Source organism: Strix uralensis, chromosome 4 (assembly GCF_047716275.1).
Source record: "Strix uralensis isolate ZFMK-TIS-50842 chromosome 4, bStrUra1, whole genome shotgun sequence".
NCBI lineage: Eukaryota > Metazoa > Chordata > Aves > Strigiformes > Strigidae > Strix > Strix uralensis.
Window position 1 is genome coordinate 52,533,997 of NC_133975.1, and position 1,151,039 is coordinate 53,685,035.

Consider the following 1,151,039-nt stretch of genomic DNA (forward strand, 5'->3'; position numbering starts at 1 on the left):
AGCAACACCAGCTAGATACAGGTTCTACTTTAAATTACTTCAGTTATTTTAATCGCTCTCTCCTTTCTTTCTTTCCCTCTTTTCTTTCTTTTTTTTTTTTTTTTAATTTTCTTTTATATTTTGTTACAAATTTTACCTGTAAGATGTTATGATGCCTTTAAGACACTGAGAACTTTAAGAACTGAGTTTCACCTATGCCTGATTTAATTACCAGGTCATGAGATAAGTGCCAGGCCTTAAAAGATGAGGGTGGCAAAGGCAGTTGTTATTCTTGTCATTGGTCAAGTAACAATCAGAAGAGTCTAGAGAAAGTGTATTTTGTGAGGAGACAACACAAAGAAGTGGGAACAGCATAGTCTGAATTACATATTACCTTGGGGTTTTTTTAGACTATAATAGTGTGGGCTCATTAGTTGATTCAAGTGTACAAATTCAAGACTTGATTGCACAAAGGGTGGAAATGTTGCAACTAGCAAAAGAACGCTACAATAAACCACGTGAAAGAATGCTTTGGTAAGTCATTATGGTCCTACACTTAAACACTGTGAACTTTTTAGTACTGGAAGATGGTTATGCTGTGGGTTCCAGTACTTTTGTACCTATTAAATAAAACCGGGTTGATTTTTTTGTTTTGTTTTCAATCCCTTAGTTCATTATGCTTATTGACCAGTTATTCTTACTGGCCTATCATTACTTGTCTGTTGCCTTTTTCCTTCTATTAAACTGATTTTTGTTTTGAAATGTGACTAATGCCTAATAAAGTCAATGGGATATTTCTGTTACTTAGCAGAGCTTAGAACTCTGACTACAAATTAAGACTGTGAATTTGTGTTCCTAATTCTGTTAATAACTAGGTGTGTAATCCTGGGGTAGTTAGTCTGTGTTGCTGGTCTCAGTTTTGACCTCTCTCTTTTTCAGACTATATAATAGCTTCAGAATGGAAATTCTTGATCTCTAAGAGCCAAGCATGAAAAATGTCCAAATCCGTGGTCTGCTCTAACACCCACGGGCATGCGCATGCGCATAGATACAAAATATAATTTAAAATTTCATAGGTGAACCCCTGTGGACCTGCAGTTCCTATACCTTCTTGAAGCCTTTCTGCTTTCTTGTGATAAAGATACAATTCCTCAGAGGTCCATTTAAATCTAAAAAGAGGTTTTGAACAAACCAAACTAGACGAGAAGAAAAAGACTGCAATAAGATCTTGGAGAGGGAGGAAAAGAAGCTAAAACTAGTGCTTTTGAGTATACAGAAAAGCATTGGCTCCAACAGAGAAACCTAACTCTGTGGAATTCCCTATGCCCTGCACTTAAGTCCATTTAATAGGAGGAGCTAAGGCATCTTGGTGCCTTAGCTGCACCAAAGCTTAAAGAAGTATTTACCAGAGAAACATCAAATAAGGTGTGTATAAGTAATTTTTTTATTAGTTTCTATGGTAACACACCACTACATAAAGCCAAGAAAGAAGTACATCCAGAAAACGCAGTGTTAGTTCAACCACGTGCACACTGTTGCTGTTTGTCTGATACATAACTGTAAAATTAAGAGCTTGAATCTTGGAATCATAACACTAAATTGTATTGCTGTGTCAATGCAATTTGTATGGATTGGGAGATGACAGTGCTAGACATTGACCCACACGGTTTCGCAAAAAGATGATACTCTGTTACGGAAGTAATGAAAACAAAATAAAAAACTTCTTTTGCTGTGAAAGACCTTTCAACTCATGACTGATGGAAAAACTGGTAGAATGGTAAAGGCAACAAATCATGTAAAGTAACTCGGGTCCTTTTGTAAAGGTTTTTACACATCCAAATTAATTCCACTGGGACTTTGGCAGTTCTGACTTTGCTATAATGTTGCTGACTCGAAAGGCAGACTCCAAGGATAAAATTCCTAACTAGTGTTTAGTGTATCTGTTTGAAACAACCTGAAAAACCCTCCCAGGTTATGCCTTGAAAAAGAACTTCCCCTTGTGGTTCTCAAAAGGCAGCACTGGCTCAGTGACCAAGTGACTCCTGACACTTTTCTTCTGAGGCTGAATGGCCTGCTCAGAGACTCCTTGTCCTTCTTTCTAGTAGTGATACAGATTTTTATATAGAGATTTAGTTTCCTTAAATTGCTGTTACCCTACCTTTATTTCTTAGCAGTTACATCATATTCATCTTGATACCTCAAGACCTTGGTAATTTATTTTCATGCCAGTTTTGTCAAATTGCTTCACTGTTTCATTGAACCCCAGATCTCTTTCCCCATCCCACACTCCACTTTGACCATCTGCCTTGTTTGCTTCTTGTTCCCTCTGAATGATATTTTTTTCATGTTAATCATTATGGAAACCTTATTTGGCTGTTGATTAGATGCTTGGGGGAGCCAGACTTACCAGTACTGTCTCTACACTTGTTTTGTTCAAATTTCTTGGGAAAATCTAGAAAGGCAGAGCTCTGAATGCCTTCAAAGAGTAATATATTGTTTGGTTCATATAGACTGTGGACATAGAGGGGCATGCACACAGTGAGTGTATATACAGGTGTTACACTCTCACTTTGACTTTCTACCAAGGCTTCCCTCCCACGCCCTTGTTTGCTTTTTGATAGTTTGGGTTTTTTTTGTTTGTCTGGGTTTTTTTCACTCAAGTGTTCTCTGGATATATAGTAATGAAAAAAGATCTAATCTATCTTCAGCAATTTGTGAGCCTCTAAGTAACTGGGGAATAGATATGGTCTGTTATCCTACAGTCAGAGTACTGTTACGAATCTTGGATCTTACTGTATCCTCACTGGCCATGAGGTATTGTGATAGTAAGGATGTAGACAATTAATGTTTGTTACATTCAAGCTACAATTTAGGGACTTGAAACTCAAATAAAATAAAACATGAGCACCCATGAAATGTGTAACTATTCTGCACAACTCTTTAAAGCTTTCAGTTCTCATTTCAGACCAAAATTCATTGTGGTATAAGAAATTCCTGTGAATCTTGATTTTTTTTTTTTTTCCAGTTATTTCTGGTTTAACAACTGTTGAAGATCTCACAATCAGAACAGCATTCTTCCAACTTCTGACATCTGAGTTTCCTAGGATAAAATGGATTGCCCTTTGGGTGCTCATGCTAATATGTTGAGGCTTGATATAGAAAGCCTTACATGCTTCTCCCAAAAGTCAAGCTTGCATATTTCACTCTCACTCAAGTAGAAACTTATGGCATAGTTATATCTGGCTTTGCTTCAAATCCTAGCTGAAGTAGTGAGTGTGTTGTGTTGTAATATGAATTATAATACCATATGACATGAATCTTAATATAAAACCACAGGCCAAATTCTGCGTTTTAAAAAAATCAAAACAGTTCTAACAATAATCTAATTTCTTCACTACTGTCAAGCTTGGAGTTATTACGATCTAGAAGCTTTGTCTGGGAGTTTCTGCACAGTAGACACTTTCACAGTACAAGTACTTTGAAAATGGGTAGGAATGGGTACAACTAGGAAAGAAAGGACTGACTGTATTATTAGTACTTCTTGCTTTTATTTAAGAAGTCAGATTAGAGAGGAAGTTGGAATGGCAGGGTACTTAAAAAATGAAAAATTATAGTAATACCAGCTTGGGTTTTGGGTAGTACTTCTTCCTTTCTTCATACCTGCTCTGGCAATTGTTTTTTGCAGCAAAATATTTTGAGGCACTAAAATAGACTGAGGTATCAAAATATCTTTTGTCCAAAAGTTCTCACCCATATTCTGAAAAAACCAGAACCCACACTCAGCAGACTCCAACAGACTGGAAGGACCATTTAAGGATGGGTACCTGCCCACAAAAAAAGAGCTTTTAGAACAAGATGCTAGTATCAGAACATGGAAATTTGAGGCCTGTATTAATAGAAATTCTAAACAAGTAGTTTTTATTTTTTCTCAGGCTAGGTGGATATGTAGAAATAATAATCCTTTCCTGCAATGTTGAGCAGTACAAATAAACTTTAAGTAAAACTGGTTTGGGCGTGAGTCTGTTGCCTAGGCAGATATGTAATGCCATTGCAGACAGTCTAAAGTACCAAGTGTCTGACTGGTGCTAACAGCTCTGCCCCTGGTTGTATACAAGATAAAAAAATGAAAAAATAAAAATAAAAACCACAAGTTATGCTCCTCCAGAGTAACAGCTAGAAGCTGGACATGGTATCTAGGACATCTAAACTAACCGTGGATAGATTTGTTTGAGCAACTGATTATTATACTCTATTTCAAAAGTGGCTATAAATGAATTTATAAATTACTATAAATTAATTTCCTTATCCTACCCCTTCAAATGTAATTAATCTTCTAATTCTATTAGAATGTGGAAATGTGAGGCTGATATTAATAGGCATTTGTATACATTCAGAAAAAGAAAATCCCAGACATAACAACCTGCTGAGATTTTTTTTTTTTCCTTTGGAAATGCTTGGGAGTATTTCCTGGTGAATGTTATTTCTGTTCAGACTACAGGAACAGAAGAAACTCTGGGAGGAGGAAAGGGTTGTTACACCAACCCAGATGCTCACAGATCAGTTCTTCGGCATCCTTCTTTGTGAAACTGCCTTCCTTGACCTGTTAAAAAGTTTTAGCCAAAGTCTACTACCAGCACGGACTCTTACTAAGGAATTGGAAAGAAAAATGTATTGGACGGCCTAGCCATCTGATAGATAAATAATTGGGGAATCGTCTCTCCTGTCAGCAACCTTTGCTGTGAAGGATACTTCAAAAGAACTTCCCGGTGGTCTGTGCATGTGACAAACAGTAAAGACTTCAGATAACACAGTTGTTTGCAGTGTGCATCAGAAGTAGCTAGAAAGCTAGTGACTTCAGGACATTAATATGAGAGAGAAAAAAAGCACCTAAACAATAAGTATCCTTTTCTCCCCTGAATCCTGCATTCTGACATTTAGGTGTGATTATATAAATTTGTAGAGTTGGTAAGGTAAACGCTGAAATGAAGCTGTTGCCTGCGGCGGTTCTTGGGGAGATGCAGCAAGTACTCAGATTGTCTAAGTTACCCTGGTAGCAATAGTATATATATAAAACAGTCTGGTTTAATCCCCCGCTTTTTTACACATGCTGTTTGCTGGCAACAGCTAACTTATTTTTATTGGCTTGTTAATAAGTTCATCTATTCTAAACAACAGGGTTATAATCTATAAGAAAATAGACATGCCATAGTAGCAGCTAGCTGCCATCATGGTTCAGATAACCCAGTGATAAATAGGAAACAAAAAAATCTGAAGAACTTTTGTTACCCCCCTGTTCAGCAACTGGCAGCTTCTGGAGCTGCTATTGACCACAGATCAGATTCACCTGGGTATAAGTGGAGTCTCCTGGAGGAGCTGTTTTGAGTTTGTCCCCTGGAGTAGCATGCTGTGGTTGAGAACTTTTCCCTTGGTTTGGGATGCTACCTAAGGAAGCTCCTTGAGGTGACTTGCATTGGGATTCTGCCGTTAGAAGTTCCTCATGGCTGAGAGCCCTCACTTGCTAGGTGAGTGATAGAGCATTTTGGGTTGTCGTTAAACCCTAGAAAGTGGTGCTTTGTTCTGTGTTTTGGGTTGTTGTTAAACTCAAGGAAGTTGTTTTGTTCTCCTCTTGTGGACATTTGAACATGTAATTGAATAGTTGTGGAGGGCTAGTTAATTGTATTGGCAACAAATTTTTAATTTTTAGTGGTTGTTTTTTATTTGAGAACCTGCTTAACATGTGGGGAGGAGCTACATATGTTAGCACTTGTCAAAGAAATGTCTCCCTCTGTGTTAACTGCTTCCAATGTTTCAACGTCTTGCTTCCTTACACTCTGCAGTTATTATTCTAAACATAAAAGTAACTTGTATTCCTCATATAAAATTCTTCAAAGGACTGTTTCTATGCTCTGCTATCTAGAAATTACTTTGCTAAAGACCCTTGTCATGTATCTCACTTCTGCTGCTTCTGAGGTAACCTGTTAGGGCCAGACCTGGGTGTAGCTGGATTGCTTTCTGTGGTGGTTTAGTCCCTGCTGGGGTCTGAGACCACGGGGCTGCTACCCCTCCCCCACAAAGGGAGTGAAATACAAAGCCCTGGGGCTGAGATAAGGAGAGGTTTAATACAACAGCGCAACAGCAACAAAACAAACAATAACAGTAATAACAATGAACAGAGGAAGATATGTACCGATATAGCAGTGAGAGCAGAGAGATCACATAACACACGCGTTCACCGATTCTCCCACGCTTGGGTGCCCGGATGTGACGTCAGCATGGTGTTGAATAACCTGGCTAGAGCTTCCCTCCACTGCTGGGGAAACTTAACCCTATCCTAGCTAAATTGGACAGTGGAGTCTTACAAACATGAGACCTGAGAGTTGCCTTTCTGCCATGGATGTTTCCTCTCTTCCCCGTGTCATGTTGGGACATCCCCTCTCTGTCTTGCATTTCCCAATTCTCCAAGCTTAAATTTCTTCGTGCCTCACAAGGGTAGGCCTGGAAGTTCAGGCACAGAGGCAAGAGGTGTTCTTCAGTACTTCTTATAGAAGTAAAATGCTCTGTCTTTGTGGGGCTGAGCTAAGTCTTCTATAATATACCCTTTCCCAGATCAAAAATAGTTTTGGGTTTTTTTAAAGATCTCAAGTACCACATGCTCTGTACAAAGTACCAGAAAGAACACTCAAATTGCTGTACGCTTACGGCAACAGATGCATACAGAATCATATTGTCTTTATCTATACTTTAGATGTAAATTGTTTATGGGGACATAATCAGCTAGGACTAATGCTAGAACACCTCAGTGAAGAAGGTTCTTCATTTCTTAAGAAATCAAAAATGCAGTGTTGTACAGCAGGCTACTTGAGGACATACCTGTGATTTACTTAGTTCATACTTCAACTACGTTTTGTTGTGAATCTAAAGCCTTTCAAGAAGTTGCCTCCATACAAACAGACTGTGCTGTAGACTAGATGCAAAACCATCCCAGGCTTAAAAATTGCCCTCCCCTCTAAGGTTTTCTTTTTTTTTTTTTTTAATAGATGTCATCTCGGTCTAATAAAATGCTGTAGAAGCATTACTAAATAAGTAGTAAAACTACAGGAACACATAGGGAACATATGCCTTGACCCATATGGAATTCTTTCTCTGACCTTGGTGCTACAGTATTGGGTAATTTCAAATTCTGCCTTCTGAAATAGCTGCAGCTTGTTCCACAGCAGCACAGGTATGTGGCCACTGGGTCACATCATATTATTCAGAACTGCTATACAGGTGTTTATTTTATCCAGGTGGCTTTAGCCTTCTGTCTTCTGACATAACACAAGATCATTGCAGACTTTGTGAAGTTCCCAAACTCCACTTCTACATGTAGCATAACTTCACAGATGCCAAGCCTTTAGCTCATAAAAGGCTAAACTCACTTTATGCTGTATCACTGAAACTGTGATATGTTTCCCAGCGTAAAACCTTCTGGTGGTAAATATATTGCTGCGTGGGCTTTACATATGTGTAATTAAAATATAGCACATAGGAAGTGACTGTAGCTCTTGTTTTCCTATTTGGAGGTCATGTCATAAAGGATGCTGATTACTTATTTTACTTTCTGTGGTCATTACAGCCAACTGAGAAAGTGAATTACTTAAGGTATTTATAAAGCAGCAAAATATTCATAGAAGTTGCTTAAACTACTTGAAATATTTATAGAAATAATGAACATTTCCATCTGTCACCCTAGAAATTGTACTGATGATTGCTCAAGATCTGTAATACTTGAAACTGTCTGGTAGCATCAGAAAGGTGAGGCAGGGAGAAAAGCCATTTCTTTCTCTCCTATGTAGATTATGAAAATTGTGTATACAATCATACATATGTAATAAACCCAGACAGTGATGTCTATGATGCATTAGGAAAGCAAGTTGTGATCTTTAAATAACAAAAAAAGCAAACCCCACCTTAAACTAAGTCTTTCTAACACATCCCTTGTATTTTGATAAGTTAGAGTCAAAATAACGAATTTGCAAGGCAACCTGGGTGAATCTAATAATGCTTAATCTTCTGGGGAAGAGGTGTGTGGTGTGCATACAGAGATGGCTGCAGAAGTATTGTTTCTATTTCCTGTCTGAAACATTACCCTACAGCATAAAGCTACTGTTAGAGAATTGCTTAATCATCACCACTTCCTGTTGCACACAACGAGTCAACATTCCCATTATCAGCTGTATTGGATGGTGTGGGACAGACTGGGACTCTCTAAGTGGTTTCTTATGTATCCGAGAAGCAGAGGACTTCAGCAATCCCTAGATGAGATGCCCTGAGGATTGCCATTAAAACCATTCTTTCAGCAGCTCTGTTACTGCACTGTAAATGCATACCGAAGGACTGGCAGCTGCATCCGTGCCTGGATTTAGTCTAGGTATGTAATTGTGCTGCTTTTCAGTACTAATAGCCAAAAATGGTATCATCCTTCAGAACAAGTACCTGGCAATCACTTGTGTAAGGTCTGAAGATACCTGAGGCTCTTTGGCCCTGCACTTGTCTTCTAACAAAAAGTGTAGTTTCCTTGATAAATTAGTACCATCCAAGTGGATTCTATAGTCTTAAGGCTGTGGCCATTGCTCTTCTAATACACTGCATCTGCACTTTTAGGAAAGATGGTTGCTGTTCAGGGCAGTCTAGAGACCTTTCTTAGTGTGATGGTAGATTTAAGAATTTAACACTTATGGCATGTGGAGGACTATTAATTTATTAATTGAAATACAAGCTTTTTGAAGAAACTTCTCCCACTTATAGAACTTGACTCAGGGGGAAAAAAAGATGTTTAACATCCTGCAACAGTGTTTATAGCACATTACAATGAGCTTTTGGATACATCCTAGCCTAGCCAAACTGTTGATACTTAATCATAGGAATGAAGCTTTTGATTAAAACCATGTCCATCCTCTGCTAAAATAAGGTGGGGGGGGAGGGAGAAAAGTTATGTTTACTTATTGAAAAACAAGCTATCTGCATGCTAAACAAAGGAAACACTGTAAATATAACACTGTATTCACCATGTATTTATACTTTATTGCAAAAATGTTGTAAATGCCTGATGTGGCACTTGGGTCATCTCTCTTTCATCAACCTCTTTCCCAAGTTTTGTCTAGACTTCAGAGCTGGCCAGAAAACAGGCTGGATAAACTGGGTGAAAAAAGTTACAACAAGGGACTGGGGGAAAACTATAAAGTCTATTTTAAGGACAGGTTGATCAAAGCTGCATTAGTTGGCCCTGTTTGTCAAGGGGAACCACACCCCTACCTACTGACCATCAAGGTAATTTTTTTTTCACATGTAACCCAGGCAGAGGTTCTTGTGGTGATGTTTTTATCTATATATATTTTTTTTATCCTCTTGCCCTGCTCTCTTGTGAAGAACTGGGATACACTATTTATCATAGTCCAGGGGAACACCACCACTGTTTCTGAAGGCTTGGAAGTGGAAAAACATGCCTTCCTCTTATTAAATTTTCCCTGTCAGGGATGTTCTACCAACTCAGAATAGGAATGCCTGTGTCTTGGTGGCTTTGCTCAGGTTCAAAGAATAAGAGTGAAGAAGAAAATAATAAAGAGATTATCAATAAAAACATGGTTGTGAGAATCCACCTTTACAAGTTCAACGTGAACTTAACCAGTTTCTTCTTTAAGAAATAAGCATCATGGAAAAAATAAAATACTCCTTCCTTTAAAATTTTATATCCAACTGAAAATGTCAAATAACTTTCATTAAGTGTTTTAATGCACTAGCAAAAGCAAAGCTCTTCATCTCCTCATCCTGTAGTGTTTTGAAGGTAGTTAACAACACTTGGCCTCACAGTATCAGTGCTCAGAGTGAGGAGGGATAAAGAAGGACCCAAAATCAATTACCTTGGTGCCCTGGCACAGCCAGCTTAAGTGTGGTTTACTGGAAGAAGTTTTAACTTTAAAACAAGCAAAGGGAAAACCCAGGCAATGCTCTGTCTCCTTGGTGTTCTTAGAAAAACTTTCCCTTTCTCTGGTTTTGTTAGCTGTTAATCATTGGAGTAGAAGATTGGGTGGGTCACAGTTATGTCTTTGGCTGTGCTTTTTGTAATTGAATAATTATCATCTGTGGATAAAAGAAGAGCAATTGACATCATCTACCTGAACTTGTGCAAAGCATTTGACACTGTCCCTCATAACATCCTTGTCTCTTAAATTGGAGAGAAGTTGATTTGATGGATGGACCACTGGGTGGATAAGGAATTGGCTGGATGGTCACACTCAAAGAGTTGCCATCAATGGCTTGATGTCCCAGTGGAGAGCAGTGATGAGTGGTGTTCCTCAGGGGTTGGTATTGGAACCAGCACTGTTTAACATCTTTGTCAGCAACATGCACAGTGGGATGGAGTGCACCCTCAGCAAGTCTGCTGATGACACCAAGCTGTGTGATGTAGTCAACATGCTGGAGAGAAGGGATGCCATCCAGAGGGACCTTGACAGGCCTGTGCAAATCCCATTAAGTTCTAGTGCAAGGTCCCTAATAGGGATCAAGGCAATCCCAAGCACAAATACAGGCTGGATGATGAGTGGATTGAGAGCAGCCCTGTGGAGAGGGACCTGGAGGTAGTAGTGATTAAAAACTTACTGAGCCAGCAATATGCACTCGCACCTCAAAAAGCCAACCATATCCTGGGCTGCATCAAGAAAAGTGTGGCCAGCAGGTCGAGGGAGGGGATTCTCCCCCTCTACTCAGCTCTTGTGAGACCCCACCTGCAGTGCTGTGTCCAGCTCTGAGGCCCCCAGTATAAGAAAAACATAGACCTGCTTGAGCAGGTCCAGAGGAGGGTCACAAAGGTGATCAGGAAGCTGGCTCACCTCCTCTGTGAGGACAGGCTGAGAGAGTTGGGGTTTTTCAGCCTGGAGAAGAGAAGACTCTAGGGAGACCTTATAGCAGCCTTCCAGTACTTAAAAGGAGCCTACAAGAAAGATGTGGAGGGACTCTTTCTCAGGGAGTGTAATGATAAGATGAGGGGTAAAGGTTTTAAACTGAAAGAGGGTAGATTTAGAACAGATATAAGGAAGTAATCCTTTACTCTGAGAGTGATGAAACACTGGAACAGGTTGCCCAGAGAAGCTGTGGCTGCCCCCTCCCTGGAAGTGTTCAAGGCCAGGTTGGACGGGGCTTTGAGCAACCTGATCTAGTGGAAAGTATTCCTGCCCATGGCAGGGGGCTTGGGACAAGATGATCTTTAAGGTCCCTTTCAACCCAAACCATTCTATGATTCATCAAAAAAACAACTGCGTAAAGTCATGTGCTTATTTAAGCAGAAATAATGTGACAAGTTTTCTCAACTTCAGCTTTAAAAAGGCTGACTGCAGTATGGCTTGTACCAAATATCTCTATAAGGGAAGGGTCACTTCCTTGTGCATTATGTATGTAAAACTGTCACTTTCTTGACTAAATTTGGTTAGTAAATTATTACTGGCTACACACATATTACCATAGCAGCTATTGTCACAACTTAACCTTGCACTTCATTAAGCTCATAAAAAATAATTCTAGCAAATGGCTCAAACAGTGTAACACAAACATCAGTTATTTTTCCTTGAGCCAATTTAAGGGCAAGTGGGTATCACTATAACCTGGAAAGAAACCTTGACTTATGTCTTAAATATAGTTCTACCAAATAAATATTTTAAGATTTACTTCTGCCCCACCCTTGTATTCTCATAAACAACACAGCAATAAGGTTAATTCCTGTTTTTAGTAGAATGCGCCTAACTTACATGAATAGTTTTATACAATTAATGTCAAGAAGGACTCATGTATTCTGGTGAAGCCTATTGGATGCTAATTTGCATTTTGAAAAACAGAATTTATAACCCAGCCTGAACAGATTTTTCTGAGGTTACCCAGTGGCTGTAGCATAAACCAGGATTTGAAACTGTATATCTTAAATCCAAGTGCTATGGTTCTAAAAGCACCTTCTCTCAATTTTCTTGTCTAACATCTGCACTTTAAGTGGTGAAGGTGACTACTACACAAAGTGTCTGGGCAGAAGCTATAAGCTGGAAATTCCTCTATTTTATTCATAGTAACCCAAAGGATCTGTCTAAATTCTTACATATTTATTTCCAAGATAAATCTTTGTCATAATCTTTGCTGTCTCGTGTGTGTGAACATAAGGTTTTTTAAGAGCCTGAGGTGGCTGGAGAGAGAGATTTGCTGAAACTGATTTAAAAAAAAAAAAAAATTCAACAGTGGAAATCAAGAAATGTAACTTGAATGGAAGTACAGAGCTTTGACAGTAAACATGAACAAAATTTATTTTAACATGCTTTTTGGAATGAAGTAAAGAATGTGTGATAAAATCATGCTTTCAGATTGGAAAACCTTGGGAGTTGGGTTTGATATTTTTTTGTTTGTTTCCAAACTGAGATACTTTGACTACTAAGTAGTATGGGTGGGAAACCTGAAAACAGGTGGTTTTCTGTGGGGGCAAAAAGAAGGGCACAGTACCTCCATGCTTGCAATCATCTGCACTCCCAATTTAGCATGATGTCTGGATCCCTGGTCACTATTTCTGTGACAACAGTCACTCTTTAGCTAAACACAATTTATTCTTTTTGGACACAGAAATTCCATATTGGTACAGTCTGGTATCCTATAGGCAATGGATTCATGTGACTATAGAAACTATATTCTGTGACAAACTACAGTGGGGGACAAGAAATAATATTGATAAATGTGATTACAGAAATGAAGATGACACTTAAAATATTGGCTTTTCCCAACTGAATATAATAAAAGTATAGCCATACCAGAGTTACTGTAAAATGTGATCAATATCTAATGGCAGAGTTGGGCTTGTAATTTACAAATATTAGTCTGGAGCAATTCTTGATCCTGCTTTGTCAGTTTTAATCTTTGATAGTGAAGAACTTTTCAGAGTGTGTCTCTAATGGAAATAATGGTGACTGCATAAAAATAAAAGCAGGTTGCTAGATCAGGAGGGGAAAGAATGGTTGTACTTGTCCTTATCTCTTGTTCTTTGCTGTTTGGAATTACAATGATGTTGCCTGCCAATAATCTGGCTGACAGTCACCTTTTCAAGGTTATTGCTATCCAGCTGGCAGAAAGCCCAAACAGGAAGGAGAAATATATGCTTTCTTCTTGATTTGCAAGGACATCTACTGAATTTCTAGCTTGAGAGAAGAAAATTGAGAAAAAGAGTGGATGGGCACAAGGGCAAAGTACTAGGTGTCAAAATACTGAGTAGGGCTTCCAGAAACAATGATGGATACTTTAAAAAGCTGAGAAGATAAGGTATCTTTGAAGGTTGACCCTTCCTTAGCCATTGGTAGTGTTGACAAGTGCTTTGTCTTTGTCAGGAGCATATTGTGCTTTTCCTTTCATCTTTCTAGGTACTGATAGATCCCCTTAAAATACTCTCTTCTCTGTGCCAGTATATATATGTGATTATAGTGACATCATGTCAGCCTGCACTGTGGGACAAGGAGTAATACATATAATTTTATTTTCTCCAGTCTATTACTATCAAAACCCCATAACCTATTCTGTGTACCTTCACAGCATAGAGCCATGTTACCTCTTCCAAACCGAATGTTTTGAGCTAAGATGGTGTATGTTCTTGGTGTCATATTCCATGCAAGGGCCATCTGGAAGGGTTATCCCCCTCCAAGCATGTGATTAATGGCATTGTAATAGCATATCCTTCTGCTTCAGGTAACAAAGCTATGTTATGTAGGAAAAAGATGAGTTTCAAACTTTCAGATGCATCATAAGTGATTCATCATAGTTTGGATACTGAGAGCTGTGTAAGCAATGATATAAGCTCAATACAGGCTAATCTCACAAATATTTGGAGACATTTTTTTTCTGACTTGATCCTGAACCAGTTCATAGCAAGTTTTTGTAATCATTACAGTCCATATAATGACTGAAATTTGGATGTGCCATGTGAGTTTAGAGTATTCCAGGTGGTAGGTGAGGGTTCTGACTTGATCCTTGTAAAATTATTTTTCTCATGAGTTATAAGTCAAATATAGTTCTACTCAGGTTAATGGGAGCATGTTTCTGATTTGAATGACCAAAACTGAGAGCGAATTTTAATACTGTGGCTTGCATCAACTATGGAAGAAAGTACATAACCATGCAGTACTGAAGTGTGATTTAAGTGATCACCTTTCAGTGTCTGGGGAGTCAGACTACAATTCTTGTACTTCATCTTAAAAAAAAAAAAAAAAAAAAAAAAATTAGACTTTAAGGTTTCTTTTCCTCTCTTCAGTTCAGAACAAAACTATAACTGAATAAAAATTTATTAAAAGTTCAGTACAAATGAAGAGTGACTAGGAAACCACTCCCCCTACATAAAAAGCTTTAACAGGTTTAGAGACAGCCTTCCAATAAAGTATTAATCCTTACATACAGACATATTACATGTCTGCCCCCAAATCTCCAACCCACATAACAAAGCAAAGCAAAAGAGAATCCAAAGATAAAGATCTTGCTATTGCATGCTACCTTTCAATAGACACATATAAAGGTACAGACATGTATTAACTGCTTTTATTAATTAAACCATTGTTGTAATAATATTTAATGCTATCATGAAGCATTCTTTTCCTTGGTGGTGTTTTGAATGCTAATGTACTGCAATCAGAGTTCTAAGTTTATAATAAAGAACAAATAGTTTATCTACTGCAGTGGAAGAATCTGAGAGGCTCTTGGATGGGGGGACTGGAATTTGCTATATGAAGTTTTATTTCTCCCTTTACCCACTAACAGGTTTAAGTCAAAAGTCTTGCTGAATGGTTTCTGTGACTTGTGTATCTTGATGTTAAAAAAATTTAGTTTGCAGTGGTTCTGTCCAGCTGCTCTGCCTACTCATTCTGGGACACTGGCAGTGGGATTTGTTTCTGTTCACTGTTAAGTGAACCTCTGTAAAATGGTAAATGCTGAGCTCTGAGAGTTTTTTTAATAACTGTGGATCAGATTTCCTCATTTCTCATTCCAAGAATACCTGTGACATTTTTAGCATGTTTGTGTGTTAATGTTAGTTTTTTTCATGCACACATTTGCACTCAAATACCTGCAAAATTATTCAAATTAGAACACCTTAAAATGTCTAAGCCTGCAGGGTTTTTCCTTGTATTTAAGAAAATCTGCACCTGTTATCAAATATGTATTTCATTTCTGACCCAGTTTTGTCTTGGTTTTCTTTGCTGTTAGAAATGAAGGAAGAAAAACCTAGAATGTCTTCAGAAAAGCTATCAAAGATAAGAGATTTATTTTTGTCAGTAAGACAACCAAGGAAAATATACATTTCCATGATAGAGGGCTTGGGAGTTTTTTGGAAGGACTTTAAACTATGAAGTCACATGCCTATTGAGCAGGAATTCAGTTAACTACTTGCTAACTTGGAAAGAAGTCATATGATCCTATAACAGTTTAAATTTTATACAGGACATCAACAATGGTCCTAGTCCAAGTGGTATGTCCTTTACCCTTTATAAACATACTATGGCCAAAGTGCTCTCATAATGGGGATCTCTTTCTGCAGGGTTGATTGTGCAGGCTGTTTAAGGGTTGAGGTTTCTTCTTTGCTTGGCTAAACTGAGTACAGCTGCTTGATTTCAATACATGTCCCAGTTCATTAGATAAGGTCTATTGTTTCTCTTTCTGGCTACCTAGTAATCAAGAAAGGCAAGCACATCCTTCCTTAACCTTTTTTACAAATGATAGTTTTGCAAACCAAGAAGAAAAGTGAACAAGAAAACTGGTTTACAGAACCTGACTTAGACTTGAATCGGGATGAAAGAAAAATTTGCTTTTTGGTTCACTTTTATTTTTCTAGACTGTTGTAGGAATTAGCTTTTTTATGAATGATTGTTCTTGAGTGGTTCTAGGAGGATAAATTCAACATGTATTTTAGATGTTTGTCATTTCCAGCTACTTGTTCTCAGATAAGGTAAACACCCCTATTGCCAAGTCAGCAGAATTTGCTTACAGATTTCCCAGCAGACTCAATACATGCAGGGTAGTAGAACTGATTTGCAGAAACACAGCTGAATGCTGAACACCTGCCTGTTTTTACATTACTAGTTGTCTTATTCCACTGGGAGCTTGACATGAGTTTGCCTCATGATAGCTGTGGTTCCCAGAGGGCATGTACTCACACCTCTCCTATTTGCTAAGGAAAAGAACTGTTCTTTACAGTTACTAAAGTCATGGTTCCTTTGGGACAAACTTTTTTTGTGCTTTGACTTTCAACAAAGAGGAGCAAGGACCTAAACTGGATTCAGCCAATTTGCCACTCTCATAATTTAAGACAAATTGTAGCTGGATTCATTTAGTAATTGCTTTGAACTTTAATCCCTTGCTTTGATCCTGGAGTTCAATGTGAGTCCTGAAAAAGCCTGCCACCTATCTTGCTCTGCAGGGCAGCCTGGCAATCCTGGTTCTCACCTGTAAATTCTCCTGGCCCCTAATACTTCCCTGCAGGACTGCACTGAAATGACAGTCTTATCTGCAAAGTGTTGACTTTAAGGAAAAGCACCCGTATGACAAGAGCTAACAGCTCACCTGACTGTGAGTATTTGTTTCTTTTCCATAATGACTAAGAGTAGTAAAGCAACTCAAGACCACTATGGAGGAAAAAATTATCTTTATCGAGTATCTGTAAACCACTATAATGTACTTCAGATTCCTAATACAAGGAATCCATGGCATTGAAAAAATGATCCATACCTCATGGGTTAACATCAGTTATGTTGATGTACCATGAGTGGTAATACTAATTTGAAAAGTTATTTGATCAGAATTTTTCTTCTATAGCTCAAAATGTATCAGGATTGAGTGAAAACATTTTCCAGGAATGAAGGACATGAGACTTTGTTCTTTAGTTGTTTTTCCTTTTCAAACAGGCTTGCTAAAACCTATAAATAGATGCAAATTGGGATTAGACTGATTAGTGGAAAAAAGGTGTCTCAACCATTAAGCCATACTTACAAAGTCTGTAAAACAGTGAATGATGTCACTGGGGTTGGTATGTAATATAAACAGTCAGGGCTACAATCTTACTGGCACCATGGAGACGTGGTAGGATGGCTCCTATGACTGGAGTGTTGGACTGGAAAGATACAGGCTCTTTAGGAAGAACAGGCAAGGGACATGAGGGGGGGGGGGTCACACTCTATTTCAGTGATGAGCTGGAGTGCATGGAGCTCTGCCTAGGAATGGATGAGAACTCACTGAGAGCTTATGGGTCAGGATTAAAGCCTGGGCAGGGACAGGAGATGTTATAGTGGGGGGTTGTTACAGGTTACCCAAGCAGGAAGACCAAGCAGATGAGGCCCTCTATAGACAGATGGGAGCAGCCTCACATTCACAAGCCCTGGTCCTTGCGGGGGACTTCAGTCACCCCGATATCTGTTGGAGGGACAACACAGCAGGGCATAAGCAATCCAGGAGGTTTCTGCAATGCATTTGATGATAACTTCCTTCTCCAAGTGATAGAGGAGAGGTACTATGCTGGACCTTGTTCTCACCAACAAGGAGGGGCTGGTGGGGAGTGTGAAGCTCAAGGGCAGCCTTTACTGCAGTGACCATGAAATGGTGGAGCTCAAGATCCTTAAGGCAATGAGGAGGGCACACAGCAAGCTCGCTACCCTGGACTTCAGGAGAGCAGACTTTGGCCTCTTCAGAGATCTGCTTGGTAGAGCAACATGGGATAAAGCCCTGGAGAGAAGAGGGGCCCAAGAAAGTTGGTTAACATTCAAGGATGACCTCCTCCAAGCTCAGGAGTGATGCATCCCGACAAAGAGGAAGTCAGGCAAACACATGAGGAGGCCTGAATGGGTGAACAAGGAGCTCCTGGACAAGCTCAGTCACAAAGAGGAAGTCTACAGAGGGTGGAAGCAAGAACAGATAGGCTGGGAGGAATACAGAGAAACTGTCTGAGCAGCCAGGGTTTGGGTTAGGAAGGCCAAAGGCAAAATTTGGCCAGGGACATCAAGGGCAACAAGAAAAGCTTCTCTAGGTACATCACTGATAAAATGAAGACTAGGGAAAATGTAGGTCATCTCTGGAAGGAAACGGGAGACCTGTTTACCTGGGATACGGAGAAGGTTGAGGTAGTCAATGACTTCTTTGCCTCAGTCTTTACCAGCAAGTGCTCCAGCCAAACTGCACAAGATGCAGAAGGCAAAGGCAGGGACTGAGAGAATGAAGAACCACCCACAGTAGGAGAAGACCAGGTCTGAGACCATCTAAGGAACCTGAAGGTGCACAAGTCAATGGGACCTGATGAGATGCATCCGTGGGTCCTGAGGGAACTGGCAGATGAAGTGACTAAGCCACTATCCATCATATTTGAGAAGTGGAAGTCCAGTGAAGTTCCTGCTGACTGGAAAGGGAGAAACATAACCCCTATTTTTAAAAAGGGAAAAAAGGAAGACCTGGGGAACTACGGGCCAGTCAGTCTCACCTCTGTGCCTGCCAACATCATGGAGCAGATCCTCCTGGAAAATATGCTAGGACATGTGGATAATAAGGAGGTGATTGGTGACAGCCCACATGGCTTCACTAAGGGGAAATCGTGCCTGACAAATTTGGTGACCTTCTCCAATGGGGTTACAGTGTTGGTGGATAAGGGAAGAGCAACTGATGTCATCTACCTGGACTTGTGCAAAGCATTTGACACTGTCCTGCACAACATCATTGTCTCTAAATTGGAGACGTGGATTTGATGGATGGACCTCTTGGTGTATAAGGAATTGGCTGGATGGTCTCACTCAAAGAGTTGCTGTCAAGGGCTCGGTGTCCAAGTGGAGAACAGTGACAAGTGGTGTTCATCAAGTGTTAATGTTGGCACCAGCGCTGTTTAACATCTTTGTCAGCAACATGCAGAGTGGGATTGCGTGCACCCTCATCAAGTTTGCCAATGACTGTCATGTCCTGAGACAAGTCTTAAATTCCAAACATTTATTAACTACCCACAATGTACTAATTGGACACATGGTAATTGGCTAAGTATATAATGAGTCATGGCAAGCAATACAGTGTGCCTTGCATTTCTTAACGGTAGTGATGTAAAAAGGGAAAAAGGAAAGGAGGAAGATAGAGGGAACAGGGAAATAGAGATCACCAGTCTGAGTTTCTGTGTTGATCCTGCCAGTGAGGGTTCCAGGAGGTATCCATCTTCTTCGCTTCACTGCACTCTCTGCCAACCCCTAAGGCCCCTTTCCTCCCCCTTGCTTTATACACACTTTCCTTGGGTCCGTCCTCTAGGTTGACCCACATATCTATATATCGCATGTATGGGGAGGGGTAAGGTGTTTCATGAGATGATGTAATTAGCATGATCATGTTAGTCTTAATAAGCATATTGAGGGGTGTTAAGTTTAATATACATTTCGTAGATAATGAAGCAAAGGTCATCCACTGGACAGGTGGCCCTTGAAATTTGACCGGGTGCACCAGAGCAGAGCTGTCCTGTCTCCACAGGGCTCCCTCCTCCAACTGTATCCTGTGTTATTCAGGCACCCTTATCAGCTTTGACCTCGACACCATCCATCCCGTTGACTATAGGTTTGTCTTGTGAGTGTTTGAGGTATTCCTTAGCTCAGAGGGCCTCAACTTTTATCTCTTTCTCAGGCTGTTTTTCTCAGCCTGTGTTTCTCACAGGCCTGATTTTTTTCATCTCTCACAATGACAACACGCCGTGTGGTGAGGTCGACATGCTGGAGGGAAGGGATGCCATTCAGAGAGACCTGGACAGGCTTGAGAGATGGGCCTGTACAAACCTCATGAAGTTCAACAAGGCCAAGTGCAAGGTCCTGCACATGGGTCAGGGCAATCCCAAGCACAAACACAGGCTGGATGATGAGTGGATTCAGAGCAGCCCTGCAGAGAAGGGACTTGGGAGTAATAGTGGATGGAAAACTGACTATGAGCCAGCAATGTGCACTCACACCTCAGAAAGCCAACCTTATCCTGGGCTACATCAAGAGAATTATGGCCATCGGGTCGAGGGAGGGGATTCTCCCCCTCTACTCAGCTCTTGTGAGACCACCCTGCAGTGCTGTGTCCAGCTCTGAGGCCCCCAGTATAAGAAAAACATAGACCTGCTTGAGCAGGTCCAGAGGAGGGTCACAAAGGTGATCAGGAAGCTGGCTCACCTCCTCTGTGAGGACAGGCTGAGAGAGTTGGGGTTTTTCAGCCTGGAGAAGAGAAGACTCTAGGGAGACCTTGTAGTGGCCTACAGAAAAGATGTGGAGGGACTCTTTCTCAGGGAGTATAGTGATAGGATGAGGGGTAACAGTTTTAAACTGAAAGAGGGTAGATTAAGAATAGGTATAAGGAAGAAATTCTTTACTCTGAGGGTAGTGAGACACTGGAACAGGTTGCCCAGAAAATCTGTGGATGCCCCCTCCCTGGAAGTGTTCAAGGCCAGGTTGGACGGGGCTTTGAGCAACTTGGTCTAGTGGAAGGTGTCCCTGTCCATGGCAGGGGGCTTGGAATGAGATGATCTTTAAGGTCCCTTCCAACCTAAACCATTCTATGATCCTATGACATTAATTTGGTGAATCTCCTACTATTTCCCATAAATCACCTTCTGGGTATTGCTAGAGATGGTATAACCTAAATTTAATATTGCTGCATATGCACTAGGATTTCAACCTGTTGCTTTTCTTTCTTCTTCATTCCCATATCTTCAGACACGCCTCAACACACACCTTGAACAGAGTTTGTATTTGGGAAGGTGTTTAGTCTTTACACTCCTTGATGGGATCAGAAAGTCTAAGAATGACTACTGCAGCATGTTTTGCCCTTCTTGTACCAAAACTTTTACTCTCACAGTAAACACATATATTTGTGCAATTATTCAATTTAGTTTACAAGAAGCTTCTAAAGAGTGCTTGGGTTAGATGTGTTTTGAAAGGCTTATAGTAGGGCGAGCAGGTTCTCTAAAGTTCAAATAGTAGAGAACAGAGTTGGAGATGATCCAAAATCTGTTTGGATTAGTGACTATACTAAGAATTTCTGATTAGCATTATGTTGGTGAGGAAGTCATAGACACTTAGTGCTAGTTTGATATTAACCATCTTGCTAAACAAGCAGCAGACTGGAGTTGCTAGTACAAGGCGTGAGGAATTTACACGCTTTTCTGTAAAAATAACCAAAAGCTAGAACATTGAGCCTTCTCACCTCTGACCAAAATGAGGAACCTAAACTTTTTGGTGACAGTATCAAGAATTATTCAGTCTTCTCTTTCTTCCAGTAATCTTTCTGAAACTTGTCTCTACTGTTAGATTAACGTAACATAAATTAATGAGCATTTGATCTACCTATTGGATTACAAGAGTTGCAGAACACAGTACAAGGAGAATCCAATAGCAAAAAAAGATGAAAGAGTAGGGAGTCAGGAATGTGAGTGCATTCTGATGTGAAAAAAAAAAAAAAATACATACTGGTTGAAATTGAATTTATTTTGACCAAACTCCATTTTCTAATCTCAGATGACAGTTAGATTAGTTCAGGCACAACAGAGGAAAACAAACAGTGAAGTTGGAAAGACACATTCTCATGTCTTGTCTTTAGCTGTTTTTATTAAAAAATAATTGCTAAAGTCATAAAATGAGACAGGGAGGAGAGGATTGAGCACCAATGGGCAGTTGAAAAGATAAATAACAATGGGTATGGATTACAAAGAAGCCTGAACTGCAAAACATGTACTTCAGGGATGATAGTCTCCAAACTGTTAATCTGTCCAGGTTACAATAACAAGGAGAGAGTAGGAGATCCACACATTTGATTTAAAATAACTTAGTTACTTAAATCAAACATATGAGGAGAATAAATGCACTGCTATGACAAACAATCTAATACATTCCCATGTCTCATGTCCAGGAAGGAAATTCTTCTGGTTTAGAGTAATTTAACTTGAACGCAAGCTTAACACCTCGTGGCGAAGAAACTGTGCCTACGTTATTAGTATTTAAGGTTTTTTATAGGTACCCATTGTTGACTACAAGCCTTCAAGAGCTGAGTTACACTTTCAAAAAGGACTGAACTTTTTGGATAACCTTGTTTAAAAAAAAAAAAAAGGAAATATGGGTATGGAATATGAAACATTGATTGTCCTGTGACAAAAGCAAGCTGTTAACAGGGGCATAGAAAGCTTAAATTACATGAGAAAACTCACTGAATTCTTAACGATATAGATGTAAATGACACATTTCATGACATGCTCAGATCATCACAGGAGAAGGTACCCAACTATGTATTAAAACCTCAGTTCTGTTCTCTCCATGGACGTACAAAGTAATATGCTGAATTTCAAAGAAAGTGTAATATCGGAAAGGAGTCAAAGAAATCCCTGAATGTAAGAGAGTATCTTCAGTAGGACAGTTATGAGCACATAGTTGTGGATGGAAGTTAAGGTCACCTTAAGGTCACCCCAAAACAAACTCCAAACTCAACTTCCAACATGCAAACTGAGCATAAAGCTGGCCATCTGGGAAATAGGAAGTACTCCAACAGGGTGATGGCACCACAAAAGGATTTGGAGAACAAACTGCTTTCTGAATAACTCCCATGCCTCCAGGGTTTATTTTATTTTGTCTCTGGTGAGGACAAAGACTCAGAGCCAGACCCTGGAAGAAACTAACTGTCTCCTGACTTCAACGAAGGCTCTACACTTCACACAGTGTTTTAGGACTAGTCATATTTAATGGGCTCCTTCAATAAGAGTAGTGTTTTGGGGACATCCAAGAGATATTCTACAGACAAAGGGTTAGCTCCTAAGCAAGATAATAATTGAAATAGACCTTTTTAAAGGCTTTTATATGAGTAGAGATAGAAGTAGTTGCATTGTTGTTAATGAAATGTTAAATGTAAATTTTCAACACTAGAAGCTACTTTTACAAGAGATCAGAAGTGTGTCAAGTGCATGAGCCTAGAGGGAACCTCTAATTACATGTGGCATGGTTTCAGTTACCCATGACATCCTTTGAGAACTAGGATGCCAAGGTTGGGGCTATAGATCTGTGGCCCTAAATGTTTAAGTGTTGTTACTAACTTTAACTTTTCAATCAATGACAGGAAATCTTAGCAGCATCAAGGGTCCAGCAGGGTGCTGCTTCTACTGTGCTGAAAAGCTGTGTTAGCAAAACCAATGCTATTTAGTCTATCACTGTAAAGTTTAGCTTGTTACCAATGTGAGCCTCAGAAGGGAAAGTCAGAGGACAAATCATGTTCACTCTATTAAAAATACCTGTAAATAAGTTAAATCAACAATATCTGTAAACTACCTGCAAGTACTCTATGAACACAGATTTTTCAGGAGGTTTACAAATGTTACACCTGTTTTCAAACAAAAAAGATAAATAGTTGAAGTACTTTATTTTTTTTATTATATTATAGTGAACGGAGAGTTTGCTTCTGGTTGCTGCAGATGACTGCTTCCTTCATCTACCTAGTGTCATTTCAGGCAGTATTTTGGAAGCACATCATTAGTGCCATTTCCATGGCTTTTTCTTATAGTCAGGTGATAAGACACTGCAAAAGTAACAATGGCAGCATGTGATATCATCACTGCACATGAATTGACACTGATGTGCTCCTTATTCGCCAAACATTCAAGTAGAACTAATTTAGGAAGGAAGATGTTGAAATCTCAGCTTGAACAATTTATGCCAATTAAAATTCATTAAAATATGAGCAAATTCTACTGCTTAATCGATTCTGTGCTAAGTTTATTCCAAACCTGTCCTCTTGGAGGCCTGTTTTCAACTGATGTGCTCTTGTGAGTGTGTGTATTCCAAGCAGAGGCTTTTTTACACAGAGAAATTTCTGTGAACTTGAAGTCCACTGAAAGAACTGATATATATTCCTACTATGTATGTACTAGGTGGCACTAAGGCTGTTTGCGAAACACTGGTTTTAGCAAGCTCAGTTGTGTAGTTTTTATTCATACAATTTCCATGTTCTCCTAACACGAAATTGTATTGAACTTTTGTTCTTCATTTAACAAAAGAACTGTTGTCTATAAAAAGATTGTAGACACCTCTATGGGAAAAGATAACTAGACAATTATGTGTTGCCCCAAGGAGGCAAAGATTTTTGTTCTACATTTCCTATTTCCCTAAAACCACTATGTTCACCAATACAGTAGTTCTGGTAGGAATGGAGGAAGTTATCACCATGAAGTACTCTGTGGATTGTCTAAGAATGCTAGTAATAGTTTTGATTCTGTTTCATCACGCAAGAATGAACCTACGTGCAGCAGTGATTGTCAGTAACTATTGCTTTGCCAAGTACTTAAGATTCCTTTTGCCAATAATATTAATTGGAGGTGCTCATGCTTGTGAAAATTGCTTATAAGCCTGGTAAACATGTTTCTACCACATTCACCACATAACATTTACTAGTGCTTGCAATGTATATTGGAGCATACAACAAAAAGCAGAAAGTATGATGTTCCATCAAGTAGTCTCTCTTGTCTTCTCATTGTAGAAAGAAGCTGCAATACAGAGGCAACAAACTTCATTGGGAAAGTAAGCCACAACTGAATTCTATAAAATGTGTCTACTTTGGTATTTTTAGGCTATTTTAGTGTGAGTTGTTAATCTCCTGTTACTCCAGTGTTCACTTACCATAATTTAAGATTTCAATGAAGTTTCAATAATGAACAGAGTAATCCCACTTAGATATTAGTATCAAGTATGTTTGTTCACGTATAGATTTACTTGGGGTTCAGTAGGTGGAGTTGCTTCACTCTAAATTGAACTGTATTCTCAGGGTGACTCGTCACTTAAAAGCCAGAAGGGGGAAATTGTTGATTAGACAGCCAAGTATGTGAGATAACATCTGTTTGAAGAAGTAGCATCCACACCTCCAAAGCAGTGAGACAATTTGAAGGATTCTTATAAAGTAAAGGTAAATAATTTTCAGATGAGGAGGGATGACGACAGTCAGCAAGTCAACTTATATCCCCTGGAGGTATTCAGAAATGAAAAAAAAACTCTGAAATATGATGTGCTAGTAGGTGGTTTTATCTAACAGATGCAACCAAAGAACAGGTTCTCATTATCAGAAAGGCAGAAACCCTCAGAGAACGAGTGTCAGAAATGTATTAATAGCAGGTCAGCTGCCTAAAGGGAGGGAGCATGCCTTCAGATAGAATCCAGAGATGTTTGAGATAGCTGAGCCTAACTCAGTGCTGCCACAAAGGGATGATCTAAGTATTCCAACCTGTACTCTTAAGATAGGAGGTTCCAAACGTTAGTGCTTGACTGACCTCTTGATCACCCAGTTCTGCTCAGTAAACCTGCAGAAAACATGAACTATTTGTCTCTTCTGAAACACTTTTCTGACACTTTAATAAGCCAGACTGGTTCACTGAAGAATGTGCCAGACATAGACCACTGAAGCACTGTGAGGGCACAACTTAATGGAAGGCAAAAATGGTGGAATCAAATTCTTCTTTTCCTTCTATTGACAGTGGTGAGCCTTTAATTTTGCACAACTGTTTTATAATCACATTTGTAGTAAGCAGTTTCTAATTTTATTTTACTGTTCTGGAGCTTCTTGTAATGGTTTGTTTCCCTTCTGGCTATAGCATTCTTGATCTTGAAGAGGGAGAGAAAGGGATGACAAAAGATTTATCAGTATCACTCCTCTCTTTCTTTTCCTGCACCATAGCAGGTCTTCTAAAAAAGATGTGTTTTAAAAAACATGCTAATATTTACCTTTCAGTTTGCCAGGAGGCTTAAAGCCAAACACCAGGGAGCACTGTACAATCTTCTAAACTAAAAATCTGAACAACAAAAAAAAAATCTTTATTCCAACTATCCTCCAGCTTTAAGGCTAAATTTTTAGTGTCACACAGGGAGGCTGGTACCTGACTTACCACTAATAGCTTTTTGTGGTCTATGCCCACATGCTGCCATAATGGATGGATATATTTCTCATTTGTAATCTGCAGCTAGAGACAATCATCATTTCCAGAGAGGTTGTCTCTGGAAATCTAAAATTCTGGAGGGCTTGGAAAGGTGTTTTTTTGGTGAGAATTTGTAGCTACATATTGGACGTATAGGACAAATATCTGTTTGCCCAAAACAGAAAAGTTTATGTATAATGTACTCCTCTGCATGAAGTCTTTACCATTGTGATGCACACAAGTGTAGTAGGGGAGGAAATTAGCATAGATGGAGAGATAGTATTACAGAAAGAATGAAAGGAAAGAGATGATACACGATCTTAAAAATATTTAAAGATTTGTGATGCCCCACATCTTAGTCACACCCATTACAGTAAAGATAATCTGGAGATTGAACATGACTATCAAGTTCACTTATGCTACAAAAATATCTTGTGACTAGCAGCATTATGAAATAACATTAAGTTCTAGATTCTGATATACGTAACAGTTAATAGAGAAAATAGTGCATAACTGATTTCATAAAACAATGCATAGAGATAGCAGAGGTTCCAACATATAGTCCATAATGCTTCCAAGATATAGTCTGAAGTAATAATAAAAAGTATAGAATAATATTAATTAAGGTGAAGATAATAGAAGTCTGACACTTGAGGTCAATTTATTTGGATTCAGATTTTAGTTCAGATACTTTGTCTGGTTGTTGTTTTCTTCTCCTTTCCACCCCACTTTATGTCCCTCAGTATTTATCAAAAATATAAACTCCAATTCCTATGTCATGCAGAGAAACATACATATTTTGGTTTTTCAATATTTTTCTTCTTTATGGCTGATATTTGAAGGAGGACTGATATTAATCACAGTTAAGTGTTACTTTACTACTACTCATCTTTATTTTCATCATATTTCCCTCCCCTAGTGGTGATTTACCTTCAGTGGGGATCTGTCATTGATGCAAAAGGGTGTAGTAATTTCACTCTATCCTGTTTTTTGTTTGGTTGGGGTTTTTATTGTAGGACAAGACTTCTGAAAACACAAGGTGAGCACGTGATCCTGTTCTCTTCATGTGGACTGTAGTTGCACTTGTATCTCACTATTTGAGATTAGTCTCTGTTCATGATCATATTTAAATTTGCCATGACATAAAGCGTTAGCTTTTTAAGAACTAATACAGAAGTATCATTTACTGACTTAATTCTCTGTTTTCATTTTCTTGCCCCATAGGTTCATAAGTATTGACCTTTCATTATGTGTCCAGTTATTCCCTTGGTTTCTTGCACAGACAAGAACAATTGTGAATTTTTGCACTTAGTCTTCCCAAACAGAAGAGTTTGCACTATTGCGTGTTGCTCTGCAAGTCTTAACCACAAAATATAAAAATGTTGAACTCTCACATCAATTCTGTAGCCTTTTTTTGAATTGGTTAGCTCTTAATAATGGCCTCTTCCCTTCTGGTGTGCTCTCCTTAAGGAATGGTACTTGTTTTTCTCACAGGTTTCAGTCACTTGCTGGCTGAGATTCAATGCCAGGGTCTCCACTGCTCAGTCCTCCCACTCATTTTAATTACTGTGGGACATCTCATTCTCTGCTCCTAGACAAAGCTGTTAAACAAACCTGGCTTAGCTCATCCTTCATCAGCTATAAAATCTGTTTGCTAAATCAGTGCTCCCTCTCCAGTCATTCACCACAAAAATACAAAACGTGCACTGTTTCTGGAACCTACCTTCTATAATTCTTGTGTTTGCTATCTTCCGACTACACTTTCTTCTGTGTGTTGTTTCTAACCGTCCTCTTAGTCACTCACCTCAATCTGCCTACTTTTGCTCTCATTCCCACTCTGATCAAACTCTCTGCTAGGATTCATATTACTTCTTGATTTGCTGTACTGCTGTTGCTCTGAATGCTGAAGTCTCTGAAGACAGACCTGAAAAGACAATGCAGAAAAGGAGAGAAAAAAACAAAACAAAACAAAAAAAACCCTAAACAATGACATAAACCAGGCAAGGCAAAGTCCTTACTATTTATTATCTATGCTCTAAAAATATGTATTTACAACCTAGTCCTTTTTTAATCTTCTTACAGATATTTTTAATTTTATGCCAGATCTCAAATGTATAAAGTTGCTGTAGGTCACGGATTTTAAAAAAAGCTTTATTCTTTTTTTAATGAAGGAACATAATTCTGTAGGAAGTTTATGAATGGTGAAGAATAAGGTTTTTTCATTCTTAAGTATTATAATATGTTATCTGAAAGTAGTAGTACAGGAAAGGAACACAAATCCAGAACCTGTTCTCAGCTACAACCCTATCAATATAGAGTAATTCCATAGAACAGAGTGAAATTATAGAGATACTTATTCCCGCTCAATTCCACAAACATACAGATTACCTATTCCCACCCCACGTTTCTTAGAACATGTAATAAGACAAAAACAGGGTATATAGAATTTATAACTTTTTTCAGATGACTAAAAGGAATAAAGTACCATGTTACTACAAACAGCATTTCTTGGAGGTGAAAATAATCCGTGGATTTCCACTTATTTTCTCTAGAAAATGTACTATTTATTCTCATGTAGCCTCTAAGCGTCTTCAAATCCATTAATGTTTCACATAAAACCTTCTTTGACCATACATTCACTTCTAATTATCTTCCCTTTCTATGCAGTGCCACTCAATAAAATAGCTTTTCAGACCCTCCAGATTCATATAAACTTTAAGCTAACAATGGCATGAACGTCTGAAAGATATTTTTATCTTATGCTTCCGAAATGCAATCTCTCTTTGTTACTACATACTGACTCCATGGACCTCAAGACAGAATATGGCATTTCTCTTCTACCCATTAATATTATTCTTGCTGATTCCCTCCAATACTTATATTCAAACTTTTCCAAAATATCAAAAGAGTTAAAAAAACAAAAATGAAAAATTCCAAGCCTCCAAATATCTTTTTATTTCCCCCTCAGATTATTTTTGGACTCATCTGCTTTGTAAACAACATTCTGAATGAGTATGTGAAGAACACTTCCTTTAAACTTTAAAAGATTTGAAATATAGTGAAAGGACAGTATTTTCTAATAATATGAAGTTGACCACCAGCTAAAAGTAGGATTGTTATTTTTATTGCCATATCTTTTCTATCAGCAGAGCAGAAAAATGGGATTAATACTTAGTAACAACAGCAAAAAGAAATCCTATCTATATTATAAATTCTTTGAGGTAAGGAGCACTTCCATGGATGTTTTTTAAAAAACAAAACGTACCTTCTAACATATTATATCACATAATAAACTCTGACCCCTGACTGAAACCCCAAGGTACTCTAAGATATTTCAATACAGAATAAAACAGTTTGTTTAGTTGCAAGACAGGACATTTGGGATTTGTAGTGGAGTGGTTTTGGCGGTTTTATTTTGTGCTGGTTTTTTGTTTGGTGTTTTTTTTTTTTTTACCCCCAGGGCAGTATATACTTATGGAACTGTGGAAAGTGAAATTGCAAGATAGAGGTTTTGTCTGTGGAAACAAGCACTGTTATTTGACAGAATGGGTTAAAAGAAGCTGCTTCATCAATGTAAAAAAATGCACTTAAAATAATCATGAAGTTTTAAAGGATTTTGAAATGACAAAGGACACTTGAAAAACATGGTAGGCGAGCTAGCTTGTGCCTAGTGATAGTGAAGCGAAACAGCATATTGGGAGTACATCAAAAAAGTAGGAGAAAACTTACTTATATGCCCATGCAGAGACTTTAAGTGATCAAAATGATCCTGGGTTCATAATTTTGGGGGGGACTTTTTCTGGCAAACTGAAAATGCATTCTTGACCATATATGCAGATTTGCTCTTTTGCATTCTACAATTCCCGAAATGGGTTAATCCTGAGAAGGACTGCCAGGGTCTGCAAGTACCTAGACAGTACATGAACTCTTCAGTTTTATCAAGATTCTTTTAGCTCTTGTAAGCTTGTTATCAGAAAATTATTTGCCAAAAAAAAAAATTTGAAAGTTTCTGATTTGTAGCACATTTTGTAGAACTTTACATTGGTCAAGATGAAATTTCAGAACAGGGTAGCATCATACACTGTTCTACTTGGTTTTAAATGAAAATTTTTAACGTGTTAGTGAAAATCTGAACATTTGACAAATGTACAGAACCAGTGAGCTGACATTTATTAGCATAGCCCATGTACCATGTATGACAAGAAAGTAGGTAAATATCTTTAAGATTTTTTAAAGTAAATGAAAGTTACAAATTTCACTATACCAGGGCTTTGTCATTTGAAGTAATTCATACATTAGTTATGTTGAAATAAATGTGACAGTGGTTACAATGATACTTTTAACTCATTCACACTCCAGTTGCTGTGTAGGTGTATGTGGAATCATGTGCTGTGGCTCATAAGCTAGAGTTTCATGAACTGAGGATCCACTTCCTACAGAGCAGCAGAATAAAAGTGTGGCATCATTCTATGCAATTCATCAGTGTCTGGCACTTAAAAAAAAATTGCAATATGAAATGCGTCATCAACAAACCTTCTAATGCATCTCACTATGTTTTTCTATAAAAGACTATTTTCAGTGACTTGCATTTCTGAAAACAATACTAGAAATTTGATTTGCTCTAGTACCTCTATGAAAAATGTTGAGAATATGTTAGTGGGTCTGTAGGAAACTCAGGCATCCTAACATGGAAAGACAAGTTTCACTGTTTACAACTACAGCATTGTACATAGATGCATCTTAATAGTTCATAATACGTAAACCTATACTCTGCTAGATCAAAATTAATCACTGGTTCTAGGGAAGTAAATCTGCAGTAGGTCTGGCACTTACTGTATAAGTGCCCAGTTTCTGACACTGAGAATTCAGGGAACGTTTGCTCCTACCTCTGTTGCTGTTCTTGGGTAACAGGACTCTGTTCAGAATAATTTGCTTCAGATGAGTGCTTTGAATTGTTTTACTAAGTATCTGAAGTATTTTTCCTTTTTGTGAGGATAATAGAGAGGTACTGGGTCATTGATATTTGCTGTGTCTTGCCTATTTGAGTGTGTTCTCTGTATTTAAGTAGTCTTCAAAGCATTCCTTGATCTTGCAGTAGGTTAGTTTTGCTTGTACTGACAAACATCACTGATGCTTTTTTTGAGGAAACTGTATGATTTTGTTATTAGCAGCTCGAAGTTTTGCATCATGTTAAACATCTTTTTGAGAATTTTTAGGGTGACTTTCTTTCCTATCTTTGTTTCATATCTTTAGCATTAAGACAGAACCCATCAAAGGAATGTGTGAAGTTCTAAGAAGTGAAAAGGACAAGTATCAATGTGGCATGTACACTCACTGTGCCTGCCGAGTTCTTTCTTTGGTATAGCTTTACATTTATTTGTATCACCACACAGACAAAAAGAAATGCTGAAGAAATTATAATATGCAAAGAATTGAACTTCATTAAAAAAATAACCTGAGTGAAGAGGAAGAATGATGGAATCGAAAAACCATATCACCTATTCTGACAAGCCTAAAGTAAGCCTCAAGTGCCTAAAGTAACTGTTAAATAACGTACAACTTAACAAGTCCCTATGACTTGCTCATTCTTTGTTCAAAGCAGTAAGCTTTTAATGCTAAGGAAGCATACAAAAGAAAAAGAGTATGGAAGAACAATGAAGAAACTAGTAGAGTAGTTTGGGGCAGAAAAAGAGGTCTATTGAAGAAAGGGACAAGTGGACAGAGGGGAAAAATAAACAGAGAAAGTCTGAGAACAAACTCAAACCAAAGCATAAGGAAAGAGAAGACAGTTCAGAGGGAGAGAAGGTTCCTGGATGTGTTTGTGGAGTTTTGAGTTGCAATTTGAGGCAGATTGATTTCAGGAACCCTAGGGGTCTTAAAGTAATCACTTGCTTTATTTCATCTTTTGTGTTTAAAATATATAATTTTGTTCCTTGTAATGTGTATTCTGGAGGAGTACTATTACTTCTCTGATTAAGTTGCTGGTATTGTTTGTGTTTGGTTTTCTAGGCACAAAGGAGACTTTTTATGCAGTAATAGTTCTATATTTCATGCTAATCTTTGAAGAGGACTTCCCTGTTTGTGGGGCTAGAATGAATCAATTCTTAGTAGATACTTGATTATTGAGTTAAATCACACAATATTTGTAAATAAATATTTATTGGTGTATTTTGCCAACTAGTATAGCACAATTTAAATTACCAGTACAGTTTGTTTAACTAACAGTAATTTGCCATAATTATAAACTTGCTCAATTATTTCTAGAAATATAAATTATTTACTAGGAAGCTTAAGAGAATATGTTCAAAGGACGAGTTGAATGTTCATAAATAGCAGACATGGAAATACAAAAAAATAAACCTTGTCTCTTTTTTTTTTCTTGTGGGAAGGAAGGATGAGGATAGAAGAAAGTCTCAGAATATGACTACATCAGGACACCAGGTTTTAGATACCTCTGTAATCATAAATGAATTGTTTTACTTAACTAATGCACAATAACTTCACCTCAAATTTGCACAGAATTGAAAATTGACTAAATGCCATTTAAATAATGTCATCTCTGTATTGTGCATATAAATCGCACATAAATCATTTAAAAACTCATGCATGTATTAGAAAGGATGTTGATCTGCTTCAAAAGCAGGTGAGCCTGTCAATCCTGTCGGAGAGCAACAGTGACAAAACCCGTGTGTGCTGTGATCAGCTGGATGACCTGCTCAGCCAGGTGGCAGAACTCAAAGAAGGGGTTGAAAAATTAAGAAATATTAGGGAGTGTGAAAGGGAAATGGATTGGTAGAGTAACACCTTAGCACCCCTGAAGTGACAGGAGCAAATGGAGGCTCCAAAAGAGGCAGGTGACCCTCATCCTCTTGCTACCAGGCAGAAGGAGGGGACCTAAGATATGGGGGAGACTGCAAAGAGGTCCCTGCTCAGGGAGGCAGGAAAATCCTCTCCCAACATCTCTCAGCTTCCATGGTACCCTTTCACAATAGATACGGGGCCCTGGAACTTTGGAATGAAGTAGAGAAGGATGAAGAAAATGAGTCAAACAAGGAGGAAGATCAAGGTCCACCAAGGCTGGGTCATTCTAGACCAGGTATTAAAACCAGTTATAAAAAGAACCCCAGAAGAGTTATTGTAGTGGGGGACTCCATTCTGAGGGGTGTTGAAGGCCCAATATGCAGACCAGACCCACTTCATAAGGAAGTCTGCTGCCTCCCTGGGGCCCATGTTAAGGACCTCACGGCAAAACTCCCCGCTCCAGTGAGACCCAAGGACTACTACATTCTCTTGTTTTTTTAGGTAGATAGGAAAATGGTTAAGGGGTTGGGGGCACAAATAGTGTTCTTCTCCATCCTTTCAGTTGTGGGGATGGATGAAGAAGAATACTGGAGAAGTCAACAGATGAACTTGTGGCTTCAAGACTGGTGTTAACGGCAGGGCTTCGGATTTTTCAGTCATGGGTTAGTATACAGGATGTCAGAACTTTTGGCATCAGGTAGGATGCAGCTGTCCCAGAGGGGGAAAAGGGTCTTGGGGCAAGAGTTAGCTGGGCTCACTGAGAGAGCTTTAAACTAGATTTGAAGGGAAAAGGGGACAAAACATCAGCCCATCTGAAATGCATCTATACCAATGCACTCAGCGAGGGTAACAAACAGGAGGAGCTTGAAGCCATGATGCAACAGGAAAATTATGATGTAGTGGTTATCACAGAAACATGGTGGGATGCCTCCCATGACTGGAGTATGCCAACTGATGGCTACAAGCTCTTTAGAAGGGATAGACAAGGAAGGAGAGGTGGTGGGGAGACACTGTCTGTTAGGGACTGTTATGATTGCTTCGAGCACAAGTGTAGTGAAGACAGGGTAGAGTGTCTTTGTGTTAGAATCAGAGGGAAGGCCAACAGGGCAGATGTTGTAGTAGGAGTCTACTATGGGCCACCCGACCAGGACAGAGAGGTGGATGAAATATTCTATAGTCACTTAGGAGAAATCTCATGATCGCTTGCCCTTGTTCTTGTGGAAGAATTCAACTTCCCAGACATCTGCTGGAAATACAACACAGCAGAGTGGGACCAGTCCCGGAGATTCCTGGAATGTGAGGGAGACAACTTCCTGACACAGCTGGTGAGTGAACTGACCAGAAAAGGTGCCCTGCTGGACCTCCTCATTGTGAACAGAGAAGGACTGGTGGATGATGTGGCGGTTAGAGGCCAACTAGGGCACAGCGATCATGAAATAAGAGCTCTCCATTCTTAGAGAGTCCAGGAGAGGGGGCAGCAGAACTGCCATTCTGGACTTCCAAAGGGCTGACATTGTCTTGTTTAGGCACGTGCTGGACAGGATCCCTTTGGGGACAATCCTGAAGGGTATAGGGGTCCAGGAAGGCTGGACACTCTTTAAGAAGAAAGTCTTAATGGCACAGGAGCAAGCTGTGCCCAGGTGCTGTAAGAGAAGCTGGTGGCAGAGAAGACCACCCTGGCTGAACAGGGAGCTTTGTCTGCAACTCAGGGAGAAAAGGAGAGTTTACAGCTTTTAGAAGAAGGGACTAGCGACTCACAATGATTACAAAGATGCTGTGAGGCTATGCAGGGCGGAAATCAGGAGGTCTAAAGCCCAGCTAGAGATTAATCTGGCTTCAGCAGTCAAAGATAACAAGAAATGTTTCTATAAGTATGTGAGCAGCAAAAGAAAGACCAGGAAGAGCCTCCATCCCCTGCTAGATGCAGGAGGAAACATGGCAACCAGTGATGAAGAAAAGGCTGAGGTGCTTAATGCCTTCTTTGCCTCAGTCTTTATTAACAAGACTAGTTGTACTGAGGGAATCCAGCCTCCTCACCCAGAAGAGGACTGGGAGAACGACCCCCCCACAACCCAGGGGGAGACAGTCAGTGACCTACTGCATCACATAGACATACACAAGTCCATGGGACCAGATGGGAGACACTCGTGGGTGCTGAAGGAGTTGGCTGGGGTGCTTGCCAAGCCACTTTCCATTGTTTACCAGCAGTCCTGGCTGACCAGGCAGGTCCTGACAGATTGGAAATTGGCCAATGTGACGCCTATACATAAGAAGGGTTGGCAGGATGATCCAGGAAATTACAGACTTTCAGCTTGACTTTGGTGCCTGGGAAGCTGATGGAGCAGCTCATCCTGAGTACCATCATACAACACATGCGGGACAACCAGATGATCAGGCCCAGTCAGCGTGGGTTTATGAAAGGCAGGTCCTGCCTGACAAACCTGATCTCCTTCTACGACAGGGCGACCTCCTTACTGGTTGAGGGAAAGGCTGTGGATGTTGTTTACCTTGACTTCAGTAAGGCCTTTGACACAGTTTCCCACAACATACTCTTGGCAAAACTGGCTGCTTGTGCTTGGATGGGCACACGCTTCACTGGGTAAAACCTTGCTGGATGGCCGGGCCCAAAGAGTTGTGGTGAACAGAGTTAAATCCAGTTGGTGGCCGGTCACGAGTGGTGTTCACCAGGGCTCGGTTTTGGGGCCGCTCCTGTTTAACATCTTTATTGATGATCTAGATGAAGGGATTGAGTGCACCCTCAGTAAGTTTGCAGATGACACCAAGTTGAGTGGGAGTGTTGATCTGCTCGAGGGTAGGGAGGCTCTGCAGAGAGATCTGGACAGGCTGGAGCGATGGGCTAAGGCCAACTGTATGAGCTTCAATAAGGCCAAATGCTGGGTTCTGCACTTCAGCCACAACAACCCCCAGCAGTGCTACAGGCTTGGGGAGGAGTGGCTGGAGAGCTGCCAGTCAGAGAGGGACTTGGGGGTGTTGATTGGCAGCCGGCTGAACATGAGCCAGCAGTGTGCCCAGGTGGCCAAGAAGGCCAATGGTATCCTGGCTTGCATCAGAAATAGCGTGGCCAGCAGGGACAGGGAAGTGATCTTACCCCTGTACTCGGCACTGGTGAGGCCGCACCTCGATTCCTGTGTTCAGTTTTGGGCCCCTCACTACAAAAAGGACGTTGAATTACTCGAGCGTGTCCAGAGAAGGGCAACGAAGCTGGTGAAGGGTCTGGAGCACATGTCGTACGAGGAGCGGCTGAGGGAACTGGGGTTGTTTAGTCTGGAGAAGAGGAGGCTGAGGGGAGACCTCATCGCCCTCTACAACTACCTGAAAGGAGGTTGCAGAGAGCTGGGGATGAGTCTCTTCATCCAAGTAACAAGTGATAGGACAAGAGGTAATGGCCTCAATGTGCACCAGGGAAGGTTTAAACTGGGAACTGGATATTATGAAGTATTTCTTTACTTGTTGTTAGGTGTTGGAATGGGCTGCCCAGGGCAGTGGTGGAGTCCCCATCCCTGGAGGTGTTTAAGAGTCGGGTCGACATAGCGCTGAGGGATATGGTGTGGTTGGGAACTGTCAGTGTTAGGTTAATGGTTGGCCTAGATGATCTTCAAGGTCTTTTCCAACCTAGATGATTCTGTGATTCCCTGAATAAATGGAATTGGAGATGTCATTACTTTTTGGCACCCACTCCTGAGATCATAGTCTCTTGACCGCAAAGTGATATCACATGCATTAAAATGTCCAGGTTTCCTGTAAAAGGAGTAAGTGCTAAATGATGTGGGATGTGGGAAAAGAGAAAGAAACTAGGTGTTGCAAGTTATGTGAAAGAGACAGAATTAAGCCAACATAGAGTTTCTCCCAGAGTTTGGAAATGAGAAAAGTTCAAATAACAATGGAGAGAAAGAATTGAAGAAAATTTTTATTTTCTAGGGCTATTTCTGGCCTCTTCAGCTAACCATTTCTTCATTTCTATAACCAACTGGCTTTTTAAGATGACATCTAGGGCATCTACTGTAACTGGTATGCTTGTGTCCCAATCCAATATTGAGGGAGTCTTAGATATGATCCGAAGAGTGAGATTAAGACACAAACGAGGTCAAATGTCGTATGCCCAAAACAGGCTTTTATTATTAAAAAGGGAAGAGGGGTAGCGATAGGACAGAATGGAAGGAAAAGACAGAAGTAAAGCAAGGATGTGGGATAAGGCTGCAAGAATAGTCACCATCATGGGATCCAGTGGCGTCCCGTTGGTCCTCAGTCTTCAGTTCTTCGGTGGTGGGTGCACACGGATCTGGCTTCGATGGTGGATGCACACTGAGCAAAATTTTCTGCTGTCTTTTTAAGCTCATTGTATCTGCTGATTAGCATATCTGCACACCTTTCCTTTTTTTCTCTGGTCCCACAGGTTTTGTTGCATCTGGCTTCAGGGCAGGAACGTTTGCCTCTTATCAGTTCATTAGCAATGCATGTATGGGGTCTGGCCTACACAATGGGGCCACAAATGGCTACGATAGGGCCAGCTCAGTACAGGTCTGCCCCTTTGAGGCTTGTCTAAAGAGTCCGACAATGCAACCGCAAGGAAGTGGCGGGGGGTGCATCCTTCAATACACTCCCACTTCTCTGGGCGACATCCCCCAGACCAATTCACAGGCTGCAGCATCTTCTCTTGGAAGTTTGCACAGACACAAGCAAGCTTTGAGACAGTCATATGACATTTCAGTCTCTCACAGCTTGGCAAATGATTTTTATTTTTTCCTCTATATCTCTTTCGCTATATTCTATGAGTCCTAGGAACTTTTTCATTTCTATTTAGCCACTGCAGATGCACCTGCTTTTAAATTTCTCCTCTCAGTCCTGGACCATGGAAAAAGACTTGATGGCTAAGGGGATTGCAAAAGTGTTTGTTCTTGCATGTCACGCAGGGCTGCTGGCTCTTTACTACTGGTGGAGATGTGCGAGAAGAAAATTATCCAAGTTTCAGGACCAGGAATTAGTGGTCACGTGTCCAGCTAACGAATAAGCAGAGGAAACAATCTAATACCTACCATAATGCTTCAGAAGTTAAGTGTACTGTGAAAGGCATCAAGATACAATAAAAGTAGAAATCACGCCACATACCTTGGCACAACGTCACTTTAACTGATGCTTATGTGGATAAATCTATCTTGATTCTCATGTCTGTTCCAAAAAAAAAAACCTAATAAGGCTTTTAAATGGTGTTTTTCCAGGCTGAACCTGACACTTGCATCCTAATATTGAGTTTTAATTTTCTGCTTTAACACCCTGTTTTTGATCTGAGACAGTTTTATTACAGTTATTTGGACTATTACACTCAGTTTATTCACCTAGATATATATTTCTGTTGATTACTGTGGAGAATACAACATCTAAGGTATCTTACAGCATTAAAAGTGCTTTATTCTATCATGTGATTTGTATAAGAAAGAGCAAGTCAATTTAAATGAACTGTACCAAAGGTTTTCAATAAATTCAGTACATAGTTCAATTAATAACACATTTCTGAAGGTGTTTTTAGATATGGAACATCAGCTAGTTTTACTTACTGTCATTTATAAAATAGTGTTTGATGTTTTGTACCGAAGAACAGAAAGCCCAGAAGTTGTCAAGTGTGAATATGCTGAGGATGAATAAGCTCCAACTGCCTGATTGTTTTAGTCTGAATGAAACATGTTGTGGATTCTCTCAGTCATCATGCATTAGATAGTCCACATTTCATATCAGTATATCCATATCTAAAATGCACAATCCTTTTTGATTATTAAATATTAATACATTTTCTGAGGTGATTAAACTGCAGTCTGTATCCCTTCACAGAAATGGATGTGCATGTAGTAAAATTCATCTTCTGTTTTTTACTGCAATAACTCTTTAAAAAATCTCAGATAAACATATTTCATATTCTGTGCTTTGACCTCTCACCCACCCTAACTTACCTCACTCAAAATGGCATGGGGTGGTCAGATAGACTTTTAACTGCAATGAAACCTAGTAACAAAGAAGGCACAGTACTTTGGGGGGAGGGGATTGACTCTTACTGTGCCACTGGTTGATTGTACATCTACCAGTCAAAAGGACAAGATACAGGAACTCAAAGAAGAAACATCATAAAACTGAGTGTGTTTGAACAGGAAGATTGAATGAAGTAGTGGCTCACTGATTTAAGTAATTTCTTTGAAATGAAAGAGTCCTGCCTGATGATTAAGGGCCTAATCTTCTGATGTATATCTATCTTGCAAGAAAATGTACTTCACAGGATGAACTTTTACTTTCCAACATGACACTGTGGAGAACTGTGTCCAAATAAATAAACAGATTTTTGCTGTGTATGAATAGATAGCTCCTAGCTTCTGTGGACAACTACAGCAGTGACAAATTTTCTTGTCTGTTACAGGGATGATGAGGACAATAAATGATAAGGCATTTTCTAAATTTTTTTTTCTTTTTAATGCTATAAGCCAAACCCAGACTGAAATGCTCCAGCTCTATTGCAGTGTACCCTCACTAATGCAGGAAACATTGACAGTAGCACCTGTATTGCTCCTTCCTCAAGTCTTTTTTAAAGAAGTGCTGACTGAAATTATCTAATATAGCAGTCTGAATTCTTCTGGCCCCGAATACTTCTCTTCCCAATATGCTTTGCAATTTACACCTAGACTGTGTTTCACTTCTATTCCCAGCGCAGAACGCCTTCAGGTATCTCATTCTTTTGTCCCTTCTGCAAGGAGAGGTGAAACCACCATTCAGGAAATACTTTCTTTTTGGAATGTTTTTGCTCTGTTATGCTACATCTGGGAAAAAAGATGTAATTTTTTAACACTGAGCATACAATGAAGCCCTGTTTGTTAAATCTGAGAACAAAAAACAAACTAAAAGAAACCCCAAAGAGTTAATAATCACTTCTTTTTAACTCCAGTGGCAGCTTGCCATTTCACATTTTTATTAGCAGACTGATGAACGTCAGAGATATGTTTTAGTACAGCAGATGCATGTTGCTGTTTGGAATGCAACTATGACAATAATAGCATTTTGACCTAGCAAGTATTTAAAGACATGAATCTTTTTAACATGTTTACCTTAATCAGTGCAGAACAGCTGCTTGAAATTTGATTTTGAAGATGCTTTAATGGTGAATTCTGGGTGATGGATTTAGTTACTTGAACTATAAGACATTAAATGCTTTTAAACAGCTAGCACCTTTTAAAACAAAGCCTTTAATATTTTTATTCAATCTAAATTTCCCATCAGATGCTTAGAGAATGAGATCTAAGTTCCACATGTAATGAGCAGTTACTAATGAGAATAAATATATCAAAATAACATTATTTAATCTGATTGCAGTTTTGAAAATATTAGGAAATACCAACTGTTTGTTCAAGACAACACTTAAAACTACTATATTTCATGCTTTTTTACTTTGAAAATAACTTTGTAGATGTCCCCTGAGATCCAATAGGTGAAAAGGTTTTGAAACTTACAGTATAGGGACAATGCTGTTGATACACTGTAAGATGAAAACTATAAGCTCGTGGTTTATTTAAAAGCATATAGATGACCTGCCGAATGCATTACAGTATTCAAACTGAGATAAGGAAAGATAGGTTTGCATTCATATCTTTCATGTGTTATTTAATCTTCTTTATGTAGTTTCCAATTTCACTACTAATAATACCATATTCTGTTCTGAAATTTTTCATTTGTTGAGTGAAGTTTCTATCGCTTCTTTGTTATTAGCATGTATCTTTTGCTTCTTTGCTGGTTAACTTTTATTTACCTGTTTATGCCACTTTCTTTCATCTAGAATGGAAATATTTCTTCTACACTGCATTCACAATTACCATTTTCATCTTTAATCCTGAGAACAGCATTATTAATGGATTCATTATCATCTTCATCACTTCAAAACAAGTTCATTATCTGATGAGATGCAATTTTCTTCATATACATTTTGACACCCTTGATTTTCTTTCTTTATAATCTTTGTAGACAACTCTTCCTCATGATCATCAAAGATGACAACTTATGAATAGACTTAAGATTCTCCATATTCCTTGTGATACTGTTCCCTGTTTCTTCTCTGTCTATATGTGTTTGTTGGAAAAAAAATCCTCACATTTTTCATTTTTTTTTTTTAAATTAGAATAGTTAATTGCTTAGGTTCGTTTTGTTGAGCTGGATTTTTCTAACAGTCTTTGAGATCAACAAAAGAAATGTTCTACCAAAAAAAAATATTTATTTTACAATAAGCACTTGCTTTCATCATCTCATAAACACACACTCATACATAATTCACACATTTTAAGGTATCCTTAGAGGCGTCTTATATAAAATTTGAATTTTTACCTATATTGTATATTACTTCAAGTAACTTACACCAGGGGAACTGACCAGACTGTTTGAGTGCATGTGCACTTGGTTTAGTACTTATACATAGACCTGTTATGGGTTCTTCAATAGAAAAATAATTTCAGCTTTATGCTCTGGTCCTCATTCTGTGTTTGAATACAACTGTGGATGGAGATGCATACATATGCACTAATACACAAACTAGAAAAACCCAAGCAAACAACAAAGCAACTACAGTTGCCTATAGTCTAACATATCTCTTAGAGAAAATATTCTTGTTTCTTCTGGACCAAATCAGATAACTGACTCTTAAAAAAATATGGATTTTAATTATGCTGTATAAAATCAAAAAGACAGGTGTTGCATAGTGTAAGTTGTCTACTAACTTAACTGAAAAAAAGATTGGTTCCTAACTAAAGATGTAAGTCCAGACAATGATTTCATTAATAAGGTACTGCCTAAAAGCATCCTTATTCAACCCCAAACCCTAGTAAATTTGTGACTTACAAGCATGTAAATTTTTAAAAGACATTCTAATGTTTTATAGGAATGTATGATTTAAAGTATTTTAAATTTATTAGTACAGCATAATCACTAAGAAAATACTCTAAGGTCCATAAAGTATTGAATCTAGTCAAATAAAATAACTTTTTATTGCAAAGAATTACTGGAAATGTGAGCCTCTGTTCTACTAGAACTTGAAATATTCAAAGCCTGTCTGTCAGCCTAACACAAATATGATTTCATTAATTGACTATCTTTATATATTTGGTAGGATATCTGGCTAGAAAATCATTCTAGATGATTTGTATAAAATGAGATTTATCCTAAATTAAATCCTCATTAATCAGTCATTCTCATAAAAGTATATGCTTGGCTTTTAATATTTGGAAGGAGCAGTCATGTGGTATTCTGATATGCTTTAATTTTACTTAAGATGAAACATTTTATTTCTAACTTACTTCATTTAAAAAGACATATTGCAGAAAACTAATTTGTCAATCAATCCAAACCCTGAAATGTGACAAATTAGATACTTTTCTGCTCTGATTAGCATGTAATAGTCATGAAGAGTTCAAGAGAAGACTTACTTGTTACTTTGTCTTGGTTTGGATTTTTTGGTGGCTTGTTAGCATGACAGTTAGAAGAAATCTGACCAAAAAAGGCTCCAAAGGGAGAAAATAAAACTTCATTGTTGAATATATGACATAGCATCCAAGGTAAATCAATCTATTAAAGAAATTTTCAAACAGATAAGATTACTCCTTTACCCCTTTTCCCATCTTTTTTTTCCCCTCTGTTGGAAACTAAATAAGATGGTACTAATGGCCCTCAATGTGTTGGTAACAGCCATTGGCTGTAAAACACCAGTAATTTTCCATGAGGCTATCACATGGAGTCCTATAAGAAATCTGCAGTTTTAAGAAATTAAATTGCTTTTCCCCAACCCCCCACCCAGTTTAAGAAAAATAACCACAAAAGCTTAGGTTTAGAGAACAGAAGCAAACACAAGACCAGTTACTTAGTTCTGGCTTCTTACTCATTTGCTGATTGGCAACCTCTTCCTCTGTTGGCAGCTAACAGAGTAAGAAGGCACATCAGATCTGTGCAAAGATGAGCACCTAACCATTTTTTCCCATTTTCTGGACAGGATTTTTCCCTCCTGCTGACGAATATATTTTTTTGTCTCTGCTCTTCCACCCTGCCATTTTGAGGCAACAGTCTCTACTGGAAAGGAATTGGTGCTCCTCAGTAGGTTCTTCATGTCTGATCAAGTCCATTTTTCTTGCTTTGATTCTTTGCTCAACAAATGTTAGGAAGAGTGGATAATCCTTATGGGTTGCTTATCAACAGTGGTCTAGCAGCAAGGGCTAGGTGAGAAGAGTAGTAACAATGATTATACAACTTACATTGGTTTTATGTTAGAAAGACGTACTGCCGAGCTCTTGAACCTGTGTAAGGGCCTTACTGATAGGAACTATAGGACACCAACAATGCAGAACAGCAACAACAGGGATGAGGAATAAGAGACTCTCATCTAACTGTTTTTCTTCTAGATTATTTAGTACCCCTTCTTCAGCCACAGTCCCTGTAGTCATAGTCACTGATCTCAAAAAGTAAGCTTGACATTTTTTGCCCTCCCCTGCATACTTTTTTGAGTTTTTCTATGTTAAATTTTAGCTTATGATGTTTCATATACTATCCCTGTATCTGAAATCTGATTGTTCCAAATAAGAATTTCTCCAAGTAGCTGGGTTAAATTCAGATCAAAATAATGTGACATACTGTGGGAAGAAGATTGTTTCTCTTTCCTCTCAGTGCAGTGAACAATTTTTGCTTACAGGGCAAATTCCTGAACTGCACACACATTGACACCAGAAGCAGACATACAATAAAATCTGATCTGGCCTACGCTACGTTTGGCAAAAATCCTAGGTCAATCACCTCTTTTTATGTGACTTCACCCCTCCACACACCCCCGAATATATACATGAAAATTTTTGTATGTGGATTTCAACATCACCACCACTGCTGATTCTTCAATATTGCTTCTGCTTTATTCTTAATGCAGCATTTATCTTAGATTCTAACTAGACTGCTTTTCTTCCTCCTTTTATTCCTTTCTTATCACAACTTTTAAGTTATTCAGGAAATTGTTGAGTGTTATCCCTAATTTTTTTGTTTTTATTAGCTCACACTTATTTTTTTCAGCTGGGGCTATATGATTCAAAGTTCACCTTCTGCATCAGAATGCTGCAGGTATACATTTTTACACACATGCTCATTCACTCTTAAAATTTGGAGGTGGAAAATGCTTTATCACTGTCCTATTCACGTAGAAAAATAATGGCTCCCATCAGCAACACAGGAGGACTGTTACCTACTGAAACCCTAGCATATGTTGTGTCTTCAGAGATGAAAAGGTAATATTATACAGCAGGTTTTTTGTAACTGAAATTCCTTGATAGCGTTTTTCTCTTGGGGATTCATATAAGAAGTGAAATCAGTTTATTCAAAACATAGTCGTGGAACATGAGACCAAAATATATCTGTTTCTTTTTACTGTAAACTCCCTTTCATTGTACTGTTAGGTCCTTGCCTAGATTACTATTCTCTATCAGCAGTTAATTATGTCCTTAATATGAGCTTCAGAATAGACCAGAGCCTGTATCTACTTAACTCAATCAGGAAAAAGATGTAGTGACTTCAGGGAACATCATACCTGAGGCAGAATTTATTTTACACTTATTTTGAATTGTTTGAATTCATGAGACAAATGCAAAATAAATTCTAAAGTGGAAGACTGATAAAAGGAAATCTACACAAAAAATAAGGGATGCAATGTGGGAAGTTGTTATCAAATTCAAGTCTCAAATGTAGGAAATTCTACTGAAGATGGATATGTAGGATATGCAGGGGAAGCTGCAGTTGAAGAAGGTGAGAAAGAAGAAAGCCAAAGTTGTGCAATTTACCTTTCTATTTCTTTGGGTCATGGTTTTGTGGACCATTAAGTCAGCAGCACTTCATAGCTGATTTTTGAACTATTTGTAGTTGTTATAGTGGTACTTTGAACTGGTTTTAGATCATGATTTTTTAATTTTATCTAGATTGGTTTTAATCTACATCATTGCCTGGTGTGATTTGCAGTTTAGTTGTACAAATACTTGGACCATGGTGAGAATGAAAGTGTACTGGAAGTGAGCAGAACAGTGTTAGTACATGTGCCCTTTTGACCAACAGTATTATCCAACATGTGAATCCCCTGCTGACACGAGTTATGCCAGTTTTAGTCCCTGAATATGCTGTGCAGACTGGCATAGATTGTACTGCCTAAGTAGGACAGAGAAACACTTTAATACATCCACTGTACTGTATTCCCAATCGAAATTTTCCATAGTGCCCCTTCACAACAGATATGGGGCCCTGGAACTTGTGAATGAAGCAGAGAAGAATAAAGGAAATGAGCCAAATAAGGAGGAAGATGAAGGTCCACCAAGGCTTTGTCGCCCTAGACCACGTATTAAAACCAGTTCTAAAAACAACTCCAGAAGAGTCATTGTAGTGGGTGACTCCATTCTGAGGGATGTCGAAGGACCAATGTGCAGACTGGACTCACTTCATAGGGAAGTCTGCTGCCTCCCTGGGGCATGGTAAAGGATCTCATGGTAAAACTCCCCGCTCTAGCGAGACCCAAGGACTACTACCCTCTCGTGGTTTTTCAGGTGGGTAGCGAAGGTATTACGAGGAAAAGACCAAAATCAATGAGGAGAGATTTCAGCGCCTTGGGGAAACTGGTTAACTGGTCAGGGGCACACATTGTGTTCACTTCCATCCCTTCAGTTGCAGGGATGGATGAGGAAGACTGCATGCGAAGTCAACAGATGAACTTGTGGCTCCAAGACTGGTGTTACTGGCAGGGCTTTGGATTTTTCAGTCATGGGTTAGTATATACAGGATACCAGACCTTTTAGCATCAGATGGGATGCAGCTGTCCCAGAGGGGGGAAAGGATCTTGGGGCAGGACTTAGCTGGGCTCATTGAGAGAGCTTTAAATTAGATTTGAAGAGGGAAGGGGACAAAACTGGAAGTCCCAGATATAAGCCCCAGGGTAGATTACCAGAGTTTGTGGGCTGTTGTGCCAGTGACAACCCTCACCCTGCCATCTCAGTGGAGGCAAGGGATGGAGACATGCAGCACAACAAAGATGCAAGGGATATTGATGGATCAGTAACTGCGGTAAGACCTGTGAAAGGTCAGGCTGGACTTAAGACCTCTAAATGCAAAAAGGTGCTGGGGATGTCAGCCCATCTGAAGTGCATCTATACTAACGCACTCAGCAAGGGTAACAAACAGGAGGAGCTTGAAGCCATGATGCAACAGGAAAATTATGATGTAGTGGTTATCACAGAAACATGGTGGGATGCCTCCCATGACTGGAGTGTGCCAACTGATGGCTACAAGCTCTTTAGAAGGGATAGACAAGGAAGGAGAGGTGGTGGGGAGACACTGTCTGTTAGGGACTGTTATGATTGCTTCGAGCACAAGTGTAGTGAAGACAGGGTGGAGTGTCTTTGCGTTAGAATCAGAGGGAAGGCCAACAGAGCAGATGTTGTAGTAGGAGTCTACTATGGGCCACCTGACCAGGACAGAGAGGTGGATGAAATATTCTATAGTCACTTAGGAGAAATCTCATGATCGCTTGCCCTTGTTCTTGTGGAAGAATTCAACTTCCCAGACATCTGCTGGAAATACAACACAGCAGAGTGGGACCAGTCCTGGAGATTCCTGGAATGTGAGGGAGGCAACTTCCTGACACAGCTGATGAGTGAACTGACCAGAAAAGGTGCCCTGCTGGACCTCCTCATTGTGAACAGAGAAGGACTGGTGGATGATGTGGCGGTTAGAGGCCAACTAGGGCACAGCGATCATGAAATAAGAGTTCTCCATTCTTAGAGAGTCCAGGAGAGGGGGCAGCAGAACTGCCATTCTGGACTTCCAAAGGGCTGACATTGTCTTGTTTAGGCACGTGCTGGACAGGATCCCTTTGGGGACAATCCTGAAGGGTATAGGGGTCCAGGAAGGCTGGACACTCTTTAAGAAGAAAGTCTTAATGGCACAGGAGCAAGCTGTGCCCAGGTGCTGTAAGAGAAGCTGGTGGCAGAGAAGACCACCCTGGCTGAACAGGGAGCTTTGTCTGCAACTCAGGGAGAAAAGGAGAGTTTACAGCTTTTAGAAGAAGGGACTAGCGACTCACAATGATTACAAAGATGCTGTGAGGCTATGCAGGGCGGAAATCAGGAGGTCTAAAGCCCAGCTAGAGATTAATCTGGCTTCAGCAGTCAAAGATAACAAGAAATGTTTCTATAAGTATGTGAGCAGCAAAAGAAAGACCAGGAAGAGCTTCCATCCCCTGCTAGATGCAGGAGGAAACATAGCAACCAGTGATGAGGAAAAGGCTGAGGTGCTTAATGCCTTCTTTGCCTCAGTCTTTATTAACAAGACTAGTTGTACTGAGGGAATCCAGCCTCCTCACCCAGAAGAGGACTGGGAGAACAACCGCCCCACAATCCAGGAGGAGACACTCAGTGACCTACTGCATCACATAGACATACACAAGTCCATGGGACCAGATGGGAGACACTCGTGGGTGCTGAAGGAGTTGGCTGGGGTGCTTGCCAAGCCACTTTCCATTGTTTACCAGCAGTCCTGGCTGACCAGGCAGGTCCTGACAGATTGGAAATTGGCCAATGTGACGCCTATACATAAGAAGGGTTGGCAGGATGATCCAGGAAATTACAGACTTTCAGCTTTGACTTTGGTGCCTGGGAAGCTGATGGAGCAGCTCATCCTGAGTACCATCATACAACACATGCGGGACACCCAGATGATCAGGCCCAGTCAGCATGGGTTTATGAAAGGCAGGTCCTGCTTGACAAACCTGATCTCCTTCTACGACAGGGTGACCTCCTTACTGGTTGAGGGAAAGGCTGTGGATGTTGTTTACCTTGACTTCAGTAAGGCCTTTGACACCATTTCCCACAACATACTCTTGGCAAAACTGGCTGCTTGTGGCTTGGATGGGCACACGCTTCACTGGGTAAAACCTTGCTGGATGGCCGGGCCCAAAGAGTTGTGGTGAACAGAGTTAAATCCAGTTGGCGGCCGGTCACGAGTGGTGTCCCCCAGGGCTCGGTTTTGGGGCCACCCCTGTTTAACATCTTTATTGATGATCTAGACGAGGGGATCGAGTGCACCCTCAGTAAGTTTGCAGATGACACCAAGTTGGGTGGGAGTGTTGATCTGCTCGAGGGTAGGTTGGCTCTGCAGAGAGATCTGGACAGGCTGGAGCGATGGGCTAAGGCCACCTGTATGAGCTTCAATAAGGCCAAATGCCAGGTGCCGCACTTGGGCCACAACAACCCCCAGCAGTGCTACAGGCTTGGGGAGGAGTAGCTGGAGAGCTGCCAGTCAGAGAGGGACTTGGGGGTGTTGATTGGCAGCCGGCTGAACATGAGCCAGCAGTGTGCCCAGGTGGCCAAGAAGGCCAATGGTATCCTGGCTTGCATCAGAAATAGCGTGGCCAGCAGGGACAGGGAAGTGATCTTACCCCTGTACTCGGCACTGGTGAGGCCGCACCTCGATGACTGTGTTCAGTTTTGGGCCCCTCACTACAAAAAGGACGTTGAATTACTCGAGCGTGTCCAGAGAAGGGCAACGAAGCTGGTGAAGGGTCTGGAGCACATGTCGTACGAGGAGCAGCTGAGGGAACTGGGGTTGTTTAGTCTGGAGAAGAGGAGGCTGAGGGAAGACCGCATTGCCCTCTACAACTACCTGCAAGGAGGTTGCAGAGAGCTGGGGATGAGTCTCTTCATCCAAGTAACAAGTGATAGGACAAGAGGTAATGGCCTCAATGTGCACCAGGGAAGGTTTAAACTGGGAACTGGATATTATGAAGTATTTCTTTACTTGTTGTTAGGTGTTGGAATGGGCTGCCCAGGGCAGTGGTGGAGTCCCCATCCCTGGAGGTGTTTAAGAGTCGGGTCGACATAGCGCTGAGGGATATGGTGTGGTTGGGAACTGTCAGTGTTAGGTTAATGGTTGGCCTAGATGATCTTCAAGGTCTCTTCCAACCTAGATGATTTTGTAAATAGAATGAAATAATCCCTGTTACTACACAGGACAGTAGAATCTTGTTGAGGTTTTTCATTGGCAGTGGATACATTGTGGGACAAGACTTATTTGTTTTTGCAAGGCTAAGAAGTAGATTTATATATATAACTTACATATCCTCTAATGGTGTGAACTACCCACTGACTTTGGTAATACTATAACAGTTTGTATGGACTAACCATGAACCATGAGATATTAAGAAAGGAGGGAAGGGGATCAAATATGAATTTTGTAAAGTCAAGACTTCGGTCTAAATAGTCAAAACCTTTTCCAGAGTAATCTTAAATAGAAGCACAAATAGTGACAGGAAAATATACTCAAAATAAAATTATGAGTGAAAAATCATGCAAAACAAGGCTATGCAAAGTATTGCGCTCAGGTGATTGATATACACATACATTTTATGGTCAGGAATTCAATATCAGCTTTGCATAGCAGATAACTTCACATGGCAAAAGACATTTCTATTCTCAACAAAACTGTGCTATAAAATTCAGACATGTCCTGTTAACAAGAGAAATTAATTAAAATATAGATGAAAAATATAAATTAATAAAGTGTCCTGGGATGTGTAATTTCCAAAATAAATTACAACAATTCTTTAGAGACATATTGGAGAACTGTGATGGAACAAATAAAGATCATGGCCTTAATGATTCAAAGTAGAAATCAATTTCTAATCATGATACAGCTGCAGTTAATTTAATTAATCAAGAACAATATTCTAAAACTAACAGCAAAAATAGCAAAAAAACCCCCCAACCTATTCTAATAGAAAAAGTGCTATTGTAAGGTATAAATCTTAGCACCACTCATCTACAGGTTTGGGAACGGAACTAACTGCAGTCTCTGCCTGACTTTCAAACCTTCCTATATTGACACTGCTTTGCTGGTAAGAATATTTCTATCTATATATGCAAAAGCATCAAGTGAGTTTGACTTCTGACATGGATGTCAAGGCACACCTGGTAATCACACCAAAAAGCGAAACACATTTCAAACTGGATTCTTCTAAACACCCTAAATTACGTCAACAGACATGCACTCTTAAGTCAGCTATGTGCCTTTGCAGACCTACCTTGAGAAACCTTTCTGTCAAATCTTACTGAGAAAGTATTTGGCACCACTGAATACTTTTAGCAGTTTAGGACTTTCCTCTCCCACCTTTTTCTGACGCTAGATTTCCCTTCTTTCTTGTTACTTAGATTTGTATGCCTCTTCTCCACCATACTTAATCATGAAGACAGTGTTGAGAGAGAATTACTGAAATGATGTTTTGTATGTACTTGTGGGTGAGGTAGAGCATCCATACACATGATGGATGCCTCTAATCAGAAGGCAGGAAAATGATAGGATTCAGTAAAATCATACTTATTGCCCATAGGTATGATCACTTCACTATTGAAAATGCGTTTAAAAATTAGAAAAATCAGTAGATCATCTTATGTACGTACACTGGAGAGCTGCAGGAATAAAATTATCTGAAAAGGCTGACAAATATAGTCTGGAAACAAAGTAATAGGACCACAATAATGAACAACCAAAATGTTAAAGGTGTCATTGTAAGAACAGAAATTAGCTTAACAAGGGAAAGTTTAGAAGTATGATCAATTGCCTTCTGAATCTATAGGTAGATGAAAGTGATTCTCAGCTGAATATTAGAGAAATGTCATGACACTGAAAACTACTATTCTTCCAAAACTACCTTAATTGTTTTCTCTGGGTTTTGGGGGTGGGTTTGTTGATTGGTTTTGTTATTGCCAGAATGGAGGGAAAGAGCTGCTATGCCTGGTCAAGATTCTCTCTAATCTTTTACAATATCCTTTCTCTGCCATGGAAGTTCACCTGGAAGCTTGTATGGCTTTGAAGACAGGGAGACACCTGGTAGTTGTAACAAGCTGTGAAAATGCAGTGACAACAGTAAGTAACCTTCCCCTAAGCTCAGTCAGCTTCTGGGCCCCAGCTGTAGGGACAGCATTTATTTCAGAAAGTAAAACTTCTTAAAGTCTTAAAGAGCATTCTTCTTCCATTTGCTACCTCAGTTTTTGCTATGTTAGGCTCAGACAATTATTTCTCTTATTTTCTGACTACTCTAGAAAACTCTTACTTTTTTGATCTTTTGTTTAAGAGCACAACCAAATAAATCCAACATCCTATACAATCTTTTGTGCTATTACTGTCCACAGTAGAGGTAAGCAATAGCATAACCTCTTGTTATTCCATGTACTAGGATTTCCTTCTTTATTCTGTTTTTCAGAATGGTATTTTATCCAGGTATTTTATAGCTCCCAGGAAACAAACTCTCTAACAGCTGAAGTCCACAGAAGTCAAAGCCTACTGGAATTTTCCTGTATTAGAGTCAGTTCATCAGTTAACTGACAATAAACACAGAATTCAGTCAGTAGTTCATTTGACACCCATTTGCAGCTTTAACACTTTCTCACAGCCTCATAAAGGGTTGCTTTGGCATTATGAAATATGGATGTGCAAACTGGTAAATGTCCTTATGCAGTATATAAGGAACTTTCAGTGCATCTTTCACTTGTAAGTTAATTAACCAATTTTTGATAGATACCTGACTGGAGAGAATAATTAGAAGGAAAATCTGGGCTACAAATTATATCAACCAGATAAACTTTGTAGAAGGGGAAGCTGGGGTTTGAGGTTTTTTGGACCTGTTTTATACTTCTTGTTGTTTGTGTTGCGTGAATAAAGGAAATCAGTGTGCCCAACCTGACTTTCTATAGCTTGTAATAAAAGTAACTGAATGGGTGTTGAGGGCAGGGGTGAGGGGTGGGGAAGGAAGGAAGAAAGAAAAAGCCTCCGCAGCAATTAATGTAGGTTAATGGTATGAGGCATAACCAATGTAGTTAAGAATAGGTTCTTGAAACAGAATTACAGAATTAGTGACCATTGGAGAGGCTGCTCTGGACACAAGTAGCAACAAACATCAACTAACTATGCTGTTTTAAAGTATGTCAAACGTAGATTACTGTAGTAAGTGAGAAAGTTTTTCTTCTGCCATTCATCTCCTCCACAACTTTTAAAGGAAACTATATCTTCTGCACTGTAATTTCTAGCATGTAATTACAATGAAGAGACTAATGTTCTAAAAGTGGGAAGGATTGGTTGAATTTTACATTGGAATTAAGGTGGCAACACATTTCTCCTAGTGAGCATTCATTGCCTCGAAGGGTCACAGGACTGAGTAGTGTAATGCCAAGCCATGCTTTCAAATTGAAAAAAAATTGCAAGAATTTCTTAATGGACAACCACTGTCCTGTACATGTGACTTCATCTGTCCTTTGTCAGCTTGTAGTTTTAGCATCCCAACATGAGAAAAAAATGTGATGTATTAAGCATTATACCACAGTGTTACAGCCAAACTCAAAACAGAAAGTTCATATTTGTGCTAGCAACTTGCCTTTGTGGGGACCTACTAGTTGTCCCATAAGCTATTTCATTGTTTGGGGAAAAAAATTACATGAGAGTTTTAGCTGTCATCTTCTCAAAACTATCTCTGGTTAACTTGTGAAAGATGGTACAACACTTATGCAACAGCTCCTTAGAAGCATGCTCCTGTGTTGGAGAGTGGGATTTTTAGATCCCTGTTTCACAGCAGGAATTCCTGACCTGTTGTAAAGGAACTGGTTTTGCTATCTGAGGATAACCAAAAGCTTCTCACTGATGTCAGTTCCCCTCTGACATACGTCCTTGCTGAAATCTCTCCTATGTGCACTAACCTAGAGCTCCTTTGGGGTATGTAACCTTCAAACAGGCAAATACAGATCTACTGAGATCCAAATTGCTCTCATTGTGTGTGAACAAAATGGGTCATTTTGCTTCTCTTCAAGTGCAATGTATCATCCTAATGTGCTTTAGTCTCTCCTCTCATGAGAATAAAGTTTCACAAGTCTACTTGGCTTCTAGTGTGCCACTGTTTTTGCTGCTTCACCCATATGCTTGTCCATAATAGCAATGAAAAGCTAACCTGATCCGTTCCATTAGTAGCAACAGTCTCACAGACAATATAAATACTTTTTGTTATACAATGTAAATTTGATAGTGACAAAAATACATTCAACAGTGAGGTTTTGAAAATAGTTAAATCTCCATTTATAAATTGTGATATAAATCTCTCTGAATTTCAAGTATAGAAAAGACATGATAGGCCTCATTAAATGATCCAAAAACTGCAAAGCATATTACTCTCAAAACATCCAGATTGCTGTCTTGATTCATTATAAAAGCAGTTGCTGTTCACACTACTAAAACAGAGATTCATTTCTATTGTGGTAGCATTTCTCTTCTAAATCACATTGCTCAGAGGTTTATGGCTTAATCACTTAGAGATGGCCTTCAGCCAAAAAATGTCTTATAGAGGTTGTTTACCTTTGTAGAGGTACAGACATAGGCTTATGTTTTCTGCTTTTCCAGTTATAAAGGGAGATGGCAAGAGTATGGGGATGTGTTCAGAAGCAGTGTAACAATAGCTCTACATAAGTGGTGTCAGTAGTAAAAATATCTGAGGCTTTGTTATTTGAGGAAAAACTGCAATAAACTGTTGTGGGATTGGAAATAAAATGCTCTTCAGTAGGGTGTTCTTCATGCCACCATTAGGAATGCCTTGTTTGCTTCTTTTTGCATCAGGGTTAACTAAGCCAACCTTCCTGCAGAACATATTGTTATAGGTCAAGGACTGGATTCTCAGGGAAAAAGGAAGGAGGGTAAATGGCACTGAGGAGATGACGTGCAAAAGGGACATGGAAAAGATGTTGTGTTATATGATTCTGAACCTGTTGGGTATTGGCATACTTAAAAAAACCTGGATCTTTCTTCCCTCTCTTGCTCAGTTTCAGAGTGTTCATTTCTGCTTATGTGTTTGTCTTTTATCCCTTTAAGGTGAAAAATATCTTTGCAGTGTGTCTAGGAAACATCAAATGCAATGACGCTCTATTCTCTCATTCAACCTGAGTTGATATGGTGATGTAGTTATTGAAAAAAAACAACCACCGAACAGCACGTGTTGCTCTGGTTATGTTGCTTAGAACAGAAATATACTGACAGCATAAAATAGAAACCATTAGCCCTAAGCTTCTCGGAGATCCCCTTGTACGTAAGTGTCACAGGTTGAGACAGTTTTTGGGCAGGCAGGACAAAGGCGTTCTTTTCTCTTTTTTGTATTTTCACATAGGTGATTGTAGCAGCCAAAATAATGAGTGAGAGTGTTCTTTCTTTCTGCAGGGCAGGGGCCATCTTTTTTCTTTATTCTCCTCTTCTACTTACAATAGTACATACTTATGCTCTCGTTAAAGCTCTTACTTCATAATTACCAAACCAGCAAATAGACAGCTATCGACCTTTTCTCCTATCAGCATAAGACCACTCTAACACGAGCTGTGCAGACCAATCACCCTCTCATTCACACGCTGTTCACACAGCGGTAACTTTTCCCAGTTCAGTGTTGCAGCTGTCCATTGTTTTTCCCTGTCACCTTGGCACAACTTGGCAGTTTCTTATCTTTCTCCCAAGGCCTGTTTCTCATCAAAGCCTAGCTGCTTCTCAGGGGCTGCACAGAACTCACAGGCCAATGTTGACTTTTCTGTCTCCCACAGGTGATGAACATGTGCTGTGTATAATCTGAAGCATTTCACATCACTAGGTCATCTGACAGATTGCATAGTTTATTGTCAGCAACTCACATTCACTGGTCAGGAGTAAAAGTTGGGGAGGAATTATCATGCCTGTAATAGTCAACCAGACTTCTGGTGTGCTTGTATAAAAGTTTGCTTTGGTGTAACAACATGCTCCTTTCTTGGAAGAATGTGTTGTGATACCTCTAGCTACCAGGACAAAGATCCTCCCAAACTTTGATTGATGTCATACTCACAAGAGAAAGAAGACTTATTTTTTCAGTTCAAGGTAAAGTTCCCCTTAATATGTCTGTACATTTTCTACTCCTTTTCTGCACTTGACCTTTTTCAAATTTTGGACAAATCTATTTTCCATCCTGTTCTTTTGTTTCTTGTTGCTGCTGGTGATCTGTCATATCAGATCCCAAATGACCAATTTTGTTCCATTGCCTTGTTTGGAATTGTGCCTTCTATTTTAACAACTTCTTAATAGGCAAAGTAGGACTTTTCAAAAAGCACAATAGAAAACAGACAACTTCTTATTCTCTGGTGAATCAAACAGCTGGCTGGTGTTTGTGCATTTGAAATCTCCCTTTATTCAAATTGTTTAACAGGGAATGAGGGATTGATTACACATTGTATTTTGTCAGAGATTCCATACAGAAAACACGATTGAATTTTTTTTCCAGTCTACAAAAGGTGTCTCAGAACCACTCAGTAGAAGCCTACTAAACAATATTTTCTTTCTGAAAGCCTTTTCTTTTCTAGCTGAATCCCAATATTACTATTAACGGACTACTAAGTGCTGTGTGAAATGAAATATAAGTCATTGTAGACTATTTATGTCAGTATGATATAATACTCTGGTCAGCTCATGTTACAGTTTAATAAAAAAGTCACCTAGATGTTTATATGGAACTGATTTTAATAAATATGGCATAGTGTAACATATATTTTATCTTATTAGTCTCAAGCTGAGATGAGACTCTATTGGCAGCACAATTTAGCATTTATAATATGCTTTTATTAAGACACACTCAGTAATGGAACTTTCTGAAATTAATCACTTTTGTATGTTTTTAAACATCTTTGGGGGAGTTGATACCATTCATCACTCTGAAATACTGAAGCCTGTATTGTGTCATTCTGCTGGGCACTATTCAACCATGCTGTACATGGCTTGCCTTTTAAATGATTATCTTCTGATCTTAGAGACAGAATACTACAAAATAAGACAACCATTTCCCAAATAAAATTTTCCCATGATTCTTTGTTATTCCAGAACACAATGCTGGAGTTATGACAGGGTGCATATGTAAATACCTGATATTGAAAGCTCTATGGCTGAGTTAGCTATTTTGCTGTGCTGTCACTGCCCAGGTCAGCAGAGCTTCCAAACTGAGCTTTCCTCCTGTCCCATAGAGAGAGGGATGCTGGCAGGATCATCTTTGCCATCTGCAGTAGTGTGAATTTGTTGATCTTAAGTGTGTATCCACAAGTCTTCCTCTGGAATGCAAGTAGTGAGGTGTCCACTGGTGCTGGGGAGAAAGGTATCAGTCATATAATTCCTAGCAGGCTTGTCAAGGAAAAATACTGTGGTTTATTTCTATGATTGTCCTGGTTTAGCCAGGATAGGGTTAAGTTTCCCCAGCAGTGGGGGGGAAGCTCTAGCCGGGTTATTCATATATCATGCTGATGTCACATCCTGGCGCAAGCGTGGGAAGAATTGGTGATCGCGTGGGTTGGCGCAGCTGGTTCTCTCTTTGCTGTATTGGTATATACTTTGCTCTGTTCATTGTTATCACTGTTATTCTTATTGTTATTGTTTGTTGTGTTGCTGTTACACCGCTGTATTAAACCTTTCCTTATCTCAGTCTCGGGGCTTTGTATTTCACTCCCTTTGTGGGGAAGGGGCAACAGCCGCGTGGTCTCAGACCCTGGCAGGGGCTAAACCATCACAATGATACAAGTTTGATTCACAACAAATAGATCAAGCTCAGGAGAATTCTGTTTGCAGGAGCAATGCAGCTTTCCCTCTCTAGTTTCCTTTACTCTTATGTAACACCAGAGAATTATAAGGATTATACAATTACAGTTAATGGTATCTTCTTAGTAGCTTTTGTCTTGTTTCAGAAGCCTACCACAGTAGTGACAGAGAGAATGGCTTTGCTTGTTTTCCATTTACTGGAAATCACTCACTCCAGCATGTCCAAATGGTTTCTTCAAAGAATCTGTGCTTAAGAGCATGAAAGACAAAGTTATTTCTGATTCTACAGAAATTGCTATGTATGGACCCTCAGTAATACTGCTATAGCTGAATGCAAGCTTCTGGCTTCACAAAGCAAAACTGTTGCTAGAAACATTTGAAAGTAAGCAACAATTTACTGCTAACAGGAAATAAGTAGGGTTTGGAATATAAGAGCATAGAAGGATTTTCTTGGATTTAATGATCTTGGGTAAAATTTCCAGACTCAGACAGCACCAGTGAGAGATGTATGCCCATTAAGTACCAGAGTCTTCATGCCAGATTTGTTCTGTGTGCTCTGAATAAAAGTTGCATGCGGCAGCAGCAGTGCTGTACAGGAATGTGAGGGTGGGAGCAGTAATAATATTATTGTGCAAAAATTAGAAGTGAACTGAAACTGTAAAGGTCCAGTGTGTGGGTCTTGGCTTTGTCCCTCTTAAACAAAAAATTACCCATCCAGAAGACAGATTCTGCTTCTCCTGAAGTCAGTACCAGTGAATTCACTGGCAAGAAAACAGAGTAAGAAAACACCAAAGGAAACTATGGTTAACTTAGTGTAAACTTGAGATTGTCATGAGGTGGATGACAGATCTGTGCTGCAGTCTTGATCAAATTGTTTGCTTTGTAATTAATATAAGCATCAGATTTTCTTTTTTCCACAACTTTAGAATAAAGTTTTAAAGCACAAAAAAGAAATTGTTCTTAGTAAAGTGCTTTACTAATAGAAATTGTGAAACATGTCTACAGAGTATTTTCCCTGCTAGTCAAGCCTTGACAGAAGACCAGTCATATTCAATTATATGGTGAGATTTTGGCATGTCATGATTTTTTAAAAGTCAGAAATATGTTCACTCAAGACTTAGACCCAAGTCTTTAATCATAAAGGGCAAATTAAAAAATCCTGGATATAGATGTCTAGGCATTCCAAATCTGCGTATTGAGATTTGATCACTGAGGCTAGAGGCTGAATCAGTTGTGAGTAATCTTAGTTCTTTTGAAATATCATAGACCTAACAGTTGGCATGGTAGACAGTGTATATTCAAAATCTGGAAGACATCTGACAGCACATCACGTAAACTATAACAGCTAAACTGAGAACAGTTTACAGTGTACCCATGTAAAATGAGACTATACCATTCTGAGACTGTGAATAAGACAGATATTTTTAAATATTAAGATACCACTAACCAATAAAACAAAACCAGATTTAAGCACAGTGTTGCTGGTTTTGCCTAAAAAGGCAGGCCAAAAAGTGATGATAATGGCCGTAGTAAAGATTGTATCCATGAACTTATATCAAACTCTTGTCCTTTCAAGGAGCTATTCTTGCTTATACTTTGTTCTGGTCTGGCTAGCACAAGCTAAAGACTTGTCACTTCAACTGAATTTTTTTTTTCTTTACCTTTTCTCCTCTTAGAAGACTTGACAGAGTCTTTGTTCTCTTTCTTGACCCATTTTATTATCTCAGGTATTAAAACAGTTATTCACAATTGCCATCTGTATCACAGATCTCTAAATGTGCTGGATACAATTCACTTATTACCTAGGAACTACCTAAAGTAGAAAAAAACTTGTGGAAGAAAATTTGGCTTAAGCAGAATCTCTGCAAGGTTTCTTATTGCTCAGAGTCAGTGAAAACAGAAAAATGTAATATACAGGGCTCATTAAGTAACCTTTGGAGGTCAGGCTGAGGTAAGAATCCTGAAGCATTATGTCATTTGTGCCAAAATCAACATTTTAACTACTGATGCTACTCCTTAGTGGAGGAGGAAGTTAAGAGGAGACAAAAGTTAGTGTGTTTCCTCTGAGATTGGTAAAAAGAAAGCTCTATAAGGAAATACATACAGAAAACTGCTATGCAGCTGCATTATTGATGATTCTTTGATCTATGATCATTTTTTATAGCATACTGTTGACCTGCACTACCCTATTTCATGTTGTGTGCAATAATTGAGGGCTACAGTATCTGAGAAAGCCCTTACCCTTGGTTATTCCCTGCCCTTTCTTTTCTTATGTTGGACCTGTTCTCTTTGTTAGGTTTTTCTTAAAAGCTTGCTTTTTCTGTGAGAATCACAGAATTATTCGGGTTGGAAAAGACCCTTGGGATCATCAAGTCCAACCATCAGCCCTGCTCTGCAAAGTTCTCCCCTACACCATATCCCCCAACATCTCATCTAAACCACCCTTAAAAAACATCCAGGGATGGTGACTCCACCACCTCCCTGGGCAGCCTATTCCACTGTCTGACCACTCTTTCTGGGAAAAATTTTTTCCTAATGTCCAGTCTGAACCTCACTTGTTGCAGTTTAAAGCTATTCCCTCTTGTTCTGTCACTAATTACCTGTGAGAAGAGACCAGCACCAACCCCTCTACAATGTCCTTTCAGGTAGTTGTAGAGAGTGATGAGGTCTCCCCTCAGCCTTCTCCTCCTCAAACTGAACAGTCCCAGCTCTTTCACTCGCTCCTCATAGGATCTGTTCTCCAGGTCCTTCACCAGCTTCGTTGCCCTCCTCTGCACTTGTTCCAGCACCTCGATATCTCTCTCGTATTGAGGTGCCCAAAACTGGGCACAATACTCAAGGTGTGGCCTCACCAGTGCAGAGTACAGGGGGACTATCACCTCCCTACTTCTGCTGGTCACACTATTTCTAATACAAGCCAGGATGCCGTTGGCTATCTTGGCCACCTGGGCACACTGCCGGCTCATGTTCAGCTGCTTGTCAATTAGAACCCCCAGATCCTTCTCTTCCAGACAGCTCTCCAGCCACACCTCCCCAAGCCTGTAGCGATGCATGGGGTTGTTGTGGCCCAAGTGCAGGACCTGGCACTTGGCCTTGTTGAAGTTCATCCCATTGACGTTGGCCCACTGATCCGATCTATCCAAGTCTCTCTGTAGATCCTCCATATCCTCATGCAGATCGACACTCCCACTTAACTTTGTGTCATCTGTGAACTTACTGATGACACTCTATATGTCCTTATCAAGATCATCAATAAAGATGTTAAACAGAAATGGTCCCAACACCAAGCCCTGAGGAACACCACTTGTGACTGGCCGCCAGCTGGATTTAACTCCATTGACCACCACTCTCTGGGACTGTCCATCCAGCCAGTGCTTGATCCAGCAGACTGAACACTCATCCAGGCCATAACCTGTCAGTTTTTCAATGAGAATTCTATGGGGAACTGTGTCAAATGCTTTTCGAAAATCCAGGTAGACAATACCCACAGCTTTTCCCTCGTCCAATAGTCAGGTTATTTTGTCATAGAAGGAGATCAGGTTTGTCAGGCAGGACCTGCCTTTCATAAACCCATGCTGACTAGGTCTGATCCCCTGGTTGTCCATTATATGACTTCTAATGGCACTCGAGATGACCTGCTCCATGACCTTCCCTGGCACCCAGGTCAGACTGACAGGTCTATAGTTTCCTGGATCCTTCTTTCTGCCTCTCTTGTAGATGGGTGTCACATTAGCCACCCTCCAGTCCAATGGGACCTCCCCAGTTAGCCATGATTTCAGATAAATCATGGAAAATGGCTTGGCGAGCACATCTGCCAAATCTTTCAGCACCCTTGGGTGTAACCCATCTGGTCTCACAGACTTGTGTGCATCCAAGTGGTGTAGCAGGTCTCTGACCACTTCCTCTTTAATTGTGATGACCTCATTCAGCTTCCTCTCCCTGTCTCCTAGCTCATGAGGCTGGGTGTCCAGGGAACAGCTAGTTCCACTGCTAAAGACTGAGGCAAAGTAGGCATTGAGCACCTCAGCCTTTTTCTCATCCTTAGTTACCATGTTTCCCTCTGCATCCAATAAAGGAGTGAGATTTTTCCTTAATGCTCCTTTTGTTGTTAATGAATTTATATAAACATTTCTTATTGTCTTTAACAGCTGCAGCCAAGTTGAGCTCTAGCTGCGCTTTGGCTCTCCTAATGTTCTCCCTGCATAACTTCACTACATCTTTATAGTCTTCATGAGAGACCTGGCCCCTCTTCCAAAAGTCATAGATTCTCCTTTTGTTCTTGAGATCCAGCCAAAAGTCCCTGTTTAGCCAGGCCAGTTTCCTTCCCCTCCTGCTTTTTTTTCGGCACGTGGGAACAGCCTGCTCCTGTGCCTTTAAGACTTCTCTCTTGAAGTATGTCCAGCCTTCCTGGACTCCCATATCCTTCAGGGCCACCTCCCAAGGGATTTTGTCAATCAGACTTTTGAACAGGTCAAAGTTTTCCCTTTGCAGAGCTCTGTATTGGTTATTTCTAATATTTTAAGTCAGATTATAAATGAATGATTAACACCAAAAGAGTACAAGTTTGAATTAGAGTAGAGCCAGGAAGCTCTGCAGCAGGACTTATTTTTATTCAACAGGTTGCGGAGGGAATTAAAAAAAACCCAAATTTATATTATATTCTCTTTCTTTCTATTTCTAGTTTTGTTTGGGTTTTTTGGTTTTGTTTTGTTTTTTCTCCAGCCTCCCATTTAAATAAATGTATTAGTTTAAGCCTCAAAGAAAAGAAAAGGAGCAGGAAATACAACAACTTAAATTTCTTTGTGTCCCCCTTAGTATTGGGGACTGTAGAAGGAAAAGAATGTAACCTGTCTATGTTTCAGTGGTATATGGTCTAAGAGCCACATTTAGCCCCTTCTTCCATTTTAAAAACAAGGTCTGTATCACCTTCCTTTGCATATTTCTCCACATGTGCATGCAGGCTGAAATCTGAGAGCAAATTACATGTTCCCTAGGAAATAATACAATAAGAATGTATTTGATTCTGCAGACCTAATAACTAAAGAAAAAGGGTTGCCTGAATTAGAAATGCAGAAATTGGAGAATTTGCAGATATATTCTTATTAAGATTCTAAATAGATGAAACAAAATTCTAAGCAGAAAATCAATTTCACTTCTACTATTGAAATGCTTATTACAGCTTCTTGAAAGTTATTTGCAGTGTGATATCCAGAAGTAGTCCTGGTATACATATGTGAATCTAGAGAGAAACATATACATGAGTTGTCATAATTTGAATTATTAGGTTAGCTTTTAGGCTGAGAAATGTAGCAGGTACTTATTCTTGATTGTTTGAACACAGAATTGAATGGTTGATGAGTGGATAAGTGGCGTACACCTACCTAAACTAGCAGCAGCATAGGAAAACTGAAGATAATACCTCTTCCAAAGTCCACTGTCTCCCATATTTACTTGTGCCACTTCAGTGAATCTTCATCTTTAAAAAGTCCAAATAAAGCTTTCTCAGTTCAGTTAGGTGTACATAAATATTTGTTTGATTGAGTGCCTAAATTACAGGGAGAACTAAAGAAAGATCAATTTTCTTGGAATGATTGTTTTATCTTCCTGTTTCTCTCATGTTTTTTGCATTTTGTACAAACAGCAACTGTTCAATAACTGAAATAACTAAAGCTCTATTTCCCTCTTTAGTGGAAGGAAAGAACTACTCTATTTTGTAACATAAATAAGCTGGAAATCGTGATTATGCCTTGGTCTCATAAGTGCAATCACACTCAAATATTCCTTTTCAATATCCAGTAGTATCAAAAGAACCACATAATTTTTTCATCACTATAATTTATTCCTTTATATTTTATATTTTTTTAAATTGTACCTAATTCCCTTTTTTTCCTAAAAAGATAATCAAACTTGGATCTCAAAATGTGTAATTTATCCAATATATTCTCCACATACTGCTACTGCATTCATCACAGCTCTATATGAATTAAAAAACCCTATAAACCTGAATTTCTATTTTTCCATCTTGGCTGCATTTTGCATGTAGATAAAATAATTCCAGTAAGTGCAAGCATAGCAACATTATTGGCGAACTAGTTTTGTCTTCCATTTCAGGTGGTATTGCTCTTCAAGGCTTCCTTGTATATCAGTGTGCTGCTTCTTAGAGGAATGGATTCTACCATCTATTACTCATTCTTTCATCAAAGGCACACCAAGGCTTTGTAACACTCAGACAAATATTAAATAAAATTTGACCAAGTTTTAGATCTACTTTTTTAAAAAGAAGTAACTCTACCGATGTTAAGAGGGCTGTAGAAAACTGAAACCACATGCCACAAGCGAGAGCTCTTTGAAGACCATTATTTGTAGGGTTGACTAATTTGAGAACAACAGAACAATAAAAGGACAAACTCAGATCTGTAATACTGTTGTTATCCTTGACTGTAACTACATGTCTAATAATTCTTTGCAGTCACAGGCTCTTCAGTGATGCTAGGTGAAATAGTGTTGAAAATACACATAACATTTCAACATCCAAAGTCCTCAAGTATCCTTAAAAATCTAAACACAAAAACGCATTGCTGATTTTAATATCTATATAAATACTTCTGACTATTTCTTCAAACATGCAATGAGAATTGTATAAAGCATATTTTCCATGAGTTCTCAGAAACAAACTTTAGAGAGAAAATTGATTCATGTTTTTTTTACATGCAGGCATAGTAAAAAGGGAGCAACATACTTGCTTCTCAGGTGAAAACATCGATATTACTTTGTTTACATTTAACCTTTGTAAATGCATATTTCTTGTAATAAAAGGACATCTTACTGTGCCTTGAGAATAGTGATCTCTCTACTAAAGCTGCCTAGACATTATTCTGTCACTTTCTAGATTTGACTAACTGCCAGGATATTTTCTTCTTTTTCTTTTTTCCCCCAGCTGGGATCTGCTATTTGTTGGTTATAGGGGAAAACAGAGAAGTTGCTAGCATTGTTTCCATCTGGATATTTCAATTAACCAACTTGTGTTGGGAAAATGATACTTTTGCTTTTGAGAGTTAGGAAGAAATGAACTTTAAACTTTACATCTGGTAACAGAAGTTTGGGACCCTATTCATCATATTTGTCCTCAGGACAACAGCAGTCTGACACAACAGTTTGCAGGAAGACTAATAGATTGTATGGAAGTGTAGCCCCAGGCAAGAATGGATGGATAGGAACTCATCTCCCATGCATTTCTTTCTGCTAGTCTCATTAGTAACCAGCATTATCTTCTGCGGTTCTTCTGGGAAGACAGCAGAATTATCAATAATACATTAACGTAATTCCCCAAAGAATCATGGGCTGGAGGGACAGAACTGCCCATCCATTGATTAGTTGTTATGCTTTGTGTTCAACTACTGTACGGATATTTAGGGTCTGTAAGTTCTGAAGATTTCATTCATATCTGCCCTTAACCCACAATCCTTTTGATTCATCAATCACTTCTTAAAATGCTGTAAGCTGTTAATCTTTTAAATCTATTTATCTCACTATTTCTAACTGTTACTTTTCTCTTTAGCAGGAGATGCACTGTTCCGTGAAGTTTTGAAAAAATAAGTACTTTCCTGAAAGTTGCACCACAACCACATTTTCATTACTTTCTATAAAAATGGGGATATAGTAGTATAAAGCCGACACTTCAACAATGATCAGATGACACCAAGTTGGGTGGGAGTGTTGATCTGCTCGAGGGTAGGGAAGCTCTGCAGAGAGATCTGGACAGGCTGGAGCGATGGGCTAAGGCCACCTGTATGAGGTTCAATAAGGCCAAATGCCAGGTGCCGCACTTGGGCCAAAACAACCCCCAGCAGCGCTACAGGCTTGGGGAGGAGTGGCTGGAGAGCTGCCAGTCAGAGAGGGACCTGGGGGTGTTGACTGACAGCTGGCTGAACATGAGCCAGCAGTGTGCCCAGGTGGCCAAGAAGGCCAATGGCATCCTGGCTTGTATCAGCAATAGCGTGGCCAGCAGGGACAGGGAAGTGATCTTACCCCTGTACTCGGCACTGGTGAGGCCGCACCTCGATGACTGTGTTCAGTTTTGGGCCCCTCACTACAAAAAGGACATTGAATTACTCGAGTGTGTCCAGAGAAGGGCAATGAAACTGGTGAAGGGTCTGGAGCACATGTCGTACGAGGAGCGGCTGAGGGAACTGGGGCTGTTTAGTCTGGAGAAGAGGAGGCTGAGGGGAGACCTCATCGCCCTCTACAACTACCTGTAAGGAGGTTGCAGAGAGCTGGGGATGAGTCTCTTCATCCAAGTAACAAGCGATAGGACAAGAGGTAATGGCCTCAATTTGCACCAGGGAAGGTTTAGACTAGATATTAGTATTTCTTTACAGAACAGGTTGTTAGGCGTTGGAATGGGCTGCCCAGGGAGGTGGTGAAGTCCCCATCCCTGGAGGTGTTTATCCCCCCATCCTGGGTCGACATAGCACTTAGGGATATGGTGTAGTTAGGAACTGTCAGTGCTAGGTTAACGGTTGGACTAGATGATCTTCAAGGTCTTTTCCAACCTAGATGATTCTGTGATTCTGTGATCCTTTGGACTATGATGTTAGATGTAAAAGCCATAATTTTTTCCAGGTCTTAATGCATATATATACACACATATTTATACACATGTATATATGAATATATATATATTTATGCACACCTCTCCGTGCACTGTATCCCCATGGCTCTTCAGCTGGAAAAGTTTGTTTCCTGTCAAAATACTTGAAAACATTCATTATTTACTTTCCAAAGATTACTGTGGTTTGACCTTGGCCTATCAGTTCTTAGGCAGATTTGACTGCAAAGCTCAGAAAATAAATATCTCTGCCAAGACCATGTTCTAAAATGTAACTGACAGCTGCTTTCTCTCCAAACCTTGTCCATTAAAAAACTCTTGAAAAAAAACCAAGCAAATTTAAACCTAAAACATGAGAGAAATTAATTTATCTTGGCAGAAATTTAGAGATTATTAATAAACCGTAAGTGAAGAGATTGACTCTATGCTGCAGGGACACTAAGAATAGTGATTTCTCTTGAAAAGCGTTACTACTAAAAGGGATTGTTGACTTGAAAAGTTTCTCTTAATTTTTTACATACATGGTGTTAACAACTGACTTCATTATCTCATCTGACTTCAGAGTAGTGGTCCAACTGCAATGAGTCCTTGTCCTGGTAGAGGTAAGCTAGCTGTGTTTTTCTAGTCTAGCTAGTTTTGAATGACAATATTTAAAAGGAGTTTTCTGGTCATATGGTATAGCTAAATGTTGCATAACATGGGTTTTTTTTTCATTTCATTAAGGCAAGGTTCTTGTTGTTCCTTGGTTCCTATACCATGCTAAAGAAGTCTGCAAGTCTCAGGACTGTCTACCAAATGTCCCAAACTTTGCCCTGCAAAAAGAATAAATGGCCTGAAATCACCTTCCCCACTCCCAACATCTTCACACTTACATAAGAAGAATCAACTTTTTTTCTTACTCGGCCAATTTCAATTTTCTCCAGAGTCCTTTCCCATCCAGAACCAGGGATTACTATGTAGATAAGCATAGGAAAAATCCCCAGAGTAGTCAGGGAAAATAGCCTTCTGACATCATCACTGAGTATAACTGCAGAAACATGACCTTGTTTACTTCCACCCATTCTTGCTTCCCCTCCATTTTTTGAGACAGACATATTTTTACCCACTGGTTAAATGATTTTGGTTTACCTGGTGCTTCATAATGGATGTAGGGGCTCACTAATTACATTGATTTTAAAAATGAGATCAGAGACATCTATTCTGCTTGGAGATTACCGAGTCTAGCACCAACCATACTGCTTCTAGGTCTAAGCAGCAGTGTGGGTGCAGGGAGAGTGATTCCAGGTCATGAGTTGATATTTTGTCCAGACACAGTATGATGGACATATATCCACAGTATGATGTGACTATAACAGTTGGATAAGTGGATAGGTAGAGGTTTTCAAACAGTAGTCCCTTGCACAGCACAGCTGTGGTATAGGACTTATTTTGAAAGCAGTAGTATAGTAATTAAATGTTCTTCTCTCCCAGTCCTGTCCACCTCCCTGCCCCAGTGACTAAGCACGCATTCATCAGTAGAATAAAGCTATATGCTCTTTGAAAGTAGGATTTAAATTCTCACTTCTACTGATTTGTTGATGTCCTGGTTTAACCAGGATAGGGTTAAGTTTCCCCAGCAGTAGGGGGGAAGCTCTAGCCGGGTTATTCAGATACCCTGCCGATGTCACATCCTGGCGCCGAAGTGGGACAAGGGGTTACTGCGTGTACTGTGGGATTTGCTCTATTCTCACTGCTGTATTGGTAGATATTTTGCTCTGTTCATTGTTCTTACTGTTATTGTTATTGTTGCTGTTTGTTGTGTTGCTGTTGCACTGTTGTATTAAACCTTTCCTTATCTCAGCCCCGGGGCTTTGTATTTCACTTCCTCTGTGGGGGAGGGGCAGCGGCTGCGTGGTCTCAGACCCCTGCAGGGGCTAAACCACGACAGTTGAGGATATTATCTAGGACTGAGGTAACAAACTTTAGAATCGAAGCTTGATACAAACACTAATCTCTAAAAGTTTGGAAGACCTCTGGACCAAGACTTGGGTGCTATAGTCAGTAATTTAAAGCACATCACATATTTCAAACCCATTAAAGCCAGAAATAACAGAAAAAAAAACCAATGTAAATTGCAACCCTAAACATTTTTGAACAGCTCCAGCCTCACTCTTCTAATACTGTCATACTTTTTTATCTTATTTTTCGACAAGCTCATAGAAGGCTGCTTCTGTTCATGCCTAAAAAGGCTTCAGTTTTGATAGGATTGAGTATTCTAGTTCACGCTAAAAGAGTTGCTATCCAGAAAAAAGTTATTTTCTTCCCTTGCAACTTTCTGCCTCATGGATCTTAACACAGTAGTCATTACTAGAGGATACAGGTCATTTAAGAGAGAAAGAGGAATACTCCTCACTGCTTTCTCTGCTCATACAGTAGCTATGCTTAATATCTTTGTGCATGACTGTAAGAGACACAGTTCAGCTTCATTCTTTACCTGAGGCAATTCTTATGTCCCTGTGGGTGGATTGTAGTAATTTTTGTGTAAGATGTTTTCTGTAATTTCTTTGATATTAAGAGAAAAGGGATAAACTAGGAATAGATAAAAGGGAGATTATGATATCGTAGTCTCAAGCACATAACTGGGCAGGAGAAGCTTATCTTCCATTTACTACTCCAAGGCTTATTCAGAAATTTTACTCTAAAAAATTAATTTAATTTGCAACTCTCTCTTTGCATTAATTTGAGCTCTTTTATCTGTTTTCCTCTACCTATAAAGCTTTTAATCACAACATACATCATGTGAGCTCTGCTTTCATACAGCCAGGGTAAGAGATTCGTTATCATGACCAGTTCCCTCTTTTTCTCCCCCCGCCCCCCACCTTCCACTTTTTAATGGGTCTTTAGCCCCCTTATAAAACATATGGTCTTGCTCTGTTTTGTGCTAATGACTTATGGATTTTCTTTTGATATTTTTATCAGTGTTGCTAGCAAATTTTTGACATATATCCTTTAGTCCAACTTGAAATTAATGAGCAGTTCCAGAGCAGAAATCCATTTACTCTGTGCTGAAGCAGTCTACCCATTTCAGGAGGAATTCTAAGAAAACAGATGTTTTCCTCCTCTATCTGAAGAGGAACACCACTGGTGTATATGTATTCAAGTAAAGGGTAGTTCTTTCATATCTTTCCAAGCACCAAATAGCATCGCCACCAGAGCAGTGTATTTAGGATTGTAGGTTTTGGGTTTTTTTCAATTTTGGTTTATTTTTTAAGACCACCAGCAGGATTTAGATGGCTGTTCCAGTGCTTTTTGCAGTCCCATTTCTCACTAGAACCACTCCTAGCTGATTCAGGATCAACAGCAAAGCTCAAAGGGTAAGGCAATGCCGTGGGTCTGACAACAGATGCAGCTGAGGCTGAATGGTCAACTGGTCTCAGCTGTGCATCAAATGCCACCACCACCCTGAAGTGAGAGCTGGTAATGTCTCTTTCGGCAGTATTTACTGGGAAAGGAAACTGTAACTTGTTGCTTTATGTTTAAGGGAAAAGGACAGTTTGTATCTTCTGGGTAAACAACAGCATTTCTCCAAATACAGGACTTTTATGAGCAATGTTTTCTGTGACTAGAAAGAACCCAAAGCACTTCTTCTTGGGTTGAGAAGGGTCAACAATATAACTGTAGGCTGTGACAAGGTAATTAGTTATTTAAAAAAAAAAAAAGTGATCCATCTGACAGAAAATGTAAGAGACTAGCAGTGTTATAAAGGTAAGCAATTCAGGTTTAATGATCTGAGCTGAGGCATTTTGATAATGAGATACACCATGTTTTGCAGCTTGTGTAGTTTGGGTAGGTGTCTGTGGAAATTTTGAAATCTGTGGAATTGGTCATAACTAAGTTTCCTTGATTTTTAGATGTCCTTAACATACCAACTTTGATTGTACAAATCTTTTAAAGGATATCATAGGAGGCAGAAAAGTTGTTTTCATTTCAGTCCCTGATACTCTTCTCACAGAGGCCACCCCTGCAGTCCCCACACTCCCCTTCCCATGCCCCCCAAAAAACAAACAAACACTTTGCTGTGTATAGATAATTCAAGGATTTTGGTTTTCCTTGGTGCTTGAGTAACTTGTAATGGCTTTTTCTTGCAGTAGCAATCACTAGGGATCTGAAGGAGAAGGGCACATCAGAGACAGTGTTTTGAGAGCAGGCACTGCTTGAATTTCAGGAGCATTCTGAATACCACCACTGCTTCAGGGTGGTGGTAGGATAGCATGCAGCCATGATCTGTTTTACCATATAGAAACATGCTAATAATTAAATATTTACATTTTGTGAAGAATCTACTTTGGACAGCAGTAATACTGATGTTCCTGCAGTAACAATTGTCATTCTCTCAATAAAAGAGCTAAAAAGGAGATGAACTGGAGGGATAAAATGTATTCAAATGTTATTGTCACCTCTTTGCACCTCTATACTGAGTTGAGTTAAAGTAATGGAAAGGAAAGGTAATAAAAGTTGAGCCTTGCAAAGCTGAGATGAGATTCTTCAGACTATAGTAGCAGATGGTTCTTTAGTCCTTGCTTCTTCACTGAGACTCAGGGTTCAACAGCATCTTAGCTAACTTAGTCTGAGGATTTGGGGCAGGAAAATGGCCATATTATGTAAATACTGCACTGCTGAAAGAAATTTTTCTGGTTACTTTTCTAGTCTGGCAAGGGAGAGTTGATGGAGGGAGGAGACCAGATTCTAGTCCAGTAACTTTTAGGCATTGTTTTTCAGCTGAAAGGGTGTAAATAGAAGATATCTTTCTCCCATGAATGCTGGGCCCTGCTCCTGCCATTACATGTTCCTTTCAGTGTTTACAGTAGTATTTAAGAGTTGCTGCAATTTACCATCATCTGTTTAACTTTTTCATTCATGTTGGGATGGTAAACAGATTCACAAGCCTATCTGGTGGATCAGTTAATTTCTAAACATCCCTGATGAACTCTCTTTAGAATTCCGTTTAACAGAGCCATAATTACTCAGCTTCTGTGTGCACCTACAGCACCTCTCAGGCTGCTCAAGTTCTGACATAAGCCAAGGACATAGAAGAGCCTAGGAGGCCTTAATTCCTCTTGAAGTATTATTATGAAGTTTTCCAGTGAGGTAATTGTTGAACAGAAAAAAATTATAATAGTAGCCATGGCTTACTGCTTTAAAAAAGGAATATGGCATGTAGCTTAAAGGAAAGCAAGGCCTCTGTTACTTGAATAGAAAATGAAATAAATGGAATACTTGCCTTGCTTTATTACTATTCTGTGGCAAAACTCTCATCTGGAAGACAGGAATAACAATACTTCCCTTCCATAAAGATGTTTTGAGAGCTATAAATAAGCAACCCGAATGTAGACTCTTTGGTAACATCTTCCTATGAGTACATGTGCTTTTTGCTACAGCTCTTGGTCACAACACATGAGAAAATGATCTTTTAATTGATCATCACCAAGGCCTCTGGAAGGGGAAGTCATAATCAGTTGGGACATTTTCATGTAGGAAGCTCTCCTTCAAGAGTTTGAATGCTGTTAATAGAGCATAGTCATCCAGAATGCAAGTCAGTTCTGTTGCTGGTGGTGATACTAGATCTTGGGAAAGAAGCTGTCATTTCATGTGATCATGAGACAAGAACGTACTTTCAGAAACACACTCAAGCATCTGATTATATTTTACACGATTACATACTTTTAAGAATAATATTAATAAATCCTACCTGAACCTGTACAAGTTAGATCATCACAATGTCTTAAAATGGAGGCTGCTTTAAACTTTCATATTTTATTTTTATTTTTATTTAGACAAACACAAAGAAACTACAAAGATTCTCCTGGAAGGACCACACAACCAGTTTTATTTCTTGCAATCAGTAACTAACCTAAAATCAGTAACTAAAATCTTGTAACAGTAACTAAAGGAATAACCACAGAAAAACCCCAAGGAGTCCATTATAGCACCACCCCCCCACCCCCCCACACACACCCTCCCGCAAGGTTTAAATAGATCAACTTCTGGCTCATTGACTTAATGGATCTGATTCACTTTTGCACTAATTCTACTTAAGAAAGCAGGAATTGTGTGAAGAAGTCTTAGTGTAAATGGCAATCATATTTTAAAAGAGTGAGCACCTGAGTTTAGTCTTGTTTGTGGAAGGAGAAATTTAAAGAATCCTTGTGACATTGAATATGCCTTATTTACTGTTATGTTAAGGCCCCATCAGGGACATTTTCTCAGCTTCCACAGCAGTTTCATTGCAATTGATTGCTGTCAGAATGGATAGATTTGTAAGAAGGAGAATGTAAACATAGGAAAGCACGGAATTCTTGTGTCTTCTGCTACATGATCACAAAATATTTTACTAAACAAAAATGTGATTATTAGAAGCAACTATATTATGTTACAAAATAGATTAAACCAAGGCATTAAACTGCACTATAACAGCATATTTAGAATGCAAATGTAAACAATAAGTCAGTAATGTATAAATTTAAACTGAAATCTTATAACTGAAGACATGCAAAATATATTTGACAATTTGAAAAGAACCAGAAAATTTTTTTTCTTTGAAATGGTTATAAAAATTTTTTACTTGTAAAATTTCTTATTTTGAATATAATTTTTAATGCAATGCATCATAGTGTGGACTGTGTTACGTTTATAATTCTTTTGGTTTTGTCTGTGCTGCCTTTGTGCATAAAAGGGTCTGGAAAGGGGAAGTAAGGATGCAGGGAAATTGTTGTCTGGAGACAAAAATGAACCACAAACCAAAAAAATCATTCACAATATCTTCGCTGCAAGAAAAAGGTGGGAGGGAGTTATTTCAATAATTTTGACTAGCTCACACTCTTACAAAGCAGTCCATAAACTATACTTTTATGCACATGCTTTGTTGTTACATATTCTGTTATGAACATGTTATCATTCCTTCCCCTAACATGAAAAATGGAAAGCCAAAATGGAAAGTGTACTTATATGCTGAATTATGAAGTATTACCTTGATTCTCACTTCTACTTTTACAATGGGAATACAACCTTACGAGGAATCTTCATTTACACAGAAGATCCTCTTGTGCTTATATTAGGGAATAAATTTCTTGTAAACTATGGAGAACTGTGTCTTCCTCTTGAGAAACACTTCCACACATAAAACTGCATGTCAGAATAACAATTTGAAGGTGCAGTTCCGTAATATCTCCTTAACTGGTAGTATCTCAGTGGACAGTTTTGGTCTAATTCAACAGCTTTCCCAAAACAGTAGAAGATCATTTTTTCTTTAAGTCTAAGAAGACTAAATGACATAAAATACTCCACTGTATAAAGAGGCAAGAATAAAAATGACATTCACTCTGTTTCATCTTTATTTGACTTTTGTTTCTTTAAATTTTTAGTCAGCAACTTCATTATTAATAGACTAACTCAGAGTTTCACACCTAATCAATGTCTGATTAAACACCATTTAAAATGTGATTTTTGTTTTTTTGAAAGGCAGTTTGAAGGCCACAGTTCCATGTACATATAAATTGGCATAAACTGTCCCTCTGTCTAAAAGAAGCAGTTTCTCTTTGGAGGTTAGGTCTGCATAAATAACTGTATAAATAAATCTGCCTGGTTTAGCTTTGAGCACAGATAATTTCTCTTCCCCATTTCATTGGGTAGGTGCAGCAGTATTAATGTCAGTATTAATGTGCAGAGGAGACCAGGGTTGCTTCTGTAGGAGATGTCATGGGCAACACATCTCAGGGAAGTTGGGGAATTTTACTTGAACTGTCACCAATCAAAATAAATTTCTGATCACTGATTGCAATACTGCTGAAAAGGACACAAACTCTTACACAAACCACTTCAGTGAAGACCTATCCTCCCCAGGCTCAACTTGCCATATTTTTGCTACTGAAAAGTCAGAACTACGATATTTTTTGCCTCCCGCACATGTGTGTTGTCCTGCCCTAGCCTCCACATTGAGCAGCATAATTAGCTGAGTAGATGAATGGAGGGTAATAGTGACCTGCCACTTATTTTTCTTTTGCTTGGATTTTCATAGGGATTGCAAAAGGCACATTCTTGTCACCCAGACATTTCACATCCTGGTTTCAAGCCTTCACTTCAAAGCATGAAAGCTTTCCAGCATAGTGTAAAGCACTGTATTTTTGTCCCTTAAAAATAGGTTGAACTACTTAAATGAAATTTGAAGGAAAAAGAAATCAGCCTGAGGTAGACGTGCAACATAGGAAATTTCAGTCTGAGCAGCTTTATGGAAAATTAATTTTGGGGGAAAACACACAGACTTTTATAAACTTTTTATGTTCCAACATATACTGAATTTAATTTACTGATATGAAATTCTTACTGTGGGAAGTTTCCAGCAACATTAGCTAGGGGTGTTGCTCTAGGTAGATTCTATAATGATCGGACAAAGTGTAATCTCAGTTTATAATGCATGCAATTTTGTTGTTTGATAGCTGGAGGAGTCAGGGTTTCAAGTACTTTGAAGACACCGCTGAAGTCAAACTTTCAGCAAAACTCAAGTCAGGTGCTGAAAGGTTTTAAAATCTGGTAGCAATTATCAAAATACAGGTTGATAATACATTTGACATTTTTAATTTCACATTTTATTTAATCCTGATTTCCTATGTTTATGTAAGGGCAGAAAACCTTTTTTTTCTTACTATGAAAAGTTTTTATTCACCAGCAGTGGTACAGCATTCACATCAGCATCTTCATTATGTGGAATTAGAAAGGAATATGACCTGTAAAATTACTATTAATTCCTTACAGGTATATTAAAAAGTGCAAAACAATTATCAAAAAATCAAAAAAATGTTCTTTATATCACAAAATCTAAAAAAATCAAATTGAAAAAAAAAAAAAAGGAAATGCTTTAGCCAAAGTAACAGAAGGAAATTTAGTGTTAAGTATTCAGCATCAAATACGTAAAGGGACTACTTAACATTATCATATTGTGCAATGTTTAATCAAAGTTACATTTCCCACAGCAATTTTAATTACTTTTTTGTTGTGTACAGGTAACATTTCTGAACTACTGTACTTGTCATTGTTATGTCTGCATAAGACCAAGCAAGACAGTATTGAGGACTACTTGAAGATCAGTATGAAATGGAGGACCGAACTAAGGGGCCAGAACTAACATTATCTATTTATGCAATTATTACCATACAACTGGTAATACTAAATTGGCAGCTCCAGAAGTCACATGAGTCTATGATAATCTCACCTTTTTTCCCCTCGTTACTTGTATTTGCATGGTGTTGCATTTAATCAAGATGTTGTATATTATGAACTATATACTTTATACAATTGTTTAGGATCTATGTAAATACTGAGTAAAAAAAACCCCATCCCAGAAGACAAGCATTAATCAAAGGAGCAGTCAGAATCCTTATCCTACTGTGCTTGTTTTCCCTAGAGCTGGTTCCAGTTTCATGAAAGACACTTTGATTCTTCTGGTTTTTCAGCCATTTCAACCTGATAGCTAGTTAAAGGAGAAGAAACTCATTAAATAAAGTTCTGGACCTCAGGGTTGTAAATAAAACTTGGAAGTTTGAATCTTGAAAGCTCATGAAACCATAGATACATGATAGGCAAGTAGTACTTATACATGGATATATAAATATAGAGAGAGATAATTAAAATTGTGCATAAATACATTTTCTCTTATTTGAATGTTTGTGGTACTGCAGAGTGATTAACAACCATTGGATTCTGCATAATGCGTAACAGGTGTAGAAAATGAATAATGAAAATGAGAACTAATATTCTCTTCAGATTCCACTTCTCTGGTAATTGGCAATTATTTTGTTCTCACTGACTTCCTCATGATTTACTTCTTAACAGCTTAATTGTTTAATTTGAAATCAATGCTCTTTTAAAGACTATCTTAAAAATAATTTTGTGCACTATGTTCCTAAAAATGTGTTAAAAAGAAAAAAAATCTTCTGCATGCAAGGCTCTGACTCCCTTTTTCACTTGGTGTTTTGTGGCTTTCCATAAAACTCACTGTTGGCCCCTCCTCCCTACTAAAATACAGTTTTTAACTTATTTTTAAAGCATCAAGAAGGGCAGGTATTGAAAATTTGCTAGTTTCTGGCTACAGTCTTAGGGAAGGTGGACTTTACTGAGGCATCATTGCAATACGTAGATATTCCTAGCAGACCTGATCAAAAAGAGTCTTATTTCAAAATGTTTTGATGGGAACTAGAGGAAAAGAATTCATAAGATCTTCCCCTATCCTGATAAAAGGTTTATTTTACAGCAATTTTCTGATTTTTCCAGTCTCCAGCTGACAGGATATATGGATTACAGAGTTGGCCAATACATAACAGATGACTTGCAGCTTATTAGTGTCCCTAAGGTCACAAAGGGATAAGCTGTCCTGCTGAAGTGCTCTTTCTAAGGAAAGAGGAGCAGGAATTAACACATTCAGGGTAGAAAAAGGTACTTCTACATTTTTTCCTGTTTGTTGTCAATAAGTAGTTGGCAGCTATGTTGTGGTGAGTTTCTCCTGTCAATACTTCTGAGGAAGTACCTTTATCTCATGTTCACCGTAAGGCAAGCTGCAGTTATTCCATTGTAGATTGCTTTGGAAAGCTGCTAACTTTAACTGCTTATTTTTAGAGATAACATAAGAGGTTTCCTGTTCATTAAACTGTGGAACAGTTAATAGTTGTAGTTACCTCTGCTGAAGTCATTATGTAAAATTCCATGACAGGGATGCAATTTACTGATTATGAAAACTGATATTGTCCTAAGACTTGCTAAAAACTCTTTTTACTGTAAAAAGTGCACTAAATCTGTAAGAAGCAATTTCCAATCGCCTACTGGAATAGCAATACTTGCAAATTGGTTTTATTGTAACTTAACTGTGTATGTTACTTAAAGAGCTAAATAACTACTGGTAAGTAAGGAAAATCTAAGATGTGGAGCTAGGCAAAGTGCAGTTGATGTGAGATTAAGACACTGAGTTTTTCTGTTATAAATAATAATAAAGTTAATATAAGAGTATTAAGGTTTGCTCTCTTGCTATTACTCTGGAGATAGACAGAGATCAGGGGATTATTTTATCCTTAAGGTATCTGGTTTGGACCTTAAAAGATTATTTTTCATATGACATTAACTGGAGCAAAAGCTGAGCCCTCATCAGCAGGGGCTATGCAGGAATCATCTAAAGCAGGAGTCACTTCATCTCTGCTGTGAATCTCCTGATTCAGGAAAATAATTCAGTCCTTAACTCATACTTTGGTATGCCCTAAGTAGTGCTTTGACTCCATTTATATCCTTTTCTGTTCCTATCCACAAACATTTTCAAACCTACCCAGGTAGTGTTCATCTTTATTACCTATTCAACAGTGCTTCTTGTAGTCCATACGCATCAAACTCTCTACCTCTTGGCTTGAAAAGAACCGAGTGGCTTTGTAACACCATGATAATGGGTGGTGGATGTGGAAAACTGGCGTGACTTCTCAGCAACACTGCCCAGTGGAACTCTTAGTTGGTAGTAGCTGAAATTTCAGGATGCTTTTAGGATCACAGTATTTGCCCTGAACACTGTTAGAGAGTGCAGTGGGGTTGTTGCTGGCTTTACTGTCAGTAAGCTCACTGTGGTGAGGGAGAAGCAAACCAGATTTATGTGTCTCTGTCTTTTTTTAGGTGCCATGCTTATGTCTAAATTTTGGAAGTAGGAAATCATGTGTCCTCCCTCTCTTTGAATTTCCTTGTTTTTCAGCTTGATGCCAAATGTGTGCTACTGTTGCATGCACCTCCTTTCCTCTATGTCTTTGATCTTTTTATATTTTTGTTCTATTAAAGTTATCTTTAGATTTGTTTGTATTTGATGCAGACATCAGTCAGCAGCATTGCCTTTGATGGCTGGATCAGTCTGACATTTGTCTGTGAAAATACAGTAATGTTTCCACAGGGAGGCACCAGTCTTCTGATTTGCTTTTCTAAATTATACAGCCCCTTGCTGGGTGACATTACAGAGGATGTGCAGCAATCTCTGGCTGCAGTACTGGTTTCTGGCCTTATGGAAGAACAGAATCCACACTGATTTGGAAACTGTGGACTTGTTGGAAAGATGTATCCAAATATCATTAGATGATTTTTCTTCCTCCTGATTATCTTGAAAGGTTAACCCTTACTATGTTAGTAGCTAAGATGTAATGACTTCTGACAAATATTTCTTGCAGATTTAGCATAGCTATTCTGAGTGAATGTTATGCACTGTCTCCAAGGCAGTGAGTTACTGAAGACTAAACAAATAATTTGAATATTCTTCTATGCAAAATGGAAAGGAACTTGATGGCTTTCTAGTGTCCATGTGTGTCCACTTGCATAGAGATAACCCATAGATGTGTCAAAAAGACATATTAGGTTTGGAAACAAAATTAACAGAAAACATTTCCTAGATACTTTTTGAAAAATAATTGTATCTCAGCAACAGTCTTTGTATTTGTGCTTCACTAACAAAGTGATGTACACAACAATCTTACCTACTTAAAATCATAAGAACATTAAAAAGACTGTCCTATTGTAGTGTAACAATATCCCATCACTGTTCAATTTTTGAAAAATCCTCTGCATTTTTGTTATATGCAGATAAGTATTTTAAAGTGTCAAAAAAGTCTTCAATATCTTCTGCTATTTTAGCCCTCTCTTTAGAGTCCAGGAAAAAAAAGGGGAGGTTGGAGAGGGATACAATCAACTTTGGAGAATAACATGATGTCTTCTTGCTAGGTTTCAGGAACACATAATATCTCATTTACAAATCTATGCTTCAGGCATATTCAATAAAACATATAATGCTATTGTGGCCTTGTGAAATTCTGTAGTAGAGAAACTGGATATAATTTTATTGAACCTGTCTTTTAGAAATTTATTGAGTAAGAAGCAAGAGGTTCTGTGACATCTTCAGAGCAGTGTTGCAGTTTTATAATAGTAACATCCAATTGTAATACTCTCTTTAAGACTGTTGAGACATTTGTGCTATATCCCCTCTATTCAGAAGCTTTGTTACTAAGTCAAGCGGAAATCTGAAGTTTGTGATAAAATAGGCTTTAAAAAGATCTCTGATCATGAACAAATGTTGATGTATTATGAAAATGACAGATTATCCATCTTTCTCCCCTCTCTTCTAATTTTAGCTTTTTAATTCATCCATCAATTTATATACACCTTGGGTTTGTGTCTTCATGCATTAGTCTATGTCATTTACTTTTTGTTCCCAACAGTTAAGGCACCATTTGAAATTTTCTCCATCTTCTCGAGTATTTTTGATTTTTAGGGTTGTGGGGGTTTGGAGGCTTTTTTTTTTGCTATCCATGCTGAATTACCAGTGAATAGACAGTAATAGGTACCGAGAGAGAAGAGACAAGTAAGACCAGAAATTTTTACGTTTCTGAAGAATATTCCTTAGGGATCTGAAGTTGGAATTGCGGCAACAGGAGGGCAGTTTCTTCTGCTGACATTTTTTTTTTTTGGAGATGAGAAATGTTTGCTCCTGGAAATTCATGCCACTGATAATAACTGATTTATTTTAATCAGATTTATTCTGAAGAACATATCCAAAGTGTGTTGTTAAGTTGTTCTGTTTTTTTTTTCTTCTGTAAAATCCTTTTTTTCATTCTGGTAGACAGAAAGCTTGACACATGTTGTAAAAATGCTGCAAAATACTTTAAAATAAGACCAGTATTCCTTTGGGTATATTTACATCTTGGAAAAAAAGAAAAGCACTATAAAAACATTCATAACAAGTCTACTTGTAAGAAAATTATACTCCTGGAAAGTATTTGCAAAAGAAAAAATAAAAGCCAGAGATTTTGTTTTTCCGAGTTTAGAAATAGCATGCAGGAACGTATGACCAGGAGTTGAGAAAGAAATAAAACAAGAACACAGAGAAAGGGATATTCCTGTACTTTTAATATGGAATAATTTTATATTTTTGAATTCAAAAGTGATTTGATTTTTGATTCATGGCAAATTCTTTTTCTTAAGACAAACATTATGCCAATATTAGTCCTAGAAACTTATTTAAAAATATCAACTTTTTTAGTTACAATTCTGTTAATTTAATACACATTTAGTGGACAACAGTAGGTTATTTAAAGGCAATATTTTAAGCTGTTGCTACTTCTCTCATACTTCCTTAAAAGGCAATATTGCTATTGCTTTTTCTCAAAATCTCCATGCAGTGATTGGTGCCTCAGGTATTTCAGTGCAAGCTGACATTTTGCTGTTATGTTTTAAGATGAAGTCTCCTTCTGGGAAGAACATTAAGGTAAAAGAAATACAGTCTGACAGTGAAAATAAATGGTTATATAAAGATATTCCATAAAGCTGTGAAGAAAACCTGTCATATACTTGGCTAGTCTAATGGCATAGCTATTAGAAAATAACTAGTCTAAATCATGTGCATTGGCCAGTTATCCTGTCTAGAGGCATCCTTATATACAAAGCAGTTCCAGATGAACATAGCTATGATCACTCTGCTGAAAAAAATCCTTGAACCAGTTCTCTTGTCCAGCTGGAGAGGAATTTGTAATTTGCCCACATAAGTAGGCACACATGTTGATTTTGGAAATCTGCCTCTAATTAGCAGGTGTTTAATATTCCAAATGTATTTGTTCAGGTATCCACAAGCAAGCAATCTTCCACTGCTATTCTATATGCAAGGAAGTTCTCATCCATAGGTTAGTAATGGAAAATGAATTGAATTACAAAGAGATGCTGAAAGAGCAGCTAATGTCCTGAGAAGAAAGTCTTGTTGCTATTTCACAGGTTTATTAATTAAAAAAAAAAAAATAGTAAAGAAATAAAAATGCAGAATAAATCGGGTCTTCTCCTAGGACAGAGTAAAACACAGAAAATTACGGAACCCAGTCCCTGATGATACCACCTGAGAGCTACTCTTACCTGTGCAGACTACTAGTGGAACAAAAGGAGAACAGTGAAACTGTGGATTAGTATTACATAGGCTGAGCTTTTTATTACTGTGCCTCTTCCCATGGTGGCGTAGTGTGTCATATCAAAGGCATTCTAAATTTACGGTACTAGATAGCCTGCCAGCAGTAGGGATAGGTATGCATGCTCTTAATCCATATCCCATCAGAGGATTAATGCAAAGTATTTTAAAGAATATAATCTATGCTTTATGAATCATGCTACAGTAGTTAAAAGCAAGGTTATATAGGTACCAAAAGGAAAAAAAAAAAAAAAAAAAAATGTACCAAACCAGCAGATGTATTGTTACACGTGCTGTAGCATAGCATATTACTTCACTACTTCATCATAATTCTCCAGTTTAGAGGTATCACTGTACCACTGTGCAAAACACTTCTGAAAAAAAGGGGAGAACACAACCTTAAACTGACAATATTTTGAGCACAAATCAGTAATTGCTAATCACTGTATTTGCATTAATACTTTGGAAGAGAGTTACAATCCATCCTTTGCATACAGAAATTATTTTAAATAACATTACTCCTGAGAAAAATCTCAGAAAGGACTTTCAACTAAATTAACTACAGGCAAAACCTCCTGGGTTTGGTGACTTGTTTGATGGTGTCTTGAGTGTTCAGTGGCTCATTTAATTGTAGTTTTTTAGGATTTTACCTGATATTACAGGTCCAAATGATTGATCAGACATGCTTAACATCTATTACCAAAACCCACATCAAGCTTAGTTTTGAGTGTTCCATACGATTTTATATAATTACCAGGCACAAGTTAATTATGGGCGTAAATTAATGAAGAGAGAGGAGTAGATTATTATAACAGATAAAAATTCAGCGGTAAGCAAGAGAAACCTGGAAAATACGTATTTGCTCTTATTTCTGTCACAAATAAAAGATGTCTTCTGCACGCAGGCTTGATTGTGTGTCCTTTTGCTTGAGATATGATCCTACACATATCTGAAATATCTGAAATTCAGTTCATGTTAATAATGTTAGTTGAGATTTGTTAAAATTTGAATTTTGTGAAAAGTGGTCAAACCTCATAGGTGAACCACCACCGCCAAGCAGAGATTTCAACAGAAAAGGCTCTATTTGTCTACTTCCATTCCAAACCTTCTCAAGTAACTGTGTTAGTAATCTTGTCTTTAAATGAAAGTCAACCATGTGTAAAATCCTCCGTAATATTGACACCTATGACTTACAGCTAAATAAATAAATGTAGTATTGCACATCTTCTCTATGTTGCTAATGTACCAGAGATCTTCTGCAATATACAAAGAGGTTATTATCATGCAAATGATCTTCTGCTCATCTTGAAGCAGATGGATCCTGTCTTATTAAAATTGCCGCACTTTCTGCAATTGACAGAGCCCTCATGTTTCCACATGTTGGATTGCTCCCGAAGGAGGAAGGCAAACAGATTCTGATGCTGCTGATGCTGGCACTGTTTCCATTCCATTTTGCATGGAACATAATAGCAGATATGTTATACTCGGTAGTATCGTGATCCTTCCCACATACACACCCCTCGCCCCCCCCCTTTAAAATGATGTGGTGTTTAGAGGAGAGTAACAGGTTTCAAATAATAACAATTCAGATTTAGAAAGCTGAAAGTGCTGGGTTTGCTTTATTCATATGAGATATGAATAATGTTGATAGGGAAACAGAAAATCTTCCAGCACATCAAAACTGTTATCAGGAATTTGTATCATTTATGCACATGGGACAAGACATAACAATCTTAATCCGTAGGTTCAGCTTGATTCACTGGAAAAGATTTTGGAAGGCCTCCAGTTCTTTACTTTTCTCCATCACCATACTGCTCTGTTAATTTGGACAAGTAATTTTTAATGTTATTTTTTCCTGAGTGGCACATAAACAGAAACCCAGCTGTAATCTCAGTCAGATGTGTGGTTTCAAAAGAACAGTCTATTTCTCTACAGTCATTAGGTGACTGTTCACTACCCAAATGCCTCTTGAGATGGTCGTACTAATAATTTTATTTTTTAAAAATCAAGTGACTGTCATCTTTGCTAGACAAGTATCTGGTTTGTTTAGGAAAGTTCATTTTTCATAAAAGTCAGTGGTAAATTGCCCTTTGATTTTAATGCTGTTGGGCAGCTTTTTTCAGTTTGTTTTCGATCTTCTGAAACGAACTGGGCCTTAACTCAGAAGAGTTTTCTTGGCCCTGGTGTTGTAGGTCTATGATTTACTGATGCAAGTTTGAAGCAGAAAAGTAGCTTTGAATCTAATGCTATTTTTAAAGTAAAGACAGAAACAAGTGTCTAGTTTATGAATCTTCAGGACAGTATCTTTTTTTTTTTTCCAATTAAAATATTTTTTCCATAACTCCACAGGTGTGATAACATTCAGGATATCTGACATTTATTTCATTATATCATAGCAAAGTGATTATTTTCAGATAGTTAGCTCCAACCTTTGTTTCAAAAGATGAGTGCAACTCTGCTGGGAAATAACCAGGCCCTTCATCATCATTTAGTTTGATTTTGCTCATTTGGCATGAATCTTGCATATTTTGGGGGAATAATGGATTTTCTTTTAATTATTGTATTGAAAAACTCATCCCTTCACCTAGGCCTCCCTTTCATAGTTTTGGGGGTTTTTTAGTTTTAATTTCATTCACATTCCTGATGAAGATCTGCAGATGTTAGGTCCACAACACAGCAACTTGTGTTGAAAAGTGCTCCTATACTTATAATTGTAACAGCCAACATAGCATAATATGAAGTGTCCTAGGAGACTTTGCCTCTGTCCAAGCTCTGCTCAGCAGAAAAGCACTGCTGAAGTTAAGTATTTTTAAGCCACCTGTATCTTTTCTAGATTTCAGGCCATTTGTAAGCAGCCTGTAAGGAATGATTTCAGCAAACAGGGATTAGACTCTCCCAGCTGTCTTGCAGCAGTGTGCAAGAGGAATGATAATGCAAGAGATGATACAAAGGCCACTGTAATTAGAATATTCAGGAGTAATCCATGTCAGGCTTCTTAGTCAGGTTTATTGATGCTTATAGAGAGGAAATTAAAGCTGCACCAAAACCTTATAGAATACAGTATAGTCAGCAAGTGAAGAGTTCATGTCAGATGATGAAAATAAGTTGTGGTACCTGGATTTCTTTCTTGAAACATACCAAATGGCCAAGCTTAGCAATAAAACCTGAATTTCTTTACCTCCCCCATGGCTGCTGTTTTCATTTTTACAGTATCCTTTGTGTGGCTGATACTTTGCAAACAAATAAGGGAACATAGGGAACTGTCTCTTGCTGCAGAGGCAGTGTATATTAATAGTTAAAAGCCATACAAACACATATAAAAATGTCGGGTTTATTTCCACTTTCTGTGTAAAGGCAATGCATGTCCTGGTACATCACATCATTATATTCTCAAACTAAAACCATCCACATTGTGTTATCTTTTTCTATGCCTGCAATAGTTATCTTTTGGGATTATGATGTGTACTTTGATATTCCATTCTTTCCCCCCATTTTGGTAATCATTAAATTCCTAATAAGCATTTTTATCACTGAGCTGAGACTCCCAAAGGCATAATTTCTCTGGTGTTGTGACAAGAGATAATAAAGCCAAAGGCTCAGTCTTATATTTATTTTTATTGTTTCAGAAATGGTGCTACTCTAGAATATGCAAGATTTAAAATGGTATTATTGAGGTGAAAGGTTGAATATAATCTAACTGCTCATTGCTTTCTCTTTATGTATCTCACCATCTGCTTGTAATTGCTTATTTTTTCCCCTTCCCTTAATACTTGCTATTCTGACTCTGAAAAGCATTTGAAGATTGTACTCCTGTCTTCCTTCGTTAACATGTCAGACAGTGCAACTGCCAGGACTAAACAGACATTGTGTATGGTTCAATGGAAATTAATGAGAATATAGGCACCCCGTAGTCCCAACTTGCCTTTTGCAGTCTGTCGCTTTGGGTGCCATCTCATGGCAGAACAGGCTTGTGATGGTTGAAGGTTTGGCTCTACCTTGGCATGATGGGTACCCTTGGAAGAAATGTTTTCCTAGCTCAATCATTTATAGAGGGGTATGAAAACCATGGATTTTGGAGGGCCTTGTTACTCCTGTTCTTTGTAGATATATTTTATATAATGTTTGTACCCAAAGGCTACTATAGTAATAATGATAATGCTTTCTCTTTTGGGGTGTTGATAGCTTGTCAGTGTTTTATCTAAAGCAAATATTCTCACCCCATGGCTTTTTGTTAAAGATGGATAGATTATGACAATGAAAAGTTCCTTCCCTCTCCTTGTCCATTTTCTGTATTCCTAGACTTTTTCAATAGTAGCCTTTCAGAAAGTTGTTTTGAGCTTCTTTCTTAAACTTTTTTCATTACACTTTAGATTCATTTTCACCAGGTGCCAAGAAGTACCTAGGGCTGGTTAAAAACAGAAAATCTGCGTTGTGTTTTTTGGTTGCTTGTTTTTGTTGGTTTGGGGTTTTTTTAAAAAAGCAAAAGATGCCAACTTTGAAACTTTGTGGTAAAATGGTCAGAATCTTAATGCTCTTTCCCTTATACATACTTTGTGACCCGCTGAATTTTAGCTGTTTTGATCCTTTGTTTTTATACTTCATCACCATTGACATTTTATCTCTCTGTGAGGCTTCACTGACACTTTAAGACTGAGTCATACTTGGACTCCCTGACTTCTCTGTGTGCTCTGGAGCCCTGTTTGAGTCATACAGTAAAGACTTTGTTGCACTACTAATACAGCTCTAGCAATACAGAGTGTTGCTGGACTTCAATTCCTTTGAGGAGAAAGCTTCTGTGGTTTTGCTCTTGGTTGTCTCATAGTAAAAGCAAAGTTTGTATAAAACTATGTGCTTTGGCAGAAGAAATAATTTCCATTATTTTCTTATCAGTCAGAAATGTTTTTGGAGATGTGAAATAAGTACATATATCATTCAGGAGAAAAATTGGTCTTAACAAAAAGGTCTGCTGCATACTGTAATGCCAACAAAGATTTTCAAGGCTATTAGATATGACATAGAGACATGACAGACAACTAATACAAGGTTGTGCTATAAAGCATATTGTTTCAAATAAACTTTCAGAACCTTTCATTGGCATGTGAAAACAGAACCTGAGAAGAACAGATATTTTAGATGCTTATTTCCTATTGAGTTTTCTAGATTTTTGAATACGTAAATTTGCAAATATTAGGTCATCCAGATACCTGAGGGAATATCAAGCTTGGTTTCAGTTTATTGTATCTATCAATACACATAAGCTGGAATAACTTGTCCAATAGTCATTCCATTTCTTACATGTAGGGTGGCTAATTGTGGAAAAGATCTTACAGAAATGCATTTCTGGGAACATGATTGAAACTGCTGCCACGTACATGTGTTTTCAGAAAAGACATACTATTTAGTGCTGTATGTAACTCCTACATGTCTAATTAAACTGTTAATAAATTTTTAGCCTGGCTATCTTTATTATTTTAAGATCACATGAATGCACCTTTATTTAGCTGAAGGAGTTTTCAGACCAGGTATATATTCCTATGGACATAAAGATGTACATTGGATTCTCTTCTTATGTTGCCAAAAAATCGGTTTTGTTTGAAGTTACCAATTCTTTTGCCAGTTTACAAAATTCGTTTACCAGCAGAAAAGTTCTCAAGCTAAGACAGAAGTGTCATTCTTTTCTTCTGAATAATAGTAAAAATAGATCTATAGTCATAGATACAGTTTAAAATCTTTTTGGTTTTATAGCATATAAATAAACTAACATGCAGAAGAACCTAGTTTCTCAAATAAATTGTCATCAATAATTCAGAAGGATGCATCAATAAATTATGCCTAATTATCATCACATTTATGGTTATTAAGCATGTTTCTTAACATTAAACATTAGTACTAAGTCATTTTAAATAACCATCTGTTTTCATACATTAAATCACAGTATTCTTTCTGTAACTAATATTATTCTGTTAGTCTTCCAGGCAAGATAATAAAGCAAAAAAATGAAGATGTCTATATACGAATGCATTACCAAAGAAAAACAAAATGCAAACGAGTATCAAGGAAATAGGTAATTAATGAACATTGTGAGTGAGCAATATGGTATTCAGCCTCTGAAAGGCTGAACAAACAAAAGAGTGAGAATATACAAACATTAACCTAACTTTGCTCCTGTTGGTACGTAACCTTCCATGTCTGAGTTATGCCAAATGTTTGCTATGTGGCGTTTTAATAACATGTAAATGACATTCAGTTCCCAGTCAGGTAGTAAATTATCCAGAATATGATATATCACATCAGACTTCTAAATATCAACTGTTGGTGGTCTATCTCAAAAGGGTCCATTTCATTGCCTGTGTGGTGGAACGTATGCTGTTGAGGATATGACTATGAAGCCTGTAGATTGTCAATGTATCAAGGATGCCTGGTTTGCCATATGCAGTACAAAAATCTTGTGATGATTGGTTTTGGCTCCTAAGGACCACCTGAGTAACATTGCTACCAAATGCTTCAGAGTTTCTCTCCCACTTCTGCGAACAGATGGAATTGATGGTATTGAACAGGAATTGTTTCTTGTTAGGGCAGTAATTTGTCTGACTTGTAGTTGGAGGGGAATTTATTCAAGGTTGCTAGTCCAGTTAAAAGATTTCAGTGATTAAACTATCCATAGAAAGATACTTGTCTTGCATTACACCTTTAGGTAAGTCATTTGCATACATTATGTATTTTTGTATCAATGAAGACATCACAAATAATTTCTTCCAACTTCAGACTTTGACTGCTATGTACCCTTTATGTCAGCCTTTTACTGATTCAGGATACAGTGAAATGGTCACTCCTGAGCTTTACTGTTTTGATCATATTTATCTTTCATTGTTTTCTTTGCAGTTCTATGTAGTTTAACTTGATTAGTTAATGACGTTTTGAACAGGCTAGGTTATAGTCAAGATCTTCTCTTTAATCAAAATAGCCATGCACAGCCTTTTGGTGCAGAGAATGCATTGGCAGTAGAAACCTAAACTGAGATGATCTCGTTCCCCACATGCCTGCTCTTCCCTCAAAATCCAGCTAATTTTACCTCAGTACAACCAGCATTAAGCAACATGTAAAGGAAAACCTGCAATGGATATAAATAACCCCTGCTTTTCTTATTAAAACATGAAAAACACTTTTCCAGCTTAGATATAACATAATTGATGTTCATCTGAACAAGGCTGTTCAGTAGAATTGCTAAAGCTGTGTTGAAGGCGTACACCTCACCTATAAAAACAAACAATAAAAAAACCCAAACACCTTAAGGTTTTTGAAAAGGAACAGAAGACCAAACCTCTTGACATCTTTGCTGTGAACTCATGGCTCTATCGGAGGGGAGTTTTATTTCACAGTGGACTTCAGCAAGCAGAATTTTATCCCATACATTTTCTTTCCCAAGCAAAAGAAGGAGGAGCTATTTTAGTCAGAAAATAACAAGTTTAGAATTGGAAACTGGTATAATAATTAGCTTAAAGGATTGCAACAACAAAATCCTTTTGTGACTCTAGCTTATCACACCTTAAAGACTGGTGATTTTTTTAATGCATTTGATATTCAACAACATTCTCAGGCTGGGAAAGTCATTGGATTTCTCTCCATTGCCTATTGATAGACCCACAAGATAACAAGGTAAAAGCTGAAAAGACTGTCAGTTCATGTCGTCCATCTCTCTGCTCATTCAGTGCTCCTCCTTACTGTGCATTTTTAGCACTTGGCAAAGACCAGGTTTTGGTGTCTCACCAAGTTCTATTGAAAAAATATTGCAGTCATACATATAATCAGTTGTATGGCTGCAGAGCATAGTGACAAATGCCTGATTCTGGCCTGTCTCTAGTTTAACAATGAATCCCTTGCTTTGAATTATTTTTATCAATGTTCATGAGAGGAGAGTCAGAACAATTCAAATGTATCACATTTTTTAATAATATTGAATTATATTTAATTCAATAATACTGTTGTATATATTCGTTCTCAAAGATTGTTTGAATGTGGCATCCTTAGGCAAATACTTCTTAGTACGATTAACTCTTCTGTTTATCTCGTCTGTTGCTTTTTTTTGAGGAATAAGGATTTACAGGAAAAAATCAGTTGCAATTTTATTGATTGCATAACTAGAGAGATCCTGTGAGGACTAACAGCTCATTTTTACTTATAAATCAGGTTTAAGGACATGTTTTCCTCATTATTCTGAGTAGCTCAAATCAGCAAGCATTGTCACTTTGTCATCATTATCATTATTATTTCACAGCAAAGATCACATTGAACAGCATAAAAAAGGTCAACTACTTTATTTCCTCTACAGTGAGACTCAAAGTGCTTCCATAATTTTCCTTCAAAACAAAGTGGGTGTTAGTTTAAAACCTCCATGCTCTGCAGGTCATTCTGTATAAACATTAATCCTTACATTTCAGAAGAAAATACTGTTTATGTCTGTGATGCTTTGATGGTAAGTTTAAATGGATAAACATTGTACAATGCCTTTACATTGCCTGTATCTTCAATAAAAAGTCAGCTCTCATAGGAGATGACCCCACATGAATACACAGATGGTTAAAGAAACTGGCTTCATGAAAACAAAACAAGGCAATGGATTCTCTCCTGCTAGGATATTGACTAAATAACAGGTTGAAGGCATGGATTTTTAAAACACAAAATACTTTCTGACTAGTCTGAGAGTAAAATATGAGGTTAAATAAAGTTATTCTAGCAGAGTTCTTCAGAGAAGTAAGATGGTCACAGAGCCTAAAGTATCCAGCAAGATTAAAGAAAAAAAGGTTTGAATACTGCCAGTCTGTCAGCCTTGAAATCTGCCTGAGACAGTTTGAGAGACACAAGTAGCCTTTCTGCGTTTGGATTTGCTTTAGCAGGGAAGCCAAGAAGGTGAGCTCTTCTTGCTCTGTCCACTCGGGACCACTAGAGGATCCTACTGACAACAGATAATTCTTGTGAGAAATTTATTGCACTCCAAGCCTTGCCTCTGATGTTGCACTGAAAGTGGGATTGGTTGTAGTTCAGCATGCTATTCTGCACACATTGCTGCTTCATCTTGATTCCTCTGCAACCTCCTGTTTCCTCCTTGCTTTTTAATGTCAACAGTAAAAATAAAACTCAATAATATCTGTTTGTAACAAAAGCAAGTGTGTTCCTTACAGACTCTGCAATGCTGCAAATAATACAGCTAACCAGGGAAATTGCTATCCTTGACACTCCTGTCCCCTTTTTGAAGATGCAGTGTTTAAAAGGCCAATAGAAGAATAAAAATGCAGTAAGATTTTTAAATTTCTGTTTACTTTTTCCCCCTCTAGATGCTATCCCTGGTAGGTCTATAAAGGTCATACAGCTCATTTCACAGCAGGGTGAAGCAGGGGGAGTCATTTTCTTGAGTCTGCTTGGACTAGTGTAGCACAGAAAAGAAAATTAAGATGAATAAGATATTTGTGGTGGGTGGTGGGTGCCATAGGTTGCTCTGGTTTTGACCTTAACATTATTTCACTGATAGCTTTAGTTAAATTCAGACTATGGCATGTCAAGCTATAGGTAAATATTAAACCAAAGAGGTCTAGAAAATTATATTTGAGGTAAAGACTTACACAAAAGAAGTTGGGGTTCAGTTGCGAAGTAGGTGCTGTAGTAGACATTATTTTTATTTCACAGTTTATAAATACCTTCATAAAAACCTCAAAGTCTCCAAAAGGTATAAGCAACATTTTCATTTGTGATAAACTTTGAAAGTGTCAGAGTTTCAATACAAGTCAAGGACAGAACATTTATATTTCAAGTCAGTCCTTTTACAGAATACTCAGTATAACCACCTTGCAGCAATCGACCTTTGTGAAAGAACTGAGACTTTCCCACACAACACTTGCCCACTTTTCAGAAACAAAATCTTCTAGAAGACTTGCACTGTACCAGGGCAAGTCAACAAGTCCTGATTTCAAGCTGTTTTGCTTGTAATTATTAAAATTCAGGCTTTTTGTGTAGTTTGGGTAATTGAAAAAATTATGCAATCTATTATATATATAGGATTTCTCTCCTTGCTTTTCCTTCACCATTCCAATTATGTGTTATAAATGTTATTTGTTATACACAACCTGATATCCCTGGAAAAAAAAATTGAAATCTTCAGCTAGAGATAAGTAAGCAGTTTTTAACCTTGGAGTCCTTTTACAAGTCACAGAATGTAAAATGAAAAAAAAAAATTAGGCCTGAACTTTAGTACAATCTTTCCCTTGTGTTTTAGATTTATACAAAAAGACCTATTTCTTTTGTTCTCTACTCCTCAAATTGTGTTTGTCCTGCACACATGTGTTAGACACAGTCATACACACAGGTTTAATGCTTAGACTGCAGTTTCCAAATGTTGTCATTATGTAGCTGGGGGCAAGACCCACAGAGGTATTAAAAATCAGTTTGAATTATACAAAAATGCATTTAAGGATCTGTGTCAAGGTGCCTTGAAATACTGAGACCTAAACACCATCTGGTTCTATCAAAAGCTAAGGTGTTAGACGAGTCAAGCAGTTCTGAAAAATCAGGCCACTTAGAGCTTCAATATGTAACATGCTGAGCAACTCCTGCCCTTCAGGATCAAGCTGCTGTTTAAAAACTTAAGATTGAAATGTTGGACATAATTAATTTTCTGCTACAATTAGTTTGAGGCCAAACAATAGAATACACTCACAGATCCAGGCTTTAACTGGATGCTAAGGACATCCTTGCTTTGAAATGTAATATGCCTGAAGAGAGAGTTAGTAGCACACTCTCTGTTCCTTATGAGAATTTAAATATTTTATGTGGGAGAATGTAGAATTACATTTTAAGTCTATGTACTGAATATAGCTAGCTAAGAAACTTTTATTACATATTTCTTTGTTAAATTCGTTCTTCAGAAATCCTTTTGATGATTTATTTCCCATGTCAACAGCCATTACAGGGAACATTACTGAAACATTTCATGTTATTGTTAATTTTTCATTAGGTTTTATTATTTTAAATTGGTACACTGTTGCTAAAAAAACCCACACACTTTATTAACCAAAACTCCTAATGTAGTAAAACCACATGGTATAATTTCTGCTGCGCTTTTTGTTTGTCAGTGTTTTGTTTATGTTTTTCCTTATCCAAGGTCATAAATAATGAATGTTTCTCTCAGTAGGCCTTTGCAGCCTAGTCCTGAAATCCCTGAGGTTTGTGGTGAAAGACTGTTGAGATCCTAAACTTGATATCACCCAGCCTACTATTTCCTTTGAAAGACTTTGTTTATACCGTGTACATCTTCAGCATCACTGTTTGTGACTTTCGCTGGTCCACAAGACTTATGTCTGTATATACTGTTTAAAAGAAAGAGGGAAATGGAAGCGGTGCTCTGCTGGCAGTCGCCTATTCCTTCATCTCACACGTAACATTTCTGTGTTACGCTCATGTTTGTTCCTCATCTAAAAAAAAGAGATTTCTTGATATGAATCCAAACAGAAAAAGGATGATGATTTTTGGCTGTGCTAATACTTGTTTGTATGGCTTGGAAAACAGTTCTTGTGAGGACATTCATAGCTTTGGTATATTTACCTGTTTGTCAGAAATGGCTGTTTCCCACAGCTCTGTTGGGGGCCATGCAAATACCCCAGAAACTTTTCAAACCGTAATTCATTAAAGCACTCCTAAAAGCTTAAAAAAGTGGGAGAAAGAAAAGAATTAACCACACACACACATGACCACCACCCACCCCTGCGTCTGCCAGGTATAGCCAAAAGCGTGTTTACTATTGTGAGTATTTCCTTGTTCATAGTTAAGTGTTCCTAATGCATAAAACTAATGAAACAGGTTCCCTTTTTCTGACCAAATAAGCTCTGTTTGAGCTGCTCAAGACCTACTCCAAATGCATTCATCCCTGCCGTGTTCAGCCAGGCTTGAATAGCTGCACAGATCAATTATTGTAATTTCTCACTGTTCAGGAAGAGTGTTAACTCCAGCTAGCCCAGGTTCAGATACAGAAGAGCAGTAAGAACTGACAAGTGATATCCATAATGATCATCAACAGTGTTGCTATTAATGTGAGTACTAAATAGTAAAGATTTTCAAGGATTTAATTCACCTTTTTTCCCATGTGTGTTATTTGTTTTTGCATTTCACTTGGGTAAGATGATAACATTGATAAATTGCAGTTTTCTAATGCATTCTTTCCTTATAACACTTGATTCAAAATTGCCAGGAAAAAAATTGAATAAAAAGTAGAATTGAAATGTGGACATGATCTCTATTTGTTTCAAGTATATTCCAAGTCCTTGTGATGTCTGAAACTGATGACATCATCTTAGTTACCAATGGGATGAAAAATCTAACTACCAAACTGTTTTTAAAACAAATTGTTCCATCAGAGTGACATACTTGTTGAAGTACCTTACACATTAATATCATTCACTCTAGCTGCCCACGAAAAATTAAAAAGGAAAGAGACTCTCCTCAAAATAAATTTCTGAAAGGTCTCCACTGAATAAGCTAGGATTTCACCACAAAATTTGCAATAGCTGAACAAGATAGAACTTATAGCCTGACTTATCTTCCTCTAAGATTTTTCTCCCATGCTTTCACTAAGTCAGCTGCAGTCTCACACCATTGGGTGATACTACTACAAAGAAGCTATCCCAAGGACTGTGCCAGGATCCAGCATTCATTGTGCCTGCTACAACTGGAACTCATCACCATTAATTAATACTACTGGAGCAATGATCTGGCCCAGCCTTCAGAGGTTAAACAAGCAGTACTCTCATCCTAGCAACAGCAGGTCAGCTCTGCAAGTATCAGGTGGTGGTCATTTTCTCTTAGGGTCAGGATGCATATAACATAAGTAGAAAAGAAAGGGTAAGTAAAGTATCACAGATTATATTATAGCTGATGAGAAAAGCATCCCTTTTTCTCTAGTGCTGGATTTGAAAATATCCACTTTCTAAACACTGAGATGCTTGAAAAATGTAGTGATTATTAGAGCGTAATTTCTAATTGTGACATAGTTGACTGAAACATGTTTTAGATTCCAGGAGCAGCAAGAAAACCTAACACATGAAAACTAAAATAAGGAAGGCCTTGGAATTTCTGCTCAGACATACAGGTGAATAAACTTATCACTAGCTCTGTCACAGCGCAGTTACGCAGAAACACTGCGGCTGTTGCTGTGTACTGATCCCAAGCGGTATGTTGAAAGTGAAACACAGATGAAAAGGAGTGTGGGGTGGATGGAGAAGAAAAAGAGAGACAAATACCAAAGAACTTAGCTTGGAGGGACAGGAGGGCTTGACTAGAATTTTTCTGTAGATATCTTGTTTACCGAATGTAAATGCTTAAAGTTGTTCAAAGGAGCTAAGCAAACTTCCCTCCCTTCCAAAGGATTTTAATGTATCTCACATGGTGCTTTTAAAAAAATTTTGAACATAGTTTGTTTTCCCTGTGTGCTTTAGGAAGCAATTGATGCTGCTTACAGAACTTCATTAACCTCTTTCCAGTTTCTGTGCATGTTTTTTTCAGTTTTGTTATAAATGTTTGGACTTTAAGCAACCTGCTCCAGGTTATTTTGAAATGTTGCTCCATGCCAACAGCACCTTCATTCTGTTGCCTCTAAGCAGGTTCATTAAAATCTCTGTGGAGTAGCATGAATTTTATTTGGCATTAATTCTAGCACAGCTCCTGAAACAGCAGTTTCTGATTGATCTTGAAAACTACTTTGGTTTTGGCTTTACTGCAAACCCCTCTGGTGCACCTTGTGCCTTCTAACAGTGTTCACTACAGCCAGCTTTTCAAACAATTCAAACCGTTGGAAAGCTATTGCTACTTTAAGCTTTAGTGAGGTTTGGGATTTTTTTTTTCTTTAAAATTTCTGAGTAGTATGGTATAAAATGCTAGTAAGCAGTCATTTTTCCCTCTGCAAGTCACCTCCTTTCACCAGAATATCTTTCACATTCTTCTAGATGTAATACCTTTTTCCCCACACGTTGACATGAATTGGCATTTGTTTTCATTTAAGCTATGTCAGTTTGCATAACTTCTTTAACTTTCCATGTTAACGGCCAATATGTTACATGGTTATAAATTAGGAAAAAAAAAAATCAGTTTACACTTTTTAAACCAAGTACAGTTGCAGTTACTTTATTGCCCACCCCTTCCCCCAACTTGGAAATTTGTTAAAACAACTGCAAGTAATATCTCTAAATCTTGAGTATTTTCTTACATTTGCAGACAAAAGAGTATTCGTATTTCTGTCTGGCCTAAGTCAGTCTTAAATTATAGCTATTTTCTAGCGATGAGATGCTTCATCTCTTTTGCGGCTTGTCTCAAGGACTGTATTAGTATGTGAAGTACTGCATGGTTCCATATTATTTCTTCTTATAAAGTGAAAATTATTCAGAAAACCCAATTATTGCTTGGCTAATGTCTTCTCCGAGTGATATGGCTTTATTGGAGAACAGTTTCTTTGTTCTGGCCACTCATTCTTGCTATTAATTATGGTCATATCTAAAATTGTTATTCTGGGGTAAGACTGAATTGTACTAGGTTTGTAGAAGTTTTTGCAAAACAGGGAATTCCTGCCCAAATGGCTCCTGATCTAAACATTAAGCAGAGGACAACAGAGGAATATTTGTAGAGTCAAAAGGAGACAATATTGACTGGTTTGGCAGAAAGAGACCTCAGTACAGTGGAGCTTACAGAGTTTCAATCTTCTAAAGATCTTAAAGCTTATAAAGTGTTCTTGAGGGATAACAAGAGGGTGAGAGTGTTTTTAAGAAGGGAATTCAGTTCAGGCTGACCATCCTTCTCCTCCAGTAGGATATGGCAGTGACTGGAACTTTCAGACAGATAAAAATCTTAAACTAAATCTATGGCTACACTTTACCAGACCATCAGTCTGAAGCTACAAAGACTTTTCATGTGAATGTGCATTTGTCTCTACATGGAAGGGCACCAAAAGTTAGACTTCACTGCTTATAATATGTTTGATATGATAGATTTTTATGTTAGGGAATCTACTCTGTCTATGTTTTTCCACCTGGTAGATGTCCATTTAAAAAAAATATTTTCACTCTGACTTGTCTCAATGATTTCCACAGACAAATACAAGTTGTAGGGAAATATTTTCTGCTGCCCAGGATTATTCTGTGTTCACTTACACTTCATGACTTTTAATATAAGATAGCCTCAAACCAACCTTCATAATAACATTACCCTCCTTTTTTTCCTTTGATGTCACACTAAGACATTCACCATATTTTTGAGTAGAAATATGGTATAATATCAGGTTTTTAAAATGTTTGATGTTGTATTTGCAGTGCCTCCTTTTCTGCCACTTGGGAATGGCACTCAGCTTTCAGCGACAAGGGAATTAATTCCCATCTCTCAGTTCCCAATACCCATCTTTAAATTCTTCAGACTGACATGTGTGTCAGTGCTCTATTTGGCTTTTGAGTTCTGTACTCTTAAGTTTTTAAGCTGTGAAATGCAATAATAATGTTCTCAAAGATCATCTCAATGTCTGCCTCTTTCCCCTTTTCTGTTTCCTTTGCATCTTTCCATTTGACTTGGTTATTTTTGGGCCTCTTTCTCTATGAACCTGGGCTCATACTGAAAAGTATTTTGAGCCCTGAATAACCCCGGAGAAGTCACTAAGGATCTTGCAGAGCAGATTGCCAAGCATGGTGTCCCAAAACTGACTGAGCTCAACCCCTGTTCTCCATGGTTATAAAGCAGTTATGTACTTTAATTTTACCAGGCTTCTGACTGCATTAAGGATTACTGATATTCTCTGAAACTGTGTCCTCACTTAACACTCCTTGCAGTTTCTTCCCCTTCTCCTTCTTGCCTTAAAGCCCTTCCCTTTTAGATTTCCTTACATGCTCTGCTATTAGCTGCAAACTGACTGCTATTTCCTGGTACTGTGCAGCCCACCTCTGAAGACATCTCGCTACCTACAGGGCACGTAGGTGAGAATATTGGTGTATAAGCATAAGCATGCTCGTGCATGTGGAAGAAAGGTTGATGGATTGATTTATATGTCTTCCTTTTTGGATGATGTTTGGTCCCACATTAGGTCAATCTACTTCCATATTTCTTGACTTTTTTTGGGATGTTGCTTTTGGCATTAGATAAAAATAAAGCTTTCCTAAGTCCTGAAATAGTGGAAATGTTACAACACTGAGGAAGCTAAGATAACATAATTAATCCTTCTCCATAGTTAAACAAGGCATGTTCAAAGGCTGTCCCTATCAATGCTGCATAATGCCTTTTGTGTGTTATATTTTACCCTTTTATAACAAACTTAGGGCTTTACATACTGTATATATACACATGCTATACATAGTAATATAAACACATATCATGATACTTAAAAAATGACACATCTATCAAAGGCTGAAAATCCAACCAAGATAACCCTGCAGCTCACAAAAGAAGAGGGGAGCTTGTATCCAAACTCTTTACAGGTTCTTCAAAATGTAATAGAATTTTAAGTGAAGAAACATATTTTTAATCAATAACTTGACAAAGACCAGCAATTGCAGCAGAAATGATGGAATAAATTCTCTTCCCTCCAATTGCTTGAATTGTTTCTGATGATAAAAAGACAAAAAATACATATTCACAAAATTACCTTAGTTAACAAGAAGACTATAACACATTCAGGCACAACAGGCAGAATAAGGAAAATGCAATAAAGTGGAAGGAAAATTAAGAAATCTTCATTTATTCTTTTTTTGTGACACAACATACCCCCTTTCTGAAAAAGGAGATGTATTCTGATGTCTTTACTGTGATACTCTATCTTCAGGGGCTACAAGTGCTGACAATGCAATTTCTGAATGAGCATAGCAACGGAAGAAAACTGGAAGGAAGGCTAAACTCCTCCCGGTTTGGTCTTGGTATAACATAGGCTTCCTTGGCAAAATATCTGATAAACATGAAAGAAAGCAAAATACCATATAATCTTTTCAAATATGTTTCATTGGCTACAATATACATCCAGCTACAGTATCCATTTTTGAGCAGACATTCCAAAAGCTCATCACTGCTTCTGAATGTCAGCACATTTATCCATTCTAATATACATGTGCACTATGAAAACAGAGATGAAGATGGTTATGGATTTTTATAGCGTGCTATGACTTTTTGGCAGCAGCAAGACCATTTGCACATACTATTGAAATTAGAAAATTAGATTTTAACCTCTAATGTCTATTTAAACATAGCTAGCACATAAGTAAACAGCTGTGCTTATTATAGATCCAGAATGTAATAATAATAAAAAAATAATCTAATTTTAAGCTCACCCTTCCGAAGCATTCCTCTGAGATGAATTCTCTTAGCTCCCAGCAAAGGGAGTGGGAGTCAGAGCTCATTTTCCCGAATCAGGCCCTATGAGAACAGTATGTTTGTTTTTTAACATTGTTCAGTAATATTTAATACCCAGAAAATGCAGATTGCCAGCTGTTACACATCATCTCACAGCAATAACACACTGTGATATTTAAATCTTATAGTTATTTTTGTATGAGTGTTACTCAGGAAATTTGAAAGTTGTCAGTAAATAAATATTTGAGTGTTTGGCTTAACTTGTTTATTGGTACATCTGCTTGGAAAATTGATAATAGTGATCGATATTTCAGAAAATTAAGCTAGCAAAGATGATTAGAAAGGAGTTTCTTGTATGTTTGTGCAACTACATATGCATGGTCTACTCTGTTCTGCTTGAATGGTAATAGCAAATTATGAGGCATCCTTAACATGGGAAGCAAGTTGGTGGAGCTGGCTGAACCTGGGGGTTGTACGATGCCTTGCAGTCTTGCCTGCACTGTAAAAGGCTGACCTGGGATGAACGGTTGTTTCGCCACTCCTGATTTTATCCTTTTTATTCTTCCTGTTTGTCTAGTTTGCTTGTGTTTGCGTGTGTGTGTGTGCATTTAGGGTTTGGGGTTTTTTTTCCTAGTTTTGTCCTGAGTGGAAATAAGGTGGCAAGAAAGACTATTCCAGCCCGCAGTGCATAGGCATGAACCAGTGGAGTTTCCATCTCTTTTTTTTCCTCCTCCACACCTGCCAGAGAGACAAAAACCCAGAGCAGTTACAAATGCAATTGTCTATCCCCATAAATGCAACGAGCTCCTAACGTGACAACTGCTGAATGGCTCGGGCGCAGGAATTGCCTGACAGCCGGGCTTTCCTCAGGCAGCACTCATGGCTTCAGCGAGGCTGAATCAAGCACTTCGCAGACTCACAGGATGCCATTTGGAGAGTACGTTTTCAACTGATGTTGTTATACAGTATTTAAAGGGAAACAGTAAGATTCCCATGCAGGATGGGACTCCATCTGGACTATGAAAAGTGCATTGCTTAGCAACTAGCGTTTGTAGTTCTCAATTATTTTTTTTGTTGCAAGTGTATCTCCAAGCAAGTCTGTCTGGATTATTTTTTTTTTTTTACTCATTTAAAATACAAACAAACAAAAGAGAAAGATTCCAAAACCCAGAGCTGCCTTGTAACAGAATGCATGGCAATTCCTATGGGTCTATGGCCAAAATCAAGTCTACAACCCTGCATACACCACTACTTATTACCATATAAAAAGACAGACTTTTCTGTAAGGCCCAGCTATACGTGCCTAAGTGAATACTCCCTTCTTATATTTGTTCACTGATTGTGATTTTATGTCTCTTAAAATAAGTGACGTATTTGAGTTAAGAGCTTCCTTCAATTCATATAAAAACTAAGTATTTTTCTTTTCTTTAGTTTACAGTATTTGAACTTATGAAACATAAAGCATGAATGCACACAAATGTAAGTATACATATACCCATGTATATTTCTGAAAATCCCCCTTTATCTAAGAAGAGACCACTTTCAGAATATTTCTTCACTTCCTTCTCTTGTTGGATAACCTAGAATCAGCATTTATATAGGTGGTAAGGTGTCCACCAAAAGATTGAGCAAATTCTTAAAACCATCTAGTAACAGAGGGTAACCCACTTGTGAATTCTGACTTCAAAACAGTTCTTTCCCCCCCTGGCAGCAGTTATTTTTGCGGAGCTGCCTTGTAGGAAACTGTTGGCTCTTATACTGTGAATAGGGTTTTTTTTTCTGGAAAGGCTATTATGGGGAGATAAATTGACGTAAAATCATAATAGTATAAAAAAGTCTTCCAGAAGCTGTAGGTTATTTTCTTCATTTTCAAAGAGTTTATAAATCCTGTTTACAATGGAAATGTTCGCAGATTATTGGAAGCATTTTTCACTTCCCTTGATAGAGTACAGGGTTAGGATCCACTGTGCATGAAGCACCTGCATCACACACGGCATTCTTCTGAAACAACCCTCATACTTCAGCTGTTATGAAAATATTTCTTATCTTTAACATGCATTTCAGAAGATGCCTAATTAACATTTGAACTACGCTCACTGGAACCGGACCTGGCTTTTCACTCAGTGTTTGTAGAGCACAAGTGGAATAAGAGTCTGATTCCACGACCAATTCTGCTATTCATTAAAAAAGAAAATAAGATCATTATGATATGAGGGTTTTTTTTTTTTTTGTGGTGGATTTTTTTTTTTAATATTATGGTTTCCTCATGTATTTATGTGTTTTGGAAACTATTTATTTTCTGTATGCCTCAGGATACAGGGTGACTCTAGTTATGCTTCGTCATTTGAAATAAAGTAAGATTTATTAGTGTGAAAAGGCAGTATGCATACTAGACCCACAGCTGAATTATTGTGGGTTAATGAGCTACTGCCCATCAGCTGAGGTTCATTGAATGATCATGGTATCTTCTCAGTCTGCAGTAAATAGAAAGTAAAATATATTAACATAAGGCTCTGTGAAAAGAACCTAACTTTTTTGAAATGAATAAAAGAAATATGAATGTTTATTTTATGTGCACCATAATTTTGCCTCTCACATTGTTTTTGACAAAGCTGAATTATTTTTATTCTCTTCTTAATATTTTTTCATGACGAAATAAATTTCTGGGATATAATATTTTTTTATTTGGATGGGGTTTTTGATTTTTTTTTTCCCTGGCATCTGAGGTTATACGGTACTTCCCTTCTTACCATTGTAGTCTTTTTATTTTTAACATGCAAGACAGCTATTCCAGCACAGATATAAAATTAGTTTTGCTCAATGGATTTCTTGTCATGCATGTGCAAAAAGCTTCATTTGCCTCCAATTTAAATTTTTGTTTTCCTCTGGTGACTCATTTTGCTGCATCTGTGTTTATTCTATAACCTGTGGATAAGGCATGTTTTTCTAGCTGGGAGCTGGCTGGGCTTTTGCTGATGACTGCCATGTGTTAGTTTAGTCTTGCATGCAATTCTGTCTTGATTTCTCTAAAGCTCTCACTGTCAGCATTTCCCCAAGGTGCTCCACACAGCTCTTCTGGGAAGCCCTTCAGGTAGAGTTCCTCTTCAGACTTATGGAAGACATCGCAGATGCTTTGTCCTTTGTAACAAAGTTACTTCCCTCCAACAAATATGTATACTTCACTGGTCTCAATGATAGATGATTTATTATTATAGTTCATCTGTTACTTTATAGATTTTATTTTGGTCACAGTGACTTGATCTGTTTGGGTTTTTTTGTATTTTACAGTTCGTTCTTGGTATCATTCTATTCTGAATCCTTTCAATGAGCTTCAGTCTGCATCAGTCTGGTTTCTGACTGATAGGAAGAGGGTCATACACTAGAAAGACTAATCACAAGAAAGAGATTGAGCAATTGTTTTCTCAGATAATTTTCTAGGCAGTCATTAGTGTAAGTTTGAGAACAGTTTTTTATCTATGAAAGACTAAACTTTGTTCAAGTATTCTTGTACATATTGATGTTGGACTTCTACTTACACTATAAATATTTTCTGTATATTTTATTTGTTCTTAATATTTCTGTAGAAAAGGTAATGTAGGTTGCTTTAGTTTAGCCTTTCTGTCGTACCTTCCTCACCCTTCCCTAAATCACCCCTTATCTATGCTAGTATTCAGGTGCTTGCATACATAGCTATCAGATGTGTGCAAGACTTGCTGCTTTTCAGAAGGCATCCCACTGGCAAAGCTTCTAGTGGCTTTATTTATAAAGGTCTGTAAAGGTTTACAACGTTCATAAAATGCAGGAAAATTTTTTGAGGTTACTGAACATCTGCGTAATATAGCTTCACTCTGACAGCTATGGATACCTCTTTGGTAGAAAGAAGCCTGTATCCTGAGGAAACAGGTGAAGAGCATTAGGTGATAGGAACCTAATGCAGAGGACACTGAAGGGAGGGAGCTGTTGACATTTTGTTATAAGCAACTCCAGTGGATGAAACCCAATGCATGAAATAGAAACACCTGAAAGGTGAGAGAGAAGACTAGATCGGATTCCTAAGACAGGTAAGCTTGCTGTGCTCTGACTGGTGCACCCATGAATCAAATCTCGATGAAGCACAGCTGATCAGTATTTCTGAGACATTCTTAACCTATAAGTTAAACAGAAGAGCTCACTCATTTTTTGGTCCAAGAGCTGATGGCAGTAGGAAAAGAAAGAAATCTTGCTGTTGGCCAAAATGAGTTTGGTTTTAAGTGCTCTGGTCTGTTTTTTTGCTCATGTTTTTTCTAGTGTTCACCAATCTTCTTTTCTCTCTCAACTGTTTCTCAACAAATCATATCTGGAGTTGAACTATGTAAAAGAATTTCTCCTTTACGTCTTGTCAATACTGAAGGCACTTATTTCTGGTCATGACAAAGCTGACTCCTTTTCTGTATGTTTTCCTGGGCAAGTGGAGGGCCTGATGTTTCCTGAGGAGGTGAAACCATCTTAGAAATTAATAGTGGCTTTACCCAAACAAAGACTGTAAAATTGACCCCATGTCTTGCAGTTGGTTATATCAAGTTGTAAAGAAGTAGGTCAGGCTTCATCTTGTTGATACCTAGACCTGTGGTTTTTCACTACTGAGTGGCTGTTGGGTGATGCTTAGTAGAGTGCAACCCATGTTGTGTTAGGAAGTCTGTTTGTGTTTAAGATAAAACAGTTCTTGTATCAAGCGCCAAATGACTTTTGGGATGTAAAAATCTTTATCCTTTAACATTTGGTTAGGAACAGTTAATATATTTCTGTCCTTTTAGAATACTGCAATGGCAGAATTATCCTGAAAATTATTGTAATATAGTTCATAAAAATAAATGTAATCATTAGAGGAAATATTAGAGGAAGTCTTCTCTTCCCCCCCCCCTTTATGTGGCTGTTTGGGTCATTCAGAGGCTGCTTCTGTGCAGCAGGACCTCCATATTTAAGTTGAAAAAGCAGGTGTTTTGTTAACTTTTTGATTCATGGTGTTACAGACTTAATCTCCTGGTAGACTGGCTTACATCTTATTTAATACTTGCTACTTTATTAGAGGCTCTTGTGGCTTTGTCTCCTCCTTCGTTACTAACGTTCCTCAGTGTGAAGTGTTTGTGTGTATAAATAAAAAGTCACTCCATGTTCTTATGACTCAATGGGATGATAGATTTCTTGCTGAAATGAAAAATGAGTTTTATTTGCAGCCTTCCCCCCAAAAGGTTCTGATGAAGATACTTGAGTACAAATCCATTCCTTTAGAGTCTTTATGTTCCTCTGTTTAAAACTGACTTGTCCATGCTGTGTGCAAAAAGAGCCTGTGTCAGTGCTGTTGCAAATGTTTGGTTTAATGGACTCCATACATGCATGGACTCCATAAGCACACACAGATCACTTAAGTTTGTGGAACAAGAGGAATGCTCTATATATCCTTTTCACTGCGGTGTGTATATGAAAAATGATTCAGGAATGCAACGCAGAAAGGCACGATGCAGCTCTGGCTCTCCATGGCTGCAGCAGACTAATTGTAAGCAACTGTGACTGTGGATGCAATGCTGCCAGATAGTTCTATATGGGCTTACGAATGTGCATATCGGCCCTCTCACATGACTAATGTGTACAGATCCCATTATTGCTGTATGTTGGCTACCTCTAATAACTGAATGAGCTCTTAAATGATAGCAACTACTTTAAAATGCCTGCTCTTTAAAATGCCTCCTACCAAATAGCTTGTCAGCCAGTGTAAAAAAAAAAAAAAAAAAAAAACCACAAAACCCACAGTTATTTTGGGTACTACCAAACCTGTTCCACACAGAAAGACTGCTTCTCTCCCATTCTGCACGTCTTTGCAGTGCACAGACCCAGTCAGCCAGGCTAATTCTAAAAATTAGAGGAAAAAGGTAATAGTGATGACTTCTCTTTGCCTTTTCCCCTTCAGTCTTCCTCATAGGTTTTTAGGTCTGGAAATATATAGAATTAAGCGGAGTCTACTGCATACGGCATCAATTCTCAATGTTGTGGATAGGCATATATTCTAGGAAAGGAACTGGTCAGCTAGCGCTCCTTAAGGGGTGCAAGACTGAACACTGTCTGGAGTGTAGTCTTGGCAACTGAGTCTACTGAAGAGAAATATCTGTGTTTGAAGCAGGCATAGCACCTAAAGGTTTCATGGTGAATCTTTTTTCTTTTGGTAATAGAAGCTTGAGGACATGGTTGAACTTTGCTATATGGCAGGACATTTTATGTTGGGCAGAGGGTCTAAGCAAGTGGTATCAAACCCAATCCAATTCTCCGAGTCTTCTGTAGTTTTTTCACTGTCAATTCTGCTCTATTGTCAAATATCAATTTTTGTCAAAGACCTTGCTAAGTAACTGGTCAAAAAAGATCATCTGTGGACCCCGAGTCTGTTCTTGAGGTGGTAGGGAGGTGCAGTAAAATGCAAAGTATTCATATGCTTAGCATCTAAATCCAAGTTGTGTTCACTGCCAAAGGTATAGCTACAGCTGCTGGCTTAGCTTGGTAAGCAGATACTGCTCAAGGGTAAAGAATGAGACAAGAAAAAAGGAAAGAGACGGTGCCAAATAGTTCTCTAGCTCACAAAATAATTTGCTTTGTAACAGTCTTAATATTTTAGCATTTTTATGGCAAGGGTTTGAGAGCAATTCTGAACAATTATCTATTATATTTATCTATTATATATAAAAGTGCCTGTACAGGCACTTTCCAGTAGATGTTATAACATTGGGTCAGACTGGTATATACTGTATTTCCCCTATGAAGTAGAAAGCGTTGAGCAGTACAAAAAAAAAAAACCAACACCAAACCCATAAGATTGAGCCCTAGGGAATTCTCATACTGTTGTCTACAGGCCATATCCTGGGCTTGTCATAATCCATAACACAAAGCCTTTCAGAGCTGTACAGCTTGGCCACAGCAGGCAGTTCATAACCTGAAAGGGGAGAATATTCCCAGTTGTGTAGCTGTGCTGTGAAACTCTCTAGAGTTTATAGAGATGCACTTATGTGTAGTCATATTTAAACTCTTAAATTTTGCTACAGTTCCCGGGATAAATAGAATGGTTTTGCAGAGACTGTGCATTCGGAGATTATCCCTTACTTGCAGGGAAAGCAAGCTAGGTTCATATATAGCAGAATCCCCAAAGAATGCCCCAAAAAAGGCATGTAAAATGCTGCTGGTATGAAAATTGAGGATTTAAACCATTTGGGAAGGGTAAACCTGCTGGGTTTTTTCCTCTCAACCTTACCTGGAATATGAAGATGATCTGTTGAGAGACTCTTTTTCGTACTCTGATCTGTGAAGACCCTACAGATAGATGCTTGGAAGTAGAAAAAATCTGACATTTGCAATGTGACAGCACCTAGCAAAAGAAACTTTTACATGTAAAGCCAGAGAGTGGAAAATACTTGTACAAAGAAGTCTCTTTTTTCAATATGAGAAATACTAGGTGCAGTTGTGAGCAGTTGTAAACTCTATGAGCTTGGAAAGCAGTTAATTCTCAGTAACTCTTTTGGGCACAGGATTGCTTAGTATAGTGAAAAAAGTTCGGGTGCACTTTCTTGCAGCTTTAAACAGCCTGAACAACATTTAAAATTTTTTCCTTTTTTTTTTTTTTTTTAAAAACAGTTGTCTTCTGACTAGTAGCATATGAAGAAAAGTTAAGGGAAGTGGAAAAAAAAGTCCAAGTCTTTCAGTTTTGCTGACATCATGGACTCATTCAGTGCCACAGATTTGCACTTTGCAACAGCTGGCTTTAAATAGCCTTACCAGCAGCTGGAATTCATTAAACCTTGATTTCTGGACCAATACTCCCCAATCCACATTAAAGTTATAATATTACTATTTGGCTGTATGAACTCTAGCACTGAAGGCACAGTGGTTTAAACTTTAGTAAGGCAAAATCTCTAGGATTTGTAGGTATAGGAAATAGCAAGCTTTGATAAATAAGCACTGACTGGGGACCTTTTTGAGCTCTTTTACAGGGTTGCAAGCTCAACTCTGGAGCTGTAATTCTGAATCTCCTTTGCAGGTGAGTGCCTATGTCCTCTTTCAGAATAGGGCAAACTCATGGAGTGTGATATATATCTCTGAAGCTCTCAGACAGCAAAGTTGTTTGGCTGGAGCTGCTCCACAAGCTGCAGGACTTTCACAGACACTTGCTTTAAAATAAGCAAGGTCAGATTTGGGTAGAACTAAGCTGAATGCTGATCAGACTGCTGATAATTGTGCAAAGGGAGAATAAGGCACCCAACAGTGGAAAGGGGATGGAGAACGGGATGGACTGTCTGTGTTCCCTTCACCTTTATTTTCTGTGCCTTGTGACAGTAAGCTGCCTTAACATTACTGGGTATGTTTCATTAATTTTAGCTTTGCTTTTAGGATGCCAAAACTTTTTTTTTTTTCTCCTTTCCCGATGAAAAGCCTTTCAAGGATCTCATAACTAGATGCTGAGTAATTAGGTCATAGGCATTTGTGTGTATGCCTAGAAAACAAATCGTGATGTTGAAGTGAGTAGTGGAAGCATTGATCCTTGGCAGGACTGGGGTAGTTCTGAGCTTTACTTGCTTAACTTCAAAAGGTTAGGCTGAGTTAATTTTGGCTTTTTGCAGTGCTGCTGGGGAAACAACAGTGATCCCCACTGAGGTATTATACTGCTGTCAAGATTAGAATTCATAGTCTGTATTTACTTGTCAGCAACTGATATCCTTACAGAGGTGAGTTTTGTTTGTAAGCTGTTGTGTTGTTCTGACATAATGTCAATTTTATATACATATAAATATTTAAAAAAACCCTCCAACACACCCAAAAACAACAACTCACAAAACATCAGGAAAGTAGGCAAGCAAGTTTTTGATGTTGCTTTATGACTCTGAGGTAAGTTGGATTATCAGGAGTGGATGATAATTATAAATGAAACTGTATTTGTCTTTGCCCCCTCTACACCACATTAATATAATTTTCATAAAATGATCTCATGTACTATCAATAACACCTGAAATTTAGAGGGATGAGACTAAGTTTTAGCAAGACACAGTGTAATTTTTCTATCTCAATATCAAGAAAAAAGCTAGAGGAAAAAGAAAAACACTTGCCTTTGCATTTAGAGTTTATAGCAAGCAGGTGATAGTATAATAATTTAAGGGCAATCTACAGTATGGACTATGGAAGGTTTAGTACCATGTGGTTCTAGTGGAAACCACTGGACACATTCCTATCATCAGGAATAGTAAAAGGAGTAGGCTTTTTACAGTACAGTTTTTCAGTCTTATGAGTTCATTTATTGGTGCAGGCTGTAAATATCATAAAATACAGTTTAATAGAACATGCTATCTGGTTTTGGTCACAAAGCTGCTTTTCTTAGTTTTGTTCATGTGATTTACAAGATATTTGCAGAAAGAAATTAGTATGCTGATCTTAACACAAGAATATGGATGCCAAATGTCTGTTCAGACTCTTTTCCATAGATCTTTAGTCATCTGGGAACTAGAAACAGGGTAGAGGTTTGCAAAGAAGCTGAAGACCCAAAAGTAACACTAAGAAACTGCTGCTGGTAGCTTTATTTCCCAATGGCATACATATATCTACCCTCTCTGTCTTTCTTCCCTTCTTGGCCCCTCTACAGCTTATGAATAAAATTGAGGCTCATGGTTCCTAGATAAAAGATGTGCTAAAGGTTTAGCAGAAAGCAGATGCCTCCATTTAAGATAGTCTCCTTACCGTACAGTAACTCTTCTCTAAGCCTAAGAAACCAAAGTGCCCTTTAGCTGTTTCAGTTCTTTCCAGGGATGCTGATTGGATGCTGATTTGTTTGTGGTGGCTCTGGCCATGTATGTTTCTACTTTAGAAATAAACTAGCTGCAAATCTTTAATACTTTTGCTGTAGCAATATTCTGTTCTTCTCAAAATGTTCAAAGAGCATTTCAGCAAGGAAAGGATATTTATTGGAAATGGGTTTAATATGGTATTTGGATGCTGCAAAGTGAGTTGTTTTCTTGCCTTTTAACAATTTGCCCAGTTAAAAGAATAGTTTTAAAAATCTGGTAACTTCTAGTTAATGATCTATCAACATGCAGTATGATGAGGAAGCTTGAAGAGAAATGGTTTCCAGGTTGTTATGTGTTGTCATGCAGTAGAGATGGGAATCATGGATTAGGCAATATTATTGTCCTATTTTTTAATTTGTCCTTTTTTTTAAAAAAGGGATAATTAAAGTTACTAAATGCAGCTAGCTCATTTGGCCAAATAACATGAAATAACACTCTATAAGTATTTCCTAGTATGATGAACTATCTATTTTAATTAGCAGCTGATGTTCTAGGTGGGATGAGACTTTAGCTCAAGCAGATCTAAATCAAGCAGTGCCTGTGATGATGACCCCTGGCCTGTCTAAACTCTCTCTCTCTGCTGTTGTATGTCAAAGTACTGTGACAATATCAAATTGGGCAAATTGCTTGCCATGGATTGCTGAAGAGCTGTTAATTGTTTTATATCTAAAGCTTTATATCTTTTAAAATCAGATTACTTAGTATGTGGTGAAATAAATACTTGAGCAGGTATATTATCCAGAATATCTATTATTATGAAGCAGAATTTAAAATCAAGGAGGGGTGAGGGACCTTCCAAAAGCCTGAAGGCATAAGACAACACAAAAACATGCATCTTTTCTACCCGGTTCATTTTAAAACCATGGGAAATCAATATCAGGGCAGAGCATCACAAAATGTTTCTAAATGCAGCAGATAATAGAAGCATTACATTCAGAAACGAAGTTTCTAAGAAGAAAATACTTTCCACTGCCCTCTGCTGACTGCAGGCTATGTAGTGATCTGTTTCTGCTCAGCTGTGTGTAGCTGCATGTGCTTTTCTCAGAGCCGTGCACTTGACAAGTAGGTGCTAGCTACGTTATGAATGGAACTGTGAAGGTGAGTCATACTTTGAGGATAACTTCTTGCTGCAGGTGTTGTTATAATATCTAAAAGCTTTTCTTTATACTCACCTGCAATGAGCCATGATATATTGGCAGATGTAAAAAGCTTTTTCAACTTTGACTGCCAGGTTATATCTGCTACTTCACTTTGGTGTGCTGTCTTTGTAATTCTGCTGCTGGAGCCATGTGAATTTTGGGCTGCTAGAAAAGTATGAAACGCTGTTCTGGCCTATTTGTGTTGCACAGTGTCAGTTTTATCCCAGTCACTGAAGGAAAAAGAAAAACAAAACAAAAAAAACCCAAACCTAACAAACTGTAGAAGAGAAGTTTGCCCTGCCTTTTCCAGAACAGCATGATAAAACTTTAGAGAGCAGAGGGCGAAGTAGGGTTTAGCATTACAGCAACTTCATGCCCTCTCAGCCCTAGGCTGTTTTGGGTACCTTAGCATGAAGGCACTATAACTTTCATTTATGGCTGATGCTATCACTAACCAGGCTTAAGATACAATGTGAGGGTAACACAGCTCCTGCTTGCTTACTATGCTGTGGATTGCTGGGGAGCCTTGATTTATTCATCTAAAGATTAAATCGGTCCCCTGTAACTGTTTGTATTCTAGATCCTAGTACCAGGTTAGGAGAGACAGTGTTAGTGAAGCAGAGGTTGGGGCTAACTCCAGTACTACAAATCAGAGAAAGAAAATAAGGTAACTATCAGTATTATAAGAATTTTGGCCCTATATAGTATTTCTGTACATTGATTATAATCTTTCTAACATTATTCTAGTATCTTTCTCTCCCTACCTCTGTAGTGTCTCTATGCTTTAATTTAAACCAGAAATGTCAACATCCTGTAGTAGTTTCTCTGAAGCAATTTAACTGCATGTGATGTGCAGGTATTGGTGTGGTCAAGCACCAGACACCTTCTTTATTTTCTAATCATAAAGGCAGGCAGCACCTCAAAGCTAGGCTAATATTACAGGCCAAGTAATGACTCTGGGTCAGTAGACGTATTTCAGTAACTATCACTTGGTTTGGTAAGGTCCCAGAAGTAGATTAGTAAGAGCAAGATGCTTCCCAGGTAAGTCTTTTGTCTCCTACTGAGCTCTGTGCAATGTGGCTGAATGTCACCTTGTAGGTCAGGTTAGCTGCAGTCAAGGTATACAGATGAATTCATCGTATGTGGCTATTGGCAGGTCTGAGGGTCATGTAGATGTGTTAGACATGCTTATTATACTGAGGAAAGCAAAATGCAAGGTACAGTCTCAATTTTGCGATTAAGTGTTTTCCTCAAGTTACTGTTTTTCGTGATTGCGCTTCCATTCATAGTGCTGGCAGGCAGCAGTCTCCTTCTGTTTCATGTTCAGTATCACAAGTGGTCTTCAGGGTTTCTTGGATGCTGCGGCAGTGCAACCTGTCTCATTGGCTGCCAGAGCTGCTTCTGAATCCTGCATCTTCCTCTCCTGTAGATTTGAATTACTCTTGGCACTTCAGCATGAACACGTAGGACCTGCTGTAAGAAAGCACGTGCCCCTGATCTGCTGAGTTCAGAGGCCTTTACATCAGAGAGACAATTTGGAAGGTTATGGCTACATAGCGTGAATGCACCTGAGGGTCAGGACATGGATGGATAATGTAGGTACCCAGCTTATCACACCTGTGGTGTCCAGCATGTTCAGTTTACTGGCTGAAGGCATAATTCTGTATGAAATGGTTGTCTAGCCTCTGCATCCTTAAATCAGGTCAATGATCACAGTTAAATGTAGCTTGGAGGAAGGCAACATACGAAAGTCTGTCTTTCTTTAGCAGGAAACTTGGTAGCAAAAGCTGCGCGAAATTAAAGCCTGTACAGTTCTGAATGCTTCTATAGATGGAGCACTTGCAAAATTGTAATTATCACTAATTATAAAAGGTGACCTTTTAAAGGAAGAAAAATCCTAAGAATGCACCTGTAAAATAATGTTTTGCTGGCCTGTTCTACCTGGGGGGTGGGGGTGGGGAACCTCAGGATGGTTATGTTCTGTATGTTCAAAATATTCCTGTTCAATCAGTTCCAGCATGTTGTCTAAATGAAATAAATCAACTGTTGCTTTTTCTTGCAAGAAAAACCCTTCAGAGGAAGGTTCATGGGATTTTAACAGTTTTAACTTTGGCTGCTGCTTGTTTCTTCTGTCTGTTGCACCTGTTGCAAAATTTTTCAGAAATCTTGTGATTTACAGAATGACCCTCAAACTGTGACGTATGATTGCCTATATATTATTGACTACTCCTTTGTTTTACTCTGATACCTTTAATTCCTGCTGGAATTGGGACTGTGCAGTACCTTTCAGGATCAATGGTTACAGAATTGCATTTTAAGGCTGTTTTTTCATTCACGGACTAAATATTGACAATGGTAGTAAAGGGGAGTTTTATTTTGAAAGCAGACTTAAAATATCATTGTCATTGGCTTCTTTGATAGAAAGTAGCTATTCTAGATACATCTGTTTATTGACTGAGTTAATTAGCTATTAGCTGACTTAATTATCAACTATGTCTATTTCTATTAAATAAGTACAGTTAAATTAGAAATTATTCATCTTGGAAACGAACTGCCAGCTCTGTAAACAGCTATGGGTACAATTATGATTATGTCTTTCTAGCATCCATTTGATCACTGGAAATGGAGTTCTGCAAGCTAATTTAAACCCACTTCACAATACATTTGCAAAGTGTAATTGATTAGTATTTAGTGACTGTTCTGTCAGTTGGGTATAGAAATAGCATGCAGATGATTCAGTCTATCCCAGTCCTGTAGGACAAAGAAGAGTAAAATGTATTATCTTTCATTTGACCTGAAGTCAGATGATGTGAGACTGGCTGCTTGTGAAGAGAGTTGAAAGTTGTCATTTTCACATTGTCATTTTTCTGAAGAGAACTGCAAATTAACAGATCTTTTCAAAGGAAAATTCTTTTCCTAGTAGACTGCTATAAAGTTTTTAAGGTGTATTCTTAATCAAATTTGAACTATTAGTTTGGGTTTGGACTAAATACACTACTCCTCAGTAAGAATTAATATATCTTCCTTCTAGTTCTGATAACAAGTCAAGGTCATGTGTTACCTTTGCAGACAGAGAATAACTCCACAGTGATCACTATTAGAAAAATCACATTTTGTCAAGCACCACAAATTAATATTTTCCATTTCTGATTCATGACTTACAGGGTAAGAAGGTCTGTGATTTTGTTTTGTTTTTAGTATTCAATCATCTTATTTCTGAAAAATTACTACAGAGATGAGTCTCCAAAGAATATTACCAGGAGCTTTCAAATGACCTAGCCCCAAAGACTTGTTTTGAGAAGAGTATCCTCTCCCTCTCATGAAAGATTGATGAGGAAACACCTTGAAATTGGATGTTTTTTCTCACCCTTTTGATAAACTTTTCTGTCCAAATAGCTGCAAGGTGGTTCTTCCATGCTGTGATAGTTAGAGCCTTTTTGTCAATCAGAGGTTTCCTCAACTTTCCTCAGAACCTGTGAAAAGTGTTTGAGGGGATCCACATTTATTTCAATGTCTCCCAATTGCATTTCCACTCAGAAGCACCCAGGGTCTTGAGGGAACATGTCACTATATGTATTTCTCTAGCCCTTCTCCTCAGTTCTGCAGGGCTCTAACTCTGCTCAAGTTCAGTGGACAAACTTCAAATGAAGCATCATGAAAAAAAATATTTCAAAGATTTAAGACTTTAGAAAGTGATCTGTTGAATCCCAACCACTTCCATTCAGAAAATCAGAGACCACTGCTATTGTCCTGTTTTCCTACCTGAGAACGAAGCCCCAAATCTTCTTAAAAATAGCCTGAAATTTATTGACTCTAGTGGACACTTTGGGAATGTGTTTTTTGCTTGTTTGTTTTAATTTTATTTCTGTTATGACCTAGTTGTAGGGTTGTTACATGCCCCAAGTCCCTAGATAACTGTTTGAGGCTCACAAACTAATGCACTCAGGCAGGACAAGGAAAGCTGCAGTTAACAGAAGAAAAAGATAGTTACTCTTTTTTTTTTTTAATTTGATAACTATTTTGGGAACTTGCTGTCCTTTTCTATATTTACATATGTTCCTACTTGCTGCCAAAGCTGTTTGTTTTCTAGTTTGTCATTATTATCAATGTCTTTACTACAGTCTGCTTGCAGATATTTGGTATACAGAAATAAAGACAGTAACATGTATTGAAACAAAAATGTATGGGCAAGTTGTTGGTTTAGATCTCTTTCTTGGTCATAAAAAAAAAAAAAATTGAGGGATAGTGAAGTCACAGAATTGGAAATAGTATTTTAATACTGAATAAATGTATAATATTTCTCCTGGTGATTACAGCACCCTCTGGAAGGTACAGCCATAGAGACCAGTAAGTGAAAAATACTTTCTTCGTTAGCTAGATACAAAAACATCTTAAATGCTTCCTAACAGGGAAAAAGTTGTACAGCTAATATGGAACTGTACAGTATGGCATCTATTGCACAGCTGCATGCTAAGCCCTCCAGGAAGAAGAAATAAGTTTTGTGCAGTTGTGGTGGTTTTTGCTGGGATAGAGCTGGTATAGGGCTAAGTTTTGGATCTGTGCTGAAAATAGTGTTGATAATACAGGAATGTTTTTGTTATTGCTGAGCAGTGCTCACACAGAGTCAAGGCCTTTCTGCTCCTCACACCACCCCACCAGTGAGTAGATGGGGTGCACAAGAAATTGGGAGGGGACACAGCTGGGACAGCTGACCCCAGCTGACCAAAGGGATATTCCTGACCATATGGCATCATGCTCAGCATATAAAGCTGGGGGAAGAAGGAAGGGAGGGACATTTGGAGTGATAGTGTTTGTCTTCCCAAGAAACTGTTATGCTGTTTTTACTCTTTGCCAAACATTCGGTGTTCACAATATATATATTGTGTGTATATAGAGAGCTATGGATGTGTGTGTGTATATATATATATATAAAAAAGTATTTTGGAAAGAGAAAAGAATGCTCCCCGTCCTCCAAGCTAAGCATGCTACTTGGTATGACAGAGCATCAATAGCATCATGGTCTTTCTGGGTCTAGAAGAGAAACTGAACTTGGTCTCCAATTTCACAAATTGAGGGTACTAACTCATCTTTAACATAACACTGTTGGCATTACCAGAACCAGCGCCCAGTTGAGAGGAAAAAATTATCGGTTGCTTCTGAACAGTTCTGCCACTTGACTCCTGGGGAGGATTTGGGGCTGGAGCAGCTCAGAGTCAGGCATGGTGTGAGCCCAGTTCAGGGTTTGGTGGCCCAGGAAAGGGGAGCAGTTCACAGACACTGTTAGCATAACATTTTACGTTGACTACTTTGAAGTCCTTGTCACATTTTGTACAGATTTTTGAGGTGCCCAGCTGTTCCCCAAACATAATGTGCAAAACCTTGGCCCTTAACACTGGGTTTGATTCCACTTGAGAAGGCCAGACCCCTGGAAACTCAGACATTTCTGTATCTAACCTGTACTAACACAGGGCTCCTCCCAACACTTTTAATAAACAAGAGCAGTTATTCAGCAGGTGCTATTCATTTTGTAAATGACTTCACCTTCAGCACTCTGTGTCAGGAAAATTAAAGCCAGATCCATTACAACAAACCATGTTCCAACTATTAGATCATATCATCAGGCTTTTCTTCCCTTGTGGGTAAATAATGATACTCTAGTGCTGTCCCTAGTGCAGGGTTATAATTAAAGTCTTCTGTAGGCAGGTGTACCATTTATCTATTGTTTAGAGCCATGCCAATACACCGTGGTGAATCTGCTCTATGGCAGGAGTCCCAATTAGAGGGGCGTGACATTTATCAGAATGCTAATTAGTGAATGCTATTGTATATGTGAAGAATGTAGTAATACAGAGTGCAGATATCCCTATTTTTGTACCAGTGCCCTGTTACCGCTATTAGTGCTAAATCTGAAGTGTGGTGTCCTGGGCTCCCCCCACCCCACCAGGATTTTCAGAGCTGTTGGCATCCTCCCATTTCAGACCAAAATTTTCTGTGCTTCCTTCTTGCTTAAAAACGATCAGTCCTCTTTTCCTCCTCTTAAGAGACTGGATTACACTGGCTGTCATTTTATTTGACCACTACTGATGGTGGTAGTGGGAATAAATTCTTTTTCGCCAGAAATTCTTTCAAGTTTTAAGCTTGCATAACAAATTTGAAGGACAACAATCAGTTTAAAAATTCGGCTTTATGATCAGGGTTTTGACTCCTGTTAGCCTGTGAACACTTCCTATAGGATATCAACAGTAGATTTCAACACAAGCACCCAAACTATTCAAAGTTGTTACTTGTATGTTTAAGCATATGAATACCAACTTCATAATTCCCCAGTAACTATCTGGTTTTCTTATTTTTCAGGTAAAATATTTAGTTTTTCCAAATATAAAAGTCATACTTTTGGAAAGAAAAATAAAGTATTTTTAAGGTTAAAATAAGGACATTATGACACCTTCTTTCTCCTGTGCTGTTCTAACAAACACTGTTACAGGATGCTTGATATCCAGTATGTATACACTTCTACAAATTACTTTTACTTCTGATTGAATCCTGTTATAAAACTCAGAAGAGCTTGGAAAGTATGATCCCTTAGTGGAAATCAGCTCTACTTTGTCATCACATGAGGAGATGTGAGGTTTTTCTTCTCTTCAGTGACAAAGCTATATACCTATACAACCATTTCCCTGAGATCTTCAGGAAGTCAGTGTTGTCCATGGAGAAATAATAACTACTTCAGGTCAGGTCTCACAGTCCTTCTTTTGGCTAGAATTTTTGGTAGTTGAACTCTGCTAGCATTGTTTTCACCATGTACAGGAGCCTTGGGAATGCCAGACAAGAAGGGTGGTAGGGTAGTGCCTTCTGTAATTCCCTAACTTAAAAAAAAAACCTTTTTTTTTAATGGAACCTGCAGGTAAATGTGGATTCTTGGCATTATCCACAGCCTGTTCATGTCTGATTGCTGTGCACCAGCCCATGAGGTGGACTGTGGCATTCATTTAAATGTAGTCCAAAATTAAACATCTGAATTATTTATATGAATTAATTATATATGTTTAGAATGGAGATGAACCCTTTTCTTTGTAAGGTCATACGCAGAAGAAGCATGTAAAACATTTTCCTTGTAAACTCACACCTGGAATTTATTATGATGTGTTTAAAAAGATCCACAGATCACCACTGTTTGATTTTTTTCAGGCTTACGTATATTTTTGAGGGCTTTTTGCATTTGTAGCTACCATAATGAAGATGGCCTTCTGCAGATACACTGCTGTCAGAAAACAAATTCTGTACCTAGATAAGTAACTAACTTTCAGGTACTGCCTTTAGGGGGAGAAAAAAATCCAAACTTCTTAAAGGTCATTGTGTAAACCAATAGTTTGTGTCAAATGCTTCTGCAGCCCTGGACACTCTCTAGTGGTCACCTATAATTGAACATAGTAAGAAAATGTCATATCTTGTCTTTTTGTCACTTGTTCTTTACCTCTCTGAGGGGCTGACTTCCCTCCTCTCTACTCCCCACTTGCTTTTGTATTTAAGTAGTTCCATTTCAGTGTATCTTGTTAAACAGTGTTGCAGATGGCCATATAGGTATTTTCTTCTCCACAGCAGAGAAATTTATCAAAATTATTTCTTTCCCCAGTAAGAAAATTTTAGAAAATAATAGTGTTACATTTCTATCTTCTTTTTAAAAAAAAAAAAAAAAAATCAAGTTTCACATTTCATTCCTTTTTCTTTTCTTTAAAAAAAAAAAAAAAGGAATGAAACATGAAACTCGCTTCTGAAAAATGTTCCTTTCTATGTTAATCTATCGTATAAGAACAGTGCCAAATTACCTCTACATTTGTGCTCATTTCCCTGGTTTGTACTATGCTTAGCATAAAAAAAGGAAGTGTTTGGTGTATTTCAAGGAGAGTTGAAGATACGTGTTTTTTTCTTGATGCCAGAAGAACACAGATCAACAATAGAGACACCTTTGGTGCTATTTCTCCCACTCTGTGCCAGCATCTTCCAGCCTTTCCACCTGCTTCCTTGGCAGCTGGATGGCATGCCATATCCCCTCGTTCAGTCTCTTCCTTGCAGGCAATGCTAGACTGCAGTTGTTATTTCTATGACCCTGGGTTTCAGGATGACTTCTACTGTGCCAAACTTCAGAGTGACACACTCATGACATGTAATCTGGTAGCCAGCCTGAGGCATGCCCACTAGTTGTTACCTGGAGGACAGTGAGAGAAATAACTGCTGGGCAGCCAGTGGTTGGGATGCAGAGCCCTGGAGTGGCCCGTGCTGCTGCTCAAGGATCTCTGCTTGCATGAGACTCTCTGCCTGCCTTGCTCTAGGCAGCAGACAGTGTGGGACCTAAGCCGTTGGTGACTGCAGGGCACATAGAGAGACGGACAATCCTTCCACCTTCTTGTAGCACGTTTCTGCAAGAAATAGAAGGGAAGGCAGACTGTTATCACCAGAAATACAAAGTTGATGACATTAAAGTTTCCTGTAGCCATTCTTAGTACGTGAAACTTTGTTTCAGTGTTCATCTTAAATGATGATTATCATGAGACAATACTATTATTGCTAGTGATAAGCTGGTCTGTCTGGAACTTCTTTTTTCATGATATTTTAATATTTTAAATGCTTAGTTTTGCTTTTATTAGCTGTCTGTCTTTAGCATATCTGTGAGGAAATTCAGATATGGTTAAGCCAAAAGCTTTTAGTAAAATTTTGAGAGAATATTTAACTACCTGTAGAAATTATTTTTATGAGAATTCTGATGTAAAGTTCACTAAACAGTACATCTGTACTTACCTGAAGTCTAATAAGCTTTACCGGCACAACATGCTCTGCAAATACTACACTTCACTGTATCCTGGAAATTTAAAATAAGGATGGCCTTAAATTCTTGTACCATGTAGATATAGTATATCTCATGGTAATGCACAAGACAAGATGTATGTACAAGATGTAAATCATGTTATTGGATATGTGCACATATGGTGCCCATTGCTGACTGCCTCTCTAGCAGCTGGGTTGATATTGTTAGTTGTGTTGATTTTGTTGGACAAATCAGTAAAGAAAATAATCAGTGTGCAGGGTACATGCTTTACAAAAACATCCACTTTTAGCTGTGGTAGCCAATGAGAGTTATAAATAACATTTTGAGCCATTGCATCCAAACTGGGAGCTAGTGCCATCTTGCCTTCAGCCTTTCAAGTGCTCACTCGATCACTCTCATCTAACTGCTTAGCATATAACTGTATTTTGTACTTGGCCCAGATGTGGTATGACTGGAGCTTCATCATCTACAACAGTAGAAAATAAGTGGGGACCCTGAAAGAATGATAGGCAAATGAATCTTGCTGATGGTAGCATCAATTAACTTAGTAATGTATTACAATTGCCACCAGTAAAGAATATAAGCCTGAGTGATCTTGAGCATATCAGAGCTCCACAGGATTCTGGCCTTGCATGCCTTGCCAGTGCAGCACTGCTAAAGGGTAAAAACATCCAAGTAATCCTTGCAGAATTAATTAGTAGTATTTCAAGTTATAGTGGTGGGTCCACTTCAGCATGCCTGCTCCTCCCTCTCCTCATGCATGTGCAGTACCATGGTTACTCCCTTGCCCTGTGCATGTTCTAGGGTTCACAGAGGGAGGGAAACAAGCATCATCATCTAGAATATCTCTTTGCAGACTTTGACAGACAAGTTACGCCTCCAGAGCATGTTTAACACACTTGCCACATCTTTCTGCAGCTAAAGCAAGTGGCAGAGAACCAAAGGATAGAAGCAGCACACTGAAGCCATGGTGTGCTAACAGGCTGCTCTGGAAGTCCACAGAGCCCTAATTAATCAGCATGCTTCCAGCACCATCTTGCTGGTGATACACATTTGTGGTGTTACTCAAAGCTCTTTACTATTCAATTACAAGTATGTAGAGCATGCTCTGGTGGAGGGTGGTCTCACATGCACATGCACTTTTGCCATGTGACTGGCACGGTACCTCTGTTTGCAGGACTTAGTTGCAACTTCATAGTGAAATAACCCCCATGAAGAACTAGTTTAGTTTTCACCTACCCAAAGATGATCTGGTAAAGAGCCTTCTTTGGTAACTCTTTATACCAGTCTTTGGTTTGCTAAATACGGGATTTCTTGAGGGAAAGTAACTCTCTAAAGCTGATGTTACCAATTCTAAGCTCTAAATTAAAGTGAGCCCTTGATGGATTTCCTGGTTGAAAAACTTCATGTCCTGCATTGTCTTCAAAAAATATATGAAAAGTCAAGTGTTTGAAAGTAAGAAAATGCAAGAGTACTAACTGCAAGAATACTAATTCTACAAGTTGACTTTTTTTTTTTCCACATTTCTCTGTGCATCCCAAAGGTAGGACAGCTTTCGTAAGGAAGAGAAAAAGAGGACGAGACTGACTAATGAGTGTCTGCACCATAATACCTACTTTAAAAGGGTAAGATTAAGATGGAATTTATTGTAGTGTTTGATTTTAATTTAATGTCCTCTTGTTACAATTTCTATAGTTTCCATTTTTTTTTTTTTTTTTGAAAGATGATAGTAAAGATCAGTACTTTCTTCAACTCTTAAAATAGAAATATATGTATTCTGCATGTTGGCAATTTCAGTTTTTTCTTTTGCCTCCATTTTCTGAATGCAATGAGAATATGCAATGTGAGGGTATTATTTTATGTTTTTCCTTTCAACTTCTAAAAAAAAATTTTGTAAATGATAGCTTCCCCAGAGTTATAAATTTTAAAATTTTCATTGGTATAATGCAAAACGTAATTTTTCAGCTTTGTTTCTTGAGGGTGGCGAGGCACTCTAAAGGTTTTTCTGTTTACTGTTTAGTTAGTTGCATAAAACTGGAGGATTTTAAACTTTACCAGCATAATCAGAAAGAATCCTAGACTTGCTGATAGTTTTAAACATATGGGACTTGACATATGGATGATAACCTATTTTGAAAATAGTAACTTGCAAGAAACAATGTACTTACAACCTATAACTTCCTGAATGATTATTAGAACTTGATTGTTTTCTGTTTTGACATAGCTGACTACCCTTTTTTGATATTTTTCTTTTTTTATGATAATGACACTTTACGTTCACAGATGTGGCTGTCTCAATTCCCATGAAAATAATGCATACTCTTCAACAGAAGTCTGAAGAATCATTGCAGGGCACAGCTAATGCTATGATATTTCATTACATCCTTATCAAGGAATGTGCTATGTAGTGCAATTATAAGTGATTTTTTTTTTTTTTTCAATTAAGGTGGACTAGTTTCCAGTTATAACTCTCTTCCTAGATAGTATTTCTTCACCCTCATTAAGGTGTGTTATGCAAGTAACCATTGAGAACTATCATTTAGTTCTTCTGCAAGTAATAAAAGCAAAGAACTGAGGAAGGAGACCCAGCTAGTTTGACAGTTCAACCTTACATAAACAATTTTAACCAGAGTTTGAAAAATAAATCATACCATTTAAACTTCATTCAACCTCCCACATCAAACCTGTTCCTGCTGCCCTTATTGCAGAGAAAATGCTGTTTCACCTCTGGTGATAACTTTACATCCAGGCTTACAGGACACAGCTCTTTTCAGGACTTGGTCTTGTAGGAAACAAATATCTGTAATTTCTCAGAAATAAAGGCTCAACAAATTTTGTTAGAGCTCAGTGCAAATGCAACAATCCTGTTCATGTTGAATTGCTGCTATCTATCTAACAAAGGTATAAGGAACACTATTGCCATTTTATTGTATTAGCATTCCTAAAAATAATTACACCATGTAACTTTCTTTTTTTAAAATTTGGATTTTATTAGAATTCATATCTGAATCAGGCCATTCTTTCTGCTGTTGGGTAGTAATTTTCTCTGCAAATAGTAACTCAGGCTACTGGCAAAGCAAAGTGTTGTTCAACATGATTAAGGGTATTGGAATCACCATAAATTGTTAATCTTGTGCAAATACTACCGTATTTGAAGTTCTTGCTTTCTAGAAATGCGGAAAATTGATCTCTTAAGATGAGTTAGAAATGTAATATTAATAAATTGCGATTTCTACCCTGAAACACCTTCAGTGTAATTTCTTTTGTCCAGAGTATAAGGGACACTTTTTCTCTGTATCTCAACAGAAATTCATAGTCAAATAGATGTGCAAAAGATGTAAAATAGTTTGAACTTCCCCTCCTGTGACATATAGCAATCAAGGTGTAGACATTTTCTCTGAGTTACTACACTAAAACATAAGCAATAATACTTTGTAGGAGTCTGGGCCGCGCTGGGAGAAAGTTAGTGCAGACAGAAGAATGCAAGGACGAAGACAAGGCCAGCAAAATAAGGCTAGCAAAAACACACAAGATAGCAGATAAGTGAGAAACACCTGTGGTCAGCAAAAGCACACAAGTCTGAGCAAAACAGGGTATGAGATAAGGGAGTTTTGGCAAGTTTGGGGCTTTACGTGCTAATTGCAATTAACCAATGCAAATGCTTGTAGAGGCGTGTGAACAGCGCGTGTAGATGACCTGTAGCCTATTAGAAGATAGATGAGTACATGTATGGAACTTAGTAGAATATAAATGTAACCAGAAAAAGGAATTAAGAAAGATGGACAACCTGATCATCACATTGGTGTTGCGTCGTTTCTGTTCCCGCAGGGAGAAATAAGGACCCCGGCTAATGGTGACCCCAATAATACTTTAGTTTAAAGACCTCATGGTTGGATTGTCAGGTACAATATGTTTGTCTAGTTCTTATTGGGATGGTTAGCTAGAACATCCACAGTGGGAGGGAATGACAGCTTGGGGTCCATCCCCATCCCCAATTCCTTATAGTTCAGAATGGGCCCAATTAGCTTCACATTTATATTTAGGCTGATTAGAAATCAAGGTTTGTATATGTATGCAAAGTAGAGGCTGACAGCAATTCCTGCCCTGGGCATCTATAGTTGTCTCCATGAATTGGTGGTGAGGGTGGTTACCTGCTCTTAGTAACAACAGTGAGCTTCTGGGCATAACAAGGTTGAAGTAGACAAAAATCCTAAAATGTCAGAGAATCAGCAATGACAGGACCCAGGTGGGTGAAGGGAAAGAGTGACTTTGCTGTTGAACTTAAAAAGCAATTCTCTTTTTCCTCTCCACCTTAAACTTAAGGAAGAGAAAAAGAACATAATGGTGGAGCAGTGAATGACAGTTTCAGACACTCTATTCAAACTATGAGGAAAGACATTTTGAGGCAAAATAGTAGTTTTTGTGACACAGGTTTGACAATTATATATGGGGATGGCTTAACCGTGTGCAGTAGTGCACCAGTTTCATGGCCACAACTACATCAGCTGATAAAGTTGCCTTCTTCTTTAGGCTTCCCTTCACTTCTGGGAGGATAGGGACTTATCATGTATATAGGCACTTCAGGGAAGCTAGATACTCATGAAAGGTTGCCTGATACTTAGAATTCCTAAATGGACTTTTGCCCTTTCCCACATCTATTAAGCCATTGAATGTCCATTGTGATTGCAGAGCAGAAGCATCACTTGTGCCACGTAAACAAGCTGTAACTACATTAATGTGAAGACAGGATTGTAATCCTGAACTAATGTGATGTCCTTATGTCTAGTTCCTTATACTGTGTTTAGATGAAAGTGGAGGCAGTGACAGGTTATAACTAAGGAACACGATGGGAAAGAATAGATGATAGTCTTGAGACTTGCAAATGCTTACTGAACAAAATATTAAGGGATCACAACTCTAGAGCAGAAGGGCAATCCATAGGAGCTCATGCTGTCAAAGACAAGGCAAAAGAAGAGACTGGCTAGAGGAGAAAACAATATAGTTGTCAAAGAAGCTTCCTGCAATGAGGAACAAAGAGAAGTAAAGGTTTCACAAAAGATCTCACAAAATAGAATTTCATTAATACCAGAAAAACAGAGTTGGAGAGGAGTTAGACAAAGACTCAGGACAATAGATGAAGAGAGGGGAGGAGTGAAAGGGTTGAGGAAAGACCAACAAAAATGCATGGAGAAGATAGAAGATTGAGACCAGTATGAAGATGAGGTGTCATAAATAACTTTGAAGCATGAAGAGGCTTGTCACCAGAGCACAAGGAGGTGGTGTACTGTCTGCTGAGAATGAGGACTGATACAAACATGAAAACTTTGCCATCAGACAAATGAGGTTTTTAGAACAGCTGCCAAGTATGTGTGGTAAAGATCAAATCTGAGCTGACTTTGAAATTAAACTTGTTTAGTATCTGAAAATACATTACTTGACATGGCTGTCTGACCAAAACCATTCCTTTTGCTGGTGATGGTACCTAAAAGGAATGGTTTTGATGTGTATTTAGCACATGTGTGTGAAAAGGTCTCGGACAAAGATGGGATTCCATGGTTGGTTTTTTTGGTTTTTTTTTTTTTTTAATTAGATCATATGAGTTAGCTTACTTCATAAATGTCACAGAACCTCAGTAGCACACACACCTATAGGAAAAACAGTTGTTTACAAGGAATCCATTGCAGCTCACATGCTGTGATAGGAGATGAATGGAGGCTTTCTGACACTCAAATTAAGGGAACAAAATGGAAATTAAGCATGAAAAATGCTTAACAGTGCAACAAAAGATAGGATTGCTAAAGGAAATAAATCTATTTTGTTACAAAATTGTAGCTTAGAATTGTAAGGTTTTAAAATGGTCACAGCTCTCTAATTATACTCCATTGTCCCTAATGCATGAATGAAAATGAAAAGAATGGGTATAATGTTCTGATCTGAAACAGTTGTTTTAAAGTAGTGCTCAGATGAAGGAAAGAAATTATAATATGCAGTTATTCCTTATTTCATCATTTTAATTCATTATTTACATAGTCTATTATAAATTTATACACTCTACAGAGGATATCAGGATAATTACATGATTTCTTTCTTAATATAACAGTTGGTAATAAAAATAGAGTTCAAAAACAATAAGCAGTCTTTGCTGGGAAAAAAAAAATTAGTTAGTGTTTGTGTTAGTGTTAGTGTTTGTTTTGTATCTTGGTTAGTTTTGCTGAGGGTTACTGAGCGTTTTGTTTTGTTTCAAGCCACAACAGTGATTTTTAAAATTTTTTTTTAGTCTCTGAATTTTTAACTGAAACAAACCCAAATTTTAAAGAGGCTCAGTCAATAGTGTTTAATCTATCTGTATAATAGTACATTTTAAAATAAGAATTCTTCACATCTTCATTGAAAAATTCATAAACAGATCAGAGCAAAAGGAGATGAAATAGAGAAAATTGGCTATGCAGCACTCGATCTTACTTTCTTATATGAAATGTTTGACCTTAAGATTTGTGTGATCTGTACTTACTTTTTCACTCTATCTTATTGTACTATTTTTCCAGACATGCATCGTACTACTAGAAACCTCCATGGCTACTTCTTGAAGACAACAGACAACATCATATTCAGGTCAACAAATTTATTTTTTTTTGTGTATAAGTGTTACTATTTAGCAGAAGGTATAAAATGCTTTCTAGAAGGATATTTTATATTGGGTCCTGTACAGTACCAGCACATAGTGAAATCTTTTACTTTTCCAAAATGGAAGCTGCAGACTGAATTCCAGGTGGATAAAAGCTCAAAATCACAAGAAAAAAAATTACAAAAGGACTTCTTATTTCCACTTTAACAGATCAAAAAAAACATAAAATCATAGAATCATTTAGGTTGGAATAGACCTATAAGATCACCAAGTCCAACTGTTAACCTAGCACTGCCAAGTCTGCTACTAAAGCATGTCCCTAAGCACCACATCTATACATCATTTAAATACCTCCAGGGATGGTGACTCAACCACTTCCCCAGACAGCCTGCTTTGATGCTTGACAACTCTTTCAGTGAAGAAATTTTTCCTAATATCTAATCTAAACCTCCCCTAGTACCATTTGAGGCCATTTCCTCTCATCCTATCACTTGTTGCTTCGGAGAAGAGATCAACACCCACCTCGCTACAACCTCTTTTCAGGTAGTTGTAGAGTGATAAGGTCTTCCCTGAGCCTTCTTTTCTCCAGGTTAAGCAACCTCAGTTCCCTTAGCTGCTCCCCATAGGACTTGTTCTCTAGACGACCCTTCACCAGCTTCATTGCCCTTCTTTGGACATGTCAAACCATAGCATTATCAAAAAGAGCAAAGTCCCTTCAGACTTCCAGTACATATTCCTGCTTTACAGACAGCACGTAGCTTTTCCTGTACACTATATTCAGAATGATGTGAAGAAGACAGGTCAGTATGGGTAAGAGTATGACTTAGGATGCTTAGAAATACCTTTTAGGATGAGGGATCTGTTTAATAGAAAACAAGTGAGAGGTGATGGTAGGTTGATATGAAGTGTTTTCATTTATACTCAGGATAGCAGTATCAATTAACCCTAGGACAAAGGGCTACCATAGTAATAGTTTCCCCCGAGTAGTTAGACCAACAGCTTTCTCTGCCTTCTGTTTTAAGTTTATTAATGTAGGCCCCCCAAATAATTACTTCTCCATTTTTATTCAGCATTATATTAAGGATTCTGTTGCTGTACAGAGGTAAATGGAAGGGAACAGTGACTATCAGAAGCAAGGCTATATATCTGGTAAGCTTTGAGTTGCCTAAGTGATTAGGAACCACTTATTTGATAGTTTGGTTTTGGTTTGGTTTTTTTTTTTTTTTTATGCTGCATAGTTTTAAGTCATCATTCTGAAGCAAAAGAGAGATCGATGCATATTGAGCAGAAAAATCATGGGTGGGTGAGGATGAGACAACAGATGTGAATGTAAGATGACATTTTCGGCCAAGCTGGTGAATTTCCTACATATGACTGACTTGCATGAGTACAATATCTGCACCATGACTACCACAAAACTGAAAATCTGGGTAAAGCAGGTGTCAATTTCCTCATGTGTTTTTCCCTTTATTTTTGAAGACACTTAACATGAGGGAAAAAAAGGAAGAGAAAAAAGAATCCTGAAACAGATGCCAAATCTTGAAAAGCACAGTGGATATAGCCCAAACATACTGAGATGATATTAATGTGTTATTTTATAGTACAGATTGGAAGACTATTGGAAAACAGAGGGAGAAAAGGACTTAGGGGTGTCCTTCCATGCAGGGAGACTTAAGGATAAGAAGGAGGATAATGATGATGATTAGAGTATGATCCTAGAGCAGAATGCAGAGGTTAGGAGTCATATACAGTATCTGCTAGTAAATTATTATTATATTTCTTTTCTGTGATGGAAAAGCACTGACATAAAGATTGATTAGGTCAGCTCTGGGAACATAAGTGAATAGATTTCCTTTTGAACAGATACTGTTGACTTGCCTGACTTGGACCGATTATGTCAAGTAAAACTGTCCGATACCACATGTGTTTTATCCCAGTTATTTCTGTGACCTAGAAATACTTTGCTCACACGGAAATTTGACTTTGAAGAATATAACTTATAATATGAGAAGAGGAAGTGCAATGTAGAGCAAGTCACAGATCCATTGAGACTGAAACCTCAATAACTGAGAGAAGAGAAAAAGTACTTTGATACTCATATGATGCCCTGTAATTGAAACATTGGCTCACTTGAGTTACTGCTTCTATAAATTCAAGTGCACAATATGAAGTGACAGTTTCCTCATGGGAAAGAGGCAAGACCTTGGCCCTTTAACAAGGTATATTCAAAATAATGAGGTGCTGTTCTATGTGTTAGCTTCAGAAATATTTGTAATTTAAGATGAACCAATTAATAAATCACAAATGTCTTAATTTGCTGGTCTCAGTGTGAGATACTATCTTATTAAGTCATCAGACTGACATTAAAAGTAATAAATCACATGTACCAAGTTTATTTTTCATAACTGAGCAAAAAGGTAATTATCAAGGCTGTAAAAATAACGGTTTGGACAGATTAGTTATTTATCTATTTCACGAGAGTGGTATGGTGTTTGTTCTTTTAAAATCTTGATGTCCGGAATGCAGGATTTCACCCGTCTCTGCAAATGAGCTCTAGTCCTGCACTACAGATGTTCCTTAGCTATCCTTGCAGACATGTCATCCTCTATGTGGGCAACCTTAATCACAAATTGCTATGATTGTATATAACATACCATGCTACACTATAAGCAATTCTAGAGTAAGGCCCTCACTAACAGGGACTTACTCCATTTTGTAGAGCTCTTTCTCCAGCAAATGGAATTCTGTCTCCCCCCTCCCCCTCCAAAGGATCTCTCTAAACACTAGAGAATAGAAAACAATTAGAAACTATAGGAAAATGTATCTGTCAATGGATGTTAAAATAATTAAATTATTAGAACAAAAATACTCTGCTGTTCTATCTAATAGAGATTTTATTCTAGTAATTTTCATGCTATAGGAACTTTCGAGCTTAGATAAATTAAAACATGCAATCGAGCTCCTGTGTGTTGTGAAACTAAGAGGTTTATAATAATAATCTGGTCACTATCTGCTGTAGAAGAAATATGAGAGTTTTTTCAACTAAACAGGCAATTATTTCAAGCACTACAGGGTACCCAGCATTGGAACTGTCTAAAAAAGAGAAATTATTTAAATTACTGTTTTAAGTAACTTAATCTCAGAACTGAAAAAATTTTTTTCTTGAGTATTCATGAGTAACTTTTTTCATCAACATGATCTCCCGTTACTGAATGTAAGACCATTTTAAGCACTGTAACTTAAGGCAACGTAGCTTACAAGAACACACCATTTGGCTTTCTGTGTTTAGCAGTAAGCAATGACCTGCATGAAATTTCTTAATATTACTATTTGTAATCAGCAGCATGTAAATGTCTCAGCTACCAGTGATGAGCTTGAAACTGCTTCTATAAAATAATAATCTATTTGGCCAAATGGAGGAGGAAACAGTGTTCTCCTGACAGGTTTTGGATTGCCCTCAGTTATATGGGTGCTCTTAGACAAAGCTGTGGCTTGAACACAGTCAAGTGGAGGTAACCACAGCAGTGCCCTTCTTCCCAGCAGCTGGAGTTAAAGCAGTCAAAATAGTGGAAGCTTGTAAAGTTCAGCTGATGCAATTCAGAACTGTAGGAATGAAACTAGGTGTTGGTCTAGCTAGTTAATTTATGACTTTAGAGGCATGCACTGGGATCCTAAAACTGATCTTCTCTACCTGACTGCTCTGAAGCATTTCATAGTGCTGCAAAGGTAAATTGGATTTTCAATGGTCTGCTTTTTTATCTTCAGGCAATAGACAGACTGTGATGTTATAAGGATCAGCTGTAATGCCATCATGTCTTCACTGTTCAGCTGGTGAAAGTTGTGGGTTTTTTTGTTCTATCTCATATACTACACAATATTAAAATGACTGGAACGTGTACTTCATTCATATTATTTAAGGCTTTATCTGCTTCTCTTATCTTCTGTGTTTCTCATTCTTAATGGTTATGTAAGAGTTGCATTAATTCTCTAAAGCTAGTTTTCCTCACTGATAAAATACTTAACAACAAAAAAAGAGTTTTTCCATCTCTCATATAGATCAGTTTTGGGGTTTTTTCTCCTTCTTTGTATTCATTATGAATTTTCACAATACTTACTTCTGTTGAAATCTCAAAACCATAGACTTCCAAATGACTGCATTAGCACCCTAGTCTAAATTGAATTCATGTGTGTTATTAAAGCCCCAGGATGAAAAAGGACTGCCAAGAACCTGCAGTTTTGTTTTATTAATGTAATATTGCAAAAGTAGTCCAATGACTGCAATGGGGAAAATAATTCCAAACCAAAAAATGTTACATTTAAAAAACTTTTATAATTTTTCTATAACTTGCTCTCTAAGTGTGCTTGTTGGCAATCTACTATACTAAAATATTCCTTCTACCAGACCCCAAAACATGAGAATGTTATGATTATGAGAATTGTTTGCATTTAAAGCATCAATTCCCCATTTAAAAGGTTTGACTACCTTATTGATGTTGCAAATAAAGAAAGTTCTAGCTGTCTAGCACTTATGGTTTTATAAAAAATAAAAACAAATTATTTTTTTAGCATTGCTTTAGCTATGATTTGCACAGACCACTTTGCTACCAGGCAAAAGGCTACAGAAAGTCTTGTCATCACTGATTTTTTGGAGGGTTTGCCTCAATGTGATGTTGAGAGTTAGCAATTGTTGCTAGCAGAAATTCTTGTTTATAATACTCTGCCCCCAAAATCATGAGCATTTCCTTTTGTTTTGTAACATGGATTTCTCTATCTGAACGGAAAAGTACTTATTCAGTACAAACTTGATTATAAAGCATCACCATGCAGAGGAAAATTGAACTACTTGTGTCTTCTGAAGTGGAAAATGGAATATAAATATATATTTTATATACTTTTATATACTTTTTATATCTGGGTATTTACTTTTTCTCCCATAACACATATTGCATTCTATTTGAAGTGACTTTGTGGCATCTTTCCTTCATGATAGCAGGAATGTAAGCCAATAAATCAGAGACTAATAGAGATGTAGTATTCATTAGCAATATTACAGCATTGGAGGATCTTTCTGTAAACCAAAATCAAATACGCTAGTGGTGTAAATGTGTTTCTGTGAGAAAGAACTGCTATACCAGATCACAGTTTCTAAGACAATTATTGGTTCATAATTAGACAGTTGATATGTGTAGTTTTTAGATGTTGAACATGGTTCAAAGTTTGTGTTTCTTGTATGTTAAAATAACCATGTACATATGTTGTTGTGTACTAGGGTACATTTGGCAGCAGGAGATAGGCTACTAAGAAGATTTCTTCGTTTTAAGTGCTAACTTTTCCAGTATTCAGAATAACAACTTGTTTTTAAATATCTGGACATTTGTGACTTAGATTTTGCTGAAAGAATAAACCCCACAATAACCACTGACCTGCTAAAGCAGTCGTATGTGAGGCTTTTACCTGCATCATTGTGCTCTGAGCATTTAATGTGACCTCTGTACAATTGACTATATGAAATTTCTAAGTGGATGATATTGTCTCTTTGCTTGCAGCTACAGTACTTCAGTTTTATTAAGTTTTCTGTATTTATAGCTTAGCATCATGGAAACTGTAGATAGCTACAGAGGCTTCTTAGGCTTATCAACAAGAGATATCTGAAAGGTGATGGAATTAGATGACCCAGGAAAGAGAATAGACCTTTCTGCAGAAAATAGCTGTAATTTATAGTGCAAAATAAAGAAAGCTTACTTTTTTCATTCACTGTAAGTTTACAGAGCATGTTTTTATGTCATATTCCTTCAAAGATATTTAAAGGCATGGATCTGTGAGCAAAAAAAGGGTTTGCTGCACTCTTTAAGAACGAACTCAAACAGAAACCTAGTCTTGATTGGACTTTGGAACTATTAGTACAAGGCTGTGTCTTTTTCTGTTTTGATGGGGGTTTTTTTCCTTCATTAGTTAGGAAGGAACAAACCCAGAACTCAGACAGACTTAAAAAATCAAAGGCAAAACATAAAATGGGCAAAATGGTATTGAATGTGACATTTTAGTTAATAAAAACTAAGTAAAACCTATTTTCACTGCTTGGATGTGTCAATTGACTTCAATGAAGGGATAGATCCTAAAGCCAGCTTAGACTTTGATTTGCATAGTATCTTAGTCAATGTTCACACACTTTTACTCTAAATTTTAACCACATAAGCACAAGATTAATGCATTCATGTCAAGACCAATTATTAAGGCTTGGTTAGCATAACTAGGTGTCACTAGAAGGTGAAACTTCATGTGTGTATCAAACCCTCTGAGCTGTGCTTTGCTCCTTCAAACATCACTAAGTGCTATTTAAATACTATAGACATCTAAAGAGGACTGAATTTAACAGTCTTGAAGCTGAAAATTTGAACTGAAGTTGGAAAGAAGTCCGAAAACTGAGATGGATTGAACTGTTGGTAAACATGTTCAAATAGTATTAAATATCTGTTTTGTGTATCCATTCCAGCAAGAATTTGAAGATTAAATTGTAGCAACTGAACTACAACAAGGTGTAAGACACCTCTGTACTGCGTACTCTACTGAAAATGCTAATATAGTTGCTCTCTTGATGAGACAAAAGGACACATCAGAAGGATGACATAGATAAATCACACAAACAGGGCAAGGCCTACAAAACATAGGGTTTGGCAGAAAAATGGAATAATGGATTCCATTTAAATAAAGTGTTTTATTTAGCTAGTGTCAGACAGGAATGATTTCTATCACCAGTAGGTTGTGGTCAATAGAAGTAAATTAAAAGACCCAATAGACAGGATAGAGAAACACTGAAGGCAGTCAAAGCCAAACTGTCCATTCTGGTGCTGTACCACAGTACTCTAGAGATGCTTAGTTCAGCTTCCTTTTGGTCAGCAGCCTTTTCCTCCCGGGCAGAACTGCAGGTGTAACTTGACTTTTCTGTCATTAGTGAGAGTAGTATTTCACTCTGAGGGCCTGATCCAGTTTCTGTTATTGATTGACATGAACTCCACTGGGAGTAAGAGTGAGCTGCGCTAGAGCCGTGTTTCTTGACAACTGTGGGAGTCTGGTAGATGTACTCTTTAGGTACATACTGTGAAAACCTGTCAGGCCTTCATATTCACAGATAAGTAATCTCTAAGAAAATTTAGTAATATAATTAAAATTTACTAATGGTTTGTGAAACCTGGTTCAAGAAAGTACACTGCACTTGCAGATCAAAGTCAAGACAAGATTTAGTAGGGGGGTTGTTTTCATTTAAAGTGGGCAAATGAAGGGGTATGCAGAAAGATTAATGAGCAAAATTCAGGTTAAAACATTGGAAGTCAATGGTTTAGCTTAAGGACAAAGGAAGGTAATATGAAAAGGTTGTACTGGGACAGCCTGAACATTTATCTAGCCTGCTATCTTGTCTCTGATAGTGGCTGGGGGGGGAAAGCAAATGCTTGAGGGAGAACATAAGACTTCTGAGGCAAGTGGTAGTAATATTTCATTACTTTCCCAGCCTCAAACCATTTATAATTTGGGAAGTTACTGAGCTAGAAGGGCTTTCTATGTGTTTTTTAACCCTCAAAGGATTTCTCTTCCATGAAGATATCCAGGCTCTCCTTGAACTTGTAGTAACTTGCAGCATCCTGTGGCCAGGAATCCCACACAGCTTCATTACAAGCTATGTGATGAACCGCCTACTTTTGGATATTTTTAAATTGTCACCTAGTAATTTTTATTTGCAATAACTTACCTCTTGTATCAGAAGAGGTGGTGATCATTCTCTACTTTTTCCCTCCACGCCATTCATGATTTAGTAGATGGTGGGTGCATATCCTTCTCTTTATCCAGACTAATAAACCTGTACCTATTCATTCATAAAATAATTTGGGTTGGAAGGATTTCAGGAGGTCTTCAAGTTTAACCACATTTCTTTATACAGAATCCATCTAATCCTTTCATCTTCCTTTTTTGAGGACTTTCCAGTTTTACCAGAGCCTTTGTAGATAGAGGATCCTGCTGCACAGTCCTTGAGATGCAAGTTCGCTATGAGTTTATAGAGTGTTACGATAATGTTTTCTTCTTTGTTCATTCCTTTCCTAGAGATTTGTACCTATCTGTCTTTTTAACTAGACTCTTTAAATTGCAGGACATGTAAGAAAGATTTTATATGTGATAGTTGTGTTTGTGAAGAAAAGTCATGGGTGCAAAGTTTTTCCAGTTAAAGTACAGGTACTCGTTGAAAATCTGAACATAGAAAAAATGTTACACTTCAGCTGAGAGCTCATTATACCAACAGAGTTTTATAAGAAAAGTAGTAACTGTCTTTCTACTATTAATATTCATAATAATGACATAAGATTAAAAGACAAGACCTTGTACTTAACATGATATTAAAGATAGAAGATGGAGGAAACATATCACACAAAAACTCTCCCTCGATTACTTTTGAAGCTAAGACAAAGGGTAAAATTACAGCATTTTGCAGTGAATAGCACGGCATATGTTTAAATTGTGGAATTCATTATCCATACAAGACTTCTGTTATATGTATTGTAAATGGCAAATCTATAACCAGGCTTTAGAAAATCTGAAATTTTACCCTAGAAAACTGTAATTTTATATCTCTAATATAGACCTGTTACAGTGGAATTTTGATAATGTTGCATTTCATTTGGATGTGCTTCTGATGACTTAGGTCATAAGCTTTCATAGGTATGCCACTTTTGATCGTAGCGGTAGTAATATAAAGATGGCGCAGACATGGACAAGGACCCAAATCTAATGCTATCAAAGGGAATAAACTACAGACAGGCACATTCTTCATCAGAGAACATGTAAATCTAGAGGTAGTCCATCACACAAAGACTAAGGTCATATCAGACTAAGCTTTCCCCTTGTTTAGGGCAAATAAATCTTTCATGCCGGTTGAGATGTGACAGTAGCGGTTATAGAGCCCATTACCTTTCACATCTGCCATCACTTCTTCAACAAATGTAAAAAATATCTTTTCACCAATCTGTAAATCTGTGCCTGAACAGAGTCTTCATGCTGGTTGTGGGTATTGCTGAATGTTGTCTTTTATATAAACCTTATTTAAATATGCACCACATTTGAGCTTATCTTTAATGTCATACATGCAACCTTCTGAGGAATAACATGGTATTATTGTGCTTAAAGGTAATCAGACTACACAGATGCTGATCATCAGCAAAATGAGGAAACAAGACCTGCCTACTGCTTTATCAGTAGGGGTAAAACCTTAGCTTTATTGTTTCTAGCTTTTTACACCATACTTCATGGACTTTGTGACTAAGGGAATAAAATCTAGAAAATTTCACTGACAAAATGATAGGAAGCTGAGGAAACTGTAGGGTTTGGGGAAGTCTTGAAGGCAGTGGATTCTGGGATATAAAGAAGACAGCAGAGGTAAGGTGATAATTTTCAAGTGTATAGGAATTAGCTGCAGTGACAGATTGAATTAAGTATTTTCCATGTTCTCCTATGCATCAAACACAACACGATGGGTATAAAATAAAGATTTTTTTTTTTTTTCTCATATGCTAGGAGAAGTTTTGAAGCAGCTGGAAGGAAGGCTTGAGGAATCTATATCACTACAGGTTTTAGAAAGGTTGAGAAAATACAGAAATACTAGCTACTGCCTTGCCATCAGGAGATGGTCTCTTGCAGATATTTTCTGTATGATTTTTATGCTAGATTTGCAGTAAAGAAATCTTTACCTCTATTATTCTGTAATGAAAGTATGGTGAGACTGATTCTGTTGCACTGCACAATCTGATGTTGGTATTTAATGGAACAACCACCTGAAGAAAATGTGGAAATAAGCCACAGAAAATGATTGACAGGCTTGAGAAAATGTATTAATGGGCAATTTTAATCTAATAGAACAATCATGACAAGAACTAATGACTGGAAGCAGAAGATGCATAAACTCAGATTAGAAATAAGACACAGATTTTTATGCTGAGAGTCATTAACCTTTGAAACAAACATCTGTGGGGAAATGTGGATTGTGTAGTTCCTGAAGATTTCAAATTAATACCAAATGTTCTTTCTGCCAGTTAGGCTCCAGTTAGGCTTGGTAACAGTCCACAAATAGTCTAATCTGTTTTAGAAGTGGAATTGATATTTGTCTTGGTTTGGATTTTGGAAGTTGGTTTGTTTTGGTTTATTTTCATTAACAGTATTGTAGTCAATTTTGGTTTCTTCCACTCACCTTGCTACAACCACAGTATCACCTACTGACCTTCCTTTGGATTCTAGTTGGTATCAGCCCCTCATTTAAGTAGAAGATACAATCAGTGGGTCATAGGAAGCAGTAGTACTAGTTCAGAGTTTGTATGTGGGAGGGCCAAATAAGCATAGACTATAATTTATTTCTTATCTTGTTGACTGTAGTTAAGTCTTGCTTATTGGCATGCTACAGGAAAAATGAGCAAAAATTTAATTGGTAAAATACTGGAAATCAGATTAGATGATGTAATGATGACTTAAAAGACTATGAATATATTGATTCATATCCAGCTACTACTAGAAGATGGCAACAGTGTGATTACATCTGTTTAGGAATTTGCACCTTGCCTGACTTAATGCTATTATCTGTCAATTTATTAAGTAATAAAACGTAATAAAGCATGTATATATTTTTTCCTTTTATGATATCTTGGTTTTGGTCTTTAAAGTTCACCTGTAAATTGTACTATAAATTTACGTGCAATGTCATTGTTCAGTATTAAATCTAATGTTCTGTGCAGTACTAAATTCAGCTCTAATCCTGACTATAAGATACAGACAATTGTAATCAGCCTGATGGGATCATACATAGCCAGGCTTCTGTAAACCATTTGATTGTCATCAAGACTGTAGTTATGATAACAAAGGTATTTTTTCAGTTGTCCTGTCTTTTTGTATGTATAAGAATGTAGTAGCAGTTTTCAAGTGTAAAAGTCTAGCAGAAGTAAGAAAACAAAAACTTTGGGGGAGAAAAAAAAAAAAAAATCCATCTTTCCTTACTTGACATTTTGTCATTAGGAGAACTCAGCAAGAAATATTAAATTCATGATTCTTTGCTTGGTTAGACCTCTTATTTACTACCTAGTTAATATTTGTATATTCAGTAGTGCCTAACAGCACAATCAAAGCTTGTTCTGCACGCAATAAAAGCTAGTCCCTGGCTCTGGAGTTACATAGTTTAAGTGTCAGCTTGTAATACCCTTGCTCATTTTGTAAAGATATATACTTTGCAAATAGTCATTTTGGATTAAACAATGTACTACTCGGAAGGAAGAAAGGATGCGAAATGTGGCCCTAAGGATAAGATTCATCTCCCTTAAATTAGCTATTCAAAGTGCAGTTACACATTTCCTACTTGATCCCTTTTAATATTGATTCAGCTCCCTGGCCCAGGCAGACACTTCCCTTGTATATCTGATGTACTGTGAACAGTTAGGAGCTTGACACATGCAGTGCACTTCTGAGCTCTTAGACTCCTGCTATGGTTCTTAGAACTCCCAGCCTTTCCCTGCACTGGTTTCTTCATAGATGTCCACTGTTTGCTGTACCTGTTCCAACTCCTTTTTATAGAATCATCATTTAGGTTGGAAAAGACCTTTAAGATCATCAGGTCTGACCGTTAACACTGCCAAGTCCACCACTAAACCATGTCCCTGACTGCCACACCTACACGTCTTTTAAATACCTTCAGGGATGGTGACTCAACCACTTCCCTGGGCAGCCTGTTCCTTTCTGATTCTTGCAGAAAGACATTTAAGGTATATAAGATGAAGCCCGGGGGAGAAAGAGAGTTGCAGGGGAGACAGAGTGGCCAAGCTGAAAACCATGATAGTGCTTATGTCTGACAGTGTTGTGTATCAGGATCATCTGGATGCAACAGATGATTTATCTTGTGTCCATCTCATTGTTTCAGATGTGGTACCTGAAGTAGAGGCTGTTTGCAACTTGGTGCAGAGTAGAGGTCTGAGGCAGCAGGTCAGCTATTCCAGATAATTGGAGGGTTTGACACTGGGATGCCATCAGTAAGATATGGTGGAGCAACAGGAAAAGCTCTTTATCATGCAATGTTATGTGGGGAAGGAGGAAAGGGAATGTGCCAGAGAAGACTGCTCCACAGAGTCGTGCTTCTCTGTTCTTTATGAGAAGACTTCAGGGGAAGAAGATGAACTTCAGAAACCCTTTCAGAAGCCTTCAACACTTCAGAACAAAAGGTGTGTGTAGTTGTTCCCCCCAACTTGCAGATGGGGAGAAATGCTGGATTTATGTAGATGTGCTCTGTAAGCATCTAATAACTTAAAAGATGCTTACAGACATTTGATGCGATGGGCTAAGCGTGGGTCTGATCATTGCTCCTGCTCCCACCTCTGTGTGAGCCAGTTGTGTAATCTTGAACAAGGGTCTCTTGCTCTGTCTTGGTGTTGGTTTCTCTATGCATAATATGAAGATGATAATATCTAGCCAATTAGTTTCTGGATTTCAGTGCATGGATGTCACTAAATTTTGTCCACTATACTAAAGAACTAAAATTATCTAGAGGATGAGCTGATCAGAACTGCTTACTAGCACTCGTCTACTCGTGAAGTGCTCAGGTGTTATGGCAACTACTGCATGTTTGGAATCATTATGCTAGAGTGGGCCCACATCTCTCTCTACAAAGATAGATTAAGCAATATCTAGGTTATTCTCTCTCTCAGGCCTTGGCTAACAATCTGTGACACTTATAAATCTGGGATTGTTATAAATCTCTACTGTAATTTCTATTATACCTGTCTGGGAATTAAGTTTTTCTCTTGTGTACTTATGGTAATGAATTGCAGGTTACCAAAATTACCACTTATCCACCAAATGCAAGCCACTAACTGACAAAATTACCAATTACTATAATGCATGTAACTGTTTTCCTTGAGATTTTAACTCTTCTTTTATGGGATTCTTAATTTCTTTAGATGTTGTTGGTATCCATCCATCTAGCCAGCAAAACAAATAGATCTGCTGCTGCTTACCCACTTTTAATGATTTTTTAAAATAAGTGTTTCTTATTCATCTTGGGTTCTTCTGTGTTTTCTGAGAAAGTTTAAATGGAGTTTTCCACCTTGGAATAAATTTATCTATAGAGTAAGTATCTATTTTCTGGAGGGTTTTTAGTGAAAAGATTGTCTATGCAGAAGAAGTTATGAAAAAAAAAAAAAAAAAAGGTGGGGGGAGGATGGAAACAAGTACTGTATAAATCTTTTATATCAAAACATTATTATGTCTAGATAAAATCTGATATTTTTGCCTGTCCTTTTAACTATATTCCTGCAGAAATGTTACTCCCTGCTTCCCAGATAACTTTTAGCAAGCTATTTAAGTATTTGACTAAATTTTTTTGGTGTGGGGTGAATAATGTAGACAGAAATCTCTCCCTCACAGATATGTGCTTAGGGATAATTAGCTGGAGAGACTAATACTGCATTTCTTATCCATAGCATAAAAGGTCGAAAGGCACCTGTGCCCTCCCAGTCATACTGGCACTTGTATTTGAACCATCATTTGGAGAGGAGAGCCAGCTCTGTCTACCAGTGGAGGAGGAGAGAAGGCACTCGCTCTCTTCTTGAATTTCCATGTACTTTGAGATATCCACACAGAATACAATTTCAGGAAAGTAGTAGGGAGACAAAGCCTCCCTACTTATGTTATAGAGAAAGGTTCAGTGACATGTATTCAGAGCAATTCTGTTTCAAGTTTTGCAAGTGGTGATAGGAAACTCTCTTGCAGCAACTCAATTTAAAGTTTGCGGAAGGTTTCTTTTAAAGCACTTCACTTGGCCCACAGTATCCCATCCCTCTGTTTAAATAGGCGTTTTGGTGGTACAGGCCTGGCATCTGTCCTGTGTCTGACTTGCAAACTGAAGTTCTCCAGAGATGTCACTGCCAACATTCCTACTGGGATAGTGGAGAGAAGCAACACTTTCTGGAGATCCATAATGCAAACTCTTAAATATGTTTGTAAGAACCCTAATGAAGTCAGATTATATTGTTTCTCAAGAGGTAAAAGCAACCTTTGTCTACAGTGAAGCAAATTGTTTTCCCACTTATCTGTAAATGCCAGGTGGCAGATTTTATTTGCTCATGCTGCCTTTGAGGAATGTATAGACAAGTTGGTTTTTCTTGCAAAATCTGATAAAAAGCTTGTCTCTTCTTTTGCCCTAGAATTTTAATCAAATAAACTATTTGATAGGGTTTACCGGAGGGGAAGCCTCCTGCTGTTCACTTGTGCAGTATGGACCCATACTTAATCTGTTGGGATGAGAGACGATTGAAGGATTACAGGGCAGTGAAATTGTCAGCAGGACCCCCTCCCTGTTCACTTCCAGGTTTTATTACTTTTACGTGATCTTTCCTTTTTCTTGTATAGGTAAAAAAGTTTCTAAATGAGAAACTGCTGCTGGTGTAGTAGAGTAGGTATATTCTCCCAAGTTTAAATCCTGCTTAATAAAAACAGGTTGACAAACATTTAGACATAATAACCATGTCCTGACCATAACAAGTAAGAAAATAAAAGCTAAGCTCTCCCAATTTCCAATTCCAAATGGAAATAAACTCTACTAATTTTTAAGGTTCCTCTATGTTTCTGATGTCTCTCTTCAAAGGAATACTTTCTCATGCTGTACCACACATTGCCTTTTATTCCCATCTTTCTCCAGCGTATCCTAAATCCACAATTACATGAATCTATGATTGTCTGTTACATTCCAGTTCAGGCTTACAAACCTTGTCTAGATACAGTTCTTTACTAACTTAGACAAGGCAGCTGAATCTTTAGTCAAATGTCAAGGGTTAAATTTATGCTGTTGATTTAAATTTGTCACCTGTCTTCCTGCACTTATATCTACACTACTTTATGTAGTTTCATAAAATGTTTAACAGTTGCTAGAAAATAAAAGTTGGTTCAGAAAAAATAAAGGTCACTCAAATAAAGGCACAAAAAAACCAAATACAGCTAGAAAAGACTTAACCATTTAAAAGGTCAGATTAAGTAAGACACACTGTGAGGTAATTTGACCCCCAGTTGCTTAACTTTTATGAAAGTTGATGAAAGGTCAGAGGTGAAGGAGCTGTGTTTTTAGAAACAGTTTCTGAAGCAAAATTTAATCAAGATAGATGTCTCTTCTGTGAGTTGCCCTTCAAAGATACCTATCCACTTAATGGGTGAGTATCTTTGTGTGATGATCACAAAGCAGTTGTATTGGCTCTCAGGTCTTATAAAACAAATACTCTCAGATAGACTTATAAAGGGACAAAGATAGAAGAAAGTTTAAAAACTGCCTTGGTCTTCGGCATCTGCCCTAGAATTTTTGTGTGATGTCTCTGAGTGTTGACAGATTGAAAGCTGTATTATGTGCTGCATGTTTGCAACTGATAATTTGTTTTTATTAAGTGCTTCAATTTTTTTTTATTCTCCTTTGAGAAAAGTAATGTATTTCTGTTATTTGTAGTGAATGCTTTAGGAAGGTCATGTTGTTAAAGAGCTTCCCTGTGTGCCTGTGGAAAATTATTTGTTTTACATCCATCTTTCCCCTTTTATGTTATAGAGAAAGGTTCAGTGACATGTATTCAGAGCAATTCTGTTTCAAATATAATACTTACCAGTTTTAGGACAACTCTTTGGGGGTGGTTCAGAAACTGGTAGGTAATATTCTACTTGCAATGAAAAGAGATGTTATGTTTGTGTGAATACATGCGTAAGGTACTGTCTTATATAAGCTGATCATGGAGTTAACCCATCAGTGAAAGGAAGGAGGAGGAGATAACACTGGTTATCAAAAGTAACTTTTGGAAAAGTTGGGAAAGACTTTGGGAAAATCATTTTCTGTCATAAGAAATTTCTTACATTTGGTTAGCTGGTGTTGTTCCCAGTTTTCTTCAGTGTTTTTCTAGAATGATGGAAGGGTTAATGAGGAATTGTAGAACATAGTAGGATAGCCACATGCCTTATTTTGATTATTGTTTAGTTACCATTAAGGAGTGTCTTCTGTTGCAGTTGATGCTTTTGTGTCTACAGTGATTGTTACTCACAAGAAAGGGGGTTTAAGGTGTGGTGTCTGGTTGCGTGTGTGTTTTGTGAAGGATTGTTTGTTTAATTTTTTACTTTTCTAACTTTCATCCAGCTTCCATCTGGAGAGTGCTGTTTCAGACCATATGTTAACCACTCTGGTGATCCTGAATCTGCATTGAGTAGGCATTGAACTACAAGCAGAATTTTCTAAGAATTTACAGACCCTTAAATGCTATTGAATTTCTTTCTTCCAGAGGTTGATTTTTTTGCAAGTCATTGTGTCAATAGCAGTTAATAAAAACCTGAGACTGCTGCCCCCTTCGTTTGAAGGCTAGAAAGTCTGGCCATGTGCTTCTGGTGGAGATAGTTCTCACAGTTCTCTCGTTGGTACAAGGATTTAATCTGCGGGACACAAGAAAAAGCCTCTTTTCTCTGGTTTCAGGAATTACTGAAAACAGATAAATAGAAAATATTGTTCCACAGTATGAAGCTTGTGTCTCATATAAGCAACCGAATTTTGAGGGTCTTGTTTATTGGTCATATTTTAGGCAGAGAGTGTCTGACTGCCTTTTATTCTACAATAGTTTTATTATACTCTATGTAAAGCAAAAGCCCTGAGAACTTAGCTCCACACCTTCTCATGTGTCATGTCAACATTAAATAAGAAGTGTATTTACTCACTTGGATACCTTTGCTACCTGAAATATTTTTAGCAGTCTTTGACTCTTTTTATTTTATAAAAATAGCAGTTAACTTGAAATACTCTGGTAAAGATGACTGGTTTTTTTCCACAGTTCTGTCTCATATTTGTTCTTAGGGGTTCAGTTTGCTCCATCAGCTTTGACATTTAATCGTTGCCAAATTTGCTTTCTGGTTTTCTGGACAAAACAAATTGCCGCTACCCATTAAGTTTGATGCGACTTCAAACTTTGTGTTAAATCAGGCACTGATGGTTGTCGTGGAAGGAATGTTCCAGCTGAAATGTTATATGTATTTTATTACAGTATATGCTTTCTCTGACATAATCAAACACCCCACTGCCAAAGAAAATTTGGTGCAGGAGAACTCTATAGTTCCTATGGAATTTACCAGTGTTGGGGGCCTATACTTGGAGGCTAAAGTACATGTTAATTAATAGGACCTTTAGCATACATTTTAATGGGATTGGTAAATCTCTCATTTGGGTTCTTTCTTCCATGCTACTCAGGGTGGTCCTTTTAAAACTTCTGAGATGAGAGGGATAACTATATGTTCATAAATATATACTATATAGAGGATGCCTTGGAATGTGGAAAAAACCCTAAACCAGCATACATCAGTGGGACTCTCCCAGATCTTCCTCATGCTAATGTGGTATGTACTTCCATTTTTTTCTCATGAAGTTGGACTAAACTTCAGAGATACATATAATTTACAGTGCTCAATTATTCTTGGATTGACGTTCTTGCTTTCAAATTTACATTTTTAGCTATAGGATAAACCATGTTATACTGTACTTGGTGGCAATCTTGAAAAACATTTTTGCATGCTTTTCAGCCTTCTCCAGAAAGCACAAAGAATACACAATGTATTGTTGGAGACTATGTAGGAGATGTGTAGGTGTAGGAGACCATGCAATACAAGCAGTAAATACTTGATGCAATAGCTCCAATAGTTTCTTTGTATATATAATTGCTTTATAATTCCAAAAATAGATGGTTTTGTTCCTGTAACACTACACTAACACTTCACCACAGTAGCATTCTAGTTGTATTTACTTTATTAAGTGTTTTTCTTTGTCTCAAACTATTTGGGTATAGTTCTGCGAATCATGTAAGTATTTTTAGAAAACAATGGGCTGTGCACTCTTGTGCAAATCTAGGTTCCTACACCTTCTTTGATAAAACCAAGCAAAGCAGAGTAGTTCTGTTTAATGCCTGTACATATATATATATATATATATAAAATCCTAAAACAAATCTGCCGCTAAAGATGCATTTTTCTGACCCTGTGCTATGGGATAAAATTCCCCAAATGACATGCAACTTTCTGATACTGACTTTCTACTGTGAGGTAGTCTTGAGGTATTCACAGTTTCTAAAAGTAGAAGGAATTAAGAATTTGTCATCAAAACGCTCTAGTCATGGGAGATTTCAGGCATCCTTTTTAGAGTCTTACAACTTCTTTTATGGCTTCAGTTGGATGCGCTGTTCATTATCACTACATCTCAATGTAAATGAGCTGTATGCTGGGTGAGCAATTACACTTTCCTGGTGACTAAAACCATTTCTGCACATGGCAGCATGTAAAAATTCAGAAAGAAAAACTGTCTAAATGGATAAACAACATGAGTTTATAACATTTCTACTGAGCCTTGCCAAACAAACTTCTGTATTTTACATTCAGTAATTAGTTCATCATGCAGATAAGAGAAGGTAGAAGATGCAGTAAGTGTGGATTACATTAGAGTGTTTTTAATCTTTGCCAAAATAACATTTATTTGTTGGTTTGCTGTCTCTTTTTTTTTTTTTTTACAGTTGTATTGCTCACTGAAACATGTTCATTGCTATACAGTGGTTAAAGCTTGTTACATTATATTACACTTGAATCCCATTGTACATGCCATTAGATAATGTCACTGTGATATGATACTGCATTGTTACCCTATAATGCTCTCATGGTCCAATCTAAACCAAACTCAATTCTCAGTATCTACTGCTCCTGGTTTAAAGTAAAATCACAAATAAACATACGCACAAGTCAATTATTAGATTCTTTTGGCATGACCTACTACGTTTTCAACAAACCCACTCTGTTTATTGGTTTTCACATGCTTACTCCCACATGTTCACATACTGTCTTCTTTACTATATTCCTGATTACTCTTGCTAAAACATAGGGCTGTGTGTCCTGCTTTCATGTTTCAATCACCTATTAGCACATCTTCTTTTTGTCAGTCCTCCATTACTTCTCCCCTTGTCTGATTTCCTGAAGACCATTTTTATGCCAGTGGGACTTATCTGCGTTACTTGTTTAAGGAGTAGTAGGCCCCCACTTGAAGAAAGGAGCTCATCTCACAGACTTGAGCTGTGCAAACTCCTGAACCAGCACAGCGGAGGAGGCAGTGCTCAGTGGTGACAGGTTGAATGGACCGACTGGAAGCCTGAGTAGAATGGGAAAAACTGGAATTGTAGATACTGATAACAGAATAGCAACATAATGCATTTCGAGTCATAATCTACAACCAAGTTTTAGCTCTCATTACAAGCCACTTCCTCATTTTCCCTGGTTACAACTGCTCAACACTCAATTATTTATTTATTTTTTTAAATTTGAATCACGCCTAACTTACAGAAAGGCATCCAGTTTCATTCAGAAAACTCAAACACTTCTCTTTCTTGTCATTGTACAGGAGTTGTGAATTCCTTTGAAACCTAAAAAACCCCTGTATCTGATTTACAGCTTCATCTTGCTTGAGTCTAAAAATCACCAGGCACAATAATCCTGACTCAGCATTTGAAGTCACTAATGACCAATACAAACTCTAGTACAGCTGAAATAGTCTTAGTGGCTGATTAAAAATTTGAATCAGGCTTTCAGCTGAATGAGCAGCACTGAACTGCATTTTTAGCTGGAATGTGAGAAATGGCAAAGGAAAAAACCCTGATTTTTGGATGTTTGAATCTCTTCCAAATGTTTTGTTTCCTGTCCTTGCATTATGGCCATTTGCTTTTTACTAATTTTAGTGAGGATAATATTTTGCCAGGGAGACTGCTTCTAAAATGTGAAAATTGAGGCTGTGGGTAGAATACTTTTAATGGTTAAGGACAGACTATCTCTGTTCCATTCGGAGGTAGAGTATGGAGGAGTAGGCACTTGCCTTATCCCAGCCACCTCTGTGACTCCAGCCAAATTGTAGAAAGTCTCTTCTAATTTTCCAGCTTCCTGACTGAGACTAAATAGGTTGAGGGGGGGAATGGAAAGCAGAAGAAAATCTGACTTCAGTCCATGCTCACAGCAGGAGGTAGGCAGGTCTTTCCATGAATGAGAAGAAATTATTTCTGCTCTGTCCCTCTTGGGCACACATGGAGTTGGAGAAACTAAGGCATTCTAATTTTTCTCTATTAGCAGAGCAGTTTGCATTAAAACAGTAGTCCCAGACCCTTGTATGAAGTTAGGTCAGCCTCTCAAAATACAGAAATAGTGTATGATAAAATGACACATTCACTAGGCTAATAATAGATCCCAAATAGTTGGAGAGCAAACAAACAAGCAAATAAATTACCAGTTCTTACTGAACAATTGGATAGAATTGTTATTTTTATAGAAATTTTTTGCTTGTGTATTTGGAAATAACAAAAAACTGTATATCACAGTCTTTTCATAGCTCATTTAGGTATAGAAAATACGTTAATTTCACCAAATAGAAGAAAAATTCATAGTAACAATTAACTTCAGTTAGTTCTGAACCTTTAAGACACTTGTTCTCATCAAGATACATTTTAAGAGTGAAAGTCCTGAATATAAATTAGAGATAGATTTTTGAGAAAAGGATCTGCATAAATGAGTGAACACAATGAATGTATATAAAGAAACTCTTGACCTTTTTGAAAGGCAATAATAGAAAAAAAAACGTCGCTAGATTAGGACAGCATGTGGTACTGTTCTAGCCAAAGTGCAAAAGAATAGGTTTTTGTCACTTTCAGTGCAATGTATAACAAATACATATATTCATATAAATACATGTTCTTCTCATGTACCAGACAGTGAAAGATAAGATATTTATATTCCAAGTCCTGATCCTAAAAAGTTTTAGGATTGACCTCTGGTGACAGATATAATTCTTACTTTTTAAGACTCTTCTCATTTATTATACCTGTCAAGCTAATACTCCTGTTTGTTGTTTATTCTCTATCTTTCTTTATAGTAATCATTGAAACAAGAGCCTACTTGTGATAATGGGTTTGTATGTGGATCTGTGGTGTCATCGTGAAAGGGTGACATTGACGTTAAAAGAAACTACTAAAGAGGGACTCAGGGGAAGTTAAGTTAATTAGTCAAGTTAAAAAGGGATAATTCATTGCAGCCTTTGTCTTAGAAATATATTTCAAAGTTTCATTTCCATTTCAAAGTTGCAGACTGTAACTTGTAGAATTATCATGATGCATGTAGCTGGAGAATAACAATCTGGTTCTTTCTGACTGGTAGCTGAACAATATTCTTAATGGCATATAAATCCCATGTCATCATCATTTAAAAAAATTTAGGCCACATTTCAGGGTGATCCCTGCCGGTTACTTTGAAGGTGTTTTCCCTCTTTGCTTTTTCCCTTTTTCTTACAAAGCTTAAAAAATAATATGCACATACATATAAAAATAAAAATCTATGCCTTTGAAAAACTTGGTAGTTGAAGTTCTGCACAGGGTGCAGCAGTAGGTTAGTTGTCTCAATGTTACAGAATATAGAAGGTACATGAGCAAGCAAAATGCCTTCCTGTTACCTTTACCAAAGAGTGAGCTGGTCAGAGCTGTGGCAATCAGTATAACTGAGGTTTTGTTTTAATTCTCTCTACTCAGAACTGAAAACTTTCTGAACAGTTTCACTCTGAGTTGATAACTTTTGATCAGCTCTTTCAAGCAGAGTTGCTTTAGAATACAAGAAAACTAATGAAATATTACTTCTCTACTTCAAAACAGAAGAAAATACTTTAAAACTTTTCCAGCAATTATAGCTCTGAAACAATGTAATTTATTATGAGCAGTAGTTTATAATCTGTCAAGTGAATGCTCCAGTGAACATACATTTAATTGGAATGTGCCAAAAAATCTTGTTTCCAAAACACAAATAATGCTAATTTTATGCTGTTGTCTTAAGCTAAAAATTATATGGTTAAAGAAAGTATCTAGACGACAGGAAATGATCGAGTTAATATTCTGTGCTCTGCATTAACTTTACCTATTGCATGTGTATATCAGGACACATAGGTTTTTTCAAATTATGTTTATAGTACCATACAGCTATTTCTAATATAGACACTCATCTTGTGTGATTAACTAGTTTATGATAACAGAGTACCTTCATATTGTTTATAGTATAAAAACCCAACAAGCAATTCCTATTCAGCAAACCAAAAGTTAATTAGAACAATGTAAAATAAGAGAGAACCTTCTGACATGATACCTGGATCTCCATTTGAGCTAGATATACAACTTAAAGGGTATTTGGGAATACACATATTTTGAAATCTCTGAAGAGAACAGGTATACCAGTGATTGCTGACTCAATTGGAAGATATACTCTAGCCAGAAGATAGCTTACTGTATTTGTCTATCCATAAAGGCCTACTAAAGAATTACGAGGAAGCACCTAAAGCAGAAAAGAATTAAAATAATAGCCAAAATACTATGGAGGATACTTAATCATGTAACTTAAGTATTATTATTACTGACAGAGAACAAAAGATAAAATAAGATTTATCCCCTTGCAAGTGTACAGAATAAAATAATTTCTCGAGAAAGGAAGCACTGAAAAATACAGTAACTTAATATAGAATATATAATTTAATACTTGTAACCTACATAAGATAATTTACTAGTGTTTTGTATAAAATGACAATATTAATACATAATATAATTAAATTATTGTAGTATGAGGAGGAGACATGACCCTTCTGTTTAAAGACCTGATTCCACAAATAGATGAGCAGCCACAAATCTTACTGAACTTGACACACTGTAGCCTTAAAACACAATGGATTTGAGTGTGTCTGACACTTGCAATTCTAATTCTAAGTAATGTGGTCTGGAAAAAATCCTCCAATGGAAGTGAATCCTGTAGAAGAAAGACATAGTGCAATTTCTGTAGCAGTCAGGTATTCAGAAACTTGAAGAGGGTCTAGATGGAAATGCACATTTTGATTTGGCAGGTAGAACTACTTCATTAGTGAGGCTTCAGCAGTTAACAATGCGGGCCTTTGATATACAGAATTTTCTTGAAAACATGAATAATCTTTCAGTTTGATGTTTTGATGCTCTGTTACATTAAAGTAAACAGAGATATTGTTTATTCAAGTAGGAGGCCAGTATACCCAACAATTTCTTACTACTTTTTTTTAACAATACTGAGTGAGAGAAATAATTCGGAATAATTTTGTTTGTGAAGCACATAAATTGATAACATCTGCCAGTAACCTGGTGCAAAATGCAACAGTAACAAATTTCCCTGTATGATATGGGGTTTGCTGTCCCCTCCCCTTTGCACTTTAGAGCAGCACTTACTCATTTTTCTTACAAAGGGACCACGTTAGTTTAGGATTTCTTTATTTTAAGCTTTCAGCTTACTGAAAGCTTACTTTCAGCTCACACTGATGTGAGACATGGTGGCTCCTGACCTTTTGAAGTCATTTTGCTTTGGCCATTACTCACTTGCAAGCTCATTTGAAGAGCACCTCAGCATCATCCTTAAGGCAAGAACTTCATCTAAATAATTATTTTACTGTACAAAAGGGAAAAAAATCTCTAGTTGGTAGTAGATTCTGATAGTTTAGATGTGTTTTTTCACCTCATTCCAGTGGAATACTAATTATGCAATTATGTCAGCCAGTCTTTTATGTCAGCAGACAGTCTTTTTCTCAAAAGACTATTTATTCTATTATGTAAGTCTGTGAAGTAATCTTTGTTCCACTACAACCAACAAAACTCCATGGCATTGTGACTTCATTTTTGTTTAATTCCCTTGTTAGAAAAATTCCCTCTGCAGAAGTCCTGCAGAAAGCAGCTCTTAGCTTTGCTCACTGCCTATGTAGAATACCAGAGCCACCAGTGATGGAACAGATTTGCATGGTGTATTTTGTCCTCCCTTCACCTTTTTATGTCTAGGTGTTCATGTGTGTGGTGTGTATTTCTTGGTTATTTTGTTGTTGCTTTTAAAATAGTGGAAGGTAGTATGTAAAATGGTGTACTGTTGAGTGGGTAGCTAGTTGTGTCTTTTAAATTACATCAGTTCTCTGTCTGAAATGTATTTAAAATAAAGTAGTTGAACTGAAGCCTACTGTAGTCAAAAGGAAGATTCTCATTTACTTTCATGTGCAAGTCAAAGGGCTCAGACCTGCCAAAGGATAAGCGGTACTCTATCTGCCTGAATAGACAGTGCCATTCCTCCAATTAATAGGTCAACAAACTGGAAACTTGAGATATAAGGTGTTGGTAAATGTTGTTTTCTAATAAAATGATAATTTAAAAACTCTTTTAATACTAAAACTACCAAAATTCTTTCCACAGTTACCCTACTTTTTCTCCATCATTTACAAAAGCAATGAGCCACAGAGAGACTTGCTAAGAATATTTATCAAACTGCAGAGAAACGTGTACCTTTTTGTAAATAATGGGTCATTCAGCCCCATCAGCTGAGGATGAAACTTCTAATTAACTAGGCCATCATCATAGTTTGAGCAGACATGAGCTATTTAAGACACCATCATATCTCAGACACAAGACCCCATTTTCCTACATGGTGAAGATAAATACAGATATTCCACTGTTTCAAGAAGCATAAGATGAAGCAGATTTTGGTTTCTTCTCTTTGAATGACAGAAGAAATAGAGGGAGATTGAGATGAAAACATATTGGACTTCAAACGAAAAATAGAATCTCCATTCCACAGGAAGATGGTTACAAGTAGAGGCCATCTTTCTTCTGTGTAGAGACCACCTTACTTTCACATTGGCCTGTATCCATTCCCATATGTAAAGCAGGACATAAGGATTGCTTTTGATTTCGATGGGAGTAAAGATAAATGTGTATTTCTATGAAATAGAAATGCTACGTCTCTATGGTCTGTTGTTCCAGTTCAGTAGAACATTTCGTCTATGAATACCAATAAAATGAGAGATGTGTTTCTTAAGAAAAGGCAGGTTTCTGAGACTGCCTTCTACTCTTCACTCACTTAAAGCCTAAGTAACACTTAAAATATATCGAAACTAGGCTAATGGCTTATTATTTCTAGAGCCAGGTTGAAGCAGATGACCTCCAGAGGTCCTTTCCAACCTAAACTACTCTGATTAGTCGCTGCAAGAGACAAAACGAGCAACAGCATAAGTACAGTCTTTATATTGAAGTGAGACAGTATATTATCAGAAAACACAATTTCTTTGGCTTTTTTTTTTTTTCCTTTCTATTTTAGGTTGAACTCTAGTAAATCTTTACTGGATTTTCAGTTTAGAGTTCATCAGCTAAATTATTCAGATTATGACCTCTTTAGGCTTCTAGCAGATCCCAGAAATCATCAGACTCTTCATAAATCATCTCTACAGAGTAGCTGAAAATTATCTGTTCAAGAAACATAAAGCATTTTCCTGCAGCTGTTGTAACTGCACAAGTCTGGGTGCTGTATCTGAGAACACAAACACTTTTTCTCTTGTGATTGCAGAACTGGGATATTAGCTGCATTTCTCTATTTTTCTGTTGGAAGAGGCATTGTACAACTGATTCTCATCCTTTTTCTCCACTTTACTCAAGATTTCAGACTTCTAAATATTTAGTTTGGGGTTTTTTTGACAGCTCTTGAGTGCTGCTCTCTACAAGACGCAGGCTACTGTTCACACTATCTCATGGTTTCCACGGAGCATGTTCGGAGGTGGGAATGGCTGATCCAGAGGTTTTGGGCTAGAAGACTACAGATTTGTTCATTTAAACCAGATATCACTATGTGAAGCTTACAAAACATTTGTTCAGGGTGTAGAGCAAATTTTTGATTGTTTACATCACCTGTTTGAACATGATTATACTCAGCTCCATCTTGAATCTGTCAGTTTGTGTGATTCTTTCTATTCTCCTGATAGTAGTTTAAATGTTATGAATGTGGTGAAATTTTTAGACTGGGTCAGCGCTCTCCTGCAAAGAGACCTATGTTTTGTTCCGACTTTCTGCCTGGCTTCATTACTATAAATACTGTGGGGCAGGGTATGCAGAATGCTGCAGTCTATCTCGCATTCCAAAATTACAGGCAAAAATTTAATTGATCAAAATAACAGTGACAATATGTTTTGCTGGGAGTATCACAGCACTTACAGCATTGAGGGATCTCACAGATGCAGATCAAAAGAGCTACATGACAAACAGGGTTGGTCTGGGCACAGGAAGGTCATACTCAGTGACATCTCCTTGTCTGAGGATCTTCTCTGTGTTAATATACGCATCATCTTTGTATCTGAGGAAAAAAAGGGTTGGGGGATTTTTAAGCCCAAAGTCAGTCTTAGATATTCCAAGTACTGTTTCGTCCTTTTACATGATTAACATTATTATGGTGCTAAGGATGTCAGAAAGGTATTTGCCAGCTCTTCTTGACTCATGGCTGTGCAGTTAACTTGGGAACAAGCATAATGTGCCCCAGCTGCAGGCTGCTGTCCAGGTCTAGGGAGTACTTACAGAGGCACAAGACCCTAGCTGTTAAAAAATAAATGGAGTTTTTGACTGTGATTATCTATGAGAAGCGAAGTGCCTATGTTGAAAAACATCATGAATGTGAAAGCTGGAAGTGCAGATGTGCTATGAACTAAACTGTAATGTAAACCAGCACCAGTAGTTCATGCCTGTTGTCTAAAATCCAGGAGGGCTGGACTGTATTATCTATGATGTGGAATGTATTCAGGAGACTAGGATGCATATCCTGAACAACATTTTTGCCATGGAGTTATTACTGGATGGTCCTTAGGATGAAGAAGAGGCAGGAGGGAAAACTGAACAAGAAAATGAGTTTAAAGGGGACACGACAGATCTTGTGGACTTTATTCAGTTGTTTATGGGTATAAAGTTTTGGGGCTACAATTTCCTGGCATATAATGCCAAAGGCTATGATGGCTGCTCTCATAGAATCATAGAATAATTTGGGCTGGAAGAGGCCTTTAAAGGTCATCTAGTCCAACACCCCTGCAATGAGCAGGGACATCTTCAACTAGATTGGGTTGCTCAGAGCCCACATGCTTTGTTGTTAGTCAGCTTCTGAAGAAAAAATTGGTTGTGCAAATAATCACACAAGGTCGTGAATTCATGTGCATAGAAGTACCCAACCTGCATATATGTTTCATAGACTCCTCAAAATTTTTACCTATGAAACTAAGTAGTCTCCCTCATGCTTTGGGCATTGAGGGCTGCAAAGGTTATTTCCCCCAATTCTTTCAGCACTGATGACTTGCAAAAAAACCCTGAGTTACAACTGCCAACAAGATGTTAAAATTTTGAGGGAGACCTCCAAACCATACAGGAATGGATTATGGTGATAACCCAGCACACATCCTGTGAGAAAGAGGGCAGTGAAAAGGTGAAGGCTTATTATTGCAGTATAGATCCCTTTCAGGATACTACTCTGGCCTCTGCTTGCATGTCCATGTACTTTTTAATGTTCCTTAAGCCTAACGTGGTTGCGCTCCTTCTTCTACTTCAGATGGTTATCACTGGAGGAAAAAGGGGAATATTCAGCCCCCTCCATTCAATGGTTTATGTATGTGGCCAAAAAGCAAAACATTCAAATCTGTCATGAGTTACAAGGTGATGAATATCAAGTAGGATCCTACTCCTTGGATGGCTATGCAGTCATTGATTGGGTGCTACAGCTTTTGAATTTAATAGGGGCTTTTCCCACAGTGCTATTGAATGCTATTATGAAAATGACTGGAATTCCCTAGCAGGTGCCACCTTTGGATATCTGGATTGCACAACACAGTGAAAGGTGGACCACTTCAGAGATGTGCTTTTTAGCAGCAGGACAAATGCCATCGCTCTAATTGCAGGGATCCTATTTTATATAAATACTTACACATTTATTGAGATCTAGGTTTTTGTCTCTGGCTTTGACACCTCAGCTGAATACCTCAAATGCAAATAATCTAACAAAAACCACTGAAAGCAGTATCAGCTTAAAAATTTTGTGGGCCACAATATTTTTCTCATATATATACACAAGGAAAAAAAAGCCCTGTGTTGATTCAGGAACACTGAAGTGTCTTTTTTCCAAGGTCTGCCCTAACTGTCAGATGATGTCTCTCTTTATGTAGCTCTGTTCACGGGGTTTTCTGTACAGCTGAGGAAAAATAGAGTAATGCCAAGAAGGGATTTGCTGCACAAGATTACTAGCAGATCTTGTAAGGTTGACACAAAATCAATCATGAGAGCCACCAAGAAATTGAAGTCATGTGCTTTCCTGAGGTTTTGAAATTCGATATTGATGAATCGTGCACGTCTTGTGGTAAGAGACTCCTTCAGCTTTGGAGTAAAGCAATGGGTTGATAGTCTGTTGTTTACTTTTAGGGGTTTTTTTTGTTGGTGTGGGTTTTTTTTTTTTTAATACTTTGAGGCATAGAATTCACCTGCAAGGGTTAATTACAGGGTTTTTGGTTTACGGTTGTTGGTGTTTGGGTTTTTTTTTTTTGTCCCACTGATTTAGGAGCATGAATCCCAGTGAAAATCCTTATCTCTGTTACCAGTACAGAATGATGTGTATGAAAATATCGGTAGCTTGAATAAAGAGTAGAGCTCGGATTATTTTTTTTTTCACATGGTTTCCCAGTAAGCTGATATTAAGCAGAATTTGTTACTGAAATGCACAGAGCAAAATAATCTTCAAATATCTCTTCACAAACCATGAAAATAAATAAAAGCCTTTGGACTTAGTGACCTATCATTTTATTGTTGAAAGTTATAACTGTTGGATGAACTTGCATAGTCTTCAGCTCACTGTAAATAAAATCCTACAGGCATTTTAATGTTAGATTTATACAGTGAGGTCTTGCCAGGAGATGAGAGATATCAGAAGTATGCCTTTTTAAATTGTCACTCCAGGTAAAATATGAGCTATTCGTATACTTGTTTTGTAGGATTCTGTGTTCATTATCTCTCACTTGTTTTGTTTATTCTCCCTCTTTAATGTATACTCATTTGTAGCATGAAATCTGTCTTGCAGCCCTGTAAGCATAGCTTAGATTTAACAGTCAAACTGACTTTTTTCCTTTTCATGTATTGTCTGTAGTCAGAGAAAGCCCACAGGCCTGTCTCTTTCCCTGACTTTTCCTGTGCAACCCAAATCTTTTTAGATTATTCCCCTGGGCTGCTGATCCAAACCCATTTAAGACTAATAGGTATGTACACATGTAACTGCGTGAATGAGCTGAGGTAAGAGAGGGTTTTGCAGATGTAGCTATGGGTTTGCAGTCCCTCTCTTACTTAGGTTAATGTGTTCTATAGGAAGCTCATAGAAAGAAGCATCTGATCCCAAGGAGCTCATAGTGCTAATGTTTTTATAGATAATAAATATTTTATAAAGAAATCAGTGAAAAAATCCTGATCGTGGAATTCCCAGTGCTGTTTCCACAAAGATGTTTTCTCAAGAACCACACATAACATCAGACTCTGATGCTATTCCTGGAAGATCTGTGACAAATAGATTGGCAAGATCTGAAATTTTCTAATTTCCATGTAAATTGATGTTCCTGCCATAGGAAGTGAAACCAAGAATAATTAAAGAAAAAAAAAATCTAAAATTTCTGTGTCCTAGTCATTACAGCAAAGCCTTGCTAGATACTCTGTTGATTGAAGCATTAATCAAATAATTTAATACAGCATCAGTGGACCTAACTGTTCATGGCTCCCATGAACATGGATCATACTGTTATCTGTTTAGAGATAGCTAAGTACTAGGCTGAAAAACTACTTTGTAACACAAAGTAAATATACCAGAGAGCTGAGATCCAAGGTACTAGGATGCATCTGTTTATAAATGCAAGCCTTACTGCTTTAATGTGAGTTGCAGAACTGATTGTGCTTGTATTGCCTTTAGCTAGTTATGCAGTTAATCACTGTGGTAGGGGGTCACCCTTCCATGGGCTGTTCTTGTATAGCCTGGTCTAAAGTGGACAAACTGAAGCAAATTCTTTGGAGTACTTATTTTTCCTATTTTTATGAATCTGGACAGATTAGTTTCAGTGTCTGCTTCTTTCTGTCTTTTTCCCTGGGAAGTTTTATAGTTTCATAGGAACAGTGGTTTTGGTTGGGGTATATTTTTTTGTTTGTTTCTAATGTGAAATTAATAAACACAGAGTGCTGAAAATACTTTGCAAACATTTTGGTCACATTCTCTAACTTAGATTGAATCTGTACAAGTTGATAAAGGATGTGTTATTTCCAAAACCATCAACCATGGGTAACGATCCCTTGAAAAGTGATATATATCTTGAACTGCTGGTAATGGTCACTGTTCACAGTTAAAGTTCAACAGTGTGTATATACATATACAGTGTGGGGAAGGAGAGAAGCTATTCATATTTTGGAGAAAAAATAATTCGAAGACTGACATTTTAAGAAAGGAAAATGTGTAGAATTTTCATGTATTTATTCCTTAACTTGTAAAATGTGCTTTGTTTGACTTCTTTGTCATATGAAAGTGTAGGTGATTAGAAGAGTTCTCAGCTTTCAGGTATATGTGAGAAGAGAGTGTATAGTTCAGAGTTCTACCCTGGTGTCACAGCAATCTAAAATGTGACATGCTGCACAATTAAAAGTGCTCAATCTTGCTCTGACAGTAGATGACAAAAAATTGACTGTAGATAAAGAGGCAAAATTGAGAAATCGGTGGAGTTCATGAGAAACAAACAACTGTTTGTGCCTGGCCAAAGAAGTGAGACCTGTAAAATTCGCTTATAGTAAATTTTGACTAAGCAAATCTTTCTATCTAGAAAATTATTAAAAATGCAGTATTGTTTTACATAATGGAGTGCAAATTACAAAGACTAGCTGAATTTATTGCATAAAAGTTGGAAAAACTGCTAAACCCAAACTTTATTTCAAACTTTTTTTAACTGAATGGTTGTACAAGGAAGCAAGGAAAGGCATAGGAAATTTCTGGAGCTTAGATTTTTGGAAGTTCAGAGACTATCGCGAAAATATTGGTTGCCTCATTTCTTGTATTTTCTACTACTTGGACTATTTAGGGAAAGTGGATATTTGCTTTTGGCCACAGTTAAGAGAGGATAGTGGTTAGAAACCAGTCTGACCAGTTTTATATTCTTACTTACACTGTATACTAAAAGTGTACTGATTTACCAGGTTTTATACTGTTGTTGTTTTCCATGTTGATTGAGTGTATAGCATCAGTGCAAGTGAAATCCCGATCCATGATGTGAGCTCACTGCTGCAATGAAAATGATACTGCATGATATACATGGGCTCATTGAGATGATCCTGTGTTGAGTTCAGAGTCAGTAGTTTTAACAGATCTTTCCCAGAAATCTCCAGTTAATCTCAGAAAGGCCAACACAAAACATAATTTTGTAATACATTTTCAAATAGGCTCTTCAAAGCCTTTTATGTAATATAAGAAATTGGAGGTAGAAGTTCAATTTCACACATTTAGTCCACAAGTACAGTTTGCCCTAGGTAATAGAAGTTGTATCTTCAGATATGCTAAACCCAGTAGTCTCATAATTTTCAAAGCATTTAAGAAATAGTTAAGTGTATGTGTAGTCAGAGACAGGCATAAAAACACAAGACAGAAAAAGAAACCAGTTACCATTTTTTATCTAAAAGAATAGTGGGGAGCAATTAAAAAAATCACATAACTACATAGAAGGGCCAATATGGGTATCTGAGGTCTAATCTGAGGATTAGAAAAAGGAAACTATAACTGAGAGGGATGGGAAGTAGTAAGAGAAGCCGGTGAAGGTATCTGACCTCTTGTGAATGCTGTTCGGCTTTCTGAACCATCTGTGGGACATTTAGGAGAGACTCCACAAAGAAACACTTTGGACAAAAATTAAGATGAACTTGGCCCCTATGTACAGAAATGAAAACTGCTTGAGGAAGCTTGGGATGTCTTAGAGAAATACTGTCTTTTTAAAGCAAAACTCTTGCTCTACTTCCCTAGCAGGAGTTTCATAGCCCTCAGTTCTATCAGACAACATCGTGAACCTACAATAAGTGACTCTGTATGTTAACATCTTAAGTTATTCAGATCTGTCTATAAAATCAGGTGTTTTCCAAACTATGTAGGAATGAGGCAGTTAAGGAGGAAATTCCTTTGCTGGTGAATCTATTGAAAATGTTGACTGAGTGTGGCAACTTGAGAAGTTTTAATTAGTCGTGGCATTAATATTTGGAGAAAGCACAAAGTTTAGACGTACACCTTTCTGAGACTAAGTGAATGCCAGGTGAGAAGGAGTAAGTTTTCAAAGTGTGTTTAAAAATGGAATATAAAAATACATGATCCAATTACTAAAGAAATTTTTGCACTCAAGGAACACCACAGATTGACAGCTTTGAGTGAACTGAATACATCAGCTGAAAGAAATCAGAAAGTCTGAAAGTGAACAAATGATGTGGAAACAGTCTGATGCATCTAAGTAAGTTGTTAAAATGTCGGCAGAGTATTACATTAGCAAAATATGGATCCTCATAATTGTCAGTGTTTCACACCCACTTGTAAGTATTCTTGGTGATCAAAGTAGCATTGCCAGACATAAAACAAATCTAAAGAATATATAAAAATAAATCTGTTAGATCTCATTGGGCAGATTTTATTTATGATAAGGGATGATCTATATGTACCTATCATCATTAAATGTGCAAGGAAAAAATAAATTGGTACATAACATTCTTTTTGATTGTTTTAATCAAATTAGGTTGTTCTTTTCCCCAACTCTCTCTTAAAAGTGATCTCAAAGATCTGTAGACCTATGATTCATCTATATTCTTGATGCTCATTTGCTGTTGACCAGAATATATTTGTGTTTCAGCCAAAATTATGAGTACAAGCAATGAAGTAAGTATAAGATGAAGTCAGCAAATTTTAATCTAATGAGAGGAAAAGCCTTCAGGAAAATTTCTAGGCTGAGAAAAAGAGACCAGGAGTGGAAGTCATACTTCTTCTAAATGCTGTTTGATTGATGTTGTACTTTTATTATCACCATGATCATTAACTTCCATGATATGGAAGAACAGCTGAGATAAGACATTTCTTTTAGAGAAATTAAATGCTTCGGGGGTATCCAATCACCTTTCAGTACATACTATACACCCTTCCAGGATACAGAGATCAAGTTCTGGATTTTTAGCTACCATCATTCTGTTTCTGATTAATGAAAATAATTTGTTGATGCTCTGAAGAGGAGTACTTTAAGTCCACAGCTCAGATAAAAATCCTGATGTTTCTAGGACTTCATGAATGTTTAAAGTAAAACTTTGAATCTTGCCTTTCATGGCAGATCACATTAAGACAAGTTTCATATAGTGAAAAGAAACCAGACTTTGAAGAAAATGTGTTTGGTTGCTGAAATATGTGTGCTTATATATATTATATGTGTATATATATATATATAAAATGTATATTTGTGTGTGTGTATATATGTAAAGTTAAAATTTTAAAATTGTTTATTGACTTGAGAAACATTAATGCTCTCAGCTGTATCTGGGATTTTTCTTTACTTTGTTTCTTTACTATTTTGGGGGGTATGTAAGATATGCAATAAACCTAATATTTATATGCCTTATTGAAAGTAAAGGGAAGTTATTGAAATGTTGAGAAGGAAGACTTTACTGCCAGTATAACAGGCTGTAGCTTTGCTCTTCTGTCTTTCTGATGCGTCTTTAGTTCAAAATTATATAAGCACATATTGGACTTTTAGAAGTTCTGTTTCAGATGTTTTGATGGAGTCTTAAAAATATTGTGTCTTTCAAGGAAGTTGCAGGTTTTGCCCTGTAAAGGAAATGGGCTTAGCTCAGTTCCATAGTCAGACAGTATAACATTTTGTCATATAAATATCCAAGGCATCAAGCATAGAAAGAAAACAAGTATTAACAGAACTTTTAGCAAGAACTGAAAGCTACCCAGGTAAATTCAAAGCCAGTAAAAAATTGTGTTTATATTATACACTGCATATGAAAAACATGCAGGTAAAGTTATCCTAACTTCAGAAGTTTTCTGAAAGTGGTTTTGCTAGTACTCTAAACTGGAATAGCTTTGTACTTAGGGAATAGGTTTTCTTTTTAGATCTCCTCTCAAAAGTGCAGCATCAGTATACATGTAAATTTAAATTCAAAGTACACAGAAATACTGTTTTGGAGGTAAATATATGTGGATATTTACTTGCCTATCAACTGTAGGCACCTTTTCGCCTCCTTTTTAACTCTGCTCCACAATCAACTTATGAAACATAACATACTTGGAAAGCAAATTATCTGAATGTATGTGAATATATTTGAAGTTTTCTAATCACACAGACAAAACCCAACGAAGTAACTTACCTTGTCTTTTACATCACTGTGTTGTCTGTTATGTACTGTTATGATAAAAGCATAGCTTACTGTGCTGAGCAGGCACTGTTAAAAATAGCATGGAAACTTATTTGACACAGATAGTTTTCACATACATTATATGTTAGTAACATCGAGGCGATGTGGACTAGAACTGCCCATTAGAAATCATCAAGCAGAGGGTTTCCTTGAAAACTGGAGAGCTAAAGGTCTCCTGTGTGATAGTCTAAGTTGTATCATAAAGTCACTAACCACATGAAATGTTTTGGAGGGATTTCCCCCCACCCACCCCTTATTTGAGGCTAAGATGCATGTGGGGAGGTTCAGTTGCATGAAGATGCATATGCAAAAATTTATGTTGGTTAAAAATCAAACAACTGAAAGTTGCCTGACGACTATTGTGTATCACAAACACTTAACCTTTGCTAATAGTTTTTAACTTTTTTCCATAGCACAGCATTAGCTCTGCTCATGGCACCATTTTTTAGCTTTTTCTCTCTAAAGATTTTTCCAACTGACTTCTACCAAGGGGTGGAAATTGTACAAACCAGCCAAGAGCAATGGGGAGTGTTACTTGTTGCTTAACACTGACCCTGTTTCTCTGTCTCCCTGGCAATTTGTCTCTCATAAAGCATTCTTGTCCCTCCTCTAGATGTGCTAAAAAGAGCTGAAACAAAGGGTAGTCACTTTGATATTAGGCTGGAGTTCAGGAAAAAGTCTGTTTGTTATATACTGGCTTTCCTTTGAATGGCTATGACCTGCTGAGGATCCATCAAGTTGGGGATGGGCTCTTCTACTTGAACTGACTTTTACTGCAAACTCTTACAAAGACCAGCTGAATACACCTTTGATGCTTTCATCTCAGTCTTTCCTTTCCTCTTTTTTTATTTCTTTTTCAAACAAAGATGGGTGTACATCTTTGCCTTTTGCCTTATGTCCCTCAGCACTTTTAAAAACAAAGTTGAAAACAAAAAATTGTTTCAGTGCCACTGGCTTACTCTGCTATGGCATCTTTGGTGTAAAGCCTTCCAAAAAAATTGTGGAACCATTTATGATATACATGAATTTGGTATGTAGTACAAGCAATCTATTTCACAGATGTTTTCAAAGTTTTTTAATCTCCGTCATTCTTGTAATTAATCTTAAATCTTACCAAGTGCATGCTCAACAGAAAAAGAAAGGAAAAAACAAAAGACAAAAAAGAAAAAGACACCTCAGAATAACTGCTACTTCTATGGACCGGGCCATTCACTGCAAAAGTAGAAGATCCAAATTATATCATATGCGAGAATGGCCTAAGCAGAGAGTCAATCTCCCTTAGATAGAGCATTATTTATAGAAATTGGGACAGCTCTGTCAGGAGAAGCTCAGGTGTATTGTTTAAATTGCTGTACCAAGGAGTACTTCTGAGCTCCTAGCACTGCATTTTCACCCTCACTGTGCCAGGCTCTAGTCCTAGGTGTGTACGAGAGCCTGTGTTGCACCAGTGATTTGGTTACCTAGGGAAGGCAAATGTTCTGTTCTGGACAGGCCAGGTCCCCTCTGAGGGAACCATGACCTGAGAGCTTTGAGCACCATTCAGCCAGCCCTTATTTATAGGCTAATAATTCAGGGACTGACTGATGTACAGAGATTCACGTTCCAGCCACCGTGCTGCCTTAGAGCTTAGTCTGATGATACTGCTTCTTCTGGGTTTTTATTTTTGAATAGCAAAGTATCATGCAAAGTTTTTGTTTCAACTTGCAGGTTTTGCTTTTTTTAACTTTTTTTTTTTTTTTAAGAAAACTCCAACTGATGGCAAAACTCCAACCATCTATTCAAATGTACACCGTTCTTGGATGAGTCCCCTTGTGTTGCTTTGTATACTACAGGAAACTGCCTTTGTGATTCAAAATTCAGATCCATCAGTTGGTTCAGTATTATTTCCCGTAGGGTTTATAAGAGTCCCCTCTGCTTCAGTCCTTATCCACAGCCCTGTGTTTTCCACAGGGGTCTGGATAACAAAAGGTCATCAAGAAAGAAGGAGGACATGTTGTGTGTGGTTTTTTTTCCCCCTTAGTCAAAAACGCTGGAAAAATATTGTATTGCCACATAAGAAACTAGTTTCACTTCCTCTGAATGCTTTTATGTTAAGTCCCCCAGAGACTCCTTCCTTCCTTCCTTCCTTCCTTCCTTCCTTCCTTCCTTCCTTCCTTCCTTCCTTCCTTCCTTCCTTCCTTCCTTCCTTCCTTCCTTCCTTCCTTCCTTCCTTCCTTCCTTCCTTCCTTCCTTCCTTCCTTCCTTCCTTCCTTCCTTCCTTCCTTCCTTCCTTCCTATGAAGTAGGGGAGGTCATTCCCTTATTTCTGCTCCCCAGAGTAGACCCAGAAATTCAGTTCTGACTTCATTCTACTAAAAGCCTCATTTTTATATTGAAATAATTCTCATTTTAAATCTAGCTTGATAGAAAACAGAGCTAATTAGTCTAAAGTGCTTAATTCATGACTTGATTTTTTAAATTCAGTTTTGTCTGCTGGACTTCCATCTGTGTAACCCTTTTAATGACTATATTTAAGTTCAAGTCCAATTTTGATAGCCTCTTGCAAAATCACCTTATTTTACAAATGAGCAGCTGTTTGCTTTCTACTTGTAGTGAGATTGAAATTGGACTTCACATTGTGCCTGGTAGTTTCACCCAAAGTTGGGGCTAGAAGAATGTCTCTGACAATGTGTTTATTAAAATTGCTTATGCTCTGTCATCTACTAAAGTACATTTTTTTTTTTTTTTTGCATTTAACTTTGACAGCCAAAAAGGAGACACAGCAGTTCCTCATGGATTATTGATTTTTATGCTTCATTTTGTCAAGAACAGCAGTAAAAAAATGCTATGGAGAACAGATAGACAAATTGTATGCCATTAAACTTCAGTCCTTCAAACTTGTATTTGTGCGCTCATCTTTCTGTATATGGGAAAAGCCTCTGATTTCAGTGAAACTCTTTGAAGCAGAGAGCTGAGCAGAGTGTTTAGCCTTGATCTAGTTGAGACTTTAACTGATTTTAAGGGGAGTCAGGTAACCAAGTCTTGATGCTAACAGAAGTTTCTGGATACTTACAGAGTTTTAAACCCCTGAGGTGTTCCTGCTTTCCACTTTGTGCCAAGATTCACCTGTCAAAAGTATTTCAAGTGTGATTTAATGCAGTTATTGTTTCCCCCTCATTGGGTGTTTCCTGTGTCAGTATGAAATTCCCTTTATGAGAGCAGCAGTTTAAAATCTCGAACAGTAGCTTGTCAATTAACTTGGAAAAGTCAAGGGCCACAATCTAATGTGCATACCACTATCAGCTGTCCTTTGCTCCTTAAACAATTCCACTACGTTTCCCTGCAACTACTTGAGGAGTAATGTATATTAAAGGACCAAAACTATGTATTTGCATAAATGTGTCACCATGTCTGTATATGTGAAAAAGAGTAAAACTGTGAAATAATTACACAATATTTACAGCAGCCTTCAGTGAAACAGCACTTACTGAACCTGAATAACTTTTTGATACCCAAGAGAAGTATGCAGTCAGGCCACAGATATTCAGGCTAAATGGTTTACAGCTTTTCAAATACGTAGCTCACGTGTCAGTAGAAGTCCATTCAGATTTGTGCATGTAAGGAGGGTCATAAAACATATAATTGCTTATTTATAAGAATAATTTATAATATAGAATAATTTATAATATAGAATAAGAATGTGTTTGCAGTGTTACACTACTTGGAGAATTGTCGAAGTAATTAAAAGGTGGGTTTTTTTTAAGGTACATAAAGTGCTCAGCTTTATCTTTTAGACCTTGCTATGCATTCAAATTATGTTGTTATAGTATAACATAGGCAAGCGTTCTGTTTATTGAACACCCCCGCCTTTTTTCCACAGTCAACCGACCAATAGAAGTACTGAATGTTATTGAGTCATTCACTACATTACTGTCAATATCTTCTTTTCTGAAGACTAAAATGAGGCTTTATGGAGTAACTTTGGGGGGGTGGGGGTTATGGTTACGCTCTTAATTACTGTGATGTAGAAAGTATTCAGTGCTAAAGAGCTAAATTACTGTTACCACTTGACTTTTCAGAGTAGACCACAAACTTGAAAGGCAAAGGACAACAAAATGGGCCATTTTGTCATCATTCCCAGTGGTGAAATTGTTCACAGCATTTCACCTAACAGGTAGGTACTCAGAAATATCTTATACTTCACTGGTCACCTAAATGTATACTGACCATCAGCCTAGTTTTTGTGACTTAAGCTGATGAAAAAGAGACAGACCAGAAAAGTAAATATTCAAGAGGAAAAGAGATTAAAGAGCATGGAAATCAGTAATGGTTGGAAAGCTTGTACTAGATAGTGTAGAATTTTTTTGTGTGTGTGATGGGGATGATGCAGGAACATCCAATATCTGGAGTAATCCAAAACGTATTTTACAGTCATGCTAATAGGAATTGCTTCAATTTATCAGTATGACTTCACTAATGTGAAGAAAATGTTTAACCTAGTCAAAATAGGAAATGCAGCTTTTTTCTTTTCAGAATTCACTTGTTAGTAATTCTAAGCAAATGAAGTAGACATCAACAAAAAGTAGGTCATAACAGGAAGATAATTTTACTTTGTGTTTCCTTTTTTCCATCTATTGTAGGGTTTTATTAGAATTGTATGTTTTTAAGAGGCTCTTTGAAATGAAGTCTTTCTGACTGGCTTTCATTGAAATAGTAGCACTTCAGAGTTGTGTCACCTTTCCAGTCCTGTTGGAACGGTTATACAGGGTAAATATTATGTGAAAAAGTACTTGCAGAAGCCAGGTCAAACTGAGAAAAATAGGTTGTTTATTTTAATTTTAGGTACTGTACAGACAAAATTGAATTATCTTAAAAATTACCACAAATAATTTATCATGTTAGTTAGGTACTTTCTTCCTTGCCATGTCATCGGATCTAATGGTTCTTTCTTAATTTATGACAGAAATACTGTGGAATAAGGTAAATGTCAACTATAATGATGCTGTTTGTTATGATGAAAACAGAGAGAAGGAAATTATGTTTAATGCATCAAAGCAAGAAATTTCAAATAGGTTTATTCCAGCTACCTTGATTTAGTATTACTTTTGGGGAGAAAGGAATGAAGGAAAGGTGTGAGAAATTCTGACTGAAAATAACTGTGAAAATGTGCATCATAAAGAATTGTTAAAGACTCTTAGATATGGAGACATTTCTCTCATAAATGAAGGGCATATGAACTTTTTCAGAGACTACTAAACATACTAATATTCAACTATGTAATGACCAATTAGTGCCTTCTGGCATGGAGAATTGTTTGACTCTTCACACAAAGAATGAAGTTCTCAAATACAGTTCCCAAATTTAGCAGTTATCTTTCTCTACCTGGGTCTTCATTTGGTTCAGTTAACTTCTTGTTTGTTGGAAAAACCTAGCATCAATAATTGTATTGGACAGCAAATCTTAGGCAAAACATGGGATTTATTTTGTACTGAGAATTTTTTTTAAAAAGCCAGCTTGCAGAAAGTAGCACACACCGTAGTTCAAATCTTGTGTTACAACTTTATCAAATGTTTCTGGGATCCTGATACTAAAAACGTGCACGTTCACAGGTAAAGAGAATTTTTCTTGTGTTGCTGCCTCTGCTTGGAAGAGACCAGATCATGTTCAAATGTCCCCAGGAAAGAGAGTGGATGCTTCTGGCAGGGAGTTTCCTGTACTGCAACTTGGGAAATCCAAACTATGCTTTGGATTTTATGACATATGACCTTGGGAATACACTTGACTTTCTTGTTTTCCTTCCTGACTCATGTTTTTCTTGTGTAATCAGAGTGTATTTTATTTGTGGTGAGGACTATTTCGCTATGCATTTTATGCTGTATCTGAAATCTAGTCTTGCTAGAAGTTCCAATGTAATGCTAATGATTTTACTACTAAATAAAGATGCAATAGAAAAATATATATACAGCTTTGTAGGTGCCAGCTTCACTGCAGTGTTAAATAACTAGCAATGCTTGCAGTATTTGTCTTTCACAAACAACTGAGTTATATTTTTGTTAAACCACAAAGTCAACAGGCTTCCTGCTAACTTTTCCAAATGAGTAAAAGAATCTAATGTGCTGGGTTTTCCGCTGCTTGAACCATGGGCTCACAGAGCAACAATAATTCTGTTTTCCCATACTAAGCTTTTCTGACTATCTCTTCCACCACCTGCAGTAGTAAAGACTGAACTGATTCTGGTCTTGTATGATATGAAGCAAACAGACAGCATGTGGCATTTCTGGTTCAGTGATGACTTCTGACTGGCCTTTCTTTTACTGTCACAGTTGAAACTCCCTCCTCTTTTCTCAGCAGCAGTGAAGATGTAGAATGAGATCAGTTAAAATGGTTTGCTCTTCGTTGGCTCTTTCACTCCATGTACTATCCAGAATAGTCTGAGTCCTTCAGCTACATGAAGAGCTACTTGGATCTGAACTGTGACTTCACTGTGCTCTTCCACCGCTCTGCTGTCTTTCTTTCAGCAAAGCTTTTCTGCAGATTCCTATAACCACTATAACACATCATGTTCTCAAAGTCAGTTTTCCAGCCTTCCTGACTTCTCCTCTATGCATGCCTTCCCCAGTGACTCGTGTATTTGGCTTGGCGGCTTCTGCACAGAACTTAATCAGCCCTTGTTCTAGCTTTATTATAGCCTGAACCTGTGGCTAGAACAAGTGAAAAATCATTAGCGGGTATCAGGAGAGGAGCTATAAGGGAGATGGACTGACATCAGACAGAAACACACACGTGTCCTTCTCCAATTGCTAGGAGTGCATTTGCCATTCATACTGTACCCAAGCTCTTAGCTGATCAGGCACTTGCTGAAGTGACTTCTCTTCTGCTGCCAATAGAAGATCCATAGGTAGAAACTGTAGCTGTGGCTGCAAGTGTCAGCGTATTCCCTGCTTCTCTTGCTTCCCCTACTGGCTTTCTCCACCATTTGTGACTTGCTTTTCACCTGGCATAATTGTGAGGTGGCTTTGGCAGAAAGTACCTTGCATCTCTCTCACTGTTCTATAGCTTTTGAAAGGAAAGAAGGGATAAGGGAAGACAGTGGCAAGGACAATAATTGTGAAATGTGGTGAATAATAGGAGGAGGAATATTAGAAAGACACAAAGTGCCGGCAAGAGAAGAGTGAAACTGTATATAGATACAGTGTTCAGGTATGGTAAGTCATCTTCAGAAGGAACCAGGAAAGTCCTGGAGGAGGAAACAACTCTGTGAAGTGGTGAATAAGAGGGAGTTTGAGCAAGTTTCTCAGAGATGAAGGAGGGCAACTAGCTGGGTACTTACAGAGTCAGCAGGATTTGGCATTAGAATTTGTCTTGATACTTAGTACTCACTGGGCAGATGAAGCAAGAGAAGGGAGAATTTATTCTCTGGTTTCCTTTTAGCCTAGATGAGATTGAAAAGATGTTACATATATAGATATTTTAGAGCATGGCATTCTCTCCTGTGCCAATGAAATGAATGACTTGACACCATTTTTCCTTCTGTTTTGTTTTCTCAAGATTTTTTTCTGTTCAGATCATGCCCAAGAAGTCTTACTGCTATTAAGGACTGTGTCCTTCCTCCAGTAGCATAACAGTTTCTAAGCTAGATGCACAACAGGATGGCTCAGGCAACGCAGATCTACAACAAGAGTTTAAAGGGAAGCAAATCTACCTCAGCAGCAGTCCCTGCTAATTCACTCTGATAACACTGGTTGCTCTAAGGGTTGAGTTTACTTCATAACCACTTTCTGAATTTTGTGTAGTGAGGCTAAAGGATAAGACACAAGCTCTCAACTAAACTCAATAATAGTGTAGTTTTAAAAAAGCGAAACGCTTTGAAATCCTTGCTATGTACTGCACAAGATTTTTTTGATTTTTTCTGCCCAGCAGAGTAACGCTTGATTCTAGTTTGGTATTTGTTCCTTTATGATAAGATATGCATGGCCACAACATGCACTGCCTGTTGAAATGCAGTAAATATTTAATGTTCTGTTTATTTGTATAATGGTCAAATGAAATTTCTTTCTATCTATTTATCTATCTGCATGTGCACACACACACACTCTTGCAGATATACACATATTCACATGTTTAAGCTATAGAGAAACAGAACAAAGGAAATTGGAAAAAGGATATAACACTTTGCGTTTGAAAAAATGAACTAATTTAGTCCTCAAACTATTCCATTAAGTAAAGGCAAGATTATCCCCATTATTCAGAAGTGGTGACAGAGACCCAAGAGTGCATGTTTCACTCAGTGTGACAGGACAGATGGAGTCAATGTCTGGGCCACTACTTAGAATTCAAATGGTCCTATTAACCTGGACCTCTTTCATAATACAGAGAACAACCTTAAAGTTGGCAGTAGGCTAAAGCTTTCATTTAAAGGTTATTTGGTGGTCACTGAAGCAAGTCTATTTCCTAATGGACAGATGTCCTCTTAACTAAAGCCCTCCCAGATGACTTTTCTGAAGTTATGCCAGGTAAAGCAAAGACTGAGTAGACATGTCAACTGAAGTAACCTCTCGGAGCTAGCAGCTTTCCCTGAGAGTCTGGGCGTCGGTTCAATGGCAGAGGAACATTTGCTTGTGGCACATGGTCTCTTGGTAGGTCTGTCAGTCAGTTGCTTTATGTCAGCACTTTAAGACTGCATTTATTTAAAAAAAATACAGCAATGCAAGGTGAGGGATATTTGTCAGTTTGTGTTTTTAAAACAGGGGAAACTCAGTGTTATTTAGATTGAAATAGCATTGTCAAGTGGAACATGTTGTCCTACATAAATTAGGGGGTCGAGGCCCGTGGCTGATTGTCTTCGTATCATGACACATTTATCTGGCCAGCCTTGAGTACACCAAGTTTTAAAATTAGGCAGATCTTCTTGCAGCCTACATCATCATAATAATGAGTAACAAGATCAATATTGATAATTAATTAATAATTGATAAATAATCAGTAATCAATATTAATGATAACTTTTTTTCCCTCATTACATGTAAATTGGGATATGATCTGGGAATGGCACCCTTACGGGGAGATCCATGCCCATGAAATGTCTCTCTGAAGGGAGCTGCCTGTGCTGATCCGGTTGCCAAATCTGCTTGTTATATTTCAAGAGTTGTAGTACTGAGGGTGTTACAGGGTTCTGTGTTTCATCTATAATGTTACTCTTTGGTGACAAATCAGAACTTCCAAATATCACCTGAAGAGGGAAAAAAAGGACATGCTTCTCTAGAGCCATCAAAGAAATATGAAGATTCACAGAATTACTGTTAATTTTCCCATCAGGAACATTCATTTAAAAAATGATCCACAAAGACTTGAAGAAGAAGCTGCAGTGAAAATGAAACAAATTATATTAAAAGTCCAGAAATAGAAACCAATCTTAGCAATAGTAGGTGGGCCTTCCTGGCCTTTCTCCCATGTTCAGATGGCATCAATAACAATTTGGGTATGACTGTTACATATTTGTGATTGATGGTTCTCTCTGTAACAGATGATCAGTTCTTTTTAATCCCACCTCTTAATGCAATAATATTGAATTATATTATGAAAGAGAGTGGAGTAAATTAGAACTAAGTAAAAGAAATGTTACTCTTCACAGCCAGTTGGCACTACTGGAATTCACCGTTACAGAAGGTCACCAAGTTTAATGCTGCTGGGTTTTTTTTCCTTTTTTATTTATTTTATTTTTAGGATAACTCTGACTTTTAACAAGATCTATAACTATGCAAGCTTAGATGAAAAGGTTAATTGAATATCAAACTTGAAGACAGGAAGTGATGGCTTAGTAGGGTCGGGAGGAATTTCTCCTATCTCCCTTTCCCACTGTGCACAGCACAGAACAGTGGGACAGGTGCACACTTTTTTCTTCCTCTGAAGCAATAACTTACGGGCCTTCATAAAAAAGGTGTTGGAGCAGACAGACTGGTGCACTAACCTAGGGTGTAACCTGATTTCACCTCATCTAAACTTTTTGTAAGTTTAAGCATTATACTTGAATATAAAAGATTGAATTCTAATGTGCAAAAGGGGTGTTTAATACTCATGTGTGGGAATGGTAAATACTTGCTATGTAATTTAGGACTGTCATTGTCAGGCTTAGCTATTCTGTTTATGTCTCATCACTGAAGGTTCTAAGCGAGACTGGTTTATCACTATCTTAATTTCTTCAAATACTCGAAGGATCTCCTGGGACTTAGAATTAAACAAATAAAAAGTTGACCTCTGCATGGTCAGCTTTGTTTGTATGGCCAACCAGATGGGAAAAGGGGCATGGCACTGTCAAAATTAAGGCTTTAGATGAGTGAAAGGCATGTGAGACTTCTGTATTTAGGTATCTTTCCTCTGTAGATAAAAGCTCAGGTCCCAAGCAGGCTTGGTTAAGGTAGCAGTGTGTTATGTGTGGGTGTGAGAAAAACACGTTAGATGGATACTTTTTTCCCCGTTGCATCTGTTTTTCAAGAACATCCTTTGCTGCTGCTTCTCTAGGAGTTGCATTAATGTGCAACAGGGTAATAGCTGATCAGTGCAAACATAAGGTACACCACTCGTTTACCACATTTTAGTTAGACTGCTAGAAAAAAGACAGCTACACCCTGTTGTTAGAAACATTAGTTGGTCAATGGTGGTGCTTCTCCCATGGATGCTCATGGTGGAGCTGAAGTGATGTTGACGTAATTGAGGGCATTTGGGAAGGGAAATTGTAGTGAAGGAAGATCGGTATAGCTGAAACCTGCGGGACTTAAGTTTCCAAAGTGCCTGAGGCGGCAATTGTTGAAATCCTGAGAATGGTGCTCATGGCTTCTAATAAGCCCAGGTCTGATTAGTAGTATTTCCTTTTTTTATAATATTTTCACAGTATCAGTAAATCCTGGGATTCTATTCTTTCCCCCTTTCCCCAACTTTAACGTTCTGCAAATGCTTAGCATATATTGAATAGAAGAGACCATTTTTCACTGTTTTTCTCTGACACCTTGAACTAACCACACAGCATTTTTTTCAGTCTATTTAAATGGATGACACCGGTTTTTGTTTTTAATGAATAAGAGTTGAAGAGAATGACAGTGAGGAAGCGCAAACGATTTTACCCCTGGTGGATGTATATGAAGTCAATAATGTGCTCATTATTTAAAGGAAGTTTATTTTAATTTACTTTTTAAATTTACTTTAGTCTGGTTCCTCTCAAATTTTCAGGTAGTGTTCTTTACTACTAGAATTATTATGCAGAGCTAAACTCCAAAAGCATTTTTTATTAGTCAGAGGGTGTTTGTGAGCTACAAACTCTTGGCTGTGCCTCCTGCCCTGTTATGAATGTCTACAGACTTTAGCTAAAATTTCCATTTAGTGTGGCCAGTTCAGGGTACTGGATGCTTTAAAGAGTCAGTAAGTACAGCTGGTTTCTAGATAAGGCCTCAAAATTCTCAGCATTATTTAAACTGAGTATTAAAAAGTTGTAATTTTCCAAGGGTTTCCATTACACTTCCTATTCTGCCTACTGTGCATTGTACATTATTAAAGAGTACTGCTCTGACATGCCCCCCAAAGAAGCAAATTAACATTTCTTGTGAACTCTGTTCTTTTGTGGAGAAGTAATAATGACTCAAGCAGCTCCAAAAGTTTCTCAGATGAATCAGAATTTATTACTTGTAAATGCCCATTACACTTGCTGATACCGTGCATAAACTGCCATTTATATGAAAAAAGCCTTTTTAATTGTTTGCTGTTATTGATAACAGATTTGTGACTTGCAGAGAGGATATGGACAAATGCAGCATGTGAGTGACATAATTTGGGAGACTTTTGCTTCACACTGCTCATCATCTTTTGTTCTCTTTACGTACCTTTTCTTTTGTATCAATTTTAGTTGTGATTTGTTACAGATCTTAAAAGATAAAGAAAGCCCATTCTAGACAGTGAAAAGATGAGCCCTGCCTTGTGTTTTGGATCTGGCTTAAAGCCTTTTGATGTTACCATTTTTAAGAAAGTATTCACCTGCTGCTGGCGGTTTTTTTTTAGAGACGCAATAATCTTGCTCCTTAACACTGATTTAGTTTGTCTTTTCTTTAAAATCTTATTTCTTCCTCTAGAACTAAATCCTTAAATTCTGTAGGTATAAAAATGTGCTTGCTAACTAGTCCCCTGCCTGAAAGAAGACATACACGAGTCAGGAGAACTATGCAAATCAGATATGATGAACTTAAATTAAGAGCTACAACTAAGGAGGTGTCTTCAAAATAGGTTCTTTCTGAAGAAAAGGGGTTGATCAACCTCTATTTAGACTTCTAATAGGACTATTAGGTCTTATCAATGGCTTATGTGAGTTTAGGATATAACCACTATGTTGGAGCAGTTATTTGACTCTGCATCCTGTCTCTAGTGTGACTAGAAAAATAAAAGTCAGAAGAAAGTATAAGAAGATGTAAAGTGGGGATTTAGACTCGTTTATAGGAACATACTTAACCTCTCTGAGCAATTCTCCGTCTGTGTAATGGGGATAACTGTTAACTGCAGCATGAGAAGTTTGAGGATTAATCGGTTAATGAATTCATAGTACCCCGAGCATGAAAAGTGCACTCTAAATGTTTTCCCTTAGAAATTTCTTCACTACCTAAAGAGAGACGAAGAAAAAAGCCAATTCATTGCTTTAAAGAACTGTGAGAATTTCATCAAGAACACAGATAATTAAAGTCATATTAATAGATTTTGAGGTCTTCATTTTCCCCTTGAGGCCAGGTGTCCCTGATTTTTTTTTTTTTTTCCTTTTCCCCTTCAAGCAATGTCCCTGACTCCGTTGTCAAAGACTGAGAAGCAAAAGTGCCCATCTAGCTTTGAACTTGATACCTGCAGTGGAGTTGCAAGGTTAAATAAATGGGGTGGTTTGGTTTTTTTTTTTTTTTTAAGCTGAGCATAACACTTCAAAAAGATCTCCCCCCCACACACCCCTTTCCCTCCCCCTAATGTATTTTTAGGCTGTATGCACTCCTGTCTCTGACTCTTCCTTAGTCCCAGCTGAAGATTTCAAGGGAGACGAGAGCTCAATTTTGTTTCTCCCTGGTATTGCAGATAGGGGGAGGAGGTGGTTATTAGAGAGAAGCGCTCTCACTCGCTCGCTCTCTCTGTTTCTCCCTCTCTGGCTGATAGCACTTATCTCTCGCTCTCTCTCCTTCTCCTAGGTGATCCATTTCTAGGCAACGTGCTGGCTGGTGCTGGAGCTGCCAGCTCTCCCTGCATCCCACCAGCAAAGCAAGCTCCAAAAGCAACCTGCAGACCATCATCTGCCTTCCTCTGCCTTGCTCCGGGTACTCCTCCTCTCGCTCCTGCCCTGTCCAACCACTACCTTGCGCGACAGAGACAGCACGCTCGGCTTGATTTGCAGATTTTTTTTTTTTTTTCTTCCAGTTGTGGGAAGCAATTTTTTTAAGCGAAGGGTGGGGGGAAATCTCTGCATTACTATCTGCATTACCTTGAAGTTCACTTTGTTTTTTGGCCTCCGGGGGGGCTTTTCCTGCAGGAATCTGGTTGCTGGAAGCGTGAACGCCTGCTCTCCCGGTTGCCCGCTCCTCCCCCCTCGCTGAAGGCGAGCTGTTTGCTGCGGGCTCCCGGGGCTCCTCTGGCCAAGAGGGTTTGTGTGTGTGTGCGCGCTTGTGTGTGCGTGTCCGTGTGTGTCTGTGCGTGTGTGTGTGTGTGAGCGTGGTGTGGGTTGGAAGTTGCTGTGCAGCAGCCGGGACCGAGCGGATCCCTGGACCCGGCGGAAGGATGGGGATTGTCTGACCAGCAGAGGCGTCTGCTGCCCGCGGCGGCGCCCGGGCTGGATGGATTTGCTGCCGGCGCTCCCAGCAACTCTGGTGCTGCCCAGGAGCCCCCCGAAGTGACGCGGGGTTTCGCCGAGGAGAGAGGCGCCCGGAGCCGCGGGCTCGCTCCCTGCCCAGCCGCGGCTGTGCGCCAGCCACCGGGATTTACACGCTCCTCCGGCGGCACCTCAAACTCTTGGGTTTCCTGCGCTGCGCTGTCCTCCGCGGTGGCACCGTTTGGCGAAGAGATCTGTTGTTACAAAGCCTGGACCTCCGGAGGAGATGGAAGTTTTCTCCCTCATCCTGGTCGTGTCCGTCTGTTGGACTCGAACCTGGAAAGCAGCGATTGCAGATTCAATCATTCATATCGGTAAGGGGGTGCTGCGTCTGCCGATGCTGCTGGACACTTTTCCAGATCTCCTTTACAACCTTCCCTCTCTTGGCAGGCTTCCCCCCCGCCTCCCCCCGCAGCCCCCGCACTCTTTTATCCCTTGCTGGCTTGCTTTTTTGTTTGTTCCCCTCTTATAATCGCTTTCCACCAGGATCTTAGGCGTCCTCTTCTTCCCCTACCGCTCTGTGTTAAGGTTTCTTGTCGGCGGGGTTTGTGGGTGCTTTAGACCTTGAGGTTTTGCGCGGCTGATGATGGGGGGGGGGGGGGGGGGGGCAGGGCTCAGGCACTTCCCCAGTCCCCCTCCGCAGCCCCTCAGCTCCAGCTTGCCTTTCTCCTGCCCCGGCTCGCCCTCGGGCGGGGGGAGACCCCAAGCCTCCCGTATTTCCCACACCACCGTGACAGCCACGCAAAGCCTCCCCCTTTTCCTTTCTTCACCGCCTCCCCCCCCATCCCGCCTTCCTCTCCCGCGGCGGAACAGGTGGTTTGGCAACGTGAGCGCTTCCCCTCCCGCGGGCGGCTGCAGGGGCGGGGGGCCACGGCCGCCTCGCACCCCCTTTCCCGGGCCGCCACCCCGCCGGCCGAGTGGGCGCCTCCCGGGGCCGCGGCGCCCGGGAAGGGGAGCGGCCTCCCCCGCCGCCGGCGGGTGCAAGGGGGCAGCGGGCCCCCCCTCCCGGCGGCGGCGGGGCAGCTCGTGTGATGCCCATGGGCACGGCGCTGCCCGCCCTCCCTGCCGGGGAGAGGGCGCCCGGGCTTCCTCCCGTTATCCGGGGCCATCCCCGGGCCCGGCAGCCCTCCTTCCCGGCCGGCGCATCCCTGGGAAGCGCCGAGCCCCGCTGCCCAGCAGTATTGTGTTACCGCGACCGGCGAGAGCGGGTCGCCCCCCTGCGCCGGCCGGCGGTGCGCGGAGCGGGGCGGAGCGGAGCGGAGCGGAGCGGGGCGGCGGGCGCTTCCCCCGCGGCCGCTCGCCCATCTGCAGGCACCTCACGCAGGCGGAGCGGGAGCCGGGAAACGCGGGGGAGGGCGGGCGGGGGGAGCCGCGCTGCCCCGGGGAAGGGGCGTTTGGGGGCAGGGTCCCGCCGGGGCTTTGGGGAGGTGCCCGGGGCGGTGCCGGCCCCAGCCGGGGGGCAGCTGACGCTCTCCCTGGGGTTGGTTTTATAAATATGTCTGCCGGTGCCTGTCGTGGGGATCCGTAGCGGGTGTCTGTGAAAGGGGGAGCGGGCAGAGCGGTTGCGAAGCCCGGTCGTCAGGAGGTTCCCTGCAGGACACCGATCGCCAGCCCTTCGTGTAGGCCCCCCCCACCCCCGAGCCCATAGGCTACCGCTCCCCTTAGGTACCGCAACTTTATAGGGGTCAGTCCTTATAGCTGTGTGCGAGTGGAGCATCAAATATTGCCCAGGGGAGGCAGCGCTTTATGCCCTCCTTTTAAAGGGAGAAGGACTTTTTTTTTTTTTTTTTTTTTTTTTATTCTTCCCAGTTGTAGACTGTTAAAGCAACACTAGGAGATGGTTATGTCTTACGATTTCTCTCGTAGGAACCTGTAACAAACCGATCAAATCTTAGGATTTGGGGGGAAATTTTGACTGTGTAGCAGATGAGGAGTTTCTTTGCAATCCCCTGTCTCCCATCCTCCTGGCTGAAGGAGCATCGCTGGGCGAGCTGTATGCCTTTGCACTAGCATCAAGGGAGACGATAGCTTTTCTCTCGGTGTGTTAATGACAATTTTGTTTGTTTCACTTGTTTATATATGATGGATGCAACACATTTTACCGCTAATGTTTTTTATAATGCTGCTAGTGATTAGATGGATCAACACAGTAAATCCTTATTGAAAGCAAAAGACCCCCACCAAAGTAGTTGTTTCTCACACGATTAATTTGTCTTGAGAGACAATTAGTACAGTTGACAAGGGGATTACCTCTTTTTATAGACTGGTTTATATTGCCATGAAAATGGCAAACCGATAATTGTTACACAGAGCTTTAAGTCTACTAAAATGAATACACTCAAAATAAATGACCTGAAATTAGAGCTATTTTAACACTAAATGGGTAGACAGCTAAATATTCCAATTTGTACAGCTCGCAGATGAAAATCTGGCCCCTAGTAACACCACTGTGTTTTGTGACCTGGGTGTTCTGACCCCCTTTTGTTTTCTTCCACTTGTACTGAGTAAACTTATGTATAAAATATTTAGACATAAATAATAACCTGCATTTATTTTTATGAGTTAGCAAAAGCAGTAGCAGGGTACTCCATGAACAAATTAACTACATAAAGCCAAAGAAAAAACCAAAATGCTCCGTTCAGGGGAAAAGAAATACTACCAGAGGTAGTACTGAATGCCTTAGGCAACAAACATTATCTCTGTAATGCATTATCTTTTTCTCACTCTACAGTGTTAAGATATTCAAGTGGAAAATATTTTCCTATGTTTGGGAGGGGCTGATGGTTGTAAGAAATACGATATTACCTGTGCGGACCTTTTTTTTTTTTTTGATAGCACGTACTTTTTCAGTATAATGCAGTAACTGTCTTGCTTGCCTATGTATTATTTGGTATGTTTCCTCTAAAGGGACGTTTTCTGTATCAAAGTATGTTATCAGCCATCTCTTAGACAATGACAAAAAATGTTACAATTCAGTGAGTAGAGATTAACGACTTGGTAAGGGCAGTGGGAGGGGTATGGTGACTGGTGTTTATGATACATTTTTTCATATTTCTGTCTTCTGAATGGCTACAGCTGCAGCTTTTGATCATTAGAGCAGGTCTGTGTGTATGTAAATGTGTACATTTAAAAATAAACGCTTTCCTAGATCATATTTTAAACACTGGTAGGACTGCTTATAGTCTGTATGTTTCTGCTGCCCTGCTATTATAAATAGGAACTGGCAGTTCAGAAAGACTACATTAAGCACTTCTGTGAAAATGTTGAAATGAATCGGCTCCACTGTAATTTTCCTTACCCCTATATAAAAAAGAAAGGGGAAGGGTTACCATGTCAAAACGGTGCAATTCTGTATTATGCTGCTTCTCTCAGCCCATGCATTGATTGAGTAATTTCATCAGCCCCACATTACTTGATTGCTTAGAAGTTTCCTAATGATCTGTATGCTGTAGGAAGAATCTGGAAGTCGTGAGTAGAATGGCAATGGTTTTGTGTTTTATGAGGCTATTCAAAAAGTCGCTCTGATTTATGTAGCTCAAAAGCTCCAAAGTCTTTGAGATTAGCCACGCTGCCTGATATTTTCTTCATACATCAGTTGTCCCACACTCCTCACTCCCTAAACAGTTTAGAACAGTGCTTTAATTAAGCAGGGATTAGGTGGCATTCCCTGTCAACTGCACAATTTGTGTATGTTTTGTATCTTCTGTAGCTGATGGTCTCATGCTTTTATATTTTGTACTTTTTTTTTCCCTTGACACGTACATAGTAATACATCTGTATGTGCATATGGATTTCTTATTGTGCCTGTAGAAACATATATGCAAATATGTGTGTATTAGGTACAGCAAAATCACCTAGGGCAGCAGTCACATAGTATGGTACAAGAATTTTTGCTGAAAAAATACACTGAAGTATTTTTAAAGGCTAGTTCATTGCAGCGGTGTGCAGCAATAGTTCAGGCACCCTAATTACTTCAAGTTGGTTTTTTATGTTTATCAGTGGCTTCAGTCATATGCAGTCAGTTGCGTACTGTCCTTACCTTTTTTAATTTTCAATGGCAAGTTCAGAAATATATATATGATATATAGTTATATATATGTGCTTTTACATATATTTATACATATGCTTTTAATATATATTTTTTTATATATACTGTGGTTTATTTTTTTCTGAGAGAGAAAATTGGATCTGTTCTTCCCTTACTCCTCTCAGCTTTTAGACTTTGCAGGCCAGGACTGCTGCATTCCTTGTGTTAGACAAGTTCCCAGCATTGCTGAGTCCTGAGTTTTGGTTCATACTTTTAAGCTCTTCTGCGCCGTGGATAATAATTTCAGGGCAATTCCAACATGGGGTCTATTGCTTACTACTTCTGTTGATATTGGTAATGCCCTTAAAATGTGAAAATATTTTGTAAGGGAAAGGGAGTCTTCTAGCTTAGTGGTATGCACGTCCACATTTCCTGTAAGCTGGTGCACTACAATGCAGCTTGGCTTGTACAGTGGTGTGCATTGGTAATAAGAATGTAATTTACTGTGCTATTGGTAAAGCCTCATTAGAAGGTGTGTAGCGTATGTCACTAACTGTTCATTACAGTATTCTCACATACATTTTCTAAAGCACAGGACAAGCAAGCAAAACAGATTTATTAAAAACAAATAAATCTCTATGTGCCTATAGTGTCTACAGATGAGCATTCGGGTCTGTTTTCCCTGCTCTGGAATGCGCCAAGTTTACTTGCTTATTTTAAACGTACATACGAATGAAGACCTGGAATACAATGCACTGTGGTTTAGCAGCCATTAGGTTTTATTAGTAACTATGTTCTATTTCAGTGCACAGCATGCGTGACATACTCTGTGTTTCTATGTGTGCTATTTCTTAAGTTCTCTGCCAGGTGCTTAGATTTGCGGTAGTGTTTCAGTCCCTGTAATGTGTTTTAGCGCTAGTTACTCTGCAGCCAAAGGGATAGTTTTGCACGCCACAGATTACAGTTTGCTATCCTCCAAAGGCACGCCTGCCATTAGGTGTCACTGCCTTCTGGAGTGTTTCTTAGTGATCAGCAGAGCCTGATCCAGTCTGTCATAATCCAGGTGAGTCGCTTAGTTGGCTTCATAAGATTTTAAACTGGGCTCGTGGATTGCTGACTACAGCAAGTGGCTCCTTTTCATGTTCTTAAATAATTCTTAGTGTTATTTCAAGTTCTTTGCCCTTGATAAAGACAGGAAAAAACCCAGCCATCCATTTTCAAGTAGTGTCCTAACAAATGCCTGATACGGCAATCACTGCTGCTGCTGTGTGCTTTCAGATGACTACTTACGGATGCACAGAGTCTTTATTCTCACAGTGCCATCTTTGAAAAAACACACTGGAGAAAAATCTTTTAAGACTGTGACTACATAAACCTACCAACTAAGGTTCATTTAACTTAATGAACAAAGGCATTAAGTATGGTTCTCTTCCACTCACTGGCCCTGTAAAGCAAGTGGTATTGGCAGGAGATGACTTTTGTAAGCCATTAGGTTACTCCCTAGATATAGACTTGAACTTACATCATTTTCTTCCATTTGATATATAGCTATCTATAATCTGCCATGACAGACTGTTTTTTGCCGAATTTTATTGGAGGCTTTTGCCTTTTGAGGTTTGTATTTTTACTATTTGTCACTGCTACTCCATTGCATGATTATTTTTTTTCAGCACACTAACAATGGTTTTAAAAATAGTTTTTGTGAAAAAGTAGTTTTATTTGGCTATCAGTTTCTAGTTAATTTTCCTAATTACCTGAATTATATATGACAACATGGTAAAACTCTTTTAATCTTCCCACTCCCCAAACAGAGTTTGTGTTTTGTGTCTTCAGTGTTTAAAAAAAACTTAGACATAGTCAATTACTGTTGCTGTTTGGACTTAGGAGTGACCAATAGGAAAACAGTATTCATAAAATTATCTATATTTTGAGCAAATATGAGAAAATACCTAAACTCTGAAAACATGTTATGTGAGTATATTATGATACATGATAGCTCGGTACGTGCAAAATGTTGATTCAGGTGATACACTGGTAATGAGGCAAACTAGGATACCTTTCTGATTCTGCAAACCCAGATGTCACTTTTTTTTTTTTTTTTTTTTTTTTAAATTAGATTTGAATTCCAGAAGGAATAAGTTATTTTTCTAAACTGGTGAAATTGGAAGAAAACTTTGTCTTCAGAGGCAGGCTTGGCATGTCTGTCAAAGCCTGGATGACGCCACACCTGTGCATCCTATAGGCCTTACAGTCCAGTTCATGGCTCTAGTCATGCTGACACCCATCTCTGAGAGCCCCAGACATACGCATTTGTTTGTGCTGTCTAGAAGTGCCAAGAGGCAAGTATGACAGTCACAGCCCAACAGTAAAGCATAACATGTAGTTTGCTGGCAAATTGTCATAGTGGCTGCGAACTGGGCATGAAAGCTTATGTTTCTCTGGGGCATTTTTTACCCTAGACTGACTGGCTGTCTAGCAACTGGCTTCCTACTGGTTTCTTGGATACAGATGCAATTTATTTCCTTCTGTGATGATATTTTATCTTCCTGCACCATCTACTATGTCCATTAGCAAGTAAGAGTTGACCTGTTGCTTGCAGTAGTTACCAAAATTAGCTTTTTTCAGAGTAATGTTGACCATGGCTTTGTTGCTCCTCTAGGCTAGTAGACTGTATTGGAGAAGGTGCAATACTCAGCTGGTGCAATGTGGTACTTGGCACGGAATATGTGCTAAATACTAAATGCTAAATAAACGTGGTGCTGTGCTAGTTAAACCCTCCTCAACATCAGGTAAAGAAGTCAAAACCTTCTGGGCACTATTCTTAGCTGGCTTGTGCATTTGAAGCAACATGCAGAGAAGAGCAAGTGCTGCTGTCTCCCACTACAAAGTTAACCGTGTATTCTTGAGGTAGTAATTTAAACAGAGAGACTAAAATGGAAGTATTTAGAGGAAGAGTGGGTGAGGAAAAGGTGTCTGTCTTGATGTACCTTTCTGTACTTCAGCCTCTTCCTGTAAGCACCCGCAGGGCATTTTCCTCTGCTGCTAGTCATTGTAGGAGTCAGGCGTTGGTTTCTGGTTATTGTTAGCCAAGTGGCTGTGAGAGATAATGGAGTAAGAGAAAGATTCTCTTGTGTCTGCAACCACTATAATTAATAATGCTTTATGTGTCTTGGAGAGTTATAACTGATCTGTGTAACAGGGAGGACACAGGCTGAAATTGAAGGTTAGCGGATGAAATGTACTGGTGTTTGGATGACAGTTATGAAACTTGGCAAGGGAACAGGCTTGAAATTGTGCAGTGCTGTAATTTTGTGAGGTTCAAAATTTATATCCTAGTTTCAGTGATCATATTCTTAATTCAGAAAAGGAGGTATTTCGTATGCTGTATCGTACTACAGAGTGCACTTCAGCTGGAGAGTCTTGTTCCTGCTTTGGTCTGGGGTAACTACATCAGTTCAAGGAAGAGATATCCTGTGAGCTCTAAGTGTTGCATTAAAAAAACCAACCCACGTAAAAAGTGACACTTCCTTAACGAGAAAGGATAGTACAGTAACTACAGCATTTCTGTGTAGCATTATAGTGGAAGAAGTGATACAAATACTGCAGTTTTAGTGAACTGTAAACTGATGGATTTTTAAGTGCAGGGTTAGATTTAAAGTAGATTTCCATTACACACAGTAGTTCTGAGTAGGGTGGAAAAAAAGGTGAAAGGTAAAAAGTTTCCTGAAAGTTATGCTGAGCTTATCTGACAAGCTATGCTCAAGAGGAAATTGAAAAAGAAGATGAGTAAAAATGCAAAGAGGGGAGGAAAATAAGGTATCAAAGGCAAAAGCCATTAGTTGTCTCTGTTTCTGTTTCTTTGGGAGCTCTATAATGTTCCTGTAAGTGCCATGCTAAATGGAAACGTTCTGAACCAGAAAGGGGAAAATGTGAAAATACAGAATTTAAATGAAGAATTATATGTGTATTTTAACCTATTAGATAACACTCTGTGCTGAAATGCTAATTATTCCTAATTGTTTTATTTGCTTTACCCATGAATAAAATATCACGTATCTAATAAAATATGCAGTGAAAATCACTGTAAAATTCCTCTTGGAGTCTTTCATGCAGATTTAAAGGATTTAATCTCTTATTTCTTCATTGCTTTTTAAATCATTAACTTTCTATAATCAGTTGGATTGCGAAGGCCAATATCCAATGAACCTAACAATAATTGCTTGTTTTGCAGAACAATTTTTTGTTAGTCCAACCATATCTTTCTCAGAGGCCTTAATCGAGTTGGTGATTTCATTATAATAGTTCACTTGTGATAAATCAAAATCAAATAGCACCACTCCGGTGCTGTGGAAGTTAGCTCTGGAGACAGCAGAGGATGGTGTAGCAGCAGACCTGAATGTCAGTCCTGGATTTGCTGTGCCTGATTTTAATGTATACAGATACAACAGTGACCACTCTCGCGAATCCATTTTAAATAGAGAAATGAAAATGTGCACAGGGCAGGCTCCTCTGCCTTGGGACTCCCACTCAAAACCTGTGTTCGGGACCCAGACCTGATGACAGACAGTCACTTGATTTGTTTTTAAAGCACGCAGAAGCTCAAGTCTGACTGACTGCCAGTCAAGCTTAGGCTTCTGAGCTATTGAGATGTTTTGAAGATGTCACTTGTCTTTCTCAGGTGCCAAGAGACTATTGCAGAGTTACCTTACTGATTGCAACCAGTATTAAAAGTTGTCTGGCAGTACATCATGGGCTGGAAGCATACAGCAGGGACATCTCCGGACCAAACACTATTAAGCAAGGGTATTTGTTGGTGTATACCCTTTGCCTTCTTGCAGTCTTTATAGTGTTCAGCTTAAACATTTGAGAATGTTTTTAAACCGTTTCATGTACTGGAGAGTTGTTAAAGGGAAAAAGTAGAAAAGATCTGGTTCTTGCTCAGTGAAGCCACCGTGGAGTACTGACAGTGTACAGCCAGTGTACGGTACGGAGTGTGTTAAACGGCAAGTGAAAGGTGATAGCCACTGTTGGTCATACTGAAATACACATACTTCTCCCTTTCACTATCTTTATTCATTTCTTTCTCTCTCGTATTCCAAGTTCATGGCAAGCAGTTATGATGGTTGCTATGTTCTGTACTCTTAAATATATGTTTTATTCTGTCCAGGAAGAAAAAATTTAAACACATCGTAACACAAATATCTGTTACTTGGACAGATAAAGTTGCTTTTTATTTCTCTGGAATTCCGCTTATTTGACCTTTTTTTGAGACAAATATACCTCAAAATGTTGGTTATCATGCTTAAGGCTAGTCTTTCTTCAGCTCTCCACTTTGTGAATGTACAGACCCAAGCAGTATTGCAGTATATCCACTAATATATTTGCTACAAATATCTTTAAAAATGTAGTACTCAGGTACCACTCAAATTTCCAGCTCCATGCTACGGGTTAATAACAAGCAATGGGGTATGTGTTAAAGTATGCATGTACAATGTATAAACACACACTTTTTCAGTAATCAGAGGTGTTCTTTTTGAAAATATTTGACTGGGTTTTTTCTTTAATTTGGGATGACATTGGTTTCCATCTTAAGTAACAACACAGAGATTTGCAGGGAGGAAGTCATAATGTGAATACAAATCGTGAAATGGCACCCCACTGTGCTAGAAGCTGTACAAATATGAAACAAAAAGTTGGCTGTCAGAAGATTTGAAAATTAAGTAAAAGAGAGGGCTTGGATCTCTCTGCAACTCAGACATCAGGAGACAAAGTTGCAAATCTTTTGGAATCTTTTGCAAGACAAATTCATTCATTCATATCAGTGAATGAGCGCTCTGGGTACGAACGAATGAAAGCCCATGGGATGCGCATATCTACAGGGATGTAATGACAGGGCAGATGCCCCATGGCTGCTGTCAGTACTTCCTGGTTTGGGGCATGTGATAACAAAAGTTACAGTGCTGTGAGGTAAGAGGGTTGACAAGGAAATAGCAATGTGTGTATAATCATTACCTACAATGCTTTATTGCCAATAACATTGGTTAAATTAGCAAAATAAAACCAGTCATTATCTCCTCAGCTGGCAACATATGACTCTCTGGCTTTACCTACTACAGGAACTAATGCATCAGGATGCACTTGTGTGCTCTCCCTCTGTCTCTTTTGTTTGGACAAATATTTCATAGTATAGTTTTGGAAGATGTCTAGGTACAAAGAAAAGAGCCCTTTTTGGGAAGGTGGAACAATATATATATTGCAAAATGCCCAACTTTGTATAAATGAGATTTTTAAACATAATTAGTGATTCTAAAAGCATGTGCAGCCATGTTAGCTAGCCTCGTGGAGTTTCTAGAATATTACTGACATATTATTGAAACAATCTAGAGAACTTATTTTCTAACTCCTTGGAGTAGGCCTCCTGTTATGGAATTGGATTGCATCCTGGAGCTACATGAGACATACCCATCTACTTGAAAAAGTTCTTTCATTTTTGCCAGTGCTGCAAAGAGTATAGGGACTACATCAAATAAAATGGCTGAGGGGAGTGGGCAGGTGAAAAGTGTGTCCCGTATATAATGTAAATGCTGGGCAGGGAATGATCAGCAAGCGCTTGGTGTCACCATTATGGAGGGTGATGTCTTAGGGACATCATCGATGCTGTATCTAGTTGCAAGGAGAGGAGGAGTTTGCAGGTAAAGGACAGCGTTGAGTCGGCAGGAAACAAAGCGTTATCGAGGGTTTCTCTGTAGCAGAAAGGCTCTGGGAGCAGGAGTACTGTGGAGAAGGTTCTGGTGGTGCCTCCTCCGTAGGAGTTTCGGCAGGGGATGAAGAGTTGTGGTTAGCAGTGGTGGGAGTTGGTTGGGTGGTGAATAGGACAGGTTGTATTGGACAGGCCGTATAGAAGATGTGTGTGAGTATGCATATGAGGAAAGTTGGGAAATCCAAAGGAGTGAGGCACTGTAATGGCCCAAATATTACTGAAAAGAATAATAATATAATGCAAATGATGCTTTGAGAACAATGTTTTAAAGAAACTAAATTATAGCTTAGAATATGGGATTGTTTCTCCCTGTCCAGACTCTATAGTTTTGCTTTAAAGCATTTGAATTGTGTGGTAGATCTTATTTATTTTTTTTTCTTTAGCTGATAATTGTACCTGGTTACTTTGCAGAAAAGCAAGATCCATCTTATCTTTGTATCACATAGTACCATTGTACACATGTACAAACAGTGAGTACTGAAGTGTCATCTTCCACCCCTCTGCTCCCAGGATAACTCTGAGCATATAGTACCTTCCTGTGCCTTAGCATTATCCCTCTGATTAAATAGTGTCCCTTTACTTCCTCTGTGCAGCATTTATTGCTGGTTTGTACCATGCCTCCTTGTAAGCTCAGCTTCTGTGGCTGGTGAGTGGGAGGAAGGGATGCACACAGCCACAGCTTCTGCTCCGTTGACTTTTGACCTAATTTAGGAGGGAAGGAAAGGGAAAATAATGCAGCGTGCTTCTGGATTCAAAGCCTGCTGTGTCTTTTGTGGAGTGGGAGGAAGAGCTCTAGCTTTCTCCTCATCACTGCATAGTTTGCATTAAAAGTTAGACCTCTCTTCAGTGAAGCTCTAGACTGGTGAGTGGATCTGCTTTCACGCTTATTTTGTGGCATATGTCCTCATTTGGGCTGTTGAGGCTAAAGTCTGGTTTTCTGTCAGCTTTGTCCAACTCCCATTCAAAGCAGCAAAGGGACAGATATAAATACACTGACTTGTATTTCCTCTAAATGAAACACAATAAAAGTTGAGGATAATAGGTTTTTAAATATTTTTCTGTTTGAGATCAATAATCTTTAATAACAGGGCTGAATGATGTATGGGAGGAGGAGGTAAATACTTCCTCAGGGGAAGGTAGATAATGATAGCATTTGGAAACTGCTATTGCTGAAAATGATCTTCTGCAGGATTTAGGAGTAAAAAAAAAAAAAGAAAAAAAAAAGGCAGCTCATTAAGGTACTGTGGGGTTTTTTAGCATTTTTTTAAAGGGATGCATTTTTTCCCTTATTTTTTTGTAAGACTGCCAAATGTCCCTGAGGCTAGAATTAATTGGCTCTTTGTGTTGTGTCAAGTAAGGAGTACAACTGTTTTCAGAAAATACTAGGTTTATAGACTCCCATCCAGAACGTGAAAGGGAGAGAGAGGCTAACTTTATATAAACAAGGTCCTTGCGTCATTTTGTGCCACTAGCTTGGAGTTACAAATAGAATATTGAAATTGTCGGTGTTGGTGCTTTGGAAGCACTTAAAATTGTCCCTGTAACCCCCATCCCTTCATTCTGCCTAATCCTCTCTTTAGAACAAGCATGTGCCATTTTCCTTCCCTCTCACCTCCAGGCATCTGCAATGAATAATCAAATGTCTGCTACTTAAGAATAACCAGCGTTCAGGTTTTCTGAGGCAGCTTCAGGAGTAAGTGCTGTGGAGATATATTTTGTTGTTAGCCTTGCTTTAGCAATACAACAGAGGTTACCAGCTGCGGTTTGTTTCACAAATTCCCCCTGATTATTTTGGATTTGAAGGTGTTTTATTTTTTAATACTGCTGTTTCAATGGCCACTTCTCATGATGGTTTGAAGTCAGTGGACAGCAGCAGATGTCGATATAAGCTCTGAAATGGCTCTTTTATGGAGGGGTTTGAGGAGTATGTCTTGAAGCCGTTGCATTAAAATTCCAAAGTGTTAAGTTAAATGTAATAATGCTCTGACAAAGTGCTACTACCATCTGCTAGTGAGGATTAGTACTATTTAAAAATCTCCATAATTCCCAGAAAGAGCAGAGGAGTCATGGCGTGAAGAAAAGTCTAACTCTAAATTAGTATTTTAGTTCAAGGAGTTGCAAACTCTTTGTGGGGACCACTGCCTACTGGAGATTTTGTGTCACACTCAGCTCACATAAAGGAGTAAATATTTGTGGTAGATGACTAGTGATGCCTGTTTCTAACAGTTTCCAGCTTGGCCCCCAGTTTTGCTACAGAATCCTTTCTATTTACAACCGCTTCTCATTCACGTAACAGTAACAATTCAGTGGTAACTACAAATATAGTTTGTATGGCAAAAATAACAGAGGAATGTGCTCACCATGGGTATTTAGAAAGCTTCATTCCTTATCATTTAGCTCTTGAGGACTGAGAAACAGCTCTTTGCTTACTGTTCCTATGGGGTTTTGAACACCACCTAAACACTCAGCCCCTTCTGTACGTGAAAGTCGGTCTACACTTAGAGGATGATCTGCTGCTGGAAGTGTTCTCAATAGCAGAACATCTCTACTGCCAGACCTCTCTCAGCTGAACATGCAGAAATAATTCAGTGTCTAGTAAGAAGAGGGTCAGCCCAGTTTTAAACCTATTCCAAAAGCCAGCATAATTCACTGGTATCTGCTACGAAATGCTTTATGTGACAGTATTAAGGCTGCTTTACTCCTATTAACAAACTGCTAAATCTTGCATGGTATTTAAAGAAGGGAGCAAGAAGAGAAATCTGGTAATGACAGATGAAATGTAGCTGTTGATCACCTACTTTAGGAAGGATTTTGGAGATCTGTATATAGAAGATGCATTTTATAAAAATTCCATTTGAGAAAAAAAGGGAAAATGTGGTCAACCAGAAACATTTTTGGTGTCTTTCTCTTCCCTCTCCTAAAAAAGGATTCACTGAGTTTTATTTATTCACAATCTTACATGGACTATAACTAATGCTCTTAAGTAGCTCTGCAGAGAAGTAAATCATATCTCTCATATGCCTTTAGCTGAAATAATGTTCATTGATATTTCTTGCTGGGGTACAGGTACTGTGTGTGTACATATGCCTGTTGGTCTCTGTGGTCCATGTAGCTAAGACATACTAAGACCAACTCTCCTGAATGATATACCACTTCTACCATTTATTATTATTTTTTATTATTTTTCCATGCTGGAAGTACAACTGGAACTGATTGCTTGTTTGAAGAGTCGGGTCTATTTCATTTGTTACTTTAGGTGTAAATATTTTCACCTCTTCCAAACTGCCCTTCAGGAACCCATGCTGCTTTCCTTGTCTTTCATGTAGATGGGTTGATCACCCATGAAGTTACTTGCTTGAGACTAGTCACTGCAGAGCCAGGGTAAATGAAAGATTTCTTGGCTATCTTGCTCAGTCCAAGCAACTATCTTGTCTTGTGCTATCACTGAGACATTTTTTGGTTTATCCGATGTGAGAGAGGGAGTACAAAGAGTCACCTTCTATTGTGTTAGCAAACATCTGTCTAAGACATGGGGAACAGAGACTGTACTATGAGAATAAGGTCTTATCTTAAGGGTATTCTTGTCATGCTCTTGCTTTTTGCTTAGACAGGCTTTTGTTTCATTTCATATCTGGTGTATACAGAGAAGTAAGAACAGATGGATTTTCCACACATGTACAGTGAATAATACGCTGATGAAATAAAATTGGCCAGTCCACAGTTGCCTGTCAGTAAACCTGCCTCTTTGAGGGATCTCCATTTATCATGACTGGGTGCTGAGTAATCTCTGCCAGGTCTACTGCATGGTGACCCTGTGTGAGAACCAAGTCAGACGTACTCCCACATCATTTTCCCTGCTGTCTCATCATACTTAAATGTTTATCTTTCCTCTTAAAAACTGTTTTAGTACTGACAGATTCAAAGCATGTATGAGCAGGAGCTGAACTTTATGAAGAGGCAACTTGTGATAGGGCTAGGGAGGGCAAATTCCATCTCATGAATCCCTTATTTTTTTGGAAGGACTCACAGCTATTTCTAGCAGCTACCTTTTTACTGATCCCTTTCACTACTAGCACCTTGACAAAGAATGGGATGGATTTCACCAGGAGCAAAGGTAGGATGTGCTTGTTCTAGTACCACCAAAGAGTAAGGTGCAAGGGAAGGGAGGAGATGGTTTGGTTGCAGGTCGTCATGGAGTTCTTGCCTCCATGATGGAGTATAAAAATGGTGAAATGCTATACAGGGCACATGTTCGTTATCTGTTTCTTTCTTTAGAATCATTTGGTCTAAACATTTTTTAAAAACTGCAGAAGGGTGCTTTGTGAGTTTAAAAAAAATTTTTTTAGAAGTCAGAAACAGTCCTTACAGTGAATCTTCCTCAGTACCTACCTCTATTTATAGATAAGAAAGTGTCTTTTAAAAAGCGTGTTTGCCAAACAGTAGAGCAGCCTGGCTGAAAGTGTTGAAGGCCTTAAATGAGACAAAACTGAGAGTGAGTTAGCCCAGGAATATCCTGGTACAGTTTGCTGAGAAGCCACTCATGGTAACTAAGCTGGCTCATAGTTTTGTGTTAGATTGCATGTAATATAGGGCAGGTGTAATGTTGCCCTCCTTTCATTACCTTCTCACCAAATAAACTAGGACAAGCTTCTGGCCACCCCTGACCATCCTGCTTTGTGTGTGCTACTACCTACCTTTCTCATTCACGACAAGCTTCTTTTATCTCATACCATCCCAGATTTGCCCTTATCCTCCTACCAGAGAAGCCACTTCCAGAGGAGAGTTAAGGCTTTATCTGCATGCCAGCAGTTTCTTGTGGTCATGAAATGCCAAGGGGTGAAGCAGAGGAAGTAGAGAGTTTTCTGCCACTTGGCAAGTACTTACCGCAAGCAGTTGTCTGTCTCTCTCATGGTGTCTTGGGCCAGCCCCTCCAGAATGAATTTGATACCTGCAATGGCGTTTATCATCACAGTACCTATGTGGCAAACAATACCTATGGTTTATGGAGATCCAGACCTTTAAGATAATGTAACTATATGTTTGGAGTGTCTTTTAAGTATATTTATGTTGGGACCTTGCATAATGGTAGGAAGGAAATGGTGAAGTTTTTGGGGCAACAGTTTTTTAGGCAAGAGCTGTCACTGCAATTTGTAACTAAATGGCAAGAGAAACATGCCTTGTGTTCCCTGATGCTATTCATCTTAATAGCATGGCTTTGTATCCATGTTGTGGTATAGTACCTGAGATCACGGACCAGTTTTACGTGCTGTCTGTGTACATAGTAAAAAGCAGTTCTTGGTGAAGTTTCTGTAGTCTTGTTGTCTTGTTGTTTCATGTCAGCTTCATTTACTTGGTCTCATGCCCTAGGACAATGCTGTTGTATTCATGTTTCCAGAAAGGCAAGGGAAAACTTCAATAATAGTTTTACCCTGAAACTATTTGGGAAACGTTTCTGCTTCTATTACCTCTTATTTTTCTCCATCTGTGCCGACAGATTATATTTATTAGCACAACATAATTTTTGGAGCCAAAATACTTAATAAAATCCTCTTTAAATTGCTTATTTATTGGTCTGCTCGTTGGAAAATAGGGGTTTTAGGTTCTTGCTGGTGTAATTTCCGTAGCATACTACAATGCCTTTAAATGGTGCTGGTTTGGGTCCTAGGGCTAACTTGCCTGGGCACAGTACCAAACTCTCTTTTTCTTGATCTTACGTTCAGTGTACAGTCCATATTCAACTGCTTTTATACACAATCAAAAGTGAAGAGCAGATAGAGAAGTTCTGTTTTTTTCTAACCGATAATCATAAATTGTGCAGCCAAGAAGTTTATGCAGTGGCACAACACAGGATTTTGCATGCATTTGTTTTTGTCATACAAAACAATATTTTTGCCTTCAGCTGCTGACCACTGAGGCTGCTTACTGAATGCAGCCTTGAAATATTCTCAGACTTCTAAGTTTTTCCTATTCTGTAAAGATCTCAAAGAACTTGTGATTGTCTCATCTCACCTGCTGAGCAACCCAGACTATAGTGTGTATTTGAACATGTTGCTGGATTGAGATGGAACTTTTTTCCTGTATTATTTCTTTTCCAGGTAATAGGTCCTACTGGAACAGTCATCAGGATAAAGACTGCTGGCCATGCTCCTTCTTCTTATTTCTAACTGGAATATGATGAAGGGCTAACAGGATTTTCAAAGTAGACGCTGACTGCCACTTTTTCAATCAGGGCATGTAATTCATACCTCATGTTATATTCATAATCCATACGAACTGTGGTTGTGTGGCCACTAACACAGTGACGGATATGAGTGTGTGTGGGTAGTATATTTTTTAGCAGATATGATGGGGAAAAAAAGAAAAGATTTCCCATATCATACATTAGAAAAAGCTGCCAGAACCATTTATAAGGAAACAAAATGGGCTATAACTCTCTTCTTACAGATGATTATTTTAGAGTAAACATCATGTCCTCTGTTGTAGAACATTTGGAGAAATAACATGTCTACCATTAGGCCTGAAATCTGTTCTCTGCCTTTTCAGACTCTGTCTTGCATGGCTTCTGAAGTCAGTATGAATCATTCCATTGGCTTTATTGGACTTTGGATCATATCTTCTGTGTTTATGTGATTCCTTCTTGTCCTTTTATCCTTCCCTTCTCCCTCCCATCAACTATTTCCTTGCCTTTTTTAATCCAAAGTCCTAGCTGCCAATACTCATAAGGAGCCTTTCAGTAATGCATGTGGAGTATTCATGCATGTGTGAATTGAAGGAGACTGATTAGGGAAATCTTCACATTTCCAGATTTAAACATAGGTGGAAATCCCAGTGACACATTATCCCTGCTATTGTTATAATCTTTTGTATTGCTTTAAGTATTTTTGTCTAAAGAGGCAAAAATCTTACTCAGAAGCTAGTTAATTTTAGTGGGCTTAATGCCCTTCTGAAGCACCAATTGCTGTCATACTAAAGACAGGACAAGATGGACCATTGGTCTACACTGATGTTGGTCCAGGGCAGTCCCTGTATATCTCCTACTCCATGCTTTGTTCTTATTTTCACTAATAAGAAAGGAGACAAAAAGCACTTTTATAGTTAAGGAATAAGATTAGAATTTGTGAAAGGTGGATTCAATTTTGGACTCTTTTTCGGACCTTGAGGAGGACATACGTGATTGAAGCATATGAACTGTCAAAATGAAACCATGAGGCCTCCTTATAAGCTAGTGTTGCCATTGTCTTGACATGTTGAACCTTTGTTTTCCATGTGGATAGTCATATCCCATTACTTGAACACCTTTTGTTTTGTCTGCTGTGTTTGCAGTCTTCAGGGAGAGCTCTGTCTCATGCTGTGTTGTATCTGCATGGCCAATCACAGTGATCTCATTTCAGCTAAGAGCTTTGAATTTTACTGTACAACTGTTAGTTGTAAAAATGTATTTTTTTGCATCAGTGACTAGAACAAGCTATTCTGTTTCAGGAATGCAAAATCTGGATGAAAGCAATGAGCTTATTTTGTGATATGCTTCCAAAATGACTGTTCGTGAGTGATGGAGCTGGACTGTTTGCTCAGTTATACTGTAGGGTGGAAAGTGCTGATGTGGATTGCTACTGTTATGGCCAGAAACTAGGGCTTTAGGTGCAAGTTTCAAATATATATGTGTATTTATGAAAGCAGTCAAGCTCTAGCTTGTGTAAAGGTAGCTATGACTGTTTCAAATGGCACTGTAAATGCATCTCCACAGGTATAGGAAACTGCCTGTTTCTTTTTTACATATTCTTATCTGCTGTTGCAGAAAAACTTGTGTTATCTGAAGGACTTGCTCTATTTTGGATTTGCTGCAATATTTTCAATTAGAAATACCCAGTTTGAAAACCTAAAACTGAAAATTGTACATGATTTCCTGAATTACCAGAGGGTTGTTTGTTGCCTTTTTTTTTCTCTGACATACACTACTCCAGCATTGTAAATCCACCAAATAGCAGACTAATTAAAACCCTGTCATATATTCTACAATGCAAAGGAAGTGTTAATGTGGAGAAGTGCACATCTGTTTTTGAACTTGTGATTATATTTCAGGTGGGCTTTACAAGCTTCTTTTGTTTGACACCTTTCTTTCTTGTTACCAGAGCACTGTCTTTAAATGCAAAAGTATTTTTGAGAACTACATTCCCATCGGAAGTATTAAGAGAAGACGCTGTAATAATTAACAGGAATAGCTTGTTACAAACATCATGTGTTTTTGAAAGGAAGGCACCACCAGATTGATGTGCACCCTGCAAAATGTATACACAACATGTAAAGCAGTCTTAGTGATCAGTTGACTTCTGTGAACTGATAAAAATCATCTGTAGGGTCATTGCTTATGTTCATTTGTCAGAGTTTGCTTTAGGGAGTTCAAAGTTGGAGTAGGTATCAAAAAAAAGAGCCATGTTCTTTGAGCAGAGAAGAAAATATTATTATTATTACGTATTATTCCACTGAACAGGGCGCATATCCTTACTTGTGTGCTGTCATTTGATCAGCTTCACCTTTTCTTTGATTCACATAGTGGCCATTGTTATGTTTGAAGGATGTCCTACTGTCGTGTTTTTTGCCCGTAGTTTCTAGAATTTGGGATTCATCCTCCTCATCTGCTTGTCCTAGAGTACATGTGTCACTATCTCTAGCTGTCTCTTAAGGACAGAAAACTCCCCTTAACTTTCTTTCCCTGCTCCATCTGTACTTGCCTTGTACAGGTAGCCGAGGTGTACAGGTATAAAGAATATCATATAGGTATTCCCTTATTTGTGACCTCATGGGATTATCTGTACACTGAAGTCCATGGGTTTGTAGCACTGTATACTTAAAATATTTGAAGAAATTAAGTTTGAATAAGCTTTCAAAAGTTCATGTACTTAACAGCTTATTTTAAAGTAATTCAGAGTCTTCATCTGGAAGTCTCATTAAAATAATGAATGTTTTTATAGTATTTCATGTCAGGCCAAGCAGTGTAAAAGTAGGCTTTTTTAAAGTTACCCAACAATTGTAAGTCTTAAATGCTAAGCATGAATTCACATTTTAGGAAGATCTGGATTGTTTATTATGCTGGCTGGATTAGTCAAATCCTATTTAAAATACTCATAGGAAGAAATGTTAGCACTCACTGTAGTACATTAGCTTTAGGAATATCTTCTGAGCAAACAAGGTCAGATTAGTAGCATACTTTAGAAGTAAGCACAGTTCTATGGTTAAAGCACTTGACTTGTACTTGGGAGATTCCCATGTTTTTTTTTGACATTTCCACAGATTCTTGGGTGACATTGGGAAAGTCACTTGTCTTTTTTTACTGTGTGAATAACAGTGAGTAGCGCTGGCTCTGTCTTTGTCTTCAGAATATTATTTTGCAATTATTAGGATTTATAAGGGAACATGGAAAAGTTGAGGCATCCTGAACAGATAAGCAGTATCTGGAGCTTCAAAACAAAACCCATGCCTTGAGCTTTTCCATATCACTTTGAAGCATGCTCAGAATGTTCTGTTCCCTCTGAATGATATGATCTGTAATATGTAACTAACATATTGCCAGATCTTGACAAGGTGATGACAGCATATATATAAAATGTTTTAGTGTGGCAGTGGGAATACTTCCTAAATGGTTCACACACGTATTTACTTACATAGTCACATGCAACTGTGTACTTCTACTATTTTGTTCCCTCAACAATATTCAGAGAGATGGTTTACTTGCACCATTACTGAAAATGGAATATTGGTTCTACTTCAACAACTGATTGAAAACAATTATTTGAAGAATTTCCCCATTTCTGACTGAAGGTCTGTTATAGAACCATGAATGACCTACATACTAATATCAAAAGTGAGGGGAGTTGTATGTAAAGAAAAAAATCCCATACCTTAGTATTTTCTTTTTATTAAAGACAAATTACTTTGGTAGACATTGGTTATTTTTATAGCTTAATGAAAACTTCCTTGTAAGATATCTATTTTATATATATATATATTTTTTTTTTTTTTTCTTAATGCTGTGGTGCTTAAAAATGATGCCTCAACCCAGGCTGAGACTTGAGTACTTTGGCTATATGAATATCTGCTATCCAAATTGGTCATGTTAAGACTATTATTGTAGAGGCTAAACAATTCTTTCTGGTTACTAATGTTTATTTTTCCTGCATACCAAGTATTTTTCCTTCTGTTCCAATATGCATATGTAGCTCTTCTTCTATGAGTAATTCTGTATTTGTTTGTATAATCCTACAGTGTTTTCTGATAGATTAAGGAATTAATTTGTCTTCTAATTTTTCTCTTCCTTATTCATCGTTTGTAACTATGTAGAACAATAATTAAGACAAGAGGGAAGAAATGTAGTGAACTGGTTGTTCTTTAAATCCATAGCTGCCTATTAAAAGGGACAGTCAGCTATAAAGTCTTTATCAGTTAAACAGTGTTTATTTTTAGAGAGCTGTGTGTATGTAACATTAGCAGATAACTCGGACTTCTGTATGTAAATATTGCTATTTTTGTGTACCCAGTGGCTTTAGCAATTTGTGTTTATGTTCCGGAACTACCTAATGCAATATCCAGTTCTGTAGGAAGCAAGCAGTTTGGTTTCTGGACCACAACAGTTCTCAAAACTTCCTACAAGACTCTATGCCAGCTTTGCCCTTTGACTTACTCTGAATGGAAAAAAGATGTATTTTTTGATATGTATAAAGGTAGGAGAATTTAATTCCCTGAACCCTGAAGAGGAAGCAAATGAGTGTCCTAGATGAGATTAGCCTATATATTTTAACATTTTAAACCATTCTGGAATTACACTGTGAGTTGTTAGATTGGCTGGTCAGAGTTGTGCTGGAGGATGATAAATCTTAGCCATTAGCAATGTGAAAAAGAGAAAGAAACACACTTCTATTAACAGGGCTGATGGACCATTCAAAGTAGCTGGAAACTCATTAGGTGATGTATTTCCATCAACATGTAAGTCTGTAGCAATTGAAAAACACTTAAGGAGTTGGAGACTTCAGATTATGATTCAGACACTTGCCTTCAGTAGGACATTTGTTTTTGTGCTAGCTGTTGTGCTCAGAAACGTTTTTAAAATGCTACAGAGAACTACTCTGCGGTTTGCTAATCCCCATACCATTGTGCAGCTATCTGATGTCTGCAAAAGGCAGAAGAATTGAAGGTTATGAAGAGCAAAAGACAAACATAGTTGGCAGAACTGTTTGCTTTATTTATGTGTTTTACCATACATGAGATCGGTGTGGAAAATGAACGATGAATACATGACAATATATTTATCCAATCTGTACTTTCAAAATATGAATATAATTGCATTGTAGTACTCATTTGCAGCAGTGTTTGCTGCCTGTGATAGCTTCTGGACTGCTTGCAGTGAAATGTGAGCAAAATCTGGCTTTTACAGCATCTATTTCAGACTCCGTGGCCCCTTGACTTCTAGCTGCTGGTTTGAACAACTTCTGCCCTAAGTAATTTGGGTATTTTTGTTTTCTAGTAGGAAAACTATTTTTTTTTTTTTTTTCTGTCTGGCAAGTGATGACATTCAAAAGATTTCTCTGCAGCAGAAACAAAGAAAAGCCATAAGGGCTCTAGTTCTCTCCCTCATATGTACAGCCCTCTGTAAAATATCCCATTCTTTTTAATCACAGGTGCTAGGCCACTGCTGCCTTTTCACTCTGTTGTGATGTTTTCCGAGGAGAATTGTTGCTCTTGGAGTAAATGGTACCTGAGGACAGAGGGTGCAGGTTCTCTCAATGGGTTCTTAGACTAAAGAAAGTCTGTAGTTTCTTCAGAATTGTTTCTTGGCTCAGTTAGTTCCTCTGAGGCTTTGAGGTAACTTGCTAGAAAATCAGTAGAATCTTGGACAGAGTAACTTGAAATTGAGACAAAACACGTTGTTAACCAATGAGGGACAAAGTGATAAGAAACTAACCAATGGTCGTTACATTAAACGTGTATTTGTGTAGTTTGTAGTGTATAAATACACTAAAGTTCTTTTGTGTGGTGTACTAGCTTTGTGGAATTGCCACCTAGCACCCCTCTTTGCACACACGTGGAAAAAATAAGTATTTCAGCTCTGTGTGTAAGATTGGTTTATTGTACACCAGGTACCGAACCCTGTTTGAGGGACAACACCTGTAGCAGTCTTTAGATAAAAAGTAATATACCTCCATCCTGGAGGGAACAAAAAAATCTTTATTCCACTTCTTCAAACCTCTCCTAACAGTATTCTCTCATCATTACTGAAGTTCTTTAGAAAGGTCTCCTGCCACTAATGCAGCTAAGTTAGACAAACAAAAATCACTACAGCATAGGAAATATGCAGATCATCCTGTATTTGGCTTTTGACACTAGGTTTTATCAGAAGGTCTCGAAAAGGCCATGGATTGTCTCTTCTTGACCAGTCCCTTTCTGTGTAATTTTTATCAGTTTAAAAATTATGATCTCCTTTTTCTCTCAACTTAATGTTCAGCTACATTGATTTTAGAACAGACTGGGGCATGCATACCTGGGGCTTTCAGAGGACTTCAAAGATTTTCAATTTGCAGACATGCAAATTAAATTTATTATGGTTATAAACACAAAACCAAATTAAATAACTTTTCTATAATGATGTATATATTTTTTTTTAAAAAAAGGCAAGCTTTATATGCATCATAGAATCATAGAATCATTTAGGTTGGAAAAGACTGACCTTTAAGATCATCAGTCCAACCATAAACGTAACAATGCCAAGTCTACCACTCAACCATGTCCCTAAGCACCACATCTACATGTCTTTTAAATACCTCCAGGGATGGTGACTTAACCACTTCCCAAACACTTCATGTTACTTTTGTTTTTCAACTGCAGACTAGTTTTAGGTGCACTGCAAGTGTCATGAATTGATGAACTGTTTGAGAAGAAAGCAAACATCCTGCTGAATTAAACAGGAAATTAAATGTACTATGTATAAAAAGCATAAAGTATTTGAAGACGATTGATTTGCAGTCAGCAAGGCTGTGTTTTGCTTTGTTTCTGTACAGTGCTGTTTGTTTCCATGAGGGAAATACACCCCATCTGAGAGGAGGAAAAGTAGCATGCAGCTGTTTTATCTTTTTGTGCCACATTTGCTGATACAGAGTAAAAACAAAATAATCCCAGCAAGCTAAAATTCGTGGCAGAGGAAAGTGTTAGGTGTGGGGAAATGGTATGGAAAAAGACAACTTTAAATTGCTTTTTCAGAACTTTTCTGGTCAAGGATTGCTTAGGAACTTCTCACATATCTGAAATGAATAGACTACAGTCTGTGAATTTCAGTAAGCAGTTGGTGTAAATGAAGCTTCAGAGAAACAGTGACAGTAAGGTTTGCAATTGTCACACTGGTAGCTTACCCCCACAAACATGACCACTTTCCAGAGGATGATCCCATGCCGTGGGTGGAACTAGCTCTCCAGAGACTTGAAACTGTCTGAACCCTACAAAGGCACTTAGAAAGCATGCTGAATCTCACCAGTGCTGCTTAGTGTAAGAATGACAAGGCTCTAAGCGACTTGTCACACCACCTTGAATGATTTGTGACTTGAGTTCATGGGTTTCCCGGTGAAAGGACCAGATGTCACTCACACATGCTCACTTGGGATTAACAATAACCTGTAATCAGCAAGTAAGAACTGTTTCATACCAAGTAGTAACTTGATCACTGCCCTCTCAATGCAGCAGAAAGAAGTAGGTGTTTACAGCAACAGGAGGTGACCCTGCCTGTTGGGGTAATGGAGTGCCTCCGGCACAGCCCTCAGCAGCCTTTTCCCAGCCCGAAGGGTTAGCAAAGCAATCTATAGCTGGATTCTCAGCCGGCAGTGCAGGTCATACTATGAGCGGCAGTTCTTTGTCTATTGAGTGGCAATTTCTTACGGGATTCAGTGTTTCAGCTTGTCCTGTTCAAGGAGAAGAGCTTTCAGGGTTGCTGAGTTTGCGCAGCATTCAAGGTCAGGAGCACACGCTCGAGTTTTGACAAGATTCAAGGCCAGGGATGAATGCACAGTCACACTTGTGTAATTTTAATTTTGCCTTGTTATTTTTCTTGTATTGTATGTATTTCTCTGTGTGACAGCTTGCAGCAAGTGTGGTTAAAGCTTAAATGTTTTGCTGAGCATCCTGTCTCTTTATACAGGGTTTTGCTGTCCCCACTGGAACACCATAGTAAATCGCTACTTAGGATTCTTGGTGAGAACGAAGAGCTGGTGGAGGGCTGGTTACATGTAATCAATTGATAGCTAAGGAAATCAAAAGTTATTATAACATTTATTTGATGCTGCTTAAAACAAGACTCTATAGATTAGGAAGTATAAAGCATATAACTTTCCTCCATGACATATTGATTTATATCAAACCAGAGTAATGCATATTGATTCATATATGCAATTCTGTTGGTGTGTGACATCCCTACAACAGCATCTGGTTTGGTTGGATTTTCTTGTAACGATATTAAACGGCCCACAGTAAATCCACCTTAACAGGTCTCCAAAGCCTAGCAGCATTGCCCCAGGACTCGGCTATAGGGCAGTGTGGAAAACAACAGGGTAATGACGTTTTACTGTGTTATGTTTTGCCCTCTGAGTTGGCGAGGGACTCTTAGGGTAAGCACACAGTTGCAGATATTTCTAGTATTAGGAATATTGAGAAGTATTCATGTAAATATGCAGTTTTACTGTTTCTGTTGAATAGGAATAGAGTAGTCTGTATTTGAACTTCAAAATCAGGAGCCATGTGGGCTTGTGCAGAAATTGTATCAGTTACACATTATGAGAGTCAGAATCTTCTGCTTTCTGGTGGGTACTCATGTAGCATCTGCTTAAAAACATATAATCCGGCTTTATTTTAGAGCTCTAATTTTTTCTTTAATTAGAAGTGACTTGCATGGGAGTGGACAGTATAATGGATAAAGTCTTTACTAAAGGTATTTATAAGATCTAGGCATGTCCTCTAGTTTCATCTTAACAAGCCTTTTCACTTATAAACCTTATATGGACACTTTTCTGTTCTTTTCATCTAATTTGTTTATGTGGCTATCTTCCCTATGCCAAAATTCCTTCCTTTTGAATACCACACCTTTGACCTTTAAACTGGAGTTTCACAGATACATGCACAACTTAACATAAATCTTAACTCCTATTCCCCTTTTGATTCTTGCTTGCTGATTCATACTGTAATGAAAACAAAATTCTTTTTACTTCCTCTTTTACAATCGTTAAGTTAAATGGAAGCTGCCCAGATGAAATCCGTTTGACCTTGTTGAATTTGTTTGACCCCCTTCTGGACAAACACTAACTGCCTGGTTTTTGTAACACATATCAGAGAACTGGTATCTCTCCTTTGTTCCATTAACACTTCTACAGAGTAATTTCTTAATGAGATCAGGGACTGGGTAATTTATAATCTTACAGCTGAGGAGGTTACAGTTTATTGCATTAATAGAGTAAGTGTTTGCTGCTAAACCACTGAGATCCGCTTAATAAAATACATGACCTCATGAGGGAAGGAACTTTTCCAACCATTTGGAGAATATATTCAAAATACTGATTGTGGGCGGGAACCTAGGGATAGGATGCAATCCAAATCAATCCAAACACCTTTTTTTGAGTTTAAAGGAGTAGACAAAGATGAGTTTATGGGTTTGAATTGAAACCAGGGAGGCTTCTACATTGAGAACAGTGTTGTCTAATGCCACCAGAGCTTTATAACCCTTTATAATTTTTCTGAGCATTATTTTCCTCCTTTGTTAACTGTGGATGGTGCACATGCTAGCACTAAATCTGGCACCTCAAACCATCATCAGCCGTCAGTGAGGCTTTCCCTGGCTGTTCCCACAGTCTCAAAAACTGGCATGCCACAACTCAACTAGAGCATAAAATGTCATGCAGTGGGGTAGGTTACAAGGCCCCAGCAGCCTGGCTGCCATGTGGTTTCATTTCTGGGGTGAGTGGTGGTGATTTATAATCCAAGTGTGTGTTTCAACTCTCCTTTTTATGATGAATCTGAATGGGGTAGGTTTTTTTTTTAGATCCTTCCTGGCAAAAAACCATTAGAGTCACTACTGATGTAAACCTTATATTTACAGACGTTTATATTTGCAACACAAGACTAAATAATTTAGGAAAGCATGTAATGTACTTGCTGTCAGTCTTCCTTATTTTTAAATGAGGCAAAATTTTAGCATTCATAGAATTTAATTACAAGTAAGAAACCTATGATGATTGTAGGAATGATAAAAACTTTCAGACAACTGCATAGAGGAGGAATACTCCAAGATGGATCTTTCAAAGAAACAGATTTAGTGTGGTTTTTTAGTATTACATGTACATGTTTGTGTGAAATCTCAGACCTATTGCTGTCTTGACAGATGGATTTTGGGTTTTATGTTGAAATAATTTTATGGATATTCAAAGTCAGTCTTTGAAATAGTCTTTGAGCTTATCATCCGTACAGCAACAGTTCTTTACTGTCTTGATTTTTGGACAGAAAAGATAGTATTATGAGAGGGCATCTGCCAGTTAAGAAGAAAACCAAGGAATATAAATCATACATTAAAAAGAAGTTAAGAAGAATTAAGAATATAAATCACAGATTTAAAAAAGCAAGATTATGGACTCTCTAATAAGAAAGAATTGGGGTCTAGCGTAAACAAGCACCCTTATAAATTGATAGAGTTTTAGGGATCTGAGGATAAAAATAAGTGCACTGTGTTGATTAGTTACAAAGTCCTTCTTCAATAAAAATCTTAATCAGTAAATATGTTTTGTCCTTAAGATCTTACCTCTCCATTGAAAACTGAAGTAATGACTATTGATGTTTCCGGGGACTTCTGAAAGTACAAACTGCCTTTAATATGCTAGTGTGATCATAGCTGTTGTTTTATTTTGCCTCTAATAAAAATGTGGATGTACATTATATTTTTAGTATTCTTAAATACTTTAAGTACTGTGCTTATGAGTGACTGTATGCATTATGAAATACTCCAGCAAAAGTTACTGAGAGACAAAATTAGTGTTTCTGTTGATACAGGGAAATGTTTCTGCGCATCACTGTATGCTCACACTTTATAACGTCATCTCCAGAATGCTCCTAGGCTTCTGAATTCAGAGAGTATGACCATGGCACCTTAAGCCTATCCTAGTTAGCTGTTCTTCTGTTTAGCCAGTACATGTAACCTTCTCCAGCAGCAACAGCTAGCTATTAAAGGTATCAAGGAAGTACTTTGAACTAATTTGTACAAGCTGTAGTCACTGAAACTTGAGACAGTTGAGAGTTTTCAGCTAGACTTACTAGTATCTCCTCATGTTTTGTTCTGCTTTTGACAGATGTTGCTTTTGACAGATGTGGAGTGAGCTTAAAGTTGCTTTCTATAGTTTACGCTAACACTGTGCTCACACTTAGATGAAGTTTGTTCTTAAATCACGATACTCACATACAGACAGTGGAACCTAAACTGTAGCTGAGTAGACTTGCATGGGACCCAGACTTGGTCAGACAGTATGGGTATTGGGCTTGTTAGGTGTCAACTCAGTTTCCAACCTGGTTCCTAAGAGGAGGAACAAGTCTGGGTATGACAGGCTTTCAGCAGACGAAGTCTGGTTTATGCACAGGCAGGGTGTTTAGGTCTGCTCTCAGGCATTCAGAGGTCTCCTGACTGGTCTCTTTCTAACCCAAGTCATTGTCTTGTCCCAAGCGGTGAGTTACGAAGAGGGTGAATCTTTTGAATTCCTGGAGAGGCTGCTTGCCGGTGGAAGAGCTGATCTCTGCTCGGCAGAGCCACAGGGTGGGCTGAGTTACCACAATGATTCCGAGGAACAGTTGTGCTGGTGACCTTATTAACTGACCACTTTAGTGAGTGAATGGAGACAATTTGGTAACCTTCTGGAGACCGAATAAAGGCACTTTGGCTATGAGACTCTTTTCCTAATAACCCGTCAATGATCAACCCATCGCAATTCAACTCCTACAAAACATATACCCGTGAATATATGTAGGAAAGAGAGACAGAGCAGAAAGAGAAAAGAGAGGAGGAGGGGATAGGAAAAGGGGCAATCACCACCCTCTGACTGAAATTAGTAATTAAACACTTCTTCAGTTAAAAGGTGAAGTGGTAAGAGAGCTGGAGGATTTATGTTTTCATATTCTATTCTAAATGCTGTTTGGATATTTCTGTTACTACTAGCTTTGCCATTCTTAGTTGTATATTACAAATAAGAATAACATTCACATTCTATAGACGAGAACTCGAAAATATTTATTTCTTTCTAGTCACAAGTCTTTGTCAAAGTGTGAGGTGATTATATTGTTTATAATATAACAGGCGATTTTTTTAATCATAATTTGAAAAGTTCATTTCTGTTCACTTGTTTGAGGTAAATCTGGCTAGAAGTTAATCTATGAATGATGTTTTTCTGAATCATGGAACCATTTTATAGTACATTCACCGTAGCCCAGACAACAGGATTTAACTATTGTATTTATATATGTTATAAATGCAGAAGCAGAGCCGAAAATAACTTTTATAAATTTATTGCAATAAGAACAAGTAAAACAAAAGGGCTCGGTACGCCGGGGAGCAGGGGGGCTTTCTGCTCTGCACTGACGGACACGAGGTGGAGCTGTGCCACCCCCCTTATAGTCTACCCTCATGCATATTCACAAAATGGGCTTAATTCTTCCCAAAAAGTTTCCACCTCCTAGCTGCGCAAGCGCAATAGAGTTTCTCAAACCTTCCCCAGTCCGCACATGCACAGTAGAGTCTCTCGAACTTTCCCGGGTCTTTCTGGTGTTGTTAGGGTCTTCTGACAGGGTCCCTCCAGTACTTTTCCATTGCACAATAGCAGTCCATAGGAGTCTGTGTTTACAGAAAAAGAACTCCGAACCATTTTAACAACAAAACCACAGTAAATCTCCTTTAACTTACGTACCTGGCAAAATACCAGCAGCATACCTGCTCCTCATATTAAAGTCACTATATTTTTAACATGAATCACCACTATATTCTTCACATATATAATATACCTGATTATTTACTCTTGCAGTGTTAGAAATCTGGACTGAGTCTATAGAATGTTACTAAACCAGTGAACAATTGTAGGTACTCGAATTAGTAGTACTGCAGCACTTGGAGACTGGTCTTTACCAGGGTTTCTAAAGTGATAAAGAACAAAGATAACTTGGAGTTCTAAAGCACCTACAGTGTGAATACAAGATGAGACAACAGCTGGATGTAGGCAGTTACATCCAGACAGATACTGTGGGACTGGATTAGTCAGCTTTGTAGGCAGTTCCAGAGCCATTACTGTAAGAAGGGTGAGGAGAAACAGGTACAGACTTTCTCTCTGAAAGAAAATGCGGGTACGTATTTCACTCCAAATGACCTTATGATGCTTTATAATGACTGATTGTTAATATCAGGTAAGCACCACTGATGTGGGCATTCCTTCTTCCTGCTGTTATCTGGATTGTCAGAGGTGAAAGAAAGGCAGTTTTGCAGTGTACCCTGAACTGACATTGGTGTGAACTGAGATGTTCACACATGGAGGACCGGATGCTTGCTCTGAGAGATGCTGTCTTCCCAAAAGTTCATTTTATCCATTAAAAGTCTCAAAAGTAATTTTAAACCATACATCAGTGCTCCCCAAATGACACTGAAGCAGTTTTATAATGGTGCTGAGCCTCAGACTCCTCTCAAATTCGTTGCTGTGGAAGTTTATTGTGCTCTTTGGGTTTTGTCAGATATGCCCACCCACCCAAATCTGTCTCCCAAGTGTGTGTACATGTGTGTGTGTGTGTTTGCCTTTTTTTCTCAAGTAATGTTTTCCAGAATGTCAGCATCAAATAATAAAGAGAGAGATTATTTTGACAGAAGCTTGGGGATACTGTAACTGGAAGGAGCATGTCCTCCGCAGTCATATCATGGAAACTTTACCTTAAACCAGTGTTCTCCTGGAGGCAGGCCAAGAAGAGTGCACTGCTTTACAAGCCAGTATGACAAAGGAATAAAACAGTGGGGAAGAAGGGATTTAGAAAATAGAGGTTGTGGGACTGTCGAGATGTGATTTTATTTTTCATTTTTTTTTAAATCTGATTTTGCTATTTTAGTTTCTAAACCATTAGCCACTGAAAAGCAGGAAGTAATTATGGTTAACAATGTTCTGGGTTGTTTTTTGTTTTAATTTGATAAACCTGGGCTAGCTGGAGAGACTGATTTTAAGCAATTTTTTAAGCTTCAATGAGTCTGTTTACTGCATCACTTTCTGGGAAAAAAGGATGCTAATACTGCTGTCTGTCAATAACCTTCCTTTCCATCCAGCCTCTGAGTTCAAATGAAACACAAGCATGGATAATGGAGGGTGGGTTTAACACTGCGTGATGACTTTTTCGTGTAGAAAGAAGGAAGGGACAAACACAGGAACTTCAAGTGGTGGAGTATTGTATTTTTTTCATTGTTCGTTAGTTTGACAGTCCTTGTGGAGTCTGTCAAAAGTACTGAAGCATTCATTTGGATATTTGGTCCAACTGCCCTTCACCAAAGTTGCCTACAAGTCCTGAGCAAAACAAAAAGCCATTATAGTAGGATCCTGGAACACAGTTGCTTATGTCCAGCAAACTGAAACACCTTTTCCTAATTTGATGCCCGTGACATTTCCATAGGCATCTAGTCCTCTGCAGTGCCAGAATTTCTACCATTTGTCACGGGCAAATCTGCCTTGGCTGGCATAGTCCCACGAGGCTGATAAGCCTTTCAGACCTACTCAGACGGAGACCCCGGAGTCTGTAAAGTCCTCAAACTGAGTTTTCCTTTCCAGTGGCATGTGGTATCGTATTGGTTTTTTTTTATTGTCAGCTAGTAACCTAACTCTACTCTACAAGGCAGGATGAAGAAGTTACTGGCCTCGAAAGAGTTCAGAAGTCTAAAGATGAGTAAAGCTTTACTCATACCTGTTTTAAAGGTCTGGACTGTGGTGCTCAGCTCAGTGGACTTGGCAGGTGGGAATTCACACTCTTTGTTTAGGCATATTCCTGCTGATATGTATTATGCATGTTCTGGTCCCTCAGAATGAATTTTTTCTTGCCACCAAGGAACTTCACTACTGTTTGGATCTGTGATATGCAAGAAAGGTTTGAGTTCCTTTTTTAAATTTTTTTTTTTTAATTAAAAATTCAGACCTTGATGTACTGTGGAACTGATTGACTGTGGAACTCCGAGATACCGGTTTTGTTTTTGTACTTCAATTATAGCCAGCTGTTATCTGTAGTTTTATCCTTCATAAGCTTCTTGGAGAAAAGGTCTTTGTTACATATTTGCACTGTAAGTAGTACAATTGGCTAACAAAGCACTGACATAAAGATGTTATTCAAGTAACACTTGAATAGCTGTGAAAGGAATCAAATTTTAATCTTTTGAAATTTTTCTTATTGCTTAATTAAAGCACTAGGGTTGGGGAAAAAAGAAAGAAGCTATCTCTGTTATGAATTCACTACTTTGTCTCTATTTGAAGGCATGAAACAGCATTTTGGTCACATCTCTGAAATATCCAGCAAATTAAATAAAACCAGATCATAAAGATTTGTGTAATCAGGAAAATCTAAGTCTCTAATTAAACAAAACCACTTGCTGTTTTAGAATAAATCAGTGTCTCAGGCTGCCTTTGCGGGCAGTAAAACAAAAATGTAAGTCATCGATCTGTTTCTTCTTCTTTGCTATTAACTATAATTTTCCTCCCTTCATTCCAGTTGTCTTCCTCCCCACAAGCTCCTAATGCAGGTGCAGTCAGGCGATGATTTCTATTAGAAATGTTATTCAGCACTGCTCTGCTTCTTTTTGGAACAAACAAAAGGCTCCACTTGGTCTCAGATGTTTAACTCTGATCCTGTCATAGCAGTGTTCTCAACTGCTGCAGCGAGGTTAGCATCTAAAAGACAATATTACTAACTTCAAAGCAAATGATACCAAAGTACTTTCAATCAGAGCTGATGTAAGAGGTAGACACTGACACTAGAGGGTTCTGGCTTAAACACCGAAGCAGCAAGAATTACACATAGCTCCCTAATTGAAAGTATTGTACAAGGAAGAGAGCACACGCTATTCTGGTAGTTTTCTAGGCTCAGTGCTGATATATTTTATCCAGCTAAAACTAAGAGTCTGAGTAAGCTGGCCATCTGAACAGGATGACTAGACCTATGCCTGGGATTTTTTTTCTGACTTGTTTCCTCTCATTCACTCTAAAGGAAAATACTAATGGGTAGTTTTCAGGTTTTATGACCATGGGACTCTTTCTGAGGGCTACTTGGAAGAGACAGGGTACACCATACAAAGCTGGGAAAAAACATCTCTGCCAGAAGAGTGACCAACCTGCTAAGGAGCGCCTTCAACTAGGGGCATGGTCCTGGAGAGCTAGCACTACATGGTCCTGCTTGAGCAGTGGGGTTGGACCAAACACTCTCCACAGGTATCTCCCAACCCCAGCCATTCTGTAATCTTAATGAACCTGTATATTCAAGTTGCTTCTATTAAAAATGAGCAACGTTTTTTAAAAACAGTCATGCCTGAGATGATTATTTTCTGTAGAACAACAGAAAACTGTGGTAATTGTGTGGGGTTTTAGGAGTGTGGTGCGTACACAAACGAAATATTTCCATTCCGCAGAATATATGTAATGGTCTGAACACAGGGTTGGAAACTGGTGCTGATCTAGGTGTGATTGCTGGTTCTCTGGACTGCTGCAGGTCTTCTTAACAATCTTCTTTGGGCTTTTGGGTTTTTTTGGGGGGGTGAAGGTTTTTGGGGTGGGGTTTTTTCAGTGTACTGCGCGCTTTTTTTTAAAAAAAACCCTCTGTTTTATGTCTAACTTGAGGGTAATGCTTCAGTACTGGAAAGAAGATGAGATTAAGTAGAAAACCTCAGAAAACAATTTTGGTTTTAGTGAATAACTGCCTATGTATGTGATAAGCGAAACTTTCTGAGAGGGAATTTAAAGAAGGTATGGTAAACCTCTGTATTTTGATTAATTCAGAATTTGAGAGAAAAGCAAAAGTGAGAGGAAGAATCAGAGACTGAACAAACTGGTTTAGCATGGGGAAAAAACAAATAGGAAAACACAGTTGTACAGGCAAGCAGGGAAGCATACAAAGAAATTTAATCTCTGCTGTACAAAGGACAGACAGTGGAGGGGGCAGATAAGAGCCATGGTGACATCAGCAGAATTAAGAAGGTGGTTTCTGTCAGTGCAAGAGTTTGTGTGGAGGCAAATAATTACACACACAATAATCATGTTTTCTTCTTAATAAAGTTAACAGGAACTTTCTAAAGGCAGCATGTTGGAAGTAGTTGGGTTTTTGTTTTTAAACTTGTCTGTATAACCTGTGCCATCAACCCCTTTTCCTTCAAGCAGTAGATCTGCCTTTCCTGAAGGAGCAGAAGTATTTGAACCTAAATCAGTCAAATACAGATAGACCCATTAGTCATTGATTTTGTGTGGTGACTCACTAGGTGACCCAGTCTTACCTTTTCATGCTCATCTTGCACAACAACTAAAAACTGAGTCTGTTAACCCAGAAGCAAAGTGAGACTGAAAGCTACTGACAGGCTTTCCTTTCAATTAAGCCTTGAAGTTTATCAGTTGACTTCGGTCCTGGCTTTTTGAAGATGCAAATCTGGATTGTTTCGCCTTCTGATAGCTGCAAACCAGAGCTATAGTGAGTTTTCTGATTAAAAAAACCAAGAAAAAACCCAAAGTTTTTTCACGTACCTGTTGAAATGCTCTATAGTTCTGCTATAGAAATGTTTGAATTACTGTGCACCACACTTCACTTGCTCATAGCAAACTTAATGAGAATAGCCAGAGTACTAGGATAGTCTCTCTAAGGGTAACTTAATGATATGGAGCTGCAATGACTGCTGCTTGATCAGGGTAGAATTAGTCTATGTTCTGCTCAGTGGCACAGCAGCTCCCCGGTGCTGTGCTACTAAATGTTGTTTAACCAGGTGACAAATAAGTGTGAAATTTTGAATCCCGATCCCTTTTAATGCAGCAGATTAAAATGGGAAGCAAATAAATTGTGGTAAATCTTGTTGGTTTTACATTTTCATTTAAGTTTTGTCTTGCTTTTCAGTCAGGGACTCCTTCCTCCACCAGGAGCTAAAATATATTAATTTATTTATTTTAAATTTTATAAATGTTTTCTACTCTGTCATATTCCTTTTGCGATTTGAGGGGTGATCTTAGACCTTTTCGTTTCAAACATTTCTTCATTGTTTGCTTCCATTTTGAATTTCCTGTGGAGATTTAAGAAAATCTTTGGGGACATGGTTAGCCATAACATGAGAGAATGTATTTTGTACTTTAGCTGTTCTTTCCAGATCTCAACAGATGGGGTAAAGCTGCAGATCAGATGCAAATAGCATGATATTGCTGTTTAAATCTGCTAAATATCTTCAGAACAGTGGCCCTTTTACCCATTTCATCTTGTCCGTTCTTATCGGTGATTTAAACAAGGAGAAAAACCCAAACACTTTAGAGAATTGGACTACAGTCTCAAAAAGGAGAACACCTATGATGTATGTGTGTCACAGATGACAGGGAACTGATGGGCAAGGGTGTTGCCCATGGCTGCCAAGGCTACTGACCTCTGTTTATCTGTGTGTACATTTAAGACAGGGATTGATAGATGACACCTGTGTTAAACACCAAGATTAGTATATATTTTATTAAATGAAATTTAAATGTTCTGAAGTAATATTGATGTTAATTTGGGTCTTGGTCCACATCAGGAGTCACTGGGTGCTACCGCAATGCTAATAGGAGTGTTGTTAGGGAGAACCAGGAAGGACTGAAAAAATGGAATTTCAAAAAGCTTTCAGCTGGAGTTTCTTTCACATTTTATTTGAACTTGCTCACACATCCAGAGTGAAAATTACTGTGTAGAGCATTTCCATGAGAGCCTTCATCTTTGTTCTACTTAAAGAAAAAAACCCAAACCATGAAGTATGGATGTAATGACTGCTTTGTTAGGAAACAGCACACTTTAAAGGTCTTATCTGGTAGCAGGAAATCTTGCTTCTTGGAAGTAGCAGGAAGATACTTCTCTTGTAGGTCTGTGTTTGTTCATATGCAGATGTTACATAAGCATTTAGGAAAATTGCACTTATTCAGTGTCATTGATAAACACAGGAATTCAAATTGTTTTCTAAGGTGTCCCCAATGTGTAAGTACGAAATTCCAATGCTGTACAAATAGCATAGGACTTATTGCTTTTACAGGAATAGTTGATGTAAGCAGTCTTGTCAAACAGATAAAAAATTATCCAATAATGTGAAAAACTAATAGGCCTTGACTGTAGCTTGAAAAAATGCTGATCCTGATAAGGATCTAAATCGTTCATGCTTCAGTTGGATCAGCAGTGAATGATTTTGTGCATCTTTGGCTCCATTCCAAACCAAAGGGTTGGATTTTGAAAGTGAAGGAATTGGATTTACATGCGATTTACATTCCAGTTTATTTTGTATTTGAGCAATCAGATGGAGATTTTTCCTAAGCTGGTAAATGTTTGGGTTGCCCAACTCAATACAGCCTGCTTTTTGGGAGTGCTAGCCATCTGCCTTCTGGGTTTGGGCAGAATCATTAGTGCCTTCCAGAAATGTTGACTTAAATCTTTTACTTAGTTCTTACGTCAGCTAAATTTTTATTTACTGGCAAACTGTCATGTAACAGTAATTGTACTAGTATTTGAAAACCAGAATGGTAAACTGACTGTAATACAAGAAGAAAATAAATTTAGCAGTGAAGAAGGTCAAAATTTAAACTGACCTGAGCCCCAATCTAACAAAGAAATATGGGAGAAACTATGAATTCGAGTAGCCTCAGGAAGTGTGGGTATGATGCTGGCCTTGTCAGTTAGCCAAATTGAGAACACTGAAAAGAGGAATTGCGTAGTACTAAGTGGAATAAAACCTCTCTGTTTAACACTGTTAAAACTATCACTTCATTATTTTAGGATGCTATCATAATTGTTTATTTCATTTCTGTTAATGTGTGTTAGGTTATAATGGGCCAGTAAGCATTATCTTTTCCAGGGTATTTATAAATTTGAGAAACTTTAACTGGAAGTAATCATGGTATTGAAGTCATGTTGATGGAAGGCATTGCCAAACTGCCCATTGACTTTAGTGTGTATGACCCATACTAATAAGTCTGCAAGACAGGAACTGCATTTTAGATGTGTCTTGTATGTTGAGGTCATACCAGTTACTTGTCTATGCAACTGGAGTATGTAGATAACATTCACACAAATACCACCAATCAGCTAATATAGGTTCAAAAGTCAAGCATTCATGATGCTAGACAAATATTCTCTTTGTGTACCTACATTAATAGTCTTATGTTATTCTATTTTTTGCTCTGTACAGCTTTTACTTCACAGTGCATTGGACAGACTGCATGGATTCCCTCTGTGAGCAACTTTAATACTTTGCTTTTACCTTCATGTTCCATGTGTATCCCTATATCTTATTTACTGCACTCCATTTAAGTTCTTTCTGAAGTCAGAATTACTCATTTCTCATGAGCTTTTCCATGGCACGCATTGCCATACTATCTGAGCGCATCACAAACATTAATGAATTTATTTTCACAACAGTGACTTCCGTTGACTTCACTCACTGTTGTAAGTGCTGAGCACTTCTGCAAATCAGACCCTAGGGTCTCCAGGCAGGCAACCAGAAAATGAGAGTACGCAATTGCTGACTATCTGTGAAAGCCCACTATATGTGGGTTTTTCTCAGATGGGATTCATAGATGCTTGCTGACAGCAGAGTGTTGGTGAGACTGGGGATTCTTTGGTTTCATTCCAGGTTCTGGTGTGGAGTATACTCCATTTACTCCAAATTATCCCATGTTTGATTCCACTTTTCTTCTTTCCTTGTTCTGGGCTCTTTCTCTTTACTTACTGAGACCTTGTTTTCACTATTTAGGCTTGTTGCCAGCGAGTCTCTCTCTCCCCCTCCTGCCATTGTATGAGTCAGTCTTTTTCCACTTTTTTTTCCCTTCTCTTTTCTCAGTTCTCATTATGAGATTCCTGTCCTATTCTCCCTGTCCTTTGGATCCCTATCTAGGCTTCATTGTCTCCTTACTGTTCCATTGTCCCATTCCACCACCACTCTGTCTGACAGTCCTAGGTTTAGTTCAGATTTGTTTTCATCCTTTATATCAGTTCCATTTCTTCCTCTTAGCTCCTCCTTCTCAGGTTTCTTGCAAAGCAAATCCAGACACCCACTCTCCAAATCATCTCCATTTTCTCATATCCCACAGCTCTTATTCCTGTGTGCCCCATTCCTCACCCAAAGTGTTATCTTATTCCTGCTTCCTCTGCTTCTGAAGAAGTCCCGGTTTTCCTCCATGGACATTCTGGTTGCTTTTCCCAAGCATCTTTTCCTTGAATTGTAGACCCCCATGACCATTTCCCTTCAACATCCCACTGCCAGTTTCCTCCTTTAGTCACTTTTCTTGCCTACATATGACTATCACTCAAAGCTTTGGTTTTCTCCATTTTTCACTTATTCCCTCATAACCGTCCTGATGTCTTTCTTGTCCCCCTTTTGTATTCTTGTCATGAAGGTTCCTTCACCATGCTCTGTCCTCTTCCAATAAATTGTGGAAAAGTACTGGTGAAACGGCTGCCTGTTTTCTGCTCCAATTCCTGGGCCTGATTTGCCTGAAGTCTACTTGAGCTGCAGCTTCAGGGACAGTCTTGATCAATCTTGGGCTGGAGCTCACCAGTGTGGAGTAGGTAGTGAATTCAGATCAGAAGAAATCTTGTGAATCAGATGTCAGTGTACATTTGAACCCTCTTATGTCAGAGGTCCATGAGGGTGGTTGCAGCATGCATTTCAAATGAAATCTGGGGAGACTGGGAAAGGATGCTGAGACAGCAACATGAGGAACACTCTTCTACAATACCGGTTTAATTGCCTGTGTTTAAAAAAGATAAATCAGACTTGGACAGATACTCACTAAAGGAAATAAAAAGTGCTTAGGTGGTTATAACAATGATAAGGAATTTATAATTGTTACATTGGAATACATTTGTCTGAGTGAAAAATTTACACTATTACATACAGATTCCCCCTTGGCACACCCACCCCCCCCCCCCTTTTTTTTTTTTTTTAATTCAGCAGCCAAGGGTAGATGAGGCATGTTCACATCAGGTAATCAACTTTTTGATGAATGATATTGTGTCACTGCACTTTGACTTAGCATGTCATCAGTTTGTATTTGGATACTGTCATCAGTATGTCATGCAGTTACCTGACAAGTCTGTGGGACCAGATGGGCTACACCCAAGGGTGCTGAAAGCGTTGGCAGATGTGCTCGCCAAGCCGTTTTCCATAATTTACCTGAAGTCATGGCTAACTGGGGAAGTCCCATTGGACTGAAGGGTGGCAAATGTGACACCCATCTACAAGAGAGACAGAAAGGAGGATCCAGGAAACTATAGACCTGTCAGTCTGACCTCGGTGCCAGGGAAGGTCATGGCGCAGGTCAACTCGAGTGCCATTAAAAGTCATATAATGGACAACCAGGGGATAGGCCTAGTCAGCATGGGTTTATGAAAGGCAGGTTCTGCATGACAAACCTGATCTCCTTCTATGTCAAGATGACCCGACTATTGGATGAGGGAAAAGCTGTGGGTATTGTCTACCTGGATTTTTGAAAAGCATTTGACACAGTTCCCCATAGAATTCTCATTGAAAAACTGGCTGCCCATGGGCTGGATGAGTGAACGGTCTGCTGGATCAAGCACTGGCTGGATGGACGGTCCCAGAGAGTGGTGGTCAGTGGAGTTAAATCCAGCTGGTGGCCGGTCACAAGTGGTGTTCCTCAGGGCTCAGTGTTGGAACCATTTCTGTTCAACATCTTTATTGATGATCTTGATAAGGACATAGAGTGTATCATCAGTAAATTCGCAGATGACACCAAGTTAAGCGGGAGTGTCGGTCTGCATGAGGATAGGGAGGCTCTACAGAGAGACTTGGATAGATTGGATTGGCGGGCCAACGTCAACGGGATGAGCTTCAACAAGGCCAAGTGCCAGGTCCTGCACTTGGGCCACAACAACCCCATGCATCGCTACAGGCTTGGGGAGGTGTGGCTGGAGAGCTGTCTGGAAGAGAAGGATCTGGGGGTTCTAACTGACAAGCAACTGAACATGAGCCAGCAGCGTGACCAGGTGGCCAAGAAAGCCAACGGCATCCTGGTTTGTATTAGAACTAGTGTGACCAGCAGAAGTAGAGAGGTGATAGTCCCCCTGTACTCTGCACTGGTGAGGCCACACCTTGAGTATTGTGTCCAGTTTTGGGCACCTCAATACGAGAGAGATATCGAGGTGCTGGAGCGAGTGCAGAGGAGGGCAACGAAGCTGGTGAAGGACCTGGAGAACAAATCCTATGAGGAGCGATTGAAGGAGCTGGGACTGTTCAGTTTGAGGAAGAGAAGGCTGAGGGGAGAGCTCATCACTCTCTACAACTACCTGAAAGGACATTGTAGAGAGGTTGGTGCTGGTCTCTTCTCACAGGTAATTAGTGACAGATCAAGAGGGAATGGCTTTAAACTGCAACAGGGGAGGTTCAGACTGGACATTAGGAAAAAATTTTTCCCAGAAAGAGTGGTCAGACAGTGGAATAGGCTGCCCAGGGAGGTGGTGGAGTCACCATCCCTGGATGTGTTTAAGGGTGGTTTAGATGAGATGTTGGGGGATATGGTGTAGGGGAGAACTTTGTAGAGCAGGGCTGATGGTTGCACTTGATGATCCCAAGGGTCTTTTCCAACCTGAATGATTCTGTGATTCTGACTTCTCTGTGCACAGACAACTACTCCATTTGTTGGTGCATATAAAAGTGGAAGCAGTTCCTAGTTTTTCGGTATTTCAGTTGATATGGACTAGTTCATATTTTCCTTTTCTGTTGAATAGTCATAGCTACTGGGAAAGGTGAATTCTGTTAAATATACTCTCCTTACAGAGAGACTTCTAGGGAAATAGTTTAGATTTTGGTATGTTGTTACAGAGCATAAAGAAAAGTGGAAAACTAGGACTGGAATGGGCCTCAAGAGGTAATCTTCTTTCCCCAAGTCATTTTATGTGCATCGTTCCTAGCAGATATCTGTCTTGCCTGTTCTAATTACAGACTTTCCACATCCTCACCAGGCAATTTGTCACAGTCTGTTACTCTTTTCATTGTTTGAAAGTTTCCATTATGTTTATTATGCATTGTTCTTGCTGCAAGTTGAATCCGTTAATGAACATGGAAACCAGGCTATTCCCATCCTCTTTGTAGCAGCCTTTTATGTACCTATGGATGATCATCCTGCAGCTCCTCTAGTTTATCTGTAGACTGTCCTCAATGTTGCTGCACATTATTTTGCTAATCGTTGAGATCTCAGATGAGAGAATTTTATCCCAGCTTCTTAAGTACTCTTTGTTGGCACTTAACTGAAATTCAGAAAAGGCAGATACTGTATCCAGGCAGGCAGATGGGTAGATTTAAAGAACTGAAAAAAGCCCTTGTTTACATGGAAGAAAATTTGTCTACTACATTTCTTTCAGATCTGCGTGGACTCTTTTCATACCCAATTTGTTGTCTCTAACAACTTTTTTCCACTGTCTGTTGCAAGTTTTTCGGTGACTTTTTTTCTGCCTTAAATTCAGACTGTCAAGGTGCTTCTGCTTCTGTAACTGCATAATGCATTCAAAGCATTTTAGAAATAACTGACAAGTAAATTAAATGAAAAACTTTTTGCTTAGGCAAAACTTCTACATCTTTCTCTGAAAAAAAAATTAAAAAAACCTGAAAACAATTGTTAATAACTGTTTATATGTGTGAAATTTAGAGAAATTTGTTACGATTTGGCAAACAAATGACAGAAGATATAACCTGTTTGTCTCCTTTACGTTTTTCAAGCAATGTGGGGGAACACAAAGAACATAGTTAAATTTTAACATGTGGTTTTGGTGTCTAAGAACAACTGCCTATTCAATCACTTTGCCCAGAAGCATGGACCTGCTGCACTTGTTTTGAGTGCTCCCCATCCTGTGGGCTGAGCTAAACATTTTGTTGCCCTGTTTGCATGGCAAGAAGATTGTTCATTCCTCACCTTCATTTTCTCAGGTTCCCTGTCTTGGTTTTCAGCAGTTGGCAGTCTTAGACTTCACCCCCACTGTTGAAGCACTGTAAAGAAAGTTGAGCTTGGGTGTAAGCAGGTGTAGACAGGGGAGGATGACAGGAATAAGCTTGGGGTGCAGTGGGAGAGCAGTTGAATTTGTATGCATTACTCACCAGGGTCTGGGCTTGAAGTCATTCACAGATGGCAGTGAGGATTGGTGAGACCTGATGGTAGGGTAGACATCTCATGTTCTTCTACAGACTGTCTACACAGAGCATCATAGTGTGCTTGTTAACAATTATTTCATAAGATTATTGTATCAATCTAATTATATGATCAGGTATTTTTTGATTTGGTTTGGTGGGATTTTTTTTAAAGGCTATATACATGACAGCCTGTGCTACAGGAATGAAACAAATTTGCATAGCTTGTCCTTTGTTTTCTTTCTTTAATGCAAGCACGTGGAAGAAGAGGCAATGGAATAGAAAGCAAAATAGTTTGGAAAACTTTGCTATAGAGAACCAGCATTTGCTGAATATGCAGTGAGTCACAAAAACTTAAACTTTCATGTTTGTTCTTTTCTGGCTCTCCCACTTGATATACATAATACTTCACTTGAGGAAGTTCTGAGTGGTTATAGCATTAATCGTATCACTGAAAATGTGTTTCATAGAGATACATAGTGGGTTCTAAGATATTGTTTTCTAATTAGCCAGCTACAGTTAATTGACTCATGGACAAATTTTACCTTTAATTGCCGCCCCTCTGTTCCTTGTGTATAATATGGACCACCTTGTTTTACAGGAGAGTTACGAAGCTAGATTAATTACGTTTGTTTAAAAGAGGAGCACACTAAGATAATACAATAAGAGAACCATAGAAAGCCCATGAGGACAGTAATAATTCTGTATTCAGCGTAGGGTTTGGATTGTGCCCAGTAAATACACTGTGGGATTACACTATGGGTAGTGAATGTGAAAAGATGAATAACTGTCAATTGAGTACTATCCGTACCCTGCTTTGAACAAAACAGATGTCCTCTAGAAATATAGTATTTGAATGTAAATACAGAATATGCCATATGCATACAAGGATGTCAGGAATAGTTTGTTTAGACAGGCTTATTTCTGGAATTTTCCAATGTCTCAGGTATTGAAATTGCCACTGCTGTATTCTTTTAACGCTAAGAGGTTGGGGGGCGGAGGTGGTGTTGTAAAATTCATGATACCTGCATTTTATAGGATGCCTAGCTTTAATTTAGTCTTTTGCTGTAAAAAGCATACTGGGAATTTTCTGGAAGGAAAACAAATACTGGGATAATAAGGTAATATATGAACGAGTAGATCATGCACATGGAGAAATAGTGTTATGTAGTAAATGGAATGCAAGCTTATATCAGATAAACAAATTAACTATGTCAGGGAGTAATTAAGAATCCCTATTAAATTTCCAGGCCTAAATTTAGTATAAGTAATACGACTATGTTAAGTGCTTGATCAGTAGAGACAATGAATGTGGCATACCAGGAGATGTCAGAGACACTTGTCAAGAAACACAAGAGAAATGTGTTATTTCAGCTCACCATGATTGCTTCCTCCTCATGTCAATTGCGTAGTAGCTGTCAAGTCACTTCAGACTAAACTTTTAGACACCATAAATTACTTTTCATTGAGGAAGCTAATCAGAGAATCAATAAAGGGGCAGTTTATTGATGTGATGTTATTGCCGAAGTACATTCTGTAACAATATGCTTAAATTCCTTTCAGGAACAAGAGGAGTCAGAAGAACCAATAAAGCAGTACTCAATTCCACAAATGGCAGTTTTAAACAAATCATAGAATCATAGAATGGTTTGGGTTGGAAGGGACCTTAAAGACCATCTAGTTCCAACCCCCCTGCCATGGGCAGGGACACCTTCCACTAGACCAGGTTGCTCAAAGCCCCGTCCAACCTGGCCTTGAACACTTCCTGGGAGGGGGCAGCCACAGCTTCTCTGGGCAACCTGTTCCAGTGCCTCACCACCCTCACAGTAAAGAATTCCTTCGTTATATCTAATTGAAATCTACTCTGTTTCAGTTTAAAACCATTATCCCTCATCCTATCTCTACAATCCCTGACAAAGGGTCCCTCCCCATCTTCCCTGTAGGCCCCCTTTAAGTACTGGGAGGCCGCTATAATGTCTTCTCAGAGCCTTCTCTTCTCCAGGCTGAACAACCCCAACTCTCTCAGCCTGTCCTCACAGGGGAGGTGCTCCAGCCCCCTGATCATCTTCGTGGCCTCCTCTGGACCTGCTTGACGAGGTCCATGTCATTCTTATGTTGCGGCTCCCAGAGCTGGACACAGTATTGCAGGTGGGGTCTCACAAGAGGTGGGGTTTCATGAGAATCCCTTCCCTCAACCTGCTGGCCACACTTCTCTTGATGCAGCCCAGGATAAGGTTGGATTTCTGAGGTGTGAGCGCACATTGCTGGTTCATAGTCGGACTTCCATCCACTGATACCCCAAATTCTTCTCTGCAGGGCTGCTCTCAGCCTACTCTTCACCCAGCCTATATTTGTGCTTGGAATTGCCTTGACCCATGTGCATGAGGATGTTTGTTAAAAAGAAACTGAGAGGCAGCTAAAAAATCATCTTTCCAATGACATGGATATTGTTTCAAGCCACTATATTGGAAGCTAAAAAAATAATGCATTAAAGCATTTTAGAAAGACCAAATTAAGAAAGTATCATTGTTAAACACCAAGATTAGAGAGATTACTAAATACACAAATGTTCTTCACAAAATTGAATCCCCATTCAACTATCAAAAATAAAAACAATGTAAAATCTGTTAGGTTAAACGTAAAAAATGCAGTAAGGCAGAGCAGGCCAGATTGAGGAAGAACTTCCAAAGACTTTTCTCTAATTTATCAGGTGTGGGGTGCCTGTCAGGCAGTTTGTAAGGCTAGTGGATGATCAGAGTATAAGAAGTTGAAGCACAGCATGCACACTCACAAAAAGTATTTGTCCCATTAACAGCAAATGCAAAATAAATTGGCAGATTCACACCTGGTGACATTTTGGGTTTTTTTCAGGGTTTGATTAGAGAATGTAATTCAGTAGAAGAGGCAGCAGAGCAAACTGTCAAAATAAGCAGCAAATATTGGTTAAAAATATCTGAACGTGGTGGCATTTGCCCAAGAGTTCTAGACGACCTTTAAGGGTGAAATAGTTAAATTGAACTGTATTTACTGTGTTGCCTCTTGTCTAACACTTCCTTGGTACCAAAGAGTTGGAGTAAGATCCAATGTCAAGCTATAAAATGATTTCTTGAGAGCATCCAGGGAACTACTAACCAGTAAGCCTGCGTTTAGCAAATTGATAGACACTATAACAAGGAATAGTTATTGGACATAGAAATAAATATGGTATGTTGGGGAAGACTCAACATGTCTTATTTAGACATTGCTCACTGTTAGAATTCACTTTGAGGACTAGAGTAGTCCTGTTGATATGATCCACTTAGGTTTCCAGAAAGTAATTGAAAAAGTTTCTCACCAAAAAGACTATTGAAAAACCTAACTAGCCATGAGAGAAAATGAGAGGTACTCAGCATGGAGAAATATCTTTAAAAAACCCCAAAACAACAGGGTGGGAATTTCTGTCAGTTTTCTTGATGGAGAGGATGTCATAGGATTTTGCACTGGGGTCTGCATGTTCTGGAGAAGTGGCCTTTTAGTGACTAATAATGAAAGTCTCGTGAGATTGCCAAACTAGTCAGGATAATGAAGAGAAGGAGCAACTTTTGAGAGCAGCAAAAAAGCAGATGAAATTCAGTCTAAGTAGATGTGAGGAGGTGCAAAGGGAGGTAGAAAAAATCCCAAATGCAATCATAGGCAATGATGGGTAACCAATTAATTACTGCTTTTTAAGAATTAAGATGTAGGTGCTGCAATGAATAATTCTAGGCCATTAGAAATTATTGGGAAAAGAGAGGAAAAAAGCCAGAAACATTTTTTGTGGCTTTGTATACATTCACAGTATGCCCATGTCTTGAAGACTATCTTAGACAGATATGTTAGAACTTGTAAAGGTAAGAGGAATGATAGTTTATTAAGAAATGACTTCCTCCTAAGTAGGAATTGAATAATCAAGGACTCTTCAGACTAGGAAAAGATGCGACTAAAGGGTATAGGACAGGAATCCAGAAATCATTGTTAGGATGAGGGCAGATGAACAGAGAACTATTATTTCCAGTTTCTTTCTCTACAAGAACAAAAGGGCACCAGATGAAGTTAGCAGAAGGCAGTCTCAAAATGAGAAAGAGAAGATGCTCCTTGGAAGACATTAAGCTGTGCAAAACTGTGGTGTTGGGTGTTAGGAATGGTGAGTTGTTCTTACAGATCTGAAAAAACAAGTGCACAAAAGCACAGAAAGAGATTTCAGAGAGCTGTCAAATATAAACATACCACCACTGATTGAGAAAGTTCTTAATCAGCAAATCGCTGGAGGTAAGGATCTTTAGAATGATGGCACAAGTATGGGAAAGGAGAGACAAGGTGTGGATTTATGATGAAAGGAAGCAAATAATAGCAGTAGTGAAGAATGGGAAGGTGTGAATGTGCTATATGAGAAAGGCTGGAGACAGGGAAGAAGAGGAGTGAAAAGAGTTGGTAGAAACTGCAGGTGGCTGAAGAAGCAAGAATGGGAATTTGGCACCAATGCTGAGTAGCACTGATGCCATTTAGAAAGGAGTTGCATGAAAACCACAAGAGAATGGCAAAGGAAGAGAGTTGAAAATGCATGTATTTTGTGTGTATAGCAGTATTTCTTTCTTAGATTAAGTGTTAGAAAGCCTACTGATCCTAATCTAATAGTACGCTGTAGGTTACTTGATTTGAAATGTTAGATTGATTGAATATTTTTAAAGTACAAGAACTATATTTAAGATATGTTTGTAGACTACTACGTTTAAAGAAAGTAACAAAGTTCTAGAATCAGAACTGTGTTGAGATGTAAATTCAAGTACAGTGAAAGTTTCTTTTGTATGTGTTTTTTCACATGTATGATAATGAAATAGGGATTATAAACTAGTTTAGTAGATTTGCAGAGCCCATACTGTAATTTCATTCCTGGTCTTGTCACAGGCCTCTCTTTTATCAGTAGTATATATATGACTTTGTTTTTACGTTGTTTTGTTCTCTTATTCATTAGTTCTTTTTTTTGTCAGAGCACAGTCAGTTTAGCTTGTTAGCATAGTGAGGATCAACAGAAACATAAAAATCTTCCAGGTATCCAAACAAAAGAAAATAGAAATGAATTTCTGTGAACTCCACTGCTGCATGTTCTTCATAAAAATATTCCCCAGTGAATGAAATGATATTATAAGCTTTATAAAGAGTTGATTACAGAGAGGCTCAGGAAAGGCCACTGAGTATGAGGTAAGTGACTGTGTTTTTACATTAGGCTGAGACATAAAATTAAGGCTGATAAACACAGTGCTTTCAAAGGCATGCTAAAGTTAAGCTCAAAGTCATAGCTAATAGAAGAAGCAGGGAAGAGGACATTTTGCTTACCGAGTAACTTTTTTGCTCAACTCACTGGTTAATCTTTAATATAGTTATTTTCAGTGTCTAGTTAATTCAGACATGCAAAATACTTCCCAATAACATTTCATATAAATCAGAAATTATCCAGTAAAACATCAGTTCCAGGAATGCTGCTAAATCACGTTGATTGCTTTCTAACATCTGCTAGTGAAAGACAAAGATTTTATGGGGTACAGTTTTGCTTAATTTCTTTGTCTCTTTTAGATTTAAGAGAGGATTAGTTTCCCTTTGAAAGCTGATTCCTTTGATTACTAGCATGCATGGTTTTATTTCCAACCTAATATTCTATGCAGAATGCATTGCACATGACTCCTAAGTAGTTCTGTTATTTATTTGTCCCACTGCAGTGGGAGCTGGTTCAGAATGAAAATCCTGTATTATGTGTTGGACAGGTATTAAAGGCGAAGTGTGAAACCGCAGAAACCACAGGTTTTACCTGATGAATGTTTTTTTACCGCAATTACCTTAGTCTCAATGTTACTAATTGGATTACATGTGAAAATGTAAGTAACCCTGGGGTTTCAAGGTTTGGATGAGGAATAACCATTTTGCCATAGTTTTTCACGCTGAAGTGAGTTCTCACAGAGGCTTAGGTCTTAACTGTCATTCAGATGGGCTGTGATTGTGATTTTGGGCCAGCCTGACAAAGTAGCCTGGTAGCTGGTAGTTATCTGCCTATACAAATGCCTGCAGCTATTCTAGGACCTAGGGAGGTTCAGTGAGCTTGAATTTTCCTTGAGAGATGCAAAAACATCTCTTCTTTCACTGGTTATCTGAAGATTGTTTCTTGTTTCAGATTTGGCATTGTGATAAGAAGATAATCTCTTCCTTTTTCTAGAGATAAGAATCCTCCCATTGACTTTAAGATGTCTCTGAGGTTGTCAGTAAAAGCTGATGCCATGTCATTTGCTTTGCAGGTAACCAATTTCTCTGTCATACAGAACCTTTCACAAGACCATTTGGTGACTGTTACTTCCTCAGACAGGCCTTCATAACAGTCCCAGTTTTTAAGTCTGATTTTGTGACCAAATATGGTGAGTTATTTGATTTGACTCTGGTATACTTACAGAGAACTTAGGTCTTGCTTGACTGGGCTTTCTTACATTGCGTTTTTAAATTCATTCTGATTCAAAGCAGTATGCTGGTTTTCTACAGCAAAAGATGGAGCCTTTGCTGTCTGTCATATTTATGTATATTGTTCACATTTTCTGTGTAAAGTAAAGGCAATACTCTACCTCTCATTGTGTTTAGAGGTTTTTCACTGGGCTTGTGGTGTTGCTTCTGTTATCATTAATTTCTAGAAACCTTTTTATTTGTAGTTCTGTGAAATGCTCAAACTGCTTATCTGCATCAGTTTTATCTGTCTGGCATAGTCTGTCTGTCTAGGAGTACTTATCAGTGGTGAAAGAACATTGCCTAACAGTTATCAGTGATAAAAGGACTTCTGCAGAAAAGAAGGGGAAGGGATATTTTACAACGAGTTGCAGAGATATTCAGGAGTATGGTTTGTATTTGTGATTCCGGGGGCCTGATGCAATTTTTATTGAAATAGTGAGTTCAGATGAATAGTGTTTGGTTTCAGGCATAAAGGGTTTGTCAGGAAATAGCGAACTGAGTTGCATTTTAGGTAGGAATTGTAAGATTCCTTAAAGACTGATCTGCCGTTTCTAGTACATGCTAGACTGCCATTTAAGTCACTCTGAGTCTGGGATGCCTGAAGAATAAATAATCACATTGTTTGATCCACTTTAGATTTTTTTTTTCTTTATTTTAAGCAATTTGTTGTGGTGAACTGCTACTGGGTGAAGGTAGAGGTACACTTTAGGTCCCCACACCTGTTTGAAGAATCTATAGCATCTGCCCAGTATTGCTGAGAATTGACTAATCTAGTGTTTTATTGCTCTGAATCACTGACAGGGAATGCTAGTATACATACTCTCATGCTGTTGTCCTTCATTTGATGAATTCTAACAAAACATAAAAAAGTGCTGATATAATAAAATGGAACAATGTATAGGCCTCTTGATTGATAGTTTCACTTACACTATTTTGTCACAATACTGTTTAAACCATATTTCTTAATCCTTTCATTATGTAACTGTACAGGGTTCCCTCCCCCTGCCCTGGCCCCATTGATCTCAGATGCACTTGAGTCATCAGGAGAAAGCTCAGTGAGGTCATCCAAACACAAGTGTGCGGAGGGGAATATTGTTTCCAGGAATAATTTGAAATGATGTGGCTGGAGACGTTCCTGTTACCAGGTAACCTGAATATTTAATTTGAAGCCCTTTAAGTGTGTTTTGAGTGACCTCATGGCAATCTTTGTTGCCAGTACGAGACAAATGCACTTCAAGACTTGTTAAGACAAATAATAACCATGTGAATGATACTGTTTGAAATTACTATACAGAAAGCGCTGCCAGTGCTCTTTTATACTTCTACCACTAGACAAGCAACTGCTAACCTGGGGTGGGCACGATGAGAGCTTTGTGGTGTTTATGTAGTTCTGTATTTTGCAAATGAATTCATTGGTGGTTTTTTTTTTCCATCTTTATAGGTCCTATGATTCTTTTTCTTTCAGCTGTAAGTGACATGGAAATAATTTCTTTCACATCATTTGACGGATCTTTCTTCAACCACTTCTGAAATGTAGAGGGTTCCACTTTCATTTCAGTCCATTTCATTTTTTTCCATTTCATAAACACAATATACATACACCCATACATATTAAAGAGGTTTTTGTGCATGCATATTCTGATATCAGGTGACAGTTTCATGAAGACTTCTGTGAATGTTATTAGACTAAAGATAAGTACCTAAGCATACTTATCTTTATACATGTAAAATGTTAGACTAATCATAGATTTAGGTATCTTTATTTACATAAGGACAGACACAGTTTCAACAGAGAAAAAGAGTATTTTTATTTTGGGATATTACAGTATGGCAAGTAACAATAAACACTTCACTGATATTTCCAGTGGAAATCTTAAAACCTTTGGAGATCATAGACACTGTGCTAAAAAAGACTGACAAAACCTAATTACAGTTGCTTCATAGTTGAACTTAAACTTTCAGCTGTGCACTGAATAATAAAAGCATTTTTTCTATATTTTATTCATCATCCTTTCGTACTGAAGACCTAAACTTGAAAGATTCATTAATGTTTTCTATAATTATATGTGCTTTCAATAAAAATTTGTTTTTACTTGATATAATTACCATTTGCATGTAGTAATTGAAATAAATTTGCTTATGTAAATCAGAATACTTCTTAGCATATAAGCTACTTTTAATAGCCATGTAATTTTATGAAGTTCTTTATTCCTTTAAACCCAATCTTGTTTTCTAATTTGCATATGCCTAAGATGCAAATTGCTCTTGTTCCCCATATCTCACTAATGTTTTACTTAGTTTTAATTGCTAAACTTTTTTTCAAGTACTTTGGGAGAGTTACACAGTCTTTCACACTTCTGGCAAATAGGATTTTATTTTATGAGCCTCTACATAATAAAGAGACTTCCACTGAATCCTGATTTGAAAAGCAGATTAAATAGCAAACCCCATGCTACTCCTCTTCTTTCCTTCTAACAGAGTCCATGCAGTAGCAGTGACAAAGAATTCCAGCATAATCCAGGCACCTTCTCACTTCAGTGGTCCTTCTAATTACACAAAAGAAGATTTTAAAAAATAATAATAATAAAAAAGTTGCTTCTCCTTTCCTATGTCTACCACGGCCACATGGCTGTGTGCCTGGCAGTGCACTAAAACTGATGCAGTCAACTTCGTGTTGCTTTGCTTTCTTTTTACTTGTGAGTACCAACATAGTTGTTTGTAGATGAAATTTGTTGCTTACGGGTGCTGTAGGAAGTGAAACTGGGAGACCTTTGCTGAAGAGGAACTTTGAATATTTCATCATTACCAGTCCCTTGCTAATTCTTTCTTACTCAATTCTATTTTTTATGGTCTTGTTTGACGTTTTTGGCAGCTCTGTTAATTAAGCAGAAGTTATCCCTGATTAATGTACTGTAAGCTGCTTCTGAAGTGCTATAAATAATGTGGTGATTAATTGCTGAATCCAAACGCAGTCATCCCTTAGCATACTTTACAGATGGATTGTTTTGGTGAAATGATGTCCCATTCTCATACATATTAGAGACACTGATTGCAGAAAAACTTATCACTCATTTTTTCTGTTTTCTTCCAAATAATTTATGTTTTTTGATCATTTAGACATTTTGGAAATACAAATCCTGCGGATTCTGTACAAGACCATGCATTGCAATGGAAAGAGAATAACATAAAATGTCTGAGCTCTGGAATTTTCAGCTTTCTTCAGCTCTTAAAAGAAAGTTTACTAACCATGCACAAAGAAAATACACTCCTTGGAAGATAAGGAAAAGATTTTACTATCAGCTAGCAAAACAACTGTGGTTTTAATGTTTTTTCCTGCAAGTAAAGCACAAAATATGCAGACAGAAGTGTGATTATTTTTTTTTAAAGTTGGTGATGTCCGATTTGTGTCAGAGAAAAGGCTGAGTATAGTGAACCAAAATCTTACACTAATATTTCTGAATAAATCATCTTTATTTGAGATTCTGATTTTAAATATATTAACTGAAAGGAGTCTACTAGTCCTAAAATTGGCAAAACTTTTCAGAATTTGTCCCCTTCAGAAAAGGGATTCTCTGTACCACAACAGCAGAACTTTTCTACTTGCTTTTTAGATCTGCTTAGCTATCTTGCTTCTGCTAACATTGACAGAAAGCCAATAATCTCTTCCCACACCTGTGAATGGAGTATTTTAAATTGTGTGTGTATACATGCACGAAAAAATCTGTGGGAAAGAGGTAGCACTTGGCAATATAGACAAAGCCCTGGCTTGAAATCAAAGATCTAACAGGATAGTTGGGCGTTTTCATGCAGATACCAATTAGAGTAACCTGCTACAATGGCTTTTGTACAGGGCTGGACACTTCATTGGTCATGGTTCTGTATTGGCCGTGAAGGCCTGCCTATTTGCTTCATAGTCCACTGGATCAGATGCTGGCTTTGTTTCAAGGACTGCAGCAGTGAAACAATGTGGTTCAGAAATTTTGGACTGTTACTCTGTGTGAGAAAAGGTGTTTGTCCAGATGGGATCTCATTGAAGGACAAGTCTATGGGTTTATTATAGAGGAGGCAGCAGGGATGACTGCTATTTATAGGAAATTTCTAGTCTCAAAAGCTTTGAATATCACCTTGCAATTGATCTTACTTTCCACTTCTCAGCTAGGACTGAGTTGTTATCAGTTTGTATATTACTACATATAAATATAAATAAATATAAATAAAATCAAGCCTGCATTATGACCCCACTCTATAAATCTTTTGTTTAGTTTGTTTAGGAATAATTTAGGATTATTATATTAGTTATATATTGTATAAACATTAGGATTATCACATCATTTTAGAGAAGAAGTTTTTGAAAATTCTTAGTCTCCTAACCTCGTTTTCCCCCTCAGTTTTTTGTAGAAACCCAGATGGTGAATCTAAGTGCCATCTCTGTTAAGATCCTTGCTTATTCAGCAAGAAATAAATTCATCCCTCATACAGACTGTGGGCTTCTTTGTTTGGTCTTAATGGTCTTAATGATGACGGCAGGATTTTCTGATGATATGAAGGAATGGCTGACAGTCTCAGCCTGTTTAAACATGTTTTAAGAACTATGGTTTGTTTTAGCCCATTAATAAAGTTGTCTTGATTATAACATAAAACCACTATTGAACTCTTTATCTTGCTCTCAAAAATTTTTTTTTAAAAGTACTAACCTCTCTTTATGACTCAATAGCAACAATCTTAAAGATGGTTCTCTCAATTTCGAGGCTGTAAAATTGTACCATAATCTTCTTTTCCAGTAAGAGAGGAGAAATGTATTTCTGTAATGTCCTGGGTAATTGAAGGAGCAGAGAAAAATGAACTGCTGGTGTGTCCTTTTCTATAAGTGGTGATGTTTCTTTACCATCTTTGTATTGTGTTTGTATTGATGTACAAAATGCATTACTTGAAAAAGGAGAAGTTAAATCTTCCTGCATTTGCAAGCACAAAAACCAGGGAGAAGAGGTAACATGGAAAGCTAGGGAATTCAATTTAATGATTTGTGGGAAAATTTAGGTGTTGTAGCATTTGAAATAGCCCCAATGATTATTGATGCTTCTGGCTGATCTGTTGTTATCTTTAGTCTAATTATGTAACATGCTTTTTGTTAGACAATATATGCTGAAGGATAAAGTAATTCCCACTGAAGTCAGTAGGAGCTGGAAAAGATCCCAGTCCTGCAAAGACTCACACATCAGGCTTATGTTCAAGTATGTAAGAAACTCAGGTGTCTACAGAGAAATCTGCACATATGTATAGATGATGTATGTAAGTCTTTACAGAGTGGGAAATTAGGACACTTAGATATTCTTGACGGAGTCTGTGTGCTGATCTCAAATTTTCACTTCTTTCTGTACATTTAAGAAAGTAGGCTAGTACTGCTCCAAAAGTTTTTCCCTCCATTTGAATAGACTTTACAACAGATACAGTAAATAAATAATTATATAGAGAAAGAAGATAAAAATAAAATATTCCATCAAGTATTTCCTGAATGGATACCACCAACGTAGAGCTCTTTGTACATTTTAGAATCTGCCCTACATTTGAAAGTACTCTCATACAATATTTATTGTAAATGTTTATAATGGACTAACGTATTTCTGTTCATGAAGTGCAAACAGATAACCCTGAGAGCACTATGAACAAAATATTTAAGAAAAAGAATGTGTATATTATAGCATATTTATTTAAATGCTTTTGTAAGCCTCAGGAATATCTTCCATGCTTTTCCCATGCACCATTTAGATCAGTAATTTATGAAAACATCAAGTATAGCATACATTCAAGCTGCAAACACAGCTGCTAATAGCAGGGAAGGGAAGTATATTTGCAAGCAGGCATTACGCTCAACCAGAAAATCTTCCTGTCTTCACAGGTGCCCTGCTTTTTCTATTAGGAACTAAAAAGCAGCTTAATAGGAGGAGTTCAACTGGCAGGTATTTTTCACCAGTTGTCTGTTGCTGTTGAGCATTTTTCCAATTAGTGCTTTCCTTGTGACCATAGGACAAAATGCTGTTGCTTTGTCAGCCTATACATAAGAAAGCAGAGAAAAATCCTAATTCTGAAGGAGAGTGGTTCTCTTCCCTTTCCCAAAAGAGATACGTTGTCTGATATACCCTAGAAGTGAGCCATAGAAATTGAAGTCTAAAATCACTTCAGTCATTTCGCAAGCTCTGGTTCTCACAAATGATGTCATGTGCTATCAAAAGTTTGAGAGAACTGAAATGTGAAAAACTTACTGAGAAGATGTCTTTCAGCTGAGGACAAAGCCATGAGAGCAATTACTAAACTAAGGGTATAGTGTCATGTGTAGTGGATAGGGAGATAACAGATTAACTATGAAGAATGACTTAGTGATTTGTAAGACTGTATCAAGGAGAAAAGGACATGCAGGGACTTGCGATACATTATATGTAATTTCTGTACTGAAATGTACAAAAAGAAATTATGTGAATGCAGCTGATAGCTGCGAACTGCGAGATAACATAGGTAAGGCTGAATGTCTGAGTAGAGAAAAACACTTCAGAGTGCAAATCTGGTGATCCTTGAAGAAAAGGTGTTGGCCCAAAATGCAAGTAACATTAAGAAATAAACACTGTTACACCACTGCAGGAGGCAGGCTATACTGTAAAAACAACTTGTCTTGTGGTGAATTACACCTTAGCAAGAGATACTGTTTCACTGCACCTATATAGGGCCTTAGGGGGAAATAAGGAATGTGATATTTTTAAGATGTTCACTTAGAGTTGCCAGTTGATCTCGGTCTCAAGAGATATGTGCTATAAGAAATATAAGAAGCTGGTTTTCTTTTAGGTTTGTTTGGTTTTTGTTTGTTGTTGTTTTTTATTATTTTTAGTCTAAACTAGTATTTGATGATTTTAACTTTATTACTCTATGTTGATGTGTACCTTATATCCTTCCTTGCAAGATTGGGGTTAAACTCCTCCTGTTGAAGGGATTCAGATCCTTCCCCTTATTGACAAAATTATATAAAATAATTGCTTTGTGTTCTGCCATCTAGGGAAGCAAGAAATACAAGTCTATTAAGTTTTTTAATAACTGTTAAAAAAAGTTTGTTGTTTTTTTTTTTAAGTGAACTGATGTAGTACACTCCAACCTATAGCACATACTTTCCTAAAAGCTAGGGTGGAACACATCTTTCTCTGCCAAGTGTCCTAATTCGTGGTCTAAAATGCAGCAGGATATACTGTTAAATATCTGTATATTTTTTAAAATGGTCATCCAGAAAGAAGTCTTATATACTCACCTTTCTGAAATTTAGAATTCAAGGTCAAATTAATTTTAAAATATAGCATGGAAGTAAAGTTTTATTGAAACAGCTTTTATAAAGGTGACACCTTTTACAGTGACCTTTTTAAATTGAAATAATGTAAATTACACATTTCTGAGGGCATAAAAGTTATGGCCAAACTGCATTTCCTGGAATAAGGACACTTAGTTTCTCCTGCAGATGGGCATTTATATTTTGCAGTACACTGTCAGACAGTTGGTAAAACTCAGTTTCAAGTCATATTTAACACTTTTGTACAGTTTTTTCTACCTAATGGGCAGGTTAGTAGAGCCTATAGAAAAGCTAAAATCCAATGACACTTGGTAGGATGCATGTAGAATCATTCTGTTGTGGTGGAAGAAATTTACTTTCCATAGTCAGCAAAGAAAATAGACCTAAAACTGGAATAAAACCTGTGTTTTTAAATATCTGGTTAAAACAGTTACATTCTATATCTTATTTTTACTTTTGGGTAAACTGCTTTCCAAACATTCCCCAGGTATCTCTTAAGAAATGAAGAATCAAATCATAATCATCTGTCTTACTTTAAATTTTGAGTAGCTAACCTGAATCGTTAAGTTGTTCTTTTGAAGTAAGTAGGATTATGTGCTTAAAATTAATCATGTGGTTATGCACTTTGTAATAGAGTGATCTTCATTTGCAAGAACACTAAAGTCTTCTGATTTTTAAAGGCAAAGTTCATATCGATTACGTGTGTCTGTCACATAAGTATGAAAAAATTTACCATAGCTGCAATGTTTGGTAACATTTTGAAATTTACACAGGAAATCTGTAGTCTGATTTTCAGTTTGTATGTGTATGGTGCTCACACTGAGGAAAAAAAGGTATCAGCAGTTCTGTGAAGAGAAATGTTCTCCTGACTCAGAGTATTGCAGTCAATGAGAATTTGCCTTTCTGTATGTGCAGCATACAGCTTTCATGTTCCCCTTCTGTCTGTGGTGGGTTGGACATCTGCCAGATGCCCACCTAACCAGTTTCACTACCCTTCCTCAACAGGACAGGGGGAGAAAACAAGGTGAGAAAGCTTGTGGGTCAAGATAAAAACAGGGAGATTGCTTACCTATTGTCACGGGCAAAACAGAGATGACTTGGGGAAAACTAACAATGTTCTGCCAAGTAAAAATAGAGTAGGATGGTGAGAAACAAAAACTAAAACACCTTTTCTCTCCCGCCCTGCTTCTTCCTCGGCTCAACTTCACTCCTTCATTCCCAGCTCCTGTATCTTGAGTGGTGCCAGGAGGATGGGGAGTGGGGCTTGCAGTCAGTCCATAACAGCTCCTCACACTTTCCCCCTGCTCCAGTGTGGGTTCTCCATTGGCTGCAGTCCTTCAGGATACACCTGCTCCAGTGTGGGCTCTCTGTGGACCTCAGCATGGATATCTGCTCAGGAACCTGGAGCACCTCCTCCCCCTCCCTCTTCACTGACCTTAGTGTTCGCAAGGCTGTTTCTCACACTTTTTTTTTCTAACTCTACCAACTGCTACACAGGTTTTTTTATCCTTTCTTAAATACACTTTCATGGAGGCACCACCATCTCAGCTGAGGGGCTCAGTGGGGCCCCGCGGTGGGGCAGTTGGAACTGTCTGTGTCCGGCCTGGGGCAGCCCCGGCCTCTCCTCACAGAGGCCGCTCTGCAGCCTCCTGCACTGCCAGCGCCTGGGCGCCTGCCCCCAGTACAGTGTCCAACCCCTTCTGCCATCTGATCGTAGTTTATTTTCTTTCATAGGTTTTGTTATGGAGTTTTTCATAAAGTGTTCCTCATTTTAAGCATTCATGTACAGTGGGGAACAAAATCAAATCTTTCTTTCAGAGCATGATTTGACAACAGCAAAAGCAAGTTGATAGTGTGTAAAAAACCGTAAATACACTCTGTATTTATTTGTTTTTGCATAATCACATATTGACAAAGGTGGGGAAAAAAAGCATTTTTTTAGGTCTTTTAGACACTGAGAAGGCAACCAGAGAATATTTTTGGGAGAGGATGGAAAGGTGTTCCTCATTTTTGGAAGGGAAAGAACAGTATTAAGTTGTGTCTTTTGGGTGTCACTGGCTCATTGGAGTAATGGAAGCTACAGTATTGGAGAAAGCATCACCAGTGAATTGACCAAAGCAGTAATAATCACACATGTATATTTGAGGTAATTATTAAGATTTCTGTATTCAGCAAATGAAATACTGTTGTGAAGCTCTACTTTTATCTTAGGGTGATGCAAAAACTTGTGAAGCTTTTCTCCAAGTCTTCTTGCCAGTTTAGTGCTTTGCCCAGGAAAGACTGAGATGAGATATTACGTTGATATTTATTTACAGAAAAAATCAGGGCCACCACTACAAGGACTGCTTTATGACTAGCAGGATTAATAGCTGCAGACAGATGTTGTCAGTGAGACAGAGTCAAAGTTTGAAGCTGAATGCCTAAATGCCAGAGGTCATGCTGCTTTTGAGCCCCTGCCGGGCCTCAGCAGGGGTGTGGCAATATTGGCTATTTCTCTAGAAGAAAAGGATATTGGGGGTTTTATGTGAAAAAAACCCCAACAAACCACTTTTGTATTTTGCAATGAGTTATGAATTCAGCAAAATTGTTATTTCCCGAACTAACCCAATTCCTAAGTAAACAGCAGTAAGTGAAGTATTGTTAGCTCTAGCAATGGACTTTTTTTCCCTCCACTGAAAGCACTGACAGAAACAGTAAGATTCAAAAAGTGTTACTGTAAAATAACTGCAGTTATCAAAATAATATTATTTCTAGTATCCCAAATGCTATACAAAATTAGGAGTTCTAGTCTATCATTTCTTCTTTGAGTAGTTCTTAATAGAGATTTATTATGGGAGGCAGTGAAATTTCTTTCCCCAGCTTTGGAGAGTTGGACCTATAATGGACAGAAGTTTCTGTACTCAGAGTACAGTAAGCTACAGGTCAGGGTAGTGCTTGATATCCCAGTCTTAGGTGGGAAGGGCTGAAGGATAATGAAAACAAAACGATGCATTTGGCCAGATGCACAGGGTGCAATGGAATATGAAAATGGAAACTTCAGTCATGCATTTCTAGATGTATTTGCACAGAAGTGATTTATAACATTGTAGGGGAGGTGACAATTTTGAGAGAAAAAAGATATCTGGAGAAGTATGGTTATTTGCTTATTGTTATCAGGACATGTAATTAACACAAAGCATTGGTGTTTATTTTTCCATTAGTAACAGAAAAAATAGGTTAGATTTCAAAAGATTTCAAAACATATAAGACAGTTTTTAAAAGTTTGTTGATAAATCACAAAGACCACTTTGTGATAGGTCCATGATGTGGGGCTGCTTTCATGGTTAAGACTTTATCTGACATGTTGTATGCTGTGTTAGAATTACTTTTTTTCCTATTCTAATGAAAATATAAAGTTCATGACTGAAACTTCAAATTCTTCCATTAGTAACAGCTTTCTACTCTTCTTTTTTTTTTTTTTTTTTTTTTTTTTTCCTGAACTGGAAGCCTTTCCCCACAATCTGGAGGGAGAAAATAGGTGAAACTCAACAGAGCAATTTTTGAAAGGTTGTTCGTCTGTTGAGGCAAACGTTTAACCAGAATTTCTAGTACTTGTGACACTACTGCCAAGTAGCATTGACTGATAAGTATAGGGTCTATTTAAGTGATTGAGGCTGTGGGATGTCTTTGGCTATGGGATCTCTCCTATATCAGCAAAAATCTCAAAAAAGTTAACATTTCCCAAAGACAGTATTTCTTTACCTACATTCAGCTGTAGCTTATCATTTGCATCACTTGGATAGAGCCACTGAATATGTGTAATATCCATGATGCTATGTAGGGTCACCCAACTTACTTTAACATTTTTTGTGTGGTTTTAATTGAGAATAGGAAATGCTTCTCTGTAGCTTCTTGTCCCTATCTTCTTCTCATTCGGTTGATCTATTTGTATATTTTTTGTTTATGAACTCTTTTAAAAGGCATTGTTAGCATAATAAGGTAGATGTTATGCACTGATAGTAGAATATTCTTTGATTCCCTCCCCCAGTAGTAGTGTTAGGGAAAGTTTTTTTCACCTGGACCAAGACAGCATCTCACCATAAATTTAACCATAATTTACAATGCCTAAACAACAATTTCAGAGGCAGAATTACCTCAGATATTATTACAGTATAATTTGATTTAGGAAACTGGTCATCTGGTTAGAAAAAAATGTTATGACTTGGGAAGGACAGAATGTACTGAAGATGTTGAAATCCTCATAAATAAGCTGTTTCTTTCATGATGCTAGAAGATAACAGAAGATAAGAGCTGTGTGGAAGAGAAGGATCTGGGGGTTCTAATTGACAAGCAACTGAACATGAGCCAGCAGTGTGACCAGGTGGCCAAGAAAGCCAAGAGCATCCTGGCTTGTATTAGAAATAGTGTGACCAGCAGAAGTAGAGAGGTGATAGTCCCCCTGTACTCTGCACTGGTGAGGCCACACCTTGAGTATTGTGCCCAGTTTTGGGCACCTCAATATGAGAGAGATATCGAGGTGCTGGAGCGAGTGCAGAGGAGGGCAACGAAGCTAGTGAAGGACCTGGAGAACAAATCCTATGAGGAGCGATTGAAGGAGCTGGGACTGTTTAATTTGAGGAAGAGAAGGCTGAGGGGAGACCTCATCACTCTCTACAACTACCTGAAAGGACATTGTAGAGAGGTTGGTGCTGGTCTCTTCTCACAGGTGATTAGTGACAGAACAGGGGGGGAACGGCTTTAAACTGCAACAGGGGAGGTTCAGACTGGACATTAGGAAAAAAATTTTCCCAGAAAGAGTGGTTAGACAGTGGAATAGGCTGCCCAGGGAGGTGGTGGAGTCACCATCCCTGGATGTGTTTAAGGGTCATTTGGATGAGATGTTGGGGGATATGGTGTAGGGGAGAACTTTGTAGAGCAGGGCTGAGGGTTGGACTTGATGATCCCAAGGGTCTTTTCCAACCTGAATGATTCTGTGATTCTATAACAGATACAGAAGATAACAGAATGAGATCTGTGATGATCATGTATTAATAATGAAGAGTAAACAGATGTTCTGCAAAATGGATTTCATGTGAAATGTTGGTTTTGTTTAAGGAAAGAAAACAGTTAGATCCTCATCTAATATAAATCATTATAGCTTTATGGAGAACAGTAATATAGATGCTGAAAAATAATTCTGTATCTATGGAGGTATTTTTAGCATACAGTGGAATAGCAGTAACATTAGATGATCAAAATATAACATTATTTAATACAACCAGTCTTATTTTTACATAATGAAATTGGGAAGTATTTAGTTATGTGCCTTTTTATTATTTGCTGTGCAGTTGTCTTTTTAATTAATTTCTTTTGGCATGGGTGGGACGTTAATTCTGAAGTCAAGACTACTTGTTACTTCAAGGTAATTGTTCAGCATTTGGTACTGGCTTGTTTTCACTTATTTATTCCCTTTTAGATATTTGCTTGAGTGGTGCATCTAAAGCTCACATAGTGGGACCCTTATATATTGTGCTGAGCAATCCTTTCCTTTCTGGTAGTAAGAGACAACTTGAAAGTCTTTGGTTTGGCCCTAGTTAATGAAAGGTTGAATTTGTTAATGGTACATTTAGACTGAAAGTTTGTATTTCCACCACTCTTAAGTGCTCTTCTTACTTGTATCTGGAAATGTTTTTAACCTACATAGCTTGGCATCATTGCCACTGTATTTCTCCTCTAGCTGTATCAGCTACTATTTATTATTTTTTGGAAACAAATGTGATTCCTGTAATAACTGAATAAAGAAAGCCCTACAGCTACTTTCAGCCCATCTCAGTATAACAATTTTGGCTACAATACAAGATAAATTAGTGCTGATTGAATTTAATTATGACTGTACAAGACCCAATCTGCAAGGGCAGAATGGCTGTGCAAAGGAGCATAGTACCACCAATGCTGTGGCTGGCTTTATGGGGATATTTTATGTATGGTGCATAAAGCTGCAAGTATACTTGCATTAAGGGAGCTGGGCATGACCTAAAATATACTTCGATTTATTATGTTAGATGAGAAAGAGCAAATTTTGGTCAAAGTGCCCTAATCAGTCAAAACACTGCTTAATTGTTTGCCTGGTGGAATTCTACGGACACAGAAATTGGTATTTTTGCTGTGTCCCTGCTCTTCAACTCTATTGGATATGCGTGAAATATACAGCATTTACCTGCTTAGAATGTTAAGAAGATTACTTCCTTTGTATAAAGAACAAAAAATATTGCTTTCTCTTGATAAAGTGTGATAAGTTCTGTGCTTAGGAAGAGAAATCGTATCATTTCTACACAAATGATGTCAGTACAGCTTATGAACTTAGAGCCTTTAAACATAGGCATTTAATCATGTTAGTATTACAGAGGACTTTGAATGTAGCCTCCTTAAACTTGAGGGCTGAGGAGCACATAATGCATGTATTGGAGTGCAGTGTGTATCACTGTCTGCTCTTTTCACACACCCTTGAATTTAGGAGTGGGATGACATTATGGCATTATGCTCTGGTTAATTGTAAACATCCCAGGAGCAGAAGCAAAACAGCAGGTTGCTGTGGCTTTATTATGAAGTACTGTATAATTTAAAATATTATTTAAATAAAGATACTTTAGATACAGTGTGGTGTCCCTGAGGTGCAGATATCCAGAGAGGCTACCTTCAGTACAAGCACAGACTTGGAAGTGGAGGAGAAGTAAAGCAGGAGGGGTGTGGGAGAGAGGGAAAAAAGGGAGAGAGAAATCAACAGATGTAACAATGAAAAAAAATTCTCCAGAGATATCTAACAGTTTTAAATGTAGCCTTTGTCTAGATGTGCTGGAGACCTTCTGTATGGTTTTGGAAAGAATTCTCAGGCTAAACAAGCTGAAGGGTATGGAGTGCCTCTGCTAGTCTTTCTTTTCTGCCTTTCTGTTTGTACCTCAAGTCAGGTAATATATTTCATTTTCAGCTAACACACACAAATCTCCATCTTGCATCCACGTGCAGCAGGTTCATTTTTAGTTAACTTCTCTCTCACCTGCTCTTTATCTTGGCTAGTATGCATTAAACTTTCCACCTATATGTAACTGTAGATTAAATCAAACCTTGCAACTCTTTATCTTATTTTAAAGTTGGGATTTTTTTCCTAATGTTTTTGGTAAATAAAATTTAATCAATGTCTTGGTTCCTATCTGTACAAAAAGCCCCCACTGTTACGAAACATGCATGGTAAATAAGTGTACTTCTGCTAGGTCTATTACTGTTAGACTGAGATTCATATATTCGTGGTTGCTTGCTGTGATCAGGTTGCAGTTGTTTAGAGCCCCATTGGTTGCAGGATTAGAGAGTAAGTTTAAATGCCAGTTCAAATAAGCAGTTGTTCATCATCCGTTAGTTTATGTGTGTCATCTTTTTATTTTCTTTTGAAGGACAGAAGCAATTTTATATAAACAGCACATTAAAATATTGGTGAAAATATAACTTAGGTTCTGGTGGACCAAATCATTTAAAACGTAGAAATCGGCAACAGGGCAGTGGGAATTTATGCCAGTTGCAGAGTCTTGTCAGAGGAATCTGACTAGGCAAAGACTTAGCATATGTTCACTTGCAAGTAGATGCAAAAATCTTTACAGAACCTGTGTCTTCATAACTACTCTCTGCTAATAATACTATTTGTCTTCCTGAAACACCAGAATAGTACTGATCTTATGGTATATATGACATATTGAGGTAAAGAAGAAGTTTTGCCTGGGTTGAATTCTGTGATCAGTCAGACAAGATGATAGTTTCAGTTTTCTTCCTCGTGTTGTACTTCTCCCCCAAAATAAACATATGCATTAGCTCAAATGAAAGAGATTGTCATTCACAGCCATGCCTAAAGTGCACAGAGGGAATATATTTTAAGCGATTCTCCGTATTTTCAGGGCAAGGCTGCTCTCTACCAGCTCTGTATTAAAAGGCAGTTGTGGCCGTTTGTGCTGTTTATGACTCATGTGCCCCAGCGTATAGATCATGAGCTACTGCTAGTGAAGTGCATCCTCACTCTCAGACATGTAATAATGTTTACCTTTCCTGATGGGTGCTTGAGCTCTGGCTCCCCATCCATAGAAGACCTGTTGTAAGTGTTCTCTCCCATTATATACACTTAACACACTGTGTTAAACCCTTTGGCTCCGTAACAGAGAATGCCAATGTCTACAGTCTCTTAGCAGAGTCAGTGCTAAATAAACCATGCTGTCTTTATCTTCAAAATATTGTGAATTGGCTTGTATCACTAGTAACTGCATTGTGCATCCAAACATGCATTGAGTTCTTTGAGGGTATTGTAATTGGATTAGCAAAATTCAGGGTTGATTAATTTGTCATTGTAGTCAGGTTACTAACCAATTCATGATGCTCTTGATGACTCTGAAGGAATGATAAATGGCTTTTTGTTGAGGATTAAAGAACAGCTGACCCTGCTTTGGGCAGGAGGTTGGACCAGATGACCTGCTGAGGTCCCTTTGAACCTGAATTATTCTATGATCCTGTGAGAAACTATTAACATACATTTCCAAATGCCGTGGGCAGATCTTCAGCTGGCATCATTCAGAAGACTTCCTTCAGAAACAATAAGCCCAGGTCACTTCACATTTACCCTGAATTTTTATGTCACTAATGACTTTTATTTAACTGGCAAATTTTAGTTGTCAAACTATGTCCTGATGAATATGCCTTTCACCTAGGGCCTTAAATTATGCTATTAATATTAGTTGTGCCTCAGGATTCATTGCGATATTATGAAGTGCCATAGACTCCAGTTGTAAAATAATCAGTGGCACAGCTAGGAAAAGAATCCAGAGGTCCTAAACCTTAGTTTTCAGCTATAATCAGTTAACTGCACTTTCTCAACACCAACCATCATGCTGGTTTGATGTCTCAGGATATGTATGCTGCTCACAGCATTCCATGTAAATAACCATCTTGATTCAAAATCTGCATTAGAGGTATACTGATTAAAAAGAAAAGACTTCATACCACAGGCACAGCAACTTTTCTAAGTGTGAGAATTACATAACTCTGTTGTGCACTATGACATTCAGTATAGTACTTCATGATATGCAACATTGGCATATGTGAAAGCTCTGGGAAAAAATATGCAGGAGAAGGGCAAAGACATACTTCTTATATTCTGCTTGTGCTAGTTTTTTATTTTCTGTCTCAAAATTGTCATTGCACACCTAGAAAGAACCTTTAAGACACAGAATGTGTCACAAGAGCAGCTTGAGAAAGGAGATGCAAAGGCAAAGTAAGAAGGATCATTCTGTATTTGCCCTTTGCATTCATCAGCAATCTTTGTCTTGTTCCGTCTGCCAGCAAAAGTTATGGGTAAAATAGTGTCAAGATGAAACAAACCTTTTGTGAGTCCAGGTGTCATCCAAATGCAGTATCATCTCCTCCAAATTACTATGGGTTTTAGATAACCTATCTATTGGAATACCTTGTTAGGAGCAGCTGAGTGATCCAGGTGGCTTTTATGTCGCCTTATAACTACTCACAGTTCAGCCTCAATTTTGCCCCTTTGAGTCTAAAAAGTTAAGGTTTACTAACAGTGGGAAATGGGGTAGGGATTTTCTAGTTTGCTAGTAATTTGGTACCTTGGTTCTTAATGAAATGCACTTTCAGCTATTACTGTCATCTTTGACTAAGTCCACACTATGGCTGACTTCCAAAACAGATGCAAAGTTGCTTTTGTCCTCATCAGTCCTACAGTGAAGTGAACACTATAGAGTGCTTGTCCTTGGTAATCTCTACATCCTTTTACTGTAAAAATTATTTCTGATCTCTTTGGGGTGGGATTTTTTGTTTAGTTTTGGTACAGGCTAACTAAAATAATGAGAAGTCTGTGTTGCTGTCTGCTAAAGTTGTATTTTTGAAGCAAGGGAACAAGGGTAGGAGATACATGCCATGGGGATTTGGTATAAGAATAAATGAGAGGTATTTGAAGGCACAGTGCTCACTGGGAAAGTGTTGGAAAAATGTTTCAGGTGTGCATGGGGGGTCAAATGAGGTGTAATCTTGTCCACACTGCATATGGGAATTAGTAACTGGAGCAAAATTGTCTCAGAGTGAGCTGGTTGACTTGCTTGTAAAGACTGTTTGTAAGTGTGGAAAATAGAGCACCAGGACTCAGGAGCTCAGTTCCATGGTAACATAGTCACGATTGATAATGTAAGCTTGATAATAGACTGAAAACCCAATGAGTTTTCCAAGCTCTGTTGTATGCATCTTGAAAATTTAAATGGGGTAAACGTGTAGGATGGAAATAGATGGCCTCTTCCACCCAATGTGAAGAGGCTCCTAAAAAGTAAGGCTCTTTTCTGAAGACATTAGAGAAGAGAAAGGAATAGGACCTTTTCTTAACTGCATTTGTCAATATGGTATGTTACAGAGTAGGAGAAGAAAATTAGGGAAGAGGAAGAAAAACTGACAGTACATTTTTCTTCCTATATAAAGCATGAACAGTATTCTTCTGTCGCACCTTATTACATAAAAGGTTAAAACTGACCCTTTTTTCTGGTTTGTCCTTAAAAAATGTACACTGCAAACAATGAGATTTGCTTCTATTATGGGAAACTTAGCCCTTAATAGCTTGCTTAAAACGTTGTATTATTCTTCAGATACCTATTTGCTATTTAAAAGAAAATCCTGTGTCACTAGTTTGCTAACAGCAAGTGTTGCCTTCTGTTTTTCTCACAGCATCTCTAAAAACACTGCTGCTTTAATTAATTCCATTTCCACTAACTTCTTTATAGTACATTGTTGGGTCTTGTTGCTTAGAAATTTTGGGAAAAAATAGTAAAAATAATGGATTTTAATATTTTTCTCACCTCTTGCTTACTAAACCTAAAAGGCATGTGAGAATATATGGCATACCTGGAAGATCCTATTTTGTTGGTTTTGCTTTTCTGTTTTGTTCTGGGTTTTAGTAGTTAGTAAAGGCTAACTGTTTAGTAGTAATAGAATGTGGTCTCACTTTAATGACATATACTCTATTTCAACAATAGTTACAGACTGTTGCCTATAATAACATTCTTCTTAGTTCTGAATATTGTTTCATATCTCATATCTGCTGTTGTTGAAGTCTTGGAAAGTTAACTTTTATATTTATTTCCACTGTTAAAATGTTATAAATCTTGCAAATGTTTTCTGTTCTGTGAAAGGATGGAAAGAGGTAGAAATTTGAAAAACATCATTTGCGTTGTTACGTAGAAGTATGCATTTTTAAAAATGTTTATTTTTCCTTCCTAGGGAATTAATTATGTCTGTTCCATTGAGAACACTTGTCAACTTAAAGCTCTTAAAGTTTTACAGTTAAGTAATTAACGAGAGACTTGGATACTGTCATTTATGTTAACAGTTTTATGATGAATGTTACTTAGTGTAAAATTACCTTGCACCACTTCTATCCGCATCGCTGCTGCAGGAATTTATCCACTTTATAATCAAAGAAAGTAAGTATGGCTTAATCCTTGTAGAACAGAACTGTATTTGTAGTAATGTGCAAATTTTCCATAACTGTTAAAATCACAGCAGCTGAGCTTCATCATCTACCTGATGGATAGCATGTGGTAGAAAGGCCTCTCTGAGGATACCTCCCTGCTATAACTTAATTCCAACTCTTTATTCAGAAAGTAAGAGATCATCTAGAAGTGGGTGCTGTTGCATGAAGAGGGAATGTGATGGAAACATGCTGGTCAAATGGTACACACCAGTTTTTCATTAAGTTCCTCTAAATCAATTTCTGGTTTGTAGAAATAGTGGAGGAGGATCCTTTGGGGTAAGGCTTAGGGGTTTTTTGTGGTGACTTTTCTGTAAGGACACAGTTTCTGCTGGTGTAGAAGGGAGGAAGGTGTAATGTGAATACATTTCTGAGTCAGCTCATTTATATGAGCATTGTCACAACTTATTTATGGTAAGTGAGTTTCATTCCCAGATGCTATTTATTTCAATGAGAGATAAGTCCTTTAGTGAAGGCAGCAGAAGGACACAAGTCCTGGGAAAAAAACCAGTCAGGTATCTCTGAACTACAGTTCAGTATGTGAAACGCCTTTTTTTCTAGTAAAAGCCCTTATACTACTTATGTTGTGTATGTATGAATAAAAATGAAAGTTAGCACTTCCAAAAGTGCTATTATGTTAGCAGGTATCAAGCAGATGCTTGAGTCCATTGTACATGTTTAGATGTATTTGGGTCTGAGTCCAAACTGTTTCTTGAAATGAATTAATTGACATCTAGCTTACTGACCTCTTTGCTGCAGAATGTGAACTTCGTTATTATAAAATTTCATCTCTAGTTGTACCATCATTTGTGAAGGCAAAATAAGACTTGGTGGGACAGTGACTTATGACTTTATGCTAAGTACATGTAAAGCACTTCAGCCATCACTCCATAATCTGCATGACCAAAATACTGTATCATTGAATCTGAGCACTTTGGTAAATGGCACAACTGGTGTTTAAATTAATAGGAGTAGGGAGGCACTTTCACAAAAGATGTATTTGGCCTTGGCACATTGGAATGATATAAGCGCCAAGCTTATTAGCTTTTTCCTGCTACTACTTCCCATGCCTTCCCTGCCTGTGCCAGAAACATTGTTCAGGTGCCAAATTTACCATTTGTGCCCATCATCTGACACCTTTACCTCAGCTGTATAATTGACATCACTACCTAGATTACAGCTGAATTAAGTTTAAGTTCTTAAAGGAGTTTAAATCACTTAAGGCTATTTTGAATCAGTTTGGGTTTTTGCCTTTTTAAGTGACCTCAAAAAGAACCTCTCCTGTTTTAGTCCAGGCATTCAAATTTAGTCTACACGCTTGAACTGCATTTTTTTTTTTTCCCAAGATTTTTTTTTTTTTTCTTAAGGAAAGAAAGTCTTCTCTATTCTTCTTTATGTAAGCCATAGTCACCCAGACAAGTCAGTTTAGTACTGCTTTCAATCCCTGGTCCTATGTTTCAAGTTTCTGAGTTAGTTGTCTTATCTGGACCTGGTCTTAAATCTTGCATGGGCAGATAGTGCAATGCTAGGAACATGCTTTGGAGTTCAATCCAACACCCTTTCTGCCTAGCTCTTCTGATTCACCATGTAGCGATTACAGTTCCCTAAAGACATGGGGAAGAAAACCTAGTCCCCTTCTAATGGTATTTTTAAGTAGTATGATATGCTTCTTCATTTTTTGAAAAAAAGGTATATAAAAAACAAAGTAGACGGTATTTGCTATCACAGAATCATCTAGGTTGGAAAGGACCTTGAAGATCATCTAGTCCAACCGTTAACCTAGCACTGACAGATCAAATACCTGTTGCTAGAGCTGTTGGGTTAGTGTACTACTTCAGCTTAATGAACCATTTTGTTTAGGAGAAATGTTGACCACAAATTCAGTTCTGCTCTGCTACAACCTATTCTCAGAAACCTCTTCCTCCGCCTTCAGTTTTATACATGAAATTTGCAAAATAAAGAACTTTGCCAGCAGAGTTCCAGTTGGTTTGAGAACAGACTTAAGCTAAATTAAGTGAGATTTTATATCCTGTCATTGTTGATCTTAATATAGAGAGGTTAATTTTACTTGGTGGTACCTTGAACGTAACACCATCTTCTGAGAATGAAAAACGTGATCTGATCTGACTGGGACTTTCAAATGTCACTTTCCGTACTAAATTGTAGCTTTGTCTGTATTTCCCCCAGTTACCAGATCTTTCCCCTTGGTTACCAGATCTTCTGTGTCTTTTTTTTTTTTTTTTTGTTTTTCCACTGCTTTGTACAGAAGAAAGAAGTCACAATTACGTGTATATCATGTTATTATTAGAATGATTTTTCTGTTTAATCAATACAATTTTATTATTGGTGGCAATGGTGGGCTTTGGATTGCTTTTTTGATAAAGCTTACTGGATATCAGTTTTCTTCATTACCTGCCCAGCAGAAGTGTGGGAAATATTTGCTGTGTAGAAAAAGGTGGCTCTCATAGTCGCTGAAAGAGATCTTTGGGGAAACTTTTCTCTGAATAGCACCCCAGCCTAGAAAATAAGTGGGCCTAACAAATATATAATGAAGTGCCTTGCCCTAGAGTGGAAGTGAGTTTTTTGTTGTCACTTTTACTTCTTTTTGTGTCTAATTCAGCACTGTTTAAGCAACTACCTAATTTTAAGTGCATGAACAACTCAATTGATGTCACGTGCTGAAGTATCTTAAACTCTAGGGCAATGTGCTTGGCCTTTTTCCTTTTGAGAAAAGGAACATTGGTGTTTGGGGAAGCAAAAGACTTCTCTCTCTCTTCTAAGGAATTGGGGAGCATTACTTCCAGGAGCATATTCATAAGAATTACATTTGTTGCCTTGAAGTGAGAGTTGTTACCAGCAAGTAGTTTTTGATGGTAGAAATGGTAATATTTTATGGAAGTAGTCAAAAAATGATTGTTTATATCTTTCTCTTTTTTAAATTTTCCATTTCACCAAGCACGCATGATGATATTGTGACATCTTTTAGCTACTGCACTTCAGTCTCCTTATAGTGAAAAGTTTCTGCCAGGTAAATGCTGTCTTTTGATTTCTGATGGGAATTTTGTTTGTCAGGTGTCAGAAAAGATGTTTTTGGGGTTTAGGTTCATTTTGTTTTGTTTTTTTTCTGGGATAAGACAGTCCATTGAATGATTCCTTGAAAAATGTGAGACTTTCAGAAAGGTAGGAATAAGGAGGATATTTGAGGTTGACTATTACAGTATGTAAAATCAGCACCTTTGTGTGTTGGCAAAGGGGCATGTTCTGCATTTTGCTTCAAGGAAGTCAGTGTCAGGACGAGGCATTCATTTATACTTCTGTGAATCTTATTGGTTTTTTTTAAGTGATAAATTACTGGTTGCATATAGTATATTTTTTTCTTTGTTTGTCATTGCATAAATTAATGTGTATCATATATAACTAAACTTAAAGCACTGAAAAAACCCAAGTGATGTGATATATTTCAGAAATAACTCATGTCAGTGCTAATTAAAGATTGAGAACAACCTTAGTACTTTTGCATTTGAATAATGGGGGGTATATTATCTTCCTACAGAATATCCACATACAAGGTCTGGGGAATTCTGTGAATATAGCATTGAGTTGTGCAGTACTGGAAGCAGCTCTAGAAAAATCACTGTTGTAGCAGTTGTAGCTAAATATTAGAAAGAGGTGAAAACTAGTTTTAGTTAAAATGAACATTTCAAAATTTACTTCTTGTATTTTCATTCCTATGTTTTCCTTCCTGCATCCCACAAGAAAAAAAGTCATAGTCTGGGGTGAAATAAGAGTACATAAAATTTTTTTTCTTTAGCTTACTTGTTGTTTTTACTGGCCTTTCAGGTAAGGAGATGTATCTGTGTATCAGACTGTTTTTTTCCTGAGAGTGACCAAGCTACGTAGCATGTGAGAGTTAGCAGGGAATTTAACCTGCTGCTTGTATTTGCTGGTGATTCAGATGTTTCCGTTCTTCATACAACATTAATGCTGCTTTTTGCTAAATTGCCTCTCCAAACTAAATAATGCTAGAGAAATGAGCAACTTCCTTCTCCCATTTTGATGGTAGCATAGTCAAATACATTAGTCCTCAAATCAGTTGTTCAGACATTTGAAAAGACAGCTTCATTAACAATACAAGGGTTATATAAATAATCACACAGAAAGGATTTTGTTGCTGTGCTTTCTGAGGAGTTTTTTGTATCTCTTTGGTTTCGTGATGTAGAATTGGAGAACCTCTCAGGTCTGAAGAGCTCTCAAGGAGGTCCCTAGTCCAAGGTCCTGCTCAAAACAGAGTCAGCATTAAATTCAGACCGTGTTGCCCAGGGCTGTAAAGTCTCTGAGGATAGACCTTCCACAACCTCTCTGATTTCTGATGCTTCATTATCCTCATGGTGAAACCCTTTTTTATTCCCCCCTTTGTCCAGTGGGAACCACCCATTTATGGCTGTTGTTTCTCAGTCTTCCACTGTGCACTGCCATGAATAACCTGGCTCTATTTTCTCAGTAACCTCCCTGTAGGAACTGGGGCTGTGCCATTAAGCCCTCTGGAGCCTTTTCACTTCAAGGCTGAACGAATCTTTTTTTCTCCAGTCCCTGACCATCTTGTTGGCCCTCCAGGAGATTCGCTTAAGTTTACCATAATCTTTCTTGTTATAGTCCAGTAGGCTATCAGTCTTCTTTATTCCAGAGTCCAGTGCTGACTCATCTTTAGCCAAAGATCCACAAGGACCCTGGATTTTTATCAACAAAGCTTCTACCAGGCTCTTAGGCCCAGCAATACCAGTAGAAGGGGTCAATCTATCCCAGATGCAGGACTTTGCTTTGCCCTTTGTTGAATTTAATGAGGTTCCTCATGCAATATTTATTTATATAACAGTAGTGTATTGTTTAATTTGTACATTGTTGTACAGTGTGTTTTACAATATATTTTCACAAAAAAATATTGAAAGGTAGATCAGGAAAAGTCTCAGGAAGTTTCCCAATTCTTTCTGTCTGCTTGGAGCAGGATTATGAGGCTGTTGTATGGTGATGCTGAGACATACACCACATCTGGTTTTTTTTAAATTTCATATGTTAGTATGCATTAATTGTAAAAGTGTTTCTATTTTTTACAATACTGTGATTTTTGCAATTAAGTATTATCACTATAAGGGGAGAGAAACAATGTTTCGGTCGATAAGACATTCACTTGAAATTTAAGAGACTAGTACCTTGTCATGGGTCTGTTATGTCTTTAACAAAGATTCTGCTTGTATTTCTTGCTTTTTTTTTTTTTCCATCAAGTTGTCGGGGGCATGACATTCCACCTGCCACCTCTAGTGAACAATTAGAACTATGGCATCTTCTTTCTTTAAAACTTAGTATCGAACCTTGATTCTAAATTTAATGTTCATGTTCTTCAGTGGCTTACAAGTTGGGGTGTGGGGTAACACAGAAAAGTAAATAAGGCTTTAATTGGCGTGAAAGAACACACCTTTATGCACGTCATGGTTATATTGACATATAGAAGACCAGCAGAAAAATTAGCAATTTCTTTTTCTAGTTGGTGCTGTGGGACACTCTCAGGCAGCATTTGGAAACAGTGGTTGCCACTGTGAATAAAAACTTAATTTCTTGTAGAGCCTATGCTTTTTAGGTCATACATACCAAGTACCATTTTTCTACAAATGACAGTTTTTCTCAACTTTCCACTTGACCTTGGCAGTCATTAGCATAATTATTTGGATTTTGTTTTTCTCTGACTTTTTTTTTCCACTTCAAAGAATGTCAGAGGCACTATATCATCCCTATAGTGGTATTCCTTGAAATGCTAGAATTTTACAGAAATATGTGACCAGGTTTCCCTGCACACTTGGAAATCTTAGTACTACTATGTGTAACTACTCGTTTGTCCTCTGTCTCTTCTGTCTTTATTGGACACTATACAGACATGGTACAATGTACTTCTGACAGATTCTGTCCTACTGTAAGACTTAGAGTTACTGATCTGCCTTGCAAAACATAGTCAGTTGAGTCACCTGTTAGTTTATAGTGGTGGCAAACGTTATAAAAGGTTATAAAAATATAGGTTAATAAAACGTTATAAAAATACCCCTTCAGGAATAGGTGAGTTGATGCAGAAATTAGAGTGTTAGCCTTGCTTTAAGTCTGAGTATGACCTATTCAGCCAGAAGTTCCTCTGATGGACAGGAGGAGGATGTTTTGAAAGGGAGGTGTTTGACTGAATATGTTTGCTGTCTTTGAAAAGGAGAGGGGGAGTGAGTGAGGAAAATTGGACTGAGTGGATATTTGGTAGACTAGGAGGATCTAATGTCTTCCACATAAGTGGGCATACCATCCTGGGGCCACCAGTGTTCACAGAACTACTCACTGCTAACATGTAGGACTCTGAAGATGGAACAGGGTTGCTTAATCAGGAAATGAGTGCTACTCTTTTTGAAAGATAAAATCCTACCTGTAATGACTGTAATGCTTGGTTTTCTTACTGTATCCTGATTTCTGATTATTTGTTCCTACTTGATCTTAAAGTTGATTCTTTTTTTACCATTTTATAGGGCACTTTTAAACCCACTCCAGAGGAGGGGAGGTGCTTTCAGATGGACTCATAAAGGATTATTGTTTGAATCAATTTTGCGGTCCGGAGTTAATTCAGAAGCCTTAGACACAGTTTACAATAGTGATCACCTGTAAGCCAGTATGTCTAAATTGACTTTCTTTGGTTTGCAGGGCAGTGTTTTTCTGAGAGCTTTAAAATGTTGAGTAAGTGAGGAGGATGTGTTGTTCACTCTACCAACGCTGTATTGACTCAGCAGTATTGCTCTATTTACACAGTGGGCAATTTCGGTTCATTATCCATAACAAGCTTGTGTTTATGCTCTTCTTCCTAGTTAGATATTTTTGTACATATTAGCATTTATGAATTAAAAGGTCTATTTTTGACAGATTGGAATATGTATGTAATTTTGTCCCCTACTCTTTCTCCTCTGACTCTGCAGATTTTTTTTTTTTTTTAAAGCAAGTAGTCCTCTGTTGTGTTGAAAAGGGAAACAAAGAGCAATATGCATTACAGCAATTGATCACTAAAAAAAAATATAGTTGATTTCAGTATGTGGAAGCTCAGGAATGGAGAAATGCTGTCTGTCTATTCTATTCCAGCAGGTGGGAATTCCATTTCTGGGAGTGTAAAGCTAGAAAAAAATGATGCTGGGTATGCTTTCTTTCATATTGCATAATTCCACTGCCCCCCCTCCCATTCCAGGGATTGTCCTGCTTATAAGACATCTAAGTGATTGGTTATATCTCTGTATACATGTTGTATTTAATTAACCTTGTGCTTTGAACCAGTTTCTGGCTTGTAGAAGAATCAGCTGAGTTCCAAGACAAAATGGTCAGTGTCACTGCTGACAGTAAAAAAGGCCAAGAGCAGCCAAATGACTCAAAGCCAGGCTTGCCTTTTAAAGTCCAACAAAATACTTTGTGTCAAAGGTAAAACGAGCTGATGCACTCTCTTCTGTTAGCACTCACTGTTTTGTCTTTAGATGGAAACACGAGTGATTGATTAACATTCCCTACTGAGGCAAGAAAGGGATTGACAACTTAGCTCTGTGAACACAGACCTGAAAATGATGGTGTTCAGTAGTTTCGATGCATGTGAAAGTATGGGGGAGTTTTACAAGGTATCCCAAGAAAATGAAGAGCATGCAAAAATATGCAAGCAAGGTTTGTAGACTATTGATCCTGTAGGCTTTGATTTTTAAAATTACTCTTCTAAGGCCGGGTCCAGAAAAGTGAAAATACAAGGTTGTAAAGCATGCCATCTGAAGTCCCTAAAATTTTTTTATTGATTTCAAAGTATCACACAGAGAGCCAAAGAACAGTTGGGGTTAGAAGGTGTGACTGGAGGTCATCTAGTCCAATCCTCTGCTCAGAGCGGGGTCAGCTAGAGCTGATTGCTCAGGACCATGTCCAGTTGGGTTTTGAACATTGCCAAGGATGGATACTCTACTACCTCTCTGGGCACCCTCATCTTCAACCACCTTTGCAGTAAGTGTTTTCTTATGTTTAAATGAGGTTTCCTGTATTTCAATTTGTTCATGTTGCCTTCGATTCTTTCTCTGGATACCACTGAGAAGAGTCTGGCTCCATCCTTTTACTGCCCAACATCAGGTATTTATACACATCCAGAAGATCCCTCTGAGCCTTCTCTTGAGGTTCTTTGCCAGACTCTCTCCAGTATGCCTATATCTGTGTTGTACTGGGGAGTGCGGAACTGGACCAAGCACTCCAGGTGTGGCTTCACCAGTGCTGAGCAGAGGGAAAGGCTCTTCCCTCCCTTGACCTGCCAGCAATGTCCTACCTAATGCAGCCCAGGATTCTTTGCTGCAAAGGCACATTGCTGGCTCATGTTGATCTTCTTGTTCACCAGGAATCCCAAGTGTTTCTCCATGGATTGTTACGCATTTCATATGCTGATGATACTGGTCTTGTGCAGCCATGTTTTTCTGAATCAGGCAGAGAGCAGCATTGCAGTTAAGAGGCCCAAATCCAAACAGGAACTGGGGGTACTCAGCCCTGCAGGATGTACTTGACAATTAGCATGACTGAGTCCTTAGTAAAGGACTCTGGCCTACCAAACAAAAATGCCTCAATAGGCTACTGCTGGCAGTTGCTGCCTGATTTTCTTTTTACTCTCTGCTCTGGATTCTTTGTTGAGAAAATTTCTCTGTTTATACTTAAGCTATGCTAGAGGTTGTGCTTATGGCAATAGAGAGGTTAAGGGCAGACTGGGGATTTTTTTTTTTTTTTCCAAGCAGTCTTTAACAGAGAAGTGATAATAGGAAAGATGCTTCAATTTTTTTTTTAAACAGTTTTTTTTTGAACTGAAAGATGATCAGCTTTAGGTTAATTGAATCTTTAAAAAAATCTTCAAAACGTATTCCTGTCAAATATGTATATGTAGTTTACAAAGTATTGTACTTGTATTTGACATGTATTTCCACTTTGTCATGGTTCTAAATTGGCTGTCGTTATTACAAATGATGAACTTGGGAAAAGTTAATATAGAGGTTTGCCTGATTTACCTCTATTTTGCGCAAATGTGAAAAACTCTAGTTTTATTTGCATAGATCTTGATTTATGATCTTGATTTATGTTTACAGTTTGCTACACAAAACAGGAAAGTTTGGTTTTTGACATGGATTGTGAGGGATGTGAATTAAGAGGGCTTGTGAAGGAAGACTCTGTGGGAAACCAAAATACTCTAGAACAAGGAGTCAATTAACATTGAAATGAAGAAATAATTATAGAACTTCCTGTCATAAAAGTCACAATATTTTTCACTGCTCTTTATTTTACCTTGGAAGTACCTCTTTTTGCTTGAGTGTATGTCATGTATACTCTTTCCTCTACAGAAAAATTGAGTTTATTCGCTCGGAAGGAAAGTATAAGGAAAATGTGATATTTTGTTTGTTCTGGTTTACTGTTGGAACATGGTTCAAAAATGGAGAAAATGGTCTTCTGTTTTTCCCCTGATTTTATTTAATCAATTTAATTTAAAAAAATTTAATATTTGATTTTTTAAAACTATTTTTGCATAATCCTTGTTTCAATACTTTGTGTAACTTCCATAAATGTTTCTGAATTCAATCTACAAAATGCTTATAAATTTCAGACTAACAGTAGGCCCTATATATACTAACCTGAAGATTTTACAGGAAGTGCAGTGAGATGGTAAAGCTTTCTAGCACCAGTAAGAGTTTGGGGCAGTTGCTGTTTTGCAGAACACATTTTTTCTCACAATTACAGTTTTGAAATAACAATTAACCCAAATGATTTCTTCTGCACTTTTCCCCTTTTCTCAAACTATCTTATGCAGATTTTGGTCTAGTTAACACTGGGACTAAGTTATGGTTCATGTAATGTGAATTTACAGTAATTTTTATTCAAGCGTAGTAAGTTCTTTTTAAGTCAGGTTGGATTTTGCTCTGGGTTACTCAAGCACTTCATGACAAGGTATCAGGGTATCACGAGGTATCATGACGCTGTTGCAATTGTGCTGGCTGTGCAATTGTCCCCATTCTTCCCCTGTGCAGAGACCGTGTTAAGTTCTGTGAGGAAGGCTGAGTAAGAAGACACTGTTTTCTCAAAGTCTAATACTTTCTGTGTTCAAGCTATATTTCATTTAGAAGATTGCTTGTGTTTTAGTTCTGGAATCCTGGGGATAACATGTTCAGTGTCTGAGTCCAGTGAAAAGCCAGACAGAAGTCTCCTTTTCTGCCTTACTGTAAATAAACCTTCCTTCATCTTTTACTGGCTTAGTGTTATTTCCATGCAAGAGAACAGCTTTGACATTTAACCATCATTTTCTATGGCGTTCAGTCATCTGACCTCCATGCTTTTAGGACAGCATGGGTATATTGAAACACAATGATTATAACTTCTGGAAGTCAAAAATTATTGGGAACTGGGCAATCAAATTGAATATTCTGAAACTAAAATTTGGATAAAGCTTCACACACTATACTGCTTTACATTCTTTAGTGTTCTCTCATTGTAGCTGGCAAGAGGAAAGAAAGGAAAATGATAAATGTGTTCTCATGGCATTAATTGAAATTCAAGCATATGGTGTCAAAAAGGTAACATCTTGCTGAAAGTTCAGGTTTACTTACTAATGTAAATGAAAATACTGGTGTGAAAAGTGGCTGTAAAACTAGAACTTTGTAAATGATCTCATTATACATAGTGTATCCAAAGAAATGGCACAGATAAAAGGTTGCTTCTGACATTACATTTTACAACTCTGTATTCTGAAGCTGGATGGTATATTTAAATTGTTTTGGTAAATTACATTTCCATTAGTATAGTACTGATAACACTGAAAGTACATCTCACTATTTTGATCATAAATCAAGAAAACAGTATTATTAAATGCAAGTGCTTAAAAATTGCAGTGGAACTATTTACTTATTGAGTATTTTATGGTTCATATTTGACTGGCTATTAGATTATATTACAGCAATTGTAAATATGAAGCGGTTGGAGGATATCTGTTTGCATAAATGTACAGCTTTCATTAAAGGAAGGAAATGGTTGTGTTTTAATACAGGGCTACTGCTTTCTAGGGCTAGCCATATATTTTTTTTAAATATCTGTGATTCTTTGTTTATTTCCACTTAATTATTATTAGCTGTATGGATATAATTGGATATCTTACACACTGAGATTGTGCAACTTGATGAATTTTTCCATTTCCCATCTCACTCCATGTTTATATTCCTATTATGCTAGTCTGTCAAATCAGTCTTCCTCCTAAACAGCCAGCATATAGCTTTAACTTGGTCCATAAATATGTGGCCCTGCTCTGCAGATTTTAGTCTAAGCCTTCATAAAGCATGATCACCACTGCAGGAGGAGGAAAGAGTTGAAATACATAGATGGGGCTGGGGGAGTGAAAAAGATATAGGTGAGATTGGAAAGAGGAACTGATGGGTGGAAAGTGGAGTATTTGATGATTTAGCTGCTTATCTCTTTTCTGCCTTTAATTGATATCTTGGAGGCATGCTGACTATATAGTAAATCAATGCTTTTTTGTAGGAAGCAGGTATTCTACCTGTGTGTAATTTTATGACTTTGTATAGCCTGTGGATTTAACAGACTGTTAAGTCTGCAGATAAGGAAGACACTGTAGGCAAATGAGACACAGATGCAAAATGAGCGTTTTCTCAAATATGCTGATGATCATAATATGATCATGAAAATAAAGGGAAGTGACCATGACTTGAACAGTTAAATGACAAACATACTAAACCATGTCATTTTCAATATCACCTGTTCATATTTTGCTTGTATACATTATTATGCATTTTAGTTTGCTGTCTTAGCTACAGGATATTCCCTCAAAGAACTCCTTCTATGGGTCATGACAGACTGAAAGAGATGAATGAGACAGATGGAGAATGAAAGGTTGAGGTGACAATAAAGCAATGAATGTGGATCTCAGTTCAGCATCATGTTCATGCAGATGCTTATTTAGAAAGCAAATAAGGCTTTAAAATAATTGCGGGTGATTAATTTTTGGTAATATATGGTGCTTGTCAAATGGTCTTTGAGCTATTTCAATAATAGATTTTTTCCGTAATTCAATAAAGCATTAGATGATGATTTTAACACTGAGTGCCAAAATACAAAAGCAAACTACAGTAGTTCTAAGTTAAGAGAATCTTTGCCATATTTATTTAAATTTATCTCATCTAATAACGTGAACAACAGAATACATGAAGCATCAGTCATGCCTATATTATTATAGCATATCTGAATGTGAAGTTCTGGGTACTCAGTTGTTTGAATGTATCATTAGATAGTAATAGAACCTGCAGCTTCTAAAATGCAACTGGTATGTTCTTCCTGACTAAAAGGCTAACAGAGTATGTAATGATTCAAATAGGAATGGGTAAACCTACACTTTAATATGCAAAAAATTCTAATTTAGAAGAGCTTGCACAAGTTGTCAAAACCCCCACAATGAAGAGTTAACAGTTCCTACTCATCTGCAGTGAAGTCTATTCTAAAGACTTCGTTAAGGAAGGAAACTACAGATGGCAAATTATGGTAACTGTGAAATAAGTTTCCTCAGGGGCACTTGGAAACCTTGTAGTTTTCATTTTTTATCAAGGAAAGTGATGGTCAGTGTCAACAAAATGCAATTTGGTATTTTTTGCTTTTCTCTACAATTTCTTAGGCTTTGTTGTGGGATTTTTTTGGGTGTGGGGTGGGTTGTTTTGTTTTTGTTTAACTGGTATGTCCTATAAAATTGGATCCCTTCCCCGATAAAATTATTAACATTTTACAATTGTTGATATTTCAAAGAAAAATTATTTTCTAAATGGTTTACTGAAGCTCATCAGGAGAGGGGAAAAAAGAGATCTAAAGCAAAAGAAAAGATAAAAGGTCATGTACCAAAGCACTATATTTTTATTAGATGAGAAGGCAAAGTTTTGTCATTTATTCTTTATGGAGTTTGAGTAGTTTATTTCACAATAATTCCTTATATTAGTCTGGAATTTTACCTGTACAGAAACTGTGGTATGCCAAATTACTTCCTAGTGTAGTAGCTAGTCAACAGGACTGTGTATAGGAGTAGGGTGTTCATTTCCATTACTGAGACCTTAATATATGAATCACACTGTCTTTGTATATGATGCCATGAGGCTTTTAAGATGGATTATTACCAGTTTAACGTGAAAGGGGTTGCTGGCTTGCAGACCTGCGACTCTAGAACAGGTTTTTCTGCTGCTGTGGAGGGACCATCGAGGTGTGCACAGGCAGCTGTAGAAACTCATGGGATTCTGGTTGGGGATGCCAGTGGGTCTTAGGTACAGCCTTCCATATTCATAGTTTAGAATATTTGACTGAATTTGTTATTCATACTGCTTCTCTAATTTGCCCAGTTCTCTGAGTCCTTTTGAGGGCATTATGCTACATACTGAAAGAATTTGAGAAGGGAGAAGTAGAGACCTTTGGGTTGGAAGGGACCTTAAAGATCATCTAGTTCCGACCCCCCAGTCCACTAGGACTGACTGGTCCTTCTGTGCTTGATGAAGTATGGTACCTTTTCTTCTGTTGCAGGGCCTGAAGGTGACAGGACAATCTCACAGTGTTCATGCAAAATATTTCTCTCGGGGGACAAAAGAATTTTGAAGTGAAATAATACTTTAAGATATTTTAATTAAAGATGATTTTTTTTTCTCTTTAATTATCATTTGCTGCTGAAGGATTTCCTAATGTAGATTTAAAAAGGGAAACTTGAGGAGTGTGTTTGAAACATGGATGTAGAAGAAAGCAGAGCAGAAGTAGGAAAGCAAAGGTTGTGAGAACACCAATACACAGAGAGGAACTCTTGTATGTTGGGGGTGTGATGTGACCTGTGGTGACTAACACAGATAGCTCAAAGTCAGCAGGGCTGCATTAGAAACACTGTGCTTAAATGAAGTCTTTTAACTCATAAAAGGCTGAACTCAGTGTTGTATCAGAAAGGAAGAGATTCATCTTGTGCATTAAAGATGTGAGGTATTTTACCCTGTTATTAATGCAGACAGGCAACTTGTAAGTATGGGGAGAATAATAATAACTTGAAAGAGAAAAGTGGCATTCAGATTATACTTGTATAGACCATTTTGTAATGGAGAAGAAATGAAATAACTGGAAGGAGTGAAATCAAATAGTATGAGTCCACATAAGTAAAACTGACAATTTAAAAAATTGTCTTCAGTACTCATTTGTCCTTCATTTAATACTTATTTGCAAGTATGTTGCCACAATATTTTTGTCACCGCTTACAACTGAAACAAGCAAAAATTTGAAGAGGGACTAGAAGCTATTACACACTTCCAAATTTTTTGTTGAGTACTGTAATATTAGTTGTAATGGAAATGATAACTGACAGGTTGCTGTAGGTTGTTTGGATCTACAATCTGTTATTGTCTTCAAAAGTCTTAAATTGTGGAAAATATCTATAAATTCCAGTTATCATTCATTAAGTATTAGCCATCTTATTTCAGTTTTTCCTGGCAATAGATTAACTGTCTATAGCTTTTTCTTAAATCACTGTGTGGTCATGGCATCACTTTAAAATGCTCACAATTTTTGGGCAGCGAGAAATTTATGTCAGATGGTCAGTTACTGAGGGAAAGATTCTTGCTGTTTTTCTAGATGGGTTGTCAGAAGAAGGAGCCAAACATGTGGCGCTGGCTCTTCATGCAATTCCCAGAGCAGCCATGGAGTCTACATTTAAAACCCGACAACCTTGTCCACCCCAGTTCTGTGAGGCATTTTCCATGGGTGAAACTAGGTTTAAGATTTCAGTTTAGTTCATTAATACTAGTTAATGTTTGCACATTTAGCATTGTAGTATAAACTTAAAAAAGAGCAAGTCTCCAGTCTGAATGATACTGAAGTCTTGAGTTGAGGCAATGCTTTCCTAAGAGTTGCTTTAGATTAACATGTCTGGTACACTTTCAGTATTTCAGAGATAAGCACTACAAACATTGCCAAGAATACAAATTACTTTTATTTGCATGTACAAGGTACATTTATACCTGATTTTGGTATTTTCTAACCTCTTTACTTTTCAAACAAAGCCTGTTAATGCTGCTTATTCATATAGAAAGCTTTCCATGTTTACATATAAATATAATTTTCATATTTTAAAAAAGTTTCTACGTAGATATGTGTGCAAAATGTGCAAATGCATGCAGTACATGCATGTATGTTAAAAGAAAATACCATACAAGGGAGTGCGTAAGGGTGTTGCATGGTACAGTTGCATTAACAAAACTCATACCTTTTCATTCTTATTGTCACTGTACAGATCTCTATTTAACAGCAAGTAAGCAATCATAGTAGTTCAGTCATGAAAATTATATAGGAGTAATCTGGGAGTTTAGTGATTCAGAGGAATGACCTTGCTTCTTTCCATTGTTGTGTTTTTAATATAAATGTTATTGGCACAATAAAAGCTGTGATGGATATTCTTTCCTAAAAGAGGAATCTCTTAGTAGTGAGTATCCCTTAAGTCATTCTTACAACCTCTTCAGCCATCTGTCTTTAGAGCTTAGCACACAGCTTGAGATGCTGTTGTTGACCCTGTGGTGGGAATTTCTCAGTGTTCACAGTTTGTTTTGGGGTTTTTTTGATATTTTTTTGTTTGTTTGGGTTTTTTTGTGGGGTGGTTTTGTTGATTTTTGTTTTCAATAATAATAATAATTTTTTTTAAAGTGCTCTGATCAGGAATGAACAGTGTTCTGTGACGTGGTTATTATCAGGTGACTGCTTTTCCCATTCTGTCAGTAGAAAATCAAAGAAAGCTACTGGATTCATTGTTTAGCCTTGGTTAGCTCAACATAGTTATTTCATTGAGCAGACCTCAGTATTACTGATGTTTATATAAAACTAGCATTTTACTGATATGTTAAATGTGTCTAGAAACAGTAGCTTGTAATAGTTTTCAGCTTATTCTTCAAGAAGCGGGGTGGAATAGAGCAAATTAAAATTATTTGAAATTTTTCACATGTGATTTCATAAAGGTAGGCTGACTTTCAAATTGCAGCTGAATAAGAATCTCAGTATTTCTCCATTAACACTATGAATATTTTTTGATAATAAATTAATTAAATTAAAATATTATCTTTTCAGTTATATCTAGCTATCTTAGTCAAAATCTTTTTTCTTCCCTTCAAGCTATAAATGGCACTGAATAGAGACCTGACCACTTGTGAATGTTTTAAGTATATCAGAAAATTTTGCTTTTCTTTTAGCCAACAGCTCTAATTCATCTTTTTGCTTTGGTCGATCACCTTTGGGGTGGAGCACTGGAAATTTTCCTGGGGATGACGCATCCCAAAATTCCATTTGAAAACCTCCAAAGAATCTCACATTCTTTTGCTCTTAGGATATTTGAACTTCTGCAGCTGTGAAAAATAATAAAACTAACCTATAAAGGAAGCTGATTGAATGAACCAAAAGGGAACAATACAGGTCTCTTTCCACTTATTCTGTGTGTAGGCTGAGACTGGAGTTAAACATACAGTCCCATTTACCAGTCTGTTCTGCTGTTTGTGTTCTGCCACCTCATTACTTTGTGGTTGGAAGTTACAAATTAGTACATCCTGTATAAGGGCAAAGATGTTCTTTCCCCGTAACACAAAAAGATATTATATTGTTGAGACATAAATTTATGATCACAGCTTAAATACAGGTCCTTCTTTCACTTTAGAAGTGCAGCTTGCGAGGCCGTTAGTATACTTGCTTCACTCTGTCAGAAAATGAAGTTGAGTAGAAATATGTAGATTTTTTTTTTTTTTAATGAAGTGCTTTAAATCCTTACTTAAAAAACTTAAATGCATCATACTTTATTTAAAGACCTTAAGCTTCTGTTCCTGTCTGAAGAGTCAGCACTTCTGTAAATTACTTGGAGAATTTATTAAGTTTGAGATGCCTCTAGTGTAGGGTTTTTAGGCATGTGTTTGTTGCCCTTTTTTTATATTGTTTTTCCCCTCTAGTTACTTTTGATCTGAACCCATGCACTCTTCATCTGCTAGGTGGCTTCTTCTCTCCTGTGAAGGCCATTGTTATGCTTGGAAGTCTACAGGGTGATGCTGCTGTTCTAATCTTTGGCACTGGGTGGGTGTAGCAACGGCAGGGTAAAACTTTTGATGTTGGCACCTGACACCTAGAACTGATTCAGACTTTCAAACAGAACAGTTCCTTTTCAGAGATACTTCATCTAAAAAATTGCATGATTTGCATGAATGTAACTTTGACAATTTTCAACAGCAGAAAAAATACAAATGAGTTGAGGTGTATTCAGAGAAAAAAGGATAGTTTCCTTTGATAAAACATTTAATATTTTAATGCCAGTAAATGTAGAATATCCAGACTAAAATGAAATGAAGATATTCTAGTAAAAATGTTAGAATTAAATGAATTGTAAATATACAGAAGGACAGCAGTTTTGCTTACTGAAATTTAACATTTTAATCTGAATTGAATGATTCAACAATACTAAGTTTACATTCAGTAAGTAAAAAAATACAAATGTTTTCAAAATATAATTTCATGGGAAATTTTTACTTTTGTTGGAATCAAAGCAAAAAAAAAAAACCCTGAAACGTTGGGATATTCTATGACAGGCAGCTTTCTAATGAAGCTGCTGTTGGATTCTTGTTTTAGTCTTTCCACTGATGGGTATGAATGGGAGTTCGCCCTAAAATAAATAAGAGGGACCAGTCTGGCACTGTGATTATTGGCCTATGCTTATTTTAAAAGTTTTGCAGATGATTTTATGGTAACACCTATGGTTTTCTGGATGCATATATGGCTGCGAAACTAATATACACCACCTTTCCAAATGTGCAGTCTGACTTTTTTAATTTGAATTTTTTTTTTAACCCATCAGAATGATCTTTTGGTTTATGATTCTCTCAAATGTAAATTGGGGTGTGAATAAGAAGCTTGGCTTCCTTTAACTTCCATCTTTCCAAAAAAGAAAACATATAGAAATCCCCCAGCCCCAGATCATAAAGAAATTAAACACCATCAAGAAGAAATAGAATTATCTGCTATTGGTAAATTGAAAACACGGCAGCAGCATTCAACTTCTACTAGGCAGATACCTGCCTGCAAGAGGGAAGACCTGTTCATTCACACATATGCTATCACAACTCTTGAAGAATGCCGGTCCTCTTAGCAAATGTAGATATGCAGTCTGTTCTTCTTTTGAAACAGCCTTAAAGTAGTGGCTATATACCATTCAAGATACCATTTTGATGAGTTTTTAATGGTATGACCTGTTTACCCATTCCCTCTTTGCATCCAGTGAAAACAGGATGATTCATTCCTTTTAAAAAAAGACAAAGAAGATGAAAAAATATATGTACTTTCACTCTCTGCAGAGTGTCAACACTATAAATCTATGTCAAGTTTATGTAAGGAAAATGTATCAAGGAAATTCCTACTGCAGTATATGGAATTTCTTGTTCTTCTGCATTAAGAATACTTTTCGTTCCAATGCCAAATCAGATTTTAAGTAATATCTCAAGGGTAAAGCTTCTTTAAAATAGAAGGATTAAACCATCAAAAGTTCTTCCAAATTATCTAAGTCTCTATGACACTTTGGTTAACTGGAGAAAATTCATGTCTGCCTTTCTGTCCCTCATTCTTTGTATATATTAAGATCACAGAGTCATACTATGGAAGCAGTAGGACTGTATCTTATTCATAAATAACAGAAAGGATGAACACAACATGAAAATTATTCGTCTTGGCTATAGACTTCATTTATTCAAGGCTTTGAAGTTGTGTTTGGACTGTAGGTTGGAGCGGGGTAACGGAAGAGAGTCAAGATTATTATGAATGTATTTTTAAAAAGAAAGAAAAATCCAGGCCTTCAAGTTTTGATTTTTTTTTTTTTAATTAAAAAAGTAACTTTAGTAAGGTTTGATTGTTACTTATTGCTCAGTATTCTGTGGCTACATTAAGACATACAGCATTCTGGTGTGATGAGTTTATTGTAAAATGTTGTTAAACTAAATGGTGTATAAAGCTGGTATATCACTGTTTATTTACAAAATAATGAGCAAGGATGTCTTTTTTAAATGATGGACTTCTCAGTCTCACTTGGGGACATATAGGCTCATATTTTGTTTCTTATGAAAATTATTTGAATGCTATGTGTACATGATAATTGCTCAGGTTTTGAAATAGTTCTGAATGTGAGAATACTGAGACGTAGAAGTCTCCTTCCTTTTTGATAATAAAATCTTTGATTTAGTTTTTACAAAAGTGTTTGATTTGCACTTTTCACATCACAATTTTATAACTAGTTAAAGTTAAGTAAAATATCACAGAATATTTTTTTTGGTGAAAACTTGAGTTATCTAAAATTAATGTTATGTGAATGTGGAGAAAGCTGATGGCCTCAAGCTGTCGTCTGTCCAACTACTTTTGAGGGTACTGCTAACAAACAAAAAAAAAAATTGAAAAAGCAGCTGGTGAAATACTGCATGAAAATTTAGAGTGCTGGCTAGTCTTGGCTTTGAACACTGATGTTTGCTTTGTCACAGAATAAGGTAACGTTAAGGGTGATGTTGTGAACCAGTGGGCAGCTTAAAGTGCCATGCGGGTCCTTGTGGTCTGCCTGCTGATTTCTGCATAATTTTTGCCAAGAGAAGTGCAATACCATGTTCTCCTGCATTGAAATAGAGCTTCTTACTCTGCTTTACTACTGATGTAGTCAGTGGCAGCTGCAGAACAAGCTTTTCCAATCATAGGTTTCTGGAACCCAAGATAACTAGGAATGCATGTGATAGTATACATATTATTAAAATAATTCAGCAATTTTGAAAATGCATTTTTCCAGCTGTGATTCCAGGGATAGTGGCTTATATATGTGTGTGTAAGGCCTTTCATCTGAGGATGTCAGTGATGTTTATCATATACTTGCAGCATCAGTAGGAGGCAGTTTGATGTTGCATGTTGTCTACGTTTTAAAAATGGCTGAAGTAGCTAGAAGTGATATGATTCTCATTATCATTGCTGAAGATACATTTCAGGAAATATATATATAAATATATATATATATAGAGAGAGAGTAAGGTTCAATGACAAGTGCTAGTCCTTTTTCTCAGTAGAAAGAACAGTTTGGAAGACAACAGCAGCGTGATGGAAATCTGGTGGTTTGTCAAAATGCCAGTCCAGGATGGAAAAGTAGTTTGGAACTTATATTCCATGGAGATATCTATGACATATATATAGGGATGTAAATGGATTATGGATGACTAGGAATCAGAATTTGGCAATATTGAGAAAGAATAAGAAAGATTGACTTTCTCTGCATTGTCTCTTGAATTATCTAATATCTGTCCAGATTTGCAACCTTTTGAGGTTTAGAAGACCTCAACAGACTTGAAAGAAACTATGGGGGATGGGGTGGTGGGAGAGATAGCATGGTTTTTGTAGGATGAATTTTATATCTAAATGTATAAAAGAACTGGTATTTATGATCCTGTCTGTATTAATAAGTGGACCATAATAAAATGCTATTTAAATAAGACTAATCTTATTAAAAGCTCTCATATTGCATGTTTAAGTTGTTGGCTGCTTCATTTATATGTGGATAGAGAGACTTCCTCTTTCTTTAGCTGAAAGTAACAATGTCCAAGACTTTTTTTTTTTTTTACTATCCTTCAAAAATTGTGGGCTTTTTGGTTTAAAGTTTTCACTTAGGTCAGCAAAACCTGCATAAATACGTTACTGGGAATGGCTTCTAAAATTATCTTTGTTTAACCTTGCAGGAGAGCAGTTTGCTTTTGCATGCAAACCATATTCCTCTTCTTCTGTCTGCAATTCTTGCCTCTTTCATGACCCAAAAACTGTGGTGACTGACAACAGTTCCTCAATGGAGGATGCAGTAGTTTTCTGCTTTTCAATAGGAATTTAGATACAAACTTTAAAAGACTCCTCTGTTTCTTACTCTCTGTTATTTCTGTCATCTTAAAAAGTATCTCAAAGTATGAATGTAACCAATGAAATAATGAATTGTGATCCATGTGAAATTAAAATACGTTGTTGCTGTTGAATTTACTCAGCTGCACAGCAAAACAGTGTAGGGTTCTGCGAGAAAGTGTTGTGGCAGGGGATCTTTTCATGCTGAAAAGACAAACAATGTGATAAAGAGCCAGGTAGAAGATAAAAAGATGAGATGTCAAGATCTGAAATAGAAAGGTGATAATTTTAATGGCGTTTGGACAGAACTTGAAATTTGTAAAATGTGTGGAGATTATGGGGACTTAACAAGCAAGATGAGCTAGAATAAAATAGATAGAAAAATCCTTGCAGAATACAAAGTGTTCTTGAGGGTTATGAAGTTACCGTTGTCTTTGTAAATGAAAAAATTCAGCCTCATACCAAGTGTCATTTCAGAAAGAAACATCTATATGTATTAGATTAAAGGTGTGTCATGGAAGTCACGGCTCTACTATTTTAAGGGAAAACCAAGTGCATGGAGACATTTTTGCTTCCTAAAGTGACAAGGTCTTGTTCTTTTTTTTCCTCAAGGAAATAGTACTGGGGCTACTTACAGAAAAATATATGTAAATTAAATATTGAAGAGAAAAACACAAGCAAGATAGGTGTAAAACATTGGGATTTTGGTAATTATTTTTTAAGATCGATAGTAAAAAATGGTTGCTTTTGACTAGAGTTGAAAACTGGAGACAGAGAAACAATTTGAGGCAATAGTGTGTCTTGTATTTTCTACTGGAACTTTGAATTTTGGGTGAATCCCATAAATAAGGACCTGAAAGTAAGAGACATATGAAATGTTTGCATGCAGAGGCAAGCAAACATTTCCTCCCCACCCTCAAATGTGCATGTATTTTCTTGTGTTCTTTTTTTCTGAAAGATACTTAGAGCCTAAACTTGCCTGGATAAAATTCACACATGGGTAATAACAAGTGCACATTCACACACGTACCTGCACGTACTCTGCCTGGTGAGACATCGATTGTAAACACGTGGGCATGTGTGTGGATTTTTTTTTTTCTTCCTTTTTTTTTTTCTTTAATCTCAGTCTATTTGAGGAAGATTTAACACCTTCATTTGAAATATGGAAACTTTGGTGGAAACTGCAGTCACTTCTAAAACCCCTCTTTATAGCTCTGTGGGACCAAAGAAAGTGATGGGCCAAATGAACATGCGAATTCATGCGCTGCTGCCCACTACACCACCAGAATTATGTGGTCACCTCTGTCCGAATCTCCTCTTTCCATTTTAGGGTCAGTTTTTCTAGTCTTGCCTCTGACAACAATGTTTATGGTGTCACTGGCTTTTTCAGTAAAACTATATCCCACTGAAAGGGAAGGAAAATAAAAAAGGTATGCTTGATCATGCATGAGTGCATGTTCATTGTGTCTTAGGTTTGCATCAGTCCTGAGAGCAGTCCTCAGACTGCAATTATAAAAGTGGATTTAGCTAACAAGCTGATGGGGTGTAGTTCCTTCCAGCTGAGTTTCCTGAGGTAAGATTAAGCTGTTTTTTTGGGTAAAAGCTATCCAGCAAAAATCATGTCATGTATATGGTATTGTTTTATATTACACAGTAAATCCTAAAAACACATTGTCATGCCATCTGTCAGAAGCTCTTCACAATATTGGGCTGAAAGAATAAGCTTTTTCTGTAGATAACCGAAATTCAATTTCTTCTAGAACTGGAAATATAAGCAAACATAACTTGAAGAATAACTGGAAAATTCTGCTTCCAGTACCAGACATCATGGCTATACAAATTGAAGCTTTCTTTATTTCACTGTGTTACAGTTCTGAGAGAAGGCAACTGAACTTCTGGGGTGTCTGAAACAGTCTTAGAGTGTAAAGATGTCATTTTATTACAAAGGACACCTTTAAGATGCTATTTTTTACATGGATAAAAATGGCCCATTCTAGAACATAGGAGTTTCCCTATCTCCTCTGATTCCTTATTTCTAGTACCTAAGCAAGAATGAGGGCCTCAGCATAAATGCAGCCTAGCAAAGGGAGACTGTATCCCCTCACTTTCTATGTACATTAAAAAAAAGAAAGCCTGGTCACATTATCTGTGGATTGCTTCAGTGAGGAGAAATTGTTGATGAAAGCAGGTATCTCTGCAATCCTTGTTTAAGTACAAAGGATGTATTAAGTCCAATCTCTCCATGCATTAGTGAAATCAAACAAGCGGGAGCTTCTTTGCTAACAACAGCCAGCATTTTTCAGGAAGGATTTGTCTTAAAGTATGCCAAGAGTCTGTTCCTAGACTTTTACCTAGTTTTTTCTGTTGCTGCTTCATTTTGTCCTCTTCTGAGATTCCTTTCTCTCTCACTTGCTTTCACATGTACTTCATGCTTTAGGTCTTTGCGCAGTTTCACATTTGCCTTAGTTTGTGGTACCAATAGCTGTCTAGCTATACATGGTCTTAGAGTTGTTAGAGTCTTAATAGTTGTTAGAGCTTGGCATAGCCTCAGGCATCTCCTTCCATAGTGGGTCTTACTGCGGTTTTAAATTATGTTGAAAATTATTCTTCTGTTATGGTACACAATATTAGGCTTTTGGTTCTTTGAACTTTTTTGAGCCCTTTATTTGTGCTGGGTATCCTTCCTAGTACGCTGCTTGGGTTATGTCATAGTGCAAGTGCAGATTTATAACTTCAAGGAAGGAATTAGAAATAGTTAAGATAATAGGGAACAGCGTCTTCCCTGCATGTTTTTTTTCTCTCTTTTTTTTTTTTTCTTTCATTTCTTTTAGTCCTGTGGGTTTTATCTTGTTTATCTTGTCAATTCAGGGTCATACAACTTGTTCTGTTTGCAGTTCTGCTATGCTCTATGTTTAACCATAAAGAATATATATATAATCTGTCCAGGTCCCCCTGTATAAATAGGATCAGTCCTAATCATATTGTACAAGATGGCTGTTTAGGACAGAAACAAACCTCAGAATAACAATATAGGGATTGATTCTAGCTAGTGTCTGACACCTAGGTAATGATCTCACGGAAATCTATTGAACTACTAATATAGTAGTACTACTCGGAAGTAAAATGTGACAAATGTAGTGTCCTATAGAAATACACTCTTTAAAAAAAAGAGTATTTTCGAGTTTTGCAGAGACATTGCCATTGATTTCTAGTTTCTAGTAGTGCCTAAAATGTGCTAGATTCAAATCTGTTCACACAAAAGACAACAGTCTATAGCAGGAAGAATTCAAATCTTAGAAGGGTACAAAAAAAAAAAAAACACAGAGAACAGCTGTGCTGTAAAGATAGGTTACATGCTGATAGTGGGGCCTCGTAAATATATAAAGGTTTTACTCTCACATGTTTCACCATGCTACCCCTTGCATTATTAGTTTACCTGGGGTTTGTGGCTGGGTTGGGTTTTTTTTGAGGTAGACTGGTTATTATGATTAAGTTAACTACTGTTAATGGGAATCCTTCCTGTGAAGGACAGGGAGTCATTATAACTAGCGGCATGAATAGTCTTCCTCCTTTACCGGTTACCTGTATCGCTTATGATTCACTGACTTAAATTCTACTCTAGTTGAAAAGGATGCGTGATGTTAACATACAAAGCTTGAACAGCAATGGGTTACTCCATCCGTACAATGTGCACTTTAGTATGAATAGAAGTGAGTCACTCATACAAATACGTAATTGTCCCAATTAGGTGGCTTCATATGGTCATGCTTGCCTGCTTGCCTCCCGTTAAATGATGGATTTCCTGAACAAAAAGGCATTTTGTTAGTTTGATGATACACTTGCAAACCAACTGTTGTCAGCTTTTTATTGAGCTGTTTTCAGTGAAGGATAAGGTATTGTGCTTACTGGTTTGTCAAGTACTTAAAAGAATGATGGCCGCATGCAGTGAGGTATGTAAAGGATGCATGTTAGCAGCAAAACAGAGAGTGAAGAGTTTCATGTTAGTTCTTTCTACATAACATTAATTCTGAAAGTGAGCATCTACTCAGGATTCCCTGCAGCTGCAGTGCTCTCTGAGGGATAAATAAAAGCAGCATGTGAATAATTTTGTTTTCCTCCTCCCCACCTGGCTATTCTGTGTGTTGGTTTTGCTGCAGAAACAATGACTGCATATGACTTCCATTTTTTACTTCTCAGAAAAGCCTAGCAGAGACTGAAATTGATTGGGATTTTAAACTTCTCAGCTTTCTCTGAGTTTTGGTTATGTTTTGGTTGTCCTGGTTTTTGACCCTAGTCTGTGGCAGGAACTGTTACCGCTTATGTTAGTACAGTTCACCCTTGATACTAACTTGTTCTAAATGGCACTATAAAATAAATGTAAAACCAGAATTCTGATTCCCACCCCGCCCCTGCTACCAACCATTTCTCTTTCAAAGGGTAAATTGAAATTGAAATTCTGGTCTATGCTTTTTTGTTTTGTTTTTTTTTTTTTTTTTAAATATAGCTGTTTTCCAGAGCATCATCAGTTTATCCGTTTAAGAATCCGTACTTATCATTATTCCTGTATAAGGATAGTCACAGAACAGTCCTATGGGAGGGGATCCTGTTTTACTGAAGTGTCCTTATAAAATACACAAGATATGTACAGGGTAGAATCTGAAAACATATGATGATACATGTTTTAAGATAGAACTGTGGAAATAGAAGAATAGTTATGATATTGAAGCCTCTTTTAGTTATCTTCATTCATTTACAACTGGTCTGTGCCATAGAAATAAAACAAAAAAAAAAAGAATGGGGGTGAGAGTGAGCTGCAGCCAATTGGGGGAGTACCTCAGAACAGATGCATCTGTTATTAGAGAGGCTGCATCCCTTGTATTCCTTTTCCATTTGATTCTTGTTCACTTTTTCATGGTGTGGGCCTTGTGCAGTCAATTCTCTATTAGAGACACCCCCCGCCCCCCAGTAAAGACCTGGTTCTAAGAGCACTTCATGTGATGTTGTGTTTTGTTAAGTACTATGGGTATGGTAGTAAACTTTGTAAAAATTACCAATAATAATATATATTTTCTATTGGGGAAAAAAATAATCAAGGATAAGTAAGAGTAGTTTTGCTCTGACAGGAAATCAACTCATTTTCCATCCCAAACTGGTCAGAATTATATCATTATGAGTTATAGACTGTCATTTATGAGGCCTGCTGAGATCCTGCTGCATGAAGGTTCTGAATTTTTTTGTTATTTATATGTGCTGTAGGTCACCTAAAATTACCTTGCTTTGATAAAGAAAATCAATTCTAATAGTGACTTTATCTGTCTCTCTGCTCCTGAATTTTGTAGAACACTTTCAGAAAGAGTTAAACTGTCCTAAAATCTTTTTACCATTGTGGTTCATCCAGACACCTTTATTGCCAAGGTAAAAATACTAAGCACAGTTTTTTAATCTGTGCCTTATGTAACTATTGGCTCCTCTTGGACATCTTTCATCAAAGCACAACAATCTCAAAGCAGTTTTCAAGTCAGTGTAATTCCTCCAACACTCTCAACTTTATCACTGTTATCAGCTGGCAGGGCACATGGCCAAACTGGGAAAAGAACTTGCTAGCATCCCATCCTCTGACAATTATTATAAATAATACTAATAGACAGGAAGGCACGTTTACTAGACTTATTTTTATGCTGCTGGGCTCTTTAGCAGTAGTAGCCATGTAGCATAAATGACACATGGAAGTGCTGGTAAGAAGCTTAATTTTTGTTCTTGGCTTCATACTTCAGACAAGGGTAAGGAACTGGAAGGATAGGTCCCTACCATTTTACATTAATGTTTCTCTCCTTTGATGGAAATGTTGCTGGTGGGATAATTCCTATATAATTTATGGATATTGCTATTATTCGCTACTTACGGATTCTGGGCAGGGCTAATAGAAATGCATTGCAGTGAAAGCTGAGATCTTGAGAAAGGAAGTATGAAAGTCCTTTGTAGGGAAAAACCCAGAAGCAGCTTGGTCTTGGAGATATGGCTAAGGAAGCAGTAGTGGTTCAGAAAGGACTCAGGGGCTGATTTTCTCCTATGGCATATATGTACAAAGGGACTACAGATCATTACACGTGAGGACAGAGGACTTCACAAGTTAGATTCTGTATATTCAGCTCTCCTTGGAGTTATTTGGAATCTCAGAAAGGTACTGGTATACTTTTTGGTGTAAAATTGACTGTGTAATGACTATGTTTTGTAATGGTAATTCAAAGTAGGAAGCTTTGATTGGATTTCCTTGGCATATCACCCACCTGGGAGAGGAACATTCATTATAAATGTGGTTGAGCAGGAGAGTTCTGGCAGCCAGCTGAAAGAGCATCTTTTGTGTTTAAGCCTAAGGGAACTTAAATCTCAGTCTTCCTGTTGATGATCTAGAAGAGCAACAGCAGCAAAACAGCTTGCTGTCTTGGCAATGAGAGAACCTGACACATGAGTTGAAAAGCTCCTACTGTAGGAAGAACAGTTTAAAGGTTCTTAGACATCAATATTGTACTTGACTCAATCCTTTTGGGTTTTTTTAGTGATAATTGGTTGTGTCATTTGCATGTAAAGGATTCCTAGTGTGGGAGTCAGTAGCTTTCTCAGTGCTTAGAGCCAGAGGAGAAAGCTGGTTTTCCTTAAGTCTCATTATATTTACCATGAGTGTATCCAAAGGTATGGTTTTAGTCACATTTATTGAGGCCGTTTCATAGAAGATTCTTTTAAGCTAACTGTAAGTAGCCTACGTGTCCCAGGCCACCTACTGGAAGTGGATGAAAGTGTTATAACTGCTTTCAGATCTCAGGCCAGGCTCTACAGTCATGGTGGGAAGTCAAATGGAAGTTGTCTGTCTAAGCGTGCATATGGGCTGCCATTGGCTCTCATGCCTTGGTTTGTTCATTCGGGTTTCTGAGGTGGAAGAACAATTGAAATACTGTTTCTAACAGGTGTCTTCTGACCTGGCATGTATTTGAAAGGAGTTACCTCTCTGATGTCAAAGCAACTGGAAGAGGCAAAAAGGGAAGTAAAACAAAGTGAGTTGAAGACTGGCTGCCCAGGCACTTTTTAGTAAGAAGAAATTGCAGCTTTGTGACACAGTTGGGCAAGCATCAATACTGGACAACTGCTAAATCTTACTAAATGCTTTAATGGTCTCCAGACCTCCTGAAGCTGTGAAAGCAATCTGGGAATGTAACGATGAATCCTTTTTAGTAGATATCCAGTACAATTTTCTTCTTATCAGGCTTCTACTGTGGGAAGTGTCAGCTTTTCTTAGTGTTTCATTTAGCCTTGTCTAGAACAGAGTCACAAAACTGTAAAAATAAAGATTATCCATATTTTTATTAACCTAATTTGACTATAGAACCTCAAGATTGAGTTAAATTCAAGTATCCAGTATAATAATGGATCCAGAAAGTTTCTCCTTACCTTAATCTCAGCACAGAAAAAAGCAGTAAGCCATGTCATGCTTGGCAGTTTATTTTCAGTTGAAATAAACTTAGCAGTTTTTTTTCCTGCCATCTTGAGACAATCCTAAGTAGATGAGTTAAAGGCACTTGCCTGCCTATAGAAATTGGAAAGAAGTGACCGCATAGTTGATGCACGTTAAATGAATGTATGCTGATTCTGCACACTGGATGTAGAGATGGCTCTGCCTCATTGCACACACTTAGCTTTCTTTAGTGGCCAGCTTTTAGTTTACTTGCTGACCTAATTCTCTATTTCTCAAAAAAAAAAAAAAAAGGAAGGAAAATAACCTCACAAATTTCAAAGTAGATGTTTTGGTGCAGCGCTTGTACCTGTCGCCAAAGCTTTTACACAAGTAGACTCATTTGGTTTTTGTTATTGCTGTGGATTTTGCTTTTCCCATTAGATGAAACATAAGTGTTACACCTTGCTTAGATCTCATTAGTTTGCAGTGGCAATGTTCAAGAATGTTGCCAAGAACAGTTTATTTCCTCAACCTATTATTTCCTTCTTATTTTTAAAAAAGGCAAGTTAGATGGTAAATTAGTGATGAATAGTTCTCTGAATGAGCACTGAAGACCTGTCAACATATTGAATATAATTGAGTCTGCAAATACAGATACAAGATAGGTGCACTTCATAGCCTGTTTGTGGTACTGTAGTGACAACTAAAAAGCAGAGACAATATCCTGGAATATATATATTGCACTTCTTGCAGTGTAGGTCTGCAGTTCATTGACGCATGCTGTAGACTCCTAATTTCAGTAATCTCAGAGCTGATTCTAGACATCTGCCTGAATGTAATTCTGTTGTGTTTTCTTTTTTTATTTTTCCTTGGTGCCTCTGCTCTGTGAAAAAACCTCCTATATTCTATGATAAGAATACATTAGGTTAAGTGTCAGTGGAAATGGTGTGACTTTTTTCCCAAGAATGAATTAAAAAACCTAAGAACAAAGCAAAGAGAGGACTTAATAAAATTGCATATTTACTTGTAGCTTTAGCCTTGCTTTCTAAGCACATTTTCTACTTTGTGGCTAAAGGATTATGTGTGTGTGGGCATGTGCACTTCTGTGTATGTGTATACAGGTCTGTATAAATCAAATATATGTATAGATAAAACAAAATCTTTCTGTTGATTGAAATACGCCTTTAGCCAAGTCATGCTGGCTAAGGAATAGATAAAAATGTAATGTGAGTATATGATGTGTGCTACTCAGAAGAGCTCAAAAGGGCTAAGTGTATGTGCTTTAGGATACCTGTTTAGGAAATAATTAGTCCCTTTATCAGATAATATATTAGATTCTTATCTTTCTCTTCAGCGAAGCAAGATAAAATTGTGCTTCATCTCTATCAGTGCATTCTGGCATCCAGACCCCAAATTCCATGGAAAAACAATGAGGCAAGTAATATCTATCTCAAGTACATATATAGATAATTGGTTAATTCAATTGATTGAAAGAAGGGTTAAAAGGTAGTATTCCCCCATTATTATTAAGAAAGTAGCAGGCAATATAGCTAATGTGAAATATGTAGGGGCTTTTGAGCTATGTACATCAGAGACACTTCTGAACAGTCTAATAAAACACAATGTCATTGCTATTCCTCTCACAATATTTGGATTCTCCTTTCAGTATGAAGATCATTAGGAAACTGTGAAGCAATCAAGTAATATAAGCCCAATGAAATGACTCATTTAATTCCTGGGCTTATAGGGGATAGTGGATGGGTGAAAGTCTGGCTGCTAAGTACAGCCTGTCGTCATGTGAAGACTACAGAGTACTGAAATTAGAGATGCCAGCTGACCATGGAAGAACAAGTGCAACCGCATTTAGCTTTGCATTTTTTTCATGCAAATGCAATCACAAAACAATCTGTAGCTTTAGGACTGGATGTCACTGTGTGGAAAGAGACCAAAAGAGCAAAGAAATTTAGAAATATAGTCATCCATCGTTAATAAGGCTGCCCTCTGCCTTCTACCTTTTTTATTAGAGCTGTGTCTACTTGTTCCTCCTCTACCTTGTAGACCTTTCCTGTCTGCACCTGAATATTGAATTCAGTATTAATCTGTGTGCATTGAGAATGCTATGCTCCATGCTAAAAGGAGAAAGGGATGCTGAAAGGAGTGACTACTAACTCAGGTCTTCAGATAAGAAGAGTGATTTTTGCGTTGTGAATAGGAAACAATGTTTCCAAGAATGGCAGGGTTATGATGGAGATAGATTGGTTTAGTTTAGGGGAGTGGAAGTGTTGTGCAGTTAAGGTTCCTGAGACCAAGAACTAATTTAAGCATAAGAGAAGGAAATGTATCTTCCTGATGTCTGTGTAGGTGAAAATGTGACAACAGAGCTAAAAATGAAGTAGCCATCTCAAAGACCTGACTAAAAATGTGAATTCTGGAAGTTAAGCGTTGTCCAAGGGAAGGCAAGAATTTTACTGTCTTATCCATGATCAACTCACCGTGGAAGAGGTAGAGTGAAATAGATCATCTCTGAAAACAAATTTCTCCAGAACAGCTTTTCTGGCATGATGAAATTCCGAACAATTCTTTGAAACCACTTCATTTTTTTTTAATCCAAAGAAGGGACTAACAGTGGCAGTTATCAGCTTGTTTTCTTTGATTGTATTGAGTTTTATATTTCTCTCTAAAGGATTAAAAAGAAATCTGTGAAACATTAACAACTCCACCTAATTTTCCAAACAATGTCTCACCTCCCCTAACTTCAGTTATTAAAACCCACCAAATTATATGAAGGAGTTATGAAGTTGTAAGGCAAAAGATGACTTTAGCATGTATTTAGTTCAGCAGGAGGCTAAGATTGTCAGAGATGAGGCACATGCCAGACAGTTTTAGCAACTTCTCAATAGTTTCTTGTAACATTGGACACACTTTCAGCACCAGCTTGCTTATTGTTGAGGTAATTTTTGACTTAGATTTACTGGAGTGCTGAACAGCCTTAGAAAATTATTACTGGAGCAGTGTCTCATGCCAATGCCTGTCCTTCTTTTTTGCTCATTCAAAGCATGTTCTTTTTATTCTCTTGAGGATAGTACTATACACCAAAAGTCAGGCCTGTTTTTTTAATTCCAATTCTTGCACTTAAACAGGGACATATTTGCTTAGTGGTATAAGTGGTCATTAAGTGTAGCTGCTTATCTTTGAGGACTCTGTTTCACCATTTATCCTTCTTGCTGTGGCTTCTTGCAGTTTTAACCAGTCACTTTGGTGTCATGACCATCCCTGGAGCTGTATTTTTGACATGATGCTGAACTGCTAATAAGATAACTTTTATTCATACACAAGTGGTGAGCACTCTCAAATGAACAAGGTATGCGTGAAATACAGTAGTAGCAGCAGAGTCATTGCTTCACTGACAACAGAAAATCATTGATATGAAGTTGGTTCCTAGGTATTCAGTGGTGCTTGGATGGATGTCCTGTTTGTTTTAGGTAGTGAAGAGGCATTAAGATTCTGAGTGGAAGTTGCTAATCAAACAAATGTGTCTGCAGAGCAAGCAAGGAAACTCCATAACTATGTCTTAGTATTTCTTGCAGAGGGGCTGCTATGGTCAGATTTTTCCTGAAATGTATGTTATGTAAAATTGAAATAACATGATATTAAGCCAAGTACTGTAATGACTTCTTAGAAGCAAACAATGCCTACTACAGGCTCCTATACAGAATTACTGTTTAGCTTTTAAAAATATTTCCCTAGAGTGTTTGAGATCCACGATACAGGAATGTCCAGCTGCTTGAGAACCTGAAAATAAAATTAATGGATAAATTGATCAATCTATTTTTATCATTTGTGAACTTTAAAAAAGCAAGGTAGAATGTAGAAAATCTGATTGATCTGATTTTCTGTTTTCTAAGCGTTTTGTGAATTCTTACTAATCTACTTATGAATCACTTTTAGGCAAATGGGAGGGTGGTAGGAGTCAATTTTGTAGATTCATCACATGGATTTTAGGCTGGGGTCAAATACAGGTTTGTAACTTGCATTGATATTTTATGTCTGGGTTAGTCACTTTCCATACCTCCTCCCTACAAACTTCTTCAGTTGCAGTATATATTTAAAAACAAAATCTCACTTCCTCACTACTGGATACAACCATTCTTTTTTATGAGGAAAGCTAATCTGGGATTGGGGAATGGGCAAAGTCAGGGCTCAGAGCCATTTAGAAAAAGCTCAACGGGTGTGTAAAATGTGATGTGTAGATATCACTGAAACATCAGTGGAGAGACTAAGGCACCCATTTACTGAAAGGGGCGGTAGGGTGACTCAGGCTTTTCTGTAGTTTTGAAGACAGAATTGGAAATTACTGAAGAGTCTAGTCTGTAAAAGAGGTTGTAGCGATTGCTTTGATTAAACGAGAAGCTGGAGAATACTCCATGCACAACTTTCATATAGTTAAATGGAAATTATATTATTCATCAATGGTGGTGTTACAGTTAAACCACAAGGGTATTTTCTGTAGTTCTTTTCTCATCATTAGTAATTAGAATGATATTTGCCTGTCAATATAAGTCATCTCCTCACTAATTAGCACACTACTCCAGTGCGATTTGTTCACTGAAGCTGAAGAAGTAGAACTGCATGTGTGACTCATCCAAAAAATGCAGTGCAGCTCAGAAAGCAGGAGGTCTACACCATAGTTTAATCTGTTAGCGGAAGAAACAGGTTAGTTCAGAAAGACAAAGTTTTTAGTGACTAAGACTCCAATAGTTCGGTCTAGTCTAATGGAAATCAAAGGAGAGGCTTTACTGATTTCACTGTCATTGGGTAATCAGTTTGAAAATCAGTTGAGTGGTTAAAAAACTTAACTTCAGGCATTGGGATTTTTTTTCTTTTTACCAATAATTGACTGTAGTAATGACTTCCCAGTAGGACCAGCTATTTTAAGTGTGCATTATGTTAATATGTATATTCATATTCATGGAATATTATAGGAAGCAGAAAGGGGACTGCTCTGTTTGCTCTTCTGGTTTGAAACTTCCTTGAGATACGGAAATTTCATTGTCATACCTCTTCAATTCAGTTTTATGACAAACTTATACTGCTTCCTCTAATGAAAACTATTTGTAATCCAATTCTTTCCATGCTTTGAACTTCCTTCAGTGTAAACAGTCTTTGAGTGGAGTAAACTGTTTTTAAGAAATGAATTTTTGTCCTGTACTTACTGCTTTTTCTTCGTATTTTAACTTTTTTTCTCCCTGGAAGGCTGCTTCTCTGAGTTGAGATGCACATTATTTGTTACATTGGTGCATGTGCTACTACATTGTATGTTGCTATGTTCTTTGGTGAAAAGGCTGAGAGTGCACAGACTTGGTAATGAACCCTTGAAGATGGCAGGAGGAATGACAGTGGAGATGAAGAAATGTCAAAAATTGTACTTAAACTATAAATTTTTCACCTTAATTGTTGTGATCTTAGTCTCTTACCCTTTGGGAGTAAGTGCTTTCACTTGTTATCCAATTGTCACAAAAATCTTCTGGCTACTGATGTAGCGTCTGAGCATTCAGCAAAGCCTGTGAGACCCAGGTGCCAGACTAAAAGAAAAAGCAAGGGAGGGAGCCAAGTCTTTTTGATTGTCTGGCTGTGGGGTCTCATTCTGTATCTCACACCATGATCTGTGCCCGTGATACTATGTTCCTGCTTCTGTGGAAGAGAAATGTAACTTAAAAATTTGTGAGGAATAAGTTTTTAGAAACTAAAAAGCTTCTTAGCAGCAACAATTAGTCTTTTTCTGTGAAAAATCTGGGGGAAGAGAGGGTGAGAGGAACCAGCGATGTGTCTGTACGCATTTTGTGGGTGTGTTAACTTCAGTTTCTATCGAACCTTTCTCTTTTTTAATATCTGTAAATGAAATGAAGTAACTGAAATCTCAAGTTCTGCATAATTAGAGAAGTTCTGTCTTGGCCATTGGGTCAGAAGGCTACTGTCCAGAAAGGAAATGAGTAGTTGATGTTATCTGTGGCATTAAGGAGGGCTCCCAAGAAAAGAGGTCTAACGGAATGTTGACTTGAACATAGCAAGAATGATTAATTTTACCTATCCTGTAGAAATCTCTAAGCCTTGTTTCTGTTCTTCCAATTAAAGCAAGAGGGGAAGAATTTTTTCAATGCAAATAGAAGAGGTAGTGCATCATTTTGGGCAAAAATGAGTATTTTCCTTGAACTGTGGCCAAATTGCTCTGAGTGTCCTAATGGAACTGGGTAAAAAGCCCCAAATTACTTGGACTGAAAAAATGCAGGGGGTTTCCTTTAAGCAAAACAGAAAATTAATTCCTGTTAAATTGATTCAGTAAATTGTTCACCCCAAATGTTTTTTTCCCCTTTCATACTTTTTGTTTATGACAGAGCTACATGATTTCCAAATTCCATTATTTTACTTTAAAAAATTTCTTTACAGTTTCTGAAAGCAAAACAGACCTGATTAGCATAAGACAATTGTTTCTGAGCTGTCAAAATGGTCATCTTTAGCCCAGTGCTAAATGATTTCTATTTACTCAACTCTTCAAAATTGCTAATGAACTCCAAAATTATTGTGCATGCACTTTTAATAGACCAGTTGTGTTCTGAAACCTGGAAATTCAAGATAAGGAAAGTAAGAGATGTTGGTTAGTGATGAAGTTGTTTATGGTGTCTGTAGGAATTAAGTATCATTTACTTGTCTTTGGGATTATTGTGTTGAATGCTGCCTTCATTTGGAGGGAGAAGGAAGAAATATTCCAAGCATGGAGTAGGAAATCGAATAGTTAAAAATATAACATCCTGATGTGCTTCTTTGCTTTCTTAATTTTCCTCTTTAAGGTGGAAAGGGTAGTAAAGATTATAATACAAAAGTTAATATTCACAGAAAGATATCTAAAGCTAAAACAGAACAATTTTTTTATACAGCGTGTGAAACTATATCAGTTGCTAGTAGCAACTACTGTAAAATACTTTCCCTTGTAACTCCCACTTTTCACACATCTAGAATTTTCCTTAACATTCCCTCTCTAAAATAAAATGTTCTGAGGATTTTTCTTTCAATCATTATCCCATCAAAAGAAAATATAAGAAATATTGTCTAGTTTATTTTTTCTACCAAGTTTTCTTTTAGCAGACATGAGAAAATTATTTGTCATTTGAACTAGATGTATTGCTAACTGAAGGTATTTGATTTTTCCAATATAAATCATAGATGTGGTAATTGCAAGCTTTGAATGTTCATATGAAAATTTAAGATGAGTTATTTTGTTCTGAAATATTTTCATGGTATTGAGACGATTATTGTATGACTATTGTGGAAGGTTTTTCATCTTTATTCAGATCAAATGTTAGTCTTAGGTATTGTAAGAGATCTCCCAAGCTTTTGCAAGTATGCTGTCAGTATTTGGATTGTGTGAATAAATTAATTTCTGATGGTTTTTCCTGGGGGTGATTTCAGGGTAAGGGAGGCAGGCTATGAGGCATGCTGTTTCTGGAGCACAGTGTGGTTATTGTCAGTCTTAGGGTCCTGGACCATTCTGTCAATGCCCAGCAAATTCATGTTTCATGATTGCTCTGTATCCTCCCCCCAAAGCAGATTTTACTTTGTAAAATCATAATTAATAGGATTGGAAAGGACCCAAAGAGGTCAGGCACTCATCCCTTCTGAATCCTAACACAAAACTTGTTACATTTTTATGTTAGATAGATAAAGCAAGTTGAAAATAAACAAATAAAAAATAGAGTGAGGGGAATTCTATATGAATTTTCTTAAAACCCAATGAAAAGCCATTACTGTTCTCTCTTCAGAAGTCAGGGAAGCCAGCACTGTTTTCCTTCACACATAATAGCTATTATTTCTTCTCCAGGATTATTATCCATGTCGGAGAATCTGGGTACTTCAAGTGTGTAACCACACAAGTACTAATTCGGACAGGTCAGACAGAAGCTTTATTCACTATGGTCACAGTGAGAGAACATCTCCCCCTCTGCATTCCTGTGCTCTGCGAAGTGGTTGCAGACACCCAACCTATAGACTGCTTCAGAAAAAAAGAAACAGGTGAGGAAAAACAATCATTTCAATGTTAACAAAGCCAGGCACCATCCCTGGGAGGGATGGACTCCTCAAGCATCTTGCTAACCACCACAGTTCTCAGAAGGCCTCAAACAGTAAATACCATAACAATGTGGGGAGGGGGCTCTTAGTGGAGCCCATAGAACTGGCACAACCAGTATTGGGTATTACCTTAACTCAGAAGTGGGGGGAAACAATCACAGACTCTTACTTTAAGTTAAACGGAATGTTGTTTTAGTAAAGATAACTTCTTAGCCAGACCTCTCAAAACTTAAATACTAAGGTCTCATTGTCCTCACTGATGTACTGTTTTTGTGGTTTGTGTGTTTCGTTTTTTTTCTGGAGGACCATCTTATGGTCCATCACCATACTTACATTTTTGTTTAAGTGATGCGTGCAAAGTGGAAGCACTCCTGCAGCTTCATTGAGAACACTGCAGAGAGTGAAAGAATTAACTGATGTCTTTTTTAGGCTAAACACCACTTTGTACATCTGGGTGTGATGTTTATCTTTCCCTGTTAAAACATAAGTGTTTACTTATGTTGAGTTTGTGAGCCATTATAATATGTAAATTGTGTTGTGCAAAAAAATTACCTAACTTGTCATTTTTCATCTTCTATTATAGAAAATATGCTGCACCCAATGGGGCAATAGTCTTTTAAGAATTTGTATGTTTATAATTATGCTAAACAATTAAGAGCTCGTATGACACTTCTACTTTCAAGATTAGAGGTTTGCTTTCTGTGCACTTCCTTCTTCTTTCATCATAGGAAATTATGTTGTGTTTCTGTAGTGGCTCCCAGCCCAGACCTCAACACGTTTTACAAGCATTAACTAGGAAACCTCCGCACTGAATTTTTTCGTAGAGATTCTAGGTCCTTAAGGGAAATGGTTTCTTTATTATGAGTGCAAACAGGTCAAACAATTTCCTGTATGTTGTCTAGCGTTAGTCAGTGATCTATAAAGTTTAGCATCATTATTATTCCCAGTGAGGCTAACAAGATTAGTCATAGAAAACAATCTTTCTCAGTTAAAAGCATCACACCTCTGTAAGGGCTTGTCTAGCAGTTGAAATCCAACTACAGAATCTTGTGTGATTATTATTTCAGTACTGTTAATCACATCAATCATTAGTAGTGTCTGGTTTTCAAAATCCACCTTCTGAACATCTTGGATTAGCAAAGAAAATATGAGATTAACAAATAAAAAACCCAACCCTCTCAAAAACTGTCCTGAGTGGGTCAATTTTTTTTCTTTTTTTCCTGAGAACTGTGGAGGGGTTTTTGTTTCTGTTGGGTTTTTTTTGTTTGTTTTTTTCCTAAAGGTTCTTTTTGTTTCAAACCATGAAGGGCCACCATAATGTCACAGCTAATGTGCCAAATAGTTTACATTGAGTGGGCTTCATCTAGGAAAACCAAAATGATGTTATTCTGTCAGAGATATAAAATTTCTTGTAATCTTTTTCCATCCTTATTAACTATAATGTCTCCCTCTACCACAAAAATGTTGTGGAATTTATAGCACTTCTGTTGTGTGCTTATCTGGCATATGTGTCATCAGACTTTCTTCACCAATGATAGAAGTTTCAACTGCTTGAGTAGTGCAAAAGGCAATAAATACTGAACCTGCATTAAGTTTTACTTATTTTGTTGTCATTGTGCATTGCTTCTAGCCAAAGAAGATGCCGAAGACTTGACATGTTGCAAAGGTCTAGCTGTAGGCTCTTCTGTAGTCAGTTGAGAACAGTCTATTTGATATCAAGAGTGAAATGTTCTAGATGTCATCTTGGGAGTCATCACCGCATTTCTTCAAATGCATTCTGTTATCCACATAAGAGGGCTTCATGCAATGAAAGGAACGTTGAATTGAAACAATAGATTACATTTTAATAATACTTGACCCGGAATGCACCAGAGATGTTTCTTGCTCAGTGAAGTATGACACTCTGATCCTAGTCTTTTTTCTAATTTAGAAAGCTGTGGCACTGACATAGCAGGGCTGTAATTTAAACTCTTAGAATGCAAGTTCTGGTGATATAAATCAGCAAAATATAAGTGGTAGAAAAAGCATGACTGTTCAGACTGCATCTGCTCACTTCTATCAAGTTTTCTGATGAGGTCTATTTTAACTTCCTCAGTTTTCTTTATGTAATGTGTAATTCAGGCCTTAATCTTTGTTAATATTGAGTATTTATTTTTATTATTATTTTATGTCATAAATCCTGCATGTAGACTGCATTTTTGTTACAGTAGACCCTGTTCAAGTAGCTAGAGAGGGTGCTGTCCTGCGCTATTTGCAGTCTAGGCAAATTTAGAAAAAAAAAATATTCAAGACTTGTCTGGAAAGAATATGTTGTTCTCTGGTGCCTCAGTCCAAAATATTTCTCATAGTTGCTCATTATTATCCAGTTGCAAGGAGACTAATCTATTGTTTGCTCTAACATTATCAGTTGAGCAGTGAAATGCTTAGTGATATTTGAAAAAGTAAATATTATACGTTTGAACTTTGATAATGCACTTTTACTTGCAGCTGATAATGCACAGATTAATTCTGAAAGATACTACTCTGTCTACAGTGTAATAAGAAAAAAATATGTTTGTTTCTAGATAATTGCCTTTTTCATATACTACATGCTGTGACAAAATTACTCAAACAAGAGGTCGTTGTTAAATCCCAAATACCAAGTAACAGAATATTTTTGTCTTTGGAAATTCTTTGGAAAGTTGCCAGAAGAGTTTCCAGATTTCAGGAGGTGCTTCACTTTATTGGCCTTCAATGTAAGGCAGTGTTGAAGTAAAGTATAGTGAGGTCGGTTGCCTTTGTGCACTTGCAGTTGGGGCTTTACAACATTTTTTCAGCTAATACCAAAAAAATGCCAGACAAAAATACAAAATTTTTGTATGCTAGTAGAGAGTTCCCATTTCCTCTTCAGGGATGATGCAAACTGTAATGATAAAGATATACTTCCTGGTTGAACATTGTTTATTTTCCAGTATTCTGAAATACTTTTTAATGCTATGCTGCTTAAAAATATGAGCATTTTCTCTAATATATACATAAGTTTGTGATTTTAAAAAAGCACTGAAGGCAAAGTTAGAACAGAGACTTCATTACAGATTCTTTGGTCTTCAACTGTTATCCGCATGTCATCATTCCAACTTAAAAAAACCCCCAAACATCAAAACCAAAAAACAAACAACGGAGAGATTTCATGTAGTTGCATATAGTAGTTATCAAATGCTTGATTTTGCATTTTTTTTCAGTGAACATGTCACCTAATCTGCTACATCCACTTGTTTTTACCTCCTCTTCCCCAGTGAACTCTTCATGATGTAAGAATCTTTCTTTTTTCAGTTCTAGGATAGGCTTCTTGAGACACGGTGATCACATCTGCATAAAGTATTCATTAAGTGGCTACACCAAGGATTTGCAGAATATGAAAGTAATTTGTTTTATTCTTTCTTCCTGTCTGAAGAATTTATTGCACTGATGTATTCATAGAACTTGCCACAATATTGTGTTTTGGGATGTTTCACACACAGTTTTTAGTAAGAAGTTATACAGCTTTCTCCCAAACATTTTTCTCTGATTTCCTTAAATAGGTGGAACTTAATATATCAATTCCTACCCGAAAGGCAGGAGCAGAAAAAATGCATTCAGTGTGTAAACATATTTGCAGAAGTGTACTAAATACCGTGAAGGCAGAGTTTCACTCTAAAGCTGGCGCCACATCACACGGTTTTAGTGATTGATTTCAAAAATGAAGACATAATGAAATAATAAGTGGAAACTTATCATAATAGATTTGTACATGGGGGGGATCAAAGTACCTGATTTGCTAAAAGAATCAGTGTTTGCTGAAACACCTTGAAATAAATTTCATTTTCTCCATATTTTCAGCAAACAAAGGTGACCTGCTAAGGTGGAGAAAATGACCAAGGGAGCAACTATTTCAGATTTAATTCTAACAAATAGCGAGCATAGAGCTCATAGTCTGAAAGCAGAAGGCCATTAGGATGAAAGTGTTCTGAAAACACCTTAGAAACATAATACTTCAAAGGACCACTTGGACCACTGAGTACCATCTCTCTGACTATGAGAAAAAGAAGGAATGATAGCAGAAAATCAGCGGCAATGAGCATTGAAAGTTAGACTTCAGCCAACTTAAAAAATAATTAGATAGAAGTCATTTAAAGGTCTTCAGAAAAGTTCCTTAAAGAGGCAATACCTAAAGCACAACACAAAATGATTTTGATGTAAAACACTGGTAGGAAGTATATTAAGAGAAAAATATAGTTTAATCAGAACTTTCTAAAATCAGAAAGAACTATGCTGTAAGTGGTAATAGCACCATCTTGCTAATGGTACATATAAAAGCGTGACACAAACATTTAGGGACAAAATTAAAAAGATGTGGAAAGTTCCAGTGAATAAAAGACATTAAAAGGCCATTATAGTGTTCGGTTCACCATCTTAGGTGTTAAAACAAAGGAAAACCATAAATCCATTGCTTAAGTGGGAGGAAGAGAAAATAATGGATAGCTCAAATGAAGCTAAAATGCTCCCTTTTCTTCTGTGTTTCAGGCCTTTTAAAAAAAAGTTACTTATAACAATTTAACATAATTAAGATCAACAGTAAGATAAGAATGTAGGCCAGAACAGGAAAAACACAAGTCAAAGAATATTTATCCCAGCTTGGTGTATTTAAGTCAGCTAGGTCTGATGAGGTTTACCTACAATCCCTCAGGAACTAACGGAATCAATGGCTCAGAAACCAGCAGTGTTTATCTTTGAGAGCTCATAGAGGATGCTTGGCCCCAGAGGGTTGAAGAAGGGCAAACACAATAATTAATCTTTCAAAAGAGGAAAAGCAAGCGTGACTGATCTAGCAGTCTTTTTTTTTCCTGACTTCAAGAAAAGAGGCTAGAGCAAATTAACAAACAACCAATTCTTAAGAACGTAGAGAACAAGAATAAGCTGATATGATTTTACAAAGAAAAAATAACATCAAACCAATGTGACTTCCTTCTGTGTAGGGAAGTTTGGCTAGCACATGCAATACAGTGAGTTCTTTGGTAGTCTCACACGTGACTTTCAAAAAAAAAAATTGTAAATAATGCAAATGCAAGGTGATTCCAAGATAATTTCGGATTATTGCTAACCATGTTTACAGTTATCATCCCTAGTTCTCTGTCATTTCATTAAGAAATAGGAATCACAGTCCCAAAGGATGTAAAATTATATTGTTATAAATTTTCATAGATTATCTGAGATCAATAAGATGAAATTAAATAAAAGCAAATGTAAAAGGTTTATTTATATTCCTACTTAGGAATAAAAAAAAAGGCTTCAAGACTGGAAAATGGAATAGCGGGGTTGGAAAACAGTATGATAGAAAATCATCTGGGACCTGTTGAAAAGGAAATAATGGAGCAGAAACTACATGACAAGAGGGTAATGACACCCCCCACCCCACTCCAAAAAATTAATTAAGGAATGCAGTATCCAGTGTAAAGCTGCAAACATTTATGTTACTTTCTTCATCAGCAGTGGGAAATCCTATGTAGAGTTTTCTGTTTCATTCTGCCCTCTGGACTTCAAGAAGTGGGACAAAGTGTATAAGACGACAATCAAAGTAGGAATGCTAGAAAACTTGGGGTTTTATGGATTGTTGGAATATGCATTTGAAGAGTTTGAAATAAAAATGTTGGGATGAGTTGTGATTGTCTTACATGTAAAAACACTTTACAAAAATGGAAGTATTCAAATTTGTCTGAGGAATCAACTGCCTTAGCCAAAATGAGATTTAGTGAAGGCATATGAAGGAAGACTTCTAGTTTGGAGAAATTGGACATAAAGAGGAGACTTTCTTGGTGCAAGAATGGCTAAGTACCGGACTAGGCTGTGAATTCTCTGTGCTAGGAGGGGATGTTAGAACAGGTAAAACAGACGCAGGACTGTCTTGACTTTTTTGGTGAAGGAGATGAGTGAGTTACTTGAGGTACTTCCTAGCAGCATATTTCTGTGTCTTTTTTTTCTAACATAAAAACAGTGTAGAAAATACAATTTAGTAATATCTCATTCTAAGGGTAATGCATTTTTCTGAATTTTTATTCCTACTCCCTGATGATGTGGGTTGATCACTGTAGCTGGAATTGTCACAGGGGCAAGAACATGCTGTGGCTGAGAGCCTTTGCCATGAGTTTTCCAGGTGGATTTTTTTTCCTTTTTTAAAATTTGTAAACAGCTGATGGTCAGAACTCCCTGTTTTAATAGCACTCTCTGAGTACATGTAGGCAGAGCTGATGGAGATCTTAGCTTTCACTTGTTCTCTTCTGTAAAGGCACCTCCATAGCTTTCGGCTGTGTTGTACCTCAGAAGGATCACTGTGAAGGTGCAGCAGAAGAAAACCATATGCAATCTGCTTTAAGTTCAGTTAAAGCATGTTTTTTTGTGTTAAAATAACTTCCTGTTGTAATGACAATTCTTTTAGCCCCTGCAGCAATCATGGAGGCAGAATCTGAGTGCCTTCCCAAGGAAGAGAAACCTGCTTTTTTCCTGTAATTTGTGGAAGAGTGTTTTTTTCTAACTGTAGCTTATGTTTTAGGTTTTTCTGCATTCTTGTTTTGACATTATACTTCAGTTTCTTTCTCTTCACAATGTGTCAGTGGGAAGTAGCAAGGATCATTGTATGTGAGGTTAGAAAGCAACATTTTGCTGGTAGTTTTTGAGGACCCGCATAGCTCCCCCTGCCCTCCCCAGCCCCCAACAGCCAAGGGGCTGGATCTGAGCAAGAGCAGAAGGGAGCTACACACACTGAATATTTATGGATGTGAGAAAAATTAAAAAGGAGAGATCTTTTTCTGGAGATGGAAAGAATATACCACAAACCAACAAATCAGGAAGCCAAAGTCTGACCAAGACCACTGCTACTCACAGTCCAGTTTAGATGCCACTACTAGTCACAGACCAATTTAACTGCAACCTCTCTGTTCTTGTTTTATGAAAGTGGATGATGACATTTATCTCATCTCTCAGGGGAGGTGTAAAGATTAATATGCTAAAGGGGGCAGTCTAACTAAGAAGCTCCACTAAAAGGAGTCTTTGCTAGATAATGGGAGCTAGATAATGGGAGTATCTGGTCTAAAGAGTAAAATTACGAAATGCAAACCATGGAAATTACTTTGGTTTCTTTTCATACGACTTCAGAAATTTGTTTACTACAATCAAATCTGTATGTGTATACACAAACATACACATGCAGGTGTGCAGATGTATACATATGTGTGTATATATACACACACATTTTTTTTGTGTATATATATCTACACACACACAGAGGGTGAGAAAGAAAAAGTGAAAATACATCATCATGGTGCTTCAACAGCAGTTTCCTGCAGGCAAAAATAAAGCATCCAGAAAGAGCTTAAGTCTTCAGTAAAGGACTAGATCGGAAAAGTAGTAAATGTTACACAAAATGCAAATAAATCCAAGAAGTGACAGAATTATTGCAAAAAAAAAAAAAAAAAAAAATCAGAGGAGTTGTTAATTTTAATGACCAAAGTGTAATAGCAGAATTTATGGACCACATGGGTAACATAGGGGTACTGTAGTTTCCTGAGCTCCCCACTCAGTGTTGGAAAGTAGGGAAGTCAGGAAGCAACCAAGTTAGAATACTACAAATTACAGCACAGAGTCTGGTCCCCCAAAATACCAAGACAGCAGAATCACGACATTATTTTGAATAAAATTTGAAAGAGATGTTATAGTGACTGTTCCCTAAGTAAGGATCATTGAATCAAAAGCAATGAAGAAATTGACATAATCCTTTATACTAATCTACATGATTGGCACAGTAGGCAAACAAAAATAATGAATAACTGATTGTATAAGGGTCCAGGGCATATACATACTTTGACACTGCTGAAAAAACACTGTCTTACCCAGAACATTGTAAATGTGGAAAAGTGGGAAGAAAGTGCTTCTTACTTTTGCCTTTTTCTAATTGACTTGAGACAAATGTCTTAATACCAGAAGATATACTGCTGTAAATCATTTGTATAGCTTTATGTGAACCTTTCTAAAAAGAAAAAAAAATTCCTTATATTCTTTTGTTTAAAGTGGTTTGTAAGGATCTGATTCTATTAAGTCAAGTAGAGCTACTATGGAGACTTTTTGGAAAAGTTGTGAAGAACAAGGAAGTTCTGTCACCTGGTAGCATTTAAGTATGATACACATTTACACTACAGAAATAACGTATCCTTTGGTAAATTGATTTGTTTTAGTTTGGCATTTGTCCCCAGTACTCAGTTTCTGAAAGGGTTATTTGAAACATGGCACTTTGTTTTAACAGCAACCTTCATTCAGGTGGTCATTCAAGCAACCCTTTTCTCCTGTTCTCTCTCAAGGACTTATGTTTTGTCCTACAGTTAAATACTTCACCTTCTGGATACTTCAAATCTTGTAATAAGTTTTGACTGTGTTTAAGGCTGCGGTAACCTTTTGCTGTAGTTAGCCATAGACCAACGCTAGATGGTTGTGCTATCATTCATATAGTGGATTTCTGGTAAGTTCTTTAAATTGTTGCAGTAAAGATAACTGATTTTTATTTTGTGCTTATGGTTTTGAGTGTTGCAAAAGAAATATTTTCCACTTGGTAGACCATTTCTCAAACAGTACTATAGGTTTGACAGTTCCAAAGAAGATTGGTACTGAGATTGGCAGTCACTGTGCAACAAAGACTGACCTCAGGAGGCTGAAAACCCTATACCTATGTTTAAAGTTTTCAGAAGCTCCTTTTGCACTAAGAAATGTCTGCCTGAATGTTTGTTTAAGTGGATTTTCCAGTAGGAATAAACCTTTAAAGCTTTTAAATGACCGTGAGGGCTTTCTCCTTTGGAAGACAGAATTCAAGATAGCTTCTGCTCACAAAACCATTTTGAAGATTAGAATTTTTCATTTGAAAAGTCAAAATAAGGCTCTTAAAATTTAAATGACCATAGGGAATTTATTCTTCCTGTGCTTTTGCTCTCAGCCAAGATAGCACCTAGAAGAACTATTGTGTAAGTGAGTAGGGGATCTGGATTATTAGTATTTCACATCTGTGACTAGCTGTTTTGGTTTTTTTTTATTTTATTTTGATTTTTACTTTAGGACTTATTGCTAGGTAACTCAACCAACATGATTTAAAAAAAAGAATCAAGTGTCTTCCTGCTCCTCTCCCATAGCTGGTAACTGTAGTACCAATTACTCAGTCACTAGAGGATGAGGTGGAAAGGTGTGATTTCAGATCCTGACTCCATTGACATCAGTGGGAGTCTTGCCATGGATTAGGGTGGGATGAAATTTCCTTTGTGAAGAGAGGAACAAAACATTTTTTGCCTTCTAAAAAATAATAATGCTGGTGTTCTGAAAGCATTGTCGATAGCTTTGTGAACTAGAGCAGGGAAAATAAAAAGCGGAGTAGAACCTTGTCCAGGATCCGAATGACTCTTTTAGATGTTGGGAGCGTTGGACAAGTTTTTTGAGCTGGTCATACTTGATTTCTCTTGGTTCTCTATTTACATATAAAAGCCTATTTCTTTGGCTCAGGGAAAATGATAATCATAGCTATTGCATGAGGTCTGCATTCCAACAAGCATCTGAGGCTTTAGTTGCTTGCATATGCATCTTTCATAGCCAAGCATACTCAGTTTTGTTATACTCTGTATATTTATCACTTAAAGAAAGTTCACAGACTTCTGAATGGCTAAGCAGCCATGCTTCTGGATAACCCTGTCTCTTATTACTGACACATATCTAGCACGTATACTTTGTTTGCCCTGCATTTTCTATTCTGCTGTCTTCCACAACTGAAGAACCCTTATTGCTTTGTCAGGAACTATGATTCAGTTTCTAGTGCCACAGTTACAACCTTTGCCTCTGGATACTTTGATTGGTCACCTTCAGTTCCTGTCAAGCATTTTTCACTGTATTTTGGTTTCATATGCTCAACTTGAAGAAAAGAAAAAAAAAAAAAAAAAAAAAAAGAATTAATAATGACTCTTCAGCTCTTTTCATTCCAGAGGGAGGACATATTTATACAGACAGATCATTTTTGCTTCATTCCTGAGGGGTTGGGTCAGTCATTTAATGACATCTGAGACTGGCACTTGTACATTGTTTTATATTTTTAATTGTAGATGATCTTACATAGCTTCTGATACTGTCCAATCAATCAGCTTGAAGCAAATAAATATATTTATAATTATCCCACTTTTTATTTCTGTAGAAAATAACACAATATGTTGTATTTTGCAGGGCTTAGAGTGAACTTTCCCAGCTCTATTTTGAATATTGTGATGCTCCCTTCCGTGAAATTAATTACACCATCATCTCTTGTTTTATATCACTGCAACTTTTTAAAACAAAAGGAATCTTCAGAAAGTGGGGAAATAAATACAGGTGTGCATAATTTATTTAGCGAGCCAGACACTCTTATTAAGCTACCTTGAAGGATTCAGAAGTAGAAACTGATAACTTGAAAGACCAAGAAGGTATGGAGAGCAGTAAAATATTAAAAGAATTAACACTGAAGTAAAGTAACTCACAGCCTGAGTTACACTATTACTTCCTTCTTTGTAGCCTTTGGTTACCTTGGTCCTTGAATTCAAAGTGACACTGATGATGCCAGCTTGATGCTACTTGAGTTCTGCTTCGCTCTGTGGAAGAGGTGTCTCTACTGTATAAATTTAGCATGCTTCACTAAGAAACAAGCTGCCAAGCTTTACTTAATTTACTTTGGTTCTTCTTCAGAGAGTTCATATTCTTTGCATTTTAAGTTTCCTTGATAATAGGATGCTTCCGGCTTAAAGTTGTGTGGCACCTTTCCATATCATTTTGTGCCAGCACAATTCTGTATTCTTAGCTGCTCAGTCAAGGTTGCAGCATCTGACATTTCTGTCAGAAAAAACCTGGACCAGACAACTTTGTTCTTATATAATGCAAGTGCTTTACCTGCAGTTGATCTTACCTGCAGCTAATGATAATCTGCCATTGCAGATCATTTGAATTTAAATCTGCATTAGATTGCGGTGTATGCATACATTTTTTTCTTTTGTTGTTGTTGACAAAGTGAACTATGTATGTATGTGTAGCATATGCTCAGTATTAGGGACAAACTGTGCTGGCTCTTGAAGAAAGCAAATAATCCAATACTCAAATTATATATTTCTCTTTTTTTGTGCACTACACACTCCCTTGTGAACACATACCCAGAAGATACTGTTGACTCATGGTTTTAGAATGACATTTGGAGCTCCTTAAATCTCTTCCCCACTGAGCCACTTATGTGTTTTATGACCTTTGCCAAATCATATAATTTCTCTCTCTCTCTTCTTTTTTTAATTTATCTCCTGTGATGGAAAGAGAGGTTTAGCAGTGATGTCCAGGCAAGTGTAATGTATTTCAGCCTCAGGATGGTGCCATCTGATTTTTTTCAAGCCAGTATTTGCAGCTAACCAATTTCTTTTTGTTTTCTGGTGATTCTTTAAGTCACAACTGCATCGCATGTGCATAAAATTAACTGATTTGTAATTTCAGTGCAATGGGCAGTGTGCTCAACTCTGTGCTGTCATGCTTAGGGCTAAGTCTGCATTTCCAAGACACAAAACTAAAAAGTCTGAGACAAGACCAATATAAAGAAGGGGAAAAAAAATCAAATAATGATTGCTGATCCATATTCTGTCATCCAAACCTAATGGATATTTTCAGTCTCATGAATATATTCTTTGTAACTCTTAAATAGTACTAAATCAGTCATGAAGATTATAAATTGTGAAAATGAAATGCACTAATGTAGTGTTTTAAATTTTCATAGCAGTTTGAGTACATTTGTGACCTTTACAAGATAAAATAAGCTTTCTAGGTTTAGTATGCACAATTCAAAACGCAGGTCAACTTCTAGGTCTAATGAGAGAGGGAGAAAGAAAAACCTGTGTGTTTATTGGATGCAGTTAACTAGTAACTTGGCATTTGTGTGCCACCTTATGAATTCAGGTATTGATATGTGAACTCTGTAGATACATAGTCATATCTACCACTGAGTTTCGAACAGAGCACCTTGGGTTTTTTTCTCAGATAAAATGGTTATGACTCAGAGGAGACTTTATAGGTGGAGACTATTTTGATATTGCCCTGAACTTTCCTGTACTCACTTAATATGAAGGAAAAAACCTGTGGTTTCAAATCAAGGGAATTGACCTATAGTTCACTTGATGAAGCTGTGCTGATGGAAAAGAGGTTTCAATTTTAACATGAACCAGGTGGTCTAGGTAATGAACCAGTATCTGTGAATTGTGCAAGTACTTAATATCTATGGCTAAATTTATGATCTTGTTGGGACTGTGGAAACTTCTAGAAACAGCAACGTGACAGGTTAACAGTCATTGTAACTTTCATAAGAAGTTTGTCAAACTAATAGGACAGTGTCTGCAAAATTAGTCACAGTATTTACTTACCCTTACATATTGTGAGATGTTATTGGGCTTCATTAGGTCTTTACTGCTTACATACTCTCAATTTTACTTGTTTTCATAACATTCACTATCTTTTTGCATAGCATTAAGCCTCCTAATAATTAAAATTCTGTCAAGATTTTGAGATAGGTTTTCTTATGAACACATGTGTTTCATTAATTGTTTCTGTTTCTCAGTTAAGATCATAACTTAATAACATATACATAAAGTAATCATGTCCAGTTTTTCTAGCTGTGCACACAGAGTGATAACCATAAGCATCTCAGTTTATCTGGCATGCATGCATTTATAACTATGTTAGTTGTATTCTCTTCACATTTTATGTCCATTTACATGTTAGAATTTAAATGTGATTAAAAATCCAAACAACAGTGGACATTCCTAGTGTTGTGACAAAAAAAAAAAAAAAAAAAAAAAGTGGAGTATATCTTTGTTTTGTATCACCCAAATTTGGATGAATTTAGATATGGACCAGTGCAAATGTCAGAGTATCGTAGAAAGTTAAAATCTGCTGATGACAAATGCAGCCTGTTTTGCGGTATTATTGAACTCTTGAGAGAATGAAGTGCTGCTTAAGTATCTCTAATGTCTAAGGCTTCTGTTTTGATGAAAAGTGCAGTGTGCTTTGAGGCATGGATAGCCTAATATTTGCCATTCTGGATGATGTTTTATGGAGAGAGCTCTAGCAATGCTGCATAACAACATCTTGCTTGCTGCTTAGGCACCGTATACTCAGCTGTGTGTTTACCTACTGCTTTTTCAGCTTCAGGTTTTCAGCACCAGAAGATTTGGGGATTCTAGGCCTGTATTTTATTAAAATGATGCACAGATGTAAGTATCTTCATGACTTTATCCACAGAATAATATTTCTTTCTCAGTGCAGACCACTCTAAAAAGAGGAACAAAGTCAGAATTTTGGTCCAAAATCTGGTTTAGTTGAGCCATACAAGATGTTGTCAACAAACCCTGAACCATTAAATTTACTTCAAGGTTTCAGGGCAGCACAACGAATAAATCGAAGGACTATAAATAATCTACAAATACTTTACAGTTCACCACAGGGTTTTCCCAATTCTTCTTAATACTATAGTCCTTCCAGAGCAAACATACTTTAGTATGCGAGTGATTTCCATTTAGTATTAATTGCTCAGAGGATAGTCATCTTCCTGATACTGTGCTTTGCCTTTTTGTCATTAACATCCGGAAAAGCTTCTGGTTACTAGATACTTGCTAAATAAACACATATATTGGTGTTTTCTGGTGGTTTGTTGTTTTTTTGAGGATGATGGGGTTTTTTTTAGCTAGTGAAGTAGCTGGTCTACCGAGCTTACGGGTTTCAATTAAGATTTTTTGGTATGTTATATTCTGGCCCTGGAGTCAGCCAGTTGCAAAGGGAAGGGAGCCGTGTGTAGAGAAAAGAAACAAACTTTTGCAGACTGTTCTTTGAACAAGCATTATAAAACTGTTAGGGGAACCATTTTACAGAGAAATCTGTCAGAATTAAGATACAGCTTTATAGGAGAAGAATGTTGTCTTAAACTTGAGAGCTATTTTCAATCCCCAGGCAAATCAGCTTCTCTTATTTTATTTTATATTTTAATGGTACCCCTTGGGTTGCATTTCTTAGTAGCACATTCTCTGCAGAGTTGGTTTTTAATGCCAGTGCAAATGCAATGATAAAAAATAGGATGAGGCTCTTTAATGTAGCAACAATATATAAAATATATTAGTTATTCTTATCCCTTTTTTCATTCTCTATGTAAGTTTTCTTTAGATATTGTTTCTGATTTCTTTCTAGGTGTTCTGAAGCACCCAGAGGCCTGAGAAATACTGTTTTGGACTAAAGTTGAAAAATGGTCCTAATTATTGCAAAGTTATGTGATAATTTCCTAACATTGGCAGAAACTACAATTAAAAATATAAAAGTGAAATAAATTAGTAAATATGGATTTTTATAAGGTCATCCTGAGAGAGAAACAAGAAATTAGAAACAGCCCTTTCATGCAGTCATGTACTAAATCTGAGGATCTGTAAAGAGGTATTTTCATTTGGGCAAACAACACTGGAGCAAAAGCTCAGTATTTGTACAATTCTATCTAGTGTAGCTCACAGTAAATATTTTATTGTACTTTTAAAACATGGAATAAAATGTACCTATTTAAAATCTACAGAGGAAATAATTGTAGCTAAGATAAGGATCCATGTTTATTGCTATATTGTTTATTAATGTTGAACTTGTTCAAATTAAATGTTGCTGACAGTCTTCTCAGATGATATCCCTAAAGTTTCATATGAAAGTATCTATAACATTTTAATACACTTTTAAGGGAAGAAGTGTGTATAAATATTAGTGTAAATTTGTAGAACTGTTGAAAAACTGTTGTCTAAAGGAGTTGAGTCACAGACCCTTCTTGTTTCTCAGATACAATTGAATCCGTTTCTTCCCTCAGAATTTGTGGGGTTTTTTTTTCTTTTCTACCTATCAAAATCCCATGTCCTCTCCTTTCACTCCTTGTTGGCCAGGCGTTAGGGATGGCTGGGTTCTCATTTGTAGCATGGAAGACTCATTAGTGATTGAAAAGTTTGTGTTATCTACTCTGTTTCTCTGTCTCCAGCCTCATTCTCAGGCATTGCTTCAGTCCCTTCAAATATTTGGGAGGTGAATTAATTAATGGTGTATCAATTTTTCATAGAGTGACCAGGAGTTTAAGCATCTCAGATTATATGTCATTACATAATTTGGTGCAAATTAGCTGACAACTGCTCAGTTTAATGTCATTTTAGTTCATAGCTGCTTTGGACTGAGTGTTGAGACAACAGAGAGATGTCTGAGCTAAAAGTACAGCGGAAGGTCTGCTTGCTTCAGAGCCTTCAAGCATATCCAGGCCTGAAACCCTCAAAGCACGTGCAGTGTCTTCTTGATCCTGTGATTTTGTATATTGCATTGTGAACAAAATCTCTCAGTCAAGTCTGCTCCATTGGTTAAAGTCTGTTGGAATAGTTGACCGCTTGGCTCTGTTTCCCCTCTCACATAACCAGGCTCCATCTTTGCACTCACATGCAGATTTTACTTATCATTATATCCACATATATATATATATATGCTGTGGTAATTACAGTTTATGGGAAGAGGTTCTTTAAATTTTAAAAATAACATGAATGCTCGTCTAGAACATGGGGCATTGGTCCAGTAATTTAAAAAAAAAAAAGAAATCCAGACAAATGACTGATGTGTTTGCTGTCTGCTTCGGCCCTGAAAACCAGACCAAGTCAAAGATGAACTTTTCAACATACTAATATAGGCAACATGACATCTGGAATAGATTTTCAAATCCCCTTTCTGAAATATGCACTGGTCACAGTTTCTCCTAGCTGTAAGTAGCTAACTGCTCTGAGATCTTTTCCTCTAATTTAAGTGCAATAAAGAAGAAATTATGGTAAACAAATACATTGAGAAGCATGTAAAGGAGAGGGAAAAAAAGTTGAGAAAGAACATGATGAGCTTGATCTATAACTTTCAAAATTTCTCCAGAAAGAACTATTTTCTTTCTCAAGTATTAGTGGATTTGAGTTTCTCAAGGATATCTTGGTTTCCCTCAAGCAATCAGATTGTAGTGCACTCTTTTAGTTTTGTTATTGCCTATAGCCATTCTGTTTTAATGAGCAGTTTGAAATCTTGAGGATGAGTTGAACAGTTAGCTCTTAGAAGCCTATCAAATCTACAGCTCAGCTGTCAAAGAGTTTTAAAGACCGCTGTAGAAGGTGAGATACAACTGGGGGAGTGAACAGTTAAAAGCAGTTCCCTGCTGCTATTAGAGTTATTTGGTTTTGGTTTGGTTTTGTTTTGTTTTTTATTAATATAAGTAACTGAGAATTAAGTTGAACAGGAGAGAGTCATGAGGTTTTGCTAAATGTAATTCAACTAAGTTGCTGTAGCATCCTCTTCAAGGTCTGAAATACAGCTGGGTTGAAGAGTTCAGGTTCACATTTACATACAGGGTGTGTTTGACTGTTGACTCTGAATTTAATTTTTGACAGCCCTAAATGCCTTAATAGAATACAGACATTAAAGCAGAGACAACTTCTAACAGCTCATCCTGTGAGGCACACAACCCTTGAGCGATGCATGTAGAAAAACACTCAAAGGCTGAGCCAGTTTTGTTTCCTGCCATTCTTTTCAAGGAAAAAGTGTGTTGCCATGTGCTGCTGTGTCCTTAGGGCTGCACCGTTCTGTGATGGCATTAAGCGTGATCTGAATCCAAAGACTGGTGATAAAAATGGTAAAAAAAAAAAAATAAATTAGATGGTCGGACTGAAAGAGCTGAGAAGAACTTGAAACAAAACGAGGGGAATGTAGAGTTTCTGTGCTGTAATTTTTTTTTTTTTTTTTTTGATTCTGCTTCTTTATGATGTAGGCCTCGAAGGTTTAAGTTCTTTTGTAAATTTTTTTCTCTTACCAGTTTCATCAGTTCTTTTGCTGGAGATCTTCCCAGTGCTCATAGCTCCTTTGGCCCTTAATCACAAGGATTTCCTTCCAACTGCTTTGCCAGATGTCCAAGTTAAATATGTTCACGAAAACGAGATATTTAAGAAACCTGAACAAAAGTCACTTTCTTGCTTAAGTCAAATATCACTTCTTCATGGTTCTGAAGACATAATTCTTACAAGATTACCAATGCATATTCATCTCAGGGAAAAAAAAAATCCTCCAGAATAATTTTTTTGAGAGGCCTTTCTATGTCTTTCCGGAGACACTCATTATTAACTCACTTGATTTATATCTTTCTGTATTTTCATTTACTACTTCCTACTTTGTATCACTCAGATATCCATGTAAAAAATGGGGAGATCTTTGCCAAGGGATTTTCTCAGCTTGAAAGTTACCATGAAGGTTAAACTTGCATTAAGCAGACTTGGCCCCCAGAGATCTTAGAGATAGGGTGGACAAGAACCAGGCATTTTAATTCATTAAAAACTTTCTTATTTTAGTATTTCTTTTCAGTCCAAATTGGAAGAAAATAATGAATGAAAGGAAAAAGCATTTTGACGTAACCAGTGGGGGAATATCATGTTTACTTGAGATGTGAAGGATCCAGCTCCAAATCAGGACTGAGTGTTGAGCTCTGTCTCAACCAGAATTTTCATCCTGGGCTTCAGAAGCTTTCTTGACTGATCACTGTCCAAACAAAGGCATTAAATCTGAAGGACTGGCACTGTTTGGGGGAAACATGTTCTTGAAAAACTTTGAGACACAGCAGGCAAGTCCAATAGATACAACTAAGCTAATCAGGCAGGTGATTGTATGTCATTGCTGCTCAAGACAAGTATTAAATCCAGGGGACTGTTGCTTTCAGGTGCTGCATTTAACAGATTAAATCTGGCTGGTATTTCAAAGCATTTGTTGGATTTCCAGGTTAGAGTGCAGCCTGGGTTGCTAAAAATCATTGAGCACTTGCATGTTAGCTTGCAGCAAGGCAGGGTGCTTCACTGTCAGACTCTGGATGCTATGCCAGCTCCCTCTTGGCCTCTTGTCATGAAAGAGAGCATCCGGGGCATTGAGGTGGGCACATTGCTAGCATAAAATTTTGGCAGAAGCCAGGCCTCTCTCAGTAGTGTCAGTGGAACTGCTAGAAGAGGTGTTAATGCTGTTCGGGTTTGGATCCAGACAAACTAAAGTTTGTCTCCTGCGTGAGGAAGCTACAGGTACCAGTCGCCCTGTATGCCCACCTTCTGTGGCACTCTGCTGGCTGCACGAGCTTCACATCAGCCCTGGGATTGTTACGCGCTTTCTAGTCTGGTGCTCAAAAGTTACCTGAACACCAGCTTCGTGAAGGTTGCAAATATTCTTTGTGGTCTTCCAAATTGTGTCCTTCCCTGTCCATCCTTACAAGGAAATGCCAGATGATCTCTCAGGCCTGCTGGGGTAGGGAAGAAATGAGCTTCAAGACACAGCTCTATGAAGTCACTATTTTATTTATTCTGCTGGTATTTTTTGAAAGCTCTCAAAAACATTCTCACTGTTTTTCTCAACCTAAAATTTAGCCTGTCAGTGTGGCTGTACTGAAAATGAATAGAAAAAAACCTTGCAAAACCAAGCCAAAACAAAAGAGAACAAAAAACCTATACATTAGAAAGGCAATGAGCATTTGTATAGAAAACATGAGAGTCCTGTTCGTTTCACACTGGTACTTTGAACTACTCTTTGAAGAAAGGTTTAGCAACTGTCACTGTTGTTTGAGTCAGTTTGCTGACATTTTGCTGGAGGAGCTAAGAAAATAGATCTCAGTTATAACTCTGACTCTTATTTCCTTCTGTGGTAGTAGAAGCAGTATCATCAAGGTCTCTGGTATTTAAGGTTTCTGGCCCCCACCAACAGCACCTTTTTTCCTGCTTGAAAACTTGGATGTGAATTTTTCATTTGTTTTTATAATATACTGGTGCCCAGCCACGCTAATGATTCTTCAGAAATAAGCAAGTTACCTCAACTGCAGAGTCCAGTTCACAATAAGTTTCTGGGGTTTTTTCCCCTAACAGTTTTCCTTATCCCTATGAAACACTGTTGACATCAGAAGGCCAGCTAAATAGAAAATATACTTTTGGCTTTACAGCTCAAATTATGACAGGGGCAAGCATCATCTTGTCTGGATTGAGAAGCAAGTACAAGGGCCACTGCTTACCACGGAACAGTAGAGAAAAGCATTTTTCTATTCGTAGTCCCCATGGACAGCTTTACTCTTTTGCACTCCCATGCTGCACAGAGTTCCAGCTATCCGTATTTTGCCCTCTTGTTTTTTTTGCACAAGGTCAACCCCCAGAAGACAGCCACAGGGAAAGTTTTTACAATATTCATGCAGAACTAATGAATATTCTATAGAAGAATTTCTATGCAAAGGAGAGCCCAGTTCAAATTTTTTATTTTTATTTTTTATTTTTGGATCATTTATTTCTACTTAGAAAGTAATGTTCAGGCATCAAGACCAAATTTTGCTTACCATTCAGGCATCAATTGTTTTTCTTGGTGCCTAAGACTGTGAGTTATAGTTTTGAGCTTTGCAGGTGAGAATTCATTATAATAATATTTACTACCAGTTAGACATGTTAATTACAAAACTATGTAAATTTAGATAGAGTACAGGCACCTCTGCTTTATGATGCATAGCCTCACACCAAATGAGTTTTCTTTGATTTATGTTAATATAGTTAATAAGATAGAAATTAAATACATGCAGACTATTGTTTCTATGTTGTTAAGTATTGTTTGGTGTTACAGAATCTCCTGTAATTTAAAGTCTATATTACTCTTTATTATTTCTTTTCTTGTTTGTCTACATTTCAGGCTTCTCAGACAAAAATCATTAGCTAATTCTCAAACTGAGTTGCTCCAATTTCCCTCTCTAATTGATGCATGCAAACCACTCTTTCAACAAATTTCTTTGTGACCCATCCACCCACCTGGGTGTTAACCTGAACAGATGTCCAGAATTTTGCCTGTTATAGCAGACAGCTATCATCTTTAATCACTTACTGATGTAATTGATGAGCCATTTTTGTTGAAGTAGAGAGAAAAGGGAAGAAGAAATTGGTCTGCTGTTTGTTAGGCTGACTTTAAGCTTTCCTAAAATGAGATTTCTGTTCCCACATGAAGACAGTTTTGACAGACAAGCATTCTTAACTTTAAGGAGGTATGTGGTAATACATACCTACAATACAACGGTTTTCTCTCAATGCCACATCAATTCTGCTGGTTGGCAAAAATGCAGAGAAAAAGAATCAGAGAGATGAGTGGCTTAGGGTCAAGCTGACCATGGCTGTACATTACCAGAAGCTGTACATGCCCCAGACATAAGTACTCTTATATTCAGTGCAGTTGTAAGGTCTTCTTGTTCTAACACCCCATGGCAGGCAATTAGAAGAGGGAGCTGACAGCAGGTCTGCTTGCGCATGCAATGAAGTAGCTCTTTTTATTCTAAAAAAGGCATGTCTGCCCTCCAGGCCTATCTCTAGAGGTCAGTGTTGTTGTCTGTCAGCTGTAATATTAAATGCAGTGCCCATGCAGGGTTGCATTCTTGATCTGTTCTTGGACCAACTTAGTGACAAAAGCATTCAAGAAATATAACACTGCGAATAAACATTTTCTTAGACTATTAGCAGTCATGGCAGTGCTCAGGTAAGCTGAGTACCCAAGTTCTTTCTGGCTTATGACTGACAGTTTTTTGGTTTGGGTTTTTTTTTTTTTTTTGAATATGATGAGAGATCAGAATTCTGACATTGGCTTGCTAGTGAAGTGGATGTAGGACTATTGCTAGGGAGAAGACTATTCATGATCTGGATAACCCAACTATTGCCACTCTTAAATTGTTTTTATGTTATGGTGAGTATTTACACATTCATCGAGGCTGTAGGGTGAGAGAAAATATATCCTCATGGCACTCTGAGCTGAATTCAATAAACGTTTTACTATGAGATTCTTCTATAAAACCTTTTTCTTTTTATTAATATACACCCTTTGAAGAGCTAATTATATCAGAGTGAATCCTGCAGTTTTTCCCTCCTAGGGTTTGCACGCATTCTGCAATGCAGAAAGGGATATTAGCTGAGTTTTATGCTGGTTATTTTGTGTTTGGCAGGTAGCAGGTGTTTGCTTTACTCTTGTCTGAATTATATTTTAATGGGAAAGACACATGCCGCAACAGCACAGTTATCTGGAAAATAAAGGTCTTTTTACTTCATTAATAAAGCATATGAAAGAAAACTGAAGCACTACATATTTTTTTCATGCTGTAACCTGTTGGCAAACCTCTTCTTTATCAGTGGGTGAACTGCCCTGAAATGCTACGTGTTGGTTAACATCCGGATGAGAAGTGCATGTCTTCTGGCTGCGCTTTTCCTTTTTTTTAGGGTTATTTTATTCTTTCAAATAGAAGCTGAAATCCTGTACAGTTACATATCATAAATGGGGTGCTCAGTTTATTGTAAGTGAATGAAGATAACTGGATATTTTAGAAACATTCTGCAGGAAAAGGTAGCCATAAATTTTCTGTAGTTGAAGAACAGCAAAATCGGATTGTGTATTATTTTCAGTTTATTATACAGAATCAGTATAAGCGACTGAATTCAAAGGACAGATCTTTAGCTATTCTTCCCTGTTTGTGATAATAAAAAAAAAATGCCACCAGGACTTCATGTTAAGTCCCTCAAAATTTGACCACGATCAGGCCTGAATAATTGACATCAATCTGTGTGTTTCATTTTTATTTGGATTGAAGTGAACCATCAACAATATATCCTGGGTGATCGCACAAGTTATAATTTAAGCTCCTCAAGTATTTAGATAGCTAGTAGTAGACTAATTATATCTGACTATATTTTAATTTTTTATATTATTAAAACAGCAATTGAGGATTATATAATCTGGTAAAATGATCTTCTCTGAAACTTGTGAAAAACCACATTCTACTGTGTGGCCAAGCTTGTACTGTCTCAGACATAAATTATGCAGTTTGCTTGTCCAATGAAAGTAGCAATTTTTTTTGTTATTGGGGCTGGCTAACATTGAATGTATGATTACTTGTGCTCTTGTTTTGGTTTTTCTTTCTTTCAACTTTGATTCCCCTTTTAACCTTATCGTGTCATTAATTTACAATGTAATTTTTTCTTTGTGCCTTTATAACAGGTGTTTATAAACATTGGTGGAAAATAGTATTTTGAAGGGATGTTGACAATTCAAAATCCTGTCATTTTCAAAAAGACCAATTTCACAGTGATTTCAGAAACTGCATCTGATTCTGGGTCACCCTGCCAATTTTGTTGTGTTCTTATAAATGCAATTTCATGTGTTTTATCTCCCTTGCTGTGTTGTTTAAAATAGTAATATAGCAATGAAAATGAAAGCTGACTTTCTGACTATAAAAAGAGGTGAGACAGTTACTGTATAAGGAACTATACGTGTACTTCATAAAGTTAATGTAAGGAATAAAAGGCAAACCGATTTTTTTTTCACCCCATCAGTATTTTTAGATACAGTTAATGTGACACGGATAAAGTGACACCTCTTCAAATGAGCATCAACCTTTTTTAACTGAAGAAAATCCATTCAATACAGTGTGTTTGTAAATGAGGAACTGTGATTAAAGGTTAATACATCCTCAAACTGTAATAATGTTCCTTGGACTGGTCATCTGAAAAGCGAGAACTGTTGGCCTCTTTGTCTGGAAACATAAGCCTTTATTTCTTGAGCTAGAAGGCAAGCCTGGTAATTTAGACTGCAGTTTCAGAATTGTAAAATGTCTCTTGAATTTACTGAATAGAGAATGGTGTGCTGTGTCAGTTGAAGTTGTACTTGTTCACCTTAATGCCGAAGCCTTGCAAGTCTCAATCTGATTCTGTTCTGTACAAAGGGAAAATAGTTTTGCAATGCAGGCAGAAAGATATTTCTAATGTGGAGCAATTCACAGTCCAAATTATTTGAGGCTTGGTAAACTACAGTCAGCATCAGGTTGACTTTTGTTTAGAGTAAAAAAAAAAAAAAAACCAAAACATAATCAGAGTTAGTATTTTCTACAGAAACCAGTTAATTGCAAAATGTTTCCATTTTGATAAGAAAATGATAGTGATGAAAACCATATAGAAGCCAGGCAGCTTTCCAACCGAAACCTTCCTATTGGAAAGGAGGTACCATCAGAAACTTGCCTAGTTTCTTGCTAAATCTTTCTCTGCATGTTTGGCAACTGGCCTGAATGATTTCAGGGTTTATTCTTTGTCACCACCCAAATCTACTCCTGGTCAGTCTCCTTCACCTATATGTTCTTCTAATCTATGAGCCGTTTTCTGGAACTGGCAGATGTCTGCTTTTCATTGCCTTGACCCCTCATTCTTCTGAGTGGAAAAACCTTGTTTTCAGTTCCTTGCAACCCCTCCATGTCCTACTGATGCAGAGCACAGATCTTGCAGTTATTAGGCTCATTTTTCTCAGACAAGAAAAAAGTTTCCCAGAGGTGCCAGAGCTCTCTGTAGTCTTTATGTTCAGAAACGTTTTTACCCAAGGTCTTCCCATCTGAAGACCTTCCAGTTTGTTTCAGACCTTCTGCATTTCCTCTGTAAGAAAACGCAAATTTTTAAGAGGTGCATGAGGTGGTCTTAGTACTGTCACACCTACTCTGAACAATGATGTAAGAAGAATAAAAATAAAAACCCCAAATCACTGTGGAGGTATTCCCCAGAATCTGTCTTTGAAGACTTGACTTAGGGGAATCAAAGCATCAGTGAGCTAACTCTGCTGTGGAACAGAAATACATCTCTTGTAGCTACTCAGTCTTGGCTGGAAACAGAGTTAAGGTGAATCAAAATAAGAGAGTGAAAAATGAGCCTAAATGGAATGAAAAACATTAAATTTCTGTAATTCGGTCCTTACTGGAAGATAGCTGCGTAGAAGAAAGTTTCTAAAAAGTATACTCTGCAAGAAATCTTTCACACTAGAATTACTTATGTTGCTTTTAACTTCCTTGAGCGTGCCAGCACAGAGGAGCCTTTGACAAAGAAACTGTTAAGCACACAGTATTGATCTGATGGTTAGAGGTGCTGAGTACCCAGAATCGCACACAGAAAAGGTGAATGGAGCACATCTCAAATGCCTTCTAAAAACACTGCTAGCATACAAGTGTATGCCTTACTTAAAATCAGAGCAATACTGAATTTACTGAGACCATGACGTGAAATTAAGTACATTTTATCCTTCCTCATTAGGGAACTTTCATTCCTGAGTCTTATTTATGCTGAGTCTGTGTTCACACCTGTCAGACATGGGGCAGAGCAAGGGAAGTGTTTCAGGTTCCGAGTACGAGGGATTTAAGAGAACAGCAACAAAAACATTTGCAGATGAGAGTGTTTTATATGTGCGGGAGTGTCAGCTCTGTGCAGCTGTGGGAGATTCAATATGTTAAGAGTCAAATCATGTGTTACTGGTAAATGATTAAGAGGCAAGTCGGCATTGGCCTGTCAGCCCTGCACAGCTGTGGGAGATTCAATACTTAAGAGCCAAATCCACAGTGGCAGGGTGGGTCAGCTTAGCCAGAGAGCTCAGTTTTGGGAGGTCAGTGAAGGTGGAGAGCTCTGCTTGGTGAACCAGCCAGGAGCTCTGTTCCGTGCTGGATTGGAGAAGCACCAGCTCTGCTCTGTGCTGGCCTGGAGAAGCAGCAGGGCTTGAAGGAGAAGCAGGCCTTGGAAGAGAGATAAGAGACTGCGAGGCAGTGCTAAGGTGGATAGAACTGTTTGTAGAAGAGAGGGTTGATGACTGTCTAGTAGTTGATTTGTTTATCATGAAGTAAGAGCTAAGGTAGCGAGAGCATAATTATGTATCATTGTAATAATAAACGATTTTCCTTCTCCACTTCAATGGAGAGTCTGTGCCTCAGTTGCCACATATATGGAAAAATGCTGAGAGTATCCAGACAGCATGGTGCAGTGCTCCAGAGAATTTTGGGTATCTAAAAGAGGTAAATTGAGTACTAGAAGCTTTACACCCATTTTAATATTTCATTAGGGTTTATGTGGCTAGGGAAGTATATATTCTGAGTTGGTACCCTGTACTGAGGCTATAGGCTGACTGACTTGCTGTTACTTTCCACCTGTGTTAGTATGTTATCAGTAGACCAGAAGACTCTAGATTCTTGATTGCAAAGGTTAATATTACTAGGCTTTCAATAAAGTTAGTAGCTATTGAGTTAGAGAGAAATCTAAAATCTTGTCTTCAAAGGCATGTTCACTTCTGTAAGGTTAATGATACTTGGGTTTTTTTATGTGTGTATACATATATCTCTCTTTCAACAGAATCATTTGTTTCCAAATGAGTGGAGGTGAAATTCATGCAATGCAGGGTGTCCAAGCTGATGACATAAATTCTATTAGAGCAGTATGCCTTCAGGAGGAAAGAAATATGTGAATTTTTAATCTCTTCTGTCTGCTGGAGGGGTGAGTTGGGAAGTGGTAAAGATCTATCCTGTTGTTACTTTGATTTTGTAGACAGCAGAGAATGAAACGTTTCACAAACAGGGGCTGAAAAATTCCCATTTAGAATCAATGTTTGTAAACCAGTTCCAGAATATTGCCTCTTGGTAACCAGCAATAACAGTGAGTACTAACCTTTAATGGATTGAGAAAAGTCACTGAGTAAGTTTTTAATGACAGCAGTAGAATATTGTCTGAAAGCTTTTTGGAATGTCATGAAATTGTGCCTGATAGGCAGGCTTCAGTGGTAGGTGAGCGCTTTGGGCGATTTTGTCATCAGCTGTTTGCTGTGTGCTGTTCTTTCCCATGTTAACTTCATTAATGTCTGACACATGGAGGAGAATTACATTGACTGATCTTCAGTAATGGCCTGATTCAATGCCCAGTGAAGCCAATGGATGTCTTTACACAGGCATAAATTGATTTTTAGATTCCAGATTCTCTTCATTGCATATTGTAATTAGCACCGTTGTTCTCAGAAAAGAGAAATGACATCTCTGAAATAATGTCATATCTGCAAAATGATAGAAATTTTTGCTGTTGCACTGGGTCTGTTTGATTTTGGTCTTAATGTATGATTTCTATTCAAATTAAATAAAGCCAGATTAAATCTAATGATGTAAAATGTTATTTTGAAGTCCTCCTAGAATAAGTAAAAATGTATACTCCAACTTTACTAAGTCTTTATATAAAAAACCTTTACAACTTATTTTATTAATACCTGATGCTGGAATCATTGAGCTAACCTGTAACATCAGATTAGCAATGCTGCAGGATGTCGTAACAGTAACTATTACCGGTAAAAATCTTCTCCTAATAAAACGGCAATTATGCAATCACTGGAAGTTCATATATGGGACAAGTTCTAGCCTAGTGCACTTCTAAAAACGAAAGCTGATAACTATGCTAAAGTTTTTCTGATTTTAGCTATTGGATGATGTGGTGGTTAGGCCCTGCCGGGACCTGAGACCACGATGCCGCTGCCCCTCCCCCACCCTTGGACCGGACAGGGCAGGGAGTGAAATACAAACCCCGGGGTTGAGATAAGGAGAGTTTTAATACAACAGCGTAACAGCAACAAACTGAACAACAACAATAAGAGTAATAACGATGAACAGAGCAAGAGATACACCGTATAGGTACAGCAGTGAGGGAAAGCCACCGCACAAAAAGGCGCCTACCAATCTTCCCACGCTTGGGCGCCAGGAGGTGATGTCAGCATGGTATCGAATAACCCGGCTAGAGCTCCCTCCCCACTGCTGGGGAAACTTAACCCTATCCTAGCTGAACCAGGACAGATGATAAGAGCAAGCAAATGCTTCAGAGACGAATCCAGGCTAAGGTTTCCTGACTTTCTGAATTCTCACTTTGATAGATTAATTTGCATTTCCTTTAGAATATGGATACTTACTGGTTTTCTTTGAGTCACTAGACAAAACTAAGGTCAAGACAAATTCCACCTTAGCACTTCAATGGTGGTGGATGATACTTAGCCCAAACTACTGTAGTATCACTCGATTGCACAGTTCTTCATGTACTTATCTTCATACAATTTCTGTGGGATTGGAAAGTGACTATTATCAGAAGCCTTTGGAAGAATGTTATTTTTCTTTCAAAAAATAGGGCCAAAATATAAATGATGACCTATTTTGCTCTTATTTCCATTTGCAAGCAGCCAGTGGTAATTTATGTTGATTTAAATCTGATGTAGGCTCCTGAATTGAGTTGATTTATAAAATTGAGTTGATTTATAAAAAGTTTTCTCTTAACACTTGCGCTCCTTTCATGTAACCTCCATTTTTTGCTCAGTAATCCCTTAAAAATACATGGAGTTTTTGTTGTTTGTTGGTTGGTTTTTTTTTAATCATTTGTGGTGGGTTATGATCAATACAGAACACACTGTCCAGTCTTTTAATACCACTCAAAATATTTGTCAAAGAACTCCACCTTGGCAAGCCATTTCATTTTTCCCTATCATAAATTTGTGGAGTTTGAAGTAAAATGGGACTACTCAATAATCTAACAAATCTTTCAGTGATGTCATCAGAAGGTTGTGGTGTCAGCAGAAGGTTGATGAACAGGAGTAATGTTTAAAAATCTCTTGATGTGTAACCTGCTGATCAGGGCTAGCCTGTTAAATCCTGTAACCTTAAATGAACATCTCCTTCCCTCCCTCTTTCTAGGAGGAGCTATGCTGTTTATTCAACTTCTGGATGTCACTTTTAGGATATCTTGCAGCTTAGAAAATATTGTCCTTTTTTTGCAGGTGCCCAAGCTTTCCTGAAACAGATTGATAAGCCTCTTGTTTTTTTGATCCTACTCTCCCTAACATCATTTATTTCTTGTTTGGTTGCCTGTCATTGCAATAACCTAGGGGTCCTTAGAAGCCTGTCTTCTCTTTCCTGAAGCTTGAGGGTTAAAAAGAGTAATGCCATGCAGTCTGTGTGATTGATAAAGAATAGATATCGCAGCCTTTCCTATTTTGTCTAGCAGGGTGATTTTCTGCCATCCATCGCTTTGACAGCCTCTCCCTGTAGGTTGTAATTTCAGTCCCGTTCAAATGCGTGTTGGCCAGAACCCTAGCAACTTATCTTTATATCATCTTTTGATTTCATTCGTAGTGGCTGCATTATAAGCATCTCTTTAGGCTGTTCCTTTACTTGGCCACAGGAAAGGCAAAAGATGGCATTCCCTGTGCTGACAAATGTGTTGCTCTCCCTAAGGGAAAACCCGAAAGGAACCAGTTTGCGGTACGCGTTCATTTTATTGTTGTTCTTTAAGCTCAAGGCTAGTTGCCAGTTTAATCTATTTTGAAAATGAAACAAAACCAAAGCTGCCTTCTGGCTTGTCATTGACTTTTAAGGTCTTGCAAGTCACTGTCCTTGCTCCAGAAGTTCTGAGCTTGAATCTACATTAGGTCTCCTGCTTTTTGAGGGGTTCAGCCATGTGTTAATTTACTGGTAAAAAAAAAAAAAAAAAAAAGCATCTGAACAAAGACCAGACATTACTGAAGTCATGGACAGTGTTTTTTCAGGAAATGTGTCCATCTGTGACACTGCGGGTAAAATATTTTCCTAGAGGTTAACATAATTTTTTTCTTGCTTTCACTTCATCATTTATAAATCTCTTTACAAGATAAACCAGTTTTCATTAGCATTTGCTAAGATTAATTTCATTTTTTAACATTTTATTTTGGCTTCAATTATTTCTTTACCTGCATGTGAAAAAAATGTGGAAAAGCAGCAGTTTCTAATTAAAAGTGGTAGAATAGGAATAGTCTCAAATACCTATAGTGCGTTCAGACTTTGCCCATGTTTGAATCCCAACTTGCGTGCACATGTTGAGGTTTCTAACTCAACAAGAGCTCTTTCTGCCCACAAACACAGAGCTGGCTTAGGCTGAGCTCTTGATCAAATGTCTGGTCAGGCTGCCTATCTTGAAAAAGAGCATGATTAAATTTTGAGAGACTACTCCCTTCAGAACCTAGTCGTTGTAAAGCAATAACAATAGATGCACACATGCATGTATGTGTACAGCAGCACACATGCGTGCACTGGAGAGGTGTGTCCCCCCAGCCAGTGCCTTGTTTTAAAACTCTCTTGTCCTTGTAGTGAGGAGGGAATACAGTGAATTTCTCCAAGAGATTGGTTTAGTTTCCAAAACGGGAAAAACACTTCCTGTTTCCCAAGGGTTATTTTTGGAGTCCTTTAGAAAAAAAAAATTAAATGTGCATGTGTTTCTTTAAAAGAACGCTCTGGCAGATGCAGCAGGGTTCACAGCATATTCTTCTTGAATCCAATGGGATGAGTATAAGTTGCCAACAACAGCAACAAAAGATGGTGGTGGGGGGAGGCAGAGGGAGAAACAGAAAATGTGTTGACAGTGAATCTGACCGACACAGCCCAAAACAATAGGATGCATGTTTAGCATGACTGGCTCTATTCATTCTCCTGTCAGCACTTGGCGTGCCTGCCTCTCAAAGGCAGCAAAGCTGCAGGAAGTGTCTCTTCCTCACACAATATATAGAGAAATTTCCTTGACACTATATTCTTCAGCTGCAAATGGATGGTCCTGGTGGGTTTTTGATTAGCGAGCAGCTTTAAAAGATCTTGTAACTTAATAGTAATGATGCTAAAAAATAATATGCATGTATGAAAAAGGCTTATTATATAAATCTGCTTAGTGAATGTTGACTGGATAAGCTTTTCTCTTGTCCTGCACAGCACAGTATTTGAGCCTGCTGAAATGTGTAGGAAAAACACTGCACCCTATAAATGCTGTTTCTCGGGTTCAGGTTACCTCAACTACTTTGAGTCCTAGGGTGGCAGATGATCAGCTGCTCTTCAAGAATGTGTTTACTGAGCAGCCCATGCCACATTTTGCTTTAAGTACAACTTCAGGCCACTATTTAATCACCTGTCAAGCCCTTTAATTTGGCAAGAGAGATGCTTGAAAATGACATGTAAAAAGTGAACCTCTAGTTACTCTATATTTGCAGTACTTCAGCACAGTACTTCACTTGTACAATAGCATTCTGTTGCAAACCAACTGCAGCCACTTCAGGTTGCCTGCATAATGCCTCCAACCCCTCTGCACATCCATGGGAAGTAATGCAAAGCTAGAAACTCTTTTTTAGTAACTTGTTTGCCATTTCTGCCTTTTTTTTTTTTTCAATCTCATCTGCAGCTTCCAGAGCTGCTCTTTTCACACTGACTGCTGTTTGTAGGATTTGCAATTAAAAAAGCATATATATTCAATATATATTCAAATATATATATATAAAAATATGTATTCAAATATATTCAGTTCGTTTATAGTGTAACTTAAAATGATGGCTGTATGAGGATTCCTGATGAAGGGTTCCAGTCTGTATCTTCTGGTGAATTGTTGCTTCCTGGAGTAAGAGCATTGGTTTCCTATGGTTGATAAAAACCTTTCTGTCTGTTTAATTTCCATGTCCTACCAGCACTGAGTCTCCAGCACTTGGTGAGAATCTGTTTTTGAATGGTTTTGTTTTAAAGATGATGATATGTGTTTGAGCTGTGGGGAGGTATCGAGTAGGTCTGTATGCACTGGTAATTACTAAAGAATGTGGGCCAAGTGTCAAGCTCTTCCTGAAACCCACAGAGTTTTTCAGGTTTTTCAGGAAATGTGTCACAAATAATCTTTCTGAAAATTAGTTCTAGTTTCTCAAAGAAGCACTTGATTACATCCCTACCAAGGCTGTTTCAGTACATGAACAGTGTAAGTAGGTGAAAGGCGGGTTAGCCTCTCTGCAGTGATTATCCTGATTATTTTCCTGCTTGCTGCTTAAAAAAACTATTTTACAGGCTCTCTTTTTGTTGAAATGGTAATATTTTTTTTTTTTTTAAACACAGATACTATTTCCAGTATCTGAGGGTAACTTGGTACTTGCGTGCTTTGCAGTAGAGCCAGCACACACTTGCTGAAACTTGGTTGTACTCCTCTTTGCTTTCAGAAAACGATACCAAGATTTTGATATGGTTGCGAAAAATGGAGTATAGTATTTGATAGTGAAAAGGCTGCAAAAAGCAGCCCAGGACATACTGAAAGATATTTTCAAAAGCAGATTTCTTTATTACTTGAATGAGAGTAGAATTGCAGATCGCAATTGATTCTTCAAATGTTTGTGGAAACACGGGCTACAAAAGATACTGCTGATGATAGGTGCATGGATAGCTGTTTACTGCTGGTTTCTTAGAAAATATCTCCTTATGGGAGTTTATTAGAAAATATTTTCCCTCTTGCATTTAAGTAGTGATTGTGGCTGTTCAATCACTCTTAATCATTATTTGATGATCTTTTTGTACATAAATTTTCCCATCTCTTAATGTGAATTCAGCTATTATTTTTGTTTCTGGAATTCTCTCTAACTCTTCTGCATATTTCTGAGAATATAGTGACTTCATATAAAAAGAACAAGTGCAAAAAAGGCAGGTAATATGCAAATCTATATTTGTGGTATGGTAAACAGACTCTAGAAATATGGAAGAGGAATTTGGAAGATTTTGTCTGTGGAAATTTAGGTGAAAATTGTAAGATTTGTAATGACAGCATAACTGTTTACTTAAAGGAGCAGAACAGACCACTCAAGCTTTTTTTTTTTTTCCAGAGTTGCTGCTTTGTTACTTATGAGTCCTTATTCTTTGGGGTTATAATCATCTCTGAAAAATGAAGCTTGAGACGTGGACTCTATCTGTAATGGACTATATATGTTAACACTGAAGAATTGTAATGAAATAGTCTCTGTTGGCTTTGTTGTTCTTACATGTTTCATGTTAGAGCTTATAAACCCCAAATGACTTCTACCTGACCAATTTTTATTACACTTTTAGAAGGCTCTGCCTCGACTTTGAAAATGGGATGTGCCATTTTTCTTTGGGGAAGCATGTTCTTCGCTTTTTAGAGAGTGTGTATGCATGAGTATGGACAGATGATAATTCTATACAGTGTACCCTTTCTGTGAGCTTGTATATGCGTTTTCATTTTTTAATCAAAGTTCCCATGAATTTCGTATTTCAGGGTGGCTTACTGCAGACTTCAAATATAACAGTGTGACCTTTTAGAGTGATGTTTTTATTTATATACCCTGCATAGCTAGGAAAGGGAACTTCCTTGGCACCTTATATAAAGAAGTATTGAGGGATTTTTTTTTAAATAGAGAAGCAAAATATGGTAAGTCATTCATCTTCAAGCCTGAGTAATAGTTTACTTCCTAATTTTCTGCACATACATATTCAGACACAGAGAAATAAGATAAGCAGAAATAGAGACTAAAATAGAGACTACCTATTCTGAGGATAGGTAGTTATTCCAAAACCAGCTTATATGAGGTGGAATAGCCAGCTTTATGTATTCAACAGGGTAGGAAGTTACCCAGGCATCAAACTTATATCAGCTGCTGGGACTTAGATCAGAAGAAACACTCATGGTCTTCATGTGTGTATTGTGGTTATGTTTGTTCTGAGATGACCAAAGAGGAAAGCTGAAACTTCAGCCAGAATACATCTTGGTTTCTGTAAACATAGCTGATGATGGTGTGCTTTCAAACCTGTCTCTTTCCAGAGTTGTGAGAAGCAGGGAAGTATAGTATGAAAGCCCTTTGGGATTTACAGCCTTGAATCTCTATAGAAGTTGGATGCATGAACTCCCTTTCCTATGAAACACAGTGGAATGCGGGGAGGGGGTCCTGCAATTTCCTCTTGTATGCTAGGACATTGTTGAGGAACTTGTAAAAAACACTCAAGGTATCTGCTCAGTTTTATTCTGTCTCAGGAGTTTAAATGATGTCCCATGAAAATGTCGAGCCACCATCACAGCGTTCTGGTACTCTGCAGCAAACGTATTTACAGCACTGGTGAAGATATTCTACTGTCCAGAAAATGACTGAAAGTGTATTGATGCAAAGCCCATGAAAGTGAAGGAGGGATGGAAAGAGAAACGTGGGAAGATTCTGTAGGGTAATGACACACCTGGCAGGGCCCTGTGTTTTTGTCCTTTCTTCAGTGCCTGGTGTAAATTTTACCTTATGCTTCAGAGAGTCTTGTTTTGACGTTCTTTTTCTAAGACCAAAGAGGAAAATTGTTATCTGTATGTGGGGAAAAAAAGAAGAAAAAAGATAAAAGTGGAAATGCTTGTGTATGAATGGTGTGTAAGATGCTTTGCAAGGCTTATTTTTCTTCAACCTGTAAAAGGAACCATCAGGACACGTTTCACTGGGATAACTAAAGGCTGGAAGGGTAATACTGAAAGAAAATCCTCTACAATCCAAGAATCAGGGAAATACTTTTTGCTTGCCCTGTCAATCCAATGAATTTTTTTTTTCTCTAGAGTATTAGCTGGTTTTGAGTTCTGATATTTTAAAATTTTTTTCAAGGGAAAGGAAGCTGAATTTGCCTCATGACACTGTGGATAGCAACCTACAATTTTATTTTAGAGCTGCATATCTGAGTACAGATTCCCATTGCATTGTATCTGGATCTCGGGATATGAAAGAGATCTGGATGTCAATACTTGCTGGAGTCCTATTCTTCAGTAAATATTCCTCTTCATTAAGGGGCCAGTTTAGTATACACACTCTGTTTTTATGCAGCATATACACAGCTCTCAAATCCTGGGCAGTATAGTTTTCCTCTTCTTCAGGAATTTTATCTTACAGTAAACCACTTTGTTACAAACAGTAAATGAATGTGCAGTGATGATCTAGCATTGGAAATCATGACTTCAGTAAAGAAATACCCCCTTTTAAAAACAAGGGATTTGGAGTCATGCCTGCAGCTGTGATCTAATTCCTAGAAATGCCTTTTCCTTCACTATTAAATATAGAGTGTTTAGGTATCCTCTTTTTGCTTGGAAACAGGACAGTGAGAGAAATATATATTAAAAAAACCCTTTAAGAAACCAGTTGTGCTTGAAACAATCTGCTGGGGAATCCCTGGAGCAGTGCTTAATTTTGCAGGGTTTTTACTAACCTCTAGTGAGGAAATTAAGTACCAGGAGTCATGGGTACAAGAAGCATTTATCTTAGGTAGAATTCTGGCATAGTCTTGTGGAATAATTTGACAAATTAATTCAACATTCTCCCAGATAAAATGTGCCACAATATACTCAAGATATTCTGTAATAATTGATAATAATACAGTAATAGTTAGAATGATGCAGTAATAATTAAGTTATAGAGTAATAACGAGATTCAAAACCTGTAGACAAATTTTTAAACTTTATGTCTAATCATGTGACAGGCCTGCAGGCAAGTCAGTGTAAGCTAAGTTTACTCATCTTTTCCAAAACCATAAAGGGACTTGATTAAGGCAGAAGTAACTGGAAAATGGAGCTGAGCGTATCCACTGAAGTGTTTAAGTGCAAAGGGGGGCAGAATTTGACTTCTAGTGTTGAACGGAACATGTGTTCTTCTCCTTTGTAAAATAACTTCTGTATTTCCCTTAATGTTCATATTTCCCATGTACAGTGATTACTGAGGTTGTTTTCTCAAAGTTACAGAAGTAGTTTATAAGAAATGTCTTCTCTTAAACTAGTGAGCTGGGAGAGTTGCTAATACTAAAAGTGACTACAAGAATACTATGAAAGTTATGCTTCTTGTACGGGTTTCCTGTGTATTTATCACTTGGGTACTTATCAAATGTGACAGAAAATAAAATGCACATTGTTTACAGGTACTGTTTTGCTGACTCAAAGAAAACAAACCCTTGATCTCTTCCTAGGATGTTGGTAACAGGAACTATTTTAGGTTATAGTAGCTCTTTGCTAAAAAGCAAATTTATTTTTTATGATAGTGAGGGTTTTGCTTGTTCTTTTTTATCACTGTTGTACATTAATAAGAACACTTTCTCAAAATGATCCGCTGGCTACAACTGGCTGCTGCCAAAGTGCTTCTCACTTTGGTTGGCTCCTCACAAACTTGAACTGATCCATAGAGATCATGCAATAATAACAATTTTTATCCTTCTACAAGTATCACTTCTGGAATTTTTTTTAATTCATTTTCCAGTCTCTACACTGCATGTATAAATTTGAATATGCTTAATGACACAACATTTTTTCTTGCTTTTCCTGTATAATTTTAACTTTTATTTTCTTCAGCTACTTTCCAGCTTGCAATTTACTTTTTTTTTTTTTTCTAATTTCACTAAGATGTTAAAACTTAAAAGAAGTCTTTGCCTAAGTTCCTGGATATCAAATCTATTCAAGTTAGAATGATTTTCAAGGTAATGCACACAAGATTTTTTTGTTATCAGTTTACAACCACTTCAGTTAAAAAAACCAAAACCCTAACTAAACAAAAGAAAAACCCCAAGAAAACAAACCAAAACCCACAGCCTCCCCTCCTAAACCTCTTCAAAAAACCCCCTCAAACCTCTTTTCCTATGAAATTTTCACATAAAGTGGGATCTATAATAATAGCATACTTACTGTTATTTTAATATCAGTGTTCCAAGATTATATGTGTTAAGTGATAGAAATAAAGACAGGCACTTTGAATAATCAATTTTTTATTAGATTCTTCTAATTTTGACAGGCGACTAATTACTGAGTGTCTGAGCAAGTCACTGCACATCTGCTTAATATTCCTTAATCTCTAAAATGGGAATATAATTATTCACTTGCATATGGCTTTTTATAAGTGATTCTTGACAGGAGATAACTTAAACCAAATGCATGGTTCTAGGTTTCATGAAAAAAAATCAAAGGTCAGGCTAGTTTCTCAAAAATATTTGTGAACTTGGGGTGATTTAAGTTTATAGCATCTGTGGACCTGGAGCTGGAGGTTGACATTATGCTTCATTTATTTCTTCTATGGTTATTTCTTTACATGGTAGGCAATAGGTTCTCAGCCTCAGGTTTGTAATTAGCCTATGGTATAGCACTATCTTAGGAAGTCTTCTACAAATGTGGGAAAGAGGAAAGGAATATTTGGATTGAAAGAGGTATCTGACACATCCACCATTTATGGAAATAGCTCAGCTGCTACCTCACTCTTACCTTTTAATTTTGCCTTCTAAGAGCACAAAAATAATAGAAGCCAATGGAAGAAACATCTGTTCTTCATTCCTCACACAGTTTCTGTCTTAAAATGAGAAATTATGGCTTGATTTAAAAAAAAAAAAAAATTACAGACATATATTGCACCCTGGAAACTACTCTTTAGCAGAACTTGACTACATTTAATTGACTTGCAGTGAGGCTTTGGGAAATGTAAATTCACAGGCATTTCATATGACAGCGTTATAATTTTTAAAGAGCTTTATATTGCTGAAGAACTGTAGGGTTATTAAAAACAAAGCGTGAAGTCAAACTGCAGCAGAGAATTGAAGGAATTTAAAGCAGGCCTTTTTGGTCATAGTCGGTGTGTCTCATGTAGAATGACATTAAGCTTTCCTTATTCTTCACTTCTTCTTTTGCCCTTTCCAAAATAGAAGCATTATTATCAGCATTTATTGAGTGAAATTTTTAAAATAAGTTTAACTCAACTTATCAGTCGGTTATATTCTGAGAGTCTATTTTTTTTATACACACATGTAAATGATGAGTTGTGAAAGTAGAAATTATTCTCTTTAACATGAGTAAGAACTAAGAAGATGATATGGCACTATCTTCTATAAAAAAATTGCAAGGAATTTAAGTATTCAGCATCTGTGAACATGAAGTCACTTTGAGCCCATAGCCCTGAATATATGGAAAGCAAATTTTAGAACAGCATGGGTTGTCCTTTTCCCAAAATGATAAAATACAAAGTTTATAATTAAGGGGAAAAACATTAGTTTGGCAAAAAGTGTACTGAGAAGTAAATAAGAAACCACTTAGTAGAAACTGGGTGATATGTACCCTTTTTGGAAAGTGTCTATTTTTTAAACATTTATGTATGTATTTTTTGTTGCAATTGGAAACTGATTGCTTCCAGATTTGTTACTCTGTATAACATAAGAGTCAAAGAGGTTACATATGTTAATTTTCAACTGGAATGTAAGTTGCACTCTACAGGACAGTCCTGCCTTGGCAAGAATATGGACTAGATGACTATGAGACTAATTTACCATTCAAAGTGCATGTTTGTGTGTAGATTTGCTGAATGCCTCTCCTCCAGCAGAATAAAAACCTGCTCTAAAGAATAGAAAAGCTGTTTAAGAAAAGGATTAATTTCAGAGTCAGCTGTTGCATTTTGTCAGGCACATAAAACAGTTTTTCACTGCTGCTTTCCTCCCTGTTATTATTTAATTCTTGACCGTGGCATTCATAACATTACACATGGTATGAGAGAGATTTTTAAAAGCAATGTATTTAACAAGAATCTGTCTGTACGTTTCTATGATACCCAGAGAGGTTGTGGATGCCTCATCCCTGGAAATATTCAAGGCCAGGTTGGACAGGGCTTTGAGCAACCTGGTCTAGTGGAAGGTGTCCCTGCCCATGGCAGGGGGGTTGGAACTAGATGATCTCTTCTAACCCAAACCATTGTGAGTCTGTGATACGCTGACTCAGCATCTTATTTTTTACAATGACTAGGAGGCTGAATTTATGTATTGTGTGGTACTCAAGAAATATCTTATTCCTGTAATATCCTTCCAATAGCAATCAATAAGGTCAACACCTGTATTTCAGTGTTGTAAACTAGGCTTCTCTACTGCATGAAATGATTTAACTATTTGCAGCAAAAAGCTTGTATAAGTTTTAGAGTGAAATAGGAAGGAAAAAGCAGAAAAATGCCCTCTAGAAAAATCTCACACTGTAATCTTTGCACTTCTACATCTGTGCATGTGTACGTAGGCATATGTTTGTGTATCAACAACATTTCTAGCATATTGGTAATCTCATTCTCCGCAAAGTTCAGTGGCTAGTGGAGTAAGGTGCTGCAACTGCTTCACTTGGTAAAGAAATGGTTTGGCAGCACTGTTCCCTCCATCTCTACCTAGCAATCAACATAATTTGATTAATTAAATAGTTAGTTTGTCTTTTAAAAATTACAAAGCCGAACTGCATGTAGAGGCAGAGCGGTGAGTGTAAGAGTGGAAGACAATAAAGCAATGACAGATGCTTAACAATGATTTAGGGGTTTTTTTAGGATGCAGTCATCCTTGTTGACATTGCTTTGTGAGGTGTTCTTGCATTCACAAGTAGGGGCTAATAAAAATGAAGAAATAGTTTATCGAATCAGTGTTTGCTCTGGTTCTAAAACATATAAGCAAGGTCCGAATGTACATCATAAGGTCTCTTTTTAATAGCTTTTCAAGAATGCAGATACTATTAAGCAAATTTATAATCATCACAGTAACTTTCCGTATGGGATATTAATAATGTGGCAATAATATCTACCAAACCAGATGCTTTTCACAGCTAGACTTCAACTTGATAGTTATGGATATGATAGAAAACATGAAAAGCTTCTCATTATTATCAGCTCATTTGTTGCATAATGAATGTGAAGATACTATCACTGTAGTTAATCACCACATCAAGTTTATAGTGGAACAGTGCACGGAAGATATCTTAATTCTTATCGTGTGAAAGGTACATTGTGTATAAAATGTATGTATGATGATAATATTGTGCCCTGCTGCATCTGCAGAAGTAGATAGCAGTCTCCAATGCCACAACAGGTGTTTGTGCAGTATTTTTGAATTTGCAGGAACAAATTCTTTGTGGCTCTGCAATTTGTGCAATCAGTTAGCTATAAAAAATGCAAGAGATATGTCAATTGTTATTCCTTTGATATAGTAGTTTTTACACTTTTTCTACTGAAGGACCACTTCAGTTAATAAGAATGTAGAGCAATTGAGAAGGGACTTTATTTACAAGGAGATTTTCTACAATTGCCTTTTTAAGATGCCTTTGATTACATGTTGCATAGAAAAAAAATGGATCTTAATAAATGCATCTTTTAGTAGGAACCCAATATTTTGCTTTCCGCTCCCACTTTCCTCTTTCTCCTTGTACTCTGTAGCCAACAATAACCCTTCAGAAAAAGGGACTGGCAAATGACAGTTCTTTTTTTTTTAATGAGATTAATGAGACTCAGCAGATGATTTTGACAAATTGTACCATTTATTATATTAAATATAAGTGTAAAATGGTGGTTTAGAACTTGAGAACAATTAGAAATGTCTGTCAGGATGAACTTAAAATAAATCAGTGGTGACTGGAAAATGTTCATGCTTGTGCATATGTGCCCAATGGACACTGTAAATAAGGAGGATAAGGTCTTAGAGTCTTTTCTTTCCAAATGTGAACATAATTCTCAATGACACTGATGTGTATCCACAATGTTGCAATAGAATTAAACAGAAAAAAAAAAATCCGATGTGCATACTAGTACTGCAAACTGTCAGAGCAGTAGTTCTCAATTTCCTAAGAGTTCCACAGATCTTCAGCATCTGTTGTGGCCAAATGAATTGACCCCAGACTATGTCTAAACATATTAAAATTAAATTTTATAAAAACAACACAAAGACAATTGATTTCATACCTTCAGGCTTGTGTTACAGCTTTCCTAGAAATTTTATATTACTTTATGATTAATAGGTTTGAGATTCAATACCTGAAGCATTGACTCTCACTGTATGTAAATCTGTTCAGAAAAGCTCATAAAAAGCCGAGTCTTTATTTTCTTTGACAACCTGTCAAGCCACCTTAATACTTCCAAAACTGGGTAGTATGCTCTAGAGAGAAAAAAAAAGAAAATTTTAAAAAAAGAAAAGGTGTAATACAGTGGAATACCCTCTTGTAGTCAATTTAAAACAATTAACAGACTTCAGAAACAGAGCTATATTTGTTGTTTTACTGTGAGACTGGGACATCAAAAACCAACTGTGCTTCATCAGAAGAATGGAGAGACTTTTCTGTGTTTAGATTATAACTGCACTTTTCTTACTTTCGTTGTATTTGAAACAGACTTTGCCTTAGTTTACCAGATTGAAAAACTTGTAAAAGTCCTCATTCATCTCTTTGTTTCAAGTATTTAAAGTTAGAAAACAAAAAGCAACAAAGGGAAGGAATTGTTTTGGTTTGGTTTGTTTTTTTCCCACATGGTGTTCCGATCATATAGCTGCACTGCGAACAGGGGGTTAATAATTTTAAAAAGGAACAGAAATGGTCTGTGTATTTTTATGGTGTAGCTCCCAGAGTGAGCAGAGGTACCTTCTGCAGTGGTTAGAATAAACGGTGCCATACGAAGTTGGCAGCGCTGTACTAAGCTCAGCAAAGAGTCTCATTTTAAGGTGTGACGTGAGGGAGATTATCGTATGCCTGAAGTTAGGCTTGTGCATACAAAGCATTTGCTGAACTTGGGTGTGAAAGGGGAAACACGGTGGAAAACTCTTTTATTCTCCAATCCAGCTCTTTAATCTTTGATTTAATTGTTGTGTCCAACTAAAAGGGTAGCTTCTGTAATTCCTTAAATATCAGTAACTACAATTCGTTTGTATGTGTCCACCAGAATGCAGAGCAAGATGTCAAGATTTACAGGGAGGGTGGCTTCCCTGGAAAATAATGTCGGGTTTTTTTGGTTTGATGTGGGCTTTTTTTCAGGTTTTCTGATTAGCTGGGGACTGTGTATTTACTGATTTTGTGGGTTTTTTTCATTACATTAAAAATTGATGCAATTATGGTTGATTAAAGAATGTGTTTTGAAGATAGCAGCAGCCTGTATGCAGGCATATTTAATGTATGTTCAACCACTGTCAGTGATCTTGGGGAAACTGGCATTGCTTATGGCATTGCTTGGAAAAACATCAACCCTTCTCTATCAGAAGCAGACTTTTTATTCAATGGACTTCTGTAAAATGACAGTAGGCCTGATGCTTCTTTTGCTTGAGCAGTCTGGCATCAGTGGTAATCCAGAAACTGCAGTTAAGTTTCTCTGGTCTCACCTGTGCCACTTAGTCACAAGTGGACCCTCCATACATGTGTGTAGATTTAGTGTTGCAAATACATTCAGTTAGGATGATTATTTTAATTTTCTTTTCTCTGTCTGATGATAAATAGTGAAAGATACGTGCTGACGTGTTGTTCAATTTCTTGAGCTGTATTTGTAAAAATATAAGACATATAAAGTAAAAAGAGGAATCTTACCTTTACAGTTTGGTGGGCATGGGGACACTACTTTCTCCGCAGAACGAGCTGGCGCAGGTGCTCCTCAGCCTACTGTGCTGTCTTTTTCACCATCATCATGGAAGCTGTGAAAGTCTTGAAAAAATAAAATGAACAAACCGTGTTTTCAAAAAATTCACCTTGGCCTAGATGCACTCTGGTGCCAAGATCCCCATGGTGCAGGGTAGGGGGCCTCTGAGGAGCAAACGCATGAGGCTGATGGCTTCAGATGCAAGGGACTGGTTCTGCCCTGAACTAGAGCCCCACAGTGGCCCCACAGAAGCCAGTCGTGGTGCCTGTGGGCTTGGGGGCTCAACAGTTAAGCCCTGTGCCACGCCTGGCATCTGCAGTGTGACATGTGAGGTAGCTGAGGACATGTCTGCTGCAGACTCCCTCATGATACCAGGACAATGGAGGATTTCCACTCGGTGCTGCAGCAACAAAATCAAGCTTACTGTGCCCTTTCTAAAGTGTTTCTAAACCCTTTCTAGAGAGTTTCTAAAACTTAGTCAACTTAAAAGAGAAAGGCAAAGCATGCTGATGTTTTCCTTTCATTGACAACATCAAGATGTGATTGCACATACTTGACTGCCTATCAGTCAATAGAGAAATTTAACGGCAGCTCTAAATGTGTCACAAGTGAAATTTAGGGTCCAGTTGTATTAGTGCATGCTGAATACCATGATAATGGGAGCTGCATATGCAAGGGAAGGTCTCTGTATGTGACCTTCTAAATTTCTATATGAGTGCAGCCAGACTCTCAAATATATCAAGTCCCTCCTGTTCTTGTTGACAGAAATTCCATTATAATGTAATTGGCCTTCTAAAGCTGTATGTATATATTCATTCAATCTGACATGATAGTACACAGTATAGCCAGGCATTTGCCATTATAGTTAAAAATGGATTATATAAAAAATTTCCCAACCAGCCACTCATGGCCTAGAAATTACATGGGATTTTATTCTACAATGTTTCTCAGGATCTCAAATATCAGTCTCATTGATTTAAGCCCCCAGAAATTAATGTCTCCTAACCTTATTTTGTACTGGGAAACTAGACCTGTGGTGATGCACTTATAGCCCTGAAGGACATCTTGGATGAAGTTTGCCATGAGGACTCAAAACCCTGAGCTTCTGTTTCTGAGTGTTAACAGCACGGCCATCCTTCTCCCAGCAGCTGTGTTAAGTTTCTTATTCATAGTAATAATGCAGTAGCAGCAGTTGAGAAAATACAGTGGAATTGGATTCAGACACTGGAACAGGCTGGCAATATCAGTGGGAGAAAGAATTTCATAGAATCAGCAGCTGCTGAGAACATCAGATAGTGGCTCAAAAAGTTACAGTGTTTTACACTTTCCCATTTTCTTCCTTTTCTCTCCAAACATTCCCGGATTTGTGAACTAGTAAATTATTGGGCAAAGTGTATATTGCTTCTCTTGGTGAGGGGTGTGTGTGTGTAATGTTATAAAGTGAAAATCAAATTTATGTGCTGAAATTGAACTGTGACCTCAATTCACAATGGCATTTAATCCATGTACTCCCCCTCCTCTTTGAAACAAGGTACTTAATTTTCTGAAACTAATACGGGGCAGTGAGGTCCAGAAATGGCCTATATTCATAGATAATAAAATCATAATAGTTGAAAACACTTCAAGCAGTGGACTTTGTCCTTTCTTAGTCAATAGAAAGATGAACATTGGTTTAAATCTCTTCACACTTCATCCTTGCAGTCATGATGCATTTATCTCTCATTTTTATGTTTTCTGGGCTGATTCCAGTAGACTGTACAAATTGCTCTAGAGATAGCTGATAATATCTAATTTGGATTATATTTTTATATGTATGGGTCAGTAGGACAAGTGATCTTTGAAAAGCCTTTCTAATTATGTCATTGGGACTTGGAGAACTTATTGAGCATTTGTATGATTTGGTCTATATTCATTGAAATTGACAGATTTCTGGTGACATGTTTGAGTGTGAATGAGATAGTTAAACACAAATAATTCTCTGCAAAGTTACAGGACATTATTGATGTGCTGAGAGTTTTTAAAAAGCCAGTAGAGAATTACATTTGTGCTGTCCTCATCCAGATTCTGAAATAAAGCTGAAAGTAATGACATGCTAATAAAACAGGAGGGGGAAACTGGTGCAGAGGAGTTGCTGTGTCAGCTCCTGATGCAATCATGGGAATACTCCTTGAGTATAGTTGGAAATGACATGTTTAGTGTGAGGCCTCTTTCAGCTGAGGAGAGCAGTGGGGGTGGAAGAGAAATGAACAGCATCTACTTTTGTATAATTTTGAAGACTTTTTCCCTTTGTAAATAGTTTTGTTGTACCATTTTCTAGAGAGTGAGTGTCTTACATTATCTGTAGGAATAATTTGCTTTTTCTCCTCAGCTGTTCATTACTTTCTGTAACGATTTTTCTTGTAGCCAAAAGGATTCATTTTGGACACGTACTCCAAATAAGTTTGCAGTCATTCCAGTTCTCTCATTTTGCAGCTGTACATAAGGAAATGAGAGAGTATGTCGCTCTCACTACAGAAGTAATTTTAAAGTGTGATACTCTTTATTTGTTCATTTGGGTGGGTGGTTTGTTTGTGTTGGTTAAAAGACTATGTTTGAAAGAATAAGCACCAAAACTTCAGTACAGTTTCAGGCCTCAGCAAGGAAAGAAAATCATACCTCATACAAAAATAGTTAAAGGCTGCATTTCAATCTAGCTGTAAAAATTTTGATAAACCTGTTTCACATCAGAAAATTCACTCCTGTCAACCAGAGGATGATTCCTGGAATCACAGGAAAGAAAAATATTCCATCAATATTAGCACAATCCAAACACTGTCTTTTACCTCTTAATTGAAATGGCTTTTCGTTTAGAAAACCAACAAAAATAATTCCCCCCCCCCCCACCTGTGTAGTGTAGAGAGATGTATAGACACATGGAATATAGTTGAAATAAAACACAGGGACCTAAAAATTGTTTATATGAGAGTAGGAACTATATTGAAATGATTCAGGGTTTTTGTGGTTTTTCGTTGTTTTTAGTTTTCCAATTTCATTTAACAACTGAAATTAAACTTTGAGAATCAATTATAAAATAAAATTTCTCTTATCACTGTCTGAAGCGTAATGCATGTGCTGCTGTGCACTGCCCTCTCCTGAAAGAAACAGTGTCGTCTTTATTATATCTTAAAAGGCTTTTTGTGTAGCTAAGTTAGATACTGTAATGAATAAGGCCTTAGTTTCTGAAGGAAGACAACGTAATTCCTGCTAGGATGCTCAGGCAGGAGCTATGGTTACAACTTTTTTTTGCAATTCACCTATGTATTTGTTTTACCTATGGAGATAGTCCTACACCTGAGCATGGGTAGTGTCTCATTTCTGTGAGGTAGCTTGTTTAAAATGCCAGATGTAGTATTGGTTAGAGGAGAAATTCAGAAATTTGCATCTGATACATGGGAGCTGTAAATTAAATAAACAATAGTCAGAGCAAACATGGAGCAATTGTACTACAGTGAGAAAGAGCATCGTTTGTGAAGGCTGCATGGAATTTCATCTAATCCTCTTCCTTATATGTCCAGATGCTGTGAGAGGTAGGATTTGTGTCAGGCTGAGAAATGGGAGAAAAAGCATAGAAGTTTATTTGGGATATCTATGTGTGAAAGAAACAAGAAAGATTCTCCAGAAGGTTCATCTGTCGAGAAAATTGATGCTGGACTGGTGAATGCACTGTCTTGGGATCAGTTCTCTCCTGCCTGGTGGAAGGGCTTTGGGGCTGAAGGGGATTTTTGTGATGACACGTGCAAAAGAAACAGTAGATACCTTGGACTTTCCTGTATCCTCTACTCAATAAATGACCTGGATTGTGCTGGGGACAAAGCCAGGCTTAAGATGACAATTTTCCAGCTGTAGAGTAAGAAGCTGTACTCTGCAGTGTTGGCTGGAAGATCTTTGTTTTGCCATGCTGTTCTGCAATACAGTCAACAGCTGCCCTATGTGTGTGCATGAAACCTGTTTGTGTTCACTTCCTTCCAGTGTGGCATTTGTTACAGAATTACTCTACAGGGATAGAATTTGACTAATTACTATCATTATTTTCCAAATTTTTTTCCTTCTTAATTTTAACCTTGTTACTTACTAGCCATGTAAAATTGTTCCTTCAAAGATTTATTAACAATGTTTGCTGGGCTACGTCATCATCTTCATCAATATAGGTGTATCCCCAAAATGAAGCATGTGTGTATCTGATTTGAACTGTTCCATGAGGTTAGAAACAAACATGTTTTAAGGTATATTACTGGACAGTCTTTTCTACCCTTAAATGCTACCTGGATACATAAATAGCCACCTTTGTGGAGAAGGCATGGTTTGCAGCATCTTGCATACCAAGCATATTCTCAGCCATGTGCAGCTTTGCTTTGTGGAGCAAAATAAAGCAAGGGAAGTAGAAATGGGGGCAAGAGAGAAAATTAATGTTTTCAGCTGAGATTTGCACAGAGATGACAGGTGAATGAGGTGGAGAGGTAAAGAACAGCTGTTCCAGATGGCAGCAGCTTCAGGAGGGAAAATGCTGGAGTCGAAGCAGTCAGATCGTAGGAAGAGATGACGCTCATGTAGGATGAGTGGTGCTGGCAGGGAGATGAGTGTTGGAGGTCAGTGGGAAAAACACGATAAACACTGTGTATGAAATTTGTTTCTCTTAAAGTAGCCATTTCCTGTAAATGAATCTTTTTCAGTTCTTTTCAGCACTGATTACAGGTATTTACCTGAAATCATCAGTGATCAGCATTTTCTATTATCTTTGGCTGCCTCGCTGCATAAGCTTTGTATTGACAGCAGACACTCAAGAATAAATAAACCCGAAAACTGAAGAAATTTCATAATGATTAAATACAGTTTTCAAAAATCTGTTTTTGAAGCATCCCTTCTGTCTCTTTAATCTACTGCCTGGAATTGAAAGCTTTAAAGGTGCTTGAAAATCTAACAACAGCCCTGATTTGAAGGTTTTAAACAATATAGCGTTCTTCATAGGACTATAACAGTGTAATTTGAGCCATCTCTGCATAAATAGTTCATACAAAAAGCAAATGTAAGATAATAGGAAATTACTGATGCTAAAAGTGACACTACAGTTCACAGAAAGCAAAAAAAGCTAAAACCTCTGCATTAGCCTTGGAGTTCTTTTTCAATAAACCTGAAGAATTGGCTGTGCAAGAGTTGGACACCCTGACTCTGCCAACTCCTCCTGAGTTTAATGGTTTCCTGTTTACGATGCTCTGCTTGAATGTTTTTGGGAAAAAGGCAGAGCAGTCACTTTCTGTCAAATTTATAAAGGCAGAAATTATTTTAATTAACTGCTTAAACTTAATTTACTGACTTCAAGAGTCAGACAGCTGGAGTGGTTGTTTAACAAATCCTGTAAGAATTAGACCTGAAACAGTTTATATCAGCTGCTGATCTGTCTATTGATCATGATTGTCAATTCTAACTCATTTTCCCAGTGCTGCTACCATTTTAGGCTTATTCTCACCTCATTTGAACTTTATATTTTTTTAATTGTCACTAGACATGATGTTAAATGTATATCCTAGCCCACTGCAGTTGTTCAATGTATTAAATGGCACCTTTGGAAAGGTAATTAGTTCTCATTTCTTGGCCATGTTCCTATACAGATAATTTGTTTTGTGCCTAACTAGATTTCCTCAATATTTCTATCTGTAACCAATGCTTCTCTTCAATTTATGTCTTAAATTATGTCAAAATGTAGAAGGTCTTTATATTGTGAAGTAGCTTCTGGACTCCATGTTGAGAGAACTGCTCTTCAGGAGTGAGTAAAGGGATGATGTTAATTGCATAAAATGTCTTAAGTACTTATGATTAATGCTTTGGGATACTGCAGGTAAAGGTTAAAGGTGCAATGTGATTTTTGTTCCTTTTTTTTTTTTTTTTTTTTTACCCAGGGGCAATTTTTGATGAATCTGCCAAAAAAGATGAGGAAGTTTTTCGAATGGCAGTTGCTGATCTCAACCAGAATGATGAAATCTTACAAACGGAGAAAATCACGTGTTCAGTGACATTTGTGGATGGCAACAATCCGTTTCAGGCGGTTCAAGAAGGTAGGACATTTAAACAGATTTCCTGCTATTGTTTCTGCAGAGATATGCAAAATACTACGCTCATAGCTTCCTAGCTTTATGAAAAATTTGTAGGTTTGGTTGGCTTCTTTTTACATAGAATATCAAATATTGCATTTAATTTTGGATTTAGCTGCTATGGTTTGTGTTGGTCTAGTGACTTCAAGCTGTAAGGTTAGCTTTTATCCATTTTGTAAGTAAAGGCTCTTGAAAAATGGTAGAGAAGTGAGACACAGTTTGCTGAAATCTTGCCTCTTTTGCAGGCTGTATTGAAGTTATTGTCAAACCAATAGTCCTTACTTTATGACTGCTTAATACTATTTTTTGGTTTAATTTCATGCAACTAACAGCACTTAGTTGGAAAACATATGTTGTTGTGTGGATAACCTTTTTAGCACATACATCTGAAAAAGTCACCTATTTTATAGGAGGGATTAGAGATAATCTGATGACTCAGAAAGTCACCTCTGTCCAATATGATTTTGTACTTAGTCCATCCTTTGTCATTGCCCAATTATTGGACAAGAGATGAGGATGTTGCTTTGGGCTTCTGTGATAGCAGTAGGATGATAACAGGACTCAGTATTTGAAATCCCTCTGAACTGGATTAGTAAATCGCTGGTGTGACTGAGCAGTTGTCTGGAAAGACAGCTATATGAAGTCTTTAGAAATATGAATTCAAATTTGTTTCCTAAGCATTTGTTATTTCTTTGCTGTTCTGGCATACTAACTTCTGTCTCAGGTGCTGAAGATGTTTATTATAGGTATATTATTATTTCTGAAAAAGAAAACAAAATTTTGATAGCATTCTATGTTCTTATTGGCTCTGCATTGACACTTTAGGTAGAATTTGAGATTTGAGCAGCAAACTTGCACAGTTCCTCTGATACTTATGAAGTCAAAAGTCAATACCTGTTTGGCTTCAATGGACTATTGACAAAGCAATATTAATGGAAAGGTGTTTAACATTTATATGACAATTTTTTTATCAGTGACTTAATTTTTGACAATTAAGGAAAAATTTTTGTTAAATTTTACAAGTGGATAGACATGTATAATGAGAAGCATTCCAGTCTGGGCTTGATAAGGTCAGGGCAGAAAAAGAAGTGATTTTGAAAGTATTCCAATCAGAATAATTTCAATCTATTTCACTCTGAAAAAGCCAACATAAAAACTGAAGCTATTGGATGCTTTTAGAATCCAGAGGGGGGAAAATGGGTAAGTGAGGTCAATCTTTTTTTAGATATTTAACCTTTTTTCTAATTTGTCCAGTATAGATAACGTTAGCTGATGCTCTGTAATTAACATTGATTAACACTGAAACAGCAAGTAATTTCCTTTATCATTGTGTTAGAGCAGTTGCAAATAATTTCACAGAACAATGTTTTAAGCAACTTATTTATTTAATTCTAACTTAGGGAAACTAGGAGTGTCTAGTAAAGTAGAACATTATAAAGGAATTAATGACCTGATATTTCAGTATTCAATTATTTTTTGCAAAAGTTAGATTTGTCATTTTAAAAAATATCTTGGTATAGTCAATATTTGAAAAGTTAATGGAGTAGGTTTGACGAATTTTATTACCATGTGTTGGGGGGGGAAAGTATGTTGTGATATTGATGAGTTCAAGCAAAGTATTTGCCACTAAAAACTGTTTATTGTAAATTTATGGTCAAATAGAGTTACATGGCTAGGAAAGCCTCATATTCGCCATCCTTTAAGTGCCCTGTGTTTTGTTTGGCATAATTTGAGTGAAGAACAAAGGTTGCATCTTTTGTATGCATATGCAAAACTTTGACATATTGCATATGTCAAACTGTTTTACCACAGTTAATCTGTTTTACTTTGTTTTAACTGAATACAGGCATAAGTTGCACTGCAATGTTTCAATTAAGTTGCACTAGTTTCATCCCCCTTTCCCTTCCTCTACATCTTTATATCACTTTTCACCCCATTCTTAATTGGATTTCTTACAACCATTAGTAGCAGTGAAAGGGGACCTCTGTAACTGTTGCACATATTTAATGGTCTATCCCTTGGAAAAACACTTAGCCAAAATGTACAATACTAAACACCAGAAAAAGATCATTTAAACACTCAGGCCATTTCTGTATTCCATTTTTAAAATAAATACTACAATGAGGTTAAATCTCATGTTTTCAAATGTACTGTGTGGCATTAAATATGCCCAAACTTGCCGTTTTTATGTCAGCGTGACCCTTTCCTTGGAAGCATAACAACACTAATATGAGTCTGAGGTACCATGGCCTTTCCTGTCACGTAGAGCCTAATGTACAAAAATTATTTATTATTCTACTATTTATTTATTTTTAATATAAAGTGCTTGAAGTCTGCTTTGTTTTAGTTCACAATACCTTTTTTTATGATTTAGGCTTTTTTTTTCTTCTTGTCTAAACTACAGAGTAGCCTTTAAAACAAGAACTTTTAATGTTTGGTACAACGTTAATTTAAAACATTAGATCCGTAATAATAACTTACAATTAGCCTAAATTTGTCTAAAATATGCCACTTGTAGTGAATATAGAAGGTTCTTAAAAACTTGCGTAGGATTTTGAATTTCAAAAACCAAGAAGTCACGAGCAAAGAGCTGATAAGACATTAGTTATAGAGGAGATATTAACAAATTTATTTTTCATAATGGTCCACTAATGGACACTATGTATTATTTCTGACTTTTATTTCATTTCATTAGCTAAATTAGCAAGTAACTTCCAAACAGTGTAAACAGGAACACTCAGATACTTGATATCCATTTTGGGATGTAAAGATAATTAGTTTGAGAGAATCAGCTGCTGGGAGGTACTTACTGTTCTTCCTTCTGAATCTGTTTGTATAAATTATTATGGTGCCCTGAAATGTCTTCCACTTGGACCTTAGAGCATCTCATTAACAGTTCTGATTGGAGCAGTAAGACTGTATTGCAAAACTGAGTGGTTTTATCCTAGAAGAGCTGTGAATGACATGCCCCATAATATCACTGGAAGTGCCCTCAGGGACAATTTATAAGCATGTTCTAGTGCATGGAAATAGGAGGTGAAATTGAGTTTCTTTAAGTTAGGGAAATTTTTTTCCCTTTTGGTATATGCCCTGTCAGAGGGGGCCAACAGCGAGTGTGATGTGTGTGGTTTACTGTGCAACTCATGTTTTCATGTCAGTATCATGGGGTGGCACAGGCACCCATAAGGATGGAATGAGATTGAGGTTGCTCTGTGAGGCGGGAGGGAAGTCCAGGGCAAGCCCAGCTGGCAGGTTGGGGTGAGGACAAGCTAGGTGCATGGCCAGGTGTGCATAGCTCCAGCCTGATGGGCACAGGGGAGAACTTGCAGAGGAGGGTGGCTGAGGCCTCACCACCTGTAGATGGTGCATCCCAGGCTCTCACAACAGCTGCAGCCCGGTTGCTGAGATGAGTCACAGTGACACACACCTGTGGACATGTCCAGCATGGCATGTTCCTTCCTCTCTTCCTTTCTTTCTTCAATACAAAATACTTCACAATATTTATAATACTCTTCTATGTCTTGTCTCAAAATATTTGTGAGCTTTTGTGATTGAGAGAGGAAGAATGTTGTGGCTGGCTTGTTTATGCTGTGGCCATGTTGGGTGCTACAAAGGCAAATCAGGAATTTAAGTTTTGTTTGTATAAACAATGAAGGAAGTAGGGATAGTCAGTTTTTGCATGGTAGCAAGTTGGTATTTTACAACTACAAAGCAAGGAATTATGATGCCAGATCCATACTAGTGGCAATAATGATTATATATTAATGTAAACTCCTTTCCTTGTGAGATTTCAGTTTACAGCAGTATTTAAATAGGGATGGGATAAGCCTTCAAAAGGCTTTGAGTTCTGCAATATACTTAAACTGTAACTATTTTTGAAGAAAGTCATGTTTCTATATTTCTTTTTAATAGACTGGTTTTTTTCTTTCAGTGGGAAATTTGGTTGAAATACATTGTTTCTTGTTTGTCAGAAAATCATTGTATTCTGTTATCTTTCACTTTTATTATTCTTGTGCTCACTTCAATACACTAATAATTAAAACCTAAATTTTATGGTTCAAAGCCTGCTATTTCCTCCAATCCTTAATTTCTCATTAATAGTATGATCACATGGTTGCTGAATGGCTAATGTGAAATATGCAGTAGCCTGTGGATTTTTGTGGGATTGTCTGCTGAGATACCTTGGTAGTCATACTACTAAATATCTGTTTCAATCTAAACCCTCCTTGTCTTCTAAACATTTTCCACAGTCACATTCTTGCAATACTGATTTACCTATATTTGGGGGGAAGTGTTTTCCATTGATGCAGGTATTATTGCCTGTCATAATTCCTATCTCAAAGCAAGTGGAGCGAGGGGGGGCATTGGTAACTTGAAGCATGATGATCTGCCTCCTCAGGCAGCACACTTTCTACAGCCCCCCTGCTGCCATTTCCACTTGCACACCAAGAGTTACGTATGGAGAAAACTCTGCAGGTGTTTGTAGTGCTTGGGGCATCTACAGCATCTGGAGGGTTGTCAGAGCTCAGCAGGACCCTCGTCCAAAGATGTGTAGGGTCCTTGGATATCTATTGCCAACATTTTAAACCTCATGGCAAACATATTCTTTTTATTTGGTGCTGATATTTTTTTATTCTGCTCATTTCTCCCACCTCCTTTTTTGACAACATCACATTTCACCTATCTTAAATAATATCTCTCTAGTAATCCAATATGTTTTTCTATAGGCTACCTATAACACATGACAAATAGATTTAACTGATGCTGTTTGATATCCGCTTTGTTTGACAAGTTCTCCTATTGCAATCATATATATGTAGGGTTTATTTTTATTTTTTTTAAACCAACCTTTTTGTCATTCAGGTTAGTCACCAGACACCAACTCAAGCCTTCGTAATGGCTTTTGAAAGCTTATTGTGATCAGTGAAGTAAATAAGGCAGTGAGTCATAACTAAATGGGATTCAGCTGTAGAGTAACAGAGGTTTGTAGGGCAGCAATATGTATGAAGGTCACATGCAGGATTTTATTCAAGCAAAGTTTTATGGTCAGAAATTACAGCCTGATGGATACATCTGCTTTGGCCTTTGGGACTAGATGAATGTAATAAGACTGTCCTTTCCTGTTTCTCTGATTGCTGTAGAAACCTGTTTAAATCCACAGATTTCATGGACTGCTGATCTTTCTTTCACTTTGTGTCACTTATTTCTTCAAATTTCTCAGCCTTCCTTGAGCTGTTTATTAACCAGTATGTGTTCGGTTTGAGATTAAACTTTTACAGGGTTGCACTTCTTCACTACCCTTCCATTTCATTCCAGGTTTGCTTTCTTATTTCCCAATAAAATGGATTTTGATGTGAAATGATATTACTAATACTGAGGAGGAAAAAAAAAATTTTTTCAACTAGGATTTGAACTATAAAAAGTTAAGGAAGGAGTGGAAGCATTTCAATAGTGATATAAAATTCCATTGTAAAATCAGAAACTGTTGGAAGTGTTAGCAATTGCAAATTGCTTGTATCATCAGTACTTCAGAAAATATGGCAAAAAATCCTTTGAACTACCTATCCTCTGCGCATCCACATAATGTACCAGCAGTGGTGGAATTATGCCCTGTTTTCAAAGTGCTGGGTGAGAAGCCTGGTACTCTTACATAGGCTTTGTTCTCATTTTAGTCCTGCCAACCCCACAAAATCAATCAGATCTCCAATTTGCATGAATGCACCACAGGAGTCCAAGTGTTGGCAGCTTAAGAAAAAAGATTTTACAACACTGGTGATAACATCATGACAGTTGGGAGGACAGTGGTTACATGGGAGAAGATCAGGGGGAAGGGAATAGTGAGCACTGACTGAACTAGAAAAGAGACATGTAATAGAGGCTTAGTTTGGGAGGAGCAGGATGCATATTTAACATATTTTCACAACAGTTTCAAAGCTATTGTGACCTTCCTTTGCCTGGAAGTAATGTATCCAGTGCATACTGCAAACTGTAAAAGGGGATCAGATTTATTTTGAATAAGGCTTCATACTGTTAGAGCAGTTAACAGTAATTGTAAGTCTTCCACCTCTCTCTAGTATTTGAATTTTGGCCTCAAATGTTTTCTAGATCCTGATTCTTTCTGCAGTAATGTTTTCTCCAATTGGAAGAAAACTTCCAGTATCGTTTCCTGGCAGCTGTAAGCTGCACTAGACTTTCAGATACTTGAAGAAAAAAAAAATCCTTCAGCTCAAAAAAATCCCCCCCCAATCCAAATAAATTCAGGAAAAGTAAAAGAAAAAAAAAAAAAAAATCAGTCCATCAAGAATAGATTTAGATTTCTCCAGGGTAGTTTAAGCAATATGAGAAACATGGTTTGAGGAAAAGAGGTGCAAACCTCAGCAGTCCTTAATATTTGCAGATGGCAAATCTAAAAAATTTGAACTACAGATCTTAGTGTGGTTGAAGAGCCTTTTCTGAAGTATGCTTTCCAAATTGCTGAGCCAAAGGGGGGAAAAAAGAGGCTTTCTAGAGTGCAGGCTCATGCAAGATCCTGCCATCTTTTAGTTACTGTTAACCACATTGTCTCACAGTGTATCTAAAACCCACTGAACATATGCTTTATGACTGCTGCATATCTTTGTTGTGGTTTAAGGAAAGAATATTAGTATTTCTATGGAAACCAGTTTTCTTCGGGTCGCCAGAAAACCCAGTAACATCCCACTGTTATACTTGGCTGCACCACAGCATTCAGATGCAACGATACAGCTAGAGGTATTTACGTAGGACCACACATCAAACAAAGGACTAGCATTTCAGAGTTTGTATTACCTATCCCACTACCTTTCTGCAGTCTTTTTTTCTTCTGCTTTCTCATGACTAAAACAGCAAGAGTGATTTTCCTAACACTGATGCCATTTGCCATTGCCAGTTGCCAAAGTTTGGCTCAACATTAATTTTTATGGCAGATTTTGACTTTTCTATCAGACTGTCCACTTTCAAATAACAGACAGGAATTCTAATAGGCTTGAAAGAATTTCCTTCCCAGGTTTTTGCTTAAAAACATGTGACTGTGAGGCAGGCTATTAACCTCTTTACCTCTTTTAAAAAGGTGAATCAAATAAATGAATCAATAACTGGACAAGCGTGATGCCCTTTGGTGGAGTGCAGAGTGACTTTTATCACATTAATAAGGGAGTAACTAGAAAGGATGATATTCTGCAGTACTTACACTTTAAATCCAGATTAGATAATTTCTGATTTTGCAATGTGCGTGTTTCCACTGGCAGTTCACAGGTGCCCAATATGTGTTTTCATACATTATATATGGTGCTTCAGTCTGCTGTGTTAATGTACTCTGACACACTGTTAGTGGTTTACTTTTAAGAGAGCTATACAAATTGTGATGTCATTAAATAATATCAATAGTATGTTTAGATGTTTAAAGCCACTGTGCCTGAAGGCTTTTGGGGTATTTTAACAAACAGAAGTATAGAGACAAAGCAAATGAGATGTTTCATCTTCCTAGCTGCCAGTTATTTAGCTAGCACCCTAGGCTATCAGTCCCCCAAAGTAATCTCCTTAAGTAATGGACACCCTATCTGGATATCCACTCCTTCTTTTTGTGAAACAATGTCCTCTGAAATCACTACAGCAGTCAATCATCACTGTCCAACCAGAAATGTATACTCCCAGACATGCCTCACAGCCTGCAAGCTTGCAGCAGGTTATCACAAATACCAAGCAATAAACTGTTGCATTTGGTTGTTTCCTGCTATATGGAGTCCTCTCAAGTCCTCTTGCAAAATAGTGTTAATTTGAGATTTTGCCTTTGCTTTTCCTGACTAAATTCTCTGAATTAAGCAAAAGTCACTAAGTTGTTTCACCTGACAGTTTAGGTACAAATATGTATCGAGCTGCGTACAGACCCATATTTGCTGTATGCATCTGTAGCTGTGTTTGTCTAAAAATCAGTGTAATTAATTTAAATTAATTTTAATTAATTGCTTGATTAATTTAATTCTCCCCTTGAGCCTTCCTTACTCTTCTTCCTTCCCTTCTCAAATATCTTTTGTTTCATTTACAAGCTTTTTTTTGTTGCAATCTGTTAGCTCTTTGGGCACAGGCTGTATTCTTAGAAAGTACACTGATCTGTATTTGAGGCAATTGGGTATTTGTGATGCAAATAATTTTAAACATAGTCTTCTCTCTGTATATAATCAAAGACGAAGTGTACTTTATGGAGGACAGTAGTGTTTTAAAATCTAATTCTGATAATGAGGAAATGAGCCATGACACTCTGGAGGTGAAGCCTGAAGTGAATTATGAAGGTCATTCTCTTAGATGGGGAAATTAATTATATTTTAGCCTGGTTCCTTGTTACTTAGACCCTTTATATTGTACGCTACCAAGTAATTTTGGCTAAATATCAATTTATAAAAAATTATCTGAGCAAAAGAGAACAGTTACAAGGACAGATTTTGAAACTAGGCAATGTTTTATTAAAATAATAATCATATCAGAAAACCATAACCTTTCATGTTATCTTTTTGAAAGCATGTCTGCTGTGAGATTTTAATGCTCATTCTATTCAACTGTCAATGTGTCTTTAGCTTCTGTGATTGCTGCCCCTTCTGAAACTTCTTTTCTTCTTAAAATATAATCTTTTCCCATTCTTCACTGTGTAGTCTGAAAGAGTATTGAGGTGAGCCCAGCGACTTTGAAGGATGCGGCTATTAAGCAGAGCACTCGCAGGGAGACATGCAACAGGTAGTGTTGATGGTAATCAGAAAACATTTACTCTGAGCCTGGTGTAGACATGGGAGCCTTGCAGAGTCTCTCATGTGCTGTTGACACACAAGAGGGAGTTTGGGTTTGGGGTCTTTATGTAAGCGTATAGAACACTAACACATGGGACTTAGCTTCATGAGGAAATTAAGCACGTGTTTAAAGGCTTTTCTGAGCAGGGATATACTTAAGCAGTCCCAAATCAGTGACTTAATTTTCTTTGGCAGCTGGTATTCATTATTTTGTTTACTTTAAGGGCGTATTGTCTCCAGAAACTTGTAGGTCTTAGCAGCGTTTCACATCCTGCACTTTTGGTTGCCTGAATGACTGTGGCCAGTGGCTGTAGTTCTTCTGCTATTGCTGGAAGCAGAAAATGTGGCTGCAGGTCATGGCCATGCCTGTGGAAAAGTTTGAAATCACAACGAATCTTCCAGAGTGCCAGACCACAAAACACAGTTAAATAAGTAAAAGCCTACAGAGGCTTTGCTTCTGACACTATGTTTTATGAGAGGAGGGTTATGATGTACTGGGCTCGGTCATCACAAAGTGCCTGAGAGCTGTACTCAGAAATTGCAGTTTCATGTTACAGGTAAACAATTTATGTTCATCCCATCCCTTCGTGACCTGGTGCAGGAAGCCAGCAAGAAGCTACTTTCTTTTTCAAAAATGTTACATTATGTCTTTTTAGTACCAAATTCTGGCTCAGTGGCAAGCCTTGTGATAGCCAGTCCTTGCAAAGGACAGAGGAAGGGAAAGTGATCCGTGCTTCCGGGTGCAGCTAGATGTTTAACCAGCTTTGCCATAATGTTGAGCTCCAGAAGCTGAAAACAGTCATTAACTGGTCAAATACAGAAGCAGCCAGCTGTCCTAAGAAAAGAGACTCTTGCATTTCTGAGATGTCATTTCAGTGGAATGGGTGCCAAAACTTTGTTTCCTGAGCAGACGTGTGAAATGTTTGGAGAAGATGAAATTCGTTCAGACTACCAGAAGGAGTTTTTAAAATAAATATTACCTAGGTTATAACAACTAACATGCTCTCTAATGGGTGCAATCTGACGTGTGAGGTGATGCAAAGAGACAGACTTGTCAAGACACTTGTAAAAAGGCTCGGTAGTTCTACTTGAAACAGGAAATTTGAGTTTCTTTCTGAAGTCTTCGCTAATCCTAATTCTCTGATAGAAGAAAGGAAAAGGGAGTAAATGGGTATACGTGAAGGAAGAAGACAACTTTCACCTGATTCTCCTACCTTTCCAATATTTTCTATCTTTTTAATGTTTTTTGTTTCATCTTAATTTGGCACTGGTGGATGAAATGCTGAGGCAAAATCACGCTCTTCTGTGTGCTTGGCTTGTTGAGTTCCACACATCATGGGGTAGAAATTACTTCCTCTGAGAGGGGGAGTCTAGAGATACATGTGCAGCATAGGAGCAAGTAGTACCTTGCTTAACTTGATTGTGTTAGACACAGTGACTGTGATTTCGAATAGTAGTAACTGAGTGTAAAACAAACCTCTGAAAACACTATCTTAAGAAAACATTTTTAAGAAATTTTCTTTCCTGTGCTATTTCAACTGTGGCATTAAAGGATGTACTGTTCTACCTTATCTTCATCTTGAAAAACAAAAAAATTGTAACTATTCAGAAATGCATCTTTTTGTATTCCAGGAAGCAAGACTTTTCCTTCCTAATAGACAAACTGTATCTTTCAGTACCAGGTAACAGCATTATATTGATAGTTCACAGGAATTCTGTATTTTTTCATTGACTTTCATTATTTGGAGGAGTAACCTTTTAAAATAAGAAGGGTAGCATCCAGGGAAACCCCAGGCCCCATGAGTCTCATCCAATTCACAGGTTTTTAAGCATAAAACATACTACTTTACAATATTTGTCTACTTTTTTTTGGAGAGCCTTGGAGGAAATCAACGTTTTGTTGTTTATACTGCAATATACCATGAAGAGTTTCTGTAACATTGTTTATTTCTCTCTGCGTAGGATCCCTTGACCCTCATAAATTCATGCCTGAAAATATATTATTAAAATTTATTGTGAAGGGTTTTTTTGTGTCAGAAGGGAGGATAAGCAGTCATAATTGATGTAAAGTGCTCCTTAAACCTCCTGCCAGCTGAGCCTTTAGGTCAGTAAGTCTTGCTTGAGGTAGATTCTGCTGATTCTTTGCAGAAAAAATGCCATCAAAAATAATTTGACAGATTACAATGTGTTACGTAGCATCAAAACTCTTTAAGAACTGGTTTGCACGTATAAAAAGCATGTGGATGTAACAAATGGGGCTGGGTATAGCTAGTCTCCATTCCTCCTTCTTTCAGTAAACTTAACAAGAAAGGCAATGTGTTAAGATTGTTTTTAGCAGGTGCTGTAATCCTAAAATTCCTTGGAATTTGAGCAGAACTAGTTCCAAAGCTGAAATCACTTTTTAAAATGAAATGTACCTGCTAAATGTGTTTGATCATGCCCAGATCACATATTGGGAATTTCTAACTCTAACTTTTGTGTCAAGTCCCTAAACTATGTTGGTACATGTAACACATTTACCAGTTCACATACATTTCTCCTCTCTTTTTGGGTGATTTTTTGCTCTTCAGACGTTCATTTCATGTGCAGTCTAACTTTATGGGAAAGTTAGAAGCTGTTATGAATCAGTAGATACTGTTTTCTTATCTGAAACCGAAGTAACTTATTTTACAACATTAAAAAAAAAGTGAGTTCAAAACTGACTGTGGATAAGTGATTTTGCATTTGCTTTGATAATGAAAAGCAGAGCTTTTAGTAGTTTTTCTTCATGTGAATGCTTCTTGTATTGCTAAACTACAGTATCCTCCTCCACAAGCAAATTCTAGAGAACTGCTTGAGCTTTTCTTTAAGGGATGACCATAAACTATTCACTCTTCTCCCCGAGCTCAGTTTATTCCTGTTGGATATTTCTGGCTGATCATTGGTCATTTCTGATAGTGATTGTTTTTATCTGGCCAATTTTTATGACATGGATACAAGAAAGTAGAACAAAAGTACTCAGCTTTAGCTGTAATTAGGAAAGAATAAAAATTCCAGAGTCTAAATTACCTCTGAAAATCAGCATGGTTACTCATGCTTATAAGCACGAGGCTCAGCAAATCTTTCTGATAAGTTCAGTGAGATCAGTTGTACTATAGCAAGTTTGAAAATATTACATGTAAAAAACGCATGAACTCAGCGATGTGTCTGTTGTAGCTATTTTATTCGAAGTTAAGGCTGAAAATAATAGAAACAAAATGGAATCAACGGAAGTTATAATCTGACTGTAGTATTTTGTGTGTTTTGAAAAGTTTTCTTGATGCATGAGATCTTGGTGGGTACCATTCCAGTAGAATTTATTTCAGAGTTCAATTTCACAACGCAAAGGGGTGTTCAATTTTAGTAAAAGTAGCTGAAATAGAGGAAATTTAAGAAACAGAAACTATGTAGCAAATGAGACTGCCATCATATTTTTTCAGAGATTTCTTTCTCACAAATTGACAACCTGAACTGTGGCACTGATGTGTAGGAAAATAGTGAGGGAAGGTACAAAGTGAAAAATGTGAAAGTAATGTTTAAAGATTTGTTAGTGCCTTTCCAAACATGCTTAATATCATGCATGTTAAAATGCAGTGGTGTTAATGGTAGAGATTTTGATAAACTATCCAAAGGCCAAGTGAAAAATGTTCATGGTGTTTAATGCTTTCTAGAAGCTACAGAAGTGAACAACAAAAATGTAGGTGTTTATTGGCTGTAGCACAATAAAAATGGCTTGAAGTCTTCCTTCCCTGCATCCTCCTCAAATTTTGAACATTACTGGTGATATGGAGCCACTTGGGAAGCAGTGCAGGATTCATTGCAAGACTCATATTATTTATGAGGGCTTGTACATTTTTGAGAAATGAACATCCCAACTGGAAGCAAGAGATTTTGAATGCAGTTTTTGGTGAGATCTTTGCATCACAGGAGATCTATACTTGCTACTTGCTGCAGGGTTACAAAGTGAATGAAGGCTCTCTTATCTAGGTAACTATCACTTTCTTCAACTTTTCAAATTGCTCTGTTTCTTGAGGTGAATTAGGCTGGCCATTTTGATTTCAAAAGATAAGTGTAAGTCTTTACACACATACTACTATTCAGACTTTGCAGAGTTGGAGAGCTTTTGAAGTATTGGGGTGTCTGTATCTCTTTTCTGTAGAGAGCTGTATTCTATAAAGACCACGGAAAAGCTGGAAAAACTCATGCGTGCAGAAATATCTGTGCTGATTCTTTGTGGAACCTGAAGGAGAAAGGGTTGCAGCCTCTGAGGGTCTCAGTTGTGACGCACAGAAGAATTTACACAAAATTAACCAAACTTATTTTAACTAAATATTTATCAAGCAAGACTAAATCATATCATTCCAAGGTCTAAAATGCATTTGTGTATATGGTCCTTTTGAAATGGGAAATGAAAGAAACCTTAAGAAAAATATGAAATGCACCTACTTGTCATGGGTGGAATCATTTAAGTCTACTGTGGCTGACTAACCCAGGATCTCTTTTTTTTTTTTTTCTCTCTACTTCTGATGAGGAGTTTCAAATTCTGTTAATAGAGTTGAAAAGTTATCTCCTATGGGGTTGGGTTATATCTTTGTAATTGGTGTGTAGATCACAGTTATGAAGGGTTTAAGCCTAATTCTCTAGCTCTCGCTTTCAAAATAGGAATTGAGGAGAAACCCATACCTGTAGCCTCTGTTGGACTCTGCAGAAAGCCTGAACAGTGTCATTGCATGAAAGTTTTCCATTTTTCAGCTAATATAAGCAATCTGAGGATATTTCTTCAAATCAGTCATCTGTATGAATTCTTGGTATTTGTACCTGGCAACATATTAATGGCAAAGAAAGTACTGCCATTAGAAAAAACCCTAAAAGAATAGTTTTGGGTAGAGATGTGTGTGGGTACATACAGGATACTAACTTGTGATGAAGTTCTTAGTTACTGAGGCTACAAGAACGTACATGATGTCATCTTCAAATGCATCAATAATCTTTCCTGTTAAACCTATCATTGTAGCAGCAACTTGAGCATTTGAAATAGACATTTCCTAAAGCTTTACCTCACATAAAAAGTTAGTTGGCAGAAGTATCTGTCATGCAGAGTCGTTACATCTGGCAGCTGGAATATATATCTAGATAAAATAGATTGCAGTTTTGGGAAATATCAGACTTTGGGAAAGATAGAATATGATTCCCAGGTTGTATGTTACACTTGGATGATAGTGAACTTTGAAGTGTTTACCTGCTTTTAACAGCTTGTCTGTCAACTCTTCTAGAGCTCACTCAAAGTCTGCAGTCTGATTATTTCTGAAATTGTCTTTATCTCCAGACTCATATAAGTTAAAATTAATAAAAAGATTTCATATCTTGACTGTTGCTATAGAATTATGTAGAGCATAAGTATACAAGTGTAAACTTAAACGGTCTGTTTTATGAGGTTTACCTTTGCTGTTTCCAGGCTGCCTCTTGAAACAGTTGAACCAACTTATGTCTTTCTGTATACTGTGCTCTGGACTTCACTAAATTTGAAAGAAGTGCATGCTCCTTGGCTGGGTTCCCTATGGCAGACCTCCTCGTTACAGATCTGCAGGGCGTGGTCATATGGACTAGTAACAAGAGATCCGCAGTGGGCCAAAGTGGGATGAAGGTTACTTTGTACGCAGATAAATTTATTTGTGTTAAGCTAGGATATGAATTAAAAGGGGAATAACTATTTCTTATCGAATTTTTTTGTGGTCTCTTCTAGTCTGCAGAGATTATCGGCCATGAATGTCCACAAAGATATTTACTTAAGAACAGCTGTTATGGAACAATTTTCCATGCAGGTAGACTCTAAGGTATTAAAATTTCAACCTACCTGAGACAAAGAATCACCCTGATGTGTAGGGGAAAAAACCCAACCAAACAAACAATCCTTTACTGTTTGGGACACTTTGGTTTTCTTGTTGCTTAATATTCTCGTGTGTGTAAAAACTTATCTGGTTTGGAGAAGAGGGTCAGGAGGGAGCAGAAGAAAACTTAGTGCTCCTGGAGGTGGAATTCTCCTATCTTTTGTTTTAGTATTTTATTTGACGCTCAACCTATACAACATGAGGTTTGGATAGGATTTAGTTTTCTGCAGAATAAGTAACTTATATAAGATTTCATTACAGACAAACTGTCTTATGATCTTACTAGGAGATGATCTAGAAACAGTTGTCATTTCACGCAGTTTTGCCTCTCCAGGTTTATAGCAGTTTATACAAAGCCTAATTTTGGAATCTTCTAAAATATGTTATAAAATATTTATCTTCTTATGAGCATACCTGCACTGTATCTCAGCCTTATACAGTTATCAGACTGATTGGTACCAATTATTACCTGTCCTCTAATTCTTTATCACCTCTATAATTTTTCATTATTCTGTTTGTAATGGTTGATACCACAGTGAGAGGCCTATAATTGTTGGGTCGCCCTCCTTTATTGGGTCACCCTCCTTCAGTATTGCAATAGTAACATTTTTAGTGTTGCAGAAAATCTCCACTATTTCAAGTTTTATTTTTAAATTTAGTACCAGTATATTAGCAATGATTTTCTCAGATAACTCTTAGGATTCTTGGATTATAGACATTTAGCTTTACTCATTTGGAAGCATTTCTCCTTGATGAATGAGATTGTTCCCAGAAAAAGGTAAACAGATACTGAAAATGCATCCTCTTATGAATGTTAGCGCCATTTTTCCATACTGTCTCTCTTTGCAGTAGCTCACAGCCAGCAGCCCAGCCTTCCTGTCTGATTACAGCATTGGTACTTGGGCTGTTCTGAAGGGCTGATCGCAATGTGTGATGATGATCTGTCAGAAAAAACAAGGCTATGATAATGTAATGCAGATGTCCAAGCAGAAGAGAGAAATGTTCCTCAGACTGAGCAAACACCATTTGCCATTCACAAGTTTTGGAGGCTCCCGAGAGTGATATTTAGCATAATGCATGTTGTTGGAGGCTGAGAAATGCAGGGATGGGGTAGAGGAGATGTTTCAGATGATGATAATTGCTATCACTTGAAAGGCTCTGTACCTAAGCAGCAAGCATTTGACATCCCTGAGCATCATGAATCTGTTCCATTCCCTTCACCCACTTCTGTGGCATCACGTTCTGGTTGTTTTCAATAGCTGTACAAACAAATTAAATCTGTTTATTCCAACTAAAACTCTGAATACAGGATAGATAAGCCCAGGTTTATTGCCTGATTCACTTTTTGCTCCTTGCTCTGCATTATTGTAAGAGGGCAAGAGAGCTTCATGTTTTATTCAGTTAATATAATGTATATTTAATTTGCATTTTTAATGTTTTCGAAGGTGAAGAATTACAACTTCAGCAGTGCTGAACATGGTAATTTAATTGGTTGTAGGGTGATCCGAAGATTCTCAGAAATGGCTTAATTGGGAAGTCTTGCAGAGCCTTAAACAAGCGTAGCAGTCAAAATCTCACCTGTATTAAACTGTCACCCTCACCCTATGGAGTAGCAGGGAGTTACAACTGTGCAGCTGTCTTAGTGTTGCCTGTTCATTTAATTTCAAATGTTTGCAGGAGGAGAAACAAAATCTAAAGGGATGAATAGAGGCTACCAAGGCATGCTAAACACTGCTGAATGCTTCCTTTAATTTCTCCATCCCTGGAAATGGTTGAGGTTATCATTTTGAAGTTATTATGTACCTGAGAAATGGAGGAACAAAAAATGGCCCATATTAAAAGGGAGTATATAAAGCTTGTTGATAGGGAAATTTGTCTCCTAATCTAGCATCTGCCTGCAGGATCTGGGCTTCTAAGACAGCATTTTTTACCTGTGTGGATTGTGTGTTATGAAAGATACCACAAATAAGATGAGACAAATACACCACGGGACGTCTGATGGCCAGCGTATGCCCTTTGCTACGTTGTTCTTGATTTAAAGAGATGGGGACAATTCTATCAAGCAAAAGGATCTGCATTCTCCAAATTAGATGCTGAGGTGAGGATATTTTCAACCAACTAATAAATGTTCTGAAGTGTGAAGTCGGATAGAAAAATGTCTTTTAATCAAATTAATTAAAGTTGGTCCAAAGAGGCTATTATCTACAGTGTGTAATTGTACTGCTCACGTTTTATCAAGTTGTGATTACCAAAATAGAGATCACTTAAAAAAGAAATTATGTACTGTTTTAACAGTATTTCTTCAATATGGCTGAATGCCTGCTTTTTTGTGCTACTTATAACCTTGGTGGTAGATATAAGCCTCTGTTTAAAAAGATGTATGTCAGCAAAGTTGGTGCCCTAGTACTGAACTACATACATATAGAGGCACTAGATATACTTTTCTCTTCCAAGCCTACTTCTACATCTTCATTCCAATTTATAGTTCTATACTAACGCATAATACACAACGTCTACTGTTTTCTTATTCTCTCTAAATCTTCTTTTGAAGGGTTCCTGAAACGTAAGATCTTTTTAGTGTGAAGTTGATAGTTACAACATGGATATGAAAATAGCCGAAATGTGTAAAACAGTTTTTGACCTGAAGTGGGTGAATCTTCCCAAGATTCCTCTCCTGCCTGTTCCTACAGTGATAGATCTTATTATTTTTGTCCTTCTGGTGTGTTTTTATGATTTGGAAACCAGAATCATGAATATACTCATTATTACTTATCTGAAGTTGACAAAGATGTTCTGTACAATGTGCAGGAGCTTGGCATTTTGTCCATTAACTTTCTCTTCATTAGGCAGATTTTTTAGGCTGCTTAACTCTGTAACGTATTTGACATAAGAATCACCAAGAAAAAGGATGGGTATATTATGATTCACTGGATCAAATATCTTTGCACCTCCTACCACCCCCTTGTAAGCCAAAATATACACATAGAATGGGTCAGGGGATGATTTCATTGAAAAAAATTATTTTAAATTAGGTCACAATAATTTCAGCAGCATCAAGCCATAGTGTTTGTAAAGCAGTTTAATCCTGTATGAGTTATTGTTTAGATAAAGGTTATTAATTACCAGCTGCTGTTTGGTTAATGGCACCATGCCAAGAAAGCACTCGGAGGCGTCCCTGTTCACTCATCTCTCCATTGTAGGGAGTTGGAGTCAACTTGAATATTTGGCTTTAGAGCAGAAAACTTCAAAGAAATTTGTCTGCTAGGCTTTTAATTATTTCAATTATTCTTTCTGTTAATAAAATAAAGATGTGCAGCGTAATTTTTAATTTCCAGATTTAGGTAGAGAGGGAGGAGAAAAAAATTGACTGGGAATTGTATTAGTACTGTTGTGTCATCCTGCCTACTAGCAATTGTTAAAATTATGATTACAGGTACATTAGTAATAAACTCCAGTCAAAGCTGTCTCCAGTTGTGGCTGTTTTCCAAAATCACTGGACTCTTTAAAAGTTACTTATTTTTTATTGCTTATTCAGTTATAATTTCTTCTACCCATCATTCTTTCCTTTTCTTTCCCCCAAGAATATTTCTCTTTGCAAGACATTACCACACAGTGTAATATATTTTTCTCTCCTAACAAGTTACCAAGACCCATTGGAAATTGTATTATTACAGCATATACAGTGCAATAACCTTTTCAAAAATATGAAGAGAAAATCAAGGGAGAGCAAATTTATTTTCATTACACTTATGCTATTTGACACTTGTAATTTTTTATGTGATGAACTAGTGCTTTCAGATGAAGAGTAGTCAGAGAGTGTGTAATTCATTTGTGTATACTGCAGTGCAGGATTGTGAAGGAAAAGCAGGACCCTTCACCAAGTAACTCCACAACACAAGTGATAACTTTCTCCAGCCAACTCCTGCATAGCACTGGGAGCCCTGGGAAGAGCATCTGCTGGCTAAATGAGGACATGATCCCCAAAGAAGCAATTGTGGGAATTAGACTCTAGGGTTGACAGACACAGTGTTGCTTTAAATGTGCCTTTTATTTTTAACTTTACTGTACAACAAGAGGCCTGAAGGACACCATGCAGAAATGGTTAAACACTTGTGCAAAGGGGTTTCTGTATTTATAGTGAAAGAATAATTCCATGTCTGAAAAGCTGGTTTAAAAAATAGCATTAGTGAATGCCACCGTCCTGTTTAAAACAAGGAGCAGAGTTCTACATGGTATTTTGGCAAAAGGCAGCCAGTGTTAGGCTCTTTCATTTGTGATACAGGTTTTTTTCCACTGACATTGCCCTGCTCAGTTATGACCAAAGAGCACTCTGATAAATTGTCCAGGTGCAAATACAGTTTTACAGATTTTATCATTTAGAAACATTTCTACAACAAAATGTTGTAAGGCCTCAAGCAGAAGCTCTTACAGCAAGAAGCTTTAACATTATGTCTTATTAAAAAGCTATAACATGTAGAGAGAACCATGTAAAGAGTGGGTATAAGAATTGTCCCTGAATCTGTCAAAATAATCTTGGCACCAAATAATTTATTGTCTTTTTGTTGCATGTTTTATTTCTGTGGTTTTGTTAAAGATAAGAGCATATATTATACACTGTGATGTATATAAATAAAATGTGAGATTGCAGCAAACAGGAGGCTTGGCAACCTTCTGTAATGCTTGGTACATGTATTAAGATGTCACATCTATTTGTCCTACCTCAGTGGTGCTTCAATCCTTTTTTCCAGCTGAGATTTTTTTGCTTTGACTATGTTAATAGGCCAGGTCAGCAAATGAGAAAGCGTGATGGGATAAGGAGGAGAGGAACTGATTATGTGGCTTGTTGGTTTTGATGCAGAGCATGAGACAATGGGTTGGTTCCAAGCAGAGGGAGACCTACTGTTCATAGTCTTTTCTTCCCGTGGTGGTAGGTTTTGCCCCAATGATGCTTGCAGATCATAATGGTGCCATTCAGGAGGTTGTGGTTTCATACCTGGAGAGTTACAGGAGTGCCCCACACTGTTATTTGCTTAAGTACCTTCAAAACTAATTTGTGCAAGTTCAACATAGAGTAAGGAATTTATTTATTTTCATAAGGAACTGTAGGGTGAGCGATGAGAACTTCTCATACAAGGAATAGTTCTGCCTATGCTTTCACTGTAGATCCACATACTGAATAAGCCCCACACACCTGGGAAAGAACTGAACCCAAAGCTGGAGATGTATAACAACTTTCTGTGAATGACTGACATTCAGGATATCATTAAATATAACCACAGGCAATTTTCTGTTATCTTACTCTTCCAATGCAACAGTTTTAGACTAGAGGAACATATTTTATGACACCTTCTCACCTCATGATACTCCTACACTGAAGGAGCTGCTGTTTCCTTTCATCTCATCACTTCATTCATTGCTCTATGTGGTTGTAGGAAAACTTTACATTCAACTTGGTACACATATACCTGGCAGCACAGGGCAAACATATGACAATACAAAGAGCTGATGGAAACTGAAAAGGTCCCTAATACTCTCCCTGTAGGGAGAGAGAAGGGGAGAAAAGAGCTATGATGTACACATTTTTGCAGACAAGTGTAAGGAATGGGGTAAGAAGTACTGGCAATCAAATGTCTTGATTCCAACAATGGAAGGAAAAGGAGGTATAAAATGGTGATTGATGAGAAACTGTTAAGAATACTTATTGTATGTCCACTTTCAAAATCCACAAGTAATGTCTTTCTTCCCTCCACTAAGGTACAAATATTCGATGTCCTGACATAGGTACATGCCATGCTGCTGGAATCGGCATTACTGGGAAGGTGGTAATTTTTTCATGCCATCAAACCAACATGGTGCTAAATCAAGAACTTTTTCCAAAGCGCTGTAGAGATAGATGTCTCAGCTCTACATACAGATGTGCACACATGAAAAGTGCTGGGCAACACCTGTATTTGCTGCACATGGCTTCCTGTGCTTGCTTCCTAAGATCCTTCTTGTGGTTGTTGAGCAGAGCTTTTAGTGCCAAGTCCCCACAAATTGTTGTCCTGCTCCATGTCTTTTTCCTTCAATCTCTGGTTCTTCTCGAATCCTCTGGACTTTTCATGTTTGTTGCCTCAGTTAACTCTATTTGTCCACCTTTTCTGTCTACCTATAACTCTCTCTGGAATTAAAGAACAAACCCCAATTTTGTTGAAGGGATAAACTGAGATTATTTTATCTAACTCCATATGTTATTAGCTAGAATAAGAATTATGCTTCCTGAAGTCTGTAAAGCATTACTGTATATTATCAAATAGTGTCTTTGTTCTCATCCACAGGTAGATGGATATTGACTTAGATAAACTGATTCCTGAACAGTAATTTTTCTGTAACATATGAGGTTTAGGTTGTATTTGAAGCCCCTATTTGATGAGACAAGCTATGCAGAGAGAAGCAGATCATGTGGGCTTTAGTGATGTGTAAAAACTGGTTTCTTCCTTTTCTGCTTCCAGTATAGTAGTCAGAGGGAATTTGTTAAGGGTTCCAGGAGAATGATATTGCTGGGATGAGAAGTAGAAGATATTTTTTTTGTCTGACAAAATGGCCAACTTTCATGCTTGGTCCACTAATGTCCTGTTCCATTAATACCTATTGGGGAATTCAACAAATATTTTATTAGGAGGATAATAAAATTCTACTCAGCCAGCCTAGCCCATCAAACTTGTTTGATGTGATGTTAATGTGCAAGTGCTTATCCTCATTGTGTGGTTTGTGAAGATGATCATCTTCTTCTCTCATAATTGTTATAAGTGGAAACAATGAGTCTTTGCATCTGCTCTGATAAGTTTTCATGGTGATTTTATAAGTCTAATTTAAGCAACCATCTATTTTGGAGTGTAGGGATTTCTTAATTAAACACAGTTAGGCTTGAGCTTCTGTTTTATATTTCTTGTCAGAGACAGCATCAAGCACTGTTACAGGCATGTAGAACAATTGAGGCTTAATTGTGGAATGAGATAAACAGGCATAAAATCCAATTCCTATTGTTATTGATCTCCCATATATTTCAATGAGATAATTTATGCCTACATGCAGATGAGTTGGTCAATTGGAGAGCACTTTACACCTTCTTCTGAGGATCAGATCTTGGTGAAGGAGCTGACAGACTCAGTCATCAACCATTCCACCTTTTAGCTTGGTAATGAGAAAACCTTCATTAATGGACTTACTGGCTTTGTTCTTTATTGGGTCTTGCCATCAGTCTGGAAGCGTGAATTCAGATAATGCATGATGCCAGACTTCATTTAAGCAAGCTAACAGTAGTACTTAAAATAAGAGTGGGAAGACTTATTCACTCCCAGTTTGGTGTGTGACTTGAAATCCCTTTGTGAAATATGTCTATTTTGTATATGTAGGGGGTTTTTTTGTTAGTTTGCCTATTGAAGAGTGGCTGTGTTTCTAAAATGTAATGAGCTCTCACAGCACTGCTTAAATAACATTCTGGCAGTGTTATATTTGGAGCAGAAAAACCTAGGGCACAGTGCTGTGATGGGTATGGATTTCACAGTTACGGGGATTCTGAAGGCAAGAGCTTTCATTTTTATTCTGCTCTTATACTTGGCAGCTTTTAGCGTTATGCCTATTAACTTTTATAGATGTCATACATTTTTATGTTAATGGTGCAGCTTTGAGTATAGTGAGAAGCTGAACTTCTGCTCATCAAACTAGTGTACAAGCAAAATTATGACACTTCTTCAAAATGGTTAAAAAGCTGCTTTTATTGTTTAATGTCAATTTATTGCTTGTGTGTTTTTATGGTAAAGAGGGATTTTTTTGGAGCGTATCAGGACTAGCAGAACTTCACACCTGTTTAGTAGAAGGATTTATACTTAATTTTATTTCTGTAGGTGTCTGTAGCAGCAATTTCAATTTTGCTGAGGCTTGTGCCAGATTTCACAGTGAGGTAGTGGAACAGCACCTGTGTTTTTGTGGAGGTTCTTTTCATCACTGGGTAATGAGTATTCTGGCAGGTGTGTGTGCCTTTGCAAAGTCCCACACCCAAAGAGTATAAAGCCTTGTTTTCTTTCCTTCGCTACAGCTAGAGGCAAGTGTCTGATTTCGTACAAAATCTTGCGTGGTTCTTGCAAGGGAAACACCAGTTACCGTGTATGCTGATGTATCCCAGAAATAATTGAGAGCCAATCTATTAGAAATCTTCCAACAGCATGAAGTAGCCAGTGAAGCACGCAGAGAAAGAAAAATTAGTCCACCTCTGTTCTGTTGGGAGAGCTCCTGGCGTGAAGGAACATACACTGGCAGAAGGATGCTTCTGTAAGTCATTTGTCTTTTTGTATGTGACTACCTTGGCAGAAGTTTCTTCTACTGACCTATACTGTTTCCTCACTTAGCAGCTCTGTTTCTCCCATTGTTCTTCTGGTACAGAAGGGCTATAGATGTTGTGCTTTCGTTTTGAGGATTAGATTTAGGGTTTGTTGGATTTTATTTATATTTTGTTTTCCAGAGAGAGAGAGGAAACCTATGTGAAAAGATGCCAAGAAGAAATGGTGTTTGCTTCCTTCTCTTCTTCTGTTTGATAAGTTCTATATCCAGCCTTATTGCCAGTAAAATGTCCTTATCTACAGATGTCCATCAGATCCAGGAAAGTACAGAGTGGAATGCAGTGCATTGCCAAATTTGGCTGTAAAAGTATTGTAGTAGTATTTTGCTTTCAGTTTAATACTTTGCAAGTACTAATTTACACACACGCTCACAAAGTCAGTGTTCATTATGGGCTACTTTCTGTTTTACCTTGCCTGTTTGACTTCAGATAGAGGCAAAACAGGGAGGATGTAGCCCACCTCTATTCCTTGTGTGACCTTGGTCAAATCACTTAAACATAGTTTCCTTGAGATAGAGAAAGTAAAATGGTGTAGAAATAGTTCCTAGGTTTTTTACAAACTTTTGGTAATGATTGAATATGATGATATTAATAATCAGAAGCTTCTTTTCCTCATGAATTATATGGTGACCTAATCTACCATAGACCGTAGCCAACTCACCTTTTTTTTTTTTTTTTTAAGGTGCATTATGTGAATCTGGACTTAGTATAAATGCATGAGAAAATTCACTATTATTTCCCATGTTAGCTTCTCTTTGATCATATACTGTTCCTTTCTTGGAAGGCTGGTGAAAGATTTTGTTTTTAAAGTGTTCTCCTCTTTGCCCACAAACCAGTGAAACAATTGCTATTTCTCCATGGTCCTTTTCATCAACTTGAATATTTTTTGGTTTACAAATCATAATTTACTGTCACTCATATGGACCTTTCGTACCAATGTGGGAATTTTTTCATTATACAAATTCTAACCAAATATACAATACATAGCAGCATTGTCTGCATCCCAGCTAGAGATGGCTGTATTCCAAGACAAGGGATTTTGTTCATTTGAGCAGTAAGCAAGTTTGGAAGTTCAGATTTGTATAGCTGATCTATATAACCCAAACCCCAACTAAAAATCTTATAAATGCCAATTAATGTACTTAAAGTTTGGTTTGTGATTGAAAAGAAATATGATGTCTGTGGCTTGTTTAGCCATTTATGCCCTTAACTTTACCATATGTATGGCTGTGATTGTCCACTGACTTACATTAACTATATGCATCTCCACATAATAAAACAAGGGAATGTTAGAATTATTTACATGAGATAACTGAGGCATAACAGATAAAAAAGAAATCAGTGCCTCTCTGAAACCTTTCAAAATTAATTATTTGCAAAATCTGGATGGAAAACATTACCAGATTAAAATGACAGTGTTTTTCAATCCAGTTGGCATAATTTGTGAAGGGCCATACACAGGTGCTAATTAGGAGAAAATCAGCCCCTGTCAGCCAAGGTGGAAATATTAAAATTGAGCAGCATATCCAGTGGAAAAATGTCTAATATATCTACCAAGTAGGATTTAATTTTTATCTGATGTCATTTCTGTCTGTGACTTCCAAAAGGAGAACAATGATGTTGTTATGAACACTTTGAACACTTATGAGGCATGCGAAAGACAGGATAAGTACTGCTGAACCCAGTGGCTAGGTCAAAATAATTCAGTAAATTCAGTTTACCTTTGGTAATACATTCAATAAACATAAGTGCATTTAGAGCAAAAGCAAACCAGAAATTATATATAAAGATGACAACAGGAATGAACAGTGTTTGACAGAGGTAGACATGACCCCATACCATAGATATAAGAGGCCCGAGATTTTAAAAGATTCTCTTTCTTGAGAGTGTATCTGATCGGTATGGTGTATATTAGTCAGTGAGTTTCTCTTAGTTTTGAAGCAGGGCCATGTAATTTATTCATGGAGTTACTGCAGTTAATACTACTCTCAATTAGTACTCATCTCTCTCCCTTGGGATGTAATGCAAAAAGTGAAATTTTCAAGAGGGTACTTTTAAATGTTAATTATTTTTACATTGTTTTTGCTCTTATTGTTTCTTTCTTGCACATTTTTCTTAAGAAATATAAATTATAAAGGAAAATTATTCCTTTATTATAACAAACAGAAGAAGCCTTAGCAGATCTCAGCCAAATTAAGTAAAATGTGTAAAATTTGCATCATGATTCAGATAACTTTGTTGTACTGTAGAATATTGTACTATAACAAATGAGTGTTAGATATTTGCCAAGCTTAATGATAAAGGCTCAGATCCAGTAAGGTATTTAGGTTCCTAATTTCTGCTAATATTCTTTGAGGATATTGGAATGAGAGGCCTTGGAAAATCAGTGACATAGCTTCTTATGAGATAGTTATGTGTAAATTATGTCTACTGTATATTGAGTAGAGTCTTTTTAATGTAATATCCAGACAGATCAAGAAGATATAGTTCATGTATCATTTTAAAAAGTGGAGAATTTCACAATTTTTTTTTTCTTCCTGTGGTGTCCATCTCCCTTATTTTTGTTATATTATTGACTTATTGACTAAGTTGCTTAGGCTGGGAAAATAAGAAAGGTATTAGATTAAAAAAAGTTTAATTTAGAACAGCACAAATACTGTGTAGACTGTAAGATGTATTGCTAAACAAGTTATCCACAGTGAAAGAAATTACTGAATGGGAAAAGCAAAGGCTCATTAAATCTAGTTAAGTGGTGATTTTGCCTCCTTCCTTCTCACTCAAAATAAAATCACGGTTTCTTCAAAAGGAAAAAAAAGTAATCTGGTATGAAAACCAGCAAGGTAAAGCACTGTCTTTGTCTACTACGTGTCTCGTAAATTCTCATTAGCCATTCCATTTGGCAGTCTGCACATAGACTGCAGATTAGTTTGCTTTTCAACCCACAAGGCACCAAAGACAGGAGCATTTTGCTATCAAATAAATTAGTAAGGTGACTTATTTATCTATGCTATCTATTAACCAGGAATCAGAATGTTTCTATCATTAGAAAGATGCAAGAAGCAATTAGACGCTGCTGTAATAGCATATATATCCTATATATATGTAAATTAACCACATTTATTTTGGATTTTATATTCGCTCTACCTGAAGAAGCTTTCTGATGTGAGCTGTCATAAGCAGCTGGGCAACTTGACCTGTCCAGAGTCATCCCCATCAAGTGTAGGATGGGTGAAGATCTCAGTTCTAGATTTCTGATCAGAAGACAACTGGCACTGACGGTTTCTTTCTTCTGTGGTTTCCAGCTCCTGCAGCTGTATATATAGTGAATCTAGTACTGAGGGGTGAATTTCTAGTAGACTTTTCCTCCCAGCTCCAAACAGCAAAATACCTTTGTTTATAAGTGAAGAAGGAAGAAGATATACCCTATAAATCTGTACTTCTCATGGATGTGTTTTTTGTATAGTGTAATGACCATGCTGGTCCAAAGGTGCAGGATACTCTGTCCATGACTAAAACTGTAAAGACAGAAAGGTACAACTTGAAGCTAGAGAGTAGCTAAGAAATTTTGAATTTGGCGGCTGACAAATAATCGACATTAGTTCAGGGTTCTTTAGGCATCCTTGTGCTGATCACTTGGAAATCCTACAGTACCTTTATTTTCTTGCGAAAACAAACTTGACAATCACAACCATCTGTAAGGAAAACACTTCAAGCATTCTTTCCAGCTGATGAGACTTGCAGTGGGATGGGAGTTTGGTTTGGTTTGGTTTGGTGGTGGTGTTTGGTTTTGGTTTGTTTTTTTTTTTTTTAGAAAATTGATTCTATATTCCAGTGATTGAATGCACTTTCCAAATCATTGGAAATGTTTGTGTGTTACTGCAGTGTTTAATATTCTGTTTATCTCTGCACACACAGACTTTCTAGCTTCTCTCATACTGCCTAGCTAAGCGTTCCTCGCAACATGAATTGAAGCCCTGTTAGGTCTAGCACAAATACCTGTGTTTGCAGGAGATTTGTAAATAATGTTAATATTTGCTACCTCTGGCATGAGGAGCAAGCAGTCAAGTGTGAGCTGGTATTCTTGCATTTATAGGTATTGCAAAGTTCACCCAGATTTTTGGACAGGGTATGATGCAGCTCTGGTGCACCCAGTGTTTCTCTTAGTGCTTTGCCCAGATTGCAATTTTGTGCACCACACAGGCCCTTTCCAGAGTGTGGACTTTTTTCCACTGCCTTGGCACAGCAACCTGCTTTATGTTCTGTCACTCTGTATCCGTTGCACGTTCAGGTGACAGAAGCTGTTGCATTTTTCTTCCTTCTTCCCCCCCAGTGAAAGTTTATTACCCCACTACCCACAGAGCCTGCCGATACTGAAGATTGCATGAAGGTGAAGCTCAGCAGAATCTGAGAGCTGCCCGGTACTGAGTTAATATAGCTCACTGAGCTTCATGCCATCACAGTTATTTGGATTTTAAAGCTAACTGTTCCATTGTAGACAGATCTCAGAGGTTCGGTTTCCTAATACCTGCATGCCAGCATAAAGGCCTTTGACCAATATCTGATTAAAAAGACTTGAAGTAGCTTCTTTGATGAGATAGATTCAGAATGGAGACAAATGTAACCTTTGGAAAGACCTAAAGACTTGCACTTCAAGCAGAGGGTAGTGTTGGGATACTTGTGGATAAGCTCTGCAATTATGGCTTAAGATATGATGATAAGTTAAGTAAGCTATGAGGAGTCAGAAAAAATTCTCCCAGGTGCTGGGAGTGCTGTAAGTTGTGCTAACATACAGGAGACATCAGTCAACAGATATAGAGCTTGGCAGAAATTTCCTATCTCAGGTCAGGTCAACAGGATACTTCAGAAATAATTTTGGGATGGAATTATCTTTCCCCTGTTACAATTTGTGCAGTTAGCCAGCTCAGCATCAAGGAGGTAAACTGAGGTGAAAGTAATATTTCTACAAACTAAACCAGATTATGCCCCCATTCTTCCCAGTTCTGCATAATTTGTGTGTACTCTATGGTGTCTAGTTGAAAAATTATCTGCTCTTTGGGCAAATACTGATTGCATCTGTCAGCAATATGGAAGCAGTGACATAAGGAGAAATGATACAGATCCGAAGTGCTCACCAGGATGGCTACCCCAGCATCCAGGCAAGTGAGTGCGAGGGGTCTCTCAGCATACTTTTGTGTGTCTGGTCAGCTTTTGTTCCTGGATGTGTTAACCTCCTTCACCACTTCTTGCATTTTTCACACTTGCATTAACATGATGTTTAGGAAAGTGTTTAATTGCATATGGGACCCATGTTGAAATGAGAACAAGAAGCATGGACGGAACTCATAGACCCATATTTATAAAATAATTTCACTAAATCTGGGTTGCTACTGTGTTATTACTGGCGGGAAAGGGATAGGCAGTTGTTTATCCAATTTTAAGCAGGAGTGAAAGCAGTTAATGGTGGATAATCAATTTGAATGTCCTTTGATTTTTTCCAGCTCCCTTAAATAAGCTATTCCTGGGACTGTTATCCCAACATAGCTAATAATATTATTTCACAGATGGGAAGAATCAAAATTGTCTTGCTGTTTAGAAAAGGAGATATATTTTTATTCACTTTCTAGGTGGCCTTATGGAAAGCTCACTAAATCCAGTAGGTGAAATGGGGGGAATACAATCCAGATATTATGCTATTATGTTGCCATGACTTGTGTGAGCAATTCTGCTTTCAAAATTGGCTCTGTGGTGACAAGATTGTGTCAGGGAGATAGGCAAGTCACTTTTTGGAATATAGTCTGAAAATTCTGAAAATTTCAGAGCAGTTGCTTTCTAGATGTGATGTGCCTGAAAATTAAGATGGGGTGTTTTTCTGAAAGCTTGAAGCAGGCACCTCCTTTTTATTGCAATATCTTTTGATTCTTCTAGGGTCAACATGAAGCCAATAGCACTCTGTAAACAGGATTGTAATCTTAGAAATTTTATTTTACTGTACTTTGTAGTTAATGGTTAATTTCAGTGAACCACAATTCTTAAAACAATTTGGGTAGCAGACTCAACAGGAGCATTTCATTTCAGTATCACTAATTATTTCTGGTGACAGATTTTAAGCATTCCAAAAGAGGATGGAAGTAGGAATTGAGATTATGGTGAAAGAGGGGAGTAAATCTGTGCTTGTCCCCTTCCCAAATCAAGGCCAGTCGATTAACACAGCAGTGCTGAAACCTTTTTGGACAAATGTCAGCAAATCAGGCTACAGGGCTTGTTCTGCCTGTAGTCTAAATGGGTAATAACTCCCAAGTGCCTTGAAGCCAGACAGCTTTTCAATCCCCAATCTGAATTACTGCTGCAATTTTAACCTGGTTACGTGAATAAATCATTCTAAAAAAATAAAAGTAAGAGGATATTGAACAGCCTAAGTATTTATGGCCTCTGGTTACACTGGTGCTGGACACAGGGCAAGAAAACCAATTTCCAGGGGTGGCCTACTTCATACATCACTAGTCAAGTATGCTAAAGTGCTGATGGCTAGGAACACCTAACTATGCATGATTAGACCACGGTGGCAGCACATATTTTTTTCCTTTTATGTTCCTTATCTTAAAATTTAGAGGACACATCACTCTTCATCTTAAAAGATCAGAGGTCAAGAAGTTTCGCTCATCCTTCTCACATTGCAACCTTCATTTCATTTTTCTGCCCCAAACACTATCTAGGTCCATGATTAGATGCCGTGGTGAGAGGCACTAAAATATCTGTCTCTTTTGCCTGTCATCTGTCTGTCTCAGTAAACTAAATACAAACTATGAACTAAATGTGAGAAATGGCTAAATAGGCCAGGTCATTGCAAGTATATCCCTCTTTTCTCTGTTGGATGTAAAGCAGACTAGGAATAAAGGGAATGACTCAGTAGACTATACAGGTGTTTGCATTCTTGCACAGGTGTGATGGTGGCACAGACTAGGAAGTCTTTGAAACATGAAAAACTTGAAAAAATTACAAAGATGACATTACAGGCCTATGTCTTAGGCCAGTGGCTGTGAAATTGAATCTGTGTTGCAATCCAACACTGTAATGGCATCCTCCCAGACATTTTGCTGATTGGAAGTTTCATCATTGGGCTTTAAGCAATTGAGTAAACTCCCCACAGAAAAAAGTTTTGCCAAGACTCAGAATGGGTTCTTTAATCATGGTGGTTGCTTATCGACTTGTAGGTAAGAATTTTTAAATATCTGAAACTGAGCAGAATGCTTATATTGATTGATTGCTGTTGGGTTTTTTTTGTCCTTTTCCAGTGCCTAAGAAGGAATCAGTGACAGTTTGATTATCAGCCAAGTCACCTAGGTCAGGATCTCAGTTTCCATATTTCTACTATTCAAGCTTTGCAACTTTGTCATACAATCCATCAGTTGACTTGTTAAAAATATATGTTTAATATTCTCTGCCAGAACAGACTAGAGCAGTGCGTTACACGCTTGTACCATCATTAAAATTGTGAAGAATGGATATAAAATACCCCTAAACTTGGTGGCAGTCCCTTTGTGCAAGCATAAATGAATTACCCGACAAACTGCGAGGTAATAAATAAGCAGATCTTGCAGTCTTCATTCCTCAGAGATTTTTTAGGAGGTGATTATTACCTGAGAAGGTGGTTCTGTGTTATCTCAGTCTGGCCTGGGAGTTCTGGGACAAATTATGACATTTAATGCGCAAGTGAGGTTGCATGATCTAACAACTTTCCCCCTTCCTCCCCTCCTGGCCACGTGCTTTTTCTACCCCCTGAATTATCTCCACTGGTCACTTATTCCCTTGGCAAATCAACTCAGTTTACCAATCTAGGAGAGAACAAACCCAGCCAAAAAGAAGTGAGTCTCCTGTTCAGTGGAAATACGGCTGTGAGTAGGAGACCAGGAGACTGGGATTTTATAACTACCTATTTTAATAAACAGCTGCTTGTTGGATCAGCTCTCTGGTGAAGCGTCATGCTCATAGTAGTTTCAGGAGTCACTGCTTCAGCACTCCCTGGCTAGGGTGCCTAGCAGAGATCTTCCTCCTGGCAGTGAAGTGCAGTCCAGGTTTATATATAAGTAATTTTTATCAGTTCTTGCTTAGTTTTTTAAAAAAATAAGAAAATTTCCACATTACTAAGCTCTGGATATCACTGCAGTCCCGTGAAATGTTTCTGACATTGTGTACGTTAATTCAATTGGTATGGGGTCTGTACTTCTTGGAAGTTAAGAGGTTTTTTGTTTATGTGCATAGGGAAGATCTACAGTGCTGTTGACTCTTAAAACTGCCTTGGACTTTCAGTCTTCATATTTGAAAGAATTGGTGTAAAATGGTGTACAATACGATGTGTTAAGGAGTTTTTGCTTTCTTCTGAACTATCTGTTAAAGGTCTGGTGAAGAAAGAAGTTGTCATCATCCATTTAGTACAGTTTCCTTTGTTCTCCTGTGCTTTGCAGCACTGAAGGTAGGCAAAACAGAATCAGCCTGTAATACAAGGACTTCTTATTATGTTCAATAACAATTGTAGTTCTGAAAACTAAGAAAAATGAAACAAAACCTATCTTTCAAGATGAATAATAAATACTAGAAGAAAGCAACAATTGTCCAAAGCAGTTGGGTAAATGCTACATGGTCAAGCTCCCCGAAGCCTCTGTCACTGGCTTATTGATTTGAAAGACTCCAGCAATGCAGTTTCTGTGTGGTTTTTTTAAGATTCACTTATGGAAAAACATATTTGAATGCATTTTTGTGTAATTGTAAATTAGTCATTTTAGCAAATTTGCAATCTCCTTTTCTCTGCATGACAGTCACCTTTCTTTTCCCTTCATACACACAGCTGAATTGTCCTTTTCTTCTCCCTCATCTGTCTCCAGTTTTTATTACTGAAAACGTAGCAGGCATATTGGTGCCTTGTCACTGCCCTCAGAGACCCAGAGTTTATAATGGAAGACAAGGTCATGCTACAAATATATGAATTCCATTTTAATTTAATATATGTATAAATAATATGAATTATTTGAAATTGGATCAAGTTCTTAAAGAGGAGAGTAGAACACAATTTGTACCAAGCAGAAGATGAATCAAAATCCTGAAATAGTTTTTTGCACTTTTTTTCAATAATCCCAGACTAAATAGTGATGGAGAAGTACAGAAAGTTGGCCACAGGTGGCACTTGATTTTTGTTTTTAATATTTCCACATATAAAGCTGAGCAAGCAATTCACATATTTGTGGGGATAAATGAACTTTGCCGAACTTCAAACTCTATCCTCTTTTTCTTATTCACTAGTTCACTAGCATGAGACTTTGCTAGCATATTAGTATGTTTCTAATGACAGTAATGATGTGTGAAGAATGCAACTTTAAATTGCTACACTTAATTATAGCTATTTTTCCCTCTCTACTTTCTTGCAAAATTGTTTCTTATTTAATAGCTACTGATCAAATGATTTAATGAAATGATCTGTGGAGAGTTTCTACCGGAAGCAGATTTGCCACCTCTGATAATTCAAGAGGTTTTGGATCATTTCTTAGGAGAAATGGCTTTAAAGAGTTCTGCCTATAATTTAACTTTTGGACCTGTTTTTAAGAATTCGGTCTCTTCAAAATTGCATTCTTTGCTATTTAAAGCCTAGTATTCAAATGGTCTAATGAAATTATCTCTGGAGGTCTACAGCGGTCTAAAGTAATCTCTTGTGATAGACTTCAGCTACCGTTAGATTGAGCTATAAAATGTTACATTAGTAAGTTTCAGGAAGCACTGTCTCCATCCAAGAGATTTTATTAAAATCTATGGACCCTTTTAGCACCTTGATTAGCTGCCAATGCTCCGAGTAAATATATTTGAAAGAAAAAGAAGGCTAATGTCTTTTCTCTAAATTCCTCTTGGTTATCATCTCAGGTGTCACCAAATTGGTTATAGAAATTTGAGGTAGAAATGTGCCTTCTTTCCTGCAAGTGAATGTTTCTTTTGCCTGCAGGGCACAATGTGAAACCTACTGTCTTCTGCTCAGGGGACGTGTTGCATGATGGTACAGAAGCGGGATGTTATTTGTATTCTTTTAAATTCTAGCTTTAAAACATTTTTAAACTTTAACTCCAGACAAGGGTGGGAAGGAGAGGCACATGGGATGGCAGGGGAATCAGAATTGCTGTGAGTGGGTTAGAATAAGGCAGCTGAAATGGAATTAAAAATTGATATATTAACATGCGTCCTGTTGCCATGTTATGATAGAAATGTTATGCAGAAGATAAAAGTTCATGTTGAACTTATTGTAGCAGACAACAGCATCTTTCTAGTGCATATATGAGCATGTGAACTAGCAGAATACCTCTCCGAGGGCAGAGATATTAGCAAAAGAAGTAGTGTAAGATGCTCTCTTTATCCTTTCCACTCCATTAGTGCAACAATGTAATGAAGTTTAAGTGAGGTAGTTTGGTATGATGGAAGCTCTGCCTTGGTGCTAACCCATAGTGTAGAGGAGGTCATGCATTGCAGTGTCAAAGAAAATCAGTGCTAATGGAGTAACTTAATTAAAATTAATTGGGTATGATTCTGTCTCCTCAATGTGAGATTGATGTAGGTTATTTTCAGCTGTTTCTTTGGTTAAGGTTAAACTCAGTTTGCTTAAGATATCCTATGTTCTTTTCTTCTCTTACTGACATACAAATTGAAGTACAGTGAAATGGTTCAAAGATTTGGAGGATTCAGAGTTGGGAAAGACATACCAGGCCATCTAAGTCTGTTATTCTGTTAGGCCTCATTAGCATCTCTTCATTCTCTCATTCCTCAGCATGTATGTTAATTGATGTCACAGTAAGGACTGTGTTTATGAGAGCAAAAAAGAATTACATGTGACAGGACATGCTGTGTGTTACGTATTATCTAAACATACAATCTGGCCTTTTCTCATTTAGTGACATTTTCAGCACTACCTCAACTTTGATGATAGCTGCAGACTATGGCCTATAAAAATGTATTTTCCATATCATTCCATGCAGCTGGCAAATACATGTTGATGGAAGATGAAAAACAGGTATGCTGTTATGTCTTTTGTAGATTAATAATTTTGGTGCTTACCTGAGTTTTGCATTGCCTTTGAGTAAAGCCTACAGAACATGTGTTTTCTTATGTCTGAGGTGCTATTTATTTACTATTTTGGATGTACCAGAAGGTATCATTTAAAAGTGTAAATATTTGTGGATGGAGAGGGAAAAAGGAAAGGTAACAAATGACTATATGCTTGTTGTTGAAAATGGAATATAGTGTTTATTCATGTTATCATCCCATTTTTGTTGTAATGCATTCCAGGGAAGATCAAATTGCTTTTATTCATGTCACTGTCACCACAACTCTAGAACAGTACCTGTACGTACCACAGACTGTATAATCTGCCACAAAATATTATCTAGTTTTACTGTACAGTTGACGCTTTCTGAAGAAGAAAAATAAAAAACACACGGCAAAATCATGGCAGCCCACAGTGCATCTCTTGCTTATTCTTGTGCAAAGACCTTGTGCCAGAAAGAGCTGTAAATTAGATTGCAGAAAATTGTTTGGGTTGCAACTGAGGTTAAATGGCTTCAATTATTAAAAAGCATACCACTACAATCAGATGTGCATTGCCCCAGAGAAAAAGAACTAGAAAACCCCAAACCTTCCTTCAGATGGAAAACACAATGCTTAATGTTGCTTCCCTCCAGAATTTAAGTAAACACTGCGACAAAAACTGAACCTCCAAGTTTCTATTTTCCTGCTGCCCACGTTCTTTTAGCTGATTTCTAGTATGATTATGACTTTGGTTGCTATGTTGAGACTGAGGGAATTGAGTGTGTTCTCAATTTTTTTAGAGAGCTCAGTCATTAAAGCATCTACTTTTCTTTGTGTGTGTGGCCACAATGATGTGTGCTATGAATATACTTATTCTTCAGTATGGTATTACCCTTGTAAGATGGAATACTTTGCTAGCATTTTGCTAGTCTGAGCTAGTGCTAATACATTTTTTTCTTAGACAACTCCTGTAAGCTGCTAGAGATATCCCTCAGTTTTCTACTGAAAGACCAATGAATCATTAGCACCACAGGAGAAAGTTGTAATGAATTCTGATTAATTTCTAATACACCGCCACTCCAATATTCTTTGTTAATGGAATTTTTGATTAGATTAATATTTGAATTATAAGGGTTTTCATCACTTCCTTCCGTAAAAGCTGTACATGCAAGTGGTATTACCGTTTGGGGGTATTTAGTTGGCAGAAACTACAGCTGAGCAGTCCCATCTTGACGTCTCAGTCCAGAGTCTGCAGGAATCTGTTAGTTCTTGTAATGGTTTTCTTCATCTTCTCTTACAAACACATATAGTGACCAGTCACTATTGCCAAGATGTTTTCCCTACCTACTCTTTTTACAGACTGATGCCTGCATTTTATTCCTTTCTAGCAGATATTTTCAAGTCCTTAGCAGACTGACTGAAAGAGGATTAGGTGGGCATTGAGTTTCTGTACTGAGTTTTGGTGGTGTAGTACATAACCTACTGTGTCAGAGGCTGAATCTGAAAGTGAGGCAGTACCCCTGATGTACTCAGACAGTTCCCCTTGTAGGATTAACTGTCCTGAACAGGTTTTATAGTCTGTGCCCTGTTTAAAATTTTGTATCTGATTCATGTTTCATCCAAATTTTCTTAGTCTTCAATGAGGCAGAATCTCACAATATTAGTTTCTGTATGTATCTCCACCTCTTGAACCACTGAGAAGACTGTGCTCCAAATCCTTGGATGATTTTTATGAAACCTGGAAAAATAAAGGTTCTTTTAGTTCTGCAGGAAACTATCAGGGAAACTATGATGGGAGCTTTTAGGTGACAGTAAACAGCCTTAGTTTTTGAAAGTTTTCACGCTGCAGGAACTCTGTAAGCATAACAGCAAACCTCCTGGAAGGCAGGGAAAGGTAAAAGGCCAAAGATTCCTCAAAAAATGCCATGGATCTGTCTGGAAGATGAATGGATTTGGCAGCATTTAGATAATATGCTAATCTAATTTTTCTGAGAGATTATAAAATAGATCATGTATAAGGTAGTTCCACATCTGTATATACGTCTCCTCTCCTCTCCTTTTATTGAAAAACGCTTGTTATTTAGCAGACTCAACTGTACTTACCAAAAAACCATTTGATGTATTTTGTGTTTTGGTGTGTTTACCAAATAGTGAAGAATATTTACCAAATATGAAGGGTATATTTTTTCGGACTGAATTTCTTGAAGCACAAATAAAGTTCTAGAGAACACCTTACTATAAGGCATGTAAATGTGTATTTCATCAAAGTGCTTGATAAACTAGAACAGTTTTTTAATTATGCAAAATAAGCCGGTACTACTGCTGAAATTCTGAGACACATCAAGTGTTACCTGCAGGAAAGCTCCAGGGACTTCTACTTAACAACAATAAGTCATGAAGGAGACTGGCACTGAGCAGAATAGGACAAATGTCTTTGGAAATTAAAACTTACTGTACACAAACCCATTTTTAGAAAGCTACCTCTCCAATAAGCATACATAATAAATTTTAAAAATGACTGCAGTTCCTACATGAAAGAACCATGAATTTAGGAGGCTTCCTAGCAGAGTTGTGGTATCTATGGGAGAGGGGGTACAAGCAGAAGTTCAGGTTTGTGTGTAGGTAATAAAGCTTCTCAGTCTTCAGGTGAGAGCTCATGAGATCATATTTTGTGTGATAGGAAAGTCTTATAAATATTTGGCATTTTGTAGGTGTGATGAGACTGAGTCAGCTACATCTTCTAGGTGGATTTGCCTAAACTCTTCTCTGTAGCAAGTGTCCCCAGAAGACAAAAATAACTTTAAATCAAAAAGCCAGACTTACTTTGAGTGTAAATTATAGCAATTAATATTTTAAAGCAGAAAGAAAACCTCAAAATAGCTGCGTAAACTGAAAATGATGTTAAAAGTTTACAAATTTTACTCTGCCCAACTTGCAGTTTTCTCTTCCTTCCCTGGTAGCATCTTCCAAGCCTGGAACCTTTTTTCCAGGCTTGGTTTCACCTCAGCAATTCTGTGGCTAGAGAGCAACGTTTATGTGGTCTCCTCTGGGTCTCCAGATAAAGGCTTTTAGCTGTTACCTCCGAGGCCTGACTGTGTGTCTGCCTCTCTTCTGTCAGCCATTTCTGCTGTCCAGGCTCATGTCCCTTTTGTAAGCTCCCATTCCCAGCCCTCCTTCTTCCTTCCCTCTCTTAACTCACCTTGCATCTCAGCCCCCCAAAAATACTTGCTGTCCCCAGAGGTTTCATCAAGACCCAATATGTAGCAGCTGGACAAAGGAAACAACAGCTTTCTCCCTAATGTGCACCCCCAGTGTGCTATGTTATAACTACCTTATACAATATACACGTACAATAGATAGTAAACAGCAAATTTAAAAACAACACAGATGGTGGTCATCACAGCAAGACATTGCGTGTTTTCCGGAGAATGTAAATACATTAGAAAATCAGTAAAAGTTTAGAAGTGTTGGATGTGCTGTGAGCACTGATATACAGAGAATGAAAAGGTACACAGCTTTTATTCACTAATGGCAAATTCATGTTAATACTAAGGTCAACAGCAAAGCTTTCTCTCATTTCATTAGAACTGGATTTGGCCTTAGTTATTTTTACTTAAAACACCCTGAGGAATAAAAAGAATAATCAGAGTTGCAGTGAAAAGGATAGTGCAGTGGATACAAAAGAGAAAATATCTGTAAGGTGGAAATGTATTTGGCATTATGACATATGGCCTTGTTAACCTCAGGCTTGAAATACTATGCATGGTTTGGGCTGTCTAATATAACGACCTGTTATATTAGCGAGTAGAAAAGCAAGACCATATATGAGCAGTGATCAGATCAATGCAGGTAACAAAAATGTATTTTGTGAAAAAACAGTGCAAAGATAAAATTTTAGATGAGGGATAAGAGTCTGAGAGATGACCTCATTTTTTTTTCTCCTCTACACACATTAAGTAATACACACTGTAAAAGAATATGAAATATGACTCGTTCTTTTCTACTTGCAGTGAAGACCTGTAATTGTAATTCAGAGTCACAGCTGGAGGCAGTAGCAGTTTGGGTGAGGTATAGGATGAGTTTTCTTTTCTCACAGTTCTTAAACTGCAGAACAGTTTGTTATATAATGCTCAGGCATTCACATGTGACTGGCAAAGAATGATTTTTTTAAGGACTATATCTTCCCTCTATATTATTGATAAAATACAAATAAAGGTATTCTCTCTTCCTTCTGCTGTATTTTGCCTACCTTTATATCACAGCTGTTCTTTTGTATGACTGTAGTTTTTCTTGACAGTCTTAAGTGTATTATGATGTTTTAGAGCTGATGTTTGAGGCTTCGAACCATGTTCAAATGTAATTTAGCAATGCTAAAAGAAACCAAAACAATTTAGAGAATTCATTAAGTATAACAACTTGACTGTCCCATGAGGTCATTTGCTGGCAGTAGTAGTGGAAAGTATTTAGCAAAAGAATAGAAAAGTACTTTGTTTGGTCTGTCCTCTCACCTTCCTGCTACAGCTGCTTCTTTGTGCTTTGAAGGCCTGGGTGGGCTTCCATGAAATTGGTTAACTGTTTTTGAATGCACATATGCCTGCATATGTAGCCTGTAAACAAACACCTCAAAAAAAAAAAAGCAAAATATGCGTTTTTATTATATACTTCATTTCCAATAATTCCTCTCCTATCTCAGTTTCCCTGCCATGAATTTCTAAGATAGCAAAACTTAGTGTCTATTAGATGGAAGTATCAAACAACCTCTCCCCACCTAAAATAGCATCCACAAAAAATATGTGAGTATACTTCACAGTTACATGAAGCAAGAAGGATCAGAAATTCTGCTTTAAGTTCTTTAGGGATCAATTTGAAAATCTACACGCACGTATTTTGTAGTTGAAAGTGAGGTTTTAGAACATACAGGTGTACCAATTATGGGCTAAGCAGACTGATGATGTTCCAAAGACGTGAATGTACCAAGTGGATCTTTGGTCTTGTATAGACAGTTCTGTTTTCATTTTTCCCTATTTTCTCTCTCATAAAACACAATTATGAAAGTGAAGTGTTAGTGATACTGTAGATAGCAGTGCTCATTTTCAGTTAATTAAATGCAATTCTAGGATGCTGCCTGGCTTTAAGAAAAGCATAGTTCATGAAAGTAATTTTCTTTCATGTATTGTGATAATTCTTAATTTAGTCTGTTATAAGTTTACATGCTTTTAACTTTCAACTGCAGGTTTATTTTGATCATTTAATCTTCTTTCAGTAGCATGGGAAGGGCCATTCATCTTCACACTACTTTATTAAAACAACAAAATAATGAAACTTCTTACATGGGTAGCACTGGCAATCAGATCCAATAAAAAAAGCACAGAGAAGAACTAATGGCTGGGCTAGAAACATAATTGATTCTTTCCTCTGGACTTTTAATTAGAAATGTATAAATTTCCAGAGATTCAATTTACTTCCTAGAAATGAATCATCTCTCTCAAGTTCACTTTCATACATTTTTTTCTCCTCTAATAGGTTGTATCTTACTTATGTTCCATAATGCAGTCTAGTTTTCCATACTTTTTTTTTTTTCACACAGTACTGTGTCTGCAAGGCTGTTGTCCACATTTTATGTATTTTTGTTTGTTTCCAAAACCCTATATGGAACTTTTTCAAGTAGAAATACTTAGACATGAAGCTTTGGACTGCATGGACATAACTTTCCACTCACTACTTTGGTGCTGGTTACCACTGTTACCAAATGCCAACAGAGTGAACATTTCCTTTTTGCCAATTCAGGAGACTAGTTTGCTCAGGAGAGAAATTGTGTTTTGCTGTTTATTGTTTGCAAGGCAGATATAGGCAACTACCTTACCAAAGCTGAAGACCTATTTGCCATAATTAAAATGGACTAGTTTCTGCGTTTTGTCATTTACCTGAGATATGGGATGCTTTGGATGTGACATCTGGACAGTTGCTAACAATCATGGACCTATGGCTATGTCTGACATGCAGAGACAGTGCTTTCTTTGGTGTTTTGCCTTCAAGTTGTCTATTAGGTGTAGGTATCTTGTAGGTTTGTTTTGTCTTTGTTTCTCACCATCCTAGTCTATTTTTAATTAGCACTAAATTAAATTAATCTTCCCAAGTCAAGTCTTTTCTACCTATGATGGTAACTGGTAAGCAGTCACCCTGTCTTCATCTCAACCCACAGGCTTTCTAATCTCACTGTCTCCCCCTGTCCTGTTGAAGAGGGGAAGTGAGAACGTGGCTGGGTGGGCATCTGGCAGCCAGACAAGGTAAAATCTGCCACAGGTTGTAACATTAGTTATTTTTAGAATGGCGGAGTTTACTCTTTGAGTGAGTAGAGAAGTACAAGGTGCTGGGAAAATATGCAGGGATCATAGAGGAATGCACCTTCCCGATCCAACCTGGGGACCTGATCTTTGGGAACTGCAACAGATACGTTGCAGACATACATGACAAATGTGTTCAGGTCTGAATTTGCTTTATGATACAAGGGGACTCAGTGAATCTTCATTTTCTAACGAAGTAATGTGGAAACTCCATACTGTTTCTCTGAATATCAGCTGCAGAAACTGTAATTACAACTATAATGAACTTCTAAAGTTTCTGCTTGTCTGAGGATAGAGTAACAAAAGAAACTTCAGTGGAAAATCTTCAGGGAACTACTTTTAATCTGTAGTCTCTTAAGAAACAACTGTAGTTTGAGGGAGTTCAAAGAACATCTGGATACAGATGAATCTGCATAGCAATATTGGGCATTATCCTATTCACCTGTTCTTGAATTCCTACGAGATTTTTCTTATTTTCCAATCCAACTGGAACAGGCTAGTGTTAAAGAGATATTACTATAAGTCATTTTGTCAGTCATGCTTTTCTTCTGAAGTAAAAGAGGAAAGGGGGAGAGAGGAAAAACAGAAGTTCTCTGACAACTATATAGCTCCAGGTTTGTGCTTTTATTCATTAGATGAATAATCAGTAAAAGCAGAAACATTTGCTGTTCAGCACTACTGATATTCCTCTTGGAGCAAGAAAACTAGAGCTAGTGAATGCCCTAGGATTCTGATGCAAATATTCACTCTCTGCCCTAAACACTAATTTTGTACTTTTTTCTTTTCTTCCCCTGAATGTAATGGTCTGGGTTAAACCTTGTCTTCCAGCCCATAGAAGTACACTTGAAATGGCTGTAGTTCTGTATGTTAAATGTCTTTCATTTTATTTCTGGCTTGCTCAAGCTTGTCACAAGTTAGAATAATACCTATCCTCCTTTTTCTGTATTGTATTTCCTTTTCTTCTGCTTTTTTTTAGAAACGGAGTTGCTCATGAAGGTATGTTTTTCAAATACCTTTCTGCATTTTACTTTCTAATTACATGACAAAGATGGAGTTATTAATGCTGTAATAAACTATGTGACTGAGTTAGCTGGAGGGAATTCCATTTTTGCTTAACTTCCAACATTTATCAAATCCTAAACTGCTAAAAATTAAATTAGGCCCTTAGAGATAACACTTCCTTACCAGTGTTGTGTTGAATCTGACATCAACATCCAGGGGTTATATTCAGTATTGCTTGATTGGCATAAGTAAAAATCAAACTAAAAATTACATCACATTTCTAAAACATGGGATTTTATCTTTGCTTATAGGCATTGCTTTCGCCTCTCATTATAAATTAAAATTTTAGCTAGATGCATCAGTATTCTGTACAAATGATGCTTAATATTATCAACTGTCAGGTCTAACAGATATCAAAGGCAATTCTTGGCCCATGTTGCCTTGACAACACATCTTGGTTTTGGCCTTCTTTGTCAATTCAAATTCTTGAGTTCATAGAATTTAATTAAGCTGCCTTTTTTTTTTTTTTTTTTTTTTCCCCTGAATAGGAACCATTCAGGGATGCCACTGAATTTAAAATACATTCAAATAAAACAATTAAGAAGTGGATGCTATAACAATTTGTTTATGTTATCTGCTAGAAACTGAACTTATGTTTTTATCATCTGTTCTCCTACGAGGTTTCAGTGTGCGGGACTGTTACCTAATTGAGACCCATTCACTGCAGCTGTTTCTCCCCCCCACTGCTTCCCACCATTTTTTTTTAGATTCAGTGCTGGAGGTTGTGAGGGGTCGTTATTGCTGTTTAACCAGAGACCTTTCTTCTAGGAGCCATCACTGAACTATAGAACTGTGCTTTTTGGAAAGCACTGAGCTTAATGTTAATGTTTCTAATGCTTCAGAGCTGATGTCAACCCATGATAAGGTGCTTCAGTGGTTCATTACTTCCAGCATTAAAAATATCCTCCTTATTTTTAGACTGTATTAATCTTGCTTCAGGTTTTGGCCATTCATTTGTGATTTTTCCATTATCAAATTTTTCTGCTCCATGTAGTTCTTAAAGACTGTAATCAAGTCACTCCTTCACGTTCCTTTAGATCAGTGAAACAGATTACCACTCCTTTTTATGGCATACTTTCCTGATTCTTTAGGCTCAGGGCTTGAGATTACCTTTTGCGTCTTCATCAGTCTTCAACAATTTTTCTGAAGTATGAACAGCCAGGCAGGACCCAGCAATCCAGTAACACTTTGATTCAGTGACAGATGCAAAGGTACGAGGACCCTCCTGAGCTTACTCAGCATTTTCCTACCTACACACGTCCAAGCTCATTTTTTGACCTACACCACGCAGGGTGTTACTCAGGTTCATCTGACTAGGTATTGTGACCTCTAAAACTTCATCTTCAGACACTGTTCCCTAGGAGAATGTCACCGTTCAGTAAATCTAGTCTTTGCTGTTGACTCCTAGGAGAATGAGAGTATAATAGTCTACATGGAAAAGTACGAAAAGTAAGGGGAAAAAAGAAAAAAGCAGATGGTCTAGTTCAAAGCTGTCATTGCAAAATTAAATTACATCCCAATTTTGTATGAGCAGAGAAGAAAAATCAGACTTTGGTATTTGTTTTGACTCCTATCTGTACAGATTATTTTCCTCTAAATTACTTGAAATTCTGGGTTTACTGTCACTCAAAGTCAGTATCTATTTATTGGTCTGCTGCTCAGTAAAAGGGTAGCAAAAGTGACAAATCATCAATCAAGCTGGAGTATAAGTAATCCTTTAACATAGTTTTGTTTTCAAAATGGATAACTATTGAATGACAAACCAAATTACTCCTCTACGCAAAATCTTCATTATTGTCTTTTTCTAGCAATTTCCTTTCTAGTGGAGATTCAAACTTTCATCTCTTTGCATCTCAGCACACTTGCTACTATTGAATGACAAAACCATATTTGTTACTGCATTTGTGCTTCTAAATTGCTTACTTTAATAAATACCTGGTAGACCATGTTCCAGTTTCTGGATAACCTTTCAAAATTTAATTTTGCTATTTTCATGGATATATATTTCAGGTGAAGATTTTATCAAGAAGGCATTTTGTACTGCATTTCTTCAGTTCTATTCAAAGAGCAAATGGACAAGTACCTTTGTGGTGGCATATTTAATTATTGCCATTTAGAACGTGAATACATGTTCATTTTTGGCTTCAGGAAGCTGAAAGAACAAAATGGTGAAAAAAATGACAATTTGTTTACCTACATTCATCTGTGTTTGAAGAAATACATCAGCTGTGTTATTCACATAACTCCAACAGCTTGTAGGTTTCCTGTAACCATTTTGATCTGGAAGGAGCCATGGGTTTTTTCTCTTTATTTTTTAAATTTTTTTTTTCTTTTATGCTGGTAGTGATTTATGGGTTTGTGATCGCACCAAAGGACCCCAGTTAGAAATGAGCTATCATTATCTGTTCTGTGCTTTAGGTGTCTTTGCCTATGAATGGGCCATCTAGTCTTTTAGTCCCATTAAAAAGAAAATGCAGCAATTAGAACTAAAAAATAGGAGAAGGGAGGAATGACAGAGTTCAGCATAACAAAATATGACCATGATTTAAGATAGCTTTATAGTTTTAGAGTGTTGCTTTACATGTGTCAATAAATAAATTCTACTGGATTTTTGCAAGTGCCACTCAGTCTGGCATAATTTCTTAACTAATAGCTTTTATGAATCATAGGCAAGAAATAATCCTGAAGAGAGATTTATTGAAGAAAAAAGGCAGAGTGTATAGAAGAGCAAAGTACCCAAATAAAAAAAAAAAAAAACAACCACCAACCAACAAACCAACTGTGTATTACAAAACTGCCTTAGAAAGAATTATTTATCTTTTTTTTTTTTTACTTTCAGACTGCATCCTTTACTCACTATGCCAGATTATTTTGGACTACAAGGGTGAGACATCTGCCACTGTTAACTCTGTCTCAGCACAGGGAAATCTGCCCTTGGCACAGTGGCCTGTGGGGATTCTGCAGGATAGGGGACAGTTTGTTGCATTCACGTGCAAAGGACTGTCTATATTCAAGGCTTCTTGTTTTACTCCCAAACTTCTCTCTTGAAATTTTAAAAAGCAAATATTTGCTTATGCTGTAAGTATCGTTTTTTAAAAAAAATGCACGTATTTTTAAAAAGCTTTATGCTTATACTTTACAAATACAGCTGTTCCACAGAATTAAGCTTCTTCCTGACACATGTATGATTTTTATCCCTAGCTTGGAAAGTATTGTGACAGACTTGAAAGCGTGTTTAAGATACATTTGTGGAGCACAGCTCATGTCTGAACTGTGAAAGATTCAGAGCAATTTTGGATTGCAAGGAATAGTTATAAGAAGGCTCTGTTGAGAAACTGGAAAGTGGTTCAGTTAGCCTAGTGTAGATTTAGTGGGTTTGAGCTTTGAAACTATTACTGGTAATTCACTTTTCCAAACTGGGAGTAAGTCTCAAAATGATTCTAGATGTTACTCATTATTGTACCATAGGAAAATCTGTGCCTCAGGTGTTATTAGCTTAGAAGTCCTGGGATAGACCCATGATTTATGAAGAGATTCCTGCTGGATTCAGTTAGAGCCTGTTTGAATATCATGATATCTCAAGAGGTTTTAGGTTGAAATAAATGTTAATAAAGTCTGTCTCACTTTCTCCTCTCATCCCTCTCCAAAGGTACTATTTGACTTTGCAGCAAAGGGCCCTAGTTCAGGACATGGAGCTCAGCCTGTGGGTGATAACTTTTTGTTATGAGTGATGAAGAGCAATAGCCAGGTGGCAAAGGGCTAAAGAAACCTTCCCAGAGTGGCTTGCCAGTGGTGGTCCTCCTCTACCCCCCAGCAGGTATTGCACATTTTTTTTGATAAGGCATTGGCCAGTGAATTTAAAATAATGGAGAAAAGTGGACCCATTCTTTTTCCTTAAAATTAGGCTAAACATGTCGTGCTGGTATTTTTAATATTTGTTTTTGTAGCTGTGAACATTTTTCTTTGGTACTCAGATACTGAGAAAATATTCTGTATCTCAGAAAGTGAGGCCTTCAGTCTGCATAAAAAGGTGAAGATCTGCACCCTGCTGCAAAACTGGGATTGTGCCAAAAGCAGGCTAAATATCCCTATGGGAACTAACAAGAAACTGATAGCACCATCACTGAAAAATGTTAGGAGTAGTCAGTTACAGACTTTTAATCATCAATGAGCATTTCTGCACATGGTTCTGCATATGCCTTTTCACTGTGTGCAGCTCAAGTAATAAATATTCATGTTTATGCAACTTCGCGAAGCATCACATGAAACTTTCAGCCAAAAAAATACACAAAACTGCAGCAAAGAGGCAGTCTCAAACTGCCAGCATACAAAAGGAGCAGAATACATGTTAGTGTAAGTTTGTAAAGGAGTGCAATGAGTGTTATGTGAGAAACTAAAACACTATGACACTGCACTCTGTATTCACACATGCTAAAGGCAAACTGTGCCTGGTCACGCAGTTCTTCACCCAAAGACTCCCAGCTTGGCCATCAACCTCAGCAACAGTTCCAGAGTCAATTTACAGCCATGTAACAGCTTGGAAAATCCTCAGGGACTCAAGTACAGGCCGATGAAAAATAATACTGTACAGTGGCAATGCATGTGGGGTTTTTTTTCAGTGGCTTTTCTCTTTCTGCATAAGGCAAAAACATCCTTTCAGGGTTAGGTTTAGTGGTGTTGTGGTTTAAACCCAGCTGGCAGCCAGACACCACGTAGCTGCTCGCTCACCCTCGCCCACCCCTGGGGAATGGGGGAGAGAGTTGGAGGGGTAAGGCTAAGGAGACTCATAGCTTGACAAAAACATTTAATAGTTGAAATAAAGTAAAAATAATAATAATAGTTATAAAAGAAAATACAAACGAGTAATGCCCAATGTGATTGCTCACCACCCACTGACTGATGCCCAGCCCATTCCCAGCTAGTTACCCCAGTGAAGACAAAATCCTGAAATCACAATCCTGGAAGCCAGCATGAGCTTCCCAGTCAACGCTTATCTATATACTGGGCATGACGTTGTATGATACAGACTACTCCATTGGCCAGTTTGGGTCCATTGCTCTGGCTGTGCTCCCTCCCAGCTTCTTGTATACCTGCACACCAGCAGGACATGACAAGTTGTAAAGTTCTCAATTTCTTAGCAACAACAAAAAGCATCAGTACATTATTAACATTCTTCTCATATCAAATCCCATACTGAATCCAAAACACAGCACTATTCTAGCTACTCAGAAGGAAGGAAAAAAAAAATTAGCTCTATCCCAGCTGAAACCAGGACAAGTGGAGAGCCCAATACTTTTTGGCCATTTTATATAAGTTTATTAACTACATTATGAAAATAAACTAAATAAATGGAAACATGAATACTCTACTTACCTACATGTTAGATAAACATGACAGACACTGTTTTTGTAATGAAACAAGAAGTCTTTAATATTGACATTGCCACTAGGAAACTTGGCAAAAATCACAAGTTATTGTTGTGTTGTTCAGCTTCAATGTAAAACCTGTTTTCCTAATTATTTTGTGCTATGTTGCAGAACATTTTGTAACATCAAAAACTCTTCCTATATTTTCTGAGAACTGAATTTCCCTCCCCGTATTAAGAAAAAAACCTTGCTCAGCAACTGTTTTAGCACATCATTGATATGTTCTTTCTCCTGGTTGCATCAGATTGCCATGCAAAGTTTATCTAACAGTTTCCCCCATACATACGTTGTACGGACTGTATGTCCTGAAGGTATCAGATTTTGACACAATTTTTTTAGCAGGGCAACAGTAACCTACCAAAATCTTGGATTTATATGAAACAAAGTTTTGAATAATAAGTTGCATAAACAGAGACAGAACAGATCTTTGATAGCATTCATGGGTCCTCTAGGAAACAACAGTGAATGTCCCGTCATGTTGTTTGATTATTTCTTTGAAATGTTCTGTATATTCTGTGCTGCCAATGCAATATAATTTAGAAAGTTGCCATTTAAATCCACATATCTTACTGTGATATTAAGTGTATTTAAACCCCATAAAATGCCTGCTAATTTATTTTTCATTTAGTCCATTTAATAAAATAGCAATAATGTTCTTTCAAGTGAAGGTTATAGAAGGAAAATTGTTCCTACTTTTAAAATACACTCCTCAATTTGCTGTACCATTTATTGCACTGCAGAAAGTCATTTACCCTCTGGAACATTCACTTGGAATAAAATTATTGCTTAATTTCTTTAAAAAACACTGGAGATTGGTCATGTTCTTCATAACTTTAAATGAAATTTTGTACATTGTTAATGCTTCACGGTTATGCCTAGCAATAAATTTGAAATTTAATTTATCCTTGGTATTGTTTTTGATTTTTGCCTTCTGGAAGCTTTGTCTTCATCTGCAGTCTTTGGAGAGGTATTAAAGAATGACAAAAACTGTTATACTGATGATGTTTAAGTTGTCTTAAAGTGTTTTATTATCCACTGCTGTTACTTTCAGGTTTCTTCTTGTTACAGAAGAAACCAGTTTTAATATAGCCTGTACTGGCTTTCAAGATGTATGTGCATCAAGACACACTTGGTTCACCAGCACTGCTGAGTAGACATGCATTTCTGATGTACCCACATGCTTGGAAGACATCTAGGAAGAAATGTTACATTAGCTTTAAGCCTTTCGAGTATGGTCAAATTCCAAGCACCGTTTCTGCATTAGGAACTTTCTGTTCTCTTCTTGCATCCCTGCATGCAACCCTTTCCTTCAATCACTACTGTATTTAGAGGGTGAAAGTCAAAGACTGAGAGGTGGATCTGTAACCATGACATTTTAGAATTTAATTTCTGTATTTCAGTGATTTTTGTATAAAGTATTCTTAATTTACAGGTAACAATATGTGTTTTCTAATCTGCCAGCCCTACATAGTACCTCAGGGAGCTGTAAATCAGGCTGTGCTGCAACTTTAATGATGTTGCTGTGCTTAAATTATATTTTTCATTGTATAATTGCCCTCCACTTACACCTGTGCAGTCCTGTTATTTTCAGTCAATATGAGTAATTCTAACTGTGTGGAACTGCTGGTTTGGTACTTAAGAGCAGAGCTAAAATGCCTTGGTTGTCCTGCAAACTATGGCCTTGGTTTATGCATCCTCGTGGAGCACTTTTATTGCTGTCTAGTTAAGCATTACACTTGCCACGGTATTTTATGGATAAAAAAACCAAACAGCCCTCCCCCGACCCTTTACAAAGATACTTCATCCTGGACAAAGGTACTTCTGAGATTAGTTCAGTTTAGATATGTGAGGGAAGATAAAAATTACCCCTTTTGGAATTTTAGCTTGGGTTTAAAATTTTAGTCTCAGGCCACTTGCTATTGTCTTTGATCAGTTCTTTTCTTGAATCTCTGAGAATTATGTCTTAGGCTCTTAATTCTTTCAGATATATCTGCTTAGTCCCGAAGTCTTACATCTTGGTCCAGGAAAGTTCAAGAGTGTGGAGCTTGAACAACTTCACTCTTAGGAAATTTGGGACTCTTACAGCTTTCATCGCAGCTAAGAACTGTCTGCCTTCGTTTCCAAACCAAAGAATTAATCCATTTGTCACACTTTTTCCAATCAGAAAAAATGTGGGGTTTTTTTCTAAGGTATTAAATGCCAGTGATAATAATCATAATTTCCCTATTTACTTATGAGAATTGATGTTACTAAGTGAGTTTCACTTAGGAAAGTTACTGGCCTTCTTTACGGTTGTCCTATTATTTTTTTATCTTGCATCTAAATTCTTTCCCATTCATTGAGTTGCCCCTAAATATCTTTTCTCAATATAATATCCTGCCAGACGTTAGACCAAATAAAACTTGGAAGATACAGATAGCTGGCCTAATAGTGGAAATCACAGTGGCCTTAACAAAGTAATTGTGTCGAAATAGAAAGCTGTAAATAATCACACGTGCTGTCTGGCATAAAGACAGTGTGATTTTTTTTTTTCTGTACATAGCCAGGTGTGTTGGTAGAAGTGAGTACGTGAGAAAGTGTGAGCAGTCACACAGTAGTCAAATGTAACCACAGAATGGTTTTGGTCAACCTGGCTAAACAGATAGATTGGATTACTTTGTTATGAAAAGCCTTTGTTAAGAAGGAGCAAATATGACATAAGGAACAGAAAAATACTGGATCATGCATGAAGTGATAACAAGGAAACATAGTAGCTGGTAGCAAAAACATACATGTGAAGGAAATAGTCTAGGCTCTCATGTGGTACTTGTGGTTGACCTTAAATCTCTACCCGAGTAATGAATATTTGAAATGCAGAGCCTTTCTTCCTATTCGTACTCTGATGAAATATTTTATTAAAGAAATAAAGTTTTTCAGAACCCACCCAAGATTTTCAAATTGTTTCCAAAGAACTGAGCACATTGCGAAAATCACTGCTTTAGCCCCACAGTGCAAAAAAGCACCTTTGAAAATGTCTTACAGTGGTGATGAAAAAGAGGAGGATCCTTTCTCTTTGTGTGGGAAGATAATGCAGAAGTGTTGTAGCAAGTGTATCTATAATTACTTCTGATGGCAAGACAAATGCCTAGATTCAAGTCTTTAGAATATCTTGTTGTACTTATATACAGACAGAAACACCTACAAATCTAGTTTCAGGATGGCAGTGTGGATTGTGCTGTGGTTAGTTAAGAACATAATGTTTTAAATATTTCTTCCAGTTTCAAGATTAATGTTATTGCATTTTGGCAATACTTAAGACAGCTTGTTCTGTTGTTCCTAAATTATTAATGAACTTTCTCTAATACTTTTTACTTTGTTTTTGGTGCTATTGCAAGCTCTGCAAATGGGCTCAGATTTAATTTAATGAGAATTTCCTGTATGTACGGAACAGTGTGGGTGTGTGTTTAGAGATGCACAAAATTGTGTGGGTTTTAAAAGCATGATGATTTGTTCTTTTGGTGTTTGAAAATTAATGTTTAACTCCCAAGCTCTTAATGTTTTTTACTAGGCACATACGAGTGCTTTCGGTGGAATCTGCACGAACGTTTGGTTTCGTATGGCTTGTGAACAGAGGTTTCTTTTAAACTCTCAAAAAGGGGAATTAGACATTATCTGGAGTCAGAACTATAGATAGACAGATAAGACTAGACTGGCACTTGCTCACTTCCCCTTGTGAATGTATTAATCCCACTTGTCTATCATTTGTCCATCTTATCCCTCTCCCTTTTCAGGCCATTCTTACACACAGTGCAGTCTCCACATATTTCTCAAAATGAGAGTTTGGTTAAGCTAACATTTCCTTTACTGAACTGAAAGGCATCATAGGAAGTGTCTCCTTTTCTCATTCTCTTTTTTTTTTTTTTTTTTAGTGTTTTGTATAAATGAAGCTGAAGTACTCACAAAGTGTAAGAAAAACAGTCTGTGGGGGATGCCATTTGTTTAATTTACTCAGCTCTTAAAATCTGTTATCTAGCTGCCTCAAGTCTCCTGTTTTTTATGAGGTATTTACGATTGTTTGTTTGACAAATTACATTTATGCTGTTCTCAAGTTTACTTGGATTCCTGGAATTCATGCTGTCTTTTCCTAAGGAGTGGAGTCGTGTGGTGCTTTTGGAGATTGTGATTGTGGTCCTGAGAATAACTTCTTGTCGCACAGAAGTAGTCGGTGCTCTTGAGCCTTTTGAAAGCATGATAAAGGTGCTGCACCCTGCTCTCTTAAGCTTGAGAAAGATTTAGCTTGGATGTTGTGGTGTTTTGAAGAACATGAAGGCACTGTATCTGAGTTAAAGTAGGGGTGGATAGGAGCTGCTTTGCATACCCCCGGTCCCTATAAAAGGTATTGCAAGAGGAAGCTCATCCTCCTTCGTCAAATAATGGTCCAGCTAGTGGCTGAGGTATCAGTAGCATCTATAACAGCTTCTTTCTTTGAAAGATATTTTTCTGAGAAATAATTAACATTGATAGCAGTGTTGTTTCTTTCTTTGTGTCCTTTTAAACAGTGCTGTTGTCTTCTGGAAATGTTTCATTTTCACCTGGCGTTGGTTGTCATTTCAAAGGGGCTAAAGCAGAGCTCTTTATCTCCTCTCCATTAGCGCAGGGTACATCCTTCCCAGTAGCTGTAAGCAATATCATCTCTTGTCTGTTGTTTGGCCTAAAACCTTGATCTCATGCTCAGTTTTTATTACCTTTTATATCCCAGCATCTGTTTTCTTCTTACATGATTTTCTTTTTACATGACAGCTCTAACACAGAGCTTTTGTGAGTGTCCTGGCTTCAGCTGGGATAGAGTTAATTTTCACAAGAAGCTGGGAGGGGACATAGCCAGGATAGCTGACCCGAACTAGCCAAGGGGATACTCAATACCGTATGATATCATGCTCAGTATATAAACTGCAGGAGCTGGCAGGGGTAGGAGGGATTGCGGTTTAGGAACGGTCTGGACATCTCAACCCACAAGCTTTTACCCTTTCATACTGGTTCTCTTCCCCATCCCGTGTTGGGGTGGAGGGAGAGGAGTGAGCAAGCAACCACGTGGTATTTAGTTGCCAGCTGGGCCCAAACCATTACAATTAGCCATGCGGAAATATAAAAGTCATAATATTTCATATCCCAATAATGCAATATTATGTTTTTTGGTCTTGGTAGATGCCATATTTTCTGATCTACATCTATTCAGAGCTGCTGCCAAAATATTTTTCTTAACCTGTGACATAGAACATTTTGCCTGCTCTTATCTAACCTTTCTTATGGCCCTCTCTTTCTCTGTCACGTCAGAATAAGATGCTTGTTTTTTCTGTTAATGATGCTGAAGAACTTTACCAGTTTATGTATTGTTTGTGTGATACCATGCTGTTGCATCTTGTTTCAGATAGCCCATGTCACCCACATGTTAGCATTGTAGTATGCTCTCTCATTTTAGCCTGGGAAACACTTGCATTGACACAGATACGGGCTGGGCGAATAGTGGATTGAGAGCAGTCCTGTGGAGAAGGACCTGGGAATAGCAGTAGATGGAAAACTATGAGCTAGCAATGTGCACTCTCAGCCCAGAAGGCCAACCATATCCTGGGCTGCATCAAGAGAAATGTGGCCAGCGGGTCGAGGGAGGGGATTTTCCCCCTCTACTCAGCTCTCGTGAGACCCCACCTGGCGTACTGTGTCCAGCTCTGGGGGTCCCAACATAAGAAGGACAAGGACTTGCTGGAGCAGGTCCAGAGAAGGGCCACAAAGATGATCAGGGGGCTGGAGCACCTCCCCTGTGAGGACAGACTGAGAGAGTTGGGGTTGTTCAGCCTGGAGAAGAGAAGGCTCCAGGGAGACCTTAGAGAGGCCTTCCAGTACTTAAAGGGGGCTACAGGAAAGATGAGGAGGGACTCTTTGTCAGGGATTGTAGTGATAGGATGAGGGATAATGGTTTTAAACTGAAATAGAATAGATTTCAATTAGATATAAGGAAGAAATTCTTCACTGTGAGAGTGGTGAGACACTGGAACAGGTTGCCCTGTGGCTGTGGCTGCCCCCTCCCTGGAAGTGTTCAAGACCAAGTTGGACGGGGCTTTGAGCAACCTGATCTAGTGGAAGGTGTCCCTGCCCATGGCAGGGGGGTTGGAACTAGATGATCGTCAAGGTCCCTTCCAACCGAAACCACTCTATGATTCTTTGATGACACACAAAAACATTCACCACCTTGTTTCTCCCTTATATCTTTCCTTAATGCACCCTTTGTCTCTAGAAAAAGCTTGGCAACAGTCAGGTGACTGGTGTGCCTGTCATGCTGACAACCAATATCTTGTTTTCATGTTCTCCCTGCCTTCTCTCCGTCAGTTGTCTTGTACCTTGTATTTGGACTAGCAGGTCTTTAGGGCAGAGACTGTCCTTTTTGTTCTGTGTTTGAAGTTTGACAGGGACTCATGAAAGGGTTCCGTAGTAAGAGAGGATAAAGAAATGTTAAAATTACAGGAATTATGTATATTGGAATCAACCAATGTACAAGTCAGTAGTTATATAATGGCTACTTCTAGTAGAAGAGCCATGCCTCTGAAATCTGTTACTTTTCAGGAATGGACAGTTTTCCTCTTTGTATTTTCTCCTTTTCACATGTTACCATTGCTTTGATTTTTTTTTTTTTTTTTTGGTCTAGATCTACTAAGAGGATGGTTTATTTGCCTTATTTAAATATATATTGACAGGCTGAACTTTTTCTGTAGGAAGAGGAAGAATTAAAAAAACCCCACTTGTTCATAGTTTTCTAAAATTTCAGGTCAGCCCAAGGAAGTGAATTCTGAAAGTGAAGAAAAAAAACTTGCAAAGCTTAGAAATTGCTATAAAGGGAGTTCCACATAATTTTGCCTTGAACTATGAAAATATGTCTCAAACTTACAGCTTTGTATCAAATATAACTTAAGAGAAGCAGGTGTCTGTTGAAAACTTGTTTGGTTACACACTTGGGAAATATTTGCATAAAGCTCACTATTCTGACTCATCTGATAAAATGTAATCTGATAATTGTAGTGATATCCACTTAGAATAGAAGAAACCAGGGGTATAATTCAGGCAAATTAAATTTGTCTTCCAAAATATCAATGCAACTGAGCTTTTTCAGTTTTTTACTTTCCAGCCTTTCTAAGTGTGACCTCTCCTTGGCATCCTGGAGCCTTAGGAGCCAGGCACTGATGATACAGTTCTCCACCTTGTGGGGTTTACTGTTGAGCATCATCTTTGAGCCAGATCCCAAGACTGTTTTTTAACCTCACTGAGTCTTTCTCTTTTGCAGTGCCATTTTTTCTCATCCTTCCCCCTTTTCAAGTTCCAATGATTTGCTGCAGCATTGCTGCTTTCATTTCTTCTTAGAAACAGAACTACAATGATATTTCCAACCTATCAAGTACAACATCACTTGGTTTTTGGTTCCCAGGGTTTTCTTTTATGCTCTTTTTGCTCTTCACCACCACTGGAGTAGCTATGGAACTTGCTCTAGAAGATAAAGCAACTGGCCTGTTGAGGCCATGATCCTGCTTGCATGAATAGCTAATGTGTGATGTGTCGGAGGTAAACATGGCAGGAAAACATACATCATGTGTTGCTGAAGATCTGAAGCTATTTCTAGAGGAAGTGTTTGTTTGTGATCTCTGTAGTGAAGTCCTAACATCCAAAAGTGTGACATTGCCTCTTCACTCCAGCTTTCTTGCTTTAAATTAATAAAACTGTTTTCTATTTTTATACATGTTACCAATTACAAATTCATAATATATTTTCTGCAGAAAACAAATCAAAAGGGAAGTAAATCTTATCTCAGTGTACTTGTAAAATAACCTATTGTATTTTATCTTAGTGATTTATCTTTACATTTCCTATACCAGTGAAACAGACAGCTTCAAGTTATTAAAATGATTGCGCTACTGTGCTTGCAGTATTATTTTTGGTAATATGAAGTTGCATTTCTATTTCAGGCCTAGCTGTAGCAGTAGATCATATGAAAATCTGGCTGTTATATTTGTCATCATTGTAGTAAACAGGTATGGATTTGTAATTATACCCATGTATAGTACTTAAGCTTCTCTTTCACACATACAATAAAAAACATTCCAATATATAATATTTCCATTTGAAATATGGCTGACAAAAGCATGGGAAAATTATTTATTCCAATGCATTATCTAAATTATTAAGTGTTTTTATCCCCATTCATTCATTCCATTATAATGGTAATGATAACAGTTTAAAAATTACTTTAATAGGACTTGTTTGTGCTAATTGCTGGCATCTACTCTTTAATGCAGCATGTCCATAGCCATGCTTCAGCTGAGGAGTGAGGGACTGCTGTATATTGAAAGCAAAACTGTGCTCACCTTGTGCAATGTAATGACAGGTGGCTTGCAGTTTTTTCCCCAAACACTGGGGCTTAAATGACCTGTGATTTCAGGCTGAACAGCAGTATGGACTTTGCTAGATCAACTGTGTTGGTGAGACCTAGTTGCTGCCACATCACCCACATCCCCTTTTCCCATCTTCCTTCCATCTTCCTGAAATACTACTTTAAGTCCATATTTTGCTATTAGAACAGTAAAGCTGAATCTTAAATGGTGTGAAAGATATGGCTTGTCATATGTGAAATTATCTGAGCTTTGTATTAGTGACAGCTCATGTGTATATGTGCATGAAGCTCACTTTCTTGGAAATTTACTTTTCTATATGTTTCAGTGTTGAGTAGCTAAATTTGAAGCAGTGAATTTGGTTCAGAGTATTTCAGAGTCCCTCAGGATGCATTTAAGAAATAGGAGATAAGTAATAATTTCCAGATGTTTTCAGATAGCACAAATGAGGATTTGGTTCAAAGCAGTACTGACAATCACAGATCCCGAACTAGAAACAAAGGTGTACTCACATACGTATTTACTGATTTGTTGCATCAATAAAATTTCAGTCTTTTTTTCCAGACAAAATACTGTTCCAAGTATTTCCATAAACATCAGTCACTTTGGCCAAAGAGAGCTAGGAGACACTAGGACATGATTCATTTAGGTGTATGATGTTTGGGAAAGCTTATTTGAATTTCTTGCGCATCTCATTCACAAAGTATCCTTTAGGAAAAGAACGCAGGGACTGTGCTGTTCATCTTTGCGAATAAACGCTTTAGTCATGAACAGCCTTCATTTGTGAGATGCACTTCTCAGATTCTCAGTTCTGGGGGCGCCCCTAGCATGGTTCATCCCTCCCCTTCTCTTTAATCACTGTTTGTCCTAGGCAGTACTTACTGTATTTGTAGCACAAAAGCTTTCCTATATTTGGAACAGAATGGAGGGTTAAGCACGGGAAGTTGGATTTTCAGTAGTGTACAAGTAATTTGGAAGCAGTTTCTTGGAAAAAGTCAATGGTAGTTGTGCTCCCATGTCATGTAGGTATTTTTTAAAAGCCCAGTGAAACATCGAAGGCTTTGTAAAAAGTATACAGTCTTAGAGTCAATTAATTTTAAGGAAGGTGGAAAAAGAGATACTCTCTCCAAGTATGTAGTTTGCTTCTTCCTGCATGCAAGCAATTCTCTTCAATATACTTCCATGACCAAATTCACCCATTGCTGCGATCATGCACTGTTTGATTCTATAATGCATGCTGCAGTAGTTAGTTTTATCAAAATAAAAGAATGATAAACACAGAATATTCTTGAGTCCTTAAGACTTGGTTAGTGTTTTAGTCTTCTGCTATTTTGTAAACTAATTTATTTGTTCTGAGAACCATATTTAAATCTTACCTCACTAACACTGGAAAGTTCATTGGAAAGATCATAATTCTTCCCCATTTAGAACTTTCTGGGGATGAAGTAACAGTAAGGAGGAGGGGAAAAAAAGAAAGATTTTAAAACTGCTTTAAAATCTTGCTGTTAATGCCTTCATACTTAATTTTCTTTGTATTTGAAAAGGGACTCATTATCACTGCAAAATAAGTTTCATATTTTTTTCCTTTTTTTCCTGTGCTTTTGGGGAATTGGCAAAGGATGGAGAAAGCTGCATGATTTTTAAAAATTGCAATGCAAAGCTTGACCCAAATTTTCCAGTCAGTGGATGGTTTGAGCAAAATCATGTTGAAGGAGAGACAGTGTGAATTTGAAAGAACAGTATTGATGGAAAGAGCAAGCATTGGTAGGAAGAGAAGAGATGAGATCGTGGACTTCATTGCTTAAGAGAACTGTTATACTTGCACGTCCTTTATTCCCACTACTTCCCCTGATATCGCTGCTCTCTCTGCTCCCTCCCCATCCACACACATCCTAAAACTTAGTTTGAAAGAGAACCCTGTAGAAGTTGTCCTCGGTTTCTTTTCCTTCTTTCTACTCCTCTCTTCTTCCTGTGTCATTAGATTAAAAAACAACAAAAAACCCCGAAAAAAAAGCAGAGAGAGTTTAGAGGGATGAGTCATGAAGTCAGAAGATTATAAATTAAGTGAAGCCCTGATAATGAATAATATAAGTTGAGCTGTGTAAGAGTAAGGAAATAATTTTCCTTTTAAATAACAATAAAAAATTCTAAGGTTTGATTTTAAATTTCTCTCTGGATTTGACAGTGACTAAGAGTTTCCTTGTAGGACCAGTTCTGCTCCCATTCTCACTAGTTACTCTGCTTCTGACAGGCTCCTAGCATCAGTATTTGCTGTAGCTATTGGAAACCAGCTGTCAAAATGAGCTAGCACATGTAACAATCTTTCTGCAGTGTCCTGGCATTTAATTTGGGGATTTGTTAAATAAATTTAAAAAAAAATATAAAAAAAATTAAAAAGGGAGGGGGGAACTTTTTATTTTTAAGAAAAATTAACTAGTCCTACTGTAGGAATCTTGCTGGCAGTTGTGAGAAACCAAATATTGTGGAGTTTACAGGTAGAAGTGTAATTAGATTCCTTATGGGAAGAATAATTTAATTATTTTCAAGACTAACGGATGTGAGTTTCCATTTAATTGAACATAATACCTCCAGTTCAAAGATTATCTCTGGGGTCTGGCTATAATATGTTAATGACAAAAAATCATCCAGACCTAAATAATTTTAGAGATTGTATTTTCTGAGCTGCAGTACACTCTGCTAGTGTTAAGTAATAAAAACATGAATCAGCTGCATTTTTTCCTCCTGCGTGCATTTGTGCACAGCACGTCCATATTTTGACAGACAGTACCTGATAGATCAGAAAAGACCTCAAAACACTTTTAAACCTCAATGGAAATCTGATCTGTGCTACATTCATAGTTTGCCATTATTTTGAATGAAATAAAATTAGGCCATGTCATGAACATCATATTCAAAGTAAAGATCAATACATACATTTGTTTTGTGACATGCTGATTTTAATTTGGGGAAAACCAGTTTTCTTTAGCTGCTGCATGTCAAGTTTTAGGGACACGTATGTGGTTTTGGTGCATCACACCAAGTAGCTGCTTATGCTCCCTAGAAGGAGGTGAAAAACAGAAACATTGGTGGATTGCAAACAATAATGGAGTCCTACTGTGTGATATGTCTTACAGGCTGAAATCTGGATATAGCTGTCAGTTGTGTATTTTCCACATTTTTCCAAACAGCAGGAAGATGCTTACTCTCTTTATAAGGAGTTCTGGGCGCAAGAACTGCATCTTTTATTTGTGATGTATCCAGGGTAGGCTTACACACACCTCTCCTTCATCAGTTAGCAGGCTATCCTGAACAGCCAGGCCAGATCCAACAGCTTCAGGCAGAATGTGCTTGTTCATTGTTTTTTTAAATTTAGGATCTGCATGTATTTCAGGGCTGGAACTGATGGCAGCTGGCAGCCCCAGCCCAAACCACCTGTCTGTTCACATAAACAGTGGACATGCTAGGAGGATTATGAGATTAATGTTTTTTACCATGTGCTCTCTAATTCTTTAGTATTTATTTAAAACATGCTAAGCAGTGTTTATTTTACAGTTGAACAGTTCTAGCAGTTCATCGGAAGTTGCATCTGTTGGCTATTTAACCCCAGCCATCATGGGAAGTAGAGTGTGTTGTACCTTTACAAAAGTACAACAGCAAACACGGGACTGAGCACCAAATCTTTGTTATTATCAGTACACTCTGCAGAGTCAGTGTCAGAGGCCTTGATTAACACAGGGCTAGAGATAAGCTCTTGTGAATTGATGCTAGCAAAGTGCTGGGGAATTCAGAGTAGCACATTCTCCAGGTATTACTTATTTCATTACACCGCACTGCTTGCCTATCGTGTTTTTACATTACCCATTTCCCAATGATTGATTTTTAAAGTGACAGAACGTATTCCTTTCATATCATAAAGAGCTTAAATGTGTGCACAGAGATTATGCAATGAAAAGAAGCAGACTCTCCTACAAAACCAGCTGAATGCTGTAAATGGGTTTTCTTTGATTTGGAATCAGTTTTTGAGGAATCAGTTATATGCATTGTACAATTCAAAGGTAGATCCTCTCTCTGCACAGGGAAGCTACTGTGTATCAAATGGGAGGACAAGTAGTGTTTATATGATACAGCACAAGAGCCATACCACTACCTTCTATGTACTAGACTTGATGTGGTTTCCAAAACCTTAAATACAGACCCTTATGTTGGCACCATGTATGTGTTCTTTTATCTTCATATTTTATGTTCCATTAGATACCAGGTTGATACTTGTGAGATCTGGTTGTCAACTGCTGACCAAGCTGCTGTTCCTGCCAGTCAGGAGCACCCCCTCCTCCTATGTACTTCTCAGATCTTTTGCATTCTTCAGAAAGGTGCCATTTCTCTGGTCTCCAGACTAGACCTGCTCTATTGCTTGTGTGATCTGGGCATGGGACTTGTTTTGTGTTCATTTGAGATTAGAGATCCCTCCCAGTTTAATTTGTTTTCTGTTTAAATTATTTAGGGTGCAATGGTAGTTATTTCTGTCAGACAACCCAAAAAAGTAATTCTTGCAGTTTAAATTCCCAGTGATGTTTGGAGTAAGTTGGGGAAAAGAAAAATTGTTGCTTCTGCTTCTAAGATCAGTCAAGTTTGTCAAACCAAAACTTTCTGCAGGAATACTTCTGTCAGTCTTGGCAGTGTTAAGACTTCTCATCAAAAGTAAAGGCCCAAAAATACCGATACAGAAAGCCAGGATGCAAATTCCCACCCTGCCTAATTCAAACCCTGGTCTCGAATATACCACATTCCTACTTCATGTTCTTTGAAAACCTCTCATTTGTAAGTGTGGCACGTTGTATTAGTAATTAACTACTCATTAGATCCGGAGTTTGAGCCTTGCTGTCCTGTACTGTAGGTGAGTGACATTATTTAATGTTTAATTATTTATAATAACGCCAGGCAGAGGAAAAAGTCCATCACTGCAGCAATGCAGCAGCTAGGACACTGTCCTTTGTCAAAGGAGATGTAGGTTCAAGTGCAGCCTAAATTGGTCTGTTCAGGACCTTGGCTTGGGATCTCCCAGGTGAGTGTGGGATGATTGGCAGGTCTGCTTAGCAGTATGACTTTGCTCTTTTTGTTTTATTCAAGGAAAAAAAAAAAAACATACTTCATGCATGTATGAGAACTTCCATAGCCTTTTAGCTTTTGTGCTGAACAGCGGAGATTCTCACAGCACAGGCGTAGTGGGGCTCAGCTCATCATGCCAGACTGTTAAACCTCATTTATGAGCAAAGAGTCTTTACTCTGAAAACTTGCTAATGTCAAAATAACTCCATACAAATAGTAATGGTCTCAAAGGCTAAGATCTTTCCAACAAATAATTCTAAGAAACAAAAAAACCCTATATGATGTATTAGATATATAAATTGATTTTTTTAAAAAAAAATATATATAAAACAGGGGTCTAAAGAAACAATTTGGAACACCTCTGAAGCTGAATAGAGAATAACACCCTGTGTAGCTTGCTTAAACCTTCCCACAGTGCTCAGTGAAAGGGATATAATTCCCTTTCAGACTTTGTAAGAAATTTCAGCTGCATAGCAAGCTGAGGGCTTATTTATGAAAATCTTTAATTATGTGAACAGTTCCTTATAGCTCTCCTTTATCTCTCTAGTTTTATTATTAACAGAAACTGCAAAACACAATTCTCTGCTTTTAAAGGAGATAAACTTGAAACATTATGTACAATTTCTAGATGCTTGGAAACCTTCCTTTTGTAGAGATCAGATTTTCTAAAGGATTGGTGCTCCATTTCAGCCCCTTTTTCACTTGCACTATGTATATGTCTTGTTAGCAATCCTATTTAAAAAAAAACAGCCATCGCTTGGATCTAGCTAAATACTGATAACTCTGGGAGTGCTAGTCTAGGTGGTTACAGTCAGAGGTATCCTGAATGGCACATCCCTTACCGTGAGCAAGACTGCTACTAAAAATACTAGTAATAATACTTGGTAGTCACTGAAATAATCTCAGCATTTTTTTTGGTTTTTAATTTTTATTTGGGTGGGCTGGGCTTTCTCCCTTGCATAAATCGCACAGGAGAACATGTCACATATGAAAGTGTCCCTGAGGTGAAATGTAAAGAAGCAACTGCTGGGTGCCAGAAAGCTGCCCATCTCTCATTAAGCAAATTTGTATTTTCAACTTTGTGTACTGAAACAAAAGATCTTTGCAAGTTTCTGAAATGAAAAATGTTCACTTCTTGAGTGCCTCACTGAAGTACAAGTATGTAGTTCAAACTGATTAGAAAGGTTGGAAACAAAGAGAAGTAAGTGTATGGCACAGCATGTATTAACAGAGAAGACAAAACAAAACAAAGGGGAAAGTAGGTAATGAAAATAAAGCAAGTTCTATTTTTGTAATGTCACTGGACTACGTATACATGCCAGATTTCTCCGACATTTCACTTTTTATAAGTTGTGTTCCTATATATTGCTTTATTTTAATTTTATTTTAATGTTCCACATTAAAAATCTTGCACATTCAGGAAGGTGTCATACTCACTTGCCATATTGAGAATGAAGACTGAGTGACCCAGTATAAAATGCTCATGTTGCTACAAAAGACTGAAATTAAGGGCCAGTGTGGTTTGATTTGGTTTGCACAAGGACACATTGGATCACTGGAATCGAAGGACAAATTTTTCATGTTTCACTCTTGCAGGAGAGAGTAAATAATTCACGGCTTGTATTCTTCCATTCATAAAGACCTATCAGAAATCAAGTCAAGTTTGGATGTCAGCTACTTAAAATATAAAAAGGGAAGGAATTATGAAATGTAAATAGCGTAATGAAGTGAAAATTGGAGGATGCATGGCTTTCGAATCAATAAAATCAAAAATTTTGAGGATTATTCTTTATGCACCATGTTAAGCTTTTAAATCATATGTATTTGACTGACTTAGCTTTGCTCAAAGATATACTAGTCCCAGTAAAAAATAACCTGCCTCTTGTTATTGTATTTGAATACACTTCTATATCATTAGAAACCCTTTGTACATGAGATTCCCCAGAAGAAAAATAAATGATTTTAGTATTTGAATCACTAATTAAAAGAAAGATGATAAGCAGAATTTCTCTGAGCAACTTGGATTGAAAGATTCCTGTAGGTATACAATATAACTTTAAGTCTTTGTGGCTGTGGAATTTCAGTACTAAAAGTATTAGGCAACATTTAAAGTTCTTATAGTAAAGAAAAAGTTAAATATTTAATGGGAAAATTCTCATTGTAGTAGTTGTTCTTTCAGTTTTTAAAAATAGAGATAATTCTCTATAGCATGACATGCCTAAAAATAAGGCATATCTTAAGGTCATACTCTGTTGACTCGAGAAATTTAGAAACTCATGGTAGAAAAACAAAGGATGTGCATGGTGGTTTGCTGGTGGAGCCTTAGGTAACCAGTTCCTTTTCTCTTGGCCTTCTTCGTTTCACACTCTGACCTGTGCATTGCTCCCTTGTTTTGCTCAGTTCTTCCTATGACACCTCTTTATCTGTGTCTGTGCTAGCACAGCTTTGGGTGAGTTCCAGATGCGAGTTCCCTCAGTCTGTGCTCTGAGCTACCTGCAGGCTGTGTGAATGTGGTAAGCACAGTCCTGAACCCAGGGTAGAATACCCCGTCTCTTTGAACAGATTATTTCCTCGGGCTCAGGCTTTGCTAATGGCAGTCTTGCTTGTTTGTTCAACTGTGAGTGCACACAGGGCAAGCATGTGCCTAACTGAAAAATACCATCTACATTTTTCTGTGACTGTGTCACATGGTGGGTCACTCTGAATTTGCTCCCTTGTCTTTAGTTTTATACTGAGTGATTCTGGGTTCTTTGAGTCTGCATGCACACCATAAACTCTTGCTTGGATTGTTTACAACTGTAATTAAGTATGTGTATATGGTTGTTGGAATATATCTTTGTATTTGAAGACCTTTGCTATTCCTGACTCTTGTAACTGCTGGGCTTTTTAATTCTTTCAACTGTATTGTTGAAAAATCATCTTATTTCTTGAGACACATTTCTGCGTGTTGCTGGCAGTTAAATTTTTGTACTAGCAGAATACATTCAAGTATTGAGAGATATTTTAGCTCTAGTCTGAAAAAATACTGTTACAAGGATCCCAGTTCTAACTGGGATCTGTGTATAAGCTTATTTCTTCTTCTGCAGTATGTGTGTCTGGTATTTCAGTTATGCTTAATTGGTGAGCTAACAAATTAACATTGAGAAATACATTCCCTTGGTTATGATGTGCTTGCAGATAAGCGCAGTAGTCTTTTTTAGCATTATTTTTTAACCATCATAAGAAACATTTCATCTTTCAATCAGCCATAAGAGCTATTGTCTGCATCTTCATCTGAATCCTACTGTTGGAAAGATTACTTCAATTCTAAAATGCAAAGTGAGCATATCATTGTGGTTATTTACAACAGAGTTATGGTGTAAATGTTTAAGATCATAGAGTCATAGAACGGTTTGGATTGGAATGGACCTTAAAGATCATCTAGTTCCAACCCCCCTGCCATGGGCAGGGACACCTTCCACTAGACCAGGTTGCTCAAAGCCCCGTCCAACCTGGCCTTGAACACTTCCAGGGAGGGGGCAGCCACAGCTCCTCTGGGCAACCTGTTCCAGTGCCTCACCACCCTCACAGTAAAGAATTTCTTCCTTATATCTAATTGAAATCTATTCTATTTCAGTTTAAAACCATTATCCCTCATCCTATCACTACACTCTCTGATAAAAGAGTCCCTCCCCATCTTTCCTGTAGCCCCCTTTAAGTACTGGAAGGCCTCTCTAAGGTCTCCCTGGAGCCTTCTCTTCTCCAGGCTGAACAACCCCAACTCTCTCAGTCTGTCCTCACAGGGGAGGTGCTCCAGCCCCCTGATCATCTTTGTGGCCCTTCTCTGGACCTGCTCCAGCAAGTCCTTGTCCTCCTTATGTTGGGGGCCCCAGAGCTGGACACAGCACTGCAGGTGGGGTCTCACGAGAGCTGAGTAGAGGGGGAGAATCCCCTCCCTCGACCTGCTGGCCACACTTCTCTTGATGCAGCCCAGGATATGGTTGGTTTTCTCAATGGCGAGCACACATTGCTGACTCATAGTCAGTTTTCCATCCACTAACGTCCTCAACTCTTTCCCCATAGGGCTTCTCTCAATCCATGTGTTGTCCAGCCTGTATTTGTGCTTGGGATTGCCCTGACCCATGTGCAGGACCTTGCACTTGCCCTTGTTGAACATCATGAGGTTTGCAAGGCCCCACCTCTCAGGCCTGTCCAGGTCCCTCTGGATGCCATCCCTTCCCTCCAGCATGTCGACCACATCACACAGCTTGATGTTGCTGAGGGTGCCCTTGATCCCACTGTCCATATCGCCAACAAAGATGTTAAACAGTGCCGGTCCCAACAGCGACCCCTGGGGAATGCCGCTTGTCACTGCCCTACACTGGGACATCGAGCCATTGGCCACAACTCTTTGAGTGCAACCATCCAGCCAATTCCTTATCCATTGAGTGGTCCATCCAATCAAATCCATGTCCCTCCAATTTAGTGACAAGGGCAGAACACAATATTAAGCTTTTTGTACATAGCATTAGACAGTTTACCTAAGTGATCTACAAAAGGTATTTTCAGAATAAAGTTTTGAAATAAGATAGTAACTAGGTACAGCATTTGGTTACTAAGTAGTAATTCTGTAATATCTTACAAATCTATGATCGAATACTGAAGAGGTTATAGGAGCTGCAGTTTTCAAGGAATTGTGTGATGTCAGTGGGGAAGTTTAAAAGGTCAGGTGAACATCAGGCAATGTTCATCTTGCTATGTAAGTATCCTAATAGGGAATCAAACTGTTACAGTGAGCCAGTGAAGATTTATTGCCTGCTAACATGATGACATTGTTAAAACACCTTTGACTCTGTGAAGTCCCAGCTCACTCCTTGTGACTACCTGCACTTTTCCTGTGGGTTTTAAAAGAAGATGACAGAGGGACATTTTTTATTCCACATATTCTATTTCACCTATTCTTTTTGGGAAATGTAGATGGTTTAGGATAGGATCTTTAAAAAAAATTGCGTGGTCGTCTTAATTTATAGTTAGAGGCCAAAATCAGTGGCCAGTGTTTCTAGCACTGGTGGGGGTAGAGGGGCCAGCAAGATGTCTATAACAGGAACCCTGAGGTGGTAAATACTTTTGAACATCTGGACAAATCTGTGATTGTTTGAAATTTCTAAGTGTTAGATCATTAACACTGAGATTATTAATATGATCTCTGCCACCCTAGCATCTGGATGTCTCCCAAATGCTAATGAATGCATCCATGCAGCATGGTAATAAAAAAAAAAAAATTATCTCCAGTTTGCAGACAGAGAATAAATATTGAGTATTGCTACATTTCCAAATCTGCCAGAGACAGTAGAGAAATTGTGGTTTGCCTAAAGTGAAAGAAATAGAAAATAAGTGACAAGGCTGGGAATTGAACCCACAACATTTGGGTTCTGGGGAGGACGTTACCTCACTCTTCCTCAGTAAGTTTTGAAAATTATAAAAGCATCCTGTCATCCCACAGAAGACTCAACACTTTTCATCTAGAGGTATCAGAGGGTATTTAACATTGCTAATGTGAATTCTAATTCATGTAAATTATTTCACAAGTGTGGCACATTTCTACCCAAACAGTTTTTATTTCACCAAGTACTTAGCATTTAGTTCAGCTGTGGAGGATGATGCATGCTAAAACATACCTGAGATAATATGAAAACAGCAATATTTTGTGGAAGTAATACAGGAATAATATGTAGATAATAGTGCTCTGTTGACAGTGATACATAACAGCCACTTGCTTTTCTTCTAGTGAAGTGAATACAAGCTAACCATGCTCATTTTATGCTACTAAAAACTCAAAAGACCCCATGATTATTTTAGTCCTTCCTTTCTCCTTATTTTCTGTATACTTCTAGTTGGTAAATGGTATGTTAACCTCATTCAGAGGATTCCCCAGCTCCTATCCAAAAGAGGAAGCAAGGATTTAATCAGCCCTGTCCTCATTAAAATCTTTCTAATGTAATCTGTTGTTCTCAAAAAGCTTAGCCTCAGATCTACCAAATGTATTTTAATTATGTTTTAGATGGATTGTGTCTGGAACCACGCGGTTGCTGAAGCAAATTAATGCATTACATCAGCCAGTTTGTATTCTGTGTCTGTATGAAAATATTTATGAAAGATTCACAGAGTAGCTAAAGACACTCAATACAACTTTTGGAACTGTGGTTTCTTATATTTCATGTTTGTGTCCTCCACCTATGCATGGAATCTATTTAAAAAGCAAAAACAAAACCAAAGAAAAACGTATGCTTCAGTGGTGTGTATTTTTAGCTCAAAGTAGTAGGTATTAGGAATGATACTTAACACAGGTGCACTCAGCAGTGAAGCTATATTAATTTATCTAATTCCATGTAAAATCTGTAAAACCCATAATAGAATTTCTACAATTAGGAATTTACTACTGAAAGCATGCAATAAGCAGTAGAAGCATTAGATGATGTTAAACAGAAAAAGAAATTTTCAGTTAAAGTGTGCTATCCTGGAAAAAGTTCATTTTGCATGGCAAGTGATCACTTCCTGTTTAATAAACAAGCTCTAAACAACCAGGGAAGTCAGTGTGTTGACAGATTCATCAATAATTTTAAAAATCTTGCTAAATACAGTTTATTGTCTTCAAAGTACCACTAATGACTTCAATTACCTTTGAAGTGTATCCTTTTTCTCTCTGATGGTGCCTGCAATTTTGAACCCAGGAGGGCTCTCTAGTCTTCAGACGCATTCGTTCCTCATTCCAAGATAAAATCCAGACCCGAGCTGCCTCTAACTGCTTGTATCCATGAAAGAAATCTGAGTCAGGATCACAACTTTTCCTTCTGCTCCCACATGGAGTCCTTGGGTGAATGGGAATCTGGAAATCCAGTGGACCTGTTGGTGATTGGTCAATAAACAAGTATGGTTGTGGTCTTTATCCTGGGGGTGTTTGTGAGGAATGATGGTAAGCACATAGTTAGACTGAGATTTTAAAAGAAAAAATATTTAAGTAAATAAACTGACGTTGAAAAGAGTTGAACGTTCAACAGCTCATGGCTTAAGTCATTCTATACTTGAAAGTCAGACCTATTCTTTTGGCAGCTAAGTATGTATTTAGGAGCTCATCTACAGAGTATCTACTCTCTGGAAATCAGAATATTAGATTCCCAAGGAAGCTGAAATACTGATTCCATTATCTGCTCTCAATCTATTATCATCTTCAAGTCTTGGAATAGAAAGGTTGTCTAAGAAAAAGCAAAGGAAAAGAGGATAAAAGGGAGAGTCATACTTAGAGAAGTGGTGAAAGGACAAAATATTTCACATTTTTATTATTTTTGCTCATGCTTTTCTATATCTCTCCTCATTCTTTCTTGCCAATTTATGGGATGGGATATTTTCAAACAACAGGGATGCTGTAGGAATCCCAGCATGAAGCTGTTAAAACGTATCTCAGAGGAGCATCCACCTACTCTGGGTGTGCTCAAAGTAGACAGATCCCTTTTCCTTATTAGTTAGTCAGGGAGTGGTGATGGAAGAGAGTATTTTCCCTGGGTGCAGCTTGGTTAGGAGCCCTGGGTCCCTGCAAACAGGATTGAAAGCTCAGCAGAATTTGGTGTTTAAATGCACTTTGGCCTGTGCTTAGTGCAGCTTAGTGCAGTGACACGGTACAGGCAGAAAGCTCAGCTGCAGTTTTGCTTTTGGTTTTTCCAGTGTCACCCAAGGTCCTTTATATGGGCTGATGACTGACTGATCATTTGTTTTCTATAGCTTTCATATTCCTGTGGCTTGCATAGTTAGACCTTCATGTTTTAGCTCAGACCTTGCTCTTGGAGTCTGTGCTTGTGAGAGTTACCAGTAATGTCATGTGAGGCGAATGGTTTCTTGCACAACTGGCATCCTCAGCTGGTGATCTTAACACTTAATCAAACATAGATCTCAATAAATTCCATATTGTCTGCTCTTTTTTTTTTTTTTCTTCTTTTTTTCTTCACTGTTCGTTTCCTTTGTGGTAAAGAAAAACCATGTGTTTGACAGGATGAATGACTCCAGGTCATTTTTCATTGAGACCATTCTTTCCTATCTGTAAAATACTTGGGAGTCAAAATTGCTGGTTATTTCCCTGGTAATCTGTGGGTAACATTTTTAAAGTGGGCTTAAGTCTACTGGAGAGACAGAATTGGAAGTATCTCACAGCCATACCTCCAAGCATCTGCCCATGCCTGAAGTGATCTATAGTAGGGGCATTTCAGTTCTAGTTATTAACAATTTTTATGTTAACAGCTTTGCTGTGCTGTCATTTAATGAGAAAAATTACAGCTATGACTTGGAAGAAACAGTGTATGAGATACACAAGCTCCATTGCAAGGTGTTTTTATATTTCCAAACTCTTGTATGGACATATTGCTTTAATCTTACTATTGCTTTGTTATCGAGTGGGGAAAGGAATGAATATATAAATTATACCAGTTAATAAAATTGTATACACTCTTACAAATGTTGCTCAAATTTCATCCTTAAGGTTAATGTTTAACTTGTATTCATTTATTGAATTGATGCTTTCAAACCAACTTAGTTTTGCTTTGACATTCACATTTGAAAAATGAACCCCATTTAAAACTACAAAATCTTACAAGATTTGGCATTAAAGGCAAATGTTATTTCATATCGGTTATGTTGTGTACAACCTTTAGATTGCTAAATTAAGGATGAGTTTGAGGTTTGTGACGAAGACATGAAATTGATGATTTTCAAATTGTTAATTCTCTCTTAGGTACACCTTTCTTGATATCTGAAGCTTACAGGCTTTTTCTATGTCATATATATCTTTGCTAGGCTTTATATGTCTTTGCTCTGTTTTAAAGGGAAAATGTTTTCTGATGAACTTTAGCATTGTCCACAGTGAGGTTGTCTTATATTGCAAGACAGCAATTTGTTCCAGTAAATAGAAATTAATTGGAAGTTAGTGAAATTGAGCATAAGTTTTCCTTAGCATTCCTAATATCCTTTCAGCTATCCATTTCTGTGAAAAATGCTGGGGAAGGCTCATAGGGACCATGTATAGTGTTTGTCTATATATTATCAAACTTTATTTTTGTTTTATTCAAAATGTTTTGCCTGCAGGCTGCTGAATATGTTTGTTGACCTGTTTTCTCAGCTGATGGTTGCACCCTCAATCATAGGAGAATTGATCTAATATGTTCTAAAAACTGAGAAGATAAAAAACGACAGTTAAATATTTTAAAATTCAGAAAAAACATTCAATATAGGCACCAAATAAAGGTTTACTTATCTACTGTGAAAACATTTTTCTAGTGAGGTCTTCAGACTGAACTGATATCTACAAATTCAGTAGGCACTTTTAACTATACTCAAGTCCTGATAAACAATTTTTTTCTTCTTAAACAGAAATATGTCCTATTTTCATGAATATGTTTGAGAAAGTGAACCCTTCCACCCCCAGCTCAAGGGAAAGCAACTTACTGTGATTACAGCTTCTTTGAACCAGGCCTGAATAGCAAGCTTCCCTCTAATGCTGCCAGTATTGAAACCAGTTACTGATTTAATTCTTGGACTATGATTACAATTTGCTTGTCATTACTTTGATTAAGGGAAAAAAATTAAATATATTACCTTTAAGACCAAAACAATGTACAAAACAGAAGCCTTCCTCTTGTTTTCAGAGACAAGTGCATTGCAGGTGATATTTCTTGACTACAATCAATATGGCTTCTGATGTCCTATGTTTTAAGTCTCTGACTTAGGAAATTTGTTCAGTCAGTGTATTCAGGAGCTGAGTAAAACTTAGAGAGATATTGGATGTTGAATACTAGTACAATTCTTTAATGGCACAGCAAAGGAGAAGGGTGCAGCATGATGCAGTTTTTGTTTTGGTTTTTTTTTTAATAAATGGAGCAGGTATTTTTCCTGAGTAATTGTTTTGCTGATTAAGGATACCAGTTAAACTCAGACACCAGAGTGAAAAGAGTAGGCATATTTTGCTGGTGATAACTAAATAATGTAACAGAGTAATGCAGAAAACAGGCAGTAAGAAAAGACAGAATAAGGCACTTAAAGCAAACAAATAGGAAAATGCAGGGTAATGCATCAAATCATTACTACATGAGAGAGAGAATAGTGATTAAGAAAGATACATCACCACTTGCATACGTTACCGTCATCCAGATCCGCAGATGCTGGGGAGCCCCAGTTCCAGCGAGGATTTGGAGAGCCTTTCCCGTCAAGTGGGAAGTCCTACACGATGCATCCATCCATAAGTGAGGCATCCAAAGTCGCTATAAGCGGGTCCAGCCTTATATACCAAAAATCAGCAAGCCAGAATAACTGGCACCTTTGTTTTGAGCAGAAAATACCTGGTTTCATTCTCCTGTTGGATTCCACCCAAAGCCTGGCCAGGGCTCAGGGGGGAGAACCAAGGGGGTTTCTAACAAGGCGAAATACTTGAACGAGGCTGAGAAAGGAAAGTTGGATTCATTCTCTCAGCATTTTATCCTCGACTACTAATTATATTCTGTTTAAGCTGCATCTTTCACTACTGAGCATGCATACTTTGTTAATGATTACATGCTGAGTTAGCAGCTTCGTCTCGGGGCCTGTTGTTCAGGCTTCAGTACTTCAACACTTTAGCACTTTTTACATAGGCATAGGTGGTTTGTTATAACTTAGTACAATACCTACTAGCACAATGGTTATCAGTTATAAAATATACAAAAAATATCGGTCAGCTCTGGCTTGGGCCTGTTGTCCAAGCCTTAGCACTTCAGTAATAGCTTTCAAAACAAGGTTGATTATATTTTTTTCTTTTGCATTTTTTTGCAGAGTTTCTGCCTGCTTTTCTAAAGGAAAGTGTGAATGCTTTTGTTAAGTCTGAGAGGCAAATGAAAAAAGAAAAGGGTGGTAGGCTGAAAGGCATTCAACCCCATAAGACTTGTTGAAAAAGGAGCACCTTATAGAATTGCTATTTTAAAACTAATTTCACATTTTAGTACACAAAGGTGTGATACACTTAAAATACATGTATAGACTTGTAGAGAAGCTAATGCTTAGTCTAAATTTATTTTGAAGAAGATGAAACAGTTCTGCAGTTAAATATTTTGAGAACTGCTGACATAATTGCTGTATATATTTTATGCAACACTTTCCTTTAAAAGAGTGCATTGAGTCATTTTTTATTTCTGTCATTTTGATATAACCACAGAACAAGTCAATTTTTTTCTTAACTGAGATCAGTAATTAGGCATAAAGTTCACTATTTAAAATAAAGTTATTCCCAGCAACTTTCCCAGCTGAACGGCCCCCAACTTTCTCAACCATGCATGATTCTCACCCTAAGAAATTTATGTTCATTGGAAAGATTCCTTGGTATGACCTGGATCAGAGCACTGATAAATCTCTGAGGGTAAACTCTCATTTCAAATCTGGAAAAATATTCTGTGGAATTCCCCTGGATTGTAGAATGTTCTTGGGTTCTTCAGAATCTCTTTAAAAAAAAAAAAAAAAAGAAAGAAAAAGGTAATATAATGTATTAATTGCATCGTAATTTCTCTGTTGTGTTACTGATTCACACCTGTGCTGATATATTGTCTTGTGTTAAAGTTAAATGTAAGATAGATTACTAAAATACTGTGAGTGGCAATAATGTTTTTGGGTAACTATTAGCATCAAAAACTATACTGGATGATGCATTAATGTATGTGTTCTCTCTTTTCATCTTTCTAGATGTTGAAGCACTAGCAATAATATTTGCAATATTTCTTTTAAATTTTTTCTATTAAGTTTACAAAGCTAGATGTAAGCATTGAAGGTTCTCAATGGAATTAAATATTAAAGCGCCCTGAAGCTACTTTTAGTGCTGCAAAATGAGAAAATGGAGATAAGAAAGAAAAAACATGCTCAGCATGTAAATTTACGTTTCCAAGTAATAGGATTTGGCTGGGAACCAGTTCACTGCAAATTTTTAATACTTTTTTTTACCTCATTTGTAGTGTTTAAAGCAGTAAGAGTGTGCCAAGGAGTATTAGATTTTTACAGTGGTGCTATAGCACTGGAAACAGGAAAATGTCTAACTCAGCAGGCTATCATTGACTACTGTGTGCTAGATTTCTGGAGATTTCCTGAATGGGATTCATGTGGCTAACAACAGTTAGTCAAACTGCATTTGTTTGGAACAGACTGTATCTGCTGCGTTCTCGCTACTGTCCTCCAGTTACATGCATGGAGCCAGATTCAGTGGGAATTTTGGCCTGCTTTTTCTATATAATCTGGACAAGGTATGTGTGATCTTCCTGCCTCTGGTCTCCTACTGAGTCTATGGTTTGGTTGCTGGACTTGAAAAGCATTTGATCACAAGCCCAGTTATCTCAATAACTGAAGAATCTTCAGAGTATCTGAATAACCCTGAAGAAGCATTTCTTCTCCAGATGCCATGCTCCTGACTTACACCATGCAACATGAAAGAATTATATTCACTCTGATTCTCTGATAGTATTAACAAGCATCGCTACTGCCCTTCCTATATCTCTGCCTTCTATGAAATTTTTAACATCTAAGAATCATGTGAAAACTCTGGACAAATTTCAACTAACCTCTGCTACATTTGTATATTAATAACCATTATAATTAGCTTTCTTCTAGCTGCTTCTTCTGTTTGTGATTCATACATATTCTTGCTGGAATTCGGATGATAAATTTCAAAACAGAAATTAAGTTTTATTTTTGATATTGTAACTCACTATTAAAAGTGCTGTGATTATACAACGGGGTAGTGCAATAATGAGAATTCAGTGTCAATATTCAGTGTCAGTACTACAAGCTGAATTTTCTGTTGGTTAAATACAATTGTGAACCATGTTTTTAAGAGAAAATAATTTAAGAATAACTAACAGAGTGGAAAGAAATTGAGTTTTGTGTGGAACTACTAATACAGTTTAAATCTATTAATTCATTTTCAAAGCAACGAGATAAGTTCTGGTCTCACTTATGGTTTAATCATTCCAGGCACTAATTTCTGAGATTGGTATTGCAGGTAAACATTTTGAGTGTAGAATTTTGTCTGCACATTTCTAGAACTTGTAGCTCTTCATTTCTTGTGCATTAGTTGTTGCCCTTGTTAATATTCTTAGAGATTGAAATTAAATCAAGATAAGTAAACTGAAAGACAAATATCCAACTGGATACAGCGACAAAGAATGCTGTTATAAATTTTAATTACTGCTTTTCTTTTGCATTTGTCTTCAAAATCAACAAACTATTCAAACAGACAGAAATAGGATCCACTAGTACACCCAAGTCCTTCGCTGCAGGGCTGCTCTCAATCCACTCATCACCCAGCCTGTATTTGTGCTTGGGATTGCCCCAACCCATGTTCAGGACCTTGCACTTGGCCTTGTTGAACTTCATGAGGTTTGCACAGGCCCACTTCTTGAGCCTGTCAGGGTCCCTCTGGATGGCATCCCTTCCCTCCAGCGTGTTGACCGCACCACACAGCTTGGTGTCGTTGTTGAGTTTGCTTCAATTTTAGCAGTAAAACTACTCTTTTATTCTATCCTTCAAAAGACAGCCTTGTGTTTCTTCTCAATATGCATCATTTCCATCAGGCAGAATCTGAGCTAAAATCCTCAATTTCTTTGTCTTGTTCAGTAAGAGTAAGAATTGGATGCTTAACATCTTAGGTGATGAATACAATACCCATCCTAAAAGCAAGAGTGTCTGGAGTTCTCTTACAGGCTACCCAGGCAAAAACACTTCCCTTCCCTTCCCCACCCTTTTTCTTCTTGATCTTTGAAAAAGATGTCTGCAAATATCTGGTTAAGAGTCTTGTCTGGAGTGTAATGAGGAGCAGAGAATAAAGAGAGAAAAGTGATTTCAGACATATTCAGTGCACCTGAACCCCAAAATGCTGTTCTCTCTGCATGAATGTAAGTTTCAAACTTCACTGGCTGAGTGATAATTGGAAACAGTCTCTTGTAAGGAGTTTCAGAAAGGTAATTTTGTCTTTAATTTCCAGCAGTAACAAAAAGAGCAAAAGGCGTATTATAAGAAAACAGTTTTCATGGCAATACAATGTAACAATACTCTGATGAAATAGCTGATCTCCATTTGTGCTTGGTATTGCAAAGTCCAATGAATGTTATGCGTTCATTTTAAGATTCATAAATGTGAAAGATTATAGAAAATCTACCCTTCCTAATTAATTATTTGACGGGATCATAAAGCTGTTTTGATACTATTACTTTGTAGTAAGATATAGGTGTATATGGTATATTGCCCTTAAAAAGAGTACAGCTGTTCTGCATTCCTGAATATAATTTTAAAACTTCTAAATAATGACCTAACTTATAATTGAATATTGTTCCTGTTTTATGCTCTTCCCCTCGTGCTCTGTGATGGTGGACACTGAATAAACCATAAGGAAATTGATGTCTTTCTAAGCAGAGAAATAGAGATTTCATATGTGAACTCTCAGAACCGTGTGCTCTAGTGTAAGTAATATGTGGACCTGCAAACCTGACCTGACATCTCCTTACCCACTCAGCTATTAATGTTAAGCAGAAGTTAACATCACTCAATCCTTCAGCAATAACTACATGCTATGATATGATGCCTTCTGACGCTTTAGCTTCCAGGTAACCTGGATAGGGGAAGGTATTAAAAATGTAGGCACCTTTTCTCTCATCATAGTTCACTTGCCTATGATGTGTACTTTTAGGACAACACATTAAGGTACATCCTGAATATTTTGTTGCTGACTGCACTTTTCTTGTCCCTGTTACTACAGGGCCTCTGTAACTGTGGTGGGTTGACCTTTGTCAGTTACCAGATGCCCACCCAGCCACTGTCTCACTGCCTCTTCTTGACAGGATAGTGGGAGAAAATAAGATGGAAAAGCTTGTGGGTTGAGGTAAAGACAAGGAGATTGCCTATCAGTTACTGTCAGGGGAAAAAAGACTCAACCTGGGGAAAATTGATTTAATTTATTGCCAGCTAAAATAGATCTGGTTACTGATAAACAAAAACAAAAATTAAAACACCCAAGGTCCCGGGGTTAAAATTCCAGCCCTTCATCCCTGACTCAAAGAATCACAGAATCATTCAGGTTGGAAAAGACCCTTGGGATCATCCAACCATCAGCCCTACTCCACAAAGTTCTCCTCTACACCATATCCCCCAATATCTCATCTAAACCACCCTTAAACACATCCAGGGATGGTGACTCCGCCACCTCCCTGGGCAGCCTATTCCACTGTCTGACCACTCTTTCTGGGAAAAATTTTTTCGTAATGTCCAGTCTAAACCTCCCCTGATGCAGTTTAAATCCATTCCCTCTTGTTCTATCGCTAATTACCTGTGAGAAGAGACCAGCACCAACCCCTCTACAATGTCCTTTCAGGTAGTTGTAGAGAGTGATGAGGTCTCCCCTCAGCCTTCTCTTCCTCAAACTGAACAGTCCCAGCTCCCTCAATCTCTCCTCATAGGATTTATTCTCCAGGCCCTTCACCAGCTTCGTTCCCTCCTCTGCACTCATTCCACCACCTCGATATCTCTCTCGTATTGAGGTGCCCAAAACTGGGCACAATACTCAAGGTGTGGCCTCACCAGTGCAGAGTACAGGGGGACTATCACCTCCCTACTTCTGCTGGTCACACTATTTCTAATACAAGCCAGGATGCCGTTGGCTTTCTTGGCCACCTGGGCACACTGCTGGCTCATGTTCAGCTGCTGGTCAATTAGAACCCCCAGATCCTTCTCTTCCAGACAGCTCTCCAGCCACACCTCCCCAAGCCTGTAGCGATGCATGGGGTTGTTGTGGCCCAAGTGCAGGACCTGGCAATTGGCCTTGTTGAAGCTCATCCCGTTAACGTTGGCCCACCGATCCAATCTATCCAAGTCTCTCTATCCAGACTCCTCTATCTCCTTCCCCACCCTGAGTGGTGCAGGAGGGTAAGGTTTGGGGGAGTATCTTGCAGTACCTTCCTCTTTATTTACTACAAAAAATTATTTCCTTATGGAAATCATTTTGCTTCTGAAATGTCTTTTGAAGCCTATTAGGTCTTGGAAATCCCCTTCAAAATCTGACTTGACAGAGTGTGGAAGCTGTGATGAACTGTAGTGGTTTGGCATTTGAAATTGAAATGGATGAGTTTGAGCATCATGTTGTTTAATAGAGCAAATCTTTTTTCTAAAGGTGTTTTATCATTCCTTACCTCCTGTTTCTGCTTTTGCCTTCCACATTCCCTCCTGAAGGAAATGCTTGTGAATTGATCAGAGTTCCTCTCTTTCTCTGACAGCTGTCCTTTTCTTTGACTATGTCCTTTATCTCCAAATCAGAATGGCATGAACTAGTTTATATAAAGTCAACTTTGTAGTCTTGATTTTAAAAAAAAGTCCCAAAGAAAGGCTGCCTCTTTTTTTTTTTTTTTTTTTTTTTTCATTTGCTGTTGCAATTCAACTAGTTGAAGTGTTCAGGTAGCTTTTTCAAAGGATTTTTTTTACTTTTATCCAAGAAAACAGTTTCTGACATAACTTGAATGCTATTTACTACTAACATTCTCTGCTCTTTTTAAATTTTTTTTGTTCATCTGTTGCTAGTATTAAATGAGATGAGTATTTCAAGAAGTAGTGATTTGAAAGTTAGAATTAATCCAGAGCTCTGTATCTGAATTCAGAATTTCATGATAGTTCAGTTTCAAAGAGATAATGAGGTAATCCTTATATGTCTTTAGTCTAACATATCTTCTGCAAGTCAGTGTGTGAAGAAAGTAAATGGTCATTTTGGCTTCAGCAGAAAGATATGAATGAATACAGTTTTTCATGATCCCACTATAGGTTGTCAGGTTCTCATGGTGAGAAGATACCGTATTTTTCCTTTGAGTTCCTTCCACAGGCTTCAGTTCAGAATTGTCATCCTTACCCTCTCTGTCTTAAGTGAGTAAGCTTTTATTCCCATGCATCAAATGCTTCTTACGCTGTCAACTGTAGACACTATGTCAACAGCCTTGGTTTGGTTTCTCCACGGATAACCCATTGATTTGTTTTTCATGATGCATCATAGGCCTGAAAAGGACTATATCATCTTATGTGCCATGTAAGCTTGCTTGACTTGAAATCCATCCTACAAACTTGTTACTTTTGATTGGCTTTCCAGCTCTGGTCTATGTTTCTACCCCACTAGTACACTCTAGCTTCTTAAACCATTGAAGTTTCAGTGTTAATGTTTAATAGCTGTGATCTCAGAATTGATTAAATTCAGTTGACTTCACCTTATTTTGTATGGGAGCAGATTTTAAGCTTGTGTAAAAAAAACAGGACTTGATTTTTCTTTTTCTGTAACACTATTGTGATAGATAGCAATTGGTTCCATAAAAAGGAAAATCTAGATGTATTAAGTCACACATATTGTTATTTTGCATTTAGTAGGGCATAATGGCTAATTCTTCATTTTGAAACAAAGCACAAAGTGGAAAACCAACCTCTTTATTTTCCTGTAGTAGTAGGTAGCATGCAAGGTTGTACAGACCAATTGTTTCACTGTCCTCCCTACACAGCTGGTGCAACCTCCTGCCCTACCCCAAAAAACCCAAACAAGCAAACAAAAAAACACCAACCAAACATTATAAAATATGCAAAGCCAGTGTTGATTTCTTCTGTATTCTAAGTAATTAAATCCAGGGGTCACCTCAGTTTTGTGAGAGATGTCAGATGTTTGACGGTATTTTGAAAATCATAGATTCGGCATTGCCATGTCAATTGAAATTTCCTTTCTTTCAGCTGTACCACTTGAAAGATCAGAAGTCTTGTGCTAATATAGTAGAAAATTATTTTTAATTCACTCTATTTTCTTTTTTTTCTCCTGTGTCCATGCAATGCAAGACATATGCAGCCTTATGACTGTCAGTATATAAAATAACGCAGTCTGTAGTAAGGTAAGTTATATGTTTACTATATGCTGACATGTGCTGATAGGATTTGGCTCAGGAGCAGGTGGTCCCCAGGTGCTGTAAGAGAATCCGGCAGCAGAGAAGACCACCCTGGATAAACAGGGAGCTTTGGCTGCAACTCAGGGAGAAAAGGAGAGTTTACAGCCTTTGGAAGAAGGGCCTAACCACTCACAATGATTACAAAGATGCTGTGAGGCTATGCAGGGTGGAAATCAGGAGGTCTAAAGCCCAGCTGGAAATTAATCTGGCTTCAGCAATCAAGGACAACAAGAAATGTTTCTATAAGTATGTAAGCAGCAAAGGAAGACCAGGGAGAGCCTCCATCCCCTGGTAGATGCAGGAGGAAACATGGTAACAAGTGATGAGGAAAAGGCTGAGGTGCTTAATGCCTTCTTTGCCTCAGTCTTTAATAACAAGACTAGTTGTACTGAGCGAATCCAGCCTCCTCAGCCAGAAGACAGAGACTGGGAGAATGACCCCCGCGCATTCCAGGAGGAGATAGTCAGTGACCTACTGCATCACATAGACATACAGAAGTCTATGGTACCAGATGGGATACACTCGAGGGTGCTGAAGGAGCTGGCTGGGGTGCTCGCCAAGCCGCTTTCCATCATTTACCAGCAGTCCTGGCTGACTGGGGAGGTCCCAACAGATTGGAAATCAGCCAATGTGACACCCATGTATAAGAAGGGTCAGAAGGACGATCCGGGAAATTACAGGCCTGTCAGCTTGACTTTGGTGCCCAGGAAGCTGATGGAGCAGCTCATCCTGAGTACCATCATACAACACATGTGGGACACCCAGATGATCAGGCCCAGGCAGCATGGGTTTATGAAAGGCAGGTCCTGCTTGACAGACCTGATCTCCTTCTACCACAGGGCGACCTGCTTATTGGATGAGGGAAAGGCTGTGGATGTTGTCTACCTTGACTTTAGTAAGGCCTTTGACACCATTTCCCACAACATTCTCCTGGCAAAACTGGCTGCTCGTGGCTTGGATGGGCACACGCTTTGCTGGGTAAAAAACTGGCTGGATGGCCGGGCCCAAAGTGTTGTGGTGAATGGAGTTAAATCCGGTTTGCGGCCGTTCACGAGTGGTGTCCCCCAGGGCTCCGTTTTGGGGCCACTCCTGTTTAACATCTTCATTGATGATCTAGACGAGGGGATCAAGTGCACCCTCAGTAAGTTTGCAGATGACACCAAGTTGGGTGGAAGTGTTGATCTGGACCGATGGGCTAAGGCCAACTGTATGAGGTTCAATAAGGCCAAATGCCGGGTGCTGCACTTGGGCCACAACAACCCCCAGCAGCGCTACAGGCTTGGGGAAGAGTGGCTGGAGAGCTGCCAGTCAGAGAGGGACCTGGGGGTGTTGATTGACAGCTGGCTGAACATGAGCCAGCAGTGTGCCCAGGTGGCCAAGAAGACCAATGGCATCCTGGCTTGTATCAGCAATAGCGTGGCCAGCAGGGACAGGGAAGTGATCTTACCCCTGTACTCGGCACTGGTGAGGCCGCACCTCGATGACTGTGTTCAGTTTTGGGTCTCTCACTACAAAAAGGACATTGAATTACTCGAGCGTGTCCAAAGAAGGGCAACGAAGCTGGTGCAGGGTCTGGAGCACATGTCATACGAGGAGCGGCTGAGGGAACTGGGGTTGTTTAGTCTGGAGAAGAGGAGGCTGAGGGGAGACCTCATCGCCCTCTACAACTACCTGAGAGGAGGTTGCAGAGAGCTGGGGATGAGTCTCTTTAACCAAGTAACAAGCGATAGGACAAGAGGGAATGGCCTCAAGTTGCACCAGGGAAGTTTTAGACTGGATATTAGGAAGCATTTCTTTACAGAACGGGTTGTTAGGTGTTGGAATGGGCTGCCCAGGGAGGTGGTGGAGTCCCCATCCCTGGAGGTGTTTAAGAGTCGGGTCGACATAGCGCTGAGAGATATGGTGTAGATGGGAACTGGCAGTGTTAGGTTAATGGTTGGACTGGATGATCTTCAAGGTCTTTTCCAACCTAGACGATTCTGTGATTCTGTGATTTTAATCTGTAATTTTCTCCAACATAAACAATATATAAAAGTTTGTTTTATTTTTGTTGAATTCTGAGAAAGATAAGAAACTGTTTCTAGAGAGCTTTAGAAATAAATGGGGTTAAAAGGGTTGTTAATTTTAATCTCCAAGAGGAAAGACAAAGGTTTCTATTGAAATGCTAATGAATAGTAACATTCAAATGGTTTTAAAATACGTATTATCATTTTCTAAGCACCTATTGTGTGTTGTATATGAACACCCATTTCTGGCCCTATGTACATTTGTTTTTTTTCCTTAAAAAGAAAAAAAAAGATAATTGCTGTAAATCTCCCTGTGATATTAAAGCCCCACTTGGCTCACACTGATTACTATAAATTAAATATAATGGCAATCAGCCTCAGCATTTAGCATGTGATATGTAAATCTGTGATTTCCATTGATTGCAGTGAAATTATACATATGCTATTTACGCAATATGCGAATAATGCAAAAATACTCTTTACCACTGGTATTAGTGTATTTTGCAATTAAGCTGTAGTTTTAATCCTAGGAAGGTACAGAACAGCTCACAAATTATGACTCTAGTATAGCAACTGTGATTAACATGCTTAACTTGAAGCACTGAAATAGTTTCAGTGAAGTCAATGTAACTACAACTGAAAAATTGCAGTGGATTTGGATAGGTCAGTAGCAGTGGTACGCAGCCAGTACAGGTATCTGTGTGTACCAGCAATCTTGCTGACACCCAGCTGCCATCAGGGGATTTGTATGTTCTAGTACTTGTGGTTCTTTGCAAACTATTTGAAGATGCTCTCCTTAAAAACTTCCGTTTCTGAGAATGAGGATGTTTCAGCAATAGTTGTATTTGCTCTTTCATCAGTTGTGTTTCCTCTTGTTAAACCGAAGAATTGGCTTCATGGCTGGCTTCACCAAGATCTTCCCAACAGTTAATTTACATTTACAAAGTATGTCTTTTGTTAAATGAATATGAAAAACTGAGGGGAAATTGTGTCTTTTCATGTCTACTAAAATGATGAAGTATGTGGACTTCAGGTTGCTACAGTATTACTCATTCCTAGAGGAATTACATTCCTTTACAGCAAGTTAAGTAATTGTGACACACTGATGCTCTCATAAGTGTCATTTTTAAGTGACATTTTAGTTTAGTTGCAAAGCTGTCACTGTAATTCAGTAAGTTATTTATTACTGATATAAAAGCTTCTACTCTAATGCATGTGTTTTACTTCTTTCAAAATACATTTTCCTCTTACAGGTAATAATAACTGTTAACTCAGCAGGTAGACCACTCTAAGGTCTAAAACAAGTGTATCTTTAAATAAGGCTAACAAAATTCTAAAAGCAACAAAGGGAGTGAAGCTTATCATTAGCCGTAGGAAAACGTAAAGGAATGTCACAATACCCAGTTGCTGCAACCACTTAGAAAATCCTCTAGATGGCTGAAGGATTAGGGAAGTGCGTACAAATAGGGGCAAAGCAGAAAAATAAGATATTAAAACCACAAAAGAACCCTTGTCAAGAATAAATTTTACAGAATGTGATAATACAACTTAAATAGGCAGCCCCCCGGTTCTGAAGTGCATTGCAACCTAATGATGACACTGCTAAAAACACATCTCTACATGAAAAGTGGCAGCTTTCTAAGAGACGGTTAGATATGAGACAAATAGTTTTTGAATAAAACTGATAATTGGACAAAATATCTGACCATTTCCCGTATGTGAACTCCAGACATCCAAACAATCTGAGTTTGGAGATAAACATACTGCTGAAGGATTTTTCTACTCAAATATTACTTCATCATAAAAGCATAAAGTGATTAAATATATTCTGTTTCTTTAGTACTATTGTGACATGTAAGCTTGAAATCAAACTGTAAAAATGAGGTATTGGAATTTAACTGAACATTTTTCTTCCTTGAACTAGTGTTAATTCATTTGACTTTGATAGAAACTTCATTTCCGGTTTTGAATGTTAATGACATGTAATAAAAAAGTTAAATAAAGGCATGTATCTTATAGGAAAAAAATCAGGAACAAAAGAAAAATCATTTAACTAATCAAAATTATGTGGAAATTTGAAGCAGGTTTAATCCTGGTTTTATACTTTTCTTTTAATGCTTTTGTTAGTGACATCTCTCACCTTTTTGCACATTGTACCTGTCATTGATATATTTTAAAAAATCAACAGGACAGAGATAGGCCCTTCTGCAAAGGACTGCTGTTTCTTTTGATGCTTGTATTGGTGAAGTTATGGGTCATTAAACTATGCTTAAATTTAGGATTGGATACTGGACAGGTCTATTTATTGAAGAGTCTTGCAAACCTACTAGGATTAAGATGGTCGTTAGCATCTGAAGGATGCTTTGGTTCAAGTGTTCACGTGCATCATTAGACTAATTAAAACAACGGTTAGGGCCTCTTTGAGAAAGGAGCTACTGAAGACCTCTGGTTATTAGTTTTCTTTAGATTTACAGAACTAAAATTATTTTTGATATCAGGTGGAACACTACTGATGAAATGGTTAGTTTGTCAATGTGTGCTTTTGTAAAGTTAAGATCCTTTCAGCTATAATAAAAACTTGGGTTAGGGCTGCAGTTAGGAGTAAGATTCCAGCAATCAGGAGTAGAAGCACTGTATTTCTTTTTGTGCTGTGCCAGTGCCCCAGATTTGGCTGAGTGCTTGGTATGAGGAAAATCAATAGCTGACTCCTGCTTTCACTATGTAAGAAAGTATGAGGCAATGCTCTGGTTCAAATTTCCATTTAAAGTAAGGGGTTTGGAAAGTAAGAACTTAAAGATACTGTCAACTATGTAATAAAGGAAGACCTACAGGAATCTACCTGCTGTTAGTTGTGTTGACTGGTTAAAGCTAGAGGTCAGATTAGGTTTTGAGAATAAAGGATTGAAAAACTCAGTTTATTGCAGGTTTTTGCAGGGTCTCAGGAAATAACACAAATGACAGAAGGAACAACTCTCTTAATTTTGGTGGCGTTTTGGTTCTTTGCCATTTTGTTAAGCTTGAATTAGGGTTATGGGAAGAAAAGATTTAAAATAGTCATGTAGTAGCCACGTAGGATGAAGATGGATATGAAAGTAGATTGCATAACTTTAGTTTGGTGCAGAAGTGTGGCCAATGGACTACAATTAAATACGGAATTATGGTTAGTATCAGAGCACAGGAAATGAGTGACTGAAGTGCCCTCTTTACTGTAGGACTATCCAAAGTGTTGGGTCCTAGTCCTTGTATTGGAGGAACACTTATCTTCTGTATCAGGGTTGGAGACTGGGAAGTTAAAAATCTAGGAGGTCAGTTTATTGAGCAAAGCCTGGAGGAATGTAAGCACATTGTGGTGAAGATGTGGGCTGCAGAACTTTAGTTAAAGCCAAAGTTACGGTTAAGGCTCAGAAAAACAAGTGTTTATGGACTCAGTGAGTATTTCAGAAAGAGTAATGTCCAGCTAAGCTAATGTGGAATAAAAAACATGTCCTCATTAATTTTTTCTTCTAGAAGCCAGCATCTCCACAATGGGAGGTAAATGTTTTAATTCTAATGATTATTCAATGGAAGGTTCAATAGTACCTAAAGACTGATTAAAAGCTGGATAACTGATAACTAGGTAGTTTAGTCTGGTGGTTGAACTGAAAATGTGTGTGATTCTACCATAAGAGAAATATGATTATAAGCCTAGCACTGGGATACAGCCCTGAAAAAGCTTAGAGACAAGTGGTGTTTCAATTCATCCATGAACAAGAATATTGTGCACAGGCTCCAGGTACACCTTAAAACGATGTATTTGATGTCTTGCAGCTGTATGACTCTTACTTTGACTGTACATATGGTAGCATTCACCATGAAGTGAATGCCAGAAAAAAAAATGAGTGGAGAAAGGTTTGACACTCTCTGTATATGTAATTAGCAAAGGTGACAGAATCAAAAGTGAAAGTGTAAGCTGAGAGTTTGTGCTTTTAGGCCAGTATACTTGGAAGAAGACCTCAGTGTATGAAGTTGTTTGCAGTGCCTTAGTAGCAAATGTGGTGGGACTTTTTTTTCCCATTCAGAAATTAAACGTGTTGCTGTAGTTGCCAGAGCTTTGATCACTCTTCACTGTGATAATTTCTGGGCTCATGGAGCTCCTACACAGATGGTAAAATAGGCTGATGTAGTATGTCTCTGAAATGACATTTCTCATGCTAGAAAGAAGCACGGTGTGCTTCTGTGAGGGATACCTGTGTTGCTATCACTAGCGTTAGCTTAGAGGTAATGTTTTGAACCTTTTTTTAATTCTTTGGGAGTTGGTGTGTGCATAGGAAGGGAAAACAAATACTAGCATTATATGAAGGGATATGATTTAAATAGAGACGTTGTAAGTTACAAACATGACATCTGCCTTTCTTGGCAAGAGAACTGAGAACCTGGAATGAGACTGTTTTGGAACTATGGGGATTCATTTCAGAACAAGGTCAGAAACATAAAAGCAAATTACATGGGCCAGTCTGAACATTATTTTTCATTATGCATCAGTGTCCAAGCTTACTGTTAGATGCATTATTATGACCATATGTTAGGACTAAAGAAAAACAAAATGCATTTGGAAGATGTCATTGATCTTTAATGAGTGTGCTGCCTGTGACTTAATGAAGCATACAGCTTGTCCAGTTCATGAAGTGGAAGGGATTTTCACTGGGGACATGTTGACATGGCAAATGCTTGGTACATTTTAGCCTTCACATTGTTATTTTTACAGTATGGTTTGCTGCAGCTTTGAAGATGCTTCGACCTTCATAATGCAGCAAAATGACAGCTGGAAGTTAAAAAGATTTTCAAGTGAAAGGAAGATTTGATTCACTATGGCAGAATTACTGGTTTTGATAATTCATTTTAAACTGAATTTAATTCTTGTTATGGGAGAATGAGATGTGAGAATGAGGTATCACTGCTAATCTGTATAACAAAATGGCATTATCTCTTCATGATATAAGCTTTTTTAAAATCGTTTCTTCTAGAATGAGGCGTGCTAAAATGCATATGCAGTCTGGAAGTCACTATTTCAGGTTTATCAAGTTTCTGGAGGTTTATCAAGTTTTTGAATAATTTAATTCCACTGAATTCATGAAATTAAATTTCCAGAATTTCTGGAATTCCAAAAATTCACACAGATTTCACTGTGAATGATCGAACACATGGAACATGTCTAAAGAAGAAAAAAGTCCAGTTGCTTACCCAACTGTTTACATTGCAAAATCAGTAGAAGGTTGTCTTGATGGCCAGCTTGGTAGCTCCTGTTCTTTGTTCCTCACAGGCAAAGGTGGGAGAAGTCTTGATAGGAATGAACATCAGGGTAAGAAAACACTTAAATAATGGTCAAAAATAAAATCAGGGAGAATTTTATACCTTATGTTTGGGGGCTCACCAGCCTGTCACTGATGGCAGCTGAGGTGGTGGATCGTGCAGGACTCTCTTTCTGCCCTACACAGGCATCTCATGCCTGCTGAAGGGCCCCATGGTCATGGTGAAGCAGTGCCTCAATTGCTGAGTATGAGCCCATTATCATTTTCATCTCTGACTCTTTGGAAGGCTCAGGTCAAGAGCTGTCCTTCTCAAAGGCGAAAAACTTGTGTATTTTGTTACCTGAAAATGCAAGAGATTGAAGGGTTTTCTCACAGTGTTAGCCACTTTTTATGGCATTATTTTTTGCAAAAGCAATCAATTCCTCATGTCTTAAGCAAGTTAAATGAGGTGTTGACCACTACTAATATATAGTTTGGAGCTAGAATTCAAGTGAAATCTGATGTGCTCCAGAATACTGGGGGCATCACAAGAACTCATTGCGATAAAGAAATATTCAAATAAACGCTGCAATCTGGCCCTTTGTCCTTTGTCTATGACGTGAAATTTTTTAACTCTCTAGGCATAGAACATGACTTGCATGATGTTTGCTTTTGATATCTCTAAATCTTTGATTTCCAGAAGCTAAGGGATGTGTATCAGTTTTCTGGTATATTGCATCTTTGCACATCACAGTCAGCACACTGAGTAAATGGACCTCTGGCCTAAGCCATTATGGGTCTTTCTAAATTTTTGCATTATCACATGTATTTCATCTGTAAACATAATCCACTGTAAAAGTGCCCTAGAGAACTGAAATTGCATTCAAGTACACATAATTGTTAAACTTCTTTTCTTTGCTGGGCACAGAAGTGCCTGAGACATCCTAGTTCTTTGCCAGTATGTTTTCAACAGCTTAAGATTTTTATATATATATATATATATGCATTTCTATTTCCCCCCTTCCTAATTTAAATCACCTGCTTCTTGAATATTAAATTTTGGAACTTGTACAGGGTGTTTAATTTAATTGTCATATTAATCATGAACCTGCGTACACAGCCTCGTCTGTCAGACAACCCACAAGTTTTTCCTAACCGAATGTCCAAAGCCTGAAAATTATGAACAGAGATGACAAAAAAGTGGAACTAATTTTTAAGCAACATACAACTGTCATTGATTTTAGGTGTTATTTATTGCAGCAGGCAGTCCCTTTCCAAAGAGATCCTGTATTAAGAATTCATTCCTTTAGATTAGTAGATAAGAAAAATGACTAGAAGGTACTGTACAATATATATTCAGTTAGTATAAAAAACTAAGCACTGAAATGACAACCAAGGCTAAGTTCCGTTTTCAAAACCATGAAGTCTTATATGTGTGTAAGACAAACTTGAAAATGAAATTTAAACCCCTAAGCCACTGAAAACTGTTCTTAGCCTTACAATAAACTCAAGCAAAGGGACTGTTCATGTGTGTCAAGTTAGGCATATGCATAATTCTTTTACAGAATCAAGGCCTAAATTTGTCACTTTAAATAGCAGTGGCCTATTTTACATGCACAGATTAAACTGACTCTTTGTTCAAATCTCCTCACAGCAGGAGCTCTGAGCAGCTCCTTGCAGTCCAGGTGCATAAGTGGTCTCAAAGTAGTTTCCTCTCTAAAGGAGGAGAATAAAATTGATGAGAGAGGGGGAAGAAGAGAACTGTAAAAGGGAGTTAAAAAATTAAACAAAATGACTGTGTTTGAAAAAAGCCTTCTAGATTTTAAAACATTATTAAATCTTTCAAAAAGAAATGCCAATAATTTGAAAATTAAAGGCTTGACTTGCGGTTGCAGAGAATCTCCAGCTCCCATTGACATTTGCCTCTCTCCTCACTGTTATCAAAAAGAAACCCATACTCAAATCATTATGTGCTCTTATAAATTGTACATGCAGATATTAACAAGTCCTTTTAATGCTTTTACTTTCAAAAGAAAGGAAAAATTAATTGGGTCCTATTTTTCTTGTTTTAAACACTGGCACATCGTGTTAATCTTCTATTTGTTCAGCTGTCACCCAAGTACAAGTTGTGTTATCTCACTTCAGAATAACATCACACCTGACAATTTAAGGATCGAATGGCTAATCTGTGAGGATGTGCATTATGTCCCTTCAGCTATTAATAACTGCAAGTATTCAGAAAAATTGTTTGTAGCCCAAGAAACCATTAATAATATTCAAATACAGTGGTTTTGGAGGAGGGCAAGATTGTAATGCCATTCTGTTAGGGGAGGAGAACTGTTGAATACAATTGGTGGATCCTGGCAAAACTCCTGCTGCAGAGGCCAAGGGTTCTCCACTGCCTTCTAGTATTTACATCAGAAGTTGTGGGGGTACAGTGCTGAGGCTAGCTCAGTTTTATGACACGGTTTTCGAACACTCAGCTTTGAAGTAAGCAGATCTGTACGTCTGGCTATAAAGGTGCTTTTTAGTGCTTCCAACTTTAAAATAGCTTGAGCCTGCTGCAAAACTCTTTCAGAAATACATGTGTAGTGGAAACTTCTATTTGCATATTGAATGCAGTGTGGCCACTTCACTCTGTTACCTTTTTTATGGAGTGATCCAGGCGCAGAGCGCCCCAATTTGCCTTGTTTTCATCCACTTCTTACCAGGTGCAGTGTTGTGGGGGGCTGCTTTCCTTTTCTGCAGACTCCAGCAGTGTCTGAGAGAGTGCAGGAAGAGCTTGCCTCCTGTAGAGAAGAGGCTGCACTCTGTGTACATTGTCTGCATAGCTTCTAATGCATAAGTCATAATCCCACATTCAGGTTCACTGTTCATGTGTTACACTGTTGTTACGTTACCGTGGATTCTCTAAATTGATGAAAGCCAGAGAGAGGAACACCAGGATTTGATTGGATCCCCATTCTCTGTATGTGTGTGTACGTGTCTCTCTGTTGATGGATTCCTTATGGTGCTGGGCTATTTTCAGACATATTCCATATATAGCTATCATCCTTATATAAACCAATGCTGACTTTTAGTTTCTGACTCTATGTTGCCCTGCTGCTAAGAACTACTAAACAGAATAATGATGACATTTCAAAATTTACCATTATTTTTAATACATTTTGAGAGTAAAAAGAGAAAGGTGCTTGAGAGCACCTAGTGATGCTATGGCTGTGTGTAAGATTTTCATATCACAAAAGTTATCTCACTGTTGAGAATTAAAAATATTTAAATTTACATAATATTTCATAGACGTATTGAAATAACTGTCAAGCAGTATCTGGGCATATTAAACTGCTCAGTGGTAATGTGTAATTTTGGTGGTGATCCTGGTTATCAGTAAACATTAGAAGTCACTTAAAGTTGCAGTTACCAGTTCTGCGCAACTGTTCATCATTGCTCTATTCCACTCCCAAGCCTCAGACCAGTCCTATGACTAGAAATTTGCACAGTCCTGATTTTGTAGCATGATGAATAACTGAACCTCATTTCATCCAGCTACATATCAAACAGCTACAGTTGTATTTTTTAATATGTATTGAACCTTTGGAACACCTGAAGCTTTAAAAATAAAATTATGAACAAGACCACAGTTCACTGGCTCACTGTAACAGACCATGATGAATAGATAATATTGTGTTTTCTTAATGTAGTGTTATCACTGTGCTTAGTTTTTACGCAAATAATAAAGTGAGTCCTGCTCCAAGGAGCTTGTAATCTTATTTATTAGCTGTACTAAATCTTAGTAACAGAATGGTAGGAGGTCCATTTGGCAATTAAAAACTAACTTGAGAAATATAGCTATAAGTGCATTTGCCAAACTTTATAGAGCCAGTCACGCAAAGAAAGTGAAATTACATATAATATAATTAATTATTCCACACAATGCCTACCCTGAAGCTCTTTTTTCTTGTTACTGTTTTTTTTAGGTCATACTGTGGCTTGAAGGATCATGATGTAAGCTAGTATAGTTTTCTGCAGAATAATTTAAACAATTTAAATTTGATCAATGCAATTGTGAATTATGGGGCATTTAATACCTTTCTCTCCCTGTATTGTATCTGGAACTGGATAATGCAATTGAAAAGGATGTTTTGACTTTATCAGTGTTGTTCCCACATTGAAAACTGTTTTGATTGTCTTGCAAGGGAGAGAGAAAAGCTTGATAGTGTACAACACTTTCCGTTCCATAGAGAAAAACTCACCGAAACCAAATACAATAAATTATCGGGCAAAGATTGTCTGTTTTTGAATCATACACAAACTGTCTTGCTATCTCCAGAAAAGAGCAAACTGACAATTTTGCAGTAATTACAGTGAAAGTTTTGCCAATAAAGCTTATCACTATTCTGTAGTATGATGGAGACGTTAGATTCCTGTCTCATCATAACGATACCAGAAAGTGACTATTTTAATCTGACATATCATTCTGAGAATGAATTAACATTTTTTTTTAGACTGCATTGTGACTGTTTTGCCAAGAAATAACATTTTGTTTTATTTTGGATACAACCCATTTGTCTCCTGTTTGCTCTGAATTAATATCACCAACCAGCAGAGTCAACCTGAATTTTACATACACAGTTAAAAAACCCCAAACCCTATACATTTCTTTTGAAGAGAAGCCTGCAAAATTTCTCTCATTTTGGCATATCTTCATCTCTCTTGTTTAAGAAACAAAACATTTATGATGTACTTTTTGTGGTGCTGTTTATCTGTTGTTTATTCCTTGGATTTTCTTTTTCTATTTTTTTTTTTATGTCTGCTGATCTTATGCTTTTTTGTCACCACTATTCTTTAGCAGAGCCATTTTTTGATATTTTTATGCTCAGGAAAAATAAAACCACGTTTAAAGTTGTGTAAAAATGTAATTATTCTTATATGCAATAGAAAAACAGAATTATAATTTTAAACAAAAGTTAAATTTAGAAATAATTTTGCTCTGCTGTTGGTTGGGCCAGTGGAGCATGTGTACAGCCAAGAAATCATATGCTCCATCCCCTCAAGGGAAATATCGAAAAAGGCAGCTGTTTCAGACGTACGTGAGAATATTGCCCTTTCTTACCATGGGCTGCTGCTAGCCAAATTGCTCTTTGAAGCTGGAGGATGGCAGTGCCTGAAGATGTTGCTTGATTCTTGCTGATGAAACAACAGCAAATGTGGTGCACTCCACATTAGAATCATATTAAAGTGTATACTTAAAACCAGCTCACGGTAGTACAACAAAGCCCCTAATCAACCAAAATGTCAGTGTAAGATGCAGAACTAATTTTGTCTTGGGAACCAAAAGGTCATCCCCAATAAAACCTACTTAATCTCTGTGGCACTTGAAACAGGTACAGAGAATTATTGCTATTGTGTGGGTGGAGAGTGTGCGGCAGGGAGGAGCGCGTGTAATTTACCTGGCATCTCACAGCAGCCAGCATCTCAGCTGCAGATATGTTGAGGAGTCATGCTTACCGCTTTCCCACGCAGTAAACAGCAACTCTGACTTTGAAGGAAATGGGAGGAGCCTGCTATTGCCAAAAATCATGATCTCAGAGAAAATGCGAGTGGGAAAATGGGTATACTGTATGCTGTAGCACATGACTTACTCAAGTTTAAAAGAAACATGATAGAAATCAAATAAGAAAAACTAGTCAAGCATATTTTCTTTCCTAGCATAGGTTGTTAGTAAAGTGAGTTTGGAAGGTCACTGCTAAAGTAGCATCTTTTCACAATCTAAACAGAAAGTGCCCTCTGTCAGCTTTTATTAGAAGTTCACCTTAAGAAATTTCTGCTGTTTAATGTCCTTCACGGATCATAATATAGTCAGTGAAAATCAGGCTCTTGTCCCCTTTTTGATAGCTAGAGGGTCACATGTGGTTGTTTGAGTAGAATGTGGCAAGTTAATCTGAGACCTAAGACAGACAAGCAAAAGAGAACGTCTGTGTTGCTGGCAGCATCCCATAAAAGTGGTAGCCATGAGCATTTTAGTTATGGGTTTCTCCCATATAAGTCATGCATAATGTATAGTAGCTCTCACTAAAGCCAATGAAAGCATGAAGACACTGCTGGAAAAGATTAAGTAATATGCTGCAAGGAATGGAGCTTCTCAATAAGAAGCAAATATCTAGAGTAGATAATTATAATCTATTTGCGTTCTTCAGGATACATTTTAATCTTCAAAGATTAGTTTATAACCTACAGTCTGGTCCACAGTGACCCTTTCAGCCTTATTTTTCTCTCCCCCCTGTGCATTTTGAGTTGCTTTTTCGTTTCTTCCTTGGTACTGCTAAGTTGGTAGAGATCCGTGTTTACTACGTTCATTTTAAGCAGGATATTCCAAATGTCTTCAAGGGCTGCAACATTTTAAAGGCTGGGGAGGAAAAACATATTAAAGACTGTATGCTTCTCATTTTGCTCATTCTCTATCCTTTTATGCGGGAAATTACACAGCTCCTTCAAAAGCAGCCTATTCTCAGCACCAGATCAAATTAAAAGTGTCAACACAGTTTGAATGCTTTCAGTTTACATTTTTGATCTGCCCAGCCTTGCACTGTAGGTTCATGGCTACAGGCCAAGAGATCCACAATTCCAAATTCCAGCATTTCTTGATGGATTTTTTTCACTCTTTTTTACTGTGGAGTGAAAGTATTCTTCATAAAGAGGACAAAAAAAAAAAAAAATACTTCCTACCATTTAATGGTATAAGGGGAACTTTAGTGGCCCATAGGTATAGTTCTGGCACTTTGCAGAGTTGAAGCATATGTACTGCAAACCAGATGCTGATAATTTTTGCAGATGCACCTTTACCTGAAATGTATAACAGCAGCCGAGGGGGACTGTTTCCCTTCACCAGCTGACACAAAGGTTTTTATGTTAAATTCAGTGTATAAGATAGTTGTCTAAGCCCTTCTAAAATAAATGGAAAGGTAGATAACTTCCAAGGGTAATTAATCCTCTTTTAAGAGAGATAAACTCAAGAACCTTTTGGAGCTTCCTCTTTCCTTGTATTGACTAAAAAGAGTATCAGTGTGAGTGGCATAGATTTAAACAACCGACTCTTAGGCATCTAAGTTGTTTAAATCTGATTAAGATTTGTGCACTGAAGTGTGGCTTTGGTCCCCCCTCCTCCTTCTTAAAGGCTGCCTTTGACATGATGCCCCTGTCCTAGCATTTGTATTGCACCTGCCACGTCAGCCCTTTCAAGGAGACAAATGGTATACAAGCATAATTTTTGTGTGGTTTTATTCTTAATTGACTTTGGACTGTATAGCATTAAACTTCATTCTTTATCCCTCTCCTCTTAAAAAACAGGTAACCTTTATATGTATAACAACAATGCTTTTGGCACTTAATAACATACTAAGGGATTTTTTTAATCTCCGATTTTATCCTTCTGAGACTTTTGATTCTTGGAAAAATGATCAGAATTCTCCTGGGAAAAAGCTTTCTGCTAGCTCCTTAAAATCACAAATGGAGCAGAAAAATGCTGAGGTTTATGATAGTGTTTATAATTTTCTCCAAATTTTAATTTGCTTGGGAAAAAAATCTCTAAAGCTGAACTTTTTGTATTTCAGAAAATGGGTAATTGATGGCCTGTGATGTTCCTCATTTTAGGTAAACCAGTCTCTCCATCTCTTATATGCAATCACATCTCAAGTTTTGCATTTTCAACTTTTGCTACAGGTTCATTAAAAATGATAGAATTAGTGCATTTTCTTCTCTAATTCTTTGTGTATTATTTCAGAGCTAGAGGCCAGTCAGCTCTCTCTTTTAATGTCATCATATCTGGTTTATCAGCTGAATTGCTGAATGTATACACTGTTTAATTCAAGGCCAGCTAACCATTGTACTTCGTGTATAGACCTTTTAGTCCTCAGAGTAGGTTTATATTTAAAACCCTAGCAGTTTATGACTTTGATCAAATGAGTTACTGTGTTCTCATCTGGTTGTTTATTTTACCTCCATAGGTATCAGAAAGTAAACAAGGATACTGTAATTGTATTTGTGCTGTATTACTGTGCAGTAACGCATTACTGTACAGTCCAAATGCCTGACAATTTAGCTAAGAGAGAGGTTATTGTTTAGCTAAAGAAAGAACACAATTCTGTTGATGTGTAGATCTATAGTATCCATAAAATGCAGTGATGATGGGATATCAGTTACTTCACTTATTTTCATGCTTTTTTCCTGCTCTTCCCAGTCAACCTCACATATCTGTACTGTCTTCACAAGTACTTATAAATTGTTTTGGTCTATAATATAGTTGTCAGATTAATTCTGTTAAGCAAGTATATATTTCTGGGATACTTGCTTGAAAGAAAGGGAAATTGGCAAACCTTCATACTATGTATTTCAGAGTTTTTCGCAAATTATTTCACACTGATCTGAGTCCAGATGTGCATCCAGCAGTGTCCTGATTCTGCAATGTGCACAAGCCTCCTGCCCCTGTTGCTGTTGCACACTGGTTGCTTTTCACAGAAAACCTAAGGTTGTGGCCCAAGCGTCACTTTGCATGGATGCCATCCCAGGTGATTGGAGATCCATGTTGTACATCATATAAGAATGCAAAAGCAGCCCAAGAGATGATATAGGTGTTATCACCATCATGACTGAATTAGGTGGTAATGCTAATACTAGAACAGCCTTTCAATATTGACTAGTCCAGGTATTTTCACTGTGACCATATATATGGCCAGGAAGAGCTGTAGTAGTTTTGCAGACTAAGTGCTCACTGGTGATCAGTTAATGGCTTACACTGTTTTAGATAATGTATAAACAACAAGCTTATTAATTTAAGGAGCTCAACAAAGCGTTATCAATGGATGTATTTTATGCTGCGGGTTTAGCAGATGTTTTACTAGCAGAAGTGTGATAAGGCTAAGAAGGATAAGATTACCATTCCTGCTCTGCTATAAGCACAAAAAGAATGTGCTTTCTGTGGGTTTTATTCTTTTTAAGAGGAAAGATTTGACCTAACAAGAAATAGTTCACAAAAATATGTATTTGGTGCACTAATTTAGTACAAATAAATTAAGCCTCAGTCTCTCAGTGCTCTGTCCAACCCAAAATAATATCCCACTGATGTTCTCAGTTATCTAGTACTATTTGATTATAGTAAAATAATTTTTAGTTCTGAGAGTAGTACTGATAGTATCTCAGAGCTGATGCTTCTTATACTTTTTCAGGACAGTAATAGTCTAATGCTGGGTGGATTTCCCTGTAGGACAGGTTTTACAGACGTATAAATACAATGAAGTTTGCACTAGAAAAACTGTATTCCATTCAGTGGACAGATTTGTCTTTCCCGTAACTTCAGTCTGTCCTTGCTGAAGGATTTGTTAGGGAGACTTACTTTTCTCTTGGAACAGGAAAAATTTATCCACACAAATGCATGGCCATACATCCTATAGACTAACATGTGTACCTTGAAGGGTGGTGCAGAATACTGGTTGTTAGAGAGGTTTTGCAATCAGGGTATCTCACTTTCTCAGGTTTGACCTTTTTCTATACATATGCAGAGACAAAATACTCTACCTCCTAGGCTGCAGTGATCCATGATCCTCAGTGAAGCTCACTGATGTCACTACTAAATAGTTCAAATCAGACTTATTCATTGAGTTTCTTCAAGAATAATTCCTTACCTCAATTCTTAAAGAGCTTAAGGACAAAGCAAGAAATAAGGTCCTATTCAGAAGGGCATTCAGCCATCAGCAAACTCAACCCAAAAATCTAAATATACTAAGATGGGGTTTAGCTAAACAGCCAGGAAGTCTGAGACTGAATGCTTTTTGCAGTAACTGATTATCACAAGGTTTATGCATTCAGCTCACCTTAATTTAAATAGGGCCATGAAGTTTTTACTGTTTCTACATCACTGCTTGAAGGTCAATAAAAAGATCAGATAAAAGATGACTTTTACTTACCTTTATCTTCAGACAGATTATGTAAATCTGACATTAAGATGTGCCTTCTCAAAGAATGTCCAAATATTCAACTGTATTTCTTAATATTCTTTATGTGGGAAGCTTTCTGGTTTCTTCAATTTCAGATTTCTTTTGTATGGTGTTCAGTCCAACAGCAGACTGAAAAACAGAAGCACTTCTGAGGCAAAATGTTCTTACTTCAGCAGCAACAATGAAAAAGCTCCATTGAAAAGACTGTGTTAGCAAATCATATTATAGAAAAGTATTTAGCTGCAAGCTATATATTATATATCAGATTTTAGAAAAAGAAATGTTTCAGAAGACAAAGAACAAAATGTTATAATTGAAAATCACTGAAATGATAAATATACATGTATATATAACAGACTGAGCAGCTAGGAAGGGAGAAATTGGTAGCTCGTTCAATCTTGCAGATTTACTAGAGTGAAATGAATTGATCATATTAGAGGCAGAAAAGCATTTACATTAACACCACTGGGTCCAAAATTTAACTTGTGTGTGGTTTCCCTGGACCCTTTCATCCTGCTGAGATTTTGCTCTGTCCCATGGTAGGTACTTTAAGGGATGTGATATAGGTATATGTAAGAGAAAATAAGTATGTTCGTAGATTATTAGTGGTGTTTGCAGTTATTTCTTAGCAGGCACTTTCACTGGCAAAGCATAGGAACCCTGCTTTGGCTATTACTGACATGAGGTTAAACTGTTGTGTACTCTTCGGTTGACGAATACCAGATTAATGTATCTCAGCCAGATAGAATTTGACATGAATTGCAGAGTTCCTTTCCTGCTTTTCTTTATAGCAATCTGAAATAAAAATCCACTTAGATTTCTAAGTCAGTTTATTTTAAAAGTCTTCTAACATAACTAATACTCTCCAACTTCCACTTTCCCAGATGGCCCTGCTGCACCTGGATGCAGTCCAAGGATGCCTGTCACTTATCAGGCAGTTTGTACCACATTTAAACCCTTTCTTTTAAAACAGGGACTTCTCCTAAATTAGATAACTAAGGACAAATATCTTAGTAAAACCAGTATAAATACAGACATGCAGGTTCTGCACAGGTATTTTTTGGATTTCATAGTTCATTGTATATCATAAAAAGCAGTTAGCCAGTGCCTGTAGTGTTACTTAGTTGTTTTTCTTATTTGGCAGAAACGTTTTAAAGCAGATATAGCACTTAAAACTATACTTTAACTCATTTTAAGGATGACATAGATTAACTTTTTTTTTTTAATACTTGCAAAAAGCATCTATACCAAATTTTGTATACATTCTATATATAAAGTATTAAAATACCATATAAAATACTACAGATTCTGCACAAAAGTCCTGCAGCTAACAGGAGGATACCTACCTTGTTTGCTGTTCATTCTTACTATTAGTCTTCCACAGTGACGCTTCGATGTGATTGTCTTAGAGTATTGATGCCAGTTTGACAGAATTCATTGTAATTGTTAAAGTCAATCTGTGTACATTCTTACTTTAGAATGTGTGAAGCGGTCTGAATCCTGAATAGCTTGTACCAATAGAGAGAAAGAGTTGCATGAAATGGAAGGCAGAGCACCAGAAAACAGATGGACATATGAACTCAGGCATCTAATTACAGTACATACCATATTACTAAAAATGAGCTGTAGGGAGAGGCATCAGTGAATTGTAATACAGTGTGCAGTCAAAGTGAGACATGTTAGCCACTACGCTGAATCTACATGGAAAGCTTTTGGAATGATATTTAATTGGAACATTTTTATCTCTTGATAACTGAATGGTTGTGTACTTATTCAACTTCTGAGAGCTGAAAAAGAAATTTTAAACAGCTCTCAAAAATGTTATGATAGTTATATGTCTGGAAAAACTTCTTGAAAAAGTCTTTTTTCATTGAGGCTGTATCTTGAATACTGGTAAATGGACAGAAATGTTGGTTAAGATCTATAATGCTTGGAAATTAGCTTGTTTTACTTATTTACTTTAAGTAGCTCCAAAATAATCCTGCAAAACTGGTGCATTAAGAAGCCCTAACTGAAAGTGGCTAGTCAGGGACGTCCTGCATTCCTCAGAAGTTAGACATCATTGTCACTACTCTAGTAAAAACATCTGCTTTAGTGTTCAGGGACCATAAAAATGTTAGGCTGCGTTAAGAAAGGAATAGAGACAAATGCTGAAAATGTTATACGGCTATCAGGTACATCACTGGCGCAATATTTTGCAAAACATGATGTTCACTTTTTCTGCCCCCTTTCAGACAAACCTATATCAAATAGGGTAAGCATATAAGTGCAAGGATTATAAGTGGTGGAAATCTACTAAATGCTCTTATTTTTCTCTTAGCAAACATCGCAGCTTATTAAAAGAGATTATTAAGGCTTTCTGCCTTTGACTGCAAACTTTGAGAGAGGCTGAATGCATTAATATTTAGCATCAAAATCCCAGTTTCCAAGGAGAAAGCCTTGCAATGACATATCATTTGGATTCCAGAAAACATGGACCTTACAAAATTGACAGAATCAATGCTGAACATTAGCTATGTAAACTCTCGCTATAACTTGATGTCATTCACTTCAGGTACCGTATCACTTTCAAGTTGGCTGAACACTTAAGATGTGAATTTGGGCAGCTTTTTGCCCTGTCAGCATCATGTAGTCTCCCTTAATTTTAACAGTATTAATGCTACTTTTTATTTGTACTCATGTCTATCCTCACTTCTATTAAGAAACTTTTAGCACCACAATAAAGACGAAGCAGCTGTATTTCAGTCTGTACATTGTTATAGTTAAATATATTAACTAGAGGCTTGTTAGAGCCCAAAGCAGTGACATATTTATTGGAGTAACAAGTGCTATTTTCTTCCAGAGCAACAAATACCCATTTCAAAAGTTTCAGAATTGTAAACCCTGAACTATAGCAGCCATTGGTTTGCAATTCAGGAAATCATAAACACTAAGACAGTCCTATATATTCTGTAAGTCTACCCTTGGGGTAAATTACCGTGACTTCCACATAGCCACCTTAGTAATTAATTTGACCCATAATATTCAGAGCACTAAAAAGATTTAACCTCTGTTTACTATCTACTAGCTTTGGGAAATGTCCTGTGTTCTGAGATCCCATGTTGCATTTAATTTTACCAGTACCTGAGGGAACTGGCTTTTTAATTACACTTCTGCCTAAGAGGACATGGACAGGATGGAACTAGATGAATGATATTTCCTGGAAAATCAATGGGCTATTTATACAGAAAAAGCAAAGCTCCATTTAACTTTTGCTTGAAAGTCAAACATACTGCCCTTATAAGATAGGACTCTTGCTTATATACATGGTTGCTTCATTTATGAATGACATTAATCAAGATGCTAGAAGACATGGCAACAGGATAAAAAGGTCAGGGACAGAAGACATCCCAATTCTGATTTTTAGATCAGCCATGGGTTCAGTCATGGCTCTTACTTGAATCCTTTGTGTTTTCTGGACGAGTCAAAATTTATTCCTAATTTTACAGAAGAATTTTAGAATATTCAGAAAGGTAAATAATCTTTTGTGCCACAGTGTAGAAAGCTTTATTTTTTTTTTTCCTTTTACATCCATTAAAAAAAAAGCATGGATTCTTCCTTTCTTGTCAGTTGATTTCATTTTAGAAGAAACATCTCTCTGATTTTAGTCCTTCTTTGGATAAAATCTCCCATTTGTGTGAGTTTCTTCTGACCAAGTGTCAGTACTGATTATGTATAAAGTGAAGATCATCCCCCTTTTAGTAAGACCTAGTTCATGTGATTAATGAGGCTAGTGTTACTGAGTATTAAATGTATTATTATTTGAAGTTTCACAGTACAGCTCATAATGATTTCTGTAACTGTTCACTAGTTTGCATAGCTTCAATAGCTCTTCAGTTTCCTGTTTGAAAACTTACCACTCAGTTAATCCAAACAGTGCGTGCAAAATTGCTGCATCTTGAGATTTTAAGGAATTTTTTTTTTTAGCTGAATTGATATAAATAAACGGAAATAGAACATGGCGAAATTCCCATATCAAATGCCTGAATCAAACATATTTGAACCTTCAGAAGCATCTTATTTCCACTTCTAATTTTATTTGTAATGATAGGTTCTCAGCTTTCTGACTGTTATGTTCCAGCCAAGCTGTTGTTCAGGTCGTTGTGGCTATGCAGGTATGACAAGTGTAAATTAGGTAGCAGAAGTTTCCATATTGTGCTCTGGCCTCATGTACTCCACCCCTGCAAAGCCTAACTGGCAGCCCTTAGGTTATGATGCTCTTACAACTCTCCTAATCAGAGAACATTATCCTTAATGCGTGATGTATCCTATACCTTTGTCAATTCTGTTAGTGAATTGGGACCCTCTAACTCAGAATTAGTTCTGGCACTACGTGCCTTCCGTTTGTAGTCTAGTTTTGCATAGCCTCCTTCTGTATGCCCATTACATTATAAGAACACTGGTGCTCAGCAGAATGTATAGGAGGGAAGCAATCAGTGAATTTGCAAAAAGTTGGGAAGTCTTGTCACCAAAATGGGATAAAAGAATTTATCAACACCAATTTGGTGTAGATAAGCAGACGCTCCTTTATTAACAGCCAGGTGCGTAGGGGAGTCGTCTCACCAACAACACACACCTAACTCATGTAGAATGCTGATTATATAGGATACAGTAATACATATAAATCAAGTTCTCATACATATACATGTTAATTCCTGTAACTCATTTTCTTATTCCCACCTCTTTGGTGATGCGCACTTGAGTCCTGAAATGAGTCAGGGGGTTGATTTTGTGACCACCACGGACTACTGACCTAAAAGAAAGACCCTTCAGTGCCCTTAACCCAAGGAGTTTTGGCTCACATTGCGATTTTGATGTGCTTTGAGGCCCTTTCACAATGTAACTTTTAGAACACCTGGTCTACGGGGCAATAAATCGTCCTTCCTGAGCAGTCTAACAATGGCACCTCATCATGAGTCTTATTCTTTGTATAGAAATCTGGTTAGTGATCATCATCAGCCTACGTGACTTTGTCCTGAGACTTTACAAGGACTTTGTATCAGCATAACTGGCTGTATGGTTACTCTAAATCATTCCTTATTTAAATCCAAATCACCAAAAATCATTAAAATCAGCTCAAATTAATAACAAATCAGTAACAATCAGTAACAGTCTGAGGCATCAGCAGCTCAAATCAGCACATCAAATCTTTTTTTTCTCTTTCAGGAGCTATGGACAGACCCTACCTTCTCTGAGTTTCATTTTTTCCATCCTTAAGCTTGTTATTGTGATCCTTTGCATCAGGCAGAGGAACGTTGTTAAGTTTAATTAAATTTAATGAACAGCTTTGTAATCCTCCTATGACATTCACTACAGGAACATCTTGTATCATTATTTATTTTCCAAATGTTTTTACCTGGTTAATGGTGGAGAGGGTAAACAAATAACATGTACAGAAGAAAAAAAAATGATGGTCGGTAGATGGGGGAAATTACATAAGAGTAAGAAAGAAGTAAATGAGATTTTTTTAAAAAAGGAAATAGAGAGAATAGCTTACAAAAAAAAAGTAAAGATGAGGAGAAAATCTGTATCCTGAGTATTCTTTTATGCATCATATGCACTTTGTTTGGCAATATTTGTTAATATATGCCTAGTATACATATTCTGTTATATTAGAAATACAGATTAATTATGAGCACAACTGCATTATTTACATTATCTATTATTTGCATTTCTGAAGCTCTTTAACAGTAAATGGATTTTTTTTTTTTTTTTTGGTCTCAAAGTTTACTTTCCTATTTCTGTTACTCCTCCTTGTTTGGAATCACTTCATTTGTTATTCATTTCAGAAATCCAGTAACATTTTTGTTATTCTTTGTATTTTGTGTTGATAACTTGCATAATTCATGCTTAAATTCTTTGAGTGAAGCTGACTCCCTGATAATTATTCTTTCTTTTTTTTAGAAGATTTGTATGATATGATATGGCTTATAAATTGTCGCTTTCAACTTCTTAAGAGCACAGATGTTAGGAGAGTTGACTTGGATTAGGTTTTTTTGTATAAATCTGTCTTCTAATGTCTCCTGAAAGACTTCTTCCATCTTTGATGTCTAAGGCTATGATTCTAACAATAAACAGTTTGAAAAGTCAGAAATTCACCACATACTTGTTTCCTAATCCAGTAGGAAGGTTAGTCATACTTTGGTATCTGAATGCTTTTTGAGAATTCGTTAATAAGTGTGCAGAGGTGTGAAGATCCACAGCTGCTGTTACCCAAAGCGCTAGTGTTATTGCTGTTCATTTTCAGGTCAGTGGATGGAGTAAGTTTTGAGTTTTTGACCATGAGAACCAACTTATTTGACTCTATACTTATGGAGGAAAATGCTCCACTGTTTTTGCAGCTGGTTATTTACTGATGATATCACATTTGCTATTCTTGAAATGTCTGAAGTACTAAACTCCTAAATTCTAGGTTGGGGTTGTAGACAGGAGAGTTTATAAGAAGTGTGATGAAAATGTGTGTGTTTCTCAGTGAACATTTAGACTGAAATTCTTCAATGCTTGGGATTTGCTGGTCATCCAGAATGCACTACTCAAGTCCCTGTGTGGTTGTGAGTGCAGACTGGATCAGAAAGGGTACTTCAGATTTTAAAACATGTTCAAAGAGCTTTTTCTAGTCATCAAAATATCTTACATATTGCTCAAGAGAATATGTGCATATTATTGTTTCCTTTTTCTAAAAGAAAATCAACTCAGAGATGGATGGAACCTGAAAGTGGATGCCAGAGTTGCCTGGGATAAACTAGGTATCGAACATGCTAGCTGTGTTGACATTTCTTCATAAGGTGAGAAGATGATCTGTGAAGGTCTGCAGAGCTGTATGGAGCAGTAGATGGAAAGATAAAGGCAAGTTCAGAAATATTACATGTAAGAGGTTTGGTGGTAGGAAAGACACTGCTTAACTGGTAAATGGCAAGTGAAGGGAGCGCTGGACAGGTGGTGGTGACTAGTTGCAGGCTACTAAGTCTGTCACAGTGACAGCACACTCAGGGTTCATAAAGTCCTCTCACAGATAACTTCATCTGTCTTTTTCAAATTTGCTCCCTTTCAGTGTTAGTTCAGTGTCAGGACAGAGAGGTGGATGAAATATTCTATAGGCACTTAGGAGAAATCTCACGATCGCTTGCCCTTGTTCTTGTGGGAGACATTAACTTCCCAGACATCTGCTGGGAACACAACACAGCAAAGTGGGACCAGTCCCGGACATTCCTGTGGAGTGTGTGGAAGATAACTTCCTGACACAGCTGGTGAGTGACCCGACCAGAAACGGTGCCCTGCTGGATCTCCTCTTTGTGAACAGAGAAGGACTGGTGGATGATGTGGCAGTTGGAGGCCAACTAGGACCCAGCGATCACGAAATAATAGAGTTTTCTATTCTTAGGCAAGGAGAGGGGGCAGCAGAACTGACATCCTGGACTTCCAAAGGACTGACTTTGTCTTGTTTAGGCACGTGCTTGACAGGATCCCTTGGCAGACGGTCCTGAAGGGTATAGGGGTCCAGGAAGGCTGGGCGCTCTTTAAGAAGGAAGTCTTAATGGCTCAGGAGCAGGCCGTCCCCAGGTGCTGTAAGAGAATCCGGCAGCAGAGAAGACCACCCTGGCTAAACAGGGAGCTTTGGCTGCAACTCAGGGAGAAAAGGAGAGTTTACAGCCTTTGGAAGAAGGGCCTAACCACTCACAATGATTACAAAGATGCTGTGAGGCTATGCAGGGTGGAAATCAGGAGGTCTAAAGCCCAGCTGGAAATTAATCTGGCTTCAGCAATCAAGGACAACAAGAAATGTTTCTATAAGTATGTAAGCAGCAAAAGAAAGACCAGGGAGAGCCTCCATCCCCTACTACACGCAGGAGGAAACATGGCAACCAGTGATGAGGAAAAGGCTGAGGTGCTTAATGCCTTCTTTGCCTCAGTCTTTAATAACAAGACTAGTTGTACTGAGGGAATCCAGCCTCCTCAGCCAGAAGACAGAGACTGGGAGAATGACCCCCACGCATTCCAGGAGGAGATAGTCAGTGACCTACTGCATCACATAGACATACAGAAGTCTATGGGACCGGATGGGATACACCTGAGGATGCTGAAGGAGCTGGCTGGGGTGCTCGCCAAGCCGCTTTCCATCATTTACCAGCAGTCCTGGCTGACTGGGGAGGTCCCAACAGATTGGAAATCAGCCAATGTAATGCCCATCTATAAGAAGGGTCGGAAGGATGATCCGGGAAATTACAGGCCTGTCAGCTTGACTTCAGTGCCCGGGAAGCTGATGGAGCAGCTCATCCTGAGTACCATCATACGACACATGTGGGACACCCAGATGATCAGGCCCAGGCAGCATGGGTTTATGAAAGGCAGGTCCTGCTTGTCAAACCTGATCTCCTTCTGTGACAGGGCGACCTGCTTATTGGATGAGGGAAAGGCTGTGAATGTTGTCTACCTTGACTTTAGTAAGGGCTTTGACACCGTTACCCACAGCATTCTCCTGGCAAAAATGGCTGCTCGTGGCTTGGATGGGCACACGCTTTGCTGGGTAAAAAACTGGCTGGATGGCCGGGCCCAAAGTGTTGTGGTGAATGGAGTTAAATCCAGTTGGCGGCTGGTCACGAGTGGTGTCCCCCAGGGCTCCATTTTGGGGCCACCCCTGTTTAACATCTTTATTGATGATCTAGACGAGGGGATCGCGTGCACCCTCAGTAAGTTTGCAGATGACACCAAGTTGAGTGGGAGTGTTGATCTGCTCGAGGGTAGGGAGGCTCTGCAGAGAGACCTGGACAGGCTGGAGCGATGGGCTAAGGCCAACTGTATGAGGTTCAATAAGGCCAAATGCCGGGTGCTGCACTTGGGCCACAACAACCCCCAGCAGCGCTACAGGCTTGGGGAGGAGTGGCTGGAGAGCTGCCAGTCAGAGAGGGACCTGGGGGTGTTGGTTGACAGCCGGCTGAACATGAGCCAGCAGTGTGCCCAGGTGGCCAAGAAGGCCAATGGCATCCTGGCTTGTATCAGCAATAGCGTGGCCAGCAGGGACAGGGAAGTGATCTTACCCCTGTACTCGGCACTGGTGAGGCCGCACCTCGATGACTGTGTTGAGTTTTGGGCCCCTCACTACAAAAAGGACATTGAATTACTCGAGCGTGTCCAGAGAAGGGCAACGAAGCTGGTGCAGGGTCTGGAGCACATGTCATACGAGGAGCGGCTGAGGGAACTGGGGTTGTTTAGTCTGGAGAAGAGGAGGCTGAGGGGAGACCTCATCGCCCTCTACAACTACCTGAGAGGAGGTTGCAGAGAGCTGGGGATGAGTCTCTTTAACCAAGTAACAAGCGATAGGACAAGAGGGAATGGCCTCAAGTTGTGCCAGGGAAGGTTTAGACTAGCTATTAGGAAGCATTTCTTTACAGAACGGGTTGTTAGGTGTTGGAATGGGCTGCCCAGGGAGGTAGTGGAGTCCCCATCCCTGGAGGTGTTTAAGAGTTGGGTCAACATAGTGCTTAGGGACATGGTGTAGTTGGGAACTGTCAGAGTTAGGTTAATGGTTGGACTAGGTAATCTTCAAGGTCTTTTCCAACCTAGATGATTCTGTGATTCTGTGAGAAATAAGACTCAGAAGTGGAAGATAGAAGGCAAATCTTGTTACATCCCTTTTAGGTATCCTCTTACTGTACCATTGGGCCTGCCTGTTAAGTTTCAACTGTTTCTTACTGCTTAGAGTTTCTGGATTTTTTTATATTAAATATTGAATTTCTGTTCTGATAAACTTAAAAGCTAGGAATGAAAGGTGTTTTGAAGAGCTTTTTTCACATTGCTATCTTGAAATTAGCTTGTTTTACTAGTTTAGAGAGGTTTCAGTGCACTGTTTCAGCTATTGTTGCAATGATTAGGTAATGTGACCTAGTAAATCACCAAGTTATTTACTCTTTGTTTAAGACATAGCTGGTGAAATATGTGTACCACATATTTCTCAGAAGTATGACTTTACTCATATCTACAATGCAGATAATTGACTTCAGTGTCAGAATTACAGTGTACATCCCAGCATGTTTTCAACATTAGAACTAAATACTTAAGTCTTTTAGCACTTCATAATGTCTAGTGAGTCAGATTTGGTCTCTGTGTCATTCTGAATGGAGGGTGTGTGTTTGTTTCTTAGACTTTTTATTTTGGAACACACTTAAAAGGGTGATTTTTCTGGGACATGCATCATTTCTTTTAGTGATTTAAAAGAATCCCATGGTGAGACTTTCCAGATGTCCTAAAGAGTAGTGTTCTTCAGTTTGCTTCTTGCTTCTAGAAAGGTGTTGTAAGATTTCAGAGAGTTAGGTAAGGTCCATCTTTTTGTATAGCCTTTGAAAAAGCATTGAAATACAGCTGCATACTAAAACTTCTCAAAATTTGCTCATGCAGTATATAAGTCAAGGTTCCCTGGAGCATCAGTATTTATAAAAGATGCAAACTGGGATGAGAGCACTGAGATTATAATAACATATCATATACATAATCTAGATAACCTCATAGACAGATTTCTGTCTTGGATGAATTAAGAGGCTGCCAACGGAGATATTTAATTGGGAGTGGGAAAGTATTTGAGACAGTTGGTCCAGGCCTACGCTTTAGGTTTTGAACCTGACACAGATGAAAGTGTGTCGTTAGTTCTTGAACCTTTTTCCATTTTTTTCTGCAGCATGATGGAGATCACAAGGTATATTTCAGACAGCAGCATGAATATTTCTTCTGCTTTCTGTAGCAGACTGAAAAGGGAGGGGGGGGGGGGGGGGGCGACAGCTATAGTGAAAGCAAAAATTTAGCAGTGAAATGAAGGTAGAGTATCAAAACCTAAGAGTTCTTGCTCCAAGAGTGAGGCTGTCAGAGTGATGGTGAGAGACTTGAGAGACTTATGTTTTTCGATTAAATCCTAATTGAAGTACTGTTTTGTCAAAGGGAAAATAAGTTGACAGGAGAAACCAGAAAGGTTCTTAGGAACCAAAAACAATATTAGTGGAATATGAACCATGAAGTTGTATTTGCAAAGAGGACAGGGCATGCAGTATTAGCAGCTACTCTGAAATCTTCACTCTGACCCTTTTAACTGGCATCAGGGGACATTTAAAGAGTGTCTGCACTTTGAAGGTCACACAGTCATGACAGGCATGTCAAAATATTTGAGAAATGGTGTATAACATGATAAACAACTTTCTGTAGTGTTTTTTTTCACTGATCATGGGGGAGAGAACAACAGTGGCGTTAATTGTAGTTACTAAGATTAATACTTAATGCAATAGAGGATGCATATACACCCATATAAATACATACCATACAAATTGTTGGCAAGTTATCTGTGCTTTTGGCACTTATATGAAAAAAGGCCCTACTTTAATAGATGTGCAATGAGACTTATGGTTGCCATGGGAACTGCTATTCTACGTGTTGTGAGAATGTGCTTCTTATTAATGTTGCACACATATTGAGATTTTAACATAGGCTTTTTTATTCTAATTGGGCTGGTTGTGTGTAGTCCTGCCCAGCTCAAAAGCAGCTCAGAACAAATGAGTGTTTTCATTATTAGATGTTTATCAGATTCAGAAACATGAAGAAAATTGCTTTCCGTCAAGGCAAGGCAAGAGAGGACAGCCACTGAGCCTTTGTCTCATTAATTTTACAAGAAGGGAAGAGTAGTTTGCAGTTAGCACATGAAGATAGCATCTGTTTACTTTGGTAAACCTTACTGGAAACTTGATAGGTTAAATTTTAATACAATGCTTCTGTAGGCTGTTATGAGAAAAAACAGCAGTATGATTTTATTAGAGAGCTTACATAGTATTTATTTTTTCAATCTTATTTTCACAAGCTTTTGGACAGACCTGAAACAGAAAAATCTGTTTCAAGTAAATGGATTATAATGTTGAATTTTCAGGAAAACCTTGGAAATTTAAGAGGAGAATGATCAAGAGACTGGCAATTTTATATTAGCGGGATGACATAATGACAGTTATGAATGGGTTATTCTAAAGGGACAATAATCTTTTGTAGAAACTGTTCTGGGAAGTGTCCAAAATGTAATTTGTTTGGCTTACTGGGAGATCTCTAAAAATTAATCGTTGTTTGTCAGAATGTATTCCTTAAATTGATACAGTCAAGTTTTTAAGAAAACTTTTATTGTTTATAAATAATTAAAATCTTCTCTCTGCTTTCTCAAAGGTGCATCTTCCTAACTATTTCACGTGTTTGTGTATTTTAGACTAATTTAGTTGTGTACAAGTGCTTCAACCTTTTTAGCTGACATGCAAGTTGTAGACCAGGACTGTTAATAACTTTTGATATAGAGACAGACACATACATATGTGTGTGTATGTTTATAAGTAACTGAAACAATTTTGAAATTCACTAAGAATTTTTATTAATATTTCTGAAGGTTTAAGTAAGGACATTTTTGGGACTTTCTCTAGTACATTTTCATTATACTTTGTTCATGTGGTACTTTATTTTGGATTTCTTTTCTTTATCAGTGGTTTACACTCAAATAAATTAATTCCTAATAGCAGAACTGGAGGCCATTAATTACTCAGAATGTAATGTTTTCCAGCAGTGAGGTGGTTCAGCTGTAGATCCAAATTTCCTACAATAACTTGTTTCAATAGCACAGACCTTCTTAAGTAAGAAGAAAGTAATAAAAGTAATGAGCTCTTAATGAATCTGTTAAAGGAGCTGAGATGAATGAGAGTTACTCCAGCTTCTTGGAAAGCAGACTTTTGATAGTTTCTTTGACAATATAGGGCACCAACAAGTCACAGCTGTGCTTGGAAGTAGTCTGTTGGGCAGCTGTGACTGAATGCCTTCTAATAATAAATGGAAGATAAGGTGTCATTTCATTTCTGATAACTAGAGATCAAGAGAATTGTCCCCCTTGAAGTTGATTATGATAGATTTAGATTCTATTTATCTTTACTTCTTTCTGTGCTGATTGCTCAGTGGCTTACTAGTCAAGGTTTTAATAAGGAGATCTGGTAGGCATTACTACAAGGAATGTTTTGTGCCTTTTCAAAACAACGTCCCATAGAGGTGAGATTCTGCGTGAATGACTCCTGAGCTTGTCTGCCTGAAGAGGGGAAAGGTAAATTTGTAAGGGGATGTGGTGGTTGACTTTTCAAAGTTGACATTTGTTTTCCGTATCTTTTTAAGGTGCTACTTCAGTCTTGAAAAACCTAGGAACCCTGTTATCAGTGGAAATGATGCTGAGCAGTGATTAAAGTATTAAGGATATACAGATCACAAACTAAAATGACACATGTAAGATGTGAGACTAGCAAAATGAGATCGTAATTATTTTCTGTGAGAGGTTATCTTATTTAGAAAAATAAGTCTGTCTAATCTGAACCTCAAACACACAAGATGTCAATAGAATTGCACACCTGGCTGAGCCCAGTGCACTTTGCCATTCCAAGGCTTAGTAAATTTTCTTTAAGAAATATTGCTGTGATATTATGAAGTGATAAAAAATCAATGAGGCAATGATTTCCCAGTCAGATGGAGTGCTTTGTTGTTAAATTAATTCTTTCATCTGGGGCTGCAAGGGCTAAAAAAAGTTAGAAAGCATTGCTGAGTGACTTGATGGAGATTTACTTGCTGCGTTGTTCCAGAGAAGGCTAAAATGAATCTGCAAATGATGTTTTTGACTACAGTAGGGCACCTGCAATTATTCACTTCACCACTCATGGAAGACATCATTGATTAAATTCCAAAGCCTATTGACTGTAGTGGTGTGGCTGAATCTCATCTTGAGCTTCTGCATTTACAGGGTGCACTTAAATTAAAGTTGTTTGGTTGGTTGTGTTTTTTAAACTAATAGTAGAGATATGGAATATGTTCACTATTAAGAGAGCTTCACTCTGACTTATTGGCTTTTTGTTTCTGGCAAGATAAAATACAAGATGCAGGTTTAAGAACTAAAGAAAGAGGTAGGTGTATTTACAATGGAAGACTTGTTATTTCTCATAGCTTCTGGTTAGATGTTTAAAACTGAGCTGATAGAAAAATGAGAAATTCTTGTCTATGTCATTTGTGTGATTTTCTGCCAGTTATGACACTCATAAAATTATGAAAATGTCATTAAAATGCTGCAGTGAAAGTTTCAGAAGTGGAACAATCTGAATAGCATTGGCTTTTACAAAATGAGAGAAAATTAAGAGTATTAAAGGCTTTGTCATAAAAATGAATTGGAAGTCATGTATAAATAAAGCATTTCGATGTCATCCCAGAAACAAAGGAGAAACTGTTTAAGTCTGAGTGACTGTAAAATTAAAAAGGAAAATTAGTTTGTTTTCAGTTATGTTATCAGTAGAAAACAGAGAAAATCTTTAAAGTCTTGCTCACCAGTAAGTAACTGCTGTGAAAAGTCTGGTATGTCAACAATTTAATCTCAACCAAAAAATGTCTTTGAGAACGAAGTGGTCTCTTTAGGTAAGTTAAAACTGACACAACCATCACACATGAATCTATATCGACAGACATTGAGCCATTTTATGTGTGTCTGTTTTGATATCTACCTGTATGTTGGCCATTACCTCTTCAATTTAACACACAAAACCAGTGCAGGATGCATACCCCAGGATATTTACAGATAAGGTAAAGACAGTGACAAAGTCTGGATGACCATGGCCATGTCAAATGGCCTATGAACCCTGCAGTTCCTTTTTGAAGAGTTGGTAATTTTAAAGGTTTAAGTCTCTAGTGATGTATTCCTGAGAATGATGGAAGACTAAAAGCTTGAGGAGGAAAACTTGATCTTGGTGCCTCATGTTTGGTATGAGTCCTCTTACTACTGAGTTATTAGATATTTTAAAGGAAAAAGAGTGACATTCTTTTCTTTGTTAGGTAGAAAGTAGTTTAAGCACCAGACTGGCAGAAAGTTATGGGCTTTCTGAACATGAAATTCTCTGCCTCTTTCCCCATTCTGGTAGTAGAGTTCAGATTCTACTGATGATTTAACTTGTCTTGAGATAAGTATAATCATGTTTAAATCTCTACATTTCTTTATGAACGTGGCCTTATTTTCCTCAGTTTATTTTTGGCTGCCATAGGCAATGTCCTGATTACACTTTGGCTATAGCTGATCCTGTTTTGGAGTCACCTGTCTTCCCAGAACCTAGGTAGGAGATGAGCATGGGTGATACCTTCACAAATTCAAATTCCCTTCATTGGTCTAGCTCTGTTTTCAGTGCTCATTAACATTTCCAGCTGTGTGAGCCTCAGGAATCTATAGAAGTGGAGTGATCTGTGTTTATTGAGATAGGCCTGTTAATGGGGAACAAAATTCTTTTCTGGCTTCTGCTACTTTCTCCAAATAGAAAACAGTGACTTTGGGAAAAGTTAAAGGTTAAAGGGGAAAAAATCCCGACAGAACTTTGAGGAAGTTATGTTTAAAACCAACCCCAAAACTGTGTGATAATAGCTTTTCCTGTCTGACAAATGCTTGTGAATTACTGCACTAAGCTACAAGACAGGAACAAATTTTCTTCACAAACCTACCTGGTTTTGTCCTGTAAAAGTGACTGAGGTACAATATGCACACTTTTTGTTTTAACCCAATGTTGGTTAAATGTGTAATGAGATAGCAGAGTCTTCTTGCAGTAATGTCATGGTTTTAACCCCAGCTGGCAACTGAGCACCTCACAGCCTCTCACTCACTCCCCCCTTCTCCCAGAGGGATGGGGAGGAGAATCAGAAAAAAAATTAAAACTTGTGGGTTGAGATAAGAATAGTTTAATGACTGAAATAAAATATAATAATAATAACTTTAATGAGAATTAATATAGGAAAAGAGAGAGAGAGAAAGGTAACCTAAGAAGAGACAAGTGATGCACAATGCAATTGCTCACCACCTGCTGACCAATGCCCAGTCCCTGAGCAGCAGTCAGCCCCTCCCAGCCAGCTCCCCCCCAGTATATAAACATGAGACCATTCTCTCCTCCTTTGTGTCCATAAACCATACTGAAGTAAGATCCAGACAGCCCCTACTATCTGAGAAACTATGTGCCCAAAATGAATTGGCAGTTTACTTCGACGTGTCATTTAGGGATCTTTGTTACAGAGTAACAGTGAGGGGAGCTGGAAATTTCCATCTTTCTGTAGCTATGATAATAAAACTGAGTTCTGAAAACCTCTCTAGACTGTTTTAAAAACTTGAAATACTAATTGTAGGTTTGCAAGTATAGCTGTGATATATAATTTTAATTTACTCATGCAGTGGTCTGAAAGAGAATCAGAACAAAGCCACAAGCATTTCTGGTAATAATTACGTATATTTCTTAAATGTTTGTTCTGAAAGGGCTGCTCATACAATAACAAATTAAATCCCTCATGCTATTGAACAAATAATATGACAGAGGTTAAAATAAATAAATTGCTGCTGAGATTTAGTAAAACTCATGAGCACATGTTGAACATAAAAATGACAATCTCACTGGTTATGTATTAAAGTGCACAGACAGGGTACCTTCAGAAAAGTTACGTTGCTATTCTGAATCTTTGAAGTGTTTCTGTCCCTTTTGGCAATGTAACTTGTGTATCTGTCAATTGGTCTTACAGAAAAATTACTTCTTCTTGGTAAAGGCTTTTAACCTCTGAAGTTCAAGTTGAAAATAAAGGGAAGGTAGTAATTTCTGGCTGGAAAGCAAATTTTTTTGACTCTTGTTATATTTACATCCTTTCTTAACTGATTATTGATTCTGGAAGAATGCTGAGATGTATCTTGGTATTTTAGGCTGCATAAATGCCTGGGGCTGAGTTGAAGAAAGCATCATTTGTTATAAATTTTATTTCAGCTGATCCCTCTTCTTTTGAAAGCCAGATACTTAATGGAAAAAGAGAGCCTCATAGGCAAATCTGTTACCTGTCTTCAGCATTTAAAGAGTTGTTTTTTCAGGCAAAAAGGCACATTTCAGTATCCATGTGGGTGTTGGTATGAGGAAACATGGTAGATTGAGATCTCAGATATGGTCTTTTCTTTGTAATTTCTTAGGATGGCCAGAAGTACATATGTACTTGGATTTTAGTTTGGCTGCCTTTGAATAGATTATACATCTCAAGTTGGGTATTTTTGCATTAGAGTATCTGTGCGTGCAATGAAGAAAATTAAAAGTTTGTTTTCATGATGCAAAAGGTTATTCCTGCTTTCTGTAAAAATTCCAAGAAGCTGTTGAAGAGCTGATAAATGTTAGTTAAACTTCCCAAACATAAGGATATATTAATGCACGGAATTAGACTTATTCTGTCTCAGTAAGAGTACCAAAGTACCCTGTGTACATATCAAGAAATGGGATTTATGGCACAGCATGGGAGGGTACCCCAAGAGATTTAGTGTGCAATGGTGTGTTTACAGGGCAGAAGGGCAATGGAATACTAAAGATAAAGATTAAACTACAAAAGAGGGAGAAATATGTTTTCAAACAAATCCAAACAGATGCTCTAAACATTTAACCAATTTTCAACAGAGTGTGGGGTCATAAGGAAGGTCAAAAATGCTCTTCTAAAGTACTTATATTTAACTTTTTCATTAACATTTGGGTTTAGTAAGTTAACTGCTAGAAAACATTTCTGAGATGAATTTTTCAGTGATAAGCAATCAAGGCAAGGTGACAAACAACATTATAAGCTTTGATATTTTACTGAAATTGCTGAAGGGCAAAAGTCTTTCAGTGCTGGTGAGAAGAGTATCAGTGCTTTGTGGCAAATTGTTTTAGCAAGAAAGTTCCATAACTTCTAAACGCTGAAGTTTAAAGAGCAAGTGTTGCAATACATATGAGCCTAGGCCATGTTCAGATATTCTGTTGGGGTTTTTTTGTTGTTTGTTTTTTTGGGGTGTTTTTGCCCAATGCAACGCTCAAAGTATTTTTATTTCTGGCTTAGACTGCATCTAGACATTTGTATCAAAATGAGAATTTTACTCCTGTGGTATTGATTTCTCTCTACAGCGTAAACCCCTCTGCCTGCATCTACCCTGTAACTTCTTCCTGAACTACCCAGTTCAGCTGTGTATCTTTCAGGGATCCAAGGTCTTGCTCCAACACAGCCCAGCTACATAACCTGGGCTCAGATGTTTGAGAAAATTGCAAAGTTATGAGAAAGCCTGTAAAAAAAATAATTAAAAAAAAAAGGGGCAGGCAGAGGCAGAACTGTAAAGATGAGTATTGTTAGCATCTCAAAGAATCAAGAGGAAAAGAGCTGATGTGGGAAAGTATAAAAAACTAAAGAAAATGGAGAGGCTGGTTGGAGGTCAGCAGATTTTTGAGCCAGTTGAGTCCTTGATGCTAGCAGAGGTGTTGAAGGGTGGCAGCTTGTCCGCACAGGGTATCTGCTCCAGGGAGCTCCAGAGGCCGACCCCTCCCCTCTGGGCTTGGGTCTACCTGGTCAGCAGAAACCCGTTGAGTCTTTTATCAGGGTAGTGAGTAGCCTAGCAACTCTTAAACTTGCTGTCTTGTGTGTGTGCTCATCAATAAATAATTGCTTTATACTCTTAAGCTGTGTGTGTACTGCTGGTGCAGCCTCTTTGCATATGCCCAAATAAACTAACACAAAAGAGGGCTGGCAACACACACACCCACCCACCCATTCAATCAACAAGGTGATTCCATCAAGGTGTCTAGGTATTAAATGAAAAAACAAGTAAACAACCAAACAAAACCAAATAACCAAAATGCTTTTTCAGCACAGGTTATCCTGTGCTTGCTTTTCTTTCCTTCCTCAGTGATATACAGGTAGGGCAACCTTAAAAGGGAAAAAAGTGATTCAGGGCTGTTAAAATCCAGTTGTGTTCTCACATTTTGTCTACCTGTTAATAGATGTTAAAGATGTGGTTCCAAACACAAAGCGTACCATTACTGATGATTCTCGAAGTATTTTGTGTTCTTTACAATTTTTCTTGCTGTTGTTTCAATAGCAGTTGTAGATAGAGTACAGTTAATCAGTATTTCCCCAGCAATTCAGGGTTGCATAAGGTGTGTGGGAGATGTATTTTGATATTTCAGATTATATGTGTTGTATAATTTCTCAGTTTAAAATTATTTCAAGTTTTAATATCTGTTAATCCAACTTGATTGGTATCCTGACTTTCAGTATGAAAAGCTTAAATCCACTGTTTCAGCAGCTGTTCAGAAGAGTTGACATTCTGTTGGGTTTATTTTCTTGTCTCATTTAATTTTGTTTTGCATTTTGATTTGGGGTTTTTTTTTGGCTGAAAATTCAGCTTAGCTAAGAAGTGACTTAAAAATATGTATCACTGGAAATCATATTTTCTGCTTTGAAATTTATGTGCCTAGTATGTGAGTTCAATCCACCCTCATTATGTCTTTTGCATAATAGATTCTTTCATGTCCTTCTTCACCCAGCCCCTTCTCCTTTCTTTCTCTCTCTCTCTAATGTAATGTTCTTGTGGAAATTAAACCCTATGCAGTAATAATCCTTTTCAAGACATCATTGCTAAAATGTACATGACATTTTAAAATATTAGATTTATTGAGAAGAATTAATCCAGTCAAAACAGGGAGATAATGATATTTTTTTAAAGACCACAGTCAATTTATATGGAAACCAATATTTTATTTACAGCTAAAATACTTTGGTGGGCAACACAAGGTGAATGCTCTGGGCCCAAATGTTTTTTTAAAAGTCTGAAATTAGTTTACCCCATTAATTTAACTAATATAAAGAATGGTATTGTTTGAAACTGGCAGATGGTTGGAGAACTTCTGTGACACTAACAGAAATATTTTGTTTGCTCTATAAATTCAAGATTTTCTTAAAAGTACTGCTACTTGGTGCAGCTCAGAAAAAGCCAGGTAGGAACTAGGCAACTCCACATGATATCTTTGTAGAACTGGAAGCAAAAACAGAGAAGAATGCATAAAATAGAGAAATATCGCTGGGCATTCATGGAAAATATGCCAGCTCCAAGAGCAGAAGTGTTTGTGGGATTTTTAAAAAAAAAAAAAAAAAGAATTAGTGAATTAGAAGCTGAATTTTCAAGTTCCTCTAATGTGTTTTGGAACAGAATCATGATGAAACAGTAGCACTGTTGGCCATAAAAGAATGCAAAAGCCATATTATAGTGGGATTGAAAAGACTGGAGCCAAGAAAAGGGGCGAGGGAAGGTTAAAGGAGAAAAATGAGGAAAGAAAAACATAGGATAAATATTTCAAATGGATGTAGTTATAATGCTACTGGCAAGTGATTGTGGCAGAGCTGCTGGTGAAGAGAAGAGTGTTGAACAAATGTGATAAATGCCATAGGGCAGCAGTACTCTTTCTCTTAAGTCCTATATCGAAGCTTCTTGGACTTTTGTAATTCTAAGATAGTGTTGTGTTCATTGCAGGCGTAGGACATCTTTAAAGCAGGATTTATGCTTGTGTTAGCAGAATTAACTCAGTGGCTGGATGCAAATCTATTCTACGCTGGACTTTAAAAATTACAGTTTGTTGAAGGGGTTGCAGATGAATATATAAAACTAGAAAGAACAATGAACAAAGAAAAATATCACATCCAAAGATGAAGAAGAAAATGAAAGATGAAGGGCTTTTTGTTGAGTTGAGTTAAAGGCAGGGGACAGTGTTATTAAGAGGAAACATATCCAGAGCAAAGATAAGCAGTAATCAACCTGAAAGACCGAAGGATACACAACAAAAACCAAACAAACCCTGCTGGAAGGGTTGCACTTTCAAGTAGCCCTACCTTGTTTTACAATTCTGTCAGAAGCCAAGCTTCATTTATGTACAGTGTAGAAGTTTTAAAGGTGAGGTTTTCAGTAAGGGGTCTGAAGAGTTAATGCTTAAGACCTACTTTTTCAGTAAGACATTATTGATCCTGTTTCACTTTTGTGGGTTATTTTTAATGAAGCACTACTGCCAGAAGCAATATATATGTCTCTAAGCTTTTCTGCTTCTCTTTTTAGAACATGATCATTTAGAAGTGGTTGGCAGACTCTGGTCCATATATTTTCTTCCTGCTTGCTTACTTCTTTCACATAACATCCATCTGCGAAGCTTTCAAGAGACTCCTGAGCACTGTGAGCCTATAGGAATAGGAAAATGCTTAGCAGATAAATTGAGTCCTCATGCTAGAACTGATAAGCAACTTGAAATAAAATGACTGAAAGAAATTCATATAAAGATTTATGACTGTTTGCAGCTTACAAGCAACTCTTCATCTGTGTGTAAAGTATTAGTAACTACAACAATGAAGCTTAAAATGGTCGCAGACAGATTTGATAATTTGATAGACAAATTGGAACAACATAAACCTTTGCGCTGCTGTGATTTAGAAGGACGCAAAAAAAGGACTTTAGACAATTACGTTCGGAATTGTTCTACTTTCAACTTCTACTGGTCTCTACATTTTTATTCAATTGAGCAAGTGTCAGCTAAGCATTCTGTCAATGGGCTTACAACAGTGATTCATACAGTCTCCTTCACCAGAAGAAATTAAGTGATTTTTGAATGATGAAGTGGTTAAAGTGATTTTTCCAGAGGACTGTAGTTAATGTGTATGGTGTGTTTATCTGGATGGTTACAGCCAGATTTGGTAGTGTGATAGAGGGCCTTCTAGGTAATTAACTTGCTGCAGATTTCCTGTAAGTATACAAGCAGGTGATGGGAGATTCCCGCAAACATTTCTAAGAGGGTTTTACAAGATGAAGTTAAGTGTGTGTGAAAGAGAGAAATTGAGATTCTCAATGTTAATTTAGGGAACAAATAAAATTGAGACTTCCTGATTGCAACAACCATGGTTTCATTGGTACACACAGAGTAGGATGACATAGACACATGTATTAAGGTTGTAGCTTTATTTTTACAATGTAATTAACATAATTGTGATTGAACATAGTTTGCATTTAGCATAATGCATGTAAGGTGACCACCTAAGATGGTGAGGATTTTAAAAAAATCCTTCAGGGGGAAAAAAAATGAGGAGATAAATTCAGCTGAATTTGAAGTGTTTTTCTGCTGTTTTCCAAGGTTATGGTCTGCCAACCTGGGTTCTGTAATGGGTTTTCTGAGTCCTGGTTTAAGAGCCATCAGATTGTTTCTGAATCTGCTAATTGCAGAGGCTAATAACTAAAGCTCAGCTGCTGGGTCTTTTGACAGTTTGCTAACTTTGTGACACAGCAGAGGAACACCTGCTCTGGGCAGCTTTTGGTTTTTCCTGGTGCTGTGGAGGGATATGTGGTCAGTCCTTGTCCATCAGGAAGGAACAGTCTTGCTGGTCTCTGCTGTATTACAGGGCCATGTGCTTGTAACGCAGATGACTCTGCTTCGGCTGTAGCCTGATAAGACTGAACAAAGGAGCTGCTATTTACTTTTGGCAATTTGCTAGGTCAGGTGAGTTCAGATGTAGGTATTCTTGTGTGCCTAGGATATAATCTTTCTTACTGGGGCTCTGATGAGGGTTGCCATTAGTGAGTCATCTTCCTGCCCAGACAAATCTTTCACTAATAGGAAATTTTCTTTTAAGAGTAGAAGTTTCCAGGCAGAATCTGGGCTGGGCCCTGAAACTGTTATTATTACATGCAGCTATTTGAGACCAGGCACGTAATTGCTGAAAGCATCACGGAAAGTACCACTTCTGCTGAGTGATCATTAACAGCAGAGTCTGGACTGAATTCAGCACTTCCCAGCTGGCTATAGTCAAGAAATGGAATTACTAGAATAACTATCATAAGCAAAATTATCAGGATTTCTGCGTTTGCATTTTGTATATATATAAAATATTGCATGAAAACATTGGTTGTAGCTAGAAACGCAAGCTTTATTCTTAACTATGTAGTAGCTAAGCCTGTATTTTGTATTAAAAGGTAAAGTAAGCTTCAGTAGGAAGCCGTATACTCATGATCAAGAATAGATTTTTACTGAAATGCTTAACTGCATCCCCTGTGCCAGCACTTGAAATTATTTGAGTTTGGATTACAGCATAATATAATTTGACTTGGTAGCTCTGTAGAAATTTCAAATATGTAAATGCATATGCATGAAAACCTGCTCAAGTGATTTTCTATTCACTACAATGTGGTTTGGATGATCAATCATTAATAATAGTAATAATAAAAACCCAAGAGGTTATGCCCTTCTTTAATTTTGGGGGATTGCAATAGCACCTGTGGAATTTTATCATGCCCGTCTGAAATGAGTAGGAAAACTGCTGTTTACTTTGGAGACGACCCTGTTTGTATTTACAGCATGCTTGCTGCTGCTGGGCCTCACAAATGGTACCTGTATTGGGCCTGTAAGGATCTTCTTTGACTTCAGTTGGCCTTGGACAATGTCCCACCTTTGAAACTGTTGGTTAATCCCAGTGGCTGGAGGTTACAAAAAGGGGAAAAGGTGGATTTGAACTCTAGGCTTATGCCCCTGAAATTGCTTCCTAACAGAACCTGCGTGCTTATATGGTGGACTTGAAAGCTGAGCCGGACGTGGAAGACCACCAGTTCTACATTTATATAGCTATTATTTGTATTTGGAGTGCTGTCTAGAGGGTCCGTAAATCTTTGGCAGAGAGCATCTGTACTTGTTTACATCTTTTACATTACTGAGCTTTCAGATTCTCTGATACATGCTCCTCCTTCCCCAATGTTTTAAAGATACAAAGGCATAGTGTGACTCAGAATAGAGTCCTGCAGAGCCCACATTGTATTTCACTGTATGCTATAGTCTCTACAGGGATTGTTAGAAGTATTGGATGAAAAATCAGTCAAAATAAAGTGGAACGAAAAGCAATCAGTGCTAATGAATATGGGAGGAAGAAAATTATATAAACTATGAATTGTATAAAGTTAATTGAGATTAAGTACTTGCAGCAGTATTCATGCATGCACCTTCTTTCTTGTATGGGAAGACATTCAATTTTCAATATATTGCATGTGACAATTCATGGCAGGTATGTTATTTTGTACAGCAGGATAATATGATTCATCGAGCTATTTGCAAAGGATGGGATAAAATAATAGGAAATAATGGGTGATTACTTGTCAGATCAAATTCAGCCTCAGATCTTGATGTAATTTTCTGATTTGGATACATGGATATTTTGAAACTTGCCCATTTTCCTAGGGTCATAAAAGCAGCATTGCAACTGGGGCTTTTGCATCTTTCTTCTTGTACTTTGCTGCAAGACAAAATTTGACTACTTATACTACTTTGACATTTGTAAGTCAGAACAGCTTGTTGTACAGCTATTTTCCTTCCAATCAGGATTTAATCAAAGCCCTGGAAACTCATCCCCTCAGTGCAGTGTCAGCTAAATTGATTGGTCACCATTGTGTTTGCATGCAGCCGCTTCTAACATGTACATGTAATGCAGGTTCCTTCCCCCAGTAGCCATCTCAGTTTGCAGGTAATTTATGACAAGTGGGAAAGATTGCACATCTGGAGATTGAATCGAATGGCTGCATGGGCACATCTGTATTTACTGCAGATGTGCAGACATTTTCCTTTTCCCTCATTTTTTTCAAGTGCGTGGCTGTTGTTAAGATGTTCTAACATGGCTTGCAGCCTCTGTTAGGAAACAGTTTCTCTTCAGGATTTGGTTTGTGAGGAGCGGTAAGATGCATAATGGTTTGAAAATCTAGGCCTGGAAAGAGCCAGAGGCTGTGAGTGGCTCCTGTTGTAGTACACAAGTTGCTGCAAAGAGGGTAAGTTGCAGAGGCAATGTTAGTTTAATTTGCAAATGGGCTGAGAAGGAAATGTAATATTGAGTATGATTAAATTAAATCAGTGTACAAAGAAATCCTACAAGCAAAAACAACAACACACACACACACACACACACACCCGCCCCCCCATGCCCTAACGCCTTAGATTGTCTATTTAGAGATATTTTAAGTGCATTGTACTGGTGAAGCACTGAAGATGCAATTTCACATCAGGACTGTACAGATAGGTACTACTGAACTTGATAGGAGAGCAGCAAATCTATCATGGGAGGCCTCTTCATCATCTTTACATCAGTACAGTGTAATGAAAACTAAACATGTGGGCTTAGAATGCCCAAGTCCTAGGAGGCAATTATTAACCTTTTTCTCACCTCTGGGAAAGCAGCGCTCTCTTCCCTGGGTGTTTGGCCTCATTCTGAAAATTTTGCATTGCTCAGTTTGATTCCCTGTCACTTAGAAAAAAACCCTCTCCGCTTTTTCTCGTCTTTCTCATCTTTCCCTGACATTGCTTAGATCATGAAGTATTTCTGAAGATCCAATTCCTGTTAAACTGAGAGCTTTTGAAGTAAGCATATGTATATTTAGAATTTACTGATGCTTCTTTGAAGAACTGTTCTTGCACTCTTTGAATAGCTCTAATGAGTTTCCTTAGTTTGATTTAGAAACATAACACAGCTCAATGTTATTGTAAAGACTCCAGGTATGTTTCATAATACATTTTATGGAAATGTTTGATGCTGCAAAAGAAAAAAAAGAGAAAGTCTGGGTTTGGGGTTTTATTTTGTTAGTGAACTGACAGACAAAGAACAAACTAAGAACAAAAACTGAAGCTATACCCTACCACTTGACACGATAATATTCTTTAAAGATGTCTGACACCAACCAGATGCACTGCGGATAATGGGCTTAGTATAGGAAATCGGTTTTGATTTTACATGAGAATGACTCAGCACTTGATTAAAAAATGGGATCTATTGCTCAGTTAATGCAATGAATTAAATAAAATCACTTTCAGAAGTTACCTCAGGGAGGCAGAATCTTGTCCCTGATGCTTTTTTTTTTCTTCTTAGATGTAAGTGAAGGGCTTAGAATTGAGCACAAAGGCATGGACACAATAAAGGAAACCTGTCTTTCATCAATAGTTCTTAGGTAAATATGTTAGGAAGTCTCTGGTGTGTTGTCCTTATCTTCTCACTCCACTGTGCCTTAGATCTCCAGGTAGTGTAAAAGTCCTTAAAACATACCAGCAGCAACAAGGGCTGCATGTCAGAACTGGGTACTGCGGTGCAAATCAAAAAACATTCTGTTAACATGGCTGGATTTATTTTGGGATTACGTTTAAAGAGGAGTGTTTTCTCCTGGAAAAAAGTAACCAAATCAATGTACTTCTCAGGTAATGCCTTTTAGGAACTTGGCATCATTTAGTGAAGTTCCTAGTTTGGTATTTGCACGTGACTAGACGTACTTCAGAAGTAATAGAAGAACTGGATGAGACGAGAAAATTGAGCTGTTGTTGTTGCTAGTGAATTCAGTTGCAAAATGCGGTACGTAACACATTTTGAATAAGAGGATTTTTGCTTTTGGTATGGCCTTGGTTCTTATCCTGTTTTCGACAACCTCTCATCCATCTTCATCCAAATACTGCAGTAGCAGAAAATACTGACTCTAGTTACAGAAATACTTCTGACGGACAGTGACCACAAAAATATTAATCAGTTTTCTTCCAAATCACACAGAACATCTGCTAACTATGAACTTTGGTTTTCAGAAGTACCATCCCTGAAACTCTCCATAGTCTGAGAATTTATATTCAGCCCTGTGATAATTTTTTCTTTTGGAAATGGAAGTGTGGTAGATTTTTCCTGTGTTGTGGGATGGTGGGATTTAGATAAGTTCTGGTTCTTTTTTTCTTCTCTCTCTAGCTGGGAGAGAATAGTTACAGCCAGGCAAATTAGGAGTAAATTTGTAGTTCACTAGGTAATCTGTGGTTGTGCTCAGTGTAGATACTCTTGGTTCTTTACTCCGTGGCAGAGAGATACTTTCTAATTACAGCAGGAATCCTTAGAAGAAAAAAGGCAGTTATGAGGAAATAGTGTGATATGTACTAATGTCCTTGCATACTTATATGCAAACTTATCCGATGTAGAGAAGCCCCAAAAGTATTACCTACAACATATATTCATGGGTTTTTCACCTGAGGAGTAATACATGAGAATCAAATAACTTAAAATTTGCGTTATCAGTGATTTGTCCAGTTCTTTCTTAGTGTTTTCTGCGTTCATTTTGTTTCTTTGCTTGATTATTGAACTTGTTTTGTTGTTCTGGAGAAATTATTCAGGGGGACTATAAGACGTGTTGATGCCATCTGTTTAATATTGAATTTTTACCTTCAGAGGTAATAGATTGGGAGAACTAAAAACCATTTTGGAATATAAAAAAATTTAAAATTGTAAATATCTCTTCCTTCAGGTGGCTTTGGAGGCATTTGCCTTTATTACTTTCACTACTATGCTTACAGGAGACTTTCCGCCTGCCTGCCCCCCACCTGGAAAAGTGCTCAGCATCTGCAACTCAGAGATGAGGAGTGATGAGTACACTTACACATTGAATCAGAGGAGTGATCTGATAATGCTGGGGTCTGACCCTTACAAGTTTTCTGTACTGAAAAAACATTCACTAGGAATGCGAAAGCTGTCTCATAGTGCCTAAATAAGATATGTATTTTTGCATGGTTACCTCTATGCTTGTATGCATTCTCAGACCTATTTGTGAGTAACAGTGATTGCTTTAAGGCAAGGAAAATGCTTTTGTGCTCTGTGTGTGGAAGACATCGAGTGTGTAAGTGTGTTCCCAGTTAAGCATGCAATTGCCAGTTCTAGCTGGGAAATCAGGTGCATAACGTCTGGAAAATTGCTGTTTATTCACTGTCTGTGTCAAATCACCAGTTATGCACCTGTAAAAATATCTCACTTCTAGCTTTGTTGAGTAAGTTTCCTATGATTGTTCCCCAAACATGTACCAAAGTGGAGTTGCTTCTTTTCCTGAGGATAGGCTCTTGGTAGTTTTTATTGCTTTTTTTAAAAAAATTTTAAAATTTTTTTAAACTTTATCATGTATTTAATGTGTACTTCTAGTAAACAAAAGCCAAAATTGCCTTGTGCTTTTGAGCCAGTTAAGTGTTTGCGACAGTAAGAGAAACTCCCATTTAGGAGCAGGGACATTTAGGAATTCCTGATTTTGTTTTCTGTCTCAAAGTTCTTTGTTGGATGATGGAGGAGGAAAAAAGCCACACACACAGAAAAACATTAAAGGACAAAACAAGAGGGTTGCAGTAAAGCAGATAAAGCTGCTTAGCTTATATTAACCACATGCCATAGGGAGTGGCTGCTAGTGAACTGTACAATTTATTCAACTATAAATACTCTGAAGGGGTTTGTCTTGAGTGTTTTGTTCATCTGGAGAAATATGTTCCAGGAAAAAAGAATCCCAAAATTCAGAAACCTGCACCAGTGTCTGTGGGTTCATGTTTGCATATAGCTAACTTGTAACCAAGAACAAAGATACATGCAAGTAAATTGTGTGTTTTACAGTGCAAGAGTTATGGATGAAAAAGATCTGAAGAGTTAGTCATTAGCTAACACTGAGAGATGTTGCAAACCTAGATACAGATTTTTAAAGAGATAATAATTTCCTTACGTTTTATCAATGCAAGGAGAAGGCAAGAGCGAGGGAAAGTGGAGGAGGTGAAGGATAGAGAGATGGAGGTCTGAGGGGAGAGAAGCATCCAGTCAAGGCAGGAGTGAAAGGATAGGGGCCTGATGGAAAGGGAAAACCTGCTCCTGTAGGGTTGGTTATGTAGCAGTGGTGGTGGTGGTGAGAAACAAGAGGATGACACTGATGGGGAGGAGGGAAAAGAAGCCACAAAGGTGACTTTAAGATGTTAATCATAGAATTATTTAGGTTGGAATAGACCCTTAAGATCAAGTCCAACCATAAACCTGCCAAGTCCAACATTAAGCCATGTCCCGAAGCACCACATCTACACGTCTTTTAAATACCTCCAAAGATGGTGACTCAACCACTTCCCTGGGCAGCCTGTTCCAGTGCTTGACAACCCTTTCAGTGAAGAAATTTTTCCTAACATCCAGTCTAAGCCTCCCCTGGCACAACTTGAGGCTTTCTCCTCTTGTCATATCTCTTGTTACTTGGGAGAAGACACCAATGCCCACCTTGCTACAACCTCCTTTCAGGTAGTTGTAGAGTGATGTCTCCCCTCAACCTCCCTCACCATTAGTATTTAATATGTGTCTAAACTATCTTTGGGAGGATATTTTGCTTTCTATTTTAACATCATTATTATTGAAATTTCTGAAGCGTGGGGCAGGGGAAGTGAGGAGAGATGACAGTAAAAATCAGCCTGTTTAGATCCAAAGCATGGCTGACATGCTGACCTCAGGGTTCTGCACAGCAGGACCCAGCAGGCACTGTGTAAAGGGGCAAATTGTCTTTTCACTTCCAGGCAGAGGATGTGCCAGGGGGAGCGTTATCTACACAGCATCTCTTGCCCCTCAGAGAAAGGGCACAACTTGCTCTGCTGGTACGGTGTCTGGATAGGACTCTAAGCAGTTTTGATCATAACAGGGGGAGGCATGTCAGGGTTTTCTTCATATTATGGTTGGAGCAGATTGCCCTGAACTATTCCACCCTGATAATGTGCATCTTGCCTTCAGACGCATATCCAGGCTTGCATCACTCCTCCCTGACCCTGTCCCCTTAGTATCTAAACCTAGACTAGCAGCTCTCCAATGCAGCTAGTCTTTATCTGTCAAATGTGGTCATGCCCCAGAAACTCAGTCTTTCTGCTGCATGCTAGCATCCAAGGGTAGGTATTCTCTAATTTTGGTGTCTGTTGGTCTACTTGGAAAAATTCAGGGTAATAGACTCATCATTATTTCAGGTGTATGGAGCTTCTTTCCTGACTGCAGTTTGCAATGAATTGCAGTGCAGTATTTTGGATACAATTCTCGGCTGTCTTCTTAATTTCTGAGGCTCTGCCTGGCCATTGATAGAAGCTGTGGCCAGCTTGACACCAAACCATAGGCCAGCCTTTTCTCATGGCTTTGACACCAGTCAAGTTCTGTAGGACCTGAGCATGGCCACATGTGCTAGGGTCTGTGAAACTGCAGGTTATTTCTCTTGATATTGAGTTATCATGTTACAGAATTACTGCAAGGTGACATGGCTCCTCAGATGCTTTGACTGATGTTGGTGCTCTGGGACAAAGAATTAATGAGAAGTGTAAAAGGTAAAGTAATAGTCATTAACCATGCAGTGATAGTTTGAGAAATGTTAACACCTGTGGGACTGAACATTTCTAGATCTTTTCAACCATGAGCCTTTTCATTTGTGAACCAATTTGTAAGTCAGAATTTTAGATCCTGAAGCACATGCAGACATTTTGAAAGAGCTTTTCTGAAAAGGATTAAACATGTCTGCCCTGTCTGTCTTAGACAAGTGAGCTTTTATCCCATTGAAGACCAACCCCTGCCCACCACAGGTGCTGTACTAGTTCAGTTGACCTTGACTCTAAATAGAAAGTGCGGTGATTGGATCTTGATTTGTGGCCAGGTACAAAAATTAACAAAAGTTTGTACAGGAAATCACTTATGACTCTGCTTTTCTCACTTTAACTGCCAGTGGATTAATTCCCCTGCCTTGCCTTTCTGGAATAAATGAAAACAGTCCTAAGCAAAACTCTTGTCAGGTTAACATCAATAAATCAAATTTCCTCCTTCCCCATCAAGAACACCAACAATGTTCTTCTGTCTGCAGAATGACTCTGAAGACAGAAAGGGAATTTTCATCCTTCTCCTGTCTATGAAAAAGAGAGGTCAGGGAAACCCAGATATTCTGCAGTAGCTGCAGAAGCTGGACATCAATTATATTTCTCTAGGTAACCATCAGAGAACAAATTTATCCTTAAATGGAGGCCCATATGCTTATTGATTGTAGCCTTACTATACAGGCTGCTGTTTTTCATGTGCTGTGTTGGGGGGTAAAGAAGGCTGGAGGAAATAAATGTGTCTGGCAATGTTAAACCTTTTATTGTAGGAGCAGAAAAGCATTTGTCATCACTGAAACTGTCAGGGTTTACTGCAACAAACTGAAACATTCAGGCAGAATGATCTGCGACCTAACGATTGTATAGATCTCTTATCAACTAATACAGATGCTCTTTGCAGGTTTAGGGTTAGCACATATTTAGATATTGCTGTATTAGGATGCTGCTGACTCACGTAGAGGCATTATTTTCTTCCTTGTTAAACCTGCTGGGCAGTGACGGCTTGAAATTATATGTGAAAGCTGAAGGACAAGGCTTAGATAAATACATATCCTGGAAATAGCATGCATGTTTCAAATATTTTTAAATAATGTGAAAAATTTCTTTGCTATGTGGACTGGTGTACTTGTAAGAAAATATACTGAATCTTCACTTTGTAAAGTGCTGCATGTTATTCAGAGATACTGGGTGTTCTTTGAAAAATAAGTAGTTCTAGAAAAGCAAAGTAATATAGATTTTGAGGAAAAGAGAAACTCGGGAAGTACTTCAAGATGTAGAGAAACATGTGGTGGACTTGTGACTCTAAGTGCTACTCAGAATTGCCTCTCATTAAAGCTGTTCACATGTGAGGATTACAGAAGGCTGAATAATATTAGGAAAATTTAAACACATTTTTGCAAAACTTAAGATTTCTGGAATGGCACAAAATGTTTTGAAGTTTACTTGCTCATTAATCTGTCATAACAAATGTAACTGTTACTTGCCTGTATTTGTGCGAGAATGAAGAGAATTTTGCAATACGTTTTTAATCAATTATTTTTCTTTTCCATATGTCAATAACATCTGCACGTTCATAATTTATGCTAATTCACATGTCTCAGGACAAAGCTGATCTTTGTAGTTATAAACATCTTGGGATGTATTAACTGACGTGACTGTCATAAAGCACCATTTGACTGGAATTTATTAAACTATTAACAAATGTTTAATACCTCAGAGGGCACTGTCAAAGGTGAATGCTATTATCTAACTATGTCTAGACTACTTGTCAAGCTAGCAAAAGAATTGGCAAGTCTGCTGTTTTTAGTAAGGATTAAAATAAGTGACTTGAACTAGAAAGTGACGTTTGTGATATCAGGTAATCGGCATATGTTTTATCTTTGATTATGATCTCTTTTTTATTATACTTAAAACATATAGGAGTTGTATGAGTTTAATACTCACAGTACTTTAATAAGAGGTGCTGTGAGAATGATAGTGTATAACCACTGAGCAGTACTGAGTATTTCAACTATTTGTATGTATTTATTGTTAGTTCTTTGAACCTATTCTTGATTTTAGATTGGCAATAACATAAGAAAATAGTAAAATTTCTGAAATGTCCTTTTCTGAGTGACTATGATCAAGTCCCAAAGTTTGCCAAAGTCATTATGAGTGTCTTCTTTGATCCCTGTGACCTTTGGATCAGATTGTAAGTATTTCATGTTTTCCTGTAATTTCTCTCTTCTTTCTTTGACATAGTGACATACTTGGGATGTATCCTAAAGTGCTCTGGGAACTGAATTGTTTTGCTTCTGAAAAATTTATCTTTGCTGGAGATGTTCTTGCACTCTCATTCTTTGCTTTCAAAAAGTATTTAAGCATCAGGGCATTACCCAGCTCCAACAGACATGAGTTACTAAGGTAGTTGTTCTCAGTGAGGTTTTTGGTGTAAACATTTGCTATCTGTATGAAAACTATCATTTTTTCATTATGTTGACCAAAACAAACAAACAAAAAATTAAACTATTAAAACTGGCTGGCTGATGATTTCTTACACTGAAGTGTTACACAGTGTTCAAAATTCAATTACAAAAAAGGAAAAAGTCCTGTTTCCCCAAATACTTTCTTTGTGCAAATAGCAGTATTACTCATAATTAATATTCACTCCAGGTTTACTGCTTTGAAGATCAGGAAAAGTTGAATACATCTCTGTACCCTGCAAAAGGCATCATGTTTACTGAAACTCTGTGCTGTTTAGCACACAACCTACAGTAGAGAGATTGCGTGTTCACTGCATATTTTTCTACCAGAAAGTATGTTTCTGTCACAGTTGGACCCCATTGAATTCTACTCTTTTCTAGGACTTCAGGGAATGCTGGATGGGATTGTTTGAATCATGTGTAGTTTAGACTTGTATTTTGTCTTTAGATCTGTACATCGGGTTTCCACTGAGGTTTTTATGTGTCCACTGATAATAATAAAAGATCCCTACACGACACTACGGCTGCAAGTGGATTAGGATGTGGTTACCTAAGAGACTGCTGCTTTTGCACAGCCATGTTTCTGCAGCTCTTAACAGCAAACTCACCCAAGGTTGTGTATGGGAAATAGGAGTCAGAAGTGCATCAGCTCCCTTCAGCTTCTGCCTTCCCACTTGGTTAGCAATACCAGGATTTGCTGGTGCCTGCCTTCTTATCATCTATGTATGTAACTCTTATACTTTCTTCTTATGGCATACAGATTTGGGTTGGCATCTGGAGTGGCTGATCTAGTCTCTAATTAAAATAAAAATCAATACAAACTGCTAAGACTGCTCTGCAGCCCATTTCTCCCTTCAACTTTGAAGAATTTAGTACATTTTCTGTTTTCTTGTTTTTAAGAGGAGTGTGTCTGTCAGTTCCTCTGTGCAGTCAAGGAATAATCTTCAAAAACTCTGAAGGAAAATACGCAGTTATTAAAATGTAAATAAGAAGTTAGTATCTACCAAGTTTTGGTAGCATCTACCAAGTTCTGCTTAACGTCCTTTAATACTTTGAGGCATGTGTAAATACTGTATTATTCATTGTCATTGTACACCTTCCTACTGCAGCAGTGATGAATTTGTCCCCATGCATTTGTCTGCTGTATTGATTGAATTCAGACACTGCGTTCAGATAAGAGGTGTGCTTAGGAGCTGCAAAACATGGGCTTTGGCTGCTTGTTTCCAGCAGTGGCATCTGGGTGATTGGCTCTGTCGTCCTCTCCAACCTCTTGTCCAGCTCCACTTCTCAGAACTGTAGCAGCTGTGAAACTGTCCATAGGGGCTATCAAAGGGTTAGGCGGCTGCTGGGTAATTATGCAGATGCGACTGTCAGGAATTTAGCTCCCTGTTTGATGTCTGGTAACATACAGCAAAACTGCATTCTGAATTTTTTTCACAGTCTCTCTGCAGACCACACACTTTCAATGGTTTTAAAAGACTGCCTATAGATGTTTTCTTGGAACGTAAAAATAAGCCTCATACTCTGGCCCCTGAGCCAGTATGTCTTGGTACTGCTATTACACTTTATATTTGTGGGTCAGTGACATATGGGGGAGTTATACTTCAGAACTATTGTATGCTTTTTTGTCAGTTAAACAAAGAAGGCTTTGGTTTTCCTCCAGATAAAAGTATTATATTTATTTTCTTATTCCTGTGACAGTGACAAATTATTCCAAGCCAGTAAGATGGTATTTCACATTATTAACAGAACTGGGGCTGCACCAAACCTCAGAGTGTAGAGGTAGTCCATAACCAGATGGGACTTGTGCTTGTCTCTTTATCACTTTTATAGCAGGGTTTGTAACCCCTAACCAACTGTCACCAGGGCCCGCACATCAAGATTTGATTCCTTTCTGCTCTGGTACTGGCAGGTGCCAAGTACTTGTTCTCTGCTGGTCTCTGCAGCTCATGCTCTTCTCCCATTGAGATCTGGAGTCTTCTGTGCAAGGAGAAGAGGTTTTCAAGATAAAAATCCTGCAGAGGTTATAGGTGCAGCAGAGGCTGAAGTCCCTCAATGGTACAGACCCCACCATGTGGGATTTTAAGTCCAGAAATGTTATAGGATGAATCGAGGTGTTCCTTATTGAAATATTTGAGAAGCCTCGGGCAAAACTTTGGTCACATAACAGATTTGAGATCAGGATAACTTTGGTGGCGTGGTGTTTTGTAATGACTGCTCTATCCAGTGCTAACAGCCAGCTCTAGTATTTATCCCTCATGCCTCGGTGCTAGTTTACTTTGGTGGCATGTGACATTAAAGAATGAGTATTTCTTGATGTCAGATGCACCCTTGTGATGAGTTCCTTACAAATAACTTAAGCAAGCTATCGATACCCCTACAATGAGTTACACCTCACTTACAGTTAGACCCACTGCTGTGTATTTATACTGTAAATTACAGGGTGAAGGCCGAGCTGTTTGAGCTGACACAAAAGCAGTTATCTTGAGTACCAGTAGTAGCGTAGCTGTATTGGCTCTGGAACCTGCTACAGCCTGAAATGCTACCGAGTGTAGGCGTAGAGGTATCAAAAACCTGCTGTGTGTGGGAGAGACACTGCAGGAAGGAGCCCACAGGAAAACTTCCTCTGTGTTTATTGAGGCATGTGAATGTTCACACAGAAGTGGTGAGTGTGCTGCTCCTCCTCAAAAAGTTTCTGTTTAAAAGTAAAACAGCAATAAAATTTGGCATGCTGTCAGAACCTGATTTTATGATGGCAATATTATAATAATGTTGACTTTTAATTAAATGAAGTTGACATATTTTAAGTCTGCAGATTAACCATCTGTTGCTGCATTAATGAATATCCTTCATGGCATTGGATCAGGACCCATGTTTTGTTATGTTTTGCTTTTTTTTTTTAATTTCCCCAGATAGCTTTCTGAAACATATATTTGTTGATTAAAGCATGAAATATTGTCCAGAATCAATTTGGATTAGGCATTTACCCACTGCTGGGGAACAGACTTTGTGCACAGGATTGTATTTTCTCTATCTTTGCACTCCTTTTAGTTTAAAATGTTTCTGAGCAAGAATTTTTTTGTAGTCTTCTTTACTACTTCTCCGTGCCAAATACCTTCCTTTGAACAACACCTCCTGATTTATGGTTTGTGAGAAATCCCTGTTAATGTACATATAATTTGCATAGACAATTAAACTTGGAAGTTCTTCTGGTTTTACGAAGGTGGGATGTTTCAAATGTCTGTTAACCTAACCAAAATATCTTCATGTATATGTTTTGTATATTGAATTTTTATCCTCAGCACCAGATGTATTGTGCATAAAACAAATATTGTTTTGTAAAAATTACTCCTGCAACCAGCAGCTAAACAATATGCTTAGTTCCATAATGACAAAGAAAGTAGCTGTAAAGATGTTATGCCATAATTTGCAGCTCCATCTTGCTTGACTTTAGGTATTTATACTGCTCATTACTGATATTTTCTGTTTACAAAATTAATTCATTTTACTATAACTTAATCTACATGACCATTATTTGCTGTCTATTGTCTTTCTGTAGGGAGTTCTTTGGATATCGAATGTGCTTCCTGCCTTACTTTCAGAGTGTCATTTTTTTGTAGATTGTTACTGTTTTCATTTACTGACATCCTTTTGTGAACACCAATTAAGATATCTTCATTTCTTTGCCAGAGATCTAACATTCAGTTTTGTTTCTCTTGAGAGAGATCTTAAAATAATGGCAATGGTCAAGCTGGTTTTCATGGAGCACTTGAGTCTTACTGGTGACCATGAAGATGGGGAGGGACAAGTCTTCTGTGAACAGTAGGTAAAGCACAAGTGGCCCCCTAGATCATACTCCTAATGTTGGTCCCATGCAGAAAGCAGACCATGTTAAGCACAGCTGGAAAGAACAGGTCTGGTACTTGATTTTTGCAGTGTATTTTTTCCAGCCCTGTGTTACAGATCTTAGTCCTTGTGTTATCCTCAAAACATGGTTTGGTTAATGAAAATTGGGGGTTTTTTCTTTCTTTTTTTTTTTTTTTTTCCCCCCTAACTTAAGGAAGTATGGTAGCTGACAGAAGCATGTGAATAGCTTAATATGCACATCATGAATTCTTTTTTTTTTTTTTCACAGAGGGTGTGTAGGTTCTTTTGGGATCCCAACAAGAAAGGCACAGACACTTGAGGTTGATGAACAACTTTATTGCATAAGGAATGAAAGTAGTAGAAAAGGTGATAGCAATCTTATGTCCCTTCTTATGTTAAGAGAAGTAGTGGGAAGAGTGGTAGTAAGGTTAAGTGCCTTCTGATGCTGGGAACTTTGCCTATCTCAACAAGCCCCTTCAAGTTGATCATGCTACGCAGATCCTGTCTGTTATGAAGTTTGTTGGCATTGTGGTCTTTTAAGGTTTCATAGGACTTTCTTAAAAGTAAACAAACGTATTCAGCATTTCTGCTGTCAGCTAAAGGAATGTTACGTATAGGTATGCTGCTTAATCTAAAGGTAAGACAAGGTATGTAGATTGTGTCATGCAGCTGGACTAGGTGGGAACCACATACAGGCTCCTCCATTACAAATTCATCAGCTAAGCTTGTCTAGCAGCCACCAAGATCTACTGAGAGTAGCGTGTTCCTATGTGTATCCATAGGAACAAGTTAAAGGCAATCATTGTATATGCTCAGATTATATTGTTGTTACTCATGCTAACATATGGGTCTCTACAAGCAAGGTCTGTGGCACCCTAGGTTCTGCCTGAAATCACTGTCTACTCATTACATCTTCTGCAGCAGCCTGCTACAAATTCTTAACTGGTTTGCGAAATGGCCAGATTTAGCTGAAGTGCCCTGGAGCAGCCATTTACATGGCATGGTGTTTGCCGTTGAAAACCTCGTGGTGTTGTCCAGGTGTTCTCCTTGCTGCATGAAGAAGTTGAGTGATAAGCAGCTTTGATAGATGCCCTGTTTCACTGAAGCCACCTTCTCTGCAACAAGGGTCATAGTCCAACTCCTAGGATGAGGGACAGAGAGAGGAAGAGTTCTGTGCCTGAACTCCACAGGGAGAAGGCCTGATGTGCTGATCATGTAAAAACCTTAAAAGTCAGATAGTGTCTGAGTCAAGATAGATATCTGGCAAAATAATGGGGAAGTAAAGGCAAACCTCTCTAGGGCTTTAAAGTCAACAATGCCATTTTAATGTTAATTTTTCATTTTAAAAAGCAGCCTTTGAAAACATCTTCTTCTATATATCTGCAGGGATACGGCAGGGTATCTCCCGTTAATTTGATTAATTCCAGTTTTAATAATGTTCTACTGCAAATAGAACTCACCAGTTAACTGCTGGATTTATTCTAACATTTTTTAAGAAAAAAAACCCCTCTTGAGTGCATAAGAAAACTATTAGAGGATTTTTTTTTTAAGAAGGGGAAAAAGCTTTGCACTTTTGTTAATATAAGCATTGTTAGGCTTTGATATACACATTTTTCATGCCTAATAACTGATTGATATCATTCATCAGTATAATTTGAATCATTGTTATCCTGAAGGGAATTGCCTGATTAAAAATATTTATCTCTCAAGAAGATGAAAGAATGCCAACATATAATAGATTAGCAAGTCAAATTTTCTAAATTCAATGCAAAACCCAAAAGTAAACGGTTTTCTTTTCCTCTTGCAGCAGCAGAGTGTGAGGAGCTAGCCTCCCCCTCGCTGTATTTTCCCTGCGTTGGAAGGAAGAAGCTTAAGCTACTTGGTGAGCACTTCTAGTTCTTGAGATCTTCCTGGTAAACAAGCTGTCAATGCTGATCAATCCAAATGCCAGTTCAGCTGTGAAAGGGCTTGTGCCTCAGCTACTATTAACTGCTTGTCATAGAAATCAAGTTCATATTCTTATAGGTTTTCCTTCTCATTGTTACCACGTGCTCAGACACATTGCGCCAGTTCCTCTGGAAGCCAAGACTTCACCCTGTGTCTGTCTGTCACTCTCTCAAATTCCCTCCCTTCAGCTCTTGAATATCAGTTCATTTAAATAGAGTGCCAGCTGTACAAGAGAGAGCTGGCCTGTAGCTGTAGCTGCTGTCTCTTTGGAGACAGTTTAACCTGGCCTGGTGCTGTGTGGTTTGACAACCTGAAGCTGTGGGAAACATCTGTGAAAAATAATTGGGCTTCCACCAAGAAGGCAAGGTCAGGCTTCAGAGCCCCAGTCCTTTGGTGACAGGCTCTACAGCCAGCTGAAGGTCAGTGGCTGTTGTGAGTAGCGGCACAAGCGCAGCTCTGTCCAAGCTGTATAGGTTGCGCTGTGTCGCAGGTGTCACAGTGACGGTAGACTAAAGCCACCTGTGGAGACAAAGCAATGGAGGTTGCCAGGGAAACCTGATTTCTTGAATCCAAATGAACACAGAATATGAAATATCGACATAAATACTGTTATGCTTCATTTCCTGAGGATGCAAACTCAAAATAAATAAAAAAAGTTGTCAAGTTTTATTGTTTCTATCTGCTCTGGAAATTCTGTTCATTTTAGTGTGATGAGATCTTCTTGTCAACAGAGCTTCTGTGTGCAGAGCCTAGAGAGCAGAGCACACGGGTTTATGGTTAAAAATCGTAGAATCATTTAGGTTGGAAAAGACCTTTAACATCATCAAGTCCAACCATAAACCTAACACTGCCAAGTTCACCACTAAACCACATCCCTAAGCACCACATCTACATGTCTTTTAAATACCTCCAGGGATGGTGACTCAACCAGTTCCCTGGGAAGCCCGTTCCAATGCTTGAAAACCATTTCAGTGAAGAAATTTTTCCTAATATCCAGTCTGAACTTCCCCTGGCACAACTTGAGGTTGTTGCCTCTTGTCCTGTCACTTGTTACTTGGGAAAAGAGACGGACACCCACCTTGCTGCAACCTCCTTTCAGGTAGTTGTAGAGAGCGATAAGGTATCCCCTGAGTGTCCTTTTCTCCAGACTAAACAACCCCAGTTCCCTCAGCTGCTCCTCATTAAGGCTTGTGCTCTAGACCCTTCACCAGCTTTGTTGCTCTTCTTTGGATGCTCTTCTTTGGATACTCTCCTGCACCTCAATGTCTTCGTTGTAGTGAGGGGCCCAAAACTGAACACAGTATTTGAGGTGCAGTCTCACCAGTGCCAGGTACAGGGGGACGATCACTTCCCTAGTCCTGCTGGCCACGCTATTTCTGATACAAGCCAGGATGTTCTTGGCCTTCTTGGCCACCTGGGCACACTGCTGGCTCATATTCATCCAGCTGTCAACCAACACTCCCAAGTCCTTTTCCACCGGGCAGCTTTCCAGCCACTCTTCCCCAAGCCTGTAGCATTGCATGGAGTTGTTGTGACCCCAGTGCAGAATCCAACACTTAGCCTTGCTGAACCTCATACAATTGGTCTTGGCCCATCGATCCAGCCTGTCCAGATCCCTCTGTCGAGCCTTTCTACCCTCAAGCAGATCAACACTCCCACCCAGAATTGTGTGAGGACTCCAAAATGGCTGTGATAAGACTCCACATACAGCCCATTTTTTGGTTACTTTATCTTGTGCTGATTAGTAATCAGTTAGAGATTTATGGTTTATCGGAAAGAGCATGTTGGAAGGTGATATTTTGTAGTGAAAATTCACAGGCTGGAAATAATGTTTTGATGAATAAACATTACCATGAAAGTTGATCCAGAAAGGTACACTAAAATATGTCTAAGAAGTATCTAGCACTATGGAGGTGTGTGGTTTGGCATTATATTGCATTTAAAGTATACAACATTGGTGCATCCTTGTGATCCTTAAATAATTTGTTCTTGTGTGTGACTTCAGTTTTTTAAGTGTGGGGTTCTGTTTTTTTTTAACAAAAAACTTCATGATTGAATGGCAGACTTCTAGTCTTCTGGTCAGAAAGCAAAACACGTTATGGGGAAAATAATATGAAGTGCTGCAGTATCTGAGGAACATAGCTGGATGCAAACTCTGCTCATACACTCATATTCTCTACTTGTCTGAGCTTGTTTTGCCTAGCAGCTCTCTTTTCCAGTGACTGGAGCAAGAGAAAAAAGTGGTAGGAGTGTGCTAGCATGGTGTGAAGGCTCAGCGAATAACCCTTGCCCTGAGAAGGGCGGTTTTCATCTGGGAAAGCTGTGACTTAAATAATAGTACATGCAAAGAAATTATTTGATTGCATACATGTCTAGCCTCAACTTTTTGTATGCCCCATTTATCTTCGTGCGACAGAAGCTCAGCATAAAAGTAAATAATGTCATGGGAAGTTGCCGCTGTAAGATTTTGACAGCCAAAAGGAATTTAGATACAACCTTCATTTAGTTGGGCAGAAATGCTTAAAGGTGATACAGAACTACATTTCTAAACAGGGAAAGCTATGAGGAAAGTTCAGGCTCTTATTTTAAAATGTGGGTTTGTAATAAAATTTGAAATTCTAAGTAAATTCTAAGACAAGCTAGCACTAGAGGAGATATAGCTGTAGCAACACTCTACTACACTAAATCTAATGTATGTGGATGTACTGACTCAGGTAGTTTTACCCTGTTCTTACTGATGCAATATTTACATGCATGTAGTGGATCAAAGTCTACTGTCACAAACATTCAGCTAAAGCTAAGTCTATTTAATGTTAATAAATAAATAAAATTTAGGACTAAACTATGGTAAATAAAGGAGATCAGGCGCTGTATTATGAAAGCTTATGGTGCAGGCTACTAGGGTTGATAGATGAGCATAGCATTTCCATGGGTCTTTCTCTGTAAGGAGCATAAACAAGAGTTTGAAATGCTGCAGATGGAATCATGAAGCTGGGGTTCTGTTGCCACTTTCACTGTTAAGCGTGTGTAAATCTGAGGAGGACTTGTTGCCAGTACATCCATCATTCCATTTTCCTCTAGAGATAATTGTCTTAAAATAGCTGATACTACAGTACAGTCCTTGGTTTTTATTTTCTTTATCATTATTATGCACTTTGAATGAGAAATGAATCAAAGCGTGCAGGTCTTGCCCTTTAATAAAAAAGACTATCTCTAAAGCCAGCCTTGGTCTTCTATGTGGCTTTTGGTCTCTATGTGTGTAGAGAGTTAGACAGATCAAATGCAAACTCAGAATAGCATGCAGCATGTGTGGTTTGCCTCTTACTGAAGTTTTTCCTTTCAGAATGAAATACATCTATCTGCCTGATGGGTTTTTTTCAGCATTGCCACTGGCAAATGTGGACCTCTATGGCCAGAATGGCAATGTATCAAAGTTTCTCAGTGCATGATTTCAGCTGAGCACAACTTTGTCAAAAGGTGGAAGGGCATAATGAGAAGTACTTCAAGCCATGGCAAAGAAATCACATGGAAGTGATTTGGATTGAAGTTTAAATATGCATAAGTTGTATCTTAATAGCATTGCTCAGTGTTTCTTAGCCACGTGGGTTTCCCTTTCACAGTGTGTCCACGTTACAAGGATTTCCCTTTCCACATGATGTACCACATGCTAAAACTCTTTTTCCACTTCTAACTCTGAACTTGAAAAGCAATCACCGTTTCTGACAATGGCAGCTATTTGGTTAGTAGCTGAGCTTAATTAGAACTGAGCTTGATTGATTGTCTTTGTATTAAGTGTGTTGGAATCATGCTTTGGTTAATATAACTAATATTTATGAAATTTTGTTCTAGTTTGCTGTAGTTTACACTTTATTGTTCCAAATGCACCCTTCTAATGCAAAACTCATATGAAAACTGACAGTTCTTCACACAGTGCTTCTTCAGCTTGGTGAATACCATTATCAGCAGAAACTTAGGTTGTTGAGTTTTTAGTAGAAGTTTCCTGATATTATTTAAAATAGCCTGCAAATGTTATTTAGACATAAACAGCATGTAAATAACCATGGTTCTCTTTCTATAGGAGGAAAGCTCTTTACAGAAACATTCAAAAAACACCTTAGACATAGGAACTGTTGATGCTATTTCCTGCTGCTGGTGACAGATTGACAACTGTTTAACCAGCTCTTGCAAATCTGTGGTCTTTATCTGCTAATAATTACCCGTTGACTTGTGTGCTCTAAATCCCTAAACCTCAGCCTATGGCAGACAAAGGGAGGGGAACACAAAACTCTTTTTCTCAACCTGAAAGCTATGGTTTTAAAAACATTAATCTGAAACATCCTGAAAAATGTAGAATGGGAATTATGGCTTTGTTTAAAAAGATATCATGGCCTAGATCTTCTGTCTTCTTCCATGCTGCTTTGTGCTGTTCTGGCAGATAGGAGCAGCAGGGCAGCTGGCACGGTTTACTGCCCAGGGACTGTGCTGGAGGGAAGAAAATCCCTGTGGCACTGTGCCAGCTGAGCTGTCTTATTTCACTCCTCTTTACAGCCTGCAGTATGAAATATGTGCCAGAGGACACCTTGGGGAGCAGGGTGAGGGGAAAAAAAAAAAAAAAAAAAATGGCTAGAGTAAATCCCAGAGCCTGGATTTGAGCACTTGAGCACAATTTAGAGCAGACTTGAGGTGGCTCCAATTTGTGATTTGAAGATAAAAAGGAAAAGGGAAAGGCCAAGACATAGCCACCAGTGTATCAACAGGATCAGGATAAGCACTACTGTGAAACATTCATCTTGAATTTATTGAACATCGGTGTAGAAAGACAGCATGCACAAACTGTAAAGACAGAAATAATAGAGTTCAGTTGGAAAGTTTGAAAAATAGAGGTAAAACTTCCATACCTGTTCCTCAGTGTGAATTGGGGGTACGGCTTATTTCAGAAATAATTCTTCAAGCAGACTAGATGAGAACAGGAAACCTGTGTGACTTCTGCAATCAGCCAGCCTGATTTATGAAGCATACAACAACAATGGATAGAAATTGCCCATAATCTCATAGGAACCCTACTGCTGCACTCTGTGGTGTATTTTCATTTTCAGAGCAAAAGGATATTGAGGAGTATTGAAAAGCTAAATTTCAACACAACTTCAGAAAGAAAGGGTCAAGATTGCAGCCAGCTGATCTGTTTAAATTTAGTTGCCAAGGCAACAGTCACAAACTGTTTTGAAATTTGACAGATATTTTTCTATAATGTATATGTATTCATGTAAGTACAAATTGTGTCAGAAAATATGAATGTTAGGATTGCAAAAATCAAATATCTGAAAGATAGGAGATTTCAGAATTAAAATTACCTTCTATCAGTATCCATTACCTTTTTGTATATAGTTATATTGTAAAACAGTTTTTCCTGTGGGGTCATGCATTATTTTCTCAGAAATCTTACATAGTGAGGAAATTGTCAGTTGTTCAGTGCATGTACTTGTACTTTTAATCCTTCCCAATGTATATCTGAATGTTGTATTTAGTGCACTTCATTGCAATTTCTCACTAAATACTCTACATCATCACTATCATTGTTGTAGTGGGAATTTGGTATTAGAGGGCCATGGTCTTGATGTGCTGCAAAAACTTTAATGAATTTATCCTAACCATACCCAAAAGGAAGTTATTGCCTTATCTCTATTTTACAAATACATGTTCGACTCTTCAGGAGATTAACCAAAATTCTCAAGCAAACATTTGTTGGAGGAGGCATGATCTGAATTTTCGGAAGTATCAAGTTTTTACGGCAGTGTTTCCATTCAGAAAACTGCTTTATTCAAATACAGTTGCAGTTTGAATGCTTAGCACTTCTGTAAATCTGGCCTCAGGTGTCACCCACTGTGCATGCAGGAAATGAGAAAGACACAATTAGTAGCCATCTGTGAAATGTTTGCCCAGCATCACACCGGAACTCAATGGCAGAGATGGGGATGGAATCCAATTCTCCAGAGTAGCATTCAGTTGTCTTCACCATCAAACCCTCATTTCTCTTCCGTCTGTCTCCAACTCCATTTATTAACTCCTTGCAGCATTGGCAACAAATGAGGCATGGACAGCAACCTTCACTGCTCAACCCTGATTCATTCATGTCATATGGTCCCACACTACACACTGGATGAAGCACTCTTCTCACAGGAGGGGAATAAGAAGTACCTTTGTGAAATTAAAAACTGATAATGTAGAGAGAACTGAATAGAGGCATTTTGCCTAGGTTTTGAGTACTTGGCATTACAGTCTTAATATTCTTCCAGTGTGGGACTTCTGAGTATGAAATATTTTATATATATAGATGTGTGTGCATTTGTGTGTGTGTGCACTTAAATAATTTCTGCAATAATGGCAACTGTTTTTAAAATCATATGCAACCTAGACATACTTTTGAAATATTAGGTACTATAAGGCTTATAGTTGAGGAGTTTGGGAAGAAGTTGACATTAGTAGTAGTAGTATTTTAAGCTTTGACTTGAGAGTAGAAATGAACAGTTCCTAATCTGGAAAATGCAGACCAAAAAGAGAAATGGAATCAATACGCCTTGGGAGTTAATTCAAAACAGAATGTCAAAATGATAGTACCAAGGAAAAATGTTTCAAGAACAGAGCTGAATAGTGAATGCTTCTGCTAAATACCTGGAAGGTAACTTAAATATAGAAAGTCAGTACTTTCATGTTGTTTATTTTATGAAGCATGCCTTGGTTTCACATATTTACTCTTCAACATTGAAACAATTTGCTCCATTGCAGTGCCCATCAAGGAGCATTAAGGTCTGGAGATGAAAGACAAAGATGTGGGGTTTCTGGTCTCCTTCCTGTTTCCCCGAGGACATGGTAATAATAGATTCTGTGTCAAGAAAATGTCGGGAAAACAGCTTGAATCTCAGAGACTCAGATCACTGCTTAGTCTAAATCAGTTTGCCAAATGCATTTTCATCAAGATTTAGAGCTTGAAAACAACCCTGTAGTTTTTCCAGTCAATACGATGTTCAGAACTATTAGACTGGCTATCACTTAAGACTTTCAGATAAGTTAACTGCTTAGATAAACTAGGAAATAAACTCCAAACCTAGCTGTCTATGTGTGACATGATACCCACAGGACATGGCTGGTGAGGTCTGTTGAGGCTTCAAGGGCAGCAGCACGTGGAGGTGGTGTGCAAGGAGTACAGCTGAGTTCAGAATATGGGGGTCAGGGATAGGTGGGTCAAAGAGTCAAGAGCCAGAGTGAAGCCATCTGGGTTGCTGCGTACAAAAAAGCTCGCAAGTACTGTGCTCTGCAGAGTCTGCTTTCTGTCTTTAGGGCCCTTCTGCACTCAGGGTTTTCTGCCACTGAAACCAGTCAAATACAGCTCTTGATGTTCTCCAACATCTGTGTAAACAACATCACTTGTTGATGACTTGTCACTTGCTGGTCTCCTATGGGTCACTACAGTCTTGGTGTGTAAATGGTAAACACAAGTGTGTTCCAGCTGGGTTTGTAGCTGAACCAAAGTCCTGTGACCACAGTTATCTACTGAGACCTGCTATGTACTTATTGTTGCACTAACAAAGTAATGATATTTGTTTTTATTATTGTTTTTAGTTACCCAGAGCCAGGGTAGCAGGAGTAGATCTAGGATATTTTCTGTAGACACTTTTTATTAAATGGAGTCCAGCAAAACACCAGTTGCAACAACAGTTATTGTTGCTTATGGCTGCTTAATGCCAAGATGTAAGTAGCAAAAGGATGACAGCACATGATGATCTGTGTTTTATTACCAATACAGGATAGAGCTGTGGGACTGCAATATTATTTAAAAAAAAAAAAAAAAAAAAAAAAAAGGAGATTTGAATTAGTGATGGAAGTGATCCAAGTCAGAACTTGACACAACAGTTTTTTTGCACTCTTTTATCTACTTAATGTAGTGAACCGAAATGAACTTTTTTTTATGTGGAACTTCAGTCACTGTGTATAATATTTCTGGAGGCCTACTTGTTAATATAATAATTATATTTCTGCATAGGAACTTTAGACAAGGATACTGATTACAAGACTTGGTAGCAAATCTGTGATGTTGATAAATGTGTAGAAAATACATGTGTGTATATGATTCATATGGATATATTGCATGTAAATGTTACTGTACGCCTCCTCAATCCAAATGAGAGATAATTAAATGCTTCATAGCAGGTAACAGGCAGTGTTTTAATTAGGGATAAAATGCAAGAGACCTAACTCAAGACTTCTTGTTCTAACTGCTGTTCCCGTAGTAACTTTCTTCCTGAAACAACATAGTCATTTCTACAGATGTTGTGTTTATAGAGACTATGTAATAATAACAAAAGGCACCATTAGGAGAATCCGTGGGTGAGTAGGATGAACACAGCATTGTTATATTTAGCTTGCACATCTTGGGATCAGTAATGTTATATGCCTTATGGGAAAGTTCTCCATATTGTAAATTTTATAGTTGGATTGTGAATATTTGAGCTTAAAAGACTAGTTTTGACTCATGTTTTTCATCGTCTGTATCTTGTGTTTAGCTGGAAAAAATGGAGGAGGAAAACCCTAGACGTGAGAGATTTCATATGTGCTGAAGTATGAATTACTGTTCCATGTAGTATGAATTGTCTATTGAACTGAAGTGACTTACCTTTTTGTCTCATAATTCCTGAGGGTAATCGCTATATCAAGTAGTAGACAAGTAGAGTAACAGTATAAAACTCTCTGGGGAAAAAAATAATATTGGTTTGCTCTTGTTTGCGATTAATATAATGTTTTTTCTTTTTATGTGAAAGTCTGTAGTTAATGAATTAAATTCTCTGTACATATCTGGACATTCAGTTGTTGGTGACCTAGAGACACCTGGTAGCTGATACCAGAGAGTAAAACCAGTAAAAGAACTGCAGCTTCAATGTTAAATCTCTAATACCACTTTAAACCTTAGAGGGAAACCATGTACAACCAATAAAATGACCTGAAATTTTGATGTTATCAAACATGAATTAATCTAACTAAATTAAAGTGCTTCTGGGTAGTTTGGTATACAGAATAACTGTATTTACTACTACTAGTCTGTGTAATGCTTCTATGGGATTTCATAAGCTTAACAAGGTTTAGCTGTGACTTCTGATATCAACATAGACACTGATGGAAATAATGTGAGCTATCCTGTTCCTTTCTATTTTATACTGCAGTGGCACTTAAAAGTACTATGGTATTTGTGCTCTTGTGCTTATGGTGAGAGATCAAGGTAAAGAACTGAGCAGACCGTTTTAAATCCCTTAGTACTTTTGCAAGAAAATGTATGTTAAATTTAACATCTTTACCAAATTCCACTATGAGTAATTTAAACCCTTTTCCTGAAATTCTGGTATGACTTGTACAACACACCCGTGTTCAGGGATTTCTTTTAACTTAATTTTGAATGAATCTAAGAGTCTTGATGATGTCATAAAACTATTTTGACAAATCTCAAGAAAAACTGAACTGAATTAATGTTTTATTTTGAAGTGAAATAAAAGTAATTTCTCTCATGAGAGCTCAGGATGTTTTTGAGTTTAGAAGAATTAAAACTGATAAATCAGTTTCAATAAATCCATGCAGTGTTTGAATAGATCAGTTTCTTCTGTAGTTCCCATTACATATTGTGCTGTATGAACACTACTATTTTGTTACAGAAGGGAACTTCCTTAATTTATCCCAGAAGTGATTAATTCATTGTGTTAGCAAGCCACTAGAAAATTGATTATTTTTTTTTCTGTACATAAGCACTAGATATCAGAGTTACTTGTTTGTCATCTGTAGATGCATAGTGTATCATGATTTTTGCTGTATTTTCTATTAAAGGTATATAGACTAACTGAAATTTTAAAGGACATATAGGAGCATGAATAATGTTCCTTTTCAATCTTAACTGCTACTTTTCCAGCTTAGAACATTTATTGACTAAAGCCTTTGAATACTGAAGAATCATTTAAAAAAATAGCATGTATAGCTGGTGAACCTCTGTCATTATTGGACATCAGAGTCTGTGCCATGGTCATAATCACCACCTTGGGAAAACACCCAAGAAAAAGCACTTCAGCTATTTCTGCTGTGCAGTTATTCTACTAGGAAATGCTGTAAAACCAGCTATGGATTCCTATCAGTCATCACCATCCACCAATCTTGAAAGCGTGTCTGCTATGGCTTCAGGTGTTCATGGGCGTGTCTGTACTGCGCTGATAGGCTTCCCCAGGGGTTCAGTTTCCCTGGCTAGTGCCTAGTGGTGCCGTTAGCGTGCCCCATGCCCCATCTGGTACATGTGGGTGAAACCTCAGGAGCACCCACTCTCCAAAGTGTATGCACAGTTTGAATGACTCACACCTCACAGGGACCCACTTGGAATGACCCAGTTCTGCCAACATATCTCTCTAAAGGACATATAGCATGCCCCACACCATCCATCCATCCATCCATCCATCCATCCATCCATCATCTCCCACTGCTGCCAGGATGCTTCCATGAATGGTGTGCTTCTTTGGACAGTTGCTCTGCCCAAAGCTCAGGGAGAAAATCTATGCCTTCCTTTCAATATAGAGTGTGTACATGCAAAACAGTTTTAAGAGAGCTATCCAGAAAGCCACATGGAAGGTCAAGGAGGTCTATTGTGAAGTAATAACAACTGTTCATGGAGGTAATCCTCTTGCAGAGGAGATCCAGAAGGGCTTTGACAAAGTGGCTGCAATCTGAAATGTGAAATAAGCACATCTTTGGGAAGAGAAGAGAGAGGCACAGGAATCACACCTGACTTCTGGAACAGAGGTATGTCTTGTAAGAGAAGTGGTCAAACATCTTGCACATGTGCAGAATTGCAAGCTTCCCTTAACCAGGTCCTTAGACAGCCTTAGAAATGTCATATGGCTGGTGGAAAGCCTCTTTCTGGGGAGACTGTGCCTCAAGCTATCTGTGGAGCAGCAGCTGCCAAAATATCTTCAACAGCTCTTCTCTAGAGCTGTAAGGTACCCAGGAGGAATCCACAGTGAGCTACAAGGGTTCATCTGGACCATACCTTTTTTTTCACCCTGAACGAAGAGGCAAGTCCTGCGTCAATAGCTTCTGTTAGGGAACCCACACCAGCCCCTTAAGGAGTAGGAGCAGCATGTCAGTGAATCCATTTCTGCATCACCTTATATTATGAATGAGTTGAAACTAGGTAAGGGATCCTGAAAGAGGGCTGCAGGATAGAGTTAAGAGGCAGTGCCAATGCAAGGGTTGTTCCCTGACCCAAACCTCACAGAAGTGCTCATCTTCCAGACTGGCATACTGTTTAAAAAAGATAAAAATTGAAAAGCTGAGGAATGCTGGTGACCTGTTTAAGGAGTGACAGCCTTTTTCACCTTTTTTTCTTTCCAAAATATTGAGAACAAGGGTTTATGCTGACATTGTCATCTCTTTTCACTGTAGTGCAGGATGAGACTGCAGAAGAAGCAGTGTCTCCTTATTGTGCACTCTTTGCTTGTGATTCAGGGTGGACTTTAAGAGGTGGAGAGCTACATTCCATATTACAAATGCTTCAGAGAATGTCTCAGACTGCCTAGGGTACAAAGGGAGGCAATAACATAGGACCGACAAGACAGTCATGCCCTTCTAGAGTTGTAGCTGGAAGTTGGGATCCCTCAGCTTCTAAACTGGCAGTGGAACCTAATACCATGTGTCTCTGGCTACCAGTGGTCAAGGACTGGGAGATTAGCCTTCATCTCCTCTTCCACCACAATGGTACTTGCTCGTAGACTATGTCCTGCACTCTCTGGACTGCTGGATCTGAGTTCAGCTGTGTGATCATGGCTTGTCATGATGCCACGTGCATCTAAGCAGGGATGAATAATCTGATAATGTGTTCTGAGTGCATGGCTCATATTTTGTAATGTAACATCTAATGGCTCATAATTTTCATGCAGGGACTGAAAAAGACAAAGAGGGGAGCCTAGTAACTTAAATTTTCTTTGGCATAGTTAGATGGTCATTCAGACTATCGGTCTTTCCAAGGAGTGCTTTATTTTTCAACTTCCTATAAGGGTCAAAACAGACATAGTTTGTATTTATGTTCCTTTTCTGAGTTATCTGCCTTTCCATGGAAAGAGCCTCTAGTATAGAAGTAAATCTGAAAAGATCTTGAGGGATCTTTCTCTGTGACAAAGTGCTCTCTTTTAGAATAGTACCAGTTTGTATTGGCCACAGTAAATAAAGGTGGTCTGTATGAAAGTGTTTCATAGCCATGCTTTGAATATTGTGTACTTGTCCAGTAAGAAGAACAAAAAATAATTTTATTTATGTAATCTGACTGTGCTCTGAGTAAAATATTCCAGTGTCACTGCAAAGGGACTTACCTTTTTATAAATGTTCTCTTTTGTATTTGTTTTCGTGTTTGTTCTCTCAGTGGATAGGTAAATCCATGCAGTGCCACTGAATGTAGAACCTCTTTCAAGGTTAAGTAGTCCCTTTGCAAGGCCAGTACAGTTTGCTTGCACTTAACAAGATATGTTTTTATACTTGATAACAAAGTGTTTCTATGGTTTATAACATGTTTTCTGGATTTGCCTCCCTCCGTGCAAGTGTGTTGGCCCCCAATGGGACTTTGCAACTGCAGGAGTTTCAATCAGGGACTTGGTCTGGCTGCTAGGGGACTGTGAAAGATTTAGAACCAGGAGCTGCCAGCAGGATTTGTCTTGCCACTTGTTAAGCTGAAGCTGCAAAACACTGTGGCCTTCAAGTACCCCAACTTTCCAAGTGCTTTTGGTCCAGCAGCTGAACAGCTGGGATTGTGTGTTTGCCTGTCTCTGAGTGTTTCCACAGAATTTTGTACATCTCTGCTTGAGTAGTAGATCACCTACTCTCCATAAAATTAAGCTGAATGGAGGTCATATCTGACAAGTTACAACTTTGGGTAGAAGGAGCAGAGAAAACAGAGACGGGTAACATGCAGAAGAGAAAATGAAGAACGAATGCTGGGGAGGGACAATAGCACCTGAGTCCAGACTATGTGGTGGCACCATGGGTAGGGAAATATTTGGGCAGCATATAGGTGCCCAAATAGGTAACACTGTACACAGACCCTGTGGTGAATGATTATGTGGGCAGGCTGCTTGCTATGCCCCTGCTCTCCCATTCCTCCTCCAGCACCTTCGTTGTGGCCCTGGGCTGCAAACGTGATGAGTGGGAGAAGGCTGGGGAATGTGTGTGCTTGAGGCGGGGACTTGTTAGGAAGTCCACTGAGCGACTCCTGTGTTAGAAAAGAGTATTCATTCTGACGCAAGCTCACATGGGCTAGGGCACTGCAGGGTGTCCTATGTTTTTAGGAGAAATTATTTTTGTCTGTGTGTTGGGAAGGATATAAGGGGGAAGGGTACAAGCAGGCCTCTTCGTTACAGACAGGTTAAAAATTAGTTCAGAAGAGAAGTGCTCTTCATGTGTTGTATTTATGATGTAAGAGAAGGAAGGGTCTTCTAATAGATCAGGCAGGACAGTCCAGCAAGGGCTGGTGGTGGAGTCAGGAAGTGCTGGGGAGTTCCTCAGTATCTGTTGATGTACTCCTTAAGCACCCGGCAGGAAATGCACTCTTGGCTAAGGTTTCCTTGGGTACTCTGGCCATGAGGAGAGGCCTGAAAATAATGTGACAGTAGGAATAGGTACCCTGATGTACCTACCTATGTCATGGTGTGTCCTGCGAGTAACATGTGAAGTTCTGAGGCATGACAGTTATGTAAATAATTTGCCTGCCTGATATTGTTGTGCATGAATCACATAGACACACACAAGTCTATGGGACCGGATGGGATACACTCGAGGGTGCTGAAGGAGCTGGCTGGGGTGCTCGCCAAGCCGCTTTCCATCATTTACCAGCAGTCCTGGCTGACCGGGGAGGTCCCAACAGATTGGAAATCAGCCAGTGTGACACCCATGTATAAGAAGGGTTGGAAGGATGATCTGGGAAATTACAGGCCTGTCAGCTTGACTTTGGTGCCCAGGAAGCTGATGGAGCAGCTCATCCTGAGTACCATCATACAACACATGTGGGACACCCAGATGATCAGGCCCAGTCAGCATGGGTTTATGAAAGGCAGGTCCTGCTTGTCAAACCTGATCTCCTTCTATGACAGGGCGACCTGCTTATTGGATGAGGGAAAGGCTGTGGATGTTGTCTACCTTGACTTCAGTAAGGCCTTTGACACCGTTTCCCACAGCATTCTCCTGGCAAAACTGGCTGCTTGTGGCTTGGATGGGCACACGCATCGCTTGGTAAAAAACTGTCTGGATGGCCGGGCCCAAAGAGTTGTGGTGAATGGAGTTAAATCCAGTTGGCGGCCGGTCACGAGTGGTGTCCCCCAGGGCTCGGTTTTGGGGCCACTCCTGTTTAACATCTTTATTGATGATCTAGACGAGGGGATCGAGTGCACCCTCAGTAAGTTTGCAGATGACACCAAGTTGGGTGGGAGTGTTGATCTGCTTGAAGGTAGGGAGGCTCTGCAGAGAGACCTGGACAGGCTGGAGCGATGGGCTAAGGCCAACTGTATGAGGTTCAATAAGGCCAAATGCTGGGTGCTGCACTTCAGCCACAACAACCCCCAGCAGTGCTACAGGCTTGGGGAGGAGTGGCTGGAGAGCTGCCAGTCAGAGAGGGACCTGGGGGTGTTGATTGACAGCCGGCTGAACATGAGCCAGCAGTGTGCCCAGGTGGCCAAGAAGGCCAATGGCATCCTGGCTTTTGTCAGAAATAGCGTGGCCAGCAGGGACAGGGAAGTGATCTTACCCCTGTACTCGGCACTGGTGAGGCCGCACCTCGATGACTGTGTTCAGTTTTGGGCCCCTCACTACAAAAAGGACACTGAATTACTTGAGCATGTCCAGAGAAGGGCAACGAAGCTGGTGAAGGGTCTGGAGCACATGTCGTACGAGGAGCGGCTGAGGGAACTGGGGTTGTTTAGTCTGGAGAAGAGGAGGCTGAGGGGAGACCTCATCGCCCTCTACAACTACCTGAGAGGAGGTGGCAGAGAGCTGGGGATGAGTCTCTTTAACCAAGTAACAAGCGATAGGACAAGAGGGAATGGCCTTGAGATGCGCCAGGGAAGGTTTAGACTAGCTATTAGGAAGCATTTCTTTACAGAACGGGTTGTTAGGTGTTGGAATGGGCTGCCCAGGGAGGTGGTGGAGTCCCCATCCCTGGAGGTGTTTAAGAGTCGGGTCGACATAGTGCTTAGAGAGACGGTGTAGTTGGGAACTGTCAGTGTTAGGTTAATGGTTGGACTAGATGATCTTCAAGGTCTTTTCCAACCTAGATGATTCTGTGAATCCTCCTGACACCTGGGGAGGGTCTGAAGATCAAAATGTGTGGAAGTGTCTTCTCTTAATGGCTACAGTCCACAGACCATATTACCTTTACTGTGGTCCTAGAGAGAAACCTGGCCACTTGAATTTGCGTATGAAATAAAAATCTGTTCCCAGCTGTTCTTTACTGCACAACAGAAATGTGCTTTGATGAAGTTATTATGTTTTTGTAGTCTTGTGTTCCACACCTCCACAGGCTACTTTTCAAATCTATTTATTTACAAAAAATAAAAAATGCAAACCTACATCTGCTTCATTGTTTTGTGGCTCCAGCAAGTGGATATAACATGTTTAATATTTACTTAGATTGGAGATATTAGTTTCCAACTGTTGGTAGGTGGGATTCAGTGAAAACTTGCATCCTTTGGTGGTCATAGTTTTAACAGTAGGCAGGGTACAAAATGTTTCCAGGATCTTGCAGGTGGGATAGTATATAGGACAGTGTAACCCATTGCCACTGTAATACCTCCCCTATACAGCCAAAGTAGATGTATTAACTTTGTCAAGACTTGTATAACTTCTCATGCCAACAGAGTTATTAAAAATTGAATTATAAATGGGGAAATAATACAGATTTCTTTCAAAAGGGTAACTTCACACAGCGTTTGTAAGTCTCGGGTTTTAGGTTGCAAAATCATTAGATATTTAGCAATCTCTCTTCCCATTGCTTGCCTTTTAGCCTGGAGAAGGAAAAAAACTAAAATAAACCCCTCAAGCACTGGCAGGTGTTGCAGGTTGCCTCTCTGTTTTTATGTAGGGCATTTTGAGATTGTAGAAGGGTTAGGAAAAGATTTCTGAACCATTGACCTGCTCTGTTGCAGACAGCAAGACATCTCTAATTCAGAAAACTTCTGCTGGCTATACAATTTATTCATTCACCCTAGCAGAATCAATGTGTTATATACACACATGTGTATATGTTGAGTGTGGGTGTCTCAGTGACTCTGCTTTGTAGCAACTGTCTGAAAGCAAATATAAGCCCTCCCATTACTGAGTGATGGAGATAAAGGTAAAAGCTGTCCCACAGAGACCAATGTGTTGGAGAGGAAGTTTTATGAAGTCTCTTTTCTATGTCAGATCTATGCTACATGGCCAAATGTGGTGATCTCCCTGTGGTATCTCTCCTGTGACATGTTAGTTATGTTTCTGTTCCTGCATGTCCTGATCCTCCTGAAATGTTTTTGATTACACTTTCCAAAGTCATCCTCCTCTTGATCCCGATTAAGTAATAATTATATTTAATTAACAATTCAGTGTTATTATTTAGAACACAATGTAATTTTATATACTTATATCTTTTACATGTGGTGCACTTTCAATCAGCTATGTTTACTAAGGAAGTATGAAATGAAACAAAGACTTCTGGGCTTTATTAAGAGATGGGAGGATTTGTTTATCAGGCCTTTAAATATATATAACTGCACTTTTTATTGTAGTATTTTACAAGCAGTGTGAGGTATAGCATATGAAGAAAGGCATGTGGAAGCTCTCAGGCAGATTTACTTGAGCATTATTAGTGGACCAGTGAGTGATCTGGAGTTCTTTCAGTTTAAGGGGTTTTCCTATTACTGTAAAGCAGGTTTATGTGGGGTGTCAGAAAAGGGCAGACTAACAAGTCACAGTCTTGCAGTTGTGCTTTTTCACAGCTTGTGTTGTATAATGAGAATTGATGGACCTCTGATCATTTGTATCTCAGAGTTGTAATGACATGATAATGTTTCATTTACAATTTTTTAATCTTAGCCAGTTTCTCCCATGGAAGAGAGAGTTAAGACTACTTCTTTGGGAATTTATTACCATATACCATTATCTATCATTTTAATAGTACTTAAGATGATGAATGATATGTTTATTACATTTATATTACTTATTATATATTATTTATTTATATTTTAAGTCTTTCTCAAATTATTGATTTTTCATAAGGGAAATATAATGTATACATGAGTACAGTTGTTTTCCATATAAAGAGTTGTAGGACATATCCACACTGTGTACTGGAGCAGAGGTTAGGGCTTCTAGATCAAGCAGAGACCTGTACCAGAAGAGTAAGCACTGAAGTGAATACACCTACTTGGGTCAAGAAGCACTAAAGCCACATTAAGCAAGTAAATTGACAGCCAGGAAATCCTAGTTGTGCCCCACCACACTGAGAATGTAGCTCTGCTACTTCTGAATCTGTGTGGGCTTATACATTTGCCATGCAATTGTGCTCCTTCATGCTGCTGGTCTGTAAGTTCCTGGCTTTTAAAGATCATTGTTTGTTTTCCACTGTTTCCCCATTTCTCCATGAGAGTGCTTCTGTCAGTTCTTTAAGTGTCTAGCAAAAGTGTCTTTACCTTAGCTGGATCAGATGGACTGGAAACTTTTCTGCATATCCCCTTACATGCTCTTTTCTTTCTCTGTTGTCCATGATATCTGACTTACACATTTGAAGCTGATGTTACTTAATTCCTTCTAGTGGTTTGTTTTTTATTTATTAACCTTGATATCTCTTTCTACTTTCATCTGATTTTGTGCCTCAGATTTCTGGCTTGTACACTGGTCTCATACTACTTTTTTATGCTTTAGTAATTGCAGTCTAGTTTCTGGTTTTTGTTATGCTTCTTTCTCATGCTTAAGGTTAACAGAAAACTCATGATGTAGCTACGGTGATATCAATTGCTATACCCCAAATTAATGTCTCCCTTATCCCTCAGACTCTTGAGAATATCAGTCTTCTGATCCTACACTAAGTTAAAAACTCTTTCTACTTCAGGGCAAGCTGAGTCCCTTACCCATACTAGAGTGTGTAAACTTTACACTGTGATCTGGCTTGGTTGCAGACAGCTGTGACCGGTTTCTCTACATCTGCCTCTCCAGCATCCCCAGCACCAGCTAGCAGCAGCAGCACCACCACTGCCCTGGGGGCAGTAGGCTGGCAGCAGGTACCTCCTCACTGGTAGCTCCTCACTGCAGTGGGAAGGGATGGATCTCCTTGGGAAGTCCCGAGTGTGGAGCCCACAGCTACTGCCTGCAGCAGAATGCATCTCCTTGCCTACCTGGAGCTGAGCTGAGCATGTTTGACTGGGAGCAGGAATGGAATTAGTATTCATTTGGAAATGTGAAATCTGTTATAAGTTAGCTATTGTTACTTTTTTCTTTTCTTTTTTTACAGTGGTAAGGATATTCAGAAAATAACAGGTTTTTGAGTGATAACTATGTTGTCCAGAATGCAAATTTTAGTAGGTCTTTTTTTTTTTTTTTTTTTTCCCTTCTGTGCTCATCTTGCTGTATCTTGGTGCACTACAGTAGCTTCCTCTACCCAAGATGGTATAAGCACTTTGCAAGCTCATGACTTGCTATGCTAAAAGGGAATGAACAAACATAAATCATACTTATTGGGTTAGTCCCTTTCTTATATAGAACATCAAAACCAGTTAGTTGGCTGATAGGATTTATGGTCTATTCTAAATGAGCTGTTGGTTCTCTTTTTAGTAATGTGCTATTTCTCTTTGATAGACTGTATCTAACATTTGGATAAAAGAAGGAGAAAGGAGAAACTTTATTTAAAACTTTTTAGGAGAAAAAAGTTTTAAATAATGAGCAGGTGTTCTCCTTATTATTCCACAGTGGATTCTGGTAGTAATCATTACTATTTTTATTAATTATTTTTAAATTAATTTAGAAGAATTGTTAGAAAGTTCTTGCCATATATTCAAAGAAATGGGTTGGACGTGTTGGTCTTATTCTATCTAACAGGCAGAAAAAAAAAAAAAAGTCAAAATCACTGTTTGACTAATGCAGTAATGGAAGTCCCAGGTCCTGAGCTGATTTGGGTTTTTTGTTTGTTTTCTACATATCTATTGCTGTGATATCAAAATAAAATGTTAATTAGTATACATATTTTAGACAAGGGGAAAAATTACTTTTTAATTGTATTAAAATGTTACAGCAGTGTGCTTTAAATTTTAGAATCTGACGTATTAACAGCATTAGATTAATACCTGGTTACAGTAATTGGATATCGGTAACAGTGTTGTTAGCAGAGAGATCCTATTAACGTGTTTACAGAGCTGCCTTACATGGCTAATCCAATTTGGAGCTTAGCATTAATTATAGCAACACGGAGATGAATGGATAATGGGTGCAGCACCTTTCTGCAGGGAGGATAGTTCTGATGGGATAGTGCTAGTTAAGTTGCACAGATAACTGAGAAATGTCTGAGTCTGATAAGAACACACCCAGAGAAAGCTAATCTGTGCAATCATCGTGCCTGGAGATGAGGATTGTGTGTACTTCTGGAAAGGAGCAGGCTCCACATGCGTGTCCTTGTTCATTGCCATAAGGTGAAAGAGGAGCTGGTTATAATTTACATCTATGAGAATGCGATGCAAAGGTTCGTTTACACACTTTTATCCTGTGTTTGCATATAGTGTCCTCTAGGTGTTTAGTTATCTATATGAGCAGAAGTGTGCGCTGGCTCACAAAACATCTTGCTATTGGGATGTGTGAATATAATAGTTTGGCTGAATTTGAGGACAGAAGGAAGGAAGCGAGCCCCTTAGCCTGTCATACGTGATACTTGCATACAGAATTTGGTTGATCTTGTGCTAAAGTTGCTAAACTGGTTGACCTAAGGGCAAAACTAGGTAACTCACTTTGCAGTCCACCTAAATGTAAATGATTTGTGTGGATAAATGTGGGGTTAGCTTGCTTTTCATTCTTCTAGATGAATCTATAGTCTGCATGTTAATGAGTATGTCTACAGGAGTATTATTTCGCTTTTACCGCTGTCAAACCAAAATAGATGGGAGACTCTGGTTCAAATACTATAAAGTGAAAGAATGGCTTAAACTCTGGTGTTGCACATCTGAGTTGAGTACTTTTGGTTTTTTGGATGAAAGTATGGTTGCATTTTTTGCTTAGTGAATTTTTGCTCATGTGGGGTTTTTTTCAGAGCCTCTTTCTAAGTGAGAATTTACAGCAGCATGATTATGCATTGAAAAGATTTGCTTATCATATTTTGAGGTAAAATGCAAAAAAAATTATTAAAATATTGTTTCCCTGGAAAAGTATAGAATGAACAGAAAGGTGGCAGTAATTAAAGATGCTTTTCTACATTCTGTGTGGCTTTCAGTGATGTAAAGGATTTTAACAAAAACTCACATTTAAAGATTTTTGTAGCAGAATTTACCAGCTCATGAAATGATATAGCTCTTCACATGTATTGTGCTTACAATGCATACATAAAGTTGATAGTAGAGTAAATTGGTGATGTTACAGTCTTTCTATTTTCTCCCCTATTTCTTTTATAGACTCCCCAAATTTGGCCTCTCACTCAAGTCCTCCACACAGACCTGTTTCCATCTAAATGGAGTGCTCCATTTTTCTCCTGTACTTTTCCTGCATTATCCCTTTACACTTAGTATTTCAGAGCTGACAGAATTGGGTATTCATGGAAAACATATGCAAGATTCACCAGGCAAGGATTTTAAATTTCACAAGGTGAAATTATAACACTTTTGAAGTCAGTGACAAAACTCCCTTCAACTATAGCAAGACCTAGATTTTATCCTCAACTTTTAGGCCCGAATAAGCGCTTCAGACATGAGATTACCCGTTTCGGAGTTCACAGGGAAAAAACCTGACAAACAGAGAAACAGTGGCTGTTCCAGAAAAAAGAGTCAGCAATTAGATAATGATGAATTAAAAACCGTTGTGTATTCTTACCTGCTTACCAAGGTCATATTATGTTTTCAGCTTTAGGTTGGTACTGCAGACCCATGCAATGGTATGTAACCTATTTTACATTGCAAAATGCAAAAGAAAGGGAAAAATGATGTCATCATGTCCTCTCTATATAGTGCTAATGTGGAGTGACCAGGTTATTGGAATTAAAATCAGTTTCTGTCCTTTTATAATCAGATAAGCAAGTTTAATGATTTTATGTAAATGTTGAGTGAAGCAGAAATGCAGGTTTTAGTCAAAGTGACTTGGAGTACCTGCTTTCTTTCTCTCTTTTTTTTTCCTCCCTCCAAGGCTTTTAAGCAAATGGAACAGACTATCAAGTAAGCACACACATTTCAACTACCCATGACAAGCTCTCAAAGTGTGAAAACATAGGCATGGTTTAATTAAATTTATCCAAGAAATCCCCAGACTAAAAAAATAAATAAATATACACACTAATGAGACTGTTCTTCTCTCCATTAATATCAGTGGATATTAATTATGTGTTTATGGACATTGGAAGATACCCCACCACCGCTGTATATGATGATCAGTTGTATTCAGGACTCAAAAAGATGTTTCATCTGACTAATCTCTTCAAATGTTCTTTTTGGAGAGCTGAAATATTTGTCGGAAGTCTTAAAAGTCTGAATTACTCATTTACAATATTGATAAAACTTCTGTTTATTAAATAATTGAACCTGTCAGAAGTACTTAGTTGATGCTCTCCTGTTTTCCCTTTTAGACTTGCTCTTGAACAGGGGAAGTAACATGGGTTGATTGTGATGTATGATGTAGTGGTAATAGTTACCTCATTTCAGCAGAACAGGGGAGCTCATTTCTGTCCAGGACAGAGGCAGCAAATAGCAATGTTTCCCTGCAGGCTCCCTCTCTGGTAACTAGGGAAGCTTGTTTGATGCCCAACTTTCCGTGAAGTGCTAACCATGACTCAGAGTGGATGTCCTTTCATGCTGATGTCCTGCTCAGGCAGGAGCTAAACACATGAGGTCTCCTTCTGTGAGTTAGGTGATACAGCCTCTCATGAGCTGTTCACAGTGACCTACACAAGCACCATCAACAGCAATGATTCAAACGTCCACAAGATTAGGCAACAAAGGAGCTTCATCCTAGCCTTTTTGTTTACTACTGCAGATTTACATACATAACACATCTGTATGGGATCACAGTACCTTGGTGCTCAATCACCTTGGCAAGCAGTCTTTGCAATGCAGTTGGCATGCATAGAATAGATGGGGAAAGACTTCTGAGGTGCAACATATGGGGGAAACCCATCTTGCTTGAAGACATTTCTTGAAGTAGACATACGTTCTGTAATCTGTGTTACACAGGTGGTGTTGCTCAAAACTGATAGAGTCAGCACACAAATAGTGTCACAGGAACATTAAAAAAGAAAAAGCTACAAAACTTTTTAAAGAAATAAAAGTTAATTTCAAGAACGTAATTTTAGAGCTGCTATATAAGAAATAAAGCTTGCTAGACCACCTGTATAACCTTCTTGAGCTTGGGATGTACTGCTCTAGGTGAGAGGGAGTGTAATAGGTCATCTGTTATAAATCCACTTGAAAATCTGTCACTACGTGCTCACCAGAACATTGTGCTGGGTGTCATGTGGCTGTGCGTATGTGTTTACAATCACCCTTCATCAGGGAAGGCTGCAGCCCTTGTTTTTCTCTTTTAAGGCATGCTGTGACTCACAAGTCTTTTATTGGTTTGGATGCTACTTGCCTAGGTCTCAAAGATCTCTATTTCTCATTCCTTCCAACTATATCCCAATTGCAGATTTTGTGAAAGTTCTGAAATCAATCATTCTTCATTTTAAATAACATGAGAAGTGCATACATCTAAACAAGTCAGTCATTTGAATACTTTCCTTCACTCTGAGGCATTTTAATGAAGACATTTAGGCATTCTTTCAGAGACAGTGGCTGGTCCTATGATTAATGATTACAGTAATCCCATTTTCACAGAAAAACTTGACAAAACTGAGTTGCCAGTTCAAACTTTTCAGTATGCCCCCTGTTGTGCCAGAGAAAAGATGTTTGTCCTGTGTGTAGGTGAAAGGAGGGACAGGGAAGAAGTTAATGCTTTAGGGGTTTTTTTGTCTTTAAAAAATAAATAAATTCAGGAAGTCAGTGATGCAAAAATTTCATAATAATGAAAGGAACTTATACTAGTACATGGATTCCCAAATTTCCTTGCAATTCAGTTGAGTTCCAGTTGACTTAAGGACTGCATTCTACGTGCATTCCTATGCTGGACCTGCTGATAGGAAAATGAGGTTGTTAACCATAAACTTGTCAACTGGTACTGTTCAATGCTTGTGAATAAACTGACTGCTTTTCCAAAGGAAGGTTTACAGGCTTCCAAAACACAAACTATGATCTCATTGTCCTTTAGCTTGAAATAGTGGAAGAACAAATCTTCTTTAAGGCTCAGAAAAAATCTTTAAAAAACCAAAAAACTCAAAACAAATCAAGAGATCTTTCATAAGAGGAAGAGCTAGTATAGTGCACCTTGTCTCTGTAAAGATAAATCTCTACTGTTTTAATAGGACAATTATTTAAAAATAGAACTTGTTGCAGAAATCTTCGGTGGTTTTGAGAAATTCTTTCTCCCTGAATACAGGGAGGCAAATAGCTTACGATTTACCTAATCAGGAGTCTGGCACAAACTTTCCACCCCTCCCTTTTTTTGTTCAGGTGTAATGATGGAGTCTCTGTTATGCCAATGGGCTTCACTACATTAGGGGTCAGTCTCAAATTGTGTTATAGGAGTTGCATGGACTTTGGCTACAGTTTCTCTTTAGTTTTGATGATAATCACATAGATAAACCATAAGAGCAAATTTTACTATTACGTTAGATTACATTTTAAACCTAATGGAGATAATGTGCTAAAGTCACAGTTTCGACACATTGTAAACGTAATTACAGTCTGCAGGAGTGGTTCTGCAGAAGAGCTGTTCAGCTTTTGATTTGAAAAATTTATCACAGGTTTGTATAACAAACATTGAGACTGTGGAAAATGTTTGGTATTGGAGGGTCTAATTTAAGTTTATATCTTGGTTTCAATTTCTGGGAGAGGGAACAAGCACATTCCTTTGTTGGTGTTTTAGTCAAATCACATTCATCCTTTCAGGATTCAGGTGCTTCTAAAGAGTTTTTGCATACAAATGTGGTTACTGTGCTTTTTCTGTGTGATGGAAGTTGCAGTAAAATTTGTGCTATTTCAGAAGGCTTCCTAAAGACCCTTCTCAACTTCAAATGTCTTTCTGTGTACTAGGAAGAGACATGAAAAAGATGCAAATGATTATTTAAAAGGAAACAATAGAAAGGGAGACGATACACCATTCTCATCTGTATTATGCTACTGGGGTTTTTTATTGTTTGGCGTTTTTAATAACGTCTGTTCTTTTGTTTAGATATCTGGTTTTTTAGGAAAGAGACAGCCTTTTTATTTTGCCAACACACACTGGTTTAGCATTGCTGTGGTCTTGCTGCAGAACTGTGGATTGTGGTATAATAGTGGCAACAAATAATAATGATGCTGAGACTTGGTCCAGATGTTTATCCTGAGGTTAAAATCATATCAGCAATGCAACCGGACATGATTTGGTTTGTCTTCTTCCTCCTAATGCAATGACATATTATGACAAATCAGGATGGTGAGCGAAGGATGTTCTTAGCTGCTCTCTTAACCCATTCAACCCTTTTGCTCATTCCTATAGCTTCATCTTACAAACTGGGGTCACACAAAAGAAATTTGGAAAGCCTTTATTTCATAGAGCATTTCATGAATCTGAAATAAAAACTTTTTCTAGTAAGTCTTCATATCTGAATTCATGAGATATAGCAGGTTAATTTTTTTTTCCTTAATTACATTTGAGATATTGGTAGCATTCATTAGGAATCCTGTTGCAGAGTTCTGTAGCTGACCTTATATAGAAATTTTGGGGTTTTACAAGAAGAAGGGAAAAAATCCCCCCAAACCGTCATTGTCCATTTACAAAACATGACTGAATTGAAATGTTTGTCCAGAGGGAACATGGCTGACAGCTGCATGAGGCTTAATTACTTTTCCCACAATTGACTGGCTGCTTCTGTTTTGCAAATAAGATGCTGTTTCTCTTTGCATAAACCATCAGGAGAGCAGAATGCAGTAGTAATGTTGCTTTCCTTCTCCACTCTTCCCACTGCCCCTGGAAAGTGGATGCTACACAGAAAATCGTCACCTTGCTACTTGCATGAAGATCCCACTCCCTAAAGGTGCTGATGCCCTCCTGAATGGTGGTGAGTGCTAGCAATGTCCATGTGACATCAGTGAGGATTGCTGGCACAATGCAGTTCTTGAGAGGCACTTGATGTCATCTCCTTCAGGATTGGTCTAAGATGTGTGAAGATGAAATCCTTTCTCACTAATTGTAGCGATGGCATTTTTTTTCTCATGTTTCTATTTTGTAGGCTGTAGGTTATGAGACTGAAAACAAGTAGAATGTTTAAAGGCGCACCTAGCTGTCAGAACAGTATCTTCCCTACCAAAATATCCTTGGTTTACTCTCATATGTAAATGACAGATTTAATTATAATTTACCCTTAAAATGAGGAGGGGGAAAAAGAAAGGGGGGGAAGGGGGGGCAGGGGGGGGAAGGTAGGTCTTCTCACCTGCTGAAAAAAGCAGTTTCAAAATCAAAGTGAATAAAACTGGTAGTCTATTAAAATATCTATGGAGCTTTTCTTTCTTTTGCCCATTATGTCTTCTTATTAAATAGTTAGAATGACCTGAAACGTATTTAAGCAGACAAGAAACAACCACTCCTGCCATGTTTTGAGAAATTCAGGTACTGTAAGTTGGTACACAGGAAGTACATTAGACACTATACATAGAGACCATTTAAAAACTGCAAACCCACATGTATCGTGCTCTGTTTTTTCTGAGTTATACTTTGTCTTGCATTAGTAAAATCGGTCCTGAATCAGGAAACACTTAAATGTATGTTTTTCCTCTTCATTAAGGGGAAAATAAGGAAGAAAAAAAATTGGTAAATCATTAATGCTGTACGATACTGACTATAAAACTTTCCAGAATTATTCCTGTATAGGTTGAAATAACTTAGGTTTGCAAAAACATAGCTTCCCATCCAGATTTAAAGAAAAGCACAAACCCCCCACCTCTGGGAAGTTATGGGTATTATTATGTAGTTACCAATGTAATTGTAGAAAGTGTTTCCAGGCATGTTTTTTAGGTCTGGGCTTTCAGACCATTCCTCTTTACTGCATTACTGAAGTCTTTGGATATAAATTGCATTAAAACATGAAGCCTAATTTGACAATGTTTCTTTAAATAAATAACATATCAAAGGTCTTTTTAATGTTCAAAAATAGTACAAAAACGCTAAGATTTGGGTTTTAAGGAATAAAAAAAATCAATAAAATAAACATAGACATGTATTAGTATCATCTCCAGCATGAGTAAGACTGGATTATTCATGCAAATTGAATGTATCTGTACCTAGGAATGACAGTGAGTTAAGCTAGTTTAACGATTCAAGCAAGCTTGGAACAAAGTGGATCAAGAGCAAAACTGATGCAAAGTTCACTGAGCTTTTAAAACTTCTTCATCTCTAATAAACTGTAGCATTGTTATTTTAAGGGTTTTCTCTAGAAAGTTAATGATACTGAGCTTCCAGTTGGGTTTTAAGAGAATACAGTTCAGTTACAGATTCCAGGACTCAGGGAGGGAACTTGCTGTGTTTTGGGGAGCTATAACACTGATATAGACTGGGAAATAAACACTTTTACAACTGCTTTTGACCTCAAAGGACAGTCTGGTTTACAAGAGATAAATAAGAGGGAGACGTGTTAGATGGGTGATAGCTGAATTAATCTGTTGTTAAGACTCAGTAGTGGAAATAAGAAATCTTCAAGTCTTGTGAAATGGATAGGTTTTGCAGGGCTAGGGTCTTTGTAAACCCATGCTATTTCCTTTCTACTTGTTGAATTTTCTTTGCTGTTTGGGATTCTTTGTGTTAGCTTGAAAATAAATGGTTTTGGGGCCTGAACTAAAGTATCTGCCCCTGGGGAGTATGCAGTTCCTTAAAAGCACAAAGTCTAGTTGCCACATGCTGTTATTTCAGCTACTGTCACCATCGCTTGAAGTGTTGTGGCCAGCAACTGGTTGGTGATCGTCAGTTTGGGGTTTAAGGTCCAGTCCATTCACCTTTCAGAAGAATTTTTGGGCAATTGTTTCCTTAAGAAATATTGCCCTGGGTTCTCTTTTTGGTTTAACATGTCCCCTGTAGGAAGAGGGGAAAAGATGTCAGTACAGAATAGACAAGTGAGTTTCAGATAGTGTTTCACACCTTGCTTGCATGGGCTGTTGTGGGAGCCTTTGCAGTGGTGGGTGCAGATCACAGCACCCTCAGAGCCATCCTGGCTCTGACTCAGGAGGACTGTTCTCCCCTGGAAGCTGCAGCAGCAATGGGTCATGGTGGGCAGCTGACCTGCAGCCCTCAAACAGCCACATGCCTTTTGCCCTTGCACAGCCCGGCATCCTGATGGGACCACAAAGCTTGTATAGTGCAGAGTTGCTTCATCAGCTTGGTATCCCATGCAGAAACACCTTCACCAAGGCTAAATTCTGTCTACCTTCTGTTCCTGGGCAGGAACAGATACAGGGATAGCAGTGGATGTAGGGCAATACACAGTCTTAGAAAGGGCTCCAAACTAGTGGAAAACAAGCTCCAGTACTAGAAGTGGTAGAACGGTGCTTTTTTGTTTCATCTGCCTAGGCTCTTATAGTAAACAATGATCATTATGGCCTGAGTAAATATCCAGCACAATTATTGTTCAATGATGATGAACAGAGATGCGTGGAAATAATTCCCAATATATATTCTCTGTAAGGTTTTGTTATTTTAAAAATTCTCAATCAGTCCTAAGTGTCTCATTTCTGAGCCCAGTCCACAGCCACTCATGACAATCTGAATATTACCTCTGACACACTGAAACCTACTGGTTTATCTGTTTCTAAGAAAATAATATAATATATGTGTGTGATGGTATTTAGGAGCAAAATTCACCATGCTCTCTTACTCCCTGTCACCTTGGTGTTTGATTAGTGCAGTTGAAGCTTGACCTTTTGGCCCTGGCATGACCTTCTTAAAGAGGTTCACAATTAATGTGCTGCTTCAGAAGAGGACTTTTATATTATTATTATTATTATTACACATAAACTCAGGGTGGAATCCAGCTGAAATTTTTGAAGCATTTTAATCAAAGTTATAAAGAGCCACACAGACTACATGCCCCAGCTTGGGTACAGAGGAAATGGCCAGTAAAATATTTTGGGGAGCATCCTTGCATTCCTGTGATTAGGCCGACTTGCATAGCTACAAAATCCTTCAATTTGGTTTTACCCGTTTTGTAACTAAACAGCTTGACTTTTCTGGCTTATGTGACTGTTGCACATCTCAGCCGTATTTTTGGTTTTTTTCATCCACTCTTGGAAATCTATACTTTCTGCAGTTTTTTCCAGGAGAAAATCAATGTGATAAGGGGGTGACTCCTTTGGCTTATCTTCAGCTCCTTTTGCTTATCCATGTATTTATTTACTATTCTCAGAAGAAATTGAAAGTATCCAGCTAGAATAGTGGAACTGATTTCCAGATTAGTTTTAGTCCACACCATAACATCTACAACCCTGGAGCTGAAGGCCCCTGTGTCACCAATTCTCCTTTTTTCACAGCTGACCATATGCAACAGGAAGGTTTGTAAGTAGGTGTTTATCGTAGCTGACTTGGTTCCCCGATACAGAAAGCACGTCAGAAAAAACATATCCGAAGGTTATCAAAGCACATGACGGGGTCAGTTCATTTGCACACCAGTGGCTAGCCCTAAGAAGGAAATTGTGGGGTAAGCACAGGTGGGTTTTGCCCTATGGTAGGAGGCTCTTTGCTCAGTGATCCTCCCAGCTCCCTGGTCAGCACAGCCCCTGAAGGTGGTGTCTGACAGCTGGATCTTTAGCTTTAGTTCTGACAGACTGCAAACTAGAGTGAAGGTGGCAGAAATATTTTAAAATATATTATTTATTTACAAAATAGTTTTCAATTTATTTTTTTAAAAAACAATAACATCTGATCTTTAATGAATTTTTTTTTGCAAAGTCAAATTTATTAGTAGTTCTAATAACTGAAACGTAGTATTTTTGAATTTCAGGTGAGAAGAACAATTTATTTTTCCTTTTTTTGCCTTTTTCCTCCCACTACAACAGTAGAGAAAAAAAGAACTCCAGATTGACCTAAAGTCACACACACAAAATTGTTTAAGTGTTTTTCACTTATACTATCAAAAGAAATAAATACATTTGTTCCTCTCTAGCTAATCTCATGTTTCACAATGAGTCCTTGGGTACCTTTGCATAACCCTTGACTTTTATGTTTCAGTGTTCCCACTGAGAAGAAGCAGAACAGTTTGTTGCTTAGCAGATGGGGTGGTTTGGAGTCAGTTATGCTTGAAGAATATTTTGAAGACAACACCTGTGCAGACCACCACACTAGTGAAGGGAAGACTTTGAGAATATGCTGACATCTCCCCTCCCCTTTGCTAAAGCTGTCCATTCCCCTTTATGTCAAAGGGATATTTCTTTTAACGTTGAGAACAAACGTAAAGTTCAGTTTAATTTTTTTTTTTTTAAATAGAGATATATTTTAAAATTGTTCTGCAAAGCTGTAGTTGTGTAGAGCAGGGGGCAAGAGGAGATGAGAGTGTTGTAGCATTTGTTCTCTCTCCTCCTTAGACTTCCTTTGTAACCCGTGGCAAATTGCTTAATCTCAACACCTTAAGATTCTGTTTTTTAAAATGAGGATAATGTTCTCACACTTCATGGGTGGTAAGAAATAGAATTTATTCATATCTGCAGAGTATTTTGAAATTCCTATAAATTAGGTGTTATAAAAATGCAAAGTATTCTTTCTTGATAGCAATTTAAATATGAGAGCAGCATTAAAATTTAGCTCTCTAACTTTTTCCTTTGCAAAGAGGAGCCTTCCCTGCAGACATTGATACTGGAGAAAGAGTTACCTGACTTGGGTGGGATGGCACATGGCTTGGAACTCAGGTGCTGCTTCACTTCGAGTAGAGACAGTTTAAGTGCATTGCAACTTCTTATAATTTTTCATGTATTTCTCCCTTTCTATTTTGTGTTTCAAAAGTCAGCACATCACTTTGTCAAAGAGACGCCAACTGTTGTACAGACAAACAGGTTAAGGCTTTGTCGTGGTTTAACCCCAGCCAGCAATTAATCACGACACAGCCACTCACTCACTCACCCCCTTCCCCACAGTGGGATGGAGGAGACAATCAGGAAAAAAAAGTAAAACTCATGGCTTGAGATAAAGACAGTTTAATAGGACAGAAAAGGAAGGGAAAATAATAACAGAATATACAAAACAAGTGATGCACAATACAATTGCTCACCACCCGCTGACCAATGCCCAGCCCAAGCCCCAAGCCTTGGTGCCCCCCCACTAACTCCCCCAGTTTAGATACTGGGCATGACATCATACGGTATGGAATACCCCTTTGGCTTGTTTGGTTCAGCTATCGTTGCTGTGTCCCCTCCCAGCTTCTTGTGCACTCCCAGTCTCCGCTGGCGGGGCAGTATGAGAAGCTGAAAAGTCCTTGACTTAGTATAAACACTGCTTAGCAACAACTAAAACATCAGTGCGTTATCAACGTTATTCTTATCCTAAATCCAAAACACAGCACTATACCAGCTACCAGCTAGAATATTAACTTTATTTCAGACGAAACCAGGACAGGCTTCTAATGTTTAGTTTTACTTTTATTCTTCCAGCTTGAAGAAATGGTTGGTAAGGAAATAGATAACCTGATAAAAATTTGTTGCGTAAGTTTATGATTTTTTATTCACTTATAAAGTGATCTTGGGACATACAGGGGTTATTCTGGCATAATGTAGCACTTAAGATAAAGCTTTACTCAGTCATCTGTGATTAGGTCCTTATAAGCGATAGTCTTGCTACAGAGTAGTGTTTTTGCTTCATTTCATCATTATTTACAAAATATGAATAGCATGCCTTTCAGTAGAGACAGGAGTAGCTGTGAAAATGCATGACTGTAGACCAATAGAGAAAGCCCTGTCCCCAGGAAGAGGCCAACAGGTCTGTTGTTGCTTCTGCCATTCACACAGATGGGATGAATGGCGTACACCTTCGATTCTTCCTTTTCTTCATGTACCAAATCACCTCTTTCTGTCCCTTTCAATTCTGCAGTGTTTCTCAGGCACTTGTTCCATTTCAAGAGAAAATGCACCTAGGGACCCAGTTTAGACTTTTGTATTGACCAACAGTCAATGAAAAGAAGGGTTGAACTGCTTCTGGTAGGGAAAAGCTTCACCTGCTACCAGTAGGTTGTTATTGCAAAGATGCGTATTTTTTTTTTTTCCTACTGTGTTTCTGCTGCTCTACTTTGCACTTAATTGGGTGTTGTGAGCTTGTGTCAGGTGTGTGCTGAGCTAATGACAGGATGTAGGTGCAGTGGCACATAGTTTATGAATCCTAACTGGCTTTATGCAGTGGAAGCACCATGGTGTTCAAGTTGGCTAATATTGCAGTGCTCACAGTCATGTGCAATAACAAAATGTTTTGTAATGCAGCATGATTTTCATAATAGTTTTAGGCACTTTTAGATGCTTTGGCATATAGGTGTCTGGGCAGGAGGTTTCTTAACCTTGTGTGTAAGACTTACCAAGACAGTTAAAATCTGAGTGGATCTTCTGTACAGAGGTCTTCAGTCATTCTGCATGAGGAAATCGTATCTGTGTATGTTCACACAAACTGCAGGTGCAAACTGAGAAAGCAGTATCACATACACTTTTGCATGTAACCACTAGGTTTCTGGCTCTTGAAGTCAGCTGCTGAGTCTCAAAGGTAGTTAGCATGAAGAACTTGACCCTCATGAGGTACATCACCAATCTACCACCCTCACATACAGGGTGGCAGTCAAAATGTTGGAGCAGCAAGGTGGGGTTTGCTTTAAGGGTTGTGGATTGATGAATGCTCATTTACAGCTCATCAAGTGTTTTGTGTGATCTGTACTAGGCTTTGATTACGAGCTAAGCACTGAATATGATACAGACAAAAAAGCTATTATCCAAACTTAGCCAGGTGTGCTTCATGCAAATTTTCACTGAAATCTATTGCATTTTAAACCATATGGTAATTCACATTAATCTTAAAACACATAATTGTAGAAAAGCTGGAGATGAAAGATTTTTTAAAAAAACATAATTGGAAAATATCACAGTAAAATGTATTAAAACTAAAGATAATCTTCCTATAACTTACAGGCTATGACAAAGAGGAAATACTGTGTACTATTGAAATCAACTGTTCCATTAAAAATGCTAAAGTGTACTTCATACCATGTCATAAAACATCTCAAACTTCAAACTCAGTAGTATATCTGCTTGAAGTAAAAACAGTTTTATCTACTGAAAAAACATGGCAGATATTGTGGAGTAGGGCTAGATTTTTATGCTGTCTTATGCTGGGCAACTTGTGAATCTGGGAGGTCTGTTTTCCAAGTAGTAAAATCCTTTCCTAGCCAGTATTTTTGATGATCTTTTAAGACCTGAGGGCCTTTGAGTCTTGGTAGCTCACTATGACTGAAGCAAGCATGAATGTTTCATAGCCTATGTAAGCATTTGGTGCACCCTCAATCTACTTGGAAACAAATGTTGCAGGGCATTGCTTTTTGAGCGGTGCATCTTCATTTGAGCTGTGCATTTGAGGAGTCAGTGATGGCAAGCTTTCTTTTTTCTGAATCTCAGTCTATCAAAGGAAATAGAAGTGGAAGAGTTTCACTGTGGGAAGGAGATTTCCTGCTGATATCACCTAACAATGCACTTTCTGATTTCTGTAGCTTCAATGAGAAACAGCTACAATAATGCTGGCAACTGTGGGAGTGGTAAATGTACTTGCTCTTGAACATTAGCTAGAGTCTGAAGAAAGTTTCAGTAAGATCTTAAAAATGCTGTAGCTCACACTTCTCCACTGTTTGCGCTTTCTTATTTTTTAAAGGCATTCTAATAATTGTTTTCATTAAATGTCTTTAGCACACCTAGTGTTAATTCTGACTCTAAATCACTTGCCAGTAGGAAACCTTCATCTCTAAAATTATCAACAAATGCTGTACAGCAAAAGTACGGGATCCAACATAGAGCTTTCCCTTTTATTTTATAAAAAGCATGTATGCTGTTGTAGGCATATGTGATCAGTGAGAATTTTGACTTGATTCTATGCAAATTTAATTACCGATCCTTTCGGGTGTGATAGATTAATTTCGGTATGGCTCGAGTTGGTTTTATAGTCTTCATTCCCAGTATATAGTATTCTTGTCCACACAGGCAGGCAGTATAGGTTGTAATGGGATTAATAAGGACTTTCTGTTGTAAAATAATTGTCAATTCTCTGTATGGGTGCATCAAAGCAGAAGAGAAACCCAGGTGAGTTAAGCCAACGCACTCGCATATCAAACCCTATGGTTTCACCTGTCTAACTTTTTCTAGTGTTCATTTCCATAATTATGTCAAAGCAAAAACTGACTTTCACTTGCAATCAATTTGAACATTAATTGTTTATGAATGCAATCTTTTAATTATTTCTTTTGTGACTGGAGTGATTAGCTGGTAAGGCGTAAATGAACAGTGATTAGAAAATTGAGCAAAATGGGGGGTTTGCCAGTGGAGGGAAAGTATGGAAACAGGTATTCTCTTGCCAAGTGTCACTCTTCTTTGGTTCATGAGGTTAATGACTATATGCTAGAGATTTGCTTCGGGTTACCAAAATTGCATGCAAAAGTCTCACGTGAAAAAAGGGTCAGAAAGGGAATCCTCTTCAAGCAAACTGCTCTTTTATTTCAATCAATGCTAGAGGAGACATCTTTGCTCAGTGGCTGGAATATATTATCGTTTTCAAAAGGCCAGTTGAAAGAGATTCAATAGATAAGCTAATTTTAAGTCAAAAGCTGCGTGCTAATACATTAATCTCCCCTCACCTGGCACTATCCACCCAGGAAAAAGGAAAATACACAGTCTTGGGCTGACCCAACATAAGGAATTTGACCTACCTGCACAAGTTGCAAGGAGGGAGAACACCAGTGTGTGCCTAAGGGCAAGACTGTTAGTGGAAGCTGTGAAAAAAATGAAGCCCTGAGCTGCTGTAAAGTCCCAAAAAGCAGTAACAAATGTATTTCAAACAAAGTTGCAGTTAAAAGAAGCACCATGAGGGTGCATGCCTTTATATGTCAAATCAGCCTTCCCAGGCAGGGCTTTCCTTACTGATTGAAATTAATTTCTTCGTGTCTACTTACTTTCTTCAGGTCCTCAGTAAGGGAAATGACATGTACTGTGTGAGGTGTTCACAACCATCCACATTGTATGGTTGGCAATTGCTCTGGAAGGTGAGTTAATTATTGTTTCTCTCTTTTCAGGTGGTTCTTAGTGAAACACAAATTTCCAAGGTTTGCAGACCACAACATACCCTGTTTGCCATCTCTGGACATAACCTGTACTGTGCATGTCTCAAATAGAACTGGAGCTCTGTACCTGCCAGTTGAATAAATTACACTACATAAAGGCAATTTGTCTCTCAAAACTGATCAACCCAATTGGTTTAAAAGTAAAGAAGCCAAATGAAAATCATGCAGGTCTGCTGAAGTTGCACCTGCGGTACAGTGATGTGTCTCACTGGCTTCACTTGAATCAACAACCCACAGAAGTGTCTCAGCTTCGTGAGAGTGCCTTACTCTGATTGATGGCCAAAGGGATCTGAAAGCTGCATTATTTTAAACATATAATTTTCCCTTCTTGCTTCCTGCAAAATAAATTAGATTTTTCTCCTGAATTTGGTCAGATTATCCATATGATGAAAGCACTTGTATTTTTTGATCTTGCCTTTCTAGCATCCAGACTGAGAGGTGGGAAGGGTATCTATGAAGATGAGGTTGGTGCGGTGCTGTTTCTGTGAAGGGAGGATCAGGGACATGGTTTAGGAAGTTGGAGGCAGATAAATTACAGAATTCTACTTCTGACTGGTTTTGTTAAGCTACAATTTATATGTGGCATTGGTCACATTGTTTTTCATTCCTTGTCAGTTATTCCTAACATGGGAATGGAGGTAGCAGGAACCCCTTCCCGGGAGGTGTAGCAGGTAAATAGGAAATCTCTTTTTAAACATCTCTTTCTATGTTCTTTAAAAAATGACAGCTGTCTCTTGTTTTCTACCTGTTTTTGATGAGTATCTCTGCAGCTCAAGATCAGCCACCTATGTAAAGCAGAATAATAATTCCAAATTTAATGCAGGCATTACAAAACATACGGTGTGTTTGTGACTCAGTAGCATTATGTCTCAGAGCTCCAATGCAGCTTTTCTCATAAGGCCCTGACTTGCTTTTGTATGAAAGATGAAACAACGAAGCTGTTACAGAAACAGCTATGAAGCTATGAAACAGTTTCCAGCAAACAACATCTAAGAAAATTTGCAAGCACAAGCAGTACTTAATTCAATCAACTGAATTGTTTTAAATTCTGAAAACATATTCTCTCTTACTAATGCCTTAAGCTCACTGGATATTGTTTGTGCATTTGTTTCCATACTATAAAAATAAGAAACCCTTTCTTCCAAAAAACAGTTATTAGACTTTTTGCTCATTGTCTTAATTTGAGTGATAATTAGTAGTCATATTCAAATGTTTAACTAAGACATATACCCAGCTCCTTAATGTCAGCTGCCAAGAACTATGATGAAATCCTGTCCAAGATGATATACTTTTCTAAAGATATATAGCATGTAAAATGCAGTGCTAGTATATAGCATTAATCAAGATGTCACCGCTTCCAAAATGAGCTCCTGTCAGGGAGCATATATCGGTGCTCTGGCTGATAATGGCCTTGCTAATTTACGACAGACTACCATGTCTGTAATAATAAAAAATCTCCTCCTTGTGCTCTTTTGATATTTTCCCATTGATGCATGTCATTTTTTGAACAGGATAAAGCAGCTCTGTCATAACATATAATGTCTCTCTTCCGTAAATGCAGAATATGCTATTATATAGAAGGAAAATGTTACACTGTGCTGTGTAGGCAAGATAATATAAATAGCTTTGTATTGTGTTTGTTCTTGGGTAACAGAATCATTTACCCAGTCAACTCTTCGCCTCCTCTGTTTTGAAAGAGGCTTTTTAGAGAAACATATAAAAGGCTTAGTTCATTTAAAAATTAGTTACTGACTTCAAGAGTCCAGAAGGTTTTGTTTCAAGTCGGTAAATTGATCTATTGGTAAAAGCATCATTTTACAAATCACAAATAACAGATTATAGCAATGGCTTGTTGCTAGTGAATTTCACTTGGAAAGAATTCTTTATTTGAATCCTTAAGCTACCTTGTTCTTAGTTTAGACTTATCAATTTTATGAGTGAGGTCTTTTTTATCAGTGAAACAATTACAGGAAGCCCTTTGAATGGTCTGTTTCTGAAAGTATAATTCATTATGCTTAAGTAGAAGGTACTTAATATAGTTTATTCCTAGTATGCTCTACTGCTTGTAATTTGAGTGCTAGTTTTTTGGGTAGATTTTAAGAAACAAAGTTTGCTAGTTTTGCAAAGTCAATAGCTGGGTATTGCACAATATATGGAAATTCACGTTTATATGCTCATAGTGTATATATTTGCAGTGTGCAAGAAGAAAATTGTCATCCAAGTTGAACACTACAAGATGGTTAGAAGAGACTAAAATATAAACTATTCATGTATCTCATCTATTTTTAATAGAAATCAAAGGGTAATCCCTGAGAATTCTTGCCCAAAAAACTGTGTTGCTTTTGAAGGCTATTTCAGCACTGGAGGGAATGCAGTTGGATGGGCCGGTGTTGCTTCCTGTGAAAATGTAGAGCAGCTCTGAAATTTGAGCATGCTCAAATACTTTGCTTTCAGCCCTCAGGTTAAAAAAAGTCCCTGAAGTACACCAGCTAGTTCATGCTAGCTTCTGCTCTCAGTTTAGGAGATAGGAAATACTCGTCTTAATACTGAAAGATGATAGCAAAGAGTATTTACATGTTGAATACTCCTGAATTTTCACAGATGTGTAGTGCCTTACTACCTACGTATATAACATTACAATATGTGTGAAGATAATGGTACAGGATAGTCATAAGAAGTTGTTACAGCCATAAGCTACTGGTGGAATCTCAAATTTCCTGATCTTGCTGGCCCACTCCATTGTAGCATTACTCTTTGTCAAAGGTTTGGCAAATGTCCTGCCCACTGGAATATGGGTGCATGCCTGGAGATTCAAATGCTTTTCTTCACATCTTCCTTTCCTCCTTCTTTGTGGTCAAAATGCAATTAGCAGTTCTTTAACCTGTTGGAGAAGTCTCTGGGGACTACTTCCAGCACCCTGCCACAAAGATATTTCTTGTGTCCCTTCCCCATACAACTGATAAGCACAGTGCTGAAGGGCTGGGTGTTCATGCTGAAGGTGGTGCCCTCTGCAACATGTCCTCATGGTGCACTCCACGTGTTCTGGAAAGCCTCAGAAATCTCTACTGAGTATTCTGATGTGTCACTAGCATGGACTCCCCAGGGAACTGGATGAAGGGAAAATAAGCTCTTTCCAGCAGAAGTATGGAGACAGTGAGTGAAAAGATTCAAGGATTCATAAGTAATTTTGAATAAATTGCTGTCTGAAATACATTTTTCTGTACGCCTACCTCTCTGTGACGTTTCCCATCAGAATGGTATTATGAAGCTATTTGAAAGTCATCAGAAATTTTAGGATGTCATCTAATGAACCAGTCTAAAGAAGTCAGTTTCCTAAAGTTTTCCTTCTGTTCAGAGCTCTTTAAAATAGTACTGAATAGCTTTGGGAAATGGACCCTTTGAAATACCAGATACCGATATTTCTTGTGTACCAGGTTGGGCATCTGACTCTTATTTTGAATTATTACATTGAATCCTTGGAAACTATCATTTTCCAGTCTACTGATGACCTCATCTTTAATTCCAAAAATGAGATCCAAAAAAAGGTTGAAATAATCAGAGAAATATTTTTGGCAATAAAATAAATATCACCAGAGCTTAATTTCTTTTTTTAAGAAAATAGAGAGGTAAGTATAGAAATACAAAGCATAAACACCTTCTCAAGAAGGAAAATACATTTTTCTAATCAAAAGAGGAAAGCATAACAAAAAGTAAGGGTGAAGAGTTAAAGGTGGGTGAATTCAGAAGATTTACTGATGATGATGTGTCAATTCATCAGTAACATAAGCCGCTAGACAAAATAGGGAAATCTTCAGTGTCTTGACGTCTTCACACAGGACTAGATGCCATTTCAAAATGTGTAGCATTAGTAGTCAGTTATTCATTGCATGTCTAAGTATGCTACTCATGGTGGTACTTAGAGTGACAGAGGGCTTATACCAAACCTCTTGCTATTTTCTCCTTCTCCCTCCCTGTCACACACTATGACAGTTGTGAACAAGAAAATCATTCCCTTTCTTTTGACTTGAGTTCCAGGCAGCAGAAATGAGCAGGAAACAATTTTTATGTATCATTGAACCACACTGGCATTGGGGATTAACCCCAGTAGCCTGCTAAGCACCACACAGCTGCTCGTTCACTTCCCCACACAGGGAAGAGGAAAGGAAGAGTAAACACAAGAAAACTTGTGAGTTGAGATAAAATATGTGTAATAAGGGAAAGAGAAGTGGAAGAAGAGAAATAGAAAACAAAATAAAACAAGTGCTGCAAAGGCACTCACTCACTACCTCCCATGAGGAAACCAATGCGCAGCTAGTTCTTGAGCAAAAGATGGCTAATTCCACTAAACCCCCTCCTCTCCTCTTTTTATTGTGTTTTTTTATATTTTTATTATCTTTTTATTATATTTCATTATATGACATGGGATATCTCTTTGGTTAGTTTGTCATCTGCCTGGTTTTGTCCCCTCTCAATCTCTTGCACACTCTCCAATCTGCTCACTGGGGGAGCAGTGAGAAGCAGAGAAAGCCTTAATGCTGTGAAAGCACTGTTCAGCAACAGTTAAAACATTAGTGTGTCACAGCATTGTTTTGGTCACAAATCTAAACCAGCACCATAGGAGCTGCTATGAAGAAAAGTAACTCCATCCCAGCCAGACCCAATACAGCTAGACTAAAAAAAATGTCATGTGAAAAGTAGTTGATTTTGGGTTTTCTTTCCAGAAAAGTATCACAGGTGAAAATTGGAATGGCTGTTATCATAGCAGTCCAATAAATCCAAGGCCCTGCAGGAAGCTTAGGCTAGCTGCAGTAGGTGGAAGTCAGTAGAGTACAGCGGTCACATAGCCTGGAATGTCCATTAGTTTATTGACCTTAATGGGGCAGAGCTGAATTCAAGAGTCATTTGGAAACTCTTCAAACCCTGGTGGTACTGCATTACTTGCTTTTGTGCGATCAAAATTCTCTTCTGAGACTGAAAAAATTCTCCTGTAGAAAAAATGTCCAGTGAAACTGGTATATTCCTGATGGGGAGGGTGGTGCTAGTGGTTGTTTGTTGAGCCTTTTCTGATGTAAAATGACATAGTCAGATGTTAAACTTCACTTGTTGCAGTAAAGGTTCTGCTAGATGACCTATGTTAGCATCAAAGTGCTTGCAATGCTGCGTGCACCTTTTTATTCCAAAAGTAGCTTTTATAGAGTCTTCATTATTTTTTTTTAAAATCTTTATACATCATTTTTTTTCATCTTTATATATAAGGGACAGACACCTATGCTTATACATCCTCTATATCATATGTTGGCCTATGGTCAGCAAGAAATACTGGTTTTTTGAGTCCCTGAAGGTGTCAGCATGAGCAACAAAATTTATTATTATACAGCTAGTACAGAAGATAGCTTATGCCACTGTTTCTAGTAATACACACAGACACACACACATATTTATATGTAATCATAACTTGAATGAAATTTGACCATAATGACCGTAGGAAATGTAATGCTGGAAACATTATTCACAAGGGTGCAGCAGAAAAGGAGCCTCCTGAAGCTGGGTGATTCAAGAGACTACTGAGTGTTCTCTCTGATGTAAAACTTCCTAACCTTCTTTTACCAGTAGAAGAACTGTCCTCCTCAGCATTTTTGGTACATACCAACTTTCTATATGAAAACTTAACAATTTCCTGTATGAGTTATATGGACAAAAAATGTCTATGCATTTGTGGAGTGTTCATATTTTTCAACATGAAAATTCTCATATAATAATGCTATAGAAGTGGAAGGCTGTTATCACTCATAAAGATAAGAGTTAAGAAGGTTTGAGTATAAAAACCAGCAGATTACTTTTAAAGTTGCTTTAATTACCAAGTATAAAGCATACTGCGTAATAAAAGGAGTTTGCTGGAAATGCTGTAGACTTCAAAGCCATAATATTTTTTTCCACTAAGCTATTTGTAAAATTTATTTAATAATTCCATTAAACTTTTACTGGGAAAAATGGATATTAACTAGTGTCATTATTAAGAGGCTCCTGGATAGTAAGCATGGAATTGACCTCACTCAGATCAGTGGAGAAGAGGCTTGAAGGGATATAGTGAGACTGCGGGGTGGTATGGTACTGCAGGGAAAGGAGATTTGACATACTGACTAGTGCTTGATTTTTAGCACCTAGGAGGCCTGACTGCTATTCTGGCTTTGCTTTAGACTTTCCAGATAATCAGTTGTTGGATGATGCATGTGGGCATTCCAAGGAAAAGGGATTAGGGTGATTTCTTTAATGTGAGTTCTCAAGTATGAAGTTGCACTCCTTCTGCTTTGTAAACCTTGATTTATTTTCACTGGACTGCACCTACTAGCTCCTTATTCAGCATGCTGCATAGGGCATTTTTCCCTTGGTAGGTTAAGCTCCCCTCTAGCAGAGGAACAAGAATGAACTAAGAGCTGTCCTCTCCTCACTGTGAATTCCCAACAATAGATTACTGCTTATGCAAGGGGAGGAAGAACAGCATCATCGCCTCTTTCACTCTTTAGTGTGTTTCACTATGAAACTGTAAGAATGAACAAATATAGCCCTTGGCAAGTAGGGAATAGGTAGGCGCCTTACAAGGAGACTGCTGTGACTGGTAGATTATGTCATTTCAAGGTGCCTCACGTTATGGAAGCTGTAACACCACAAGGATTGACACCATTTTTTGCATACTTCTGCTGGTGAACTTTTGGCAGTTGTATGATCAATCTGCAGATGTTGGGCTGTTTCTTGCTCGGTTTGTAGTGTCAGTGGAATCATGAAATCTGCCAGTTTCCAGGGTAGGGTACCCTGAATGCTGTTTGTGCTTTGTGACGCAGTCATTGGAAAGTTAGATTAAAGATTTCTAAGTCCTTTATTGGATTTGATCCCTTGTTCCCGAAGCAAGCAGTGCGTTTTTCTTGTTTTGCTCTCTTTGCTATATCCCACAGCTACTGATGAACATTCAGCTCATTGCTGGTTAAAAGAATGTGAAGGAAAATGCCTTAAAGCAAAATGTATTGATTCACAGTACAAGAATAAAATACACAATAAGAAAGCACTGAAACTTTTTTCTCTTCAAGTAAGGATTATGCACAGAGGGAAGGATTCAGATCAGTGATTAGAAAAAGGAATTCATGGTAAACAAAACCAAGTTATAGTAAAGCTCTTCAGAAATGGCTACACAGAGATTTCAGACTATGAGTGGGTTGCAGTGTTTTGTCTCTGGGTGAACAGGATGCCCAAAGACAAATGCAGAGGTCAAATCCATAGTCACTTTAAAAGGAATGGAAGATGAATGGCAGACTAGCGGTCCTTTTTGTTTAAAATATTTAAGCCTATTTTTTTAAAGAACAGTGTCAGTGGGAGAAACTGGGAACACTTTACCCAAGACTGAAATAGTCATATGGTTACAGTGGGAGATACAGCTTCAACTCCCTTCAATCAAAAGGGAAGAACCTGAGTTTCATATTCTGTGCAAGCCCCCTAACTATTGGCAGTGGGAAATAGCACCAACCAACATCACCTGTGACAGTTTTGCAATCAAACCTCAAATGTTAAAATCTGGTTTCAAACTATCATGTAAATATGGCTTCAGTTATCAATTTTTCAGAAGTGAAAAAATTTTCTACAAGCAACCTAATTGATGAAAAGCACTTGTGTTTCACTAGGTTCCATAATCCTCAGTGAAGGAGAGTAGATGTTCCTAGCTAATGCCATGCATCCTCTTGTCTGGACTCTTAGAGAGGCTGGGTATGAAGCTGGAAGCTAATCAAACTAATTTTCTGTGGTGTCTGAATAATGGGCATCCCTTGATAAGGAGCCTGCAAGAGATCTGTGTACTTCAGTATTCTTTAAATTTGATTTTGAGGACTTCATCGGGACTTACATTATACATGCAGAGTTGCAGCTCTGCCTGCTTTTTTTAAAGAATCAGACCTCCTCTGTCCACCCAATTTGAACGGCCTTGACACGACTTGTGTGGAGTGGATAAGTTACTCAAATGTTGAGATCTCAGAAACTTATGTGGGGCGACAAGGTTCTTCAAAGGTCTGAAACAGTCTCTTTTTGTAACTGACATTTTGAGGGTAATTTTTTTGCCTCTTCCTAGCTCTCAGCTAAACAGTAGTGATGCAATTCTAGATGTGTTGTATAAGTAGCTTTCTACAAGCAAAAAGAAGTATTGTGAAACCTTGGAAGAATAGAAGATTAATTATTTTTTCCTCAGCTGTAGTGCCTTGTGTTGGATTGTTTTGAACATTGTTTTGTTCTTAGTAGATCAGTCCAAGACAATAGAGTGCCTTCGTGCCAATAAAAATCAGCTGGTTTTGTCTTTTCTGCTTAAGACATATGGAGCCTGAAAGGAGCTCTATACTGGGATCAATAGTGGACCATTAAGAGGATGAAAATACGGTCTAGGAGTGGCAGCAATGGATTGGGACTTGAAAATCTCTTTTCTACTCCTGGCTCTGCCCATGGCTGGACAATTTACTTACTGTCTCTCTGCCTTACTTCCATCACATGTAAAATGACTATATTAGTGCTTTTGCAACAAGAATTGTTATTAAGGTTATTCCTAAGGCTGTGCAGTGCATAGAGAAATAGTGTCTTGTTTCATACCCGGCATTAGAGCAGCCCAGGCAGTACAGCTTCTTGTCTGCAGCGAAGCTGGGCTGGATACCACATCCGCGACCAAGGGCTGGCATTTTCTGTGTAGAAATTGCTGACCTGCCCAGGGTAGGCTGGTATATGTCCGTGTGGCACTATATTGCATGGGAAACATTGGACAGGATGTCCAGGCTATTAATAAGTGTATAAATACCTTCCTCTCTCTTGCAGATCAGTGTATATGATATTTCATTTCCAGTGAGAGAGACTCGTATTTTGAGTGGACGTCAATAGGTAAAACTCAGTGAAGCTCAGGTGATTTACAAACACTGAATATTTGGCCCCATATTTTCTTCTGCCTAATCTTAAATAAATGTAAAACAGTGGTTTGATTCTGTTTCCTCACTGAACGCTGACTGATGCTGCAGTACCTTATCTCTGGTTTTATTGCTACTGGCCTTTTCTGCCAGCAACTATTTTCCAGATAAATGTGGGGAATTTTTATTGACAGCTTATTTTAACAGATCTGATGATGAAGGATGTTTCTGTTGCAGAGGTAGAGAGCAGCTGTGAGATGAGTTTTACTGGCTATGATCCAATTTATTTCAGTTGTCTGTCTTGCTGTGACTCATCAAGTACTATAAAAAGTAGATGTGAAATGGGCAGGGAAAAAAAAAAAAAAAAAAAACAACAAACCCACCTCAGAGTAAAAAGGCACTTTATATCACAGTGTCATGTATTAAAGCAGGCCAAGAGTAGCAGACTCATGCTGCCCCTATTGCTTCTCTTTTAGGTAAAGCTGTGTGTGGTGAAGTTCCTCTCTAAAACAGCAGATGAATTACCACATTGAGTTCAGGTGTGGATCTTGAAAAAGGATTCCAGTTATAAAACCAAAGACAGACAGCATTCAGGGCACTTGCCCTATCTAGGTAATAGTTAGTTTACATATGTACTGTATCTTCCTGCCTAGAAGATGTCACAACGCAAGTTTGGGCCAGTTGCTTCATTTTACATAGAGTCTTAGCATGAAGAGACTGACTCACCGGCTGTATCTGATGGCAGGAGTCAGTGCTTTGCTTTCCCACCCTTTGCCTTCTCCTTGGCTGCATGAAGGTAAGGGAGGAGGTTATTTAAAGCTACCTATAAAAGAGTCATGGATTTGCATTTGCAATTGATACAGGATGGAAAAGAGAGGAACAGAAATAGGAAACTACATTTTGGAAACTACATTTTGGAAAAAAACATTTTAGAAACTACAGCCATTGTAAATATGCGTGTATTGAAGCTGTTGTGGTGTTACAGGCAAGAGTAAACAGTGGAGAAAAAATGGTTGGGGAGTAACAGTTTGACAGATGTATTTTGCTAGCTGAGTTCAAAGTAAATAATACTTTCAGCTGCAGAGCCTTCTTAAGAAACAGTAAGTATATGATAGTACATGAAGTGTGTGTATACATTTTTATAGATACATACAGGTGCGTATATAAAATGCTATATAAATTCTATATTAAAGTATTACTGTTATATTAAACCTGTTTAATTTCTTAAGGGTTTTTGTATGCCATATGGGTGGATGCTGCCAATGTTTATGTGTGCGTATTACCCAATGACTCATTTCTGAGTGAGTTGAAATCCTATGATTTAACATTTTCAGAGGAACCAACCCAAGGCCTATTGGCATCATGAGAAAACATGAATTTATATGGGCTTCATCTCAATCTCTAAACAATTAAACTGGGTCTGCTTTCTAGCTGGAGGAGGTTTTTCTAGTGAAGAAAGAAAAGCAGATGAATGGTGTTTCAATGAACGGCATTTGCAATAGAATGGATAACTTCAACTCATTACTAATACCTGCTATTTTCTTTATCCTTTAAAAATTAAGAGTTCCTCTTCTTGTTATTTGACCTAATATTGTTTTCTTCATTTCAATTTTGCGTTACTGGCAAACATGATAGGAATTGGGAAAGACAATAGGCTTTTGATGAATTTCCAAAATTTAAAAATACCCATCTTTTTCAGGTGTTATGTTAATTACATCCTAAGCGCTCATTTTAGGTGCTAATTAAAAGCCTATTCATTTTACTCTAATTAGTTTCAGGTAAGTCTTTAGTGACTGTGGTTATGAAAAATATTTATCAAATATCTTAAAATTTCTCTTATTATTTTTAAAAAATGCAGTATGAGCAGCTTAAAAATTCCTTCCATTTCTTTCATCTTTGACCCAAAAGCTATTCCCTTCCCACAGCAGTATCAGATATCCCAATGTAAAGTGAAAACTGAAAAAATTATCAAGCTTTAAAAAAAAGATGCACACAAACCCCAGTAATCAGAACAGTAATTTTTTTTGGATTAAATTTAAAAACTGTATCTTCTGGAGTGTGATAGCTCAGTATATATGATTTGGAAGTTAACATTGATGGTTAACATCTGTGCCGGTTTTATTGTTCGAATTTTAGTAGCCTTTGGAAAGAAACAAGAAATTGAATTATTTCTGGTAGAAATAGGAATAAAATAATGTTTAAGTCCTGAGGTTCTTATTAATTTCTAGAGACTTCTATTCACATCATGCTCTTGGGGTTTTGGGGTTTTTTTTTCTACAAACTGTTAAATACTACCAAAACATAAAAGGTAGGTCAAGTTTCAGTTGTTTCTTAAATTTCTCAGGAATTCATCTTTCATTATTTTAGTCACGGTGGGATTTTTTTGTCTTCTTGATTGCCTTATTAAAGAGGACTGTCTCACATAGTGATACTTTTCTAGGGTAGTTAAACTAAGATAAGCCTTTTCTATAAATACTTACAATTTTATTTATTTTTTTAAATTTATAGAGACTGTTCACCTGGAAACAGTACACTGTTTATAGGTGCTTTGCCACACTTGATACTTTTTAGTTCGTCACGCGTAAGCTAAAGTGTGTAATGGTAAACGTACTTAATTTTATGAAGCTATAGTAATGGCTTCTGATTAGTAACGTGCAAGAAGCAACCTACTGAGGACAGAGAGTGGTGATAACAGCCACTGTTTTATTTGTTGCTTGAATGGTATGAAGCGATTTCATCTGTGGAGATGAAAGCTCCTCATGAGTTGATAGCTGGGACCTGGCTTAGTGTCCTTGAGAGATTTATAAACTGGGGAAGAAAGTAATTGTCCTTTTTAAATATTTGGAGAGATGACCCTTGAATTTGCAAGGTTTGTGAAGAAATTGCTTAAGCATTGCTGTATGACAGATTAATCTCCCAATTAATAACATGTATACTGAAATGACGTCTTATAGTAGTGGCATCAAATGACCTTGACATATTTATTCATAAAACAACTTAATATATAAAGTGATGATATTACGCAGATTTTGAAATTTGCAATTAAATAGCTTAAAGAGGCTTGTACCCTTATTGACTGTTTAAGCGTCAAAGATATTCTACAGCTTACTTTCCTGCTTTCAGCAGTTATCCTTGAATTTACATCTTCAGACTGCTTGTAACACAGAGTAGGCTTTAATTAAAGTACTCCTAGAATTCTCTGAGTTAGACATTAAATAAAGTTTCCATAAGGAAAAAAAGAGGCTCCTGGTTTATTTTTGTGGTCTTGAAAAATCATGAATGATATATTGATTTCTGTAATCATCACTGAGACAAATGTTTCTTGTGGAAGCTTTCTGTACCTACTTTCTGACTGTATGGAAACACAATTTTTTGAATTAGCCTGAACACATACTTCATGGAAGAAAAATGTGCAATAAAAATAGAAGTCCTTTCAAGTGTATTTTGAAATTTGGTAAGGTACAGACAAGTTTTTAAATCTAATACTGCAAAGCATTCATTGTAAGAACAGTTTAGTTGTCCTGTTTCTGTTGATGCTGATGTTTGTACCCTACGTGACAAAATGTAAAATGTAGGTATTAGCAGCAGAATCTGGACCTAAGCAAGTGGAAAACATTGAGAGAATAAAAAACCTTACAAAATGGCACTTAGTGGAGGGATAAATTGACAGTACTTTTTTTCTTTAGTACTTGAATTTCAGTAGAAAGAAAAGTGTTGATAATGTAGCTAAGTATTTCACAAATTGTAACATGTCAACCTGAAAGCTTTTTTTGTTGTCATTTGGAATGGGGTTTTTTAATCTCACAGTATTCCACTGACTTCATTCCATTGACTGTGAAATACTGCAGTTCTTCAAAATCAGATCCACAGTTCATACTGGCCCCTGGAAAGAGGGCTACACTGGCTATTAAATTAGACTTCAACTCAGGTAAGTTATCCACGTGGTTACAGGTTCTGTTTAGTTGCCCTCAGAGGATTCAAATCATAAGCTCAGTTTGCTCAACTGGGATAAGAGAGCTCTGTCATTTTGCTGATGAAATCATAGCGGTTTTTAACCCACTGAGGGGTTGTTTTAGCTTTGAGTTTTATTTTGAATGAAATTTTAAAGGTGGTGAAGAAGGGAGAAATGACCAGAGAAATGTCAAACTTCCTTTTCTTCATACATCCCTTCAGTATCTGAAACGAGTTGCTTACAGTCATCTTCCATTCAGACAGTATATTGTGCACTGTGTTCTATCAAACATGTTCAGAGTTACTCTCCTAACTCCAAGATTTTTTTAAATACACTTCTATACCACAAAGTACGCATTCTGCTATTAAGTGAACTTTCAGGGAGTGAACAGATTTCTTTCGGGTAATTAGGGGATTATGAACTCGCCAGAAGTAGATGTTATTTGTTTGCCTGGTTGTTTATTTATAGGAGCCTAAGACTGTTCAGATAAGCTGTAGTTCCAGCCTTGACCCATGTCAACTTTTTAATTATTCCTTTGTTAAGTAAATTCTTTCTTAATCCCCTTTCGCTGTTCTGTATTTTTCATGTATTCTTTCATAGCTCTAGGAATCTTGCCATTTTTTCCTCTGCATAGTCTGTTTTTCATCTTTCTCAGAATATCTTAAAATTTCATTGGATCTTAATGAACAGTTTGGACTAGTTTCTTAAAAGTGATAAATAATGCATGGATCATTAATAAAGGGCTTTTCAATCTTTCTCTCCCTCCTCATCTTGGGTATAATCCATACTTATTTTTGGTCAATTAAATGATCTGCCCATCCATTCATGGTAAACTTAGAAGGGTGTATGGACAGAATGGAAGGGGTGACCAACACCACGGATAAAGTCTATAGGAATAAATGCAAGTGACAGATAATTCTTTAAAAGAAACCAAGCCCAACCAACTATATCAGAAGGCTGTTAAAAGCAAGCAAACCTTTCCTTCCCTGTGAAGTCTCAAAATACAAGATAAGAGAAAAAAATGCATGGTATTTGTTAATACACACCTGATTGGGAGACTTAAAAACAGATGAGTTGGGGTCCTGGGTGTCTCTGACTTCGAAAGCACAGTTCTCTTCCCCTATTTCTCATGTGAAATTGTGAAGGAAAATATGTTTATTGTTAATATTAAATATTGCTTATTAAAGTACTCCTAGAATTAAGTAATATTTGTGAATTATTTTCACAATAAACCCCACTATTTTAGGATCAAATATTATTGGTATTTCATATTATCTTGTGATTCTTATTGTTTTCCATACTTTCACACCTCTGAGAATACAAAAACACAACTTGCACATACTGAAATTTTAGTCTCTGTATATCTGCTGACAGCATTGCAAGAGGAGAGAAAACATTATTTTTAGTACAGGTTGCCATTGTCAGAGGAAGAAGCATAGTTAATATTCACTTGAGTAACATCAGGATCTTAAGTTATTTTGCTAGTATTCAAATGCCTGCTTATTTTATATTTTAATGTTTGACTGTGGCAAATATGTCACTATGTTGTTAAGTTCCTTGTGTTAACAGAAGTGGGTGCATGCACAGCACACACATCTTCTCAGCATCTGGCAGTCTCAGGAGGGTTTGCTGTCACACATTCACACAGAGCTCTTACTGCTGAGCCCCTACAAGCCATGCGCAAGCGAGGAGTGAAGACAGAGGGAATACGGTAAAATATGCGTTTATTGTTTTCTTAGTTTTTCTTCTTTTCTGACTTCTTCAACAAGTCAAATATCTTCTGGGAGTAAGTCCCAGATTTGTTATAAATCTTTAGCACATGGTAAGATGTTTGGAACAATCCTAAAGATTGACATACTGGGGTGAATATCCAAATCTGTGTGTGCCAGTTACCCATCCGCTGTGCTGGTCTGCTTTGAATTATATTCAGGCTTCTTTCACCCAGATTGTCAGGAGCTACTGTAGGCCAACATAACAAGGGTTTCTTCTCTCCAAGGAGACACTGATTTGTGAAACCAGTGACACACATGCTTCTCCACAAGGGTTTTGTCTGTTTTGTCTTGAATCGCAGCTGCTGATGCTTCACAGGTTGTTTTTCCACATAATTTTTGTTTTCACTTCTGTTTGGTCACTGACATGATCCTTGCTCACAGAACAAGGAGGATACAGTGTCTTTTCTGTAAATAAGCAGTTCACATCCTCCCCTCTCACTCTGGGAGGAAAATTCTATCTCCCTGTGCACCTTCCAGTCAGGTTTCTTCTTAAATACCCACTCTTGTCCCTTGTTGGGTGGAGATAGACATGACTGTGGGCTGAGTTTTTGTCCCTTTCATGTCCTCAGGGACTAGGTCATAAAAGACTTCTAAAACCCGCAGAGTGACTCTGGGACTGAGGAGTCGATTCCCTGGTATGTGATCATTGTGATTAGCTTCAAGCAGAGGAAAGATCAGTGTTGTGATTTTTCTCCCAATTCAGTTTTCCATTCTTGAGTGAATGTGGATATTGTTTTGTTTTGCTTCTTTTTCTCTCAGAAAGGATTTTTCAATACAAAATCATGCATCATCTCCCTCCAAAGCCTTGAAGGGCAGTTTAGGTCCCCTTAGCCCCTGTGATTTTAGCAGCTACTGAGAGGCATAGTGGTTAATTGGAGGTGATTGGAGGCAATTCCCCTCAGTGTGACATGTTGTTTTGCTGTGCACTGGTAGGAAAGGCAAGGTTTGATAGGAATGTCAACAAAATGGAGATAGAAAAGTGCAAACAGGTTAAATATAACATCATTTTTACCAAATATTGTCCACTAGTGTCACGGTCCACTCGGTGGACTCATGATGGTTCGTTTGCTACGATCTCGAAAGTGCAAAATTAAGGTGACCAACACCAAAGGGGATAGCAGTAATCAAACAGTGAAACTTTATTGGGTTGCCTGTGAAGAGGCACGCGATAGAGATGGGTGAAAGAAAGGAGAAAAGTAAAGTTAAGTTTAGAGAGAAGAGGGAGAGAGGTTATAGCTACCACCGCTGATCTCACGACGTCCTAACGGTCCCGGGTCCAGCTGATGCTGCGTCGTCGATCGTCGTGGTCCTTGGTGGGGAAGCTTCCCATTTTCGTTGTCCAGAAGTCATCTTTTATGCTTAGTAACACACCTTGCTGCACCTCTGCCTCGGGGGTCTCCGCCCTTCTCAGAATTCAATTATCATATCTCCACCCCTCTCGAGCAAGGCCATTGCGCGTGCGTGGGGGGGGTGTCCGAGGTGTGGTCAGTCTCGGAGGCGGGTAACCTTCAACCAGGAGGTGTGTTTTGGTATTATAATGAAGCAAAGTTCATCTGAGGTTCATGATTTCTTCATCGGTGTTATGGCAACAGTTGCGATCCATCTTTTTGACAATGGCTATGCAATTATCACTAACCGCTCTGGCTCGGCCCAGGTACCGAACAATAGCACAACACTCTTTGTACTGCACGGCTCAGGCACCAAAGAACAGCACTGCACTGCCTGCACCACACGGTTCAGTACTCAGGAGAACAGCACAGCACTGGCTGTGCCACACAGTTCTGCATTCAGGAGCCTTTGCACCACATTCCGTTCCAGGGGTCGGCAACTGCGCTCCAAACAGGCCGTTGTCAGGTATCTCACTGTCCATGTCCCTGATGACAATGTTGAGACAATGCTGATCTTCTGACCGACTCTTACAACTAGTTTTAGGGACAATTGTTTTGCCATTGGGATGTATAAGAATGCATTATGTATGCAGAGTGGTGGGTGGGACAACTGGGATTGCACAGAACAGAGATCCTCTTCTGTGAAGCATCTTATTTATTAGTATCAGATACTTTAATGTGAGGGCTTCCAGAGGTTGCTTTAGCCATAATGAAACGAGGAAAAAGAAAAGGCTTCTCTGTGTTGACAGTTTGATTCTTCTGTTGTCTTTGGCCCCTGTTCTGAAAAATATAAAATGCTTGGCGTATTTTCATTTTCCATTAAGATGGCATGTACCTAAGGTTAAGTATGCAGTTAGGTCTCCTCTAATAAATGTGGCCTTTGTCAACACATCCTTTTACTCTCTGGAATCTAATATAAGCATGTATTTTCCAAAAAAATTGCAATAAATGACCTTTAACAGTTCAATAGATCAAATGATGCTGCCTCTTCCACTGTGTTCAAAGGCAGTTAAACACAATGTATTCAGTCAGCAAATGACCGGCTACATAGCCATTTAGACCCTCAAAAGCATAACCTGTTACTAGAGATTCTGTGTTGTTCATGCTTTTTCTGCGAGATAAATGTACAAAGGAGGTAATGGGCTGGATCTCCTGCCTTCAGGAGGGCCAGGAGTCAGATTTCCAGCTTGGGTGAAATACTGGCAACTGCACAAGCAGTGGAGCCAGCTCCAGCCCTCTGTGTTACAGTTTCTCTCCGTCTCAAACCTATTTGTAATGCGGCTTTTACTGTAGTTTCCAGGTCTTGAACTCAAAATCCAGCTTAATTTTAAATCTTTGTGTCTCTGATATTGTTAAATTGTCTTCTATGATGGTGTACTCCTGGATATTTTATGTGTAATTTGCTAGGGGGGTTGTGGTTTGTGACTCGATCTGCTTGTTTGCTCTGATTTGCAACTGAATGGGACGCCGTATAATGACACCAGTATTTGCATTCAGTGTGTGCTGTGTGAAATCCCTGACACCTGATACATGTCGTATGGAACACTTGATGTTCCTGTGGTTTACTCCCTGCTAAAGACCAGGTATCACTTTTTTCCCTCTGATTTAATTTGTTGTCTAATGCCTGTGTGCTTTAGCCACAGCATTTGCAGCTTGTTATTTGTTAGGAGTGTTGAATGTATCATTTAATACAGTGACATGCTCCAAGGTACTGTGTCTGAAACTGTCTACTTAGTTACACATTCCAAAGTTAATTACTCAGATCTTTCCAGTTTTTTTCCTTGAAAAACCTGTGGAATAGTCTTACTAAAAGTTAGCGAAGTACTCTTCTCTTAAGCAATGATGAGCAAAAATAAGATGAAAAGATATTACAATGATTCTTTTGAAATCAGTGTGAAAGTCCATCCTTTTGCTACCTCTGATTTAAAACAGAAGTGTGTATTGCTGAAACACAGCATTCTGGTTTGTGTATTTCTTTACCTGTTAGCAGAGAAAAAAAAGAAAAAAAATCAGGCCTTTATGGACTTATGTTGTTGTACAGTAAGTACAGAATTGTTGACTCTAAAATGGTGTAAGCATCCTTGTATTCCAAAAGTGCATGTTCTCCCTAGAAGCAGGCTACATTTAAAACAATAGTGAGATTCAAGTTTCCACATCCTACTTGTTGGTATTTCTTTTTGAAGTTTTAGCTTTTATTTTGTTCATTTTAGTTTGGTACTAGAGAAAGTAAAATGTAAATGTGCATTTCTGGGATCATAGGCAGAGATGTGAATTGGTCTTAAACAGAATATGTATATACATATAAATTCAACTGCTTTTAATGCTGATACTAAGGGTTAATATCTAGGTTAGGCACTAGGCAGAACACTTCCATGAAATAAACTGTGAGAGAGACAAGTACAGCTTAGTTGTCTTGTCAAAAGAAGAAAGTCCTTGGGTGAAAGCATCTAAGATTGATGTAGTTGATATAACTCGTGAACGGTAATTATAGATAATTAGTCCCTTGAATATTTAGCATTGAGTTAGTTAATGAAAAGGTCCTAGTGTTTTGCAATGCAGGTAAAGAGTCTGGAAGAAATCTGGTGTATCCTCATAGACTGTGTCTCTGAGTGCAGTAAAAAGGTCGTGTTGTGGTTGCTAATCCAAACTGCATTTCTTGCAGGCCAAGGGACTAGACTCTGAGTTGGTTCTTTTGAGGAAATTAATCTTCTGAGCTGATGCCACACAACTGCAGATAGTAAAGCACTAGATCTTAAAGATGGATAAGACCATGCCATGCTCTTGCATGAGGTTATGATTCCCTAGCTGTACTTCTTTCATTATAGCTTGGAGAAAGGGAAGGCAGTGTGACAGAGCATGGCATCTTTCTAAACAACTACATCAGTAGAAACCCCCTGCAGAATTTTAAGTCATTCATGATCTTTCCACCCTCATCCTTCCTCACTGTGCTGATAAAATACTTTGCATCCATTATTAAAACACATCTTTCTGTATTAGAATGGCCCTGCAGCCAAAGCTGTTCTCTGCTTCGTTATGTGAGGCCAAACTATACAAACTTCTAATTTAATGTGTTTTCTGACAGTCTGGCATTGTCAGAGTGCTTTTGGCAACTAACTTCCTTTTTTCCATTGTTCTGGTGAATCAAAAAGTCTGCAAGCTAAAATGAGGTGACATATTTGTGGTTTGCATAAAATTGAACGGAAAGACTTAGCACAAATTTTGTTAAAAGGAAACACAAGACTGTAATAATAGGTGCCCAAAGAAAACCACCCAGTGTTAATTCTAACCCAATGTGAGTTATAGACTTGGTAAAAATGTTGCCTGTGCCCTGCCATGTTATATCTGGTATACAACATCACCCTGAATATGTCTTACCTTTGTTCAGTCTTAAGATTGGGTGCTATTTAAAGTGAGTACGATGCACAAGATTTATTTAGTTTTTGTGTGAATCTAAACAGAGTGGGCTGTAATGTGTGACCATCTGTCTAAAGGAAGAAGGAAAATTGCATTAGAGGTGTCATATGTATTTTAAAGTCTTATTGGAAGCTTCTGATGGTATGAGATGTCATATTAGATTAGTATATAAAGGAATAAATTGAGAAGGAGAGTATGAATGAGGTCCTCAAGGACTGACCCAGTACTTTCTCATATAAAAGACTTGTTTACATGTCTGGTTTTCTTGTATCTGGAAACAGCAGAGGCAAGACAAAAACATAAATATCTGAATATTGCTGAATTCTTCCCTGGAATTTTTTTTGCTTGTGACAATAGGGGTTGTCATACCCTGTTGCAGTGGTAGTCTTTGAGCATACACAGTCATTACAGGAATGACTTTGGGTTCTGCTTTGGCATGTTTCATACACCCTAGCTTTCAAAATCTTCCTTTAGTGGGACTGGCTAAAGGCTCATAACAACCTGCCATGAGCACAGTCAACCTGAACTTTCCATAAACCTGATGTTTGCACTGGTATCATGGCTATGCTTCACTGAGGTAAGGTGACTCCATCAGTCCTGTTTTCTATTAAGCTTCAGGAAATCTCTCCCTGTAACAGCTGGAAGCCCTGAGAATTAACATGGTGCAAATAAGTTTGTATATACCCATTTACAAATGTTTTCTTTTATACTCAGAAGGAGGGAGCAAGAGAGATCTAGTAGTATAGATGCTTTTCAAAGGAGGTCTTGAGGGGGGGGGAAAAAATTACTTAGTTGAAGTTTTGCAAGACAAATACCACAGCCTTTTGGGTGTTTGAGTACAAAAGGATTAAAAACAACTTGCTATTTCATTTGAAGGAAAGAGCCAATAAAAGACAACAAGCCTACCTACCAGTAAATTTTTCAGTGCTTTTTCAGTAACAAATTTCCAATTCCTTTGTTGCCCGCTATCACAAGGGTCTATCCTGCTGCCATAAGTGTGTGGGCAATTCATAGAGCTAATTCCCATAACACTAGGAGGAATTTTGCATGTAAATCTTTCACAAGGAGATTTTATATGTATTTGAATAAGACATTGCATTTTATCTTACCAGCAATCTACAGACTTGAATTTTCCTTAGTATTCTCTGACAGACCATGACAAAACACTTAATAGTGACACAATGGCTCGTTCACAGCTGTTAGTCTATTGTGCAGTGTGGCATAACTGGGGAATGTTTTAATCCGTTGATGCTCCACTCTGAGTAACATGGATTATTGACATGCTACACCATGGCAGCACTTGCTACAAACTAACAGTCACGCATCTCCAAATGTTGACAAGCTGCAACTCTGTGTTGCACATATGCTATAGAAGTTGTATTATAGCAGCTACTGGTAGACAGTAGACAAAAATCTTCACTGGAATTGCCCCATGGGTGCTCTTACACACCAGTAATCTCAAAGGGTCAGCCTATAAAGCTCTGTGTTTTGTCATGGGGGACTGCTGAAGAGACACACTCCCCTGAGTTTGCAGCACTTTGTAGAAACAAACATCAGTTTTATTTGGATGCTGAAGATCTTCAAATGTGTTATGCCATGGAAATATGCCTTTCCCCTCGGTGATGATTTCAGGCCTATTTGATCTAAAGTCAAACATCTGTGGTTTTGTGAATTGGAAGTAATCTTCAGGGAATTATAGTTATCTTTACATATGAAGGTATGTAAAGATTGTCTAGCCTAAAATGAACTGGGGTCATCCTTGAGATCTGCCATTTGTTCAGGGAAACATCAGGTTCCACCACCTGTATAATTGACTCTAGATACAGAACAAGATCTAACTAGTGGAAACCACTGATACTTCCAGCTTATCATTTCTAGCTTTCAATTTGTCATTTAAATATGCAATCTCCTCATACAGAAAGAAAAGAATTAAGAATGCTATGAAAAAAAGAGCAGTGCTGAGTGGCATGGAGCCCTGTGTAACAAGAGTAAACAAAGGATCCTATTACTTCAGGTAATGTGACACTATGGTAGAAGGAAGATGAGAAACCCACACAGAGCCCTTGGACACTGTTTTTCCCTGGCCTATGGTGTACAAAATAGTTGATAAATTATGGGAGGAATATTAAACAGAGACCTGGGACTCTTATCATGTGTTGGGCATCTTAGAGTGTGTTAGTGTTGGGAGAGGGTTCCAAAAGTCTCTGGAACAGGTGCAGGTGCTCAGGTTCTCGAAGGGAGTTTTCTGGGAAGGTGGAATTTGGAAAATGGCTTAGGGGTAAATAATTTAATATATACAAGTTGTGTGACCATCTAGTTGGTGGCATCATTAACTTCCAGCATCAAATGTCTTTGGTAAATGATTAAACAGCAAAGGAAAGAGGCAAGTGTATTTTACTAGTGTATATCTCCAGATTTGAATATTTCGATAATCTTGATATGAAAAATAAAAATACACAGTTTGTATGTCTCTCACAGGTTTGGAACCTCTGATGTGCAGCAGCTTTCAAAGAAGCATGTTAGAAATTGAGAAGCTTATTCAAAGCTTAGGCTGCCAACTGAATCTGCAGTAGGCAGGAATTTCACAGGGACAGCTTGTTTGCAAAGTATCCTGCTGCTGCTTTGTTTTCTGGGATGGAAATAACCAAGACTAGATTACACACACACACACACCCCCACACACCCCTATTTCTGAGCTTTGGATGGAAACAGAAAATGTGAAGGAGTACAGAATTATGTATTCTCTTAGGGTAATAGGACTTATATACATAGTAAGAAAGAATATGCACATGGTACATGTAAACAAATTCTGTTATATGTGAGCGTACAACATCAGGGCTTTTTCCTAGCACCCAGAAATGAATTGTCACAAGCACTCAAAAGTGGCTTGTGTTCAAAGGCAACTGTGTATAGATATATGTACTTCATGCTGCACAGTACATATAGAATCATATAATCATTTAGGTGGAAAAGACCTTTAAGATCATTGAGTCCAACTGTAGGTATATTGAATATATAAGGTACATAAATAGAAACACTCTCCAGCTCTGTGGAGTTCAGTTTGGGCATTTCCCAGCTCTGAAACCTCTGCTCTGTCACGCTTAGCCAACTCTCAGCAGGTGTCTTTGCTAAGAGTTCCCCTTCTCCCTGCCAGAGCCATGCCCTTCTGTAAACACAACCTTTCGCTCTTCAATGAGCACACATGAGCCCAAAGGACAATAATAGATTCATCAGCCTGTCCTCCCCTGAAAGATCACAGATAACCTGATTCAGCACAAATATTTACTAAGTTAATTAGACTTCTTATTTAATCTTAGCAATGTGAAGTAAGGTTTGGGTTGATTCCTGTAATATTTAAAAGGAAGTACGGGTTCTTGCTTTTTTCTTAGATTTTGTAGCTTTGTCATTGTGGAGTCATCTGGTAAAAACCTGACTTTTCAGCCAATTATTCACTTATTTTATATGATCCTCTTAACAAATTTATGTATAGACTGTGCTATATTTCTGGAATGACTAAGTAGCTTTGTCTACCTGAGCCCATGTAAGGTGAAACCCATGGAGCATCTCTGTAGTAGAGAAATGGTTGTTGGAAATGGTTCATAAATCTTTCACAGTTTCTGTTTCATTTTGGCAGCATCTTCACCGAGCTGATCAATAACAGTCTGTGATTTCTCTTGTGCTTCCTGACCTCTTTAGGAAGATACGATGTTGTCAAAATCACAAAAGAACATACTTCATCAACTTACATCACCCCCAGTGTAGCATCACCCCAGTTGTAGTGAGGGGCCCAAAACTGAACACAGTCATCGAGGTGCGGCCTCACCAGTGCCGAGTCCAGGGGTAAGATCACTTCCCTGTCCCTGCTGGCCACGCTATTTCTGACAAAAGCCAGGATGCCGTTGGCCTTCTTGGCCACCTGGGCACACTGCTGGCTCATGTTCAGCTGGCTGTCAATCAACACCCCCAGGTCCCTCTCTGACTGGCAGCTCTCCAGCCACTCCTCCCCAAGCCTGTAGCGCTGCTGGGGGTTGTTGTGGCCCAAGTGCAGCACCCGGCATTTGGCCTTATTGAAGCTCATACAGTTGGCCTTAGCCCATCGCTCCAGCCTTTATAGATCTCTCTGCAGAGCCTCCCTACCCTCGAGCAGATCAACACTCCCACCCAACTTGGTGTCATCTGCAAACTTACTGAGGGTGCACTCGATCCCCTCATCTAGATCATCAATAAAGATGTTAAACAGGAGTGGCCCCAAAACCGAGCCCTGGGGGACACCACTCGTGACCAGCCACCAACTGGATTTAACTCCATTCACCACAACTCTTTGGGCCCGGCCATCCAGCCAGGTTTTTACCCAGCAAAGCGTGTGCCCATCCAAGCCACGAGCAGCCAGTTTCGCCAGGAGAATGCTGTGGGAAACAGTGTCAAAGGCCTTACTAAAGTCAAGGTAAACAACATCCACAGCCTTTCCCTCATCCAATAAGCAGGTGGCCCTGTCATAGAAGGAGAACAGGTTTGTCAGGCAGTACCTGCCTTTCATAAACCCATGCTGACTAGGCCTGATCCCCTGGTTGTCCATTATATGACTTTTAATGGCACTCGAGATGACCTGCTCCATGACCTTCCCTGGCACCCAGGTCAGACTGACAGGTCTATAGTTTCCTGGATCTTCCTTTCTGCCTCTGTTGTAGATGGGTGTCACATTTGCCACCCTCCAGTCCAATGGGACCTCCCCAGTTAGCCATGATTTCAGGTAAATCATGGAAAGCGGCTTGGCGAGCACATCTGCCAACTCTTTCAGCACTCTTGGGTGTAACCTCTTTTCTTGGAGTAACTCTTTTCTTGGAGTTTACACTTTCCAACATTTTTATATCTGTGCGATTGAAAGTGGAACGTGTTTTTTCCTGTCTCCTTGAAGACCATGAAGTTGAGATGGTATATATTTTAACCTGTAATATAATCAAACTTAAAAAAAATCAAAATCTGTCCCTGCTTTGCTGTTGGCTCATAAGCCTACTCTAGGAATCAGTTGTGCAATAGTTTCCTGCGGTGGGCAGTTCTTCATTCTCCCAGTTCCTGATTTTGCCTTCTGCGTCTTGAGCAGTGTGGCTGGAGCATTTGCTGGTGAAGACTGAGGCAAAAAAGTCATTGAGTACCTCAGCCTTCTCCATGTCCCAGGTAACCAGGTCTCCTGTATCCTTCTGGAGTGGACCACATTTTCCCTAGTCTTCCTTTTATCACCAACATACCTATACCATCAGTAAGATTGTCAAGGAAGACTTGGAATTTATGACTTAGTACTGAATACATTGGCTTATTTCTTAAACAGAAACAGCAATAATATAAACAATATGCTGCATAGTCTACCATCTGAGATATATATATATACACACACATATTTCATATATATTAAAAATATTTTTCTTGGCAAATGATAGGTGCTATATGTCTCCCTTTACCAGTATATTCAGGCCAATGAATATTTGTTTTCCCACTTGAGAAAATATATCCAGAAATTTTAGACGTTTGTAATCATAACCAAGAGAGAAAGATTGAAGGCCATACTGGAAACACTATAATTTTCACTTCTTATTTTAGAAGTAGAAACACTTGATGTGGGCAATTTTTGAAGTGCTGAGAGGAATGTCATATCTCATCATTTAACAGAATTTGCTGATGAACTATATCTCACAGTTCTCTTTTGAAAATCCACCTCGTTGTGCTGTACAAGTAGAATTATACACAGTGGCCTGTATCAGTGCAAAAGTGATTGATTCCAGTCTGTACTTGTTGATTATTTAACCTGTATAAAAATAACCAGAATGCATCTGTTTCTTGTTCTACAATATTCTCAGATTGCGACATGAATAATATTGTATTTGGATAATTGTAGAGCTGGGAATCGGCTTCCATTGCAACCTCTGGCAGATCAGCTCACCAGCAGTAGTGTGAATGTGATCACTTTGCCATCCTCTCTTTCTGGCAATCCATGCAGGACACTGAGGAACTTGCTTTTTAAAAGTCTATTATTTTTGCAAGATTCTTGGCAAAGTATTATTGGACACTAAAAATTCACTTTTGGAATAAAAGTCAAAAATTTTTTAATGATATCACTGTATTACTTAAAATAAGTTACTATATGGTAGAAATAGAGTGAAAGTAGTTTTGATCCATAAAAATTAATTATTATTTGTGATTTTTATTCTTTCCAAACCAATTATGCAGATTGAAGAGCTAGGTTTGAATCAACTGTTAGATCTGTCCCCTGTAAAATATGGGCAAATCTGCTGAAATTACCAGACTTACATCAGTTAAGTATAAATTATATAAATATTCATTCTGCTTTTAACAGTCATTTGCTATTTATAAAGGAAAGTAATATTTTCAGGGAAGATTGCTATATGTAGTGTTTGTGATAATCATCACTGTACACTTTTGTTATTAACAGGATTTCTAATGTAGTAATATGGAACCCTGAGTTCTGAATTTTGCTTTCCTCTTCATAAATTCCTACTTGATTGTGGGTCTTGATTTGAAAAGGCAAATGAGTAAAAGTAATCTACAGACTTTGGCAGCTTATTATGGTCTTCAGTCAAGTCGATCTTCAAGCTGCAGCTTGTCAGTTAGAGTTATCTTCTAATATGAATATGGAAATTGTCTAGCATAAACTGACACCAATATATTAGTGTTTTCCTGCAAAATATGATGTCATTGTTTACCTAAGCATGTCTAGAGTCTGCTGTAAATAGCTAAGATTGTGATGAGGAGCTGGGGATGAAGGAGTGAAGTTGAGCCTGGAAAGAAGGTCAAAGTGGGGGAAGATGCTTTAGTTTTTGTCTTTTTCTCATCCCTATCTATTTTTTCAATTGACAATACATTAAATTACCTTTCCCCACATTCTGTATGTTTTGGCTGTGATGGTAATTGGTAAATTATCTTCCCATCCTTATCTCAACCCACAAGCTTTTTCATCTTATTTCTCCCTCTACCCTGTTGAGGAGAGGGAGCGAGAGAGTGGCTGGGTGGGCAACTGGCCAAGATCAACCCATCACATACAAAGAAAATGAAGACCTAACATCAAGTTTGAAACAAAATTAACTCCATAGTAAGCCCAGCAAACAGACCTTTCTACAGAAGGTGAAAATATTTGATCTCAAAACAATTGTTCCACTAGTATATTCGCTGAAGTTCCTCATAGGAGATGAAGGAACAGGAGTCAGTGTTCAGACTGCCCGAGCTTGTCTTTCTCAGTTCTTCACATTCTGTCACTAAATTGACAAGGATAAATGTTCTTTCAAAGTGTGAAGTCCATTTAATCTGTAGACTGCATTAAGGTAATACTTCTGGTAGTTACATTGGTTCAGCAGTTTACCAAAATGAAAACATGTTCCCTTAATTCATCCACACTTTATCATGACTGTAGCTAGTAACAAATTGTTTACTTGCCCATCAAAACATTTTTCATTGTTGACAGCATTACATGTATGTGATGTTTTTCCTGTACAGTAGCTCGTATTGTTCCATGTTTCTAGATATTGTATCAATTTGAGCTGAAATGGAAGATACTGGAAATATTAATTTTTATCTCTAAGCAGTTAAGAGTTTTGAGAGATTGTTCACCTGTAAATGCATGTGGCATGGGAATACTGAACCTAATTCTCCATGTGTATAAGCATTTTTTGGTTTTGTAAGTCTGATGAAATAAAAGCTACCATCTTTAATACTAATCAGCATGTTCAAGCAATTAAAATTTAGGAGTGAGAAATACTACTTCAAAACAATAATTAAACTGAAGTTTTCTGTCTCAATTGGTAGCAGTTTATGGATTTATTCTGCTCTTGAAACAGGTTAGTTGACGTTAGCTTTATCAAATGCTGAGACATAGACATGCTCTTTTTTCCTCATATTCAGGACAATAAACAGCTTGCTTGCAATTTACCTTTTAACTGCCAACTTCTGAATAGTGTTCTTCTTTTTTCTTTTTTTTTTTTTTTTTTTTAAAAAAAAAGCGCCTTTTTTAGTTCTACATGTACTTGAAACATTTTTTTCCTGTCTCTATGGGTTTACAGGATTGACCTCTGGTTGGAGATTTTCCCTTCGACTCTTTGTGATCCTAGCATGCCTATGGACTGGATTCCTAAAGTGAAAATAAGTTCAATCCTTCGTGCTTTATAAAAGCAGTTGAGTTGCATACAGTCCACTTACTAGTTTCATGTATTTTGTTAGCCACCACAAATTTCTGGTACAAATAGTCTTGCTAGCTATATTTGTCTTCACCTGAACTTGATGTCAGTTATTATGTTTCAGTTTCCAGTTGGTGTATTTTAGGCAGGGTAAAGATACTCTTGGTTATTATTCCATCTGCATGGCTAGGTCTATGTAAATAAACAGTAACAACACTAACAGTGTAGAATCCCTAAGAAGTTCATGATCTTTCTGGATAAGCTAGCAAGTAATGTTTGCTTACAACTACCGTGAGCAGGCTGTAAGTGCATACAAAAGCAAACTATATCTGGGGTGCCTGAGACCTTTTTCTCCTTTCTGAAGCTGATTAAATAATGTAAATGCATGCATACATACATAATAAGCATCTGTGTGGTCGGACTGCCAGAAACAAACACATTTATCACCTTTGCTAGGGACTTGTTGCGTTGTGCAAATGTGTCATCTAAGTCTGATACAGTGGCAGCCCTGTGACAGATTAGATGACCTCCAAAAAAAGCTTTGCAAAGCATTACAGATAATGCTATGCAAATTGACAAGCAGCACAGACAAAAAGCTTAATAATTACTCCTTCTCCCTTTTAAAACATTTTTCTCTTTTGGAGGTCAAGACAGGTTAATTTATAGAGTCTGAAAGTGTCTGTTACACACACTGTGGTCATTTTTTAGAAAATGAAGGAAAACCCCCAAACAATTTAAATTAGGAATAGTGATCAGTGCAGATTATGTTAACAGGTCTTCTCTGAGCCTCAAAGGTCAGGGAATTTCAGTTTACAATTGGACAAGCTCCAACAGAACCGGCACTCAGAGTTAATGTGACCCTGCTGGGTTAGAAAATTATTTAAAGGGAACAAAAAATCCCCAACAAACCATTGAAAAGTAATTACTCCAGCAGTGATACACTCCTGCGTTGAAGGATTTCTTCTGTATAAACTCAATGACATGTAATTTATGGGTCATAGTTCCTGTAGCCCTGTCTCACAAATGCTTTCCAGCAGCACAACTTTTCTCATCATAGCACTTCATCCTATTGAGGTGCTTGCAGAGTTGTACTCATTGGGTTGAACTTGGATCAAATATTCAAACTTTACTGAAAAATCTAACCCTTCTCCTTGGTCCTACAGACAATGAAGTGACTAACTTTGGGTGTTTTTAGTAGTCCTGCCAGCTTCAGATAATTAGTTATATGCAAGTTTAAACACTTTTTAGGGAACTGCCTTTAATCATCCGCCATAATCTTTAGAGGATACATGCTACAGCAACTACTGCTTGTGTAGATGAACTTGAGCTTGTCTGGTAATTGGTTATACTTCACAAGATCAGTGTGAATTGTAAATCCACTGCAGACTATGGAAATCTGAAGTGTTTTGTTTTTTTTTTAAAGGACAGACATGATTGCATTGTGCAGTGAAGGAGACTGGAACCATGCACTGTTGAATTCTCAATTTGGATGGGGATTTCGATTTCAAATCCCATCTTCTAATCATCCCCACCCACCTCCTAGAGTAAACTTGGACCACCCTGACTAGATTTCTTTTGAGTGAGTTTCAACTGGCAGATTAGCCCACTGACTGCAGGGCATTCAGTCCACAGGCCCAGCACAGCTCCAAGTTAACCCCTGCCTGAAACATGGGAAGTGTGGACACTGTCAACTGTGTCACTCCCTGCGTTTGCACTTGCAGGGCCTTGCTGCTAGCTAATGTGAGCTGTTCTCCGAGATACCTTGGGAGCTGGAAACTGTGCTGTGGAAGAGGTGCCTGTGTGGCTAAGATGCCCTTCTTAGCAAGGATTTATTAGTGTTACTCCATCGGTCATCTGTGAGGCTTTCCAGGGTCAGCCATATGTAGTACTGACCGCACTGTGAGCTTTCTAGACCGTAACTAAATACGTAGGGCAGGTGAACACATAAATGTCTAAGGCAGAAGATTTCTCACCAGCCTGAAAGACAGTCAATAGCCAGCTCAGATTTAACTTTAGTAGTGCTTTGGGACAAAATTCTCCTGTGACGTTTTGAGAACTTCTTTTGAAGTCTCCTTTGAAAATGAGACACTGATCTCTTAGTCATTGGGGCAGTTTTGAGAAATGCTTGCACGAAAGTCAAATGAGCAATAGAGATGTTGATAAATAAAAAGATCGCTACTGGTGCACTTCGTGTAAGACACTGGATGAAGATTTGTGGAAGGCAAAAAAGTACTTGTAATATCATGTAGGTGAATGACTAGTTTAAATTATTAAACTCTGTTAAACCTTCATATAATGTTTGACACAGCTCTGAAATCCATTTTTCAGGGTTTTCATTAAAGATTAACAGCCCTGGGTCAGAACTCCTTTCCCAACTTCACCACAGTAATAAAAGGTGAAAAAAAAAAAACAAACAAACAAACAAAAAAGCCACGGTCCTTCTGGAAAAGTGAAGAATTTGGTCAAAGGTCCCCTAAAGAAGTAGTGTGGCCTGACATCAGTATGGACCTGACTCGGGGTTCTGATTGTAGGGCAAAAAGAGAACCTAATATTACGCAAGAGGTAGCTCTCATGGGCTTTTTCAGGTTAGCGCAGCTTGAGAAATAACTGGTTTTAATTCAAATCAAACCTCAGCTCCAACACTGATATTATCCTATTATTAATCACAGCCAGACTTTGGAGTCACTAGCAAACAATGATGAATGAGTAAAGGGTCAACAGAAGGTAGCAGAGCCCTAGCTGGTACCAGAACATCATTGCTCTGGGCGGACATCACACAAACACGTTGCAGGAACATGTAGCTTAAGCAGAGAATGGGAGAAGGCAAACGAGCAAGGGGAAGTGTGGTGTTTCATGTCATGAAAAAGATGGTGTTAAATTAAAATAGAGCCTCCTCATCTTTTCACTCGAAGGCTACAACCCTAGCCACTTGGCTTTTTTTCTTAATTGCTGTTGGGTTTTATTTGTATGCTTTGGTTGTTTATTAATGTAAGATCTAAACAATAAACAAGGGTAAGTAAGGAAAAGTGGTCTGTAAACCACTATGGAGGCTTCAGTGTCACGCTGTTCAGCATGCTCTAACATCATCCATTGTATCGTTTGGAGATCTAGGGATAAGGAACTGTCTACAAGTCAGTGTAGAAGTTTCAGCATTCGGTGTGTTTCAGTATTAATAACAACACCCAGAAATCCAATCAATTTGTTGGATGGGTCTCCAGTATAATAGCTCAGACTTCTACCACCTAAACACATGTAATTCATTGAACAGGTGGCCTCAGCCGTGTCTTCAGTTTTGCCTTTTTCTCTTCCTGTTGGCGCACCATGGATGTTTAAAGAATTTTTGCTTCAGTCAAAGTGATTATCTTGGTAGGGTAAAAAAAAATTAGTCTTAGACAACAAATCAAAACATTTCTGCTCACAGAAGCTTTATAAATGCTGAGAAATTGTTTTTCGAGGCAAATGATGGATTATGGAACAATAGAAGAAAAACGTGTAAGATGAGAACAATCACAAGACCATCAGGCTAAGATAACCAAGAAAGCCTTTAAAAGTGGTATTCTTTTCTCTATTCAAGGTGGTATATTGCTGTGTTAATTTGTTGCCTTGTTAATTATGGATTATGATTTTAATTTTTCTGTGTTGGGTTGTTCTTGTATGTGCTGGGTTTGTGTGGTGGGGTTTTTGGTAGCAGAGGAGGGGGCTACAGCAGTGGCCCCTATGAGAAGCTTCTCGAAGCTTCTCTGGCTCCAAGTCAGACCCGCCTCTGGCCAAGGCCGAGTCAATTAGTGATGGTGGCCGCTCCTCTGTGATAATGTATTTAAGAAGGGGAACCTGAGAGGGGGGCTGGGGTGTGAGAAGGCATTACAGGAAGGACACCCATGTGAACACCGAGGTCAGTGGAAAGAAGGAGGAGGAAGCAGGGGAGATATGCCGGAGCAGTATCTGTATCCCATGTATTCCATGATGAGGCAGCAGGGCTGCCCCCACTGCTCCCATGGAGGTCACAGGTTGAGCAGAGATTCACCTGTGGCTCAAACCTTATGTTATAGAAGAATGCATCCTGTAAGTGGGTTCTAGGCCACCGCCTCCAAGATGTGTATATTGTTGTTTGTGTGAAAGTAAGAATAAACAAATTGCACAATAGAAAAAATAAGAAAGTAAGAATAATCAAACAAACAGAAAGTATAAGCTGATTGATGCAAGAATCATTTTTTTTAAAAAAAGCAACAATCCTTCTCTATGTACGACACTGCATGGGTGACTAAACGCATTGTGTTTTTATTTCCTGTGTTATAAAACATTAGCTATTGGTCACTGCCAGAGGCAACCTTTTGCATTACAATCTTTTGTCACAAATCCTCTGTTTCTTTGAGATCAATAGAATGGCAGGACTGGCTTCTGTTTCTGAGTTTTTTATGTACTGTAACAGAATGACTCATTTATAAATGTACATTTTATTTATTTTAACGAAACTGATAATTTAAAAATTGGTCTTTACCTCACCTGTGCAAATGTAAGAAGAAAACACCATCTGATAGAATTTAGGGCTAAAATTCAAATAATCTTCTGATGTCTGAAATTTCAGTGCTCTCAAAAATGAAAATACTTTTCAGTTCATGAACCCTCGCAAACTTTGCAACTGTTTACTTCTCCCTATCCTCTTCTAGTCCCTTGATTAGATATCAGTTTATAGGAATTTCAACAAAATACCCACGGGAAATTAGTCTGTAAAGTCCATTTGAACACTAGAGTTCAAATACCCTCTCTACTGAGCAAACAAAAAGAGGAGTAATGAATGTTAAACAAGTCTGTCCTCATTACAGCATAACACCTGAGAGTGTGTAGCTATAATTCACAAGACATCGGCTTTGTAGATCTGTGGTTTTTTCTAATATGAAAGGGTCAGGTCCTCCAGCACATGTGAATTATCATTACTATATATTGACTCTTGAAGATTTGTTTTCATACGATTTTTCTTTCACATATAATAGCCATCATTTCAAACAAAAGATCCTCCTCCGTCTTAGTTTTGAAAATTTGCTGTTACCACACAATTCAGGTCCAGGTATTAACTATAGTCTCCTGGTAGTTGTAGTTTATAATAAGATATTCTTCAGAATAGAATTAACGGAAATTATCTCAAGTATCTGTTATTTGGCCCAGATGCCTGTTCAGAATAAATAATAGCCAAGAACTTAACATGCACACAAGTACCTTTTGTACACAAAATGTCATTACGCCTTTGCACAACAAATATTTATGTTGTGCATCTTCTTGCCAAATGATGTAGATACTTAAAGTTTATATAGGTCTGAAAAAAGTCCAAAGCAATTAGACAAATTCGAGGACAAAACAATCCCTGGAGGACCATTATCTGGGGGACATGAACTGTGGTTTTAGCCAACAGTAGTTGAAGGTTGGACAAATATGGTAGCTGGGTATTTACTTTCTAATTATCCTGTGTCCTGGGCTTTGTCTGGATCTCATTTCTGGGTGATAGTGTTAGAGTACGTTTCAAGACAGGCAAGGGGTGCCCCAGTTTATATCAAAAAAATCCATTTAAAAAATCTGTTTCAGTATGTTATCATGCATTATCTAAAACACCAGACACTTGGATATAATTTCTGATTGCCTTATATGCTCATGAAATAAGTTTCTATTTGTACTTTGAAGGAAAAATTATTTCAGATTCAGTTGATAAGTTTAATGTAAATATTGATAAGTAACTCCTGTGATACTGTCATTTTCTTAAATAAAAACCCCAAAGATTCTACAGTTCATCCTCTGTCTTCACAATTAACACTGGTATTCCAAATTCGTAAAAAGTGTATTTTATGTATTGTTTCAGACATCAAACTTTTGTTTGTTACTGCTTTTAGGAATGTAGAGTTCAGTAGTGAAAGGTGAACAAAGCTCTTGAGCATAGTGGCAGCATTTCTGGAGAATATTGCTGATAAATTAATTAAGAGCAGCATAAAGACGTGAAGCATCAACATTAATGATTGATAGTACAGCATAAGTCTTCAGTTAGATTTGATTCACTGTAACTGGGAAGCAGATCATTACAGGATATAGCTTTTCTGGCATTGGTTTTTTTTTTTTTTTCCTTGTGAATCCTGATTAGTGTCACGTAAAATTACACAATGAATTCTGCCTACATATTTACAGACTGTAAGGTTTGTCATGATTGACACACACTTAAGTGCACGCTGGCAATTGTTTGTCAGAGTTGCTTTGAAAAGTAAGCCCTGTCTGATAGTATTCTCCAAGTGCTGAAGACCATGTAAGAAAACATTTATCTCAGACCCAGATTTTGTTATATTTTGTATGTCAGTGGTGTACAAATACAGAGGGAAAAAAAACCCAAACAAAACAGAAAACAGCCAAAATTCCCCAGGCTTTTGTAGTTTGATGCATAAACTGATCTATAGTGAAGTTGAGGGCAGGTGTACACTTCAGTTGTTAGCATATGGCCAGCTAGACCCTTTGACTTTATTGTGCACATTAAAAAATCATGTTCATGAGTTAATTTCAAACAGATGTGTTTATAGCATAAAGTGTACATGACTTGGAAAATATGGCCATAAAAGTCTGAAATGCCTGTTTCCAAGGCTGCAATGAAATGGTTTGTATTAGTAACTGTTGGAAGGAGGCTGTTCTCAACATAAATTCATTGAAATGTTTTGGAGAGTTTGCAGTCAGAAGATAATTTTGCATTTTTACTGGCTTCATTAAACTTCATGTTCAACTGGGAATCATAAATATTTTCCAGATTGATAGTTCTACGTTCTTTGCAACACAGACTCTCTCTGTTTGGTGTTACGTCCTTACAATTTTGAATAAGAAACTTGCCTTAACACTGGTGAATACCTTTTAGGAAACATTTTTAGTTTGGAAGCTGATTAGACTGGTTTATAGAGGTATTATTTTGACACATTAAATTATGATAGGTACTTGGACTGTGCTCTTTTGATTGTGATCTTTTTTTTTCCTGTGGCTGTTTAAGTCCTCATCTTTCTGTTTCCTTGCATCTTCAGCAGTTGTTTGCCTTTGCAAAACCTCATCACTCAGATGTTTGTGCTCATCTGCTACATTTCTCCATGCACAGAGGAGAAAGAAGTGGAATGCGAGCCACATATTTTCAGCCTATTAGTGGTCTAGAAAGATGTAAAACCACAAGAAATTTTAGACAGGTTTTGCACATACAGGTCATATTAGGGTCCTCTCTGGGTGATTCTGGATATCCAGCTCACTTCATTGTTTAAAGGTATCCTCTGCAGTGATCTTCATTGCAGTCTTTACCTTTTTGTATTCTTTTTCTTCATTTTCCCTTTCCTTACTTTCTGCCATGCAATTTTTATATAATTGCTTTTTCTAGTTGGAGTGGAGTTGTACGGATAAGGCAGTATTTTGCAGCTGTGTTTAATCTTTTGACAAGTCCATCACTTACACAGAGACTGGAGCTTGCATTTTGTATCAAACTCTCCCCTGCGCCCAAGCCTTGTGTGCTGCTGGGGAATGCAAGCAAACAGGTAGGCAGCTAATGATCACATCAGGTGCTGCATCTTGTCCTTGTTTCCCTCATAGTAAAGAACGCCTGTTGTTGCACCAGAACTTAAACTGGCAGCACCCCAACAAAATCTTCAGCAAGCCTTTTCGCTGTACAGTAATCTCTGACCAACTGGGACCGGAGAGCCTGAGGAATTGAGTTATTCCCAGGCTGAAATTTCTAAAGAGTGTGACTACAATTCAGTTTCTGGCAGTGGTACATTTTAAAATACCCATGTGATAGCTCTGGGGTCTGGCCATGTGTCTCAGTGTGTAAGTAAAACTTGAATCCTCCTTCTTAGATTTAGGTGATAAATCTTTCTGTTCACTGATAAAAATTCAAATCTCTATTTTAGTGACAAACCAAGCACTTTGAATCTAATTCATGGCTTTCTCACTGAGTACTCCATGAACTTATTTTAAATAAAACAGCCATAATTGTTAATAATAAGAGCTGGAAAAAAAAATATTTTGCATAAGCTGGAAATTGTGATTTATTCTGGCAGTCACGTGCTGAATTTGAGTAATGCAGACAAGATGGAGGAATATCTCTGGTCCCTGATCTCTTCTGTTTGCCTGACATTGGCAGTCCATATATCCTTGTGTAGGTCAGACCAAACTATTATGTTAGTAATAGAGCATATAAACATAATATAAATATGTAATATAAAACAGAAAAGCCCAGGAATTTATTTTGCGTGGCCACTGAAGCTGTGTCCCAGGTGTAATGCGGGCAGTATATTAAAATCTGCTCACAACTGAAATGAGCAGAGATGATGTGCAACCTGGTTGTTCTCTAGGGAGACAGAAATGAAAAACCTTAGCTTATTTTCTGTGCTCTTCTAAAATGAAATCTTAGGTACCCTTAATATCTGTGGTTAAAAAAACATTTGTGGCTTGTGTAGGTATTGAGAACAATAGATGCATCTGAAAGTTGAAATTGTTTTTGTTTGAGAGAAAATTCAGCAGCTTTTACTGACATCACTGAAAGATAAATGGCACCTGAAAATAATTTTGTCTTGCTTTTGACATCTTAGGCATTAAAAGCCTTGTTATTACTTAATAATACAAAGGTAACCATACTATCAGTATTTAATCTTGTTTAGCCAGTGTTTAGCTAGTGGGGATGAAGAAGGGAGTGCTGCAAGAATTTATAAGGCAAATACTGCTCTTCCTGTAACTGTAGTAAATCTAATCCCCATAATGTCTGATCTATTTGTCTACAGGAGATACCATATTTCAGGATGAAAAAGATGATGCAAGGGCTGTGTCCTTTTGGACAATTAACAGTTTCCATGACTAGTTGTACCCTGATTTGACTATCTAAATGCCTCTATTCTAATAAGTGAATTTGGTAGTTTTGAAAACAGTTTTTTAGTGTTGGATTGTCATTCAGTATTTTTCATTGGAAGAAGAATGAAAGAAAGGATTTCTCTGTTAGTAAAAATTGGGATTCTTGGTTTTTTCCTTTTCAACTGCTGACAACCTCCTCTACTTGACAACTGGCACAATCTACACATGCAATGCTGTGTTTCTCAGGAATTTTCCTTATTGTAGGCAGAGGTGTTGGAAGAGGAATATTTATCTCAGTGATGATTTTCACTGATCATGACTAGCCTGATAGCCTCATTTCTAGGTTTGGGGTTTTTTTTAAGCTGGTTGCATCTAATTATTCACGATTCAATACATATACAACTATGTGTAACAGTCAATGTAGCTGGGAGGCTTGCAAAGAAAACAATAAATCACACCTGGTTATCACTAATTTTGGAGACTAGAGTGAAGAGCTAAGGTTACATGACTGTCCATATTAATTCATTTCTTCATTTTCAGAAGTCTGTATTTATTGAGAGATAGTTTTACAAGATGCAGTAATGACTGGATAACCGTAACTGCCTGAATGAAGTTTTGCTTTTGACACTATCTCATTTACTCTATTTACTTATTTACCTTCTGGGAGAAAATTCCTTCATATCGTACAGGTTATAATATCAACTGGGATATATAGATCAAATATTTAGTCTAATCCCAACTGGAAACTTCCAATAGCTGGCCATACCCAATATGAGCCAGCAGTGTTCAGACATATAAGTATATTGCAAGCCATTTCTTTGTGAAACTTGTAGTACTGCTACTGAACAGCAGAAACTTCTAAATCTAATGCAGGTTTCATCTAAAGTAGCAGCTTTGGTTTGATACACCTTTACCCACCTGTTCATAATAGTTTTAGAAGGGTAGAGTTTTGGAGGGATTAGTCTGCTAAGATATTTTTCTATTCCTGCAGTTTTCTCTTGTTTCTTCTGCATCTTTCTGTTGCACTTCTGTCCATCTTAAGGAAAAGCTCAAAACCTGACTCAGACATTTCAACCAGGCTTCAAAGGGGCTTCAACAAATCCTAACCATCTCATGACAAATTTTAGTATTTCTAAGACTACTAGCATAATCTTAATATTCAAAATGGCTCTTAGAAGGGGGAAGGATCACTACTTTGCCAAGAGCTCTTGCCAGAAACTGATGTTTTCTCTGTAGATTTGTACACTACATGTCTAGTGGGGAAGAAGAATCATGGTAGCATAATTAAGCTGCAGAAATTAAATCAGGAATATTTAAAATCTGGGCCCGAGGAGACCTGAAAGTTGAGGAGAAAAAATAAGGCCTCATTTTCAGGTTCTAAAAGGATAAAGATTGTAGTACTTTACAAGCGAGATTTCACTGTGTTTGTGCATCTGAATATAGCTTCTGTTACAAAGAAAATTTATAATGATTAGACTGTTGTGGGCTGCATTCATTAAAGGGATTAGCTTGTGTTTGGGCATATGTGTTTATGTGTGATATGTGTATATAAACCTATTCCCACACAGAAGACTTTGTTAGCTTTAACTTCAGGTTGGTAGACAACATAGCCCACCAACACAACCAGTAAGAAGGCGGGGGGGAGAGGGGGGAAAGCTGTTCTTTCCTGTATTCCTTACTCTACATTGTATTCATTAATTACATCTTTTAATTACTAATTACTCTCTCCATGCCTTATGCAGAAACTTTGAATCTCACTTCATTCCAGATGATAGGGAAGCAGTTCAAACTTTGACCCAATTTCCTGAATATACGGTCATGATTTTTTCTGGTGATAGCTGAACCTGTTATCAAAGACATGATATGTTCTCCCACATGTTATTTTTCACAGCTTGTAAACTTACAGACTTTGTAACTTGCATACTTTTATGTGAGATAGGACTGCACATAAAATTTGTGAAAGAAAGCCATCTTGAGTTGCAGTGTTTTGGAAATGTCAGTGTATCATGTTGGTCTTCTTTAGTTCTCAGTTTGCCTGTATTTACACAAAATTCCACTCTGCTTTTAATACAGTCTGAGGGTATGTAATCACTATTTGTGATAACGGTGACATATGGATGGTTTATTTAACATCAGTCAACGAACTGTGGGACAGCTGAGCTTGGTTGGGTAGTGCCAGTGCTTCACCAGGATAAATGCTGTGGGCACCTCTTAATGTGGTGGTGCCTCAGGAGTCATTCAGTCCAAATATGACACCACTTTAGGAGTTCTCCCTTCTTATTCTTCCATTTTTACTTTGCTTTGCAGAACATATCCTCCTAACTTGTGGTTTACATTCTCAGAAGCTTATCTTTGCCAGAAGAATGTGGTCGTGGCCATCTATTGAAGGATTGCTCCCTAGTGGCTTATCCAATAAAATGTTTTTTCTGGAAATGTCACATATAAATAAAGGTCAAAGATCATTCGGCATCTCGGCTAGACCCCCTTCATCATGCTACGCTTAGTGTCACAAGACATTTCATTTCATAAGAGAGCAGCTGTACCAAGTATTCCTAACGAAAAATGAGTACCAGTCAAAACTGCTTTGTCTTTGACTGCAAAGCCTGCAATTTGGGTGAGGATCATAAAAAATTTGCAAATATGTATCAGAAGTCAGCAGCTGCTATTGCTCCCATGCTGTCTGTGGAGTGGGTGGGCTTTCCTTCAGGTTACCAGTACTCTACTTAATGTTACTGTCCTTGGATTTGCCAGGGGTCCTGCCTGGTGGTTTCCTCTGCTATTGGAAATCAGCATAAGGACTTCTACTATGGCCCCAGACTCCTTTCCTGAAACAGGGGAAGGCTGGGAGGCTGCTACCTGTGGGACACAGGGTTTTCTTTAAGGAATGGAACAATTAAGGTTATGGGGGTTTATGGAATTATGGAACATGGCATCTTGATTTATCTTTTTATTTAAACCATGATGGGGGAATTTATTATGTTGCTCAAATCTAGTCAGTTTGCTTATATATTCTGTGACGCATGGAAGTACATGTTATATGGGCTGAGGTAGGTAGGTGTGTCAGTTTGGGTCCTTTTTTTTACCCTCCTGCTTATAGGCATACTACATGTCAAGATGGCAGATGAATAATGTGTTCTTTAGTCTAAGTGTATATTTGCTCTACCTAATTTCTCTTGCTCTTTCCAGGTCTTGAGTTCCTTTCTCCCCTTGATTAGTAACCATGGTGCTTGTAATGTGCAGCAATTATAGATTGGAACGTACCAGCATAGAGTAATTTATGCAAAAGTAATTACTTAAATGACTCTTCATTATATTGCAATCAAGTTCTAGAGGCTCTGGTATAGATGTTACATATCCGATCTCAGCATGCTACTTAAAGTCTTGAGTCCAATTCTGAGATGATGTAAATAAGTGCAGCTCATCTACACAGCTCCAGTGCTTTGAGAAGGGCTGCACAGGGTAGTGCAAACTGATTTACAGCTATAAAAGAAAAGAAATTGAACTTAAAAACTAATGCAAAAGGGTGGATCTGAGTGAGGCTAAAGTATTTGGAGAACAATAGTCTCAACAGCTGAACAACAATAGTGATCGTATTCTTTCTTCTCTGAAAGTCCTTTGAGATAATTTTCTGCATTGTTACTTTAGCCACTGAGTTAGCCACAAAGTGGTGAGTGATGCTTATGTCAATTTAAACTGTAGCTGGGTTTTTTTTTGTTGTTTGGCGGGGGAGAAGGGGTTGCTGGCTGGCTGAAGACCTTAGCAGTGTGGTAGTCCCTGTTTGTCTTTTGATCTTGTTTAAGCTTTGTAATAGCAAAGCTGCCTTTGACTGTTCTCTTGGCCATTTTAGGCAAATCTGACAGTAACTCATTTGGAGAACTGCATTGTGAGATGTGTAACTAAGGCTTCAAAATGTCCTAATGAAATTAACATGTCTGCGTCATGTTGCAGGGTAGTGATGAGCATTTGTAGAGATAGTTGCTTTAATTTGAAGTATTGTAATTGATTGCACTCCGAGTAATGTGGAAACTCACCCTCATTTCCCCTGTAATTCAGAGTGAAATCTTAAAACACCCGAATGCTCTGATGATGCACAGAAAGGTTATTATCCACCATGAAGTCTTTGTGCAAGGGCTATTTCTGCATTTTAGGCTACATAGCTATGTTTGCTGTGGTTTGAGCGAGTGCAAGGAAAACCCTTTTTGCTGATTCCATTTTTAATTACATTCAGAGATTTGCATAGAGCACATTTAGTTCAATCAAGTCTTATGGAAAGGAATTCCAGGAAAGACTAAAAATCTCTCACCTATGCTACTTAACATGGTCAGCAGGAAGTGCCAGTGAGAATCCATCTATCTTTCTGGTTCAACTGCTTTGTCATTAGATAAACAGCATGGGATCTGTGTTTCGCCAAAGTATTTCTTCCAGCAAGAAACTGTTTCCTCCTTTGTATGGAACAATTCAGTGCTAAATGTCTTTATTTCTTTGCAATCCCACCTCATGCTCTCCTTTCTATTTCTTATGAGACAATGGCAAACTGATCTCAATTTGCGTGTGAAGAGGTGATGCCACATGTGAAACATTTTCATGTATATCCTTGGCTAAGTTTGTTGATACTAAAACTGTTACTACTTTGGTTTCATGGTTTTATTAATCAGCTAGTCTGTGGAAGATTACTGAAGCTTTATTTACACGTGAACTTCACTTCTAAATTTCAGCTGCGTCTTACTGTATGTCTAAATAATAAAATTAAACCAGGTGCTGACTGAAATATACTGTTCATACAAGTTTACTTTCCTTTCATACTTTGAGACGACCAAAACAGAGATAAAAATGAGAGGCTTGAAGAGACATTTGGCTTATTTCCATTACCCCTCTACTTTCAGGATGTTTTATATGTCATATATCTTGTTTACATACAGAAGAGCAGTGTACAGTTTCCAATTATTGAGTCATAGAGGAATTTTTTTATAATATCAAAGGATTGGTTTGGTCAACAAGCTTTTGTTCTATGAAAATACTTTGATTGCTAGAAGATGACCTAGTGACTTTCTGTTCATCACAGCAAGGACCTGTAGTCAGAACATGTTGTGTTCTGAAAGACATTGTATAAAAATGGCATTGCACAGTGTCATGAATCTTGAACAAAACTTCGGCAGCAAATTTAATGCTGACCGGACAGCTGCACTAGTGTAGTGCTACAGTTGGGATAATAACCCCAGACATATATTTCATTGCAAAAACATAGCTTTATATGAAGCAAAGACCCTTGCTATTATTTTGCTGTTATAAGTAGTTTTAGACTATCTAGTCTGCAGAGATTTATTGAGGCTTTACTTAAATTTGGATGCAAAGGTCCGAAAGATAGGTTACTCAGAACTGGTGAATGTAATGACTAGCTTGAATTGTAAAAATCACAGATTTTGATTCCTCAAGAAGAAAGGAAAGGATGTGCATCATGTACATGACATTTGAAAAGTGTTTCCTTTTTTTACAATACACAATCATACAATTTCAGACTCTATGGGGTTCTTTTAGATAAAGGATCATCCATTTGTCGCTAGTTCTGGACACATTTAGCTCATTTTACAACATTTGGAAAGACTGTATATCTGAGGCAAAGATGTCCATTTCTCCTGCAGTTTCTTCAATTGGAAGGATGTGTCTAGCTAGTAAATGAATATACAATTATCCCAAGTGGGACTATATGGTCATTTTTTTAACCTGCCAAGGGATCAGGATCACTGACAAAGCACAGATTTCGGTAGCATCTAGCCTGAAGTACCCGGCAGGTTGATGGATGCAGTGAAGGCCACACCTCTGGCTTTGCTGTTGTCCTTGTGCTAGCTAAACAAAAGCTAATATGGAGTTGTCTTCATGGCTAAAATCTTACCTTTATGTAGTACATTGGTCAACGTAGATTGCCATGCACTAGAAGACATTTAAAAAGACATCTCTACAACAGATGTATGTTCCTGAACAAATGTAGTTGGTAAGAAGTGATGATTCAGGAAAGCAGACTGCAGTGACACGGTGGTTGCTCTCAGACATTTCTTTCCTAAATATACATCATCAAGACCAGAGTGTTCTTTTCCCTTTCTCTTTTTCTTTTCTTTTCTTTCTGGATTACCAATTTTGCTAAAAGGAACAAATTCATTTGAAAAATAAAAACAACTTTAAAGAGGGTATATTATTTAGGTTATTTTGAAACTTGAAACTGAATTAGAAATACATAAAACATGAAAATTAGTGATTTGAAATGTGTGCCTGTGGTCAAACTTGTGGGTATTGAAAAAGCATATATTCAGCTTTAATTGGGTCCCAGCTGAACCCAGTGGTGGAGGGGTGGAATGGGGGCAGAAAGCAGTGTGCTTTTGTTAAAGATGATATAAAAATACAGCAACTTCATGGTCTTCATTTTGGATATGGGCCCTCTGGTTTTTTGATGGTCCAATGCTTCATTTTTCTGTGATGCTCCAGTCTAGTAAATAGGTCAGATTTCTGTAAATTCTTAATGAAATTAGTGAAGGAATTTACCTTAGTCTTATTTGTATTCTTTTATGTCTCTTTCCAAATACTCGAGGGACTGTATGGATTGGTGTTTAAGATCTGCTGTGTCACCATTAGTCCTGTTTACTTCATGGGCATGACAAAGGTATTTAAGTCTATAATAATGCTATATATTTAGAACTGGTGACTTTTTATTGATGGCAAAATGCACAAGTAAAACGACCTTCTATCCTTATGAGGAAAATCTGAGCTGAAGATCTGTTTGTGAAGTTTGTGATTTTGGTTTTTTGTCTCTAGTTTATAATTGTTCTCTTTCTGGACTCTTTGTTTTTAATCTTGGCAAGGAACACATCATTTCTTCTTGAGTAAGTATATATTTGTATCTTGTACTGGAGCGTTCAGGAGTCTCATTTATTTACTTATGGAAAGTGTCTGTCTCATTAATTTACTGAAGATCACCCTTGGCTAACAAAGAGAGAGATAGTGGATGTTTCATTGTGGAAAGCCCAAGAGTCTGTGTGGAGGATGAGAAAGAAAAACCAGCATGAGCTCTCCTCTGTACTGTATTGTGTCAGTTGAGTGACTACTTTCAGAAGTCACCATACTGAATTGGAAAGAGCAATGAATTTCCATTCTTTTTTAGAAATTAAAAGGATAAGGAAAGAAAGTCTTTGATGTTATTATGAGCTGTCATTACCTAGGATAAATTTTATGTTAAGGAACATGACGCACATGGTTTGGGTGCTTTCAACATTGGTGAGAAAGATTATCTGAAATCTGTAACTTTATTAAAACTGCATAATTTAATAATTAGATTTAATTAAGGAAAATTGTATCTAGTTTTGATAACCTGCAAAACAAAGTTCTCACAAATTACCATTTTTGTGTTTCTTTGTTTCAGTTCACAAATTGGCAAATTGATTACAGAAATACTTTGCATTGACATTAGAAACCAATTAAACACTACCAGTAATTTCACATTAAACAAAATATATTTGATAAACTGCCAAATTATAACAGTTAGGCCAAGTTTTACATGGATCCATTGATTTTGACAAAGTAAGTACCTAAATTATTTTTTTCATCTGTCTCATACTTCTTTGCTTTGAAAGTTGCACAGAAATAGTTTTTATTTTTATTTCTTACTTATTAAATAGCTTCTGTTAAAGTGCTGGGGTCTTGAAATGGTCCCCTGAGATCAGGTTTTGTGTCATATTTCATAAATGCTAAATTAATCTTGAGTGTTAGGATTTCAGATATTAGTACAGTAATATATCCTTGTCCTGGAGGACCCATGGTTGTTATGTTATAATGATCCACTTCTAGGTATCTTTCATAATCTTTGTTTTCTACAGATTATAGTGTCTGCTTAGCCTTCTACTATAGCAATGTGAAATCCACAGAGACAGCAAAAATGAAAAAATATTTGAATGTATTTATCAACATTGACACTAATAATGCAATTCACCAAGTTATTCTCTGTAGCCTTCAGTTTCACCAGGATTACTAAGATCCGCCTTCTTTCTGTTTTTCGAATGCATGACAAATGCACAAATCTCTTGAGGATTTGGAGTTACTCCATGGGTAACAATTTTTTTCTTGAAAATGCAATTCTGCTTATTTCACTTTTAAATGCTTTGTTTCATGACTGCAGAAAGTATTACTCTAATGTGCTTCATGAAGCTGTGTGTCCTATCTTCCAAGGTATCAATCAGAAGAAGATCTGGTGTTTCAAAGCTGTTCTGTTCTTAAATAATATCAGACTTTGCAAAAAACACTTCTTTCAGTAGAAGTCTCAAACCGTAGTTTTTTCTATTTTGCTTATAAACACATTTTCTGGGGCTGGGACTAAGCTAGGCAGAATGTGGCAAGGCTGTTAGTAGGTCTAAAAGAGCCAAATAACAGTCATCTTGGCATAAGAAATAAACTATCGAAGGGAGAGTAAAAAGGCTGGGGCTCTTTGGAGAAGAAAATGCTGTGGTGAGGATATGACTGAGATTAATAAAATCATAAAGTAGAACAGGGCTGCATGTGCCAAAAATATGGGAAATCCATTTACAAGGTAGAAGAGAAAGTACTTTGTTTGTTTGTTTTCGTTAACAGTGGTATTGAACTTCTGGACTTTGTTGCCTGAGCAGAAAATGCAGACAGACAAGAGTGGGAGGTTCACAGAGGATTAGTCAAACCTGTGGGGCAGCGGGTTCATAGTAGACATTGCAGAGAAGAGGTAGGGAAGCCTTTTCCATCCAGCATTCCTGGGTGAGTGACTAGAGTTGCCTGGGAAGGGGAAGTGGGAATGGTTGGACTGCAGATATCTGCTCCAAAATAGCTTTTCCTACTGCCACAGTCAGAGAGACAGGGTAGGTTGGCATACTCAGTTTCATGTGGGGTAGAGCAATCACTGATCAAAAGAGCAGGCCCAGTAAGATATTTTCTACACTCTTAAGTAAATCTGCATTTAAAAAAAAAAAAAATATCCACAAAGTTTAGTAGGAGTTACTGAATTTGAAACATAATTTGTTTGGGCTGTTTGCCTTCTCACAGTTTTCTTTTGCCATTATCACTTCTAGCATGTTCTCTCTTCTCATACATACAGCAAGAGTAAAATCTCCAGAGGGCTTCATTCATTCTCTCACTTTCCCCCCACTGTTCCCCCGTGTAAGTTTACCCAGTTTTAGTCCTGTGACATGAAGGCATATTTATTGCATATACACACATTTGAGTCTTGTACAATTCTGAATCACTTCATAATTTTGTGGTAAAATCTGTGTAGTGTTATTCCAGACAAACCATAAACTCAAGAAGTGCTGCCTGCTGCTGGCCCAACTGCAGAGCACTGTAACAGCTTGTAACTTGTCCATCTAGCTGTGAAATATGTTGTCTAGCTATGAATATTTTCCTACAAAGCTGGACCATAGCTTTGGAGGAAAACCAAACCATTCCCATTTAATGATGCTTTCCCTTATTATTGCTGTTACTGGCTTCTGATGTGAAATGTAGTCTTCAGTTATAAATGCAAGTGAATATTAGCTATGATTCTCTGGTGGTGTGATTATGGAAATAAAACTAACAAAACCTACTCTACTCCTACACTCCCCTTCAGTAACCACATCCTGGGAACACAGTGCAATTAGTGGGCTTTGGCTAGCTGGAAGTCTCTGCACAGTTTTCCTCTAACTGCAGGAGAGTTCAAATGAACCAAATGCACAGCTTTGGTAGATAAGTAATAAGATAAAGAATTTGGATTCTTTGTAGGTGCTCTGAGATTTGGGGGATGGTGAGTCAAGAAGCATTTTGCATTAACCAGTGCTTGCAGAGTATTGATGATCTGTCATACATACATCCAAAATGATTATTGGTGAGAGCAGAACTTTAGGATGAAAGGATTAAAAAATATCCTGCTACAGAATGAAATGTGACACTGTCCTGGTTTTGGCTGGCACAGAGTTAATTTTCTTCCTAGTAGATGGTACAGTGTTGTGTTTTGTATTCAGTGTGAGAGTAATGTCACTAGCACACTGATGTTTTTGTGGTTGCTACGTAGTGCTTATCCCAAGTTAAGGATTTTTCAGTTTCCCATGCTCTGCCAGAGAGCAGGTGCACAAGAAGCTGGGAGGGAGCATGGCCAGGACAACTGACCTGAACTGGACAAAGGGATATTCCATACCATAGAACATCCTGCTCAGTATATGAGCTGGGGGGAGTTGGCTGGGAGGGGCTGATCGCTGCTCAGGCATCGGTTGGTGGGTGGTGAGCAATTGCATTGTGCATCACTTGTCTTTTCTTGGATTTTATTCCTCTCCTTTTTTGTTCTATTCCTTTTCATTATAATTATTATATTATTGTTATATTTTATTTTAGTTATTAAACTGTTCTTATGTCAACCCACAAGTTTTACTTTTTTTCGATTCTCCTCCCTGTCCCACTGAGAGGGGGAAGGAGTGAGCAAGCAGCTGCGTGGTGCTTAGTTTCTGGCTGGGGTTAAACCATGGCAGACACACTCACAAGGGAGATAAAATCAACGTCAACACCTGTTGGTAATTCTGAGATCTAGAGTGGAATTCCATGTATAGGAGAATAACAAAGAATAAGCAAATAGCTTAAAAGTTAAATTACAGGAAGGTTTCTTGAATCTTTAAGAAACAAAATGTAGTTAGTAGAATACATGATCTTACAAATTATTTTGGATAAATGACCAGTTTATGGCTTTGCATTGAATAGTCAAGACAGCATTTGTTTATATATTTTGGTGCTGCCATTACTCCCATCTCTGTACATTTGTCAAGAAGGCATGGAGAGAAAAATTGTTTTACTGAGTTGTTAAGCAAGTGCTTGCTGAAGCTTTCTGCTTCGGAATTAATGTAAGTGAGAAGCAAGTGTTGTAGTATATCCTTTGTGGCGGTGGATGAATACAGTGTATGTGTTCCCAGGATGCTAGCATAGACTGCTGTTTACATAGTCTAGAATGCTAAACTTCTTCCTTCAAAGATTATATGGAGATAGAAGTACCCTTTATGTACTGCAGGCACATCCAAAGATTTTGCCAGGAACCTGAAAACATCACCAAATTCATAAATGAGCATGGTATTAGTATTCCTCTGTCCGCTCTAACCAGGATACTTCATGCATACTGATAATCTGTGTAAGAAACTGTTACTCACAGTACAGAGAAAGGCAAAAATCAGTAAGTATATGATTTTTTTTTTTCCATGTGTGATATTGCTGAAGGAGCAGGACCCCAAATTTCTATCTGTGAGCTGTAATGCTGTCACCCTGGAAATGACATAGTCTCACCATTGCTTCAATATTTTTGCCTCTTTGATCCCCAAATCTCCATCAAGTAAAGAATACCTTGAATATAAAGATTGCACACTGTCAGTATAACATAGTGATTTAAGTACAACTTACATAGGTTTTCTGGTTGACTTGGTATAGAAATTTTTTGAAACACCCTAATCCACTTCATCCCCAAGCCTCTCTAGAGAGATTAAAATATTCCATTACCTTTACATGCTCCCTTTCGTTAGGATTAGTCGCGTTCCTCCAATGGGAAAGAATGGTGTCATGTCATTCGTGTTGACATGAGCAACAATGTGATACCCAAATAAACCAAGCAGCAAATACTCAGTGCTCTGTAAATGAGCTCTGTATAGAAGTTTCTTTCTAAGCGAGTAAAATCCTACTTAAAATGCATTTAGAGGAAATTAAAATAGGATCTAATCCAGAGCCCGGTAAAATTAATAGAAGAGTTTGTGCTTACTGCAGTTCTGTGTGGTAATGAATACATTCAGAGAAACTCTGATCTGCTTACAAATACTTTGCTAAAGAGATGAATGTGCATTTGCTTTGAGTTATTCACTCTGACCCCAGTCTGGGTGATTGTCATGAAGCTGAGTATAAAAATTATTGGTAGATTCTAAAGGCAGATTTTACCAACAGCTTTCTGAAGAGTTTTTTTGAATTCATAAATCTTCCTCTAGATCAGCTCTTGCATACCTTCACTGACAAGCTAGAAAGCTTTGACAATAGTCAGAACTTATTAAGGGCATAATTGCTGATGAATGGCAAGACATTTCACTTCTAATTCAAAGTATGCTTCGTACATCAACCTGAATATTTTAACTGTTATGTAGAATTTAATAGATAATTAAATCCCTCCTGTCAGATCCTAGACAATCATAAAAAGAATCTGTAGAAAGTTTATCACAATTTAATCATTCAGTTCTGTTATCTGCAAAACCTTTTTTGCCTCTCCACAGAGCCTTGCTGTTATATTCATGTTTATAGGACTATTTCATGTGGTATTCAGCAGCTAAATTTCAAGTAAATGTTTATTACTAGAATACAAAATGGACTGCTATAAAAAAGTGAAATCAAGCTATACAAATCGGAACATTTCAAGTGCTTTAAAATGTGAGGTTTGTTTGTTATTTCTTTTAATGTGCAAATGCTGGTAAATTTTGGCTGAATTTTTGGACAGCATCAATCATTTTTAGAAATGATTATGTTTGCCTCATATCTAAATGACCTTGGAGAAAGACATACTACAAAAAGATTCTGCCACTGGCAAAACCAAACTTTGACTGATGCTGATAACTCAGACTTTGTGTTGTGTCCTTAATTACAGTATGTCTCTAATCCATTAAAATAATCCAGCGCTGTTTTCTATGCCGGTAGAAAACAGCGCTGGATTATTTTAATGGATTAGAGACATAAACATTTAAAGATCAATGAAACTGAGACCCCAAAGTAATAATACACACCCTGCAACATGAAATGGGAGAGAAATGCAGACTTTAACTGAAGAAAATTATTTGCAGCTAATACAGTCTGCATAGAATACTACATAGCAGCAGAAAAAAGAGACAGGTCTTGATATGGGGTTGTAAATAGACAATTATGCTTATAATTAATTTAAAATTATTTTGGCACAAACTGAAGAAATAATAAAATTGCATTTGGAGTAATTTGTGCACTTCCAGTGACCTTATAATAAGAAGGACATTGCTGAGATTAGGTTGCAGCAGAGACCTCTAATTTACAGTCTGCAAGATGTGAAATATTAGCCAAATTTGATCTGTGAAGCTCTAGGGGGACTAGAATGAGAGGGGTATCATCAAGGTGTATGAAACCCTGGGAGAGAGGGAACAGGATTCATGCTAATATGCTATTATTAGAGATAAGTAATTTAAACCACTAAAATATCTAAGAATTTGTGGAGTGAGAAGAAATTAATTCATAAGAAATTGAATCACTTTCTCTATGCAGAGAGTAGGTGAAAAACAGACCCAATGTTCTGAGTCACCATTTAGTAAACTGGGTCCAGAAGGAAGTTGAGCAAGATTTTGAAAAAGCTAGCTTATGGACAAATTTGGTTTTGTACAGCCGTGTTTGCTACTTATCAAGGTTTCTTAAAACTAGAGCTCATGTCCAACTTTCACCTTTGCACAACTGACAGAAACAACAACTTGTCTTTACTCTTACCTGGGGATGAGGGGCATATACCCACTTACCTAAATGCCTTTTCTTTCCCAGCTGAGACAATACAATTTTTGCCGTTTCACCAATGGTGATGGAGACGGAATGCCCACATGTCTGAATGGGTTTCAGTGGTCATTATTCTATTTACTGTTCCCAGCTATGTCTGCTGAAGACATCTTTCTGTCAGTGGAAAATAGTGGATCAAAACATCCCCAAACAAATTGTTTTCTTCTATTGGAAAATATGTGAAGCAGAGACTCTGCCATATCTTCTTAAAGATCACAGTACCATAAACAGCAGCCACTCACAGAGTATTCAACATTTTCATGTGCCATTCCAAACTGTTAAAAAATGTAGATGCGTAAAGGCAATGAATTCTCTAGGTACTGTTAGCAGGTAATAAAACTGGCAGTAATGCTGTTACTGTAGGTGTTGCTTTGTCAGAAGGAGCTGTTCTGTCACAAGGAGCTGCACTAGACTGTTCTGTAGATCCTGTGGGTGATGCATCTCTAATTTGGTTGGCAAAATAGTGATCGACATGGTAGAGAACGCATCAAGGACTCACCTGCTCTCCTAGACAACTACAGAGAGATAATAATGAACTGTCGTTGGCTTAGGCATCATTACACTTATCTTTGAGATCCCTTTCAGCGTTTATCAATTTTATGGCAGCTGCAGTCTTTTTTCTGCTTTATGTCAGGCCTCATTCATTTGTATTATTTTTTCTCATTGGAGTGCTGTGTAATTTTTCTCAAAGCAGAACTATGTGTCTTCTAGCACTAATAAAATTCTTGTCTCTTTTCATTGCAACTCGCCTCCAGAGCAGGGCCTTCTGGCATACTCTGCAGCACAGGAGATAAAATAATCAATAAGCCCGGATCTGAAAATGAAATGCAACATTTGTTTTGTTACTGAGCTCTACATGGCCTGAAACAGATGGCTTTGTGATGATGCTTTTAGTGTGCTCATAAGGATTTTTGATTCGTGTATGATTTTATTTTGAAAATATAAATTGAATGAATGGCTACTAGCACAATGACTTGACATCTATTATCCCCTTTCACAGATCGAGAACTATAAGTGATGTACAATTAGAGCAATGCTTAATAGAACTCTTGAAATTAAATGGAACTGTAGTGTATTGAGTGCATAAAGCTCTCTTGCTATTTTATGTTGAAAAATATTTTAGTCTTTGTCATTGCTTGTATGGCTGTTTGCATATGTTGGTCTGTGCTCAGCTTATATGGTGGCAGATAGTAAATGTATACACATCAATATGATTAGTAAACATTATTTATCTGATGGTGGAAGGTGTGAGACAAAATGTGGGGATTATGTATTATCCTTTCTATAGTTCTCCGATTAATTTTTCACACCAGAATATATTAGAATTCAGTTTCTGTCAGATACAGTGTGGTAGTTTTAAAATAAGAAGAGTGAGCACCTTTGTACTGCTGTATAACCAAAGAGGTGGTGTTTGACTACATAAGAGATATCCATTATCTGGGTTGAGATTTGCTCCATTGTTCCTGGGCATTCAGGGAGAGCAATGTTGTTATGGCAGTCTTCCAGATAATGTCATTTCTAAGGTGGATAAAAGGGATAGCCAGAACACTTTAGTGAGTGGGTGCTGTTTGATATTCTCAATTGGTAAGAAATTGTATCTGCCAAGAGCATCCCCTCCTACATCCATGTACAACTGCAGTTGGGTCCCAATGTCTCTTATTCAGTTGTAGAGCAGCACTTAGCTGTGATGCTGTTAGCACAGACAGATGGCCATTGCCCACTTATTAGGACAGTGACAAAGACAGCTGACAGAAATGTAGTAACTGATACACATGGACTTAGACAGGCCAAGCAGATCTGAAGCTCTTCTATTGCCTGAGAGTTGTCTCAAAAAATCTTGCAATATCCCCAGCACACCTCAGGAAGCAGTAATAGCTTAAAAGGACGTGACGAATTCATGCCTGCTTTGAAATCAACGTGCCCTTGTCGCAGTTATTATGGCCAAATTAAAAAAAAATTGCTATCAGTAATCTTTAAAATAATTACTATACATAGGATGCAAAGTATTTCAATGAGTCAGCTAGTGAACTTGCTGCATTAATAAATGTCAAGGATTCAAAACAAAGCTGCTGTTCAAGATTTTTGTAAACTTTGAGAGAGGCAGAGAAACTTTCAAGTTTGCCATATACTTAGGATTAATATAACTTCATTTTTGTTGAATATAAGTGAAACAGTTGGTGAAGAAGACTTCCTAAAAAGAACAATCTTGTGAAGATAAAAGATATTTTGTAAAGCCATGGGTTGACTGATCAGTCAGTTACCTTCAGGAAGCTATGGAAGTGCTTCAGTTCCATCCATTGCCAAGGGTTTAGTTTCCCCAAGAGGAAAAAGATGCTCTAATTGCAAGCTGTGGGAGATAATGAGTGTGCTAGCATTTGGCCAGAAACCAAAAGTGCTACTGATTCGGGATGCACATTCCTTCTAGAGGCACCCAAAAGAGGCAAAAAGTGCATTGAATGAATGAATGAATGAATGAATACCCATTTAAAAGTCCAGTACCCTCAAGAGTGGTCAGTCAGATCATGTCAGGACTTGGAAGAAGAATAAGGGGATTTGCATCAGGCTAATAACATTTCAATATTTATGGATATCTTTTTGATTTTTTTAACTTCACCTCAACCCAAACATCAAAACTTGAGTGTAGGCTGACAGTGCAGATGGTATGCCTTAGAGGTTTAAATGGAAATAAAACTCAAATGGGACTGAGAGAATTTGCAGTGAAAGATATGTGTGTTATTCCCAATTTGAAAAAAAAAAAGTCAAGTTTTTTGTGTCCTGAAGAAGCAGTTCTTAATATTGCCTACTGTGCCACTAAAATGAGCAATCTCAGGGAATTACAGTGAAAGTAATTAATTTATGGCAGGAATGTGAAGTAAACACTGAGAAAAAGGCATCTCCTTGAAACTTTTTATATTTGTTTTAAGAGTTCATATGAACATTAAGAGGCTTTTATTATTACTGTTTGATTGTGAAATTTAATTTGCATGCTCAGTGCACTAAAATATCTTTGAAAGAGGGATTTTGTTTCAAGTTTTGCTGCTGAAACATTTCCTCAATATTAATTTTTTGTCAGGTTGCTCTTTCATCTCACTGATGTAGAGATGTTGCCTGCTGATAGTAATTAATCTTTTACATGCTTCATAGGTCGCTAGCATTCATGTTTCTTACCAATAAAGAATGCATATAGTCCTAGAAGTAGTATGTGTATCTATGGTAAAAGTGTTTTCTGTTCAGAATTGTGATTCCTGACTTTATGAATCAATGGACTGTGATTGGTTCTCAGACATAATATTCAAACCACTGTAAACGGTTATCAGAGTTGCATTTGAAAATACTTTAATGGTTCTGCCATTTACTATAACCTCACAAGATCATGCATGTCTTGGAAATCATAGAAAAACTGGGAGTTAGACTGTTTAATAGAATAAACACAATAAAACAAATTGTAGGTTCCACTGACATCCACTGGAGCAATGTTGGAAATGCACATCCTTTCTGGATGCAGCAGAGGCAGTTGAGCCTTGGGGATTCACCTGTGCAAGATGATGAGTAATATTCATAGTTCTGCTCACTCTAAAGGCTTTATTAGAAAGAAAAAAACTAAAATTTACAAATAATAGAGATTTCAGCAGTACTCTGGATGGGTTACCCTGACCATACTCATTTCTCTATCCAGCAGAGGCTGTGGAGACTTTCACTGGCTGTACAAACACAAGATTTAAATCTTTACTTTCTTTCTAGTAAAAATTTAGTAAAGCATGGGCCTAGATGTAGAATAGGTTCATTATATTTGGTTTTAAGATTTAGAAAAACAGAAAATTTATTTCCATTGTTAAAAGAACAGCTCTTTGATTACTTAGTGGAACTCTGTAATTATGAATGCTAGATCTCTGCTGATAAAAATTATAGTCTTAATTTAAAAGAGCTAAAACGTCAGACACTGAGCACCTTTAAAGTGTTTTCCAACCTTTAGAATATGAGAGCTGTCCTCTTCTGTTATCACCTTTGAGGCAAAACCCAAAGGAAAGGTCACCTCTTTGGAACTGGGAGGAAACAGTGATTTGCAGATCAAATGGCTCTGCAACTGATTGCTGACCAAGTCATTGAGATTTTCATGCTGTCAGTCATCTTTCTTTTCATACCACCACAACTCTTAGTGCTTACCTGACTTGCTGACTATCAAACAGCATTCCTCAGCATGCACATTTTTTTAATCATATGTGTGTACTAAGCCAATTCAAGTATCGTTGGAAGTGATTTCTGGTTTTGACTGTATCATTGTTGATCTGCTTTTACAACAGAGGACAGAACCTTCACAGTAATACACAATGTCTCTGCTAATCTTTAAACATCTTAGCTAGTCTTTACAAGGCCATACAATTAAGTTCTCCAAGTGCATCACTTCAAGGAATATTTGGTGAGTCTCCAGAAAGGCTAATCACAGTCCTTAAGTATGGTGATGACCATTCTTCACTGGCATCTCCATCTGGTAGAAATCTTCAGGAGTTATTGACAAAGATAAGAAGTTATCTAGAAGGATTTACAGCTTCTTTGTCTGCCTTGGCTGTCAGATGTAGTGAGTTAGCAAAGTGCACCTCTAAGAGAATGCCTTTGGCATTCTTGTCGGTAATCTCATGCCACTAAGAGAAAGGATATTTCTTCAGTTATCCATCAAGAAATCAGTGGACAGCCACAGTCTGGCCAGTGTGGATCCACGTTTTGTACTAACTGTTAGTTCCAACCCTGGGAACTACCTTACGGATGTCACATCATTATGGAGCTCTTTTATCAATAACACCTCTTCCGAGGGATATTAAGTCATTATGTTAAAACCAAAAAAGTTGCTGAAAAAAAATAATTGAGGGCCTGATAGAAGTCCATTTACAGTGCCTTTTTTTTTTTTTTTCCCTTTTTTTTTTCACAGTTTAATTGCCTAAACACTTGATTATTGACTGTGCTGGATAATCTGTCCTTTGCAATCCTCCTCCTCTCCCAAATCCATTTCTGGTTTCATGTATTAACATATAAGAAAATGTTTTTCTAGGATCAGTAACTGTGCGTATAGCTTCTGGTCTAATCATACTTTTGAAGAGAGAGAGAATAATAACCTCCTCCTGGTTATCATTTATGATGGAGTTGTGGTAGATGGTCTGAAAAACTCTGCAGTCACAGGAGAACACATCCGTTCCTGTCTTCAGCTCATCAAGGCTGATGTTATAAAAAATGTGTCCCAAGAGTCTAGCTTATGGAATGTCAACAGGATCTTTGGATAAATGAAGATGAAACTACCTTACCTTATCTAACTTCTACTTCAGGCAGAACAAAGGCAGTGAAGAATGTACAACTGAGCACCATGCTTAAGTTATCTTCTTATTTATGCTGCTGATGCTGCAAAATAGGGCTAATGCTGCTGTCTTGACACTTTATCTTCCATTGCAGAGGCCGTAGAGTTAAAAACAAAGCAAAACAAGCTAGGGATATTGTTCTTTGCAACAATTTAGTCCAAACTGCCTTCCTGACTCTGTTACCAGAATCTGAATTTTCCTACATAATGACAGACAATTTTTCTGAACCAAATCCGCTCAGACTTTTATTCTCAGCAAATATCTTGGAAGAGATCCTAAAGCATATCTAATTAATTACTCTTAATTAAATGATTTTGAAAAGTTGAAAATCATTATTTCATAAACACTTACTTGTAAACTATGGGCAAAAGCAAATGTACTATAACTGTAAAGAAATAGACTAGCTTGGTGCAGAATTTTACAAATGAACATAAATCTGCAGAGGCATATCAAAATAAACAGACAGCTCTCCCTTGGGACAGATTCTGCATGGGAGACATAGCCTGACTGCTATTGTTTTCAGTCTGTCAACACAGGTGGTGATTTTCTCAGTTTCTGCATCAGGACTTGGGCTGCAAGTTGTATGTTATGTAGGAGGTACAATTTCTTTTAGTTTTTTCCAAACTTTCTTAACATTTAGTTTCAGATGAAATTCTGATGGAATACCATTTTGATTTTTCATTCCTCTTGCCATAAGCTAATCAAATACATAAACATTCAAAACAGAACAAAACCAAACACACAAAAGCTTATAACTACCTCAACAACTGTCTGAAAAACAACAAAAATAATTATTTTTTTTTAAGATTATCTTATAACCTTAAAAAGGCAGTGCATGTGTGTAAAATTAGAGACTTACTACAATGTGTTATTGATTTCACAGTTGCTTCTTAATTTTATCCAGAATACTATTTTGGGGGAGCAGTGGGGAATGAATGAATAAAAAAGAAACAATGGATATGTAGGCTTTTCCTCACAGACATGCAGCTGCTTCTTGGCTGAAGCACAAAAAGCTGTCTGTTAATAGCATATAGCAACAATGTAAGGTTAGAAATAAAGAATAATATCATGCCTAATGAAAACTGCCAATGCAATTTATGCAGGTAGGATGCAATTACCCAAATTGGAATATAGCCAGACATGAAAGCATTACATTTTCTGTTTCAGAAAATACAATGGCTACTTATGATATAACAAGGAGGAATTTTTTTCAAGACGTGCACATCCAAACCCTAGTAGTTTACATGCAAATGTAAGGGATTTGTATATTGCTGCCTCAACCATTGATGCATTTTTATGCTTTTAACATACTTAAGCAGAAGATCTAGGCAGCTCATCCCCTGAATCTTCAAAAAAACCCCAAACCACTTCCTGTGATATACTGTTCTAGATGTTTTGTTGCTCAAAGTCTTAGAAGGATTTATATAGCTCGGGCACATTTTAAATACATGACTTACCAGACGTGCTTGTTAAAAGGCATTGCTGTGGGAGTATGTTCAGATTAAAAAGAGAATGTTTGTTTCATACCTCAGTCTTGTTGCAGATTTTTTCTGAAAAACCTAAACAGTATATAAACATTGAGTAAATTATTCTAAGACAGTATTTTTCTGAAAGTTGCTGTATTTTATATAGAAGACTATGATAATACGGTAGTCATTTGAGACTGAATTTAGAATTGATATGGAAAGTGATGTAGTTCAAAACTTGGATTCCAATGTTACAATGACTTCCACTTGTCAAAATGTCATTTATATGCCCTTGAACCATGAAAAAAGAAATCCTAAAGTTATGGTAGAAGGCAGTTCTCCATTATTCTCATGTGTGCTTTATCTACAGGTTTTAGTAATTTCTGCTGATTGGATTTTTTTGTGAGTTTCTTCTGTGGTTCACCCTGTACTGCTTCCCATACCATATACCAGCCTGGACAAGGGGATTAGATGACCAGCATCATTAACAAGTCAATGTGAACCTGAAGCTAAAATTGATTTCATGTATGACTGAGAGCTGGAAAAACACATCAACTGTACCTTTTCAGATTCATTATGTGGGCTTATTTAGGCTTGCTTAGATGCACTTCTGAATATTACACCGTAAACAACTGCTAATCCTGATTCATAAAATCAAAATATCTTCTGTAATCTTAGGCTTTCTTTGAAGTTTAATTGAAACCAGTGGTACATATACATGTAAAGTATGAAAGTGCATTCCTAACATTGTGTTTCTACACCTACACAGATTCCATAGTACAGTTTCAGTTAGTTTGTATGTTCTTTCAGGCATATAACTAGTATGCCAAGAGGAAAGAGACTGAACTTCTTTCGGTGTTTAGTAGAGATTTCTTTTCAGTTGATTTGACTGAACTTAAGAGGTCAATGGTGAAATAGCACTGTGGAGAAATGCCATATAAGAATAAATCATTATGAAATAAGCTTAAATTGTCCTTAACCGTGGCTCTTTAATCCCATTACAGAACACTAATTAGTGTTAATGTGTATTTTGGAACTTTTCAAATGGTAGTTTTTCCCTACTCATCATATATTTAAAGGTTCACATTCAACTGACATCATTTTTATGTAACTGAAAGATAATATGGCAAATGTACATTTTAAATTTTTTTGTATGACATCCATTCATGATATCATTCAGGTGTTGGCTCTGACACTAATCAGGGTAATTTCATTAGCAGTACTCACTTCTGGAAGAAAAAAAAAAAAATTATCTTAAGTTGACATGTGAGCCTTTCTGCAGTCCTCAGATGTTTGTTGTCTGTCCTTATGAAGGGTTGGTTCCAAACAGCAGACAAAACAGGCAGTAGCACTAAAGACAGCAGCAGACTGACTGTGTTGCTGAAGCGAAAGGGGACAAGTTTTGGATGTTTCAAGTAAATGACTAACCTGAATGTTGTCTTTGGCTAACCCTTTGCACCTGCCAATGTCCTGTTCAGCAACAGAGGGGAGCTTTTCTGAGGAAGCCATAGTCATCTCTTTGCCAGTGTCAGCAGGAAGAGAAAGCCCTGTTCATCTCACCTCTGGTACTTCTGAGTCCTCCTCTTTTCACTCTTCTTCAATTTACCTGACCTGCCTGTCCTACTATGGCCCAGTTGCAGACCTTTCCGTTTCCCTTCCACATGCTAGAAAGACATAGATGTGTAAAAGCTGACTTAATGGGAGAAATAAGAAGCAGGGCAAGCAGAAATAGTGTCAACATAGACAAAGATGTAAAGGACACTGACACTGTGTCCCCAGGCACTGAATTAACTGACATGAATAGCCATGTGTATTCCAGTGAGTTCACTTTGTTTCAAAAAATCAGGGCACTGAATAAAACCACCCATTGGGAATGGCCCCTGGAAGTTTTTAACCTCTGCACAAGGACTGGGAATCACTACCAGCTGGCATAGGGGGACCATATCACATCCTAGTGTGGGTGTAACCTAGGGGAGGAAGAGTAACACAAAGGTGATTGGGGAAAGAGAGAAAGGGAAAGACATCTCAGGTAAAGGCAGATTTAGAAGGGAAGACTTTCACAGGTAGTGGAGTAGTGCCATTTTTCATTATCCAGACCCTTTCTGGACCAGTCTCCAAGACATTTGGCATCAATGATCATTTGAGTAATCCACTGAATTCAGTAAACAACCTGACCAGCTGAAAATTTCCTCCTATATAGTTCTGACAACATTTTGTTTGCTTGATTGTAGTTATGTAAGGTATATTTTAAACATTTAAATAATATTTTCCTGAAAAAGATGACAATTTCTTTTTTTCATATTCAAGCACATTTTATTGTTTAACTGCCTAGTTCTCATTTAAATCAAAGGGAATTAGTCATTTAAACACCTTTGAAGATTTGAAGTTACATCTAGAAACTTTATTAAAAATGTAGGGCTCTGAGGTGCCTCAGTATAGTAGATCACAGAAATCAGAGAAGATGTTTCTAAAAAAAAGAGGGATGCTATGTTGGTATATGCTTACTTGGTTGCAAAAAGGGTGTGAGTTTTTGGTGCGTGCTTTAAAATATATTTTTACTTCATTGTAAATGTATTTTCCAAATACTGAAAATTTATAGGCTGGGTAATTAATTCGCATCAGATGAACATTCTCAGAAATTAGTATTTGGCCAATAAATGTCTATTTTCAAATATATATTAAAAATCTTTTCTTTTGCTGAACATGCCACTGAATTTGCTGTAGATTAGATAATTATCTTTCATTGTCCTTACATTAAAATCAGCTGAGCTTCATTCAGCTTTTTGACTTCTAAATCTTGTAACTAACTTTTTTATAAAATATGAATAGAAGACAGAAAACCTAGGAGTTTCTTAGCTCCAGGACTTGGAGAGTGACAAATTAACAGAAAGAGCTGAAGAGGTTGAAAACTCTACCCACATCCTTAGTATTACTGATGGAAGTATCATGGGGGAATTGAGGTCATGACACTGCTAGACCTCCACATGTATAGAAAGACTGACAGGTCTAAAGACTTTCATTCTCTCTCTGATATCCTTATGTTCTTTGAAATACAATAAGCATATAATACAATGAAATTTCCCTCTCTAAAATTGGTATCTAGAATAAATTTCTAATTAGTTTCCTTTTATTCTTTTTTGAGAATAAAATGTTTACCATGGAACACTAATGCTCACAAAAAGAATATGTAAGGGTTGGAGGGAATTTGTGAGATAATATTCCAGTTCTCTGAAGAAAGCAATCTAAATAAAAAGTAGAGTTGGATAGAAGTAAAAAGCACAGAAATAATTTGTCCAGGGGTTCAGGCAAAGCTGTTATTTTCAAAGCTAACTTCCTTTTTTCCAGTCTTTCTTATACACAGACCTTTTTATATATTCTGATCATTTTACTTATAAAGATATTCATGATTAGTGTGTAGAAAAGACAGAGGCTTTCATTTATGAATTAAAGCTTGTAGTAAAGGCAATTACATAGCAAACCTGTATAAGCCTGTGTCAATATACTGGACTTCAGGAACACTCTTTACTTCTCATTGTCTAAAAACTTCTGGACCTTGGTGTTGCCTTACTTTTGTGCTTGGAAGCCATTACTAAGAAATCTTCAAACCATTCCAGCCACAGATAGCTCCTCCAAAAAATTGATGATGTATTACTGGGTACTGTTCAATCTTTATGTTTTCAGAAATCTAAGAAAAAGGGATACACCAGTAGGATCCAGGTTATGCACATACTTACCTGTTGTGACAAACCAGATCCTTCGGGGAAGCAGTAATACAGTTTGTACAGCGTGTTTTGGGTTCACAGTGTGCAAGGCACAAGTTTTAGTCCTAAAAAAAAAAAAAAAAAAAAAGGCAGATCTTCTTTATTACTCTGTAATCTTTCTGTGCAGAAGAATTCTTCTGCCAGGGATTGTTCATCCATAAAGGTAAATCATTGTAACTGCTTGAAAATATGGCCAGTGGACACTCTAGATGCCACTGTATTTTATCTTAATGCTTGTGCTATAGTTGCATCAATGACATTTCTTTCAGACATTCAGTTCAAAATACTTTAATAGTCCTTTGGAGTGGAGGCAAAAGAGGGTTCACAACTGTTTTCTAAATTCTAGAGTTCCCTTCTCTTCTTTCGCTTTGTAAAGCAGTAGTCAGACATTGAAAGAGCTGGCAAGTGTTTCTAGCTAAGGCTGATAGAATCAAGGTAGCTCCAGCTAATGAGGAAAAGGTTAGAAATATGTTTCCATAAAGTAGGAATCTATAGTTGTGCTTCAGGTATTGGCAAAGACACAGGAAAAAATCAATAGTGGAAGTTATCCATAACTGACCTAATGTGTGAATGTAAGGAACCTCACCAAAAAGACGTTAATGTAGCACTAGCAATTACTTAGAGACAGGGGAATTCTGGAGATGTTTAGAAAAAATTCTTTTAGAAAAACTTCTAAAGAGTAATTCCTGAATTGGTTCACAAATTCGTTTGCATACCTGCCTCAAATTACTGATGCACATCAAAGTGCTAAGCATGTGGAGAATCACAAGATTTCCTTTTCCAAGTGTCTTCCTCACTCTATACGGCTCTTTCTCTCTAGTTAATACATACTGCATGTCAGAGTGTGATATGTGGCAGTGGCAAAATGGACAAGTTCTGTTACTTCCCTGGTCTGTGAATGTAGTTTAGGAAATCAGCAATCACTTTTTGTGCAGCTGCCACATTGTACAGCAGAAACTATGCATGTCTAATAGTATCTCACTTGTATCTCACACAAGTGCACAGTAGCCATTTTAGTATAAACCAAAAGGCATATGCCCTAACTGAGGATAAGCCTGTGGACATCTAAAATACTAATCTTGAGGAGTGTAAAATTCTTCTATAAGTAGTAGTAAGGTGTTAATTACAGAAGTCAGTGTCAGCACCAGGGCATACTGAGAAAATCATGAAAGAAAGAAAACAGAAATCTATGAAGTACAGACAAGACATAGTGGATGGGATAGATGCCTAATATTAAGGGACAGTGAAGACTAGCAACCTCCTGACATGTACATTTCTATTTCATTTCTCCTCCTCTTCCTTGTGGCATTTTCCAAATTTGAACAAACCTCTTGCCTCACATGTAGTAAGTCCTGTTGATGTAGCCTGTGACTCCCACTTTATAAAGCAGCAGTGACTGCTGTTAACTTTTAAACTTAGCTTTTTATGGTAACTGTCTTTAATGCTAATGATTTTTTTTCTTTTGTCCTTCAGACACTTCTTGCTAGGAAAAATAATCCTATGCATAACCTTCACGTTCTCCTTCATTTCTTACACAGATGTTGAGGATTATCTGGCTGGGCTGGTCTCTGGCATCTCATCACTAATCTCTTTTGTCAGCTTGTCCATTCTTCAGATGTTATCTATTCTTTTGAAGTTCCTCACTTCTGTCCCTCATATTCACTGAAAGAACAATGACATGAGATCCAGTGAAAATAGCAGCATAATTTACATATTTCAGCTCCTTGTCTTTAGACTGATGCTAAATGTATAACATTATGGCCCTTCTTGTCTCTTCTACTCATTGTTTCATACCTAGGATTTATTAAGATGGTGTTGATCAATAAGAGATAAAAATTATAGCTTGTTGGACTTGTCTGTAGTTGAAAATATTAATATTTGACTCTCAGTCATGATGGAGGACTCTGTTCCTTTTATATCTTTTCCTCATTGTTAACTCTCCCACACCAGCTGTCTTCAATACAAAGGCAGGCAGATGTCTGCTGACAGCTGTATTTAGAAATCAAAGTGCTTTCCAGATTTGAATCCAAGATCTAAAATTTTAAGATCAATGCACAGGTACTCTGGAGGTGAGAACTGGTTTTTTTCAACTGGGTTTCATCTGAGTACTACATTGATCTATCGTTCCAATCAGTGTTTCATCATGTTCCTATCCTAGAAAAATATCAGCAGACAAAATTGCACTGGTTCACAGAAGCTCAGCAAGCTGATATTTATTTTTGAGAAGATGCCATATTTTCAAGAAGTACAATACAACTATATCAGACTGATGATGTAGTAATCCTTATCTCTGAGGAAGTCCACCCAGGAGGAATGTTAAACTGGCTTCATATGTTTTCAGCATTAGTTAGCATTCCAGAGAGATTACTGGGAGTCTGAGCCCATAGGTTGCACCAACACAGTATCATATTTCAGAGCTGCGTAAGCACAGTTAAATTTCTAATCATGTGTTTTGTTCCTCTACCTCTGGCTCTTGTAGTCAAATATCCGTCAAACAAGTCAGTCAGAAAAGTTAAACATATTTACAAAGGCCTAAAGCTATTTTCCCAAGTGGAACCATGCACCTTGTGGTGTAGATTTTCGGAACAGAGAAAAGCTTTTATATTATTATTATCAACCTGTTGCAGTATTTGCACTGTAGCATCTGGGTATAAGAGAGGCTCCTGCATTTCTCACTGTGATTGGGGGGGGGGGGGGGGGGGGGGGGGAGAATAACTTGTTCCTGATTGTAATTTCAAGCTATATTTTGAGAAATAAAAAATTGTTCCTCAGGTGGGTTGACCCCAGCCAGCAGCCAAGCACTTACCCAGCTGCTCATTTACTCCCCTCTCCCAAAAGATAGGGAGTAAAAAGAAGGAAGGTGAGAAGACTTGAGGGATCGAGATCAAGATGGTTTAGTAAGTGAAACAAAAGCTGTGTGTGAGAGCAAAGCAAAATAAGGAATTTATTCACTCCTTCCCATTGGCAGAGAGCTGTCCAGCCACTTCCTGGAAAGCCGGACCTAAGCATGAGTTGCATGAGTTGCTTGGGAAAACTAAAGTTATACCAACAAAGATCCTGAATGCCTCCACCTTTCCTTGAGCTTTTATTGCTGACTACATCATACAGTACAGGTGTGGTGGTTTGACATTGGCTAAATGCCAGGTACCCACCAAGTCGCTCTGTCACTTCCCCCCGCTTCCCCTTTTTTTCTCACCAAGGCAAAGAGGGGAAAGAAAATAAGATAGGGGAAAAAAAAAAAAAAAACAAACAAACAACAACAAAACCAACCCTTGTGGGTAAAACAAAAGCAGTTTTAATGTAAGCAAAGTGAAGCAAAGGTCTGCGCACAGAAGCAAAAAAGAAAACAGATTTATTCTCTACTTCCCATGAACAGGCGATGCTGGGCCTTCTCAGGAAGCAGGGCTCCAACACGTGTAGTGGTTGTCTCGGAGGAGCAAGGGTGACCCCACGCCCTTCCTCCTTTTTCCCAGCTTTATACTCGAGCAGACGTCATATGGTATGGAATATCCCTTTGGTCAGTTCGGGTCAGCTGTCCTGGTTGTGTCCCCTCCCAAGATCTTGCCCAACCCATCCCACTGGAGGGGGAAATGTCAGAAAGAGCCTTGGTGCTGTGTAAGCACTACTCAGCAGTAGCCACAACACCAGTGTGCTATCAACACCCTGCCAGCTCCCAACATAAAATACAGCACCATGAGGGCTGCTACAGGGGAAAACCAATTCCGGCTCAGCCAGACCCAGTACAACGGGATATCTTTTTGGTCAATTTGGGTCAACTGAATCCCCTCCCAACTCCTTGCCCACCCCCAGCCTACTAACCAGGGTAACAAAGTGGAAAAAAGAGAAAGCCTCAAAGCTGTGCAAGAACTACTTGGCAATAACCAAAACACTGGTGTGTTCTCAGTGCTGTTTTAGCCACAAATTCAGAGCACAGCACCATACAGGCTACTACGAAAAATGTTAATTCCATCCCAGCCAGATGCAGTCCACTTCCCAATCTCCTAAGGAAGAGCTGTTGCTACTTTCTTTTGGAGTCCAGCAGCAGTAGGCAGTGTTATTCTTCATTTAAACCATCACAAAAGTGTTCATGATCCTGGCAGCAAAAGCTTAAACTTGGTGAGCATCACTTTAGGTCGACCACTGCCAGTGGCCACTGCCTGACCTCCAAACAGTGCACGCCACCTTCCTTTCACCCACGCCTACTCAGAGCTCTCCTTGATGTGGTGACACGGCTCAAATCTGGGCTTTGCCTTAAAATTCACTGCTCAACTTGAGTGTATTAGTGTTGTACCTTGTGTTATAGCTCATTGAACCACATAATAATTCTGCATGTACACCACTTCCTCCCATAGTAAAAGTGCTTGGCATCCGGAGATGGCATTATGGTAAAGGTGGAGTGCGTGCTTCAGGAGCAAACGTCTCTTAAGGCTAAGAAATAGATTAGTAAAAGCTACAAAAGCAGCTGACACATTATATACATTATACAATACTTTTGTGATGTATTTGAGATTCTTGTGGGAAAATGAACCCCTAAACTCATCATAAGTCCATTTTTTAAAACATTTTGGTTCAGATAGATAATATATTTTAAATTCTATTTAAACAGTTTATGAGATGCCTGTAAGATAAAACAGCTTTATTCATTGGAGAATTTTCTTCTCTCAAACCTATTAAAATTTCAAGTATCAAACATTCCAAGTCCCTGAGCCAAAATTCATAAAGCTTTTGATACATTATTTTACATAAACAAACAGCCATTGTGCCTGATGAATTGATGTTGAATGTGTTATATTAAATTCTTAGATCCCCTGGTTGCTCGGGTAGGATTCTTCACTTTGCAGGATTGTCTGGGTTTACTTCTTGTGTGATGCAGTAAATGATTAATATACTAATTGCTCCTAGAATATTGTATCTGCTGTTCTTCAGCTTCAAAACTGATCCTGCTCTGAAGAACTTCCCCCCACTCCTCCTCCAGTTACTGAAAGTAATAAATCCATGCCTTTGCTTTTCAAAAGTAATTGAACCACTTTAAATGTGAAAGTCAGATTGTCTCTGCACTTTCTCTTCAATTCTCCCACGCTACTTCTTCCCCCTCCTAGCACTTCCCAATAGCTTCATTGCCTTTTATTTTCAGTGTAACAGCCTCTGTTTCTTCTTAATTTTAGCTTGTCTGAATGCCAACTCTTTTTCTTATTCTTTCTTCCTGATGTTGCTTTGGCTGCTAGGTTTTCAATTACCATGCATTCACATGATCTACTCTTCTTCAATCTATACCCTATATATCTTTTTTCTTCATTGTTTTACAGTACTGTCTCCTCCTATTGCTATTCAAAGTATGCGTATCTCTTTTTGTCCCATTTCTTTCCTAAATTCACTTTCACATCTGTTTCAACCCCACGTTCCTGACAACTTTTTCCAACTGTTCATCCTCTTCATGATGTCTTTTTTTTCCCGCATCTCTTCCTCCCTTATGACTTCAGAACATTTTGGTTGGACCTAAAAGAGGATGCTGGCCAAGAGGAAGGTTTGCTGCACCCACTTCCAATCCCTATGTGCAAAATGAAGGAGTTGGATTTTTTAATTTCTTTTCCTTCCTCTAAACAAAACCAGGGCTTGCTCCACATTAGAGTCTGGTCATCAACCAAAGATTTTTAAATACATTTCTCAATTTTGCAGGGGCTAAGAAGCATGTCATTTTTTTTTCTTGCTGCTAATTTATCATTTTATGGCAAATTGTATGGAAAAATACTTAAAAACAAAATAGGAAAACATCAGATAAGAAATATCTTGAATCTGATTACAGCAAGCAAGGAATTTTCCTCAAGGAAAAATAATGACATTAATAACAGATGTTTTGAGCAAATGAGGGCAACATTTGCTTCTGTTTATATTTGATGCACTCATTAAATATAGATTTAGGTTGCATGAGCTGTTCAGAAAACATAAAATATTTAGCTGCTACTCCAATGTTAATTTGTGGTCACAGGCCCCACATGTGTAGTGGGATGTGGGAATTTGTTCTGAAGACCACATAGAAGATGTGATGATACACACTTCTCATGCTCTGAAATTCTACCTAAAAATGGCACTGGAATTCCAGCCATAGCCTGTGACATTTCTACATGGGCAAAAGTCTGCCTGCATGGAAAAACATACAAACAAAACCAAGCATAACAAATTCATGACTGATTAATTACACCAAAATCTTTATTACACTCAACAAATGATAATGACAGCTACCTACCACAGTGGCTGAACTTCATCTGTTGTTATTATGATTCTTTGTAAGGTTGTATGTAGAAAACCAATTTCAGCAGCATTTCCCCAAAAAATACAGGTTTTTCCTGTAGCTGTAAAAACCCTCTCAGCCTAAGGACAGAAAGCTTTAGTCAAGTGGTGTATATGGCTGTTGTGCAGATTTCAGTTTTACCTTGGCTTGTTTGAAGAAAACAGAAAGCTTAATTTGCCTTCTCTGGGCACCATAATCCAGCCAAATGATTGTGTAAGCAGTTGGCCAAAACTAGAAGACGCTGGCTTGGCTGAAAGGGTGGAAGCAGTAGCCCAAATGGTAAGGAGCCTGGAGACAAGGAAATGAGGCAGCATTCTTAGGCAAGATTAGGCACTTTCTGTTGTTAGGAAGGGAAGACCTGTAGTGAGCTTGGCTAGTGATGGCCAGATGGATTAAAGTATCCAAAAATAGGTGCTGAAGTTCAGAGCTTTTGCACTGTAGAAAGGTTTTGAAATTCACAGTTAGGTTTCATTTGAACAGGCAGAGCAACACAGATGATAGAGAAGGCCCTGGTGGGAGGAATTACAATAACCTCAACTTATACTGATGAAGGCATAAACAGGAATTTTAGCTTTACAGAAAGCAGGAGAAAAGGTGGGTTCACGGAGGATACTTAGTAGAAGCATGCAATACTGGCTGTTTCTTCTACTGAGTACTCTCCTTGAAACCACCTTTTCTTCTGCTTTCTGTATAACTAAAATACTAATCCAACTAATCCTCAGTGGAAAGAGACCTAAAACAAGAAGAGGCTTTGGGAAAGAAGAAGGTCCTTTCCTAAAATGACAGGAAATCTTTTGCTACAGCAAAATACATTTTGAACTCAATACATTGAGTTCAAACTCATGGTGTGTCTTCCAGGAAGGAGCATCAGAGAGATGGACTCAGTATCGTCAACCCTGCACATTCAAATGTAGTTGTAGGATGGGAACAAGGAGTATTTTTTATTTTCTCCCTCTCCATTGACATTTAGACTTTTGTTTTACCCATTTCCAATGTATATTTTCTAGATCCTATTTGCAGTTATTATTTTGAATACTCTTTCACTTTAAAAAAATTTATGCTGAGATCTGCGTATGATCCCAGCCTTATAGAACCACACAGTGTTGAAAAGTTTGTGGTAAATATATCTGGTTGTAAATTTCTATACACCTTGGATTCTACAGCAAGAACAAAGTTGAAATTTAAGTGTAATTATGTAACTAACTAAGAGCATACTTAGAACACCCACATATCTGTTGATTTGTCCAAACAATTTGGCGATGTATTTAGATACATCCTGAGCTGTGTTATCTTTTCTAATAGAACTGAATAGCTTTAAATGCAGACTAGTCTACTGAGGCTGCTGGTTAATGTGCCTCTGTCATGTTCAACATTTCAAGGATCATATTTCAAAGAGAGTTTATTTTTAAATTGCATTTTAGTCTGCAGTTTAGAAAAAAATCAGCAAATGGGGCTAAGTAAATGTGATCACTTCTATCCTGTCAGTATTAATTTTCCACACAGTGTTTGGAATGATTTCATATTCTGTTTAAATTAAATACTTTCAGTTCTCTCAGTGAAAAGATAGCACAGCTTTTGAATATATGTATTGCCTGCTTTGCCTCTGCGTACTGCCAGTGCTTGCTTGCTTCACAAAGTCGCATCTGAGCATAAAGCTGACTCTGTGTGTGAGCAGATTTTTGCTTTTAGTTCCTCCACAGTGAGGGCTGGAGAGGCAATAATAGCTGCGAGTACTGCAACTCATTCCTACAGTAACTTTAATTTTGAAAGCGGAAATGGAAAGTACAGTCATCTCTTTGTTACATGCAAGACAGATTAATATAGGTGCGTGTTCAATAAAATAATTGAATGAATTACATAAATTTCAGTGGCTTGAATTCCTTGGAAAAATAAAAGGAATTAGATTATGCATACTATAATTTCCATAGCTAAAGCTGGCCTAATTGTTGTCTCAATTCAGGAAACTATCTTTCTATTATGATGTTTATACAGTTTTGATAGTCTGCATCACGGTGGTAGCTGTCATGATTGGAGATTGTTTTATATTCTTCTACTGAAAGAAGAAAGCAATGAAGCTTCACTTCTTTTTTTGTGGTACAAAAAATGAGGCTGTAGAAAGAAAGAAGAGCAGACAGATTTTGCTTCTGTATTTAATCAATCAATAAGTGTAAGGAAGCTATTTTAACAGAAAAGCACACTCCAATTGTAGGGTTGTGCTTCTTGTGGAGTCAGCAATCTATTGAGTGGTGCTATGGTGCAACTCCCAAAGGCGCAGTCGTGGGGAAGCTTCTCAGGCATTTCTTAGATCTAGCAGCAAGGGCAGCTCTTTCACCCAGCATCTCAGGCTTGTCCAAATCACATTTAGTGTAAAATGGAGTGCATGTCTAACAGGGAAGGAGATCTTGTTTTGAAAGTAAGATGGATGTAAGTAAGACTCGTTTGCTGTATCTGTAGAAAAGAAACAATTCAGACATGATGTTAGGGCACTATAAAATAAATGGCATTGCCATCCTCTGCAGGCTGGCTACAGGCAAGGACGCTGTTTACATGGGAATATTTATGTATTACGTTTTCTTTTGCTGCTGGTAGCATTTTCTGATGAGAAAATTTTTCTCTTTCTCCTTTTGCCTTTATATAACTTAGATGGTTTTAAGAGATGGAGTTCTGTTTTCCCACAGACATTACGTCCTATTTTATATTGAGGAACATCTTTCCTTATATCCTCCTTAGGAGGGAGGTCAAACCCTGGAAGAGGGGTTCAGAGAGGCTATGGGATTTCCATCCCTGGAGGTTTGCCAAACTCAGCAGGGCGATGCCCTGAGCAACCAGATCCAATTTTGAAGTTAGCCCTGCTTTGAACAGGGGTTTGGACTAGGTGACCTTAAAAAGTCTCTTCCAACATACTTTTTTTCTGCTTTTCTGTGGCTGTTAGAACTGAGTTGTGTTTTTTCAGGATAATTATAAAGGTGATATTAGGTAGCCTTGAGACTGGTCTATTTTGGCACAGAAGTGAGCGCTGGGAGAACATAATTAGTTTCTAAAACAATGTTTTATTACCATTCTTAAATACAAAATCAAGGAATTAGACTTACAGACAAATAGGGGGGGTGGAATGGTTTAGGGCTAAAACAGCACAACTGTAGGTTATGAAGGAGGAGTAGCAGCTGTCTCTGGTGACTGGAATCTCTGCCACCTGTCATTTGTTTCATTTTTGCCAACCCAGAGAAACTGGGAATGATAACAATTGTTTGGTTTGTTTTGTTTACAACTCTGACATGTTAATATATTTTTAGATCACTTCTAATGTGCAAGTATGCAGTATTCCTATAATTAATAGCTTTCAGATAACTGTTTATCAACCTACTTAAAGAACAGTGTGTGAGCCAGCACAGGCAAGACACAGGAACAACCACGAAACCACAGCTGAAATGCAAAGAGTAAAATTATTCTCGTTACCTCGCAACCCAGGGGATCTCCCCAGCAGCACCCAGGCAGAGGCATGCAGGCGCTGTGGAGCTCTGTCCTTGCTAACCTGAAAGAGGGGAAAGGAAAAAAGATCTTGAACCTGCTGCTTTCGCCTGTACATCAGGGATTTTCACAGGCGTAGTTTTCCACTGTGCTGTGATCTTTCCCACAGCAGGACAGGAATCTCAAGCACATTTGATAAGGTGCCTCTGAGTCTATCACAGGCCTACATTATCTAAACACAGATGTTCTACCCATCAAGCACACAAAACTAAACAACAATTAGTATGATTTTTTTCAACACCCCAGCTGCAAGTCACTTGAGTGTGTTTACAGTGTTTCTAGCCAGTCTTCCACTATATTCCCAAACAGTTAATGAATTACCCTATCTAAGCTTTCATAATGTCTTTAATAGGTGGTTTACAAAGAGGTTAGGGATATTGTATTGCAGTTTTATAGAGCTGTCTCAAGGATGTGAGTTGCTATTTTTGTTGACTAGCAAAAGAGGTGGAAGAAAGGAACTTTTAGTTAACACCAAAGAAATGTATCTGCTGTTGCGAAGAAGAATGTATACACCATTCACAGTTCCCTTCCTTTAATCAACCTGAAATGTTCTGTAGCTTGTTACCGACTAGTAAGTGGAGAGGGCATTCAAGAGATCAGTAATATAGTAAAGTTTATGTTTTAGAGCCTTTTGTTGAAGATAGCATTTCTAAGCAGTTAAGAAGATTCCTTGTTTTAGGAGTTTGTGGTATTCACACCTCTAAGTTAAGAGTTACACCTCCAACACTTTAAAGCATAGAGCTAGTCCTCCAGACGAGGCACCCCTTTGCCACTGTTGATCTCTCGCTTGCACAGAAGTTGTAAGACTGCTCCAGGGTGGACTTCTATAATTCACTGTAAGAGAGAAGTAGAGCCTGTATTTCACAAAAGCCTCAGGAACTGCATTTTATAGCAAGGGCACCACATTCAGTGAAGCACATGGGTGGCTTTTGCACAATTTTTCCTTCTTTTCTTCTTTGACTAGTACAACCCTTTTTCAAGGTTTTAGTAGGAGAAGTGAAAAGAAGGTACAAACTAGCAACAAGTTTACTTAAGTATATTGTTCCTGGTTTTCTGGTCCTAGTCCAGAAATGAAGCTCAGTTAGTGGTCTAGTAAATTGTGTGGCTGAATTAATTGCTTTTGCGTTAAGTTTGAAGATTCCTTTGTTGTGTTCTGCCATAAACTGAACTACTATATAGGGGATGAAGAAGAGAGGAACAAAAAGGGTTGTCCATATTAGAAATATGAATATATTTGGGAAGGTGAAAGAATTGAGTTTATGTAAGTTTAAAAACTGAAGACAGTAACACTGTTTAGTGATGTAAAAAACAACTGGAAGAGTGCAGGAACAAAGGATTTTCCAAATGTACTTAGGGCAAGAAATAATGGAAGTAGCTTGCAGCAAGAGAGTGTGAAGTTAAATATTGAGAAACACTTCTAAACTAAAGATTGTGAAGCATTGAAATAGATTGCCTGGAGAGACTGCAGTATTTTCATCTTTTGGAGGCTTTTAAGAATAGATTAGGCAAATATCTGACAGGAATAGTTTATATATATCCCGCTGTGGGGACTTAAATGACCTCTTAAGATCCATTCCAGCTCTCTTTTTCTGATTCTTTGTAAATAGCATGAATTGTGCAGATTTCTCAAGATGCTTTCTGAAAATCAAATTTTCTATATTATCTTTGTTGCCACAATCAAAAAATGCTTTGTGTTCAAAAATGCAATGGATTATGTATTACCTTTGGTCATATGTTTGGTCATTATGTTTGGTGTTGAACAGATAACACGAATTATTGCTAAAAGCTAACAGTAAAGAAGTTTGATGTAGTGAAAACACGATTTAATGTGTCCTAATAATAGAAGGGAATAGACTATTTTTATTTTTGTCAAAAGAGATTTTCAGTGGGAAAAGTTATGGGGAAAAAAACATATTACATGGTGCAGATTTTGATTAAAATTCTCTCAGAAGAATATACTGGGAAATTTATGACATTTCAGTTCAAGCAGAGTTTCATTTTCATTCCAAGCCTTGCTTTTCATTTGTATGCTCTTTCATGACATAAGTCAAAGCACCAAATACAATGGTTTTTAACATGCCACAATGTGATTGTTATGTCAAAATATGACACAATTGATTTTTTTTTTTTTTTTAAGTTGTCTTTTTTCCTAGTGGAGATTAGGGCATTTTCTTTTCCTGGTCAGATTGTCTCTTGATTGTTTTATAGTGAAATACTTGGATTCAGTGCAATGACATAAACTTGTTTTAATGTAATATTATATACATGTTACTGAAAGAGTTGTTTGCCGAGTTAGGACACTGACTGTTAAGGATGTTCTTCCCAAATCAGTGAGTCCTTTGCATTTCAATTTCAATGAATTGTGTTTCAGTTTTACCTTTAATGCTGTCACTTTCAAACAAGTTGGTCTCTTTAGCCTCCTTCAAAAGTGTCACAGAATAACTAGTGTTGATGCTACAGGTGGAATAATTGACAAATTAATAGTGTAAGCTAGTGAATGTGAACAAACAGAATTTTAACAGTTAAATTGTTTATTTTATGAGCTTTCATGTATTTGCCACATTTATTAAGAAAACATTTGATTAAACATTAAATGTTGCAAGTAGATTGTGAGGGAATTTCTTATGGGTTCATTTAAGTGTTACTCCGCTGTGATTTTTTTTTTTTTTCTGTAGATCATTAGTGTTGCTACACCTCTACACCTGACTTTATAGGTTATCACCTGGGTTTATCAGGTTCTGGGTTGTATCAGGAAATGAAGCAATAGATAAATTGATTCTTTGTAAGTTGCTTTCCCTTTGAAACTTTGAACTAAGGAACTGATAGGAGGTGGTAGACTTTCCAGTTTCTGATGCATCCATATATGAAAAATTTCCTGGAAGGTGAGTGTGAGTATTATTAATATTACAATAATTGATCTTTACAGTGAGTTTTCTGCTGTACAGAATTATGAAGTAGTAATGTAATGGCTTTAATAAAATCCAGAAAGATTTGAGTGTGGGTAAATTAATCTCTTTTTATATTTTTAATAAGAACATATTAGCGTGAAGCTTGTAATGCACAGGCATGGTAAAGAGTTATAATCTGTTAGAGTAATCAAAAGCAAAATATACATTTCATTGGAAATAATATTTTAAAATAGATTCAAAGTATTAATGTCTTCTGTTTGCTGGAATTACTGGAGAGTGAGTTTTATTCTGTGGGGGAAAAAACAATGGATAACAAAATACTTTAGAGAAGGTTGGTGTAGATGAAAAATTACAGGAACGATTAGATAAAAACATCTTAGATATTTGTATCTGAGATGAGAAAATAGCTTTTAATAAATGTTGAGAAAATAAATAAATTATGGTCTGTTATGTCTTGCCATGACCAGAATCAACCAATTCATTTGGGCTGCATAAAGCCGTTGGATATTTGGGAAAGAAGAAAAGTACTGTCTTAGTGTGCAAAATATGGTGTTGGAGTAGCAAACAAGGCGGTGGTCTAGGCTGTTACTGGTTTTGTAATGCATAGAGCTGGCCATTGGGCATTTCCTGTGTTTTCTGAAGTCTTCTCCTAACATAAGACAGCTGCAGGTTCATAAACCTGGGTAAGAGCAGAGCAGGAATGTTGGAGGAGAGTCTTTCTGTTGCAGTTCTGTCCTCCAGGCCAGGAAACTGAAGAGGTCAGCAGCAAGAGTACAGTTACCTGAGAAGCAGGTGCTATGTATTCAAGTGTTTAAATCACTGTACTAATGTCTGGTCATATAATGTGCAAAAGTATGTTTTGTTAAATTTATACTGCGATGGTGGTGCTACGTGTGCAGCTGCAACGCCTGCCTCTGCAGTGTGAAGAACATAAAAGAGAATTTTCTTCTTTTTTTATTTGGTTTTGTTTTTTAAAAGTACTGTGTGAAGTTGTTGTAATACCTCAGCTGGACATCTCTCTCGCCACTGTTAAACTGTTTCACAGAGTCTAGTGTAGGTACAATGATTCCCTCATGTGCTCTCTAATCAGCTGGTGGGTGGCTGGACATTAATTAATGCTATTGTAACTAGTAGAGGAGGCAAAAAAGATCAAAGGGGATAACGGAATATAAAAATACACTGTTTATCAGTAGGCATGTACTTTACTTTTTTTAAGTTGTTCTGTTTTAAAACTGAGTGTAATTAGAAGAATAACTCAGAGGGGAATGAAGAAATGTGTTCTTGCTTTTGCTGATAAAGGTTTGCTGTGCTCAATATTTTTCTTAGAGTTGGGATCCTAGTATGAGGGGGAAAAGAACACTGTTTTCATTTATATTGGTTTTGTAATGAAATACCTGTGGGAGTCCCAGATAATAACAAGACTTATACAAGCCCATGCTTCAGTGATAGCACAGGTGTGAAGCTCACTGAATGGTTAAGAGGTAAAACTTAACTAGTGTTTTTCATTGCTTCACTTGGAGTAAGGAGCACATGAAATTCCTGAGAGCTGTGTTTTCAGAAGTGGAGTACCTGGCACTTTCTGAAGCCAAAGCTTCCTTATGAAATCTCATGTTGGGCAAATAAAAATGTTAGATATATTGGATAAAAATATTCTAAAGTCAGCAGTAGGCAAAGAGCAGCTTCACTTGATTTTTGAGAAATATATATATAAAATACCTCGCTTGGTTAAAATAGCTCCTCTGTTTTGTTAATGAGCACAAATACAACTTTGAGAGTGTATATAATTTTTGTAATAGTTTGAGGACCAGGAAAATTCACAATTATAGTCTGACAGTATTTTGAGACTTTTTCCCTTATGAAATGAGGATTTGACCCTTTAGTCTGCAAGTGTTGTCTTATATAAATCCTTTTTAATACAGCATTTATTGACGTGATAAGGAAGACTGACTCTTCTGAAATGCTTCATAATAGCTTGTTTTAGATACTTGACCTTGGTGAAAACCTTATTGAATCAGAACCTTTAGAATTATAAAGTATTGGGAGAAGGGGAAAAAAGTATTAGATCATAAAATCTGGTTTTCTGCTGTCTCTCAGACAGAGAGGGTATATCTGATATTAAACTGTTGCTCAACTTAATCTTAGCCAAAGGGTTGGGGTGATTTAAGCTTTGTAATAACTCACCTTTTGGAGTTTTCAGTGGGGTATGAACACATCATTGTGGCCATCTGTAATAATTTCATTACAGGTAGCTTTCTGAATCACAGATAAGTGTCTTCCAACAGTTTTTATTTTTAAGAAAATTCTGGGATAATATTATTGTATTGTACATGAAAACGAAAAGGCTGTTTGAGAAGATAGATGCCTTTTTTCAGGCTTGATTTTGTTGCCCACATTAAAAGTAACGTTTATTCAAAGAAATATTGAGACAAAAGCACAATGACATTGTGGTAATGAGAAAAATGGAGGGAAAAGTGTGATTTATGGAATGATGTGCAATAAGATCTTATACAGCACCCATTTGCTAACTGAGGAAACGTGTGGATTCTAGTCAGTTGCAAATACTATTTTTTTTCTGCTTTGTTAAATTATGCAGTTAAAACATATGAATTGCAATATTGAGGCCTGTTGGGTGATACCTTCTGCTTATGTCTTTACATCCCTTGAGAGGAAGGAGGCTCTGCTATAGCTGAGAAAGTCATTCATGTTGTAATAAAATGTAGCAGTGCATGTGTAACCTCGTATCCTAAGATGAAAAGCATGTGCTTATCTCATTTTCCTATTGCTATGTACAGCACTTTTTGTATGTAATTTCAAGTTGGCTGAGATCCGGGCCTAATGTATAGTCAGTCACCACTGAGAAGCTGATGTTGAACTATTGGGATCAACCACAGGAGGTATTCTGAGAGTTTGGGTGCTATTGGAGAAAGAAAAGAGAAGAAAAGAAAGGAGAAGGTACACGGGGATATTGTCAATGTTGTAATATGGACATTTAAATAAAATGTAACATTTGGCTGATTGCCAAGCAATGCATTGGGCAGATGCAGGATTATTTTAGGCCTGTGGTTATGCCAGGTTTTATTGCTTTTTTATACTACATTTAATTATCGAACAGGAACATTTGTGAGAACTTTACTAAATTAACTTTGGGAGAGAACATGGATTTTTAGGATAGTTTGCAGGTTCTGATCATTTTTACTCTGCAGTGTGTATAGTTCTGCAGTGTAACTACTGTGTAGTGTTTCTAAAAAAATAAAATCACTCTATGAATATAGCTGTAAAAAATCCTTTTAAAAAATGTAAATGGGGATTTTGTGAGCCTGTGTATCTGTGTGGGCCTACAGTAACACATCTCTCACTGACCTTCCCAAAAAAAGCAGAGTTCTGCCACAAGCTGTGCCTGAGCTTGTATACAGCCTCATGGTCTTCTATGGTAAAAAGGCACAATTGTTTCTGATGCAGAGTGGGAGAATCTCGCCACTAGAAATGAAACTAGTATCATCTCCTCTTCTCTTGCTGAGATAGTCTGTTTGACATTGATCTTTACGCTTTAGCTGCAGCAGACAAATGGCAAAGGCTGCAGCAAGAGGAAATGTCCCTAGGTGGCTTGGAGCATACCTGGACCTATGCCTTGGGTGTAAGAGTTGAGTTCAGAACTGAGGTGCTCTGTTTCACCCCCCACCAAGGATGTGGTGACTGAGTGCTTTGTTGAACTATAAATGTTCTTCTAAAACCTGTAGGGGAGGGAGAAGCACCAGAAGCTCTATCAGTGCTAAGTCAAATAAAGTGGTCTGGCTTTCTGTGCTCAGTATTGTGTAGAACATAGGGCCAGTTCTCTCTGGTTAAAATTATTTGTGGGAGTCTAGTGGTGCGTTTCAGATTGCCTGGTAATTATAGGAAGGCTGAAAATAAGTAATTCTATAGGGCTTTTACTTTCCTTCTGTCAACACCGCTCCACCTCCAGTCTCTCAGCCACAATAGCCAGAGGTCTTACCAAACCAAGCTGTCAGAATAGCTTTCTTTGAATTTCAGTGGAGTGCATAAGATGGAAGAGCTTTAGTTCATTTCTGAAGGCAGGAAGCAGCAAAGACCTGCTTTAGCACCATATTTTCCTGGTTCTTATCTCACCTTTTCGTTATCCTTTCCAAAACATGCATCATGCACTTGGCCACTTGGAAGATCTGGGAAATATGATGGATGGGATGTCAGTGGCATAGAGGCTGTTTCAGGTATGAAGGAGATGGAGATTTGAAGGGGATCCATATTGAGACCTAACAAGGTCAGGGGAAAACCCCATAACTCCAATGCTGTTATAAAGGACTGGCAAGCTGGGTGTTCCAGAATACTTTGGCATGTGGATGATAATGAGGTTTGGGGTTTGGATTTTTTTTTCCAAAGATAATTTGCATATGTTTTTTAATACATAATACAAAAAAAGTGAGAGCAGATCAGAAATTAATAGTTGTATTTAAATGTGTTTGAAGGTCAGTGTCAGTGGTCTAATCTGAACTGGAGGGCACAAAAATCTCTTGAGCCATTCTGGTGGCTTTCAGCTCAAATGTCAGTTAATCTATGCAGTGAACTGGTTCCATGAGACTTTTGTTACTTTAAATTCTGTCTGATTTCAAACGCTGTTACTCATTTCTCATAAGGCTTCATAAGATCCAAACCAGAGAAGATGTATTTGGAGCCAGGAATGAAAATGTAATGCCTTCTCTTTGAAAAATGGAGCAGGAGTAAGTGTGATAACTCTTATTTTAGTCTGGCTCTTGAGGATATTATGTTTCCTGAGCACTTTGAGTGAAGGGTATTTTCTAAAACTAATTTTCAGTCACTTTTAGCAGCTATATCTTTAATACCAATAAGAAATGACTTGGAAAACTGCTGTGAAAACTGAAAACAGGGGCTTTGGGCATTTAGTCTGCTTCAGTGAACTATAGATTGTTTTCTACAGCTCATGCCACCTGAATGCTGCAGGTAGAGAAATATGGCAAAAAGAATCAGCAGTAAGTATGAGAGAGGAGTTTGGTAAAAAGATCTGACTCATCTTTGTCCTCAGTAACATAAACCTTAGCTCACTCCTATTAGTTTTCCTGTCTGCCTTCCAGTCTTTTTACTCAGTATGTATATTCATATTTAACCTCACACTATTTTAGTTTATTAACCACTTCCGGTTAGCTAAATTCATGCCTATTCTTCACTATTTGAATAAAATTACCAATACATTTTGTTCCCATCACTCTTAGTGATGGTAATGGGATGTTGCTATCACGTTCACCATTCTACCTTATATGTTTATTTTGGAGTGTATTTCTGTTGTGAAACAGTGAAGGGACAGGACTGAATATACCAACTTCTTGCTACTAGCTTAAGGTTCACTGTGATTAAATGGGAAAAGACTTTTTATAGACATTTCAATGGAATGTAAAATCCATAGTGGCAGTATACAAATGCAGTCGGGTTCAGCTGAGGTTTTGTGGCTTACTTTTCAAACACAGCACTATTAAAAAGATGGTCAGCTGAAATTCAGGTTAGCTGAACTCAGCAATTTTTAGGCACAGAGAGTTTAAACAGAATAGGGTTTTTGAGGAGAATACAATCGTGTGGTATACACAAGATGAAGAATTACTCATTTATTCACTCACTGTTTCTCACAGTACTTCAATGGAGGTTGTACAGTGGGGAAGAGTCAGCATAATCACCTCAGAGAGTGTCTAAAACAAAAGAATGGTCGGTCTATAGGCAGGGGGACTAATTTCTCCAGGACCTTTTGCAGGCAACAAGAAGTGAGTTCAGAACATGGGGTTTTTTACAGTCATCTTGGTATACTTCCCACTGTCTGGGAGGGAAGGAGCACAGGGAAAATGCAGATAAATCTGCCTGTTAGGTAGTGAAGTGAGGAGCAAGTTAATGCTTTTATCCAGTTGATATGCCATAACCACATCCAAACGGTCTAGCATATAAATAATAAGAAGGCAGGGTTAAGAAAGAAACCTGAGACAGAAAGAAGACATAAATTAAGGCACCAGTAGGGTGGGTGCTCTTTACAAAACAGAGCTGTTTTGAAAGCATGCACAGAGAACACAGAAAATGGTCCACAGCTGTCAAGAGCTGCTGGTTTGGAGTGTTCGTCTTAGGTGCCTGAGTGGAGCCTAGTTCCCAGCTGAGTTTGATGGGAGAGACTGAAACCCTAGGGAAGTTACAGGAGAGATCAGTGGCCTTGTACAACAAGGTCAGGGTCAGTCGCACTGGGAACTGATGGGCATAAATCCAATTTAAGTGGGCTTTAAACACTTTAAAACCTCTCTCAGAGGTCTCCTAGGGCTTGCTTATTTCAACTGAAATTACACGCTGATTTGCACCTGTGGCATTGGGATAACAGATCATCATTAATATCTCCCTATATATTTAGAGTAAACCACTAACTGAAAATTTCTGAAGCATTCCATAGTTACCATTGCTATCAAAGATGATACACTTCTGCATATAACTCTGCAAGTGTACTGTGCATTTGATCATTTTGGTGAGTGGCATGGAGGTGGGCTTTTCAAACGAAGTATAGACTGAACACCTTTTTAAATCTATTTGCAAAGGTATCTCTGTTCAGACCAAAATGAAAAATCCCACACATTCCAAAAAGACAACATGGACTTTCAGAATCTTAAAATACATAATTGAAAATTATTTTTAATCTTTAAAAAATAAAATAATCTCTCCTGTAAAACTAAATAGATAAATCTTTCTACCAGAATAGGGCAAAGAAAAAGCATGGTTTAATTATGTAGCAAGCTGCTATTTTAAACTGATGCAAATAAAACTACATGTGAACTAACAGCTGCTCTCAAACAGATTGCTGCATCTCCCAATCTGCTAAGGGAGCACAGCTGGAGAAATCTGCAGAACATTTTTATCTGTAAATCAAACATAAACTAGGAAAGCATTAAGTACTGTACATATAATAGTATCAGTGTTCACAAAGGGTTTCCCCATGCTGTACGTAGGGGAAATTACTTCTGGGTTTAGGCCGTTTTCTACAAAATATCCATCCAACCCCTAATTTCTAAGGTTGCGTTCCTACCTCAAGCACTTCGCTGTCTGTTGATACCATGCAGATGTTTTACTGGGCTTATGCAGGCTTACGTTTGTCTGACAATATGACTGTGAATACCGTTCGGACTTGAATTGTGTTGTGTTCTTCCTTTAAGATGTTGATCTAGGACAGCCAACAAGTACTGAAAGAAATCTTCATATAAAACCTAAGAGAAGGTATTTCTGACTCAGAGTAGCAGTCAAATATGTTTTGTTGTTTGAGAAGGCAAACTTTTCTTCTTTCCTTTAGTGCATAGTTCAGACCCTTGAGGAATACCATGGAGGCTGGATCTGTTTCGAAAAGGGTGAGGAAGAGTTACACTTTATGCATTAGTGAAGTTAGAGGTGAAGTTAGAAGTGACAGATTTTACCTTAACTAACCAAATAAATAAAACCTGAAAATCTTTGTCATAAATTGGGAAATACAAACCTGTAGTACCTCTTCTAGTATTTTCTCACCTCCCAAAAACTTGCTTGTCACCAGAGAGGTAAAATTGTCACTCGTCACCCTTGACAACAGCTCTATGTAAGCATGACCGTTCTGACTGGCAGATGCTAGTTGGTAAGCTGAGCCAAGAGTCAGCGTGGGAAATGATGAAAAGAGAACCATCTGAGGTGGTTTGTTCAAAGTGTGAACTTCTCAGGAATTTAGACTAGTAGGTAAAAGTGAAATCGGTGTATTAAGCCTTTGTACTCTGGAGACTTAATGAATTTTTTGGAATTTACTGGTTATGAAGTTATATATTCTGGAACGTAGCTTTTAGGGAATGGAGATATGTCAAGAAATTTTGCAAATGAAGGAAAACTTACTAATGGGATGAGAGTTAAAATGTCTCTTCCTGTGGTGAAGGAGAGTGTGTTTTTTCTGTGTGTCTTTGATTTGTCATTAAGATCTTTGTTATTTTCCAAATTCTTTAGTTTGTAATGAAAATTTTATTTTTATTGCTTAAATACTGCTTTAATTTCTGGTTAAAACAGAGTATAGCTGTAATGAAGCATCATCTGCAAAGAGTGATTTTGAGTTAGAAATTCCGTTTTTTTGGAAGCACTACAACTTATTTTTTATTTTATTGTGCTATGCTTTTATCTACATTAAAAACAACCTGATCCGTAATATTTCATATTCAGGCATTGCTTCCTGAATAAGAGAGTAACTTTGTTATTAAAGAGGACAGCTGAAGCATATAAATAAGAAACCTAGAAATGCAACCACAATAGAAAAATATTAGCAGTTTCTATAGGCACATTAAACAAGATGCAAATAAATTGTTTTGTTTTCCCCCCACATAGATTAGAGCTTTCACTTCTGAGGGTATGCAAACACAAGATGAAACAAACTAGCAATAATTGTGGAGTATATAAAAGCCATTTAAATGCCCAAAACTTGTCTTATGATACTGATGTGTCCCTAAACTCTACTTTTTTATGAAATAAATCCACTCAACTCTGACTTACAAAAGTTACTAGAAAAATTGTAATTTAAATGAACTAGACTTGTTAAACTAGAATTACTTAAGCTACTTACATTGCAATTGGCTGTACTTATTGTAGCTCTGAACTCCCAGAAACAGCAATGAAACCCCGTAGTGCTTTACTAAGAGTTCTAACATTGTTATGGCTTATGTTGATTATCATCTGTTTTAGTTACCAAGAGCGCAATAGATTTTCATCCTATTCAATTCTGCGGAAGGAGAAGAGGGAAATGATGTCTGATATAGAAGTGGCTTTCAGCCATAAGAGAGAAATGAAAGGTGCAATTTTTTGTGAATCAGTCAGATAAGTAGTTGCCAAATGCAGATCTGAAGTTCAGGTTTTGGAGTGTGGGTTGTTTTGTTGTTTGCTTTTTTTAATTTGACCTTGCAATCAGGTTTATGCTGTTTGAAGTCATATTGCAGTTATTTAACTAAAGCATTTCAGTACCTTACACAGTATTCTTTTGCACTGGCAAATTGACTGCTGTACCATCCTCCTTTACATTTCACAGACAGAACAATAGATACATTTTTAAAACAATCCATTTAATGCGGATTACTCCTGGAGGATGAAGATAATTTCATGTTGAAATTGCAGAGACATACTTGATCAGAAAGGAAAAATAGAACAAAATAATTTTTTGTCAAACTAGCTTTTGCTTTTAAAGTGACATTTTATTACAAGAGAAAAATTGTAGGTTATTAGATTAGCAGAGTAACTAGCTTATTTTGGTACTGACAGGGCAAGCAAAACTGTCTCAGAATTTAAAATTGAAGATACATAACAATTAATGGTGAGGTGACTCTTGACATCTTATTCAGGCAAATGTGTACTGAAATGCATTTGCTGTAATTACTATTACATTCTGACTTCATTTTGAAGGGTTTTTTTTCTTCAAAGCCTGCCTCAGATTCTGATGCAAGATGGAGAATTTACAGATTTTACAGGGGAAAATAAAGGGTTCTTTTAAGAAAATTAAATGGGAATAAATAAACATATATGTGAGACTTAAATGAGCTGAAGCTACCAAAGAAGGCACAATACAGCTAAGCCTAAAATAAATTTAAAATAATAATAATAATAATTTTTCTCTATTCACCTTGTAACCATCCCCATACACAGAAAACAAATCATTAATATACATTTTGTATATGTGCATTACTTACAGCAATGTTAAATAGTTTTGAGGTATTTCTAGGGGAAACATGACGTAATGCAGCCCTAGTAGAATCTAAAAGCAGCCCCAAATACTGATTTTAAGCTTTCAGAATGCAAGAAAATATTCCATAGAAGTGAACCATGTATCTTTCACATCTGTCTTATGCAAGTAAATAACAAACAAAAGGGAAATTATTCTACAGACAGAACTTTAAACTTTAAAAAGTTTAGCTCCTCCATCAGTAGCTAAATGACGTGTGAGTTAGTCTTCTTGAAGAACACCAGGTAAAGTCTTGGGACTTCACTGCTTCAAATGAAAACAGTAGTGTTTTCACCTCCTTTTTTCAGACCATGAAACAACTCAGGAGCTTGTCTGTGCCTCAAACCAATGGGATTGGGATGAAAAGCGCTGCAAGGGATTCCATTTCTAGGTATTGTGTACAAAGGGAATGAGTAAATCACTAGTCATTATCATCCAATTGAAGCTTCAGGTGATTTCCAGAAGGTGGTGTGGGATGGGATTCTCTACAGATTTCTTATAGTATAGGTAACTTCTCTGTGCTCCCACAAGGCTGGTTATAGAGAATGTGCAGCAACAGAATGGTAAAAGACACTGTGAGAGCTGGGTGTGCACTACATGTCATGTTCACAAGCTCATAAAATGTACGGTGCTAACAGAGGCTTGCAACGAACTGCAAGAGAACCTGATTTAAAATTTGATACCTAGGAAAGAGACATGAGTATCTTATTTTGTCTTTGAAAGAATCTATAAAGCAGGAGTGAGAGTAAAAAAAGCAAGAGCTACAATAGCAACCTTTGAATAAAATATATTAGTGTAATTAAAGGACATGAATTATAAATGCACAAGACAGTACACAGTAAAAGAGGAAAAGAACTCATGGGCCCTCCAGAGGCAGTGTTGGCATAACTGAGGTACAGACATCATGTTTTATCATGGTTAAGAATCGTAGGCTGCAAGAGAAGGGCAGAGTGCCGCCATTCATTTTGTGATTACTAGCTGTTCTGAGATAGATGGATTATTATTTCTGTAGATGTTAAAAGAGTTTTGACTTCCCAGTTTAGCCCTGCCTCAACAAATCAAATATGTATAGAGAGGTTGGTGCATTACTGTTTTGGGTTTTTTTTTAATAAAAACTGGAAGATAAAATGTATTTTCAAGATATCTCGCCTTTTCCCCCGTCTTCACCACTCTGCCAGAAAACAGGAAACCTGACCACATCAAGCAGTCCTTTATACAAATGATATTCTGTGTTTCCTTCACTGGAAAATCATATCCAATCAGAGAAATTAAGAATGAAGTTATGCACTCTATATAATTCCCATTTACTCATTTTTTACTCTTTACTATTAGTAGTCGTTCCCTTTATTTTCTTTATTTTTTAAATATCAGTCTGTATTAGTCAAGACAATGGCTGTCCATAAGAAATTGCAATGTTAGATGAATCTTCTAGATTATATTATGGTTTGTTACTCTTATTTACATCAAGTCTTATACCAACGCATGATACTTTTACTTGGAGTAAGCATCTGGCATAAAACCAGAAAGACATGGTGTCAATACAGGTGTCATTCTAATAGGGTGTGTGAGCAATTTCTTCTCAGGTTGCTTTTCTTTCTCTTGGTTTTTATCTTTCATTTATCTCCTATTTTGATACTGGTGTTTTAGTGATGGTTTCTCAGTTCCCTTCTTTGCTGGAAATAAGATAAACATTCAAGATAAACTCAAAGACTTTGTGCCTCAGTGGATGTTTCAAAAAGCAAACTGAATTTACAATTACCAGCAAAAAATACTGTCTATAATAACAACATAGACCTCATACTATGCTTCATGGACAGTATTTAGCCAATGTTTAACAAGCACTTTGAATGTCGAGCTTTGCTTATACTTAAGGGCCTCCAAGTTTCTTAATATGACACAGTTAATTATATGAAGTGTTAGAAAGCACACAGTTCTGTTCAAGGACTCGCCTTTTTGTCTTCCTTGAAAGTATGCTCTGTGCTGTACTCAGCTCTGAAATGATTAAAAGAGGAATAAAGAAATAGAAAAGTAGTTGTGTACAGTTAATTGTCAGATCTCAGTTTTAAAAGGAGCAGCAACCTGGTTCTCTCTGTTCCCAGAGATATAATTGGGAATGTCTCAGAATGAAATTCACTTGGCAGGGGAACATGGTGTATTTCAGTTTTGCCTTCTCCCAAATGTGTGTGGTGGCATCCTGTGTGATTTACTTTTGTTTCATTAGAACAGACTTATTAGAGTTGGGACATCAGTGGGACATCTCTGAGACTCATTTGGCATAATGAGAGTGAATGGAGATGGCTGTGGCCTAACTGGGACATTTTGACTAAGAATTCCACTTAATGAAGATGCATTCAACAAGTGCCAAGGGGTAAAAGTGCAATTAACCAAGTGTTAAATAAGCATGAAATTCTAGACTTTGGCCATTTAATGTAGTTTCCAGATAAAGGTTAAAGGAATAAATTATTATTTTCATATTTATTGTTTTGTTTTCATTTACTTTATTGAATGTGTGTATAGGTGTATATGTATGTGTGTATGTGTATATATGTATGTGCTTCAGTTGTCTCAGGACAAAGGCTGTCCCCTGAGGATTCTGTCTGAGTTTGTAACATTACAGAGTTTCTTATATATTTATTGAAGAGTTTAATTAGTGCTGAATGACTCAAACATATTTACAATTTATTGAGTCCCAGTGCACTTAACGAAAAACAACAGAAGAGTCCGTCCTTTATCAAATGCTGAGCAAAAGCTCCAACTGTGGTAAAGCATGTAGAAATAAGATAAAACTGGCCATCACTATCAGATACTTCCAATTCTTCAGATCTTCTGTAGTTTTAGTTCTGTGGTTTGTAGATCTTAACCAGCCCTGTTTGGAGATTTTATAGAAACAATCCAATGTAATTTTTTCCCCAATTTTTGGAAACAGTGGGATAAGCTGTTTACACTAACAGAGTATTCTAAGTATCAAAGTATGGCAAGAACCTCAGTAAAGCAGTGAGCAGATGGAGGTGCTGAATGTTAGAACAACAGTCCTGAAAATTATATAAATAGTTAATATAATGTATATTTTTTTGAATATGTTACTTTTCCAGTAGTGTGCCAGCACCACTGAGGGCTGTGGTGCTCATTAGTAAGAAAGAGCCACTATGCAGAAGATCTAGGTGTTGAGATGTATTGGATTTGTGTGGCAAGGTTAGGTAGCGGGGGTGCTACAGGGGTGGTTTCTGTGAGAAGCTGCCAGAATCTTACCTTGTGTGCAACAGAGCCAATGCCAGCCGGCTCCAAGATGGATCCACTGCTGGCCAAGGCCGAGCACATCAGCGACAGTTGTAGCACCTCTGTGGTAACATATTTAAGAAGGTAAAAAAGACAACTGTGCAACAGCAATAGCAGTGGGAGAGAGGAGTGAGAATGTGTGAGAGAAACAACTCTGCAGACACCAAGGGCAGTGAAGAAGGAGGGGGAGGAGATGCTCCAGGTGCCAGAGCAGAGATTCCCATTCAGCCTGTGGTGCAGACCATGGTGAGGCAGCCTGTACCCCTGCAGCCCGTGGAGGTCCACGGTGGAGCAGATGCCCACCAGCAGCCCATAGAGGACTCTGCGCCGGTGCAGGGGGATGTGCCTGAAGGAGGCTGTGACCCCATGGAAAGCCCATGCTGGGGCAGGCTCCTGGCAGGAGCTGTGGTCCTGTGGAGAGAGGAGCCCACACTGGAGCAGGTTTGCTGGCAGGACTTGTGACCCCATGGGGGACCCACACTGGAGCAGTCTGTTCCTGAAGGACTGCACCCCATGGAAGGGACCCACACTGGAGCAGTTTGCGAAGAACTGCAGCCCGTGGGAAGGACTCACAGTGGAGAAATTTGTGGAGGGCTCTCTCCTGTGGAAGGGACCTCATGCTGGAGCAGGGGAAGAGCATAGGAGTGCTCACCCTGAGGAGGAAGGAGCAGCAGAGATGTGCGATGAACTGACCGCAACCCCTATTCCCCATCCCCCTGCACCACTTGGAAGGAGGAGGTAGAGAATCAGGAGTAAAGTTAAGCCTGGGAAGAAGGGAAGGGTAGGGGGAATGTGTTTCTAAGGTTTGCTTTTATTTCTCATTATCCTACTCTGATAGTAAATTAAACTAATTTCCTCAAGTCTGTTTTGCCCATGACACTAATTGGTGAGTGATCTCTCCCTGTTCTTATCTTGACCCATGAGTCTTTCATTATATTTTCTTACCCCTGTCCAGATGAGGAGGGAAGTGATAGAGCAGCTTTGGTGGGCACCTGGAATCCAGCCAGGGTTAACCCACCTCATGAGGACACCATCAGACTTGGGGGCGAACAGCTCTATGGCCTTGTCTGTGCGGTTTTGTTATGCTTTGGTCCTCTTTTTCCGTAGAGTAACACCAAGATAAAGGTAGTTGGGAGCATTGAGATGTTGCAGCAACATCTGTTCTAGTTTCATCTCCTGTTAATAATTGGACTAAAATCTAGTGCTCTGTAACTTTGGCGTGTTAGTTGCTAGCTGCACCTAGAATGTGATGGGCACTGTTGATGTAGTTGAAATACTTTGACAAATAAACTCAGATAGAACAGAAGTCATGAGTTCATGTGAATTTTCCTATTCACATCTGAAAACCTGAAATCTGTCTTGGAACCTTGAAGTTTAACAGGTCATTTAGACCTTTCTAGAGACATTTAATAGGAAGGCAATAATGTAATTTCACTAGAGTTTGAAGTGAAAAAGATGTAGCGCTTCTGATGGAGGAAGTGTTGTTTGTAGAGATACACAATCTGAGTGAGTGGTTACCTCTGGGCAGCCAGAACCCTCACTCCATACCCATGAACCCTAGGATGCTGCTCGATGTAGAGGACCAGCACATAAGCCACTGCTGGTGATTGATTTTGTATGTAAAGGACCTTCATGTTGGTGATCATTTGTCATTAGATCAGTGGCAAATACTTGTTGTCAGATATCACATGTTCCAGGGAAGCAGGTGTGGTTTGAAATTGAAGGGGGTGAGGGATGGGGGGGGGGGAAAGGTAGGTGTGATTCTTCCTCTGGTCAAGGACTGACTTGACTGTTTCCATGGCAACAGAGCTTAGTATGCTCCTTAGGCAGCTGCTGATTACACTTTGAATTTTATTTGCATTCATGATTAAGGAGGAGTATAAAAGGACTGAGGTAAAGAATTTAAAAAGCAATAAGAGGATAAAAGACATTTCAATCAGTGCTTCTCAGAAGCTTTAATTAAAAAAGTAGGAGGAAGAGGGAAAGAAACAGACATGGAAAATGGTGGTAAAATTTTAGAAATTTTTAGTTAATGGGTGAATTACTGTTTCCAGAGGTATTGGAAGTATCACTAGCATCACCATAAATGTCTTGTATTTCATAGCTTTATACCATGTAAAAAGTAGAAGATTTCTTCATTAAAGGACTACTGTAGGACTACTGTGCTTCAGTATAGAAAATTGAATCTAAAACTGTATTTAAGTGAAGGATTTACATTACATTAATACATCTTGGGTTTTTCAGACATTACTTTTCATGAGACTGCTCTGGTAACGCATGTCGTGCTGGCTTTTTAGTCTGTTTTATTGTGTCTTGCAATACTTTTATCAATCATCAGAGACTTCTATATAATAAATGTCAAGTGTATACTATGTGTTTGTGTGTGTATAGTACATGTGCATTTATTACACCCATGCAAAGAGGGAGAGGCTAACACCAAAATTCAGAAACAATGGCAGTTTACAAAAGTCTCCTCTTCTACCCTTAATAATTGATGAGCAACTGTCAAATTTCTGATGTCATTGAAACGAAAAGCAGAATTTGACATTTCAGATATAGTTTGGAGTAGGTGATTGTGAACTTTTTTACATTTCTTCTAATAAAATACAGCTTTATGAGAGTCTGACAATAAGCAAGCAGTCCCCTGCTTTCCAAGAAGAAGGAGATTGTTGGTAGGAATAGGATTTCTGAAGGAGCAGAATTTAGCCATTGACTTCACTAGAACTGTTTTCTCTATGGATTTTCATCATCTTCATCTTCTTCCAAGTGCTGCAGCCAAGCATTTTTCATGACAATTTCTATGTTTGAATGATACTATTAATAACACCCAAGTTAAACAATTGTAAACCATCGCAGTAGTATATAATAATACAGCTAGTTAATACATTTATTATTACTGAACTGCTATGGAATTTGTCGTGTCCAAATACAGAAACCTGACTCTAAACAGCTTTGTTTGATTTCTGTTTCTATCTGCTTTTGTCTATCAAGCCTCTCTCTAGCCAATACTTTTTAGATTGAAGGTATTGTCATGGACTGAACTGAAGTGACACCAGGGAAGCAGGACATTTCTCTTTCTGAATCAAATATATATGGAGAATTAGGCAGTCAGGCAGTGAGGCAGCCTGCAAGTATTCACAGAAAAGAAGGGAAATTTGGGCCTTTGTACCCATATTTTGCCCCAAGTTGAGAGGAATTTGACCATGGATCAGTTTACAGTCTTGTTTGTATTTCTAGCTTGCTCTGTATTTGGTGAGCACCATCTATTAAAAGGAGCTGGTTTTAGATAGCAAGTTTCATCTGCGCGAAGAGAGTTTTGGCTGTTTGGTTAAGATTATGGTTAACAGGTATTCATCGTGTCTGGTACATTGCAGCAAATTTTTAAGCTTATTTGCCAGCTGGTGGAAATAATCTTTGGAATGACTTATGGCAAAGGAGACTTAGGCTAACAGAAATAAACATATGCAAGTATCTAACCTCTAGGTAAATATACACAAAATTAGTTCTACAGAGTTTTGAAAACTTTGAAGTTGCTATCATGTTTCAAAATTAGAAGTGATGCATTTCGATATTAGCTGTTAGAATGAGAGGTGTATAAATGTGAAAAGCAGCTTCCTAATATTAAATCCTCATACCTGAAAAGAGGTTCATATAAGGGATGAACAAAGCAAAACGAAATAAATAGCTTTCTATTGGGTTATATTTATGCCTTTTAACAGTTCTACAGTAAAACGGTTCACCTCTAGAAATACTTTCTTTTATAAATTGTTTAAGGCTTGAATCAGCCTGTCTTCAACAACAAACTAACAATCTGAGCTTTTCAGATAAGGTATATTGATTTGGCATAGACATCCCACCTATTGAATGCCTCTTTCCCTCCTCCAGTAGTATTTGGAGTTTTGATCCTGCAAGATTTAATATTTTTTTTATTGAACCACTAGCCCTGTCTATTATGTCAAAGGATGGTTCAAACTTTTAAAGGGTACTCAGCAGGGAATACTGAAGAAAATGGGTATTGAGAAAATGAGTGAGAAAAAAACTCAGAGGGTATCATTTGTCACTGCTGAAACTCATTACTGATGTGGAAGAGATCTGTGAAGAGATGAGCATTTCTACTAGAAAATGTTAGAATCATGTTTAAGTGAGATTTGTAACAATACATGTGATGAAAATGAATGTTTACTGCTACTGTGCTGTGGTAAATCTGATGCTACAAGGAAGCAGGCTACAAATATACCAAGAGCAGTGACCATTGTCTCCCCAGTCTGATCCCTTCAGGTATCAGATGTTCATCTTATGTGAATGCACAGGCTGCAGTCCCTCAGGAACATCCCCTCTGCCATGGAGCACCTTCTCCTCCTGCTCCTCCAACCTTCATCTTCTCTGCTATGTACATCACACCTTCCCCCCTCCATGTTCCCCCACTCCTCTCTCCCATGTTTTCTGCCCTTTCGTAAATACGTTTTTCCCAAGGTGTCACCATTGTGGCTGTAGGGCTGAGCAGGGCCCTGCTCTGGATTGTTTGGAGCTGGCTGGAACCATCTGTGTCAGGCCTGGGGCAGCCCCGGCCTCTCCTCACAGAGTCTGCCCTGCAGCCTCCCACACTGCCAGCGCCTTGTGACACACACCCATTAGCAAATGTAATTTTGTTATTTTATTTGTTGTTGTCTTTTTTTTTTTTTTTTTTAAAGAGTATGCCAAGAATATTAAAGCTGTTACGTTATTGGAAAACTGTTCCAACACAACCTTGCTATTCTAAAGAAGTAGAAAATAACTCCTCAGGAGAATCACAGATTTGACAAAAGGTGGGAGAGGTAGTTGCGTGTGTGTACCCACATGCAGACACAGAAATGCAAGACGAAATATTGGTATAGCTGATGGAGATAGCATGCTGTTGGAGAATTATAACAGATCACCCTGAAAATACAGGTTTTTGCACTTACAATTATGGTATTAGTTGTTCTTCAAATTCATCAGAGAATATTGACAAACAAGCAAGTGTCCAGGACTGTATTTGCTGCACTGTAGGTGCTAAATTAAATAACGGGACTAGTTATGTATATTTATATACAGTTCCTCACCCCTGTGCAACATAAATCATGCAGTGTGGTAGATCCTGGCAATATAACTTTCATCAATGCAAAAAAAAAAAATAGTGATGAGAAGTTCTCTGGTGTTAAAAAGCCAATAAATATCTTTCTGGTGCTCTCTTTTCAGTTCACTGTCATTTTTCAGTCTAGGAAGTATACTGGGAAACTGCCATGTCAAGAAATCAAGTTCAGTTCAGATGTAGACGTTTCTATGGAGTATGAAAAAGTCTCATGAAAACCATCTGAGTTTTTCCCTGTGTTTCCTCCTAAATCAAACTTGTATAGGAAAATGACCCTACATTAGTAATGTCAATGAAGTGTTTTGATTGTAGAAAGCAGCTTTCACATATTAAACTAATGTGACTGCCAGTTAAGCTAAAGAATAAACACAAATTGCCTTGAAAATAAGACATTTAAAGAAATGTTTCCCATTCCTGAATAAGGAATCTTAGATGTATTAATTTCTGAAGCGATCATAGAGGTTTTCTATGCTTTAAATGATTTGAAATTGATGTGGTCTGAATGATTTGAGATGTACACTTGCATGCATGAATGTGATAAAAATAACGAAATAGAGCACATAAATGCTTGAGTAATGCATGTTGTAATTGTAATGCCTAGCTTTAGCACTAGCAAAATGATTGCAATGTACATGAACGGAAGGACATATTTTTAAATTTGCAGCCAAAATGGACTGCTGTCAAATTTGAGCTAGCTAAAGCATTTGGAAGAAGTTCAGGTAGTTGGCAAGCTGTAAGCTGGCTGTTAATGAATGCAGCATATACTGCCATCTTCTTCTGGGCATGTGGATGTTTCTTTCCGTACTTTGATTTTAGTGAAATTTTTGGATAATGTATATGTTTACTTGGTTATATTCCACTCAATTTCCCTCCCCCATCCCCAGGTTATGTTTTTAAAAGAAAAATATTTGTCTGTCATTCTGGCAAGGAGTCTATTACATATTTCACATCATGGTGGGTGTGGTGTGCTGTTCGAAAATTGCATTCTGATGAGAGTTAGTACGTGTTGGCTTGGCAACAGTTTTTTTTAATTCAATTTCTTCCATCCTAGATGTTATGAGAATATATAATCTAGATGCCCCTACTCCTAGAAATTGCTTATTCTGAAAAGTGAGCATTTCTCATGTGCTGTAAATATGGGACATTTTGATAAATCATTGCATCTGATGAACAAGGCTCACTCTGACATCTGCGCGTCATTGGCGAGCCCCAGTCCTAGAGGTCTCTGGTTCCAACATATCTTTTTTTTCCCCTCCCCTTAAACTGGCAAATGCAATATAGTAGGGAACTAATGCCTCTATCGGAGCAGCTTGCTCTTAAATTATAATGGATTGATTTGCCTGCACTCAGGCCAACAGTTATTCTCACAAGTTGCATTCATAACTAATATGCATTTACATGGATTTTTTTCATTTTTTTCTCCCTCTTTCTTTTAAATAAGATAAAAATCAGTGAAGCTTTCTGATTTCTTTTTGAAGGGATGCAATATCTCTGCTGTTTGCTTTCTCTATGATAATGCTACCATAGTGCTTGTAGTCAAACATCAGTTACTGTTTCCCACAGAGAAGATTTTGCTCCCGAAGTTGGACTTGGCACATCATGGCCAATCACCCCACAGCCAGTGAGCTAGCAAGAGTAGTTACCATCTCTGTTTGCTCTGCAGGGGGCTGTTATCTAGTGAGATCACCTTTGCACATCGCTTCTCTGTAGCACCAAAAATAGTTTATAACCAGAAGACCTGTTTCTGTGTTCACTTTGGGCTAGGAACAGTACAGTATCCTGTGTACGTGTGTTGGGGTTTTTTTGACAGCTGCTTAGCACTTTTCAGCTGATGACTCACACAGTTCCCCATTTCCAGGCTATGTAGTCAATGTGATGGCTCTCAGGTAGGTGCTGATGTGGGCTGTCATTGTGATCTGATACTTCCTTGGTGGAGCTAACAGGAAGTCTGCTTCTGTAAAGGCCATGAAATCTGGGGCCCCCTGCTTGCTTTTCTTATAAATCTGAGCATATTGATTCTTCCATAGCCTCTCTACAAATACCAAAGGGAGTGGAAAAAAATAAACATTATCTTCCCCTCTCCGCTTTTTTCTTATCTATGTTTCTCTCTATCTGCTGAAGTTGTTTAGATGCATGGGTCTCTGACAATGTTCTCTTTACAAGTCCTTGAGAGAGATACTGTGAATCAATAAGTGTGGCAGTATCTTGCAGTCCTTTAAGGAATCATTATTAAAAAAAAAAAAAAAATCAAGATTAATTTGCTGCTTCTTTTTGTAAGTGTTTTTTTTTTATATAAGTACATTCATGATAGGGACATGCCTGAGTGTTGTGGTTTAATGCCAGCCAGCAACTAAGCACCACACAGCTGCTCACTCACTGCCCCCTGCGGTGGCATAGGGGAGAGAATTGGAAGGGGAAAAGTGAGAAAACTCATGGGTTGAGATAAAGACAGTTTAATAGGTAAAGCAAAAGCTGTGCTTGCAAGCAAAAAAAACCAAGGAATTCATTCACTACTTCCTATCAGCAGGCAGGTGCTGAGCCATCTCCAGGAAATCAGGGCTCCATGACACATAACGGTTTCTTGAGAAGACAAACACCATCACTCCAAACATCCCCCCCCATTCCTTCTTCTTCCCCCAGCTTTTATAATGCTGAGCATGACATCATATGATCACAGATATCCCTTTGGTCAGCTGGAGTTGGCTGTCCCAGCTGTGTCCCCTCTCAAGTTCTGCACCCCCAGCCTACTTACTGGTGGGGCAGTGTGAAAAGCAGAAAAGGCCTTGACTCTGTGTGAGCACTGCTCAGCAATAACTAAAACATCCCTGAATTATCAACACTGTTTTCAGCACAAATCCAAAATATAGCCCCATACTAGCTACTATGAAAAAAAAATTAACTCTATCCAGCCAAAACCAGCACACTGAGCCACTTAGAAACATAAATATCCCTCGTGCCAGGGTTAGTTTTGGCAGCAGCAAAGAAAGATGCCCTTCTGAGCTTCAATGTCCAGACTTGCATTTGATGAAAGAAGGATGACAAAGAAGGGAGCAAGAAGGTTTTAATTAAATGTGATGTTTTAAGGATGATCTGATGGCTTAGATCTTATCCAATGACTCAGCAACCTGAAATGTTCTGTGTATAGTACGTGAGGAGGAAAACATTCTTGGTGTTGTTATCCCCTGCTTCCTGAGGGATAACCAGGAGTGATGAAGCCTCTCTGTTAGGATTAGAAGCAGTGTTACCTCCAGCAATCTAATACAATTCTTGTGATGTTACACAGTGCTTTTCCTAACCTCAGAGTGCTGAACAGTACATCCCAATTGATACAGAGCAGTAGTGTCAGGTAGGTTTAGTAGTTCTCTTATCTTTCTAGGAAGTGTTATGGGATAAGGCAACTTTCCCCTAGGGAAAATGGTACCAAAGAAAACAAGGGTAAATGGAAGCATAGTGGATTTTTTTTTTTTAAACAATTCCATGACAGCGTGGAGTTCCATTTGCTTATACCAGCTTTGAATTTGACCCAGTTTTCCCACCCAGAACAAATTAATTATTGCTAATGGGAATTACACTGACACTTTTTTCCATTATATGTAAAAATGGAGCTATTGTGCATGCTCCAGCAGAACTTATTTGGAAATACTTATGCAGGTCCACAATAGAATTTTTTTGTCCCAAAGTAACCAGACAGGTTGACGCGGTGACAGGATGTAGAACATTTGCCTTCCTATTTCTATTTTCAGTGATTTTTGGATCAGTATCTTGAACTTCTGGTTTCCCCTTATCCCGGATGAGAGCCATGAACACTATTTCTAGCTTATTGTGGGACAACCCTGGTTTAGTCTCTACTGTTGCAGCATTTTCAGTCTATAAAAATAAATACTTACCAATCCTTTTAATTTTTCTTTCACCTGCACACTTTCACTAAATGTAGACAAGGTTTGAATGTTGGTCATTGTAATTTTTATGGTTTTAATTTTTTTGACAGCACAGCTTTTAGATGTATTGGTTTTGTTCAGATGCAACGCAATAGAGATTACTGAAATCTCAATGTATGTGGGTGAGGTAAATTGTCTCCCATGTAACTCTAAGTTCAATATCTGTTATCACTGTCTCATGAATAAAGCTGTGTGTGCTTATCTGTGGTCCCTGCTTAAAAGCATACCTGTCTCATAAACTAGGATAGCCAACAAATTTCAGTTCAGGAAAGAATAAAAGCAAAGCAGAGTTAGAGGAAATACAAGGTGGATTCCTGTAAGTGCCTAAAATGAGGCTTTTCATATTTATATTTTTGTTTTTACTGTGTCAAGAAGTGTCCTTAGTTTCCGTAAGAGAATATTTGGGATGGGAGCAAAAGGTTTGAAGGGTTTGATTTTAAGATATAATCCTTGAAGCATGATATGTTTATAGTTTCTTCTTTGATGTTCAGACATTTTTCTACATGGTTTGCATTTCCTGTTTGCCTGCCAGGTTTTTAGTTGGGTTGAGTTTTTGGTTTGGGGTTTTTTTTTTAATTTGAACAACAGAAAGAAGTGAGCCCTCTAGGCAATTCCTCATAAGTATTAGTCTCCCCAGCAATCTAAACAACGGTAAAATATTGGTTAAAAATCAAATCCTATTATTTACTTATTTTGATTTTATATTATAATTTACATAGATTTTGAAAGACAAATGTGTATTATTTGATTTAATTGAGGGTAAAGTATCAACACAGGATTCTTTATATTGCTGGATTTGAAGATTCTATATCAGGGTTTTTTGTGCATGGATTTCAGAGGGAGATTTCATTTACATTTGAAAAGAAGATTACGAGACTGTGGCATAGCGAATGTGCTATTGGGTACTACGATAGAGTGTAAATTTTGATTTGTCAAATGCTCTGTGACCATCTGCAGTAAAGAGGATAAGTTACCTTACTGTTTTCACAGGTCACAACAGGGTAAGATTAAATACATGAATTACAATGGTAGTGATGTGCATTTACCCTATCTCACTTGAGTGCCATATCATTTGTCCTTAGGAGGAGTGAGGCAATTGTAATTCCTTTCCTTTAAGATGCTTGCTGGAAATATGTTCCACATACCTTCTCAGCAGTCTACTAAAGACAGCTTGGATGATGTGGGATTTCATGCCTGTGTGCAATTAGACTTCTTGGTTTGGTTGCTGAAAAGAAGAGATTAAAAGAATAAAACAAGAAAAAAACCCCAACTTTATTCTAGTAGACAAAAAGTATCTGCTCTACCTGAAGCAGAATCATTTGTCTGAAGTTTTTGTAAGAAGCAGCAGGGGAGGTGAGAGTCTAGATTCACAGAATTCCTAAGGGAGGAGATTTTTTTCTTTTACATGATAGCTGAGTGGTTCATGCACGCAGACAGGATATAGGAGGCACAAATTTTTTTCTGCCACAAAAGATTTTAACTTACATCTCTCACAATCACTGTACTATAAGGACAGAGTATCTGATGCGAGAGTAGCAGGCTGCTGGACCCCTGGGTTACAGTCCTTGTTCCATTACATACTTGACAGCCTATGCAAAGTGAAATACTCAGAGAGGCAGTCTGGGGCTTTACCACCCAGTATATTCCTGTCTGAGTAGTAACAGGCTCCCTTGGACTGGGGCACATGAGTTGGTGGTGTTAAGTAAAGAAGAAAATCGGGTCTAAATCTTCCACATCCTGAATGATCACTTTGTGTTGATTATCTGTGTAGCCATTACTCACAAGTGGTAAGTCTCTTCAGTTAAGCAGGGCCACAAAAATTGTGTTTTACAGCAAATTTATAATTAATGAAAAAGTTTTCCCAGTACTGCAGGCCCTCAGCAAATATCTGCATTTGGATTGCAAGGGCTGTATCACATAACGGAAAAGTAATTTAGCACTGTGGCGGAGAAAGTGGGTAAAGAGAAGGGTTTATGAGCCCAGATTCAGGTGAACCAATTTAATTGGTTCCTCAGGGGTCAGTACTGGGAACAGCACTAACATCTTTGTTGGCGACATGGACAGTGGGATTGAGTGCACCCTCAGCAAATTGCTGATGACACCAAGCTGTGTGGTGTGGTCAATGTGCTGGAGGGAAGGGATGCCATCCAGAGGGACCTGGACAGGCTTGAGAGGTGGGCCCATGAGAACATCATGAAGGTCAACAAGGGCAAGTGCAAGGTCCTGCACATGGGTCGGAGCAGTCCCAAGCACAAATATGGGCAATGATTGGATTGAGAGCAGCCCTGTGGGGAAGGACTTAGGGGTATTGATGGATGGAAAACTGACTATGAGCCAGCAACATGCGCTTGCTGCCCAGAAAGCCAACCATATCCTGGACTATATCAAGAGAAGTGTGGCCAGCAGGTCAAGGGAGGGGATTCTACCCCTCTACTCTGCTCTTGTGAGACCCCACCTGCAGTGCTGTGTTCAGCTCCGGGGCCCCCAAAATAAGAAGGACATGGACTGGCAGGTCCAGAGAAGGGCCACAAAGATGATCAGGGGGCTGGAGCGCCTCCCTTATGAGGACAGGCTGAGAGAGTTGGAGTTGTTCAGCCTGGAGAAGGCTGTGGGGAGACCTTATAGCAGCCTTCCAGTACTTAAAGGGGGCTACAGGAAAGGTGGGGAGGGACTCTTTATCAGGGAGTGTAGTGATAGGACAAGGGGTAACAGTTTTAAACTGAAAGAGGGTAGATTTAGATTAGAGATAAGGAAGAAATTCTTTACTGTGAGGGTCGTGAGGCACTGGAATAGGTTGCCCAGAGAGGTTGTGGCTGCCCCCTCCCTGGAAGTGTTCAAAGCCAGGTTGGACGGGGCTTTGAGCAACCTGGTCTGGTGGAAGGTGTCCCTGCCCATGGCAGGGGGGTTGGAACTAGATGATCTTTAAGATCTCTTCCAACCCAAACCATTCAATGATTCTATGAATTCTGGAATTTGAAGGCATTAGCAGCCTTCTGGATGAAAATCTGGTGACCTTTGCTTGCAGAGACAACTGCTGGTAAGAATTATGCAGAGGTCCTGTCTTAAGTCTTCTAAAACACTGTGTCTGTAACATGATAGCTAAAATCCTACAGTAGTCTGTGTGTGCTGGGGGGTTTACCCATCCTGCCTGGAACAACTGTGGTGGTAGTGATAGATTTCCCGAAAATATGAGGTCAAGGTTTTATTTTCAATTCCACTTTCTGTCATACAGCCTTAAATACATCTCTGATTGACCTGAATTGGTAAACTTCATAATGCAATTGTTATTAATTATAATGGTCCTTCTTTTAATGTTATATTACAGAATAAATGCATGGCATACAAAGTAAACATAATACTACAGTGTGCTTACATTGGACTAGTTGGAATTTTTTTCCCTGTACCTTAGATATCTTTGGGTGTGTGATAGCTTAGTTCAATTTGTAAGACCTGGTCTTTAGCTTGTTTAAATTGCCATAATTTATAGTATATCTGGCAGTGACCCCTTCCTGTTCATACCAGCTTGTAAAATCAAGTAGTATTGTAGATGGAAGTTATGGGGTGAAAACAATAAAATCTAGAAAGGTGGAGTGCTCTTTGGCTGGTGTTTTAAATGAATGTGGAAAGAAGCATGGCTGTCTGTAACTAATGGCAAAGTCAGACAAAAAGTGATCTTTGTCAGCCAGCATTTCCTCCTTCTCTCTCATAGATGTCTGCCTCCCCAGTGCCAGGCTGTCTGTCTTCATTTAAAGGCTTCCCTGGTTTAGTTTGTCCAGGCTTACTTAACATCATAAGGGCGTGCTATTTAAAAATCCCCTCACGTGAAGTGGTCAGGTTTCTGATTCACAGAACTGCTAATCCTCTTAATGTCAGCTGCAGGAAAGTGGTCATAGCCTGTATTTTAAAACAGTTGCTCAACTAATTTATCATTCTTCACGTGAGCAGCTTTCTCTATAAAGTGTATTGTTTTGTCTAATTTATTTTTCATAACAGTACTGTTAACAATCCCCTTTGCAATTGTATCTATTAAAAATAAAACAATGGTATCAGTCTGCTGAAACAGTATTATGTGGTATAGTCTTCCTTTGTGAAAGGAGAAAACACTTTACAAATTGTAGGAGTCTGGGCCGCGCTGGGGTGAAGTTAGTGCAGGCAGAAGAATGCAAGGACAAAGACAAGGCCAGCAAAATAAGGCTGGCAAAAACACACAAGATAGCAGATAAGTGAGAAACACCTGTGGTCAGCAAAAGCACACAAGTCTGAGCAAAACAGGGTATGAGATAAGGGAGTTTTGGCAAGTTTTGGGCTTTACGTGCTAATTGCAATTAACCAATGCAAATGCTTGTAGAGGCACATGAACAGCGCGGGTAGATAACCTGTAGCCTATTAGAAGATAGATGAGTGCATATACAGAACTTAGTAGGATATAAATGTAACCAGGATGGGAAAATAAGGATGGATGATCTGATCATCACATTGGTGTTGTCGTTCCTGTTCCCACGTGGAGAAATAAGGACCCCGGCTAATGGTGACCCCGACAACAAATAACGGTAGTCCCTAGCTCTGCAGCAGGATGTGCTAGTGTGAATCCCTGAGCCTGTGCCAGCTGCTATTAACAGCAAAACAACAATAATGGAAGGCAATGGGCAGTTTACATATTCTGCAGTCAGAGGAATTTCTATTTCTGTTAGACTCCCAGGTATAAAAAATTAGCATGTGAAGAAAGCTGTCCTTTAGCTGATGGAAACATGTGGTACAGTAACATCTCAGTATACGTGTGATTACAAGGCAGTAGGTTATGGTCGACTGGGGAACTAACCATAGCCCGAACAGCGCATTTGTCCTTTTTAAGAAACAACTGAGTCGGATTCTAGAAAAGGTGATGTATGGGGATGGCTTGAGGGCTGCAGGTCTCTGAAACTTCCTTCCACCTCATAAGAGCTTTTATGGTACACTTCATGGTTGTTCTCCAGTGAAATCTGCAAAACTGGCTTTAGGTGGTAGACTTGGAGACCTTCCCAAGAATCTGTAGATGGAAATACAAGGGAACTGAGCTCCCAGGCTCCTCTGTGGAAGGTCACATAGAGGACTTCACTGCAAATCACGGTGTAGATAGAGGAATAGCTGTCTAACTAACTGTCTTTATGGCAGACTTCAATGCTGAGGTTAACATGGAAGTTCCATGATGAAACTGTGACTGCAGTTCATTCCACTGGGAAGAATAGATACCTATTTTGTCAAAAATGGGTACTAGGCTGAAGCACTTCATATAGGTCTCTTCAAGATTCTATACTTGCATGTCCTTTGAAGAGAAAGGAAGTCTTGGGGAAATAAGGCCTCTCAAGATGGAACTGGGAAAAGGCATGTTGGTGATGACAAACCTGGGAGGCATTCCCAAGGCATTTAGTGGAATTGTAGTCACAATTTTAGATTGCCACCAAAACCTGAGAATCTTGGGATATCTTAACTGCTGATTGGCACCAAGCAGTCCAAAAAATAAGACGTGACAGGAAAAAAAAAAAGTTTCTTACTGCAAGAAACTGTTAAGAGTTTTACATTAGTGGGAAAATTGCTTTAAGCAGGGCTTTTTACTGCATTTCCAGGACCATGTCCTTATTTTTCAAATCGATAAAGATTGAGAACAGGGCTGGGTGGCTGGTGGTTGTTGTTGTTTTAAATACTCTACCAGTTACTGTTTGCAAATCGTAGAGATGCGTGGAGATACTAGGCTTACTCTTTGCCATTCTTTATTTAACATCCCTCAATTTTAACACTTTGGGTTTGGCTCTAGAAATGTCAGTGATACTGAGAGTAAGAGGATTATTTTTTTTTATTTTTCCTCCCTGCTCTGTCTACCCTTTTATTTCTTACTTTGGGAAGTATGGTAGTTTGACATACGTGTTTCAAACTTCTGCGCAAATCATCTTATTCTGTGGTATTTGACACTGCTCATCTGCCTTCATACAAAATAACAAGGAATTAAAGCTGCCTTAATCAAAACATCAATTTCAGACTAGAAAAGGCTTTCGTTTTCTCTTGTGGGGACAAAATTACTGGATTTGGGGTCATCTTTTGCGCTAATACTAAATATGCACCTGTGTTAATTGAAGCTTTAGTAAATACTGACCTTAGACTTTTTCTGTGGTTGGATGACTTAGAAATGCAGGCAGCTTCCATAAATGATGGCGAATATGTTCTTAAAGTTGAAGCCTGTCTTTTTGTCTTGGTTTTGCATTTGACCCGTGCAGCTTGTCCCAGAGTATTACTGTGCACAGGAGAAGTTGGAGACAGTCATGTGATATTTTCTTGTGATGGGTGCTGCAGACGTACCAAATAAGAAAACATTTGCATCTAATTTGTAAAAAAAATTTCTGATGTATCAACTACATTCCTATTAAAAATAAGCTGGTATCAAAAGCAACAAGGAGGGGAGAGAATGAGAGAAAAATGTAGGCTAGTAGTGCCTTAGCAGCCTGAAATTCCCCTGATAACAAAGGAAAATAATTGGTTGTATGGAACTTGAGAAATGGCAAAGTGTACTTGGCTCTCTCCTCGCTAATTCATAGGCAAAGATCAGGCATAACTCTTGGAAAAGTCAGGATACTTCACACCTTTCAAAACTGGTGAAATGAGATCAGGGCTATTTGCTAAGCTTAAGCCTTCTGGTTTATGCTGGTTCTTCAGAAACGGACTTGTAGGTAATGAAATAATGTACTAGAATTTTGCAAACAACTCATGCGTTACAATGCATTTTTAAATTATTTACTCTTGGTAGCTAGTCACCTGTAATTAATTTTCTGAAAACTGACCACCTTTGTTTTTTCTGTGGTACACCTTTTGCAGCACACTAACGAGATGCAGTGGGAAAGGTAGGCAGTGTCTCTTCTTCGATCAGACCAGCCCAATGGCAGAAAGACCATGTAGGCAATGCCCTTGGCAGTGCTCACGTTACTAAGAAAATTGTGCTTTACTCAGTCCTAAAGAAACAGTTTCGGAACTTCAGCCTTTTTTCTATTGTGCATGCAGGATTCAAACAGAAGACTTAGGCATTTAGACTGCCACTTACATATATATGGACCAGCCTTTTACTGCTTACCTAAGTGCTGGGCAGAAAAACAGACTTGGGTTTTTTATCACCAGCTTTTCAGATGTGTTGTTTAATCTGTTATATACTCCAGATATTGTGGTAAAATGGGCATAACTATATTTCCTTGTTTTCCTAAAGTATTGGACATGCCTGAATGAAAAGAATACACTTTATGTCAGTTCTCTTTTCTGCCTCTTTGCTTTCCTACAGCATGATATCTGTAGTACTGCAGATCAGATGGTGGTATTTAGTACCGTGGTTTAGTGCCAGCTTCAGGGCATCCTTGCAAGCTATGCAAGGTAAATGATGGTGGATCCTTTTTTCCACGTGGGCGTAGAGCTCAGTACTGGAGCTAAACACACAGGTGATGCCCGAGAGGCATTTGACAACTGAAGAAAACATCTCTGAGTTTTGTACTTCCCCTGTGATGTTGTGTAGAAAAAGCAAGCTGAAGGGAATGACGCTATTTGCCATCCAAAACCAGGAGCTCTCAATTTACCCAACAAGCCTGGTTCCCCTCTCGTTCGCATGTGGTAGTGACAGATCAACTCATTTGAAACTCGTGAGGTGATACCAATGCAAAATGAATAAATGTGTCAAGAAAGCAGAATCCTGTAGTGGAGTCAATACTCTTGTTGTATGGAATTATTGTGGCAGTGTGTTTCATGAAAGGGGAGAAAATCACATCAGTCACTACATGAAATGCTGCACCCACAGGATTGTAGATTGCAGTGAAGGAATAAAGTTGCTGCTATCTGAAGTAACGCAGTGAGCACTGGTGCTTCGATCTAATAGCAATTAAAAGTTTTTGAGAGCTAGGAAGAAAATGATAACTTCCATTCGACGGAAAAGCGAGGAAGTAGACTCAGCAGTTCAACTGCTTCACTCCACGTGGTGTTCCTGCACATGGCACTGCTGCCTTGCACTATACAGGCTGTGGAAAACTACTGCTCCAGTTTTGGAAGCTGAGACTGCTTCTTTTTTCCTCACCACATGGTTTTGTGTTTGTCAGGGAGAGATACAGTTCTGAAATGCTATTTACAGGCAAAGGGAAGCTTTGCCTCTGATTCCAAATAGGATTTGTGCCAATTGATTTCTGATAGTTGGTTGGATATGTCTTTTGTTGGACATCTATCTCTTCATTTAAATCTCCTGGCAATCCTGTTTTACCACGGTGTGCATGGTTTAGAACTGCTACTTCCAATTAAGGTTAATTGTTTAGTGTTACCCAAATGATCCTTATTAAAAATGTGTATTTTCCATTTCAGAGTGATGCGAATTTCTTTTTCTGTGACATTGGAAAAAGTCAAGGGAAAAGAAAAGCTGCATTACCTTCTTTTCCTGGCATCTTTTGCAACTATTAAAGTCAAAGCAATCTCAGTAAAAGGTTGCAACTGGCACCAAAGGAACACTGCACCATTATTATTCCTGGAGTAAGAGCAAAAAATAGACTCTCAGACTTAGGCACATTTTGTCTTTTCTCTCTTTCTCTTCACACACTGAAGTTGTTGCCAAGTCCTGCTGCTGCTTTGTCTATAACATGCACCAAGTTGATTTTTCCTCAGTACCCTTTTAACTGACACATTTGTCAATGCATTGGCTATCTACAACTTCAGCTGTTACAGTGTCAATGTCACTGGCCTCCTTGCTGTAAATTCCATTCTCTTCCACTACTCCCACATTGCAGCAACCTGCATCCTCCTCCTTGATGTCTGAATGGATTACTTCCCAACTGCAAACCTCACTGCCTCATCACTTACCGGCTAACATTTAACATCCTTCTCTATGACCTCAAAGCCATGATTACATCCCTTTACTCTTCATATTCCTTTAATGTTGTTCCTTACAAAAACGAGTTCTCTTTTTTTGCTATCCCCATGCCTTCCACTAGTACTGTTTTAACATTTCTGAATTCATATATTCAGTATGTAAGCATTGCACCCTCAACCCTTTTTAAATGTCATATTCTCGGTTTCACCATTTTATGCGGTTGTTAGTGAATATGTAGTTGGGGTTGTTAGGACCAGTCACACTACATGTCTGATATGAAACCATGTTGAGGATGTTTGTAAGTAATACAAGCTAAGATGCTGAATTCCTCTGTTGCTGGTACAAGATACCCAATCTCATAGAAGTATATGCCTTTCTCCAAAAAGCCTGATCATGGGTGTTTATTTTCCAGGAGTTGAATTTTCCATCCATGGTTTTCTTCTTCTTACCTCAATACCTTACAATTTCCCCTCAGCTGAACATTGTATCTGCAATTTTTCTTGTGAAATTATTACTCCTTTATTGAATACTTCTACTTATAATACGTTCCTCACGTCTGCTGGCATTTTGCGTTATCCACCAAGACTTCCCAACTCCCACCTACAGCTTTGCTTTTATTCACCTCATTCACTCCCCTTTATGTACATGCCTGTGTTTCAATATTCTGTCACATACTCTCATCCCTCATAATCAACAGTGGTCTTGCTCTGGGGTCCCTATGCATCTGGAACTCTTTGTCACTTAATCCCATTGTTGCAGGTCACATCGCCTTGCCTTTCAAATCTTTCCTTTTCATAGAGCTTAGTTACATTGGGCTCAGAACATAAAACACTTTCAATGGAACATTAATGTGCAAAACAAACAATGAAAAGCTGCAACAAAAGATTTTGTTTTCAGTCTTTGTGTATGTTTTAGCTTGGCATGGAAAACAATTTCCTTGCTTTGCTTTCTGACCTTGGGCAAGTAATTCCCTATGGCACATCCGTTTTTTTTTTTATTTCTGTGAAAGAGATGAAGATGTTGAGCTTCTTTTCAAAGCATTTTCAGAGCTACAAATAAAAAAGTGTTCTATAAAAGGTAGTTGATATTTTTATTCTTATCATGATTGTTATTCTGTGTGTCAGTGAAATAAGCACAATGTCTATTCTTAGCAAATAATAATGGTGATAGTTGTTTTGACTCATCTAAGGTTTTCTTGAGTGGCTAAGCTGCTAATGGAACTGATATTCTGAACTCCTACAGTCTTCTCAGTTCTTTCACACCCATTTATTTTTTGCAACTGATGTACTGTCTTCCTTGCTTTCTTTTTATTCTCATACAAAGCTCTTTTATCTTGACGTAGAGTCTGTTTCCCTCTTTCATGACAAATGCAAGATCTGGCCTTAGTATTGTTTGCTCTTCAAATTGCTCTGTTCAATTCACTTGTCTAGTAGAATTGCCTCTTTTTTTCCTTTTTTTACAAAAAAAAAAAAAAAGGTGTGCCTTTCTTCGGCTTATGAAAATACTTTTCTCTCTCTACAATGCCACATTAAAAAAAAAAAAAAAGTTGCTCCACTGTCCCATTAGCAGAACATTCCCTGAATGTTTGCTGTTTGCACTGTAGGAAAGAAAGCTCTCCCAGATTGCTGTTCACAGATTTCTTTTCCTTTGGGGGATGGTCTTATTTTGAGCAGTATTGTTCAGTAATATCTATGCTTGGGAGAATGCCAAGCTCATCCAGGGCAGCACAGGCAGCTCTTCCCATTGTAGGGCTTCCAATTAAACTAACGCTACCAGCTGTGTGTTCTTTTGTCTGCCCTGGACTAGGTTGTGGTATTGTGCTTCACACTGCATCTCTCCAGCAGAGCCGGTTGTCTCCATACTAATAGTTTGGGCAAGAAAGGGGAGCTATGAAACATTCAGAAAAGAGAGGGGATATAAAGGAACTTCTGGCAATATGAATTATGCTAAGAAATGGACCTTCTAACCTTGGAAAAAATGGTTAGAGGGGAACACAAATGTAATGCTTTGTATTTAGATCATGCAAAAGTTTTTTATGAAGGTATCAAAGTATCATAATCACCAAAGTGTAAGAGAAATCACATTAGTCACGCAACGAAGTCATGGCAGAAGTGGGACAGGGATATGAGCCTTCAGATTTGCAGTCCAGTGCCAAGTCCTTTAGATCTTGTTGTTTCTTGACATTGGAGGAGATGGGGTGAAGTAGGTGGGGAAAAAAATTTAAAAAAATAAGAGAGAGAGGAGGAAACATGAAGAGAGAGAGAAGTTACTTTGCCCAGCTGGAGCAAATCCTAAGGAGAGAGGGAGAACAGGCAATGGGACGATGAAAGCCAATGTTCTGCAATGCTCAGGGGAAGAAAAAGCAGATAGGAAGGTAAAGTTAGATCCGAGATAGAAAGACTGGAAGGGAAAATTGTCTGACAGTCTGACTGATAGGTGGCAAGGAAAGTGTAATTTTTGTCAAACGGCATCAAGTTCAGTGTTTTATTCTCCTAACAAGAATGTTGCCCTGGCTTGTTTTGAGCAAGTCCATAAAATGAGAACTGTTGATGCTCAAGATTTAAACAGATTTTGCTGTTGATGTTTTTTCCCCAACACTTCTACACAGATTTTCAGAGAACACAGAACTAGAGCAAGTCCCTGTGATTTTATCAGGATGCTATCTTTTGATAAAATTGTCTTTAATTTTATATTAAGCTGCTTTAAGACTCAGCCTTTTTGTTTCCATTTAATTGCTGCTATGCAGCAATTGTCTGCTCTGCAGCAGGCAACCTAGCTATTAAAAAGGGTATCAGACACTATGTGCTGCTTAATAACTTCTCAAACGGTGCTGGTTAGGGAAATTAAAGGTTCAGCAACAGTGCAAGGGCAAAGATGAACAAAGTAAGGGATGGAGGAAGTTGCACGGTGGACTAAAGTAGTATATGGTTCATTAATAAATAGGTAATCAAGTGTAATCTATCAGTGGTTGCACATGAAACGAAGTTTTCATTTTGCTGAATGGATGAATGGAAATTGCTCATGTAACACTTTGAGCAAGGATGCTGGCAGGATTTAGCTTGTGTTGGTGAGGCATGAGCACAAAAAAGGGAGGATTTTGGAGTCATTCTTGGAATCTAGGCCTGGATTTCCTTGCATTCCTTATTTTCCAATGGGCTACATTATCTTTGCAGATGGACATCCCGGTTGAGAAGCCAGGATCCTAGAGGTCATTTTTGTGATGTGCCTTTAGACCTTTCTCCAATGAATGTCACTGCCTGACTTTAATTGATTTAACCTCCTTCTTTCCCTGTCCATCTTCACCCATTAGAACTTGTATTTAAACTTTCTACAACAGTGCTGGCTGTCACAGTCTCATCTTTCCAGGTCTGTCAGTGCTACAGTCACAGCTTTTACCTCTCAACCATATGCACCCTGAAAAGCTGTGGCACTTTTTTGGGGAGTATACTCATGTTCACGTGCTAGGGGAGATGGCAGCTGAAGATATGTGGCTGTGTAACTTCTTTAAAATGTTGGGGGATTTAAAATGTTTTTCAAAGCAGTTCAGGATTTTGAAGGGATAGAGCCATCACTCCTTTGCAAGAAAGCCTGGGTGCAATTGTTGAATACCAAGTGAAACCAGATTTGAAAAATGTGAGTTGTACTGCTGTTTATTTGCCTGGTGTTGTAATCTGGCAAGACACATGCCCTCTGTATGCCTCTGTAGAATTGAACAGAAGAGCTGCAGGTTGGCTTGCAGGAAAAGAGGAAGAAATCTGGACTTCTGTCCAAAAAGAGAACTTGTGGAGCATTCAATTTAGTAGCCTTTGCAAGCTGTGCTTCTTTCAAGCTCTCCTATTGCATCCTGTAAGAGATGGTGTCAAAATACCTTGTGTATGAATCTTGCTTCCCTCCAAACTTGTGAGACTTCTAGTGTATTTTTTCAAGGCTCAGATGAGATATTAAATTTTAATGTGATAGATTTAAAGTTACCATAATCAGCAAAGCCTGTATGCAGGAAGAATCTCACCCGGAAAAGACTCTGACAAAAAGCTTTTCAAAAACAACATCCAAAAGTGGTTGTAGTGTTTCGTGCAAAGGAAATGCAAGTGCACTCTCTGGTAATATATTTTACTCTTAGATATCAGAAGCTTGGATTATTTTTCCCAAACAAAGAAATCCCAAGGCTTAAGAAGCACAGCTGTTAAGACTCAAACACAAGTTTGTTTTACAGTCAGGACAAACTAAAATCCCTTAAAGGTTAATTAAAAGTGAATTTAAAATACTGTTAGCAGTCTGAGTTGTGTATAATGTAGTGGAGGGGAGGGGGAGATCGGCTAATGTTTAGAGAGATGTAAATGAAGTGGCTTTCTATAACCTTATCAAGAAAAGGAACAGGATAGAGTCTGTTATTTGCACTGCAGAGAAGATTCTTTAAAATCCAGTCAATAATATTCCCCCCCCCCCCCCCCGACATCTTACCCTTACTTCCTTCTGAATAGTTTTCAGGATATATTAAAAATGTGCTGTCACTCACCTCGAAATAATTCAGTTCTGAGTCTGGGATGAACTACTGCGTTATGAAGGAAAAATAATTTGCAAGAAAAGAATTGCTGTCCAAAAGTACTAAAAAGACTTATTGAAAATTTGAGGCCAGGCTCACTTGATCATGGGTCTCATAATCACATTTTTATCCTTACTTCTTGCATCTGAGATTATGAACACCAAACAAAAAGACCTGTAGCTGATCTGTTTAAACTTCTAAGTGTCCATGGCTTTTTTCGTGTGAATACATTCTCTTTCTGCAATGAATTAATGAATGTTTTGGGACTGTTGTTTAAAGGTGACAAAGACCAAAAAATTTGCATTGAGGTTGACATGGCTACTTGAGGAAGAGGAAGCAGAACACCTCAGTGAAAGAAAACCAGACTTTAACCTTATTCCTTACTCTTTGCAAAAGGGAATTTGCATGCTATGGTCTCTCAGTTTTCATTAGCATCCTGAAACTAAGAAAAGATTTGAAGAGCAGCCAGCAGCATATTGTTCTCAAAGTAAACAAGAAATAATAGCTTATGTTTTCAAAGCTACATAGAAGTTCTGATTGCCTAATATCCATATATAGGTTCTCAAGTTGCCTAATGTTGTATTTTTCCCCTTGAATCAGCTGTTTATCCTGATTTGGATGTGGATTAATACAAATAGGGTGATGGAAGGAATGATGAATTTCCAGAATGCAATAAATCTGTAAATACTCTCTTCATGGCTAATGTATGGTGAAAACCTGAGGTTATTATGGCCTAGATTTTTCTCCCCAACCTCTGACCAGATTGTAGGTTCCTGTCTATTTAGTTGGAATGGGGAATGAATCTGAATAGCCTTCCAGGGAACCTGTGATCCATCTGGTGGTGGATCATACTGGCCCCAAAAGCAAGTAAGATAAATGTTTCTGTGGAAAGGCTGTACTCACCTTCTACAGAAATCAAAGGAAAGGTAATTTGGCCCAATTGTATGAAGCCCTCCTGGTTTCAGAGTCCTTGGAACACTTCCAAAACACAAAGTAGATGCACAGGGGGAAAAAAAAAAAAAAAACAAACAAAAAAAACAGTTTAAAAACCCTCACTCTCCATCCCCAAACAGAGATATTGGTGAAGAGAGGGTTTTTTTTCCACAGCTTCATATTCAGCTACGTAGTCTGAGGCATTACTCTATGTGGGTAGTATGTGGAAAACATTCAGGAGCAGTGAGATTGAAATGATGCCAGCTTTGAAAGGAACATCCAGGGTAATAACATTGGGGTGTCCAATTTGGGCTCATGGGACCAGGACTCTGGGAACAGGGTTTAGGTCTAATTTCTGTTCACTCAATGTATGCTCAGTCAAACAACACTACAGTTCTTGAAGAAGCCTGATAGTTTCTAAATTATAGAAGATGAAGAGGACCCTAGAATACATCTCTTACTATTTAAAGGGATACTACCCACTCCTTATGGACAGTATTTAACACTTTCAAAAAAGTAATGTTAAGAGTTGGTCGGAATTTGTTTAACTAGCAATTTAAATGGGAGCAAAATTAGGCTGTTATTGAAGTCTCCAGAGATCTTAAACTAATATTTTTCAGTTTGACTCGTCAGTTTGTGGTGTATGAGGGTGATCTTTATTTTTCTTTTTTTTTATGATTTAGTATCAGGAAGAAAAAGGGAGAAATAAGTAAGAAAATGCTCACCCTTGTAGCAGTAGTCCTTTTTTTGGTGCTTCTTATTTATTCCTGCATCTGTTTTTAAACTTGCTCGTATTTTTTTTTTTTAATCACTTACAACAACTGGTAGTAGTAAAGACCTACCATTGTTTCCATTTTAGAGAGAACACATTTTAAGGATGCATTTGTAACAATAGCCATTTAAATTCTGCTTTGTTGGAAGGACTTATACAAGCTGATAGCCTAGATGTAAATTATTTATTTCAAATTTCACTGGCCATGAACTTTAATTTAAAAAATAGCATACTGAACACAAAATTAGGGTTTTTTTATTTTCTTTAGATGCCGTGCCAAACTAACTTAGATGATATTTTACTCTAGGAGATCACTTTTTTGTTACTGGTGATCAGCCTACCAGTGTTAGAAATTCAGTAACTTTGCATTTTGAGAAAGACAAAATAAGCTGAAGAGTTAAATGTAACACTGGGTGCATGCCAGTGTGTGCTATACATGCTGTGTGCTATATATATCTACAATGGAGAAACATTTTAAAATTTTTTATAGACATTCTGGATATTTTCTCCACACAATGTGTGAAATTCTGTGATCAGTTTTATTGCTGGTGAAGATCCATTTTTAATAGTATCTTCTATCGGGTGGTTATAATGGCAAATTAGTCTCTCAACAACTTATGTATAAACATAACTTATGGTATGGAACAATAGTGTTTTATAAACACTACTACTAATTTTCTGTTCCTTCTTTGTTAAATTTGCAATGGAGCATGTACAAGTCTATTTTAATTTGACATTTCTACTGTCCTGACTGAGGACTTAAGACACAGCAATATTTTTCTTTCTCTAGTTGATGGAAAACTAGTATTCCTTGATCATATTGGCAGTAGAGTAAATACCCGCTTGGAAATACAATCTCTAAGGAGGTCATAGTAAATTAAATTGCAACAGAGTTTTGAATGCCATTTTAAGTACTTACATATATGTGTGTGTGTGTGAGTGTGTGGATTTTTTAAATGCAGCTAGGACGAAATGCAACTTGGATATTTCGGGTTCGGGAAGGGAATACAACCAGGATTTCAAGTGTGTTTGAACTAGAGCTTTTAGTCAATTGATAAGATAGAGTTGAAAGATTTGGATCACTAGGAAAAGGATTTAATAGAGCTTTTGTTTGTGAGGGGGAAGAAGAGTTAAGAAAACATGTTGATGTCAGTCTTATGCTTTTTACCACCTAAACTACCATACCTACCATACTTTAGCAAAGTTCTGCTTGGCTAAGGAATATACAAATATCATACATGATAGTTTGACATATCGTATAGGCTTTACTTTGTATGTATATATATTGTAGAAATTATATTATATTTCTGTTCAAAGAATAATCCAGTCAGACTGACTCAAAGGCAAGCTCTGCAACTCATGTACTCATTTTCTGGAAAAACCTGCCTGAGATAACAGCCCTTTCTCCAGCAGCTAACTCTCTGTCTACTAGATAGTCTCTAAGTGTACAGGAATAAGGCCTATTTGCAAGCATAATTAAGTGCATATTGCCCCAACCCAGCACATACGATTTTCATAAGCATATCATGGATGAAAGAGACACGGGGGCAACTTAAGTCCTGAGGCTATTGTAACAAACGTGATGCAGTGTCAAGAGAGAAGATTTTAATCCTTTATTCAGTTTGTTTGTCAGTACTGGCATTCGGCCCTGTGGAGCTAAATGTTCCGTGCTGTTTTCTTCCCCTTCATGTTCCAATAACAATTTTCACAAAAAGCATGTTTCCCACTTCAGAGCATTACAGGGAGTATAGTGGTTATTCTCAGTCTGAAAGTGTGCCTGGAAATTTAGACATTTTCAAACTATTTTTGTAATGCTGTTCAACTCTGATTTTTTTTTTTTTTTAAAGTCATGTTTGAGAGACTGAAGGGTCACACTACATATTTTATTTGAACAGGTGGTGTCAGGACCATGTCAACATAAATTTTTGTTGAATTAAAAGCAGACTTCTGCAAAATCCAACATCAGTATTACTCGTCTATTGATATCTAGCTATAAAGATATCTATTGACATATACATAGCTACAGGTATTTATTAATGGATAGATCAATATATCAATCAAAATAGTTTGTTTCTCAAGCAGTAGCATTCTTACTGGGATATGCAACCTAGATATTGCAGTACTTGGTGCAGGAGAACCAGATCAAGAAAGAGATTCAGCATCTCCCTAAAAAGATAACTTGACAAGCCTTTTAACTTTGTTGAAAGTGATGATGAAGAATGTAACAAGTGACATAAAAGATTAATAACTAATAAGATTGTTTTGAAATGTTCTGAATATTAGAAACTTGTGAGATTGATATTTTTTTTGTACTATTGCTAATAATATTTGGTACTTTTCTGAAAAAGGATGCTTGTAGTTATTGAAAATGTATTTATTATCTTTAATCTGAAGTCCAGAAGCTGGCTGAAAAGTTGAGCTGTGTTCAGAGCATATACAGAGGGAACACTTTATCCTAAGCCAAAGCACTTTGAAACCTCTCTGTGGGAACACTTGCATCCCATATTTATCTGCGTGAAGGAATTCAGAAGTGTTCCCATCGGACAGAGCCTCGGTGCCATCAGTATGCCCTGGGAATCTACTCTGGCAAGTTCCAGATCTCTCTATCTTAACAAGAATAATGCACTGGCTTTAGGAGAATGTAGTTCTCTGCATTCATGACCTGCAGTGCTGTCCTTTGCCTACAAAGTCAATCTCCACGTGGGCCTGACTGTGAAACTCCATTACTTACAGTGTAAATATTCCCACTGAGATCAATAAGTGTTTGTGGAGTAAAACATTACTCACTGTGAGTAAGAGCCATACGATATGAGATAACAGGTCTGGCGCTAAAATATGTTTTTGTATTTTTAGGGGAATATGTTCTCACATGTTGGTTTCTTGTTTTTGCTTGCACCTGTTATGTGCACAGAATATTTCTGCAAAATAAGTAATTGCACAGTGTAGTATTGGATATTCATATGTAAATATATATTAGTCTTTCTCGTTCCATTACCTAATTTACCTGTGTAAATGCAGGTTAACTGCATGTGTAGTTTTGCCAGTGGCAAATAGAGTATTTAAAAATTTAGCCTTGGGTGTGCTCTGGGGAATTATGCTGTAAACCCCTGTTGTTTCTTCATTCAAGCTCTCAAGTCTGTTAGAAACCCAGTATAAATACTTGACTCTGCTTTATTTCATAGGATAATCCTTCAAAATTATTCAAAGACCTAATCATTATTAATCCTTTTGCTCTTTATTGATTGCATTAACATTAATCATGATAAACACCTTTAGTATTAATGTGGATGTCATTGGTATTTTACTTCAGACTGTCTGCTGTAACTCAGCCCTCATTAACAGGACCATTAGTTACAAGATGTTAATATTTTTTGTGTAAACAACTCCATGCCTTTCTTACGGAAGAGAGGAGAGTAAATGTATATAAACTGTTCACTAAATTGCTATTTACAAGACTAGGTTTTTGTTTTGGTTTTTTTTTTAAAAAAAAAAAAAAGTTACACAAGGCTATTGCATATATCTCTTAAAACCTAACTCAGTTTTTGCTTGGACAAGTTAGTGTACATAATCATATTCTGTTGTCTTCAAAAGTTGTCAACAAGCCTGAGCTGTTATTTCTTCAACTTTTCTCTGTTTAATGCAAAGATCCAATTCATGGAGCTGTTGCGCTAGACTTTGTGGAGTGCTTATCTCCTTGGGTGGTCATGTTAATTCAGTAGCTGGAATCAGTTGTGAATGTTCGTCACAAGGCCCAGGGGTGGGTCTCGTTTTCGAGGGATAATTCATTTCTGGGCAAGGTGGACAGGTCATTCTTCCAGCTTTCACCACAAGACAGATCAAAGTGAATAGAGAAAGCTCATGATTCTAATGAATTTTAGGTCTGAATTACTCAATGTGCAAAACTTTATCCTTATTTCACTTGATTGAACCTTTGTGATTCAATTCCCAGTGTCTGTGTTTCAACAGTAAAATAGGCCCTATGCATTGAACTGCTCTCACCTTGAATATCTCTGTGTTTTCTTACAGCCTGTGACTTGATGAACCAAGGCATCCTGGCCCTTGTTAGCTCCATCGGCTGCACGTCAGCAGGATCCCTGCAGTCGCTGGCAGATGCCATGCACATCCCTCACCTCTTCATCCAGCGCTCAACAGCAGGAACACCAAGAAGCGGCTGCGGGCTCACCAGGAGCAACCGCAATGATGACTACACGCTCTCCGTCCGCCCCCCTGTCTACTTAAATGATGTCATCTTGAGGGTGGTCACAGAATATGCCTGGCAGAAATTCATTATTTTTTATGATAATGACTATGGTAAGTATTTACTTAGCAGGGTGATTTTTATCAAATCCATAATTCTGTCGAAAGCAGTCACATTACATCTTTATAGTCTTCCAATAGATTATATTTTGCTTGTGAACATTTATGGTTCTGTCAGCATTTCATAGAACCTCAGAGAAATCTATTTCTAAAATCCCTCAATGTTTACATGTTTATTTGATAATTTCTTTGTTGGAGTTAGCTGATCAATGGAGAACTTACCTGGCTTTCTGTTCTGCCAGTGTCTGAAGCATGAAAGTTTTTAGCAAGCTCTCTTGTTTTTTGGACTGCAGAAATATATAAGATGACAATTCAAGAGGCAACGTGTAAGATTTTACATTCTGTAGAATTGTTTATTGTGTGGTGAATCTCTCCTGTTTGTTGACATATATTTGATGGCCAGAAGCTGAAGAAGTGGTGAATGTAGGCCAGAGGCCTCTGCAAGAATGAGCTGCTATGCGTAAATGGGAAACTTGTAGAGAGAACTTCTGTAGAGCAAAGAACTTGAGGAGGGGGCCTGGAGAAGACAATGTTCCTTCATTTTGAGGTCGTTCAGTTCCCAAAAGGTGCTGAGCTGATGGTGGTTGTGTGATAGAGTAAGTGCTACACAGATGGCAGCATCACAAGACTGCACCATCCAGCTTGGTGACTCAGCTGAATTTGGTAGAGATATTTTATGCAGCTGAGAGGAGAGCTGGACAGATTTCTCTAGTATAGGTGCATTATCTAGCTAATTTTATGATATTTTTTCTATGGAAAATTGCTTTGAAACTAGACCTGTTTTCTTCAGATATATCCATTATTCATAAGCAATCATGACTGGTTTGGATGAACATTTTAAAACTTGTTTTCAAAGTTAAATCTTTAAGTTATGGAAAAATGCTCACTTCAGCAATTTGCTGTGCATAATATCTGGTTCATCCAGGTCAGGTGTTATTGATTTTTGTTCCCTGGCTACATAATAAATTCTTAAATTAGAATGATAGAAAGTGATGAATAGGAGGATGCCTATTTATAACAAAGCAACACCTAAAAGTACTAGCCATAGGATGAGGAACACGCACCTAAAAAAGGCATCCAAAGTGCTTGCAGCAAAGAGTATGTTTGTTCATGTTTTATAAGTTTGTGCATTTAAGTACCAGTGTACCTATGAAGAAGGCCATAATCTTGCCAGCTAAAAGATATCTTTTTGCATGTACTTCTGAGTTTAAAAACTTCAAACAAATTTTATAATTAACATTTTTGAATAATTATATTTGTAAATACTAGTTTTAAATTATTCAAGTTTCAATATTTAATTTGAGAATGCAGTTCAGACACTATGTCATTTTGTCCTTGATTTCTGGGTAAGAATATCGTTGTGGTGTGACTTACATAACACAGATGCTTGCCTGCAAGGAATAAGTTTCATACCAGTAGCTTACTCAGTGACACATCATCCCCAGATGTGACATGTGACAGATACTAAGTTTTTCTACCAGCCTCTATGGCATTTGGACTTCGGTAGTCTACAAGGAATGCCATACTGGCCAGGACAGATTGGTAATCTGATCAGTGATCACTATGACATACATCACAAAAAGGTGCAAAAAAATTCTGCATTTAGTATAGACTGAACAGTCTGTCCTCTTTCCTAACCATTTCTGTGGTTTGGGTGTTTTGGATGGGTTTTTTGTGGGTTTTTCCGGGTTTTGTCTTGTCTTTTTCTGTTTGTTTGTGTGTGTGCATAGTTTGGAACTAATACCATGAATAGAAAGATCTTAAATGCAACCTGAGTTTTAACTTAAACTGCAACTCTGAATAGGGCTGTTATCTGTGCAAATGTATGTTTCCTGAAATTTGCTAATTCCTTGATTTCAACAGCCATCCTAGGGCAGCAGGCAGTTTATATTATCTTTTTGCTTCCCACAGTTTCTTTATAAAATTTTATGTTGCTGATTTCATTGACTATCTCCTCCTCCACTTTCAACAAGGAACAAGAGAGCAGAAGTTTCAGATCACCATCTCTGACACAAGGCCTCTCTTGTTTATTTCCGTTACCATGAGAGTTGTTCTCTGTCTTTCCAATCCCTCTTCTTGCTTGTACTGGAATGCCTCTCTAATTTCTCACTACCCTGATTCAGGTGAAATCAATAGCCTTGATACAGTATTTTGCCTGTTCTTAATTTTCTTAGCCACTCTTTGATCTATAGCAGTAGTTTTCCTTGTACCCGTGACAACATTATTTTCTTAGCAGTCCCTAGAGATCAATCTTCCCAGGAGTTTATTATAAATCTTACCAAATTATGTTGCTTTTTTTCCCTTTTCCTGCTATTTTATTGATATATTCAAAGAATTTCCAGTATGTTAGCAGTGCACACTTTTTTTCCTAGGTTCTGTATTGACTGAAGAGGGGCTTGCACAGAGGGAGGGGTGGAGAAATTCAGGGTGTGAATTAATATTAATTCAATATATGGAACATAGAGTAGAGAAGTTTGAATTCAGTATCCATCATGCTTTGAGCAGGAGCTTGGACTATGTGATTTTATGAAGTCACATCCAGCTCTAATTATCCTATGATTCTGTGATGTTTGAGAAAGCCACTTATTCAGATGGGTCTATAGATGTGAAATAATACTAAAAAAAAAAAAAAAATCCCAGCACCAGTTTACGTATTATAAAAGAGAGTTGGCCCGAGAAATCCAGAAGAGCTTGAGGAAGAGAATATTACCATTAGCTTCTGTGCCTCTTTTAGAAAGAAATCAGGACTGGGCATGCAGAAGTGGGGTGGAAGTCCAGGGGTAAGCCATCCTGTTGGTCATTGTCAGTGCAGCTGAGGGTGGTTACAATTCCCTCTGGAACATCCTAGTCCCATTCCTTAGTTTACTTGAGAGGATCTGCCACAGTATGAGATTTGTTTCTTTTCTCAGCTCATACAGACCTAAAATCAAATTCTGGTTGGAAGCCTTGCTCAGTTTAACTGCTTGCAACAGTTAATATTAGACATTTTAATGTAACATTTAGTTATTAAACATTAAAGTTGGTGGAAGATCAACACTTGCATTAGAATTAAAATCATATTAGGAAGAGATTATTGATACGTTCTGCACAATCCTCTGTAGAACTGACACTTGTGCAAACAGAGCGATTTCTTGCCCTGGTGGTGTTTTTGTATGTGGTGGTCTTTACTTCTCAAGGTGTGTATTATAACATTAAGTGATGTCTCCACAGCAGTAAATGGCCCTTGAGAAGTAATGGGAGTATGGGTTCTGATATGTGTTAATCCATTATCTTTTCCCATTGTTGCCATCTTTTTGTAAGTTAGAAACAACTAAAATGCTGTTAGATTGACTGGTTCCAGCAACCAGCAGAATTCCAGTACTTTCCTTTCTGATAAATTATTTTGTATAGTGATTTAATCTAACAATTTATAACAAAATACTTTATCTGTACCACTGAAGTTATGTCCAGTAATAATCTTGCTCTGTGAAAGAAAATGTACCTTTCATATTTAAAATAAATTTTCTACAGTAAAATTGGGCCTATATCCAAAGTAAATACTGTGCTAAACCAGATCCCTTGCACCTTTAAAAGAGGCTGCAACCACTTATGTGTCAATTTATCAATATCATAGGCTTTTAATCCAATGAATTGAATTGCTTTTGATTTTTATCTTGCAGTCTATCATAGATTCGTTTTCATTATCAGAGAATTAGAGAATTGTTTATAACTGGAAATGTATCCTTCTGCAGGGCCAAGAGTTATTTCCCCAATGTTAACCTTTTTAAAAGCTGCCAAATTCTTTTTTGAATGTAAGTAGACGAGTATGTTAGTTGTAACATTTTAACACTTCTATATAAATGCTGGAAGATTCAACTCTAAAGGTTCTTTACCAACAAAGTAAATTAGTCTTTGAAGGAAGCAATTCTTTCATTAAGTCATAACCAGCTCGGTGTTGAAGAATTGATGTAGAAATGCATTTCTGAAATAATTGACATCTAAGTTTTTAACTGATGGGTTTTTTGCAAGTAAAATTGTAGGTAGGCAGACTATTCTAACACAAAACAAAAACCACCTTGATAGTAATCACAGTATTTTACTACTGTTGACTTAGTTAAGCTGAGTAACTAGTGAAGGATTTTAGTAAAGCATGTAGTCTTTTGTCAGTGGTAGAGCCTTGCCAGTAACAAATGTGAGGCTAACACATAGTAACAGGAGTTGAGAAAAGAGAACATTTTAACTTGAGTAGACTTAGGTGATGTTAGTTTGTATTTCATTTACTACAACTGTATCTTTACCTTTAGTGTATAAACTCAGATGAATTTATGAAAATCAGAGTGAGATGAGTGTTCTTTTCTCCCATCCTTGCTCTCTGTTGGGATGATTTAGATCAAACTCCTGGTGAAAATAGCACAGTCAGTCCCCTTGTATTCAGTGTGTTTTGTTCCTCGAGGTAACACAAGATAAAGGCCAGCCCAGGACGTGAAATCTGATTTTTGTTTAAGAAAATTTCATATGAGGATAATGAAAGTGTTCAAGGACAATTCTGCACTTCTTCAAATGCCATTAAGGACAGTTGTCTTGCAGAATTAAAGAGTAGGCGGCATGAAATGCAGCAAAATTAAGCTGTAGATTGACGCCTTTCTCAACCTGCTATTAAAATTACTATCCACACAGTATGTACAAGCCAAATTTACCTCATTTAAGCAGCCAGATTGACTCCTACTCTTTTCATTCTTGACTGTTCAGCTCAAGCTGTAGGATCACTGTGCTGCAGAGGGTAGCTGTGCATCTCCTTCTTACAAGCAGGTGTAGAGACTAGGCAGTTCCTCCACTAAGACTCTGAACTCTTCCTTAGGACCATCAACACCCTTTTCAGTGAAGGCATTTTCAGACTGGGCACTATAAATGTATAACTTACATCTTCGGAAATTGCAAAGTTTAAATTTGTAAAAAGAGCCACTGACATCTGTAATCATTTTAAGCAAGCTTTGCCAACTTATTACATCTTTATGGTTTCAAGTTCAAAGCAAACAAAATGCAGTTTGAAACAACAAACCTGCGTCACCCACAGACTGGCATCTGACAATGGCCGGTCCCCAAAGAGTAACATGAAAAAGACTCTTACACATTCAATCGCGGGGGAAAACAAATGAAATTGTCATTTGAGATCTGAGTGTGTGAGCCCAGGCTATATAAACAGAGTAACTGATCTAGAATCGCAGCATATTGTTGGTTTTTATCTCTGTGGTGTATCAACAAGGGGCAAGCTTTTGTAATTCATGTCTTATTTTTCAGGCAGTTTATAGTTCACTGTATTTTTCAGGCATACATAGATACTTTTCTGTAGTAGTAAATTCTTTCTGCACAATGCAGTCAATCATTGCAAAAATGTAATTGTGAATTTTGTGCAATTTACAGTGTAGGTATCTCTGCATTTCTAAGATGAAAAGGAGGAAGTCTAGCTGTTTGACAACATTTATTTTTAATGTTTTGTTGGTGCCAAAGCACATAGAAAGATTCTGCACTTTGCCTGGAAAGTTTGGGGGAATAAGCTTGTTTCTTGGAGAATGAATTTTTTTCTTATTTCCTATTCTCTTTTAAAATGATGGCAGTAATGTTTTAAAACCCTTCTGTATTTTATATTTAAAAAAAAAAAAAAAGTTCAGAAACCCCACTTCTCTGTACAAATTTCTGGCCTAACCTTGTGTTTTTCAACCCAGTGTGCCTTTGGTACGTAACCATCACTACTGATTTATGTGATATTTACAGATTCCATGACTAAGATATATTTGCTTACAGTTTTTTGACCTTCCTACTAAAACTACATATATTTGGCAATGAATATTTGCTGTTCCCTTAAGTGATAATTTAACTTTTGTAAAGAAAAGAAACAAAACATGCATTAAGATTATGAAGGGGATTTGCTCTGTGAGGCTAAAGGAGGCATTCCAATAGCAAATGGAGGTTGAAGAAGTAATTGAGGGCTTCTCTGAAAAGGAAGGAATGAGGTTAGCAGTTGGAAAGAGTTTAGAAGGCATGTCTTGCAGAAACTTCCTCATGGATCTCTTCTCTTTCTCCCCAGCATACACAGGGGTTTCAGATTATTTTTTCACCAGGAAAGGATGAAGGGAGTGGTGCGAGGTGCCTGGTCACATCACTAAAAAGATGTCTCAAGCTCAATCTGAGGGAGGATTTCAGAGAAAGACACAAAATAAAATACAGCCCCAAGGAGGAAAGCAGTGATATCTGTATTGCTGAGGATTCTAGCCTACATAGAGATCTGAGAAACTATGAAGATAAGAGAGCATTGTCCCTATCCCTGCCTCAGGAAGGTGGTTGTTTTCAAGTGAATTGAGTGTAATGCTATAGGATTGGAGTACTGTTCTTTAAAGAGCCTGGAAAAGAAGGCATTATACATGAAACTTGAAAGGCTGAGCTGCTTGCAGAGAGGCTACCTCTTATGTTGTAAGAGGGGTGATATTCTGAGATGATGCCCATCTGTACATATAGACCCTGGATTCCTAGTATCGTCTCTACAAACCATATTGAGTAATTCCATTGACACTTGCCTGCACACACATTTTCCAGAAATATATGATGATGACTGACAAAGATGTGCTGGAAACCATAACATTTTCAAATCATTTAAAGTTTTAATGCAAGTTTAATAAAGATTCGTAAAAGAATCATGCTCTTTTTAATCGATTGCAAATGCTTATAATTACCCTGAGGCTGTTTTCAGCTGCCTGATGACTATAATATTCTCAAGTCTGTCTCCAGACAGTCTTAAAACTGTTTATTACTCATCTGGCTCTTTGCCAACTTCCCCTACTCATTTAGTTCACTGTGCCTCAATAAACACATAATTAATTCAACCTTATTATTGAAAATTTTTTCTATTAGTATTTATTATGTCATCCAGATAAGGAAAGGAACACGTATTTTTCATCTGCATAACTTTATTTTGTCACTTCATTACATTGCAAGTTAGTGGCTGTTTGTGAAAACTTTGGTAACAACTTGCTTTTGCTGGATGACATTACCACTGGAAATTAAATATATATTTTCGTTGACCCTAAAATTATTCGACTTTGGAGATAACTATTCTATAAAATTTCTCTAGTGGAACAATGGCCATGCTTCTTTTTTATAGTGTCTAAAATTTCAGTTCTGAGGTCAAAATAAAAGTGTAGATGTTCGCCTAATATCTGTGTAATGGGTACTTGATGTAAATGAGGTGCTATCTCAAGGTTTAGCAGAAGTATGAGATTTTTTCATATATGCAGTCTACAAGTGTCAGAAGAAAAGTGACTTTAGGAATATTTGAATACTTGAACCTTGTACTGATCTACTTGCTAAGTACTTTTCAACTCTCAGCACATTGTTTTCATATCTTCTCAGAAGTATTAAAATGGACTTTGTAAACTGATATTTTGGCAGCTAAATAAATGAACAGTTATCAAATGAGGAAACGATTGAACAAAGTACTTTCCATGTTGGGTGGAAGAAATTATACCTCCACTGGAGAAAAGGCATGAGTTAGACAGAATAACATTGCAAATGTCAGGTAGTATCAAAAATTGAAAAGAAAACTTCTCTCTGAGAATTTAACCAGACAAGAAAAAGAGGAAGCAGAGAGACAGGAAAAAGCTAGAAAATATTTATTACAGTATTTCTAAATCTTAGTTTATCAGCATTGCTTTTGTAGCTTATGTTCTTCATAGCACCAGTCCACTCATAAAAAATTCCTGTTTGTCGTGTAAACTTCTAATCAACTGAAGAAATTATTGAGGAGCAGGTTGATGCACAGAGAACAATTTGTATTAAGTAACATTATAGCAAACACAGTCACACATGGTTTATTACCAGGAAGTTTGCAAGGACAGTTACTTTGCTGTTCCTCACCTTCTCCTTGGAAGGGGATAAGTGGTTCCTCATGCCTATGAAAAGCAACAGGGAGCAGCAGTGACCTATGGGGAGAGTTGCTGTACCATACAGGCAGAAGTATACATTACTTGCTATTAAATAAAAGCATATATCTAGGCAGAGGTATAGAGCTCTGCTGTACAGTTGTATAGGATTTAAGAATAATTCTTTGAGTTTGGCATGATCTTTAACAGGAGAGTAAATGCTGAAGATAAACAGCACTAGGCTGTAAGCCATTATCATCTTTGGAGGCACTAGGCAGGGAAAATTTATTTCTTTGCAAGAGGTAGTTTTACTCAAAGGCAAGTCCTAGAAGCCTTTTGGAAATCTCTAATGCAAACTGTAGTCAAAAAGAAATTGAGTGAAGAGGTAGAGAGCAGGTTACACAGTCAAAAGTACAGGATTATGGAATACATTGCCTTGTCAGCCTCCATGAGTGAGGGGCGATCACAATCTGACTCTCTTTCTGTTTTTGAGAAGCTAAGGTAGCACCTGATACTCTTAAAGGATTATTTCTAGCTTCAATTTTATTTATCTTTTTTATCCTTTCCTTTTTTTCCTTCTCCTTTCCAGTTAAAAAACTGAGAAACTCAAAGGAAAAATCTTGTGTCAATCACCAGTAAGGTTGGAAACTTAAGTCTTGAAAGATTTGAAAAATGCAAAAGTTAATATCTCTCCCCCAACATTGATTCAGCTACTTGAGACTATGTGTATTGATTTTTCTTATGTAAAGGATAATCCCTAATAATTGATATATGGCATGAAACAAAAAGTAGCTAATGTAAATGACATTTGGATGATCCTTTAAAGAAAGGATTACGTAGACATTTCAGTAATGCCACAATAGTTCGTATCACCAGCAACATTGAAGTTACTTGTTTTTCTTATGGTTTGAAACGAACACCTTCAGAAAGAAACAAAAAACAATATATTTTTATTTTCTCAAATGGATGATATTAAGAAATCTGAGAAAATTTTTTGTCTTTTTTTTGGATGTGTGAAATTTCAGAAAATTGCAAGCAAGGGAGGAAAAGGCAGTCATTCTTACCATTTACAAATTTTCAGTTTCCCCAAGAAATATAATCTCCACTTGTTAGGTTCCAGAAATTTTGATAATATAAATGAGATTTCGTATGTAATGAAACAGTTGAGCTTGAATTTACTTGTAGTGACTTTGAACTACTGTTACATTCTCTGAAGCTAGATCATCCAGCTGAAATAGTTCAGGTAACTGCTCCCTCAGTTCCCAAATGCTACTATGAAAGAGCTTGTGTAGATTTCTTTTTTTAATTTGTTTGGAGGTTCACTGAATTACATATTAACTGACTAATGAGAGGGAATCCCACTGCTGTGAAAGTAAGATGAAGGACTGTTATTGAATCATCATGCTAAATTGTTGTTTTCCTCAGTTTAGATCTTAACCACATTAATAAATATCCACACATGCACAGGAATGTGAACACTTTGCTCAAGGCTTTAAGTAGAGCAGTGGCACCACCAGAGTCTGGTTGGGGCTGCACATCTCCCTTGTGTATAGTGAATTTCCATAATTAATAGTTGCTGTCATGTTAGCCATCATTGTGTAAGTAAGAATCACTGTGCTAGACTTATAAAGCTTTCTTGATAAGAATTTGAACACTGTCATTTGTTATGCAGTGGCTTTTCTCATCAACTGTACAAATAAAATGGTCTTCTGTGTAAATCAGCCTGTGAATATTTATGACAGGTGCATTCACCTTTACTGCCACAGCTGAATCAGTTAGTATTTATCATCTGGATACTGTGAGGAAAATGTTCTCAGATCTAAAATGGTATCAGAGGGAGGATGAGCTAATGACTGTAAACCAGGTTTGAGATAACTGAAGGGCTGAGTGAGTGCCTTGTAATTTAGATGGACTACAATGATAGAGGTGGATGGATTAATTTATTGCTGTTGGTGAATAGTGCCATCTTTCTCTTCTGGTCATAGAGTGATCTCAAATTTTTAGGAACTTTACATCTACTTCTAACTTGTAGATTTCTCAATTCTAATAAGGATACAAGAGGTACTTGGCATGTGAGCTGTTTGTTTAATATTTGCTGTTCGTTTTGTACAACTTATAAAATCTTCACTGCATATACATACTGGTTTTCCTATATGAGATGCCTGAACCCTGGCATATTTTGTTCTAGGATGTCCTGATCATTTGACTTTCCCCAAAAATGGGTTAGGGGACTTGCTCCCTCTGCATAGAAATAGAGATCATAGAGTCATAGAACAGTTTGGATTGGAATGGACCTTAAAGATCATCTAGTTCCAACCCCACTGCCATGGGCAGGGACACCTTCCACTAGATCAGGTTGCTCAAAGCCCCGTCCAACCTGGCCTTGAACACTGCCAGGGAGGGGGCAGCCACAGCTCCTCTGGGCAACCTGTTCCAGTGTCTCACCACCCTCACAGTAAAGAATTTCTTCCTTATCTCTAATCTAAATCTACCCTCTTTCAGTTTAAAACTGTTACCCCTTGTCCTATCACTACACTCCCTGATAAAGAGTCCCTCCCCACCTTTCCTGTAGCCCCCTTTAAGTACTGGAAGGCTGCTATAAGGTCTCCCCAGAGACTTCTCTTCTCCAGGCTGAACAACCCCAACTCTCTCAGCCTGCCCTCATAAGGGAGGCGCTCCAGCCCCCTGATCATCTTTGTGGCCCTTCTCTGGACCTGCCAGTCCATGCCCTTCTTATGTTGGGGGCCCCGGAGCTGAACACAGCACTGCAGGTGGGGTCTCACAAGAGCAGAGTAGAGGGGTAGAATCCCCTCCCTTGATCTGCTGGCCACACTTCTCTTGATGCAGCCCAGGATATGGTTGGCTTTCTCGGCAGCAAGCGCACATTACTGACTCATAGTCAGTTTTCCAGCCACTAATGTCCTCAACTCTTTCCCCATAGGGCTTCTCTCAATCCATGCATTGTCCAGCCTGTATTTGTGCTTGAGATATCCCTGAACCATGTGCACAGGACCTTGCACTTGCCCTTGTTGAGCTTCATGAGGTTTGCACAGGCCCACCTCTCAAGCCTGTCCAGGTCCCTTTGGATGGCACATCCCTCCAGCATGTCGTCTGCACCACACAGCTTGATGTTCCTGAGGGTGGCCTTGATCCCACTGTCCATATCGCCAACAAGGAAGTTAAACAGTGCCAGTCCCAACACCGACCCCTGAGGAACACCACTCGTCACTGCTCTATGTGGGGACATTGAGACATTCATGGCAACTCTGAGTGCAACCATCCAGCCAATTCCTTATCCATTGAGTGGTCCATCCATCAAATCCATGTCTCTCCAATTTAGAGACAAGGATGTCATGTGGGACAGCATCAAAAGCTTTGCACAAGTCCAGGTATATGATGTCAGTGTCTCTCCCCTTATCCACCAATGCTATAAACCCATCATAGAAGGCCACCAAATTTGTCAGGCATGATTTGCCCTTAGTGAAGCCATGTTCACTGTCACCAATCACCTCCTTATTTTCCATGTGCCCTAGCATAGCTTCTAGGAGGATCCACTCCATGATGTTGGCAGGCACAGAGATGAGACTGACTGACCTGTAGTTCCCTGTGTCTTCCTTTTTTCCCTTTTTAAAAATGGGGGTTATGTTTTCCATTTTCCAGTCAGTGTGAACTTCACTGGACTGCCGTGGATTCTCAAATATGATGGAAGGAATAGATGGCAAGGGAAGGTTACATAGGGCCAGAGAGAACAAAGAAGTGAGAGGAACATCTGATCCAGTGATAAAGAAAAACTTGGGGAAGGACCACATTTTATTTTTCCATATTAAGATCAGGTCATGGAAGTCAGTAATCTTCTTGTTCCAGGTTTATCACATACACAGACCTTAATGAAAAGAGAGCACAGACACAACTTCTGGTGTCGTGGAAAACTGTGGATGTTAAATCCTTCCAATCTCTTTGCTGGATAAAAAACTGGCTGGCTGGCTGGGCCGAAAGAGTTGTGGTAAACGGAGTTAAATCCGGTTGGCGGCCAGTCACGAGTGGTGTCCCCCAGGGCTCGGTTTTGGGGCCACTCCTGTTTAACATCTTTATTGATGATCTAGATGAGGGGATCGAGTGCACCCTCAGTAAGATTGCAGATGACACCGAGTTGGGTGGGAGTGTTGATCTGCTCGAGGGTAGGGAGGCTCTACAGAGAGACCTGGACAGGCTGGAGCGATGGGCTAAGGCCAACTGTATGAGGTTCAATAAGGCCAAATGCCAGGTTCTGCACTTTGGCCACAACAACCCCCAGCAGCGCTACAGGCTTGGGGAGGAGTGGCTGGAGAGCTGCCAGTCAGAGAGGGACCTGGGGGTGTTGATTGACAGCCGGCTGAACATGAACCAGCAGTGTGCCCAGGTGGCCAAGAAGGCCAATGGCATCCTGGCTTTTGTCAGAAATAGCGTGGCCAGCAGGGACAGGGAAGTGATCTTACCCCTTGTACTCGGCACTGGTGAGGCCGCACCTCGATGACTGTGTTCAGTTTTGGGCCCCTCACTACAAAAAGGACATTGAATTACTCGAGCGTGTCCAGAGAAGGGCAACGAAGCTGGTGAAGGGTCTGGAGCACATGTCGTACGAGGAGCGGCTGAGGGAACTGGGGTTGTTTAGTCTGGAGAAGAGGAGGCTGAGGGGGGACCTCATTGCCCTCTACAACTACCTGAGAGGAGGTTGCAGAGAGCTGGGCATGAGTCTCTTTAACCAAGTAACAAGCGATAGGACAAGAGGGAATGGCCTCAAGTTGCACCAGGGAAGGTTTAGACTGGATATTAGGAAGCATTTCTTTACAGAAGGGGTTGTTAGGTGTTGGAATGGGCTGCCCAGGGAGGTGGTGGAGTCCCCATCCCTGAAGATGTTTAAGAGTTGGGTTGACATGGCACTTAGGGATATGGTGTACTTTAGAATGGTCAGTGTTAGGTTAATGGTTGGACTAGATGATCTTCAAGGTCTTTTCCAACCTAGATCATTCTGTGATTCTTGAAAATACTAGCTCCTTTTCCCTATTACCTGGCTGTACAAGTTTTCTGCCATGCAGCTGCTGAGCTTTCCGTTAAATGATAGCTATTGTTTTGTTAGGAGAGATCTGAGTGTTCCTACTGGGTTGGTCATTTTAAGGACATTTGGATACAGAATCCATAGTCTGTGAAGGATGCTTAGCTCTGCTCTGAGCATCCTCTGCAACAGCTTTTACGATACCTGTTTCTTGTTGGTTCTCCAGTATCAAAAAGATTGTTCAAGGAAAAGACACTGTGAGTTTAGATGTTTGAAGTCAATTTGACTTGTGCTTATTTTCCTAAGTTCTTTCTTAGGTCAGGTCCACAATAACTGAGAAGCCTGTGGTAAAGCTGGCACCTGAATTCAGATCTCATGTTGAGTGGTGTTATGCTAGGTACCTGTATTTGAATGTATCAGTCAGGTCTTCAGAGCTTAGGAGACCACGGGCCTTGCACTAACCCACACAGGATGCTCTGCACATGCACCTCAGCTCTGGCTGCAGCCAGTCTGGTGTGTCCAGTGTTGGACCTTCTGTGCATCAGTGGTGCTGAGCATAAGACCTTTCTATAGATCTCTGTCTTGTCATGGCATGGTTACATATGGGTAGTCAAGGAATGTAATTTCCAACAGAGTCCTTGATCAATTTTGCTTGCCTTGCTCTTTGTTTATTACACTTTACAAGCCAACTTCACAGCCTCTTAAATCAGCCACAGTTTTGGTTAAAAAGAGAATGTTTGGTAATGTTTCTTCTAAATTTCCATCCTGGTTTAACCCTGTAGCTGATGCTGAGTATGTGACTACAGAATAGTACTATGTTCTTGTGCACACATGTGTAGAGTGGAAGTGATGGCTGTACAGTTTAAAAACAGAAAGCGTAATACTGGTGGTGACACTGAGTTGGGAGAGGAGATAGCAGCTTTGGTTCTAGCGTTGGTCTGTATGTGGTAACTTTGGCTTTCATCAGTAAGGAAGGTAATTAATACTGGTGATAATGGGCAGCTCTTCAGCATTTCTGGAAATGACTGTGACTCATCTGATTTAAATAGAAAATAGAAATGCATCTTCTGGCTGGGCAACAGGTTGGCTAGCAAATTTGGGGCAAGAAACACCTGTGTTCCAGACATGAACAGTCCTGTGTCTCTGTAGCAGAGCCATCTGTGCCACAGGTTGCTTGCCAGGTTTTTCTGCAGAAGGAGTTTATCCATTAGAAAGATGATTCCACAGTGCAGTGTGGATATCTGCCACTTTCAGACAATCCACGCAGGAAAGATAATGCTGCCCATTCAGTGGCAGCATCTGTTCTTTGGCATACGCTTTGAATATAATCATTGCTAGTGACTTGCTGCTGAAATACTGGAAGCACCATCATGTTGTAAATAGCATTTCAATAGCAGGGTGCTTTAATGTTCTCTCTGTTGTTTCATAGCAGCAGGTGAACATCACCGATACCTCTATTCTTTTACTGGGTAAGATGAGGTATAAGTAAAGTCTGTATTTATTTCCTGCCTACAGCTTTGTGTTGTACTAATGCCAAAGGCAGAAATAGTAAGGAAGTTTTATGAATCCTGGTTTGGTATCTTTTTCATTAGAATGGTACTGTTTTCCTAAAAGCGTATCACACGGATACCGTAATGCTGGCATGATTTAATAAATGTAGAACTGTAGAATAATACTGGATCTCTGTCCCTTTTGTCCCTTTGGTGAAGATTCAATATAATTGTTTCTTTGTTTATATTTGCACATATTCATGGCAAACAAAGCCATTTGATCCCATAATCTGACTTCTGGGACAATACAGATTATACAGAATATTGGCCAATAACTCCAGTGTGTTTATAAATTCAGGTCAAGTGAAATTATGTTCTTATTTTGAAAGGACAAATAAAACTTTGGTGGTTCCTGCTTACCCTGTTTTGGTGTTGGAGAAGAATATATGGATTTATGCTATAGAACTTAAGTTTTTGAAAAGACTTGCATAGCCTAAGTAACTTTCCCCCTGATATTTTGATATTGTATCTAGACCCCAACTACATGTGTTCCTTGTACTTCAATAATTTTTACTCCAACCGGTCAGTTTTATCCAGTTTTTATTCCATTTGTTTGGATGTTGAGTATCTATGAGAGTGGGTGAGCTTCAGGAACTTTAGAATGAAGGGGTTAAAGTGGAAAGACATTATTTTATCATTTGCATAAAACTAGGCATATTTCTAGCAGTTCAAATAATCTTGTTGGTTCTTAAATTGGTATTTAAAGTGCCAAAAAAATTTCTAACGTCTCTGATTAGATTGAATTTAATTTTCCTGATTTAGATATTAAATAGAAGCTGTAATTAGTATCTGATTCTCTTATGGAACTTTATTTTTAGGGTAAGCATGTATTTTATTCGTGTTTAAACTATTCTTCAAGTGTTTAGTAATACTGGTATTTCAGCAGTGTCTGAAGAATGGGATTGCAGTGCTGAATGCCTAAAATAACCTAAAAGTCTAAAATACTCCTTCTTTCCAATTCATGGTGTTTTAGAACTCTAGACAAGAGACAAAACTTGCTGATTGTGACAGTCTGACTTCCAAGACTAACCCTGTTGAATTTTTTTTGTGGACTGTTTGATTATAAGATATTACATGGCTATTACTTTATCATTTGAAGTATCTTGGTAATTAGGTGCTGGAGGAGGATGACTATCTGTAATACTCTCTAGTTAGTATGTCTCTTCTGGGGAGACAGAGCATTTTCTCTACTGTTGAGTCTGAACTTTGTTTTCTTTATGCTACTGTTTGTGGCTGAAAATAAGTAGATCAAGGTGTGAATGTCTAAGCCTCAGATCTTGATAGGGCTGCTGGACTTTTGTGAAACTCAGAACTTCTCAGATACCTTATTTTGCCATAACCTGAAGTCAGATGCCAAAATCCCCTGTGCTTGTCAGAACCTTTAAACTTCAGAGTGTGTTTGACCCCCTAGATCCTCAATCATATAGCTCAGTAAAAAGATTATTCACTTGGAAAAGAGGAAAGCCTGAATTTAGTTGTGGTACAGTTTTTCCAGCAAAGACGGTATAAACATTTCTAGCTCAGGTATTTCCAGCTTTTCCATGAAGGCCCGTCAGGTCTGGATGCTGGGGTATTCATCTGGGCTCCCTTTGGGCTGCATAGCGTTCATCTGCTGTGGTTACTAGCTACACATTAGTTGCATTGATCTTATACTTCCACCATCATAGTTCCCATATTAAATCCACAAGACATCTCCATAATCTTCTCAAGGTGTATCACACAGGTTTCTCCATCATGTTGCTGATGCTTTGCTTGGGGTGGCAAGGGGGGGGGGGGGGGAAGTCACATAATTCTCCCCCCTGCAGCCTGGACCTCCAGCTGCATTTGCCTAATGTTTGCAGGACTGACCACAGCTGAGTGCTGGTAGCACTGCTCTCTAAGTGGCTAATGGAGAGTGTCAGGGTCTAGGCAGTTTTGGGGGAAAATTTTAGAAGACTTCCTCACAATATTTTCCTCAAAGGAAGTGATTTTCGTTATTTTCTATGATCTTAAAATGAACTTCAATTTCTCTAAAAGCTGTCACATGTCAGCATACCCCTATGAGAATGTAGCTACTGCAATCCTGATAAACAACAGTTACATGCTCCACTATTCTCTGTGGTTTGTCTTGGGGTTACCTGAGCTGTTACCGCAACGTACCAGTGTGGTGTCATTTGTATCACCTGCAGAACAGACCACCCTAAGGGCCAGCCAGGAGCCCTTCTCTGGGACAGCTTATGTCTGTTTGTGTAACATCTCTTCTAGGGCTTAGAGTCTATCAGTCTCAGTCATCTCTCCCGTCTGTTTTCTGTCTGGTTTTCCAGCCTTTTGCTGGCCTCTCACATCACAGGTGAACTGCATCTAAGGTGTTTCCAGTAATACAAAGGCTTTTGAGATCCTTCATCCCCTATTTATTCATCCCATGCTAGGATTAAATAGAGCCCACCCCCCCACCCCCAACTTATAAGAAGGGCAGGGAGTAGGGGAAGATGATACGTGAGGATGAAAGATCTCAGAGTAGCCAAGCAGTTGTGAAAATCTAATGGGAAGCTTTCTCAAATATAAGATGTTTCATGAAGACAGACACGTGATCAGCTTGTGGCCTCAGGTCTGACCAGTCCCCTGGAAAATGAGCTGTCAAGACAAGGAACTGATAGAGCACCAGCCATGGAGGAGGGAAGCAGAGCAGGAACTGCAATCCTCCAGGGATGGGATTGAACACCATGCACCTAGGAGAGACTACATTTGGTATTCTAATGGGAGAAATATTTTTTGGTGGGTTTTAACCACAAATGCATTCCTAAACCTGAGGAACCTTTCTTTTCAAAGAAATCTTTCTTCGGAAATTCCTTTTGATGTTGGGTTACTGTTTTCTTTTTCCTTTTTTTTTTTTTTCTTTTTTTATCCCTGAAACTAGTGTCTGTATCAGACAGTGTCTGTTCTGTTGGCACTAAGGCTGTGTCTTGTTCCCCTAAATGAGATCAGATGGGTGTGCAGGAAGCTGGCATGCCAGCAGAGAAGGAAGGATGTCTTGCTGAATGTCCTCTGGGAGAGCAGGTCTGAGCGACTGCTGGGGAGAAGAGTCACATCAGGGAACTGGTGACTTAGCTCCAGAAAAAAGATTGAGAAGCTGCAGCGGTGAGTAGGGGTCAGACAGTGAGGGCTCACTGGGGCTAGAGGGATTCTTCTGAGGTCCAGGAGACCCTGCTGTGAGTGATGAAGTCATTGCATGATTTTAAATTTTAAGCTTAAAGTTTGAGGTTTTAGATAAAGCCATTCAAAAGAGCAGGAAAAATCACAAACAAGCACTTTGCTCACTCCTGTGTAATTCACTACTGGAGAAGGCCTTTCAAAGGCTTCAACCAGCTTGAGGTGTGAGTACCCAGCCATTTCAGTTTGGGACACATTGAAGACATTACAAGCTAGGTGGTGAACACAGTTAGCATTCTGCTGATGAATTCTTTCATTCCAAGTCATTTTTTAAAGAAGTCTTTACTCGGAGTGAGCCAGAAAGCTCTACTAGAGCATTTTGTTATGGAAAAACTTGTTAAATTCAGCCAGCAGTGGTGGTAATCAGACAAGAGCAGGCAGTACTGTTGCAACTGTATGTCTGGCTTTTGTTTTGTTTTTGAAGAAAATAAATAGCTGTGCAATTTAGGACAACATTAAGACTTTTTGATGAGTGAATAGCCCAAGCTTCACTTTTAAACTACATTAAACTTAAGCTACATAGTGTTATAAACTTAAGATACATTTAAGCTACATAGTGTTGCAGTGGATAACTTCATTTTGAGTGCCTCAAAACAATCTGCACCCTGCATTTTTCCCCCTCAGTTGCCCTCTGACAATCCTCACTCGAAGGAAGCACTGTGTCTTACAGTCATCATAGCTTCACTGCTCTTTATGGATTTTAGTGTGCAAGCCCTGTAAGAAAAATAAGGAACAAGTGTGATGATTGAATGACCAAATTAGGAAAGTTGCTAGAAATATTTGTAGGTTGGTTTTCTAGTGGTTCTTTTGGACAGTAGCTGATGTGTGGCCATTCTTTCTCCTGTTTTAGTATTTTAAGAAATGCCATGAGTGTTGCTTAGGAAGAGCTCCAATGAATATTGAGTGAAAGACCACAGGAGTCTACCTGACTGAACAAAATGCTTCTGTGAAATGAGTTGAACGGTTATTTGTGTACCACTTACCAATTAACATCTTTTTTGGCTTTTGATTTTCCTAGATATCCGTGGAATACAAGAGTTCTTGGACAAAGTATCTCAACAGGGAATGGATGTAGCACTGCAGAAAGTAGAAAATAACATCAATAAAATGATCACAGGGCTCTTTGCCACTATGCGAATAGAAGAACTGAACCGCTATCGGGATACTCTGAGACGGGCTATTCTTATAATGAACCCCTCGACAGCCAGATCATTCATAACAGAGGTATGTGTTTATCACTGGTAACTGCTTGTTTTGTTGACCAAGAATGCACCTGTTTGTCAAAAGATTCAGTTTATTTGACTTCATAAAACCAATCAAACAAACAAAAAATTAAGATATTCTCTCTTCAAAGATCATTGTGCAAGGGTATTTTTTCATGCACGTAAATGTGCGTAGAGAACAGCATAACTACATTCTGCATGAGCAAAAGCATTTAGGAAACATGCAGAAGAATTAGCCCTCAGACTTCTGTTTGAAGCTTGTGGATATTTTATTGTTATTTCCTTGCTCATTGTGTCCCTCACTAAAAAATCTTTACAACTGACAATTTTATTATTATTTTGATATAATATGTATTTGTGGATAAAATGTGTTTACCTGCTTGGCATTTATTTTTGATATAAAATAATTTTCAATAATGATCTGTTATGTAGCACTGAGTAGTAATAAGGTAATGGAACTTATGAAGGATTGCATCTGAATGAAGAATTTAAGACAATAGGCTATAAAGTTGTGCTTAGGTATTTAAACAAAAACTGCAAGCACTATGGACAGAATTTTCAAAAAGCTCTTCAGGATTTAGGGACAAAAGACTTACATATCACATTTGACCATGACTTGTGTAATTTCTTTGAGTGTCATGGGTTTTTTTACACAGCACTGTGCTGTGATGTGGGTTTTTTGCATGCGTTTATACTCTTCATCACCAACTAATGGCTAAAAATATATTTGTTTTCTGTTCCACAGAAATACACTTTCTCTCTGCAATGCTTCTCTTTGTATGTAGTTGTAACTTGCCTTACTTTTATACTTTCTTATTGCTTAGGTCTTCAGAAACTGAAGCTTAAAAGCTAACTCCACATATGTAGTCTCAAGTGAGTGCCTGTTAGGAACATCAGTTAGAAGAGGACTTTTTGTTTCTTAGATTTTTTTTTTTTTGCTCTTTTTTTTGGCTAGGCATTCTCGTTCCTCATTACACACTGAAGCTTGCTAGTTCTGAGTAATGAGGGTTTGCTGCTCTATTCAAATGTCTGCAGTGCCTTATAAAATGTAAACAATTTATGGGCATGTTTTAGATTGTTCTGCACTGTTTTCATCACCCAAGTCACAAATGTTTTATTTTTCAGTAAGTGGCATTGTAAGGTATTTTACATTTCAGCCTGAAAGCAACAGAGTTCAGGGCTCTAACTACGATAACTCAGTGAAACAAAACTCCTGTATTGTTCCTAAAGAGAAACACTCTTTCTAAAAAAAAATACACTTTCTTTATCATTTATTTTTCAGACCGGAGCATAGTAACAAAGTCATTGTCATCTTTTGAAGTTGCAATGTATGTGTTGTCAAGAATGTAAACAGTTTATTTTAGAGTTCTCACTTTTTGGCCTCTCAAAATTCCCCCAAAACCAAAAATCAACAAAGAAACCAACTAAACCAAACCTGACATTCCCTTTCCCCCCAAAAAAAATCCAAAACCAACCAAAAAAACCCCAAACCAACAACAGAAATCTCCCAATGTTTCTCTTTTCCTGGAGACTGTAACACTACCAGGAAAGGTCATTAACTTCTTTTGTGATTGGGGTTCAAAGAGAGTGTCTCACATCAGGTGCTACCTTACAGGTTTTGGCAGCATAACAGCATTTATTTGGAGTAATATGTGTGACTGGAAAAACTGACAGCAGGAGCCTCTTAATAGGAAAAGTTACTCAAATAGAAGTATGATTACTTCTGTACTTTATTTCTGTTGGTGGCAGGGAATGAACTACACAACTGCGCTCCAAACTTCAGTGTCAGTGAAAGGAGAAATTTGCTGGGATAGCTTTGACAGTGGATGTTAAAAACTTATTTTGCAGTTGAACCACAGCTGTACTGTATGGACAAACATGTTATAAAGCCTATGATTTGCCAATGGGTTAAGATATTCCTAAAAAATTCAAGTGTGGACATGCTTATTCCAAAGACTGTGCCTTGTGCATGATCACTTCAACTTTGAAATTCAGTTTAACCTAGTCGATTTAGCACGTAAAATTTACAAAATTCGTAAGAAACAATTGCATATGTAGACAAGGCCTTGGGGTTTCTATGGCTTTCCTGCCCAGGAGATGCTTTTGGCTGCCTAGCTGGATTCAGCTGTAAGCCTCTCTCCCCAGATCTCACATAGTATCTGCTGCTTGGTCCCTCCTTGGATGATAGATTTGGCTGAACCCCCTCATTGTTTAGCTGAGAAGAGGCTTTATTCACTCTGCAGCAGCTGTAGTAAGCATCGGCTTGATTACTATGCAAGTAACAACTTTTCCAGGGTAAATAGTTAGACACTGGCCTGTGTAAATAGGCAGTCTGTAAAATGAAGATTCCATGTGGTAGAATTTATCTTTGTTCTGACTCTTAAATTCTCATTTTTAAGTAAGAAAGTTCTGGGTTTGAATTTTCTTCTTTTTTTTTGTTCTTAAAGCAGCCTTGCCTTTTCATGTTAGATTCCTTCTTTCTCTCCAGCTTTTGTATCTCTAGAGCTTCAAGAAATGAGAGCTATACCTATATACTCAAGAAAATGGAGATTAAGATGTAAATACACTCTTCTGGCTATGGAGATAAAACCCCACCTTCTTTTTAACCATTAAGTATTAATTTGCCCTCTGCAGGACATGGAAAGCCAGGAAGACTTGGGAGCAGATATCACAGCATGTCTCCTTACTAGTTAATGATTAATGTAAAATGAGAGGGAGGGGCCAGTCAAATTCTCTAATGTCCTTCACAGAATCATATAGGTTGGAAAAGACCTTGAAGATCATCCAGTCCAACCATTAACCTAACACTGACAGTTCCCAACTACACCATGTCCCTAAGTGCTATGTTGACCCGACTCTTAAACACCTCCAGGGATGGGGACTCCACCACCTCCCTGGGCAGCCCATTCCAACACCTAACAACCCGTTCTGTAAATAAATGCTCCCTAATATCCAGTCTAAACCTTCCCTGGTGCAACTTGAGGCCATTCCCTCTTGTCCTATCGCTTGTTACTTGGTTAAAGAGACTCATCCCCAGCTCTCTGCAACCTCCTTTCAGGTAGTTGTAGAGGGCAATGAGGTCTCCCCTCAGCCTCCTCTTCTCCAGACTAAACAGCCCCAGTTCCCTCAGCCGCTCCTCGTATGACATGTGCTCCAGACCCTTCACCAGCTTCGTTGCCCTTCTCTGGACACGCTCGAGTAATTCAATGTCCTTTTTGTAGTGAGGGGCCCAAAACTGAACACAGACATCAAGGTGCAGCCTCACCAGTGCCGAGTACAGGGGTAAGATCACTTCCCTGTCCCTGCTGGCCACGCTATTTCTGACAAAAGCCAGGATGCCATTGGCCTTCTTGGCCACCTGGGCACACTGCTGGCTCATGTTCAGCCGGCTGTCAATCAACACCCCCAGGTCCCTCTCTGACTGGCAGCTCTCCAGCCACTCCTCCCCAAGCCTGTAGCGCTGCTGGGGGTTGTTGTGACCCAAGTGCAGCACCCGGCATTTGGCCTTATTGAACCTCATACAGTTGGCCTTAGCCCATCGCTCCAGCCTGTCCAGGTCTCTCTGCAGAGCCTCCCTACCCTCGAGCAGATCAACACTCCCACCCAACTCGGTGTCATCTGCAAACTTACTGAGGGTGCACTCGATCCCCTCGTCTAGATCATCAATAAAGATGTTAAACAGGAGTGGCCCCAAAACCGAGCCCTGGGGGACACCACTCGTGACTGGCCACCAACCGGATTTAACTCCGTTCACCACAACTCTTTGGGCCCGGCCACCCAGACAGTTTTTTACCCAGCAAAGCGTGTGCCCATCCAAGCCACGAGCAGCCAGTATCATCAGGAGAATGCTGTGGGAAACGGTGTCAAAGGCCTTACTAAAGTCAAGGTAAACAACATCCACAGCCTTTCCCTCATCCAATAGCAGGTCGCCCTGTCGTAGAAGGAGATCAGGTTTGTCAGGCAGGACCTGCCTTTCATAAACCCATGCTGCCTGGGCCTGATCATCTGGTTGGCCCACATGTGTTGTATGATGGTACTCAGGATGAGCTGCTCCATCAGCTTCCCGGTCACTGAAGTCAAGCTGACAGGTCTGTAATTTCCCGGATCATCCTTCCGACCCTTCTTATAGATGGGTGTCACATTGGCCAGTTTCCAATCTGTTGGGACCTCCTCAGTCAGCCAGGACTGCTGGTAAATGATGGAAAGCGGCTTGGCGAGCACCCCAGCCAGCTCCTTCAGCACCCTCTGGTGTATCCCATCCGGTCCCATAGACTTGTGTGTGTCTGTGTGATGCAGTAGGTCACTGACTGTCTCCTCCTGGACTGTGGGGGGGTTGTTCTCCCAGTCTCTCTCTTCTGGCTGAGGAGGCTGGATTATTCTGCTTTGACCTGGGGATGGAGGGGCAGAAGAGAAAAAATTCTGCTGAAATAGTGACATTCAGTGGGGCTAAGTACTGTGGAGGTATGCATCTATCAGAGATTGGGACCTCTCCCCAGATCAGTTTGTAGCAGCATCTGGGAGAATCTTTTGCCCGGGATACACTGGTGACTTGTTCAGTTTTCTTCAGTAGGGTGAGGTCTTTCTGTACCCTCAAATAATCAAGGTCCCACAAGTGAATCAAAATACTCCCACTGAAACTTTTGTGGTTACTGAAAAGCACCTTAGAATCTACCATCTTGCACAGAAATTGCTATGCTGTCTGACGGCACTGGTGACTGATGTGAACTGTGTGCCACTTGTTTGCTTTTTATTTTGGGTGAGGTTTTTTTGCACATGTTCTTCTGATCTGTGATGAACTTGCAGGATATGAAAAGCCATACAGGGGAAAATGGAAAGGAAGTCCTTGCTGGCTCAGTATGAGCAAAAATCCAGCATCAAGTGGCAGAAAATGAGAAAAAGGAGAAGAAAAACCACCTGGTGCTTTAGCAAAGAGTAGCGACTCTTTGGGCTAAGAAGTTCTCTATCACCAAGTCAGCCTTGGCAGGAAGGCATCTGAAAACAAGAGTAGGAAAGTTTTAGGAAAGGGAAGAGAGAAACCACCCCTGTTCTGAGTCCACCTTGCAAATCAAGGACTTCTAAAGCCAAGTGTTAGAAGTCTGGGTAGAAGGAGGAAAAGGCCAGGAAACTCAGGTTCCAGTGAAGGTTCTGGAGATAACAAAGGAACTTTGGGAAGCAAGACTTTAGAAAGCAAATCAGGTATCCTCAATGGGGCCAAAATGTTGTCAGTATGTCTCTGCTTACAACTTTATTTGTAGAAATATGAATGTGGTGTTCTGTGCAAAGACTCCAGGAGCTGATAAGAAGACTACAAGGGAGAGATGATGCAGCTGATTTAGGTTTTTAGATACAGAGGAAAACTATGTTGACTAGCAGAAGACTTTACACACTGAAAATCCAGTAAGCTATGGGTGAAAGAGCCCTAGCATCAGCCAGGGATTTTGCTGGAGTTTTGACAGGCAAGCTCTGAAGACCTTGGTCTAGGAGCTGAAGACATTCCTCCTCCAGCTGTCAGTTCTTCCCTCCGTGGAGGGATTACTACCACAGCAGCAAACTCGGCAGATGTGACTGTATACCTTTCTGCCCCTTGCTAGGTCCTTTCTCTTGGTTCTGTTGCAGGAGTAGTGACCTCTTACAGAAAGAAGTGAGAACACTTTAGCTGCAACAGCAAGATTCAGCTGTTTATTTAGCAAAAATTTCAGACCTTTGGCAATGTGTATCAGCCAACAAAGCTGCTGTGAGGGCTTGACAATTTCAAGCCATCGATGCAGTGAGCATTGTCATTTCTCAGATTGGAGAGAGTACTGCTCTTCACCTCACTGTACATGTACACTATATGTTTTCTGTACTTAACAATTATTAACTTTTTTCATTCCAAAGACTCTGTTCTGCAATAAACTTGAAGCTACTGAGCCCCATAATGTCAGGACTTCAAACATGCAGATGATTATGCTAGAGGATTGGAAATGTTTACTGTTAAATATCTATTTAATGTTAAGGTCACATGCACACAGAGCTGGGTTATAATTATTTAAAGTGTATATTCAACAAAACTAGCAGCTGCCAAATCTGAGAGTTGTAGCAATAAGTCCTGTATGTATGCAGACATGCAGACCAATCTCTATAGGTGCTGTGCTATTTGTCTCTGTTAATTTTCAAAGAAAATTAAAATTATGTAGCTCTTAGGCATTAGTGACATCTACAAGACATGATTTTTGCAAATTAAAATTTTGTATTTCTACCCCAAGCTGATGTGGGACAATACTGACATAAGGTTACCTTGGATGAAGAGAAACTACACTACTACTTTCATGAATAAAAGAACTCTTTATAAATTAAATGTTAAAATAGACAGGGAAAAAAAAAATAAAGCATATAAATGAAGAACTGAAGAGTTCTTGCCATGTAATGGGCAAGCAAAAAAGGAGAAAAGTGAATGTTTAAGGAGAAAATGTAATTTAAAAATGCCTTATGTTATTGAACCCTCACAGTGTTTTTTCGGTGAGTACAATGAGAAGTAACATTTAGTCTCTGAAATGAGAGTATTCCTGGTGGTAAGTGTCCTGGGTTTTATTATATTTGATTATTATTCCTCTATTGAAAATAATAGGTCATTTTAAACTTAAGTATTTTTAAAAAATACAGTTTTTTCATATAGTGACATAATCCCTGTTTTACCAGGTTTCAGCTTTAGATCTGATCATGCAGCAAATCACAGATCATTTAGATCTGAAGACAGAGATTTGCTTTAGTGTTACATAGCACTCTAAACAGGCTTATTTCTTTAAACAACTTATTTGCTGTGAATTAGGAAAGTTTATTCTCCACAAGGCTTATTCAGCCTTTGTGTGTTCAAAGTTCATGAAAGCTCAGTCTTTTTCTTTTTTTTTTTAACCTTATTCTGTGATGCTGTGCTCATTGGGTTTTACATGTATCCTAAGGAATGTTACAAGGGCATTTAGCTGTTTTATTCTTCTCTTTCTTCTTATTAATAACATTATGCTGTATTTTCTCAAAAGCATGATATACAGACATGAGGTGAAGTGAATGCAGCTAAAAATAGGATGTAAGGATCTGATGCACCTGATGCTACTTCTGCAGAAACCTGTGGCAAAAATTCTGTAGTTTACAGTGGGAGCAGATAAAAGTGATTTTTGTTCAGGTGTGGACAGATAACATACATAGCAGGGAGAGGTGGAAGACTCCAGATAGAGATCAAGTCCACATAATTAGCTCTGGAGAAAACACTATCCTCTAATGCATCCCTTAACTGCATGTGCTAGGTGGTACTTTGCCTCTACTTGTGGCACAGCTGCATTTGTAGCTCAGCTAATAGCTAATGCTTGCCACAGATGCCTCTTTAAAATGTTGTAAATCTGAGCTTTTGATCTTCTGCCATTTAAAATCTGCTGGTTTGCCTTTTACATGTGTGCCATAGGCTGTCAGTCCCAGGTACGTTCAGGAATGAGAATCAAACTGGGATTTAGGAAAGCTGGATTCTCTTCTTCTGCCACACATGTGCTATGTGACTTTGAAGGTGTTACTGAACTATACTTCATTACTTCTTCCCTTGATAAGAATAATGCCTGCATAGCTGTGTATAGTGCATAAGAGCTAAATAGTAACATTATTTTGTGTACATCCATATGTTTTCTGTAAAAGCATATTCATCTACCATCTGAAACCCAACCTGAGTTTTATGTTTTTAAATTAACTCTACTGCCTGAAGAGTTTCTTCTTGTAAAGGCAACATGTAAATTGGAAGAGAAAGAATTTGTTAGTTGAATTCAGAAGTGATGAACTGATCCAGTGATGGGCTGAAAAAGCATCCACAGGTCTCATGGGAAGCCTGTTGGATTTCCCATTAGGCTGAGGGGTGACTTGATGGTTTATCACATTTGTATGTACATCATAATTTTCTGGGCACTGCTGAATGTAGTAGTAGCTAGTGTCTGGTAGTTAGTTGACACTAACAGTAATGAAAAAGGTAATTTTTCCATCATGCAGATATGAAAGATCATTTCCTTCAGAGATTTTCAGCATTTTCTTAATGAAAGTTTATTCATGATCTCTGGGAATTTTTAAACAATCCTATTTACATAAAATACAAGACTGAAGCCTCTAAGGTTGTTCAAGCAGTTCTCTTTAAGTGGCAGTGATGAAGGTGAAGGATCAGCAGCAGCCATATGAACTTGCCTACTGCTATTTTCATCTCTTTCTCTTGTTATTTTGTCATAAATGCATATGTCAATTATACTGGACTTTATGTAGGACAGATAGTCTTCAGAGGCTAAAATCAGATCTTGCACTGTCAGTGACTGTTAGCTCCTCTGTCTTTCTTATAAGTAAGCTGAATGATCTAATCTTTAAGGTAATCTTTCTCACCAATTTTTTTGAAGAGTGTTTGAGCTTTTTAGACCTGCACTGTCCTGTACAGCATACTTGCCTTTTTTGAGTCCATTCTCTACATCATAGCTTGTGGTGGAATAAATCCTATTCAGCATGCTCCACTGTAATTTGTTGTTGTTAATGACAATGTAACGAAATATATCTTTTTTTTTTTTTGTCTTTCTCCAGCATTAAACAGAATTTATAGCTGCAAACTGAGCTTAAAGGATTTTTTACTTCATAGGATCTTCCAAATCTCTAGTAAAGGGACGTTCAGAATGCTGAACAAGTTGAAACTTTCATCTTTTAAATGCAGCAGAAGAGTCTTTTTGCTGACATTTTTTAACATGCAAGAAGGGAAGCAGGGGTCTTGGAGAATTCTAGATATTACCTTTCAGTAAAAATCTGAGAAAGTTCTTGGATTTACCTTTTAGTCCTATTCCTTGACTTTTTATTCTCTTTCAACCTTGAGTATAGTCCATCCAGCTGATAGCTGAATGATTGGATGTGAAAATTCCTGTTGTTTTCCTACACTTGATGAATGGCGTGATGTTAGTATAGATTGTATATATCCACTTGCTTACCATAGGTTACAAATTCAAAGATAAAACATTTTAGTTACAGAAAAAAGAAAGAAGAAAGTCCACTGTTGAAGAAAGACAGCTTTAGAGGGATTTGTATCATATGCGTCGTTACCATGACTGTAACTTAAAGCAATGCTTTCTGTTTAGGTAGTTTCAGGAAGGTATCAGGAGGAGAATGAAATTCACGTTCACAATGTAGTGTTGGAATTTCTGGGGCAGAATGAAGTGCTTGCAGTAGCTAACTAAGGTGGTTTCTTTTAGTGTCTAAAAGGGAAACCTATCCCAACATGGAGGGCTAGATCTAGAAGAACAGGAGTCGGCAGCCACCTGCAGGTCCTTTGCACTGACACGAATTTTAGAACTAAGGCTGTACCTTGCTGTTCCTGAAACATAAGGTTGCTTATCAGTAGACTGGAGCTCAGCTGGCACATTTGTGTTGGCTGCACATTGGTTTTGTTTTTTAATTAAGTTTGCTAATAACAGCAGCTGGGGAGAAGCAGGATATGGGCATGCTCATCTTGCAGTCAGCCATGCCTCATATGCTTGTGATGTGAAAAGTGAGACAAAAGCCTACTTGATGTTACAAGTCTGGTGATACCAATACACCCTGTGAATCGTAGCATGGTGGACTGTGCTTTTACATCTTTTAATCTGTGGTGTTGGTGGTATAAGGAGACCCTCACTGAAATTTGTGTCCAAAGCGAATATGAACTGGAACATTTGTGTGTTTTACAACATAAGAAAATTGCAGCATATCTCTGCATTTTTCTTCTTCCTGGATTTTCTTCATTTTGGCCTTATGGTATTTAGTGATGTGCCATTTATTATAGATGGATATTCAAATGATGCTGGTTTCTAGCCTATGCCAGAGGGTAGTTCAATTGTGAGATGTGAACCAGGTCTACCTCTCTGGTATAAACAGCTGTCATGGTTTGAACTCAGCTGGTAGCTGAGGGACAAAAAAAAAGAAATTCGTAGGTTGAATAAAAAAAAAAATAGAAATAGTAACAAAACAACAGTAACAATAGTAAGTCCAAACGGGTACTATACAGTAGTTGCTCACCAACTGGTGACCAGTACGCAGCCCGCCCCCAGCAGCGATCCTGACAGCACCAGAAATCCCACCGCTGACCAAAACCAAAACGGGAAATGAGAGAGCATGCATCCCCTTATATACTGAGTATGATGTCACATGATATGGAATACTCCAATGATCGATCTGGGCCCAGCCATCTAGCTTTCAGCCCAAGGAAAGTTAACTCTGTGCTGGCCAAAATCAGGACAGTCTCCACCCCTTATTCCATACCATTTATGTTATGATCAGGTTCCAAATACATCCTAAGGAATCACCACCTTTTTTTCCTGGGTCTCACAGGTATCAACTTAGTCCATGGGCCATCCTTCCAAAATGTCTACTGAGTTCATTTAGTCCATAATTTCGGGTTCCGTCTGTCATAACAGTCTTTAAGGATGGAGGAATGAGGTGGAGTTTGCTCAGTCAGTGGAGCAGGAGACTTTGGATGTGGCAGGAGGATGTTGCGGGGCACCAATTGCAATAACAGGGTTATTTGAGAGTTTGATTCATTGGCTATTTTCACCTAAAATCAAATCTCCTTGAGGCACACATCGGACTTCTCCGTCCTTCTGCATTACCCACCAGGTGCAAGAGTAATCCCACGCATGGGTTTACCTTTACCCAGTTCAGGAATAACCCAGACTGTCTTCCCCAACATATTCCTAATGCGCACTGCGGGGGCTTTATCCCCATCCACGGTATGTAGAAGGTTTGGTTGAGCAGGGCCAGCCTTCTTGGCAGATCCTCTGGTATTGACTAACCAGGTGGCTTTTGCTAAATGCATATCCCAGTGTTTGAAAGTTCCACCACCCATTGGTCTCAGTGTAGTTTTTAGCAACCCATTTTATCGCTCAATTTTCTCAGAGGCTGGTGCATGGTAGGGAATGTGATATATCCACTCAATGCCATGTTCTTTGGCCTAAGCGTCTATGAGGTTGTTTTGGAAATGTGTCCCGTTATCTGACTCAATCCTTTCTGGCGTGCCATGTTGCCATAAGACTTTCTTCTCAAGGCCTAAAATGGTGTTCCGGGCAGTGGCATGGGGCATGGCATAAGTTTCCAACCATGCGGTGACTGCTTCCACCATTGTAAGCACATAGTGGTTGTGTTGCTGAGTTTGTGGGAGCGTGATATAATCAATCTGCCAGGCCTCCCCATATTAACAGGAAAGTTAACTCTATCCTGGCCAAAACCAGGACAACAGCCAAACAGAATAAATACATTAAAAAAAAAAAAAAAAAAAAGGCAAGATCTGAGAAAACTATTTCTAATCCAATTCTTTCTCCAAAGTCATGTTGGCTTTCAGTCATTCTGATTGGCAGAAAAGTTCTGCCTCCTTCCTTCCCACCAGTAAATACAGGTATAGCCAGTGCATTAGCTTACCTAGGTTTCCCTAAAATGTAACTGATTTCCTAGCTACCATGGAAATTCAGTGTTTAATGTTTCTAACCCTGAAGCACATTTGACTCATAGTAGTTAATATCTAAATCATTTTGACCATCTGTTAGACTGAAATGAAAAGAACTAATAGTTATTATTTCTTCTATTTTAAAAATGTTCCCTGTGGTACTGATGAAGTTATCTCATTAGTTTGCTCTAAAGTAAAGGTAGAAGTTTATACCCTATCACCCCTTTCATGGAGTTTGCTTATGAAATTTAGCTGCAGGGTCTCCCATGTTTTTCTCCTTTTTTCACTATGCGTGTGGTAGTTTTATTCTGGCTGTAATGTTTTTGCCACATATGTTCCAGTAATCTTCATGTCAATTTAAATTCTTTCTTTTAAAATTTGGTCAACCAAATTGGATAATTAAATGCAAACAGATTAACAGCACATTAATAAAAATGCTTAGTTCACCATTAGAAACCATTGCTATAACAATGGGTACCTCAAGATTCAGCTTGCTTTTGTGGATGCTTCATAATCAGCAGTGATACTTTTGAAGACTGTTGTAAGATAATTTATTCTATTTTGGAAGTACTTAGCAGACAGTAGCTGACTTTGTGGTCTCCACAGAGCATGAGGAGTTGTGGACTGCTGATATCAAGAGCTGATTTTAGCTTTAGGCAATATTAGTTTCTCACCTCTCCACAGAATTTTTCCCTAGTTAGGACTAGTACTATTTAACCTATTTATAAATAGTTTCAAAAGATTTGGATTTTTGTCCTGGATGCTCTCATTGCAAATGAAAAATTAATTAATGGTGGTGATTAATTTCAGAATTTCCATAAATGAAAACAACAGCTGCTTCTGCTGACTGTGAGAATAGATGTAAAAACTATCACTTTGATTTTGTAAAAACGTATTATCTACTGGTTTCCAATGTCATCCACACTAAGGACGCTATCTTTTAATATGAGCCCTATGCTCCCTTGGAGGGTTCACTCATTTTATCTCTACTTACAAGTGACTAGGCAGTTAGCGCTACTAAAGCTGTCAATAAACACAAATTCTGCAATGAAAAAACATATATCTTTCTAATTATTGCTCATAAAAAAAGCTAATGACACAAGTACTGAAGTGTGTGTTGTTAGGCTAACCAGCTTTTGGCATGCTGGTAACATTAAGCCTTCTGAGAACAGATTCTTGTTTGTCCTCTGGTGAATGCAAAAAAAACATGGTAATATGAAAAAGTAACTAGTGCATCATGTGGTGTTACTTTTTCAGGATCTTGTAGGACAGAACTTGCCACAGAGTCACTGAATGCCCTTCTTTGGGATTTGGACTGCATCCTTCTTGCTCCTGGCATGTTCAGTGGTGACCCATCATTTAGGTCTGTCACTAGTTGTGATGGTAACATGGTAACCAATGAACCTGAACGTTGAAGAGGTTGTTAGTGGGCGGTTGGACTACATGATCATTAAAGGTCCCTTCCAACCCAAACCATTCTATGAATCTATAATTTTCTGAATCAAAGACTGAAAAGTGATACCATACTGTTAGGCTTCCTTGAAACATAATCTTGAGATCCATGTCAAGTTTTCTGGGGAAGGGAATCCATGTTTATCTTAAAATAGATAAATATTTTTGTCTTACAGAAGTTTCTCTATTTCAGAACAAATAAAGAACAAGAAGCAGTAGGAGTTTATGCTGTCAACACAAATTAATTTAAGAAGTAGTTGCTGGACATGAAAACACAAGGAGAAAGAAAAAGAAGAAAAGGAAATTTGCAAGATGATACTGTTGGCCTGCTGTGTTAAAGAAGGGAATAAATCTGTTTTGGTCTTTGTGCTTTATCTGAGTTCTGAGCCAGCATTAATGAGGAGTTAGATGGACACAAATTCAAAAGAGATTAAATGAAGAGAGAGATTATTGTTTGGTAAACGAAGTAGCCTTAAAAAGTGGTTCATGTAAGACATTCATTTAGTTATAAAGGCAGCAGAGCAGGGGCTCCTTTTAACTCCTCCTCAGGTAGTTGGAGACCAGGCCACAAGAAGGCCTTCAGGCAGTGCCAGCTTGCCTTAGTTTAGGGAAGTACACTGGTTCTCATCATGTGACTGGGCATTTCTCTGTGGGATTATAGTGGGAAAAAATCCCACAGGTTATTACATATGTTATTTACCATTTTTGCATTGAACAAGAAGTGAGATGTGCTGAGGGGAAAGTAGGGGAAGGAAAAGGGAAGGGAAAGTGTATGATTCAAGCTTTCTCCAGTTTCGATCAACCAATGATGAAAGCAGCTTCCCACAAGCTCTGGTGTAAACAGAGACTTTCAAAAATACCATACTTGACATTTTGAGACACTTTGAGGAATGAAAGCTTTTCATGTGTGATCTCCTTAAAACAGAGTTCATGTTTGAATTGCCTGGATATGTATGAACAAAGAGATTATGCATCCTGATAGCCTTTGCAGCTTTCAGAGACAGGTATGTTTCTCATAAATAAACACTGTAGTACTGAAATTTTTCTCTCTCAAGAGAGAGGGGCTGTTGGGTCTACAAAATTCCAGTTTCATGGAGAACCCTGCAACTGGGGCCCATGGCATCTTCAGCATCCGCAGGTGATAACATGATAGAGATGTACCTCGTGGAAGCCTCAGGGTACTTTAGGTAGAACTTTTCCAGGTGCTTTGATGTTCTGTCAAGGGCAAAATATAACTTTCTGTCTCTTTAGCTGCTCAAATTGATGTGAGCTCTTCAAACCTGAGCTGTACAGTAGCTCCTAGTCCCTTTCAGAGTGTGATTCAGTGTGTCAGTCTGGCTATAAACCATTCTATGGTTTATAAAATATGTGAGTCATTTTTGCCTTCTCAGTGAAGACCTGTTTCTCTGAATGCTCTGGTGGTTTGGTCTCACATGAAGTTAGATAGTAGTCTGGAGGGTAGGTGGTGTATGCTCAGCTCTTCATCAACGTGGTTTTCTGTCAGACTCTAAATTGGGCAACTTTGAAGAACTGGTGTGTGATAACCATCAGCCAGGTTTGAACTGTGCACCTTAGAGCTAAAGGCATTAGCTACTGTTGGAAAAGCTGTATTCTACAGATCAGCACAGAGAAGAGTCTGCAAACTACTCACACCAGCTGGTTAAATGTATGCTTAAAATGTGTAAATTACACCACACTTATTAACATATTCCCTGATAATTCTTTGGCGGATCGTCATGGTAGCAATGTAAATGTGGATCTGATTTGTGCTTCTCTGATTATTTTTTTTTAATTTTTTTGAAACAGTTTGCCTTAATTTTAGGAAGTGGAAATTAATAATTATAAAATAAAAACATGTTTTATTTATATACTGTTTCATATATATCGTCTAACACATACATAAGCCAAAAAGTGTGCTTGTAGTGCAGTAAATGCCAGCAGTACACTGCTGTTGAAATCAATATTTAAGGAATAAAGCCTGTGGTTTCTGTTCTGTAAATTAGTTAAATGCTGGAAAAACTTCGTTGAGTTTAAGAGCTCAGATACTGACTGAAGACAGCTAAGAGTTTTTTTTCCTGTCAAAAAAATGCAAGTTTCCTATGGTCTGTCATTCCAAGACAGTTGGGCAGCCTACCTGAAAGCCTGGACTCTGAAATCTTTTTCATAGAATTTCAAAACTCTTGGGTTTCCTTCCAAGCTGGAATAAAATCAGATTTTCAAATATCTATATTCTCTGCAGAGTTATGTGACCTTTTTTCATGTTGCTCTTCTCCTGACTAGCTTTTAAATTTACTTCCAAGCCGAGAGAGCTTTATATTTCAGCCTGGTGTATTACAGTCATTGGTCTTTCATTACAGAGAGAACATTACTGTCTTTGCTGTTAAGGCATCCATATTAGCGCATGTAAGTATCCGTGTTGCCAACTTCTAAGTTTGGGCTGAAAGTACTTTTTCATTGTTCATTTCATCAATCTTCGTTTTAATCTTGTTTAGATAGTGGCTGCCAGCCTGCCATTACTGAGGATCCTAATTAGGCTTGCAAGAGTGAATCCAAGCAGACTGTCAAACCAATGTTCAAATAGGATGCAGAAAGCTAAGTGCTGTCTTCAAACTAGTTGATAGACTTATACAAGCTAAAGTGCAGCTGAATCTGCCACATGCACACTGAACAAGAGTGGAGGCAGAATGGGGTGAGAAATCGTAAAGTCATACATAGAATGGTTTGGCTTGAAAGGGACCTTAAAGATCATCTAGTTCCAACCCCCTGCCACAGGGAGGGACACCTTCCACTAGACCAGGTTGCTCAAAGACCCGCCCAACCTGGCCTTGGACTCTTCCAGGGGTGAAGCATGTACTGAAGTGTGAGACAAACCCCTCAGATTGTATTCCCTACCTTTGCCATGGAAATGAACCATGGAAAACTTGGTGAACCACATCAAAGACTGCTGACAGATACAAAAATCAGTGCCATCATCTGACTTCTGTCCATTTTCAGAGGGAAACGATCAATGAAGAAAGAAATATGAAAGCACCTGTTTAGGCCTAAGATCTAAAAGTAAACTGATAGGTAGAAGGAAGGACATTAATATCTGATTTATAACAGCTATTTTGCCACAAGCAAACTTAAATATATGTAGGCACGTGTACTATTAGTACAGAAGTTCAGCAAAAGAACTAATAATAAAATACAGAGTCAATTCTGATAATTTACAGATGCTTTTGTTTGTGCTAAATATTTTTTCTAGTCTGGAGATCTGAGAGAGGTGAGTTGAAAGTTAGTTTTCAGAAAACAGTGTTAAGAATATATGAAATTAACTGAATTTTTATTTGAATCCAAAATTAATCTTAATCTCATATTGCCTTTTCTGTTCACTAATCCTTGTTACATCAAGCAGCCAAATTGGAGGCTTTACAGTATATTGGCTGTCTGTCTATCAGCGCAGTGATGTCCCCTGAGATATAACTGTTAGTGTTTGCTTTAGGAATTTTTTTATGTTTGTACAATACTAAAAAGATACATGATACATATACTCAAGGTTTTTGATACTTCTAATGTATGTTACAAAAAATAGGGAAAAGAAGTATGTCTCAGTTGCATAATGCTTTCCCTTGGGAGAAGAGGAATAGTGGCGTAAAATTCCCCTGGGAGATATTGTTGGAGCTTCTTTCAGTTTTGACAAATACTTTGTTTGAATTTTAAAACAAATTCAACAGGATCAAATTGTTGAGTTCATATATACACATATGTAGTAAGAGTGTGAAATACAATTTTAAGCCTGGTGCAAATGTGCATCCCCAGACAGGACTGGGAAGTAATATTGCTTGATGTGAAAAGCTACTTTTCTGATTAAGGTACTCTGTTGCAGAAAGACTTGAGAAAGTGGAAAGAGTCGACGAAGGGCAAGGAAAGTTAATGAATGTTGAGGATCAATTTAAGTGAATAGATTAGAAATAAACGTATTTCCATAGTTTGCTTGTATTCTGGACACTTTAGTTTATACTTCAATGCAATTCATACAGTTTCCACTTAAGAGCATTTTGTTATTTTGACTGCTCTTTTGTATATATCTACCTCTTCTTTTTAATGTAAGTCTTACTGTAGTTAATTTTCCCTGTACCACAATATATTATGAAATTCCTTTAATGTTTAGCCTGGTAAATCTTCCATTGAGCAAGATTTTCAAGATGCCCTGTACATGAATTGTTACTTAAAATCAGGTATTTCACTTCATCCTTCTTGCCTTGTTGACTTTCTAAGGTTTGCATGAAAGCATACATATAATACGACTATGGTCTCATTCCTTTTGTATACCAGTTTTAAAGGAGATTTTTGCCACCTTCTTAGGAAAACAGAGTTTGTCTGTCTTCATCTCTAACTGTGGAATTATTTGCAGCCTCTCAGTCTTAAATGATTACTGCTTGATTCCCTGTTGCTTTGGATAGATCCCTTTCTGCACATTGCTGCCTCTCTCCCTTTGTCACTTGTGCCCATATAGACCACAGCCAACAGCTCATTCTCTTTGTGGGGCCTCCTGCATATTATCAGAGGGAAAATCAGGATGCAACACCCATTTATTTTGTATTTGACAATAAAATGTTACATACCTTGACCCTTCTGATCAGATGATATCCTGTTTTTCATGGGGTAACTGAGTCAGATCCTCCTTTGTGTTGATCTGGTGGTGTTCACAAAAAGTCCCATTTGTGGGTTGTTTGTTGTTTTTTTTACCTCACCAGCAGTTAATGCCCTTGAGATGCCCTTCCTCCTTAGTAGCACACAGCCTTCTAGGAGATATGACTGCTTTATAATGTCCTTGAAAACTTTATCAATATTCTACTTTGCCTTCTTTAATTTATTCAGTTCAGTCAATCTGAGCACAAGACAGAGTGCTTGAGATTTGAAAATTATGAGCTGTCTGCCTTCTGCACACAATTCTTGCTTGCCTGAGTCAATCACAACCACTGCACTCAGTAGGACTAAACTGGGACTTTTAGCTTCCTGTTGCTTGGTTTTCTTTGTTTAATCCACCTATTACGTTTGATGCTTGTTTTCATATTCCTCAAAAGTCAGTGTGGAGATTCAGGTAACCTCCTCAGAGTTCATAGTTCAACTTCCGTTGAAGTCTGCTTCTTTACCATGTTGACTTGAGTTCATTCTGTAGTTTGCTTAGTCCTGCACCTCTACTTGCTCGAGGATTTCACTTCTTGTCCTGATGGGTTTTGCTATTTTTGTTTAATATTATGTGATATACAAAAATACCAGATTTTCAGCAAGGAAAATTTTATCACTTTTGCCAGAAAATGCAGCACTTAGTGGTGAAAGTTTTTTCTGAGACAAAAACAGTTCATGAATTTAAGACAAATAGAGCACTAGATGTTTTTCACAAGAGCTTATTTTGTACCAAAGCATATCTGTGCAAATAAATAACATTTTTCTACTTTTCCACAATTAATGTGTTTCTCTGAAAAAATTTTCTGATTCCTTTTGTGTGACTTTTAACCAATTTTCCTGGTGGCGCTTAGTTTTTCATTGAGCTTATATCTCGCATGATAGCTGTACAGTGGATTTGTTTGACACAACCCATTGCTGTAATAATGTCTTTTGTTCAATGTGTAGAATTTGATTCTTCTGTCACATTTCTGTACATTCTGCACAAGGATGTTTTATTTTTTCTACATTAGTGATATGTATTATATTTTTCTATCCTGGTAATTCCCTATGATATGAAGTTCTCTGTTTATTAACAATAGCAAAAGTATAAATATAAATTCATATCATCCCCATCACATGATAATTTTAAAATATGAAAAATCACATTTAGGATGGAAAGGAAGGTTCTTTTCTCATCAAGATTTTGATGGTAACAGTTATTAGTCAACAAAATTTATCAGCATCAGTAAGTCCCTTGTCTCTCAAATGTTACTACGGTGAATTTTATCAATCAAGTAGTTCTTAGTAACCCAAGCTTTCACCCTATGGATGACTCTTGCAGTATGGATTCTGGTGATTTGCAATTGGGCATAATTTTTTCCTACCATTTTCTCTATGTACATAATGTATGGAAAATTTTGTTTGTGAACATAAGTTCAGAATCTTCTATGTGCTGATGACTCACAGACTTTCCCTCTCTCTGGATCTTTGTCCAACTTAAATGAGTTCCCTGTCTTTCACACATCTGTTCAATGTCTAATCACCTAAACTTAAGCAAGTTTTAATCTTTATTTGTTTACTTTAAGAATTCTGGGCAAGCCGCTACATTCTCATCCATCCTTTATTGCTGAATTTTGCCCTTTCTAAGGATCTTCACATCTGTCCAATTTTTAAATGTAGCTAATTCTGTCCAGAAAGTAACTTTGAGGTGCAGACTTTCTCAGTAAAAGGCACACAGATACAATGTGTTCCTTGCAACTGCAAAATCTCTTTCTCTGGTCTTGATAAATACAATCTCACCCAGTTTGAAGCTATTCAAAATACTGATGAAAGGTTATTTTTTTGTAGCTTCTTGCTATAATCATCTATCTGATCTTGGGTTTGCCTTCTTAGTGGTGTAGAACACAAAGCTTTGGCTTTTTCTCAGAGCCTTTTTTGAAGTATTGAATGTTGCCTTTTATAAAGTGACTGGTGTTCAGATGTCAGCTCTTTTTTGCTTTGTCCATCTATTATTATTCATTGCTTGCTTTCTCAGTGATCTTGTTTCTGCCGTGACTTTCCTTTGCATGTGGAAAGAGCAGGCTACTAACTCACACTAAACCAATTCGTTATCCTGCTTCAGACCTTTCCTTAGAACTTCTATGTCACGTTGCCTGTGATTAACTTGAGAGTGTACAGGCAGCTGTTACACTGAGACAACTGCCTACTGTGGTGAATAATATTCACAGAATCACAGAATCATATAGGTTGGAAAAGACCTTGAAGATCATCCAGTCCAACCATTAACCTAACACTGACCGTTCTCAACTACACCATATCCCTAAGCGTTACGTTGACCCTACTCTTAAACACCTCCAGGGATGGGGACTCCACCACCTCCCTGGGCAGCCCATTCCAACACCTAACAACCCCTTCTGTAAAGAAATGCTCCCTAATATCCAGTCTAAACTTTCCATGGAGCAACTTGAGGCCATTACCTCTTGTCCTATCGCTTGTTACTTGGTTAAAGAGACTCATCCCCAGCTCTCTGCAACCTCCTTTCAGGTAGTTGTAGAGGGCGATGAGGTCCCCCCTCAGCCTCCTCTTCTCCAGACTAAACAACCCCAGTTCCCTCAGCCGCTCCTCGTACGACATGTGCTCCAGACCCTTCACCAGCTTCGTTGCCCTTCTCTGGACACGCTCGAGTAATTCAATGTCCTTTTTGTAGTGAGGGGCCTAAAACTCAACACAGACATCAAGGTGCAGCCTCACCAGTGCCGAGTCCAGGGGTAAGATCACTTCCCTGTCCCTGCTGGCCACGCTATTTCTGACAAAAGCCAGGATGCCATTGGCCTTCTTGGCCACCTGGGCACACTGCTGGCTCATGTTCAGCCGGCTGTCAATCAACACCCCCAGGTCCCTCTCTGACTGGCAGCTCTCCAGCCACTCCTCCCCAAGCCTGTAGCGCTGCTGGGGGTTGTTGTGACCCAAGTGCAGCACCCGGCATTTGGCCTTATTGAACCTCATACAGTTGGCCTTAGCCCATCGCTCCAGCCTGTCCAGGTCTCTCTGCAGAGCCTCCCTACCCTCGAGCAGATCAACACTCCCACCCAACTCGGTGTCATCTGCAAACTTACTGAGAGTGCACTCGATCCCCTCATCTAGATCATCAATAAAGATGTTAAACAGGAGTGGCCCCAAAACCGAGCCCTGGGGGACACCACTCGTGACCGGCTGCCAACCAGATTTTACTCCATTCACCACAACTCTTTGGGCCCGGCCATCCAGCCAGTTTTTTACCCAGCAAAGCATGTGCCCATCCGAGTCACGAGCAGCCAGTTTTGCCAGGAGAATGCTGTGGGAAACGGTGTCAAAGGCCTTACTAAAGTCAAGGTAAACAACATCCACAGCCTTTCCCTCATCCAATAGCAGGTCGCCCTGTCGTAGAAGGAGATCGGGTTTGTCAGGCAGGACCTGCCTTTCATAAACCCATGCTGCCTGGGCCTGATCATCTGGGTGTCCCGCATGTGTTGTATGATGGTACTCAGGATGAGCTGCTCCATCAGCTTCCCGGGCACCGAAGTCAAGCTGACAGGTCTGTAATTTCCCGGATCGTCCTTTCGACCCTCCTTATATATGGGTGTCACATTGGTCGATTTCCAATCTGTTGGGACCTCCCCGGTCAGCCAGGACTGCTGGTAAATGATGGAAAGCGGCTTGGCGAGCACCCCAGCCAGCTCCTTCAGCACCCTCAGGTGTATCCCATCCGGTCCCATAGACTTGTGTGTGTCTGTGTGATGCAGTAGGTCACTGACTATCTCCTCCTGGATTGTGGGGCGGTCGTTCTCCCAGACTCTGTCTTCTGACTGAGGAGGCTGGATTCCCTCAGTACAACTAGTCTTGCTATTGAAGACTGAGTCAAAGAAGGCATTAAGCACCTCAGCCTTTTCCTCATCACTTGTTACCATGTTTCCTCCTGTGTCTAGCAGGGGATGGAGGCTCTCCCTGGTCTTTCTTTTGCTGCTCACGTACTTATAGAAACATTTCTTGTTGTCCTTGATTACTGAAGCCAGATTAATTTCCAGCTGGGCTTTAGACCTCCTGATTTCCACCCTGCATAGCCTCACAGCCTCTTTGTAATCATTGTGAGTCACTAGTCCCTTCTTCCAAAAGCTGTAAACTCTCCTTTTCTCCCTGAGTTGCAGCCAAATCTCCCTGTTCAGCCAGGGTGGTCTTCTCTGCCACCAGCTTCTCTTACAGCACCTGGGCACAGCCTGCTCCTGAGCCATTAAGACTATTCTCTTGCTTCTTTGTACTCCCCATCCACCTGTCTACCTGTCTCTCTGTCTGCCTACATAACCTATCTATCTTGGTTTTATACTTCAGATGCTAACATTCAGAAGGAAAATTCTCTCATCTTTATGCATGTGTCCAGATGGATTTTGACCTATAGGACTTCCCTGTGCAATGTTCAATGCTATTAATAATTTACCTGTGCTGAGGCCCCACACTAGCTGAATTTCCTGACTGCTGTGGTCCCACCCTTCTCTGTCCCTAATTGCATGTTGCAGTTCCTTTGTGCCAACGCTTTCACTTGTTAAACTGTTTGTTTATTTATTCCAATGTGCTATGATGCTATGATTCTAACCTAGCAGATAATTATCCATTTTTCATGTAATATGGCTACAATGTACTTTTCTATTAAGAGTCTTCAAACAGATGAAATGTCTTTTTTTACAGCATCTTTATCACCAATTGAAACTTGAAATGTGAAGTGTGTTTCTTGATGTTGTCATAAAGCCATAAAATAATATTTAATGTAGCTCTGAGTTGGTTGGTACAAAGAAATATTAAAATGTGTGTAGAACTCACAAACTAATTTATTACTGAAAACCTTGGAAATGAAATAATCAAAAACCATCCAAGGTAACACAAAATATGGCAAAACCCCTTATAGTTAAAAGTGAAAGGAAATTCCAATAAAACTAAAAGATTAAGTTCTTGTACCCGTGTGAAAAAAGAATGAGGCTTTCATTACAGTAGTTAATGTATTCAAATATCTTGTAACACAAAAAATAATATTTAAAAGAGCTGAGTAACACTGAGTGCATAAGTATGTTCAGTTGTAATGACTGCACCATGCAACTTACGTCTTTTCCAATTTACTAAGATTTTGTTCATTGACACTTGTCTCTCTGGTACCTGACCTGCTCGTAACTTCTCATCTTCTAAGAGCATACTCTGTCAACTCTGATTCCTCTGGGAGGAATTTGAGCTACAGAAGACACTATGTGTTACAATTTCATATGTAATATTTGTAGACTATCCTGCTGAGTGCCTACTGGTATTAGGTACTGTGAAAGCATAGGATGGATAAAATACCTCTGCTCTAAGAGTTAGTTCAGTACTTCAATCTAAATCATTCTTTGCCTTATTTGTATACATCAGAACATTATATCTGGATATAAACTGTTATTCAGTGTGCATATCCTAATTTAATTTCTTGGGCTGTTTTACAGCCATAGCCACTGAGGTGCAAAATTATTGTCTACATCTTCCTTCTATCCATTATGATTACTGAAAGGAAAAAAAAGCCACAAACATTTGTTCAGATTAAATCCTAGGTGTTCTTCATAAACCAAGCTATCATAGAGAATTTCTTAAGTCATTGGTAAAAGTAACAAAATTTAATTTTCTGCAGTTTGAACACATTGATTACATGTGGGTTTCTCTCTATTGTTAGTCTCCTGTAGATAGTTGCATACATTTTGATTTATCTAGTGCAACATTATCTCCACAGCTGGCCTGCATACACACATTCTCTGGAAAGCGAAATTAGCCTTTTGTGCTCCTACCTTTAACGTTTTCCAAAACAAGTACCTTCTTCAATATTTGTATGTTCTTATAAAGAGACAGTAATGCATCTCTGTCTCTAAGGTTGCCTTTCCTTCCCTTTTGCATCCCAGAAGAATAATCTTTGACATTTCCCGTTCTGGTGATGATGGTGATTCATTTTTAAAGATCAAATTGTCCATAGCAATTAGTTCCTCATGTAATCTCAGAAACACTGTTTTGTGTGACAGGTGTGTAAATATTTTCCCTTGTTAACCAACAACAAATGTTTCTGGTAATGTGGAATGTTGGGGCACCATTTAATTACAGTCTTTGAATCAAACTCTTTCAAGGCATACGTTTATTTCATCTTTGATAGGCTTTCTGTACTGTTTCCATCTCACAAACAAGGTGGAACTGGCATAGTAAGACTGTAAGGGAAATTTTCAAAAGTGGTAAGGTGTTAAAAGACCTTAAGTCTCACGTGCAATGTGACAGGCATTTATGCTTGTAAACTTCAGCAACGCTGAAGGAGACTTACCATCTCAAAATACCAAAGTCTCACTACAAGGGAGAGGTTAATTGGAGGTGGAAGTCAGTATCACAGACTACCTGAGTCTACATGACATGCCAAAGCAGAGGATCATCTTCTCTCACACTGCAGTTGCTTGTGCAGTGGAGTATCTTTCATTTGTATGAACAAATTATTTGCCTATATGCATATAATCCCCAAGCAGTTTATGAAATTATTTTCAAGGAATGTACCTTTGTTTCTATTAACATTGAAGTGTTTTCAAGTTACCTCAGTTTTGATAATGTTAAAGCAGTCTCTTTATTTCAGTAGGATTGTACATTGTGAAATTAACATACCAATCAAGAATTACTTGCCAGTATAAGAAAGAGAATGGAAGATGGCCTAAAACATAAATCTTTATTGCCTAAATTGAAAATAACAGAAAATTCAAAAGTGGTAAATAAGAGGTCATTTACTTCTATGTTTGTGTGGCATTAGTGATGCTGAGTCATACATAGAAAAACCACTGCAAACAATATGTGAGCAGAGTTCATTCAGGTAGCATGTGTGGCCTCAAAATAGGCTGCCTCTTCACCAAAAAAATAATTCTTTCAAGGACATGGTGTTGAATGGCTTTCCTAAAGATGCTCACCATAATGTTCAGTGACAAGAAAGCACACACTTCTTTTGCTGTTGAGAACTTGAAGCTCTGTTAACCTATGCCCATTCACACTCAAGAGGCGACTGCTATTTCTGGCACTAGTTTGTGCCAGGTAGCATCTGACAGAGACAGGGAGCCCTTATGCTGAGGAGGTTATTCAGACAGTGTCCATCTCTGTCCTATGACACTGGAACTGGTTTTCTTACCCGTGCAGCTCTCAACACAGGCTTGAGAAAGGTTTTCATTTTACACAGTGATTTCACAACGTCTGTCTTTTTTGAAACAATTAGATGCACAACAAGAAAATACTCTGTATTAATAACAGTACCAATATCCATTCACCTTTTATTATTTTTAGTAAAATTACTTTACATATCCATGGCTTTTTATATTTTCAAAGTACTTCACCAGTGTTAATAGTTGAACTAAGAAATCCAGTGTTTTGTTTTGCTGTTGTAGCAGCTTTCTTGCTGTATAATAGAAACTGATTTCGGAGGCGTTAGGAAAAAAGACAGTAAAAAGAGGGCAACAACAAGTGACACAGCTACTTAGAAAATGTGAAGTTCGTTATAAAAGCAGCAAACATGAGATTCCCATTGTTTCAAATATGGTGGTTCAGAATTGTATCAAATTACCCTCTCTCAGTCACTGAACCAGTGAAAGACCTCACGATTACAACAGTAAATTGTGCCCATCATCTTGTATTAGACGCATATAATCTCTAGGCTGGAGCTGAGACTTTGAAGGTTTTTTGGAGACTGCAGAGTGGATTCGGAGAACTATTAAATGAAAAATTCATTTCAGTTTTTCAGAGCTTTTTTTATGAGTATGGAATAGTGTTGAAAAGAGATTTGTTCATAAGTCTGTTTGAAATAGTTATGGAGATGATTACTCTGATGACAGCTCTCAGGCTGTATGTGATATTTCATGTATACTTTCCTGCACTTTTCTTTGCTGAAGCTCATTGCTTGTCACTAAGTTGCTGGATCTTTTGTTTCTTTTTTATGCTTCAACATAACATAAAACATATACAATCTATGTAGTGAGCAAATGTAAAATGGTCTTTGTTTTGGTGAATATAGATTAGGACTGTCCTTAACTTTCTTTATTGTAATTCTAATAATTGTGCTTTGCCCTTCATATAATTGAAGAGCAATAACGATTACAACTCACTAAGTGTCAAACATGACACTTAAAGAAGTACCGAAGATCATCCCTGAGTTGAGGTCTACTGTCTTGAGTAGCATCATGTGGCAGAAAGTCAGAAATATTCCGATTGGTTCTAGTTGTAGCAGAAAAAATATGGTGACTCAAACTGAAATTTGACATAAGATTTAGAGAACCTAGGAGAATTAGGCATGAAATTACCATTAAAATTGGGAGTTTAACAATCAGCTCTTGGGGTTCCTAGAAGAATCTGTCCTTCACAGTCAGAAATGATCAGGACCTCTGTCACGTGTCTCATTCATACGACTTTACGTACATTATTTGAAATTAGATTAGAAAAGATTTAGGGCTATAAGCAAAGACTTACTGAAAAATGTCAGGCACAATTAATTCAACAAGCTTTCAGATTACAATCGGAAAATCGAGACAGGTCATGCTTTTAACTTCATAACTAAAAAAGGCCAAGATATATTCCTGCATTTGACTCTGAGAGCCATGAGGTTTTCAGTATCAGTATTATCAATCCTTAAGGTAACTGCTGCTCTACAATGCAGACAAGGAAGTAAGCTTTGAATCTAAAATTAGATACCTATAGTAGGCTCCTGATGTTATGAAATGGCAATACTCCATCAAACTATTCATATAGATTGGGCTAAATAATCTAGTTTCAAAATCTGAAGGCAGAATTACTTGAGATGCATGCCAACATTCAGTTCAAATTCTTTAATATATTAAACATTTAAAATGTTGCTATTAAATCCATATTGATATCTGAAAATCAGTCTCTGACATGTAGGGAGGTTAAACATTTAACCTGATTTTTACCCACAGTGTTCCTCAGTGGAAACCTATACGATGTAGCCCTTTTTGAATCCCAGCAGGTGGGTTAGTGTTCAAGTGTGCACTTAGGTATTGCTTTGGCTATACTCTTTAAAAAGTGTTGGCTTTATGGTATAATATTTTGATGCCCATAAAGTATCACACGTGCCTTAGGTACCTCTTAGAGTTGAATATGCTCCTGTGTTTTATTTGGTGTATCTAATTATTTTTTTATTAATAATGTATCTGTGTTACATTTAAATAAAATCACTATTGACAATTCATGTAATGTAGATGTGAAATCCTTTGGGTTACAAATCTCAAGTCATAAGGACATACGTTCAAACTTCTACTGTTGTATTGGCGTCCTGATCAAGCAACAGCACAATATGTGTGCAGATGGCGGAGACTCAAGAGACAAAAGATGCTTCTCAAATAATAATAAGCAAGTTCAACTATATGCATTATAAATACTCATTAGGAATACCTGAAAGAGAATTCCATTACATGTTTAAGTGTATATAAAGAAGAGAATATTTTCAACTTGAGCTGTAAAGGGACTTGATCAGAAGAGATAATTTTTGAGACCTCTAAACTTTAATGAGCTGCAATGAAAAGCCAGTATTTGAAAGTTTGTAAAGTTAAGAATATAAACCCTTTTGAAGCATTTTCTTTTCATGATGCTAAAATATAACTAAAAGTATAAATACGATACCATATTAATAATAATAAATATACAGGCATAAAAGCATAAATCCATAACAACAACAATATCAAGATGTTTGGATGTGGATGAAATGAGGAAGTCAAATTAAATTGTTCTGATATTTCACTAGAGATAACATATTACAACTACCATATTCTCATAAACTTCTGAGTTCACATACACATAGGAGTTTTTGTAATGCAGGTAATTGCCTTTGTGTTTGGGGCAGGAGGTTGGTAACAGATGAATTTCTGATGGGTTGTGCCTATGGAATATATTTTAGGCAGACATGAGCTTTCTTTGTCCCCAGTTAGAGCAGGTAGGAAGCTAACTGTGTTCAGATGGTATAATGCTGAGTATCACTTAATTATCTCTGCTGACAGGAAGGGTATATTAATATGGAGTGTGTGCTTCTCCTGACTTTCATTCAGGTCAGAGCATGAGTGGAGCAAACGCAAATTTGTTCCTAATATATTGTGCAGATGCAAAAGCTGAAATTAATGAAAATACCATTTGGCAATACTGTTAGAGTACACATGGCTTTGGGTTCCTGAGGTTATGGATTTTTGAGTATTATTATTTTAGAGAGAGCTAAAACTTGATCACACTTCCTTCAGGTTTTTAAATCTCTTTTCTGGGTACAACCAGTGTATTTATAATGGAAATTTCAGTGGCATTTTTCAGGAATAGAACACTTTGCAAGTCTTGGTTCTTGTAATACAATTTCATTCATATTTACAGAAGTGGTTATAGTCTTGGGAGGTAATGTGTTATAATAGAAAGGAGAGCTTGGAAATCCAATTCAGTAATTAGAAGGTTTTATACTTCATGGACAGTTTCATTTAAGGTATTTATTTTCTGTTGCCTAATAAGTAACATTATTTGCCCCCACTCTCCAGATCACTTCTCTATCTTGAAGTGATGATGTAAGCCCAAAGTGGGCAATTACATAATGTAGAGAGAAGCAAAGGAAGCCTCTTTTTGAGTATATTTGCTCATTGGGTGGGTTTTTTATTTTTGTTTTAAAGCTGTTCCCAGGAGTCTTATTTTCTCATCTTAGGACCATGGTCTACTGTCCTCATCTCTTTGTCAGACATACATGCTTTTTTTTTCCTTGAATTCTGAGTATTATTGTTTTAAAGAGAGGCATTTAGAGGAGAGGAAGAAGGTCACAAACTATTCGACAAAGCTTAGGAAAACACCAAATCAGTTTCAAGGCTACAGAGAACACAAACCATGCACTGTAGTTTAAGCCTTTAAAATTATGAAGTAGGTAAATTGGATTTTTATGGAAATTTCACATAAAGGCTTGTATTTCCAAACACCAGTATAATATCTGAATTGAGGTGAAATCCGCATGAGATTTGTGGACTTTAAATTTCAGCACTTTCATTTTATGCCATTGAGCAAAAAACTAATTTATTTTTTTATTCATATTGCATAAATAACAAAATGAAATTTTACCCTCTGTTGACTGGCAATACCTTGCATTAGCCAAGATGAAGTCGTTAGAGAAGCATTATAGCTTTGCTGCATTTCAGGGTCTGCTGATGTTTCCATTTACAAGCCCTGGCTTTCAGGGTTATGTAAAACCAGAAGTTAAAATTTATTTCCAAGGCAAATTGAAAACTTCTGTCATTATGGAAGCAGGGTTTTTTATAATAAAATAGAGAAAAGAAACCATGAAGATATATGATGACCTCTTGCATTAATTGTAGGGGTTGGTAATCTAAAGTCCTATGCTTGCTAATGACTTGCTTTGTAAAGGTGGAAAAGTCCCTTCACTTCTTGGTGGCTGCCACACCTTTGTCTTTTTTAAATTCAAGTACTTGGGAAAGGATCCTTTTGCTATGGATTTTAGCCACTTGGCTTAGTTTACCCTAGGTAAAATGACCTAAATAACAAAGCTGTTCAGTGCTGTGAAATACAGGAGCATGATTATATTTTCAAGAGTAATTGAAGGTGTGGAAGGTAGGTTGATCTTAAATGACATTTGCTTGAGTCATTTCAAATTGGACTTATTGCACACCCATCAAAGGCCAGACCCTCAGCTGGATCTCCCACCGAATAAGCTACATTGTCATAGGTGACTTATGGATCTCGGTCCCAACTTTTGTCATGCAGAAGAAACTAGACCAAGATTAAAGCAAAACCTGTTTTGCATTCTAGCAAAGTTTCCTTGTCTTACATTTCACTTTCAGGTGTTTGAATAATACAAATGTGAAATATAATTTGTCTTGTGATAACTTATCTGAGACCTTTTTCTCATGCAGTTTTCAAGATTTGTGCTTCAAATGAGGCAAATTAGTGATATATTATCTTTATCACTTCAGATTCGTAAACAGAATTTGGAACAGTCAGGAAAAAACCTGTTTAAACTTTATAGTCAGAACTTGTTTATATAGAACTTGTTTAGTCCAAATGCACCAGTAAATGCTTCTTCTAGCTAGAAGACTTAGTGCAATCATTTGCTATTTGGAAAGTTACTGAATAGCTGCTTTAACAAGCTTAAGTCAACACTGTAATTCAGGAACTTTTCTAGTATCTTAACAAACTTATAGAGGAATGTCTCATTAGCTTAGTGTGTGAAAAGTGTCATTTTTCTAAAGTGTAAAAAGCATTTGAAATATTTACTTGGAGATTCAGGCTAGAATGCTGCAGAAAGGAAAAGTATTTTGCTAGGTCTCTCATGTTTCCAGTGGCTACAGAATGAGGAACGAAGTCCAGCACTTCTATGGAAAGGTCCCTTCTATTTCTTTTCCTTCCTTTCCTTTTGAGTAGTCTGGCTTCTACACTATAGTGCAAGCAAAAAAGTAGAAAAAATAAGGGATTCTTAGGGCCCTGTTCTGGCATTTCTGTTGTGTTTCTATTTCTGGTTTTCTGCAGCAAGAACACAAGGCTCATGTTCCTGTAAGCAATTAAAAGGTCCTCTCAGAAACTAAGTAGAAGATTGATAGCTGCCTTTTTGGTCAAGGCTTAGTATTTTAGAGGAAAAGAATATTTGGCGTTCAAACCTGAGTGCCTAGTAGAGACAGTGCTAGCAGCTTAACTGTTTTTCTGTATAGTGCTCTTTCCATCTTGAGAAAATGCTGGGCTGCAATAGTGGAAGGTCCAGGTGAATGAAAGCCCTGCTGTGCCTTTATCTGAAAGGTGGCTGCTTACAGTGGAGAGAAGAGCTAAGCAAGAAGGGCAAGAAGGTCTTCTGGGTCTTCCCTCTCTTTTAACCTGATTGTAGCTAGCATAGTGAGCTACAAGAAACAGTCATGACCTACTCAGACACTATGGGAGAAGAAACACAAGTATGATCCTGTGATGGGTAGAGGAGTCCCTGCTGTCCTTGCCTAAACACTAAGACATTCCGAGCAAGTTATAATCACCTTTGAAGGGTTTTCTTTGTTGTTTGTTGTGTTGGGGGTTGTTTTGGGGAGGGGAGGAACTAGAAACTGGTTGGACTAGAAACTAGAAACAGCACTTGTTTCTTACTGAGTACTGCATATAATCTATTACAATTTCCTCCTGTCCTTTATATTATCAAAGGAAAGGTCATGTTAATCCACCTTTTCCCATTAAAGGTAGAGAAGAAAGAAGCAGTGCAGAGGTCCTCCTTTCTTCTTTTATCTTATCTTGCCTGTGTTCAAGGAACAGAGGGCTGTGAACTGAAACAGTCCCTTCAGAATGAGTCCTTTGCTCCTCATTTCTTCTGAATGTCTTCTATTTTCCATCCTTAACATCAGTGGATTGTCTAATCTGGCTGTTCACATTAGGTAATAAAAAACTATTTTTCTTAGTAATTTGAGCAGTCATTAACTGGTTTTGGTTCCTTCTAGCACATGTAGTTGTGCAAAAGTAAAATGCTAAGTAGTTATGCAGTTTGTTTCTGGATATAATCTAAATTTTGCCCAATATGGTTATTATGTGCATATTAAATATCCTGACCAAATCCTGTAAAGTGGTAATGAATGTCATGTAAAGAAGCTTTCATTAAATGGTACCTTGAAGAAAACAGAATAGAACGTACAAATCCAGAGCATGAAATTACTCCCTTTAGCAGTACTCGTGTAAGAAGCTTTTGCAAGCTGAAAGCTACAGAGATATTATTATTGATAAGCGTTTTTAAAAGCAACGCTCCTATATTTTTATAGTATAGATTATATCTTACACCAGAAATCATCGTATAGTAAGTATTCTAAAAAAGGTACTACACTATATAGAATCTGTACTATTAAGCTGTCAAAATATTACCAACCAAAGAAATAGCTTTGCATGGAATATTGGTGCACATACATTGCTACTTTTCCTCACAAACACAGCAGATGAATTTAGGAGAAGTCAGACATGTAAGTGACTTGCTGTGTGGAGACTACCAGTCAACCATATATTGCAATTACAGAAAACACTGTATTTATACAGAAATAAATCTGAAAAAAAAAAAAAAAAATACAAAAGCAACATGTTCTGCCCTTGGGAAAAGTTTTCAGCTTGGCTTTATTATGATTTACAATTTAAGCTCGGTGTGTTATTGGCGGAGCTGGGCAGTGGAGAGGAAAGAACTGATCCAGCAATCGGGCGCCCTGAGGAGACTGACACTACCTCTTACTTTTTCACATTCCACTCAAATAATTTTGGTGACTAAGATGTAAAGATAGCAATGTAGATGCAAATGACCATTCAAAAAGTTGGGATTTCTGTTGTTCTTTGAATTAATCCTGTCCTTAGGCATTTCAGAAAGATTTTATCTGCAGAAATGTTCCACATGTGAAGCAGAAAAATAATCTTTTGCATAGATTTGGACATAATGGATTTTTACTCAGATCAGAACATCAGGTTCATCTAATTGTCTTTTTTAACTGTCGGTAAGCTGGGAATGATTATATTATTATGGTATAAATCCAAGGGCCTTAGGAATTAAGTAACGGGTTTTCATGAGGTTTCTTTATTTCAGGAAGGGGCAATTCAGGCGATGCAAACAGCTTGTTGCATTTGCCAAACAGAAAAAATACTCTCCCTATCTGGTAAGCCAAGTGTTTCTGAATATCATTTGAAAAATATTTCGTTGTCAGATTCTCAGGAGAGGAATGCCAAAATGAATGCATCTTACTCTGAGATCTCCTGGCTTCACTTGCAGCATCCCAGCTAAGCAATGGCTAAAATTATTACCCAGAAATTGGCAATATTTTACAAGAAAATATCAGCAGAAATTAAAATATATATAATAAACACCTCATGAGAGAGTAGGAGTGAATCACTTTGAAATATTAGACCAGTGGTATTAGTGTAATGAAAAGTACCTAGACTACAGAATGAATTGTTGCATGAAACAATTTGAAATAGTTGGATGCAAAACATTTACAGCCTAATTAGAAAATGTGGCCACCCCCTTAAATACTGACGCAAATGATTATTACTTTTAGAAAATTAGCACTCTGACTTTATCATCATCCTCAGGCTACCATCCTAGTCATACATAGTTTACTTCTTACTGTCCCCTTGTAAATTCTGTATTACAATCAGGATGGAGAGAACAGGGTTTGGGCATTTTGGGGTGGTTTTTTGTTTGGTTTGGTTTTTAGAAAAATCCAGGTTACAGCTTTGAAAAAAGAAATGCATAAGCAAGAGATCTACCCCAGAGGTAGTCAAGTGCCTACGAGCTGTAATACGATATTGTGCCTGACATATCTATGATATTGTCCTGGGATATTGTTTAGGATGCCTCCCGCCCTGCTATCTCCCCCTCTCTCGTTGGACATCAGTTTAAGTAAAGTGAACGCAAGAGCCTTCTCTTGTTAACTGAAATGCCCTTTTAACCATACTGGATTTCTGTCTGAATAACAAAGGAATTTGCCAGGTTTTGACAAGACCCTACAGAAATTACACCTCTTTCTTGTCTTCTCTTTTTTCCCCCCAGCTTTCTTATCTAATTGTGTAGCTATAGTTAAAGCTGAGAAATACTTTTAGGAGGCAAGATCTGTGTTTCTACCTCCTTTCATTTACATCTGAAGCCACTCTGCTTAGTTTTACTTTCATATTACATTTCTTTTACTCAGTTGTGACTGAAAATGTAAGAAGGAGAAGGTAATGTAGTAGTTTGTATGAGGGAAGAGTACAGATTTTTCAATCTATACGGTTCTTCCAGAAAAGCTATTCTAGAAAGACTTCTCTACAATCCACTTTTCCACTTGGAATAGAATGTTTTATTCTATTACCAATTCTTTCTGAAAGCAAAAATTTCTCATGAAACTAAAGATGAAGACGCAGGTATCTTGAGATTAACTCTTGGAGTCATGCTGAAGCATAGTATCTGTTGTGCTTTTTAAAAAGCATTGAATCCAGTTTTAGTTGAATTTCAGGTATAAATACCTGAAAAGTTTTATTTTCCTGGACTTCACATCGTTGTCTATTTCATTCCATTGAGCTGGGTCAAGTTATCCTAAAATGAAAGGAAATTTAATTTTGGGTCCATTTAGGACTTTGGTTATGGAAACATAATTTGAGTCTTAGAACATACGTAATGCCTGTACATGAGACAACTTGATCAGTGTAAATACACATGAAGTTATCTCCTCCCATATGAAAATTTGATGTTCTTTTCAAACTTTTCTTATAATTTCCTTAATATTTCTTTTCTAAATAACTGTCTTCCTCTTTTTATCATTTATAGATTTACTAGCAAATATTTGTGCTGTTGAACTGCTTCTTTCATTCTGATATTCATATGGAGCATTATAGAGGCTCATACTGGTCTCCTTTTTGAAATCCAGTAGTTCTTTCCATTCAGTTTTCTAAGCATTTTAGAAGAGTGCTTCCCAACTAGGTGTTGCAGTAAAGGAAAGGAATTAGTGAATTTAAGTTCTTGGGAATATGGGAATAGACTTTCACAATTGCTTTAAATTGGCCAGGCAGCAGGGCTTCTGAGATGCCCTGTCCTTAAAGTTTAAACAACCAGTGCATGATGAAATGGGAGAATAAACACTTCGAAAGTTTTGTTTCCTATTACTTTCTTCAATAATGCTAATAGCTTATGACTTCTAATAGTAGAAGATCTGATCCTACAAATCTTCATAAATTCAAACTGCAGACAGTAGGAATTGTTTGCATATAGGCTTCATGGCACCTCATTTGCTGGTGTTACAGCAGCTCTGCAATTGCTTATTTTAAACTATCTCCTCTTAGACACTCTACTGGACATAGTCTATAGGCATTCAGAAGAAAATATTTGGTAATTAATGAGCCAGGGAAGTGAAGGAAATCACTGCTGCTACAGAGAATTCCTCCTTATTTCTCAGGATAGTAATTTTGTTGCTTGCTGGCATTTATGATGCAAACAGTGTACTAAGAAGGAGGTGGGAGGGAATGGGAATTGAGGTCAATTTTCATAGACATACATGAGAGGCAGAAGTTTTGGTGGTCCCTTGAAGTAACATGGCCTATTTTTATCTCCAGCTTGCAGTTCTGTTTGTTTTCCTGGTATCCTAAAAGAATTTAGTTTTAATATGGATTGCATCAGCAGCCTTATTAGGAACGTGCCAGCTGAGAGAATGAGGCTCCAAGATGTATATGATCTCTAAAGACCATAAGAGAAAATAGAAAGAAGTGTTGTTTTAAAACAAATGTGCAGGGTGGTTTTTTTTATCAGAAAAGGTTATTATTATGATGAGGTTTTTGACAACAGGTAGTTGTTGACATCCCACCCCTGTCCTTGTCTTGTACTTAATTTACTGCCAGCTTTAGCTTCTATACAGGATGCAAAGAATGACATAGTCCCTGACTGTGACAGCCTTTTAACCTTAAAAATCCAGGTAATGTGTAAAGCAAGAGACTTAAATCAGTCACCAAGGAGGCCACACTCTGCAGTGGCATATGTGTCTGATGCTATTAACTCAGTGAAGAGAAAGGAGCAGCTCAGCTGTCATTTTGTGCAACAAATTTGATGCAGCATTTGATTCTTGGAAAATACAAACAGTGCTGAGAGAAGACAATCAAGTCTGCAGGCTCTTGCTGCCCTGGGAGCCCTCCCGAGGGAGGGCCACATTTCCAAGTGAGTGTCACAGAGGCAGTGGGACCCTGCCGCCCGCAGAGGGACAGAGCCATGCACAGGGAATTTTGCATTGTAGGACCAGCAATAGTTCCTTTTTTACAGGTAAAGCAAAAGAAATCATGGGTTTGAAAGGCGAGGTCGATCACCAGTGCATTTCGTTCTTTTTCCCCATTACAGTGCTGCTGGTGAGACCTCCAAGAGCAGCATTTCTGGGCACTGATATTTATGGGGGAGGGGTTTGTGGTGGTGTCAATTCACACTGTTTACAGGAATTGCAAGTAGGTAGCCTGGCACAGAACAGTGCTTCAATCTCAACACTGCAAGCCTGTCTTAAAATAAAAAATGAAATTCTTCAGCTATAGGTTTAATCCTGATTTATTTATTTATTTGTTTTAATAAGGTATGACAGATCTGGTACTATGGCTCTTTGCCCTGCTCTGCCAGGTGGCGCTTATGCTGTCATTTTCAAAGGGTGAAGGGACTCGCCCTCTGTCTACAATTTGTAAAGCAAGCCAGAAAAATATTATCGCTGTTTCTCATTAACAGTTTGTCCCTGTTTTCTGCTGTTTGGGTGTTTTGTCTTTGTTCCCATAAGGCAGCAGAGATGCTTCACTGACAATGGTACATCCGTGTCTTTTCAAGTAGAATTGTACTGAGCGAGGCAACCTGTTTGGGAGGGGATTCAGAGAAGTATTCATTGCTTTAGAAGATAGAAGAAAAACTATACCTGAAATTACCGATGTCTGGACAGCCGACTAAAGATCAAGAAAATTGGCTGTATATTGTCTCTTGTTTCAGCTCTGAAAGCTGCGGCATAGAGGAGTATTTGAAGCAGCTCTCACTCCAGATGGACAGACATATCTGTTGCTGGGTTCCTGCTTTTGAGATACTCCACTTCTAATGGTGCTATGCATTCATGATACAATAGAAGTTAGTGGGACTTCGTATATGTATATATATTTTATATATATACTGAACTGGCCTTGTCTGCTCTTCCATTTACTCTTGACCAATGCAGTCTCTGCCTGCTGACCTGCAAGCACCTGTTGTGTAGGGAAAAGATGTAAAAAAAGTCAACCACAACAAGAAGGAATTATTGCTTAGAAATTGCACACAAAGCATTCTGTGATCATTTTAAACCTGAATTAGTTCTTCTGCCTGTTCACCAAGCAAAGTAGGATGGCAGAGGAGGCACTTCAAGAGGGGGCTTTCTCTCAGGTGAAGAGAGTGGATTCATGGGCAAGTGTCATTGCTGCAACAGAGCAGCCAGATGGGATCTTCCCCATTTCATAATTGTCAATTAGCAGTATCACAGAAAGATTGGGGCTGTATTTGGAGGTTTAATGAATTTCAGTCAGCAGGATGTCTGTGTGTAAGGAGTGAGAGAACACTTCCCACTGACCACCAGAAGTGTGCCTTTTTCCTGCAGAAAAAAAAGACTTGTTAGAGGCTTTCATCAAATTGTGTTGAGTGTCTGAGGCAAAGCACAAGAAATCAGTTTTCATAACTCTGTCTATTCTAGCAAATAAACTTACAGATCCTTAAGCATTTGAGTTTTACCTGCTATTATTTATATAAGATTTAAGGTTCTTGAGTAACCTCGTAGTTGCCATACTGTTATTTCCCTATTTTTCCACTGAATACCAACTATATGTTTTACATATAATTGGTAATGTCAATTGTATGTTAATATGGACTGTGAGCTCTCCAGAACGCACTACAGAACATGGAGCATAATTGATTCCTACTCTGAACTGGAACTATTAATTACCTAAAATAATAAAGCCATAATAACACCTTCAGTGTGTATATATTTTGCAGGGGGGAAAAGGAAGGAGACAGATAAAGATATGGTTATTGCCTTGACCTTTTAGTAATGGGATTTTATGCTGAGCTGGAGTTCAGGAAAAGCACAGCAAGCGAAACTAATAGAAAATGGGAAGGAAAAGAGCAAAGGTTGGAAGGTGGAAGGGGGAGCTTTGAGGTGCCATATAATTGTGCTCATCTCTGAGCTTCCTCTGCTTGCCTGTCTGTTTCTGACAACATCAGCTCTGAGGTGGGGGGAGAACATCAGTGCAGTGGCTAAAGGCATCTAGCAGTTAGTGAGCATCGCTATAAATACAGAAGTCTATATTTTCATATGTGTCACTGTGGATTATCCAACAGCATCTTTTTTAATAACGAACCTGTGGGAATTACTACATGTGAGTAGATAATATAAGGGGAAGCTGGTCCTTCTCCCTCTTAGTTGGTTAGTATCACAGATGCCCCATATCTTGCTTTCTTATCAGTTGTTGCTTCCTTTGCTCTTTCCTGTGTTTTCATATTTGATTTTGTTTAGGCCAGCTGAGAGGGCAGAGGACTTGGTCATTTTGAGGATGTATTGGCCATACACCTAGTGTTTTCTGATTGCTTTATTTACTGAAAGTTTAGATGTTTTGTATGCGCTTGTTCTTTCATGCAGTTGTGGAACTATCTAAGTATGTATGAAATACTTGTTCATTTCTCATTTTGAAGGTAGTTTGATTTAAAATGCCCTTTGAAAGCTTATATGTGAAGATCTCAGCATTGCTATCATTGATTCAAGCTGTGGGGGAATCATTCACTTAGGTGTTATGGAACCTTCGTTTTGGATATATATATATAATTTGACATGAAAGTACAGCATGCTGGTTGGGGCTTAGCAACAGGTAGCTTTGTAATTATAAGACAGCAAGTGGGCCAAGGCAAAAGTCATTATACGTAATTAATAGGATTTTGTTTCAGGCTTAGGGCCAAGAGGAGTGTCTCTTTGTTGTCTTCTTTCCTTGTTTTAAATTGTAAGGTTGAACTCCCCAGATAATATTTTTGTATGTGCAGATTAATCAACTGCTATGAGAATTCAGTGGGGCTACAGAGGATGTATAGGAATTTATGTATAACTCATTTGGCTCAAGACAGCAGAGAGAATTCTGAGTAGAAGGATATATGGATGCATGTGAGATTTTTGCTTTTTGTGATTCATTCAAATAGTTCTTCATTCAATTACTTTTTTTTATTCTTCTGACTTTTCTTCCTTTTTGCTGCAACTATACGACAGAAAATAGATTGTTTAGCATGTAATACATGTACATAGTATGTATACATATATGCAGAGCTCCTTTTTCCCCTGTAGCTGAAAGGTCTTCTTCAAAGCATACAGCTATAAAATTAAGATAAATAATATGTACTGGTAAAACCTCAGTTTCTCAGTGTTACCTAAAAACATAATACTTCAGTTTGTATATCAAAACACTTCTTCAAACATAGTTTTGCAGGACGTGTAAATATTGCCTATAAGCAAAAGAAGCAGCTTTTGACAACATATTCACATGCTTGTACTAGCAAATATAATTAGCATTAGTATGTTTGCATTTAGTTGGCATAACTTAGGTACTTCTCTGTAACCTGACTTTTTTGGAGTGTTGATAATCCACTGGTCCTCATAAGTGCTCAGAGTCTCTAACATTGAACCCATTGTTCTGTGTTTAGCAGTATGCCCCTGTTGATTCTCCTGCTGGAGCACTCTGAGAAGCAGTAATCATGATGAGAGAAAAACCTAGAAATAAAGGTCTGTTTTCTCTGATTATTCAGAGTGGTTTTCAGTATGTGGTAGTATGAATGGATAAACCACAAACAGTCCCAAAATTTGGTGAAAATAAGCATCGGGGACATGTCCAGCTAACTAAACAGTTTTCAGTCTGGAAAACACCTAAAAATCAGTTTTCAAAAACTGTTGTAATATTCCTAGGTTCTCACAAGATCACAAATACTATAAAAATAATTGTGTTTTCTGAGGGTGTATTTTAAAACTTCAGTCAAATGCTGGGATCTGAAAATCAACTACTGATGAAGAAAACTCTTTTCAAAACTTTGTGGAATAATTTGAATTTAGTTCCATTCACTCTTTGATTCAATCAGACTGCCAATTTGTTACATGAAAGCATCTTGCTTGCTGTAATTACTTCTTTTTTTTTTTTTTATGAATAATGAGCACTACAGATTTTGAAGGCAATGAATTTGTGAAAAGAATCATAACGAAACATTTTATTAGAGCTGTTAATTGTCTGTTTATTGGAATCACTAGTGTGTTGTGTGAAAGTAGAAACTAAGCACGAAGTAAATAAAAAAATTCTATTGTCCAAAAAGTTAATGGTTTCATCAGGAGGACTACGTACAGTGGTTTAGTCTTGGTTAAATTTGTGTCTGTAACTCATTTTGTACTGAAAATGAAAACTTTCCCAATATGTTTATTCATAGCTAGGTTGTCAATCCAGTGGCAAAATTTCATGCTTTCTCTAAATTAAAAGGAAAAGCTATCTTAACAATAGGATTGAAATGAGGCTAGCTGCTATGGTTGATGTGCTAATATGCTGTTTAAAAAAAAAAAAAAAAAAATAGAGAGAGAGAGAATTAATTTGTTGCTATGATAAATTGTTAATTTGAAAGCAAGACAGATTAGACCAGTTCCATAATTAACTGTAAATGCTTCACCCTAAGGACTTCGTTTAGCACAGTAACGGATTGAATAACTTCAAGTAACTCAACAGGTCTTAAACAGCTTGTGTTCAAACTTCTGTTCTCCCCATGTCTCCCAAGCATTGCCATGGTATATCAGTAATTAGAGTCCTCAGAAGAAGGGGTACTCTTTATTCTGTAAGATCTAAACTGGTATATTGATACTGTTCTGGGCTCTGACATGCAACTTCCTGCAATCCATGAGCTAAAGAGTTTGCTTATTGAATTCAAAGTTCAATTCAAAGTTCACATCCAGCTTCAAATCTCATCCAGAAATGGTTGACAGGGAATATTGTATTCTAACTGGGGGCTTAACTTCAGGATGATTGTGGTCACTGTAAGAATGCTGCCTTTTTCACTATAGCACTTTTAGGTGATCTGGTTTAAATATAACAGTAAGTTTCCATGATTTATGGGGTAGGTGGTGTTGTACCAGTGTCTGTCTCAATGCATTGCACTACAGGAATTTGGTGCATTCAAGATGAAATTGGATAAACTGTGAGAAACCACAAACCTAACAAAATGAGACATGGCCACATGGGGATGTGTATGCCTGGGACTGATCTTTATTTATTTATTTAAAATAAGCTTGGTAGATGTTAACTTTTCTTTGTCAGTATTTATTGCATGCTTTACCTGTTTAATTACAGACCTAGAGACAATTTAAGAAATTAACTCATGGTAGTCCCCTCCATCCTTAGTCATTTGTATTGCTATTTGTGTATGAAGAAAAAACACAGTAACAGCGTGGGAAAATACCACTATCACAAAAGCAAGTGCAGATAAGAGCCCTTCACACTGAAACTCTGTTTTTCAAAATTATTTGGAAAAATCTTTTTACGTATCTGTACATGATTATTTTCAAAGACACTTTCTCTTCATTCCCATGAGCAAGTTGTGCTTCTGCCATAATAAATCCCTAATAACATCATTATTCTGAGAATGAAGTGATAGCACTGGGAAATAACAGAAACTGGCTAAAAACAGTCATCTCCCACTGCATGAAGCAGGGTCAAAGGTTCTGAGGCTGTAGATAAAGGTTTGTTCCTACCTTTAAGATTGAGGCAGCAAATAGACCTTTAGGGGAAGTATCTCCTTGCACCTACTTTCCACAATATAAAATAGATATAGATATATTAAATATAAAATCTTATCTCATTTTAACTATGCACATTAAAATCTAGGTGTCTAAGCTCAGCAAGTATAAATTGGTAGAGGTCTGCTGACTTAGCTCTCTTTTTGGGGACCAGAAGCTCAGATGGTAAAACATTAACTTACTGGACGTATTTTACAGCACAGTACTGTGGTAGAGAAGTCACTTGTTTAAATGAACATTACACAGCAGTTTTCCTGCTTATGTAAGGACAAAGGCTGAATCAATTTATATTGGCTTCGTTATCTCACTAGCTGACATAGATCCTTCACTTCTAAATTTTGGACAATGTCATATATAATTCACATAAAATAATATAAGCTCCTTTTACTAGGTTTTTCTGTGCTGTCATGGAAACAACATCATTTGCTTTAGTATGAGTAAAAGCTTCTTAAAATTATCTTTGTAAGGGATATAATTTGAGAACAAATTTAATATGGCCACATATCCTTTTTCTATTCATTTAATATTGTCATTTTGAGCAAAGAAGGTGGTAGATGGTTGAAAAAGAAGGGTGCAGACTTTGAAAGATCTGTGTTCCCTTCCTGAGATTGAAACACAATGAGAAATAAGCCAAGTAGGTGTAAGCTGCAAATGATTCTTCTCTGTCTGAGGTTTTTTGTCTGACGCTCAGTGCTTTGCGATTCAATATCCCCAGAAATTCCCTGACATTTCCTTCCCTTTAGGAGGGTGTCATTTTTGCTTTATTTCATAGGTCACATTTTTAAAATCAGATATAGTTTTTTGGATGTATTCTTTCATATCTGTAGTTAGTGGCACTTACTATAGATACTGAGAAATAATATTTCAATAGTGCTTATACAGAACAGCTATCAGGGGTTTATTAGTGTGTACGTTTAATCCAGAGGCAGTGTGATGATTCTGTGTTCATTTTCATCCTCATTCTTATGGCTTCCTTCAGGGTTCCTCCATGCTTACACAGCAGAGATGGTAAAACTCCAGATACTTAATGTGCTTGAGATTATAAAGGAAGCTTTCCAGTCTAAAATATAGAAAAATACATTACAATTGCATCAATGTTGGTCACTTTATTATCTGATTTAGTACCTTTGTAGGTTCATTCATACTAGCACCAACACATGCTCTAACGTATACAGGCCTCAGGCAGTGTTCAGTCAGCATTAATAAGGTTTGAAAGCTGTTTAAGTGCTCACTTTCATGCACCAGCTCAGCTGCAACAGTATTGGGAAACTGGATATTACCTTCGCTAGTGTGAATATAGCTGAGAATGCTCCTGCTTTGCTCATGTAGCTGGTAGGCAATACCTTCTTGCTTGCTTTACAAGGCAGGAGACTGGTTTCAGAAAATTCAGGGTTTTTTTTTTTACCTCACCATTAATATAATTTATTTGTAGTAATGTGTTTTCCAATGGAGTCTAGGACCAGAACACCATTGAGGACAAAATTCTATTAAAAATTAATAAAAAACATTCCCTGTTACATTATGTTCCATGTAACTGTTGTAGCACATTTCACAATTTTTCCTTTCAATATTACCTACCCCTGCAAAGGAATGTAGAACCATATATCCTCTGTCTTCATTCCCATTTATATGTGCCCTGACCAGTAAGGGGATAATGTGACAGAATCTGAAGTGAGCAGAGGGAAACTAGCACCCCTACTTAGAGCCCTTTTGAGTGTCTCAGTAATGAATTGTGACAGCTTTAACTGGTGTAAAGCCCTGGCTCCATGCCCCAGTGCAGAAGAGCACCCATAGCTAATATACAGGAGCTCTGGTGCATGTTCACCATGCCTGTGTATCTGCAAAGCACTGTCCTGCCTCAAGCTCAACAGATGGGAATTTATTGCACATGAAATATGGGCTCACTCATCATGTGAGAGCATGGTGTGACACCTTCCTGTGTTTTCCACTTGTCCCTAGGACCAGAGGAAGAGCAGAAAAAAAAAAAATGTGGTCACAATATTTTTACTTGTAGGCACTTTAATTTAAAGGTCTGATTAACCTAGGATAATGTTTTCAGTGCCTCCATCTCCCTGAATATGTATGCACTTGCAAAAAAGGGTCAACAGCGCTGAGGGATCTGGTGTAGTTGGGAACTGTCAGTGCTAGGTAAACGATTGGACTAGATGATCTTCAAGGTCCTTTCCAACCTAGATGATTCTGTGAAAAACAACATAGGGTTTCAAGAAGATCCAAAACTGAACAAAGCCTAGGAGACCTCCAAAGGAGGCAGTCCATGCACTTTCTTTCAACTAGGTGATGTCAAGTACATTTGTACTTTAAATGCCCTTTAAACAAGTGAAACAGCTGTGGGTGGCTGTGGGGAGCCTTGGCGCATGTATAAGTGTATACTACAAATGGGAGTGGGTCCTGGAATATAATGAAAAGCCTGCTGCCTCCAAAAAGAGGTTTTGTGCTTACAGTATGAAATACTCCAACACTTCAACCCTTATTTTATCTGCATTAGATGAAGGAGTGTGATTTTTTTCATTCCATTCCATGTATACTTCCTCATACTGAACTAAAGCAGGAGTTCTTGTCATTTTACCTCTAATCCTAGCTACTCTAAGATCAAATTTGATTTTGGGGTTGGGAAATATGGTACTGCATATTTAATTTCAAGTTTTTCGTTGCTTTTGTTTTCAAAGTAAAGGCAAAAATTATACTTCTTTCTTTAAAATGTCAAAGTATAATCATAAGAACAGTGATAACTTCTTGCTAGGGAAGGTATCTCATTTGTTTCAGTTATTGCTCAGTCACATGCTAGGATACCATTTTTAGGCATCATACAAGCGCAGAACAATAGTGATAAAAATATCTTTTATTGCCATAAATATAAAAAACCCAAGTCATCTCTTGGCTTTGAAACATACATTCAGGAAGATTCATATTTTGACAGAAATACGGTACTGCTCTGCCTTTATCTTCTTTTGCCCAGGGGAGAGTGAAATAGACACACAATAAGCAATTTTGATGGCCTCTCTTCCATTTTGGAGACATCTTATGGTGTGCAGAGGGTCATGGATCAAAGTTTGAATCTTTTTCAGTAGAAGAAATTTTCTATGATGTTTATGAGGAAAATTTTCTGTGTTCCAGGATCCTGGAAAATGCCTGGTTTGGGAACTGAATTTAGGGGTTGGATTGTAACTCATGTAAAGGACATTTTCACATGTACAAAAATACATTTCTGATCCCTCAGAAAAAACTGACAGCATATAGGACAAGACTTGGTAGCTGAAACATAGGAATAAATGTGTGGTGCATGCATATATGAATACATGAACTGTGTGTTGTAGGACAAGAGGAAAATAAGCTTTTGTTTAGTCAGCACAGTGCTATTTTTCAGTTGGTTGTATTTTGTAGCCTATGTTGCAAGCATCAGAAATTGCAGTAATCATAGATTCATAGAATGGTTTGGGTTGGAAGGGACCTTAAAGATCATCTCGTCCCAAGCCCCCTGCCATGGGCAGGGACACCTTCCCCTAGACCAGGTTGCTCAAAGCCCCGTCCAACCTGGCCTTGAACAATTCCAGGGAGGGAGAAGCCACAGCTTCTCTGGGCAAACTGTTCCAGTGTCTCACCACCCTCACTGTGAAGAATTTCTTCTGTATATCTAATCTAAATCTACCCTCTTTCAGTTTAAAGCCATTACCCCTCATCCTATCCCTACACTCTCTGATAAAAGAGTCCCTCCCCATCTTTCCCATAGACCCCTTTAAGTACTGGGAGGCCGCTATAAGGTCTCCCCAGAGCCTTCTCTTCTCCAGGCTGAACAACCCCAACTCTCTCAGCCTGTCCTCACAGGTGAAATGCTCCAGCCGTCTGATCATCTTCATGGCCTCCTTGTGACCCACTCCACAGTTCCATATCCTTCCTATGTTGGGGGCCCCAGAGCTGAAAACAGTACTCCAGGTAGTGTCTCATGAGAGTAGAGTAGAGGGGGAGAATCACCTCCTTGACCTGTTCACTCTTCTTTTGATGTAGCCCAGGATACGGCTGGCTTTCTGGGCTGCAAGCGCACGTTGCTGGATCATGTTGAGCTTCTCATCAACCAACACCTCTAAGTCTTTCTCCTCAGGACTGCTCTCAATCCATTCTCTGTCCAGCCTGTATTTGTACTTGGGATTGCCCTGACCCATGTGCACTGGACCTTGAACTTGGCCAGGCTGCCAGCACAGAGAATTATCTAAACTTGAATTTCTCATGATTCCATAGACCTTTTGTCTCTCTCACTGAGCTTTAATCCATATCTGTTTCTCATGAACTTTAATACATATCTATAGAAAGTCTCTCCCTTTCCCTTCTCCAAGTTTCTGGTTGATTGCAGAAGCGATTTTACTTTTAATTTTTTCTCTTCTATATTTCTTTAATAATTCTTTTGACACCTCTAGACAAAATGCTTAGTGTGCACATAGGAAAAAGTACCATAAAGAGCTGTGGTATGAAGGCACTCTCTACCCAAGTGGCAAGAAGCAGGAGCAGATGTGTCACAGTTTCACTGGCTGCTCTTACTGTGACAGCCAGGGAGAAGGCCTCTTGCTGAATAGGGGACCAGCAGCCAAAAAGGCTGAAAAAACAGAGCAGGGGAATACCCAGAAAAAGCAATAAAATACCCAACAAAGGCTCTGCTGTTGCAATTTTCCTCTGCCTCTGAAATCTTTCTTTTCATCCTGATGGTGCTTCAGTAATGGAGATCAAATGTGACATTGGCAGATGAGAAGGCATGGTGACTCCAGGCAGAGGTCTGGGGCTGGCAGGGACATATCAGAGTAGGCAGTGGCATATGTAAAGCAGGTAGAGGGTATACTGCGTGCCCCTAAAAGCAGCTGTAGAGATGTGTTCAGTTGCAGTTATTTAGCAGTGTCTGAGCAGTTATGTTTAATTGCACAGCAGTGTGCAGTGATCACGGTCCGTTCTTGCTGGTAGGTGAGGTTCCTTTCCAGGGAAGGGATGAGGGACATGGGAAGAGTTTTCACCAATCCTGACCCTGACTTAGCTTTGGTGAAGGGCTCAGGAAGTCACCTGACATTTGACACAGCTCTACTGGGCTCTGCCACCAGGTCTGCCTCGGGTAAGTTGGGATTTAACTGGACTTGAGGTGAGCCATAACTGTGCTCACACATTCAGATTTTTGCTTAGGTGAACAGCAGATTTTACTGTAATTTACTTCTTCATGACAGATGTGTATTTCTCCTACTTACTGCGTAATAGACCAAATAATGACCTTCCTAGATCATTGTGATTTTTTTCTTTCTGCTTTTCTCCCTTGTTCTTTATTTTTATTCTTCTGACTGGCTCAGCTTTGCACTCTGTATACTTGGAGGCCCACAGAGGACTTCTGATATACTTGCTCCCAGCTGAAGATACAACCTTATAACCAACTTGTTTTTCCTATCAATCAGTCTGGAGAGAATAGTGCTCTATCTTGTTGATCATTCTTGTGTAAAGCTCATGTATCACCTCAAGGATTGTCTGGCTATTGGTTCTGTCAGTTTGCTTCTATCACTGTCCAAAAGCAAAGACCATGTGCCCATAATATTAATAGTCTCAATAGGAAAGATATATCACTGTTCTGGTTCAGGTTAGTCAAAAAGGTTGATTGAAGGAACGCCACGAAAATGCAGTGCTTAAAGGTAAAAAAATGTTTGATGGTACCTGTGGGAAAAGGAAATGTGATTCTAGAAAAATTATGACATTCTGTAATGTGCCTTTCATAATTTACATCAAGGTACCTGTGCCGGTAATCTCATACATATGAATTATTTTCCTCACATGAGTAATTTCATCAACTGAGTAATTACACTGACTTCAGAGGGATTGTTACTATGAGTCAAGTTACTGATGTTTATCAATCTAAACTGAAAAAAAAAGCTATTAAAAGTGATGGGTTTAGCTTTTTTTCCATGAAAAAATACAGTTGGAATTCAGGCTTAGACTGGAATGGTCTTCAGTACTTCTTTCTGCAAAAGTTAAAAAGGTCTTAATTTTTCTTTATAGCTCATTTTGCTAAGGCTATCATTGCTTTCACAAACTTAAAATGCAGAACTAATTGTATTTTTAACAAAGTGCATCCTGTTTTTCCTTTTCTGGAATGCTCAAATCTTCTTGAAGTTCTCCCATTCTTTTCACTTTTGTCCATCAAAGCTTTCCAATTTATTTTTAACAGATGATAGCAAGGATCTAATTTAAGCCTCTTTGTTCAGTAAGCCAGAAGAAACACGCAACTGTTCCACAATGAAAAATTGAGAAACAATTCTTAGCAGCTTAATCCCTATAAATTATTAAAGAATGTACAGAATGGCTGAAATTACGCTGTGTATGTTAAATGCTGATAATTTTCTGGTTTTATTATGATTTCAACCTTTGCCTCTCCTATAATAACTCTGCATTTTGGTTTTAATACCTTAAAACAGAAGTGTTTTAGAATATCTACCCGTACTTGATGGCTAGAAAGTTTCATCTTCTGTAAATAAACACACATTGGCCAGTTGTACTATTCCTTCACTGATAAAGTTCTTTCCAATCTGTTAAGATCTGTCCCATATTAGAACTGAGCTGATGTCCCAGCCACAGATGTGTTTCAGGTGTGCCTGAGCCTGCAATTCTGGCATGTTTGTATCCCCAGTGTCTGTCCTTCAGAAAAATAGATGCTGCTTGGATACTTTGGATCCAGATGCAATTACTGTGTAGAACCAGCTTTGAAACCAACATCCAACAACGATGAAAAAAATGTACATGTTTTTCTTTCTTTTTAGTGCTGGAATATAATTTAACCTGTATCAGTTTCTGAGTTGTCGCACTTCTATTAGCTTAAACATTAGCAGCTATAGGAACATGGTAATACACAGAGTACTTTGTATTAATCTTGAACTTTATTTTGTTAATAACTTTCAACGATATATATGAAGGATTTCAGATTTAAGGTATGCAAAACAGACTTCTGGCTAGCAGTATTCTGGGGAGAAGCTGAATCTGAACTGTGTTGCATGGCTGATTTTAAGACAGACATTGCTTATCTTAAATATGTTATGGTAATATTAAAAATCTTTACATTATGGCTTAGATTCATGTAGTTGACTTGCTGAAAGTAGGGTAACAGCAGAATTTCCCAAAATATAGAGGTACTTTATTAGGAAAATTTAGAACCCTTATGATAAAAGGCTGCTGTTTCAATCCACGCCCTCTGCAAGACTTGATGAGTCCTTGTGCAGGTCTTCTGGGCTTGCACTGCCTTTGGACCTTTAGTAAGAGTGAGCCATTTTATTGATCTGTTGTGAAGCACAGAAATGAAAATGGCCAGCGGGCTTCACATTTGATATTGCAATTTGGTGGTCAGAATATTTTCAATATGTTTAGAATAGATTTTGTCTTGGTATGTGTGCTTTTGAGAGGATTTTTTTAATAGCTTCAAGCCTGCAGCCAGTTAGAACTCTATTAAACTGCTCTTGATACTTGAACTCGTATTATCAAAAATAAAGTGCTTTCAGCCTGCGTACTTGGAGAGGAGCTGACTTCTAAGTTTACGTGCAAGTCAGAAATGCAGGCTATCTCGCTTGAACCTCTGCCACTGTTGTTCTCTACAGGTATGTGAAATGACAGGAGAGGCACCACCATAAAGCTGAAGAGCAAAAAGAGCAGATGGCTTTAGTGATATTTAGTCACTTGAACAGTGACCTTAGTTAATAATGCCTGTGATAGGAAAATGAAATACTTTCTGTTTCAGTAATGTCAATCTGATGCTTGGCAACAAATGCTTTTAAGGCTGATGGTGAAGAAGAAAAAAGAGCAGCACCGTTATATTCTGTAGTGTATGAAGTTTAACATTTTCCCTGCTACGCAGTCAGACTAGATCTTGAGTTTGCTAACAGATGCAAAAGGAGTTGAAACCACATTTCCTTATCACTAATAAAATACACAACATGCTGCCAGCATAATCAGGGCTGGATTTTCAAGGCACAAAACTTACACTTAAAAACCTGAATGGAATAGGCAAGTTTTCAAAAGCACTCAGCACCCTGTAGCCCCTGTTGACGAAAATCTGGCTAACTTAGGGATGCTGAGCAATTCAGAGGGTCTAGCCCTAAAATATTCTCTTGATACTCTTGGGAAAAAAAGGTGAACTAAACCTGGTATTTTCAGTTCGAAGATACAAATTCAATCTATATATTTAACAGTTCTTATACTTAAATTCTATCAAAGCTTTAAAAACAGCACCCACAAATGGACACAAATCAGCCAAATCTACTATTTTAAATTTAATCTGTATTCTTATTTTTTTAATTATTTTAGGTTGCTAGTACCTCGGGTGGACAAGAAGTTTTTATGGAAATTGCCTGCTATTAACAAAACTGGTATTTTGTCTTGGGGGTTTTTGTTTGCTTGCTTTTAAACAGCAGCAATCTAAAAGTATTTGTTCACACTACCAAATAGCTTTCTGAATCAGTCACCCTGCTTCTTGTATTGCCGTTCTCCACTTCCTTCTTTCAAGTTCTTCCTCAAGCCCCATGTTTTTCACCTCTTTCTGACAGTGGTTTCCATCCTAATTAACTATTCTTCTTCTCATTTAAACTGGTATAAAGCCAGAGTAACTGCACTACAATCTGTAGAATTACCCAGGTATAAAATCTGATAAGGATGAGAAAGGCACATAATTCCTTTTCAAGTTTTATTTGAATCTGTCCTTTTGCTGAGTGCAGTCAACCCATACTAATGCACACTGGGAAGGAGTCTTGTGCCTCACAAATGTATTTTTCTTTAGTCTTAACTGTTCACTGCCTTACTAAAGTGATATGGTTAATCATGATTCTCAACTAGAAACACTATGTATATGTTTCCATATTGTCAGCAGGTTTAAAGAGATAGTAAATATGAATTCGCATATTTTTATATGAGCTACCAAAAGAGCATATGTTGATATTATGACAGATACCTTTTTATAATCTGTATTTTTTCCTGCAGCCTCCAAAGTTCTCTTTACTAGCAGCCTAATTACCTAAAGCATACATTAAAAATGATCCATTGTCAAAATGACATTCCTTTCGACTCTACAAATTAAAACTTGGCTGTTTGTCTGAGCTTCTCATGTCATGTTAACAGGTTGAAAGGTTTCCTCATACTAGTAAGGTTTGGCATAAACCTGCTGCTACCTATAAAGTCTGTAAAGGGTCAAAAGTAGGAATGGAACTTTTCATTCTGCTTAGAAAAATAACTTATGTGTATGGATAGAATAAATTTAAATCTATGAAAAAACTTCATTAATCCCCAGCTTTCCCTGTTGTGGAGAAATTCTGGCCTTTGTGAAGTTGGTTATAAAGGTGTCAAAATCAGCAAGGCAATTATTTCCTGTCTATTGGAGGACTTGTCAACAGCCTTCAATCTAGAGCAAGTTCACTCAAAGGGTAGCTCCTGAATGTGTTCGAGTGTGGGAGATGGTGAGGTGTTTAAAACAAACAATACAGCTGGGAGAAATCTCTGATTCCAGCTCTTAATCCATACAGAGGAGGAAATTTTGAGACTTCAGCATACATTTAGGCTTCTTATGTTTGATTCTTCACCTTCAAAGGTGATGATAACCAGTTTGATTCAAAGCCCATGTTCAACCCAAATACCCAAGATTTCTGCTTACATTTCAGACTTCCAAAACACCAACAAAAAACCCCAAACAGATAAAGAACAAAAAATCTGCAGGCATCAATTTAGTGCTATCACTATGAACAATATATAGTTATGTATAAAAGAGATTATAAGAAATTCTTAACAAGAAAGGAAGGTATAGGCAATTGTACAACAGTACCAAATCTGAATTTCTGAATTAGTATGGGGATTTGAATTAATTTGTTACTTTGAAATAAGCAGTTCCTAAGTGGGAGGTACATTACTGTTCATAGAGAAAACTATTCTTCTGCTTTCTAGCAATTGTGTTCCAATGCAGTTAGCATAATGCATTTGTGGTTCTGAGTTAAAGCCAAGGAATTTTAGAACAGATCTGTGGTGTTTTGGGGGTTGGTTTTTTTTTTTTTTCAGAGTGGATACTTTTGATGAGGATAATCAGAATATAAATCAAAACATAAATTTGGAAATAGAAAAAATGACTGTAAGAATAAAATAATCCTTAAAATGAAAGATGCTTAAATTACTTATAAGAGTTGTTTTAAACCTGTAGTCTACAGGCTGACCTCAGGGGGAGGATGCATGGTTTTAGATTCCTATAAAATAAATACATTATTAGCTTTTCTCAGTAATGAAGGAAATGAAAAATTTAAAATGACCATTTTTACCAGACAGAACGCATTTTTATTTTGTGTTCTCAATACAAGACGATGGTCATAGTCACTGAAGTATTAATGCTGTGTTTATTTACTTCTATTGAACATTTAGCCGTTGACTTGTTTTCTTTAGCATGGGACTGATTTATCTACTGAACTGCCTCCATCTCCTAAAATCTTAGGGCAAGGGAGATGAAATCTTCCCTGGAGCTTGACTTATTTCAAATATAATTAGGATCGCAAGCCAAGTCAATATAAAACTAATTATTTATTGGACTAACCCAATTCTTTTAGTTTAAAAGTATCATCTTTTGAAATAAATCTGAAAAAAAGGGAGAAAACTGATCAAGTACTTCAACAACTACTTTCTTTTTCAAAGAAACATGCTCTCCTGAGACAAGAAAATGAAGCCATGTCAGCCATCTCACCTGTCCTTAGAAGGAGACTAGAAGACATCTTCCCCGCTCCCCAAGTGGTGTGGAAGCTTCCTTTTTAATCCTTGGTAACTAGTGGGCTAGGGATTTCTCTATCAGGTTTCACCCAATGTATGCTTTTTTTGCTTAGAAGGAACTTGACGGAAAGGAATCCCAGAAAGAGATGGTGCTCCACAAGAATAAAAATCAGTATTTCCATGTGAGGGTTTTTTCCCCTCTCAAGAGTGGAAATGGGTAGAGATTAAAATTAGATTCCAAAAATATTGCCTTCAGTGAAGAGAGATTTTTACAAGCTTTACTTTCTGGTGTGCAAGAATGAGCTTTATAAATCAGCGACTGATTTCCCTACTGAAAAGCTCAAAGGCTAAGAGTGGAGACACAGCAAAGGTCTTAGTGTGACACCAGCAGGAAGAAATGGTACAGATAGCCTGATAAAATGGTATTGGTTTAATGAACTAGCAACTAGAAGAAAAAAAAGAAAAAAAACCAGCAACTTGGATACAAGCTCAGGATTTCCATGCACAGGTCCTGCAGTTTAACATAGTACAACATACTAAATAGTACAACTCCATGCATTTACCTTTCCAAACAGTTAAGTTAGTCTTCTTAAGTTAGTCAGTTAAGGCAGTCTTCAGTTTATCACCTAACTTTCTTAGTACTACCTGTATATTAACTGTTTAATAGTCTTCAACTTTCATGTTTCAGTTTTCATACCACTGCTTGAGAAGCCATCTGTACTACAGGAGACTGCTCTAGGTGCCCAAACTAATCAAATCGTATCTCTTCAGTTAAAGAAAATGTTAAGAAATGGCCTCTGACTTTTTCTATTTGTTTGGTGGTGGTTTTTTGAGTTTGTTTTTTTTTTTTTCTTTTTGGGGGCTGGGAGTGGGATTTCTGTCTCATGTGTACAGGAAGCCTGTTTTTTACTGTATCTTAGCGATCAGTAAATTGCTATGTCCCTGGGAGAGAAAATTAGGTCGAGGCATATATTTATGTATAAAACAGCAGTGGTGACTCCACTCCATGAAAAGACACGGGCAACAAATCTAGTGGTATTGGACAAAAGCAATTTACCAGTCTTCCAGCTGGAAGAGTACAGTTCAGATTACAAGACCACATAAATGGGACATATTTTAGACAGAGGATGTCTGGAAGATGGTTAGCAGGGAGTTTGTGTCCTGGTCAACTCTTGGGAAACCTAACTTTCTAAATCACTTTCTAAATTATTTCAATACCAACTATTTCCAAAACAAGAGATTATGCAATGCTGTCTGTTGGCTTTGGTGAAAAATCAAATGGAAAACGTGGTTTGCTCAGTGGTGGTCCAGCGGAAAGAGATTCACAGTCACTACCACAGTTCCTGGTGGAGCAGAAAATTAACAGGAAGGCTAGCTCTGGTTGCAGACACTTTTCATCAGCATTTTGAGAAATGAGTCATGGCATCTGGGTGGCTTGTTGTAGAGCAGTTTCAACTGTAGCGAAGGTAAAACTGGAGCCCAGGAGCTCTCCCCTAGGTTTCAAACAGACGATACATGAGATGGTCAGATTCTGTATGGATCTTTTCATACATGCAATATTACTGCTCATTAGGTGTTTGCAAGACTTGTCCAACTTGTTGCATATGTGTGGAGGTGAATTTTGATGATCCAGAACAGTTTTCCTGGGTTTCCTTTGTAAGGGTTCTGATCTGTATCTTGCAGTTTTGGCCGACACCTGTGGGCCTGTAATTATAAGGAAGAAAAGATGTAGAGAACCTTTTATGTCATTTTCCATTAAATAGCATGCCTTTTTTGTTGGGAGGCAATTTTGCTTTCTTGCTTATTATTACACATTTGAAAACCTTGCATGGTGGCACTACTACTGCTTTATTTGCTTTCGAGTGCTTTGTATTTAGCCCATGTGAAGGTTTGAGCATGAACAATAGAAATAGTTGTGATAAATTGTCAGGCTCTTCCAAAGATTCAGAAGTTGTGGAGTTACTGCCAATGACAGATGGTTTGTCCTTGCTCATCACTTGTCTTCTTGACAGCATTTTTCTGCTCTCTGCAAAATCTCCCTTGGTGTGTAGCTGAATTCTTTAGAAAAAGAAAATTATTTTCTGCTTCATCCATGTTCTTGCTCACTGGTTCAATAGCATCCGTGTTTGACTAAGTGGAACACCTTCCTCATGAAGCAGAAGTTTGATTTATTTTAATAGGGTGTTAGGAGAATGGCTAGAGTTTGACATGAATGTATTTCTAAAGTTACAAAGATGTTAAGAATGATCTTTTATATCTATTGCTGTGAATTTCTATGACTGTGTGTGAATGGCACTGCGTACTCAATGGGCTGTATCCTTTGCTGCAGGATTTGTGCAACTAATGAACACAATGTTTTCAAATACTTCAGTATGAACTTCTCAGTCTGAGCAGTGGTTGAGTAGGTAGAGAGTGAATTTCTTTTTCAGTTTTTCCACAATTTCATGAGATCTATTTCAGAACTGGCCTGCTAACTTGCTGCTTTGATTCTCAGTACTGGAGAATTATGTGATATGGCATAAAAAATAACTGAATACTAAGAGCCTATAGATGAAAAAATGCTGAATTCAGGAAAATAATTTTCTGAAGTTGTTGGCTATATTGGCTGCCCTCTGCTTGATCTCTGACACCGATTTAGTTGGGTACAACAGGAAGGTGTGAGTTGCTATGGGCATTAGACTGCAAGGATGCAGCTCCCCAGTTCATATGGGAGTTCATCTGCTTATCTATGTTCCTGCAGAGTGGAGGTACTCAGTGGCACAGCAGAAATGCCATCTCAACAGCACAACATGCTTTTTTAGTATTGTTTCAAATATATACCCTTTCAGTAAATAAGAACAGTCTGAACTGCACAACAGTTGATACAGAATTAATGTTTCTGCTTCTTTTAGCTACTGCAGATATGATTCATCACACTTAAGAAAGCAAAATATATTTGGAAGCAAAAAAGCAGCCATCTTGGGTTATACCAAAGACTGTTTCAGTGTCTTACCTCCAAAGGTGGTTGTAAGCAAATGCCTGAGGAAGCAGTACGAACAGGGTAGGCATGTATGATACTGTCTCCTAATATTCTCCCAGATAGCAGCTATGTTTAACTTTAGAGAGCTTTCTGCATTCAGTATAGCTTTGTGTGTTTAGTAACCCACAGCTGAATTCTAGTACAATTTCCCCTAGAGGAAGTGTGAAAAGGGAATTCGTCAAATCATGTGCATGGTTTTCTTTGTTTTGGAAAGGGTCAGCTCTCTTCCATTTAATATCTGTGTAGGATTTTGGTGTTCAGCCCTCATTATGAATGCACACTCTAGTTTTTCTCGGTTTTAGCTTAAGAGGTGAGCTGCATAAACAATATGTTCACCTGCCTTCTGTCTTGTATGGAAATTTCCAATCTGTCCCTTGCCTTTCAGGAATGCACAGCGCTGCTTCCTGTCACAGAGCCAGCAGAACCGGCAGATGAATCCAAAACTTGCATTGTATTCAAATGCTTTGGGTCTTGAAGCTCCTGCCTCCTACACACCCCCATCAAATTGTTTTATTGCGTCTAATATACAGGATATCAGATTTCTTTTTCATTACAGCCCTTATGCCTTTGCAAGCATTATTTTGTACATTCATTATTCCCTGGCACAGAACACAAGTTCACGCTAGCTCATTTGATATGCATGCAGATGTGCGTTTCAACCAGTAAAAGATCATCACTCAGGTAACAAATGCGTGTTTTAACTTTCTGAACATATTAGTCATAGAAGCCTTCTACACAACTGCATTATATGCTTCTATTGAAGCTGTGTTATATGCGCTTTTAGCTTACGATCAATTTTAAGCAGAACCAACCATGTTCTTTTGGTTTCTTTTAATCTTATTTGTTATCACCCCTTCCAAGTGAAAATGCAGTGGCTTTTTTAAGTTAACAAACCAGCAAACTTAGTAGATAGACAAGGGCGTTGTGTAATGTGTCATGACTGCAAAGGCTCACTGTGTCCAAATAATGACTGTTTTACTGACAGATAATTGGATGTAGGTTGTGTTGCTGCTGGCTTTAGTTTGTTTGGGGGTTTTTTGGGCTGATTTAATATAATCTTGAATTTGTAAACTCGTGCTTAGTAACTGTTGATCAAGAGAATCTTCTGACTGTGAGATTATGCATACGATTACTGTTAGTGTTTGAAGAAAACTGGGGTTGAACAAGTTGTTTCCTTCAAACATCAAAACTGAAGGTTTATGTAGTATTGTATTTATCTGTTTTCTGTAAAACTGAACATGCCTGTGCATTCTTCTACACTAGAAAACATAAGAACAATATTTGGAAAATATCGGAAGGTTATTAGTGATGATGATAATAGTATAGTGCCCTTTAATTCATACAGACATAGTTAGAGTGTGCACTGCTCAACTGTAGTGGTTTAGTCCCTGCTGGGGTCTGAGACCACGCGGCCACTGCCCCTCCCCCACAAAGGGAGTGAAATACAAAGCCCCGGGGCTGAGATAAGGAGAGGTTTAATACAACAGTGCAACAACAACACAACAAACAACAACAATAACAATAACAGTAACAGTAATAACAATGAACAGAGCAAGGTATATACCGATACAGCAGTGAGAGGACCGGCTGCGCCAACCCACACTCACCGATTCTTCCTGGGCTGGCACCAGGATGTGACGTCAGCACGATATATGAATAACCCGGCTAGAGCTTCCCCCCCACTGCTGGGGAAACTTAACCCTATCCTGGCTAAACCAGGACACCAACTTTAAAGTCAATTAAATGGATGATATAGGCCATACTGAGAGAAGAGAGGTTCAGAGGTGAGGGACTCAGATGCAGCATCCCAATCCTGCTGGAATGGCCAGCTCTTTTGTAAGTGATATCAGTGGGACTAGGATTTCATCACGTAAAACTGAATGACCCAAGGATGAAAAGATGGCCTTGAAATCCCAGTCTAATGCTGAGTCCCAGTTTAGATGTAAACCTGTATTTCATGAAATGAAATAAAATGTTGAAAAAAAAAAATCTAGCAACTTAGGGCATCATCAGTCATCTGTTTAAGCAACCACTGTCAATACTAAAACAAGCTTTGGGTGGATAGGCTAAGGAAAATGCCAAAGCACAGTTCCTGGCAGACTAAAAGGGAAAGTGAATTCTTAAATCAGGGCTATTCATAGCCCACCTAAAGTTAGAATATATTAGTTTGAGTGTCTCTGAGTACAAGTTCATCTCAATTTGATATAAGCTTTTTGAAAATGGCTTTAATAATAACTAGATTCATGAATGCATAAACTTTAATGGATAAAACATGCTCTTTCTGCTGAGGAGTTTCAACTGTTACTAAAAATTGGATATATTTCACTTTATTTACAAGTTGTGAATAAATCTATCGCAGGTAGCCTGAGCTGTTTGAAATCATAAGAGTGACTTGTGAGACCAGTAAGCCTCTTCCAGAGTCTGGCTTAAGTGGTCTGTGAGCTGTACATAATAAAAATAGTGACACTTAGAACCATAGTCTGTTGAAAAGGCCTTGACTAATTGAAATTTGAGACCCTGGGCAAAAGTAAATGCACAGAACCAAGTATTTATAAAAGAACTAAATTATCTGAAACCAAAGTTTTAACAGAAGATAAAGTGCATTAAAACCTGATCAGCCAAAGATTCAGGTGCAAAGAAGTGATCAACCCCACTTCTACTGTGTTGTTAAAAACTGAACAGAAAAATGTGAATTTTCATTTTGTGGATTCCTTCATTCTGAAACTTCAGTTGACTGCTGTTTTGAAGCAGAGAAAGAGCTTAGGAGCCCTTTGTGGAACATAATTATCATTGGCATTCCTCTAACACCACTGGGAGCTTTGACTCTGAGGGCATCCCTCTGACAGGCTGCCTTGGAGCCCCAGGAACCTCAGGAGACCCCATCTTGAGCAAAGTAGTTAGGGCAGGGCAGAGATTCCTGGTGGAACATCCTGGAGCCAGAATTTAGGAGTGACAGTGTTGCCAGGAACATGACAAAAACCCAGAAAGTATGTCAGAATATGTCAGATGTGTTGCTTTTTTTTTTTTTTTTTTTTTTAATGTTAAATTCTACTTGCTTTCAGCAAAAATGTATGTATATCAACGAGCAGAATTGTTTCTGCTTCAGTAAGGTGTTGTTTGGTCTTATGGAAAATTTAAATGGTATTGCTTATGTTGTAAATGGCATAAACTTTCCATGATTGGTAACTTTATATAAAGGAACAAATGCTCCCTTGAGAACTTTGTTACTGCTCTGTCCATTTTTAACCTTTCTCTGTTCCTGGATGTGTTTGTCTTCCAACTGGTTTGATATGAGAGATCTGATTAGAACAGTCATACTCCAGTTCAAGCACCATGTCTGACCCTGTTGTGATGCCTCCCATCACTTAGTTATTCAGTTTCTATCCTGTTCCTTGATACGTGCCGTGTGGATACCTACTGTGGAGAATGCAAGAAAATGTCAAAGCAACACGACAAAATATATTGTTGTCACCACAGAGAAAGAGTAGTGAGTCTAATTTCCACATAAAATGAAGACTCTGATTCCTCCTGTTCGTAATATGGAAATTTTCCAGAGGCACATTAGCAGCTATAGCTTTTATTTCCCCTCATTTCTTATTGGTGCTGTGAGATTTTCAAATAAGAAGTTAGTTCATATACTGCTGCTCTTGCTGCTTTCTTTTTTCCCACTCTCCAGATCAGAATTTCCAATATTGCCTATCATTCTAGTGAATAAGCAGTGACCCCAATTCTAATGGCCTTTGAATTAATAATGAAGGTTATCAGTATGGGGTCTTTTGCTGCTCTTAAGATTTGTGGCCAGTTAAGTTGTTCTCCTTTGGGCATGGCACAGCATAAATTGCAATTATCCTTGGCAACCACTATTTGTGTTGGTGATCATTAAAAGCCAATGGTCCAAGTAATAACAGCCCAGCACTAGTCATCTACTTGAACGTTAAAACACTGTAAGTTCCAAGCCTTGTTTAAATTTTTGTCTTTTTTTTTTTTTTTTTTTTTTTTCTGGGATTCAAGACACTTTTAAGTCTCCAGTAGTTTTGAATTGTGAATCAAGATGGGCATGGTGATTATACAAATAAAATGGGATTGATTTGGTTTTAAAACTATTTCAGCATCAATGCTAATTCAATTTCATTTAGAAAAAAAGTAAAGGTGTCCATCCTTTTCTATAGTTTGTTTCTGGCCTCCCTCCCTGTCAATAATTTCTTTCCTAGCTCATGAAAGCAGACCAAATTATTTTTTTCCCTCTTTGTTTCCACTGCAAAGGTGGATCAAACATGACTGACCACAAAAGTGTAGTGGATTCAAGAAGGGAAAGAATAAGGCTGAGTGAAAGATGAGTTAGGAAGTACATTTTAAGTCCAGCATAGAGGCAGCACCTGTAATAATTTTCAGCAAAAGAAAGGAGAAGATGCATAGGAGGAGGATTAGAGGCCCTCTGTGCATGGTGCCTGGGACAGGCCGTCATTTATCATGCCTGTGACAGCCCTCTTTCTCAAGAGAACACACTTTCCTCCCCACTCTTTGCATTTCTGTGAACTCCAGCATTTGTGGTGTGGGCTTTTTTGGTTTGGATTTGTTTGGTTTTGGTTTTTTTAATTCACAGACTTCCAGGGTAGGTGTACACTGGAAAGGTCTTAAGAGTCAGGAACTATAGAAATCTGACAAGAGTTACTTGATATTCATTTTCTGCCTTCCTCTTTTGTTGCTCCTTCTCAACCACACTGTTAAGGCAAAAATGATTTAATTTTCTCCTCAGTCAACTGAAACATATTCTTTTCTGTGATGCCGGCAATGAAATGTATTTTCCAAGTTTAATTAGCAAGACAAACAATAACACAAATGCTTCTGCAGAATTTTGCTAAAGGTTCTCTATCCTCAGTTGAATAACAAAGGTCTTCGAGAGCGTGTGCTTTGGTTTTTGTCATTTGCAGAGAGCATCCATTTAATTTTTTTTCTGGCTTACACAAGCAAGCTGACTGATAGCTGCTTTGTTCTCTATTTCAGGTCGTGGAGACTAATTTGGTTGCATTTGACTGTCACTGGATCATTATAAATGAGGTAACTGTCAAGTGAACATTGTTGTGAACCATGAATCCTGTTTTCAGGCTTACTGACAATATTCATGCTGATCTTGATTTTGCCAACAGGAAGCAGTAGCTACGACAAAGTTCAGGCATGCTGGGGGAGTGGATGTTGCTTAATAAAAATAGAATGACAAGTTCTTGGACTTCACTGTTTTGTCTTGCCTATTTTAAACAGAAGTCCTGGAATGAATAAATGGAAAATAAAAAAACCCTTTCATTGAGATTTCACATTTGACTTGAGCTGACTGTTTTCAGAGGACCTTTTTAAGGTCTTTTCTTATGTAGTCTTTCACAGTGGAGTGCTTGTGTTTCATTTATATTTTAATGATTTTTATTAATAATAACATAACAATAATAGAATCCCATCTTTCCCTTTCCCTTAAGAATTCAGTCACGATTGATACTCAAACCTATTGATATTAGTGGGAGGCTTTTTTGGTGGACTTTGGGATCAGGACATATATGAATGTCCATGAAAGGAAAAAATAAAGAAAGTAAAACTGAGATCCTGTTTTTAAACTGTGAAATAGGTTCTTCCATGAATGCTTGAGAGCTAAAATATGACAAGTCAATATGTGAAGTAGCTTTGCATATAAAACATTGAACAATGTGGTGGTTCTTAGATTTGACAACATTCCAATTTTTCTTTTGTTTTATGAAAAGCAGTTTAGGTCCAGAATGGCTGAATTCCCTGGGGAGGTAACTCTCCCCTAACATGTAGATCGTGTGAGTGCTGTATATTCTCAGGATGAAAGTTTGATTGGAGAAGTTGTGTGTAAATTCGAGGTCTACTCTCTGGATTTACTGTGAACTTCTGTTTTCATATTTAATTACTAGATTTTTCATTAGTACAGTGTGCTAATAGATAATTTAATCCAAAGCATTTTTTAACAAGGTTATAGTAAGATATAATGTTGTTGCAGTGAGATTGTACTTTGGCCTACTCGTTTAAACCAGTGGATTTTTAGCCAGTTTTCCCTGGAGAAAATTATGTCTCTGAAAGTGCTTTGAAGACAACCCAGGTCCAGCAGAAATTATTGATTTGGGCTCTATATTGTTCCTGACCAGTAATGTGTGTGTTTTCCAGCACTGAATGAGGCCTCACTGGTTGAAAACCCTGCTTTAAGCTACAGATGGTCATGTGAACAACATATATGTTTTCTTTTTCCTGTCAGATTAAACTAGAATTCACTTGTAGTGAGTGGAATCTTGAAGTAGACTGTTCATCTCTACTCTTCAACATTAACACTTATTATTTTAAAAAGAGCATTAACTAAATCTGAAGTAGTATATCTGTACTAATGACAAAAGTAATATCTGTATCAATAGATTAGACAATAGTTTCTTAGACAAAGCTCATATATTGGCTTGCTGTTCAGGTTGGACACTACCACTGGTTTTTCATTTTGAATGTTATTTTTAATTAGAAAGTTCAAAAGAAGGTGCTTGCTTTTAGCTGTGTCAGCTCCTCCACTCTCAAAAAACAAAATAAAACTGTGGATCCAGTCCTAGTGTACATGCTTTCTCTTTGCCTTTTATTTAGAAATGAGTGTTTCTGTGGAAAAAATTATGCTTTCTGAGTATTGTTATTTGCACATTGCAACAGATTAAATGACAGAGCAATTGAAGTGGTTATCACTCAACTGCCTTCTCCACTCCGAAACTCTTTCTCTGGGCTGTGGTCCCAACAGCTAGGAGAGCTGAATGATGTACGCAGAGAAACGTACGTCATCCCTTCTTAGCTTCATAGTCTTGTATATGAAATGGATGAAAGCCACGATTAAGTTTATTCTGACAAACTGTGCTGTAAACCATAGTCATTAAAATCTCTGTATCTCATTCAGTCATTCCTGCTGTTGGTTTTAAAGAAGGTGAACATGTCTAATGCCATCTCAGCTTAATCTGCTCCTGGACCTAAATCCATATTCCCACTTAAGTAATTTACTTTGAAGCTCTGTTTGTTTCAAAATGCTAATAATCTCAATATTTTTTGGACACAAAAATCAGATTAGCAATAAATAAGACTTGTAGATAATGATATGGAAGGAATCGTATTTTGCCCTGTTTTTCCTTATCACTATGTTCAAATTACAACAGAAATTTAACTATTTCCTGAATAATGAATGTTGCATACCATTTCTTGTTTATTGCAACATTTTACCAGTTCAGTAATGAGATCACAATGCCTCTACTTCGGCAGTGCAAGATTTGGAAATGCAGTGATTTACGGGCCCCTTACTGTGTGGTATATAAAACAGCTATCTTCATATCCAAGTCCATTTTATATGGTTGTCCAGTAGCTGTTGATGACCACAGTACTACCATATGACTGTGAAAAGATCTCAGAGCTCTACCCATTTTGTTGCTTACATGAATCTTTTGTGACATCTTAGACATCTGTGTTTGTGTGCCTGTATTGGCTAAATCAGACTCTTAACCAAGTAACTGTAACACTGCTTTTCTGGACTCCTAATTTAAAATTCTAAGATGATCTATTAGAGTGAAAATGCATTGTTTTGGAAAATCTACATATTATTCAAATAGTTCCCTTCATTGAGATACCAAAATAAGCTGGAATTGTCTTTTCTTTTCCATCATTGTGCTAAGGGGATACAACACATTTACTGAGTATAGTAATACAAAAGGAAATACCACCTTCAGTTTTGTGATCAGGCTTTTACTTAGGCTTTTTGAGGTAACATCTGTTATTTTAATTGCTCGCTTTAAATGCTATAATGCCTGGAAAGAGTTCCTTAATTTTTATTGTCCCATTAGTTGCTATTTAATGTAATACAGCAGATTTGCTTGAAGACTGTGTATCATAATGGAAATGCATGTGTGGGAGGAGGGGGGTGTTCCCATAAAACGAAAAGATTCATAATTTGCTAAAGCATAATACATATTAGTCCTTTGCAAATAATACAAATCTCTTCTGATCAGTGCAGTCAGCTGAGGAAACATTCTCCAAATAAATGTTCCTATTTCTTCAGGGCCTTAAAGCAGATGGTGCAATTCTTTATTTAAAATTTGCAGGAGTCATAGTTTTGAATGTAGTCGTGATCAAATATGCCTTAACAAAATGTGAGAATGGATTTCTCACACTCTCTCTCCCTCTGTCTGTCTGTCTCTCCTTGCTTCTTTTCCTCTGTAAAATAGTAAATATAACCCCAAAAATCCCAGGATAGTAAAATTATATTTCTTCTATGACTCTTAAATCACAAGTGTACAGTAAGCTTAGATTTTATTTAGTGGAACTGAAGAAGGGGCATTTGTATGATTTTTCATCACTTTTCTTTCTTTTGCTCTTCTTAAATGAAATAAATGTCCTTTTGTAATTTTAAATCCATGTCTGTCTCAACCATTTTCCTTTGTTAAAACATTGAGGGTCATCTTTACTATGCCCAAGGCTGCCACCAGCTCTCTATTACTATTTTTTTCTCAAGGACAGCCCAAAACACTTTCCACTGCCTACAGTTACCATACAGGAGGTGAAAATATTAATGCTACTGAACAAAGGATTGGTTGGATTTCATCTGCAGTAATGTGCACAGTTGTGACCAGCTCTATTAAAATTAGAACGGAAAGGCTGCACAGAAAAGCTGATTTGTGTGAGAAGAGATTGAAAAGGTTGGCTTGATTAGCCTATAAAAACAAATACTGAAAGAGGATACGCTCTCTGTTTATAAACATATACAGAGTGTGAATAAATGCATCATTGTCAAGGGCTAGAGGACAAGGTTGGCACAAGAACAAATGAGTTCAAATCATCCATTAATAAACTGAGGACAAAAGTTAGTGGAAGGTTTTTAATTACCAGAGACATCAGAGTCTGGAAAAACTCCTTCTTTGAGGAAAGAATGAAAAAATCCCCAAACTCTTTTAAAGAACAGTTTATGGAAATAGATCCAACGGCTTTGCCCATCATAGCACAAGAGAGGACTGTGGCACCCACAAGGTTGTATTTAAAGGCCACTTTCGGATGAACACCTGTTCTTCCTAGGAGAGGGCCAGTCCTTGGCCAACGCATTCAACTTGTTCCATTGTGTTTCAGCCCAATGCACTCCACCATGAAGAAGAGCATAGAGCATAACTATGTTTTAAGCTCAAGCAGCTAGATCAGGTACTAAAATCACAACTCAGTTCCAGGATTTCACATAATTCTACATTTTAATAGGGATAACTGATTAATAGTAATGTTAGAAGTTCACTTGAACCCTTATATTTTCTGGTGGTGGCGGTAGTTCAGGTGTGAAATACCACCCTCTTTGGTACAGGTTGGCAACCAAGCTGCCAGCTCTTTTTTTCAAACAGGTGAGAGCCAATGGACAGGTTGACTTAGCCCTGCTTTCTCCAAACTCTTGGATTTTTTTCTCTGTGAAAGCTAAAAATTGACTTCTTGTCCTATCAATTTTCTCTTTTTCATCATTCTCCCCAGAACATAAGAAACCTAAGGGAGATATAATGGAGCAAATTATTATGCAGTTCAAGATGTCATTTTACTTGCCTTGGAGCTTCATCTAGTTATGCCTTCGTCTCAGCTACTCCTCTTTGGAAAGTGCTGAGAAATTCAGCACTTCACACGTGTGCTACGTCATGGACAGTGGCAGCCCACAGGTCTCAAGGGAGTGTGTAGTGGCCACCCTTTCCTGCTCTGCCCCCTGCTCACTGCTGCTGGCTTTTGGAGGAGGAAGACACACTTTCCTCTCTGAGTGTCATGAAGGATGTGATGAAGACATAGCATGCACTGGAAAATAGGGCATGTTCAGTATAGGATAAATACATCTTGGCCCAAAGTTAAGATGTTTCCATAAGAAGAGGTATTGCTGCTTTTGTTTGGTTCTTCTAACAGGAGCGTGTGAATAAATTCTTTCCTTCCCTGTCTCTCGCGGCTGGTGCAGTCTGTCTGTGGTGAATAGTAAGCCTGTGCCGAGGTTGCTTATCTTAAAATAATGAGACAAAGTGAACGGCAGTGTATTTTAGGTATCTAGTATATAGTCTGGCTTCCCACTGGAGTCTCTGCCTGGTATGTTGAGGTGATCCTCTTCAGTTCCCTTTTCCTAATTCATCTGTAAAGAGCTATTCATTTTAACTATAATTTCTTTCCTTATTTATTTGCCTACTCAGAGGAAATGTACATCTAATTTTGTCCCTGTTCCATTCGAAATAGGACAGCCTCCCCTTTATTCCTAGTTCAGACCAACGAAAGAAAGGTTTGGAACTACATATTGAACTTCTGATTTTTCAAGGAAAAAGCCCCACATAACCTAGCCAAAATTTATACAGGTGCCAACTCAGTTCAACTTGGCCACCTTCTTCATAATTTTTTTTGACATTTGGTGCTTGTATAACAGATCATCTGCCATTCTTATATCATTATACTGTATCCTCCTTTGAAGTGCAAATGAAAATTGTTTCCTCTCATACAATAGTTGCTTTATATAGTTTTCTTAAGTCAGATCCAAAATTCAAGAATGAGGGATGATATTAGAGAGTCATTATGTAAAAGGCTCATCACTCAGTCAATGCCAAGTATTTAAAAAATGACAAAGAAATATATAGCAAATGGCTAAAGTTGAATTTGGGTTTGCATGGCATTGCTTTATTGTTAACCTAAAATCTGAATTTGTGATATAATCAGTGGAATTCACAGCATTTAAAATAATAGCTATCATCAATGTATTGATGTATATACCTCCTTGGCAACCATACAAAAATCTCTTTGGTGTTCAGATTCTGCTATTAGTTCCCAGGTGATGTATAAAAGTATGAGGTAGTAACGTAAAGGTTAAAATGAGAACAGTCTAATGAAAATCCACCAAAAAATGCCAAATACAGAAAAAATGAATACATTTTTGAGGCGGAAAAGAGAATTGTTTGAGCAGCTGAAAGTAGAAATCTCTTCTAAAGTACTATTTAGCAATATAATATGGCCATGCAGGTATCAGTTTTTACATTATTAGAATAAGTCTAACAGTCTTGCTATTACATTTTGGGCATGGTGTATAATGAAACCAGGCAAACATTTTTAAATACTCTTGAGAAAGAATATAGTTGAAAATCAAGATAAGAAGTTTCTTGAGCTCTCCTTTCCAATTATATTGAAAGCATTATAAAAAAATGACATACATTTTGCTAAAACATTTTATTTTATTTTTTATCTTGCAGCTAGTGAGATGATACAGACTAAATGAAAAGACAGCATCTTAAACTGAGAGAAACCATTATCTGTGGTACATTAAGAATTAATTGACCAGAAATGCAAGATATTACACTGGACACAGCTGATGCCATGTGTTATTTTTGTTTGCAGAAAGATCTATATTTCATAAAGAACATTAATAACAGATGAATTCAGAAACTATGACAATCTGTGAAAAAGAATAAAATACTTTTACTGTAGTCAAGAGAGTAGAAGTTAAAATTTACATCTTGCATACTTTTTTTCCAAAATTTAGAGGAAATAAACAAATAGCAGTATGTCCAAAGAAGTGGCTTCAAAATAATTGATTTAAAGAATGTTAACTGAAGCTCAAAATTACTAGGAAAATTGTCTTAAGATTTAAAGAGCTGCTTTTTCAAAAAGCTTGGCTTCCTTTTCACAAGGAAGATTCTGTAATTTGAGTTCAAGTCTATCTCCTGGTGTCTCCTAAGTTCTTGATTATAGGTATAGATCAGGAAGCTAGTGGCAAAAATTATGATGTTACAGGTATAACAGTGCAGATGTGCTGTATCCTTTAAAAAATGAAAAGCTATAAATACACAAATGACAATCAGAAATATTCAATAAACTGTGGCTGTATGCAAAGCTGCTAATAGGAGCTCTTCAAGCACCTCCCTTACTGGGGGTGTATCCACAAATTTAAACATCTAGAAAGTTTGGGGCATCAGTCTCTGTAATTAAGGCAGATTATGGACCAACAGTTCAGCATGATGAAAAACAGAGTCTAGGTAAAAAATTGAACAATTTTGTAGATTATTTCTCCTGCTTTACAGAAAAATACAGACACAGAATTGCCTTGAAAGTTACCAGCTAATCCTATTTGAGTCATCAGAAAAAGCCTACATTTAACTAAAGTTCGAGTTCTTATATGAAGGTTGGAGTCAGTTGCTGTTGCTTGTGAGCCCATGCTCTTCTCACTCCATGTTCCCCAAGGGCCTCATCATTCAGTGGTGTAAAACACCGTGTTCCCAAACTGCAAGAATTTATACCATGTAAAGAACTGTTTTGCTGATTTCCCTAACCTTCCTTAAAGTTAATATTTAACTTAATATTTCACATATTGATGTATTTACTAGTTATTTTTCCTGTAAAGTGTGTGTCTGTAGAGTTGAGTGTTCAGCTGTAAGCTTTAATAGGTACCCTATGGAGTAAAATGTTGGTTTTAAATTAGGTCTTGCTATAAATAAGCACATACACACCTAGAATGCTCTAATGCATATTCCTTGCCCTTTTGGTAAATGATGTCTGCTAACTTGCACGTTGTTTATAGGTTCTTGATATTCTGTTTCCAGGAAATGAACACTTAAGGCCTGAATAATTGTCTGTACCTTCACAGCTCCTAAGTAATGCTACACTTAGAAATACATCATGGTATGACTTCCTACTGATTTTCACATTATCTGCCAACGATACTATGAAACACTTTTAAGTAAAAGATCAAAGGTAAAAGGAGAGGGAGAGAAAAGCCAAAATGAAACTACTAAGCCCAGTTCCATCTACAAAGATTCGGTGAGGTTTGGGCACAGTACATTTTAAACTTCTGCAATTATTGTAAGGGTGGTATTTCTATTGTTTTAATGAGCATGCATATGTTCTTTTTGAGGCTGTGGCAGAGCTCGACAATAGCCATGTAGCAATCACACACCTCTTGGCCCTCTCAGTTTATTTTTAGTTAATAATCTGGTGGTAACATTTCTGTATTTTAACTTTTAAGCATATTCTCTCCCTTGCCTTATCTTCCAGGAAATAAATGATGTGGATGTGCAGGAGCTGGTGAGAAGGTCAATTGGAAGATTAACAATTATTCGACAGACGTTTCCAGTCCCCCAAAACATAAGTCAGCGCTGTTTCCGTGGCAACCACAGAATATCTTCATCACTGTGTGATCCAAAGGACCCTTTCTCCCAAAGCATGGAGGTAGTTCATATACCAGTCTATTTCCACCTGGGAACTGTCTTTTTAGATAAGTTCAAGGTTTTTCCCCAGGGACTTAGTGTAATTTAATGTTTATTTTTCATGTTCTCTCTGACATGTAGTTTAATGGCTCATAGCGTGACAAGAAAATACTTGGGCAAGGGGTGAGTGTGACTGATGGACAAGAACAACTCACCCACTCCACAGCAATTGAGAAAAAAGTCCAAAAAAGCCACCTGATCTCCAGGCAGTGGGGTAGTTGTTGCCCTGCTAAATTTGATTTTTTTGTCAAGTCATCGAGAAGAATTTCCTCCCCATAGCCAATGTCTCCTCAGTTGCCATGCTTCTCTAAGCCTCAGATGTGCTGTCAGTAGCAAAGCCTTCCTGGGGAGCACCTGTGTCATCTGTTTGAAGTGTCTTGGTGTACACACCTAAATCTATGCCTATGTTCCAAAGAGGCCTTATTTTCGGGGCTGTTAATTACAAATCATGATTCACTATAAGACCCTTCCTACCATATGAAGTCAGTGACAGGATCATGGTCACTGTCCTCCTGACTTCACATAATTTTTCCAAGAGCAAGTCCTCTATCTCTCTCGTATATCCGATTAGGCTTCATCACGACAAAGCTATGGTAAATCAGGAGTGTGAAATTGGCTTAAGATGTCAATTTTACTTTTGGGGTTTTTTGCATGGTCATTTACAAATTTGTGGAAATGTGACTGCATTGGCAACAGTGCAGGAGGAGCATATCTGACTTAGCAGCAAAGAGCAGTCATCTTGTGATGCTGAAAGAAAGGAGGGAAAACAATGGGAGAGAAATAGTGAGATGTTGAAGAGCGTCCTTGCTTAAAATGGAAATATATAAGGGGAAAAGGAGGAGTGTGTCTGGTCTTGTCCTGTTTCGGGTTAGCTGTAAGAGCCTTTGCCTCACTGATTGTTCACAAAGCAGCCAGTAAGCAACTATTGATGACGTGAAAAACTATGACCATAGCACACTGCACAGTGATCCTGTCAGAGCTCTTAAGATAATCAGAGCTGTGTAAGGTCAAGTTTCATAGGATATCTCTAGAGGCTGTTTAGGAACTGTGAAAATTCTCTAGGTTGCACTGTTCTGACAGCATGGTCCTAGGGGGAGCTTTGGTAGTCTATGGATAATGCATAAAACTGAGGGTGTGATTACGTGCAGCCGATAGAGATTGCAGAGAACAGTTTTCTTGAACAAAATTATTAACTACACCAAGGCAGAAAACAATAATCATGTATTGATGGGAGGCTTCATGTTTTGATATATTTTTCTTTTCAACTTCACTTTCACTTCATTTTCACTTCAACAGTGAACTGACTCTAGGAAAGAAAAGTTCTAGAAATCAAAGTTTATTCTCTACAAATTGGCAAATTCCATTTAATGTGTTAGATTGGACCTTATACCTTAACCTGTGCTTCTTGATTGACCTATAGCTTGGAGAGCTGTAATATTCCTATTGAAAACTTTCATAAGGTTTTAGTTCAAAGGAATGATGGAAGCTTGACTAGTTTAACTGTTCTGCATAGTTGAGCTGCTTTTTTCATGCTTTCCCTGCGATGGATGCACTTCATTAGTAGCTGAGTGAGACAACACTAAAATCTGAAAGGAAGAAAAACTCTGACACAGTTTCCCCTGGTGTCTTCATACGATGCACAGACCTTCGAGTAGCTGCGGGGTTTGTTCACTGTTTCTTTGTTCTCCCCAACAATATTATAAATTAACTTCTATTCCAGTGGGGAATCGGAACAGTTTATAAATTGAAATTTCTAATGCTTTTTTTTATGCCATCGAAGTGTGACTAATCAGAAACATTCTCTGGAAATTATAAGGGTGGATTTCTTGATTTATTTTTTCTGAATTACTCCCCCTAAAGTCTGTGTGAATAATTAATTTTTTTCAACATCTTTATTAAAACACCAAAAAATATTTTGGTGAAGGTCTCTCATTGTGTCTCTAGGAATGTCCTAGTCAAAGCAACAATTTCTATAAATCCGTATCATTTTGGAGTCAAGAAGTTAAAACTGGATTCACAGTAGTATTTAGTACCATAATCCTTTTGTCCAAAATCTATGTGCAATAGTCTAGGTATATGTAAAATAAATACTGCTAATCCAGATTAATCACTCATACTTAATCTGATTGCTAAATACCTTTATTCTACATTCTTAAACAAAAAATCACATCTGAATTGTGAATTGCATCAACAGGAGGTTATGCAGTTAGATACTGTTTGGTAATGCAAGTGTCCAGCCATTAATCTAAGAGACTTGGAATAAATAAAGGATCAGTAATGGGTGCCAGGCAATGCGTTAAATGTCCCAGTAAATTTACATGGGAAATGAATAAAAGTGTGAAGAGACTTCAAATTACAGCCCCACTCTGTGCTTTGGGACAGTTACTAATGAAGCGTACTTCTGGTAGTGACAGGGAAGGGTGATTTTGAGAAGCAGAAATTAATCGCTGTGTCTATATCTTTGCATTATCAGTGATAGATTGCTGTAAATGTTAAACTGAACTATTAGTGAAGGAATAGCAATGCTTAATAATTGCTGAGCTCTGTACTTGTGAGTCCTGTTAATACTTGATGAAGGCCCAGCTATATTACTCTTAGATTAGTGAGTGCATCCTTCCTCATGACCTGTGACAATAGTCTTCTATTCCCATGATATTAGGTTACAGAAGCTACCTTGAAAGCAATGTCATTTTGTTGGGAAATGATGTCTTGGCATCTGTAGCTCTTCATGTAGCAGTTTAGTCTCATTAGTGACCTTATTGTCTCTGCTCTCTAGAGGGTTTTTTTTTCCTTTGGCGAAGGCTTATGTAAAATAAACTTGCCTGACAGCATAGTAATAATTCCTTCTCTCCGCCTCAAACTAATGTCCCTGTGGTGCTGACTTCTTTGGGGAAATATGGTTTTAGCTGAAATGCTTTGAATTCTTTGTAGGTTTACAATACACAGACAAATAATCCAATTTATTTTAAAAATGCTTGATTAATCTGAACCCAGATCCTCAATCCGTGCTTTTAATCCTGTCATGCACAGTGATGCCTGGCCTGTGCATCCGTGGAAAGTAAATTAGTTCCTGGGTGAATACTGAAACGGAAATATTCACAGCCACTGGAGTCATGGGAAAAGCTTTGGTGAGAATAAAGAAGTGCCTTCCAGAAAGAGGGAGTGTGAAGGATTATTGCCATTTAAAGAAAAAGGGAAATAAGGATTAGAAGTTCTGTGTGTTTGTGGAACTAACAATGTAGAGTTGCAAAGGCAATAGAGGATCCCAGGAGTTTATCAGGAGGGAAAGCAGCAGACCATTAGATCTCCTTCAATAAAATGTGGAAGGCAAAATGCCCCAGGGAATTCTGGCAAGGTAAGGAGAAAGACAACCTCTTTCCTGGATGCTAGGCAGGGAAGAAGTCTGTCACAAAACCTTTCTGTGAGAACTGTACAGAGCAGATTGCAGATGACACAGGGAAAGCCAGCATAAAGATGGAATTTACATAGAAAATAAAAACATAAAAAATAGGTTATATGGAAAGGAGTAATTAGACAGAAAGAGGGGCTATTCTTTTTTCTTTCTTCTTCTTTTTTTTTTTTTTTTTTTTTTTTTTTATAAGATGATATGTGGATTTGCCAATCAGTGTCTCAGATGTTGAGCATTATTGTGGTTCCTTGGCATATACCTCCTCCCAATAGCTGCAGGACTTTCCCAGTCTTTGGATATTTTTAAGAGGCAGAATAAGGGCATTCTTCACAAAGTTGGCATGCTTTCCTGTTGTAAGCTTACTTCTTTTTTTAAGGTTTTGAGCAGACCATCTGTATGGAGAAACCTTTACACAGAGCAGTCAACATATTCCACAAATCTAGGAAATGTCTTTTGGCTTGTCTGTGACTGTTGGAGAAAAAAAACCAGCTACCTTGCCTCAGTTAGCAAATTGCTGCTGGCTAATTTGTTTTCAGGCACTGGGAATGCTCTACAGCCCTCTTCATAGTGCAGCTGAGGAAACTTGAGTTTCACTTAGTAACTTCAGGTCCCATGGCTTCAAATGACAAATAGGTTATCTAAAAATAATATTCCCAAAGGTCCTTCTCATTTCTGAACATCATTTCTCTTCCCGAGAATCTCTGTTCAGGAGAGCTGAGGTTCCTCTTTATGATACTGTTAGTAACTTAAATGTTCCTGCCATTTGAGGACAGAAATGACTGAAATAAAGCTACATTGTAAATCACTCGTTTCATAAGTGTTCAGGAATTTCGAGCTTCTGTTCTTTTACATTGAATTGTATCTTTCACATCTGACTTTGTACTGTGTGCATTTGAAATATCTAGAAATCATACATGGGTAAGTGGAACTGGCACCCAAGTAATTTCTTTTCTTGAGTTCAACTGTTCTCTCTTTGATGCCAAACTGGAACTTCCTCACACCGTATGCATGTAACTGTGCTCACCGTGAAACATATACACATTTACTCAGTAAGAGTTTCATCCTGCAAGGAATTAACAGCCATTGCCAAGTACTCTGACAGGAAACACTATACATTGCAGAATAGACATGCAACTGCACATTGATAAAGAGTTCATCAGGTGATATTTAATTCCAGAAATTGCCTCAGTCAGAATTGACTGCAAAAATCATGAACAAAAAACACAGTGAAATGATTTACTTTAAATTTTCAGAGTTTCTGTTTTTCAAAAGAACAAAACAATCTTGAAGAGAATTTGATGGTGTCCAAATATCTGGAGACTGAAAAATTGAAAGTTGCAGGCAACTGGTTAAAAATAAAAGAAAGTCTGTTTACGTTGACAAGTTGAGCTTTAAATCCTGCAAGTGGAGCTGTGCCAGTGATTGTGTTGCCTGTACTTCACGTGTGTAGTTTGATGCTACAAATAACTTGTAGTGTGACAGTCCCTAGCTGCAGTTTTTACCAGAGCCAAAGATATGAATTTTTGACTGTTACAGGTTTCTTCTTAATAACAAATAAATTGTTAAATTACCAGAGGATTATGGGTGAGGCAAAATAAATGATAAATTCTGGCTGCTGGCATGAGACCACAACTAATGATGCTAATACTCCCCTTTTAATGTCTTTGCAGATTTCAAACCTGTATATATATGACACTGTCCTCCTATTGGCAAATGCCTTTCATAAGAAGCTGGAGGACAGGAAGTGGCACAGCATGGCCAGCCTCACCTGCATCAGGAAAAACTCTAAACCCTGGCAAGGAGGACGATCTATGTTGGAAACCATCAAGAAGGTACCTTTTCCCTGTATTTCCTCATCTTTGGTTTCTGTAATGTTTACATTAGGCGGTATTTCCTTCAGAGGTGTGTACTATTCTTGCCAGTACCAGAAGTGTCTTTTCAAAGCAATAGTTTTGATATATGTACAGTTTTTGAATGAAAATAGTCTTTAACTGGTTTGGGGTTTTTTCCATGTCATAATGAGCATATTTGTAATTAAGTCAATGAGTTTGTTTACCAAATTGTTTACCAAAGTAGAATTGTCAAGTATGAATTACATCCTATTGAAAAAGTGTCACAGGTTAGGAGGTAAAGCAGATGAATTTACTATTTGATTTGTAAAAGAAAAAAAAAAATGTTGCAGAATTACACTTGGGTAGTGTTCTGTGGAATTTGCTGTCGCGGTGCTATTGACATTAATATAGTGAAATAATAGAAATGAGAGGGAGGAAAACTCATCTAGTCTATATCCTGCCATTGCAGAACTGTTCCCTATAATAGTCTCTACAGTGCTTTATCCAATGTTAAGCTCTCGCTGCTTCCCTGTGATTATTATTTCATACCTTAACCATTCTCATGCCCAAGATGCTTTTCCTATTCTTCAGTCTTTAAAGATATTTTTTCTTAGTTATTCCATTTCTTCATGATGTTTGCAGCTTCCACACACTTAGAGACAATTATCACAACCTTCTGGGTCAGTATTTAGTCAAAATATGCATAGGTTGGTAGTTTACCCTTCCCTGTAAGTTATTCAGTTCAGTCTCCTTATGTTATTGATGTCTTTCATAAAACTGTCTTCTCATTTGTCTGCACGTACTTCCTGGTAATGTATACTTACATTTAAAGTGCTGGCAGTGTCTACATTGTAAATACAAAAAAACCCAGGCCAGTTAAAAAAAAAAAATAGTACTTTATTTATGACTTTCATTAAAAGGACATAAAAAATAATTTAAAATATAATGTTGTTTCAAGAAATTGCTGTTCTGCATTAGGTATTTACCTACACCAGAAACAATGATGATGCAGGCAAAATGTAAGGCTCCTTTGAACACTGCTTATTTTTTCCCCAGTCCCAGGTCAATCTGCATTAGCTCCAAAATATAACAGCTCAAGGCTTTTTTTGGTGGCTGTCCCCAGTTGCCACTCTAATAGTTTGAAGTCATGAAATGGCAAGGATAATCCAGGACACATTTCTTATTTCAGGAGCAGGATATGGCTTTAAGGGACTCTAAACTGTATTGCTGTTAACCTATCAGAGCAATTTCAAAATCACATTTGGCAGGCCTATGTATTTTAAGCTATGTTTCAGGCAAGGCTGGTTCTGGAACTTTTCTTCTCAACTTGCATTTTGTAAATACTATTGCACACTTTTTCATTAATACACTAACAGCTATTTCTATTTACTCAAATCCAAATAGGATGCCTGAGACAGAAAAGTCGAAATACCCATTTCCACTTTAGAATTAGAATTTACTATCTGAGCTGGAGTTTCAGGCAAAGTCTGGTAGCCCTACTAACATCTCTAAATTTAGTACTTCACCATGGAAAGGGCTGCTGACTTTTTGCATTATTACCATTTGCTTGCTTGTGTTGTTTGTGAATGGGAGACTGATCCTGTTCTACATAAACATCTTTTATGCTGTTTCTTACTACCATCTCATCTCTTTGCATCTCAAGCAGAGTTTATTCCATTCTTTGCCACATCACCCTAGCTACCCAGTGTACCTTTTTTCAATTCTCACCTCCTAAAATAATGTGATTAATAAAAGAAACTCCTGTGACCTTTCAGATAAGAGCTGCACTGTGTTGAAGATAAGTTTATGTGGCTCTTAACCCCGAAACATGAAGAGAAATGGCCTGGAGAAATACAAAAGCATTCAAGAAGGCAGGAGCAAGTGGAAATTCCAGGGTTGTGGTTAGCTTGCTAAAAAATGAATCAAATGCCAAGGAAATTTCTGACATGTGCAGCTAACCAGGCTTGCATCCTGTTGCTTTTGGGTTTCTCTGCTGTTTTAATGAGATGGCTTTGATAAGAAATAATTTTATTGGTGTAAATTGAATAATCCAAATACTCCTTGTACTGCATTGTGCTGACAGAGATTAATTTCTAGAAGTAACATGTTAAAATTGAAAGTCAAAATTTAATCCAAAATGATATACAAAAATTTCCTGTTTGTGTGTATGTCTGTACCATTTCAGTCCCTAGGCAGAGGAAAGCTAAAGATTGCAGCTGAAAGATGGGATTGCACAAGAAAGAGGAATTCTGCCTTAGTTTTATGATTTACTTTCCCTTTTGTTTCACTAAAGCATTTGTGTAGAACTCCAGGATCACAACTGTGTACTTTTGAAATTAAAAAGTTGACATTGATGAATATCTGATGAGGTATCAGCAAACAATCAAATTAAAAAGTAGTGAAAGGAAAAATAAAAACCACTTCATCTCTCTTTCTGAGAATGTTTCCATTTCCATCTTGGTTTTTTTCTTTAAACACATTTTCTCTCCTGTCATCTTGGAACATCCTCTAAAACCAACTCAAATAAAAAGTTTTTCTCAAAAACATACAGGTTTTCCTTAATTTTGAAACAAAACATGAAGAAGTTACCATGTGGTATTTAAATAGTTTCTGAATAAAAGGTTCTGCATTTTGATTTTGAAATCAGCACTGTTCCAAAGACATAGTGTATAATGGAATATCATAAGAAGATTTCGTTGTAGTTCAGGGTGAAGATACATTCTGTGACTTCTTAAATGCTCCTGGAAAAAGAACTTCTATCTTCTGCACAACTTTAACTCTACCTTCATAACAACCTGTATCACAGAGCCGGAACCACCATCTTGTCCCAGTTTGTCCCTCACCTCAATGTAGTTTCAATGGGTGTTGCATTGTAGCCGAGTATGGTGGTGGTGGGGAAAGAGTTAAGGAAGAGATGTCTAATTCCAGCCTGCTTGCCTTAGAAAAGGACTAGCAAGGGAAGTAGCTGTTCTCCTGGCAACAGCACAGGGGAAGTGATGTTGCACAACTGAGCTCTTGCTGCTAAAAAAGCAGGAAAAAACAGTTCTAGAGGAAGCTTTTTTAGAAGAATAGCTTCTAGAATCAGAGATCCAGAAACAGGGATATCTGGCAGTGTTTTAGCTGCAGAGAGAATCTCTCTTTGATTTCTGGAGGGGAAAATAAGAAGAAAGATGGGAAATCTCTATAAAGATACACACTGAAGAAGGTAAGAGAAAGGGATGCTGATGTTCCACCTGCAGCAGCACTTGTTAAAAATATGAGAACTATGACAGCAAATAAACTAATTTCTTTATGATTAATGAGCTAATAGGGAAGAGTAGAGGACAAGGGGGAATTAGTTTTAAACGTTTCTTGAAATGGCAAAATAGCTGTCTGAATCATTCCCTATATTCGTTACTTTTCACTGATGAACATTTGATTCCTGCATCGCTATTTCTACAAACAACTCCAGATGATTGGGCAAAGCCTAAAAAAACATTTTAAGCTCACTACAATTATTAAAATCTAATATCTGTTTCTACCCATTCTGGAACTGAATAGTTAAATTAATCAGGAAACACAATCTTTTTAATGAATTTGGCCAGCTCTAGCAATTAGTTCCAAATTCACTTCTGTAATAGGAACTGTCCCCAAACCACATGCTCACTTGTTTATTTCTCAGTAAAGCTATTTCACAGTGAGAGAAATAACTATTGCTAGAAAATAATTCTACTGTTGGAAAAATTAATCTTCCTGAATAGCCTGAGAATAAATCTAAGTAGGATTATATGGAGGATCAACCCAGAAAAATGACATCAAGTTATTGCATATATCTTTTCTCAGCTTACCTGATCTCTTCCCAGTCACATTTGTTTAGCTTACTGACAAAGAACAAATTTTTCGTGCTAGCAGCAACATAGAGCCTATTCCTTTGTGGAAAATGAGCTGTACCTCATGCTGTTTCATGAATCGTAGGTGGAAATGTCAACTAGTTCTGGTCTCAGAAACGTCAGTGATGTTCTGTGGTGATGTGCGAAAAAGATGCCAAGTTGTTTTTCAGGTAGTAGATTAGACTGTCTTCACTAGCAGCTAAAAATGTGTGTCAAGTTAAAAACTCAACAAATTTTCAATATCCTATTTTTTTAAGAATAAAATGTGAAACTCATATTTAATGCTTATAGCATTTTTTTCTGCCTGTAGCCACAGTTTTTTCTTTGATTACAAAATAGCTACTGTCTGAGCATAATCATATTTTGAAAAAAGAGGAAGTTTGAACAGGAACTGTGAGAGCAAGTACAATATTTTATAACTGATGATTGGCAAACTGACATTCCCAAGTGAGGTCCTGACTGCTAGGTAAATAGTGCTTTCTTCAGGGACTTACAGTATAGTAGTGCCTAAGTATATATAAACTGTAGTTTATCTTGCCAGTCTAGACAGGACCCAAGTAGGCTTTAACTATATTGCCAAGCTTTATAACAGCTCTGCAAAGCCCAGAGCAGTGATCAGAAACGTAAGTAAAACATTTTTGTCCTAACAACTGACATTTCACTCTTCAGTTTTAAATGTGTCAGGAAATTGCATGGTTGGAGCTCAACCATAGAGGAATTTGAGAGACTAGATAATAAATGTGTCTTCGTTTTTCCCCAGATAGCATTGTTTCTGTAAGTTAAATGAAATGAAAAATTTCTTTGCCTCTTAGCCATTATCATTATTAACGCTAAAATAACTTGGAAAAATCTTATCAGGAAGTTACTGGATCAGTAGCTATCATACAGATGGCCATTTCCTCTGTGATCTCCTTCCACTATGCATTAGCAGAGGGATAAAACACGTGCCATAAATCAAGTAACTGTTTTAAAGGGATCCACATTGTGAAAAACTATGCAGAAAAATTGGAGCAGTGTCCAGAGACTCTTCCTAGGCAGTATGCTGTCCCACTCCATCAGCCCTAAGCAATAAAACAGGCTCATGTAAGCCTTGTAAAAAGGCTGTGTGGGACAATAAGGACTAGTAGAGAGCAATAACATGATTGCCTGGCCTGCAGGTCCAGCAAGGTAGGTCCCAGGTAGGGAGGAAGCATCAGGACCTCCAAGAAGTTTCCTATCAGATTTAGTATTGTTGTTGGTATTACATGGGCGGTTCTTCACTGTTTTGTTTTTCTGCCTCTGCCCTTTCCAACCCAGGAGCATTCCCATCTAATCAGAGCTCTTATTACACTGTTTGCAGATGTACACAGTCTAGGAAAGAAAGCTCTAATCAAAGGCACTCTTACATGAGGAAATTTCAAAGCATGATAAAATTGTCAAAATAGATGAATGACAAAAATTGTTGTTATGGTTACTGCTGGATTTGAGACAAACAAAAATAACTAACAGACTTATAGTTTGTATCTTGCCCCAACAGTTGCAGCCATTTAAAAATCAAGATAAATAAGCTTACACAATGGTTTTGGGTAGAGATTCAATGCCAAAATATGTTAGGTAAGTCTGTTAACCTGTGCTATATATTAGGGGCCATGTATTTCCAAAGAATCCTGTGTTTTCTTAAAAAGTAGATTTCATTACTTCAAATGTAATGGAGGTGAAATACTTCTTCAAATTATATTTTTTTTTGTATCATATTTGATCAAATAGGAGTAAGGTTATAAAAAACAATGGAATAAAATAAAATAAAACAGTGGAATAAAATTTTAAAATTTTAAATTGCTGTCTCAAGTCTCAAGAAATCATTTGCACTTTAGACATGATTCTATCTTCATTTCCTGTAAATTATTTGGAGCACTCAATCTGGATAACAAAGTCACTTTCATTTTCTGTATTGAAAGTTCCCAATTTAAAACTACTTTGTCACAAAATGAGAAAAAAGGAAAACACTTTCTGCTGTACAAAGCATCTGTGTCCACAGATTTTAATATTTTTTGTTGACTATTTCCTTTCTTTCATCATTTTGTTCCAGAGTTTTCCCTTCCTTTTTCCAGACCTTGCTTGTGGCTCACTTGAAATCATGGTGCAGCTCAGGAGGTCTTTAACAGTTTAATTAATTTTCATACTTAACCTACCTCACACTCACAGGGCTAATTCACATTGGGGGGGAGTTTTAGGAAGTAATACAGGAATGTAATATAACAGGAGTATAATATAATAAAATATGGTAAGGGGTCAGAGTGGTGCAGAACTAGAAACAGCTGTATGCAGTCAGGGAGGGCAAGTCGGCCAGATGGACGCTTTTGGGGATCAGATGGGGATCCCAAGCCTTGCAGATCTGTGCTGCTTTGCAGGCATTTCTACATCACATGTACCATGAAATTCTAGCATGATTAATCAAAAAGCCAGATGAGACCATATAAGAAAAAAGGTATGTGGAACAGGTTTTTATTTCTGGTTCGTGAATAGGTTGTAGTCAAATATAAGTTAGCAGAAGAGGTTCATATTTGTGAATCTCAGTTATTTACCGAAGGATATGTTCAAATGATTTTTCAGGTAAACACAAGCTCACTCTGTCTTTACTCTGAACCAGCCAGAGGTGTGCTAACCCCAATCTAAAAGCCATGATAGTGTGATTATTACAGGATTGTACTCAAGCTAATAAGTAACCTCAGTGTCATGCTAACCATAGCAACATGCATCAAAATTGCTTGGCTGGCTCTCACCGATGGCGAAATGACCTGGAATCTTCCTGCAAAAGACTCTGCAGATGTACCCTTAATCAGGCCATTGTTTTTTCCTTTTTTAAAAATATTTATTCTAGTATCTCATCCAAAAAGTAAATATTGTAGAAAAGAGTTTAAAAATATTAAATATATATACACACACAAAGATTGTCTTGTTTTTAACTGAAAATGGAACTTCATAAAATATTTATGTGACAATAGTAGTCTCTATTAAGTTTTAAATGTATTATCGCAATGGTCAACTTCCTTATTTTTATTATAATCATATTCATGTTTTATAAAAGGATGACAACATTTTCTTAGTTCATACTAATCTGCAATGGAGATGCAAATTTTGTACTCCTTCCTGGATTTTCTCCAAACTGAAGATGTGAGAATAGAACTTCTAAAATCATGATTCAGCAAGGCTTATGTGCTTAGCTAGGTAGTTTATATTGCAAGAGTTTATTTTCCTTTTTTTTCAGTTCAAATAATAAAGCTCTTAACTGAAAGAAGAATCACAACTGCAAAGCTTTTGCATTATGTATTGAAGAAAAGCTATGCATTTCATGTGGTTTTACACCAGAGTCAGATTTTTTTCTTATACATACTTAAAATATTGTTAAAGTTTTTTTCAGGGAGTGGGTTAAACATCTAATTTTCTCTGAATTTGAAAACTGAAGAAATTTTTTAAGGCTAAAGGTTTTCACTGTAGGCATTTCACGTGGCTCTGTTGCTTTTACAGTTCAGGTTGTCACAGTTCTTACACAAAGATGAAATGTGTGTCGTGTTGAATTAGCCCTGGAATTTATTTTGAGTATTGCTGTGGCATGTATTGCCTTTTCAACTCTGATTCTTTATCGTAAATATTCACTGTTTCATCTTTGGTATTTTAACCCCTTTTGACAAAATGTAAAAAGTAAAAGCAAGTTTGAAAATATGCTGCACTGTTGCTCATCTCATGCATTCTTAGTAGTAGAGTTGTGGAGGAAAACAGGAAAATGACTATATTCAGCTAGACTAGCCCCTCACCATTTGTGCATATCACTTATGTTGGGCCAATAAACACCCAACTTTATCCAAAACTCAACCTGATCTTATGTGGGAATCTCTTTTGGGTGAAACATTTAGGGGCAGAAAGCAAAAATAAACAAACACAACTAATTTTTGTGCAGTTTTGTTTATATATTTTTCTTTAGTTTTGCTTCCACTAAAATTAGTCACAAAACTTTTTTTTTTTTAATAAGGCTAGAATGTCTATACATATACACTGATGGGTCAAATTGGAGTGCAAATACACTAAGAGTAAGACTACTGCTTGTATTGCATCTGCTTAGCATTGCTGAGTTTGATTCTTCTGTGAAGAACAACTTAGGCTTCAGAATTTTTAGGGAAAGGCGGTCTTTGGAAAACTGTCTGAATTCTTGTAGTTGTGTCTGTATTGTGCATAGTTAATGTACAAATCCCTTGGAGAAACTAAAGGTTGTTATTATTGTCTACTTCTGAGTTTTCACTTCATTATTCTTTTTTTCCAATAGGGTGGAGTGAATGGCTTGACTGGAGAACTGGAATTTGCAGAAAATGGGGGGAATCCCAATGTGCATTTTGAAATTTTGGGAACAAATTATGGAGAAGATCTTGGCAGAGGGATTCGCAAGGTGAGGCTACATATATTCAAACAAGAGATTTTTTTTACTGATTTTTTAAAAACCTTTCTTGTATTCCATGTTAATAGAAAAGTGTTTGATGGCAGCTAACATGCTGGAATGGGGGAAAACTCTTGAACTTCTAGATACCCATCTATTTTATTATTGCAAAGAGGCCTTGCAGTAGTTTGTGTTGATAACGGTGGTGTTTGTAATACAGAATGTGTTAAGCTGCTGGTCAGCTCTCCCAAAAGACCAGTGAAAGCAGTTGTTTTGAAACTCTTGCAAACCCTTTCCAAAATAGCAAACTTTACATTGAATAACGCTTAGAGCACCGAGATTGGCATTTGATACTTGTGGTCGAAGTGGGATGCTGCAACTGTTAGATGATTAAAATTCATAAGTACAGAAAGAGAAAATCTGTTGTAACATAGACAAAATTTCTTGTCTTCATGAAATAAGTACTCAATGTTTTAGTAGAAATTAACTTTTACAGAATAAGCATAATGTTAGGTATTCAGCTGCCCCACGCAGTCCAAATACTTGGACTTCAGTTGTTTGAGGAAAAGGCGTAGATCTCCAGCAAAATTACTTTTTCTTCGTATTTCAGTTTTGCTAATCTGTAAAAATAAATCTAAGTCCTGTATAAGGAATGTTGGAAGCAGGTGTCTATTTGCAATGCATATCCTTAAATTTGCACAACTGCCCATCAGGATGGCAAAAGTAGCAAAAATCATATGGTACCTCTTGGGAAAATAAAAGACTAATAGGCTTTTCCAGGAGCAATTCTCCTTCAGAGACAGACCTCCTGAAAGATAATACCAAGATCTCTTTATTTAGTGTATCACATCACGGTGGTTTTTATATGTGAGGAACCTGAAGTGATTGAAAGCAAATGACAGAGAAAGTTATCTTAATATATGTAAACTGGTTCCATGTATCAGTGTCACTATATGATGAAGTACATCATTTGCATACCTTCTGCAGTAACAGATAAGTACTCTGAAAGAAGGGAGAGATAAATAAGAAGTTAAAAGCGTCTCTAAATTCCTGAAATTTCTCCTCCACTGTTCATTGGAATTGTTATTCCATTCCTGCTGTTTCATCTTTGTCTGTACCTTAATGTACACACATGCCTATAGTTACTTCACCTTGAGCAGAGTTCCTGATAGATGCTTTGGAAACTAAAAGGAATTTGATCTTGTTGATATTTGGAGGTGCACTTCGCAAAGTCTTTAGATGACCAGAATGTTGGATGAGTCCTTATTTCCTCACCTACAAATTCAGTCTGTTTCAACATATTTTGACTTATTTTTCATGATGTGCACCAAGGAGCTATTCGTTATTTAGAGCAACCAGGTAGTCCTTCCTAAGACAAATCTGTATGTCTTCATTTAATTTAATTGGTTGACTTTGGTTGTTTTACAACTTCAGGCCTGTCTGGGTGAATGCTTGAGTGAAACATTAAATTGTGCTCTTCCATTTCACAAAAACATGGAAGAGAAAGAGAGACCCACAGAAAGGTCTTGCAAATATAGAAGTACAAAAAGACTTTCTAACCTTTCCAACTTTTCCAATGGTATAATTTAGTTTTATAGTTCAAATTTAAACTATAGTACAGTTGTGCAAAGCAATGAGATAGTACCAACAGGCTTTTTGAACCTTTCTTGTTGCTCTTTATCATATTTCAAGGCAGAGACATTCATTGTCTTTGAAAGGAAATAGATGTGAAGTTTGTCAAAGAGAACAGTTTTGCACAGAATATAATTAGACCATGAAACCTTGTCACAAGAGCTGTATTTTTTAATGTTTGCCAAGATGAACATTTAAAATTAAATATAGAGATTATAAGAAAATTTTCCATTGAAGGTTGCACTATAAATGTCTATTGTTAAAGTTTTGTGATGCATTTCAGCTGGTTAAAAAGAAGGAATTGTCCAGAGCAGAACAGATCTAATCTGTTCCAATTTTTTTTCTAAACAGCATTCAGTGATCCAGAGAAAGCTTTAGAAAGAGTCCTGGTGTAGAGAAAGGCATTTTCTTTAGAAGGAAATTTCTGTATTTATTGTGAGAATGTGATAGTTGTTTGTGGAAATGTCTTTAAAAAACCAAAAAAATTCTTATGAAATATTGTAATTTTTTTACACCAAATTGAATAGTAAAAGGATTTAAAATAAATATGGTATTTATAATCAATGTCACAAAGTTAAAAAACAAGCTGGGGATCCTAAAACATTTACATCAAAGAAATTTTTTAAGGGGAAAATGCCACATGTTGGTTTTACTCTTTTCACAAAAGTTCACATATTTTATCTTTGATTCAGTTTTACTTTAGAGTGTATGAGCCACTAATGTTGGAAGCAAATCACAATAATTACAGGAGTCAGATATATTCTTGTTAGCTACACTAATTAAAGTGCACTTCAGATTTTCATGTATTTAGTGGTCTGACTACAGAACTACGTCACCATTTTTATTTCTCAGCTCTAGTGGAAGCAGCTGCAATTAGCAGACTGACTGAAATTTCTAAACAAATGCATCTTCCCTACTTAACGTGTTTCTAAGTACTTTTATAGGAGATAATGAAGGGTGAAATAATGACAAAAGGCCCATTGAAGTCGTTGGGACCAGAAGTTGACACCAAGTCAAGTGTGTAAAGAATTTCTTTTGTTTTTTCCAAGGAACAATCAATTGGTTTTAATTAAAGCAAGTGAAATTTTAAAATGCACTCGAATTCCTCAAGAGTCCAAATTCTGCTTGAAGTCAGTTCTGTTTGGGTTCCAGAGTCATTTGGTTACTTCTGAAAAGTTCATAGGTTAATATTCCTAGTGCTCGAAGAGGCAAACAGTTTAGCAAACACTGAGAATTCATGTTTATGTTTGTTTTGATTGGTCAAATTAAGCCATGTATCTAGCAGAAACTAGAAACTGTTTGCAAGTCCTCTCCTTCAGCTTTCATGGGCTACTGTCATACCTGGAAAGCAGTGGGAGCATTCATGTGGAAGTTCATTGTGTTGGGGTCCTTCACCTAGAGATGACTTAGCGAACTGAGGAGTGGGATTTGCCTGAAATACAAATTTTGTACCCTTATGTCTGTAAATGCTATCCATCACCTTGCAGACTGTGGATTGCTTAGGCTATATGTATTGCCAGAGTCAGGTACTTGGACTAATACAATCAGATTGTTGCCAGATACTGATTTTATTGACACCAGTGTTGTTACCATCCCAAAGGAACTGCAGAAAAACTTGCTTTTACACAACATGCTATGGCTTGCGTTTGTGCAGATATAGTTGTATTCAGTGGGAGACACGGGTGTATTTCTGACATTTCTCTGTTGGCATTTGTCTGTTGGTATTTGACATTTGAGTATGTATTCTTTGACATTTAAATTTCAGTGCAATACTTTTATCTATACTGTTGAAATAAAAGCTGCCATTCCTGTGAATAACCATCCAACAAACAAATGAACAAAAGGGAGTTGATAGCTCAGAGGAGTACTGTCTTATATCTTAGTGGTGTAGAAAACAGCACTGCAGAAATAGTGATTTTCATGTTTTTTCCTTGTGCTCCTTGTAATTCAGAATGGGCTCATCCTCAAAGGCTCTGTTCTACAGCTTTTGAAGTTCAGAGGACTTTCTTCCTGTTCTCACACTGGTTTTCTTACCACGTGTGGACATTTGGAGATCATGGTGCATTTTGCTCTGTATCCATATCCCTGTTAGCGTACACCCACCTCCTGTGTGTTTCTGTTCTCTTCTGAAGATGGTTTCTGTTGTTTCCTCCCTGTGGGAGAATGAGATGACATGCACCGGGATGTCCATGTCAAGACTTTATTTGCATTCAGGGCACCTAGACATGCCTCAGAGCAAGGATAGAGCTGTGGGCATGCAGGAAAACAGATAACTTGAGTGGGGCACCTGGGTAACCCAGGATGCTTCGAGCCCTCCACATTTGCCTGGTAGGATTGTATGACTCTGTCCTAAATTATTTTAATTTGATGACCTTGAGGAGGAAATGTTAGCTTTTTTTAATCCAAGGGATATCTGTAGTGCATTTCATATGAATGTGATTGAAGGCCTTTGGCCATAATGTCCAACAGCTGTGTTGTTCCTCGTTCCTCTCTTTCTGCCAGTGCGAATGTCAGGACCTTCCCTGTGGAGTCAATACATGCAGGTTTTTATTTCACAGGTTATTAAGGGTTATGTAGAACATTCTGTAGTTGTGTTATTTGTTCAGAGATGGGAAAATTGTATTTCAATTTTTGTTTACATTCTAGTGAAAATAATTTCTACTTCCACTTCATCTGAGAACGGTTGTTGATTACTGTAGTGGCATTGCTTTGTTATCCGATATATAATTTTTTCTTACGTTTGCATCATGAAGCAACATATATTCCAAGTGTATATTTTTGATCTTGGGGAAGCTGTTATCTCTTCTTACAAAGTTAACACTTCTTTTGTGTATCTTTTATCTCTTACTCCCTTTTGCTTCATTAGATAAAAAGAGAAGTTATGCAGTTCTGCTGACACTTATTAACTAACACTGTTTAATAACCAAGAGCGGACAAAGTATTTACTTCTTGGTTAGCTACTTGAGGTAAATGATGGGTTCACCTGTTCCCTTTGTGATCATGATCAAAGGTAGAGCTCTGCAATGTGATTTTTAAAATGTATATATATCAGCACCTGGTACTTTAAGCTGTGATCTGTTTCAGCTGTTTCTAAAGGCTGACATGCAATTTATGATGTGGCTGAAAGATGTATTTGCAATTTACAGAGACATTTTCTAGTGAGTTGAAAATAAATGTTGCTGTGTCTGACTGCTTTGCCTCTAGTGTTGATAGAAAAGATGGACCTGGCACAGTACTAACATGATACTCTCTCTAAAGCAACTTTAAATACAAAAGCAGCCCACTAGAAATGAAATAAGCTACTTAGTACTAAAGGTAAAGAGGTAATTAAATACGTTGGTGATCTGGGACCTGCTGTTCTAGTTCAGCACAGTACTTAAATCTGTTGTAAACCTCTTGAAAAGTAGCATTTCCTTTCTTTTTTAGTGCTTTGCGATATATGAAGATACAGTAACTAATTCTTTACTTTCTGCTAGCTTCTGCAAATCTTTTGTGAAAGTTCAGTGAAATTTAATTGGGCTGGAAAGTATTGGGAATTTGCATGTTATCACAGTGAAACTATTGTTAGTAGAGAACTGTGATTTACTTGAAAGTGAACTTCTGTTTAGCTTAAAGGTCAAACTAAATGCATATTTGAGTCTAATGGAAAATGGAAAAAATACCTCTATCCATAATTGTATTCCTGAATTTTAAAAAATTTAAAAGTTTAAAAAAATCCCCTTTCTTTGCTTTTGAATAAAACATTTTCTTTTAAAACCTGAGACTGCAGAGAGTCAGACTGGCTCAAAGTAATTAGCGTATCATCTGGAGAATTTGTCAGGTTTTGGACTCTGAATCAGATGGGGGGTGGGGGTAAATGTAAATCTTGGTGTTGGACTGTTCAGGTGCTTGCCCTGACCCCAGGCTGTTTGTCTGGATGAGTGAGTATTTCAGTGTTCATAACAAGTGCAAAGTAAAGAAACCAGAGATGGATTCAGTGGCTTGGTAGATGCTGCCACAGGAATATGGAAGACCAAGGTTCAAGTCCTCCTCCTAGTGATCATTAATAAATGCAGAGCAGAGCTGCTACTACAGGCAGTGTTATGAGCAACCTGTTCCCTGTGAATTATTCACCTGTGGAGCAGGACATCCACCAGGAAGACACATGAGAGCCAGGATCAGGTTTATGAGCAAAATCACCCAGAACTCAAACTCCATACTCATGCCCACTAAGCCAAGACTTAGTGCAACAGAGACACACTATCCCACCTATTTCTTCTTAGAAGCAGCATAGTCAGACATGTCTGCTGAGCTCTAGTGTGCTCAGGCATTTGAACTTAGCACAACCTGTTGTAAAACAGAAGGCTGATTTTAGGCTGTAAGACAAGAGGGTGTCCAGATTTCCCAGTCTAGAATAATAGCGCTAAGTGCCTGGGTTAAAATTCAACTCAAATAAGTAAGATACAGGTTTATCAGGTTTTCAGAATGCAAGTTGGATGGCTCTTAGCAGTGCCACTTATATGGCTAGAGGATTGAAATCTGAACTCCCCAAAAAATCTTTCAAGCCTCTGAGTAAGTGCAGCACTCTGGAGTGAAGAGGGTTTGTTCCTGCATTGGGAATAGTGGGGAAAAAAGGAAAATGCAGGGTGGCAGGAGAGAAGCATGCAATGGGACCCTGAGAAGAAGCATTGATGTCAAGCAGAAATTCCCCTTGGGACCTTGGTGCTCTGTAGTATTTCTCTTGGCAATTTTGGCAGGGATGAGTCCATCTCTCTTTTTCTCAGAATTTCCATTCTTGTCAAAACTGATATGAATGTTCTTACTGAAAACTGCTTTCAGTGGATTGGGAACTGCCTATTTTGACTGATTGCTTTCATTAGAAAGAGACAAATCTTTTTTATGCGCTTTAAATTACATAGTTTCATGGTTTTTATTCATTTTTGTTCATCGGGATAAGAGGTTACATTTTACCCGTCTACTGTCGAAAATGCAGTTGTCTTGACAGCAAAGAACAGGAGAAATATTTTCCACTTTCAAAGTTGTGTTTTTAATTTCCTTTAATATCTTGTTATGACAATGGAAACTTGAGAAAGATCAGTCAAAAAATAATAAAAAAAAACCCTAGGAGTTGTATCAGTAACTCCTGTTTTCTGTTGATGCTGCTAGGCAAGTGCTTAACCGCAGAGGCTCCTGTGTGATTATTCTGTCCTTCAAAATGGGCATAAGAGCAAAGAATGATACAGAACAACATTCATTTCTTTTTCACAACAGAGATTTTTTTGTCCTGAAACATTTTGAATAGCAGAAATAGCATGGTGGGTTTTTTAATAACTAGAGTGGGAAAGAGAATTTGGATTTGAATGTTGGTCAGGTTAATGTAGCATGTGAAACTTGATTTGTATGCATTAGATATTTTTCCTTCATTTTTGGGTTCCTTTCTTCTTCTTGAACTGCTTGCAGTTGGCTGCAGGTCAACCAGGTCAAGGGATTATATCACTTCTCTTTTTTAAAAAAATCAATATTTGCAATTAATTTTCAGTATGATTGGTTGGGCCACTTCTGAAATACCTTTACTATGGTTATGTGGCTTTTTCTTCTGCTTGAGTAGCTGTGAAAGCCTCCCAGTGAACATGGATCTGCAGAACTGGCTGGCAAGTTGTGGTGAATATTTATCCTCATTAGCTTCCTCATTAGTCACTTAGCTTTAGCTTTTGAGCTGAAATGTTTGAATTCAGCTGAACAAATTAGCTTTGTAACTCACTTCAGAGATCTGAAGTGCTTAGGAACTTTGAAGTGCCTCAAAACTGACATTTTGAATAATGTCAGGAGAAACGGTGTATGATTTAAGTTAAGAATGGACTTAATGCTTCATTGACCACTCAGGCAGTAATGCATCTATGTGATTTTGGAAATCCCATTAGGGATTTCTCTTCACCTTTAAGGGAGCACTCAGTGGGTGCTGCTTCAAGAATGCGGTTCATCATCCTTGAAATTAATAGGATAAAATAGCTCAACTTGGAATTACTTGTTTTAAGGTGGGGATTCTTAATGAATTATAGGTACCTTTCAGAATTAAAGTTTTCAATTATTGTCTTTTGCTCTTTAGAGTTGGTTTGTTTTCAAGCAAAGCTATCATCTCATGAAAATTGCTTCATTTCACAAATACTTGTAACTGGAACAAACATATATTTTCCAGTAGTAAGAAGAAGTTATAAGTGTATTTAACCCTCCATCAATCCAAAAGAAGGGAGTGTTGTAGCTAATTTATCATGTGAAGAGGGAGATAATAGCTATATATTCAGTAAGTTAAATATTTCCATCCAAATTTGGCTGTAAATTGGGTATCCTAGTCAAAAATGAATAGTAATTGGAAAACCATGTAGACAGCAGAGAGGGATGTTAAAAAAATTGAGCTGCTTCTTTTAACAGGAGACATGAAGAGATGGTAGTAGGAAATGAGTCATTTAGGTTTAGCTTTTGAGGGTGATAGAAGGGTAATATTCAGTTCCCAGAATTGAGAGCTCAGTGCACAGCCTTGGGAAGGCTGATACGTCAAAAGGTTATAACACAGATCTTAGTCCATAATACGTGGAAGTAGATCTACACAGATTTCACAATATTTGATAAACTGCTTTTATCTTCAAGAACCATAAGCCAAGACTGACATAATTAGATGGCCTGCTATGTCTTGCCAACCATGACTCCCCACAATGATGAATCATAGAATAGTAGAACAGCCCAGGTTGGATTTCAAAGATCGTCTGGTCCAACCTTTCAATAAATTGTTTCTAATTTGTGCATTTTGTGAGGGACTTCTCCTTGAAGGCTGTATTGCCTTGTAGGCTGCTGAATGTTGGATGAACCCCTATGGTACATCTGAAAGGTCTGGAACCTCATATTGATGAAAACTTTGCAGGTACAAGTTTTAAAGTAGACAGAACTGTCGTCTTTTGCAGTAAGATCTCTGTTCCAACCTAGCCTGTTAGCAGGAAAATATGAAAATGTCTCTTATTAGATGCTGAATATTTGGGTATAGCAGAGATGAAAGGAAGTTGGTTTGTTTTTTGTTTAGTTTTCTTGAGGGGGGTGGGGAGGTGGGGGTGTGGAAAGACTGTATTTAATTGACCATGATGCTGAATGAGATTTTGTTGACAGTAGTACGCAGTATTTTCCTGCAGTGGGTAAGTGGCCCTGATAAACCAAATGACCTTTGCCTCTGTGGCCACAGAGTATTCAGTGTCACTTTCTACTAAAGCAGGGAGAACCCAAACATTTAATCCCTTTAGTCCTCCCTCTACAGTATGCGGGATCTAGAGGAGCTAGGCAACTCATAAGCTGATTGGGAAACTGGTGACTGAATTCAATGAAAACGCAGGGCCTGTGGATTTCCACTGAGAACACCCTCTATATATCTGTATTCCTATATATATGTAATATCTACCACCCTCAGCCCCCACAGCTGTGGGAGTAGATTTACAGTGGGCAAGAATGTGAAAACATCCATGAAGCTGGTGAAGGCTCCCAAATTCTTCAGAAAGATGCAGTCATCTCTAGGCAAGTGTCAGAAAGAGTTACGTTAGCAGAGTCAAGGTTCAGATGTCTGCTGACGAGAGGAGAGTGGTGCTGACCAGGGAGAACAGCTTGAGTAGGTGGGGAGTCTCATGGCTGGGTTGGACCAGAAAAGGCATGTGGGTACAGTGGTTAGTTAAAGAGGAAAAATGATACATTGAACTGTGGAAATTGCTTTCCACTGTTGTTAGCACAACACAGCTGAAAGTACAGTAAATCTTTGTTTGTTGTGGTGTTTTTAAGACAGATAAGAAACTAATAGAAATGTTTGAGAAGACAAAGAGAAGCATCCCTGTGATTTCAACTTGGATGCTGTATCATTGTTTATAATGTACTGTAGTTTCCAGATAAATTAGCTCATGTATTTCAAAATATGACAGAGTTTACTATGCATAAATCATCATTTGTAAAGTAAAAGTTTTCAATTACATTTTCTTATCTGCCAAAAGAACTTCAGAAGTAGAAGTGATATCTCATTTTGTCTCAATATTGCATTTATGGCAATGCTGAGAGATGTTTCTCATAAAGTGGTTATAGATGTATCCTGTAATTAAAAGAATCCTAAAAGTGATTTCCAGAGATAAAAAGTTACTTCTGTGTAATTGGTAAGGGCCACCTCCTTGCACCTTTTGTGTTCTTTGCAAGTAATAAAGACAAGGATGATGAAGTTTTCGATGACTTCATAATATTTATAGTTCTCTCACAGTGTTGAAAGATTTTTATGATTCAGCCTTAAAATTACAGTGCTCAGATTTTTGCCTGTTTTAAGGTTATGATATAATGCCTTAATCAAAGGGTAAGTTACAATAAAAATTAATAATAAATACTCTTGTCATGGCATATTCCTGCTTTGAAATGCACAGCAGAAGTAATAGAAAAAGTGATATGTATTAGGTCTCAAACACTTTACATTTTCATCTCAGTAAACAGAATAAATTTAATTTGATAGAACCTATTTTTCTGAAAAATAAAGCTTTTCATGAAATTGTGAGCACACACAAAGACTTTGAAACTCTTTAGGCTAGCAGCAAATGGGGGAAAATACTGGTTTAAGGAATTTGGCAAGGTGTGTCTGGCACCTGTGGGAGATGTCTGTTAGAAAATAGTCTCATCATTACGTCCAATACTACTACTCTCCATTTCTCAATACCTGTGAAAATTATTATGGCCATTTCTTTCTCAAGTATAGCAGTAGATAGAATATTTTTCTTGTGTAAACAGGAAAGGATAGAATGGGATAAATTGCAGAAGGGCTTCTGTTGAAATTTGAGTTCAAATTAATTTTAGTCATATATGAAAAGCATTTTCATATATGGTACAGAATTGGTTCAGAAAAATGTCGCATAATATACTGGAACTGGTATGTTTGATTTTAAAAAAATGTTAATTGAAGTTGATAACATTTGGATTTAAACTAATAACTTAGTAGCTATAACTAATAACTTTAACATATTTGCAGTCAGCAGAAACATATTGAGAGTAAAAGTTTATGGTACAGGAAATGGTGTCTCCCTTAAACCACTGGAAATAAAGCCCCTTATTTTTTCATGGACTTATCTGACATTTCTATCTAAGAGAGATGGATAAAGAGAGAAAAGGAGAGATTAGGAGCCAAGCCATGGCTAGAGCAAGAAATAAGGATTGTTTTGCTATGGCTGGGCCATTTGCTGATTCTCCAGTGATTCCAGTGTTATTGCAGATATTACTGGAGTTATCTCTTCTCTATTACTGCCACACCCTGCTCTTCTGTGCTAACCATGCTACCTTTTATTGTGTATTATTGCATATTATCTTTGGCAGTTTTGTGTGCTTCCAGTTCACTTATCTGCTGCTTTGCCTCTTTGTATTTCTTCCATCTTGTCTTTGCTGCTTCATGGTGTCCCTTGAAGCCTAGATCTAGTCTCATCTTTGCTGCATTTTCCTGATCCATGCTGCTTCTGCACCTTATCTAGTCATAAATCTATTAGTCTGAAATGCTGGATTTGCTTCATTTTGGTTTCGGGTTTTTTTTTAAACGCACTTTTATAATAACTTATACCTCATAAAAATCTGATTTAAAGTATGCATTCTAATGGGGTGTCTTAATAATGATCCATACATTTTACATTAATATTTTGATGCAATGTGTAGTTTGTATACACCTCTACTGATTTTGCATTATAACTTGATTGCTTTTAAAAATAATAGATTATATTTTAAAGCCTCGATACTGGTGTTTTGCATCAGTTTGGCTCTAGAATATTTCAGTACTCTAAATTTATTCATATTCTGAATTAGCACTCAGGTACTCTTAGCTCTCTAAATTTATTAACTACAGATAAAATGTGTGATTTTCCCATTGAATGTGCATGTCAGATCTCGTTAGTTTATTTTAAGCTCTATGTTATATTACTTGAGGCACACATTTGACGTAAACATACAAAGTAAAAAAATAAATATTTTAGGATCTAGTTCAGTAGCATATATCCATGATTAAACCACACATCACTCCCTGGAACAGTGTCAATTAATGCAATTTTGTTAAAATATTTATTAACTTTTTAAAGGGAGTGTCAGTCCTACTCATGCAGCAGCGGTTAAACAGTTTCATAATCTCTTTTTCCTTGTAGATAACTCTTAATATATATAGGAATGGATACATCTTCCTATTCATCTTTGCTCTGCAGCAACCAGCTTGCCTTGCAATCCCTGGACCAGCCATCCAGGCCTGCTGCTAGGTGTGTGTTTCTTGCTGCTTCATTTGGTTTTTTTCTTCAAATTACAAGTTCTGCTTCTGACATTGGAGACTGTGTGAGCCTGCTTTGTCTTGCAAAGTGCATCACAAGTAATGTCGCATTAGCAAATAATAACATCTGAGGATTTCTGTGCCTTGCTGCAGGGATGTAGGCAATGGCATGAAATGCATGAAAGATTCATTTGCACACTGGAAAAACTCAGTCAGAAAAGGTTAGAGGAGGGGTAGTCCAAGCTTTGAATTAGAGAGGGGGTCCAGTTCACTGTCGGAGCAGTTCTGTTCACACAGTGGATTTTAGCTAGTGATGGGCATCTTTGAACATAATTCCACAAAGTTTATTCCACAGTGGGGCTACAACCTGGAAAACAAAGCCCAATCTACAGTACTTGGGTAGTCAATGTGTCTGGTTGCTAGCAGGAAGATTTTTGAAGTACAGCCTTTTGGTCAGTGTAGACTAAGGTAAATGGGATTCCCCAATATTTTGTGACCTATTTGTTCAGAAATTACCTTTTCAAATATGTTTGAAAGACTGGAATATTTCACAGCTAGTTTGGTCTACAGTAAAGTTATAATGAGTCTCTTGATACACTTGATTCTGGGTAGTTAAATTGATTTTTCTGTTTGGCCTTGGGGTTTTTGTACGCTAAACAGCAGTGTGGAAGTTATTGTCCTCTCTCACTACTAACTTTACTGCTGAAGACCTTACACCCTCCTTGTGTTTAGCTTTGCCACTTTTTCTGTCTGCAGGAAAGCAAACATGACAAGACCAACTAAGTGATGGATATCTTCCCACATGAGAATACAATCTTTATGTCACTTTGTGACTGTAGGCCACCAACAGATTCCATTAAACAGGGATAGATGCACTGAATACAAATGTTTTTAGCATCCCTACATACTGAAGCATTTCTGTTCAGTCCAAAAGGCAGTGAATTTCACATCAAACTGATTTCATGGCAAAGATATTCATGCTGCTTTTACAATTTGGGGGGGATGAGGACAAACATGATAGGAAACTTTAATAAGAAATTCTGATCTTCTTCTTCTGATAGTGTACCACATCCTCATTTTTTTAATGTGTTCAGTATGTAACATCATACTCCACATTTATTACAGATCAATTCCTCTGAATTCTTTTTGGTTCCAGTTGTATATTCCTTCTAAGTTTTATTAGACTCTTTTCCAACAGCTTTATAACATCTAAATTGTCCATCAGTCCATTAGTCATTAGAAACTGCCTTCTAGTTTGCTATGCCACTGTACAATACTGAGGCAAATCATTTATGCAAGGGAAAATGAAAACATCACTAAAGAAAACAGAGAATGTTATGATACCTTGTTAAAGAAATGTTTGTATTCATCATTATTTTCTTTTGTATTTTCTTATTCAGTTCATTTGCCTTAGAAGGAGGAAAAGCCCATATATAAGTGTCTGGTGTAGTTAAATCCATTTTAAAAAAAAGGACTTGAAACTGCTCTAAACCTTCAGACACCATTGATAAAATGAAGTGGAAGTGTATTTCTCTCTCCCTCTCTCTTTTTTCTTTTCTTTTTTTTTTAACACTTTTACCATATTTTTTGAAAGGTGCTTTGGCAAGTGCAAATATAATAATATGTAATCATGTGCCAATCTGGCCAGTTTCTATCATCAGTGTGATCTCTCTTAAATCCTGTTGAACACAAACCCCAAAATCTTTCTGTAGAAGACAAAATATTTTCCGGTGGATTACATCTATCCATTGAAAGGTTGCATGTTCAGTTGTTGGTTATTATCTTAGCTTGGAAATACAGTAATCTTCACTTGGATGTGAAAAAAATAGAAAGGTGCTGGCTTTTTGCCAGCTGTATTTTTTGAACTGTGGGTATAGCAGTAGACTCAGAATTGCAAGAGGCCACTGACTTGAAGGTGTTGCAGTCCTTTGGAGGCCACAAATAGCAGATTTCTGACAGATATTTTAATGAGAGATTTTGGAGTAGGACAATTTAAACTTCTCAATCTAAAAATACTGGAGTCTAAAAAAATGGATATACCAACTTCTTCAAAAAAAAATCAATCATCCTGAACAGCATAGCACAGCTACTTACCTGTAACAAGATCATTAAGAGTTGGGAACAAAAGCAGCCCTCTAACTTGTCATTTTGGGTTTTGAAAGACGAGAAAGTATGGGATAGAGCCAAGTGGTAAAGTCCCCACATTCTGGAGAAGTCAGCTAAAACTGAAAATAAAACTTACATACTGCTATGAACCTGGCTGTAGAAGGCAGTTGTTTCTTAATATTCTGCTTTGAAAAACCTATTTGAAATAGGAAAAAAAAAGTAAAATCTTATTTCATAAGGACTCATAGTTTCATCCATAGTCTCTTTCTATTTTTTGCAGTACCAAACACAACAGTACATTTACTCAAGGGTGGGAGGATGTTAGTTAAAAATAATACAGCATCAGCTGAATGCTCCACAGAATTTAAAATTAAATGTCTGCAGAGATTATTTGCTATCATGCTTGCTATAAAGGTATATGGCTCTTGTGTGGGATCTTCTAATAATCTGAGATATTTCACTGCCCTCTCTTGGTGAGAGTTAAAACTGGTCTCTTTTTCACAAACCTTAACCCAAAAGCAAAAAGGATTTTTCCTTTGGTGCAGGTGTTATTTGATAGGAAATCATAGCAAGTTACATATTGTGGATGAGTAAGTATCCATGAAGCTGTGATGGTTTATTTCAGCTTGAAGTTTGTGAGTGAGCTCACTGGTTTGATCTATGATGTGTGGACATATCCGTATAGGAAAATTTATTTGTGTATTCAACATCATACAAACATCATGACAATGTATCCTTTTCCATAATTGTATAGAAATGTTTTAAAAACACTTTAAAGTCTATGTGTCTTGTGAGCAGTGAAAAAGTTGAAGACATTTTATTTGCTTGCTGGAATAATGAGCTAGTCACTATTTTATTAAAACCTATCGGTTTTAGACAGTTAATTCAAGTGCATATGTTAACTAGTAATTTCCCACTGAAACATGTAGAGGGAGGTGCTGCCCTAGAAGACAGTTCAAAACTGCAGAAGGTATCTGGAGATATTAATTAGCTAATTTCACGGTTTAGTTTCAAAGCCTATAAATATCTTTCCTCCTCCAAATCTCTGTGAAAAGAAAATCAAGTTTTGCAAGCTCCCTGAGTTACCCCTGAGCTGATGCTTCTTGTCTGATATTTGGGTGAACTGAGAAGTCATACGTGGGGCCTTAAACCATGACTGATTTCCTAACCACATGCTATTATGAAAGGTTTTGTGAAACACATCACAAAAGCATGAGCTTTGATTTCTGTGCCATGATTAAATCTGATTAAATCAAAACTGTAGTTAAACTTCAGTCAATTCTGTGTTTTACTTCAAAGTAATCAAGCAAATTCTTCAGTGATAACATTATTGGTTCAGAAAGGCTGTGAAGTTGTACTGCAGGAGGGACTATAAATCAGAAATGCCACGGATTTTGTATATATAGTTTGTGACTCCCAAAGGGATAATTTTTGATGAAAGTTATGTTTAGCCATATATTTCAGGAGGTCTATGTTATGGCAATATTTACAAAGCAGTGAATGGGCAAAAATAAACCAACACATGTCTTGTCTTTTGCCAATGTGTTTTTTCAAGCCAAAAATGTAAAAGAAAACAGAAATTTGGTACATGTCCAGAGCCATGTAAGCAGTTCAGAGTCTGTTCTGTTGCCAGAGCACAGACATGCTGCTTTCTACTGAGGAATATTTAGAACACAATTTGCCGTTGTTGGTAGCATAGCAAAATTATTTAAACCGTGTTAGATGTTTTTATACAGAGCAATGACTTGTTCTGTACCAAATGCAAATTTGACAAGTGCCCCTGTTCTGAGCTGCTTGGTTTGAAAGGACGGAGGAGTAGACATGTCAACGGTAGAAAGTTTGTGCTGCACCAAGAATGCAGCAGCTTCCAAGGAAAAGTCTGAAAGGGAGGCAGATGTGATGGAAAGAGATCCTTTCCTGTCTAGCATTCAGTAGGCAGCACCATGACCTGACTTTTCACCAGAGGGTTATCAGAATCTTTGCAGATCATCCAATCTATTGTTTGCTGTCCTGCTTGTGACCTGCATCCAGCAGCTGGCCCTCTCTGAGCCTGGAGTGGAGAGGGGGTGGGCTTTTCTGGCATGTGGCAATATCAGCAGGTCTGACTTTATAATGAATGAAGGTCATCCTTTATATGAATTCTCTCAGCTCCCCAGCAGTTCAGCCAATCAATCTGTAAGGAGCTTCTGCAAATGTCACCTTGCAAACTGACTACACGCTTTGGCAGGAAATTAGAAGGAGCAAAAACAATTCAAGAACCAGGTTGAGAGATGGTTATTAATTTTTTTGCTCGTGTCTTTACTGAAGGTGGAAACAATCATATCTCTTTCAACACAGCAGAAAAAGAGGAATCATGACATGTTTAAAAATGCAATATATTTGATGCAGCAATCTTGGTACACAGTGTTGCGAAGTGCCTCAGGGCTGCCACATAGTTCCCTGCCCTCTGTTTTGTGTAGCTGTTATTTCAAGTCAGTCTTGTGGGATATGTCCCATCCCCTACTGCATTTTTGAAGGAGGCAGATTCATGACTAGCTGTATTCTCTACTGACTATTTCTGTATTAGTAGAAAGGCCAGTGTTTTAACTTGGAAATAAAAACCTGTCTGGCTGGTGCATTTCTCCACATAGCCTGTGTATGGGATTTGACTAGTCTGGACAATCACCACTTGAAGGTGAGTTTTAGGCTGAGAACTGGTGCAAATTAGAGACATGACTATGGGGCAAACATGTAGGAGATCAAGGTGGGCAGTAGGGAGAGGCCCTTCAATAATGTTGAATGGCAAGACATCTCTTTTCCTCTTTATTTTTAGTTTTTGATATCTCTGTGTGATACAACAGCTAGGATGTTCATTTTCCTGTGCCCCTGTCAGTGTGGGAACAGAAGAGTTTTGAGGAAGAAACAGTGTTTTGGGAGAAGTGTGGGAAGGGAATGAACATGACTGCTTCCTATGCTGGCTTTCTGTGTTGTTTCTTTTGCTTTGTTTTTGCTGTCCAAGGGTTCCAAGTACACACAGTTAGTGTGAAATGCCAAAAGCTGGATATAGATATCTCTTCTGCTCCCCTTTACAGATAGTTAGAAGATCATTGTCCAACTTTTACTACTGACTTCCTAGTAAGTTGGAAAGCTAATCAGGAAGAAACATTTATTTTTAGCTTTTTGCCACTGCCCTCAGACTTCTCCCCATAATTCAGCTAATGAAAAGAATTCTTAATGCAGTGCCTTGTAATTTTAAGACTCAATTTATTATTTGAATATCTTATTTATGTAGAAATAGTTATAATATCTTTAAATTGCACCCCTCTCTTAAAGCACAGAGCACTACAAAGACCTGGGATAGCTGAGAAAATTTTTCGGCTGAGTTCAGTTTCATTTTAAGTTCACACAAAAGCTCATTAAAATGTATGTGCCTATACATACGTACATATAGGTGCATGCACGCAAAAGCTGGTGGCCTACAGTTTTCCTGTAAAGCCCTAGGCCACAGAGCTCTCTGTGTGAAAATAGATTGCCCAGCCTCAAATACAGGATGTTCAGAAATCCTGAATGCCCCAAAGTTGAGATGGACTTCTGACTCCAGGTCTTTCTATCTATTTCTAAAGTCCTAAGGCTTTTCCATCCTGGTGATCATACATCTTTTGGAAATCTCTATTTCAGAGAGTGCCTAAGTTGCTGGGAGGGATTGCTTGCTGCACGTCTGCAAAAGACTCATGGGTTGCTTGTGGACCATAGCACATATTACTGGTCTCTCTTTGGTTTTATTCCTATTCTTTCCTTTGGCCCCTCTTTGAATGCAAGGTTACCTCATTTCCTCTCTTCCCAAGTGTTGATGGTGAATGCAGATCTTTGCCATCACAGTATTCTTTATAGCAATAATGAATACATTGTGTCTGAGACAGTCGTAAGAAATTGTGCCTGGAGTTTAACTTCTGAGATTAATAGCTTTACAGGGAGCCATATTACTTCTTGGTTTCTCTTTTCTTCTTAACCTCCAGCACTTTTGTCCTTACCTTCTTCACTCTTAATATTTTTGTCATCAGGTTTTTTTCTTTCTTTTTGCCCCTCCCTAACATGATGATAGATAGACTGACTCAAGGAAGCTATCAAATTGTATTTTCTTCTTGATCTGCCAAATGACTCACCCACCAGACTTCTATCACTCTAATGTAAGTGTGTAATGAGCCAAGTGACTTGGATGGGGAATTAGAAGAGGGTTACTTGCCATTTATTTTTAGTTTTAGGCTTTGATGGAGCAGTTGATTAGAGCTACCGTGAGTCCTGACAACAGATTTATGAGCAGGACATTATTTTATGCTCTTATGTCATGCTATGGTCTTCGATCATGATTAGATATCACTTATTAGGGTCATTTCTATCTTGTTTCAGATTTTTCTGCCATGTGGTAGTCCTTAATGTTTACTCTTCAAATTTTGTCCCTGATGTTTGAGCATTAGTGGATTTTTTAGACTGCATGCTCTATCTGTGGCATATTGGATTTATTTTTCTATTGGCTTTAGTTATTCTTTGTGATAGATCTTCTTCACTGTAAGCTGGTTTTATCTTCCTGTAGGCTAAATAGAATTCTTCTTCACACACACACACACAAATACATACATATATATATACATTTTGCTGGAATGCTTAATTTCATTTTTTTTCCTCCAACAAGGCTAAATTATCTCCAGAAAATTCAAAAAAGCTGCTTGAAAACCCTTAGATATGTTAGACTCCCTTTAGGTGTCAATTTTCATTTATGACCCTTTAAGGTACTTTAGAAATGGTGTGGTGGAATATACACTAAATAAAAAAGCCCACATAGCCGAAGTTCCTATTCTTTCTTGTGGTAGGATATTTATAAAATTAACACATCAGTAATTAAAAAAAGAAAAAAATGTATATGTTAATCATTAAACTGTAAGATTGTAAGATGAAATAGTACACTGTGTAACAGCAATTTTTGCTGTGTTTTTAAGTGTGTGTAATGTAAATAAGTACATATATGTTAATTTTATTTACATAATTGTTCCTTGGAGAGGGAAATATCATCCCACGCTAAAAGTATACTTGATGAAAACACTAGAAGCATGGAGAGTTGTTTTTTGCTTAATAGGGGTTAGATATTGAAATTTACAAAGCTAATGGGAGCTGAGAGTCCTAAACATCTCAGAAGATGAAAGCACTTAGATTTATATGGCCAATTAAAGATTTAAGTTCCTAAGTTTAGGTGCAGAAGTAATAACATTTAAGGCATTTTTGCAGCTTTACAGGTATTTAATACATTTAACAAAATCTTCTGAACTGTATGGTCAATTAAGTTCCAAGAGTGATTTACCCATGTGAATTTTAAGCACTGTATAGGAATTTGTGATTTTTTTGGTTACTTGTCTGAGGTTTATTTACCATGAAAAAATGTACCTGCTTAAAAGCAAATGTGCTTTATGGTAGCAAAGCTATTTCCTGTGAATTTGTGTCTAACTTACTATCATCTGACATCTTCAGATGCCACACCAGATGAAAGCTGATGTAGTATCTTGGAAAAACCAAAAGGAAACAGTAGCCCCTAGTCTTAAAGATTGCATTGAGTTTTACCCTTGAGGTAATAATTAACTTTGCTCTCCCCCTGCATGTTTCCTCCAGTGAAGATGTGCAGAGGGCATGCCCAGTGCAGTCCTGGAAAGCTTTCTGCTCATTTCATCTTCTTTTGAGATTTTGCTGCTCTTCACGTAGCTCTTCGTGATCTAGGGGCCTGGGCATAAGCAATTCATTCAAACCAGTTGCATTGAACCTGTTTGAAGTGATCTCAGAGGTGACCCTCCTGACTCCCGTCCCCCACCACACTATTCAGGCAGGGGGACAAAAGGACAGGGTCAGTTAATCACCATGACCATCTCTCGCAAGGGCTGGTGCAAGCCCTCTCACCTTCTCCTGCATTTGGGCTGCAGGAACAGAACCTGCTGCCAACAGTGTGCCTATATATAGTTTGTGGCATTTAAAATGTCAGTGAAACACCTTTAAGAAATCAATGCCTTCAGACAGAAATGTGGTTGTTAGGGGAGCAGTATGCTTTTTTTTTTCTTCCAATTTTAATTTCAAAAACCTGCAAGTTCAATTACGTATGCTTTGCAGAGAACAGGGTAGAGGGGAAATTAGTTCAACCTATTTTTAAAATCTACATTTAATTCAAGGTCCTGAATTAATGTGGAATGTAAACTACATTTTAGAAGTTTACTGACTTTTCAGTGTAAGCATTTTTTCCTTTGCTGAATATCACTGCTTAGCCCACTCCATTTTGCTACTAAAAACAGTAGGGTTAGGACCATATGTTTTGGAGAGGCTTAGTGAAACTGTTGAAGGTTTTTTCATAGAAAAAAGTATAACTAAACACCATGTTGAAATAAATGAGTAAATGTTGTAAAAATTACTACCCACCTACTGTTCTTTGGTGAACAGGGCCTACAAGATTACAGCTAAGCATCTGAAAATAAGATTGGGAGGTTTGGAGGTACATATGCGCCTTCATTCCGTAACTTTTCTCTTTAAAACAAGCTACTGTAAAACTTTGTGATTTTGAGAGTGGGTTTTTGAAGCTTCCAAGACAATATGGGAAAACTTTACAACTTCTGTTCAAATTATACATCATCTGCAGCTTGTGAGGCTGATGTTTGCTAGCAGCTCACCACAATGGTGCTACTGTGCTCTGTCAATGAGTAATTGTGCCATTGTAAGGCAAAACCCAGAATATCTTCCTGAATTTCACAGCCTACTTAACAGCAAAAATCATTTGAAATGCCATAATTATCAGACAAATTCTTAAAATCCTGTTGATGCTGGGAAGAGAGAACTCACCGCTGGACTGGCTCTGTCTTTTGGAGCGGCATCTTGATTGCACTTCCCTTCTCAAGGGCCATCGTCAGACTGTCTATATTGATTTGCATTAAAGATGCATTGTGCTTACCAGAGATTCCCAGCATGATCTGTGAACATATCATAGCTTCTAATCAATCCTATTCTTGTCCTTCTATTTGTGCTACAATTTTTATGCAGCTTAACACCTCAATAGAAATTGTCTTTTTTCTTATTATTATTCTTTTTAAGGAACTGAGCTGATTGCCTGAGCTATCTTTCCTGATAATTAGCTGTTACCTGCTAAGTCTGTTGTTACATATATTAAAACCTTGGATAACTGGCAAAGAAGGCCAGCTGTACAACTATGACTTTCATGGGATGTAAAGACAGGGCAAGACATCTGGTGTATGGAGAGAGAGAACTGGAAAATGTGTAAGTCTACAGTATGGGGTTAGTATCTACATAGCAGTATCAGAGGCAAGGAGGTATCAAATGGTGTAAGTGACATCCTCAGCATCACATCAATTAAGGTAGTACTCCAGCCTGGAATGGATACATTTCCTTTTTGTCATTTGATTCAAAAAAAAAAAAAAAAAAAGGGAGCTTGGAAATTCCTTATGTAGCGTGGACTTCATGCTTCTCAGAATTCACAGTATGAACTTTGGTGCACCAGACCTATGTGTATCATGGCTTCTTCACTGATATCTGCAACCATTTTTATATATACATACAAACAAATAGATAAGATTATCTCTTCATATTCCTTTGCCTTAGTGTTTATAAGGCTTGATGTTTATTTACCATGTGAATATACTTTAATGTATTTTTATTCTGACTGGAGAAAGAAATTACCTCTATTTTAGTGTAATACAACTTTCCTAAGTCCTAAAGTTTCATCCTAAATCCTAAAGTTTCCTAAGTCCTAAAGTTCCACATTTCTTTTTTTCTTCATTTCTCTGCCTGCTAGGCTGTCACTAAATGCAAAAATGCTTTTTAAATTACCATGGAGGCTCTGATGTGTAATTAGAACGGCACCAGGAAATGGGTTCCCAAATAGTTAACTCTTAAATAGATGGGCATAACAAAGCGAAGGGAGGAGCTTGAAGTGGAGCATGACACTGCTTCCCAAAGTTTTGTAACTTCTTCAAACAAGTGACCCCCTCAAACCCTGATTTTGCATGTACAGAATGTGAATAGTTTTATTAGAATAAATTTAAGGTGCTTTTCTCTCTTGTCCCTTCTTGAAATATATCCCCTCGCCCCAAACATCAGCAATTTGGTATATCTTGAATTAGAGTAACCTCTGTTTGAAGATCAGAAAAACAATCTCAAATGACAGATTCTGCAAATTTTACACAAACATGTTTTATAAGACAATTTCAGCTTCTTTTTCAACATGCATAGTACTTGGATATAGTCGTACCCTAAAATTTAAAGTTGCTGCTTGCAAATTTACCACTCTGGACATCTGCATTAGAAGACAGACAGCTATAATCCAGAATTTACAAAGTGGATTTAACATATTTCAAGTATCAGAGAATATGGTGCCGATTTTGGGTAGGAGAGTTTCATTTATCTTTTGTAAAATAAGGCAAACTATATAAATCTGAAAGATTTTATTAGGGTCTAAGTTTTTGCTTAATCATCACGCTTACATAATAGCTTGGTTTTTCGAGAGGAACCACTCAAGTTAGTTTCCTTTTTGCTTTCTGGGATGGAGATTTTATCTTTATGTTTACAGCGTACTCCTGTAGGCAAATATAAACTCATTCTGAACTGACAAATATCCATGTGCTACATGAGTGCATTCAAACACAAACTAAGTAAACTTGATTCTTAGTAAAAGTCCTGGAGAAGGTCTAACACAGGCAATATTTTTCTATTTTTTTTTTAACATCAGAGCATGAGATAAGCAACTGCTTTACATCATCCAGTGTAAATACAGATTGGCTTTGTCTTTTATGTATTTAGAGAATTGATAAAAGCAAATAAAAATGCTGAAAATGAAAAGCTCTGTATCCCTATATGATGACAAATAAATTTTTTAAAATCCTTTAACTGCATTGGGTGTAATACATATAATGAAAATGCTCAACTGAGTTTCTAGTAGAGGCAAATGACTGCACGTTTATAAAATTCACATACTGAATAATGATAAGTCTACACCATTAAAGTGAACCATGAATATAAATTTAATATGCTTACTTATATCATTTGGCTCACTTGGAACAGTCATAATATTGACTGGAGCTCACAGATTAGTTCAGGGTTTCATATCTATCCATTTTTGTGTTGCTATTTGGGATTAAAAATGTTATAGCCAGAAGATATGAATAGGTCTTATTGGAAAAAAAAAAAAAAAATGTGTAAGTTTTGCTGCATTCTTCTTATCTTGTAGAAATTGTCCATTGTGTAATCTTTTTTCCCCCCAATTAAAAACCAGATCCTAAGTCCTCTCCTTTGATTGCAAAAAGCCTTTTAGTGACTTTCTTAACTACCTGTTTGAATCCACAAGTGAAATTTATATCTCAGTGATGTTCAATAGCAGAATTCCCACAGCCTGTTGCTTTTGCAGGTTATTTTTTTTCCAAACTAGTAATTTCTGTCTTTTTCTTCATATGTAGAGCAGGACTAATCCAGTAGAACCAATGCTGTGAAAAAAAAAAAAAAAACAAAAAACAAAAACCAAAACTGTTTTCTTAATTTCTTAAGTTTCTGTCTGGGTATGCAAGTGTTGTATGCTACAGTACAGTACTGTATGAGGAGGCAGTACTGTAGAGGAATGAGTGGAGTTGCATTAATGGGAGAAGGGGAGAGTGTGAGTATTTGCACATGTTGTTTCAGTGTTTTGCAGTGTAATATAATTATCAAAAAAAAAGATAATGGTAGTATTTAATAATAAATGAGAGGGTTCTGATTTTGGCTGCAACAAATCTATTTCAGATAATATAAGAAGGGGTTGGGATGGTCCAATATGTAGAAGACTGATGGAGAAAGCTTAAGGAAGAATAGAAAAATATTGCAGTCCTTCCATAAACCATCACACCTTCCAGCGGTGCAAGTTTTAAAGACTTCTTAGACTAAGATAGTGCCTTTGTGTTTAATGAACCTGGATTAATGGATTTTTACTTATACTTTTTGAAGCCTTCTAACGTTTTGATATTCATGCAAATCTGACACACACACATCCCTCTCCCTCCTTTGTCCTTTTATAGTTAAAATAGTTCCTTCTGCTGTACTTCACTTTACGTTTATCAACACTGAATGTCATCTGCTGTTGTATCACAGTCACTCAGTACTATGAGATTTATCTGAATTCTTTGTCATCTGTTTTCATGTTTACTCCTTGAATTATTAAGCACAATACACAAACTTTGTCACTCTGCTGTTCATCAGCTTTTCTAAATCATGTATGAATATGTCAAACTGCACAGATCCCAAGAGATTAGTACCAATACCAGGATATTAGTTATATCCTGCTAATATGAAACTGTTCCTTTCTTCTTATCATTTTTGTCCTTTAACACTGTTTATCTAAGAAAGGACTTTCCCTTACATGCAATGACAGCTTCTGCTATTTGTGACTTTATAACAGACGTGTTGTTTCCCCCCATAATTCTGGATTTAGCAGCACAGTTGATAATTCTGTTTAATCTCTCCCAGTTTTCTGGAGACTGTGGATGTTTCTGTCTGTGAACAGTGCACATTTTTTCACCCAAAGTCTTGGAAGGAAAGAAGGAAACCTTAACCATAAATCTTGAGTGCTCAATAATCAATCTCTCCCAGAGCTGGAATTGTCATATCAAACACATATTTTTGGAAATACTGCTTGAGATTCCTACTGAATTTCAAATTTTCCATTTTGTCAGTCCAGAAGTTTGCCTGGAACATGAGTTCTGCAATATAGCACTTCCTATACATGCATAAATATCCTGACTCCTAAAATTTTTGTTAAATGGAGTACCCTAAAGTAAAAGTAATGTAAATAAGAAGTAATGTTCATTCCAATTGTGCGAGGGCTCTGAATTCATACAATATTAATGAAGGTTTTGATTAATACTTCCACATAAAACTAAAGGAGACAGAGTAAAGCCTTTTCTAGTAGCTCCCCCACCCCTGTTTCTGCATTTTAATGAAAGCTTTGTTAATATTTAAAATGCATTTAAAACCTCAAGTGTATAGGAAAGCTATGTAGTTAAAAAAAGATATGGACATTTTATTAGGCAGAGCTATTTGAACAAAAGGATAAATGTCAGACTAATAATGCCAATGACAAACTGCAACTTGCAACGTAGTTAAAGATTTTAAAATGTATTTTGCAGTTTCATCCTGTACCAGAGGAAAAAAGTCATCAGCCGAATACTTTGCTCATGCTTAGTTTCTGCAGAGAAATAGGTGCTGATTTATTCACAAATACTTTATTAAATAGTCTATCTTTTGTTAAATGTTGTAACATAGCACTTGTGGGCTACTGATGTGCCATGGGACTATAATAAATCAAGTAATGTGTTCCTGTTAATTGAATGAAATATTTTAATAAGCAAGCCTGATTCATGGAGACATTTCCATTCAACTGACTTGAATATCATGCTGTATAAGAAGGAACTATGCCCAATATGGTTTTGGTCATGATTTTTCTAACAGATTAATTCATAGGAGGAAAAGAATACAGTAGTTCCAGATTTAACGCTTAGTGTGAAAAGTCACTGGAAAAAAAAGCCAGGTAGAGAAAAAAAAAAAAATATTTTTCTTACTGCTTAGTGCATCCAGTCACAGAAGGTTCTGAACTCCCTTGACTTGTATTTAAAGTCGATGTGTCTACCTTTAACAGCCAGAAGCAAACCTGTTCATTCAGTAAGGTCATACAGAGCTTTAAAATAAAGTGCATCATGTACTCTTATGGTGAACTGCAGTTTGCTTAGCAAACATTGCATGGGAATATGATACCTTGATACATTCATATCAGCCAAGGATCTGTCTTTGAAGTTTGCATAATTATGACTACCTTTGCCTTATAAAAACTGGTGAAGCTAGGTGGCCTTGCAAGGTCCCTTCCACTTTCTTCTTCAATTATTTCTTCTTTACCTCCCTCAATACTTAGGCAGGGAATAATCTTTCTATCTCTTTCTTTTTCTTCTGGTTACTGACAACCTGGCATCTTCCTTTTCCCTCTTTCCTGGATGTGAGTTCCGCCTATTTGACATGGGTAGAAGAAAGGTAGGAGAAATTTGTCTCTGTGGATACCGTATTCCCAAGTCCACTTGACCTATGCGCTGTGTCTTGCTTGTTCTGTGCTTATTCTAGATAAAATTAGAACTACAAGTCTCTGGACACCACTAGAGAATTTCAGGGGGTTTTTTTACAGGTCAAAAAGCTGTGTTTTGTCCTCTGGATGTAAAATGATTTAACTGTTTTACCTATAAGGATTGAGCTAATGAGGCATTGATTTCAGTTGATACTGCCTCTTCATGGAGCTTCTATAAAATCATGCCTAGATTATGGAAATTTGAGTATTTGGAAACGTACATACTCTAAATCTGTGACCATGTTTGTGAGCTCAGGTCTTTGACTTTCTCATGTTCATCAAATGTGTACTAATATATCTGTATGTGTAAGTGCATGGACATGTGTGTTCATGAAAACTTCTGTTAAAAGTATTTTGAGAGATTGATTATTTTTTTGTGCCCCTAATTCTTAATTTTAAAACTCAGTTGTAGTATAGCACATCAGAAATGCAAAAGTATGATAAAAAGTAGGTGTGTAACACTGTAATTCCTTTTACATATCCTCATTCATTCATTTATCTTCCTTTATTCTAGTGGTGGAAATCAGTGAAACTACTCACATAAGTAATAATTGTAATACTTGTCTTCAGGCTTTTAGGACCATATTTATGAATGACTGAAGTTAAATGCTTAAACCACGACCTTAAAAACTTGGTATTGCTGCAAGATGGAATATAGTTATCAGCCGTACTTGCTTTGCTTTTTTCAAATATTTTCATCCCTTTGTAATTTTATCTGATAGGTTGCAAAATTTTGTGTTCCACAGGGCTTAATTTCTTACTATATGCTTTTATCTTCACTTATTGTCCCTCATGGCTCCACACCAATGCCTTCACCTACGTGCACAAACACACATTTGTGGTCAGCAATCATTGTCCTACCAGTAATAATAGCAGGATTTAATTCTGAGCACTGATAATTACTTGCGAACTGTGTGAAAAGAATAATCACTGTGCAATATTGGTTTTACTAGTAAAATATTCAGAAGATAGTTATGTACTATGCTGATTTGTATAGTTTGTGTACAACAAAGCTGTAGTAAGGGTGAGGTGAGAGAGGGCACTAGCTAGACAGCAAATACTCTTGAGTTCCACGAGATTTACGCTTCACTGCTACTACCCCCAAAAAAGAAGGATTGCTGTCAGCAGTGTAGCAGTGACTAGTTAGGAGTCTGAGGAAGGGAGGCAAGAATGCAGTAGGTGCAACTACAACTCTGTCCATAAGTCTTGAACTGACATCCAATAAGAGATAATATATAAGCTGAAAAAACCTAGAATAGGCTACTCTAGAACAGGATTACATAAAATTCTCCTTGGCAAAAGAAGGGTATTGCACATCGACATGGGAAAAACATAGCCATCTTAGCTTTCTAATGCTGCAGCCGAGGTTGCCTGCTGGATCTTCAAGTTATTATGAAGTGTGAAGCAGTGGAGTGGCCCCATCTTTTTGCAGCATTTTTGATGATTCCTCTCAGCTTCTGGCGTGGTGGAGCAGAGCAGCCTGCCCTGCCTTTTGCAGCATTTGCTGTGATTTCTTCTTTGTCCTAAGGCATCCTGAAGTTGTGCAAGCAAATTCATTGTAATGTCTTGAGATCAAATTGCTATCTACATTTCCTATTCCAAATGGCTTTTTTTTTTTTACTGTATATCTGATTCTTCTCTCATTTTCCTCTTATGCTATCTTTCCCCATCTTAGCTGTGGTCTGAATTACTTTGTGTTTCATTTTGAGTCATCTTTTTTTGTGAAGGAAGCTTTCTGCACTGCATGGCATTTATAGCTAATCATGAAATCACAGTGTTTCTTTCTCCATTAAAGTTGAAAGTGGTGGTTTTATAGCTTGTTTTTGGGTTGCTGTTAAATATCTTATGTTGCCTGTTTACTGTAAAAGCACTTTTATTTGTCTGACTGTAGATGAAGAATTGTATATATTTTCCTTAAATAGTTTTGCATGAAAACACTTCATTGTGAGACGGAACTACAATTGTGTAAACTTGTCTTATGTTTATTGGTAATATAAATGTAAAATCTGTCCTTTTACAGTACTTAGAGTATTTTCTGCTAGAGATTTCGCAAAGTTTTACATTGATTAAATAAGAGGCAGCCTGAATCCAAGAACTACATGTAAACATTTTCCTTGTACATTGGGATTTAATGTTAGAGATGGAATGTCAACGTGAGCTTTGCTTTCAGCCTATGGTTAAATCCTGACTCAGACCCTACTGCAGAAATTACAAAAATTTGATGGGTTTCTAGCAGCCTGTGAAAAAGAGGTTGATGTTCTCCACCCCCTTGACACAGGAAAAATAAATCTTTTTTCATCCGAAGTGACTGCCTTATCTTTTCGTGGACAACCAATTTTCAGGGAGGGTGTCAGACACAGAGACTGTCTCCTCCCTCGAGTGAGCCTGATGCACAAAACATACCATGAGACAGGCTTGCACCAAGCTATATTGAACTTCTGGAGATGAGATTTTTCACTCCCATCTGTAACCCCTTGCTGTGCTTAGGTCATTATTCTATGTCTTGTTAGAAACATAGTCTCCTCCTGCTTGCAAAAAAGAAAAAAATCTTGTTGATACGCTGAAGCAATCTGTGTTCAAAACTAAGATGCAAACATCAGTAGAGAAGTAGCTCAACACAATAAAAGCCAGTGTAAGTGCACAGTTAGTGCACGGTGCTGCTTAAAGTATGTCCATGCAAATTTAGTGCTGACAACTATACTTTTAACTCTTTTCAAACAACAGCATTTGAAGACCAACCTTCCATTTCCTGATGCAGTTTTGGTTTTCTTCATGTATCCTCCACCCAAGTGTAGAACTAACTGGTATTATTCAGACTGAGATTACTGCATGTCTCTTAACTTGATCTGAAGTGCCTGCCAGAAGAAATGCAAGCAAAATGCAAACAGATAGACTAATGACCAAGTTACCTGTCATCACAGTTTTAGCATTACAGGCCTGTTTGATTAGATCATTAATTTGGAAATGCCGGGTTGTCTGGCTCTGGCTAAAATGAACAGGTTTACTTTTCCAAGGACAGGGCTATGTTAAAAACACCTTGAGAGAAAACTTGGCAGTAGACAGAAAGGTCAGTGTTTACTTAAGAAAACAGATAAATCAGTGAAGTGAAAAATCTTGCACTTGAAATTTAGGCAAACTGACTTTGAGAGGAGAGAGAAAAGGGGATTGCAGTGCTGACATCCAGTCATGTATATGGAATAGGATATCTACTTCCAGGTCTTCTCAGAAATCAAAAGATGTAAACAACTACATTTCACTATCTGCCATCAAACTGGGCAACATTTGACCTGATGTTATTTTTTGGAAAAAGAAAGAGACATCTATATAAAAGTAATAACGCTTAGACCCTATTAGCCTCTTCCATACCCATCTACCAGAAACAGATGTCAGTCACTTTCTTGTAAAGGTATCTAACAGAAGTATAAACCTCAGCACTGTCAATTAAATTGTATCTGTATTTCTTCTATTTTCACCTGTTTGTATGTGTCATGATTTTGTGCTTCACTTCCTTACATGATGATCAAATAGCTTTATGTTGGTGAAATGTATGACATAAACTAAGGAAGTTTTCCTTCACTATTTTTCTTCTTTCTGAGTAATTTACACTTATCAGAGAATGGGCTAACTGAATTGCCTGATAGCTTGTCAGGACAGGCAAGGTATATAATTTTTTTCATTCACTGGAAAATTTAGTAGGAGTTTTTCTAAAGTATATATTTGGCCAACAAATGTAATTTTTTTTTTAAGTCTTTTTAGAAGCATAGGGTTTTTCATTTTTATTTCCCAGTCATTTGATACTGAAACTTGAGTATCAAAGGAACATATGCATTTTGGAAACATCAAGGGCACCATTATCTGTGTTCTGTGAAACTTCTGTCTTGGAAAATGTGAATGTTGTTTTTGGTATATTTTCTGGGTCTTTTTCCTGGTGATAAAAAAAAAAAAAAAAAAGAAGTGTCTTGGCTCATAAAAATATTCTGAGATGATAGCAGGAATAATAAATGGTACAGCAATCTGACAACTTGCAAACTGTAAGTTTGACTGGAAAATATATGTTGTGTGGGACCATGGCCTACATCTACACAAGAGAAGACCACAAATTTGGTATGTGCTGCCTGCTAAGACAGCATTATAGTAAGTTTTTAAAGAAACAAAAATTCACTTAATGAACAATAAATTAAGAAGAAAAAGAATAACCTTATTTAATGACCTATAGAATCAGATATTTTTGCACAGGCATGACTCATGGAAATTCTAGCTGCATCCTCTTTGATAAGATATACTCATGTTTCCTTATTTTTTTAAAAGCTATTAATGTTTTCCCAATCAAAAAGAACATGGCTCTTAAATCCCTGTTCCAAATTCTGCAACCCCTCAGTTCCATACGTAAAAGGAGTCTCCTGGAGAGGTGTGCAGCAAACTGGAAAAAAAGTGCTATTTACTTATTTGTGGAGTAAAGAGAAGGCAGTGGAAGAGGGGTCTGAAAAGGGAAGATTTTCCCTGGACAACTCACCTTTTCCAGTGAAAAGAAACAAAGTCTTTATTTATTTATTTAAAACTTCCTTTGGGCTTTTGAGCTTGATTTAAGAGTTTGTTCCAGTGAGGTAGACAACTGATGTTGGATTAAATGCTTCATGTTTTATAGTTTTCGAAGGCACAAGGCTGTTTATGGGGGATTTAAGTCTCAAGTACAGAAGTTAGAAGTAATTATGTACAGGGCTAGATTCAGGCAAACAGTTAAGGCCATGCTTAAATTCATACGTACTAAAAATAATAATAGAGCAATGAAGCATGTATTTAGTTGTTTAGAATGTGTTCAAGTTCCAGTAGGACGAAGCAAGTTTTTGTGGTATGTGTTATCCTGCATAAAGCTGGTTTCCTAAATATTGATAGATGAGGTTTGAACATCAGTGATGTTCTTTTGGCAATGCTGTGATATGGCAGGTAGGTCTTCCATTTTTTTAGGACAAGAACTGCTGTATAAAGACAGACTAAAAACTCACCCTACCCCTATAGCTTGTTTCTGAATAATGGAAGTAGTCGCTGCCAAGGAAAAAGTGTTAGAAATAAGTTGATATGTCTTCCTGCATTCCAGCTCTGTGCTCTGTAGATATTACAAGCGACCGTGTGGTGCTGGCAGATACTTATTTATTCTACCTACCTTAGTGTTGGTAAATGACCTGACACCTACTTAAGTGACATTAAGAGTATGAAAAATAAATTTTTCTGGAAGATGCTGGTTGTCTGTTTCTAATATTGTCAGTATGATACAGGTTGACCGTTCTCCAACCTGTCCCAGCAAATGAACTCCTTTGTTTTAATTATGGCAGTTGACTTCTGAGTCCAGATAAATGTTATTACTGCTGTGATTCCTAGTGTCCTGGTTTAGCCAGGCTAGGGTTAAGTTTCCCCAGCAGTAGGGGGTGGGAGCTCTACCTGGGTTATTCTGATACCATGCCAACGTCACATCCTGGCGCTGAAGCGAGACGGTCGGTTAACACGTGTTATGCCATTGCGCTTCTCACTGCTGTATTGGTAGATATTTTGCTCTGTTCATTATTATCATTGTTACTGTTATTGTTGCTGTTTGTTGTGTTGCTGTTGCACTGCTGTATTAAACCTCTCCTTATCTCAGCCCTGGGGCTTTGTATTTCACTCCCTTTGTGGGGGAGGGGCAGCGGCCATGTGGTCTCAGACCCCGGCAGGGACTAAACCACCACACCTAGGTTACCATTTTCTAATCATCCAAGTCTGAAAAGCGCTTGAGTATTTTGGCACTTTCTTATTTTTAAGTACCAGCAAAAATTCCGGTGACATCCTTGGCATGTTGGTAGATAGAAGCCAAGCTTAACCATGTGCTTTTATTATGTTCCTGAATTATATCCACTACTTTCTGCAGAGATGGAGAGATTGTATCTAGCAGACAGCAGGAAATAAAGGAAAGAGGAAGGGGTATAAAGAATGAATGAAAGATCGAGATATAGACCCAAAGAGAACAGAAATAATAGTAGCATATTAGAAAAGAATTTGGAATAAACAAAACAAAGCAAAATCAAACAAGACTGTGTGTTTAACTAAGTTAACTAATTCACGAATTAAATTAGTGCCCCACACACAGAGGCTTAGAATAATTATTAAAACGGAACAGATGCTTCTAAGCTTTCTTTTGAGATGAGTTCTAGGTAATTTAAACTTACATCACAAGAAGCATGTATAACACAGAAGTATGCATTGTTATTATTAGAAACTTTATCACAAACAGAATGATTTGGTGAAAGATTATTAGAAAATGTTATCGAAAGAGTCTCACATGTATGTTACAATCAGGATGGATCTGTTTGTTAGTCAACTGAAAATCCAGAAGTCAGTGCTAATTCGGTCAAAAGAAAATGAAAACATAAATTAAAATGTTTTAAGGAGAACATGAAAGGAAAATGGAAATGAAATATGCTGTTATTCATTTTCTGCACTTGGCATTTTTTTCTTGGTAGTCCTCAGGTGAAGTGATTTAATTCAGTGTTGTGTCTGAGAAAACACTTTAAATGTGTTCTTTTTGAAAAATTAATTATGCCTATAGCCTGTATTATGATTTTATGACACACCTTGAAATGGATTTAGTGCTCTTGCTTTTAAAGATGCTTTAAGGCTCTTTTCAGATCCTTAAAAGCAGAGTCTGCGATTGAGTCCAGTGCTATGAAGAGTGGGAATAAATCAGAGAATCTGGATTTATACCTGAAACTCTCGGGAGGGGAAATTCTCCCAAGAAACACTTCATGTGACAGGTTTAAGCTCCATAATGTTTTCTGCATTCAGGTATAAATTTTTTTATAATGAAGAGGAGAAAGGGTAGCAGTAGATTTGATATCAGATTTCCCCTATAAAATGATATTTTTACCTACATCTAGATGCAATTGCAAAAAATACTACCCCCTGAAAATCCACTGAAAAGCTGGCTTTTAATAGATGCTCTAGCATTTCATTTTAGCTCTTAGCATCACTCATTATGTTGAAAGAGACCAGGAAACACATCAAAGGAATTATATAGAAGAAAGTATCATATGAGATGTGTTCACCTGAAAATGTTCATGACAGTAGCCTTTATTTTGTTCCTCTAGTCTCACCACCATAATAAGGTTACTGCTACAAGTAAGGGTTGGTGGGATCAAGTCCTATTACTATTTGAGAATAGAGATTGCTCAGTCTTTGTGAAATTAACATCCATATTGACAAATTATACAGAGCCAGAAAGCTGCATCTCATTTACATATAAACTATCTTTAGTTTTTCAAGCAAAATAAATACTTCTAGGGTCAGACACTCTCATGCTAGAAATTGTCATAGCTCCAATTCCAATTTACATCACTGAGAATTTGCTCCACTGCCAACAATAGAGTTAAATAAATGAATGAATTTAACTCTTATCTGAGTTTGTTTAATAATAGCATGTTTGCAGTTCATAAACTAATCCTTCACCTCCAGGGTAGACATGGGCACTGTTGCAGGCAACATTTTCAGTCCCTCCACTGCAGGATTTTCTTTAAAAGTGTGCAGTTGAAAGTACTTTCACTTCTCTTGACAACCTGCCTGTCCAGTTTATTATTGTCATTGCTTTCCCTCAGGCTCTGCCAAGAAGTTTGCACTTACAGCTTGATCAAATTACATGATTTTCCTTGATGTGAACATGTAAAACATCATTGTTCTTGGCTCAGGAAATGATAACAAAACATACAGAATGTCCCTTATTTACGTCACTGATTTGAATCCAGTCCAAGCCACTAGTGACTAACTGTCATCCCTAAATAACCCTTATGAAACTGGAGTCTTAATCATTTTAATTTTATAAATGAAATATTTCTTGAATGTGAATGAGAAAAATCTAAAAATGTATGGTGTAGTTGAGCTGCAGCTGAGCTTGAGTGGAAGAGGAAAATATTTCCAGCAGATGCTGAACTATAAGGCAGCACTTGATTGACAGTGACATCTAAAACGATTGAGGAACAGAGGTTGCTCCTTCTTGTATTTTAATTCACCAAATGGGAGCTTTAATTCTTCTCCCAGTCACCATTATGATGATAATATTAGTACTGATTAGGTATCTAAAAACAACAGCAATAATCATAATAATGTCACCACATAATAAATAGCAAAGGTAGTAATTTACATAAAAAGTACTATTACAAATTGCAGTTTATAATGAGAAATAGAGGAATGTCTGAACTAACATGCCAATAATACTCTTCTCCACCCACTTTTAGGAGCTCCAAAAGAGAGAAATAAACGTGCTGAGTCCTAATTACTTCAAAGCTTGATGTAAAAAGCAAGACTATCAAGTCTAATCACACAAATCAAAAATACAGTCAAGATAGAGTTTGAGGTCTTGATTGAATGATTTAGTATGTCTATATCAAAAAAAATCCAAAACAAAACAACTTTTCTTTCAGACGAGTACACCTCCTTGGTATTTGTGGTATCAAAATTCTTGCATGACTGCTCATTTGGTGATGGGTCATGAATTTCTTCAGTCTTATACATATTGATCCCTGGATTTTTCTCCATCAATATAATTATTTTTAGGGTGTGTAGGACAGAGTTTAGTTAATGTCACTGTGTTAGAATAGAAGTGCTGTCCAAAATTCTTAAGATTTATTTGGTTTCACATTAAAATTAATCAACTTGACACGATTAATAATCTTTGACAATTACACAGAAATATCCCAGGTAATTCAGTATGTAAATTAAATATTTAATATTGGATCATTATTTCTGAGAAGGCATACCATTTGGGATTCCGTATATGATGATAGACCATAATCCTGCAAAGAAAGATATCTGACTTCTTGCCAAAATTAGAACTGTCTCTGGAAACTTTCAGAAATCTCTTTGCCCTACACAGCTATTTATGACATTTATTTTAAAGTACAGATATAGTAGATATCAGCTTGTGTAGTTCAGGAATTTATAAGTTAAGCACATTTACATCATATTTCAGTTTGCATCACTAACTGAAATTTCTTTCACAATTCCAGTTTGATTTACCCTTTTAAAATATTGTGCATTATTTAACATAGCACTTAAGCTAGTGTCATGTCACAGGTGTGTTTTTGTGTATTTGATAAATCCGCATTCAGGGTAGGAAGCATTTAACTTAGTCACGTTTGTGATATCAGATTGCTGATACGGTGCAAAGAAAATTAAATGCACTGTTCTCATTAACAGCAGTGGAAACTGATTTTACAAAGTGGGGAAGAGAAATCTGTTCTTGCATTAAATCTGCAGGCCAGCTCATACCTTGCGTTAATAGAATTCCATCTGTGTTATCTATCGGCTTTCAGCCTCTCTTAAAAGTAATCTGGTGTTTGATTTGTGTTTTCCATGGCATCAGCTGCCTGTCAGCATGTAATAAACCATGCAATTTTGAAAGCCACAAAGTTGAAACCAAAATATCATAAAATAGGATGTTTGGTGTTGCCATGAGTGCTATATGCAGGGACTGTGAATAGAATTTGTGTGAATGTTTGCTTGAGTCAGCTTCACAGGACATAATTTTCTACTGGAAGGTAGTAAGGTCAGTATTACAATTGTCAATGTGTATGGGAAGCAAAGGAGTGCTCAGACTCTACGCAATCAACTCGGTCTGATTTTGTGGCAAAGGGAATGCTGGAATGTCACAAACTGCTAAAGAGATTAAAACTTTTGTTACAAAAGCAACTTCTGGAGTCTCATTCTGAACTGTTCCAGTTTAAACATTATTTCTTTTAAATGGTGATAGGCATTTATGAAACTATACTCCTAGCATCCTAATGAAGTAAGGTAGCTAATCTATCCTGATTTAGAGAATGGGAATTGAGGCACTAAGTTCAATGCCCATTCAAATTGTTGGAATTCCTTGATGTGACTTGAATACAGACCAAGATGATGTAATAGTTGGGAATGGCCACAGTCAATAGGGATCACTCAGTTTATCTTTGGCAATAAGATCCTTGTCTGTTGGACAGCATTAAGAGAATATTTTTTTTTTTTTAAGTTGCATTTTTTTCCTATCCTTTTTGTTTTCATTTGAATCTTATCACTACGGACATGTTGGTACTGAATTGTGTTTGAAGATCACTTGGAGTGATAAGAGCCCTATGGAAGAATTGTTGGAACTTTGTCTATATTGTACTACAGTTCTCAACAGCATTGACCATGGCTATTTGAATTGCTCCTTTTAAATGAACAGCGCATCAAGGAAGAAATTCAACACTTACAGTCCTCTTAGATATATATGGCTTGAAAAACATGACTCCTAGATAAAGGGAAATTAATTCTTCTCATCACAGCATTCAACATTTTAGTTTTGACTATATAAATTTTAAGAGGTTCATTATATTTCTACGGTTTCAAAAGTAGGAGTGTGAGGTGGAAAGGGAACAGTGATTCTTTAATGTGACATTGATGATACCCTTTAAGGTTTAGAATGGGTCTTAAAAAGACATCATGATCAAAGGAGATAATGAAGACTTATGAAAAGATACTGACTTTTCATTGAGTTAATTGGGTACAGAACTGCTTAGCTAGCATCTTCATCTATTTTTTGTTTTTCCTTGAGGGGTCTTTCTTTTGTGTTTTCCTCTTCTGCAAGAATACCCGTTTATGTCTGATTCTGCTCATTTTGACAAGATATTGGATATGGGGCAGTGGGAAGCTCTTCATGACCTAAGGTTTCTCTCACATATCCCACTTGGGACTATAGGCATTGCAAGTGCAGAATATTCTGTGCTACAGAAGAGGCCTCGTGTTCATTTTAGCTTTGTTTTGGAGGAAGATGACAGTAGCTTCATTACAGGAAAAATGCTAACTGCGCTTTTAACTTATGCTTGATAATTCCAGTTCCCTTGTGCTTATTGGCTTTGCTGGATTCATGTAAATGGAGTGCAGCAACAAAAGATTGTAAATTGCATTAACTTGCATCCATTATCCATAAATCTTAAGGAGGTACCTGATGTGGCAGCTTTAGGAAGAGGTCTGTGAGAACTAGCTAATTTACTCGTTGTGCAACGTGGCTCTGAGCCAAAAGAGTTGTTTTCGGTTTTCTTTCTCTGTGCATTCTCTACACTTGCAGATGAACTCAGATTATACAGATTTCTGCAGCTGCAATGAATTTTTCTATTCTAATGACACACAGTATCTTTTCTGTCATCTTTTGCTTTTTTTGGATTTTTTTTTTGTTGTTGTGCTGTTTCACTGTTGCAGAGAAAGTGAATAACAAATACATAGCAAATGCATCTGCTTGGCATAAGAACAAAAGCAAATCCAAAAAGCCTGATATTAAACTCTAGATTTTAGAATTGTAGGTCTTGTGCTGTAATAATTAGAGGTTTTACAAAATTGTTAACGCAAAAAATTCAAGAGAGAGCACTTCTGTATTCCAACTAATCCTATCCTTTGTGGTCCCACTGCACACCCGTTATTTCATATGGAATTTCACACTCTTTGCTTATTAACTCATTTCCTAAATTCTAACAATACGCTGAAAGTTTTGCTTATGTGTTTTGTCTAGGAATGCTGAGACTAAGAGATGCAGGGATTAAAACCAATATATGACTCCAAAATTAATATTTGCAGATACGAGTTCGATTTCATGCAGTTTTGCAGTCTACAGGGGCTGCTAGAAATGCTGGTGCTGTTGCCAGGCCCGTGGCATGATCCGGAGCTGGGGGTCTGTGGGGATGGCTTGAAGTCATCCATCGTAGCACATCTTCCATCTTTGGCTAGAAATTCTGTGGTAAATACTTGTGCCAAGGATGCATCACAGAGTCCTTTCATATTAGATGATCTGATAAAGAGTTTCAGACATTCAGTCAGAAAAGTGAAATGCTGAAGTGACGGTCTGAGGCTCTGCCATATTCTGTTTCTAATTCTGTCAATACCTAAAATCTATGAACAAATCACCAGGAACTAGGGCAGTTCATTCTGTGAGATAATTTATTCACAGTGAATTTTTCAGCCACATCCCTTAAGAATTTGAGAAGAGCAGAATGAAAATGGGGCTCACCATCTAAGCCAGAGCACTCTGATCCAGAGATACCTGGAAGTCAGTAGACTTTCATCAGTTTCTGGAGTCTTCGATTTAGGACCTGAGTGAAAGACAGCTGTTTGCAAAATTCTTCTTTAATATGATTTCTGTACTAGCTAAAGAATAGAAAAGATGTTATTTCTTCAGTGCCAGAAGTTGCTCTATCTTTTGTTCTTCTACATTTAAGGAAGGGTGTGTTGTTGGTTTTTAAGGTAATAGTTCAAATTATAATATGCACCTATGATTGATTTCAAAGTAGAAGAGTTAGAGTTAGAACAAAATAGCCAGCCTGATGCCTCGAGAAATTACAAATCACTGAGTCAAGCCTACCTTAGAAAAGACAAGTTTATCCTATTCAAAGAGACATTTTTCCTTAGGTATTTTACATGAGAACCCTGTACTCTACTAAACAACAAGAAAAAAGAGTTCTTTGCTTTAAAGAACAAACAGCCATTAATGATGCTCAAAGAATTGTTTCATCAAAGAAGAAACGGCAGAAACCAAACCCATAAAATAGTGTTGTGGCGTTTTTTTATGACTGATTAGTAGCAAGCCATTATCTAATTTGTCAGAAACAGTTTTATGAAGTCCACAGGAAATTTCAGGTTTTCAATGCTAGTAACACTCTTAAAAGTGCCTTTTGTGGTGTGATTGAAAACAATCTCTGAAAAGCCTGCTAAAATCTAAAGCTCTAATTCTAGTGTTCTGAGCTACAGATTAAGACTTCCGTCCCATTCTGTCAAGAAAAGGTACATTAGCAGGATTTTAAAATTCATCTAAAGCAGATTTTACCAAGATTATCTAGCACCTGAGTTGTAGGACAGTTTAAAAAAGAAAATAGTAAACGGAGCTGTTTGCCTATCTCAGAAATGCTTCAGCTAGCATATGCAAACTTTTCACAGACTGTTTGTTTCCTTGCTGAATTGAGCTTCCTGTCCCAAATAGCATTAAAAGTAGGTCATGACACCTTTAGGGTTTTTATAATTTTGAGAATACTTCTTTTTCTGCAATTTTCCTTTTGCAGAGTTGGAAAAATTTTGCCCTAGTTTTAAAAAAAATAAATTAAATGTCAGTCAAAGACAAAACCTGGAACTTTTCCAGCTAGAAAGTGTGAAACAAGTAGAAAAATAGTAGGAGGGGAACTTGGTAGAAGTTGCACTAAAACACTATCTACTGTATTATCACTTCAAAAAAAGGCTTAAAAGCATTTCCAAAGTTGAATACTACTCAGAAATTAGAAAATGGCCAATTTATTTGAACACCAGCTTTTGTAATTCAAATAATATGTGTGTATGAATTATGACAGAGTTTATTTCACCCTAAACTGACATCTGGTATGGAAAACTTCAGCCTATGTAGTTCAAATTGCCAATATCAAACTTGAAAAAAGAATGCTTCATAGCATAAATCATAGGGTGACCTTAATAATTACTGATTAAACCTGCATCTATTATACCTGTCTGGTAATACATCAATTTATGCTATGATTCTTTATTACAGCTGCTGTTAGTTCTGAGGTCTATTTATATTCAAGAAAAATGGCTTTTCCTTTTAAATAATTTTATGAACCTTCTTCAAGAAACTAGACAACTGTCATTGGTAAAATTTGCAGATAAGAGGAGTAGTTGTCTACTGTAAAAAAAAAAAAATCTGGATTAACTGATAAACTGGTATTTGAAGAATCAGAGTTTTATAGGAAAACAGGATTGTTTGGATGGAACATACAGATAGAAATTGCCTGGATGAAGGAGAGGCTTTAAAATCTCCACCATTTTCCTTCACTCTACTTACAGAAGTTCGCTTTCCCATTTCAAAGGCATCAATTGCCTGTGAAACACACGGACAGGATGTCCTGTCTTGATCCCAGAGAGCATCACCTTCAGATGGAGAGGGCTGTCCTTCACTTCTCTTTTATTATGCCTGGCGTCTCACTGCTGTCTGACTGAAAACCTGTATCATGTCCTTCCCTTCTTCCTCCGATTCTTAGTTTTGTTAACCATGGTGACTATATGGCCTTTGAGTAATGACATCTACCATGATTTTCCTTTCTTGGGAAAATCATAGTTTGCAGTGACAAAAAAGCTGTTTCTTTTGAACAAAACCTCTTTGGTCCTCTGTTCCCAGTGTTTGGTCACTCTAACAGCAAAGGATTTATTTTGCTGCAACCTGGTAGAGTTGCTTTTCATTCTTTGATTGTGCACCACTACCAAGCAGTCTGGCTCCATCTTCTCTGTAACCCACCTCTCCATCAGTTATAGGCAGAAGTAAGATTCCTCTTCATATCCTCCTCTCCTGGCTGAACAAACCTACCTCTTTGCTGGCTACGCTGTTGCTAATGTAGCCTGGGCTACAAGAATATAGACCATGTCAAAAGCCTTGCTAAAGCCAAGCAAACTGCAATTTCCTCATCCATCAAGCCAGTCCTCCTTACTGCAGAAAGCAATCAGCAGATCAGGCATGATTTGGCTGGAAAATCTCTGCCATCTGTTCTTCAGCACCTCCCTATTCTTCGTGTCTTTAGAAATGCCTCCGAAAGGGTTTTGCTCCGTAATCCCTCAAAGAACTGAGGTTATGTTGGCCAGTCTTTGCTTCACTGGGTCCTCTTTCATGTGCTTTTTGAAGATGGGTGTGATGTTTGACTTTTCCAAACACTATGATCTTTCAGACATCAGAGTTTTTTAGTGACATCCACCAGCTCCCTCAGCCCTATCAGACATAACCTGTACAGTCCCATGGACTCATTTGATTGTTTAAGCATCACCTCATTGATTTCCCTGTGTAATGGGTAGTACTTCATTCCCCCAAACTCTTGATACTAAGTGCAGGAGCTGGAAAGCCCACAAACAGACCTTGCCAGTAAAGATGCAGTTGAAGAAAACATGTTCCTCAGCTGTTTCTGTGCTTGTCTCTAGGTTCCCTGCCCATTGAGCAGCAAGCCTGTATTTTCCATAGCCTCACTTTTGCTAGATATGCACAGGGAGCCTTCACCTGAGTGCCATCCAATTTCCTGCCTGCTTTCTTCAGATAGATGACAGTGTGCTGATTAGGAACTCACCTGTGCACTCTCTTCAAAAAAGTGATCGCTGTGTTTTGGTCTAGAGGTTAGTAGACTTGGCAAGCAATTCTGTCATGGTGTTGAGGTTGAAGAGACCATCTTCAGGACTGTCAGGCAGGCTATTTTATGTAAGGAGTTGCTATTTATCTAGGCCATGATTTTACCTTCTCTAACTGTGTTTTTGGCTTTTTGGTTTACTTTATTTTGTTCTACAACTCCTTGTTGACCTATCTCCATCACAGAAGTAATCTGTTATAACCAAGGACAGTTAGACCTATAGGGAAAAGGTTATACCTTGTATAAGACCAAATAATAACAGTTGGAGGAAAAACAAGAATGCTTTTTTGTCTCAGAGGACTTTCATTAGTTTTCTGAGTCCAAAGCTTGTTCTCTGCCCTGACTATATCTCTTGGTCTAATAAAAGATATTACTTCTCCCTACAAGCCTAGCCCATTCATAGAATTACACCAGCAGAGCTACAATGACACTTCTATATGAGCAGGGAGACAGAAGCCTACACAATTCAAAATAATGTGTATATGTTAAGGTTATCTGTTCAATATAGTAATTCTGAGCATAGCGATAATTGCCATAGAAATAGACTGGGCTGATTAGAGAATTTTCTTCAAAAGAGATATGACCCTAATAGCTATCGGGAGATGGGAGTAGAAGATGCCAGTGCATTAAAGATAGGAATAAACCTGGTGGAGTGGTTTAAACCTTGTTTTCATCAGGGAAATGGCATATACGAAGTAACCGCAAAGAAATATTGAGGAAATTCTTTTAGCTACTGAAGTGAGATGATTATGAATCCCATTAGCTGGGGGAGAAGGACATTAGTGAATACATTATAGTTTAATACATTGTTAATAGTACTCTGAGTCTTCAAATCTATCTTTAAAAAAAAAAAAAAAATCACAAAACAACTAGACAGACTGGTTTGGGTGCCAGGGGCTTGGACTTACCACTGCTTGCTTGGCTAAGGACTTAGTTCTGATTGTTCAAGGATTCCAAATTTTCTAAAAACACAGAATGACAGTTACTGAGAATAGGACTATCATGTGCTGTGTATTAGTTACATTAAGTTACTGTTAATGCTTACTTTAGAAAGTATGTGGTCTTTATTTTCTTGGGTTCTAAAGCTGGTAAAAATTGAAATGATAAATGTAAATGTTCATGCCAGAAACCTGATAGTCCAATCATGAAACAATGTTCTGTTAAGGGCAATGTGTCCAACCAAATAAACCAGCATAGCTTTCTGATTATTGACTGCTCTGGAGAAACTGCCTGTAATCTCCATAACAGGATCTATTAGAGGATATTATTCCAGGAATAAATTTGTATACGAAAAATAGATGAATTATTCACTTAGTTTTAGTACATCTTGCATAGAGGCATTTTACCTTTCCTAAAACAGTACAAATTCTCATTTTAATGAGTGTTTTAATGCAATGAAAAGTGAGCTGAGCATAAATCCCAGGTGTTGTACTAAAAATGGAGACATATTCAGGACTTATTCTAGGAAGAAATATAGTAGCATTTTCAGATGTAGAGATAGGGTTGTATCCTCAGCTAGACTAATAAGGCTTGTTTTCACTAGAATACTCTGACTTACACCAACCAAGAGTCTAGCCTTGAATGCCTTATATCCAGGTTCACATCTGCAAAACATGATTGCATATTAAGAGTGCAATGAAGTGCAGGTTAAATGAATAATATATAGCTATGTCAACACAGTTAATGAAAGTGTCTAGAGTAAAGTGTTTAAATCAGGACTAATGCTGACAGGCTAATAGCTTTCATCTCCGCTTTAGACAATGGATAGATGCCACACCATGTAATAGGCTCTTTTGACTTTTTTTTTCCTCCTGTCAGCCTGAAGTAGTGGATTTACAGCATATTACTTGGGATTGCATAGATGGAGATTAGTCTAACAGTGAAGTTTTTAAAGACCGTGTTATTAAAAAAAAAAATTAGGGGAAGTTTGTGCTAAAGTCCGAAAATATAGTAAAAACGTCTTCTTTCTAAGTTTATGTAAGTCAGTAACATTCTCTGTTACAACTATAACAGAGATGAACACTCAAACAAAAGTAGCCCAGACAAGAGTCATCTTTCAAGCAAGCACTCTTAGTCCTGAAGATATTTACACCTTCTCTAGTGTGGCTGTTGACCTCAGGGCCTACTAATTAGAAAGATAATTAGTTTCACATGTGCAGTGAAAGATAATGCAGTGGTACCCACAGGACTCCAGGATTCTGTTCCTGGGCTGTGTCTAACATTTGGAGGGATATTATTATTTTTAAGTCATGTTTCCAACTGAAGAAATTTCTTTCTCCTCTTGGGAAGGAGCTTAACATAGTTAGTTTTATCGGCATACCACAAAGGCTGTGATTGTGACATATCCATGGGTCGATCATACAGAGAGAGAATTCTTGGACATTTCCAACCCCTCAGTAATTGATTATACAGGAGAAGCAGCCTAATAGCTGTCAGGCTGGCAACATAAACAAGGTATAGCTGAAACTCCTGGCAAAATGAGGATAAAATACATGATGTTGGCTATATCTCTAATGATAATTATGATTACAGTAAAAAGCTCCATTACATAGATTACTAATGCGTATGGTAATGAAGTTCCTACCTCGGATTGTTTACAGTCATATCAAGTGGGTGCTGTTGAAAATGGGAAGCAACAAGCAATCAGGGCAAGTATAGTAGCTGTAATGTGCTCAAAAAGGTAAGTTGAGCCAAATTACTGATTTGTTATTATAATCATGAGATAGACATTTCTCCCTCTTTAAAAGTAGTAGAACTTTTCAAATGGAAAGATTATTTTAAAATTCATATTATCCCTTAAAATTAAATCCTAGAAATACTGTAGTGTTCAGCACAGTGTAACTACTTAGCTGGCTAAATAATCACTGCCATATATGTTCTTGGAAGGATCTTTGCAGTATTAAACTAAGAAAAATCTCAGTGGTTTAAAGTTCTTATTTTCTTTACACAATTTCAGCATTGTGTATGCTAAACAGGATCTATTGTGGGAATATAGTGTTCTAGCAAATGTAATTCCCATCCTTTGCAAGATGGATTTATAATGCACTTCTGTAGTTTTAATTACTAAGATATATTGCTAATTTATTTTTGTGGCAAATTTCAGTGTCATTAAAGCAGTGATTTTCATCTGTAATAAAAATGTATTTTACTGATTCAGCTATTCTAGAGAGGGCTCATTAGAAGTGTCAATTTGTCTTTTAAAGTAATGCTTTACTATTTTCCACAAGGATCCTTCATTTAAGCCTTCAGGTATTCTGCTACATACCATTTGCCATTTAAATGTTTATGATATGTAGATTGTTCTGACAAGCTTATTTACCATAATAAGAGCAAATACTTGCACTGTATGGAGCAATGAATCTGTAAAATCATTCACACTGTCAGCCAGTCAGGTTCTCCAGAGCAATCTGCTAAAAATGTTTTGTCTTGATAGGCATAACTCTGGTTTTCCTTCCTAAAATTCTTTAACCTTCCAGTTTTGTCCAACTGATGGTAAAGCAGAAGAGTGGTGTTTTTGTTAGCAGTTTTCAAAGACTCCTTAGAAACTTTGTGTCTAATTGTCAGAGTAGATTTTCATGCATCAGAGAGAGAGTCATAGCCTGCCTCTGTGTCATGGTTTAACTCCAGCTGGCAACTAAGCACCACACAGCTGCTCGCTCACTCCTTCTCCGCCAGTGCAATGGAAACGAGAATTGGAAAAAAAAGTAAAACTTGTGGGTTGAGATAAGAACAGTTTAATGACTAAAATAAAACATAACAAAAATAATAATAATTATAATTAAAATGAATATAGCAAAAAGAGAGAGACAAATAAAGCCCAAGAAAAGACAAGTGAAGCACAGCACAATTGCTCACCACCGCTGACTGATGCCCAGCCAGTCCCCGAGCAACGATCAGCACCCCCAGCCAACTCCCCCCAGTTCATATACAGAGCACAACATTCTATGGTATGGAATATCCCTTTGGCTACTTCAGGTCAGTTGTCCTGGCCATGCTCCCTCCCAGTTTCTTGTGCACCTGCTCGCTGGCAGAGCATGGGAAACTGAAAAATCCTTAACTTAGGATAAGCTCTACTTAGCAACAACTAAAACATCACCATTATTCTCACACTAAATCCAAAACACGGCGCTGTATCAGTTACTAGGAAGAAAATTGTCTATCCTAGCTGAAACCAGGACACTGTAATGCTATTTTATTGTGGTGATTTTTTAAATTTTCAGTAGTAAATAATAGGCATATAGAAATGTTTCACTTTTTTTACAAAACATTATACTACTCATCTGAGCCCTTCTTTAATAGGAAAGCTTTTTTTCCCACCCTTACTTCAGTACATTAAATTTATGCTCACTCATGCTTCTGTTTTCTCTAATACAGAAACACCCACTCCTGTATGTGGCTCCATTGAACCAGCTACTAACAGATTCTGCTAGGGTTTAGATATTCTTCTGTGGAGCACTGATTAGCAGTAAATACAGTGGGTTTCAAGCTTGCCATAAACCATGTATGTCATGTAATGTACACAAGGGTCACATAAACATTTTAAACAGGTGTTGTACAGTCTGACTCTCATCTGTGGTTGCTGTACAGCACACCACTAGCAAAAACCACTGTGCAGTCAGAATTATGGTTTTCCTGGTGGTCAGATGATGATGCCTCTGAAGTGTCATTGAGGGCATCATTAGAGGGCCAGAGGAGGACAGCTCTGTCTTAGGGACAGACTTTCTGCTTCATGATGATGTAGCAGATGTCCTGTGGTATATAGAAACGAAAGAAGCTGAATGTATTGTCTGTGCTGAAGGTGAGTTTATAGTGCTGGGAGGTAGAGAGGAAATTGCTTTTGATCATTATCAATGTAACATTTGGTTAACCACATAGCAGTTCTGTCAGGGCCTCTAGCACAGAAATAATTTCAGTAACAGTTTCTTGATGCTAAAAAGGCCTGTGCTTTGGAACTAAGGCTAGATCGTCTAGAAGCAAAAATCTTAGAAAGGATTATCTGGACCCCATGGAGGGAGGGACCCCTGGTATGAGGTGGACCATGACCTAGTTCCTCAAATATTTCCCAGTGCTTGGTGCTTCTGGCTCCTGTGATGATCTTTAGGACCCTATGTAAACACATCTGCTGTCACTGCAGTTACATTTAGTGGGAAGAAGTTCCCTTTTGTAATCCGGGTTGTTGGCCATGACCATCTCCTCAAATTCACTCTTGACCTTTCTGTTCTACACTGTCCCAGTCCTCATGGTCCAAAATCAGCCTTCAGAAGAAGCTGTTGCTTCTTCTCAGATGTTGCTTGGTACTAATACTCTGCTTGGTCACTGCTGTGCTAATTTTTTTTATTTCTGCACTGTCAGTTCTGATGCCTAAGAAAGTTTCTCTGTGCTGAGGGACTGGAAAAAGCACCCCACAACCTTATTTTTTGTACTACCAAGCTCTCAAAAATATATGATCCAGTAAATCACTTGTAATATCTGGTCCATAATGCACTGAAAACTGGTGACACTCTAGCCATACATCCTGTGAGCATGGGTTATACTGGAATAATATTTTCTAACACATCAGTGACAAAATGCTGCTTTGATTTACTAGCCAGTGTCAAGCTAGTAAGTCTATGACATAACCAACTTAGCAAGCCTCTTTTTTTCTGTCAACGCTGAGAATAAATCCTGGATTTTAGGAACAGAGTATTGATCTATGTGTAAGCAAAGATTGTTTCAATCTCTGTATTTCCCATTTAAGCATCACAGGAATCTGGAGAATCAACGGAAAGCAGTTTATCATCTAGTGCTACGCTTGCTGCATTGCCATGTTAGCTTCTCTGTAGTGAGAAACTTGAAGGCAGTATTAAAGTAACAACTTGGTTTGGTGTGCCCCTTTTCACCAAAGGTCTCCATTCTTTAGGCACTCTCAGGAGTGCCTGCACATATGCGTATATAAAATGGAAATCAGTTGAATTGGTCTTTCATGTGTATTTCTCATGCTCCATCAGCTTTTTTTTGGTGGTGGTGGTGGTGTTGATGCTTTGTGAGCAGGTGTTTCATAGCCCCTGTGCCTAGGAAGCATGTTGTGCTGGCATGCAATAGATGTTCTCATCAGATCTTTCTTTCTTCGTACTACATTTAAGACGGAGCTGGCAAATTCTTCTGTGCTGAACAACAAAAAGTGTAAGCTACTTTGATGCTGTGTAAATTTGAACATCTTCTAGACAGGTACAAATATGCCTTAAGATATGTATATCATCTATACTGAACTGGTTGGTGTTCTCCCACTACCTCCATACTAATTCCTTTGTCTCTCATGTTGGTGATGAGAGGGTGAACGTGTCTGGGGAGAGAGGGACCCACATTCTTTGGGATAAAAATAGTATCTTATCACACGTGCCTCTCTGTATGTGGGATTTGGAAGGAGTGTTTTCATGCCAGTGCATCACTGCCTTGAATAAGGCAGGGATGTGTCTTTCTGCATCTGTTTCTTATTCTGTGTCTCATGCTGAAGTTAAGAATTATGTAGCAATTCCAAACATGCTAAGTGTAAGTATATGTTTAAAAATAAGTGTATTCTCTTTCAAAGGTTTTCAGAACATGTACTTTCATGGTATGTTCATCCTAGGAACATTTCCTACCCTTTACCCAAGTCTTGTGAATGAAACTTGGTTTTCATGCATAAGGAAAACCACAGCATCAGTACTGCTCAAGAAGCATTCAGTAGCTAAGTAAATAAATACATCTACTTTTGAGTAAGAAGTGGTGGAGTATTGCTTCATTTCAAATCCTATAGCCTGCCAAAGAAAAAGGGAAATTCCCATATGTTATATATGAAAAAAAAAGGGTACTTCATAACATTGTGCTTCATGTGAAAAGGCAACCAGATGTAGAGATCATTGATGCATTTCTGTGCAAGCAGTGGTGTGATAATGTCGCTTACACTTCAAAAAGGACTAAAGAGGTGCCACTGAGATTACTCCAAATGTTCTGTAGCCTCCTTGGGCCCCATGTGTACCTAAACAGAGTGTTCCTTGTCAGCTGCCTTTAAAACAAGCACAGATTTCTTTAGTACAAGCACAGGTCTGTACTACTACCGTACTGCTGCAGCTCCTGGGCTGGAGCTAGACAACAGCCTTTCTTTTTCTCCCCAGCTTGGAGAGTGGTGAAGCTAATACACAATTGTCCGTGTGGATTTACTTCCAGAACTGACTCCTGGGGCAATTTTCATTGCAGAAAAAAAGCCAAGATGCTTCTCAGCATGACTGCTCACAGAGCTGACTGCAATGGTGTGAAGGTACCCAAGTAACTCAGCTTTGGCAGCGGTCTGCCACAAAAGCAGGGTATTCAGCACAGGGCAATTTACTCTGCTCTGAAGGATTCACTTATGTGGTTTATTGGACTGAGTTTGTTCAGAATCCTGCTCTGTAAACCCACTTCTCTCCAAGTGAAACAGTGCTGGGTTTGTTTTATGCTATTACAATTTTGATTTATTTCTGGAACACTGCCCCCAGAATTTTTGAGCCCTGCAACAGCATACTCATATACTCCATATACTCCAGTTTGTCAGACCCTTTCTGAAAAAATCAAATCTCCAAAAACACCTTACTAAGCTTGAAGGGAAAGCTGGGAATCTATTGAAGAATGTTCCCACCAGGGAACTGGTGGGAAGCAGAAATGTGCCACACAAGTTTTGTTGCTCCTGAGAGGGAGCTTCACACAATCCAGTGGAAAACAATATTTTTCATTGTTTTTCACTGATCAGGTTTGATCAAAGGTTTTACTATGATATAAAAATCTTAAACATTGTGATCTAATATGAGCTGAAGTAGTAACATTGAATATTTTTCTCTTTGATTTCATAAAGAGGCAGTGGTGTCCCAGCACAATATGGACTAAATTCACTTATAAACCCTGATTTTAAAAAAATTTTTCAGACCTTGCATGATTTAGATAAAAGACATCCTTTTAAGCTCTTAATATGATTAATGAGAAAGGAGACAAGGATTTGCAATTAAAAATCAAAGTGACTGTATTTAAACTGCATACAAACCTGAACTTATTTGGTATTATCAGTTTCCCTGGAATAATTCAGCCATCAGTGAGCAAGCTTTCAGTGTAAAATGAAAGTGATATTCATGAGTTTTACTCCAGCAGTGTGAAATACTTTGGTAGTCTAAAGGATGGTTTGCCTCCTGAAAAGAAAAGAAAGTGTGTATGTGTTTTGGGGAAAGATTATTACTTTATCTTCTTTTTGGAGGAGGAAGAGTCTATTTATGCCATTTTAAGTTAATTTACGTCACCTGATAAACCATAACAAGGTGATAACATGAACTCTAGATAGTAAAATATACTGTTAAAAAAAAAATCATATAAAAGTAGATGTTAGACTTAATTGTTAATATCTGTGAAGTTTTTTTTTCCTTCCCGACTTCCTGTTGTTCACAGTGTATTCTGGGTGATATATGACCAAGTCTGGTCAAATCATAAAGTCTTAAAGGCAAATGTGTTACTCATCTCAGGTAGTTACTGGCCTCTCTATAGCGGTAGACCAAAACCCCAGCCACTAGCAACATGCTCTTGTCAACTGTTACATTCTTACCTCAATTTTCAGCAAAAGGACAACAAAACCTGCCTTCTCACAAAGGTCATTTTGGCATTCAAGCAATACCAGAACATGCCAGTAGCCTGCATACATACACTTTCTCTGTGCTCTGGGATGTGGTACAGGACACATGAGGGAGGATGGATACTTTCCCTGTGAATGCTTGCTGCTATGCAATCCCTGAGCACCACCGGGATTTCCAGGGGAGCTTTTCCTTCACAGTGATCCACAGTGAAGTCACCAAAAGGCAAAGGGGTGATGTCTGTATTGGGTTAAAGAATGGGCTTTTCTGAGTATTTGAAATACAGAGGCAGTGAGAAAGAAATCACCATCTGGCTCATTAATATCCCTGCCTGGGTCTTTTCTTCAGAGTTGTGTAAGGATTTCAGGGAACAGGAGTGAAAAAAAAATGAAAGGTGAAAGCAAGAAAAGAAGAGTTTTACAATAATGTATTTTGTTAAGTCCTATCTCCTCATAACACAAGAGCAGAGGGAGGAGTTGAGGGGAAGTTTCCTGAGAGGACTGCCTGAGAGAAAAGGAGATCCAAGGGCTGAAGAGAAAGGAGAAAGGACCCAAAGTAATTTGAAAGATGAGTCAAAGCTGGATGAAGTGAAAAGTGAGGTCCCTTTACCAATCCAAACCCTAAACAAAAAAGAACAAGACGGGGAGAAAGCACAGGAAATGGCAGGGAAGATCAAGGGAAAGAAAAGCACAGAGGAAAGAAAGTGTGCTGAAAGTACACAGAGAAATAGCAAGAGGCATTGCAATATAGGAAAGAGAAAGATAACCACAGATTAGGGAACCAGTGGAAGTACTGAATTCACAGAGAGGACTAGAGAAGGAAAAAAGGGTGTTTTCCAAAGATAAAAGATACTTAGAAGTGGGAAATAGTAGATTAAAACCAGCAAATTTCAAATGAAAGGGAAAGTAGTAATAGAGAAAGTAAGCTGGAGATGAAGGGGAAAAAAAAAGTGAGGGACTATTAGAATGACACCACTGGCTTGGGGAGATGGTTCATTACCTTTCAGATGTGGTGATTTACTATACTTTCCAAAAATCATACCATTAGACTTCCTCTTGAAGTTTGGCCTAAACACTAAGCATGAGCTTCATGAATGGAGCACGCAGTGTGAGAACAGCTTTGCAGTCTGTGCTTTTTTCCCCATATATTCAACATTTGTCAGTGGTCTAAAACATCCAGTTATAACTTCTGACACCAGTGTGGGTGCATGAGTCCTTGAGAAAATATTGAGTCAAGAGCTGGTAGGCAAACAAACATCAGGTTACCAGCAGGTAACTTCCCATTAGCTTCTTTATTTCAATTCAATAAGAAAAGGAAATTTGGGCAGTCCCCAAAGCAAAACATTTTATTAACTGTGCGCAGTTATTTTGCCATGTACTTTGGCTTTGAGGAGAGAAATTCTCACTTAGGTCACCTGCACTTATGTCTGTGATCAGTTAATAAAACAAGTAGACCACCTTGACTGGTGTAATTATAATCCTTAAGCCACTGGATATAAAACTAAACTTGGGTATTCACATTCTCCTAACATACCTTTAAAATAATAGAGCGAGTCCAGGGGCAGGTCATTCCTTCTAGTCCAGAGAAAAATTAAAGCAGTAAAACATACTGTACAAAATAATTAACCGAATGCACAGAACTATATAGGTTTCACCACACAGAATGTAGGAGAAGCAAGTGCTGCTATACATTATCCGATTTGTTGAACACAGTGTTTTCTATTGATTTTAACAACTTATTATTTGCCATTACCTAAGCTCCAGTGAAGGGAGAAGTTAAACACAGAAAGCTTTCCTGCTAACCAATCACACTAGAAAATTGCTGTGAAGAAAAAAACTGATCCTTGTTTCTTTAATCAAGCCCAGGTGTACTAAGGCCCTCAGTTAACCCCTGGCCATCAGACTTTTTGCAGATTTGGTTGACCAGATGTTGAGTGCTGGCTAGGGAGCTGAACTGAAAGGACTCTTTAACCAGGTGACAGAGTGTCTGACTAAATTTTACATAACTGACAGTATCAGAATGACAACCAAAACTTATCTTTTCTGACATTTCTTCTGTGAGACATAGTCTTTATAGGATGTAGTCTCTGATTGCCCAGTCACTGTTGGACATATTAAACAACAGCTGAACAAGAGCCATCAAGAATACTCCTTGCAAAACTAGTTTTATGTTGTCCTGCTTGAATTTTGGCTAAACTGGTGTCCTAGCAAATTTTTTAAATGCTGAATCCACACATCACAAAAAAAATCCTTGTTATTCTTTTTTTTTGTTGTTGTTGTGTATCCCATTTTGAGTCTTCCCAGCACACCTGGGAGTTAGAATCTCCTAGCTGAGTGCTGTTTCATGACAGCTTCATGATGTCTTTTCCAGTCATGTGAATTTATTATGCTTTGGTATGGAAAAGGACATTATTAACATGCATTTCTCCTGTTGAAGTGATATCTTGGAGAATGTCAGTTCCTAAAGCAGGTTGGACCTGGGTGAAAATTGAGAAGGGAGTTTCTGAAGAACTGCAGGCAAGGAGACTGGTATTTCTGTGGGTGACCAGCTTTCTTTTGAACTGCTAATGGAGTTGTTCCTCAACAGTGCTCTGTGGTGGGCATTTCCACTAGAAATGTTTTATCACGCTGTCTGTAGTAAAACCAAGATCTTCTTTTTTTCTTTTTTCCTTTTTTTTTTTTTTCTTAAAATGCCAGAAAACTAAAGGAAAGAGGAGCCGTAGTAATCCTGGTGTCCTGATCGATTCCAATTACAGATGTAGTGGTGTTTTATCTTTCAGATTTCTCTTGCAGCTTCTCTAGAGTGTTTTCTGCCCTTGACTGTTTTGTAGTGTTGCTGTGATGCAACCTGAGTTCAGAGGTGGTTGCACTGCAGTGCTAGATGAACCACTTCCTGCATAGTTTTTATGTTAATTGAGGTAACAGAACACTCTATACTCTCCTGTAGTGACAAGCACTTAGGTAATTCATTCATATCAGTATTCTGGTTTTACTTATTTTCTGTGATTGTCCTCAGCTGTGATCACAGCAGGCCAATGTATTTTTCTCGATTAATTGATATAGTTTTAATCTGCATTTTACTCTGGCAGACAAAAAAAAGTGAAAGCTCTCAGGTATTCAGCAGAGTTCACTGATTTCATAGGAAGTAGGGGAGAAAATCTGGCTGTAAGCTCTGTCGTAAAGGCATAGATTTTCGTGTTCCAAGTTCCTTATAAATTAGTGTCTGGAAATTACAGATATACATAACATAATGCATAGTTCATATAGGCAAATATTTCTAATGAGGAAGGGAGGTCAATTTTTGACTCTGTCAGCAAAGCAGGATGCAGCTAATAATGATGATGGAGGGGATAACAAGCTGGGAGGTGGGATGATCAGAAAGAGATTGTAAATTGGATATCAGAGGAAGCAGAGCACTGACAGCTTTTCCATCTTCAGCATTTTATATCTGAACGTAGCGGAGTGAATGCTGTCATTAGAATAAATAAAATAAACTGCAAGTGAAGTTCAAAGCACTATAAATAACAAAATTCATATGGCATGAAGATGACAAGTACTGTGCTCAATAGAGAGTTCCCATCACCCATATTGTTCTACACAAATCAACCACAATTCATGTGAGATTCTGTTATTGCCTGATCTGTTCTCTTATTGCAACTATCAGAGACAGAACTAAAGAAGGAAGGAAATGCAGAAGCAAAAAATGTTTTGCAGAATCGGTTAAGTGAGAGGTAGAGCTGAAGAGGTAGCTTCATACCACCCCAATCTTGCTGTTTCAGCAGTAGTTACATTTGCTCCTTGCTGCAATGACAAGCTCAAATTGTCATAAATAAATGTTGATTTGTTTTCACCTAATACAGTAAGTAGCTCCCACTCAAAAGCAATTTCAACTTTATTGGAAAGGCACTGCACATTTGCCTTCACCATGACTGTGTTGCATAAAGGAACAATTCAATTGAAAATGAAATTAACAATAATTGAAAATGTGCCTTTTTAAAGGAAAATTAGTGCTATGCTAAATTTCCAGGAATCAGTTATGTTAGGGTTTTTTTTCCTTAAAAAAGGTAGAATGGGTTTTGCTAAAAAGCTAATTATATAAATATGTACACATTAATGTACATGATTAAAAATGGACTTTAACCTCAAAAGGATACAAAGGCTCTTCAGTAACTTCCTAGAGTTTTAGATCTGGCAAAAGCACTATAGTTTCTGTGGTAATTATATTTCCAACACATTTGGATATACTAATTGGATCTAAGTTCTAATTAGTTTCTTTATGTGACTAAGAATTACAATCACTGAATTAATTTAATGCACTTTTGTTCTGAACTTAGTGCCATTTTCAATATTTTTAGTACAGAAAATGTAGCCTATCAAATGCTTTGCTTTATAGGGTGGCAGTAGTTTATCACATATAGTGTACAGTGCACACACTTCAAATACATTCACTACATTTCACTACATTATTACAGGTAACACATTCAGCAATTAGATTATTCAGCTCAAAGTGTTGGAGGGCTTTGCCAGAGGAGTGATGAGGACCTGGAGTGTGTCAGCAGTCTATCCATACTGCTGTGAACAGCTAGACACACTGTGGAGCTATAGAAGAAGCAGAGATGGCTACTATAATCTGTTGTTTGTCTTTGTGATCAGATGGGAACATAAGGTGAGGAAATAGCAGTGATAGCTTGTGCTTTTATTTAGAAACAGCTGTTGGAAAGATACTCATCTTTCAATTCTCAATTGCAAGAGATTAATACAATGCCTTGCACTTTAGTTCCTCCTCCTATTGCTACTTCCAATGATTTCTGCTGGAGTTCTGAGTCCAGTAGATCCTTGATTTAGTTATTACTTGAGATTAAAAGTGTGCTCAGCATTACCCTTGCTCTGACAATAGTATAACCTTAAATTACCCTGACAATAGTATAACCTTAACTCTGAGCACTTCTGAAGATGGCAGAGAGAAATGACTACGTTATTTTAAGGCCATCTTCTATTGGGAATCATAGAATAATTTAGGTTGGAAAAGACTTTTAAGATCATCGAGTCAAACCTAACCTCTATATCATTGCAGAAACATTTGGGTTTTTTAATTTTTGAGGCACCCATTTCTTAAGGAGGCATCTTCAAAGAATCGATGCAAATATATTGAAATTAAATAATTTAGAAGTTTCTAAAATTGCCTAATGGTTATAATGAAGAAAACAAATATTTCAAATGGTGCATTTCTTAAATTGTTAAATATGTGTACTTGGAGTTTGTTCCTTGTTTCCTGTCTCACTTTGAAAGATATATGAAATACATATGCAAAGGCTTTTCCCATGAAGGACTGAAAAGAATGCTTTCTGTAAATTTGTGTTTAATCGTGGTCAGCAAAGGTACTCCCCTTCTTTCATAGCCCCCTTCAGCTGGCTCAGGCACTCCACCATTTCTGTGACTGTGCCTTAAAGTACAGTAATGTTTTGGATGTTTTATAGTTGATATTTCTCACGATTATAGGGTTGAATCTCTGAGACACTGGTCTTAGTAGAGGCCACTTGGCCCAGCAGTAACCTACTGATGTTAATCCTGGTTTTGTCAGAGCAAGACCTTTTGTGCCTTTAAATAAGGATGTGAAAACCATGGAGTTTAGAGGCTTACATTAACTACCCGAGTCAGACGATGAGCATCCCACCATAGATTTCATGCATGGTCCATGGAGAGGGCAATTCAGAGCAATAACTGGTACCTGCAGTTGCCTACCTCTTTGGCTGTATAACACATTTACATAGGCAATTAGTTTACATGCCATGACTGAGTCTCTGCTCCTAAATTATCTGAAGTCAGTCATTGTCCTTCTGTTGGGTTTCAGATTTAACACTGCTAATTATACAGGCCAGATGAATGTGGTAATGAATTCCAAAACCGAAAACAGTAATGTTTGTATGCAGTGCTAAGGGATGAGTGTTTGCTTGGTCTGTTTCTCTGTACCCAAGATAAGCATCTACCATCATGTAAAAATGTAGGCAAGTTACATTTTCGGAGAAGCTAAATTACATGTCACTATCTACTAGATTCAAATTGAAATCCAGTTAGTCCTAGAGAGATCCATGAGAAAAATCTTCTGTCCATAGAAGCCCAAGAAATACAATAACACCAATACAAAGCATCTTATAGCTGAATTCCTTTTTCTACATTATCTATTGCAGTCCTTTCTCAATACTGTGATATGCCTATCCAACGGTCTTTTCCTCAATCATCTTTAAATGTAATTTTTAACCTGGCTAAAAATCACTGCTATTTCAGCATCAATGAGTAGTATAAGCTTTAATTAAAACTAGTGTAATTCATTTCATCAGAGTTCTGCTAGGAAGGATGGGCTGGAGTAGGCAGCATGCTAAAATTATGACAGCTATTATTTCTCCAATTAGTGTATTACTGAAAGTAAAGTAGAAGTATTGGTACAGCCATGACACTTTTTAAATATTTTTCATTAATGTAGAAGTCTTCCCTGAGCTCTTCTAAAGCAATACATATACCCCCAAACCCTGGATGCTGTCATCCATTGCACACTGGTATTTAAGAGCACAAACCGATATCCCTAATTGCTTCATTTGCAATTTAAAGATGAATCTGTGTGCAAGCCTTTCCCTGACTTTCCATCCCATTGATTCCAGAAGGTGTTCTGTTTATTTCATACGTTGCTGCTTAAAGCCGCCTAAGAGGAATGACTGGCACAGTTTTATGGGCAATGAGGAAATTATTTCTATTTTCTCTTTTAGCTTGGCTGCTGGAATCCCATCACCGGTCTGAATGGGTCACTAACAGACAGAAAGTTGGAGAATAACATGCGAGGAGTGGTTCTGCGTGTGGTGACTGTGCTGGTAAGCAGATGCTCATCCTTTTGCACTAGGAGGAATGTATTTTTCTTCCTCTTGCCTCATCTTTTTATTAAGTACACCATTTTACCAAGAACTTAGTCGGTATTCAAGTGTCTGATTTCAGCTTGTCAATACCAGAGCAATGAAGCGATTTCCACAAAATAAAATTATCAGTACAGTTCATTTCAGAGTGAATCAAGCTCATTAGAATGTGTTTCTTCCACAGACACATACTAAATTATATAACACAACCGTATGAATTGATAAAGGGCAACTTCAAGTGCCCTGTTAGCTAAAGTACCTGGTTGAAACTCTAAATGATTCATAAGATGTAGCTGCCCTCCAATTACCTTGCTAAATTGAGTGCAGTCTTACACAAATTGCCACACTTGGTAAATATTCAAGGTCAGCTTAGGGCGAGTAGCGTTAGTTCAGTAAGACATTTACTGTCCCCTCCTAGCTCTTCTTCAGCCAGGTTCTTCCCCTGTGTGGACACCTTGCATTAAGCAGCTGCAGCAAAGTTGTTGGTTTAAAGCTGAACAGACAATGTCTACCAGAATAGGAAGGTGTTTTGTGATATGAGGCTAGTGTATTCCGTGTCATAAACTTTGACTGCTGGAGCAGAAATTGTTAGAGAAGAAAGAGAAAGAAAGAAAGAGAGAGAGAGAGAGAAAGAAAGAAGAATGAGATGTATAGGCATCTTTGGACCGATACCCAAACACAAAGGTAACCCAGGGCTGCAGAACTGTAAAGGTTATTTTGAGCTACTTCCCTCTCTCTACTATCTACTCACTTTTTTTGTTACCAATTTGGTGTTTGAGGGCCTGACCACTTGCTCATAAAGAACAAGGCAAGAGCAGTTTCCATGATTTGCCTTGCTGACATTGCATGATGAAGGAGAAGGCTCAGTCAGGAGTGGAACGTGAAATCACCAGAGCATGCCAGTGCCACAGACAGGGCAGTTTTTTACCCCTCCAGTTATTTATGGGTCTTTAAAAGCTATTATCTGTCAGGGTGTCCAGTTTGTTCCAGCTCTTAGTACACTAGAAAACTTCCTGTGATAATATCTACAAAACAAAACAAAACAACCCCCCAACAAAATAAGAAGGATGAATGCACAGAAAAAGACAAAGGAATAGGGTGGGGGTTTTATACTTTAATTGCATGTTCATCAAAATAGCATCATGCTAGCAGTAGATGGTCTTTATGTTTTGCCTGATACTCATGTTAGTTGATTCTGTATAATTTTCTGTTGACACAAGATGTTGTCTAGCAAAATAAATTCAAATTAGAGTCTTGGATTTTATTTTTTACTTCTTCTTCCCTTGCTCCCCACTCTATTCCTCTGATTTCATCCCCAGTCATTTTAGTTAGCTTGCCAGAGAGCATTCTTCTTTCAAGTCATTATAGCATGAATATTTAGCAACTCGCAAAAATACAAGTCATTAGTTATGCTGATCAGATTCTATATTAATAATAAAAACAGAAGGCAGACATTTAAAGTTCAGCACACAGAACATCGCAGTTCAGTTTCCTCACTGCAGTCCTCATGTGCTGCCTCACATGAGCACACAAAAGGCATTTGGTTTTGTTGACAGTTTTAAAGCACAACTGGTGACAACTTCCATGCACAAGTAGTGAAAAACACGATTAGTCTGAATTGTGCTTTGTTAAAATCTGCTAACATCGTTTTCCTAACTGACTCTCATTTTATGTAGAATGTGCACTGAAGGCAATATAGGGGAAAGATGCAAATGATTCATTTTGGCTTCATAGCATAAAACTTCCTTTATTCTTTTAACGTCATAGAGCTGTTCATGGATGGTCAGTGCAATCTGGGCAAAACCAACTGTGAACCACACTACACATTGAGATTCATTTGATTTTACTCAGCAAAGATGAGAGGCGAGGATTTTGTAAACTGAGTGAATAAAGGGAGTAAGCAAACACTTCTTTAAACTCATGAGCCAGAAGCAGTATTTTTCACTAGCAGTTCCCTTGACTGTTGGTACTTTCCCCCAAATGCAGAAATCAGGAAGATAAAATACCATTTCTCCCTCACCCACAAACTCTAATGGCTGAGAGAGAGAGACAGGCAGACAGACACAGACAGAAAATGAAGCTGCTAACCGAAAGCCTGAAGTTGGACAGTGCAGATGCCAAAATTGCAAAGTGCTAATTATTTCTAACCTCTTCTAATCTTTGGATATCCACAGATGTTGCTGCCACCCCTGTGGGTGACAGAGCATTATTTAGGGTGCTTACCCTCTAGCAGTTTCTCTTACTGCCCTTACTATGCATAAGTAAAGGTTATTCATGAGGACGTGCTGGCTTCTAAATAGCTGTCATTAGCATATCATTACTTCAAACATATATGTTGCTATAGGATAAATTTACAGAGCCTTTACTTGTTGGTAATTATATCTTGGTTCCTATCTTTGTTCACATAGCTTATTAGAATGGTGCAATTATGTTACTTTTACTGGAATAGAATGAATAAATAGATATAATATTTGAATTTGAGTGGAGTCTTAGCTGGGATGCTGTGACACTGAAAATGAAGCAAAGATATAAAAAAAAAAGTATTACTACTTGTTTTCTCTCATTTTAAAATTCGATTTTGGTCCCTCTGTTGTTATTCAATTTAGAAAAACTTGTTCTTAGAAAAACTCAGTCAACAAAGACACTGCCTAGAATTTCATTAAGCCCTATTAATTTTACAGCTATGATCAGTATTCACCTGGTTTTATATCTGCTGGGCAGAACAAAACTGAGATTTATATTTAACCTGTGTGATGAAAATATGTGATTCTTGCTTTTGATGTGAGTGCAGGAGGGATTTCACCCATCAACTTTATTTTAGCAATGATCTTTCTTTATCCTACTTCCTTTTCTGTCTTTCTCTGAGTTTTTCAATCAAGTCAATACATTTCTGTTAAAAGTAAAGAATCTATTATTGACTATGAATTATTTGTTATTGTATTCTGCCAGTTTCTAACAGCATGGTCTTGATCTGGGCAAATAAGAAGGCTTAAATTAGAATTAAATAATAATAAAAATACCTTTGAATATGAATGGGTTTCTTTTTCACTGAGATTTGAGAAGTTAGCATTAATTTGTTAATCTATTAATGATTTGAATCTCTCATGTCTTTCTTGATAGCAACCCTTCTCCTCTTCCAATTTCATTTTGTTATGCCTTCAGGTTGAAAAGGACTTGTTCTAAAAATCGCAGTAGAATTTGAGAGGATAGCAAATTGCAACACCTGGGTAATACTGCATTATACTTATTATGAAATGAAACATTCTGCAGTCTGAAAATGATAAATGATTGCGACTAATTTCCCCAAAGCAGTCCTTCAAAAAGCGAGTGCTGAACAATTCCCATCATCTGCATCCATCTACTAATTCCTTTCCCTAGATAAATTTAATAATTATGGGCTATGTTTCTGCAAATCCAAAACAAAATCTCTTTGTGAATATGACAGAATACAGTATGTCTCCAAATTGGAAATCTCTGGTTTCATTTGGCAGTGAATCCTGGCTCCTCTGAAGTTAATGGGAATATTCTCCTCTGCATAAATAGGAATAAGAAATAATTCTCTGTGTTGTATTCTGAGGGGAACTATAGTCATGCCTGTGTACACGTGATTCAGCATTTTAATCTGACTTGGATTAGTACCACACTTTCTACACTTCTAGAAAAGGTTTATTTTGCCGTACTTAAATGTCTCTCTCTTGGACTGCTTCCCCACATGCAGGCAAAGTTTGAACTTTGTGTTTGACAAGTTACTTTTAAGTTCAAGTGACTTGCTAGTGAATTCCTGAAATGTATTCTGAGATTCTGAAATGTAGCTCAATCAAAGGTCAACATAATAACTCCAAACAGATTCAGATAGTCTTGAATGAACAATTGTCCAAGAACAAATTTAGCTTGATATCCACTTTGGCTATTTCAGTTTATCCTCCTCCTTTTCAGCTGCTCCGTTTTATTGAAAGGGAGCTAGAATACAGCAGATATTCTCATAATATCATTTTAGTAGCAGTGGCAATTAATGAATTATTCATATGAATTTTAAGCTATCAGAAATGGAATGAGATTTGGCCTGTTTGACAATGAATAGGCCAGCAGGTTTTCGCAAAATCATGTTTCTAAAAAAGCCTCTGTTGTTTGAAAAAGGAAAAAGTTTGAAATTCCCCGTTTTAAAGAATTAACACCTTGATTGAAAAGTACAGAGCCTTTTCTGAAAGTGCATAAGGTATAACTTCCTAATGGTGCAAAATATATTTGTGACTTTACATGAAAATTCGATAGAGCTCCCAAACAAGAGGCATGTATTTTCATATGTGGATGGTTCTGAAAATGCAGACAAGATGAAGGAAAGAAAAATAATAGCAAGTGATACTGAATTATGCTTTGCCATACATCCCTATGCGCTAATTCTTGAGAGTTATTACCTAGGTTACTTGCACAGAGCTAGGTGGACCAGAGGCAATTTGGTGACCCTTGGCTCTAGGTGGGCACTGTGGGACATGTGGGACGTGGTGTACTGAGAGGGCTGGCAGAAGGGTAGACATGCATAGAAAAAAAAAAAAAAAAAAAACCACATCATTTACACCAGGGAAAGTATTATGATACGTGGACTAGTTTAATTCTCAATGGTTGACATTAAATGCACCAGCATTTGTTGCCCAGAGTAGGAAAGAAACAAACCTCAAAGCAGACAATATCTTTAGAGACATGAGCTGGCACAAGGTCTGCATCGTCAGACCCTTTTTCTATTGAACTTAACACTCAGAGAAAAGGTGAAAAGTAAGATATGAAGCTAAGTCCTGGTTTTAAAAGCTGAGACACTTAGTCTTTGGGATTTGACTTCCAACACTGGTTTACACAAAGTTGCAGAGGAACAAACAGTCAGAATTGATAAAGGATAAAAAAATGACAGAACAGAAACATCAGTGAATGAATGTAAAATAAAGATCAAGTGCAGCAAAGATTATGTGTGGGATACCTCAGGAAATACCAAATAAATATTTTATAATAGTGTACAATCAGAATAGTCTCATAGATAATGACTCTTCCATTTTCTCCCATTTTTTAGGTGCTCACTTTTCTCATGTAGTCCTGATCCCTTTCCTCACTCACTTTCATAATTGAAAGGTGTGCATTTCTGTGGATCCTTCATTCTGTCAAGCTGCACCTTCTATACACCAATGCCTACAATCTTTTTTAAAAATAACTATAATTAAGGCATGTATTACGCTAGATTATACATGGCTCTGTGTCTCAACATTATCAGCATATTGGACTATAGTGCACAGCCATGAATTTCCTATGGCAGCAGAAATGCCATATGAGGTGCTAAGGTTAAGAAACATTGACTATCTTCATCAGTAGTAGTATTTGTGTTATGATCAAACATATTTTACTCTTTTACCTGTAAGGGATAAATCCTTCTTTGATTGCTATTTATGCACCTAAGTTTGAATGGCATAAAAGCTGTGAGTGATGTAGTTTATTCTTTCTGGACTCTGTCATAAAATCTCTATAAACTATAACTCAGTAATGTATTTAGTATATGCCATGTGGGCTGTAGTTAAAATATTTCAAAAATACTTAAAGTTTTAAAATATTGCATTGCTAGTTGAAAAGAATGCAAAATTTCCTAGGCAACAACAAATCCCTGTGTCTTGATTTCATTTCCTTTTTGTTGCATATATCCATCTTTGAAAGAAATTTGGAAAGAATGGATCTTTTATAGACAAAACACATCACGAAAAATGTTTAGTGAAATGGTGGTAAATAATAGCAAGAGTGGAAGAGGTGTTTATTTCAGTGGTAAATGAATGAAATCATCAGCAGTAATGATGCAGGACAGGATTAGGCTCACTATTTACTATTCTTCATAGTTACTCTGGTTGTTGACATGAAAGCTATCATTCAGTATGAGATATGCATGATGAGACTGCCTTTCACCTGCGGAAAAGTCAGTTGGTCAGAATATCTTTTCATGGGACAGATTTTCCAATTTGGAAACTTGAATTCAGATTTCTGGTCATGATTCTGGACAAGCATTTATTGAAACTGAAATTTTGACATTAAAAAAATAATTATTCACTTTTACAGGTTTTAATACTACTTTGCTCATTCCCAATGTAAGGAGTATTTTTTAAATGGCTTAGGATGTATGCTGACAATATGAATCAGTTTTTACTCTCCTAAAAAACTTATTATCATATCTTTAAAATTAAAAATGGAACTTATTGCTCTTTGGTTGGTCAAAGGTTTTCTCAGTGATTTTAAGGATAAGCAAACTATTAATAGTTACACCAAACGTTTTCAATCACAGTGTAAGTGTAGCTCTCAGAGCTCCTATTAGACTTTCTAATGCTAAGAATACTTAGGCATTCAGTTGTAAGAAGACTCTGGATTCTGCTTTGTCAAAGGTCTGTCCAGGAAGAGTAGGTTCATGTTTGTCTTTCTCAGTCTGGGTATTTTTATCCTGAGTCAGAGAAAGGACAGAAGGTTTTAGAGATTCTTTCTACCTTGCATTTCCATGAAACCACATATATTCCTAGGCAAATAAGAGAAAATAGGTGGTATTACTGGAATAAAAGATAGTAACACATATAGAGAATTACAAACTAAGGAGAGGTGTTTGTGGAAACAGTTTGTATTGACCTAACTCTGCTCAGAAACTCTAGTCAGAATTATTCGTCATTTAGGTATTTTTAAATACATAGTATGCAGGAAATGCAAGAGCGTTGTTATCCCCAGACTCTATATAATGCATTTTATACTGCTTCTTAAGTAAAGATTTCATCTTATGAAGGTACTGGTTAGAAACAATTTAATTGTAAAAAACAGACACTTTTATTTCAGTTCTAAGCCTGATTTTGTTATTTCATGCTCTTCACATAGAGACTTTAATTTCTGAAAATAAGGAAAGACCTCTATACTTAGTTGAGACAGGTATTGTTAGAAAGCAAGGACATAGTGCTGGGAAATACTAGTTCCACAGTGAGAGTTTTTTCCTGAAGTTCCCTAGTTTTTAGCTTATGCTTCTCAATCATACAGAAACTTTAAGGCTGAAAGTTTGTAATAATTGCATTATGTGGCACTTAGAATTATTATGAACATTCAAGAAAAGACTTGGTATGTGTCTTTCTCCCTCTTCACCCTTTTTCCTTACTTACCCTGCATAACAAATAGCACCTACTATTTTTCTAGCTTGCACTCCCATTCAGCATTTCAGGAGCTGTTAGCATATAAAAGTTGCTCTTTAAGCTCTGGTGCCTTCTAACACTGACTCTATGTGTCCTAGCTTACTGCACAGGCACAGACTTCCAGAATATGTATTAGTGCCATAAACTGAATTAAACTCAAACTTTCTACACTGTGCTAGTCAGCTGGGATGCTAATCCATTCCAGACCTCCTTATCTCTGCCATTATATTGGCCATATTTCAACATTACTCTTCCTCTCCATATATGCAGACAACATGCCACCATTACATGCACATCAATTTATTTAATATACTTCGGTGCTTAATGAAAAAATTGAATCTTTAACATAGCATAGAATTGTAGAATCATAGAATAGTTTAGGTTAGAAGGCACCTTTAAAGGTTGTCTAGTCCAGCCCCCCTGCAGTGAGCAGGGACATCTTCAACTAGATCAGATTGCTCAGAGACTTGTCTAGCCTGGCCTTGAATGTTTCCAGGGATGGGACATCTACCACCTCTCTGGGCAACCTGCTCCAGTGTTTCAGCATCCTCACTGTAAGCAATTTCTTCCTTATATCTAGTCTGAATCTACACCCTTTTAGTTTAAAACCATTACCTCTTGTCCTATCGCAACAGGCCCTACTAAAAAGTTTGTTTTATCATTGCAGAGAAAGTGGCAGTATTAAAACAATGAAGCAGAGAGAAGTGGAATTTGTGCATTTCTTTCTTGGGGACTAAGAGTGATGACCCATAAACAAAGATGGAAGAAAATAAGGTTCTGAAGTGCCTCCTACCCTCAGCCATCTGCCCTGCTTATTTTCTAAGGGTTGCCAGCCCTGGTTTTAGGGTTACTTTACTAAGCAGAAAATGGGAACAGGAGCCGTTTTGGCTGTTCTCTTGCAATTGATCAATGTTGAAAAGTGAGAACTGTAGTTGGCACACAAAAAGCCATCAGGTCATCATCTGCCTTAATTAGGTATTCCTTGCTTTGCCAGAGATTTAGGCTTGGTGTACTCTCTCCCTAATCCTACCAATCCATTTTCCTTTGTCTGCAAACATTGGCATATGTATTTCTGTTTCTTTTCAAAAATACTTTGATTTTTTCTGAAGTGATGAGATTTCCTCAAAATATTAATTATTAAAATTCTTATTGTAAAAACAGAAGCTAATATCCCCTGATAGAGGCAGAGCCTGTCTTTCCATTCACAGAATCACAGAATCATCTAGGTTGGAAAAGACCTTGAAGATCATCTAGTCCAACCATTAACCTAACACTGACAGTTCCCAACTACACCAGATCCCTCAGCGCTATGTCAACCCGACTCTTAAACACCTCCAGGGATGGGGACTCCACCACCTCCCTGGGCAGCCCATTCCAACGCCTAACAACCCGTTCTGTAAAGAAATGCTTCCTAATATCCAGTCTAAACCTTCCCTGGCGCAACTTGAGGCCATTCCCTCTTGTCCTATCGCTTGTTACTTGGATAAAGAGACTCATGCCCAGCTCTGTGCAACCTCCTTTCAGGTAGTTGTAGAGGGCGATGAGGTCTCCCCTCAGCCTCCTCTTCTCCAGACTAAACAACCCCAGTTCCCTCAGCCGCTCCTCGTACGACATGTGCTCCAGACCCTGCACCAGCTTCGTTGCCCTTCTTTGGACACGCTCGAGTAATTCAATGTCCTTTTTGTAGTGAGGGGCCCAAAACTGAACACAGGAATCGAGGTGCGGCCTCACCAGTGCCGAGTACAGGGGTAAGATCACTTCCCTGTCCCTGATGGCCACGCTATTTCTGATACAAGCCAGGATACCATTGGCCTTCTTGGCCACCTGGGCACACTGCTGGCTCATGTTCAGCCGGCTGTCAATCAACACCCCCAGGTCCCTCTCTGACTGGCAGCTCTCCAGCCACTCCTCCCCAAGCCTGTAGCGCTGCTGGGGGTTGTTGTGGCCGAAGTGCAGCACCCGGCATTTGGCCTTATTGAAATTCATACAGTTGGCCTTAGCCCATCACTCCAGCCTGTCCAGATCTCTCTGCAGAGCCTCCCTACCCTCGAGCAGATCAACACTCCCACCCAACTGGGTGTCATCTGCAAACTTACTGAGGGTGCACGCGATCCCCTCGTCTAGATCATCAATAAAGATGTTAAACAGGAGTGGCCCCAAAACCGAGCCCTGGGGGACACCACTCATGACTGGCCACCAACTGGATTTAACTCCATTCACCACAACTCTTTGGGCCTGGCCATCCAGCCAGTTTTTTACCCAGCAAAGCGTGTGCCCATCCAAGCCACGAGCAGCCAGTTTCACCAGGAGAACTCTGTGGGAAATGATGTCAAAGGCCTTACTAAAGTCAAGGTAGACAACATCCACAGCCTTTCCCTCATCCACTAAGCAGGTGGCCCTGTCGTAGAAGGAGATCAGGTTTGTCAGGCAGGACCTGCCTTTCATAAACCCATGCTGCCTGGGCCTGATCATCTGGTTGTCCTGTATGTGTTATATGATGGTACTCAGGATGAGCTGCTCCATCAGCTTCCTGGGCACCGAAGTCAAGCTGACAGGTCTGTAATTTCCCAGATCATCCTTCCCACCCTTCTTATAGATGGGCGTCACATTGGCCAATTTCCAATCTGTCGGGACCTCCCCGGTCAGCCAGGACTGCTGGTAAGTGATGGAAAGTGGCTTGGCGAGCACCCCAGCCAGTTCCTTCAGCACCCTCGGGTGTATCCCGTCTGGTCCCATAGATTTGTGTTCCTCTTACTCCCACCATGCCTGTACAAGGGCCAAATTGAAATTGCTGATGACTGGTCACAGGTTACGTTTAATAGCTGCTTTATGTTCCTTTGAGCTACCTGGCTTATGTTAAAACATGTAGGTCATAAACCTTACAGTTATTCACACTGCACATGCCTACTGTGACCATTTGTTTTACAAGCTTTAATCTCAGAGCCTTCTGGGAAACCCAGCCCCCTTTGTTTTCAATTAATGTTTCCAATCCATTTTTCTGAAGTAGCAAGTGCTATATACTAGATGAGGCGAATATCAAGGAATTCAAATGTTTTGGGACCTGGCTGGGGCCACAGTTTGACAGCAAGGTAGGTGCAATGCAAAACCTCGTAGGACCAACCTACCTCATCTGTATGTCAAGGGCTACCTAGCAAGACTTCTTAGCTTTATCTTCTCACTGACCCTTACCCATCTGCTCTGTGGGCACATTTGCATTCCAGAGCAATTCATATAGTTCACAGAGCACACAGGAAATTTGACTTTTAAACAGAAAGAAGTTCTTACTCCGTTCAAAATTATCCTTCCATACTATGCAAGATAGAAAAGGAGGTGAACTGCATGACAGTGCGATGTCATGAAATATTATGTGAATTCGTTATGAATAGGAGCTCTTGCATGGCTGCTGGAAAAAGTATAATGCAGCTCCCAGCAGGTTAATGTATCCATACTATACTTTTGCTAATTCCAGTATCTGAGCTAGCTACATTAAAGCTAGCATTGTGCTGTTTAGACATACTCTAAAACACTCCAATTGATTCTGATCTCAATCCATATTCCTATCATATAACTATAATGGTTCAGAAAGAGCTATTAGGTGCATTAACTTATTGTGAATTAAAATCAATACACAAAGCTTGGCTGCATTCTAATAGACCATTGCCACAGATCACTTTGAAAGAAGCCTTAGTTCCATTGCAGAGCAATGGGATGTATTGGGGAGGGGGACTAATATTTTTTGTTTCTTCTAAATAACACTAAACTACATAGCATAATAAATCCAGAAAACACCATTTCATTCAGGAGAAAAAATATTTGTTAAAGTACTGTAACTGAAAGCACAAACTCATGTCTTGTTGAAGATGACAATAAAACTACCGTTAAAAAAAAGCACAAGACTAAGCACATGCATAAGGACAGCGGTAAACAAAGGCCAAATGTAAAGTCCCCTTCCTTTAATATTGTATTCAGCTTCTGGGACATGAACTAGCTTCTTGCTGCAGGCAAGACAACTTTTCTGGTAGTACAACTGACTTTCTAATCAGTCTGTTTGAAAAGCATGGGATCTGAGAAGAGTGGTTTTCAGTGCCAATGCTGTTATGCAGCCCGTTGGCACAGTAGAATACTGAATGAGTATAATACCTTAATTACCCAAGATTTTGTAGGTTTGAAACCTTCATCTTTGTTTTAGTATTATTAAGGGGTGGGGATTGTGTTATGTTTTGCAGCAACTTTTGTAACTGTTTTTAGTGGGAGAATTTCTGTAATGAGAAAATGAAATGTTTCAATTAAATGTTGGTCATTGATTCTACCATGAAGTAATGTACATAGCTGTTCAATTAAAAATAACAAGCTGCTGTGCTGTTCCTAGCCAAACAAAATCCCCAAAACAGTGGTCAATAAAGCACTTGAGGAAATTAAGTATTTGGGGCTGCATATTTCACTGAAATCTTTTGGGAAAAGAAATGCAAAATGGCTAACATTTAAAAGTGGGGGGTTAATTATTTTATGAGTCAAGAAAAAAGTAATTATGCCTAACAACAAGACAATAGCATCCTGTGCTTGGAAATGTTTTGGTTATGGTTTATGAGACTTAGTGCTTCTTGTCGGTTATAATGGCTGTGCTTGGTCATCCAGCAGCCATTGGAAGGGAGTTGAAAGGTCCAGTAATGAGAGTGAATTTCAGTTTTGGGAGCAGTTTCTTAGCATTTGCAGGTGATAGGGTTTTTAAAATGTCACAGTGAATATTTGCTTCATGTGATTGCCAAGGCTCTGCTTGGGCTATGTGAGTCATTTAATGTGCCTGTCCACTGTTTCTAGACTCAGTGCCGAGCACAGATTGACAGTCTTGCCCACAATTGAGCTTCATTTCTTGTGTCTGTTTTTCCTCTCTTTTTCTACTTTCAGTAGAGAAGAATGGAAGATTTAATGAATAGAGAGTCTCATTTAATGAATACAGAGTGTCAATATTAAAGTATTATATTCCAGTGTGTTCAGAAATTTCTGATGAGTAGACACAGAGGTCATTTTCATATGCTTTATGAATTCTAAGCACCCATATAATTACCTAATTTAAAAAATTCTCTTCCAAACATAGTAGAAGCACGTAAGGCCATCCATCTGCAGTTTTAGAGTCAAGCCCCAATATGTGTTGTAAATCCCAGCAGTGATCAGTTTCTATGATCTCACAAGACTATAACTTTTTGTTCAATTAATTTCTATATAGCCTCCTGTCTAGGAAGTTTTTCTGCCCAAGCTAAGGGGAAAAAAGGATTCATCTGACCAGGAGAATAATCCCAAGCGTTCTGGTTTGCTTTTGTTTTCCATTTTTAAAGTATGTCCTAGCATTTTTTTTAGCATTTTTATCTTTAGACCAAGCATAAGTCTTTCATAAACGAGTGCAGCAGAGGAGTGTATCATGGCTCCATATAGTTATTATCCTGAAATAAGTCTCAAAGCCACAGAATCCACCCTTGTAATTACTGATAAAACCTGCCTTGTTGCCCATTCAAAGATCTCCTGATGATGTGGTGTGCACGTAAAATCATTAACATCTGGGCTGAGACCACCACGTTGTTGTAAACAGGCCAATGAATGCAACTTTTTCTCCTCTCACATATTTAGAGTGCTATGTTAAAGATTTGAATGGTGCTTTTTCTGTTCTTTCAGGAGAGTTTTCTGTAATTTGTCGAAAAAGAGAGACTTTATACTAGAATGTCCAAAACCTGATTTTCACTGAAGAACTAAAAGATGACTATCAATGTTTGGAATTTAACATCACTCTTTTATTGCCTGCTAAAAATCATCCCAAATAGAGGCTCTGGGTTTAGGGATATACTTTTTCCCTACATGAAAGTTGTCCCTGAATGCTTCACAAGCAATTGTTCTCTTGCTCTCCCTCTCTGCCTCCTCTACAGCATGAATTTATTGCTTGACTTTATCACTCACCTCTGTAGAACAGTTACAAATGAATGTTTCTCTTTCATTGTCTAATTAATTGACATAACCAAGTTAAACTCAGAGTAGTTCCTTTCTGCTGTTTATCCTGAATATTGCTGCTTCTGTTTTCAAACGTGAAAGTCTCCTCTGCCCAAAAGCTTTTCTCCTCTTTCTTATATTTAACTTTATTAGGTGATCTAGTAAAGGATGTAAAAAGATTGCTTCAGACCAACTATTACATCCAAATTATTGGTACATGTCTGAGAATTTCGTCAGGGTAAATAAAAACTATATTTTGTACTTTTAATCTTAGATTCTTGAAGCACTTACAAAACCTTGTGTTACTTCGTTTTTACATGCACCAGAACCTAAGTCCTGGACGGGCAGAACTGTTAACCCTTTATCTTGATGGAAAAAATAATAGTGCAGCATTTCTGTCTACTAATCTTGAATCTAGACTGCTCCAAGATCTATACTATCAACCTCTGATTTCCACTGATATGTTTTAAAAAAAGCAAAATAAATTCTCTACCCCTTACTTCCCACTGTGTAAAATTGAGGGCAGGGGTTGAGGGCTGGGATTTGGATCTATGACATTCCTTTCTCTGCCTACACTGCCCTGCTGTCAGTTCTCCCTGGACTAGGGCACCTTACAATCTCTGTTGTCCACTTGCAGTTTTACCCTGGCAAGCAGTCCTCTCAAGAGTAAGCCTTTTCTCTCCCTGGGTCTATACATCTGTTCTGGTTTCGACCAGGATAGAGTTAACTTTCCCTGGGTTGAGAGGGAGCACAGCTAGAGGGCCGGTCAGGATCAGTCATTGAAGTATTTCATACCATGCGATGTCGTGCCCAGGGTATACAGGTGGGCACGGCCTCTCTCTGGCACGTGCCATTTTTGGATTTCCAGTCCGGTCATGTGTTGCTGTGGGGGGTGGTCACTGCGCTCTGTAAGCCACTGCTGCATTTTACCCATTTCTTTTTGGACTCACTATTGTTACTGTTGTTCTCTTGTTATATTTAGTAAAGTCTTTCTTTTTATTCAACCTACAAATTTTCTTCTTTTTTGTCCCTCCCCTATTTCACTGGGGAGGGGGGAGGTGAACGGCCAGCCACGTGTCAACTGGCTGCCGGCTGAGTTCAAACCTCAACAACATCTCATGTTTGGATCCCACATTCCTTTCTTCTCATCTAATGCTTGCTTTCTACTACTGTTTTTCCTGCACTTACACTCATGAACACAGATATATATGTAAGTACGAATGTTTTAATGCATTAAAATAAGATAGAGGGAAAACAGTCTATGGTTAAGGCATTTGTCCCTGACCCAGCACACTTGGATTCACTTCTCAGCTGTATAAGTCATGAAATCCATGCATTTCTGTTTTGCATATGGAAAATGGTGATGATAACTCTTCTTATTCAACCAAGTATTTCAATGATAAATCCTAATTTATGAAATGTGCTTAAATAATATTGTGTTGAACATCTGAAAATAGATTTGGGTAAGATGTCTGAGCTGCTTAACCATTTCCTGCTACCATAAAGGGCACATTCTTGGTAATTCCATCACTTCTGCTTGTACAGTCTTACTCCAGTGCTTGTCCTGACTGGCATTTGTCTGTACCCCTGGCAATTAGATCAACTCACCTTACAAAAATTGAGTAGATTTGTGGTGGTTGAGTAGTAGAATTACTTTAATAAAGGAACCAAGCATCAGCAGAGCTATTGCATGAGAAGGTAGCTAGTTCCTCTGGTGGGAGGAAGATGTTAAATTATATCAGTCTTAATATGTAGTATGTTGTTAACCTATGTCAGTGTTAATGTGTAGCTTCTTCCTTAAAAACTTTTATAAACCTAGTGGTAATAGGTAAAGGAATGGTAAATTTAAAGGTTGGACTAGATGATCTTCAAGGTCCTTTCCAACCTAGATGATTCTGTGATTCTGTAATGGAGACAAGAGTTTTTGTGAGCTGCTTCTCCAATGTACTATCATGCCATCTTTCCCAACACTTTCCTTTTTTTATGCCATTTTGCCTTAATCTTGGGTCTGCCTTTAGCCTTCCCAAGAAGACTAGTCTGCTAGCATTTTGCAGCTTCTCTTGCTCAGGGGGTAATTGTTTCTGGAACCAGACTTAGTCTTCTTATAACTGTAAAAAGCAATATGCACAGCTTCACCCAATATAAATTTTACCTGTTTGCTGCTGACTTTCATTTTGCTTCAGGTAGTATTGGTTGTGTGGTACTTAGCTGTCTACCAGGGTTAACCCACAACACTGTGTAAAATCCTTTGATCCACATCAAGTCTTACACCCATCTACCTCTGCATCAGGACAGCACAGCTTAGATCCCAAGAAGAAACCAGTGATAACTGTGGAGCTATTTTGAAAAGGAGCCCTTATCATGGGCTTAGTAGTGCTGCATTCAGTTGACAAGGAGGCACACTGGGGGTAAAGTAGAAGGAAAGTAGCTCCTCTCTTAAAGGATCTCCATAGAGGTTGGATGCAAAGCCATCCCCTAAATATATATGATGGCTTTGAGGCCCAGTGAGACAGATCATCCATCTTGTCAAACCAAGAAGTTAAGGGGGAGCAATCCATTCATTTCCATTTTTTCCCCCTCCTCAGTCATCTATGTTGTGACTTCTTTGCTTTTCCAGACTTCCCTGACTTTACAGTCTGTGAAGTCTGCTCTTGCACCACAGAGGCTCATCAGTCCCCCTGGAGAGGTGTCTCCAAAAGTGGAAGAAAGGAGAAGCAGGAATGCTGGCCTTCCTTTGATCACTTCACTGCATCCTGGAACAATTTAGGTTTGAAGGGATCTTGCATGGCATCTGTATGAAGCAGGGTTAATGTTAGAGCAGGTTGTTCAGGACTGTGACCAGGTGAGTTTTGAGTATCTTCAAGGATGGCAATTGTATGGCTTCTCTGAGAAAGACCTGCTTTTATAGTCTGAATTACCACTTGCTTTGGAGAGAAAGTGCATCAGGATTTTCTTGAATTTATTGGAGTTGAATGGAAGCTTCATCATTCAAGTGAATTTTGCCACCTCGAAACTCATCAGTTAGCTTGTCACTTTTTGACACCTAGTTTCTATGAGCTTATTTGTTGTTCTCATTATTTTTCTGTTCAGTAGGTAAGAAATGTATTGGCTTGGTTTGTGTATTTTCCTTCTACAAGATCTTCTTTCTCAAGGATGTAGACAATCATTTTAACATCATGTGGTGGTTTAGCCCCTGCCGGGGTCTGAGACCACGCGGCCGCTGTCCCTCCCCCACAAAGGGAGTGAAATACAAAGCCCCAAGACTGAAATAAGGAAAGGTTTAATACAACAATGCAATAGCAACACAACCAACAACAACAATAACAATAACAGTAATAGTGATAGCAGTGAACAGAGCAAAATAGCTACCAAATACACCAGTTTGAAGCACGATGTACAAAACCACGAGTGCATAACCCGGCTAGAGCTCCCCCCCACTGCTGGGGAAACTTAACCCTATCCTGGTTAAACCAGGACACATCAATATTGTAGGGCTGTATATGTCTTTCCACAGGAGCTCCCATAACACCCTCGCAGTGTACAGAAGGACAACTGACATAATTTCAGCCTGCAGCATTTATGGGGGAAAAAAAGTCAAGACAAATATTTTTGTCCTCTTTCAATGCCTTCTGAGAAATGTAAACTATTACCAAAAAATGCCACAGCAATAGATTTCTTTTGTTTTGTTTGGAATATGATTAAACATTTTGCTGCTCGAGGCTCCAACAGAAATTGGGAAGTGTTAGTTGCTTTGCATAAAGATATTTGACTTTATATTTCATTAAGTATATAGCATACCAGACACTGGTTTTTTTGGTAAATCCCTCAACAGCAAACAATATTACATAGATTAATAAAAGATTGAAATCAGTCGTGAAAAACTGCATTTTAAACGGTGCTTTAAATCAGTACAATTAGCAATTGCTTTTTAACTAACTGAATAAAATTCAGTTTATGAGCAACTATTTTCTAATAACTTAGAAGTGATAAGAATAAATCCTTTCTAAAATGAAAATTATCAACTTCTAAAACACCCTTTGTACACACAAATCTTTAGAATTTCATTCATAGTGTGTTTAGATTGATAAATTACAATATTTATTTTTTGTGGAAACATTTTTTTCCAGTAGTTTTGAGTCTGTATGTAGGGAATCTCTCATCCAAGTGATCAGAGAAGCTGAATTCACTCTGTGTTTTCATTTAGGAGAAGCTTTCATCAACTTCATCTCAATTCCTTCAGTGTTCTTGGAACCCAGGCACTGGAAAACTACTTTAAAAATTCACTTGCACTTGCTGTCTTCTGTTTTTATTCCATTTGGCTGATCTTGGATAATTTGGAAGAAAGAAATTCCATCTCATAACTGGGAAATAATAAGACAGTCAACCCTTCAGCTTTTTTTTTTTCCTGGTATTTTTTTTTTGTTTGGTTGGTTTGGGGGTTAGTTTTGTTTTGGGGGGTTGGGGTTTTTTTCTGGATTTCCTACAGTCAGAAAAGAACATCTTGACAGTGCAGTCTGGTTGCATCCTTTCTTCTTTGGCAGCATCCTCAGCATGTGGAAATCCTCATGAATGTTAACTCAAGCATTTACAAATGATGCTTTCTTATTCCAGGAACATCCTGCCTGCAATTCAGTGATACCTGTTCATATAGAATGACGTAGTAACAAACTAAAAGTATTTAGTGAAGTATCGTTGAAAAATTTATGAAAAGTACTTTGGCTTTAAAGTCATTGAAGGAGTTGAGTAGTAGAATGATAAAAAAAAATAATTATTTAAACACCAACAAAAATGCCTCTGGAGAAAGTTTGGGCCACAGATACTACAGAAGATCAATTCTGTTTTCTTCTGTATGCTTGTGGGTTATGCAGACTGGGAGGATGTGGTCAGGAAGTGGTTTCATGTGCTTATCAGGGCCAAACCATGATGAGCCAGACCTAACTTTTTGTACCTCAGAATACATGTTTCTGATAAACTCATACTAAATTACAATACCATGTAAAGAATTAAAAGGAAGAAATGTAGCATATTTTAATTAAAAAAAACCAAACAAAAAAACTGTACAGTGTTCTCATCTCTTTTGGGGGGATTTGATCGTTTTGCTCTACTTAGGTGGATCGGACAGGTGTTCTCAGAGAAAATGAACATCTATGGCAGATATATTTTTTGTGCTCAGAAATATGATCTGAATAATGTGCAATATATCAGAATAATGTGTTACATTTTAAAAAGATGTGAAGAAAAATGTCTAGAAATTAAATAGCAAGAAGAATAACAGAGAGGGGAAAAAAGAAACTGAAGTTAGCCAAAAAATAATTTCTTTCTGAAAATGTTATTAGAAATATTAATCAGAAAATAGAGGAAACAGTTACAGCTCTTGGGGAAAAGGAAAAGAAAAGCATATTGTTTTGAAATCTTGCCAACCAATTCCAACTTTCAGTATCTATTTGTATCCTTAAGTCCCGTAATTGATTCTCCTTAAACTAATCAAATGGATGCTCTTTGGATAGAACTATTTAAAATCAACCATCTTATATTCAGATTCAGAATAAGTAGAAGGACAAGAGAAACGCACGTTTCTGCGGTATGGCCTATTTTGCCATGTTTTTCATTCTTTACAGCATGAATTAGTAGTTCCAGTTGTCAGATACAGTGTTTGCCCAGCCAGTGGAAACTGGCAGTGCTGTAGAATGCTCGGTATTTATGAACAGACATATGAGTGTATGTCTGCCCTGCCAAGCATAAGTGCAGACAGAAGGCATTACTGAAAAGCATTTCAGTTGTAATATTACAACAGAAGATATACTTCTGAAATACATAATAGAGAATAAAATTTCTCTATTGAGGTAAATATGTAACAAAGTAGCTTTTCACAGAATGTAAGAGGCACTGCTAAAATGTGTTGTGGGAAGGTTTTGTATAAAGTGTTTAAATAGTTCCTCCTTTACATTTAAAAAAATCAGCACCCAAATATTGCATGAAATTGCTTTAATAAGAGTTGCCTCCTTTATTTTCTGTTTAGGAAGAGCCCTTTGTTATGGTGTCTGAAAATGTTCTGGGAAAACCGAAGAAGTATCAGGGCTTCTCAATAGACGTGTTGGAAGCCTTGGCCACTTACCTTGGCTTTAAATATGAAATTTATGTTGCACCAGATCACAAGTATGGGAGTCCTCAGGATGATGGGTCGTGGAATGGACTGATAGGAGAACTGGTATTTAAGGTAAGGTTATTAATAACTTAATAAAGGTCATCTGATAAAACTAAATAATACATGGTATATTATGTTTGCATCAGCCAGTAACCTTTTTTAATGAGTCATTGATAGCATGTTGTTCATCGTATGTCGCCATAATTTGATATTATGCCCAGGTGCATTGGGCAGTAAAGAAAAAGCTGGAAATGGTGCTTGCTGGTAACTATTTAAGAAGCAGGGAAATCTCTTTTTTTCCAACCAAAGTACAGCAGTATGAAATCTGAATACAGTCAAATAATGAGATGCACAGCATCCTACTTAATTTGGCAAGACCTGACACAAATGAGTTGAAGAGGCTGTTCGAAAGAGGAAACATTGGTGTTGCAATAATTAGTAGTACATTACATAAGTAAAATGTTGATGTGATGAATACATGAAGTATATAATCAACAGAAAATATTTTATCGATAGATAATAACACTTAAATTATGTAGATGTATGAATCAAGAGCAATATATTCTCTATTTGGTAATTAATAAACCATTTAGTCTACTTAATTTTACATAAAGGTTCAATATTGTATCATAAATAAATTAAACCAAATAAATGTGCCATATTTTTCTTTTTTTTCCACTCTTCACATCTTATCTGCTTGCAGTTTCTCCCACTGAGAGAGAAAGGGCTATGCAGACTCTATTCTGCTGATGTCTCATTTGTGCCATGAACATATATATATATTATTTGCTCTTAGTTAACCTGTAGAGGCAGCTTTTACAGCTATAGAGACCCACATGTGTTGTTTTTCCTTAAATAACTGCAGTAGATATTCATATAAATAACTTACTGGTTGTTTATGGAAGTGCTTTTCCAAATCTGCAGGTGGAATTTAATTGATAATCACAACAAAGGTTAAGGAGCAACATGGTCAGATATAGGACCTAATCATTAAATACTTCAGCTAAAATTTAGAAAAATGCTGGAAAATGTCTTGCAGTAAAGGCGAAAAAAGGAGAAAAAATTTTAAAAAAAAGAAAAAACGATCCCCATGGGAAAAAAATTTCCTGAGCAGTAGAAAGCCTATTGGAATGGAAAACAACCACACATGTCACACCTGTGACACGTTTCATACCTCTACACTGTAGTAATAAACTTCTTCTGCCCATCTCCCTGCCCTTACGAAGCTGGAAAGTGGAATGCTGTGATCATAGATGGTAAGCTGGAGCCCTTTAGGAAAGTGTATTTTCCTCCATATTTTAAACTTTAACAACTAAAAATCCATTGTCTAATTGTGAGACATAACACCACAATGGCCTATTGATTTATTTTTACCTTTTTTTTCTGCTCCTTAAATCTGATGTTATACTATATCCTACTCTCAACAGTACTCAGCAAAGGACTCAGCAGGCAACTGTATAACAAAAACTGGAGGGGTCTTAGTCCTAGATGGCTCTGGAGATGGAAGTGGGCCTGAAACAGTTTTTATTTATTTGAAATGAATGATTCATAAGGCAGAACACAAAACTGGAATCAAATGTTTCCCTGAAAAATGCGTGTGGCATTCTTGTCCCCTTTGTAGGCAGAGACTCATGTAACTCTAATAACATGCTTAAGGTAGTAACCACCTAGATCTGTAAACAGATGTCATGAGTGGAACAGATTTACCAGTCTGCTACAGTTTTGCTGTAAATGAGTCTTAATGACTATAAAATCTTCCTGTACGGTTAGAAAGTATGAAGAGATAATGGAGCTGAATTTGGAATTCAAAAAACATGGTTTTTTTAAAAAAAAAAAAAAAAACGTAATATTTTATCTTCCTTACATCTTATATTAACAGTAAAGGTTCACTGTGTCCTTCTCTCCTATCCTCTGTCCCTCTTAAGTCAAAAGAGAACCTCTGGGCAAACAGCCAGTGTATATCTACCCCTTAGCAAGTGCAAGCTATTCTTGAAAGGCTGCTTTCTTATTTACTGTGAACTGAGTTCTGCTCCCAGAACTCAGATATCTATCTGCTTGGCAACTTTGTAAGGGGAAGCAAAGGAGCAGAGAATAGTTTTAAATTAAAGATCTAACCTGTTTAAAACAGAGTGTTTCCTTGTTTTCCCAACCAAGTCTTACATGATAGTCTGGCCAACACATGGATGAAATCCAGAAACAGAGAGAGTGCTCTTTGCCTTTTAGTGCGTGAGCCAGAAATGAGTTGGGAACAATGTATTTCTGCAAAAGACAAGTCCCACTCAAAGGTAATGGAAAAGAGCTGTCATCTCTTTTTCAGTGCATCTCATTGAGAAGGATGTCTGTGGCCACTACAGATGTGCCATATGAAATAGCAGTTGCTGTAGCAAGCACATCATTTCTATGTTAAAGATCAATATATGCAGTTTTCGTTAACCTGATTCAGCATGCAGCAGGCTCTGATACAGGTCCTGGTATCAGGGAGAGAAGTCCCAGGCTGCCCTTGCTTGCAGCAGCACTGCTTGAGCTGCAATGCAGGGCAGAAGCCCTGTGGTGCCAAGTACATGCCCTAGGTCCACAGCTGACCTCGTGGAAATGACATTATGCCAAGTTCACTCTGTTCCAGCTTCGAAGACAAGGTCCCTGTTGGCTGCTAAAATAGGAGCTGGAATCAGCAGATCAAAGCAACTGGTCGTTAATTTGAATTTGGAAACTGATTCAAGCCTCCCCTTCTTTGATTGTCAAGACCTATATTAGATACATCCTTGCTCCATACACCTTCTCCTGTCAAAATAGACTGAATGTAACCATACTACGGAAAGCTTTCTGTTTGCTGAGCATCTGAACCAGAACGTCTATAGAGGATAAATACTCTTTGAGAGAAGCACGTGGTGCTCTTGCCCCTCTCCTGTCAAATGACTGGGACTTTCAGTGCATCCCTCAGACCTTCAACTCACAAACAGGGTTAGTTCAGAGAGCAGCAGATTTCTATGGAAAGGCTAAAACCATCTCAGGGGAGCAGTGCTTTCTCTTGCTGTTAGTTGTCTCTGTCTTTTCACAGCACTTCCTTTAGTTGCCCTCAAGTCCACATTACCAGAGGGATGAGCTTGTTTGACAGGCAAGAGAAGTGGCTAATGCCACTTCTGGGAGAGGACAGTAGGCTTTCCAGCATGGCTCTGGGCTTCCTGGTGATATTCACATCCATCAACCATTATTTCCCACATTTCAACATGCTACCTTGATTGCTAGGATTTTTTTCCAGTGAGGAGCCATCAGGAAGCAAATAACTTAGGGAAAACTGCCCAATTCCACTTAGATCCATCAGAGAAGAAAAACTAAATACATGCCTAAACATTTCTATGGGAAACTGCAAGCCATGTAGAAGCCTGTTTTGAGGCTTTTTTTCTAATGCATCTTCCTAAGGTGAGTAGCATAGGAAGGAAGAAAGCATACAGAGAGGATGAAGTAAGAAGAAAAAATAATAGCTGAGTAAAAGGAGAATTATTTGGATGTATGTGTGTTAACGTGAGAAAAAATATCTCTCCGATTATTTTTTTCATGTCCATATTAATAACTGCGTAACACGTGGGCCTGTTATTTATTGCTTTCAGCATTTATTGAAACTTGATTTAACATTGAAAATGGATAAAATGAAAGGTCTCATGAGAGCAGTTTAAAGTAGATTCATGTATTTTCCCTGTTCTTGATCAGGTACCACAGGAATCATCATAAGATTGCTTTCCATATGTACGAGATGTGCTTTCTTCAGCAATAGCATAAGGACATTTCAGGGATTTCTAGGCTTTGCTGATGAGCTGATTCTGTGACACTAGTAACAAAGCTATCAGACCCATTTGGTCATTTTTTTTGGTCTTTCTGATTCTGGTAACATTGCTCTACAATGACCTCAGGAGAACTGCTGTTAAGGAATACAAATTCGTAAGCAAGTTACGTAAAGAAAAATAATGCCCTCTGCTGTTTTTTTCAGTCAGTCATTTTCAGGAGTCACAGTTTCTTTCATCAGAAATGTGTTAAACAGGCATCTAAGATGCTGATAGTTGGTTGATTCTGGCACTGTGAAAACTTAGTGGAGAGCTTTACATGTTTATAATTCAGATTGGCAGCTTTACATCTAAATATTGACATAATTGCATGCATTTGCCTTTCTATCTCAGAAGCACTAAGTGAACCTTGACTTCCTCAAACTGATGTCTTCTCTGATCCAATTTGACATGTTAATGACAAGCATTTAATTTTTTTCATCTTCCAATTTTGATACAAGTTGACAGAATCTGTACCTAATTAGGAATGCTCACAGTCAGTAGATCAACTATTAAGTTAAGCTTAAGCTTGGTTTTGTGCTAAACATAGGTTTCTGGTAAACTGGTGTTTATAATTCAATTTAGTAAGTTAAGAAAATGAGTTGTCATATTTCAGTGTAACTTTTTTTTTTTTAAACAGCTAAACATAGGAGTACTTAGAAGACACGACTTAACTCTCTCCTTTCTATTTTTTACTTTAATACCACTCTTTAATTGCAGGACATAATTATATCATGATTGCTGCTGCAGTATGACAAAGGCAATGCAACATTTCCATTAGGGCAATGTTGTTCCTCTGTCATAGCTGGCTGGTAACCAGAATGGAACTATTATGCTGGGGAATTTGAAGAGACTGCTCCTTGGAGATGTACAATAGAAGTATTTTCACAAATACCACATACTGTGCTTTTTCATGCAATGCCCTTCAGTGTATTTCATGAAGAAATTTGTTTCTCTTTTAAAAAAGACGAAAAAAAAACAGAAAAAAAATATATTAGTCATTCAGTCCTACGTTAATCTATTATTTGGTAAAAGTAACTTATATACATTGCTTTTCAGTGGAGAATCTTCAAATACCTTACAAATACAACTTGAATTATCACCTCACAATAATCTAGTGTAGTAAGGAAGTATTTTAGTAACGTGCTGATAATTAATAACACAGCTGAAGTTAAACAGCAGTGGCTAAATCTAGGACTTTTTGTTTTTGTGTGTCCTCCTTTAACCCTGAATTCCTATTTTACTTTTTGATATGCATTCACCAAAAAAACCCAAACAACTCTGTTCTTTAAATATAACCATATTTTCCTGTTTTGACAATGGTATAGAGCATTGGACTTTTACATTTGTAAATTATTTTTAAAATGCATTTATATTCACAATTGTGGAAAACAGTTCAAATGATGACTGCTTTGCAACTTGCTCACTGGAGCTAGGACTTAACTGTTAGCTGATACTGTGAATCACTTGAGTCACTTGTTGACCAGAAGTTTTATAATCAGAGGATAGAGACTCAGATGATCTGAATGTTTCCATGGACAATTCTGATGAAATTTTTACTTGGTTTACTGAGTTTGCTACTGACCATGGGGAAAGGGCAGTTACATCATCACTCACAAAAAATTGTTGGGAAGGGGCATGAAGTGAATTCAGAAAGCCATGCTTTCAGCTGTGCACATCAACACCGCTTCACTTAAGACACTAGAGAATCTATCCCACAAATTAAAGCTGATGTTGTAATTCATGGCTTTTAAGCAAATCAATATTTTCAAACCCTTTTTTGTCCAAATCATCGGGCCTCCAGCTATCTTTTGCAACTTTCTCAAGCCAGTGAACAATTAATATAAAGTTAAAGTAACATCATATAAACTGGTCTTAAATGCAGCGTGATTAAAAGGATGTTTGTACCATGAGCTGCAGAGTGTTTTGCAGATGGCATTAAAAGAGCCCAGATGATTTGCAAATTTGATTCTAATCAGTTTCAGCTGCCATGCCTTCCCACTTAATATTTCACATCACATTTCTAAGGAACTAGTAATCTATGCTTTCTTTGGGCAAGAAGAAAGAAATTCAAGAGAGTTAATAAAATTTGACACAGTACTTTCAAGCCTTTGTGCTCTCCTCACCCCCTTCCAAAGGACCACACACTGCTTTAGGCACAACAGAAATGGATTAAATCAAATTAGTAGCAACTTAAAGTATTGTAAGTACTCTTTTTCATATTAAAATATCTAGAATTGACAGTCTTTTTGTTCAGTATTTGGACTTTTTAAAATGGTATTAATATGTCTGCTTTAAATACCCTTTCTTGTTTTCACTGCAGTTTTAATTGTACCTGTGAAAAGTAAAATAGCACCTGCTGTGGTTGTGCCTGGTGTCTCTGGAGGCCTAATACCCAGACATGCTGTGAAATACAATGATTAGATCAAGCAATGTTATTCATCCTCTTCTCATCTGAAATGGGTTCTTTAAATTACAAAAAATGTAAAAGCAAGTCCAAGATAGCTGCAGGACAGTTTGGCATAGAGAGCAATTGCTTAGCAGGAGGATATAGAGGAATTAATAGTAAAGGAACTGCATGGAATATCTGCTCTTCTGCACTTCAGACTCTGCAGCCGGAATTGATGTTTTTCAAAATTTCAAGTGCCCTCAGTGCAGTGGCCCTTTGTCATGATCATCATGTCATCAAAATGTTGGATATCATGTGGCTCTGTCAGGCAACTAATTTCCTCTGATTGGAAATGCTTTACACAAGGTCTCCCTTCTGCCACAATGGCAATGATGGCTTCAGTAAGCCAGGCTGAGAAAAATGCCCAGAAGTAGATTTCTTCCAGCTATTATCTGTATTTGAGTATTTTGATTCCTTGAAAAATAACAACATGGAGAGCTCATGTGCCCAAGTCTACCAAGTGAGGTTTGCTTGCAGAAACTAAGACACGTGGTACAGCTATTCTGTTCAAGCCTTAGTCACGTTTCTGTGTTTACATATATGATGCTTAAGACGTTGGCCTTGGCATCTGCTTCTCCATAAGTTTAGCTGCCATAAATCACAGAGGAACAAAGATCTTTTCTGTAGCTCCTACTTATGCATGTTGTTCTCTCTTCCTCTTTCCTTAGAGAGCTGATATAGGGATCTCTGCCCTAACCATCACCCCCGACAGAGAAAATGTGGTGGACTTCACAACACGTTATATGGACTACTCAGTGGGCGTGCTGCTCCGAAAGGCGGAGAAGACAGTGGACATGTTTGCCTGTTTGGCACCGTTTGACCTCTCCCTGTGGGCATGCATAGCTGGCACTGTGCTGTTAGTAGGGCTACTCGTCTACCTCTTGAACTGGCTCAATCCCCCGCGTCTTCAGATGGGATCGATGACCTCCACAACCCTCTACAACTCCATGTGGTTTGTGTACGGATCCTTTGTGCAACAAGGTAAGAGACAGAGGGAGACACTGCCTCCAAGAGAAAACCTGTATATTCTCCCCATTGCTACAGAGACCTTCCTCTTCCCTGCCTACCTCCCGCAGCTCATGAGGGACTGAAAGTACTTGTGCTATAGGGTTTCTAAGGCATTTGGCCGTGCAGTGTGGGAACCATGCGAAGTTTAGAGCACTACCTGCTAGCTTGTTTTGATTTGTAGTTGTCTAATTCGAGAAAGGTGATTTTTCTCTGGTGGGAAGAAGAAAAAGTATTTCTCGTCATCTGCTGGAAAATTATTCATAGTTAATGTGAGTGCTATCTTCTTACACAGGCAGACAGAAAATGTTGGGATTTGGCTTTTAAGCCAAGTTTAGACTAGTCACCAGTGCTAAATGGCAAAACACCCAGACAGTTTTTTATATTTTAACATGAATTTGGATGGAATGCTGTAGGTAAAAATATCATATTTATGTAACACTGGCAACATGTAATTCAGAAATTACATTATTTTCTGTTAGAATCAGATGACATCCATAAAAGCTAAAGGTATGCACAAAAATCAAGTATGAAAGTCCTAGGAGGGAAAAAAGCTAAATTAACACCACCATCCAAAAAAAGAAAAAAAGCCAAAGATAAGAATTTCCACAAGAGGTATGATTTTAAACACATTGATCTAGAGACATTACTTTTAAAATTATAATTTGCATTGAGCAGTGATGGCCAGCTGAGGAAAGCTGAAGAGATTGTTTCATGTTTGTTGTGGGGTTTTTTTAAAGAAAACCAAAGACTTCAGAGCCAGCTGAGAGCTACAAAAGTTTTTTGAATGTATGTGGGTGGGTTTATAAATTTTTCTTTCTGTCCAGAATATTCCCAGTATAACTGTTTAGGGAATCCAACTGTGAGAGAGCAGTTGGTCCGTTACAGAACTAGACTCATTACATCTGTCTGCCTGGATAGGTTAAAACTTGTGAATTAGTTTCTTTACTGCATGAATACGAGTAATTTTAAATAGGTTTATTGCTTGGTATTAGCCTTAGCATCCCTGCTGTACTCCCAACATCATTAGTCCCTAAAAACTTTATAGGAGACTTCCCAGTAAAGGTTTAAAGGAGACAAAGCTGATTTAATCACACACTTCAGTCTCATGAATTATTATCTGAATTGTTTGCCTTATGTCTATCCAAGTAAGCCTGTGTTGCTTGGTGTCCCAAAGTTTCCTAAGTCATAGGTCCAGAGTAGTAGCCCACAAGGGAGCCCTTCAGTAGTTGCTCAGCAGCTTACAGAGAAAAACGTTTTTTGACCAGTCAGTGAAAATGAGAGCTTGAAGGGGTCTTAAAGGGAAGCCTTGAATTAAGCATGAAGATGAGGAAATTAGATGAAAAGAAGTGGAATAAGATGACAAAAAAGCAGAATTCACTGGGAAAAAAACCAAAACAAAACAAAAAAAACCCCAAAGGAATTCGCTCAAGGAGATCTGTATCCACTTCCCATGGTAACAGGGTCAACTCAGTAAAACCTGCTGGTGGGACATGGCAGCTGGGAGCACCAAAACTGTTGTGGGACTTCAAAAAAAGGAATTCACCAAACTTGTAAGGTGAGAGGCATTTATTTACAGAGAGATCTCATCACCCTACCAAGTGGATTTTCAGCACAACTCTTTAGAATCTACTGGAATAATATAAAATATTCACTTGGTTCCTACTGAGTGAGGGGAAGCTATAGATACATCTCTCCTTCAAACAACAAGCAGGACAGTCCTTAATTTGCCAGAAGGAAAAATGACACGTATTTAATAGGGTTGATACCAAATTATGTGAAACTTACAGAGTGATTTAAATGTAAAGGCTCAGAAGACCTCAGAAATCCAGCGCAAAAGAGTAAGAGATCCATTTATAATGTCAGCCTGTATTTCACATTCAATTTGAATATAACAAAAACTGTATTAGCTGAAGCATTATTGTTTACTAACACTTGTGAATACAGACAAATGAAAGTAATTTCCATTGACAGGCTAACTGGCTATCCTTGTAATTTTGCTTCTGTTTTCACTCAGCAGCTCTTCATTCAGCAGAAAAATTCTGCAGGTTTTATTTGTTTTGGAATAGCAAATCCGTTGCTATTAATTGTGATTGGCATATCTTAAGTGTGGCAGCATGGGACATTTCAAATACTGTCACGTTCACTTAAGAAGTCTTTCAGTTGCTGATTTAGAACATGACAAGGTACTCATTTCTGTTATCAAAACATACAGCCAAAGATGCTTTTATATCCTCCACTGACAGAAACAAAGCAGCATGAACTGAGGATTACTAATGCTTTGACAGTGCTGAATTCTTTGTTTGGGGCTAGCGAGTGCATTCTGGCATCGTCCTCTTTCTTTCCTCTAGCTAGAGGAAAGATTTGCAAGCACACAGGCTGGCTCAAGACCTGCTATGACTCTGAAGACAAAAGAGTCCTTTGGTGCAAAAATACAAGTCACTCGTTAACAAAACTTACAACCTCTTTTGATTGAAACAGAAAGGACTTCTTTCACTTGTGTCTTCTGAAGTAGTTAAAAAACTCCACAAATTTTTTGCAGGTAGCTTCGGTCCACTGTGTCACTTTGTATGTTCTTTCAGCCTTAACTCTGATGTTCTGATCAAATTCTGTTAACAAGTTTTAACCTTTTGCAACTTTTGAAACATCAGAGAAAAGTACCAAGTCATTGTCCGTAGACTAGAGTCTATGCACAGACTAGACTAGAGTCTTGGCACAGACCAGCCCAATAGTTTTTAAGGCAGGTCTATGATGACTGTCATTCTCATTGCAAAATTTAAGTATTTTTAATTGTTTCCTTAAAGGTAGACTGAAAGTTAATGTCACTGCTTCTTACATCATTTAAACTTAGATCTTGAAGTCTCGGTACCATTTTAAAACTCTTGTAATATATAGGTATATTTTTCTCTCAGTTGCCCTTTTAATTTTATCTTCATTTGTTACAGAAATCACTGTGTATGTATTTATATACATTATTATTGTATTCGTAAGATTCATATGATTTTTGATTACAAGAGACAATTTTGAGGATACAGTTGCAATGTATCTGGGGAGGCTCAGTTCACAAAAGTATATGAACTGTGAAGTGGGGTTTTTTATGCTGTACTCAAGCCCTTCATTTAAACAAGAAATGATGGCCAGTGCATTGAAATGCTTTGTCTTATTACCCAATATACCCACTGAATCTGCAATATACTGTGACCAATAAGACAGAGACTTTTAGGTGATCTTGGCCATGTGGTGCTGTGGATTATATTAAAAATAAGTGCTTCTGACTATGAACTACTCATTCAGGCATGAGTTGTTCAGATAACATCTGTTATCTCCAAGTTGCTTATTTATGTCTAAAGATGAAGCAAATTCATAGGTTCAGACACTGGAGGATTTCCGTTATGTTGAAATTTAGTGACATGACTTCTGGATTTGTTCTTTTCCACTCTGCTCATATCAGAAAACTAAGTGGCAAATGCTCTGTATTTTGTTTCTTTTGGAAAATATTTTCTACCAGTTGGACAGAAAATGTTAAGGTTTCACAGAATCACAGAATCATCTAGGTTGGAAAAGACCTTGAAGATCATCTAGTCCAACCATTAACCTAACACTGACAGTTCCCAACTGACAGTTCCCAACTCCACCGTATCTCTCAGCGCTATGTCGACCCGACTCTTAAACACCTCCAGGGATGGGGACTCCTCCAGCACTGCCCTGGGCAGCCCATTCCAACACCTAACAACCCATTCTGTAAAGAAAAATTTCCTAATATCCAATTTAAACCTTCCCTGGTGCAACTTGAGGCCATTCCCTCTCGTCCTATCGCTTGTTACTTGGTTAAAGAGACTCATCCCCAGCTCTCTGCAACCTCCTTTCAGGTAGTTGTAGAGGGCGATGAGGTCTCCCCTCAGCCTCCTCTTCTCCAGACTAAACAACCCCAGTTCCCTCAGCCGCTCCTCGTACGACATGTGCTCCAGACCCTGCACCAGCTTCGTTGCCCTTCTTTGGACACGCTCGAGTAATTCAATGTCCTTTTTGTAGTGAGGGGCCCAAAACTGAACACAGGAATCGAGGTGCAGCCTCACCAGTGCCGAGTCCAGGGGTAAGATCACTTCCCTGTCCCTGCTGGCCACGCTATTTCTGATACAAGCCAGGATACCATTGGCCTTCTTGGCCACCTGGGCACACTGCTGGCTCATGTTCAGCCGGCTGTCAATCAACACCCCCAGGTCCCTCTCTGACTGGCAGCTCTCCAGCCACTCCTCCCCAAGCCTGTAGCGCTGCTGGGGGTTGTTGTGGCCCAAGTGCAGCACCCGGCATTTGGCCTTATAGAAGCTCATACAGTTGGCCTTAGCTCATCGCTCCAGCCTGTCCAGGTCTCTCTGCAGAGCCTCCCTACCCTCAAGCAGATCAACACTCCCACCCAACTGGGTGTCATCTGCAAACTTACTGAGGGTGCACGCGATCCCCTCGTCTAGATCATCAATAAAGATGTTAAACAGGAGTGGCCCCAAAACCGAGCCCTGGGGGACACCACTCGTGACCGGCCGCCAACTGGATTTAACTCCATTCACCACAACTCTTTGGGCCCGGCCATCCAGACAGTTTTTACCCAGGGAAGCATGTGCCCATCCAAGCCACAAGCAGCCAGTTTCACCAGGAGAACTCTGTGGGAAATGATGTCAAAGGCCTTACTAAAGTCAAGGCAGACAACATCCACAGCCTTTCCCTCATCCGATAAGCAGGTCACCCTGTCGTAGAAGGAGATCAGGTTTGTCAGGCAGGACCTGCCTTTCATAAAGCCATGTTGCCTGGGCCTGATCATCTGGTTGTCCTGCATGTGTTGTATGATGGTACTCAGGATGAGCTGCTCCATCAGCTTCCCAGGCACCGAAGTCAAGTGGACAGGTCTGTAATTTCCCAGATCATCCTTCCAACCCTTCTTATGTATGGGCGTCACATTGGCCAATTTCCAATCTGTTGGGACCTCCCCGGTCAGCCAGGACTGCTGGTAAATGATGGAAAGTGGCTTGGCGAGCACCCCAGCCAGCTCCTTCAGCACCCTCGGGTGTATCCCATCCAGTCCCATAGACTTGTGTGTGTCTATGTGATGCAGCAGGTCACTGACTGTCTCCTCCTGGATTGTGGGGGGGTTGTTCTCCCAGTCTCTCTCTTCTGGCTGACGAGGCTGGAATCCCTCAGTACAACCAGTCTTGAATTAAAGACTGAGGTGAAGAAGGCATTAAGCACCTCAGACTTTTCCTCATCGCTTGTTGCCAGGTTTCCTCCTGCATCTAGCAGGGGATGGAAGCTCTTCCTGGTCTTTCTTTTGCTGTTGACACACTTATAGAAACATTTCTTGTTGTCCTTGACTGTTGAAGCCAGATTAATTTCTAGTTGGGCTTTAGACCTCCTGATTTCCACCCTGCATAGCCTCACAGTGTCTTTGTAATCACTGTGAGTGACTAGCCCCTTCTTCCAAAAGCTGTAAACTCTCCTTTTCTCCCTGAGTTGCAGCCAAAGCTCCCTGTTTAGCCAGGGTGGTCTTCTCTGCTGCCGGATTCTCTTACAGCACCTGGGGACCGCCTGCTCCTGAGCCATTAAGACTTTCTTCTTAAAGAGTGTCCAGCCTTCCTGGGCCCCTATACCCTTCAGGATCGTCTCCAAAGGGATCCTTTCAAACAGTTGCCTAAACAAGACAAAGTCAGCCCTTTGGAAGTCCAGGATGTCAGTTCTGCTGCCCCCTCTCCTTGCCTAAGAATAGAGAACTCTATTATTTCATGATCGCTGGGTCCTAGTTGGCCTCCAACTGCCACATCATCCACCAGCCCTTCTCTGTTCACAAAGAGGAGATCCAGCAGGGCACCTTTTCTGGTCGGTTCACTCACCAGCTGTATCAGGAATTTATCTCCCACACATTCCAGGAATCTCCGGGGCTGGTCCCGCTCTGCTGTGTTGTATTTCCAGCAGATGTCTGGGAAGTTGAAGTCTCCCACAAGAACAAGGGCAAATTTCCTTTTCAGTGGGTTTCCTCTCTCTCTGTCTCTCCCTCCACATTTCCCCTTGGCTTCTCAGTTCGCTTCTTGCAGGTTTTGCTCTCTGCCTGCTTCACATTGCATTCTTCTTGGGTATCACCCGTGACTCCACTAGTCCGGCTGCTCATGTTCTTCCCCATTGACTTGGCTCCTCCCTAGGCATTTATATATTCAGTAAAGCTCAACAAAGAGAAGTGCAAAGTCCTACCCCTGGGGAAGAACAACCCCATGCACCAGTGCATGCTGGGGGCCACGCAGCTGACTGAGCACTGGCACAGGTTGCCCAGGGATATTGTGGAGTCTCTATCCTTGGAGATATTCAAAAGCCATCTGGACACAGTCCTAGGCAACTGGCTCTAGGTGGCCATGCTTGGACAGTGGTTATTTGGACAAGATGACTTTCAGAGGTCCCTTCCTACCTCAACCAGTCTAAGTGATATATTATAATGGTACATTATATAGTCTTTGCTCAACTTTTGTGCTATTCTATACAACCTCTTTTTTCTTTCTCTTCAGCCCTGGTATTGTTGCTACTCCCTCAAATTTTGCCCTTATTAGAACATGCCAATGCTGGAAACCTGCCATATGAACAGGGACCAAAAAACTGTCTCAGAGAGGAAATTAGGCTTGCTAAAATCTTTACTAAAAACTTCATCGAGATTAACTGAATCAACTTGCTGCAATGGCACAACGTCTATTTATACTTGCTGAGAAGCTAGTTTAATCTCCTGGAGGTTTTCTATTAGCTTCCTACTACTTTATGGGCTCTTGTTATGAAATACTCTAGAGAGCATTCAGCTCTTACCATCACTAGAGAAAACCAATGATTTAAGCAGCAGAAGTTCAGGATTTAGAGTTATTCCCAACCCTTTTTGTATAATAGATCAGTTTTTGAGACAGGTGAAATGCTGCATAATTTTTACCAAGAACTTGCAGAGGACTGTTCCAGAGTATTTTATTTCGAGAACAGCCTCTCAAATTTTGCTTCAGAATACAGCGATAAGCTTACTTAGTTTAATAGAATTCAACTGAATGTAGACAAAATAATGAAGTTATATAGAAAATTACAGTGTTTTGTATTTAACATGAAAAACACAATAGAAAGACTTTCTCTCTCTCTTATCCCACTCTGTTCAATTTACTTGGAATTTTTCTATAAGGAGAGGTATTTCTGAACTGGGCTGGCAGGATTTTAGATTATGCAGGTAAAGATGCAAGGCTCTGTTTCACTTGGAAATGTCTGCAAGAAAGACCATTCAGATGATTTTTTTTTTTGTCTATAACAGGAAATATCTTTAAAATAGATGAATCATTCAAGATTTGATAACTTCTCAGTGACTGCAACAAAACAAACATTCAGTATAGTTTTATAAATAGGGTTTGACCATAGGATAATAGGTGCTTGAAATATTATCCTCAAAAGTATTATTTTCTTCAGAGATCTTAATACTCTTGCTTAACCTAGCAAAGTTATGAGATGAATGATATGAAAGCATCACTGGTGGGCCGTCTTTTTTATCCCATTATGTTTTCCTTATTTTAAAATGCTGGTCACAACTGGAGGTTTTGATTGGTCATCAGTGGTGTCAGTAATGGCCAGTTATGTTCATAATGCCCAGTAAATGAGCACTGTTTGCCTTGTTTAAATTACATTTCACAAGAGCAATAAAATTGACTCCAAGCCTTGGCACTTCTAAGTCATTATAATACTTCTTGGATGGTGAAAGCCGCTCAGAATTCTCAGTCCTGTTCCTTGTATTACTACCCAAGGAGTGATATAATCCTCCTGAAATGCACTGCCTGCAGCGTGCTGTTGCTCAATAAATTACTCCATCTTCCTTATCTCACTCTCGGCATATCCCTATCAGCAGGAAAGCATTATGCTGTAACAACGTACTTTCTTAGTGACATTTTCTCTTGATTAACTGTACACCAATCTCTATGTATTTAATATTCAGAGGAAAACTCTAAAAGCATTTTGAAAAAAAAAGTGTTAGAAATCAATTATATCTTCACATGCTATATTTAGTGGTGAAACCTAATTATTTTTTAAGTTTAGAAAATCAAAAAAGATCCATTATAAAGGGTTTAGGACTATGACCTAGTTCCTAATTTGGACTCTGCATCTGATCTGCTGGTTGACTATAGAAACTTCAGTTAATATCTTATACATCAGTTCTCAGTTGTAAAATGGAGTTATTACCTATCTTCTTTCATAAAGAAGATTTTATATTTTCTGATAGATAGTTCTGATAGAAAGCAAAACTTAAATGTCAGTCTCATTATTTAACAATTTTAATTGTTCTTCAAACTAATTTCAGATCGTAACATATTCCTGTAACAAAGGGAACAGACTTGCTGAGCCTGAAGTGCACAGCACTAAGCTGGGAAAATGAAAGTCAGATATCAAACACATTAGGAAACAAACAAGTCTCCACATTTTTCTAGCACCAGCAGGTATATTTGTGACATTATAGTTCCAACTGTAACCATGAAACCCCCAAATTCTCATTCTGTTATATTAAATCCAGGTTTACGTATTAGTATGTATATGTACTTTCATAAAGTTACCTCTCTGAAGGGGGTACTCTAGCCCTGTGTTACCCATGTGCTTTTTCCACGTCTCAATGGTTTGGCCAGTCCTTTTGACAATATCAAAAAAATAAGTAAATTTTGGCAATTGTGTCCTATGTCTCAAATGCGTTTGAAAACTACAAATGATCACTGGAACTGACAACATATACTGAGAATTATTGTTATGTATACAGCACACATTTGCAAACACTGGATGTAGCTTTATGTGCATGACACTTTCAGAGGTTTATTTGATTGTATCTTTTTGAAAATGTAATTCCAAGGAATAACCATGCTCCAAGTAAAATGTTCAGTAGCGTGGGCAGTTGTTTGCAGCAATGTGATATCACTAGTGTTAAACTGCCAGGGGCTATGCTTGGATTTTCCCCTAAATTGAAGTTAAGACTCAGGCAGTTCTCAGAGACAGCTAAAATAATGGATTTCTCTATCTTGTGTGCACCTGCTTGCTTGAGTAATAGCACTGGGTACATGAGGCAGTATATTTAGAGATGTTGTGTCTGACACATCTTCTGTGAGGAGGTGGAGAATGAATGGCTTTGTGAAAGCCCAAAAAACACCTTCATTCCCCTAGGACTAGCTCCAAGCCTGATTAATTGACTGTGAGAAGGTAATGTCTGTCTGGCTATAGTATAAACGCTGATCAAGACCAAATGAGGCAAAAGGGAAAGTAAAATTTGATGTCTGTGGCATCTATCCATCTCTCTGTGTTCTTTCGAAAGCATCCTAAGGTGAATATTCTACCCAGAACAGTTTCTTTGTTTGTTAGGATTCTTCACATGACTTTATACTATATTTGGGTAAAGACTTCAGATTAAGTAATCAGTTCTGATGTTTCAGAGTTCACCTGTGTATAATACAGATTTAATTGAGGAAGAACAATTTAGCCAGGAACTGAATGTTTCCTGCATGGAGGAGGACCGTAACCCATATTTTTACCTGCAAAGAGGTTTAGAAGCTGAAGAGGCAAGCTTCATTTGTCCAGCTATTTGATTTTCCTGCATAGAAGCTTATGGTTAAGTTGTCAATTTTTGCCGTTTACGGTAGGGAGGAAGTGAGAAATGAATTTTAGCTTTATTAAAAATACCCCCCCCTCTGCTTGGATGACAGCAATTTCATCTATAAACTGATCAACCTTTTTCAGCAGAGGATATCCAAGGCACCAAATGAACATGAGTTTAGAGGGAAACCCATGGTAGTCTTCCATTTCTTTTCTGGTCTCTGGGGGGTCCCTCCTCTGCAGCAGCTGTGCCATGGCTGTATCTACCCGTGCAGCTCTTCTTCGTAACACCAACTGGTGGGTAGGTGCCAGGAAAATCGTCTGCAAACTGTAAAGGCAGGAGTAGCAAAGAGGTTTTGAAGCTGCTGCCAGGAAAGTCTCCCTTCTTCAGCTGTTGAGTTTTATTTCTTCAGACCTCTTGTAATATTAAAGTATGTATAAAAGGAGTAGGCCAAAACTAATATTGAAAGGAAGCAAATAATGATACCAAATTAAGCTTTTTATTAAGTTAACCAACCTATTGCTTTCCCTGATTGCTGCTTAGATGAAGGTCCACTCTCAGCAAATATGGGAAAATGAGAGCTGTTGGGTTTTTATTTATATTTTTATTTAGTCAGCTTCCCAGCATGCAAATTAAAGGGATTGCCTTCATTACAGCAGCATCCTGGTGTAGGAACCTCCTGCTGCTTAATGTTTATTCTTCCACTGTCAAAAGTGGAGGGAGGGATCATAAAGTAGGACTTTACCTTTTTAGTGCTTTTGAAGTTAGTGAGATGGTGTTGCGTTAAAAATGAGCGATACCTGATCTACCAGACAGAAACTGAGATGAAGGAACACATGTGGTTTTGGCTGAATAGTCTGCTTCCTTTGCACTAGGTTAGAGTAAAGATAACAGTGAATGGGGAAAGATAGAAAGTCTTCTGCAAACAGGCTGTTAAGGAACAGTGATAACAAATCTGTTGAGTGGGAGTGTTTGTTGTTCATGCCCGGATATACTTGCTAATAGAACATTTTTAGGTATAAGTATGTACTCCATTCTTACAATAGCTTCTTTCATTTCTATATCTAGCCACAAAGAGGAAAATACTCCGTATCCAGTAAAGTCATCTTTGTAGTTGCTTTTTACTTCTAACAAATCTGACACATGATCTTAAGCAGGGTGATAGCTGATTTGCAGTAAAAATGGGGTTATTCAACTTTCAAACATAAGCATTTGTATTAGTGATTTTTCATCAATAAAGGACATTATAGCATTATTCTCAGTGAAACTTAACAGGATGAGGGTTTTCTTCTTTCCTCTGTTCACTATGAACTGTCATAGTACTACTTCAGGTCATGTGAGTTTTAGAGATCACTTTGATAACAACATTACAGGATGTACCTGAAGTGGAATTTTAGTCTAAATTTTAAAATGTGTTATATAGGAACATAATTAGAGCTGCTGCATGAGTGATGATTGAATTCTGTAAGGTTAGGAGTTCATTGCAGAGAAGCACTCTGAAAATTAAAGGATAACTAGAATTAGTGACATGAAAACTGAACCAATGTATCCAAGATGTCTGTGATTCACTTGCTTCTGAAGTAGTCAGGTGCCACTCTGTGATGATGGATGCTTGGAAAGCTTGCAAGAACAGATTTATAAAGCATTACATAATACTTCTAAAATTCAAGCAAAAAACTATCTTTCAGTATGTGATTTTTTTAAAAGTTCCCCTCACCCCCAAAATCTGGAGTCACAGAGCAGTGCAGAGGTAAAAAAAAAGATGATGTGGGAAAGTACCTGTCAAAAGACACAGAGATTTTATTGGAATTATTGTGTGTCCTTACAGTCTCTGAATTGTCTTTTGTTTTGCTTGGTTCATAGTTGCTCAGTTTCAGCCAAAGGGGACTCTTTCTCCCCTGTGTTCATGATGTCCTCCCTGACAGGCTTTTAGCTAAAGCAGCACTTTAATACCTCATTAATGACATTGTTTAGTTTAATGTTAATTGTATGTACAGATGGCCTGGTTTTAGTCCATTGTGCACAGTTCGTTTTGCCATCCCAGAGAGTACTGCATATAACACTGTCAGTAGTCTATGGAAAGGCCACCACTATGCAAACTGTATGTGACAGCTTCTTAGCCACTTATGAATATCACAGAATCTAGGTTGGAAAAGACGTTGAAGATCATCTAGTCCAACCATTGACCTAACACTGACAGTTCCCAACTACACCAGATCCCTCAGCGCTATGTCGACCCGACTCTTAAACATCTCCAGGGATGGGGACTCCACCACTGCCCTGGGAAGCCCATTCCAACGCCTAACAACCCGTTCTGTAAAGAAATACTTCCTAATATCCAGTCTAAACCTTCCCTGGTGCAACTTGAGGCCATTCCCTCTTGTCCTATCGCTTGTTACTTGGTTAAAGAGACTCATCCCCAGCTCTCTGCAACCTCCTTTCAGGTAGTTGTAGAGGGCGATGAGGTCCCCCCTCAGCCTCCTCTTCTCCAGACTAAACAACCCCAGTTCCCTCAGCCGCTCCTCATATGACATGTGCTCCAGACCCTGCACCAGCTTCGTTGCCCTTCTTTGGACATGCTTGAGTAATTCAACGTCCTTTTTGTAGTGAGGGGCCCAAAACTGAACACAGAATATGTACCATAGATGATAATTGTGCTTGATTGTTTTAGGCTTTAGAGCATTTGAATACAGCCATTAGTAATAGAGAGATTGGGTCTCAGCATCTCTTGAAATCTAATCAGAAAGTTGCCAGTGTCCAAGGTTATTTATTAAGATCAGGTGTCGATATTCTCTAAACTAAGAGTAAGCATATATCATTTCGATGCATACACAGTGGCTGCAAGTGTAGTGCCTTTATACAGGCGTGCAGTGAGGTGCAAGCTTAAAAACACACATTGCAGTGCTATAGAAGAGGATCCCCAGAAACTACTTGTGTTTGTTGCACATGAACATTGAGCGCTAGTTGTGTTTGCCTCCACGTGTGTGTATGTTTAATTATATCATATAAAATTATTGTCCTATGTTGTAAAAGTGGTAATGAAAGATTATCTGGTCAGAGCTTCTTTTGAGCAAACAGCTGTTGGTAAAATTGCTATGTTTATTGTACAATTATTTATGGTTATGTAATTGAATGGTACTTTATTTGGTAACCCCAAAATTAAATTTGAAACCCTGCTAAGTATTCTGATAAAACAGTGCATTTCAGCAGCATTAATACAAGAGATATTGGCCAACTTATTCATTAGAGGTGGGAAGCAAGCCTCACGGTTCCAATCTGGTCATAGTTATAGCAATCAAAATATTTACTTTCAAATATCAAGATTTCCATGATATTTCAGCATCTGGATATGTCTAGTAATGCTGCATCAAAGAGCTCCCAGTAACTTAAGCAAATACAAGTAGACGCCTCCATTTTCAACCTTTAGCTGCAGTCATTACTCTTCTTTTGTAACAACAGCAGAAGAGGAAAACAAAATATACTTTTATGATACATTTTCCAGAACTTTTAGAAGCACTGTAAAGTCTATCCATCCCTTGTCTCTGTGTAATTATGTTGCAGAAGTCACTAGAGTGTATTAGCATGAAATTACTGCACGCTATTATTTGTAACATTTTATCTGTGATGCACTTTGATTTTCAATTGAAAACATCATATTTTGCTAATTCTGCTTAAAGATGGAATTTGACCACTGCAAAGTTGCTAATATCTGAAAGAAGTCATTTATTTTGTGGGTCTAGGCTTAAAAGCCAGGAATTAATTCCTATAGCACTTGAAGGTTCATACTGTAAATACTACATAATAGAAATGCAAATCTGATTAATATATGTTGAAGTATCACCAATACCAGGAGAAGCTAGACCACAGACATTTGCTATGTGGTGATATGGCATGCTTCCCTTCCCTACTTTTGCCTCATTGTTACCATTTCAGCAAAATGGGTGGAAAGAAATGATTTATTGTTGGGAAGGGAATTATAAATATACTATAACTAATATGTTATGCTAACATCATTTTAATCAGGTAATTATTAAAGGACTGTTTGGCCTTTAAGGACATTGATTTAATGGGAATTAATTTAATGATTGAACACTGTTTGTGTAACATTATCATTGCTAGCGATGCAGAAAATTGGAATCTCAGCTCAGCTGAAAAGAGGTTAGACTTTCCATTATCATATTAGATCCCTTTCTTCTGGAATGCAGTTATTAGACCGTTTTTTATACTTTCAGTATATATTTAAATGTTTGGGTTGTATCTAAAAGTTCCCAAGTAGAAAAAGTAAGTATAAATGTTCATCATTGTACTGTTCTCATTTTTAATCAGAGGCTTGAATTTCTGTTTAATACAGCCTTAAACAAAGTCCGCTAGATTTTGATTTTGACTTGCTATTGCTTCTCCCAAGAAACAAGTTTTCTCCTTTTTCATTCTCTTTCTTCTCTGCAGACCTGATCATTATGTTTAGGATGAATAAGGCATTGGTTTTTGGAATGGTTTTACAGCTATAAAAAAGCAGCAGCTTTAAAAAGTAGTAGCAGACAGAGTGTGGTTCTATCTAGATTATTCTGAGGCTGAATCCTAGGTCTAGTAACAGCTTAGGAGTGATTTAAAAGAGACTCTGATCCATTCGTTCTCAAAATGGAAATGGTGAACATTATAGAAAGGCTGTATTCAGTACCTGTGGAATAAGACAGAGTTAAAGCTGACATTTATAGGTACAACTCCCATTTACCTAAAGAGATGTTGTATTTGGCTGCCCTCCTTGATTTGCTCTTAGTAGTGCTATTGCCGTGAATTATTTTTCAGCTTTGTAGAGCCTCTAACTACTGTTGTGTATAAATTAGATCCAAGAAGAAAAAGAGGGCTCTGTATAAACAAGTGATTGGAAGCATGTAGTGAATAGCTCTGTCTGGCAGACTTTTGCAGATTAATTTTCAAACAAAATTTTAATCAAAGATGTCTATGGCAGTTCCTGCTGTATCTTGGTAGAGTTTTACAAGGGAGTCTGGTGGCCAAATGATTAGCCCTCTGTCACTAGAATGAAGCCATTGAAGTAGAGACAGCAAGCTGGGCAGGCTTGGTATTTGAAGACAGAAAAATAATTTGACGATAGAAGTAGCAGAAACTCAAACTTATACCTACTCTGTAGGTTACTAACTCAGTGGTGAGCCAACACTGTAGTAGGCTGCAGTGTTCTACACTGGGTAGCACTAGACCTTTCCTTGGTGCTAGAACATTTTCTAGCTTCAGAGGGAGGGTTTCAAAGAACACGACTGAACCTGTGTTTCAAGCAAAAAAGTTTGTGAGTAGTTGTTTGGACCATCTTTTGGGTATTTCTATCTGTCCATCAGGTTATGTGTCAAGGTTCTCTGACCAGATTCATGAGATGGGTACACTGGGACACAATTTGATGAGGGCTTAGTGGCAGTGCCACTGGTCCTTAATTAGCCCCAGCATTTGAAATCTCAGCATGGGTAATCTCTTCCTATTAATGAGGAAACAGCTGAGCAATGAGCCTTAGTATGCAAGTCAAATGCAAAAGGCACATGCAAACAATGCACAGCAGTATCAAATGGAGGATTTTCAGAGGGAGTTTGCAAGATATGAAATGTAACTTGGAGGTAATTACTGGCCAGCAGTAACCAAGAGTGACAAGGTAGCATGGATTTTAGATTTGAGCTGGCTCATGCCTGGCCTCCTTGGTAGGAAGTTGGAGGGAGCCTACATTTACCTGCGCAAGGTTGTGCGTATACCCTTAGGTTAGCTGGTTTCCAGAGTTGTTGATAAGGATCTATAAGCGTGTTTAAGATGCAGTTTCTCAAACTACTTTACAGATTTCAGATGACTAGGAGTGATTTGAAATAAGCCTGAAGGAGAAGAAAGATTGTCTCAGATATTCTCCCTGTCACATAAAGAGGAGAAATAAATGAGGAGAGTTTTCACTCATGCATCATTGCTTCCCTTCTGGGAGGGCGATGAGGGCAGTGCTTCCCACCCAGTTGAAAGGAAACAATCTTCCAGGGAGCAAGCATAATGAGATTAGTCAGGGGATCATTACACTAACAACAACAAATGGGAGAGTAAGTGATTGTTTAGTTCAGAAGACAGACATTAAGGGGAAAAAAAATTAATGAGGGCACCAAATGCCAAAGTGAACATATTCTTTGATTGCCTGTAGACCAGTGCGAGAAATCTGAGTAATAAACAACAGTAGTTGGAGTTACTCACAATATAGATTTGGTCTTCATGGCATTACTGAAATCTGTTAGGAACATATGACACTATGAAGTACTGACAGACAGAGGGACAAGGTAGGCAAAAGGGGAAGAAGAGTGTCACTAGGTCAAAATAGCATTAGGTGTTTCAGAAGCATTGAAAATTTCGAAAGAATTGATCTTGATTTCTTGTGGAACCATGTGCTAATGACTGCAGCACAAAATGGGATGGGAGTCAGTGTCTGCTGTAAACCACCAAATCACACTGGAGTGGAGGATGATTTGATCCTCTACTGCGTATCTGTAATGCATAAGGGAAAATGTGTCATATAACACGGGCATTCAATCTGAATGATGTATGTTTCAAGTCTCAGGCTGCCCATGCTGAAGCATCTTGAAGGCACATATAGAGCAGATAGAAAGAAAAAGGAACACTGATCGCATGAAAATTTAGAAGTTACAAACTTCAGGAGAAATTACATGGGGAGCAAGTGTACACAGACCTGAGTCAGAGTGGAGAACAACAGGAAGGAGGGCTTTGAAAATTTTATTAGGAGCTAAAGAAACCTTAATGATAATGGTATTTAATGATATTTTAGTGAAGGGTGATACCATTCAAAATAGCTATGCCAGAAAGGCAATAAATATTTCTCTTCTGTGTTTGTGAAAAAGCAAATTAAATACTGTCCATGTCAAGAGCAACTCAAGAGGATGTTAAATGACAGCTACTAACGTCAGACAATTTCAAATCAGCAAATCCAGACAAATTTCACCCAAATGTTTTAGAAGAGGAGTTGCAGGACCATTATTTGTTGATCTGAGTCCTGGAGCATTGAGCAGGTTTAGAAAGCTGTCAAAAAAAAATCTAATGTAAAACCTAAAGATCAAACTGAACCTTCAGCTCAAGTATTTCTTCCATCTTAATATATAGATGTAACAACTTGAAAGACTTCACAAATAAAGACAGACACTTAACAGGTCCAGAAGATATTGCCATTAAAATGTCTGATATTGAAGATATATATTTATACAAGACATTAGTATTTCTCAAAGGGTACAGCAATAGTCATTCTCCTCATAATCATCTAGAGAAGAAGGAGGAAGGCTATAGAAATAACTGGAAAAAGGAAGCCAAAGTATGTCCATGTTAAGTACACCGGTGACATACAGAAAAATGCTTTATAATGTATTGTTGGGAGCCACACCTGAGCCAGACACTGAACAGTGCCTAAAGAGAGAGAATACTGCTGGAAGCTAACAACAAAGGATACACAAGGAGATTTTCAGTATACTCAGGATATGTTTGGCTTGTCCCTTAAGCACAGTGTTTGACATATAAAGCACTTGTGTTCAGCAAAAAGAATAGGCTAGGAATTGTATGCTAGGAAGATAGACATAAAAATTTTATCTAATATTTAAAGTTTTAACATTAATGAATACCAGCATTTCCATGAATTTACAGTGGCTCCACTAAATTATTTTCATGGGACATAGAAGACAATATGAACATTTCTAAACATTTCAATGTTTTTAAATGTTTCAAATATCTCTTTTGAAGTGGTTTTTGTTTCTCATTTACTTCACGTTTATTTTTAGAAAACTATTATGTGACAGTATCTTGACAATGAAAAACTCTGCTACACAAGACTTTTACTATTTTATTTAAAAAAAAAAAAAAAAAGGTTTCTTGATCTTTTGGATTTGATGGAAGCTTTTATAATCACTTTAGTAAAAAAAGTTGGTTCCCTTCCAATCCTACTACTTCCAGTGAACCAAAAAAGTAATTCCTATAACTTGCTACCTAATATGTTTGGAGTATTGTCACAGTATTAATAGTAATGGTTGTAATAATACCTAGATGCAGTGCACTCTCTTTAGGAAGTAAGACCTGAAGAAATGTTTCATATGTGAAACAAAATATCTGAAAATCTTTTTTCATATATAAATTTAAAAGAAAAAAAATCACTACATTTTAATAAAAGCAAAATGTTAGGGGAGAAACAGGTGGTTTGGTCAATAAAAGTGATAGCTGGCTCTTGAACTTGTCCAGACCATGTAGAATCTGGCTGCCAGCCCTGCCTCATGCTCAGTTCCTTCCCTACTCCCAATCCCCTGCAATCTGCCAATATTTGCAAGGCTAGGGAATTCAGCCACTGATTTACAAGCTTACTTGGAAGGCATTACCAGTTCAAGGGACTGTAGTCTCCTGCTGAAGAATACATGTCATGCCTGCTGTGGTCAATGGGTGTTAACTTCAGCACACAATGTAATATTACAAACTCAGGTTATGACATGCCAGCTTATATGTTATGGAAATTAATGCACTCTGCACAGTTCAAGGAAGAATGGAAAAGTATGGGTGAAAAATGAAAAGAAAAGAAGAAAAATTAATGCAAGATTTTCCAACAACTTCCATGCTGCATTTATTTCACAGCTGGTAGAAATAGGTACAGGCTTCATTGACTGTAAAGTATTTTTTTTGTCCTATATTGAATTGAGCATTTCCAATTGAAAACAGGAGAGATTTTATATTCTCAAGAAAGTTTTTAAAAGAACAATAGCAGTAGCTAATGCCCTGAAAGACTCTGCCTTTGAAGAGCTCTGCTTTGCAGAGTTTTGTAAAGATAACAGAGGCCAGTCAAACTTTAGGTTTTGTTTCTCACGGCAAAAATAGCTGCAATATAAAATGCCTTTTCCTCTTTGTTAATACAAACTACTCCCCTTACACACACTTTCTATTAAATGTCCCTTTCACAAAGAAAACATAAGATGTACATTGATCTAAACTTTGCAACAGAACCCTACACTTTGTATTTGTGGAAATGGAAATTGCAGATGCACAGCATAATTGATGTGACTGTTCTAACAAGCTAAAGGCTAAACTGCAGCCAACTCCCAGTCCTTTGTGTTTTTATCCAAAGGCCAATAACTCACTAAATGTGGACAGAATTTTTGCAAGAAAAAGCAAAACCAAAAACTGTCCCCAAATAACCCACCCTATTATTTCTTCACCTTCCTTTTCCAAGCACAATCAAGATCCTTGCTTTCAAGTTTGATAGTATTGGAGTTCCTCAACAAAACAGTCACAATTAATATCTTTTTCATGGTTCTCAAAATTATCTGAAAAAAAATCTGGTTAAAACTCCTTACACAGAAATTCAGCTCACTGCAGACATCTAGCAGAGACTATTGCAGATTAAAGGATTGAAACTGGACAAAGTTATAGAATCACAGAATCACAGAATCATTCAGGTTGGAAAAGACCCTTGGGATCATCGAGTCCAACCCTCAGCCCTACTCTACAAAGTTCTCCCCTACACCATATCCCTTAACATCTCATCTAAACCACCCTTAAACACATCCAGGGATGGTGACTCCACCACCTCCCTGGGCAGCCTATTCCACTGTCTAACCACTCTTTCTGGGAAAAATTTTTTCCTAATGTCCAGTCTGAACCTCCCCTGTTGCAGTTTAAAGCCATTCCCTCTTGTTCTGTCACTAATTACCTGTGAGAAGAGACCAGCACCAACCTCTCCACAATGTCCTTTCAGGTAGCTGTAGAGAGTGATGAGGTCTCCCCTCAGCCTTCTCCTCCTCAAACTGAACAGTCCCAGCTCCTTCAATTGCTCCTCATAGAATTTATTCTCCAGGCCCTTCACCAGCTTCGTTGCCCTCCTCTGCACTCGCTCCAGCACCTCGATATCTCTCTCGTATTGAGGTGCCCAAAACTGGGCACAATACTCAAGGTGTGGCCTCACCAGTGCAGAGTACAGGGAGACTATCACCTCCCTACTTCTGCTGGTCACACTATTTCTAATACAAGCCAGGATGCCGTTGGCTTTCTTGGCCACCTGGGCACACTGCTGGCTCATGTTCAGCTGCTTGTCAATTAGAACCCCCAGATCCTTCTCTTCCAGACAGCTCTCCAGCCACACCTCCCCAAGCCTGTAGCGCTGCATGGGGTTGTTGTGGCCCAAGTGCAGGACCTGGCACTTGGCCTTGTTGCGGCTCATCCCGTTAACATTGGCCCACCGATCCAACCTACCCAAGTCTCTCCGTAGAGCTTCCCTATCCTCATGCAGATCAACATTCCTGCTTAACTTGGTGTCATCTGCGAACTTACTGATGATACACTCTATGTCCTTATCAAGATCATCAATAAAGATGTTGAACAGAAATGGTCCCAACACTGAGCCCTGAGGAACACCACTTGTGACTGGCTGCCAACTGGATTTAACTCCATTGACCACCACTCTCTGGGACTGTCCATCCAGCCAGTGCTTGATCCAGCAGACTGTACACTCATCCAGGCCATGAGCAGCCAGTTTTTCTATGAGAATATCTCACAACTAAGATATGTTCTTAAAGTGAGAATGGTAGGGTAGCCTTGATGGTAAGCATTGATGACAAATTGAGTTTTGTCTATAAGAACCTAGTCTTTGGGATTTCCCTGGCACCTGTGCTTATCACAAATAGAAACTGCAAGCCATGATTCTTGTAATGTCCTTCCTTTAGGACAAGGGTAGACCCTTCTCATGAAAGCCTCTCTCCTCACATGTGGAGTAGCTGCAGCAGACTCCCAGTTCAGCTCTCAACTTCGCCCAGCATTTAGTGCAGTTATAAAATTCAGGACATGGAGTAAAGGTGGTTTATGGCTTTTCTCTGTGTGTGTAGTTGTTTAGAAAGTACTTTTCAATAATTAATGTTCAAAAGGCATTATTGTTCTCAATAATCAATTCTGAGTTTTCTCAACATTGTGGACTCAATGATGCCAAGCTATTTGCCTTACTAATAGTAAAAAAAATATTTTTGAGCTGTTAAGCAAATGAATTTTATTTATAAGTATTGTGCATTCCCAATGAAGTTGATAAATGGATACTAAATCAGAGAGACACCTTATCTTGCCCATTTATTGTCTGGATGACTAGTAACAAAAATTGCATCACTTTTCAGCAAGAAGGCTGCCACCAGGCTTGATCTCAGAAATGCCAACTATGGTTAAAACTTCTCCAAGAAACATTTCACCATTTCTTTCTGTCCACAAAAAATATTTTTTTTTTATTTCTATCTGAAACACTTTCATAGTTCTGGACTATGGTGAATGCAGTTTTTCTTCAGGCAAACAACTGACAAATCCCTGAAGATGTTTGGAGAAACAGTCTGTGCATTTTGAATTACTTAAATTTAGTCCAGAATTATAGAATACCTAGATATCACCAGGTTGTGATCCTCATTTTACTCATGATTTCATTCCTCCTTCTTGCCTCTTGTAATCCTCTCTTGCAATTTTTGACTTAAGAAACCTTTAAACTTACTGTTAACAAGGGATAATAACTTAAAAGGTATTAGAAATCTGTATGGGAATTGTATAGGTTTATATTTTACCCCTAAGGTGAGTTTTTCCTGATATTTAGGTCTGCCATAATTATGCATTATAGTGTTTGCATTATCAAGACAATGCGTTATTTTTCTTACCTTCTGATATTTAGCTTGAAGCACTTGGAAAGAAGTGCGAATAAACAAATTCATAAGTTGCAGTCTAAGCCTGTCATCTGAAGTAGGCCAGCATTAAACTGGTCTAGGATTGATGAAGGCGAACTGCATTAGATGAGAGTGGGAGGACTAAAAGTAATTTTTTTTAGTCACTTCTACAGTAATTCGACTCTTTCAGAAAACTCCCAATAAGATTGATTTTTTTCTAGTTTAGTTTACTCTGGAAAATATCTTTTCCTTCCTGCACATGCAATCTGAAAATTTTAAAGGCAAATTAGATTTTAAAATTATTTTTAGTACACATCAAAAGTGTTAGCTGGATTATACTAGTAACTGTAGCCACAACATAAGTGGTGGTGGCATTTTGTGCTGTGTTATACCCTTCTGCCAGTGTATTGGAAGGGCCAAGTCTAAACAATAGTACAACCTCCGTATTTGAGGTCTGTCTCTTAAGATGACAAAGCAACTCCAGGACTGCTGACTCTCTTCTTTGATTTCCATTTGTTTCATGAGTGGAACTCATATTTTTAAGGGTTGCTCAGCATGCTACAACAGCAGTGTTTTTAGTGTAACCACAACCAGCATGTTAAGTCCCATTGATGATTTTTGCTATAGGAATGAGGTGTGATAGGACAGATTTTACTCTGGTCACCATCGTGTGTTTACATGGCATCAAGTGGCCCCCTTTGCCATTGGAGATTATTAAGCTTTGCTACTGTGATATGAAAGACAATAGCAGGGAAAGACTTGTTTCATCTTCTTGGCTCCCTCTTCCCTTGAACTGTGTGTCCGGTGCATAGACCCTCGTAACTAGAATATGGTGTCATCCATAAAGATGTCCATGCACCTGAAACTCATACTAGATATTGGGAAGCAGATCCCAGGGCGGTTTACATGCATGTCCCTTCTGAGTACTAATGTACAGTCAACAGTAGCGACTGTTAGGTCTGTAGCTCTTTTTCATGGTAATGTTCATGGAAAACCAATGATTGTTGCTCTCCCAAATGGCTTGATACTCTTCTGCACCGAGAAAACTTGTAAATTTGGCCTGAAAGAAAACTCTGGAAAGTTTTATTCTTAGAAACAAAACTGGTTGAAGATAGTGAAGAGGTTTCTTAAGGTGAGCTGTCATGGTACAGGAAGTATTTTAGCAAACAGTACAATAGAACAAGACTGTATCGCATTAAATCTCCTAATAGATGCCAAAGAAATGATGCTATGGTAGCAAAATATCTCTTTTGATTTTTGTTTCTTTCTTTCTTTTGCTGGGAGAGGTGAAGTGCCCTGCCTGTACTGCTTAAAAATCATGCACCTATCCAGTTGCAGTGTCAGTCCTGCTTTAGAAATAGTGGTTTAGAGAAACATCAGTGCAAAGATTTTAGAGTAGGCACAGGAGGGATGAATTATTTTGATCTGTGTTTATTGTATGTGTACTTGGATGCAAGCTTTGTCCTCAAGCTTCATTTATTGACTGCTGATGTAGAAGGTACAACTGTGAATTAGGAATGACTTCAAAAACACCTGGGTGAACTAAAAGCACTTGGGATGACCAGCACTCACAGATTTTTTTAAGTCTATTAACATGGGTGATAAAAAAAAAAAAAAAGATAACACTGAATTGTGGAGACAACCTTACTGATGTATGGGAAAACTACACTGTATGAACAGTAGGGGAATGCTGTGGCTGAGGCATCTGTGATGACTTTCATGGTCATGGTCATGACTTGTTGCACAGCATTCTCACTTGAAAACCAGAAGGCAGGTGTGTGAATTTCAGTGGTCCTCTCTTTTCTGACATTTCATTTCAATTAAAAACTGTGAGAACTTAAAGTTGCACTTAAGTGGAAAAATGAAAATGCAAGCATGTCCAGGAGATCATTGGTTTCTTCTCCGTCACTCTGCCCATTTCAATTCAATATGAAATTTATCAACAGGGATTGACACCCAAAAGTTAAAAGGGCAAACAGCCTTTTCCAACAAATTCATACAGCTGTCTGCTCTTTTCATTTTATTAAAAATAATTTTTAAATGAAGTGTTACAAAGACATTGCAAAAACTACTGTAAAGTAGAAATATTCTATTAAAAACCATTTAAAATTTATGCAAGAGTGAAAATCAAATTTTCAGATGTTGAAGTTAATGTTCATCTTTGAAAGTCCTTATGTTGAAAAAATATCTCCTGATATGATTGGTAGATTCTTATTTCAGATAATTACATGGCATCTTGGGGAAAAAAAAGGAAATTTACTTCTGACTGCACAGGTCTAATATAGATTTTGTCTTTCAATACTGGAATTCTTAAAAGGCAAAGGATTTCAGTGCTTAAATACCAAAAATATTAAATTAATGGAGTCAGTTATTTCACATATGGTACAACTCCGCATCACTGAAGTAGGAAAAAAGCTTCAGATTTGTTTTTTGTATGGACATGGGGAGTTCCTAATGCTTTGTGTAGGTAGGACAAACTTTGAACAAAACAGTAAGGTGATCTTTCATATTCAAGTGTTGATTAAATATCTAGTTTGTGTACCTAATTGAAAATTGTTTGTACTTGGAATGAGAATAATTGTAATTTGTATTCCCTTTAAACCTACTTGCTGGGGAAATGTGAAGGAGTTTTTACATAAGTGAAGATACGGCACAAAATACTTACAGATGATTGAATCTGTAACAAACTGCTTTTGCAAATCCCAGGTATTGTAGCGTCATAAGATTTTGCATCTGAGAAAGCTAGCTCAAAAATAATGACAACTTTTCAATTTGCTGAGTATAGGGGGAGAGGAAAAGGGTGAACATCTTGAGCAGTTGACTGTGAGCATTTTCTGCACTCACCTGTCCCCAGTAGTTACTTGTGGCTGTGACAAAACTTATACTACAGATAAAATGGGTATTTTTAAAACATTGATTTTTTTCCTTCATATAAAAATCTGTGATTCGTATGCTTTTAACTGAAAGAGCTCTTTCAAAGACTCTGAACTAGTGTGTTTTGGGGGCAGCTATTTGAATAAAAAATCATGCTATTGCTTTTCCTGGCTTGCTAAACTGGGCTCTGGTCACACAAGCAGTGGTGTGCAGCTCATCCTGGTAAGTTCAATTGCTGCTAATATTTTGTTTACATGACAGTTGGATTTTAAAGGAAAGCAAGTATGGGAATACAAAACAATTTTGCATTCTTCAATTCATGTGATTATCTTTTTTTTACATGTCCAAGTTCACTTGCAGCAAGTTTTACACATACATATAGTTCTCATGAGCATCTGCCTGCCTACAGAACTGTGAAAAGTAATTCTGTTTTGATGGGGTTTTTAACTTTTATGTTCTCAAGAACAGAAGAAAAACTTAATTAAGGTTTGTAGATAAGATCTCTAAGGAAAGAATATTGTAAGAATTTATTTTTGCTGGTTTTGTTCTGAGATCTTGAAGTCTATTTCCATTACTGGACAGGACTGGCAGATGAATTGCAATTAAAGGCAAAATAGCAAAAGAGATTAAATACAGTAATGATGGCTGATAGTGTGGGCTTCCTTCAGTACTTTTCATTGCATAGAAGGTGGGGCTCCAAGTCCTCATCAGTTTACTAAAGAACCTTGCTTTAGTAAACTCCTTTACCCTGTTGACCGTGGGGCCTAGTTCTCCTGAGCAATGCATGAGCAATGAGGATCTGGGTTTTCTTCTGCCAAATGAAAACTCTTGCTTTTCCTTCTTCCCCACAGGAGGAGAGGTTCCATACACAACCCTGGCAACCCGACTGATGATGGGAGCTTGGTGGCTTTTTGCTTTGATTGTCATCTCCTCCTACACGGCAAACCTAGCAGCTTTCCTCACCATCACACGCATTGAGAACTCCATCCAGTAAGTTGATAAAGAATGAATTGAGGGAAAGGAGGGTGAACATATATATATATATACACGTAGAGGGCTATGAATGTCCTACTTAAATGTGAGAAAAGGAAGAAATTTTTATCATCCTGAGAAGTCGTTTGGAAGCTAAAAGAATAACAATATACCACAGACTGCCAGTCTCCCTGGAGACACTTTGTCTTTAGGATCAGAATTGTTGGCCTCTGGCAGATATTATTCTGTGGCACATATACATACATATGTATGCACACATACGTGTTTTGAAAGAAGCAGTTGAGTTTGAGATAACCAGTGTATCAGTCTTTGAAATGGGAAAGTAAAAATCGTTGTTGCGTGTTTTCAGGCTATGCTTTCCTTTCAAATGCATCCCACAATACTGTGCTCTGACACTTTGATCAGGAGGTGCCCAATGCTTCTTCAGTGTATGGGAAGCTCAAAACTGAATTCGCCTTTTTTGCCAAGTCAAAGATGTGTTAACAGCAACAAACAATAAGAATTCACTTACTAGTCATCTTTTCTCCTTCTGCTCCCAGGTGCTCTCTTACCACATTAACAGATCGCATTGTTCTCTTTTTTTTCCGTCTATTGGTTCTTTTACTTCATGCCTCCCTAACATGAATGTCCTTGTCTTCCTCAGTTCCTTTTATGGTGAACTGTTTTTCTGTCACACTTTCCAGTCCTTTTTTTCAGATCATCTCATCTCTGCATACCACAGGAACCTTTCTAGGTCTCCTACCCTTTCTCTCTGCCCTTTTGTTCTTCAGTCTCCTCTCCTTCAGCAAGCTGCATGCTGCGTTATCCTCACTCCCACTGCTCCAGTGACATCCCCCACCCCCAAATCCTTCTTCTTGGATCAAAGCAGGGACTAGAAAATACAGTGAAGCATTAGCTAGCCAAGCACTCCAAGGGGCAGCTGGCCATTTTTCCATGGCAGGTTTTTAATCTTGAGGCTGCAAGTCCATGAAAATATGTGAGAGTGGCAAAGTTAGCCTTTCCCATAAATCCTTCTTTGCAAAAATGATACTTTAAAGAAGAGAGGCACATTCTGCTGTGTTTCTTCCTCCAGAAAGGTAAGAAACTGGCTCAGTGCTGACCCTAGGGAAAATTCAGTTTTCTCACTCCAGTTGTTGATTCAAGTCCCTGTCTTCTGTGTATCATCACTTAATGTCTAGCTGCCTCTAGTTTATCTGCTTTCCAAATGTCTTTGAAACACACTGAGACAATGAACCGCTAGTCTAGACTGGGTAGGGGCAGCCTTGGCTTCCTGTGAATTCATAGGTTACGTTCAAGCATCACTGCATGCCAGTCAATCACTGCGGTCTCACTAAGGCACCTTTTCTCTAGGTGAGGATTTTCTACATACTAAAACCAATCCAGGCTTTTAGCAGCACATAGACAAGAAACATTGTCAAAATCTGTGTCAATGTTTGTCAACATTGATCTTGAGGTTTTGAGGGAGGTTGATGATTTTTTTTTAAGTTTAAAAAGTTTTACATTTGACTATGTAAAGAGCGTGAATAAACAACATGGGAATTTGTACGTGCGAAATAAATAATAATGATATATTCAGTCATTCAGTTTATCCTTACAAATATGAAATATGCCTCTGCATCCTGCTTTGAAATTATGTCCCTTCTAGTTTTGAAGTAGTCCAGAAAAATGTTCAAATTACTGTGACAAATGTCTGAGTTTTCTTATATGTAAAAAAGAATAAAATATACCCAAACTATAATTTAATACATCTTCAGCTTTTTCTTGCAGTTTATTATGATGTCACTAGAAAACCCTCAGTGGAATTCTGAGGTTATTATGTACGGTTGGGACTACGCTGGGTTTTGTGCTGTATTATTTACAGGCAAAGTCACTGAAAATGTTTTATTCAGTAGAAAATGTTGCAGCTGGAAAGCTCCTGGAATGAAAGAACGGAGACATTTTTCAACAGTGCTTGCAGCTCAAAAATAGAGTAATTAGATGTGTTAAGTATCCATTAGGGAATGAAGTTATCCTAACTACGGTGGGAGTGTAAAACTTTAGTTTACAAAACTGCCAGAATTGGAACTCAAACCAGCACATAAGAGAGGGGCTGTTTGTTTACCATGCTGAATTACTGCAAAGTGGGAAACATGAATAAGCAATAAAGAAAAAAGCTGATGCTCCTTTTTTTTTTTTAACAGATCAAATTGTACCTTGGGGAGCTTTGAAGGCCAGAATGGAAATGAGTTTAAGTATGTAAAGAAAATAAACCAGATTCTGCTTGTAGTGCTATCCAGCCAGCCTCAGAGAAGTCAGAAAAATGAAAGAAATTGAAATCAGTGGGTTTGCACAGATGTAGCAAGTAGTTAATAGGTTTTCATTTCAGATTTCCAGCTAGCATCAGATATTACAGTGTGTTGTGGAAAATACAGTCCTTGTTATATCATTTACAGAAGATAGGAGGATTCAAGCAGCCCACAGCACATTTCATTTCCATGAAACATTTTGGTAGTTACTGCATTTCAGCTTTTGGATGTGTAACTAGTTTGTGTTCAGAACTCTTGCAGCTTCCTTTTCTCAGCTGGCATGAAGGTTGGGCAACTTTTCCTAGTCAGTGCTTCATGATATCCAGAAGCTCATTTTGAGAAGAAAAACATACAAAAGTTTGTTAGGCAATGAACTAGGGAGTACTAGTTAGATGTTCCCTTTACCTAGAGAGTCTCGAAGCAGATCTTTGCTGTATAACCTCACTTGAAGTTGATGTGATTTGTTCTCTGTTTCACTGATTAATTTGGATCAAATTGTTACAATTTTTAAATTAATTTAGAGGAACAAGAAGAATAAGAGTGGGTGTTAATCTCCTTTTCCAGACAAATGGCTATTCTTAATACCTTTGGGAGTTCAGCTTTTCATCTTGTGCCAACAGGCAATATCAGGAGTAGAGGCACGCAAGTCATAAAGTAGTTCCTAGATGCATCTTTTGTTCAGACTTGATCCACATTGCAGATGACATTTAAATCAAGACAGTCAGCATTTCAAATGCCAAAACATAATTTCTATGTTCCTTAAGTCTTTAGATCCCTGTCTCAAATGCAACATGAATGAATAGTCATTGAGTGGCTTTTCTTGGTAAATGCCAAATAAATTTGGAGGTCTTGAGCTATTTCTCATAGGTGCTGATGCTGTGAATTTCATCAGTGAGCCAGTATTGCCATTATTGTGTTTTATGATTCCTTTAGGACAGAATTAGAGTCCATTGACAGAGACTAATTTTACTGAGACTACTGCACTGCACTGTTTTCCCAGGTAAAGGGAGGGTGTCACCACCTTCTCACAGGCACTGAAATTTTGCAGGAAAGCTGGGTGAGTGGGTTGGGCAGAGGGGAAGTCAAAGGACTTGTCATATGAAAAGCTGGTGTTAGGTGGTTTCAAGTTTAATTCATTTCTAAAAGTGTGGGAGCTTGATTAAGACTTTAGATTGTATGTGTTATGGGGGAGAGACTGTGTCTTGTGTCTTCTATGAAATAAGAAGTTTGCACTACATTCTCCATGTTATAAGTAGTATAGGTGAGACCTCTACCTCCAAATAATGGAGGCATAGCAGTAAAGCATGTCTTTTGTTATCCTCATTTTCCCCAGTCATTCTTTCCACAACATCTTTCCTAAATTATGATTCACTTGAAGCTAAGATGTCCTCAAAACTTTAAACAGCTCTATACAACTGCCTACAAGTTTTCTGCAAGAGGAGATACACAGGAGTGCAGTAATTGGAGTAGGTATTTCTTTACACTGAAAACCAGAATGTTCTTTAACCTTTCCTTTAACATGGTTTACCTGGATCTTTAAACTGGCTAGCAAGCAGTATTACTAGTTTCTGACACAGCTGTCACTGCCAACAGTCAAATCTCTTGGCTTACTGTGCCCTGTTCCCTAAGCCTACCTGTGAATTAATCCTTAATGTCCTAGAAAAAAAGAAAAAAGAAATTGAAAAGCTTTATCTGAATTTGTCATAAATAAAGACTTCAGTGTAAGCCATGACATCAGTCATTTTCTCCTGAAATTTAGTGACTATTTCTTGCAGACAATTCTGCGCAACAGTCAAGTCTAACAACACGGCTAGCCTAAATCAATCTATAATCAGATCTACAAAGATACCTTGGTGCCCAAGCCTCTTACCTCAGTGGTATTTAATCACCTGGAAAGGAATTTGGTTTTTCCTTTATGGAGCTGACCTTTTGTTTCTCTACATTTTCTGTGTACTATTTAAACACTTTTGGCTGACATATATGAACAACATGTTACCAATTCTAAGTCTAGATTTGAATTTATAGAAGAGAACATGCTTTGGGGAAAGAAACATTGCAAATCCTTATATGTTTTTTTTCCTTCAAGTTTAAAGCAGAGATAATTTTTTAAATTACAAAGTAATTCATTTGTACTAAGCCAGAAAATGAAAGTGACCTGACAACTACTGCCTGATTAAGGTGCAGAATACTAAACAAAATCAACAAATGCTGAAAAATATATGTGTCTGTTAATAATTCATCCTCAAATGACTCAATTCATTCTCAGAATATCCCTATATTGTAGTTAATTTGTATGGGAAAATATTGGTATTATCCCAGTAATTGCACTGAGAAAAAAACTTACTACAAAAACCACACATAACATTTTTCCAATCGATGCTTTATAAGTGATAACTAAAAATAAAATAAACTATGACCTGACTGCTTGGTCACTTCCCTAGAAGTAGAATTTATCTATATACAAGCTTGGTTAAAGGTTTTTTTATTTTTAAACTATTTTTACTTTTAAACAATTTTTATCATCCATTACCTTACTGCTTCAAAATTAGAAATTCATAGAGATAAATGTTTTGAAATGTGGGATTATAATTCCCTTACTCGTATTAGATGTGTGCTTTGCTTTGCAAGTAGTTCAACTGAGATCAGTAAAACTATTGCAAAATTGAATTCCCATCCAGTGTGGATAACAGTATCAAAATTTGGGCATCAAAGGATACCCCATAGGAATTAATCAGCTTGACAAATACTTTTTCCTTAGTTTGAGATCTGGTGTTGCAGCTGTGTGGTGAGACTGGGTGACATAGTGAGGCTGGGGATTTATGTCTCCATTAAATGTATTTGTCTGAACAGAGAATAAGTTGTTTAATCCAGGAATAAAGGTACATCGAACAACATGTAACCTACAGACCAGGCTGGAGGCAAAGTAGTTATAAAATTTCTTTCTTCTGGAAAGGAACCTCAATGGTTTAATAATTTTATTAGTTCTGTCAAGGTTTGTCATTTCTCTTTGTTTTGTTGTACCTTAGCTGCTAGGTTGTGAATGTCATACCAGTAGTCTGCAGAGTTGCAGGTTATAAAAAAGTTTCTGAAGGAGGTTATATATCTTATGATCCTATCTGACATGTTTGTGTGAGGGAATGAAGTCACTGATGTGATAGGTCTTTTCCATTTTTGCAGCTTGCTTGTGCAGCAGCATACACACATGTACACCTCAAAGGCTGCAAAATTTCTTTCTCACTCCTCAGCGTAGGGTCAGGTGAACCAAAACTTGGGGTTTACTTCTGACAACAGCATTTAGCACATCCATAGAGTACATTCATACTTACCTTGCTCTTGTCCTCTTGCCATCATTTTCTCAGCATAGAGCAGCATCTGCCGCTGTGAAAAGATGCAGAGCAGGGCAGCTGAGAGGCATCCTGTGTGTTAGGATAGCACACCAAACAGTAAAGAACTGGAGACTGTAGTTAATGCCAGACTTGGCAGCTACAACATGCCTTCCTGAAGGCATTGACATAATTCTCCTCCTTGTTATTTCCCTGCTGGTGGTGATGCCTTTGTGTGTGATGGCACTCTTGCTTGCTTCTCAGACTGTTTGTAGTACGCTTCCCATACCTGATTGTAGTACACTTCTGGACTAACAGCTCGTGTCTTGTGTTTTGCCTTTCTGAAAACAGAAAGGTTGCTTTTATAGCCACAAGATATACAGAGGAGCTGTTTTAATTCTGTGCTGTTTCTAACTGTACAGTACTGTTTTGTGGCAGCAGCTACACATATCATTTATATACCAGTTAGCAATAATATTTCAGAAGAATGCTTTGTTGCTTGTTATATTAGAAATTATATGGTTATACAGGTTCTTGCAAAGTAATGATTGCAATTTTGCTAGCTGTTGTCATTAGAAATTGGAGACTCAGTAAATACTTTTTGTACACTTTTCTAGCAATATACAAATAACATGGCAATTACAGGACATTACAATATGCGTCCTGTGACAGTTCGTTGCATTTCTGAGCACTGTCAGGAGATACAGAAGTTTATTGGCAGCAGCAGCAGTAATAGCATGGATAAATATAGTATGTTGTATTTATCTAGTGCCTTTCATCAGTGATGTTTTTGACAGACAGATAGACTGTCAATGCAACAGTAATACGCCCACTTCTACACAACACTTTGCCTAATGGTGAAACAGAGATAAATTCTCACCAAGGCTCACTGTTGTCTGTCAAGGTGCCGTTCTGCAGAGCTGTGCACCAGCCTGGGTTGTTGCAGGGGGTTATTCCTTCGCAGGTGCAGGGCTTTGCATTTGTCCTTGCTGAAGTTCACACTACTCCTCTCAGCCTATTTCTCCAGCCTTTCTAGGTCCATTCGAAGGGCAGCCTGTCCTTGAGCAATTGAATCATCCCCCAATGTCATGTCATCTGCAAAGTTGACAAGAGGGTGCTTGCTCACCTCCTCCAGGTTATTGGTAAAGACATGTCCCAAGTTAGACCTCCATGGTACCTGTTACCAGCCTGCAGGTGAACTACCCTGTGAACTTGACTATCCAACCAGGAATTTATCCATCTGGTTTCCCACCCAGCCAGACCTAATGCCCTAATTTGGATATATGAATATTGTGGGAGACAATATAGAAAGCCTTGCTAAAGTTAAGGTAAACTACATCAATTTCTCTAGTCTTGTCCACAAACCAAGTCATTTCACTATAGAAGGCAGATTGGTTAGGCATGATTTACCTTTGGTAAATCGATGTTAACTGCTCCCAGTCAGCTGCTTCTCCTTCATGTACTCAGAAATGTGCTCTGAGAGGACTCACTCCATGATGTTGGATGACCAGTCTTAACTCCATGAATCATCTTTTTCATCTTTTTTGACTATAGTGTTGATATGTCCTTTCTCCAGTGGTCAGGGAGACCAGACCTCCAGTCTCCTTCACCTTTCAAAAATTGAAGCAAGCAGCCTGTCAGGTCCCATGGACTGCTGTGGGTCTAGTGTTCTCAATCACTCCCTGTCTCGTCTGGTTTGGATTTACCTGCCCACCTACTGCTGGTTGTTCATTGCCTCCTTGAACCCTGCCTCTAGTCACAGACACCTGGGAAACCTTGCTGGGGAAGGGTGAGGCAAAGAAGGCATTGAGCACCTAATCCCTAGCCATGTCTGCTTTCCCCTCAAGAGGTCCACAGTTTCCTTGTTCAGCCTTTTAGTTCTGCAAAAGCTGCTCTTGTTACCCTTGAAGACCCTTGAGAGTATGTATTCTAGCTAAGTATTGTTTTTTCTAATGCTATCCAGAATTACCGGGAAGTGTTTCTAAATTCCTCCGTTGTAGACTGTCCAAACTTCCACCTCCTGTATGTTGTTTGGTGAGATGAAGGCCTTTTTGAAATTCTCAGGATTTTTTAGTCATTTCAAAGTGTAATAGAGGATTGAATTGCTTTCCCTGGAGAAAAGTACTGGTGGCTATGTCTAATCTTCAGGACTGATCTTTAAAATTGTATCAATACTTATTTCCATTTATTTATTAAACATAAGTATAACATCTTAGTAGTTTACTTTTGTAATTCCCCTGATTACCACTAGAGTCTTTTAAAAATATTTACTGCTTCCCTTTCACACACTGGCTGTAATGAGATTTCACATTTTTTGCTAATAGCTCAGCCATTTCATATTTAATCTTTCAAAACTCACAGGTGTTTATCTGGACTTGATAATTTTTTTTTTTACTTTTCAATTACAAATTAGCCACAGTACTTATTCTTCTGACACCTTAGTCTAGTAGAGTCTCACATTTTTCTTCCTAGAAAAGGGCGCATCTCAGTCCTCTGGTAGAAGACCTATATACTTGGTTTCAGGAAAAGCTTCATCTAGCAGCTCACCTTTGATGATCCCATATGTGTATTGATTCTTTGCAGGTTCCCTGCTGCTTATGTTCTTGAAGAGGAATGCCATCTTGCTGGAGAAGGAGGAGAGGATTGTGGGGGTTTTAATTCCATTAGTTATTTACTCTTCAAAATTAAATTTATCCCTTCCTTATATTTGCTATATGTTGTCTGCTTAGAATTTAGCTCTTGTTCAATGTTTTTCTAATCCCATATGTCTGAATTTCAAAGGATTTCTTTTTGACTCAACTAACCTCTAAACCCTTGCCATTGAGCTCTATTGATTTCTTCTTTTCCTGCTTTCTGTTGTGTTCAGAGGCATGCATATCCTTTGAGATCCGATTACTGTTTTCTTCAGTGTGATCCCTGGAACACCTAAGAATTCTTTTCCCCCTTCGAGGGCCATTTTCACAATCTTCTATATTTACATGCTTCAGAAACACAACTTGAAATTTGCTGACGTTCCTACATTTGTGCTTCCATTTTCTGTGGCTGCGATGAGCTTTTACAATTTGCTATTGCCAACTTTAAGACAGCATTCAGCCCCTTGATTTGTCCTTAGGTGTTATCCACTAGATTTGTGCAGTTTATACAAAGTTAATTTGTGCCAGGAAAGCTGTAATGGGTTTTAGGCAGAAGACATACTGCAGTAGTTATTTTGAAACTTTAATGAATGTCATTAAAGAACCAAAGGTACAGGAGAGCAGTTCTATAGGACAGGAAAGTAAAGGCCAAGAGGTAAGTGACTTTAAAGGGTTGTAATATACCTTTTTTTGTCCAAAGCAGGGTTGACAAAACCATATTTGGGATGCTTTAGCAACTTCTAAACTGGTTACTTTTTCTTGCTTATAGGGAGCGGATAAGACTAGATAATATGTAAAGTAGAACAAACTTATTGGACTAAATAACATGAACTTGATGAAAAGGCAGTTCATGAAACCACAACAGAAAACTTTGTGTTGCTGAAAATAGTGTAGGATGTGGCCTGTGTGATGGGTGCACAGTTCAGTGCAGGAATACCACCAAAAAGCTGTTCTTTACTGGGTAACCCAGTAGTGCATAGAAGTACTCAGCCCAGGTGCTTTGGGGTAAATTTAGTGAGTTCTGGTGCTAACACTCCTGCTCCCCGGCAGCAGGCTGTGTGGTGGCTCCATACTCTCATAGGCAATTACCCAACTTCTGTTAAACTTGCTGCGTATAGCTGGAGGGACTGAGATGCTTCCTTCTCTCCTTTGCCCCTGCTCAAAGGAGCTCAGCATTTGACAAGATCCTCTTACTCCCTCCACTGTTCTTTTTTCATCCATTTTCATTTTTTCCACCCCTTCCTTTCACTTCATATTCCTCCTTGTGTCTTAAACCATAAAAACAATTTTTTAGTCTCACTTTGTCATTTAAGAAAAAGAAAGGAAAAAAAAAGACAAACAACAAAAGAAACTGGCTTGACAGCTGTCTTCCTATGTGTTGCCCTTTGCTTGCCTGCAGCTCCTTTCTCTTGAAAATGTGGCTTCAAGTCTCCTGTGTCTCTTTTCTTCTCCAACAATTAAGGTCTCTCCAGGATCTCTCAAGGCAGACGGATATTCCTTATGGCACTGTCTTGGACTCTGCAGTCTATGAGCACGTCCGAGTGAAAGGGATGAATCCTTTTGAGAGGGACAGCATGTATTCCCAAATGTGGCGGATGATTAACAGAAGTAACGGCTCGGAGAACAACGTCTTGGAGTCGACCGCAGGCATTCAAAAGGTACTGGTATGACTTATTTTTTGCTTCCCATTGGAGATGCTCTGCTGTAATACATTTGTTCAGTTGTTGCTTTTAACTGTAAGGGATGCATTTGCACCCAGATAATGATCACGCGTGGTACCAATTTCTGCAAGCCCATTGCATCAGCATAGAGGGTTGCAACTTCTCAGCTATGTAACTTGTTTTCAATGACATTTTAAAATGTAAGTACCTAGAGTGTTTGCTCTGAAAAGGATTTATAGGTATGAGAGATGGATGCGTTTGTCAGGATGCAAAATAGGAACAGTATCACTGGACTTAGAACCCCAGAAGATGTGGCCATGTACTGTACAAAGCTTAAAGCACTTTGAATACAAGGCATTGATTAACTCACTTTTGTAGACACCTGACACTGAAAATCTTGGCTTTCAATTGTAGCTCTGAGTCACGTATGTTTTGAGAGAGGCAGGCAGAAAAAGATGATCTGGCTTTAAAGAAGAGTCTCACAGCCACCTTCTGTAGTGGTCTTAGCAGTGGGAAAATAATTTGAGAACAGGAGTCAATTTTTGTAGGCACATTTGTGAATGCAATAGTTCCCTCCCATGTTTTTGGTTGACAGCTACAGCTTTTATAACAACACTAGTCCATGAAAGGGTTTAGTATGAGGATGAATATGTGTTAATGAGTGACTGTGTACTAACTTTTCCCCTACCAATTGTATCTTCGTATTCAGTTTTAAATCAAATCGGAGAAACATCATATTTTATAGATTTTATTTTAAACTTCAAAATGTGAAGATAGATTAGAGCAAATATCCATGAAGCTGTGTGTTCACTTGTTTTAAGCTTGGTTTAGAGGGTTCTAAAAATCCAGACCAACTCTGCCTTTTGTCTCCACCAAAATCCATTTGCCAGGAAAACTAATTTCTAGTGTTTTCACACTGGATACTAACGCATAAGAGAAAAGAGTCTGTTAAACTCTTGATGATAAAAGAACTGCAAAATAACAAAAATTCTTGGGAGTTCTAAAAATCACTAATCCATCTTCTGTATAACTGAGATCATATTTTCTCCTCTGAAGGACTAAACAGCATGAAAGAAGAGGCAAGAGAGGCCCTGGGGAACTGCAGTTTTGAAACTCCTTTAGATAAAGTCATAAGCTGAAAATCAAGAAAAAAAAGACAGTCTGAAGATTTATTGGTTGGAGGAAATTGCTTTTTTTGAGAAAACATATTTTAGCTCAGTTTGTAGGGGGCTGATAAAGCTGGGTTTTGCCTTTTGTATAAAAAAAAAAAAAAAAAAAAAAGAGCTGCCCTCCTTATTTGCCTTCCCAAGTTATACTAAGGGTTTCAGAAGAATCAGAAACCCGAGCACGTCAAACACAGCTGTGTTGACTAATGGCTTTTAGCTGAAAAAAATAACCGGTGTATCATGCTGGCAGGTAATTCCAGATTACAGTCTTTGTTTTCTTATTCCTGGAAACATGGCAGTTGCTATCCTAAAACCTACAAAACCAGAAATGTCTGAGTTCTGTAATTTCCCATGCATCTGCTTCCCAGGAATAACCACTTGCAAATTATGTTGAAAAACCAAGTTTCAGTGTGTGAGCAAGCCAACCACCCTCCAATTGTAAAATACCTGAGGGTTTAGGACTGATTCTAATGAATATACACCTCCACCTATGTGTGCACAGTTTCTCCCCTTTCATTTTACAAGAAGAAATGACACAGAAAAAGATTATTTGCCAGTCACTGTTCACACAGAAGCTTTTGGGAGATTGTATTTGGCTTGCTCAGGAAGAAACCTGGATAAAGAATGTGATGTTAAGAGCTAATATTAGGCAAGGAAAATTAATATTTAAAAAGATAATTGATAAAAGGCAGAGATTATAATCACTATAACATTCTTTAAAAAAAAAAAAAAAAAGAAAACATTTCAGATGAAAGAATTTATGGATCCCCTCAGCCTATTTATGTACTTTGTAATGTTCTTTGGGGTCTTGAGCAAATTTAACTGGCCACATCAGAGCTATTAACCAGATTATAAACCTGGACAAGCTAAAACAACAGGTCTCCCTCTGTGCTTCATTTTGTTTCTGCCATTAATCAGCACTAAAGCATGACTGAACAGCAGTTTGTCCAAGTTCTCTGAGGCTGTTACCTCAGCAGTCGTTCCTGGAGTGCCACATGAGGGCTGAGACTTAACGAGGGCTTCCGAAAGGGTACAGGGAAAGGGATTTCCACTAGGCTGCCTACTGACCTCAAAGGGCTTGTGAAAGGAGGGACCACCATGGGAGAGAGGTGTGCAGGAAGGATGTTACGGACGCAATGGACATGCTCTTCTTTAATAACACTCCCTGCTGCACCCTCTCTGAGGTTAAATGGGGTCTGCAAGTAGCCATCTCAGAAGAGGCTTTGCCAAGCATTTTTTTTAATATCTTAAAAGTCCTTTAGTTTTGGCTTGCTTTTATTTTGCAAATTACAGTGGAGCTGGCACTCTTTTTATTTTGAGAAAAGTAGCAGTTTAATACTAATACATATATATAACCGGGGGAAGGGAAGAGGGATCAACCACTGATTTACTCATCGCATCATCCCACTCGCTCAGCAGGACTGCATACTTGCTGTACCAGTGGCTTTATGGGGAACGGCACCTGTGTGAGTGAAAATACAATACAGACAAATGACAGTGATTGCGTAGCCCCATTTTGCATCAGGCAATCTACCACTTTGACCTGCTTTTCCTGGCAGGAGGGTAGGACAGGCAAGAGAAATAAGATGGGAAGATCATGTTGTTGTAAGTTTTCAGGTTTTGATATTTATTGGTCCTGTTCTTCTCATAAATCAGGTGCATAGATATCACTGTGTGTGCTCCTTTTCCATCCATAGTGAACAGCTATATACACTATCAGGTCTGGTTAGAGAGCAGCTGAGTAGATTTACCCTAAAGAGAGAGCAGAGTTTTAAATACCTCAAACAGGAGACAGCCTGAAAAGTGCAGGTACTTTAGATATTTTCTGCCACTTAGTGTCTCTTCCTTTCTCAAAAAAAACAACAGGAAGCAGTTGAAGATCTGAAATGAAGGTAGGGAAGCATTCAGTTGTTTTTCTTCCTGCTCTGTGAAATTGAAATGGATGGGAAGGTAGCTGTATTCCTATACATGCTTGGATTGTTCTGGAGAATATTCACTTTTATCTTCTTTTTTTACTTTATTATTCCCAAGTGTTTCATGTATCTCAAATTGATTTTCCTTTTTTTTGCATAGGATATGAAATATGCATCTCATTCTGTCAAAGGAACCTCTATTTTTGTGGAAGTTATTTATTTGGAGAGGATTTACAGAGGCCTAAGTCATGCCTGCTTAAACATTCATTGAGGACTCCAAGAAAAATCATTTAGGCTTAAGCATATCACGTTACATACCTCTTTATGTCTTCTTAAAAAGCGCATTACCCTGCTTAATCCTTTACAAGCACCACAGGCTTTCCTATCCTTGGAACTATTCCCATTCAAAATATAATGAAGCGCTTCCATTGTGCCCCGTCTGCTCTTTCTTCCCTAGAGTATAATAGTGCCCAATGCCCTATCCTACCCACCTTGTTCCTCTAAACATGATACCATAGCCTACAGAGTCTGCATTTTTCTCAGCAGTACAAAGTGGAAAATTCCTTTCCTAGGCTGCATAGGCAGAATCAGAACGGGTTTGAAACCTCTGTCTATTTAACTCTATCTGCAAAATATTTAGCCAGTATGGAAACCTGTGAATGACTGTCAGGTGAAATAATGCTTCTGGATGGTACACTAAAACAAACTCCTCTATCAAAAGGAATTTGGTCTTGAGATTTTGATTTTCTTGTGATCCCACTTGCATTGCCAGTGGAAACAAGCTAGCAACTGCTGAGCCTGTTTGTTTTCACTGGACACTGTGGATGGCACTTTTACCTTCCTGAGAATACTGTAATAGTAATAATATTGTTTAAACTACGTATGAATAGGCCATAACAAAGCTTTACTCAGGTGATTTGTCTGGGGAAGAAAGGGGTAATAATGATTTGTGTTGGAACAAATTGTTAATAACTGGATAAGGTTATTCTTAATTTGTTTTCAGCAGTAGCAACAGCATGAAGATTTCTATCAACAGGGCAAAAAACTCCTGAAATAACTCACAAATTTGCCATTGAAATTGCCGTTCTTGTGGCTGATACACTGATCATACCACAAAAAGATCTAGTTAATATATCCAAGTCCATATATCTTTGTTGTGAACAGTTGTGACCATGGAGTTGGCCAATAAAAAGACACTGAAAACAAGAGATAACCAAGACAGACTTTTTGGATATTGGATCTATACTGTAATTCAGAAGTTTGACAGTGGCTAAGAAAGGAATAGGAAACAAAAAAGGCAAGAGCTTATAAAAATGCTGGGACTGTACTCCAGTCCCCTGTATATCTTAATTCACTACAAAGAGGATCAGCTACACTATGCAGCTGTTGGTTAGCAAACTAATTATCAAACCAGACACTGGTTCCCTGGTTCCCCTCTGCCTCCAGAGGTGATGCTTCTTGGGCAAATGATACGTTCTTTTGCTGCTGTACAAGTAATAACGTTCAGGAGTACCTTTAAGACCTTGATGTGTTCAGCCCCACAGCTGAAGGTGCAATTTATCTATTCTGCAATTACTGTCTCCTGCATAGTCCATGGCCTGGAGCTGACAGTGCCTGGGTGTACCAAATGCACCTGCTGTCCTCACTTTGTATTATCGTGGGTGGTCTGGCTCCACCTTATTTGTCATATAGTATCCTCTTCATGGAAAGTGAGTCTCAACAAAAAAAACTGAGACAGATTTACCAGTGAAGTGCTGTTAATAATGACAGGAGGAATGCCTGATCCACTGCATGTTTAATGTCTCATAGCTCGTCAACATGTCAATTTATGGGGGTGGGGGAGTGCGGTATATTTCACTGCAAAGCATATTTCTCATAGACTTGTCACAAATTGGCTTCAGTTTGCATGACTCAAAAGAATAATCAGCCTGAAGAAAGATTTTATTATTTTTTTCCTATAATCCTGTGTATCTTTGCTTCCATATCTAGGGCTTAAACAAACTTGCAGCAGTGAAAAAATTTAGAATCCTGACCAGAAAGCACTACAAATGCAGTGTGATGTTACTTTCAGGCATTATCAAAAGGCTAATAGTTATCTGGATTAGCTTAGGGGGTCAGTGTGTTTTGGATGTATAATAACTGATCTGTGACAGTTAACAGAGTGTGAAGAAGATTCTGTGCATAGCTTTAAAAATGAAATGAGAAACTGTTTTCCTGCTGCCTCATTTTATCAGAATTCAAGGTAGGCTCAACAAAAGGCTTGCTCTCCCTCATGAATGCTCCTAAGCATATACTAAAGTTTGATCTAACTTTGACTTTCTAGAGAGTTTTCACAGGTTTTATCTTGAGTAGAACACCTGTAAAAGTTATTTTCTGCAGAGTTTGGCTTTATTCAAGCAAAAAAGTAAGTCAAAATTTGAGTCAGCCTACATATATCAAGAAATGGATCTGCACAGATGTGCATTCATCCAACAACTAAGCAAGCCAACTACTGCCATATTCCTTTTGTCTCCAAAGTTTCCTGAAAATTTTATCTGAGTTCATCTTCTCTCGTTTCATCTTGCATGCTCCCGAATGTACCTTCCCTCTTTTTCTCTCACTGAAATGCCATCCAGGTTGCTCATGACTTCTGTTCAAAGGTCAGTCTGCATATGCCTGCCAGTCACTTTAACAGCCTCAGATGTCTCTGACTGATGTCCTGCTGTGGTGCCATGCCATTCTACCTTCCATGACTGTCTTTGCTTACTCTCTCTCTTATCTCTCTATTATTTTGGAGAATATTCCGGATCTGTTCTCCAATTTTTGTAGGCCATCCTACATCCAAGACTATAGTCTTTTCCATCTGTAGCTCACCCCTGAGTATTCTCAAGTCCAAACAAATTCAGCTAGTGGCTCCAGGGAGACAACTTGCAGTTCTGTTTCTCTTACACTGCTCCTGAAATAAAATTTGTGTTTTTTCCTCTACTGTCTTTTCATGTCTGATCATTAACTTAGTTCAACCTAAAACCTACAGCAGCTGACCTCATCATTTTCTTTCCTGTAGCTTTCTATTACTTAAGCTTGTGTGTCTATTTTAGTATTTCCAATTTACCTTCCATAACATGTCTATGATTTACCCCTACAACTTGCAGTCCATCACTTCAGTAGTTTTCAGTGTTATTTTCTGGACCCTTTATAAAACACTCTTTCTACATTTATTTCTATTGAAAATGCTCCCAGAAAAAAAGAAAAAAAAAATGTTGTCTTGAGTTTCAAAGCCCTTCATGGTCAATTCTGGCTCTCCCTGTAGCTTTCTCATTGCTGAATTGGAAATCATTCGTGTGAGCTTTCAGTGCAACTCCTTTTTCAAGCAAGCATTTTATGCTTTCTCCATGAACTCTTCTGTGAGGTATGAAGTTTTCCCTCAAGACAGTAGTCTTGTCTTTTCTTCAAACTCCTTAACACTCTCCTTTGTTATTACGGTAACAAAAACCTTGACAACTAGGTCTCTGGTGTACTACAATCACTACCCATCAACTGAGCAGCACTATTTTGTTGTTTCTTTATGCTCTTTCCCTTCATTTGGCTTATTTTATAACTGCCAAATAAGAGGGGAGAGAGGAACGCACACTATAGTCATCTAAATACCACCACAGATGTGGTGTGGGTGAAACCAAAGAACTACTGTACCCCAGAATGAACTAAGTTAATGAACACAACCATTGTCAGACAAGGAGTATTTCTCAGAAAACCACCTCACTGTGTCTGACTTTTCAGTCTTCATCCTCAAAGGAGAGCTACAGCCTAACTTCAAAAGATGAGCATGGGAACTGAAGTTCATAACAGTCTGATACAATATAAAAAGATGGGGGGGGGGAGGAATTTATTGAGCGATCAGTCCTTATTATCTCATTTTCTCCAGCTTCAGTGGTGCCAGCTATATATTTCTCTTGAATTGTCTCATTGATTAACATAATTGCTTCAATCTCAGAGACAATTTTCTAATCTTGAAGTTTTCTGCTTGTTTTCAGAGAAGGTTTGTTTGCCTGAAAGCTTGGTTATTTAGGGGTCCCCCTACAGATACATCCCTTCATCTGTTCAAAGGTAGTTCTCACTTAAAACCTTGCTTCACTTAGATCCTTAAACTGTCATGGCTACAACTATACTCCCATCATATGTATCTTTAGGTGCCTAATTTAGGTGCCCAAGTTTCTTTCCTAAGCTATCGTAGACAGACAATTTCTCTAGAGAGTGGTTGGGAGTGCCTAATCTGGGAACCTATTTTTCTTGGTGGCTTATTTTGTACAGTACCTATCAAAATAAGATCATATTCCATGACTAGAAATGGCAGTAAAATAATAAATAGCAAAATATACCCTGAGGAACTAATTTTGCTTGAATTCTGTAGAATCGCATTCTGCAAGAGAACTGAATACAGACTTTTCAGCTGGAGAAAGGATGGCTGACAGCCCTTTGAGTAGTGAGCATGGGATGGGCGTGGTGCCCACCCTTCATCCTGATGGTCAAATACAAAGCAAAGTACTTTATGCCTTAGCCTGTTTCTAACCCTTAGTCATCTTTTTACATGTCAAAACAGTCCAGAGAGGAAAATTGAGTCCTTTGTTGGTAGAGATTTCATTTGGGGTTTCTCTGCTGTAGAAGTGGACTACTTAGGATGGCATCATGAGGAAAACACCTAGAGTGCATCCCCGTCCTGACGATGGGAGACCAACTCTGTAGAAGTGTGTGGGCAGCTGCCACTATAAGGCACATGGTGCATTGACAGGCTTTTGGACTAAAACAATCCTCACGCACATGCAAAAAGTAGCATTAATTTTGTGTAAAATAGCCCTCATTCTCTACCTGTAGAGATAACAAATAGGAGTTTCCTTTTTTTTTTTTCTTTTTTTTAATTTCTGGAGAACTTTGAATATTTCTGATAGATGGGGAAGGTAGGATGACAACACCATGCTCTGACAGCGAGTGTAGACCACAGCATGAAGAGTAACTGCTCATGGCTACCTGTGGGAGGAGTTTGTAGCTGGCAATGCTTAGTTTATCCCCCTTATATCTCCCTGTGCTTTTTTGTGGTAGTGTGCAACTTTGAGAATTGCTGCCAGAGTAGTATGTATCCCCATTTATTTCCATGGCAACATCACATCTGGATAGCATAATCCTGAGCTTCATATATCAGAGACCTAAGCAGCATGAGTGTTGCTTTCACTTGAACTTGCAAGTAACCATAGAATACCAGGTTGGAAGGAACCTCAAGGATCATCTGTTCCAATCTTTCTTGGCAAAAGTATGGTCCAGACAAACTGGCCCAACACCCTGCCCAGCTGAATCTTAGAAGTGTCCAATGCAAAGGAATCTACCACTTCCCTGGGGAGATTATTCCAGTGGCTGATTGTTCTCAGTGTGAAAATTTTCCTCTTGTGTCCCATCGGAATCTCCCCAGGAGTAACTTGTACCCATTACCCCTTGTCTTCTCCATGTGACTCCTTGTAAAAAGGGAGTCTCCAGCTTCTTTGTAGCCACCCTTTAAATATGGGGACATGGTGATAAGGTCTCCCCTAAGCCTTCTCTTCTCAAGGATGAAAAAATCCAATTCTCTCAGCCTTTCCTCACATGTCAGGCTTCCCAGTCCTTTGATCACCTTTGTGGCCCTCCTCTGGACACTCTCCAGCCTGTCCACATCTTTTTTGTATAGTGGGGATGAAAACTGACCACAGTATTCCAGGTGTGGCCTGAAACACTGAGTAGAGTGGGATGATGACATCTTTATCTCTGCTGGTGATGCTCTTGTTGATTCAACCCGGCATCCTGTTGGCTTTCTTTGACACTGCAGCACACATTGAATAGTCTGCTGTTCCGTATTGAGCTAGTTGTCCACCAGGACCCACAGGTCCCTTTCCACAGAGCTGCTCCCCAGCCAGGTAAATCCCAGCCTGTTCTGCACTCCTGCATTGTTTTCCCAGGTGCAAGACCTTATACTTGTCCTTGCTGTATTGTTCTTTCAACAAATGTCTGGGTATGCCCTGGTTTCGGCTGGGATAAAGCTGATTTTTCTTCTCAGTAACAAATAGTGTTGTGTTTTGGATTCAGTATAGGATTTGGTATGAGAAGAATATTGATAATACACTAATGTTTTCAGCTGTTGCTAAGAAATCAAGGACTTTTCAATTTCCCATGTCCTGCTGGAGTGCCAGTGCACAAGAAGCTGGGAGGGAGCACAGCCAGAGCAATGGACCAAAATTGGCCAGTGGAATATTCCACATCATATAATATCGTGTTTAGTATATAGATGAGGGCTGGCTGGGGAGCTCACGCTCTCGCTTCTGGGATTGCGGTTTTGGGATCTTCCCTGTGATCACTGACTGGGAACATGCTGGGCACTGGTCAGTGGGTGGTGAGCAATCGCATCGTGCATTACTTGTTTGTATTTTCTATTATTACTATTATCATTATTATTATTCTTTTTCTTTTTTATTTTATTTTAATTATTAAATTGTTTTTATCTCAAGCAACTAATCTCCTTACCTTTGTCCCTCCAATTCTCCCCATCCCCTAAGCAGGGGAGGGTTAGCGAGCGGCTGTATGGTGCTTGGCTGCCAGCTGGGTTTAAACCACGATAGGGTAGTTGAAGTCAACCATAGGAATCCGGTTCTGTTGAACTGAAGCTTGCTTAAGTGACCCAAATATTGCTTTGTTGGCCTTATCAGCTTGGTTTGAAGGTTGGTAGCAGATGTCTATTGTAAGATCCCCCTTGGAGACAGCCCCTCTGATCTTGACCCAGAGGCATTCGATAGAGCTTCCACAATTGCTGTAGTTGACTTCTGTACATTCAAGGTTCTCCTTAACATAGGGAACAATTTCTCCACCTCTTCTTCCCTGCCTGTCTTTATGAAACAGCCTATAGCCATCCATCACAATCCTCCAGTCATGTGAGTTGTCCCACCATGTTTCAGTTATTCCTATGATATCATAACTTTCTGACTGGGCGTGGAGCTCTAGTTCCTCCTGTTTGTTCCCCAGGCTGCATGCAATCGTATACATACACTTGTTGGTCTTCTGGTTCACATCTTGGGAGACAGCTAAGGAACAGTTGTCGCTGCTGTGGTTGGCCTCGCTTGCAATGGCGTGAGTGTAGCCACTTTGGACCCTGTGGTGGTTTAGCCCCTGCCGGGGTCTGAGACCACACGGCCGCTACCCCTCCCCCACAAAGGGAGTGAAATACAAAGCCCCAAGACTGAAATAAGGAAAGGTTTAATACAACAGTGCAATAGCAACACAACAAGCAATAACAATAACAGTAATAGTGATAGCAATGAACAGAGCAAAATAGCTACCAAATACAGCAGTGAGAAGCATGATGTACAAAACCACGAGTGCACCGCGCTCCCGCGTCAGGAAAAATGTGACCTCCAGGATGTGACGTCCGCATGGTATCTGAATAACCCGGCTAGAGCTCCCCCCCCACTGCTGGGGAAACTTAACCCTATCCTGGTTAAACCAGGACAGACCCCGCCCCCCAAGTCCTTCAGTTTAAAGCCTGCCTCACTAAACTGGCCAGCCCGCTGCCAAAGATTCCCTTGCTGCTTCTAGACAGTTGAATCCCATCCCGCCCTAGCAGACTATATATAGTCATCAAAAAATATCCTGTTGTCATAAAAGCCAAAACCCTCATGACAGCACCAGCCATGAATTCAGAACTTGATTTGCATTATACATTTACTTCTGGCTACACCCTTCCCTCTAACTGATAAAATGGAAGAAAAGATAAATTGGGGACCAATAGTTTTTACTTGTACCCCCAGGGCTTTGTAGTCTTCCTTGGTTCTGCCCAGGTTCTGGCTTGTGCTGTCATTCATGCCCACATGAAAAAGTAGCAATGGATAGTAGTCTGTGCCCTTGACAAGTTGTGGAACCCTCTTGGCAACATCTCAGACTGTAGCTCCCAGAAGGCAGCATCCCTCTCGTATCTCCTGTCAGGCCGGCAGATGGGCACCTCACCGCCCCTCAACAGAGAGTCACCCACTGCAAACACTCATTGCTTCCTTTTGTAGTATCCACTGTGTGCTGTTGGCACAGTTTCTCCTTGCAGACCATGCTTGTGGGTGTCTACAGCTTTATAAGCTTCATATCTGATTTTGGTTGCAATGCATTGATTCATAGTAGAAATTACAATTCATTAATTGTAAAAATTATGAGCTCCCTCCTGAAGCTGGGATTTTTAGGGGATGGGAAATTTTGGAAGGGAGCAGGAAGTAAGAAAACTGACAATTAGAAAATAATTTAAGAAAAAGAGTGCATTTTCAGTCAGTGATTGTGCAAGCTGAGCATGGGAATGTCAGGATAATGCTCAAAGAAAATTTTTTTGCTAGCATTATTTGTTGCTGAAGTTTTCTCAGCTGGCCACGCTCAGTATTAGGGAGGCATCAGTTAGAAAGGGTAGCATAAACAGAAAAGGATGCTGAACCCACCCCTACAAACAAGTAGCTTAATTTGTACATATTTGGGTCTAACAGAGCAATGCTATTGTCATATTCTGTAAAAAATGTTTCTGAGTATTTACTATGTGATGAGTGCTTTTATTATGCATTAGCACAGGAGAGGTCTGAAAGAGAAACAGCTCTTGTGGGTGCTGTTACAAACAACCTCATGAGTAAACTAGAGGCTTTGATAAAGAGTGAAAAACAGGAGATGTCTTTATGGGTATATTTGCAGCAAAATAGAAGTTCTGCTGCATGTTACTCTCTCAACTGAAACCAAAACAAGATTATGGTCTGCCTTCTGTTCCCAGCTGCAGAGGCTGGGAAGGGTTTGGAAGAGGAAGATTCTTTGGGACAGAAGGGTACTGAGAGGGCAGTTTTGTAGGGTGTCAGCTGTCATTTGGGTACTGCTGCTAGAGTGACATTGATCATGACATAGCATCTTACAGTGAAAACATATTGGGTATATATAATGAAAAAGCAATACAGGTATATATAACAAAAAAGCAATACAGGGAAACTTTTGCTAGATAATAAACTTTTGCTACTTTTTCCAACCTATAAATCTACTTCTAATACAGTTGCTGAAATTGCGTGAACTACCTTCCTAGACTCTTCCATCTGTGGCATTGCCTCGGCGAAAAAAGTATGACCAGTGTAGTGGCCAAAATAATTCGCACATTGGGGTCACCAGTTGTAGAGGCCAAAAAAACAAGTCAAAGTGTTCTTCTTTCTTTCTGCAGGGCAGGGGCCATTTATTTTCTTTAATCTCTCTTTTTCTTCTTACAATAATACATACTTATACAGTAATACACACTTATGCTCTCATTCAAGCTCTTACTTCATAACAAGCAAATCAGCAACTAGACAGCCATCAACCTTCTCTCCCATCAGACAGTTCCACACTTTTCCACAGCTCAGCATTGCAGCTGTCCATTGTTTTTCCCTGCCACCTTAGCACAGCCTGGCAATTTCTTATCTTTCTTCCAAGGCCTGTTTCTCATCCAAGCCTTGCTCCTTCTCCGGGCCTGCGCAGAGCTGACCGACTGCTGTCCATTTGCCTCTTAAATTGAATCTCCCACAGCTTTGCAGGGCTGACAGGCCGATGCCTATTTGCCTCTTAACATTGAATCTCCCACAGCTGCGCAGGGCTGACACTCCCACAGACCAGCAGCTTTAAATGACCAAAACCTGTAGAGGGATGAGCAAGCTGTGCTGGGATGTTAACAGAGCAGCAAATCTCCCCTTGTGTGTCAGCAGATTGTGGAGGGATATACCCTTCTTTGGATTTTTGAGTAGCACGTACGTTATCTCAGGTTTTATTCCTGTGGGGTGCTTTGAGCTCGGCACTTGCTGCTCTGCTCTGTTAGCACCTCGTGTCTTCAACAACTGAGTGTGCTGCTTACGTGTCATTCCACTTTGACAAGTGGTCATTTATTTTGTTTTATCAGGAGTTGGAATGAATATGGCATAACAAGCCCTGTAATCCTTTAGGCCTCTGAGATTGCTCTTTATTAAAAAAGAGAGACTCCCAATGGAACTTACAAACTCCTATGAATATGCTTTCCTAGTCTGATCGCATCAGATGTGGGCCATTTCCATGCAACTTATGGGGCAGAAAAGCTTGGGATGAGTAAAATGTCCTCCTTGAAGTATTTTTTGTTACTTCTTCAGGTCACTTCTTGTAGCCATTTTCCTATGGGAGGGTAATGAAAAGATTTGAATTTGTGCAGTTTAACAACCACACTTTTTTTTGTGTGCCCAGATCTAGCTTCATATCCCTTTTTCAAAACCATCAGTGGAAAAGGTCTGTCAAAAATTGCTGCCTTGGGCAAAAATGGGAAAGTGGATTATGTCTCCTCCTTTGTTGGTTCCTCTTGTCCTTCCCCTGCTTTTTTTAACTCATGCAAAGGTAGTAGTAAAGCCACAGCTCCCTCGAAGAACCCTCTCTGTGGCTCACGTCCCTTTCCATGGCAGAGAGACGTGTCCATGCTGCGATTCCTCATTTTGGATTCTCGTTATACTAAGAAAGAAAAACTCTATAAAAGTGCCTGATAGAGTAGTTTGGCATTTGGAGCCCTCTCGTTTGGCTACAGGGGACAGGAAAGGTATTAGGCATCTATTTGTCTAGTCCTGTGAGCTCTTATTTCTCCATTTTATCTCCATTAACTTAGTGCTTTTCCAGCAGAGGTTCTGTAATATTTCCAAGTTCATGAAGATGAATAACACCACCGTACTGAGGGTGTCTGGGGACTAACACAGACTCCTACGCAGCTCCAGCAACCTCGGTTCATTCTTTTCCTCCTGAATTCTCAGTTCACTTTGTTCCCTCCCTCCTTTTCATTTTTCTGCTTTTTGACCCTCTGTCCCTTCTGTTTGGATACCAGCTACTCCAACTTTTTCCCAGCTGTCTGAGACTTTCTTCTTTCCACCCTTCGCCTCTCTGTGCAGTTACGCATCCCCTTTGCTATCTCCATCGGCTTACACCGTGTCACTGGTTATCTGCACAATGAATTCTGCAACTTTCAATTTGCAATCAGATGAAGCTTTCCAAAACCCCGACTGTCACTTTGAAGCCCAGTTGCAGGCTCACACTGTGGTGGCTGCACTGGGGACATAACACATACAGATATGGGGAAATGCAGACTCTGTCTAATGATCAATAGATGGAGACAGGAGAGCACACTCTTGCTTCAGGCACAGAACTTGGTAATGTATTCACTTTCTTGCTTAAATGTTTCCAGCTGTCATTTTTTGTGTATTAACATATTTTAATAATACCCAAATACATTGTGATGCATTAACAAATGCAAATGATGGAATTGAATGTAAGGTTGTTTAAAGGATATATGTAACTGAAAAAAGACATGTATAGAAGTCATGAGAAAGGGATGTATAAAATGCGCTTGAGCATTTATATATTTATATATACAGCTCTAAAACATGGCTTGGACTATGAGGCTGCAAATCTAAAATGGTGAGAGAGGTATAAGAGGTAACACAGAGATCTTTTTTCATATTTTTGAGCTGTTATAGCAATCATTCATAAAACAGTTTGACATTTATATAATTTCTGTTAAATAACTTGTTACTAGACGACAAAAAGTCTATTCCAGAGACCACCAAATGCAATTGCAATGAGTAGATCTGTAGCAAGTCTTCACTGTAAGACATCTAATACTCCCTCATGAAATCATTCAGAATTTTTTAATTCTAATACTCTTACAGCTGTAAGTAATAGGAAAGCAAAAGAGGATAGCTCAAGGAGAACCTGCAGCTGATCTGATAGCAAATTTTTAGACTATCATCCCTAAATAATCAATACATTAATAAGCATACTGGTAGGCAATGCAGTGCTAGTTCAGTAATAAGGATGGTGTAGGAAAATTAAATTGTAAACTAAAAAGCACTGACAGAATACTTAGGAAAATCAGCCTTCCCAGTCTCTAACATATGTAAGTATCAAGTATCTAAGTATCAGAAGCTTTCATTAAATGGCCTTAAAGTCATCCTAGTCTAAAAACAGGAGGAAGGAGAAAGTCCAGTGTGGTTTCAGATACCACCCAGAGAACTAAAGCTTAGAAAGGCTAATTTTTCAAATATAAAAGAGGAACCCAGAATTTTACCTATGCATCCCCAAAATGGTGTTTAGGTGTACAAACTCCGGGTCTGTGCTTCTAAATGCTTATGTGCGTTTAAATGCAAGTACAGATTGTAGAGCCAGAGAGATCTCTAAGGTCTAATCTTAAAACATCTGGTCTGGGAGACTGGAGGCTGAACAGACTTTTGCTGCTGGCTGCTTTTTGAAATTGTCCTCCATCATCTCATTGTACATAGTGGTAAATATTCCAGTAAAACTGCATTTTGATGGAATATATCAATTTATTGAACCCCAAGTGTTTTGAAGGAAAAAAAAAAAAAAGTTTCTGTTGTGTTTAAGGAGGAAGAGAGGAGAAGGAGGACCAGTCTGAAGCACCAGATCTGGTGGTTCAAGCTGGATAATTGTTACACAAAAGTAATCGGTGTGCTACTCAGCAGAGTGCCAGCACTTCTGTGAGCTTAAACCATACTCCTGCCAACAAAATCCTGAGATTGAAATGTAGGGGCTTATTTCTTTAAAGGACAATTATATTAAGCAGAAAGTCTCCAGTACTTTCAAGCTGCACTAAGGTCTGGTGTCAGGACATGATCAGCAGCTCTGACAGGTGCTTTGCTCTCTAGCCTTATTCACTGGCCTCCTCTGGAGCAATGTGAAATGAAAATGCACCTCTTTAACTCCCACTAAATATTTCAGAGGAGTTCAAATCCCATTCAGCCAGGAGTTTCACATAGCCTTCTTCCTAACATCTGTGCAGGACTCTGAAATCTAGGAGAGGAGTGTTTTGAACTAAAATGGGTCTCTGCATGTACATCGTGGCTGTGCATGTGGGCTATGGACGGCGCCTGGGATGGACCAGGGAATAGCCCAGCAGGGCATTATTTGGGCTCACCCTCCTGACATTGTCTCTCTGAGCTCCTTTGTGGGTGTGCAGAGGAGCATTACCTAACACTACCTGAACAGTACTTTCAGTTCCTGTAGGTTTTGCATGGTTATAGTCACCGATGTGGCAGTCCCAGCTGAGTAGAGTAGAGAATCAGATGGATGTGGAAAAATAGTTTTGTCTCTCCTGTTACTCAAACCTGCAAGACTGGCATGTGTCAGTGGTGTACTTGCATAGACAGCGACAAATGAAAATGATAAAAGACCTTTCATCCTCTGGCATTAGCCCAGCACCTTTCATAAGCAATCCTTAGACAGCCAAACAAAATTCTGTGTGTTTTCTATACCATATATTATGATGCCTCCTGCTCTTGCCTTCTTCTGACCTGATTCAAGCAACCGAGATGTTTTCTGCATGTTTTTCTTGGAAAGAGGTGTAGATGGAGTGAACTTTCCAGTCATCAAGTTAAAAATTTAGAATTAACAGCATAGCATTGAGGAAGGTATGCCAGGTAGGTAAGCTGGTTTTCTTAAAGTGTGTCAACTAAAAATAAAGCTAAAATTCGTCTGTTAAATAAGCAGATTCTTTCCTTAGGCTGAAGAGTAATGATAATTGTGTTTTTTCCACCATTTAGTTAAATTGCCAGCAAACAGTTTATGTCTCTTTGAATTAGGTGGCAGAGTTGTCCAGTTTGAAAATGTGACTACAGTAAATCAGTTTCTTTTTAATAGCCAAGCTATGGGAGGAGAGGATTAAAGTGCCATGTGGAGTATTTTAAGAAGCATATTAACCAGGCTGTAATCACATTTCATTCTTTTATCAGTTTGCATAAAATACCCAATCTAGATAGACTGCACAACTCCCTTGCCGGGATTGCAATGGCAGGAGAGGGTTGTTTACCATTCCCAGCTCTAAAGCTTTCCTACTGCAAGGGGGTTGATTGGTGTTTATGGCTGTTTGCAGAATGGCTAGTTAATCAAATAAAACGGACCCCATTCCCTGCTGAATATCACAGAGGGAGGGATATAAATACTAGGGACTGTATCAAGATGGGTGGAAAATACAATGAATCTGTAATGAAAAAACAGTAGATAAGCAGCTGTATTATACAAGTCTGTAAGTACCAATGGATTCTGGTCATAACATCAATCAAAGAGTGGAAGCTTTGATTGTCTTATCGCTCTGACCTCAGGACAGAATTTTCTTGTAATACTGTTGTGGTTTTATCTCAGCCAGCAACTAAACACCACCAGCCACTTGCTCACTCTCCCCTGGTGGGATGGGGGAGAGAATCGGAAGGGTAAAAGTAAGAAAACTTGTGGGTTGAGATAAAGACAGTTTATGGGTAAAGCAAAAGCCGTATGTGCTAGCAAAGAAAAACAAAGAATTCACTCAGTTTCCCATCAGCAGGCAAGTGCTCAGCCATCTCCAGGAAAGCTGGGCTCTGTTATGCATAACTGTTGCTTGAGAAGACAAACACCATCACTCTGAATGTCCCCCCCTTCCTTCTTCTTCCCCCAGCTTTTATATTGCTGAGCATGACATCATATGGTCAGGAATATTCTTTTGGTCAGCTGGGGTCGGCTGTCCCAGCTGTGTCCTCTCCCAACTTCTTGTGCACCCCCAGCCTCCTCACTGGCAGGGTGGTGTGAGGAGCAGAAAAGGCCTTGACTCTGTGTGAGCAGTAACTAAAACATCCTGAATTATGAACACTGTTTCCAGCATAAATCCAAAACACAGCCCCATACTAGCTACTATGAAGAAAATAAACTCTATCCCAACCAAAACCAGCACAAATACTTCTCTAGCTAGAATTCTCAAGCTGTGAGTAAACAAATCTAGGATGTGGCACCTTCCCACTAGCGAGCCTTGTTCCCTAAGCAGGATACAAATTCCCAGGAAACCTCAAAATTTCTCATCAGTCTTCCACTAAATGCTGGCTACAGTTCCTGAGTATTCCTTTATATGAGATGGATGGCCAGGACATCTTTCTTGTGATTGATCCAAGGTACTGCAACATACCTTGGTCCAAAACAGTCTGAATTTGTGACCTCTGGAAGACACTGAAGAAAATAATCTGTGTCCTGCAGCATGGAGAAATGACGTGGGCTAGCTTCCTACACTGCAGGTGGTCAGAAGAAGATGACAAATCAAATTTGAAGACTTCTAAATTTTGTTTTGTGCACCACAGGAGTTCTGAGCGTGGTTGTGTTTTATGTGACACTTCAAGTATGCACAGGGGAGGCTGCTGGATTTGGCCTCTCCATGGGCACTGGTACTCTGTCATGTATATTCATGGGTCTTCACTGAGCATTGGTATGAGAGAGGACACCAGTCTGTTCCTCCCTTATAGAGGAGAGGCACACAGCTACTGCTTGGTCAAAAGTAGAATTTGGCATGAAAAAAATCAGGTGCTTATAAGCAGTAGTATCTTCAGAATGAAAATTTTGGCCTCAAGTGCTAAAATTCTGCTTAAGTCTTGTCTTTACACACGAATTGTTATATGAATATCTCTTGGAGTCCCAAATGTTGCAGTTCACAGCATGGTCTGGAGACAACACAAAATGATGTAGGTGCAGATCAAGTGGATGTAAACAGCAAAGGCAGGAAAAATTTCTCACAAAAGGAAAATGTGAGCATCAGTTAATGAATGTTTGCATAATGCTTTCAGTCCCTCAGATGATACTATTATGAAATTGAACATCTTTGCTTATGCTATAGTTGTGCTGAAAGCTAAATGAAGGAGACAGTTTTCTTTAAACAGTATCTTAATCTTGATTAGCTTGATCATTAAATCATTTTGGATTTAACAAAGTGAGCAGCAGATGGAGCACAACAAAGAAAGCAGAACAACAAAAAATGAAACGAGGTGAGATCATGGCAGAGAATCAAAGTAGACAAACCCAAAAGTAAATCAGAAGAGCTCATACCAAAATTCTGGCTAAAATAATGGCATATAACATATGTTTGGGAATGACAACAGTTGTGGAAAATACTCAGGGTATTATTTTGTCTTTCCATAGATGCCAATAACAATCTTAATTTAGAGAATTGTACTTCCGAATACGTCCTCTCATGCTGTGGTGTTGAGAGTCTCCCCACCTTATCAGACATGATAGCAGCTTTGCAAAGTTAAAAAGAAGTTTAGTGGAAAGGAGTGGAAACATCAGCCAAGCATGTAACTCAAGATCACATAAATTCTTTGCATCTGATGGATTTTACTACCTTCCTCTCCACTGCCAGACTAACATCCCACTTTTCAAAATCTTGAATCACCCAATTCAGCCTCTCATCAGCTGGCGTCTTCACCCGCTTCTCCACCTTCCTAGAACATCCCATCAAAGCTTTCCCCTGTCTTTCTACAACACCCTTTATCATATCTTCAGAGTGAATTGCTCCCTACATCCAACATGAGTAATCATTAGCTCAAATTGGGCATCCATTGAAAAAAATCAGTGGTAGACCTCAGCTCTGTTTGTGTTTGCATCCAATAATTTGGAAGCAGACTTGACTGTTCCAGACATCATGAACCAAGTAATGGGGAAGGAAAATCTCATAAGAGCAAGAATTACTTTACATAACATTTTATAACGTTGAGATCCATTTCTAGCTGAACAAAGACAAATTACATCCAAATAACAGAGAAACTTGCAGAAGGTTTGTTTTGAATTTTTTTCTAAAAGTAGTTCCAGGCCTGGTGGAGTTTCTTCTCCAAAAGAATGTAGTTTTCTTCTTCTACAAAAAAATGTAGTTTTACATGGTACACTTTTTGATAGATACTGTGTCAAATTGTATTGTATCTTTTCATGATTTATATTGCACACATTCTGTATGGCTTTCAGTATGTTTTAGTTATTACTACTCCATAAAATTTGTAAACTATGAGGTGTTTCTAACACCCCATGACAAGTTTTATGTACATTATGTCACTGCAGTTTTGATTTAATGTTTATCATATTGTACTGAATCTGTAGAATTTTTTTTTAATTTTTATTACGGTCTTGACATATTTTATGCCCTTAGAGGTCTGTGTTATATCTCTCAGTTCATTCATCTTGAACATTGCTAGACCTAGGTTCTTCTCTAAGTGTGTGCCCCATGTAGGTACAGAGTAAGTCCATTGAACTGAATATTACTTATTTCAGTAGCTGACAAATGTAGATGCCTGTACTGGGCCTTAGATTCCCATTGAATTTGCATTACTGGGCTCTAAATAATTTGAAATATGACAAAAAGAATAAACACAGCTAAAAAGAAGTCAAAAGAGACAAGAGAAAATATTATTGTGGTTTTATCTTCTTCAGCTACAATAAAATACGCTCTTCACAGATGTGTCATACATAAGATAAAGGCGGATATATTTTGCTGGCATTGTATTTCCTCTGCTTTCTTGTATACATCTTGTGAATTAAACTTTTTTTCAAATTTAACATGAATGATATAGTATCAAAGATACTACACCAGGCTTGAGGTAGATGTCCATCAGTGGGAATTATGCTTTCCATTTGTGTCTTGAAGGGATCATATTTTCAGAAGAATAATCCATGTGTGTACAGCTGCATTGCATATGATGTCTTAATGTAAGTGAACACAGAAAAGAGACATATCTACACACAGAGCACTGTGCAGCTGCATAGATGTTTGTGTGGGCTGTGCATATAGATGCAGGCACGTAGCTGCTTTTCCTGAAAACTTGCTCAGGCATATATCACCAATTTGTTAGAAGCTGTGTAGCATCCTTTGATATCTCCCTAAACAAGCAAATAAGAAAATTGTGTTCATTGTTTTCCATTTAAAAATCCATACTGAAGGAACGAGGAGCATGCCAATACAATAGACCTGGGCAAGTAAATTTTTATCTTTTTTGATTTGTCAGCCAGTTAAGGCCTTTTCTCCACCCTTGCCACTGTGCTGGCAGCTCACGTGTTCCCAGGTGCAGTGAAGTGCTGTGGCTTCTCTCTAATTCTTTCAAAGCCAGAGAAAAATTGCAGTTCTTCCCCACATTTAGTATATATGTCCAATGTACTATCCCTCTTATGGCATAGTTCTGTAAAACAGAAGTTATTTTTAAGTTAGGTTATGATTAAATGTAACAAACAATTAACCATCAGTTTAGATATTCGTTCCTTTAGTCAAGGTTCAGTTTGTTTTTCAGTAAAATAAATAAGGTGACACTGAATGAGATTACATTTCCGAACAAGGTAGTGGCATTTTTCAAGCCATCCCCACACAGACGCTAGGTGATACGTGACGCACATTGGGTGAAATGCTAGAATGTCAAGTTGATGATTTTATGATGCTGTTGCTTGCATTTTTAATTTTCCTTTCCTGTTGTTTGGTGCAAACTAATGAAATTAATTAATTCACTGGAGTAAGATATTTACTGGTGTACATGAGTAGCTGGGCACTTAGCTGTTCGTGCTGCATGCACAAATACCTGTCTATTGTGTAACTAAGGAAATCTCAACTGATGTTCCTAGTTCTAGGTGAAATGCTACTTCATTTTAAGAAGGCAAATCAGCTGATTGCATTGTATCATCGTGATTTAAATTTAAAAATCCCTGTACCATCATTTTTTTCCATTCCATAAATATTTTAATTTCACTTTTCTCATTACTCATCTCAAAGATGACTTGGCATTTTTATTAATGTGGTGGGACTAGAACAAGTACTTAAATTTAACTGAATTGTATTATATTTTTCAGAAGAACACCAGTGACACAGGGTATACACATCAAACTCAAGAGAATAAATAAGGCTGGCTGACTAATTGCATTGTATATTTACCAAAGAACTATTCTTCTTGTTTATGATACAATGAGATTCACATCATATTTTGTCCAAGTTTGAATCTGAGAGGCTTGGGCAAAATGTAAGTAGACGTAAATTTCCATGATTTAGCAGACTTATGGGAAATCTAGAGTGAAACAGGAAATACAATTGCTTATTGTATTAATGATTCTATTTATATATGTTTAGATATTTTAAAGATGCCTACAAACATAGATCAAGTAAACCAGAGTGACTTGTCATTAGGAATTTATCCACTGGAATATTACAGTAATTGAAACTGAAACTGTGTAAGGAAGGAGGCATTTTTATAAAACATTATCCTTAAAAGCTCTAAAATTGTCAACATATCATAGGATATTTCCATATTGAACTATTGGCTTTTGTAGGTTTATTTTGAAATGCTAATCCATTGCTGGGAAAATGATTCAGGTTGAAGTCAACTGTTTTCAATAAAATATTCTGCAGTTTGGATTTTTTTATTGGTTTTGGTCCCAAAATTTGTGATACTTTTCCTTAATTCAAAATCCTGAAACTCCTTGTGCAGAAAGATAACTAGTTTCTGTCCAGCTCCATTTATCACTTTCATCAAACAAAAGCTCTGTGTTTAATCTCTCTGTATCAAGTGTACTGCCCAGGAATTTCTGTTGATTGCTGTTTCAGGGCAAAGAAGGGATTAGAAATCTTTCATGAAAAATATCAGTCCTGAATGAATCCTCTAGCATGATAAGGAATCAAGTGATTGTTTTACATCAGTATTATTTTTTTAGTTGATGTTTGGCTGCTGTTTCCTAGTTCTGTCAACTGTACGCTCATTTCCAGCATCTGAGCTATTGTGTGGGCAGGTCAGGATTAATTAGAAACCAATATAAACCAATATAATGGGAGTCAGTGACTTGCACTTCTTTCATTATTTACAGAGGTGTGCAAAATTAATGTTATAGCCTTGGATAAGTGGAAATGCCTGCACAGGTTGTAGCCAAAGGTTGTTGAACTAAATTGTGTACACTTTAAGGCAAATGTTGTAAGTATTTCACTCTGTAAGGCTGCAAAAGCCCAACTATCACTTGAAATTAGAGTTGAAATAAACATACAAAATCCCTAATTGGATATGAAAAGTGCTCAGATGCATAAATTACAGTGGTTTGGATGCTGTCTGAACTTGAAACTCCTTCTGGACACTATTCACATTTTTATTTACCTTTGTACATAAAGAACCTGTGTGTCTGCTCCTTTATGTGGACTTGGTCTGCCTGACAGAGGCTTAGTTGTGTGTTTTAAATGACTGTAACTGTATTCTTTGTATTAACTGTTTTATATGAGGGATTTGACTTCCTAGTTGGTGACTGCAAAATGCTGAGTGTTTTGGATTGCAAGAGATGAGCTGTCTGTATGTTTCACCCTGGTACCTTGCTCCCCCTAGCAGCTTACTGGGGGGAGTGGGGGGCAGCAGCAGAGAGGACCTAGTTTTTAAGACTACAGGGACAATACATGACAACTTGTTAGGTTGTGTCGTCTTCTCGGTTGTCTGCATGGTGATAGCAAGCAGGTAATCTGAACTGAGTAAAAAATGCTGCTGCACTGGTCTTCCTCCTCTCACGTCTTCTAATGTTTTCCATAGGTCCTAAACTGCAAAAGAAAGAGAAAACCTTCTTAACTTAGATCTGTAATGTTTTCCTTTCCTGTGGGTTCAAAGTACCTTCTTGCGAGAATTTAAATGCATTCAGTAGCGAGGTCTCCAAACACCTGACAAGTCAGTGACAAGGGGCAGTGCAGTGGCATTAGGAACCCACACATCAGAGGAATAACGGTTCTTAACAATGCACTGACCCGAGGATACAGCAACATCTATCTGTGCAGCATCCACCATCTGGGCTACATGGTCAAAAGGGACTGACCCACCTGCAGAAGACCTGATAGGGCTTAAAATGATTGCTTTAACTGGAAATACCATAGGGCAGAAATTTCTCTGTGGAGGTTTTCCAGAGTGCTTTGCACCAGTCTGTGCAGCAGCCTGAATTTACGTCCTGAATGAAATAGTTAGAGACACCCTTGGTAGCCCTTATTGAACTCTCAGGGAAAGGGGATGCCAGGTATCACTAAACGGTAGAAACCTTAAGGGGTTGGGACAAATCTCAGTCTACTTCTTTCCGCAGCCACGTGAACTGCTGCGCTTAAGGGGAAGATTCACTGCTAGAGAAGAAGATTGATGGTTTCATGCAGGTTTTCCAGAGGAAGAAGTAGCTTTCAAAACCACCAAAGTCTATATGAAAGCCAAACTGATGTGGAAGCACTGAGCTTTATGATCCAAATGTGTTCCTTCATGCCCCAGTCCAAGCTTGTGAGGTGCAGTGCAGGTTGCCAGCAGTTAGTGCTTCTCGTCTCCATGCTAAATTGTTGTGCAATGTAATTTCAGAGGGGGGGGAAAGAGTGACTGGGAAGCATTTCTTTTGGAGCTTCAAGATACTGTGTCTAGATTTGCAGCGCCAAGCTGGCTTCATCCAAACCTGGGCAGGAGATGCTTATCAAAGAGAGAAGGATAAAATGGTTCAAGAGAAGATAGTTAAATTCTTTTGCATGAGTAGTGGGACATCCTGAATCCTATTACCACTATGAAAGTGGTCAGAGCTCTTGTACAAGGAATATAAAAAAATGAAAGTTATGTCAATTTCTTTAAAATAAGTTTCTAAAATTAAACTGTATTGTTTCAAATGAGCTTTTTATTATTTTTCAGTAACATTGGTTACTGAATTTTCTTGTGGTTAAAGTTCTTTTTCTGATGATGAATGGTTTTGATGAGTATTTTTTTGACTTTAGACAATTTTTCTATCCTTGCAGTTGGTATTCAATAAGTATTTCTTTGAATAAGGAACACTGCCCAAGAACTGCAGTTAGATTGACTCTGCTTCTATTCTAAAGAATGGGGATGAGAATCCTTTAGTTAGTGTCATGCTGGATTGATTTAATTTGAAGAGGGATGCTACTTCTCTAAATTCACCTGCATTGATCTTCTTCATGATACTTTAATCCACAGAATTTTACTTTTTCACTCAAATTAGGAGGATTGATCTGTGTACATTTCCTCATTTAAATGCTCAATTATTTGGGATTAGCTGCCACAAAAATACAAACACATCAGAAGGAGGGAGTCACTTTAGTGGTTTAAATTTGCCTCATTATTGAGACTGCCACTTGGCTACCACAGATCTAAGTTTTTGGGGAACCTGAAATGATTTCATATCATTTCTGTGTATGACCTTCACTGGTGATACCCTTAAAATGGTCTCCATTACTATCTACAGAACTTAGTTGTCATAAAATAAATAAGAAGCTTTCATAAAAAAATTGGTTTCTTACCTTTCAAAGGTCTGTTTTGATGAGGGTTTTTTTTTTTTTTTTCCCATTGTTCTTTTCTCCCGTTTCTCTTCCATCTGAAATTGATGTTAGCTGTAACGAACTTGTGGTTCAGCTGCATGTCAGTGATCAGTGTGATCTGCTGGCACTTTAGTGCTTGGCTGTGATTATCTGGAGAAGCAGCTGGCTACATTCCCCCACCACCCTCAGAAATTCTACCTTTGATTGGCCCCCGCTCTGTTTTGCTCTGCTTGTTATTTTCTTTCTTGTAACTTGCAAGATGTGTTTAATTACAACGGCAAAATGTGAATGCACTGGGCACTGAAAATTTCTAACACAAAGGTGCCCTCTCATTACAGAGCTCTCATACCTGAGTAATTCTTCTAATTCTAGATGAATTGTTCAAGGTCTGCCCAGTGTAACAAGCAAAAGTGTGATCTTGAGGCTTTTCTCAAGAAGTTGGTGGTGGGTTGCATATGAGGAATTAATGCTTTTCCTGATTAAGTTTTATCTGGAGCAAATAGACATGCCATTGAAGCTGATATGACAACGTAATGAAAGATAAACCTCATACTGAAGAGGAGATGAGGCTGGGATTTCTAACCTCTTCTTTCTTCCCCCTAAGCTCCCTGGTGTTTCATTTCCTGCTGCTGTTTGCTCCTGGGCACTAGCTTGATAACACTTTTAGAAATGATTCTGCACTTTTCTGTTTGAGTAAGTACAAAGAATAAGTTTCAATGTTTGTCAAATAGTGCCCCTTGAATTTAAATACCTTTCTATAGATCTTGCAAAATGACATCCTAAAGGGTTATTATTATTATTTAATTAGCTGCTTGCCTTGATGACTGAACAGAGATTTATGTATATAGGAATTTTCATTTTGTGCTCTAATACCACCATGGGAATCCAACTCCCGTCATGTACCACAGAGACCTGTTGGTCAGATTCGTATTCTGCCTCTCCAATTGCACGACTGCATTTCACTTTTAAGTTGTGCAGATCAGCCCCACGTGCTGGCCTGCAAGGGAGTGTGGGGCAAGAAGCTCCAAAATTGTACTTCAGAACTACAGAAAGTTTAGTTTTGAGAGAACTGTTAATGGGTTTTATTCAACAAAGCTGAAATGTGATATTTTATTTCACTGGGATCCAAATAGAAGTTAGCCAAAATTGTGCCCTTTGTGAACAAAACCAAGACTTGAAACCTTTATCCCTGGAGGAAAACAAATTAGCAACTGAGAATTTCTCTGAAGGCAGAAGATCTGACTTCTGCTTCTAGTCCAATAAACAGCAACTTCATTAGCCTCTTGCAAGAGGATTACGGAGATCAATGTGTCTCCATTCCCTTCAGCTGAAAAAAACCTCAGTTTTGAATGCCATCAAGCTGTTTGGCAACATCTGACAACACAAAAATCTTGATTTAAGCTTCCATCACAAATTTTACCTTTGCCTTTTACCATTTTGGAGCACAATACCCACATTACGTATAATAACTCTTACTCATATATTTGCAAGTGTTTGTTCAATTTTGTTCCTTCTTCTTCATTCCTCATGTAATAGTAGTCTTGGCGAGGCTGTTTTGTAGAATGGAGTACAGCCATCTGCAGACTGCAGCTACTGCATGCTTGCTGAATATGCAAATATTATGTCAAAAATTTAATTTCTGTATTTATATATGCCAAAGGTTTGGGCCTACACTGATAGCCATAGGGCTAGCAGCATCAGGTGGGGTTTTTCCCCTGTGTAGTCAGTGCAGTGGAATGGTCCATATTGGAGAATGTGACCCTCAGAGGGTGTGGAGCAGGTGAATAATCGGTGTCCTTGATTGGTTTTAGGTCAGAGCTGGAGTCACTGCTGTGGAAGAGTCTGTTTCTTTTCATGTGTTCTTGGCTGAAATACAACTGACAACTTCATAGGCAGGGAAAGGCGTACAGTGGTCAGAGAGAAAGGATGGTGCCTGTCTCGTAATGGAAATGAGTAGAAAAAAACATCACCACTGTGCCACCAGAGGGTAGGCACAGGGTGTTCAGAAAATGTGCTTCATCAGCATTATCTAACAATTCTCAGATGTTCTTCCAGGAAATTAATATCATTTTAATCAGTTGAAACTTAAGATTTCCCTGGCCTTAAAAGTTCTGTTGTTTTTATAACAGGTAACACATTTCATGTATGATGAAATATTTAAAAGAGGTCTGCAGGGAAAATAACTGCCAGTTCTGTTTAACCTGCAGCCTATTGTGTACATTTTTTCTTTCATGAGGATTCTTTGCATTTCTTTTAAAGAGGAATTTAAAATGCAAAAAAGATATTGTCCAAGGAGTCAAGTATGAAAAATTGCAGTAGTTGGTTGTTGTTTACTTACAATTATTTTTTTCTGAAATTTAGCATTTTCTAGACCTAGAAATCTGTTTTTAGAATGCTGGGGTTGTAAACAAATACATTATTCAGCCTATTCTGCATGAATGGGTTAGCTGTAAGAAGAAATACTATCCACATCTGTGTTGGCATAAAATATATGCATATGCAACAGTGTAATGGCTTTAAATGCTTTCCTTGTATAACTCAACTGGGGTTTGGTGGTGTCATCAAAGATAAATTTTAACCAATATCCACAGGCAGGGCTTCAGCAAATAAAAATCTTGTAAATGTGCAGTGATAGAAAATAGAAATATAACAGCCCTATAGAAATAGTTTTACCATCTATGTGCTGATGGCCCCTATTCTGTGTAACAACTCTTTTTACAGTGACTCCTTTGGAATTGCTCACAAAACCATGAAGTCAAGTCAAGCATTTCTGTCTGGTACTGTACCTACCAGTTTCACTTATTGACCAGTGTAGCTCATGAGTTCAAAATATCCTGATGAACATCTAACAAGTTCAATTTTGCCTGTAATTCTTTTCATTTTTTTCTTTTTCCTATGGCAGTAGTCATCAGATACTCCAAAAATCATTTTTAGCCTTTGCCATACTGACAGGCAGGATGCCATGGGGAAGGAGACTGAAGTGTCAGTTCACCATGCCCTGGCAGACTGGAAAGCTGGGGTTGCTGCTGAATGATAATATGCTGCCCTCCTACAAATGCTTCCTTGGCGGTCCTGGGCTGTGTGATCATGTGTGAACAGCATTCAGATTTGCCACCATCCTGAGATGTTATTATCTCAACACAAAATGACAATATAATGATGGGGAAATGTAGAATCAAGGATGCAGATCTTCTGTGAGTAGTGAGTTATATATATTACAAAGAGCCATTTCTTTTCGTAAGGAGATTTTGCTTTCATTTAACCCCCATAATTGACTGACTGTAAGTTCCTTAACTTTTTCTCATAATGCAGAGCTGGAATTTTTGCTGTTCATTTTGAGGCCCGAAGTGGAAATCTGCAGCGTAGCTATTGGAAAGCTACAGAATATGTGCTTCTCATAGTAAAAGGGAGAGAGAGAAGGATATAGGTTTTTAATTGACATTTTGTTCTGAAATTCCCTTCTCCTTTCACACAGAGCATCATACCCCCTTTTCATAGTATAGCTACCCCTCCTTTGTAGGTGCAAATCTGTAAAATATCAGCAGTGCTCCAGATATGCTATACTCTAGCAAAATTTTATTCTTAGATCTTTAGCCTAAACCCAGTCTTAAGCTGTATGAAAGATCCATGGGCAGATGGCTTAGACTATGAATCTCAGAAGAAGGGTTTGCTAAAAAGGGAATCATATCCTGAGCTGCCAGATAACTGATTCTCTCTTAGCAAGACAGGTGTTTTTCTCATATATAAAAATTAAGAATTGGAGACAGTTCAAAAGTAGTGTCACTGCTAAGGGAGGACTGAACTGATAGATTTGCAAGGAAAGATTAAAGAAAGCTGAGTAACAGAAAGGTTCATCAATAATTGAAAGATGTCAGCCCCAGAGTGAGCGTATTTAGAACTGCAAAAGGAAAAATAGCTAGGTATGACATAAGAAAGTTACTTTTTAAAAACAAGTAGTAAAAATTAATACATTGAATAGCAATGGAAACTGTTAGACTGAGGAGTAGTTCCATAAAGAGAGTGATTGCAAGCATGATATTTGCAACTTAGGTTTGCTCCAAGGATTTGAATTCCCTAGATTTGTAAATGGATAGGGCAAAAATGCTGAAAAGGATGTATTTTATTGCATGGAATAATCATGTGCTGAAGGTAGTTGGCTGGGATGATCCCTTCTGGGTCTTCAATCTCTTTCCTGCCCCATGCGCTTTAATTGAGGCTCACTGTGATCTTAATCTATGAAAAGAAATATCTTTGTGGGAACCTTGAACTGTGATATTATCAGGTCTGCTTTAAGGATCTTACATATACCACTTCATCACAGATATTATTGACAGTAAGTGCTTTTACCACTTTTATACATTCTCACTGTGAGTTGTTTTACAGCAAGGCAGCCAAATCAAGAGAATTTTTCCTGGCCAGCTGAGCAGCTGATAAGTCTCTTTACAAGCACTTAGGTGAATTCGAGGCAGTAGGACGTTAAAAGGGTGGGTTAGGACAAAAGCAAGTGTCAAAACATAACTCTCTGCTCTTGCCATCACCTCAAAGGTTATCTCCCTGCATGTAAAATTACTCTTCTTTTGAAATGCACTTTTCCTTAATTCCTTTGTTTGGAAAGTCCATCTGATCCTTCTCAGGATTCATTTCCTCTCCTCTGATTTTCTGCTTTTGTCTCCTATTTCCCTCCCTTGCTGTCTGCACATCATGATACTTTTTCACGCTGAGTCATTATCCTTTTATTTGCTCCTAGGAAGGGCTTTTTTCTCAGTTATGCTATCTATTTCTTAGCCAAGTGGTGCCTGTAGGAAGATCAGAATAACCCAAGCTAGGAAGGGGTCTGTGAGTTGCAGTGCCTATAAAACAAGCATGCAAGTTGTATTGTTTGTTAACAACGAGTTCACTTCTATCTCTTATTCCCTGGCCATTTAGATAGACCTAAACCTCCACTGGGAGGCAAAAAAACCCATTCTTGACCATTTTCAGAGCCTGTTAAAACTGACCCAGTCCTGCACTTGTGTGTGTGTGTATTTTGAAAAGAATTTTCTTTATCCTGCCAATCATGCAGAGTCCACAGATAATGTGGCTCCCTTTCTCTCCAAAATCTGCACAAATCCTCCCTCTACCATGCTTACGAACGATAATACAAAATATTCCTTTTCCAGGCCTGCAGTGTCTAATTCGTATTGATTATGCATGAAAAAGAAGATGTCTCAAATGTAATTGTTCCTTGTGCACTACATCTTGTGAGCAAGCAGCCAGTGTGGCTTGCTTCAGTAACTTTTATGTGTAAACAGTCTTTAAAAGCATAGTCTACATCATCAAAGCCTAATCTAAATGATATACTGATATTGCTTATTTTGATAATCTTACTTCTGAATAAATGCTGAATAAATGCTGAAATTTTGTATAAATCCCATATATTTAAATGAAAAGAAAAATCTGGATTTGTTTCAAATAGGAATGGATAGTAAAGTGTTACTTTAAAAGCTTTTCAATATAGTGAGTTGGTTTGGATTTACCTTAGTCAAACAGTTAAAAACGCTTACATGATCTTGCTGTATGACAGTCTTTGAAGATATGTGAAAACACTTCATGCTAAGAAAAAAAATCCCAAAAAATCTGATTGGTGTGATCTTGCCTGCAGTCATGCACAGAGCTCAAAAATCAAATTGTGTGTTCATGACATCTGTGGCAACCTGAAGCATGACTGAAATCTGGACCATCTTGAGCAGTGGTCTTCCATCTGGATAGCCATGCCTACCCTCCCACACCTCTCCCAGTGTGAATACCCACCTTTCCTCTAAATGGATGTTTTTACAGCTCAAAGAAAAAATTTAGTGGGGATTTAGGGTGGAATTTAGGTTTGATGGAGGGAGCCTGATGTTTACTTTGTTCCCTGAAGAGGGACAGTACAGGTTTCCAGCATGGCACTGTTTCACTGATGGCACGTTGTTCTCAGATCACGTTTCTACCATTTCTGCTGAGGTGCTCAGCCAGAGCACCACATGGCACCAGTCACAGTGAACTTTTTGTGCTGACAGCTGTTGGGCACCCAAATTTCACTTTATTTAAAGAACAGGCTGCGCTGAAATTGCCACATTTTTAACTGCACTGACCTCTTTTTGGACTTGACCATCCATAGTCTGAGCTCTTCCTCTGTTTACCACAGGTGAAATATGGAAACTATGCCTTTGTGTGGGACGCAGCGGTACTGGAGTACGTGGCCATCAACGATGCAGACTGTTCTTTTTACACAGTTGGGAACACCGTTGCAGACAGAGGATATGGAATTGCGCTGCAGCATGGCAGTCCCTACCGAGACGTTTTCTCACAGAGGTAAGCATTTGGAGAAAGAGGAGCATGTCTTAAGGGAAGGTCTCTCTCAGCTCTGGGCCCTTCTTTTAGTTTTCGGTGAAGGGAAAACATCTTGTGCTTGCAATCCATTTCTTATATAGGCATTCATTTCCTCAGAGACATAAGATTATTCACTTTTCTAGAAACTGCATTAAAAATACTTCGTGATGCTCTTTTTTGAATTGTTCTTGTTTGTTTTGAAAAACATTAATGAGATGGGCTGAACTTCATTAGCAGGAAAATGAGGAAAGAGTTGATTCATCTGTTACGGAGGGACAGCATAACTCAACCCTTCCTGTTACAGAAGCCTTTTGTTAAAGAGAAAAGAGTAAACTTGGATGCTGATGGGAAAAGTGGAGGGGATGAACAAGAACATTTGATGTTTCAGTGAAAAGACTGCTATTAGTACCCAAAAGCTTAGATAGTTATCCCAATACTAATTGATCTCTTGGCTACAAAAGTGAGATCTCTAGAGGCACTGTGTTTTTACTAGGATCAGAAATACTAAATTAATTGTATGTATTGTGGCTTTGCAGTATTTGTGCTTCACTCTAGTGTTGATTCCTAAATCAGGATATGTGTGAAACAAAAAACAACCAAACATTTAAAAAGTGGAATATCTGTGGTCTGGCTTTTAGGAGAAGATGTGGGCTAGTCTCATGATCCTTTTTCATTCTGAACCTATCCTCTTAACCCAGTTTCTGATGGTTTGTGTTAGATGCATGTAACAAAATTTTACATTTGCTCTGATGGAATTTCTTTTGTGTGGTTGCCATAACGAACGTGAACCATTATGCCATACGAATATGCTTCATTTAGGCTATTGCCTTGGCCTTCAGTACATAGAATGACGTAGGGCGAAAAAGTGTAAGTAACAATATGCAGATTCAGAGGAATCACTGTCTGCTCACACACACTGCATGAACAGAGAACAGAGAGGGCTTCAATTCTTTGAATCTGTTCTATGTTGGGAGTGACTTGGCTGAATTTTGTGCTGACACAGCAGTAATAGAACACAAAAGTTCACAGGATCAAAAAAAAATTAATTTCAGTGAAAAGGATTATGCTTTATATATCACAGTTAGCATTATAGGCAATTATTTACTGAATACTTTAATATTCCAGCCATGACCAGACTGGCTCTGCTAAAAATCTCTGGCTCTGTAATGTCCAGGGTCTCCATGCAAAACAAAGGAGAAAAATTTCTTCCCGTAATCTTTATAAGACATGCTTCCAGCTGTTAGATATTTCAGGTGCTAGTCAGGGTATTAAGTCATCCTCTGCAGAGCATTACCCATGTAAGCTTGAGTACAAAAATTTGAAGATGTAGGGGAGTTTCATAGCCTGTGTCTATATTACTAAATACAGTGAACCTGCCAAGTGGCATGGCATGGCTCATGCCCACATAGATGAGCATTCTTCATCCCCATCGCCACCGCTCTCCAAGGTGGATGTATCCGAACTGCCCCTTGGGGACTGCTTCTGACATCATTTATATACTTGTTATAGTTCTTGGTACACTGGGGAAATGGTCACAGCTGCTTCTGGTAAGCAATTATCTTCATCCAGTATTCAGTACCTGGAGAGGCTAGGTTACATCTTCTTGTGATACACTGCCTGTAGCTACTTCTGGATCACTGGTCTGTGCAGACCTGACATTTCCAAGTACAATTTTATTTCATAACAAAATTTTAGCATTTCAGTGTATTATTATATCTTGAAGCTGTAGGAAAGCAGAAAGCAGCATAAAAATTTGCACATATATAGCTCTTTTTATCTAAGGATCTTCGAAGCAATATTTAAATATTAGCATCTCTCAGTTGAAAGTAAATGCCATTTCCATTTAAATGCTTAGGGAATCCATAGCATAAGGAGACTTAAATGAATTCCCAAGGTCAGATGTTTTTCCCTGGTGGAATCAGGGATCATAGGCACTCAGATTTCCTCATTTTCCATTTCCTGCTACAGATATCAGAGTTCAGGTGAATGAAGAAAGGGATTATTTGTGAGATATTGGGCCACAGGAGGATCTGGATGGATACGCAAAACTTAACACTGATGAGAAAGTAACTTACTACATTATCAAGAGTAATGGTTGAACAGAGAAATTGGAATTTGCTTGGAGCGATGCTGCCTATTGGAGAATTAAGAAATTCTGATATATATATATTCTGAAAATGTGTGTGCTGCCCCTTAAATTTTTATTTCTGTATTATGAAAGCATTTTATACTGCACTTCTAATTATGTCCATAAATACAAATCTACAGTTTGAAGCTGTGAAACACCATATAAGAAACAAACACATGAAAGAGAAAACATGCTTACAAGGTTTTGTTCTAAAAACCCTTCAGTACTGTTCCTTATGATTACTTCCATGTAGTTTTCACAAATCATCCTTACTTTTCTTCATAATGAAAAGGCTGAACAACCTTCAGCTGCTGCAGCCTGCATGCTAAATACAGAGGGAAATAGATTTCTACTGTATAAGATTAGCAAATGTTCACATGAATATTTCACATTCTTTAATGCAGTGGGGAACTAGTTTGAAATATATTGGCATTTCTTGATCTTTCCTGAAATAAATATATTTATGTGAAAATACAGGGCTTCGCTTTTATGAAATTTCATATAAACTCATAAGCTGCACAGTATTAAATCCCTAGGGTGCAGCTGTAAAAGGTCTGGCAAGCTTACAGGAGATTTTGGTCTCAGTGCAGGAAGCACGGGCATGAGTTTAAGGCTTTTCATTACCTTTTCTGAACATTCAGACGATTCCCAGAGAAACAGAAAAATAGATAGGTATAAACACCCACCCCTTCTCTCCAATGCTATGGGGCATGAGTTGCAGTCGAGATAACACTGGGGTAAAGTTTAGGCATTCGGGATTTCCAAAAACACTCTATTTCTCAGATATCTGCTATGTTGTTCTCCAGGGGATTAACACATGCAAAATACTGTGGCCTTTGGGGACTGCAATGATATTCACCTGCTCTGTGAAGTATTCCAGTCTCTACAGGAGTATATCCATCATTTAGGCTACTTAAGGCATTGAATACGCGATCAGTTTGAAATGCTGAGATGCCATCAAAACACATCCAGGGCCTTGCAAAAATTAAATTCCCTGAAGTCGTTTCCTCCCGTAACTGATCACGATGGCGTGCCCCTTTATACCACTGTCAGTTTGTGAGATGCTAAAAAGAAGGCTGGAACAACCATGAACATGGTGAGAACCAAAGCCGTGGTGATGGTTCTAGTGGCCATGTACCGACATTTGGGATGTGGGACCGCAGCTGATGACCATCTGGTTATGGGGTACCCACCGCACTGAAGGAGCACACAAGCTGCAGTGCCCTGAGCATGGCGTGGAGCCGCTGCTGACAGCCACCCTGCTCCCAGCCTCAAACTGCTGCTACCAGCTAGTGCCCGTGTATTTGCATGGGATTGCGGTCCTGCCAGTACGGAATGAGCCTTCAGTTACCAAGGAACCAGAAAGTGAAAATGCTTATATTAGGCTACAGCTAAGTTAACACAAAAGGTTCAGCATATACTTGATCTTAAATTGATGCAATTAAACAAGTATCATACAGGAATGCGCTGCCATTGAGGTACACTTGCTTGCATTTGTTCACGTTCTGTTTATAATTTTACAATTGTAAGGTATGCCTATATCCTTCAGCGAGAAGAGTGAGTGCTCCCACATATTTGAACTGATGCAATTTAAAATCGAAATTATTCTTGCAAACACAAGTTTGGGTATAGTGAAATATTAGTGGAGAGTGTAGCAAAATGCACATCACTTAGAAACTCCATGCACAGTTGTCAGGTTTTAAAAAATTAATTCTAGCCACACCACAGAAGATGAAGCCCTATTCAGGATTATTCTTTCCATACTCAAGGAAATCTAACATTCTGGGGGTGAACAAAATGTATTTGATGAGAAAATTTATACCGTTCAAAGTGCAATATCAATACGCCTTCAAAAAAGCATTTTGTGCAGGTACGATTTAGTGAAGGAGAAGGGTAGCCAATCAAAAGCACTGTAAAGAAACTGGTCTTTGAGACCTCTCTTTTTCACATGCAGAAAATCTCTTCTAGGCCAAAACAAAGACACGAGCAACAACAAGTAGTCTGACTGCAGAATGAGATTGGCTTTTTGCTGTATTGGGATGGCAAAGTGGCCATCTGGGGTCCCACACAGTGCCTGTGACAACTCTCTGCCTTATGGTCTCTGAAAACGTGCTTCAAGTCCATCCTGAAAACAGGTGTGTGACTGTAGCACAAATAATATAGAAAATAATCTGGGTATCATTTGAATGATGGACCTGTTGTAGCATCCTGATGACTTCATTCACATGTTGCAGGTCTTAACAAACATGTCTGGTCATGCCATTAGGCAGCCAGTTGATGTGCTCAGGTAGATTGCTGTCCCCTTTTCTTTGCCACTAAGACTTAACCTTCTGAGCACCAGCAGCCTGCAGGCAGCATGTCAGTTTTCTCTCTATATATATTTTTCTTTCAAAGTAATGACAGAGGCTTTAATAATAGGAACTGCCAAATTTCCTAGGAGAGTTTGAAGAGGATGTGTCATTTGGTTCATGAGGAACTGTGTGCTGACACTAAATTTGACACCTATTAAGAAGTCTTTTCAGCCCTAAACTTTAAAACTTCCATTGCACCCCTGGGAGGTATAAATATAATTGCAAACTCTTTTCAGAGTATTTCATAGGATGTCTGTGCTCCCTACAGTGCAGCAGCAATGGCTCAGACACTGTGCTGGTGTCTGGCTTTTGGTGGGGGTCAAAGAGGGGGTGGCAGCAAAGTGTTCGGATCCCTCTCACGTCCCTTCTTCCTCTGCTGGCTGACTCTTCTTCTGCACTGCAGTCCTGGCCACACAGCACAGCAGAGGCAGAGGAAGAGGAAACACTGGTTTTGTACTCATCAGGAGCCAGCAGCCAGTTTTTCACTTAAGTAACTAGAAGCTGTCAACACCCAGTACCCCTGAAAAATCAAGCTGTAGTTGTTTTGCATTCCTCATATCCCAAGAGCGTCCATGTGAGTTCTGCCCCTTAGACTTCACTTTTAACTAAAAGGAAACAATGACAATAGGGGGGGAAAAAGCAATATTGCCCTCAGAGCCCACGGTGTGGGACTCTTGCTTGTTGTTCATCAGCTGTGTTTCCCCGAATGGCACTCACCCTGGCTGAGCACAAGCTTATGGACGCTTCATGTTGTCTGTGTGCCAAAAGAAGAAGCAGCAGCTGCATACCTCCTGGTGGTCATCTGTGAGAGGTGGGGTAAGCAATGGCATAATGTATGGAAGGTACAACTACCATATAGCTTCTGCAGAAACCTCAGGTTGGATTTGGCATAAATCACAAAAGGTTGCAAAGAATTTGTGTTGCTGCTAGAGAAACCAACCACTTCTTTCTGTCCTGGGCGGGGAAAGAAATGGAGACTTATAATGATTTCCTCATAGCAAGCCAAAAGACACCTCACTAGCAGCAAGTGTTGCACTTTCGGATGTCCAAAACTTTGGAGGCAGAGAGCCATCGTGTACTGTTTCAGACTCCCCCTTAGCAAATCATTAGTGATATGCTTTAAATAAGTGGCATGGATTTTCTCTTGTCTTTTTTTATCTCATCAGCAAAAACCTGAGTTTTAGAAAGTTCCTGCCCTGAGTCATAAATATGTGTTCTTCCTGTCTCCTCACTATTAATTCTCTCTCCTTAGATTTTCATTCTGTGTCTTGGAGGTCACTGATGTACAAACACTCCAGCTTGAGGAAAATTACTTCCTTCCTAACTACTTTGATTTCTTTTTCTGAGTCCTTGGGACTATGTATGCCTTTCTTCAAGGAGATACTCCCCTCTTCTTTTTTATTTTTTCATGAAAACCCAAGAGAGTGTCCCTTACTCTCTGATTTATCCTTTACCAGCTACGGGGAAAATAAGAGTTTTGGATTGCACCCTAACCCTGCAGAGGACTGACAATAATGATCTAATTGGATTTTTCATTATTAAATACAGTGATCATCTCCAGAGCAGTGGATGCCTTAGTAAGAGCTCAGCTTTGCTTTGCCTCAGTTATTTGTTTAGAATTGAAATACTATTCTGAGCTGTACGTATAATATTCTGAAAAATATAGCAGAGAAACTAGTAAAATCACCACCCAAAGAACTTTTTTCTTATTGTTGCATAAAATTAGAAAACTCTGTGAATTGGGAGAATTATTGGACTTGAAGCAAACTCCTTAATTTAAATAGAAAACTTTAATTCTTAGAGCCTGCCCTTAGATCATGTCACAAGTTCATATAACTGAAATTACATTAGTGAGAGGAAAAAAAATCAAAATTAATTCCAGATCTCTGAGCAATCTGACATGAGAATCCAGTTTTAATTGATTCAGATAGAGTCACTGTTAATAAAAGCCTTAACTTCAGAGTAGCACATAATAGCAAGATAGTTTCTCAGCTATATCTCAGGATACTAAATAAAAAACCCTGTAGTAACACACCAATGTAATATTTCTTGACCATCCAAACTAACACAGTCTATCCTTATTTTTTGCTATGTTAGACTCATAGGGGTGAAACTGGGAATTGCACCAGACCCTAGGTCTCGAAACACATCCACTTTCCTTTTTCCTGACCCAAGTCCTCCAAGATAAACTGCAATTGGCCTTCATGCCAGGAAACTCACCTCGTAGAAGTGTGGCTCGGCCAGCCAGCTGCCTGCCCTGGCAGAGACACAGGGTGGTCGCATTCTGCACAGCTCGCTCCTGGGCCACCAAATCCAGGCTGAAGACCTGTAACCTCAAATGGATTATAAGAAAATATGTAGCTTCATTCTGATTTTTAAAAATGGCATCCATTACTTCATATAAAGCCCTAGCAGAAAGCTTTTTTCTCACCATTATCCTCTCTTCTTTTTTCTCCCGAGCCCACAACCATCTGATCCAAGCTTACAGTGTTCCTTAATCCTGTATGAGCATGTTGCTAACAGCTTTCCCCACGGACCAGGCAATTTGACATTGTCCCTTTGCATACTACTCCACTAACTGCCTATTGCAAGAGCTGCAGGTTTTGAAGATTCCTGCACTGTCATCAGAAGTGTTTCCTGGCTTTATTATCCGTTTACATCTCACTTGCTAGCAGGGGCTGCTGGCTGTAGGACCACAGAGAAGCTGTGGCTCCCACATAACGCGTTGCGAGAGCAGGAAAAATGGTTTTATTGATGCCTGATACTGTGCATCAGGTGATTGCAGATCTCTTGGTAAATTCATGATTAGAAGTTGAAAGAGATGGAGATGCCTACAGAAACACAGTCTTTAGCAACTTCTTAATCTGCTATAATATTAACTGATGAGGTGGGTTAAAAGATCCTGTGGCAGGTCTGAAGTTTATAACAAGCACATAATGGAAAATTAATTAATGAAACATATAAAGGCAGCAAGCAGATTAGTGGACTTTTTGAGTATACTATAATATTAATTGATAGGGTATGTTAAAGCATCCTGAAGTAGCAGCACTGAGATGAAGCATGAGAAAGAATATCATAAAGGAAAGGCATTAGATCTTCTTGCGTTCATACATCGTAGAGCTATGACAGAGAGCTGCCTGCGAGCTTCATCATGGGAAGGTAACTCTGCATCCAAACAGTGCTGTGGTGAAGGAGTTGCCATATGTTGGAAAAGAGGTGCCACAAAAAAAGACAGCTTCATGACTTCTCTTTTTCCTAATCAATGCTCACTTTCAGAAAGGGCACTGCATTCAAAGTTTCAGAAAGGCAAGCCAGGTAAGCTATTTATGCATATTAATTAGCCATCATTACCCATGAACCACCCCAAAGAAAACAGTCTGATTCTAATGTGTTAAATTCCCAGTAGATATCTCTTTGCAAGCTATTTCTTACTACTTTCTATCCATTTCTATAGCCTTAGGCACCTCAGACTTGGCATGTAAAATGACCAGATACTACACAGCGACATGTGTGCAGTATGGTCAGTGGAAGCAGTGTTGCTCATCTAACTATATGGAAGCAACATTTATTGCAAGCTGAGTTGTTCATGTGTTTTAAAGTTTTATAGAGTGAGTAAGTGCATGGCTGCAGAATTTGAAACCGCATGGTTATAAATCTGATGACAGTAAAGCTAAAATAAGTCTCAGTGAATGGCTTCCCTCCAAGAACTTGCCTTTTTATGAATTCCTAAAGAAGAGATTAGGTTTACAGGTAATGCACACTTTCCTGTAGTATATTTTTTTGTTTTCTGGCTACTTTCTCTTACCTTTGTGTGCATCAGTCTTGAGAGGAACGGATTTAACTACTCACTCTGACTCAGTTGAGCAGCAGCATTGCCTTTAAAGTGGGGTGGAAAATGAGTACAAAGCTTTCCCTGGAAGTAGGAAGGATTCAGTCATGCAGCTGTCTTGACAACAGAACCATAATAACCACAAGTAAGGATTTAACTCGCCTACCCCATACTAGCACTACCTGTCAAAGGTTCCTGACTCTTGACCTGAGTTCCTCAAAACATTGGTCAACCTATTTCAGGTAAAATGAGCAAGAGTAACAAAACAGGAGAGAATAATTCATCTTTTCTAACCTATTTTGTTGGCTTAAAAGGTAATTAACCTTTATCTGGACCATAAAGCTAGTCTTCAGCTGGTCCTCTTTTCCAGATAAAAATGAAAGGCTTTTGCCTGAAAATAAATCTTGTTTTCAAAACAAAGCTTGTTTTCAAAACTGAAATATGCTCTGGTAAATAGTGAATTTGATGGTATGACAACTGGAGGGATTTATCCTTATCTGAGAGAAGAATTTTGCTTCTGTCCGTGGAACTGCTGCAACAGGGACTACCTCAGCCTGCAGACATTTCCCTTGCCATAAAACACCTATCTGCTATCTGTTACCCATCCTTGAATTGTCAGTAGATGAAGAAAGATGCTAGCCTTGCTTGATGACTTCAGTCAAGTTTGGATGTAGGAAAAGGAAAAAGTCTGTGTAAAGTCTACGGAATGTAGAGCCAAGGAAGAGTGGTAGCAGTGTTTGCAGCAGAGGTGTCTTCCCTTGCTGAAATAGGATGCAAAGAATAAGAAATCTGGTTGCAGGGACAGAAGGAGTGAGAGGGTGAGGCACCAAGAAGAGGGAGGAGCTGGGTGCTTGTGAATGATTATGGGTGGTGAATAAATGGAGCGTTCCTTATTGCTCAATTCCATGCAGGGAGGAGATTAACAAAGTGAGAAATCTAAGCAAGCTACCCAGAGAAGCTTTCTGCAAGCCTGTGGGGTAGGCTGCTCCCCAGAGCAATCAGGTGGAAAGTGGGAGGAGTCGAACAGTGTCCCCAGCAGAGTCACCAGTATGTCTGAGCATAGTAGTTAGAGAGGATTGGATTAGTTGGGAAGTGAAGATGGGGTGGGGAAGCTTTTACTCTCTGAACTTATGGGACCTCAGTAGCCTTGAGGAAAAAATGCTCTGGGGATGAGGTATCACGAGGTCTTAAGGACCTCTGTCTGAATCCCAAAGAAGACTTGGTGGTGTCAAGGAAACCAAGGCAATAAGCTGTAGAGGCTTGTGTCAAGATTTTTGCCTGGCATGATGTAAACAGTAAGTGGCTTTGGAAAACTTCTGTGCTGTGTGCTCAGTTACCACGTAGCCCATCTGGGCTGCACTGCATACCAGAGCCCCCAAGGGTCTGAGTCATGGAAAGCGATCACGTAGACACCTGGAGCACACATCCAGCCATCCTGCTGCTGCAGGCTTCAGAGAGCCTCTGCCCAGCCCAGGCAGAGAAATAGTGCTGCTGCAGCTTGTCCTGGCATGAGCACAACAAGGAGCACAAGGTTGCAGCACATCGACACCCAAGCACAGGCAGTAGGTGTGCTTAACTAGGCTGTGCCAGTCTGATCCACATTTCCCTTGAAATGTTTCACAGATTTAGTCCCTAGCACTAGCCTGGTTCAGCGCGGGCTCCCGAACAAGCATACCTTGGCTCTGTAGTTTTTTGTGGGGTAAAACCAAATAAAAGTATTTGCTAACATGAACCAGTTGGATATGTTGGGGATTCTTGTTTGCGTGCTGTGTTTCATACACTGCTTTAGTACCTATCAGGCTAGATTAGCCCAAAATGAACCAGGGCCCTGATCCCAGCCGCCATAGCTTTGATGACTTTTCTAAAAAACAAGTGCCTTTCCAGACCCAGGTTTCATACTTAAACATGACTTCATTCTGCTTTATGACTAAGTGCAAGCAGAAAAGAAGGATGATATGGCAGAGGAAAAACTGTGCTTGCCACCTCATTAATAAAACACTTTCACAAAGTACATTTAGTAATTTGCCATTGTAACCACCTGCACGTAGAGCTTTCAGTGCAGAGCTCTGACACTGTATTTAGTTCATACTTTGACTGCTCAGCTAAAACTTCCATTTGTATGCATTTATTCTGCTTCACACATTATGTTATCAGTCACTTTCAATATTTCAAAGTCACAGCAGTCTTTTTCTGACATACATTTGTCAGAATGAACTGCCTTGATTGCTGTTATTATAGACTGCAGTTCCTGACTAAGGGAAAAGTCTTATATAGAGCCAGAATATTGAAACTGCTCAATAAAACAATAGATGAAACAGAATAAAATTAGAGTAAATGAACAGAAATAGATGCTTTAAATGACCAGCTAAAAAATTTTTTTAAAAAAAGAGGAGAGGAGGGCAAGGCAGGATTTATAATCCCATACAACACAATTAATCAGGAAAAATCTAATTTTGTAAGTTCATATGCAAGGTATTGAAAATGGCTCTTTACTGCTGCCTGGTAGTGAGTCGGTAAAGTATGTCATACTTGGACTTTCTCTTAATCAAATACTTTATCATATTCCTCTAATGATCACTCTCAATAGAAGGATTTTAATAATCAGTCCATTATGGTTACAGCACAATATAACGAGGGGTTTTGGCCTAGCCCAAGAGGGTGCTTACACTCCTGATTAAGTCCTAGTGGTAGTAATTTATCATGGCATATGAGCGCATCCCTCTCTCGCATGAGCTTAATAGCATGCAGGGACTTTGCTAGTTCACTCTAAAAGCCCTTACAGTTTAGGACTGAACCCGGGGGAAAGCACACTTCTTTGGAAGGGTAATGATCCTTTTATGCTTACTGTAATTAAAATATTTTTTTTCTTCCTTATATTTGCTGCTGTTGTCTTCAGCTGAAACAATAGACAAATTTCCAAAGCAGTGAAGAAAAGCTGCCACTTAATTACCTGGCTTTGTAGATAACTACGTATTACAGCTGCTCCCACCAAAGCAGAAAGGTTTCAACTAGTAACAAGCATGAAAGGGCACAATAACTTTATTGGCTATAGTTTCGTAGGTGGGATACCTAAACATGACCAGAGAGATCATCTGTATCTCTAAAGACATCAGATTCCTACAGAAAGCCCATAAGATAGGTAAGCTGTTGATTTGGGTTTGTTTGGTTTTTTTTAATTAAAAATTCAAATTTTTTAATTAAAAAAGCCAAACAAACTCCATTACAGTAATATTGGGAGAGAAAAGTAGCAGAGTAGCAAACATGGATTTGCAGCCTTGAGAGCAGGGATTAGAAGTTCCTGGCCCAGGACTGATTTGTTCAGTTTTGCTTGGAGTATTCCTACAGCAGCTTGTGAGAAGAAGCATGCAGAACTGAGCCTAGAGTTAGTTAAGAAGTATATACTCTATTTTTAATACTGCTTGTTTTTATTTATTAATTTCCTTGGGGTTGGGGGGGACTTTAGTTAATTAGCAGTGGATCTTCAGATCATGAAATTATGCCAGATTTATACTGGTTTAGCTGACAGGAGAATTTAATCCAATAAAAATGTCTTTGGCATAATTTAGATGTAAGGCTCAAGATTAACACCCCCATGAAACAGGGAATTTATGTTCATTTCTTTTTTTGCCTGTGAAGTACTATGCAAAGCTACAGAAATGTGTCAGCTCTGACAGTCATGCTTGTGCAGCGATCAGGGCTTGAAAAAAGCCATCGGGGTTCACCCGCAGCATCAAATCCCCCTGCGTTCTTCCACCATTTTATATAAATCTGGTGAAAATTGTAAAATCCATGGAAGAAAAGCAATTGAAAATGAAGCATGGTTAAAACCCAGAGGAAGTGAAAGTCTGTTGAACTTCATGTCCATTTTAAATTAGAAACACCTACAATGCTCATTTTTAATTTTTTTAAGAGTAGCAATCTTGCTCCAAGTTAAATATATAAGGCTTCTTGAAAATAAGGGGTTGTAGAAAGAACCACTGACAGGTGTTTAACCCAAGAACAAATATATACATGGTTCTATATATAAGTAAGTCGTGGTGCTGGCAGCAGCGTTTATCTTTTTGAAATGTTTGTGTGCGTACCTGGGCCAGCAGCAGAGAGCAGAGAATAATGCGTAGCAATACCCTCTCCTTCTGCTTTACAATTGAAGGGGCTGTCACTCCAACTTGCAGCAGGAAACTAAGCTCAGGGGGGATGAACGGCACATCCAAGGTAACTCTGCAAATCACTTGGCCAGCTAGCAAAGCCATGGCTTCTCCCACCATCCCTTTTCTGCCCGTTTTCCCAGCTTTTCCTTCTTTATTCCTAGCGCAGGCCACATGGCTTAGTTGTTTACTTGCTCTGAGGCCTTTTTTTGTAGAGGAAATCCAGAGTGGTTTTAGCACTGGGGTTTTTTTAAGGGCTGAAATTAGGAGAAGGAGCTTCCACCAAGAGCTGCAATAGCTGAGGTTAAAGGGAGGCTGCAGGCTGCGGAGCCAGCACAGCCACTGGCTGCATGCGGGCACAGCATCCTTCCTTTCCCTCCTGTCAGCCTTATTTCAAATCCTGGTGCCTTGGCATCACTGGCTGTTTCCCTTTTTTCTGCTCAAAGCACTTCCCTACTGCTGTTTCAGTTAACACGGACCCTGTTAGCTCTTTCTGTGTCACATAGAAACCTGCTGTCCCTTGCAGTGCCCCATAGGGATAGGGGTCTGCAGTGGGGCTGTGCAGGGTGACACCCCAGGCGTGTGCAAGGGAGCAGTCCACGGCATGGCTGGGCAAAGTTTGGGTCCAGGTGGTGCAGAGTGGGCTGTAAGCGCTTGCCCCCTTGGGGTGGTGGCCTCAAAACCACCTCAAAAACAAAACTGGTGTTTGGGAGCAGTACTGTTGTTCATTGTGAAGGCGAGAAGACTTATTTCTTTTTTTTCCAGTTTCTAGGAGGAAGCATGAGCGGTTTGTCTGTTCATTGGGCTGAACTGTCATCATCTTTTTGCTTGTGTTTGAAATAAAGCCTGGGTAAACAACTCTCACCAGGAGACTTCTGTCCTGGGCTGGCAGGACTGGGAGCAGACCACGCTGTGCTCCTTTCAGCCTATTGCAATTCAAGATGATTCCCACAGTGCTGCATTTCAGGTTCAATTCTGAAGATCTGCTTGCTCACAGAGAAGCTTTCTCATCCCCCACAGGCACTTGCATACAGACTAGTATCTTTTTCCAAATTGAGGAAAAAGTAGAGATGCCAGCCCTTCATCTTGGCTAGGCAACAGTAAGCTCCTTGCTAACATTTTAAAATGTTACAGCCCTTTAGATCACTAATATACATCTAGCTGATCCATTACAGCTAGAATTATCGCAGGGCTGCATCTTAATAGTAATAGTGCAGGTTATCTCTCTGTAAATAGCACAGTATCTTTATTCAGCAGGAGAAATGCTGCAGGTCTGCACTGATATATTGATCTGGATAAACAGGATAGTTTATTCCTATCTGAGGCGCCTTCTTAAAGTTCAGTTTGTGATCAGGTAAAACTGATGATTTACTGTTCATGGATATGGCAATATACCTGGCGTGCTGCCTACAAAACAAAATCTTTTTCTCCGTAGGCCTGATGCTGGGCTTCATGAGCCTCTTGCTATACTGCCAGTTCTAATGTAAACATTCCATCTGAGCAAGAAAGTTCCTTATTTCTGTCTGCTGTTCTTTTTGGCTGTCTGGATTGCTTTCATTTGGGGCATTAGTGGTGCTTGCCTTGAGTCATAGTGCTTTGACAGCAGGATTGCAGGAAGCTTTCTTGGCAGCATTTGCTTTTCTGGAGAATTGTTTCCTGGCTGGAGGTTTACTACCCACTCTGAACTCGAGTTTTCTTTCAAAGAAATTTCAGCTAGGTTTTTGGACTCGGTTTTAATGAAATGGAGTAATTTGTAGTTGAAAGAGGAAATAGTATGATTTTCAGGGATTATTTTTTAACTCAAAATAGGGAACAAATTATGAAATTATGAGGCGATTGCTCAAGACCTTATCAATCAGAACTGCTGCTCTTAGCACACCATTTCTCCTATGTTACCCTCTCTGCTCCACGGTAACACCGTAGTTAGTTAAATTGGCTAGTACTAGCTAGATACTTAAATGTCATTAGAAATCGTTAAACTGAAATCTTTGTTAAAGTTGAAAGTAAAAACCCATTATCTGATAGAAAGAAATAGGAAAGAATGCTTATAATAATTCCAGAATCAGTCATCATAAGATGAGAAAAGTCTGAATTAAGGTTCCGCATCAAAGAAACCCTGAAGGTAAGGGATGCAATTAATTCAGTCATCCAACTCCCAGTCAGGCCTATAATGATGCTATGCAGTTAACCTATGCTTATTATTAGGCATTTCCTTAGTTATTAGAACTTGAGTAGATAAAAACAAGTGTGCGTATTTCTTTTCAGTTTTGTAAGAACATGTTGGATTTTTGTCTTCAAATGATTACTTGGTGGCAGAGATGGGAAGGCCAGTAAACTGAAAGCTTAGGAAGTTGAAAATGCATGGGAGGAGGGTATCTAATCCCGATTTGTGCTCTGACAATCTTCCCCTGACTTTTCCTACATCAGTGTGAGATCCTTTGTGGACCGGGACACTGGACTAGGTGTTGTAATGGCCTTTCCAGCCCTACTGTCTACAAATCTGTTTGCTTCATTTTAAACCACTCTTCCCCTGCCATCAGCCTGCTGCCTTTCTCCTCCAAGCTCATAGTTTGCCCCTTCGCAGCATCTCTCCATCCTATTCAGGGCACTTAGGTCACCCTCAGCAAACTATGTGAGTGCTCCAGTCTGGAATGTGGATAGCCCCAGGACACCCAGAGGACCCTCCAGATTGCTCACTGTCCATACCATGAACCCACAACTAACTTCCTGTGATATGTTCTACTTCATTACACTGCTTATTGAATTTTGCTGGCAGTATTGTCTTTTGTACTCTTGGGACCGGCATCAGTTGTCATGGCAATTACTGTCAGATGGTTGCAACTTGTATGCTTGGAGGAGGGTAGGAAAGCTGATGGCCAGAGGAAGTAGCAGTTCAAAGAAGCATAAAATATCCGTTACTAATACTGCTTAGTGACCAAAATGTTTGGGGCTGTAGCAGTTGGTAGATAGTTTGGCTTCAATCAGTATCCTGTGTGTCTTTCACATTAACCCCTAGATGAATATTATCGGTTTGATTTTTAATAATCACAATGTAATTTGAAACAACTGATAAAAGAAATGGATCATTCTCTGTGAAGTCATTCTTCAGGTTGCTATAGTAGTCATATGTCTGCCTATCCTGCATGTGGTTTGGCCATTTTATACTAGGAAATAGTTTACAAAGGAGCCCCAAAACATGTTTGAAAAAACGTGGACCCTCGTTAATGTCCTTTAGCCTCTCCCCGATCCTTAGCCCCAGCTTCCCTGATGCTCTAGGGAAGAAAGACTGCAGAAGTGGAGGCTAGCCACACGTCTCCCGTCATCTGATGGTGTTACATTGTGGATGGGGCACACAGGCTGGTATTTCCATCTCAGTGCTTTTGAACATTGGGCCTGCCTATTGACATGGGTGAGTTGGGTTGGTTATTTTTTTTATGAAGCAGAGACAGAACTAAGTCTGAAAGCCTCTTCACATAAGCTTGAAGAAGATTCACAGGTGATAACAGCATGCCATTACTGCTAACTGAATTACGAATTATTCTTACCAGATGATAAACACAAAATAGAAGCCTTTATACCCTCAGCTACTAAACCTCTCCATCCACTAAATTTCCCCCATGGGAATTTTGTCTGTATTGACTGAGGAAGTTGAAATCCTTGTAAATAGACATAAATTGATAGACAAAATGCAAGATAAAGAAAATTATGTAAACATGACAGGTGTTCATAAGAATAATCTATTAATGCTCTTTTCGGTAGAACAATGACAGAGAAAATTAGTAGAGTGGGACCTTGAAGCAGTATTACAATATATATACCTATTCAAATATGCTCTTCTGGGATCTTCTTTTCTTAAAATAAGAAGATCCCTTTTCATGCAAAATAACTCTGGGAAGGAGGAGAAGTGTGTGTTAAATTTGTTCAGTCCTTAGCTCCATGGACAGGTTCAAATAAATTTCTGTCAGAATTTGGAGAAAGTTCTTCACAGCCCTTAAACACACCTAATAGGACAAAATTATGTTTTAGCACATCCTGGCATGAATTTGTTATTTTGCTGAGCAACTTGACACAAACAAAGATGTTTTGAAATATCCCAGGCTGCTTGGCGGTCAGTTTATGTTTATACAAAGAGAAGAAGAAGGATCTTTAGCTTATTGACTGGCAGAAGTCTGGGAAAGCATTGTCTACTTCTCTATTGAGAATCTGGCTTTCACAATGGAGGGAAAAGAGGAGTCTCTGCACACAGGTTGTCCCATACATGTTTCAGCTTTTCTGCAGGGAGGCTCTGTCACATGCGTGCAGGAGTTGCACAGCCACTTTTTCAGCATCTGTCTTAACCACATGCTTTGGAAAATAGCAAAGGTTTTTGCCACGTGTTAGGTATCATTTTAAAACCTCTCAACAGGGCATGTATCAATATTGATCTTGTGCTGGAGACTGCATTTCTTGATGTTTCACTCTTTTGTAATGAACCCCTGTAAAGGAAAAAATGGGCTAATAATACTCATTTCACCAGTATCTCAGGGGAATGGAAGCAGGTTTATTGTCACACTTGAGCTGAGAGTTTTCTGATTGATAGCATTTAGGGGAATTTGAAAGAGAATTAAAGCCTCATGATGCTGGTTTATTTCAAGAACATGACATGTTCGATATGCTAATAAAGTGGGAATTTTTCTTCCGTAGCTTTTATGGGCTTGGGGTTGTTTAGGATGAAATTATGTATAAAGTGATGGCTGGAGTCAACTCTATGTGTTTCTGAGGCAGTTGGATGCAAGGTGGCAGAAGCCGTTATAAAACCCTTGGCAGTTTTTTGCTACAGAGAACGTGACAGCAAAGCCAAAGGGAAGCTAATACTGTAATGATTCGTTTCATGTGGGAGACCAAAACTTTTAACAGTGTTGGAAGGCATTTTGCCATAACGTGCATTAATTTCATAGTTGTGCTGACATTGTATATCGAGGATTATTATCAGCAAAAGGCACTAGAGATAGTGGTTTGAGATTACAGATATTTAGAGGGCTGGTGAAGCGAGAGTTAATCTTATATTCCTTTGTGGACATGTAATGAGAAAGAGGGAAGAAAGTGCTTCCCAATATCACAAGTTAGCACAGAGCAAAGAGTGTAAAATCCTCACAGAAAGGAGGGATGGTTCCTGAACCATCCATCCATCAAACACTTGGATTCGACCTTCAGCTCACTAGTATATGTGTTTTACCCACTAATAATAAAGCCAGAGTAATAGTGTTATAAGCCCTCAGTACTAAAAGTGGGTTGCTGTAAATAAATCTCTGCTGGACCAGGAAGCCTTAAGTGTATTTTTAATAAGGAAACCTTAACTTTTGAGTAGAGTCTCCAGGGTCTCACCGGAGTGAAGTTATCATTATTAATATCCCCTGCGGAGCTCTGAAATAACTTTGCATTTACTTAGCTATTTATATGCTCACTTGTAATAATATTTTAAGTAAGCTTGGTTGGCATTAATAAAGTTAATGGTTCATTACTATTATATAGACAATTTTATTTAGAAAGATCACTTACTCTAGGCCATTGAAAGCTATACTGTTTTCAAAAGCCAGCTATTGGCAGCTGTGCACTGCACAAGGGTCTCCAGAGGTTACTTCCCCTTAAGTGCTCTAATTTGCCTCTGATGTGGTCTTTGGGCAGAGACCCCTCTCACTGGATTTTGGCTATCCAGGGAGCTAGGTTTGGGGTTTGCAGTGGGGCAAGCCGGGTGCCCCATGCAAGGTTTCCCAGGCAGGCCCATGGACAGGGAGCACCAAAGGGCACTGGCAGGAGGATGGCAGAGAGGAGAAGGGGAGGAGCGGTGAGATGAGAGGTCTGGTGTCCTTCATCCGCCATAGGTCTCCCCTACCATTGGGAGAACACCAATGGGGCATGCCAAAACCCATTACTGTTGAGCTGGGGTGCTTGTTTTAGATCTGCAGTCCAAGATCTTAATTTGTCTGATAGAAAACCCAAGTGACAAAGCTACAGGCAATTTGCTTTATTGCTGTTATATGACCATAAGTATCAAAGGGATCTGCTGGGTCACCGAATCCATTATCCTGCTATGATAGGCAAGCACACCATATGAGTCCTTTTATAACTTCATCAAGTGCCATCTTAATACCAGTCTGCCAGATTTTTATTCACTTGAGTGTTCTTCCCCGGGAGGTCTGTTGCTTTTCTAGTGCTGTTTTCCTCCTTTGTATTACTCCCAGGGCATTCTTTACAGTCCAGTTTTCTTCATAGCCAGTGTGTAACTGTTTGCTTTTGTTAACATCGGCCTTTCCCTCATATTGCTTTTCTCTGTCACTGTTTCTGCCTTCACTCACTCTCAGTTCTCCTCTTTTTCATGCACGTCATAAAGGTTTTGTCAGAAGGGTCTCTGTTATCCTGTTCATCCCTGTATCTCTTATCTGCACCAGTTCTGGTTTCTGGAAGGTGGGTCAGGGCAGTTGTGCAGAGAGTGTCAGATGAGATCACACCTGTACCTTCCACGATTTGAATCAGAAATACTTGGCTTGGCATATTCAGGCACAGCATTTGCCCATTTTGCAACATCATCATGCTAGTGGTTGTTAGTCACTATTACATCCCAACTTTGTTGTCCTCATTCATGTCCAAGCAATGAATTCCTAGCTGGTATAGTATACTGTTCCCCATCAGCTGTGGACTCCAACCCTCAACATGGCAAATCATTTGTACTGAAGCCTTGGTAAAAATGATAAATATAAGATGCATACATATAGGGGTGGTGATATTTTTTTTTGTTTTACTCTGAAACTGAAGATGGCCTCTGGTAGAAAAATCCCAATCATGTAGTAATGTAGTAATACCAGTTTGTTCATTCATGTAGGAAAAGGCCTGATGTGAACATATTACTGTAGCTCAGGAAAAAAAAAAACTTTATTTGGTTATTCTTTTTTTTTTTTAAGAGAGAGCTCAATTCCTTTCACTTTTCTCACACCCACACTCCTTCAGCATAAAGAGAATGGTAGCACAGAAGAAAATGCCATTGTTGTAAAAAGCTTACAGTTCTTCCAAGCAAGTCTCTATTCTTTGCAAACCTGGAGAATAATAAATGCAGATTGCATCAGAGATGTAGCTGATGATAATAACACAACGTTTGGTCTCTGATTATTCATTGTAGTAGGACAATTACAGGAATCTTGAATTTTTCTATGGTGCCATTGAGATTTACTACCCTTCATTGCAAAAAAATGCAGAACAGCCTTAGTAAAAGTAGAACAAAGTCTATTTTTCTCTTTTTCTTATAGTCAGAGGTAGTATTTGTGATTGCCACCAAGAGCTTGGTTTCATGTAAGAGTTGTGAGATGAAAAACATAAATTGCCTCAGTGCTCTTCACCTGGGTCCTGAATCTTTTAGCAAAACCAGGCTTGCTTTTGAGTCTCCGGCAAAAGCCCGACTCTGGTGTGTTTCCCGTGGATTGAAATTTTATTGCAAGCATTTTGCACTAGAACTATGGTTATCTGTGCTTGATAGATAAATTCATTATGCTTTCTGATGGATTTTTACATTTTAAATAACATATAAAATACTGTTGTTATTTGACAGGAATGGGCTATTGGAAAGCAATAAATGGAGTCAGAGACATTTTCTTCCATAAACACTTTCTTCGGATCGACAAATGCATGTTTTCATTTCAATAATTGGAAGTTTTCAATGCAGGTATACTGATGTATCTGTAGGAGAGATTTGATCTGTGGTCATTGAGACATAGTTCATTTTTGGCTAGTACTAGTAAAAATAATTGCAATGTCAGTTCTCTACCTGAATTACTTGTGATAGATATACTTCTGGATTAGCCAGTCTGCACTCTGAAATAATGAGAAATGTCAGGTTTTGGTTTAAAAATGAGCAGTGAAATATCTCTGCAGGTTATTATCACTTTGAGGGATTGTGGTTCCTCTCCATTATTCCCTCCACTATTGTTGAATTGTCCAATTTAAGTGAATAACAGTGCATTCTTTCTAGAAACTGTTGGTGGGAGCCAGGAAAACGAAATGTAATAGAGGGATCTATTACATAAAGGATACCTGTATATGATAGCCATTGGCAAAATTGGGAAACAATAGCCAGGAATGAAATTCACCAAATGGAGAAGGGTTTTTTGTTTTGTTTTTCAAAAGTCTGGGCTACATATACTGAACAACCCAGCCCTACTAGAAGATGTTTGCTTTCATACACTCCCTGCCAATATTGTTAACACAGCACTCTCACAGGTTAGAAGCCTTCTGCTGTCATTAAAACTCATAAAGCTACTATTTTAATCTTTTGTAATAATGCATGGGTAACTATGGGAAGCCTTTAACTTCGTGCACTGTCACGTTTGTAAAAATGAGAGCTGTATTTTAATTTTTCAGAATTCAGTTTTCCGTATGTCCTGCAAAATCAGCTTTAATTTCTATTCCTTTTTAAAAAGAGTGAATTAAAGCATCACCTTCCAGACTGACTGGGTAAAAGGCAGTGATGATTCAGAATTTTGCAAGTCTTTTCTCACTTATTCTCAATCATTGGCTAGATCCCCACGGTTTGGCTCATTGCAGCAAATTTGGGGGTTTTTTGTGCAGTTTGCTACTGAAGCAACTAAGTATTTGCTGAAGTTGATACCTGCCTTTGACAACCTCTTCTTTAGTGAGTATAAATATGCTCAAATTTCATTTTTAGTTAGTGGCATGCAAACACTGGTCATCTTAACTTTTGTATATGTCAGCCTGCACAGAGGATGTTTGTAAAAAACGTTGTTCCCTGGTTTGTTTATTCCTTCAAGATTTCTTGCCATTTGGCACAGATCTGTTTCAGCATGCCAAGCATCCTTTCTGTGGGGAGAAAAGTCAGATTCTGCAAAAAGTCCCTGTTGGGAAAGTAGACCAAATAAGGGCTGTGTTACCATGACGGATCTGTCGAGCTCTTCTTCTGTCTCAGCAACATCTTGGAGATTCCTTCCCTCACCCTGGTTTTGCAGGGTCTGTTTGGGCTGTGTTACCCACACGACCCAGTGGAGATATGAAACTTGTAGCTTTACAGGCTTCAACATTCTGATTACATATTTAGATGAAGCATAATAGGGAGCTTTAAGCAAGCAAACTGTTTTTAACAATCGCTATGCAGAGTTGCCAGATTTCATTGCTTAGGTCCCAGCTGCCATTGTGGCCCATGAAGACAGTATATTTCTAAATGAGGTACAACCTTCTTTTCTCTCTTTTACGTGTAAGACAGGCCTAACTGTCATGCTTGATTCATCTTTAATGAAAATGTATTTATTTGTTTTCATTTTGTAAGTGAATTTAGGATTTGGTCTGTGCAGGGAGAAGAAAGGAAATCAACAACTCTTTTCTAGGCTAAGATCTTCTTGTCCTGTGTGCCAAGTTTTATAATGAAGCAATTTTTTTATGGCCACAGTTCAAAGCCTTGTATAACAGAGATTATAATAAAAAATGTTCCAAGGGTCTACATCCGTAACAGTGCTGGGTGTCGCTATTGTACGGAATTTAATTTTCTCTCATCAAATTGCATATTGCCATAGTATGTTATGTCTGTCATTTTGATTTACATAATCAAATTTCAGAGTAGCTGGACTATGCTGGCATGATGAGCTGAACATGAAATGTCATCTACCACTTTAAATGCTCTGCATTGTCTTTTTGTTGTTATTCCTTACAGGTAGTGCTACTGCTCTGTTAAACAGGTTTTCCTTCATTCCCAGTCTTTTTCATTCTACTTTACTTAATGATCCATGTCAGCAAGTAGATCCCATTTTAGAATGAAACAAAATAAAATTTATTTTCCCGGTTGTATTAAGTTTATTTTTCAACAGAAAAGCTACCGGTTTGATTCTTAGCTGGAGCAGCAAAGGCTGCACTGGTACTCGGGCAGAGCCATGGCAGCTGAGACCCTCCGAGATGAGGCAAGGGTGCAGGTTAGCAGGTTTGCGTGCTTTTACCCCTGCAAGAAAGAGGCCGGGAAATTTCCCCTTGCATGTTTTCTCCCATGCTGCCCTGACTGAGGCAGAGGCAGTTCTCCAAATTGAAGAAAACCTTGCCCTTAACACAGGAACAGGAGCTGGAGATGGAAAAGGCTTGTTAGATCACTCAGTTCATTTCCCTGACAAAGCAGATCTGTCCTCTGTCTTTCCTGGTCCTTCATCTGTCCTCTGCATTTCCCTGTGCTTCTGCTGCCTTGGGTTTTTTCAAAGTGGAATGAATCAAGTATTTTATCTAGTCATTAATAAGAAAAACCTCACTCTTCTGTGGCACTCCTGTCTTTCTTGCTACAGGAAATATAATATTATTGGAATACCCAAGTTTCAGTGCTTTGTACTCTGTAATGGTAGTCTTTTAGGCAACCACTATCTAATTTATATTAGATGAGCACTATCCATTTGTATGGTGCCCATCACTGTGGTGTCTGAGCACCAGAGTGACAGCTTTCTTTTCCCTTCCTGTATGCACAGTGGGTTGGCATGATTTATGATTGTCAGCTGTATTCTTAATACTTATGCTTGTGTGTGCAGATGTGTTTGTTTAAATGAGTTGCGGCATTTTACAGAGCTTGCTGATTTTAGCCTGTATCAGCATTTTCCAATGTGAGATAACACAGGCCTTTCTATTGTTTCCCAAATTCCAAGCTTTTTTAAAAAATGAACGTGGAACAACTAACCAACTGATGCAAAAGTGACTGGGCACTGTGGTTACAGACAAACCCAGCCTTTCCACATCTGTGACTGATGCAACTTGCCCAGCAAGGTCTGCCAGCAGTTTTATAGCCTCCAACTGCTCCTCGGTCTGGTCCACATGAGATCCCAGCAAGACCAAAGTACCTGTGAGCCAGAGTGTTCCTACCCTGAAGGCCCCATAATTTAGGGTTTGTGATGGGCTAATGTTGCTTTGCCTCCCTCCCTGCTTGCTTTTTTCCCAGATCAAGGCTCCTCAGCTGGCAGCAACGCAGGGCAGAGTTGATTGCTGCTGTGTTTATTCCTCTGCTGTTTCTGCTAGTGGTTAATAAGAACACCTCACATTGGTAATGCTCTGCTTACTACAGTTTGAATTTATTGCCCTACTTCAGCTTTAATCTCCCCACCATTTAAAACCATCCCCAATTAGGGCAGAAGATTCTTCCAACCTAACGAGGTTTGTTGGCATAATGTTTACTGTCAATGTGCAGCCTCCTTTGGCTCAAAAAGTACATCACACATAAAAATGTCATCTCTGATTCCCTGCAAAACATCTGTTTTCTCTGAGAAGTTAATTACTGATTTCAAACCAGCTGAAATGAGGCCTAATGATGGCCTTCTCTTAATTTTTGACAAGTGGTGGCTTGATTGGAAGTAACTTTACATAGCTTCAAATCTGAAATTTAGTTGCAATACATTTCCATTTCCTCAATTCCTCCAAAGACAGCGCCAGAGACCAGTTTATCTTCTGGACCTCTAACAACATGGAAATTGCAAGACCAGAGCAATGCAAAAAGAGGTATTTTGAAAACTCTCAGCAGATGATGCTCGAGTCTGCTGCTGAAGCAGCGGGACTGTACAGTAGCTAACCCACATGCCTAGTGTCTAGGTAATAGCAAGGCAAGACACGTGGCAGTGCTGAAGAAGGCAGCAGGCAGGAGTGACACTGATGGGAACTAGAGGTTGCATATATTAGCTAAGCCAAGCTTTCAGGGTGGTTTCTTCTGTTGTAGTTGCTGTTAAGATGACTGAGCAAGGGAAATGGGTGAGTCATTACGAGGTCATTTTCCTTGCTCTGGTGCCTGGATGATGGATGCGTGGATGGCTGCTTGAATTTGGAAATGTTTTGCCCCAGTGGGCACACTTACGCCTCCCCCTGCTCACCAGGTCAGCTTCAGCTGAGCAGGGATTTATTCTGCCTCTTTCAGCACATCTCTGCGGTGCCCTGGCCTCACCTCCCTCTAGCCCTGCTCTCTGGGAGCCATGCTAGCTGCCTGCAGCCACCATCCCTCCACGAGTGGAGGCACGTGGAGCTGAGCCTGCGTTCCTCCTCTCCTCCCTAGGGGAAATTAGTGCATGCAGCCTTGTTTTTACTGTTGCGCCACTGCTTAGATCAGCGCAGCTGCTGCGCAGTGAAATATTATATATGGGCTTGTACATTTTCAGCAATAGGAGCTGTTTTCTGTTTTAAAGGGTGATTTCAGATGTTTCAGTTACTTACTGGGCATAGCAAATATTTCTAGCTATGAAGCCAGTTAGACTATTACTTCTTTGTCTTGCCTTCAGCCTCTTGGAGGAAGGGTTCCATTTTATTTTGTCTTTATTTTCCTTATTTTTTGTTTTGCGTGTGACCTTAATACTTGATTAAATTAAACATCCTTTGTCTCATCAAAGTTTTTCAAACCCAACAGGATTAGGCCTTTCGTGAGTTATTACAGAAACAAAACCTCTACCTCAGAGTAAGTGATTTCTTGCCTTTCTATGTCTTTCTGCCAGAAACAATGAAAAAAGCCACAAGAGACAGGAATAATGCAGTCTTATTTAGTGAGCTTCAAATGTAGAGTCTGTGTTATTTACACTCTATCATATTAAACTGAACTGAATGTTTGCTTGACATCTACCTTTGTGTACCCGGCCTCATTCTGATGGCAGAAAGCAAATAAAGAAACCCTGGAAATTAGGAGAAAAACAGTGACTTACAAATTGGTTTGACCTAGGCAGTAGGTCTTGTCCATATCCCACTTTTCTTTACTAAAAGTCTGGTGGTGTCTTTGCACTGAGCTCTCTGCAACACACATTTTGGTTTGAGTAGGAAACCTCTAATGAGTGCAAGCTTCAGCTCTTCACCGTCCTAAAACTGTAGGTCCCCTTGGATTCAAAACACCTGCTCTTTCTCCTCACCTGGTCTCTCTAGCTGGGTTTTCCATCATCCACCCAACATCTACTAGTGGACCAAAAAGTTGATTGTTCCTGAAGTTTCTCAGGAAGTTATTCTTCTCTTCTACCAGAAAAGTCCCTGCCCATACCGCTTCACCTGGGGAGATTGCTAACCTGTACAGTCAAGGTTATGAAGTACCTCTTGCCAAGCTATGATTAGTCTTTCCTCCTCTGCTTTGCTATCCCAGCCTGCCAGCCAGCTGTGGTTCCTCAGCAGATTTCTGATGGCCACTGCTGTGACTCCTCTCCTGGACTGGAGAAGGAGCAGCCAGAGCCCAAATGATCAGGGAAGCAGAGATCTTTTCACAATTCGTAACTTTATAGGTGGGCATTTGAAGTCATTTCAAGAGGAACTGGAGAAGAGCAGAAGCAAAGTGGGCAGAGAAATGATAAAGAAACCTGTATGTTTACCCTTCTCTTTTAGCTCAAACAATGTGAGGTATTTGATCATATTAGATTGTATTTAAAACAGAAGATTATTGTTAAATCTTTTTGTGACTGATGCCACCAGGGAAGCGTATATTTAATGTAATGTGGGATTCTTAACATTTTACAATTCCACTGATTTTCCCATTAATTTCAAAGGCTTGCTGTCTGTCTTTCTACTCAGTGTTTATGTAATGCTTGAAATTTTGACAGGACTTTGTACACTTGATCCGTGAAGACATACTCTCTTCCCCATCAGTAAACACAGCTGTTGGCTGCAAACTAGGAAGGCTCTGCCATAGATAAATCTGCAGGTTTTCCCCCCGTTGTCTCCTGCATGAAGGTCTCTGCTGAGAAACATCACTCACCTCTAAATCAAAACTGACCACTCTCCCTAATGATGTGGATGGAGCTTGCTTTGGCTTTGTACCTCCATTGTCACCTGCAGAAGCAGAGATTTCCCAACGTCTCCACATGTCCCTGCACGCTGACGAGCACACAGCATCTGCATTGCAGTCCCTTTATCCCCAGGACACGGCAGGTCCCTGCAGTCCCCTCGGGATGGGTGGCAGTGGGTCACCAGCCCGCAGGGCAGGAGGCAGAGGAGGTCCATGCAGGGAGCCACCAGCTCGGGGAGTAGCTTTTTGGACTGGGCCCTTTTCAATGTCCCTTCTGCACTGCCAGGGTGTTCCCAGGTGGGAGCCCACTATGAGTTCACTCCTGCTCTCCTGCTATTTAACTGCTCTTTTCTTCTTCCCTTTTCTGCAACTGGTAGGTGTACCAATTCCCCATCACCCTCGAGACGCTTTTATGATTTCGGAGAGGTGGGTCAGGGAAAAAGAAGGAAGCAGCAATCAAACTCCAGGCAGATCCTGCACGACTTGGGCTGTTTCTCCTGGTTTCATCAGCCCTGCGGCTGCTCACGTGCCTACCCCACTGCCTCCCTGCTCGCAGCGGTTTGATATTTTCTCCTTTGGCCCAAGGGCTTTCTCTTTGTAATTCGCTTTTCACTTCAAACCTTGTGAAGGAGAGACAGCATGCCTCTGAGCTCAGACTGAATGGTGCACAAGGCTTTGAATCTCTAACAAGCTGCTGGCTGCAGCTCTGAATATGATCTAATAGGGAGAAACATGCCCAACAAACTCCTGCCACATTCACTTGAAGCAGGAGAGATTTGTACGTACATGCTTTTGCTGAAAGACTATATTATGCGGAGCATGCAAAGTATCGACTGCTATCCATTTTTAGAGCCATTGTTAAACAGAAAATTAGCATCGTGGAAGAGACAGTGGGAGATTTCTTCTTCTCCCCTCCCTCCCCTGGTACGGTGTCTCTATTCTGTTTTATCTAGTTCTCTTTGTCTTACTGGCATACTGGACTTCTAACCATCCTTTGTTTCATTTATATTGAAATCAGCTGGCAGAAGACAAGGTTCACACAGTATATTTAGAGCCCATATTTTTGAGACCATTAATTATTATTTTCCTCCATCTTTCCCAGGAAGCTGCTAGTGATTTGTTTTCAGGCTCATTTCATGACTGTTTACTGTCATTTACTCTGAACTCTGGTCTTTTCCTTTCTCTGCCTGTCCCTCAAAATGTTGACCACATGCTGTCTCTGCTTTGCATTTCTGTATCTGAGTTTGTATTTTAATATTCATTAGGTATTTGTACTGACAGCCCATCAATACATTAAATTAGTATATATGCAGCTAACAAGTATGGTACATGCTTAACCGACTTATAACAACATTAAAACAGACAGACACAACAGATTGTCTCAGCAGGGTTTAATAAACTGTACTTATCCACAGTCCCTCTGAAAAGCAGACATACAACTGCAATGTACAGTGCTCCCTCAAATAATAAGATAAATAGCAAACACGCTAAGCTAAATGTGTTTTGTTCTTCCAATGAGAAAATTAGACTTTCTTCCATCATAGCAAGCTGCTTCTGTGGCTTCCATTCTTTTAAACAATTAGGCTTTCAGTTATAAAGTACTGTGCATTTTAATTCCAGAAACTATTTAATGAACATCAAATAATACTGAAGTTGATAAAAGGCATGCACAGTTATGCATTACTCATTCTCATGCAGTGCTTTGAAGGTATTGAGATCTCTGCAAGTAATTAGTATCGTCATTAGACTATCCATTTTTTTCTTCTAATTAATGCTAATGTGATATAAAATAGGAGCTTTTTTGGATAAGAGGTATTATCTCTATGTGAGTGAGAATGTAGCTCTTCTAAAATGGGCAGAACAAAGCAGGCAGAAAATTATGTCAGGTGAGGGGAGAAGAGAGCTTCTCAGTTTGTTCCTTTGCAAATGTGTCTGTCTCCTATCCAGAATTTTCCAGAACAAATCTCCTGCCTTGCCTCTTGGAGACAGCACAGCCACCCTATTGCATTATATGCACCAGAAGTGTCTTTTTAATCATCTTAATATAAAATGTAATATACATGTAATATATATTACTTGTATATCCTGTTTCTTTGTACTCAAATATTGTGTGATTAAAAATGCACAAAAGTGCTATGATAGACAATAGCCACTTAAAAAACACAAGTGGAAAGGGTTTTGGAATGAAGTATTTGTCTAATCTTTTTCAGCTTCATCCTGAAACATGCTTGTGTAATTAACTTTGCTTGATGTGAATCATCCTTTAACTCCAATGGAGTTACTAAAGAATCCTCTTACCCTGCATTAGGGCATTACAAGTGCTCATACTCCCATCAGTTTAAACCACAGTGGTCCCTTTCCAAGCATTTCTTTTACATCAGGCTCAGGACCTGAGCATGGGCACAGTCACTGCCATGATGGGATATGCTTGGGAAGAGTTTTGCAAAAAGCAAATCCCCTAACCAGCACTGCCCTTCACGTTGCTTTTGATGGCCCATCAGTCAGCTCCAGCCACCAAGGAGCACAGAGCAAATAAGCAGGGCAGTACGCTGCCAAAATGGAAGCCAGGGTTAATGTACTTACACACATGAGAATAAACATGGGGAGCATTTAAGTATGGTCCACGTAGCAACAGTCTCTAGGCAGCAAGGTACTCGCACGCTCGAGCTGCCGGCATCCTCCATGAGAGCACGCGGAGTCGCCCTGGGAATCGGGAGATTCCTTAGTAAGATGTTTAAACACACTTTTTAAAATAATGATTTATTTTATCTTTTTGTTTTCATTTGATCTCTATATATCTATTTCTGGTGGAGAGATGTTGACTTGTTCATTGTTTAAAATATTCAATCTTGTTTAAATTTTTCTCTATGTTAATAAACAGTATAAAGCATCCGAGAAACTGGCACTGGATGCAGCAGCAGTACCCCAGCAATGTCAAGTGACTTTTTAACATCAGATTTTACTCATTTTCATCTGGAGGGAAAAATCAGCAGAAGCAGTGTTTGAGCTGTTCTTGCCTGGGTAATGCCACTATGATCAGTTTGAGGCATCTTCTCCAACAGAGGTAGTGAAAAGCCCCTTGTTAGAAATCACAGGTAATTTCCCATGGCCTTGACTAGCCTTTACATTCTGGAAAGTCAGAGGCCCTTCCTTCCTTGCATTTACATTTATTTATAGCTTTTTTAAAAAAGATGAGAAGAGACACTCAGTGTTAACTTTCTCCCCAGACTTGTTTCTTTGGGGCCTTCCCCCATCACTGCACCATCCCTCCCTTCCAGGCCATGTCCAGCCTTGCTGATGCCCAAAGCCGTGGAGGTGAGACACTGCCAATGTGGGATGGGAGGGCCCAAGAGGAAATAGATAGCTTATTAGAGATATCTCTGTGTTTTTACTGATAATGTTATCCCCACCCAAGACCATAAAGGTATATTGGGTGGTTTACAATTACCATTGCTTTTATAAACCTTTAAGAGCATCCCAATTTTTTCTCCCTGTGTTCTTTTTTTCTTATGGATAGTCTGCAAATTTATAGGCAGACAACACCTAAAAGTCCAAGATCTGAGCCAGGCAGTAATTTTCTTTGTCATAAACAGGCTCTTACAGATCAACCTCCATAAAAGATGCATAGGTCTGGGAGTGCTGGTGCTTTTAGTTCGTTAGAAGATGGGTTTCATTTCTGATGTGGCATTACAAATAAACCCAAAAGATAAAAGGGATTAAGAGACAGCTGTTTGTTTATTTTATTATTATTTACAAATGCTAGGACATAAAGCTCAGTGTAAAAACTTGGAAATAAGATATGTAAGTGGGGAAACTTTGCCCCAGAACTGGAGAAGTCTGAGAGCTGAAGAAAGCCAAGATACGTTGCAAACATCTCTGGTTCAGGCTTGCTCCAGGAGTTTGCACTTAAATACAAACAAGGTGGCACCAAACTTTTGGCAGTAAGAGACAGTAGTTCCCAGGAATACTGTGATATATCACAGAGCTGCTAGAACATGTCTTAATCCCTTTTATTGAGTACTTAGCCAATAACCACCCAGGTAGTTTGGTAACTGTCCCATCTCAGCTATCAGACAGCTATTGTGAAAGCAAATTCATAAATAAATACCTGCAGGACCGTGCATTTGTTGACAGACGTTGCCAGGGGGGTCCTGCTGAGCCAGCAGGGACACACTGTGGCTTTTCACACGTCCCCTTTGTTTTCACCATTTTCCTCTGCAGCAGTTTGTAGGCAGCAAACAAGCTAAGCAGTCCTCCCTTGAGCCGTGTCTGACCTCCATTGCAATTTCTCTGTTTTACAGAGGTCTAAAAGCTTCTCTAAAGGTTGAAAACTCCCATTCCTCATTTTCCAATCAGAAGATGATGACAAACAGTAATCAATTTTGTGTGTTGGCAGAGGCAGTATAGAGAGACATTGCCCTTTCCAGTGGTGTTGAAGCTTTCCCCATCAGTGTTCCAGTGAGGTTGACACACTGCTACAGAGATGTCATCTTCCAGAGGCGAAGTTTTCACTTGCAATTTTTTTAGCAGCCCCTAGAATATATTATCTTTTTTATTGTTAACCCCAAACCTATGTTCTTGCTCTCTTTCTCTCAGTTTGCAGAATTAGAGCTGTTTTGCTATTGCCTTTAAGCAAAGCCTTGCATTGCTTCCAGTATTGCTTTTAAAAACTAATAGTATCAGAAACCTGAGTCTACCATAGTCATTAATTTACTTTCCTCCTAACAGCCTTGGTGTTGGTCTTTTCTGGCATATGCATACTGTGTATTTCATTCTTATGTTATTTTTCTATAGAGCTTTAATACGTGATTTGGGAGGAAGAACTATATCATGCTATTTAAGCAAATGGGGCTTTAGGACTGCCATGCATTCCTCCAGTGAGCTATAATCACCCTGACTGTGTCACAGAGCCTGTCTGATTGGGACTGGGGGGGCTCAATAATGAATCTTGAATCTGCTTTATCTTTGAATGAGTCCAGATGCTTTGTTAGATACCAGTTCTGTTCTCCCTCCTTTCCCTTTTTTTTTAATCTCCTTTTTTTTTTATGTCAGAATGAATTGATCCCAGGCTGCCTCTCTGTACTCTGACACTCCTGAATATGGAAGTGTCACTGTAAAATGAACCATAGCAAATTCTTAATAAGCTACCTTCAGAGAGAGTTATAGTTTTTGACATTTAGTTATAGATTTATCCCCTGTGCAGGAAGCCTCATTCATTTCATGCATGCTAACTGTGGTGAGAAAAAGTCATTATTAAGTATTTTTCATACTTTGGTCTATTGAACAGCCACATCACATGCACTGCCGGGCTCTAGCAGGCACCAAGAGCAGGAAATGGAAGGAAGGACAGAAGAAATGGAGACACTCTGTGTGAAATCTATGGGCCAAGCCCTTTCAAAGAATAATAGTTTTAGTGTTCCTGTACCATCATCTTAGGTTGGTATCAATGCTTCGTATTCAGAAAGCTGCTCTCAGTTATCCAAGCTTATTGATTCAGGTTATATCAGGGCTCTGCACTGACTTCCATGAACCCAACCCTGAAAGAAGCGATTTCTGATGGTAATAAATCATAGTTGTTACGTAAATTTTTACAAATATTTACATGTTATATATTAAATTAATTTGTTTTATATAGTACGTTATCATTTTAATAATTATTAGTAAAAAAGAAGTAACATGATGACCACTATGAAATTTATCACTTCAATTTGCTGATACTGTGTCATTCTCACCTAAGTATCTCTCTAGAATAAATAAACTGAATAGAAACTGTAAACAAAATCCATTAATTTATCTAGCGAATCCCAGTTTTAATAGAATGGCGAGATGCTAAAGTTCTGCTTACGCAGAAAAACCAATATTCTGGTTTCTGAGATAAATGCATATGGGTCTGGAAACAATAATGCTGTGTTGACCTGTTCTGTTTTTTAAAATTATACTAGGCACAGCAATTTTAAATTGATGCTTTGGACCTGACAAAAAAAATAAAAACTACTTACTATTTTCTTCCCTTTGGTACATATAACAGAAAATATGTCGTTTTAAGTAAAACCTATCTGAAAGGGGAAAGAGCTGCTCCTTGTCTAAGGAGCACAATTGGAAAAGCATATGACTATTTTCTTCCAGTAAGAAGCTTACAAACATGTCCAGAAGGTGCACCACCCAGTCTAATGTTAACCATGCTCACTTTTCGTTCCTAGCAGTGACCAAATCTCACTCAGAAAATTGCAAAATCTCTGTTCCAGCTTAACTAATATGATTAAAGGAATGGCAGTGACTTCAGCTACTAATATTGTTTTGCAAGATATACAGTCTGTTTTGTAGTGTTGTTCTCAATTCTCTCTCTTCTCTAAAGGTGTTATACTTTGCTCTGGTTTTTCAAAATCAGGTGTAGCAGGGTATTTGCAGAAGTGGCATTGAAGCTTATATAAAGCAATGCATATTTAAGATAAAATAATAATCCTGAAAAATGAGGGAGAGATCCAAAACAGACCAAAGTCAGTTATTCCCTTCCAGGAATTTAGTAGACATTGGCTTAGTCCTCCATCACCTATCAGCTTCTTTCCTGACTTTTTTTCCTTTAGGAGAAAAAAAAAGATGAGTTCATGAAAATGAAGCAGGCTGTTGCCATGAGTGCTGCTGTACACATGTGAGGGCAGCATGCCTGCTAGCTGCCTTCTATGGGCTGACCCCCACTTTCATGTCTGGTTTCCAAACTCCCACCGCAATTCTGGGTCTTCACTCCTATGCAGGCACAGTGGACATCATCATGATGCCCAGAGAGACTGATCTTGGGGTGCAGTCAGACCCCCAGGTGTCTAACCAATACCTGTTGTGTTTGCACAAAAGTGCAAGTAACATGCTCTGTGGTCACAACTATTTGCACCTCTATACAGACTGAACTGAAAATGTCAAGTCCCAATCCTGGGTGGTGGGATATGAGGGCAGATTATTGTGGAGGTACCTGATACAGTGCTTTATGAGCAGCTGGGGAGGCTGGCTGCAATCCTGCAGGCTGATAAACCCAGGTACCTGCCCTATAGGAGCAAGCCAATGCCAAACATCTACCAGGAATGGCCTCAAAAGCACCAGACTTTGAAAATTTAACTATAAATGTTGAGGTGTTACTCATCTCCCCAGATAAAGATAACATGCTGAGATACAAGGTTGAATTGAATTTTTAAAAAGGAAAAAAACTCCTAATTGCATAATTAGATTGTTACAAGAGATGAAAGAGCAATGCCGTGCAAAGCATGGCTAAGCAAAAAAAAATTATTAATTGTTTATCTACCTGATAAATAAGACTGAAGGATCTCTAAAGTGTCTCTCTGTGTGTTGCAGGGAAATGTGGGTTCACTAGTACCAAGAAAGGCATAAACATTAATGTCATTGGATTAGGAATAGAGTATTGTCACCAATATCGGACCACATTTTTTTAACACTACTTTCTAGGCTGTTTTTTGGTGTCCTGGCATGAATTCCTCATTTGATCCTGTGTAATATTTTTATGCAACTCTATGGGACAATTTGGAGTAGTTATAGTAATTTTCAGGTAGATACTAATTTTACTGACCTATTGGGTAGTTCAATCCAATTCCAACTAAAATCAGTTGTTAGGTATTTATCAACTTCAATCAGAGCAGCTTCTTACCAGGTATGATCCTGATCTGTGCTTGTGAGTATTTATTGTACCCTAAATTAGTCTGTTAAATGAACAGAGATGCATTTAAGCTAATGCTTGTCCTGTGTCTCACAGGAGTGTAGGTTAGAGCAAAACTTTGCTTAGTTTAAGGGAAAGAAGTCTGCCAAGCTGTGATGTATGTTGCTGATGGACACTGAAGCTGTCGGGAGGCTTGACACATTAGTAGAAGTCCCAGCAAAGACATAAATTTGGGACAGGGTTCTTTGAAGACATCAAACATCCATTAAAAAATCAATTTATGTGAGTCTCTGGATTTTAATGCTACAGATGTAGGGTTATAATGGGGTTACACTTCACCTGAGGATGAGTGTATGTAAGTATGCATATGAATTTTGGCCCAATGAAAATATTTATGTTTTGCCCAAAATAATATTTTATGGTCTATGTGTTGAGTATGTCATGCAGATTTATGAGCACTCTTTTACAAGGTCAGCTTTTTCTCTTACTCTGCTTTTGTTTTACAACCTGCTGGTAACCCAATTATCTGAGTGTTTCCAGTAGTGTCTTGAGCAGACTGAATAACCTCTCAAAAGGTGTTTGTTCTCCCCAGGTCTCCCCTGGTGTGAGGGGTGGCAGTGGTGGCGGTGTGGCTCTGTATTAAGATGCCCCTTGCTATGTGTTAGAAAAGGGAGAGAGCTCCAGGGCACTCAGTCAAAATCCAAAGTGGTTGGGTTTGGCTCTAAAGGGGAGGAGGAGAGCTTTGGGACAGTCCTCCCTTCTGGTGACGTCCGTTCTTCGTGTCCCATTTCTACTCACTCTCTTGTTTAAAAAGCATTCAGGTGTTAAACCTTAAGGTAATCTTGTACATATTTGGGGCTAGGGCACATCTTTTTGTCTGGGGACTCCATTATCATCTAACATAAAGAATACCCAATAAGTACTTTTCAGCTGACAGATAATGGTTGTGTTTTATTTTAAAATTTAAGACAAAACAAACAAAAAACCCTAAATGCTTTATGAGATGCATTAATTAAAGACCCTGTGTGTTTCCAGCTATGGAAATTGGGTGCTCACTGAAGTTGCCTTCTCTGCCAGCCTGTGCAGACTGATGCCTTTCTCCCGCTCCTTAAAAGGCCTAATTATGCCATAGGCAGCTACCTTGTTCTGTTCAATCTCGTATTCTGCCACATTACCATTAGAAGCAGAAAGAACTAATTAAATAAGTATACTGAATTACTATTTTCCCATTCATTTAGTCTCTGTCCAACCTCATTGCGTATTCTCTCTTAGTCAGCAGATAGATAAAGGAAGGCAGACCCTGTTCCTTCATCGGTTCTCGGGGGCTTAGGCTGCCGTTAGGACTACTACAGTTATATACAGGTTATTTTTCAATTCCTTCTACATTCTCAGATGAAATCCACTCCCTTGGCACATAGTGTCCCCTACTTAAAGGCATCAAAGGAATCCAAAATTTAATCCTGCTTCATTCCCACTTTGTTTAGCATATTAAAATTTCAACTATAAAAGAATGCTGGGATTCTTTAATAAAGACACATTGGGTCAAACCAAACTCAGCAGCCTGTCCCTGATGCTGGCCATGCTTGCAGTTTACCAAGTGTACAAAAACCTGGTGGCTGATACTCTGGGGGTTTGTACTGCTTTTCTGTGGGAAGAAAAGGAGCTGTAGACAGCAGCGGACGTTCCATTGCCCCACCACCTCCTCTCTCTCTCGTTAGCCCAGGGAGTGAGAATGAATTGGGCTCTGTGAAAGGCCTTTAGGCAAGGAGCAGGCTCCCATTAGCTGGTGGGCATTCCCTTTCTGCCTCATGTCTGAGCAAAGAGCAGCTCGTTGTATTTTAAGCCTCTCTTGGGATGTCAGGAGCAGAAGGTAGATGATACCCATCGAGACTTTAGGACACAGGGCTCCACGCATTGTGTAAAATACAGTTCTGAAAACTATATAACTTATCAGGCAGATGTAATTCCATCAAGGGGTTCTGGAGACCGTGCAAACCACATCATCTAATTATAGCCTGGAAATTCAGTTACAGTGCCTGCAGGAGCAAATACTGCTCTTATATCCTATAGTGTGATTCTGCAAATCTTGTTTGGGTGGAAGCAGTGCTACCATCTTCCCCCTCAGCACAGTTGCAGAACTATTTGTGGGATGCATTTTGGTGGAATACAGGCTATATTAAAAATGTTGTTAGCTGATGTGACAGAAGGCTAAGGTTAACAGAGTGCAATTTTTCCCTCATGAACTCATTACTTAAATTCCATTGTAACAGGTTTAGTACTTACTTAGGTGCAATCCAAGCAATGTGGCCAGAAAAGCAGAAGCGTTAATTAGATACAATATGCTGGCTTTAGAACAAAATACACAGAGCTTGACTAGTTCAAGTAAACATTTGTGTTTGATTAGGCTCTGCATGTCCTCATATAGAGAGACTGTGTTGTAATAGAAAAGATGATACAGATTGAATTTATGTCAATCTGAAGGATTTTTTTTTTAATAGGAATGAGAAGTGTTGAATTATCCAAAGACTGAACCTCTCTGTGGGTGAGGTAGCGTTTGTTTTAGATGTGTTTTATAGTGCACCATGAAGGGTTTTGCTGGATTTGCTGTTAATGTGCTATTCCTAAAGGAAATATTAATGCTCTTAGGGCCAAGTTCTAAACCTCTGATATGTAAAAACGACTCCCAAAGTACTTGTTTGGCATTACAAGAGAGTCATACTTAATCTTGAGAGTGTATCATGTTTTGTTATAATTGCACATGTTGATAAATGCTATCAAACCTCTAAAATAATAATTTATTTTGTAAACAATATATTTTTATTCCATTGAAATAATCAACATCTATCTATGTAGTCTGAGAGGATGTTGCATCTGGCTTTCTAATATTAAATTTCCCTCTATTTGGTCATAATCCTGTAAGTCCTGACACCTGAACTGAAGGTAGTTCAACTGACTTTTATAATCTCTGTCTTCACGTGAGCTGTGTCCACCCTGGCCAGGGCATTGAAATTCCTTTTGTATTTGCCTTAAGACCAGGAAACAGTCAAGACCAAATTTTTCTCTTCTCTCGTAAGATGGATGCACTTCAGACACCTCCACCATTCTGATTTTTATGGATATATTAGTGTGCTTTTAGATGTATCCCATTGCAGGAAAATAATAATAAAAGCATGGTTATCAGCTGCAATACTAAGCCACAGCACAACAGTTGGCCCGTCAGGCCCCACACGACCTTCTTATGCTGCCACTGTCTTTAGCTACATGGGATAAACAAAATGGATGGGGTTTAATTCTAGCTGGCTTGGGTGTAGCTTTTTAGATGTCAGTCTTTGCAGTTCCATATTGAGCTTTTGCAGTTGTGTATTGACCTTTTAGAATAATTTTTTTTTCCCCTGAACTTCTGCATATTTGAATTCAAAATATTTGAGGAAGGCAATGAAAGTTTGGTCTCAGCTGAGAACATGTACAACTACCGGCAGACTTAACAGTCAACCCTGTCACTTGAATTCATTGCAAGTGAAAGGCGTGGCACTGCCTTGCCATACTATGGATGGATTGGTACCAGCAGATAGATGTGACCCCTCAGCCATTCACAGACCCTGAACTGTGAAGTGTGTCCTGAAAGCAAGCAGCAGCTCAGAAGTAGCTCCTTCAAAAGCCACGGTGGCCTTTCATGCTGTGCACCATGCCATGAAGCCAGCTCCTGCCTCTGCACTTGCAGTGAAGCTTCACACTGGCTCTGGGCATCATCTGAGTAAAGAGTGAGTTTGCAAACTGGGGTTTCCATTTGCTGAAAACAAAACTGTAACAGAAAAGGCTGCTTTAGGCTCTTTGCTACATCTCACTTTCCCCCTTACATGTGATAAAAGCTGTAAAAGACCAGGGAAGAGGGGATGGCAAGCTGATCTTCATGTTAGCATGAACGTCCTACTTCTTCAGATGGGGATGGGCCCTAACCTCTTGGCTGAAATCATTGTAGGACTTCACAGGGCTCCAAATCCAATCTGTGGGCAGAGAGACTGCTGCTTTTGGAAAGTTATGCTGGTTGCTAAATGCCCTGTTAAAATGCAAAGTTTCTCCCAAACAAAAGATTCAATAAAAGATCATTCTTCTTTTATGGCATTTTTTACAACCACTGCAGTGTATGGTAGCCTCAATAGTTTTACAGCCCCCTTGCCATTGCCTTGAGTTTACTGGCTGTAGTAATATTTATAGACAGTGCAGACATTGTGCTCTGAACATAGAGTCTGCTAGCCAGCATCAAGGATGATTCACAGGACTGATTTTTTTATGTGATGAGATTTGCTAGTAAAACAGAACTCATATTGTTTATTATTCACAATTTTTCACGCTCTGAAACATTCTGGTCAGCCTTCTTTATTTCACTAAAACTTCATTTGGAAGGATTTCTGTTTGTCAGTATTTGAGCTTTCGTGGTATTTTGAAATAAAGATTTCAGTTCATTTTTCCCTTTTACAAGGGTGGCTCTCTCTTACAGAAGATGTAGCTCTCCCACCCCATCCTCCCATGAAGAGGCTACTCTGAAGATCTAAGATGAGGATGTGGAGAGGAAACAAAACCCACACATTTTATATGATGAGGCAAATAGTTTAATAAATGGTAAAATGGAGCATAGCTTCCCCTCCGGTGCTATCTCAGATGGTCAGCCCTCTCAACCAGGGTGAGGAGCATGGATGGAAAGAAGTGTGCAGGAAGAGAGGAGGACTGTTGTGCAAGGGCTATATCCCAAAGGACAGAGAAGAGGCAGAGGACTTTTTTATTGTTTGATGATTTTAACTAGTCTCCTCAGCAGTCTGCAAGTGCTGCAGTCCCATGCACAACATTTCATTCCTTTAAATTCTGTCCCAATTGGGGCAGGCCATCTTCATCTTCCCCATCTCCTCTCTGCCTTTCCCCTCATTAACAACCTTTGTTAGTAAGGAGGCACAGTTTCAGGAACAAAAGTAGAAGCAGCTAGGATGAAAAGCCCAAATGCTGTTTTCCTTGAGTGCTTATGGTGCAGGGGCACAAAACCTCATTTAGGACCTGCCATATCCAGGTCCTTGCTCATCTATTAGGTTTTTTTCTAGTCTCATTGTCCTTCAGAAAGTATAGTGGTCTCTTGCATAAGATTGCAGGAAAATCCACAGATCAAGAGCAGCTCCACTTCTGCTTATTTTATTTCTGTGTATGGTCATCACTTCTGGCCTGTTTGGAAATACCCTGTATGTCAGAAACAAGGTTTGTTCTGAGTCACTTCTCCTGGAGAAAAAGGGCTTTCTCCAAAAAGGCTTCAGATGCAGCATAACTCTGCTTTCACGTGGATAAAATGGCTGAAGGTCTTTTCATCCTTCATTCCTTCTTACACCAAGCGTCCCTCTGCCTCTGTCAAAACCTAATCACAAGTGAAGATGTCTCCCACTGAGGACCTCTTTATAACCATAGCAACTCCATCAGGATCTCATGGTCACATTGCAGGGCTGCTTGTCAGGAAGGACAGCTTTTCTTGCTCAGAGGGGGCACCTGCAACTATATTTTCCCTTTCTTTAACAAAAGCAGGATAAAAGCACATCCAAGGCTCATGTTGACTTTTTCTTGGAGATGTGATGACTCTTTAAAAACCCGACAGACTGGAAGAATGGTTAGAATAATATCAATGAGTGGGGAAATGCAATTTCCAAACACAACACGGCAGTTACATTGCAAAAGAAGCTGATGATTCACGAGTATTAGCAAAGTGCTTTGACCATCTTTTCAAATTACATTAATATTGTTATTGCTCTTGCAGTGGCTGAGAACCTTTTATTGCATTCGCTTCCCTTTTAAAAAGCAATACTAAGGCTGTTTTCCAGAATAGTTGCGGTGTGTATCATAGCTATTGTTCTGACGATAAATAGTTCAGTGAGGTGTGTTGGTTTATTCCAGCATTGACTTCTCTTGTATTAGATCTCTGAAAATTGACTTTAAAATGACATTGCTGGGTCCAGTGTTTATAGTTTCAAAAATTTTCAAATCAGTGGAATTCATGTTTCAAACATGAATATTTCTTTGCTTCCCTAGCTGCCAGGTGCACCAGCTCAGTGCTAACTTAACATGATTAATAAAGTCTCTCCAAGCTGCCTTTTGCCTTGAGTGACTCAGTGCACTCTCCTTTTCTTTTGGCATGTATTGGGCCCCTGCATTCAGGTTGTTACAATGCACCTTCATCTAAATAACTGTGTGCGTAAAGATTATTTTCTTAGAAAGATGAGTAATATGTTCTTGCTTAACTTAGTTCACTCTGAAATGGAATAAACTGCATGAAAATGAGACCTTTGTAGTCATTGTGTGTCAGTTTTGCAGTTTGCTTTAACCCAAATTAGCCCTCATAGGAATTGTGAAATTGTTGAGATGATTTCAGGAGGGAAAAGGCGGCAAGAGGAGACAAAATATGCTGGGATGGTCACATAAATTTCTGTCTCTTTCAGAGATTGGTCCCAAAAATTAATATTAAATATTGACATAAAAACATTAATAACAGTTTTTATATTCAAAATTATTTCTATATCTAGCTGTCTTTCATTTCACTTTAAAAAACAAAAGTTCTTAGATGCTTAAATCTGAAACAAACCATCTTACTCTAGGCCAGATGAAATGTTTTGTTAGAAATGAAATTATCTTTTTCTATTACAAACAGCCCCTAAAATTAATTATTTGGAGAGTCCTAAGGAGAAATAATGGGAATTGAATATGCGAGTTGGATGCTACTGAGCAGGAAAAAAGGAGTTGTTTCTGTATGCAACGCTGGTGAGATTTTTATTGGTCATTAATACTAAGTTCATTTCTGGTACAGATACATCATAAAAATTCAGAGCTATAAAAGCAGTCTGGGACCTGAGAAACATGACTTATCATGAAAAATGTTAGAAGCTGAAGCTATTCAGCTTATCAAAAGAAACAGAGAAAAGGTGATCAATTGTGCTGTGATTATAGTGTGATTACATGGGAAGAAAATTTTGATAACGGGGTGCTCTAATCTAGAAGAGAAAAGCATAACAAAGTCTAAAGGTTGGAAAGTGAAGCCAGGTGAACTCAGGTGAAGCTTGAGGTGGGTTATTTTTGGTTTGTGTTTTTCTTTTGAACAATGTTAATTAAGTTTTGGAACAATTCCATGGGCAAGGAAGGGGGGAATGAAAGATTTTCTATTAGTTAAAGATTTTAAATCTTATCTTTCAGAGAGATGTACCTTTGCTCTAGCACCAGCTGGGCTTGCAGTGGGGGCTGTGGGTGGAATTGTCTCTCTCTCCCACTCTCTCTTTTGAAGGAGACCATACTGTGATGATAATCTTTTCTACCCTCAATAGCCCTAAAGTTTGAGGAGGCATTTTGTTTTCTAAACTCAGCATTACTTACTGTCAAAGTTTAGATTTTTGCTTAAAGGAAGAATGCCTGGACTTGATTCCTGATTTAAGAGACTGTCTTCTCAATTTTGGAGATATGTATTTTTAAGTTATTCTAGTATAGGAGGAAAAGAAGTCATTTATGTCAACATTAGTACAGACCTAATTTTAATTTCCAAGATTTGAACGCAGATTTTTAGAATTGAGAGTCAATCTTTGCAGTATCCCTTAGACAAAGTTCTTTTGCAGAAATACTTTCCATAATGATATTTATAGATCAAGACAGGAGAGTAGATATAGCCTATTGGTTATTCATTGTATTTGAATGAGGACGTAGAAACTCTGAAAGGAATTACATTTTTGTAGAGAAAGTATATTTTTCCCTGGCAGCTCAGAATAAAAGATTGGTTTGCACTTTGCATTAGTTTGCCTCCTCTTCAAAGAAGTTGCAAATCAGGCTCACTTATATGAGAGCACAGGATGGCCGTTCTCTGGTAAAGAACTGAATTTGTATTGCCTGACTATTACTTCTGAATCTTTAACAGAGCCATCCTACTGATGGTAATGTTCAGAAATATTACACCTATCCCTAGGAAAAAATGTTGCAAGAAAGCCGTGACTGCAAGTGCATGAACAAAAATGGGAATTGCAAGTACAAGCAGTTCTATTTGAACAAAAAGAGGAATTGCAAGTATGAGCATTCCCATTTTAACTGATGTTCCACAAGCCACCATGATGAATAAAATATTGAGTTAAAATTATCAAAAATTGAGCCAAACTGCCTTCTCGGAAATGAGTAATTATATATGCCAAGCTGGGTGCTGAAAATACAATTTGTATTTTTTGTTTTACCATTGCAGCACTATATTTTCAAGTATTTTTTTGAAAGCTCAGCTTGCGTAGCTCAAATTTTGATTCACATTTGAGTGTAATTTTTCTACACAAAGTAGATCAGCTACTGGCAGCACTTGAATTAATGGTGGCTTATGTATTTGGACCATGAGCAGTAAATCCTGCCCTCATTGACACATTTGACACTGTGCATTGTGTAGGGTCATAATATTTAGAGTGTGTCTTGACTTTTGCACAGAATATTTAGATTTCCTATTTTTGTTGCACTATATATAGATTTTACCAAAAATAATCTTGAACAGATGTTGATCAGGTAAATAATTTATTTTTTTTACGCAGATAAATTAAGAAAATTGCAACTACTTTCCCAAGCAGTGCTTAGGATCAGAAGTAGACCTTATTACAGTTTGTCCATACCAAGAATGGGTCTGTGATGGGTGATGCATTCTTGACAGAAAAGGAAATGTCCTCATCATAACTTGTCTTGTGAACTCAAAGTGGACCACTGAGATAAAAACCTAATTCATGAAAATTGAGTGGAAAAAGTCCTTTGGGCCTGACTCGTCTTGTTAGGTTCAGGAGGTGCACTTTCTCTATACAGAGCCACACCTAAAATTGTGTCTATCCCTGATGAAGGTGGAAATCCTGAACCTGTTATCTCTGAGGGTCTGCCAGAGGTGAGTGGCTTGAGATTCTGCTGTGGGATCTCTGCCTGTGACAGTGCCGTGGCCATGCCACTCATGCATGCCAGGTGGGAAATGCTTTTGTGAGCTTCAGATCTTCCACAAGTCTGAAAGCCACCAGTATGTTTCCATGAGTTCCGCTGTTCTTTGGGCAGTCTTTTTGATGATAGCTTTGGTCACCTTCATGACCAAATCCGATGACTCTTTCACCTTCTAGTGGTGCACCACGGGATTTACTTCAGCCTAGTTCCTTGGATATTTATTTAAGAAAGGTGTAGTAGTGTGGATTACTAAACTGGACTACAATCCTGCTGGGAAATATACTTTTGGCCTCCTTCAGACTTCAGTCGCTTCTGCAGCAATCTACGACACTTTCAAAAGCTTCAAGAGAACTTCTGGCACCAGCGTTGGGACCATTCATGCAGCATCCTCCTGCTGACGCACCCCCAGAAGACCAGATCTGTGCTTCAGCACCCTCTCCACTTTGACAGACAGTTTTCAGGAGCCATTGGGTCAAATAAGAAATACTTTCTAGCTGCAAGGAGTCGCATCATACACCACCTCCAGCTTCCCATTTGGCATATTACAGATGTTACAGATACTACTGGGAAGTTCTGGCACCAATGTTCTTTTCTGTCCTGCCTACATCCAAACAAGCAGGCAGGATGTGTTTTCTGTCAGCTCAAGGACATCTGAGTCTTCTAGAAGCAGACAATTTGTGGTGATGTTGATTACCAGAGTGAGCTGGCGGCAACAAAACATCTTTTCCAATCTATGGAGTGCTATGAATCTTAAAGTAGCTTCCTATTTTTAAGTCACTTCAGTGTTCTTCAGGAGTCCCCATAGCTGTCACGTCTCCTCACTGCAATCAGGAGCATGAGTTTTCTTACCCCACTGACAATGGGTTCCTCAAAGCTATGTGCCCTTCTGGCTTTGTAAAAGAGTATGCCTCTTTTATAAACCACCCTTGAACCTTTCAGGAGCAACTGTTGATCAGAAGGGCCTCCCATATAAAGACTTCAGCTTAAGGCTTGCCTGAATCTTCCATCCTGTATGTCCTCTGTAAGTCCTGAGGACACATGGCCTCAGGTCTCAGAGTTAACCTGATTCTCTCCAAGTCTTTACTCCCACCCAGGAGAAGCATGCTTTTGTACATCATCTGAAAAGGAAAGGTTCTATACTCCCCTCTAAAAGGATAAACCTGTTAGAGAATTTAATTGAGTATTTACAACATTGCAGAGAAAAAATGTAGCAGAGAAATGTTTTTATTGTTGTTTCTGTCAGGATATGAGCTGTGTAAAATAGTGCTATATCTTCAGAATCTGGTACACATCTCCTTGGCCACAGCCACCTGAGTATCCAGCATGTTAGGATGCTCTTAACGGATTTCCAAATATGCAAAGCAACAACTTTGTTCTAAGTTATGTGATTTCAGCTGATGTGATTTTTCAGAATTAACATCAAGATCGGTTCCCAACTGTATAGCGCAGCGCAGTACCCAGTATTAGCGAAGGGATACTCAGCTACATCAAGGAGGGTTGTGGGCTTTTCCTTTTTTTTGCCTGTTTTGCTGGAGGAAGAAGACAGAAGAGTGATCACAGAACAAAAAGGTTATTTGCCAATAACTCCTTTTCAGCAGTCTCTTGTGGAGCCGGCATCCACAGTACTCCACCACATTCAGCTTGACCTTGGAGACCTGCAGAATAATAGGACCATAGGGGATGGGAGCAGAGACAACAACAGCCAGTAATGCACAGCCTGACACCTCAGGCCAGAGCGATGGCACCATTTTCAAGTGCTTGGGCTCCAGGGCAGTTCCTCACCTTGCAGCTGAGGCATCAAATCTCAGAAGGATAAGTGGGTGCAGGTAATACTTCCTTGGGGATGAACAACCCCTTTTTGGCTGAGCTTCCATTTCATAGAATCACCTAGCAGACTGACAGCCACATGGGGGGCAGAAGACAGAGGATCACATTTTCCACCTCTGCAAGTTTGTCTGTTGTATTTGCAGAGAGGAGAGAGCAATTCCTGCCATGGCAAAAAAACCCACCAGCCAACCAAAAACCCGCTAAGCAAAACATCCATTGCTGTTGATTTACTTTGTTGAACATCATGGGATATTTAGTTCCATAGCAGTGGAGCTCTACAAAATTAATCTGTAATCCTGGGGAAAAAAAAAAGCATGGTGGTTTTTATCCACTACTACAATTCTGAAATGCAGTAAATACAAGTTGTGAGGGGTTAGAAGTTCAGTGCAGTGTGCAAACTGCAGTCCTATTTAAAGTGCATCCTCCATTAGAGCAAAGCTGTCTAGTGAAAAAATTACCTTCCCATTAGAGGACAAAGCTGCTCTGTAATTAAGATAATGATTTTTTCTATAGTTGTCTTTTATCTTATTTTTCTAGCTATTTTTTTTTCTTTTCAACTATTAATTTTTTGAAATTAAACATGTTGGGAAATCTTTTACAAGGTGCTAATAAGACAAACTGAGCAACTGCTGGCTGCTGAAATGAGTCAGCTGAGAGGTGTTTTTGCTTAACTTAACCCAGTGGGTCCAGATAATAATCTAAAGAATAAGAAAGACTCCATGTTTGAAAGGCAGTGGTCTCCATTCTTAATGAAGTGGCACTGCTGGAGACCTTTTCTGAACCAGCGTCTTATCAGATGCAAACCATAAAGGCATCGAGCTAAGCAACATAGTTATGGCTGCATCACTTTTATCTATGCACGGTGGGTACTGTATGTTGGAGGAAAATCTGACACTTAAATACAGCTTCATATGGCTGCTCTTCCCTCCTGCCCCTTGTAATCAAGAGGGAGCTGGGGAGTCATCTTGTATTTTCTGTCAAGGTCAGTAATGACCTGGAGCTCAGGTTGTACCAGCACTAAGAGACAGGGATCTCTCTCAGCACCTCTCAAACGCTTCATGCGTGCTTCCCTATAAATCACTAAACCACAGTAGCCTAATTAAGAGCTTTTTGTACCTTATCATACTTGATGGCTCCTGAGGTGAGTTGGGGGCTTCACGCCTCATTTGCTGTTCCTAGCATTTCAGCAGGGTGGGATGAGGAGAGAGGCAATGCTGCACAGGTTAAGAAATGCTGTTGTAAGTAATTACAACAGGAAAAATAGCCTTGCTGCTTGACTGCCATGTGCAGTACTGCATGCTCCATAAAGATGATGGAATTTGCCTGCTACCCTGCTCTAACACGGCCGCGTGTGTGTGTCTGGTGGTCTCAGTGCTCACACTGAGATCTCGTATCGTACCAAAGCAAAAAGCATTAGTGCAAGAAATGTTAATCTCTCCTTGAACAGCATCTGCACATGAGAAAATGTTGCTACATGTGCTCCTTGTGATCTAGTTGCACCCCTTTTGAAGTGCTGGTGTTCCCCAAACCTGCTGGCACTCCACCATGATATTGTTGCAAGATAGAGTCAGATGTAAGTCACGAATATAGTCATGTCTAAGATGCAGGCATATAAAGGAAAATTCAATAGCAATTCAGCGATGGGCAGGGCTTGTCCTGGTGGTTAGAGATAAACTGGGTGAACCTTTACTGCCACTGTTTATAATGTGGCAAGAAAGGTAAAATTGCCCAAACCTATGGTCTATTTTTGCAAAATCCTGAGATGCTGATGTTATTTAGCTGCTTTGGAGAACGTTGCCTGAAATTCTCAGCTTGGGAGATAAGGTACTGATGTTATAAACTGTGTGTCAGTATGAAAAGAAATTAAATTCATTACATTTTAGGGCCTCGCAACTAACAAGCTTTGTGCCATTTTTCCATGTCTCTATGGAGCACACAAACACTTGTCTCTTCAGTGCCATTTACCAGGTAACTCTGTTTTTTATCAGACTGTCATAAAAGCCCTCATACATGATTTACTGAGATAGAAAGCAGGGAGGCTATAAAATTAGCCCATTGACTTTTCTTGGCTACTTACCCATGTTGTCACCGGTCCCTCTCCAGCTGAGTGAGGTCAATCAACTTGACAACCCCATCCCCTCAGGTAAACCTTTAGTTTGCAGAGAGCAGCTCCAAGGCGGCAGAGGTCAAAATCTCCTTGACAGAGAATTAGGCACTAAATGCCCATGGGGCCATGGGCTGTGGTTAGGGAGAGATTTGCCATTGACTCTACCAACACCATGCCTCCTTAGTGCGCTGACCCTCCCGGCCTGGGGACATCTCCCTGCAGCTAAGGGGGATTTTGCCAGGGTTAGCGCTGCATGTCCCTGTCCCCTGCCAGGATTTCCTTCCCCTGTTGTAGGTGGCCTTAGTTAAATGTCCTGTCTCAGTTTCAGCCACCCAGTTATCTCTACCAGCCTAATCACCTCCTGTTGGCTGTGCTGCTACCTGTCAGATATCCACAGTCTCCGCTCATGTCCCATCTCCACCTCTCTTTCCTGAATGTACGATTGCTTGTCTCAGCTTCAGCTCATAAGCCTTTATTCTCTATTCTTTATGGGCTTTGCATGTGACCTATTTTGCCTCCTTTTTAATCTGTGATCTATAAAAGTCAAGTAATATTATGAGGTAAATATTATGAGGTGTGTTGCATCTCCTCATTTGCAGGCTGAAGAGAAATAGTGAAAGTCTAAAGCACGGCACACCCCAAAGTTGTGAATCAGAGCCCTGAAAACCATATATTAGCTTTTCAAAAGGGATACATTTGAAGAAAAGGAAATGCATCTTTTATTTTCCTGTCTGGTTTTTAACCATCTTAGAGTGACACTGTGGTTCTCCCCCATAGCAAGGCAAACTGCAAGCAATGAACAGCTAATGAAATGCAAACCTGAAATTTTCACTGGCCTTTCTCAGTGTGTACTTTAGGGAGAAGGCTCTATTACAAGAGTTGCCGAGGCAATGTGTCAGCATGTCCAAGGATCATGGAGGTTTCTCCATGCGTTTTCTGGATATAAGACTTCAAGCAACCCTGTGAATCTAAATGTCTCCCTTGCAAGCAAAGCCCTCCTTCCCCTGACTTCAAAATCTAAGCATCTCAGAAGCCCCTGTAATGTGGCCACTTATCCAGTAAAGTCTCCTTCTAGCCCCAGGGCCACACACAGGACTGGGAAGACAGGTAATAGTGCCAAATGCAAAACAGGTTCATGTCCTCGGAACAAAAATTACAAAAGAGAAACCTGAAAATACAGCACATCGCAAAAATTATTTTAAAATAAAATGTGAATCTCTTTTTCTACTGAAACCCCTCATCAGCTGGTGAGTCTTCACGTTGGGTTTATTCTTTGCTTTATTTATTTCAGAAAAAGAAAAAAAAAGCAAGCAGTAATTCTGAACATCACTCTTAACTCTAAAGGGTTTCACTTGAAACCTGGCTAAACTCAAAGCTTACACTAAAAATAAGTTTTAAAAATCCATAGTGTATCGTGTTAAATATTAATTGAATTTGCAAATATGAGCACAGTCTTAAGGGGATCGTCTATCAGGAAAATAAGTAAAGCCTGACTTCTCTTGTAGATGTGAACAAGAACCAACTCTTTTGTCAGTATTACTGCTCTAATGTAAAACGGGTGTAAGAAGAAAATTGGCCAGTATCTTTTTGCCTGCAAAAGCTTTCTGTGCTGGGCTGCCTGGTCTGGCTTTCCGCTCTGCCAGCAGTGGCATTAAAACAAATATGCCTCCCACCCCTGTTACACTAGTTGCTGCCTTGCTGTGCTGGCTTCTGTTTCCAGCAAGGGGAAAATCTCTGCTGCCCTATTCTGCAGCTGGTTCCATTTCCTTTGTTCCCATTCACCTGTAATTGGAATTACACAATAAAAAGACACAGCCCATGATTACAGGCTCCTTGGGCAACAGGTGTTGGTTCATTCCCCCAGTGCAGGCATGGCCTCATGCTCAGTGTGTGGCTGGTGGGGATCTTTCTGGCTGCTGTGCTCTGCTCATCCTAAGAGATGGGAATGGAGAGAAGGTACGTGTCAGGAGGAAGAGCGTTTGCTCTGACTTCTGAAAAGTGTTGCTGCCAGCCCTCCATAATGTTTTGAACCGGTATAAAGAGCTTTTCTTGAACAAAGAAAAAGGGTGAGCTTTGCCTTTTCGCATCCCTGTCCTCCCTGTGTCAGAGAGGGTGATGAGTGGCTAGTGCGAGCTCTGGTCCAACAGCAGTGCAGCTGAAGGTGGCCCTCTCCAACAGAGAAATGCTATGCTGGGTATTTAATTCCAGTTTTTGGAAGAGTTGACTAGAAAGCAAAAATTCTGTTTCAGAGCAGGGGAAAAAATAAGAAGAAACCTAATCTTCGGTATCTGTTTTCTTCCAGAGGCTTACAGCTCTCCTCAATGCAGGCAGGTTCTTAGATCTGATTTTTTTGCACCCTGCAGTAGCTTTCTAAACTAGAGATTTATTTGCAGGGGCAAGAGTCTCTTATCACTGTCTCTGGCAGGACTTTTCTACCTGATAATCCCTGTTGTAAAGATCTGGCTTCCAGTCCTTGCTTTGAATTGGGCAAACAGTGTAGGAGCCCAGTTTGCCTACATCCCACATGTGCATCTTTCTGAGAGATTTGGCCTGAATATCCAATTTGACCTGAAGCCCAACCAAAAAAGGGAGGATTGGAAGGGGAAAAAAAAAAAAAAAATCTTAGTTTATGATTGAAATCAAAATTAGAAAGTAGTCTAAATAATAAAACTCACTGGAATTTGCTCAACCCTAAATAGCCATATAACAATCTCCATAGAACACTTCCTCTGCCATCACTATCTCCACAGTCAATCGCAGCCATATCTGAATGTTCCTGGAGTTGTTTTAGATTTTTTTTTTTAACCAATTCTCAGAGACTGAGTAAATCTTTATTTAAAAAAAGGTGTTTTCAGAACTGTGGCAAATCCACTTTTCCTCCATGCTGGCTAGGAAAATATTCAAGGGAAACTTTAGCCAGATGCTCATGATGGTGATTAGCAAAATCCTAATTAAAACTGGTTTATATAGTTGATCATAGCTGTATGAATCTTAAAGCAGCATGAGTGCACTGCAGAAAGCTCCTGCTCCTACTTTTTGCCAAGTGTGAGAGGAATGAATCTGGGATTACCTTAGGTTTTTTGCTATTTACCCCCAGCTGCAGGTGGTGTCCAGGAGATGTACTGCAATCCATATCCTTGGTATCTCTCTTCAGTCAAGCGCTCCCTGTGAGAGAAGTATCCCCTGGAGCTTGTCTCCGGGTATTTCTGAGGCCTGACCCAAATGAGGTGAAAAAATTGTAGTTAAGGACAGCACTTTATGCAGGGTAGGAATGGTGCAGAGTTTCAGGGAGGGCTGGTGCCAGGTGGGGCTGGAAAGGGCTGGGAAATGTTACAGCTTTGCTGGGAATGTCAAGAAGGATCTTCCATCACCCCCTTTTGTGCCAGGCCACCAGTGCCACTCTAATCCCTCTAGAGCTGTTGAGGGGCTGCGGTACTGCCTGGCCACGCTGAGGGCCATGTCCCTTCCAGCTCCCCTGCAGCCCATTGCCTCGGGGGTCCCCCTCTGGGCCAAGCCTGTACAGAGCTCTGCCCTGCCAATAACCCTGGGGCTGTGCCTGGGAAACGCCTATGACCAGCAAGAGAGAGGCTGTGCTGCAGCACAAGCCTTCAAAAGCTGTCATTGATGTAAAGAGTGAGCAATAGAGTCAGCCAACCGCTGGCCAGGGAAGTCATGGCTAATACACTTTCACGTCTTTGGCCTTTTCCACCTGTCATGTAGCCTGCCAAACTGCTCTTTCTCCTTGCCTTCTCTCTTTTCCCTCCTTCTCTTAACAAAAACAAATAAATATACCCACTGTGAAAGGGAACAGAGAGTAGGGACAGGGTTCAGCCACTGCTTCCACCGCTCATCTGAGGTTTGATCTTTCTGTGCCTGCTTCATGGTCTCTGCTTCAGCTTTCTCCTCAGTAAAAGCAGAGTGATAATACTTGCTGTTAATGAAAATACTTTTAAGATTAGGTACTTTCAGAAAATTAACATAACACATTCCTGAAATTTGTCTGAAGTTATGACAACTTGCTTATAGAAATTCTCCTGTGGTAGAGAAGAGATAAATATTTTGAAAGGCTTACAAGTTAATGTGATGATAAATGCCAGGATCTTATTTTTCAGACTGTTCTGTTTTACTTTCTCTCTGTTCCCTACCTGGGGGCTGCGTTACAGCTCTGCTCCCAGCAGTTGCAGGCAGCTGCTGGTTGCAGGGGGAGAACTCCTGTGGCATTATTTATGGCAGCTCTCAGTGAGAGGACAGTGATTTACTGTGCATCATCTTCTGCAGCTGTGAATTTGCAGCATGGCAACAGGGCCTTTCACTGGAATCCTAATTTTCAGTCTGACACGGAGGTAGAGAAAGGTGAACTGGCTGGATAAAAATAAGAACCTGTTAATATCCTCCTTTGCCCTCCCACAAATAAATTTTTACTTTTTGGAACCGGGAAATTAGGGTTGGGAATATCCCGCCATTCACACTCCCATTTCTTCTGCCAGACAGCTTTTCAAGAGAAGTCAGAACAGTCTTGATTCTTCCTCTAAACTTAGAATTTATTTTTTTTATATAGCTCCCTTTCTCTTACATCTCTTCGCCAAACTCTACTTTTGACTGCAGCAGATCTTGCTAGGGACACTCGCTGAATGAACCTGGTTGTCACCAAACCTGCCCCATGCTCTGAGCTGAGCAACATGCAGCAGGACAGCAACAGGAGCCCTCATCCAGCTCTTGGATCTGCCTCTGCCTGCAGAAAGATGGAGCTTGCTTCCCTGTGCTATCGAAAGGAAGTTGCAGATTTTGACCTCATGCCCTTGATCTTGAAAAAGATATGCACAGATCGTCTGAGCAGGCTCACCAGCTTATCCAAATTGAATCTCAGTGCCAAGTCGCTTGGTTTTGACCTACGCTATAAAATTGTTAAATTCCCTACAAAGTCATTGGCATTCTGCACAGGGGAGTTGACAGAATAGCACCTGGGAGTGCCTTGTGTTTTTTTTTTCTGGGGTTATTTCTTCTGGCCACAGTTTATCTGGCACAAAGCACAGGAAAATGATGGCATACGTTTTGTAATGTTACGTGGCAAACCTTGGCATTGCTTTCTGTCAGTAGTAGCAAACCAGGTCAGGCTGCTGTGGCACGGTGTCATAAGAGCAGGAGCAAGCCCAGCCCAGCAGCCCCTGTGGGAAGCTTCTCCATGGGCTGTGCCTATGGGAGAGGGAAGAAAGGGAGAAGGAAGGAAAAGTTCACTTGTTTGCTCCCAAGCTTCCTCCTCTGAGATTTGGATCATAGACATTGCATAACTGCAAGTGGGATTAATCATTTCATTTAAAAAGTGACAGTAGGTACAATAACGGAGGGTAAGTGTGCCCATTATCCGATCTGGCTGACTATGAAAGATTTTTGCTTCAAGGCATCTCCTGTAATTGCAGATTTGGTTGGTCAAGCTGTAAAACACTTTTAGGATGCAAGTGATGTGTGCTGTCATTGCTATGCAAGCTTATGTTTCGTATGTCTGCTATTCCCCTCAGCTGAATGGAGTATAACCTTCAGGTCAGTTATCAGTAGACTGGGGAGAGGGGGGAAAATACCCAAATGAACCTCTCTGAAACCACAGAAACCTCCCAAACACTGAGAAACAATTAGTGGTTCTAATACTGAAGAACTAAATGCAGAAATTATGTTGCTTACTTTTAGGAATAGAATGTAAGAAAATTGCTTACTTTAACCATGTGGACTTTGACAACCAAGATATGCAGTGAAAGAAGGCAGAATTGCTTATGAAAACAAATTTTGTTGCAAAATGTGAAATGCTTTAAAATCATTCATGAGTTTAAAAAACAAAACCCAACATCCTGTACTATTGCTCTGTCAGGAAGATTATTTTATTTTTATTTTTTAAACATTCAATTTAAAAATCAGGATTGGCATTACTCTTTGAAACTTGCCCTATTTACATTATTTCTAACTTATGATTATGTACATTTGCTGTTGAATGTAATCATTGGGCACTCCAATATGAAATATTAGAAATATAAGGCATAAGAAGGGAATGTTCTTGCCGGTGGCAAGAACTTACTCTTACTCTACTTACTCTCTTATTTACACTTCTTACTCTATGGAAAAGTCTCAGTTCTGACCTGGATGGAGGAGTTGCAAAGAAAAGTAATTACTTCTTCCTGCTTCTGCCTGGGCTGAAGCTTCTGACAGAAGACTTAGAAATGCTAGTGGCTTTGCTAGTATATTTTGCCTAACAAACTTGTTTTGCACAGACCGGGTGTCCCTCAAGTTTGTATGAATAATATGGGCCTAGATTTGAGGAAAAAAGGTATGAGGTGAAATGCAAAGCTTCAGATCCTCCTGCCAATTCCTTCCGCTCTGCTTCCTCCAGCAGCGAAAGTAATGGTAGGTCTGGATTGCGCTGCCTTGTTCCAAAGCGCAAAAACTCAGAGGACAAAAAAAATACCATTATGCACATGAACAGGTTCAGCCCTTGCTTATTGCAATGCAGAAGGGACCAGAGGACCTGATTAGGCAAAGTTTGGGAGACAAGAATACAGCCAAGCTAGCTGGCTGTGACTCTTGAAAAACTGCAGCGTTACCAGGGAGAGATGCCTTTATTAACAGCATCAACATTCAGTCCCCCCACAGGTTGTTATCTGGACTGAATGGCACTCAGTTCTTATCAAGGCTCTTGTCCGTAATATGGAAATCTCACACAGTATGATCCTGTGAGTAAACACCATGCTGCTTAAAGCCCTGATTCCTATCATGTAAAGTAGATTGCAGCCCCTCAGGACACACACTGCAGTGGAAGGTGGGCAATAAACCATCAATTATTAACTTTTGTAACCCCCAATAGCTAGCAGGGTTTCTGTGCCAGGCTTCTTCACCTCTCTGTATTGCTGGTAGTCCTGCAAGGGCACCGAAAGATGCTCTGTCTTCAAAATCTGCCAGTTAGCTCTCCTGTCGGCAGAAAACCTACGTACAACAGGGTCGGCAGTCTGGCACACTGATGCGTTACTGGAGGTAATCGCTAAATCTGGTGAAGGAGAGTGACTAGACAATTCCTAGCTTATCTCCCCATAAGAGCAACATAGTTGCAAAAGGCAGCAGCGAGGTATCGCATCGGTTAGGGCTGCACACAGAGTGAGTGTAGCACAGCAGTCAGGCAGCTGCTTTGCTTGCAGAGCTGTACTACTCTATCTTTTAATAATTTCCTTCTACACCCAGGGGAGGTTAAAAGATCTGAATCAAGGTAGAGAAATTTATGATCTCATGTGTCTTTGAGAAAAACTTACCTGATGCACCTTGGAAGGGAAGGCCGGCAGAGCTAGCCCCAGAGCAGCCAAGGTGCCCTAGGCAGTATTTCGAGAAGCACCCATCTCGGGCAGATCTATTTGTAACCTGGGCCCAGCTTGTGTCCAAAGTGTGGTTTGTCACACTTCTAACCTGAACAGCAGGAGTAGAATTTCTCAAACTGCAAGATTTAGTGTAAGAAATCTTAATTTTTCTTAAGTATGGTCAAATTCACTCTTCAGTGCCTCCTGTAAATTTGGCAGGGACACTTGTAATTTCCTAGGCAGAATTGTGGCAATTCCTTAGGCTTCCCCAGATAGCCACTATACTGCTGTGTGTATTTGAAGACTATTCATTAGTATGATTTGAGAAAGGCTTTACAGAAAGAACATATTTCGGGGGTGTCTCTAGAAATGTTTTTTTTTATGAAACACTTTTGTTTGGGAAAACAAATCAAAGTAACGAATTAAATTTTGAAGCACTAATATATCATATGTGATACCTTTAAACATTTTCACTTTCAGTGTCCAGAAGATTGTTTGGAGAGGGCTTTCCTCGGTATAACATTAATCTGTAAGGGTGGTTACTGCAGTGTTCATGTTCAGAAGTACTGGTTTCAAATCCCAATATGTTTAAAACCCTGGATGGGAATGAATCTGGGAAGCTTTCACTACTGTAACCAAGTACCTAGGAGATAAAAGCCTCTGAGATATTTTTAAATGTCAAATTTCAGACACAAAGCATATTACGGTGATTTGATCTTCAGACTCTCTATTTATCTGTCTAGCTTCTCCTATTCTATCAACAACTCTGTTCACCTTAGAGATAGCTTTAAACATCACAGATATACAAATCTGACAACAGATTTTGGTTCTTTATAATCCAAATGATGATACTGAAATAAGCTATGTAAATCATTCGTTTAAACACTATCTAAAAGAAAATTTTAAGGTTTTGGGTTTTATTTTTAAGGGCTTAAAAAAAAGCACTGAACAAACAGTTTAAAAAAACTGACTCATCAGCTCTATATTTTTGTCATCTTTGCTTATGTAAATAGAAAATAAATGTCAAATATTCAAGTCTGCCTAGATCTCTTCCTTTAAAAATGAGGTGTTCTAGACCGTCAGTTAACAGGACTTAATGTGACTTATGTGTCTTCTGTTTCTCAAAATGTGGATGTAGGTAGTTTGTATAAAAATGAGGCTTTTCACTGCCTGAAGCATGACTCCAAGCAAAGATGATAATTTCCAGATTCTTACACTAAAATGAAAGATCTTTTCCTGCCCCCAATAACCCAAATATCACAGTGTGCTTAAGGATGATGCTGACATTTTCAAAGACCACCCAAGGTGTTCCCTTTTTGACTGCAGATATGCTCTGAGTCTCTGTGGGACTTACTGTCTTTCCTTTTCAGGTCTCTTGCGTCTTTTTGGCTTGCTTTCATTCTGCCTGTTATCAATTCTTTGGAGCCCAACTTTGACATTAGCAAAGACCATATTGTCATAGCTGTAATGAGTGCTTGACTTTTAAAAGTAGCACAAACATATACAATATATAAAAATTAAAGTTTAGTAGTCACTACAGCTCTTAAGATTAATCGTGGTAGTAATTTGACTTCTCATGTAATTGCTTCTTAGCTGAAGATGAGGCTTGCTTATTCATTCAATGCTAGGTCAGGTTCAGTGAACTCCTTGTTTATTTATCCTTCTCATAGGACATTAGCAGATAGTCTAAACAGATTAAAGTTATTCTTTATGATCTATTTTTTTAAAAAAAATATTTTTCCTTAAAAGACAAACATTTTAATATTTCATTTTGGTGTTTAGTTTATCATTTTATGTTCAAAAAAATATGAGAATGAACCAGGATCTTTGGATCTCATAGATGATGTTGGAAGCATGTCAGTCAGCAAGACAGCCTTTCCTGGTGCAAACTGAGGACAGGAGGTGCAGAGCTATCCCGGTTGCAAGAAGAGCAGCAAAGTTTGCTTCTTTCTTCTGCAGACTTCATGAGCTGTCCCTGCCTTCATGTGCATGGACTTGCTTTTGGTTTATGGTAATGAAAGCAAGAGGAAAAGTAGGCCCCAGGCATTCATTTGGCCATGAAGTACTGCATTTTTTATAAAGCTTAGTAACTGTAATTTTTCAAGTAATTTTCTAAAAGAGGGCTGGAATATGGGTAGTGCACAGGAACCAATATACCTTGAAAGTACATTTCTTTGTTTTAATAAGGTTGGCAGTGTACCATAACTTGCCATAATGAATTAATTTGGTGTTTATCATAACAGCACTGAGCTTAATGAACTCTTGATATTTATGCAACTGTCTGTAGATGTTCTCTTGTCATTTGGGATTTATAAATAGATACTAATACTTTTTATCGCTACTTTCTCCTGAGCAGGAAAGATCTGCATGGTGAAAGGCCACTTAGGCTCACCTCAACTTTTTCTATACTAAAAGTAATCAGATCTTGAATAACTTGATTTTTGTCTTTATCTAGGTTTCTGAATTGTTAGTATTCCACAAAGCCATGCAACTTGAATAAAACTGTTACAGATCTGTCCTTATAAAATTCCACCACACTTGTAAAATAAATATAGTTAATATCTAATTTCTTATTACTGCAGATGCCGTTTCATGTAAGTTTAGCCTTCTGTATTTGAGAGAGTGTCCACGTAAGTTTAACAGATTTAAGTAAAAAGAAGTTCACTAATTTGAACAAAGTGATACTAATTTATGGGATCCAGGTCATGAGCGCTGCATCTTCTGAAGCTAATGGTTTATTGCTGGGCAAAATGGAAGGTCAGCTGTTTTCCCTCTTTTAATATTGTCTGATACGCTAATCCTTAATGCTGAACAGCAGGTTTGGTTTACTACTGCTTCTTCTATTATATCTAGAAGGTGAGATGCTCAACCTTGTTTCTCTGTACACTGACTTCCTAGCGACAGCAGCATGATGCCAAGCACTGCTGAAGGGCAGATCAGAAGGCAACCACCTGCCTGCCCTCATGGGGCACAAGTTAGTTGGTTTTACATATGTTTGGAGTCCCTGCCAGAAAACAGGCTTTGCAGCTGGACCCAAGGGCACTCTTTTGCTGGGTTAAGTGGTGGGAATGGGTGGAGAGGGAGTGCGGCTTCATCTAATCTGGCAGCCCAAGCTGCATTTGGCTGGCGTGAAAAATTTCCTCTCGTGGAGTCTGTGATTGGCAGGTCATCAAAATGCTGGCTTGAAAAAAACAAAACAAACCACAGAAAAATGGAAAACACTCTCTCCAGAACCAGCATTTTTGTTTACAGATTTCAAGACCTGTAGTCGAAGGAAGGACTGGAATAGCAATGATGTCTCTGCTTCCACATGCTTCTCTCATCTTGCAAGCTCTCCTTGCATCACCTCAGTCTACTCAGGAGCAGGCGCTATCACTGCTGCTCCCTTTCTTTCACCTTGGGTCAGCTACTTCTGCCCTACACCTTCCTGTGCCACCTTCACTTCTGGGCTGTATTTTTCAGTGATCTGGTGCCCCTTTTAATTCTAGGCTTAGGTCTAGGGGTGGCTAACTGGGTAGTGCAGCTGGTTGCAGGCAAGCAGCTATTTTTGAATGAACACCTTCCCACCAGCTCTCTAAACACTTCTGAGTTTTATTTCTGGCCATTCCCTATCTCTTTATTCTGTGTGTTTGAGCAAGACAAAATCACACAGGAATACTCTCCTCCTGTAGGTGACTGCAGATATATCCTTCACTCTCCACGGCAGCTTCATAACAGTCCATGGCTGTAATAAGATGCAAACATGATCTGTTGGGCAGCTGGGGAATGACTATATTTGTTGGCACTGGGGATAGCATCAAAGTGCTTTGAGCATCAATGTGCGTCTCCTGCAAGGCCCCAGTGATAAGGTCAAAATAATGAAAACTCATCAAGCCTCTGTGAGAAAATGAGGTGCCGCTGGTGGGGGAGGAGGTGAAAAGGACCCCCAAGAACCTCCTACTTGCCTGTCTCCATCCTTATTCCCTGTTTCCCTCCCCATGGCTGGGTCTGCCTCTTCCCTAGGCAGGAGGCAGCAAGCTGGGATGGGCAGTGGCCGTTCCTCTCCTGCATGGAAGCCCTGAGCCAGCCTCGCAGGTGGCATCTGCAAGAGCTCCTCTGCCGCTGAGATAGGGGCTTGCTTTGCCAAAACCTAAAGCCTGCTCAAGGAGATGCAATAGGGGTTGGCATCACTCCGGTTATTGCCATGAATACGAAAGATTCAGGCAGTTGCTTCACTAAAACAAAAAACTCTCCTTGTGGGTTCCTACCTGTCTACTTTGATAACTGAAGGATGGTCACAAATCGGCTTAGTTTTATGTCTTGTTTTACAAGTGGAACCGAACTCTACAAAGACTTGGCACCAGATTTTTCTTAGAAAAGCTCCATTGTGGAACTTTTGCCTGAGGGATTTGACTCTTGGCTAGCCACTGCAGAAGTAACTTGAGCTCTTTTAACTGGCCCCATCTGCAGGCACTAAGCACTCCCAAACACAACCTATGTGAGCTACCCAGGAGCTCCCCGGGGAGCAGGCACAAGGGCTGGGACCTTGGCTCAGGCCTCCAAGGCACAGCCCACTGAGGTACACAAATAGCGCTTTTTTTTTTTTTTTTTTCTTTTTGACGTATTTACTTTTTCCTCCCCCTTCTGACAGTGGGCATTCATTGCATGGTTCTGCACACCTCTCTGCAGCAGCCTGATCCTGGAGACTAAAGCCAGAATAGCACCTCATCATCTCCTCTTCCTTGTCAGTGCCCAGGGTGAAGTTATCCCTCTGGATAACACATTCCTGGTGAGGAAGCTGATATTCAGTAACCTTTGACATCACGGACTGTGCATTGGCTTTTCTGATCTCATTGTAAATGGACTGTCGCATCTCTTGCTACTGATGACTCAGAATAAAATGATAAAAAAGCCAGTGTTGTCACAGATGTCTCAATTTTGTAGCATTTGTGACACCTTGCTATCATAATAAGTTGGGGGTATTTTTATCTGTGGGTATTTTGCAGGAGTAATTACATTTCACTGCCAGCAGCAAAGTACGTAGTTACTGAGTTGAATCCAGCCCTGTTCCCACTGATTCAGTAGGATTTGTTCACATCACTGTCAGATTTGGAAACCACAGGCAGTTCAGTTTTCTGTGCTTGTATCCACTAGACATCACTTGGCACTGTGATTTCGGGGCCAAATTAGTTAAAGTGCATGCAGACATTTTCTTTTGTGCAGGTTAATAACTTTACATCATTGCCTTGAAAATGTTACTGTAACAGTTTGCCTGCTAGAGGAAAAGCTATTAAGACCCGCACTCTATCCATAAGCAGGTTTAAAGGTCATGTTTTTCAGACAAATCAGTTTATTTCAATATATGGTCTTCTTTTGTAAGCTTTTTAAGACTATGGTATTTCAAAATAAAAGGAGCTCATGCACCCTATTTATTACTTTCTACCACTCTTATGTGGTACCACGCTTATGTGTTGTGATACTACTCCATGCCAATACAGCAGGCTCAAGGGAGCCAAGACTGTCAAGGAAAAGTTCAGTTGTAAAAATCTGGGACTTGTGAGAAGAGGCATTTGCTGGAATTACAGCATTTAACACATCATTACCATTCAGAGCATTTAGTTAATGCATTATTATTTTTAGTCATCTATTAAATTTGAAAATCAAATATCAAACTGATTGTAGTGTCTGCCACCCAACAGGTATCTGATTAGAGTGTGTAAGGGCACCCACCAGGAACCGCAGCAAAAGCACGTATTTTTATGGAAAGAGTGCCATCGTGTGGGAAGCTCCTGCAGCACGCAAGTATAGCAGTGCCTACGTGCTATGCACGCTTGCAAGAAACCTCCCTTCCTCATGTTGTTTTTCATGGAATTTCAATAAAAGTACGATTTTCATTTCTGAAAATGTGCTACAAAAATAGGAAGTTCTATAACTAGGAACAGGTTGGTAGTGTTAAATCTTCTTAACATGTTAACTATTAATTTGGTTCCACAAATGGGTGAATTCAGAAACAAAGTGTTTACTAAGTCTAATAGAAGCAGGATCTCCTTTTTCTCTGTATTAATTTAATACAGTTAGATATTCATGCTCTTATAATTTCTCTTGGTATGTATTTTATCTCTCAAGATCTGTTTTCAGCTGCAGTTTTACAAGGTTTCATGATAAACTTTCCATTTATCAAGCTCGTCCACGTAATGATAAAATTACTATCCCTGGTTTCTGCTTCTTTTTATGTTTTCCTTTAAATAATTGAACTTATATGTTGCAACCATAAAGAAAATTGACAATAATTAGCAGGAGTACAATTAGGAATAAATCTCTGTTAAAGAACAAGCTGAAGTTCAGTGTCTTTATGCAAATGCCTATTGTTGAAAAGATGGCTTGTGTAATCAGGAATTACACTGACAAGTGAAGAATCATTTAATTAATGAGAACAGAGCAATCATTTGGATGGTTCATTCTATTACTGACTGAATAAGAGAGAGAAAATAGTCCTGCTCAGGGATTAGAGCTGGTACTGGAAGAAATAAGCCCCACAGTGTTGTTCTGTTACTGCCTTGTATAGATAGTACAGTAATTTTTAAATATAAAAACACACATGCCAAATGTTTGGATTGGGCATTGAAAATTAATCTTCTATTACTCCACCAGAACCTGTACAAAAGGATTCTGTTTATGCTGACTATCTGCTGGACAGACTAGAATATTTGGGCCAAAATAATCACCTAAGTCCTAATGCAGGATGCTAGGGCAGTGAGAACCAGAATTATGGTGAGTTATGTCTGTAAGCACTGTATGCCATGATAGAGGCTGTGTTTGCAGTCACGGAGGAGTAATTATGGTAGGAAGGGACCTACAGAGGCCTCCAGCCCAGCCCTCTGCTTGAAGAAGGTCCAGTTAGGTCAGGTTGCTCTGGGCCTTCCCCAGTGGGCCTTTGAGTATCTCCAAGGATGGAGATGCCACAAATTCTCTGTTCCAGTCTTTGACCTCTCCCATTTACCTTTTATATAGTCAGAATTGCTCATGTTCTGGTTTGTCCCAGTTGCATCTCTTCCTGTCACTGGGTCTGGCTCCAGCTTCTCTACGCGCTCCCAATAGGCAGCTGTAGGCAACAATGACAGCAATCCTGCATGTAGTCCCTGCGCCTCCAAAGCTGCTCTGGACTTGGATGTCTCCTAACAGCTATCCTGTCTTTTGCAACAGAATGGAGAGTCCTTCCGTCCTTGACTTATCCCTGCCCCATCAGGAAGCCTTGGGATAGGGCTTCCCTAAGTTGGCATTGGGCTTGGGACATTTCAAAATATAGCCCAGGCAACTCTGACCTTGTTCGCCATTCTGCAGGGGTGGACCTTCAGCGATGTCCTGTCAGCAGGCATTGCACAGAATTTATCCCACTTCTTATAAACACAAAGCTATGCAAACAAGGTGATTCTGGCATCTCCAAAGCCATGCGTATCACCCACAGTCTGTTCCTCAAGGGCACTGTTCCCTTTGGTACAGCACATAGTGGACAGGCAGTTCCCCTCTGAACACATCGAGGGTTCAGCCATCAGGTGTACTCCTAGGTAGGAAGCAGAAGCTCACGCCAGAGCTGTGCTGGGATTTAAGCCACTGATGGCTGCGTGAAATCTCCCATCCCTGCTAGGACCACAGCATAAGAATATGGTAATTTGAATGTGCTATAGAAAATTTAGTGGCTTCATTGACATGACTACCTGTTCAAGTGGCATTAGAGATTGAATGGTCTCTGTATAGAGCAGTTGCCCTGTGCTTCCGAGGTGCATTCATACTCCCTTTCATAATACTGTATTTTTCTGAGGTTAAGGTAGACCACCACACTGAGCTGTTATGGTTGCCCTGAGACAGTGGGACAGCTTTTCTTCACCCTTTGATGCCGTACAGTCTCTGGTAGCAATATCCCAGGCCTCTGCTGGTTTGTGTGCACTTGGATTTTTTGCATGCTGTGTCAAATGATTGCACAAGTAATTGTTTGCCTTCCAACTCTGAATTGCAAAACAAATTTATTACATGAAAGAAAACATTCCCCCTGTTTTATTCTTTTTAAGTGTAATCGTTGAATTTTTTATTTTGGGTAACCAGATGCACCCAGCTGATACTCTAGTCACTTCTGGATGTTTTCAAAAAACCACTCTCCTCAGGAATAAATGAACTACATACGAAAATCTTTTTCCAAACAAAATTCTTGTTTCTCAAACTGTTCATCCCACAGGAAGTCTAACTAAATACGTTGGCCTTGCAAGCTGCCCAGTAACTCTTTGGCATTGTTCTGTGTACATAGGTGCAAGGTAAGTGAATTCCACAGCAAAGAACCTTTCTATGGAAATCACTTACCAGCAGGTCACATGCTCCCAGCAAGCTTAGTTTAGGTCATCACTGACTGCAACTAATACGGTTCTGAAGCTCTCTCTCCAAAGCAGCAAGTAGGTAACCTAATAAAGATCAGTTTACAATCAAGTAACATGTATCCTGTGGTACATCTGAACTGTATTTTTTTTTTTAATTGATATGTCTCTTCTCCAACGATTAAAATGCAAAATATATATTGTCAAATATCGAATGCACTACAGAAGTCAATTGACATAGTCTGTAGTGAAAGCCAGTTAAGAAAATACGGTTTATTAAGTAAAGCATTTTCATTAAGGGTCATAAAAGAAGGAAAGAGAGACTTGTGTGTGCTTTCCTGTATCTAGAGTAGAGCATAGATATCCATATGCTCAGTCTTACAGATGACCCCGTGTTCAAGCTTTCTTTTCTGGCTAAATCAGTCCATCTGGATTCATCAGCTGCTTGGCTTTCCAAGACACATGGGAAGGTTGCAGGTAGTTGGATTACATCCTCACACTCTCAGGTGCCACCTCCACTGCCCCACTGTAACCCCTGACTCTGTGCTTTCTCCTCAAGGATTTTGGAGCTGCAGCAGAATGGCGACATGGACATACTGAAGCATAAGTGGTGGCCAAAGAACGGTCAATGTGATCTTTACTCATCTGTGGATACCAAACAGAAAGGAGGTGCCCTGGACATAAAAAGTTTTGCAGGTGTTTTCTGCATCCTTGCTGCTGGGATTGTCCTATCCTGTTTCATTGCAATGTTGGAAACGTGGTGGAATAAAAGGAAAGGCTCCCGGGTTCCATCAAAAGAGGTATTAGACCCTCCATTTCTCCTGGGGAATTTTCATGCACCCTAAAGATTGCTGCCTTGACTTTATAGCATTAGAGAGGGTGGGGAATCAAATTCAGAGAAATTTCCATAGTTTGCTGATTTTTTAAGGTAGATGTTGTTCCTCAAAATCTCTTTAGCTATTCTTTCTAGAAAAGCTTGAATGGAAAAGTATATTGATGATGTATAAATATGCAGCTATTCTGAGTAAAACACTGTTACTTGTAGAATAGTACATTATTAATAGATCAATATTTAGTTCATTATTCCCATTGGTGAGAGCTAATTCTTACCAGTAAGTTCAAAGGTTTCTTGGATTCTTCTTGAAAAAGATATCCCCTAAGATCAAGGACTGAGTCTTTCAAAATAGATTTGCAAAGTTTAGCCCTTTAATCAGCAATTAGCTTCTTAAATAAGCTTGTTCCTGTTTTCAGAAATGTTAACCTCTTGAGACTTCCATGAATTTCAGTTCTCGTTGTTTCATCTGAAGTCCAGGGAAGCAAGAGTATGTTCAATTTTTCAGATTTGGGCCAGACTTATTTCTGAAATCTACTACAGACTTGTTTCAGAAAACCTTGGACAGACACCACGGAGAGTTATGTTGTTTTACACCAGAGTTTGCTTTTGCACCTGCGTGTGTAATGCTTTCTTTCCTGTGGCAATTTACCTGTCCCTTTACCAGCCATCTGAGCCTTATGCAGTCTTACAACAAATTTCTCACCTTCATAATTAAATCTTTAGCTCTACAAAATACTAGAAAAACATTAGGAAAAAAAAAAAGTTATTAAAATCTACTTGGCAGAGATGCCCAAAGCTGAACCTAAATACAAGCTTTAATGTAGCACTCTCAGTTACAGCTTTTCTATCTGTGCAGCTTAGACACATCTGTGTAGCTTGTGGGGTATTGCTGTTAATTTGTGTGCAGTGGTCTCGCCTTCTCTACAGTTTCTCCATTGTGTTTATTCCTGCTAATCTAATGCTGTGTAATCAGGCAGGATTAATTACACTACCTAATTAGACAGCATTGGCACTGATGTTAGAATACGTTTAAACTTTTCTTGCCTGTTTTAATTCCCAAGCTTTTTTTGTTCAAGATCTGGACTGGACAAAAAAGAGAATCTCTAGTCTTTAAATTGGGTTTCTCAGGAATGGAAACCATATAGTTTCAACCGGTAAATTATTAAAAAACCCTAAAATTTACTAGATTGTTGTTTACCCAAACTTTCAGAACTTCATACTTCATATTTATCCAGTGCAAAACATAAAAATAAATAACAAAGGAAAAGAAAAAAACAACCTGGTTATTTTATATAACTATAAAATTTCCTTTTTCAATTTTCAAACACAGAGAAATTCAAGTATGTACTTTCCACAAATGGTATAATTTGGCCTCCTTGATCTTTGTTACGTGGTCATTAGCTCAGCATTTAAAATTGCATCTCAACACTAAATTGAAAAGCTTGGCTCAAAACGGAGTTTAACATGGACGTATGTGCTGAATGTCCCCACTATCCTGGATGTGGGGGTCATTCAGCAAAGAAATACATCTTAACTAACTTTCTTAAAATTCATTTTAGCTTCCATGAAATCCATTGGCTCTTCCAGGCCACTAGTCCAGAGTCGGGGGTCAGATTGGGCCAGTTTGTGGTCAGCAAGCCAACCCTTTTTCCTGGTGGCTGCCATCTTGTGCTCCAGAATGCAAGCATTTATACTGAAAAAAATTGTCTTATGGTTGCGAAGATAACATTTCGGTCGCGTACCAGAAGTAATCCATTCAATGATGTCTGCCTGAGTCTGCAGACAGCCTTAAACAGTAGCTCTGAGAGAAGTATGAACCGCCCCAGTAATCTCAATGGGATGTTGACTCTGAAGCCTGATGATAATTTAAATGTGAAAACTGCTGAATATTTCACTACTGATCACACAAGAGAGAAGAGGAAAGATCATATTATGGAGATATGCACAATCTTACTGTGAGTGGGTCTCATTTTGGTGTATCAATTGGGTGGAGATTGGGTTGTGGGCTAAGCATGGGAGAATATCACCGCTTATATATTTTCACTGGTCTGACCCTAGCCCCAAATGCATCTCTGTAAGACAAGGAAGACGAATATTTTGAGTAACTTATAGAGGCTCAGAAGTGATGAAATTCTTATTGTTTCCCAATTGGCATTTTAAATTACAAAGTATTTGTATGTTTTTCAAAATCTAAAAAGAAAAAAACCCCAAACAAACAACAAAACAAAAGAAAAACCAAAACAAAAACAAAAGCCAACCAAAAAACCGCCAAAACCAGGAAAAATATTTAGGACTGTCCCTCAGAGATATCGTCATGACTTTCACATGCTAATGGAGCCTCTGTATATTTCTTTAGCTTTCAATGTGGCCCCAGTTCTCCTGCATCCATATGCAGCTCCAAAGTTTTTAGGAGAGAGCGTTTGGTGAATGCGTTTGGTTTTGGTGTCACCTGTGTGGTTGTTATGTGCATCCATGTCTATGTCCACATGTAAATAAACTATAGACAGAAAGCTAAGTCCAAGAAATGAGCACTGCATTTTTTCCCTCCTGTGATGAGTTCACACCAAAGCCTCTGTGATCAGCAATCACCCAGCTCCTGGGAGATCCCTGATGCCCTGTTCCCTGCCCCTTTTCCCACGGTTTGTCTCCCTGTCCCTGCCCTCGGAGGGTGAAATCCCGGAGGGGAGCTGGCCTCTCAATCTTCTTCCAGTCGGTCTCTGTGTTTGGCGTGGTACCAGTGCAAATATTCGGTGATCTGTTTTGCTAAGTAGATGAACTCCTGCAGTTTGTTCTAGGTGTGGACTTTTTCAGAGTGCTTGACTTTATTCCTAGACAAAGGAGGGATCTCAAGCCCATTCGGTATACTAGGAGTTTTGCCATTGATTCAGGGAACTCTGGATCAAGCCAGTCATTGAATTGCAGTAATCAAGGCTGGAAGTCATCAGTGCACATCTGTCGGCTGCCTAATTATCCTCTGTGAGGTCCTAGAGTGTGAGATATTTCTAGTGGCCTGGAAGAGCCAGTAGATTTCACAGAGATTAAGGTAAATTTTAAGGTTAGTTGAAATTGATTTTTGTTCTGAATGAGCTGTGCTACCTAGACTGAGGGAATACCTGTGTACATGTATACTTAATGCCACTTTGAATTAAACTTTGCAGTTCAGTAGAAATATATATACACAATACAGGTGATTTATTGTCTCACCCAGGACTTTCTCCTCTTTTTTAACTTCTGTGCATTTAAATTCTCAATTATAACAAACAAACCTGTTTAATTGAGTTCTCTGGGAGGAGAGATTTAAGAAGGAAAAGGGACAGAGGTAAGAGGAGGGATGATATATTATAATTAATACCCCAGTCCACCTTCCCTTCTCACCCACAAGAGCGTAATTCCATCAGAATCGATGGAATTGCTTCTTTGTAGGTAAGGGGAGAATTAATCCCTCTGTTGGCACTGTAATTTAAAATTGCCTGGTGTACTCCTTTCTGTGTGATGTCAATGAATCACCAGTGCTTGGTTTTTTGTCTGGAAGTTCAGCTTTTCTACACTACAATTTATATTATAAAGGTAAAAGGCAACCTGAGATGTATTTAGTCCTTCTTTAAGCCCTGAGAGGATGACAAAGATGGCAACCTGATCCCTCAGAGCCTCCCATGTTGACATTCAAATTTAGTCCTCATTGCAGAGCTGAAGAACTGGCATCATCATCACAGGCATTTGAGATTATGCTTTGCTTTTGTGGCATGAAGTTTACTGTTACTCAACTGTTGCTAGTCCAACCCACCTAGCTCCGAGCCTGGCTTTTCCTGGCGGAAACCTACAAGTAGTGCTTGGAGTTTTGTTGTTCGGATTCAGGGTTTGAAGGTAGCTGAGGTGTAAGGGTCTGCCTCGGTTTGGCTTAGCCCACCCAGCTTCAGGCGGTGGGGGTGTTTGCTGGTGAAGTTCAGAGATGCCGTCAGCCAACAGCCAGCTGTAGTTAATTGTGCATTGTGCTTCCCGAGCAGTTCTGATCGCACCGTGGAGCTTCGACCCAGCACAAATGGCGATGGTGAGCGGTGCTTCTTGTTTTTCTCATTCCCCAGGATGACAAGGAGATCGACCTGGAGCACCTCCACAGGCGCGTGAACAGCCTCTGCACAGATGACGACAGTCCCCATAAACAGTTCTCCACCTCATCGATTGACTTGACCCCGCTGGACATTGACACTTTACCCACACGTCAGGCACTGGAGCAAATCAGTGACTTCAGAAACACTCACATCACCACAACCACCTTCATACCAGAACAGATCCAGACTCTGAGCCGCACGCTGTCTGCTAAAGCTGCTTCGGGTTTCTCCTTCGGCAGCGTGCCCGAGCACCGAACTGGCCCTTTCAGGCACAGGGCACCCAACGGTGGCTTTTTCAGAAGCCCCATCAAAACAATGTCATCTATCCCTTACCAACCAACTCCTACTCTGGGGCTGAATATCGGTAGTGACCCAGACCGAGGCACCTCCATCTGAGCATCAGACCAAGTTTCTTCACTGTTTCTTTTTTAGGACTCCCTTTGCAAGGAGCAGCTGTAAGATTGTGGGACTAACATGGATGTAACCTTTTTTCCTTTTCCTTATTTTTTTGTTTTTGAGGGGATTTTTAAATTCATTTGGGGGTTATTTTCTGGTTTGGGTTTTTTTTTTTTTTCCCTTTTTTAAATTTTATTTAAGAATCAGGATTATTAGTAACAACTCTTCCTCCTTCTCTTCTCTGCTTTCTCAGTCTGGTCTCCTCTGTCTCCCCTTATTCTCTGTACTACTTGAATCACTTATTCTTTGGTTTATCACCACGTTAGGTGTTGGTTACTTCAGACTTTTCATATACTTTAAATATAGGAAACATGCAGTGATTCATGCATAGAAAAACCCTGAGGATTACTTTACAGAAGGGCATTCGCTCCTCCTCCCTCACCGCCTTTTTTTACTATAATTGCAATAACTTAAGTCTTTTTCATATATTCTGCTGCATCCGATCAGCGCTCCACTGCTGTGTGTCCTGTTAACTGTGGACCAAAGGCAAACCCTGCAGTTTAAAAAATGGAAAAATTAAAAAAAAAGGCAAAAAGGAAAAAAAAAGAAAAAAAAAAAAAGCAAAACAAATGAAGTTAAAAGACCATTCAGGCCCCACAACACGAGAATGCAGTTTTGTAGGATTACAAAAAGCCATTACTATGCCAGTAAAGACTACAGTTAAATCTACTTTCGCACTGCACCAGTGCATATGACCTTTATGTGATTGTACAGTGTTAAAAAGTTTTTCTTATGTACAGTAAACTGTATCATATGGCAGAAGCCTCTGTTGTGTTAAATAAATTAGTATCTCATACATATATATATATACATATATACACACAGGTATGTATATATATATACATGTATATATAGCTATAAAATGGCAGCTGTTGCTATTGCAATTCATTTAATAAAGCTTTAGTAAAAATGTGTTGTATACAGGAAAGATGTACAGTGCAGGGGGTCTTTTCATTTAGAAAAGACAGGTTGCTTTAATGTTATTCTGACTTGCATCATTTGCCAACAGAGCATATTTTATACTTTTTTATTAGAACATCCGGGGCAATTTAACGTTTGTACCTAGATGTAACTCCTTTGGTTAGGTTTTGCGTTGGCTATTGAGCATTCTATAAGGCTAACCTTGATAATTTTACTTTTAATTAATTAGACAAATGGAACTCTCTCTTAGGTATACCATGTTCATGAACAACTAATATAGCTCTAGAGAAGTTTAAACATAGATCAAAGGTTAATAAATTATTGTCCAAATCAGTACAGTCGATCAATACAATAATGGTGTTAGTGGAGAAAAAAGAAGCCCTTGAGAAATACAGATGTGGCCTTAATTATAATCATGTATTGTTCTAAGGAAAAAAAAATATGAACAGGCGCTCATTTTAACCCTTTATATGTTAAGTTAGATTTAGAGGAGCTATGCATTTTTTACATTAGTGCCAACTGTATAGAACAAGAGAAAGAACAGCAGTGAGAGCAAAATCAGTGCCCACTTTGGCACCAGCTTTTTAAAGTAACACTGTTACCTGTTAGAAATGTAGGAAGAGCTTTCTATTTGTAATCCTTAAAACTAAAAATGCGGTTAAGTAGAAAGCAAGCAGTTTATCCTGTGAGTTTTTTGGTTTGGTTTGTTTTTTAATGCAACCATACACTTATTTTAACCTAACTCATTCTTTGGCTAGGATTAATAGGAATCAGCCTATGTGATTTGCTTTAGGATAAATTAAAAGGTATATTCTTCAGATCTATTCTATTTTAATGCTAATTCCGTTCTGGGGGAGCATCTTGTACTGTCACTGTTTTTTGTACTAAATCTTCAAATATTTGTCTACTGTGTAAGGCAGAACAAATTCTTATCGTGCAAAAGGCCATTTTGTTTCCAGGGTAGCAAGTGTCTAAAAGCATGCACAACTTGCTTCCCCCTTGTAACATTCATGAACTCATCCACACTTCTGAGTAAAATTAAAAAAAAAAAAAAAAGAAAATTTCTTTCCAACAAGCTACGTAGGGACATACCAGATGTTGCAGTGATTTTAGCTATTAAAAATACCTGTTAACCATGTACGATATTTAAAATAGGCCTATTTTGATGTGTTGCCTATTATACAAATACACAAAACACTTTTTGGAGGCCTCAGTTACAAGTGGCAGAGCTTTCTGTGTATAATTTGTCTAAATAATTTGTCTAATAAAATTGTTTTCTAAACTTGCGTTTCCTCCTGTTCGGTTACTGAGTTCTGTGGGATTTTTGGTCTGTGGCAAGGTGTCCACTCTTGAATGCTTTTGCCGTACCATCACTAAAGGGTATTTAGCCCACGGAGCTGGGATGAGCTCGCCAGGCTGCCGTGAATCAGTTCAGTGTAGAGCATCCATGGCAATCACCAAGATTTACCATGTTTATCAATGTCAGGCTTAGATTTCAGAAAACATATACGGACAGCATTTTGGAGAATGATTTTAGAGATCATTGTCAGTGACATGTACGGGAGGTGATTTGTGGAAATACTGCATCCCATCTCTATCCTTTTTAGTGTAATCTAGGAATTTTCTTGGAACTTGGTCATTATTTTTATAGAATCACATTCTGCCATCTTTATTTGCACAGAAGTTAGTTTGCTCTGATACTGGACATACACTGCCTTTAGATTTGGCAAAAGTTTTAGTATGAGAGAATTTAGCCTGTATTTCATTATGGCCTTCTGAACCCTTAAGTTTCATTAACATGTTAAACTTAATGGCCTAGTCATTAGTAAGTTGTGCAGAATATACTGCAATAACATCATCCATGATGATTTAACTTGCAGCATCCAAAGTTTGTCTGCTGGCTTTTTACATTCAGTATATTTCATTCACTTAATATTTTTGACCTCTTACAATTTTCTATTAAGTTTAGCAGGCATTCAGGGGATTTCATTTTATAGCTTCAAAAATACATTGGAAGGAGCCCTCAATTCATTGCTACGTTCAAAAAAAATCTGAATCCCAATAACATAAAAATCTAAAGGAAGTTAGATTATTGAAAGTGACTAAAATTTAGTGATTAAAATTTCAAGGTGCCTACACACTAATGCCAATAGGCTCGTATGTCAGTGGGCACTAAATGCCTAGCAACAGGATGCTAGAAGCTTTTATAGTCAGGCTACTTTTATTATCTCATAAAAATCATCCAAGAGACAAGCTCTATTTATTTTCTCTGAGGCAGAGCTATGGCAAACTGAGGCACTGACCCTACAAGCTATTACTACAATGCACATTACAGTGTATCTAGTAGGGGTTCCCTCAGCCACAAAGATGCTTGCATGGTCAGGGTCCTAGTTTTAGGCTATTCCATAAAGTAATGATGACCTCTTGGGAAGTGATGTCCTGTTGGCATTGCAAGTCATACACTTTGGTTGGACTAGATGATCTTCAAGGTCCTTTCCAACCTAGTTGATTCTAGTTGATTCTGTGACTTTAACATAGGCATTGTCCCTGTCACTTACATTCACAGGCACACCCCTCTAGAGCTAGGTAGTTTTACTGATACTACATACGTACTCTCTATAACAGGCTACATTAAGGCAAACTCTATGCGACACTTTTCCTCCCTTTCTTCAAACAAAAATCCAGTGAAGTAATAGTGTGGAAGACTGTCAAGTGTGACTGCTGCAGTAGCTCCACTGGAAATACAAGCCAGCTGTATGTAAAGATGAGTTGTTTGCATGGTCATTCCACTCATACAACCATTTTGACATACCAGCTACAAACAAAAAGCGAGCAGTGGAAGAAAACTGGATAAACATACTTGCCCTATTTCAAAGAATCACTTAATAAGATGTTTCTGTTCACCAATGGTGAAATACCTGGAGATAAAAACCAGTCCTGCTGCACCAATCAGGTGAATGATTATAGCTGTCACTGACTCAGCCACAGCATGACCAGAGTCAAAGTCTCCCGGGTTTCCCTCCTGTCTTCACAAAACAAAGTGCTAGTATCATTTCCCTGAATAGATCAGATATTTAGCACCACCTTTTTCTCTTTCTTTCCCACTCATGTAGGATGCTATGAAGTGATGAGAACGTAAAGCTGCCCTTCTGTGAATACTCACTGTAGTTGGGTCAATAGGGCATACTGGAGGTTAATACCCCAGATAAGTTTAATTTCTCAAATCTGCACAAAGGCAATGACAGAAAAATAAACCAGCTTCCTGTGTGCGTGCTTGTGGGTCTAGCTAAAGCAAAAATAGAATCTCCAAAATAACAAAGGCATCATACCAATACAGCCCTGCTTTATCCATTTGTCTCTCAGTCCCAATATCCACGTTACCTCTTCACTCTGCAGAGCTGTTTTGAAATAAATGTCAGAATCAAGTATCTGCTTCTAATATGACTCATAGACAAAGTTTTTGATAAACACTGGGACATGAACACATGCATCCACATGTCACATCAAGACCAGTGGGCAACTGTGAATGCATTATCACAAGCTATCAGCTTGTCATGTCTCACCCAAGCCATCGTTCATGAGGTCAGAAATAGAAGCCTCCAAAGGAGGGTCAGTGCATGCAAAATGATGTGCCTAACAAGTTCCTAACCAAAAAACTGTACCAATGCCCTAAAATTACAGGAGCCATGAATGTCATGAAAAAAATTACCTTTCAAGAGGTATAGCTAGAAAAATAAGTTTACTATCTGTCAAGACTTACAAAATTTGCCCCCTCCCATCCCATTTATCACAGTGGTGTGACACTTTGCATGTACTACAGAATTTATAACATTCATCAGAAGGAAGGAAAATATCACAGCCAGAAAACTCAACTGTGCTCCAGGTCACACAGGAAATTTGAGGCAGAAACAAGAATTCAGCACCTCAGAACCACTTCACTGCTGTAAGGGGAAAAATAAATCTTTCCTCCCCAAATGCTCCGAGAAGGACTTTTAGCTGAGGATACTGGGGCAAGAGAGAGGCAATCAGGGAGCCAAGGAGAGGGTTGCACCACCTGGGTGGGTTGGCAGTGGGAAGAGGCAATGGTTGTCCTGTTCACAGACCAGGTTTATCACTGCTCCTTCTGCCCCAGCAGTCATTTCAGACCAGTTCTGGCCCCTTAAAAACAGCAGGGGCTGTTATATACATACCTGAGGCTCGTAAGCAGGGCTACAAAGGCAGGTGTGTAGGTCACGCATTTCTCCCTAGCTCCCACCAGAAGCGGTGTGTGAGCCTGCCAGCAGCTGGAGAGTGCCACATGTCGAGGCAGGAGGCCTTTGTATGCCAGGTCAGCATCCCACAGCAGGGGTCTCTCCCCAGAGGTGCTGGTCATGCTGCCAAACGCAAGGCACACGTGAACAGGCACAGTGACCGTATGAGCGCTGATACAAATGCCTGGGATCAATAACTTCCATGCCAATGGGAAAAGAAAGCTACTGGCAGCCCAGCAAGCACAGGACAGCCCTCCACCATGACATGACAGCTCAGTGGTCCTGTAGCTAATTATTCCTACCAGCACTAGTAAGGCCAACCTTTCTTTCAATGCAGGATAATTTTTTCCCCCTTCTAAAAAAAAAATGCTTGTGTCCCATTCCTTGTTCCAAATGGGTGATTCACCAGCACAACATGGGCTAATGGACTGCTGCGGAGTGCCAAAAAACATTAACAAAGGCTTTATTTGCAAATCCAGCTATCATCCATTATAAGACTGAACCCCCAAATCAAAAGGCGTTTAAGGCAAATCCATTAATTACTGAAAGGTGGTGGGGGTGCTCATTCATGTATGTCTGCATGAGACATCCATTGAGCTCCTGAAATAATCACACAGCTGCAGGTGCTTCCCTAGGTTGGTATCCTGAGCCGTGCCACAGCTGGCGTGGCAGTATAATAACTTGGCCTCAGAGGGCACGGAAACCAGCAGCTCCAGTACAGCCTCTGCCAAGGTGTAACACCTTTCGCAGCCCCGTAAGTGCCTCGCGTTACAGCCCACCAGGTGAGTGCTCCGCAGCTGGGCTCCCACACACAGCTCTGTGTCAGCTGCTTACTTGCCCCCCAGCCTCCACCTCCATTTGACTCCCAGCACCAGAGTCAGGGGAGGCTATGGAGAGCAGGAGGACAGAGAAAAGGGGTGTTTATTTCAGGGCAAAGATGCCCCCCCACCCCTAATTTGAGGGTTCACACCTGGTTGCCCACTCAGACAGACAAACTTTGCCCGCCTTTCCCCTCCCTGTGGGGCTGCAGCAGCATCATCACTATGTATCCCAGTCCCCCACACTGGTACATGACTATAGATGGGACATGACTAGAAAAATGTAGCCAGCCAGGGAGGTGGAAAGCAGCCCCTTCCTCCTCAGCAGCCCCTTCTAACTATGCAGGCTTTCCTGTTGGCTCTCTATGAACGGGATGTATCATCAACTGGAACAAAGCCTCATCTGCAAACATCCGTAGGAACCAGCCTCATGAATGGAAATACCATATCCCCCTTCTACATATAGGAAATTGCCCTGAATCTTTTGTTGCCACTCAAAGAAAGGCTCAGAGGTGTCGCTTACTCCCCTTACTTGACTGCAGAGGGACCCTCCTTTCCCGCTTGGCACAGCCAGAGGCAGACAGAAGATGCTGTGGCAAGCATTCTGCCTGGGAGCCTGGTGTGAAGGTGGTAAATGTTATACAACTGCTAGAAATTAAAAAGCGTAATTGGAAAAAAAAACCCTTCTCACGGGTTGTTTGTGTTGTATGTGCCTCGCTCTGCCAGGCTAGCTCGTGTCCCTGTCAAGTGCCAGAAAAAAAAAAGGGGAGTGTGCAGCTCTGAGTGCATTGTAGCCCTGCCACCGCTGGTAAGCTTGCCTTTCTCCCCCACTGGCCAGGGACATGCTTCTTCACACACACAGTGGGGAGGTCTTGTTTGGTTTTGAATATTCCCTGTATATGAATATTCACTGTGGACCACAGTAAGAGTAATCGCAGCTGACCCATGTTGTTACTAATTAATTCTTTTGCTTACACACGGGGGAACGGGAGAAAGAAAGCAAATACTGTGAACAAAGCTAATAATGTGGTTACTTGCTACTGCTACTATCTGACACATTTTTAAGGAGTAGTCTCTGTGGCATGACAGCGAACACAGCAAGAAATTGATGTAGTGTAACAGAAAAGCATGTTGCTTTACAAAATAGTGCTCAGGCAACACTGGACTGGTTTGTCTTGCTCTAACTTTTACAGACCTTTCTGAATAACAACTGCTGTTGCTTGGATTGGTTTTATATCTCTGCAGGTTTAGAAAACTGCAGGTGACGTTTTCTTCTGCCCCCTGACAAAACAGAATACCCTAAAACACTTTATATAATTAAAAAAAACAAACAAACAAACAACTGTTAGACTATCTATACAATACAGAAGGTTGTCATGGTCTAAACCCAGCCAGCAGCCACACAGACGCTCACTCACCCTCCCCTGCTCAGGGGATGGGGGAGCGAATTGGAGGGGTAAAGGTAGAGACTTGTCAGTTCAGATAAAAAGTCTAATAATTGAAATAAAATATAGTAATAGTAGTAGCAGTAGTAATAATAATAGTAATAGTAATACAAAATAGAAACAAGTAATCCACAATGCTATTGCTCACCACCTGCCAACCAATGCCCAGCCCGTTCCCAGCTAGCAATCCCAGAGAAGAGAAGATCCTGAAACCGCAATCCTGGAAGCGAGAGCTCGAGCTTCCCAGCCAGCCCTCATCTATATACTAAACATGATATTATATGATATGGAATATTCCATTGGCCAGTTTTGGTCCGTTGCTCTGGCTGTGCTCCCTCCCAGCTTCTTGTCACCGGCACACCCGCAGGACATGGGAAGTTGAAAAGTCCTTGATTTCTTAGCAACAGCTGAAAACAGCAGTATATTATCAACATTCTTCTCATACCAAATCTCGTACTGAATCCAAAAGACAGCACTATTCTGGATACTAAGAAGAAAAATGAGCTCTATCCCAGCCGAAACCAGGACAGTATCCACCCCTTATTCCATAGCATTTACACTATGCTCGGGTTCCATGTTTTCCGATACATTCTAATTAATCATCATCCCTTTTCCTGTTTCTTGATGTATACACACAGATATCATTCCCTTGGTCTATGGGCCAGCCCTCCAAAATGTATAGCAAGTTTATTTAGTCCATAACTTTGTCTTCCATCTGTCATTACAATCTTTCAAGGCAAGAGGGCTGAGGCAGAGTTTGCTCAGTCAGTGGAGTGGGTGACCTTGGCTGGAGCAGGAGGATGGCGCATAGTCTCTGCTACATTTGAAGCTTGTAGCTGGTGTATCTGGCACGGTCATGCTCACGGTCTGCAGGCTGAAGATGTCAATCTTGAGGAAGTTGCTGGGCACCAATTGCTGACATTAGTCCTGCCTCTATCAAAGTTCCTTTTTCCTTAAGCTGGGTGATTCTTAATATGATGCCATTAGTATAATATATATCAACCATAGTGATGATGTGCCATAACAGAGTTATTTAGCCATTAACATCATACAATTCAATTCATCGGCTATTTTCACCCAAAATCAAATCCCCTTGAGGCACACATCAGAATTCCTCATACTTCTGCATCATCCACCAAGTGCACCCAGGTCCTTGGGCAAAAGTAAATCTCACAGATGGGTTTACCTTTATCTGAGGCAGGAATAACCCAGACTGTCTTCCCTAGCACATTTTTAATGTGCACTACAGGGACTTTGTCCCCATCTACAGTACACAGAGAGATTGACTGGGCAGGGCCAGCTTGATTGGCAGATCCCCTAGTATTGACTAACCAGGTGGCTTTTGCTAAATGCGTATCACAACATTTGAAGGTTCCACCACCAACTGTTCTCAGTGTGGTTTATAGGAACCCATTTTACTGCTCAATTTTCCCAGGGGCTGGTGCAGGATAGGGGATGTGATATACCCACTCAATGCCATGGTCTTTGGCCCAAGTGTCTATGAGATTATTTCAGAAGTGGGTCCCATTATCTGACTCAGTTCTTTCTGGGGTGCCATGCCACCACAGGACTTGCTTTTCAAGGCCCAAGATAGTGTTCCAGGTGGTGGCACGGGACACGGGATATGTTTCCAGCCATCCGGTGGCTGCTTCCACCATCGTGAGCACATAGTGTTTGCCATGCCGGGTTTGTGGGAGCATGATATAATCAATCTGCCAGGCCTCCCCATATTTATATTTTAACCATTGTCCTCCATACCAAAGAGGTTTTAACCATTTGGCTTGCTTGATCACAGCACGTTTCACATTCATGGATTACCTGTGCAATAGTGTCCATGGTTAAGTCCACCCCTTGATCACAAGCCCATCTATATGTTGCAGCCCTTCCTTGACGGTCTAAGGACTCATGGGGCCAGCAAGGCATGAATTTGTCACCTTTATATTGCCAGTCCACATCCACTTGAGCCACATTAATCTTAGCAGCCTGATCCACCTGTTGGTTGTTCTGATGTTCTTCGGTGGCCCGGCTCTTGGGTACATGAGCATCTACATGGCGTACATTCACAACGAGGTTCTCTACCTGAGCAGCAATATCTTGCCATAATTAAGCAGCCTGGATGAGTTTGCCTCTGTGCTGCCAGTTGCTCTGATTCCATTGCTGTAACCACCCCCACAGGGCATTTGCCACCATCCATGGGTCAGCACATAGAGAGAGCACTGGCCACCTTTCTCATTCAGCAATATCTAAGGCCAGCTGGATGGCTCTCACCCCTGCAAACTGACTCGATTCACCTTCCCCTTCAGCAGATTCTGTGACTCGCCATGTGGGACTCCACACAGCAGCCTTCCACCTTCAATATTTTCCTGCAATACAACAGGACACGTCAGTAAACAGGGCATATCACTTCTCACTATCTGGCAGTTTAGTATATGGTGGGGTCTCTTCAGCACACGTCACCTCTTCCTCTGGTGATATTCCAAAATCTTTGCCTTCTGGCCAACTTGCAATCACTTCCAATATTCCTGGGCAGCCAGGGCTCACTATTTGAGCCCATTGTGTGATCAGTGCGACCCACTTACGCCACACTCCACATGGCGTCAGTTGCACGGTGTGCAGAGGGGACCGTCCCTTTGACCATCCAGCCCAGCACTGGCAGTTGGGGTGCTTCAGCGTCTCCTCCTGAATCTACTACTGCCAATGAGCTGGCATATGATACACTCTGTATAACCTTTCGCCACATGGGTCGTCCACACTGGATGTCATCTGTGTCTTATGGTAACCATGCGTTTGTTGGGTTGTAACAAATCACCTCCTGCACAGCCAGTTCCCTCAGGTACTGGATACCCCTCTCTATACTGACCCACTTGCCTGGATTACATACAATCTCTTCCATGAAGGGATGCCTTTCCCTCACACCTGACAAGAGCCACCTCCAGAGGCTGCAGGTTTGTGCCCCTTTTCCAATGGCTTGATCAATGCCCCCTTCCTTAGCAAGGGACCTGTGCTGCCAGGGTTCTTTACCCTCTAAATCCAAGCTACTGGCCCCATTATCCCAGCATCTGAGCAACTAAGTGACAATGTACTCGCCCTGATGATGGCTAAAATCTTTTAGTATATCCTGCAGCTCACTCAGGGATAGAGATCAGGTGAAGGTGGTTACAGCCTAATCTTCTCCCTCCTCCTCCTCCTCCCACTCTTCAAGAGAAGCCGTGCTTCAGTACCAATAACTTCTGAAGCAGCTTGACCTCCTTTATATGCTGCAAAAGTATAGCTGATATGGGACACAGGGAGCTTTGTTTTTCCTACATAAAGATGAAAGATACGTAGAAGTAGAGCTGATACACCTGGAAATATGGCTTTTGAAGGACATATTTATTGTCTTCAGTAAATATCAGTGATCTTCAGTTTTAAAGGCTTGCTGTATCATTTAACAAATGTAGGCCTATCATATGTATATTAGGCCTGTTATGCCTTATATGAGCTGTTTGAAAAGGTAAAACTTATTTCCGTAAGTACTTCTAAACGTTTATTCTGTAAATATTGATACATACAAGCAGCTTGCTTTTTAAAACTTACAGCCAGCAGGTTATTATCCATGCTATGTAGTAATTTGCTGGAGTATAAATAGAAGTTAACCTGGAGTACAGACATGAATTTCTATTTCAGAGGTAGAAGTCATGTAAGGAACTAGCAGGTGCAGTGCTTTTGAATACATATCTCTATTAATTGCTCCACACTTCATCTTCCTGAGTGAATGGTGGTCACTTGCAAAAGCATGGCCAAAAAAAGGGGAAAAGATGAAAAGCCCTCCACTGTTAGCACTGGTTACTCGGCTGCTGGAGTCGGAAGCCCCCGAATCCAGCAGACTTGTTTTCTTAGTACAACACCTAGCTGGGTTTTTCCCTTAGGGAGAGTTTTGGCTTTAATCCGGTTAATTCTCAAACAAAAGTGACAATGCTTCTTTCAGCACTTCTGATAATGACAGACTGAGGGGACTAAAGTTGTCCTTGTCTCTTAGCCTGGCTTCAATTTACTGCTATCTCTTGTGCATCTTCCTCGGATAACCACTGCATTTACTCGCCGATGGCTTTACCTGGCTCCTTGCTGCTGGTGACGGCCTTGCCCGGGTAAATTGGGCTCCCGGTGGGGCGGGAGCTGGGGTGCTTCGGCCGGAGGCAGGGACCTGCTGAGGGCTCAGGGATCTGCTGAGGGCTGCCGGCCCTGCCCGGCCTGCAGCACAGGCACCCGGCAGGCTCTGGAGATGCTGCCAGCCCGGCCGGGCGCGGGGCAGGCGCCCACACCGAGCCGCGGGGGTGCTGCCGTCCGGGGGAACCGAAAAGCGCTGCCTGTGGTTCCTCAGCTCGGCACAAGCCGTGCGGGCGCATATCGGCGTTTGAGGAGCAGCTACTCAGGGACTGGAGCTCAACACGCGCTTGCCCAGCCTGTGCCCTCCGCCAAGCGGGGCAAGGCGGGGAAACCGGGGCGAAGCAGGGCTGCGGAGGGAACGGGCTCGGGGACGGCCCGCGCTGCCCGCCCGCCGCCGCCCGGATGGTGGCGCTGCGGCACCGTCACCGGCTCCCTCACGGTGGCAGCGGCGGCGGGGCCGGGGTCCCGCTCCGGCCCGGGGGCGGCCCGGCGGGCTCCTTGTCCCCGAGAAACACCTCGGGGGCGCCGCCGTCGGCTTTTCGGCTCCCCCCCGCCGGGCGCTCGCCGCCCCCCCCGCGCTCCCGCCCGCGGGCAACCGTTGGCGGAGGGGGGGGGTCAGCCCCTGAGGCGGGGCGCGCGGAGCCGCGCGCGGCCGCGGTGGTCCCGCGGCGGCCGGGGGAGCCCCATTTCCCGGGAGACGTGGCGGGCCGCGCCGCTATGCCGCCGGGATAATGGCGGGGGCCAGCGCCGTGTCACCTCTTGTGTGCGCTTTCCAAAGAGGAGCCCGGGCGTGGCGAATGGGACACAGACCGCCATTGTGCCGGCGACACTTTAATCGCCCACACCTACAATATTCAACCTGTTGCCGGCAGAGGGGCAGCCCCGGGGCGCACACCCCACCCGAGGGGCTCGGGGGGGAGGGGGGGGGGGGGGGCGAGTCGGTGTGCTTCGCCGCCATCTGACGGGAGTGAGGCTTTGGGGGGACATTTTCAGTGGCGTGGCCTGGGCTCTGCAAGCCCGACTGGCAAATGGTGCCCACCAAGGAGCTGCACCACCCGAGCGGGTGCCCCGAACCGGGGAGATCCGTGGCGGTGGGAGAGGCAGGAGGGAAATGCCCACATTCCCATTCCAGATGCTGTGGCAGGGCACGGAGAGACCCGTGGAGACACCAGGCTTTTGTTTAGCAAAGCAGCTCTTGGTGGATGTTGCTTGCACACTGCCTTCCCAGCAAGATGTTGTCTCCTCGTGCTCTCACCAGGATGCGAAAGCACACAGGCCTGCAGCAAAAGTAATTTCTAGTGGCGTGGATGCAGCAGCTGTGCTGAGCTGAAGCAAAAGGTGGGATGTTGTGCTCAGAAACCAGGCAGGGTGGGATGGTGGTTACTCCTGCCGCCCTTCCCTCAAAAGCTGAGCCACTCGGGTTCTCACGCTGAACACAGGTGTGCCCCACGTAGGGATGTCACATGGACTGAGAGAGCTATACACCCGGCTGAGTGAAAACTGGGGGTTTCTGATGAAAACTCTCCAGTGCCTGGCCTCAGCGGGCCATCAGCTGTGGTTAGCCTCGCCTTCTGCCTCAACACCTCTTGCACACTGCAGATGTACATCAGGCTTCACCCTGTGGGAATTCCTAAAACTTTTACAGAGTTCAAAACATCCTGCTTGCCTGGAAAATAGAAATGCTTACAAACTATAGCAAGTCTTCCTCCAGCTCCAGAGCAATCAGATCCGCAACTAGGGGGTACGCAATCCAGAGGCAGGATTTTGCAAGCCTACGGCCATAGGAGAGCTGCTTCCCAAGAGCGCCAGGACTGCAGACTGAGCATTGCTGTCTCTGAGCACAACCGATGAGGACACCCGTCTCAGGCACAGCAAGCAACGCTCCGCTGAAGCTGTCTGTTGTCTGGTAGACTGGAAAGAGTTTTTTTCACGGCTTGGCATTTTGAGATACCCCTAAAGCTTAAGCTTTTTAAAATGCTTCATTTTTGTCATACACAGGATTTGTTTAAGAGCATTTTAAAATCGTTCTGTGCTCAGGGATGTATGTGTGTCTTAACCTCATGTAGGGGAAAAAAAAAAAAAAAAGAATTATTCTGGTTCTACTTTTTTAACAAGTATTTAAAAATTCTGAAGACATCCTAATTTATGAGGTAGTAGACCAGATGAAGATGTCTTCAGAGGGGTTTGTTTTCACAGCCTTTCACAGGGGTGGTTCCTGAAAGTTGTGTCAGTGCTGTGTTGTGTTGGAAATTGATTGTTCCTAGAAGCCCCCATGCTCTTTACTGTCAGGGATTAAACAGGAGGATTTCCTGTGGATGGCAAGGTAGTATTTTTTCTTGGCTGACAAGTGTTTCTTCTGGGGAAAAATACTCTCTGCTCTGTGGGATTGATGTGAGGTGCTGATCAGCACCAGCTTGTGTCCATTCACTTGCTTTTCTCCCCTTAGAGGGACCGCTGTTCTCTGCATTATTTTGGCTTCGGTGACTGCAAATATTTACTCTTTGATTTTAGAAACCTTCTCTCCTCGGCAGACCTGCAAAGGTTCAAATTCCAGTCTGGCTTTGCCACTACTAAAAAATCTCCTTCAGGCAATGGGCTGCCTAATTGCCAAGAGCTTTGTGGGTGATGGATGTGAGAACACCATATCGAAGGCCCAGTACGATTGAAGCACTCCCCCCACGCTCCCAGGTTACTGTTCTAGCAATGCTGTTGTTGAGAGGCAATGCAGACTCTTTCAGATGTCAGATTTTTTGGGGTTTTTTCCTCTTGCTTACATGTCAACTATTATTTTTTCCCAGTTGTCTGCTGAAATGTTACTACTGGACTACAGAGAGTCTGCAGGCTAAATTTTTAGTCTATACTTCAAGCCTCTGATTAGAGTCTTTTCCCAGCGCAAACCTTTATAACTACAGTCTGTGCAATGGCTAAAGTGACAGTGAAAGAGGAAACACTGTGACAATCAGTTAAAAAAAAAAAAAAAATCTAGTACCAGCAATTCTACATGCCTAGAAATCTGGAGTGCTTACACTGCCTGGGCTCTTGCACAAGAGACGTTGAGTGCAAGTGACCAGATGTGAGCTGAAGGGAATATATGATGGATGGATGGATGGATGGATGGATGGATGGATGGATGGATGGATGGATGGATGTTAATTCTTTGATCTTGCAGAGAATGAAGTGTTGTTCTTATGCCGTAAAACTGTTGATGACACTGGGCATTTTCTTGGTTAAGTGATTTATATCAGTAAAACGTAGTAAGTAACAGCCTAATGAAAGCATGCTAGACAACACTTACTTTTAAAGCACTTTCTAACATACGGTGTCTTCAGCAGGGACAGTTATTAGCGTTGTGTTGTTGCTCATTTCAAGAGCAACTAAAATGATGGACCTCTGGGTGGTGTATGTGAGTGTACACAGGCCCAGCAGAATTGTTCCTGCTGCAAAGAGCAAACAAACTACACCTGGAATAACATCGCTATTAAAGAGATGAGGACCTGAAGGGTGGGGAAGGTATAAAGTTTCTGACACAAACAGATCCCTTGGGTCTGGTACTAGTGTTTCCATTGCATTAAAGCAGTCTTGCACTGCAAAGAAAAGTTGCTAATTCTGTGCAGTGTATAATTATTTTTAAGTCATTAACTCTTCTTCCTCCAGGATCTTAGCTCTGGGATATACTTGGTAAAGCAGATCCTAATCCAGAAGCTGCCTGTCTGAGCTATTGGCAGCTCTCCGGGTTTCAGTTCTGTTGGAAGCAGTAACCAAGCTCATGCAGACCGCTGCGCCTCTGCGGTCAGATTTTCCGAGCTTAGGGCAGGAGGGAACTGCTTGATCCTCCAATCATCTGGGGCCATGGCAGTACTTCCCAGACCATGACAACAGCCCTGCATGGTGGTCCTTGATGGTTTTGTTTTGTTTTTCTGGAGGCCTGTTGTTGAAAGTGTCCCACAGCTGAGAAGTGCCTCAACTCTCCAAGACTTTGGTGGGACTGGAGGCATTTAGGAATTTTAGTGGAACCGCCTTGCCAAGCTGAGTGTAAAAACAAGACAGTGTTTAAAACAAAGTGACCAAAGGAAAATAATTATTATTAGTGAACATGAAGCTTTTTATTTTTAAAATATGAGCATAAATTAAATTCTCAGTAACAGTTATATCCATTTAAATAAAAGGGCAAATTGTATGTAGGTATAAATTCTATAGATAAGCTTTCCAAGTATATTATTACAAAGCTGAATTCATTATGGCTTACAATGACCCCAGGAGGTAGGCAAGTATTGTTGTAGCGAAGCTTTGCATTTCTCTTGGAGGCAGTGGGAGTACTTGCGCTAGAATTAACTGTACACAACAGAAAGTGTCTGCAGGGTTAGCCCCAGAGCACAGGTCTGCGCTAGATCTTTATGGGGGTAAATGTCACCAAGAGATGGGAATTAGTTTTATAGACCCTCAAAGAGTCGAAGCGAATGACTTGGGTAATTGTAATGATCTGCCCAGGAAGATTGCTCTGCAGAAATGAGGGCACGTCTGCTTCAGCGGCAACGTGGTCCCGATCATTCATGAGTGGAAAGGGGCAGGTTTCACAAACGTTGGAGTCCATAGTGATGTCCCAGGTACCTGGGCTTTTGTGTTCCTTGCGGTCATCACTTCTAATGTGTACTTAAAACACATTTGGCCATAAAGCATCGGGCACTGATCGTAGGAAGAGTCTCAGAAAAACTTGCTGCTGGACCTTCGTCCGCTTTAAGCTCACTTGCTCTGAATAATGTAAATATGAACACTTTCCTTGGGTGAATATTCTAATGAAGCAGTCAATGAGACTGAAAATTATTAGGCTGTGCATTGTCTTTATGTGTTTGTCGTAGCTCACTCTAGCAGCTTCTAGATGGGGTTTGCCATTCTGGGGTGCGGGTCAGTCACCAGGTGGGCAGGAATGCCCCTCCCCTCCTCCTGCTGGAGGCCTGAGCAGGTTGCAGTTGGGGTTCAGCGAGGATTACCTGACCTTGGTAAGCGACACTCACAACTTTGTCTCTATCCACTCGTGCGTTTAACTGCCTGAAGACCAGATCACAAGCCAGGGGAGGCACGGAGAGGGTTCCCCCCGCTTTTCAAAATGAAGAGAGGAAATGGGAGAACGTGTGGAGAAGGGAAGAGAAGGAATAAAATACTTCCTAACCAGTGGTGATGCCTGCAGAGCAGCCAGCTGATCTTGAAATGGGATAGAATGAGCAATTAGACTATTGAGTACAATTAAGCTGAGGGCTGACCCATGTGCTTTGTGTGCTTTGAAAATGTCTCTGGCTGTAATGATAGAGGAGGCTTTTTGCAAGTCTGTTCTCCCCCCCTTTTGTAACCCATTTTTCTGTAACACTAATATGTGCCTGACCCCGAGTTGCTGCCTCGGCCCTCAACCAGACTGGGGGGGAACGGAGGAGCGGGGGGGGGGGGAAATCTGCATAAAGATACAGGGGTAAGTTCAGTTTGTTTTCCTCTGAAAGCTTTGACACTTTCTTAGAGAGAGCAGATTCATTTTCAAGGCTTCCTACATTCCTGCTATTGTACAGTAAGTGTTTCAGACCGGTGTGCTTGTGTTTCCGACTCCCGTGAAGTTCCCTTTGCGGCAGGGCGTGCCTCGAACCGCTTCAAAAGAACCAACTTCTACAAAAGAAAAAAAGAAACTCAAGTAGGCTTGAACATACAAAGAGAGGGAGAAAGGGAAGAGAAAAGGACCGGGCAGTGCTGAATACAAAATGAGTTCAGCCAGCCCCAGGAGTTCTTCATCACTTACATTTATCTTATTCTGGGAGAGCAGAGCTAAACCCAGCGCTGACATAAACCACCCTTTGCCTTTGACTTTGACTCTGAGCGCATGTGCGCGCAGAGCAGATATGGGCATATGCAGAGCAATGGGTTGCAATGAAATATTTTCCCTCTCCCAGCAGTGGTGTTGGTGGGGAGAAACAGCTTTTTGTGCATGCCCTTTCAAAGGCAAACTATCAAGCGGGTCTCAAATGCCTCCAGTTTCAAAGCACGCGCGTGCTCACAAAATGTGCTTGAAAAATAAGCAGCTGGTAGTGTTTCTCAGCCGGGCTGACCATCCAAGGAGTGTGCCAGGGTGTTAGGCCGATCTCCCCTGCGCTCCATAAAACCACTGCGGTCCTGCTAAGGGAAACCCCCCCAGCACTGGCCATGAGCCCTGGCCCTGCCGGTGCGTGGGGTGCCCAGAGGCCAGGGCCCCTCCTGGGAACCTGTTGTCCCCCATCCACACAGGATGTTAATTGAATGCTGCTCCCCTCTGTGCTCGGGGTCTTGGCCAGGTGGCCCTGGAAAGCAGGTGGCTAATGGGCTGGAGGATTGGGCCTGCTCTCAGGCAACAACAGCCCCGTGGCCCACTGGCCGAGAGCGAGGTGTTTAAGACTTCAACACCACACTGTCATCGCTCTGCCCGTGCCTGCGTGCTTGCTAGGCTTCTGGAAACGCATGTCAGCGGCTCCCGCTTGGCAAAGCTCCCGATCAACTCCAAGCTTTGGCCCGCGGTCCTCACATCGAGCAGCTCACAGCCGCGGCGTCCAGTGCTCGAAACGAGGACATGCAGGCTTGACCCCGAGGAAGAGGGTATGGCGGGGCTCCTCGCAAAGCTGGCTTGTGCCACTGGGACCCGGTGAGGGAACACATGGTGCCTGGGGACGGAAAGAAAAACCGGAGGGTTGGGTATATAGCTGGCAAACAGCACCGTTCAGCACGGTGGAGAGAGGATTTTTTTTTTTTTTTATGACAAAAGCATCTATATGTGTGCGGTAATACAATAGGAGCTTATAAAAGTTTCTGCTGGATATAAATAGATGGCCTGTGAACTTCATGGACCATATAGAGAAACAAGGCATAAACGTCTGCTCCTTTGCATCTTTCCTACCAAGTAAACGTTTTCATTTTGGCCAGAAATTGACAACTTGTTTAGGGGAGGGGAAAAAAAAAAACTCCAGCAGCTTTGCCTTTGAAACATAATTGCAAGCAGAAAAGAATAGTGAAGACTCGCCTGGGTTTCTTTTTAGAGAAAGCAAACCATCGACGTCCTGTTTGCTCGAAAACGTCCAGTTGTTTGTGGAAGGTGGGCCCCAGGCGCCTGCAACGCACTCAGCGCGTTCAGCCAGCCTAATAAACTAAGAAGGTTGCTCATTTTATGTCACTGCCGCATGGCTTTGAGCTGCTGTGCTCCCTCGCTCCCTCCTCGGCTTGCGAGTTATTCACGTTTGAAAAAACATATCTACCTCATACTGTGCCCATCACTTTGTTCTCAACACGCCTATTCACATGAGTAAACCTCTACTTTTCCTCTTGAAGCGGGCGGTAGTGGCGGGAGGGCAGGCGGCTCGGAAGGAAAGTTAAGATGCGTGCCCGGAGTTATTTCCCTCTCCACCACCTTTGGGGAGCTATTGTTGGCCGAACAAAAGCACTTGCTCGCGGGGGATCGGGACCCCGCCGAACACGCGGCAGCTCCGGGTGCAACGCACATGTGCTGTCCCGGCTGCAAACACCGCCGTTTCTCACCTACCGGCTCCCGGGCGGCTTCCCCCGCCTCCCGGGGACTCGCGTCCTAAAATCAAGGGCCGGCACTCGGCGGCTCCGCAGCGAACCCCCTGCAAAGCCGCGCGGCGCCTCGCCCGCGGCCGCGGCCCGGGACAAGCGGCCGGCGCGCTGTGCCCGCGAAGGCGGGCGTTTACCGGAGCCCCCAGGGTCTGGCGGGCGGGGAGGGAGGGGGATGTTTCCCCCGACGGGCGCGACGGAGCGTCCTCAGCGGTGCCAGCGGCGGGGAGGGCGCGGGGCCGGCGGGGCGGGCCCGGTGCGGGACGTCCGCGCCGTCGGGGCGCTCCTCGACACCCCTCACCCCCCACCCCCCATTCGCACTGTCGGGTGCGGGGCGGCCGCCAGGCGCGCGCCTCCCCGGGCGGGGCGGGACCGCGCGTGCCGCCGGCCCCGGCGCCCCCCCCCCAACCCCCCCATCCCCAACCGCCGCTCCCCCGCGCCGCGCGCCGGGCGGGCCGCGCCCCGCGCGCCATTGGCTCCCCGCACGCGCCGGCCCCCGCGCGCGCGCCATTGGCCGCGCCGACACGCGACCGGCGCGAGTGGAGGGCGGGCGGCGGGGAGGGGTGGGGCGCGAGGGAGGGGAGGGGAGGGGAGGGGGGAGCGGGGGGGGGAGGGGGGGGACCCCGGCGCGTGCCGCTCCTTAAAGGGGGGCGCGGCGCCCGGCCGACACCGGAGACGTCGGGCCGCCACGCGCGAGGCGGGCGGGCACGCCGCGAGCCGGCCCGGCCCTGCCCTGCCCCCCATGGGCGCGCGGCGGCCGCGCTAGAGCCATGAGCCTGCCGCGAGCCGCGTGGGCCGAGGGTGGCCGGGAGCCGGGGGCGGCGGGGCCGGGGCCGGGGCCGGAGGCGGGCGGCTGCGGGCTCGCCCCGGGCTGGCTGGGCGTGTGCTGCGCCGCGCGCCTGCCCGCCGCCTCGCCCCGCTACCTGCTGCCCGGGGAGGAGGAGGAGGCGGCGGCGGCGACGGAGGGGAGCGCGGCGCGGGGCGGCGGCGGGAGCAGCCCCGGCGGGGCGCGGGGCGCGGCGGCGGGCGGCGGGCGGCCGCGGGGCGGCGGCGGGCCCGGCCTGCGGGCGCAGGTGAGCGGCGTGCAGAAGCAGCGGCGGCTGGCGGCCAACGCGCGGGAGCGGCGGCGGATGCACGGGCTGAACCACGCCTTCGACCAGCTGCGCAATGTCATCCCCTCCTTCAACAACGACAAGAAGCTCTCCAAGTACGAGACGCTGCAGATGGCGCAGATCTACATCAGCGCCCTGGCCGAGCTGCTCCACAGCCCCGCCGCGCCCCCCGACACCCCCGGCAAGGCCGAGCACCGCGGGGCTCCCTTCGAGCCGCCCTGCGCCGCCGGGGCCGGGCCGCCGCCGGGGCCGCCGGCGCCGCCGCCGGGGCCGCCCAGAGCCTCCCCCCCCGGGCACGGCAGGACTCGCTTCCCCCCGCCGCCGGCCGCGGGGGGCTACTCGGTGCAGCTCGACCCGCTGCGCTTCCCCTCCTTTGCGGAGGGCGCCCTGATGGGACAGAGAGCCCCTTCCCCCGCCCTCCTCATGCCGCAGCCCGGGCAGCCGCCCCAGGAGAGGAGCAAAACGTCGCCCCGGTCCCACAGGAGCGACGGGGAGTTCTCGCCCCGCTCCCACTACAGCGACTCGGACGAGGCCAGCTAGAGCGGGGGCGCCGCCCCCAGCAGCCCCCCGGCCGCCCCTCGGAGCACGGACTCCGCCGCGGGGCCCGCAGCCGCCCGCGGGACCGTCCCGGATGGCACCGGCTGCCCCCCGCCGCCTTGAAACCCGCCCCCTCTTCTCCCACCCCCGGCAGCTCCTGCGTGTGTCCAGGCGGACGGCTGTTAGCGAGGGACTGTACCCGCCCTATCTGTCAGCGTCGGTTGGGTGGTTGGTTTTTGGTTGGTTTTTTTTTTTCATTTTTAGTTACCACTTTTAAAGTTTCTTTTGCCTAGAAGTCGTTGCCGTTTCCCTCCTGCCAACACGCCACCTTGCAGCGCGGAGCCTGGCTTGCGCCGCCGGCGAGCAGGTGATGCACAAGGAGAAAGTCTGGCCCCGCCGCCGCCGCCGCCGCCGCCGCCGCTGCCCGGCGGTCGGGGGTGCCGCCGGCGCCCTCCCCACCCCGGCGTGCGCCCGCGCTGACACCCGCGTGGTCCAGGACACCGATCCTGTCCTGGGTCGTATTGCTGTGGAAACACACACACACAAAAAGTAAATAACGCACCGTCTTGCCCTGTTGATAGCGGAGAAAAGGCGGATTTGCCTTAGCGCACCATGTCGGCGTCTTTTGGGGGGAAACTTGGCGCAAGCACTTTATCAGCGGCTGGAGATGCGGTTTCAAGAGGAAAGCTACTAACTAACTGCCAATTGGAGACCAAGATTTAATTAAGCCACGTAATCCTAACGCTGTCTTAAAAACGAAAACAGTTTTGTCGTGTCAAACTTTTATGTCCGTTTTATTTTGCTTTTGTGGTCATAGGAAACGTATTTATTATGGAGTGTTTGCTACTATTTCTGCTTCTCTTTTTTTAAAAAAAAACTTTTCTACGACGAGAATCGTTTATTTTAATTTTAGCAAAGCCAGCTGCCATTGTTTTATGTATTTTAATTTTAAAAATTTTTTTTGAGATCAAATAAACATGGAAAAAAAAAAAAAACAAACAACCAAACAAAATCAGCCTGGAAACGTGGTCGGGTTTAGCTTTTCGCACGCCCCGGGCCGGGGTGGTATCAAAGCCCGGCGGCGGAGGGCGAGGGGGGCAGCCCCGGGAGGCGATGCCCTGGGCGCCGGCAGACCGCGCCGGGGAGGGAGGACGCCCCGGCTCCCTGCGGGGGGCTCGCGGGCGTCTGTGCCCTGCGTGGAACAGGGCTGCTCCCCCTGCCTGCACCGCCGGGATCGGGCTCCCCCCGTCCCGCCTCTCCGTTCCGCCGTTCCCAGCTGAGCCGGGGTAATCGCAACAAGTGCGGGGTGAAGGGCTTGTCCCTCGTTCCCTTCTTCCTCCCCCCCCCTCCCCCCCTGGTCGGGGACGCGAGCGGGTCCCCCCACGGAGCCTCGTCTGTCTCGCGGGGGGAGGTGTAAGTCGTGCGGAAAGATCTGGGAGAAGGCGGGGGTTTGGGGACACGCGAGCCGCGCGGCGGGACGCCGGGGGAGCAGGATGTGGCCCCTGAGCTCGGGTTAAACCCCCCCGGGTGGGGGCTGATGCTTTGCCCAGCCTGCCCGTGACACCAGACCCGGGGTTAAGCCGGAGCCGTGCCGGGGTCCCGCTGGGTTCAGCAGGTGACACCTGGGCGGGGGGTCTAAGCGGCGATCAGTTAAGCAGGCGCGGCCGGGAGCGCGCAACCCCCGCGGGAGCGGAGCCCGTGAGAGTGTCGCTTTCCCCTGCAGAAACGGGGCACCTGCCCCCCCCCGTACCCCGGGGCTGCCGCCCTGCCCTGCCCTGCCCTGCCCTGCCCTGCCCGCCGCAAACACCGGCGGCCGCCGCCCCGTACCTGCGGAGCCGGGGTACGGTCCCCCAGGGCGAAATGTTCATCGGTAGGGTCTTTTCCCTTCCTTAAAACACGCCAGCTTTTTCGGGCGGGTCACTTTTAGGTTACGGCATTAATTTCTGGGCTCGGGGAGCCGGTCTCGCTTCTCAGGGAGCACGCGTGGGCTCCCAGCACAGGAGCAAAATATCCCCAATTTTGGGGAAGGGGTGTTGTTTTGTTGATTCGGTGTGGGTATGTGCCCGGCGCGGGTGAAGCGGCTGCCGCCGTGACTGGGGGCAGCACCCCGCGGAGAGGGTCCCGGGGGTGCCGGCGGGGCGGCCGCGGTTGAAGGGGTGCCCGCACCCCCCCTGCTCCGGGCGCTGCCCTTGCAGCTGCGGGCAGGCCGAGGGGTCCAAAGGCGCAGAGCAAAACCCTCCCCGCACCCTCGGACGGGTCCCCGCACCCTCGGACGGGTCCCTTCCCCCGACAGATGAGCGCACCGCACGGCACGGTCGGTGCTCGCAGCCTCAGCGCAGCGCTCGCTGTCTGAGGGGCTTTTTCTTCTTCTTCTTCTTTTTTTTTTTTTTTTTTTTTTTTTAACACTTCTTTGAAAGAGATACCCAGCCGCATTTCCATTTTAAGGTTCAGCTATAGAGTTTGCATAACAACCACTTGGCAGCCCCTCTCTCTTACACTCCGTTAACAAGCTGTAACGTATAGCTGCAGGTTGCTATAATCTCATTAATATTTTGGAAACTTGAATATTGAGTATTTCAGACTGCTCATTCCCCATATGCCAGGCCACTCCCGCTATGCTGGCTGGTTCCTTTCTCTCCATTATTAGCAATTAGCTCCTACCTTCCAAAGTCAGATCCAAGTATCCAAGATACTAGCAAAGGAATCAACTATGTGTTGCAAGCTAAGCATGCTTAATATCTCCCAAACAAACAAAGAGACAACATTTCTTTAAGTAATGAAGATGGATAAATCGCTTTATTGAGCTTGCGACAGTGTTTGTTTTGTATAGACTAGCGCAAAGTTTTTTAACAAGAGCGAGGACGCGCACCAGCCCCTGGAAGCAGTTTCGCCCGGTTTGCTCCGTGGGGTTTTATCATCTTCGACGGGCTTTTATTTGAAAAGGGCGAGTCAGGCGCGCACTATCCGAGAGTTAACTTTTGGCTGAACGTTAAATATCCTCCGCAAAACGCCCGGGGGGCGGGGGGGTGCGGATGGCGGGGGGAGGCGGTCGCCTTTGTGCGAGGCGCACGGCGGCTCCCTTGCCTTTTGAGCCCGGGTCGCCGGATAAACCGCAGCCGCGGTCTCCGGAGCGGGGCTCTGCCCGCCCGTTTCGGCGGCGGGGTTTAGCGAGGGGATTTCGGGGGGCCAGAGGGGGGCGAGGCGCGGCGGTGCCGGGCCGGGGGGGGCGAGTTTGCAGCGGAGCGGCCGGAGCGCATCGCTGCCTTGCAGCTCTCCGGCTGCTGTTTGCTCAACCTCTGGCCTCGGGGAGGGAGGAGGGAGGGAAGGAACGGGGAGAAAGGGTTAAACCAGGCGAGGGGAGACCAGAAAAGCGCAGGGACCGCGGGGGGGAGGGGGGGGGAACTGGCCGTGGGGCCAGTGTTTCTTAATTAGAGCGGGGCGGACAATGCGATGGGGCGGACAATGGGGGGGGCCGGGGGGCGGAGGGGGGGTCTGGCCTCGCTCCCGGCCGCGGTGCGCCGTGTCTGGAGCGGAGCACGCGTTGTCAGCTGGTGAGCGCAGCGGCCTTTCAGGCGGCTCCCCAGGGAGCTGCGCGCCCGCGGTGAGCTCCATCGTCACCCCCTCCCCTCCATCATCATCACCATCGGCCTCCTCCTCCTCTCCTCCTCCTCCTCGGCGGCCCCCCACCCCAGCCGAGCACAACAGCCAGCATTCAAGCCCCCCTTCCCCTCCCTCCCCTCGCACAACAGCAGCGCAGTGGCAGCCACGCCACCTCCCAGCAACCAGCAGCACGCGAGGGCACCGCCGGGGCACCTGAAAGAGTCAAAGCCAAAGAAAAGGGAGACAAAGGAGGAGAAAAGGATACGCAGGAACGGCCCAGCGTGTCTGCTCCGACAGCGCGGAGGGGCAGGCGCCCACAGAGGGACGGGCGAGCCCACGCGGAGGCCGGCACGAACGGGTGTGCACACGCGTGGCCGCATGCACACTCGTGCACACGCTCACGGGGGGGGGGGGGGGGGGGGGAGCCGCTGCAGCGGGGATGGAGACACGCGGTCACCCCGCGCTTCCCACCCTGCAGGAGCAGGGGGAAGCTCCCCGGCCCCTCTCCGCCCCACAGCCCCAGCCCCGCGTGGGGCACCTGCCGGCTTGAGCTCCGCAGTGCACCCCCCGACACAGGTGGCCCCACCTCTGACACTGCCACCCGCGGGCACCGACCCCGGCACCCGGCAGGAGCCGTCCGTGGGTCCGGCCACCCGCCGCCGCATCTGCCCGGGACGTGCCCGGCATCTCGAGAGAGAGGGAGCAGAAAAATGCGGGGAAATGGGCCGAGGGGGGCGGCTTGTACGTGGATGAAGTGGGGACCCTGCCAGCCCGGCGTGGGGAGCACCCGCTCCGCGGGCCCCCCACAGCGCCCAGGCCGGGCCGAGGACCCTCCGGCGCACCCTGGGTACAAGGGGACAAATTGTCCGGCCCTGGCCAAGTCCTTGCAACGCTGCAAAGGGCTTCGCCCGGGGCTGGATGTCCGCCGGGGCTGGGGGGCGCAGCCGGCAGCCCTCCCGGAGCTGGGGTCTGGCCCCGGAAAGCCATATGCTGCCCTGCCGCCATCCCCCCGTTTAACTTCAGGCTGACTCTCCCAAAGTCCTTTTGGTTTGGGTTGTTGTTGTTTGTTTGTTTGTTTGTTTTCCCGAGCGGCTGCACCCCCCGGGGGGTTGGGTGGGACCGCGGCCCCGCGGACTGCGCTGCCCTGGTGCGGTGGATGCGCTGCCACTTTCGGCGCTGGCCCGGAGCGGGGAAGACAGAGGCCTCTTCTGAAGTGCTATCAAATGGCACGGGATGCTTTCGGGAGCCCAGCCAAGCTGTGTCAAAGGCGGTTTGAGCGGCGAGGCATTTAAACGCTACAGTGGGTGGCTTCTGGCGTGCACTTTTCTCCCTCCCCGCTTAGAACCGGGAGAAAGGAGAAAGCGTTTTTACCGAGATGCTTCAGGGATGGGTACGACACCCCCGGCCCCCCCCCAGTCCGGTGCCACAGCCGGGCGGTTCCCCGCGGGGCGCCAGCGACGGAGCGGCCCCTGCCCCGAGACGCGGCCGGGCGGTGCTCAGCTCCTCTGCCGCTCCCCGCAGCGTTTGGCCCCCAGCTCGGTTTAACCCAGGGTGCTCGGTTTAACCGGGGGGTGCCGACCCGCCGGGACCTGCGGTGGGAGCTTGTGCCGAAGCGGGGATGGGCTCTCTGTCGCGAGGGAGCAAATCGCCTCCGTTTATCAAAAGATTTCTTTTTGTATCTCACCCCAAATTATTAATTGCCCGTTATCTCTCCTTCCCCCCGCCCCCCCCCTCCTTCCCCCGGCTTTTCTCTCTCGTTATTCTCCCTCTGCTCCTTTCTTCTCTTCCTTTCCAGGTCCTTCGCGGCGGACACCCCTTTGCCCCCCACCTCCCCGCTCTATACCGAGGCAGCCGCCCCGCAGAGGCGCGCTGCCGCCGCCGGGGTGCCCGGGGGTGCGGCGGGCGGTGGCGCGCACCCGCCGCGGGCGAGCGGGGCTGCTGCACTTTCATGGGGCGGTTAATCAACTGCACATCAGCGAGACAGCGCATCAGCCCATCTGCTTGATATATATTCAGGAGGGCTCCAGCTCTTTTGAAGTCTAATTTCTTCCCCGGGAGAACGCGCCGGGTAATTTACCATCATTTCATAGGCAGGGCGGCCCGCGGGTTAACCCTTTCCCCGAAGCGCTGCCGCCGCGGGTTTTCCTCCCCGGCGAGCAGCTTTTAACGCCTCGTCGCCTCACCGCAAACTTCTAAAAGTGCCTCTTTAACGGTACGTGACTCGCTGAAATGAGACACCCAGCCCACCGGCACGGTAAACCCCTCTTCGACTCGTCAGATCGGTGTTTAAAAGATCAGTTTGGGATAAACAAATCCCTCGATCCCACCGGGTCGAAGCGTATCATTTCACCTCCAACCACCCGTTAATATTTGAATATTTCAAGATCTTTGGTTTGGGGTTTTTTTGTCCCAATCCAGTGCTCAGCAGCGCAGTTTATCCAGAGGCAGCAGCAAGAGGTGCATCACGTACGGTCTGTGGCGGTGCAAAAAAAAAAAAAAAAAAAAAAAAAAAAAAAACCAAACCACCTGCGCCGCAAAATCCTCTTGCTGAGGAGAGAAACCAAGCCCTCGCCCGGCGCTGCGGGACACCGGGACGCGTGGGGGGCGGGCGGGCAACGCGGGACCGAGGGCCCGCTGCCGGGGATGGCCGTGCCGGCAGCGCCGGGGCGAGACACGCCGCGGGGGGGGGGGGGCGGTCCCTCTACCCGGTCCGGGGCCGGTGCTCCCGGGGCGGTTCCCGAGCGGGCGCCAGCCTGTGCCCGGGCACCCCCGGGGTGCGCCCCGACAACGAGCCACCGGAGCCGTTGGGACTCCGGCCCCGGGCAGGGGAAAACGTTTGACTCCTCTGCAAGTTTCCGAACTTTTATTTCTTTCTTCTGTTTCCTTCCTCCAGGGCTCTGCCGAGCCAGGACATAGATGCATCGACGAAGCGCTCAGCTTCTCCGCGCCCCCCTCCCAGGTGTAAAGTTTTCTAGTTCGGGGGACACTTTGAAATAAGCCTGGGGCCGTTTAACGGCGTCACCTGGTTCCCATAAAACCCCCAAAGCGAGTCCCGGGAGCCCGAGCAGGAGCTAGAGCCGCCGTCGTGCCTTCAGTCCCCACCTGCACCTCGCTTATCTACAGTCAATATTTTTATCCTCCCCCAGGAGGGATCCTGCTCCCTCCCGGCTCCGGGGCAGCAACCGTGACCAGCAGCTACGCCCCAGCCTCCCGCCGCTCCGCCGGCATCGGGAGGGTACCGACACCCCCCGGCCGGGGCCGCCCCCGGCTTCTCCCCGGGAGCAGTGCGACGAGGCCGCCTTTTTTTATTATTTATTTATTAAACACACCAGCCCAGCTTCTGAAAGAGCCATGCACGCTAATGTCTCCTGAAGCATCTTTTCTCTAAAGCCCCCTTTTAAAAAGGGGCGGGGAGTGATGTTTTTGCTTTGAGCGGGTGTGTGTGTGTGTGTGTTACATAGAAAGGCTGGTACTTTTGCCTAAGTGTTTTGCAGGGAGAGTTACTGCCGGTGGTGAGGCTACGAGAAGGCTTGCTGCTGCTTTCACGGGAGAGGGATTAAGGCTGTCCACAGGGTTAGAGCCAAGCTGGGAGCTAGGGTAAGAAGGTGTCCCTGCCAGAGTGGGTACTGAGTTCCTTTGCACTCCACGTTAAAAAAGCAATGGAAAGTGGCCTAAGTACTTCCACACAGCTGGTTTTCTTTGGATTTCAGTTGCTGTGGGCAAAAGTATCACTTTAGTATTTGTTTTGTATTTACCCGCATACTCTTTTATTATTATTTTATTTTTCTCATGTGAGTACTAATGCTGAACTAAGAGCCAGTGTTATACAAAGGTCCCCTAAAATTCTGACTCTCAGTCAGCTGTGCTCATTTGTAGGCTGTCATAACTATGTACTCAACCCTACAGAAATAACACAGTTGAGAGCTTGACTAACGCTTATATAGGGGTTACTTGTATAGTTCTCAGTCCCTAAGCTGCCCCTCTGCATCCTGGGGAGGTATTATCCTGTCTGTGGAGAAAGTCTTGAGGTCCAGCAACATTAAGTGACTTGCTGTGGACAACAGCAGCCCAGAGCCGAAGACAGGGCATGGGTGCAGGCTGTGTGCCACCATCTTCTCACACCACAACCTTTCTTTTGGTCACTTCAAAAGCATTTCCAGTTGCAAGGTTTATTCAAAGTAAAGCACATTCAGCCTGGGGCTGGCTTTTCACTAGCAGAGAGATGGTTCACCATGCCTCTCGGTGAGGTCATCCTTTCCCAGCACCTGAGGAAGCAGAACGCAGAGCAGATTGCTTGCCTCAGCTGTAGCCTGTTATTCAGGGTGGGTTGAGAAGGAGGGAGAAATGGAGTTTTCTGTTGCAAGGTGAAGCTGAGCAATGCCTTGGGAAGGATGGCAACTGGATGCAGGCTTCTGCAAGCAAAATCATTCTCCTGACCGATAGGTTGTTCCTTTGTTAAGTCTGATGAGGTGTACCTGGAGGTGAGGCAGCTAAAACCAGGCTGCATAAATTCCTCCTGTTGGAGCTTCCTCCTTGGGGTGAGTAAGAGCATGGGCCTGAGGTGGTTTTCCAGGGCACGTGAGAAGGTAAGGCATAGTCTGATGTGCAGAACATGCGGTACCCACTGGCCTCAGTCATTTCTCAGGTAGAAAGATTATCTGTTATTTTTCTGAAAATACCAGAGCTGCAATGTTTGTAGTGAAGCTGTGATAAATACAGCCAGACTTGCATTATTTTGTTGTACCACTTACCAGAACGCCTTGCAAAAATACTCTCATAGCAAACTTTCATGTGGTTCTTCTCTGCTCATGGAAGGATTTCTGGGTGAAATCAATTATACTTCTAGCTTTACTTGGCTAGCAAAGCATCCAAAGTCTTTTCCCTACCCTACAGTTGATGGCTTCCTCTCTGCCTTGCAGAATATCCTGAAAGCTTTTTGTTTAAAAAGGCTTGAAATGCTGAAGTCTGGTGCTGTGAGGATGGAAACTGGGATGGAAGAGCTTTGAATTGTGGTTAGGTTCCTAGGGTTTGCCTGCTGAGAAAGATAGCGAAAGCTCAGCAGCATTGCTGGCTGTAGCTTTGCGGTTAGCAAGTAACGGGATGGCTTCACTTGGATGCTGCTGTTGCCTGTGATGGCTGGCTCTATCCCTGACACCCCCCAGGGGGACTGTAGTGAGCAGCGTTCAAAGCTGAGGCTGCAGGAGTGATGCACGGTTTGAGGAAACGCAGTTTTAGTTGGTTTCATTAGCTAATCTTGTAAAGGCTACTGGGTACCACTGAAATGAACCTGTTTCTCAGCTGGGCTTCTTTAGGGGTGCGAAGACTGTGCTGTGGTTTTAATGGCATTTTCACAACCTTGACCTACAGTTTTGGGCTGCTCCAAGGGCTGGGGCATGTTTCAGTGTGATTTAAGCACCTATGAGGGACTGGCAGTGTACTAGGAAGTTCCCAGAACTGCCACACACCTGCCTGGGGCTGCGGTGACACCCCCATGGCAGGTATCCCTAGGCCTGCACCTGCAGCACTTCCACAGCCAGAGCTTGTGATGGCAGCCCCAGAGTACAACCTCCCCGATGCTCTCCAACGCTGGAGGTCCCTGGCTGTGTGTGTGTGTGGCTATTCAGCTAGAGAGGTGTGTGTAAGGGGCACTAACCTCTATGTATCTCTGGTTAAACAAGAGTTTAAGAAGTGATTCATAGTTTTTCCACTAGTATTCCCACCCCTGTGGGAAGTGATGTCTGGAAAGAATACTCCTATCTTTGGATTCCTTTTGTTTTTCCAAGTAATCAAGAGTTCATAAAGAGCTGAACTTAAAATAGTGGGTCAAAACTTAACACAGAGACTCTGTGGTCATAACTTCCAGTGTTCTTAATACATGGAGCAAGAAATGATATTCCACAAAATAGAAATAAGAAAAATGAAAGATGAGCATCTAAAGCCAGGCTTCTGGTTTTCGAAAGCTGATGAGGGTTCAGAGGTTTTCGGTTGTTTCTGTGACAGTTGGGTGCTTAGCAGGGGAGGAAAATTCAGCCTCTTAAATACCGAAGTGGTACCTTTGGGTGAGTGTTACAGTTGTATTTATTATACTTGCACACCTTGACAACGTTGGTGGAGATGATGTAGGGACCTGACCCGGAGATTCCTGAAATAGATGGTGGTGCAGTATCAGGGTCTACCCAGAGGATCGTCAGGAGAGACTGATCAAGACTCTTTAAAGTCTGCAGCAAATACTGGGAACAAATAGCTTGTTGTCTTCCTCTGGCAGACCTTTAATTTATTTATTCAAATAAAAACCCAAGACATTATCAAAGTTGAGAACTTTTTTGTGAAAGCATAATTTTTGATGGATTCCCTTGATTTTTCATAAACTAAAATTTGAGGAAATGTAAATGCAAAACATCAAGTCTAGGTGTCTGTCTATTTGACAGAAAGAAAAAATCACAGAGGCAATTCTGAGCAATGCCATGCCCCACCAAAATCTGTGGCCCATTTCCACAGCAATCTCAGTTTGCATTTCCTGCAAATCTTACAAATCTTAATGGTAAGATGAAGTAAACTGGTTCTGATAATTAAATGCCTTTTTGCATTTTGGTTAATTTGCGTTAAAGAACACTGGCTTTTTGGTGAGGTTACTTGAGTGTTAAACTTGTGGAGAAAAAAATCACTACTCTCAAAAATCTTCAGCTGGGGCAAGAAACGTTTTGTTTTACTAATGGGCAGCATCAGATTCTTTAATCAGCTTTACATATTTTTGTTTGTGCCTCTGAGTTCAGTTTCAGATTTTGATGATAATTGGTTTGAATAACTGTTAGCATCTGGCCCCTACTGTTTAAAGATATTAGTTCTACTTCTGGAGCTTTTTGAAAAATTATTTGAAGTGAGGTGTCTGCAGATCCGTTTCGACTTCTCTATTGCCATTTCAGATTTTCCTGTAGCATCCTTTATCTAGGAAAAATGGGTGTTAATGGCGACCATCCTTCAGAAGTAATAGGACATAATATTGGTAGTGGGCAATTCCTGTGTTGAGTATACTGTATACCCAAAGTGAAAATCCGTGAGGGGTCATAATTTCCTTTTCCACAGGATCAACCTGCAGGAAGAATAGTTTGGCCAAAAGAAAATGTATTTGTCTTGTAAATATTCGGACGCGGTTACGTTTAACAAAACCACCTTTGAAGTTGCCTGTAAGTTGCTCTCTTGATTAATTTAAAATTTTAGGTTTACACACCCTGCAATAAACTCTTTTTATTAACATTTTATTGCAACCGAACTTCATGGCTTGTGCGCTCGCCTAATAATAACGCGGCAACTGCTCCGAGGCAGGTGTTTTGAAGGATGCCCTGAATCAACAGAGCGCGGGCTGACCCAAGCCAGGAATCGCCATAAAACCAACCCCGGCGAGCGGCGCCGATGAACCCGCCCGCCCCGGCGGCTTCTCGGCGCCGCCTCCGAAACTTCCGCACGAAGAACTGTTCCCCCGCGGGGACGGCACCGCCCGGCAACGGGACCCGCCCGCCGCCCGGCAATGGGACCGACCCGCCGCCCCGGGGCCGCTGCCCCCAGCCCGCCCCGCGCCGCGGCCGGGCCGGGCGGGCGCCGAGCTCTGTCCATGGTAGCCCCGACACCTCACGCTCCGCCGCCGCGCTGCGGGCTCCGGAGGCTCTTCTGGGCGTTCTCAGGCCTTTTTCTTTTAATTTTTCTTCTTTTCTTTATTTTTTTAAATACATTTGTTTAGCCCTGCTGACTGACTGCGGTTTTGTTTCCTCAATTTAGCCCCTTCCTGTTAATACCGACGCCTACAAAAAAAACCCCAACCCAAACACCACAGTGGAAACCTTTTTGCCCCGCCCTGTTTAATGCAGTGTGTATTTCTAATCTATACAGCATCCACAGCCGTAAGACCCGAGTAATATGTGAAGCATAGAAGCTTGGCTTATTACACAGGTGACATAGCAGGATTTCTTCTGGGGTCTACAGACTACCTTTTGTATAAACCGTGCAAGGTGATTTTCATTATGCAATAATTGAAAACAATATTGATCCAATCTGTTTCAATTTATGAGCTTTAATGTGAAACAAAATACTGAAGAAAAATAAATGCTCAGAATTAAATATAAAGATAGATAGTTCTTACAATAACTGTGCTAAGAATCAATCTTAAGACTGTTGAATCTTCAGGAACACTGTCCGGCGAGAGGTCTATGGTTTGGTGATGTAATTTAACAATATTGTTCATCCAGAAAAAAATACCATGCCGAAGTAAATCCTCTGGGCTCTTGAGTGGGTGATTTTTGGCAAATACATGAGGAAGAGATACTGGTAACTGTAGTAATTAATTATTTGTGTGTGGCATGGATCATATTTTCAGAGTACAGAGCTGATGGACCCAAAGTGTAAAGGCAAAATTCAGCACATGCCCCCCAGAGAAAAAGAAGCGTGTGTGTTTGAAATCACTGTGAGTCCCTCCTTGGTTGTCTTAGTGCCTCAGTCTGCTAGCTGATACTAAACAGCAGCTCTCTGCTGTAAGCTGTAATGGCAGTTAGGAGGTGGCACAAATCAGGGGACAGACTTTTTCAGTGTCTTCCTATCTGTCTCTGGCATGCCAGTATAGCACATTGCATTGGTAGGAGTAAGCAGTGGAGTTACGGGCAAGGCCTTCGCTCCTTTCCTCCTTTCTTTAACTGGATTTACTTCTCATCAGCCTCTGAAGCCTAAATAGAAGACGCAATTCATTAATGCAAAGTAACATTTTTGCCTGAAAAATTTTTGCATAACTTGATCCTTCTTTGAAGCTCTCAACATTTGAGTTCTTGGTCTTTTTAAAACTTACTTATTAGCCTAGTTTATCACAAGGAAGCAATCTCTCTTCAGAGCTCAAAGTGTCTGGTCCTTCTCTTTGTTTACACAGCCCAAGTGAATTTATACTGGCAGGAACTTCTCCTTGAATTTCATCTGTGTAGGAAGAATCCCGATAGTTTGTGGAAAGATCCATTTCCTTCAGAGCTGGCTCAACCCCCAGGATGTTAACATGTTGTCTGCTGCAGAAGGGCCTCCATCTGAGAGAGACAAGAAGCAAACAGGATGAAAAACTGCATAGGAGAGGGGTATTTTCTGCAGGGGAAAAAAAAAAAAAGTAGGACCAAGTCATGGAGGCTTATTGCTGGTTGAAATAAAAACACCGACTTAAGTAGATATAACAGGTAAAACAAAATATAACAAAAGGAAGGATTAAAAACCCACCTGTTCCTGCAGAATGATAATCTGTTTGAATTTGCAATTATATTAAAAAGGAGCTTGTTGATATAATTAGGTTGTTTTGCATAAGAGTTTAGTTTTGATATAAAATCAGAAAGAAAGACTCATAGCATGGGGAAAAAAACCCAAAATACCCAAAACCTGAAGTATGGCATTTGAAAGTAGGTGTTTCATTCCTATGAAAGAAACAACGGCAGAAACGTATGTCTTGGATCCACAGGGAAACAAGAACTTTTCATCCTTCTAAGAACTGTAGTTCCAATTTCCTTCTCTCATCTTGAACCAGTGCAACAATTGGAAGCTGTGGGAGGATCTTTGTTTATCCTTCTCTGAGTAGTTGTGCTTTGCTCAGGCATGGTTGAAAACGGAATCTGATTTTTTTTTTTTCCCTCATTGTTTGTATTATGATAACATTCTCGGTAAGCAGGTGAGCGCTGGAACGACAAGGGTGTAGCTCTTTATTACTGTAAGTCATCTTTATGCTCATAAATAAGCCTTTGGAATTGAATGGGATTACTCAACTGTGCAAGAGTGCACAGGATGTGCCCATAAACCGAACTAAAAGAAGCTATCCAATGTAATTAAAACAAGGATCCCTTGCATGAAAGGAAAGCCCTTGTTGTTGATGTTATAAAATATAATTAAAGCAATCATAGCAAGTTTCATGTTGATGTTAGTGCTTGAAGTTTCGCTATATATTTCTACCTTTGGTGATTTTTACATGGTCAGCTTTAGGGCCTGCAAAGCCCTACTCATACAAATAAATCGTATGTGTGTTTTAGCTGGAGTCATCTGAGTGTCTCACTTAGAACTCTGATGTGATCACTCAGATAAGGGTGGTAAGCCCTGGCTTTAAATGTCTCATAATCGTTTATGTACCTAGTATACGAATGTATCTGAAACCAATTAAGAGCAGGTGAACTGATGGGGTCAGTGCCTTGAAGGTCTCTTTTGCGCTGCACAAATGCCAACTCGTGGTGTGTTTTGAGAGAACCTTGTAAAAGTTAATCTTTGCCATTTAGTTTCTGAAAACTGGATGATCTTCTAAGTCATAAAACACCTCCCTCCCCTTACAAAAGAAATAGAACCCTTACCAAATTCATACTTTTATTTGAGTGTCACAGTACTTATTTCCAGGGGTATTTCTGTTGGTTGGGTCATGCTTAAAAAAAAAAAAAAAAAAGAAGAAATCAAAATAGGAAAGTTCATCACCTTCACTTAGAAATTTACTTCCTTCCTATTTCTGTAGCAGTCACAACTGTTAATTTGCCAGCACAGCAATTTCTTCTGGCACGGGAACTGCCCATTGAAAGGGCTGCTACTACAACTCTGTGTGAATCTTCTACTAGAGGGCTCCAAAACAATGGTGTTTATAGTGGGTGTCTGCCCTTTGCTACGCAGCCATAAGGGGTGTTTCAAAAGCCCCCTACCCGAATGAATACCTATTCAGTTAGCAGATGGGGATTTGGGAGGGTAGGCAGGGCCTGGCGTGCGCACGCGCTACTGAGCCCAGCCTGTTGCGGGGCCTGTTTTGAAAATTCACGTAGCTGCACGTGTGTGTGCATGCTATTTTTCAGTCTGAAAAGAAGTGGTAAGTACTTCCCAAGAAAAGGTGATAAATCATATAACTGAAGAGCAGCTTCACTTGATAGCACCGAAAGGTTTAGTTCTGCTTGTAACAGGGCAGTATGGTGTGACAATGCAAAAGTCAATGAATCAGCTAAATACTTCTCCAGCATAGGGAGTTGGTATTTAGATTTCTTTGCATTTTGGCTGTAAGTTTAGCTGACTCTAGTTTTATCCAGGTTGGGGTTTTCTTGGCGTTAGTTCTGTTGCTTTTCAAACTTATGAAAATGATGCTTTCTGAAGGGGCAATAAAAACTGAATGCACACGACAGGGCGTGTGCTTGACTGCCTTACCAACGTCTCTTGGCCAGGTGGCATAAAGCCATGTGAGCACAGCATAAACGTGTCTTGTAGCATTTCAGTGGTAAATGTGTATTTTATGGCTGAAATAAAACACACGGAATGAATTTCCTTTTGAAGTTTTGTATAAAACTTACGTCACAGAAAGGAAAAAAAATATTTAGTTTCTTAATATGTTACTTTTATTTCAGAGATACTTTGGCAATAGTGTGAATAAAAAAAATACCCCAAACCCTGCATGTGACACACAGGTAGATATAATTTTTCAAAATGTCTTTGTATGTTTCTGGTCTTATTAGTGGAAATTGTTTAACTGCTGAGTCTAAAAATCCTTTTATAAAAGTCTCTCGAGAAGCTTAGAGTATTAAATTTCTCAGAAGTTGTTTTGTCAGTATTTAATTTTTTAATGCAAAGAATATAAAGGTTTAGCTGTTGGATTTAATTGGAAATTAGCAACTATGCATTTTCTTAGTGCAAGATTTTCCTACAAAAATGTTTTGATTGTTTGTGAGGTTAAGAAAGATATGACTTTTTGATTTATTATATTGTCATGATGATAATCATTACTCCTTTCTCTTTCCCCAATGTATCTCTCTCTTCCTCTTCTCTATTTTTTCCTTAGCATCTGGGATTTGGACTAGATGTAAAGTTGCTTATCCCCCTAAATCCCTCTGAAAGCTTCCTTTCTTGCCCCTTTGTTTCATGCAGTAGTTTCATAGTTACCTCATTCCAACTACCTGTTTATATCCTCACGTCTCATCTTAAATTTTTATGTGTTTTGTGATGTCTTCCTTAAAAAAAGTGTTCAGGCTCTCTTCATCTGCAATATAGCTGTGCCATCTTTTATTGACCCATTTCCTTCACCTGTGACTGCAGGAAGCTTTCTACCTTCTTTCTGTTCTTTTCCTCTCAACAGAACCCTACCCTATTTTCTTTAAACCTTTCTTGCATTTCATAGCATTTGCCATCCAAAAACTACAAGTCCTACTATGTACTTGGAAGAAGCAAGTCCAAGTATCCTGCTGAATTATGTTTGGAATTAACATCTCCATTTTAGATGTGGAGGACCTGATTCAGAGCTGCTTGTCTAAGCTCCGTGATACAGTCAGGAGCCAACACCTCCTGACTCGCAGTTGAACATCCTACCACTACATGCTAGTCTCTGAAAGCAGAAACAACCAGAAGTCAGATGTTGCCCCTCGTGAGACACTGGCAATGGTATTTTGGCTGGTGGTATCCAGAAGGTAGTGCCAGGTGTTCATGTCCCACTGGCCACTCTTCATCTCTTCAACCGTCTTGCCCTGATAACCTTCTAAAGTGTCTCTCTGTTTAATTTCTAACTTTAAACAATTAAACTGCAGAAAACCTCTCAGTTCCTTGAGATGTAGGTAGGTTTTGAAAGCTGCCAGGAACCTGTAGGTCTGTCAGAAGTACTGAGGCTTGAAGGTCTTCTGCCCTTCAGAAGTCAACCATGATGAAGAGAAACTCAGACCTTCCAATGTGCCTGGCTCCGGGGGAAGACCTCAGGAAGCCCTGGGGCAGCAAAAGACCCTGAAATCCCATAGGGGATGGGTTGGGGCTCTTAGATTGTCTTGAGAAGCCTGAAAGAAAAGTGATTTGAAGCAGTGGCAGCGTCTGGACCAAGCATGATCTACGCAGAGCCTGGGCCTCTGCAGGGCAGCTGCTGTCAGGCGTTGTCATTTCTCTCACTGCACAGGCATCATGCAAAATAGGTTTCATTTCAGAAACTCTGAGGTGGTACGTTGAAAACCATGTCTCTCTCTGAATTTCTAGTGAATGGGCACTGGAAAAAAATCAAGTCTCAAGGCATTGATCTTCCAGCCAGCTCGACTACCTTCCTTCTCTTGAAAGGCAGAGGATTTATCACCAGCTTGCTGTGTTGGTGAAAGTGCCACTAGCACCCAGAAATCTGATTCTGCCTTCTGCTAAGGGCATTACAGAGGATGAGGCCCCATATTAACTGTAAGCAAGAAAGCCTGCTTCCTTTATTATTTGTCAGCAGGCATGAATTTGGCTTTGGAAAAGTATGGACTTTAAATTACCCGTTCTTACAGTTTATGTGCATTTTTATAATTCTTAGCTTCACTTTTTGCATTTCATTTGTTTGTTTTATTATCATGTTCTCTTTGTCGGTAAGATCACAGTATGCGATGCATTTAATTATATATATATCTCTCTCTCAACAATTTGAAGTTTGCAGTTGTTTGCGTGATGTATATCGGTGGGAGAACTGTAAAGGTGTGTCGTCTTAAATTTTTGAACCATCAACCAAACCAAGAACACATGCTTCACTGTTTTCGTTCATAAAATCCCAACTGAATAGGTATTGTGTAAACATATATGAAGTTCATCCTCACTACTCTGTATGCAAAAGCCACTTCAGTTGGTTTAAACTAGGCTGACGTACATTCGTTGCTAGTGTGGTATCTGAATGCTCCTGATTACAGCTGTAGCCAAAGTCTGTGTGCCTCTGATGCCAAAAGAAACGTATGCAACTTTCACTTGAAAAGAAAAAATGAATGTCCAATATTTGCATTTCATGGCATGCTTAGTCAGATCACATGTACTTTTTTTTTTTTTATTGTTCACCTGCAGTTTGGGCAGCTTCAGCTTCCTTGTGCAGGTGTTGAGGAACACACCTAGGGCAAGCTAAGAGCCAGCACCTGGGCTCTGATGCCCACAAGTGGCTTGAACAAAATTGCTGCTAATGCAAAGTAATGGAAACAAGAAGAGGGACAGGTCTTAGTTTAGAAGCTGAGCTAGAAAATTAAATTAAAAATGAGTCTTCAGAAGTCAGGGCCATCACAGGAAAGTCAAAATGAGCATCCCCTGACCCAGCTTTTGTTGCTGTGCGGGGAAGCGGAAGCTCGTCTCTGCATGGAGGGCTGTGTGTGCCCATGAGATGGCTCTGCTTCATAGAATCTTCTAAGTTGTCTCTTGCTGGTTGGGGCAGAGATAATTTTTTGAAGTTTGTGAATTGACTGACAAAATATGATAATACAAGTGATAAATGGATGTGAGTGTTTTGCTGAGCCATGAGAGGTGGAGAATTCAAGTGGCCTTTGTGGATGCTGGGAAGATGCCCTGAGGGATGGGGATGACTTAGGCTGGTGCAAGAAAATGGGAGAAGTGTTTCAGAAACTGGCCAAGGCATTTGCAGTGATTTTCTTGCTGCTTTAGATGGTCTGTGCATTTTTGTATTATTTTATAAAGATAAGGCTAGACATATTTAATTTTGCTATATAACAAATGCTACAAAAATGATGTACAAATAGATAAGTATTATAGCTCATGTTAACAAGAACTTTCACCCTGTTACACTTTTATTTGCTCCCATTTCTTTCTTTCAAACATGTAAGTGATATCAAGTCCTGTAAACCAAGCTGCTGGAATAAACTAGAAAATGGCATAGACCAGACAGGAGAAATAGGGTGGGAGGGATTTGGCTGCAGGTTATCAGCCATTAATTATTCATTTTTTAAACAATGAGGGAGTGTAAAAGCAGCCAGGGCAGCTAGGTAGAGGATTAGGTTGTAAGATAATAGAGATAGGGGAAAATAAGGAAAAAATTCTTAGCAAATGAAACTGAATGTTTTTCATAACTGTCACAAGCCTTCCTATACTGTAAAAAGAAAACACCAGTGAATTATTAATAATTTACATTAAGGTAATTGCACCACTGTTTGAGGACAGAGTTGGATATGATGGATATGACTTCAAAAGCCAGAGTTTTACAAAACATCAATAGAAAAACTTGGGGAAACAGCTGCAAGCAGTAATTTCCTTAACTTTTGAGTAAAACCATGTCACAAATCTCAGCGTTGGTTAGGACAAAAAATGTTTAAGATTTTACTTTTTTTTCCCCTCTTTTTTTAAATTTCTGAGTTGGCAAGAAGAGGAAGTAGTGAGTAGAAAGGCAGATGTGGTCATATGAGTTTCTAGTCCGTGGTTTTCTCTCCAGTGTGTCTGAGACTACTGACACGCTCTCAGTAGCCTGTGTACGTATCAGTCTTATGTGGCATCCTATCAGTGAGTATTCATGCAGAAATGATTACGTTGAAGTTTTCTCAGCAAGAGAATTGGAAAAGCAAGAAACGCATGTGTAGAAATAACATTATATCTGCACAAGCTACTCTTTAGCCTGAAACCTCTTATCTAAACTCTCCAAGCAAGCATGTAATTATGCCTTAATCCAAATGCTGTTTAATAAAGGCAAAGGTCTGTTTTTCTAGGAGAAGGTAATTGCTATATATGACATGGAGCAACACTTGTTGCCTGTAGGTACAAGTAAGTGAGATGCTTTCCAGGAATCTGTTTTCTCATGCACAGTTTAACTGTTAGGGAGATTATATCCGGGGTGTCTATTAGGGCTGCTGTTGTATGTGGGGTCCTGGCTTGGTCTAGACAAGCTGGCAGGCCGAAGGGCAGCCCAGCCTGGCAGCATTGCTGCCTGTGTGGGGATTAGAGGAGCTCTGCAGCATGACCTGTCACCTTGGGCCCTGACTGCCTGGCTGGTGGGAGAGCACCGTGTTCCTTTCTGACCCGTGCACCCATGTTTTCTTCCAGGGAAAAGGGGTTGGGGCTAGAGAGGTGGATGCTGCTTATCTTGCTGTGGAGTTGGGGTATGCTGCACTCAGTAAGCTTGGGTCCCACGTTTTATACAGAGTTACTGAAATCCACTGGCCACTGTGTGCCCAGCCGCCCCCTGTGACCCCTTCCCACTGAACTCCTGCTTCCCCAGGCAGCAAAAGCTGGGGGCATCACGCAACTGCAACCACTTCTTCCTGGATCCCTCCTCTCTGCTGTGCTGGCCACTGCAAGAAGTTAATAGGGACAGAGTGGGAGAAGGGTCTACCCTGGCTCCCATCATCCCACATGCCCAAGAGAAGGCTCTGCTCAACACCTGTACCCCACTGGCAGGCATGAGGCTTGGCACAGCAGCAGAGAGCACATAAAATATCTTGAAGACTTGCTCTATTCTCCCATGAGGGTTTGGATTTTTTTACTTTTCCAAACGACAAATGAAATATAAAATGGATATTTTAGGATCCACCAATAACCCCAGAGTTTAAGGCAGCGTGCACGACTGTGTAAGTGCTATAAAAGGTATGTTAGGTGCCTTAGTGACACTCTTGTCTTCATTAAATTGGTCTGCATTATGACTGTAGGCAATAATATTTTCATCTGACGAGCAGCAAAGCATAAACATCATAACAGAGGGGGATGTGAGAAGTGAAGATGATTTCAATAATGCTTTAACGAGGAGAGGGCTTTAAGAGTTGAAGCATGTTCCTGAACTTCACTGTGCATCTTCTGCCCCCCAGAGGACCCCACTGTGGGAGCTGATTTATAAGGTGATGTTTAGACTTGGAGTTCAGGTTATCTCAAGCATTTAATGGTCTCCTGGTATTTTTAACAACACTAAGGTCTTTCCATATTGCAGCTATGTTTCCGTCTTTTTTTTTTTTTTTTTTTCCTTTAAGCTATTTGATTACTCATGCCATTTCAGATCAATACGACATCTGTAAGTTATGACCCAAGCTGCTGTGCAAGGCTGCAGCACAGCACTGGCAATTGCTGTTTCACTTCAGAGACAGCTGCCCTTCTGTGGCAAATAACAAGATCCCTGAATAGATCTTTTACTTTTTTCAGGGTTTTTTTCAATTAGTTTCATCAATAGACCTTCTGAGATCCATTAAAATTGCTGCATGAATATTTATCTTGAATCATTGTATTTATTTCTCTGGTTAGGGAAGACTTTTGATGCTTACTGAACGTTTAGAAATACAATATATACGCACAGCACATTTAAACATGACAAGAATTTTTTATTTTTGATGGCTTGCTGAGCCCACCAGAAATCATTTTATTGTTAAATTTTGTTGTTATAAAGAGGTTATTTCATAACTTTACTCCTCAGAGTGGAAACTGTTGAGGTAAATGCACTTGTAAATTAAGATGTGGCTATTGATATGCTTAATGGAGACTTACAGGTTAAAATGCCAAAAGGAAAAAAGAACAACACTCACCCACGTGTGTAGTAGCAAGTTGTGTGGGGTGTAGATGAAGCACAGATTTCCCTTTACTTGGGAAGAGAGTACTGGTGCTGTAGGAAGTTGCACCATCTTTGTGTGTTGATGCTAGATTGTCCCTGTATCTTCCTCAAACTTGCGTCAAGCCCTGCCCAGCATTAAAGCTCTGCTGAGATTATTCTCTCTGCTGTAATAATGTGACTTCTTTTTAAAAGACCAGTTGTTATCAATGCTACTTTCCAAGAATCAGTTTTCAAATTATGTAGTTGCTGTAACTTTTTTGTTTTGCCTGTAATCTCAGTAGCTTGATAATACTTCTGAAACAGCTGAACAAAGTCCGTGATCACTCCAAAGGTTCTGAGATGTGTCTGAACCCCATGAATAGCTGTGTATAACCCAAAATGAACCATGCATGTTGGCACCAGATCTGAAAAAAGCACTAATTTCAGCCAAGTTTTAAGAAGACCTTAAGAGATCTGTTCCCACACTTCATTTGAATGGGATTTTCACAGGTGAAGGACAAACTGCACCTTCAAGGAACTGTGTTTCCTTCAGAGGACCACAGTTGGGATGCTGCTGCTTCCCTCGCAGTGAGCTGCGTGTGTGCCTGTTGTGGGGTTCTTCTGGGAGGCAGAATCAGAGGTGGCATGTTGCATTCGGCTTTCTTCTCCACCATGTGATGGGACACCTGGAGACATGCTTGACTACATTTTAATTCAGGAAAAAAATATTGAGTGACAAATGGATATGGGACAAAGTCTTGAAAGTTGGAGCCTTGATAAGGAAAGAAGCAATGTCCTACATAGTCCTTGTTTATCCCAACCAGGGTATATCCCCATACAGCTTCTCTCTGTTTACCCACCTCTCTCATTTATGCTTTTCCCTATAAATACTCAAATACAGAGTATGTAGGCAAGAAGCAAACTCCCTGGGGGCGGGTGACGTGGCAGGCAGTGAGCTGAAAGGGGGATGCTGCTCCCCACCTCCCTGAGTCTGCAGTCTCTAATGAACAGAGCCACATGCTGCATTTGTATTACTTCCATAGCCCATCTCAAATATTTTGCATGCCTGATGGCAGGAACAAGCTTGCACGTTTGCCACAGTAAGGGCTGGGAGCATGTGTCCCCTCACACTCACAGGACGAAAGCACAAATGGGCCAAATTACAAAGCTGGTTTCTACTCAGGCTATTCTGCTTTTCACCGTTTCGATAATCTCTTCCTCTTACAGCAAATCACACCTTTAAAAGGCACTGAATTTAGCATTTGAAATAAATTTTTGAAAGTAAGTGGTATATTATCGCTCTTAAGTGACATCTATTGCATAACAGCCATAAAGACTTAGCTACTGAGAAAGGCCCAAAATACTTCCACATCCCAATCTTTTCAGCAGCTTAGCAGTTTTCAGTGTCCCCTTCCCCTATGCGTCTCTATAAATCAATTTTCTGTGTTCTTTCATTGCTCCTTAGTTTTTATTCTGTATTAATTTTACCACTAAAATAAAAAGGTGAAAACAATAATGAGTTTAATGCTTATTTTTGCATCTATATCCCTGTACAAGTTTGTTACAGGCACGTTTTCTACCTCTCAGTGATGGTAGTTCAGTGCTAGCAAAAAGGGAGGGTGGATAATGTGACACGCATTTTACTTTCAGCAAGCTTGTTATACCAGCTCTGAATTTTTCATGAAGGCTTCAGTAACCTGTAGCCGAAGCTCGGGGGGTTTCCACCACAAAGAGGTGGATCAGCTTAGCTCTCACTTCCCATCTGGCACAGGGTGACAGGGACAGTCGGGGGCTGAAGGAAACCTGAAGAAGAAAAAAGTTCATGTGGGACATCCATTGTGATGCATGAAAAGCTAAACATGTGCCTCTTGTAGGGATGTAGCTTTGAAACACTTACTTATCTCTGGCTTCAGATTATATTTAGTCAGGGTGTTTTACTTCAGTCACCGGCACAGCTGTCCTGTCTGTAAATAATACTACAGATAGACTCCCTCAAACCTTTATTTTGCCAAGGCTGCACTTTCAACATCTCTCGACAGCTTGTACCACAAATTCTGTGCCTGCTGCCTGGTTAAAGTGAGGTTTAAATTAGAGTCTGTATCACAAAAGAATTGCTTGTCAGTTTATTGATTTTTATTTTTTCTAAATAATAAAAATTAAAGCCTAGGCCAAAGGAAGTGATCTGATTGTTTTTTCTTTTTTTTTCTTCCCATTCAGTTAGTTAAAAGCAGCCCCAAAAGGGTCTCTAGAAATAAATTGATGTCTAAAAATACTTTGAAGACAAAACTGTGTGTTCTGCAGTCTTCTAGCAGTTGGTCCCGGAAACAATATAACCCCCCTGTGTATGGGAGCTGAGCCGATGCATCACTCTGAAGGGCATTCTGCACACTCAGTTATGTACAGAAAGTAACCATTGTAAACAATGTAAAAGTTGGAAAGGCAAAGATTTCAGAAGTTAAAGGTTGAGAGACTATTTTTTGTCATAAAAACTTACTCTCTAAGGCTGGTTTTAGTGTCTTTAAATGCTTATGAGTGTTTTATTATTTTTTTTTTTAATTACATGATCATGGAGTATTATTCTTCTGCACAAGATGCCAATACTGGTTAATTACTTAATTTGCTGGGTAACTGCTGTTGTGAGAGTATGTACCGACCTGCTGAATACATGGTTCAGTTGGCCCCTTACTTTACCTACCATACTGTGTACACAGAGCAGCTATTTTATTTGTGATTTTGTCTCTGCAGGTTTTGGGGTTTTTTTAGTATCTTGAGTGCTTCACAGATATCAGTTTAGCTCCAAGACTACTCTTTGGGATAAGGCAGTAGGGTGGGGTGTTTGGGGCTTTTTTTATGGGAATCAGAGCCAGGAAGAGAAATAATGAGACTATGCCTAAAGTCTGGACCAACTTGGGGTGGTCAGTCCAAGATGCATTTGTTCCTATAGCAGGCATCACATCTATCACTGCTTCAGCTCCAGCTGTTACTACCCAGCTTTTCAGAAGCAGGGTTTTCCAAGAGGGAGAGAAATTGCATCCCACCTGTGAAGAATTTTGCCATGTTCTTTGCCCACCAGTGTTAGAGCATGTTCGTAGCAGAGGACGCATCTGCAGTCTAGGAAGGGCTCTCTCTGATGCTTGTTCTAAAGTGCAAGGCCACTGTGCCACCCCTTGACTGCTTTCTAGACCACTTGTGACTTCTGCATCCCTTGAGAAAGGCAATAGTCTCTCTTGTTACAAAATCTTGATTTGCTCCCCAAATACATTAAATGAAGCAATTAATCTATGGAAAAAAGAATATGGTCCGTGCTAACAGAACTAAAGGAGATATTGCAGCGTGTTTGTAACAGCAACTTCAATTTCAGCATTTCCTGAATTTTAGGCTGTGATCAAATGCTGTTATTGTGGTATCTATGTTTAATTTTTCTAAGCTGTTAGTAAACTAGACCTTCTGTTGTGTGTCTTCATATTAACACTTATGTTGGCCGTCAACAGGACTAGATCCTTCAGTGACTGGAGTTAACAGGTTACAGATAAGAGTAGTTACGGCTCAGGTTGGAAGGAAACTGTTGTTACTGATGGTTAAAAGTCCATTCTTCTCTCAGGGTTCAGAAGTCATTGCTGCCCCCAGGAAGCATTGAGGCTCACAGGTCCAAAACTGTCTGCCAGGACTTCACGTGCCCACTGCCTGCCCTTGCAGCAGCCTGGCACCTTCCGTGCTTGACCTGCTTCCCCTCTCCCATCTCACTGCTGTCCCAGCTGTCTTCATTGCCATCCTCCCCGCTTTTTGAGAGGCAGCAGTGTAAGCAAGCGTGCTCTCCTTGCCCTCAGCTCTCTGCCCACGGCTGCAGATGCAAAGGAACATCTTCAGGATTCTTTAGTCCCTAGAGCCATGGGATACAGCACCCTTTCAGTAGCTCAGAGAGTGCATCTCTCAATAATTTGAACTTTTTCAAGCAGAATTTTTCAGTGGTTTATAGTTTGGTTGAGTCAGGTGGACTTTTGCATGTATGGCAAGAGATGCTATAACTCAAGATGCTTAGCCCTGTTATTTCTCCAGTTGTTGCCAATTATCCCACTTGGGATTGTGGCTTTTCCAAGGATAAATTGGAAAAGTTAACAAGTTATGCAATGCATAATACTAAAACAGACCCTGGGTGAAATCTTTGTAACTTTTTCTTTTATAAAGTGGGGAGAAAAGTCTCCCCAAAGATATTAAATTGCTTGACTTTTACTAGCTTCAGACCATGGAATTTATTCAACAGCTACCTGGCGCTTGCCTGTCACTACAGCTACTTTGTTTTCTTAGTGAAATTAGTTTTCTTGATGATGGGTTTAATTTCTATGTATGTATTTTTGAGAGAGGAATAGCATGTATATCCACCAGCTCTTCTAGCTGTCAGGATTATGAAGTGATGTGCAGAAATATCTGGACAGAAACGTGCATAAGACCTTATCCAGTGCATCACCCAGTGCAGCCTCAGTACGGGAGACACTGGGGCAGCATCCATCCTTCCCTTCCAGTGGGACTGTTTGAATTTGGTTGAACAGAGAGAGCTGCTTTCCAGCAGTTTGGTTTTTCGCTCCTCCCCAGGGGAGAGCTGTTTCCCAGGAGCCTCGCAGAGCTGGGCGAGCAGGGGCAGCGCCAGGCACGCCAGGAAGCCGATGACATGGCGGTATGTGCCGAGCACAGGGCTGCTGGGACCTGCGCTGATGGGCCCGGGAAGGGCAGAGCCATCCGGGCAACGTCATTCTGCCTCTGTCAGCGCGGCAATATTTCTGCAAGGGAAAGGCTTCCGCTGCCAGAAAACGACCGTGTTGTTTTCAGCACACGTGCGGTGTGCGTGTGCACGTACACACTGATGCAACGTTACTGAATAAACAACCCTCTGCCAGATAACAGACTTTACTAAAATTATCAGTCAATCTTGAGATGTCAAGGCACGGTCTTCCCAAGAAGCTTTTTCTGACAGATAAATGTGTTTGTACTTGGATTGCAAGCTGCTTGTCACCGTTTAGGTAGCAGGTTTAAGATAGGTGCTTAATGTTGAAACCCAGATCTTCTAGTGGCAATGTGCCTTTTACCCTCAAAAATCTTTTCTACCTGCCTCATGTTGTCTGCACTTTCTTTTCAACCTGCCAAAGTATACTCCTGAAGCCACCATAAGCATCGTCATTTCATGTGACTGGATGCTTTTTTGAACCACTTTACATTTGTGATAGGGAAAATGCCTTTTTTTCTTTTCTGTTTTGTTTTTTAAATAAGATGCTTATGTCTGGTTTTGATCACAGAAGTAACATGGCAGGCACCACAAAAAAAAAAAAAACCCTGTGATTTTAAAGTCCAACCCAAACTCGAAAGCTCAGGCTTACAAATGCCCATAGTCAAATATTTTTTTGTTCTGAGCTGCATTTGTCAGTAAGATATTAAATAATCAATGTCAGGTTCGGCTTTTGTCTCTGGGGGTCAGTGGATGTAACCTGTTCCCCGTAAATTCACAGTTTATGAGGCAGCAGTGATCTCTGCACAAGCGGGAGATGACTTTTGAACTCACGTAGCCTTAGACGGGAGGAACATTACACTTTATGAGCATGTTTAGAGGCTGTTAAGGTTGTTTAGAGGCTGAAAAGTCTTCCCTCATAAATCATGTAACTGGCTTAAGAGAGACAACTCTGTTTATCTTTAGACAAACAAACCTGCCTTGCAAACACATCCCCTGTATCTATTCCTACTGGAGAAAACCAACAAGTGTCGTCATAAACATTATTTTCTTTGCCCTTTTCCTTAGGCAAGTTAAGTAAGTTTATTATTGGTGAGGAAAACCATAGCGATCTGTACTAATGTTTTTCTTTTCTATGTTGCTGCACAGTCCTAATGAGAAATAACCCGTGAAGGGGAAAGAAAATGCAAAGTTTGAATTCAGAGAGTTTGCAGCTCACCAATGCTGACTCTATGTGGTTCTCCCCCCCCATAAGAGTTGGGAGCTTGCCACGCACAGAGGATGTCCTGCACTGAACTGCTGAGCCTGACCCATTGCCAATCATGCACTGGTCAACAGACATCTCTTGCAAAAATGCAAAGGATGGGGGGGGTCTCATCTGGAAGAGAAGACAGCTTGGGTCAGTAAAACCAGTGTTGTTTTCCCCCTGCCATTCTGCAGGAGCAGCTCACCTGGCTTGTCTGCTCTGTTCTTTACCTTTATTTCATCTTCTGTTCAAGACCCTCAGAGCCTGGGGAAGGTTATATCAGGTTAGAGGAAGCCAGGAAAAGCAGACACACAGCTCCTCTGTCTCCTTACAAATGCAGGTCAGAGGGGGAGAGTGAATCTTCTGCATATATTTTGCATTATCTGGTGTGGGGGGGTAAGGTTGCAATACATCCATTGGCATTTTCTATGTAGGGGTGACTTCTGTGGGAAAAGAGAATTGAAAACGTGAGTCTGATTCTGACCCTCACAAGTGCTTGAGTCTGTATCTCAGCCTGGCTGTCGGGAGCAGGCTCTGAGTGAACAAGTGTAACAACATTCAAACCCATGCACGTGCTCTGCCTGAGCTCTCTGAACATCTGTTATTTCACACTTTTAACATTTTTCCCTAACTATTTACAGACAGCCATGTTCATACTTATGGGTATTTTGGACTATTTCTGTTAAAGCATGCAGAGCGTTGAATCCTGTTGTGTGCATTTTTTAATTAGAAAATGAAATAAAGTGACACACAAAAAATAACAGTTCTCTTCCTCAACTCAAAACCAGCAGTTAAGTACAGGGTAAATGGGATCAGACGGGACTACTACTACCAAAGCCATCCGAATGGACAGCCTTACATAACCATAGTTAGGTTATTCTTTCTCTACACAGTTGTTAGCACTCAGATACATATTTAATGGGGTTTCATTATATCCTATAAATGCTGGCACTGGAATGCTTTCCCCAGGGCATTCTCTGAATAAAAGAAAGGAGAAAATGACGAATGCACTTAGCACATGCACCCACAACTTCATGATAAAAGCCAGCATTTCCCCATACAACACCTGTTGTTGTAGCTGGGTTAATTACTTTTCATTGTAATCAACTGCCTGAAATATTTATTACGGTGCCTGTAATTTCCCAAATCTGAAAGCGACACCCATAAAAACAACAACACTTTGAGTCTAATATTTCAGGTATGGCATTCTGTGGGTTCAACTTTTTTTGGATACCTTGTGGGGTACAGTTCTTAATTCTCATCAGAAACTTCCATTAATTCAAAAGTTTTTGTTTAGTAAAAACGAATCTCTGATGTTACACCAAAACACTGCTGCTTACATCGCATTACGGTTACTAAATGTATAATAACATAATGCTTCCTTGTTTCTTGATTCTATTTTCAATCTCCCCTCTCTTGCCTTCTCCTAAATTACAGGATCTGTAAATCATACAGACCTGTGGTGTGGCCCTGATGAATAATGTAGACTCTATTTTCTCTGAGATATGACACATGATGTTTTGGAGGAGGAGGAGGTTTGTAGAAAGGAAGGAGGTGTGTATGGAAGAGCCCTGTGGCTAAGTATCTGGGGTAGGTTTGTGGAAATCTGTCCTGCAAGTCACCAGGCTGTACCTGAGCCTGCTCCTCTTTTAGGTTATGGAACATGCTTTTTATTGCCTTGCACAGAATCAGGGATGGATCTGGTAATGCCAAAGAGCACACAGCACTTCTCAAATTTTAGTACGTTATACAACAAAAACTGCACTAATATAACAATGACTCCCCAAATCCAGTTTCTTAGCAGTTCCACAAAGTCATCACGAAGTGAGTGTTGAGTTAAAACTTGAGAGAATTCCCAGTCATTGCACTCCAGATTTTGACCAAGGGTGGTGATGTCCTGGTACTCAGCAATGACTAAGTTTCTGCAGTGCAAGAAGATGGTTTAGCTTCACAGTCTTCCTCAAAACCCAAATCCCTTATTCTTTGGAAAGCCCAAGAACATTAATTCTTCCTGTGTAAAACTGAGGAGTGTTGTCTTTCCCCTACACCTAGAGAAGTCTCATTAGCACAGAAAAAATTGGTTACCTTTGCAAAGCTGGCAGAAGTGGGACAAAAGCAAATCAGCAAGCCATGTTCATGTACTGTTTTCTAAAGCTTTCCCTTCCCATAGCTTTGAAGCATGTACTACAGTTAGAGCTAAGAGAGTATATGTAAGAAAGACAAAACAAAAAGAGAAGGGAAAGCTACACTGTGGACTTTTGGGGAAATAATCCACTTCCTAATCCCAGTGCACCCTAAGGAAATCCTCAGTGCTCCAAAGGAAGCTGTGAGGTTAAATGGTCTTGACACATGTAAATGGTATTGGTGTGAATGTCTGATAGGGTGCTTAATAAATGTGCTTCTGCATCATTCAGCATCTGACGCGTGTAGGAGTTGAGCCTTTTCCATCATGTTGTGTCTTTTGAGAATTATTCTCCTTGACAGAGTCCTGTTGGTCAGGACATGACCGAAGCTGAGTGATGCTGAAAAGCTCCTGTAGATATCTGCAGCACAATGTTTTGCTTACCTCTGATGCTTAGTGCTCTTCTCCCAGGCCATTTCATAGTACTACACTGGCAGCAGTACCATTCTCTCTTCTGCTGTAGTTGTCTTTGAGTCTGGTGCACAGGACAAGGCAGGATTTCTTGGCTGGGCAGGAGCAGCCAGGAGGTGGGTGAGTTTTGGATGCCAGGAAACTGTGACGTGTATGGGTTCTGCTGCATGAACCCCTGTGGTTCTGCACTTTTACATGGCTTTGCTTCGCTGGAGCTTTTAAAGTAAAATGCTAAGCCTGAATGACTGCTGGCAAGTTAATGCTTTCTAGTTATAAGGAGGTTAAGAGTGTATGAATGGTATAGCAGGAAACAGATAAGCCTTTTTGATGCCCTTCTGGCAGCAGAATGAGCAAAATGGCACAAAATGCAGTCAGGTGTCTATTTGGAAGCTATGATGATTGGCTCAAACAAGTGTATCCTTTCTAATTAATCTTGATGAATGAATGCTTTTCCCCCCTCTCTATCACAGTAATTTTTGGTGTCCTTATTTGATCAAAGGTAGGAGAGGCAGAGTTCTTTGGAAATCATGGTCTATGGAAGTAGTCTAGTAATGAGATAATTTTCAACCAAAATGAATAGGTTTTCAAGACCTGACTGGATAAAGTCCCAAGTAACCTGGTCTGATCTCCTAGCTGTCCCTGATCTGAGCAGGAGGTTGGACTAGACACCTTTTGCTGTTCCTTCCAACCCCAATTACCCTGTGACCTGAAGTCAAGGAGTTTGTAACCATGCACTAAGTCGTTGAGTGGTAAATGCATGTTAACCAATGGTGCTAGATCCTTACTACTAGTTTTGTGGTAAAGAAGGTGAGAAATCTCCTAGAGAGTGACTGCATCAAGCTGGTGGAAGTTGTAGTAGTCCCAAGATGACTCTACTTTTTGTCATTGACTTTCTTTGTTTAGAAATCAGCTATTTTTTAAAATCTAAATTTTACTATTTCTTTCACCTTTTTGTTTTTTCTAAACTGGTAATTGCTAAAAGCAATGTGCTGAAAATTTCCCAGTTGAAATCTCAGCCCCCTTGGGGGTGGGGGAGAGCTCTACCAAACCATCAGCTGTTTTCTTGCACTTTTTCTCTGTTTTCCCTACTTTCCAGGTGTAGCCCCAGATGCCTACAACTCTCCAGTTTGCTTGTTTGCTTTCAGAAAATTACAGTCTGTATGACTATTAATTGTATTTTTTCAAGTGTAGCTCTCAGGTTAGAGGGGAGTGTGGTTAGTTGGCTGTTCAAGCCTTCAAACTCTGGGCAATTTAAAAAGAGAGTCATTGCAGATGAGCTGTCCATCAACAAGATTGTTATTCGTAGGTCTAATGTCATATCTATGTATAACAAGACCTTGATTGACAGGAAAGTTTGTATTAGAAGGAGCAAAGGTCAACGTTTCACTGACAGCTTAACAATGGAAATATTGCATCATCAGTATATTTTATGGAGAGATACATACATCTACATAAATGTAACATACGATGGTAAAACACTGACACAAGATGAAGCTCTGAGCTAGGATGAAGTTTTGGAATACTTGGAAATAAGAAGTTATCTGTGCTTTATCCATCTTTTTGAGGAATAGACTTAAAATATCTGTGGGTATGGCTTGTGCAATGAATTTGACCCTCAACATGTAGAAGCGTTTTCTCTGCAGGGCACTGTAGTTGAGGGGACAGGACATTAATTGACTTTGTCAGTGACTTCCTTGGGGGACCTTGAACAAATGACTGCACCTGTGCACTACTTTCCCCTCCATTTAAAAGGGAGAAAGCATTTTGTCTGTCTTGAGTTTTAGGGTTGAAAAAGTCCATAAGTACTTTGGCTATAAAAGAATTAGTTTAAAAAAACTGGAAGATACATACAAGATATCAACAACTGAAAAGCCAGATGTTCAGAATATCAGTCCTTCTGTCAGACCTCTCCCGATCCATCTCTGCTGGAGGGTTTTCCCTCTTTCATTTTTTTTTTTTTTTTTAATCTCTCTGCTGTACTTTGTCAGGTGAGCTCATTTCCTCTCATCCCAGACTACTTCTCAAAGAATCGGTGTTTCTTGATTCTACCTATGAAAATTATTTTTGCATTTAAGGTACCTTAAACTGAAGCAGGGACTAAGAGAGTTATTTATTGTTATAACAAAACTCAGCTATCATGGTTGAGATTTGAGCTACTTTTTTCTGCCTTTTCCTGTCCCATAATGCTCGAGACTCCCTTTTTCCCAGTCTTTGCTCTGAAGAAGTTATTTTTTCGTGTTCTCTTTTTGTACTGCAGCCTGTCAGTTTTGATCTTCACAAGTACCCATGCTATAAACCCCAAAAGACTGAACTGAATAAAGTGGCAAAAAAAATTTCAAAGGACAGAGCTCTGCAAACATCCTCCTTGCATGCAGCCTAAGTGTTTAGTTAACATTTGAATTAGATGCTGAAGGTCAACAAATTCAGGCCCTGCCAGAGCAAGTGGGTCACTGGAAGCTGTAGTTGAGAGCTCTCCCTGCTGCCCCCGTCCCTTTGTTCACACATGAGGATATCACAAAAGGCGTCATCTCCTCTGCATCAGGTTTCTTTTCCCCAGTTCTTCATCACAGTTATCCCATGTCCTTCAACCACTAATATCTAAAACTCAGCACTAATCCCTTTGTTTTTAACCTAAAAAAAATATCACCTAATCTAGTTGAAATAAAAAAATAATTACTACTAGGAATGAGAATTTTTGTGCTAAGAATCTCAGCCTTGTAAGCTATTAATGTTTTAGTAACATTTCTTTATTTCTTACTGTACTTGCAAGTACTAGTGTTCCTGTTCTGTATAAACAGGAAAAGGCAGAAGAAAAGAGCAGAAAAGTTTGCCATTCATGCTGATAGATACTGATGCAGGCGAAGCTGGGCAGAGGCCATGTTATTCCCTTCTCTTGACAAGAAAAGCCATTTATTTTTTTAAAGGTTTTGTGTTTTCATTGATACTTTCCATAGTATTTCTTTGACACTTTGGCAAATTAAAATCTAAACCCACAATGTTTTTTCCCAAGACAAAATATTCTGCTCCAACATACTGACTGGGGTATTTCAGTTTGGGTTCCTGTTTCAAGTTTCACTTGTGGTGCAGCTGTCTGATCCTGAGCATGCTGACTTGCAAATGCTACCCATGAGGGCAAAAGGCTGCTCTGGACTTTGATGAGAGTAACTCCCTCTATGCAGAAATGCATTTGAGGGAGGGGAAGCACCACAAAAACTACCCCCTTGTTAAGAACTGGTGTGCATCTTGAAAACCTTAGCAAGTGAACCCCCGGGACAGTTTAGTTGACGCAGTAAGGCTTCCTTCATCACTTTGAACTATCTCTATCTGCAGCATTTGCCAAGTACTTGGCAACTATCTTCTTGGCGAGGACAAATGATACAGTGCTTTGTTTGATTCAGTTTTAATATGACTAACAACACTTCCATCTCTAAATGACAACTTCTCTATGGATTTTGTAAACCATGTGAGTAAGTAGTGACTGGTAACTTAGCTAAATAAAACTTTTTATGGGTGAACAAAGGATGAACAACGCCAGTAAGGTTCCTTTCCTCCTGACTCACCCAAACTGGTCCCTGAGATGACTGTTTACTTACTGTAATTTAATGTTCTTGTCTGCTTGGCTTTGTAATGCAGCAGCATTACCAGGTTGAGGGAGAATTTGACCTTTACATGCTGCAGTTCAGGGCACAGCTGAGGGTATACAGGTTTTTTGGTGACTAGCTCTTCTCCAAAGCCCATTCTGGTGCAACGCTGCTGCAGGTGCACTGCGTGCTTGTAGTGGTACTGGGCAGCCAAGTTGCTGATGGGGTTTTTCCATTAGCATAACAGGCCAGCAACAGGTTGCCTTTCCAGTAGTAGCCTACATTTTAGGCAGTGTTGGTTGATTAATGTGTATAGCTGTGGCCCTCAATACAAGAGGGTGTGTATTCAGTGAATCAGTTTTGAAAGCGGGCATCCAGCAGCTTTTGGATGTGATAGTGGACAGCAGAGAGATTATCCTGCAGCTTCCTTCAGGTGGCTCAGAGCAGGCTGGAGCACAAATGCCTCCCTTTGCAGCTTGCTTTTTTCCAGTCCTGGCTCTCTGGTTATATGACCAAGGGTCAGCATTCAGTGAAGCCAGAGCTTCTGACATGGGCTGGGGAGCAGGCGGCCTCCTGATGTTGGATTAACCAGTTTTTGAGCCAACATAACTTTGTTGCTTTTAAAGGTGTTTTTCTCAAACCTTGTAGAAATTGTTTGTATTTTTTTTTTACTGTTTTACTCCAGCATGGTTGCGCCAGTTCAGTCCTTCACATGCATGCTGATATACCACTATAATAATAGAATGGTTTGGGTTGGAAGGGACCTTAGTCCCAACCCCCCTGCCAAGGACAGGGACACCTTCCACTAGACCAGATTGCTCAAGGCCCCGTCCAGACTGGTCTTAAACACTTCCAGGGAGGGGGCAGTCACAACCTCTCTGGGCAACCTGTTCCAGTGCCTCACCACCCTCACAGTGAAGAATTTCTTCCTTATATCTAATCTAAATCTACCCTCTTTCAGTTTAAAGCCATTACCCCTTGTCCTATCACTACATGTCCTTGCAAAAATTCCCCCTCTCCATGATTTATTCCTTTTCCAGATAACAGCAGAAAAAGCTGGGCAAACATGCGGCTGGTCCCATTGTTAGGCTACCCAGCTGTACCAGGGCAAGGGCAGCCCCACATCTGTCGTGTGCCAGGGGGATGCACTGCCAGAAACTGGGGCTTATTTTTCTGCCAAGAGGAGCAGGAGCAGGGCCAGCACACCGTGAGCCCAGGCAGAGAAAGCTGACAGGCAGCTCTAATCCACTCTGCTGGTACCCGTAGATGACAGAGCATCAGTGTAGGAAGGAAAAAAAATAATATTTGAAGTTACACAACAAGCAACAGGGTTGGTTCCTGAGAAAGCCATAAGGAAGGGCTCTGTCGGGACTAAATGAGCATGTGCCTGTTAGCTTAGTGGTAGCAAATGTTGCCCGTACTTATGTTATCTCCTGTCTGCAGAGGGACGTAATATGCCCTGAAATGGTATATGTTACAGATACAATGTAACACCAAGGTATAATATAAACGTGTTTGCTGTGGGTTTTCTTTAATTTTCTTTAATTTTGCCATGTAGGAGTCAGCATGAACCTCACATCTATATTTGTAAATGGCTTGCATGGGATTCACTTTCAGGAACTTCCAGGTTTCATCCTCAGATTAAATTTATAAGGCAATATCACATTGACATTACACTAATGTCATTGCAGATGTTTTTTGGTGACAAACAAGGGATGCAACGGAAGGAATATAAAGGTCAAATATAAGTGCTTTGGCTAAGCGATTCGCACCATCCCAGGCACTATGGGCCCTGACCCAGCTGATATTGGCTATTAAGCCATAATGTTAACAATAATCATTGTAAACTGGTTTGCTGTGATGCCCACTGCCTACTGGCACAAGCTTTCAAGGAGCGAAAGGGAAGGCTTTCTATCAAATGCACTTGCACCCAAGTTCAAATTTACCATTTTTATCTTCAAAGACCAACCCAAAGTAGGGAAGGGACTGCCTCACGCCTGGGAGATCATGACCTCCCATGACAGCTACATGCTTCCAAAACAATGGATCTGTCAGCCACAACAGAGAGACTTGGAAGTGTGGGAGACAAAGATCTCTAGGCAACTTGGCCCACGATTATGGAATGCCTGGAGCAGATCAAAACCACCACAAAACTCACCACCTTCAAATCAAATTTAAAGACCATGGCTTTTTATTTGTGCCTCCCCCCAGTACACCATCCCTTCAGAGAAAAGAAGAAAGTCGGTGTAAAAACACATGCTTGTAGGGGTGTGGAGGCAGGAGGTAAGATGGAAATGTGGATCTATTTAGTTGTTTACTTGCACAGGAGGTGCTCAGAGTCCATGAGAAAGAGCCTGGTATAAATGTTCGGCCACCTGAACATAGTTGGAAATATTGGTAGAACTTATTACAGTGGTATTTATAGAGATATCTGCTTGACAATTTTCTTTACAAAGTGCTATATCCAGATCCTTATGAAACTACCTTAGAAGACCAACACTAAGTGTAAGTTGAACAACGAAAATGAAGGCAGTTCTGAAATAAATGCCTGGAAAAAGGTGAGGATCAAGAGAATACTCCTACTCAGTTTCAAGTCTCTGATTCTAAGGATGTATGTGTTTAAAAAGGAGCAGGCATGGGCTTTATATCTACATTTCTGAATGCTTCCCAGGAGGTCTACTCTCATGGACACTTGACATTTCTCCTACATAAATTAAATTGAAGTGATGTCTATGTAATTTGGGATTAGAGAATTAGAGGCACCTCCCTGCGTGCCTTAAGAAAACTGCTGGCATTTTGTTGATATTAGTAAGAATTTCTACTATGAAATAGGTCCTTTAGTGGAAAGAACAACATTGTGTATATGAGGAATAACACTGTACGCACAGATGTTCCAGGAAATGAACTGATGTTTTTCTCTGTAGTTAGAAGAAAAGTAAGTAGAGAACTGTGATGTTCCTTAGCTAGTGAATATTTTACCAGTACTTTCCAGTCCTCGATTCCCTATACAATCTTTTAATCCTTAAAATATGCATCGTTCTTCAGTATGTCTTGAGTGACTTATCTATGTTTTATAAGCCTCATTTATTGATTTGCTTTGTCATTACTTAGTTTATTTTGCTTGAATACTTTTAAAATATATTCTGAAAAGAGATTATGACAGCTATCAGGATTATTTCACATTGTAACACCTATTTTTGTTTACACTTTTTGAATAAACATTGTATTTATACAATCATAGAAGAGAATCATAGAATCATTTAGTCTGGAAAAGACCCTTAAGATCATTAAGTCCAACTGTAAACTCATTAAACAGTAAGCAAGGGTTCAGAGAGAGTTTATTGTTTCATTATGAACTACCTATTTACACTCAAAGCATGAATTAGTCACATATATAATAGCTGATGATAATACCAGTACTTCACATTTTATCCCAAGCATCAGCAGGTATCATGTGTCCTCTCCTATGGATGGAGGAGTAGAAAGCCCTGTGGTTCTGACCCTTCTTTTAAAACTGTATCTGGTCCTTTCCTCCTAGTCCCAATCCATTTTATAACTCTTTTCCCAGAAACCTGGCAGATGCCTGGGGGATGCACTGGAGACCGAGAATCAAGAGAGCATTTTGTAGGGGTGTAAATGCAAACACAGACACCTCAATGCAAAAGATATTGACTGAAGATGGGTTTCCCATGCATAAGAGGAGAAGGAAGGTGTTGTAGGAGCACTGCAGATTAGTAGTGGGAGACAGGGTGAGAAAAGAAAAGAAACCGCCTTGTCTACAGACCCATGTGATGGCTGGAGCTCTCCCCTGGAGCAGCCACATCCACCTCCTGACTCTGCTCTAGAAGACTTGCTCTGGCTGATGCTCCAGAGCTGCTGAGGTGCCTTGATCCATCCAGCTTGACCTGTAGTATCAACCGCTCGCTTCTCCAATGAAAAATGTGTCTCTTATTTCACAAGGGAGAGTATTAAACTAAACAGTTGCTCTAGACAGAGAAACTAAACTAGTATAGATCCACAGATGTAACAAGGGAATGGCTTCATTTACCTACAGATTTCCACATTCTTGCAGTTCTTATAACAAACTACCGGTAAGCAATAATTTTGCCTATTAAATGCTTCTCCAGGACTATGCCCTTGGGTGACATCCTAAACAATTTCTTCTAGTGCAAACTGCAGTAATACCATCGTATACAATTTAATTTCAGAACACTTGGTAGTAAATTTTCTGACAAGGGAAGAAAAAAAAAAATCCATTCTGTTGATAAGAAGTAGCACTGCCAACCAGCAAAAATAGAAAGAGCTAAGCATTAAGGAGCCACACTGCAATAAATAGGTGGCATACACTGAATATCTTGTTTCTTTTATATTAATCAGGCTTTCTTTTTATGATAAACCTGGCTTTAGGTGAGCTAATTTTGTTAAGATATTTTCAAATTTCAAGTAGATTATCCCAGACAGGTGAAACAATTTTCACACTCCAAAAGCAACAGTAAAGGTGCTTGGTTAATTTTTCTTCTTGCTGCTGTTGCTTTGAAAGTGGGGACTAAGGACCAGAGCTGGGGAAAAAAAAAAAAAATCTTTATATTTTGGTCAATTTTGAATATTTCCCAAGGGAGCAGGGATGACACTTACTAGGCATTTTCTACCCACTAACTTTATTTATGTATCAGTGTGTTAGACAGTAACACAAGCAGGAAGAGAAAGAAATGGTGTTGGTTCCTTTTTTTGTTCTTGTTGCATCTTGGCGTGCAATACAATGCTGGTCTTGATGTTTTGGTTTGAGTTTTTGTTCTTAATGTTTTTTTAAGAGAAGTCACTTGTCAGCAGCTTCCCTGCCTTCCATTCATAAGACTCAGCTAAGGTGTGTGGGTCTTAATCCCTCTGAGGTATTCACAGGAGATGCACTGCAGAATCCAAGTAGCATTGATCACAGTTGTGGAGCCTGAATTTCAAACAATCATCCTTGAAGACATGGGAGGCAGAGATGACTTGCTACCTTTTGCATCAACACTGGGCTTTAACTGGCCTCAAGACAGCAGACCTCTGCTCAGGAAAGCACTACGGGGGAGGTAGTGTCTAATCCCTTGTTCTGGGAGTTTGCTGAAAAGAATTTGAAAATTGCAAAAGGTGTGCAGTATGATGGTTTCTTTGGGAAACATTTTGATTTCAACTTGTAGTGCTGGGAAATAAAAATTAAGTCTTGCTATTATACCTGGTTTCAAATAAACATGCCATATTCAGAGCTGTGCTGAGAATGCACAGGAAAAATAAATGCACCATCATTTAAAACTTGACTGGATAAGCCAAGTAGGATGTTTTTTGAGAGCAACCTGGCATTGCCAAATGAGATGCATTTTACAATTTAAGGTACTCTTTCATGCTGATTTGTTTGTGTAGTTCTGTTCTCACTTTTTGTCTGGAAAGATAGCTTCCTAGGAAAATGTGTGCATGTTTATGTCCATGTGTGTGTTGCAATTTGCTAGTGAGGCATTCTTTGAAAAATATTTTTGTGCTTTTATAAACTCGTTTTTGATATGGGAAATTCCTGAGGAGAATAACACTTAAGATTTTTTTTTTGTATTTATAAAAGCTGGATAGAATGCATGGATAACTGTCTTTGGCATGATCCATGGAGATCTCCCTTCCTAGCTTTCTGATTTTTTTTGTCTTAGGCTGCAGCTAAATTAGTATCTTCTTCAAAAAGAAAAATACTTAGGTATTAATAAAGCTATTTTTTTTTTTTTTTTTTTTTAAATTGCCACGAGTAGACAATAGTAGTAAATGTCTGTCACACAGGTAAACTGTTTACAGTTTTCATCAGCCACCTCACTATATTTACATCTCTCTTCCCAGAAGCCTGCAATGTGCTTTGCTGAACTACAAATCTCGAAGTCTTCACCCATGTAGAATGTGCTAAATCACGAAAATCAGTTTGCAGACAGAGTTTTATCTGATAGACCTCTTTAACTGAAGGTTTAACTGAATGTAGACATTAAGCCTGTGAAACATTTGCCTACAGAAAGGCACCAGATCTTCCCAGCCTGTCCCCTGATCTTTGTATTCCCATGGGCAATTCTGGATGGAGTCTACCAGCTGGACTTTAAACACTCTTTATTTGACTGAAGGCATTTCCTGGTATGGGGGTGCCAGAAGCAGGTCTCCCTGTCCACATCAACAGCAATCCTTCCCTGTTAATCCTCTCTGTGTGGCTAATCCCGCTCCAGGTGTAGGTGGTGACCGGGCACCAGAGCTGGTGGACCACTGGCAGATGCTTTTTGCTCATTTGCCTGTTTTTGCCACATGGTATTTTCTTTTCCCAGGGGACAATAAATTCCTATCACTTCCAAAATGCCTACTTTGTACGATGACAGCCCTCTTTCCTTTTTATCTCTGAAGAGACCCAGAGCAAGGCAATTGTTTGGATGCACAAAGCATTTCTTTTACGGAAGAGAAATGCTTTTGCTTGTAGACTGTGATGCAATTTGGCTTTCTGCAGTATTAGTTTCCACTCCTTTTGTTTTTCACTGTCAGCAAGTGTTACTGTGTATACTACACCGCATTTTCCTGTCTGTGACTAAGGATTTCTGTGTTGGCTGAGGATGGAAATAATAGTAAAAAAAGGTCTTGGTGGCCGTGGGCCTTGCTCTTTTCAAAAAGCCCACTCCCATGGCAACAAGGCCTATTAGAAGGTAGCAGTCTTGTCACCACAACTTTAAGTCCTAATAATTCAACCAAAAAGATAAAACGAAATGTGGCAACTTTATCTTGCTCAATCTCTTACATAAAGTAATTTCTCAGAAACTTGATCAGTGGTAGAGACAACAAGCATTTAAAGGGGAGAGGCTTTGAGAAGGGAAAAATCCATTCACATCCGAGTTTTGAAAGATGAGTGAAAGATGGAAGAAAACATGATATTACAGCAATCTTTTTACTTCTCCTGCACAGTGAACAATTGACCTAAAGTTTAGAGTTTAGGATTTTTAGATTTTTATGATTAATAGGCTGGCTGGAGGTTTGAAATTTGCCTCCTATCTGAAATAACATTTGCTTTATGAAATAATTACTGATTGCAAACACTTCTGCCAAAAAAAAACAAAGAAGCAAAATGAAAGAAAAGAAAAATAGTTGACATACTTTTGATCAAAGCAGTTATATTTTGTTCAAAGACCATTTAAAAAGTGGCCTATATTTAAAAGGTACATTTTGCCTAAAGGCCAGCAATTTTGTTTCACGTTTCTGTTACCTGCCCTGGCTTCAATGTCATTGCATTAATTTAACTGACAGTTCAGGTTGACTTTAGATGTTGAGGAATCATTAATCTATGTAGTTATTACAGGTGGCTGTTGCCTATATATTTCTATGTAGTAAAGACATGCCACTTTCTGCCCCTGTTGCAATGACAAGTCAAGCTGTTAGTGTAGCATGAGCGGAGCAGAAGTGGTAATAGGAGTGTTGCTTTGGTGCAAGATAAACTGGAATTTAATTTTCAGCATGAAATCCATCATGGGCCACCAATAATATTGCTGGGAGTAACATGTGTGGAGTTGAACTTGGGGTGTTTTAGGAATGAGGGTAGAACTCACTTGTCCTAGGAAAGATGGGGAAGAAACTTCCCACGTCGCAAGCAGGGACTCATCTATGTGAGGTGTGCAGATCCATTGCTTTAACAGAGCTGCCTGGTATCCAGCTTAAATTGCTATAATTGGAAGACCTCAGGTCTGATAGGTTGCTCTGCAGTCACCTTCCAAAGTACGAAACAGGCTTGTGGAGCAAGCAGCTGAGAAACCGCACAAAATAAGCCAAACAGAAGAATGAAATGGCAACCACAGAAGCAAAGGCATTTCATGGGGGCTCCGCACTTCTCTTCCAAAGGCAGGTTTTGATGAGGCACTGCTCCTCGCACTCTCTAGCCCACGCACTCTCTCTTCTGGCATTTGGTTGATAAACACCTGAGCGATAATCCTGCAGGAGGACTGTGACTTACGTTTTAAAATGGCTGAAAGATGCACATAAAGTGAGCTGAGGTTTATTCGCCACTGTCTTAGAAAGGGAGAGAAATTGTGACCAGTTAGGTAAATGAATCCTAACAGGTAAGTGCCTGATATGGAAAAGGGTGTAGCAGGTAATAAAAATAATCACAAAGCCAAATGGTTTCCTTTTCACTCTGGAGCTCTCCTTTTTGGTACTGGGCACATCCTTGCATGAGACCAAGCTAATCTGAGACTGGATCTCCTTTCAGAGATAAGGGCAGAGTAATTTGTTTCCCTTTGACGGGAACATGGGTTAAAACATTCTTTGCCAGTACTTAGATCTTTCTTTGTTCTTTTGTTGGTATAATCAGAAAAAGGACTAAAAGACCTTAGCCAGTAATTAAAAAAAAAAGCTATCTGCTGAAGTTCAGTTTCTCTTCTCTTCTGAGGGTAAAATTGTTACAGTATTTAGTGTTCTAATGCACGCAATTTTCAGTGCCCTCAAGGTATGTGAGCCTATGTTAAGTCCTTTCATAAATAACAAGTAGCTTCCACCTGGGTTATTTTAGTGATATAGATATTCCCATGGATAAAGTTCTATTTTCACCAGTTATTTCTGATCAGTTATTCTGGATATTAATTACTGTATATTAAACTCCCACAAACCTGTTAAATTTTGATTTTTGGTAAATTTGGGTCTAATATCTGATTTGATGTCCGCATCGGTTTGTTTTAGTGACTCGAGTGAAAACCTCATAATAGCCTTTGTGAGAAAGATCAGATTAAGCTTTGCGCTTGGGGAATGGATTTCTTTGTCCCTAAGCGATGTTGAAGCTAGCATGATTTTAGACATCGTGTTCCTGAGTCAAGCTGATGTGCGTACATGCAGAGCAACCTAAAAATTTCTAATACTTTTCAATATGTGGCATTAGGGTTTTTCTTTTATTTTCCGAATTCTACTTTGTTTTGCTGCTGCCACTGGGTAATGAACCACTCCTTTGGGTTGAACTACTTATATGAAATAATTAAAAATGTCTTCGCTACTGTAAAAAAGGCAGAAAGATAAATAAAGTGCACACAGCTCCTTTTGCAGCGGATACTCTTTGAGCTGAACTAGTAAAAGATGAACTAACACATTCAGGCTCCAGCTCAAAAAAGCACCTAGTTTGAGTAGCTGTATACACTTCAGTAAGTAGAAAAATAAATTAGTTAGTTTAGCTGCAAAAGCAGTTTAGAAAAAATATTTGCAATACTTAAATTGAATTTGTTGTTAAAGGTATGGGGTGTTTTTTTAGAGACAGAGCTGAGGGAATGATGGAAAGACACAGAACCTTTGTAGTTTCCAAGCAATTGCTAGCATCGAAAGTGCTTCATGCCTGTACTACTGCTTTCCAGTCTTTGTCGGTTTTTCCCCAGAGAGTTTACAATGCTCACGTACTGAGAATGTTATTTATTGGAGTAGGGCAGTGAAAGAGTAACATAGTGTGTGAAGAGGAAAGTGAGTCTAGCAAAGGCAAGGCTTTTGTTGTTTTCTTGCCTTGTGTCTGAAGTAACTAAAGTACTGTTTACTAAAGTACTAAAGTAACATGGAAGATTCAGCTCTTGCTACTTACAATGTGTACATGTAATGGCCTACCCATAATTTAGGAAGTGCAGAATAGGAATGTAGAAAACAGATGGACAATCACAATATGGTAGGGCTGGTACCTGGTGGAATAATGCAGGTGGAGAAGAGGATTTTGGCCACCTGCTTGACCTTCTGACTGTCTCACAGTCCCAGGGATAGTGCTGCTGTGTGTGCCGACCTCAAGTGCACAGAATCCCACAGCACAATCTGTGTGGCTTGGGTTGCGGCACCCTGTGGATATTGCATAAGATATACATGCACCTGTGTCTGCTTGGGAAATCTCAGACAGAAATTGATAAACTCTCAGGACAGTGAAGAAAACTGAGTTATTCTTTGGAGTAATGAGTGCTGCTCCTGCTAGGGCACCTCTGTAAAATGGCATAGAAATCTGCATGTGAAATTTGTGTAGGGGTTAGTAGTGATGGGGAATATGCTGACTTGCTAAAGGCTGTGCTGTTTATAAACAAGTAAGGATCAGGGATTTAAAAGGCTATAAAAATTGTTTTCTGCCATGCACAGATGTACAAATTGAGGTATAGCATTTTAGCACAGATCATTAAGTCACTTGGGCAGCGGACATGCATGAGACTCCTCTGTCACAGCATTGCATTTCACTTTCCGCTGAGTTCTCCGGTATTTCTTTATACATTATTCTTTTGTAGGTTTTGTTGTTGTTTTTCTAAACTCAACAGGAGATCACATAAATACAAACGCCCATGCACAAGGTATGACTTGAGTTACTGTCGCACCCTGGAGAGTAATACTGCTTGCTGGTTTTACATGTCTCTTGTGTATGAGGATTTTCACGTGATGCTGCTCAAACAGAGCAACCAGAAGGCAGGAACAATGTCCCTCTATACGCCGCCGGGCCTGCATTGTTCTGTGCGTAGCCTGCTGATGAACGTGAGATGGCAAAGTCATCGTCATTAGGCGGAATTTAATAGCGAATCAAAGTTTGAGGGGAGAATAGGCTGATCTCAGCTTTAGCCTCCCTTGGGTCCTGCTGAAAGATTAGAGAGAAAGAGCAGGGCCTTGCTAAGTTGAATGTATCAGATTGTTTTTCAGGAATAGTTACGCCTGTGGCAACCCCCTGAGAACCACCCAGTTTAACTCCTTGGAAAAACAGATTCCACAAAGGTTGAAGAAGAGGGGGAAAGGACTTGTAAAGGAGGGAAAGGTGATGCTTGATTTTATTTCTCTGCTACCCATTGCAGAAAGAATTACTTCACAATTTAGAAATTCCAGTTTGTGTAAATTAAGCTATGATTTTCCTTAAGAAACAAAATCACTAAGCTTTATTGTGCATATGTGACCCAAAGGAGGCAAGTTCCAGGAAGACTGGAAGTATAATCTTTCTTGTTTTCCATGTACTTCTGCCTTTCCAAATCCTTCACCATTGGAAGATTTTTGTAAATTCTTTGTCAATTTTCCACATAACTTCTCAAAATGCTGTACATGGGGTGCGTGACAGCTATCACCATGGGGCAGCGAAGGAGTTAATGCAGAGTGTGAAGAGGGGGAGTGACCTTAGGAAAATTCACCTACCAGCACCTGTACTTCAGGATCAGACAAAGCTAACAATAAGAAAGCAAAATGCGTTAGGTGATCTTCCTCCTGTGGTCCCTGCAGTGTCACTGGGCACTGGCTCCTCGCCTCTTATTTCCAGCTTCCTTTCAGTCAAGGCACTTGTGAAAAGACAGATGATGGCAGCTCAGCATATCAGAGCCTGATGATCAGCTGGGCTGTCCCAGCAGCTTTATTCTTTTGTTAATGCCTTGGGATGTGTTATGTAGCAGTGATAAAATCACTACAAAGAAAGCTAAACATCAGCCAGAGAGATCTCCACATAGATATGGAAGCAAAAAAACAACAAAATAGGCAAAACTGTCCTTGGGGCCCGAATTTCTCCCTGTCTCCCCAGGAGCCTGACTCCACTGGTCTGTGCTGGGGGTTGTCTCCAACAGCAACTTGCACTTTTACCATGTTCCTTGCAGTAATCTGGGCAGCTTCTAATAATCCAATAAACCTCCCCTTGAGGTCTCTCCAAAGTCATTTCAGTGGTTTCCCCAGTCACGCCAATGGGAACACCAGGACATGCCTTTTCTTTCTTTGCTTTCTTAGGGGAAGCAGAAGCTCTTGAGGATGCAAGGATGTTTTGGGGATTTTTGGTGAGTCTGTTGCTTTATGTTCAGGAAACAGGTAAGAAACATTTGGGGTTTTGTGAATGCTTCTTAGTTGGGTCTGCTTAGGTTATAGCTGCCAATGTTTGCAGCGCTGCTCCATGTCTCAAAATGATATTTTCTGATTCGATACCAGGCATTTCTGTCAGTTCACATTATTGCAGAACCCAGAATTTTGAGAGTAGCATTGAAACACCTGTTTTGCCAAGCCTCTGCTCCAAAATTCATGTGAATGCCCAGCAATCTCTGCTCTAGTCCTTCTCGTCCTTCCTCCCAAGACAGCTTCAGCTTCATAACCAGAGGGAAGTCACTAAATAAGAAATTATACCCTCAAGAGACTTTTGTTTTTAAATCCCTTGTTCTTGTTGGAATTGAGTCCCAGTATTTGAAATAGACTGAATCCAGCCAAGTTACTGGTCTTGGTGAGGACATTATCCCCTCTGTAGCCCAATACCAAACAGAGACACCCTCACTGCATCCAATCTGGGACTTCCCTGCGTGCTGGCTTCTTTGTTTCCTGATGAATGTCGATCTCTAATTTCCTACAAGTTTTCCCAGCAAGTCCAAAGTCTCAGTTTTTCAGCTGGGTATGTTAAAAACCCCCCAAAAACCCCAAAACCACCCAACAACTTTTTGTTGTGTTCTAAATGTTTTGAGGGTCTCAGTAAAATTTCAGACTAGTTCACTCCAAGGTCTTTGGTACACTGCAGGTATGTCTGTTGGCTTGGCCAGCACTGCCTGTACTGCATGGGGTGTCTGCCTGAATGTTGGAGTGGATTTTAGCCCAAAATGTCTTATAAAATGTTTGCAGATCGTGTTCTCTGAGTCAAAGCCACATCTCACAAAGGATCTTTAACTTACAGAAAGTCAAAGCACACTCACCTGGGAAAAGGGTTTGAGCCAAACATCTTAGAATAAGAGACCCAGGATACAAAGGGCACCACGAATAATTGCAACATTAGTAGGCAGAAAACTGTAGCTAACCATCCTGTCCAGAGAGGCATGACTTTGAATGCTGATCAAGGCTATTTTGTCTTGCTGACCGCTTATAGTTTTGAGAGGTAGACTCATGGGAGTTTTACTAAACCACTAACTCACCATGACTGACCCCAGTGTATCGGCCTTTCACACTACATGACTCTGCGCCAGCAAGCTTGAGTTTACTGATGTGTTTCAGACTAATTAAGGTTGGTTTTCTTTAGCATTTCTAATGAAATCCTACCTCCCCAGAAGTATGTGTGCACACAAAAAAAGAGACCCCAAATGAAAACCAAAATGAAACAAGAAGAGCTACACAATAGTGACAAACTATTTTCTTTCTTTGCTTTATTAACCTGCATAAATGTCAAGTCTCTTTGCTAAATAGCCTTGGGCAGTACAGATATTTTTTGCTAATACAAAGATGAGAAAAAAAGAATGCTCCTTTTTTCCTCAGAAGAAACACTGCCTCTGCAGTCTGTGTGGCTTTCCAAATTAAACCTCAACATTAAAAGGGGTCACAGCATTTAGGGAAACACAAAGACTTTGGGGACTGTTGACGTTTAAAGAGATCCCTCCATAAGCTGAGAGTTTAATTTATTTTTCTCTCTAGTAAGCTACTTAGCAGAATGCAAAATGAAAATATCCTCATACAAAAATACACTAATTCTCTGGCAAAATTTTAAAACCCTATCCTACATTCACTGTCATTACCTAATATTCTAAAAAGAGGGGAGAGGAAACGTAATATGTGGATTGCCTCATTTAAGAAATGTGATCTGCCTCCAAAGTTTTGCTTGTTTTTATTTAAGCCTCTGTTAGGAAATCAGGCAGCAGGGGAGCCTTTTGGACACAAGGTGTGTGATGAACAAGAACAAGCGTAGGGATGGTGCCCTTGAAGTGGAATTGTCATACACACTTGTTGAAATGCAATTGAAAAGCCTACTTCAGAAATGATCTTAGGGCTATGCTCCCTGACCCTGAGAGTTCTTGCCAACCTGCGACAGGAGCTGGGGAGCCAAGTAAGTGCTCTGTGCATGCCTAGGAAGAAACTCAAGACCTGTGCCAGAGTCCTGTGCACTTAGAGGTTGTGAATGCTTTCAGGACATTTTGGGCCCATAACATCAAAAAGAAAAAGGTTTCCCGAGCTGTAGATGTCAGTATTGTGTGCTTGTACCTGTGACACCATGCTTGCAAATTTTCCACTCATCCATCGAGGAAGGGTCCTTAAAAAACCATTTGGGCAGACATAAAAATAGCAAATTTTCCACTATATGTGTGTTTATGTATGCATTTGCATGTATAGATACAGTATAGAAAAAGTGTAGCTATATATTGTATAGTATATTGATTGCTGTTTGCTTGTTATCTACATCAACAAGTCTTTTGGGGTATGTAGCTAGTTACCATACCTACAGTAATGAATTAGGCTGGTGATATTACATGAAAACATATACATTGTGTATTTCTAAAGCAAGAATTGCCATGTTATACTTGATATCAGAACTGGAAGCTTTTTTGTTTTCTACAGTGTTAGGAATGCTACTCTAGGATGCCAGCACATGCATGCGTGCTCTCTCTCCCTCTCCTTCTCTCGCCCTATACATATTGTAAATCAGTGGTGGGGGAAAGGGAATAACAGAAGACCCACCACGGCATTTGAGTTCTCAGTTCATGAAAAGTGCACTAGACATTGCCTGTAAATATAGTTCCTTAGAGTTTCAGAACAGAGAATAAAAATCTAAAAGAGTAAAAATGAAAATTTGTCCCGCTTGTTGCAGTGAAACCAGAGAGTTATAAAGGACCTCTGAACAATATTGAGTTTAGGGTAGCACAATCACATCACAAAAGATTTACCTTCACTCTGCAAACTCAATATAGGGCAATAACAATCTATTACAAGCAGAGCAATACAACGTCAAAGGAATATTTAAAAGAACTAGACAGAACCTTTAAATCACAAAAATCGAGTTAGTTTCTCCCAAAGGAAATACCCTGGGGACAATTCCTAGCAGAATTTTCAAGAGGTGTTGTTCATTTAGCAAAAGTTATATTTAATGTATATCTTAAATATTAATAGTAATCTGGCGGCTTCTAAAAACCTGGAGGACAATAAGCAAAAGGCACCAGTCCTCAAGGAATCATTAGGGTAGCAAAATTATAACAATTGCTGTGTCCAAGCACATCTGTGTGTCCCTAGGTCAGTGTAAGTGATTCTGTGGTAAAGTCTCTGTCTCTGCAGTGACTTGGAAGTAAGACACAGGACATCTATCATATACATGTCCCCTAAGTCGGCAAATCAGCCTGCAGAAGGAGATGGGATACATGCCGTGTGTCTCTGATAGTCTAATTATAGAAGTGACAAAACCAGCAGGTATCGTGAAGGTTGGAGACTCTAGCAACATACCAGCTCTCCAGGCACAATTCTGGTTGATGCTCCTTTTTCAGTTGCTATGTATTCTTGCCATGAGTAAGGATTTATAAAACAGTTATAATTTGGTAAACTGATGAAAGTAAATGGCACTGATGTTGCATCAAATAGCCTTCTTTTCTAAAACAGAACTTTTTAAAACACCCCCTTGCTGCTTATTCTGCACAATGTAATAGATTGTGGCTAGAACTAGGGAGGCGTTGCCGCAGAGTGATCGAGTCATCTGACTTGCAAAAGAAAGCTGATCCTGGCTGTAGTGGCAGAGTCGATCCCATGGACGCTGTAGGGCACTGCAGGAGTCACATCAGTGCAGCCACAGTTGCCTGTGCCTTCTGTGGGCTAACACAATGACAGAGTGGAGCAACCAAGGGTGGGATAATGAGCCTGGCTCACAGTGACATTGGAGCAGTAATCCTTTTGGAAAAATCTCCCAGAGCTCCCTGCCTGAGTCTAAACTCCAGCTGATAACTTAGCTGCCGCCTATGCTGTTTTGTACAATTTGCTATAAAGACGGTCTTCCTCTATTACCTGCTGAGTTCCCTCGTGGCATCAGCACAAGATCCTATTGCAGCCCTTGACTAGGTTTTATTTAGCCCACAAACAAGGGTACCTGTCTAGCAACCAGGACCACCACTCTTCACACACAGGTTGGTTATCAACTTTGCAATCAGTGATGAGGAGAAATGAGACAGAGCTCATGCATATTATCCTGCTCTTCCAGATGCTGAAAGATGGACAAAAGTGAGTTTGATAACAGTTTAGGTAAAACAAACCCGTGATGAATAAACTGTTTCCCTTACTGATGACAAAGCACTTTTACCAAAGAGGCACTAACCTCTGTATAGACAACTGCCAGGATAACTAGTTGCTGATAACTTCAAAAACATTCAGCAAACAGAGTCGAGAAGGTGAGCACAACAAAACAACCTTCTCCACCTGTCTCTCTCCGGTACCTTTGCTCTAAGGCGTAACAGAGTATGTATAGAGCCATTAGGAGGCAAAATAGTAATTATTGTGCACCCACATTTCAGAAGAATTTGATTCCAATTAATGGAAGGGGCAGTTTGGTAGTTAACTAAACTGCCTTCAAATCAAAGGTAATTCGGAGCAGGTCACGGGATTGGGTTAACTGCAGAAAGCCTCTTGCTTAAATCCCCAGGTGATACCTGACACACCCAAGCATTAACTTTTTAGATGGGAGTACAGAAGATAAGCTCAGAGTCACACAGTGGTCTCTTTGCATTTGGCCCAAGAACCAAGCTTAAAAATACAAACAGGCTGTCCTGCACAGAGGGTGAAATACTTAAATGTCAGAATAGTATTGTTAAGGCTCTATCTGTATGCATAGCAACTATCGTGTGTACAGCAGAGAATAGAGCTCACTTCGTGAAGGCAAGCAGGAATAAAAGCCCCGTATCCTGTTTTAACCATTCCCAGGTGGCTTTGAAAAAACATTCTTTAGCAATTAAAATGTTATTGACCTCAGTGACATGTGTATCATGTCTCTCAAAACCAACAGTAAATATACAAAATGTTTATGTAAATATATATGTGTTTAGTGCGAGTACTAGTCAACAGAAGAAACATTTCCTTAACAGTTGAGGAAAAACTTTCTGACTTTTCAAGGGGGTATTGAGAGAGATTTACTAACTTCTTCTTTTTTCCATGTTCTTCAAAGGGACTATTGTAGGACACTGGGCCACATAATCCCATGTCTTTACACTGCGATGCATAGGAGAGAGGTGGGGAGTGCCAGAAGCCAGGTTGTTCCCAGATGTCTGTGAAAGAGCTGGGTACTACTGTAATACATATGTTTAGGTAATACAACAAGTGTTTGCTGTCCCGAAAATGGCCTAGTCACACCAGGAAAAATAGGCTGTGATGCATACTCATCTCTTCTGACCTAGGTACTCTGGAAAAACTGAGACATCACTCCACTTCCATGAATGGGGGCATCTCTGCCTGTCCCCCTATTTCATGCTCTCTTAAGAGAGCACTGGTAGCCGTTGCAAGGGGTTTTTGTATATGACAACATGGGAAGTACTGGGCATGTTGCTGCAAAATTAACTTGCAATTATGTCACTGAGCTGAGCAGCCCCATGCACAGTGACAGTTAGTGCGGTCGTACACCTGTTCAACCTGAAGTAGAAGTGGTCTGGGTACTCTGCAGGCAAATTTACCGTTGTGGCGAAGCAGTATCTTTCCCTCTGTGAGCATGTTTCTACCTAGATGATCTCTTGCATTTGAGGGGTCACATGAAGGTAAGAGGAATTCCAGGAACTGGCACTGAGAAAGCTCGTGCCATATCTAAAGGAAGACATTTTAAGTATTTAAAGGAACATTAAGTGGAAAGGGACACAGCATTGATTGTTTATTGCAAAAATAATTTTGCTGCCATGTACAGAAGTTTTCTTAGAAGGAGCTGGTGAGGGGAGAGGAAAGAATTTATTCAGAAGAGTAGTTCCCTTAAATTCCTTTAGGGGAACGAGTTTGGCCCTTATCATCTGTTTATGGGAATGCATCTGCGATGAGACAGGGAAGAGGAACAAAGAGAACCACTCCAGCAGCAAGAAGGGAACATGGGAATAGTCATGAAGAAGTACTGTTAGGGCAGTCTGGAGCAGGTCTGGTAGTACTCCCTCTGTTAGGGGTCTGGAGCCTCCTGGAAAGTAACTTGGGAAAGAGATATGGCAGGAGATGTGACAGAAAAGGGGATGTCCTCATCAGTCAGAAAGAAAAGTCAGCTGTGGGCAGGGCTAGGAACAAAACTTCTGAGAGAAGTGACTTTAGGTGAGCGAGGTCTGCTCCTGTCTTTCTGTTCCTTTTTACCACCAACCTTGACTTCTGCAGTGTTTAGCAGAGACAAGGATATTTTCATATCTCCCAGGGAAGGACTTAAAAATTAAGTGTTTTGCAGTGGACTTTTTATATGTGTGATTAGTATGTGTGAAATATCTGTTGGACTTTTCCTGACTGTATGCTTATTTTCTGCCTATTTTTTCATGTTTTACATAACTTAAAATATATTTTGCATTTTTTTAAGAGAAGACAAAAGTTTAATTGTTCCAATTTTTCTCTGCTTTGTATCATCAAAGCCCATGAGACTGCTCTGCAGAACTTCAGCAACTAAGTGCACTCGCTTGCAGGATAGAGATATATTTTGCCATCAGTCTGTAAGGTCCAAATATAAGCCTCTGCAAGATAGATGTCACTCCCATGTAACGTTTTCTGCAGCCTTCATTTCAGATAGGATGAATGTCAGTTATGAAAGTAATCTGTGGAAATTAACCTGAAACTGAAAGTTTTCAAAGTCTGAAGTTGTGTGTGAGCTATTTCAGAAACAAGTTTTAACAGGTCTCGGTGAAACTTCAGTGTTGTCCAGACCACCATTCTGACTCTGACGATGTTTAAATTGTATGAAGCTTAGTCTATGGAAAGCTTTGCTAAATCTGTGGGAAACTGTTGCAAAGGAAGGTATTCCTAACTGTGAGTGAGTCTGGCAGAATCTGGGTCAATGATAGCATGTGTTTGTGCAGTAGATATATTCAGACTTCAATCTTTTCATTACTAGGTTATCAGGCATGATTGTAGGAGCAAGACAGTGAATCTAGATCTGTGTAAAATTGAAAACAGGATAAATCAATCTCTTTGTTTTCTAGGAATGAAGTTTGTAAGTTATGCTGCAAAAACGTTATGCAATCCATCTCTCTTCTGTTCCTGGAGTACTGCCTCTGTGGACTCAGGTGCAGTAGGTCAGCCCGGTATAACCAAGAGTGAGAGAAAGGAAAAATAAAAAGTTTTGTACTTTGTCCTGAATTGAGGATAACGATGGATACAGGGTAATGATGAGGATGTACCAGTCCCACAAAAGGAGCTGGCACCAAGTGAACTGACATAGGACAGTCCTAGGCTGCCAGGAGAGAAGGGAGAGGGGTACAACTTCAGTGGCCAGACATAAAGTATTGATCAGAAGAGAAGCATCTCCCCTTCACTTGTTTACCTAAATCTCTGCCTGTGGCTCCTGTCATCAATAATTTTGGAGCTCAATCTTTTTGTCCTCTAGAAATAGGCTCCTTTTGAAACTCCATAAAGTTGGAGATTCAACTGCAAGTAGACTATTGAAGGATAAAGTGTTTCTCCACCAACATTAAACAAGTCGCTGCTGATCAGGACTGTTGGCAGGAACTGCTTTCCCCTGGAAAAGAAAAGGTATGTTAACAAAACCCCTCCAGACCTTAGAGAGCAATAGGTGGGTAGGTCTTCCCAATCTATACATTCTCATAGTGCTTTCATTTTCACTTCTGTGATGCTAATAGTTTCCCTCTCTAATTTCTCAGCTAATTAGCTTATCTCTTCCATGCAGGTTGGGGAATGAAAACATAGCTCCTGCTGGAGTTCTCTGATGTTCAGGTAGACATCTTGAGAACACAGATCAAACTGATAGTAGGCTATTTTATAGGGCCTTAAAAGCCACTAAGAAACTAGCAAGGTCCATTAGACTTTCTGTCATGCATATGATGAGAAAAATATACCAGCATAAAATCCACTTTATTGTCCTACTGTGACAGCAGCAGCTATTGTGCTGGGAAGCTTTTTGGACGGTAGCTCCACCTTAGTGTTTCTGCTCTGCTGGCTGGTGGGGTTTCGGGGATGGTATCCAAACAGAGGGGGCTTTGTGATAGGCTATCAGTGACCCATAAAGAGTACAACACACAACCCGCTGGTTTGACAAGAAGGAAAAGCTCAATAAAAGCAGAGTGACCTCTTTCAGTTTCTCATTTCAAGCCTTACCATTTACTTCCTCACACAAAGATTGGTTTGGAGAGCTGGTACCACATTATATTCCAGGCTCTTTTCATCACAAGTAGAGTTTAGCTGGCTTTCCTTAGGGGCATTTCTCCTTGCACTTTCCTCTCTGATATCTTTAAACAGACAGGGGAAAATATTGCACTTTAACAGGGGTCTACATTCACTTTGTACTGCAAGTATTTAGCATCTACTGAGCTAGAAATTAATAGCAAATGATACTTTCTGCCTAAAGTTCTATTTTATAGTCTAAGTAATCTATAAATAACCCAAGCAACTACTTGTTCTTTCGTCTTCAACTCATTGCTAAATAATTATTGGTCCTTTAACAATAACCGCTCTGCAGTTACATTGCAATTTATGTGCTAGAGAACCTGGAATAACTCATAGAGTTTCACAAACCATGCCTGCAAGACTGATTCAGACAGATCTTTCCCAGAGCTCCCTCTGAAAGGGACCATGGTCTCCTCTTGTTATTGGGGTCCAGCTGACACTACATGAAGAAATTCAGTAGTCAGCATGGAGTTACCTGCGCTGAGTTTCTCCAGAACTCTGAGTTAGCCCTTTTCCTACTCCCCAGATGGAGGGTATGTTCATGGAGCACAAAAGCTCAGAATTACCACTCTTGTAATTTTTCTGGTAACATTTTTAAAAATTCACATTTGTTTGCATTTGTATTAGGAAATGCCTGGAAAGTGGCAGGTTGGTGAATCTGGGTTGATTTTTGACTGAGTAAGTCTCTTATCTGGAAGAAATTCTTTCCTCTTAGCCCTTCCCTTCTCAAGATGGTCTGTGCTGGCAAGTGTTTTAGTTCCTTTCCAGTGAAGCATCATGTTTATGTGAATTCACGTGTTATAACCTCTGAGCATGGCCATTATGAGACAGTATTTCTGGTTTTGTTCATTCAGGATGGACACTGACTTCTTCTGGGAGTTCTAGTTGAATTTCTGTCCCTAAAAGACTCTAGCCAAGCAAAATACTCAGAGATGCTAGACATGACATGTACAGCCCTAACGGCATGCTCAGAAAGGGCCTGATGGCATGGCCAGTGACTGACAGCTGCTTCTTATTGCTAGCTGCTTATTTTCCAGATGGGTTTCCAGACTGTTGTGCAACTTCTCCTACTATGTCTCCTCTTGTGTTTGCACCATTGTGGCAGAGGGGACTTGCATGAAGCCCCCTTACAGAGCTATTTTGTTTTATTCCAGATACTGGCCAAAGGTAATAGCTGAGAGGTGACATACTTTTTTCCCTAAAAAACTTAAGACGATATCTTGGTGCTGTTCACAGATCTTACCAGCCTGGTAATGCTGGGACTCAGTTTGGCCTTCTGAATGTAACAACACAATCTACTGCTGACAGACGCTTCCAGTACATCTCTGAAATATGTTTTAATGTGTTTTTAATTCAGCGATGCTAAGAGTGTGTCTTTATTAAGACTTGGTTTGTACTTAAAGTTGTTCGCTGTTTGTTTACATATATGAGGAAAGTAAGATATGTTTTTTGGAAGTTGTTTTTCAATTAGTTTTCCAAGAATTTGTGTTAAAATCCAAATATTGTTGGCTTTGTTCCATGGCAAATCATTGGGTTTTCTTCTGATTGAACTTTGTACTAGAATAAGTGCATATTTCTAATTTACCCTGACTTTAATTTACCTTAAAACTTACTGAAATTTGTGCAGTTATGTTTAGAGAACTCTAAAGAAGAATTGATCCTATGGTTAACATACTTCACTAGTCATCAGAGGCCAATTCATAATAGGTATCTCTCTCCTAATAGATCTCTTTTCAAGGATGTCTCTGTGTCATGGCTTAATCCCAGCCAGCAACTAAGAACAACACAGCCTCTTGCTCACCCTCCTGCCCCAGCAGGATGGGGGGATGAGCATTGGAATGGTAGAAGTGAGAAAACTCGTGGGTTGAGATAAGAACAGGTCAATAATTGAAATAATAATAATAATAAATTGTAATGCAAAAGAGAATAACAAAGAGAGAGAAATAAAACCCAAGAAAGACATGTGATGCAAATGAAAAAAATTGCCCACCACCAACTGACCGATGTCCAACCAGTTGCTGAGTTGCAACCCCCCCCCCCCCCCAACCTTCCCCCTTGTTTTATTGCTGAGCATGAGGTCATATGGTCTGGGATATCCCTTTGGTCAGCTGGGGTCAGCTGTCCCGACTGTGTCCCGTCTCAACTTCTTGTGCACCCCCAGCCTCCTCGCTGGCAGGGTGGTGTCAGGAGCAGAAAAGGCCTTGACTCTGTGTGAGCACTGCTCAGTGATAAGAAAACCGTCCCTGCATTATCAACACTGTTTTCAGCACAAATCCCAAACTTAGCCCCATACCAGCTACTTTGAAGAAAGTTAACTCTACCCCAGCCAAAACCAGTACACTCTGAAAGATGCTATTCTTTCAAATGGCTGCCAGCTCCCCTTGTCTCAGACTAAAGTAGAGAAAACCACCATCCCTTACTTCCTGTTTCGTACTATAGTTTTTATCTAGGAATGCTAGATCTGCATTAGTATTTTTCCCCCAGAAAACAAAACCGTCAAAATAAGAACAAAGGAACAGCACTCAGACTTATCAGTTCAAGGCTGGATTCATGAAGCTGGCTGCTTGTCGGTCAGCAAGTGTGTCTGTGGTACAAATGCAGGAGCCTCTATCTTTTGTAGCCTCTGCTCCACCAGCCTGATCCATCTGTGAGAGCAGGCAGAGCAATGTGAAATCCAGGGAATTGCAAGTCCTTCTGTCCAAAAGCTGCTGTTGCCTTTACATTCACTGCCTGGTTTCTTTCCAGAGTGTGCATGGGGTGGTTAAAGTGTTACCAGTGAACAGGCATTTTTCTCACTTAAGCAAAGACGAATTCTGTAAGTGGTAAAGCCAGCTTGTAGTGGAAGCAGAACTGCTCTCTGACTCGAGTAATCAATCACAACTGCTGAAATTAATCCACGCGTAAATACTGAGCTTCAGCTTTTAACTATTTTAGCACTGGCTATGTTCTCTGATTTTAATTTTCATTTCTTAGTTCTAGAAATAGAAAAGTTATATATGAAAATGTTCACGTTATTTCTTAGACTGTTCCTGAGGTTTTAAAAGGTGCACTCTGTTATTTCACACACGTGGTGTTTCTGGTCTCCAGCAACATGCTGCTTTTCTCCAAATTCTTAGTTCCCAACAAGAGTTTCAAAAAAATCCATAAAATCATGAACAGTCAAGGCAGAAGGTGATCTTGTTATCAAAAAATAATGGTTTGAGGTAAGTAGTCTTTGTTTAGATCATAAATGTATATTACTCTTAGTCCATTTTAGATTTTGCTTTATTGTAATTTACATTATTTATGGTGGACTATTTTTTTTTTTTTAATGACCTGAAACTTTTCTTATGATTTAAAAGCAAACTTTCTTTTTGATTCAAGCTGCTGGTAGAAGGATCTGTCTGAGGGTGAGAATTAATGCTGACCGTCCTGTCCCCTGCCAGGCTGCACTGACTCCCTCCGCCGTCCCTGCAACCTCTCCCATGCTGCTAAGGTCCATGTCAGACAGAGCCCCCTGTCATGTTCCCCTTTCACTCACTGCTTTCTTCTGAGAGCTGTCACCACCCCCTGGAAGCACATCTTCAGTGTAGACACAAGGCTCCTACCAGCCCCGGCGGCAGGCTGGAGATGTGAAAGTAAAATTTATGTCTAGCGGGACTTGGGTTGCATCGGGCGTGTTCGAATTTTGGATTATTGCAAGACAGGCTGTGCTTGCACTGAGTATGGGAAACAAGGTTGCCTGAGGGCAAGCACAGAAACTGCTAGTGGGAGATGTTTAAAACTTCTTTGGAGAAGTTTTCTTGAATGCCAAGAGGCAGGATTGTCACCTGCAATATAATTTGTAATTGCTTTGCCTCGGTCGGTTATCAATGGCAAACATGTTAACATATCCCTTTTAATGTATTAAGAGGAATTTGAAGTGTAAGCAGTCAAGCACGGGAGAAGCAGAAGGTGAATGTATATCTGGGTTTCTGTCCCTTGGCATATGCTCACACTTGCTTTTTAACTGGTTGGGGTTTTTTGTTTGGTTGGTTTTTTACAAGGCCAAATTATGGCCTTATCATGAGTATTAGTGTTGGGTGCAGGTGCCCAGGGCTGGCAGCGGGGGGCTGCAGGGGTGGCCTGTGTGGGGAGAGGCCAGGGGTTGGCTGGCCCGTGCTGGACACAGGCAGTGCCAGCTGGCTCCAATGGACCTACTGCAGGGCACAGCTGTGCTTCTGGGAAAATGTATTTAAGAACGGGCAAAATGCTGCCCAGCAGTGAGGAAAAACAGTGTGAGAAACAGCCCTGAAAGTATCAAGGTGAAAGCAGGAGGGGAGGAGGTGCTCCAGACACTGGAGCCCCTGCAGCCCATGGAGGGCCCATGCTGGAGCAGATTGATCCTGCAGCACTGCAGCCTGCGGAGAACCCATGCTGGAGAGAGGATAAGTGTGAGGAGCAAGGAGCGGCAGAGAGGGGTTGTTATCAACTGACCACAGTCCCCCAGATCCATCCCCCTCTGCTGCTCAGGGAGGAAGGCTGGGGAGGTAAAGGAGTTGAGAATGAAGAAGTGAAGTTGAGCCAGGAAAAATGGGGAGGAGAGAAGGTGTTGTATTAATTTCACCTTTCTTTCTCACCATCCAAGTCTATTTTAATTGACAGTAAATTAAATTAATTTTCTCCTAGTCAACTCTGTTTTACCCATGATGGTAACTGGTAAGTGATATCCCTGTCTTTATCTCAACCCATGAATTTATCCATCTTATTTTCTTCCCCTGTCCTATTGAGGAGGGGGAATTAGAGAGTGGCTGGGTGAATGTCTGTCAGCCATCCAAGCTCAACCCACCACAGTAATATACAGATTTGGAAGGCGGGGTGAAATTTTATTCACTCCACCTATTCACTGGGTATTAGTTATGACAAAAGCACTTGCAAGTTACAGCAGTACAACAAAAAAAAAAAAAAAAAAAATTCCCCACAGAATTATGGTGAAAAAAATTCTCCAGGCTAGGAAATTGTGTCATATATTTCTATTAGATCTTCTTCCTAACCTTGACCAACTGCACATCTTTCTTATCCATATTTTTTCCCTGAACAAACAGGGAATGGCTTTATTTTTGTTTTGTTTTAAGATTGAACAACCTCTTCAAATGGCTGTCATTGGAGGCTATTTAAATTCAAGCCTCACAATATGCTGTCACTTCAGGGCTGCTGCCAACAAACACGGAAGAACCTCGCATGAACCAATGTTTCTCAACTTTAATAAAGTAATTCACATTTGGACCCTTTGCCTGCCCACACACCTCTCTGCCCCAAATATCTATTTCCTTGCCAAGTCATGTAAGCTTCTGATCTTTTTTTCCCAACTGAATTTCCAGGCTCCAAATAGAAAGCAATATAAAAGTTGTACCGTTAGCCTGCATCACCCCTTCTTATCCCTTCATGTCACAACTAAGTTTAGCCAAGTTATAGACTCAAAGCAGAAGCCTCTTGATTTCCAGAACAAGGAACCTTGTGGCGTGCTTATTTGCTTGAAGTGTCCTTTTTTTGTTATAGTGTGCACTTTTCTCACAGTGCCTTCCAGTGTCAACCTTCTGGGCATGATTCAAATCAATTCGTCCAAACATTTGTATATGAGGTGAGCTTTGAGATGCGGATTGTTGTCCAGGCTGGAGGTAACTTCATTAGTATGTTGGTGCATTTCTATTCTTGTAAGTTTAAGGAAAATTGTCTTGTATAACAGGTTAATTCCAATTTGATTAATATTCTACAATTTAAAATGGATTCATTCTATGAACATCTCATTATCTCTTTTTCCCGGTTTCAGTTTGGGTCCTATGAGCCTACAGAGTTATGGGTGCTTATGAAATGGAAACAGCAATGTTTTTCCTAAGCATGCATTTTCCCAAGTTAATTAACTAATAGTAGGATCTGTTCTAATAGGCAAAAGAATTTACAAGTTTCAGTGAGTTGAGTTAAACACTGGTGAAAAATGTGTGGTTTGCCTTCTCTTGCTGTCTTAACGTGAAAATCACTAACTGTGCTTTTGTAGCTGTGCACAGTAAATCCTGCTGAATTTTCTTTCCTCCTTCTTGAGAAAACAAAGCTTTAATCTCCACATGGTCCTAGTCTCACTCTAGTCTATACATCTAAGTTAGTTCTCTAGAAAACAGTCCTACAAAGTTCTTCCTACTGCCGTTGTATATTCATTAATCATATTGTAATACAGAAGTACTCATACCCACATCCATGTACTACCTCAATGCCTCATTGCTATTGCAATTAGTGGCAGTCAGTCCAAAATGCCTGTTTGAATCTGAATCCTATTTCTCCAGTAGATTATGTGTCTATGTGTACACATGCCTCTCTCCTGAGCATATTTCTTACATCTGTGACTAATGGAGTGTTACTTCGCCTGTGGGAGGTGTTAGCTAAGGCAAGTCAGTGAGTGTATTTATACTCTCCTCCAACATGTGCAGCTTGGCTTTAAAAGACAAGTATTTTCGATGTGAAGGATCGATTGTGTATACTAAGGCAGAAAAATGCAAAGCTTCAATTTATGTGAAGACCATTTCTTCTGCCCCTATACAGTGATGACAGAGGTCATACAGCTATCCCAAAACATTTGAGCTATGCAAATCACACCCAAATCAGTCAATGTCCATTAATAACGGGGAGTGTTACTCAACATTATTAGCATTGTGCTAAAAGGATAAATGGGATAAAATGTCATGTTCAGGTCCACATTCCTTCTGTCTCAAATACTGGATTTTGGCTAGCCAAAATCTAGAATTAAATTTCATGTAGGGGTTTTTTTGGGTGTTTTTTTTTTTTTTTAAAAAAAAGGAAAAAGAAAAAAAGGCAGACAGTAAAAAGCAGTGACATGTCCTCCAACTGGATGGTGAATATCTACTGCTTAAAAGTCTTTCCGTGCTAACAATTAAGGTAATAGTCATAAACTGTGGTTGTATTTAATGGGTATTGCACAAAACTGACTTTGAAGCACACTTTCTATAGGTTAGAAATTCTGATGGATCAATTTCCTATGCAAAAATGGATCAGTTAAATATAGCATGAAACAAATTTGCTCATGTTTGAGGATACCAATTGTGCAGAGGTTTAAAGACTGCAGTTGTTTTCATCACCTGGCTGCTAAATATGATGAAGTGAAATACTGAAAATAGGACTCCAAATTTAAGATTGCAGCATAAGGAATAGCTATTGAACACTGTTCAGTGATAAAAGAGCAATTTTTGCAATCCAGAATAACAAACTGTCTCACACTGATAGCTCATAGTGATTTTTTTTTTTTTTTTTTTTTTTTGGTCATTACAAGCATGATGTGGATATGTGCATTTAAAAAAAACAGGCATCTTTAGGTAGGAAACAATCTGCTGGCCAGTGGAAAGCCACACCTAGCATTGGAGGAGGATGTCTTTAGCTGAGAAAACAACTTAGCACAGGGCTGCGCTGCACAATAAAATCATCACAAGCAATGTATTTACTTGAAGAATGAGGACCATCTGTTGACAGAAAGGAAAGGGTCAAGGAGGGGGGAAGAGTGTATGAAATGTTGCCATTCGAACAGTGAGTTTCTCTATGAAGCAGTTTCCCAGGATGTACCTGTAGTTCTGTAGTTAAGACCTCACTCTATTTAGCCCTACAATTTTTGTTGAAATTTTAACAACAGAGTTGATAGACAGCCAAAGTAGTATCACATTTCATGGCACATCCAGCCTATGATGTACCTCAGGTGTCCACAACTGTTTATCTTGTGGTGCCTAATGCAGCTGTGGAAGGTATGTCTCACTGTGGTTTCAGAAGTAGTAACAGAAATGGGGCCAAAGAGTTAAATGTTGAACTAATAACATGTTCTTGGTTTTCAAGGCATGTTCTTGGTTTAATATCTAAAAGTTCATTCTTCTTTTATGAGATCAGAAGCTTTTAGACACAAAACAGTCTAAAAGTGGCGACACAAATGAGAGCTCATTCCCTACCAAATACAGTGTTGTTTCAAGGCAGCTAAGAGTCCAGTATCCCATCCTGGTCCAGTTAAGAGGCTGCTGTGGAGAGAGGTAGATTTTATGATACAAAGCAGATTCTTATCTTTGCCGCTTCCAAGAAAATTCCATTGTTCTATCAGTTTTAGTAGCACTGTAATGCAGATCGGCACAGAAATGAGTGAGTCCTCTCTTGGATTCACACGTTCCACATTGAAGGTTTCCATAAAGATTTATAGAAAGCAACTCTCATCAGGTTACTCTAAGCAGCTTGAGGGGGAAAGTTTTTTCCCGCCATGGTGACAAAGCATATCAACTGTTCTGGAGAATAGGAGCTTTTTTCACATCCCACCCCCCATACACACAGCCCAGGTAAGTGCTCGCTTGGATACCAGGTATTGTTCTCTTAGAATTGTTCCTGATTTTACTAATTACCCAGGCTCATGAAGCTACACTCTCAATGCAGTTTTAAATCCATCCTTTTCTTCCCCAAAGATCTCAGCAAAGGTATGCTTAGGAAATACTTGCCAGTCATTATTTTTCAGGCTGTTAGGAAAACAATACTTTTTTTTCTCTCACGTTCCCAATGAAATAATTTTCTTCATGTTCATTATTGAATTGCAGTTAATTACACCAAATCAGACATTTCTAACAGCTTTGCTTTTATTGGAATAATAGTCTTCTAAAAAGTGACTTTTTCTATCTTGTAACAGGAAACTGTGTTGAAACAGAAAATTGGGTGGCTTTTGAGATAACGCTGAATCTTCTTTCACATTAGAGTTTCTGCATAGAACATTTCTTAGCCTTCTTACCCTTCCTCCCAATTCCTCTTTTAAGACCATATCACAACATCTCAAAATTTTTCCCTCAGCCTTTTTGTTTATGTTTAAAAGTAGTCTTTAACACTAGCAGTTTTTTACAATTTGTAGATCCACATGATGTGCTAGTCTTGATGTTTGTTGTAATGTGGCCTAGGGGGGATTTACATTTGGTTGATTCATTTAGACTATCCTGTCTGGACTATTGGAAGTCTCCTATTCAGTCAGATTTCAGCATAATTTCCCTGTGCTTCAAACCTTTTCATCAGGATTTTGAACCAGATTTTGGTAGTGTGTTTACTGATAGGGAATGCCATGGGCTGTACCTTAGGTGGTAGGTATTTCCAGCATTAAGAACTGCTAAGAGCACTGGCTCCCTGTGTTTCAGGAGACATGAGCTTCAGTTTATTCCTGACTACTATGGCAGAAAGCCTAGGACCAGTCGGAGTAGTCTGAGACAGTTAAATGCACTGAATACTGCAAACTCCTCACAAAGACCCTCCAGCTTTGAGTACCACTTATGTGATACAGGTGTGCCTGTTTCTGCAGTTCTTAGCTTTTAGCAGGCAGTAAGTGGGCTTATTAATTGTTCCTCCTTTGTATTTTAACGTAAATCTAAGCTTTGATTGAGGACAAATGGAGAAATTCTTTTACTAAGTTATGGACAAAACTCTTCAACCACAGCAGCTCATGTCTTAGAAAAAGACTGTGGAAAATATCTGGTATGCAGAGGAAAAACACCACTGCAGTAAGAAGTGCACAAATATCGGCTAACCTGGTAGCCTTATTTGTTGCAAGGAGTAAGAAGAGGGATTGTCCACTGATAAATCTGACATATTTTTGGCTGCTCTGGATAAGCACTTTTCTTGCACTCTACTCACAAGGAGAGCTGGATTAGTAGGTGGTCATCACGTAACAAAGCTTACAATACACCTTGATAATTGAGAGTAGAATCTAAAAAGGAAGAAAGATACAGGAGGGTGAGGAAATCGTGGTTTTAAAATGTAGGTGTTCAAGGAGTGGTTTTCACACAAGAAATGTCTGAGCAGGCTGGACTCTTCAGCTTGCAACAGAGGGGACTTAGTGGGAGGGTAATTGAGATCAACAAATAAGGGGCAGCATTGAGAGAATGGACAGGGATGTGCTGTTTGTTGTTTCATCTAATACAAAATCTAGCCCTCTCAGATGATGTGAGGAAGAACCAGGGTCAAAATGACTGCAAGAAGATGGTTTCTTCACCCCAACATGAAGTAGTTGCATGGAACTCCTTGCCAAAGGGCATTGTGGATTTAAAAATGTTTACTTGGGTTCAAGAGGAGGGTGGACAAATGTTTGAAAGACAGATTCATGGAGGATTAGTAAATAAGACAAACCACATCACTCTTGAGAAATCCTCTGAGCTGAAAGCAGTGTGAGATAGCAGCTGGTGAAAGTGTCATATACTTTGCCCTTTCCTCAGTCAGACATCTGCTTCTGACCACCATCAGAGACACTGGCCTAGAGGAGACCTTGGGCTGAACCACCATGGCCTTTCCTGTGTTCCCCAGCTAAACTTGACATAGCTTATTGTGAGACTCCACTAAATCAAGATCATCTTCATATTTTGCTTTGAACCATGACAGAGGACTTCCTCTCTTTAGACTGTGGCTGAAGCCAGCTTTCTATCCCACCCATTAAGTCCCAGTGAAAGACAGAGGCCACTCTGCATACCCTTCAGGGACTCAAGCTCTAGGGTAAAAGTTTGTTAGTTTCATCACATACACTTACCTAACATAGCACATATATTAGCATACATCAAATGTTTTAGTATAGATTACTGCAATGTAACCTATCATCAAATATTTTACTCACGTGAAATGCCCTAAAAGAGGGAAAGATTTTATATGCCACCCAGATCAATTTCCAAGAGGCATGTAATGTTGAGTCTCAAAAATTGCCTTCTTCATAAAAGGCAAAGCTGACAGATGCAGGTTTTGTGGCTTTAAATTAAAAAACCTTGTAAAGATATATATATATAAATAAAAGAGAATGCAATGCTCTAAAACAAAAGCAAATAAAAATTCAATGGGCCTTCATATACTGTTTTTTCTACTCAGAAAGCAAGGTTTAATAAAATACTTTAATTTTATGGCAGAAGACATGTCAAGTGCAGTTTACATTTCTCAGCCAATAATCATATTTTCTTTCAAGTGGCTGATACATTTATTTTTTAGACAGACACAACAAATAATAAGGGTTTTTATTTGAGAGGAGAAACAAGCATTTTTATCAAGATGAAAGGGGTATAATAAATTTATGAGACCTCACATACAGCTATAATATAATAAATTAGGAGGATTAATGGAATTGTGGGCTACAGTAACCCTCACTAGTAGAATGCCTATTTTATGGAGCTTGATAATATAGTTTATCATTGACTCCATGGGAATTCCCACAATATATTAGCTGTGGTGTAACAATAAAGCACACACAGTAAGAGGCATGTCTCTTTTGACACACATTCTCTTCCCACACTTATTTTACCAGGGAAACAACTCCGGTGCAGTTTAATTAAACTGCACCGCAATGAATTAGTCCAGGTCTTAGCCCCCTGACAGTGAGGAGCCTGGCATTACCACAGGGGGCTGTCCCCCCGTGACACCAGAGACTGCAGAAAACCTGGGAAAAAAAGTGTAGGGTCTCTCAAGTGACACTGTCACTGTGCAAGGCCTTAGCTGTCAATCACAGGATCTGAAAAAAGCTCAGACCCCTTCGCATTCAACTTTATCTGCCTACATTTGTTCACTTTGAGCTGACCTTTAGAAGGACATCAGAAAGTGACGTGGAGAGGCATTTAGAAGACCTTCCCATTTATGAAGAAGGCGGACTTTGGTGGCAGATAAAAACCCACATCAGCACATGTTCAGCTGACAAGACTTTTAGTTATTGGCATGATCTTTAAAGTTTTCAGGAATAGGAACGCATCAAAATCAGGATTCTAGAGAAAAGCATTTTTTTTTAAGGGGAGGTGGTACAGGCGAGTGTCAAAATCTGAATCCAAGTGGAAAAGTTTAGGTTACACTAGCAGATGGGAATTGCACTGTCGCAGCCTGCGGGATTCCTTGGCATTACACAGGCCATTGGACTGCCTGACCTTGTATTTCTTTGAAACAGAATGTAGCTTTCTAGAAAAAAAAATAAAATCCTTCTGTATTTAGACATCACTGGGCACAGTAAGGTCATGACAGTCTTTGGGAACTGTGTGACTGGTTAACTACTATCCCATTTTAAAAAGGGACATCTAATTTTGTGGATGAGTTTGCCCAAGCTACACTCGTTATGACACCACTGGATGGTGTAATGGCTTGCATTTAATCAACTGAAGAGCAATCTGTCAACAAATTTCTGTTCTCCCAGAGGTGCTCAGAGGGTGTGATCAAGTCACCTTAACTGAAATACACAGAGGTCTCCAGTCTTCCAATAAATCATATTTTCCACTCTTTTAATCGATGCTTTATATCTTGTATCTGTCACTAGTACATTGAAACAATCATAAGCTGATATACTCTTCAAAGAAAATAAGTTGATAATGATTTTTAAAACAAAAAATTGAATTGTATAATTCTTATGATCTTGGAGGGGCATTTAATACAGACAACAGTATTTCCCTAGAGCCAAATGTTGGAACGTATAGAAAGGTAATTCCCAATAAAACAGAAAAACCAGTTGTCCATTATTTATAGATATGCCTATATGGAACCTTTTATTAATTCATGAGACTATTTAGGAGTAGAAAAACAGAATTTAATCTTTTAAAAATGCATTTATATTGAGAGTACCTTGCCAGACTCAGCTGAACACTTTTTTTGAACATACATGCCACGCCACAGAGAAATCCATTAGACAATGGCAATTAGATCTCTAATCATTTGGCACTGCTGGAATTACTGCACTATTTAAATGCCAGACAAGGTACCTTAGTGATTGGTTCATCCTGTCGCCCCATTTCCATCAGCCACCGAGCCTGAGAAATGACAGTCACATTAGATGTCATGTAAAGCATCTGACCTTGCTCTCCTGGCACTTGATCTTTGCACTTCAAGCGGACATTTATCATTGTCCTGCAGAGACAGAACTCAGGTGGTTCAGATTCACCACTGGTTTTCATGTTATAAAGGCATTATAACATTCCCTTAACTTTATCCTTCTATTGCAGGAGGGATGGAAATACAATTTTGCTACCAGCTGGCCAGGTGAATTTACTCAGTAGAGGGAGAGATGAGCAGGCTCCCATGGGTCAAAACACTAAAAGAAAGAGGTGTTTAGTTTCGGAGGACATAGTCTTCAGCTCAAATTCCTGATGCTCATAGCTGCTTTGCTAGTAGAGTCGAAGACTTTTATTAATCAATTTCCACTGCTTTGTTCTTTTTATGACACAGGGAATGCAGAGGTCAGAGATTTTCAAGTGGAATAAACATAGCAGATAACAGCAGCCATAGATGCAAAACAATGGTCCCTTAGCTTCAAAAGAAACAGAAAATCCCATCTATAACTAGTAAACTTTCCATTGTATTTCTTTCAATATTGAAAATAACTGCTGTTATCTTCTCAGATATGCACATGAGGTTTCAGGAGGACTTCAGTTTGGTCTTTGTGAAGAATTTGGCCCAGTGTGCTATCCTCCAAAGGGATCCAGTAGAAAGCTCCTTTTTTATGCTAAAGTCTCATGAGGAAGCTGGTTAGGACTTTCTCAGATATTGGTGTTTCAATTTGCAGGTTTCTCTGTGTAGAGGAGATGGGTTAAGGCAAACGTGGGTCTGAAAGTGGCAGCTAATGCCCATATCTGTGGATGACTGGATATCTAAAATGGTGGGAAATGTTTGCATCCAATTTCAGACTGCAAGTTTGGAGCATATACCTTCTTTTAACACTTGAAGGGATAAATCTGCAACTGAAATAGCTTTTAAAAATAAAGTTTTTAAAAATAAAAATTAAGTTGATTTCACTTCAGGCACAGTATTTTTTTCGGGGACTTTACCTGGGATTCTCCCTCATCAGTGCTACTCACAAGTGGTTTTTCTGGAGGCAGACAAGGAAAGCGGCATTTACAGATATCATCTTGTCTGACTATCCACTCTTATTTCAATGTTTTCATGACTACAATTTTTATCCCATCCATTAACCTCATTTTGTCTCAGTAGTTTAAAAAATATTGCTGTAATTACAGAGACACGTAAAAGAATACAAAGTGGCTGGGAACCTACTGTAAAATTCAAACTATTCAGAGTTTGTTTCTAACACCTGTTTTCACCCATCTTTGAATTTTTAAAAAATACTTATGAACTAATTGATAAAATTACTGTTCAGGAACAGGGTAGAGTTTACTGGGAAATCCTAAACTGTTATTCTTGGTTTTTACTTAAATTTTCAGGGAGAGATATGAGACTTTTTCTACTGAATTCACTCCCTCCATCCCCCCAACTGGTGACAACTGTAACCCAAAGGTGAAAATATTTTAGGCCAAGGCTGGGATCTTTCCCGGTTTTGTTCAAGACTGATTCTGTAAGGTTAACTGTTCTGAAAATAAAAATTCTGATTATAGTTTTAAAATGTTGTCTATAATCCTAGTGCAGTTAGAACTGTAAACCACAAATTACTGAGTACGCTCACACTCCAGCATGTTGCCTTAGTGTGGGAATAGATGTACATTTTGACTTCCGTGAGAGGCAGGGCAGACTCCATCCAAGTATGCAAGAACAAAGGGAATGCTATTTTGTCTCGTGATTCACCACTGTAGTTGTCAGCTAAAACCTAGCTGCAAGTTCTATATTACTGCTACCAAGTCAAAAGAAGTATGAAACCTTTTTCCTGTGCTGAGCTGCAGAAATGAAGAGTAAAAAACCAACCTTGTAGCTACAAAATGTACAAATTTGATCTAGGAGTTGTTAAGAGAGCTTATATGATGCTAGACTTTCCTTACATCAACATTTCTTGCCACTGTGGGCATGTCGATGGGATAATCGGTTCTAGTGTGAGTTATGCAAAGGCGAGAGTGAGAGTCGAGGTCAGTGATCTGACAGTGGTGTCCCCAGCAAAAGGGATTTTGGTGACTCACTATTCTCATTGAGGGAAGGAGCACTATGTTCTGTTGGAAACCCTTTACTTTCTATTTCACTTCTGACTAGATCTAGTTTCTTCCTTAAAAACTTTCCTAATTTATTTCTGTGATTTGAAATTGTAGAATAAATACACTGTCATGTCTGATCACATAGCTTTCATTCATGCAATATTATTTTGGCAACACAGTGGTAGAATAAACCTAGAATTCTACATGAAGGTGTCAAACCACCTATCTTTTATGCTATAGCTTCCATAATAATGTAACTTTAACCAGAAATGCAATCCATAAATTTCAGTGCAATGAAGCAATATTTGGGACTCTCATTGCATTTTGTGTGGGTGAAGTCTTGCTGCGTTTGAACACACTAAGCAATGCCTGAAATTCACAGCTGTGGGGTTTTTTGCTTAATCACTGCTTTCCTGGATAGCAGACGTTTTAAGAGGATGTAGAAAAAAATCTATTTGCAACAAGTTTACCAGCTGTGCTAATTCTTAATGTCTGAGGACTTTGCATAGCTACAATTGAATTTGAAGGCCACGTTGATTCTCTGTACCTGAGCTTGAAACTAAACGTAGTTGCTGTTCACTAGCTGGGCCTCCTGCAGAGGCTCTTGACATCAAAGAGACAAACTAGCTAAGTCATAATTAGGCCCAACCTTGTTTGGTGTAAATTGTAAACAATATATCAAGTTGACTAATTGTAATGAGTCTAACTACCAGACACTGAACCTTAGGGATTGGCGCGCTGTGTCGGCACATTAGCTCTTGATACGGCATCAGAGAGAACAGTGGTGCACGGCCTGTGCACCAGGAATCCCAGCACTTGAACCCAGCGCTGCTCAGGGGCATCCATCAATGTCTGCAGCGGGCAGGAGTCAGGTGCCCCTGCTTCTGAGGGTTTGCGCAAACAGAGCAACTCAGCTGCAGGATTTCTCACATTAATCTGTGCAATTTGAGAGACTCTTTCAGAGGTAAAAAGGTTGAAAGCCACCAGAAGAAACTTCAAGAAAGTTACAGGCTCTGTGTTACCATTTTTGGTGATCCAAGCTGTCTTCTGAACCACATAATTTTATTAAGGGAACAACCGAACCCCTTCTTTCCTATCCCATTTCAAAATGTTCAGTCATCTAGAAGCTGACATATCTATGGGAGGCTCACTAAATATTTATTATTTACCGGGAAAAATTTCCCCGACATCACACAAAAGCAAGCAACACTAAATTGGGTCAGAGAAAGTCAGTGCATTTTAACAAACAACAAAAACCCCTGGACTAGTAATTTTGCCTGACTGATGAAGATTCACTGTGCACCCACATCCCCACATGCCACTGTTTTTCAAAGTTGCAGGTTCAAAGGCTGTAGTGCACACGATATGAGAAATGACACGCTTTGTCTATGGGTATCTGCTCTATCACAGTATCAACAAGATACAGGAATAGACCAAAGGTTCCTAATGGGACCAATTTTGGTTAACTCATATTAACTCTGAATATAGGAAATACACACATACATGTATTTTAGGTAATGTGCAGTGACATAAAGGAACAAAGATGAATGACTGAAATATATACTTACAAAACAGCTCTTATAAGATAAGAAAAAAATGTCCTTATGTTTGGCAAGCCCTTGGTGAGTTTTTAGCAGCCTACCTCTCTTAGCAAGCTATTTTTCTCTATTTATCCTTACTAAGAAAATTCTTCCCTGTTCCTCAACTAAATTTGCTCTTGCAAGTATATTAGGTATAAAAAAAAAAAAAGGGGGGGGGGGGGGAAATGTTTTCAGGAGCAAAGAGTGTATATAACATCTGATACTGAACTATGGTGCAAGGAAGCAAATTATGAAAGCTGCAAAAATCTTTCAGAATTCAATTGGTGTACCCACTGAGGCATAAAATGTGTGTTTGCAAGAATTATATATTCTTTCATTACTCAGTCACAGCTCTGCTTTCTTACTTCATTGGAAAGTGAGAATGTTTATCAGGTTATTTCTGGCTTCTAAGAGCAGTGGGCATAGCTTTTTCTGCCATCCATGCAGACACAGACCTGATTAGGTCATCTGAAACTGCAGTTCTGACTAGGGTAGACTTTCTCCCAAAGCTCCCAAAGCACCCATGAAACACTCTGTGTCTCAAAGCGAACAAAAGAAATGCTGTCTTCAGTCTCAAAAGGACCCATCATGAAAAGGGAAGACGTCTTTCTCTTTAAAATAAATTTAGTGTAAGGTTGAGGAAGTTGGAGTTCGTAGATGCCCACAAGCATGGTGCAGAATCCACTCCTCCTGTCAGAGCTGCCTTAGTCCTGCAGGGTCACGGGGAGCAGTGAGTAGTGCAAATGTATTCCAGCCATTAGTCATTTAGTCAGTTATTATGCTAAGCCCAGAAGAGAAGTTACGAGTTTACTTCCTGGCTTTTAGCATAGAATCACACTGGGAAGACGTATGTGTGAGAGTCTTAATTTGCCAGTGTCCTCTTTCAAAGGACCTTACTCTTGTGGTTACTCTCTTGAAGGACAGTGCTGTTCGTATTTCACAGGATGTTTTTTATAAATTATTTGCTGTGTTTGTGGCATCTGTACAAATTGTATAAGCCAGCATTTCAATTGTATCAAATTATGCTTAGCCTGTAATACCAGTTCTAATCACTGTATATTGTAGTTACCGCTCCCCTTTCACCCTTGATTAATCTAATGGCGTTAATTGCTCATAAACAGTTCAGGTGCTCCTGTATTTCTCACAGATTCTCTCAATTTATACACTGCAGCTAAAAATTGCTCATCTCATAATGTCAAGCCTTGGAGCTTTGATATTTCATGAGACTGAGGAAGTTATGCATACCACAGGCTCTGGATTGACTGGCTTCCGAAGCAAGCAGAGTCTACAGGCCAGTTCACAAAGAGCAGAAAAACAAAACAGAATCAAATGTGTCCCCAACTGATATTGTCCGTGTCGGTCAGTCTGTGAAATAAAAAACAGTTTCTCCCAAGTGAGACTCACTGTCCCCTGGAATCCGAAACCCAACTGTACAGACTTAGCTGGTTTATTTTAGCACAATGGGAAGAACAGTGAGTCTTTGTGATAATGACAAAGGTATAATATTTGCTTGTCACCAAATCCTACTGAAAAAGAGGGCACCAAAGATGTCATGCTGTACAATTTAGTTTGTGACAATAATAGCATCCCTGTGGTCCCCAGCATCCCAGGAAAGCTATTCCCCGTTTTGAAGTGATTCAAGATATTTAACAGGGACACACCTGGTGCCAGGTCGGAAGTTTTGTTAGTTCAGAAGGACATTCAGAGCTGTGGATATGTAGCTCATGCCACAGGCTTAATATGGTCCCAACACTCAACCTTACACTGATTCGCAGGAACGTGTTTGGAATTAGCTACAACTAACCTTTCTGAGCCACAGGACAATAAAAAACCTTATCACCCCTGTGCTGAGCCGATAAAGGATCTGACGGGCTCTGCTGGGCACATGCAAGTTGGTGCACTTTGGAATTGCCGATTAATACCTGTATTACTGAACCTGCTGTTTGCCAACAGGGTGTGCTCCTCTGAGGCAAGTTTACGGAAGAGAAATGTAAAGCAATTAAGAAGATTGTTATTCTAAAGGGCCGTATCAGCTTACCCTTTTTATTATATGGCTCTCCACTGGAGAGCTACCACAAGGATCCAGGGAAATGAGCAATAAAACCCCACACCTTCATTAAACCTGCATAGCCTCAGTTTGTAGCAGCATCATTTTTGGATAATATTTTTATACCTCAGAAAGCGAGTCAGATGGTTTCCCCATGGTTAATGTAGCAAGTCAAGGAAGAGCTTTTAATTTTGGCCAACCACTATTTTAATCATATTAGGATAAGATTGTGTGATTGACTGAGTTTTCACGAAAAAGGGAATACATCTAAAATACAAAAATATAGCTGGGGTATACACGCTTTTTACAAAAGGGCTGGAGGAGTTAGCAGTTGAAGGCAAAAGTGTTAATTTGTGGCCCATTAACCATATAATCTGAAACCTGTATTATCCATAAGGTTATCCTGTGCCTCAGCTACTGTGGGATGGTGGGGATCCAGCCCCTCATTTCTGCCTGAGTCTACATCTTCTCTGACCATTTGGTCAAGATGAAACCCCTTGACTCTTGTTAGCTGCCTTGATTCAAAAGGCTCTTCCTGGTTTTTTTATACATTGATAATGTTATTTTAGTAACACAGCTCTTCTACCCTGTCTTGAGATGATCATACTTCCCTCTGGTTTAAATGGCTTTACTGATTATGTGACTATTGTGAAGACTGTTACTATACTTTGGAAGTGGTCACTGTGGGTACACCTCATTTGCTTTTACATCTTCGGGGATCACTTTTGCCAGGCTTAGCGCCTTGGGTATTTTATCTAAAATATTTTGTGCCTCACCTGTGAAAATGCCAAGAGTGAAGCTAATATACTGGGAATTAATATTTATGCAAACATGTACAGACCCTAGAGTGTAAATATATGTACATTGCTCATTTCAGTCTTGGGCCTATATTAGGACTTTGAAGTCAAATACAATGATATTGAAACAGTCGGTGAAGTAATTTTAAGAGTCAAATGAGGATGAGTGAACCATTTTTGGTATGTGGTATTTTTTCTAGTTACTGGAAATATAGTACGCATCAAACATAAGTTTAGGTATCATGCTACAGCAGAATGAATCCCAGTATCCATACTTTTGTTTAAATCATAATTTTAATTTTAATTTTTATTTTCACAGCTGTATTCTTGTAAAAGTTTCATTTAACCATGACTTAAAGTATGCAGTTATTTGGAAAAATATATATATTTTTTAAACAGCCCTGCACTAAGATCTGACTGTGTAACCAGAAAGAAAATAAGTGGTGGCAACATCATTGTTCCCTAAATTCACAAAGCAAGTTTAACTCTGAAGTAATTTTTGTATTAATGGTAAGATCCTGACTTGACTCTTAAGAGAAGGGGGTAAAAAAAGGTCCTGACATTTCTCTCTTGGCCCACTACTAACTTTCAGAAAAAGCTGATAATTGTAACTTGTGCTTTCTTGTAGCCATTGCTGTAGGAATCCCTGATAAAATTCAAACTGATATCCCAATATTTTAATTTATGTCTCTCTGTATTGAACACAACATTTTGTCACAACCTGCTTTTCTACTCTCTCCTAGAGTAAATGTGTTCTTTTTGTAGTTTGCTCTTTTCTTGGTGTCTGTGGTATATCCTTCAATTTCAAATGAGAACTAAGGATATCAGTGTGTATCACATCATCAGGAAAAAAAACACAGCTAAAAAGTCTTTATGACAAAGTCGTTGTAAGATGTATAGTTGTGTCAACTAGGTATCAATTAGAGATTATCAAGCAGTTAGGAGTGGTGTTTTGGCCATCACTAATGTGATCTGTCCAGGGAAGAGAGAATAGTGTTTTTCTAATTAAATATTTTCTTATATATTATGCTAATTCTCCCTACCATCTCTGTGGTTCAGATGTGGTGCCTACACCTTGCTGGCTGTTAGTAAACCCTCCTGTTGCCACCATTTCCTTGGAAGACTCTTGTGCCTCTCAACCTCTGTGATAACTCCAGCCAAACCAGTTTATACAATTTATGTTGGGAAACACCATTTTATCATTTGTGTTCATCTAAGAATATACTGGCTAGTAGGAGTTAGCATTTCTAGGTGTCCCAGTTTATAGATTTGCTACATGGCTGGGTGAGAAAGGCTTTGTTAAAGTCATTTACTTTGAACTCATCCTTTAATTATTCCAGGGTGAAATGCTAATAAAGATACTTGTTTAAAGCATCACAACTAGTAGATACACTTCCAAATACTCATAAAAGATACAGATGAAGGAAAACACACCATCTACTTGCATTGAGATTAAATCTGAAATGGAATTGCTTTTCCCCCTGCCATCCATTTTAGGTCTCAGTCAGAGTTGGCTCTCCTTACACCTCTGAACTCCTAGGCAAACCCTGGTGCCAGCAGAGAGGTAGGAAGTGTATGGCCAGTTTTGGGGGCACAGTAATGACTGGCCAGTTAACAACTCTGACTTGGCAAGAGGTAAAACTCTCTTTCAGTTTTCCTGACTTGCTACATATTGTTCTGTATCTTAACATGTAGCTCACTATTAGGTCTTAATTAGACTAGACATCACTTTGTGGTGTCAACAGATTTGTGTGATTAATCCCCTAAGCCTTTTTTCTGGCATTATCATATCAGAGATACAATCTGCAAAGCAAAGTTTTTGAAGTGGCAGCAAGAGGGGTAGGTTGGTTTGGGAGAGGGGAGGTTTGATGGAAAATTATAAGTAAAACGTATGTTAAAATAAAACTGGATCACTAGTCCTACAGATGTTCTAAAACATACGTTTATCTATTCCTGTTCAAAATCTGAATTGGTGTCCATACACAGGATTAAAATGTAGATGGATCTCAAACCAAAATCTGTATTACATGCAGCAGGGCTGGGTAATCATCATCAAGAACATCTGGGTAACAAGCAAGGAGGAACAGAGGAGCAGGCTGAATTCATTCCTCTCTTCATCCTTAAAGGTAACCAGAAGTCTTGAGCAGATTTGCCATTTTTATCTGGCATCTCCTGGATAGAAGCATGTGCTATGCACATCCATCGGGAGCCTGAGACATCCAACCTTCATATGTGTGTTAAGTTGAGGAAGAACTGTAAGTAGTGCACGCATGCTGTGTCATCAGTCTGTGCATGTGTAAAAGTCACTGGTGTGAAATTTGCATTCAGAACAAGAGGCTCGCGCTAAGTGGGGCAGCCTGTAAAAACCTAGACAAAAGGCCAAAGTCTTTGTATCCCACCTGGAGAAAATCTCCATGTGGAGAAAGCAAGTGTGTCTGGGAAATAGGGAGTGTCTTACTCTTGTTACCATTTGGGCAAGCATTTCTGTGACCCCTTAGGAATAGACTGTGCCTAAAAAGATGCTGTTATTTTCAATGAAACTTAAACGTCTACTTCTACTGTTAGATTATACCTACAGTGCGGCAGCTTCAGGGACCGAAGCTGATGAGACTGATGCCCCCGATCATTCCTTCGAGCTTGGTTTTCTAGCTAGGATGCAAACTGCACTGGCTCAAACAAGCTTTTTAGAAATTGTTTTCTCTAGAGAATAGATTTTATGATGTAAAAATAAAAGGAAGTGCATGTAGCCTTTGTTACATGACCAATATATATCTAACCCTTTAATATTAAATGACCTAAACAAAAATAAAATAAAGCTGGGTCCTTGATCGGCTCTAAACAGAGCAAAGAAGGGCAAGAGAAATAAACTTTTTTTTTTTTTTTTTCACATGAACACATCATCACTAAGAGAAGCATTCAGGCAGCAAGATAATGAGTAGCATATATATGACCGTATAATAACCTAGAAAAATAAATAAAGGTGGATAACATCCTGTTTCGTTTATGATGTACTGTATTGTCAAAGAGAGTGGCATTTTCTTTAGTTTGAGTTCCAACAGGGCAAATAGGTATTCTATTTGCACATCATTTAATGAGATACAGATTGTAAGAATGTGACATGCAGAGGTAGTCGCCTCTTCTCAAGTGTTTGGGTTTGCGTGTGGGAATAGTGTCAGGTGCTTGTGTGTTCACTTACTTACTAGTATTCATTTGTGAGTATATTTGTGAGAGAAGGTACACTTTACTAGGGATGCTTTCAAAATTGTGCCTCTGATTCTCTGAGAAAGTATTAAGAACAGGCTTGGGTTTACTATGCCAGAAAAACAGAGATAACCACCACTAAACTAAGCTACCAAAAAGTCAGAGAAAGAATATAAAATCATCACAGATCTGATAATTTTCTAATTACAGGGACTCTCCAAAGAAATATAAACTGAGGAAACAATTTTCTGTCAAATGTGCTTAACTGTAAGAGTTACAGGCACCAGTCTTTATTGTGGCACATTTACCTGCTGTGAAACTTTTACCTACTAAAGTAATAGCAAAAAATACCCTTCTTTTTCTCCTTTCCCACTTAAAAATAAACAAAGCAAATGGTTTTTAAGGACTATGTTTTAAGATATCTACTCCAAATCAATATTCACAAATATTTATAGTCAGTCTCAACCTTTTCACTACTGACCTTTACTGCAGATTAAGGAAATCCAATTGAAAGTTCCTGCACTAGTAACTATTAATAAAAGTCACATTTTCACAGCTCTGCCAACAAAACACAGAAAGTATTTATGAATTTTACCAAATGATAATTCAAGGAATTTGTGCATTTAACTACTCTAGCTTGATTTTAAGCTCTCTTTCCTAAATATATGTTAGGTTGTGTTTCCCAAATGTATTCAGCCATGTGATATGTAGTACCAGCCCATTCATATCAGATGAAGTGTGACTGGAAATAAAGCTGGATCTTTTTAAGTAGACACAGTCTTTTGCTCCATATTTCCAAACCAAAATAGCCACGTTCATTGTATTTTTTCCTACATTTCATTACTGCTCTTCTTCCTTCTAAGTGAAGACTAATGTAAAGACAATCGCTAAAGAAGCAGCAATCATAATACCCTATACTAACTAAATTCAGACTTATGGCTACCCACAGGAGAAATACATGACAGATCCATTGTTCTGTATTAGCAGGATATTGTCCCAGTATATGAACACATGCAAACTTTGAAGGCTTTGAATATTTAAGGCAAGACACTAGTGGCTCATCCCAGTGGGAACCACAGAAAAGGGGAACCTGATTAAATTTAATGTCATTGTCACTTTTTTTTCCATTGCTAAGAATTATATAGGTAGCCATAGCTACCACACTGTTCAGACACCATGACCACAATATTCTCCCTCAGAGGTTGGCGTCAAGGGCTGAATTATTCACTTCAAGAATGTGATTCATTACTAGATGTGATTCTCGCAGATTAAAAGATTTGTCAGTATATAAAATACATGTACATATTCTAGCAGTTTATTTTAAAATCATTGTTACGCCCTCAGTAACCTTAAAACACACCAATTTTTATTAGTATAATTTAAGTTTGGAGCACATCTGCCCCTGCTCCATTCAGAAAGCTCTGAAGTAACAGCAGCTTTTTACTGTTTACTGTACAACAAATCGTGAAGTTAAAAACTAAGGTAGGAATATGTAGCAGGCTACTTACGGACCCTCCAATTAAAATAAGAATGTTTTTAAACTAGTTGCTTAGAAATGTTTGCCTGCTTGAACTGTCCCCTTATCTATTGTTTATTCTGTCAAATGAAACCTCAAATAAATATTCTGCTTAACTGCGGAAAGCGCATAACTCTGTTTCTCCACTGCCGTTTCTGTTGCTAACTCCCAGCTTCCCCGGACTCGCCTCACAGTGCTATTCCTAAGTTGGATAGACTAATTAGACTCATTTCCATCCCAAATAACTTCTGTGAGCATGCCTCATTTACCACTCACTGAGATACATGAATAAAGAAATGTCTCTATCTACGAGGATCTGCCCAGTGTAAAACGGCTGGTTCCTCTAACATGTTTAGAGAATAACATTTTTTCCGGTATGTGATAATAGTAACTGATTTTATCCGTTTTCCTTTTTACTCACAAGGAAAATTGAGTTCTAAAAGAAATCTCCAGCTCATGGTGCCAACAAAGTTTAACACCGCAGCAATCCTTTCACATACGTCGATTACTCTGACTCAATACCACAGAGTTTTGCTGGGTTTAGGGATGCAACAATGACGGGCACGAGACGGGCTGGACCATTAACATTTATGCAACTTGATCTCAACAGGGAAGCTGACGACAGGCAAAGTGGCAGAGAGCCCTATTGTATCCCCCCTAATTGTTTCCAGAGCATATTGTATGGCAGGATTATTGGGAAGAGCCGGTAGGTGAGCAGAGAACTGTTCCACTCCGAGTGATTTTCTCAAAACCCTCAAGCGCCTGGATTTCTGCTCAGAGTCTGTGGGAGCTGCACAGGATGCTCTCTGCAAATCAAGCCATAAAGCTACACAGGGCCCACAGAGCCAGAGGCAAAGTCTGAGAGCCAGGAGAAGAAATATGGATATGGATACTAAATTCGTATAAACTGGCCCACTCACTGAAGTTCACTTTAATGAATGAATAAGTTTCATTTTTAAAAAAATGAAAGTAAAGAAAATGTGTTAGTTGCAGAGTGTCAATTATGTTGCCCTAGACAGAAGCAAGTATTTCTTATTATTTTCCAGTAATGATTTTTCTCAAATTAATTGGTCTGTTTTGTTTCCCAGACAGATTTCATAACCATTATCCTATTTCAAATTCAGGAGAGGGATTTATGAATAATATAGGTAGGCACTTTTGAGTAGTTAATGTTCAAAGTTAGCAATAAGTAATTTAACTATTGTAGCCAGAGACCCTTACTCAAATCAGGTACTTTCTTCTCCTGCAAGCAGCACTTTGGAATTAAGGTGTCTACTCACAGCAGACAACTACTGAGCTGAACTAATGATGAGGGAGTCAGATCATCGAACCCTCCATTTGATAAGACAACAAGCACCGCACAACTCTGATCTCTTCAGAAATTGAAGCCAGTGTGGCTTCTGATAGCTGTTTTCTTAAAGGCAACCCAAATTCTAACAGAAGAGCCTGAATTTGTGCCAGCATGAGGGAGTAGCACCATAGAGAGCTGTGACCTCCTGGAGAGGTGTGCGGTCCTACTGGAGCGTGGTGTGCCCCACACTGGTGCTGTGGCTAGTCCATCATGTGAGATGGAGCGTGCCCTGCCCCAGGCACTGCTGGTGGTGGGAGAGCTACTGGCCCATCATCCCCTGCTCCCCCCGTGCAGCGGGATGCTTGCACTCTGGAAGCCTCTCTCACTACAGAAGTGAGATAATCAGAAAGCAAATATTGCCCCAATGTAGTTTTAAGTCAATATTTTGAGCTGCTGCCTGGCCTATTTGATGACAGCCAGAGGCTGGAGGTCACCTACCTGTCGATGATGGCACCAGGAGCACAGGAGGCCGTCAGCAATCTTCCTTGACACTGTTCAACTAGGTTTGTCTGCTGATTGAGCATGTCAGTCATAAAACTCATCCCATTCTCTTCACTGGGAGCTTTCTGCTGATACAGAAAAGAGGGACACAGAAAACCCTGAATTCTTCTTACTGATAACTCCTATTTTTAATCCTTCTGAAAAATATTTTGCACTTCTTAGAAATTTCTGGAAGATACCGGAGAGAAATCCGGAGGGTTTGCCATTGAACCTGAATGGGATCAGGATTTGATGCTAAACATTAAAGCTTGTGTCCAGTAAGTACATCAGTGAGAGCGTGAACACAGAGGCCATCTGTATAAAGTGTGTGGAAAGCCGGCGCGACTGCTCTGCTCCGCAAAGGAAGCCTGGCATCTAGTGGACATTTAGCTGTTGCATCACTTCTACCTTTTTGTTAGTAGAGCTGAGGGCTACTTATACACCACCCCAAAACCGGTCCTGACCCTAAGTTCGTGTGCCTGACCACAAGTTGTAGTGAGCTTTAGTCCTAACTGAGGTTAAAAATTCATGACAACTCTTAAATCTGACCAGTTGCCACTTATAAAGGTGCAGTTGAGCTGTATTTTAAATAGCTCTTCCGTGGAACTTTCTTTTGTGCTATACATCCTATTTGCTGTGTTTTTTCATCACAACAAATGTAAACGTGTGGAAAAAATTATGTCAGAAGATATATGAGGAAACCATTCTAAACACCTGCTCAGAATGAGAGATGCAAGATACAATATCCATAAAAGGTACTACGAGAAGAACTCACATTACTGCCATTTAATGTCAAATGTATTTTTATTAGTAGTTCTGACAAGATGTGAACCCCCCTAAATTTCTTCTTTCCTTACATTCTGAATTTAATGTGAAGGCACATCACTCTCTTTGAGTACCAAGTCAACATTTAAATGAGTTATGTTTCTTTTTCTTTTCTTCCACATTCTTATTCAGACTTCAGTAGAGACCAAGGCATAGGTATGTGTTATGCTGTGTAGTTGCTTTGAGTAGATTTGTTCCTTTCACTTAGAGCAATATTTTTCTGTACTCATGCTAAGTTATATCTATGCACTTAGTCCTCTTAAAAATAATAGGATTAATTTTGAAATAAGGTAATATACAACATTAACAGAAGGAGAGGACATGATCCAGGTAATAATTAAATTTACAGTTATTAACTAAGTAAAATTGTCTTACATGGGGTTTTTACAGTACTTTAGAAAAAAACCTAAAATGCATCATTTTCTCACAACCAATTCAGTAAGACTACTACTACAATTGATGGACCTAAGTCTCTGAAAAGTCTTAAGAAAAAAAGGTGCATCTGTAAGCTGATTTTGAGCACACTACAAATCCTGGCGGCAGTTTCCTCCCTCTGGCGGCCATGAGAAGGGGTTTGCTCAGGTTTCCAAATCAGCAGCATCCCCGATCCCGCTCTCCTTGCTTAGGTGTTTGATGGCCGGATTTCTGACAAAAATGAGAATTGCTAGTGGGCCAGTATTTAGCACAGAAGTCATTCTTTGCTATAGATAGCAGTGGTGAGAGATTTCTCCAGATTGGCACTGAGGACATTAACGGAGCAGTAATGAAATTCTTGATGTGCAGATGATGGAGCCTGCCTTGCTCTGGTAGAAAATTCTGCCATGATTAGATTGTTTAAACAAATAGCCATAGAAAAGACAAAGGCCTAAGAATATGTATTTTATTCTTCTTAATCTTTTTGAAGGAGAGAATGTACTTGAAATTCATTTGTTTATAAAGCCAAGACAAAAGTGACAGAAATGCTAATGATTTCACTTAATGAGTATTTGAACACTGAGCTGTCAGCATAGCAGTGAGTTAGAAAATAAGACACCACAGTACTTGCTAGGGAATACTTAGAAAATATCCTCTTGGCTTTGGAAATTGGAAAAACTCTGGAGAGTAATTCTGTGTGGTACTGAGCTCCTTTTGTGCTGGTTCTTGGAGTGAAAAAGGTATGTTTTGTAAATATGTGGTACAGGAACAAACCAGGGAGAACATTGCATTTATATGGGCTCATGTCCATTAGTTGATAGATGCTTTACAGACTGCTCTATCAGCTTGATTTCCCCATCTCTGGGGCCACGGATACGTGAGCTGGATGATCTCCGTGCTCCAGCTCTTGGCTTTGCTGGGATCTCAGGAGAAGGGAAATTGCCCTGTTTCCATCCTGGCCATGGTTGTCTATCTGTCTTTTTGATGTTCATCACAAAGTGTGGTTGGCAGCAGGGATAAGAGAACTCTTGTCAGCCCCAGCTCTCAGCAAACCAGCTAATGCCTGACCTCAGCAACAGCTGCACTTACTGTAAGGGGTTGTGAACTCTCCCTGCAAAACCGCGGCCTGTCTTTCCTTTTGTCCCTATGTTACAGAGAGGCAGAGACCATGGAGGGAAGAAGAGGCAGGTAGCTAGAGGCAGTAGTATCTATCTCTAGGAGCTGTAGTTTGGTTCATCATAGCTGGAGAACCAGAGTTCTTATTCAGCATTTGCCTTTTCTGTCTTTTTGTTCTTACCTCAAAAGCAGGAGCAGGGAATCTGGGTGTTTGTTACATCCCTAATAATCTGATGACAACCCATATTGTAAATAGACTCAAACATTGTTTTTTCTCATTTGAAGTATATACGTATTGACCAAAGAAAGCTGGAATGTATTAAAATCAACTGCATGGGCTTGCTTACATAATATTGTTGTCTTACATGGTAAAAATTAATTAAAAGGCTAAACCAAGGAAAGCCTCCATGAGGTCTACATGACTTTCTGAATTGTCCTGTGTTGTGCTTTTAAAATCAGGTGCAAGGAGGCAGATTAAGAAGCTGGGAAAAGCATACTAATCAAACAGAGGAAGAGAGAGAATAATTTTAAAAATGTAGCTGGAAGGGGCTGCAGGAGATCATCCAGTCCTTTCTCTGCCCAAAGGCAGGATCAACTATACCTATGTCAGCTTTGACAGATGTTTGCCTAACTGGTTCTTAGAAGTTTCTAATGATGACGAATTCACAACCTCACCAGATGTTATACTCCAGTGTTTAATTATCTCTGTGGTTTGAAAGAACTTCCTAAGCCTAATGCAATCGTTACTTGTTCTGTTTTCATGAAAATAGGGGACATGTTTCTCTCTCTCTTGCAGTATCTTTCTGTGTACTTGCAGACATGTTCTTTCCAGAATGTCCCATTTATTTAATCTTTCTTTAGAGGCTATGATCTAGAGAAATGAGAATAAACAGAGGTCTTTTCTGAACTATCTCCAATTCAGCCATAACAAAAAGAAGCCCTATGTCCCAAACGGTGTCTGAAGTGCTAAGGCTTGGACAATAAGCCCAAGCCAGAGTTGACCTATAGATGAATCCTGTACATTTTATAACTGATAACCATTGTGCTAATAGGTATTATACTAAGTTATAGCAAACCAACTGTTCTGATGTAAAAGGTGGGAATACTGAAGCCTGAGCAACAGGCCCTGAACTGAAACTGCTAACCCAGTGTGTAGTCATTAGTGGAATATGCATAGAAGATGTAGCTTAAACATCATAAAACATGTCTATCCTGAATGTATCCTTATATTTCTTTATGTGTGAGCAAGATAACAAGGCCACAGAAACAGTTGTCTGGCCTTGTGACCTTGCTCATAAATTAACTAGATAAGCAGGGAAACTCCCTTAGCTTCTCCCTTAAGCCCTGGCCAGGCTCTGGGGGGAACCTAACTGAGATGAAAACCAGATATTTCCGCTTAAAACAAAGGTGTCAGCTATTCTGGCTTACTGATTTTTAGGTATATAAGGCTGGGCCCGCTCACAGCGACTTTGGAAGCCTCACCTACGGGTGGACGCACCGCGTAGGATTTCCCACTTGCCAGGACAGGCTCTCCAAATCCTCGCTGTAACCGGGGCTCCCCAGCGACTGCGGATCTGGATGATGGTAAAGTATGCAAGTGGTGATGTATCTTTCTTAATCACTATTCTCTCTCTCTCTCAAGTAGTAATGATTTGGTGCATTACCCTGTATTTTCCTATTTGTTTAAGTGCACTGTTCTGTCTTTTCTTACTGTATGTTTTCTGTATTATTCTGTTATATTATTTAGTTATTTCTAGTAAAATATGCCTGCTCTTTTTACTCTGGTGTCTGAGTTTAATTGATATCCCTGATCAGCAAAACAGTGTCCCAAGTGGACACAGTGCTCTTGCCTTACTGGGCACTGGGTATAACAGTTCTACTCAAAGAGCAGTCTTGGGGATGTACTCATTTTCATACAACCAAACATGGTGTTTCCATTTTTCATAGTGGTGTGACCTGTCATCACTCCCAGATCTGCTTCTGCAGAATGGTTATGTAGGCTTTTTTCCTTTCCTCAACTGTATTTGTGCTACTCTTTTTTCTTTTTGTCCTGTGTGGAACCTGTGCTTTTTGCTGTTGCATAACATGTAATTTTTTCAAACAACTTCTTTAATTTGCAAGATCACTTTGAATTTTAATCTTGACCTCTAGCATGCTTACAGTCCTGTCTCAGTTTGGTGTCATCTTTACATCTGGTATGTGCAGTGTGTATCCCTTGACCTGGGCTGTAAATACAAGGATTGGACAGAAGCCATGGGAACACACCCCCTTTGATACATTCTTCTATGCTGACCATTCACTATTGGGCCATTAACCAATTCTGGAGTTTAATTAGGAACATGTTTCTATGGCTTATGGGTATGCTATAACATAACTCAAGTTATGGATATGTCATAATGACACACTGCAAAAAGCCTTACTGAAGTCAACATATATAACATTTACTGTTTTCCCCATATTCATAAGTCTTCCTGCTCTGATTCAAAAAAAGATAAATTGGTTTGACAATGCTTTTTCACAAATCCATGCTGGCTGTTGCTCCTTAGGTGCGTGTGTGGGGAGTGTGTGTGGGCACGCGTTAAATGCCTATAACTTCTTGGCATTTTATTGGCATAATCATTCCCTCTCATTAAAAGTCTTTCAAGCTTCAGCTGGTTGTGTTGTGGCCCTGAAAATTAGCTTTTGCTTTAGAATAAATCCAGGATCTCACTACACAGATACCAACAGGAAATTGTCATCCTTTCCCCAAATGTGTGAAGCTTTTACTGTGTGCAAATACTTAAATACAGCCTAATAATAGTAATCATTAATTACAAAGTTTATAATAATATGACAAAATTGAATTAAAAAGCAGTTACTATTAAGAAAATGTTATGTAACTCCCAGTTTAACTATGTGAGCTTTTCTAAATCCCAAAGTTTTAAAAATATCTTCTTAATGAGATTATCAAGTTTGGCAACAAGAAGTAAAAGCATTTTTCTAATATTAAGATGTGTATTTTTAGGAATAAGGCTTATTTTCCTGGAAAGCAAAATAAAATGAAACAAAGCACATTGATCCAATTACAGAAACAGAAATGAAGGAAACAACACTGATCCTAGAAGTGGAAGTGCACCTGTATTTAATCTATTCCTATGTGCAAAATAAGGCATTTACAGAAACCTTTACTCAAGTTTTTAAATATCAAAAATTGAAGAAACAAATTATAGTAAGTTATAAAGAAAGCTGCAGAAAGTATAAAAACAGTGCAAAGAACTATTTAAGTTTTTCTTTTAGAAAAATAACTAGTCTAAGTATAGAGGTAGCTGGTTTTTTTATCCAGTGCAGGCAAGGCTTCTTTCAGTACTCTATTTGCAGTAAAATGAGGTTTTAGAATTTAAAAGCATGAATTAAAGACACAGAAGGGGCATAAAATAACACATAAATGTATCTAATGAAAGAGACTGTATATATTCCTTGCTCCAGTTTCTTTGAGATTCAGAACAGTATGTGACAGAACTCTGTTACTGCTTATGCATTAATAATGTGTCAGTGAATAAATTTTATTTGCTTAAGGCCAAATTCTGCCTTGAAAGATACTCTTTCTGAAGACCAGTTCAGTCCTCCTCTCTCTCAAACGTATCTGAGAAAAAATAGCTGGATCAGGTATTTACAAATACAGTTTGTAACAACAAAAAAAAAGTGTGTTTGTGCAAATGTGTATTTGTTTACATGTATTTGTTTATGTTTGTATTTATTTATGCAAGCCCCTGAGACATTGCAAATATGGGGACAGTTATATGAATGCTGGGCCAAAGACCTTTCATTTCCTGTTCATTTTTAGTCTCTCAGTTTATGTACTGCTCAATGTCAAAAATGCAACAGTATAGGAGAGTTACAGCAGTGTAGCCTGATAGCCATAAGCCAAAAAGTGAGCATGCAAGCATACTTGGAAACTTATTTGTTTTACATGAGTCAGAAGGACTAAAATATTTCTTAGCGTGCACTTTCAAGCTTATACTCCTCACCAAGTTGTTCCTTGAAGCAAAAAGTGATTAGTCTGTGATTTGCAAATAATATGGGAGGTCTCCGCTGCAGGTGACCATCTCAAGATCCTTGAGAAAGATGCATGTTCCTACACTTCTGAACCTAAGTTCCCTTTAAAGTCCTGAGGACTGGCAAACTGATGTCCACAGGATCACTATCACCCTGAAAGCTCAGTTTCTCATACTCGCTAGCTTGTTTCTAAAGCCTTGTTATGCTTATCTCTTCAGCCATCAGCTATTGACTTTGGGCTTTTATTGATAGCCTTAACATGCTAGTAGTTTTCCTTGTAATGTTCAAACTCTAAACACAGTATAAGAGAAATAAAAAATGTGTTTATAAACAGTGGGAACTGTCTTGCTGAAGAACTGCATCTAATTAATAAACTATGGACATTTTTTGCAATGAAACTTAGCAAAGGAAGGTGCTGCGTAGAAAAGTATCTTCAAAAAGTCTTTCTAAGATCCTCATTCTAAGTCCATTCTCAGCATTACAGAGAGCAGCTTAAGCTCACTGCCATAGCATCCTGTGCTCACCTGGTGGAATCAAACCCTAAAGACATGCTTGGGGTTTTTTAGATACGTCAAGTTTCTAGCATCCAAACAATTTAGGAACCATTATAGCAGGTTTTGTCATCCACAGATCTGTATTGTAAGAAACTTCCCCAGGTATTACAGTGGGTTTTGTCATACAAAGATCTATAATGTAAGAAATGTCCCCAGGTTTTAAAATAACATCTTAACCTTAGAATAATCTTCAAAATGTAATCCAGTGTGCTTCCTGACCAGTGTTTTAAAAACAATGGCAAGGCTTAATATTACACTGTGTATTTCACTAGTTAATAACAACAGCAGTTACTTATAGGAATAAGACATGTATGTCCATTCTTATTGTTCCAACGGTCATATATTCAGCAGTTCAGGCAAAACTGATTTTGATGAAGCTGCATTTTCTTCAAATGTATTTAACTCCTCAAGTATTAAATACCAACTACTGCTTTCCTTTCTAGTGTAGTTTTCTGACCCAATACTGATTCTAAGTGCTTAGGATATGTAGGTTGCCACTAAATAAGGGGTGTCAAGGGAAGGCAAATTGTTCAGTATTTTAAATGATCTAAAGATAGTCTTGCAGTCTTGCAGTGAACTCTGCATGGGTGATCTGCTGTGCCCAAAGGCAAGTACCACGGGAGCAGAACGAAATGTGAAACTCCTTGATTGTTCCAATGAAACTGATATTCCAGACTCAGACAGATTTATCTACAACTCAGCATGTGCTTGTAAGGAACAGATCTGGACAGAAGTCCGCCCTCTGGTATAAACCATAGATTTAAATGTATTCTATGAAGCTGGGCTTTTCATCAGGTAACCTACAAGGCTAGTTCTGACTAATCTGTTTCATTTTTTAGAACAACAAGAGGAAATGTGAAGTGTAATATCATAAGGTTCACACCTTCAAGAAGTACATAAAATGGAAATGGTACCAATCTTTGCAGCTGCCACTCACAATAAAATTCTCCAACAGATATGGAAAGCAGTAAAGTTTCAGGTTGTTTTTTTTTCCCCCTGGACTGAATCCCCCCCTCAAACAATTATTCCAGTGCTGGTATTGCACACAAATTTAATTACTTTAAGATCATGAATGGACTTTGGGAAAATATATAGCACTTTAAAAGTAATATTCACATTTTTGTAAGCAAACAATTTATAAATGTCTCCATATTTAGATAAAATAAACGTTTTCAAAATATTATTTCGTAAGTAGAAAGTATTTCTGGGAAATAACTAGTGGAATTTTACTCTTCGCATAATCAGCAACAGATTGGGCATTACTCCTGTGGATCAGTACCATTTAGCATGCTTCAGGAGCAATTCCTGATTTGTGTAGGAAAGTTTATAAGAATCATGTTATGTATGATGAGCAAGATACAGAAACAATGAGGAAAGCCTAGCTAAGCATGCAGGAGCATTGATAGATAATACCTGGCCAAAGAAGAACTCCCCTGATGTAGGCATGGTCTTGCTGTGTCCCTTTCAAGACCTTGCAAATAAAGGCCAGAGGTGATGCCCCAGGAGAACTTGACAGTGCAAATACTCTAGTTTGCACTCCCGACTACAGCACGCTATCATAATCCTGTAAAGGTATCAAGTGCTGATGCAAATTCTCAGCACCTAAACCATCCAGAAATACCCTTTGGGATTTTCTCTGAGATTGCTTTCTAAGAATATCCCCCAGTTGCTCTGTTCCTTCCAAATACAGCCCTCTCTCACCAAAATGAAGCTAGTTTAGACAGAAGAAAAAAAAAAAAAAAAGGTTTGAATGAAAATGCCTAAGAATTGAGTGCCCTAAGAGCTTAGAGAAAATTTAGCACCTTCCTTCTATAATTATTATTGTAAATAAATAATTTCACAAGTGTCAAAATGGTATCTTCAAATGACTGTAGTTTACTACAGGGAACTGTTTGGCTGGTGTAACATTTAGCCCAGTTTCCTAGGGAGGACAAGCTTCCAATCAGGCAAACTCTCCCTTCCTTCTCCTCACAAAAACTTTTGAAATAGACATCCAAATTTCAACCAAATTTGAAAGAGAAGTCCTCACAATAAGTAGAATTGGAAGCAAAACTCAGAGAGGACAAGGCAGAACTGTTCTGTTCCACAGTCAGCTGCTCAGCATATGGTGCAGCTAGGTGAGGGTATCATGCAGGACTTAAATGGGGAGCCAGGACACTAGTAGAGAGGGAGAGAGGAGGAGCTGAAGGACAAAGACCTAAACTAATAGGAAACCAAGCTTCATTAACTCTACTGTTCCAAAATAAAGTTGTTTACCTTCTCACTGAGCCATTACAAAGTAAGACAATGGCATACAAAGGAGCAGGACTACTTAAAATGCATGTAAATCTTTGCAGGAGGAGGGCAGCGCAGTGTGGAAGGGTGGTGTTGTGCATATTTGGCTTGAGCATGCTGCCATTTCAATCTCTGGAGAAATAACCACTGTCTTTACTAGTGCAGAATCCACTTATTCTATGACATGATTCTACTGAATCATATTGCATACTTCTCCTGGAGCATCATGCTGGAAAACACATGACAATAAACCTCAAAATACCAAAAAAAGTCAGTGGAAGTATCATAGATGCATAGTTTCTGACAAGACATAGCCATTTGAGATCTAGGCAGTTATTAAAATATGTTTAGCTTGATTTCTGAGGTAGCATTTGCCCAAGTGAATGAAATGGGTGACAAGCACAATGTTCTAAATTCAACAGTCAGTTTTTCTCTCTCATTTCTTAATCAAATACATATAAAACCAAAAAGAGAAACTGACTACTTCAGAGAAGTGGAGGAAATTAAAATACCTAAGATGTGTCTACTTTTTTACAACTAAAACAAACAAACACAAATTATTTTCTGTAAGATCAATCTTGAAATAATAGTGCTTGAAATAAACTATCTCCAATAACCTCAGGTGAGAAAAAAGATATTGGAATAACATTTTCCTGGTAAACATGAACCACACTAGACACTTTTAAAGTATCTTCAGACACAAAAAAAATGAAACTCATGTAAAGTAATACGAATACAAAACCAGTCATACTACAAAACCAGTCTTATGCTCTTATTCTTCCCCAAAGGGTGTTCATTTTTATTGTCTGCTGAATAGAATAAGCTGTCTATTCAATGGATAATAAAAAGGAACACCCCCTTGGGTAAGAGAGAAAAGAGACAGCTCTGGGATGGTTCCGACCTGAGGCCTTACTCTATAATCACTGTGCAGCTCACACATCAAAATAGTTTGGATATTCATATATTTAGGTATGGTGAGGTTGCTACAGCAACGTCATGTACTACATACAACTCCTATTGCTTTTCCAGCTGCAGCTGAACTAGTTTCAACATTTTATTAATTTTTTCCTTTTTTTTTTTTAATTTATGATCAAGTACAAACCCATCTGCATTTGACAGCTTGTCTTGTTGCTCACAATTTATAACAAAGCAGAAACACTTCCCACCAATCCTATACAATATTTGGGGGCAAGCCCCAACAGATGTGCTATGAGGATCTATCTGTGTCACAAACCCTGTTGATTTTATACCACAGTACAACTTTGGTGTGTTTTCACATTGTAATTAATGTAGACTTTCCCCCCCGCAGTTTTGTTTTTTTTTTTAATACAGAACAGCACCCCTACCAATATTTCTTGAAGTGACAGGGCACAAAAAGGGCATGAATCAAAGATGAAAGAAAAACAGTTGAAACAAAAGAGACTTGTTAGGAATGGCTATAGACACATTTTGTCTTGCTGAACAATATTTTTATTAATACCTTACCAATTTGTAAATCGTGATATAAAACACGACACTCTTCCTATCTGAACAGATTTTAACTCCTATTATCAAACCCTTAAAACCGACTTCACTTCTACTAAAGGTAATGTAAATTCAATTTGCATCAATTTCAAAAAGAGTAATTTTAATCTGATATTTTTGTTTTCTTTTGCTCCTCTCGGTGTTTGGGCCATTAACATATATCACTGCTCTATAAACCTTCATACTTACCTCAGAAGGCCCACATACCATCTGGTATGCTCCTCCCTACCACTGATGTAGCAATAAAACTGTAGCTTAAGAAAAAACAAGTCAAATTAACAGCTCTAACGTTGCATGTAAAGCAATTCTGTATAGAAATAGATTCCTTTCAAATTTTTGCTACCATTCTCACAAATCAACCTTCAAAACAATAGCAGACAGCAATCTGTCAGTTCTCCAGTAAGTATGAGCTGTCTAACTGGTGTCATTAGCACCTCAAAAAAGACATTTTGCCTGCCTTGCTTGCCAGGAATTCACGATAGCTTGTTAATAATACTAATACCTATCAATTACCTAGTCTTTTCAAGTTCAAAGCACTGTAAAAAACTGAAATAATCTGGTGCAGCATTTTCTAGGTTCATGCTAATTCCTGTTAACACAATGCTTTTAAAGTCTGACATGTTCTGGAGTGTTGAATTTAATCCCTTTCATTTTCACTGTTTTCTTAGCTTGTACTTGCTTTCTCTCCCAAGTTCTGGAATTCATGTCTTTTTTTTTTTTTTTTTTTTTTCCCAGGACTGGTGGTCCTGACTGCCTTGTTGAGTCACAAATACAGACTGACCTGAGTGTATGCTCCCCTTTACACTTGCTTTCTCCAGTTTCATCTTTCTCTTCTCAACTCTTCTATTATTACTCTTTCAACTTTTTAGTTCTATAGCCTATTCATCTCTGTACATTTACCAATCATTGTTCGACTGTGTCCTCGAAGTCAAGCAATGTGGCTTAACAGCTATCACGTGTGTTTTGTATCTTCTCCTCACGGAAAGAGTGGTCTAAATCTTGTCAGGATTCTGAAACTATAGATGTTTATATGCATTGCTATAAGTTTGTGTGAGTCAATCACATGAGAGATGCTGACACCAGTACTAACACTTCACAAAGAAGCTGATGAGCTTTGTGATGGTTATCAGGTCCCAGGAAAGAGCTAAACCCATATGCTCAAGAGAAAGGGTCCTCATGGCCCATCCTTTTTCCTTCTGTAAACCTCACCTGGCTTAGCTTCTGATGTACCTATGAACTGCTTTATTCCCATTTTGGGGGGTAACTTGCCTTTCAAGTGGGTGGAATTTCAAGTTGGTAGTAGCCCGACCCTATGCTGACAGGCAGATCTATCTCCCCTTTTCAGGCCAACCTGCTGTTTGCTTTATTTATCTTACTCTGAGTTGCAAAGCAGAATTCTCCTATGAAAGCCCTAGACCAGTTGACTTTTGATACATCAACAGTGTCTCTAGCCCAGGCACTCATCCTTCTCCAGCACAATTTAGCCTTCCTCAGACGATAACCTCAGGTCATCTCTGTACCATCTACTGCTCCACCACCAGCCACGTCTGCAAATCCACCTGGGCCTTGGCATCCACCTCTGCGGAGGAAACCCGTCTTCCATTCAATTTACACATTCAGCTGCAACTTATATTTGAATCTGGGATCAACACAATGCAGCTTCCAATGAATTTCAACTCATCTGCTATCTAAATACTAAATTAGTATTTGATTTGGAGGCAAGACATCTTCAATGAAGCTTGATTTGGAAGGGGGTTCCACCAAATCCTTTTGCTCCTCAGAGCTTATCTGCCTGTTCAGTACTGAGTTTTATTTTCTTGTTCTAGCACAGACCCAAAACGACAAATTGTTCTGCTGCAGCCCTGAGGCTGGAGTAAGAGGAGACACTACTGATAAATATGAGAGATGGGTCTGTCATTTAGATGTGCGAGATGGAAAAGCCTTTTGAAGCCCGTACCACTTCTTGCCATTTGCTTGATGGAAAGGGCAGAACTGGAATCAGGCACAAATGAGTCAAACCAGGTGCTCATGCTGGGTGAACGTGACTGTCAAGCACCACGATGTGTTGTAAAAGGCACAGTGGCAAAAGGAGCACCAAACAACTCCCATGAGAGTCTCCTTCAGGAAAACAAACTTTATTATAATGATGATGATGATTCAGTATGAGGTAGCTGAGACCCAGATCTGCTGACTACTGGTGATAGTGACTAATTCTGATAGAAAGAAATTTCCAGGTAGAGGAAATATATGTGTAGGTGGCATTTCTGGAAGTACCTGGACCACCTCCAGCTTTCAGGCTGTAGCAGGTTTGCCAGACAACACAGTTCACCCCACCTCCATGCAGCCTGGTAGTAAGTAAGGCTGACAGTGGCACATAACCTAGCACAGCACAGCCATGACCCTTGCTTGGGCGTTTGGGCTACTGCAATTTAAATGGCAAAAAATGTCAATGGTGAAGAAGATGTCTGTGAGCGTGGTGCTACAGGGCTGGTGTGACAGACAGGGAAGTGGTGCTTTTTTTTGCTGTTGGCTAGCACAACCTCTCCAAAATGTTTTAAATAGCTGCTGCACCTGGGTCTCCAGTATAATAATTCCTGCCAGGCATTGAAGGCTTTATTTCTCAGGTGACTAGTATTTGAAGGACAGGTATGTAAAGGTAGTTCTGGTACCTCTCTGCTGCTTACAGTATGTAAGGACACCATTTCAGCCCTGGTAACATGCTCAGCGCAATGCCAGCTGACCCCACCAGCCTCTGCCTGCCCAGACCGCGCTGCCTGCACACCACCACACAGCACCAACTGAAATCCAGTCAGGCAGGGGGTCCTGAGCCAAGACTTTGAAAGGAAATGTTTTTCCCTATGTCCTGCTGAAGGGACACAATCCTGGAGACATGCTGAGAAACCTAGTCTGAAAACTGCCCTAAAGCCTGTGTTTTACAGGTCCAGAGCTTTTATGATGGTCTCTTAACAGTCCCCCACACAAACTTTTCAACCTGTGGGGGGCTGGTAGGACAGTAATACACGATCATTCGGTATGAAAACGGCATTCAAGCAGTACCAGGGCCTGGAAGCTGCACATCTACTTTGTCACCACGGTAGCGAAGTTGCATGGGGCAGCAGTGGATGCCAAACCCCGAACGAGGCCCCGCGGCAGAGCCCACGCGTGGATGTGAGACCTCCGGGGACCCGAGGGGGCCGTCAGGAGCCGCGGCCACTCCAGCGGCGCCCCCTGAGGCCGGCGCGGCGCTGCCGCCCCCCCGCGCTCCTCCCGTGCCCAGCGGAGGCCCCCGGCCGCCTCGCGCGCGGGGAAGGACCCAGCTTACGCCGGTCTCGACGAAAAAGGCGCGAAGGCGCACGCGCCCGCGAGCCCCGTCCGGGCGAGGTGATTGGTGGGGGCGGTGACGTCATAATCAAGCGCCGACGCCACGGCGCGTCGATTCTGAAGGGAGCGGGCCGTTGCTGCCGCCATCGGGGAGCGTTGTGCTCCTCGCCGCCCGGGCCGCATCTTGCCAGCTCCTGCCTCCCTTCTCTCCTCGTTTCTCTTTGTGCCGCGGCGGCGGCCGCCAGGTGTCTTGGGGCCGGCCCGGTCCGGCCGGCGTCACTGCCGCTCCCTCCCGTGCTTCCCGCGGCCACCCGCGCCCCGCCGGTGTCGGCCCCGGTGCGCGGCAGGTGCGTGCGGGGCCCGTCGCCGGGGCCCGGGGGGTGCCGGCCGTCGTGGGGGGAGGAGGGAGGCCGGGGGCGCGGGAGGAAGGCGGCGGGCAGGGGTGGGCAGGTACCTCCCCGCTGTCTGACAACGCCGCCGGGCTCCCGTTTCCGTGGGAACGGGGGAGCGCCCGGTTGGCGGGTCCCCCGGCCCCTCCCGCGGTCACTGCGGCGGCGTTTTTCTGAGGTACAGCTTATGAGCCCTGCCGCCTCTTTCCTCTTCCCGGCTTTTCCCGCAGAAACTGCCGAGTCGAGCCCGCCTGTTTCCCCGCAGACAGGAGCGGTAGGTTAAGAATATGAGTCTCTACAACTTGGACCGCTTTCGCTTTGAGAGGAAGATTAAAAATGCGGAGCAGGAAACCGTGTCTCCTTCAGCAGCCCAAGTGCAGGCGGCTAATTCTACTGCAGCGGGTGGTGCTGCAGCTGGAGGGGATGAGGATGAAGCTACAGATGATAGCAACAGGCCAGATACTCCAGCTTCGGATGTGACGGAGATAACTGGTGAGTCAGGGGTTTTGTATGTAGTATAAGAGCAGTGTAAGTACTTCATTTCTAGAAATAAAGTCGTTGCGTTTTGGTTTTTTTTTTTTTTTTTCCCCTCTTTGTTTTACAAATGGACTTTTCTGTGCACACATATTTCACAGCAATTTCCACAAAAGTATCCTTATTTGTAATGGTGCTTGCTATAATTGAACTTGTACACTCACAATCAAGTCAGAAACCTTCTGATAACTGAAGCTGAAATGATTTTTTTTCAGTTGAGTAAACAAGCTACAATTTAAATGTTTAAAGTATGTTATGATCTTCTAGGCATTATCTTCACTGGTAATTATTTTACACTAATACAGTATTTCAGGATTTTCAAAGGAAAAGAATCCCTTTTTGTTGTCTAATAAATGCAACACTATATAGACTTGACTTTTTAACTAGAGCCCTAGGCTAATGCGATGTGGAATATCACAGATAAAACTGAAAAGAAAAAAAACAGTTTCTTTTCAGTTGGGCCTGGTTTTGTAAAGAGCTGAGAAACCTGCTGCTGATTCTGACAAGCTGATTGTGTTAATAGTGTTGTAGCAGTGTTTGTCCTCTTTCCTGGCAGTAGCTTGTGGTTTTCATAGAAATGTGAAAAACTTGCTTGTGTAGCAATTTATTGGTTTGTTTGGCTGATACACTAGAGATGTGCTGTTTCTGTTTGGATTCATCAGTTAATACTAATAAACAACAGTAATGGCTGTCAGCTGCATAATCGTGTTCACCAGTAGCTTTTCTGTTACTGAAGGAATAACAATGGAAGAACAAAAATTATTGGTTGCTGATTATTTTATACATTTCGGACATTCCATGTAACTTCTGATACAGATGTCAGGATACAAGTGGCATTGATCAGATAGGCTTTGTCTATGCACTTAGTCAGTAAAGAGCAACAATATCAGTTGGTGTGGCTTAACTACATTTGTTTTGCATACAACTTTCCCTTGGTGGAAGGCAGTTTATCATAGTACTTTATGTGATAACAGAGGACCTTTCATGTACAAGGAGGGGTTCCTCTTTTAAAGGTGAGCCAAATCAATATTACAGTGGATTGATATTTACTATTTCCTGAATTTTGGCTTTGTGCAGGTTGACTGTTTTCAGTTGACTGGAGTGCTCTTGTGTTTACATTAGTAAATATCAGTTGGTGCTTTATGTTTAAAAAATGACAAAAAAACCCTCTAAGTCTTGGCTCGAGTGTTGCCAGTCTGGAGTTAAGTAGCCTGTCCACTAGCAGAGAGGATGTTTTGGTGGCAGGGAGAATTTGACACAAGAAGCAAGCAACTGTTGGGTTGTGGCTTCTGATATGTGTGTGCTTTGTAATGGATTACATGAAAAAACTGGCATTCTGCGGAAGTGTACTTTGGAACAGGTGTTGTCTTCCTGTTTGTAATAAGTCACTGTCCTGCGAGGTGTAGGAGTCACTGAATGCAGGTACCCTTCTTGAACTGTGAACATAGATGTCAAGTAATGGATGGTGCCATTTTTGTGGCTTATTTGTGATTTTTTTTTTTTTTTTTTTTTTTTTTAAATATGGTGGTTTTTCCTTTAATCTACCTGTGGACTTGACTTTGTCAGGGGAAGCATGTAGGTAGAGCATAACTACCAAGGCCAACAAACTTTGGAGCTTGTTTTTCAAAATACTGGTCTCCCTTGGCTTATACACTGCAGGGGTAGGACTGAGAAGGGATGTAATATCCAATTTAGAGGCATGAGTTTAGATATGAAGTAATAAAAGGAAAGATGAAGGGCAGTCTAAAACAGGAACTGTTGTGGAAGGCTAAGTAATGGTGAGGAAAACTAGTGGGAGATAATGGTAGCTACAAGTAAAACAGAGTAGAAGTGCAGCCAAAATTAGAGCAAGTGGCTTACTTAAATAAGAGTCCATGGACACAGATGCTGGTGTAGATCTGGGGGTGCTCATTAATATTTAAAATTGAGATGTAATTGCTAGTACTTTACATTTACATAATGCTTCGTCTTTCACAGATACTGAGTGTTTAAAGGAGTGGTTTGAATTTTTTTCACTTTTGCACATCATTGTTTTGTAACCTATTTAAAGGAATTAACCTTTTTAATAATCAAGCTTTTCTACATATATAGAAGTTAACTGAAAACACTTGGATTTTATCTTCAGGATATGGGGCATTTAATCAAATCTATTTTCCTCTTTTACATTTAGCAAATGCTTATCCTCCATATTTCCTAATTATTGACAGGAAGACAGAAGTTTTCTTACTTTGGGTCAAATAAAATGGACAGCTACTTGTTTTTTTCTTTTATTATCATAGAAAAAGTACAGAGATGACCAGTTTATGGTACTGTGTGCTCTCTCTACTGCTAAATACATAAGTCAGAGTATTGAGTTGTTTTGTGTAAGAAGCAGTTTACACCAAGTTAACTAAAAAAAACTTTACCTAATGCTCAATAAATCATGTGAGGACAACAATTACTTGTATTTCTTCTGAAGAGAAACACAGATTCACAAAATACTGGTACATGAAACTGGGGAAACAAGAGGAGAGTGTTATTCGTTTCACTTATACAAACAAAAAATATTAAATGGCTCATGGCTTTTTTTGTCCTATTTCATTTGGTATCATGCAATCATATTGCATATGTAAAAAGAGTTTTTAAATCAGACTTTTTCCTTCAGGAGCACGAATGGTTCGGTATAATTTCCTAGGGATTTCTTTAGATTTCTGTTTTGTGAAGTGTCCCAAAATATGCATACGATTGTTTTAACTTCACTCGTATTGGGAAAAAAAAATAGATGGTGTCTATTGTTTAATGAAATGCCATTATCTTTTTAGTTAATTTTTTTGTTTTGTTTTCCCAGAACAAACTAATATTGGTAGATTGTTCTGCACCCTGGGTATGCATGTATGTAATATTTCTTGTTGCTTTCTATTGAACATGCATACCCTACACTTCAATAAGCAATTTGTAGTATGATGGCCAGAAGAACTGGTCATCTTTATATGCCTGTGTATATTCAAAATTACACAGGCTGGCAGTGACTTTACAGTTAAGTTGTAGGTGGTAATACTGAATATACTTAACTGAGGGTTAGAAACCAACTACGGGGGCAGTTATCGAATTATATCTGAAAGATACCTCTCTAAAAAGTTGGAAAAAATGCATTGGAGCGGTTTACTACAATTTTCTGTAAAAATTAGTATTATTTACTAAATAATACACACATTTGGTTTCTATTAGTCTCTAAGAAAACTGTGAAGCTATCTTCTTAATTTTCAATTAGATGTTTTTAATTATGTGAATAGCCTGATATACTAAGATAATAAGATTATTCCAATTGTAGAAATGGAGCAGAACTATATCAGAACTGTACAAGTTAGAATAATTACAGTCACGAACTCCAAAATGAGATTGGTATTCAAAAAGTGTGCTTACAAAGCTTCAACAATAAACTGAAATAAAAGTTGTAGATTAAATTAAACTATTATATATAATCGTGTTATTGATGGTTGACTTTCTTATAGCCTCTCTGTACTATCCAAATATATAACCCAAATTACTGTACTTCTGGGTTACGATATTGTGTGTGTCACATCATTCATTTGCACTGGGACTGCTTTTTTTGTTTTCATGTCATAATTTTCCTTATGATCCAAGGAAGTCATGTCTTTCACTTACGTCACAGTTCATAGAGCATAATTCTACTTAAAACATTTCTGAAAAAAAGTAACGACTGCAATACCTATTGAACTTTTTTGAGGATTCATGGGAAGGTGTGGTGAAGTAATCGTTTTGAAATGGTCTCTTTGAGAGGAACCTTAGAGTGACACTGATATTTAGGATTATTTTAGCAAATGAAAGGCTTTCCTGTGAAACTGGAGTATTAATTAGCTGGTGGACATGAGCAGCATGCATTTTATACTGCTTTCCAAAAGTAGGTGGAAATTACTTTCCATTTGACAGTGTGTGTTGTGCAGTGTTAGTAAATGTGGTAAGCCTCTAAGTATTACCTCAGTTTTGTTTTTATGTAGCAGAGAAGAGGCTGGCTTTCTCTGAGTGTGATGTATGGTTTGTGTAGGTGGTTATCTTTAGAATTAGAGGGCAATGTATTATGACCCTGCACTAGGTATATGCTTCCCAAAAGACTGTAGCGAGTATGATTTAAAAAAAAAAATAAAATTTCCAGGTGAAGTTTTTTCAAGAGCAGTTGAAGCTATGTCTTTATTGACTAAACTGAAGAAAATATTTGCTCTAACATTATTAAAAGCAGTTGCATTTGAGTACCTTCATCCATAACTTAGCACTGTCTCCATATAATCAGATAGTTTGATCCAGATATTCCTATGGAGTCTCTTGGTATGATAGCAAAAATTAGTTGCTGTTGGGTTTTGTTTTTATTGTTTACATCTTCAGTTAGGGGTACTTCTGTTTTTTCCTATTTCTGGCCTTAGAGTCAAACACTGGTGTTACGATTGCAGGCATTCCTTAATAGTCCTTTTTAATAGCTTATAATCAGGAAATTCTGTCTCCAGTAATTATGTGCTGTGGCAATAACTGTTTAATCTGTTACTACTCTACTACAGGGTTATAATTTGCTCTGAATATGAGTACTCCTCATGTGATTTCTGCTCTCTTCCCTGCCTCCCGCCCCGCCCCCCCCCCCCCCCCCCCGCCCCCAACCATAGGATTCTGTTCAGTGGAATAGGTGGAGGAGTGAGAAGAAAATAGTGCTTTTTTGAGAGGGAAAACGCTTTTTCCAGACAGCTCAGCATTTCATAGGTATAGGAGTTGTCATGAAGATTGGACAGTCATTGCTATTTAAAGTAAAAAAAAAAAAAAGTCACTAAGTGAAATAGTAAATACTTTTTTATTTTAATCTAAACCTTTTCCAAGGTTTATATTGCAAAGAATAAAATTAAGACTGTATTATTTTTGTGAACTTCCCTTGTTTTGTTTTTTTCTTAAAAAAACAACCCAATAAGGATGCTTCTTAGCAAAGCTATCATGACTACCTGTCATTTGCATGTCATGCTATTTGCAGAAGGAATATGTTTGGAATACAGTCTAACCTAAGAGGCAAAGATGATGAAAACTGGCTTGATCAATTCTGTTAATTCAGTAGAGATGTGAACTTCTCATGTTTCTTATAGACCTGTTTTGATATTTCCATTCACATATTTTTATGCATCTGATATTTCTGTCCTATTGTGATAGCCCTTGCTTGGCTAATCCAACTTTGTAATCTTCAGAATTTTTCTGCTTTATTTTTCTTTGCTAGAGAGGAATTGCTGAAATAAATTTGCCCACATCTTTGGTAAAAACTAATAAAAATGTTTGATACATTCCCAAAGGTCTCTTTTGCCCTTCTGTATTTATCTTAACTTAAATGGTTTTCAGATAAAGCAAAGCAACTGTGTCAAGGACAGCATGTCTGCCAAACATGGACAGATAGAAGAAGGTACCACTGAGTAACTTTCTACTGCCAACATGTTGGTTTTGGTTGCAGGGAGGCCTGTCTTGGGACAGTATGTTACTGCTTCAGAACTAGTAATTTTTAGGCCTAAATTTACATGCATATGGGCTTTTCAAGATAACAAGATTACTTGACAAAGTGAGACTCCTGCATCTTCTAAAAATCATTACCGTAATCCTCTCATGTTTTTGAAAGCAATAGAAAAGGTTGACATTTTTATGATAACTCAATTAAAATTGAGGCCATTTATCACAGACGAAGGAATTAGACACCATGTAGCTCACGTCTGCATTTGATTATCAGGTGAATTTATTCTAGCCTCTTCTGTGTGTAGAATCTGCTAGCAAATCAGCTTTGAAAACTGACGTTGTGCTCTGTAGTAACTTGACTCAGCAAGTTTGTGTTAGTGAATGGAGGCAGAAGAAACTACCTTTATTTCCAGCTGAAATTATGGTTCCAGAGTTAGCAGCTGAGAAAGCACCACTGGTGTTTGGATTATAGACACATGAGTTTTAAGAATGGACTGATGTGCTAGAGGGGAGAGGATGCCCATGATGCTGTATTTGCATTATGAGAATGTAAAATCCTTTTATATGAGGACTTACAGTGACAGTTGTATCATTAAAAATCAGCTCTCTGAGGAGTGTTGTAGCTGACTCTCCTACACCTTCCCTGTGTAATTGTTTTGGTGTGTGTTCTTATGATTCAAAGCTCTTTGGTGTAGGAAATGGGTGGAAAAAAAACCCTTCACACCCATCTGCCACCCCAGTCCAGAGTATACTACTGTCTGTTGTCCTTCACGGAGGCTTTTAATAAACAGTAGCTATTCTTTTTCTAATTTTGAAGTCTCTTCTACTACTTCTCTCTTGCTCTGTGTTCTCACCCATCTTCTTACAATGTAAATCAGACGCTATCAGTAGTAGGGAGCTCCTGTTTCTTCAATGCCAGCCACATAGGTGGCATTTGTTGTCATATCACAGGGTAAAAGGCTTGTCTTTGCCCAGTGGCAGGTGGGGGAGCCCAGATAACCTGATCCGAAGGTGGGGAAGGGGAGGGATCAGAGTGGTTTGATGAGGAACAAGTGTGGGGAAGATAGAGGGATGAGGGGGTAACAGGGGTTGGTTACATGTAGAAGGTCAGTATACTTGTCTGGCCGTGCCCTGTTCGTGATCACTGTAGTCAGTCCTGTCTTCTCGTTAAAACCATCCTTAAATACTTTCCAGAGTGAGGGGAATCTGTTCTGTGTGCATTGGGGTCTAAGTGCCAGCAACTGGAGTGAGGGCCAGGGGTCACAGGGGCCCAACATGTCTGGGGTGCCAGCAGCTGGAGGGACCACCGTGAGTGGGAAACCAAACAATGGCCAGGTGGGCTGTGGAGGCCTGCGTGTCTGTGGTACTACCCCCTGTGCAGCCCTGGTGGAGGGAGCGGGGGTACCAGAGGACAAGCCAGAAAGCAGATAAGGTGACCTTGGAAGCCAGGGAGGGACCAGAGGGGCAAGTTGCCCACTTGTATGTGGGACAGCCCAAGATGAGGGGACCCAGTGCCAGCCACCGGATAGGGGGTGGAGACCTCCACAGTGGGGGGGGGCTGTGCGAGGGTGTCTGTGCTGACAGCCAGAGTCGTGTGCAGACTCTGGGGGCTCTTGTGCTCTGGTGCCAGCAGGTGAGGAGACTGAGGCTCCATCCTGGGTGGGCTCAGTGTCTAAGGCCATCGACTGGAGGGGTCCCTGTTGTGTGTCTGTGTGTGATGCCAGTAGACCTTTGTCCTGATCGGCTAGGAAGGGAGCAGGAGGCAGCTGTTGTTTGTGTGCCCCTGGTTCTGGAGCAGAGAAGTGAGTGTGGACTGGGTAGCAGCAGCAGATAGGAGATAAAATTGCCAGTCACTTGGGAAGCAGATTCTTCTTTGGTACCAAAGAAAGATAAACCCCTTTTTATTACATCCGGTCAGTAAGAAATATGGAAATGGCAGGTTACAGAGGATTTTAGATGAAAATTAAAACATGGGTTTCTCTGCTGAAACAGGATGCTGAAAAAACACTATTCTTACTTTAACTCTCTGACAGGCTGTGGTGTTCTTTCATGAATTAAAAGCTGAGGTGATGATAATTATGTGCTATTACTTATTTCTCTTCTGTTTCCAAACAGATGGACTAATGCTTGGTTAGAAGTATGTTCAATATTTTAGATAGGATTTTTCATGTGTGTAGCTAAGGTCATCTGAAGACTTAAGGCTTCAGTGATTGGTTTTTTGAACTGTCACTGAACCCTTGTTTACGTTTCCTCATGGATATTAAAGAAGTTTGAGTTATGCTTACTCCCATCCATTTAACCAGTGTTAAGCTCCATTTTCAAGTTCTTCCTTTTCAGTAATGTGCTGTGTAACATTTGATACCATATGTTTTTCAGTTTGCTGGGTACCTTTTCCTTTCAAAGCCAGTATCATCTGGTAGTTTCCCATGTCAGCAAATTGCTTGTACTTTTAGGATTTGTCTTTGTTTTCATCAAATGCTGGCATAGCGAGTTTTAAATTTATTTTCTGCAAGATTACATTCATACAGAAAATGTTCTCTGTAGTTGTCACATTCTCTGTTCCATGCATTCTTCTTCCACTCTTCAGTCATGCCTTCAGGGTCCATAATTTGCCTGGTCTTAAACAAAATTCCTCAGTTTACTAGCTTCTTTCCAGCACTGGCTGTTAAAATGGGCAAGTGGTAGAAAGGAATGAAGTCTTGAATGTGTGGGACGGCTGCAGTAGGTCAGGCTATGTATGGTTCTTGGCTCATACCTTTCATAAAACATCTTGAGTATTTTTCTTCAATTACTGACATTAAATAGCACACTTAGGAGGTGGCAATTGCATCTAAGTATTTAGTTCTTTTTAATGCAGATTTAAAGATGGAAGAGCTAGAAGCTGCACATTCAGTCTACATGTATCAACTAAAAATTTTTTTTTAAGGTTTTCTAAAGATGGTAGCAGAACGGTTCCAGCCTGCATAGGCAATGGGCTGAACCATGTGTTCTACCTTGCCCAGGCTTCTATGGGAGCATCAGAGTTTTAGTTAGAACCACCTTGAAATACATAGTATATGCAGTTAGAGCATACTGTGCTGAAAGAGGGCGACAGAGCAAAGTAATAAAAGTGTAGGCTTTTTGTTTTTGTTTTATAGTGTTCTAATCCTACCTCTGCTTCAGGTTCAAGACCTATTTTATATGTCAGGTTTTGTGTAGATTTCCGTTGTGGTCGTGTTTTCCTCATCTAGATATGTTCATGGGGTTGGCTTCAGGTATAGCTAACATTGGGGGACTTAGTCATGCATTATTCATGACTAATTCAGGAATTATGTTAATAGACTGGCTGCTTGTGCTTTTGGTTGTCTTACAAGCATGTTCAGAACTGAAAAGTTAATACCTGCTAATGCACACATAGTGGGTGCGTTTTGCAAGTGTTATTGAAGGTAGTATATGGTTTGTGAGATGTCTTCGCAGTGACATATCCCGATTATGTATAGATTCTGTATATCCTGATGCTTCATATATAACATGAAACATCTTTCCATATGCTGTTTCCGTGTTAAGAATCATCTGGAGCATAATGTGGAAAGACTGCCTAAATAGATTGTATCTGTATAGGAGCTGCAACTTACCTGTCAAGTTCCTTGATGTAGCTTCCTAATTTTCTGCGGTATAACACTGACATTCCCTTTCTGAAAAGCTATCAAGATGAGCAGATCATAAATCAGGCATCAGATATGCCAGTATGTTTCTATCCATGTCCTGATCAGCCTGGAAGTAATTCAGAGGATTTTGCTGACTATTCATTTTTCCAAAAATAAAAATGTATTTATAACAGTAGTTATTAACCTAAAATACATGATCTTTTAAACCTTGTGGTATAAAGATTATTTGTCTGAAGTTGTAAGTCATAAGTCATTGTCTCGTATCTTTTCTTCTATTGAAATGTCATGCACAGGGTACTCTGCCATCCCAGAAACTCCTGAAGACAAAAGGACGAGGAAGCAATCTTATTTCAAGCATCGAAGAGGAGTACAGTTCCTAGATGTGTCTTCAGACAGTGAAGATGAAGAACCAAGAAACTTCAGTGCTGCAAAAGAAAACAGGGTTCCAAGGAGAGATGTGGTTGTAATGTATGCTTTAAGCCAGTTTTCCTGTAATGGTTGTGCAACCTGATGTGGTGTTCTAAATTGAAATACTGACTTGAAAATCAGAGGCTAGGTTCCAGTTTACTGGTTTGTGATTTACCTGCCCATAACTAAACTTTACTGGATTTCCAGGGGAGAAGAATTGGCTCTTAAGCCATTTTCTCAGAGAAGACACTTAATAAGGGAGGAGTTCTGTGATGTTGAATGATATGTGTGATGTTCGTTACATGTTTGTGCATTTGCCCCTCTGAAATCCTTTTAATGGCACTTGAAAGCTTAACTGTAAAATATTTGCTTTAATAGTTTTAAACTCTACTGGAGTTGGTTTTATCTTGTTTCAGTTTTTTATGAAGCCATAGTGGACAGGAAAGCAAGTAGAGCTTCAGTGTGTAGTATAAGAGTTCCCGAGCTAAAGTTAAGTATTAGTTGCATGATGTGGTTGCTGTGCTTAGTAGAAACGTTTTCTTTAGTGATTTGGAAATTTATATTTTTGAATAAGCTGAGAGAGAAGAGAATAGTGTGCAAGAGTCACTTGTGAGGGTGCTAAAAAGGCAGCATTGAGAGTGCAGGAGAGACAAGATGTAGACAGACATCGCATGCAACCAGTTGGAATGGTTTAAAGAAACCCCAGCTATTTATTACCTGCTAGTTACATGTCTGTGTGACTGAAATGTGGTAACTGTCTGTGCCCCTTAAATGTTCTTGTGCTAAGCAAAACAAGATGGCTTAACCTGCTTTTTTGATACTCTGGCTGAACTAATTGGCAGAAAACTTTTATGGGAATAGCAACCTTAATAGGTGTAGTCTCTTGTCAGATTTCAGTGCTTATGCAGAGCATGGAGTTACTGGAGCTTGTCAGCAGAAAAGAAATAATGCTTTTCCCTGCTGCTATTATCTGAAATTCTTGATATTTTTTTTAATGCATCTTCCCCAAAGTTTCAACTTAAGGCAGATGCTTGGTAAGAAAAAAAAATTAAATTTATTACTTAGCAGAGTGAACTACTGTTTCTGTTTATGGTTTAAGTTGTAGATTGTGCAAGGATACAGAGATGGCAAGCTGGTTGCATGCACTGAATTGGCTTGTGTGCAGTGCTATGTAAACGTAGTTATGCAGCTTCTGGGATCAAACCCGATTTGGAAGCAGTACAAGTGATTTTGTACCATGTGGAGCTGACAGTGATAAGTCATGCAGGATCCAACTTGCAGAGCCACAACTTGCTATTTCTAGACTGTTTCAGTTACCAGGAGTGAGACAGACAGCAAGGTGGCTCCTAGTGAGATTGATGAACATGAGCTACATCCTCTTGTACTTTCATTATTGCTGCGTAGCCACTGGCCTCTTATGCACCAGGCACCCCAGTGCCTGACACTTTGACATGGTGTGTTGGCTCAGGTGCTAATTGATGTGTACTGAACTCACTAAGCTGTCTCACAAGTGGCAGTCTGGTTGAGCTAATAAACGAATTGAGGGGCAGGGGTTAGCTTGGATCTGGCCAGGTTTATGAGCTCTGGCTTGTACTGAACTTAACCTGGCTTTGCACAGTAGCAGTCAATTGAGTGTCTTTGCACTGTGCGTTTTAGTGCATGTGTTACCTAGTGTTTGGGGGTTTTGTGAATTTTTTTCTTTTTATAGTGTATCCCAGCCCCCTTGTCCTGAATAAGGGATAGAGCAGAAAGCATCTCTTTCCTAAAAGGGAGTGTGCTGCAGCTTCATGAGCAGAGTCACTGTCTGGACTCTGTTGGAAAAAAGCAGAACTCTTAACACAAGGTTTTGTTGGTCAGTCGTACTCGTTTAGCGGTTGACTAAGCGTTCATGCTTGATAAGATTGTGATTGTACTGAGAGGACAGGATTTATGATGTGTGCAACTCTGGCTTTATTGACAAGTATCTAGAAGTTAATCCCTGATAGGAAAGAATAGGGTAATTCCAATGTTACCATTTCCATTTGGATTTATTTTCTTTTTTAAATGCAGTTTATAAAGAAACTTTTTTCCTTATCAAGCCCAAAAGATCTGAAATATGCTAATATAATTTTGATGTGCCATTTCACTAAGACTTTTTTAAAGTGGATGCTGGATTCACCTTCTGAAGCTTACAACTAGATGGCTTGGTGGATTGAAGAGGAATTTGGGTTATTTTTTGTTTTGAGGATTTTTTTACTCTTAAGAGGCACAACCAGATAGTCCATGTGGCTCTGTGTGCCTTTTGAACAGGATAGGGAGAGGAGGATTATTTGATGAACAGTTGTCTCAAAATAGTGTGTATCTTCTACATAAGTGACATGTTACTGCTTTTTACAGAACTGTATTGCAGTCTGCCTGTTGCAACTGCTAAAGAAAGATACAGTGAGGAAAAACAGGTTTCCTTTTAGTCTTTTACCTGTATCTGCGTAGAGACACCTGCAGGCAAGCCTTTCTGATGGTGAAGTCCCTGTGAAACTACAAACTCCATACAGTTCAATTAATTTTCATGCAGGAGAATTTTACGTGTCTGGAAGACAGTAGGATGGGAGGCCTGTGCTTACCTTCAGTCTTGTCTGTGCAACTGGATATTGTGAAAAATATATAGGGATTGCTTTTCCTGCAGGCTAGGTCTAATAATAAATCTTCCAGTAAATTCAGGACTTCGGTTTTTTCAGAAAGGTTCTTCCCATGTTTAGAAGTTTAAGATGCTGCATAAGGATCTCTGAATTTTCTTTCTCGGTGAACTGAGAACTCAGGGAATTGATACTGCATGTGGAAAGTTTTTACAAAAAACTTATCCACAGCTTTTTATCTGTTGGGCAAATAAATGCTAGCAAGACTGAGACAAACTTGAGATGGTGTGCTGTAATTCAGATAGTTGAAATGGTGAAATGTATTAAGATGGTGGTTGGTAAATTGGCAAGTAACCTTTTATAGCCCAATACGAGGTTAAGTCATGGTATTTCCCTTGTCTGTTCCTCCTGTCTTCTTTCCTTTGCTACCTTGAAATGTGTTTACTGTAAACAGAAGACTGTACTTAATCGTACATGCTTTATTTTGTTGTGAGTAGGAGGTTATCATTTTGGGTACAAGTTGATTCAGTGTTACTGAATGCATTTAAACACATTTTTGAAATTCTGTTGGTTTTGGTTTACAGTAACATTCTGGTAGAGTAAAACATTCATGAGCAAAAATAAATCTTAATTTTTCTTCTCTCATACTTAGTAGTTCTGAACAGTCTGATGATGATGAACAGCCTGAAGATGAACTTCCCCAGTTGGCATATGTAAATGGTGGGGATCAGTTGCCAGCTGTGAAGAAGGGTGTAGAGGAAGACATCAGAGATGCGAAGCTGCAAACACTGAAGGAGCTTTTTCCCCAAAGAAGTGACCAAGAATTACTACAAGTAATAATGCTCTGTTGTTTTGTTTTATTTTGATTTACTATTTTGTAGGTAGTATTCTTAAGCCTCTGGCTTTATTAGCAGAAGGGTATATCAAAGTAATGTATTTTAGGGGAACTACAGCCATGTAATGTTTCCATATATACATGCATACATGCACAGACACTTCAGTATATATAAAAATGAATATACACACACAAAATATAGATCAGCAACAGTGAATTCCAGTGTATAGAAAATTTTTCTATTATTTCTTTCTGTTGTGATATTTAGTCGTAGTTGTAGCTGTCTTGGTTGATAACTATTGATAGCTGCTGTTGTTGGAATGCAGCTAACTGATTAAATGCAGAATGAGTGAAATTATTGCTATCATCTTCAGTAGATGAAATGTTGCACCCTTGCATTTATGAAATTTGATATGTAAAGCCTTTAGTACTTCCAGTGAGGCAAAAAGAGAGTAAGTTTGAACTTACTGTAATTTATTTTGATTATGCTGCATGCGAACCTGAGATGCTCTTGGCCATTGTCCGATGTACAGTACAAATCTATAGTAATATTATGGTAACTTACTAAAGTGAAATATCTTCAGTACAGTAAAATACATTTCTAGCAAGGTTACTTTTCAGTGCTGATATGTAACTAGGTTTTCACTGGCTTTAGTTTTCAAAGCTAAATGTGTTTAAGTTTCCTAGTTGTTGAAATGTCATTAAAGAAATACAGAAATTTTACTGGTGGTCGTTGCTGGGTGCTTTTTTTTCCCCAGTGGATCAAGCTTAATATTTAGGCTTTCTACTTTAGGAAGAAAGGAGTTGCAAATAGCAGTTTGGGAATTTTTCTCCTGGATGTTGTAATAAAATTTACACTGTAGATGTCCAGAATGTATGAAGGTTCAGTTTTTGACCACATAGAATGCATTCAAACCAAAGAGTGATAGCTGTTCATTCTAGCTTAGAAACTAGCTAGAAATGACACGTGGTGTGTCTGACTGCTGTTTTGTGACTTCAGGGGTGTTTTTAACTACTCAGTGGTAATGTAGTGCTGATGATATTTATTCTCAGGAGAGTGTAAGATAGCTTCTGTATCAGCAGAACTTGGTCCATAGAAGTTGTGCAAATTTTTGTCCACAGTTACATATCCACAATGTTTTTGAAGGAAGGCAAAGGAATATTAGGCAGATCTATTGTTCCTTCATGGAGGAGCTGTAAAAGTCTGTCCTGACAAACCCTACACAACTGATGAAGGCTATTGAAGAAAAATCATGAGTTTTTTGAAAAGGAAATTTTATTTATAGCAAAACTGTAAAGTGATCTTCACAAACATGAACAAATACTTGGGAATCAGGATTCTTCATAACTTCATTTTTGTGTTTTTTGTATTTGTTACCTTTAGGCCATTTGCTTCTGTTGCTGTTATCTCACTTGCAAAAGGCATTCTGAAAGTGTCAACATCCAAGTAATTTGTAAAAATGATTATTTTGAGGTAACACATCGATAGAGAAAGAATCTAGGACTGCAAGGAAGTATAGATAAACTTTGAGGCATGTTATAAGTTTCATGCATGTGCTTTCAGGAAATTGCCCAATGTGACATAACATATACAGATGAGTTAAGAAATTAGTTTTTTGGATCATCTGGGCTTGTGATAGTAACACTGAATAGTTTTTGAAAAAAAGCTTTTAAGTAAACCTGCGCAGTAGGTTTGTGAAGTAGGAAAAAAAGCAATAATAAATGAGATTGCATTAAAAATGTTTTCCAGTAAGTTTTTTAAAGTGTTTCCAAATATAGCTTGTGATCAGGCTAGCTAACTTGCTACCTGTTAATTTTGTTCTTGGATATTATAATACATGTATTTTTACAGTGTTTTCTAAAGTGTATTTCAATCACACTGATCTATCATTGCTTTCCTCTGTTCAACTGGATTAAATCTCACCACTTAGCAGTTGACTTTTTTTTGCAGTTGATAGAATCAGCATGCACAATGGATGAAGCAATAGCTGCTGGTTTGAAGTTCAATGACGAAGGTATGTTTAACAAAAAAAAAAAAAAACCCACAAAACTTTAGAAGCTGTAGCTAATTCAGTGAAGTAAACTTGGTTGGGAGGTATTTAAAAAGTGGTAAAGGATATGCTAAAAGTTATGCTATTGTTTGTGTGGTGTAATAACACAAGACTGAATTACAGGCTTTGCAAGGGGGAAAGATGGAAAGAGGATGCAGACCAAAATCCAAAAATAGAACAAAAAAGAGGAATTTGTTCTGTGAAGCTCAGGATTGCTTTACATGTGGGACCTTAAGTGATTTCTGTTCTTGCTGGTTCCTTCTTTGCCCGGAAGTTGAGACAAATAGTAATGGATTAGTAATAGTAATTCTGAATATTGTAGGTGAGAAATCTGGTGCTATGGAAAAAATATACTGGAGTATGTAGCCACTCATAACTAGATACTGTTTGTGTCAAGGCCCATCACAATTTTCTCATCAGGCTGACTTCAAGACTTGCTTGTAATTCAGAATAAGAGCTATTAGTCTTAAACATTAGACAAATCCCTACGGTTTTCTAGCAAAACAGCCATCAACCATGCCTTTGAGCCCTCAGAGTTTATTTAGGGTTTTTTGTTCTGCATCTGAATTTATGCAGTCTCATGCTGTTATCAAAAAAAAAAACCCAACCACAAAAAAAACCCCCACCCAAACCAGAAAACCCAGCACGTGACTGTGGGAGTGTGTAAAGTGATAAACATGTAAAAGGGTCATCATTCTTGGGCTTTCGGTTTGTTTCTTAACATCACCCAAGTCCAGGGTTAAATCTCTTGTCTTAGATTAATCTTTTTGACTGATTTACTGGGACTGGTGGGGGAAGAGTGGAAGATTGGTATGAATATTTATGTAATTGTAAAAAGTTGATCTGTTTCATCAGTCCCCTTCTGTTTGCTGTTCAGTTGTCCATGGTTCTTCTGAGAAATCTTTGTGGTTTGGATACAAAGGAGAAAAGCTATTTATTGTTCACTCTTGATTATTTTAGTTGTTCTAAGTGGTTCATGTGTCTTCATGCTGGATCCCAAGGATTTGGAAACAATATGTCTAGGAAGCTCATGTGCTGAGGGAGAACAGTTTTACTCCCTTTCTAAAGTAGAAGATTTTTTGCTAATTTGATTCCCCCTGTTGTACTTATAATATTTTCATCATCTTATTTTATATACAGCTTCAAAGACTTAAAACAATTATCAGAAAGTTTGAAAATATTGGACTAATTTTAATAACAGGTTGCTTTTGTGTTTTGTTTGGGGATTTTTACCTAAGCAGACCAACATTTCAAAGTTATGTGTGCATGACCAGATTCTATAGATGGGAATTCCTGGATGCTGGCAATAGAAAACTAAAGCTGGCATATTTCTGAGGGACATGCTACTGCTCCTGGAAAATCCCTTCCTGGAAGGCTATGATTACTTTTTAAGGGTTTTGATTAATATGAAACCAATTTAAGCTAGTATATATCCTTAAACTTTGTTGCAGTTCAGTGTTTGAACTAAACCACTTTGATTTCTGGTATGTAGGCCCTGCCTTTTGGCCATTTTTGTGTTGATATAAGAACGCTGTTTCACATCCTTTCAATACGAGCCCATAGAAAGATCTTGGCAGCAAAATTCTCACTAATCACAGCTGTTGTATAAAATATTTAGTTAGGAGTAAGCATGCCTGAAAGTGGTGGTATAAATCACCTCATTTTGGACACATATTTTAAAAATGGAGACATTACTGAACATCTGCCTATCTGTGTCAATTTATGATGCAGTTTACTTGTGAAGCGTTGACTGTGTGAGAGGTCAGGGACAAGATGCAGTTTTGTGAAGCATGGCTTTGCTAAAAAAATGTGGCTGAGTTATCCTCAATTTTTTTTGTCCTTTCAAAATGGCAAAAACTTATATTTATAGCTTGAATTTCGTAGTTGTATATAACTAAAACAAGAAGCATTAGAGATGACTTACAGGTATAGAAATTAGATGTGTCACACTGAAAATATGTGTATGAATGAAAGATGTGAAGTTATAATAATACCTGCTGCTTCTGATTTTTCTGGTGGTGTTTTCTGTACATCTTGAAAAACATGAAATCAATGAGGGTGCTTCTGAGGTGAAGCCTCATGTAAACCTGTTGGATATTCACTGCTTTTTGAACAGACAGAAATTTCTTTTGTAATGATGGGGGAAGACACAGTAATAAGGTTTTTTTGTAGTGATAGCAGCAAGTGGAAGTAATTACAGATGCCTCTCACAAAATCACAGAATCATCTAGGTTGGAAAGGACCTTGAAGATCATCTAGTCCAACCATTAACCTAACACTGACAGTTCCCAACTACACCATATCTCTAAGCACTATGTCGACCCGACTCTTAAACACCTCCAGGGATGGGGACTCCACCACCTCCCTGGGCAGCCCCTTCTGTAAAGAAGTGCTTCCCAATATCCAGTCTAAACCTTCCCTGGTACAACTTGAGGCCATTCCCTCTTGTCCTATCGCTTGTTACTTGGTTAAAGAGACTCATCCCCAGCTCTCTGCAACCTCCTTTCAGGTAGTTGTAGAGGGCGATGAGGTCTCCCCTCAGCCTCCTCTTCTCCAGACTAAACAACCCCAGTTCCCTCAGCTGCTCCTCGTACGACATGTGCTCCAGACCCTGCACCAGCTTCGTTGCCCTTCTCTGGACACGCTCGAGTAATTCAATGTCCTTTTTGTAGTGAGGGGCCCAAAACTGAACACAGGAATCGAGGTGCGGCCTCACCAGTGCCGAGTACAGGGGTAAGATCACTTCCCTGTCCCTGCTGGCCACGCTATTGCTGACAAAAGCCAGGATACCATTGGCCTTCTTGGCCACCTGGGCACACTGCTGGCTCATGTTCAGCTGGCTGTCAATCAACACCCCCAGGTCCCTCTCAGCCTGTAGAGCTGCTGGGGGTTGTTGTGGCCCAAGTGCAGCACCCGGCATTTGGCCTTATTGAAACTCCTACAGTTGGCCTTAGCCCATCGCTCCAGCCTGTCCAGATCTCTCTGCAGAGCCTCCCTACCCTCGAGCAGATCAACACTCCCACCCAACTTGGTGTCATCTGCAAACTTACTGAGGGTGCACTCGATCCCCTCGTCTAGATCATCAATAAAGATGTTAAACAGGAGCGGCCCCAAAACCAAGCCCTGGGGGACACCACTCGTGACCGGCTGGCAACTGGATTTAACTCCATTCACCACAACTCTTTGGGCCTGGCCATCCAGCCAGTTTTTTACCCAGCAAAGTGTGCGATCATCCAAGCCTCGAGCAGCCAGTTTCACCAGGAGAGTGCTGTGCTCTCTGTCCTGGTTTCAGCTGGGATAGATTTAATTTTCTTCCTAGTAGCTGGTACAGTGCTGTGTTTTGGATTCGTGCCTTTTTGTGCAGAGATGTGGCTACTTAATTTTCCACAACTAAAACTGTTCTGATCATCCAGGTAGTCTTTTAGATTGGAAAGCAAGCGTGCTTTTTGTGTGTGTATGCTTGTTCACTGGTCTCCTTTGGCAGTCTGGGAGGGGAGGTTGGCCAGAGATGCTGGTATCAGACGTCAAAGCTCTGCAGGCAGGTATTCTTCCAAAGAATGTACAACTTGTAGTACTGTTTCAGATCATGGACTAGGAACTTCTATAATAATTTGGCCTGGTAACAGTTGCTGCTTCAAGCAAAACTGATGTGCAGAAATAGTCGTAACGTGTTCTTGCCTTCATGAGCTGTGCGTGGCAGTAGTCAGAAAATCCACCTGACTGGGCAGGTCTTAATGCTAAGATGATAATCTCTTGATAAATCACCAGGACCCAAAGATATTCAGAAAGTTCTGGCTCATATCAACCATTCATAAGCAATATGGTTATCACTGATATTTAGTTATCACCATATTAATATGCATAGTTTTCTTTCAGACATTTGGATTTAATGTTGAAAACTGTTTGGTGGTAACCTCTCAGGTGTGCATCTGAGCCAGAAATCAGTCATCAGCACTTCCAGATTGGCGGTGATGTACATACATATTCCAGCTCACAACTGGGTTTCAGCCTTGATTAAATACCAGCTTTCCAAAAACAGTCAGCTTGAATAAAAGCAGACAGGCATATACCTTTATGCAATTTGTGTGTGAAACACTTGGCAATTACTAAAACAAATTTAAAAATGTAAAAAAAACAACTGAAATAGCATTTTATTTTATAGATGAGAGGTAATTGCTTGATTAATTGCCAAACTACTAAAGAAAACTTGGAGGTAAATAAACATGTACTTTCAAGCAGCTGCTTTTCTTGTAGTTTCAGTGTATCTATGGACTATAATAGGAAACTATTATGGAGACTGATAAGCACCTTGTGCAGTTAGTAAGTAGCTACTATAGTTGGTTTGAATGATTCTACTGTTTTGGAGTAAACTTAATGAAAGTAATTAATTCTTCTGTCTTGATTCTTTTTAAAGCTGCCTCTCGCAAAAGGAAACTAGAAGGTTCTCCCACAAATTGCAAAACCAGAAATGAGCAAGTCACAAAAAAGCCTAAAGCTAATTATGTAAGTACTGTTTTTTCTCTCTGCATTGTAAAATAAGTGGAATTACCTGACTTGGTCAATGACAGCAGTGTCATGAACTTTGTGTGTTTTATGAGAAAATCCAATCAAATTCAAATCTTGCAATCTGAATGAGGTTTTTCTACTTTCTTGTCCGTGGCATTTTTGAATGTAATTACCTGCTTTGTTCTTTAATATTTGTGGATTTGTATCCCAATAGCCTGTTCACTGCTTTTGTGGAAGTGGTTGATGGCAGGTAGCAGTGTGTGAGGTGCTGAGTACCATTCAGTTATGAACATCAGTGGGAGTTAAAGGCTATGTATCACCTTCTCTCATCAGGTCATTCTTTGTGTTTCCTCAAACAGATGAAGTTCAACATCTGTTGCTACTGTTCTGTTCTTCTGTCTTATAGAAGTAATGTTGTTTACATGTATAATTGAAACTATGGCTCAGGGAAACCTTTTAGAAGGAATGAATTGGTTACATTTAAAGGAATGATTACTTTGACCACTGCTAATAAATAGAAACTATGTAACGATCCTGGTGCATTCAGGTTGGTATTTGGCAGATCTTACGCACAGTCCTGCAGTGCTGTCATGAGGCCAGCTCCCAGGCATCCCAGATATCCTTGGAAACCCCTCGTGGTAGAGAAAGGGAATTCTGCAGTGAATACTGGAGGCTGGATGGAGGACGGTGACTATCTTTGTGTTGAAATTTAACCAAATAATTGTCCCTGATCAGAACAAAATGAAGAAAACAGTTTTCCATGAAAGCAAAAATATTATTACTCAGATATTCCCCTGCTTCTTGGAGGAGAGCTGTGAATTTTGTGAGGCAAGATTTGCTGGGGTTTGGGTTTGTTGTTCTTCACAACAACAGGAAGGAGACTTTACTCAATTATTAACCAGGCAGCCAAGCAAACAACGCTTCACTGGACCTGGTTTCTGTGCTTAACAGTTCCATTACATTTAAAAGGGGAAGGATTGGGAAAAGTAAAGCTGAAACACAGGTGTTTAGAATTTGAGGTAAGGAATTATAGTGAGAAAATTTGCAGGGTTTTTTTTCCTTGCTCTTGCTTTTACTCTGGTTCCTAAGATGGTTCCTAAGACTAGCGCATACTTTGCCAGCTATTGTATGTACTGTGGCTGTACTCTTAATACCATAGGCTCATTGAGGAAAGGAACCGTATCCTTTGTTGCTCAGAGTGCTTCTGGGTGATCTGGTTTGTGCTCTTTCAGCAAATAGCATCATTTAGTGAAGTAAATATTGATCAAACCTGTTGGCATCTGCTTAGATAAGTAGATCTGTAACCACTTTGCATTCAAAGCTCTATGAAGAAACTTGCGTAATTCATTGTGGTGAATACATACAGAGCATCTCATGGCATGTAGAAGTTTTGGCACTTGTTCATAAGAAACCTCCCTTTTTGCAGGCTGATAGTAGCTGTTAGTGAAGCTATTGTTGATGAAAACTTTTGCCAGCTTTTGATGTGACTCCATGGTGCTGTGACACAGTATTTGTGGATTTTTTTTTTACCCTTAACTCTTCATATAAACACACCATTTGACATGTTTATAGACTCTGGTGGCTTAAATACTACACTCTTTGTAATCTGATCTAACTGACTGACTGTTAATCCTGCCATCTTCTGCCTTAAATATCATCCAGAAACACTACTAACTTTTAATTTTAAAGAAATACAAACTAAGTAGTTCTAAACTATTTATATTTTGGTATGTAACTTTGCACTGTGTATGCTTATTAAGTAAAGAATGCCATGACCGTAGACATTTTCTATGCTTCTGTAAGTTTTGGTCTTACTTTGATCATTGGCTATGTATGAGGAATCATTTCTGCAACTTGGATTTGTCTTAAGTGCTTTTTTATTTAGAGTGGCTTTTTAAGGATAAGCAATATTGATTAGGTTTGGGTTTTAATTGTTTTTTTTTCTGTTTCTATGCTTGGAGTTTACATTAAACCTAATAGATGTATTTTTCTTTAACGTAGTTGGATGAGTCAGAACCCCAAAGACAGTGGGAGAGACAAGAGATGCTTGTGAAGAAGCTGCAAAATACATTCCCTGGATTGGATAAGGAGGTGAGCTCGTGACTCCTGATGGCACATCAGGTTCTGACTTCTTAAGAAAATTGCAGCTCTTGATAGTCCAAATGAAACAGTCCTTATACCAGCAGCGCTCTTGGAAAGAGCCAAGGGTAGGAAGGTCTTCACTGTTGCTTTTTTTGGAATGTAACTTCCCCTGAACTGAGAGCAGTTGGATATAATCAGGACTATATGGAACTTCTCATCCTACTTCTCTGGTCCCATGACAAGCCTGGCATAATCAAATTTGACCTATTATAAAAATACATGGGGAAATTATCCCTCCCTCTCTCACACTCTTCTCCCCTGGACAACTAGAAATACTGTGTGCTTTGTATTAGCTTAATACCTGACAATACTCAGCAGTTGGTCAGGGCGTTTTACTACTGAGCTTTAAATTGTTGGAAGCACAGCTTGTTTGTGTGTGTTCTTACCCTTTTGAAAAGTGGAGTGCAGCTCTGCCAAACTGAGTGTATAAAGATAAACTGAGGAGTTTTCTCATTTTGATTTCCTTTAGTTTGAATCATCTGATTTACAGGGGTTTTCTTTGTCTCGTGCAATTAAAATTGTGTTGGTGCTTAATGCTGTTATGCACAGAAATTTAGTTTTTGCTGATCTTACAATATAAAATTTCTTATCTTTTACTAGGAACTGAGAGATGTACTTCAGGAACATAACTGGGTGTTTCATGAAGCACTGGAGGCCCTGAGAGTATTTGCAGATGATGGTGAGGATAAAGACAGATTTATAATCCATATAATCCATAACCCAAGATAAAACAGATAAACTGATACAAATCTTTTCTAGTGTCCAGCAATGACAGTCCTGACAGCAGTATGCCTAGAAACTTGCACTGATACTTGAAATTAGTATTATCAGGAGGATGAAAGAAGGAAATTCAATTTTTCTGTATTTTTAAGTGTCATGATTATTTTATCTTTTGCTCTGTAAGTAGAGAAATCTTTGCCTTGCTAATACAGATTTACATAAGAAGTTGTAATTACCTATGGGTATATCATAAAACATATTTTGAAATGTGTCACAGCTGACACCTGCTTCCCTCGTGCTTGTTTAAAAATAAGTTTTGTTTTTAACCAGTAGTTTGTAAACCAGTAACTGCAAATAACTGCATAGGGGATAGGTGACATATGCTATTTTATCCGTTTAAAATATATTCTGGGAGGGAAAATACTAGAAATAGGCCTTAAATTATGCAACCAATTTATAAATATGAGTGCATTAAATGTGGTAGGGAGCAAGAACCGGGATTCCAGGTAAATCTGAGTTATGACTTAAATATTATTTAATGAGTTGGTTACTTTCCAGAGTGTTACACAGCTGTCAGATGTGTATGTTTTGCTGCATCAGCTATTTAAGTATTCTTGGGATAGGATAGTATTCTTAACTGGATTCTTTACAAGTGGAAAGAGCTACCAGTATGCATGAGGTGGGGTCCTTGCTGCTGCTTCTGAGAATGTAGACATTGTGGTTGGAGTTGATCAGCAGCAAGCTGGGATTGGACAGAACAGAAAGTGTTGCAAGTGCTTTTTTCCAGAGAAGGAATAAAAAAACCATACAAGCCATTTGTGAAAATGATTTGCTGGCATTCTGTTAAATAGCATCTATCCTATTTTAGAATGGTTATTTTGGTCAGAAATACCTCACTCTTATAGTTTCTTCAATAACTGCATGTTTTTGTTGTCCCACCTCTAATGCTGTACTGAGATGCATTAAAATTGAAAAAAAAATAAAATTTTTGTGGTGAAAGCAGGCTTGTTTTCTGAAATCAGCAGAATTAATATCTCTGCAGTCGGGTGGAGTGGGACCAGTATTTCATCCCAGCAATACATCCAAGTTCTTAACTATCTGCTCTTACCTCGGAGCTTCTGCAGCTCCTGCATATTACATAGCACTGGTCACCTGTATTTTAAGATAGTTACTTACAACCTTCTGCTGTTTGAGCAGTATACAAATTAGCATTGCTCATCGTATACTCACAGTTGGTATGTTTTAAACAGACTTGCATGGTGTTTGCTCCACTCTTCTTTTAGTAACACCTGCTGTTGAGTTGTGTATTAAATACTAGAATGGTGTCTTATATAGATAAAGCTATTTTGGAATAACAGTGGGATTTAATTCACCCTTAACCAGTATGCGTTGGCTTGTTGCCTTCTATATTGCATGCATAGGCATGGAATTTCCTCCCAAAAGTGAAGCTTCTGACTGGACCGAAGCCTCCGCCAAGAGCAGAAGTGATGAGAGTGAAGAGAAGCCGAAGCAGAAATCTTCTGGGAAAGAGCAGAATGGCTTTCAGAAAAAAGACAAAGGCAAAAGGAGCATTTGGAGTACTAAAAGAGAAACAGAAGACTTGGAGGATGAGTCGGCTTCTGAAGACGGTGGTAGCTCCCTTGATGAGGACTACAGCAGTGGTGATGAAGTGATGGAGGATGGCTACAAAGTGAAAATCCTCAGCTTCCTGCAGGATGCTTCCCCAAGCGAACTGACTTTGATTCCCCAGTGTTCTCAGAAAAAGGCTCAGAAGATAATAGCGCTCCGGCCCTTTAACAGCTGGGAGGCTCTGGTAGGTCTGCATTCTTCTTTTCCTATCCCCAGCCTGCCTAGAGTCAAGGTGGCTTCAGCCTAGGGAGGCTTAGATGGGTGGCCTTATCCTGATTAGGCTAAAATGCTATGTTCCTCCTAAGCCAATAGCGTTTCAAATAGTGTCATATGACCTGATTTTGAATGAATTAAGGGGTGATTTTTCTGGAAAACTCAAGCTGATTGGCTGACATTACTGTCACTCACTCTGTAGCATAGAAAGTTGGTTGATTTCCCTGCAGAAGAAGAAATTAGAGCTTTCACTTGGGAAGGAGGTGTTTGCTAGCCTGTTCTGAGCTCTTGTAACTGAAAACCCATGCAGGAGGCAAGAACGTGGCAGGACCTTTGCTGCAGACACTTGAATAGCAGCAGCAGCAGCTTCCAGGCTAGCTCCATGACTGAAGGTGCTAGCATGAATATTTTCAGTTTCATACAAGAAACAGTCGTCTTTTTTTGGTCTTTTTAATCTACTGCAACTTAGTCTCTAGCATGGTTTTGCTAGCTGGGCAGTGCAGCCATTTTTTAGTGGAGCAAGCTTCTGTGTTTTTATTAATTAGAGGGTAAAGCATCAGAAGGCTAAACCACAATCCACAACAGAAGAGAAAATGCTGTCTCTTGGTAAGTAGATTATCTACTGTCACTGGGATGTTACTTTCAAATGTTTCCCATGGTTTGTTTGTTGTCTTCACATTTCATGCAGTTAACTGCAAGACATCAGACCTGATAAGACCAATGTCCTGGTAAGAAATTTGAAGTGCATTACAGCAGATTTTCTTGATTTAATTTATTAGTCCTTTGGATTTTAAAGCAGTAACTGTGTGTAGGCCTTCTTACAGACTAATTGGTATGTTTTTTTTCATCAATATGTGTTCTGAAACCTCCCCCACTGATGTATGCAAGATCCGTTTGTATTTTTTCAGGACAGAATAGAACTTCTTCTATATGTGTAAAACAACAGTATTTATTGTTTGGTGTGTAAAATGTTTTACCACAAAACAGTAAGAGATACTAAACAGATTCTTAGGGAAAACAAAATGATCTTTGTATGTTGTGTTGCAAGGGGGGGGGGGGGGGGGGGGGGGCAACAAGAGGAGGATACTTGGAAAAAAATACAGGGTGCAGGTATGCTGCAAAAGAAATCCATTTTGCCCCAAGCCTTTGGCTTCTCACAGAACATCTGTCACACAGCTATTCCTTTCTAAACTTGTTGGATTTTGCCTGAGCTTAATTCTTTGCAGAAATATTTGCTACAGGGCTGTTCTCCTTTTCTCTTTGTAGAATATTTAACAGAAAAAAAGCTGCATGGGCCTGTTCACATTCAAAATTTTTCTTTCATAAAGATTGCTGCTGTCAGCAACTGTATGTTTATGTAGTATTGTGAATACTTGCCTGGAGTAGAAATAGTTTGCAGCAGGTTTTAGCAGATGTTTCATATCAGTGTGGATTTAATTGTTTATAAAGATCCAGTAGCTCAGTGACCCAACATTTTTCCTACTAATTAATAAGAGTGGTAGAATAATGGAGAGAGCTGATTCAGTTTCAGCATTAAAGAAATTGGCTTAATTATAAGGTCTCTTTACTGTAATGGTATCTTTTGTAACACAATGTAAAGCACTAGAAGTTGTTAACACTTGTTCGTTATTAGAATTGAGGAATATTTTAAGGCACTCAGCCTGAGATTAAGAGTAAAGCCTACTTCCTTGGAAATCAAACATCCTATTCCAGGGAAAAGTAAATTAAAATGACTTTTTTCATTCTAGACAAGCTTTCTAAGTTGGACTAAGATTTTTTTCAGAGAGATTTAAGTGAATTTCAAGCTTGGGAAGTTAAGAATGCTTGAAAATACTTATTCTTTGGAGCATATATTTGACAGGTGCTTAACTTGATCTAGTAACACTTAAAATAGAAAAAAAATTAACAAACATGGTTCTCAAAAAAAAAAAAAATGGAGAGAGCTGAAAAAGTCCTTGCACACAAAGATTAATTCCTTTGGAAATTTAGAAATGCCCATAAGCTACATTTTCCAGGAGGGTAGTTTTATCCAGTCTTCAGTGCTGGAGATGATTAGCTGTGAGTTCCTGCTTTTGAACACTAACTTGAATAAAGGGTGCTCGGGTATGTCCTTGAGGCTTTAGCTCTCTGCCTCCTCATTTGGAGAAGTGATGCTTCTCTGTGCGAAGACCTGTGGTCTCCCTCCAGAGTGTTGTGTGCGTAGGGAGAGTAGTAGGTAACAAAACAGACTGGGATGTGTGCTCCGAGGAAGCACCCTTCTGAGTACTCCTCATATTCACAACTTAAAATTGCACATTGCTTTCTGAGGGTGGAAGGTTTGGAAGGGTGATCCCAGGTGCCTGTGCTGTAGAAGCAAACCCAAGTGTGGAGCTGAGACAAAAGAGGGGGTGTAATGCCCAAATGGGAGATGCCGGAGCAGAAGTTCATGAGGAGCAGCTCTCTCTGGCTGGGAATCGAGGATTATAACACAAGGGAAGCAGATGGAAGTGCAGGGGTAGGCAAGCTAAAAAGGGCGGTCAGCAGACAGTGGGGCTGTGAGAGCTAAGAGGAGAGGGAGGGAGGAGCACCGAGAACATGGCTGGCTGGGGACGGCAAGGTGAAGACTAGGGTTCAGAGCAGACTGCAGGACAGACTGAAGAGGAAAGCTCAGCTCCCTGTGTCTTGGTCTGATGTCACATGTTAGGTAGCTTTTGTGCCAGGGGCCAGTGTTCAGTGGTGTTTTCTTCTCATGGTGCAGGCCTGCTCTGTACCGGCTTTATGCTTGACACCTCCTCAGGGTACACATCCATTAGTGAACCGACAGCCATTAGAGATACCTCCCCTCCTGGTAGGTCCTTTCCTATGTTGGCTTCTCACCTTCCTCTCCTGTTTGTTTTGGGGTCCTGGTGACACCCCACTGGCACACATTGCAGGCTGACAGACAGCATGATTTCTTTCCTTGGTGGAAGTACTTCTGGGCACCCATCATCACCCTTCCTCCTCACCCTCACTCCTCTAAAGAACTCATTGGTGCTTACTTATATTACAACACCGCTTTCTTTTCCAGACTGTAGGAATTGGCCAGTGTTGGAAAGGGCAGCTCTTAGCACCATTTCCTCAGCAAACAGCCTGTAAACAGTCAGGTAACAGCAATACCTGCCTGTGTTCAGTGCGTGCCAGGAAACAAGGGCAGAGGCAAGACTGGCTCCAGAAGGAGCCCAGCTGAGTTTTTGTGGTCTGGGCAAGTGTTCTGTTCCTTGGCCTGTTGTGTATGCCCAACGCAATTTCACACTGCCTCTGGTAAATGCAGCGGTATAAACTGGAGGGAGTTTAATGCTATTTAGCTTCTTTTTTTTTTAAGTTTTATAATTAACTGCTTGAATTTCCTTTTAGTGTAGAAACATATGTATCTGTATGAGATTTGCTGTATCCTCTCGTTTCTGTCATTCACATTATTACTCTATCAGAAAATAAGCCATCTCTTTTAGCATTTAAAGACTTAATGTAAATTTAACAATGTCTATTGTTTTTTAATTAACTTTATTTTTTATTTCAATTTTATTATTATTGTAACTTTTAATTACAGATTCTTAAGGAGTACACACAAGTTAAACTGACGCAAAATATTGCATGGAAATTCTGACATAGCATATATTTAGCTTATCCCTTTTAGGGGAATGGGAGAACTCAGCAGTCAAAGATGGACTTACTTGTCCATTATAGTCTGTATACTGCAATGGTATGTGAGCTAGGAGATATAAACTTGAGGGTAGCTTCAGCTTTTTTATTTCTCATTTTGTTTGGCTGTACATGTACAAACTGCTACGAAAGCCAAACTAGCAGGAAATCCAGAAGCACCTTGCCACAAAGCAAACCGAAGGGAAGCAGCAAATGCATCAGGTTAGAAAGGGAACTGCTTAAAGTGGAACTGAAGTTTGTTGATTGAGGTTCAGGCTGACTTTTACCCTTAAGCAGTAAAGTGAAGTCCTAAATCACCCTCAAGTGGTGTAAAGTAAGGCCAATCAGAGCATGCTGGCATGGTGGTTATGCACCGTGGGGCACTGCTGCAGCAGTGTACTGTAGAAATTCATGGGTTCATGTTTTTGGACTTTATTTGAAAAAAATGAACCTGGGTGGATGTAGGAACCTCTAGTAAACCAAAGGCCACCTGAGGATCTGCTTTGTGTTCTGCGTGACAGGGTAATGTGGTGTGTTTCATATGTAAACCAGTGGCTAAAGTTTTTCTTGTTGTAACTTGGAGATGAATGTTAAGGTGCTGACATGAAACAATACAATTTCTGTTAATAACAGATGGCTTCATTCTCCACGCCTTTATAGATTACAGGATTTATATTCATGCCAGCCAAAGCTTTAGGCATCAAAACAAATGTTGAAATTTTTTAATTGCTGCCTTTACATCTTTTTATTTCTAAATAAAGGTGTCTATTTAGAAAAGTTCTTCATAGGTGTTGACATGTGTGCTTTAGCTTGGTTGAATCTGAGTGTTGGTAAACTTTCTGGGTTTTGTTTAAAATGGAACAAAGCCACAAACAAATCAAAAAGCCCCAAAACAGTAATGGCAGGCTGTCAGTAGAGGGCCTCACTCTTTTTTTTTTTTTTTTGGAGTCAAAGCATAGCCTGCTTGTGCACTTCAGCTTAACAAAGCTTGCTTTTACTCTGCAATGTGGCAGTATTGATCTATTAATTAACATGCAATAGCTGGATCCTATGACACCTTCATTTTTTTTAGGGAAGGAATTCTAGGAGAATATATGCCTGTGAAGTCTGATGCTAAGTTTTAACAGATACATGATTGAAAATTCAGGAATTCTATGTGGAAATTACTTCTGTTTTAACAAAAGAATGGCAAATCCAAATAATCATTTATTATTCAACTCTTTAAATCCGTAAATAAAAAAGGAATGTTTTTTTTTCACAGTGAAATAACTTTATGCATAAATATGCATGAAAATGCTATAATTACAAATATGACCCCAGTTACTGCAGAAATAAATTTATTAGAAGGTTTTACACTCTCTGTAGATGGCCCTACATGGAATCCAGGTGAAGCTGATGGGCCTGTTTCAACACAACTTCAGGCTTCTTGGCTCTAAAATGGAAAATATCCATATTGTAATGAAGATACGAAGTTTAGAGTAATGAAATAGAAAGCAACTAGTGTGGACCTGAGAAAGCAAGGGGTGGAGTAAGGCTTCTGCGTGAAAACTAATAATGCTTTGTAGTTTAGAAGGAAAAATTTGGAAAATTCATTTTTAATTAAAGGCATAGTGTCACGTGGTAGGTCTGTGGCTGGCACAAGGTTGTGAGAATGAAACTTGTGAGTAGCAATTCTCACAACAAAGAGATCAAGAGCTCTTGGAGAAAGCACTGCTCATAATTGTTGTAGGAAGGATTGTGACATGGAGCCATTATTTAGAAAACTAAATAAAAATTGATGCTAGATTAGAGGCATCTTCTAGCAAACATGAGTGAAGCAACCTCTGCTCTTAGTAGTAGACTTGGAGTACAAAGCAGTGAAGGAAGTTAGCCTTGGTCAAGGTGGGAACACATGTACTTTGAGAAGATGAGTACATGGTGGCAGAGCAGTTGCAGCACTTGATCTCTTAGCCAAGATGGGAGGGAACACCCTATTGTGGAATAGGGAGCCCCAGTGATACTGGATATGGTCTGACCACATGGCTCAGCTGCAAGCTTTTGATTCAAATACTGGTGTGCTTCATCTTAGTAAACCAAGTGCACTCAGGAGCCCTGGCCAGGCCTTGTGTTAGTTTGTATTTAAATTGAGATTCTGGTGTCTTGACTTGTCCTCTACCAGCTTGTTGGCTATGACATTTAGAAAAAGTATTTGTGTGTTTTATCTTGTTTGTCCCTCTTTAAAATGAGGATAATACTGACTTAAAACTTGCACATGCAAAAAAATGGACAAACTGAATGGTACTAAAACCTTGTCAGGATGAAAATGTATTGTCAAGTGCTAATGACCTGGTAGATTTGTGTAAGTTTGTTTCATAGACTTCACAGGAAGTCGGGTTCATTGCAAGAAGAAAGAGTTTAGGAGACTCTTCACTTGGTGAAGAAATTCTCCAACACTGAAACGTGAAGAATGGAAAAGAATAAAATAATTCTTGCTGATCTTTTGGGTCTGTCAGTACTTGGTGACCACAAAAAACCTGACATAGTTTTGGGAAGCTTCTTATCCCTTAAATCTTTTTTTTTTTTTTTTTTTTTTTTCCCCCACTCTGCCTGAGTCCAGTTTGACTGTGCTGTTTGTGGTACAGTTAGAATTGGGACCAAGTAATGGTGAGCTCTGGGCAGATTCATAACAAAATCTTAATAGCCTTCCTCATAGGTTGGTTTGCCTTGATGCCTATATTATGCTTCTTATATCTTTAGTAACTAATAGGGATTGCTTAAAAGGAGATCTAATGATTACCAGTAATTTTTTTTTTTCTTCCTTTTGTGGTTTTGTTCTGTTAGTGGGCCTGGCCTTGAAAGGTTGCTTTGCTCTGTATGTTGCCTCCCTTTGAGGATTTTAAAGAGTTTAGAGCTCCTATTTTTTACATTAGAAACTATTCAGAGAATTTGTATGTCTTATTTTAAGATATGTTTTACAGTGCAAGGAGCTGTAATGATGACCTTCAGTGTGGATTCACACAGTTTTGCAGTGGGCCAAGTGTGTAATTGTGTATTTGAAGTTTTGAGAGGAGATCGGGATGCTGTTGCTGTCTGCTGCTTGAATTACTTGCTGCCTGCAGCAGCTGTGGACCTTCACCGTAGCACCTTTGTTGCTATTACCAGTGTTCATAGTATTTTTTTATTATTATTTTAGTTTACAAAAATGACTAAGACTACTGGTTTGTCAGAAGACATAGTGTGGAACTGTAAGATACTGCTGAAGGAGAGGGATGTGGTTCTAAAGCTCATGAATAAATGTGAAGACATTTCAAATAAACTGACAAAACAAGTAACCAGGATTACCGAAGATGGAGGATGTGGATGGAACATAGAGCAACCCTCCATTCTGAATCAGAGGTATTTTTCCATTTTTTTATACTTACAGGGTTATCAGATGATCAGGTATACTTGAAGACTGGGATTTTCAAAACTGTAGTCTCTGAAAGCAGGGTTGCAAATGTTTGACACTTAGCACCTCTCAGGGAGCTAGACAGTGATGTACAACTCTCAAGGGAATCCAGCAAATGTTTTTAACTATATCAGGAAAGCTGGTGAGGAGGAGAAGAACATAAAACCAAAAAGATAGAACAGTGCTCAATACCTTGTTTTACTTGCTCCAGTTTTTGATGAATGTAGAGGCTGACCTTGAGTGATGGGGTCACAAGCTGGCCTTTTGTTTGAAGTAAGCTGACAAAGAAAACTGCTCCTGTAATGGGGAACCTTACATTTCAAAGATGCCAAACTGAAGTGTATACGAGTAGTCTTTTAAAGATTAGCAGCTGGACTGAAGACCTTGGTCAGGAAGTTCAGATGTACAAAATGATCTGGAACTCTAGTGGTGGGGGACACCAGTGATGTTTCGGGGGGAAGGATTTATTTCAGAGAGGTAAATTGGTAAGGATCTCCAAATGGATACTGGAAATAGACAGTGTAGGAGGAATGGACATGGGTATTGAGGGCATTAGCCTAAGGATTAGGAAGCATAAGGGTGAAGTAGGAATGGCTGGAGTAGCAACTTGGATTAGACATGGAGGCTGTTAGTGGTAAGTAGCAAAAGGATTTTCAGCTGTGTCAGAATAAAACCTGAGAATAAGAGGGAACTGTTTGGAGGGAGCTTATCAGTGATATTTCTCCTTTGGCAAAAGATGCTGAACTAGGGGACTTGCTGTCAAGTGTGTTTTGGGGGTTGTGCATGTTTGGTGTTTTGTTTGGTGCTGACACCACCAGTAATTGTACAACAGAGAAAAATTAGTGCTGCAGCTGCTAAATGCAACTTTTTTGTGTATTTCCAAAAATAAGTGTTGTGTAACTGTTTTTTTTAACGGGATTACACCCATTTTGACTGGATGAAACCAGTTTAATCTGTTTTTGACCTGGATTGAAACTGGTTTTGACTGGTTTTAACTTGCCATGGATCACAGATCCTATGTGAATACCTTTAGAAGAAAGGTATTTATTTTGATGTATGAAAATTCAGATAAACTACTTAATTCAGAAATGCTCTTTGGTATTCATGTGCTGATTAAATAAAGTTTGTGTTTTTCACTACACAAGGAGATCTGGAGTACATTAAAATACAAGCAATGTTAAATTTACCATTCTCTGATAAACATGAGTGTGAAGTTTCGTGGAGAAATAAATAAAAGATGGTAACATGTTAAGCTTGATTTCTTAACAGTTTGGAACTCAAGCCGTATCAGAAGATTGGTTTGAACTGGTTAGCTCTGCTGCACAAACATGGATTGAATGGCATATTAGCTGATGAAATGGTGAGTGTGAAACTGATTATTTAAGAATCGTTAAAAGTTTTGCAAAAATGACTTTGTTAAATTCTTTCATTTCCTAGAAATCCCAAGCAGATTATAAATTATTTGTTTTAGCTAATATAACTTAAATTGCAAACAATTTCTCTAAATGTTTAGAAGCTGCTGAGCTCTTACTTTCAGTCTGAAAGTCAAAGGTAGCCTAAGATTCATGGACACTGATAATTACAAGTCACATGGTGTCTTCTGATGCAATGAAGCAGTTTCTACCACAACATATTATCCTCAAACCATTTTGTTTTAATAGCTCCTTGCCCATAAATATAGCTCATTCTACTAGTCCAGCATTTAGTTGTAGTGAGCCCCTGTCTTCCACATTTCTCCATCAGTTTCAAAACACGTAGTTAACAATACAGAAGAAATGAAGTGGGTAGAAACCTTTTCTGCCTCTCCAACATTTCGACCATTTCTTGTCATTATGCTCCCCATAAGTTCTGAAATAAGAGAGAAAAGTTTATGGGTTTGAGGTTTTGTTTAGTGCTGATGCCACCAGTAGTTGTACAGCGGAACAAACTTAGTCGTGCAGCTGCTAAGTGTGTTGTCAGTTGCTTTTAATCCTGGCTGCTGTTCATCTTGTGATGAACCACGAGTGAATGGATGGGTTCGCTTCACTAAGACTTCGGCAGTGTTTCTCGATTCCATATGTTTTGTATTTGTAAGAACTACTTTATGTGCATATTTTGTGATAAATAAGATAAATTTTTAAATCCATGATACAGAAGACAGAAAAGTGAGTATGGGTGGAAGCATAGGCTTATCCTAAAGAAATCTGACTTCCATATTAAATTCCACTTCAGAAATAGCTGGAATATCCTCAATGAAAAGAAACAATCAGTTCCCAAGTAATTGTTTGTCTGCAGCACTGTTCCAGAAAGGTGAATTTTTAAGAAGATTTGAGGGATGAACTTGAACTAAAATGAAAAACTTCATACATGAAAAAGATGAATCCTTGATGCTCAAATGTTGAGCTGAAAAGATAATTGAGTTTAGCTGCAATTGTATTGAAGAAGGAATTGTCTTCCGTAAAACAATGCAGTTAGAACAATTATTCTGTGCAGATTTGTAATCTTTAGTTAACATTGACTACACTGTAATTGTTTTATGAGTACAAAGCACTATTATGTTCTACAGATTGTAAATTTTGTTTAAATGGATTTGTTTTCTCTTAGGGCTTAGGAAAAACAATTCAAGCTATTGCATTTCTAGCTTATCTCTACCAAGAGGGCAACAGGGGTCCCCATTTGATAGTTGTGCCAGCTTCAACATTAGGTAAGTTACAAGCTTCAAAATTATTTGTTTGTATTAAAAAAAAAAAAAAATCATGGGCGGACTGTGAAACAAAGGTAATTTTGTGAAAGAAGACTTAACTTTTTTATGGTGATATTCAACTCCTTAAGTCACTGGAATTGGAATGCAAAGCATGCTTGTTCTGAATTAATTAGACCTAACATGGAATTTTTTTAAGATGCTCTGTATGCTTCACAAAAAATAAAGCTGCTTGTTATAATTTGAACTTGTTTAGTAAAGTAGTCTTTTTACTTACTGTATACCGGTTGAAATTCCTAGTCTTCAGGCTGTGCTTAAGATTAGGTTTCATGACATTTGAGACATTCAATGTCTTTTTTTCCTTTTTCCTGCACAGAATCTGTCAAAGCAGATCAAAATCCTAAAATAAGGCTGACTCTTAGTAGTGTGTTTTCATATTTTTTAATGACCTCGATCGAAAGCAGGAAGAATACGGTGGAATAAAATATGTCAGCAAAGCTGATGAGTTTGAGCAGAAACTAGTTCTCTGTGGAGTTAAATTTGTTTTTGTTGAATGATTATAGTAAGGAGAAAGTAGCAAGTTTAATTTAGAAGATGCTGCTTTTAATATAAAATACTCATTTGAGCTTCAAAAATTTTTCTTACGCAGAAGCTTTTCTGATGGGTTGTTCAAAGTCAGTTTGAAATTGCTATTTTCAGTGTGCTTTTAAAATCTACTAGAACCCTTTTTTTAAAAAATAACACTTAAGAATGCAAAGTCTCACGTGTACATAAAGTGAAGTGAACTGTAGAGGCTCAAGAATTGTAGTGGTGGGTTGGCCCAAGCCATCCAGCATGGGGATGTCTGGGAAGTGTGATCTACGTGCAGCTTTCCTGACACTTCTGGAGGTGTCTCCTCAGCTCTGATCTGGGTCTGACCCAGGTCAAGTGGCATTTACCAGAGACCCCCATCTGCTGTGGTCTGGTGTCAGCACTTGTGTTGTCTGTCAAGCAGCTTCCCTGTGGGCATGGTGATGTTGCTGGTGACCCACACCTGGAGCTGGGTTGAGTTGTCAGGCTTCCTTGCCCACTCCCAGAGGCACTGTCTCTCCTGATGAAACACTTCTGGGTGTGAGTACTGACAAATGAAGTGATTTGTTTTCTGAGGAATTAACTGTATAGGGATAAAATCAGGCTGAAACGTTAAGCATTGCATTCTTGTTACATGGTGGTTACAGACCATGCAGGGTCTGTTTCTGTAGGAGTTTAAAGTGCAAGCAGGCTAAGCAAGGGTTACTTAAAGCCCTGTGGAGGGTGGTTTAATTTCCCTAAATATTATCAGTTTTCCAGCATTTACACAAAGTTTCTTAACCTTCAGGAGAATTTAAAGGGATTTGCTTTAAAATTAGATGTTTGGTTTAATGCTGAGGTGTGTCAGTTATGTAAGACATAATAAAGTATAAATGACTTGTCTTTTATTTTAATGATGTTTTACAGATAACTGGATAAGAGAAGTTAATCTGTGGTGTCCTGAACTGAACGTCCTTTTCTACTATGGTGAGGAATCTAATTTAGAAATGAATCCAGTAAAACAGTTGCTTTCATAACTAATTTAAGATAATATTAATCTAAGACAATATTCTCATGGAAGCACTGTTTTAAGGCAGTTGTTTAAATCCACGTATTTATTGATGAATATATTTCTGCATACTATCTTAATTTTTATATCTATATAAATGTATATAATTGTACTCATTCTATGTTTTGTCCTTTTGTAGGATCCCAGGAAGATAGGAAACATCTCAGGATGGACATTAATAATAAAGTTGTCGATTTCAATGTGATTGTAACTACGTAAGTACAGTAATTAAAAAACAAGTGAGATTTACTTAGCTCCTACTGACCTCTAGCGGTACAACAAAACAATGTTTGGAGTTTGGTGAGATGAGAAGGGAACTTGTTTTCAGGTAATGGTTAATTACGATTTTATTAATGTGTAACAGATACTATGTAATAGATGCTTTAGATATTATCTACTAGTCACATAATACGTGCTAATAGATACATATTACTTTAATAGATTTGCACAGTTTTTTGAGAAGTGTTACTGAGAGCACTGGCTCATCAGGTAAACTGTAATGATTTGCCGGGGGTAAACTGTGTTATGGTTGGTTACTTCTAGGCTGTTTTACTTACTGCCCCTCCTGTATTCTCTCCGTAACTAACAATTTTAGAGAATTTAGTTTGATTGTGATAACAGCATGTTCATGTTAAATTTGCATTTAATGTGTCTTTCTCTGACAGATACAACTGTGCAATTAGCAGCTCAGATGATCGAGGACTATTTCGCAGGTTGAAGCTTAACTATGCAATTTTTGATGAAGGGCATATGCTCAAGAACATGAGCTCTGTACGCTACCAGCACCTTATGACAATTAATGTAAGAGGTTTAGTTATTGTTGGGTTAGAGGGGACACTCTTGGTTTTTCTGTTTTGTAGTTACAAGCTGGGGGAAAATGGAGCATTAACTGTAAAGTTCATACACACATAATGTTCCAGAAACTACGGTATGCAAGTGGATACAAGTGTTGGTATGGTCTTAGGAGTGGATTCTGCATTGTGAACTCTTTCGGTGAGGCAAGCTCCCAAAGAAATGTAACAAATTTCCTATAGCATCATTACGATGATGGTAGTCGTTCAGTTTCAGTATTAAGCACTTTTCTAGTTTTATCACACAGTAGTAAAGATTTTAAAAAGGCTATTCTGATGACTTGTGCTGAAACATTGTAGTATTTGAGGACCTACTCCAATAGGACTGTGCAAGAAAAGAGAGCTTTAAAGTATTTTTTCTTGTAGCTTGTATCCTGAGTCAACAGGAAAAAGAGAAAATTTGAGTACAGCTCTTCTTCTGATTATTGTGATTTAACACTGTAATACTTGTACAATAATAATATACTTATGATCACTTATTACAACTTATTTTTCAAGATCATATTTTCATCAAAAGCCTTTTTAAGAAGCTGATCTATAAGCAATTAAACTATGCCTTGTACTTGCGATTTAAAACTTGTGCATAAGTACCGTATGACATTAGAAAATTAGTACATTAATTTAAAAAAACCCACAAAAACCCAAACAACAACAAAAGCAAAAATAAACACACAAAAACATGCACGCAAAAACAAGAGGAAAAAACCGTAATAGAGCCAGGAAGGCTTTTCTTACATCTGTATTAGGCTCCCTGAATAGTTTTAAATTGATATGTGCTCAGTTCTCAACAGATCTGTAAATGGTTTTGTTGACTTAACCAGGAGATTATTCCATGAGATCTAAATACATATGAAGTTTAAGTAATTTAAACTAAGCTCACTTCCTCAGTTCTCCATAACTGTTGTTTTTCCTAATATTAATTTTAACCTGTTTGGCTAATGTTTCTCACTACTGTTTTCCACTTTGGACAAACAGGCAAAGAATCGCTTACTGCTAACAGGGACTCCAGTTCAAAATAATCTGTTGGAATTGATGTCCCTCTTGAATTTTGTTATGCCACATATGTTCAGCAGTAGCACAAGTGAAATCCGAAGGATGTTCTCTTCAAAAACAGTAAGTATTATATATTCCCTTCTTGAAAAAAACATCTTTTTTTGCTAGAACACTGCTGTTGCTGCATAGCTTCTGTTATACTGGTATCTTATAGAAACAGGTAATGTTACAAAAATCTAGAAAATGAAGCAATGAAATAAACCATTTAAAGTAAGAATGTGTCATAACAGTTTTATCTCTAGTTACAAATGATGCTGTTAAATCTGTCTGTTCTGGCTGGGTTTTTCCTCAAGTTAGAATAGTTAAGGTGGTGTTAAAGCAGAAAACTTCATACTGTAATTGAATTCTTGCAATGTTTTCCTTAGAAGAGTGCTGAAGAACAAAGCATATATGAAAAGGAGAGGATTGCACATGCGAAGCAGATAATAAAACCATTCATCTTGAGAAGAGTAAAAGATGAGGTAATATTTTATCTTTAAAACAATGGTTTCATATTATTAAAAGTCTGATAATCTTTGAGACTAACAGTAGAATTTAAGGTCAAATTTTCACAGTGCTAGTTTTAGCTGTTTATCTAGGAGGAGCAAGAAACTTGAGCTTTCCATCTTTCAGAAGTTTACAAGTAAAAATGTGACCTGCTGCAGCTTTGGGTTTTGATGCTTATTATTTGCTGACTATGTGCAATTGGGAATTTTATTTATGAAGGGTCACTGAAAGATGATTCCGTGCACTGCTAAGTGATAAGTGATAAATTTTCCACATGACCCACAAAAATATTTGTGACTTTATAGTAAAGCTGATGATTTTAACTGAAAGGATAAGGCACTGAATGTACATGTATGTATTTGTGTATAAGTATGACTAGAAATGTGTGGCTTAAGTTAGTTTGCTATCATCAAAATGTTTATTTTTCATTCTAAAATCCAAAACTTATGTAAAATCTTCTAGATAGAATTGCATGTATGAAAGAAAGGGAAAACTTAATAGTGATTTGGAAAGCGTTTCTGTGTACTTGCATATTTTAGTAGTCAGTGGCTTGAAGAGGGTATCTCTGATTAGCAGGGGAGTGGGTTCCAGGTATTGCGTGTAGTAGTATTTCGTGCAGTTTTGGAGTGAGCAGACAATGTTATTTGATGGGGAGATGATCTATAATCCAAATAAAGTTCTGAATAGGTCGAACTGCTGACTCAGCAAAGTTGCAGCCAGTGAAAGGAGTTGGGATGAGGAGAATGAATAGACTAGCTTAAAGGCAGGCTTGTAAGATAGTACAGAACTACTGACTGTTCACTACAGTGGGAGTTTTACATGGTATGTTTTTATTTCGTCAGGTCCTTAAACAACTACCTCCCAAAAAAGATCTCATTGAATTATGTGCCATGTCTGAGAATCAGGAACAACTGTACTGTGATCTCTTAAACAAGCTCAAGAAAACTATTAACAGTAATGGTATGTGAGGGTTTAGTTTCCTTTTTCTTGATTTTTTTTCATGCCCAGACATATGTCAAGTGTGACTACAACGCCCTTGCTTTGTAGAAATGTTTAATATTCTATATCCCTTCTATGAGGTTTTCCTAAGTTCAGGTAGTAGGTGAAACGCCAAATTCAGTTCTTACAAATAAAGTTATCCTGAGATATGAAGATGTGTCGGACAGGCATCTGTGAATATACTTCTGAATATACCTTATTTCTTTGTTTACAGAGAAAAACTCTGATATGGGAAATGTAATGATGCAACTTAGAAAAATGGCTAATCACCCTCTCTTGCATCGTCAGCATTACACGACTGACAAGCTCAGGGCAATGTCCATGCTTATGCTCAAGGTAAGGTGATGAGATTCAGAAGCAATCCTTAATTTCTCAGAATTTTTAATACAACTTAAATAGATTTTTATTTTTTTCTTGTCAGTCCTCTGGTCAAAAGTGTGTCTTTGCAAAACTTAATTCATTGTTGCTGCTTTTTATTACTCTGCATCTGTCCAGTGCTCTAGTCAAGCTCTGTATGTGTTTAACACTGATTTTTGTATTGGATATTAGAATGGAGAGAACAGTTGTGGGACTGCAGTTATCTCCTCCTTTTCATTAGCTCCTCCTTAACACCTCTTCCCTCCTCCAACCATAAATTTAGAGCCAAACTACTTATGAAAAAAATCTTTTGTGGGCTAGCATTACTAGTATTTTCTGAGTAGCAAGAAATCTAGGCTGTACAGAACTAAAATAGGAAAGTATTGAACTGTTGAAGATTTTTTTTTTTTGTAATTTGGCTGGGGTTAATGCCTGTGGAGTTTGGGGAAAATTGTTGCTTCTTTCTGAAGTCTAAAAAAAAATCTGAATGTGCAGCAGGTGCTCTAAGAAAGTTGCAGCTGGCTTTGAATATGTTCAGCTTTGTTTTAAAATAAATCCAGTCCCACCTGGGGGGAAGGGAAGAAGTGACCCATTGGTTTATGAAGGATTTTTGTCCCTTTTTATTCCTACTCATACCATCGTACTCTCCAGATGTGGCTTTTCTTTTCCTCTTTCTTCCAGGCATGACATCCCTCTACCCACCCTACATCTTGGGCTGGGCTTCCCATGTCTTCTACCATCTATCCAAGGATTGGACCTCCCTTTTAGGGAATGTGTCTTCAGGGGAAGAGGTCTGATACAGGGGTAAAAGGTCATAGGGCTTGATGGGAACTAGGTAATTGCTATGGAGGTTGAGCATATACTTCTTAGTTTTTGATAGTACAAGTTCTTGTAAAAACTAAATTGCAAAGTAATGATCCTCTAATCCTGGGGTTGCAGAGTTCATCTTTTGTTGCTTGCATGAGCCACGCTCTGGCATTTGTCCATGTCTAGTTGTGCTACTTTGTTCTTTCAGAAATTTTGGATGTTATTGTGTGGTGTGTGTGTTTGTTCTTGTCTGGCTAGTGAGATTGTGTATTGCATTATTTCCCTTCACTTTTGCTAACAGGAACCCACACATTGTGATGCTAACCCTGACCTTATCTTTGAAGATATGACAGTAATGACAGATTTTGAGCTGCATTTGCTTTGTAAGCAATATTCTCATGTCAGTGACTTCAAGTTAGACATGGATCAGATCTTGGATTCCGGAAAGTTTAGAGCACTGGAACACATTCTCTCAGACCTTAAAGAGAAGGTTGGTACTACAGATGGGTGAAACATCTTTTCCTGTCCATCTAGAGGGTGGCTCTAAATGGCTGGTTAAATTAACTTCTGCTAGCTCTATATTGCAACCCAGTTGCTTTTCTGTGGCCTATTACAATGTCATTTAGTGCATGTGCAGAATTGCAAAGCAATACTTACAGCTTTCAATGTGCAGTCCTGCCTACGCATGTCACTTTAGAGACAGCTGAAGCAAGCTTGCCCATTTTTCCAAGTTTCAGAATATTCATCCTGAGTTAACACTACTTTCTCAGTATACGCTACTTTTTCAGTATACATCATTTTCACAGATCATGAACTTTGACCACCTTTTGGCAGTTGAATAAGACTGTATTACATTAGAATAATCATGTATGTATTAAGCCAGTGTAAAGGTAAGAAGAGTTCACTGCTTTGAGTCAGATTCAAACTGGTTTATTTTACAAATAAGCATGTACCATAATACTTCAGAGCATTCTAAATTTGCACAAGTGTGTGCTGTGCATCTGTTCAGTTATTTCAGACAAGAGTGCTACTGCTCTGTATTATATGGAATATAGCTTAAATTTAAGTTTTTAACGAAAATATTTTGTTGATGTTTATAGATGATGTAGATCTGTCATTTATGCATTTGACATGTGATTTCTAGATTGCTTGAGTCAAAGTGCGTAGTAACTAAAAAATTGTTGCACTGAGAAAAGGTAGGTTAATGCAGCAGAAATACTGGATACAGTATCTTCATTGAAAGTCAGTCCTGACTTGATGATTTTCAGCTTAGTCTTTTAGGTTGGAAAATAGGGATTCAGTCAGAGTAAAATCATGTATTTGCACCAATCAAGTATTTGTGTAGTTCATTATCCATAATTGATGTGTTTTAAAACTTTTGCTTTGTCATTTCCAGGGTGACAGAGTTGTATTGTTTAGCCAGTTTACTATGATGCTGGATATCTTGGAAGTTTTCCTAAAGCACTGGCAACATAGATATATTAGGTTGGATGGAAAAACACAGATTTCTGATCGGTATGTGACCTCTTTGCTGAAGATGAGAGAGAAAAAATGGATGTGTGCATGGAGGGGGGGAGGTGACTTAAAACCCTTACCTCAGTTTTCCCATATATAGAACTCTGTGGTCACTGGGCATTGACTATAGAAGGGGTTTAATGTTGGATTTCAGCTCGCCTTAGCAAGGATGAGGCTGAAAGGTGAGTGTTAGGTGGTCGGTTTACAGTCTTAGCCATCAAAATGGAAAACTTGTGTTTTCAGCAGTTCATGGTGTGTTTGATTTGCTTGTGTGTCAGCATGCCATAACAAAAGGTCTTGTGCAGATATTACTTGGAAGTATAGTATATCTGTTACAACCCCTTTGTTTCTCTAGGACAAACCATTTACTCTGTCCTTCACAGCTGAAAATGTTGCTTTTCTTGCACTTGAGCTGTGCTGGTTTTCTGATGTTTCCTGTTTAATGATTTTTTAAAAATTTTTTTAGGTGTTCTTTCCTTCATTTCAAAACTGTCATTCTTGCCGTGGTATTACTTCCCACTTACAGTTGAAGTCTGTTATTTCCCTTGTATGTGCAATTAGTACAGAAGACAGTCATGAAGCAAAATTTCTCCCTCTCCCCCTGCCCCCATTTGTTTCTTGTACTTTTTCAGTCTTCCCTTGTCCTCCAACTTGCTCTTTGTATTCTATGATCATCCAAGATTTTTTCCAAGCATCCTTTCATTCTTTGCTATCGGTCTGTCTCTGTTTTCTGGTCACTGTTGAGGACTGTTGGTACCCTTTTTCCTTCTGTATAACATCTGTACTTTTTTGCTGCTTTGCATTGCCACTGTCCTCCCTTTCAAAAGATAATTCTAACTTCTATATTCAACTCTGGAGCCAGTGGGGTGTTTTCTCCAAGGCCTGATATGTGTTTTCTTGTGTTTCACAGGATACACCTAATAGATCAGTTCAATACAGATATGGGTATATTTGTATTCCTCCTGTCAACCAAAGCTGGTGGCTTGGGAATTAATCTGACCTCAGCAAATGTTGTTATTCTTCATGATATTGATTGCAACCCATACAATGATAAGCAAGCGGAGGACCGATGCCATAGAGTAGGTCAGACAAGGTAAGACTTTTTAATTATAAGGCTTGGCTTTTCTTAGAGGCAAGCTCTCAAAGGAGGCTAAAAGGACAATATTTCATGATTAAAAATTCCATTTTAAGGAGAGACTTCTGTAAACCAGCTCTGGGTTGTGTGGAGCTAGGTAATTGGAATTGTCTTAGCACATGTTGCTGCCAACAACAAACCTTAAATAGATTCTCCTCTTTTTTTCCAGTTCTCTGTAACTCCCAAATTCTCTATAATGCTCAAATTTCTGGTGCTCGGAATTATTTCAAGGCAGATCTGAAGTCTTTGGGACTGTTTAGCAAAGCTGTTTGGTCTCTTTAGGAGACTTATAACCTCTAAAGTGCCACCTATCATAAAGAGTGAAACCATGGACTGTTTTAGAGTCCTCAGTCAGAATAAGCTAACGTGAGCAATAGAATATGTTTAATAACTGGTATTTCAACTGTAGTATGGGATGAGGGGGAAGTTGAGTTTTTTCTTTTAATGTAGATTGTTGTGACTGTCCAGACTTTGCAGTGGCAGGAGAAGAGTTTTCTTTTCAGAAAAAACTAGGAACTCTTTGTATTGCCCTTTTGTTCATTTCCTCCTTTTTGTTTTAAACCACTGTCAGCTGAGCAAAGGCATAGCATCCTTCCTTTTTTGACTAATCCAATGTAACTATAGAATTGGGTTTATCCTATTTTGTGGTTTTCAGAGAAGTAAAAGTCATAAAGCTAATCAGTAAGGGGACTATTGAAGAATCCATGCTCAAAATCAGCCAGCAGAAGTTGAAGTTAGAACAAGATATGACTGCAGCAGATTCAGGTAAGTCTCTTGCACATAATGATGTCTACTTAAGTAAATTAAGGTTGTTGCAATATATTCTGAAAAAACAAAGTTCTGGATGCAGACAAGCCTCTTTTAAATGTTAAATAAGCTAGAAAGATGTATTTGTGCTGATTATTGTTCAGTTTGACAGGAAGTGCCCTCTGAGTCACTGAATCAGTTACATATTCCTACAAGTAGAGGATTTTGTGAAGTTTTGTGGATCTAGACTTTAGTCTGTTTATGTGAAATATTTTGAGCTGTACTAACGCTTGGGTTTATTCCTCAGGAGAAGAAGGAACCATTCCAGCAGATATAGCCACACTATTAAAAGCTTCGTTAGGTCTCTAAAATGTAAATACGCTGTGGAATTCAAGGAAAAAAGGTGATGTTGTACCCCAAGCACTCTTACATTATTGATGACCAGGAATTTTACGAACATTTTAAGAACTTTTTGTAGTTTCTTTATTGTATTCCTCATGTTATCGAAAATTTTTAACACCGCTAGCATTCTTTTGATGCTGAAAAACATAAATGGCCCAAATGTGCCAACATTGGATTCTGAATAAATGTTATTTTACAGATCACTTTTCAAAACGGGGACCTAAGTAGTAATTGTTTTAACAAATCTGCTACTGCTTAAGATTTGTCAGTATTTTTGTAATTATTTCTACCTCCAAATATATATATATATACTGTCTGTTTCACTGGATTACGTGTGTAGATTTTTTTATATGTGCCTTATTGACAATGCTCGAGTTTATTTCTGCTTGTTTTGGTTCATTTAATGTACTGTACTGGTTTTGTATCTACTTGTTCAAATAAAATTCCATAGATTAACAGAATATTTTAATTTTTGTGGTTACTTGTGAGGGAGGGGGTGGTAACTTGCATGTTATAAATCAAATAGGCAGCTTTCAAACTAGCTGAAATGTTCCATTTGAACTGACTTGACTTTATCCAGCACTAGTTAATTACTACTGTTTCATTATACTCTAATCACAGTTGTGTTAAGATCTTGATTATAAAAACAGAATTCCTTCCAAATGGAACTTTCCACCCAGGTTGCAATTTCTTTGTCAGTCCTTGGAGTACATCCGTGCTCTGACAGTGAAGTGGCACAAGCAGTTATGAGGTGACACAAAGCTTATGTCTTGCTGTCTTCTTGAAGTTTCAGTGAAGTTTGAATTCATCTGAGTGAAATGAAGAGCTTCAGTGGTATCAGTGATGAGGTGTGCCTCTACCTGAAGTTTATAATCTGCTGGCAAGGATGTGATCTGAGGAGGTAGGAGAGGAGGGGTGTCCATTTTCCTAGACAGATGAGAAGACTGAAATTTGGCCTTTTGAACTGGGACTACTTACGATTCAGACAGTTACTATTTTAGAAGCTGGGGGAAGGCAAAATACAGGGAAGTCCTTATTGCCCCTGCCCTCTGTTAAAGCCTCAGCTGCTGTATGGTCTATGTTGAGCTCAGCAAATCTGTACCAGGCTGAATCTCTTGAGGATCGTGTCCTAGAATTCACTCTGGTTTGCAATATGGGGTTGATAGTTACCACTTTTCTATATGTGGTTCTCCCAGTCAGAAGACACTTGTTGCATCTTTTGGAAGAACTTAAACAGCTTTATATGAAGAATGGAGAGGATGAGCTGAAGTCCATGGTTGCTGAGTATTTCAGCTTGTCTTCAGATACTGCTAGTGAGGTGGTCTGTGAGTTGGGCATCTGGTGGGTTTGGTTTGGTTATGGCTGTGCATATTTTTTCCAACTGTGTGTGATTTCTGCAAGTACAAAATGGATGGAAAAATAAAGTTTTTAAAATGTTTTCAAAGTTTGACCTAAACTTTATTTGGCTTTTACTAGAAATCTTCTGTGGTTGTGCTGCATGTTCCAAAATGTGCAGCTGAAACAGGGTGAAGAAATATTTTATTATATGGGAAAGGAGAAGGGTAAGAATCAGTTTGTCTGATGTGCTGCATTAATTCCACCTGTTTTGTGGACTAAATAGTGGGATTTAACAGATGACCACAAGTGTTTAATGCTGCAGTTAATTAGGTTGTCTGTTTCTGCTGAGCATGATCCTAACCCAACTCTTTTCCTGTAGTATTTGGGTGTTCTCACCTGTTTGCTTCAAATGTGAAATGAAACAAAATGCCTGACCTATACTGTGGTCTGTGTGGTCTTTCATTTTGGTATGTGTATGTAATCAGTTAATGTAGTCTAGCTGAACAGTGGTTACTTCTTGAACAATCGCATCCCTGGGGTCAGTAACCATCTTCAAGTGCTATGAAGCTCATGTGTTTCTGCCTTTTTTTGCTTATTGTAACTGTTTCTACCCTCTTTAACTGGGAGTCGTAAGAGATTGTAGAGTCACCATCACTAGAGATAGTCAGAAGCTGTCTGGGTGCAGTCCTGGGCAGCTGACTCTAGGTGGCCCTGCTTGAGCAGGTGATTTGGACCAGATGACCTCGCAAAGTCCCTTCAACCTCAGCCAGTCTGATTCTATGTCTCTGGGAAAGATGTACGGGGGGAAAAAAATACAACTATCTGAAGTCTGTTGCTGAGGAAGAGAGAGCGGGAGCTGAAGAAGGAAAAATCTCTAAAGAGCTAGAACAAAGCGTGCCAGGAATTGCAAAGCAGGTGGAGGTACCATATTGGAATGAGCATAAGGTTGGACCTTACTTTCAGTTCTGCCAATACCTGGTTTAACCTGAACTGTTAGTGGTTGATTGGTATTGCTCATGATTTAATGAAATAATACTTGTGGTGGGAGGGAAAAGCAAGTGTGAAGGGAAATATTTTTTCCCAAAAGTGGCCATTTTCAGCCCAGAGGATTTTCCAAGTTTGTTGTGGTTTATCTGCTTATACCACACGGTGGAGTCCTCTTGCAAGCACTTGTCTCCCCCTTGAGTTTGTGTAAACCGCTTGCATCTATGGCTGTCTGTGTTGCCAGGATTTCCCACCTACCTGTTTTCCCCAGTGCCAGAAGAATAAAACTGTTCGCTCATTTCATCTAAACCTGGTTTCCACCCCTGCCCCCACCATCTCCCGATTTGTCTCCTGCTTACTGAAAGAGATACTGAGCTGCTGAATGCTTTTGCAGTTGGTGTGTTTATGGAGGACTGGTGCTGTTGTGGGCACCTGGGCAACTGCTTTTTGATTTGGTTGGGGTTGTTTATTGTTTTGGGGTTTTTTGCAGTGGCATGGCATAAACTTCAAGAAGCTAAAGAAAGTGCTTGAGAAGCTTGAAGTTTGTTGACTAAGTGGATATTTTCTTTTTGCTTAAGTGTCCCTAGTCCTCCCATACATTTATCATCTCTGTTCATTAGCCTGCTTTCCTCCAGATTGAAAGTCTACAATAAACAAAGTATTGTTGAGACTGCATCTCTCCAGCAAGGTTCATTCATTTCTTCTCCCTTTGAGAGCCCACAGACCATTAATTGGGTTGATCAAACACTTTATTAGTAGTGGGGGTATGTGGTTGAAAGCACACTTCTCCCTCGGGCTCTACTCAATCAGCTTTTTAGATTCTCTCCTGTAAATGGATACAAGTGGTAGATTTTGGTTTCGTATAGCATAGCCATCTGAAATTCATTTAAATTATTCTAAAATTAATAACTTAGGATGCCTTGTCACATTGAAAACTAAACATGCATTTGTGTTTTCTAGTCTGAACAGCTGATCTACATGACAGTCTTTGGTCTTTTCTGGATCCAGGCTGCAATAGCTGGAAGTGCTTGCACTCTGTCTCTGAGAGCCAAAAGCCTGGGGTAGTTGTCTGCCAGGTCAGGTTTACAGGACAGAAGTGTCGTACTGCAGACATCCCAGTAGAAATCAGCCCACGTTACCTGGTGGAAATGGGAGACAAAGCAGTAAATATTAGCTGATAATCTCAAAAGCTGGGACTACTAATATTCTCAGCAAACTGCAGAAATGAAACAGGAATTGATCTGGTTTGTGTAATTTTTTTGTTGTTTTTTTTATTTAAAGCCTATAACTACAGAGCTAGTAATTAGGTTGCAATGCAAGACTTAAGTAAGAATAGGTTAAATAAAGCCCTTGCTACAAATATGACTTGCACTATAATATTAATCTTTCCTGTGGAAACTGTGTTCCAGTAAAGTGTTTTAATTGGTTTCCAAACAGTTTTGGGTAAAAAGGATTATTACATTTTCAGGGTGTTTTTCATATTGTCCTATAAATTGATCAGTGATTACAAGCAGTTCTAAACAACTCCCATCTGTATTGACTACTACAAAGGAATTTATAATATTTTGTGTCAACATACCTCTAAACTGGTTTAGAAAATGCAAATCATAGTCCTGGTTTGGCTCGCTTTTCCAGTAGTATGGAAAACAATTTTCACTTTGCAATTGAGCAACCAGTTGTGTATTGGTAAAAACAAATTGTTAAGAGTGGGGAGAGTTGTTTCATGGGCTGGCATGAAATCCGGAAATTCATGAATACTCAAGGATTTAATTTTTCTGGAAACTGATTGGAAACAAAAGTTATACTTACAGACTTCCCTACGAGCCAGTTGTTATCCCCTAAGAAAGTATCCAAATCTTTCAGTAACTCAGGTGCTTTATTGGTGAGGATATCATCAAATGCTTTTTTCTGGGGGAAGAACAAAACACAAAGATGCACATCAATCTGTAAGTACAGCAGCCAGCAAAACTGAATTTATGGGTGTTTCTTACTTGTGAAAAAGCTGAGATCTGAAAAAGGTGACAGTGAAATCATTTGGTCTGACTCAAACTTTAGAGTACTCTCAGTTCTCTTTGGAAGGAGGAGTGTATTAATATCTTAAATAATTGCCTGACTTGGATAAGAAATGTGGAGGTAACTGTCATTTGGATACATGCAAAGGGGTACTATAGGAAAGCTGAGGTCATTACCCATGAAGTGGGTTAGATGCCCAAAACATGGCATTTGTGTCTCAGTGAGCCATGACTTAAGCCAATTGCTCTCTTAATGAACACCTGAGAGCTCCTGGATGCTGAGACATGATGTGTGGAGTGATGCTGCTCATTTATCTGTGCTAACAGCCACCCAGCTGTGGCAAGGTGGGGAACCCTGCCATAGATTTGGGAAGAATCAATCTATAAAATATATTCCCAATGTCTCTCAGTCATTTTTTTGGGGGACTCTTTTGGATGTTATGTTTTCTAGTGTATGGGGTCCCAAATTTCCAGAATCCCTTAAGCTCAATCTTTCTGTGCTGTCAGTCAGATGCTGGTTGGTTTTCTTTCCTTACCAGCCCTTCTTGTGTGAGATGTGGAACCTGAGTCTTAAGCTTTTGCTGTATTTATCTTTGAACTTTTATGTTAGCACATTATTCTGCTTTTTTGTCTCTGCAGCAATGAGATTTGAGGTGGCTAAAATATGTTTTCAAAGGCTGAACTCTGCATTGAAGGGTATGGGCCTTAATATTTGTACATTAGTGGATGAAGGATGGGGTTGTGTATGGTGGTGGTTCTCTGCTAGCTGTTCCCCATAGCAGAAAGTTTTAAGGTTGCTTTTAAAGGGTTAGCTGTTTCCTTTGGAGAGGGAAACAGTTTCTGGTTTTCTCTTTTCACCTGCATGGAAGCAATTGAGATTGCAAACTGTTGCAATCATCTGGTGTGACCCATGTGGCAATTTGTGCAGTTAATTTGCTTGGCCTCATTTTGGAGGAACATACTCAGGCTTGGTTAAATAAACACGGCTGTACAGGAACGGAATTATTTCAATAGCTTTGAAATTCAAGTTAATGAAAAAAGAATAAAATTTAGAAGAGGCAGCAGCCTAAATGGTCCCAAAACACAGGCTGAAATAAAGTATTTCTGCAGACGTGTTCAAAGATCTGACATAATTTTCTGCTGTCTGTTAAGAGCTTAGTAATTGAATGTGGTGACTGCAAGTTACAGCCAGAAGTTTGCAGTCCAGAAATTCCGTATTTGTACCCTGTGCTGTAGCATTTCTTATTTTTAGGTAAGATCCCATGCCCCCCTTACACCCCAAGCTATTTTGTGATCACGACAGCAATGACCTCCCCCAACTGCAGAAGTACGCAGTCAACCCGTGAAGCTGGTGGGGACACAGCCAGGTTCCACCGTCTGGAATTGGCACAACCTACTTCTCAACTCTGGAGCTCTCCAGCAATGCATGACAAAGCTGTTGCAACACCGGCTATTTTTTGGGGGGTTGTAGGGTGAAGGCAGAATCTGTGCCTGATATAGAGGGAGCTTCCATGGGCAACTTCGCCCTCTGTTCCCTCTACCTTGCTTGCTTCTCTCTTTGCTACTGGCTAGATAACATAACACACCTTTCTCTGAGGGATGTGTGTTCTGTAATCACTTGTCAGGCCTGAGGAAGTTTTCTGACTTTTACTGTGTGTATGTTACTTAAATCTGGCCTTGTGACATCATGAGATGCCACTTCTACCACAAGGTGGTGGCAGTGGACCCAGGAGGAGAGAGGGAGAACAGCTAACAGAAAAATGTTAGAGATTCCCAGACAGTAAGATTTCTCGATCTTCCTGGGCCCCAAAATACTCCCTTGCATGCATACGTGCATACAGGCATATAAGGATTGCCTGTGAACTCTGTTCCCTTTCAAATTAATCAGTGGTGACGTGATCGGGGTTGTTACTTTAGAGAAGCGTTTGAGTACAAGCTGGGACACACGCAGGCATTACAGGAGTTTCCCTGTAAAGGAATAACAATACTGTGGCAGTGGTGCTGCTTCTACACTAGCACGTTAGCAATAGTGTGGCTGTTCCTAAATGATTAAAAATCATGAGTCAATCTCCCCTCACCAAATTAGGAAACTTCAGAAAATTAAGTAATTCACATTTTTAAACACTGAAACCTCCAAATAACACTTTCAGATTTCTCCCTGCAAGATTTCAGAGCACTCTCATTGTTTTATTGTTGGTTTTGGGCACAATTTTGTACTCCGTGGTGTCTGTAATAAGATAACTTAGTTGATCTGAAATGTTACCTTTGAATAAAAGGAAGGTAGCTGCACTGGTAGTTAATGGTGAGACATGTTGTTACACTACCACTTTCCTAAAAGGATCAGGTCACCTGCTTGGATCAGAGCTGCATGGAGCCATTGTAACGCTGGAGTTAACTCATCCATCACCCTCTTCCCCCAGCAGCTGATCTGTATGCTTGTGTTTGGGACTCTGGTGAGATGGACTGGATGGATAATAAAAAAAAAAAAAACAACTAAAAAAACCCACAAATGGTGTAGGACTTGCCCATGACTCTGTGCTAAAGTAGCCATGGCAGCATGTTAGCCTAGTGTCAGTATTTGCAGAAGCACCGCAGAGGACTGAGGTGGGGCCATGGGGGTCTGAAGAGCATGGCTGCAGTGACAGTGAGGGATGTGCTACCTCCCCTCTTTAGCAGCACTTGCTGTCTTACAGGCTCATGATGGCCTCATTTCCACCAAGGGTCAAGAAAAACTGGTGAAGGATGAGGTGGGAGGGAGCAGAAGGCTTTGGCTGGATTAGCCTCAAGAGAGCACCACAGAGCCTCTCCAGCTCAGCTTTGCTGAGGTGAGGTGATGGACCCAGGGGTTGACACATGGCAGTTTCTCCAGAGGAGATACTCAGGTACAGACAGAGTCACGGCTGATGTGCTATCTTTGTTTAAATTAGCAGCTGTCTTACTCGCACGTCCTGGTTCTTCTCTGCCCAAGGGAACAGCGTCATGAAATCATCTATGGTGTCCACAATGGCATCAGCTAGTGCCTGTTCCACAGGTGTCTGACCTGCCAGACCTGTGGGAAGCAAGCATATGAAGGGAGATCAGAGACAGCATCAGCAGGAGTTTTTGATACCCCAAAGGTAAATTCTGCTTTTTGTAAACATTTCCGTAAAAATACATGCTAACAACGTGCATTTGACTCCTTGCATCCAGGTGCAATCTTGTCTACCTTTGCTTTTTTCCCCCTCCAGCTTCATACAGTCTGATGTAGTGAGTTGTTCTTTCCATCACCTGAACCCACAGCCTGACTACAGCTTCTTTATCCTCTCTCTGCCTTCCACCATCCCAGCACGTTCAGTGAGGGTCAGTACTAATCAACTGTAGGAGTTTCAATAAGGCCAAATGCCGGGTGCTGCACTCCAGCCACAACAACCCCCAGCAGCGCTACAGGCTTGGGGAGGAGTGGCTGGAGAGCTGCCAGTCAGAGAGGGACCTGGGGGTGTTGATTGACAGCCAGCTGAACATAAGCCAGCAGTGTGCCCAGGTGGCCAAGAAGGCCAATGGTATCCTGGCTTGCATCAGAAATAGCGTGGCCAGCAGGGACAGGGAAGTGATCTTACCCCTGTACTCGGCACTGGTGAGGCCGCACCTCGATTCCTGTGTTCAGTTTTGGGCCCCTCACTACAAAAAGGACATTGAATTACTCGAGCGTGTCCAGAGAAGGGCAACGAAGCTGGTGAAGGGTCTGGAGCACATGTGGTACGAGGAGCGGCTGAGGGAACTGGGGCTGTTTAGTCTGGAGAAGAGGAGGCTGAGGGGAGACCTCATCGCCCTCTACAACTACCTGAAAGGAGGTTGCAGAGAGCTGGGGATGAGTCTCTTTAACCAAGTAACAAGCGATAGGACAAGAGGTAATGGCCTCAAGTTGCACCAGGGAAGGTTTAGACTGGATATTAGGAAGCATTTCTTTACAGAACGGGTTGTTAGGCGTTGGAATGGGCTGCCCAGGGAGGTGGTGGAGTCCCCATCCCTGGAGGTGTTTAAGAGTCGGGTCCACATAGTGCTTAGAGATATGGTGTAGTTGGGAACTGTCAGTATTAGGTCAATGGTTGGACTGGATGATCTTCAAGGTCTTTTCCAACCTAGGTGATTCTGTGATTCTGTAATTCCCTTCTGTTAATTTTTCCCTATCCCAGCTTTCAATGTTCTTCTCTATCTCATGGTCTCTCCATCTTGGTCAATACAATATCCAAAAGTGCTTCTGTGAAAGCCTGCTTCTTTTTCCCTCTATCTTACCCATCCAGCCCCATTTAGAACCTTCTTATGACATCCTGCTTGCTTTTGATTACTTCATTTTAACTGAGCACCTTAGCCGAACTTTGTCTTGTTTACAAATCTGCTTTCCTCCCCTGTTGTCCTTTGGCTTGCCTGCAGTTGTCTTAATGCTACTACTTTATTCCCTTGCTCTTGTTCCACAGACGTATGTTCATGCTTTCCCCTCTTTGCAGGTTCAGGTCATCCTTCTCTTCTTTTGTCTTCCTTAAACCTCACCTAGAGGCTCGGTGTTTCCCATAAGCCCTATGCCCTTCCTCTGGCAAGTCATCTCCCTTGCTGAAGCTTCATGCTTTCAAAGGTGGGGGGTGTGCCTTTCCCTTTGGGCATCAAAGTTCTCTGCACTTTCAGTAAAGAGTTGTTGGTGACAGGCACCAAAAAACATGTTACTTAATTTTAAAGAATTAGTGACATGTGTGCAGACTTAATGGCAGAACTAGCAAGTTTTGACTATGAAGTTGAAGAGATTTTTTTCCCCTTCCATGCATGCTCTTTTTCCTGCTGTAACACTGACAGGAGAACAACATGGTCTGGGTGTGCCCCAGAACCCTAGCCTTTTGTGGCTGTTGCGAACCGATGGAAAAAGTATGAGAGGAATGCCTAAGTCAGAACTTCAGAGCATAAAAGGAGCACAGCTCCAGATCAGCCTCCTGGCAGGAGGTGGGAAGGGAGGCAGCGGGGGTGGAAGGCAGGCTTTCTCTCTGTGTTTCATTACCAGGTGGATGCTCATCATTCTCTTCTCTTGCAAGCTGTAGATTGTATCGAGTATGAAGGAAACTGGCAGGAACACAGTATTGCAGACATGCTTGAAAGTATGTTGTGCTAGTGCCTTGAAGAGTAATGCTCTGCACTTCTGCTTCTTTCCTCAGTTGGAAGATGTGGGATATTTTGAAAGACAAGTTACATGTCTTTGCTCAGAGTGTACAACAGTAGGATAGTACTCGCTTCCCAGTCCCCCTCTTCAATTTGCTGACATTCAGCACATCACAAACACATCTGCCTTCAGACCAGTTTTGCAGATGGCTTTGAATGACAGCTTGCTGATCTAAAGCAAGCCCTGACTACTCTCTTTGATTACTTGTGTTACTAAGTCTTCTATCACTTTATCTAACCAGTTGAGTACTTCTATGTCATGTAAGCATTTAAAGATGCAAGTGATGTCACCATCTGATCTAATCTCTCTGTCAGCTCAGAATTGTTGCCTAAATATGCTTCAGAGTGCTCTGCCTGCTGACTCTGATAATATCTCATGCTTCCAAAACCATGTCCTCCTGGTCATCTCTCTGATTATCTTGGCAGCTCAAAGTTTAGCTCCAGGGGAAACTGCCCTGAGAGCCTTAGGGAAGCTGCAGGTACACACTTTCTATCATGCAGTGACAGGTGAATAAAGTTTATTGGCTGGAGAAGTCAGCCCAAACCCCAGGTATCATATGCAGAGGGAAAGGGGGCATTATTTCTGAGTTTTCCTTTAGGCGTCCACAATTACAGCGCAAATATGGAGCTCAGCCATGTGACTTCAGCTCTGAACATCATAGCATTTCACACTACAGGTTGTTACTTTGAACCTTTTTTTGGTCTCTTTTCTTTTTATTTTCTACATGACATTTGAGGAAAATCCTGTTGTACAGCATCCTAGTTGTTATGCCTGCTCTGTTTCTTCTTTCTGATCTTGGAACCACAGGGGATGTGGGCTGAGATTTCATCGGGATTGCCACAGCAGCCCCAACCCAGTGAGAAAATTGGCACCAAATTACGGTAAGGAAGGCTGCTGAACACAGGCATGCCACTACACAGCGCTTCTCACTGCTTTTTAAACCATTGCTCTGTGAGTGGCACCTCTAATAGCATCCTATATGGCACTCTGTCTGTGGTCAGCACTTGGTGCTGACACACAAAGTACAGATGCAACAAGAGGCTGATAACTATTAGCTGTTTGTTCCTGGGAAAAGCACTAGTACCATTATTGTCATGCCGGTGTTGACTTCTGCTTGGTTGGGCTTGCCAAGCTGTTGGTTTGTTTTTATTTTTGGTGTGGATGTATTTTTCCTGAGCATTGAAGGTAGGTGCAGAACAGAAGAAAACTGTCAAATATCTGTTACCTGATTCTCTGGCAAGGTATCTTGCTATTGCCAGGCTCTGGTGAATAACAACTCCGTCTACTTCCAGAATGGGGACTTTGCCAAATGGGATAGCTTGGAGGAGAAAAAAAAAAAATAGAAAAATCAACCAAAAGTTAAATCATAGCACTTAAGAGTGGGAGTCTGTAATAGTTGCACTTTTACCACTCGGAGGGTATGCACTGTTACAGCACTTAACAGTTTCACAGTATTTCTGTAGGGAAATGCATGGGCTAAAAAAAAAAAAAAAAAGTGGGTTTAAGGATATAATCAGATTGAACTGCAAGAAGACAACTGTAGTGTAGAAACCAGGTATTGTTACTTCCTAGCCTTTTACTGTAAAGGCTGAATGTGTTCCTACATGTCCTGAATTCTTTAGGCAGGGAAAGTTTTCAGTGGAATCTTGGTTTTTCCTTCTCTTCCTTGCTTTTTCCTCCCCAGAAGAGTGACTGCCAAGGTTAAGCAAAGTACTACTGAAGGTTTTGTAGTGCAGGATCCAGTTGGAGTATAAAATAAGAGGTTGGGTAAAGACTACAAAAGTGCTTTTTCATTTACACTTGTTTTAAATTCAGAAACAGTGATTCAGAGAAGTATCTGTATTTCAGAACTTATATTGTGATGTTTCACTTGACAGTCATCACCAAGAGACAGATACAGCTTTCACACTGAACTGCAAATGCAAAGAAGATACTCAAATTTACTTCACTTGCATTCAAAAAAATTTCAGTCAGTCATGGGGAAGAACTTTGAGTGTAGGGGAAGACAAACTAAGTAGGTGTCATGGATGTAAGAGTTTGAGATAAGAAATCAAACTTATCTTTCAGTTATTAGTTTAGTAGCATAATGTACGTGAAATCTTGGACTGCTGTTTTGCCATGTTTTGGAGAAGCTGCTGGCATGATATCAAATGGGGCTGGAACCTCAGAGTAAAGCTTAAGCTGGGAAAAAACGTCGCCTTTAGGGTGCTGATAATCCGCTCCTGGGAACCTGGTGCTGTTCACCAGAGGAACTTTAAATCTCTGCATTTCAAAGGATGCTATTTCATAAATTCCAAGTATGTGACTGCAAGTTCTGGTTATAACCAAATGCTTTGTACCCAATTTTCATCTGGATTACACTTTACATAAATAAGATATATGTCCATTTTAAGACTGTCTTGCAATGTAAAAGAATGGAGGTGGAAAAATGAGAACATGGCCTATTGGAGACATGCAAGGTGCTTTCACACCCGCAAGAACTGTCTTTATGGGACAGCTGGAATGACATTTGTATTCCATGAGGTTTTTTAGTTCTTAATGAAAAGGAAAAAATAATGAAACCTCATGTATTCGTGACCTGTTTATCAAGGCAACTTCAGCAGTGATGAACACTGCCACGTGTCTCTGTGGTTTAGCATACAGTATGTGAATCACATTAGCTACGGGATCTTAGATGTCAAATCTGTATCTGCAAAATAAATTTGGCAGCAGCACAAGACATTCAGGGCTCCTCTGTACATGGGTTTTTCTGCATCTGAACACAGTACTTGTGATACCCTTTTTTTCCCCCCTAAGTTCAGCACACTGTGAAGCCAGTATAAATTTTGATGCTGATGACTAGCAGAAGCAAGAGAGCTCAAAGAGCATTAGTGGCTGCACCCCAGGGAGAAAGCGTGCACTGCTAGTTGTTATTGAAACAATAATAGACTTATTGCACAGAAGACTTCATATATTTATTATCCAGACAGCAGCAAGGTCCTGGCAAGTTCATGTATTCCTTCAATGAGAATCCAGAGAGGAAAAGATGCATCCCCAAATGCTAAACTGAAAAGCTCTCTGGTTGTGAAAATGAGAAGAACCTTGGTTCTGCACTGTGGGTTAATGGTGCAGAGTTCCCTGAGCATCACTGCCTCCAAAGCCACAGATCTGTGAAATAGTTTGCTTATGCAGGATACCAGCGCATCTTTCAAGCAAGTGCAAGTAGAGGGGATGAGAGCAGGCGTGACTGCTGGACGTGCCAGCGTGGTCAGACTACAGCCATCTTCATATCCCCCCTAGACCACACAAGGCTATACGCCAATGCCTGTCAACAGGTAACAGCAAAGCGCAACCAGCTCAGGAGCAACAAGTGCTGCCCCTGAAGGAGTTAACTGGCCTTTTTCAGAGGCCCCAGTAGGAATGCCACTGGGCTGTTGAAGCTTTGGCTAGGTCAAAGTGACTAAGCCAGCCTCTGTAGCAATAACTGTCAAAACACAATGATCGCTGCTCAGGTTGGGAAACTACAATTGCTTCATCTAGAAACCAAACAGACTGTTTTCTGCTGTGTTTACATGTGGGGGAAAGTCTGAAATCCATAGCTTTGACTGACGTTTCATTTTGTCAGTCACTACAAGGAAAATGAAAGATGATTTGTTTGTATAGATTTTAAAATTTTTTTTAAGAAACCCTTGATTACAGCAAAAGGGAGGGAGGCATCTTTCTCACAGTTGAGGATCGTGGATTAAATTGTGAAAGGCAGCTGGGTGGCAGAGTGGTAGTAATCTCTCATGTTCTGTTTCTCAGAAATCTGGCCATTTCTGGATTCACTCCCCCCTGCCCCCCCCCCCCCCCCCCCCCGCAGTCAATAGAATTCAAGGGAATTGCTATTCATTCCTTGAAAATATGAGTAATGCCTACAAACTGCTTCCTCCTCAGAGCTAAGCTATTTTCATTAAGATCTGGTTATTCTTTCCTGGAAAAGAAACTGAGGTTACAATTAAAAATATAGCTTTGTTTTGTGTGCAATAAAAATATTCATACACTTGTGTGTTTTGTAATGCAAGTATAAAATTAATAAATGAGATCAGATTTTATTGCACATTGTCCCGTGAGTCTTAAATGTCCAAAAGCCATTATGCTTTGATTTATAATGAGGCTTGGAGGTTTTTTTTCTAAGAGGCAGCATATCTATTGCCATCATTACTAAACAATGAACTGTTTAAAGCATAACAGATGTTAAATAGGAGATGTTTCTTCCTTTCTTGTGTGTTCAAAATGCCATTTGATGTTTTCTTAAGAACAGGGAAAAAAATTGTGATTTGAATATAAAAGTAGGTGATTTTTTTCTTGCTGATAGAGGGTGTGTGTATGATTATACACTGACTTTTGTCGACTACTGAGTTAAGCTGTAAAGGAGTGTAATTCTGAGAAGTTTGAAGAATGCACACTTGTGCTGTGCATTGTAAAAATCTGTTGTTTCTTCTTGGGTGCAGGGCATGCTATTCTTGCACACCAGAAAGTATGGCAGATATCCAGGCTGCTTTACAGCTGAATAAAATAGCAAAGAACAGTCAAGGGACAGAAAATATTTATAGTCCATTTCCTCTGTATTGATCAAAAAGGTATAATTGCTTATAAAGTTGCATTTTCAGTCTAGAAAAATTTAGGAGAAAAAAAATATCTCTTTGCCTTTGAAACATTATTATCTAAAATTCTTATAACAAGACCAAAGTTTTTATTAACCTGCAATGAAGTATCTTTTTGATCTTGTAACTTAAAAGAACAATTTCCTATATTCATAAATTCATAGCAAAACCAGGAGATTGATCATATATGTAAGTTTGGCTGTGGTGAGCAGGAATGTGTTCCCTGTGAAAACAGAAGACTACCTTTTCCAAGTGGAGAAGAGGGGGGTGGATTTCTGTTACACAGTTTATCCTAAGGAAGGATGTGAAGAGCTGTCACACTGGATGGGGGCAGTTTGATTGCTGGAGGCAAGGTCAGGGTTTGACAAATTACTTCAATCTGGCCTCAATACACCTTGCCTGTAGTCCATTTTTTGAAGTGCAGCAAAAACCACAGCCAGGCCATCTACTCAGGAGCTCCAAATTACCATCTGTCTGTACATGAATTTAAGCAGTGTTAGCCTTACACTCATGGATACAGGCTTCTGTGGCTGGCTTTGAGCCTCCTGTGGTGCTCCTTGACAACACATGTTCAAGAAACCTCCAGGGATGTTCAAATGTGCCATGTGTATAAGCACTGAATAAAAACTGCTAAATTTTACACATTTTTGGTGAAAGGCATGGTTTGGGCGAATTCAGATGAACACAGCATGTAGGTCAGTTCCTGTCAGGTTCCTACATTAGATGAGCAAGCGAAAGAGGTGGCACATGAAGCTGGAGTGTGAGATAGATCTCATATGGTAGAATGAGGGTTGTTGGGGGCAAATCATGAAACAATATGAATCGGAGAACAATCGTGAACAGTTAAGCTGAAGTAGTGCTGACTGGAAGGATGTGCATGTCACTTTGCTATTTTTTCTTTAACCTTGATCGGCTAGGGGGCTGCTTTGTACTTACATCAGTTTATACCCTTGTGTATCCAGATGGATGTCCTTTCCGTGTTTTTCAAAACAGTGTTGTCTTGCAAAGTTTCTGACTCCCACTTGAGCAAATCCATTTTAAGAAAGAAAACTAGAAAAATCTGTTGCCGTCATTGTACAAACAGCGTCATTTCTCAGGCATGCACAAAATACATGACCTTTCCCTTTTAGTTTCTGCTTGCTTTGTTGCTCATCTGAAGTAGAAAGTGCTATGAACGCTTGTGTTGATTTCCAGATTGAAAACTCACTGAAAAGAGGAACAGGGTTCTTAAAAAGCATGGTGTTTAGATAAGTAAACCTGTAGTCGTCTTTAAATTGAACTTTCATCAGCAAGTTCTTTATTTTTCCTATTATCTTATTTATTGTTTTTAGCATTGCATGCTGGAATGAAACGTGCACAGACTTTACACTCCCTGTGAAGAAAACCTTGAGAGAGAGTGTAAGTCATCAGACTGATCTGCAGCCTCTCTTTTCATTTTAGAAAGAACTCACTGAAGTATCTGTGCAGTGTTTAACAGTTGGATGAATTCCTTTTTATGCATACTTTAATTTTGGTTGGCTTTTGTGACTGGAACTGTGGTGTTTTTATAGTCTCTGCTGGACACTAAGCAGGGGAGATGAGGCCTGATGTGTGTTAAAAGCAAAGGCATCTGTATAAATTGTGTCCATTCCATGAAGTCCTTAAGGGCTGTGGTACCTATTCCCATCCTGGCATGCCTAGAGGTTCTCACTAGTGTTCAGGCCTTCCCCTTTGACGATGAACTGCTCGCTCATCCTCCTGGGCATGACACAGTGGATGATGCTCATGTGGGCCTGTTTCTCTTTCAAGGAAAGGGAGGGGAAACACAACACCAAGCTGAGCACAGTTTTGTCCAAGCCTGGCAGCCAGGCTGGTTGGCTGCTGGTGTGGAGAAACCAGAGCTTAGTGCTGTGCTATGCTTCTCACTGCTGTTTTCCCCCAGCCAGGGAAGAGCCCCTATGCAGATACAGTTTTTAATTTCCTGCTTCCCTTAGCTCTTTCTTCCCTTTCCACTCATGTGAACTTCTTCCTTATTCTTCTCCTCATCATCCCTGTTCTTTCCTCCCCACATTTATCCTGACTCACCTCAGCTTTGCTCCCAGGTGTGATTGCAGGTTCCCCTATTTCCCCTGTGTTGACCTGCTCTTCCCCATGCTTCCTTCTGCCTGTATTGAAATCATCCACGGCTTTGTTGTGAAGCAGCCTGAATGGAAGCATTTGATTGTTCCTCAAAACATGAATAATTAATGGTTTTGCAATCAAGCAGCTTAGATTGATGCCATAGTAAGGCAGCTGGATTGATCAAATATGGAGGAAAATAAATGTCATGGCCATGCTTCTTCCTACAATATCTCTGTCAAAATAAGTTTTCCTTCACCTTGAAAACTAACCATAACTGCTTTTCCTTTCCATTTATATTTAAATGGAATAATGAGAAACAAAGATATGAGATAATTTGTATCATCCAATAAGAAGTATATGAAAGATGCATTTTTTGTAAGGCTGGCAGAGGAGCAAGGCCCCTGGGAAGCGATTGGCTTGGAGCTGGAGGCGTTCAGAATCCATATCTTCTAGAAAGGGCTGAGCAGGATGGTGCTCTGATCTAACCTCAGCCCAGCTTAAGTGTTGTTAGCTATTACAACTCATATTTTCCCTGAAGTGATTGTTAAGCCCTACTTTTTACTCAAAGATAGCTATTTACACGTTTTAGCTGGAGCTAAAGTCACTCAGGAAACAGGACAGCTGTTCCCTTGAAGAATTCTTGTCTGGTGTCAGGTGCCTCTCCAGATTTATCTATTATCTTGGAAGTATTTTCAGTGCAATAATTAGTCTGTCAAGTTTTCTGAGAACATTTCAAGCACCATTTCACCCCTCCTAAACAGTTTATGGGATGTTTACAGCCATCAGTGTAATGAAAGCATCCTTTGCTATGACAATAAAGTCTGTGTAATTGCCATTGCTTCAAATTCCCTGAATGAGCCACAGAACAAAAGCTGTTATTGCTGCTAGCCTAATATCTCAAGGGGATGGTAACTTTGTGCACCATTACAGTGGATTTTCTGCTATATCATGACATATCAGCGCAGTGATGCTTTTTGTGAGAAGCCTATTATGTGGCAATACAGATCTTGAATGAGTCTACTATGTGCTAGTGTATAGATTTTGAATGGGCTAGAGATTAAATGGTGGCATGGTCAAGTCAAAGTCCATTCAAAAGGTAACATTTGTTTAGTTATTTAAATGATTATTGACTTATATAGAGTGAAGGGTCATGTAAAGCTGCTACTTGATATTAATCTGTTTTTTAAAATTCTTTTCTAAAGCTAGTCATTGCTAATTACTTGCATACTAGCTTGCTTAAGCTTCTTTGTATTATAAACTATTATAAAGCACAACCCTTGCCTGAAATCAGCAACTGGAAAATTTACCAAAGATGATCTAATTAGTGAAAGAAGGGAAAAAAGAAATGTTGAGATACAGAAATTTAAATTTCAGAGCGTATAAGCCAAATGACATAAGTTTTCATGTTATGCCTCCCTCTCTACAAAAAAACGCACCACTTCAGTGTAAACAAAATCAAGTGAGATGGTATTTCTAGAAGCAAGGAGTTACTCATTTGCCTGAAGGACCATTAAGACAAAAGTTTGCTGGGGGGAGCCACATGAAAAATGCCAAAACAAACAACAAAACCCATCACACTTTTCAGTCCAGGTCAAAATTAAACTTGCAGCAGCTGCAAGTCTGCTTTCTAAATGGCCTTTCTGCACATTAATCTTAATGCACACATTTTCTATTTTCCCTTCAATTTTACAGGAGAGCTAACAAATAAGTCTTCAGAATAATGACAGTATTTTCTGTTATATATGGTATGATGATTTGAGTGAGAGGGTGGTATTTGTTACAAAACCTTCTCTAATTTTGTTTAAATTGATGGAGCAAATCTATCCTCTGTGCAGGGACCCAACTCCTTGTACTCTTAGAGAAACTCAAGTTCTTAGATTTGTTCCCTTAGCAGCTCAAGAATCATGAAGAGGCTCTCCTTGTCCAAACTTAAGAGAACAAAGTTTCCTCTTCTGTAGGTCTTTTTTTTCTTTATCTTACTTCATCATACTTGAAGTTTTTAAAAAGAGGGACATTATGTTTTACTTGCAGACTCTGCAGTCAAAACTGATTTCAGATCTTTCATAGGCAAGTGGGTTTGCATTTAACGTATTATATGCAAGTGTGCATAGCAATTTGTGTGGTATTTCCTAATCTCACTTCAATATATAATTATGTAATTAGTCCAATTAATAGAACCAATTTTAATGATTTTTTTTTTTAAGGATTGCAAAATAAACAGTGTATCAAACTGCTTTTACAGTAGCTGCCATTACATCAAATGCAGCTGTAATTCCCCTTATAATTGCTAAACACTTACCACCCTTTGGTTTTCACCAGGATGAGACTGATTAGAATCTGCTACTTTATTTCTGTTCTTTTTGAAGTAGAACCAGTCCAGGCAAAATGGAAAAAAAAATAAATCCTGAGCTTCAAAAGAAAGGTTTGAATACAAAATGTGAATGACAGTAGTGTAGAAGATCTCTCAACAGCGTGAACTATGCCTGTGTATGCTCAGTGGATTGGAGGGATCTCCTCATTTCATATTCACTGTTGAACACAGCAATAAATGAACTTTTTTGGCAAAAAATTCAGGGTAGTAGAGAACGCAAGTGGTTTGTTTTCCTTATGGCAAATGGTGCATCTCTGGTGTATGCAATATTGTAGTAATGTTAAGACATACAGACCCTATATGACCTAGTCCCTAGCTAGGAGGCAACCATTTCTTGTGCTATGTCATGGCCTGCAAAGTCAGTGTTTAGGTATTTTAGGGCAGATTGGGGCAGTAGCTATTGGTCTTCTACAGTGTAAGTCTGTTTACTGCAAAGCCCTGTTGCTACCTTTTATTTGAAGTTTTGCTGAATTATTTGCCTGTGGGAGATTACTTTGGAAATACCATGAGTAACAACTGCTTCACAGAGGAGGAGGAGGTTAGTTGATGGCCAGGTAATTTCCTTAGCAGCATTACATTGTTATGCATTCAAACAAGATACCTTTACTCTTGTTTTAGATGATGAACCTCTTAATGTACATACTGTGTGCAGTGCAAATGCAACTGGTGGCAAATGCCATCATTACATTAGTGCTTGAGCTACAGTTCAGCAAGCCTTCCCAGAAGCTAAAGTTTAGCATCCTGGTATGAGATACTTTCAGATATGCATCCAACTATTTCTTTGTAGGTGTATGTTTTCCCAGTCAAATAGCACAAAACATCCAGTTCCCATCCACTGACTTGAAACACACTGTCTACAGAAGCCTGAAATTCACAGAACTCCTAGGTCAGCATAAATTTTGCATGGATGATTTCACATATCTGAGAGCAGCAGCTCCCACATTTTACTAAACTTCTTAATTGCTTTGGAATTTCATCTAGGGGTCAGTCATAGTAAAGGCTGCTATGAAAGGCCATTATGCAGAGAAAATGAAAAATTTTGATTAACCCTTGGTAAACCTGCTAACAAACTTTTCACATCACAGAAACAAAGGCATCCAAAGGTTAAATGACTTAACCAACATTTGTTAAGGCACCAGACACAGCTTTGGCTTAGGATTTCTAGGACGCCTCTGCTCCCAGTGCTTCGGTGGTAATGGTGTTGCAGCTGGGCATACACTGTAGTGAACAAGTACCATACATATAAAGTTTCACTGGGAAGTTCATGATGTGAGCACTGAAGAAAAGCATAGGAAGGATTTTTCTGTATTGTTTCTTGTGCTGGCTTGGACATCGGGGACGTCATCAATATTGATTGATAGATCTGCTGTTAGAACATCTTGTCCTAGGATATGAATGTCTCTGTAGCCTTTAAGTCACTACTTGTGTTTCATCTTTTTAATTTGTCTTACTTAAAAATCAGTATGCAAATCTCTACATAGAATTATACTTTGTTAATATTTTCTGAACTTTATTTCAGTACATGAGTGGATGTGTGTATGTGTGAATATGTGCATAGTTAAGTATGAAGAAGTCCTATGCAGAGCTTTCCTCTATTCTTCTGAATTCTCAGTCTTACGTTTAGCTTCTGCCCTGCTTCCACGAAAATTGCAGTGAGAGAGACATAAGCTATATTACATGATCAATAGGTTTAAGCTCTTAAAAAGAGGTTTCCAAAGTCAGCCATCCCTAACTGAAAATATCCTGTTTTCACTGCTTCATTTACAGTGCTCTCTGTGGGTTGTTAGGCAGTGTTTTCTAGATTTGAGCACCACAGATGGGCTTCAGCTGCCACTTGGAGAGCAGCGGTGCTTGAGTATTTGTCATTCAAGTCACTGTGAACATTATGGGAAAGACCAAATTTAACTGCACCCTACAAGGATTTGGCAGCCTGCTTGCTGGGCTTATTAAATGGTGTGGAAGCCTACCAAGAAACTTTGATTAATGGAAATCACATTGTGCACTAGTTGTGTATTTTCCCCAAATCAAAGGCGTTATTCTTCATTCTGGATGTGAAAAGTGTCATAGCCTGTGTAGCAAAACTTGGGACAAATCCATGAAATGAAGACACAGATATTTCTGATTTCATATCCCCAGATCTGTTTCATTTGAACTACAGTTAATGAAGAGGAATACAAACAGTTTTAATAGCTGGAAAGAGGTTCCTTTTAACTAAAAAATGGAATATTGGAGCCTGCAGAGTACTCTCATAAGGGCTGTTCTTAGGAACCATGATATTCTAGCACCTCTTCCAATCCTTTTGTTTTTTCTTTAGTGTATCAACTGATTTCCTTTTTCTTATCACCTTCCTTCTCTGAAGACCTTTGAGGTTGCAAAGCAGTGTTCTTCTTGACACATTTCCAATTTGGCTTTCTAAAACTGGGGTGAATGCTGCTGTGTGGTCTTTGAGACCAAATCCTCCAAAGAAGCTGGGAAGATTAGCACGCATCTAGTCAGCTTTAGGCAGACAAAAGCTGAACTGAATTGATAAGGAGTAAAAGCCCAGCTGGATGACAGCCGGTAAGTCATTTTAGACTGAAGATTTGGATCTAGACTTCTGTGAGAGTATCAGGAATGACATTTTGGCTGCTTAGGCAATAAAATTCCCATAAGCTTCATTAAAGCCAGGAATTATATGTCTTTCTGGTCATGAAACAAATAGTAACTTCCTCAATTGCTTTGCTTTTCAACAACATTTCTAGCAGAGCTTTGGATATAAGATCCCATGCTACTTACTTGGTTTGATTTTGGGCCAGTCTGCTGCTTCTATCCTGTGGTCTTCATACTTCTTGCCCGAATAGGCAAACAGGTAGCGGCTGATTTCTGCTCGTCCTCGCAGATTGAAGTATGTCAGCTTGTACTGTGGCATGCTGGATCCCTGAAAGGGAAGACACCGTGTTGCTTTTGATACGAGTAACTCAACACCTTTTTACAAAAGCACACTTATTTATGAAACACATGCTTGTACAATGCAAAGGACATATTACAGTAAGCTATGATGTGTTGTACTTTGCAATCATTGCATTAGTCATACCTTTTTGTTCTGCATTTGTCAGCCACAATATTTAGACATGGACAATGACAGTTAAACCTGCAGTTCCTCCTTGTGTATCTCCAGAAAGATGGCTTGGTTTTTTTCAGACATATTAAGAACTTTCAGCTTTCATTTATTTCTTTCTTTTTACTCCAAACTCAGGCCATTTTTATAAAGTGTTTTTCAGGGTGCAAATCTAAAATTATATGCTCTAACAGAAGATAGTTGCTGTCCTGAGCAGCAAATTTGTTCAAGCCTGCCCTGCTTAGCCTCTATTGCTTATGGAGACATTCATTTAAGACTAAATCATGACAATTACCAAACTGTTGTGATTTTTCTCATTAACTATTACCCTGGTCATGTAGGCAATTAACCCAACCTATTTTAGAAGGAAAATTTGCTATGGAAACCAGTCTACACTGTTGTTTTGAGCAAATTGTCATCAAATTCTGTTTCTTGTACAGAAGCCAGAAGAAAACTTGAAATTACTTTGCTAGGTTTTCTTGTGATTTTTTTTTTTTTTTTTCCCCCCCCGCCCCTTCAGTTGTAGTTAGGAATCTTGTAACAGGAAGGCTCTATTTGTTTCTTGGAGTAACAGGCAACAAAAGAAAATACTCATGAGTTCGATTGCACAGCAAGGATGGTGCAGGAAAGGTGAACGGCTCAGGCCACTTTAAACTAAAAGTAAGCTTTTAAACTCTGCACACGTAGCACCTTAATAAGAGAAATCTATGACCTCAGCTGAAATTTAACTGTCCCGCCTAAAGGAAACGAAAACAACCATCCACCTCCTCACCTAAAGCAAAACCCTTTCTCATTTTGGCCTTAAAGTAGACCCTGCATGTCTTCTACTATTCTTTTATATACATCAGATTCAGAGTGTAGTTAATAAATTGTGCAACACAGATCATCTGTAGCAGGAAAGAAAGGGACTTTTTGGGTTTTTAATGAGTAAGTGCTACTATATAACCTTGCAATAGAAACAACCCCCTATTTAGTCATCTTGCCTTTGAAAACATATGCTTGAGGGCAGATGTATCATCAGCTTTCACTTTAGAGGGAGAGGCTCCTTGTTCAGAAACCAGGAAAACTTGCACTTAACTCATGCTGAAAAGAGCAACCTGCCTTTACCACTTTCTCCTCAAAAGTCAAAGCATCTACTTTCCATCCTCAGAGTAGCAAAGGCAAAAAAAAAAAAAAAATTCGGAGAAAATGAGCACATTGGAGGCTGCTTAATTTATCGTGAAAACTACCTGTTCCCCTAGGGCACGCAGCAGGGTCAAAAGAAATTATTAGTAAATGGGGATTTTGCACAGCTGATGGCCCAGCAGAGAAGCAGGAGCAGAGAGTTACCAATAGAGATATCTACAAGTGCTTCAAAACAAAGATGCCACTACAATTATTTTTTTTTAAGAAGTCAAACAAGTGTGTTCCTTTGTACTGTATAAAAGAGGGAAGCTGCAGGCAAAATGAATTACATTAGGATGTGATTAGTTCTCTGGATGTGTTAGTTACTAGAAAATACATTTGTTTGCTGCTTGGCAAGTGCAGCTCACAGATTACAGGTGTAACTCTTTCTTTTCCTAAAGAGATAAATTTTGAGAATTCCAAATTTTTCAAGTATGTTTTAGCTAAGTGGTAAAACTTTGTTTCTCTATTTTCACATTTTGTGGACAGATTTATTACTTATTATGCTTTATTGTGTTTATATAATACTATATATTATATTTTATTATTTATTTATGCAGAATTAGTATAGATTATATGTCTACGAAGTTAATGTAAAAAGAGAGGATGAGATTGTCATTTGTTTGGGGTTTTTTTCCCCATTTATCCCTGCTTCTGAATTTGTGTGGTCATTTGAGAGCAAGGAAGGGCATTTTTAAACCAGCCCGTGTTATCTGAGATTCAAATTAGACATGATTTAATGATTTGGGACTAAAAGGGGAAAAAAAACCCACTTGATTCTTACTTTTCAATTTTTTTAGAGGCAAGCAAATACTACTGATTCAGTCTGCATTTGGATAGGATACGACCTTTAACATGCAAAACCCACAGTGTCTGCTTCCCTTCTTTGGGGGTGTCTGCAGAGCTTTTTTCACAAACAGCAGTAGAAGTTCCAGTGCCCTGGACTTACTACACTGCTCCCATGCAGCTCCTGTACCTCAGCTACCTCTAGCCTGCTTAGCCCTGTGTTAGCGGAAAGCTGTCAACAGCTGGAAGGCATTAAAAGCACAAGAATAGAAAACTTTAAGGTACGGTCATGAGGAAGGCAGTAGACACCTATATATAGAGCAGGCTGGAGATGAGTGAAGCATAACATTTCTGGTGATGAGCATTTTGAAAGAGTCTAATTCTTACTGTGGGAGAACTTTGTACACAAAGATGTGTATAATCAGGAGTAGTGAGATGATGTAAAGAAAAGGGAATTTTGGCTGAAGACCAGGAAGTCTTTCTGGCTGTTGTAGTAGACTGTGGAATATTTTGGTCTGCCAAGGAAGCAGTGGAAACTATTGTTTGAAATGTCTAAAGCAAAGCTAAACAATTTTCTAATGAATACACTGTAAGGAGTAATCAAATATTTGCAGTGCTGATGCACATTTAAGCTTATGAATTTTTTTCCATCTGTTAACCAAAAACCCCCAGCCCTACCAGGAGTTTACAAAAAATATTTGACATTTTAAAGGCCTCTATAGCTCTATTGTAAGCATGTTTTTGTAAATGTTTGTCGGTTTTATTTTTTATTTGTATTCATTGAGAAATGTCAGAAGTAGCTCTTCCTAAACAATTCCACATAGGTTTCTAAAGGAAAGAAATGGTTGTGTTCGGAATAGCTTTTGCCAAACATACAAGGAAAGTTGTTGGGTCTTCTCCTTATCCTCCTTTACCCTATTCTCCCAGTGTGTTTTGTAAAGGACCAGAACATGAGGAAGAAATTAAAACCATTTAAAAAAATGTTCAAAGTGATTAAATGATTGAAAAATGTCACTTCCAGGGAAAAAGGTCTATTTTGGGTCTTTGAGTTTGTGCTTTTGTTTTTATTGGGGGGACAGGGGAATCTTTAAAACTATTTACAATTATTTTTCTCCTTTTATGTTTAATCATGGCTTAAAAACACTAAAAGACATTGGTGGGGGGAAAATCTTAGTGCCCAGACTTGCAACCATTTAGCCACCTGCCTAGTGCTCTTAAATCTGTCTGGGTGAGTTCGTTGCAAAGACAAGTGTGTATAAATGCAGGAGGGAGCTGATTTACCTTACACCAATAAATCTGCCATCTAAGCGGTGGGTTTTTATTTTCTAAAGCTATGAATACATGGCTGGGTCCCACCTGTACACCTGCCCTCCCTATGTTGACAGTCAGCACCTGAGGAAACTTCAGCCTCAGTTTTATCACGTGCAACTTTCAAAGCAGTGAACTCAGCTAGTCTGAATTTACTATTAAGTAAGCTTTAATACTTTAAAGTTGTTGACCCACTTAGCTGATTTTCTAGCTTTCCTCTGTGGCTTTCTTAAAGCCGGCTTAACTGGCTTTAACATACCTTTAAACAAATGATTAATGGATCTCGTGATTAACTGAGCTTTTGGAGTCACTTGGTGACAAAGTCAAACAGAAAATCTGAGAGGAGGTCAAAAGTGTGTAAAAGTGGCATCCTCTACATTACTCATGAGTCAAAATTCAGGTTGAAGTTACAAGTATCTCAGACATCTTAGGACAGATTTTAAATAATTAAAACTGTTCATGTCTTTACAGAGACACTGTATTACCTGATGAATTTGGGATGCTTTTATTCCAATTGAAGCAGGACAGAACAGTCAATTTGAAAACTTCAAGCAATATTAGGGTGAAGAAACACAGCCCAGGAAGGAATCAGCATCATTCTCTGAGAACTAAAATGCTGCATTTCAGACAGCGCTAGTGCAGAAAGGAAAAAGCACTGACAGACTGGAAACTGTATGAACATACTGGTAGGATACAGAAGCAAACACTCCCAGTGTTCGCAAGGTATGCCATACTTTTGCTTTTACTGGATGATGGTGTATGTGTCCCTGCTCTGTTTTAAAGTGTAAATCACAAGTGCACCCCCTGCATTTCTCCTGCTCAAGATGAGTTTTGGGTGTATGCCCAGTACAATCCAGCACAGTCTGCCTCTGCCAGCCAGTATGCTGTCCTGCACTCCCAGCCTGAGCTTTGCCTTGTGAAAGCAAACACCAAAAGTCTGCTGGACTTTGTAAAGGAACAGGGTTTCATCTCTGTTTTGGAAAAATCCAGCCCTCAAAATAATACAAAGAAATATTCTTCAGGCTAGTGAAAACCTGGATGCAGATACTCAGTATGAGAATTCAGGAGAGAAAAAAAAAAAAAGAAAAAAAAAAAAGAAAAAAAAAGGCAGTACTTTATTTCATTTTCTTGGATAAGGTTATTAATATTCGAGGCAACAGGCAGCAGAGCATTTTCCCCAAGCTGGGGGTGGAGGGGGAGAAACCAGCTAAATTGAGCTATTTGTTCACATCCATCCAAAGTCTGAAAAAAGATGCCTTTAATTGTACTTTGCACTGTGAGAAATTAAGGGTTTCCTTGCTTTAAGGTTTCATGATTGTTACAGGATTTAAAGAAACCCAGCTGCTCACTCCAGCAAGCAAGACTGGTAGCATTGGGTTAAGGTTCATCTGGGTATTTCTAAAAATCTGGGCCTCAAACTGTCTGCCTGGAAGAGATGATGCATTGCACTGTGTGTATATTTATTTAACATGAGGGTTCTTCGTTAATTTAGGAGTCACTTACGAAAAGCACTGCAGCTAGCACTCGACACAATGCTGCCCCAGCCACAGGCCTGCCAAAAAGGGGAAGGCTGGAGGTCTTGGCTGCCTAGTGTCATCGTACTTGCTTGAATTGAGACCAGACCAAGATGTGGTCCTTGAGGGAGTTCTATTTCATTTCCCTGTGCTAATACAACTTAGGGCTGCATCTGTGAACTCACTGCCTGTGATCAGCTGCCGGGAGAGCAGGATGGACCTCGGGATCTCCTGGGGAAAGCCAGTGTTTGCTGAAGGGCGTGAGAAGGGAAGGTGCTGCCATGTCTAATGAGGAAGGTGAAAAATTCCTTCTGAGGACTAGTGAGTGATGATTCAGTCAATGGATACCTCTATTTATTTTCTTATAAGATTAAGCTGTTTTATCAGCTCAGAGTGCTTCGGTTGCTGGAGCTGATATATGTTCCACTTTCATGATTTCATAAGATGAAAGTACAACAACAAATCAGCTTCCAGTCATATAAGCCTATAGGTATCTTTCTGCCAAGAAGTATCTTGCTTTATGAAGTGTGATACAGAGTTCATGCCCTCTCTAAGCAATAATCTAGCTGAAGCTGAAAAGCTTGGTGGACGTTGTTCCTTCTTTTTGATCTTAGTGCTGCTTTTAAAGCAGTTGCTACTTCTTTACAAGGTGTTTCTGTGAAGTTGGCCTGGAAATTAGATGAGTAGGTTTGAAATAGATGCATACCCAACAGCTTGATTTGGGTATCCTACAGGGGGTGCTGCAATTTCAGCCAGTCCATATATTTACTCATGTATTTCTGTGATGTCCTAGATGTACCATGCCACGTATACAGATTGAAGTTCTTATAACCGGTATCAGCTGAACACTTTCCATTAATGGTAACACTGGGATTTCAGAGTTATTTCAATGATTCCTTCTCTTCCTTACACCCAGTCTCAGGGCCCTGTAGTGCTAATGTCAATTAGGAAACTCAGTTTAGAAAGGGGAAGTAGAGAAGCTGGCTGGGTCTATGGGGTTTTTTCTTTGTATATAAAAACAAAAGAGTCTTTACACATTAAAGGAAAATTTTTTCTTAGGCTATTATCTCAGGAGTGACCTATCCAAATACAAAGCATAGATTTTTGGTTCTGACCCTTAGGGGCTGGGGAGAGTTGTATTACTTTATGGAGCACAAAAAAAGATTTTTAACCAGGCAAGAGACTTACTCTGCCTTATTTCACCTGAGAAACATTACGAATATTAAGTTCAGTTTTGTCTGTCTATGAATTCCTATGTGAATTCCTCATCCCTGTAACTGGAGAGCCAAGTATTAAAGCAGCTTTCTCCTTCCTCAATATGTTTCCCTGTCCAAGTGAGTCTTCCTGCCTTCATTTTTTAAATTTCAGGGGAAGGAACCAGGGAGACAAGACTTAAATAGTTACTGTAGAAGGCAAGTAAAGAAAAGCTTCCACAGCTGTAACTTTATAAAATGCACTTTGCAGTTTTAGCAAGATAGGAAAGATAAAATGTCCGTGTCCAGTATTTCTTCCTTTTCATTTAACCAACCTAACATAAAGGTCAAAAAGGTTTGGGGAAAGGTGTGCTTGGTTACCTTCTCCTGCTTGAGCAATGCCGAAAGGGCAGGAGCCAGCTGGAAAGCAACTTTGCCCTGTCTGCAGTGCATGGTGCAGCTCTCCCAGTTGCTGATCAAATTGGTTGCTGCAGGAATGCCTTAAATTTTTTCCCTCAGATGAAAAATTATTCTCTCTAAAGACTCTCTGTGTTTATATTTCATGTCTAAATTCAGAGCTGAAAGTACAAACAGAAATAGTGATGTATTTGCCCTTTTTGGAGAGAAAACAGTTTGTTGGTGAGAAATCCGTCTGTGCCAGCAAGAATCATCCTTGGGGTGGCTGTTGGTCCCCTTCTGACTCCTTGCTTGTGAGGAAGGTTGGCAACTCTGCCTGGCAAAGGCACTGGCTTAATCCAAGCTGTTTATCCAGAGGTAAGTAACACTAAGACAAACAACTTTTCTATTTCCATGGAAAAATCTGAGGGGTATGGTAGGTATCTTACGTGATGTACTCCCTGAATGGGGAAGCTAATGACTTTGGGATTCCCATTAGCAAATAGAGAACTGAAGAATTGGGATGGCCCTCTCTTATTGCAGAGTGAAAAGGAAAAATGCTCATTTTCCTCTTCTCGAGCATAAACTTCTCTTGCTTTTAACACAGAGTCAAAAAATATTGGAGGATTAAGATTTTCAGCCTTTGAAAACTAAAAATAGTAATGATTTGTTCCTTTGTGGTTTTTTCTGCCAAAAGATGTGTTTGTTGTTTCTTTTTTTAGTGAAGAAAATAAGAAAATTTCTGCCCCCTTTTGAGGGAGAAGGATTGGAGAATATTGGCAGATTAATGGAAGACTGCAAATTTTCCAATGAAAGATTTCCACAGCAGTCTGTGTTTTGACAGAGAATAAAATGAAAAGCTTTAAGTAATTCTATCTAATTCCTGTCAGCTCTCAGTCTGACATAAACTCTCTTTCTGAAAAGCAATGGTCTCTTTTCCTGCTCTGCCCCAGTTATAGAAAATAAACATTTTAATTTGATGCCTTCTTTTTCTATGCCAGATAGCAATCTGAACCTTGGAGGGAAAAGAGAAAAAATCTGCACACTCTTTTCTGTTTAATACACAAATCATCTGAAGTAAATGTTTATGCAATTTGATGTAGAGTTGAGTTTTGAAATAACAAATCCCAAATGTAGTGGTTGTGGCCTGATACTTCTTAGCATGATTTTCAAGATTAGATAAATGCATGACTTAAAGCACATTTTTTTTTTTTTTTTCTTTTTTTGGTGGGATTTGGCATGTCTTTAACCAGTGTGCTGGTTATTTGCAACCTGTGGTGGTAGTTAGCCCCTAACATGAGAAGAGATTTTAAGACATAGCTGTGGGATTACTGAGGAGTACTACTGATACGAGTATGTTAAGTGATCTGATAAGTAAAGCTCTGCTGTGTGAGCAAGGGCCTGATCTGTCAATGTGTGGGTTTAAAAAAGAAACTGCAGGAGAGCCTAAAGCAATTATCTAAGGAAGCTCTAGGCTTGGTTTGCTGATGTGGGAAATTGGAGATCTAGAAAAATACTTCAAGAACACAGGAAAAAACACATCTCGGTGAAAGAGGAGGATTAGAAAAATACTTATTCTGAGATGTTTTTTTGAAGGTGAGAGTCCAATGTGACTGGACAGTGAATGGGTGGTTTCTGTCAAGACTGTTGAAGGAGAACACCAGGATCCACTGGGTTTCTCCAACTTGACTTCACAGCTGCTGCTCTTCATGTGACTACCCCTCAGGCAACTTCATTCAAAACAGTAAGAATTCAGATATTTGATGTTCACCCCATTCATTTTAACTGAAGTAGGTGAGGCAGTGCTTACATGTCAGCAGGTACGAGGAGACAGAGGCAGTGATGGACAGGGCTTTGCTGGGCTGCCTCAACAGCATGCTGCTCCTTCTGCCTCATGTGCCAGGCTCCTTGGTTTAGGGCCTGAGCATCTGTGATGACTTTGGTTTCTGTCTGATCCTCAGTTTTTTGATTTGCAGCTATTTGGCCCCAGTTTTATGTAAATAACTTTCAAAATTGTTTTGTGCCGCCTCCTAAGCTGTAATGAACTTCAAATGAATAAATTGCACACCTGAGACCATAAAATACTGGTAAATAACATTGCAAGAGGAGAGGTCTCAGGAAAGATGCAGACTAAGGAGTGGTTAAGATAATTTCTCAGGAGAGGCTATTTAAGTCTTTTATTTCCTCATCAGATGTTTTAAGAATTCCCTGAAGCGTTGTGGTAAAGCAAAAGCCTAAATAATCATAATTCTTGCCAACACCAGACATTCCTGTAAAATTCATGCCTTGCATCTGTCTCTGTAGTCTTCAGATAAATCAGCACCCCCTCACAATATCCCTACAAAGCAAAGAGCACAGTTGTGAGTCATGTTGCTGTGTGTTAAGTGGTTTAGTCAGCTCTCCAAAGGCAGTTTTTGCTGTTTTTGCCAGGATGATTTTATGTCCATTTCCTGAACTTGCAAGCATGTCCAACACAGTAATTTGTATAACAACTGTCTTGGCCACCTAGCATCTTTCCTTGGATGTCAAAAAATGAGCTTTTTTTCCTATTCCAGCCACGTGTGTGTGTGTGTATATGTACAAGGGGGAGTACAAACACCAAATCCTTCCCTCTGCTAGTCTAAACTACTTTGCTCTTGAGCTGTCACATGTTGTGAATCCACTGTACAACTTGTCAAAAATAAACAAAATTACAGGCATGAAAGAGAAATAATTAGGTAGGTTTTTCAGCAAAATATATGTTCCCTGTAGCCAGCATGGGTGAGACTAGGCAAGGTTTTATTCACTTTGCAGAGTTCTTCAGCACCGCCTACCAGGTCTCCTGGTCACAAATTCCTGGTGTCCTCCTGCTCTGCCCTGGGGTGCCTGGCACATACCACCCTGCCCAGGAGGCATGAACACAGTGGGCTGGGGCACAGATCTCTTGTATTTTCAGATTTTTGAAACCATATTCACAGCCAGATGGGCCTGAGAAGACCCAGGACCTCGCTAAAGCGCTCTTTGGACATCACCAATCTTCTTGAGAGGACCAGCACTGGCAACGGTGGACCTACAGCCCCACGCAACACCTGGCCAGAAGCTTGGGGACCACCTAGACTTGTCTGTGAGCAGTAAACGTCCAAGACCCCATGAGTTATGGTCACAAACCGCTCAGTATGTAAACCCCTAACCTATGTGTCCCTACACTTAAGAAGAAACTATTTTCTGAGCAGCAGTTTACAGCTGATTTCACCTTTGTTCATGGAAACACCAGGCAGAGTCTGGCTTTGGGGCAGTGCCCATTGCTGCTGGTTCCTTGCTCTGCCCCAGAGTACCCTGGCACAAAAAAAAAAATGCTTGTTTACCGAGGCATACAGTTACAGAGACTGATGTCCCACATTCGTTCTTTGCTGTTGTCAGGCATCAACTAAAGAAAGACTGTGAGACTGTTCAAACCATCCTTTTTTCCATCCAAACCAAACTTTTCTTTGTTTTGTTTCTCCTTTTGCCATCTACTAACCAAATCCAAAGCATAGATGTGTCTGGTATTGCTGAATGTCCTTGTTTTCTCTCCTATCCCACGCTCATGCTTTACAGAGTCATACCAGCAGCATTTTGTGTTACTTCTAAAGAGGTGCAAAATTAAGCATTTAATTTTTTTCAGTTCATTGTTGTAGCTTATTTTATGAGTGTTTTAGCAGATTGACTCCAGATAACTGAGGATCTTCAAAATGATGGCACTTTAAAACATATATGCTGAATTTGGCAGATTCTTTTTTTCTTTCCTTCTTTTTTCCTCCCTCCTCTTGGACTAACTGGCAAAAGGGTGAAAAATTCACCTGTTTGAAATTTGCAGCGTGTATCATAAGTCTTCAGCTGATGTGAATAAGCATAGCCATCAGTGGCTCCTAGATAGTGTAATTACTTGCTGGTGAGGTTTTGATCAAAGGCATTTTGAAAGTGAGTACCGTTTTCAATTACTTCTACTTCCCAACTGCTTAGAATAAGTTTGTGTATGGCAGACAGCAACCAGAAATCTTAAGAGCAAACCCTTAGAGCAGCAGAGGATGTTCATTGGTGACACAGGAGTGTGCTGCACTGAAGACAACTGACTAACGTGCTTTCATGTGCACAAACCCAGAACTTTAAGAATTACTTCATATATATTTTCTGTTTAAAATTTGGAGAGCTTCAGTCTTATTTCTATCCAAATAGATTTGATTGTGTGTCTGGGTGTGTGTGCTTCTACGGCAGAGAGTAATTCACACTATGTACACATTTTTAGGGAGAGGTGGATTCTATTTTGGATTAAAGAAAACAAAAGAATAAACAAAAGTGAACTTACAAAGACCTCTGTGTCTAATTTTTTTTTTTTTTTTTTTACAAAAGTTGTCACTTTTCAGTATGAAAGTCCCAGTGTTTACAAACAATTCTAAGGAGCATAGAAGTCCAGGAAAAATACTTTATAGCTACAATTTGTTTTCTTGGATAGTTTGAAAGGAGCAGTGAATAAAGGATGGCTTTTAACAGAGGAAATGTGTGCAGGAGGATTACAGGCAAATGACGGCAGTTAGAATTTAAAGAAAAAAAATCCTGAACAGCTATTCAGAGTAACATTTTGAAGTAAAAGACAAAAACCAACAGCAAAAAAACCCTGTGAGTTTTGATAAGGAGCAAAATCGAGCGAGTGGAAGCAGATGCAGGAGGTATTCCTCTGTAGAATAATGGTGGGAATTAGGACAAGTGTGTTGTTCCATTGGTGAACCAGAAGACAGGAATTTGGAAAATGGAGAATAGTGCAGAAAAATGACCTGGAGGAGTTGGTTCGTGCTGCTTAATATTGATCTAATTCCTCTGACATTAGCCTGGAATTTGGCTTTGTTATGTAATTGAAGGCATATAAATCAGCCTTTACGTCTAATAGAATATTGCTTTGAAATGTTTTTTCACTTACTGAAAACTCCCTGCAGAATACCAGGAGCTTCCCCACACCAACTTTTTGCTGCTATGCTGATGAGGTTGTTTTTTCTTTGGAAAGTGTCTCTCTGACACATACCCTGATTATCAAAGTAGCTCAGTACTGATAACATCAGGCACTGGTGAGAAATGGGGGCTTGCTGTAACAACAGGCTGGTGATCTGCCTTTTTGCCTCTAGAAAAGCAGTTCATAATTTCTGAAGTCTGACTGTAGTAGTGCCTGTGACTGTACAGATGTCTTAAGTACAGCAGACAGTTTAAAGATGCCTGTAAGTAGCAAGGAAGGCATACAGATGGGGAACTTGAGTTACACTTGCAACCGCTGTGTAGAGCTCATGGTTATCCCTCGCTATGCCAGTAGCACTAGTCAGAGACTCATGTTGAATAAACCTAACAAAATTCTAAAAATGAAATATTCTCAGTACTTGCTCTACATGTAGCATAATTTGATGAGACTTGTCCCCACGCAGCTGGTCTAACAGTATTCCTAGGGAGGGCAGAATAAGATTAGAAGAGGAAAGGGGAAAGAGAGGAGACAGACTGTGGCAGCAAGCAAAGCTGAAACAGAACTCACTCTGGTGCAGTGATACGTGGTCCCTTCCTCAGTGCACAGAAGTCCCTCCGAGTGCTGGCCTCAGTGCAAAAGCCTCATATATACTGTTTATTAATATGCAAACCACTCCCCGTGACAAGTATGCCATCATGACTGACTCTCTCTCTCCCCTCTCACACACACAGGCACACACAAAGCAAATGCATCATTCCCTCACATAACAATCAAGCTTTGTGACTTTTTGGACTAGTACAGCAAATTGGGTACTGGAGTTTTTCAGCTTGTGTTCAAGGGCAAGAAATATTCTGAAGGGCCATTTAAAAAAAGATAATAAAAAAAATAGACACCGGGGAGCTGAGTCAGATGATGGATGTTTTTTTAAAATGTAAAAAGTGTAGAGCAGGCCAAGAAATGTCTGTCGTCTTAGATGATTTCTAACTAATGTGAAGCTCTACAGTATCTGATCTAATTACACAACAATGCCTTAAAGAGCTACAATCTCATTAAAACAGTCAGAAATAAAAACAACTACAAAAAGAAAATGTAACTTCCAAGCCTTTGTCATAAACAACAAAGTGATTTGAGATACTTTTTTTTTTTGCCATTATCAGTGAAGAACGGGAAAGAGGATTCAAGCAAACTCTGTCCATGAGTAATGCACAGTAGTAGTTAGAGTTCTGTGATGTTACTGCTTCTTATCTGTTGTGGATGTTGTGCTTTTTTGTTAGTTTTTTTTTTTTCTTTTTCAAATTCGTTTGTACTTTGACCTTAACAAAGTCCACTCAGCGTTGCTGTGCTTTGCTTTCTTCTTTGTGCTTGACCAGAATGCAGCAGCATTGGAGCAAAGCTTTCTGGTGCTAAGGAGACAGGTCTGATGTGTACCGCACAAATTTGCTTTGAGGTCTCCTTCACTTTGTATAAATAAATGGTTGTGGGCGTTCTTCACAGGTGCAAAGAGCAGTGCTAACCAAAGCGTTCTCCTCTGCGATGAGGAGGTGCCAGGTCCCTGTGGCTCACACCATTAATCATTTGCTGCAGGTCAACTCATTTCATTGCAATACATTTTTTTCCGAGGTGTAAACAGCTGAGTTTTCAATCACCGGCAGCCTTTACAACTAAGAGAAAGTTTACAAAAAAAACCCCAAAATGTCTTCTAATCAGGACTGGTGTAATCTGAGTTTTGAGCCAAACTGCTGAGGTTACCTTACTAGTGGCACTTCCTTGCTTTTGGACTTGCCCTGGCTGCACATTTATACTTTAACATTCCTCTTCTCCAGCATGTCAATGTTGAGGTGGTGGTTTTGAGTACATCTCAAAATGGGAAGTTTAAAGTGGTTTAACTAAAACCATATTTCACGTTTGAATTGTTCATTGTACATAACACAGCCTCTATGGGGTATGACAGTTCCTTCTGTTGCAGAGAAGCAGCTGAGATTTTTTCCTCGTTTGATTAGCAGAAAACTGAAGCAATATTTATAGTTCTCAAAAACTTTGCTCTTGAAGACAAGTAAATGGAATACAAAGCAAACTTATTTTAAAAGTATTTGCAAGATTTTGAGCCACTAAGAAGTTTAATGTATTTTAAGTTGGAGCAGAGTGTGGAATACAGCAGTGTGTTGTAGGATCTGGTTCTCAGCCTTCTCAAAGGGAAGCAGAAGGTATTCTCCAGGAATTGTTTTCAACAGACAGCAGTTCACTCCTACTTTGGCAAGGTCACCAGTGATAATACAGGGTAAAACATTAGTAAGAACATTGGTAGTCTAGTTTTTACTGTCGATGTGAGGTGGTTAATGAGTTAAAACTGTACCTTCACTCCAAGAGTTCCCTCCGTTGAGTTGGTATGAAGCACAAGCACTTCTTTGCACTATGATTATACCTCAAATGACTGACAAAGAATTAAAAAGCCCCTTTTCCCTTTGCTTGTAGGAAATCTTTAATATGGATCAGGAAGAAAAGCTTTCCAACCTGAGGCAGAACTGCACTGGGACCGAATTTTTAACTTCATATTTTGAATGGGTAACTCAGTCCCTGCCCAGTGGAAGGGCCATACATCATGCAGAGGTATTATTCCCTCCTCCTGCTCTGAGCACCTTAGGGTCTATCAGGGAGCATGGTTATAGAGGCAGTGGGATTTACAGAGGCTGTGCTCAGGAGCACCTATTACTCAGGTGAGTACAGCTCTTTACAAGATTAGGAAGCAGATTTCTTCTCCTGAAGAAAAAGTAGTTCTTCCTTTCTGCCAGATTCTGCTCAATGCGCATGTGAATGATCAAATACATTCCTGCACTTCCTAAAATGGGAAGTGATTTGTGCCTGCAAGTTTAAAACAATGAAGTTAGTAATAAACTGAACTGATTTAACCTTAGGTCCCTCTGTTGATGATTTCTTACAGATTAAGCTCTCCATTTATGTTGCACTTTCGGACTGCAACCACTGTTAATGCCATGAAAAAACTGCTGAACTGCCAGTTGTACGCAGTCAAGCTGGGACTGTGTATCAGTTTGTTGCATGAGGCTCTTTGCCTACAACATCCTTCATTTCTGTCCAACTTCTGGAAGCTTTAGGGCTGGGAGAACAAACTGGTCAAGATCATGACATATTAAACAAAGCACGTATAAAACCTGGGTGGAGAGACATCTGTTCAGGTCAGACACCTTCCTCTCAGACTGTGGCAGAAGCAATGAAATGCCCTGCAACTCCGTGGTTTGCATTTTGACAATTTGCCCTGCGGTCATGGAGCAACATCTAGTTTTCTTGCAGTTGGCCGAGCCCCGTGGACAGCCTTGCGAGCGTGTGTTTGGCAATTGCGTGGAGTCATCAAGTCAGCGAAAGGGTATTTTCTGTGTGTTTTATCCTGGGACATGAAGACATTAACTAAAGGACACCTTTTCTTTCTTGGTAAGCACGGAGGCTCTCCTCTCAGTTCAAAAGCCCTAGATAAATGCAAATGAAGTCACATGGATTAAAATTAAATCCAAGATTTAGTTCAGCAGATGTCTCTTTCAGACCATTCACAGGCTACTACAGGATCAGTATGCTACTCTTGCCCCATGATTCCCCTAAGTGTTGCGGGATCACTCTGGCTAATGACTTGCGGCCAGCCCGTCCCACCTCTTCTTTCCCAGTTGTTGCTCTATCTTACACCCCAGAGTTAATAGTTAAGTAGAAGATCTGAAACAGGACACAGCATCTCATGCTTTTGCCCATGTTTTGTTGTACGTCTGTACAGTGAGATAGCTTGCTTACTATGTGTGTCAGTAGAAACGTCTGCAGTAGAAGCATTTCCTGGCAGCTCGCATTGGGAACAGTAAGGGTCCAGCTCCCCCTGAGCTGAAATGGGAGTAAGTACACTTCCCTGCTGGAAGGGAAATGCCAGCCAGGCTTTTATGGCAAGGCAGCTTTTGCACTGCACAAAACATGACCATCTTATCAAGACTGGTAACCTGCAGTTAGTGCATCTACTTACGTGTCCAGGAGAATAAATCCACTCAAGCCAGAAGTTTCGTTATAGATTTAGATATAGCTGTTCTGTTCACTTCTTTTGCGATTTCCTCATCCTATCCCTGTGGGTTTTTTTTTAATTTAGTGTTATGCTGCTATTACAGACTTGAGAAAATGAACATTTAGTATAAGCTATAGGAAGTGAATAATGATATCTTTCATAATTTTTAAGCCCCTTAATGAGGGATATTAGGCCTGTATTTAGAAACCTGCAAATGCAGGAAAGGCGCTTGAACTTTTTATGTTTATATGTAATAGAACTCAGCAATTTGCCGTCTCTTTTAGCAAGCAGTAAATTCAGCCAGAGAAAGACAGCCTCAGACAGACCTAATGTTTGGCAAATGCAACTTAAGTTTACAAACATTTTTGCTCAAACAAGTGCTGGGGGGGACCTGAAGATACCAAGTATTTATTTTTTGAAAAGTTGACATGTTTAAACTTTTTATTGTGAATTAATATTCTTATTGCTTTTTCCTAATTTGAAATATCACTGTAAAAAAAAAAAAAAAAAAAAAGAAAAAAGTGAGTCTACTTTAAAAACATTATCTGTGTGAATATAAGGGCATTCTAACATTTGCAGCTTGCTTTGCTTGTGCATATTGCATTGCTTTGTTTATGATGTTTTGTAAAAAGTATACATAAGGATCCTGAATGCATTTGAAAGAAATTATTCACTCTTAATCAATTGTCCTTCCACTGTTACTGTAGCTCTAGTAAAAGGAAATGTTTAATAATCAGTGAGTACATTAAATGAGAAATAATGAGATGTGCTTTTGAAACAGAGTAGCTTAAAAAAGTAATCAACTACAGAGATGTCTGTTTTAGGGGTTTTGAGTTTAGTTCATAACTTCCTCTGTTCCTGGCAGCAGGGAGCTTTCATGCATAGAAGAGTGAAAAGTATCAGCTGAAAGATTCATCCTCAAATTGCTAGATGGAGAGCAAAAGCAATAAAAGCAGACCATTAGACACAGTTCTTCATGTTCAGAAGTTGTCTCTTGGCTTTATTCATAAGTAGGAAGGTTCACGGATGCAGGTGGTTATATAGGAAAGACCTTGATCTAAAGGCCACTGAAGCTGGCTTAAGGACTTGTGCTAACTTCAGTGGGTTCTTGTCTCACGTGCTGGTTTTGCACTTCAGAATTTGGGCAGGACCATAATGGCTCATTTAGTTGAAGTGTTTGGAATTTTTTAAGTACATTTGCTCCAGCATTTCATGTAAGTAATGCTCAGTTCTGAGCTAGCTGGCAGACTATTTACTTTCTTTATCGTGGCACTCCTATTTAAGAGAAACTGGCCAAGGTAATGAAAACCCAGTTACCCTGTAGAATGTATTTATCCTAATAGCTTCTGCAGCTTGGCAGAGGAGCAATGACACTCTTCACAACTCATAGGGAGTTACATGCATACATGACATTTAAGCACAAATTCTTGATGAATTGCCATCTATTCAGAAGATGCAGTTCAGCATAGAGACACAGAGTGGAGGTCCTTGGTACGTCAGCTGACAACTGACCTGTACCCATTTGCGGTCTCTGTACTGATGTTTCCCATTACATCCTGCAGAAATTCTTTCAAGGAACTGAAAAAACCACATTAGCCAAGTCAGGGCCAGTCAGCTGCTTCTCATATTTCAATTAATGTTTTGTTACCCCTCTGTAAAAGGCAAATAAAAGTTAAGAAATAAATATCTGTGTACAAGTTGCAGAAAATAAGAGAGCTTTGTTCCTCATTTAGTGCGTGTGATCAAAGTATTGATGAAAATTGAACATGCTGTCTGTTTATGTTTGTATAGTTAAATCACAAGGTTTCAACCCCTTGTGGACCCTGGCAGTTGTATCACATTGCAGGAACGACTACGTAAAGAAATCAGAAGTGCTTTATGAGTAGGAGAACAATCTGTGATTCACAGCAGTAGGCCAATGCAATTAGTGAAATGTTAAGCCTCACAATGTAAAGTAACATGTGCTGTCTGCCTGATTCCATCCACATGAGTTTCAACAGGAATAACATTACACAAATGTGTTACTTAACAAGCAAATATCAAAAGCTTTTAAATAGAAGCCCTCTTAAAAACTTTAAGCTGCTTCATCTCATGAACAGGTACTGGATGGTCTCACTAGGAACCCCCCAGGGAGTCCTGAGCAGGCACAGGACCTGGGCAGGGAGGGCACACTCCCCATTTACAGAGAGATATGCAATAAAAGGCTGAAGGAGGAGAAATCCTTCACTTAAACCTTTTGAAATGTGAGAGTTCCCCAAAAAACTCCTCTTTCTGCGCCATCCTTTGTGATTCAACAAAATGAATCATTCTATGTCACATAATTTTCAAGGAAACTAAAGTGGATTAAGAAGAATAGGGTATAAAAACTGTGGGTTTTGGTTTTGGGGCTTTTTTGTCTTTTCCAGATTATTGCTGTAGGAGAAGTTTTCTGTTCCTGGAAGTATGTGGGGGCGATCTGGCAAAGCGAGTGAGACAAAAGGATCAATGTCTAAGCCTTAGTTTTGCTACCATGCAATAAAGCTGTAGGTGCCTTGTGAAGCACATAAGTAAAATACTTCAACCTGCCTGAAAACCAGAATTCTACTTTTAAAGGAATGAGGCATCCCCCATGGCTCCAGTAGTAATTTTCCAACTGCTCTAAACACAGTAGAAACCAGTACTGGTAAATCCAACATAAATGCACTAGGGGAATAGTTGCATTTATCTCCAGATGACAGAATTTACCCCGTTCTGTAGGTAGGCTACATCTAAAACTCACTGTGTCCCCATTGTATTGGTATGCTGAAGGAGGTTAGAGGAATTATACATATAATACATATATAAGAAAACCCTATTGAAAATAGTAGGTGAGAAATGAACTTGTTTAGCTGAAACAATGGATGTATTTGGTTAATGGTTAATTTTGAGGAAGAATTAACACCAAGGGACTGAGGCAGTTCTTGGAACCGATTGCAGAGACAGGAGGAAGAAATGGTCTCTGTTTCTGCTCACCAGAAACAAATCTGAATTCAAAAACCAGGGAAGCTTTGAGTGTGGAAGTCAATAGAATATTAACAGAAGTGAATAGAAAATTGTCTTGGATTTATGAGCAAGGAAATAATCCTTTTATTCTTTTGTGCTTAAGGAGAAAGGGACTTTGCATGTTCTGCTTCTCAAAGACAATGGCAAAATAAAAATGATCTCATATTTGGCTTACTAGCTGTTCTCCTTCCTCCATGAATTAAACAATAGTCTGAAGTACTTCAACAGAAGTTACTCAGGTGTTCTTTGTCTGAATTTATACTGGGTATGGAAAAAGCAAAGTAGGTAGATAAAATTCTTTGCCCCATTTATTTGTCTGATGGTTTCTGAAACTGCAGACAGCTCTTGCCCAAGCACAGCTTGATCACGTAGCGTGCACGTTCCCAGATGAGCTGGGTGTGCTGCACACAAGCCACATGCAGACCATGGTGGTGCTTTGGCTGTCTGAAGCTTTTGGGGACTTCAGCTAACGTGTGCTGCCCTATTCTGTGGTGCAATCACTTCACCTCCCAGCCTTTCATTAGCATCCTCTTTTGGGTTGATGCTGTGTTCAGACCTGTGGACATGTCTTTAAGGGTACTTACTTCCAGTTCCTTGAAGCTCTGGGTGCAAAACCACAGGCAACCCTGTGCAGAAGACAGCTGCATACCTGATCTGCCCATAGAAAGCAAAGAAGCACAAAGCTCGGTGCATAGACCTGGAAGCCATTTCTAAATCTAGCCCTAAATATTTTAGTGCTTTATCTCTGTCTTATGCTCGTCTGCCATTGTTGAGGCCCAGAGGTTAAATATATTAAGGCAATGTTTTTTGTTTAATGACTTAAAGTACAGCAGAATGGGAAGGGAGCTAGGATTTGTTTGACATTAGACAGGTGTAAACTGCAAAACTAATTAAAAATTAAAAAATACCAGGCAGGATTAGAATGAGAATCATTTGGGAAAAGCTCTGCAGGGAGAGCAACAGGGTTACCTTTGGCTTCAGACTCTCATCTTGCAGCTCTGCAGAACACAGGATTGTCTGCCCTCTTCCTTTTTCTCAGGTGCCAGAGCATAAAATAGCCCTGCTAGTGTGGTGCATGAGAAAAACTGCAAATGCTCTCTCTTTACACTGCTTCTGTAGAGGCAAAATAGAAGAAATGCTACCTTTTCTGGTAACTTTTAGCTTTGGGGAGATATTTGAAGGTATTACTAAGTTTCTTGGATACATTTGGGTAGACGAGATGTGTCCATCATCAGCAATCAGCCAGCAATATTTGCTCATTAACAGTAGAGTTTCCAAAGTGACAGAGATGGCACCAAGCAAAGTGACATATCTGGCAGAAGTCACTTTTGGGTAAAATGATCTCATATAAAACCAATTCAATTACTGTTTTCTGTCAGTGCAAAATTATTGATCAACTTCAGTGATTTGAACTTTAGTTCATATGAAGACCAGGGCTTTCCCTGTTAGGATTCCTGGATTTGTCTTATTTTCTCCTCAGCATAACAGAAAATAATATGACATGCCTCCAACTTTCCAGAGACGAGCCTTTCAAGGTCAGTATCGGTACTTTTATTGCCAAAGTCAGAATATGTTCCACCTTCTACCTGCTTCCCTTGCAGAAGCCTGAAACGATCAAAATTCCTGTTTGCCGAGTTGTTCCTAAGAGGTTTCCGGTTTTGAATGCTTGGTCCTTCATCAATCATGTCATGAAAATGTTTATTTCTGCCCTCACTCCTCCTTCCAATTTTCTTTTCAGGAGATGCAGATAGCATAACAGTATCTGAGAAATATTAAGACTTTCAGATGGATACTGTCTTTCAGTTATTTGTTCCTCTCCTTTTTTCCATAAACTACAGACTTTTAAAGAGTGAGAATCAGAAGAGTCTCCTGCTTTTGGCAGATACTGCCATATAACTGACTTCACACATCCAGAAAATACTGACTGTGAGGACAGGGGGCCACATGCATTTTGCTGTTAAATTTATAGCACTTCTTGTTGTCATTGGTTTGGAAATACAGAAAGTCTTAGTGGCAAACTGCAGTGGTATTTACACAGCAGCTTGCTCTTTGTGTTTGCTGCATGAGTGTTACTATTGCATTACTTAAAGAGTTAGATGAGTACAGCTGGCACTTCACCAGAAATTTTTCTGGGTTTGGGTGCAACTGGATGTTTCAGAGTCCTTTGCTAACAGAAAGGAACAGGAAGAAAAAAAAAAAAAAAGTTAAAAGTGCACCATGTGAAAAGACTGAGTTCTGCAGTGTTGTAGACATTGATGTTTTTGTCATTGTCTACTGCAGGAAACAAAAATACTTGGACACTGATATGTACAATGATATGTATGATATATATGATACACTGATATGTATTTTATTTACTTGCACATATTTTGGACCATTCCATCTACCCTCATAAAATCGTAGGAAAACATAAATTGCTTGAACTACAACAATTTTGATGTCTTATCCAAAATATTTGCTGTAATCTTAAAGGCTTTCGCAACATCATCTTTATCTGTAAGTGTGTTTTTCTTAGCGAAAATAGATTTTTTTCCAGGAGTGTTAAGTACCTACGTAAGTTGTCCTTGTCTCCATGGTGTTTTTTTTTTTTTTACTGTTTTGATAACTAAGATAATTTCTTACCTGCAATTCTTGTGGAGTTCTGACCTATTTAGCAATGTCTTACTGTATGGCACATGGTTTGACATACAATGCTATCTTATACTAAGCATCAAAATTGTGAACATACAGCAGTCCACAAGCGATAGAGGCTCCCCTCAGCCCTCTGTATGTTAAACAATCACTGCACTTCTGCAGGAGACTGAAACTGAGACAAGGTAACCTATAGGTCTGTTTTCAGTTTTGGTGCTCAGCTTTTCTGGAAGCGGTGATGAATCCAGTCACCCGTTCAGACAATGCGCCCTTTTGTTTCCACTGATTCAGACAGTGGCAGGAAGAGAGGAAAGCAGGTTGCAACATGGGGCTCAGAGGAGCTGACTGTGTTCTTAGGGTGGGGTTGAATATCAGATGTAGGTTTGCACCAGGCCAGTTACATGCCTAAAGATAAAGCAGAGGTATTTGTCCAACCCTAAATGTTACACTGTTAGTCCAACAGCTTGCTGGCAGGCAGCTTTCTCACCTCTTTACCATTCTCCTGACCTGTATGAATGAGTGATTAGGGAGTTTTTGCTTATCCAGGTAGTCTCCTGAGTTTGTTAGAAGTCACCCAAGCCATCCTCGTCTCATTTCCATCTCAGTCTCGCTGCTGATCTCCGTATAGCAAGAACTGCTTCTTTCCCATCATGCAGCAAATGCCAGTAGCTCAGACAGGGCATATGATCCCTCCTGGAAGGGTGGCAGTTGGAGATGGGGAGACACAGTTTACACTCATGGCCAAGCGAGAGCTAATACATTTGAGAGCTCACAGGCTGCCTGCTGTGTCCTGCACAGATTTTTGCCTGTGTGCAAGCAGGCTTGCAGTCTTGGTGTATGGCTGGGAGAGAGACAGCCAACACTTGTTTGGGTACCTCTGTCTCTTTTCAGATGCGATTTTCCCCACATTTTCTTTTCCTGCTTGCTACATTTCCGACACAAGATGATATTGTATCATTTCCTTCTGTGCTGAGTGTGAAAAGCCTAGTCTCCTTAAGTGGTGAACACTATCTGCTTCTCACTGCAGAATACATAATCCAGGTAAATAGATTTCCTGTCTTCAGGCAATAGAAAAACACTGAAGAATATGGTCACCATGCTGCCTATGGCTCTCCCTCCGTACTAAAATGCTCCCTACTGAGTACTTCCTGCTTCGAAATTGCCACTTTTGTTAAGATGTCAGTAAACTTACTAAGTTTCTTTTCATTTTTCTTTTAGCCAAATTCTGCTATTATACAGGCTTTCAGTAATACACTTCTGTTTTTCCTCTAAAGAAATAGCAAAATCATTGCAGAGTTCTGACTTTTTTACCAGAGTATTGAAAGAAATGAAAGTAGCTTTATGTTCTTGATAGTTAATATAATATTTTGCAAACTTTTGAAAGCGTCTGAGTTAAAGTAACTGAAATTAAAGTTGTACATTAATTTAAGGAAGCCAATATAAAAAAACCAGAGGAACAGTGTTATCTGCCTATACCTTGCACTGCTGAGCTCTTACCATGAGTGAGGATAATTCTGGCCAGAAAGGAAATGAGAAGAGTCTGAAGATTATAAAATCCAGCTATCAAGGTAAGGATCCCTCTTCTCTCAGTTGTCTTTCTATCCCCAGTAGAAGCTGAAGAGTGACATTTCTCTTTCCAACCTGAGATGGATCAATTACCTTCTTAAAGAAATCAGAAGTGGTAAGGGCTTTGAGGACACTGCATGAGATACCACACAGTACTCTGAAAGTACAGTAAGAATTTATCTGGGAGTAGCTATATGTGTACATTAGTGTTTGAAAGCAAGGGAGAATTTTGTCACCTGCAGAAGTACATTTGTTGATTTATTTAGTGACTCAGGAATGTATTTGCATTCTTCAAGAGAAAAAAAAAAGGTAAAAAGTGTTGGCATGCATCCTCTGAGTTTAGCATAGTTTACACTTTCTCACAAGGTTTATTTTACATAGGTCTTTCTACTCCTAAGAAAAGAACTGAACCAAAAGCAATCACAGGCAATGCAAGGATTACCTCTTTTAGCACAATGAGTTGCTGGAAAGTGGGTTTGTCCTTTGCATGACTTTGGTTGCAAACACTTTAACCAACCACTAGTGCTGCAGATGATGTGTTTGTTCCATTGCTGAAGCTATCTTTAACCTCATTTCCTCACATTATCCACCAACTAGAGGCTAAGCAATAGAACTACTTGCAGTTAGTCGTAGCCCAATCAAAACTACAGGCGATGAAAAAATTGATGTTATATGTCTAAGAACATAACAATAATAGAATAAATTTTTAGTGTTGATGTTGCAGATTATGGTGTTAATGTTAGAGTTGTTTAAGTCGGAAGGGACCTCTTGAGATCTTCTAGTCCAGCCCCCCTTCTCAAGCAGGAGCAACTAAAGCTGGTTGCTCAGGACCATGTCCAGTTGGGTTTTTACTATCTCCACAAGCTCTGTGAGCAACCTGTTCCTGTGTTTGACCAACTTCACAGTAAAAAAGTGTATTCTTGTGTTCAGATGGAATTTCATGTGATTTAATATACATCCATTGCTTCTCTTCCTGTCCATGGTCACTACTAAGCAGAGTCTGGCTCCCTTATATTCACTCCCCTCCCCTCGGGTATTTACATGCATTGATAAGAATCCTTGAGCCTTCTCTTCTGCAGGCTGAACAATCCCAGGTCTCTCAACCTCTCCAAGTATGAAAGATGCTCCAGTCCCTTAGTCGTCTTTGTGGCCCTAGGCTGGCCTCACTCCAGTAAGTCCATATCTTTCTTCTACTGGGGTGCCCAGAACTGTGACTGGACCTGGTGAAGGTACACTCACCAGCAGTGAGAACCTAAAACTGTTTGTGGACTTGTGCTATCCTCTGGGAAAAGTTTTGCTACCTGAGTAAATTATGCAGTTTTAGGACATATTCCAGGAAGGTGTCACACAGTCTCAATTTCTGTAGCACTTGGTCTGAGTTCTTAGCAGTTACCAAAAGACTTTTGAATCCTACACAACAGAAATGTGAAAACAACCTGGCCTGTTCATGATTAAGGTAGACTTAAAACCACTTTTTCCTAAGTGGCATCCTTGCGGTGGCCAAAGAATGATGTTAATTTTTAATAAACTGAGTAGAGAAGACAGACCATGGATGTCAAAAACGTTATGATCTATAGCTATTTTTCTCCTCTTCCCTATTGGGACACAGTCCTGAAAGTGGTCTCTTCTCTGAATCTGAAATTGGTGACTATCTTCCTAGTCACAGGATGGGAGGGTTATTTTGCAAGTCCTGAATCACTCTTTGATTCTGAAATAGTGAAGACAAATGCCTGGAAGCAAAGTTTTGGGTTCTTATGGATGACATACATGAGAAAATGTAATTCTCAGCTTATGAGTACTGTATACAATCAACTAACTGATAGACGTTTATGAAAGTGCTGTTGTAAGTAGATTTGCCAGAAGAAATATTTTACCTTATTCTTAGAGAGTAGGTATCTTTCAAGTGAAGAGAACCAAGACTGCTGAATAGATAATCCAGCTGTATTAAACCTCTATGCCTCAGAGAAATACTGGAAATTGATATTTAAATAAAAATGTCTCCTAGTAGCACATAGTTTAAATAAAACAAATATTTAATCTCTCACCAAGTCAATGGAAACTATCAATAATTTGGTGAGGCCAAGTGTTTACTTGTAATATACACATCCTCACTCCAGAAGAGTTTTCATCTTCCAGAAGCTAAGGACTAGTCAAATTGGCTTATCTAATCTCAGGTGTTCAGAGAGAGACTTGTTCCTTCAGACCCTGTTTTCCAGTGCTTTCCAGCTGGCCTTTACTATGCTTGTAGCATGAAATTTTGCTGCCTTTCCACTCTGGAAGCCCATGGGTAGGTAGGGCTCTACTCAACATGCTGAAGATGTCAGGCCTCTTGGAGAGTCAGAGCAGAGGCTATATGTGAACTGGTGGAATGTGTCCTTTGAAGGCAGGTTCCCTAGCAGCAATCAATCATTGCAGTGTGTTTATCCCATTCACGGGGCCATACCTGCCACAGGACATGGTCCTTCTCATGTCACCTCAACTTATGCACTTGGGGTTTTCATTAGTTGGACAATTTGATTAAAGCAATTTCTCAGCAGTTAAGCCATGGAGGTAAATGCAGCTGTTAGGGCTTTGTACTGGAAAGGAGGACAGAGTAGTAGTGAAGAAGCTTCAAGAAATACAATGTTTGTGTAAGGATCACTTTCCAGGAATGGATAGAAATGAGACCCTGGCCAGCAGACACAAACCTAGTGGGGAGGATGTGAAACATTGTGGACTTCAGTTACCCCTGTGTAAAAGACAGAGGAACACCTAAAACATAAGATACTTTAAAACTGGTTTGAGATTAATATTTCCCCCTTGAATAGTTGCATTCTGGGTATTACTTAGCTTATTGAAAGCCATCCCGTCACTTGTTGCATTGCCAGTAGGGTACTTGCCAAATTGAAGTCAGGTCTGCAGGGTTGGTCATACTGATTGGAAGGAGATGTCCTGCCTGTGAAAGGCAGCGGATTGCCTTTGCGGGTGTCCCAGGGTGGTCAGATGTGCCCTGTTACATACCCAGGGGCTTTAGGACTCCAAAAAAGGGTATATGCTTTTACAGATAATTCAACCACCAAAAGCTGCCGTGATATTGATTAAATTAAATAAAAATGTGGGAGGAGACCTAAATCAACTTTCAAATAACAGAGCAAATAATTGTTCTATAGGCAGTAAGCTATTCCTTATCTGCCTTTTGTAAGTCCTAGTGCATGTCCTTTGAAAGAATTAGTGGTGGTCAGTGTCAAAAACGGGATACTGTGCTGGGTGAAACTCAGCTCTGACTGCAACTTGTACAGCTTCAATATGAATAAGGAGTGGTTTCAGAAGAGCTGCGAGACAGGGTTATATACATTATTGATCAAAAGCAGGGTGAAGTTAAAGCAATGTCATTGTGCCACTTCCAAAGAATATTTGTTAATCACAGAAGAAGAAAACACAACAGATTATCAATGAATAGCTTTAAAGAACTGAATGAAACCACACTGTATAATTTAAATTCAAGGTAAAAAAATCAAATATTTGTTATAAGACCACTTACTCAGGAGAGATAAGGTGAAGTGCTCTTTGGAGTATGTGCATGAAAACTGGGACAAAAGTTATGATAAAACCAGAAATACAGTTTTCCAGGCCACACCCACTGCAATGATTATCTGAAGTAGAAAAGATATATGCGTATTTTTTGCAGGGTTGAAGCTTAGCAAATTATTTCTCTTATTGCTAATGTTAGACTCCTGTTTGTCTGAAATGAATGCTTCTAGTTATATATTCATGGAAGTGCATCTTGAACTCAAATGCATCATGGCTGTTTTATTGAATCTAGATGTAAATGAAAAACTTGATAAACTAAAAATAACTTCCTTAAACTTCATTTGGAAACTCGTGCTTGAGTGATCCTGTTTTCCATAAACATCTACTCAAATTTCCAAGCTGCTTGGAAAAGGAAATAATTATTGCAAAGCAACAAAAGAGCCTGGTTGTGGCTTAAATTTTCCACATGTCCATTATGTTCTAATGTCTGTGCTAATTAAACACCTGGAGGGGTTTAAGAGTCAGGTTGACATAATGCTGAGGGATATGGTGTAGTTGGGAACTGTCAATGTTAGGTTAATGGTTAGACTGGATGATCTTCAAGGTCTTTTCCAACCTAGACGATTCTGTGATTCTGTAATTAACTTGGTGTTCCATGCTTAGTTTTAGCTTCTAAAATACCTCACTGCACTGAAGATGTTTCGGCTCTCAGCTCTAAGGAGGTTGAGCTCTTTTGCAGGGAAGTGTGAGTGCACTGGCAAAAGGTGACGCTGAGGATGGATTTGTGAATGGCACTTCTCTCCTTGTCAAAGGCTGTGAAGCCCCTGTGAAAGCAGAGCTTTTAGACATGCAGGAAATGCCCCCTGGCTGGTACAATTGATCAGGCCACTTTGGATGACCAGGTGAACTCGTTCATGGCATTGGTTTGTATGTGCTACATCTTTTAAAAATAGCACTGTTTTCCATGCGTACGGTTTGGGGCTAGTACAAAACAACCTGACCGCCTGCTATCTTTCGAATATCAACATAATATGTTTTATAAATAACACATAAAATGACTAGGCAATGAAACAATTAATTGATTTTTATAATGAAGCATGAAATCAAATAGACTTTGAGATAGAATTGAGAAAAGCTAGTGTCTGATCTGATTAAGATCAATGTCATTTTCTGCTAGTTAGAGCCCAGGGGCTGCTGGTGAAGAAGTCATTAGTCTTAGTGTAGCTGTCATAGAACAGTTTGACTGGTTTTACGTAGTGATACGTGAGTGACAGCTCAGTCTTAGGGGTCATCAGTGCAATAGTGATGTGGTAGTTTTGATGTTGCCAGGTTTATATCATGGGAAGAAAAATGGGACTGCAAAAAACTTCAGTGGGTGCTTTACCTTTTGATCACAGAATTAAGTTCTTTGCAGAGCTGAAATAGGGAATTCATTGAGTCCTTATGAGTAACCATGTGAGAGTACTTTGTAGAAACAAAGTAGAAACATCAGTAGACTCCTGAATTTCTTTGGTTTTAAATAATTTCAATGCACACCAGGTCCAAAGAAATTCGGAATTCCCAACTGCTTTTTCTCTGGGGTGTGGTTTTGTTTTGTTTTCTCCATGGTGATTTCCATGCAAACGGTGACCTAGGAAAGATGTGTTTGAGAGGGCAAGGGCAATGTTTTGCATAAACCTGGTGCCCCATGGACTTGTGTTTGCACAATCAGGATGTAGCTGAAAATGTCTTTAAAAGATTTCTTGTATTTATAGTGAGATACACAGAAATCTCAGCTCCAGGAAGTTGCAGTTGTATCACTGAGTAGTAGGTGGGTGAGGAAATGTTCTTCACCTTGAAGTAAAAGCAGAAAGTGATAATAGAAGAATTTCTGGGAGAGTAATAATTGCACTTACCCGACGCATGTTACAGAAATCTCTTAGACTGAAGGGGACTATTATGAGAGCTAAACAGGATTTGGAATTGCCCTAAACAAGGAAGTCTGGTATTTGCATGCAAAACTTCACTGGTATGAAATGCTCATGTTTCAAGGCTTTTTCCCGGGAATCAAAATCCTTAAAAATCAAGAATTTACAAATGTAGAAACATTTTCAATCTCAGCAAGATATTTTAACACTTCAAAGTTCATAAATTGCACATGACTTGAATTACTGAAATCTCCTAAGGCACTTTGTAACTTCAGTACTTATCCAGATTTTCCCATTTTGAGTGTCCTTTTATAGATACGCTTACCTTACAAAAATAATTTTCCTGTGAATCACCTACTTTTGTGTGACTCCCACACATCAAGCAGTTCAGCCAGAGAGAAACTTGTGATGTCATCCCTGGATGAGGAGTCAAGATATTTCCTCTGAGGCAAAGGGAGAGGTAGTTTCCTGTTTTGTTAGCTGACAGAAAGTAAATCATATCAGTCAGCTCAGCAAAATGAAATAGACGGATTTCTGTATGAAATTAGTCCTAAAATGAAATACCTGAAATGAAATACCATTGGGTTTTTTTAACATTCTAGATTAATACAGAAAATTTCCCATAAAATCTGTGCTTCCCTGGAAAAACTTAAGTGAAAATGCATTTCTTTTTGAAATAACCCCAATAAAAAGCTCTTGGTTAGTTCTATGTAATACATTCAAGATGTATTTAGTCTTCTGATGGGTTCTTGTTTTTAGCAAAACTTTGAATGTTGAGTAATATTAATACATGTCTGCAATATCAGTCTGAGGTTTTTTTCATTGCATTACTGACTTTCTTAGTTATAACTAAGAAGCAGTATTAAATGTTTTAAACTTTTAGACAGGGTAGGAAATGGGAAAAAAAGCAACAGATTAAGTATAGAAGATGTCTGCAAATACATTTTGGAAGACAGCTTAAGAGAGTTCTTAAGCAGGCAAGCCAAAGGGAAAAAGTACTTATACAATCAAAGATGGCTGCAAAAATTAATCCATTAAATAATTTCTAGCATGTTAGTACATTTTAAGATGTGATAAACTTACAGTGATTCTGTCTTCATTTACTTACATCTTTTAAATCTAGGCTGGATGGGATTTTGCCACTGATGGACAAGAACATGCCATTAACGCTGGGACACAGTCCATTTGCTAAAGTAGGGTATCTGCCATCTAGCTATGGTTTTTGAAGGGCAGACCATGTGGTGCGTAAGGTGTCAATTCTTTTGGGAGAAGTCCCTCTCAAATGGTGGCACTACTTTAACAGTGTAATGTGGCAGATGGGAGAAGCGAGTGCTATCTCCATCTATGGGTGAGTGCAAAGCAGTAGGTGAATGTAATACCATTTTATGAAAGTAATACCCTTTCATGCTAGACCTTACAAACAGAACGGCACTAGCTTTGTTAACAGACTTTCCTTGTTCTTTATACTAGCCAGGAATCCTCAGGGTTTAAAGTATTGTGCAAATCTGTCGGTTAATACATGCTAGCATGTTTTAAGAAATGTGGCTTTTACTACAGTAGTAATGCTCTAGAGGTCTAACCAATTTTTTGTATAATTAACATTAAAAGTATATATATATGGATACTTTTTTTGCTTGAAAGCAAAATTAATTTCATTCTTAAAAGGTACAAGATAAATCTATGCAGTAAACTCATAGTTGGAAACTATTGGTCTCTTTTTGGGAATCCTTTGCTTTCTATAAAAAGTGAAGGACATGTACTAGCTAGCATGCTTGCATTCAGAAATTCTGCTTTTACACTTTTCTCCAAAATCTACCAAACATCCTTTTCTCCAAACCATCAAAGATTTAGCAGTGCCTTTTTAAATCTCTGTTAACCACGAAAGTCATTTGTCAGTATAAGCACCTGGAAAAAACATAGTTTTGGAAACTAAATCTAAACCCCGGGCTAAGTTTGCTAGGTACCTACTTCTCATACCCTAAAGCCAATTGTTTTTTGGAAGATATTTTTGTAGCGGATAGATATTTTTGTAAAGCTAAAATTATCAGTTTGCTGGCACGTTGGTTGTTAAGTTTGCTGAGTTACCACTTTTAAACAAAAATACTTTATAATCATTAAAATAAATTTTATAAACCAAAAATTGGTTCTATTTTTTCAGAGTTTTGACTGTAATACATCTTTTAAGGAACCAACTATTAAATCAGGTCAATGGCTGTAATTTTTCTGCCACAAAGGAAAAGAAAAGATGCCTTCATCAACTCCTCTTCTTTGACTTGAATTCTTTTCAATTCTGCCTGAAATGCATTTGCCTGCAGTGTTTTCATGAGACGTATGACAATGTTAGGAAATACCATGTCCAGAAGCAATCCTATGGTATCAACTCATGCTTAGATTTCCTTTCCAGATGTGACCACTTCAATTAGGTGGATGTAGAGCAGCTGTAGGATTAGATGAAAGAGTTAAGAAATCCTGTGGAGAAAGCAGGAGGCTCTCCAGGTGATAAAAAGGCAGTGGTGATCAGGAGGCAGGAAATACTTATATCAGAAAGGGATTGTAGAAATTGTTATACATGCCAAATCTGTCAAGACTAATAATTAGCATTAGCAATAACTTATGTGGTTATCATCAGATCACAGTGAAATAGTGACAGCAAATTTAACAAGATGTTTATGTAGTTAATCATTTGGTTGATGTATAGTTTATAAAGTGCTACAATGGTAATGAAAATGTCATGACTTGAATGAGGTCACTTAAATGAAATAAAAACAAGTTGATGCACAGGTAAAATTGAGGTTGCACAATTTTGCATGGTGCCGCACTGTGCGCTATGTTCCTGTTAGACCAAAACAGGATCATGGAGGTCTAAAGCAAGAGGCGCTGAAAGAAACAAAAAGCAGGGAGAAGATGCAGCCTCAGCTGCATCTCAGGCAATGGTGCCCAGAGGCAGCTGGGGCAGAGTTGCCTGTTACACTGAGAAGTTGGCTCTGAAAGACAGTGTCTGGGAGGGAGATGGGTCTGGGAGCTGCTGTCTTGGCTCTGTGGGTGAACTAGGTCACAGGTCAGCTTTGGCAGGCAGGACAAGACAGTGGAGATGGCATGCTGAGTAACCAGCCTAGTTTCCCAGGCCAAGATATGCCTCAGAGAAATCCCTGGTCAAGCTAGAAGGACAGGCTGAGGTTGGGTTTGTTCTAAGTGTTGTCATGTCTGTGTTTTTCTATTCTAGCTTAATTTCATGCTCGTAATCCAAAATTTAAACCTTGATTCTACTGAATAAACTTGATGCTTTTCCTTTTATTTTTTTTCTCCATAATTTAAAGTCAAGTCAGGTGACTCATGGGTTAGGCTTTCCCAAGCCTCAGACATGTGTTTCCCATACCACCTACTGGTAGGAAAGCTGCTTTGGGGCTCAGCGATATTATTTACACACAGTGTGAAACAACTCCCAACAGGAGACTGCTGCTGGAAATTTACCAGTTGTTGGGAGGCTGAAGCCCACCTGGGCAAGGACAGTTGGGAGCTCCTATGTCGGCCACTTGAGTTGCCCTTTCTGGCCATGCATGGCTAGTACAAAGAGCCTCCCCAAGCAGAGGGGAGGAACCACAAGCTGCACCCAATAGCAGATGGTAGAAAGACTCTCAGGAGCCTGTGTCACATCCCTGCCCAAACAGGGACAACTGCAGCTGAGCTGGCTATTTCAATCTACTATGTTATAATTAATTGATCAGCTGCATCTATGCTTCTAAGCCTGTTTCAGCTGCAAATTACCATGTGTGAATGTGCATTAAAAAGGAAATCTTGATATGCAATGTACCAGGAGCAAAGGGGCAAGCAGCTTATATTGCTCAGCCAAATCAAGAACTCATGAGGCTGTGGTAACACCGTCAGGTGCTATTACCTCCCTGTATCCCGAGAGGCATTCCCATGGCCAGATGGTCCTTCAAGATCAGTAGGTCATAGCCATCGAGCTGTCTGTGCAAGAATACATTTCTTCACCATCCACTGTCACTGGGATCTAGAAAGTCTGGAATATTCTGGTCAAATCTCCATTTATCAACTCTTGTTGTTGCTGTTAAATAATTTTGAATGTAAACAGTTTGCTCACACCAAACTACATACTCAGCTATAATCTCTGATCATTCTGTGGTATTTGGTGAAGGGAAAAACTGGATCTTGAAAACATATATGGGAGTATTTCAAATCTTTATGTAGTTATTCACAGCTACAAAGAAGACAGAAAGCAGAGGTTTTTCTGTCATTCCATTATAAGACTTATATAAATAAGACCCCTTTGGCAGATTTGTGTCTGAGGTGGCTGCTTTCTGAAGAACAGCAATAAAAGACATACAAAGATGTTATATACCATATTTGAATAGTCTTTGCCTATTTCTATGTTTGACCATATTCTTTCTTACCCCTTAGTTTCTTCTCCAATCTGCTGCTCATCTCTGTTCTTTGTCATAGTCAGACAAAGGTTGTCTTATGCTTTGCTTTTTGTCCTTATAATTCCTTTGTGTAATGACTTTCATTTCTGTCTCCAGCTTGCTAGCCCAGCCAACTGGTAATTTATCTCCTCTTTTCACTTCTTCCTCCCCCTTTACCTACCTGGTAGCCTTTTTCTGGCTAGCTTTTCAAAGGCTTAATCTGCTGGCCATTTCATTTGGTACTTCAGTTCATTCCAGTTACCTTGTGTAGCCCTGATTCTAGAGCCATGATCCTCTTCTGAAGGATTCAGCTGTCTGTGGTCCAAGACCTTGCTGTGATAGAGTACAGCTGCAAAACCTTGGCTTGGACTTCTGAGAAAATTGCTTAATTGTGAGGAAGTACAGAGACAAGGACCATGTATGATAAGAAAGGTAGAACTGCAGGCAGAGGCAAGACTAGCAGCTCAGGGGTTCAAGCAGAAAACACAGTGATATGAAGAGATATAAAACCGAAGGAGAAGTCAGGGAGCTGGAAGTTGGTAGGTCAGCAATATCAAGGACCACCCTGCCCAAGGTGTGATGAAGGCTGGCCCTTCGCCACCTGCCCAGAAGATCTGGCAGCAAAAGCTCAGCAGACATCTGACCGAGAGAGGAAAGCACGTCAATCCTTACTCTAGTAGCTCTTCAATCCTAGCTAGCTTCGGAATGTATTAGCCTGTATATAACCTTTTTGTACTTTGAAGTTGTATATGAGCTGCTCGCTGAGTTTCTTTGTGAAAGTTGCCTGGAGAGGAAGGGCTACATGACACTTGCAGATTTTTGTCTTGCTTCGAAAATCTGCAAGGCAGTGCCATGAAACATGAGCTGTCACATTTTTATTGTTGTTGTTCCACAGCCAGTTTCTTGTAGCCTAATGTATTACTTTTCTTCTGTGCTGCCAAGTTGCCAAAATCCTTCTCTCTCAGGACATTAGTTGTTACTGTGCGCTCTCTGTACGAAACCTGACCTGATCGGATCTCACTGGTGATGGAACCATGTACTCTTTTCCAGTCACTGAATATATATTTAGAGCAGCATTCTAGATATTCCAAGGGATTCTGGGCTCTGTTGGCAGGCAGCACTGACTTAGGTTTATCTAACCTTCATGTGGAAATTCAGAAGCCCTGAGTGAGTAGTCACATTTTTGGTTCCTAGCACAGCACATTACTCCACAATAACTTTAAATTCCTTTCAGCAGTTAACTGAATTAGCCTAAATTGCCACTTTTGCAAGCATCTCAGTATTTGCTCAAGGTCTGTTACTTCCTGGAAAATTTGTTTCCTCCAGAATTGGTGGTAGATTCTCATTTTCTGTCAGGGCTGTTAGCTACGCAATGCCTGAAAGCCTCAGCAGGGGCTTAATGAGAACAGCTCTGTGTTGGGCAGACTTTTAAATTCATAAATTAAGTGGGGGAAAAAAGTAAGCAGAGTGAAGAAATTAGAAAAAGAAGGGCCAATACTCTCAAAGTAAAGGCTGACAGTTAATGATTTGTGCCCAGAAATAGCTCTCATCAGCAACGTGAAAATAAAATAAGGCTGTGTTTTTAATTCCTGTGTGAAGATCAATGCTGTAGACCAACTTCTGTTCTCACTACCCTAACACAAATATATAAGCCCAAATGAAGCTTGTGACATAACAATAGAATTTGGTTCCATGATTTAAGGAAAGTGATTTGTTACTCGGGTCCCAATGGCTAAAGGAGAAACTGACAGGAGGAATAACAAAACTGAATTTGTATGAACTGGTTTTGCTGAAAAGCAGCTTAGTATTTCTCCTGTGTATCATACCAAATCCAAATTTGCCATCATTTGGCTTTACTAGATTGAGATGGATGAAGTGACATTTTAATTTGATTTTTACTTTATAATAACAAAAACCCCATGGTAACTCTTGCCAGTTGAGCACAGGACTTTTTCCCTTCTTGGCTTATGAAGCTATGTGGTTGTTGTGGTGCTGCATGAGGTGTCTTCATCTGTTCCCTTGGCGTTAACTGTTGGTTTCTGACAGAGCTGCAAAACTGTACTTAATGGTGTAGCTGGACAAATACTACAACATTAAACATGCTTGAGAGCTCACAAACCTATGCTGTCTACCTGACAGAATCTGCATTAGGCACTGGCTGCTTTGGTTCCTTTGCAGCAAATTTGATAAATTCTTCTTTTATTCCAGTTACAAAAATGAACGGTTCCAGTCATTCCTTGAATGATGGAAAATACACCATTTTGACTGATGTAGCATGCAAGAAAGAATTGGATGATCTAGTTGGATCTTTTCCATCTCTGAATTTTTGGTTTCTCACTGTTCCACTCCTTTCTTTTCATCTGGAAAATAGTTTGGATAGATGTATAGCTGTTGTTAAACTGTTTAAACCTCAAAGACATGTGCCTTGCTGCCAGAGTGTACCTCTGACAAAGAAACATTTAGTTCCTTTTCTTTGTATCATTTGGGAAAAAGATGGGGAGAATACTTGGGAGTATTGGGAAAAGCTTATAAAGAACAAGAGAACTGAAGAATTTATTTAATACTGTTTCCCTGTTATCCTGTGCAGCTATATTTCTTGAATTTAACTGTAGCAAAGCTTACAGTCTAACATCCCTTTATGTTTCTGAAAGAGCAAAAAATGTTTTCTTCTGTAAGCCAGCCTTCTCCTGAGCTGAACAGTCAGAAGGAGAGTTCAAAATTGCAGTTTCCAGAAGAAATTATCAGTAAAGGCACACTTAACTTCAGCAATGAGAATTATTCACTATATATAAGAAATGTTCTTTTAATTTAAATGAATTTTTATCAAAGTGTGTATATGCATGCACACGCATGAAGGCACTCCCAGCAGTTTAGGGTGTATAATGTGACCTGTTTATAGCCCTAATCCAAAATCTTTGGTAACATTTATGCATAAAAATGTGGTTTAAAAAACCCCACTCTATTTAAAATGTATAAAAGAAATATGAACCCTGTTTCAGATATACCTGAAATGGTCCTTAAAGTAGCCCTATGTAATTCACCATATCTCCTGACAAAAATCTCCTTTTAGCTTGTTATTTTAATATCTTATTCCATCTGCTTCTCTCTCTGCCCTGCAGTTTTGCGCTTTGGGGAAGAGTATGTATCCCTGAAACTACCTAGATTTGACAGCTGCTTTTACATTCTGGCTATCCCTTATTCACTGTGTGTTTGGGGAAAAAAGTTTAATTCATTTCAAAGCTTTCTTCATGAAATATTTCTAGAGGAAGCAAAGCTTCATCTCCTTCTCGGAGAACATGTACCTTTGTGTTTTGTTTTCCATGAGAGATGCGGTAAAGAAGCTCTGGAAGTAGCTGTTCTTGCCTATGCCTGATGCAAAGGGAAGGAGGACACCAGCTGGCCACAGGAGCCCAGACATCTGAGTCCCATACCAACTTCCTTTGTGGTATTCATCAAGTCTCTTCATTTGTATGCCCCGCTTTTCGGAAGGGAGTTTTATCTTAAATGCTTGATTTTAGTGAAGCGCTGGATTTTCAGTAATATCTATTTTGCTGGAAAAGGTAAGTGCACCCTGATGACTTCTGTACCAGATGGGCTAGGGATTACAGAAATTCATGGGACATTAGACCAAGAAAAGCCCAGAAATGGGCTCAGTCAGTGACAGAGAAGAGATTATAGACCAAAGATTGTATCGTGAAGGGAAGAACAGAGTTTTGAGTAGCCTTTCTTTTTGGTTGTTCGTTTCTTCTGGAAAGAAATATGAATTTAAGTATTAAATCTCTTTCTAAGGTGTTTCTTCCAAATTGTTTTTTTCTTTTTTTTTTTTTCTGGAGCAGAATTGAAATTTGTGAAGATAAAAATCGCAGAAAATCTTGCCTGAAAGATTAGATAACCTGAGTTTGTTTTTCTTTAATTTTAGCACCTGCATTTGAAAAATCAGTCTCAGATGCACATGTCAAATTGTCATCCACAATGTATTACTGATGGCCTATTTTCAGAGCAAGATGAGATTCAGGTTTCTTCTAACTTCAGGATAAATGTATTATTATGCATCTAATTCAGTTACTGTACACTATTGCTTCTGTTTTCTGAGGTAAGAATCAACAATTGGTTTTGTAGTCTTGAAGATATTTAAGATGACTCTAAACATTTTAAAGGAATTTGTAGTTTAAATTCCATTTTATTCTGGGTCAGGCTTTGTTTTAGGACAATTTTATGTGAAGAGCAATTCAAGACACAGGATTATTGGGCCTAAAATGGCTGAAGAAATTGTCATATATTGGTCTTTGCATCACAGTACATCTTGAGAGCTTCTGAAATTCATTACTATCTCATCCTCTTAATTTTAATGGGACTGGATTTTAGTTCCCCTGGTTTGAGACCTGGCTGGTAGGAATTGATCACAATGAAGGGACCTGCAGAGCTGGAACTGGTGTCTGATCACTGAGGTGCTATCTGTCAGGGCAAAGCTCAAGAAGGTCACATCACACATGCTTCCATCACCATACTCTGCAAAGTGCCATAGTTAGAACATGGCAGACCATTACCTGCGAGCATATTGCTTAGTGTACACAGAGCCAATGTCATCGTATCACCAAGGATGGTCAGAGCTGCATTAGGGGCCATGGCAGATCCCCTGGAGCCGACACTTAACAGGGCAGAGCATTTTCTGCTAAGTGTTCGGGGCTGGGACATCAGGGCGGTAGCATGGCTGTTGCCTAACACGTATTCCTTCTCAATTTTAACAGTTGTCCCTCTGGCTCTTCAAGGACATGCCGGTCATAGTTACTTTACATCCAAGTATATTCTTCCCTCCTTTATCTTATAGAAACTGGAGATGTATAAGGGCTTCCTTGTTTCTGCATGTCTCTTTTTAAAACAGTGTTTGAATTAGGGAGCCAATACCAAGTTTGGGTTTCTTCTTTTTGACCTCACTACCAAGAGCTCTTGTAAGCATTAATAGGACTCTGATGCATTCAGCTTCCAGGATGAAATCCTCTCGACCGGCTTTTTACACAAAAGGATTTTGGTTTAAGTATTTAAAGTGTGAAAATGTTTCTGTTTATAGAAATAAGTCACCTTTGACCAAAAATGGAAAACTTCAGCGTGGAAGATAACAGTACAACAAAAAAAAGTCTGTGTGGCTGTCACTGCCATGACTTTGACAGCAAAAGTTGACTTTTAGGGTTTTTCCATAAGTTGTTGGAGAAAACTTTGTGATTGAATAGGGACAGAGGAAAACTTGTGAGTTAGTAAAAAGCAGAATGTCCTTCCTGTGGAAAATTCTGGTATAACAAAATGTGGTTTTCAACAAAAATCAGTGTTAAAAGCAAAAATATTGTATTTTCTTTACTGAAATTTTGTCAAACAACCATAATTTGGGATTGATTTACAGGATTGGTGGCGCAGCAGAGATGCTGATCTGAGGCACCTGTTCCAGAACAGTCCATTTCCATTCCAGTTCAAACAGCCTTTCTAGAGGGTACATAGCAGTGCTCAAAGCAGCAACTAAGAGCCAGCATTCCTGTCCTCCAGGTGAGTGTCTCCCCAAGGGACTATGAAGTTAAATTCCTCTTCCCTTGCCCTCTAGTCCTTTGACACTTGCATTTCTACCTCTGCCAGTTGTCTGTCTCCAACAGAGATAACACTCTCTGGCTGTGGCTTGGTGCTGACGCCCCTCTCCTGGGAGGCAGGAACTTCAAAGGCCATGAAGACTATAAGATGTAGCTAAAAATCCTCTGCTGTACCTGAGAAAATGATTGTCCTCACTTGAAGAATAAGATTGGGAGTGGATCTTGACTGGTTGTGCTTTCCATAGAAAGGACACTAGGAAAGGATGAACCTGGGATGAAAAGTTGTGGCTGGGTCCTGGTAACTCATTCTTGCTGGTGGAATAAGGGGCTAGTAAGGATATCAGCCCCTATGGGGTAAGGGGAAGGAGGCTGGCAGAAGGGGATAGGAATTATGCTGAAGCCTCTGTTCCAGCAGGGGCCACCACCTTAGGTACCTCCAGCTTCTCCCTCTCAGTGACAGCAAACAAGGGTTTCTGTAGGCTTGGCACAGGCAAAGTAGAAAGAAAAGACAAATGCATAATTAAATTCCACCATTGGCATTAACATATGCCCTCTGTTAGTGGGGGAGGAGAAGAGAAGAGTCAAGCTTGTGCAGAACAGTGCCATGTCATATTCTTTGTCCTTTGTGAGCAAACTGTAACAGTGAGGCACGCATTCTAATCCTGTAATTGAGTCTAAAGCATACTTTGATGTTAACTGGCTTCATTTGTATCCTAAAGCTTAGATTACACTTTAGAAAAATTGTTGGTTTTCCATGATGACTGAGAAGCACTTGACTAGGCAATTCCTTGAGAGCTCTCCCAAGCCCTTAAGTTTCTACAGTTCTTTCATTCAAAAGACAGCGCTGTCCTGGCCCATGCGAACTCTTTGTTTTCCTTTGCAATTAAAATGTTTCAGGTGCCATATGAAATATGTGAGACTTTTCAGAGTTGTCAGAAGCTCAGTAGGATGACATTGAGTGTTTGCACTGCGGTTTGTAACAATCCTGAGATTAATTCCCAGATCAACCTTGTAGCTATTTTAAACCAGTGGAAGATACAGACTGCTGAATTAATCTATTTTGCACATTGGCATATAATTCTGTTCCCACTTTCTATTTCGCTCTTCCTTATTCTACAGCTCAAAACACATTTCCAAACATGCCTCTGTGCCATCTCAAAATGAACATGTGACTGTAGATTATTTCTCAATCTTTGACAGCCTAGCCTTTCTTTTGGGCCGACAGCAAATCTGGAAAGGGCTTTGGAAGCGACTTCTTTTCCTTTTAAAGCTAGAATATACGAGCTCAGTGGCCATGTATTTCTCTTTCATTACACTCTCTTCTTTCTGCCAGTTTCTTGTTGTTTGGTTTTTTTTAATAATCATGCTGTGCTCTCCTTGTTTTGCACTCTTCAGTGATCATAGCATCGGTGGCCACAAGTATGGCCATAATTCCTTAAAAGGACTGAAATTCCTGACACGAGTGTGAGAGTGGGGGAGTATGAAACTCGCTCCCATCCTACTGAATCTGTAGCCTGGAGGAGCTTTTTGATGTGACTCTGCTTCCTTTGCCATTCTAGATAATAGTCCTTAATGTACACTGAATTGAGCCTGTTTTGCCACCCTCTATTGCTAGTGTTCACAGATTTGTGAGGAGCTGGTCAGCCAGGCTTTTGTCAGACCCATGTGCCCTAGGAAGCAGCACTTGTGAATCATCTGTTGGATGTGAAACACATTTGAACTTTGCTGTGTTGCTAGAAGTAATGTGTTTTCTGGAGTGCCTATGTTCAGGCTGCAATGAAAGGAAGATGACCTTGGTGAAGGCTCAGATCAAAGCTGATGAAGTGTGCAGCATCTCTTGACTGACCACTTGGTCTGTCTTTGTGCCTGGATGTTTACAGTCAATCTCTGCTCTCTCCCTGTCTGGTGAATATAACACTCAAGTGTTGCAAGGAGTGGGGCTATGGGTTGTGAAGGCACTTCGTGCTGAGGCGGATGACCCGAGGAGCTGGCTCATGAGGGTGCCTGCCCTGGGCATGGCAGGTCTGCAAGATCTGTGATAAAGTCTCATCACCAGTGGTAACTGGAGAAATACTAGCACACTTTTCCCAACAACTGCTCAATCCAGGATTCAGCACCAGTTCCAGCTGTTGACAATTATACTTCCCCTGTAGCTTGGCTTAGATGTGGTGTTTGTCACAACAGATCTAACCTGTTAAACAGATACTGCTTTTTGCTCCAGCGGGGATGCCTTCAGTGACAGATAAAATGGTTTCGGTGTACGGTGGATAACATCCTTCAGTTTGTTAAATTTGCCAACTGCTTTGGGAGCCTGTGGGATGGAAGGTGTCATAGAAATGTAAAGTGCTATTATTCATCCTAAACAACTCTGCTCCATTTTCTAAAAAAAAAAAAAAAAAAAAAGTATACTTCTTTCCTGCATTTTGTTCAGTGTTTGTTTGGTTTCTTTAAGTCTCCACATGGAGACCTTTAGTCCTTTAGCCTAAAATCTCAACTACCCTCAGAAAGGACATTTTTCTGACCTTTTTTAGTCAATTATTTACCTTACTTACTCCTTTAGTTACTTGAACAATCTGTTCTCTGTGACTAATTTTAAGGCACTGATTTTCCAGTGCTTTTTACTCAAATACATAGTGAGTTTAAGCCTGCAAATGCAGTTCATAATGCTCAGTGAGTCCAAATACTTTGTCTGGTTCTACTCATTTGATTGATTTACCATATTTTCCCATTCCCAGGATTAATTACAAACAGCTGACATAGAAAGGCCTGACGAAGAACTAATCTTGGTGTGAGTGCAGGCAAGAGAGATGTGTGCAACAGCAGTTCAGTAAGCCTCTAGATGGAGGCTTAGTTGCATCTAAATGCTGTCATTCACAGAGCCAACTCAAACTGTCAATCTAAACAAGTCTGCAGCTTGAAAAACTTTGCTTTAGTTAGCATTTAACTTTCCCTTGGCATCCAATTCTTAGCTTTAACTAGAATATGTCACCCAAAATAAGGGTTCATTTTGAGTCCAGCTCTGTGAGGTATTGTGTGCAGTGGCCTGATCTCAGAGAAGTTTCAGCTCCAACTTGCAGATGTAGGAGTGAACAACAACATGAGCAAAGTGACCAGTTCCTCAGAAAGGACATCTGAACAGTTTGTCAGGAGTCTCATTGTTTCAGAGAGCAGCATTTCCACATTTCTGTAAGTAAGGAGAAAAAGAGAACCCGCATGTGGTTGTTAGAGGGCTGATCATTTCTCATGTGGCCTCTGTTGCCTTGAAAAATATTTAAAACACCTTACCGACAAAATATGTTATCAGCCAACAAATTATGAATCTACCGGTCCTGAAACTGCAAAGACAGTATATAGTACTTCTGAAATTGTGTATAAATTTTCCTCTGAAAGCCAATGTTTATGGAAAAAGTTGTAAGCAAAAACTTTATGCCTCATGATAGATGTTGAACATCAGCATAATATTTTTAAGGGCACCAAAGGCAGTCTAATGGATCACATCATTTAGGTAATAGAGAGATGCAATGAACAAAGGAAAAAATAACTATGTAACTGTTATGATGTCTAATGTGTCATTTGGTGGATTTGAGCTTGGAATGTATAAAGCAATAGAAAGAACCGGCAGTTCACAGAGATCAAGTCAACAGGTGGACCTGAAAAATAAAGCATTGAGATGCCAAGGTACAACAAACTGTAAGAGACAGCAGCTAATATGATCTTTTGTTTTACTGGGCATCTTCAGGGGAGGGAAGTAGAACCTGTCAGGTCAAATAATTGAATGGAAATAAGGTGGTTCAATAAGGAATGAAACCAAGGATGAAGTTATAATGATCAACATACAATACCAATATCTAAACATTTATGTATGACAATGATACCATAATCCTGGCTTTTATAATACAATGCATAACAGCATATTGTGTTTTCATTGAGGCACTTTTTTCTGTTCTGGCATATTATTAATTTTATTGTAACATATCCATCATGTCTTTGGGATATTAATGCCAAAGCAAACTTGGTTTTGAAATCTAGGCCTCCAATTTAGGAAGTTCTGCTGTATTCTCCAACATTTACAGATTATTTGTGTGGTTTTATTTGTGTTCACCACAGTTGTAAGTTTTATGTCTGTGGTTGAATTTCTATCATCTTTAAAATCATCAATTAAAAGAGCTAATCTGGGAGGCAGAGTTAGTTTTAAGGTTCTCCTGCAAAGCTGTGACTGCTGTCATGCTCCAGATGGAGGAGGCATGCAAGTCCCTCAATAACTTTTAAAAATTGCTATTTCTACTCCTCTCTCTACTACTTTGAGCCTTTTTTCTCCAGACACAGCTCGATCTTACAAATCCTCTCCATTCACGTCTTTTAAAAGGGGAACTCTGAAAACAATTATGTTGAAAATACTCTCAATGCAATGAAGAAAAAATTATAGGGATAGTAATGCAACTATTTTTGTGATGTCTTTCTGGCCAGAGTGTAAGAAAAAGAGGCTCTCGAAGAGCATGCCTGCCATCAGATTGCTGCTCTTTTCGTCACGTTTCAGTGCCTCTGAAGAGTTCAGCTTTACAAACATAACACCAACAAGGCTCTGTGAGGTAAGACATTCCTGTGCCCCATTCGGTGCTGTTCACTTTATTTTCTGCAGTTATTCAAGTGTCTCTGGGACAGGTGATGCTTGAATGTGAAAGCATATGCTGCAGATGAAATTTTGGTAACTCCAGGGTGAGTTGCTGGGAAGCGGCTAAGTTTTATACCCAGTCCCTCTTCCTTGACAGCCTGGCGAGAAAGCCAGCTGTGGGTTAAGGCATGTGGCTGCCCTGTGCAGCAGGGCAGAGCCACCCTAACTGAGCTGTGAGGGGTTCATGGGCCGTGGGGATGGAGCACAGGGCATGCAAGGAGAAAGCCAGAGCCGGGTTTGACCAGCCAGGAGAGGCGGGGGGGTGGGGGGGGGGTGGGGGTGGGGGGGCAGCGGGTGATGCTCGGCTGCTGTTTTCAGCCACCTAAAGGGGGGTTAGAGGGAAGGCAGAGCCAGGTTCCTCGCAGCAAAAGCATAAGAGGCCACAGGCAAATCGCTGCGAGGGAAATCCCAGACGCCACCCTCCATCCCTGGCTGCCCACACTGCCCGGCGCCCAGGACCACGGGGAGCAGGTACGGAGCAGGCAGAGCCCCGGGCACTGACTGCCCGAGGATGCCCAGCCTCGGGGCTGGTACCCTTGGGGGCTCGGGATGCTCCCAGGCTGGGCTGGGCAGAGGTAGCTGGCTGGGATGCCCTGGAAATGAGCTCCTCTGGGTGTCCATCCTTTAAAAAAAAAAAAAAAAAAAAAAAAAAAAAAATTAAATTGTGGGGTATTTGGTTTTGGGCTTTTTTTAAGTCATCTTTTTGCACTTAAAACAGTCATGGTGGAGCCACTCAGGCTGAATAATGGGATCGGTGGCTCGCTGGGGGCTAGAGCTGCAGTTCGATATGCTCTTGGAGCTGTCAAGCTGGGAGCAGAGGAGGGCTTGCTCGCAAGTGGCTTTTTAAACCCTGGGATTTCAAATGCTCCTCGGGATGAGTCGCAGCTCGGCAGTCCTGCACAGAGCGGATGTGTGGAGAGAAGGGAGATGCTTTCAGCTGAACCCAAAAAGTACGTGCCAGGAGGAAGGCTTCAGAAAGTGGGAGCTGGGCAGGGAGAAGGGAAGGGAGCATTTCTCTTCTGCTTTGTTTTCTAAGGGATGGTTTAAATTAATTGCTTCTCCTTTAAAAGGAAAAAAACCTCACATTGAAGTTGTTTTGATGTAATGAGTTTTGATTTTTTTTTTTTTGTGCAGCTGACCCAGCTCTCCCCAAAGGGAAATGTATTTTCTCTGTGCTGGTTCGTTTAGATTTTTAGGATGAATCTGGAGTTTTGGCTGATGGGAAAACTGGCTATGCAGGGGAGGATGTAGCAGGTGATTTCTTATGATGGTACTTCTTGTGTCATCAAGATCTAGTTGATTAAACCTTATTGTGATCTGGTCATCAATAGTAGGAAAATTTCAAAGAAAAAGGAAAAAGCAGATTTGAGAGTTGTTATCCTTTTGTGAAGCTGATTAATGTAATGTAAAGTGACCTAAATGAAGTGCTGTAGGAAGGTTTGACAATTGTTTATATGTTTGGCTAGGATTATTTGAAAACATTTGTAAAGAAAAGAGGATTTTCTTGTGCATTGCAAATTAGATATGAGGAATTGGGGCAGAAGACTGAGATAGGTCAGCAAACTAAGTATGAAGAATTTGTGTACCCCTGCCCTCATACCCCCCCGTCCCTGTGCACACCTGACCTTATACCTTTACAATACTTTGTACTGATTTTAGAATAGAATATTTCTTCTTAAATCTTTGATAACTTGCCTGGACTTAATTTCATTAGCCAGCCCAGCCCTGGCGTTCAAAGAAGTCTACCAAGAATATTTGCTTCTTTTTCTAGTCTTAAGAGTGGAAGAGAAAGGGTTATGGGAATGGTATGGGACAAACTTTAGCTTGGGAGGGAAGCTGTGGATGTTGTCTCGTTACACCAAGTCATTGTCCTGAAATAAATCACAAAGAAAAAAGTTGGGCAAGCTTTTTATAAAGTCTTCTTAAGTAATAAATAAGTGGCAAGCGAACAGAAGTTTGAGCATGTAACTCATAACTCCAGGTTATTTAAATACACTGAGTGTGTTCTGGCACTGCTGAAGGTCTTCACTTTTAATTGATTTTGGCTTTTTAATCACATCTTTATTATGGTGGCTGTGTACGTTATTTTTGTTGTTAAACTTTCTCTAAAGTTTCCTAGGAAGTCCAAGTTTTGTTCCCTGTCATATACTCGCCAAATTTTGAACTAGTTCACATTCTGTATTACTTTCTCTTGCCCCTACACTTAGCTGCACAAAAGCATATGTATGTGCAAATGTACCTCAGTCAGTTGATCAAGGGATTTAAAGTTGAAACTTTTTTGACATTGTTTGACTGCCTTCAGAGATTGCACATTATTCCCCCCAGGATGTCCTGTACTTCCAGTGTGCTGGGGTGCCAGCCTGCAGAAAGAGTGTGACTGCTGAAGATGGTCTGCTTAATCCAGAAGTCCTTAGTCAAGCAGAGTTTGAAGCAGAATTCATTGCTCATGCTACACTGGGCCCAGAATAGAAATGTGTGTCTGCATATCATTGCAGGTGATTAAATGAGGCTGATAACATTCCTGAACCACCAGAGCATGACAAAGCAATGTTACTAGATGAGATGATTCAGCCTTTGGTATCAGTGTACCCAAGAGTTTCTCAAAGTTATGCAAACATAACAAGAAACATGGAACTGCAAGACATTTCAGCTGCAATACAAGCCAAACTCTCTGAGCCCCAAAAAGAAGGAAATCTTAGAATACTGGTGCAAGTGAATTAAAGGAGTTACTCATAACGCAGCTGAGGGGCCACTGTCAGGCTTACTTGAACAAACTGACTGCACTCTACTGAAGGACTCAAGAATATGGCCACTAGACACCTTTTATAAATTCTATGATGTTTCCCAGTCACCCTGGGAAACATTGAAAGAAAAAAATGTTGATCAAACTTCACGTGCAGCTT

At 38.9% G+C, this 1,151,039-nt stretch overlaps 4 protein-coding genes across 8 annotated transcripts; 3 read left to right on the forward strand and 1 right to left on the reverse strand.

The window, feature by feature from the left end:
- Positions 1-170,823: 170,823 nt before the first annotated feature.
- GRID2 (glutamate ionotropic receptor delta type subunit 2) lies at positions 170,824-927,322 on the forward strand. Of its 2 annotated transcripts, XM_074866754.1 has the most exons (16): positions 170,824-172,330; positions 323,186-323,341; positions 606,639-606,923; positions 625,611-625,816; positions 685,493-685,546; positions 693,536-693,709; positions 698,827-698,988; positions 707,158-707,277; positions 763,961-764,062; positions 783,281-783,478; positions 790,342-790,654; positions 815,719-815,857; positions 825,564-825,759; positions 857,125-857,291; positions 920,279-920,519; positions 924,637-927,322. In XM_074866754.1, the coding sequence occupies exons 1-16, from the start codon at positions 172,243-172,245 to the stop codon at positions 925,057-925,059; spliced, it is 3,024 nt and encodes a 1,007-aa protein (XP_074722855.1). In that variant the 5' UTR covers positions 170,824-172,242; the 3' UTR covers positions 925,060-927,322. The 2 variants fall into 2 exon arrangements, with proteins under 2 accessions (XP_074722855.1, XP_074722856.1); XM_074866755.1 differs by lacking the exon at positions 783,281-783,478.
- A 17,722-nt stretch (positions 927,323-945,044) lies between these two features.
- On the forward strand, positions 945,045-945,926 carry ATOH1 (atonal bHLH transcription factor 1). Its single transcript, XM_074865098.1, has one exon. The coding sequence runs from the start codon at positions 945,045-945,047 to the stop codon at positions 945,924-945,926; it is 882 nt and encodes a 293-aa protein (XP_074721199.1).
- A 93,046-nt stretch (positions 945,927-1,038,972) lies between these two features.
- Positions 1,038,973-1,084,215, forward strand: SMARCAD1 (SNF2 related chromatin remodeling ATPase with DExD box 1). 4 transcript variants are annotated; one of them, XM_074866756.1, is made up of 24 exons: positions 1,038,973-1,039,212; positions 1,039,485-1,039,746; positions 1,049,198-1,049,372; positions 1,052,577-1,052,757; positions 1,054,711-1,054,774; positions 1,059,225-1,059,313; positions 1,061,318-1,061,407; positions 1,062,059-1,062,137; positions 1,063,600-1,063,991; positions 1,070,850-1,071,052; positions 1,072,374-1,072,464; positions 1,073,688-1,073,787; positions 1,075,261-1,075,320; positions 1,075,542-1,075,617; positions 1,076,068-1,076,203; positions 1,077,229-1,077,366; positions 1,077,672-1,077,767; positions 1,078,635-1,078,752; positions 1,079,006-1,079,127; positions 1,080,257-1,080,445; positions 1,081,352-1,081,470; positions 1,082,381-1,082,563; positions 1,083,261-1,083,370; positions 1,083,660-1,084,215. In XM_074866756.1, the coding sequence occupies exons 2-24, from the start codon at positions 1,039,542-1,039,544 to the stop codon at positions 1,083,719-1,083,721; spliced, it is 3,078 nt and encodes a 1,025-aa protein (XP_074722857.1). In that variant the 5' UTR covers positions 1,038,973-1,039,212; positions 1,039,485-1,039,541; the 3' UTR covers positions 1,083,722-1,084,215. The 4 variants fall into 4 exon arrangements, with proteins under 4 accessions (XP_074722857.1, XP_074722858.1, XP_074722860.1 ...); XM_074866757.1 differs by having other exon boundaries at positions 1,052,580-1,052,757; XM_074866759.1 differs by lacking the exons at positions 1,038,973-1,039,212; positions 1,039,485-1,039,746; positions 1,049,198-1,049,372; ... (4 more) ...; positions 1,062,059-1,062,137; positions 1,063,600-1,063,991 and adding an exon at positions 1,064,577-1,064,626.
- A 2,592-nt stretch (positions 1,084,216-1,086,807) lies between these two features.
- Positions 1,086,808-1,117,428, reverse strand: HPGDS (hematopoietic prostaglandin D synthase). The gene is made up of 6 exons (XM_074866762.1): positions 1,117,355-1,117,428; positions 1,105,142-1,105,283; positions 1,094,496-1,094,588; positions 1,091,028-1,091,137; positions 1,087,886-1,087,984; positions 1,086,808-1,087,215 (listed from the first exon to the last, which is right to left on the reverse strand). Exons 2-6 carry the CDS (start codon positions 1,105,272-1,105,274, stop codon positions 1,087,051-1,087,053), a joined length of 600 nt encoding a protein of 199 aa, XP_074722863.1. The 5' UTR covers positions 1,105,275-1,105,283; positions 1,117,355-1,117,428; the 3' UTR covers positions 1,086,808-1,087,050.
- Between the last annotated feature and the right edge of the window lie 33,611 nt (positions 1,117,429-1,151,039).

Bases quoted from the DNA above. Each gene is read 5' to 3' on its own strand.
- SMARCAD1 (XM_074866756.1), top strand. From the start codon at position 1,039,542: ATGAGTCTCTACAACTTGGACCGCTTTCGCTTTGAGAGGAAGATTAAA. The intron at 1,054,775-1,059,224 runs GTATGTTTAACA...TTCTTTTTAAAG, and splicing joins TTTGAAGTTCAATGACGAAG to CTGCCTCTCGCAAAAGGAAA. The intron at 1,080,446-1,081,351 runs GTTGGTACTACA...TGTCATTTCCAG, and splicing joins TCTCAGACCTTAAAGAGAAG to GGTGACAGAGTTGTATTGTT.
- ATOH1 (XM_074865098.1), top strand. From the start codon at position 945,045: ATGAGCCTGCCGCGAGCCGCGTGGGCCGAGGGTGGCCGGGAGCCGGGG.
- GRID2 (XM_074866754.1), top strand. From the start codon at position 172,243: ATGGAAGTTTTCTCCCTCATCCTGGTCGTGTCCGTCTGTTGGACTCGA. The intron at 172,331-323,185 runs GTAAGGGGGTGC...TTTTTTACCCAG, and splicing joins AGATTCAATCATTCATATCG to GGGCAATTTTTGATGAATCT. The intron at 764,063-783,280 runs GTAAGCAGATGC...TTTTCTGTTTAG, and splicing joins TGCGTGTGGTGACTGTGCTG to GAAGAGCCCTTTGTTATGGT.
- HPGDS (XM_074866762.1), bottom strand. From the start codon at position 1,105,274: ATGCCACAGTACAAGCTGACATACTTCAATCTGCGAGGACGAGCAGAA. The intron at 1,094,589-1,105,141 runs GTAAGTAGCATG...TTCTCCTCCAAG, and splicing joins CTGGCCCAAAATCAAACCAA to CTATCCCATTTGGCAAAGTC. The intron at 1,087,985-1,091,027 runs GTAAGACAGCTG...TTCTTCCCCCAG, and splicing joins AGAAGAACCAGGACGTGCGA to AAAAAAGCATTTGATGATAT.